This window comes from Ambystoma mexicanum, chromosome 1p (assembly GCF_040938575.1).
Source record: "Ambystoma mexicanum isolate Mex_15411 chromosome 1p, UKY_AmexF1_1, whole genome shotgun sequence".
Lineage (NCBI taxonomy): Eukaryota > Metazoa > Chordata > Amphibia > Caudata > Ambystomatidae > Ambystoma > Ambystoma mexicanum.
Window position 1 is genome coordinate 135,532,988 of NC_090921.1, and position 1,153,433 is coordinate 136,686,420.

At 47.9% G+C, this 1,153,433-nt stretch overlaps 1 protein-coding gene and 2 non-coding genes across 3 annotated transcripts; all 3 read left to right on the plus strand.

Moving 5' to 3' along the window:
• Positions 1-435,226: 435,226 nt before the first annotated feature.
• Positions 435,227-924,170, plus strand: LOC138567117 (insulin receptor substrate 1-like). Its single transcript, XM_069645005.1, has 3 exons — positions 435,227-438,151; positions 580,337-583,147; positions 919,254-924,170. The coding sequence occupies exons 1-3, from the start codon at positions 437,764-437,766 to the stop codon at positions 919,259-919,261; spliced, it is 3,207 nt and encodes a 1,068-aa protein (XP_069501106.1). The 5' UTR covers positions 435,227-437,763; the 3' UTR covers positions 919,262-924,170.
• On the plus strand, positions 585,668-585,829 carry LOC138462516 (U1 spliceosomal RNA). Its single transcript, XR_011265116.1, has one exon. It is a non-coding gene; the product is annotated as a U1 spliceosomal RNA (small nuclear RNA).
• LOC138462616 (U1 spliceosomal RNA) lies at positions 698,361-698,522 on the plus strand. The gene has a single exon (XR_011265215.1). It is a non-coding gene; the product is annotated as a U1 spliceosomal RNA (small nuclear RNA).
• Positions 924,171-1,153,433: the final 229,263 nt, after the last annotated feature.

A 1,153,433-nucleotide genomic window follows, 5' to 3' on the forward strand; every position in this document is an offset into this window, starting at 1 on the left:
AACTGTGAACACCAGCCTGCGCCGCTCCTGGATAAGATTGTGGATGTTAGCATGTCCACACCTAGATAGAATTCTGAACAGTGGCCTGCGCCGCATCTAGATAAGACTGTGAAGGCTAACAAGTGCCACACTCAGAGAAAACTGTGAATGTTAGCATGCAAAAGGTCAGGTAACCCACTAACCAATATAAGCTCAAACTCTGCATACTTATCTCACTCAAAACCTCACACAACCATCTCTCGCACCACAAGCCGCACGCACTTCACAACACTGCAAAAACACATAAGCCGGAGCAACAGCATACGCGGACTGAGACCGATCCAATACCCGCACCAAAACTCAGCACCCGGTGTATACCGAGTTGAAGCTGCCAACCGAACACCACACCTCTCACTATCCTACTCCCTCTTCACCTTACTAACCCATCCCACCTTATCCTTTACAGATCCGCCAGAGCGCGTGGGGACCAATACCGTTGGTGACGGTGCGCGGTACAAATACCTTTAACATTCAACATTTAAAATTAAAATAGCCTGTATTATGGGGTGCATCCAGAGTTGGGGTCCCACATTTTTGCGCCGTAGATGTAGTATGGAGACAATAATGGCAACTCTTGGGAATAAACCTTTATTTTAGATGCTTTCATAGAACTGTGCTTTGGGACCGCCATCTTGTCCATTATTTACGGTGATGAATCATAAAAATGTGTTGCTTCTGTGGAAACCCATGACACACGAGGGGGAACCTTCATTCTCAGGCCTTTATTTCCGCCTACTGCGAGAGCCGCCTTTCCAGCAACACCAAGGTCATGTGACGCGAATGTGTTAAGCAGCAACACATGCAAGAGATAACCCCATGTAATCCGGATCTTTTTACTTTACAGGGTGGATTATTATTTTGAAAAGACTGTGTATATATTTCTTCTACTAATAACCAACAGCTGCACTTGAAAGCGCGGTGCCGCGATAGGCGCGCCGCCGCAGGACAGATGATCCTTAAAGAGGCACGATTTAGAAAGAGGATTGGAAACGTGCCCTGAGAAGAGGAAAGAAGCCATGTTCACCTCTAACACTAGCGCCGGTAGTGCAGTCTCCTATACGAGGCCCATCACTGAAAGGAGTCCAGTGCCCTGGGTGGCAATGAGCCCCTTGACTAAACTAAACAGCGCAATCTGTGAAGGAGGATGTGGCGCGAATGGGGGAGCCCCTCCCCCCAAATGAAAAAAAGAAAATCGAAGGTAATCACATTGAACTTTATCACATCGAAGTAATTACTTTCGGCCCGTGTATCCAGCTCACCTCTTATTTTAGCCAGTCGTTAACAAGACTCATTGGACCACAGGCCCACCTCAGCCCTTCAAAAGTGTCTCACTTTTTTGAGCGTGCTTCAACCTGCTTGCAAAAGTGACTCTCAGGGAAGCTGCGCCTGGGGGAATTTGCACCAGAATTAATATATAAGCACTAGAGGGCTCTCCACTAACGCTCAGTCGACAAACTTTGCTCTCCGGGTAGTGGATGTATATTGTGAGGGATCACATGAGATTAATGATCTAAAACGGGTACTCTCTCCATCCCTTAAGGCCAGGTGTTGCTTTTCTAGCTTCACCCAACCCGCTGTGGTTATGTTCATCACATCCGACCCACAACATAATGTGTGCTTTCTTGCTAAAATCCTGCTCACCAATAATTAGGCAATAAGCCCAGAGCCGGCGTCTCATTACCACGTAAGGTAATGCCCCGGGGGCCCATAGGTACAGTAGCGAAGGACCCGGAGCATTACCGAACGTGGTAATGGCCCACCAGCGAGGGGCTTATTGCCATTAGTACCCCAGCCCGTTAGACCGGAGTACTAATGGTGGGATTTTTTTGGTTGCAAGCAACAACAAAAAAAGAGCAAAAATGGCCACCGCAGACTGGGAAGCATAGTCTGTTTTCCCTTTCTGCGGTGGCCATAGTAAACAAAGAAAATGGCCACCATGGAAGGGGGGAAGGGACTACACGTAGTCCCTTCCCCCCTTCCATGGCGCACAGTAAAGTAAATGGAAAAAAAAGTAAACAAAAAAATGGCCCACATCGAACAGGGCAGAAGGGACTACACGTAGTCCCTTCTCCCTTTCCATGGTGGCCTGAAAGAAACAAAACAATCGAAGAACGGGGCGTGGGACACGCAAGAACCTGCGCGGGCTTACCGTGTGGTGAGGCTTGCAAAAACACAGTTGGTGCGTTTGTTTCATTTCACATAACCCGCGCTGGGCACTTATCAATTTTCATCCACCTGCGCTCACTCTCCAGTCCTCTGTGCCGCCATCAGAGTAGGACAACAGGTACTCAGTGCTTGTGGTGGACTATTTCAAAATCAGATCTGGCCTCTTCTTACTTCTGAAGTCGAGGCTGGAAAGTATCACTTTTTCCAGATATTAGGAAGTCGGCAATAGTTAATTGGTCTATGTTAACCTTCCAAGGTAAGGTACTTTTAGTCCCTCTAGACCACGGGTCTGCCTGAGTGTGTATTTTTGTGCAGTGTATGTTGAGATGCGAGGGTGGGGGTGTGTCGGGTCTGCCTGAGTGTTTGAAGTGCTGTGTATATTGAGATGCGGGGGAGGAGGGAGGGTCGGGTCTGCCTAAGTGTTTGTTTTTGTGAAGTGCTGTGTATGTTGAGATGAGGGCTGGTGGGTGTGTCGGGTCTCTCTGAGTGTGTGTTTTTGTGAAGTACTTTGTATGTTGAGATGCGCGGTGGGGGTTTGGGTCTGTATGGGTGCATAGTGTATTGGTGTATGCTTGTGAGTTTGTATGCTGAGTTGGGGGGCTCGGGTTTGTATGGGTGCATGGTGTATTGGTGTATGGTTGTGAGTTTGTATGCTGAGTTGGGGGCTCGGGTTTGTATGGGTGCATGGTGTATTGGTGTATGCTTGTGAGTTTGTATGCTGAGTTGGGGGCTTGTGAGTTTGTATGCTAAGATGGGGGCTCGGGTTTGTATGTGTGCATGGTGTATTGGTGTATGCTTGTGAGTTTGTATGCTGAGTTGGGGGGCTCGGGTTTGTATGTGTGCATGGTGTATTGGTGTATGCTTGTGAGTTTGTATGCTGAGTTGGGGGGCTCGGGTTTGTATGTGTGCATGGTGTATTGGTGTATGCTGGTGAGTTTGTATGCTGAGTTGGGGGGCTCGGGTTTGTATGGGTGCATGGTATATTGGTGTATGCTTGTGAGTTTGTATGCTGAGTTGGGGGCTCGGGTTTGTATGGGTGCATGGTGTATTGGTGTATGCTTGTGAGTTTGTATGCTGAGTTGGGGGCTCGGGTTTGTATGGTGTATGCTTGTGAGTTTGTATGCTAAGATGGGGGCTCGGGTTTGTATGGGTGCATGGTGTATTGGTGTATGGTTGTGAGTTTGTATGCTGAGTTGGGGGCTCGGGTTTGTATGGGTGCATGGTGTATTGGTGTATGCTTGTGAGTTTGTATGCTGAGTTGGGGGCTTGTGAGTTTGTATGCTAAGATGGGGGCTCGGGTTTGTATGTGTGCATGGTGTATTGGTGTATGCTTGTGAGTTTGTATGCTGAGTTGGGGGGCTCGGGTTTGTATGTGTGCATGGTGTATTGGTGTATGCTTGTGAGTTTGTATGCTGAGTTGGGGGGCTCGGGTTTGTATGTGTGCATGGTGTATTGGTGTATGCTGGTGAGTTTGTATGCTGAGTTGGGGGGCTCGGGTTTGTATGGGTGCATGGTATATTGGTGTATGCTTGTGAGTTTGTATGCTGAGTTGGGGGCTCGGGTTTGTATGGGTGCATGGTGTATTGGTGTATGCTTGTGAGTTTGTATGCTGAGTTGGGGGCTCGGGTTTGTATGGTGTATGCTTGTGAGTTTGTATGCTAAGATGGGGGCTCGGGTTTGTATGGGTGCATGGTGTATTGGTGTATGCTTGTGAGTTTGTGTGCTGAGTTGGGGGCTCGGGTTTGTATGGGTGCATTGTGTATTGGTGTATGCTTGTGAGTTTGTATTCTGAGTTGGGGGGGCTCGGGTTTGTATGGCTGCATGGTGTATTGGTGTATGCTTGTGAGTTTGTATGCTGTGTTGGGGGGCTCGGATTTGTATGGGTGCATGGTGTATTTGTGTATCCTTGTGAGTTTGTATGCTGAGTTGGGGGCTCGGGTTTGTATGGTGTATGCTTGTGAGTTTGTATGCTGAGTTGGGGGGCTTGGGTTTGTATGTGTGCATGGTGTATTGGTGTATGCTTGTGAGTTTGTATGCTGAGTTGGGGGGCTCGGGTTTGTATGTGTGCATGGTGTATTGGTGTATGCTTGTGAGTTTGTATGCTGAGTTGGGGGACTCGGTTTGTATAGGTGCATGGTGTATTGGTGTATGCTTGTGAGTTTGTATGCTGAGTTGGGGGGGCTCGGGTTTGTATGTGTGCATGGTGTATTGGTGTATGCTTGTGAGTTTGTATGCTGAGTTGGGGGCTCGGGTTTGTATGTGTGCATGGAGTATTGGTGTATGCTTGTGAGTTTCTATGCTGAGTTGGTGGTGGGGGTTTGGGTCTGTATGGGTGCATAGTGTATTGGTGTATGCTTGTGAGTTTGTATGCTGAGTTGGGGGCTCGGGTTTGTATGTGTGCATGGTGTATTGGTGTATGCTTGTGAGTTTGTATGCTGAGTTGGGGGCTCGGGTTTGTATAGGTGCATGGTGTATTGGTGTATGCTTGTGAGTTTGTATGCTGAGTTGGGGGGCTCGGGTTTGTATGGGTGCATGGTGTATTGGTGTATGCCTGTGAGTTTGTATGCTGAGTTGGGGGGCTCGGGTTTGTATGGGTGCATGGTGTATTGGTGTATGCTTGTGAGTTTGTATTCTGAGTTGGGGGGCTCGGGTTTGTATGTGTGCATGGTGTATTGGTGTATGCTTGTGAGTTTGTATGCTGAGTTGGGGGGGCTCGGGTTTGTATGTGTGCATGGTGTATTGGTGTATGCTGGTGAGTTTGTATGCTGAGTTGGGGGGCTCGGGTTTGTATGGGTGCATGGTGTATTGGTGTATGCTGGTGAGTTTGCATGCTGAGTTCGGGGGCTTGGGTTTGTATGGGTGCATGGTGTATTGGTGGATGCTTTTGAGTTTGTATGCTGAGTTGGGGGCTCAGGTTTGTATGGGTGCAAAGTGTATGCTTGTGAGTGTCTATGCTGAGTTGGTGGTGGGGGTTCGGTCTGTATGGGTGCATGGTGTATGCGTGTTAGTCTGTATGCAGGGGTGGGAGTGGGGGTTTGGGGTCTGTATGGGTATGTATGCATGGTGCATGCTTGGTGGCATGAGGCATAGTGTTTGGTTGGGGTCAAGAGTCTAGACGAATGCGCAGTATACGTTCCAAAATAAATATTAGCACGAGTAAGAATGTTCTTGCCGGGATTGGGAAAGAGCAGAAAAGGAGGATGTTTTCTGCTGTCCAGTACATTTTGAGAGACATTTTGCTTATTTATTTATTGCACATTTTTACTAAGCACGATCACGCACAGGTGCATCAGAGCACCGTACAATAAACATGCACGATATGTAAAAAATTTCAAACAAATATGCAAATAACCATATTAGAACATTTAAACCAAAAATGAAAAAACAAAACTAAATCACCCTTCTAGAACAAAACCTTTAATTGCTTCCTTGTTTTTTTTTTATAGTCTATTGAACACAAAAACTGTTAAATGGAACATCACTGAATTTGGCATGCTGGCCGAGCTTGGCTTTTGACAAATCACTCCAAAAGGTTACACCTTTTCATACACACAAAGCGTTATCAGTGGATCCAATGGATACGCAGCACTTGATCGCACCTAGAAACACTTGTGCACAGGTGCGTTATAAATGACTTATCATATCATGCCAATGAAAATCCTAAACCGAGCTCAAGACCTTTCCAAGATAGGCCATTTTGGATTTAAAGACCTGTGGTTGAAAGCAGAAATCTCCTTCCAAGGGAGAATAAACGTAAGTGCTTATGATCTGACGTCAGGCCATGGGGTCTTTAATTTTTGTGATACCATGGCAGGCATGCTCTGACGTCAGGCCATGGTGTCTTTACTTTTCTGGGACACCATGGCAGGCATGCTCTGACGTCAGGCCATGGTGTCTTTACTTTTCTGGGACACCATGGCAGGCATGCTCTGACGTCAGGCCATGGTGTCTTTACTTTTCTGGGACACCATGGCAGGCATGCTCTGCATGGTTGCCCAGAGCAATGCAAATAGCTGTTATTCCTTAAAAACCTCCCAGTCACCACAAATGCAGTACATTTCTTTTTTTACAAATCAGGGGAACTAGTGAGGTCAGAAGCTCTGAGGGAGTGGATATGCAAATTAGAAGAGGCACTAAAACATTTAGGCCAGATTCTCATAAACGAGTGCAAATGATAGGAGTGCAGAGAACTGCTCAGGGCCCCTCATTCTCAAAGGGGACCTGAGCATTTCTACAGGTGATGGGTAATAGTGCAAAGATGCACTGTCCAGCCCCCTAGCATACATTAGTGTCTGGAGCGCGCGCCGCGGCTTTAATTTATGACAGGCTCCAGCAACCACGTTCTTGCTGGGAGCGCATTTAACACAGATGGGTCGGTCGGTAGAGGACCAGTCTCATTGAAATGCTTGAAAAAATAAAATAAAAAAGCATTTCTATCCCTGTTTGGGGGAGGAAAATGCTAGTGGGACAGCGGCGGTTTAAACCTCTGCTGTCATGCTGCAAAAATAAATCATGGTATTGTCAGAAATTTGAACGAGTGCATGTACTCTCATTCAGATGCCCTTTGAGAATTGACCTCCTATTGTTGGCGCAAGTGAGGAGATGCATTTGGGTCAGAAAATGATTTTAGAATCTGGTCCTTGAAGTTGGCAAAACAGTTCCACTGCATCGTCAGATACGCTCAGAATTCAGGAATCTTAGTGGACAGTGATATTCCATTGAGCCGAACCTCGTCTTTGCGCTGACAAATCGCCTGTTGCGTTAGAGTCGCCCAGGATGTGTGAATCCCACTCAAAGGTTCAGTGGACAAACATTTATATACACTCGGCCCGATTCCCAAAGCTGTTTTTAGCCCAAATGCATCTTCCCACTTGCACCAAAAAAAGGAGCAGCCCAATTCGTAAAGAGCATGAGAAAGAGGCCATCTTAGATGCGTCCTAGATGGGATCTGCGTGAAATGGCCGAATGCAAAAGTCCGACTACCAGTCTGACTTTTTTTTCTTCCATTTTTCCACAAATATATATGTGAGGGTAGACCCCCGCAACCCCCTCACCTTACCCATACACATTTTGTTTAACTTTACACCCCCCACATACATATCTGCGGAAAAACGGGGGTCAGACTTTTGGGGGTCAGACTTTTTGCATTCAGTAATTTCGTACAATACCTCCTAGATGCGCTCATTCAGATGCCCTTTTCCCCCTTTGCGCATTTGCGCAAAATAATGGGGCGTTTCTGTACATTTTAACACACATCCCTAGTTCACAAATGTGTTGCACTTTAAAATGCCCAGAAACAAGGGTCATCCCCTGCACCTATTCAAACAAGTGCAGGCGGAGATGCAAATCATGAGAGGGTCATTTCTGAATCTGTCACCCTGTCACTCTAATCTGTCATGATTGTTTGTAAGTAGTTGTCACGCATCCCTCCAACAGGGTGGACATTATTTCATTTTTTTGGGTCATTTCACAGAGGTGGGCTCTTTGATGGTGAAATGCCCCACAAGCAACCACGTGGTTGCTGGGAGCCTGTCATACATTAGTAATGCATGCAAGTGGGTCGGAGAGCGCATCTTTGCGCTACAGTCCAGCTCCTCTGCAAATGCCCAGGACAGCTTTGTGATTAAGACGACCTGAGCATTTCTGAAAGGAGCACAAATGAAACCAGTGCATTGTCTGCGCTCCTTTGACTTGAACTGCTTTTTGAGAATCTGGCCCATAGAGTTTAGGTGGCACACATCTGAGATGCTGGACATGTACGAACCAAGCAGGCTTCAGAGCGAAAGCTGGTATATTTGAGCGTATACTGCTCGGCTCTGAACAGGTTATTTTGTATACTCCCCACAATCAAGTAACACTGTTCACAGGCAGAAGCTGTGCTCTTGGGCTGGGCTATCAGAGTCCACACCTGGTGTATACCTTGAACATTCACTGGCCCTCATTACGACCCTGGCGGAGATCCATGGTGCAATTTGCACCATGGACCATGGCGCAGAGCTGCCAACTCCGCCATGGGGGTTGGCGGACTTACCGCCCCATTCCGACCTTGGCGGGGCGGTAAGTCCCCAATCCCCATTTACCCTTCCCCATTCCCATTTTTGCCCCATAGGGTATAATGGGAGTGGGGAAGGCGTTAATTACGCCACCGTAGATTACGGTGGCGTAATTAACGAGGGGTCCCGTAGCGCCATGGATTTTTCCGCCCGGAAAATCCGGGCGTAAAAATCACCATGGCGCTACGGAAAGTCCTAATCTGGCGGAGAGGTACGCCATGCATTACGCTGGCGTAAACCCCTCTCCGCCAGGGTCGTAATGAGGGCCACTGACTGTAATATGCAGGATAAGGCTGCCATCTTTGGGTTCATCTGAGCAGATCCCCCAGGATGCACTGGCAAATTTAACACCAAGGAAAAGGAAATATCGGGTCAGCGTCACATACCTGCACATTTTCCAGCATTTATGCTAAAGAAAGAAAGAATGGGGAGCTTACAGTATTCTGCTGCTCTTATCCATATGTTGCACTGCTGATTGAAAACAAACTCTTACAGAGAAGGCCTATCATTGAAACGACAGGTCTTGCTGGGGATCAATGGAGATGAGTGCATCAGATATCAGAAATTGGCAATCACTCGCCCTTCATGCAATGGTGGCAAATGGGTAAAATAGCAACGTTTGCAAATTTTTTGAGGCATTTCAGAGATTTCCCAGCACGTTGCAAAATGACACATTTGTTATTTATGTTATATTGACTTATACCGCACACCGTTATCATTAGTGTCTCCAGGCGCTCACGTGGCTCTTTAAGAAATAAGGCATGCTGGGTTAGTGAGGTGCGAGGTACAGGTTCTGCTCTTCTGTTGAAGCTTGCAGAACCAGGAGAAACTGAAGTCTGCGCGTCAGCTTTCTAAGTGGGTTTTGATTGTGTGCACTGGCGTGTTGTATTTGGAAGAGTAAGGCCCAGTGTCTGGGATTTTTTAGCTGTTTGCAAGTGTTTGTTATGTTAGATGTGTGTTTTATGTGTTTTCGTGTGCAGTTTGGATGACCCAAGGGTGTGTGCGGTACTTGGGAGGAACACAGAAGAGGAGGGCAAGGGGTGATTAGTACATTGGCTACCCTCACAATTCGTCTAAGTGCAATATGCAGACCACCACCAAAATGCATCCAAGTGCAATACACTGGCCACCCCCGAAACTTGTCCAAGTCCAATAGATTGGCCACCCCCTGAAATTCATCTAAGTACAATACATTGGCCACCACTGAAATTCATCTAAGTGCAATACATTGGCCACACCCTAAGCTTGTCCAAGTCCAATACTTTGGCCACCCCAGAAAATCATCTTAGTGCTATACATCGGCTACCCTAGAGAATTTGTCTAAGTGCAATATATTGGCTACCCTCGAGAATTCATCCAAGTGCAATACATTGGCTGCCCTCGAGAATTCGTCTAAGTGCAATACAGTGGCGGCCCTCGAGAATTCGTCTAAGTGCAATACATTGGCTGCCCTCGAGAATTCGTCTAAGTGCAATACATTGGCTGCCCCCGAGAATTCATCCAAGTGCAATACATTGGCTGCCCCCGAGAATTCATCCAAGTGCAATACATTGGCTGCCCTCGAGAATTCATCCAAGTGCAATACATTGGCTGCCTTCGAGAATTCGTCTAAGTGCAATACAGTGGCTGCCCTCGAGAATTCGTCTAAGTGCAATACATTGGCTGCCCTCGAAAATTAGTCTAAGTGCAATACATTGGCTGCCCTCGAGAATTCATCTAAGTGCAACAGATCACATGCATAGGCTATGCTCAATAGTGCATCTTGAGTCCATACATTAAAGCAATACCTTCTAGTGTACTTTTAATTAGTGCAACATCGCTATAAGTTGCAAGGTGTGACAAAATCCCATATTTTACACCGGGTGATGGGACTGGTGGGCACCATGAGTGCCAGGTGCCATCACTGCTCTGTGATGTGGGGCATGGAGGTGGTAGAGGGATGAGTCGCAGGCTCACAAGTCCAGCACCAATCTAAGAGAAGATACACAGTCACTTGCAGAATACCACTGAAGCATAACAAGAAACGGTTCTATGTGAAAAGACCTAATTTTAAAGATCTCAAGAGAAAAATGGGGTCATTACGACCCTGGCATTAAGGGTTTAACGGCGCCGTAAAAGGTGTTGGCGCCGTTAAACCCTTAATGCCTGATTATGAGGTCCCTTTGCGGGACCCGACCTTAACGGCTGGTTTAACCAGCCGTTAAAGTAGGGTGTCGCAAAGGGACCTCGGTGCTAATTACGGTACCGCAATTTGCGGTACCGTACTTAGCGACATCCCCAGTCCCATTGAGCCCTATGGGGCAAAAATGGGAATGGGGAAGGGCCATGGTGAAATGGGAAAATACCGCCCGCCAACCTTGGTTGTAATGAGGGCCAAAGACTGATTTACAATGATCGATTTTCTATTGAACGTAAAACCAGCATTGTAAAGGTCTTTTTCTGTTGAGAGCTTTAAAATGTTTTTTTTAAATATATCCCCTGAAACCCACATTGCTCCTCCCCACCCCCACCCTCTCCCACAGGATTTCCTTGAAATCGGGTGTATTGCTGCTCGAACCCCCATCTCTCAGCTTTCAACCCGCTCCCCACCCAAAACACCACCCCACCAAAGACTCCTCCAAACCAAAACACAGCCAGACACACTACACACACACCAACACACATGCGCACACACTCACCCGTTCTCCTCGTCTTGCGCTTCCGGGTCCCACTGAGCCAATCAGCCCATGCGCGGACTTGCGTGCAGCAGGGTTATGTCAGTTCGATTTAGAAAGACAGCTCTGTGCGGTCATGGAGTGGTCTTTCTAAATCATTTTATTTTCCATTCTGAAAAAAAAGGTAATTTGAACTATAACGAAAGAAACTCGGCCCCATGAATTCTCTGCATATACTCCACTGCACTCCACTGCGCACCATTTCTTACTCTCCAGGAGTCAAATATCACCAGCCAATAGATTGTGGCGAGTGCACATGATGAGGCCAAGACTGGCCAATGTGGGACTCACAGACAGGAGACGTCAGAACCTTTTCGGGGATAGGTACCCTGAAAAAAAGGAATACCCTGCACCAGGGTGAGGAACCCCAGGTTCCAGCTGAAGGGAATGACCTGGCGGGTATAAAAGGGATGTTCACATTGCCATGGAGACAGAGCATTGGAATGCTATGTCAAAGAAAGCAATAGTCCTCCTGCGACATTACTGAATGTGTCCATTCATGTCTATTCATCCTAGACTTCCGATCCCCAGTCCCTTACAAGCATGAACGTAAACCGGCTCCGATTGGATTTTGGCAGTAAACATTGGAGACGATGGGCCTCATTACGAGTTTGGAGGCAGCCATGCCGCTATTTGCGGCATGGCTGCCTCCAAACTCGGGTCCGGGTTCCTTGAATGAGGAATTACCGGGCCATTCCAACCTTGGAGGATCCGGTAATTCCTCATTCAATTTACCCATCCCCATTCCCATTTGAGCACCCATAGGGCTTAATGGGAATGGGGAGGGAGCTAACAACGGGCCCGTAAATAACGGGCCCGTTGTTAGCTCCCTGGTCTCCTCGCGGGACCCGCAAAGGACGTCTGGTCTGACCAGACGTCCAGAGCGGGTCCCGCGAGGGAACCTCGTAATAGGTCGCAATGGGTTTAACGGCGCCGGCACCATTACCGGCGCCGTTAAACCCATTCCGCCTTGGTCGTAATGAGGCCCTATCTTTTACAAATGCAAAATCTACTTGGGGAACTTTGTGCAAAGAACTACCTGACAGACATATGCCAGCACCAAAGACTTAACCTGGCAGACAATGGTGACGCAGCCTAAGTTATAAGCGCACTCAACAGCAAGTTTATATCCAAAATTTCAGACAATGATCGACTACACCGCGCGGCACTGTGAGATTGGAGAGCGGGAGCTCATGGGCGTTGTCCAGATATTTGACAGTGGGTCACCAGGAAGACTGGTAGCGTAGGCAACAATGGAGATCTGGCAGGCAAGATGGCGGACAGCCTCTGTAAGGGTTCAGTCCATAGCTCAGTGGATGACCACACAGATCAAAAGGGAGTAGCTTTGAAGACCAATATGGACAGTCAATTCCAGAAACTCAGCTCATTGTGCTCTGGTCAGTGGGGATTGGCATTAACTGGCTCCAGTGGCTGGCCTCCAGGCGCCTTACAAATAGTCAATAAATAAATAAATATTCAGAGAGGAGTGGAGGCTAAGGGAGAGAAAGAGAGTGAGCAGGGGGATAGGGAGGCTGTAGAGACAGAGTGGTAGACACACACAAAGAGAGAGAGCAACGAGATGGGAATGACCTTGTGAGAGAGACAAAGACCAGTGAGGAAGAGAACGAAGAGAGACAAAGAGTGAAGTAGGGAGAGAAAGTACAGATTGAAGGAGCAGAGGAGCATGAGAAAGTGGTAACAGCTAAAGAGAAGTAAGTTGGCAGAGAATTACTGAAGCAGAAAGAGGAAGAAGAGAAAAGAGAGATAGAAGGAGTGCAGGAGGGTGAGAGAGGTGACATGTGAAAAAGAGGGGGTTGGAAAGAATGAATTGAAGCAAGCAGATAGAGGGAGATAAAGGAGAGACCAAAGAAAAGGAGGACAAGAAATGAGTAACAAAAGGGGGTGAGGCTGTGAGGGAAGTGTTGAAGTAGAAGAGGAAGAAAGAAAAGAGAGAAAGCAAGAGTGCAGGAGTACAAGTCAGAGGTAACATTTGCAAAGGAGGATGAGAAAAAAGAAAATTGGTTTTGAGACTGTGAGAAGGTAAGGAGAGAGTCTCTAGAGTCTCTACCGTGGCCCCCACCCTGCTGGCTGCACTACACGTTGTTGATTTTAGTTGTTATTCCTTGTTAGCACTTTCCACTTCTCCCCTCCCCTCTGCACTTTCCCACTTCCCTCGCCCCTGCACTTGCGCGTTCTCTATGTCAGTCGGCCTAGTAAGATCGTTGTTTTGTCCTCCCTTGGCTCATCGCACTCTGAAACAATTGTGTATGAGCACAATACAAATAAAATATTATGTCATATCACACAGCAGAAACATTTTAAAAAATGTAAAGAGACTAATAGAGTGAAAGAGATGGAAGTAGAAAGAGGGGGTTAGAAGTCAAGAGGGGAGATAAAGAGTTCCCAGTTGTTGAGAAGGTGGAAATTGGTAGAAAAAAGCTCACCAGATGGGCAGAGGAGGCACACCAAGCAAGGCCAGGAGAAGGATGAAGTGTTCACCCAAGATGCGCCTACCTGGTAGCACGCCTACCAGGCCAGTATTTGTTGACACTGTCAAAAGCACTGTGGCACCCATGCTATGCCATTCCTAGGCCTAGAGAGATCACCCAGAGCTGATGATGCTCACAGCCTCTCTAGCTCAGAAAGGTGGAATTGGCCACTTAAGAGGTCCACATCCTGACCAATCTACCAGAGAGCAACCACTCAGCCATGCCAAGAAATATATGCAGGGGCCACTTGAAAGCCCAAAGACTGTGAGCGACTTTTAACTTGACCATCAGAAGGTGAATCCCAAGGGAAGAGAGAGATGGGGTAATGGACTATACTCCTAGAAATCTAGAATTGCTCATCTTTGGTTCCTTTGAATATCCTCCATTCTTAGGTCCAAGCCAACCTAAACCCTTGGCATACATTTGTTAAAAGAGACCTCTCTTTGAACTACACGACGACGGCCTATTCGAGTGGTCTCCACAATGCACAAGTAGAGCCTGTACACTACGGGACAGATTCTCAAAAATACAAAAATTTAGCAAATCTGAGATGTGCCACGTGTGCACCAGAAATAAATGTGGCTAATCCACAGAATCGTGCATCTCAGAGATATGCCGCTTCGGAAAAGGAGCACACATTGTGCTCTAACCATGCGCAAAGTGGATAGAAAACATGTAACATAACAGAATTAGGCATGCAAGTGGCCACTCAAAGGAAGCAAACATGCCAAAAACTTTATTAAAAAAACCCTGGCCTCCTGATTTGCACTAAAAAATGTGCACATTAATTTGCTCCAAACACAAACAGGAGCAAGTGCCCTCCAAAATTAGGCAAATGCACAGGCCACCCAAATAAGTGAAGTAACCACCCGCCACACCCCAAACCTCTCCCAGCAAAGTACAGCACACGTACCTAAGCAGCAGAAACCCATGTGTAGGCGGGTGACATGAGATGCGTGAGCCAATTAGAACTGCCAGAAGTTCTGGTCCCCTCAAATCACTTTTCACCATCTCAAGTACAATCATGAATCCCTAGACAGTGTGAGGTAGACCCCACCACACCCACAATACGTGGGCACGCCACACCACCACCTCACGGAATGGCGGCTTCACATATGTATGCAGAACCAACCATCTGTAGCGTCACCTGCTCTTGTAACCCAGCATTAACCAACATCACCATGCATGCAGTTTCCCATACATATAGCATGATGACACGCATCTGCCCCAGTCGTTGTAGATCATCGTCAATGGTTTATAGTCATTGTATCGAATGCAATAGCATCGAATGCCATACCAGAGCAAAAAAAGCATCGAAAAAAAAACACCAAATTCATTTTTTTCATGTTTATTTGTATGGGGGGACCCGCCAAGCCCCACTTTTTTAACCTTTAAAACCCATTTTAACTCAAATAAACCCTTTACCTTAAAAAAAAGCATTGGATGCTTTTTTTTCGATGCTTTTTTTCCTCTGGTATGGCATTCGATGCTATTTCATTCGATGCAATGACCAGATACCATCGGGGCAACACCACATTGAATATATCGGGAATGTGTGTCCATAATATGCAGGCCTTGCAACACACACCACACATGCAGTACATCTGCAACCCACGGGTGGCATCCCCCCCTTACCCGGCATCCATGATGAAAGCACCACAAAGTACGGGATTCAGAAAGGGAATAAATCACAGAGCTGAGTTTCAAAACAAAATGTAATTGTCTCTGCCTCATACAAACCAAATATTTACAGAAATAAAAAATGCAAAAATGCAGCCAAATCACAATGTCGCCAAAATGAAGCTCCGACAAACAAAAACGTGAGGCAATTCACGAGAGAAACACATCTAGTGGGAATGGCGCTGGCTACGCCTCAGTTTAGTACCTTGGCCGCTGCTGGTTGTAGGGCCAGATGGAGATTGTGTTGCAGAAGCTCTATGTTCTTTCACCCCAGTAATTACAACGCCTGGCTTTTAAACGTGTATAGAGTTATGAAAACGGTCGTCAATTCTTTTTCTGATGCTCTGCCTCTCATCCTTAAGTGTTACGATGCCACGTTTTGCGTTCTGTTTCTCTGTCACTCTGCCTCTCCCATTTCTGCATTCTATTGTTGCTGTTTCCCTCCTATATCCCACTGTGTCGGTTGATATAACTCCTCTTCCTCTCTCCTCTCATTGCTCTGGCTATACCTGTTCTTTCATTTTCTCGGTTGTGGTTGCTACTCCTTTTGATTATCTTTCTTGCACTGTCTCTTATGTTATTGACCTGCCCTTCTCTAGTCTTGCTTTTCTATTTCCATCACTCCCCACCTGCTGTTGATCTGTGTTTTATTTTACTGTCTCTAAATGTCTCTTTTGCTCTGCTTCTATCCCTCACTCCTATTGTGTGTTTGTCCTATTATTAACTCTGTGTCCCTTCTCACTTTCTTTGTTGCCCTATCATGTAACTCATTGCTCTCTCTTCCTGTTGCTGTAATTCCTGTTTTGGATTGTCTAGTATGTTCTCTGTCCCTTCGGCCCCCACCCCCGCCACTACTTTGGTTTCCTGTATTGCTAAGGTTCAGAGTTGCTCTTCCTCTCCTGTATTTCTGTTTGTCTTTTAACATAGCGAGCACCTGAAGACCACCAAGTGGCATTGGTGCATGATATAAAAACCTTTAACATTAACATAGCACCAATTAATATCCAAACAGGTGAAAATGTATTTTCTATTTAAAAATCTAGTGCAGCTTTACCATTGGGTGCTCCTTTGTAGATGTGAGCAAACCTTCTTTTGGCCATTAGGCTGGGAATTGAGTTCATGGTTTGCCTGACCAGATGCAACACTTGCTTGAATGCAGATGCTTTACCAGCACTGTATGTCAAGTAAAAGAGCCCATATGAGCTGTGGGTTCTGAGCCATTACAAGTATAACAGCCTAGATGAGATGTGTCTGTTCGTTCTGAGCAATTCCAGGTGCTAATTTGTGTGTTCAGAGCCATTAAAAGTAAAGCGGTCCTCATGGGATGTGCGTGTTCTACTTCTGAGCCATTACAGGTATAGCAGTCCTCATGGGATGTGCTTCTTCTCATCCATTACAAGTATATCAACCCCAATGAGATGTCTGTTCTGAGCAATCACAGGCATAGCAGCCCTGATAATTTGTGTTTTCTGAGCCATTACAAGTAGAGCATACTGGATGAAATGTGTCTGTTCTGAATCACTGAACATGGATTAGTCCTTTTGAGAAGTCAAAAGTTAAGTCAATTGTTACAATTGAATGTGACCGGAATCTTAAATGCATATCTCTGATGCAGACTCATTAACTCACCTAGCAACAGGATTTTAACTAACGGGTTGCACAATACTCTCTGTAGCAGGGTTAATGACCCATTCAGCTGCATTTCCCAACAGGCTGTCGACATTGAAAGGCACATAGTGTTAGTGCACTGGCAGTTCCATGTGAGGCTTGCCTGACATAAATGGCTTTTCAAAAGCTCTATGCCTGTTTGGACTATCCTACATTAGTCAGGAGATTCATAATGAGGCTTTGAAATGTGCTAGATTTTTGGCAGAGGGACTCAGTAATCGGGCATGGGCAAAGCAGACATTTTGAAAAGCGCAAGACCAAGCAGAAGGGATTGAAGTATATGACAGCAATGTAATCTTCTCACACTGCCGGAGGTTGGTGGGAAGAACTCAGACACTGTTATTGCTCAGTACTTTAGCTCTCTGCAAAAAAAGCAAACACATGTTTGTGCTTTCATAACAGCAGCTCTGTTTAGAAATGCATGTCATGTCCCAAAACATAGCAGTCCTGCTAAGAAATGTGGGCATTATGCAATCAGCCCTACTGTGAATATTTGGCATTGTGTCATGACATGCGTATAGCAGCTCTGTTGATCAATTAGGCTACTTTGCCTGAAAATATTCCTGTTGAGAGGTACCGGTACAATCTATACCACTGAAAATATATACAGCACTGCTTCTACCTGTTTCCATTACACCTGGGTGCAGTGGGTGGTCAGAAAGGGAGTTACAGTTCAGACCACATGCCTAGCTATTTGTTGCTCTCTAAGAAAACAAACCATGTATAGTGCTCTTTCATGCAGAACACATGCTATCTTAAGATTTAAAAAAAAACACATCTTCATATAGAACACCCAAAGGTGTTTCCTTTTCACAAATACCAAACAACTGCTTGCTGGGAGGCTCTCCTAAAACCTTCAAGAGATCAAGCGCCCAGATGCCCCCGGGTTCGGTGCGCTTAATGAATATCAAAATAAATACATAAATAAAGAACCCCAAGCCATTGAATGCAATTGATGTGCTTCTGTGATGAAAAGAAACCAAAGTATGCCATGCCCATGCTGCGGCTGCTGCGCTGCCTCCATTAAAGCGGATTAAGACTGAGGAAAATGAAGCAGAAAGCAGCCATTGTTTAAGACAATTTTCCAATTTTACAGAATACTACCTGTGTCCTCAAGCAAAGTGAAAAGCATGTTCATTGTTCAAGATGCTTTAATAACACTGTAATGTCCCAAATGCGGGCAGTTGAACAAAGTGCACAAAACACAAATTCCCTTTTACATTACTCAGAAAGTATTATCTTGATAGAATCATTAACAGAGGAGAGTCTTAAAAAAGATGAAACAGACAAGGACGCATCCCAGTTGCTTATTTCAATGAACTGTGTGAATTGCTAAAGTAAAGAGTGATATGCCTCTTGCTGTTGGCCAGGGTGTCACCTGTGAGCTCCATGATTTATGGGGGTGCTGCCATAAATAGCCTGAGTAGGTGATACACAAGGACGAATTAAAGGGGCGGTATTCACAAGATTTCTGTGCATAAAAAGGCCTTATACACACCTTATCTGGAGGACTGCTTCTTTCATTGATTAACAAACACATTGTCCCTGACAACAGAAAATCATCAAATATCTCACATTGATTTGGCGATAACTGAGCCACAAACAATTTATAAAATTCTGGAATCTAGCCATCTGGCCCTGGTGACTTCCCATCATTCAGCTGTTGTATTGCATTATGTATTTCAGTAACGTCAATCTTTGATTCCAATATAATTTTCCCTTCGGTCATTAACTCTGGGATATTAGCCTTATTAAAGAAGCGGTTTAGATCCTCATCACTAGGAAAAAGTTCCTCTCTGTACAATCGCGAATATAAATCATGGAAATACTCACAAATTATGCCATGCCCATGCAGCTGCTACTTTAATTTCTACCCCATCATTAGTTTGCATAGAAGTAATACATGCTTCAGTTGTTATTCCCGTTAGTGTATTGGCTAACATCTTACCATTCTTATCACCATATTCCCAGAATTTGTGTTTGGTATGAAACATTCCTTTTTCTGCCATAGTATGCACATGGTTCATCATTTCACCTCCCAACTTCCTCAATTGTATCTTATTTGACTCTGTTGCATCAATTGCACAGGTCTTCTGTAATTCTGTAACCCCCTTTTCCAGCTTTTTAATAATCTCCAGATTTGTCCCTTTAGCATGTGCCGTCCTACTTATCAGCTCTCCTCTTAACACCGCTTTAAAGCAATCCCAAACAATTTTAATATCTGCCGAGCCCTCATTTTCATAAAAAAAATCTTAATAAAAAGCCTCTAGTCCTGTAATGACCGATGGATCCTTAAGTACACCCGGCTACAACCTCCATCTTTTGGATTTCTCCTTCATACCTTTCATATTTATTTGCATATCAAGTAATGCATGATCCGAAATTCCTCTCTCCTTAATGTCTGAGCATACCGTCTGACTAACCAATCTATTACTAATAAGACAATAATCAATCCTCGAATATGAGTTATGAACTGGGGAATAGAAGGTGTACTCCTTTTCCCTTTGATGCATTTCCCACCACTCATCTACTAATCTATACTTAGATACAAAATCACAAAACTTCACTAATTCTCTCACTGCCATATCTACAGTCTGATTTTCGGTCCAATTTACTATCCATTACCACATTCAAATCTCCCCCTAAAACTATATTTTCTCCCTCCATTTCATTCAGTAGATCACTCAAAGCAGCAAAAAACTGTACACTTGTCGAGCATTGAGCATATACCGTCCCTACTGTCTTTTTCTTACCATCACAGAGCAGGTCAATTAACAGTACACGACCCTCATTGTCCTTTATTATTTTTTCTATTTTGATCGGAAGACCTTTTCTAAATAAAATACTTACCCCTCTCAATTTTGAGTCATAACAATAAGATACAACTTGTGGATATCTGGAGTTAGTTAAAACAACATTCAGACTGCTCATTTAAGTGAGTTTCTTGCAAGAATATTATATCGCCTCTATTTCTCCAGATCCTTGCCATAACTTTCCTTCACTTAAAAGCACAATTTATACCTTTCACATTCCACAAAACAAAACGTAGTGGTTTCATACCTTAGTTTTCCATACTGACTCGTCTACAAACGTAACTGGAGTATATACACCATTCTAATTGCATTAAACTAATCAATATTGCCGTGAGGAAAGTGCGAGAAAAGGAAAAAAAAAAGAAAAAGAAACAGACAAAAACACGATACATTCACACAAACAGACAAACTAACAGTCAATAATCCAGAATAATAGCTTAGACCATGCGCAATCTGATAATCATCAGACCATGAATGAGCATATTTATATACAACTAACACATTGTTCCGAACTAAACTTACCAGTAGATCCATGCCCAAAGAAATATCATTTATTATCATCTGTACTTTTCCCAACTTTTAGTCCTTATCATCAATCCCCCCTAAAACCACATTAATTTATTACCAGCATAGCCAAAAATCCAACCATTGTCTTCATCAGGTTGCAACCACCCTTACCCAATACATTTGTATAAAGTCATTTCCCATTTAAAATAAATATGTATGTGTACATTAGCGATGTAACAACCATCCATTTTGGAACCATGTCCCGAGCTCACATACAGCACTCTAATAAAACGCATGTATTATATTTCTTCATTAAGAATTTACAATATAACATAAACGTATTGAATCTCTATACATCATATACACCAAACTAGTTTAGATGTAATTTCGTCCAATCATCATAACCTCTCTTCCCAACCCTGGTTAGCTATATCACAGCACACGTAGCTAGCTATATTCACCACCAACAGTAAATAACGTACCATGAAATGGCATCCCTTCACCTCACTCCCTTCCCACCCAAGGTAAAATACCCTATCACCCCATTATATCAATACGCCAATACCTCACTTAACATTCAACCATTAGAGCAGAAGAAAGAATCTTCATCAAGACAATTTAACATCAGTAGCACATGGATTCTCTTTCATACAAATTAGGAGTTATGTTTCGTCATCTCCTTCTCCAAAGATCATAGCCATCCTAGACATATCTGCCTCACAGATATGTCTCCACGCTTGGCTGCAGTACATAAAATGAAGGTCAAGCAGTAGAACAGTCTTACTCAACCTCCTACTTCCTTCTCGATATTTTCAAGTGAATTCCAATGGTATACTCACTCCTCCACTACATACCACCATTGTCTCAATTCTGATACAGCAAAATCCCATCCTTTATTCTGTGCTTAATCTTCCACCAAAGGACTATCATATCACATAGTATCATTAAGCCATGAATTGAAGTATCATCCTTCTCAAAAGAAAACACTATATCAGTCCAGTGTTATCTAACATCATGTTTTCCTCATTTTCCAATCTTCATAATCACAGATCCATCCCAACATGTGTCTCTCTTTCCCAAATCAGCACCTCGAGACAAGATCCTTCCATAGCATTGCTGTGCTATTCCCGCTTGTAAAAGACGTGTAATTCCATATCAAACAGTGCCATACGCTGCATAGAAGTGTCACATGTCAGATATAAGTGAGCACTCATGTCAGTAGCATACATGCAAGAAAAGAAAAGCAGCCTGAACAGAATTCATTTGTGCCACAGCTCAAGTGCCCATTAATTTGCCATCTGGAATCACAAACACCTCCAGTATTCCATTCTCTGCGTTATTCATAAGTTTGCCATACAAGTTGCAGTCTGCAATAATTTAAGAAGCAACAGTACCAACTAACACTATCAAGTAAAACAACCTCATTACTGTTGCTTTTAATGTTGCCATAGAGTATTAAAGCTGAGAGGACCAATATGGTTCAAGCAAGAGTAGGGAGTGAACTGCTAACTGAGAAGGTGTAGTTACATCTCATTGACATTTAGAGGTCATCAACTTAGTGGATGATTCAATAGTTATTCTTTTCCTCCTCATCAGTTATATTTTTCATTTGTGGGTGCTTTGCTAGTACAGGCCGTCTTTCATTCTCTGCAATAGCTAACATCTGAACAATCAATCACATCCAAGCTGGGTAGTATTGTGATGGCAATTGGCTGTAGTATTGATTATGCAGCGTTCATATCACGGTCCTTCATTCAAAAACCAGAGCGCTGATGAATAAAGAAGCTCTGGTCAGTGGATAGTTTGTGAACTGTAAAATGCTATGAGAACCATAGGGAACGTACGCCGTAGAGGAAGGCAGCCACGGAAAGCCAAAGTGAGGACGGTAAGGCAGGGAGGCATAGAGAGTGTCCGACTGAAAACAGCACCTCAGGAGAGGGAAAGAGTAGCAAACTACCTGTATCCGCGCCTCCAACGGAACGGTACGAAAGAAAGTCATCACCGCGGAAGACTGACAGTATGACTCATGTGCCGCCCGGTCTTCAGAGTCATCCTCTGCTGTTATACACCATCTGCCACTGTATTTTCTCGCTTCTCTTCGCACCACAGTGATTCACAGAGACTCGGAGACTCATCATACGGATGCACATTGCCATGTCACGTGTATCCTATTACCGAACACCGTCGCAGATAACGCCATCCCAAAGCCCGCTCACAGGTGCTTTCCTCAGTTCAAGGCCACAATGCTTGTTATTGTTTTTGTTTACTTCCAACATGAAACATAACATTTCAAGTAGTTAAAAAAACTGTATTTCTATGGCAGCCATTTTAAATGCACTTTTTAAAGTATATATGTTGAATAATAGGTAAATAATTAGAGAAAAACAAAAGTATATAAAAATATTTAAAGATCGGTTCCAGTTTTGACCATCACAGAGCAAGCACAATAATATCCAAATTCCCATTTAAAGCTGCTCAGACCTCCCTTTTTTTTCCTTGATACTTTTGTGAGCTCTGTGTCTGAAGATGTGCCATTCATGGGATATGAATCTAAATCAGATAAAAAAAGCTTCTAAAGATTTATGCTCAGTAAAGGAATGTAGGCAGCCATCAATTACAACTCTTAAAATGGCAGGGTAAATCATATAATATTTTTAAAAATGTTCCCGAGCTTTCATCTTAGCTCTGTCAAAAGCATGCCTCCCCTCCAGGACATCTCTGCTTAGATCCACAAATATCATTATTTTATTGCCACTCCATGCTAGGTCTTTCAGCTCATGGGCTCTTTTCAAGATAAGTTCCTTCACTGGGAATCTTACAAAACTTTTACAATACGGTTCCTTGGATTTTCCCCGTATGAATGGCTTGGATCCCAAGGAACGATGAGCTCTCTCTATCTCCAAAAAATCCTTTGAATCCAAATTCAGTATCTTTGGTAAAGTCTCAAAGTCAATTGCATTACCTCTCTCAGCATCCTCTGGAAGTCCAGCAATTCGAAGATTATTCCTTCTGGAAAAAGATTCTTGTTCAGCCAGTTTCAAGGTGATTTTCTCATTTATCATTTTCAGCTCTCTCACTTGATCAGTCAATTTCTGGGTCCTCTCATCCACCGTAGTCAGATGTGCCTCTGTTGAGTCGACTCTCTTGACCACTTCCTCAAATTTTTCTTCTGATTTAAAGAGTGCAGCTTTTATCTCTGCAACATCCAATGTCACTTTGGTCAGCAACTCCAGCAGTCTATCCCCTCTACTTTCATCACTTTCTTCTTTCTCTACTCCTTTTTGTCTTTTGGCCGGTTGAATCACGTCAGGGGTATGTGGCACAGACATATTAATCATGAAAATGGAATCAGTTTAGCGCACAAGAGCACAGCTTTTACGCTGCCATCCCTGGAGCCGACAGGCTAGAATTGAACAATTCTCTTTTGATTGGCAGAAGAACGTACAATAGATACGAAATCAGATTTGATGGGAAGCAGTGAGCTTCTTACAATGAGTGAGTTCAAGTGATGTTCTGACCAGGTTGTGGTGAGAAATAAATGGAAAAGTCAATACACAGGTGGATTTACATAGATTAAGGGTGATCAACATAAGACATTTTTAAGTGCTGGAAGGCGCTACAGCCAGCTATGTTAGGGATGTGACCCTGATGGATGCAGTGTAAGAGTAGAAGCAGAAAATGTGAGGGGCAGAGGCAGGTTAGAGGTGAGGGGAAAATGTTAGCATGAAGGCAGATGAGAGATAGATTAAGAGGATAACTCAGAGGCGTGGAGGTAGGATTTCAATTTGTCTTTGAACAAATTGGTGAGGACTGTTTCTCGGATGTCTTGGTGAAAACAATTTCATTCTAGTGGAGCAAGAAGAGAGAAAGAGCGGAATTGAGAGCAAGCACAGGATGAGGTGCCGCACGGGTAGTCGAGGAGGCAGAGCAGAGATTACGAGAAGGCTTGTCGATAGATATAGGAGGATAGATACAGCGGTGCGGTGCCATACAGTGGATAGGTTTGTGAACCAGAAGAAATGCATCCTCGTCATCTCTCTCAAGGGCTGACATTTATGTATCAGTTTCGGACAGAAACCTGGCATCTGTGCAAAAAATGCACTGGTCATATATTTATTGTGTGCAAAGGTTGCACATGTCATTAAGTTCAACATACATGAATCCAATTGCACCGATCATGATTCACTACTTAGAGTGGCTCAAAGATGATACAACATACAGATGTACACCAATGATCTAGATATCATTGCAATCAATTTAGTGTCATACATGTTGGTAGAGTGTGTCACGTGAGGATGTGTAATACGCCTGCAGCACAAACCATCAACACCCCAGGAAGTGATATTCTGCTCTACAGGCTGTGGTGTGTAATGAATGAGTGCCACACAGTGGTGAACTTTGTACATTGACCACACCCATCCACACAGGTCATGATCCATTCGTATTGCTCGCCTGGTGGTATTGCAGCTCTGTATGGTCCCCCAATGCTGACTACTGCCACTGTAGGGGTCATGGCTGCAACTGCCTGCCTTCTCTACTGGGGTCAGTGACAGCACAGTGGTCCTCCTCCTGTGCCCCTGGCATGGCTGTGCATGTCTGCCAGCTTCTGCCTGCTCCGTTGTCTCATGCTTCACTAAGCGCTTCTTCACTTCCTTGATGGTTCTTCGTGTGCCACCTAGGGCATTGACAGTGGTTGTCAGTGTGCCCCAGAGAGCTGGGCTGACTGCAATGCTGGGACATTGGCACTCGAGGATGTCCTCATGTTCCTTCATGAAATCCACCATGATCTCCACCTCCTCCTGTGTGAAGTTTTTGGCCCACCGCTCTTCCTCGTCTTCTGCAGCAGCATGCCCCTCCCTGGGTGCCATAGCAACGTGCAGGATGCAAGAGAGTGCAAAGCAGTGGCTTACCCGTGTTCTCTGCAGTGTTTCTGCGAACTTCCTGGCTTTCTTCACTTTTGATTTTTGCTCCTGCGTTTAGAAGCTTCTCGCGTTTTCAGCGCATCCTCATACTTTCAAGGTCATCTCGCAAGATGCTCCACAGCCACGCCCATTGCATGGATACACCATCATTTGCACATTTATTTGCACCACTTTTAAATGCAGCTTGCGCTCCCATACACAAAGCGCATGTTTTGGTAATTTCTTTGTGAACTTGACACCTCTGGCGAGATGCGCAATGGCACAGGTGCATCTTTGCGCCATTGCACATCTCATTCAAATGCACGTTTTCGAGAATTGCACATTCAATGTACAACATACCTTAACTGAGGGATGTGTGGTGAGGGAGTGCACACATGGTGCATGTCACAAAGCCATACACTGGGTGTCCCGGGCACATGTACACAGGCTGTCGGCTGTATCTGGTACACGAAAGGGGTACACAAAGTGTTCAGATGCTGGAGGTGCAGTGTGAATATCCTATGCAAGCAGTAAACATGGTCTACTGTTGAGAGGTGGAGGCTGGCTGTGGTGTGTTTCTGAGGCATGCACTATACACAACCGCAGGCCGTGCACTGTTTGTTTCTTTGCAAATCCAACAACAGCCACAGCCGAAGGCCGCAGCATGTGTTCTCTTGAGACATGTTGCCGATTACACACACACACACTTAACCTCTAAAGTGTAGGATAGCATTGGTATTCTATGTAAAGTAAAACGGACATGCATGCACTCAGGCCTCAAGCGGTTATATAACACAACTGCAAATGAAAGGACATTAACGTTAAAACGCAACAGCTCAGAAGACCAACTATTCACCAGCAGGTGAATGTCTTGGCTTTTATAAGGAACACAAGGCTTGAAACAGAAGTACTTTAGCAAAGTGCCAAGCAGGGAGCAGAGTGCAAAGTTATCAGGTGCCTTACGATAGTGAAGGGGTGTGAGAACATGTCTGGCCTGAAACGTGTCACGAAACAACTATTAACAGCTCAGATAAGGGGAGTGGCACAGCTCACTTACCCTAATGACCTCACACATGACATCACAGATACTGTTTACAGAGCACACTCCACACGGGGACCCTGAATGACCTATTGGCGCTTAATCAGCAGGTGTCAAAATCATAGCAGCTCAGTGGCGCTTGTTTTGTCGATCGCGAGCCGCCCTGTCAGGAAGCAAAACATGTCACGTGCCTGTGGCCGCCGAGGAAACAAATGAATGGAGCCCGCCTTTTGCGCTGTATCCAAGCAACGGGCCTGATATACTATGCCAGACGCACCTCCAGGTGGAAGAAACGGCCCTCTTAAGCTTAAGACTGTCTTGCCTAGTTGTGCAAGCGACTTAAGACAATGCTTTCACGAGAAGAGGGCTTTTTCTTTTAGCAGAATACGGTCAGCCTTCTCTCTCACGATTGTTAAATGTTAAAGGTATTTGTACGTGCACCATCACCAACGGAATTGGTCCCCAGGCGCTCTGGCGGATCTGTAGACGATAAGGTGGGATGGGTTAGTAAGGTGAAGAGGGAGTAGGATAGTGAGAGGAGTGGTGTTCTGTTGGCAGCTTCAACTCGGTATACACAGGGTGCTGAGCTTTGGTGCGGGTATTGGATCGGTGTCAGTCCGCGTGTGCTGTTGCTACGGCTTATGTGTTGTTGCAGTGTTGTGAAGTGCGTGCGGCTTGCTGTGCGAGAGATGGTTGTGTGAGATAAGTATGCAGAGTTTGAGCTTATATTGGTTAGTGGGTTACCTAACCTTTAGCATGCTAACATTCACAGTTTTGTCTAAGTGTGGCATCTGTTGACCTTCACAATCCTATCCAGATGCAGCACAGGCTATGTTTAGAATTCTATCTAGGTGTGGGCATGCTAACATTCACAAATCCGCCCAGATGCGGCGCAGGCCAGTGTTTAGAAATCTCTCTAGGTGTGGGCATGCTAACATTCACAATCCTATCTAGATGCTACGCAGGCCAGTGTTCACAATTCTATCTAAGTGTGGGCATGCTCACACTCAAAGTCCTATCTAGATGTGACGCAGGCTAATATTCTCAATTCTATCTAAGTGTGGACATGCTAATATTCTCAATTCTATCTAAGTGTGGACATGCTAATATTCACAATTCTATGTAAGTGTGGACATGCTAATATTCAAAGTCCTATCTAGATGCGACGCAGGCTAATATTCACAATTCTATCTAAGTGCGGGCATGCTAACATTCAACATCCTGTCTAGATGCGACGCAGGCTAATATTCACAATTCTATCTAAGTGTGGACATGCTAATATTCACAATTCTATCTAAGTGCGGGCATGCTAACATTCAAAGTCCTGTCTAGATGGGACGCAGGCTAATATTCACAATTCTATCTAAGTGCGGGCATGCTAACATTCAAAGTCCTGTCTAGATGCTGCGCAGGCTAATATTCACAATTCTATGTAAGTGTGGACATGCTAATATTCAAGGTCCTATCTAGATGCGATGCAGGCTAATATTCACAATTCTATCTAAGTGTGGGCGTGCTAACATTCAAAAGTCCTATCTAGATGCGACGCAGGCTAATATTCACAATTCTATCTAAGTGTGGACATGCTAATATTCACAATTCTATGTAAGTGTGGACATGCTAATATTCAAGGTCCTATCTAGATGCGATGCAGGCTAATATTCACATTTCTATGTAAGTGTGGACATGCTAATATTCAAGGTCCTATCTAGATGCGATGCAGGCTAATATTCACAATTCTATCTAAGTGTGGACATGCTAATATTCAAGGTCCTATCTAGATGCGATGCAGGCTAATATTCACAATTCTATCTAAGTGTGGGCATGCTAACATTCAAAAGTCCTATCTAGATGCGGCACAGGCTAATATTCACAATTCTATCTAAGTGTGGATATGCTAATATTCACAATTCTATCTAAGTAAGGACATGCTAATATTCACAATTCTATCAAAGTGTGGACATGCTGATATTTAGGTTTCACCTAAGTGCGGCGCTTGTTGACCTTGATAAGTATGTTAGTATGTAATGCAAGGCAACTTCTACAATCCTGTCATTAATAGGTTCAGTCTGGTAGTCACAAATCTTTCTGAGTACACCTGGTGTGAGTCTATGGCAGTCTATGTGATTGGGAGGTAAGATAGAGTGGCAGGGGTTTTCTGGAGTAGAGTAATTGCTCTACTCCTCACCCATGCCACACTCACAGTTTTTGTTGGTGTCTGTTGACTGCTGGCTTCCCCTGCAGACACCTGCAGACACATCTTGGAGTCGCCAATGTAGGAGCCGCCCTTGGCCTTAGGGCCCTTAGCCGCAGGGCTGCACGGGCAGAAGGGCTGCCCTGGGAGGACCAGTGATGAAGGCTGGGAGGACCAATGGGAGCGGTGCTGGGCGGGTCGGGAGGCGGGAGGGAAGGCGAACCAGGAAGAGGGGGCTGGGTGCGAGCGGGCTGCTGGGGGATGCCAAAGGCCTCGGGGCCTAAAGATCTAAAAAACTAAAAAAAAAATTAGGGCGCTCCGAGGAGGGCCTTGCGACTCAACGTGCTCCTCAGGTAATGGAGCCGGTGAGTTCAGGCACGTCTCTGCCGTTGTTGCCAATGGTTCCTAAGGACCAATGGGAGCGGTGCTGGGCGGGTCGGGAGGTGGGAGGGAAGGCGAACCAAGAAGAGGGCGCGGGTGGGAGCGGGCTGCTGGGTGACGCCAAAGGCCTCGGGGCCTACAGATTTAAAAAAAAATTAGGGCGCTCCGAGGAGGGCCTTGCCAATCACCGTGCTCCTCAGGTAATGGAGCCGGTGAGTTCAGGCAAGTCTCTGCCTTTGTTGCCAATGGGTCCTAAGGACAAATGTGAGCAGTGCTGGGCGGGTCGGGAGGTGGGAGAGAAGGCGAACCAGGAAGAGGGCATTGGGTGGGAGCGGGCTGCTGGGGGATGCCAAAGGCCTCGGGGCCTACAGATTTTTTAAAAATTAGGGCGCTCCGAGGAGGGCCTTGCCACTCACCGTGCTCCTCAGGTAATGGAGCCGGTGAGTTCAGGCACGTCTCTGCCTTTGTTGCCAATGGGTCCTAAGGACCAATGGGAGTGGTGCTGGGCGGGTCGGGAGGCGGGAGGGAAGGGGAACCAGGAAGAGGGCGCGGGGTGGGAGCGGGCTGCTGGGGGACGCCAAAGGCCTCGGGGCCTACAGATTGAAAAAGAATTAGTGCGCTCCAAGGAGGGCCTTGCCACTCACCATGCTCCTCAGGTAATGGAGCCGATGAGTTCAGGCACGTCTCTGCCTTTGTTGCCAATGGGTCCTAAGGACCAATGGGAGCGTTGCCCGGCGGGTCGGGAGGCGGGAGGGAAGGCGAACCAGGAAGAGGACGCGGGGTGGGAGCGGGCTGCTGGGGGACGCCAAAGGCCTCGGGGCCTACAGATAAAAAAAGAAAAATTAGGGCTCTCCGAGGAGGGCCTTGCCACTCACCGTGCTCCTCAGATAATGGAGCCGGTGAGTTCAGGCACGTCTCTGCCTTTTTTGCCAATGGGTCCTAAGGACCAATGGGAGCGGTGCTGGGCGGGTCAGGAGGCGGGAGGGAAGGCGAACCAGGAAGAGGGTGCGGGGTGGGAGCAGGCTTCTGGGGGACGCCAAAGGCCTCGGGGCCTACAGATTTAAAATAAATTAGGGCTCTGCAAGGAGGGCCTTGCCACTCACCGTGCTCCTCAGGTAATGGAGCCGGTGAGTTCCGGCACGTCTCTGCCGTTGTTGCCAATGGGTCCTAAGGACCAATGGGAGCGGTGCTGGGCGGGTCGGGAGGTGAGAGAGAAGGCGAACCAGGAAGAGGGCATTGGGTGGGAGCGGGCTGCTGGGGGATGCCAAAGGCCTCGGGGCCTACAGATTTTTTAAAAATTAGGGCGCTCCGAGGAGGGCCTTGCCACTCACCGTGCTCCTCAGGTAATGGAGCCGGTGAGTTCAGGCACGTCTCTGCCTTTGTTGCCAATGGGTCCTAAGGACCAATGGGAGTGGTGCTGGGCGGGTCGGGAGGCGGGAGGGAAGGGGAACCAGGAAGAGGGCGCGGGGTGGGAGCGGGCTGCTGGGGGACGCCAAAGGCCTCGGGGCCTACAGATTGAAAAAGAATTAGTGCGCTCCAAGGAGGGCCTTGCCATTCACCATGCTCCTCAGGTAATGGAGCCGATGAGTTCAGGCACGTCTCTGCCTTTGTTGCCAATGGGTCCTAAGGACCAATGGGAGCGTTGCCCGGCGGGTCGGGAGGCGGGAGGGAAGGCGAACCAGGAAGAGGACGCGGGGTGGGAGCGGGCTGCTGGGGGACGCCAAAGGCCTCGGGGCCTACAGATAAAAAAAGAAAAATTAGGGCTCTCCGAGGAGGGCCTTGCCACTCACCGTGCTCCTCAGATAATGGAGCCGGTGAGTTCAGGCACGTCTCTGCCTTTTTTGCCAATGGGTCCTAAGGACCAATGGGAGCGGTGCTGGGCGGGTCAGGAGGCGGGAGGGAAGGCGAACCAGGAAGAGGGTGCGGGGTGGGAGCAGGCTTCTGGGGGACGCCAAAGGCCTCGGGGCCTACAGATTTAAAATAAATTAGGGCTCTGCAAGGAGGGCCTTGCCACTCACCGTGCTCCTCAGGTAATGGAGCCGGTGAGTTCCGGCACGTCTCTGCCGTTGTTGCCAATGGGTCCTAAGGACCAATGGGAGCGGTGCTGGGCGGGTCGGGAGGTGGAAGAGAAGGCGAACCAGGAAGAGGGCATTGGGTGGGAGCGGGCTGCTGGGGGATGCCAAAGGCCTCGGGGCCTACAGATTTTTTAAAAATTAGGGCGCTCCGAGGAGGGCCTTGCCACTCACCGTGCTCCTCAGGTAATGGAGCCGGTGAGTTCAGGCACGTCTCTGCCTTTGTTGCCAATGGGTCCTAAGGACCAATGGGAGTGGTGCTGGGCGGGTCGGGAGGCGGGAGGGAAGGGGAACCAGGAAGAGGGCGCGGGGTGGGAGCGGGCTGCTGGGGGACGCCAAAGGCTTCGGGGCCTACAGATTGAAAAAGAATTAGTGCGCTCCAAGGAGGGCCTTGCCACTCACCATGCTCCTCAGGTAATGGAGCCGATGAGTTCAGGCACGTCTCTGCCTTTGTTGCCAATGGGTCCTAAGGACCAATGGGAGCGTTGCCCGGCGGGTCGGGAGGCGGGAGGGAAGGCGAACCAGGAAGAGAACGCGGGGTGGGAGCGGGCTGCTGGGGGACGCCAAAGGCCTCGGGGCCTACAGATAAAAAAAGAAAAATTAGGGCTCTCCGAGGAGGGCCTTGCCACTCACCGTGCTCCTCAGGTAATGGAGCCGGTGAGTTCAGGCACGTCTCTGCCTTTTTTGCCAATGGGTCCTAAGGACCAATGGGAGCGGTGCTGGGCGGGTTAGGAGGCGGGAGGGAAGGCGAACCAGGAAGAGGGTGCGGGGTGGGAGCAGGCTGCTGGGGGACGCCAAAGGCCTCGGGGCCTACAGATTTAAAATAAATTAGGGCTCTGCAAGGAGGGCCTTGCCACTCACCGTGCTCCTCAGGTAATGGAGCCGGTGAGTTCAGGCACGTCTCTGCCTTTGTTGCCAATGGGTCCTAAGGACCAATGGGAGCGGTGCTGGGCGTGTCGGAAGGCGGGAGGGAAGGCGAACCAGGAAGAGGGTGCGGGGTGAGAGCGTGCTGCTGGGGGACGCCAAAGGCCTCGGGGCCTACAGATAAAAAAAAAATTAGGGCGCTCCGAGGGGGGGCTTGCCACTCACTGTGCTCCTCAGGTAATGGAGCCGGTGAGTTCAGGCACGTCTCTGCCTTTGTTGCCAATGGGTCCTAAGGACCAATGGGAGCGGTGCTGGGCGGGTCAGGAGGAGGGAGGGAAGACGAACCAGGAAGAGGGCGCGGGGTGGGAGCGGGCTGCTGGGGGACGCCAAAGGCCTTGGGGCCTACAGATTTAAAATAAATTAGCGCGCTCCGAGGAGGGCCTTGCCACTCACCGTGCTCCTCAGGTAATGGAGCCGGTGAGTTCAGGCAAGCCTCTGCCTTTGTTGCCAATGGGTCCTAAGGACCAATGGGAGCTGTGATGGGCGGGTCGGGAGGAGGGAGAGAAGGCTAACCAGGAAGAGGGCGCAGGGTGGGAGTGGGCTGCTGGAGGACGCCAAAGGCCTTGGGGCCTACAGATTTAAAATAAATTAGGGCACTCCGAGGAGGCCCTTGCCACTCACCGTGCTCCTCAGGTAATGGAGCCGGTGAGTTCAGGCACATCTCTGCCTTTGTTGCCAATGGGTCCTAAGGACCAATGGGAGCGGTGCTGGGCGGGTCGGGAGGCGGGAAGGAAGACGAACCAGGAAGAGGACGCAGGGTGGGAGCGGGCTGCTGGGGGACGCCAAAGGCCTCAGGGCCTACAGATTTTTTAAAAATTAGGGCGCTCCGAGGAGGGCCTTGCCACTCACCGTGCTCCTCAGGTCCAAAAAAAGCTTCCTCAGACTACTTGAGAATGTCTCTTGGGCCATTGTGAAGTATCTGGGTTTTTGGTAACCAGAGATGACGCTGGAGACAATAGTATACAAAAGGAAAGTAGTATTTATTTATGTTTCAGGGTAAGCCAGGAAGAAGGAGGTAGAGCTATTCAATATGCATCCTCTCTTGTCATGTCTCCCATCCTGAACGATCAACTGCCAGTCTGAACGTTTTTTTCTTCTTTTCTGATGTAATATAAGTATCTGATGTTTACTGTTGTTGTATATTCTGTATATAAATGTGAATGAATGAATAAATAAATAAATAAATAAATAAATAAATAAACTGCCAGTCCTGGAACCTTGGAGCCCCATTAGGTTCCATGCTACCTCACTGCATTCCGCTGCCTGCATCAGTGCACATGACACAGAACAGATACAACCAGATACTAGACAGTGCAAGTTTGCCTTTTCCAGACACACGAGACGCCTCTGCATTATAGGAGTGTGTCTCTGGCATATGCACTAGCTATCATGGCGTACCAAGTTCCCTATGAGACTGACTCTACACAAGTCATGTTGTGTTTTTTTGTACTGAGCCAATCACCGGCATGGTAGTGCAATAGCACTCAGGCTTGCTCGAGAGGTGACGTGTCGTGAGGCCGCAGAGGAGCACAGAAGGGCATCGGCGAGGAGAGGTAAAGCGAGCAGCTTTATGGAAACACTGGAGTGATTAATAACATTCTGAAGGGGAAGTAAAGTATGCAATTGAGTTGATAGTTTGAAGGTGTGTGACGTCATTGCAGAACATATCAGGGCATACGACTGGTCGGGAAAATGGCTCACTCGTAATGCACTCACAAAGGCAATTTCTAGTCATGAAATTAGTGAACGGCTGCATGATGGGCTTTGTGAAATAAAGCTGGAAGCCGCTCTACTTGAAGGTAACTGCTGTTAACATTATTGATGAAAAGTAACAGAGTATAAGCACGGCAAACTGAGCCTTCCCCTTCAGCCTCTCTCCCTCACTGGCCACTCATTGCCTACGCTGGAGCTTTCACCCTGCCTTTGTCTTTGTCAGGGGAACAGTGTAATGGCATGCATGCTAAGCTACATAACACTTGAGTTGTGCTCCAATGCACGGTCATGAATTCAAGTGGAGTTTAGAAGATTGGGATCTCATCATATGCAGGTCTTGTAAGTGATTTCAATACGGCACACACCCAAGTCAATGCCTAGCATGAAGTGCACAACTGAAATCCTTATTTATTTTTGTCTAAAGGTTCTTTATTCTGAATGATATACCACTCATACCACGCCCCTTTCCTTGACCCCTCCTCCCCTGGGTCACACTGAAACAGGAATCAGGCTGGTTTGCAAAGTTAAAATATTTATTTATGTATTTACAATTTAATCACACTATGTTCTAATGGGGTGATGTAACAATGAATAATCTCTTTAATACACAAGGAGTAATAGTGAGCAAAACAATTCAGCACAGCAATAATACTTTTGTGTGTGTGTACGGATCAGATAGCACTGTGGTTAGAGGTTCCCCCCTGCACACCCCTCAACCCCCAATAGGCAATGTAAAGAGATAGGAGGAGAGAGCAGGTATTCAGGAATGGCAGAATTCAAACAAAATATCAATTCCCCTTTTCCCCAGCAAACACAAGAGGAAACACGGAATTGACTGTCATGCTGTCAGAATGGCCTTTAAAGTTATCTTAGAAAGGATTGGGCAAAAACACTAAATATGATCTAAATTGCTGAAATTGTTATAAATTCCTATGGGAGCTGCTTTGGATAGTTGCACACAAACACAAGCAATGACTTAATACCAAGAAACAATTTGAAATCTTAAAATTCAAGTTGGAAGCAATCAAAAGCTGTTTTACATGTGTCAGAATTTCCCCAAAAAATAAATTGGTGGCAAACATTTCACTGCGCAATAACGGGAGAACCGTATGGATTTGGAATGGGGTTTTAGATACGATTTAAAGCTGTGGATGTCAGCTACAAGCATTTTGTTTCTAGTACAAAACCTGAGGGAGTTTTGGACGCTTTAGTGGAGGTCGTTTTTTCGAGATAGGCGCAAAAATGGAAAAAGGGAATGCACTTTTAGAATGACAAATGGATTTCTTACACTAGAGGATGACTATGAACAAAATGAATACCACACAGGAACACAGCCACTTGATCAGAATGACTGCCTGCAGAGGACACTCATCTTTTTCAGACGAGAAAAGATCAGCGCAAAGATAGTTTTAGCAATACTAGTACAGGAGGAAGATAGGCTGGTTTGGATAGAGAGTTCACACAATTCAAACTATTCCTAACAACACAGGTTATGAATACCACATAGGATGGTTTTAAGGAATTAACTAGGCAAGGTACATATGCTAGTGACGCAGTTCTTTCTATAGATACTCACTAGATATTTTTTTTAACAGAACCGTCCGGATTCTGGTCTGTCAAGATTCTGGTCAGGGAATTGGATCTGGTTCTAGGACAGACGGCTGGGCTCATCGGATTGGATCTGCAATCAGCAAGGCACTCTGGTCAGAGCATGACACAGGATTGGATTGGATCTGCCCTTCTTGGTTGGGATGAGTTTGATTTTCAGCAGGCAAGCAGTACAGCGCAGCCAGGCTGTATTTGGATGCTTCCCCTTAGGTTTGTGTGGTTCTGGTTCTGGAATTTGAGGCCTAGATGAAAATGGTTCAGCTATGCAATGGGTTTCTGCTTTGCCAAGTTTTTGGAGTCTGGCGCAATGAAGATGTAGAGTTCAGCAGCAGGGTGCTCCGTCAGTATCAGGATAGTGAGTGAATCTGTCTGTCTTTTTGAGTGGTGAGCTGTCTCTATTTATGCTATGATAAAGGGGTTTATGGGCTGGTTTATCCTAAGCTCGCCCCTTTGACAGGTGATTGGGTCAGAGTCTCCTCTCTGCCTTGATAGGAAGAGAGAAACAGTCTGTCACCTTTATGGTGTGATTTTATGAGGCTGAGAATCCACCCCTAGCCCCTTGAACACAAAATCTACTTTTGGCACAATACATATTTACACATGTGCAACCTCTATAAGAATCACATCTACAAATTACATATTTGATATGGCAGCTATTCCTCAAAACCCTGTAGCTGTGAGATCACGTCAAATTTTGCCCTTTTCATCAGGAACACAATGTCCAATTTATAAGCACATTTCTACAAGTGTGTGCATTTAACATGGGCATAAGTGTATAAAGTTTCATACTTCTAGCGGAAATACATTTTGTGTAAAATCACATTTTCTGTGGTTTCTTTCCAGAACATGTAACACGATTTTGCTGCCTCTTGAAACGTGCAACCAAAATTTAGATTCCCAAATCTGCTATTTTCATATTTTTCACAATTTTAAACAATAAGTTATCCGTCTTTTTAAAAAATGTTCTTTGTCCTTGGTAAGCAACAAATGGTTGTTTTAGCTCCACCCCTTGGTCTCTCCCTGGAAGTCCAGGAGCCATTCCCCATTTTTGAAACTTGCAGAGGCCATTTACGACTGTACTCACACCTTGCATTTCCTTAGCAGCAGCTGTTCATTGTTCCCTTTTGCCTCTGTAGACCAGGTTCTTTCCAAACCCTATAACTATTGCATTGGTGTGATTTCCTGCTGGAAGGAAAGGCCTTCCTTCTGTGAGGAAACCTGATATTCCAGTTTGGTAGCTTATAGAGAGGCTTGATTTAATTGTTAATTATTTTGCATTTTTCCTGAGCTTAATACAAACTTGTGATTTCAAATAGCAGCTAGAATTCTGATTCAAGATTTTAAACCATGGGATCAAAACAATTACAACATAGGTTACTCTCAGTAACAGGCCTCTTAGATTGCAAACATTTGATTTCAGTTTATCCATGTTTAAAGTTTAATCAGGCAGGCTCTTGACAGCTGTCATCACAGCAATCCTCTGCTGCACAGAGATTTTTGACATCCACAGACAGGCCACTTTTGCTGTGGAAATCCCTTTATGCTTTTAGCTTTTCAGGACCTTGCAAGTTCACAATGAATTCTTAGACTAAGTGAATTTTCAGGGGTTTTGGTGCACACAAGGGTTTTGAAGCCATTTTGCTATTTTTGGCACCATCATAATACAGTGCTGCAGCATAGCAGAGCAGAAGTGGGTTAAAACATCCCACAGAGCCCCCCCTTCAAGACTTGAGTTTGACCGCCCATCAAGGGGAAGTCAAGAGATTGGGATGTTCTTTCTTTCTTTGGTCCAGGTGGAAAATTTCAGCCGCTTCTCCCATCAGTGCTGGATCGACATGCTCTCCTCGCCGGTTCTGGATGGGAGTATGGAGCGATACTCCGGGCTCCTTGGGTCTTTCCTCCCGGTCCCCAAGTGGTCCTCCTTGGTAATTAGGAATTCTTGATTCCAATGCTATGAGACAGAACAGAGCATGGTTATGGACATTTCCCCACTACTATTCATGTAGTGGGGCAGATGCATACATTGAAATACAATTTACAATATTCCCCGCCTGTATTCACTAAGGGTTTTAACAGGTGGATTCTTCTAGGTATCCGGAATATCCCCCTCTGGGTTTCCGGTTTGCTCTTCTATCTGCCGCAAAGTATGCCTGGGATGGCAACTCTTCAGTTGGTTTATGAGGACCCACTTGTCTTCCCCTTCTGCCAAACTGCCCTTGGGGATGCAGATTTTGTAGGTGACTGATGAGATTCTGTCTACAATTTCCAAAGGACCCCGCCAAGTTGGGAGGAATTTGTGCTGTTTGGCTTGGTTCCTTTGGAAATTGTACAAGTAGACCCGGTCTCCTACTTGGTACTCTTTTTTAGTTGTCTTAAGATCATTGTGGGTCTTCATACTGTCTGCAGATCTTTCTAGATTCCGCTGAGCGTAGGCAAAAGCATTTTGAAGGTGTTTTCTCAGATTCTCAACATACCCATGAGTTGTGGAGGCATTTATCAAGGTCTGCTCTTGGGTTCTGTAGAGCAGATGCTGGGGTAGCACCATTGTTCGTCTAGTCATCAACTCAAACTGAGACATTTTTGTTGCAGAATAAGGGGTAGATCTGAAGGCCATCAGGACAAGGGGTAATCGAATTTCCCAACTTGACCCAGAATCTGCCACAAGCTTTTTTAATATGCTCACAATAGTTTTGTTGTATCTCTCAACTCCACCACTAGAGGCTCGCCGGTAGGCAATGTGTAGTTTCCTTTTGACCCCAAGTATCTCCCACATCTTTGTCATCACTTCGCTAGTGAAGTGGCTACCTCGGTCTGACTCAATCCTTTAGGGTAGTCCAAAACACGAGAAGATGCGGTTGATCATCAGGGCAGCTGCTGTTTCTGCCTTGCAATTTAGGGCTGGGAGACATTCCACCCATTTAGTGAACAAGCATCTTACGGTCAACATGTACTTGTTCCCCCTAGAGGAGCAAATCACAGGCCCGATATAATCGACTTGTAAATCTGACCAAGGCAGTGTCTTCCCCCTCTTTTGGAGGGGAGCACGGTGTGTGAGTGATGTTGGCTGAAATTGTGCATACACAAGACACCCCTTCAAGTATTGGTCGAGGTCCTGCCCCATGAGTGGCCAGTATGAACCCCCCGATGACCGGCTGTGGCCGCATCATGGGCGTGACTTAGCATCAGGCTTCGGAATGAGGTAGGGACCACCCACTGGTCATGGCCAGATATGGATTTCCTCACCAACAAACTGTCTTGGATTCGCAACATTTTTAGACATTTCATCAACACTCTGAGGTCCTCTTTCCCTATGTAATTGGCATCCGTCAGGGGAAAGTTCTCAGGGTCCTCAAGGTGTTCATAAAACGTACCAATTATTGGATCCCCTTTTTGAGCCGTAATCAAATCAGCATCTGGGGTCTCCTTACTCCATTGTGCAGTTGAGAGTGCATTGTGAGCATTTGTCTGGGACCTAGTGATAGCAGTGACCTGGATTTCCCCCAACAGGGACTCAATCTCAAGTAGATCCCCTTGGATAGCTCCGGTTTTGGCCAGCTGATCAGCTAGGTCATTTCCAGTTTTGTCTGGTCCCTCTACTTTAGAATGACCCTTGAATTTTTTCCAGTAGATGGTCATCCCATTCAAGGTGAGTAGATCATCAATATTTTGTATTAATTTTCCATGTTTCAATGGTTTGTTGTTAGCACATATCATGCCTCTGGTTTTCCAGTTAACCAGGTGCTCCACGAACCTGTTCCGTACATAATCTGAATCAGCGATTATGACCAGTTCGTGGAGTTGGTGTTTGACGACAGTGAGGATGGCTTGATGCACAGCCATCAGCTCTGCCACTTGACTACTTCGGGAACCGATTTTGTACCCAGCGGAGGGTTCTGGGGTATCATTCACCCATGCATTCCCTATGCTGGCCACAAGTTCCTTTTCCCTGTTGTTGTCAACATGGTAGGAGCACCCATCCACATAGATAGTGGGCATTCCCTCACACTGGTCGTCTTCATAGACTTTGAGTGGGGAAATAAGGTATGCCTCCATGTTGTCCTTGATTTTAAGACTTTTGTCCTCGAGACAGTTTTCTCTGGCACAATCATGCAAGTCAGCCAGACCTTGAGCGAGGGGACTCTTCTTGTTTTGGCCATATCTGACCTCCACAGGAAAGCCTTGTATTGACAGAATCCTGGAAGTAATTTGGGAATTACTGACATTTCCGGTCCGGATTCTGTCACTTTGAAGATATTGCAAAGGTTGGTATGGAGTCTCCACTATGATGTGTTCCCCCTGGATAAACAGGTGGTAATTCTTCAATGCCCACACCATTGCCAGGAATGCCTCCTCACAATCGTTGAATTTTTCCTCCACAGAGGATAAAGTTTCACTCGCATAGGAGATTACTTTATTGACCTTGTCATGCTTTGGATATAATAATGCAGTCAATGATGTATTTGAGAACCCTGTCTCCAAGAATAACTCCTGGTTTTTAACAGGGTAAGCTAGGCAAGGCGCTTGTGAGAGGCTTCTTTTGAGTTGTCTTACTGCCTCGGCTTATTCTGGACCCCACTCCCACTTGACCCCCCCTTCAAAAGAATGATCAGGGGTCTTGTGATCTCTGCATAATCTTCAATTATCTTTCTGCTGTAATTTGTTAGTTCAAGGAGGCTCCTTAGTTCCCGTAGAGTTGTGGGGTCTTTTATTTTCTGGAGTGCTTCTGCTTTCTTTTCCTGGGGACAGCGACCCTGAGGAGTTATCTCATGCCCCAAAAAATTGACACGGGTTCTGCACCACTGTGCCTTTTGAAAGGAGAGTTTTGCTCCGGCAGCCCTCAACTGTTTCAGGACATAACGGATCTCCGCTATGTGTTCCTCCACAGTTAAGCTTTTTACTAGAACATCGTCTACATAGGCCAGGTTACCCCTTTTACCCAGGTCGGGCATGGCCTTGTGTAGAAAGATGTTAAATTAATTGCCAGAATTGATGTATACGAAGGGAGTCCGGGTCCAAGTGTACTGCTGCCCCCCGAAGGTAAAGGCCAGCTTGTATTGGTCCTCCCTACTGACAGGTACAGTCCAGTATCCATTGGTCAGGTCTATTGCAGTGAATACCTGTGACCCCTGGATCTGGGCCAGCCCTTGGTCTATGTAGGGAAGAGGCCATCGGGAAGTGTGGACCCGTTTGTTGAGCTCCCTTAGGTCAGCACAGAGTCTCCACTGGCTGTTTGGTTTCAAAATCCCCAGCACCGGATTATTGAAGGTGCTGTGGACTGGACAAATTATCCCACGGGACTCAAGGTTCTTAATTATTTCAGTAAGGGACTCCATTGATGCGAAAGGCAAGCGATATTGCTTCACAAACCCTGGAGTCATGCCAGGGTCCGTGGGAATTGTTGTTGTGTGGATGTCGGTGCAACAACAGTCATATGAGTCCACCGCAAAGAGATCTTGAAAATCTAAGAAAACTTGTTTCAATTTTTGTTTTTGCTCCAGAGTCTGACAGGCATCAGCTAGGTTGACTCTCTCTTCAACCATCTGCCTGAAGCCTGGAAAGACTTCCGGTTTGGCTATCTCCGCGGCCTCCTCCAGCTGGGTGGAGAGGTCCCTGGTCAGAGTGCTAATTTGGACTAATGGCTTCAGGTGAGGAAGGCAGTCCTTGTGGATTTGAAAGATCACCTCATCCCTCCTGAAGTCACAGGTCACATCTTCCTTACCATAAGGGCAGGAACAGTACACCAGGAAATTCCCCCCATGCCGGGTGAAGATCCTGTCTGGTGTTGTGTCATCGTCGCTATCACTGTCAAAGCAGGGGATTGGTCCTAACAGTTCGTTACCTACATCTATGGAAAAATGTTGGTCATCAACCGCTATTCCAATAGTGGTGCCTGCGCCCAGAGCGATACTCTTTAGGTTGCTGTTATCCACCTCTGTTGGAATGGTGTCATGTTGTATGTTGACTAGTGGTGTTGGTTTACCCCCAAACCTTGCTGTTGGAAATGAGCATTTAGATGGACACAGGAGTCAGGATTTTTCAGTTTTTGTCCTCTTTTAATTTTTACTTCCAGTGAGAATTGTTGGGTCCGTTCTGGGATGGTGACTTCCTCTCCAATCTGAATTTCAACTGCATATGGCAGCAGTTGAGCTGACCGAAGTGCTTTCTCTGGGTCATCAAAGTCCATGGGATTACCCACTAATCGGGACCAAGCTTTGAAGTTTATTAGGTCCAAACTAATGGCAAAGCGATTGAGAATGTCACTGCTTAAATAAAAGGCAACAGGGACATCGCGCACGACCCAGCAATTATGGACTATGCTCTTGTTGCCTATGGAAATTTTGAGCATACACCTGCTATACAGGAGATGTTCAGAATTGGGTGTTTCCAGGTCCATTTCCCATTTGACTACCAGTTTAAATGTGGGAATGGCTGGATCTTTTGGGAGTTTGCGGAACATGGCCTCGCTGATGAAGCCCTTACCATTGTTCACACATACTCGAGTGAGAACAGAGTCCTTCCCCTCATTTAACTGAATAGGGATGAACAACTGCTCTCCAATTTTCTGAATATCAGCCAAGCTTTGAGCTGATTTCTTATCTTTTTGGACTATAGGAATGGGATTTTCTGATTGTGAATTTGCATAGAATTTCAGAATGTTTCCTTCCAGTGTGGAATGCCACCTTGGACTGGAAGAAAGATTGATTTTCAGAAATAGAGAGGACTCCCCATCACCAGTTTGTTGTCCTACTGCAATTACTGTCACGCCTGGGATTTGATTATTCTGGAAGTGGAACTCAATTTGGTCAGGTTTTTGTTCAACCATGTTGCATGTGCCATTTAAACTAACATGGTTGACACTCTGTTTCAATTTTATTGGTCGGTTAGTCTGGGTCTAGAGGACCTTATTTACACAATCTATGAGGCCAGACAATCTACGCAGGGTGTCATTCCCTAGTAAACAAGGTGTGCCCTCTGGGGTCACAACTATGTGTGACCCAATTTTAATGTCTAAATCCGCAGTCCCCTCGACAGGAATTTCCTACCCATCGAAGTTCTGAAGTTGTCCAGGAAGAGGGGTGAGAGGAATTTGGTATTTCTCCCCCCTTCCCGAATTCAGCTGATCAAAGACCCTTTTTGACAGAAGGGTGGCTTGGGATCCAGTGTCCATCAGTGCCAAAATTGTACATTGTCCCTGTATTTGGACCGGGGCATAAAATCTTCCCTACTTTCCCTCAAGGGGGCAAAGATAATGCACATTTTTGGCCAACTGGTGGGTCACTTTCCTTGCTTTGGATACCGACAGAGAGGTGATTTGGGCAGGATTTGGTTTGAGATCTTGGGAACCTGTAAGAAAAAGGTGACAGCTAGATATAGGGGAAGTTTTGTTTGGACTCCCCTGGTTCTGATTCTGGGCTGCCCCCCCCCTTTTTGGCGGAAGTCACCAGGATGGGTTTGAACAAGGGGATTCTCGTGCTGGTCATTCTGGGGTATGACGATGGCCGGTTTTAACTCGGTCCCCACATCTACCCAGTCTGGATTTGGATCCTTTGGGACCCATTTTTCTTTGGGAGAAGTTTCCCCATCCCTGAAGGAGAAGATCCTTTTCCCAGGATCCTCTGAGGATCCCTCTCCTTCAAACTCGAAGATTTGCACCTCCTCCACAAAATGGGTCTTTTTATGCTCTTTATTTCTCCTACCCACCCTCTGTTCCTTGGGTTGCAAACATTCGGGGGCCGGAGATTTTGGTTCCAGTTCCTGGGTTTCCAGGGACTTTTCACAAGTGATGAAGGGAGCTTCCTCTAATGCTTTACACCCTCCTTCCCCTTGTGCCTCCTCCCGGGGAACCGGTGGATTGTCGGGGTTCTTCCCCCGTCATTGTTCTGGAGCACCAGACCCTGGATTTGAGGAATTCTGACCCGCCATGCTCATGTGAGGGTTCTGTTGAGCCCTCAGCATGCGACACAGATCCTGTGCCATGTTCTGGACCTAGCTCTCCAGTTGGGACACCCGCTCTGGCTGGTACGGGGTCCTCTGGTCTACCCTGGGTTGATCCCAGGAAGGGTAACTATCCCTTCTTGCATAATACCCCTGGTTAGGATAGTTCAGGTACCCCTCCACCCTTGGTCTCCCCTCTCCCGGATTGGGCTTTCTGGGCTCAGGAAAGTGGGGAAAGAAGGATGGGTTGTTTTGGGGGTGTAAGTTTGGCGGGTACCAGGGAAAGAAATTTGGTCCGGCATTTGGGGGATAACTGCCCTCCTGGGGAAAGTGAGGAGAGAAGTTTCCTGGGTTTCCTGCTGTCTGGTTGGATCCCCCCCTTGGGCTGGAGGAGTCCACACATAGCCCAGGATGGGTCTATTTTCCTTGTAGCTTGGGCTGATGTAGTCAGGGAAGTTAGGGGTCCCATTTGTGGGGTTACCTCCCTGGCTCCCCGTTTGGGATTAGCCTGAGGGCCTTCTGGGTTTGGGGTTGGTTGGATTCTGCGCAGGAAGGTTTTTAGGCCCCCCATCTCCAGATCTAAAATGGGGGCAACCTCCTTAGCAGCAGCAGGGGTGTTGGTTGGTTTGGGGATTTTGCTAAGATTTTTACTTTCCAACGGCTTCTGTACTTCATAGATGAGCGTTGCTTGTTCAATGACCCAGTCTAGTGATCTTTTCTCATGAAAGTCCCTCACCAGCTAGGTCATAATGTATTTCGGGAGAGCATGAAAGAAGGTGTTCACAAATTCCTTACTGTCAGTGCACACCCTTCTAGTGGTCTGCGCAAAGGCATGTTTCAATTCCTGAACAAATTCTTGTGGGGCCTGGTCTTCCCCACATTGTAAGTTGTAGGCTGCCTTGCGAGCCTCTTGAGGGTTCCTAGGAATGGAAAAAAGTTTCAGGATGGCTGCCCTATAGGTGGACCATCTGGAATGGTTCTGATCCTCCAGCCCTGCAAAGAAGCTGGAGTACTCACGAGAAAATGTCCACTTTACATACTGAATACAGCTTTGGCTGTCCTTCAGGTGGAACGTCTCCATCATCTGCTCAAATAATTCAAGGTGCTCCCAAACCAAATATTTGGCATTTTTGTGGTAGGGCGTGATGACGCTCCTAATAGCTTTTATTTGCTTCAGGGGATCCTTAAGTAAAGCCCTCTTAACTTTGTGAGCCTTTTTAGTTCTTGTCACCCTGGTCCACTCATCCTCTGACTCAGAGGCACTGCTACCAGAGGTGGCTGTCTGATCTTCTAGGCTCTCCCGGATTCTGCGAGCTTGGGAATGACTGGCAGAATGTGGGGACCTAGTCTCTTGGGACCTGTGGCGCTCAGAAGAGTCTTCGGACTCTTCTTTGCTCCCAGGATTGGTTGAGTACCCCCCCCCCCACTGTCCTAGCTGGGAAGAGGTTTTTAGTATGCTTTTGGTGGGTCCAGTCTCATGGAATTCACCACCAAATTTCACTGTCTGATCTCTTGGTAAATTATATTTCTTAGGGTCCATTTCTCTGATTCTCCCCTCACTGGATTCTCCCTGATCAGAGAAGATGGCCCTAGCACTTGGGAACCTGTACAGAGATGCCCGCCCATTCATTTCTGGGAGGCGCTGACCTATTAGCCCCATATTTCCTATTGGGTTGAAGTCTACCATCCCCGTGGCCCTTGGTTCATGTGAGCCAGTGGACATGGGGGTGGCAGTGTCCATGGAATTGAAGGGATTAAAGTCTCTGGCGAGGACAGGGTTCCTGAGGTTATGCTCAGGGGTTTCCCTCTCCCATCTGACCTCATCTCTCTCAGCCCCTACTCCCTGATGGCATGCAAGAATCTGACCCTTTTGTTCTTCTATTAAGGCCTTACTGGTATCTATTAGGTGTTCCTGCATGGCTATCTGTCTATGGAGCCTGTCATTTTTTTCACAGAGAGCTTCATTGTCTCTCTGTGCTTCCCACCTGCTTTGGGAGTATTGGGCCAGTTTTTGCTGCAGGAGACGCACCTCCTGAGTCTGATCCTTATTGGCCTGATTATTCTTTGCCAGAGCATCTTCCACCCCACTGGTATGCTCTAACAGCTTTTCGTATTCCATTTTGAGTTCACCCAGTCCCTGAAGGGCCAGGTGATTTTCTTCCACCTTGGTTTTTAAATGGCTAACTTCCTGGCCTAAGGCGCCCTTTGCTGAATTAGAGTGACCATCTGTGCAGCCAGGTCGTCTCTTTGTTTTCTAATGGCACATAATTTCTGGCGCTCCTCATCAAAATATGTTGACTGTGGAGATCTTTCAATATTAATTTATTATTTTCCTCCTTTACTTGGTCTATCTGGTCTTGTAAAACGTGGAGCTGTTCTGCACCGACTCTGTTAAAAGTTAATTGTTGTTCCAGCTTTTGTTGGCTCTGTTGTAGAGAGTCCAATCTTTCCTGACACTCTTTTTGCAGTGTCAGTAATTTGGTATCTTGCTCTGCCTTCTCTTGCTGCAGGAGATCCAGATCTTCCTTTAATTTTGTCAGGTACTGTCTGGGTTCTCTCTCAGATTCTTGGCTCTTTTGTAGCCTTTGCTCTGCAGAGTCCAAATCAGTTTGGGTTTTCTCTAGGGATTGTACTTGCCCCTTTGCCAGATCTAGGTTTTCGGCATATTTTTCCTATATTACTCCAATGTGGAGATATAGGTAAACCGCTATTTTGGCAATTTTACATTGCTCTTCTTTTACTTTTGGGGCCATATACAATTCACTAAGTGCCTGGTGTAATGGACCCTGGTCCTGCCATATATCTAATTCTATGGCATTGATTTGTTGTTTGATTTCCTGCAGCCAAACATTCTCATCCTGCTCTACCCATTCACTCATGACAAACAATTTGTGCAGTAGGTGTTCCTTTGCAATGTTGATTTCCACTGGGGTCGCCATTCCGGAAATATTAATTTCCTTCTGACTTATCTCACGGTTATTTTACTTTTGCAAAACAGGCCTAACGCCTTTGAGTATTTCTATTGAAGGGTGTTTTTACAGTGTAGCACAGTGTGGTAGCCCAACAAGGTGTATGTACCCCATCAGTTAGCACGCTGTGTTAGACTGTCACAAGTGGTATGTCTAATTCAGGATCTCGTGACGAGCCCCCAAGCTGTAAGTGATTTCAATCCAGCACACACCCAAGTCAAGGCCTAGCATGTAGTGCACAACTGAAATCCTTATTTATTTTTGTCTAAAAGTTCTTTATTCTGAACGATATACCACTCATATCATGCAAACAAAGGGGGGTCTGGGAATCTCTCTACCAGCACGAACACAGCCCAATGACCTGTTCTTGGGTGAATAACCCCTGGGAGAGACTCTACCAAGTCTTTAGCTCACTGTCCTTTTCACAGAGAAGAAATTTCCCCGCATATCAGCCTTTGTCCTGCCCAGGGGCAGTCCAGCGCCGAAATGCTAGTCAATTCTCCTCTGAACAAGAGTACCATCAGTAACCCCATACACGTGTTTCAGCCTTGTTGGGCATCATCAGTGAGGTGAAACTGTTGCCTCTCTAAGAACAGTGAGCAAGGGGTCCACGTCTGGATTGCCCTGTTAACTTAGGGTGAAACCCAAAGTTAATGTATGCAAACAAAGGGGGGTCTGGGAATCTCTCTACCAGCACGAACACAGCCCAATGACCTGTTCTTGGGTGAATAACCCCTGTGAGAGACTCTACCAAGTCTTTAGCTCACTGTCCTTTTCACAGAGAAGAAATTTCCCCGCATATCAGCCTTTGTCCTGCCCAGGGGCAGTCCAGCGCCGAAATGCTAGGCAATTCTCCTCTGAACAAGAGTACCATCAATAACCCCATACACGTGTTTCAGCCTTGTTGGGCATCATCAGTGAGGTGAAACTGTTGCCTCTCTAAGAACAGTGAGCAAGGGGTCCACGTCTGGATTGCCCTGTTAACTTAGGGTGAAACCCAAAGTTAATGTATGCAAACAAAGGGGGGTCTGGGAATCTCTCTACCAGCACAAACACAGCCCAATGACCTGTTCTTGGGTGAATAACCCCTGGGAGAGACCCTACCAAGTCTTTAGCTCACTGTCCTTTTCACGTAGAAGAAATGTCCCCGCATATCAGCCTTTGTCCTGCCCAGGGGCAGTCCAGCGCCGAAATGCTAGGCAATTCTCCTCTGAACAAGAGTACCATCAGTAATCCCATACACGTGTTTCAGCCTTGTTGGGCATCATCAGTGAGGTGAAACTGTTGCCTCTCTAAGAACAGTGAGCAAGGGGTCCACGTCTGGATTGCCCTGTTAACTTAGGTTGAAACCCAAAGTTAATGTATGCAAACAATGGGGGGTCTGGGAATCTCTCTACCAGCACGAACACAGCCCAATGACCTGTTCTTGGGTGAATAACCCCTGGGAGAGACTCTACCAAGTCTTTAGCTCACTGTCCTTTTCACAGAGAAGAAATTTCCCCCCATATCAGCCTTTGTCCTGCCCAGGGGCAGTCCAGCGCCGAAATGCTAGACAATTCTCCTCTGAACAAGAGTACCATCAGTAACCCCATACACGTGTTTCAGCCTTGTTGGGCATCATCAGTGAGGTGAAACTGTTGCCTCTCTAAGAAGAGTGAGCAAGGGGTCCACGTCTGGATTGCCCTGTTAACTTAGGGTGAAACCCAAAGTTAATGTATGCAAACAAAGAGGGGTCTGGGAATCTCTCTACCAGCACGAACACAGCCCAATGACCTGTTATTGGGTGAATAACCCCTGGGAGAGACTCTACCAAGTCTTTAGCTCACTGTCCTTTTCACAGAGAAGAAATTTCCCCGCATATCAGCCTTTGTCCTGCCCAGGGGCAGTCCAGCGCCGAAATGCTAGGCAATTCTCCTCTGAACAAGAGTACCATCAGTAACCCCATACACGTGTTTCAGCCTTGTTGGGCATCATCAGTGAGGTGAAACTGTTGCCTCTCTAAGAACAGTGAGCAAGGGGTCCACGTCTGGATTGCCCTGTTAACTTAGGGTGAAACCCAAAGTTAATGTATGCAAACAAAGGGGGGTCTGGGAATCTGTCTACCAGCACGAACACAGCCCAATGACCTGTTCTTGGGTGAATAACCCCTGGGAGAGACTCTACCAAGTCTTTAGGTCACTGTCCTTTTCACAGAGAAGAAATGTCCCCGCATATCAGCCTTTGTCCTGCCCAGGGGCAGTCCAGCGCCGAAATGCTAGGCAATTCTCCTCTGAACAAGAGTACCATCAGTAACCCCATACACGTGTTTCAGCCTTGTTGGGCATCATCAGTGAGGTGAAACTGTTGCCTCTCTAAGAACAGTGAGCAAGGGGTCCACGTCTGGATTGCCCTGTTAACTTAGGGTGAAACCCAAAGTTAATGTATGCAAACAAAGGGGGGTCTGGGAATCTCTCTACTAGCACGAACACAGCCCAATGACCTGTTCTTGGGTGAATAACCCCTGGGAGAGACTCTACCAAGTCTTTAGCTCACTGTCCTTTTCACAGAGAAGAAATTTCCCCGCATATAAGCCTTTGTCCTGCCCAGGGGCAGTCCAGCGCCGAAATGCTAGGCAATTCTCCTCTGAACAAGAGTACCATCAGTAACCCCATACACGTGTTTCAGCCTTGTTGGGCATCATCAGTGAGGTGAAACTGTTGCCTCTCTAAGAACAGTGAGCAAGGGGTCCACGTCTGGATTGCCCTGTTAACTTAGGGTGCTGGTAGAGAGATTCCCAGACCCCCCTTTGTTTGCATACATTAACTTTGGGTTTCACCCTAAGTTAACAGGGAAATCCAGACGTGGACCCCTTGCTCACTGTTCTTAGCGAGGCAACAGTTTCACTTCACTGATGATGCCCAACAAGGCTGAAACACGTGTATGGGGTTACTGATGGTACTCTTGTTCAGAGGAGAATTGCCTAGCATTTCGGCGCTGGACTGCCCCTGGGCAGGACAAAGGCTGATATGCGGGGAAATTTCTTCTCTGTGAAAAGGACAGTGAGCTAAAGACTTGGTAGAGTCTCTCCCAGGGGTTATTCACCCAAGAACAGGTCATTGGGCTGTGTTCGTGCTGGTAGAGAGATTCCCAGACCCCCCTTTGTTTGCATACATTAACTTTGGGTTTCACCCTAAGTTAACAGGGCAATCCAGACGTGGACCCCTTGCTCACTGTTCTTAGAGAGGCAACAGTTTCACCTTACTGATGATGCCCAACAAGGCTGAAACACGTGTATGGGGTTACTGATGGTACTCTTGTTCAGAGGAGAATTGCCTAGCATTTCGGCGCTGGACTGCCCCTGTGCAGGACAAAGGCTGATATGCGGGGAAATTTCTTCTCTGTGAAAAGGACAGTGAGCTAAAGACTTGGTAGAGTCGCTCCCAGGGGTTATTCACCAAAGAACAGGTCATTGGGCTGTGTTCGTGCTGGTAGAGAGATTCCCAGACCCCCCTTTGTTTGCATACATTAACTTTGGGTTTCACCCTAAGTTAACAGGGCAATCCAGACGTGGACCCCTTGCTCACTGTTTTTAGAGAGGCAACAGTTTCACCTCACTGATGATGCCCAACAAGGCTGAAACACGTATATGGGGTTACTGATGGTACTCTTGTTCAGAGGAGAATTGCCTAGCATTTCGGCGCTGGACTGCCCCTGGGCAGGACAAAGGCTGATATGCGGGGAAATTTCTTCTCTGTGAAAAGGACAGTGAGCTAAAGACTTGGTAGAGTCTGTCCCAGGGGTTATTCACCCAAGAACAGGTCATTGGGCTGTGTTCGTGCTGGTAGAGAGATTCCCAGACCCCCCTTTGTTTGCATACATTAACTTTGGGTTTCACCCTAAGTTGACAGGGCAATCCAGACGTGGACCCCTTGCTCACTGTTCTTAGAGAGGCAACAGTTTCACCTCACTGATGATGCCCAACAAGGCTGAAACACGTGTATGGGGTTACTGATGGTACTCTTGTTCAGAGGAGAATTGCCTAGCATTTCGGCGCTGGACTGCCCCTGGGCAGGACAAAGGCTGATATGCGGGGACATTTCTTCTCTGTGAAAAGGACAGTGAGCTAAAGACTTGGTAGAGTCTCTCCCAAGGGTTATTCACCCAAGAACAGGTCATTGGGCTGTGTTCGTGCTGGTAGAGAGATTCCCAGAGCCCCCCTTTGTTACCACTCATATCATGCCCCTCTCCTGTACCCTCACACCCCCCCGGTCACACTGAACCAGGAATCAGGCTGGTTTGCAAAGTAAAAATATTTATTTATGTATTTACAATTTAATCACACTATGTTTTAATGGGTACAGAAGAATCACCAATGGGGTGATGTAACACTAAATAATCTCTTTAATACACAAGGAGTAATAGTGAGCAAAACAATTCAGCACAGCAATAATACTTTTATGTGTGTGTTCAGATCAGGAGGAGAGAGCAGGTTTTCAGGAATGGCATAATTCAAACAAAATATCAATCCCCCTGTCCCCCAGCAAACACAAGAGGAAACAGGGAATTCACTGTCATGCTGTCAGAATGGCTTTTAAATTTATCTTAGAATGGATTGGGCAAAACACAAAATATGGTCAAAAATGCTGAAATTGTTATAAATTCTTATGGGAGCCGCTTTGGATAATTGCACACAAACACAAGCAATGACGTAATACTAAGAAACAATTTATCTTAAAATTCAAGTTGGAAGCCATCGAAAGCTGTTTTACACGTGTCAGAATTTCCCAAAAACAAAATTCGCGGCAATCTTTTCACTGCACGTTAATCGCGATAACCGGAGAACCGTATGGATTTTTAGATGCATTTAAAGCTGTGGATGTTAGCTACAAGCAGAAGTTGAAATTTTGTTTCTAGCACAACAACTGAGTAAGTTATGGACGTTTTAGTGGAGGTCGTTTTTCAAGATAGGTGCAAGAATGGAAAACGGGAATGCACTTTTAAAATGACAAAGGGATTTCTTACACTAGAGGATGACTATGAACAAAGCGAACATCACAGGAACACAGCCACTTGATCAGAATGACTGCCTGCAGAGGACACTCGCCTTTTTCAGATGAGAAAAGATCAGAGCAAAGATAGTTTTGGCAACACTAGTACAGGAGGAAGATAGGATGGTTTAGATAAAGAGTTCAGACAATTCAAACTACTCCTAACAACACAGGTTCTGAATACCAGATAGGATGGTTTTAAGATAGGGATTAACTAGACAAGGTACATATGCTAGTGACACAGTTCTTTCCATAGATACTCACTAGATATGGTTTTAAACGGAACCGTCAGGATTCTGGTCTGTCAAGTTTCTGGTCAGGGAATTGGATCTAGTTCTAGGACAGACAGCTGGGCTCATCGGATTGGATCTGCAATCAGCAAGGCACTCTGGTCACAGCACGGCACAGGACTTGACTGGATCTGCAATGCACTCTGGTCACAGAACGGCACAGGACTGGATTGGATCTGCCCTTCTTGGTTAGGATGAATTTGATTTTCAGCAGGCAAGCAGTACAGCGCAGCCCGGCTGTAGTTGGATGGTTCCCCTTAGGTTTGTGGGGTTCTGGTTCTTGAATGTGAGGCCTAGCTGAAAATGGTTCAGCTATGCAATGGGTTTTTGCTTTGCCAGGTTTCTGGAGTCTGGAGCAATGACGATGTAGAGTTCAGCAGCAGGGTGCTCTGCCAGTATCAGGATAGTGAGTGAATCTGTCTGTCTTTTTGTTGGGTGAGCTGTCTCTATTTATGCTATGATAAAGGGGTGTGTGGGCTGGTTTATACTAAGCTCGCCCCTTTGACAGGTGATTGGGTCAGAGTCTCCTTTCCGCCTTTATAGGAGGAGAGAAACAATGTGTCACCTTTATGGTGTGATTTTATGAGGCTGAGAATCCACACCTAGCCCTGTGAACACAAAATCTACTTTTGGCACAATACATATTTACATCTGTGCAACCTCTATAAGAATCACTTATACAGATTACATATTTGATATGGCAGTTATTCCTCAAAACCCCATAGCTGTGGGATCTTGTCTCTGCTTTTCACAGAATTTTGCCCTTGTCATCAGGAACACAATGTCCATTTTATAAGCACATTTCTACAAGTGTGCACGTTTAACATGGGCATAAGTGTATAAAGTTTCATACTTCTAGCGGAAATACATTTTGTGTAAAATCACATTTTCTGTGGTTTCTTTCCAGAACATGTCACACGATTTTGCCACCTCTGGAAACGTGCAACCAAAATTTAGATTCCCAAATCTGTTATTTTCATATTTTTCACAATTTTAAACAATAAGTTGTCCGTCTTTTTAAAATGTGTTCTTTGTCCTTGTTAAGCAACAAATGGTTGTTTTAGCTCCACCCCTTGGTCTCTCCCTGGAAGTCCAGGAGCCATCCCCCATGTTTGCTCCTTGCAGAGGCCATTTACGACTGTCCTCAAACCTCGCATTTCCTTAGCAGCAGCTGTTCATTGTTCTCTTTTGCCTCTGTAGACCAGGTTCTTTCCAAACCCTATAATTATCACATTGCTGTGATTTCCTGCTAGAAGGAAAGGCCTTCCTTCTGTGAGGAAACCTGGTATTCCAGTTTGCTAGTTTATAGCTAGGCTTGATTTAATTGTTAATTCTGTTGCATTTTTCCTTACCTTAATACAAACTTGTGATTTCAAATAGCAGCTAGAATTCTGATTCAAGATTTTAAACCATTGGATCAAAACAATTACAACATAGGTTACTCTCAGTAACAGGCCTCTTAGATTGCAAACAATTGATTTCAGTTTATCCATGTTTAAAGTTTAATCAGGCAGGCTCTTGACAGCTGTCATCACAGCAGTCCTCTGCTGCACAGAGATTTTTGACATCCACAGACAGGCCACTTTTGCTGTGGAAATCCCTTTATGCTTTCAGCTTTTCAGGACCTTGCAAGTTCACAATGATTTCTTAGAATAAGTGAATTGTAGCACCCAGCAAGAATTTTGGATGTTTGAGAGTGTTTTGTATCGGCATTCTGCAGTTTCAGCAACAAAGAAAGAAGGATTTAAAGCAAGATTTTGGGGTTTCATTTAGCAACACTGCTTTTTCCTTCTGTACTCCATTTTTACTTGTTGTGGAGCCCAGTGACATATTCCAGGAGTGAGATCTCTGTTTCACCACTGACAACCTGCGTGGCAGATTGGGCAGCCATCTTTTTGGGCATTGCAAAGCACGATTTTCAGGGGTTTTGGTGCGCACAAGGGTTTTGCGGCCATTTCGCTATTTCTGGCACCATCATAACACAGTGCTGCAGCATAGCAGAGCAGAAGTGGGTTAAAACATCCCACAGTTTGTTAGGGAAAGGTACAAAGATTGGGCTAACTGAATAAAATAACACAACACAAGGATGGCTTCAACAACGTCTACGAATATTTCTTTTCCCAATCCGGGGTCCCTTCAGTAAATTCTCATTGTCTCCACACTTCCTTCTTGGCTCCTTGACCCATTACTTCAGATTCTCCTCTTTTCATCCTGGTCTTCTAGAAGGCCCTTCTACCTGGGTATTGGGACCCCCGAGCACTCACACACTAGGCTAAGGTGGCGTTAGACGATGGGGCGGTGTAATGCCAGGATATGCACCAGAGCTTCCACCAGACTGGTCTTCTTATGTGTTCCACCTCCCGGTCGTAGGGTCTTGACTTTATTTCACAATAATCCATTGTGCTCTGTCGCCGCAACAGTCTTCGCCTAATCGGACCTCTCCTGACTAGGCCTCTCATCTCTTTCTCTCTCTCCTCACGTCGACGCATGTTAGTATCTGCACTTTGTCTCGACTCAGACCTCTCAATATGAGGGTGGGTCTACTCCTCTTCTGCTCTCCTATCACTGGCACTGCCTCTCCTCAAATGTACTCCTTTAGTGTTTCCGCCAACCGCCTCTGGACTCTTATCCACTTCTTTCCCATGCTGCCTAATATTCATCTGCACCACCTTCCTTCTCCTCTCTCGGCCTGATGTTCCTCCTCAAAACCTCCATACCTTACTTACTCTTCATCACCTCCTTCGACTCCTTACTCTTAACTACCTTATTACCTCTCTCCTGCCCTTTGGCCTCCTCTCTCCAGCCTTCTTCCTCCTGGTCCAATGGACTCTCCTCCTGCTCTCCCTACCAATATGCACAAACACTGCTTCTACTCTGACTTGAAATACATGCATTCTAAACGCTGGCAGTTTATTTATTTAGCACCGCCCCCTCTACCTCCTGTGCTTAACTGTGTACTGCTTGAGCAAATAGTTTGGTGGATTTCAAAGGGAGGTTGGTTCTCCTACATTCCCTGTTGCTCTGGTGTGGTAGAAGCATTCTTATTGGCCAGCTGTCATATCAGAACACTACTGCCCACATGGACAAAGTGAGCCTGCTTCCGCAATGCTGCAATGCCCGCGGACTCAATATGTGAGGTTTGATCACATTTGCAGTCCGGAGAACTGAGTGTTCCGTAGGCCGTGATCGCTCAAGTGTGCTGTGTGAATGTTTGATTCAACGTCGCTGCACCTCGCCCCATACTTTCCAGACCCAAGCCCTTCTGTGCTCATTCTGTCCTTCTGCTCTGGGTCTCTAGGCCTCAGTGACCCCAGAATCGTAAATATTATCATTGTTGTGTCAGAACTTTGTTTGGGTTCCGTTATTTCGTTATGGAGCCCATATTGCAGGAAATTGTGCCAAAGGGGTGTTGACCTACAGGGTCTATTCATACTGGGAGATCCCTTAAAAGGAAGCTACTCACTTTCTGTGACGCGCCCCTGCCAACCCGCTGGGGTTTGTTGGAGGAGACTAGTAGATGCTCTCCTGGGTCCAGCATCATCCCCGGTGGCCTCTACTACTGCGGTCAGGCAGGGAACATTGTCACATATCTCTTGCACTCCTTTCAAGCTTTCTCCCAGGGTGATCCAGTAGGTGTCTACTCAGAAGGTTCAGGTTTTCCTGCTAGTGCCTTGCTCTGTGCATCACCATGAATTGGTATGGTTGTAAAGCCAGGAGCCATCAGAGGATCAACGCATTGGTAGCCTTATTCTTAGCAATGATTAAGGTAAGTTTGTGTCCTCTATGGCCCCCTTGATCACAGGCGCTCTAATTCCAGGACAACATAGTTCTTTCTCTAGGTAAGAGTTTGTGGTTAATGTAGAGAATTTGTTGCTCACACCTGTTTCGTTCTTGTGACAGAACTGCACCAAGCCCAACCCTGGAGCCATCTGTCTGAAGAATCAATGTCTTGTTACAAAATGGGTCAGATCATCTTGCAAGTTGCTCACTTGTCTGGTGGCATATTTTAACTTGTTTTGGTTGCAGCTTTTTGATAAATATATGTGCTTTCGATTGTCTTTTCAAACCTATTCTTTGCGGAAGTGTCTATTCGCAAGGACAAAAGATAAATAACAGCTATTTAATACAATTTATAAGGCCATCCTCTACATCATGTGACTGTTATGCCACATGACGCACTGCTTTTTTTATTTTTAAATTTCTGACGAGCGCAAGGCTTCTGGGCTATTTACCCTTTGTCCGACTACCATTCTTTGCAGCTTGGCCTTTTACTATAGAGACAACACATATTATTAACATTGAGAAAAAAATCTCTTGTGGAGGTTGTGATGTGATTTGCAGGAGCGCCGTTCGGGAAAATTCCGATACTTTAATAAATGAGACAGCGTCGCATTAGGCGCTTGCCATTAGAACTGCTGATGCTGCAATCTGGGAGCCCAGAGGTAACGTAGGACCAGGACACTTGGACCATATGATATGATATGATAGGTTATTTATTAATACCCAGAGGTTTCTAAGCGTGGACCGAACCTGTGTTGCTCTGTGTTGTCTAGTTTCCAAGGTGAGCAGGTTGCCCCTCCCCAGACAACGATCGTGGTGTTGTATGTACGGATAGAAATGGACCAGCACGTAGGGAGGGAGGGGCTGAACACTGATGGCAGCCATTAGACTGGACTTTCTAGAAGGATCTGAATCAGGTGAGGGGTGTGACGGTACGTCAGCATCGATGATAGTCTAGTGTAGGTATTGAAGAGAGACTGATTGTCCAAGGCAGAGTGAGGTATCTTTCTAAGGGTCGACAAGGGTTCCCCGCGGGGAAACTGAAGCGTTTTCCCCCGGGGTTGTTTTGGGGCGTGCGCTGCCGGGGGTATTTAAGGGGGCATGGGAGGTTCGGGAGCAGGCTACGGTTGAGGACGAGTGTTTGTCCAGGTCACCTGCTCCAAAGCCTTCCCTGCGTCAGGCCTTATGAGGCAGAGTGCTTTGCGGTAGGAGTTAGCTAGGGTATTTTGGTAGTTAGTGGGCGGGTAGTAAGAGGGTTTCTATATATCATTAAGTAGTTTATGCTGGCATATTTGGGGGTACTGTAAATAAAACACCCCCCCTCCTTACCGTGACGGTTTTCACCTCATGTGCACTGCATACGTTGTACCGGGGGGTGAGTGGGGACTGTGTTGGGGATCTCCATCGGTGGGACCAGGCTAGGCACCAGGGTATTGCTCGGCGAGTGTTACACGCCGAGGGAAGTCCCTTCAGCGTTTGCCCTGAGCCAGGTGACAGGTGCAGGTGGGAAGGAGAGTCGTCAGGGTTTGGGAGTGGCGGGCAGAGGATTAGAGTGCCCTGGTGAAGGAGCTCGCTCTGTGTGCTGTCGCGCAACGCCCGTGTGCTACGGGGAACGCTCGTGCAGGAGTTTTGGTAGGCGGCCGCTGCTCTGTGTAGGAGAGCGCGGTGCCCGTCCTGAGCAGCCAAGGGGCAGTGCGGCCACCTTAAGGAGCCAGCACAGCAATTATCTAAGTAATATAAGGCACGGGCCTGCTTTTCCGCTGAGTGCATGCGGTGGGCTGCCCTAATTAACAGTGCAGCTGTATGCTGTCAATTTCAGTCCCAAGGTGCACAGACAGTGCAGGGTGCCTCGTGGGCAGCACAGGGGGCAGTTTTACAGGTGGCAATAAATACAATTTTAAATAAATATATAAATAATATAAGAATATATTGAGGAAATAGGCTATATTTGGATAAGCTTTTCTTGTTATTTAATTAGTGAGTACGAGGCGGGAATTATTTAGTTCTATATTAGGAGCCTGGGACTCCTCGCCCAGGTTTTTAAGGCAATTTCTTGTGGACGGGCAGTGGGTCGGGGGCTAGCTTAGTGTGGGGATTGTGGCAAGGGGCATTTGCACCCAGTTGCAGTGTTACGGGTGTGACAGGATGGTGGGGCAAGGGTAAAAGAAGAAGGGATTGGTCGGTGCCCAGGCCCTGAGGAAGGCCCTGAAGAGTATTAGCAGGACAACAAAAGGCCAGCTCGAAGGGGCGGTAGGTGAAGTTATGGGCGAAAGGGGGGACGGAGGAGAAAGGCCACAGCGGAGAGCGGCGGCTGATGGGGCTCTCGCGGCAATGGTGGCATGTAGCCCTGCGGCTTGTAGAGGGGAGATTTTGGGGAAAGGGGCCAGGAGGAGCAGGAGGGAGATTCCCAGGAGAGCGTCCAAAGGGGAAGTAGAGGTGGGAGAGGGGGTGAGGTGGGGTTTGGGGGACAAAGACCCCGGGGAGGAAGTGGGTGATAAGAGAGGGCAAAAAAGTGCAGGGCAGGCGGGGGTGAGGATAAGGGTGCTGGGGTACAGAGAGGGGAGGAGGTGCAGAGGGGTAAGGGAGGGAAATACCTGCAGAAGAGTGCAGGTGGGAGGAGAAGAGAGCCGTCCCCTTTGAGTAGTGAGAAAAGGGAGATGTGCGGAACGGCCTCCCCGGCTAGGAGGATTTCGGGTGGAGGGCACAATACGGCGCCCGCTGTTCCAGAGGAAGAGACGGTAGAGGGTTTAAGAACGGCCTCTCTGCAGGATTTATGAAGACAGAATAGAGGGCGCAGCACGGCCTTTACTACGGAGGACCGAAGGGTGGAGGAGAGGACCCCACCCCCGAGAAGGGAGGACCAGGAAGGGTTTTCTGCAGCCCTGCCGAGAAGACCCCGATGGAGTGGCGGGGTGGTCGCCCCGGGTTCACACGAGGAGGAGCTGCCCGGCCCGAGCATGTGCTCCCAACAGCCATGTTATTACATCTGGGATGATGAAGGAGAGGAGGAGTATGTGGGAGAGGGGGGGGGGGTGAAGGGTACGTTGGTGTTAGGAGGAGGGAAGGAGTGAGAGGGGGTTTGAGGTGGGAAGGCGAAAGTCAAGAGAGGGGGTATTGGGGTGCTAGGGGTCGGCGGGGAAGCTGGTTAGGTGAGAATGCTGATATGTTTTATCCCCAAAGCAGGAGCCTGGTGAAGGAGATGAGGAGTGTTGAGGAGGCCAGACTGCGGCTGGGCAACGGCTGGGCAGAAAGAGGTGAGCGGGAAGGGGAGTGGTCAGCGGCTTGGCACAGGGGGGACGCGAGTTGGGGGTATGAAGAGAAGGGGTTGGGTCACAGGTCACGGGGAGAAAAGGGTTTACGGGCTGCGGGGACAGTGGGGATGGAGAGAAGGGTGTCCTCGGTGGAGGTGCAGACGGACAAGGTGGACAAGCCGGTGACACCCGAGGTAGTGCAGGCCCCGGAGGAGAGGGCGGCAGAAGGTACAAAAGAAGGATAAGAGGTTTCCATATATTGGCATGACAAAGCCATTGGGCGCACATTTGATGGGGGCAACAAGGGATAAGATATGGGCTGGAGAATTTGTGGACATTTTTAAGTTCCTGCATAGGGAAGAAAGAGCAAAGGAAGGGTCTAAGGAGGAGGAGAAGGAGTTGGCCACGCGTCCAAACGTGCTAGTTACAATCGAGAATTAGACGTCAGCTTTTATTATTTACGCAAGTTTTTAAAGTGAGAAGTTCCCGGAATGGTGCGTAGCATTGTTGAAATATATGGATGTGATAAGGAAGGCATTTACGAGTTTTGGGGGCTTTGCGTGGGTACGGTATGATGAGGAGTTCAGGGCAAGGATGGCAGAGGACAGCCAGGCAGTGTGGGGTGAGATCGACATGGGCCGACTCCAACTTTACACACGGCAAGCGGCTTACCAGTGCCTTACCGGCCCTTTCTTGGTCACCCCGCCCAGGATGGGGTGGGGGGTGGAGGCAGAGTCAGCCCTCAGCGGCATGTTGGGCCTTCAATAAAGGAGGCTGTACAAGGACAGTGTGTAGGTTCAGACATGAATGCAGCAGGTCTGCAGGGTGGCACCCAATTACCCAATGTTTCCAACAGGGGGACAGAGGAACAGGGCGAGGAGCGGGGCGAGGGGTTGTGAGGAAAGGATTCTACGCCAGTTAAGGTGGACGTTCTGGAGAAGTGGCTTTGCTTTTACACTGACAGGGAAGGGGCGAAGATTTTGGGTGAGGGTTTTCATGAGGGTTTTAGGTTAGGTTACCAGGGTTTTAGGTTGCGTCGTTGGGTGGAGAATTTGAAGTCGTGTAAGAAAAATGTTGAAGTGGTAAGGGAGAAATTGCACAAGGAGGTGGAAGCTTTGGAAGGGGTTTGCTGGTCGGCTTGGGAGGGGGGGCTTGTTTTCGGCATATTTTACTTGGCTCTTTTTTGGGACGTTCAGGGTGTCCGTACTGGTGGGGGGAAAAGGAGGGGAAAGTGGTCTGCAGTGGGAGATTTGTTTCTCAGAGTTGGGGTCAGATATTAAGATTAGGAGGTCAAAGATGGATCAAAAATGGAGGGGCTGTTGGGTGTTGCTGGAGTGGGGTAGTAAGGAGCTGTGCTCGGTTAGGACAGATTTGGCTTGGAAGGAGTTATGTGGGGGGAGATCGGGTTTGGTTTTCCAGCATGAGGATGGGGCGGTAGTGTCGGCGGCTCAAGTGCTGGGAGTGTTGAGGAAGGCTTTGGGGGCCGTAACGGAAAACGTGAAGGAGTTTGGGACTCATTTGTTCAGGATGGCTGTGGCATCTGAAGGTAGCTGGTTGGGGTTGTCGGAAAATAAGGTTAAAAGCTTGGGTCGGTGGAGGTCGGGGAAATACAAAGGGTATATTAGAGACCTGGGAAAAGGGTCTGTCTGAGTATGGAATATGGGGGCAAAGGGGAGGACTGGTGGTTCCGCTAGGTCAAAGAGTGGAAAGTGACAATGTCATTTCTATTGGTTACCACCCAAACCTAAAGGCTTTTTCAAATGTGGTATGTACAATTTTTGCAAGTTCTCTTTGTGTGCTGACTCTTTCACATGCCATAATGGCCTTATCATTCAAATACGAGACTTCATTAACTGCAAATCGAAGTACGTGGTCTATGCGATCTTATGTGTATGTGGTAAGGTATATGTGTGTTCCACGATGAGGGAACTTAGGATTCGTATTAGAGAACATTTCTCAAATTTGAATAGTTCTGACCCCAAACTGCCACTTGCAATTCATTGGCAGGAACATCACCAAATGGATGATGTTCTGAAAGTGCGCTTTATCAGGCTGATGCAAGCTCGGGTTCACCCCAGGGGAGGTGACCGTCAAGCATTATTGCGCCAGTTGGAAGCACGAACCATATGTCGCCTCAGATGCACTACAATGGGTCTTAATAAAGACACAGAACTACATGTGTTTCTTTAAAGGATGGAAGGTTGTCAGCCGGTTAACTATTCTAGTTATGTTTTCCACCTGTCCCCCAACGGGAATAAAAATTGAAGTTACAGTGACACTAACAATAATTGTTGTATAACATTGTCCAACTAATGACTGAATGCAGACCGGTTGGCGGCTCTGTGACTGTTTGCAAAACCTAATTCACGTATATTTTTCATTCTCCACTATTCAACACAGACGTTCTGCTTCCTTCTGATGCCAGGAGGAACGTTAGATATTAGAGATTAACTTGTATTCACTGTGATCCTGCATTGGACTCAGTATACACAGTGGTTGATACTCTGATTTAACACTTCAATGTTATCATTTGAGGCATCATTGCTCAGATCAGGCTAACTGATACATACAACCTTTTCGAGGTCACAATATAATTTTGTTGTGTATTGAAATCACGTGTTGAATGGGCGTAAATTGTATCACAAGGCACCCGAGTTTTAGCTGCACACTTATGCAATAATAAATTATAAATTTGTCCTTTCAGTCGGGCAGACTATTGGATATGTTCGAAGTAGTAACATTTATATTATTAATTAACTTGTCGCGGTAGATCATTTCCGCACACATTAGTCACGTGACTAGATACGCACACATGATTTGAATGCAGTTCCATGTATAATAGCAGTGGACCGCTGAATCGAAACGGAGTCACGTGAGCAGAATGGAACACATGATTAGACACATATATGGGCACATTCAAGGTGCTTTACTCTCATGTTATTGGTTTCGAGTAGCATTATGCAGGGATGAGGATTCCACAGCACTCGACGACTTGAGATTATTGAGGTAAGGCTGCTGATTTGTTACACTCGAAGTGTTGGGGCGGACCAGAACGTCTGGACTGGTGTCAAGATGCTTGACATATATTAAAGTACGGGTTACCGTCTTGATTTTGTGTCTCCATATAGATCATTGCTTCACGACAACTTTGGCAGTTGCACAGTTACTCGTAACACAAGGACTTGGTTGTTAGGCTTAATAGCCTTTACATGCAGGTTAAACAAATCGGCGGGCATTGGTTGAACAAGATCTGTTTTGGGCCAATTATTTTGGTTAAACATGGATGCTAGCTTGTATCTGTTGTTATTCTGTCCCGTTATATTTTTTGACTTAGAACATTTGGACACAACATCCGGATCCTTTTCAAATAAACCCAGAAAACAAGCAGCACCAGTGGCAGCATATTGGGTAACAAATTTAGTATCGTGCATCACCAATTAGCACTAAGGGAACATCAGGTTGCACACTTTAGGTGAATGATATACATTATGGAGCACCAATTAATGCATGACAGCAGGCATTGTGAGTTTGGATTTGCAAGCGGGCACAGAGTCACGGCATAGCCACGGGCAAGTGTGGATTTTAAGATTAAGGGTTACACAAGATGAAATTTAGTCTATATGGTATATTGTAAACACAAGCTAAGATGGACAGATCGCGGTTTGAAATAGTATATTCACATGGCAACAATGAGGCTAATTTGCCCTTTGGCTTATGTGTTTTCTGTTCTCTTAACGTCCATATCATGATATGAACCTGGAACATGTATCACAATTGTGTCACAGGCATCTTGGTAATGTATTGATTTAGCATTATTTTTGCATTGTACCTGAATGTGTATGTTGTTATCTCATGTATCCGTCTCTTTGAATCCATATGGATGTAAATGTGACAATTCAAATTTTGTATCTTTTTGTCTTAATGAACATGACACATAATTTGTTTGTTTGATATATGCTTTTTTACCATGGTTGTGTATGAAATTCCAGATTTTTGCCTTGAGAAAGACCGCAGAGGGTCGAAACACGTGTCGGCAAATTACTCTGGCAAATGAAAACCAATTGAATACAAGATCCATTTGAGATCCATTCCTGTGACTCTAATTTTGTTGGACTTAGACTTGTCATTACACTATTAGCTACATTCTAAAAATTTTTAATCTAGCAGCGCAAATTACTAGTGGCACTCAGCCCTTGCTGGTTTTGTTGTCTAATTTCCTTTGCAGATGCGGCTCAGAGAACGGATGAGATGCCGCAGATTTGGATTGTTGGTCATTCAATTGTGAAATGGGCGGGGAAGGAGGCGGAGAAAAGGATTTTTGGTACTCAATTGGGGTGCAGTTACAATGTGGCACTTGTGAGATGGTCGGGTTTAGGGGGGCTTTGATGGGATCAGCTGCTGCCCATGTTGGCAGGGCTGAAGGAGCGTTATGGGATCCCAGAGGGGGTGATAAGAAATGCAGGGGAGAACGATCTGGTCCGAGACACAGGTGTGGCTCTGTTGAGGAAAATTAAGAGAGATTTGCCATGGATTAGGGAGATATGGCCAAAGGTAAGTTTGGTATGGTCTAAGCTGCTGCCGAGGAGAGTATGGAGGGGAGCGGTAAGTGAGACGGCAGTAGAGCGGACTAGGAAGAAAAGGAATAGGGAGATGAGAACATGTTGCACTTTGACGGCTGTGCACTGTTCTGGAGCACAGAGAGATAGTTCTTTTTTTGTTTAAAACAATTTTATTGATTTTATTACAACAAACAACAACCAAACAAACACGCAGTAGATATTCCAATGGTTCAATTTACATCACTTACACAATATATACTGCTTCTCCCTTTCCCTCCCCCCCTTCTGAACCTACGCCACCTCATGATTTGCTTCTTTTTCTTCACGGTGCAGTTTCATCTCCTATGTTCTCTACTGAGTCCTGATCACTCGGCCAGTTTTGGGTGGTCCCAAACAGAGTGGCTATTAGGTGTTTCCAGGCTGTCAACGTGTCTGCCTCTTCATCCCCTCCCACATTACTAACTTCTTGCCACACCACCGTTTCGGCTTCCGCCCAATTCTGAAGGTCCGTACACCAAACTTCTATCCTCGGTCTGTGCATGCCTTAAACCCCATTTCAATTCTGCGTTTTGCAAGTATATATGCTAAATTCTTTACTTTACTGACATGTTTAAACGCATGTGTTTTGGGAAATCCCCCTAGCAGGCACGCCCACGTTGTTCCGATGTTTAGCGTAACCTCTTTATCCTCCAGTTTATGGGCTATTTCACCCCAAAACTTCTCAGTTTCTGGACACGCCCAGAATATATGTGTCATTCCGGCGTTTTTCGCGCCAAATTTGGGGCAAATTTGTCGACCTGCATTTTTAAAATTAGCTATTTTCTATCGGGTCATGTAGGCCCTGTGGGTTATATACAGTTGTATTTGCTGTAATCTTGCATTTCTTGACACTTTTTTGTGTTACCCCTGGGCCGGCTCCCACATCACATCACTCATAGGTTCATCCACTTCTTCCTCCCAGTCTTGTCTCAGTTGTGCCACCTTCTTCTCCACTTTAGACATCACCAACACATATATCCTTGATAGCTCATGGCCTCCCTCTGCTATGTCATACATCATTTGTATGGCGGCGTCCGGTTGTTCCTGTAGTACTATTTCGGACCATGTCTCTTGGATGCGCTGCACTATCCTATGGTATGTCATATATTGCCCCGTATGCAACCCAGTTTCCTCCACCAGTACCCCGAATTATTTTATACTCCCTTCCTGCCACAGGTCTCTCACCATTGCTATCCCCACCGGTTCCCAGTGTTTCCTAGTCATTTTCATTAGCTGGTCTGCTTTTCCCATCAATGCAACAAGTGGCGCCTGTGGGGAGCACGGGTCTGGGTTCTCCATTATCTGGCAGGCCCTACGCCATATTTTCCATCCTAATTCCATCATCTCTGGGCGCTCTTTGATATCTGTTATGGGAAGCCATATCATTTCTTTCAGGAAAAAAGGGGCACATTCTTGTCTAAACAACCTGGATTCTGAGGTTGGGTCCTCTGAAGCCATTTAGCCACATACTGCAACTGACTCGCTAAATGATAAACCTCGTAGTTCAGTAGTTTTCTGCCTCCTTTGTCATATGAGTTTTGTAATTTCCAGAGGGCTATCCTGTTCCTCATTCCATACCATAGAAAACCTCTACATATGCTATGCAGTCTAGTGAAAAATCGCCTCGGTATCAGATATGGTATGTTCCCGAAACAGTGCAACAGTCTCTGTAGAACTACCATTTTCAGCATCGCCCCTCTCCCCATCATTGCCAAAGGAAGTTTAACCCCGAATTTCATGCTATTTTCGATATCATTAACCACCTTTTCAGTGTTATGTTGATGCTCTGCCTCCACCGTGTGGTAGATATTTACCCCTAAGTATCTGAACATGCTCACTTCCCAGGGTATTTGTAGAACTGGTAATTGGTCTTGCAGGACCCCTACATATCTGCCCAATGGGAATATACATGATTTTTTGGGGTTCACAGCAATGGCAGATAGCTTCGCAAATCGCTCCATCACTTCCAGGACATATTGGAGTATTTCATCTGGGTATCGTAAATACAACAGCATATCATCTGCATACTAGGAAACCAGATGTGGTTCCCCCTTTATGTTAATCCCAATTATATCATACTGTTGTCTTAAATATATTGCAAGGGGTTCTACTGCTAGGATATACAACATAGGGGACCACAGACATCCCTGTCTAGTGCCCCTACTGAGTTGCCATCTTTCTGATATTATTGCTCCCGTTTTAACCCTCGCCAGCGTTGCACTATATAATAGCTGGGCCCATTTGAGGTACCCGGGACCTATCCCATAACTGGCCAGGGCCGCTATCAGCCATGGCTATTTGACTGAATCAAATGCTTTTATCGCTTCTAATGACACAATTGCCATTTCGCCCACCTCCCCTTTGGTGTGTTCCAGCACCCTGTGGAGCCTCCTGAGGTTGTCGGATATGTTCCTCTGTGGAACATAACCAGTCTGATCAGGGTGGATTAGTTTAGTGATAATCAGTCTCATTCTGTTTGCCAAAACCACAGTGAGTATTTTACTGTCTTGATTAAGCATTGACAGTGGTCTATATGATCTGCAGTCTTTGCTCGGTTTATGGAGCACAGAGAGATAGTTTATGAGGATTTGGTCGGTTTTCCGGGAGGATGGCGTTCGTCTGTCGGTTTATGGGAACAGTTACTACCTTTTGGATATGCAAGTGCAAGTGCAGGAAATGATAAAGAGTTGGGGATAGAAGGTAGAATGGTATGTGTGGGGCAGAAAGAACACCTCAGGGGAGGGCTTTTCTGCTGCCGGGGGCATGGCCCCTTTGGATGAGGGGGGAGGGAAGCACAATGGGGGAATAGCGCGGAAAAGGATGGGGGTGGTGCTGTTTGCACGAACGGGCTACCCCGGGGGTGCAAAGAGGGGGAACAGGTATTGAAGATGGAGGGACATGGCCCAGGGGAGAAGATGGGAGAAAGCGGGAAGGAAGGCTGGAGAAGATGGTAAGGAGACAGTAGGGATCAAGGGATAGGTAGGGAGGAATTTCAACTGAGTTATTTAGTTAATTGTTGGGAGAATTGAAAATGTTGACATTATTAAATTTGTTTGGCAAGTTGTTAAAAACAGATATGCTAGTCTGTAAGGCCAGGGGGCCAGGTTAGCATTTATTTGTGAGCTTTGGCCTGTCACATTAAAGCAACCTTTTCCACTACAAGCCTGTATGGGTGTTTTGTGCGGTAAGCCCAAAGGCAGTATTTTATTATTTTTCTAAGGTTTGGGTTTTAATTTGTAAAAGAGTATATTATAAAAGCAGAGGTCTTTTGCGGAGGATGAACGCTTGCTGTTGGGAAATTGAAGGTGAGGTCTTGCTTTTCTGTTCTTACTGCGTCATAAGGCAATACATTGTCTCTATTTTTGACACACACAAAAATATATTGTGCAAGCCTAATTCCTCCAAAATGTGGTTATCTCTCAGCTTCTTGGGAATCGTCGTCCATGGCTTGGTTGGTTGTCAGGCCAGGTGCTGTAAAGTCCTCTGTGCTGGCTTTCAGAGCTGAGTCTGTGGACTCCTTCGAGACCTTTCCGGTGGAGTTGGGAAGACCTTTGGTGGCCGCCTTGCTGCATGTGGTAGTTCAAGTCCCTCAGAACCTCTGTGAGTCTGTCAGGACTATTCCACCTTGCCAGTAACGTATTCTCAGAGGTGGGGACGAGCATCAGCCCTTGATTTCCCCCATAGAACTTCTTTATGTGATCCTGGCAAACCTACAGTCACTTCTTGCTGTCTTGGCCTCCTTACAGGTGCTGATGTTCCAGATCTCTCACACAGCCCATCCGTTTTCTTGTTGCCTGCACAACCGAGCCACTTCTTTTGTCCTGGCTATTCCCGGATGTCCCATTCCTCCTTCATGTGTAAGACATGTTGTGACTCTTCTCCCCAAGCCAGCTGAAATTGGGGGGAACCGGTTGGAGGCTTGTAGTGTCTTCCTCACTCCAAACAGGGCCCAAGGAAGAAGTGTGTCCCAATGTTTTGCATCTTCTTCCTCCAACTTCTGCAGGTGATTCTTCACAGTCTGATTAAATCTCTTCAACCATCAGTCTGAGGATTGTTGATGACATGGGTGCATCGACGTGTAACAAAGTCTTCTTCTCAGTCAGAGGCGTAGCCATGATTGTCTAACTAGTGGGGCCTGAAGCTACGTGGTGCTGTTGCAAGGGTATTAATTGAGGGCAAATGGCATAATCCATGAGTGCCAGGTTATATATTGGTTCTATGTGATCACTGCGCGCCGGTTTCTTCAAATCCGAAAAAGTCGATTCCAAAAACGGAGCCGCGTAGTGAGCACACGGGTCACTCTGTGCCGCCTTCCCCCTACCTGCGTCTCCGCTCCCTACTTACCTTTGTTTCTTCCTACTTACTTTCTCTCCCGTCTGATCCACTCCTCACCAACCCCCCTGCAGCGTTTGTCCCCTGCCTATAAAGTGGTTAGAGAATTCCGTCGCAGGGTCCTTTTTTAAAATTTTGTTATTTACTTTATTATTCCCCATCGCCGCACTCCTTCCTTTGGAAGCGGGGGATACCGAGCATGGGATTTTTGGTACCACTCCCCCCCCCAGACCCGCGCAAGCCACGTTCGGTATCATGGGATTCAGCATTTTTTGTTCTCGATATTTTGGGTGACTACCATATCAATTCACAGCTTTCTACAGGCTTAATGGTCCCATGATATAACTGGGAGAACAGAATATCAATAACAAGTAGGAGTTGGACAGGGGCTGCGGCACATTGATGCAAGGTTTATTTTGGCAGATGGCACCTTCATAGCCAAGGCTACTTACCTGCTGAGAAATGCTGGGCCATGAGGACCTACTAAGAACACTGTCCTGTAGTTTTGCCACAAATACCCAGCCGTTAGATGAGAATGGGCCAACCTCAGGGCAGTCCTTGTAAATGGATGGATGAGGCCAGCAACAGGTAAGAGGTCTGCCATATCCCTTTACATGTTGCTCCATCTTTTCCGCTTAATAGAGTAACCCCTTTCTTACAATAAAATACGGGCAATCTTGCTTTTTTCCCTTCCTATTGAAATCATATGGTGAAAAGCGGACCAGAGATATGGAGTATCACATTAGCCAAGGGTAAATTCAGGGCAAAGGGGAAGGGGTCTGTGGGGTCTACCTTTGAGCTAGGTGTGGGTCTGCGATGAGAATACACAAATGCCTTCCCCCCACGTACACTTTCCTCCAACTCCATAACTTCTTTTGTGTCTGGTTTGTAAATAATTCACATAGGATTTGAGCTGTCAGGCACCACATATTCCTCTTCCCTGTGGTTGAAGAGCAGCACCCAGGCACACCCCATCTACCGCAACAGTTCCAGCGTCTATTTCCTCTACACATAGCACGCCGCTCTAGTCCACCCATAGTTGCAAGCTAGCCATCCATCAAAAGGGCAGATCCAGGTGTGTGCTCTGTTATTGACTGCTATAATTTGAAACCTAGGCCTTTTCCCCACTATCCAGGATACTCGAATCTCAGTGTGTTTTCATTGACTGCTATATTTTGAAACCTAGGCCTTTCTCCAACTATCCATGATACTCCAATCTAGGTGTGTTTTCATTGACTGCTGTGGTTTGAAACGTAGGCTTTCTGTGACTATCCGGGAAAATCATAGTTAGGTCTGTTTCCCCAACTGTTATACTCTAACATCAGACCCACCACCAGCTAACCACAGAAGATAACTGATTGTAGGTGGATCTCAATCACAAACTAATTTAAAGATCAGAGCAAGCCCTCTCTCCCCCCTCCAAACCAAACATCTAGCAAGTGAGTTGCTCTCACTGCTACCCCTAGAAACTCAAAGTCCTCTCCACTTTGCGTCGGGTCCTCCTATCCCAGTAAAGTGGTACATTAGAACTCTATCTCACAACGTGGGTAACTCCTCTGACAACTCCCCAGCCAGGGGTGGGGAGAGGCCTCACCGCCTCATGACCACAGACCGCTAGACACTTAAAGAGGAAAGCCATCACCAATGTGCAGGACCCAGCGAATGATCCGCTACTAACGCACAGCACACAGCACGGGCAGAAACACTGAGCACAAAAAGTCTGAAAGAACGAGTTAAAAAATCCCCACTAACCCAACCCTAAAACCTCAAGTTTCACATACACCTCTTAAAGACTAAACAAGCGCAATCTCTACTCTGTACAGCAATCCGTATGCACTTCACTGCACTGCAACCACCAAACAAACCACCCATAGTCCCGCCCAACAGCAAATGGGAGTCTACCGAGCCATAAATCGTACCTAAGCTCAGCAAACAGTGCCAACCGAACTGAAGCTGTCAACAGGACATCACAAGTCTCGCTATACTTCTTCCTGCTATGCCCTACTAACACCCCCGACACTCTTTCCTTTCAGATCTGCGAGAGCGCCAGTGGGCCACTCCGGTGGTGATAATGTGCGTTATAAATGATCTTTAACATTAACATATTTCACTGCTACGCCTGATTTTGCTATCTGCCCATATGTTCTGCTGGGGAGTTGGACTTTACAACAATATATGTGAGGTACCCACCCCTAGCCGGACTATCGACACTGTAAAGTCGTAGCCAGCTCAAGCTGGGGTTACTTTTAAATGGAGCTTAGCCCTCTTGGTGACTCTTATGAATTTCTGTACTGGGTATGATATAATATGATATTTATAACGCGCTTAATACCCAGAGGATTCTAAGCGCGGACTCAGGTATCGAACCTATGTTGCTGTGTCATCTTGCTTCCAAGGCGACCACGTTGCCCTTGAGCTATCCTGGGTATGGTGAGACTTCTCGGTAAGCCCACATTGATCCCACTCCTAAAACTATTTGTCACAAAGCTGAGCGGAATCCTTGTGAGACAGACACAGAAGATTGGGATTTCAACAGATAGGGATTTATTAGGGATAGTTACACCAATTAAGTTGATTTAGGAATATAACACAAAAACAGCACCCTTGAAGGCTTGATTGTCTGTTAGGTGTTACCGGAATCTACAAGACCCCAGATGGGAAAATCTGGGACTGCCAAGCCAGCTGTCAGAAGTGACTGAGTCCAGAGAGGAGTGTAGGCATGATGAAAATAGTGGGCACAAGAGATAAGATGAATATGGAGTGGAGGCAGTCACTCAGAAGTGGGGTCTGGGATGGAATACTGGAATTTACTATGAAGTAAAGGTTTAGGTCAAGGTAGCCAATGTCCTCACTGTTTATGAAGCTGTTAGCTGCCTGTAAATCCTGACTTGATGGTCCTCTGGGAAGTGGGAGCCTTTGAGGAGGTCTGAGGGTACCAAATGGATGGTGGTGCCCACGTCTGAAGGTGCTAAGATGAAGCTTCCAAACTGTATTGGTTTGCTGGAGCAGTGGCTGGAAGCATAGGGAAATCAGGCTGAAAGGACATGAGAGGATGTAGAGCATGTCAAGGCCAGCAATATCAATGAGGCTGGCAAGCAGTGTGCCCGCGTGGGCAGGGTGAGTGGAGTAAGCCGTTACAGAGGTGGCTCACATGGAAGTGCTGGACGTGGGATGTGGAGGGGGCAAAGGTATGAGGTAGGGTGGCTAAAGGAAAGGAGGCAGAGAGAGGTAGCATTGGTGAAAAGGATGTTTGGTTTGGCAAGCCAGGGGGTTCAGAATTTCTGGGCATCGACCAGTTAACAGTTCTAAGAATGTCTGCAACCTGATGGGCCGGGATACACATAGCATGCTCAAAATTGTGCCGGAGGCCAAAACCTCTCACCCTTTCGACCAGTTGCATATCCAAACCTCAGAGCCCTGCTTTTGGGGGATTGGAACGCCAATCCCAGTAGCCCCCGCCCCAAAATGTCAAAGGCACCAGTGCCAGTGACCAGACCAAATCTATTGGGCAGGGAGAGTGGTCCTCTAGGGATGATAAGGGGGATAAAATACCCAGGGGCAGGACTATGGGCTTACCTGAGGCAGCTATAGGGCAAAGAACCATCCAGCAATGGGGTAAACACAGGATATTAAGGTGTTCTATGTGTCTTGAGGTAAAAGATGATAAACCAAGACCGTAGTGCTATGAAGTGGGATGGCGGATGAAAAGTTGTAGGATAATGTGGGAGAGACAATGGGCTCCTAGAAACATTAGTCTGCTTTACAAAGGAGTGAAGGCATATGGCTAAATTCGAAGGAGTGAGAGAGAGCCTGGTGGATTCATAGGTGCTCCAAAGGGCAGGGAAATTCCAAGGAGGCAAGGGTGCTAGATAAATGCCCCTTGAGTTTGTAGGCAGACTCCAATGAAAGGAATCGGGTGATGATTAGGAGCAGGGCAAGCTGTAAGATTTGCAAGTTCTGTATGGCAAAAGACATAGGGACCCCCTAATATTATATATTTAGTGACATCATAGAAACTGACATGAGTCGTTGAAGCACAAGGTGATCAAGGAAAGTTACATTTCAAGATATTGCCATGAATAAGTGAAGAGAAACATTTTGATGTGAAATATATAAAATGGATAAGTAGTATGAGTGTGGCTTCATGGAGGAGTGGACCTTATTGGACTACATAACTCCCAGAGACTACTAATTTTGGCCAATAATGCATAGTAGGATAGTAGGATAAAATGATTTACCCAGCGTCACACATTTTCCATTGGTGCTGTAGTTGGAGTTTGAGATCAGACTGGAAGTCACTCACTTGAGTGCATGTTTTCCCAAAAGTTGGTAGAGGTATGTGCTTCCAGACGTGCATCTCTCTAAACAACATGTGAATGTCTTGCCAGAAACATTTCTTTGTCCCTCTTCCTCAAGACAGTCCACCACATGTGGGCTGACCCCCTCGAGACAGATGCTCTGGTCTTCTAGAAATTCTACTTTACATATGCTCAGCCTCCATCAGGGCGGTGCTATAGCAATCCCCAACATTTGACACATTCTGTTTTGTCCTGTCTCGGACAGATGCCAGGCATGCCTGCTCCCATTCCAACATCGGATTTATAATGTCTTCTGTTTTATTTTACTTCAGGTTCATGGGGAACGTGAAGCTGAGGAGAAACTGCAAGGCATCCGGCAGGAAGGTACAGCACCTACGCGCCTCCATGTCATGAACAATTAAACCTGATCGTGGCTACTTCAGTTGAATCTCTGGCCCAGCCAAAGTGAGTCTGTGGGGTCCTGAGAGTTGTTGGGGGGGTCAGGAAGGGGCCCCATGATCTTCGAAGAGTTTATGTTGCGTGCATCATATTGATGACAAGGGGGCAGCAGCAAATTGGGTGCAAGGTTGTAATTTTATATACTGAGTGTAGGTAATTATGGATGGGAGATGGTCTAGAAATTGATAAATATTAGGTTACAGGCGTGCAGAAAGATAAAATGTGAAACCCAGCAAATGTACAAACATACATGTACAATAATATAAATACATGGGGAATTCGTGAATCTCATAAACAAATCAAAAACACAGTAGTTGGAGCACTTTTTGCAAAATGTACTTTGACTTTTAAACTGACTTTTGCCAGGTTTTCAGAGGGCAGGTGAATGAGTAACTACAATATTCGTGGTTAGCAGCTGAACAATGAATTTTTGTTTTCTGGGCCTGGGGGTTTGACGGAAGAATGAATGAGACATCTATTAAAAAGGTCAGTTTGTGAACAGGACGAAGGTTTATGATTTAATAGTTCTGCAAGGGAACAGATTAATCTCTCTCATTGCATTGAAGCCGCCTAGATGGGGTTGACCATTTGCTTAGGCCAGCAATAGAGATGAGAGCTGAGGTCAGGGTATCCGGCGGTCAATTGTTTTTACAGGTTGAAACTAGAGGCTTTCTGTGCTGGAGTGGTAGTCGCATAAATTAGTATATCTTAAGAGGAGGCAGGAGTCTGGGGCAGATGAGATTGCAATCAGTTGTTCAAAGAAAAACCTGTTTATTCAGGCCTTCCTCGTATTGCTAAAATATTCAAGGGGACCATGGGCAAACACACTTAAGGTTAAAGACCCTATGCCAGTTATTGCTAGCAATGAATTATGTTTCAATACCAATGTTTAAACATTTGCGGACGTCATGGCCTACTATGGACAAATCCTAAAAAGAGGTGTTTTTTTTAATATGATCTGAAGATGACTATTAAGATAAAACTGGCCAATGAAACGCAGGAATTGGGAAAAGATGGGATTTCTTTGAAGATGTTTTTTTCCAATCATGTTTTTTCCAATCATGTTTGGGGGTGAATTGCAATAACGTATCTGGGAGTGCTTTAACTGTTGCAAAATTGAATAAAAGATGTCAACTGATATGGTTTGTTGAGAATTGGGTTAGTTTGCTCCTGCAACACCATCTAACTGCTCCTGGGAGAATTGTACAATAAAATTGCTTTATGTACAAAGCATGCCCTCATTCTGTAAGTTGTGGGCCCGCTTGGGTTGAAGTCATTTAGTGAAACAGCCAGGAGTCCACTCTTTCCAAGATGCTGGGGGTCTTCTGTCCGCACCTTTCAGCTGCAGCACCTCACAATGGGGACCACTCTTCGGTGCACAGTGAAAAAGTGATCTGCAGATACCATGTTGGTTAAAGGCCCGTCTGCTCCCCAGAGATGTGGTGCCGTGGCCCAGCTGTGCAGGACGACTTGAGAGAGCACCACATCAGAGCACCTTGTGTTCATGTGAGTGCATGTTTGGGGTGTAAAGCAAGGGGGAATTAGGGGTAAAAATGGCTATTTCTTTGATTTAAGGGGTTGTGTTAATGGTAGACTTAGATTGTTGGTGTGAAATTAGTTGAGATTGCAGGGATTGAAAAAGTGGATGAGTTTGATGGAATGGTTGATCTCTTCTGTGTTGTAAGTCCCCTGCATATATGTCCTGGTACCCTTTAGTTTGCTTCTTTGGTTGGCTGGAGCCCTCAGCTGAAGGTGGGGTGGTATTTTAGGGTAAGTCCAATCATAGATACCTTTCTGAAATAGGCCTTGCAATTCTTTTGTATTTGCCGTGCTGGCAGAGCCACTCACCTTGGTTTTCTTGGTTAGTCAAAGTAGTGAAGGGGAAACTGCCTGTATTCAGGGAAAGATGGTTTTGTTTTAGGGAATTTGTATGTAGAAAGCAGCTGTGATGTAGTGGAAAGCGCTGCGCCTCTCCTATGCTCGAGTAGTGGGGATATCTTCGAAATATTGGCCAGCAAGTGTTGTTTTTTCATAAGATACTGTAATTGGTGCAAAAGTGTGAAGCAGAATTGTAATAAGTAGCTGAGAGAGGTAATTGCAGAATAAAAGAGTACAGTGAGTGATTGAGGGGAACAAATAAGAAACAGGGCAGATGTACAAAGGGGGTTCATTGGGTGTAAAAACTAAATTGTGTGCCACTGGCTCATCTCAACATTTTCTTCAGTGAAATTATTTTTTGATAACATGGGCAAGAGTATGGAAAACTCCATTGAATCATTTGTGCCAAATATTGCCCGGCCATAAGGTGAACATTCTAAAATACCACAGGGAGTGGTTGCAGGAAAGTAAGGGGAACATTATAAATTCGTGGCCTATTGAGAGAACCTATGACATAGGGATATTGAAGAACCTGTAAACCTTTTTAACTACAAAGCACAAGGGCTCAAAGTGAGAGAACTGGTTAAACATTTTGGAACTTTAGAGGATGTATGAAAAAGGCGGAAAGGATCATAATCTTGGAAATTGTGCGGGGAGGGCCGAAAAAGGAGGGTGCGGGAATTCCTTCTGCACTGCCCCACATGGGTGCTATCCTTTATCGCCCACAGAGTGGTACACAGACTCAGAGTCTGTACCACCATTTTCACCAATGACTACTCCAGTGGTTGCAAGACGGACACAGGTAATACCTCCATCAGTTATCATTTCTAAGAAGTGGGATTTTAACGAAAGTGGAAGGATAACTACTTCAATAGTTAGGTCTACATAAAGGTAGAAAATGGAGGCTGGGAAGGGGACACCTCCCCTGACTGCTAGGTTAGCAGGTAGATTAAGTGTGGAGTAGCAAGAAAGAGTGAGGACGTTAGTCAGATGAGCAGAGGAAGGATTGAAAATGAGAGAGAAAGAAGAAATTAGGCCTTTTCCTGCTAGGATAGAGGATAGGCTCCGAAGAGTGGTGGAGACTAAAAGAGCACGAAAAAATGAAGGAAGCACTAAGACTAATGGAGGTAGAGGTAGTGCTGCTATGGTGGCAAAGAGAAGACGAGCGGGAAGAAGTGAGAAGACAGGGAAGGGATGTAGAAGAAGGAAGGTGGAGACATGGGCAGGTTCTTGTTAGATTTGACAACTCGGTTATCAGAATGGTTGATGTGGAAATGGAAAACAGGAATGCTGCACAGATACAGTGGTAGGTACAGTACAATGTTAGTGCTGATTATGCTTCCGGGCCTGTAGAAGGTGCAGGAGTTATAGTATCCGATGAGGTAGACGATGAAGAAGGAGACAAATGGGATGTTGAGCAGGGAGAGCAGGGAAAGCAGGGCATAGTCACTCTACCTCCCGCTCCAGTAGCAGCGATAGAAAGCACACCATGGAGCCATAGGATGCATCAGGGTACTCCCATTGCTGTACCAAATAGTAGGTGAGAGATGGTGGAAGCCCCAGTAAGAACGGGTATAGCACAGTTTTTATTGTCCAGAAGGGTCTGGGAAGGGTGTATTCTGTCCCGTGGTCACACATGGATTGGAATAACTTGATGAAGATACTCCCTTCACTCACTGTAGGGGCAGGGGGTTTTTGAGGGCAGTGGAGTATTTCCATGGGTAAGAAGGTCATTTGGTGAGCTCGGGGGAATGGGTCCTCGGTTTAAAGGGCCGATGGGAAACAGTTATGGAGAGTTCTATGGGATTCAGTGTTGGTCATGTGGAAGGTTGGGACATGTGTCACGGGATTGTCATGAATGGCCACAGTACTTTAACATGTGAGCTCAACAGATGCAGGCCCTGACCCTGCCGTATGCCCCGGGCCCTAGGAAATCCCAGCAGGCACAGGTTGAAGAGAACCCAGCGACTGGGGCTGCACAGACTTTCTGGATCCGACCAACCATGCTAGCACAAGCATTGGTGCAGATATGGGACAATAATCTTTTACCCCAAGGAACAGTTGTGCACTACACTGGAGCAAATGTTTTCGGGGGAAATCCTTTTTCTCTCCCAGGTACAAATATGTATCAGGAATAGGATAGCACTCAGGGGTCTCTGATGTGCCCAGTTCTGTCAGTTACCACCGATCCAGAAGAGGAACCCCTGATAGGTGTGCAGGTAGGTGACCAAACGTTCTCATTCATTGTTGACACAGGGGCTACAGAATCTTGCATCAAGGAAGGTGAGTTCCTCTTGTCAGGCAAAATGATGGACACACAGGGATTCTCTGGGGCTATCCTGTTGGTTCCTTATACTGAAGATCTTCGTATCAAGGTGGGTAATCAAAATGAATCAGTCCCTTTGTTGTATTGTACAGACACCACAGATATCTTTTGGGAAGGGACATCCTGAGCAAGTTGCAGATGCCGATTGCCCTATCGACGGAGAAAGGTTTTGTATGCTCGACCACGGGCATCTCAAGTGCTTCAAGTGTGGTGTTGTGGTGTCACACACCTCTTATACCATTGGATTGATTTGCTGAAGAACCCCACGTAGGCTGTAAGGGCAAGAGGAAGTGCCCAGGAATAACAGAGGTGAAACGCCGCATAACAAAGGATTAAGGACTCGTGATACCAGAATTCAGAGCAACCAAATCTCCACCCATGTGCTGCTCCGACTTCCCATTAGCCTCATAAGCACAAGTACACGCGCATCTGCGCACGCATCTCAAGTGCTTCAAGTGTGGTGTTGTGGTGTCACACACCTCTTACACCGTTGGACTGATTTCTGGAGAACCCCGCGGAGGCTGTAACGGCAAGAGGAAGTGCCCAGGAATAACAGATGTGAAACGCTACAGAATGAAGGATTAAGGACTTGTGATACCAGAATTCAGAGCAACCAAAGCTCCACCCACGTCCTGCTCTGACTTCCCATTAGCCTCATAAGCATGAGTGCACATGCACCAGTGCGTGCATCTCAAGTGCTTCAAGTGTGGTGTTGTGGTGTCACACACCTCTTACACCGTTGGATTGATTTACTGGAGAACCCTGCGGTGGCTGTAAGAGCAAGAGGAAGTGCCCAGGAATAACAGAGGCGAAATTCCGCAGAACGAAGGATTAAGGACTCGTGATACCAGAATTCAGAGCAACCAAAGCTCCGCCCACGTCTTGCTCCGACTTCCCGTTAGCCTCATAAGCACGAGTGCACGCGTATCTGCGCGCGCATCTCAAGTGCTTCAAGTGTGGTGTTGTGGTGTCACACACCTCTTACACCATTGGATTGATTTGCTGGAGAACCCCGCAGAGTCTGTAAGGGCAAGAGGAAGTGCCCAGGAATAACGGAGGTGAAACACCACAGAATAAAGGATTAAGGACTCATGATACCAGAGTAAATATTCTATAGTCCGTGTGATAGTACTACGTAGTAAGGAGTGATTGAACTCATTGGGTGGGCTGGACTGGACTCTGTGGGCTGGACTAGACATGTGTCCGTATTTGTAATATGTAACAATATACTACCCCCATTAATACGCCCACTCTCTGTGTTTTCCATAGATTCAGAGCAACCAAAGCTCCACCCGCATCCTGTTCCGACTTCCCGTTAGCCTCATACGCATCTGCGCGCACATCTCAAGTGCTTCAAGTGTGGTGTTGTGCTGTTTAGGTGCGCCGGTGGCCGGTGTGTAGATATTCACAAATTTTGCCCTCAGTACAACTTATTTATGCTAAAATTGGAGTTTTTCCAGTGGAACGCACTATATCTGACATGTCATTAAAGCCTTCCAGGGGCTTTCCCTAGTAAACAAATGGCGAGAGGACTGAGGATCGGCAAGGGCTCAGCGAACTCCGTTGTCCTTCCTGCTTCCTTTAGTTTCCCATGTAATGGTGAGAACGGACTCGACTAGCATATTGTGGACAAAACAGTAGATCCTAAAGTAGTTGATTGTTATACCAACTCCACAAAAACTAAGATGAACGGTTCTTTGGACAAAGGTTTAGGGGAATTATTACCAGCTACTATAAATGGTACTACTGCACCCCCCACAAATACACCTAGGAGAAATCTAGAGGCTACATGTTTTACATCTCCAATTCTCCAACTCTGGACTCACAATTGAGTAGCAACAGTGAGTCTCCTAACCTTCCGGGAATGTTCGGTGTAACAGAGATGGTCAATCTTATCTCTTAACGAGAAGATTTGCCTCTCAATTGTTATGCTTACCCCGATGATTCCCAGGTGCAGTACTTACAGAGTCAATCATGAAGAAAGCGGTTGTTGTAGGTCCCCAGGAGTTCAAGCTAATACTTGGGAGGCAAAGGATTTCCCGAAATCAGAAAATCTGGATCCCTCTATGAGTTATATGAACACCACAGGGTACAAAGAGCAGGTGCATTACTCCAATCCAAACAGGGAAGATACATTTGCACTACATACCCCAGGATCCCTGAGTGAAAATACTTTTCCAGTTATTATCTGTATCCTTGAACTGTTAGACAAGGGCCATGACATTACCCATCTCGAACTACATGATATTAAATTCAATATTCAAGAAATTACGGAAAAACTTATTAGATTGGAGGGTTATACTGTGGCAAAGGATAATTATTCCAAGGAGAACAACTCACATGCGTTAGCAAACTAAAAATTACTCATGAACAGGGAGTCCAATGTGATACAAGAAAATCAGACCGATAACAAACTAATAAATGGTCCTGAGATTAAGGACGTATTGGATTCCATGCTCAATGCAATTAGCACTACCTACTCAACTATAGTTGAAATAAGAAAAGAGATCACTACACTACAAATGAAAGAAGCGACACAAGAAGGGTGAAACAGCATAGAGCTTCTAGACAGCCCTACCGCACTGGCTAATTTAATTGAATCACAAAATAATGTAGAATTGATCGAGGAAACTCTCCCAGAAAAAATAGGATTTCTCTCTAGACGCCATCGTAAATTACAAAATCGTGCAGTAAAATGGGCGGAGACAAGAAGACATTCTGCTAACGATTTTTTTTTAAACTGCAATAAACGCTGTGTAACCTCAGCTAGTGTGGAGCCTACCGAGAACGGTGAAGAGGATGTGGTAGATGTTGATCAGCTTTCAAAATAAAACCAGCTCCATCAGAACCCCAACAAGGACAATGCAAACAATGTTCAGGGGGATTCAAAATGAAAAATTCCGGCAAATGTACCTTGTATGATGCCTAGGAAGAACCTTTCCGCTAAGACTCTAGACTGCCAGACAGTGGAGCATTCGAAGAAGGATCTTGGGGATCAGATAATAGAAGACACAGGGGAAGACTCCATTAAGACGCAAAAGTTACTCTACAACTACTTCCCACTTAACGGTAACAAGAGCACTTCAAAGAAAATGATTGACGAGCAAAAGGTATTAGTCATGAAATTCCTGAGAAAAGCGCTGATTTAAACCATCAAACTCCCCTATATTCAGAAATCTGTAACAACGCTTACAAGGAGGTAATTAGCAATAAGGAGATAAATGTCAGCCCTATTATTAAGATCGGTATAGGAAAATGTAGAGAACTGGCATCAAGCGATGGTACTCCCAATCACAAAGCCAGTAACATTCAGGTGCCCCTATTAGAAAGCGGTAATATTGCTGACATACGGATGGTTTTAGATATAAACACAATTTCTATTCCGAGTATTTCAGACCACAAAGATAAGTCTCCTATGCAGGAAAATCAGACCTATTGCGGTAAATCGAATAGCCCAACGCTGATGGGGGGCAGCGAATATGCTGAGTTAGAAAGGGCAATTAAAAACGGGATAACGACTTTGGAATCTGCAACCAAACTATTAGAGCCACACATTCAACTTAGCTCAAATGAATCATTGAAAACCCATCATGTTAGTAATAACCACCACGCTGATAGTCGCATTCAACTAGGAACCTCCACTCGTAATTCTAACTTCAAAGATACTAGTTATGTTGCGAATAGCAACAGTGATAAACAAGTGAACCCCATTGATCCCACGTACACAGCCACACAAACCAATACGAGAGAACTAGAACCCAAAAAGGGAATTAATATGATGGGTTTGGTTAGTCAACAAAAACATTGGGGAAAGCTCTTCTTTGTAAATTTGAGTTTCTTGGAGCTGGGCATCACAGGATAATTCAATTTTGAATTTGTCCTGAGTTGGGTATGCTGCCATGGTGGTAGTAAGGTCTATTTCATTAAGAGGGCATTGTCGTACCTTATGGTCATCCTTTCTACAGGACAAACAGGGTCTTGATTTGGGAATGGAGAGCGCTGGTTTTCCCTGATCTGAGTGATAAAACTCTTGAGCCTGTTCTCTAGTTTCACCGGATAGCTGGGGCTTTGTTTGGGCCAAGAAAATGTCAATGTTTTCGATTCCGGAGTCCCTCTCTGGGTTTTCTTCTTCCAGCTCTGCTCCGGGACCCCCAACCGGCCCATATAGTCAGGGTTTGCCCAGAAGCACTTTAAGACAAGATAGCAGCACCCGTGAGATGGATGGGGATGCAGATTTAATACTCCAACACCAATCAATAAGGACAACTCAACGGTTTGGCAAAGGGAGTCCATTTAATGACAAGTACAAAAAACGGGGAGTCATGAATATCAGCAATGGTGCGATCTTTCTTCTCGCTTCAACTCCAATGAACTTCATAAAAATCCTAACATTTATACTAAAAACTCGTCATCCTTGACGTGTAACACTTAAAAGTTGACATGCAATTCTATTGGTTAGGAAAAGGTATCTTTACTATAGGTACTATATCTGTATCTGGTAATGGAGTGAGGGGATTGCGAAAACACTGTCAGGTGGGCATCTAAGCCCTTCCTTCAAAATGACTACTGCAGACATCACTAAAAGTATGACGTCCAATTGGTTCTACTAACTATAGGACCCTAGATTACTTGGTCCATTGTGATTGGGTTGGCACCAACCCCATTTTTCAGTTTGCTTAGCAGCACCCAGAATGGTCGGTCAGGTGCAGGGCGCCCCTCAACTCACCCGTCCTTCCTTTAATCAATCATCAGTTTAGTGTCTATGGGCCTCATTACACGGATGGCAGAGAACCATGGCGCTTTTAGCGCCATGGTTCAGGCCGGTAAAATACCGGCACCACCTTGGCGGAAAAGGGAATTACCGCCCCATTCCAAGGTTGGTGGGGTGGTAATTCCCCCTTCCACCATTGCCCTTCCCCATTCCCATTTTTGCCCCATAGGGTATAATGGGAATGGGGAAGGCGCTAATTACAGTACCGCAAATTATGGTACCGTAATTAGCTCCCTGGGTCCCTTTGCGGGTTGGTTTTTAACGCCTGCAAAAAGCAGGGGTTAAATTCCCCAACCCGCAAAGGGACCTCGTAGTAAGGCAGTAAGGATTTACCGGTACCGTTAAAATACCGGTACCGGTAAACCCTTACCGCCATCCGTGTAATGATGCCCAATGTGTCAATTATTTTGCTGTGGTTGGCCCCGAGACTGCATCTTCTGCCTAGATATCTTCTCCTGGCTCACAGCCATGCGTAGGTGTGGGGGTCTTGCTCTGCTCGTTCGGCTGGTCATGTGATTCAGACACCATGGATTTGCCTTTTCCTCAACAATTTGTGTATTTGATTTTATGTTCACCCACCACCTGCCTTCACCTTCTTATCTTGCCCCTTCAAAGCAGTATATTCTGGTCCTTGCTTCAGTTAATTGGAGCTACTGCTAGTTCATTTTTATGGATACGACCTTGGTTAACTAGGCATGAGTTGCCTCTGCTGAGTTTCGTTTCTGCCGCTCAGCTCCTGATGTCGTTGAATGTGAAACCTTTCTCGAATGGCCTTAGTCATTTTTGTTGATTCTGCTTTTTGTGCAGAGTGGAAGTATACTTCATATAAAGTGCTTTATTTGAGGTAGATATGTATATGGCGCTTGCTGCACTATCCCTCTACTAAGCATAGCAAGCTGCACAATTCTCTTAGCTTTCTTGCAGTTCCAAGCATATGTACACATTTAAACTGGTCAAATATATTTTCCATGCTTACAGCTTAAGCTTCTTTCATTTGATATCGCCTTCACACTCTTAAGTTCACAAAATCCGTATTCATGGCGTTTCGCCTCTTTATGTCATTCTCTGGTCATCATTTCTTCTATAGGTGAGTCAGTCCGGGTTCTTGTGACGTCACCATTCGCCATCCATCAGGACCTTTTCGGTTTCTTCAGGGACTGTATTTAGACGATCTTTGTTCGTCTCATTTGTTGATATGGCTTTCTCAATGGGTACCTTACTGTCCATGGTTTCCTCGGTACTGATACTTTGATAGGCATTGTTCTTCTGACAGGTACTGGTACTTCGATAGGGATCGTTCTTCTGATAGGTACTGGACAGAGCCCAACTCTGGCTCTCGGCTGGTTTATTTGCTGATCATACGTCACATATCGCGGTGTGAACATTCCTGGTACTTCAAAATGGATGGTTGGAGTGCGGGTTGTATTTGGGACCTCCTCTACACAGCTCAAATATGTTTTTATTCCTAAGAAAAGTCAGTTGAATTCCCCCTTCAGAATCAGAGCTTTCAAAAAAGTCAGTAATATAATTATCCTTCCCTCGTTGCTCAGTTTCAGATTCAATGAGACCAATGTGGTAGGACACATTCTCTCTGCTTAACCTGTTCGCATCGCTCTCATCCAGAGATGCCTCTCCCACCTGTGCACCAGTACAGAATATCACCTCAAGCAGGGGACGGTATCAAGCCTGTCATCTCTTCCCACATTGATCCGGGCATCCTCAACTACACCACTATCCCTTGCGATACTCCGGTGCTCCCAATTCTCTTTATGGACGGATCTTGTCTTAGAGATTCAACAGGTAGTATACAGTCGGGGTTTGTTGTTTGCACCTCCTTTGAAGTAGTAGAAGCTTTTCAGCTCCCATCAGTATGATCAGCACAAATTGCATAACTCTTTGCCCTAACACTGACTTGCGCAATTGCCACACAACGCACAGCCACTATATGCACTGGTTCACATTACGCTTTTGGTATATCACACGACTACGGGACCCTCTGGAAGCAGAGAGGTTATGTAACTGCACAAGATACTCCCATTCCCAATGCACCCTATGTTGAAGCCCTGCTTATTGTGATTCTTCTACCTACCAAGTTGGCCATTGTGAAGTGCAAGGGCAACACTCGACTTTCTGACAGCACCCTCTGTTGCCCTCAGGCTCCTGTTTATGTGCCGCTGTTTCTGCTATCATTTGAGGACCCCATAGCATCTCTTTCCATCCTGGCCTTCCAGTTTCCATAAACTCTGACAGTGGCTTCTCCCCCCATTGGATACCCATGAGAATGCCAGTTACTGCGCCACCTTCCCCTGAACTCTGGGACTTACAACTGAATGATGATTTGGTTGTGTCAAATTGCAAAAGACTAATGCTTGTTGTCAATTCTCACTTCCAGCAAATCCAAGAAATTCTGCCTCGACCGCCTGAAACGCCAGGCCACAGCCTCCTGTTGGGAGATTGGGTGGTCATGATAATGCATCAGCGAAAATCATAACTGCATCCTCGCTGGAAAGATCCTTTCCAGATCCTGCTGACAACCCACACAGCAGTTCGCTGTGGTGTCAATAACTCCTGGTTCCACGGCAGTGTGTGAATCAACACCTCCACTTGACGGCGGAAAACAGCAAGAGGTCCAGGACAAACACAACCCATTGTCTGCTGTCACCAAAGACAAAGCAAAGCTGCAATCTGCGGGGGCACAGCAGAAAGAAGCCCTTCTTCAGCGGCCCAGTGGGGTCACAGAAGCTAAGACCCCGGTGACTCAGCATCCAGCACTCCTCAATGACGAAGTTCTGCCATCTTCCCGAGGTTCAACTTGCGGAGTGCGGCCACCATCTCACTTGACATCAGCAGGTGAACCATTGTTCTGAAAAGTTTTTGCTACCCTTGCCTCATATAGGTGGCCCATCGCTCTCAAAAACATTTGCTACCCATGTCTTCTGCAGGTGGCCCATCGCTCTCAAAGGTTTTTTGTCACCAAGCAGCCACCATAACCCTGCGCACCTGTAGTGTAGGTGCATAAGTCCTCCAGCCAAAGGGGTTTTTAGAGGCCAGCTGAGTGGGCCTAGCGCTGCAGCTGATTTCTTCAGGCTCTAGACATCTATCATCGTCATAATGCCAGGGATCCTGAACTTTTGCATCACCATCTCTCCTGTCTACTGGGTCCTGTAACGACTGACAATCTTTGGAACTTTTGGGCATAAGGCCCCAATCTCCATAGGGTTGCATTGCTAAAGCTGGGAATAGTGCTGCTATTACATAAGTAAATGTGAAGTGTTTGCACCATATTGCTGTTCCTTACCATGATATTTACTCTGCCTCACCCTACATCCACCATCCTACACCCATGCAACAACACCTTCTCAAGTTATCTTGGGCCTACAGTGACCTAATTAATTCCCTTCACGCCAATACGTTACCTCTCAGTATACTGACTGCATTTGTTCCACACACTCTGATCTCTTTCACCGCTTTATAATACTTTTGGTTCGCTGTGCTCTTCCATTCTATATGGTATGTTAATCATTGTTGTTATAATTGCCACCTGTGCAATGATAGTGTTTCTTTTTTGCTGCCTTTGGTCATTCTGTGCTAGACAGGTGTCTCATTTGCCCGCAGAGGCCAGGCTGCCACCGATCATTATAGAGACAGTTCAGCTTAAGGAGGATGACCAAAAAGACGCCTTCAAAGACCAGGAAATGTTAAATGTGTTAGGACATTGGTTCAAATTGTAAATGAGGATTGCAGGCCTTGAAGCAGCATTATTTCTACAACAATCCCTAGGCCTGTCAGCCCTTTCCCTATGTTACTAGTGTATCTGGGCCTCATTGATTGATGCTATACCCCGATTCTGCTCCCTGTGGTCTATGCCCTGTCTCAGGGACGACCAAATGGGGAAGGGGAGGGGTTGATGTACCAGGATTATTTTTATGTTATATTATGTAGGATTGTTATGCAATGCTATGCTATGTTATGCAATGCTATGCTATGTTATCCAATACAATGCTATGGTATACCTCCTTAATCTCTCCCATATAATTAGGCCTCAGACCCTCCATGTCACCTCCCTCTGCCTCCCTCTGCCTCCTTTGCACGCAGCACCCTGGCATGCCCAAAACCCCTCCTGCGGTAGATGTCACGGCACACCTTCTTTTCTGTGTATTCTCTACAAGTTAGCATTAGCACCATATATGGGAGATAACAGTAGGGTTTCTGTGAATGCCGCTTATCCATAATACAGCACAATGTCCCTGGAGGGCTTCGTCACAAGGTCACAAGTGATATGTCCACAGTTCTAACCAAATGTCTGCAATATCGTGCCAAGTAACATCTCCCATTGTGAAAGTGCTAGATCATATAAGTGTTTGCCTATGATATGCTATATATCCGACACTCTAGGAGTTGGTCTCTAGAGAGCTTTGTGCCCCGACTGCCTGGCCACTTGTCCTGCTGTGTTCCCTGCTGATCAGCTGATCACTCTGTATGCTGTGTATATGCTACATAATACAAGAAGCTTGGTTTACCACCAGTCTGTGTCTCCTTATTTGCTGCAAACTGAGGCCAGTCGAGGAGGCACTCTTGGAAAGGAGCCCGATCTTGGCCACCATATGGTGTTACTGAACACCCCATTGTTATACTTGAAGCTTTTTCAATCGTGAATGCAGCTGCAGCTAAAGACTGCTGACAAGGCTAATGGCCTTTCATAAAATCCCACTATAATAAGCCAATGGTTTGTGCTCATGTCCTAAAGTTGTTTTCTGTGTAAGGACTACTGTCATAACTTCTCAATTTGAATGAGAAAATATATAAAACTCTTCATGATAATCTGGATTTCCCAAAACAGGAGATGTACTGATTGCCTTTTTTAATTCTTCAAATCCTTCAGTCATCTCATTGGTCCATATTATTTTGCTCTTGCCCACCTGTGCTTCTTTAAGTCCTTTTAAAAGTGGTTGAATATAGGTATTATAATCAAAATCCCAGGCCCTACAATAGTCACATAGGCCTCAAAATTTCCCTCACTCTTTTAGGTTCTGAGGTCTTCATAATTGCTTCTGCTCTTTGAGTTGTCGTCACCTTCCTTCCCTCATGTGAAATCAACGGTCCTATATATAAGATCTCTTTCTGACAATAGTGTAGCTTCTCTTTATCCAGCGTATACCCTTTCTCTGAGAGTATAGTCATGAGCTTAACTGAATCTTCTCTGTACCTTTCTTCTGTCTCAAAACACACCAAAATGTCATCCACGTATTGAACTATTGAACATTCGAACTGAACATTACCCCAGTCCATCTGAAGGACTCTGTTAAAGATTGAAGGGGACTCACGGTACCCCTGGGACAAACAAGCATGTTTCAGGTGAATATTTCTATATGAGAAGGAAGTCAAATCTTGTGAGTCTTCATGAAGGGGAATGGAAAAGAACACATTTTTTAAATATATGACTGTGAAATTCATGGGTTTGGATGGGATATTACACAATATTTTCACAGAATTTGGAACTAAAGGAAACTCAGCTTCGACTATGGACCTGGCGGTAACCCACCGGTTATACTGCTGGATACCGCCTGCCCAAATAGCATTACCGCTACTCGAACCAGCACTATTAGCACCAGATCACGAGTAGCGGTACAGCGATAAGTTACCATTCCCCATTGGGTCCATTGAACCCATTTATTATCGACTCGTGAAAATTGCGACAGTGGCAATAGCGCCAAAAACGGCTGAAAACGGGTAGTAATGGGTCATTTTTACCTCAAAAAGCTGACTGTAAAACTCCCACTTACCACCCGACTCACGATTGGGCCAACCCGTAAATGTGGTGGTAATAGCATTACTGCAACATTTAAGGGCTAAGGCCCAACTCATGATGAGGCCCTATATTTTTTTGGTGGCAAAGGTCCTGTATAAACCTCCAATACCCTATTTTTGATTTTTTCAGTAGGTACACAGCCATGTTACATGGAGAATCGGATGGAACCAATATGTGTTTTAAAATTTGTATTTTATTATGCATTTGTTAGGCACTTATACAGTAAGTCAATTCTGTTTTGTAGTGCCCACAGGGAAACAGGGAGGGAACAAGGGATTGAAAAAAATGATAAATGGGTGTGGGGGTAGGTGCTGGAATGTCTGAGCTCCTGGGTGAGCAGCAGATGAAGTGCGTAGTTTGATGAGTGCCATACGGCCTAGAACCGCGTTGGGTAGATAGCGCAAGACTTCAGGCCGGTGCCAAGTGCTCTGATGTAGGCAGAGCCTGGGGTGATTGGGTGTGGGAGGCCAGGACCCCTAGGAAACATAAGAGCCTTGTTCACCAATCACAGTGACTGCAAGATTAGCAGAGGAGGGAAGAAGGGAAGGAGGAGGCGAAGAGGAAAGTCTTGAGAAGCTTCCGGAATTTGAGGAAGTCCTGCTCAAGACGGAGAGGAAGGGGGAGGCTGTTCCATAAGAGGGAGCCAGCTGAAGAAAGAAATTGGCCTCCGGCCCTCTGTTTAGCGAAACGCTTTACACACAGAGAGTTGGTGCCAGAGGAACATAGAGGTCTAGACGGAGAGTATTTGGTAAGAGAAAGTTGCTGATAGTGTGGTCCCAGGCCCCAGACATCCTTGTGGATGATGCAGAAGGATTTGATTATAATCCATGCTGCAACCAGGAGCCAGTGAAGAGTTTTTAGGGCAGGAGAGATGCGGTCTCTTGGCTTAAGGCCAAGGATAAGTCTTGCTGCTCTACTCTAAATTAGCTAGAGGGGTTGTAGAGTGGAAGACGGTAGATTCAGGAGCGGCTATTGCAGTAGTCAAGTCTAGAGAGAACCAGGGCTTAGGAAACTTTGAGCTTCTGGGGGGAAAGAGAGAAAAGGGAGAATTCCTTTGAGAAGGAATAATTGAAAGCGGGACTTCAATAAAGCAGAAATTGTCTCAAATATACCTTCATCCTCTTCTCTAGACATGGAGTATTGCTTTGCACGTGGCAAAAGGGCTCCTGATTTGAGCTTGATTTTAACTGCTCCTACTCCTTTTAATAGACCCTTGTCATATGGACTTGTGGGCCATAAAATATGTGGTACTTTCTCTAAATGTTCCTGGAGAATTGACGGTATCCTTTTTAACATCACTATTCTCTGGAGTATTTCTCTATTATCTACTTTAATTCAATCAGTGAGACTAATGAAAAATACAAACCCATCAAATGAGTAATCATCCTTAAACAGCTCCTTGTCTGTGAAATCTGTCAGCCTGTATCCTTCACCGAGGGCTATCACTGTTCTCCATCCTCTTCCTTCATCATCTGTCCCATGAAGAACCGCCTGTTCCTCTCTGACCACTGCAGCTTCTAACTCCAAGGGGATGATCTGCCCTTCTTCATCGTACTTAGAGATTTCTGGTCTGTGCAAAAACTCATCAGGTATTCTTACTAGCTTTTCTATCAATCTGGGCAACCATGATATTAAAATAGTTACTGCATACAAGAATACTACTGTATCTAAGGGAACTCCTCATAATGCCTTCTGGACTGTAAAGGCTAATATATGATCTCTCACATTTATATAATGTATGCCTGGGGTGGAACACATTATTCATTCATCAGTGAAAGATATCGTCATGTTATGTTTCGTCATCAAGTCACGCCCTAATATGTTAACTGGCATGTGCCTAGAATACAACAATGGCATCGGCATATTGTGTTCTCCTATAGAGATTGGCAATTTATCTTTAAAAGGAACTAAACTCTTCACACAAGAGAATCCCTGAGCATTCATGGCAATACCTGACATTGGATATGTTCCCTCACGGACACAGGAACAAGTTCCTCCAGTGTCTACAAGAAATGAAAATGTTGTGCCTCCTATTGCCACCTTCACCCTAGGCTCCACTTGGCGGTCTGGTGTCACTGATAGTACTGAACACATCAGATTGCTCTGTCGGCTGTCCTATTATGGATATAAATTCGGTGGTCAGTCATAATGTAGAATGCAATAATGTCGAAAGTCAAAATGTCTAAAAAAATTTTTAGAAAACAATAATGTCGAAAACCAATAATGTCGATATATATAATTAAAATGTGTTGAGTATGAGGCGTGAGAGGGTGGTGGGGGTGTGGGGGGGTGACTGGGGGTGTTGGGTGAAGGGGGTTGGGGGGGACCCCCCATAGTAAATGATACTCTTCTTGTTTATGTATTTATTGATAGTGCTAATTGACATTTTTTTTCGACATTTTTTTTTTTCTAAAAATGGACTCTTTCATTATATGTATAGGTTTTCAACATTATTGTTTTCTAATTTTTTTTCGACCTTTTTGTAAGGCGACATTCTTTTTTCTACATTATGACTATAAACCATAAATTCATCCCTGTACCTGTGAAAGGATTTCCTCCTACCACAGTCACATTCCCTAATTTGGGTGCAGGTGCTTGCTGAACTCCTGTAATCATATTCCATTTTGGTAGCATAGCCTATTGTGTTTGCGCTTGCTGGGGTTGTACCTGTTGTGTTTGCATGGGCACTTTCTGTGATTGTCCTTGTGACCATTGCATTTGTAATGGCGCTTGCTACATTTGCTGTGGTTGTGGTGCTTATGTCTGAGCCTGCATGTGATCTTGAACATAATACTCTTGCGATTCTGTATTATAGTGCAGAACATAGCACATGCCCCCTCTTGGAGCTTGCCAATTTAGCTGCATGCTTCCTCTGCTTCTACATGGTCTGCCTATGTGTGCCATTCTTCCACAATTCCAGCATTGTTGCAGCTGTCCGCCATTAACTCCCGCCCTTTCCTGAGGATTTTAAAATCCACTTCTTCCTCCTCCTCGAGGCCCATTCCCTCTTCCTCCTGGCCAATAATTATACCCACTCTGATCTGGGGGATACATTACGTTATTTGGCTGTGCTGGTTGCATCTCCTGTGTCCTCCCACCTTCATTGCTCGTCAATACCGCTCCCTCCATGGCTATTTTTGACAATTTATTCGGAACTAACTTCACCTCTTCCTGCTTTCTCCTCTTGGCTTTCTTCTCATTTTTCTCCTGCATTAATCGGCAGTGATGCACAATCGTTAAATCGGATTTCTGGCCACTGTTTTGCTTCCATTCCCACCTGTTTCTTCATCTGCCGCTGCACTGGCTTGAGCAGTCCCTGACCCAAAATGTGGTAAAATAATGCCATTGTTTTATCCCACAGTTCATGTGTTTCAAGGCGCCATCTCTCTTGAATATCTTGAATATAGGCGACAGGGTCGTCAAGCTCCCCCATTTTCCTAGTCATAATCGCACCCATATCCTCCCCTTTCTCTAATAATAGGAATTGTGAAAATCCTGGTCCGTAATCATACCTGACTACATTCCTTGTTTTCCAGGCGGGGCTAGTCTCGCCCATTTGTCTCCAGTCCTGGTAGTGCCCGTAATCTGCTTATATAAGGCTTGTGGTCGCTCAGTATATGGTGTCATATCTGGTGATCTCTCTTTGAGGTCGTCTAAATCTGACCATTTTACCCCTTTTTTAACTCGATTCTTTTGAAAAATCACATGATCCCTCCTTTGGCGCTTTTTCCTTTCTTCGTCTGACATCATTATGCCCCAAATTGTACGGTTATCCTTTTCCTCATCATCAAGATCTAGTCTAGTGTGTTCTGTGGTTGTCTGTTATGGCATCATCTGACCTTCCTCCCGTTTCCCTCGAAAGAGTTCCTTCCAGGTTCTCCTGGGTTTTATGCCCTTCCTTATCGCTCATTTGCCTCTATAAATCCCAAAGTCTTTTCGCTATATTTTCTGTGTCCCGCACATCAGTCTATGTTGCTATTCCTGGTAACCATTGTAGCTCCCTATGGGGCTGTTGTGACCCTTTCTCTTCCTCAAGTCGTTCTTGAGCTTCGATTTGCACTATGCTTCTATGACATAGATACATTAGCTCACCATCCTTTAGTCCCTACTTCTGTTCATTTTTTCTTCCCTTCTCCTCATCTCCCTTAATTCATCTTCCTCTCGCCTTCTTTGCAATCTACGTACTTTCCTTCTATCTGCTTCTATCTCCTCTCGTCTCTTCTCTTCTAGCCTTTCCTGTTCCCTCCTTGCCTCACACCTTCTTCGTTCTTCCCTTTGCTTTCATTCTCTTTCTTTCTCTTCTTTAAATCAATACCCTTATCATCCAACTTGTGTGATACTTGTCCACCCATCCACTAATTCTATACTATTGTTATTCCCTTAGCATTGTCCTTTATTTCCTTACTATATATATATATATATATATATATATATATATATATATATATATATATATATATATATATGTATATATATATACATATATATATATATATATATATATATATATATATATATATATCTATATATCAACACAGGCCCTCCACCTATTTTTGCCATCTTCAAAGTTCTACTTATATTCGTGGCTCAGCTTGAGTCCCTCGACATTGATTCTCCATCAACCGACCAGTCCGCCTTCTGTCCACGGGGACCTGCAGGGACCGGACAGGAATTACGTCAAAGGGGGACCTGCAAAACGTGTATTTATGCATGATTTTATGCGCCGTTCCCCACAGGAAGCTTTGCAGTCTTCTGGCTAATGTAGGAAGCAGTCAAGTGTCCGGGGGTCTGGGCCTAGGTCCATTAGACCTGAACCATCCGTACTGCTACCAAAATGTGCTCTAGCACCTTGAGGCGTCTCCTGTACTAGATGGAATTACCAATAAAGATCTCAGACCAAATGACAGGACAGACTCAAAGAATATAGCAAAGTACTACTTTATTCTCAATTTAATAAAGCAAGCTACCTGGCAGCCATCGGACTGATGCTTGAACACACACAAACAAACTTGATTACATAGAGGTGTTATACCCCAATATGCGTCATTGTTGATGTCATCCAACATGGCAAACTGTAAAACCTATTGACGGGAGGGATTGGTTGGAGCAACATATCTACTTATACAATACATATGGGTTAGTACTCCAATGGCTGCCTCCTATCTGTAGGACACACCTTGAACTACCTCTAAATATGTATAATACTGATTATAGCACACAAAATGGCATGGGGTTGGTACATGCAACATTGTATAGCAGGTTGCCCCACAGACCCACTAATCGATTGGAATTCCCACCCAACCTTGGACTTTCAGCTCGGCTAGCAGCACGTAAGCGAAACAAAACCCAGGTGCTTGATTCATATCAGATTATTCCCCACTTTCCTAATTAGTCCATCATCTCTCATCAGTCTGACCATGAGCCAAAGGTTCCCATCTGTAGTTGACTGTGTAGCTCGCTCTCTGTTCTGGGACATTTAAGGGAGTATGAACACATCATTATCTTCATCCACACCTTGATGAACAGCCCTTTCTTTCGACTTCTGCATTACGTGGGAGGAGACCGCAAATTTGTCAATTTCGACCACTTATTTGCTGCTATTTGATTCAATTATGCTGACCTCTAGAGACTCTAGAGACTCATTTTATCTTGTAGGAGCCTCCTCTATTGTTAATTGTTCCATACTTGGCTTTCGTAAAGGTTTTCTTTTTGTTTAATCTAAGAGAAATATGTCTCAAGCTCATGGCTTATCTGTCTGCGTCCCTTTGTGCTTTGCAATTATTCCTTGAAATAGCATCCTTGATCCCAGGCCAACATAGACTCCTCTTCGTTTGCACACAAAGCTGTTTTTCGAGCGTCTCCTGACTCTGCAGTCCTCGTCTGTTTCTGAGGTAGCTGTAAGGAATCTTTGCACGAGCCGACGTCCATTTTCTTATCATGGCCATCCTTGACATGTTATATTTTCCTGTGTATCTCGTCTACCTTGCGTTACTGCATATTTACACTTATTGGACTGCAAATTACTTGATATTATTTTGCATAGATGATTACTTTATCATTTTGTACATATTTCTCTTGTCACTTCAGTTACATCGCCATTCTTTAAGTATTATCATATCATTTCAGTATTTCCTCATATATCTTCTTCATGACATCACTCTGCCCTCTCCGGGATTAACACTCTGCACTACATGATTTCCAATGGTGCATGCAAACATCCTCCCACTCTTTCAGTGTGAGGGTACATTCGGTATGATTGTCTGAATGCATATTGTCTCTCGTACGCTCGTGCGGTATAGGAACAACACAGGGGGTCCCACATACAGCTCTTCTCCTGCTGTTCCAGAATGATGGTGGTGAGGGGGTGGAAGTTAGGGTATATGCGTCACCTGCTCCTCTACAAAATCCTCGATGATGGCCAGGCTTGCCTACTAGTTCTCCTTGACCTCTGAGCAGCATTAGACACAGCAGACCACCAGACACACACTGACAATCTACATTGCCGCATGGGGATCAGCAAAATCATCCTTTACTGGTTGAACTCCTACCTTGCAAACCACCAACGGTTCGTACAAATGGATTCTTGCAGATCACCATTTCTACCCATCACCTGTGGAGTCCCGCAAGGATCCATACTGTCCCTGTGATCTTCAATCTTTACATGAAACCATTCAGAACCCTCCTCTCTCCACACCACATCCACATTTACCAATATGCAGATGACATGCATATCCACCTCAAGATATCCTCCATCGAAGACATCCACAGGCTCAAGGCCTGCCTCACATTGATCCAGTCCTGGATGTTCAGTGCTTACCGGTAGTTAAACCCCTCCAAGATTGAATTGCTACTGTTGACCAACAAAACTAAACACCCTGACGTCCAGACCTGGCTCTCTGCAATGAACTTTGAGGCATTCGCACCCTCGCTGACCCCCTGTACCATGTCCCTTGGGTTCTACATCAACCGACACCTCACATTCAAACAGCACATAGCAAGTAAGATAAAATCGGTCTGGTACCAACTTTCTCTCCTGTGAAAAATCAAGCCCCCCATCCCAGAGAACAACTTCAGATCTGCTGTCTAAGCCTTGGTGCTTTCCCACCTGGATGGTGGCAATGCCCTATTGTAAGGCCTTCCAGCTACAATACTGACACCCCTGAAATGTGCCCTGCATGCTACAGCAAGACTCATTAAAGGACTCAGCAAATTCGAACACATCACACTCATCGAACTGCACTGGCTCCCAGTGCATGCCTGCATCATCTTCAAATCCTGTTGCATCATCTACAAGGCTATCGTCCTGAAGTCCCCACTTCAGAATGACAGCTCTTCACTGAGAGACTCAGCATCCCTGGAGGCCGGTGATCCACCAGAAGTAAGGAAATTTGCAGACTTGAATTACAGCAGTGCAGGAAGGAAAGAACCAGAAGACAGGCTTTCTCTGTCTACGCTTCAAGACTCTGGAACCTCCTCCCTGTCAACATCAGACTTGCCCCGTTACCTCTACAGTTCAAGAAAGCGCTCAAGACCTTCCTCTTCAAGGAATAGCTCCTCCTTAACACCTAGTTCCACAAACCCTGTACCCCCCACCCTACTTAAGACTCAGTGATCTGATCCCCACTGTCTTCCCCCATGCTGCCAATTGCACACCCTCCCTGGTTCCTTCCCTACTTCTTTGTTCTCTGCTTCCCATTCTGTTTCTTCCCGAACCTAGGTTCACGCTCAATAAATACCCTAATATCAGTAATAGTAATAATGGGTAACATAGACCAAAAGGTGCAGTGCCCACTGAAAAAGTCTCACGCGGCCCCCACATAAACCACAAAGCAGGCATGTATGCTACCTATACTCTTTGTGTTTTTTTAGCTCCTGACAACATTAGAGGAAAGGCTGGGCGTGTCTGACTGCTGGAGATTATGTCGAAATAGCTGCAACTATCATCAGACATCTTAGTCAATGTTCTTTGTGCAGCCACCACAGGCTTGTGTGCAACAGTGACAAGGAGGAGACAATTCTGGCTGGAATTCTCAAAATGCATGTCAGGGCACAAACTATTTAGCTCTAAAATGGGGATCCTTGTCCCGCAGGCTGCCACAATACCCAAATATCGGCCTTGGTTTCTGTGCACACATGCGTTAAGACTCGTCTCTACCCCTCCAGATATAAGGCTCTTGAGCAGTCCTTTCTGACTGGCACAAAATGTAAGGGCGAAAACAAGAAACAAAGATTTTTTTGTTTTATTATTAGTGAATTGGTTAAACTAGTAATTTTACACTTATTTTTGGTATTTATAATTCCATACATCCTAACTAAACAATGGGCCTCATTACGACCCTGCCGGTCCGGTAACAGCGGTGCCAGTAGGCTCACCGGCACCGTTGATACCTGACCGGCAGACTGCAAGTCTGTGAGCCAGATGCCTTTCAGGTCAGACCTGGCGGGCGGAATGGCACCCGCTCGCAGACTTTAACAGACGCAGCAGCACTGTTGCACACGGTGCCCGGGCTTCCGCACTCCCCATTCCCATTGAGTCCTTTTTTTCGGCACGGCTCCTGCTGGGGTCGTAATGAGGCCCAATCACATTTAAATAAATTAAACAAATCAGATAAAAACATGTTAAGACAGATACATGCATATAATATTGCATATAAATCACATTATAATCACAATTTTATATCAATCAAGTTGATAGCACCCAACAATTTTAAGACAGTAATCGTAAAAATATTTTCGTTATCACTAGAAGCTCTAAGCCAAAAATCATGAGTTATAAGCCACCAAGCATTGGGCTCGTGTTTCCCCAAAAATAGTTCTCTTAAAGTGCATAGTGCTGTCTCTTAAAGTGCATAGTGCTGTCTCTTAAAGTGCATAGTGCTGTACCTTCGACCAGTAGGTTTTCTAGAGACTGCGTAAAGTTGCTGTTGCAGCACTGATCATGAGCCCCCCTGACTATCAGCATTGCCAACAACATAGCCTTCCAGGGGATATCCTAGTTCGGGGTGGTAGGGCAATTTCCTGCCTTCAGCTCTATCAGAATGGAACATGTTTCAGACATCTAGGGCAAAACAAAAAGGGTGATGGCTGGAAGGTTGAGAATTAGTCTCAACCTCTGCCATTGCTCTGGGCATCCGTCTAGACAATCATTCTTTGCCTACCAAGCTATAAAAAAGGGGAAAGACCGTATGCAAATCAGGGGTTGGGGTGGGAACCAGCCTGGTTAGCATATGGTCTTTTCCCTTCTGCAATGGCTTGGCAATTAGGTGAAGAACGTTAGTATGGAAGGTTGCCCAGAGCAATGCCAGAGGTTAAGATTAATTCTAAACCTTCCAGCCATCACCTCTTGTTTTGCATCAGCATCAAGGTACAGGAGATAGTCTGAGAAGAATAATTCCTCAACTTCCCCTCCCTTCCTCCAGAATCAGGACTCATTGTGATGCTGAGGTCAGAGGAGGTTTGCTCTCCTGTGTTGGGATTCAGAACCTGCTCTAGAAGAGGCCAGTGCTCCTGGTCCAATTGAAGTGAATATGAAGTGGCGATTCTGAATTTGAATCTAAGGTATTTCTGGTCCCTCACTGACTTCAAGAGGATGAGCCAGTTTGGGGGAGTTTTGATATTCCAGATGGCAATGATTCAGGAGGTCATCCCTGTGACTGCCCAGGGGAACTTCCTGACTTCCATAGTTTTTGAGGATGCCAGTAGCTTTCAGGTAAGGGGTGCCTCCTCACCAATGAATGTTGCTTTGGCATGCTCAGTGGTGGAGATGCTTTAAGACATCCTGCTATAGCAAACACACGTGAGTTCCTTTTTCTGCTGTGTCCCCATCCGTGGCAGCATAAGAATTCAGGGGGCAGGCATCAGAGGCCCTGCTTTAGCGGACACCGCCTTCCTATTTAAGGTCTTGTGAGTATCATGTGCCTGGGACATGATTGTGTCCTACTTTGTGGTCCCGTTATTTTGTGGCTTAAAGGAGGGCAAGAAAATAAAACAAAAGACACAATTTGGAATCAAATCTCTTAAAATAGAAGCCATCATCAACATCATAAAAGTCTTAGGAATCTTTATAGATCTCCTTTCCTGGTGGTCATTAAATGTACTATTCCACGTGCTCCAATCCAATGTTAACTCTGGGACCTTTTATACCTCCTATTCTTCCAGCTGTTCCAGTTTCCCCACTTATTCTGGTGCCTGTCCAACTCCTGTCACCATGCTTGCTTCAATCCTCCACAGTCTCAGATGCTCCCTTCATCCCCTGCTGCCTCTGACTCTTATTCAGCCTCAATGTGCCTTTGCTGCCTCCAATGCCTGCACCACCTTATGCCTGAACCTGGTCTTCAAGTGCTTTGCTCGGTTATCAAGCTATAGAAGATTGCGCTTCTTGTAGAATGAGCTATGGAAAGATAAGTGTCATCTGCCTTAGCCAGGGAGTGTGAGACACAGACAGACTGGGCCACACTTACTTTCTAATGTCTCCAGTGAGCCTAACACTGATCATGAAGATGTTGTACCATCTGTGGGACTTTAGATTGCTAAGCACGACCTGGCAGAGATCCTTTCCCGTATTAGTCTTTATTTATTTTTTTTATTTAGAAGAGCTTTATACTACCTCACAAGAGGTTAGCTTCCCCCCACTCGAGTATTCCTTTCTAAATTCAAACAATGTTCTGATACATTAATTGCATTCTAAAAGATAGTAGACATTTGAAACATTACTATTCTACATTGGCTCTCTATGAGCATGACTCGTTTCTCAATGGTAATATTTCATTGTGATGTAAATGTCTTTCGACCATTCGATGATCTCCAGTATCAAGACAAGTATGGTACCAGACAAAAAACATATACATCAGTCACATTTATTTCTATATAGTCACTGGCTCCCCTATACATGTGTGAGATTGTGAATGCACCACCACTGTGGGGTTTAATGACAGCCCCAACACGTACAAATGAAAGGCCAGGTTAGGCCGTACTGTGAAATGCATGTTTTTATGGCTAAGCCCACTGGTGAATGAAAATCCTGCCTTAAAACTTCAATACTGCTAAATGTGCTTAGAAAATCTAAATTCAAGCATTTCTGAAGTTGACACAAGGAACATTGTAACATGGAAAAGGCATATCGCTATACTAGGTGAGAGACAACAGCAGCATTTAACTTGTATCTGCCACAGAGAATTGAAAGGCTTATTCTCCATAGGAAATGTGGCATTCCCCGGCCCAGACATTGGCTCCATGTAAAGGACCTTAGTGAAATCAAGACCTGATGAAATATTTTCCCATGCTAAAATAAAAAAAAATCAAGGAAAAGACTTTGTGTGTGATGGTGAGACTCAATGTATTAAAATGAATAATAGGCTTCTTTTGCAAAATACATGTCACAAAGTAAACGGCAATTTTTATTTTTCAGGTGAAATGATTGAGGCTTTTGTGGGTCCAGGAAATGTCTGGCTTAGAGTTTTGATTCCTGAGCCTGTTGCTATGTAGAACCCTTAAGTAAGGATCAAAGGATCTGAATGACTTGGCCTCTGGCAGGAACAATAGAAATGACCATTAGCCCTGGGCAGAGGAGAGCTAATGGATTAATGGCAGACTATGTCAACATTGCAGCCCAACAGACTAGGTAACGCATGATTTCAGGGAAATGAGCGCTAATGTGAAGTGAAACTAGCTGTGGAATTGTTGAGAGAATATGTATCATTTATGTTGCCATTGTAGTTCCCATGGAACCACATTTTTGTGATTTTCTCTATCATCTTAAGGGTTAGAAAGGCCATCCAGGTGTCATATTAAAGAGTATTTCAAGGTCGTTCTGTGGGGGTAATTTGCATAAATATCTGAATTCTAGAACACTGGTATGAAGCTAAAAAGTGATCAGAGCTTCCCGGAAAATGGGAAAAAGCTGAAACTCGAGACAAGGGTGGCTAAGTGTATCATTTAACTGATAGTAAAGTGTGATGATTATCACTGGTACCGTCTTCATGTAACAGAGGAAAGACCACCAATTGTGCATGCAACATGGTGTGAACATGTAAATCCTTACATACCGTCTGCCATGATTTGCTTAGTTTAGGAATATTCATATTGTTGCAGGTAAATGGAAATAGTTGCCATATTGGGACTTTTTGGGTGTGTGAAGGCAACATGAAGCAAGACACAGACAACAGATTTGAAGTTCAAAATAGAATGGTTTATTAAATCAAATGTCAGGGTGGTAGAAGGCCTAACTTGCCATAAACCAAGGTGGGATTTCACTACCTGAACGAAACTAAGTAAAGCCAGAGTCAAAGAGTACTACTTAAACGTCTGTCTGTGTCCGAAACCAATCCTTGCCCTCACAACAAAAGCTAAACAATGGGTAGGGATGTCAATAATGAAAGAAACGTGATCAACACAAAGTTCAGAGCTTCTTACAGCTCCTAGCCTCCTCTTCAGCTGTCCTTCCCCAAGTTGAAGAAAGTTCCACAAAACATAATCATCGGGGTTCCCTTCCCCAAGTTCAATGCAACACAGTTCAAACAAACAGGAGTCCTGAAGATCTGTCATCAAGACAGTGCTTTTAGTTCATCAAATCTCAGGGTTCCCTTCCCCAAGATGTCTACGTCACAATCTGTACTGGTTTCAATGTTTCAAAGTTCAACATAAATCTAGGTCCACTTGACCCTCCTTCTGGCTCGTCTTACCAGTTCACTCACGATGCTCCTTCTTGATTTATTTCACAATGTCTTTGACATCCACAGTTTAGGTCTCACTGGTCTAGACGCAGTTGTCAGACCACACGATCCACCCATCAAAGGTTGCGCAACCATGAACCCTAGGCTCTCCAGCCCACACAGGTTCTTCTGTATTTGACCCTGTGCACAGATTCACATTAACTTAGTTACTCCTTGTCGGCCTCTTGGCTCTATGTGCAACTTTACACTCTTATGGTTAACCTCTTGGCCTCAAAATAATGTGTCATATACTTCTTGCCAGTCTTATATTTTGCCGCAATGTGTTCATCCATAAAGTGCACTTGATGACGGTCTCCCTCATGCTCCACCTTGATGTTGCACCCTTTCACACTTGCACTCTTTTCCATAGGTTGCTTTCAAATGAGCACTTTCCCTTTAGCCTTTCATCAGCTATTAGCTTTGCCGATAAGGTTTCCTCCAATTCGATATTCAACATGTGTAATTTTGCTTTGTCTCAAGTTTTCGATATTCAATATTTGCAACGTAACTCAACTTCAAGTTTTGATGATTCAATATAAGTTTTCATTCAATTCAGGATTCCATATGCGTAATTTAACTTCACTTCATGTTTTCATTCAGTTCAGGATTCAATATATGTCATACAGCACTTCAGTATTCATGCATATCCCCTAGGAGTTCCCCAGATTTGCGGGACATTTCCTTCCACTCATCGGTTCTCAGTGTTCCTCCTGCAGTGGCTACGTGGCTTCTAATCTGCTTCACAGGCAAGCGGGCTGGTCCCTGCAAGCCCCAATCGCACTCCTGGTGCCTCCTAGCACACTGGCAGCACTGCTCTCCTCCACAGATGTGGACAGCGTCTTCTCTTCCTTCTTCCTTGCTCGCAGCTACAGCTGCTTTCTCTGGACAGTGGAGGCTCCTTCCTGTGTAGCAGCCTAACGGCCCGACTCGCCTTGGGCTCCACAGGTCTTCTAGGACATCGGCTGGCGTCCTGGCTACCTCTTAGGTCCCACCATGGCTGCCTCCTCAAGATACGGGTCCCTTGCTGCTCTCTTTGCTGCTCTTCTGGCTCTTTTTTATACACTTGACAGGTTGCAGGTGTGGATTCTCAGCTTGCCTGACTATAGTTAAAGGGACATGCCTGGCCTTTAAAGCACTCAACAGGCATCTTCTTCATCCCAGTATAAGAGTGGTGAAATTAGGTTTTGGCGTTCATCACTCCTAGTCGCCTCTTCCTCGTCCCATTACTGTCAGAGGTAAAATGTGGGGAAATAAGGGGAGAGATTTTACAGTTGCCTATAAAGGACTGGGGAGAGTTAGGTTGGTCTTCAATAGAGAAATGGGGATACCATGTCTCACCTGATGGCACCCCACTCCCAGTCCCCAAGGTGATCCTCCCTCGCTTCTACACCCCCAGGGTCAGAATCCAAAAGCGAGTAGATGTGAGGACGCCCTTTGGTTTCTGACGGGAGAAATCTGAAAAGTATAAATGACAACTTTGGTGGATGGATTCATCCTTGATATCAATTCTCCTGTAGAACTCCAGAGGCCTATCAGGATAGAGAGGGGTTGGACCTTGGGGAGGAGAAGAGATTAAATATCCAATGAAAATTCAGAACTAATAAATTAACACCGCCTGATCTCAGATTTTCGGGGGTGTGCTTACCGAGTAAAAATCCCTTGCAGAAGAGGAGAGGGGAGATCCTGCCTAAAAGCCATCTTGGAAGGAGAGCTGCCAAACCTCTTGGAGGAAAACTGCCCCTGGGGGTATCCTGAGACAGCTGCCTACAACCATCTTGGGTGGAGGGGCCTTAACACTGATGGGGCCTTAAACTTTGTCTGAGAGAGAGAAACTGGGGAAGTCAACAGCTGACTGAAGTGACCAGACCCTGTGGGCTCACAGAAAAGCCTCACTGCCCTTCCCCTGAGCACCCCAAAACAGAGGTCCAATGTAAGTAGAATTGGACTATTTGAAACTAAATCTGTGGGAGGGTCTGCCTGCCTTAATCTTTTTCCCTTGATAGTGGGTGGGGGTTGGGGGGTCAAACTGTGTATACCCTTAGCATATTTGATGGAATATTAATTTAATTAATTCCCAAATAGATTGACGGGGGGAGCTGGGAAGAGTTTGAAACTTCCAACCTTGTTCCTAGCGGGAATAAAGTTAGAGTCACATAAAGTCATTGGGGTGTCCTGGCCGCAAAAACGAAATTGATCATTGCCAACATTCCCAACCCTTGCCTTTAAAACAGAAAGGTGTCCTTGCCACAAAAACCAAATTCCCAGTTGTCACCACTCTTTGAAGATTGTATTTAACAACAAAGGGGTGCCCCTGGCCAAAAACGAAATTTCTAAACTGGCTCCACTCCCTGAACCTGGCCTTTATACAGAGGGTTGCTGCATGTAATTGATACCTGGCTTTTCGGTGCTGGGGGAGAGGTGCTTTGCAAAGTGAAACTAGTGCAATTTCTATTGAACAATGTACTCCCTCTCCTGAGAGTGAGTAAGTGACCATGAGGGCAGAACGAGTTTGTACTGCTTTTGGGTGACAAGGAAACAGGGTGCTATTTGCCACATGTATCTTTAAAACTCAGTGTTTTCAAAACTGAAAGCATTCGCAAGTGTGCAGAAAGACTGCATGTATCAAGCATTGTGCATGTAATGTGTAACTTATTTTTAAAACCAAAGTGTGCTTGTGCCTTTGTTTTAAAACTAAATCCTTATCAAGAAATGCTAAGGCTCATGCTCTAGTAATGTGCCGATTGTTTCCTTTTGATACTAAAGTGGTTTGTGGGACAGGAGTTGTGAAATGTTTATGCAGCCTGTGTTCCATGTACCTGAAACAAAAAGGAAAAAGTTGTTTTTGTGTTGAGGATTTGTTTGGTGCCACAGAGAAGGTTGCGTATGTAACCATTTAGTGCAAGATTTATTGAACCTATACTGTAAATAAATATATATTATTTCTGTACAATGGCCTGGTTCTTGACTCATTATTGGCACTGGGAGAGGGATCAACAGGGCGGGATCCAAGGGGCTCGATATGAGTCATAAGTATGACGTATTTGCATTCTAAACTAAGGGTATGTTATGGGCTCTCTTAAGTGAGGGGGCAGGAACTCCCTAAATTGAGTGTGGTCTCCCTATATATTGTTACATAGTGGGGCTTGTGCTGGGATTTCGCTTACTGTCTTATGACTCATGAAGAGTGCATTGTGACAGACTATTCTTTCTTGTGTAATCGCATTGAGGTGGATAGAAAGTTGTTTTTGCTTTATTAAAGTGCCACAAAGACTTGACTCCAGAGTTCCGGGGAGTTGTATAGGTGAGAAAGCAAATTGATTAGAATTGATTTTGATTTGGAATTGTGTTTGGAAATCAAGCAGGAACAGGGTGATTCTGCCCCTGCGCAAAGAAAGCTTTAGAAAGGTGATATTTTATTTATTTGCTTTGTTCAAAATCTGATCTTTCAAATCTTTTGAATAGACCTGCAAAAAAGAATGTACTAACAATTTGCAAATCATGATTACAACATACAAATTCATAAATAACACATTCAAAAAAGTGATAAAATAGAATCATCAGAGAAGAGAACCATCAGCATTCTTGAAAGCACTTAATTTTTTCTATATGTATTAAAAATACCAATATTTTCCAGCATCGTTAAAAAATGTTTCTCTACCAGCATTTAACCTTTCTCTTCCTCATGGAGAAGAAAAAACGCTCCTTACAAATAAAATTTACAAATATGTTGATCTAATATAGATGAGGGCAGAACATTCAACCAATATGTGCCTAAGTGTTTGTACAATGTCTGTTTTTGATCAGAATTAGAGTTAGAAGATCGAGCTGATAAAACCTGCCCAATGGGTAACAAGTTTAAGCGAAATCAGAGAAATTGTTCTCGGAAGAAATTATGTGGGTACAATTCCAGATATTTTGGCCACAACCCCCTGTGCTTTGTCACCACTTGTTGATCCAGTCAATTTTATGCAGACACCTTTTTACCCATAATGGGTGTTAGGCAAAGTTTGTGTGCAGTACCCTTGGGGACCACTACACACAACTAGGACTACAGGTGTAAGCAAAACCAACCTTTGGTATAAGTCTGTGCTACACAGTTTTGGTAGCGTTGCTGAGCAGCCAGGCTTATCTCAAGAGGGGAATGTGATCTGTAAGGATGTTCCACAGAGGTCTTCAATCACAAGTATTCAAATAGAATCTTATACTCAAGGTTTCTTGGTAAACCACTTATTAATTTATTTCACAGTCAGTCATAAAACATTCACTAGAAGGAGGCAATATATCTCACACACAAATATACTTCAGTGCTTCATACTATAATTTTCTGAGGCTTTTAAACTACTTTAAAGGAGGAGCAAAATGGCATTCAGGATATTTGAAGTAGGAGCACAAAGGCATAGGTTAATAAAAAGAAGATTACAGTTATTCTTCGACAGTGCAAATACTTTGAGTTCACCAGAGGAGTCAATTCAATGCAATAGGTTAGGCCAAAGTCAATGGGCTAAAGTCTTGTATAGGATAAATCAGTTCTGGTAGTTAAATGGAAAAGTATTTGCCAAAGTTCTTACAAGTAGTTTGTGAAAGAAAGATTCCTATGTTGGGTCACAAGCTGACTAGGCCTGCAAGTTGCCAAAGTTTCAAGCACTTTCACAGTGAGAGGTAAGTTCTCTCGGTCGGGTTTTCACAGTACCTTACAATGAAGAAAAAGATGCAGCTGAAGACTTCTGTTCCTGCAGGTCTTGCTGCCTGAGCCTCAGTCGTGGTGACAAGAGGGGGGACGTTGGGGGACTCCTGCACTGCACTGGGACTGGTCGAAAAGCTGGCCAATGGCAATCTTCAATTCCGGTAGCTGTAGTCAAGCACACAAACTGGTGTCCCTCTACCTGGTTATTCGATTTCCTGCAGCACTCTGAGAGAAATACAACCAGCTCCGAGAATGGTAACCAGGTGGCTTAGTGTCGGGTTGATTGGTCCCACCAACTCAAAGGGAGAAGTCGTCCTTGCTGGTCTTCTCTGTCGAGGTGAACTTGGCGATTCGGACCTGCAGCAGGGCTTCACCGGGTGAACCAACGATCCAGGAGTTGCAGCAGCCTTTCTCTTCCAGCTCGTCTTCGAATCTTTCGTTCCAGTGGTCGACTCTGCCTTCCAAGCCAAGAGACTCGCCTTTTATTCAGTTTTCTCCCATTCATTATAGCCTAGCTGTCACTCACCCAGCAGGGTGGCTGTCCTTGCCAGACAGTCAGCCAGCCAATCATGCCAGGGTGCATTTGGGTCTCCTAGGAGAGTAAGCACGGGGAGTTTCGGGCACCTCCCTCACTTCCTGCCAACCCCAGACACTTGGGTGCCAGAGGCGGTCTTCAGTCCTGAAACCCGCCAAAGGCGTAGGAACAAAGGGACCAAACCTGTGTTTGCGCACAGAGACAAACACTAGAAGGACCTTTCCAAAAAGAAACGGCAAAAAAAGAAGACCAGGACCTGTTTTTACAGAGGGGGCTCAGATGCCATCTTGAAAAACATGTCTCTCGCGATTTAACTCTACCGTTGTTCGCGGTCAGGAAAAATCATGGAAGTTCATTGTAAAACCACTGCCACCAGCCATTTCGAGAGGGTATTTCCCATGGTGTATTCAAAAACCAAACGGTGCCGACTTTTAAGGGGTCGTCAGTAGTTCTCAGGCTATTCCCGGGTGTTACAGTATGTTATCAACACCACATATTACATCATTCGGTGCCAGTCAGTGGGGCTTGATTACACGTTTTTACAGGAATAGATGCCATTCAACGCTGGCATTTAGGCCATTGTGTACACTGTCCAGTTTCTGGATCCATCTTTGTTCCAGACGTCTTAGGGCAAGGTCTCTGTCGCCTCCCCATTGTTTGGTGGGTACCGTTTGGATCACAAACCACTTTCTATCCGCCTCAGTATGTTTCTTGGCCTGGAAATGTTCTACCAGTGGTTTGTCCCCCACTTTGTTTTTGACACATGACTGATGTTCACATATGCACTGATTGACTTGTCTTTTGGTTTTACCGATATATTGTAGATTGCAAGGGTAGAAAATTCCATATATGGCCCATGGTGTTTTACAATTAGTAAATTCTCTACAGGTCCACTTGATGTCCTAAGAGCTTATCCTGCCCACATTTCCGCCACCACCTGATTCTGATGGCTTGCCCCACCCATTGGATGTCGGCAGGGCCGTTTTGGGCAGGATCTCAGCATTTCGTTCCTCTGGGTTTCTATTTGTGGTGTTTGGGGCAGAGGACAGAGACAAGAAACCTACCATGAAGCAGCAGGCGCCATCACCTAAGTTCATGCGACCAGGAAGAAGCAGTTTCACCCGCTGAGTTAAGAAGGGTCTTTTTTTTAAATACATTTATTGTGTATGGTTTAAAAAAAAAACCTTAACAAAACAAATACACAGTCAAGCATATCCAAGTTATACATAATACGTACATAAATAAATAAATAAAATAAGTTCAAATTTACAGATAAATACATCTCAATCAGTGTAAAATATCCCCGGAATGTATTCCATCAATGGGGGAGTACATCCTAGTAGAATAAAATGTACTCTGTCGTAAAAAAACATAAATATTATTCTAGAAAAAATGTCATCAAATAGTCATTTCATATAACTTTAGGTAATAAAGAGTGCAAGGGCAGTGTTTTCAAGAAATCAGCCACAGCCAACCCATCCGTAAGAAGGGTCTCAATGGTCAAAATATGAAGGGCTGAGACATGGGGGTCCAGTTCCACATTTGTTCATCAGACTCCAGATTTTTTAGACTAGCAGGTCACAAATTGGGTTGGCAGTTTTGGAGCTCGGCCAATTGAATTCTTGTGAGGTTCTTTGTTCAGCAGAGGTGTTCCTGGTATCTCTTTCGGTGTGGAAAGCCTGGTGCTTGGTATATCTTCACACGTTTGGACTGGGGCAAGGGCTCGGCAGAAGGGAATCATTTCTGGATTACTGGCCAGCAATCGTCATTTACCCGAGTCCTACTCTTCCTCATCATAGTCTTATTCCCTCCCTCGCTTCCATGCATTTTTCCGTTTTTGTGGAAGATAAGGACACTTGGTAGATGTACAGGGCGTGTATAGGAACAGGAGGTGGCTTCTTATCCCTCCTGATTCTCTACATTGATAATTTTTTGACAGCTACTTGACTGGTACCCTGGAGGGGGAAACAGCTCATACATTCACGGAACAAGGAAGATTAAGACTCCGGCGTCGGTGAATGCCCCCACAATTCTCCAATTTCGCAAATCTCTCAAAACATGGCTTTTTCAATACCTGACCAAGGACACATTCCAAGGGAGACACATGGCCTCATGACGGTCTGGCGTTAACCCTGCCGGTGCTACCAGCAGGTTGCTGTCGGGCACGTAAATATGTACCAGCGCCTGACTGCCCGGTGCCACTGGCTCATTACGAGTCCGGCAGCCGCGAAGTGGTATACAGTCTTTTCACTGAAACATTTTTGATCGAAAGATGTTTCACCGAATAATGTTAATTGAAAGATTTTTTAATAGAAAAACTGGGTTTGGGGGGGACCCCCCAATTAAAAAGAATATATATATATATATATATATATATATGTATATATATATATATAGGAATGTTTGGGGTGTTTTAAAGTGCAGAAAACAGGGGTTTGGGGATGTCCACAATTTAAAAATAAAAAATTTGGTATACAGGTTTTTGATGAATAGTGTCATTAATCTACATTAGGTGAAAAAGTTTTCAATGAAAAGTTTTTGTTGAAACATCTTTTTGGTGAAATAAATGTGGTCCCATAGGACTCTATGGGAGTGGGGACACAGAAGCGCCAGCACTGTCGCTAATGGTGCCGGTGCTTCAGTGACGGCTTTGCCTACCATGAAAGCTGAGGCTGGCAGTATCAGACCTGCCGGGCACAGCGGCTCCAGCAGGCAAACATGTAGTTTGCTGGTCCGGAAACAAGGGTTCCGGTGAGCTTACCAGCACCCTTTTTTTCAGGCCGGCAAACATGTCATGAGGCCCACAGACCTCAACTCACTGGCTACCCACACTCTGTACAGCGTTCTGCTGCTCACAAGCTAGGTCTGTGCTTTAAACAATTCAATCAAAATAAAGACTCGGCCAAGGTGTGATTAGAGGGTCTCACCAAACCGAGTGATAGTATCTACAAACCCGGATAAGCTTAGATTACCAGTATATTATGTAGATACACATTTTTTTATATACAATTATTATTACCCAACTGAAGTTGGTAGTGATTTCACAACTTCAGAAGGATGAAAGAAAGAGTTGGCCTTGCCTAAAAGAGCCATAAACAAAGCAGACTCCGACACCCACAGAGGGCAAGTGTTCTGTGTTGATGTCGTGACAGCTTTGTTGCTGGAAGCATGAGGCGGATTTAGCACTCAGATGACAGACTAAAGGCTACCGGGCCCTGCCCTTTCCTGAGCCAACACCATCCCATCTCATCACACCAGCCACAACACACACGCCCTCCTCCCTCCTTGCTGACAGTCAGGCTGGCACATTGTAATGAAAAAGAGCTCACGGGGCCCAGCTAAACATTTGTCAGGGCATGTGGGGGCCCATTTCAAAATGATTGGGCCCCCCCTTGCCTACAGTATGGAGGGGTGGACACAGTCTGTGGCACTCGTGAGTTGCTTAAATAAGAATGGATGCAAAGGAAAGCCCTTTAATCTCACAAGGCAGGCAGCCAGAGGCGAGCTGAAACACTAAACTGTCACTGAAAGGTTAGTAATTGCTCTGTCAGCAGGATGCTAACACAGATGAAACCAGAGTAAAAGGCAGAGAGGTGATAACACTGCTGGGTGCTATCAGAGGCAGTCTGTAACCTGCTGTCAAGCACACATTTAAAGTCTTCCGTTAAGGCAGCGGTCTTCAAACTAGGGGGAGCGAAGGAAATCCGACGGGTGCTTCTAGACTCTTTAAAAGTTTTTAATATGCAAAGGATTTAGGCGACTACTTTGAATAAAAAATATAAGCAGTGCAACCATAGAAAATCTGCTTATATTTACATTTTTAAGGAGCCTGTCCCCCTCTGGACATCCTTTGGGCCCCCTTTACGCCAAGGTAGAAGGACTCAGAAAAATATTTTTTACTAGGAGGACGGGGAAGAGGCTCGGTGTGAAAAGTATTGAATATGACTGAGTTAAGGTGCCAGCAGCCAGAAAAGGGCGGCATGTAACATGTACACAAGGCAAAGTGGACATTTAATGCCATGAAAGAAATATGTTTCTCTAAAGTAAGACAGCTTAAATGGGGAAGCTGCGTGGCCCACCGCTCCCTGAGGCTCTTGAACACATTCACAGCACAACAAATGTACAACACTGTGGGGCTGTTAGGCATACAAGGCACTGATGTGTTCTAATTTCTCTTCCGGACCTGTCCAACGAAAGATTTGCAAAAATGAAATTATTTGTTTTTCTATCAATGCCTTGAAAAGTACTCAAATCACATAAGAAACCAACGTGACATTGCATATTTTGTTATAGAAATAGGTCAAGCAAAAAAGACATGTATAACTTTATTTTCATGACCGTGAATGTGCAATTGCAGTAGTAGCCTGCAATGGAATGTAGACCTCAAAACAATATTATTTGTTTTTAAACAAGGTATTCACTCGCCTCCCATTTATTATTACCAAACAATTACACCTTTTATGGGACAACAGTCCTTACCGAGTCTGTGTCTGGATCATCAACGTCTAATCGGTTTTTTGAAATGAGGTTGACACAAAGCTGAAACTGGGGGGTGCTGGTGATGCACACATTCTTGTCCAAGTGGCTGCATTGTAACTGTTTCCCTCTTCATGTATCTATTGCAGCAGTAATTGCGTATCGGTGGGAAGCTGGAGCAAGCACCTGCTCACCTCGCCTCGCAAATATGCTCCCCTTTTACTCCTTTCCATCCTGCTTCCATTGTCTCCCATACTGCCGTCTTTTTGCCCTCCTGTTTTCCTTAATAGCAATTTCCGCTCTACTATCCCACTCTTTCCTGCTCTTTGTGAACACTGGGCCATCTTCTGTTCTTGCCTCATTCCCGTCATCCTCCTCTCACCTTTTCTTTCTCCATTTCTGACGGAGGTTCTTTGTTATAAACATACTGCTCTCTTCTTCGTGTTGCTGCAAGTCGCATACTCACCTACCTTCCTTCACTCAATGTTTCCCTCCCTCGTTTATCCGTCACACCAGTTGCCTTAACATTGCTGCCCCTCCACCCCCCATTGCTCACTCACCTGCCTCCCTTCACTCAATGTTTCCCTCCCTCGTTTATCCGTCACACCAGTTGCCTTTACATTGCTGCCCCTCCACCCCCCATTGCTCACTCACTTGCCTCCCTTCTCTCCCTTTTTCCTGCCCTCCCTCTTCCTTTCCCCCAGACTCTTTAAACGTCCTTTATTCCCCATTCTACTTACACCCCTGAACCCCCTGCTCTCGATTTCCCCTCCCTTTAGTCCTCTTCACCCTGCATTTCCCCTCACTCTTGTGCCTTGTTAACCATTGCCCCAATCTCCTACCCTTGTTCATTCTCTGTACCCATTCAGCCTTTTACTCTCACATCTCCTATCTTCCAATCTCGCCCCCACTCTTCTGTACCTTCAGTGTTCATGTTACCGGCCCCTTCTCTCTTACTATTCTGCCCGTATTCCCTCTCCGTTTACATTCACTGCCCTGCAGCAGGGCCCTGTGGAGCTGGACGAGATATGAAAGTGGTGGGTTTCAGTTAAGGGTTCTTTCCAGTGCCACAAGCAGCACCCACAAAAAAGGTAACCCATAGTCTGTTTTGAGATTAAAAGGTGAACTCCTTTAAGTCTGTGATGTTCAATGACATTTCAAGTGTGTGGGGTAAGAACGCTGGGGACATGCACACAATGGTTCTGCATGCTGTGGGAATTACCCTGTGGTATCATCTCCTGTAATGTCCCCTCCCATTGCCATGAACCCTGTCGTTTCCAACATTAGCTTCAGGATTGATCTTTCAATATTGCCACCACTGACAGCAAACCCTGAGGGCGCCCAGCTGTCTCTAGCTAGAGTCCGACCCCCAAACACTGAAAACTGTAAAAAAAAAAAAGAATACAACTGTAAAAGCATTTGTGCCTAAAGTTCACCATTGTTCAACCCCGCCACTCTGGCGTCTGTCTCCATGACCCACCCAACTGGGTCCCTATGTCATTTTTGCCCACTGGGCCCTTGCCACTGGAGGCGTCCTCTGGAAGTGCATGTTATCATGCGTGGGGCCTTCATTATCGTGTCGTGTAAACAGGGCGCCTGCGTGTGGGCTTCACTGTCGAGTCGTGTAAACAGGGCGCCTGTGTGGGGGCTTCACTGTCGAGTCGTGTAAACAGGGAGCCTCCGTGTGGCCGTCACTGTCGAGTTATGTGGGGGCTTCACTGTCGAGTCATGTAAACAGGGTGCCTGCGTGGGGGCAACAGTAAACAGGGCGCTTGCGTGGGGCCTTCACTGTCGAGTCATGTGCAGTCTTCACTGTCGAGTCATGTAAACGGGGCGCCTGCGTGTGGGCTTCACTGTCGAGTCGTGTAAAAAGGGTGCCTGCGTGTGGGCTAAACTGTCGAGTCGTGTAAACAGGGTGCCTGCGTGGGGGCTTCACTGTCGAGTCGTGTAAACAGGGCGCCTGCATGCGGGCTTCACTGTCGAATCGTGTAAACAGGGCGCCTGCTTGGGGCCTTCATTGTTGAGTCATGTAAACAGGGCGCCAGTGTGGGAGCTTCACTGTCGATTCATGTAAACAGGGCGCCTGTGTGGGGGCTTCACTGTCAATTTATGTAAACAGGGCGCCTGTGTGGGGGCTTCACTGTCGAGTCGTGTAAACAGGGCGCCAGCGTGGGGGCTTCACTGTCAAGTTGTGTAAACAGGGCGCCTGCGTGGGGGCTTCACTGTCAATTTATGTAAACAGGGCGCCTGTGTGGGGGCTTCACTGTCCAGTCGTGTAAACAGGGCGCCTGCATGGGGCCTTCACTGTCGAGTCATGTGGGGGCTTCACTGGAGTCGTGTAAACAGGGCGCCTGTGTGGGGGCTTCACTGTCGAGTAGTGTAAACAGGGCGCCTGTGTGGGGCCTTCACTGTCAGTCATGTGGGGGCTTCACTGTCGAGTCAAGTAAACAGGGCGCCTGCGTGGGGGCTTCACTGTCGAGTCATGTAAACAGGGCGCCTGCGTGGGGGCGACAGTAAACAGGGCGCCTCGTGGGGGGCGACAGTATACAGGGCGCCTGCGTGGGGCCTTCCCTGTCGAGTCGTGTAAACAGGACGCCTGCTTGGTGTACAGCACGGCCGGCAGTTCTACCATTGCCCGCCAGGCTTCTGCCGCAGAAGTCATGGCGAAAACAAACCCAGCGGCAGCGACCTCCGCCAGCTATTTTTACGCACCGAGCAGTTGCTTTCCGTGACAACAAGCGCCTTTGTCTGAAAAACAAAAGTATCAATCGGTGTTTGTGTACGCAGCTTTCTTTCCGCAAGGCCTGCTCGGGCCAAGGAGAGGAGCGTGACCATGTCAGGCACGGGTCTGGGTTATCTCTTGCACCTGTGTTGTGCCAACACACGGCGCCCAGGCCTTGGGCCTTGCCCGGACATCCAAATGATACAGCGTGCTGTTTAGTCCACAAAAGCAATGTGATGGGCCCGCGTTCAAGGAATCAGGGGTCAGGTGGATTCGAGGAACAGCCGGGGCATCGCGTGCTGCGCCCTAGGTCACTAGCGCTGGGAAGCAATGAAGCGCATTGAAACCCAGGCGAGTCTGCACTCCGTTAGTGTCATTGCGTGTTATGGACCGACAGCGACACTGTTCTTATTTGCGCCATATACTGCATTTATATGCACATAGGCACATGTTATGATGCAAATAAGAAAAGTGTGGTCCCATCTCGGAATGACACTTTTCTTGTTTTACCTCGAGCGAAGATTGGGGATGTTGTTTTTTTTTGGTCTGGCTGATTCATTTGTTTATTTATTTATAACATTAACGCCTGGATCCGAGAGTATCACGGTGGTTGGTTCAGCAACAGGCGAGGCAGTGTAAACGATAATGCAGGTAGACTTATGTTTCGAAAGGCCAGGCATTAACAGCTGTTTGAACGTGCTGTACGATTGCTCGTTTCTGATTGGGTCAGAAAGAAACCCCTACTGCCAACAAGTGTCTGGTTGCCCAGGTGAGATGACCGGTTTATAGTGATAATACCGAATTAAAAAATCTCGAAAAAAAAAATCTTGAAAAAAAGGCCGAAAAAAAAAATATCGAATTTTTTTTTTCGAAATGGGGGGGTTCCTCCCCAACCCCCCTTTTTTCTATTTTTTTATTTTAACCCTTTTTTTACTTACCTGACCCCAAAAACACAAATAAATAAATAAATAATTCAATATTTTTTTTTTCGAGATTTTTGTCATTCGGTATTATTTTTTCGGCCTTTTGACTGACCACCGAGATGACCACCTAGAGGGAACCATGATGTGTTTGTTCAGGGACCCGGACTGGGCTCAGGTGAGAGGGGGCGCCTGTCCCACAGGGCCTAGACTGTGTTCAGGTGAGAGGGTGCACCTGCCCCACAGGGGCTAGACTGGGTTCAGGTGAGAGGGGGCAACTGCCCCACAGGGCCCAGACTGTGTTCAGGTGAGAGGGGGCACCTGCCCCACAGGGCCCAGACTGGGCTCAGGCGAGAGGGGGGCCCTGCTCCACAGGGGCTAGACTGGGTTCAGGTGAGAGGGCCCACCTGCGCCACAAGGCCCAGACAGTGTTCAGGTGAGAGGGGGCCCCTTCTCCACAGGGCCCAGACTGTGTTCAGGTGAGAGGGGCCACCTGTCCCACAGGACCAAGACTGTGTTAAGGTGAGAGGGGGCACTGGTTCCACAGGGCCCAGACTGTGTTAAGGCGAGAGGGGGCACCGGTTCCACAGGGCCCAGACTATGTTCGGGTGAGAGGGGGCACCTGCCCCACAGGGCCCAGACCGTGTTCAGCTGAGAGGGGGCCCCTTCTCCACAGGGCCCAGACTGTGCTCCGTTGATAGGGGGCACCTGCCCCACCGGGCCTAGACTGGGCTCAGGTGAGAGGGGGCACCTGCCCCATAGGGGCCGAACTGGGCTCAGGTGAGAAGGGGCACCTGCCCCACAGGACCCAGACTGGGCTCAGGTGAGATGGGGCACCTTCCCCCACAAGGCCCAGACTGTGTTCAGGTGAGAGGGGGCACCTGCCCCACAGGGCCCATGCTGTGTTAAGGTGAGAGGGAGCACCAGTTCCACAAGGCCCAGACTGTGTTCAGGTGAGAGGGGGCCCGTTTCACAGGGCCCAGATTGGGTTCTGGTGAGAGGGGGCCCTGCTCCACATGGCCCAGACAGTGTTCAGGTGAGAGGGGACACCTGCTCCACAGGGCCCAGACTGTGTTCAGGTGAGAGAGGGCCCCTTCTCCACAGGGCCCAGACTTTGTTCAGGTGAGAGGGGGCCCCTTCTCCACAGGGCCCAGATGGTGTTCAGGTAAGAGGGGGCCCCGTTCCACAGGGCCCAAATTGGGCTCTGGGGAGAGGGGGCTCCTGCTCCACATGGGCCAGACAGTGTTCAGGTGAGAGAGCCCACTTGTCCCACAGGACCCAGACTATGTTCAGGGGAGAGGGGGCACCTACCCCACAGGGCCCAGTCTGGGCTCAGGTGATAGGGGGCACCTGCCCCACAGGGCCCAGACTGGGCTAAGGTGAGAGGGGGCCCCTGCTCCACAGGGCCCAGACTGTGTTCAGGGGAGAGGGGCACTGGTTCCACAGGGCCCAGACTGGACTCAGGTGAGAGGGGGCCCCTGCTCCACAGGGCCCAGACAGTGTTCAGGTGAGAGGGGGCACTCGCTCCACAGGGCCTAGACTATGTTCAGGTGAGAGGGGCCACATGTCCCACAGGACCCAGACTGTGTTCAGGTGAGAGGGGGCCCCCGTTCCACAGGGCCCAGATTGTGCTCAGGTGAGAGGGGGCCCCTGCTCCACAGGGCTCAGACTGTGCTCAGGTGAGAGGGCCCACCTGCGCCACAGGGCCCAGACAGTGTTCAGGTGAGAGGGGGCCCCCTTCTCCACAGGGCCCAGACTGTGTTCAGGTGAGAGGGGCCACCTGTCCCACAGGACCAAGACTGTGTTCAGGTGAGAGTGGGCCCCGTACCACAGGGCCCAGATTGGGCTCAGGTGAGAGGGGGCCCCTGCTCCACAGGGCCCAGACTGTGCTCAGGTGAGAGGGCCCACCTGCACCACAGGTCCCAGGCAGTGTTCAGGTGAGAGGGGGACCCCGTTCCACAGGGCCCAGATTGGGCTCAGGTGAGAGGGGGCCCCTGCTCCACAGGGCCCAAACTGTGCTCAGGTGAGAGGGCCCACCTGCCGCACAGGGCCCAGACAGTGTTCAGGTGAGATGGGGCACCCGCTCCACAGGGCCTAGACTGTGTTCAGGTGAGATGGGCCAACTGTCCCAAAGGACCCAGACTGTGTTCAGGTGAGAGGGGGCCCCCGTTTCACAGGGCCCAGATTGGGCTCAGGTGAGAGTGGGCCCTGCTCCACAGCGCCCAGACTGTGCTCAGGTGAGAGGGCCCACCTGTCCCACAGGGCCCAGACTGTATTCAGGTGAGAGTGGGCCCCGTACCACGGGGCCCATATTGGGCTCAGTTGAGATGGGGCCCCTGCTTCACAGGGCCCAGACTGTGCTCAGGTGAGAGGGCCCACCTGTCCCACAGGGCCCAGACTGTGTTCAGGTGAGAGTGGGCCCCGTACCACAGGGCCTAGACTGGGTTCAGGTGAGAGGGGCCACCTGTCCAACAGGACCCAGAATGTGTTCAGGTGAGAGGGGGCCCCCGTTTCACAGGGCCCAGATTAGGCTCAGATGAGAGTGGGCCCTGCTCCACAGGGCCCAGACTGTGCTCAGGTGAGAGGGCTCACCTGTCCCACAAGGCCCAGATTGTGTTCAGGTGAGAGTGGGCCCCGTACCACGGGGCCCATATTGGGCTCAGTTGAGATGGGGCCCCTGCTTCACAGGGCCCAGACTGTGCTCAGGTGAGAGGGCCCACCTGTCCCACAGGGCCCAGACTGTGTTCAGGTGAGAGTGGGCCCCGTACCACGGGGCTCATATTGGGCTCAGTTGAGATGGGGCTCCTGCTTCACAGGGCCCAGACTGTGCTCAGGTGAGAGGGCCCACCTGTCCCACAGGGCCCAGACTGTGTTCGGGTGAGAGGGGGCACCCGTTCCACAGGGCCCAGACTGTGTTTGGGTGCGAGGGGGCACCCGTTCCACAGGACCCAGACTATGTTCAGTTGAGAGGGGGCCCATTCTCCACAGGGCCCAGACTGTGTTCAGGTGAGAGGGGGCACCGCCCCACAGGGCCCAGACGGTGCTCTGTTGAGAGGGGGCACTTGCCCCACAGGGCCCAGACTGTGCTCGGGTGAGAGGGGGCACCTGTTCCACAGGGCCCAGACTGTGTTCAGGTGAGTGAAAGGGGGCACCTATTCCCAGACTGTGTTCAGGTCAGAGGGGACCCCTTCTCCACAGGGCGCAGACTGTGTTCAAATGAGAGGGGGCCCCTGTCCCACAGGGCTCAGACTGTGCAGACTGTGTTCAGGTCAGAGGGGACCCCTTCTCCACAGGGCCCAGACTATGTTCGGGTGAGAGGGGGCACCTGCCCCACAGGGCCCAGACCGTGTTCAGCTGAGAGGGGGCCCCTTCTCCACAGGGCCCAGACTGTGCTTAGTTGATAGGGGGCACCTGCCCCACAGGGCCCAGACTGTGCTCAGGTGAGAGCGGGCACCTGCCCCACAGGGCCCAGACTGTGTTAAGGTGAGATGGGGCACCGGTTCCACAGGGCCCAGACTGTGTTAAGGTGAGAGGGGGCACCGGTTCCACAGGGTCCAGACTGTGTTCAGATGAGAGGGGACACCTGCCCCACAGGGTCCAGACTGGGCTCAGGTGAGATGGGGCACCTGCCCCATAGAGGCCAAACTGGGCTCAGGTGAGAAGAGGCACCTGCCCCACAGGACCCAGACTGGGCTCAGGTGAGAGGGGGCACCTGCCCCACAGGGCCCAGACTGTGTTCAGGTGAGAGGGGGCACCTGCCCCAAAGGGCCCAGACTGTGTTAAGGTGAGAGGGGGCACCAGTTCCACAGGGCCCAGACTGTGTTCAGGTGAGAGGGGGCCCCTTCTCCACAGGGCCCAGACTGTGTTCAGGTGAGAGGGGCCACCTGTCCCACAGGACGCAGACTGTGTTTGGGTGAGAGGGGGCCCCTTCTCCACAGGGCCCAGACTATGTTCGGGTGAGAGGGGGCACCTGCCCCACAGGGCCCAGACCGTGTTCAGCTGAGAAGGGGCCCCTTCTCCACAGGGCCCAGACTGTGCTCCGTTGATAGGGGGCACCTGCCCCAAAGGGCCCAGTCTGTGCTCAGGTGAGAGGGGGCACCTGCCCCACAGGGCCCAGACTGTGTTCAGGTGAGAGGGGGCACCTGCCCCACAGGGCCCAGACTGTGTTAAGGTGAGAGGGGCCACCTGTCCCACAGGACGCAGAATGTGTTTGGGTGAGAGGGGGCCCCTTCTCCACAGGGCCCAGACTGTGTTCAGGTGAGAGAGGGCCCCTTCTTCACAGGGCCCAGATGGTGTTCAGGTGAGAGGGGGGCCCGTTCCACAGGGTCCAGATTGGGCTCTGGTGAGAGGGGGCCCCTGCTCCACATGGCCCGACAGTGTTCAGGTGAGAGGGGGCACCTGCTCCACAGGGTCCAGACTGTGTTCAGGTGAGAGGGGGCCCTTTCTCCACAGGGCCCAGACTGTGTTCAGGTGAGAGGGGCCACCTGTCCCACAGGACACAGACTGTGTTCAGATGAGAGGGAGGCCCTTTCTCCACAGGGCCCAGACTGTGTTCAGGTGAGAGAGTCCACCTGTCCCAGAGGACCCAGACTGTGTTCAGGTGAGAGGGGACCCCCGTACACAGGGCTCAGACTGGGCTCAGGTGAGAGGGGGCACCTGCCCCACAGGGCCCAGACTGTGTTCAGGTGAGAGGGGGCACCTGTCCCACAGGGCCCAGACTGTGTTAAGGTGAGAGGGGGCACCAGTTCCACAGGGCCCAGACTATGTTCAGGTGAGAGGGGGCCCCTTCTCCACAGGGCCCAGACTGTGTTCAGGTGAGAGGGGCCACCTGTCCCACAGGACGCAGACTGTGTTTGGGTGAGAGGGGGCCCCTTCTCCACAGGGCTCAGACTATGTTCGGGTGAGAGGGGGCAACTGCCCCACAGGGCCAAGACCATGTTCAGCTGAGAGGGGGCCCCTTCTCCACAGGGCCCAGACTGTGCTCTGTTGATAGGGGGCACCTGCCCCACAGGGCCCAGACTGTGCTCAGGTGAGAGGGGGCACCTGCCCCACAGGGCCCAGACTGTGTTCAGGTGAAGGGGGCACCTGCCCCACAGGGCCCAGACTGTGTTAAGGTGAGAGGGGGCACCGGTTCCACAGGGCCCAGACTGTGTTAAGGTGAGAGGGGGCACCGGTTCCACAGGGTCCAGACTGTGTTAAGGTGAGAGGGGGCACCTGCCCTACAGGGCCCAGACTGTGTTCAGGTGAGAGGGGGCACCTGCCCCACAGGGCCCAGACTCTGTTAAGGTGAGAGGGGGCACCAGTTCCACAGGGCCCAGACTGTGTTCAGGTGAGAGGGGGCCCCTTCTCCACAGGGCCCAGATGGTGTTCAGGTGAGAGGGGGCCCCGTTCCACAGGGTCCAGATTGGGCTCTGGTGAGATGGGGCCCCTGCTCCACATGGCCAAGACAGTGTTCAGGTAAGAGGAGGCACGTGCTCCACAGGGCCCAGACTGTTCAGGTGAGAGGGGGCCCTTTCTCCACAGGGCCCAGACTGTGTTCAGGTGAGAGGGGCCACCTGTCCCACAGGACGCAGACTGTTCGGGTGAGGGAGGGCCCCTTCTCCACAGGGCCCAGACTGTGTTCAGGTGAGAGGGTCCACCTGTCCCAGAAGACCCAGAATGTGTTCAGGTGAGAGGGGGCCCCCGTTCCACAGGGCCAAGATTGGGCTCAGGTGAGAGGGGCCCCTGCTCCACAGGGCCCAGACTGTGTTCAGGTGAGAGGGGGCCCCTGCTCCACAGGGCCCGGACTGTGTTCAGGTGAGAGGGGGCCCCCGTTCCACAGGGCCAAGATTGGGCTCAGGTGAGAGGGGCACCTGCTCCACAGGGCCCAGACTGTGTTCAGGTGAGAGGGGGCCCCTGCTCCACAGGGCCCGGACTGTGTTCAGGTGAGAAGGGGCCCCTTCTCCACAGGGCCCAGATGGTGTTCAGGTGAGAGGGGGCCCTGTTCCACAGGGTCCAGATTGGGCTCTGGCGAGAGGGGGCCCCTGCTCCACAGTGCCCAGACAGTGTTCAGGTGAGAGGGGGCACCTGCTCCACAGGGCCCAGACTGTGTTCAGTTGAGAGGGGGCCCCTTCTCCACAGGGCCCAGACTGTGTTCAGGTGAGAGGGGCCACCTGTCCCACAGGACGCAGACTGTGTTCGGGTGAAGGAGGGCCCCTTCTCCACAGGGCCCAGACTGTGTTCAGGTGAGAGGGTCCACCTGTCCCAGAGGACCCAGACTGTGTTCATGTGAGAGGGGGCCCCCGTTCCACAGTGCCCATATTGGGCTCAGGTGAGAGGGGGCCCCTGCTCCACAGGGCCCAGACAGTGTTCAGGTGAGAGGGGGCACCTGCTCCACAGAGCCCAGACTGTGTTCAGGTGAAAGGGGGCCCCTGCTTCACAGGGCCCGGACTGTGTTCAGGTGAGAGAGGGCACCTGCCCCACAGGACCCAGACTGGGTTGGGGTGAGAGGGGGCACCTGTTCCACAGGGCCCAGACTGTGTTCAGATGAGAGGGGGCACCTGCCCCACAGGGCCCAGACTGGGCTCAGGTGAGATGGGGCACCTGCCCCATGGAGGCCAAACTGTGCTCAGGTGAGAAGAGGCACCTACCCCACAGGACCCAGACTGGGCTCATGTGAGAGGGGGCACCTGCCCCACAGAGCCCAGACTGTGTTCAGGTGCGAGGGGGCACCTGCCCCACAGGGCCCAGACTGTGTTAAGGTGAGAGGGGGCACCAGTTCCACAGGGCCCATACTGTGTTCAGGTGAGAGGGGGCCCCTTCTCCACAGGGCCCAGACTGTGTTCAGGTGAGAGGGGCCACCTGTCCCACAGGACGCAGAATGTGTTTGGGTGAGAGGGGGCCCCTTCTCCACAGGGCCCAGACTGTGTTCAGGTGAGAGAGGGCCCCTTCTCCACAGGGCCCAGATGGTGTTCAGGTGAGAGGGGGGCCCGTTCCACAGGGTCCAGATTGGGCTCTGGTGAGAGGGGGCCCCTGCTCCACATGGCCCGACAGTGTTCAGGTGAGAGGGGGCACCTGCTCCACAGGGTACAGACTGTGTTCAGGTGAGAGGGGGCCCTTTCTCCACAGGGCCCAGACTGTGTTCAGGTGAGAGGGGCCACCTGTCCCACAGGACGCAGACTGTTTTCGGGTGAGGGAGGCCCTTTCTCCACAGGGCCCAGACTGTGTTCAGGTGAGAGGGTCCACCTGTCCCAGAGGACCCAGACTGTGTTCAGGTGAGAGGGGACCCCCGTCCACAGGGCTCAGATTGGGCTCAGGTGAGAAGTGGACCCTGCTCCACAGGGCCCAGACAGTGTTCAGGTGAGAGGGGGCACCTGCTCCACAGGGCCCAGACTGTGTTCAGGTGAGAGGGGGCCCCTGCCCCACAGGGCCCGGACTGTGTTCAGGTGAGAGGGGGCACCTACCCCACAGGACCCAGACTGGGCTGGGGTGAGAGGGGGCACCTGTTCCACAGGGCCCAGACTGTGTTCAGGTGAGTGAAAGGGGGCACCTATTCCCGGACTGTGTTCAGGTCCGAGGGGGGCCCTTCTCCACAGGACCCAGACTGTGTTAAGGTGAGAGGGGGCAGCTGCCCCACAGGGCCCAGACTGGGCTCAGGGGTGAGGGGGCACCTGTCCCACAGGACGCAGACTGTGTTCGGGTGAAGGAGGGCCCCTTCTCCACAGGGCCCAGACTGTGTTCAGGTGAGAGGGTCCACCTGTCCCAGAGGACCCAGACTGTGTTCAGGTGAGAGGGGGCCCCCGTTCCACAGTGCCCATATTGGGCTCAGGTGAGAGGCGGCCCCTGCTCCACAGGGCCCAGACAGTGTTCAGGTGAGAGGGGGCACCTGCTCCACAGAGCCCAGACTGTGTTCAGGTGAGAGGGGGCCCCTGCTTCATAGGGCCCGGACTGTGTTCAGGTGAGAGAGGGCACCTGCCCCACAGGACCCAGACTGGGTTGGGGTGAGAGGGGGCACCTGTTCCACAGGGCCCAGACTGTGTTCAGATGAGAGGGGGCACCTGCCCCACAGGGCCCAGACTGGGCTCAGGTGAGATGGGGCACCTGCCCCATGGAGGCCAAACTGGGCTCAGGTGAGAAGAGGCACCTGCCCCTCAGGACCCAGACTGGGCTCAGGTGAGAGGGGGCACCTGCCCCACAGGGCCCAGACTGTGTTCAGGTGCGAGGGGGCACCTGCCCCACAGGGCCCAGACTGTGTTAAGGTGAGAGGGGGCACCAGTTCCACAGGGCCCAGACTGTGTTCAGGTGAGAGGGGGCCCCTTCTCCACAGGGCCCAGACTGTGTTCAGGTGAGAGGGGCCACCTGTCCCACAGGACGCAGTATGTGTTTGGGTGAGAGGTGGCCCCTTCTCCACAGGGCCCAGACTGTGTTCAGGTGAGAGAGGGCCCCTTCTCCACAGGGCCCAGATGGTGTTCAGGTGAGAGGGGGGCCCGTTCCACAGGGTCCAGATTGGGCTCTGGTGAGAGGGGGCCCCTGCTCCACATGGCCCGACAGTGTTCAGGTGAGAGGGGGCACCTGCTCCACAGGGTACAGACTGTGTTCAGGTGAGAGGGGGCCCTTTCTCCACAGGGCCCAGACTGTGTTCAGGTGAGAGGGGCCACCTGTCCCACAGGACGCAGACTGTGTTCGGGTGAGGGAGGCCCTTTCTCCACAGGGCCCAGACTGTGTTCAGGTGAGAGGGTCCACCTGTCCCAGAGGACCCAGACTGTGTTCAGGTGAGAGGGGACCCCCGTCCACAGGGCTCAGATTGGGCTCAGGTGAGAAGTGGACCCTGCTCCACAGGGCCCAGACAGTGTTCAGGTGAGAGGGGGCACCTGCTCCACAGGGCCCAGACTGTGTTCAGGTGAGAGGGGGCCCCTGCCCCACAGGGCCCGGACTGTGTTCAGGTGAGAGGGGGCACCTGCCCCACAGGACCCAGACTGGGCTGGGGTGAGAGGGGGCACCTTTTCCACAGGGCCCAGACTGTGTTCAGGTGAGTGAATGGGGGCACCTATTCCCGGACTGTGTTCAGGTCCGAGGGGGGCCCTTCTCCACAGGACCCAGACTGTGTTAAGGTGAGAGGGGGCACCTGCCCCACAGGGCCCAGACTGGGCTCAGGGGTGAGGGGGCACCTGCCCCACAGGGCCCAGACTGGGCTCACGTGTTAGGGGGCACCGGTTCCACAGGGCCCAGACTGGGCTCATGTGAGAGGGGGCCCCTGCTCCACAAGGCCCAGACAGTGTTCAGGTGAGAGGGGGCACCCGCTCCACAGGGCCTAGACTGTGTTCAGATGAGAGGGGCCACATGTCCCACAGGACCCAGACTTTGTTCAGGTGAGAGGGGACCCCCATTCCACAGGGCCCAGATTGGGCTCAGGTGAGAGGGTCCACCTGTCCCAGAGGACCCAGACTGTGTTCAGGTGAGAGGGGACCCCCGTCCACAGGGCTCAGATTGGGCTCAGGTGAGAAGTGGACCCTGCTCCACAGGGCCAAGACAGTGTTCAGGTGAGAGGGGGCACCTGCTCCACAGGGCCCAGACTGTGTTCAGGTGAGAGGGGGCCCCTGCCCCACAGGGCCCGGACTGTGTTCAGGTGAGAGGGGGCACCTGCCCCACAGGACCCAGACTGGGCTGGGGTGAGAGGGGGCACCTGTTCCACAGGGCCCAGACTGTGTTCAGGTGAGTGAATGGGGGCACCTATTCCCGGACTGTGTTCAGGTCAGAGGGGGGCCCTTCTCCACAGGACCCAGACTGTGTTAAGGTGAGAGGGGGCACCTGCCCCACAGGGCCCAGACTAGGCTTAGGGGTGAGGGGGCACCTGCCCCACAGGGCCCAGACTGGGCTCACGTGTTAGGGGGCACCGGTTCCACAGGGCCCAGACTGGGCTCATGTGAGAGGGGGCCCCTGCTCCACAGGGCCCAGACAGTGTTCAGGTGAGAGGGGGCACCCGCTCCACAGGGCCTAGACTGTGTTCAGATGAGAGGGGCCACATGTCCCACAGGACCCAGACTGTGTTCCGGTGAGAGGGGGCCCCCGTTCCACAGGGCCCAGATTGGGCTCAGGTGAGAGGGGGCCCCTGCTCCACAGGGCTCAGACTGTGCTCGGGTGAGAGGACCCACCTGCCCCACAGGGCCCAGACAGTGTTCAGGTGAGAGGGGGCCCCTTCTCCACAGGGCCCAGACTGTGCTCAGTTGAGAGGGGGCACCGGCCCCACAGGGCCCAGACTGTGTTCAGGTGAGAGGGGGCCCCTGCCCCACAGGGCCCAGACTGTGTTCAGGTGAGAGGGGGCACCTGCCCCACAGGACTCAGACTGGGCTGGGGTGAGAGGGGGCACCGGTTCCACAGGGCCCAGACTGGGCTCATGTGAGAGGGGGCCCCTGCTCCACAAGGCCCAGACAGTGTTCAGGTGAGAGGGGGCACCCGCTCCACAGGGCCTAGACTGTGTTCAGATGAGAGGGGCCACATGTCCCACAGGACCCAGACTGTGTTCAGGTGAGAGGGGGCCCCCGTTCCACAGGGCCCAGACTGGGCTCAGGTGAGAGGGTCCACCTGTCCCAGAGGACCCAGACTGTGTTCAGGTGAGAGGGGACCCCCGTCCACAGGGCTCAGATTGGGCTCAGGTGAGAAGTGGACCCTGCTCCACAGGGCCCAGACAGTGTTCAGGTGAGAGGGGGCACCTGCTCCACAGGGCCCAGACTGTGTTCAGGTGAGAGGGGGCCCCTGCCCCACAGGGCCCGGACTGTGTTCAGGTGAGAGGGGGCACCTGCCCCACAGGACCCAGACTGGGCTGGGGTGAGAGGGGGCACCTGTTCCACAGGGCCCAGACTGTGTTCAGGTGAGTGAATGGGGGCACCTATTCCCGGACTGTGTTCAGGTCAGAGGGGGGCCCTTCTCCACAGGACCCAGACTGTGTTAAGGTGAGAGGGGGCACCTGCCCCATAGAGGCCAAACTGGGCTCAGGTGAGAAGAGGCACCTGCCCCACAGGACCCAGACTGGGCTCAGGTGAGAGGCGGCACCTGCCCCACAGGGCCCAGACTGTGTTCAGGTGAGAGGGGGCACCTGCCCCACAGGGCCCAGACTGTGTTAAGGTGAGAGGGGGCACCAGTTCCACAGGGCCCAGACTGTGTTCAGGTGAGAGGGGGCCCCTTCTCCACAGGGCCCAGACTGTGTTCAGGTGAGATTGGCCACCTGTCCCACAGGACGCAGAATGTGTTTGGGTGAGAGGGGGCCCCTTCTCCACAGGGCCCAGACTGTGTTCAGGTGAGAGAGGGCCCCTTCTCCACAGGGCCCAGATGGTGTTCAGGTGAGAGGGGGGCCCGTTCCACAGGGTCCAGATTGGGCTCTGGTGAGAGGGGGCCCCTGCTCCACATGGCCCAGACAGTGTTCAGGTGAGAGGGGGCACCTGCTCCACAGGGTCCAGACTGTGTTCAGGTGAGAGGGGGCCCTTTCTCCACAGGGCCCAGACTGTGTTCTGGTGAGGGGGGCCACCTGTCCCACAGGACGCAGACTGTGTTCGGGTGAGGGAGGCCCTTTCTCCACAGGGCCCAGACTGTGTTCAGGTGAGAGGGTCCACCTGTCCCAGAGGACCCAGACTGTGTTCAGGTGAGAGGGGACCCCCGTCCACAGGGCTCAGATTGGGCTCAGGTGAGAAGTGGACCCTGCGCCACAGGGCCCAGACAGTGTTCAGGTGAGAGGGGGCACCTGCTCCACAGGGCCCAGACTGTGTTCAGGTGAGAGGGGGCCCATGCCCCACAGGGCCCGGACTGTGTTCAGGTGAGAGGGGGCACCTGCCCCACAGGACCCAGACTGGGCTGGGGTGAGAGGGGGCACCTGTTCCACAGGGCCCAGACTGTGTTCAGGTGAGTGAATGGGGGCACCTATTCCCGGACTGTGTTCAGGTCAGAGGGTGGCCCTTCTTCACAGGACCCAGACTGTGTTAAGGTGAGAGAGGGCACCTGCCCCACAGGGCCCAGACTGGGCTCAGGGGTGAGGGGGCACCTGCCCCACAGGGCCCAGACTGGGCTCACGTGTTAGGGGGCACCGGTTCCACAGGCCCCAGACTGGGCTCATGTGAGAGGGGGCCCCTGCTCCACAGGGCCCAGACAGTGTTCAGGTGAGAGGGGGCACCCGCTCCACAGGGCCTAGACTGTGTTCAGATAAGAGGGGCCACATGTCCCACAGGACCCAGACTGTGTTCAGGTGAGAGGGGGCCCCCGTTCCACAGGGCCCAGATTGGGCTCAGGTGAGAGGGGGCCCCTGCTCCACAGGGCTCAGACTGTGCTCGGGTGAGAGGGCCCACCTGCCCCACAGGGCCCAGACAGTGTTCAGGTGAGAGGGGGCCCCTTCTCCACATGGCCCAGACTGTGCTCAGTTGAGAGGGGGCACCGGCCCCACAGGGCCCAGACTGTGCTCAGGTGAGAGGGGGCACCTGCCCCACAGGGCCCAGGCTGTGTTCAGGTGAGCGGGGGCACCTGCCCCACAGGGCCCAGACTGTGTTAAGGTGAGAGGGGGCACCGGTTCCACAGGGCCCAGACTGTGTTAAGGTGAGAGGGGGCACCGATTCCACAGGGTCCAGACTGTGTTCAGATGAGAGGGGGCACCTGCCCCACAGGGCCCAGACTGGGCTCAGGTGAGATGGGGCACCTGCCCCATAGAGGCCAAACTGGGCTCAGATGAGAAGAGGCACCTGCCCCACAGGACCCAGACTGGGCTCAGGTGAGAGGGGGCACCTGCCCCACAGGGCCCAGACTGTGTTCAGGTGAGAGGGGGTACCTGCCCCACAGGGCCCAGACTGTGTTAAGGTGAGAGGGGGCACCAGTTCCACAGGGCCCAGACTGTGTTCAGGTGAGAGGGGGCCCCTTCTCCACAGGGCCCAGACTGTGTTCAGGTGAGAGGGGCCACCTGTCCCACAGGACGCAGAATGTGTTTGGGTGAGAGGGGGCCCCTTCTCCACAGGGCCCAGACTGTGTTCAGGTGAGAGAGGGCCCCTTCTCCACAGGGCCCAGATGGTGTTCAGGTGAGAGGGGGGCCCGTTCCACAGTGTCCAGATTGGGCTCTGGTGAGAGGGGGCCCCTGCTCCACATGGCCCAGACAGTGTTCAGGTGAGAGGGGGCACCTGCTCCACAGGGTCCAGACTGTGTTCAGGTGAGAGGGGGCCCCTTCTCCACAGGGCCCAGACTGTGTTCAGGTGAGAGGGGCCACCTGTCCCACAGGACGCAGAATGTGTTTGGGTGAGAGGGGGCCCCTTCTCCACAGGGCCCAGACTGTGTTCAGGTGAGAGAGGGCCCCTTCTCCACAGGGCCCAGATGGTGTTCAGGTGAGAGGGGGGCCCGTTCCACAGTGTCCAGATTGGGCTCTGGTGAGAGGGGGCCCCTGCTCCACATGGCCCAGACTGGGCTCAGGTGAGATGGGGCACCTGCCCCATGGAGGCCAAACTGGGCTCAGGTGAGAAGAGGCACCTACCCCACAGGACCCAGACTGGGCTCATGTGAGAGGGGGCACCTGCCCCACAGAGCCCAGACTGTGTTCAGGTGCGAGGGGGCACCTGCCCCATAGGGCCCAGACTGTGTTAAGGTGAGAGGGGGCACCAGTTCCACAGGGCCCAGACTGTGTTCAGGTGAGAGGGGGCCCCTTCTCCACAGGGCCCAGACTGTGTTCAGGTGAGAGGGGCCACCTGTCCCACAGGACGCAGAATGTGTTTGGGTGAGAGGGGGCCCCTTCTCCACAGGGCCCAGACTGTGTTCAGGTGAGAGAGGGCCCCTTCTCCACAGGGCCCAGATGGTGTTCAGGTGAGAGGGGGGCCCGTTCCACAGGGTCCAGATTGGGCTCTGGTGAGAGGGGGCCCCTGCTCCACATGGCCCGACAGTGTTCAGGTGAGAGGGGGCACCTGCTCCACAGGGTACAGACTGTGTTCAGGTGAGAGGGGGCCCTTTCTCCACAGGGCCCAGACTGTGTTCAGGTGAGAGGGGCCACCTGTCCCACAGGACGCAGACTGTTTTCGGGTGAGGGAGGCCCTTTCTCCACAGGGCCCAGACTGTGTTCAGGTGAGAGGGTCCACCTGTCCCAGAGGACCCAGACTGTGTTCAGGTGAGAGGGGACCCCCGTCCACAGGGCTCAGATTGGGCTCAGGTGAGAAGTGGACCCTGCTCCACAGGGCCCAGACAGTGTTCAGGTGAGAGGGGGCACCTGCTCCACAGGGCCCAGACTGTGTTCAGGTGAGAGGGGGCCCCTACCCCACAGGGCCCGGACTGTGTTCAGGTGAGAGGGGGCACCTACCCCACAGGACCCAGACTGGGCTGGGGTGAGAGGGGGCACCTGTTCCACAGGGCCCAGACTGTGTTCAGGTGAGTGAAAGGGGGCACCTATTCCCGGACTGTGTTCAGGTCCGAGGGGGGCCCTTCTCCACAGGACCCAGACTGTGTTAAGGTGAGAGGGGGCACCTGCCCCACAGGGCCCAGACTGGGCTCAGGGGTGAGGGGGCACCTGTCCCACAGGACGCAGACTGTGTTCGGGTGAAGGAGGGCCCCTTCTCCACAGGGCCCAGACTGTGTTCAGGTGAGAGGGTCCACCTGTCCCAGAGGACCCAGACTGTGTTTAGGTGAGAGGGGGCCCCCGTTCCACAGTGCCCATATTGGGCTCAGGTGAGAGGCGGCCCCTGCTCCACAGGGCCCAGACAGTGTTCAGGTGAGAGGGGGCACCTGCTCCACAGAGCCCAGACTGTGTTCAGGTGAGAGGGGGCCCCTGCTTCATAGGGCCCGGACTGTGTTCAGGTGAGAGAGGGCACCTGCCCCACAGGACCCAGACTGGGTTGGGGTGAGAGGGGGCACCTGTTCCACAGGGCCCAGACTGTGTTCAGATGAGAGGGGGCACCTGCCCCACAGGGCCCAGACTGGGCTCAGGTGAGATGGGGCACCTGCCCCATGGAGGCCAAACTGGGCTCAGGTGAGAAGAGGCACCTGCCCCTCAGGACCCAGACTGGGCTCAGGTGAGAGGGGGCACCTGCCCCACAGGGCCCAGACTGTGTTCAGGTGCGAGGGGGCACCTGCCCCACAGGGCCCAGACTGTGTTAAGGTGAGAGGGGGCACCAGTTCCACAGGGCCCAGACTGTGTTCAGGTGAGAGGGGGCCCCTTCTCCACAGGGCCCAGACTGTGTTCAGGTGAGAGGGGCCACCTGTCCCACAGGACGCAGTATGTGTTTGGGTGAGAGGTGGCCCCTTCTCCACAGGGCCCAGACTGTGTTCAGGTGAGAGAGGGCCCCTTCTCCACAGGGCCCAGATGGTGTTCAGGTGAGAGGGGGGCCCGTTCCACAGGGTCCAGATTGGGCTCTGGTGAGAGGGGGCCCCTGCTCCACATGGCCCGACAGTGTTCAGGTGAGAGGGGGCACCTGCTCCACAGGGTACAGACTGTGTTCAGGTGAGAGGGGGCCCTTTCTCCACAGGGCCCAGACTGTGTTCAGGTGAGAGGGGCCACCTGTCCCACAGGACGCAGACTGTGTTCGGGTGAGGGAGGCCCTTTCTCCACAGGGCCCAGACTGTGTTCAGGTGAGAGGGTCCACCTGTCCCAGAGGACCCAGACTGTGTTCAGGTGAGAGGGGACCCCCGTCCACAGGGCTCAGATTGGGCTCAGGTGAGAAGTGGACCCTGCTCCACAGGGCCCAGACAGTGTTCAGGTGAGAGGGGGCACCTGCTCCACAGGGCCCAGACTGTGTTCAGGTGAGAGGGGGCCCCTGCCCCACAGGGCCCGGACTGTGTTCAGGTGAGAGGGGGCACCTGCCCCACAGGACCCAGACTGGGCTGGGGTGAGAGGGGGCACCTTTTCCACAGGGCCCAGACTGTGTTCAGGTGAGTGAATGGGGGCACCTATTCCCGGACTGTGTTCAGGTCCGAGGGGGGCCCTTCTCCACAGGACCCAGACTGTGTTAAGGTGAGAGGGGGCACCTGCCCCACAGGGCCCAGACTGGGCTCAGGGGTGAGGGGGCACCTGCCCCACAGGGCCCAGACTGGGCTCACGTGTTAGGGGGCACCGGTTCCACAGGGCCCAGACTGGGCTCATGTGAGAGGGGGCCCCTGCTCCACAAGGCCCAGACAGTGTTCAGGTGAGAGGGGGCACCCGCTCCACAGGGCCTAGACTGTGTTCAGATGAGAGGGGCCACATGTCCCACAGGACCCAGACTTTGTTCAGGTGAGAGGGGACCCCCATTCCACAGGGCCCAGATTGGGCTCAGGTGAGAGGGTCCACCTGTCCCAGAGGACCCAGACTGTGTTCAGGTGAGAGGGGACCCCCGTCCACAGGGCTCAGATTGGGCTCAGGTGAGAAGTGGACCCTGCTCCACAGGGCCAAGACAGTGTTCAGGTGAGAGGGGGCACCTGCTCCACAGGGCCCAGACTGTGTTCAGGTGAGAGGGGGCCCCTGCCCCACAGGGCCCGGACTGTGTTCAGGTGAGAGGGGGCACCTGCCCCACAGGACCCAGACTGGGCTGGGGTGAGAGGGGGCACCTGTTCCACAGGGCCCAGACTGTGTTCAGGTGAGTGAATGGGGGCACCTATTCCCGGACTGTGTTCAGGTCAGAGGGGGGCCCTTCTCCACAGGACCCAGACTGTGTTAAGGTGAGAGGGGGCACCTGCCCCACAGGGCCCAGACTAGGCTTAGGGGTGAGGGGGCACCTGCCCCACAGGGCCCAGACTGGGCTCACGTGTTAGGGGGCACCGGTTCCACAGGGCCCAGACTGGGCTCATGTGAGAGGGGGCCCCTGCTCCACAGGGCCCAGACAGTGTTCAGGTGAGAGGGGGCACCCGCTCCACAGGGCCTAGACTGTGTTCAGATGAGAGGGGCCACATGTCCCACAGGACCCAGACTGTGTTCCGGTGAGAGGGGGCCCCCGTTCCACAGGGCCCAGATTGGGCTCAGGTGAGAGGGGGCCCCTGCTCCACAGGGCTCAGACTGTGCTCGGGTGAGAGGACCCACCTGCCCCACAGGGCCCAGACAGTGTTCAGGTGAGAGGGGGCCCCTTCTCCACAGGGCCCAGACTGTGCTCAGTTGAGAGGGGGCACCGGCCCCACAGGGCCCAGACTGTGTTCAGGTGAGAGGGGGCCCCTGCCCCACAGGGCCCGGACTGTGTTCAGGTGAGAGGGGGCACCTGCCCCACAGGACTCAGACTGGGCTGGGGTGAGAGGGGGCACCGGTTCCACAGGGCCCAGACTGGGCTCATGTGAGAGGGGGCCCCTGCTCCACAAGGCCCAGACAGTGTTCAGGTGAGAGGGGGCACCCGCTCCACAGGGCCTAGACTGTGTTCAGATGAGAGGGGCCACATGTCCCACAGGACCCAGACTGTGTTCAGGTGAGAGGGGGCCCCCGTTCCACAGGGCCCAGACTGGGCTCAGGTGAGAGGGTCCACCTGTCCCAGAGGACCCAGACTGTGTTCAGGTGAGAGGGGACCCCCGTCCACAGGGCTCAGATTGGGCTCAGGTGAGAAGTGGACCCTGCTCCACAGGGCCCAGACAGTGTTCAGGTGAGAGGGGGCACCTGCTCCACAGGGCCCAGACTGTGTTCAGGTGAGAGGGGGCCCCTGCCCCACAGGGCCCGGACTGTGTTCAGGTGAGAGGGGGCACCTGCCCCACAGGACCCAGACTGGGCTGGGGTGAGAGGGGGCACCTGTTCCACAGGGCCCAGACTGTGTTCAGGTGAGTGAATGGGGGCACCTATTCCCGGACTGTGTTCAGGTCAGAGGGGGGCCCTTCTCCACAGGACCCAGACTGTGTTAAGGTGAGAGGGGGCACCTGCCCCATAGAGGCCAAACTGGGCTCAGGTGAGAAGAGGCACCTGCCCCACAGGACCCAGACTGGGCTCAGGTGAGAGGCGGCACCTGCCCCACAGGGCCCAGACTGTGTTCAGGTGAGAGGGGGCACCTGCCCCACAGGGCCCAGACTGTGTTAAGGTGAGAGGGGGCACCAGTTCCACAGGGCCCAGACTGTGTTCAGGTGAGAGGGGGCCCTTTCTCCACAGGGCCCAGACTGTGTTCAGGTGAGAGGGGCCACCTGTCCCACAGGACGCAGACTGTGTTCGGGTGAGGGAGGCCCTTTCTCCACAGGGCCCAGACTGTGTTCAGGTGAGAGGGGGCACCTGCTCCACAGGGCCCAGACTGTGTTCAGGTGAGAGGGGGCTCCTGCCCCACAGGGCCCGGACTGGGCTCAGGGGTGAGGGGGCACCTGCCCCACAGGGCCCAGACTGGGCTCACGTGTTAGGGGGCACCGGTTCCACAGGGCCCAGACTGGGCTCATGTGAGAGGGGGCCCCTGCTCAACAAGGCCCAGACAGTGTTCAGGTGAGAGGGGGCACCCGCTCCACAGGGCCTAGACTGTGTTCAGATGAGAGGGGCCACATCTCCCACAGGACCGAGACTTTGTTCAGGTGAGAGGGGACCCCCATTCCACAGGGCCCAGATTGGGCTCAGGTGAGAGGGTCCACCTGTCCCAGAGGACCCAGACTGTGTTCAGGTGAGAGGGGACCCCCGTCCACAGGGCTCAGATTGGGCTCAGGTGAGAAGTGGACCCTGCTCCACAGGGCCAAGACAGTGTTCAGGTGAGAGGGGGCCCCTGCTCCACAGGGCCCAGACTGTGTTCAGGTGAGAGGGGGCCCCTGCCCCACAGGGCCCGGACTGTGTTCAGGTGAGAGGGGGCACCTGCCCCACAGGACCCAGACTGGGCTGGGGTGAGAGGGGGCACCTGTTCCACAGGGCCCAGACTGTGTTCAGGTGAGTGAATTGGGGCACCTATTCCCGGACTGTGTTCAGGTCAGAGGGGGGCCCTTCTCCACAGGACCCAGACTGTGTTAAGGTGAGAGGGGGCACCTGCCCCACAGGGCCCAGACTAGGCTCAGGGGTGAGGGGGCACCTGCCCCACAGGGCCCAGACTGGGCTCACGTGTTAGGGGGCACCGGTTCCACAGGTCCCAGACTGGGCTCATGTGAGAGGGGGCCCCTGCTCCACAGGGCCCAGACAGTGTTCAGGTGAGAGGGGGCACCCGCTCCACAGGGCCTAGACTGTGTTCAGATGAGAGGGGCCACATGTCCCACAGGACCCAGACTGTGTTCCGGTGAGAGGGGGCCCCCGTTCCACAGGGCCCAGATTGGGCTCAGGTGAGAGGGGGCCCCTGCTCCACAGGGCTCAGACTGTGCTCGGGTGAGAGGACCCACCTGCCCCACAGGGCCCAGACAGTGTTCAGGTGAGAGGGGGCCCCTTCTCCACAGGGCCCAGACTGTGCTCAGTTGAGAGGGGGCACCGGCCCCACAGGGCCCAGACTGTGTTCAGGTGAGAGGGGGCCCCTACCCCACAGGGCCCGGACTGTGTTCAGGTGAGAGGGGGCACCTGCCCCACAGGACTCAGACTGGGCTGGGGTGAGAGGGGGCACCGGTTCCACAGGGCCCAGACTGGGCTCATGTGAGAGGTGGCCCCTGCTCCACAAGGCCCAGACAGTGTTCAGGTGAGAGGGGGCACCCGCTCCACAGGGCCTAGACTGTGTTCAGATGAGAGGGGCCACATGTCCCACAGGACCCAGACTGTGTTCAGGTGAGAGGGGGCCCCCGTTCCACAGGGCCCAGACTGGGCTCATGTGAGAGGGTCCACCTGTCCCAGAGGACCCAGACTGTGTTCAGGTGAGAGGGGACCCCCGTCCACAGGGCTCAGATTGGGCTCAGGTGAGAAGTGGACCCTGCTCCACAGGGCCCAGACAGTGTTCAGGTGAGAGGGGGCACCTGCTCCACAGGGCCCAGACTGTGTTCAGGTGAGAGGGGGCCCCTGCCCCACAGGGCCCGGACTGTGTTCAGGTGAGAGGGGGCACCTGCCCCACAGGACCCAGACTGGGCTGGGGTGAGAGGGGGCACCTGTTCCACAGGGCCCAGACTGTGTTCAGGTGAGTGAATGGGGGCACCTATTCCCGGACTGTGTTCAGGTCAGAGGGTGGCCCTTCTCCACAGGACCCAGACTGTGTTAAGGTGAGAGGGGGCACCTGCCCCATAGAGGCCAAACTGGGCTCAGGTGAGAAGAGGCACCTGCCCCACAGGACCCAGACTGGGCTCAGGTGAGAGGCGGCACCTGCCCCACAGGGCCCAGACTGTGTTCAGGTGAGAGGGGGCACCTGCCCCACAGGGCCCAGACTGTGTTAAGGTGAGAGGGGGCACCAGTTCCACAGGGCCCAGACTGTGTTCAGGTGAGAGGGGGCCCCTTCTCCACAGGGCCCAGACTGTGTTCAGGTGAGATGGGCCACCTGTCCCACAGGACGCAGAATGTGTTTGGGTGAGAGGGGGCCCCTTCTCCACAGGGCCCAGACTGTGTTCAGGTGAGAGAGGGCCCCTTCTCCACAGGGCCCAGATGGTGTTCAGGTGAGAGGGGGGCCCGTTCCACAGGGTCCAGATTGGGCTCTGGTGAGAGGGGGCCCCTGCTCCACATGGCCCAGACAGTGTTCAGGTGAGAGGGGGCACCTGCTCCACAGGGTCCAGACTGTGTTCAGGTGAGAGGGGGCCCTTTCTCCACAGGGCCCAGACTGTGTTCAGGTGAGGGGGGCCACCTGTCCCACAGGACGCAGACTGTGTTCGGGTGAGGGAGGCCCTTTCTCCACAGGGCCCAGACTGTGTTCAGGTGAGAGGGTCCACCTGTCCCAGAGGACCCAGACTGTGTTCAGGTGAGAGGGGACCCCCGTCCACAGGGCTCAGATTGGGCTCAGGTGAGAAGTGGACCCTGCTCCACAGGGCCCAGACAGTGTTCAGGTGAGAGGGGGCACCTGCTCCACAGGGCCCAGACTGTGTTCAGGTGAGAGGGGGCCCATGCCCCACAGGGCCCGGACTGTGTTCAGGTGAGAGGGGGCACCTGCCCCACAGGACCCAGACTGGGCTGGGGTGAGAGGGGGCACCTGTTCCACAGGGCCCAGACTGTGTTCAGGTGAGTGAATGGGGGCACCTATTCCCGGACTGTGTTCAGGTCAGAGGGTGGCCCTTCTTCACAGGACCCAGACTGTGTTAAGGTGAGAGGGGGCACCTGCCCCACAGGGCCCAGACTGGGCTCAGGGGTGAGGGGGCACCTGCCCCACAGGGCCCAGACTGGGCTCACGTGTTAGGGGGCACCGGTTCCACAGGCCCCAGACTGGGCTCATGTGAGAGGGGGCCCCTGCTCCACAGGGCCCAGACAGTGTTCAGGTGAGAGGGGGCACCCGCTCCACAGGGCCTAGACTGTGTTCAGATAAGAGGGGCCACATGTCCCACAGGACCCAGACTGTGTTCAGGTGAGAGGGGGCCCCCGTTCCACAGGGCCCAGATTGGGCTCAGGTGAGAGGGGGCCCCTGCTCCACAGGGCTCAGACTGTGCTCGGGTGAGAGGGCCCACCTGCCCCACAGGGCCCAGACAGTGTTCAGGTGAGAGGGGGCCCCTTCTCCACATGGCCCAGACTGTGCTCAGTTGAAAGGGGGCACCGGCCCCACAGGGCCCAGACTGTGCTCAGGTGAGAGGGGGCACCTGCCCCACAGGGCCCAGACTGTGTTCAGGTGAGCGGGGGCACCTGCCCCACAGGGCCCAGACTGTGTTAAGGTGAGAGGGGGCACCGGTTCCACAGGGCCCAGACTGTGTTAAGGTGAGAGGGGGCACCGATTCCACAGGGTCCAGACTGTGTTCAGATGAGAGGGGGCACCTGCCCCACAGGGCCCAGACTGGGCTCAGGTGAGATGGGGCACCTGCCCCATAGAGGCCAAACTGGGCTCAGATGAGAAGAGGCACCTGCCCCACAGGACCCAGACTGGGCTCAGGTGAGAGGGGGCACCTGCCCCACAGGGCCCAGACTGTGTTCAGGTGAGAGGGGGTACCTGCCCCACAGGGCCCAGACTGTGTTAAGGTGAGAGGGGGCACCAGTTCCACAGGGCCCAGACTGTGTTCAGGTGAGAGGGGGCCCCTTCTCCACAGGGCCCAGACTGTGTTCAGGTGAGAGGGGCCACCTGTCCCACAGGACGCAGAATGTGTTTGGGTGAGAGGGGGCCCCTTCTCCACAGGGCCCAGACTGTGTTCAGGTGAGAGAGGGCCCCTTCTCCACAGGGCCCAGATGGTGTTCAGGTGAGAGGGGGGCCCGTTCCACAGTGTCCAGATTGGGCTCTGGTGAGAGGGGGCCCCTGCTCCACATGGCCCAGACAGTGTTCAGGTGAGAGGGGGCACCTGCTCCACAGGGTCCAGACTGTGTTCAGGTGAGAGGGGGCCCTTTCTCCACAGGGCCCAGACTGTGTTCAGGTGAGAGGGGCCACCTGTCCCACAGGACGCAGACTGTGTTCGGGTGAGGGAGGCCCTTTCTCCACAGGGCCCAGACTGTGTTCAGGTGAGAGGGTCCACCTGTCCCAGAGGACCCAGACTGTGTTCAGGTGAGAGGGGACCCCCGTCCACAGGGCTCAGATTGGGCTCAGGTGAGAAGTGGACCATGCCCCACAGGGCCCAGACAGTGTTCAGGTGAGAGGGGGCACCTGCTCCACAGGGCCCAGACTGTGTTCAGGTGAGAGGGGGCCCCCGCCCCACAGGGCCCGGACTGTGTTCAGGTAAGAGGGGGCACCTGCCCCACAGGACCCAGACTGGGCTGGGGTTAGAGGGGGCACCTGTTCCACAGGGCCCAGACTGTGTTCAGGTGAGTGAATAGGGGCACCTATTCCCGGACTGTGTTCAGGTCAGAGGGGGGGCCCTTCGCCACAGAACCCAGACTGTGTTAAGGTGAGAGGGGGCACCTGCCCCACAGGGCCCAGACTGGGCTCAGGGGTGAGGGGGCACCTGCCCCACAGGGCCCAGACTGGGCTCACGTGTTAGGGGGCACCGGTTCCACAGGGCCCAGACTGGGCTCATGTGAGAGGGGGCCCCTGTTTCACAGGGCCCAGACAGTGTTCAGGTGAGAGGGGGCACCCGCTCCACAGGGCCTAGACTGTGTTCAGATGAGAGGGGCCACATGTCCCACAGGACCCAGACTGTGTTCAGGTGAGAGGGGGCCCCCGTTCCACAGGGCCCAGACTGTGTTCAGGTGAGAGGGTCCACCTGTCCCAGAGGACCCAGACTGTGTTCAGGTGAGAGGGGGCCCCCGTTCCACAGGGCCCAGATTGGGCTCAGGTGAGAGGGGACCCCTGCTCCACAGGGCCCAGACAGTGTTCAGGTGAGAGGGGGCCCCTGTTCCACAGGGCCCGGACTGTGTTCAGGTGAGAGGGGGCCCCTTCTCCACAGGGCCCAGATAGTGTTCAGGTGAGAGGGGGCCCCGTTCCACAGGGTCCAGATTGGGCTCTGTTGAGAGGGGGCCCCTTCTCCACATGGCCCAGACAGTGTTCAGGTGAGAGGGGGCACCTGCTCCACAGGGCCCAGACTTTGTTCAGGTGAGAGGGTGCCCTTTCTCCACAGGGCCCAGACTGTGTTCAGGTGAGAGGGCCACCTGTCCCACAGGACGCAGACTGTGTTCGGGTGAGGGAGGGCCCCTTCTCCACAGGGCCCAGACTGTGTTCAGGTGAGGGGGTCCACCTGTCCCAGAGGACCCAGACTGTGTTCAGGTGAGAGGGGGCCCCCGTTCCACAGGGCTCAGATTGAGCTCAGGTGAGAGGGGGCCCCTGCTCCACAGGGCCCAAACAGTGTTCAGGTGGGAGGGGGCCCCTGCTCCACAGGGCCCAGACTGTGTTCAGGTGAGAGGGGGCCCCTGCTCCACAGGGCCTGGACTGTGTTCAGGTGAGAGGGGGCGCCTGCCCCACAGGACCCAGACTGGGCTGGGGTGAGAGGGTGCACCTGTTCCACAGGGCCCAGACTTTGTTCAGGTGAGTGAATGGGGGCACCTATTCTCAGACTGTGTTATGGTCAGAGGGGGGCCCTTCTCCACAGGGCCCAGACTGGGCTCAGGGGTGAGGGGGCACCTGCCCCATAGGGCCCAGACTGGGCTCACGTGTTAGGGGGCACCGGTTCCACAGGGCCCAGACTGGGTTCATGTGAGAGGGGGCCGCTGCTCCACAGGGCCATGACAGTGTTCAGGTGAGAGGGGGCACCCACTCCACAGGGCCTAGACTGTGTTCAGGTGAGAGGGGCCACATGTCCCACAGGACCCAGACTGTGTTCAGGTGAGAGGGGGCCCCCCGTTCCACAGGGCCCAGATTGGGCTCAGGTGAGAGGGGGCCCCTGCTCCACGGGGCTCAGACTGTGTTCAGGTGAGAGGGCCCACCTGCCCCACAGGGCCCAGACAGTGTTCAGGTGAGAGGGGGCCCCTTCTCCACAGGGCCCAGACTGTGTTCAGGTGACAGGGGCCACCTGTCCCAAAGGACCCAGGCTGTGTTCAGGTGAGAGGGGGCCCCGTACCACAGGGCCCAGATTGGGTCCAAGTAAGAGGGGACCCAGGGCTCGCACTGTGCTCAGGTGAGAGGGCCTACCTGCCCCACATGGCCCAGACAGTGTTCAGCTGAGAGGGGGCCCCTTCTCCACAGGGCCCAGAATGTGCTCAGTTGAGAGGGGGCACATGCACCACAGGGCCCAGAATGTTCTAAGGTGAGAGGGGGCACCTGCCCCACAGGGCCCAGACTGTGTTCAGGTGAGAGGTGGCACCTGGCCAACAGGGCCCAGACTATGTTAAGGTGAGAGGGGGCACTGGTTCCACAGGGCCCAGACTGTGTTAAGGTGAGAGGGGGCACCAGTTCCACAGGGTCCAGACTGTGTTCAGATGAGAGGGGGCACCTGCCCCACAGGGTCCAGACTGGGCTCAGGTGAGAGGGGGCACGTGCCCCATAGAGGCCAAACTGGGCTCAGGTGAGAAGAGGCACCTGCCCCACAGGACCCACACTGGGCTCAGGTGAGAGGGGACACCTGCCCCACAGGGCCCAGACTGTGTTCAGGTGAGAGGGGGCACCTACCCCACAGGGCCCAGACTGTGTTAAGGTGAGAGGTGGCACCAGTTCCACAGGGCCCAGACTGTGTTCTGGTGAGAGGGGGCCCCTTCTCCACAGGGCCCAGACTGTGTTCAGGTGAGAGGGGCCACCTGTCCCACAGGACGCAGACTTTGTTCAGGTGAGATGGGGCCCCTTCTCCACAGGGCCCAGACTGTGTTCAGGTGAGAGGGGGCCCCTTCTCCACAGGGTCCAGATGGTGTTCAGGTGAGAGGGGCCCCGTTCCACAGGGTCCAGATTGGGCTCTGGTGAGAGGGGGCCCCTCCTCCACATGGCCCAGACAGTGTTCAGGTGAGAGGGGGCACCTGCTCCACAGGGCCCAGACTGTGTTCAGGTGAGAGGGGGCCCTTTCTCCACAGGGCCCAGACTGTGTTCAGGTGAGAGGGGGCATCTGTCCCACAGGACACAGACTGTGTTCGGGTGAGGGAGGGCCCCTTCTCCACAGGGCCCAGACTGTGTTCAGGTGAGAGGGTCCACCTGTCCCAGAGGACCCAGACTGTGTTCAGGTGAGAGGGGGTCCCCGTTCCACAGGGCCTAGATTGGGCTCAGGAGAGAGGGGATCCCTGCTCCACAGGGCCCAGACAGTGTTCAGGTGAGAGGGGGCACCTGCTCCACAGGGCCCAGACTGTGTTCAGGTGAGAGGGGGTCCCTGCTCCACAGGGCCCAGATGGTGTTCAGGTGAGAGGGGGCCCCGTTCAACAGGGTCCAGATTGGGCTCTGGTGAGAGGGGCCCCTGCTCCACATGGCCCAGACAGTGTTCAGGTGAGAGGGGGCACCTGCTCCACAGGACGCAGACTGTGTTCGGGTGAGGGAGGGCCCCTTCTCCACAGGGCCCAGACTGTGTTCAGGTGAGAGGGTCCACCTGTCCCAGAGGACCCAGACTGTGTTCAGGTGAGAGGGGGCCCCCGTTCCACAGGGCTCAGATTGGGCTCAGGTGAAAGGGGGCCCCTGCTACACAGGGCCCAGACAGTGTTCAGGTGAGAGGGGGCACCTTCTCCACAGGGCCCAGACTGTGTTCAGGTGAGAGGGGGCACCTGCTCCACAGGGCCCGGACTGTGTTCAGGTGAGAGGGGGCACCTGCCCCACAGGGCCCAGACTGAGCTCAGGTGAATAGGGGCACCTGCCCCACAGGGCCCAGACTGGGCTCACGTGATCGGGGGCCCCGGTTCCACAGGGCCCAGACTGGGCTCATGTGATAGGGGGCCCCTGCTCCACAGGGCCCAGACAGTGTTCAGGTGAGAGGGGGCACCCGCTCCACAGGGCCTAGACTGTGTTCAGGTGAGAGGGGACACATGTCCCACAGGTCCCAGACTGTGTTCAGGTGAGAGGGGGGGGCCCCGTTCCACAGGGCCCAGATTGGGCTCAGGTGAGAGGGGGCCCCTGCTCCACAGGGCTCAGACTGGGCTCAGGTGAGAGGTCCCACCATCCCCACAGGGCCCAGACTGTGTTCAGGTGAGAGGGGCCACCTGTACCACAGGACCCAGACTGTGGTCTGGTGAGAGGGCTCCCCGTGCCACAGGGCCCAGATTGGGCTCAAGTGAGAGGGAGCCCCTCCTCCACAGGGCCCAGACTGTGCTCAGGTGAGAGGGCCCACCTGCACCACAGGTCCCAGGCAGTGTTCAGGTGAGAGGGGGCCCCCGTTCCACAGGGCCGAGATTGGGCTCAGGTTAGAGGGGGGCCCTGCTCCACAGGGCCCAGACTGTGCGCAGGTGAGAGGGCCCACCTGCCCCACAGGGCCCAGACAGTGTTCAGGTGAGAGGGGGCACCCGCTCCACAGGGCCTAGACTGTGTTCAGGTGAGAGGGGCACCTGCCCCACAGGGCCCAGACTGTGCTAAGGTGAGGGGGGCACCAGTTCCACAGGGCCCAGACTGTGTTCAGGTGAGAGGGGCCCCTTCTCCACAGGGCCCAGACTGTGTTCAGGTGAGAGGGGCCACCTGTCCCACAGGACGCAGACTGTGTTCGGGTGAGAGGTGGCTCCTTCTCCACAGGGCCCAGACTGTGTTCAGGTGAGAGGGAGCGCCTTCTCCACAGGGCCCAGATGGTGTTCAGGTGAGAGGGGGCCCCTGCTCCACAGGGCTCAGACTGGGCTCAGGTGAGAGGGCCCACCATCCCCCCAGGGCCCAGACAGTGTTCAGGTGAGAGGGGGCCCCTTCTCCACAGGGCCCAGACTGTGTTCAGGTGAGAGGGGCCACCTGTACCACAGGACCCAGACTGTGGTCTGGTGAGAGGGCTCCCCGTGCCACAGGGCCCAGATTGGGCTCAAGTGAGAGGGAGCCCCTGCTCCACAGGGCCCAGAATGTGCTCAGGTGAGAGGGCCCACCTGCACCACAGGTCCCAGGCAGTGTTCAGGTGAGAGGGGGCCCCCGTTCCACAGGGCCCAGATTGGACTCAGGTGAGAGGGGGGCCCTGCTCCACAGGGCCCAGACTGTGCTGAGGTGAGAGGGCCCACCTGCCCCACAGGGCCCAGACAGTGGTCAGGTGAGAGGGGTCACCCGCTCCACAGGGCCTAGACTGTGTTCAGGTGAGAGGGGGCACCTGCCCCACAGGGCCCAGACTGTGCTAAGGTGAGAGGGGGCACCAGTTCCACAGGGCCCAGACTGTGTTCAGGTGAGAGGGGCCCCTTCTCCACAGGGCCAGACTGTGTTCAGGTGAGAGGGGCCACCTGTCCCACAGGACACAGACTGTGTTCGGGTGAGAGGGGGCCCCTTCTCCACAGGGCCCAGATGGTGTTCAGGTGAGAGGGGGCCCCATTCCACAGGGTCCAGATTGGGCTCTGGTGAGAGGGGGCCCCTGATCCACATGGCCCAGACAGTGTTCAGGTGAGAGGGGGCACCTGCTCCTCAGGGCCCAGACTGTGTTCAGGTGAGAGGGGACCCTTTCTCCACAGGGCCCAGACTGTGTTCAGGTGAGAGGGGGCACCTGTCCCACAGGACGCAGACTGTGTTCGGGTGAGGGAGGGCCCCTTCTCCACAGGGCCCAGACTGTGTTCAGGTGAGAGGGTCCACCTGTCCCAGAGGACCCAGACTGTGTCCAGGTGAGAGGGGGTCCCCGTTCCACAGGGCCCAGATTGGGCTCAGGTGAGAGGGGGCCCCTGCTCCACAGGGCCCAGACAGTGTTCAGGTGAGAGGGGGCACCTGCTCCACAGGGCCCAGACTGTGTTCAGGTGAGAGGGGGCCCCTGCTCCACAGGGCCCAGATGGTGTTCAAGTGAGAGGGGGCCCTGTTCCACAGGTTCCAGATTGGGCTCTGGTGAGAGGGGGCCCCTGCTCCACATGGCCCAGACAGTGTTCAGGAGAGAGGGGGCACCTGCTCCACAGGGCCCAGACTGTGTTCAGGTGAGAGGGGGCCCTTTCTCCACAGGGCCCAGACTGTGTTCAGGTGAGAGGGGGCACCTGTCCCACAGGAAGCAGACTGTGTTCGGGTGAGGGAGGGCCCTTTCTCCACAGGGCCCAGACTGTGTTCAGGTGAGAGGGTCCACCTGTCCCAGAGGACCCAGACTGTGTTCAGGTGAGAGGGGGCCCCCGTTCCACAGGGCCCAGACTGTGTTCAGTTGAGAGGGGGCCCCTGCTCCACAGGGCCCGGACTGTGTTCAGGTGAGAGGGGGCACCTGCCCCACAGGGCCCAGACTGTGTTCAGTTGAGTGAATGGGGGCACCTATTCCCAGACTGTGTTCAGGTCAGAGGGGGGCCCTTCTCCACAGGGCCCAGACTCTGTTCAGGTGAGAGAGCCCATTTGTCCCACAGGACCCAGACTATGTTCAGGGGAAAGGGGGCACCTGCCCCACAGGGCCCAGACTGGGCTCAGGTGAGAGGGGGCACCTGCCGCACAGGGCCCAGACTGGGCTCAGGTGAGAGGGGGCCCCTGCTCCATAGGGCCCAGACTGTGTTCAGGTGAGAGGGGGCACCTACCCCACAGGGCCCAGACTGTGTTAAGGTGAGAGGGGGCACCTGCCCCACAGGGCCCAGACTGGGCTCAGGTGATAGGCGGCCCCTGCTCCACATGGCCCAGACTGGGCTCAGGGGAGAGGGGGCACCTGCCCTCAGGGCCCAGACTGGGCTCACGTGATAGGGGGCACCGGTTCCACAGGGCCCAGACTGGGCTCATGTGAGAGGGGGCCCCTGCTCCACAGGGCCCAGACAGTGTTCAGGTGAGAGGGGGCACCCGCTCCACAGGGCCTAGACTGTGTTTAGGTGAGAGGGGCCACATGTCCCACAGGACCCAGACTGTGTTCAGGTGAGAGGGGCCCCCGTTCCACAGGGCCCAGATTGAGCTCGGGTGAGAGGGGGCCCCTGCTCCACAGGGCCCAGACAGTGTTCAGGTGAGAGGGGGCCCCTTCTCCACAGGGCCCAGACTGTGTTCAGGTGAGAGGGGCCACCTGTCCCACAGGACCCAGACTGTGTTCAGGTGAGAGGGGGCCCCGTACCACAGGGCCCAGATTGGGCCCAGGAGAGATGGGGGGCCCTGCTCCACTGGGCCCAGACTGTGCTCAGTTGAGAGGGGGGCCCTGCTCCACAGGGCCCAGACTGTGCTCAGGTGAGAGGGCCCACCTGCCCCAGACAGTGTTCAGGTGAGAGGGGGCACCCGCTCCACAGGGCCTAGACTGTGTTCAGGTGAGAGGGGCCACCTGTCCCACAGGACCCAGACTGTGTTCAGGTGAGAGGGGGCCCTCGTTCCACAGGGCCCAGATTGGGCTCAGGTGAGAGGGGGCCCCTGCTCCACAGGGCCCAGACTGTGCTCAGGTGAGAGGGCCCACATGCCCCACAGGACGCACACTGTGTTCAGGTGAGAGGGGACCTCTTCCCCACAGGGTGCAGACTGTGTTCAGGTGAGAGGGGACCCCTGACCCAGAGGGCCCAGACTGTGCAGACTGTGTTCAGGTCAGAGGGGACCCCTTCTCCACAGGGCCCAGACTATGTTCCGGTGAGAGGGAGCACCTGCCTCACAGGGCCCAGACCGTGTTCAGCTGAGAGGGGGCCCCTTCTCCACAGGACCCAGACTGTGCTCAGTTGAGAGGGGGCACCTGCCCCACAGGGCCCAGACTGTGCTCAGGTGAGAGGGGGCACCTGCCCCACAGGGCCCAGACTGTGTTCAGGTGAGAGGGTACACCTGCCCCACAGGGCCCAGACTGTGTTAAAATGAGAGGGGGCACCTGGCCCAGACTGGGCTCAGGTGAGAGGGGGCACCTGCCCCATAGGGGCCAAACTGGGCTCGGGTGAGAAGGGGCACCTGCCCCACAGGACCCCACTGGGCTAAGGTGAGATGGGGCACCTGCCCCACAGGGCCCAGACTGTGTTAAGGTGAGAGGGGTCACCAGTTCCACAGGGCCCAGACTGTGTTCAGGTGAGAGGGGGCCCCTTCTCCACAGGGCCCAGACTGTGTTCAGGTGAGAGGGGCCACCTGTCCCACAGGACGCAGACTGTGTTCGGGTGAGAGGGGGCCCCTTCTCCACAGGGCCCAGACTGTGTTCAGGTGAGAGGGGGCCCCGTTCCACAGAATCCAGATTGGGCTCTTATGAGAGGGGGCCCCTGCTCCACATGGCCCAGACAGTGTTCAGTTGAGAGGGGGCACCTGCTCCACATGGCCCAGACAGTGTTCAGGTGAGAGGGGGCACCTGCTCCACAGGGCCCAGACTGTGTTCAGGTGAGAGGGGGCCCTTTCTCCACAGGGCCCAGACTGTGTTCAGGTGAGAGGGGCCACCTGTCCCACAGGACGTAGACTGTGTTCGGGTGAGGGAGGGCCCCTTCTCCACAGGGTCTAGACTGTGTTCAGGTGAGAGGGGGCCCCAGTTCCAGAGGGCCCAGATTGGGCTCATGTGAGAGGGGGCCCCTGCTCCACAGGGCCCAGGCTGTGTTCAGGTGAGAGGGGGCCCTTTCTCCACAGGGCCCAGATTGGGCTCTGGTGAGAGGGGGCCCCTGCTCCACATGGCCCAGACAGTGTTCAAGTGAGAGGGGGCACCTGCTCCACAGGGCCCAGACTGTGTTCAGGTGAGAGGGGGCCCTTTCTCCACAGGGCCCAGACTGTGTTCAGGTGAGAGGGGCCACCTGTCCCACAGGATGCAGACTGTGTTCGGGTGAGGGAGTGCCCCTTCTCCACATGGCCCAGACTGTGTTCAGGTGAGAGGGGGGCCCCGTTCCACAGGGCCCAGATTGGGCTCAGGTGAGAGGGGGCCCCTGCTCCACAGGGCCCAGATTGGGCTCAGGTGAGAGGGGGCCCCTTCTCCACAGGGCCCAGACTGTGTTCAGATGAGAGGGGCCACCTGTCCCACAGGACCCAGACTGTGTTCAGGTGAGAGGGGGCCCCGTACCACAGGGCCCAGATTGGGCTCAGGTGAGAGGGGGCCCCTGCTCCACAGGGCCCAGACTGTGCTCAGGTGAGAGGGGCCACCTGTCCCACAGGACCCAGACTGTGTTCAGGTGAGAGGGAGCCCCCATTCCACAGGGCCCAGATTGGGCTCAGGTGTGAATTGGGAGAATGGAACAAAAGGCTCCCACCAATCCCCTCACACCACTGGCCCAGAGGATCACGGCGTAGGCACCCGCCCCGAGAGGAGTTTGCCCATCTACCAGATGAGCAAATACCCTGGTACAGGAACATACGGATGTGCCCACCCGCCTGCCCTGCCCATGCCGACACCTGCGGCATGGATGGACTCGACTGAACCATCCAACACTAAATCAACACATCGTTAGAGATGCCATGACGACCCAGCCTACGGTCAGCACACCCGTGCAAACATGCACACTGGACACTCCCACACCAATCCACACGAAGAACATATTCAGTGCTATGACGTAGGTGACGGACACACCCACCGACGCGCATCTTTATTATTTTTCACATAGGCTTTTCAAAATGCAGAAACGCAAGACGCACAATGAACTCATCCAAAACGCTTGCTCACGCTTCTCCTAAACCCATGTATCGCAATGAGAAATATAACGAAGACCTGATACTGGGGATAAAGCAATATGATACCATAACCTAAAGCGCTGTGTATCAAATGGTTCCACCCTTGCACCAGGCCCAAGTAGGCCGCAAGCAAGAACTTCCATGAACATTGAATGAGCAAGAGTACAGTTGCTGACCCTGCAGAATGAGCCCGGCGAGAGCAGACAGTCAAGGGCACAATGTTGCAAACTTGCATGCCGCGAGCCGACGCCAAGGTCACACCTACAAATTAAGCCAGGCCCAGGAGAAGGGAGGCGCCTGGATCCCCCGTTTCAAGACACAGGCAGATACAATTAAGCGACTCAATGGACATCTGCGGCGGTGGGAGTAGTCGGCCTTCCAGCATATGAATAAATCTTCACATTGTCTGCACATACCCATAGTGAAACATTTTTGCAAATGAAAGGTGCACCGCGAGCTGGGAACAGCGATGGTCTCGGACTGGGGGGCTCGCGAATGGACCAATCAGAACATGGGGCTCTTATCACTGACGCCATTAACATTAGCCAATCCTCAGGGGTCTTCATGTAACAATTTTCATGTATCGAATTGAAGGGACAACCAAAGTATACCACCTGACTAACCCTCAACCACTAATATCGCTCTCTATACGTATGCTATACTAACCCTACCAATCGAGGAACCAATCCAGTGTGGCGATAGGTTTTTTGCTAACTTTCCAAGGTGACGCAAGTAGCGCGTCATACTAAGGTAAAAAGGGCCTGCGAGCCCCACAATGAGAGAGAGTGTCAGGACGGACGCGTACGATCCTTGACCCATCCCTGCCGTTTTGTTTAATAAACAGCAGAATCACCTTGCTTCTTGCGTGTGTCTCATACTCATTTTTTGGGATATACTGGAGGGGTTGGGGCCTCCCTGCCCGGAGGTCCGCGGACGGCCCAGCCGACCCCGGGAGAATTTCCCCCCGACAAGTTGGAGGCACTGCTGAGGTCTATTTAAGATCTGATTTTATTTTCATTTTTCCGAGTGATCCCGTTGCGAGGAGGCCCGGCGGCGCGGCCCCCTCTGCCGCTGCCCCCTTTTGAGGAATACAGGACCATCGCGGAACTGCGAGAAGACCGGACAGCGCAATCCGGATATTGGCCTTCGGGAGCCGGTTGAGAAGTATCCCGCCCGCGGTTGGCGAGTGTCCAGACGTGGTCCAGACGAGGGGAGGCGGCGAGCCGCTTGGAGGGGTGCACGCAGTCGAGCGGCCCCGCATCAAGAGAACTTGGTGAGTATGCCACGCCCAACAAGCAATGTGAAATTGTGAGGGAGGGGGGAGGAACTGAATACGGGAGGCGGGAGGTGTTGCACAGGCGCGCGGCGAAGGTTTGATAAATTAGTGTTGACGGTGCAATGAATGGTAGCTGGACAAGTGCGAGAGCAGTCCGCTATGTTACGGGAGAAAAGGGGGCGAAGCACGAAAACATCACGTGCGACCGCTCGAAGACACTGATTGGCCTAGATCGCGACCACGTGTAAGGGTGTGTGTGTGTACGGTTTCCTACGATTTGGTAATTATTGATCAATGAGTAGATGAGGATCCCTATTGATCGAGCAGGAAACTCGATAGATAGATGACGTTTCCCTGTAGGCGGTAGCTAGCTGGTTGCCCAATACGGAAGATAATTGACTGGTTAAGCCCTCCTGTCGAGGGGCGTATCACACGCGAGGCGACGCAGTGTGCGCAGTCCGATTATATTGTTGATTACCTTGTTTCAGGCGTGACAGGAGGACAGCTGTGGGATTAACGGGGGTAGATTGCAAGCGTATTTTGAACTTTTAAAAAACATATGAAGAACTTACCAGTAGTTTGAAGAGATCGGTGACGTCACCAGTAGGGCTTTCATAGGACATCTCGAACACGAGGCATTTTTTCTTTTGGAGAGTGGTGGGGAAGAGAATTATGGTAAGGGAGTGGAGACGGAGATAAACGGTAACGAGTAGATTGGGGGAGGGTGAAAAGGGGGACGTGGATGCGCACGGAGAACGCTGACCACAGCAAGTGAAGAAAGAGGAGGAGGGGTATAAGAAAGTGGGACGGCTGTATAAGAACGCCACAAGGGGCACGCAGCCGCAGGGGGCTACGTGCGCCTCGGCCGCAGGGGGCCGTAAAGGTGTTCGATAAAGGAAGAAAAGAAAGAAAAGAATATACAAATGTAAATGCTATATTTTACTAATTTTCCTTAGCGGACTATCGCAAGTCCCCAAACTTACGGGGCAAGGTAAAGATCTAAGGCTGTATAGTGTAAACTGTTAGTAAGATAACCGCTACCAAATAGGGGAAGGATAACAAGTGAAGCGCTACTATGTCATACGGGGCAGGATCGGGAAGGTGGGGGAATACCCTCACTACCCCACTACAGCACATATGTAAAACAATGTCACCCCATAGGGAGAAACTGATCAAGTATAGCATAGAATGGACACAGGGGACGGATAACAAAATGACAACACCATGGCCGCCTAATGGCAGTTTCGAACCATATACCCAACATTCACTATTAAACCATCTGCATAACACATACAAGGGGAAGAAGTTGATGCACCACGTAGAGGTGTTTAACTTATGGAGGATGTTCCAAGGGTCCCGACCAGGACCAAACGGAATGTTTATTATGGGGGAACCAACGGAAGAGAAGATTAAGAAGGAAGGAGAGAACGGGGACAAAGAGAGTGAAGGCACACAGAACACGGGGAACGGAGAAGAGGGAGGAGAAAAGAGTAACAACATAAAAGAAAAGGAAATAAAAAAGGAACAGAGCGACGATATACCCCTAGCGAAGGTAGTGAAAAAGGAGGAAGGGGGGTTATATCCTTTGACAGAACTACGAGACATGGTTCAATTAAGGGCGGCTGAGGGGTACTCAAACCCGGCATACAGCCCGCCACCATATACAGCCACAGGTAGCCACACAGAAAGGGAGCAGAGTAGCACGACGGGATCAGCTCGCACGAAAATACCCGCAGGGGAAGGGGGGATTGACAAAGAGCAAATCGCAGGAATAAGACAGGATGACTGGGTAGCTGCGCAGGTATTATTAAAATTACGAGGTTCATTAACAGAAGAAGAGGAGGAGGTAGTAAGGAAAATGGACGAGGACAACACCAGGAAGAGCGAAAGGAAAAGGGAAGAGGGGAAAAGAAAGGGGGAGGAGCTGTTACGACAAAAGGAAGAGATGTTGGAAGAACGATTAGCAGAATTAAGGGATGAGCAGAATACACTGATCAAGCAGCTCGAGAGAGAGGAAAGAGAGAGAGCACGGGAAAGGAAAGAAAGCAAGGATGAGTTGGACAGAATGAGGGAACGAACTGAGGAGAAAAAGAGAGAAGCAGAAAGGGTGAAGGCAGTAGCAGAAAGGGTATCGAGAGCAGCACTGCGTGACAAGAAAAGGGAAGAAGAAGAGAAAGAAAAGTAAATGGAAATATGGAGAAGGAGATTACTATCAGAAACGACAAGGAAATACGAAGAAGGAAGGATGATAGAGGGTATATTAGAGCAGGAAAGAGGGAGATGGGAAAAGAAGAAAGAAGAAGAAAGGATAATGGAAAAGATGAGTATTGAAGTAATGGAAGAATTGAAAAGGAAAAGAGAGGAAATTGGTAGAGAAATAGCGGAGAAAAATGAAGGGGAAAGAGAAGAAAGGAGAGGGGGGAGTGAAGTAAGGAGGTATGTATACAGAGACACAGAAGTAGCAACAACCTCAGCACAAAGGGGAGCAATTGGCAATGAAGACAAGGGAGGAACGGATCTAATAGACTTAAAAACAGTAACGATTAAGGGGAAAAAGACAGATTTGGGGTTGCCATTAATGGAGGATTTTGCAGTGAGGAAGGAGAAGGGATAGAGAAGGAAGGGAGAGACAGTGAAAGGGAAAGCTTAGATAAATTATACATCACCCGGACAAACGGAGAATCACCATGGATCTGCAGGAGAAAGGAAGAACTGGAGGGAAGTGAGGAGGAAGAGCAAGGAATAGCGGAAAGGCAGACACGTGCAGCCACACCGTCACCATCCCGTCCCACATGCTCCACTACCTCACGTTCATTACGTGCAACATGCCCATCTAAACTCGCGCCCTTCCCACACGAACTGACACCCTATGCAGGCAGGCTTAGAGACCTCCCTGGACGCAGGCAGGGAGAACGAATACACACGCCCACATTAAATAAAGGAAATGATAAAAGAAAGGGAAGAGATGGAGGAGAAACAGTTACGAGCAGGGGAAATATGGACTCCATTGACGATGTAGAAGACAGGGAAGAAGAGGAGGGGTGTACGGATTCGATTGTGTGGGACCCAAAGGGCCAACCAGGACACAACCTAATGCCACTTCTGGAGAAGGGAGGGGTTAGACCACAATACGTCCCCTAGAAGCATGCAGACAAGGAAAATATAAAGTGCAGGCTCCCATCATTAAGTGGAGGTGCGGGAAAATGGATATATGAAATGGAAAAACACACTGCAGGACAGAAATTGGCAGTGGGGGATGTAAAGGGCCTTCTAATATCAATATTAGGGGATGCAGCAGATGACATCTGGAAGAGAGCAGGCTTCCCCCGGGTCACAATAACAAACACATCAAACGATGGGGCACCGTTCGCAAACTGCAGACATGCATTATGGCAGGCACTGAGGGTACAGTACCCGGACACATCAGACATAGGAGCAATTACCTCACGCAAGATGCGTGAGAACGAAGATCCTGTTGATTATATCCAGGAAATTCAAGAGAAGTGGCGCATGGAAACTAGAGAACAATGGGACAAGACACCAGCAATATTCTATCATATACTAGTACAAGGGCTCCCAGAAGCAGTCCAGAAACAACTGAAGAAAGTAGTGGGGATGGAAGCAAAAGCATGGCCAGAAATACAACTGACAATAGTGCATCATTGTAGGACATGGCAAGAAAAAAATGAAACAAAAGGAAGACGATAGGAAAACGGAAGAGGCTAAATTAGTACAGAAAAAACTTACTAAATACACAATGGAAGGTGCACTAATAACTACACCTGCAACAATGACTCAAAACCCCACAAAAGTAGTAGCTGCACAAGATCCCTCCCAAATACAATCATCACAGACTGTAACACAACAGCTGCTGCCACTCCAACCATACACGACTAACATGGGAGGAGGATACTCAACGCCAGGAGCTGGGTATTATAATTACAACAGGGGAAGGGGAGGAATAATGAGGGGGAGAGGATACGGATATAGCACACAACAGCAGGGGGGAGGATTTTGAAATTTTTACCCCACCGTGCAACCAGTATACCAGGACAACCCAGGAAGCTTTCCATGGCAGAAAAGGGAACCACCGGTGTGTTGGATTTGTGGATTAGTAGGGCACATGTCATGCACGTGTAGAGTGAGACCAGGCACACCATCATGGAGTGAACAGGGACAACAAGGGCCCACACAGGAACAGCAGGGCATCCAGCAACAGCAGATATTGCAACGGGGAAATGGGCAGCAACAACCAGTAACACAACAACAGCCACAGACATATTCGCTGCCACAACAACGGGTAGCGATAACACAACAACCCCAAGTACAGCAAGCACAGAAACCTGCCCAAATCCAAGACCATAACATAACCTCTACCAATACACAACTACAGCAAACACAACTGGGAAGGGTGACGGACCTGGGACACAACCCTTACACAGGAAGTGGTCAATCATTATACCCTCAATAGGACAGCCCACAGACGGCCTTGGTGTGTCCCATCCTGTCGGTAACACCTAATAGTGCGGAGGAACCACGCATAGAGGTAACGATAGGTGACAAAAGATTATCATTCCTTGTTGACACCGGGGCGACCCGGTCTTGCATAAGGGAAGGTAAATTTAAGATGTCAGGTGAAGCCATGAACACCCAAGGATTTTCTGGGGCTAGAGGATTGGTTCCCTTTACTGATAAGATTCCCTTATCAATTGGGAATTATGACATGTCAGTCCCGCTTTTATATTCTAGGGCCTCACCAGTAAACATACTGGGGAGAGACATAATGAGCAGGTTGAATATGACGATCTCCTTTACGGAGGACGGCATAATTTGCTCCACTCCAGGAATTAACATGCTCACTGCACGACAAATTATGCAAGCATACTGTGGACAGACAGTGATTAGGGCTGAGCCAGTAGATGGTGAACTGTTCCAGTACGGGACAGACATGGCATTTGCATGGATGCCAGGAATAGAAGGAAAGATCTGGAGGAGGCCAGCAGCCTATTTGTTTAGACCAGAAACACCAGCCAATGAACCATAAGGAAAGGTGATTTCAGTGAACATAGAGAGCATTATAGCAACTGCTGATTACATTGCAGTACATGCCCATGACGGAGAATGAAGAGCATGGAGGGCAGTGATAGCACTAGCAGAGGGATGTAGACTCACCCAGGTGTCAGATGAGGAGCTCTTCTCAGAAGAAAAGGAAGAAGGTGAAATGGTGTTTATGATGAGTGTAGAAATATGGCTTAGAGTGACGTACAAACAAGTGGCACAGAAAATTGCAATGGCACTTGAAGCACCCACATCCACCCCAGCTCCCTTCTTTAAGGAGGATATGGCAAAGGTACCGACATCATTATGGACTACTAGTCCCTATGACGTGGGGTGTATAAAAAGTATAGGGGGAGTAAGAATAAAATTGAAAAAAGGTGCAATACTCCCCAGAGTGAAACAGTACCCACTATCAAAAGAGGCAGATGAGGGCATATATGAAACAATAACGGCCCTTATAAATAATGGCATATTGGTACCATTAGAATCACCATGTAACACAGCTGTATACCCAGTGCGCAAAGCTAAAGGGGGGTCTTGGCACTTCATACAGGACCTCAGGCCCTTGAACAACATAGTGGAAGCAGAATACCCCATAGCAGCAAACCCGGCCACAATATTGTGCGGCATTCCAGCAGAGGCATCACGATTTACAGTGATAGACCTCAAAAATGCCTTTTTCTCAATACCCCTGCACCCAGACTCACAAGATCTGACAAGCTTCACGTACAGGAACACAAAGTGGAAACACACCAGATTGCCACAAGGCTACTGGGAGTCACACTCAATCTTCAACAGAGTAATACAGATGGACTTGGGTAACATTGAAGTGGAAAGCACAGTGTTGCAGTATGTTGATGACATAATATTTTGCAGCACAAACGAAAGAAGATGTAGAGAGGACTCATTGAAGATGCTGACGGTATTGGCTGAAAAGGGTTACAAGGTAGACAAGGAAAAGTTACAGTACTGTCAGGAACAGGTACTTTACATTGGTCAGCTCATATCTCAATACGGAAGAAAGATTGCACCACAAAGAGCACAGGCTATTTCAAAAACGCTGCCACCCCACACAGTGAGGGAACTGCAGCAGTTCCTGGGATTGTGCAACTACTGTAGAGCCTGGGTATTTGATTACAGCTCATACATAAGACCCCTACTTGAGGCGTTAAAAGAAGCTAACAAAGGGGAGAAAAAGTTGGGGTGGACAATGGAAATGAAAGAGGCTTTTGATGAACTGAAAGATGCAATATCAACTGCTCCGGTGCTGGCCACCCCAGATTATGAACGACAATTCTTTATATTTTCACATTGCGACTCAGCAGTAATGAAAGCAGTGTTGGCTCAAAAAACAAGCATGGGCTACAAACCAGTAGCGTTTTACAGTGGTCACTTGGATCCTGTGATGTTTGACATTTCCCTTGCGAACAAGGTCTCGCCGCAGCTGCCTTTGCGGTAGAGAAAGCATCAGCAATCACAATGGGGTGCCCAACCACACTATTTGTGGAACATGCACTATTTGCAATATTGAACAAGCCTAAGTCCACACTAACCACGCAGAGGGCGTCAGGTTATGAGATCATCTTATCTAGACCAGAACTATCAATTGTTAGATGCAGCACGGTTAACCCTGCAAGGTTTATAGCAGAAGTAATTGAGGAAGGAGATTATGCACACGATTGTACGCAGACTACCGAAATGTACTCATGTACTAGAAAGGTTGAAGAGAACGCACTAGATGGAGGTGAGCTCTTGTTCATTGATGGGTCCTCAACAATAGACCAAAGTGATGGGATAAGGAGAACTGGGGCAGCAGTGGTAAAAATGACAGAGGAACCGGTGTGTGTGGCGATGAAATGCGTACAATTACCACAGCATTACTCTGCTCAAGCAGCCGAATTGGTTGCACTGATCTTGGCGTTGAAGGAAAGTTTCGACAAACGAGTGACTATATATTGTGACAGCGCATATGTCACGTCTACTGTCCACTCCGGGTTGTCCAAATGGAGGAGAAGAGGGTTTAGGAGAGCTGACGGCACCCCAGTGCAACATGCTCTCTTGTTGGCTGAACTAATTGAAGTAATAAATGACCCCCAAGAATTAGCTTTGGTCATATGTACCGAACACACCAATGGAGAAGATCATATCTCAAAAGGGAATGCAGCAGCAGACGCACATGCGAAGTATGCTACATATTTTGGTGAGATATGGAACCCCCAGAGTCAGAGAGAGGGAGAGGGAGGGGAATAGCTAAGGAGATGTTGATAAGAGAAGGGTACACCCATCTCCCAGCCACACAGATAATGGAGCTACAAGCGGCTGCACCAATGGCAGAAAAAGAAATATGGGTAAAAAGAGGATGTACAATGTCACCAACGGACGCACTATGGCGCCAGGGTAACACTGGAAAGATGGTAATGCCATTGGCACTATTGAACACCGCCCTGAGACAACTCCACCACCCAGCCCACACAGGCAAGGAAGTTATCGCAGCACGAATTAGGGAAGATTGGTTCTGTCCCGAGTTAGATTCCCATGTGACGAATTTTATCAGCAATTGTCTCACATGTCAACAGTTCACGGCCGGTCACACGCTGAAGGTGATAAGAGGTACTATACCCCGGCCTGAGCGACCCTTCCTGCACATCCATATTGACTATGTTGATATGATCAACGTATGTCAAGGAAATAGGTATATGATTGTAGTAGTATGCCCATTCTCCAGGTGGATTGAGGCAGGACCCTGTTCACACCCAGATGCATTCAGAGCAGCTAAATTTCTAGTGAGGGAGGTTTTCCCCAGGTGGGGAGTGTGCGAGGTACTGCAGTCAGATAATGGTCCGCATTTCGCTAATGAAATGTTCCAGCACATCACATCCTTACTGAACATCAAGCATAAATTTGCATGTGCATATCACCCGCAGGCCAACGGTATATGCGAACGCCTGAATGGCCTACTGAAGGAGGCAATTGCAAAGATACAGCAGACAACAAAGAAGAGTTGGCTGTATTGCCTTCCGCTAGCCCTATTTGAGCTAAGGAATAGACCACGCTCCGATCACCACCTCACCCCTCACGAGGTGGTGACCGGACGTCAAATGCGCCTTCCTCTAACGCCTACTTCAAGAGCATTCACAGACTATGAAAATACAGCAATTGTTCTTGGTGATGAAATGTACCAATATGTGTCTTCCTTGATTACTAGTGTGGTGTTTGTGTCTCAACAGCTCGAGCGCACGCGGGTCGGGTCTAAGAGTGATCAACAAGAAGACGCGGATAAAGAATTGGAAAAGGGAAAACTGTGCAAAATTGCTAAAGGTGACCACGTAATACTCCGCAATTTCAACAGAAAGTGGAACAGCCCACGCTTCACTGGCCCCCACCTGGTAGAGGAAGTATCCACGAGAGCCGTAATGTTACAGGACAAACGTGCCTGGAATCACCTACACGACGTAAAGATCTGCAAACTCCAGACCCGCCCTAGCGTCACTGACAGGGCCATTGGAAGAACAGCAACAACGTCACCCACGGAGGAAGAGACTTCTACCACAGCCAACGACCTAAGTGTCTCCCTACCCTACCACCCCCCAGGTTCCCCAGAGACAACTACTGAAATAGAGAAGGGTAATTCCCATACCGCCCATCCCATGGTCACACGATCAAAGAGTAAAGAGACTTCCGCCAGTTGAGCTCTAAACCCTCTGCCTATCGACGTCCTACCCACTGCAGTAATAACCCGACTGAAGGACATTATCTTGCACATATACACATGTAAAAACTTGAATGTTCTCTTTTTTTTTCTCTCGCACATGCAGGTACCGTGTATTATTGTACTGCTAAGAAAACAGATAACTAACAAGGTTCACTGCCCAGGAGTAGATGCTACCCTCAGACGATAACTGCCCTGAAGAGCTATCACACCAATTTGTCTATCACATAAAAAGGCCATAGTACCTGAAAAGAAGGAGGGTACGTGTCTACTACACAGCATTTCTCTTGGCCATAGAACAATCAATGCCCCATCTGCACCAATACTTGCCTGTCCTAAGAGATAGATCACTTAGATTGGCGTGGGAACAGCTCTTCGCCTGGGCACTGAACGACTACTTGATAGGGAGAGCTTGAAAACAACAACTAACACTAATAACAAGCATATTGAGAATTTTCAGTCGGGCAACTTTAACGTCGCAAGAATTAGCTGCCGGACTGCAGCAAGGTAAGAGCGAAATGCCGGTGAGACTAGCCTCTGTAATAAAGATGATAGGGATTTTGATGATCACCGGGTTCTTGGCTGCCTCTGTATGGCAGAACAGTTATGCTATCAGTATTTTGGCTGTACCCAAACCTAATATACCCCCACCCACGACTGCAACAGGTGCTACGTCAGGTGGTGCTAGCAAAATTCCACACAAGGGAAATAGAGTTAAACGCAGCACATACTCAGATAATAAAGATATTGACAACTACATACAACATTCAGCACACGTCTCGAACAACATGTGGTACCAACACATGACTCAAATAGGTAAGCAGACAACAGAAGACAGCTGCTACGTCTGCTCATTGGTCCCATACGCCATGAGTGCTTCTCGAACATTCGTTGCCACGGAAATAGATGAGAAGACAGCACGATGTATAATATACCTGGCACTGTTCCAAACGAAAGGGAGATTTCAAGGGACGGTGGTGAAACTGGTGTGGAAAACACGAGACACATATCCATACGAAAACAACTTCCTCAAGACTTATTTGAGTTACCACAAGAGCAGTTTGCATGCTGAGGCCTTCAGATACATGACAAGTGGTCCTGCAAAGGGAGAAACAAAGGAAGTAACACTACAATACCTACCATGTGACTGGTACGCCACTGAAGTTCCTGGTAAACAAGGATGTTGGGAAAGACCACTGGTAACAATAACAGGGAAGGTGTAAATGGACAACAAATGGGACATAGGAGTGATTGGCAGCAACATGGTAACAAGAGAAAATATTACAACTATTAATGAACACAATGACAGATGCTGGACGATTTGGGTCAAGTATGTACCCATGCTAACCTGGATAGAGAAGGATGAAGACCCAATAACCATACTGCCGCTGTCTGCACCTAAGGTATGCTACCAACATAGAGGAGAAGTGGACGTGGGATACAACACCAACTGTGCAAGCGTGACGGAGTTACCTGAGGGGGGAGCAGGAACAGCAGTATTAATGGACCATTACTGGGCCTGCGGAGACAAGGCATACCACACACTGCCCCCTCTGTGGAATGGTATATGCACAATGGTACACGTTAATGTACCATCACTAGTGGTGCCCCAGAAACATGTGAATGTGGCAAACTTCCCTAAAATGGATGAAGGAAACAAGAGGAAGAAGAGATCTGTACAACCTCAGACGGGGCCAGAAAACCAAAACAACGGCAACAACACTGTCCTGAATAGAAAGAAAAGACAAGAAGAACCTCTGACAGGAAATTACCTATGGGGAAGGTCGGAAACAGCACTCACTTCAATCCCGCCAGAACACAGACTATTCAGCAGAGCAGCAATGTTCTTCTCCTCAATAATACATCTGGGACTGCAGGCTTACGCAAACGCAAAATGGCTCCAGATAACTCGATGGGAACTAATGATGACAATTAACTCTACAGTAAATGGATTCAACGCAATAAAAGAGGAACTGCGAGCAGTGAGGATGGTAGCACTACAGAACAGATATGTACTGGACCTCCTCACAGCAATGGAAGGAGGAGTTTGCGCAAAGAAAGGACGATCATGCTGCACATTCATTCCTGCTAACGATGCTGACAATGGTACTCTGACAGTAGCAGTATCACAATTGGCCCAGAGGTACTCCAAAATGGTGGATGAAAGTAAAGGTGTGAAAAAGGATGACAGCTGGTTTTCGCTATTATGGTCATGGATGCCATCTTGGCTGTCGGACGGACAGAAGATTATAGTTGGATGTATTATTTTGGCTGGAGCTGCACTGATCATAATAAGATTTTGGAAGGCCCGGAAGGCACGCACCACAGACGAAATGATCGAAATGGTTGGTATGCACCCCTTGATGCCGGCAGATGATGGCCAACACACAGGCGCAATAATAAAAGAAAGAGAGAAATTGCGCAACCAGATCATCACCAATCACCTGGACCCACCATCTGTGAAGCTCGAAAACCCAAGAAACCCAAGGAGCTACATAGGGAAATGGGTATACTGCACACCTGGAGGAACCTGTGTATATATGTATTGGTCATTCGAAGACCATGTCAACCACTATGGACATTTGGGAGGAGTAACTAAAATATGGGGAGTGAGAGGAGATAAGGAAAAGGATATGTTTGTGGTCGACAAGTCGACCAGAGGGGGGACTGAAGTGGGAGAATGGAACAAAAGGCTCCCACCAATCCCCTCACACCACTGGCCCAGAGGATCACGGCCTAGGCACCCGCCACGAGAGGAGTTTGCCCATCTACCAGACGACCAAATACCCTGGTACAGGAACATACGGATGTGCCCACCCGCCTGCCCTGCCCATGCCGACACCTGCGGCATGGATGGACTCGACTGAACCATCCAACACTAAATCAACACATCGTTAGAGATGCCATGACGACCCAGACTACGGTCAGCACACCCGTGCAAACATGCACACTGGACACTCCCACACCAATCCACACGAAGAACATATTCAGTGCTATGACGTAGGTGACGGACACACCCACCGACGCGCATCTTTATTATTTTTCACATAGGCTTTTCAAAATGCAGAAACGCAAGACGCACAATGAACTCATCCAAAACGCTTGCTCACGCTTCTCCTAAACCCGTGTATCGCAATGAGAAATATAACGAAGACCTGATACTGGGGATAAAGCAATATGATACCATAACCTAAAGCGCTGTGTATCAAATGGTTCCACCCTTGCACCAGGCCCAAGTAGGCCGCAAGCAAGAACTTCCATGAACATTGAATGAGCAAGAGTACAGTTGCTGACCCTGCAGAATGAGCCCGGCGAGAGCAGACAGTCAAGGGCACAATGTTGCAAACTCGCATGCCGCGAGCCGACGCCAAGGTCACACCTACAAATTAAGCCAGGCCCAGGAGAAGGGAGGCGCCTGGATCCCCCGTTTCAAGACACAGGCAGATACAATTAAGCGACTCAATGGACATCTGCGGCGGTGGGAGTAGTCGGCCTTCCAGCATATGAATAAATCTTCACATTGTCTGCACATACCCATAGTGAAACATTGTTGCAAATAACAGGTGCACCGCGAGCTGGGAACAGCGATGGTCCCAGACTGGGGGGCTCGCGAATGGACCAATCAGAACATGGGGCTCTTATCACTGATGCCATTAACATTAGCCAATCCTCAGGGGTCTTCATGTAACAATTTTCATGTATCGAATTGAAGGGACAACCCAAGCATACCACCTGACTAACCCTCAACCACTAATATCGCTCTCTATACGTATGCTATACTAACCCTACCACTCGAGGAACCAATCCAGAGTGGCGATAGGTTTTTTGCTAACTTTCCAAGGTGACGCAAGTAGCGCGTCATACTAAGGTAAAAAGGGCCTGCCAGCCCCACAATGAGAGAGAGTGTCAGGACGGACGCGTACGATCCTTGACCCATCCCTGCCGTTTTGTTTAATAAACAGCAGAATCACCTTGCTTCTTGCGTGTGTCTCATACTCATTTTTTGGGATATACGGGAGGGGTTGGGGCCTCCCTGCCCGGAGGTCCGCGGACGGCCCAGCCGACCCCGGGAGAATTTCCCCCCGACAGGTGAGAGGGGGCCCCTGCTCCACAGGGCCCAGACTGTGCTCAGGTGAGAGGGCCCACCTGTCCTACAGGGCCCAGACAGTGTTCAGGTGAGAGGGGGCACCTTCTCCACAGGACGCAGACAGTGTTCAGGTGAGAGGGGGCCCCTTCTCCACAGGGCCCAGACTGTGTTCAGGTGAGAGGGGCCACCTGTCCCACAGGACGCAGACTGTGTTCAGGTGAGAGGGGGCCCCTTCACCACAGGACGCAGACAGTGTTCAGGTGAGAGGGGGCCCCTTCTCCACAGGGCCCAGACTGTGTTCAGATGAGATGGGCCACCTGTCGCATAGGATCCAGACTGTTTTCAGGTCAGAGGGGGCCTCGTACCACAGGGCCCCGATTGGGATCAGGTGAGACGGGGCCCCTGCTCCACAGGAACCACACTGTGCTCAGGTGAGAGCGCCCACCTGCACCACAGGTCCCAGACAGTGTTCACGAGAGAGGTGGCCCCTGCTCCACAGGGCCCAGACTGTGCTCAGGTGAGAGGGCCCACCTGCCCCAGAGGGCCCAGACAGTGTTCAGGTGAGAGGGGGCCCCTTCTCCACAGGGCCCAGACTGTGCTCAGGTAAGAGGGGGCACCTGCCCATAGGGACTGTGTTCATGTGAGAGGGGGCCACCTGTCCCACAGGGCCCAGACTGTGCTCAGGTGAGAGGGGGCACCTGCCCCACAAGGCTTAGACTGTGTTCATGTGAGAGGGCCCTCCTGCCTCAGAGGGCCCAGATTGTGGTCAGTGACAGGGGGGCCCTGCTCCACATGCTGCATGCCATGTTCCGGGGAGAAGGGCGCAAGCTCTGCTGCGCATTGAGGTATGGGGAGTGCGTGTGTGTTGGCCATAGGAATGGCGGTTAGTCACTGTGTTTCTTAGTTACCAAGTAGATCACTCTAGTGTGATGGCAGCCCCTCCTCGCCCACTTCCTGAGAGGAGAGATGGTCTGGTTGAATTATAAAGGCGCAGATACTCGCTCTCCACTTGTTCGGCGTGCACTCTGCGAGTTGTTTGGGAATACAGAGCCATTGTGCGCGGAAGCGAGTGCATTAACCGTACACAACAACACGCCCCCGGTGCTTCTATTTCGATGGAGCGCCCAAGGCCGAGTGCGTCACCACCTGAAGAGCGCCGCTGTGCACGAGGCATCCAAGCTGGTACCCGGGGACTGGTGCCACCCTGGCTTACTCAGGCGCTTCGCCTGACAGTCTAATACCGGAATGATAGCTCAGGGGGTTGTTGAGCGCTCGCTGCTGCGATCTGCGCCCGATCTGCAGGTCACTGGTTTGAATCCCGGCAAGGCCAACTCAGCCTTTCATACTTCCGAGGTCGAGTGCCAATTTCGGTAGGGTGAATATGTGCTCTTTAAAGCGCTTTGGGTTAAGGTGGTATATAAATAACACATCATTATCATTAATACGCACGGGTAGGCATTCAAATTGGAGATTAAGCGCGGCCCACGCAACCCAAGACCCTCGGCCTAAAGTGTTCTGACGAATCCTGACAGTCTCTGACAGGCGTGTGATCTGGGCCGGGATCTTGGCAACTGCAGTGTTCTGTGCTTTCTTTGACCACACAGTTAAGACTATTTGGGAAGTTTTTAGGGCCAGCATAACACTAAATAAAAAACAGGATCCCGGAAATGAGGACTTTCCATAGATTGCCATGTGTTTAGAATATCACTTCCAGCTGCGGAGTCAGTGGACGTGTACCCTGAATACCTCCACGCTCCTTGTGATGCTGCTCTTGGCTGCACGCTCTTCCTGACGCCTCGCCTCACCTACACTTCGGCTTCCATTTTGTGCGTCAGGGAAGTCATTTGATCTCAACCTTCCCAAAACATGAAATGGATTCCAGGGTGGAAATGTAGGACTTGGCTCCTCAAAGCTTAAGCAAAGATGTACGATCGGGTTGCTTGGAAGTCGGCTCTCGAGCGTGCTACTCTGTCTTTCGCGCCTAGAAGCACACACCTGTGTCACCTATGTTCATGTTGTTTTCTTGTCATAGCGCCTCGGCGTTGCCAGCAGCAAGGGGAACAGCTAGGCGCTGGGAAAGGCAGTCCATCGGCCCACCAGCATCCATGCAACGTCCTATCCTTGCCCGGCTTGCTGCAGTGAATGCTGGCGTCCTATATAGCACCTCACGCTACGTGTTGCCCGCCTCAGAGCGCTACGTGGCGGAGCATACAGATGAGAGAGGAAATAGAGGAGCGATGAAGGAGTGGGAAGAGGAGGGCGATGATAATTTGCCATGTATATAGTGCATCTAGACATCGGATTGTGCTTTAAACGAAAGAAAAAGAAGCACAAGTACTCGCAAAGCAACGAAGCTGGTCGTCCCGGCGCAGCCTTTCCGCGCCAGCTGTTTCGGCGCGGCCCCTTGCGCACAGGTCCCTTTTAGGCAGACCCCTTTGTTTGCAGGGGTGCCCAGTGAGTTTAAATGATGTGCCAAAGAGCACAGTGTATGCGATTTCCATTCACACAAACGTCCTGCTTGTTGTTACGCATTGTGTTAAGAAAGTTTGCATCATATCTATATTAAATGGGACTTTCTTTTTTGCTATCAAATTAGCAGATACCAAAGCTGTAAGCTAAGCTTTAGAAGGGGAGTTTTGTTATTGCTCGCTTTCATTGGCTAATCGTAAATTCACTAGGCAACTGGACCTGTGTGCGAGTTTTCAGTCAAAAACGTCCCATCACAACAGTTACTTAAACATTTGCATATTAGAATAGGCACTGCTAATAACAATGAAACATCTTTAAAAAGTAATTTTCTGGGCTTTCCAAATAAATCCCAGCTCCATCAAAGGACACCAAAGGTAACATGTTCTGCGCGTAGTGTGCCGAGGGCCCAGTAGATGTGTGTACTTCTCTCCTTCTGTTCTGCAGGGTGGAACCTGAAGGAGACATTATGGGCACTGCGGGTGGTGGAGACTGCAGGAGGGAGAGGGCACTGCTTTACAAGGCAAAGGCTGCACACGCTTAGTCTTTTAAGTTGTGATAAAGTGAAAAGAAAAGCTTTTATTTTCACTTCGCAAAATAGCTAAGTGCCGGTACTCTCTTTTAGGCATTCAGAAGTGCCGGTACTCACATGCACAAAAATAAGAAGTGCAGGTACTGAGGGCCGGGTAGGAATACTGGTACTCTGTTTCAGGCATTCAGAAGTGCCGGTACTCACATGCACAAAAATAAGAAGTGCAGGTACTGAGGGCCGGGTAGGAATACTGGTACTCTGTTTCAGGCATTCAGAAGTGCCGGTACTCACATGCACACAAATAAGAAGGGCAGGTACTGAGGGCCGGGTAGGAATACTGGTACTCTGTTTCAGGCATTCAGAAGTGCCGGTACTCACATGCACAAAAAATAAGAAGTGCAGGTACGTAGGAGTGGCCCATTTAAAGCACTGTTCTAAACATTACAGCTTCCAGGCGCTAAAGAACGCAAGGGATGGTGTACACAAGGAGGAAACCGGGTACAATCTATTTAAGGAGATGCTTTTTGAGAGCCTTTCTTAATGTCAAGAGATTGGGGATGTTGTCAAAGTTGAGGACGCAAGCGTTCCACAGCTCGTGAGTCCTGAACAGCAACTCTTATTTCTCGTCAGTATCCAGTCATTGCATCGAATACAAAGCATTGAATGCAAAAAGCATCGGAAAAAAAGCATCGAAAAAAAAGCATTGACATTTTTTTCAAAGGTAAAGGTTTTATTTTAATTGTAATGGGTTTTAAGGGGTACAAAAACAGGGTTCGGGGGGGACACCCATTACCCCCCACCATTAAAAAAAAAGAAAATTAAAATACATTCAATGCTTTTTTTTGCATTGCTTTTTGTAGATGCTAAGGCACTTACACTATATCTTTCCCGTCCCTTGCTGGTTGGCTGCAGCGCTGGAAATGGAAGAGACATACTTTGGTCACCCGCTCCTTCTTTGAGGGAGTGGGGGAGTGGGAATAGGGACGTGCCAATGTCAATATGTCACCCCAGACTGTTACCAAACTCATTTCTGTACTATGGCCCGGGCGAACACCTGATTGAAAGCCATCCAACACAGAGGAGTATTATGTTCTACGCATGTGCTTTATAAGTACACACACCAGGTAGACCGGATGGCCTAATAACTGAAGGTCACACAGAGCTAGTGGTAAACACGTCATCTTTACTTCACAGTAACACTCATTCGGCCCCTCCTCCTAATTGGTCACGTGTTTCCTGTCTCTCTAGATACCAAAATTGAAACAGGATCAGACAATAACAACTAGAACGTTACAAGGAGTTTTCCCGATGAGTTGGGCTTAACAACAATACTCTCCAAAACCTTGAACATCTATATAGGACAAATAGATCAAGCAATGGCTTTTGCAACGGTGGGAGACTGAGGGGGGGAGAGGCAGGGGTGTTGCTAGGTCTGGAAGACATCCGGGGCTATGCTAATGTCAGGACTGTTGGGGCTAGCTAGCCTTTGGGTTCTAGCCCCCGAACCTCTATGCAGGGCTACAACCAGGGCTTTAAGTGGGTTAAGAAATGGAGGGGGGGCCCTCATTTGGGGGCGTGGCTTGTGGGAGGGGCGTGGCCTAAAAAGTACGCAAATCGCAGGGTATACACACAAATATATATAAATGTTATATATTTGTGTGCGTACCTTACTATGGTGTGTGTAGTATGCAAGCCATCTTTTATAAACATAGAAATATGTAACATATATCTATGTTTATAAAAGATGGCTTGCAAAGTACACACACCATAGTAAGGTACGCACACAAATATATAACATTTATACATATTTGTGTGCACACCTTACGGTTTGCCTAGTTTTCAGGCCATCTTTTTTAAACATTTCAGGTTTATAAAAGATGGCTTTGAAAGTACACAATTCAAGCCATCTTTTATAAAGCTTTGACTACGGACAAAATTGTCGAGGAATCCCCAGGTTCGCCGAGGGTTAAAGACACCTCAGCGACCTGGGGAAACAAAGGGACAGTAACTGCCTCTGGTGACCTCTCGCGCGAGGGTTCACCAGATGCAGTTACTATGACTGATGGAAGTGGCAGCCAGTCACAGCGTCGCTGTGGCTGGCTGCCACTTCTTTCAGCTTGCCTGACTTCATTGCAGGCGCATCTCCGATCGCGGCTGCGGCCGCGGCCGTGGCCGCGACGGGATAATGCATCCCGCCAATGTTGCGGTAGGACACGGCCCCCGGCAGGGCCCCGGCTCAGTCCCATTTTTTGGAGACTGCCGGGGCCTGGCCCCGGCAGGCACCGGCCCACTTTAAGCACTGGCTACAACCAAAAGTCCTGGGGATATGGCCCCCTCAACAGCCCCCCCCAACCCACAACAATGCCTCTGGGTAGAGGAGGAATGTTTAAGGGTATCTGGGGCAAAACCTGGTGGCAGGTAGTGCCCCATGGTTTTAGGGCAGTGAAGTTTAAAGATACTCTTTTGAGACCCTGCTAACAGAGAAGAAATGAGGAGTGGCCTCTGGTGTCGGAATAGGAGTGTCTGCAGGAGGATCTAGAAAAAGAGCCTCCAGAAAAATCTTTTTGAATGCCCTGGAATTCCTTGATGAAAAACGGACTGAAGGCCTTACCCATTTTAGGGATGGTACGACGTTCTTTTTGCACGTATCGCTGCCATGGACAGCTGGAAATAAGACTCTACGTTGAATCAGAGGTTTGGAGGTCATATTTTGGAGGAAAGTTCTCTTAGTCCTAAAGATGGCTTTTTCATGTAGCTCTTGAGCCCGGTTAACGGAAGCTTTGTTGGTATCAGATGTGAACTTTCGACATTTAGTTTCACGGCACCTGCAAATCTGCTTGAGTGCCAGCCGCGCAGAACTGAACAATAAACAGGGTATTTTTAATTTGGGCTTGTAGGTGACACGTGCAACTTCTATCGGCAAAAACGATTGCTTTAGAGTACAGATAGTGAGGAACAGCATATGTGTAGGGACACCACAGCTTGTAGGTGTTGTTTGCCAAGTTCCTGCACCTGTCCGCCCCAATTGAGCTAGCATTATCTAGTCCTACCATCAAACATTACACTGAAAGTGCCTGCTAGTGTTTTTTTAAAGCAGTGTTATGAGAGTTAATGACTTAATAGGATTTGTAAACCCGTTTATGATGGAATCAAAATACCAACAAGCATTGGCAAAGCAAGCAGGTTTGACTTGTGTACAACTAGTATGCATTTGCCAGGCACTGCTATTAGATGCCCAGGTACTCAAACCATTTTGCACATGCTGCCATCAATTGGCAGTTAAAACCTCTACGGCAGTGCCTGGCAAGTGCCTTTGCCATGCCTACACAACAGCCCAAACTGTTGGCATTGCCAATGCTTTTCTTTCCTTTCCTCCTTTTTTGCCAGTGAAGCAGCTTGTAAATGAATCAATGATTTAAACATTATTATCTCCAAAAGGTTTAGGTAAGAGGCTAGGAGTTTTATAATCTGACCGAAGGTCGGACTAATCTTTAAAAAAAGCTGATAGCTGACCAAGAGTGGGCACATGACAATAAAGGATTAGCATCCCTGGGCAGGGCGAAGGTGAAGAGGTCAAGAGTGATATCTCACGTGGAGCCCTATCAGATCCTTTCGGGCGATCCGCCGAGAGATTAAGATCGCCAAGGATCCTTCATTGAGGAATAACTAAACCCCAAGGTGAATGCACCTGGGAAGAGCTGACTGAAGAGGCCGAATCAGGGCCATGAGTGGTACCAGATGGGTAAGTGCAGTTGTCAGTCACAGTGTAATTCAATAGCCAACCATCAGGGACGTCATTTCACCAAAATGCCAAGGGCAGCGGAAGTGACATCACACGACCCTTGACCCCTGATGACATCACAGGAGTGATGTCATTTGACCCCACCCCGAAGTGATATCGCAGGAAGCGATGGAACACAACCTTTCACCCGTTGACAAAACAGGAAGTGTCATCACATAACATAGTACACTACGAAAAATATGGTTACGATATCACTATAATGGGATGTACATTTCATACAAGAATGGATCGCCATATGTATCGTTAAGATCACTGTTTATAGGCCCATATTACCAAATTACTGTGAATGCAAGCAGACGTCCATGACCAAATGATAATGATGTATTATTATATAGCACTTATGCTTAAGCGCTTTATATAGAAAACATATACACCCAATATCACCCAACCTGTGTTGGTACTCATTTATGGACCTCAGAAGGATGAAAGGCTGAGTTGAGGCGATTAAGAACAGACTAAATCAGTGACCCACAGCCTGGAGTGTGCCTGAAATAAACCTTTAATGAGTCTAGCAATTATTGTATAGAATTCCAGAAAGACACATTATTTGGTATTCCTATTCTTTCTTATGTAGGGTCAGTGCTGAAAGTGTTAGACTTGTGGCCCTCATGTTCTTATTTTTCTTCTTTTTTTTTTAAGGGGCTTGAACAAGAAGCTAGCCACTCCACAAGCAAAGAGTCACATGGTGCTGGCCACAGCCCAGGGGCTTGCATTAAAAAAAAAAGTATTTTTTCCCGGTTTTTTTTAGAGGTCGCAAGGGAGAACACAGAGGTCGGAACTGCGACCCCTAAATGATGTCCCTGCCAACCATTCTGTACTGGGCAATGTGTTTTGAGGGGGACAGGAGGATTCTTTACAACACTAATAACGCCCCCTTCATGTGTGCGGACTCCATTAGCCACCAGTATCGCATCCCCACCATGCACTTATGTCGGGGGGATGGCAGAGCAGTCATCGGAGAACCAAGTTCCGGTGATAACATTTCTGGGGGTTTGGCATGCTGTGAGGCAAGCATTGCCTGCTGCCGACCTCGCGTTAATAACCGTGCATAGCAGACCGTGAAGTTAAAAGAGCAAACAGCAGAGTACTAGCGAAAATAAATCGAGTCTGACCATGAGTAAGGGCGGGGCTTTAAGTGGGACGGGGCTAGCTGGGGCAGAGCCTCACCAAGCTCTGAAAATTGTGTTTGAGACGGGGCCCTTGCGGGGCCCCTGAAGTTCCCTGCTAACGCCAGCCCACCAGGCTGGTAGTAGGGAAGGCTTTTTTGTAAAGTCTGAAGCTCTCGCGTACCGACAAAGAACTTCAGGCTTTAGAGAAAAAAAAGCCTTTTCCTTGTCATTGTGTCGCCGACCTCCCTGCTTCTCTAATGAAAGGGTGTTTTACAAGGGGTCGCTGACACAATCAAAAGGCAAGGCTTTGTTTTGTAAAGCCTGAAGCTGTTGCGTGCAAGCGAGAACTTCAGGCTTTACTACAACAACAAAAATGCCTAGCTTTTCATTACGACTCCGACCCCCGCCAGGCACCCCTTTCATTAGTGCTGCAGGGGATCATCACCCTCGGTGACACAGTGAAAGGGGTGCCTGGCAGTGGGTCGGAGATGCAATGAAAAGACAAGGAAACACCTGGCCTAAATGGTGCCTGCTAGGCCATGGGCCCTGCCCTTTTGCAAAATCGAATCAGGGCTCTAACGAGGGCATGGCCTAACAGGCAGCATTCAGGTGAGTAGAGTGTTGCCCCCTAATTGTGGCACCAGTTCACGGCCCCTAAAAGCCCCAGCTCGAGTGTGCACGCCACTTAAAGCTTAACTTAACAAAAATTAAACAAATGAAAGCACTGAGTAAGGGCTTAGTAAAGGAGCACAGTCATTGGGGCAAGACCATGCTTTGCGCACTGGTGTTTCTTAGGAGGCTGGTATCAGCCCCTGCAGGTGGTGCCTCAGGTGGCCACCTAGAATTGCTTTCTTGTACAACTGGCTCGGAATATATGAGCTCAGATTCAAGTCACAGCTCACCTACTTGCCCACAATGTGTGTTCCTAGGCACATAGTTTCACCTCTTTGTGCCCCAGTTCTCCTGTTTGTGTAACGATTAGAGTGCTTGTTTATAAGCCAAGTGTGGTATCCAGTGATGTTATCGCTGGGGATAACGTCGAGGGGGACTCAATATATTTTTTAAAGGCACTATCCAACACTTTCCCCAAATATGCTATGACTGAAATGTGTTTATACAATTGCACCAGTCCTAAAATCTGACGGGGAGGGTGTCTAATGCCTTTAGAAAAAATATTGAGTCACCCTCAATGTTATTTCCAGCGATTACAGCACTGCGAAAAAGATGCCAGGTAAAAATGTGTGTTGGATCTGTGTGTTCGTGGTTATAACCAGGAACCAGAGGAGAGTTGCTTCTTACTGGTCATGAACCTAAGTTATGTTTCCTATGCAGGGAAAAGAAAAACCATGCAAAACAAAGTTTACATTCCAAATTTACAGAAGAAATCGTTCTGCTTTTGATGATGAGCAATTTAAAAACTAGCAAACCACTATGTAGCTCCCTGTAATGGTTCGACTGTGACCCATTGCGGCCCTAGGGAAGAGTGATCTAAGTGTGCGTGGTGGCTGAGATTGCTTGCTGGGGTAAAGTAAGTAAAATATGGATTCAGCATTAAAACCTATCACTGGTGAACCAGTAACAAGGCGCTTAAAAAAAACAACACATTGAATGAATGCAAAAGAAATTACATGATCATATGAACAATATAAAAACGGTCCACACAATGCTAAAAATCTGATGACATCAGTAGCACACAAATGTTGTTTAATCCTGTACTTACAGGAAGCTGTGCTCCCCATTTCATGCTCCTTGGTGTACCAGCGTGTCCTGTCCCCTGCCCGGTGCTTGGTGGAGATTCAGGGATATGGCTCCTCACTACGCTCCGTGGACGGTTCCTGCATGGTGTGCCTCCGAATAGCAGGGTCTTCCCAGCGCGCAGTTACCCTGCTGTGTTCTCTGTGAATGTGACTCAGTCTCTACCAGCATGTCCACTGTGGACATAGGCCACTGTCTCCCAATGTGTCAGTTATAAACTTATAATGCATCGTCAGGGCGATGGCGGATGCGGAAACGCATAGAGTGAGGGAGCGTACATATAGCCCAGGATTGTCGAACTCTAGGCCTTGAGGGCCGGATCCATGGCAGATTTTTTAGGATGCCACTCATGCCACCAAATGGGGAACTAATTCAATTCATCTTTTTAGTTAACTAGGCTAAGGATCTACACAGTCTCCCCCCAACCCACTATAAAGGGAAAAGGATTTAAGGCAAGCAGACTGCCCATCTTTTGGTTTCCCAGGGTTCTACTTACAAAGAAAGCCTCTGTTCAAAGTTCAAGAAAGCCAGCTGCATGTCAGGACCCTCTGGAAATACAGGGCAAGGGTCTGGGCACTCCACACTCAAGGATGCCCTCCCACTCTGAACCATAGGTCCCAGTCAGCTCTTAGGCCTTCCTAGAAATAGACATCTCCACCCAGATGCACTTTCAGCAATCTTCTCTGGTGTTTCCTTGCAGCTGTCAGATGGTATGTTTCAGCAGCCCTCCTGATGGTAAATTTCCACTTCTCCACCCTTCCTCCTAGTGCAGTGCCCCTAATATAGCAGCAATGACACCAACAATTTTACAATCTTGGGGGAGTATTCTGTAAGAGGTCATACAAATAGGATTGGACATTTACCCTTCTCTCTCCTCCCAAACCCAGTCTCCCAGTCAGGGTTGGTTTAGGGGTCTGGAGCAGACATATGGCAGCTTAATTTACTATCCCCATTTGTTCTCATGTCAACATTTTGCAAAAATCGAGTTATGTGGCAAAACTTTATAATTTTACTAATAACTGGCATAATTTTCATATTGTCTGATTCCGCTAATCATGGGGAATCAAATAAGACGACAGCCAGTTCCGCACCATTTTGCACAGCCATGTGGCACTTTTCTGCCCTTTTCACAAAAAGTATAACAGTTATGAATATGTAATTTATTACCCATATTCCTAATTCTTCCCTCCGCCCGTTCACCAACTCTCACATTTGGAACATTTTCAGATCAGCCAGAAACACATCTTAGATGGCCATTACAGTTCCCTGAGTCACAGGTGGATGAATTTTATATCTCCACAATTGCCTGGAACATAAATATAAAATAACACATACATGTAATCAGCACAACCTATGGTTGCTGAGAAAAAGGCCTACATGATAATAGTTCTTTTAAATTAATTGTGAATCTTCATGTGGGTCAAATGGCCATTCTCCTGCCTTCAGGCCATATGGTCTCACTGGGTCAGCCTGTAACCAGAGTTTTTATTATCCTCTTTGTGTCTGTAGCTTGCCCTTTGAAGTTGGTTGCATCCATTTTCACACCTTTTAGTCATGCTCCAGCCAAAGTGAACGTGTCCTGCAGTATCTGTCTTCAGAACCAGCAAGTCTGGGGATCATTGGGCTTTACACACCTCTCGCTGGACACACTTTATTGCAGTTGTAATTAGACGGGGGATGCAACTTTGCAGTGGGGGAGTTTGTGGTGAAATGTGTCCAACAGACAACATAAGGATTTGCCTAGAGACACTTTTTCATGAAAACAAAGTGGCTTTTCAAATGTCACTGGTATTTTGTATGTGAAACATAATATACATTACTTTTTGTCAACATGCACCATGTCTTTTTTCCTGACATTTTTCCTGTTAGCAGCGGTACATTTTCACAATTAAACAGCAGATACACATGTCAGGCCGTTTTTGCGGCCAGTGTTTAAAAATCCTGCTTCTCTTGTGAAAGGGACTTCTGTTTGGGGCCATTGAATGCACCCCAGAAACACTGATCCAGATGGTTTATTATTATATTATAATTGTTCATATATAATGCACTTAATACGAACAAGTAGTTTCTAAGCTCCTTGTCTTGCTTCCAAGACAAACATGTTGCCCCTGAGCTATCCTTCCTCCCTGTTTATGCAACGCTTGCTCCATCTTTAGCCTTTTATATATAAATGGATGTATATTGAAAAACACAAATGCATACCTCTGTGCACAGACAGCAGCCATTGCTGTGAAGGTGTTGCAGTGACATTTTGACCCTCGCATTGACTGATTCACTTTATTGTAGCTGCATTTTGTCACATGCTGGGCTTCTGCTTTTTCCTCCTCTGTAACTATCTGGCAAGGTGAATAATCATTACATCTATTTTAAAAGAGATTGTATATTGCAGTGCTTCTCCAGACATGAACATGTCTTTGTTTTTGCTAAGTGGAGTTTACGATTTATTAGAAACAACCTTCTATTGTGAAGTATTTGTTGCTTACAGTTAAGGCTTTTGGTTTTATGGTATTTATTTTTCAGCAATTTCCGTCTGTATTTATCCACATTTATTTTTTGTCATATACAAATATAATTCACAACCACTAATTTTCTGCATTTGTTCTAAGAAAAAATGCATTTATTAAAGCACACATGCAACCATATAGGAAAGAAATGGCATCTCAATTTGTTCCCTAACAACAAACGGTTGCTCCTGTGACTGCTGCTTCATTAAGATATATGCTCTCAGCAATTTTAAGAAATTTAAATGCAATTTTTATACAACTTGTACACTCTCTAGTCTGCCAATCTGCAATGTGATTGGCCTGTGATGTACGAGTGCCATCATACAGAACCAGACAGAAAGACCTGTTTTTCCGTTTATTTCCATTTTTATAAATAAATACAGACCAAAAGCAGCTCGACTTCCGTCTGAAACCGGTCGACCACCTGGATAGGCGAGAGAGGATTGCTTGAAAACTGTCTTCAAGATTTGATTAATTTTAGCTTTTTAGACTTTATTTTAGATTATTTTGGCTAACCAACAAAACCCTCACTAGATCTACCTAAATACCATTGACACACTTCCTGGAAATTCAATAAATGAAATACGAGGCCTTTGTACCCTGAGGAAATAGTTCCTCCATGAAATGTTTGCGGAATGAAAATAGACATGGCTTAGCCATTTTATTATAGTATGTTTGCCAACCAAGAAACATACTTGAGGAGCACACCTTGTAGATATAGGGACATAACTCCTTCCCCTTTCCCTATTAGATAGGCGGTCCACCACCTCTTTCCTAGGGACAGGCACCCCACACACAGGGAAAGGGTGTTCTTCTGTTTAGGCACTCCATTAGTTCACACATTCACTGTAAAAAGAAACAAGATTCGAAGAAATATTTTTTCCTGAAAATGTTGTTGTATGTTATAAACATGAACAACATCACTGATTACGCAATTACAGGTAGGACTATTCTCCAATCCCTACTGGATGGTACATATACATGTAGGGCCTGTCCCATATGGGATACCAGACTGTTGGCCCATCTTCAACTGTCCGTCTTCGCCCACACGGGCACTTCTAGGCTCGTCATCCGATGCAGGGTTGTCCTAACAATCAATTATACACTAGTGATAGCAATGTTATTCTATTATGGCTTCTCTACACTTGCCAGATACATGGATAGGCTCGGGGGAAAGCTGAGGTCACCCTGACTCATTCACTTCACTCGTTCCCAGGCAGATCAGCAACTCCCAAGATCCCCCACCTTCAGTTTGTCCTACAATTTAGAGGCCACCCTGCACCTCGCTGCACAAATCACGTAACCCACTTGTCAAGGCACGATAGTCTTGCCTTCTGATATTAGTGATCAATTGGGGGGTGTAAAGGTTGATGCTCGGTGGTCTGGGCTTGGATGGTCTTGTAGCATGCAGGGGTCTTAGGATAAAAGTGCTGCTAAACTATATTTCTCATGCAGGGATCATTGGGGTTAGGAAGTCCTTGCTATCTGTTCTGTGGGATGGTACTGCCAAGAGGTATGCTGCTCCCTTCTCATGAACTTGCTGGGCGTATTCCTCCAAGGGAGCAAGGGTCTGTAACTTCTGCGGAACAATGGAGAATTTTAGGGACTCTGTGAGACCTGGTCAGGGTGTGGTTGGTGTTCGCGCTCATGCAAGGGGTCTGCTGTTAGAGGCTGGAATACTATTCGCCATGCTTTGGCCTAAGTTCCATCATGGCTGCTAATTGCTAACATTCGCATCTGTCTAATACACGCTCTTGCTCGGCCGTGCATGTTTGTCTTCATGCACCCCCTCCCCTCTATTCCCTGCATGGGCCTACTAGTGTTTATTTCTCATTTGGTATCGTCTAGGGGGGGGACGACCCTCTATCTTTCCCAACATTCCCCGTTCATTACTTCTACAGTAACGCACTCCCCGATAGGTTACCTAAGGGGCGCATGAGTCCTATATTCTTCAGCATTCCTCCTTGTCCTCTAATCTTTTAGCCTTTAAGTATGGTGGTGAGCCCTTAATTGGGACCCATGCCCTACACACATTTCTCAAGTTTTCCCCATACTGGGCTTATTTATCTGGGGTACATGTCATATAGATACAACCACCATCCCCAGCTTGGTCATCCAAGTCTTTTGTGTAATTTTCGAGGTCAGGTGGGGTTTGGTGACAGTGCCAGGGGGATGTAATGGGTGCTACATTTCTATCATGCAGGGTTGGTTTGGCTCATCAGTTTGGGTACCAATTTCTGTGTCCCCACGTAGCGCTTTAGGTGTTACCCCAATTGAGACCATCATCATTGTGCTATCAGGCATTGCTTTGGCACAAAATCGGAGATCCATCTGGCACAGTCAGAAAATGACCAAAACAAAAATGATGACAGGCACCAGCATCTTCACTATCGCCCTCATCCAGGATGGTGCCCAGGAAAACATTGTATCAAACCAATCATCATTTTGTATTCCAGCTTGTTTCCTTATGTGCACTCCTAGGTTGCGTACAGCCCCAATTATCTGTGAGAGGGAGCGATTCTCTGCATTTTTGGGAGGCACGACTGTGCAACAGGAATCGCCTATCGTTTTGCACATGCCTCCTTCCATCACAGTCAACAGGTCTAGGACGTACCTGTTCTGCATTGCAATTATTCTCAGACCGTGCATCTCCACCTTTATGATGTTGAACCGTTGCTCAGTCTCATTCGCCAGCTGTATCAGTTCCCACCTCACGATTTGTAACCACTTGGCATTGGTTGTGGCTTACACCCCTGGTAGTAGCAACAAGGCAAAGAATGTCTCTGCTTTGCTGAAGAGCCTATATTCGTCCGGTATCTCATCCACCAAGTTTGATGAGTCTTTGGACAGATAGTTAGATCATCGCTTCCTTTGCCGGTTGTCACTTTTTTTCTTTCACAGGGAGCATGCGAAATTCTGGGGTGGTGGCAAGGGGTTTCTTGTCGGCTCTTCAGTCACTGGGAGGGCGGTTGGGACAAAGGCAGTTGGTGGCCTCCCCTTGCAAATGTTCTTCAGGGATTACTTGTAGGGCTGAGGGCAGCGTAGCCAGCAAAAAATAGCCCCTCCATGATGGCGGCAGGTGCAAGTACGCTTGTTGGCCGCACACCCAGTAGTAATCCATTAATGCTGCATTGCCTTTCTTGAGGCCAGGAATCAGTAAAGTCTTGTTGCAGTGTTCATTGGCACCTGCAGAAATTGACCCAGCACTCTAAAAACAAAGTTTGTATCTTTCCTCTTTGTGCACCGTCACTGGTTTCTCCATTGCTTCAATACATGTTAGCTTTCTGATATGCTCAGTCCAAAACGTTGCACTTGTTGCTTCCACTCGGGCCAGAACCTCTTCTTCATATCCTATGAGGTCCTCTGCGATGCAGCTGATTATAGTCTCTTGCCACTTGTTGTTCATACACTTTAGTCCTTGTTTAGCCAGGTATGGTCTTTGCAGACATTGGACACATTTCTGGTTTTTACTGCATTCTAGTTGGTCTGGGTCAATTACTTCAAGTCTTACATGATGTTCCTGGAAAGTGCCTTTGAGCCTACAAAACGCAACATGTACTAAGCACTGGGATTCTAAAATTGGTCCTTCTTGTGGCACTAGGACCTTGGGTGCCCCTGACGCATGAGGTATCAATGAACACACATAGCAACTGCCATTCACTTTGCTAAGCTCATGTCAGTATACCAACTTTTAGACCATTCAGGGTGACGCACATCTTCTATGGCGTGAAGACCAAGCCTGTGGTAGGCGTCATATTTTGCCTTTCGTGCTTGTCTTTTCGTACATTTTGTTCTAGGCATGTACACTCTAATACTATCGCTGACATTATGTACATTATCCATGCTTGTGTTGTAAAAGGCATTGGGAAATAATCCTGGAACCATCAAGGACCTCTTAATAGTTTCTAGCAATCCAGTGTAGATAGTGTTATTATGTAAAGTGTTGTTGCTGTTGAGGGCTGTGTTGGTCGGCATGGGGGTGTATTCATGCTTATTTCTATTGGGGTGTATTTGTTCTATTATATACAGTTATGTTCATGTTATTCCCCCACACGCATCTTTTATATATCCTCCTAAAATAAAAGACGCACCTAAATATATTCCTAAACTAAACATAGATATGGTAAAAATGCCTTCTATAAAATGCATTGCACACATATTGGAATACGAATAATTATACACACTACTACAACTATATTGGGCCTCATTACAGATCGGACCGCCCGATCTCGAGTCATGCAGGCGGGAGGTGGCGTTCCCGCCAGGTCTGACCTGGCGGGTTTACCACCGCCCACCTGCAGGCGGACGTGGAAACACCGGCACTATCACGAGATGGTGCCAGTGTTTCCATGGTCCCCATTCCCATTGAGTCCTATGGGACTCAATGGGAATGAGGATTTACACCATTCCGCCTCCGGAATTCCCGGGTCACCGGGTTGTAATGCCCCGGCAATTCCGGGAATCATGGAGGCGGAATGGTAATACGTGTCTGGCGGTAACCAGGTGGTTTTACCGCCTCGGTTTCCCCCCGGACTCGTAATGAGGCCCATTGTTTCTTAATATCTAGTTAGTGATTTCAGTGCACTGGTAACATGTTCTTCAGTGATCAGGGATCAGGACAAGGAACAAATAATGCGGACTAGCCTATCTCAACCACATCAGCACTGTAATATTCATGTTGGACTAGCCTATTTCTGCCTGCATCAGCCTAAGTGAATTTATGTTGGACTAGCCTATTTCTGCCTGCATTAGCCCAAGTGAACCTATGATGGACTAGCCTATTTTTGAATTAGCACAAGTGAACAAATGTCGGATCTGCCTATTCTGCATTAGCGTTAGCTCTGCAATATCTACTGCATTAGTTCTCTAATATCCACCCATCCACCTACGTATCTAGCCTGATCACCTCAGCCTATGCTCCTTACGCTAACCTGCTCATTATCCCAGTTGAGCCTCCCCTGCCCATAGTGCCTGCATCGTGTACCTCTGTGTTCATCTCTACGCACTATGCATATCAAACTCACCTTACCACTACTATTACCTGCTATCATATTAATTGCTCACTGGTTCACACTGATCGAACTACAGTTGAGCATCAACACGTTCCCCACTAAAAGGATTGACCACAGAATTGAGGCTACCCCATTCCTACCAGCACTGAACACCTCCACCATACATGCCACAATTAAACCCACCACATTCCTACCCAAATTACACACAGACACTCTGAGGAACAACAAGGTGACGTTATTATTAGGAGCACCATAAGCCACACCTCAGACCTGCTGTCCACTTGCCCTAGCCCTAAGCTTAGAAATCTCAGACTTCGCACCAGGTTACTCTCACACTCTCAGCCTGCCTCTAACAGAAACCATACCAGACATTACCCCAACATCACAACAAACCACCCCAAGGGTCTCCCAGCCACCAACCTTGCCTACTTCAGCATGCATGAAACTCTGAAACAAGCCAAAGCTGACAACACTGCATTTGTTAACCCCACAAAACCTCTCAAAGGAGCCTTAATTAATGCAAGGTCCCTAGTTGCTCACGGTACTGACATATCTGACATCATATTATCCAATAATTTGGACCTCCTAGCAGTAACAGAATCCTGGCTGCACGCTGCAGCAGGCCCTTCATTACTATTAGCTATCCCAGACAACTATTCCATCATCAGAGTTGACAGACCCATAACCAGAGGATGAGTCATCGCCCTCATTTTTAGAAACTCACTTGACATGAGATCAGTCCTTTCACCACCACTCTCCTCGAGTGAAATCCTCTCAGCCAAACTCCAAACCTCACACAAATGTACCACCTCTATCCACATAATCTACAGACCTCCTGGGCCCTTAGGCGCCTTCGAAGAGGACATAATGACCCTACTCTCTGACAATATTAAAACCACCTCACAAACCCTAATTTCAACCTAGCCTACCATGATCCTAATGACCTCCCTGCAGCCTCTCTAGCTAACACATTGGTTGAACATGGATTTACTCAAAAAATTACCCAATCTAATCATGAGAAATGAAGGACCCTCGACTGGGTAGCAGATTTAAACTGCAACACTTCAGTAAATGGAATCATACCTCACACTTGGATTGACCACCATCGTATCACGTTTGAGCTCAATATGAACACAACACTTAACAAAACATGTCCCATAGAACCCTCATGCTTTACCAGAAACAAACGGAATATTATGGCTGAGGCAATCATGCCCCTTCTTATCCCAACCCTTAGCGTACTATCAAACACAAACAACCCTAACGTCCTTGTAGACGCTTATAATTCCTCCATGCTTAAAGGAATTGACTCAGTAGCACCTCTTAAAATGCAGAAAGGGAAACCAAGAGCCCATGTGAACTCATGGTTTACCCCTGAGCTGAAAGCGCTCCACTCTGAAAAAAGAAAACTCGAAACTCTCTGGAAACATACACTCTCACTAGAGAATAAAACCAACTTATCCATCTCCACCAAATACAAAAAAGAGATTGTCTGCACCAAACGTGACACCTACAACAATAGAATAAATTAAGCAGGCTCTAGAACCAAATAACTCTTCACCATATTGCAAGAAATGGAGTCGCCCAACCCACCTACGGACACATGCCTGAAGACAAACTCTGGTGCATGAACATCCAAAATGCTCTTACAAATAAAATTGCTAGTCTACAGACCAAGATAGCAGAGACACGCAGACTACTTACTAACCAAGCTTCCACCTTGCCCCCTACTGAAGTACAAAACCTCTTACCATCCACCTCACAACCTCCCTGCTTCAAATGTAACAGTACCTGAAGTACAAAAAATCATAGCCTCCCTGAAACCATCTAATTGCCAGGGCGACAGTTGCCCAGCTCAGATCATTAAAGATGCGGCCAGAGACCTGGCACCATTCATTACCAAACTTATTAACGCATCATTCTCCTGTGGCATTGTACCTAGCAATCGGAAGAAATCTCGGGTACTTCCACTACTCAAAAAACAAACATTAGACCAGGGATGTCATTTGGGGGTCACCAGAGGTCACAAGTGCGACCTCTGAGGTCCCCCTTGCGACCTCTGTGGTCTCCCTTGCAACATCTACATTTTATTTTTTTAAACATTTTTTTTTTTGCAATGCAAGCTCCTGGGCTGTGGCCAGCACCATGTGGCTCTTTAATTCTGGAGTGGCTAGCTTTCTTGTTCAGGCCCCTTAAAAAAAGGAGAACAATAAGAACATGAGGGCCACAAGTCTAACACTTTCAGCACTGAACCTAAATAAGAAAGAATAGGAATGCCAAAAATGTGTCTTTCTGGAATTCTATACAATCATTGCTAGACTCATTAAAGGTTTATTTCAGGCACACTTCAGGGGGTGAGTTACTGATTTAGTCTGTTCTCAAACGCCTCAACTCAGCCTTTCATGCTTCTGAGGTCGATAAATGGGTACCAACACAGGTTGGGTGATAATGGGTGTATATTTCTTTTATGTAAAGCGCTTAAGCTAAAGTGCTATATAACAACACATCATTATCATTTGGTCATGGACGTCTGCTGGCAATCACAGTAATTTGGTAATATGGGTCTATACACACTGATCTTAACGATACATATGGCGATCCATTCAGGCATAAAATGTACATCACATTATAGTGAAATCGTAACCATATTTTTCGTAGTGTACAATGCTATGTGATGCCACTTCCTGTTTTGTCAACGGGTGAAAGGTTGTGTTCCATTGCTTCCCGTGATATCACTTTGGGGTGGGGTCAAATGACACCACTTCCTCTGATGTCATCAGGGGTCAAACGTTGTGTGATGTCACTTCCGCTACCCCTGGCATTTTGGTGAAATGACATCCCTGCATTAGACCCCTCCATTCCCACGAACTACAGACCGATCACCACAGTCCCATTTTTGTTAAAGAACCTGGATAGGGTTGAATATCTGCAAATCCAGGATTAACTTGAGGCCAACAAACTCCTGGGATCTCAGCAATCTGGCTTTAGACCACAACCCGGGACAGAAACTGCCCTTGTTGATTTAAAAAGCCAGAGTGACGATCTCAAAGACAAAGGCAGGCTTGCCATCCAGCCCCTTCTGGATCTGTCAGCGGCGTTTGACTTGGTTGAACACAAGATACTATGCGATCACCTGGCGCCAGCTACCTACTTCTCCAAGTCAGCTATCACATGGATACAATTGTTCCTAAACAACAGGACTATGCAAGTCTTCTCACCTACCGCAGCAGCTGACCCCATATCCATCACCTGCGGTGTGCCCCATGACTTCTGTGTCTCGCCCACTTTGTATAACATCTTTACAAAGCCGTTATTTGATGTACTGGACCGTCTGGGTGTTACCTACACTAACTATACAGATGACACCCAGATACTCCGACCCCTTACAGGCATACACGACACAGATGCACGTCGTGTGAATGAAATTTACACCATCATTCAGGCATGGATGGCCATCCATGGCCTAGGCCTGACTGATGATAAAAAAGAACATTTACTACTAGGCTCCACAGCTAACTTAAACAAACTAAGCCCCAACTATAACACATTCAACACAGATGGGAACAACATCACTATTGCCAAAGCAGTAAAAACACTCGGCTTCTACTTCGATGCCACCTCCTACCTTAGCAAACAAGTAAATATGACCACCTCAGCCACTGCCTACACAGGCAAACTGATAAGAGCTTGCAGACCCGTGCGTCCTGAGAAAGCTGCCTCACAATAGCCAGAACTCTCATAGGCTCCGAATTGGACTATTGCAATGGGCTTTACTTAGGTGCCAACAAAACGGTAATAAAAAAACTTCAGACTCTGCAGAACAATGCACTCAGAGCTGCCTTAAACATACCCAGAAATGAACACATCTCAGCAACAAGGAAACAACACAAAAGGCTCTCTATAAATGAAAAGATTGAACTCAAAACTTTATGTCACACCTTCAAAGCGCTGAACTATACAGCTGTCCCTCACCTCACCGAAAAAATTCACCCGGAGATCTTCCACAAGAATGACCAGATCCACTGACACCTCTTGCCTTACGGTCGTAAGGTACAATCTAAAAAGATCCGACGGATCTAGTTTTCCAGTACTGGCCTCCCAACTATGGAACTCCCTCCCATCCGACATCAGGGCCATACAAGTATTTGACAATTTCAGAAGAAGTGTTATCTCCTGGATACTCAGCAAAAACTAACTAACGGCTGCCTAGTTCCCAATATGACCTCTAACTACTCCAACCGCTAACCACCCACTAGGCTGGAACACACTTACCGTTTCTCTTATTGTAACTTCTTCACTACTGTCTATCTCCCCACCATGCACCCCCACTACCTCCATTACACCACATAGCAATTGCTATCTACTGTATTTAGCTTCATTCCATGCTCATACTATACCTGTTACATGTCTGTATTCTGGCTCTTTTCTTTTTTGTAATGATGTATGTACTATAACTTCTGCCTAACTGTTTGCCCTGTACATGTAACGGATTACAAAAGCGCCCAGATACCTCTGGGTCAGGTGCGCTATATATATATAAAATAAAGAAACAAACAAACAAAAAGAACGAATGGAAGGTAAAAGAAGAGTGGAAAAATGGATGCAAGAAAAAGGGAGAGAGAAAGAGGGAAAGATAGAGGGAGAGAGAGAGAGAGAGAGAGAGAGAGAGAGAGAAAGTGAAGTGTGAAACAAGATTTCATGACAGAAAGTGTCTGGGGAGGCTCAAGTGAGTGCCTCCTGTGCAAATGTAACTTTAATAGCAGCAATATGGTATTAGAAGTGAAACTTGGAGCTGGCAGCAGGGGCTGAAGACTAAGGTAGATCAACGCTACCAGTCTTTTAGGGCATTTGGGCAATGTTCTGGGGTGCTTTCTGAATGTCTGACAGGTGGCTACAGTATCAGAGTCCTTCCACCTTAACAGCGAACTGAGTACAGTATATTACTTTGAAATGTGCATTACATCTGTGGCTGTCCCACTTGCGGGTGAAGTACCGCATGTAGACAAGTTCTCCTGGCAGCAGCGGTTGGGTTGGTGAGTAGTCAGTCACGGAGACAGCAGTGACTTCTGGCACATCTTCTGCTCAGGGTGCTGCGATCTGTCAGGAAAGAAATTTCATGGCACAAGTTAGGGTGGTGAGGTACTCTTTGAACTCCTTTAAACAGATGCTGCCTTATAAGCCTCTGATGTATTTCTAATTGAGGACAAGGGTGTATGCATTCACCGGCCAGTGACCACCTAGCGGGGGATAAATGGTGGTCTTTGCTGTGCTGTGTGTGCAGGCTGAAAAGTGGTAGGGGCAGGCAGTGCACCCAATTCATTTTAAAGGTGGTGCAAAGTTTGGACAGTTTACTTTTGAGGAGGCCATTGATCCTCTCCACAATCCTGCTGGCCTGGGGGTGGTGAATTGTACACATCCGGGGATCCGGTGTCTGATGTCATGTAATCTAGAGATCTTTTTGAACAATTAATTAAAAAATGGTGTGCCATTATCGGACCTCAAGACGTCACATGGAAATTTGGCCGCACATTTGGCATCCGGGTGTGGAAAAGGTCCCTCCTCCACCCATCTTGAGAAGGGGCAGACGTCAAGGATCAGGTATCATGACCCATTGCATCTCTTGCCCATATCCGAGTAGTCAATGTGCAACTCGCAGAATAGTCTGGAGGGGTGGGGTAACATGACTCGCAGTGTGCGTAGTGTCATTCCTGTACTGAAATGTTGACACGTGGCGCATCAAATGGGCATGCTTGCTAAATGTTCCTAAAGGTTTGGAATGAACCAATCCTTCTAGATGTCAGCAGCAATGTGGTGTTTGCAACTGTGGGGTGGTGTAATTGGTCAAATGCAACGGTTAGCAATTCTGTCGGCATCACTGCCTTCCCAGCGCATTCTTGTCTCCATAATAGGTCAGTTGGGGATTGCTTAAACCCTTGCTTCAACTATTATTCCTTTTGATCTTCTGGGTCTCTTCCTTGTATTTCAATAATCTGTGCTGTGGTCAAGGCATTGTAAAGGGAGGGTTGTTGTTCAGAGGTAGGTGTAGTGATTATATATTCTGTTGGTGTGGGCACGAGGAAATATGCCATAGGTTTTGCTGCTGCATCTGTGGCGGCGTTCCCAAGTGACACCCCATCTGTGTTATTAGTGTGGGCAGCACATTTGATGACTGTCACTACAGAGGGTTGTGATAACAATCTCTCTAAAAGCATAGCATGCCGCACTGGGGTCCCGCCTGCCCTTCCGAAGCTCCTCCTCTTTGATCGTGAGAGACCGTCATACACTGTTGTAGTTATGTACACTGAATCTGAATAGATAGTTACCTGGCACCCCTGCAAAGTCTGCTGCGCTTCAATGCATGTAATGAGCTTTGCCGCTTAAGCTGAGTAGTGCATGGGCAATCTTTTTTGTAACAGTATTTCATATTCGCCGTCCACTAGCCGTTCCACTGCTGCATCATAATGCCCAATCCCTGTATCTTGGTCAATGGTTGCTGGACCATCAACAAATAAAACCTACTCCTTCCCCCGAGTGCACTGTCCTTTGCCTTCGGTATGTCATCCTCCTACCCTTTGTATGTTACACAATCGTGTCTTGCTAAATCTTGGTCTGTGCACAGTTCCTTTATGAATGTAGCGGGATTCACAGTCTTGCACCATAAAATGTGTATGTTGGGGCTGGAGAGGATAACTTCATACCCAGACGCTCTTTGGGTTGGGATGGCAAACACTGCATGGTCAACATACAGCAAGATGGAGCAACCCATCACTATGGTGGAACTCTTTTCTGTTGCAAAAACCGCAGCTGCAAGTGCCTGCTCACATGTGAATTGTCCCTGCACCACTGAATATAGCATGCCGCTGTAATAGGCCAATGGCTTGTGGCCCATAGTGCTCTTTTGTGTCAGTACAGCAGTCATAAGTTGGCCAATTGAATGTGAAAACAAATAGAACTCCTGAGTGTAATCTGGGGTGGACAACACGGTGGAAGAAATCTCTGCTTTGAGATCATTGGAACTCTGTCATTTCTTCTGTCCAAACAATTTTACTGTTTGTCTTTTGTGCCTCCTTTTGCACTGCTGGTAGTTTTTACTGTATACCAACAAGTCGTCCATGTACTGGATGATGGTACTGGACACCTGATTGTTCCCTAAATCTGCATGGAGTATTATATTGAATATACTAGGGCTCTCACAGTACTCCTGAGGTGATCTCGTGTGTTCTTAGCACCTTCCCCATGTGAAAGTGCAGTGAGTCACTGGTAGTCTGGGTTTAATGGTATTAAAAAGAAGGCATTCTTCAAATCGACCACAGTGAAATGTGTCGCCTGTTTGGGGTTGCTACATAAAATCATGGCTGGGTTAGGAACCACAGGAAACGCTTGCTGTACTCCGTCATTGAGGAGGCGTAAATCCTGGATCATTCTCCAATTACCCCCCAGTTGCCTTGTTGATGGGGTAAATAGCAGTGTTACACAGGTAAGTGGATGGTATTAATATTCCTTGGTTAAGCAAAGTATTTATGGTGTCTCTAATCCCCTCCGCCGCCTCTCTGGAAAGTGAGTATTGTTTCACTCATGGCAGCACTACTCCTGGTTTTAGTGACATTCATACTGGGGTCGCATCGTCTAGAAGCCCTACATCGTGGGGGTTAGTAGCCCACAATCTCTCAGGAACAAGTTCCAAATCTTCCTGGACAAAGTGGGGTGGGGCGGCAAGGGCCATCAGGGCGCATTGAACTTTCCTATACTGCACCATAATCTCACAGGGAATGCAAATTGCCAGTACTATATCTCCATCATTGGGCTGTCCTCAAATAAATCTGTCAGTCACCTCTCTTAGGGGTATCCTGGGATCAATACAAAGTACCATGTGCCACTCATGCCCATGTTGGTCATTTCCACTCACAACGATTCGTTTAGCAGAACCCATCAGACCCTGCAAGTCCAAGAAGAGTATAGTGCCTGGCGCCAACTCAAGGGATACAACGGGTTGACAAATAAAGTCTGTGGGCATACAGCAACAACCCTTACAAATATGAGGCACCACCACCACAAGTTCTGTTATCCCATACACTAACATGTCTGGGTCTACAGGAATTCCATGAATCACCACTTCGCTGCCCAATGCATGAATAATAAGCATGGCCTTAATGGTGCATATTCCTGGCATTGCACACACTATGCCACTGTCTGTAAAGGAGATCGTCATGTTCAATTTTTGAGCAGGTCCTTGCCCAACAAGTTGACTGGGGAGCTTTCAGAATACAACAGGGGGACTGCACCACATTCCCCCGATCTTAATGTAATGTTCCTTAGTGTATGGAACCGTGGAGACAGCCCCAGAGAAACCCTGCGTGATGAGAGTCTGGCCGGACAGTGGGAATCTTCCTTCACTGATGTATGATTCGGTGGCATCCGTATCGACCATAAAAATAAATTGTTTGTTTCCTATCTCTGCGCCTACCAAGGGTTCCTCATCAGGGTGACGGTCATAGACAAAACTGGGCACGCAAGCGCTCTTTGTGGGCTGCCCTAGACAGGGTACGTGCTCGACACTGGGAACGTGAAAGGGTTGTTTCCAACCACACTCACTCCCTGGTAGGGCACCACGGTGCAGTTCGGCACTTCATTGGGTATGTGCATGTTCCTGTTCCCGCAGTGGGGCATTGTTGTGGGTAATGGTGTTGTTTGTTATTTTTGGGAGGTAAATGTGCTCCCAGGGGTCTGGGTGTGAGCTGTGTGTATGCTTGGTGTATCTCAAAGGGATGGAGGTCATCCTAGGTGTGGGAATCTGTTGCATATTTTGGGGTTGTGGGTGATGATTATTAAATGTGTTGTATCGAAGTCCTGGTCTGCTTCTACACTCACTCTGAAAAATGTCCCCACTTCCCGCAACACCAGCATTGTGATGGCCTCATCATAGCTGCTCCTCCAAAACTTCCTCTACCTCTCTTATTCTGCCCCCCCTGCACTGCTGACCTCCTTGTGGCCACTCTTGAGTGTAGAATTGCTGTCCGCCTCCCCACTGCACTTGCCCTCTGTCTGGCCAAACACTGCTATCCTGACATCTGTGTTCCCCTGTGGGCTCCCAACTGCCTCTGCTTGTTCCCCACTTCTTTATTTGACTACCTCTGCATTAGTTTTGCCTCATTTGCCTGTAGTTGTTGTGCTGTCTTTTTTTCACGCTCCTTTAATCACTTGCAATGGTGCACTCTTATACTTGTATTTCAAGCCACCCCTTCACCTCAGTGCCCACAATATTGGGTCTAACGCCTTCTGTACTTCCTTCTGTAAGCCCCTTTTGATCCCAAAATAGAAAAGAGGAACTGATTGGTCTCAATGGTCCCCGGACTTCGCTCTCCACAGCTCTTGAACCTTAATAATGTACTGTGTGGAGTCTTCATCCTCTCCCATGACATATTGCATAATTGACTGTATGTCTGGCGTGTCAGGGTAGGAGCGCCGAAACATGCCCCACACCTGCGCTCTGATGTTATTGAACAGTGTGGGATATTTTGACCCATTCCAATGTGCCCCAATGCATCACTTTACAAATGGTGAATGAAATAGCCCAAAATGGATGCGCTGACTCCTGTGCGTGCCAAAATCTTCAAAACTACGTTTGGGTCACAGCCAGAAAAAGCTGCACACCCTGCCACACACAGTCAAGGGGGGTGATAACAGAGTTCTCACTGCAGAGCATGCCAGTGGCTCTGCCACATTCAACATGAAGCAAAGCAGCAGATTGGTGCTGAAAACCGAAAATGCCTTTAAAATGTTGGTTTTGCAACCTTCAAAAATGCTGTTTTTGTGCTAGATTCATTTATTTCCATTGAATCATTGAGATTAAAACGGTACTGCAATGCCCAGGATCTTCCAGTGTGGCTCAGTGGAACCGGGCCTCATTGATAGCTCTATAAAATGATCTAAGGAAAAAGCAACCCAGGAACTTTTGTTTTCATTTCCACAGGGAAAAAGGTGGCTAAAATTGCAACAAGTGACAGAATCAGCTGTGCAGAGAGAAACTCTAAACAAAGGCAGGATACATGTATCCTGACTGCAAACAATCCTAGCACTCAAGGGAAGAAAGAATGCTGAATAAAATGTGTATGTGCTGCATAGGAAAATCAGGTTTAAAGAGATCAGTCTGATGTGCTTTTTATGAATGAAGTGCAAAATCGCCTGTTGTGAAAGCATGTTTTGTTTAAAGGCTTAATTCTTTAAGAAATGTCAAAAGATTGCTAATGTAAAAATCCACCTATAAACTGTATTCATTTTATATGTTTAAATGAAAGATTTAGGTGAAACTTAAAGTTAAAACCCAGTCTTGAGTTAATTAACTATTTAAAAAAAAAAAACAACAGGGAAAGGTCCTGATATGATATGATATGGCATTTGTAACGCGCCTCTACGCAAGTGTTTTAAGGCGCGACAAGGCAGGGGGGGGGGGACAAGGGGAAGACATACAACAATCCTACTAGGCCAGGTGTCATTCAGATCACGCAAGTGCATGGGTGGAGGGAAATGAAAAAGTGCAAGGGGAAAGGGGGGGGAAAGTGCAGTACAGGGTAAGTAGAACAACAAATATACTAGGGCCAGCTGGTGACAAGTGCAAGGTAAGTGCAGACAAGTGCTGGGAAGGGGGGCTGTATGGATACAGAGACAATCCCGCAGTGCAGGGGTTGCCAGGGAGGCAGTGCAAGTAGAGAGTGGCTGGGCCAAGGACCGAGATCGGTGAGAGTGGCCCAGTTGCTGATTCAGTGCAGTTACAGTCAAGAATTTAGCAGGGGAGAGGGGGAGAGAAAGCAGAAGCAAAGAGGAAGGTTTTGAGGTGCTTCCGGAACCAGAGATGGTTCTCCTCAAGTTTCAGGGAGGCAGGAAGGCTGTTCCAGAGGGAGGAGCCTGCCGCAGAGAGAGATCTATCCCCAACTTGTTGCTTGGAGAAGCGGCTGACCCTGAGGGCGTTGGAGACGGATGAGCGAAGAGCTCGAGAAGGAAGATATTTAGGAAGAGAGAGTTGAAGGTATTTAGGCCCCATGCCCCAGAAGGCCTTGTGGACAATGCAGAGGGTTTTGAACTTAATCCTCACAGCCACTGGGAGCCAGTGTAGAAATTTCAGTCCTGGAGAGATACGGTCCCTGGGCTTGAGGCCATGGACAAGTCTTGCAGTCCTGTTCTGGATAAGGTTGAGACTTCACTGCTGGCAGAAAAGGCTAATTGCTGTGAGGAGGCCTCACATACTCATGACAAAGGACTTCATTAGGCATTCGTCTGGGCCCGTCTGGGCAAAGACAATAGCAGGCTTGGACACGCATCCTTCCGGAGAGGGGCAGGATGGTCTGCTCTCCAGGAAGAGGCTTCTCATTGAACTTCAAAGGACTTGCCATTTGCTCACACTTGGGAAGGAAAGAAAAAAAACTGACATGTAAATTTTGGATTTAAAATGCTTATTTGCCACTGAACCTCAAGACATTTAACCTGTCAGCAAGAATAAGTAGAGGAATGAAAAGTACATACATAAAAATCTGAATTTTTGATGGACATTTGAAGACTTAGTAGAATTTCTTACTGCGTAATGAACTGAAGTTATGGAAAATGACTAATTGCGCAGAACCTATTAATGCTGCACATCTATTATTGTGTACCCATCTTCTAGGGGTTATTGCACATATATGTACTGAATTGGGAAATGTTAGGCCAAACCTTTAAGATTAAAATTGCCAAAATTCCATAGAAATACAAGACCAGGTCCCACTGACTTGGGAGTTGGATGTAAATGTGATCCACGAAATATGTAATTTATGTATCCGATTTTCTTAGAGGGCATAATTATATAAATATGTATGTGTGGGAAAGTTACATTTTGGTCCCAATAACTATGTGAGGTTTCCAAGTCACATCATAAAACATGACCACCCTTTCTGTCATCCAGCCAGCAAAGAGCAAGGCGGAAACTGTGCCTTTGACCAATGATAGCCTTGTGGGTGTGGGTTGTAAGTCTGCCCCTACCATAAACTGAGCGATGTCATTTGGCAGGATAAATAAGGAAACCTCACAACACACAGAGACACACTGATTCCTGACTCCATCCTGATTTCCGTGTGGCGCCTTGTTCCTGAATTCTCCATCTTTGTTCCTGATTCCAGATTTCTTTACAACGCCAAGGCCTCAGCATTGATGAACTCTTTTTCAGCTAGGCCCAAATCCTGAAACCATCCCAAAACCTAAGGGAAGAAATTTGATCCAGTTTGGCTTGCTACCATTCATGATTGCCTGCTGAAACTCGCATCCCTCTGATCTACAGTGTCCAGCAACCAGAAGGGCCAATCCAATCCAGTCCAGACCAGTCTGAGGTGCCAGTCCAGTTGACCAGAACCGCCCAGCTGACCTATCCCACCAGAAGTGCCCTGCTGTCCGTAGACCCAATCCGTGATGACCAGAACCTTGACTGTCCAAAATCATAATTTAAAGTGGACTGTAAGTATCAATAGGAATCATAATAAACCATAGTATATTTGCATTGCCTTGTCCTATTCCAATCTCTCAACCATCCTAACTTTAACTTAAGAACTTGTGATATTGTCACCCCAGTCTTGAAACCTTGACTTTGATTCCTTGTGCTAGTGATAACTTCTTGAAAATCCTTTTGTCTTGTGAAATTCCAAACCCTTAATCCTCCCTCGGGTAATCGGACTGAGTCGTCAAGGACGGACACGGAGGTGCTGGGGTTGGTTCCGCGGATCAACTCAGGAGCTTACTGTGTTTCAAACTGGTAACCAGCCTGAATGCTCTAGTGTAGAATAATTGTCATTGTAAAAATAGATTTCTGTTTTCTTTTTTTTCACGCCTTTATTCTCCAAAAACACCTCTCATTTAATCTTTCATGACTTCCCCAATTTAAAAGCTAGAGACTTCATTTCAAATCTTACTTAAACATAAGACCTTTAACTACATCCATTCACACCTAAAAACCGCATCCAGAAACAGTGTATTTGACCCGTTTTCTTAAAAACTGTTTAGTGAAAATGAGGCGTGAATTCACATTTCTGCAACATTTTACACATGTAATTTCAAATTCAAAGTATTTCCAAACTTCCATTCTGATTCAAAGTGTGTACTGTTGCTCATATTATTGCTTATGTTTGTTAGGATCTTTTCAGTGTTGCTCCCATAGAAATTTGTATCAATTTAAGATGTTTGCACACTTTTCATTGTTTTGCTCAGCCATTTTCAAATGTCATTTTAAAAGTGTAAAATTTCCAAAACATTTTTCTCTCTTGTCTGGGGAGGGAAGATTCCTTTCAAACCATAAACATTGTTCTATATTCCTGAATACCTGCTGCTTACGTACATCTGTGTAGAATGGCTTCTTTTTGAGTTGAGAAATTTGCAGGGGGAAATCTTAACTTAAGTGCTATCTTCCAACAAGCCAAAATGTTCTTTTCTCTGATATTTTATCTTCTTTATTGCTATAAGTGAATTCAACGGCCTTATCTACTTGCTGATTTGTATTGTCACCACATTGGTGATTGCTGCCCCATATATTAAAACATGTGTTTGATTTGAATTTTAAATAAATAAATAAATATTACCTTTACCAACCAGCCTGATTACTGGTCCATTGTGACCTGGTATTATTTTGAGAAGGGGTGTGATATGAGTGGTATATCACTCAGAATATTGAACCTACAGCTCCAATAAATATGTGTTTAATTTGTGCATTGCATGCTAGGCTGAGACCCGGGTGTATTTCCTGATTGAAACCCTTAACAATGGTGCGCCGCCATGTGCATCATCATCTAACCTTACTCCCTGGTATCCTGCTTTGACCCACACGTCTCCCGCCTGAACTCCTATTATCACCTCTAGTAAATGTTTCATATCACCCATGGCAAGGGAACACCTGCAGTCTGTTTTTAAAATGCTTATATTCACTCCCTTGCCCCTGCTGTCAATTAGGGGAGTGTCGTTATCAAATTGTTCTTGTCCATCTGTTCCCAGGGCAAATTCTGTTCTCGGCCTACGCCCTTGTGTATTAGCAGCATCTGTAACCCTGCTCCTTTCTCTACTTTTCGATTGCCACTTCCCTTTTTCCTTGCCACTGCCATCCGGGCCAAGCCTCCTTACTCTCTCATCCCACAAACTCTCCACCTGTGGGGTTGTCTCCAGATTCTGTTGTGCTTCATCCTCCCCATCATCTTCAAACTTGTCCACAATACTCCACCCATCTTCTCCCGTGCACCCTGCTCCTCTGTTAGCCCTTATGTTTACATACCCTGTGCTGGCTACTCACCCATTCTCTTCCTTCACTATGTGTACATCTTTTATTCACATCTAGATACATCTAGATACCAAGAAATTTTGAAATCTGGTGATTCTGGGTTGGGATTTTTGAAGAGATGAGAATGGGATTTAGACATTCGAAATGCAAGCCAGCGCATCAATACAGCAAAGTGTTAGTTGATCAGAGAAAACCTTTGAGATCAGATCTCAGAAAGTTAAAAAAAAAGTTGGGTGGCTCATACTATGTGTTGATACACTAAAAAGGAAACAGCGTTACAGGAACTGGCTAATAGCCTTTAAAGTAGCTAGATGCCAGGAGGAAGCAGAGATAATGCTGAGGGTGATCTGTAAGAAGAATACAAATTATATATGGTTTCTAGTCAATAACACTGCTGATCAGCAAATTGCGCTTCTTGGTAACAGTGTTACAGAAAATCACTGGGTTGACCATTATGCAAAATTGTTTGTTATAACTAATAGGGAATCTAGGGTGGTGAGCGGAAAATGTTTTGAGGCATGGTCCTTTGTATATGAGAACGATGACATCATAGAGCTAATATCTAAATTGAATTCCTCGCATGCATCAGGGCCGGATGGCTTGATCAATTGCATGCTAAAGTCAGCACCTGAGGCATGGTCCGCTTTTGTTCTATCGTTGTTCACACTGATTGTGAGGGTAGGTGGCCAGCCCCCTTCCTGGACCTCGGCTATTATTGTTCTGATCTTCAAGAAGGGGGGCAGAGCAGACCCAAGAAATTACAGACCAATAGCGTTGTTAGATGTGCTTGGTAAGCTTTTTGCATCAATCCTGCTTAAGATGCTTATTACTTGAGTAAACAGGGGAGGACATTTTGACAGATGAGTTTCACAAAAGGATTTGGCATTGAATTAAATCTCTATCTGTTGAATGTATTAAAGCTTTGCGCTATTAAGACCAGAACAAAGCTATTTTTGGCATTTGTTGATCTGCAACAAGCATTCGACAGTGTAAATAGAGAGAAATTGTGGAGTAAATTAAGATTATGGAACTGCCCAAGAGATCTGCTTCAAGCGGTTGAAGTATTGCACGCAAACACTTCTGTACAGATTAGATTAAATAATCAGCATGCATTGTCAAAGACATTAGTACTGAAAGAGGATTAATATGATATGATATGACATTTATAGCGTGCCTGTACACAAGTCTTTCTAGGTGCGATTGAAGCAAGGGTGCCCGCTGGCTCTTGCACTTTTTAATATGTATCCGTAAGACATGCATGTTAGTCAAAATAAGGCAAAAGCATTTCCACCAAAGATCAATCGATGCCCCTTCCTCTGGTTGATATACACAGATGACCTGGTCTTGGTTGATCAGACCCAGATTGGGCTGCAACGAAGACTAGATCAATTGCAATTATAAATGGCCTCCAATGACCTAGAGATAAATGTTAAAAAAAAATCTTGGTACTGGGTGCACTGGGAGGGAAGCGTGCAGTCAACATTAGGTGGAGGGTGAGACAGGAATATTTAGAGCAAGTGGATTCAATACTCTATTTGGGGATACGCTACAACAAGAGCATAAATTAACATCTTTGGCTCTTAGATCTAAGATCCACAACCAAAATGCTAGTCTTGCAGCGCTCTATCTTGCATGCAAGATACGGCAAATGTACACTAATTCCAATGTTGACATTTTACAACCAGTAGGTTGTCCCCGCCCTAACATATGCAGGAGAGACTGGTTTAAATCTGTCATGGGAGATGTTAGAGGGGCTGTTTTTGAGGAAGATTGTGGGCCTACCAACGAGCCTCTGAGTAGTGGCTATCAGATATGAACTGCGGCTTCAATCTCTATATTCAGTTCTCCTTTGGAAAGCCCTATCACTGCTAAGGAAAATGTCCATGACAGATCTGGGCCCCCCCATATAAAATATGAAGTTCACCCTGGGAAGGAGATTCATCATGGCACCTGACACAGTGGCATGATAAATGTATGGCATGTTTACATGCACTGGGTATGTCCATAGAGACTCTTATAAGTAACCCATGTGCAGTTAAGCAGAAGCTTAGAAGGTAGGATTGGATAAAAACCCAGACTAAGAGAACGCACTATAAATTGTCTTTGGATTTATCATTTGAATCTCGGTCAATGAAAACCGTGATTAGATATTTGATGAAGTTTCCAAGCAGGTATCACCGTAATCAGTTTTTGCATCTAAGGTTAAATTTGTATCTCAAAAGGAATTGTTTGCCAAGAAACATGGAAGGAGGGAAGACAAAACGTGTCAATTCTGAATGAATTCAGAAATAACAGAATCAATATAACACCAATGATAACTTCCTCTAAAGATACCAATTGTGGTAACTCAAAAAGGAATCAGCAAAAGACCCAGTGGTCACATCAAAATAACAGCAAGGACAAAGGAAAACAAAAAGCCTCAATCTTTGAAAAAAGAACAATTTTAAGGGGAACACGAAAAATACCACATACTCCAGCACGCTCCTCCAACACCTTAACTGAAGCAACAAGGAGCGAGACCATCACAGAGGATGGTGAACTTTCGATTGATCTACTAGACTTGTCTCAATATACAATACTGGATTTTGGAAAGTGACCTGCCTGAGAAATTGCAGAGTAAGAGAAAGACGGAACCCCCCACACAAAACCCTCCACTGGGAGAACCAGAAAAGAAAGTAATGATCTTGGAGCCGAAATCCCAACCATTTCTAACAATAGACGACGGCAGTAGGGAAAGATGAAAATGAATCCTGGCAAATTAAAAATCGGCAAGCAAAAAACGCAAACAGTAGGCCCTATGATGAAAGAGACAAAGGAATTCCAAACTAGGAAGAAAGAAACTGAAATAAAAAGGAAACAAACAAAAAAATGATAGAACGTCTCTCATGAAGAATTCTAGGCATAAACTAAACCACACACTGCAAGAGTCCTCTTCATATGCTTGCATTGAGAAACCAGTGAAACATGAACATAGACAAGCCAGACGAACTTTATTGATGAGAAACGGCAGGACAAAAAACACAAGATCCTTCAAACTGGAACAAATGTTGGAAGAAGGAGGTCACCTCATCCTAAAAGGAAAACAACAATGACACTACTCAATCAAATTACAAATTTGATATTACTCCAGACGGTTGACATCGACATCATAGCGTTCGCCCATAAGAATTGTGCGGACAGCATCTACTTACACATTTCATCACCTGTGGTAAAACAAATGCTTTTGGGGGCAACAGATAACGTGAGAACTCTAGGCTACGACCTAAGAGAAACTGAAAAGTTGGAACAAGAACAAGAGAGATCAACATCGAGGATAAGTCCTCGGAGGAACACACAGCCTTCACACACCAGGGCCAGAAACCAGAGAGCACTGGATAAAGTCAGGGGAATATCTGCAGAAACTCGCACACCTCGGGTGACCTAATTGAAATAACTCTGGGAGAAGAGATAACAAAGATCGACTAACATCAACATTTGTTGATCAAAAGGACGGGAGGAACGCCAGCGACTCCAGACCTCCCTCATCACGACGATATAAGTATACGAGAAGAGAGTACAAAGTGCTAGACACACCCAAATTGCACGTCCAATGTAAAAAGTGGCACAACAAAGAACCTGAGTGTCCCTGCGCAGTATCGAATCTAGACACTTCCCTAGATGCCGATCGGGTGCCTCATGGTCTGTTAAGAAACTGGAGGATAACCAATTGATCAGGATCACTCAAGAAAGCGGTGCCCTAGGGAGAGCAGTGCCTATTCACAAAGTTTAAAGGAAAAGGAGCAAAAGAGGTGGCCTTGGATACCAGAAGCCTTGGCAAACTTTACAAGAACCTAGCCACTAAAACCAGCACTATGTCAATTTCAACATAAATTCAGTGGACTTGGCAAACAACAAGTAACAAACCAATTGACCCTGGGATCATGGAACACCCGAGGTTTTAACCATCTAACATCAATAAGCGATGTAAACCTGGTGACTTTCGACCTCCGTTGTTAATAAGAAACATGGCTAATAAAAACCCCAACTTTAGATGGCTTTGAGATAGCTGCCTCTCCAGCAGTAAAAGGACAAAAGGGGAGACCCTACTGAGGGCTGCTTATAGCGATTCACTCAGGAAGTGGCCTACAACTTGAAAGCATCCTACTGGCAGACACATTCATTCTAGCCACCTTGGTATCCTGGGAACCGACATCGGCCCTAAAAGAAGAAACTAAAACGGATCTTCTCCTCATAATAAACACCTACTGGAACCCGAAAGCGCAAGCGGATAGGAAGTTCCTGAGCAATACAGAATCAATCATAGATGAGACAAACATAGGGAACGATATTGACCACACTATAATATGTGGTGACCTAAACGCTTCATGCTTTAACTTGGGGACAGAAAGCGGAATAGACCGAAACAGAAACCTAGACAAGACTGTAAATCACAAGGCAAAAACAGTAGGTTCCGTCCAAAGAGGAACTCAGTGGATTAACCTTATGGACTCGAGAGATCTCCACGACCTACATTCTGTAAAGGATCCAAACAAGCCCCTTATTCTTACTTGAGAACATGAAGGCCGGGAGGTTACACTCGATCACATCTACGTGTCCAAAAGATTACTGTCATTGGTATCATCATTTGAGGTGAAGAGAACCGCGAACAGTGACCACAACATGTTGGTCACTTTATGGGTAGTACCTACAATTTCGAGGAGAAAACAAATGGAAACTCCAATCGAAATCTCCAATCGAGGCACATGATTAAGGTTATCAAGCGCCTCCATAAAACAAATCACAGAACAATGCCACACGGCAAAGTATGGTAATGAAAGCCTTCCTGGAGCAGTTAAGGTTGATTATTTCCCTCTGCTACTCCCATAGCAACAACCATGGAAAAAGCAACAAACTAACACAAAGCAAAACTTACATAAGAATTTACTCTTGGTGGCAAAAAGGAAGGACATGCGACAAAAAATATGACGAGCAAAAATTACTCCAACTGTGGAAAATGTGGAAATAGCAAAACAATCGTCAAAGGCATACAAAAATTGGATAAAATCCTACAGAATATCTTTATACCAAAAAGATTCAGGATCTATGCTCCGAACCATCTGTGGGAAACTATCACACAGGTCGGAAATATCCTCTTCCTCCGAAGAAAACTCTGTCTCCCCTCCTTCCCTTTCCTCCTCACCTTTAGCTTTAGACTTGGGGTCTATCTTCCTCCTTCCTTTCAGGCCAGGTCTCTCCTTTTTTTTTGTGAAGATAAGGGCGGCCATGGAAGGACGCCACAGTGGCACTGAATAGGGGGTGGTGGTCGATCCCCCGTGACTGCCGGGAATGGGGAAAAAGCCAGAGGCACAAAAAACCCCAAATAAGATGTGAGATGGCAGAAGACTCCAACTGCGCCCACCGGAAGGTAAGCTAGAACGAGGATGAATGATGGGGAGAATGCTCACTAACAAGCCAATAAAGGCACCGTGCAAATAACGCTGAAGAAACAGAAGTGCATGAGGAGGGAGAGCGGTAAGCAAAGGAAGTGGAATGAATAAAGGCTGAGCAGAAGGAAGAAAGCAGGCGTAAGGCAAGAAAGCTGGAGGACGGGAGGAGAGGGAGGAGCCACACGGCGGCGAGGAGAGAGGAGCCGAAGTATGGAAGCAAGAAGACAACAAGGCAGAGGAAAAGACAGCTAAGCTGGCAGAATACGCAAGGAGAAATGATCCGGAGTGGTGCAACACAGGAGGAAACCTAGAAAGTTTCAACGCGTCCGTCACCCGGAAGTAGCTGGTAATAAACTGCCGGTGACGGACGCAATAAAAGAACTAAACCGGTAAATGGGCGTATGAGAAAACGTGATGGAACAATCAATGGCGGCCCCCTTTCCAGCGATCCCAAACGCACCATCTGCTCCAGGGCATGACAGAAACAATCTAAAGACTTTTGGTCATTAACAGCTTCATCTGCCAATGCTACTTAGTACGCCCCCTTAAATAACGTTGGGGGACAAAAAATAGGTGGCATACTTCACAGATCTTTTTCAGAAACCGTCGACTGACCCAAACAACTACAATCTAACATCTTCAAAAACTTGGAACGTTGAGTATGATAAAGCTTGGATCTTAACAAAAATTGCCAAATTAAAAAATTCAAGAGCACCAGGACCCGACAGGATCACAAGCATGGACTTGAAAAAAAAAACAGAAGATTGGACACACCTCATTGCTGAGATAATGAACACCTGCATGTTTTCTCATTCACTCCCACAATCATGGAAAACGGCAACCATGGTCCCAATCTACAAAAAGGGTGACAAAGGGAACCCAGGAAATTATTGTCCAATAGCCCTGTTGGATGTTCGTGGGAAACTATTTGGGTCCTTATTACTGGATAAATTTAAAGCCTGGGTCAAGTCCTCGGAGTGTACGGACCCCTTGAAATCTGGTTTAGTAAAAAACTTGGGAACCTCAGCAAACATTATGATTTTAAGCACATTAAAAGCGAAAGTAATGGAGGTGAGCCCGAGTGCATTCCTGGATTTTGTAGATCGAATCCAGGCGTTCGACCGGGTTAACCGGAAAAAACTGTGGTCGAAGCTGACAAACTGGAAGTGACCACCACAATCTTGGAACCTATCAAAGAGATGTACACTGGAACATCAATGCGAGTACGACTTAGTGGTGCAGGACACCTCTCTCATGAAATCGTGACCGCCAGAGGGGTCAAACAAGGATGTCCCCTGGCTCCGGCCTTGTATAACTCATTCATGGTCAAAGAGAGAACTATAAGATACTTTCCGGCATCGAGGGAAACGAGAAAGTCAGCCGCATACTTTACGCAGACGACATCATTTTACTTGATCAGACCGCTATTGGTCTTCAGTGTAAACTTGATGGCCTGCTCGCATATTTGAAGGGGAACGACTTAGAACCTAATACAGGCAAAACAAAAATCATGGTTTTTGAGAGAACATCCAAGCGCAGCAAAAAACCTTAATGGCATATCGCAGGTGAACAACTAGAGAAAGTCAAGAGCTTCAAATACTTGGGCATAACATTAAATGGTAGCCCTCAGGAAACAGCAATGCAGGAAACCCTCTGCGCTAAAGCCAAGAGCCTTACATCACAAACAAAGGTAATAGATCAAAAATGTGGTTGCTTTTCTTTGAAGCCGGTGATCAATTTTTATAAAGCCAAAGTGATACCATCAATCACCTATTGAGTGGAAGCAATGCCCTCCATCCCTGAAAAGATCTTGATAAAACTTGAGGGATACTTTTGGCGGAAAGTGTTAAACTTACCGCCCTCTACTTCAATGGCTTCAATCAGGAGAGAATTGAACATGGTGTCTCTCAAGGCCGCGGTTGACTTAAATGGCGTGATGTTGTTCAGAAAGATTCAAGCTCCTCGACTAAAATTCTTTGAGATTATTCATGCGGAAATGGAAAGTGGCAAAAACAAAATGCTGTCCCAATGGGCGAAAAAGAACCTAACATTACTGCAAGAGATTGGAAGCACGGAGGAGCAACTTGAAAACAATCCAATGAAAACAAAAAAACAACTAAAAGAGTGAGACTGGTTCAAACATTAGAGGCTGCCTCCAAGAACAAGCTAACAACGCACTTACCAATGAGCACACAAAAAGTAAATACAACAATGGAATATTTGTTAAAATTTCCAAAAAGGAAGCTTAGACGAACTTTCTTGAGAGCACGCCTAAACGTACTGAAAACAAATTAGATTTTGGCGGTGTAAGGAAGTTCAATGTATAACAACTGTCGATATTGTGACTGTAAGGACAAAGTGGAAATGTTAAGACATTTGCTACTGTCATGCTCAGGAACATCAACAAAGAGACTCACATGCACGGGACGCCTTTTTAAGGATTGACAGAACTACGACAAGGCATTTTAGTGGAGTCACTTGATGAATAGCAAAAGCACAAAACTTGTGATTGTCGTTGCACAATTTCTTCAGAATATTGGTCTGGAGTCAGCTGGGATAAACTTATTCTGGAAATTGGAATATGGTTGCTAAGCCTCTCAAACGGCTAGTTGGGAAGAGTCAGCCAGACTTGAAGAACAAAATCATATTGTGCACACATCTCTATTCTAAAACCTCAAGATAGGAGAAAGAAGGAGTTTCTCTTCTTGCAAAAATTGTAAAAACAAATGAGTCAAGTATTAAAAAAAATCCTCCAAAGCTTTCCCTATTGAAATATACTAAAAACAGATAAAACAGATAAAACGTAAGGTAAATAGAGAGGCAAAAACACAGAATCCAGAACATAATATCATTCATTTAGCAGCATGTCTTCAGCAAACAAATAATTTGTTTATAAATCCCTTAACTTAACTTCAACCTCAATAAAGGTTCACCACCGCCAATTTCAAAGACATTTGCTGTCTGTTAGATAACACTTCCTACACACTTTCAGTGGTTAACAATCGACACTTATCGAAATGATGAAAAAATGCAACCTACGTTCTTGTACTAGTGCATGACAAACAAGTGTTTCAGAGTTTCATGTTGTTCAGATTTAAGGCAAAACCTACAGAATTCTTCCATTTTGGATATTAGTTTTCACTTAGCCAGTACATCTCTAGTATACCATAAATTTAACTGAAATCTCATACAATGATTTCTTACATTAGCCCCAGGAAATGTGATTAAATATGCTTCAGGTCTTTGCACTCTGTTAGGTAATAGTCTATGCTCATGAAAATGCTACATTTGCATAGATTCCTCTCTTGTTAAAATCCAATCCGCCTGCCACAATTTAGTTTTGGCTCTATTTGGATTACATACCAGCAACTCTCCGTTATATCAGCTAATATCAAACATTCTTGAGTTTTTTCTCTCCAAGTTTTCACGATTTGATCCGATGTTTGCTCAATATGTTCAGATAAAATACTCATCACAGAATCCAATTGATGCGACATTAACCATTTTCTATAAAAGGAACACATTTTCCACATGAACATAGAATATAATGATAACAGCCAAGTTCATAACGTAGAGTACACATGGAAACACTCCTTGGAAGTTTTAAAAACTTCTTCCAAAACGCTCCCTCTATCTGGACCCAAGATATTTTACCAAGATCTTCGCCAAGATCTGGTTTCTGAACCATAAGTGATGATAGGTACTATTTTTTGTTTTATAAAAAATCAGTAGAGGTGTTAAAGAAATCTACTGCATTTGGCCAATGAAGTTCTGGCTTGTGAAATTGCCGTTTTAGTTTTTCTACGGCGATCCAGCAGGTGCGGTTGGTCAGATCTATCATGTTAAGAGACAGATATTTATATTCATCTACAATTTCCAAATCTTTATTGCACAATGACCATTAGCATGTATTTTCTTTCAATACTTGTTAGTGGCACTTATCACCACCTTGGATTTTTAATTAGAATTATAGTTAACAGATTCACTTCAGTGTATCTCTCCAGTTGTGTCAAAAGACTTTGTAAACCTTTCGGTTTGGGCGAGTTTCATCTGATGTTTTTAAAGCTATGTTTCATGTCCGGGATGTAAAATTTAAACAGGGTTGATGCAAGCAAACAATCCTGTTTAACCCCCCAAAAGGTCTCGATGGGGGTTGACCATCTTCCATTTATTGTGAGACGTACCTGAATGCTTGTGTTGGAGTGGAACTGGTTTATCCAGTGGAATATATTAGCTGGACATCCTGCCTCAGATAACTTGCTTCTCAGTAAATCCCTTGACACAGAATCAAACGCAGTTTGAAAATCGATAAACACTAAATACAGCACCTGCACCCTTTGCCACTCATGAGATTTTATCGCATGTAATGTCATCAAGATAACCCTAAACCTGTCACAAAACCCATTTGAAATGTGTGCTGTATAATCGTTGTCTGAATCCAAAAATGTAAGTCTAAAATTAGCTGGGCAAACACCTTACCTGGGGCATCTAATAGCGCCACCGGCCTATAATTCTCGGGACGCTGCTGGTCTCCTTTTTTATAAATTGAGACAATAATAGATTTCTACGAAGACAGTGGAATCTGGCGAGTTTGTATTATCCCTGAGAACATGATATATAAGATCCTGGCCCAGGCTTCCGGAAATTGTTTAAGGGTTGCATTCGAGAGGCTATCTGGCCCTGCAGCTTTAGACGTACTCAGCTTCGAAATATAATATATCAGATCTCCCACACTAAATATTATATCCTTGGCATAATTTCTTTCTTTACCAAGGTTTGGACAGCGCATTAAGTAGTATAGAATGTATGCCACACTTCATCAGGAACTGCATTTATTTGCATTGCTGTTTGTGAAGAGTTATTCGCCCTGTTTATCAGACCCCTATATTAATGCCGAGCTTTTAGAGGCCATGACTTGTAACATCAGCTGTGCATCCTTTAATATCATTACAGCTTTCCTCGATTTTAACCAATTTTTATATCTTGTTTTCAACTTTTTCAGTCCCACCACCTTCTCCTCAGGTGGAGCAAAATTCAAGGCCCTTCTGTCTGCCCGATACTTTGTTCTCACTGTTTGTAGTTGCTGATCATAACTGTGCAAATGATTTTTCTCCTTTTTGTAATCTCTCAAACCTACTGTTGAGAAGGACTGCATTGCAGCAATATTATACTGCTCAGATGTCATATTAATGGTAGCTGGCCACAGCCCCTCCAGCCACACCAGGGACAATAATTCATGGTCGCTAGCTTTCTGACTTATTATCTCAAATCTATCCACAGTAGCAAAAGGATTGTGATCTGCATAAATATAGTCAGTAGTAGCACTTTGTTTGCCTCTTTTCTATGTATTTCGTGGCGGAAAATCGTCTGGTGTAGACCCATTGATCAGTAGAAACTGTCTTTCCTTCATTAATGAGGCCCATTCCTTCGTCAATTTGGTTAATTTGGCACCTGGTGATGCCAGGCAATTGATGTTGAAATCGCCCACTATTATTGTGTAATTAATTACAGGGTCACTCACTACTAGATCTAATAGAGCCTCCATATCCTTCATAAATGCACTGTCGCTAATCCCAACATGGTTCCAGTATATATTTATAATGGCAATATATAACGGTCCTGCCTGAATCTTCACCAACTGTTGGTACATATTTGGTGAAGCCCAAGGCATAATCCTTAATCCTGATGACACCTTCACTGCAACTATTAAACCTGCCATTGGCCTTACTCTGGACATCAATTGAGCCGGTACCAACGAAAGTGCATAATTATTCCAAATTGGTGGCCTCGTTAGCCAGATTTCCTGCAACACTACTATATCATATGCGTTCAGCAAGTTTAATATTGTTGAAGACAAATGTTTTTGAGCTCTAGTATTTTATGAAGCCAATCTGCATCTCTTGAATTGTTAATTCCTCCCATGAACATTCATCAAGGCATTCGCTGGTTCTATCTCTCGATGTGTCTAAAAAGGCCCTTGGGAGCACATTATCTTTAAGGGAATCATCGGCATATTACGAGTCTGATACCCACTACCCTTACTTGTCATTTGACTTGTATTGGCATACTTTTGTGCCAGTTGTTGTGAGAGTATGAATCCCAAATTATACAGTTTGTCCCTTGCTTGCCAGATCATATTCATTACAATGCGCGATACCATCCATATCTTTACAATTGACGTATCATGGTAATCTATGAATTCAATATGGGCTAGATCACTTGAGCATAGGTCTTCCTACATTGGGACATCACCTAGAATATTCAGTACACTAGTTCGATTGAGATCATAAGTCTCAAAATGTCCCCCTCTGCATTGTAACACTAGCTGATGATGTGTGTTCAGCTGGCAATTGCTCTTTTCTTCTAATGTTTTGGTTGCTTTCGTCATCCGACCAGAGTGTAAGGTCCGTATATGACTGGTAGATTTTATGGTCTCTTTCTTTATAAGATCGGGACCTATTGGTTTCCTATTCTAGTCTTTCTTCAAAATATCATTCTTATCAGATTGGGCAAAATGCCTTGCTACGGATTTTGCTATTTCTTCCTGCCTCTATTCTAATGTAATTCAATGTGCCCAACTGTACAACTATCCATCCGGGCCCTGCTTGCCTCTATGCCACACGCTCATGGGGGTGTCTGGTCATTTGGTCGAAAATAAATGGTCGAATGACCATTTGATCGAATCAAAATGGTCGAAAAAAAAAGGTCGAATTTATTTATTTATATATTTTTTTTAGTTTGGTTGCTTAAAAAATATTTTTTAATAAAGAAGAAGGGGGGTTGAGGAGGAACCCCCCATAAACAAAAAAATAAAAATAAATAAAAAAAATAAAAAATAAACCATTTTTTTTCGACCATTTTACATCGATCAAATGGTCATTCGACCATTTATTTTCGACCAAATGACTGGTAATCGCTCATGGGAAGACGCCAGCTCTTGTCCTGCCCAGATGGTCCCGTCCCACTTTCGTTCCAAACGGAACTCTATCTCTTGAGGAAGTGTTTGGGAGATGAGAGGTCTGCACCAGGTAACATTTCCTTTGCATTATTGGAGAGGCCAAAACCAACATATAACCATAAATCGTTCCCAGCCCTCCAGTTCCAAGAAACACCCAGGTAGCTGGGCACTCTACAAAGAACAGAATCAAAAGAAATGATTTGTCAGATTGGATTATCCAGAAAGCCTTTCAACTATATGCCAAAAGCACCCCTTGAGTCATCTAAGACACTGTTCCCTGAGGAAATTCTAACAGGCCAAGGTATTCAGTTCCTGTCTGGGTTAATGGAAGAGATAAAGGCCCTTGTATATATCAAGACTCTAATCACGCCTATATTTCATTGACAGACTGACGGATTCATTCAGAGTAGAAACACATCCTAAAAAACATCTCTTACAGAAGGTCATTCACAAGGATGGGCAAAACTGGGATGAGATGTTACCCTTGTAATGCGGAAGACACCCCACTTCTTCCACCAGTTTCTCCCCATTTAAACCAATCGGTGCTAGAAATCCATGATATGTCTTGGAAATGATAGGAGATAAATGGGAAGACCAGAAAACTCCACACCATATCTGTCAGAGTTTGTGCAAAACTCCTAGGAAAGAACTAGGCTTTTCCAGATCATCATTAAAGAAAACCTGTAAAAAGTTAAAGAAATATCAGAAAACCTATATAATAAAAATGCCTGTCTATGCATATTCAAGATAGAATGGGCAGATCCTGGTTTTGCTACCCAGAAGTGATAGCAGGTTATTAGCCAGGCGACATATCCCGTATTACGTTACTGAAAATGTTAGAAACCTGAATAGCCAAATGCATTAGACGATGCAGTGAATCAACTATACCATGCACACTGGCTAGAGTCCTGGAGAGCACAGAAAGCAGAGACCAAGTCAACATCTTACATAACTAATAAAGAAGAAGACCAAGAAGATCTAGGGACTCTCAAAGGGAAGGTACATAGAAATCTCTGGAAGGCCTGAATGACATCCAAGAAATATACATCAAAAACACCATTTGCCTCTGGATGAAAGCATATCATGATAAGGGAGCACCGCAAAGACAGCACTGCCAACCTGTAGCCTACTGGGCTATGATATGCCTTAACTAATGGGCCTCCCCCACTGCACTTGTCCCAAAACCTAATGGATCATGGTTTTTCCGTACATATTGAATGGTATTTTCCAATTTTACAATGACCACATTAACCATACAGATGAGAAGATAGAGAGCTAAGGACGGTCCTAATGCATCACCAACTTAGACATCACAAACGAGATTGGCCATCATGATGAAGAGGAGAATGCCTTCCCATCACCAAAGGTCTTTTCCAGTTTATAGTACTACCATTCATGCTGCTTGGATCAGATGTCCACCTCTCTGACACCGCAGAATAACAAGATGCTAGCAAGAGGTCTTGAGAGCGCAGCGAGGCGCACCAGACGCTGTCACCCAGGGGACCCATAGGAGGACATCCAGTTTAGAAGGTCTATATGAGTGAACTGACTGGGAGCTGGAGGCATTGTGGAGAGGGAGAACTGGGAAGAAGGCCAAGACTCTGGCAGAGTATGTATCCGGCAAAACGTATACATATATTTGAGAAAAGGAAGGTTAGTAGCACTTATGGTGAACAGGGTGAGTTAATATAGTAATGAAAGCTTTCTTACCAATAGGTTTCCTTTGCATGATAATAGTATTTAATCACAGATAATCTTTCAAATAAGCCATAGACTTCATCTCAAACACAAACGTGATCTAACACGTATTTCACGCAATTGTGGGATCATTAGAGCTCTATATGTGTTAAAACACAGACAAATATAGTCATTAAATTGTGTATCCTAAGTAAATATTTCAATTGTAACATACTGAGCATGATAATATTATCTTTTGAACTGGCCCGTGCCTGATGTTGATCATCAAGGCAAAAGAGACTTTTCATGCATCTGTATCTGTAAGCCACAATAGTATAAAGTGCATGAAAAGGAACAGCTATAGGATTTCAAGGATTTTAAGGATGTGGTGTAAACATCTGAGACTGTAATGAACACAAACAACCCTACCTCAACTGAAGAACAGAAAAGAAAAACGCCAGTCAGTTCCCTATAGGTGCTCAGATCTGTGTGAAGCAGCTGCTTGCCAAAGCCATCAAGTATATTAAAGGCTAAACTGTCTGGTTTGGTGGCTACTAGAATGCAGTCTGATTTCAGAAAAGGGACCAATATGGGAAACAATATCACACAATTCAACAGTAACTGTAATTGATTTGATTACTCTGATTATTAAACCCTTATAAAGAACTTGGATGGTCGCTGATCTGATAGTCGTTATGATATGGTTACCGGACATATTTAAAAGTATATAACAACATTATGAAATAATGGTAATATGCATCAGTTGCATAGAAAATATACTTCCAGTAAGGTGTGCTTTATGACCTCTCGAGTTAACTGAGGGTATGATGGGGAGCATATGAGTTGCCACCTTGGGACGTTGTATCCATGATCTGGGTCCTATCGGTATTTTCCCAAATGTTGAAGGTGTTTCTATGAATTGAAGGAAAAAATTGGTGTGCCTATACATTGAAAGGAACAGTTGTTGCTGTGTGTTACTGTTGTATGGTGCTTTTCTAATTGATTCGATGTGCATTATTGTTATTTTAGCATAGAGAAAGGTTGTGTTGTGCTATATAAGGTTAGCCCCTAGGAACTGCTTCACAAGAGAGGTATCGGGGAGTGTGGCTATGCAGCATAGTGCTAATATGAATAAGAGATTCCTAGTCTGAAAGGTGAACTTCAAGGGGGTTCGTGATAAAAGTTGTATTCTGTGTCCTAAAAATATAACATTTACTCTCCAGATCTAATTTATGTATAGTTGCCGTGATAAAATCAATAAATCGTGCCTCTTATTGTCGAGAGAAAAGGGTGATATTTCCACCCCGGGGAAGTGGGTAATCATGTTAATAGATGATGAATTGTAATTACTTCCGGATCTTCTCTATTATGTAGCTTCATCCAATCCTCAGCAAGTGGATATTGTGAATCTCATTTCAGCAGCACTCTTAAGGCTTCTTGAATCATGTGTGTCAGTGGCCTGATCACACTGTCAGCATATGTGCACTGAATCACATAGACTGTGTAATTCGTTTTGTCGATAATTACTTTATAGTTGGCAGTTTTGATTGTCGAAATGTATTGTATGATTTTTTGTTCTTGTAAAGTTTGCAATTGTTGTATTCACCACATTTGGAAGTTTGGTGGGTAGCCACACAGGATTTCCTGGTGATCGACTGATCTGGGACCTATGTTTTTTAAATATTGTCAGCTTGTTTAAAGGTGTCAGTCCGGAGTCCAGTTAAAGAACATGTCAATTTGTGTTCAATATTTTAAAGATGTCATGGCTTATTCGGTTGTATGGTGATGGAAGCAAATAGTATTTTATGTATCTGTGATGTGAGAAGATTTCTGGATTAAATGTTGTCTTGGTGTCTATAAAACCTGGGTCATTGTTTTAACTTATAAAGGTGTCATGATATCATAGTTGTTTTAATAATTTCAATGTTTCATAGTGCCTGTTTGAAAAAAGCATGTTCTTCACTGCAGTTTATGCCAGTCCCCAGAAGTTCACCAAATAGGATGTTGTTTTTTAATCCCAGAAGTTCACCAAATATGATGTTGTTTTTTAATCTGGCAGGATATCCACTGATGACAGGCAAAACTTCACTACGGGTTGTTCTTTTCTAAACATTTGGTTGTAATGGTTAAATTGTAAATATATATATCTGTAAATCTAAGAAAAAAATGTTCCTCTGGCTGACTGTTCTCATAGGTTTAAAGTTGTATGAGGTATTATGGCAAGAATCCTTGAAAAAGTAGTCTTTCTGTGGTGTAACATACCAGATGACAAGTATGTCATTGATTAACCATCCCAGAAAACTAATCAAATCTGTTATCAGCAATGACAAATATAGCTGAACCACATGTTGATCGAAATTTGCCCCAATGGCAGTTCCTTGTCTCTGACGATACAAAGTTTTACTGAAGAGAAAGATGTACTATTCTGGGTTAATTTGGATTATATCCAGTGTCATCACATCATTATCAATGTTATTTGGTGATCTAGTCTTTAGAAACCTGTGTACAATGCTATCTCCTACTGAAGTGTTGATACAAATAAATAATTATGCTCTATTAGAGGCAATAGAGTAATAGAATGCATGGGTTGTTTTGTAGTTGTCTTTTGACATCATCCAAATCTTCAATGAATGATGGTCTGATAGAAGGACTGAGGTGAATATCAATTATTTAAGTGATCTGTTCAGTTAATGAGCCAACACAGCTTAGAATAGGGCTGCAAGGTGGAAACAAAACATAATCATCAATGTGAATTTTAGGTAAGGGGTGGAGCATGGCTGTGACTGGAACATGACTGAAGAGGTATTTTCTTATATCTTAAATAGGTATTAGCATAATTGACCTAAAAACATTTGACTTAAAACATTTGACTGAATTCTCGGTCAAATTTTATTCAATATATATACATGGGGTAGGTAAAGGTATAGACTAGGTTGAGGGGAAGTGGAGGGCAGGGGTTGTGGGGGTTCTCCACCTGCATTTTAGACTGAGAAATTGTCAAATAAATTCAATCAAATGTGATCAGGTCAAATGTTTTAGGTCAAATAGACCCAAACCCTTAAATAACAATCCCAATATTTCACAGTTGTCTAATTTAGTATTGAATTCTTTCATAAGATCTGACATTAGATCAGATATTAGTATTACATATTGAGAGCCGCTTTTTTTTTTATTTTTTTTTAATTAATTTTATTGTTTTAAAACAAACCTTTAAAATATTGCACAAACATCTACACAAAACAAGAGTTTTACCGACTCCGTCATCTTTTATCAATGCCCCCGACTGGATCGATTTCATTCTCCCCATACCTTCGGACAGAGATTGTCACCCAAATTTCCCCTTGAAGATGGTTTTTAAGAGTTCTCAACCCTTTTCTCAGGCTCATTATTGACCTGCGTTCTCTTTTAATTTCGCTACGACAATAGCCAGAAAGGAAGTCAAGGGCAAGATTAGTTTCATGTCCAGTTCATTCCACATTTTCCGCCACCACTCCTCTGCGCACGCAGAACGATTTGCATCCGACCATTGGCCCAGATGTATTGATCTAACGTCTCTTAGAGCTGAGCAGAAGAGGACTAAATGTTTTAAGGACTCCAGCTCCTTATTACAAAAGCGACAAGTAGAGGTTAGTCCCGCATTACACGCCCAATAACTGGTTCGCTCTTTGGTTCTTAATGCATTCAACCGGAACAGTAAAAATAATCTTCTTGCATTTGCGTTTGGAAAGCGGGACAAGTATTTTTGCAAGATGGTGTACCCTCTTGCTTCCGTAGGAGAGTCTGTCATCGCGTTAGCCATCAATCGCTCACGACATGTATTTATCCAGTCAGCACGCCATAGTCGCACTTTTGCGGCCGCAGGATTACTATGGAGAATTTGCAAGCTGATGTTGTTGATCACCAGAAGATCTTCACAGCGTTTTATCCATTGAGAAAGGATATCTGGACTTCCTGATGCCGCCTTGTGAAATATCTGGAATTGAAATATTCCCGCTTCTACACACGTTTTTCGAAATAGTACAAGTTGATTCCAGCATATTCTCGCATGCAAGGAGATTAATGCTAATTCGTACCGTATACAGGCAGTTGCGATTCCAGGTGGTAGATTTAGGGTCTTTGACCAGAACATATGTTCTAGTGAGCTCCAATGTGTTGATGGGCAACCAAAGGCATTTTCTGCACCATATACCAGAATTGGTACTACTTTTTGTTCATAAAAGTTGCGTAATGGTATCATTGAAAATTGCCCATATTTTTTGTGTATTACCAGACCTTGACAGGCCAACTGGCCACATTTCCTTTTTGAATCGGCCACCCAAGGCTCCTCACAGATACTGGAATTAAGTGTCATGCCAAGGTATTTTACACTTTTTGATATCTGCAATTTCTCTTGAGAGCCGCTTTTGAGTTGCCTCGTGGGCTCATTTATATGCAATTGCATCTATAGAGCATGCACGTCTGCAATATTTTGAACATATGATACCGTGATTGCAAGGAAAAGGGCTGCTGCCTGGAACCAGTAGTGAAAGGTCTTAGAGACATTTAAGAAACTGATTGAAAGGGGAATTACTGCATGCAGGAACTTGAAGACACTTAGAGAAACAGACTGAAAGCAGAAATCCTGTATGCAAAGTTCCTCGAGAAAGTTTAGAAACTGAGTGAAGGGAGCAACACTGCATGCTGAAACGTGAAGGTGAAGATCCTAGTGCAAACTGAAAAATTAAAAGGAGACATACTACATGCTGTAACTAGAAGGCAAATGTGCTAGTCACTTGAGAAGAGGACATTGGCACCTAAAACCAAAGCCCTCACAAGACATAAGGAAGAAAATATTGCGGCAACACAAAAGAGCGAGATTAGAGTTCCAATCCACATGACAAATCTTACATATAGTAAAACTGATTAACCCAATTCATGATCTCACTTTATTATTTTTAGAAATTGCCATTGTGAATTGTGTTTTTTTCTAAATTGGCGTTATACTAGAAATACTTTTCTATGGCTCATTAATCTCCCAAAAATCTATTCAAAGTCATGTTGCAATTGTACTCCAAAATTATGTATGTAACATGTTAGCCCCTTTCATCTGTCATCCTACTATTAATTTCTTCATCTGAAAACCAGTATTAAGAATTCACATAATGCTGTTTTATGAAATTCTAAAAGGAAATGGAAAGATCCCAGTTCCCTTCAAGTTTGGGTGTACTACACTGCACGGTCAATTCTTGGTTTTTTATTTAACGTATAAATGTAGTCATGATTGTTTATATTTGTTTAAAACACTGTAGCGGGATATTCACAAATGTGGACTGCATTAAAAATATAGCTGTTGGTAATACTGACATCTTAATCCATAATTGATCCTCTCATTAAAAGACAGGCAAAGATTAGCCATTTCTATTTAGCTTTTTGGAATTAATTCAATTTATTAGCAAAATGAAGGAAACTCCTTTACCCTTGGCTAACTGAAACCCAGATATGATATGTAATATGAAAATTGAGGGGTCAGGCCAGGGTAAAACTTCTTATGCCTACGACCTGATATTACTTCTGTAAGGACGTGCCACGTTGATGTGGAAAGTTACAGAGGAACCACTACCCCTACCTCCATGGTTAGTTGCAAAAAGAGATGTTTTCCCACACAATAACTGCACCACACTGTTTGTTAAGTCTTTTTCAAAGAAATTGTATTTAAATAAATTGTTTTCAAAAGAAAATTTTTTGTGGTGCCCTGTAGTTTACACGTGTTTCGGCTTCACATGAGCCTTTCTCAAAACAAAATAGGGCATCATTCTGGTCACTAATCCTGGTAACTTAATTTCTTGTGGAGAAATTATTTCCCCATTTTCTTGATGAAAAATCATGGTTAAATCCCACCTGACAAGAGCTAGTTCGGATCTCTGCGCATCAGCTGTGCAATTTTGGACCATATAAGTGAGACGCAAGCGCCTTGTGGGACTCCGCAGGTGACAGGAGTGGGGGAAGGGGGGCAACTGCATTTCCAGTGAAAAAACACAGGCAGTTCTGTCGGTTTGGAACAAGGCAATGCTTTTGGACACTTCAGAGGAGAGGTTTGCAGAGCTGGTAAGATGGTGGCAGAGGGTCTGGTGGTTTACAAGGTCGAAGGTAGCAGAGAGGTCAAGCAGGAGAAGGAGGGCAAGGTTGCCAGTGTCTCATATGTCATCCAGCTGGGTATTCAGATCTAGAAAAGCAGATTCAGTGCCATAGCCAGGACGGAAGCGAGATTGCCGTGGGCTAAAAATTAAGTGTAGCTCAAGATAATCGTGGATTTGGAGATAAGCTGCACGGTCCAACATTTTTAGGAGGAATGGGACGTTGGTGATGGGGTGGTCGTTGGTGGGAATGGATGGATCAAGCAAGGGTTTTTTGAACAGTGGAGAGGTCCAAGCTTCTTTGAGACTGGTTGGGATAGAGCAGGATGCAAAGAAAGAGTTGATGATAGCTATCATTATGGGTACAAGGACTTCGGCACAATCTTTGATGAGAGGGGCTGGGCAGATATCGCCTCAGCAGCAAGACGGTTTGATGTTGTTGATGGGGCTGGAAGTTTCAGCGTTAGAGTGAAAACTGAATGGGGGAAGGAGGGAGGGGGAGTAAGGGAAGGTGGAGAAGCATGTTGCTGATATTTAGTGCGAATGAAAGCTTGTTTCAGTTGGATTTTTTCTTGTATTTAAGTGATTTTATTCAAAAGGGCGTCTTGTATTTTTGCACACCGGTATCATCTTTGATGTAATTGGCAGGTGTAGTGATGGTGGTCTAAACTTCTCGCAGTATGTTGAAGAGCTCATGTGAGCCAGATTTGGCATTATTGCTATATGCAGTGGCTGTGGCGTTATGAATAGCTTGCTTATATTCATTAGTAATATCGACGAAGCAAGCTTTGTTAGCATCAGAGGGGTTTTGTGCCATTCAGATTGTTCTTTGCTGATGATTTGTAGGTCCGGGGTGAACCAAGGGTTTTTGTGAGAGGATAGTTTGGCATGATGCAGTTTTAATGGTGTAAGTTTGTTTACAGCATGGGCGAAGATGTTGTATAGATCAATAAGTGTAGTAGGATTGGTTGTGTGTGGGAGGGATGTAGGGAGGTTACCAGAAGGAAGAAGTGGTCTTTGGTGAGGTTATTGGTTCAACGTTAGAGTGCTGGGGGTAGGGTGAAGGGAACTTTAGTTGTCTGATTAGCTGTCGGGATAGAAAAGGTAATGATATGGTGATCAGACCAAGGGCATGGAGTGCTGGAGGTGATGGGAGATGTTGCAGATGAGGTTGCAAGCCAAGTCGCAAGCCAGTCGCGAGTACGACCAAGTAGGTGGGAAGGCATGAGTACGCGTTGAGTGCATCCGAGGGTGTCGAGCGCTGTGGCGAGAGTGAGTGCAACATTGTCAGACGGGTCATTAAAACAAAGGTTTAAGTCACCCAGCAGGAGAAGTTTGGAGCTTGGCTTGAGACTGGTGGCAAGAAGCTGCAAGAGGTCCTCTTTAAAAGAATGGGTTAGTACTGGGGTGTGATAGATGGGGGCAATAGATGATGTTACAGCACCTAAGCAGGTCAAGGGTTAGTTAAGCCTGTGCCCAGTGGGTTGAGCATCAGATAAAACATCTAACCAATCACTGCTCTCTCCACTGACCCCTACTTTTCCGCCTATCGAGCTGCCCCTCTTCCCTATCCAATACTGCTCCTGTGTCCCCAGACTCTACCTGTAATATCTGTGTATGCCCCCTACGTACAGAGGTATATTGTTTCCCAGTTAGGCGTGTGCATCATGAATCTTATGCATACGTAAATGCATCATGGACCAATTCATGCCCAGGTGAGGGCACACCTTCTCATATAATACCTGAAGCTGGGCATGAGGACACCCCTATGTGTAGCTCCTGTTTCACGGCCCTAAACCAAGCCAGGGAGCATCCATTCATGGCATGGGTTCCCTTTCTTGGAAGGGTCGTGGGGACCCTTAGGGTGACTCTGATGCAATAGACCGATTACCTACACTCAGGCTCCACCCACATGGAGTGTGAGGCCAGATGATGTCCTCTGTGGGCAGTCCCATCTTGCTAGGCGGACCGCAGGCCTCTTTCAGGCCGCCATCCTATCCGTCATGCCAGGGTCCTTCCCCTCTACCCCCTTTTTATACATAATGTCCATATATTTAATCAACGTCCTACTTAGCTTTTAAACCTACATTCCTATTAAGAGAAACCTACTCCCTGCTTAATGTTTAACCTACTTAACCTTTACTTAAATGTACACATATAACTACGCATACATACAAATATTTACATACAACATATACAACACATAAAGCACTATGTCACAATAGGGTGACTGCTATAAGCAGTCACCCCTTTTACATTACTTTCCATGGGTCTGTGGTGGTGGCTAGCTGGCTGCATGGCTGTGTGGGGGCCTGTCCCCAGGATTACTGATGGGGGGTCTGGACCATCTTCTTTCTTCAGGGTTGCCCTGTCTACCACATTGGGCTACCTGCACTCACCGTGCAGCTCGCACTCTTCGTTGTTTCTGGGCGGGCCCTCTGCGCAAGTGGGGGTTCGCCCTCTGTTACCACTGCTCCCACAGCCCTTTATAAATCTTCTGTATGGACCCCTTGCCTGGGAGGCACATCTGCACTCACTGCTGCACCAGCGATTATTCTTTTTTTTAGCATATGTTTATTCATTATTCTTTTTTTTAGCATATGTTTATTCATTATTCTTTTTTTCGAGTAATCACACCAAAACAAAAGAACAGAGATACAATGACTCTTCAATGCCTTGATCAAAAAAAATGACACTTCCTCCCCCCACATATTTCCCAAAAACAAAATTGTTTAACCTGCATTTGCTCGCTCAATCTATATAGCAACCCGTTTAAGAACTCTTGATCCAGTCCTATCTTTCGGAGACCGTGAATGCCACATTCTACTTGCGTAAACCAACATCTGAAAACAAAGTGTTATGATTCATAAGACCCTCAATCAACATCCAATAAGAGTTAGACGCCTTCAGTGTGGGTACAAGTCTGAAGGTACATTCAACAGATCCTGCACCGCAAGCCACACAGTATAGGCCGCAGCACCGTCTCCTATTTGCAGTCCCACATTCCTGATATCCACATTTATTTACATCAGCCAACCATGTCACAATTCCCGGTTCGCCAATAGACTTCCAAGTAATGGCTATATGCCTTCTAGCCAACAATAACCCTATTGCCACAAGCTTGGCAGCTGGAACACCTCTCCTTTTTCTTACCGGGATGAGACCCAGCAGACAATGCTCAACTGCAAATTTCACCTATACATCGGTCAGTCCGTTCAATTTTTCCACCACCTTTTCCCAAAAAGGGAATACTGTGCTGCAACCCTACCACATATGTATATAAGAACCATGCTCTACCCCACACCTTCAGCAAGTAGAGCCAGCATCCGCAGTCATTTTAGCCACCACTATGGGCGTAATGTAAGCCCTCATTACACATTTGTATCCAACCTTCTTCAAGACCTTCTTCATGTGCGTAAGTACACTCGCCAATTCCTCATCAGTAAGCACCAGTGGTTATTCTTAAATGGGTTATTCTTAAATGTTCTGGGGGGCCAGTTGGCTGGGGGAACAATCCAAATGTTCTGCCACATGCCGTGGTATTTTCAAAATCATTGCCAGGTTACGTCCCATTCGTCTAGTGTTTAACGTTGGCTGTGCGCCAACGGTTTCCTTCATCTACATGGTCCTCAATTCATGGTATCTGCCAACATACTGCCACAGCGTCACGGCTTCTTTTGTGTTCTGTGTATATTGATTCAAACACACGCAATATTTAATAAACATACTTTAATTACCCTGGTGCCTGCATCTTTACTTCTAGGTGTTCCTTTAGGGGACATGCACATAGCCGCTACTAGCTGGGCGCCATGGGGACATGGGTGAGGCAATGGGCTACATATGTGTACTATGGTAGTATATGGACCTATAAAGCTCTTCCAGTCCTATGAGTCTGTGTCCTCCTCTACTCCTCTTCTTTGGCACTCCCTCCTGCTTCTCCCTCTTGTGTCCCATGCCCTTCACTTTCTTTATTCCTTCTCCTCCTGTTCCTTCCTTTTGAAACTCTAAGTCCTGTGACCATAACATTCCCAGCCCCATACTTGAGTCGTCTTCACTTATACCTTATGACTAGCACTTCCTCCTCACAGCCACATTGAGCCATTTTCGGATAACCTAGAATTTTGTGAGTTTCCCATCGCCACTGCTGGTGCAGGTGAGTGCCTCCCGAACCCTGCTAACTTGTAAATTGTGCCCGAAACGTGAAAAAAACGTCCGTGTAGGCCCCTTCCCTCGCCATCATCCAGCTCCCTGATTCCCTCTCCCAGCCCTCCCCTGTGACCGCCCACCTCCCCTGATTGGCCACTGTGTGTTAGGCCTTTGAGTCTAGCATCGGTGCACAGGCCAGCCCCTTCTTGCCCATCGCCACTGCTGGTGCAGGTGAGTGCCTCCCGAACCCTGCTAACTCGTAAATTGTGCCCGAAACGTGAAAAAAACGTCCGTGTAGGCCCCTTCCCTCGCCATTATCCAGCTTCCTGATTCCTTCTCCCAGCCCTCCCCTGTGCCGGCCCACCTCCCCTGATTGGCCACTGTGTGTTAGGCCTTTGAGTCTAGCATCGGTGCACAGGCCAGCCCCTTCTTGCCCATCGCCACTGCTGGTGCAGGTGAGTGCTTTCCGAGCCCTGCTAACTCGTAAATTGTGCCCGAAACGTGAAAAAAACGTCCGTGTAGGCCCCTTCTCTTTGAAAGTTGCATTTAGAAGTGTGCCCAATATCCTCTCTTTGAAAGTTGGATTTAGAAGTGTGCCCAATAGCCTCTCTTTGAAAGTTGGATTTAGAAGTGTGCCCAATAGCCTCTCTTTGAAGGTTGCAGTTAGAAGTGTGCCCAATAGCCTCTCTGTGAATTTAGAAGTGTGCCCAATAGCCTCTCTTTGAAAGTTGCATTTAGAAGTGTGCCCAATATCTTCTCTGTGAAAGTTGCATTTAGAAGTGTGCCCAATAGCCTCTCTTTGAAAGTTGCATTTAGAAGTGTGCCCAATAGCCTCTCTTTGAAAGTTGGATTTAGAAGTGTGCCCAATAGCCTCTCTTTGAAGGTTGCAGTTAGAAGTGTGCCCAATAGCCTCTCTTTGAAAGTTGCAGTTAGAAGTGTGCCCAATAGCCTCTCTTTGAAAGTTGGATTTAGAAGTGTGCCCAATAGCCTCTCTTTGAAAGTTGGATTTAGAAGTGTGCCCAATAGCCTCTCTTTGAAGGTTGCAGTTAGAAGTGTGCCCAATAGCCTCTCTGTGAATTTAGAAGTGTGCCCAATAGCCTCTCTTTGAAAGTTGCATTTAGAAGTGTGCCCAATATCCTCTCTGTGAAAGTTGCATTTAGAAGTGTGCCCAATAGCCTCTCTTTGAAAGTTGCATTTAGAAGTGTGCCCAATAGCCTCTCTTTGAAAGTTGCATTTAGAAGTGTGCCCAATAGCCTCTCTTTGAAAGTTGGATTTAGAAGTGTGTCCAATAGCCTCTCTTTGAAAGTTGCAGTTAGAAGTGTGCCCAATAGCCTCTCTGTGAATTTATAAGTGTGCCCAATAACCTCTCTTTGAAAGTTGCATTTAGCCTCTCTTTGAAAGTTGCATCTTTCAAAGTTGCAGTTAGAAGTGTGCCCAATAGCCTCTCTTTGAAAGTTGGATTTAGAAGTGTGCCCAATAGCCTCTCTTTGAAAGTTGCATTTAGAGGTGTGCCCAATAGCCTCTCTTTGAAAGTTGGATTTAGAAGTGTGCCCAATAGCCTCTCTTTGAAAGTTGCATTTAGAAGTGTGCCCAATAGCCTCTCTTTGAAAGTTGGATTTAGAAGAGTGCCCAATAGCCTCTCTATGAACTCAGAAGTGTGCCCAATAGCCTCTCTGTGAATTTAGAAGTGTGCCCAATAGCCTCTCTTTGAAGGTTGCAGTTAGAAGTGTGCCCAATAGCCTCTCTGTGAATTTAGAAGTGTGCCCAATAACCTCTCTTTGAAAGTTGCATTTAGCCTCTCTTTGAAAGTTGCATCTTTCAAAGTTGCAGTTAGAAGTGTGCCCAATAGCCTCTCTGTGAATTTAGAAGTGTGCCCAATAGCCTCTTTTTGAAAGTTGGATTTAGAAGTGTGCCCAATAGCCTCTCTTTGAAAGTTGCATGTAGAAGTGTGCCCAATAGCCTCTCTTTGAAAGTTGCATTTAGAAGTGTGCCCAATAGCCTCTCTTTGAAAGTTGCATTTAGAAGTGTGCCCAATAGCCTCTCTGTGAACTCAGAAGTGTGCCGCCCAATAGCCTCCCTGTGAATTTAGAAGTGTGCCCAATAGCCTCTCTTTGAAAGTTGCATTTAGAAGTGTGCCCAATAGCCTCTATGTAAATTTAGAAGTGTGCCCAATAGCCTCTCTCTGAAGGTTGCCTCTCGAAGTGTATCCTCTCTGTGAAAGTTGCATTTAGAAGTGTGCCCAATAGCCTCTCTAAGAAAGTTGCATTTAGAGGTGTGCCCAATAACCTCTCTTTGAAAGTTGCTTTTAGCCTCTCTTTGAAAGTTGCATCTTTCAAAGTTGCAATTAGAAGTGTGCCCAATAGCCTCTCTGTGAAAGTTGCATTTAGAAGTGTGCCCAATAGCCTCTCTTTGAAAGTTGCATTTAGAAGTGTGCCCAATAGCCTCTCTTTGAAAGTTGCATTTAGAAGTGTGCCCAATAGCCTCTCTGTAAATTTAGAAGTGTGCCCAATAGCCTCTCTCTGAAGGTTGCCTCTCGAAGTGTATCCTCTCTGTGAAAGTTGCATTTAGAAGTGTGCCCAATAGCCTCTCTAAGAAAGTTGCATTTAGAAGTGTGCCCAATAGCCTGTCTGTGGAAAGTTGCATTTAGAAGTGTGCTCAACAGCCTCCCTGTGATAGTTGAATTTAGAAGTGTGCCCAACAACCTCTCTGTGAAAGTCACATTTAGAAATGTGCCCAATAGCGTCTCTGTGAATTTAGAAATGTTACCAATAGCCTCTCTGGAAAATTGAATTTAGAAATGCGCCTAATAGCCTGTCTGTGAAAAGTTGCATTAGAAGTGTGCCCAGTAGCCTCTCTGTGAACTTAGAAAGTGTTCCCAATAGCCTTTCTGTGGAAAGTTGCATTTTGAAGTGACCACAATAGCCTCTCTGTGAAAATTGCAGTAGTGTAATACCATGCCGGACCGAACCAACCAATCTCCCTAATAACCTCTCTGTACAAAGTCTCTAATACCCTCCCTGTATAAAGTTGAATTGAAAGAAGTGCACCTACTAGCGTGCCCTAATTAATCTTATTAGTATAACTAACAGTATAGCTGTGTAATGTGGAATCTAAAACGGTGACTTATAATCTAATACAAAGTTGATTTAGATTCATGCCTAATACCCTCCCTGTATAAAGTTAAATTGAAAGAAGTGCATCCACTAGCGTGCCCTATTTATTCTTATCTTATTAGTATAACTAACAGTATAGCTGTGTAATGTAGAATCTAAAACGGTGACTAATAATCTAATACCCCCTCTAATCAAATTGAATCTAGAGGCAGACCTAATATCCTCTCTGTGTACAGGTGAACTTAGAAGTGTACCTAATAAACTAATATCATCTCTGTCTACAATTGAATCTAGAAATGCATCAAATAGTCTAGTATCGTCTCTGAGCAGTTTGAACTTGGAAGTGTGCCTAAAAGCGTGCCACCACTGAATTTAGAACTACAATCAGAAAGCCCTCCTAAATCAACATAAAAGCTCGCACCAAACATGAGTGCACCCACTCCACCAGAGTCTGTCAGAAACGACCCCCGTGGACCACCCCCACTCTCCGATCTGCCTTCCCTCCCGTCCCCCCCTTCCCAAATCCCCCACCCTCCTTCGCACTCCCTGTCATTCCCCTCTCCAAACACCAAACCGGGGGCCACGATGGCGAGCCATTCACCCTAACACCATTCCTCCCCTGAACCCCACCACCGACCTACCAATGTTAACCATGCCTGCTCCCCTCACTATCATACCTGGCACACCCTGCCCTGCAATCACCAACCTCCCGCCTTGCCCTCATACCCCTGCCACCTTCCCCCCAACCGCACCCTTTCCCCTCCCTAAAAACTGCACGCCTAGCCCTAGCTAGAACCGAAGCTGCTTCGCTCTCCCCCTCTGATCCCCTACCCTCTCTCACACACCAATCGCAACAAAGAAACTAAATAGGAAACATTCCTGGTCCCCCTCAATCTCTCAGCACTCCTCGCCTCCCCTGTCTTGACCCACCACCTCATTCCCGCAATCTCCTCCTTCCCCCATGGCTTCTCCCTTCCTGAAACCCCTCTCCCTCGATTACTCATCAACTGCAACTGAAACTCCTAACCGCCCACACCCCACCTTCAAATCCCCCAACCCAAACCCGATCATCCTATCACACGCAGCCACTCAACCCCGCCCGAAGCCTGCCAAATTTTCTGCCCGTCCACTATTCCCATCTAGCATCACCCACCCTACCCCTCTCCCTCCACTCTCTCTGCCACGGCCCCATCCCGCTCCAGCACCGAGATCAACCTTGCCTGCTGATGTGAACTGTATCCTATTTAACGCCCGATCCGTAGCAAAAAACAGACACTGCATCTTTGACCTCCTCACCTCTGTCAAACCAGAACTAGTTTTCATCACTGAAACCTGGTTCTCTAGTGACTTCGGCCCAATCGCTAATGAAGCCTTTCCCCCTGACTACTCCCTCATCCCACTGAACCGTCCGTCCAGAGGAGGGGGGGTATCATTCGTCTTCAAGTCTCTCTTCCGCGCCTCAATCATCCACAACCAACCCTCCATTCCGTCTTGCGAATCTCTCCTCGTTAAACTATCCCTCTCCCCGTCGCTCTCACACAGCTTCCTAATAATCTACAGGCCCCCTGGCTACGATAGACAATTTGCAAACAACCTCTGTGATTCTATCGCCACCCACCAACTAAACCATCCCAACCTCACCCTTCTTGGAGACTTCAACATATGGCGCGACATCCCCACCAACCCTATGACACACTCCCTGGTTGACGGTTTAGATGCAATTAATCTCCAACCCCACATAAACGGCCCGACTCACTATAAAGGACACACTCTTGATGCCATTTTTAGCTCCAAAACCCTGATTCACTTAAAGCCCCCAACCCCTATCATCTAGTCCGATCACTTCATTCTCTCGTTCGCCATCCGCTCACCCGACCCCCTTCCCGTACTTGTATCTGAACCTCCAAATCTACGCAAATGCTGGAAAAAAACTAATAATCACCCCGGACCTAGCCGAGGCACTCCTCCAGTCTCCACCACCTACCTGCCGTCGCAACAACCAACTAACCCCTGAGGCCTTCGATTCATGTCTCCACGCAACTCTGATGCGGCTCACACACCCGTGCAAACCATCAACCCGCCGTGGCCTTTTCCCCAGATGGTCCACTCCTGAGTTGAAGACCATTAAACGACAATACAAATACCTAGAACGCAAATGGCAGAAAGACAAAACCCACGAGAGCAGGGCCACCTTGGCCCGACACCTGTATCGGTACAAGGCCGAAATCTGGAATGCAAAAAAGCCCACTACAACACCCGAATCCTAAACTGCAAAAACCCAAGCAAAGAACTCCACAAAATCATCTCCGAATTCACCAACTCGGCTTGTACCACAACCATCCCGACCCTGTCACAATCACTGTGCGACTCACTCTCCCTCCACTTTTATACCACGGCTATCGAAAGGAGAAAAACTCTAACCACCAAACTGGCTCTCCTACATCCACGAGGCAATCCTCTACCCGTACGGCCAGCCCAACAGCTGCGACCTCTATGCAACCAACGTTCGAATCCTTTAGTCCAATATCACCAGAACAATTTCTCAAACTTCTATCTGCCCGCAAACTATCTGGATCACTGCTGGACCTTTGCCCAGCCACAACCCTTAAAGAAATTTTCGCTTCCACCTGCGCAGGACAACACGCAAGATCTATCATAAATGCCTCCCTTTCTTCTGGTATCTTTCCCAAAGCATTCAAAATGGTGCACGTCAAACTCTAATTAAAAAACCTTCGCTCGACCCTCTCGAGCCCAAAAACTACCGCCCCATCTCAAACACCAGGTTCCTTGCCAAACTCATTCACCGAACCGCCTACTCTCAACTAAATGCCTTTGTCGAAGCCAACAATCTCCTAGACCCCGCCCAATCAGGTTTCAGAGCACGTCACGGAACTGAAACCACCCTAACCTCGATCTGGGATGACCTTAAAATGACGGCAGACTCTGCGGTATGCGCCAAACTAATCCTTCTCAACCTATCGGCTGCCTTTGACACGATCAATCACTCAATCCTCCTAGACCGCCCCCACTCCCTAGGAATTTGTGGAACCGCTCTTGAATGGATAGCTTCATTCCCCAAAGACAGGCACCAAATAACGATACTCTCCAGCTATACCTCCCAAGCCCGACCAGTCGACACGGGAGTCACACAAGGAGCATGTCTATCCGCCCTCCTTTTCAATCTCTACCTGATCACCCTCCCACCAATAATTCGTTCACACAACAGCCTGTGTTACAACTACGCCGACAACACTAAACTAATTCTAAAAATCCCGACCGTACCTGGCATCCTGCCTCCTTGACATAGAACTCTGGATGACCGAAAGCCAGCTCTTGTTAAACCCCTCCAAAATGGAAATCATGATTTGCGGCAACTCCGATCTTCTTCCGCACCCATTACTCTGGTCACCCGCCATGGGCAACTCACTGACACCCTCCAACTCAGTGAAAAATCTTGGATGCACCCTGGACTCTGACGTAACACTCTCACGCCAAGTCAACAATGTCTCAAAGTCCTGCCACTACCACCTTAAAACCCTTAGGCGCATCTTTTCATATCTTTCATTTCCCAACAGATTCTCTGCGGTCCAATCAATCGTTATATCAAGACTGGACTATGCAAACCCCCTATACCTCGGAATCCATGCCTACCAACTGAATAAACTCCAAAGGGCACAAAACGCGGCGGCCAAAATGCTACTTGCGCTCGGTCCAAGAGACCACGTCTCCCCAGCCCTTAAGACACTGCACTGGCTTCCTGTAGCCCGTAGTGTAGCTTTTAAAACCTTATGCCTCTCCCATCGAGCACTGCATAAAACTGGACCTCAATATCTTCAAGACAAGCTAATACCTTATCATCCCACTCGCACCCTAAGATCAAGCTCAGCCGGCCTCCTATTAATTCCTAAAACAAACTCAGTCAGGTTAGGCGGATCATCATTCTCAGCCCTGGCCCCAACCCTGTGGAACTCGCTCCCACCCCACATCCACCTAACTGCGGATTTAGCGTCCTTCCGCAAACTACTAAAAACCTGGCTCTTCCCCTAAAACCAACTGGTTTTCCAAACTAACAGCATCACAGTGACACCGACCCAACAAACTACCTGATGCGAGAAATTGACAGCTAATAAACTCCAATGTAAACTAGAAAGACAAACAGAACTAAACGAGTAAAGTAGATCAAAACAGTGAAGTGGATAATATGAATAAATCATTGGGAAAGTAAGGAGATCTAAACTGATGGAATGGACATAATGAATGAGGAGGGTACTAAGTGAATGGCGTGGATGATATAGTTAGAATGGATGAAGCGTATAGAACGGATGAATGCACTGAATGGAAGAGTGCATGATTGGAAGAACAGACGACTAGATAGATCAAATGAGTATGGAGATCGGATGAGTGTATAGAATAGATGAACATACTAATGCGGATGAGTGTGTAGAATGGTTAGGTGTATAGAGCGGTCGAGCTTGTAGAGCTAATGAGTGCATAAATACAGAGAAGCGAATAGAACGCAGGAGTGCGTAGAACTGATGGCTATACAGAACGGACAAACGTATAGACCGGATGAACGTTTAGACCAGATGAGCATGTAAGAGCGGATGAGCGTGTAGAGCGGATGACTGTGTAGAACGGATGAGTGTGTAGAACGGATGAGTGTGTTGAGCGGATGAGTGTGCAGAGCGGATGAGTGTGCAGAGCGGATGATTGTGTAGAGCTGATGAGTGTGGAGAGCGGATGAGTGTGGAGAGCGGATGACTGTGGAGTGCGGATGAGTGTGGAGAGTGGATGAATGTGTGGAGCGGATGTGTGTGTGGAGCGGATGAGTGTGTGGAGCGGATGAGTGTGTGGAGTGGATGAGTGTGTCGAACAGATGAGTGCATGGAGCGGATAAATACGTAGACCGGATGAGTATGTAGAGCGGATGAGCAATATGCCGCGCAGACGAGTAGTATGTTGACCCGATGAGTGTGAGGACCGTATGAGTGTGTAGATTTGGATGAATGTGTAGAATTGGACGAGTGTGTAGATTGGATGAGTGTGTAGAGCGGATGAGTGTGTAGAGCGGATGAGTGTGTAGAGCGGACGAGTGTGTAGATCGGACGAGTGTGTGGAGCGGACGAGTGTGGGGAGCGGATGAGTGAGAGGAGCGGATGAGTGTGAGGAGCGGATGAGTGTGTGGAGTGGATGAGTGTGTGAAGCGGATAAGTATATGGAGCGGATGAGTGTGTAGAGTGGATGAGCGTATAGAACGGATGAGTGGGTAGAGCGGATGAGTGGGTAGAGCGGATGAGTACGTAGAGCGGATGAGTACGAAGAGCAGATGAGTATGTAGAGCAGATGAGTACAAAGAGCGGATGAGTACGAAGAGAGGATGAGTACGTAGAGCTGACGAGTACGTAGAGCAGACGAGTGCGTGGAGTGGATGAATGCGTGGAGCGGACGAGTGTGGAGAGCGGACGAGTGTGGAGAGCGGATGAGTGTGGGGAGCGGATGAATGTGTGGAGCAGATGAGTGTGTGGAGCGGATGAGTGTGTAGACTGGATGAGTGTGTAGACTGGATGAGCGTGTAGGCTGGATGAGTGTGTAGTTCGGCTGAGCGTGTAAATTGGATTAGCGTGTAGATTGGATGGGCGTGTAGATTGGGTGAGCGTGTAGACTGGATGAGCGTGTAGATTGGATGAGCGTATAGATTGGATGAGCGCGTAGATTGGATGATCTCACAGAACGGATGAGCGCACAGAGCGGATGAGTGTACAGAGCAGATGAGTCTACAGAGCGGATGAGTGAAACGCCTCATCTCGAACGCCTGAAACTAATAAAGTGCATAGAACAGACCTGATCGCATAGAATTGCATGACGTACATAATATGCCTTGGAATGCAGGGAACATTTGAAAGAGCATATATTCCATCATACCACACCCCACGCTTACTCTCTTCTTTACACCACCACTCATCTAGAACACAGAGATACTATGACACCATTCGGTATAACTGTTCTCATATCAACATCTCCCGCTCACTTCCCATCACTCTATGTAAACACTGCTGGTTACACACCCCACAGCCAGGCGTTCTCCTCAGGCCTAACGCAGCCACACTCGGTCTGGATAAATCCTGCCAGAGCGAACACATACTCTTGATCTCTCAACCACCACACCTACCGCTATGAATCAGCTACTACACGAATTCCGCACCAGCTGCACACATATCTGGTGCGCACACGCACCTTTGGACTCTCCCTACTCTCTCTACTGATCCAAACTTCGGTTCCCAAGGGCGTTCAACCTACCAGCACCTTCAGACCATACCAATGGTATATAAGGCGCTATATAAATGCAAAATAACATAACATAGCATAACATACTAAAGGCTACCTGACATTGTCCCTAAGTGCACTTTTTCATGTTTGTTGTGTTATGAATAACCTGTAGGCACGAGAATGTCTGTACATCATGACACCTTAGTACAATCTTCACCCACATTATGTAACCCTGGGTTAGGCAACCTCTTGCTCTTCAGATGTGTTACCTGCAACCACCATAATCCCCCACCATTGTGTAGCCCATGGCCCGAATTCGGCCTAGCTGGGCTGCATACTTACTACTGCTACTGACACAGGCACCAGGGTGTAGGAATACAATACTTTACTTAGTGTTTGTGTATTGTATTGTGTTTTGTTTACTTGGGGAACCTACCAGGGCAGAGCTGTGCAGCCTGTCATGGGGCTGGATGGAATTTTGAAAGCAAGAAAAAGAAAAAGGCTGGAGCTCCCCTGCCCCTCTGCCGAAGAATGGGCAGGGCAGGGGAGAATGCATTCTAAAAACCGTTGAGATACAATGAAAAAAAGGGGCAAGAGAATCAGCAGCAAGTGGTTGCTCCTCAGAGAGCCACTCCAGGCCACAGCTCTTTGACTACAGGGTCGCATGTGGGGTGAGACATGCCATAGTTACCGTGGGTCTGTGCCACGTGCCAGACCAGACAGGCCCATCACTCAAGTAACAGATCACATTTGCAGGGGCGGTCCAGGTGAAGTAAGAGCTGCCCGGTCTGTGCCATGTGCATCCAGGGCCCAAATCGGGCAACCTAGTCATGCCCCGAATTGCCCCAACTCGAGGCCAGGCAAGGCAGGCCCCGAAGAGAAGTCCTCCCGGACCACATATGCTAGTTGTGGTCTGGGAGGTGAACAGAAGGTGGCTGCAGTTCGTCCTGCCAGATAGAGCGGTGCGGTTAAGAAAGGTGCCGGGCCACCATGTAGGTTGGCACAGTTGAATAGAGGAGAAACTGAGGAAATCTCCTTCTTCCTGGGTGCCCCCAGTGAATCAGGGAGGACCAGCACGCCGGTCGGCGCACAGGAAGGATAGCAGCCCATCATCTGTGTCACGATAAAGAGAGAGGGTAGAGCTGTGAGGCCTCTCAGTGGTCCGCGAATATGGTGGTGATGATGGAGGCGTCACCATGACACAGGGGACACAACCCGAATAGATAAAGGCACTGGAGGCGCTACTGTGATCGTAGGCAGCCCCAGAGCATGGGGCTAGAAAGAAGATAGAAAAGGGCTGCAGGTCACCACCGCAGACATCGCGGGGGAACTCCAGGGCATGGAGCGGCCCAAACAGAACTGAAGTGCGCCAGCAGAGAGGCAGTGAGCTTGGTGGGTCTCCCACGGACACGAGGACTTCCTAAGAATATTACTGCTGCAGGGGCCATGCATGGTGAGATCAGGAGGCCCCAAGTGGTGGACGTGGCCATCCTGAAGATCATCAGAAACAGTAACCTCGGGGGAAACAGCCTCATATTTCATCAGGGTGGCAGACCCCACTACCACCAAGGACTGTTCCCAAGGACAATAAGTACTGTGAAAGGGGGCTGACTACAGCAGCCAGCCCTATTTAATGTAACATAATAGGTGTTTATATGTTGTTGTTAGTATGTTTAAATATATATTTATGTGGGTGTATGTTTATAGTTCTTTATAGTTAAGGTTAGTAATAGGATACTTAATGCCTATAGTTAATTAGGACGAAGTAAATAGTGTTTGGTAGTTGTGTAGTGAAGGGGAAGGGATAGGAACAATAGCAAATTGATGATACCCTGGCGTTAGACAGGTAAGGGAAGTGGCAGCCTGCCTGAGGCTGCCTAGGTGGTAGGATCACCCATAGGGGCCATCTACAAGTCCCCCTCTACAGTGGGTGATGCAAGGTATAAATTGGGGTTCTGTCCCGCAAGATTCACCCTATGGGGGCCCCTCTAATCCCGCTAAGGAAGGGGATGATGGGGCACATCCCTTTTGAAAGCTCTCATGCCAGGGAACATAGAAGGGGATTTGTGTTAGGAGGAAAGGGTTAGGAATGTTTACTAAGAAATTGACTTAATATATTTTCTATAGAAGTCCCTGTTGGGAACCCTAAAAACTCCACCTGGGTGTCTGTGTCCCATTGGAATGGAGTAAGGCAAGGACTCAGGGCGTGCACCATCTCAATTTTATTTGCAGGTTGCAGTGCACCCCTTACTTTCTAGCAGGTCTGGAGGGTAGGTGGGGTGTGTTCCCGTGGAGACTGCCCCTGGTCTGGGGTGAGGGAGTTGCGCACCCTTGTCTGGACCTGAGCCGGAAAAAACAGGGGATACAATTGACTATAATGACTACGGCTGGTGGGGGTTGCAGGACAAAACCTCTGGAGAGCAACAGGCTGCCTTTCCTTGATGCAATCCAACGGTCAGCTCAGATCAGAGCAGTAAACTTGGGCGTGTGACCTCATCCCATGCTTCCTATTAATCTACATATGTTGCATCGCTGTATTGTAGCCAATATCGTCTTTTGTTTTTCCCTGGCATATCAACCTCAGCTATCTGAGAAATCATCTTCTGCTCTACACAAGGGTAGCAGAAGAGAGCTAAAAGGAGCTGAAAAAAGGCACATAAGCTGAGTTGGTCCATGGGAAGAAGCTCATTTGGATTAAGCTGGCATCTGATGTAAAGAGCAGACTGGATGGAATGATTCTTTTTTTGTTGGGTTTTTTTGTGCAAATGTTATTTTAGTTTATAGTATTTACAATTAAAACACAAAAAACACAATATGTTGAACACAAAATTCACAAATGCATTCCTATACTTATTTCCAATTCCCCCCCCTCCCCCAACCACCGCAAGATTCACATCATAGGTCATTAATGAGTACAGTGTGAGGAACTTACCCCACATTTTTTCAAATAAAGCACGGTTTTTATCTTTTCGAAATATCACTCTTTCCATCTCTGCCAAAATATGCATTTCATCAATCCAAATCTCAATAGGAACTGGGTTCGCCGTCTTCCAACCTCTAAGTATCATTTTTTTTTTCCACCATTGCGCCTCTAAAGATTATTTATTTTTGACATGTAGACATATCCTCCAACAGTACATCAATTCCAAGTATTACGGTTTTAAAATCAAAGGCAATCTTTTCATTTAGAACATTTTCGCAAATTCTGCCATATTCGAACCAAAATCCCCTCACTCTGGGGCAGTTCCATAACATATGTTCCAATGTGCCAGTGTCATGGACACAAGCCCAGCAATTAGAACTGTCAACCATACCTCTTTTTTCTAATCTTTCCGGTGTCTAATAGACCCTGTTCATGATCTTAATTTGACGTGACCTCTCAGTCAAACTCAAAGAACAAAGCCTGGTGTTCGAACACATACGTGACCAATGGTCCTCATTAATGTCACACCCAATACTACGACTCCATTCCTCTCTCAACAAACCATTGCTTTTTATATTCTCCCACAATCAAGCCATATACCCGATTTACCAACCCACACTCTCCCACCTTTGGTTTTTGCCACAGCATTTCCACAACAAGTCTAATTTTCAAGTCAACCTCACCAATTGCTTTCCTAATTCTTCAATAATCAGCCATGCAGAAATTTGAAATATTAAATTTTGACTGTTATTCTTTGGAATTCATCCATCTTCCATTTTCAAAAAGGTCTTCTAACCTGTATGGGGGGAAAAGTCTTTTAGACCTCCTCCCCTCCATTCCAACCCACTTGCAGATTATGATTCGTCCATTAGTCACCCTTGCGCCTGTGGCAAGGGATGCGGGATGGCTACGGGACAACCCATATGGATGCATACCTAGGCCAGAAGGCTGATCCCAGACTCCATTTTTGTACAGGTACCACCGGCCCCATGGAAAAAAGGCCATCTGCAGAGCTGCAGCTCTCCCCTTGAGATCGCGCACAACGAGCCAGTAACCTCCCTCACCCTCCTCCCCTCTGCATGTCCGTCAGCAGACCCATTCCCACGGGAGACTAGGCGCGAACAAGCTACATGAGAAACACTGTATCTTTCACTTTCCGCAGTTCATCGCTGACCTATGAATGACCGGGCAAGGGCTTGGGTTTGAGGAAAACAATTAATCTCCACAAACATGACCCATCTCCTTGCAGACCCCACATTTATGACATACACTGAAGGTAACCCCCCCGGCCCCCAACCTTGCTCCCCGTTTGTCACCCACACTGCTAATCCCTCTGTAAAAGTTATAAATCCCCTCCTGTAGGTGTGTATGAAGGGGCTGATTCTAGGAAACCAAAGGATCCATGCTCCCCCCCAATTCCCCTGACCCACGATGTCACCATAAACTTGTTCCACATCCCCAGACTCTGGTTAAAGAAATATGGGCAACCAGCCTCACATCCCACCGCCTTTTTGATGTACTGGCTATGTGCGCTCTGACCAGGTAGTATCCCAGCTCACCCCAACCCCGACTGACCATGGTGGCAATATATTTACTCTTGTACTAACATACTATAAAGATGTCCCCCACTAGATCTAACGTAACAGAGTGATAGAGGTATCCCTGAAATGTGCCCCCTGATAAGCCACCTGAGCCCATGCAGCAGTCCATTTATTGTATAGTACTTTTATGATGATGAAAGACAAACACCTAGAGTTATGTGTTATTTCTCTTGAGGTGTTAGAATAACGACCTGTAGGAATTACAGGGCATTATGAATTATAGGCAACACTGAATGAGCATGCGTGGCCACAAGAGCAAATGTTAGTACAGCCGAGATGTATCAATTGGACATCGCCTGACCCTGCACTCCACCCCAACGAGCCCAGATGACCTACAAGCATCACCGTGACACCACGTGGAGCATCAACAATCCTGAAGCTTCGACCCTACATATTCCATACTGTCTACTCCCCATTGCCCAATCTCATTGATTCATGTAACCCCTAGTTTCCACGTCATAGGTGAAATGGTTTTGTAACAAAACGTAGATGTTTTCAGATGTTTGGCAGAGCGCTCTCTGAGTTTGCAGAGTCCTCTGCTTGCCTTATTTTGGTTTTGGATAAACTTTACTTTTTATCTTCACCCGCACTTGGTCCTGTTCTCATTCCCACCTGGGGTGTGTCCGTTATTGACTCTCATTGGGGAGTTTTGTATTGTATTTTTGGGGACGCTTCCTTTCAAGTGGTGAGCCCGACGTGATTTGTCCCTTCGTTCCTTTTGGCACGAGACGTCCCCGGCCACAGCAGAGACCCAGGGCGCGCCCCCTCAAGACAGCTGCCCGCCTACGGCAACTGGTACACTTAGACGGGCGCACACAGTAGGGCGAGAGGGTACGGGTCCAACTTTGCAAAACCCACCGTACTGCTTGCCGGGGCGGCCATTGTGTGCGGGGCAGCGCCTGGACAGACCGGGTCCGGAGGGTCTCGGATCAAGACGGACACGTGAGTATCAAGTGAGAGCAACGTTAAAGGAAGCTAGAGAAGGGATATAGGTGTAGTATACGGAGTCAGATGAAGGGAAGGGGGGCTAAAAGAGAGTAAGGGGAAATAAAGCAAAAAAGTGGTCTTGTGGGTCTAATATATTCTTTCTATTTCTTTTCTGCATATGGCCATTAGGACAAGTTAAGGAAATTACAAGGTGAAAGAGGAATATGGGAGCCTAGCTCCGCGAGGGGGTGGAAGGCGGCGCTGCATAGTGCTATCTTGACTAGTGATGGGAGAAAAAAAAGAGAAAATACGTGAAATCAGTAGGAGTCTCATATAAAGGGAGGCTCGGAGTAGTACAATTTAGAAACGCTTTCTTCTTTCTTTCTTGGGTAGAGGGGAAATGTACAGGGGACAGAAACGGGAGAAAACATAGACTGCCATGGGGTGGATAGCAGGGTTAAGAGGGGACAAGCAAGATTTGTGTTAAATGTTATGTGTGATATGTCTTTTGGTTAATGTCATGTGAGTGCCTTATTGTGTTTGTTAGAACTAATGTCCACGGACAAGCCGTGGCAAAATCGTTATTGCATTTCTGGTACACATGTTTTTATGTAGATTAAGTGTGACAAATCGAAGATAGATTTTGCATATTGGGACACGGAACTGATATACCAAGGCACAAAACACTATAGTATTGTGAAATTGCATTACTGTAATACAAATATCACAAGGTGAAGGGAGGAGTGTGGGAAACAGAATGGGTGCAGACACACCACTAGCTCACATCTGTCAGAGTTTGCCAGGTTATGCTGAGAGGATTACTAAATACCATGATCAGTGGATCACAGAGTTAAAAGGGGAAGGGCTACCTCAGGTATGGCCCAAAGGAGAATCATTCGATAAAAATGTATTGGACATGGTAGCCACATGTCTATATATGAAATACAAAGGCAAACAGTACCACAATAGAAGAGAGATGTTAGATGTTTAGAGGCTCTTCGAAGAATTACCTCCAATCAAAAGTAAAGAACTAATCAAAGAACAGGTCTCATCTCCCCTGGCAGTAGGGAATAGTGGGAAGGAAGGGGAAGAGAAGGACGGTCAAACAGAAGTTGCACGATTGTATCCCCACCTGGCAAAACCAGTGCCAGCCGAAGGGTACAGTGACCCAGTATATTTCTCCAAACCAACACCCCGACCACACCTCAACCCACAGCACCTCTCCCATACGAGTGTCCGAGATCAGGTGGACAGGTGAGTACCCCGGCAATAGATATTGAAAAGTTTACACAAGACTTAGACTCAAGGTTAACATTGGCCGAAGTGAACTATCCCGACTTAGAGATATATGTGAGCAAGGAGGATCAGGCACCTCCAGAATAGAACAAACACAAATGTCACAGTCACTTGACAGTTGCACGGAAGAAGGGGGAGATCCCGTTCTGGATAAATGACACACCTACGAGAATATTAGAGGTAGGTCAGGAAGAAAACAAGGGGGAGGCGGAAGGAGGGGGCATGACATCAGACAGAGAGGAGGAATTTTGGTGTGACATAGAAGAGCAAGAACAAGAGGAAAGAAGACTGGGAATCGCAGCAGGTGGGGCACCAGCGGCACTAGGACAGACACCATTGTGAAGGGCAATGGAAGAAGAGTGGATTGGGAGTTTGACAAACAGAATGGGGCGAATGGCAATATTGGGCAGAAAGGGAACGAAGGTAAGTACCGTGAAGACAGCAAAAAGCAAGCAGCAATTGCCACTGATACACAGGGGGTGGGGGGAGACCTAATTATATCCCCTGGGCCCAAATGGATAAGGCAAATCTATTGACAAAATGGCCCCCCATTTTCAGGAGGGGCGAGTAAATGGATCTATGCATTTGAGAAAAATACTGCTGGAGTTCCCCAAGCAATAGGTGATGTCAAGACTTTATTGGTGTCCGCAGTAGGAGATCAGGCAGACAGGGTTTGGGAGAAAGCAGGTTTTCCAGGAATAACATTAGATTGCGACTCCCATGATGGGGCATCCTTCAACACAGTAAGGGCGAGGGTATGGGATGCACTAAGAGACACTTTCCCCGCCACACCATATTTACAGTCTGTAATGCAGTGCACAATGGGAGAGGCGGAAGCTGCAATGGCCTTCATTTTACGGGTGTAGGAGATGTGGAGGGTACAGGCAGGCATGGCGTGGGACCAATCCACCTCCCTATTTTATTTCATAATAAAATGAGGCCTCCCCAAAGAAGTTCAGAAGGCACTTGATAAAATAGCTGGGAAAGAAGCCAAAGGCTGGCTGGAAATACAGAGCATAATAGTACATCATTGCAAACAAATCAAAGAAAGAGAAAGAGAGATAGTACAAAAGAGACTGGCAAAGGAGGCTAAATTAATTCAGATTAAACTAGTGAAGGTCACAGCAGCAGTAGCCTCCCTCCCCACAGATAGAGAACGAGAGGAGGAGGAAGGGTCAATAGCAATACAAGCCGGGATGGCAGCAAACTGGGCAGGGAATGGCCAAGAGCAGTGGAATGGTGAAGAACAATATGGAGGGCCACAATGGCAGGGAAGGAGCGCCCGCGGAGCAAGATGTGGGTACAGAGGTTCTAGAGGAGGTGGATATGGGTAAGGAGAGTATGGGGGACAGGGACCCAGAGGGGGACCTGGGAATTGCTGGAATTGCGGGAGGTGGATACATTTTTCACAGGAGTGTCAAAGCTGTCCCATGAACAGTTACCAAAATGAACAGCAGTATGGTCACCCCCACCCAGGAAGCCCACATGGGCTGCCAATGGGTGGTGGTCGGAGGGAGGGGCAACCTGATCAGAGGTACATAGACGATCGCCGAGTACCCCCACAGAATGTACAACACCCACAATCATGAGAACACATGGCCCCGTTTTGAGGTAGCCCCTTCGTCACAACAGCAATGGTGCCCCTGCACCCTTTGGAGATGTGGCAGTGGTGTCAGGTAATGATTTTAATAATGAAGAAAACACAAGATATTCAGCATAGGACAGCCCACAGAGAGCACTTGCGTGTCCAGTACTATCAACGACCCTCAATGCAGCAGGTCGTTGATAGTACTGGTTCAATGGAACCACTGGTGGGGGCAGAGACAGGAAACAAACAGTTCATTTTCATGGTGGATTCGGGAGCAGAAAAATCATGCCTACAAGAAGGCAGGTTTCCGCTATCCAATCTCAAAATGGAGATGCAGGGGTTCTCTGGGGCGGTGGTTGAGGTTCCATACACAGGAGAATTAGATATAACATTGGGGGGCAAAACAGTACGAGAACCCCTATCATATTACGAAGAATCAATAAATAATTTTGCTGGGGAAGGACCTCCTTAGCAAGCTCAATATGACCATTTCTTTTACAGAATGAGGCATAGTGTGCTCTACCCCTGGGATCTGCCCGATGCGAGCAATGCTAGTAATACATACACGAGTCACGGCACCGGAGGTACGTGGGATACTGGTTGACCCAGACATGTTCATTCAAGGGCTAAAGACACTAGCGCAGGTGGTACCTGAACTAAAACGCCAGGAATGGAGAGTGCCAACAGAATTTGTGTTTCACCCTGTAGCACGCCCTGAGATAATGCCAGGAAGAGTGATGTCCATAGATTTGCATGGAGTGCAGGTGTCCGCACAGAGAATAGCAGTAATTGGAGTAGACATACATGGATGTGAATAGCGAACAGTGTTGTGTCCCAGTAGGGTAGCTCAGTGGCAATGTGTTCGTCTTGGAAGCAAGACGACACGAAGCAACATAGGTTCGATCCCCAGGTCCGCGCTTAGAAACCTCTGGGTATTTAAGCGCATTATAAATACACAACTAAGAGAAAAAAAATTAACAGCGCCTCGATGCCCGCGGGCTGTGTGAGCGCTTTAAAAATGCAAATAAATAAAAATAAAATAAAATTGTGTATACATGTCTCTGCAAGATTTTTCTGACGAGGAACTCCTCACTGACTCAGACAGTGACGGAGAAATAGTAATGGAGATAGCAATTCCCTGTGACATAATGACTCAGACCAGACAAGTGCCCGTACAACTTATGGCGGTGGTGGGTGCACCACTTATGTTTTTCAATGATGACATGCAACTTGTGCCAAAGGAAGTGTGGACAACAGGTCCACATGATGTAGCGTTGTTGCGTGAGGTGACCAAAGTGAAAATGAAACTCAAATCAGGGGCGTTGCTGCCCCAGGTAAACAGTACCCCCTGTCACGGGAAGCAGAAGAAGGGATAAAAGAAACTATCAGGGTAATTCATAGAATTTCGCAGAAAAGTGTCGCAAGCGGCTGGCGCAGAGTGTCCGCGTGCGATTGTCTGCGCCAGGCGCGTGCGCTAAAACCGATTACCGCGCACAGCGTATTCATGGATTTTAGGCTCCCAAACCAGCCGTGGCGCAGAGTATCGCAGCGACCCTGCAGCAGCGCCAGTAACGCCCCCAAGAACACCCTCGCGCAAGGAAAAGCCATCAAAATCGCTAAATCATCGCAAAGGGCTGCGCTAACCCTGGACCAGTTAACAGTGCTGCCAAACAAGGAACGCAAAGCGGGTAACGTTTATATCAGGGGTACGTGGGAAGTTTTACACGCGATTAGGCAGGGTACGTGTATTACAGGGGTACGCGGGAAGTTTCACATGCGATTAGCCAGGGTATGTGTATTACAGGGGTACGCGTGAAGTTTTACACGCGATTAGCCAGGGTACGTGTATTACAGGGGTACGCGGGAATTATCATACGCGATTTGGCTGGGTACGTGTATTACAGGGGTGCGCGGGAATTATCACACGCGATTTGGCTGGGTACGTGTATTACAGGGGTGCGCGGGAATTATCACACGCGATTAGGCTGGGTGGGTCCTCACAGGTGTTCCCTGTACACCCTCCATGGCCCCTGCAGGCAGCCCACAAAACAGGGGACTACCCTGCACACCTACTCATATCCCCCAGCACCCCCACCCCCCAGCACTGTGGGCCACCCTCCACCAGGCCCCCACTCATGTCCCCTTGCACCCCCACCCCCCAGCAGTCATGGGGCACCCTCCACCAGGCCCCCACACATGTCCCCCTGCACCCCCACCCCCCAGCACGGAGGGGCACCCTCCACCAGGCCCCCACTCATGTCCCCTTGCACCCCCACCCCCCAGCAGTCATGGGGCACCCTCCACCAGGCCCCCACACATGTACCCCTGCACCCCCACCCCCCAGCAGTGCAGGGACACCCTCCACCAGGCCCCCACACATGTCCCCCTGCACCCCCACCCCCCAGCACTGAGGGGCACCATCCACCAGGCCCCCACTCATGTCCCCTTGCACCCCCACCCCCCAGCAATCATGGGGCACCCTCCACCAGGCCCCCACACAGGTACCCCTGCACCCTCACCCCCCAGCAGTCAGGGGCACCCTCCACCAGGCCCCCACACATTTCTCCCACCACCCCCACCCCCCAGCACTGTGTGGCACCTGCCAGCAGGCCCCCACACATTTCTCCCACCACCCCCCAGCAGTCATGGGGCACCCTCCACCAGGCCCCCACTCATGTCTCCCACCCACCCCACCCCCCAGCAGTGCAGGGACACCCTCCACCAGGCCCCCACACATGTCTCCCTGCACCCCCACCCCCCAGCACTGTGGGGCACCTGCCACCAGGCCCCCACTCATGTCCCCCAGCACCCCCACCCCCCAGCACTGAGGGGCACCCTCCACCAGGCCCCCACTCATGTCCCCTTGCACCCCAGCCCCCAGCACTGTGGGCCACCCTCCACCAGGCCCCCACTCATGTCCCCTTGCACCCCAGCCCCCAGCACTGTGGGCCACCCTCCACCAGGCCCCCACTCATGTCCCCTTGCACCCCAACCCCCCAGCAGTCATGGTCAACCTCCACCAGGCCCCCACTCATGTCCCCCTGCACCCCCACCCCCCAGCAGTCATGGGGCACCCTCCACCAGGCCCCCACTCATGTCTCCCACCCACCCCACCCCCCAGCACTGTGGGGCACCCTCCACCAGGCCCCCACTCATGTCCCCTTGAACCCCCACCCCCCAGCAGTCATGGGGCACCCTCCACCAGGCCCCCACACATGTACCCCTGCACCCCCACCCCCCAGCAGTGCAGGGACACCCTCCACCAGGCCCCCACACATGTCCCCCTGCACCCCCACCCCCCACTACTGAGGGGCACCCTCCACCAGGCCCCCACTCATGTCCCCCTGCACCCCCACACCCCAGCAGTCATGGGCACCCTCCACCAGGCCCCCACTCATGTTCCCCTGCACCCCCACCCCCCAGCAGTCAGGGGCACCTGCCAGCAGGCCCCCACACATGTCCCCCTGCACCCCCACCCCCCAGCAGTCATGGGCACCCTCCACCAGGCCCCCACTCATGTTCCCCTGCACCCCCACCCCCCAGCAGTCAGGGGCACCTGCCAGCAGGCCCCCACACATTTCTCCCACCACCCCCACCCCCCAGCACTGTGGGGCACCTGCCAGCAGTCCCTCGCACATTTCTCCCACCACCCCCACCCCCCAGCAGTCATGGGGCACCCTCCACCAGGCCCCCACTCATGTCTCCCACCCACCCCACCCCCCAGCAGTGCAGGGACACCCTCCACCAGGCCCCCACACATGTCTCCCTGCACCCCCACCCCCCAGCACTGTGGGGCACCTGCACCAGGCCCCCACTCATGTCCCCCAGCACCCCCACCGCCCAGCACTGAGGGGCACCCTCCACCAGGCCCCCACTCATGTCCCCTTGCACCCCCAGCCCCCAGCACTGTGGGCCACCCTCCACCAGGCCCCCACTCATGTCCCCCTGCACCCCCACCCCCCAGCAGTCATGGGCACCCTCCACCAGGCCCCCACTCATGTTCCCCTGCACCCCCACCCCCCAGCAGTCAGGGGCACCTGCCAGCAGGCCCCCACACATTTCTCCCACCACCCCCACCCCCCAGCACTGTGGGGCACCTGCCAGCAGGCCCCCACACATTTCTCCCACCACCCCACCCCCCAGCAGTCATGGGGCACCCTCCACCAGGCCCCCACTCATGTCTCCCACCCACCCCACCCCCCAGCAGTGCAGGGACACCCTCCACCAGGCCCCCGCACATGTCTCCCTGCACCCCCACCCCCCAGCACTGTGGGGCACCTGCCACCAGGCCCCCACTCATGTCCCCCAGCACCCCCACCCCCCAGCACTGAGGGGCACCCTCCACCAGGCCCCCACTCATGTCCCCTTGCACCTCCAGCCCCCAGCAGTCATGGGGCACCCTCCACCAGGCCCCCACACATGTCCCCCTGCACCCCCACCCCCCAGCACTGAGGGGCACCCTCCACCAGGCCCCCACTCATGTCCCCTTGCACCCCCACCCCCCAGAAGTCATGGGGCACCCTCCACCAGGCCCCCACACATGTACCCCTGCACCCCCACCCCCCAGCAGTGCAGGGACACCCTCCACCAGGCCCCCACACATGTCCCCCTGCACCCCCACCCCCCAGCACTGAGGGGCACCCTCCACCAGGCCCCACTCATGTCCCCTTGCACCCCCACCCCCCAGCAGTCATGGGGCACCCTCCACCAGGCCCCCACACATGTACCCCTGCACCCTCACCCCCCAGCAGTCAGGGGCACCCTCCACCAGGCCCCCACACATTTCTCCCACCACCCCCACCCCCCAGCACTGTGTGGCACCTGCCAGCAGGCCCCCACACATTTCTCCCACCACCCCCACCCCCAGCACTGTGGGGCACCCTCCACCAGGCCCCCACTCATGTCCCCTTGCACACCCACCCCCCAGCAGTCATGGGGCACCCTCCACCAGGCCCCCACAGATGTACCCCTGCACCCCCACCCCCCAGCAGTGCAGGGACACCCTCCACCAGGCCCCCACACATGTCCCCCTGTACCTCCACCCCACAGCACTGAGGGGCACCCTCCACCAGGCCCCCACTCATGTCCCCTTGCACCCCCACCCCCCAGCAGTCACGGGGAACCCTCCACCAGGCCCCCACACATGTACCCCTGCACCCCCACCCCCCAGCAGTGCAGGGACACCCTCCACCAGGCCCCCACACATGTCCCCCTGCACCCCCACCCCCCCAGCACTGAGGGGCACCCTCCACCAGGCCCCCACTCATGTCCCCCTGCACCCCCACCCCCCAGCAGTCATGGGGCACCCTCCACCAGGCCGCCACTCATGTCTCCCACCCACCCCACCCCCCAGCACTGTGGGGCACCCTCCACCAGGCCCCCACGCATGTCCCCCTGCACCCCCACCCCCCAGCAGTCATGGGGCACCCTCCACCATGCCGCCACTCATGTCTCCCACCCACCCCCACCCCCCAGCAGTGCAGGGACACCCTCCACCAGGCCCCCACACATGTCCCCCTGCACCCCCACCCCCCAGCACTGAGGGGCACCCTCCACCAGGCCCCCACTCATGTCCCCCTGCACCCCCACCCCCCAGCACTGAGGGGCACCCTCCACCAGGCCGCCACTCATGTCGACCACCCACCCCACCCCCCAGCACTGTGGGGCACCCTCCACCAGGCCCCCACTCATGTCCCCTTGCACCCCACACCTCCCAGCAGTCATGGGGCACCCTCCACCAGGCCCCCACACATGTACCCCTGCACCCCCACCCCCAGCAGTGCAGGGACACCCTCCACCAGGCCCCCACACATGTCCCCCTGCACCCCCAACCCCCAGCAGTCATGGGCACCCTCCACCAGGCCCCCACTCATGTTCCCCTGCACCCCCACCCCCCAGCAGTCAGGGGCACCTGCCAGAGGCCCCCACACATGTCCCCCTGCACCCCCACCCCCCAGCACTGAGGGGCACCCTCCACCAGGCCCCCACTCATGTACCCCTGCACCCCCACCCCCCAGCAGTCATGGACACCCTCCACCAGGCCCCCACTCATGTTCCCCTGCACCCCCACCCCCCAGCAGTCAGGGGCACCTGCCAGCAGGCCCCCACACATTTCTCCCACCACCCCCACCCCCCAGCACTGTGGGGCACCCTCCACCAGGCCCCCACACATGTCCCCCTGCACCCCCAATCCCCAGCAGTCATGGGCACCCTCCACCAGGCCCCCACTCATGTTCCCCTGCACCCCCACCCCCCAGCAGTGCAGGGACACCCTCCACCAGGCCCCCACACATGTCCCCCTGCACCCCCACCCCCCAGCACTGAGGGGCACCCTCCACCAGGCCCCCACTCATGTCCCCTTGCACCCCCACCCCCCAGCAGTCATGGGGCACCCTCCACCAGGCCCCCACACATGTACCCCTGCACCCTCACCCCCCAGCAGTCAGGGGCACCCTCCACCAGGCCCCCACACATTTCTCCCACCACCCCCACCCCCCAGCACTGTGTGGCACCTGCCAGCAGGCCCCCACACATTTCTCCCACCACCCCCACCCCCAGCACTGTGGGGCACCCTCCACCAGGCCCCCGCTCATGTCCCCTTGCACCCCCACCCCCCAGCAGTCATGGGGCACCCTCCACCAGGCCCCCACAGATGTACCCCTGCACCCCCACCCCCCAGCAGTGCAGGGACACCCTCCACCAGGCCCCCACACATGTCCCCCTGTACCCCCACCCCACAGCACTGAGGGGCACCCTCCACCAGGCCCCCACTCATGTCCCCTTGCACCCCCACCCCCCAGCAGTCACGGGGAACCCTCCACCAGGCCCCCACACATGTACCCCTGCACCCCCACCCCCCAGCAGTGCAGGGACACCCTCCACCAGGCCCCCACACATGTCCCCCTGCACCCCCACCCCCCAGCACTGAGGGGCACCCTCCACCAAGCCCCCACTCATGTCCCCCTGCACCCCCACCCCCCAGCAGTCATGGGGCACCCTCCACCAGGCCGCCACTCATGTCTCCCACCCACCCCACCCCCCAGCACTGTGGGGCACCCTCCACCAGGCCCCCACGCATGTCCCCCTGCACCCCCACCCCCCAGCAGTCATGGGGCACCCTCCACCAGGCCGCCACTCATGTCTCCCACCCACCCCCACCCCCCAGCAGTGCAGGGACACCCTCCACCAGGCCCCCACTCATGTACCCCTGCACCCCCACCCCCCAGCAGTCATGGGCACCCTCCACCAGGCCCCCACTCATGTTCCCCTGCACCCCCCCCCCCAGCAGTCAGGGGCACCTGCCAGCAGGCCCCCACACATTTCTCCCACCACCCCCACCCCCCAGCACTGTGGGGCACCCTCCACCAGGCCCCCACTCATGTCTCCCACCCACCCCACCCCCCAGCATTGTGGGGCATCTGCCAGCAGGCCCCCACACATTTCTCCCACCACCCTCACCCCCCAGCACTGTGGGCCACCCTCCACCAGGCCCCCACTCATGTTTCCCACCCACCCCACCCCCCAGCACTGTGAGGCACCCTCCACCAGGCCCCCACTCATGTCCCCTTGCACCCCCACCCCCCCAGCAGTCATGGGGCACCCTCCACCAGGCCCCCACTCATGTTCCCCTGCACCCACACCCCCAGCAGTCAGGGGCACCTGCCAGCAGGCCCCCACACATTTCTCCCACCACCCCCACCCCCCAGCACTGTGGGGAACCTGCCAGCAGGCCCCCACACATTTCTCCCACCACCCCCACCCCCCAGCAGTCATGGGGCACCCTCCACCAGGCCCCCACTCATGTTCCCCTGCACCCCCACCCCCAGCAGTCAGGGGCACCTGCCAGCAGGCCCCCACACATTTCTCCCACCACCCCCACCCCCCAGCACTGTGGGGCACCTGCCAGCAGGCCCCCACACATTTCTCCCACCACCCCCACCCCCCAGCACTGTGGGGCACCCTCCACCAGGCCCCCACTCATGTCCCCTTGCACCCCCACGCCCCAGCAGTCATGGGGCACCCTCCACCAGGCCCCCACACATGTCCCCCTGCACCCCCACCCCCCAGCACTGAGGGGCACCCTCCACCAGGCCCCCACTCATGTCCCCCTGCACCCCCACCCCCCAGCAGTCATGGGGCACCCTCCACCAGGCCCCCACTCATGTCTCCCACCCACCCCACCCCCCAGCACTGTGGGGCACCCTCCACCAGGCCCCCACGCATGTCCCCTTGAACCCCCACTCCCCAGCAGCCATGGGACACCCTCCACCAGGCCCCCACACATGTCCCCCTGCACCCCCACCCCCCAGTACTGAGGGGCACCCTCCACCAGGCCCCCACTCATGTCCCCCTGCACCCCCACACCCCAGAAGTCATGGGCACCCTCCACCTGGCCCCCACTCATGTTCCCCTGCACCCCCACCCCCCAGCAGTCAGGGGCACCTGCCAGCAGGCCCCCACACATGTCCCCCTGCACTCCCACCCCCAAGCAGTCATGGGCACCCTCCACCAGGCCCCACTCATGTTCCCCTGCACCCCCACCCCCCAGCAGTCAGGGGCACCTGCCAGCAGGCCCCCACACATTTCTCCCACCACCCCCACCCCCAGCACTGTGGGGCACCTGCCAGCAGGCCCCCACACATTTCTCCCACCACCCCCCAGCAGTCATGGGGCACCCTCCACCAGGCCCCCACTCATGTCTCCCACCCACCCCACCCCCCAGCAGTGCAGGGACACCCTCCACCAGGCCCCCACACATGTCTCCCTGCACCCCCACCCCCCAGCACTGTGGGGCACCTGCCACCAGGCCCCCACTCATGTCCGCCAGCACCCCCACCCCCCAGCACTGAGGGGCACCCTCCACCAGGCCCCCACTCATGTCCCCTTGCACCCCAGCCCCCAGCACTGTGGGCCACCCTCCACCAGGCCCCCACTCATGTCCCCTTGCACCCCCACCCCCCAGCAGTCATGGTCAACCTCCACCAGGCCCCCACTCATGTCCCCCTGCACCCCCACCCCCCAGCAGTCATGGGGCACCCTCCACCAGGCCCCCACTCATGTCTCCCACCCACCCCACCCCACAGCACTGTGGGGCACCCTCCACCAGGCCCCCACTCATGTCCCCTTGCACCCCCACCCCCCAGCAGTCATGGGGCACCCTCCACCAGGCCCCCACACATGTACCCCTGCACCCCCACCCCCCAGCAGTGCAGGGACACCCTCCACCAGGCCCCCACACATGTCCCCCTGCACTCCCACCCCCCACTACTGAGGGGCACCCTCCACCAGGCCCCCACTCATATCCCCCTGCACCCCCACACCCCAGCAGTCATGGGCACCCTCCACCAGGCCCCCACTCATGTTCCCCTGCACCCCCACCCCCCAGCAGTCAGGGGCACCTGCCAGCAGGCCCCCACACATGTCCCCCTGCACCCCCACCCCCCAGCAGTCATGGGCACCCTCCACCAGGCCCCCACCCATGTTCCCCTGCACCCCCACCCCCCAGCAGTCAGGGGCACCTGCCAGCAGGCCCCCACACATTTCTCCCACCACCCCCACCCCCCAGCACTGTGGGGCACCTGCCAGCAGTCCCTCGCACATTTCTCCCACCACCCCCACCCCCCAGCAGTCATGGGGCACCCTCCACCAGGCCCCCACTCATGTCTCCCACCCACCCCACCCCCCAGCAGTGCAGGGACACCCTCCACCAGGCCCCCACACATGTCTCCCTGCACCCCCACCCCCCAGCACTGTGGGGCACCTGCCACCAGGCCCCCACTCATGTCCCCCAGCACCCCCACCGCCCAGCACTGAGGGGCACCCTCCACCAGGCCCCCACTCATGTCCCCTTGCACCCCCAGCCCCCAGCACTGTGGGCCACCCTCCACCAGGCCCCCACTCATGTCCCCCTGCACCCCCACCCCCCAGCAGTCATGGGCACCCTCCACCAGGCCCCCACTCATGTTCCCCTGCACCCCCACCCCCCAGCAGTCAGGGGCACCTGCCCGCAGGCCCCCACACATGCCCCCTGCACCCCCACCCCCCAGCAGTCATGGGCACCCTCCACCAGGCCCCCACTCATGTTCCCCTGCACCCCCACCCCCAGCAGTCAGGGGCACCTGCCAGCAGGCCCCCACACATTTCTCCCACCACCCCCACCCCCCAGCACTGTGGGCACCTGCCAGCAGGCCCCCACACATTTCTCCCACCACCCCTCCTCCCAGCAGTAATGGGGCACCCTCCACCAGGCCCCCACTCATGTCTCCCACCCACCCCACCCCCCAGCAGTGCAGGGACACCCTCCACCAGGCCCCCGCACATGTCTCCCTGCACCCCCACCCCCCAGCACTGTGGGGCACCTGCCACCAGGCCCCCACTCATGTCCCCCAGCACCCCCACCCCCCAGCACTGAGGGGCACCCTCCACCAGGCCCCCACTCATGTCCCCTTGCACCCCCAGCCCCCAGCACTGTGGGCCACCCTCCACCAGGACCCACTCATGTTCCCCTGCACCCCCACCCCCCAGCAGTCAGGGGCACCCTCCACCAGGCCCCCACTCATGTCCCCTTGCACCCCCACCCCCCAGCAGTCATGGGGCACCCTCCACCAGGCCCCCACACATGTACCCCTGCACCCCCACCCCCCAGCAGTGCAGGGACACCCTCCACCAGGCCCCCACACATGTCCCCCTGCACCCCCACCCTCCAGCACTGAGGTGCACCCTCCACCAGGCCCCCACTCATGTCCCCCTGCACCCCCACCCCCCAGCAGTCATGGGGCACCCTCCACCAGGCCCCCCACTCATGTCTCCCACCCACCCCACCCCCCAGCACTGTGGGGCACCCTCCACCAGGCCCCCACTCATGTCCCCTTGCACCCCCACCCCCCAGCAGCCATGGGGCACCCTCCACCAGGCCCCCACTCATGTCTCTCACCCACCCCACCCCCCAGCAGTGCAGGGACACCCTCCACCAGGCCCCCACACATGTCTCCCTGCACCCCCACCCCCAGCACTGTGGGGCACCTGCCACCAGGCCCCCACTCATGTCCCCTTGCACCCCCAGCCCCCAGCACTGTGGGCCACCCTCCACCAGGCCCCCACTCATGTCCCCTTGCGCCCCCAGCCCCCAGCACTGTGGGCCACCTTCCACCAGGCCCCCACTCATGTCCCCTTGCACCCCCACCCCCCAGCAGTCATGGGGCACCCTCCACCAGGCCCCCACACATGTACCCCTACACCCCCACCCCCCAGCAGTCATGGGCACCTGCCAGCAGGCCCCCACACATTTCTCCCACCACCCCCACCCCCCAGCACTGTGGGGCACCTACCACCAGGCCCCCACACATGTCCCCCTGCCCACAGGCCATGACAATCCTCAAGCATGGGCCTCATGGCCAGCCACCACAGCCCAAAGACACAACCAAGTATTACATGCGCCCATGATACTACTCCAATGGAAACAATGTAAATGAACACGTGTCTCACACACACACAATGGTTGCAAGTGAACCTGAAAACCCATATCATGATATGCATGAAAACAATGAGATGAAACCACACATTGAAGAATGAAAAAATCAAAATACTGTATTAAAAACAACAGTAATGGCAATCAAAATTAAACAAAATACACAAGGAAAAAAAAAATTAAGCTGGCTGTCCCTTTTCAAATTAAAATCAATAAATGATAATCCATAAAATGTCTCCCAAAGTTCCAGTCCATAAAAAGTAAATGAAGGGAAAAAAGAAATAGAAAACCATTGCTCCATGGAAAAAAATATCCAAATGCAAAGTCAAACTATGTACAAAGTATTCAGGGTCCATCTTCCCAACAGAAGAAATGAAACCTACAAAAAAACCTATCTAAAATGGAACTATATACAAAAGGTGGAGCAGTGTCCGTCGACTCCAAATCAAAATAAACAATAAAGGAAACCTATCACTAAATAACTATATACAATGGCGGCGGGCCAGTCCAGCGGCTCACTCAGTGGTGTTCCGGGCCGGGCATCATCGAACTCCTCGTCTATGTCCCGGAGGCGGTCCTGTTCCATGGCCCCGAGGGTCCGCAGGGACGCCGACATGTTCACCTCCAACTCCCTGCAGATTGCCTCGAGGCACTCGGCCCGCCTCAGGGCCCTCCGCATGGAGTTCTCCGCCCTGACCATCGTGAGCCGCGCCTCTTCTGCCCACCGCCGCTCCGCATCTATGGCGTGGCCCAACCGCTGCCACACGGAAGACACTTCCCGTCCTGGGTCCTCCTGCCCTCCGGCCGATGCCTGCCCCTCCGATGTTGAAGGCCCCGAGTTATCGTGGCTCCCACCTACAGCCTCCTGCTGCTGCTGCTGCTGTCCATGTGCCCTGTCCGATGGTGCCTGCACATCCTCCTCCAGCTGGGGTGCAGTCGTTGATGTGGCCACCCCTGCTGGACGTCCGACTCCCGACTGTGGCAGGGATCTGTTGTCCACCAGCCTGGCCGCACGGTCAGAGGCAGCTCCACAGGGCACCCAGGTGACACATGGGTGGGAAGATGGCATGGAGGACGACTGGGGCATAGGGGGTTCTGTGGAGGAGGGGGTCGGAACAAGGTCCAGGAAACGGAGGAATCCAGCCCTGGTGAGCTGTCCCAGTGGGTCAACGCGGTCAACGAGCCATGCGAGAAGACGTGCAGACTCATCATGAAAAGACTGCAGGTCAGCTCGCATGGCCCGACCCTGGACAGGCTCAACCTGGTGCAGGATAGCCACATCCGCAGGGAGAGGAAGGCCAGGTGTTGTAAGCCAATCCCCCCCCTGACAATGGGTCTGGAGGTAGACATCCCCGCTGGTGCAAAATGATGCAGTGACAGGAGCAGGGACAGGATTGCACACAGGCACCTCCGCTGCGGCCTGTGCTGCCTCCTGTCCCTGATCCTGCACTGCACCACTAGCACCAGTGGAATCCCCACCTCCAGACCCCGCCTCTGTCGCTTGCACGGCCTCCTCCTCCTCCAAACCCCCCACCAATCTGGATGACTCCGTGCCATCTTCCTCCGTTGGGCCCTGTGGGGTCCCAGCTGCCCCTTCTGCTGCCTAGGAGTCCAACTCCAACCTCCGCCTCTTGGACCTCCCCTCGGCAGCTGCGGCCTGGGACACAGCACCGGACTCCTCACTCCCCGACGAGATCAGAACCTGGGAGGGGAGCCGGGCCTTGCATCTCCGGCTGGTGGTGCGACCCCTGCCGCTGTGCTCCACAGCACCTTCTCCGCCCTCTTCATCAGTTGACGCTGCAGACAGGGAGAAAGAAAACACAGGCATCAGGGCACTGTACAATGGACTCATACACACATGACAGTTATACATGAATGGCATTGGTAAACCTCAGACATGGCATCACAATCCCCAACACACATGTCATTTCAACTTGCACACATGAGCCATACCACAGCCATATTGCAACAGCCAGCACCATCCATTTACATGCAACAGCATGAGGAGCCAAAGGTCATCCACACATCACATGCAACATAGGGAGTGCACTACACATGCACACACACCACCAAAGTTGCATGCACGTGTACACCTCCGCCAACTGTCGCAGTGTTCCGATCGACATCCATGTCACACCTGACAATCATTCCTCCACATCCTGTGCCATGCAAGCCCACACACACAAGCACCATCCATGTGTCACACATGAGACCCCTCGCATGTGTCACCCGCACGGCCCTGTACACCCCCCCTACTTGCCCAAATAAAAATACATGTTCAACCGGCACACTCCTGGCACACCACCACACGCACAGCTTACAATCAGTATGCATGTACACTTACCGCTCGACTCCAGACGGGTCTGCCTCTCAAGGACCTGGACGTGGAGCGCTGGGGATATGCGTTCCAGGACCCTCATCTGATCTTCCGACAAGTGGCACCGGCGCCCCTTAGCATCCACTGCCTTCAGGAGGCGCCAGGCCTTGTTGAGGGTCCTGGACCTGAAGTCCTCCCAGCGCTTCCTGACACGTTCGTAGTCGCGGACTGCCACCTCCTCCGCGTTGATGGCAGTCATGATGTCCATCCAGATCCGAGTCCGTCCTTCCTTGTCGGCGCGCAACCTTCCGAAGAGGGCATCATACTGCCCCAGGACATGCTCCACCAGGACACCAACTTCGGTGGCAGTGAAGCTGGTGCCCCTCTGCCTCCTTGGCCTGGGGTTGCCACTGGTGCCAGATGTTGCAGTGCCCGACATGGCAACCCCAGAGGCAGGAGTGGGTGTGCAACTGGGTCCTGGGGCTGAGCTGTGGAGCGATGGAAAAGCAGTCGGGAGTCTTCGGTTCCAGCAGGGGTGGTCACAGCAACAGCACCCCTGGCTGATGTGCAGGCAGCAAATGGCAGGGCACGTGGGCAGCAGGCAGTCAAGCAGCAGCAGATGGCAGGTGGGAGCGTGCTCAGGGCTCTGGGGGGCAGTAATTCGGCCTTCTGGGCAGGAGCGTGGTCTTCCGTGTGTGAACGCGTGGCCAGCTTGATAGGGAGTGATTTTGCACGTGAAAATCCAGCACGTCTGCGTGTAATTGGAGGAAAGGCCCTTAGCGCGTAAGCGCGTCAGCACACGTCTGTACATTCATTGGCCCAAAGGCCACCAGCGTATGCGCGTCTATGAAGTCATGTGCACGTTGAATATGGCGCACGTTTGAAATGTTGCGTGTTAAAAAAATGAAAGACACGTCTGAGTGTCAAAGCGTGTATTTGGTGGAAATGGCCTTAGCGCAAACACGCGGAAGTGACAAAGCGTGTAATTGGTGGAAATGGCCCTAGCGCGTACACGCGGAAGTGACGCTGGACGTGTGGGCCTGCATAAAAGGTACGTGTAGAACACCATTTCCCTGTACGTGCTTTTCGTGGAGAGCGAGTGGGTGAAATCTGTAATTCTTGTCGTATCACACGCGATTTACTTCACAGCGTTTCAAGTTCGTACTCCCTGTTACCTCTGACAGCTTTTTCTCTTTTTCTGGTTTTCCTGGGCCTGTTACCTCAAACAGCGTTCCCTTCTACTGTTGTCCTGTCTCCTCAGACAGCGTACAATTCTTCTTTTGGCGGGGGTGTTGCCAACGCGCACACGCACTTCTTTTTCACGCTCTTTTTCCTGGCAGACGGTGAGTCACGCAGGTATCTAACATCTGTGCTTGCCCCGTGTGTAGCCTACCCCTTCAGAGGTCATTCTAGGCTGCGTGTGACACGCATACGTTCATTCTTGTGTTACTGGGTGCCACAGCGTAGTGCAGGTTTATTTTTCTGCACACGTGGTCTAGGAGGGGTTGCTTGCACGTTATCTCCCTTTTTTGGGCTTCCTGTGCGTTGCGTGACCCGTCATCTTTCCCCAGGGGTCACATTCAGCCTTGCTAGAGCACTAGGGTATGATTACCATCTGGTACCCAACCCTTTGACCCCCAATTGCCCAGGACAATAGTTTACAGCCACTCCCATACGCACATTAACATGAGTGCCATGGTTGGGAGGCAAGGAATCCGTAAGGGTGGCAAAGGTGGACGAGCCACAAGTGGTGGCCGTGGTGGATCCGGTAGGGGACGTGGTCGTTACTTGCAGGGTGACCCTGTCCCCCCATGTGTGGAGGACCAGTCAAGGGCACCCATAATCCCCCCCCGCCCTCCTGGTTGAGGCTGATGTGGCTGACACCATCCATGCTCAGCCCTTGTTGGACCAGCCCATTATGGCACCAGACCTGGCTGACTCCATGGCTGACTTCCAGGTCAGCAGGCCTATGACACGTGCGCTGGTGCACGTTGATGTCATCAGGCCACGTGGATCAGGGGCAGCAAGGTCATCTGCTGCCCCAAGTAGGCAGGGTGGAGAGGCTGCAGGGGCAGCTGCGGCTCCATCCACCCCAGCTCTCACACACCCAGCCAGGACAGTGTCGGTCCTAGTCCATCCTGCTGACATTCCCCCTGACACCATTACACTTGAGCCAATGCCTGCACCAACTCCCATGCTGAGTGTGCAATCCCACACTCCTGATACAGAGTCCTCCAGGGCTCCTGCCCCTAGTGTCCAGAGCGGCGTAGGACACTCAGGATCCCCACCACCTTCCAAGCGGAAGAGGAAGAGTGCTCGTCCGGCACAGGCTGATGCCCCAGACACGGCTACACAGTCCGGCCCGTCGAGGAAGCCCAGCTTCACGGATGCCGAACTGAATGCACTTGTCGAGTATGTGTCCGCACATGATAACGAAATGGTCATTGTTGCAGGATCCAAGACCACACCTGCACAACGCCAGGCACACTGGCAGACAGTTGCGGACATCGTAAGTGCCCTTGGAATCGTGAGGCGCACATCCAATGATTGCTATAAGCGCTGGACTGACCTAAAGGGCAGGGCAAAGAATAAACTGGCCTCAAGTCATGCCGCAACTCTAGTGACTGGAGGTGGGTCTCTAGTAGAAGACATGGAACTCACTCCACATGAGTCAGTCGCTGGGACCTACGTCACGGAGGAACAGATCCAAGGCGTGGGAGATCTGCCAGATTATGAGGCATTGTCCGGTGAGTGCACATGCATGTGTGTGTCATCCATGTGCATGGTGTGTGTGTGAGGGCTTCTGTTTGTGTGCCAGGTGAGGGTGTGTGTGCCTGAGTTGTTTGGGTCACCCATGTGCTTCATCCAATACATTCTGCGCAGCAGCATTTGGCCATAGCAGTATCCCTTCTGCCAACAGTAGACATCTAGCCCAACACCACGCCAGTTGCCCTTGAAGTGTCACCTTGCCACAACATTGTTGCTTATTTTTCTCTGTTCATTCAGGCAGATTGTTTGCATTCCACCACTTTTACTAGGCATTTCTCAGTCCTCTAGTCACATGTCTGACATGGCTATGGTAAAGTGGAGTGACTTTGTTACCTGGATATCATTTGTTTAGACATGTCCCTGTGCAATAGGACCATTTTGGACTGGCAGCTCCAGGTGAGAAATCAGACCTGTTTGAATTAGAAAAGCTATTACATGAGGGAACTGGACTGAATGAATAAGTGCTGCCCTCCTCTCCATCTTCACTCAATAGCAATGGTACATGCCATCTGTGTGATGGCATGTGTATTTCACCTGGCAATCACAGGCCAATGTGTGATGCCACTGCTGGGCAGCATGCAGCAAATGTGTTGATCTTCCATCTTGGTGTCATCAATGTGTGCCATTTGCCTCCCCTTCATACGCAGTGAGGGTGCATGCATGGGAGGGTTTTAGTCATGTGGGACATGTGTCAATCAAGTACTGGTTCTGTTGCTTCTCAGCCCTAATTGCGTGCCATAGTGCTAATGCCTGTTTCCATTTCTTTGCTTTCATGTCTTTGCAGGGGATGACGCACTTGATACAGCTGGGGTTGTGGAGATGGTGCAGACCCAGGAGGGGTCTCAGGCCCGACCGACCACCAGTGAGGGACGTGGTGTGGTGGTGGGTGAAAACCCACAACTGCTGCAGGTCGTGCTCTCAAGGGGTGTCTCTGGGTGCACCTCCCCCGAGCTGTATTCAGGTGTCGATTCGGATGATGAGACCTATGTGGCATCGCAGGTGAGTGTTCCTGGGAGGGATTCTCTTCTGTCCGACCCACCTGCACCAGGGGTAGTACCCTCAATGGGGATGTCAGTGTTGGCAGGTCCGCCTTTGGTGGTTACGGATGCAGGGTCACACTCCGCAACATCTGATCCTGTTCCTGGGCCAGCAGATCAGAGGGGGAATGCAGTCCTGCAGCCTCAGGCAGTGCCGGCACAGCAAGGCGCAGTTCGCCTTGCCCCAGACAGGTGTGGTGCCCGCCGACATGGTGGCCGTACGCCACCTGGCAATACCGCATGGGAGCAATCCATATACGGTATGGCTACCCAACAGGCAGCATCATCAGAGATGATGGCTCAGGCCATGGATAGGGTGGCCACTTCCATTGTCCCCCCAGAAAGGCTGATGGAGCGACTGCAGCAGGCAAAAGACTCCATCTGCCAGTCACACAAGGAGGACATGTTGGCGTCCAACAGGGACAGGCGGGCGGCACTGGCGACTCTGCAGGATGCCCTTTCCATAGAGTACCAGGGCCACAGGGAAGCCCTGAGGGTGTAACTCAGTCAGATCAGGACAACCCTTGTTGAGCTTGAGGCTTCAACACACAGAAGGACAGAAGAGCAGCTGGAGTGTCTCACACGTACGCTCTAAGCTGAGATGCAGGCAACTCGGGCGGAGGTCCGGTCATCCCGTGAGTTGTTGCATGGGGACCTCCGCATGATTATCCTCCAGAACCAGACCTTCCACACTCGCATGCTTGCTGCCATGGAGGAGCAGACTAGGGCTTTGCGTGGGCTGCCTCCCATAGTGCCACCACCTCCTGATGCAGCTGCAGAGTCTGAGGAGAGCGACCACAGTGATTCTCTCACAATAGGGTAGCCGTGTCGGCCACAAGCCCATGGAGGTGTTTTTTTCCCAGAATCCACACAGGTGGGTTCTGGTGTGCATACTGACCTCAGACCTCCTGGGTGGCCTCCCTCATCCCCTCTGGCCCATTCATGGCCATTTTTGATTATTTATTTTTTTTTAAAAAAAAAATTTCATATTTTTTTTTACAGTGTGTTGCCTTGTGTGGCTCCCGTGGGCATCCGCTGTATTGTGGCTGGGCACGTACAGGCTTGTCCTGATTTTGGGTTAGATGCTTGGGTTTGTGAGACACACACCCCTCCTGCTTCCCGTTTCCATGGGCTTGCAAAGGGTGTCCCCAAGTGACATTGACTTACACGGTGACGTTGGACTCCCACTACATGTGTGGGTAGTCTAGTCAATACTGTGTATACATTCCTAGTGCATATTGCTGTTGTGTTGTACACTGCATGTTGCATAGATGTGTAACTCATCATCCATGTCGACCTCCTAATTTGCAGGTCCTTTCCTCATGTCTACACAAGGCCCTCTACTTTGGAGATGGAGTCCATGTTGGCAGCAGTGCACCTACAACTCTACATGGCGGCAACACTGTACAGTTGGAAGTGGTGGGAGTGCAGGCATTTCCAGGTGGTGAGACTACTAATTTCTTACATTCGTAATGTCATGTTAATGGTAGTTTTGAGGGTCAGTAGCTGATAAGTGTTATTGCTAAATACCTGCTCAAGTGTGTTGTTGGTCCTGCATTACTGTGAGCATTTCAGGTGTCACGAGTTTCAATTAGGGTCACTGTACTTTGTGACACTTGTGTCATGTTGTGGGGATTACTTTGTTTGCCCTCACATAGCATGACATGGCATGGTGTGTCGTGTGGCGGTGCTGGGGGTGGGTTGGGTGACATGGCACTGTCCTCATGTTGCATTTTGCAAGTGGGTATTCATTTTAGCTGCATGAATGTGTCTTTTCACGAAACTGCATTGGTGGTGTCTGTGTAGGTAGGGATGCACACATTGTAACACTTCCAGGTGAAGAATCTCAGGCTGATATGGTTTTGACGGTTGATTCTCCAAACATTCAGGATCATTGTCAGGTTGAGTCATCATTGATTGTCAGATGGTATGTGCCAGGGCAGTGTGCACTCCACAGGGGTGTGATTTCTATGTGAAGTAATTAGCCACTAGCTGTGTATGGGCTGCCTCCCCCCGTGCCCTTTCCCCTCCCATGCGCAGCCGCCGTGCATGTGGTTGGGGATGTGGGTGCACCACCATTTCCACGGCCAGGCCCCGGCGTGTTGCAACGTTGTGCAGGACACATGCTGCCACTATGATCCTGCACACTACTGGGGGAGCGTATAACAGCTGCCCGCCAGAACGGTCAAGGGAGCGAAAGCGTGACTCAAGCACTCCAAATGTGCGCTCCACTATGCCCCGGGTTGCAATGTGGGCTGTGTTATATCTTATCTCGGCGGCGTGGTGGGGTTCCGAATTGGCGTCATCATGTGGGGGCTGAGAGGGTAGGCACTGTCCCCTGTGGAGGTGGTGATGGGTATCATTGGTGGGGTTGTGACCTTGCTCAGTATCTAACATGCATGCATGTGCAGTGGAATTCATACTCACCAAGCAGCCATGTATCGCCATGCCGCCCAGCTTCTAGGTCCCGGATTAGGGTGGACATTCGGTAAATGAAGCTGTCGTGGGTGGACCCGGGATAGTTGGCATATACTGAGGTGATGATTCCTTGGCATTACATACTACCTACACGTTGATGGAATGCCAGTGCTTGCGGTTCCTATAGATGTGCTCCGATGCCCTGGGGGGACATAGAGCCACATGGGTGCAGTCGATGGCACCTAGCACTTTGGGGAATTGTGCCACACCGTAAAAATCCAGGGCGGCAGCATGCCTTTCTGCAGGTGTTCTGGGCAGGTATATGTGCCTGCGGACTGATGGGCGTGCAGTGATGATGTTCAAGACCTGGTGTAGGCAGCGTGACTGCGTGGCCTGTGACACCCCACCCACTATGGCACTTGTCCGCTGAAATGATCCAGTGGCTAAGAAGTGCAGTACATTGAGGACCTTCTCCAGGGGGCTGAGTGCTTGGGAGCACAGGGTGGGTGATGTGAGGTCATCCTCCCACTCACTCACCAGGTCCAGTATTATGTGTGGTGGAAACCTGTACCTCCCATACACCTGGTCATCAGGCATCCCAAAAAGGCTGGTTCTGGGTGTGAAAATTCTGGCCCTGACTATCCTCCTCCTCCTCCTTTGGTAGCCCACGGCCACTGCTGCTAGGAATGGTATATTCATCCTGGCGTCTGAGCTTGTTAGTTTTTTGCGCGCAATTTTATGCGTCGCGGGTCGACGTATGCCTGCTTCCTGCTGGCGTACGTGTTTCCGGATTAGGACGTCATTTTTTGCGCGTGTTGTAGGCGAGCGTGTGAAACTTCCCCCGCACCCCTGAAATCCACGTACCCAGGCCAATAGCGTGTGGAAATTCCCGCGCACTCCGGAATACACCTGCGCTGATGTACTCGCGTGTGTAAGTGCCCGCGCACCCCTGAAATACATGTACATAGGCCAATCGCGTGTACGCGCACTTTTGTCCAATTACACGCGATGACACTCTGACGTGCAGTCTTTCCACGTGTGCTCCGTCATCGCGTGCTATGAGGGAAACACCCATGCGGGTCACGTCACAGACGCGTTTACACGCTGAGGGCCTTTGGTCCAATGGAATTGCATATGCGTGCTGACACGCTTACGCGCTAAGGGCCTTTCCTCGAATTTAACGCTGACATGCAGGATTTTCACGTGCCAAATCACTCCGTATCAAGCTGGCCACGCGAAAACACAGGGAAGACCACGCTCCTGTCCAGAAGGCCGAATTACTGCCCCCCAGTGCCCCGAGCAGCCTCCCATGTGCCATCTGCTGCTGCCTGCCTGCCTGCCTGCCTGCTGCCACCGTGCCCTGCCATTTGGTGCCTGCACATCAGCCATCTGCAGGGGTCCAGTTGCTGTGTCCACCCCTGCTGGAACAGAAGACTCCCGACTGGGATAACATCGCTCCACAGCCCAGCCCCAGGACCCAGTTGCCCACCCACTCCTGCCTCTGGGGTTGCCATGTCGGGCCAGAGGGGCAGAGGGGCACCAGCTTCACTGCCACCGAAGTTGGTGTCCTGGTGGAGCATGTCCTGGGGCAGTATGATGCCCTCTTCGGATCGTCCCGCGCCAGCAAGGAAGAACGGGAGAGGATCTGGGCCGACTGTGTGGTTGCCATCAACGCGGAGGGGGTGGCAACCCGCAACGTCCAGATGAACAAGAAGCGCTGGGAGGACTTGAGATCCAGGACCCTCGTGAAGGCCCGGCGCCTCGTGGAGGGGGGCCGGGGCCGCATGAGTTCCATCCAGATGAGGGTCCTGGAACGCGTACGCCCATCGCTCCACGCCCAGATCCTTGAGAGGGAGACCCGTCTGGAGTTGAGCGGTAAGTGGCCAAGCATTGCTGTGTGAGACAGGGCATGTTGCGGTGTGCTGGTTGTCTGATACTTGCCTGTATGTGTGACATAGGCCATGTACGCAAGTATGTGTGCAGGGACATCATGGTAATGCATGTGCGACCAGTGATGTGTGAACCACATGGTTGTTGCATGTGTTTAAATGCAACATGGGGAGCCCTGTGCAGATTTTACACATGAGAGCATGCCAGTCTCTGTTCCTGGACATGGGTGGGGGTGAGGGATGGGTGCTGATGCCAGGTACATATATGGTAGCCATGTCTGTGTGCCTGACCTGCATGTCTGTGACTTGTGAATGCCACGGATGCATGACACATGTCTGTGACAATGTACAGATTCACTGATGCAGCCTAGTTATCCTTGTCTCCGCTGTGTTTGGGGTGTATGAGGCCAGATGGATGTGACTGAGGTGAAGTGTGTGCATGTGATAGGCATGACCCATGATGCATGTGAGTTCCATATCATTGTATGTTTCAAGAGTCCATTGGACATGTATGGAAATGTCCATGGCATGCACCATGCCTGTTACTGTGTGTGTTTTGCCTGGACTGACCCATGTGTTGTGGAGGGACATGATGGAAGTGTACTTTGACAGTGGTACTCATCTGCTATTGCTTCCTGTCTAGGGGACCATTGTACAGTACCCTGATGCTTGTGTTCTATGTCTCCCTGTACGCAGCGGCTAGTGAAGAAGAGGGCAGAGACGGCGCTGTGGAGCAAGGCGGCGGGAATGCCCCCACGGCTGCAGCGGAAGGGGTGGGTGAGCCCCCACAGGGGCCTGCTACGGCGGAAGACGGTGAGGAGCCATCCAGGTTGGTGGTTTCCATAGAGGAGGAGGAGGCCGCCACTGAGGCGCACATGGGGCCTGGTGGGGGCATCCCTGCTGGTGCAAGTGGTGCAGTCCAGGGGCAGGGGCAGGAGGCAGCACAGGTCACCGTGGAGGGGCCTGTGCATGTCGCTGTCCCTGACCCTGTGAGTGCACCACCATGCACCAGCAGGGATGCCCCGTCCCAGGCCCGTCCGCAGGTAGAGGGGATGTCCATGTCACCTGACGCCCCTCCACCTGCGGACGAGGGGACCCATGGCCGTATGGAGAAGGTCCTGATTGGGGTCGCGATGCGCGCGGGTGCAGTTCGTGATGACGTGCGTGCTTCCCGGGAGGAGCACGCACGTCATCACGAAGAGCACCATGCCGACGTGGCCCAATTGGGATCTTCCATGTTCGGGGGTTTCCTGCATGTGTTGGCCAATCTGGCGGCCCTCTCCTCCTCTGTGGAGGCTATACGCCGGTCGTTCTCCTTGCCGTCTTCCGGCCCAGATGCCACCAGGGCCCCCTGTGGACCTGCCCTGCCCAATGCAGCCAGCTCGGTGGGGATCCCATCCCTGCCACAGTAGGGAGTCGGAGGTCCAGCAGGGGTGGACACCACAGCAACTGTACCCCAGCAGATGGAGGATGTGCCGGCATCATCAGGCAGGGCACGTGCACGACGGCGTCGGTGGATTCCATCAGCCTGGATGCCGTCGTGCTGGCAGAGGCGGTTGCGTCGGAGGCAGCAGCAGAGTCAACGTGGGAGGCATCATGGCTCGGGGCCATCAACATCGGAGGGGCAGGCATTGACCGGAGGGCAGGAGGACCCAGGACGGGAAGTGTCTTCCGTGTGGCTGCGGTTGGGCCAGCAGATAGGTGCGGAGCGGTGGCGGGTGGAAGAGGCGCGGCTCACGATGGTCAGGGCGGAGAACTCCATGCGGAGGGCCCTGAGGCGGGCCGAGTGCCTCGAGGCAATCCGCAGGGGGTTGGAGGAGGAGATGGCGTCGTCCCTGCGGACCCTCGGGGCCATGGAACAGGACCGCCTCCGGGACATCGAAGAGGAGTTTGATGATGCCCTGGCCCGGAACACCACAGAGTGAGCCGCTGGACTTGCCCGCCGCCTTTGTATATAGTTCTTTAGTTTTAGGTTTCCTTTGTTTCTTCTTATGATTTGGAGTTGACGGACACTGCTCCACTTTTTGTATATAGTTGCATTTTAGTTAGGGTTTTTTGTAGGTTTCCTTTGTTCAGTTGGGCTCATGGACCCTTGGATGTTTTGTACATAGTTCTTCATTGGATTGTTTTATTTTTTTAGTTTTTATTTATTCACCATGGAGCAATGGTTTTTGCATTTATTTTTCTCTCTTGGATTGATTTTATTTTTAATGTGACTTTAGACAACATTTATTTGAATTGGGATTTGTAGTTTTAATTTTTTTGATGGACATGCAGCTTATCTTTTTTTTATTGCCATTGTAGTTTGTTTCATTTCATTTGCATTCAATTTTTTTTAATACAATTTTGTTTTCATACTTCACTGTGTGGTATCATCTCATTGGTTTCATGCATGTCATGTTGGGTATTTTCCCATTCAATTGCAACCATTGTGTGTGACGGACATGGGTTCATTTGCTTTATGAACATTGGGGGTGTAACATGTAATTTCCTTGTCCATGTGGGTGAATGGGTTACTTGGTAGGGCCTTTTGGCTGTGGAGGCTGACCATAACGCACATGTTTGGGGATTGTGAGGACCTGGGTGCAGGGGGACATGAGTGGGGGCCTGGTGGAGGGTGGCCCACAGTGCTGGGGGGGGTGCAGGGAGACATGAGTGAGGGCCTGGTGGAGGGTGCCCCTCAGTGCTGGGGGGTGGGGGTGCTGGGGGACATGAGTGGGGGCCTGGTGGCATGTACCCCACAGTGCTGGGGGTGGGGTGGGTGGGAGACCTGAGTGGGGGCCTGGTGGAGGGTGCCCCTCAGTGCTGGGGGGAGGGGTGGGGGTTGGGAGACATGAGCGGGGGCCTGGTGGAGGGTGCACCTCAGTGCTGGGGGGTGGGGGTGCAGGGAGACATGAGTGGGGGCCTAGTGGAGGGTACCCCTCAGTGCTGGGGTGTGGGGGTGCTGGGGGACATGAGTGGGGGCCTGGTGGCAGGTGCCCCACAGTGCTGGGGGGTGGGGGTGCAGGGGGACATGAGTGGGGGCCTGCTGGCAGGTGCCCCACAGTGCTGGGGGGTGGGGTGGGTGGGAGACATGAGTGGGGGCCTGGTGGAGGGTGCCCCATGACTGCGGGGGGTGGGGGTGCAAGGGGACATGAGTGGGGGCCTGGTGGAGGGTGGCCCACAGTGCTGGGGGCTGGGGGTGCAAGGGGACATGAGTGGGGGCCTGGTGGAGGGTGGCCCACAGTGCTGGGGGGTGGGGGTGCAGGGAGACATGAGTGGGGGCCTGGTGGAGGGTGCCCCTCAGTGCTGGGGGGTGGGGGTGCTGGGGGACATGAGTGGGGGCCTGGTGGCAGGTACCCCACAGTGCTGGGGGGTGGGGTGGGTGGGAGACATGAGTGGGGGCCTGGTGGAGGGTGCCCCTCAGTGCTGGGGGGTGGGGGGTGGGAGACATGAGTGGGGGCCTGGTGGAGGGTGCCCCTCAGTGCTGGGGGGTGGGGGTACAGGGAGACATGAGTGGGGGCCTGGTGGAGGGTGCCCCTCAGTGCTGGGGGGTGGGGGTGCAGGGGGACATGAGTGGGGGCCTGGTGGCAGGTGCCCCACAGTGCTGGGGGGTGAGGGTGCAGGGGGACATGAGTGGGGGCCTGCTGGCAGGTGCCCCACAATGCTGTGGGGTGGGGTGGGTGGGAGACATGAGTGGGGTCCTGGTGGGAGGTGCCCCTCAGTGCTGGGGGGTGGGGGTGGGTGGCAGACATGAGTGGGGGCCTGGTGGAGGGTGCCCCTCAGTGCTGGGGGGTGGGGGTGCTGGGGGACATGAGTGGGGGCCTGGTGGAGGGTGCCCCTCAGTGCTGGGGGGTGGGGGGTGGGAGACATGAGTGGGGGCCTGGTGGAGGGTGCCCCTCAGTGCTGGGGGGTGGGGGTACAGGGAGACATGAGTGGGGGCCTGGTGGAGGGTGCCCCTCAGTGCTGGGGGGTGGGGGTGCAGGGGGACATGAGTGGGGGCCTGGTGGCAGGTGCCCCACAGTGCTGGGGGGTGAGGGTGCAGGGGGACATGAGTGGGGGCCTGCTGGCAGGTGCCCCACAATGCTGTGGGGTGGGGTGGGTGGGAGACATGAGTGGGGTCCTGGTGGGAGGTGCCCCTCAGTGCTGGGGGGTGGGGGTGGGTGGCAGACATGAGTGGGGGCCTGGTGGAGGGTGCCCCTCAGTGCTGGGGGGTGGGGGTGCTGGGGGACATGAGTGGGGGCCTGGTGGAGGGTGCCCCACAGTGCTGGGGGGTGGGGGTGCTGGGTGACATGAGCAGGTGTGCAGGGTAGTCCCCTATGGTGTCGGCTGCCTTCAAGGGCCGTGGAGGGTGTACAGGGAATACCTGGGAGCACCCAGCCAAATCGCGTGTAGAATTTCCCGCGTACCCCTGAAATCCACGTACCCAGCCAAATCGCGTGTGGAAATTCCCACGCACGTACCCGGCCAAATCGCGTGTGGAACTTTCCGCACACCCCTGAAATCCACGTACTCTGCCAAATCGCGTGTGAAACTTCCTGCGCACCCCTGGAATCCACGTACCCAGCCAAATTGCATGTGAAACTTCCCGCGCACCCCTGAAATCCACGTACCCAGCGAAATCGCGTGTGGAACTTCCCGCGCACCCCTGAAATCCACGTACCCTGCCAAATCACGTGTGAAACTTCTCGCGCACCCCTGAAATCCACGTACCAGCCAAATCGCATGTGGAAATTCCCGTGCACCCCTGAAATCCACGTACCCAGCGAAATCACGTGTGGAACTTCCCGCGCACCCCTGAAATCCACATACCCTGCCAAATCGCGTGTGAAACTTCCCGTGCACCCCTGAAATCCACGTACCCAGCCAAATCGCGTGTGGAAATTCCCACGCACGTACCCGGCCAAATCGCGTGTGGAACTTCCCGCGCACCCCTGAAATCCACGTACCTGGCCAAATCGCGTGTGGAACTTCCCGCGCACCCCTGAAATCCACGTACCCAGCGAAATCGCATGTGAAACTTCCCGCGCACCCCTGGAATCCACGTACCCAGCCAAATTGCGTGTGTAACTTCCCGCGTACCCCGAAATACACGCCCACGTTATTTTTCAGTCAGCGGGTGTCCGTGTTTGTGGGTACCCCTTTGCACGTCATTTGTCCTGGAGGGCCACATTCATCATAGCTGTATATAGGTGCTATTTGTTGGCGCACCTTTTGGCGCACATTTATTACAAGCGCAGGGACGCTACCGCCTGCTTTCTTGTGGCGGTCGTGTTTGTGCCTGTGCGCTGGTTTGACAGTGCGCTGTTTTGCCATATTCGATTCCATGAATACGTGTTGTAGGCGAGCGTGTGGGCGTTCCGCGCTCTTGCACCCTGTACTTCCCCGGTGACGCCCACATTTTGGCAAGTTTTTCCCCATTCCGAGTGTTACGCCCCGTGTTCCGCCTACTTTTGTTGTGTGCGCCGCGCTATGTGCGATTTTCGCTGTGGCCTGTGCGATTTTCGCTGTGACCTGGCGCACGCTGTTAGATGGCCTGTGCGCCAACGTGCGCCGCGCACTTTTTTAGCACACATCCGATGGTTTTCTCGCACACGGCCTTCCATGAATTGATGTGCGCTGCTTTTCGTGCGAATTTCGCACTTGCACTGCGATTTTCGCTATTCCACTGGAAATCTCACGTTTTTGGCCACTTGCGCCGCGCTAATTATTCCATGAATCGGCCAGTATATCTGTCTTATTACAATAAGGGATTATAGTTCCCTCAAATTCACCGTGTAACACTTGTATATACCCCATTAAAAAAGCAAAGGGAGGGGCGTGGAGGATGATACAGGACCTACGCCCCCTCAATGATGTCATACAAAAATAATTCCCACTTGTCCCAAATCCAGTGTCAATTTTGTGCAGCATACCCAAAGATGCTTCATGTTTCACCGTAGTGGACCTAAAGAATGCATTCTTCTCAGTGCCACTAGATCCTGAATCACAATATTTAACAGCATTTACCCTGGGAGGAAAGAGATATGAGCATTGCAGTTTGCCCCAGGGGTACTGCGAGAGCCCAAGCATATTCAACAGGATCTTACATGAAGATCTTGGAAACATTGACACAAAAAGCACACTCATTCAGTATGTAGACGATCTCTTGATTTGTGGGAAGAATGAGGACGAATGCAGGCAAGATTCGGTGACACTATTAACACTCCTAGCACACAAAGGCTACAAAGTGGACAAGGAAAGATTACAATACTGTTTAACAGAGGTGTTGTATTCGGGTCAATTAATATCTAAGGATGGCAAAAGAATAATCCCCAACAGGGTAGCTGCAGTGCGAGCTGTGAATTAACCTAGGACAGTGAAAGAGATGCAGACATTTCTTGGCATGTGTGATTACTGCAGTGCATGGATCTAAGAATACGCAGGGTAGACAAAACCCCTCCTATAAGGACTCAAGGAAGCACAGAGTGAAAGCATAACAATACAGTGGACACAAGAAATGCACATTGCCTTCAACACATTGAAATAACTGATATCGACAGTACCCGTCCTAGCAAATCCAGACTATGAGCACTGTCGGGGGGAAATTCTGCCGGGGTCGGCCGGGCCGTCCACAGACCTCCGGGCAGGGAGGCCCCAACTCCTCCCGTATATCCCAAAAGAGATATAGTATGAGACACACACAAGAAGCAATGTGACTCTGCTGTTTATTAAACACAAACGGCAGGGATGGGTCAAGGATCATACGCGTCTGACCTGACACACACACAATCGTGGGGCTCGCAGGCCCTTTTTACTGTAGTATGACGCGCTACTTGCGTCACTTTAGAAAATTAACAAAAAAACCTATCGCCACTCTTAATTGGTTGCTCGGGTGGTAGGGTTAGTATAGCATACGTATAGAGAATAATATGAGTGGCTGAGGGCTAGTCAGGTGATATATCTGGGTTGTCCCTACAATTAGATACATGAGAATTGTTACATGAGGACTCCTAATGGTTGGTTGATGTTAATGGCGTCAGTGATGAGAGCCCCAGGTTCTGATTGGTGCGCCCGTGAGCTTCCCAGCCTGGGACCATCGCTGTTCCCAGCTCTCGGTGTACCTGCAATTGCAACAATGTTTCACTATTGGTACATGCAGACAATGTGAAGTCTTATTCGTGAGCTAGACGGCCGACTACTCCCATCGTTGCAGATGTCCATTGATCCTTTCAAGTGTATCTGCCTGTGTCTTGTAACGAGGGATCCAGACGCCTCCTTCCTCCTGGGCTTGGCATCTCGTCAGGTTCGGCTTGGTCACGTGGGATGGGACCGTGTTTGAGGCAGAATTCTGCACAATTAATATTGTTTTTCCACAGTGTGCCTGGTCTAATTGCAGGTGCGACTTTGATGTTAGTGCGCGGCGTGCGAGGTTGCAACATCGTGCCCTTGATGGTCTGCTTTTGGAATGTGGGTTTGCAACATTACGACCTTGGCTGTCTGCTTTCCCCAGGCTCATTCTGCAGGATCAGCAACCTGACTCTTGTTCTGTTAACGTCCACGGGAGCTCTTGCTTGCGGCCTACTCAGGCCTAGTATATAGGTGGAACCGTCTGGTGCACAGGCGCTTTAAGTTATAGTCTTATATTGTCTTAGGACCAGTATCGTGTCTTCGTTATAATTCTCCTTATGGCACCCAAGTGTAGGAGAAGCGTAAGCAAGCTCTTTAGGCGAGTTCATGATGCGTCTTGCGTTTCTGCATTTCTGAAAGCCTATATGGAAAATAATAAAGATGCACGTCCGTGAGTATGTCTGTCGCCTACGTCATAGCACTGAGTATATTCTTCATGTAGATTGGTGCGGGAGTGTCCAGTGTGTATGTTGGCACAGGTGTGCTATCCGTTGGCTAGGTCGTCATGGCATCTCTAACGACGTATAGTTTTAGTCCAGTTGATCCATGCCGCAGGCATCGGCATGGGCAGGGCGGGCTGCTGGGCAAGCAGATGGACACATCCGTATGTTCCTGTACCAGGGTATCTGGTCGTCTGGTAGATGGGCAAACTCTTCTCGTGGCGGGTGCTTGGGCCGTGAACCTTTAGGCCAGGCGCGAGAGGGGAAAGAGGGGAGTCTGTTTTTCCATTTTCCCACTTCAGTCCCCCCTCTGGTCGACTTGTCGACCACAAACATATCCTTTTCGTTATCTCCTCTTACTCTCCACACTTTAGTTATTCCTCCTAAATGTCCATAATGGTTGACATGATCTTCAAATGACCAATACATATACTCACAGGCTCCTCCAGGAGTACAGTATACCCATTTCTCTATGTAACTCCTGGGGTTTCTTGGGTTCTCGACCTTCACCGATGGTGGGTCCAGATGGTTGGTGATGATCTGGTTGCGCAATTTCTCTCTCTCTTGTATTATTATGCCTGTGTGTTGGCCGTCATCTGCTGGCATCAGTGGGTGCATACCGACCATTTCAAGCAACTCGTCATTGGTGCGTGCCTTCCGGGCTTTCCAAAATCTTATTATGATCAGTGTAGCTCCAGCCAAAATAATACAGCCAAATATAATTTTCAGTCCATCTGACAGCCAAGATGGCATCCATGACCATAATAGCGAAAACCAGCTCTCATCCTTTTTCACACCCTTACTTTCGTCCACCATTTTGGAGTGTAACTGGGCCAGTTGTGAAACTGCTTCTGTCAATGTGCCGTTGTCAGCATCATTGGCAGGAATGAATGTGCAGCATGATTGTCCTATCTTTGCGCAAACTCCTCCTTCCATAGCAGTGAGGAGGTCCAATACATATCTATTCTGCAGTGCTACCATCCTTATTGCTCGCAGCTCTTCTTTTATTGCGTTGAATCCGTTTACTGTAGAATTGATGGTCATCATGAGTTCCCATCTAGTTATCTGGAGCCATTTTGCGTTCGCGTAAGCCTGCAGTCCTGGATGTATTATTGAGGAGAAGAACATTGCTGCTCTGCTGAATAGTCTGTGTTCTGGCGGAATCGAAGTTAGTGCCGTTTCTGACCTTCCCCATAGGTAATTTCCTGTCAGAGGTTCCCCTTGTCTTTTCCGTCTGTTTAGGACAGTATCATTGCCGTTGGTCCTGTTCCCTGGCTCCCCCTGAGGCGGTGCAGATCTCTTATTTCTCTTGTCCCCTTCATCCATTTTGGGAAAGTTTGCCACATTCACATGCTTCTGGGGTACCACTAGCGATGGTACATTTACGTGCACCATCGTGCATACACCATTCCACAGAGGGGGCAGCGTGTGATATGCCTTTTCTCCACAGGCCCAGTAATGGTCCATTATCACTGCTGTTCCTGCTCCCCCCTCAGGTAACTCCATCAGGCTTCCACAATTGGTGTTATATCCTACGTCCACCTCTACCTTATTGTTGGTAGCATACTTTAGGCGCAGTCAACGGCAGTATTGTTATCGGGTCTTCATCCGTTTCTATCCATGTGAGCATGGGCACGTATTTGATCCAAGTTGTCCAACATCTGTGATTGTGCGCATCGATAGTTGAAATAGTTTCTTTTGTTACCATATTGCTGCCAACCACTCCTATCTCCCATTTGTTGTCCAAATATACTTTCCCCGTTATCGTCACCAGTGGCCTCTCCCAGCATCCTAATTTACCAGGGACTTCAGTGGCGTACCAATCACATGATAAGTACTGCAGTGTTACTTTCTTTGTTTCTCCTTTTGCAGGACCACTTGTTATGTATCTAAATGCTTCAGCATGTAAACTGCTCTTGTGGTAACTTAAATAAGTCTTGAGGAAGTTGTTTTCGTATGGGTATGAGTCTCGTGTATTCCACGTCATATGCACCACTGTTCCTTGAAATCTTCCTTTCGTTTGGAACAGTGCCAAGTATATTATGCACCGTGCCGTTTTTTCGTCTATTTCTGTGGCAACGAATGTTCGAGAAGCTCTCATGGCGTATGGTATTAATGAGCAAACGTAGCAGCTGTCTTCTGTTGTCTGCTTACCAATGCGGGTCATGTGTTGATACCATATGTTGTTTGAGACGTGTGCTGAATCTTGTATATAATTGTCAATACCTTTATTATCTGAGTATGTGCTGCGTTGTACTCTATTCTGTTTGTGCGCAATTTTGCTAATATCACCTGACGTAACACCTGTTGCAGCTGGGGATGGGGGTGTGTTAGGTTTGGGTACAGCAATAATATTGGTAGCATAGCTGTACTGCCATACAGAGGCAGCTACGAACCCGGTGATTATCAAAATCCCTATTACTTTTATTGCATATGCTAATTTCACCAGCATTTTTTCTCTTACCTTGCTGCAGTCCGGCAGCGAATTCTTGCGATGTTAGAGTTGCCCGCCTGAAAATTCTTAATATGCTGGTTAATGTTAGTTGTTAAGCTCTCCCTATCAAATAGTCATTCAGTGCCCAGGCGAAGAGCTGTTCCCACGCTACTCTGAGCGATCTATCTCTTAGGGCAGGTAAGTACGGGTGGAGGTGGGGCATCGAATATTCTATGGCCAAAAGGAACGCTGTGTAGTAAACTCGTACCCTTTTCCTTTTCAGGTACGTTGGCCTTTTTATTTCATATACAAATTGGTGTGACAATTCTTCTGGGTAATTATCGTCTGAGGGTACCATCTACTCCTGGGCAGTGAATTTGTTAGTTATCTACTTCTTAGCAATACAATAATACGCGGTTCCTGCGTGTGCGAGAGAAAAAGAAAAGAGCATTCACGTGTTTACATGTGTATTTGTGCGAGGCAATGTCCTTTAGTACAGTTACTACTGTAATGGGTACAGGGGTCAGTGGATGGTTGGCAGGGGGTGTTTGGGTTCAACCGGTGGGCATTGTTTTACTCTTTGAGCGTGTGATCATGGGGTGGGCTGGATGGGGATCACCCCTTTCTTCGTCAGTTATTGTCTCTGGGGAGTCTGGGGAGTGACAGGGTATGGGAATACTTGAGCCGCTGGCTGTGGTAGAACCTCCTTCTTCTGTTGTCGATGTTGTTGCTGTTCTCTCAATGGACCTGTCGATGGCGCTGGGGCGGGTCTGTTGTCCGTAGATCTTTACGTCGTGTAGGTGGTTCCAGGCACGCTTGTCCTGTAACTTTACTGCTCTTGTTGATACCTCCTCTACCAGATGGGGACCAGAAAAGCGTGGGTCATTCCATCTCCTATTGAAGTTGCGAAGTAGCACGTGGTCACCTTTAGCAATCTTACACAGTCCTTCCTTTTCTAGTTCTTTATCCGCGTCTTCTTGTTGGCTTCTATTAGACCCGCCCCGTGTGCGCTCGAGCTGTTGAGACACAAACACTACACTAGTAATCAAAGAAGACACATATTGGTACATTTCATCACCCAGAACACTTGCAGTGCTTTCATGGTCGCTAAATGCTCTTGACGTTGGCATTAGGGGAAGGCGCATTTGACGTCCGGTAACCACCTCATGGGGAGTGAGGTGGTGGTCGGACCCTGGCCTGTTCCTTAGCTCAAATAATGCTAATGGAAGACAATATAACCAACTCTTCTTTGTTGTTTGCTGTATCTTTGCAATTGCCTCCTTTAATAGGCCATTTAGGCGTTCACATATACCGTTGGCCTGTGGGTGGTATGCACATGCAAAGTTATGTTTAATGTTCAGCAGCGATGTGATGTGCTGAAACATCTCGTTTGCAAAATGTGGGCCGTTGTCTGACCTTAACACCTCGCACACTCCCCACCTGGGGAAGACCTCCCTCACTAAGAACTTGGCTGCTCTAAATGCATCTGGGTGTGAACAGGGCCCTGCCTCAATCCACCTAGAGAATGGGCATACTACTACAATCATATACCTATTTCCTTGACATATATTGATCATATCAACATAGTCAATGTGGAGATGCCGGAAAGGTCCCTCTGGCCGGGGTATAGTACCTCTTATCACCTTTAGAGTGTGGCCGGCCGTAAACTGTTGACATGTGATACAGTTACTGATAAAATTCGACACATGCGAATTTAACTCGGGGCAGAACCAGTCTTCCCTAATTCGTGCTGCAATTACTTCCTTGCCTGTGTGGGCTGGATGATGTAGTTGGCTCAGGGCAGTGTTCAAAAGTGCCAATGGTATTACAACCTTTCCAGTGCCACCCTGGCGCCATAGTGCGTCAGTTGGGGACATTGTGCATCCTCTTTTTACCCATATTTCCTTTTCGGCCATTGGTGCAGCCGCTTGTAGCTCCATAATCTGTGTGGCTGGGAGATGGGTATACCCTTCTTTTAACAACATCTCTTTTGCTATTCCCCTCCCTCTCCCTCTCTGTGACTCTGGGGGGTTCCATATCTCACCAAAGTATGCAGCATACTTTGCATGTGCGTCTGCTGCTGCATTCCCTTTTGAGACGTAATCTTCACCATTGGTGTGTGCGGTGCATTTTACTAAGGCTAGTTCCTGGGGGTCATTTATTACTTCAATCAGTTCAGCCAATAAGAGAGCATGTTGCACTGGGGTGCCATCAGCTCTCCTAAACCCTCTTCTTCTCCATTTCGACAACCCTGAGTGGACAGTTGATGTAACATATGCGCTGTCGGAATATATAGTCACTCGTTTGTCAAAGCTTTCCTTCAACGCCAAGATCAGTGCAACCAGTTCAGCTGCTTGAGCGGAGTAATGCTGTGGTAATTGTACACATTTCACTGCCACACACACCGGTGCCTCCATCATTTTCACCACTGCTGCCCCAGTCCTCCTCACACCATCCCCCTGATCGATGGTTGATGACCCATCAATAAATAACAACCCCCCTCTAGTGCGTTTTCCTCAACTTTTCTAGTACATGAGTACATTTCAGTTGTTTCAGTACAGTCATGGGCATAGTCTCCTTCCTCAATTACTTCTGCTAGGAACCTTGCAGGGTTGACCGTGCTACATCTAACAATTGATAGTTCAGCTCTGGATAGAATGATCTCATAACCTGATGCCCTTTGCGTGGTTAGGGTAGATTTAGGTTTATTCAATATTGCAAAAAAGTGCATGTTCCACAAATAGTGTAGTCGGGCACCCCATGGTTATTGTTGATGTTTTCTCCACCGCAAAAGCGGCTGCAGCGAGACCTTGTTCGCAGGGGAAGTGGCCTAACATTACAGGATCTAAGTGGCCACTGTAAAATTCTACTGGTTTGTAGCCCATGCTTGTTTTTTGAGCCAACACGGCTTTCATTACTGCTGAGTCGCAATGTGAAAATATAAAAAATCGCCGCTCATAGTCTGGGGATGCCAGCACCGGAGCTGTTGATATTGCATCTTTTAATTCATCAAAAGCTTCTTTCATTTCCCTCGTCCACCCCAATTTGTTCTCCCCTTTATTAGCTTCCCGTAACGCCTCAAGCAGGGGCCCTATATATGAACTGTAATCAAATACCCAAGCTCTACAGTAGTTGCAGAGCCCCAGGAACTGCTGCAGTTCCCTTACAGTTTGTGGCATTGGAGTGGCCGAAATAGCTTGTGCTCTTTGTGGTGTGATATTTCTTCCATGTTGGGATATAAGCTGACCAATGTAAAGTACCTGTTCCTGACAGTACTGTATCTTTTCCATGTCTACCTTGTAACCTTTGTCAGCCAATATTGTCAACATCTTTAATGAGTCCTCTCTGCATGTTTTTTCATTTTTACTGCAAATTATTATGTCATCCACGTACTGCAACACCGTGCTTTCTACTTCAATGTTACCCAAATCCATCTGTATCACTCTGTTGAAAATTGAAGGTGATTCACAATACCCTTGTGGTAGTCTGGTGTGCTTCCACTTAGCGTTTCTGTAAGTGAAGCTCGTTAGATCTTGTGAGTCTGGGTGTAATGGTATTGAGAAAGAAGCCTTTTTAAGATCGATCACTGTAAATCGTGATGCTTCTGCTGGAATGCCACACAATATTGTGGCCGGGTTTGCAGCTACGGGATATTCCGCTTCTACTATGTTGTTCAAGGGCCTGAGGTCCTGTATAAAGCGCCAAGACCCTCCTTTAGCCTTGCGCACTGGGTACACAGCCGTATTACATGGTGATTCTGAGGGGACCAATATACCATTATTTATAAGGGCCGTTATGGTTTCATATATGCCCTCATCTGCCTCTTTTGATAGTGGGTACTGTTTTACTCTGGGGAGTATTGCGCCTTTTTTCAATTTTATTTTTACTCCCCCTATACCTTTTATGCAGCCCACGTCATAGGGGCCAGTAGTCCACAATGATTTGGGTACCTTTGACATATCGTCCTTAAAGAAAGGGACCGGGGTGCATGTGGGTGCCTCAAGTGCCATTGCAATTTTCTGTGCTACTTGTTTGTAGGCCACTCTTAGCCATATTTCCACACTCATCATAAACACCATTTCACCTTCCTCCTTTTCATCTGAAAACAGCTCTTCATCTGACACCTGGGTGAGCCTACATCCTTCTGCTAATGCTATCACTGCCCTCCAGGCTCTTCCTTCTTTGTCTTGGGCATGTACAGCAATATAATCAGCTGTTGCAATAATGCTCTCAATATCCATTGAAACCACCTTCCCTTCTGGTTCATTAACAGGTGTTTCTGGTCTGAACAGATAGGCTGCTGGCCTTCTCCATATTTTCCCTTCTATCCCTGGCATCCATGCAATTGCCATGTCGGTTTCATACTGGAACAGTTCACCATCTACTGGCTCCGCCCTAATCGCTGTCTGTCCACAGTATGCCTGCATAATTTGCCGTGCTGTGAGCATGTTAATCCCTGGAGTAGAGCAAATTATGCCGTCCTCAGTAAAGGAGATCGTCATATTCAACCTGTTCATTATATCTCTCCCCAGTATATTTACTGGTGAAGCACTATAATATAAAAGTGGAACTGACAGATCGTAATCTCCAATAGATAAGGGAATGTTATCAGTAAAGGGAACCAACCCTCTAGCCCCAGAGAATCCTTGGGTGTTCATGGTCTCACCTGACATCTTAAATTTATCTTCCCTTATGCAAGACCGGGTCGCCCCGGTGTCAACAAGGAATGATAATTTTTTGTCACCTATCGTTACCTCTATGCGTGGTTCCTCCGCACTATTAGGTGTTACTGACAGGATGGGACACACCAAGGCCGTCTGTGGGCTGTCCTATTGGGGGTACAACGACTGGCCATTCCCGGTATAAGGGTTGTGTCCCAAAACCGTCACCCTACCCAATTGCGTTTGTAGTATTTGTGGTTGTTGTGTGATCGCTACCTGTTGTTGTGGCAATGGTTGGGACTGTTGTTGTGTTAATTGTTGTCGTTGTTCATTTCCTTGTGGCAACATTTGCTGTTGTGGTATGCCTTGCTGTACTTGTGCGGGCCGTGGTTGTCCCTCACTATTCCATGATGGTGTTCCTGGTCTAACTCTACACATGCGTGACATGTGCCCCAATAGTCCACAGCTCCAACACACCGGTGGTTCCCTATTCTGCCATGGAAAGCTCCCGGTGTTGTCCTGGTATACTGGTTGCCCTGTGGGATAGGAATTTCTAAATCCTCCCACCTGCGGTTGGGTACCATACCCGTACCCTCTCCCCCTCATAAGTCCTCCTCTCCCCCTGTTATAATTATAATATCCAGCTCCTTGCATTGGGTATCCTCCTCCCAAGTTGGGCGTGTGTGGTTGGAGTGGCGGCACCTGTTGTGTTGTAATCTGTGAAGGTGGTATTTGTGAGGAATCTTGTGCAGCCACTACTTGTGTGGGGCTTTGGGTCATTGTTGGAGGTGTAGTTATTAGTGCCCCTTCCATTGTGTACTTGGTAAGCTTTTTCTGTACTAGTTTAGCCTCTTCCGTTTTCCTGTCCTCTTCCTTTTGTTTCATTTTTCCTTGCCATGTCCTACAATGATACACTATAGTCAGTTGTATTTCGGGCCATGGTTTTGCTTCCATTCCCACTACTTTCTTTAGTTGTTTCTGAACTCCTTCCGGGAGCCCTTGTACCAGTATATGGTAAAATATTGCTGGTGTTTTATCCCATTGTTCTCTAGTTTCCATGCGCCACTTCTCTTGGATTTCCTGAATATAATCAACAGGATCTTCGTTCTCATGCATTTTGCGAGATGTAATTGCTCCTATATCTGAGGTGTCTGGGTACTGTACCCTCAATGCCTGCCATAGTGCATGTCTGCAGTTTGCGAACGGTGCCCCATCGTGCGATGTATTTGTTATTGTTACCCCATGAAATCCCGCTCTTTTCCATATGTCATCCGCTCTATCCCCTAATATTGATATTAAAAGGCCCTTTACATCTCCTACTGCTAGCTTCTGTCCTGCGGTGTGTTTTTCCATTTCATATATCCATTTACCCGCACCTCCACTTAATGATGGGAGCCTACATTTGATATTTTCTTTATCGGTATGCTTCCAAGGAACATACTGTGGTCTAACCCCACCTCTCTCCAACAGTGGCATTAAATTATGTTCCGTTTCACCCCTTGTGTTCCATAATATTGAGTCCTCACACCCTTCCTCCACTTCTCTTTCTTCCGCATTTTCACTTTTGTTTGTATTTCCCCTGCTCATACCCCTTTCTTCTCCATCCTTTCCCCTTCTTCCATCTTCCTCTGTATTTAATGTGGGCATGTGTACACCTCTTTCCTGCCTGCGACTAGGGAGGTCTCTAAGCCGCCATGTATAGGGTGTCAGTTCGTCTGTGAAGGGAGCTAGTTTTATTTTGCGTAACGAACGGGAGGTGGTTGATCCTGTAGGGTGCGATAGGGGAGGGCGTGATGGAGATGATGGGGATGGGGATGTTGCGTCCTCATTTGCCCGTCTTTCCTCTACTCCTGTTTTTCCCCCTTCACTTCTCTCCATCTCATCCTTTCTCCTACTGATCCATGGTGAGTCCATATTGGTCCGGGTGATGTATAGTTTATCTAAGCTTTCCCTTTCACTCTTCCTCCCTTCACTTTCCACTCTCTCTTCCTCACTACAAAAGCTATTTATAAACGGCACCCCACACTCGGTCTTTTCCCCCCTGATCATTACTGTTTGTAAATCTATTAGGTCCAGTTCTCCTCTTTCTCTTTTGCCAACCGCTCCCCTTTGTGCTGATGTTGTTGCTACTTCTGTGTCATGATATATATTCCCCCATCTTCCACTCTCTCTTCCCCTATCTCCTCTTTCTCCTTCATACCTTTCCTCCATCTCCTTATTATTCTCCTCCATCTTCCTTTTCAATTCCTCCATCTCTTCACTTCTCATCTGTTCTAATATTCTCTGATCCTCTTTCTCCCTCTCCCATTTCGCCCTTTCTTTTTCTACTATACTCTCCATCACCCTCTCTTCTTCGTATTTCTTAGTTGATTCTGATAGTAACCTCCTCCTCCATATTGCCATTTCTTTTTCTTTTTCTTCTTCTTCCCTTTTCTTTTCCCGCAGTATTACTCTTGATACCCTTTCTGCTGCTGCTTTTACCCTGTCAGCTTCTCTCCTTTGCTCCTCAGTTCGTTCCCTTATTTTTTCCACTTTGTTCTTACCTTCTTTCCTTTTCCTCGCTCTCTCTCTCTCTTCCTGTCACGGCTATTCGCTTTACCCACAGTGCGATGCCTGACTTCAACATGGCGGGTTGCACTGACATGCCTGATTCCAACATGGCGGACCTCGCGGACCGCTACAGTGTGTGTAGCAGTCTAGTCGTTGCGCCCCATCATGCTTTGCAATGTTTCCGGGATGGAACGCCGACGGCTTATCAACCTGCACATCCCGGACAAGGACGCGTTGCTACTCTCCTAGGAGCTGGCGAACGCTACGTGAGTTCGTGTTAGGGAATCTCTTACTCCCTCTTTTCAGACTTGCCTTTGTTCATTGCTAATAATTATGTCTGCGCTCCTTTGATCCTTACAGAACCTTGTTGTTGATGTGTGTTTGTTGTTTAGGACTTCTCGGTGCCTTTCAGTCTTGTGGGTTCTCTGAGCTTTTCTAAGCTACTCGCCTTTGAAGAATGTGTTTCCTGCCACCGTATCCTACCGGCTTGGTTCCCCTGCGGTAGGCACTTGTTTAGTTTGGAGCATTGAGAGGGGTTTTGGTCTCTTTACCTGTGGATTCTTAGTTTAGTTTTTATTTATAACACAGATCCACCACCCTTTGACCTCATTCCTTCGGGACATCTGTTACCCCTAAATATTGAGAGGGTTTCTGGTCATTCTCGGTAAGATTGTCTTCAAATCTTCTCCTTGACTAATGGTGGCTCTTAGTTTCCTTTTCATTTGTTTGTTTACCATTCCTGTGCTTTGCTCTGCTTTGTCTAGCGTGCCCAGTCTCTTAGTCCATCCCTGGTCTTCTACTATTCTCGTTGCAAGGCCGTGTTACCGACTGATCATTTGGTAAGATTCCTGCTTCAGGGGTTATCTATCTGATTTCTAGGCAGCTTTAAGACTAATCACTCTGTCTCTCTATCTTTCATCAGCCGGCCTGGCATTACTGCTCTGGCCCCGATCTTCTAAAGACACGACCAGTCATCTCCAAAACTCCCGGGATAGCGTAACCTACGTCCACGGGACCTCTCAAGGAGTCTACGTTCCCTAGCAGTTCCACAGGGTTTTATTCCCCAAGAGGGTTTCCCTGGGAACCTTCCTCTGCCCTGGCCTTTGTGCCGGCTCACTGGGAGTTTCTCGGGGGGAATTCTAATTGTCATCGGAAGATCGAAATAGACATCAATCTCCACCTGGATATTCGTTGTCTTCTAATCCTCATCAATCCTTGTTCCATTTCCCAGGTGAGAGACCTTTTTGTTTCTATGTAATCCTCACACGGGGTCGTTCTGAATGTGATACAGTGAAGTTTGGTTTAAAGTCATAACAGTTAGCAACGCCCAAAAAAGAAGAAGAGTCGCTGTTTTCACTTTCAGTTGCCCCTGGTGGGGAATACATTTTGACTATAGGGCTAGGATGGATCCACAGCAGCAACAGATTCAACAATTGATTGCTGCAGTGCAATCCCTGACTAATGAAGTTCAGCAATTGAAACAAGACAATACCTCCTTGAGACAGCAGCAGCAGCATGCGTCTCAACAGATTGCACAACAAGCTAATATTTCTCGCATCCCCCATTGTTCCGAGGTTCCTCCCGGACCTCTTCCGGGTGGGCAATTTGATGGTAACCCGCATAGGGTGAAGGAGTTCCTTGAGGCATGTGCTGTGCAATTCGCATTTAAAGAGCATTTTTTTCATACGGACCGGGATCGGGTTGGCTACATGGTATCTCAGATGGTAGGACCCGCATTGGCCTGGGTTACTCCTTTAGTTACAAATAATAACCCGTTATTGGACTCCTACACAGCCTTCTGCAATAGTATTCGTTCTATGTTTGGGCGACAGGAGATTAAGGTTGCTTCACAAGAACATCTCTTGGATCTCAAGCAGGGAAATTTAGACATACTAGCATATATCACCAAATTTAAACAAATGGCCAGTGAGACCACATGGTCGGATGATGCGCAGGTCACAATATTTAGGAGGGGTTTATCAGAAGATCTTAAGGATGAGGTCTCCAGAGTTCCACGTCCCACCTCTCTCTCAGAGTTCATCGCCCTAGTGATGCAGATTGATTACCGTATGAAGGAGAGGATGGCTGAAAGGAGGAAGGGTAGGATCACAAGACCTTCCTTTGTCCCTTCAACCTCTAAACCCCCGCCAACAGATGAACCTATGCAACTGGGTTCTGCATCTCGTGGACCTTTGAGTCCCGAGGAGAGAAATCGCAGACGAAGCCTGGGACTGTGTATGTACTGTGGCGCCAACTCCCACTCTGTTCAAGAATGTCCTATTGCTCCAGTTCGGCGGTCGGGAAACGCCAGCGCCCGGTCGTAAGAGGAACCACGATCCGGGAACCTAAGTCTGATCAAGGTTCCTCACATACTTCACATTCTTTCTATTGCACCAACCTTTCAACCACCAATATGTTGGTATTAAAGGTTACCTTCACGATAGGAAGTCTCATCTTACAAGATGTTCCGGCCCTAATTGATAGTGGGACTGCGGGAAATTTCGTGGACGACCACTGGGCTGCTTCTTTAAAGATTCCACGTTCCCCTAAAGAGGAACCAATTCCTGTTGAAAGTGTGGATGGAAGCCCTCTGATTTCGGGTCTCATCAAAGAACAGACCGCAGCAATCCAAATGTCCATTTCTACCCATCAGGAGATTCTAACCCTAGATATAATACGAGCAGCCCATCATCCGGTAATCTTAGGATTACCTTGGCTCAGGAAACATAATCCGTTTATCAACTGGACCGCTGGATCCTTCTTTCTTGGTTCAGAGTTCTGTCTGACAAACTGCATAGGAAATCACCAAAGGGTCGCCATGGAATCTTCTCCTTCCTCAAGTAATACTAAAGGGGTACATTCTCTCAATCAGATCGCGGGCCTCCCTGAAGTTTACGAGAGTTTTCAGGACGTATTTCTGTCCTCAGAATTTAACCAGTTGCCTCCCCACAGGAGAGACGACTGTGCTATAGATTTGATACCTGATCAACCGCTTCCCTTTGGACGTATGTATATTCTGTCTAACATGGAAAAAGAGGTGCTGCGTGAATATCTTCGCTCCAATTTGATGAATGGACTGATAACAGAATCTACATCCCCAGCTGCTGCCTCTTTGTTCTTTGTAGCCAAGAAGAATTCTAAGGAATTACGTCCCTGTATAGACTTCCGCGGTTTGAACAAGATCACTGTGCCCGACAAATACCCCATGCCACTTATCCCTGACATTCTTGAAGCAGTAAAAGGGGCTACTATATATACTAAGTTGGACTTAAAAGGAGCATACCACCTGATACGGATAAGGCCCGGGGACGAATGGAAGACGGCTTTTCGAACACCGTTTGGGCATTATCAGTACAGGGTCATGCCTTTTGGGCTATCTAACGCCCCTGCTATTTTCCAACGCTTTATGGACCATCTTTTTTCTGACCTTCTCTTACACAGTATGGTGGTGTACTTAGATGACATTTTGATTTTTTCCTCCTCCATACAAGATCACATACCACACGTTCAAGAGGTGCTTCGACGTCTACAACAAAATCATTTGTTCTGCAACCCTGAGAAGTGTTTATTTCATCAACCCAAAGTTACTTACTTGGGATACGTTTTATCCGCCAAGGGGATAGCAATGGACCCAGAGAAGGTCTTGGCTGTACGAGACTGGCCTACACCCACGTCTGTTAAAGAAATGCAACGCTTTATAGGGTTCGCGAATTTCTATCGAAGATTCATAACTGAATTCTCAAAACTTACGCAGCCACTCACCAATCTTCTTAAGAAAGGAGTCAGGTTTGTCTGGTCGGCAACTACTCAACAAGCCTTTGATAGACTTAAGAAGTTATTTACATCAGCACCGATTCTTCTAACGCCTAATCAGAACCGAAGATTCATCGTGGAGACTGATGCCTCCCAACATGCTTTAGGCGCCGTCCTACTACAACCGGACGACCTTGATCAGGAGAGACCTGTTGCCTTTCTTTCCAAAACTCTTTTGCCTTCTGAGATCAACTACACGGTCCTGGAGAAGGAACTTCTCGCCATCAAGCGTGCCTTTGAGGAATGGCGGCATTTACTTTTAGGAGCCAAATTCTCGGTCGAAGTAAGGACAGACCATCATAATCTCCGAATTCTTCAATATGCTCAAACTTGTAACAGCCGTCAGGCAAGGTGGGCTCACTTTTTCTCTCCCTTCAGGATTACATTTTCATTTATTCCTGGAAGGGAGAATCTAAGAGCAGATGCCCTGTCTCGCAAGGACCATCCTATTGACAATCCTTTTAGATCAGAACCTATATTTCCGCCATTAACCATGGGATTGGTGGCAGCTCCAGATTTTCTGTCTCGCCTTAGAGCTCAGTCTGATTCCATTGCTAAGAAGTCACTTTCATTATCTAACCGATCAGTTCTGGTAGAGGAGGATGGATGTTATTTCATGGGACAAAGGGCATACATTCCGACTCGTCCTCTTCAGAAGGAGGTTTTGGACATGTGCCATAAATCCAAGATAGCAGGACATCGAGGCTTCACCTCCACATTGGATCTTGTTTTACGTTTCTTTTGGTGGCCTGCTGTTCGAAGGGACACCAAGGAATATGTGAGTTCATGTCCCACATGCTTACAAAATAAGATACCTAGACAAGCACCATTGGGAGAACTGGTCAGAATGCCCTTGCCTTCCCGTCCATGGCAAATAATATCCACGGACTTCATCGTAGATCTGCCCCGATCTCAGGGCTATTCTACTATTATGGTCACAATTGACACCTTGACAAAACTGGCACATTTTGTTCCTTTGGTTGGGATACCCTCTGCATCTCAAATGGCACGTATTTTCATCAGACATGTTTTTACCCTTCATGGCTTACCTGAAACAATCATTTCGGACAGAGGTCCACAGTACACGTCCCAATATTGGAAACTAGTTTGTCGAATTCTGGGGGTATCCAGGGCTCTTAGTTCTGGCTACCACCCCCAATCAAATGGTCAAACAGAAAGGCTAAATCAAACATTAGAAGGATACCTCAGAAGCTACATCTCTGCGGCTCAGGACGATTGGAAGGACCTCCTGCCCCTAGCTGAGTTTGCGTATAATAACTCTTACCATTCGGCCATTCATACATCTCCTTTTCAGTGCACCTTTGGGTTCAGTCCAACATATTTTCCCACTATGAAGAGGTCTGACACTAAATTCCCAGACCTAAATAAACTAACGGAACAAATCCGCCAAGGACACCGCTCTGCGGTTATCGCTTTACGACATTCCCAGGACAGGAGAAAACACTTCGCTGATCGTCATCGCACTCCAGCTCCTGTCATCAAACCCGGAGATTGGGTATGGCTTTCTTCAAGGTTTCTACCTAGACATCTTGTTCCGTCTAAACTCTCTCCTCGATATTTTGGCCCCTTCCGAGTAATCGCCGCCATAGGATCCGCGGCTTTCAAACTCCGTTTACCTAATTCCTGGTCAAGAATACACCCAGTTTTTCATGTGTCACAATTGAAGCCCGATAATCGCAGTACATTTCATCCCACGGTTACAGACTGTCCTGCGCCCATAATTTCCAATTCAGGGCCTGAATTTGAAGTCAAAGAAATTTGCGACTCCCGGTATCACCGGGGTCGTCTTCAGTACTTAATAGATTGGAAAGGGTACTCGCCTGCTGATCGTACCTGGGAACCAGCATCTGCCATCCACGCTCCTCGGCTGATTAAAAGATTTCATACAAAACATCCAGGCAAACCGGGAGGTGCCAACCCTAAGGGGGGGCATACTGTCACGGCTATTCGCTTTACCCACAGTGCGATGCCTGACTTCAACATGGCGGGTTGCACTGACATGCCTGATTCCAACATGGCGGACCTCGCGGACCGCTACAGTGTGTGTAGCAGTCTAGTCGTTGCGCCCCATCATGCTTTGCAATGTTTCCGGGATGGAACGCCGACGGCTTATCAACCTGCACATCCCGGACAAGGACGCGTTGCTACTCTCCTAGGAGCTGGCGAACGCTACGTGAGTTCGTGTTAGGGAATCTCTTACTCCCTCTTTTCAGACTTGCCTTTGTTCATTGCTAATAATTATGTCTGCGCTCCTTTGATCCTTACAGAACCTTGTTGTTGATGTGTGTTTGTTGTTTAGGACTTCTCGGTGCCTTTCAGTCTTGTGGGTTCTCTGAGCTTTTCTAAGCTACTCGCCTTTGAAGAATGTGTTTCCTGCCACCGTATCCTACCGGCTTGGTTCCCCTGCGGTAGGCACTTGTTTAGTTTGGAGCATTGAGAGGGGTTTTGGTCTCTTTACCTGTGGATTCTTAGTTTAGTTTTTATTTATAACACAGATCCACCACCCTTTGACCTCATTCCTTCGGGACATCTGTTACCCCTAAATATTGAGAGGGTTTCTGGTCATTCTCGGTAAGATTGTCTTCAAATCTTCTCCTTGACTAATGGTGGCTCTTAGTTTCCTTTTCATTTGTTTGTTTACCATTCCTGTGCTTTGCTCTGCTTTGTCTAGCGTGCCCAGTCTCTTAGTCCATCCCTGGTCTTCTACTATTCTCGTTGCAAGGCCGTGTTACCGACTGATCATTTGGTAAGATTCCTGCTTCAGGGGTTATCTATCTGATTTCTAGGCAGCTTTAAGACTAATCACTCTGTCTCTCTATCTTTCATCAGCCGGCCTGGCATTACTGCTCTGGCCCCGATCTTCTAAAGACACGACCAGTCATCTCCAAAACTCCCGGGATAGCGTAACCTACGTCCACGGGACCTCTCAAGGAGTCTACGTTCCCTAGCAGTTCCACAGGGTTTTATTCCCCAAGAGGGTTTCCCTGGGAACCTTCCTCTGCCCTGGCCTTTGTGCCGGCTCACTGGGAGTTTCTCGGGGGGAATTCTAATTGTCATCGGAAGATCGAAATAGACATCAATCTCCACCTAGATATTCGTTGTCTTCTAATCCTCATCAATCCTTGTTCCATTTCCCAGGTGAGAGACCTTTTTGTTTCTATGTAATCCTCACACGGGGTCGTTCTGAATGTGATACAGTGAAGTTTGGTTTAAAGTCATAACAGTTAGCAACGCCCAAAAAAGAAGAAGAGTCGCTGTTTTCACTTTCAGTTGCCCCTGGTGGGGAATACATTTTGACTATAGGGCTAGGATGGATCCACAGCAGCAACAGATTCAACAATTGATTGCTGCAGTGCAATCCCTGACTAATGAAGTTCAGCAATTGAAACAAGACAATACCTCCTTGAGACAGCAGCAGCAGCATGCGTCTCAACAGATTGCACAACAAGCTAATATTTCTCGCATCCCCCATTGTTCCGAGGTTCCTCCCGGACCTCTTCCGGGTGGGCAATTTGATGGTAACCCGCATAGGGTGAAGGAGTTCCTTGAGGCATGTGCTGTGCAATTCGCATTTAAAGAGCATTTTTTTCATACGGACCGGGATCGGGTTGGCTACATGGTATCTCAGATGGTAGGACCCGCATTGGCCTGGGTTACTCCTTTAGTTACAAATAATAACCCGTTATTGGACTCCTACACAGCCTTCTGCAATAGTATTCGTTCTATGTTTGGGCGACAGGAGATTAAGGTTGCTTCACAAGAACATCTCTTGGATCTCAAGCAGGGAAATTTAGACATACTAGCATATATCACCAAATTTAAACAAATGGCCAGTGAGACCACATGGTCGGATGATGCGCAGGTCACAATATTTAGGAGGGGTTTATCAGAAGATCTTAAGGATGAGGTCTCCAGAGTTCCACGTCCCACCTCTCTCTCAGAGTTCATCGCCCTAGTGATGCAGATTGATTACCGTATGAAGGAGAGGATGGCTGAAAGGAGGAAGGGTAGGATCACAAGACCTTCCTTTGTCCCTTCAACCTCTAAACCCCCGCCAACAGATGAACCTATGCAACTGGGTTCTGCATCTCGTGGACCTTTGAGTCCCGAGGAGAGAAATCGCAGACGAAGCCTGGGACTGTGTATGTACTGTGGCGCCAACTCCCACTCTGTTCAAGAATGTCCTATTGCTCCAGTTCGGCGGTCGGGAAACGCCAGCGCCCGGTCGTAAGAGGAACCACGATCCGGGAACCTAAGTCTGATCAAGGTTCCTCACATACTTCACATTCTTTCTATTGCACCAACCTTTCAACCACCAATATGTTGGTATTAAAGGTTACCTTCACGATAGGAAGTCTCATCTTACAAGATGTTCCGGCCCTAATTGATAGTGGGGCTGCGGGAAATTTCGTGGACGACCACTGGGCTGCTTCTTTAAAGATTCCACGTTCCCCTAAAGAGGAACCAATTCCTGTTGAAAGTGTGGATGGAAGCCCTCTGATTTCGGGTCTCATCAAAGAACAGACCGCAGCAATCCAAATGTCCATTTCTACCCATCAGGAGATTCTAACCCTAGATATAATACGAGCAGCCCATCATCCGGTAATCTTAGGATTACCTTGGCTCAGGAAACATAATCCGTTTATCAACTGGACCGCTGGATCCTTCTTTCTTGGTTCAGAGTTCTGTCTGACAAACTGAATAGGAAATCACCAAAGGGTCGCCATGGAATCTTCTCCTTCCTCAAGTAATACTAAAGGGGTACATTCTCTCAATCAGATCGCGGGCCTCCCTGAAGTTTACGAGAGTTTTCAGGACGTATTTCTGTCCTCAGAATTTAACCAGTTGCCTCCCCACAGGAGAGACGACTGTGCTATAGATTTGATACCTGATCAACCGCTTCCCTTTGGACGTATGTATATTCTGTCTAACATGGAAAAAGAGGTGCTGCGTGAATATCTTCGCTCCAATTTGATGAATGGACTGATAACAGAATCTACATCCCCAGCTGCTGCCTCTTTGTTCTTTGTAGCCAAGAAGAATTCTAAGGAATTACGTCCCTGTATAGACTTCCGCGGTTTGAACAAGATCACTGTGCCCGACAAATACCCCATGCCACTTATCCCTGACATTCTTGAAGCAGTAAAAGGGGCTACTATATATACTAAGTTGGACTTAAAAGGAGCATACCACCTGATACGGATAAGGCCCGGGGACGAATGGAAGACGGCTTTTCGAACACCGTTTGGGCATTATCAGTACAGGGTCATGCCTTTTGGGCTATCTAACGCCCCTGCTATTTTCCAACGCTTTATGGACCATCTTTTTTCTGACCTTCTCTTACACAGTATGGTGGTGTACTTAGATGACATTTTGATTTTTTCCTCCTCCATACAAGATCACATACCACACGTTCAAGAGGTGCTTCGACGTCTACAACAAAATCATTTGTTCTGCAACCCCGAGAAGTGTTTATTTCATCAACCCAAAGTTACTTACTTGGGATACGTTTTATCCGCCAAGGGGATAGCAATGGACCCAGAGAAGGTCTTGGCTGTACGAGACTGGCCTACACCCACGTCTGTTAAAGAAATGCAACGCTTTATAGGGTTCGCGAATTTCTATCGAAGATTCATAACTGAATTCTCAAAACTTACGCAGCCACTCACCAATCTTCTTAAGAAAGGAGTCAGGTTTGTCTGGTCGGCAACTACTCAACAAGCCTTTGATAGACTTAAGAAGTTATTTACATCAGCACCGATTCTTCTAACGCCTAATCAGAACCGAAGATTCATCGTGGAGACTGATGCCTCCCAACATGCTTTAGGCGCCGTCCTACTACAACCGGACGACCTTGATCAGGAGAGACCTGTTGCCTTTCTTTCCAAAACTCTTTTGCCTTCTGAGATCAACTACACGGTCCTAGAGAAGGAACTTCTCGCCATCAAGCGTGCCTTTGAGGAATGGCGGCATTTACTTTTAGGAGCCAAATTCTCGGTCGAAGTAAGGACAGACCATCATAATCTCCGAATTCTTCAATATGCTCAAACTTGTAACAGCCGTCAGGCAAGGTGGGCTCACTTTTTTTCTCCCTTCAGGATTACATTTTCATTTATTCCTGGAAGGGAGAATCTAAGAGCAGATGCCCTGTCTCGCAAGGACCATCCTATTGACAATCCTTTTAGATCAGAACCTATATTTCCGCCATTAACCATGGGATTGGTGGCAGCTCCAGATTTTCTGTCTCGCCTTAGAGCTCAGTCTGATTCCATTGCTAAGAAGTCACTTTCATTATCTAACCGATCAGTTCTGGTAGAGGAGGATGGATGTTATTTCATGGGACAAAGGGCATACATTCCGACTCGTCCTCTTCAGAAGGAGGTTTTGGACATGTGCCATAAATCCAAGATAGCAGGACATCGAGGCTTCACCTCCACATTGGATCTTGTTTTACGTTTCTTTTGGTGGCCTGCTGTTCGAAGGGACACCAAGGAATATGTGAGTTCATGTCCCACATGCTTACAAAATAAGATACCTAGACAAGCACCATTGGGAGAACTGGTCAGAATGCCCTTGCCTTCCCGTCCATGGCAAATAATATCCACGGACTTCATCGTAGATCTGCCCCGATCTCAGGGCTATTCTACTATTATGGTCACAATTGACACCTTGACAAAACTGGCACATTTTGTTCCTTTGGTTGGGATACCCTCTGCATCTCAAATGGCACGTATTTTCATCAGACATGTTTTTACCCTTCATGGCTTACCTGAAACAATCATTTCGGACAGAGGTCCACAGTACACGTCCCAATATTGGAAACTAGTTTGTCGAATTCTGGGGGTATCCAGGGCTCTTAGTTCTGGCTACCACCCCCAATCAAATGGTCAAACAGAAAGGCTAAATCAAACATTAGAAGGATACCTCAGAAGCTACATCTCTGCGGCTCAGGACGATTGGAAGGACCTCCTGCCCCTAGCTGAGTTTGCGTATAATAACTCTTACCATTCGGCCATTCATACATCTCCTTTTCAGTGCACCTTTGGGTTCAGTCCAACATATTTTCCCACTATGAAGAGGTCTGACACTAAATTCCCAGACCTAAATAAACTAACGGAACAAATCCGCCAAGGACACCGCTCTGCGGTTATCGCTTTACGACATTCCCAGGACAGGAGAAAACACTTCGCTGATCGTCATCGCACTCCAGCTCCTGTCATCAAACCCGGAGATTGGGTATGGCTTTCTTCAAGGTTTCTACCTAGACATCTTGTTCCGTCTAAACTCTCTCCTCGATATTTTGGCCCCTTCCGAGTAATCGCCGCCATAGGATCCGCGGCTTTCAAACTCCGTTTACCTAATTCCTGGTCAAGAATACACCCAGTTTTTCATGTGTCACAATTGAAGCCCGATAATCGCAGTACATTTCATCCCACGGTTACAGACTGTCCTGCTCCCATAATTTCCAATTCAGGGCCTGAATTTGAAGTCAAAGAAATTTGCGACTCCCGGTATCACCGGGGTCGTCTTCAGTACTTAATAGATTGGAAAGGGTACTCGCCTGCTGATCGTACCTGGGAACCAGCATCTGCCATCCACGCTCCTCGGCTGATTAAAAGATTTCATACGAAACATCCAGGCAAACCGGGAGGTGCCAACCCTAAGGGGGGGCATACTGTCACGGCTATTCGCTTTACCCACAGTGCGATGCCTGACTTCAACATGGCGGGTTGCACTGACATGCCTGATTCCAACATGGCGGACCTCGCGGACCGCTACAGTGTGTGTAGCAGTCTAGTCGTTGCGCCCCATCATGCTTTGCGATGTTTCCGGGATGGAACACCGACGGCTTATCAACCTGCACATCCCGGACAAGGACGCGTTGCTACTCTCCTAGGAGCTGGCGAACGCTACGTGAGTTCGTGTTAGGGAATCTCTTACTCCCTCTTTTCAGACTTGCCTTTGTTCATTGCTAATAATTATGTCTGCGCTCCTTTGATCCTTACAGAACCTTGTTGTTGATGTGTGTTTGTTGTTTAGGACTTCTCGGTGCCTTTCAGTCTTGTGGGTTCTCTGAGCTTTTCTAAGCTACTCGCCTTTGAAGAATGTGTTTCCTGCCACCGTATCCTACCGGCTTGGTTCCCCTGCGGTAGGCACTTGTTTAGTTTGGAGCATTGAGAGGGGTTTTGGTCTCTTTACCTGTGGATTCTTAGTTTAGTTTTTATTTATAACACAGATCCACCACCCTTTGACCTCATTCCTTCGGGACATCTGTTACCCCTAAATATTGAGAGGGTTTCTGGTCATTCTCGGTAAGATTGTCTTCAAATCTTCTCCTTGACTAAAGGTGGCTCTTAGTTTCCTTTTCATTTGTTTGTTTACCATTCCTGTGCTTTGCTCTGCTTTGTCTAGCGTGCCCAGTCTCTTAGTCCATCCCTGGTCTTCTACTATTCTCGTTGCAAGGCCGTGTTACCGACTGATCATTTGGTAAGATTCCTGCTTCAGGGGTTATCTATCTGATTTCTAGGCAGCTTTAAGACTAATCACTCTGTCTCTCTATCTTTCATCAGCCGGCCTGGCATTACTGCTCTGGCCCCGATCTTCTAAAGACACGACCAGTCATCTCCAAAACTCCCGGGATAGCGTAACCTACGTCCACGGGACCTCTCAAGGAGTCTACGTTCCCTAGCAGCTCCACAGGGTTTTATTCCCCAAGAGGGTTTCCCTGGGAACCTTCCTCTGCCCTGGCCTTTGTGCCGGCTCACTGGGAGTTTCTCGGGGGGAATTCTAATTGTCATCGGAAGATCGAAATAGACATCAATCTCCACCTGGATATTCGTTGTCTTCTAATCCTCATCAATCCTTGTTCCATTTCCCAGGTGAGAGACCTTTTTGTTTCTATGTAATCCTCACACGGGGTCGTTCTGAATGTGATACAGTGAAGTTTGGTTTAAAGTCATAACACTTCCCTCTCAAGCTGCTTGGTCAATTCATTCTGTTCATCCCTTAGTTTTGCTAATCGTTCCTCCAAAATCTCTTCCGTTTGTCTTAACAGCTCTTCCCCCCTCAATTCACTCTCCCTGGTATTATCCTCGTCTGTTTTCTTCACTACCTCCCTCTCTTCTCCCGTTAATGAACCTCGTAATTTTAATAATATCTGTGCAGCTACCCATTCATCATTTCCTATCTCCACAGACTGGTCTTCTCCAGTCCTCCCTTCCCCTGCTGGCATTTTCCTATGAGCCACATATGGTGGAGGGCTGTATGCCGGGTTCGAGTATCCCTCAGCCGCCCTTAACTGTCCTCTTTCTATTTCTCCCAATTCTCTTAAAGGGTACAACCCCCCTTCCTCTGTTTTTACTCCCGCTACTATGGGTATATCATTGCTCGGTTCCTTTTTTTATTTCATCTGCTTTATTATTCTTTTCTCCTCCCTCACCTCTGTTCCCCGTGTTCTTGGGGTCCTCATACCCCTGTTTCCCATTCTCGTCTTCCTCCTTAATCTCTGTTTCCTTTGGTATTTCCCCCATAGTGAATATTCCATTTGGTCCTGGTCGGGACCCCTGGAACATCCTCCATAAGTTAAACACCTCCATGTGGTTTGCCAACTTCTTCCCTTTATATGTATTGTGCAGATGATTTAATAGTGAATGTTGGGCATATGGATCAAAGCTACCGTTAGGCGGCCACGGTGTTAGCATTTTGTTATCCGTCCCCTGGGTCCATTCTATGCTATACTTAATCAGTTTCTCCCTATGGGGTGGCAGTGCTGTGCATATGTATTGTAGTGGCGTAGTGAGGGTGTTCTCCCACCCTCCTGATCCTGTTATGTATGACATAGTAGCGCTCCACTCGCTACCCTCCCTTAATCTGGTGTCAATTTATCCCACTAGTAGTTTACAATATACAACCTTATATCGTTACCTGGCCCCGTAAGTTTGGGGACTTACGATAGTCTGCTTAAGGGAACTTATAAAAATATAGTATGTCACATTTGTACATTTTCCTCTGCCCTTCTTCCTTTATACAACACCCTTACGGCCCCCTGCGGCCGAGGCGCACGTAGCCCCCTGCGGCTGCGTACCCCTTATTACGTGCTTATACAGTCGTCCTGTTTTTACGTGCTCCTCCCCCTTCTACACTTGCCGTGGCCGGCGTTCTCCGTGCGCAGCCACGTTCCCCGTTTCGCCTTTTCTCGATCAACTCGTTTTACCGTTTATCTCCGTTTCTACTCCCTTACCACCGTTCTCTTTCTCAACACTCTCACAACGAGGATGCCTCGTGTTTGCGATATCCTATGAAAACCCTATTGGTGACGTCACCGATCACGTAGAGCTACTGGTAAGTTCTTCATATACTCTTTAAATCCAAAATACACCTGCAATCTACCCCCGTTAACCCCACAGCTGTCTTCCTGTCACTCCTGGAACAAGGTAACCAAATCAACACTATAATCGGACTGCGCACGCTGCGTCGCCTCGCGTGTGATACGCCCCTCGACAGGAGGGCTTAACCAGCCAATTATCTTCCGTATTTAGGCAACTTAACTAGCTACCGCCTACAGGGAAACGTCATCTACCTATCGAGTGTCTTGCTCGAACAATAGGGATCCTCATCTACTCTTTGATCAATAAATGCCAAATCGTAGGAAACCACACACACACACACCCTTACACGTAGTCGCGGCCTAGGCCAATCAGTTTCTACGAGCGGCCGCACGTGATGTTTTCGTGCTCCGCCCCCTTCTCTCGCGTTACGTTGCCAACTGCTCTCGCGCTTGTTCAACTGTCATTCATTCTATTTCTAACACTAAACTATCAAACCTTCGCCGTTCACCTGTGCAACACCTCCCGCCTCCCGTATTTAATTCTTCCCCCCTCCCTCACAACTTGACATTGTTTGTTGTGTGTGGCATGCTCACCAAGTTCTCCTGATGCGGGGCCGCTCGACTGCGTGCACCCCTCCAAGCGGCTCGCCACCTCCCCTCGTCTGGACCTCGTCTGGACACTCGCCAACCGCGGGCGGGATACTTCTCAACCGGCTCCCGAGGGGCAATATTCGGATTGCGCTGTACGGTCTTCTCGCAGTTCTGCGATGGTCCTGTAGTCCTCAGAAGGGGGCAACGGCAGAGGGGGCCGCGCCGCCGGGCCTTCTCGCAACTGGAGTGCCTGGAAAAAGTAAAAGTAAAAAATGCCGATTTTAAAGAGATCTCAGCAGTGCCTCCAACTTGTCGGGGGGAAATTCTGCCGGGGTCGGCCGGGCCGTCCACAGACCTCCGGGCAGGGAGGCCCCAACTCCTCCCGTATATCCCAAAAGAGATAGAGTATGAGACACACACAAGAAGCAATGTGACTCTGCTGTTTATTAAACACAAACGGCAGGGATGGGTCAAGGATCATACGCGTCTGACCTGGCACACACACAATCGTGGGGCTCGCAGGCCCTTTTTACTGTAGTATGACGCGCTACTTGCGTCACTTTAGAAAATTAACAAAAAAACCTATCGCCACTCTTAATTGGTTGCTCGAGTGGTAGGGTTAGTATAGCATACGTATAGAGAATAATATGAGTGGCTGAGGGCTAGTCAGGTGAAATATCTGGGTTGTCCCTACAATTAGATACATGAGAATTGTTACATGAGGACTCCTAATGGTTGGTTGATGTTAATGGCGTCAGTGATAAGAGCCCCAGGTTCTGATTGGTGCGCCGTGAGCTTCCCAGCCTGGGACCATCGCTGTTCCCAGCTCTCGGCGTACCTGCAATTGCAACAATGTTTCACTATTGGTACATGCGGACAATGTGAAGTCTTATTCGTGAGCTAGACGGCCGACTACTCCCATCGTTGCAGATGTCCATTGATCCTTTCAAGTGTATCTGCCTGTGTCTTGTAACGAGGGATCCAGACGCCTCCTTCCTCCTGGGCTTGGCATCTCGTCAGGTTCGGCTTGGTCACGTGGGATGGGACCGTATTTGAGGCAGAATTCTGCACAATTAATATTGTTTTTCCACAGTGTGCCTGGTCTAATTGCAGGTGCGACTTTGATGTTAGTGCGCGGCGTGCGAGGTTGCAACATCGTGCCCTTGATGGTCTGCTTTTGGAATGTGGGTTTGCAACATTACGACCTTGGCTGTCTGCTTTCCCCAGGCTCATTCTGCAGGATCAGCAACCTGACTCTTGTTCTGTTAACGTCCACGGGAGCTCTTGCTTGCGGCCTACTCAGGCCTAGTATATAGGTGGAACCGTCTGGTGCACAGGCGCTTTAAGTTATAGTCTTATATTGTCTTAGGACCATTATCGTGTCTTCGTTATAATTCTCCTTATGGCACCCAAGTGTAGCAGAAGCGTAAGCAAGCTCTTTAGGCGAGTTCATGATGCGTCTTGCGTTTCTGCATTTCTGAAAGCCTATATGGAAAATAATAAAGTTGCACGTCCGTGAGTATGTCTGTCGCCTACGTCATAGCACTGAGTATATTCTTCATGTAGATTGGTGCGGGAGTGTCCAGTGTGTATGTTGGCACAGGTGTGCTATCCGTTGGCTAGGTCGTCATGGCATCTCTAACGACGTATAGTTTTAGTCCAGTTGATCCATGCCGCAGGCATCGGCATGGGCAGGGCGGGCTGCTGGGCAAGCAGAGGGACACATCCGTATGTTCCTGTACCAGGGTATCTGGTCGTCTGGTAGATGGGCAAACTCTTCTCGTGGCGGGTGCTTGGGCCGTGAACCTTTAGGCCAGGCGCGAGAGGGGAAAGAAGGGAGTCTGTTTTTCCATTTTCCCACTTCAGCACAAATTTGATTTATTTTCACATTGCAACGGGACACTAATGACAGCAGTACTGACACAAAAAAACATCCTTGGGTCACAAGTCTCTGGCGTACTACAGCGGTACACTAGACGCAGTGATGCAAGGTCACTTCGCTTGCGAACAAGCTCTCGCAGCCGTGGCATTTGCCATCGAAAGAGTGCAACAATTGTGATAGGATGCTCTGTGACATTGTACATGGAGCATTCACTTTTCGCAATATTAGAAAGTCCAAGAGCACACTGACTACACAGAGAGCCACAGCATACGAGAAAAAACTCTCAAGCACAAATATACAGATAGTGAGATGTAAAACAGTGAACCCAGCCACTTTCCTCACAGAAGCATGCACAGTGGAAGACATGCAGACACACGATTGTGCCACATACAGAGGAGAAGATGATGGTACACCCACAGCCAGTGAGGGCAGATTAACTGATGGAGAAGTATACTTTATAGATGGGTCAGCATCAATTAATTCTGAAACAGGAGAAAAACTCGTGGGGGTAGCCGTGGTACGCCTAGAAGAAGGTGAGTGTGAAGAAGGTTGCCCACCCATTTATCAGCACAGGCAGCAGAATTAGTGGTACTAATTTAAGCATTAAACACGGCAAAGGGATATGCAGTGACAATATACACTGACTCTGCATACATGACCACACCAGTCCATGGAGGGTTGGCACGCGGGGGAAGGAGGGAATTTCGGAGAGCTGATGGATCTCCAGTGCAGCACATCAAATTGTTGGTAGAACTAATAGAAGCACTAAAAGACCCGACGGTTGTGGCATTGGTGAAATGCCAGGCCCATACAAACAATAATGACGTCATCTCCTTAGGGAACGCAGCAGCGGACCCTGCCACCAAAGAAGCATCATATCTAGTTAAAGAAACTACAGTGAGTAAATCTTACAAAAACATTTAGAAGAAGAGCAGAGAGAGGGATACAACTCCATGCCAATTTCACAAATATTACAGTTACAGCAAGAAGCGCCAGCTGAGTAAAAAGAGTGATCGGTAAAATGAGGGTGTAGCCAGTCATCCACTGATCTTTTCTGGTAGCAAAACAACACAGGTAAAGTAGTAATGCCTCAGAATATCCTAGAAATAGCTTTCCAACAACTTCATTTCCCAGCTCACAATGCCAAAAAACATATTGCAGCAGAGATTTCAGAAAATTGGTTTGTTCCAGGATTACAAGAACAAATATCAAAACTGGAAATGGAATGTAACTTGCCAAATATACAATTCAGGGATGACACTAAGAACATTACGAGGAACATTGCCTAAACCAATAGGACCATTCCGGGAGCTACACATAGATTATGCTGACATGGGTGAAAGATTCAACGGATCCTGATACATGATAGTGTGAAACACTTGTGTATAGGCGCGTTATAAATGCCATACCATATCATATCATATCATAGTGTGTCCCTTTTCAAGGTGGGTAGAGGCGGGCCTTTGCACCCACTCAGACACAAAGTGTGCAGCCAAGTTCCTGGTGCAAGAAGTATTCCCCGCTGGGGAATATGTGGTATAATACGTTCCAACAATGGAACACATTTCGTCAACGATCTGTTCAAAGAAGTGACAGCAATGTTAGAAATAACACACAAATTGCGCACGATTTATCACCCGCAATCGAATGGCGTTGTTGAGAAAATAAACTGACTTCTAAAAAGCAGACTCTCAAAACTATGTTACACAAAGAAAAAAAAATGGGTATACTTTTTACCCCTGGCCCTATTCGAGTTAAGAAACCAACCCAGCAAGTCCCCTCTCAAGATAGTGACAGGCAGACGCATGCACACAGCACACTCCCCACTATGAAGACAATCTGATGCGCACAGGAGTGCAACAGTACTAGGATAAGAATTTCATGAGTATTTGACAAAGCTTACAAAAGCAGCGCGTATGATTGCAAAACAGCTTGCACCCCCATTCACACAGGAAGCGGCAAATGACACTGTAACACCAGCCACTGATAGCCCTACAGGTCAGCTCATGCCAAGGGAGATGGTATATGTGAGGAGTTTCATACGTCGGTGGAATACACCAAGATTTCATGGCCCATATGAAGTGATATACTGTACACCCACCACTGTGAAAGTAAAAGGGCTGAGGTGTTGGATACATTTGTCCGAAAAGCATATGACAGTGTAACCCCAGATGTAGAGACAGACAGGACAGAAGAGGGGACACAAACTTAAAAGGAAAAATAGGAGAAATAATAAGCAATGCGTAAGAAATGCAGGTGCAGGTGACGTCAGTAAGAAAATTGCAATGAACTAAGATGATCAAAATGCTCTCTCTCTCTCTCTGTCTTGCTCTCTTTCTAAAATGGAGTTAATGGAAGAAATTGAAATTAGTGTAAAAATCACTTAAAATGCACAGAAATGAAAATATAACAAAAAGTTATTTATAAAATGACATAGTATGTATATATGTGTATGCTTAATGCCCCTTTATGTCTCATTGTGCAGGAGCAACCATGGCAACAGAGGGGACCCCCTGATGTCAACAATGCTATAGTAGATAAAAATGGAAATGTTAATTTTTACCTAAGATGATATAGCTATGAGTGCGGTTTGTTTTTCTCCACGGTAATATTCTTTTCAATGTTGTTTGGTTTGGTTGTATACTGAGCCGTGGCATTTATATCTATAGATCTAAATGAGGGGGGAAATGGAACTAGCATGGTAAAGAAGGGACACATCTCATCTGGGATGGGGTAAAACTGATCTGGGAACACGGGAGGAAGAGGAATGACATACATCATGCAAATAGTACAGCCAGCACCATTATAACAGTGCGCTCCACTGCCCTATATAATGGCTCTGAGTTCAATATATTTGAAATGAATGACCCAGACCCCTCTGAATTTCCCTGGTTAAATGATGATTCCGGCTCAACTGATCAATTGAACCTGACACAACAGAGCGATACGAGGTGCCCAAGTGCATGGTGAATAATGATGAAAAAACTGCTGAAAGGTTCATGGCCCTTTATAATGAGTGGGAAAAGGGGGGGCAGGTGGGGTACCCTTAATGCAGCAGGCTGAAAAGAAAACTCTGGGACAAACAAGCGACTGCAAGAGATGGAAAAGGGGGCGGGACGGAGGAAGTAGGAATGAATAGCACAGGCTGGGATTAGATACAATACAGGATCTGCAACACCCACACCAGTCTAATAAATGGTACGCAGACATGAGCTATACTGCAAAACAAACAACTAATGAGAGCTGTTATGTGTGCTCTCTAATACCCCATCCCTCTGGTACTCCTAAAGTACTATTACCACAAGAGTCGCCTATTGCAGATGCACAATGTCTCCTTCATCCTGCATTATGCAGAATTAAAAACACTTTTCAAGCACACACCGTCTCCTTTGAAATGCTGCAAAGTGAAAAGACTTGTTACTCGAAACCAAAAGGAGTGTTTTGTCTGAAAGAACCCTTTTTAGTGATCAAAGGAACATTATATGTGGACAATAAACATAAAGATGAACAGATAACATGCAAAGCAGAGGCACTACGAGAGCTGGCAGAAGAAAAACTACAATGGATCCAAAGAACATGCACCCCGATATGGAATGAACACACCTCAAAACTAACATGGGTAACGGCCCTTGAAAAGCCATTCAAACTGCAGAAAGAAATACCTTATGAACTTTGTTTCCATGGAGAAGGAAAAGTAAATATGGGCATGAACAAGTACTGTAACAAAAGGCTCATCATTTTGGACATGGAAAAAGGAAATGCTGCACTAATGGACACTTACTAGGTTTGCGGCAAACAACCGTACTTGCACCTTGCACAGTCATGGAGGGGCACGTGCTCTCTGGCAACACTGCATTCTGCTCTGATGGTGATACCTGAAAGTAATATCCTAGGGGAGAAAAAGATGCCGCACGCCAACACTCCAGAACCCATGCAGCCAACTGAAGAAGCTCCTATCTATGCCAAATCTGAAGAGAGCATGCAGAGCACAGTCTCCTGAAGAAAGAGATCATCAAACTACATCTCCAAGGCATCTTTTGAACTTTTGGCGCAGATTACAGATCGATTTTGGTTGTTTAATTCTGCAGAGACATTCTTTGCTTCCCTCATTCCCAGCATGCAAGCATGGGCCAACGCAAAATGGCTCCCAATTACCCGCTGGGAACTGATCTAATTGGTGAACGACACAGAAGAGGGGTTTAATGTCATCAAAGTGGAACCAAGGGCCCTGCGGTTGATGACGATGCAGAACAGGTATGTCCTACACCTGTTGACAGCCATGGATGAAGGTGTTTGCCGAAAAATCGGGAGCGCATGTTGCACTTTTGTACCCTCTGTAGATGCAGACAATGGAACTCTGTCCCACATAATAGCAGCCGTGCATAACCTTGGCAAGCGCATGAAAGCGGAAGGAGGGGTGCAGCCCACTACCTGGTTTGATGAACTTTTTTCGTGGGTTCCCTCCTGGCTTGGGATGGCTGTCAAACTACTAGTACCCACCATCGTTTTTTTGCTCTTGATATTTTGTGTGTGCCAATTAGGAGGTCTAAGGTGCTGCGCAGGTGCAGTACCCAACAGTGCAATGATGATGGTGACAATGGGCAACGCAAAAGGAGTGGTGTAGATGACACAAGAGGCACAAGTACAAACAGGGGACGACTCAGGTCCAAAATACAGGCTGACAGCTATATACAATGATGGGTACATTGTAGACAGATTATATCACACCACAATAAAAGAGCCCCGGGAGTTAACTTGGTACAATGAGGTATGGGTGGATCTGGAGATGGGGGATGTATCTACATGAAGTGCACACCAGATGAGTATGCCAGGGCAGGGAGAGCCTCAGGGCCCTGTGCAGGGCATGGAGGCCACAAAAGGGAACAACTGCATGGGATGAGGCAGTGGCTGAGGAAGAGGAACGTAAAAGGCTGGGTGAGCTACAATATTCGTTACTTAAGTAACGAAAGGGGGGAATGTATCAGAGGAAAAGTCTACAAGACCCCCTCCCCTCCATTCCAACCCACTTGCAGATTATGATTCATCCACCAGCCACCCTTGCGCCTGTGGCCAGGATGTGGGATGGCTACGGGACGACCCATATGGATGCATAACTAGGCCAGACGGCTGATCCCAGACTCCATTTTTGTACATGGTACCACAGGCCCCATGAACAAAGCCGCCTGCAGAGCAGCAGCTCTCCCCCTGAAAATTCCCCCCACGAGCCAGTCACCTCTCTTACCCTCCTCCCCTATGCATGTCCTCCAGCAGAGCCATTCCCACGGGAGACTAGGCACGAACAAGCTACATGAGAAACACTGTATCTTTCACTTTCCGCAGTTCATCGCTGACCTATGAATGACCGGGCAAGGGCTTGGGTTTGAGGAAAACAATTAATCTCCACAAACTTGACCCATCTCCTTGCAGACCCCACATTTATGACATACACTGAAGGTAACCCCCCCGGCCCCCAACCTTGCTCCCCGTTTGTCACCCACACTGCTAATCCCTCTGTAAAAGTTATAAATCCCCTCCTGTAGGTGTGTATGAAGGGGCTGATTCTAGGAAACCAAAACAAGAAGATCTCTGCCTATCTTTCTGCGTATAGAGCCATTGGTTATATGTCTAGTCCCCTTACTGTTCAGTGGATCTTGTTCATTACAAAACACTCACACCAATGTATGATATGTTAATTTACTTGTTAGATATGATGTAAGGTGCACAATCCAGATGCTCACTGGCTTTTCTAATATATGAATGTTCACAAACATGTTCAACTTGCATAAGGTGCTGAATGTATATAATGCAAAATAATAAAGCCACAAGGCTGTTATAGATAGACTTAATTTTGGAACCCGATACTCATGATAAACGTAAACATGTAACTTAGATTAAGATCATAATTCATATATTATCCAATGTATCCATAACCACACAGGCCTAATTCTACCACTCATTCTAATGATTCATATGCAACCCCCGCAAAGTAGACCGGCTACAGGCCACAGGGCCCTCTCTCCCTTCTCCTGCAGTGCCGCGCACCTAGACCCCACCTCCCTCCCCCCTCAGGCCGGGCTGACAGCTAAAAGGCCTTTGTTTCACTGACGATGTGATGCTGCAAATGTAACCTCTTACCTTACCCCTCCGCTGAGCCTGCACCAAGGATCCATGCTCCCCCCCAATTCCCCTGACCCACGATGTCACCATAAACTTGCTCCACATCCCCAGACTCTGGTTAAAGAAATATGGGCAACCGCCTCTCATCCCACCACCTTTTTGATATACTGGCTATGTTACCTCTGACCAGGCAGTATCCAGCTCACCCCAACTGACCATTGTGGCAATATATTTACTCTTGTACTAACATACTATAAAGATGTCCCCCACTAGATCTAACGTAACAGAGTGATAGAGGTATCCCTGAAATGTGCCCCCTGATAAGCCACCTGAGCCCATGCAGAAGTCCATTTATTGTATAGTACTTTTATGATGATGAAAGACAAACACCTAGAGTTATGTGTTATTTCTCTTGTGATGTTAGAATAATGACTTGTAGGAATTACAGGGCATTATGAATTATAGGCAACATTGAATGAGCATGCGTGGCCACAAGGGCAAATGTTAGTACAGCCGAGATGTATCAATTGGACATCGCCTGACCCTGCACTCCACCCCAACGAGCCCAGATGACCTACAAGCATCACCGTGACACCACGTGGAGCATCACCAATCCTGAAGCTTCGACCCTACATATTCCATACTGTCTACTCCCCATTGCCCAATCTCATCGATTCATGTAACCCCTAGTTCCCACGTCATAGGTGACGTGGTTTTGTGATAAAAACGTAGATGTTTTCTGATGTTTGGTAGAGCGCTCTGTGAGTTTTCAGAGTCCTCTGCTTGCCCTATTTTGGTTTTGGATAAACTTTACTTTTTATCTTCACCTGCACTTGGTCCTGGTCTCATTCCCTCCTGGGGTGTGTCCGTTATTGACTCTCATTGGGGAGTTTTGTATTGTATTTTTGGGGATGCTTACTTTCACACCATTGTATACCGGCTAGAAACCACTCAGACCAGAACAAAGTCTTTCCCTCCAACTTAATACTCAGATTCAACCAGACAGAGGCATTAGGATCTCTTAATGCATCACATCCCAAATAGCCATTCAGGCTTTTCCAGGAATTTTGCAGACTTTTAGTCAATGGATCAATTACACCCAATTTCTCGATATAGTCATTAATATTGCCTTAGGTAATAGTAGACTATTATGACTGCTTTCTGCACACACCCATTCATTAGGATTTGGTTTTATAAACTCAATTAAGGTTTGTGACATAAAGGCCAAATGATAAGCCCTATAATTAGGTACCCCGAAGCCTCCTTTTTCTATGGGCAATTGTAATTTTTGAGTGAGTCTATCTTATTCCAGCCAATATTTCTTTCCAATGTCTAACAGAATCATGCTTAGCACGTAATTTATTATCGGTGTGGAGACCATTTTCAATGCATTTACCTTTCCCCACAGGGACAAGTGCAGCATGTTCCATCTCTCTATATTAATTTTGTATGTAGTGCAAATCATATTCATATTTTCTTTAATGAAGTCACTGATACTCGGTAAAATTCACACTCCTAAGTATAGCAATTATTCTGCACACCACTTAAAACCCCACTGCATTACAAAATTCTTGTCGCAGAACGGCACCAAGGGCAGGACTTCTGATTTAGCCCAATTTATTTTGTAACCAGAGCATTGATTAAAGGCCGACAAAATATCCATAAGTATGGGCAATGAATGACTTAGATTCTTGAGAACTAATAACAAATCGTCGGCATATAACCATACTTTTTGTTGAATGCCCCAACAACTTACACCCTGAAGGCCCTCTTCTGCTTTCAGTGCTACAGCTAGTGGTTCTATTCCAATAACGAATAATAAAGGGGACAACGGACATCCTTGTCTTGTACCTCTTTCTAATTCAAACATCTCTGATCTTCTCCCATTGGTGCTCACATCGGCCATTGGTTTGGAATAGAGCAATTTTACCCAAGGTATATGCTGAAAGCCGAATCCCATTTTCTCTAGGACCATAAACATAAATTGCCAATTTACTCTGCCAAAAGCCTTCTCGGCATCTAAAGACAGGACTGTAGAATCCTCTAATGACTCTGTTGCCACAGATATGGTACGTAGTAGTTTTCTAATATTACTGGAGGTTCTTCTTTCCTTTACAAAACCTGATTGATCTTGATGTACTAATTTTGGCAGAAGATTCTCCAGTCTTAACGCAAGAAGTTTTGGCAATATTTTGTTATTGACATTGATTAAACTAATTGGTCTACAACTCGAAGCTAGTGTCTCACCCTTGCCTTTTTTTAAGAACACCGAGATCATAACATGTCTTGTGGTTGGGGGAGGAAACCCCTTGAATGGGATGATGTAAACATGTTCAATAAGAGAGTCAGTGCTGAATTGGGTACCCATTTGTAGAATTCTACTGGTAATCCATCTGGTCCAGGTGATTTACCAGTATTTAGTTTTCCAATTGCTTTCTTAACTTCATCTAGCGTTATGTTTCCATCCAGATTTTTTTATTATTCCTCAGTAATCTTTGGAAGCGGCAGTACTTCTAGGAATCCTCCATCAGTTGCAGTAATATGAGGTTCATTTTTGTATAGGTCTGTGTAGAATGCCTTGAAAACTTCATTAATTTCTTTTGGATTGAAAGTGATTTGCCCATCCACCGCTTTGAAAGGTATAATTGTATGTTCTGACTCTCTTTTTCTCAACCTAAATGCCAGCCAATGATCACATTTTTCTCCTCTTTCAAAATAAGAGCATTTCTGCTGAAAGTACTTCTTATATCTCTAACGCTCTATCTGAAATTAGGGTTTTCAATTCCATCGTAAATTTCTTTAGTTATTGGACCATAACTGAATTAGCTGGATTAACCATCAAGTTCCTAGAAATATCTTTAATATTTGATTCCAATTCCAGATGTCTTCTGTCAAATTATTTCTTCAAACCACTTGCCAAACTGATGATCATACCACGTACTGTACACTTGAACGCTTCCCATACAATATCTGGCCTGACCTCCTCTGTGCAGTTTTCTTTCACAAAGTAATCTATTTCTGTGGAAATGTTGTCCATCTCATCCTCGTTGTCCAAAAACATGATGTTTAGTCTCCAATTATAATGTTTGTTTAAAGCAAAGTCTAGTTTCAGACCCATGGCAACATGGGCATGGTCAGTCAATACGATGTTTCCAATTCTGGTTGTCAAATAGCTTTCAGAAATTCTACCTGACGTTAATAGCATGTCCAACCTTGAATATGTCTCATGTGCTCCAGAGTAGAAGGTGTATTCCCTGGCCGCTGGATTTTCCATCCTCCAACCATCCAACCATCTTTCAGATTGTGCTCCTCCAAAAGATCTTTCAATGCCTTAGAGTGCATGTCAATATTTCTATTTTGTCTTGAACCAATCTATCAGTGCCCTGATCTAGAACCTTATTGAAATCACCACCCAAATTGATGTTTCTTGACACCAGATTTTGTATGATTTGAGCAACTTTCCTGAAAAAGGAACCGCCATCCTCTGTTGGCGCATATATATTAGAGAAAATTACCTTTGTGTCTTGACTATTGGTCAGAATGGCAGCAATTCTACCCTCCCCCTCATTTACTTCTTTCAGTACTTTGATTGGGTGTTTTTTCTAATCAAGACACACCTCGAGATCTTGAGTTAAACGTGGACCCATACACTCTCTCAACCCACCCTTTCTTCAGATCATCCATTTCCTGCTTTATGAGGTGCATCTCTTGAGTAAGACACAGATCACCTTTTAGGTCATTTAAATAAGTCATGACTTTGTTTCTCTTTTGTACATTGTTTAAGCCATTTACATTCCATGTGACCAGTGTTAAGTTATCACCCATTTTCAAATTCATTCTCAACACCAATTCCAATCTCAGAATCTGCTTAATAAGTGGCCCCTGATCGCCTGATTGCCTATAGAATAGATAGATGTGAACCCCATCCCACCCACCCCAAAGTAGATGCAAAACACAAGAACAGTGTAAAAAATAAACTTGTATACCACATTCCAAGGTGTCCAGCGCCCTTGGCACCTCTGCTAAATTAACTGAACTCTAATCAATTTGAACACACTTACTGACAACACCAAACCCAGTACCCCAAACCTATCCCTTGAGGACCAATGCCATCCCCACCGGACCCTTCCATTACCAAAATATTTATTTAATTCGCTCAACCCACACCTGATCGTACCCATTTCAGTGAAATGGTACCCCACATTCAAATTGATAATGCCTGGCCACCCTGTCAGTATATCTTAACCTACTTGAGATAAGCATTAACACAGCCCACTAGAGTTTATTAAATTCCACATTCGCTTCAAAATTGTTCTGTTAGTAATCCCAGTATTTTATAGAGTATCTATATATATGTACCTGCCCATCCCAACTCTCTAGCGTCCCTTAACATCAACGTTATATTTCTAGATAACTACAGACATTATCATTACTTTTTTCCGATACCCACACCTTCCAGCTGTTGAACTTTCTTACAGATAAATGTACATACTCTACATCCGTACCATTCAAGTCTTAATGCAGATCTGTAGCAATTATCTTGATATGTATGACTAAACTTTGTATATTAAACAGCAATCTTAATTTAGCATCCTAACTCCTATCCAGTAATCCGCACCTTACTTTCAGCTTCTACCATAAACATCTATGCTCAATCCTTCTTACTAGACCCGAAGTTCGTGTTCATATACACTTAGCTTTGACTACGTTCAATAGACAAGCATATTATATAAAACTTCAAAGTGACCACTTTATGCAATGTCAACAATTACATCATATTTTGTCATTAACCTAGTTGGGGTTATGCAATCAATGTAATCTGACCAACCAAAAAAAACATTGTAAAGAATATATAGTTAAATAGCAGTATGCAGATAATATAGGTCAGATTGCTCACTCTCATTTCAAAATACCATAAGTTATTACAATCCAAGGAACAAGGAGAATGACTGATCCACCCAGCCCAACCATCTGGCCATTGGGACAATAGGAGTTGGTGACAAAAGGAGAAAAACATATTTATATACAACTCGAACCATCCTTTCTCCGGATTGTCTGATTTTAAGTTCCATCTGTAGACTCTCCAGCGTCGTCCGTATACTTCCAACTAAACCACTGCCGTTGATTATAGGTTTCTACTCACGGTCAAGCTAGATCAATCTTTGCCTCCTAGTCACCTCGGGTTATGCTATTGATCGTATAACTTTGCCAATCGTCTCATTTGTGTACAATGAGGAAAGGATCCCCATACAATTGTGATGTGATTGCAACTCTTGTAGACAGATGACTCATGCGCCTGCCCCATTTTGATGTGCATTGAGACGTTATGGGTGCCATTGTGGATTTAAGAACCCTCTATTGGGCCTGTGCTTACCTGGTCTCCTAACCATAAATGCAATGTTTGGTTTACCACTGTATGAATAGCAAGTATCCGTTGACACTATTTCCATGTTAGTGAGGCAATTGGGTTTCCTGAATGATATACTATTTGAACTGTACTGAGCATGACTTTGTGATGGCCCATCATATAGCATGCTGCTACAGACATGGTAAGAACAACAGTATTTAAATGGCTGAAAAACTGTAGGCATACATACATCATGGAACCCCTTTAATTTAAGATGCAAGTCTAAATTCTCAAGATAAAGAGCAGACTGGATGGAATGATTCTTGAGATAAAGAGCAGACTGGATCTAATGATTCTTGAGCTAAAGAGCAGACTGAATGGAATGATTCTTGAGATAAAGAGCAGACTGGATGGAATGATTCTTGAGATAAAGAGCAGACTGGATGGAATGATTCTTGAGACCTGCTATGGTGAAAGGATCGATGTGCTCTGCTATTCTGAGTGCTTGAAAAAATAAATCTCTTCAGCTTTAAGCAACTTTATTTATTGTTTTTGACCTTACATGGTCGTTTCATGCGAATTCTTCAGGAATCTTCAGGCCAAAAAAATGAATGCTGGTGGCTGTAGCTATAGGAGAAGACGATGGGGAGAAAGGGCAGCGGGAGAGAGGCAAGGAAGAAGCTAGCAGTAGAGGCAAAGTAGGCAGGCAGCATCACGCTGTATTGTTTAGACTAGGTTTCTTATAGCACTCAATGTAAGCTGTTTCACAATGCTACAGAGGAAGGGTAGGAAAGTTGCATGAGGAGGAGGAGTGGAAGTGAGAGTTGGTAGGACTAGGAGCCTCGCGATTGACACCAGCTGTGGTGGGTGAAAGGTGGCTGGCCTGGACTCTGGCAGGGACCAGATGTTGCACATGAATCACCCTCTCTACTCACTTCATGAACTCCCACGACTGCCAGTTTCTATAGAGCGGAAAGCTGGGTTGAGCTAAAGGACACTCGCGCCTGGGTCGGATTTGGTCTGCGGCAGGCACCTCTGTTAGCAATGTCCTGAGCAGGGCTGCCTTGAAGTTACCAAGTCCTTCTAGAAGCCTAGTGTTGAAGATTTTGGAGCTGTGGGAGACTACAATCTTTTTAACAAGCTCCATACTCCCGTCAGTCTCACCATTCCCGCCCAGAGCTGCAATCATGGAACATATGGGTTTTAAATCAGCTCACCCTGAGACCATTTCTTAGGGGTGCTTGCGTACTGGGGTGGTGGGGTGTAAATAAACTGAGCAAACTGCTGCGAAGGAAGTAGTGGTCCTGTTGCTTGCTATGGAGCGGTAGAAGCAGTGACTTTTGGCAGATGGGGAAATGCATAGGGGGTGTTAGGAAAGTTTTCTCTTTTAGCAGCTTTCCCTCATATTCTATGGAACCCCAAACTTTTTGTTGTTGTTTTTCTTCCTGACCTCAGTGAAGCTTCACTCCACTGGGCTTTTGCTCACATGTTATGCGGAAACTGACCAGTCCTTCAGGCTGTCAGTACTGGGAAACTATCTTTCCCTTAGTCCTTTGACGTTGTTACTTTCTCTTGTAACTTTGTATCATTGCGCAATGCATTTTACAATGCAGTGCAATGGGGTTTCTTTAGTATGACCCTAGAGTGCTCTCAAAGGGATTTTTGGTTACCTAAGGTGTGCCTAAGGACAAACTGGTGGCAGCAGTTACTTTTTCCTACTTTTTACTGTACTTTTTGTTAGCCTTACCGCGTTTACTGCATTTGGCTACTAACAGTGGCTAATGACCAATCAGGGTCGTGCCACAAGGTTTTTTGTTTGTTAATTGGCCATCTTGTTCTTTGGCCATCTTCCTGGCCTGTCAGGGCAGGAAAATCCTTTTATGGCCATGTACTTGAGCGGGGAAAAGCTTGATTTTCGCAGGTTTTTATTTTATTTATTGGGTATTTATAATGCACTTTTACAGCAAAAGGCGTTTCAAGGGTTAGTGCATACCACGTGAGTGCGGTCCCAGGAAGTGGGCTGAGGCTGTTTGGTCCCAAACCACATACTGGCACCTGAGAGTCTGGTATGCATGCTCGCCTGAAACCCACAGTGGACCCTGATTGGACCACTGCTGGTGTGCATGTGTGGGGCAGATCTTGGCATTGGACGGCTGAGTCTGAGCACTGACCTGACTTTGGGATATGAAGAGGTATCGTGCAGGCACTCCAGCAGATCTGAAGAGGAGCCATGCATGCTGTTGTGAAGACAGTGGAAGACCTGTTTCACTTATCCCAACTCGACTTCGGAGGTGCTGGGGCCTCATGCCACTGCTGGAGCAGTGCCAACTATCTCAGATGAGGTCAGGTATGCAATCCCACTTTGCCCAGGCCGCCGCATCGGTCATGCGACATCTGCTACACTGAGCAAATTTGAATTCTGCACTGCACCCGAAAAATCACCAGAAGTTGCATTGAGTCAGCGTGCTTTACAATTTATTTCTGATGCCCTGAAAATTGTTAATGCAGTCCTGCCTCCATTAGCACCCACGAGGCAGCTGATACTCTAAGATGGCCGCCCACAAAATTTGCCTTCGAATTACCAGCCTCTGTAGGCTGGAGTCGCCGTGATTGGGCCACTGAAACTACATTAGCCAATAACATTCGCCGGCAGGCGAACGCTGGCCCACCCACTAAGGCCACCCCAACAAGGCAACCCCTGTCGTGAGCCATCTGAGCCTGGGCCAGGAAAGCTGCCCTGACATTCCGTGACTCCTTCCTGGGCCCCTATATTTCGGAACTCTATACCAGGGTAAGACTTAGGGCCTCATTACACGGATGGCGGTAAGGATTTACCGGTACCGGTAAAGTACCGGTACCGGTAAATCCTTACCGCCTTACTACGAGGTCCCTTTGCGGGTTGGGGGATTTAACGCCTGCTTTTTGCAGGCATTAAAAACTAACCCGCAAAGGGACCCAGGGAGCTAATTACGGTACCACAATTTGCGTTACCTCAATTAGCGTCTTCCCCATTCCCATTATGCCCTATGGGGCAAAAATGGGAATGGGGAATGGCAATGGTGGAAGGGGGAATTACCGCCCCGCCAACCTAGGAATGGGGCGGTGATTCCCCTTTCCGCCAAGGCGGTGCCGGTATTTTACCGGCATGAACCATGGCGCTAATAGCGCCATGGTTCTCCGCCATCCGTGCAATGAGGCCCTTAGACTTTGTTGTCTCACGTGCCGTCATACATATGTCTATGAAACTTTGGCCCGCATTTATATTGGCAGCTTCACCATTGCGGTGCATGCCTCCCTCCCACCTTCCGTCGCCTCACTACTACTGCCGAGCTGCTCATATGAGATTATGAGAGTATGCTACCTGTGCTTACCGAATGCACAGTCCTATGTCCCTGGATACGCCGCGCTAACTTTCGATTTCTGCACTCAGCCCACTGTGCCTTATTACCTGAACTTTGGCGCTATACTTACTTTTATGCCCCAATATTGAATTTAGTATCCAGATGAGTGTTGTGCCTTAACAGTTGATCTTTGCTTTTAGCCTACTGTCTTAATACTTGATTTCTGCCTCTAATTCACTGTGTGTATTAACTCGGATCTTAGCATCTAGTTGAGTGCTGCGCATTACATTAGAACTCCGCACCTAGCTCACTGTGCCCTAACAGTTAATTTTTGCATTTAGCTGTGTGCTTAATACTTGATTTTTGCCTCTAATTTACTCTGTGCATCAACTTGGATCTTAGCATCTAATTGAGTGCTGTGCCCTAACATTTGAAATCCATACCTAGCACAAAGTGCCTTAACAGTTGAATATTACATTTATCCCGTTGTGCCTCAAGATCCAGTCTACTGTTGCGCCCTGAACATTTGAACGCCACTAAGTCTACTATGCCATAATAGCTAACTTAGACTATTGCTAGTGGGTGATGTATTTAGACTACTTGGCTCTAACACGTTATATATGTATCCTGATTCTATGCCCTACAACTCACTAGTGCTGTGAGTATATAGTCAGCACCAGTATGGTCACCCTTTATACTTTGGTCGTTTCTATAATCCTTATTACTAACATGTTAAACTATCTCTACGAGACCCCAACAGGCAAACTAGAAATAGCCTTATACAAGCAACTGAACACGACCCCTAATAACTATTGCCCTGACCCTCCCAAACATCTACATGATATGGGTTCAGGACATTATGCTACTATCCCATGTTCCACAACCCATAGAAATCATAAACTTCGTGCCAGACTTTCTAAACTATATGAACCACCCACAAGATCTCAACCACCTTCCAACAAGAGAACAAAGTGCCACTACAGTATGAATTTGAACACTACAACTATATCGGATTCTCATGCTACTGTGAACCAGACTAGAACTACTGATCCTAAGCCTAGGGCCCCTAATAGTCCCATTCCCTACCAGACCTCAACTAAAAAAGAGGACCACTCCATCAAGGGGGCTCTTCTGAATGCAAGATCTCTTGTTGCCCATACTATAGATATAGCTGATCTAATCACAGAAGGAAATTTGGACTTCCTCGCTATAACAGAGTCTTGGCTACATAATGTCGCAGGACCTGGACTATCGCTAGCTATACCAGATGGTTATACCATCTCCAGACAAGATAGAGATGGAACACGAGGAGGAGGAATTGCTATTATATCAAGAGAGAGACAATCACTAAGACCAGCCCCACGTCTAACGGTACACTCATGTGAAATTCTTAAAGCAAAACTCCCCCTTAATAACTCCCAATCCCTTACCATGCACCTAATATACAGACCTCCAGGTCCCCTTGGAACATTTGATGAAGATCTGCACAGTATACTTGCTTCCAACCTTAAACCTACTTCCCAAATACTGCTGCTAGGCGATTTCAATTTAGGATTCAATGACCCGGCTGACAAGCATGCATTAGATATAGCCAATACCTTAAATTCTTTTGGCCTATCGCAAAAGGTTAATCTACCTACACATACAAAGGGTAGGACCCTAGATTGGATAGCCGATTATAATTGCACGAGCACTATCACAGCTATTATACCTCAACTTTGGACTGACCACTCACTGGTGACCTTCACATTATCTACTAGCAAACCTCAACTGACCACCTCACACAAGGCTCCATCTTGTCTAACTAGAAATAAAAAAACATCACTATAGACAAAGTGATTCCAGCTATCCTCCCTACTTGAAACGCACTGCCTGATAACCTTGATCCTAGTACCATGGTGCATGAATATAATAAAATCATGCTTACTACATTGGACCAAATTGCTCCACTTAAATTAAGAGCAAGTAAAGCTAAAGCCCACCTTAACAAGTGGTTCACCCCCCAACTAAAGGACCTTCGCCAATTGAAGAGAAAGTGTCTGGAGACTATGCCCATCAATTGAGAATAAAAATACTCTAACAATGACCTCTGCGCTTTACAAAAAGGAAGTATGTCTAGCAAAACGGAACTCCTATAATGAACGCATTGCCAATTCTAATTCTAGTATGAAGGAACTCCTCACCATACTATAAGAACTTGAGTCCCTGATCACTACACCTAACATATGTAACAAAAAAAAATCATGGTGCTCAGACATCCAACAAGCATTAGCCAATAAAATCAACACTCTTCAAAATAAAATAAATGTAAAGAACGACTCTTTGAACCTATCACACTCTGCCAATACTATCCCACCTAGTGATACACTAACTGTTGAGATTCCGCTTCATCAAAACATCTGTTCTAGAGGTTGAAAAACTATTCTATCACAGAAACTCTTAGGGGTGAGACAATCTGGGTCCGCCCCCTGCAAGGGACAGAAACTGCCTTGATTGACTTGAAAACTCAGATCGATGAGTTGAGAGACAAAGAGAAGACAGCACTGCTATTACTTCTTGATCTCTCAGCTGCATTTCACTTGGTCGACCACAGGGTCCTCTGCAGGCACCTGGACTCAGCAGCCCACTTCTCTACTCAGGCCATCAAATGGATAGAATCCTTCCTGAGTGAGAGAACTATGAGGGTGTTCTCCCCATCAGCAGATGCAGAGCCCTCTCCGATCTTATGTGGTGTGCCTCAGGGCTCCTGTGTATCCCCTACTCTATACAATATATTCACCAAGCCCTTGTTTGATGATTTGGACCTTCTGGGTATCACCTATACTAATTATGCAGATGATACACAGATTCTCCTGCCGCTTTCTGGGGATCATGACAAAGACTTGGTGCTGGTGAATAGGGTATACCTCATTGTTCAGGCATGGATGGCCACTCATGGTCTATGCCTGAACGATGACAAGACAGAGTTGATAATCCTAGGCACTCACTCTAACATAAACAAACTAGGACACAAATATGCCTCATTTACCATTGATGGAAATATCATCAAGGTATCTAAGGAGGTAAAAACCTTAGGCTTTTACCTCGATTCCACCCTGTCCTTTGCCAAACAATTGAAATCTCTGGCCTCTACTACTGCCTACACATGTAAGCTTATTAGAGCGGGTAAGCCATTCCTCACTGATGAAAGTTGCATTATCCTGGCTAGAGCTCTAATCCTCTCTAGGCTAGATTACTGCAATGCCCTTTACAGTGTGTTAAGAAAGGAAGAAGGCAATGAATATGGCAAGGGAAATGTGCACGGAATCGCACAGTGAACAACTTTGAATCTAACTACGTGCATACAATACCCAAGACTCGTGTATACTAAAACCCAGGAGTGCAAATAGAGTGAAACAATAATACCAATATATGAAAAGGGATGCGGGGTAAGCACTTAGAACCTCCTTATGACTGAAAGGAAAGTCGGCAAACTCCTTACCCACTATGCTATTACAGATACTGACAGCGCTAAGCCCACGTAGAGGGCAAGCAAGGACAGGATCTGTGAGCTGACACTCTGAATGATACTGAATAAGGAACTTAGAAACAGTACTCACGAGGACCGGAAAGACCACTTGAATGTCAGTAAACCCACAAAACCCAGTTGATGAAACAGGGACCCTGAAGGCTATAAGAGCAATGGGTGGAGGAAACTAAATACATAAGACCCTAGTCAAGGGGCAAGTAGGAATAGTGATTATAGAATAGTGAGGAAAAACAAAGGGCATTCCAACAGGGACTAGTTACAACAGCACCCCACACCTAATAATCAATGGGAAATAAATGCAGAAGTGCAATGGAAAACATGGAATGGATCCCAATAGAAAGTAAGGATGGATCCCAATAGAAAGTAAGGATCAGGAGCAGGGAAAATGATATCACAAAAGGAAACCTTTCCCACCCATCCAAGGAGAAAAGGCAGGAAGCTAAATCTATAAAGGGAAAGACTAATGCATCAAGTTTTTCAGTAGCAAAGGACAGCATCAAAGAAACAGAGAACACAGGCAAATTGGGCAGCATCAAAGGGTACGCACAGAGAAAGGCTGCCTGCAGACAGAGGAAGACAGAAAGGGAAATCCAGAAAGCAGAAATCAATTAAGCACATAAATTCGAATTCCAGGGCAGAGGAACAAGAAACAGGAACTAGGAACCAGGCACAAAAACTAGGAACCAAGAACAAGGGACCAGTCACAACAGGAATACTTCAACAATGACCAGCGCTGGACTGAAGTAAACTGAGTCTTTTAAAGCTGCTTAACGAGCACACCCCTCAGGTGTGCCGCCTGCTGCACCTGCAGCCACAGGTGTTGCCTATCGTCCACCCAACCTTGTCCTGCAAGGGAGGAGGTGAGGCAGTGAGCCAGGCATTCTGGGAAGCATAGTCATTAGATTAAAGTAGCATGCTGGCTGCCAAAAACCAGGAATGGATCCGGAAGGGAAGTAACTTGGAAAATAAGGTTTTAGCGCTCCCAATTCATCACATCACTGTAGCATAAGGTTTGGAGGAAATGTCCAGTAGGGAAAAAAACCCAAAACATGCCCCCAAGTAACGGGAACGGGAGCGAAGGGAGCGAGCCGTGACACAGTGGGGCCAACAAAGCTATCATTCAGAGACTACAAATTCTGCAAAATAACGCTCCAGAAGCGGGACTAAGTATGAATGAAAGGACTCATATTACCGCTACTAGACAGCAATACAAGTGGCTCTCCACTCATAACAGAATTCAGTTACAAATGGCGTCCCTTACTCACAAAGCCCTAAATAATGCTGCTCCCAGTTATTTAACAGACAAACTGAAGAGAAGAACCTCTAGAGGCCCACTAGAACCGGAAACACTAATTGCCTGGTGACACCGAGATTCAGACTCACTAAGATTGGTGGTAAAGTTTTCCCGTAAAGGCTGCCAAACTATGGAACTCACTGCCATATGAGCTAAAGCTGACCAACCATTTCAGAAAAAGATATATTACCCATCTCAATCTGACTTCAGGCTAGATGGTCTTTCTTCACTGCCCTGAATACACCCTACACCCTCTACGTCTCTGATGTAGCCTAGCCTTGCTAATTGTACTGTATAGTTTTGACATGTATATAAGCTGTGTATCCTTACTTTATTTTATTTTATACTTCCCTATGTGTAAATGACTGTATCTATACAAGTTTCTGTCATTTTGTAAATCACATCTAACTTGTAAGCTTTGCATTTTCTTAATGTTGCGCCCTGTTACCTCTGGGTTAGGTGCGCATTATAAATAAATAAATAAATAAACAAACAAACAAACAAACAAACAAACCAACCTGTGAGCGATACCGGAAGAGGGCTGGTGACTGAATCTGGCTGGAGTCCCGGTGGAGCCCTGTCTGGTTACTGATCTCTGAAGACCCTTGTCTGTGCTTCAGCCCTCTAGACCAGTGGAAACAACTGGTCCCGGCATCTTCTGGTACTCAAGCAAGTAGGAGCCTTCGGAACTGTCCCTAGACCACACAGTGGACTGACCAGCTCCAGTTTGGGCTGCCGCAACAGAAGCACCACTGTTCAGAGTTCTGGCCCGGAACTCCAGGGGTTTTCGGCTTGTGTGACAAGAGGCCTTCCTGCGAAATGTCAGCTCCCTACCATCGACGGGCCCTGAGCTAGGAGGCTTTCTTCAACCACAACAATCATGAGGCCTGGTGTTTCCCTGCAACGGTGGCCGTCCCTGTAACCTGCTTTCCCGCACCTGGTTGAGTGTCGTGAGGAGTGATTCAGTGGTGGTTCTTGCATTGTTCATCGAGAAAGAGGTTGCACCAAGCTTTCATCCATGGCCAGAACACTTCTTACACCTGCCACTTCTGGGCACCACCAACCAGAACCAAAGACAGGAAACCCTACCTCAGTGGACCCTCTGACGACCCACCAAGTCTGAAGGGAAATAGGTCTACAGGTGGTAAGTTGTAGCAATACTTACCTGCCCCCTTATCTCCATCCTTGAAAAGTCTGTCTAACTTTTAAAGCCTTTACACTTGTTTGGCTTTGGCACAACTTGTTGATAAAAACCCTCAGCAAGCTGGGACCAGTTTTATTCATTACAATACTACTTCATCTAACTTTGGGACCCAACTTCACATCCCCAAGACCCCTCACCTATTTTTTTTCCAACTGTCATGAACCCTCTCGGTTGGCGATGGATGCCGTTGTTACGGCTTCGCCGCCATTAAACACTGCCACCACATTGTTCACGTTTCTCTGTTTACGGTCTAGTGTTTTCCTCTGTTCTTTCCTTTCGCCTATTTACTTCCTGCTACCCATGGTTCCTTGCGTTGCAACCGTCTCCTTTCGTTTTCACGGTGAGACGCTTCCAGTGCTTTTTCTCTCGTTCGCTTCTTTCCTTCCCTTGTGGGGGTCTCCTCCTCTTTTTCTCCTTCATCTCTGCCTCCCTGGCGCCCCCCCCCCTTCCGCCAGTTTGTCTCTGCTTGTGCTTCTCGGCGCTTACCTGCTTTCTGCCAGTATTCTTTTCCTCCTTGCCATTTTTTCTCCGGATTAATATTCCCATTGCTTTCCTCGAGGATTCCTTATGCAATTGAATTCTACTACAACTACGGCTACATATCTCATCGCAATCCACGGCCAGCAGTTCTACCGCAACACAGGGGTTTGTTCCGCCTTCGTGCTTTTTCCCCTTATCCGCCTGTATACGGGACCGGAGCCGAGGTGGTAACCAATTCAGAGTTCCACCACGGCTTCGTTCCGTGTCAGAGCTCTAACAACGAAGAGTAAAAAGGATTACCTTGCCCACCGACACGGCGTCGGAGCGTCAGACCCTGAAGACTCAGGTGAGGATAGTGGTGCATCGGGTGGGAAAGCGGAGCATTTGGACAATACTCCTAAGGTAACTTCAAGTCTTACACAAGGTTGTGACAGTTTGCAACGCCCGAAGATACCAATGGCTACTCCAGAGCAGCTGCAGGATCAGATACAAGAGCTATGGAAAGCTGTGCAGACTCTTTCTCAAGAGCTTCAGACTGTCAAGGCAGAAAATGTTGTATTAAAACAATTGGTTTCGGGTAGAGAATCTCCCCCTCCCCCAGAATTGCCACCGGTGGCCCTACCTTCGGGGAAGTTCGACGGTTCTCCCAAGAAGCTTAAAGAGTTTTTGGAAGCTGCCACTATATACTTCACTTTCCGCCCTCGCATGTTTTCTTCTGATCAGGCTAAGGTTGGTTTCCTCATTTCGAATATGGTGGGCAATGCCCTTGCATGGGCTACTCCTCTTGTGACAGGAGAGGATCCCGTTTTACAGAATTACGGGAATTTTAAGGCTCTTCTCAGAGAGTCCTTTGAAAGACATGAGCTCACCTACACTGCTTGTGAGGATCTCCTGGATGTGAAACAGGGATCCTCAGACCTCTTCACTTACATCACTAAGTTTAAGACCCTGGCTGCAGGGGCTGGCTGGCCCGAACAGGCACAATTTGCCATTTTTCGTAGAGGTCTTAAAGAAGAGATAAAGGACGAATTAGCCCGGTCTCCCCGACCTGCCTCGTTTTCGGATCTTTTATCCTCTGTCCTACAGATTGAACATCGACTCCAGAAGAGGCGGAATTAGAAAATCACATTACAGAGAAAATCCCTCTAGCACCGGTACATCATCCAACACTCTTCCTCCATCTTCTAAACAGAGTGAAGACCCTATGCAGATCGGAACCACCCAAGCACCACTCACCGTGGAAGAAAGAAGGAGACAGAGAGAAAGAGGTCTTTGTGCCTACTGTGGGTCTGACAAGCATCTGCTCAAAGACTGTTCCGAACTACCTCAACGGCGTTCGGGAAACGAATCACCCCGTTTTAAAAGGGACAGAAAACCGGTGCTTATCTAAATCTTCCAGTCCCTACGTTTCATTGGCCGTATCCACAAAGAAGACACCAGAAGATTCCAGACTCATTGTTATCCATATCAGCGTGATGATCCAAAACCAGCTCGTAGAGACTTTGGCACACTTAGACTGCGGAGCAGCCGGTAACTTTGTTGATACCTTATGGGTTGACCAGGTGGGCCTAAAAAGGCTAGCTAGACTCGAAGATCAGAAGGTGGAGGGTGTAGATGGTTCTCCCTTGTCTTCAGGACCTATAACGCAGACTACCGAGGAGCTAGAAGTCTGGATTTCCCAGCATGTGGAGAGTCTAAAATTCGACATCATTAGAGCTGCCTATTTTCCTGTTATTTTGGGGATCATTTGGCTCAGGAGACATAACCCACAAATAGATTGGGTATCTAATTTGCTACGTTTCGAGTCTGAGTTTTGCAAGAAGCATTGTATTCCTCAACAATCTTATTTACAACTACAGGTCACCCCAGCTTCTTGTCAAGAATCCTCAACTGTCCATAATATGGCACATCTTGGTGAGACTTTCAGAGAGGTTTTCACAGAAGTCAAGCCAGCACCTTTGCTACCCCATCGTCCTGAGGACTGTTCTATCGATCTTGAACCTAACACCCTGGTTCCGTTCGGTCGTATGTTTTCCTTGTCCAGATCCGAGAAGGAGGTCTTACGAACTTACCTGGACGTGAATCTTCACAATGGCCTCATCCAACCGTCAAAATCTCCTGCCGGGGATCCCTTATTCTTCATCTCCAAGAGGGATTCCAAAGAATTACGACCTTGCATAGATTATAGAGTTCTCAACAAGGTCACAGTCAGAGACCGCTATTCCATGCCACTCATCACAGACATTCTTGAGGGGGTTCAAGGTGCTCACATTTTCACTAAGTTGGATCTTCGCAATGCGTACCACCTATTACGCATTGCTAAGGGTGATGAATGGAAGACTGCTTTTCGAACACCCTTCGGATTGTTTGAATACAGAGTTATGCCCTTTGGGCTAGTTAACGCTCCCGCAGTTTTCCAAAGATTTATGGACCGCATGTTTTTGGATCTCTTATTTGTTTCAGTGATCATCTATCTAGATGATATTCTTGTATTTTCCATCAACAAGGAAGAACACGAACAGCATGTACGGACAGTACTTACTCGACTTAAGGAGAACAGTTTACTGGCCAACCCTGAGAAATGCCAGTTCGGGGTCTCCAGCATTCTCTATTTGGGGTTTATTTTGTCTGACCGGGGTATCTCCATGGACCCTCGCAAGGTGTCTGCCATTTTGAAGTGGTCTTCTCCCACCTCTATCAAAGAGGTTCAGAGATTCATGGGGTTAACAAACTTTTACAGAAGATTTATACCCCGGTTCTCCGAGATGGTGTTACCCATAACTACACTTCTCAAGAAATCTTCTGGAACCTTGGTATGGTCCTCGGCGGCAGAGTCTAGCTTCAGACATCTCAAGACTCTGTTTTGCTCAGCGCCCATATTGCTCCAGGCCGATCAAGCTAAACAGTTTATCGTGGAAACTGATGCCTCTTCAGCCGCCATTGGGGCTGCCTTGCTCCAGGAGTTCGAAGGTATAGAACACCCAGTGGCCTACCTCTCTCACACTCTGACCATCAGTCAACTTCACTATACCGTCCTTGAAAAGGAGTTACTAGCTATGAAATTGGCCTGTGAGGAATGGCGACATCTGCTGTTGGGTGCCAGTATTCCCTTTGTCATACGTACGGACCATAAGAATCTAAAGGTCCTGCAGTCCCTCGAATGTGCCAACTCTCGCCAAGCACGATGGGCTTACTTTTTTTCCCAATACGATTTCACCATTACCTATCTACCAGGCTCTCAGAATGTCCTAGCCGACGCCTTGTCTCGCAAGGAGTTGGTTACTGACTCGAGTCGCCTCTCACCCGAACTTATGTTTCCATCTACTCGCATAGTGCACTTCTACCTACTATCCTACAGGAGGTCAAAGAGGCTTCGGATTCTGAACCCTGCATTAGAGATAAACGCTTGGCATCTCAGTTTCGCACCAAAGATGGTCTCTGGTTCTACAAGAACCGACTTGACATACCTTCAGGACATCTCCGCAAGAGGATTCTCTACTGGTGCCACGACAGCCGAGTTGCAGGACATCGAGGCCAGGCAAACACCATTGAACTCATTAAACGCTCGTTTTACTGGCCCAACCTTCAACAAGAAGTCCAGTCCTACATAAAGGCATTCCCGGTTTGCGCCATGGCTAAGAATCCAACAGGCAAACCGTTGGGTCTCCTTACTCAGCCCGACTTACCACAAAGGCCGTGGGGGAACCTGTCTACCGACTTCATTGTGGATTTACCCTTATCCGAGTCCTGTTCTTGCATTATGGTAACGGTAGATTCATTTACCAAGATGGCCCATTTCTCTCCACTGGAAGGCTTACCTACGGCTAACCGCATGGCCAAAGTTTTTGCCCGAGATATATTTCGTCTTCATGGCTTGCCCGATAAGATTACTTCGGACCGTGGTAGCCAATATATTTCTAAGTTCTGGAAGGCTTTGTGTTCTCGTTTAGGTATTGACCGTGCTCTTTCCTCTGGGTATCATCCCCAGACTAATGGTCAGACGGAAAGACTCAATTCCACTCTGGAACAATATCTCAGGTGCTACATTAATAGACTCCAGGATAATTGGGTACAACTCCTCCCCACGGCAGAATTCACTTACAACAACTCTAAACACACCGCCACGGGTATCTCTCCTTTTTACTGCAACTACGGACTTCATCCCAAGTCCATTTGGCCCATTGCTTCACATACCAGTAACTCTCCTGCTGCTGAAGCTGCTTTATCTGAAATTTCTGAGGCTCACCGGACAGCCAGAGACAGTCTAGCAAGGAGCCTTAGAACCTACAAAACTCTTGCTGATCAACATCGCCAAGCTGCCCCCACTTGGGCTAAAGGGACGAAGGTATGGCTTTCGACCAAATACCTACCAAGGTGGATTCGTTCCTCCAAGTTTTCTCCTCGATTCCTGGGCCCGTTTCCCATCCTAGAAAGAATCAACCCTGTAGCCTACAAGATTCAACTACCCTCCTACCTTCGCCGGGTACACCCGGTGTTTCATACCTCTCTTCTCAAGGAGTCATGAACTGAACCACACTTTAGGTCAAGATCCTTGCAGGACATTTCACCCAGAGACTCCCAAGAGGTTTATGAAGTTTCTAAAATCCGAGACTCCCACTACTACCGGGGACGTTTACAATATCTTATTTCCTGGAAGGGGTATCCCAGGTCTGAAGATTCCTGGGAACCTGTGCATTTTGTCAAGGCGCCCCGTTGAGTAGCTAAATTTCATCGGATGCATCCTGGCAAGCCGGTCGGGGTCGGCAGTAAGAGGGGGCATACTGTCATGAACCCTCTCGGTTGGCGATGGATGCCGTTGTTATGGCTTCGCCGCCATTAAACACTGCCACCACGTTGTTCACGTTTCTCTGTTTACGGTCTAGTGTTTTCCTCTGTTCTTTCCTTTCGCCTATTTACTTCCTGCTACCCATGGTTCCTTGCGTTGCAACCGTCTCCTTTCGTTTTCACGGTGAGACGCTTCCAGTGCTTTTTCTCTCGCTCGCTTCTTTACTTCCCTTGTGGGGGTCTCCTCCTCTTTTTCTCCTTCATCTCTGCCTCCCTGGCGGCCCCCCCCTTCTGCCAGTTTCTCTCTGCTTGTGCTTCTCGGTGCTTACCTGCTTTCTGCCAGTGTTCTTTTCCTCCTTGCCATTTTTTCTCCGGATTAATATTCCCATTGCTTTCCTCGAGGATTCCGTATGCAATTGAATTCTACTACAACTACGGCTACATATCTCATCGCAATCCACGGCCAGCAGTTCTACCGCGACACAGGGGTTTTTTCCGCTTTCAGACTTTTTCCCCTTACCCGCCTGTATACGGGACCGGAGCCGAGGTGGTAACTAATTCAGAGTTCCAGAACGGCTTTGTTCCGTGTCAGAGCTCTAACAACGAAGAGTAAAAAGGATTACCTTGCCCACTGACACGGCGTCGGAGCGTCAGACCCTGAAGACTCAGGTGAGGAGAGTGGTGCATCGGGTGGGAAAGCGGAGCATTTGGACAATACTCCTAAGGTAACTTCAAGTCTTACACAAGGTTGTGACACCAACTCCTAAACTACTGGAAATCTTTGTAAGCTCTTGAGCACAGGGCCCCATATAACTTGGGAGTTAGGATTGTAAATCCTGCGGGCAGTTGGTGCTAACCTAATCACTTGCCTTCATTTACAGATATTGGGGGATGGGATTGTTTTATTTTGCACCAACTACAGTGACTGTATATGTGTTTTTTTAGTACCTAGTACTGTGTGATATTTTTACCTGGCACTAGTCATTTTACGTGTGTTTCCTGGGCCAAAAATACATATTTTTATAAATATTTGTATGACTAACAGTTGAAGTGTAATCCTTGGTGTTTCACTGTGTAGACTCATTGTGGACCCTGACCCCACTCACCTCTCCTGAGATTTAGCCTTGGCCTCTCTCCATGCTGACTTGATTGGTTTGGCTAAGCTCCCAGAGGTTGCTTCCTGTTCACAATAACAAGGGTGGCCTCCTAAACCTCGGTCCACCAGGCCAGAGTTTAAGAATCCATTCTAACTGGGGGGTTAAGTTCCGGGTCTAGCAGATTGGTAAAAATGGTGGTAAAAGTGGTAGCTCCACTTTTGCTGCCATTATCATCGATCCACAGGATTTTCTTCAGTTTGTCAGGTGGAGGTGGGGAGCAGAGAGGATTTAACATGTCTGCCTGCTTTTCCCGCTCTGCCTGACACATGTGGCTGCATTAGCATCAGTTTGTGATTTTCATGCTGGCAATAATGCAGTTGACTCCTATCGAATCAGCCTCACCTGATTTTCCACCTGATAAAGGTAGGTGTATTCCATAGAAATCCATTGTAAATGCCTCCCACAATTGTCCTCCTGCAATATCCTAGTCTCAGCCATTCAAGTCCCTGGTCCTAGTCTATCAGCCTAGTATTAGTTCCTCATACTAATATCTTTTCTTAGTCCTGGGACCTCATCCTGGTCTTTTGTCCTAATCCTAAACTCTCACCCTAGTCCCAGGCTCTAATTCTAGTCTCTCAACTCTCTTACCTAGACTCTGCCCTTAGTCCTTCTTCCTAGTCCATGACTCTCATCTCATTCTAGTCTCAAACCCTTGTCCTAGTCCCTTGTCCTAGTCTCACGTCGTAGCATCTTGGCTTTATTCTAGTCCTAGCCGCTCTTCCTAGTCCCAGTCTCCTGTCCTAGTCCCAGCCCCACCTAGTCTCCCCGGTACAGTCTCTCTAGCTCTCGCCCCACCATTGAATTTCTTTATCTATGGTTTCTCCCAATCTCTCTCCATATATCCCTCTTTGGCTCACTTTGTTTCGCTTTCTCTCTTGTTTGCTCAACCTTTCTCTCTTTCCCTTCCTCTCACTGAGGAGTGTGGGGTGGGTTTGGTGTATTTTTGGCACAGGAGTCTGGGAAGCAAGACGTAAAGGATGTGTGGAGAGTTTGAAATGGCGGTAGATGCTAAAAGCATTACATTTGATAGCATCTACGCTGACATTTTTCTGGTGTGCTGAAGGGTTACATGTCTTTATACCGAAAATGTTAGAGTGAAAGAAACATATATCGAGTATTTTATAACGAAAACCTTTATACCGAATGCATTTTTTTGCTTTTTTTTGTTGGTGGGGGCCCCTCCCACACTGTTTACCACCCTTAAAAACCTACCCCAAACGTTTTCTGAAAAAATGTAACCCTTTACCCCACCCCAAAATGCATTTAGTATAAAGGTGTTCGTTACAAAATACTCGATATATGTTTATTTCACTATAACATTTTCGATATAAACACTGCATACCGTGCTGAAGCAACCCCCCACTAAGCCTGCATATAGATCTGCAAGCAGTATTTATACATTTCGCAACTAGGAGCCTCTCATGAGTGAAGGGTTTGAGGTATGCATGGATCTTAAGCTTGAAACTTGTAGGCACGCATAGAGTACAGCAGTTGCATTCGTTTTTCCGCAGGTAATTAAGGCACAAATACTACTCAAATGTATGTCGGCCGGAAATGTGCATTTTGTCTTGGCTCTATCGGATCTTCCTTATATCAGTTATAACCAGCATGTTTACAGGAATGTTGATTCCCTCTTGGCATGGGCATGTCACCTTGCTGAAGAAGATCCTATCAGGCATTGAGCCTAAGGGAAACCCTAATGGAAGCTGTTCTGTTCTGGTTTGCCGTTCGTGCAAGGAACAGGGACCATTGTCACAAGAATCACTCGACTCAGGGTTCAGCAGATAACTAACTTTATTTCCATGAGCCCCCTCCCACATTACCTGTGGTCACATGACCGTCTTAGATTCCCCGTGCCTTCATGGCACGTGACACTTTTCTGCCAATGGGCAGCAGTACATCAGTGAATTGTGTGTGACTAAACTGCTCGAAAGCATGAAATGGCCATGTGCTGACAACCTGGTCCCAATTTGAAGGATTTACCACTGATTACATGATTAGGTGGGGTTAAGAAAAATGTCACTAATGTGCACTTTTCCCTCCATTTATGGAATACCCAAACATTTTGCTTTTGTTTAAGTATCCTACCTTGACTTTTTCCAGTGGAGCCCAGACTTCAGCTGAACTCCCCTGGGCTTTTGCTCATGTGTTGTGGGGAAACTGACACATCCTTCAGACTGTCAGTACTGGGAAACTGTGTTTCCCTTAGTCTTTAACTATGTTGCCATTTCTTGGTAACTTTTTAATAGTGCGCAATGTACCTTCCAGTACAGTGCACTGGAATCACTTTTTGTTTAATGACCCTAGACACCCACAAAGGACTTTATGGTGATTGTACGAGAGTGCCTGGGATGAGCAGGTGGCAGCAACTACTTTTCATAATGTTTTACTTCTTTTTACTGAGTTAAACCACGTTTATCGCATCTGGCTCAAGACTGTGGGCAGGTCCGAAAATGGCCAACCCAAAAAGTCTTTTGTTGTGTCCCATGGCTTTTTTGCACCATGCCTTCACCCAGGTCGAGTAACCTGGGTTTTCCTTATTTGGTCATGCAGCCTCCCACGAAAACCGTTCTCTTTCGCGGGCTTCTGTCTTTCACGTATGTGTGCCCAGGAAGAGGGCTGGGACTGTCTAGTCCCAATCCACACTACTGGTGCCAGGATGTCTGGAGTGCCTGAATGACTGAGACCACTGTGGGCTATGATTGGTCCACGTATGGGATGCCTGCAAGAGAGCAGATCTTCTATTGGAAGTCCTTCATTTTGGCACAAAGCTAATCTTGGGTATGAAAAGCAGCTCTGCAGCCATTCCAGGTCGATCAACTGTGTTCTCACCGAACCACAGAAGGAGCCAAGTGTCCTACATGACGAAACAGACTTATGAAACGGCCAGAGATGCTTTGGAAGGTTTTGGCACCCTTCGCCCTCTGCTGTCCCGTCAGACCCCTGCTTTCTTCTTCGATCAAGGAGGCCTGCCAAGGCGCTTTGCCCCTTTGGAGTAGTGGGAACAACTACTCTGGGCGCCCCCTGCTTACCCACTGAAAGAGCCCCTTCGGAAGTGTTCCTGGGCCATCCAGTGAACTGTCCAGCTCTGCCTCAGGGTAATCTGGAGCACCGCCACCGTCTCAAGTGCAGACCCGAGACTTGGGACATCGCTTGATTGTGGTCCCATGCATTCTCTCGTTAAATTTCGCAAGCCTAGCTCCTCTGGGTCCCAAATGAGGAGAGTGCATAATGCTGCCCACATCCACGATTCCTGTGTCACTACCTGGCAATGACGGTCACTATAGTTCCCCTGCTGTTCTGCTCCCCTGTACCCTAAAGCCAACTGCACCAGGATTTTCTTCATGCCTCCTTCAAAAGCTGAGAAAAGGCAAACTTCACGTCACAGACAGTTCACCGCAGCCGCTGAAAGCCGGAGCGCTGCAAAACTGCAGGACTCAAACCTACTAGCGAACTCGACTAAACTGGCGAAGTTTGGTCCGGACTGTCCTGAGGGTCGGTGAGTACTTCCATAACTTACCGGTGGCCGCCTGGCACAGCGAATCATTTTGTACGCACGAGTATCCCTTAAAGGTATTTAAACTTGGCTGGGTTAGCCTGCGCTCCTTAGCTATTCTCCTCTTTTGAACACTGCTTTCTGCTTTGCCACCAAGGGCAGGGCCTATTCGAATAGCGGGAACCAATTCTTCATCGCCTCAAGCCCCTTCCTGACTTGCTACCGCCTCTACAAGAAGACCCGCTTTTTGTTCATCTGCGCGATCGTGCTTTTTTATGCACAACTGTACTGTTGAGCATAAGGCTCCCCACTTCTTAGGGTTGGACTCGAAAGTTAGGGACTGAACTCTGAAGAATTACCTAATGCCATTTGTGTACTAACTTAACCCTCTGTTCACAGAATGTGGTTATATCTTGCAGCTGAATTACATTAGGAAATGTGTTGTATATATATTGTATAGTTTAAGGATTTGTGTGATAACTGTTTTTCTTATTGCCAAAGTTAATTGTGTCTATTTGGTCCGGCCAACAATAAATGTATAGATATTTTTCATATATACTTGTCTCAGAGTAATTTGTGGTTCGTTACTGTGTGTGCTCATTGTGGGATTCCGATCACTCTTATCCCTCCTGAGACTTAGTCTTGACCGCCTGCCAAGCAACCTAGATAAGTATGGCTTGTCCAGAAGGTTTCCATGCTTCACTAAACCGAGGGTGGCCTCCTAAACCTCTGCCCACCAGGTCAGAATTTAGAAATCCATCTTAACAGGTGGAACAAAATACATCAATGTAAACACTGCTTTCCAGCATGACACAGTGCCATGTGCTGGCCACAAAACACAATGAAGGTGCAATGGAACAGTTCATACCAAAAAAGCAAAAACATCACATTTCATGTGTTACTTGTGTTTCAGAGAATACATGGCATTCAACGATCTATCCCCTTTCTTGTTGGTAGAGGGCAGCCATTTTCTGATTCATTGAACGCCTAATGTTTAAACTTAAACATAGAGGAGTATTTGTTCATTGAGACCTCTGCTATGTGTTTGTAATTTGTGGATCCACCATGCTTCTTTGGATAGGGGTGCATTAGTCACATTAGTATTTGCACTGACCACATCCATGACCCATCACATAACTGGGACATGTTGGAATTCAGTAACATGGGAGACCAATGGTGCTGTGTGATATGATATGGCATTTGTAACCCTCCTATATTCAAGGGTTTCAAGGTGCGACGAGACAAGGAAGGGGGAACAGAGGGAGGGCAGAGTCAAAGATCTTACTAGGCCAAGTGACATTGAGATTGTGCAAGTGCAGTGGACGGGGAGGGGAAACGTGCCAGGGGAAAGGGGAGGGGACAGTGCTGTACATGGGATCAAAACAATAACAAAAAGTGCGGCCAGCAGGTGCAAGGGTAAGTGCAGACAGCAGGTGTCCAAAAGTGCAGGTAGAGGGACTGTAGGGTTACAGATACAGACCCAAGTGCAATGGTTACTGGGCGACATTACGGGTGTGGATCTGGGTGGGTAGGGACCTGGGCCCGAAATCAGAGGGTAGCCAGGTGACCAGTGCAGCATCAGACAGGAAATCAGCAGGGGAGAGGAAGGGTGTGGACCCTGCATCTTATTTTGGAGCGGTGCTCCCCTATTCTTTTGTTGACAGATCGACCTGTCTGACCAACATTTTGTAGTCCATGGGGGCATTGAATCACATAAATCACTTTTGTGGTCTTACAGTTAGAAAAGTTGCAGAAAGTCCAATCCTTCTGGTTTATCGGGAAATATTTAATCTTTTTTGTGACAGCGCACGTTCCAGATTGGTGATGTCCTGTAATTTCCTTCATGGTCCATAATGAACTTCTGGTAACCTTTTTCTTCAACTGTGAGTGTGTAAGAAACTCCTTCATATGCTGTGATGTTTTCAGCACCATCTGAGGTAGTGGTTCCCCTAGAAGGCTTAGTTTTACGAAGGGCCAGACATTTTTATTAATGTCTTCAGATTGGCTGTGTCTGAGCTGTATGTGTTCTCACATGTGAGTCTGTCATCTGTACTGTTCCTATCATGAGGAGAAAGTAGGGTCTCCCTTGGGGTACATTTAGCCCTCTTATTGCAAGATGTAAGTGACTGACTATCCCAAGCATGTTTCCCTTGGCACGGATGGGCCCAATGGACAGGGGAAGTTGCCACCACATTCCAATGGGTAGTATACACTCAGCAGGCACTCCCCCCACCTTGCAGTGGCCATATGCATGGGCCTGCAATCGACCATACCCCTCAGACCACATGTGTAGGATGTCCCTCCACCATGTAGCATGTGTGATTAGAAAGCCCACATACAGGTATGCATGATGAGTAACATCATGTCATTGTTCGCCCAACTGGTTCACAGGAAGCGCAGGAGGATGAGGATGCAGGAACATCCACATCACATGGCCGGGTATCCAGGGCAATACCAACTGACATCACCCCTGCACCACCCAGCTATAGGAAGGGGAAGAGAAAGGGCAGGATCAGAACACCAGGGCTTAACAGCACCACACGTGCCAGTACGTCATCTGATGCTACTGCTGCAGAGACTACACCCCTGGAACCTACAACTGCCCCCCAACAGCCAGCCACTGAGGACATGAGAGGGGAACCAGATGCTGGCAGGCACACAGAGGACACAGTGCACGGACCCACTCCCCTGGCATATGATACCGCCACATCACCTGAACAGGGCACCCAGCAACTTTGTCAGTAATGTCAGGAGGTCTGGTGGACGCAGCGTTATGCAGAAAGCGGAACAAAGCCACTATAAGCACCCAATTTCCCTGAGGTATTCACAGGAAAGAGGGTGCCTAATTGGCAAAGCCCAATGGGGAAACCTGTGAGGGAAAACCCCTGATCTGTAGCAGATGAATATGTCGGTCTGCTGAAGACATATTTAGATGAATGCCAACAATCCAGATGAGCTTGACAGGGGAATGCAGTAGTAGTATATAGAGAGCCCCACAGAAGAATCTTTTGGATGGGAGAACAGGAGCAAGGCGGTCGGGCAGAACACACAGGCAGGGCAACAGTGCCCAAGGAAGCAGAAGGGAAGGTCTGCGAAAAGTGAACCAAAGAGAACACTGAAGCAAGAGCCAAAAGGGAGAGCGCCCAAGCAGCGAGCTGTGAGACAGAACAGAGGTGCCGAGCGGGGCACGCAAAAGCGCGGTAAGGTACAAGAAGGAACATTGCAGCGCCATGCCACAGACAAGTATCGATGCAATGGACTTATCGTGAGTTTCTCCTCTATGCTATCCTTACTGTGCAGCATGACAGTTTCTGGTGGCTATCTTGGAAAAGACTGGAGCACTGCTGCAAGTTCTCCTGATGGAACAAATGGCGCGCCATTTTGAGGGAGCACCAAGACCATACAATGTCTTTTCCTCCACCTTTGCCAAACGTACCATGAACTGGCAGAAGTCCTTACACACTTAGCCAGCGTCGTCAGGAGTCAGAGGGTGACAGCAATGGCCGGTCATATGGGTCATCCTGTTTCAGTCCGAGCCCTTCCCATAGCCCTCAGCCCATCAGCCATCCATCACAGGAAGCCATATGGAGGAGGCTTGATGATATGGAGCAGCGCAAGGTGCACTTAGGGACACTTGCAAAATCACAGGTACAACATTTACAGGCCATCCGTGACCGTGTACAGGGAGCCTCATGGAGGATAGTGAGGGCAATGGAATGGGAACGACGGCAGTCAGCCATAACATCTGCCGCCTAACTGTTGTCGGGCAGAGGGTGAGGAATATGACAGAGGGTATCTTGGCCTTTATGGAGGTATTGCAGGCCAGAATGCTCCTGGCCATGTAACGCAACCTGGGGTCTGTACCTGATCAATCCACCTTGTTCGGCCTCCACAGAGGGATCCCTGCCTAGCACCCTAAGGCACTGCTAATCTTAGGGCCTTTTAGGAACATATAAGCAATAGATGGGTTCACACAGAATAACTCTGAGTCCAAATAACTGAACCAACTCAAGAAGATGGCAAAGTACTGTTTTATTAACAATTATCTAAAACAGGGAGTTAAAACGAACATCAACGGACATACGCTCGATTTCTCTCTGCGATCTTTTCACAAATCATATCTTTTATATTACAAAATACATTAGAGGTGACGTCATACTATGTGGCAAATAATGAAAAACCTACTGGGAATCGGGATAGGTTTAAGGGGAACATCTAAGTATATCATCTATAGGAACTAAGATTGTAATTGGCTGCCCACTGTCATGTGGACAACATATGCTTACCTCTAAAACATGGCATCTTCAAAAACATTAGATACACAGTTTCTTATTGGTTTTCAAACTATAAGGGCTCTCATTATATGGACCTCTACAATTGGTTGGCAGGCGTGTGCCATGTCTGGAACATTTGGTTCACTTAGCAGCATGTAAGCCCAGACCAAGGTGGTAAGGAGATGGGCCTGACTCTACCTCCCCACCCAATTATCACAACATCTCTCATCGCCCATGTCTTCTGCCATGAAGATTGTCTTTGAACTTGGACCTGCAAAGTGTCCTTGTCTCTGAGAATAAACAGGAGTGCAGGCCCTCACTATTGTGTTCTAGGACTCCAAGTCTGAACTCTATTTTCATTCTTGGCTCACTTGACAGGAGACCACAATTTAGTAAATTTTGCAGCTTTTAAATGTCTTAAATTAATCAAACTGGCATTCTTGGCATTCTTTCTTTGCACCTTGACAAGAGATGATTCATCCTTCGTACGTTCACTCCTTTCCAGAATAGATAGCTCACCTTGGCTGCTTCAATCTTGACTTCAGGCCAGACAGCCTCACCATGCAGCTCCACGATTCAGCTTATTCTTGCAGCAAAATAGTTTTTCTTTTCCCTCTTCATGGGTCCTGGCTTACTAAAATTCATGATACGATGTTCAGCTTCTATACAATGGCGGCTTTGCCTTGATTTTATTCTCTACATATAGCCAGCTTCTATGATGACTTTGTCTACTTGCGTTTTAGTGTCTGTACAATTATTGAATGGTTGATTCTCTGCAGCACTTTGTGCACGTGTTATCTTCTTTTTCATATTTAAAAGTTCTTTTGATTCTTTTCTTCGTCGTTAGTTTCTGTAGGATCCATACATCCTCTTCAGCCAGTATCCCGAGACATTGCTCAAACTCTCTTATGAAGTCACAGGCTTCTTTCTTTACTCGTTTTAATATTCCTTCAGGAAGATCCTCCCTCAAATTGTCATCCCTTTGAGGATACATTTGATAGCGTTGGTATCTTCTTTTGAACATACGTTACGGTATTGGCACAACTGGTGGTGTAAAACACGGCACAATCTCAGGCTTCCAACATATGGCAGGTAGGGGGGCAGGGTTCCCTGCAGAGGCATGCAGCTGCTCCTCTACATTCCACCCCTCTGGTCGAGTCCTCGACCACCTCCTCAATTGTTTCCACATCCTGATATTTTCTCCTGAAGAAGTGTTACTTTGGTGTACATATCTTCATCACACCCCTCAGGGTGCCTGCTGATTTGACATGTTCATCTACACCCCAGGTCATGTAATTACATTGTCCATTCAGGGTACAATAGACCCATTATCCAACGTACTTCTTATGATTCTTTGGGTACAGGAACTTCGTTCCCTCAGGTGTTACAATGCTGGCTTCTATGTATTTTCTGACAGCGTCATCAGTCAACTCCTTAGCGTTTGGTTCAGGTCTGACATCGATCATGATATTCATCCCTACCACTTTCTTTACTGTTTTTTTGCATTGGGCAATCACTATCCTGACTACACAGAATCCACACATCACCAGCACAAATATTACTCCAAGAAATTTTAATATATTTGCCAACCATTGTGGAATCCACGAGAATGTCATCTGTCTCGTCTTCTATCTTGTTATGCAGGGTTGTCAACAACGTTATGGCCTCTGTCAGAGTTCCATTTTGTTCATTATATTTTATGATATGATAGTTTATTTATATAGCGCCTATACACAATGTGTTTCAAAGCACTTCAAGGCAAGGGAGGGAACAAGGGAAAATACAATGACATTCTTACTGGGCATGAACAGTAAGGATGTGAAATTAACTATTGTACTCGGCCTGACGACATTTCAGATAGTGCAAGAGCTAAGTCATAGATAAAGAAGGGAGGGGGAGAGTGGGAAGGAAATGGAAACAGACAGGCAACTACCGTACTAGGCCTGGCAACATTTCTGGTAGAGCCGGAGAAAAACAAGAGGTGAGGGAGAGGGGTGCAGAAAGGTAGGGGAGGAACAAAACAAGCGACTATCATACTAGGCCTGACGACATTGCAGATACTGCTGGAGGGGTAGTGGGGAGGAAAAAACCAGTAAGGGGAGGGGGGATGGAAGACAGACGAGGTTGCTATCATACTAGCTCCAGGGACAATTCTGATAGAGTAAGTGCATAGAAGAAAGAAAGGAGAGGAGACAGGAAAAGGGAGAATGTGCCACATAATGGCCCGGTTTTATCGCAAACTCCTCCTCCCATCGCTGTGATTATATCAAGGACATATCAGTTCTGGAGGGTCATCAGTCGTATGGCCCTCAACTCTTCCTGAATGGCATTGAATCCCTTTATGGTAGCATTGACTGTCTGCACAAGCTCCCATCTGGTGATTTGTAACCACTTGGCGTTCGCCACTGTTTGAATCCCATGCATGAATATAGTCATCACTATTGTGGCAGTCTTGCTGAACAACCTGTGTTCCTTAGTAATGAAGTCATACGCTGTTATCAATTTGGCTGTGTAATTCTCTCTTCTTGTCCGTTGGAGAAGTTCAAGAGATCTTTTTATCAAGTGGGCATCTACTTTTGGAAATTCTCCAATGTTCAAATCACTTTGAGGAATCACTAATCCTGGGACATGGATGAGCACCAAGGAGCATACTCAGCCCCAATCCTTGGGCAACTTCATATATGCTCTAGATCCACAAGCCGAATATCGGTCATCCATAAGGATGGCTGTCCCTTCTCCCATCCTGGGAACCTCAATTGTGGTTTTGCATCTTTTGTTATATCCCACATGGTTAGTCCTGTGTCCTCGGAAGCATAGTGTTGCATTAACCAATGGGATTACAACTACTGGGCCTGATTCGTCTTCTATCCATATCAACAGTTTGGAGTGCTTGGCCCATGACTTTAAGCATCCATCATTCACCTTCCATACTTCTTGTACATAATCCATTTTCAGCAGATGTGCTGCACAAGATATCATTCCTTCTACCCATCCGTTCTTGGAATTCACTTGTTCATAGATCAATTATTGAGTTTGCTCCCAACATCCAGGTGATCCAGCTATTTCCGTCACATCAGGGTAATCCATTCTCTTCATTTCTTCAATTATAACCTCGTCCTGTCTTGCAGCTGAATACACAAGCATCTTGCTGTTCCATCCAGGCTCCTTCTCCATTGGTAGGGTTTTGATGTAGTCATCCTGTTATGGAAATTACCATTTTGATCTCCATTGCAAGGTTGCCCAACTTCCTTGGAATTGTCCTTGTGTAGTACATGTTGCAAGATGACTGAGGCACTTTGCATCGTGCTCTGGAAACTTTTTTGCAAGGAAAGTCCTTAATGTATTCATGGCATAGGGGATGAGAGAGCAGATGTAACAACCCTCCTTAGTGCAGGCTGGGGCGTAGAATAGAAGACCTCAAGTCGAGCGACCAGGATAAGTAGAGAACCACTATGGATAACAGCTTGTCAGCCAAGGCTCTAGATAACCTCACGTAACCCAGAACCAGGCCACCTCAACATGAGGGATCTCTTCTTTGTAATACACCCCTCTGCTGTTTGAATGTATCGACAGACAGAGGTGGTGATTACACAAAAGAGCAGGGAAACCCACACCGCCACACCAATGCTGTAAGAAAAGTACAAACAGGTTAACACCAAGGAGTAGTAACAAAATACAAGCACAACCCTAAATGTACTATGTATACTTGATATTGTGGTGTCTTGGGCGTATGGTGTCTAAGCCTATGAGAACCCAAAAACAGAATTAACCCTCTGAACCTAACTGTTGCTAACAACTCACAGTGATGGACAGGCAATAATCAGCTTGCCCCCTATGAGGAATGGAAGTGCCTGAAGAGTCAATGAGTCATAAAACAACGGTAGGAAAAAATAACAAATGGGAAGGTTAGTAGAGGCTATCTCCCCATGCGGAACGAGGGACGCTTCTAGATTCGGGATGGTGCACCGGGGAGCAAAGCGTTCAGAGATGCACGTGAGATCCTTGAAATTGGAGTAGGAAAATCCAAAGGCAATTTACAGGCTCAGGTGAGTTAAGAGTCAATGACTAGGAGTAGAGTTCAGAAATACTGAGGCTGGCTGTAACTGTAGCAGAGCGCAATTCAAGCCAACCTTTATGAAGCTTACCAGGTGTGGATGTGATTGTGCCTTGCAGGCGAGGCTCCAACGGGATGGTACAGTGTAGCGGAATACACAAACAGGAGCGTGCAGCAGGACCCAGGCAATGTAGTGCTCTTCTGTCGTGTGTAACAGAATACACACAGAGCACTGGAAGGAAACCGGAGTTAAGGCACAGAAAAACCTGAGGCAAGGAAGTCTGTGTCGGAGTGCCGGTTCGTCAACATGCAGGTCGATACAAATCCAAGGGAGCAGGCAATAGGAGGTTGAATAGGAAGTCAGTGGTCAAGGTAGCAGTTATCAAATTCCAAATAAGGTGTCAGAGTAATGCTAATTAGAAGCAGCGCCGTAGTGGAGAAACAGACTTTATGAGGAAGATGAGGGGCGGAGTCTGTGGAACTGCGTCCCAGATGAAGTCAACTGATTAGGCACATGACCAGCATGACACTCCTGCACTGTAGAGTTCAGTGCTTGCACGCGTCTCCCAGGCAACCTCCAGCGTTGCCAAAACAGAGCAGCCAGACGCAGAGAAAAAGAAGAGATGCTACCCAATACGGGAATTATGCAAAGGTTGAGAGTTACACAAAGCCCCAGACCTAACACTTAAGATGCTTTTCCCCCCACTTTTTTCATGTGTTGGTACCACATGTTATTTCCCAGGTGAGCTGTGTTATCTAGATAGGTATTTATCCCTTCACTATCTTCCTCTGCATCTCTTTTTTGTCTCCCAATACACTTATAGAAATTAAAAGGCCTGTTTTTATTTGTTTTCACAGTAGGGAGAACCATAGGAACTCCTTTTTCAACAGAAGTGCTAAGATGATAGAGACTGTGAAAGATGAGGAACAATAAAACAACGAGAACAATCATGTGAAAATATATCATGCATACCAATCTCAGCATTCATTTCTCGAGCCATCCTACTACCTGCTGAACTTGTTCATTCTCTATAACCATGCCATTTTCTTCATTAATCATTTTCAATACAATCAGCAAGTTTCTTTATATTTGCAACTGTAAAATGTGTTCAATTATAGCAATAAGAAGTCTTCCTATAACTGGTCCATTTTTAGGATTCTGTAAGAAAGTGTGGATATTAACGTCTCTTCTAACAAGAGCAGGGTAAGACTGAAGTATGAATACAACGACAGCAAGCACAAGCCGATAAACATCACTGTCGGCCAGTACCATGTGTTTTTATTACTTTAAAACAAATATTCTCCACAAAATGATTCTGGATACTGATCTCGTTTTCAATTTCTGATCAAGAACTGACATTTAGGCATAACTCTGATGCATTATTCTCTGCTTCAATGTATTTCCAAAAGTTCATTTTAAAATTCCTGGAATTCTCTACAAGTCTTTGCATCCCCTGCTAAAATATTTATAAGGAGTGTCTATTGAATTACAGTCCAAATAAAGTATTTGTTAATCACTATTTTATTGTCTGTCTTCTTGGTCATAGATCGGGTCTGCACACGCAGAAATTTTTCTTCTTGTTTTGCTTCTGGATCGGTAACTGTGGGAGGGAAGGTTTTTCCTATATAAATCTTCAAGTCACTCATGTGCAACCACGCTCTCTTCTTTCTTGTATTTTAATAGCTGAAGGGGATACTTCCTCAACAATAAAAGGGCCATGGAAATGTGGCTCGTGCCACTTACTGTTAAACATTTGAATCAACACTAGGTCCCCATCATATAACTTAGGTGGTGGTAATAGTTCACTTGGATTGGTTGCTGAATTATCTTCTTCCGTGTTCTTAGATGACGCCTCTGACGCTTGACTTGATCCGAAATGAAAGAAATACTAAAGGTCATACATGTGAAATAATCATGCATCTCATCACCTAAAGTTTTAACTCCACTCTGGGCATCACTCCTAATCCTAGACAGAGGTGTAAGGGGCATTCTCATTCAATGCCCTGTCACTAGTTTGAGTGGGGTGAAGTGATGATCCGACCCTAGCTGGTTCCAAAGGGCATATAAGGCAGGGATGGGTACTACAGTCATCCCTTTTTCAGAGTCAATTTAATCTTGGCAATCCTTTCTTTGAGTAGGTCGTTGAGTCTGTCACATATTCCGTTCACTTGCAGGTGATACACAGAAGAAAACCTCTGTTGTATGCTTAAAAGAAGCCCTATTTTTTCAAATAACTCATAAAACATATGTGGCCCATTATGGGATCTCAGTACTTCACATACACCCCACCTCAGAAATATTTTGGGCACCAAAACTTTCTCTACCCAAGTGGCACGAGGGTGTGTACAAGGACCTGCCTCGATCCACCTAGAAAAGGTACACACCACCACTAATAGACACCTATATCCATTACATATCCATTGCATATCCACATAGTCGATATGTAAATGATTAAACTGACCACTCGGTCGAGGTATTACTCCTCTAAGTGTTCTCAGTGTATGCCCAGCAATAAACATTTGACGCACAATGCAATATACCATAAACAATGCAACGTGTCTGAACAAATTAGCAATTAACCAATCTTCTGCAATCATAGCAGCAAGACTTTCTCTAGTTACATGCAAGGGGGAACGCCGCTGTTGAAGAGCGTCTTTTAATAAAGTTGCTGGCATCACTGGCTTCCCAGTGCTGTCCTGTCGCCATAATGATTCTGTGGGGGATAAAGAACACCCCCTTCGTTTTCACAGTTCTTGCTCTTCCTGTGGTGCACTTCCCTGAATCTCTATTAATTGCGTGTAATAAACCCCCCTTGTACTAACATACTGATAACTGAGTGCTCTTCAATGCTCTCGGTGACAAAACTCGAAATTTCTGGAGAATATGCAACCCTTTTGGCTGCTACGTCTGCAGCTTAGTCCCTGCTTGAGATCAAATCTGTTTGTTTAGTATGTGCTGTGCATTTAACGACTGTTATGGCTACTGGGAGTTGTGTGCCTTAATGAGTCTCTCCAATAAGGACGCATGTTGCATTGGAGTGCCATCTGCGTGGAGGACTCCCCTCCTCTTCCAACCTGCCAATCCTGTGTGTATGGTTATCATCACATAGGCGGAGTCACTGTACACTGTCACTTCCTGCCCTTCATGTTTCTCAAGTGCGAAAATAAGCGCTACTAGTTTTTCTGCTTGCACTGAAAAATTAGATGGCAGCTTGCACTTGCTACTACTTCTCCATTTTCTCCATGGAATTCTCCATTTAATCTGTGTCTTACTACCAGAGCACCTGAATGCCTTTCCCCACTAGTCTGATCAATTTGCGAAGTACCATCAATAAACAAAATCTCCCCTCCCACTAAAGAATTCTCCTTTACATGGGGTATATCATCATAAAATTCAACATAACTAGCACAGTCATGCACATGATCACCTTCTTCTACAGCCTCAGCTATGAACATGGCAGGCTTCACTATTTTACATCTTACAATTTTAATTTCTGGGTTAAAAATCATTACCTCATAAACTGAAGCTCTTTGGGATGTCAATGTGCCTTTGGGTTTCTCTAGAATGGAAAATAGAGCATGCTCTACGAAAAGAGTAATGTTTGTTTGTTTGTTTGTTTATTCATTTGTAGCGTGCTCCAGACCCGACGGTATCATGGCGCAAAGGTTACACGTAGGTACACAGTTTAGTTGCACAAATACATAAATTAACAGTACAGGTACATACAAGCACAGAATAGTCACAGGATAACAGTGGACATTGAAGTTATACATTTCGTGTCGATCCACATGAGGTATTTTACAGTTGATGGACAACCGCCACCGGTAATATAGCAGCCCATGACAATACTTGTGGACTTCTCAATTGAAAGTGCGGTGGCTGCCAAAGATTGTTCGCGAGGGAAGTGTCCTCTCATAACTGGGTCTAGAATCTCACTGTAATATGCCAAAGGTTTGTACCCCAATTTAGTATCTTTGTGTGAAAACAAATAAAATTCCTCGGCATAATTGGAAATCCCTAAAACTGAGGCTGTACAAATTGCTTTTTTCAATTCTTCAAATCCTTCCTCCATTTCTCCAGTCCTTTCTAGCTTTGTTTTAACAACTTGTGCTTTCTTTAATTGCAGAAGTGGCCTTGTGTACATACTATAATCAAACACCCAGGCTCTAACATAATTGCAGAGACCAAGAAACTGTTGCATTTGTCTCACTGTGTTTGGTTTTGATGTTTTCATGATTGCCTAAGCTCTCTCAGGTGTCACTATCTTTCCTTCATGCAAAATCAACTGACATATATATAACACCTCTTCTTGACAATACTGTAATTTCTCCTTGTCTGCTAGAAAAGTCATTAATCAAATAGAGCCCTGTCTGCACTCATCCTGTTTTACTTCAAATCAATGGGCCTCATTACGAGGCTGGCGGCCACAGAATGAACGGTGCCGGTAAGGGACCGGCACCGTTCATTCTGGGCCGCCACATTACGAGTTTGCTCGCGGGTGGCGGTATGCACGTCTGAGCCAGACCAGAGGTGCATACCGCCACCCGCGAGCAGATCAGGATGCTAATAACGGACCCGTCATTAACGGGTCCGTTGTTAGCATCCTCCCCATTCCCATTGAGCCCTATGGGGCTCTAATGGGAATGGTGATGTACTGGGTCGGGGTCCCGAGAAAAGGGAATTACTGGGCCCGCAATAGTTGGAATGGCCCGCTAATTCCCTTTTTTCGGGACCAAGACACGGGTTTGGAGGCAGCCATGCTGCTAAGAACGGCATGGCTACCTCCAAACTTGTAATGAGGGCCAATATGTCATCTACGTACTGTATCACTGCACTTTCAAGATCAATATTGCCAAGATCCATCCTTAGGACTCTGTCAGAGATTGATGGGGGCTCACAGTCCCCATGAGGCATCCTAGTATGTTTTAGTCTTTTTTGACGAAACATAAATGAAGTCAAGTCCTGGGATTCCTTATGCAACAGGATCGAGAAAATCTCATTTTTCAAATCGATCACCATGAAGTATCGAGCTTCTACTCGGATACTAAACAATATTGATGCAGGATTGGGAACTAAAGCTCAGTATCTACAATCTGGTTAAGAGGCCTCATATCTGTTAGGGAGAATTCTCATAACTGGCTAATTTCCCTTACCTATTGAGTCCCTCAGCAGCTTTGTTGGATTTCTAGGATTTATTTTTCTTCACCTGGTAAGAGTGTGAGCCTTTTTCCCACTCTTACATTTGTTTTGATGTGTGTGTGTTTACCATTTGTGTGATCTTGGGCTCTGCAGCCTCACCTACTCCATGAGCACCATTTTTGTGTGTGTGTTACATAGCAACCTCAGTGCAGTAACACAGGGTTGTCTTTTTAGACTTCCCTCTGAATCCATTTTTCTGGGACTGACTACTGTCTCCCAGAAACATGTAAAGTTGCCATTAACTTTATGTAGTCTCTTTAAACTACAGACCCAGTACACCCCATCTTACATGGAGTATTGGAAAGGGTTAGTTCCCATCCCTTTTTGTCTGTGTCTCTTGGAGCACTGTTTTGCTCCCTTTACATTAAGACTTGGCTGGTGGCAGTGGTAACTACCCTTACTTTTCTACCGCGGTTCTATTATATAACCATGGTATTGTTTTAGGCTATTATGTTAGCCTCGAACATAAATCCGCTTGACCAAATACTTTTTATTTTGGCTCTTGCTGGGTTTAGTCGCCATTTCTTTTTGTTACAGGCTTTCTCGTGTTCTTCTCTGCGCACCAAACCCGGGGATGATTCCTTTGTTCGCTGTCTTTTCGCAGGCTTCTGCACAGAAACCCTCCCTAAGGCGCCTGAATGTCTGTGTAGTCAGGATGTGAGGGAGGGGACTTCGGACCGCTGCCATGGGTTCTCTTGGTAATCCAAGTCGCACTCTTGTCCGATTGGCTAAGGGGACGGGCCTTGCCAGGCCAGCCACCCTGCTGTGTGATTGACAGCCAGGCTGTATGAATGGGGGAAAACTGCATAAAAAGCAGGTCTCTGGGACTGGAAAGGCAGAGTCGTCACTGGAACACAAGAACCGACGAGGAGCTGACTGAAGAGGACCTCTTCAACGACTGAACCACCCGGTGAAGCCCTGCTGCAGGTCTGAATCATCAGAATCTGCCGACAGAGAAGATCCTCCAGGAAACTTCTTCCCTTGAGCAGGTGGGACCAACCAATTCGCCCAAACTGCAAGCTAGGAACCCTCCTCTGCTTGAATTCGCTGTACTGAGCTACAGTGGGCCAGATAGCCAGGAAGGTCACATCCTGCCTGGGTTTTAAGGAGCGCACCTTTTATTCATTGCTTTGCTCTGCTGCTGGTTTCTTCCCTGGGTAGTGCAGGAACCACCAGTCTTTCTACTTCGTGTCAAACCGACAGTCACTTCAGGAACCGTGAGTCTGCAGGAACTACCAGCAAAGTCTGCCTCAGCTACAGCTTCATCTCCGTTTAAAGGTACTGTGCAAACCCGGTTGCTCGTTTCGTTCAGCCGTGGGGAAAGTGTGTGAAATATTTCTCCAATCCGACGGCTTGTCCTTCTCTTCTTCTTAAACTAACTTTTCTACCAACCAGCCTCGTCTGGAAACCGTGCCAAGAACTTTACCGCAAACTACCCTGAACTGTGTGATCTTGAGCAAAAGACTTTTGACCCATTGGGCCTCATTACAACTCAGGCGGTAAGGGTTTTACGGCAGCGTAAACAGCGCCGACCCTTACCGCCTGAGTACGAGGTCCCTTAGCGCCATGGAAGTTTTAACACCTGCTTTTAGCAGGTGTTAAAATCCATGGCGCTAAGGGACCATGGAGTTAATTACGCCACCGTAATTTACGGTGGCGTAATTAACGCCTTCCCCACTCCCATTATGCCCTATGGGGCAAAATGAGAATGGGGAAGGGTAAATGGGAAAATGGGGATTTACCGCCCCGCCAAGGTTGGAATGGGGCGGTAAATCCGCCAACCACCATGGCGTAAACATAGTTTACGCCATGGTGGTAAAGTCACGGCCCAGGCGGTAACTTACCGCCTGGGTCGTAATGAGGCCCATTGACTTTGGCCCTAAGCCTTTTCTATCTGATCTCCTCACTGAAGTTCATCTTGTTCAACTGCCCTGAGTACTTACCTGTTGCTTTGATCTAATTTCTAATAACTTTTGTCTTTCTCTCCCGTTTTAACTTGCTGGAGTGGCATTTTGCTCTCACTTCATTTTGTGAGCTTAACTTGTCTGGGATTTAAGGGAAGTAGTGTGGTGTATTGAGAGTGTGATTTTTAAACTGCTTATAATGGTGTACTGTTATAGAAATGAAGAGTGAAATAAATGTATATTCTTTTACTTGAAAACCTTGAGTCAGTGTTTGCCTGAATCATAGTAAATGCTGTCCTTTGTGTAACTATCTGATACTGCTCACTTACTCTTGAGATATGTCTGGCTGCTCCGCTACTGCTACCACTTTAACAGTGTAGTACTGGCTTGTACCAAAGGTGAATTTGAACTGTCACTTGTAGTCTTAATTGTGTGTGGTGTTCCCAAAGGGTACTGCATATAATTCTGCCTAACAATATCCTGGATAAATCTCCAAACCCCCTTAATCAGATACATCCAAGTATTCCACAATGACTCTGATGGCACCAGAATCCCCTGATTCATCAGTGCTTAAATAGTATGAAATATACCATCATCAGCTTCTCGTGACATGGGGTACTGTTTTGCTCGGGGTAAAATTGCTCCTGGATTTAGCTTTATTTTGACCTCCCATATCCCCTTCAATAAACCTACATCATAAGGGCCTGTAGTCCATAAGGTACTCAGAGCACCTTTTCCAGGTCCTCCTGAAAGAATGCTGGTCACTGCCGCATTATCGCCATTCTTTGTGGAACTTCCCTTTTCTCTATCCTTATCCAGTACGTAATGCTCATGAAGAACACTACTTCATCATTGTTTCGGTTCTTCCCGAACATATCGTCATCAGTTATGTCAGTAAATCTGTACCCCTCCTCAAGAGCCATCACTGTTCTCCACGGTTTACCCTCAACATCTACTCCTTCAAGCATTTCCATTTCCTTTTGTAATATAGCTCAGGTATCCGCACAATCTTTCCCACCAAGCCAGGTAGCCATTTTAGTAAAATGCTTACCCGACAAAGAAAAATCTCTGGATCTACTGGAACGCCCCACAGAGTCACTTGCCATGTGAACGCCAGTATGAACTCTCCCACATTTAAACAGTGTATTCCTGGAGTGGAGGACACTATTCCTTGATCAGTAAATGAAATCGTCATATTAAATTTTGTCATTCAATCTCTTCCTAAAATATTAAACAGTGTCTATCGTGAGTATAACAGAGGAACGGACATGTCATATTCTCCTATGGAGACCGTTAATTTATCAGTAAAAGGAACTCAACTTATAGCTCCAGAGAACCCTTGAGCATTCATGGAAATACCTGACATTGGATATTTTCCCTCGCGTATGGACAAATGAGGTGCTCCAGTGTCTACAAGACAAGGAAAAGATGTGCCTCCTATTGTCAAATCGACCCTTGGTTCCTCTTGGGGGTCTGGTGTCACTGATAGTATTGAACACATCAAGTCACCCCGTGAGCTGTCGTATTGTGGATACAAGCTCATCCCCGTCCCTGTACAAGGATTTCTTCTTACCACAGTGACACCTCCTATTTTAGGTGTCAGAATGTGTTCTGTATTTGCATACTGTTTTGTCTGCATAGGAGCTTGCCGTTGTGGAGGATTCATTTGTACGTGTCCCTGCTGTTGCACCTGCTGAACATGCAGTGCTTGTGCCTGATAAGATGTGTGATCTTGGGCAAAGCCCTCTCTGGTCTGTGTGCTGTATGGCAGAGGATAAACTGTCCCCCCTCTGGAAAACTGCCCATTTTGTACTTAGCTCCCACATATGCGTGCAATATGTCCTGTCTTTCCACAATTCCAACATACTGGAGGAACTCTTCTGTTAATTCCTCCTTGATTATATCCTCCCTGAGTACTTTGATTCTCATTCTGTATATTTTGAAACCCACCTTGGTTATTCTGAAATCCGCCTCCTCTTCCTCTGTAACCCATACCTCTGCCTTGTGGCGTAAGCCCGTATCCAACTTGGTCCATCAGGCGTGAATTATTTGCCTGCGCTGTAGCTACTGCTTCCTGCATTCCCAATCCTTCTCTGCTTGTCAGTACCGCCCCTTTTATGGCAGAAGTTGACAATTTTGTCCGAACTAACTTGGCTTCCTCGATCTTCTTTCATTTTACGTGGCATAATTGCACCCATATCTGATGTATCAGGGTACTGTACCCTGAGAGCCCTCCAAACATCTGCTCGATAATTATTAAACAGGGCTCCACTGTGTGCTGTGTTTTGTGCAGTTACAATTGGATATCCCACCCTCCACCATATGTCATTAAACCTCTTTCCAAAAACAGCTGCCAGGAGACCTTTTATGTCCCCTTTGGCCCGTGTATTTCCTCCAATCATTTTCTCTAATTTGTATATCCATTTCCAAGCACCCGAAGTCAAACTAGGGAGCTTGCATTTTAAATTATCTTTGTCCATTTGTGGCCATGAAATGTATTGTGGTCTTGCTCACACTTTTCCTATGAAGGGAAATTGTGTAAACCCCATCACATAGTCGGATCCCACTACTAGTCTATCCATGGCAGGGATAATCATCCCTGTCTGTCTCCTTGTCAGTAATGAACTAAACCTGTTTACATATGATGATGACTCTCCCTTCTCACTATGTGATCGTGCTCGGGGACACTCAGGATATGCTATGGGATCAGGCGTTCTATCTTTAGGCTGTTCCAGATCTGACCATCTCACTTCCTTATCCATGTTCAGACTTCATTTAGGGGCACACGCGCGCCCTCCTTCTGCCCCAAGAACAGACTCTCTTTCCTCGTCTGACATGTCTAGGCCCCAACTAGTGTGACTATCATCCCCCTCACCCTTGTCTAAGTTCAGTCTGCTGAAAGACAATGCCCGATGTTCATCATTGAACAGGTTTCTGTCTTCACTTTGTGATTGAGGTACTGGGGATCGATCACCATTTCCTCAAGTACCATACTCGCTGCCTCGTCTTAACTGTTGATAGACCTTGTCAATCCTTTCTCCAATGCTTTCCGCATCAAATCTTTCTTCTTCTAGCGCTACTCTAGATACTGCTGGTGTTACTTCCTTTATCGGAAGAATCTTTTCCAGTCTGTGCCACCTTATTTCTGGGCTTGGCCTCATTTGATCTTTACGAATGAGACTGGTATCAAAATCCTCACTGTCTCCTTTTTCGCTCTTTCTTCATCTACTTGCCTTCACTTTCTTGCATCCCTTCTAATTATTTCTTCCTCTTACCTTCACTCTTCTCTTCTCTTTACTTTTTCCATGCATTCCTCTTCTTCCCTTCATCTCTGTAATCTTTTGTCCCTTAGTCTTTGTGCTTCTTCCTCCTCTCTCTTTCTTTCCTGTCTGTCCCTTCTTCTATCATTCTTTGTCTATTGTTGAACTTTCTTTGTTCTTCTCTCTGCTCTTCAATTGAATCTTGCTCTTCCTGAGATATCTTCTCTCATCGCACCCTGCTTTTCTTTTTCTGTTCATCCCCTTTTAATCTCTTTTAATCTCTTCTCTCATTCCATTATCCTTTCTTTCTTGTTCATCCTTGTCTTCTCTTTGCCTACCTTCCTCAATAATTTTCCCATCTATCTTGAATAACATCTGTCCTCCCATCCATTCATTTTGTACGAGCACTACTTCGTCAGCCTTATCTTTTTCTCCTTTCCATCTCTTATCTCCCTGTCTACTTCTGTCAATAAATTCTACCACTCACTTTTTTCTTCCTTGTCTTGTATGATCTTATAAATCTCTTCCTTTCTTTTATTCCCTTCTGGACTATCGTCGCTACTGCAAGCGGGCGGGTTCATATATCGGATTACTATACCCCATTGCTGCTCTTAGTTCCTTTAAAGGATACGCTCCTATCTCTTCCGTAACAACACTCTTTGCTTCAAGCAAGGTAATTGGAGCTGAGGGTTCAACACCATCCTCCTTATGCTGATTAAGCATCCACTCCTGAGGTGGCGGGTCGCTAATCGCTAATCTTTTCTCTAATTTCTTCCCTGTGTACGCAGTGTGCAAGTATGTGGTCATGTGTTGCAATACCGCTTTTGACTATGATCCCCCTTGTGGCCATGGCATGATCATTTTATCTACTGTTCCCTTTACCCATTCTGCACTGTACTGTTTGAGCCATATGTTTTGGCAGTGTCTTGCATAGGTGCATGAGAGGAGCATACCCCATAATGACAAGTCTCAATCAACTGTCGATACTTATCAGGTCATTAAATAAACCTTATACCATGGCTTAAATCACCACTTTTCAACGTTTTAAAACAACAAATATGAGCAAGCACCATCAATCGCTGCTCAATCCTCTTGTTTCAATGGCATATCTATTCTCTTGATTGGCGCCAATCGTTTTACTACACTGTTACTTTTTCAATTCTTGACAATCTCTATCGCTCTTCGATATTTTACTCAACATACAACATTTAGACCAGCCAGACATTACAAATTATAAACACTGTGATCACCTCTTGCCTCGCCTTTACTTTTTTACCCTGTACAGGGATTGAGACATCACCTTATGTAGTTCTGACTATGCATTTTATATTTTCACTCTACTCCTGTTGGGATTTGAAATGTCTCCTTCTAATTCCCTTGAATTAGGAATTCTAGGCGGTACCTCTTATCTCTACAATTATTTTCTGTTACTCAAAATTATTACAATCTGTCCCCTTATTTACCATTCCCCTTAGTCTAGTCACCATTCGTTAATCGATGTGAGGCCTTCGGTTTCGATACCTCCTCCAATCCGACCACCTCGCCTTCTGGCTGCAGATCGCCCGTGGAAACCGGACAGGGACTTCTTCAAAGGGGAACCTGCCCACCATCTTGGTTCTTCTTGCAAGTGCATTTCTATTCGGCCGCTCTCCACGGGAAACTTTGCAATCTTCCAGCTAATGGCGGAGGATGCCCGATCGCCTGAAAATCTGGAGACAAACTAGTTTGGATCTTTTTAAATCATCTGCACTACTACCACGTGAGCTCAGGGCCCTTTAGAACGTACATGCAATGGATGGGTTCACACAGAATAACTCAGAGTCCAAATAACCAAACCAACTCAGAAATATGGCAAAGTACTATTTTATTAACAATTATCTAAAACAGGCGTTTACATTGAACATCAACGGACATACGCTCGATTTCTCTCAGTGATCTTTTCACAAATCATAACTTTTATATTACAAAAATATTTCGGAGGTGACCTCATACTATGTGGAAAATAATGAAAAACCTACTGGGAATCAGGGTAGGCTTAAGGGGAACATCTAAGTATATCATCTATAGGAACTAATATTGTAATTGGCTGTCCACTGTCAGGTGGCTACATATGCCAACATGTCATCTTCAAAAACATTAGAAACACAGTTTCTTATTGGTTTTCAAATTATAAGGTTGCTCGATATATGGACCTCTACAATTGGTTGGCATGCTTGTGCCATGTCTGGAACATTCGGTTCACTTAGCAGCACGTAAGCCCAGACCCAGGTGTAAGGAGATGGGCCTGACGCTACCTCCCCACCCAATTAGCCCATCATCTCTCATCGCCCAAGCCTTCTGCCTTGAAGATTGTCTTTGAACTTGGCCTTGCAAAGTATTCTTGTCTCTGAGAATACAGAGGAGTGCAGGACCTCACTATCATGTTGTAGGACTCCAAGTCCGAACTTTATTTTCATCCTTGGCTCACATGACAGGAGACCACGATTTGGTCTGTTTTGCAGCTTTTGAATGTCTTAAATAAATTAAACTTGGCACTCTTGGCATTTTTTCTTTGCACCTTAACAAGAGATGATGCATCTTCCGTACGTTCACTCCTTTCCAGAATAGATAGCTGAACTTGGCTGCTTAAATCTTGACTTCAGGCCAGACAGCCTCGCCATGCAGCTCCACGATTCAGCTTTTTCTTGCTGTGACATAAGTTTTCTCTTCCCGCTTCTTGGGTCCTGGCTTACTAAAATTCATGATGCCGATGTTCAGCATCTAGACAATGGCGGGTTTGCCTGCATTCTATTCTCTACATATAGCCAGCTTCTATGATGACTTAGGCTACTTGCGTTTCAGCGTATATACAATTATTGAACGGTTGATCCTCTGCAGCACTTTGTGCACGTATAATCTTCTTTTTCATATTTAAAAGTTCTATTGCTTCTTTACTTCGTCATTAGTTTCTGTAGGATCCATACATCCTCTTCAGCCAGTATCCCGAGAAGTCGTTTATACTCTCTTGTGATGTCACAGGCTTCGTGCTTTACTCTTTTTTATATTCCTTCAGGGTGTTCCTTCCTCAAATTGTCATCCCTTCAGGGATACATTCGATAGGGTTGTGTCAATGGGTATGTTCTTTTGCGGTATTGGCACAACTGCTGGTGTCAAACACAGCACAATCTCAGGCTTCCAACATATGGGAGGTAGGGGGGCGGGGTTTCCTACAGAGGCATGCAGCTTCTCTTCTACACTGCTCTGTGAGCAACCTCGCTTCAAAGGTGCTGGTGGACACTAGTAGGGGCAAGAGGCCACACAAGTGACTGTTTATTTGCACATTATAGGCACAGGGGAGGGAGAGAGTTTGTTGGGAATGGTGTTGTGGGAAGGGGGAAGTCGGTGGGTTGTTGGACATGGTGTTATGGGGAGGTGAGCGAGGGTGTGTTGGTGATGGTGTTGTGGGGATGTAGTAGGTGGGAGGGTGTGCTGATGTGTCTGCACAATTTCACATTAAACATTAGTTCACCTGAAGCAATGCCAGGACATTCCTTTTTTTCTGTTCATGTGCGTAATCTTTAATACGTAAATAAATACAGTGGTACATGGCATGTTGAAAGAAATGTGCTCAGAAAAATTGTCCATGAGTTCCTGATGAACCATTCGTCCAGCTCTGACCTCATCCCGGTCACTGTGTGCAACTGCTTCAGCCACAGGCAGTGTATCTGACTTCTCAGGGGCTGGCAAGTCCACATCACGGGGTAGAGGGACATTCCTTCTGAGGCACATATTGGGCAGCATGGCACAGACCAGCAACATTGTGCCAACCTTTTCAGGCCTTTACATGAGCGCCCCTCCAGTATGGTCCAGGCAGCAGAAACAGGCCTTCAGAAGGCTAAAGGTCCGCTCAATGCAAAGCCTGGTCCTGCTGTGGGCGTCATTGTAGGCCACCTACTCTGGCATCTGTGGATTCCGCACAGGTGTCATGAGCCACGGCAACTGGGGGTATCCAGAGTCACCTGCAAGGAGAAAGGGCCAAGGTGTCAGTCATGGTGCATTGTGGATGTGCTGCTATTTACTACAGCATGTTGATGGACATTCTGTGCACGCATTATGAGTTTCATCGCACCACATGTCTTGCTATCACAGTATGTGCATGTGCAATCCAGCAGTATTTGCATTGTTGTGTTACCCCATGCACCCAGCTCACTGGCAGCAGTTGCCATTTTCAGGGACTAGGACGGTTATGGCAAGATGCCATGGTGCCTGTTTTGGGACTGTACATTTCTCTCATGCAAGTGCCCTGATGGTTGGTTAGTTGTACCTCAGTGGGTTTCTGATGTCTGTGTATGTATCCGAGTACTTAGCTGAACAACTGCTATTTTGCTGTGTTGCACTTTTGTTTCAATGATAAGGGTTATTTCATGTTGCATAGTGGTACCTCTATTCATGTGTGTGTGTTGGTGGGCTGTTGTGCCAATGTGCATATGCATATAAGAGAGTGTGTGCTTTCCAAAGCACGAAGCTCACTCACCGTGGAATTTTTGTTTTTGCAATTGAAGAAGGCACAAGGGGGTTCATGACCTCACGCTGAACCTATCATCCTGATGAAGGTGATATAAATTAGTGTTTCCCACTGAAATCGGTTGACGATAGCAACGGATGTGTGAGGTAGAGGTGCACGCTGGGCAAATTGCAGTTTTAGAATAGTTCCAAGTGAAAGTTATTTCTCACTGGTTTCCTTTGCCAATCCATTTAGTGGGGATGATGAAAACAGTTTGGTAATATAGTGAGCAGACGTAGTGGAAAAGGATTATATGGTGGAAAACCAGTAAAGAATAAAGTACATTATGACCAGTTTCAACCAACATTTTATTATATGGGTTCAATGCGAGTGGCTGATACTTACCAACCAGGTAGTGCAGATAAGGACAGTTCTCCCTCTCTCTTTCATGTACATAGGTGGCCCATAACTGCTTGCTAGCAGTGGCACACTCGCACCAAAGGGATACTCAGGATCTCGTTTGGGACATTTACCTAGGTTTACGGGTTCATAAAATAAATGGAAGGTTCCTCTCTTGACAGTATTTACATGTTAAGTTTGGGGCGCTAGAGAGGTAATACGCTTTTCCCAACAGGTCTATTGGTTTGTTTTTTGTTATGTGCATATTCATACAGCATTGTCCATCATGTCCTAGTCCTATAGGTTGTAGGTTGTCATTTTTGCAGTGAGAGGGCAGGTCCTACATGTACATGGCCCCGTCAGGGCATACATTTTGCTGTTGTGCTCATGCACCCCACCCCCTTTCACTATGCTTTTCTGTAGTGCAGTACATTGACATTGTGTGATGGCACTTGTGCTCACCCACTGTCCACGTCTGTTGTCCTCTGTGTCTCTCCATGTATTCAGACAGTGTACTATTGCGTAGGACCATGGCATCGTGGGTGGAACCAGGGAAGTGGGCACAGCAGTGTGTGATGTAGAGGTTTGGATTTCAGGTCAGTGGCCGTTCAGTGAGTAGTAGTACTCCCTGATGCAGTGCACCGCTTCATGTGCCTGGGGAGTAACCAACGTCACATGGGAGAAGTCCAGCGCTGCAATGACATTTGGCATATGTGCCACAGCATAAAACCATGCCTTCATGGCATGCTCCTGTACTGGGGTGGTGGGCCGAGAGAAATACTGTGACACATGGCATAGCAGCGTTTACAGTACCTGTCCAAGCACAATTGAAAATATTGACTGCGACATGCCATGCAGCATGGCCACGGAGTGCTGAAAGGTGCCAGTTCCCAGGAATTGCAGGGCAGACACTAGCTTTAGCAGCGGGGGTACAGCTGCCTGATGTTACTCCTGCACTCAATGTCCCCCTGGATCATGGTGAGCAGCTCAGCTATGGTCTCCCTGTTGAGCCAGTTACCAGCTGAATGTCTGTGAGGGTCCAGGGCGAGGGCCTGATCATGGGCATGGGCATTGGCACTCGCCTTCCAAGGGTATACACGCATTTCACCTCGGTATTTTTCATCAGCGTTTTTATTTCGGAAAAAAAATTGTGTATTTTTTTTTGGGGGGTTTAAAAAATTTAATATATGGTTGTGGGTGTAAGGGATTAAAAAGAAAAAAGGGGGGCCTCAGGGGGGGCTAACCCCCCCAAAAACAAAAACAAAATAAAAGATGAGTTTTTCAAACAAAAAAAGCCGATGAAAAAACCTGCGATGAAAAATACTGCGGCGAAATAACGTAGAACCCTTCCAAGGTGTCTCCTCCTCCTCTCCGCCACCCTGTTCCCTGGCCTGATTTTCCTGCCTGTAGGTTCCTGCACATCCTGAGTAGCTGCATATCTCAGGTCGCAATGGCTAGTGGTGGCGTGGTTTTGGAAAGTGTTTTTGGGGAAGGGGTGTGACTTCATTGGATTGGGTGCACCTGTGGCTTCATTTGAGGCACCTGTCTGCATTTACCTCCACCTGAAAGGTGGAGGTAAATGCACTGTGTTTTCAGTGGTATTACCACTAGATTTCGGCAGTATTACCACCATGTCCCAACTTGTAATATGACAGTAATACAGTTTTCGAGTTCTCTGCAGTCATTCCGTACCGTACACAGTATTGCCACTGACTCATAAATCGGTGGAACAGTAAATGTGGTGGTAATTCCATTACTGCCACTTTTACCATATACCGCCAAAGTCGTAATGACCCCCATTGTCTCATCTATCATGTAGGCGTTGTATTCTATTTCGTAATGGTAGTTATCAAGCAGTACATACCTCATTATGCATGGTGTAATTTATTTTTCTGTTTCAGGGTTGCAGTGATCTACTGTACAGTCCAGTTGTAAACAGATTGTTATCAGTGACACTGTTCTATTGGACATCATTTAAAGTCCTAAGTAACGAGGCACAAAGGTGTGTTTCTATGCCAAGCTAGATGTTCCATTGATCAAAAGCATTTTACGGGCCTCTGTGTAAGATGCAGTCTTCGTGAATGAGCCACCGATGGAAAATGTTAGAAGTATTAAATTAGCCAGCAGTGACTATTAGCTCATGTAATAATAGTAACGTTATCACTCGCCCTTCAACTTGCATGTTGTCTGAGCCGGGCCCGTGCTTTATGGGGATAACACAAATTCATGCCTATAAATATAAAATGCAGTGAACAACAGCAAACAAAACTACTGACTTTGTCAAGGCTTGTTATCTTAACTTTGTCTGCCCTCAGATTAGCACTGTATGTTAAATCCTTTTTTAGCTAAGATTATTTTTGAACAAATGTGTGGGTAATAGGCATTTTCTTTTACTTCCCGGAATGTACACAATAAATAGTTCGGATTATTGCCTCAACTGCCATGTGTTGGAAACTAGAGAGAACCAAAATCAACTCGCTTTGTAAAAACAGATAAAACAGCACATAAAAGGGTAATCTCAGTAGCGTTTACAGTGGAATTTGTTTTCAATAGGGAAATTACTTTAATATTTGGGGACCGTATCACAAATCAGTGTGAGTGTTGTGTGGCCTTGTCAAGGTGTGTTTTATCCTCTTTCAGCCAGGGTGGGAGGCCTACCAGGGAGAAAGCAGAGGCAGTCCCACCCCGGAGATGGACTGTGGCAGCTTATATTGGCCCCACTTCCAGCCCCCCCTTGTGCCAGCATGTTCTGTATGTTATCTCCAAGCTTGCCTCAAATGTGCGATACTCAGCAGTGTCCTTCCATCGATTTCAGAGCTCCCACATCGGAGTAAAGAAAAAACATCCAACTGAAGAGGGATCAGAGTCATTGGGCCTCATTACAAGTTTGCCGGTATCATGGCGGTTAATCTGCCAGGATAACGGCAAACTATATTCCCGTTACCTTCACTCAGTCCAGCGGAATTACCGCTGGATTATGAGTGCCTGTAAGAGTGGTAAATCCCCATTCCATGTAGTCTCATAAGACTCCATGGGGGATTTGCCGGTGTTCCGGCACCGATAATGCCAGCTATTTGTTGCTGGTAGGGGTCCGTATTACCTCCAGCTCCTAGCATGAGCGTGTATGACAGGGCCTGAAACAAACAGCGTATTTGCAAGGCACTATCACACCTTCCATTAGAACACTAACAATTGGATAGTGTAGTGTGAATTTGGAGGTCCTGGAAGGAGTCTAATGAGATAAGGTGTTCAGTCGTTAGGTCATCATCACAAGCTGAAGACATAAATAGACAGTAGAGGTCAATAGCTACTAACCTTGGGGCAGAGACGCCTGGGTCAGGGCAGGGATCTATTTCTTCAGGTCATTCTTTGGTGCTGTGAGCTCCATTGTCAAGCCTATTTTTGGAGGGCAAACACACTACATTATTAAAATTGGGATACAAATACAGCATTCTGCTGGGATGATTGGTAGGCAGATTGATGATTAATGGTTAATTGTATCCTCACACTTTGCTGGTCACCCTGTGTTATTTTTCTTGTCAATGCTGCTTGCTGTCCCAGTCACATACCGGGCACTGCTACCGCCTGTTAGTGAGCCCTCCTCTGCCTTTTCACTGCCTCATCCCTGTAATATCCCCTCCACTATCTCTCTGCCATAGTCTCCAGATCTTACTCCTCCTTTTTAGGAATAAGCTACTCTGGAATTCCCCTACTCCTCTAACTCCCCACTACTTCCTCCAGATGCTACCCCAATTCTTCACCACTACTTCCACGGACCACCACTTCATCCAACAAGGTACTGCCATCCATTGACTCTTTCTCTCCTTCCCCTATCCAACAGCCTCCACTTCTCCACTGCCTTTGTAAGAAACGCAAGAAAGCCAAGCATACATAGACCGAGCTTGCAACCGCTTTGCCGCAACTAATCATTTGCAGCTACGGGAACGTTTAAGGGACATATAGGGCTCTATCAAGACTAACATCTAAGAAGATATTAGAACACGTAGGGAAACCATAGAATGACTGTAGTGAATACACATTAAAACCACAGGCCTCAAAATACATGGAGGGAAATGTGCAGTCCCTGAAGCATAAATCATAGAGACAGTGTTCGTAGCCAGGGACAAAGGGTGGGTGGACAATTCCTGATTCCCAAGGCAGTGAGCCACCTGTGGAATACAGAATAGAATCCTCATAATTGTAGACAGAAAGGCTCTATTTTTTGGTCCTCGCACACGTGACCCAGCAGAGCCTAACAATGGCTATTTACTCATTATGAGAAGAGGAGCTCTTCCTAGCGAAGCAGATAAGATTAATATATGCGTTGTCCACCAAAACTGCAACCTGCAGGACCTCCCTCAGGCTAGGTGATCAGACCAGTGGTAACAATGGGGACATATAGGGCCTCATTACGACCGTGGCGGTAGGGGTTTAACGGGGCCGGTAGAGCTGCTGGCCCCGTTAAACCCCTACCGCCTCATTACGAGGTTTGCTTGCGGGCCCGCTAAGACCCTGGTTTTACCAGGCGTCCTTAGTGGGTCCCGCGAGCAGACCAGTATGCAACAACGGCCCCGTCATTAACGGGCCCATTGTTTGCATCCTCCCCATTCCCATTCGAGCCCTATAGGGGCTCGAATGGGAATGGGGATGTACAGGGTCTGGGTTCCTGGAATGGGGGAATACCGGGCCCTCCAAGGTCGGAATGGCCCGGTATTTCCTCATTCCAGGAAGCCGGACCGGGTACCCAGAATGGGGGTAGCCATGCCGCAAATATCGGCATGGCTACCTCCAGGGTCGTAATAAGGCCCATAGTCTTTCTCATTACCTTGAAATGGTAGACCAAGCACTGTGAACAGAACAGGGTCCTGGGCCTGGGGAAACCTGCTCCAGTAAAATCCAGACGCTCAGATCCTGGGGTGGTGTAGAATGTTGCATGGGCCAATGATCTTCATGCGACCCTGCAACAAAGTAATAGATCGTTTTTAAGGAAGTCTCAAGCGAAGCCACCTGACATGGTAAACCAATGGGATAACTACCATATGGGACTTTTATAGGTAAAACCACCCGAGCTACCCAATGGGGATGCCCCTAAGGTTTTTGGGTATTGTGTTAATGTGTCCATGTCACCGTGATACAAAACTGGGGTACACAAGCTCAGGCGATGAGATTGACAGAGATTTTGTTGTTTCCTGTATTTTCCCCATCTATTGGAGAATAAAAGACAGTTTATTTGCCTAATGGCTGAGTTCTCCGTCATTGACAGGGGGTGGGGGGAAGGATCCGGATGGGCCCTAGATACTCTGCTAACTTATGGTATTGTTGATGCAAACACCCCGTCCTCTGGTATACTATTACAAAGTGGTAGCAGAGGACGGTTGGCTACGTTGGATCGTCACAAAGCCTTCTCGTACCATCGCAACGCCTGGAGAGCACTGAGGTGACCAATGGTGACCGAGAGATACAAGAGAGATGCACACTGTGAAGAGGTGCTCAGGTACTGCCTTGGAGAAATTCCTGCCCGCTGTCCATGGGACGCCCAGCAGACCAGAAAGGCTGAGTGGCAGGTTGAGGGAGAGCCGGTGACCGAACAACGTCAGCCGATCACGGATGGAAGTATAGACTCAGCCATATGGCAAATACGGGAAGGACTGAACAGATGTTGGGTGTTGGGTGGTGTTCAATACGGGTGGTAAAGCGGAGGTGGATGTTAATTTTGTGTGGCTATGGAACATTCAATCCCGGGGTGACCAGTTTCAGCAGTTGGCCTACATGATTGGCTGAAGGGTACAGATGACAGGAGTTCTTAAATATTGGATTTCCTGTGGGTTGGGCATTGTAGTTCGGGTTATGGATGACGGCATCCCTGTGTATAGGGCTTAGCAGGTGAAGCTAGCTTGAATCGCGGAAAGTGCTTTTCTGGTTAAGTCTCGCAAAAATGTTTTATCTACAAGGCTACGCTGTAGGTACAGAGTTATATTCCTTGTTAGGAGGCAGGAAGGAGGCCGTGTATATGTTGTTTGTTCTTGTTGGGATGTTTGTGCTGTTGGGAAATGTTGGGATAATTCAGTGAAGGGGCGGGTGTCGGCAATTTCCCTCACTCTCTCTTTCCTTTATCGTAGAGGTGACGTCACTAATCAGGTTCATGTATAGGACTTGGAGTGCCCGTGGGGTGCAGAACTTTTCAGTGGTTGTAAAGGATCATTGAGAGGTAAAAGAGTTGTGTTTTGGGCGGTGCACGGAGGCACATGCGCAGGAGTGGTGGGTGTGCCTCTGGAGGCAAAGAATTGCAGAAGGACGGTGCGTGGAGCCATCCCAGGGCAGTGGTGGAAAGCTGGAGAGGCTGTTGATTGATGTGGCTCAAAGAACTATTTGAACTTTTGGTGTTACCGTAAAATAAAGTGAGTTTGTCTGGTTACAACGGAAGAGTCTAAAACCCTGACTTGGTGCCAAGTAACTATTGAAGTAATGTATTCTTGTAAAAACCTGGGGGATACCCCCCTACTGCACATGTGTAAGTCCCTTTCATGCTATAAGGACAATATTTGCAAATATAGCGCAGAAAGGACATGTGGCAGAGAGGGCAAACTGCCTAAACCATGACCAAAAGGAAGGAGCTTCTCCAAATGTGTGCAGCAACAATTACATGCGCATATACACAAGGCTTGCAATGGGAAGAAGCTAAGCAAGTGAATGGCTATATTTGAGCTGTGGAAGATGTTTCAGGACGACGGGGGGATGTGGCTGCGGCATCATTGGATGTTGAACCAACAGGAGGCTTGCAGCGATAAGCCCTCGGCCCCTAATCCTCCTCCTCCCCCTCCTGAATGCGAACACGAAGGCACAACAGCAGGGGGCCAGGGATTATATCCAGCGAGGGAATTAGGAGGCAGCGGGGTGTACCAATCCCACATTTGCACCTCTAGCATATAGTAAGAGGGAGGGGCAAGACAAGACTGGACAAGTGGCTAGGGGAGCTGAAGGTGCAGGCGGTGAGGTCAAGGAGCATGGCGAGATGCTGGCACACATAAAAAAGAACGACATGGAGACAGGGAGAAGAATGGAGGGACCAGAGCGTATAGTTCCCAATGAGTGGGTAGGCAGACAAATATTGCTTAAACTAGATGGGCAGGTAGCAGGAGAGATGGGAGGCGCTAACCAAGAAGCAGTGGGTTGCAAGGATGTAGATGAAGCAAGAAAATTGGCAGCTGTAATGGAAGAAGTGGAGGGACGAGAAAAAGAGGAGAAGGAAGAGAATGAAAGAATACGCAGGGAGAGACAGAAGGCAGAAGTGCGAGAGCGCGAGACGCTGGAAGCGCAGAGACAGAGGGAGATTAAGGAGATGGCAAGAAGGAGGGCAGAAGAAGAGAAGGAAAGGCAAGTGCAAATAAAGAAAGACACAAGGAAGTTGGAAGTGGAACGGCTCTTTAGAGAGCAACGGTTCAGGGAAACAGATAAGCGTGCTGTGAGGGCGGTGCAAGTGAAGATGGGATTAGCACGTTTTAGTGATGACGAAGTAACATCGAAGAGGGGCAGCAAGAAGGCGCAGTGTTGAGGAGGCTTAGCTTCCAGGAGAACTTTGATAGTGCGGATGGGGATACAGAGGCCGATGAGGACTTGGTGGGGAGTGAGGACGAGGGGGTAGGGAGAACCTTCCATCCTTCTCGAGGGGAGAGCCTGGACAGAGACACAATGTGGGGAGACAATAAGGACACAAACAGAGCAAAGGAGGATGGGTGTGAAGGATCGTAGCATTTTAAGGATATATCGGGCAGTGTTACCTCAAATATGCAAAGACTTAGAGACCTCCCAGCACAAAGGAGGGGAGAATTGGCGAGAGCGGTCACCACCAGTAAAGACATGGGAAGACAGGGTGAAAAGACAGGACTGATGCAATGCCCACTATTAGAGATGGGAGGGGGGCGACCTCAATACATACCATGGCAACAGATTGACAAGGATAACTTGAGGTGTAAGTTACCTTCATTGGCCGCGTTAGCTGGGAAATGGGTATATGAGATGGAGAGATTGATAGCAGGGACGAGCTTAGCGGTAAATGACATGAAAAGCCTACTTTCGGCCATTCTCAGGGAGGTTGCGGATGATGTATGAAAATGATCGGATACCCAGGAGTAATCGCACAGAACACAGTGCACAATGGTTCACCCTTTCTCAACTTCTGAGCGGCTTTGTGGTGTGGTCTAAGGGTTCAGTACCCAGACACCTCGGACATCAGTGCAATTATGTCACGCAAAATGGGGGAAGATCAAGACCCCATACAGTATATTCAGGCTGTTCAAGAGAAATTATGACTTGAGACGAGTGAAACATGGGATAAAACTGTGGGGTTGTTCTATCATATACTTTGTCAAGGGTTACCTGAGCAGGTGGAAAAACAGCTCAAGAAGTTAGTGGGAATGGAGGCTAAACCGTGATCTGAAATTCAACTCACTATAGTAACTATTGTAGACTAATGGCAGAAAATGTGAGAAAGAAGCGCAAGGAATGGAAGAAGGAAGATACAAAGTTGGGCAGAAGCAGCTGTCAAAATATGCTGGCTATGGACGGGGCGATGTTAACAAGTGCAGAGGGATCAGGCATACCGCATGCGCAGTATGGACCACCACCCACGGGAAGTTTAGAGGAAGAGGGAGGCCACCTAGGGGAACGGGATATGTATATCAGATGCCGCAAGGCTAAGAGAGGCTTTCAGGGGGCTATCAGAGACCAATGGGAGGGCCACCCCAGTGTTGGGTGTGTGGACAGATGGGGCACTTTTCTTGAGTGTGTAGAAGCAGGGGAGGGATGCAACAGAATGGGGGGATGCAATATCAGCCCACATATCAGGTAGAACAGACTGACTACTATGACCAAGACCAAACACAGCGACAAGTGCAGACCCCGGACGTGCGCACACACACACACACACACACACACACACACACAAACACATACAGGCTTACCAGCCCTTGGCACAGACACCCCAGAGGCAGGGGCCCGCACAATCATATTCACAGGCACCACCTGCACCGCAGATGTAGAGTGCCATGCAAGCACTGCACGTGACACAGCAGAATGACGGGACACTGACACACGCAGACTCAATGGGAATAGCTTCCATTCGAAACTTGGGAGGGGTGACTGAGGTGGGGGGCAACCTATTCATAGGGAGCGGAATGTCATTGGACCCAGAATAGGACAGTCCACAGATGAACCTGATGTGTTCTATCCTATCGATTATACCCATCCTGGCAGAGGAACCATGTATAGGGGAGACGATAGGTGACTAGACTTTCTCTTTCCTTATAGATACAGGGTCAAATAGGTCCTGTATATGGGAGGGAAGGTATCCAATGGCAGGCGATTCCATAAATGCGCTGGGATTTTCTGGGTTGACAGATTCGGTTCCTTTTACAGATGATCTTACACTTTCTATAGGGGAGAATGACTTAGCTCTACCATTATTGTATTCCCGACAGACACCAGTGAGCATAATGGGAAGGCACATCATGAGTAAACTTAACAAGACCATCTCATTCACAGACCAGGGGATAGTGTGGTCCACATCTGGGATTCATCTTTTGAATGTAAGAGAGATTATTCAGGCAGATTGTGAGTGCACAGTACAGAGGGGGGTGCCAACCGATTTGGAGCTATTCCAATATGCAGTGGAAGTGATAATAGCATGGCTCCCGTGGATTCAAGGAAAACTATGGCGTCTTCCGAATGAGTACATATTTAGACCAGAACTACCATTTGGTGAGCTCGAAGGGACAGTGGTCCCACTACACCTAGAGGCAGTAATAGTGGGAGAAGACAAAATAACAGTGCATGAGACAGATGACACCGTTCGGGCATGGAGGACAGTAATTGCAGTGGGAGAAGGTTACAGGATGACTACCGTGACCGATGAAGAACTGTTTCAGGACAATCGTTCATAGCACGAAATGGTATTCGACATTTGCATCACATACTGGGTGAAGGTACACTACAGGGAAGTGCCACAGAGAATGGCAATGATGCTGCAAGCACTGCCGCCATTTATCAAGGAAGACTTGGCAAAGGTCCTGAGTGTCTTATAGACCACAAGTCCTTATGACGTGGGGCTCCTGGACGGGATATGGCAGTAAAGATAAATCTCAAGAGTAAGGCAATATCCCCTGTCAAAGGAGGAAGATCAGGGAATCTACGAGACAATTGCGGCCCTAGGTAAACAAGGCATTCTGGTACCATCAGAATCACAGTGCAATACCGCGGTCTACCCTGTGAAGAAGGCAACAGGGGGATTGAGGTGTTTTATACAGGATTTATGCCCTTTGAACCACATTGTCGAGGCAGAATTTCCTTTAGTTCCAAATCCGGTGACAATTTTGTGCAGCTCCCCTACGGAAGCTACCCACGTTACGGTCATAGATTAGAAGAATTCCATCTTCTCTTTACCACTACACCCAGACTCACAAGATTTGACTTCATTTCTATATAGAAATAAGCCTAGGTTCCCACAAGGGTACTGTGAGTCCCCTTGCATATTCAATAGGGTCCTCCAAATGGACTTTCCAATATACAATTGGAAAGTGCTGTTATACAGTATGTAGACGACATTTTGATCTTTGGCCAAATCCAAAATGCAGTGCAGAAATGACTCAGTGCACATGTTAACAGTACTGGCATAAAAATGGTACAAGGAGTACAAAGCAAAATTGTTGTACTGCCAGAAAGAAGTGTTATATATCGGGCAGTTGATATCGCAGGAGGGACAAAAAGTGATACCAGAAAGGGCAGAGGCAGTCTGGAAGACACCAAAACCCATGACAATAAGACAAATGCAGCAGTTGTTAGGTCTCTGCAATTATTGCAGAGCATGGGTATTCGATTAAAGCACATTCACAAGGCCTTTATTAAGCGCACTGAAGGAAGTACAAAGAGGGGGAAGACACATTACAGTGGGCAGAAGAAATGACCGGGGTGTTTGAGGAGCTGAAGACAGCAATATGCATAGCTCCAGTATTAGGGATCACAGACTACTAAGACAAATTGTATTTGTTATCACACTCCAATGGAGTAGTGATGACTGCAGTACTCACACAAAAAACAACAATGGGTCACAAACCACCAGCTTACTACAGCAGAAAACTAGATCCAGTAATGAGAGGACACTACTCCTGTGAGAAAGCACTGGCTGCTGCCGCATTTGCAGTAGACAAGTCGAAAAGTAGTACCATGAGATGCAGCACCACTCTTTTTGTGGAGCATGCTCTCTTCACAATACTAGAGAGGCCCAAGAGTACACTGACTACACATAGAGCTTCATGGTATGAAATATTTCTATCTAATCCAGCTATAAAGATAGTGAGATGCTGAAATGTCAACCTGGCGACATTTGTTGCCGGGCCCATGGAGGAGGGAGATTATGTACATGACTGTACCACAAACATAGAACGCTGCAACGACATCCCGAAAGTGAGCAAGTTGCCACTTGAGGAGGGAGAAGTACTTTACATTGATGGTTCATCAACAATAGACCAGACCACGGGAGAAAGACATACCGGGACGGCAGTAGTGAGGCTAAAGGAAGATGGGATAAGTGAAGTGGTAGTAAGCTCACGGTTATCATCACATTTTTCAGCACAGGCTGCAGAACTAGTTACTCTTATCCTGGCATTGGAGCGGAGCACAATCTAGAAAGTGACAGTGCATTCGAATTCAGCCTACGTGATGTCTACAGTCCACACTGGACTGTCACGCAGGCTGAGGAGGGGCTTTCCGACATGATGATGGCACACCGGTGCAGCACGCACTCTTATTGGGTAGACAGATAGAGGTGCTGCGATCCCCAATAGGCATAGCAGTAGCGAGGATCGATCAAACGCAAAAGCAAAGCATGCAGCATACTTTGAGGACATCCTAGATATGGATACTCCATCCGAGCGCGTAATTATGCACTGTATGATACTGAAAGAAGCATACAATGCATACAATGCATTAGCAGTGACACAAATAATGGAATTGCATGGGAATGTGCCAAAAGAGGAAAAGGAGTTATGGGTGAAAAGAACAAGTTACTTCCCCCTGGTAACGTTCTTTCGACTGGATGTTCCTCCCATGTATTCCTTATCTTTGATATTTCCAATATCCAGCTTTGCTGCTTCAGATGCCTGTCTACTCGATGTCCCTCGGAGGCCTCTGTCGCGATGTCGACATCACCAAAGGTATATGTAGCATGTGCAGCCCCCGTTGGCCTCAGTTCCGTTTTTACGTGTGAAGGATTATCTTGTGTCTGACGTTGACTCCAACTGAGAGAGCGTAGACTGTAACCGCAAGGGAAATTCTACTGCGGAGTAGGCTGGGAGGAGCAATAAGGAATATGTGGGTGGAACATCCAGTCAAAAGAACGTTACCAGGGGTGAGTAACTTGTGCTTCGAGTGGATTATGTCCTCCCACATATTCCATGACATGAGATTTCATGATTGTGTATGCATGGAAGGCAAGACTGCTTTGCCAAATGCAGATTCCTGACCCGAAGAAGAGTCTAAACTATAATGTTTAGTGAAGGTGTGTACAGTCGACCATGTGGCAGCTGCACATATATCCCTTAAAGGGAACTCCCCTCTGTAAAGCAGAAGAGGTTGCCATGCCCCTGGTCGAACAAGCTCTTAGGTGTTCCGGAGTATATTTCCCCGCCAAGTTTGTAGCTTTCCGATATTGCCAATATAATCCATCTGGATAGAGTTTGTTTGCTAATAGAAAAACACAATTTGTGACCTGAATAGCCCACAAATAACTGGTCATCCTGTCTTAACCTTGTCCATCTGGAGATGTAAAAAGCTCAGTGCATGTCTAGGGTCAAGCCTGTGAAACCTTTCCTCTTCCTTTCCAGGATGTGGTGGAGGATAAAAAGATGGTAACGTTATCTTTTGAGTGAGGTGAAACTCAGAGACTATTTTGGGGAGAAAAGTGGGTTTTACTTTCAGTACCACTTTGTCATTAGAAAAGATAGTGTAAGGAGGCTTGCAGGATAAAGCCTGTAGCTCACTCACCCTTCGGGCAGATGTAATTGCTACTACAAAGATGGCTTTTAGAGTTAGTAGCCTCAAAGGACAGGAGTGTAAAGGCTCAAAAGGAGCTCCCATCAAAAAGTTTAACACTAAGTTGAGACGTAAATTTGGGGCTTGAAACAGAATTGGAGGGAAAACATTTGTCAGTCCCTTTAGGAATTGTACTATTAGAGGAATCTTAAAGTAAGAGACTTCCTCTGAAGTGTGCCAAATATCCCTTAATGGTACCGATCTGCAGCACCAGATTTGCCAGATGTAATAAAAACCATAACATCATCTGTGTATCACATGTAAAAGGGTTAACATTCTTATCTCTACACCAGCTGCAGAACTTATTCCAGCAGCAGCGGTACAAAGATTTAGTTGCTGGCCTTCTGGCCGAAAGCAAAATCTCCATTACGCCGTCTGGGAGGTCCCAATCAGTGTATCTCAGACTCTCAGAAACCATGTGTGAAGGCTGAGCATCCTGATATCCAGATGGAGAACCCAACCCTCCTCTCACGAGGGAAGGTCCTCTCTTTGTCGAAGACGTATCAGAAGGCAGATGGGCATGTCCAGAGGGTCCGGGTAGCACGTCCTCATGGCCCAATGTGGGGCAACTAGGATCATGGATTTCCTAAACTTTCTCAACTTCCTGATTACGTGAGGAATGACAGGCACTGGAGGAAACGTGTACAGGAGTACCACAAACATGTCTCATAGAGCTCCTCTTGGGGGAAATTCCGTTGAGCAGTATAGATTGTACTTCCGTTTGGCACCTGTCGCAAACAGATCCACTTGAGTGGTTCCCCAAAGGGTGAAGATCTCTTGAAGGACTTCCTGTGCTCTGCCTGCTCAGAGCGTCCGCCGTCATGTTCTTCTTTCCGGCTAGATCAGTAGTCTTCAAACTTTTTTGGCCGGGGCCCCCCTGAGCAAAATTTGGGCAGGTTGGGACACCGCAGAAATGTCAAATGGACAGTATGTATTGCGCGCCGTCACCTACTCCCATCACAGTCTCTGGGCTCCCTCATCCCACTACTACCCAGTCCCTGGTCTCTCCCCACCCCATCACACACCCTGGGCTCTCCCCACTCTGCTCCCACCACTATCCCATGGTTCCCGCCCATTGTGCTCCCACTAAGGTCCCTGGGTTCCCCCTCATCCCGTTCCCAACACAGTCTGAGGGCCAGTGGCGGCTGGTGATTTTTTTAAGTGGAGGGGCATAACTATTTCCCCCAAAAATGCCATAGCGACCGAGCATAGTGAGGGAGCCCGAAACAATAAAGAGGGGTTCAGGGGTGTTTCCCCCTGTGAATTATTTTTAAATAATGGGTTCAAATGTTGCATTGTAGAGCATACTTTTAACAAAAAAATGAGTAAATAGCCAAACAGTTTGCAATTGGTGCTGGGGGGCACAGGGGCCAGGCATGATATTTTTTACTGGACATCTATTTTATTTATTTATTTATTTATTCAAATTTGTAGAGCGCTCAGCAGCCCGAGGGCATTGTGGCGCTTGTTACAGACAGAAAGCTTAGTTACTTACATAGTACAGTTGAGAACCAGTTAAGTTACATACATACATTTTAGCATAGAATGTTTTGAACTGGTGGGGAAAACATAATGCGATTTAGGCAAACAGTGTCGTTTTTATTTTTTTACGGAAGGCAACGAGAGAGTTTTCGCCTCTTATCTCTGGGGGTAGGGTGTTCCATAGCTTGGCAGCTATGTATGGAAAGCCCAGCCCTCCGGCTTTGGCTCTGTTTATGCGTGGGATGTGAAGTAGGTTGGCGTAGTATGACCTAGTAGGACGTGCTGATGTGGATTTGGTCATGGTTTCTGCCAGGTAGGGGGGTGCTGTGACATTTGTGCGTGAGAGTGAGGATTTTAAAGGTGATGCGCTCTTGAACTGGGATACATGTCTATGATACTATGATAGATGTCCAGTAAAAAGATACCATCCCTGTCCCCTGGGCCCCACTTGGCCTAACACAATCAACATGATTATGTGTGTATGCAAGGCTCTGCACATTCATACAGCAATCACTATCATTCACACTAGCATCCATCACCATACACTCACTCATAACATAAGCATGCACGCATCCATACACATTTTTAAATAAAAACAATGAACATAAACGTACCTTCTGCATTGGCCTGCGTGTAGGTTCTGAAATGCCCTGCTCCAGGCTGCTCTGTCCGTATGTGCGCGAAAGCGCAGGAGCTCCCTCTCGGACATACAGACATGCAGTACCCAAGCCAGAATTTCCATAGACCTATGCAATGCTGGCGAAGCAAAATGCCCCAGCACTTGCATGGCTCAGTGAGCATGTGGGCCTGGGGAACTAAACTGAACTGTCAAAGGAAAACAGTTTTCCCTTTGACAGTTCAGCCAGCCCAGGAGCACTCCATCAGCTGGAAAAATCAGCTGAGGGAGTGCTCACTGTTTCACTGGGCTGGCTCCTTAGCTCCTCCATAATGGGTGAGGGGCCACTGGGTGGGCGCCCCCTCGCCATTATGGATGAGCCGCCAGGCTCGGACTGGCCTATAGGGCAATGCCTGTACCAAAAATATGAAAGGCTAGTGTGGGCCAGTCAAAATGGGCCACCATTTTGGCCAATGTGGACCCATTTGATGAGTTACTTAACTATGCAGTTAGTAATTTTGACCATTGTTGCTGAATATATCACAATTTACTTACATTTTAACACAAAGCACCCCCTTGGGTACTATTAAAACAGTGGGCCTCGTTACAATCCTGGTGGTAGCTGTGCCGGTAAAACCGGCATGACCACCGCCGGAGTTGCATCCGTGTCCGGCACCCACAAATGGGCAATTACCAGGTCATGCCGAGTTAGGGGGACCTGATCATTGCCCTTTCGCGGGTGCCGGTACCGGTAGATCCCCATTCCCATTTGAGCCGCATAGGGCTCAATGGGAATGGGGAGCTCGGATGCACCGGCACCGTTAATAACGGTGCCGGTGCATCCGACGAGCTGTGCTCGCGGGTGCCGCACGGCCTGCCAGGTCAGATCTGGTGGGCTGTCAGGCACCTGCGAGCACATCTCGTACTATGGCGGTACGGTAGCAACGGTGCTGGTAGCTTACCAGCACCGTTGTTACCATACCGCCATAGTTGTAATGAGGCCCAGTCTGTGACAAAAGGAATGAATATCCATTTACAACTGCGGCCCACTTTTTCATTGTTGCCTGAGACAGTTTCATGCTTCAGCCCGACCATGTGAGCCACCCCTGCCAATTTCTTCCAATCTAAAAAAAAATATATATATATTTTTTACATTTCATGCTGAGCTCTCAGGGCCCCCCAGGGATGCACCCACTGACCCCTGGGGTGCTGCGCCCCACAGTTTGAATACAGCTGGGCTAGATGAACTGCTGACAGAAAGATTCCTTCTTGTTTTGCCCAGAACCAGAGCTGCATTGCCTTTCTGCACAGTGGTAGTGACCCTACGGTATCCAGTTAAACCTCAGGTACTGTCTGTGCTTGAGATGGATTGGCACACGAAAGTAAGCAATCTGAAGGTCCAATGATACCATCCAATCCTAAAGCTGGAGGGCCGGAAGGATCTGAGAAAGGTTTACCATCTTGAACTTGTTCCCTTCTTGGGGATTAGAAAGTAAGGGGAGTACCAACCCTTGTTCCTCCGCTACAGGTACTGGTTCTATAGCACCTTTCTCTAGCAGGGTTAAAATCCCCTGCATACGGAGCGGATCTGGAACTTCCAAAGAGTTGTTCCACGGTGGATGACTCTGAGGTTTTTGCAGAAAAGGGAGGCAGTAACCTTGGGCAGCTGTTTCCAATGCCCATGCATCTGCATTAATAGCTAGCCATTCTGTCAGATGCTGTGACAATCTACTTCCTACTGCTTTCTTGTGAATCAAGTCCATAGAGAGGTTTTGGAGCAGCTGACGCAGTGATTGAAGGTAAGGCAGCCGCTGCTGTTGCGGTCTTAGTACTTCTTCCCCGTCCACTGTGGGGGAATCATCTTTGTCCTCTTTTAGCTGGCTGTCCTTTGCCCTTTCCAAATGAGGAGTAGTGACTAAAGGATCTACCCCTCCAGGGCATACCTGCGGGGCGGTTTGGAGGTTATCGGATTACAGTGCCAAGGGATTTGGCTGCTGCCTTGAAAGTTTGCAGCTTCTACAAACTCTAATCAGCTTTGTTTCCAAATAAAGTGCCATCAAAGGGCATGTTCAGAGGTCTGGGCTGTAAGTCAGTGGCAAATCCTGACTTTCTCAACCAGGCAAATCTGCGCATCACTGTACTTGCCGCCACAGCTCTGCTGATACTGTCAACCGAGTCGAGACTAGTCTGGAGGCATACGCACATTGCATCTTTCCCATCCACGACAATGTTTAGTAATCCATCTCGCTCTTCCCCTTCGGGGATATGGTCAGCCGCCATTAAATGCATTCCCAAAGGGTGTGTGTAAACCTTGCTAACATGCACGTAGCATTAGCCGATTTCAAGGCCATACTCCCGGCTGAAATAAAACCTTGTCATCCCTATCCTGAGGTATTGTAGGTTAGGTAGTCTGCCTACTTGTGGAGGTGGCTGCCTGACAGTTTATACACCACCACAATTCAGGCACTTCTGCTTCTTCTTCTACAATTTTATACTGCAGCATTATTAGGTATAGAAAGACAAAACACTTCGACCTCTCAGGTAGACAAGGCACTCGTCTTTTCCTAAGCTCCGAGAATAGGCAGCCTCTATACCTCTTCTGTCTGCCTTACTGCCACAAGTATAACCTGTCTCTGCTCCAAGATAGACTTTCTCTCAACTTTAGCAATCTTCAGCATTACAGATTATCTTCGTCTGCATGACTCTTTTACAGGCACCCAGCTCCCTTCCCCAGCTTGGTTCACACCTTCTTGGTTCCAGTAACTACTCTTCCACTCTCCCAGCTCAGGTAACAATGCCACACTTGTATCAGAGGACACAGGACCTTCAACAACCTCCCAGATCAGGTGCATAGATCTTAATAGGACTGGTTTCACTTCTGAAAGGGTTTGCCTCTTGGCTTTGGTAATGCTTGTTCTTCTAGTCAGTACAACAACTTATGGACTTGAATAGTAAGTGTTTTGAATATTACAATGTTCAGTCTAGATTTAAGCACACGCGTCCACTATTTAAGATAGATCTTTAACCTTAAAGAAATACCAGCGATTGTATTTCTATTCAATTTCACAGAGATGCTTTCAGACTCCTTTCAGGAAATACAATCGGCCACACGCGACCTTCCTTTGATGCTGCATTCACTTGTTGTGAAAGTCAACCTTCGTTTTTCTGAATGGTTTGTAACAGCCATTCCCTTTTAATGAGAGACACGCGATCACTCTAGGCAACAGTAAATTGCTCAACAATGGAAATAATAGGCTTTTCTTCTTATGCAAACACTATTGCTCTCAGAGTGCGCGTGTCACATTTCCATTATTAAAAGGACTTTCCACAATGACGAACAGTTTATACTCGCTTTGAACTCAAGCAAGTTACTCCTGAGCCGGTAACAGTTACCGGCAAGGCTTGCTGAGGGAACCTGAATGCCGAAATTCAATCACTGGCTCTAGGAACGGAAAGACCCCAAACAACAGATTTTTTTTGTACGAATGGCACAATTGACCAAATTCGGCCAGTACCATTCATACGAAGCCGAAAATACTGAACATGAGGAGCAGGGATTGCAGGGGTGTCCCCCACACCCCATCTTCGGTATGTACAGCTTCAGTGGTTGCAGGGGTGTCCCTGCTTCTTCAACATTGGAAGCGGGGGACCCAGAATCAAACAAAAAAAAAGAGCAACAAAAGAAAAAGGGACCCTGCAGCGACAGATCCGCCCCGTGTTAGAGGTAAGTAGAGAGCGGGGGCTGGAGAGGTGGGTTATATTTGGAGAAAGAAAATCTACAGTCTTTTCAGCCACAAACCTTTCTGCTAATCACCCAAATTCTCAGAAACACTGCTGTTGCAGGCTGCTTCACTTTCCTTACTTCTTCAACTGCTAGTACTGCTTCGGGCACTCTTGGGACCCACAACCTTCTGCAGCACAGGTTTCTCCGGTCCGGCCACGCCGAATGGGAGTTTCCTTTACTCCATATCCCTCGGCTTGCCTTCTGCTACAGGCTTCAGCACGGTCACGGCTCTGCAAAGACAGCCACTCGGCGCACCTGGGGTAAACTCGACTCTCAGTACGCCTGCATCAGTGCAGCCACGGCAATGCAAGTTTTGAGATCACAGGACCCTCTCAGAGCTTAAAGGTGAATTCTGTGGTCTCCACGCTCCAGCGTCCTGTCTGTGATCACACTTCCTTGTGAATTGCCAGCTTTGTGCTCTTCTACTACTGCTTCTGCTGGCAGCCTTCGAACTCCTGCTCCTTCCTTATCCCTTCTCCTGCTGCAGCCTTTTACACCTCACAGGTTTGACATTTGGCTTCTGGTGCGAGCCATTGGTTTCAATTACCTTACCCTTGCAAAGGCTGTTAGGCCTAATTGCCTGACAATACATCTACATGCTTCTTTAGCCCTCTTCTTTGTCTCAGTCCCTATGAGATTCTGGGCCATGTAGTTTACTTAAGTAAAATCAGGTTTTTCTACTTCTCAAGGGTAGATTTCATTCCTTAGTAATTGTAACAGAGGGGCAGTAGGTTTTAACTTTGCTAGAGGAGGATGATTTAGATAAGACACCATTTTCGACATTCATTGTAGTGTAACAACCTTAGGGTTTTCCACTGTAGATGTAATAAGAGGTTGAGTGACATTACAATGACAGTAAGCCATAACCTCTTCTGGTACAGTGGTAAGAGTATCCCTGTTAGAGGAAAGATACAGTGTCCCATCCCACAGAATCTCCCCACTACCCTGAGACTTGTCTCCACCCACATGATCGTCCCGCAGTACACCACCCCCAGGGTTGGGATCAGGAAGTGTCTGCCTTCCCCCTGGCCACCTGGGAGTAGAATTTAGGCAGGGTTTCAGTGAGGGATCCGCAGGATTCTTCACAATTCATTTTACAAAGTCCATGTTCTTTTGATCATTCTTCAAACCAAACGATGCCATAATCTGTTTGTACATTTCGATATGTTCCCAAACAGAATATTTCACATTTTTATGTTAATGGGTCATAAAGATTTTTATTGCCTTAATCCGTTTGATTGGGTCTTTCACTGACTGTGATTGTGGTTTTCTTTTTCTAAGTCTTTTTTTACTTGGATTGGGTTCCCCCCTCAGAATCAGAGGTACTGCTTGAATCCCATTCCCTATTTGCATATTCTCCACCTTTGATGCAATGACTACAAGGAGGTTACCCTTTGCAGATGGTACTGGAGACCCGCCCTCAGTTGTCTTTCCCATTGTCTTCTTGATTATGTACCTCAAATCTTTTCTGAGGGGGTGGATAGTACGATATGTCATCATATTGCCCCTCAGAATCAGTATTTCTCCATCTGCCTAAGGGTTCTGGAGCTTCATCAGCATTTTCTGTCTTTAAATGTCATTAAAGCGAGGTAAGTGATCTCTTTTTAATCATGAGCTGTAGTTCTTGCTCCCTTAATTCATTTTCACTTCTTGACTCAGTAACTCTCTGGTTGGGTATACTCTCGTTCCTTCTCCTGTCCACCCCAGACATACTTAGGGGTCGATTCATGGAATTAATGTGCGCCGAAAATTCCCGCGCAGAGGTGCCAAAACGTGCGAATCGCAGGAAAAGTGCGAAAATCACAGTGCAAGTGCGAAAACCGCAGGAAAACCAGCGCACAGCGATTCATGGAAGTCCGTGCGCGAGAAAAACATTGGATGTGCGCTAAAAAAGTGCGCCGCGCACGCCGGCGCACAGGTCATCCAACAGCGTGCGCCACGGCCACTGCGAAATCGCACATAGCGCGGCACACATCACAAAAGTAGGCGGAACACGGGGCGTAACACTCGGAATGGGGAACAACTCGTGAAAATATGGGCGTCACGGGGGAAGTACAGGAGGCAAGTGCGCGGAACGCCCACATGCTCGCCTACAACCCGTATTCATGGAATCGAATAGGGCAAACCAGCACACGGTCAAAGACGCGCACAGGGCCAAACAAGTACACCACAAGAAATCAGGCGGTAGCGCCCCTGCGACTGAAATAAATGTGCGCCAAAATGTGCGCTAACAAAAAGCACCCATATACAGCCATGATGAATGGCCCATACAGTGGCCCTCTAGGACAAATGTGGTGCAAAGGGGCACCGACAAACACGGACACCCGCTGTGTGAAAAATAGCGGGTGCACGTGTTCCTGGGTGCGCGGGAAGTTCCAGACGCGATTAGCCTGGGTACGTGTACTTCGGGGTGCGTGGGAAGTTCCACACGCGATTAGCCTTGGTACGTGTACTACGGGGTGCGCGGAAGATTCACACGCGATTTCTGCAGGGTACGTGTATTTCGGTGGTGCCGGGGAATGCTACACGTGATTTGGCCATGTGGGTCCCCCCAGGTGTTCCCTCTACACCCTCCACGGCCCCTGCAGGCAGCCCACACCACAGGGTTCTACCCTGCACCCCTGCTCATGTCCCACAGGCAACCCATCCACCATGGCCATGCCCACCAGCCAACCCACATGTCACCTTGCACTACTGATCACCAACACATGTCTCCCACCACCCCCACCCCACAGCAGTGCAGGGGCAGCCTCCACCAGGCCCCCACCCATGTCCCCCACCACCCCCACCCCCAGCCACCAGGGGCAGCCTCCACCAGGCCCCCACTCATGTCTCCCACCACCCCCACCCCCCAGCAGTGCAGGGCCAGCCTCCACCAGGCCCCCACTCATGTCCAACTCATGTCTCCCACCACCCCCACCCCCCAGCCACCAGGGGCAGCCTCCACCAGGCCCCCACTCATGTCCAACTCATGTCTACCACCACCCCCACCCCCCAGCAGTGCAGGGGCAGCCTCCACCAGGCCCCCACCCATGTCTACCACCACCCCCACCCCCCAGCAGTGCAGGGGCAGCCTCCACCAGGCCCCCACTCATGTCCAACTCATGTCTCCCACCACCCCCACCCACCAGCCACCAGGGGCAGCCTCCACCAGGCCCCCACTCATGTCTCCCACCACCCCCACCCCCCAGCAGTGCAGGGGCAGCCTCCACCAGGCCCCCACTCATGTCCAACTCATGTCTCCCACCACCCCACCCCCCAACAGTGCAGGGGCAGCCTCCACCAGGCCCCCACTCATGTCCAACTCATGTCTCCCACCACCCCCACCCCCCAGCCACCAGGGGCAGCCTCCACCAGGCCCCCACTCATGTCCAACTCATGTCTACCACCACCGCCACCCCCCAGCAGTGCACGGGCAGCCTCCACCAGGCCTCCACCCATGTCTACCACCACCCCCACCCCCCAGCAGTGCAGGGGCAGCCTCCACCAGGCCCCCACTCATGTCTCCCACCACCCCCACCCCCCAGCAGTGCAGGGGCAGCCTCCACCAGGCCCCCACTCATGTTCAACTCATGTCTCCCACCACCCCCAGCCCCCAGCAGTGCAGGGGCAGCCTCCACCAGGCCCCCACTCATGTCCAACTCATGTCTCCCACCACCCCACCCCCCAGCCACCAGGGGCAGCCTCCACCAGGCCCCCACTCATGTCTCCCATCACCCCCACCCCCCCAGCAGTGCAGGGGCAGCCTCCACCAGGCCCTCACCCATGTCTCCCACCGCCCCCACCCCCCAGCCACCAGGGGCAGCATCCACCAGGCCCCCACTCATGTCTCCCACCACCCCCACCCCCCAGCAGTGCAGGGGCAGCCTCCACCAGGCCCCCACTCATGTCCAACTCATGTCTACCACCACCCCCACCCCCCAGCCACCAGGGGCAGCCTCCACCAGGCCCAAACTCATGTCCAACTCATGTCTACCACCACCCCCACCCCCCAGCAGTACAGGGGCAGCCTCCACCAGGCCCCCACCCATGTCTACCACCACCCCCACCTCCCAGCAGTGCAGGGGCAGCCTCCACCAGGCCCACACTCATGTCTCCCATCACCCCCACCCCCCAGCCACCAGGGGCAGCCTCCACCAGGCCCCCACCCATGTCTACCACCACCCCCACCCCCCAGCAGTGCAGGGGCAGCCTCCACCAGGCCCCCACTCATGTCTCCCATCACCCCCACACCCCAGCCACCAGGGGCAGCCTCCACCAGACCCCCACTCATGTCTCCCACCACCCCCACCCCCCAGCAGTGCAGGGGCAGCCTCCACCAGGCCCCCACTCATGTCCAACTCATGTCTCCCACGACCCCCACCCCCCGGCCACCAGGGGCAGCCTCCACCAGGCCCCCACTCATGTCCATCTCATGTCTACCACCACCCCCACCCCCCTGCAGTGCAGGGGCAGCCTCCACCAGGCCCCCACCCATGTCTACCACCACCCCCACCCCCCAGCAGTGCAGGGGCAGCCTCCACCAGGCCCACACTCATGTCTCCCATCACCCCCACCCCCAGCCACCAGGGGCAGCCTCCATCAGGCCCCCACCCATGTCTACCACCGCCCCCACCCCCCAGCAGTGCAGGGGCAGCCTCCACCAGGCCCACACTCATGTCTCCCATCACCCCCAACCCCCAGCCACCAGGGGCAGCCTCCGCCAGGCCCCCACTCATATCTCCCACCACCCCCACCCCCCAGCAGTGCAGGGGCAGCCTCCACCAGGCCCCCACTCATGTCTCCCACCACCCCCACCCCCCAGCCACCAGGGGCAGCCTCCACCAGGCCCCCACTCATGTCTCCCACCAACCCCACCCCCCAGCAGTAGAGGGGCAGCCTCCACCAGGCCCCCACTCATGTCTCCCACCACCCCCACCCCCCAGCCACCAGGGGCAGACTCCACCAGGCCCCCACTCATGTCCCCTATTACCCCCACCCCCCCCCAGCAGTGCAGGGGCAGCCTCCACCAGGCCCCCACTCATGTCCCCATGCACCCCCACCCCCCAGCAGTGCAGGGGCAGCCTCCACCAGGACCCCACCCATGTCTACCACCACCCCCACCCCCCAGCAGTGCAGGGGCAGCCTCCACCAGGCCCCCACTCATGTCCCCATGCACCCCCACCCCCAGCCGTGCGATTTGCCTGGGTACGTGTACTTCGGGGTGCGCGGGAAGTTCCACACGCGATTGGCCTGGGTACGTGTACCTCGGGGTGCGCGGGAAGTTCCACACGCGATTAGCCTGGGTACGTGTACTTCGGGGTGCGCGTGAACTTCCACACGCGATTAGCCTGGGTACGTGTACTTAGGGGTGCGCGGGAAGTCCCACCCGCGATTGGCCTGGGTACGTGTACTTCGGGGTGCGCGTGAACTTCCACACGCGATTGGCCCTGTGAGAGTGGGGTACATGTATTCCAGGGGTGGGTGGGAATATTTACCCGCGACTGTGCCTGTGAGAGCGTGCTACGTGTATTCCTGGGGTGGGCATGAAGATTCACATGTTCGGCTACGACGTGCCGAAAAATTAATGGTCCAATCCTGAGACACGTACACCAGCATGAAGCAGGCGTACGTCGACCCGCGCAGCATAAAAGTGCGCTCAAACAACAAGCAAGCTCATACGCCAGGATGAATATACCATTCCTAGCAGCAGTGGCCGTGGGTTACCAAAGGAGGAGGAGGAGGATAGTGAGGGCCCGAATTTTCACTCCCAGAAGCAGCCTTTTTGGGATGCCTGATGACCAGGTGTATGGGAGGTACAGGTTTCCCCCACACATAATACTGGACCTGGTCAGTGAGTGGGAGGATGACCTCACATCACCCACCCTGTGCTCCCAAGCACTCAGCCCCCTGGAGAAGGTCCTCAATGTACTGCACTTCTTGGACACAGGATCATTTCAGCGGACAAGTGCCATAGTGGGAGGGGTGTCACAGGCCACGCAGTCACGCTGCCTACACCAGGTCTTGAACATCATCACTGCACGTCCATCAGTCCGTAGGCACATATACCTGCCCACGACACCTGCAGAAAGGCAGGCTGCCACCCTCGATTTCTACGGTGTGGCACAATTCCCAAAAGTGCTAGGTGCCATTGACTGCACCCATGTGGCACTATGTCCCCCCAGGGCATCTGAGCACATCTATAGGAACCGCAAGCACGGGCATTCCATCAACGTGCAGGTAGTATGTAATGCTAAGGGAATCATCACCTCAGTATATGCCAACTATCCAGGGTCCACCCACGACAGCTTCATTTACCGAATGTATACCCTAAGCCGGGACCTAGAAGCTGGGCGGCATGGCGATACATGGCTGCTTGGTGAGTATGAATGCCACTGCACATGCATGCATGTCAGAGTTATGTCACTACCCCACTAATGATACCCATCACCTCCTCACCAGGGGACAGTGCCTACCCTCTGAGCACCCACATGATGACGCCAATTCGGAACCCCATCACGCCTCCAGAGGTAAGATACAACACAGACCATATTGCAACCCGGGGCATAGTGGAGCGCACATTCGGAGTGCTCAAGTCACGCTTTCGCTCCCTTGACCGTTCTGGCGGGCAGCTGTTATATCCGCCCCCAGTAGTGTGCAGGATCATAGTGGCAGCATGTGTCCTGCACAATGTTGCAACACGCCGGGGCCTGGCTGTGGACATCGTGGTGCCCCCACATCCCCAACCACATGCATGGCCGCTGCGCATGGGAGGGGAGAGGGCATGGGGTGAGGCAGCCCATACGCAGCTGGTGGCTAATTACTTCACATAGAAATCACACCCCAGTGGAGTGCACAGGAGGCCTGGCACATACCATCTGATAAGCAATGATGACTCGACCTGACAATTAAGACGAACAAAGGGACTGTCAACTGTCAGAACCATAGCAGCCTGAGATTGTTCATGTGGAAGTGTCACAATGTGTGCATCCCTAGCTACACAAACACCACCAATGCAGTGTCATGAAAAGACACTTCCATGCTGCAGAAATGAATACCCACTTGCAAAATACTACATGAAAACAGTGCCATGTCACCCACCCCCTCCCCGGCACGGCCACACAACACACCATGGCATGTCATGCAATGTGAGAGGAAAGAAATTAATCCCCACAACATGCCCCAAGTGTCAGAAGCTACAGTGTCCCTAATGGAAACATGTCACACATGAAATGCTCACAGTAATGCAGGACCTCCAACCCACATTACCAAATACTTACCAAGAATACCAATCACCTACACAACCTCCTACCTACCTTAAACATGACATTACAGACTTAAAAATTAGCTAGCCTCACCACCTGATGATGATATCCCTTAACACTTCCAAGTATACAGTGTTAGCGCCACGCAAGAGTTTAGGTGCACTGCTTACAACATGGACTCCAGTTCCAAGGTGGACCGCATTGTGAAGACATGAGGAATGGACCTGCAAATATGGAGGATGAGATGGATGCAGAGGCACATATCAATACACCACGCAGTGTACAATACAACAACAATATGCACTATGAATGTATATACAGTATTGACTACAGACTGCCCACACAGCTCATGGGAGTCCAATGTCACCATGTACGTCAATGTCACTTGGGCACACCCTTTGCAAGCCCATGGAAACCGGAAGCAGGAGGGGTGTGTGTGACAAAAACCCAAGCATCTGAACCAAATCCATGACAAGCCTGCATGTGCCCAGCCACAATGCAGCGTATGCCCACGGGAGCCACACAAGGCAACACACTGTCCAAAAAAAAAGAAAATGGCCATTAATGGGCCCGGGGGGGTGGGGGAGGCCACCTAGGAGGTCCGAGGACAGGGTGCACACCAAAACCCACCTGTGTGGATCTTGCGAAAAAAAAAACACCTCCATGGGCTCATGGCCTACACGGCTACCCTATTGTGGGAGTATCACTGCTGTCGCTATCCTCACCCTCTGCAGCTGCATCAGGAGGTGGTGGCACTATGGGAGGCAGCCCACGCAAAGCCCTAGTCTGTTCCTCCATGGCTGCAAGCATGCGGGTGTGGTAGGTCTTGTTCTGGAGGATAAGTGTGCGGAGGTCCCCATGCAACAACTCACGGGATGCCCGGACCTCCGCCCTAGTTGCCTGCATCTCAGCTGAGAGCGTACGGGTGAGACGATCCAGCTGCTGTTCTGTCCTTCAGTTTGTTGAAGCCTCATGCTCAACAAGAGTCGTCCTGAGGTGAAGGAGTTCCAGCCTCAGGGCTTCCCTGTGGCCCTGGGACTCTATGGAGATGGCTTCCTGCAGAGTCGCCAGTGCCACCCGCCTGTCCCTGTCGGACGCCAACATGTCCTCCCTGTGTGACTGGCAGATGGAGTTGGTTGCCTGCTGTAGTCGCTCCATCAGCTTTTCGGGGGGGACAATGGAAGTGGCCACCCTATCCATGGCCTGAGCCATCATCTCTGATGATGCTGCCTGTTGGGTTGCCATACCGTAAATGGATTGCTCCCATGCGGTATTGCCAGGTGGCGTACGGCCACCACGTTGGCGGGCACCACACCTGTCTGGGGCAAGGCGAACTGCGCCTTGCTGTGCCGGCACTGCCTGAGGCTGCAGGACTGCATTCCCCCTCTGATCTGCTAGCCCAGGAACAGGATCAGATGTCGCGGAGTGTGACCCTGCATCCGTAACCACCAAAGGCATACCTGCCAACACTGACATCCCCATTGAGGGTTCTGACCCTGGTGCAGGTGGGTCGGACAGAACAGAATCCCTCCCAGGAACACTCACCTGCGACGGCACGTAGTTCTCATCATCCGAATCGACACCTGAGTACAGCTCGGGGGAGGTGCAGCCAGAGACACCCCTTGAGAGCACGACCTGCAGCAGTTGTGGGTTCTCACCCACCACCACACCACGTCCCTCACTGGTAGTCGGTCGGCCCTCAGACCCCTCCTGGGTCTGCACCATCTCTACAACCCCAGCAGTATCAAGTGCGTCTTCCCCTGCAAAGACATAAAAGAAAACAAATGGAAACAGGCATTAGCACTATGGCACACAATTAGGACTGAGAGGCTACAGTAACAGTACTTGATTGACACATGTCCCACATGACTAAAACACTCCCACTCCCATGCATGCACCGTCACTGCGTGTGATGGGGAGGCAGATGGCACACATTGATGACACCAAGATGGAAGATGAACACATTTGCTGCATGCTGCCTAGCAGTGGCATCACACATTGGCCAGTGATTGGCAGGTCAAATACACATGCCATCACACAGATGGCATGTACCCTAGCCATGAAGTGAAGAGGGAGAGGAGGTCACCAATTGTTCATTCAGTCCAGTTTGTTCATATAATTGATTATTTTCATTGTAATGGTTCAAATGTTTAACCTGGAGCTGCCAGTCAAAAATGGTCCTATAGCACAGGGACATGTCCAAACTAATCATGTCCACGAACTGAGCCAGTCCACTGTACCATAGCCATGTCAGACATGTGACAATAGGACTGAGAAATCCCGAGTAAAAGTGGTGTTATGCAAACAATCTGCCTGAATAAACAGAGGTAAATAAGCAACAGTGTTGTGGCAAGATGACACTCCAAGGGCAACTGGCGTGGTGTTGGGCTGGATGTCTAATGTTGGCCGAAGGGATGCTGCTATACCCAAATGCTGTTGCCAAGAATGTATCGGAAGAGGCACATGGGTGAGCCGAACCACTCAGGCACACACACCCTCCCCTGGCACCCAAACAGAAGCCCTCCCACACACACCATGCACATGGATGACACACACATGCATGTGCACTCACCGGACAATGCCTCGTAATCTGCCAGTTCTCCCACGCCTTGGGTCTGTTCCTCCGTGACGTAGGTCCCAGCAGCCTGCTCATGTGGAGTGAGTTCTATGTCGTCTGCTGGAGACCCACCTCCAGTCACTAGAGTTGCGGCATGACTTGAGGCCAGCTTATTCTTTGCCCTGCGCTTCAGGTCATTACAGCGCTTGTAGCATTCATTAGCTGTGCGCCTCACGATTCCAAGAGCACTTATGATGTCCGCAATGGTCTGCCAGTGTGCCTGACGTTGTGCAGGTGTGGTCTTGGATCCTGTAACAATCACCATTTTGCGGTCATGTGCGGACGCATACTCTACAAGTGCATTCAGTTCGGCCTCATTGAAGCTGGGCTTCCTTGACGGGCCGGACTGTGTAGCCGTGTCTGGGGCATCAGCCTCTACTGGACGAGCACTCTTCCTCTTCCGCTTGGAAGGTGGTGGGGATCCTGAGTGTCCTACGCCGCTCTGGACACTAGGGGCAGGAGCGTGGGATTGCACACTCAGCATGGGAGTTGGTGCAGGCATTATCTCAAGTGTGATGGTGTCAGGGGGAATGTCAGCATGATGGACTTGGACCGACACTGTCCTGGATGGGTGTGTGAGAGGTGGGGTGGATGGAGCCGCAGCTGCCCCTGCAGCCTCCCCAGCCTGCCTACGCGGGGCAGCAGATGACCTAGCTGCCCCTGATCCACGTGGCCTGATGACACCAACGTTCACCGGCGCACGTGGCCTAGACCTGCTGACCTGGAAGTCAGCCATGGAGTCACCCTGTGCCAGGTCTGGTTCCACAGTGGGCTGGTCCAACAAGGGCTGAGCATGGATGGTGTCAGCCACGGTAACCTCAACCAGGGGGGGGGGCATGGGTGTCCCTGACTGCTCCTCCACACATGGGGGGCTAGGGGCACCCTGCAAGTCACGGCCACGTCCCCTACTGGATCCAACACGGCCACCACTTGGGGCTCGGCCACCTTTGCCACCCTTACGGCTTGGTCGTCTCCCAGCCATGGCACTGATGTTATTGTGCGTATGGGAGTCGATGTGAACTATTGTCCTGGGCAATTGGGGGTCAAAGGGGTTGGGTACCAGATGGTAATCGTACCCTAGTGCTCTAGCAAGGCTGTATGTCACCCCTGGGAAAGATGACAGGTCACGCAACGCACAGGCACCCCAAAAAAGCGAAGTAAGGTGCACGCAACCCCTCCTAGACCACGTGCGTGGAAAAATAAACCTGCACTACGCTGTGGCACCCAGGAACACAAGAATGAACGTATGCGTGTCACCCGCAGCCTAGAATGACCTCTGAAGGGGTACGCGACACACGGGGCAAGCACAGATGTTAAATACGTGCGCGACTCACCATCTGCCAGGAACAAAAGCGTGAAAAATATGCGCGTGTGCACGTTGGCAACACCCCCGCCAAAAGAAGAATTGTACGCTGTCTGAGGAGACAGGACAACATTAGTAGGGAACACTGTTTGAGGAAACAGGCCCAGGAAAAAGAGGAAAAGAGAAAAAGCTGTCAGAGATAACAGGGAGTACGAACTGGAAACGCTGTGAAGTAAATCGCGTGTGAACCGACAAGAAGTACAGATTTCACCCACTCGCTCTCCATGAAAAGCACCTACAAGGAAATGGCGTTCTACACGTACCTTTTATACACACGTCACAGACGCGCATACGCGATGAGGGCATTTCCACCAATTACGCGCTTTGACACTCGGACGTGTATCTCTTCATTTTTACACGTGCCATTCTCTACGGCCATGCGCGTGACGTCACAGCTGCGCATGGTGGCCGTTGGGCCAATGAAATCGCATATGCGAGCACACGTGGTAAAACTGCACGTCCGAGTGTCATCGCGTGTAATCGGAGGGAAGTGAGCGTACACGCGATTGGCCTGGGTACGTGTATTTCTGGGGTCCGCAGGAAGTTACACACGCAATTGGTGGAAATCCACGTGTGCTCTGTCATCACGTGTAATGAGGGAAACACCCACGCGCCTCACGTCACAGACGCGCTCACGCGCTAAGGGCCTTTGGTCCAATGAAATCGCATATGCGTGCTGACGTGCATACGCGCTAAGGGCCTTTCCTCGATTTACACGCAGACGTGCAGGATTTTCACGTGCCAAATCACTCTGTATCAAGCTGGCCACGCGTAAGCACACGGAAGACCACGCTCCTGCCCAAAAGGCTGAATTACTGCCCCCCAGAGCCCCGAGCAGCCTCCCGCGAGCCATCTGCTGCTGCCTGCCTGCCTGCTTGCCTGCTGCCACCGTGCCCAGCCATTTGGTGCCTGCACATCAGCCATCTGCAGGGGTCCATTTGCTGTGTCCACCCCTGCTGGAACAGAAGACTCCCGACTGGGATACCATCGCTCCACAGCCCAGCCCCAGGACCCAGTTGCCCACCCACTCCTGCCTCTGGGGTTGCCATGTCAGGCACTGCAACATCTGGCACCACTGGCAACCCCCGGCCAGAGAGGCAGAGGGGCACCAGCTTCACTGCCACTGAAGTTGGTGTCCTGGTGGACTCGGATCTGGACAGACATCGTGACTGCCATCAACGCGGAGGGGGTGGCAGTCCGCGACTACCAACATGTCAAGAAGCGCTGGGATGTCTGCAGGTCCAGGACCCTCTTGAAGGCCCGGCTCCTCGTGGAGGGGGGCCGGGGCCGCATGAGTACCATCCAGATGAGGGTCCTGGAACGCGTAGACCCAGCGCTCCACGCCCAGATCCTTGAGAGGCAGACCCACCTGGAGTTGAGCGGTAAGTGGCCAAGCATTGCTGTGTGAGACAGGGCATGTCGCAGTGTGCTGGTTGTCTGATACTTGCCTGTATGTGTGACATAGGCCATGTATGCATGTGTGTGTGCAGGGACGTCATGCATGTGAGACCAGTAATGTGTGAACCACACGGTTGGTGCATGTGTTCAAATGCAACATGGGTTGCCCTATGCGGAATGGCCACATGAAAGCATGCCAGTCTCTGTTCCTGGACATGGGTGAGGGATGGGTGCTGATGCCATGTACATGTATGCTGTCCATGTCTGTGTGTCTGACCTGCGTGTCTGTGACTTGTGAATGCCAGGGATGCATGACACATGTCTGTTGCAATGTTCAGGTTCACTGATGCAGCCTAGTCATCCTTGTATCCACTGTGTCTGTGGTGTACGAGGCCAGATGGATGAAACTAGGGTGAAGTGTGTGCATGTGATAGGCATGGCCCATGATGCATGTGAGTTCCAAAACAACAGTGTATGTTTCAAGAATCACTTGGACATGTATGCTAATGTCCATAGCATGCGCCATGCCTTTTACCGCATGTGTTTTACCTGCACTGAGCCATGTGTTGTGGAGGGACATGATGGAAGTGATCTTTTACAGTGCCACTCATCTGCTATTGCTTCCTGTCTAGGGGACCATTGTACAGTACCCTGATGCTTGTGTTCTATGTCTCCCTCTACACAGCGCCACGTGAAGAAGAGGGCGGAGACGGCTCTGTGGAGCAAAGCGGCGGGGATGCCCCCACGGCTGCAGCGGAAGGGGTGGGTGAGCCCTCACAGGGGCTTGCAACGGCGGAAGATGGGGTGGAGCCATCCAGGTTGGTGATTTCCACAGAGGAGGAGGAGGCCGCTACTGAGGCGCACATGGGGCCTGGTGGGGGCATCCCTGCTGGTGCAAGTGTTGCAGTCCAGGGACAGGGGCAGGAGGCAGCACAGGTCGCCGTGGAGGGGCCTGTGCATGTCACTGTCCCTGACACTGTGACTGCACCACCATGCACCAGCAGGGATGCCCCATCCCAGGCCCGTCCGCAGGTAGGGGGGATGTCCATGTCATCTGACTCCCCTCCACCTGCGGACGAGGGGACCCCTGGCCGTATGGAGAAGGTCCTGATTGGTGTCGCGTTGCGCACAGGTGCAATTCGTGATGAGGTGCGTGCTTCCCGGGAGGAGCATGCACGTCATCACGGAGAGCACCGTGCCGACGTGGCCCAGTTGGGATCGGCCATGGTCGGGGGTTTCCTACATGTGACGGCCAATCTGGCGACCCTCTCCTCCTCTGTGGAGACTATGCACCAGTCGTTCTCCATGCCGTCTTCCGGCCCAGATGCCACCAGGGCCCCCTGTGGACCTGCCCCGACCAATGCAGCCGGCTCGGTGGGGATCCCATCCCTGCCACAGTCGGGAGTCGGAGGTCCAGCAGGGGTGGACACACCAGCAACTGGACCCCAGCAGATGGAGGATGTGACGGCATCATCGGGCAGGGCACGTGCACAACGGCGTCGGTGGATTCCATCAGCCTGGATGCCGTCGTACTGGCACAGGCAGTTGCATCGGAGGCAGCGGCAGGCTCGACATGGGAGGCATCATGTCTCGGGGCCATCAACATATGGGGTGCAGGCATCGGCCGGAGGGCAGGAGAAACCTGGAATGGGAGTGGCTTCCGTGTGGGAGCGGTTGGGCCAGCAGATAGGTGCGGAGCGGCAGCGGGCAGAGGAGGAACGGCTCACAATGGTCAGGGCGGAGAACTCCATGCGGAGGGCGCTGAGGCGGGCTGAGTGCCTCGAGGGTCTTCGCAGGGAGTTGGAGCTGGACACTGCTTTATCCCTGCGAGACCTCGGGGCCAGGGAACATGCCCGCCTCCAAGCCATTGAACAGGAGTTCGATGATGCCCTGGCCCATGACAACATCCAGTGAGCCGTTGGACTAGCCCGCTGCCCATGTAAATAGTTATGTAGTTAGTGTTAGGTTTCCTTTGTTTTTGCATTTTCTTTGGAGCTTTTGGACAATGGGCCACATTTTTGTATATTGTTATTTTTTATTAGGTAGTGTTGTTAGATAGGTTTCATTTCTTTTGTTGGGATCATGGACCCTGGCTTGTTCACCTGTACATAGTTCACTGTTGGATTTTCTTTTCTTTTTACAATTTACCCATGGAGCAATGGCTTTCAATTATAATTTCCCATTGGATTTTCTTTTGTGGACTGTGACTTTGGACACCATTCCTTTGGATTCTGATTTTTGGTTTTGCATTTTTTCACAGACATGCTTCTTTTTACTTTTTTTACATTCCCATTTCTGTTACTTTATTTTTGATTCAATTCATGTTTCCTTTAATAAACTTCAATGTGTGGTATCATCTCATTGGTTTCATGCATATCATGATATGGGTTTTGAGATTCACTGACACCCATTGGGTGTATGTGAGGGACATGTGTTCGTTTCCAAACTTGCAATTGCTGTTCTATCATGTTATTGCCATTTCTGAGTGGGTGGATGCAATACTCGGGTGGGTGTTTTGCATTTGGAGGCTGACCATAGGGACCAGGGATCTAGATTGTGATGACATGTTGGCTGGGGAACAGTGCTGGGGAGTGGGGGTGCAAGGGAACATGAGTTGGATATGAGTGGGGGCCTGCTGGCAGGTGCCCCACATTGCTGGGGGGTGGGGGTGCAGGGGAACATGACTTGGACATGAGTGGAGGCCTGCTGGCAGGTGCCCCACAGTGCTGGGGGTGCAGGGGAACATGAGTTGGACATGAGTGTGGGCCTGCTGGCAGGTGCCCACAGTGCTGGGGGGTGGGGGTGCAGGGGAACATGAGTTGGACATGAGTGGGGGCCTGCTGGCAGGTGCCCCACAGTGCTGGGGGGTGGGGGTGGTGGGAGACAGGAGTGGGAGCCTGGTGGAGGGTGCCCCTGACTGCTGGAGGGTAGGGGGTGCAGGGAGACATGAGTGGGGGCCTGGTGGAGGCTGCCCCTGCACTGCTGGGGGGTGGGGGTGCAGGGAGACAGGAGTGGGAGCCTGGTGGAGGGTGCCCCTGACTGCTGAGGGGTAGGGGGTGCAGGGAGACATGAGCGGGGCCTGGTGGAGGCTGCCCCTGCACTGCTGGGGGGTGGGGGTGCAGGGAGACAGGAGTGGGAGCCTGGTGGAGGGTGCCCCTGACTGCTGGGGTGTAGGGGGTGCAGGAAGACATGAGTGGGGGCCTGGTGGAGGCTGCCCCTGCACTGCTGGGGGGGTGGGGGTGATGGGAGACATGAGTGGGGGCCTGGTGGAGGCTGCCCTCTGCACTGCTGTGGGGTGGGGGTGGTGGTAGACATGGGTGGGGCCCTGGTGGAGGGTGTCCCTGACTGCTGGGGGGTAGGGGTGGTGGTAGACATGAGTGGGGGCCTGGTGGAGGCTGCCCCTGCACTGCTGGGGTGTGGGGGTGATGGGAGACATGAGTGGGGGCCTGGTGGAGGCTGCCCCTGCACTGCTGGGGGGTGGGCGTGGTGGTAGACATGGGTGGGGCCCTGGTGGAGGCTGCCCCTGCACTGCTGGGGGTGGGGGTGGTGGGAGACATGAGTGGGGGCCTGGTGGAGGCTGCCCCTGGTGGCTGGGGGGTGGAGGTGGTGGGAGACATGGGTGGGGGCCTGGTGGAGGCTGCCCCTGCACTGCTGGGGGGTGGGGGTAATAGGGGACATGAGTAGGGGCCTGGTGGAGGCTGCCCCTGGTGGCTGGGGGTGGGGGTGGTGGTGGACATGAGTGGGGGCCTGGTGGAGGCTGCCCCTGCACTGCTGGGGGGTGGGGGTAATAGGGGATATGAGTGGGGGCCTGGTGGAGGCTGCCCCTGGTGGATGGGGGGTGGGGGTGGTGGTAGACATGAGTGGGGGCCTGGTGGAGGCTGCCCATGCACTGCTGGGGGGTGGGGGTAATAGGGGACATGGGTGGGGGCCTGGTGGAGGCTGGCCCTGGTGGCTGGGGGGTGGGGGTGGTGGTAGACATGCGTGGGGGCCTGGTGGAGGCTGCCCCTGGTGGCTGGGGGGTGGGGGTGCTGGGAGACAGGAGTGGGAGCCTGGTGGAGGGTGCCCCTGACTGCTAGGGGGTAGGGGATGCAGGGAGACAGGAGTGCGGGCCTGGTGGAGGGTGCCCCTGGTGGTTGGGGGGTGGGGGTGGTGGTAGACATGGTTGGGGGCCTGGTGGAGGCTGCCCCTGCACTGCTGGGGGGTGGGGGTAATAGGGGACTTGAGTGGGGGCCTGGTGGAGGCTGCCCCTGGTGGCTGGGGGGTGGGGGTGGTGGTAGACATGAGTGGGGGCCTGGTGGAGGCTGCCCCTGGTGGCTGGGGGGGTGGGGGTGCTGGGAGACAGGAGTGGGAGCCTGGTGGAGGGTGCCCCTGACTGCTGGGGGGTAGGGGGTGCAGGGAGACAGGAGTGGGGGCCTGGTGGAGTGTGCCCCTGGTGGCTGGGGGGTGGGGGCGGTGGGAGACATGGGTGGGGGCCTGGTGGAGGCTGCCCCTGGTGGCTGGGGGGTGGGGGTGGTGGGAGACATGGGTGGGGGCCTGGTGGAGGCTGCCCCTGGTGGCTGGGGGGTGGGGGTGGTGGTAGACATGAGTGGGGGCCTGGTGGAGGCTGTCCCTGCACTGCTGGGGGATGGGGGTGTAGGGAGACAGGAGTGGGGGCCTGGTGGAGGGTGCCCCTGACTGCTGGGGGGTGAGGGTGCTGGGAGACAGGAGTGGGAGCCTGGTGGAGGGTGCCCCTGACTGCTGGGGGGTAAGGGGTGCAGGGAGACAGGAGTGGGGGCCTGGTGGAGGGTGCCCCTGACTGCTGGGGGGTGGGGGTGCAGGGAGACAGGAGTGGGGGGCTGGTGGAGGCTGCCCCTGCACTGCTGGGGGGTGGGGGTGTAGGGAGACAGGAGTGGGGGCCTGGTGGAGGGTGCCCCTGACTGCTGGGGGGTAAGGGGTGCAGGGAGACAGGAGTGGGGGCCTGGTGGAGGGCGCCCCTGACTGCTGAGGGGTGGGGGTGCAGGGAGACAGGAGTGGGGGGCTGGTGGAGGCTGCCCCTGCACTGCTGGGGGGTGGGGGTGCTGGGAGACTGGAGTGGGAGCCTGGTGGAGGGTGCCCCTGACTGCTGGGGGGTAAGGGGTGCAGGGAGACAGGAGTGGGGGCCTGGTGGAGGGCGCCCCTGACTGCTGGGGGGTGGGGGTGCAGGGAGACAGGAGTGGGGGGCTGGTGGAGGGTGCCCCTGACTGCTGGGGGGTAAGGGGTGCAGGGAGACAGGAGTGGGGGCCTGGTGGAGGGCGCCCCTGACTGCTGGGGGGTGGGGGTGCAGGGAGACAGGAGTGGGGGGCTGGTGGAGGCTGCCCCTGCACTGCTGGGGGGTGGGGGTGCTGGGAGACTGGAGTGGGAGCCTGGTGGAGGGTGCCCCTGACTGCTGGGGGGTAAGGGGTGCAGGGAGACAGGAGTGGGGGCCTGGTGGAGGGCGCCCCTGACTGCTGGGGGGTGGGGGTGCAGGGAGACAGGAGTGGGGGGCTGGTGGAGGCTGCCCCTGCACTGCTGGGGGTTGGGGGTGGTGGTAGACATGGGTGGGGGCCTGGTGGAGGCTGCCCCTGGTGGCTGGGGGGTGGGGGTGGTGGGAGACATGGGCGGGGGCCTGGTGGAGGCTGCCCCTGGTGGCTGGGGGTGGTGGTAGACATGAGTGGGGGCATAGTGGAGGCTGCCCCTGCACTGCTGGGGGGTGGGAGTGCAGGGAGACAGGAGTGGGGGCCTGGTGGAGGGTGACCCTGACTGCTGGGGGGTGGGGGTGCTGGGAGACAGGAGTGGAAGCCTGGCGGAGGGTGCCCCCGACTGCTGGGGGTAAGGGGTGCAGGGAGACAGGAGTGGGGGCCTGGTGGAGGGTGCCCCTGACTGCTGGGGGGTGGGGGTGCTGGGAGACATGCATTGTTGATCAGTAGTGCAAGGTGACATGTGGGTTGGCTGGGGGGCATGCCCATGGTGGATGGGCTGCTTGCGGGACATGAGCAGGGGTGCAGGGTAGTCCCCCGTGGTGTGGGCTGCCTGCAGGGGCCGTGGAGGTTGTAGAGCGAACACCTGGGAGGACCCACACGGCCAAATCACGTGTAGTACTCCCCAGAACCCCTGAAATACACGTACCCTGCTGAAATCGCGTGTGGAACTTCCTGCGCACCCCTGGAATACACTAACCCTGCTCGCACGGGGCCAATCGCGTGTGGAACTTCCCACGCACCCCTGAAATACACGTACCCTGCTCGCACGGGGCCAATCGCGTGTGGAACTTCCCGCGCACCCCTGAAATACACGTACCCTGCTCGCACGGGGCCAATCGCGTGTGGAACTTCCTGCGCACCCCTGAAATACACATACCCTGCTGAAATCGCGTGTGGAACTTCCCGCGCACCCCTGGAATACACGTACCCTGCTCGCACGGGGCCAATCGCGTGTGGAACTTCCCGCGCACCCCTGAAATACACGTACCCTGCTGAAATCGCGTGTGGAACTTCACGCGCACCCCTGTAATACACGTACCCTGCTGGAATTGCGTGTGATACTTCCCGCGCACCCCTGAAATACACGTAATCTGCTGGAATCGCGTGTGATACTTCCCACGCACCCCTGAAATACACGTACCCTGCTGATTTTGCGTGTGATACTTCCCGCGCACCCCTAATGCACACGTATACAGGACAATCGCGTGTGGAACTTCCTGCGAACCACTGAAATACACATTCCCCGCTTGGCGTTTGCTGTTTGCCAGCCCTGTGAACTGGTCCAGGGTTAGCGCAGCCCTTTGCGATTATTTGGGGATTTTGAAGGCTTTTCCTTGCGCGAGGGCATTCTTGGGGGCGTAACTGGCGCTGCTGCAGGGTTGCTGCGCCACGCTGCGCCACGGCTGGTTTTGGATGCGAAAATCCATGAATACGCTGTGCGCGGAAATCGATTTTAGCGCACGCGGCTGGCGCAGACATTTGCACGGGCACGCTGTGCGCCAGTCGCGTGCGCCACTTTTGTGCGAATTTCTATGAATTACCCTGTAAGTGTGCCAGTCTCCTCTCCTCTCACCTGGATTTCTTTATATTCCGCTGTATGGGAAAGGGAAATTAGGTCTTCCTGTGCACATGGGCATGTTTGTGAATAAGGGAGAGTGTGTCCGGCACCCCCTTCCTGCATATGGCTTTGTGCACCAAAATCATTGCAGGACCGTGGGAAGCTTTTGAAAATGGTGAGGTAGTCTCAAAGTTTGGGGCCCATCTCCCCTCTTCCATGATACTGATCTGTCTGCGAGTTCTTGCCTCAGTCTGGCATTACGATAATTTTAATTATGATTTTCTGTTTACTTCGTACTCGCTGTTCACTAGATACTAGCTGCTCCCTAGATTCATTCAAACTAGTGTGAGAAAGCTGACAGTATTCTCCCACCTACTGCCCCCGGATCTTCCATTCAGGTGGCCTGGGAAGGGCCATCGGTTTTGGATCCCGACCCTGGGGGTGGACAAGCGAGGGAGGATCACCTGAGTGGAGGGTCACGGGGGATTGGGAGGAGAATGCCTAATGGAGAAACATGGTATTCAACCTTCCCAATTTCCACCAACCCACTCTCCCCAGCTTCTATGGAGTATTTCCAATCTCACCCCATTTCCAATAAGTACTGGGACGAGGACAAGGCGATCGAGAGCAATGAGTGTTACCCATAGAAACAGCATGGAGATGCAAAGGGAGGCCTACTGCATAACACCATCAGGCTGTCCCACTAATAGAGTCAGGCAAGGTCAGGCACTTTACTACAACTGTGCACACCTGACTCCACTTGAATCTCCACTACACTATAAAAGGTGGGTTTCTGCCAGAAGCAATGAGCGTGCTGGAGCAGAAGGCTGCAGAGAGAGGAGCCTGTAAGATCTGGTGGAGTGCGGGACGCCAAGACGTTGGCCCAGTGTGTCAGAGGGGCTGCAGCGTGGCAAGGGAGCTGTGTCTCCAAAGAGCCGGAGTGGGACAAATTGCATACAGTTGGCCGTGTCCAGGTCAGTGCTCGTTCCCCTGATACGTGTGCCGGTCCTAAGGGTGTCTGAGGGCAGGTGGTAAGACCCTGACTTCAATCCAAGACCCTGGAGAACTGCTTGCCAGCGCCACGCTACTTTGGTGAGTGTCACGAATTAGAGAGAGAGAGAGAAACTGAGTAGCGTGTGGGCGGCTGGAACAGGAGCAGAAGCAGGGAAGCGGGCAAGCGGCCCGATGATTGAAAGCGTGAGAAAGCAAAGCAAAACGAGAGAAAGTGCGCTAGCGGTGCAGAAACAGAAAAGACAGAAAGAAACAAAAAGAAAAAGAACAGAAAGCAGAGAGGGTGTGAGCGACCCAAAAATGGGAAAAAGGGTACGAGCGACCCGAAACCAAATCAAAATGTGCAAGAATCACGGGAATGGAAAATGAAGATGCTAGAGTGCATGAAACAGTAAAGAGAAGTGTGCAAGAGGTACAGCAAGGTGAAAAGAGGGTGAAAGTGTGCACAACAGAAAAGAAGGGGTGCAAGAAGCACAGTGAAGTGGAAAAGATCCAAGTGAAAGAGGCACAGAAGGGAAAAGGTGCCAGAAGAAAGGTGCAGAGAATAAGGAGAGAGGCTAGAAGTCAGAGTGGTCACACCTGGGAGGAGCAAGGAGCCCAGCATTCTCGAAAGTCTCTGATACTGCCCCCATGAAAGAACTATACATTGAAAGGTGCATGCCGACAAGGAGAACCTTTTGTTTAAATATCAAATAGGGCCTAAGCTTGTGGACTGGAACACTGAGAGGCCCACAGAGACATTGTGAACTTTACAGGAAAGGCCTAGGCTTGGGGAAGGGGACCCTGAGAGACCCAACAGGAACGGTGTCTTTTTTTTTGGGACTGGAAGAATCGAAGCTTGGGGAAGGGAACCCCAAGTGAACCAGAGACATAGTGAACTTTATGTGACTTGCTGCAAGAACACTACATGGAAGGTTCTGAGGGCAACCCTTTTGAGTTGTACTATTTTTGAAACTGGCAGAACTACACATATTGGTAAGGCTTCCTGAAACCAGCTGTGGTTTATATTTGTTTTTTGAGCCACCATTTTTTTTTCCAAGTGATTTTTAATGGTTTTACAACAAGTATGGCAGTGTTACATGTTAACTTCACAGTAGCGGCCACCAGAATTTGAGTTTACAGAAAGAAATCATGACAATAAAAGGACCTTAACTTGTTTTTTTATTTTTTTATTATTATTTTCCCCTTCCCGGATGAACTTCTTCCTCCCTTCCTGGTCCCTCCCCCCTGCCCAACTCAAGTAGCATAAGATTAACATTGGAATTTTAGAGCTGCATCCAATCTGACCAAAATTGTTTGCTGCTAAGAGCACTTGGTTTTACGATAAGAAGTGTTCAAAACAGCCGTGTTTAGTGTTAGTCATTTAGTTTGAGGGAGTCCCAATATGGCAAGTAAAATTCCTTGAAGGGTAGCCAAATGGAATCTATTTGTGCGCGAGATTCATGCAGCGTGACCATAAGGCTTTCCATTTCATAGATTGAATGGGCTTTAGTTAGCCATTCTCTTTTTGAGGGAAGAGCGGCACTTTTCCATTTAATCGTTGGACACACTCTCGCTGCAAGCAGCAAGTTTCGGGGCATATGCATAAGCCTAGTATATGAATCCTCACCATTCGATTCAACCCCAAGCAATACCAGTAACGGAGTGAGTGTTCTAGTTATTCCATCTATTGCATGGATCCACACCAGGACCTCCTTCCAGTATGTCTGGACTTTGCCACATTTCCACCACTGATGCCAATAATAGCAGATATCCCCTCATTCTCTCCAGCAGTGAGGGGAGGTCCCAGGGAACATCTTAGATAGCTTTAGGGGGTTGTAGTGACATCTCGTAAAAAGGCGTGCGTTGTGCATTTTGTACTGCACTGAGACTGATGAGCTCCACACAGCTTTATGTTTCACTTTCCACACATCTGTTTGGTCTGCAATCTCTAAATCTGTTTCCCATTTGGTTTCAGATGTGGGACGTGCAAGGTGACCCCTAGTAATCAGTGCTTTATGCAGATGGGCTATCAGGCCTTTAGTGGTCTGAGATACACTGAGGATTTGTTCACGTTGGAGAGAGTGGCGCCAGCGTGGATCACTGAGGACGCTTCTCAATTGGAGATAAAGCAAGGGGGTGTCGTGGTACCGTGCAAGGCTTCCTTCAACTCATCCTTGGAAATGTAGGACCCCTTACTCCACATTTGCCCTACCCTCACTAGTCCTGCTTCGTACCAGGACTGGAAGCGGAGAACCTTGTGCAGTTGATTGTGTATGGGGGGGCGGGACCAGATACAAATGATGGGGGACAGCCACGTAGTGATACCTTTCATGAAGCTGGAGGGATGCCACAAAGACCATAAAACTCTCAGGACTGGGTGGTCTTGTATCCTGCGGGGCATGGCAGACAGCGGGACTCATAACCATTCTCCCAGCGTAACCGGTGCAAAAAGAGTGTTTTCCAGGGATACCCATTGTTTTTCAGAATTTTCCCATAGGTGGTCCAGGAGGATCCGAAATTTGGAGGCTCTGTAATATTCCAACAAATCCGGAAATCCCATGCCTCCCATCTCTTTTGGCAATATGAGAGTTGTGTACGGGCCCCTGGGTCTCTTTTTCGCCCAAAGGAATGCTAAAAGTGTGCGCTTGACCTCTGTGAGGAAGGCTTCTGGGACAATTACTGGGTTAGATTGAAAAAGAAATAGGAATCTGGGTAGAATGTTCATTTTTATGGAAGTGTGAACCGCGCTGCCCAGGAGAGAGAGAGGTACTTTGCCTCATCTGTTGAGATCATCCTTAATAGTATTCCACAGGGTGATATAATATGCATCGAAGAGGTTTGCTAAGGGGACTGTGATTTCCACTCCCAAGTGTCTAATGGTGTGCCTTTTCACTTGAAAGCCCCATTGTGCTACCAAGTGGGGTGGAATTACGGTGTTAGGGTTTAAGGGAACAGCTATTGTCTTTTGCAGGTTCGCTCGGAATACCGATAGCGCTCCATATTTCTTCAAGTCATCGAAGAGGGCGGGGACACAGTCTAAGGGCTGAGTGAGATATAGCAGAATGTCATCTGCGAACATTTCTAACTTGTACTCCCTACGCCCTGTGTCATCCCATTAATTAAGGGATTGGATAGAATCACTTGAGCAAAGGGTTCCACCAACAGGGCATATAATAAAGGGGAGAGCGGGCAGCCTTGCCTCGTGCCCGGTGTAAGCGCGAAGGGACTCGCGGCAATGAGACTTTAGCTGAGGAATTGAGGAATTGCAGTACAGAGCTTTGGCCCCCGGAGTCCATGCTTCCCCCAAGCCCGACCATTTCATCACAGCTTATAGAAAAGGCCATTCCGAATGCCTTCTCAGCGTCAACCGAAAGCAGCAAAGGGCAGTCTTCTGCATTATTAGGGACAGCCATAAGTCCAGGGTCTTTTGAATATTAGTGGCTCCCTGCCTACCTTTCACGTATCCGACTTGGTCGGCGTGGACCTGCTGGGGAAGACATGAGCTAAACGGGCAGCTAGAATACTGGAATAGATTTTTGCGTCCACATTAATAAGTGAGATTGGGCGGTATGATACACACTCTGAGACGTGCTTGCCCTCTTTAGGGATCACTATTATTATTGATTCACTAAATGAAGGAGGGGTTTGTCCTGTTGTCAGAATTGAATTGAACAGTTTAGTGAGGAAGGGGGTGGGGAGCGTTACTATTTATTTTATAAAAGGCCAGCGTGTAGCTGTCTTGCCATGGTGCTGAGCCTGCTTTTAGATTGGAAATTGCACCTTTGACCGCAATGGTGGTGATTGGGCTGTTTAGGATATCCAAATGTTCTCGTGCTATCGGGGGGCGTGGCAGCTTCGCTAGGTAGCTTTCAATATCTGAGCTCAAGCCTTCTACCTCTGAGGTATACAATGTAGTGTAGAATCTCGAGAAGCGTTTAGCAATATCATGGGGGTCGGTGAGTGCTGTGCCTTGTTTGTCCTTGATTTTGTGCACCGCCTTATCCGCTCTTTGTTTGCGCAGGCGATTGGCAAGCATTGTATGGGCTCTATCACCTTTTTCATGAAATTTTTGTTTAAGATATTTAAGTTGTGTAAGTGCTTTGCCATTCCAGATATGTTTCAATTCTTCTCTGGGCCCTTTGATATGGTCTACAATGGCATCTGCATGTGGCGTGTGTTTGCGAAGGTCCCTTTCTTGTCGCGAGATCTAGCGCTTTTGTTGTTCTTCTCTCCTCAGCTTAATTTTCTTTTTATGTGTCCCTTTGGCTATGTAAAGACCTCTTATTGTGGCTTTCCCTGCCTCCCAGATTGTGCTCAGTGACATCCCCTCTATGTCGTTCGCTTCATTATAGTCTCTTATTGAGTCACAGAGACTGTCCCTGAACACGGGGTCTCTGCATAGGAAGTCGTTGCAGATCCATCTCCTTTCTGCTGCGTAGGGGGGGGGGGGCTCAGATCTAGATCTAGTGTGCAGAGCTCATGGTCAGACCAGGCAACGATCTCAATAGATTCGCCGAGTACGGCACTTCGCATTCCGCACCCACTAGTAGGAAGTCTATACGAGAATATGTACAGTAGGGTGGGGGGGAGTAAAAAGTAAAAGCCTTCTCCCCTGGGTGGACTGTGTGCCAAGAATCTATCAGCTGATGTTCCCTCAGTTGACTTAGAAATCTGTCCCCCTGTAGACTGTTTGGTGGGTGGCCGTTTTGTCGTACTGAGTTCCACTCCCAGCTGGGGTCTGCCACAACGTTAAAATACCCCCGCACACAAGTGTGCCCTCTCGCCTTCCAAGAATTCGAACAGGGAGTCAAAGTAGTGCGATTGCTTTTGGTTGGGGGCGTAGGTAGAGCAAAGGATGACCATGCACAACTTTATTTTTCCTTTCAGAGCTACATATCTATCTTGGGTGTCCCTATGTATTGACTCTTACTTCTACGTCCCGTCCCCTTTCCTCCATACTTGCGGGACATCTCTCCGTCCTGTGGGACGGGACCGGAGCACTTTGTAAAAAGCATCCAAATTGTTTTCAAAAATGTGTCCCTCCTCTCTTTCCTGCATGGGGCCCGGCACGCGGCTGTTTCCCCGCCCACCTTGGCTCCGCCCCACGCATCGCCCATCAGTCCTTTTCTCCGCTCGATCGGGGCTGGACGCACTTGCATCCTCGGAAGATTTCCTTCCCTTTTTTCCTCTCTGGCTCTCGCTAGCGTTCGTTTACTAGTCTGTCTATGTCTTTCAAATTAGACTTTCCAGATTGTTCATCGTGTCACCGTCGCTTCGCGAGGGCGGATCCCCAACCTCTTTGTTTAGAGTGTTTGGGTCCGGAACACCGTTGGGACTCCTGTTTTTACTGTGATTCCCTTTCGGTCCGGGCACTTCAACGTTGGTTGGAGCGGTGGGAAGAGGTGTTCCGACAAACTCCTCCTTCGCATTTTCAGGTGTTCATCGACAAGAAGAAAAAACGACCGGTAAGTTCTTTACTTTTTAGGGCACCCCGACCGGGGGATACCTTCCCAGGTTCCTCTCGGTCCGGGAAGGGCGTTGATCGCTCTGATACCGGGGTTCGCCCTGAGGTGCCCGTTGGGCCTAATAATTCTACCGGAGTTTTCTCCGAGGGTCTCCGTAAGGGGCCTGTGAACACCGGAGTCCGCTCCAAGGCCCCTCCTGTGGGGGCTGTTTGTAGACCCAGTTCTACTGAGTCGTGGGGTACCGGAGTTCGCTCTGAGGCCTGTCTGTCGGCTTCCCTCAAAAACAAAATCGTGGTGCGCCCCGAGGCCTTGGCTGGGCTTGTAGTTACCAAACAGATGTTCGAAGCCCGCACAGAAAAGGCTGTTACCGGACCTGGGTCCGAGGTCCCTCGTACAGTGGCTAAAGCTACCAACAGTTCTGAGAGGCCGGTCAAGGCTTTGTCGGTGAAAGCACACCGTTCCCGCTCTTGTGGTGACACCAGATCTGTTGAGGGGGCAAAGAAGCAAAGTTCTTCTTTTACCGGCAGTGCCGAGGTCCTTCCTTCGAAGGCTCAGTTGGCAGTTGGTATGTCACAAAAACATTCCAGGCCTCATAGAACCGGCTCGGCCGAGGTTCCTTATGTTAAGGCTAAGATTAAGACCACTGATCCATCGACAGGGACCCCTGCCTCACTTCCTCACGTGCTGCAGTACCCCTCAGATGAGGGCAAAATGGCGCCTGTTCCCGCCACGACTACGGCGGCCGTTTTGGGTGCTACCCCTCAAACTACGCCATCGGCTTCTGTTGTAGGGCTCGGTCTCTTGGGTGAACCTAAGGTCCCTTAGTACGCATCCTTACCAGCCGGTTTATGATTGGAACGCCCGGATGCCTCTTCCACACAATGTTTCGTTGCCCACGGGGGCGGCTCCTTTGATTTATGTGGATACTTCGTTGGAGGACCCGGTGTGGCACCCTTCCCCGTTACGTCCCTGGACTTGTCCACCTCATGAGAGGCCTCCTCAGGTCCCGAAACAATCTCCTGAGGATGCCTTTTTTGGTAAATTTCAAGCGCTTATGCGCACCGACCCCATGAGGGAATATTTCAAAGGGCTTTTCAAGGAGATTTGTCCACCAGCGCCTCCGGCTCCACCTGTTCCTCAGGTGGTTGAGCCAGCATCTCCCTTGCCCGTGGTGCCAACCCTGCTCTCCTGCCTTTGCCTCCATTGTCCCCAGTGGACAAGGCAGGGCCTGACAGGGCTCAGCAGGATCCTGACCTGTCAGATGACCCTCAAGGCGATCAGGACAACAAGGACCTTCCCCGCTCTATCAGAGCCTTTCATGACCGGGTACTGGACATGATGAGTTTCTTAGATGTTCCGGTGCCCGAGGCACCCGCTCCGCAGGAGGGCATACTTTCTCGGGCGTTCACTCTGTCTCCCTTGGAGCGTACCGGCCTGTTCCTGCGGAAGGACGTTCTGGCCGAGGTCCGAAGAGTCTGGGAAAAGCCACACTCGGGACTTTTTGTCAATAAAAAGATTGGCGCGAGGTACATGCTGAATTCTTCGGAAGAGGTGGCTCTGTCGTCGTGTCCGCCTCCCTCCTCTATGGTGGTGGCTGCGGCCACTTTGCAGTCCAGGCCTGCAGCCTCCTCTTCCACGACGGCTCCTCGACTCCCTCGGGAGGAAAATCTTCGCCAACTCGGCCTTGCAGCTTAGGCAGGCCAACGCCGAATTGATATTGGCGGGAGCTAACATGCGGATGTGGAAAGGTCTGTCGGAGTTTGAGGAGCACATCCCGGTCGAGAAGCTGGAGGACTTCAAAGGAGGCCTTCCCGATGCCAGGGTCTTGGCCCAGGATCTCCTGGAGGCTGCGGCTCATCACGTAGACACCTCGGCTCGAGGCCTCATGCTCGGGGTTGATACCTCACGACAGGCGTGGCTGCATGCCACTAAATTTTCTAAGGAAGTGCAAGACAAGGTGTTGGACCTTCCATTCGATGGTAAGGAGCTTTTTCATTCTTCTACTGAGCTCACCAAAACCAAGGATAGCACTCAGACGGCTAAATCATTGTCGGTTCTGGTTAAACCTCCTTTCAAATCCCAGAGACCTCCTCTGGTTTTAGGGGCTTCCTCGACCGCAAATCTCGCAGAGTGGATACTCCTGCGGGGAATAACCGCCGTAGACAACAATGCACACGGTTTTTCTCCCGCTCCTCAGCCTCCTCATCAGGTTCAGGTGGCACCGCCACCGATAAACCTGCCAAATGAGGGTTTTCAGCGCTCGCACGAGACCCCGGTTGGAGGACGCATTGCGTCTCATTGGGAGGCGTGGCAGACCATCACAGAAGACACATGGGTCTTGTCAGTCGCTCGAGCGGGCTTTCGCTTACCTTTACCCCCTACCCCACCCCTCAACCCTCCTTTGCAGCTGTCGGGCTCACCCTCCTTCAAGGCCGAGGTTCAGAAACTTCTGGACCTCAGAGCTGTGGAACCTGTTCCCCTTGGGGAGCGAGCGGAGGGCTTCTACTCCCGGCTGTTTACGGTGCCCAAACCCAACCAAGCTGGCCTGCGCACCATCCTAGACTTTTCCCAGTTCAATCTTTTCCTACCCCAAGAGAAATTCAAGATGATCACGCCCGGCCAGATACGCTCCTCTTTGCAGATGGGCGATTGGCTTAGCGTGGTGGATCTTCAGGACGCGTACATGCATATCCTGATTTGGAATCCACACAGGAGATACCTCTGCTTCTCTTTGGGAGAGGAGCACTTCCAGTTTCGGGTGCTTCCTTTTGGCCTCAGCTCGGCACCGCGTGTCTTCACGAAGATGATGTCGGTGATTGCGGCCTATCTTCGTCTCCAGGTTATCCATGTGTATCTTTATTTGGATGACTGGCTCTTACGTAGCCCTTGTCCGTTGACAGCAGCGGGCAACCTCCAGTCTCTCCTTCAGCTCCTGTTCCATCTTGGGCTGTCGATGAACTGGCAGAAATCCTCCATGACTGTCTCACAGGACCTGATCTTCCTGGGTTTTCGTTGGAACACGATCGACTGCAGAGTGTATCTGACCGGGGACAGAATGGCGGATCAGATGTTTGCACAGTCGGAGAGCATGTCGGCCTGGTGGTTCCAGAGGCTTCTGGGCCTCATGGCCTCGTGTGTACTGGCTCTTCCTCTTGCTCATCTCAAAATGAGACGGACCCAGATGGCTCTTCGGAATTCATGGCGTCAGGCAGTGGATCCGGATTCCATGCGGATAATGATTCTGGATTCCATGAGAGTGGACCTGGACTGGTGGTCATCTCTCAGCAACCTGTCGGTGGGCACAGGGTTTCAGGACCCAGCCCCCATGGTGACAATCACGACGGACTCCTCCCTTCTGGGGTGGAGTGCGACGTTAGATCTTCTTCAGGTCTCGGACCTCTGGTCGCCTCAGGACAAGATCCTGCACATAAATCATTTGGAGCTTCTGGCGATCTTTCTGGCGCTCAGGGCGTTCAGACCGCTCATTGTCAACAAGGTGGTCCGCATAAGAACGGACAACGTGGTTTCAATGTATTACATCAACAAGCAAGTGGGCACCAAGTCTCCCCCCCTTGTGGACCTGTCCATCCAGATTTGGGAGTGGGCCGTGCTTCATGGTGTCTGCTGCTTGCAGTGCACATCGCGGGCCAGCTGAATGTCACAGCAGATGCCCTCAGCCAGCGGACAGTGGTCAGCTATGAGTGGGAGTTGAAGGCGGAGGTCCTATCATGGATTTTCTCACGTTGGGGCACACCGGAGCTGGACCTCTTCGCTACGGCGGTAAACAAGAAGCTTCCTCAGTATGCCTCCAGAGGGGGACTGGGCGCCTCCTCTCTGGGGGATGCTCTCGAGATTCCATGGCACAACATGAGAGCTTACGCCTTCCCGCCTCTGCCTCTAGTTCATCGAGCAATTTGGAAGTTGAAGAACCCTGTAAACTGTTCCCTTCTGCTAATAGCTCCGTGGTGGCCAGCCAGGTTTTGGTTCTCAGAACTTCCATACCTGTCGGCGTATCCGCCGATCAGGTTACCAGTAACTCCCGATCTTCTTCACCAAGGGGAACAACAGATGTGGCACCCATCCCCACAATCGCTCAGCTTGGCGGCATGGTGCCTGAGTTCAAGTCTTTAGAGCATCTGAGTTTGTCTGTGGATAACATGCGCATTATCCAAGCAACCAGGAAATCCTCGGCCAGATCTCAATACAGGAGCAAATGGCTCAGGTTCTGTCATTGGTGTTTGGAGAAGAAGTTGGATCCGAGGATGGCCATGATTGTCACAGTGCTGTCCTTCGTGTCCTCCCTAGCAGAGTCAGGGGTTCATGTTCTGTCATGCAGGACTTATATATCAGCGGTTTCCGCTTACCTTTCTACAGACCTCTGTTCTTATTCTCTAACTAACCCAGTGGTGAAGAGGCATTTTGCTGGCTTGACACGCCTCTACCCTCCGGTGCGTAATCCGCACCCGCCATGGGACCTAAATGTAGTCCTGACGGCACTATAACCCTTTGAACCAATGGCTACGGTGGACCTCAAGTACTTGTCTTGGAAAGTGTCTTTTCTGGTCGCTGTTACGTCAGCGAGGAGAGTGAGTGAGCTCCAGGCATTGTCGGTTGAGCATCCTTTCTTGGTCTTTCACAAGGACAAGGTAGTCCTTCGGACAAACCCGGCTTTCCTACCGAAGGTAGTGACCGAATTCCATCTGAATCAGTCGATCTCGCTTCCGGTCTTTTTTCCGAACCCTGCCTCAGAGGCTGAAAGAGTTCTACACTGTCTTGATGTCCGAAGAGCTCTTAAGTTCTACCTGGACAGGACTTCCGAGCTTAGGAGTTCTTCTCAACTTTTTGTGACCTTCGGTAACCCTCAGGGCAAGCCGGCGTCTAAGGCACCTATTTCCAGGTGGATTGCCGCCTGCATCACGGAGTCTTTCACCGTCCAAAGGCTGACACCTCCTAAAGGTATCCATGCGCACCTGGTGTGGGGCAAGGCAGCCGCGGTTGCTTTTCAGAAATATGTTCCCTGGGGGTCCATCGCTAGGGCAGCTACTTGGGCCTCCCCATCAGCTTTCTGTAAGCGTTACTGTCTCGACATGAGCTCTAGAGCTGACGCTCAGTTTGGTCAGGCAGTGCTGAAGAACCTGTTTCAGTAAGAAACGTGGATGCTTTTTACAAAGTGCTCCGGTCCCGTCCCACAGGACGGAGAGATGTCCCGCAAGTATGGAGGACAGGGGACTATGGACTAGGAGTAAGGTGGTCACTACGGTGAGTAACCTGGTCAATTTGGAGGCCCAGCGATCTCCTACACAAAATACTGACTCCCCCTCTTTTCTGGGCCCCAGAGGCCCATACCGTGTCCCCAGTTTCTCTGCTAATGATCTTTCGGTGCCCTCCCTGGGCATATTTTGTTTCCTGTACAAACAGTACATCCAATTTCGAGAGTTTGAATTGACATGCTACCATAGAACGCTTTTGTGGCGAGTTGAGACCCTTGACATTGAGGGACCCAAAGACTATACCATCACGTGTTGCCATGTCGGCATATATGCAGTGATTGTAGTTCCATTGCGCTGCGCGTAATTTGCTGGTGACTGGCTAGCTCTTGTGCAGAAAACGGATATATAAGTGATTCGGAAACTTTCAGTTTGAGAGTTGCAGGTTTGTAAGTGTGAGGCTTCCCTGTTCCTGGTTGAGTGAGTCCCTTTAGCCTCGCCACCTCCCTTCCCATTAGGAAAAGCCGGAATCAGCATTTCTCAAAACGAGAGACGCCCTAGTAAAAGAAGGGCCACTCTGATAGGGCCCCTCTCCAGGCATATCATCTGAACAATTAACATTTACAAGAGATTGAACGGCAAGAACAACTAACAGCGGTGTAATCATAACTTCAGCATTCCTTTACTTATTACGTTTCCCTGCAACTTTTACATGAAGCACAAAAGTGGGCTGTCCCCGGTTGAGCGTTACGATTGTCTCAGAGCACCTGAGCAAGGCGGGGAAATTTGGTAGTTAAAGCATTATACAGCTCCTTTAACCCATTTTGGTTGATGTGTGGGTGAAGAAAAAAAGAAAAATGAAAAGAGGAAATCAAAAACAAATTTAAAGAGACGGAGCATGTCAAGGCGTGTTGAGCCGCTTGTATTTCCACTTTGCCGGAGTGTGGCCCCTTCTTGGGGATTTTGGTGTGCAGTCTTGTAGGGTGCCAGTACGTCTCCTGTGGATGTCTGCATCTGGGCCTGTTGCTGTTGCTTGGTGATGGTCCAAGGTTCTTTAGGTATGTTTGTAACTCTCACCACCGTATTCAAAGGTCAAGGAAAAAGGGTGCCCCCACCGGTAGCGGGCTCTGTGTTCTTGTAGCGAGATGGTAAGGGGGCGACACTGTCTTCTCTTGCTTAGAGTGGTTGCAGAGAGATCCTGGTAGAGCTTCACGTTGGAGTCTTCAAATTCTATTGGTTCCTTTTCTTTTGCTTTTTGTAGGATTTCCTGTTGCTGTGTGTAGGTGTGGCATTTTATAAGGACTGATCGCAGGCCTCATGGAGGACCTCCTGCTCTGTGAATCCTATCAAATTCTAGATTGGGGGGGATTTGTGTTGTCGACCCTACTTTTGTGTCCAGACGGAGTTTCCCCTTGTTTTTCCGTGAGGCCTAAAATGCGGATGTTCTTTCTACGTTCCCGGTGTTCAAGGTCATCCAGTTTAAGTTCTATGTCCCGTTCCTTTTGCTCTAGATCCTGGAGCCCTGCTTCATATTGCACTGCTGTTATGCCCTCCGACTTCTGGTTGCTTTCTACTGCCTCCATCCCAACTTCTACTTTGGTCATTCTCGTTTGCAAGTCCGCAATTCTCTGCATGAGGCCAGTTTTAAGTGATCGGATCTCGCTGAAACAAAAGCCAAATATCTGATTTGGTTGCGCTGTCAAGGTCCTTTCCGGGAATCTCGGCCGAACTTTGAACCTCGTCCAAATCCATGTTGGTTTGGGCGCGGCTAAATGATCTGAATCTAACAAAAGTGTGCAGGTCCAGCTTGTCCTGCGGTTGTCGAAAGTTCACTGCCGTTGGTTGGGTGGACTATTTGTTGTGAAAGGTTGCGCTTCGGCTAGAAGCTGCGGTAGGTTTGCCAAGAGGAAGTTCACTGTCCCCTCTTTTCCCCAGGCTGTGTTTTATCAGGATGGTTTTGCGTAGTGGTCTCGTTGCTGCAAGTATTTTGTGATGGGGTGTTTCCCAGTGTTATTACTGCTTCAACTTCTTTAAGGACGTGAGGTGGTATCTTCAATACCTTTGTAACGCCTCTGTTGGGTTTGTACTTATCTTCTGTGTGGGGGGGGGGCAGTGCCGTGGGTTGTGTGCGTGCACTTTTGCGCTGCTGAGCTTGTGAAAGTGTGAGCATTTGGTGCAATTTTCTGGAGGTTCTTCTTTTACCGCGCGGTAAAGTACGATTTTGGGCACCAGAGTGGGGTTGCCCAGGCCGGGCTAATCAAGAGATTGATGCACGTGTTTCTTTGTCCCCCGCTTTGTTCTTAGGTGCCTTGCAGTCTCGGACCTGTGCACGTCTTAACCGTACGTGGGAGAGGCACAGCGCGATCCCTGAAGGCTCATCTGTACCTGTCCAGGTTTGCCTCCCTAAGATGTATCAGCGTGGGTGGACAGAACTCGTGGCTTGGACTACATTATGCTGTGAGCTCGCCGGTCACGGTTTAATGGGCTTTTCAGAAGCCGTGCAATTAAGTGTGAATTTCGTTCCCCCAGGTTCTGCCTCCTTGAGTTTGTCGTTGGAGGGGGATGACAAGTATCTCCTCAGGCTGCTTCTACCCTTATTCTGAATGCAGGGCTATGGACTCTCAGCCCTGCTTAGGGCTTTGCCAATCGTTGTTAGGGGCATGTTTCCGTAACAATGGGGAAGAGCACCGTGCTGTCCGGGTGGCTCCCTTCACGTCGGTGAACTGCGTGTCCCTCGGGGACACTTGTAGAGCGGCAAGGGGTACGCTTCAAAATATGCACCGGGGCACGTGTCTGTGTGATTGCACTGTGCTTGTAGGACGGAGGAGTTAATGCTGCTTAAGTGATATGGATAGAGCGCCTCCTGGGTGTGCTATCTTGTGCCACAGGAGCGCTAGGCGCTAGTTTTCCAAAGCCTCCCATGGCCTGGGGAGAGGCTGCTTGGTGAGGCCGCATGCGTAAGGCAGCGGTCTAGGCATGGGGCCCTGCGTGGAGATTGTTTGTATCCGGCCTCACTTATGGTGTGCAACGAGCCTGTTAGGATACCAGGACGCTCACCGCCTTGGGCGTGTCAGTTGAGGTGGAGGTATAGTCGGCGGGTGTGGGGGAAGGGGACCTGCGTCTGCCGCTTGCCGAGCGTCACACTGTGTTTATCCGTTCCACCCGCTCTCCTTACCGATCGCTCTTCTGCTCCTTCATTGAGGGGCGGCCCTTCGGTGCCCGCTATGCTTGATGGTTCTTCTTCTAGCACGGGCGGTCCGCTGTCTTGTAGTTACTGGATTCCCTTACTGTCTGCCATCTTAGTGCTTTCGCATTAGGAGCACCAGCTCATCTCTTTTAGGTCTGTAATACCAGAGACAGTCTCGGTTTCCTGCAAATCTTCTCAGCGCAATGCCAAGTTAGCTTATGAGCAGGAATGTATGTTCATATAGTTATGAGTTTGTCATTTTTGAGGTTATTTCACCGTATATTCTAGCCTGGAGAGGAAGACGCCTGTTTAAGCAGCAATCGCGTCTGCGCCCCTGGTGGTCTCCCGAGCTACCATTTTTCTTTAAGAAAACCCCCTATCAAATTTGGTCTAAGAGTGAGGGCAAGCCTAGGTTTGGACACAGACGATTTTTTGTTTTGGGCTTACGGACATCAATGGCCCTTAGGAGCATCAGTTGAGGGGATAACCCCCTTAAAGTTAGGACCAGATAAGCATTACACCAACCCCACAAAGTTTGGCCATAAAGGTTTTCAAACTGTTAATTTTGAATCTGTGTCTCTATTGATACCATGCTTGCCTCACACTAGCCTGACTAGTGTCAAAGCCCTCGTTTTGGAAGCCAGTGCTTCTTTCATGCTCGGTAATTCCTTCTGTAGTGAATCTCTTTGTTTTTGGAAAATCCGTTGCATCTGCTAATTCCCGCCTGATAGTGCACCAGCTATCCAGTTCTTTTTTCAGGTGTTCTCTCTCTGACTTTGCATCAAGATCTTTGTTAACTATGGCTAGCTTTTCTCTCAATTGTACATTCTGCTCTATTCTCTGCACTAATTCTTATGCAGCCCCTTTAACCAGGTCAACTTGCGTTTGCGCATGTGTCAGTTGCAAGGTAAGCCGTTGCACTTGCTGAATAGCAGCAATGTTCATATGAATTAACAGGGCTTTTTGTTTCTTGATAATATTTATATCGTTGATCAAACTCTATCTGTGAGCCTGCTTCATGAGAAATGTATCATTTTACTCATGGCTCTGTTTCAATCATGCTTTTATATTCAGTATGTCATCTAGTAAGCATCGGTATAAATAGTTTGGTTAGTTATTTTGGCGCTTCATTCCTCGTGTGCCAGTGGTTTGTTTATTTGGCCTTTAAATCCTCAAGTGCCAGTTGACACTGATTATGAATATTGTAAAGGCCTGTGAGTTCGGCCTCTACGCGTTTGTTGATTTCATGCACCAATGCTAATTCTGCAGGGGCCTCTTGTGCATTTTGTGCAACGCAATGCAACTAGTATGAGCTTTCTGCCAATCTATTCTCCACCATTTGAAGATAAAAAGGTGTGCTGAAAGATTCACGTGATTCTGTTTTTCATCAGCTTTTTTGGAGGTCAAATACAATTTTTGGAGGGCCTCATCTAGCAGGCTTTCTTGCGCCTAAATATTTGTGCCTTCAATTTCTATCTGTCTCACCTCTGGCTTCCATGCATTTGAATCCTGTGCCTGCCACTGGCCAAGCAGGAAATATCTGGTTATTGCATGGTCGATAGGTCATCCAAATCCGCCCTGATGTCCTGTGATGTCATAGTCATATTGTTACCCTAAAATTTTTATCAAATTATATTTTTCGAATCTTCAGTCAGCATAAACAATCCTGTTTCAAAATAAAAGTTCACACTTTCAATTTTAAATACAAAATCACCTACACTGTACATTCTATGGAACCATACAAAAGGTACCATCTAATTCCATGCACCAATGGAATCTCTCACACCTGTGTGCGCTCTCTGTGCACATTCCATGTTGCTCAATACATTAATGCATGTAAATCAGCTATGGCATCAACCTAAGATTCGAGATTAAGAACCCCTATCTATGTTGAGTATTTTTCAATGGTGTTGGCTAGTGGATCACTCAGACATGACATGCTAATCTAATGCTCCCATTTATACAATTCTTCCCCACAATTCAGGGAAAAGAACAGACAGAGGTATTTGAGAATTAGAAAATATATATTTTTATTTAAAAGAAGAGTTCAGTTTCAAACAACTGGTGTCCAGCTTTACCCTGGAGACCACTAAATTAAAGTATGAATCCAAAACAACTACAAACGAAATTTGACTTGCCTATGTGAATCTCACTAGACAATAAACGGCTAGCATAGAGGTATAGGTTCAGCCATGTACATGCAAAAGGTGACTTGTTTGCATTGGCTCATGTGAGTTTGAATTCACCGATAATGCTCTTTGGAATCTATATTTTCTGTTCTGAACCCACACATAAATTTCGTTCTCCCAAAGACATGGATACAGTTTTCACTAATCATGCCTGTGTGACTTTAGCTAAACATGAATGTGTGGTAGGCAATCTATACATGTTAGTGTATGTATGGGTGCATAAGTTTGCATGTATTATTAAAGCCGCTAGCATATTTCAATCTATAGGGGCCTGCCCAACATCAGTGCACCTGTGTGTGAGGTTTTAACTAAACATGGATAAATTCCTTTCACTTTGTATAAATGCACTATTTAAAAGTTGACTGCCTGTAGTGGCTTTCCATCTCCTTATATTTCTGACCTGGAGATGTACTATTTTCCAGTAACAAATACTTATTTGAAGACCCTCTTTCCTCCCACATTGCACCTGACTCTGCCTGAGCATTGAAAGACAGGGTAATGCTGATGATTGCACTTCGCACTGTTCTAAATTAATAGAATCAATTTCTTTAAGAGTACATTCGTCATACAAACATCCAATGTATAGTATGGTCTCCACTAGCGCCATTAACTGCATGAATGATTTTAGGCGATAGTGAGCCATGATTCAGTATGTTCTGAAGACTCAACATGGGCTTCTACTATAACTATATTTGAAAAAATACTTAACTTTACAAAGGCAATCCCACTTAAAAGTGGCAGCCAAAATGCTTTCAGATTTGGATTTTGTTTTTCACTGGAAAGTGGACTGGGAATTAAGGAACCATATTGTATTTGATATGTATAAGGAACACAGAACATTGGGATATTACCATCTGTTCCCCTGTTTTCAAGTGGCTGCCCCCTGCATTCTCAGTCATTTTATCTTCCCAGTTGTTACCCTCATCACAATTGGACGATTTGAAGATGTGGGGTTGATTTACCCTTATAAGTGTAAATTCCGGTTTTGGGAGGAACATCAGGGAACCCAGTCAGTTGGATGCCATTCCTACAGCAAAACCTCAAGTTAGGTGACTTATTTGTAAATCAATCCCAAGCTCTGACTGGTCTTTCTTCTATGCACTTCTCTGTCTTCCTTCTCTCAATGGACAGGTCTTCCCTCTAGGTAGAATTAGTCACTCTGCTCGCCAATCTCCAATTTGTTCCCCTTCTCATTCTTCCTCACCCAATATTCCATATTTTCTGCCTTTGTCCTATGGGTATGGCATTATAATTTATTTATTTATTTATTTATTGTTGTTCTTTAGTTCAATTAACTTTTACAACATTAACACATTATCAATTACATCCATTCTTATTCATATACTCAATAAATTAAATTCATTCATGCTTATTACATACAATTATCTTAAAACACTTATTATTTCATTTCAATCTATCGACCATTAAAATTCCATAGTTATCATTTACATAATTCGTAAGAATTTACCCATTTATGTACTTTAAAAGGTTTCTTGTCTGCCTCTACCTGAACTCTATCATTCAGGCCAACCCTCATTCATAATAAATGGCCTAATATCATCAAGGTTCCATAGCTTTTTCAGTTTAACTCTGTTTTGAACATAGATATAGCAGTTTGCCAAACATTATATAATGCTATAATCATGGCTTTGGAGCCAGTATTCAAACACAGATCCCAAAAATGTGTTGTGGTTACAGTATCATAGTCATGGAAATAACAACTATACCATCTCCTATACTCTGTTTCCATCTGAACACATCCTGTCAATATGTGTCTAACGGTTTCCAGCTTATCTTCAAGTAAATATATACGACACATGTGTTGGTTCAAGGCCAATTTCCACTGTGTACCATGCGTTGCCCCAAGAGGCAGTTGGTTAAGACGCATTAATAGGCAAAATCTTCGAACCTTGGGACAAGGGCATCTGATCAAATACATCTGAGGGGATAAATACTTATGCATAATGTTCTCTAAATATGCAGAATTACGAAGGCCACTCAGATATATAAAGTTGCTCTCCTAATCTCTTGACCTAGCTTTATTCTTGAAGGCATGTTTGATAGCATTATAGGTCCCACAAGTAGAGTGCTCGATAGCCCGATTTAGTTCTTCGTAATACTTCAGACAGAGTGCTTCATATGATGTAACTGGCCTTTTAGCCCCTTGAAGGTTGAACACATCTTTGCCGATAATTTTCAACATTTCACTAGTGGGATGATTCAATGTCTTCAATGGTAATAAAGCTTTTTGATATTGAATAGTCGTTTTAAATGAAGTCAAACCAAACTCTGTTCTTATATATTGTATTGGGCATGTATGTGGAAGGCCATGAATGGTACGTCAAAAGAAGCCCTCTATCCTGTCTGTCCATATCATGTTGTCAAGAGTGAGGGCTTCGAGGCCATATGATACTACTGGGACAAACCACTGTTTATACAGCAATAAGATGCCTTTCAATGTGTATCCAGCATATTCCAAGACATACGTTCTCACTAACAATGTGATTTGTTTAGTTCTCATAATTCTGCTTTCAATTAGAGGAAGATATCCCAGTTTACAATCCATCTCCACTCCTAAGTATTTATAGGAATTAACATAGTCAATAATCCCCCAACTGACTTTCATGGATGGTCTGTTAACCTTCTTAGAAGAGACAAACATTGGTAGTCATTACGAGTTTGGAGGTAGCCATGGCGCTTTTAGCGCCATGGCTGCATCCAAACCCGGGTCCGGGTCCGGTCTGGCTGAATGGGTACTTACCGGGACATTCCGACCTAAGAGGACTTGGTAAATCCCCATTCAGTTGACCATTCCCCATTTGAGCCCCCATAGGGCTCAATAGGAATGGGGAAGGCGCTAATAACGGGCCGCAAATTGCGGCCCTGTTATTAGCTCCAAGGACCCTTAACGGGACCCGTAGAGAACGGCTGGTCAGACCAGCCGTTCCTGCTGGGACCCGCTAAGGGACCTCGGAATAGGGCGGTAAGGGTTTACCGGCACCGGCATCATTACCGGTGACCGTTAACCCTTACCGCCCAATTCGTAATGACCCCCATTGTCTTGGTCTTTTTCAAATTCACCCTCATATCGTATTCATTACAAAATCTGCCCAGCTCTTCCAAGAGATTCTTCATCCCAGCTATTGTGTGATCTCCTATCACCAGATCATCAGCATATAATAATGCTGTGATCTTGGTTGGGGCAAGTCTGGCTGGGCTGTGGGCATGTCTCTCCAAACGATGTATAAACTCGGCAATATACAAATTAAAAAGAGTAGCCAGTAAACAGCCCTGCTTAACGCCCTTATTTATTTTTATAGGACATTACAGTTTCCCATTATTGTCTAAGCGTGCCTGGGCTGTGTTGTTCATATGTAATTGGATTCCAATTTCCACTAGCCAATGAGGACATTGAAGAGCTCGTAATTTATCCCACCATTTATTACGATTAACTTTATGGAAAGCACAACTAAAATCAAAAAAGGTTACGTAGATAGATGGATTCAAACATTGTTTAGCTTTAAACATTATCGCATCTAAGGGAATAATATTATGTGTTGTGCTGGCTCCAGTGCGAAATCCAGATTGAAACGGGTGAAATATCTGGTTGGCCTCAGTCCAGGATTGAAGGTGATTTAGAACTATTGCTGCAAATATTTTACTAGTGGTATCCAAGAGTGACAGTGTGCAATAATTCTCTGGGCATTCACGAGAGCCTGCCTTATACACTGGTATCAGGATTGATTTTAATCAAGAAGCAGGAATGCGCTTCTCCAAACACACTTGTTTATAGAGTGTCATAAGTTTAAGGGACCAAGTGGCAGGGTCACACTTGACTATGATGGAAGCAAGGTGCCAGATCTAAGATTTGTTTATCATAGAAATTTCCAGACAGATATTCTACACATGTACCCTCCCTGATAGTGTTAAGGGGAGTATGGGAGCTATTTCCTCTGACTTTATTAAGGACCCTCCATATTGATCTCCCATCTTTCGTTTGTAAGGTTCCAATCAATAATTGCCACTTTGAGTTAAGTTTTTCTAGACAATTGCACTTACACTATCCTCTATAGTTGTTATTCAACAGCTTTTTACGGTTGGTGTATTCATCCCATGAGATTGGGAGAGCGTTCAACGTCTTAATAGCTCAACTATATATTTTCCTATTAACTACTAATTGCCTATCATAGGGAGAAGCATAGCTTTTACTAGAGACAAATATCCGTTTACTACGGACTGATACTACTTCAGTGGTCCATTGCCCAATCAGATGCTCAATCTCGTCTCCATTTAAATTAGTGTTATCGGAGATCATGTCGTAGACTTTTCTATTAAGCTTTCATAATTTTGGTAGCATTCCAACTTATCTTGTTTCCGCCATTGGAAATTTCAATATTTAGAGGACCACCCTTGTCAGCTGAGGGTAGATTAATCTTCATGGAAATAACAATCAAGGAGTGATCACTAAACGGTGAGGCTGCCACTTCAAAATCACCTATGTGGTGCAGTGCTGCCATACTACCACACAAGTAATCCAATGTGGCAGCTTTACCTCCACTACTCCAGGTACATTTCCCTGTGGTATCGCTGGTAGTTCTCCCATTCAACAGCAACAACTCCCAATTTGGAGATACTTTGACCATAACCTGCTCTTTTTGTTGCTCTTTCCTTTTATCATTACATTAGTCTGTAAAATGTTTTTAAATTCTACTTTCACCGTAGAAACTCCACAGTATGCATTCTAATCTCCTCCAAGGATTACAATATCATTACCCTCCATCAATAGCCAGTCAGTTAATACCAAATCTATTGAATCATGGATTTCAGTGGTATAAGCTTTGGACGGGGGGTTGTATATGTTAATAACAAGAATATTAGGAGAAAGTAAGTCATTTTTAACATTAATTTGAACTAGCAGCACATGGTTATTTTCAGGCTGGAGTAATATTTGTGTGACATTAAAATCATGGCTTATGCCCATCATAAGACATTCATATGGACGTCCTCTTTCGCCCTTATTAGCATGAGATTGAAATATGCAATGCGAATAAACATATAAATCACTAATTAGCCATGTTTCTTGGAGTAGGAAAACAGGAAAAGCAACATAAATTCAAAAGAGCCGCCCTCTGACATAAAATGCATGTGCCCACGTGTATTCCAAGAAACAACCTTTAACTCACAGGGGGTATTTGTATCTAGTTGTGCCAGTAACGTCTTGAGCCATTTGCATCTAGCTTGGTTATCAAATTTCTGTTCTGCTTTTACTGGTTGTTCAGTCATGGGTTTGGCTTTTGAAGTCTGACAATGTTCACGTGTCCATACCCTCTGGGACTGCTTTATCTAATTCAAATCCCAGGAAGTCCGAAGAATCTTCCTGTGAACGAATAAGCACAGCTGTCACTGGTAGTACACAGTGGACCTCTGTAATTGCCCCAAACTTACTTATTAGTGGTTTTACAAATGAGAAATCACAGGTTTTCAATATACGTATCTCAGTCTCCTTTGTTTACGCGTGGGGTATGACTCTAGCAACTCAGATATGTTATATGAGTGTCCCCCTTTATCTTCTACCTCTTTAATTGAGATTTGTACGGGTGCATCAGGAACTTCTGGTGTTATAGCTGTAATCTCAATGTCTTTGGTTACTAGATGAGAACAAACTTTTGTTTTCAAAATAGTTTCCTATAACTGTCCATCTTTTACAGATTGATAGTATGTCTGGTCTGACAGTTTTATTAAAATTTTCATCGCAAAGTGAAGCAGGCCAATGGAAGGGAACGGAATATTTTCACAAATCGTCCTTTCCTTTTCATTTCCAATGGCCGCTTCGCTTCGATCTGTTATGTCAATAACTTAAGTGAGTGCTCCTTGTTCAGGGCATTGGTAACTATGCAAGCTAATAGGGGGAAGCAATGAGGGGGTACACGATAGTCGGGACAAAGTATGGGTGTGTGAGAGGGATACGTTTTCAGGGATAGATGCTGATTTATCGCACATTTTCTCAGCCATTGCTAGCTCTGCCTCTGCAGTTTCTCTGTTTGTACCGCAGAGGCGGTAACAAAGTTCAAGTAGAGAATTGTCATCAACATTATCATTCGCAGATGTATGCGTATTGGTAGCTGCAGCTCCACTCGGCGGGGGGGGGGTGTATTTCTGCATGTATTTCTGCATTTGTACTGTGCAACGCAATTTCAATGGTTTTACCGTTGCCATTGATTTTTACTTTAAAATAGTCAGTAATTTGTGGCGTTGCACGCTTGGGTTTGCAAATCTCGCTTTCAAGAGGGTTGATGGTAATGTTAGTGTTATTAGATTTATCCACCAGCACTTTACCATCTGATCGTTTTACATGTCGATCCGCACTACAACTCTTACCATACGGTTTGCTATTCCGTAGATAGTAGTGTTTAGTCTTTGCAAACATCTTTCCTGGTATGCTGGAATTAAATAGATGGACAACGCTTACCTTTAGCGTACAAGGCTTCCACAGCCTAACACTGCCAAACACTCTCTGCCACACTCTGCTCACGCACCGTGTGGTTGGCTATGGCTTTGGTAAAGTGAAAGTATCGGCTAGAGTGTGCCCAGGAAAAACAGTAAAAACAGAAAAAGGACTTAACGAAGTCCAGATCCAGGCAGCAATTCAACTCTCCAGTAGAACAAGGGATGTGCTCTCCTCCACTGCCAAACACACTCTGCCACACTCCGCTCACCATAATAATAATAATAATAATAATAAGTTCTTCTAACATCTTGCCCCATCTCTGGTTTGTCAGAGGTGTGGCTTTCCAGCCACTTGACTAAAAAAAAAAATAAGGAGGGATTCAAAAGAGAAGCTAATGTAATTTGTATACTCTCATTTCTGACTCAACTGTGCTATCTTGATAAAACTAATATTTTTAGATTTTGCAAGTCGGGTGAACATTTAAAGTTGTTGAATGATTTCAATTCTGATCATTTTTGACAATTGTACATGTTTTCATAATATTTAGGCAATTTGATGCATGACAAACCATTTTAATTTACAAAATCTGATAGGTACTCATTTTATCTATGAACTGTATGAATGAAAAGTTTATCAGAGCTACGATGGCGACGCACAGATTAATTTTGGGATTGCATATTTAATGTGAGATTTTGTTCATGTAAAGGCATTTGGATTTTCAATCCTGCCATGAAGCTATTCTCCACCGGAGGGCAGAGAAGGCATACACACTTTTGCCTAAATATTCCCTTTCCAGGTGACGACTCTACACAGAAAAATGTTCTTGTTGTGCATATTCTCAAGGACCTTTAACATTGACTAATCCAAGGCTGATGTCTAGTTCCGGGCACCTGAATGTCAATCACCTTTGTGTTGACCTCTTATAGCATCATCTTTGACAAGTTTATGGGGACTGATTTATGTGAAATGTCTTCTTCAAAGCTGACCCTCTTTCCATTAATGAATGCCTGAAGTAAATGTATGGACCTTATCTTCTTTAAAAACCTGCCTTGCATACAATGTAGGAGCACTTCCGGGGATTCGGGGGTGGGATTAGGGGGGTATAAAGCCATCTCGCCTGACCATTGCATGTAATAATCTCTACACAGGCACAAACTGGACCATAGACTTTGGTGCTCTTCATGTTTCCGATTCTGAATTTCTGGGCTAGGACATGCTTGGAAATGTGAAGACACATGGGGGCTCATTTTCGAGTTCCCTGTAATTTGGCAGCAGGGATATGTTACTTGTACACTTCCACGGAAGTGGGTACCCGCCACTGAATTTTGGTCATTTACATGGTGCAGTACAAATGGGGAGGGCAAAAGGTGGTGTACAAGCACGTACGCCGCCTTATGTCTGCCCCTTTAGCACTCAGCTACACAAATTGAGCAAAGGCTGCCTGCCTTCCATGTACGGATGGCAGGCAGCATTTAGTCTGCCTGCTTTCTGCTAGTGCAAAAAGCCAGCAGATTCCATAGCGATCCACAGCAGATACCATAGTGATCCACAGCATTTGCATTGGCATGAGAATCCATGCTGGCACAAATGCTGCAGTATTTGTATGGCAGAGAGGAAGGGAACGGTGGAAACGAAAGTTGCGTCCTGCCTCTCCTTTCCCCTATACAAACTGAAGAAAATGGTACGTCTTCCATTTGCGTTACACAGAGCCGAACATGAACTCTGAAGTGTTTCCAGTTCGGTTTCTCTGCAGTTTTGAATTACAATGCTAATCACCAGATTCAGGCATGCCATATCAAATCTCTAATGCAAAAACTCCAAGTACATACTTTATGGGTGTATAAGTAGGAGACTGACACACAAGTGGCATATCTTTGGCTATAGATTTTTTAATGTAAAATAAGGGAGAAATTCCTACCTGACCCTATCACTAAAATGGGTTTCCCTGCCTTAACTAAATACTAAGGATTCCGTCAGAATGCCCGTCCAAAACGAGTAGTTCATCGCTGTGCATCAAAACCTATTTCCTTCCCTTACATTCTAAATCAAACCAAGTAAAGCATTGATGTTCTTGATCCAGAAGAATGTCTTCCTTCTTCTGGATGATAAACCAAAGTTCACTTTCTAGTGATGAAAAGGAAAGGTTCTTCAAAAAGGTCAAAACCAAAACCTATCAAAAGCTTTCTTGACTTGGCGCTCCAACAACGCACATGGAAAAAGAAAGTCTTGTATCTTCACAGGGTTAGGGAGATGACTTCTTCTTGCGCTAACCTTCCTCAGGTTTCCTAGTACTTTTCACAGAACCAGCATTAAAAACTTCTTTCTCCTGTCTTTTACCATACACTTCACAATGCCAGGGGAAATGACTCCCTTGTCCTGGTCTTTCTCAGAGGCGTAGACAGGGTAGGAAGTGAATGGTCAAGGCCCACCCAAAATCTGTACATTTCTACTCAGCAGTGCTGTGTGGGCATTTGCAGATGATAATGTTACTGCGGTGAGCCGACTACATTAGTTTCAAGACCCACTTGTTAGACAATCCTGGCTACGCCCCTGGTCTTTCTTGGGTTTCTCACAGTGCCAGGGGAATGACTCCATTCCCTTGGTTTCTCACACAATGTTCACAACCACCAGGGCGGGATGATTCCCTTCCCCTGGTTCTTCTTAGGCTCTTCACAATGCCAAGAGAAAGACTGCTTTCTCTTGGCTTTTCTTATAATATTCAACACCCACAATATTCATCAACACCAGGGGTGGGGGGGCGTGGCCAGCGAGCATGCTGTGAAGACGTGTGCTCGTGAAGCTCCTGCCCGTGATCCTGCAACGGGTGGAATCGTGGCGAAAGATTACGCCGATTCACGCTTCGAACAGCGCTTACAGAGAAAGGAACCTCCTCCCCATAACTGATTGCCACTCCTGCGAAAAACCGGACCCGGCAAGCCCCAAAACGGGACCAAAGTGGAGGCGCCCCTCGGCCCTGCAAGATGGCGGCGTACGTGGCACTTGTGGGGGATGGGGTCCAGAGCTCACAGACACCGAGGATCTGAGGTCCCGGCAGACCAGCGGATAACCCCCTCACGCTTGCCCTTCCTCCACATTACCTGCAGTGGGGTGCTGACATGCCCCTGGCCCCCACGCGACCTGACGGCGCAATCCGTGATGCTGCGGAAAGCTGACTCTGTGAGGCGGCCTGAGCTGAGAGGAAGAGGTGGACTCCCGCTGTGTACGGACGGAGGGCGAGCTCCTCCTCAGTGACACCCGAGGAAGATCCAAAGGGAGGCAGAGTTGTTGCCGACGTGAGACGGATGAAGGGACAGCTCGACCCCCTCCGAACGGGCTCTGTGGATGTGAACGGGGACGCCCGGCGCGGAGGGAAGAGAACTTGAATTGTGGCTGCTACAGACACCGGCCGCAACGAGAGGTGTATCCCAGGCCCAGGCCCTCTTCCTGCCCGCAAACACACTGGATAACGGGCCATAGGGAGGGGCAAGCTGTGCTACCTGCCTCCACGACTACAGGAAGGTCGCACACCGCTATGTGAGCAGACACCCTGTATGACATCGGCTTGCAACGTCTGCTGAAGGAATTTGACTTTGGCGCAATTAAGAAACTGAACGCATGCATTGAAGGCCACATCTCACAAGCCTAAATCAGATCAACACATGACCACAAGAGTGGAGTCCTACACGCTACCTTCTCTACATGGAACAGAATACCACGTGAGTCTTGCTCCCAGGCAGGACACACACTGTTATCTGGATACTTAGGCGGTTAGACATTACAACCGGGTCAGAAACAACGAGTAGCTATACACCACATAACATCCATAGACTAATAGGAGGCCTGTGTGACCTGTGGCATCCACTGACTGTGAATCACCACGCGCTTAATTGCGCGACTCAGGCAGTATATCGGACTTGAAGACAGAGATGTCCCCACCTAAATCAAAAACAAAATTAACTTCGACCATGGACTCCTATACAACGGTCAAGCCAAAGCAGCCGGCACAACAGGAACCTGCAACCACTGTGGCGCCACAGGAAACGGACCCCGGTGATACACCAGTCCTACAAGCTATTATAGCACTACACACCTCTCTTGAAACTAAGATGGAAGAAATTAGGGCGGACATGCAATTTATGCGTCAAGACGCCCGTAACCTAACGGAAAGGGTAAACACGAACAAGGCTACCCTACAAGACAACGTGACAAGCACTTCGTACCTGAAAGTAAAGGTTCTGGACCTAGAGCAGAAAGTAGCAAGACTGGAAGCGAGATCCGAGGATGCGGAGGGACGCGCACGACGCAACAACGTCAGGATTTTGGGAGCCCCGGAAAACATGGAGGGCCCAGACCCCACAGACTTTATTTTTTTTTTTTTAAACGTATTTTATTGGATTTTGGTGAAAAATACGTGCAATACAACATGAAATTAAGCAGTGATGCAAACAAAGGAGGAAATAGTGAAGGGAGAAGAACAGAAAAGAGGGATGGAACAAACAAAACAACAACAGTCTTCATGTGGTAGCGAACTTTTCGGTGGATGGATGGGTCGAGGCCGATGTCCCAGTGTTTCAGGAAGCAGGGGATGTCATGTACAGGGTCAGTCGGTTCGGGCTAGGTGCAGGGAGTTAATGTTGGTATGATGCTATGGGATTTCAGGGGGGTTTGTAGTCGGCACTGAAGCGTATGTCTCTCAGGAGGGCCTTCCAGGATTCCAAGGTGCCGCTCTCTGTTTCGCCGCTTGATGTGGTTCCTTCTTGCCAGGCTCTGGTTTCGGCTGCCGTCCATCTCTCCATCTCTTTGAGCCAGCGTTCATGCCTGGGGCCCGATGGCGTCTTCCAAGCCATCGCAATGGTTCTCTTAGCCAGGATGCATGAAATGTCCATTAACCTAACAGCGTGTTTGAATTTGCTGGGTCTGGGGTACTTCCCCAGTAGACACTCGCCGGGAGTCCATTCGTACCTCCGCATTCCGGCGTCCATGCAAGTCTGTTTAGCTTTGGACCATAGTGTCATCGCCCTAGTGCAGGTCCAAAACATGTGGATCATGTCCGCTTTATCGTTCCCACACCATGGGCATGATGGGGAGGATGACTTGTTGAAGGAGGCGACCCTTTTTTGGGAAATATTAACACTCTTTCCCATTCTTTATCCGTGATCGGGGTCTCGAGGTCTGCTTCCCATCTCGCCCTCAGAGCTTCGCCTTTAGGGTTGGGTTTATCACATAGTCTATTGTAGAGCCTGGAGACTGGTCTCCAGCCATCTGTGAGTTCATGCATTTCTTGTAGTAGAGGGTCAGCGGAGGGCTCCTCCGGCCAGCTGTTCCATTGTTTCTTGGCGGTCTGCTTGAGGCGGTGATACCAGAGAAACTGGCCTGGGGGAATCCCTTCAATGGCCTTTAGTGATTCAAAGTCCCTGAATACCCCGTCCTCAAACATGTCACCCCATGTGTATATGCCGGCTTCTTCCCACCTCCTTGCTGTGGAAAGGTCCGCCTCCGTTCGGCAGGTGTCTGCCAAGATAGGGTTTTCCGGAGTGTACGGGTGTTTCGCTCGCCTGATATAACAGGACCTGGCCCATATCTTCCTACCTAGGTCTATCACTTGTAAGGTGACCGGGGATTGCCGTGTGGGGTGCCATAGGGTTTCCTTGGGGATCACGCTGTTCGAGGATTGCCTCAGTAATTCCGTTTCAGCCGAAGGTTCGTCCGAGAACCATTTCGTTATGTGGCTTAGCTGGGCAGCCGGGTAGTATAACTGGAGATCTGGTAGCTTTATTCCTACCTCTTTCTGTGGGAGGGAAAGGATGTATAGCGACAGTTTGTGTCTGTGAGGTCCCCACAGGAAGTCCTTGATGATTGCCTCCAGTTTCTTGAAGAAGGGCGGTCGGATATAGTGACAAATATTCACGAAAAAGTATAGGAATCGGGGGAGTATGATCATCTTGACTATCGCTGCTCTGCCTACCATTGCCAGCGGGAGCTTGGACCAGAATTTTATAGAGCGTCTAAGACTCGTGGTGGCGACTTCCGTGTTGTGTTCATGCGTGAGTAGCGGGGTGTGGCTTACGTTGATCCCTAAGTACCGGAACTTGACCAGTTGCCACCCTATTCCTACTGCCGGGAGATCGCTTCCTGGTATGTCGCGCAAGCCCGCCAGGGGGAATGCGGAGGACTTACTTCTGCTGAATCTGATCCCGGAGTATTTCGCATAATTGTCTAGCACCTCTAGTGCTGTTGGTGCGTTGACTTCGGGGTTTCTTAGGTATAGAAGAACGTTGTCCGCGTATAGAGATATTATGTGGTGTACATTGCCCACCTTGATGCCAGCGTCGAAGAGCTGTTGCCTAAAGTATAGTGCGATCGGCTCCAGGCCCAGTATGTACAGCATAGGCGATAGCGGGCACCCCTGTCTCGTTCCCCTTTGTATTTCCCAGGCTGCTGATACCATTCTTCCCGTTTTCACTCTTGCCATAGGGGAATTATAGAGGACCTCGATCCACCTGATGAAGCCCCCTCCAAAGCCGAATCTCCTCAAGACCTCCCTAATCCATTCCCAATATATGAAGTCGAAGGACTTGATAGCGTCGGGTGACAACACCGCCAGGTCCTCATCTCTTTCGTATGTTTCGGCCATTATATGTTGTAGCCTCCTAAGGTTAGCTGTGGTGTTGCGCCCAGGCACAAATCCGTTCTGGTCCTCATGGACGATAGATCCCACCACTCTGGCCAATTTGCCAGCTAATATAGATGTGAGAATCTTGGCATCATAATTTAGCATGGCCAGGGGGCGATAGGACAGTCGGTGGGTGATTTGTGTGGCTTGAGCATGGGAACGATTATGGTCTCTTTCATGGTGTTGGGGAGGACCCCGTTCGTGTATGCCTCCTCACCCCGTGAAGAACTGGGGTGAGGATGGGCTCGTACATTTTGTAGAACTCAGGTGGGAGGCCGTCGCTGCCGGGGGCTTTGCTGTTAGAGAGTGACCTGATTGCCCCTTGCACATCCTCAAGAGTGATCTCCATCTCCAGTTCCTCTCTCTGCTCGGCTGATATTCGGGGGAGTTCTATCTCTTCAAGTGTTTCTATAATGTCTTCCGTGGGAATTTGTGCCTCGTGGGCATATAATTTGGAGTAGAATCTAGCAAATGCGTCGTTGATCCCCAGTTGTGTCGTGTGAGATGTCCCATCGGCGTCCCGTATCTCCATTGGGAGGTGCTTGGGGTGTTCTTGCTTGCAGAGCCAGGCCAGTAATCTCCCCGGTTTGTCCGATTCCCTGTGGGATCTGATGGTGTATGTGGTGAAATCGAATTTCTCCAGTCTTTCCCATGCCTGTTGACATTCTACTCGAGCTTCCTTCAATTTGCTCTCGGCCTCTGTGGAGTTGTCGTGGGTGGACTCTAGTCGGGAGATCTCTGCTTCTTGTGCTTCGAGTGTTGTCTTTAGTTGCCTACGAATTCCTCCAGCTTTCGATATAATTTCTCCTCTGGTCACCACCTTCATAGCTTCCCATAATGTGTTCCAGGAGGATACCGACCCCTTGTTGATTTCCAGATAATCTTCCAGTTTTTCGGCGAGGTCTTCCCTGAACTCAGGGTCTTCAAGTGCCGCAGTCGGCATCCTCCACATAGGGATCGGGGGTCTGGGTCCCTTCTGTTGCCATAGCATGGTTAGTGGGGAATGGTCGGAGATCGTTCTCCCCAGATATTCTGTGGCTGCGGCTCGTGGGGCGAGCTCCTTGTTGATGAACAGGTAGTCAATTCTTGTGTGGACTCCGTGCGGAGCTGAGTAGTGGGAGTAGGTCCTCTCGGCTGGGTGGTGTTCCCTCCAGATGTCCACCAGGTTGAGCTGCTCCAGAGTTTCCCTCAGGGCCCGGGCTGCGAGGTTGCTCGGGTGGGGGGGAGGCAGTGATCTGTCCATGCTTGCGTCAGCGACGCAGTTGAAGTCGCCTCCCCATATAAAGGTGCGATCCCGGTGTTGTGTCAGCTTTGCGATCATTGTGGTGAGGTACGCCGGTATCTCGTGATGTGGGAAGTATGAGTTCACCAGGCAAACTGGGGTCTGTTCCACTGTGCCCCAAATCACTACATATCTCCCTTCTTTGTCTAGTTCACACCCCTCCATTTGGAAGGCCACGTCCGGGCTTATCCATGTTAGCACCCCTCTCGCGTATTTGGAATAGGGGGACCCCCTCACAGTCCCAGCCCATCGGTCTACGATCTTGGACATTGCCTCCGTCGCGAGGTGGGTTTCTTGAAGCAGTGCAATCGAGACTTTCTTCCTTTTGAGATAGGATTGTATGCGATTCCGTCTGAGGTATGAGCCCATGCCCCGCACATTCCATGTCATCACGGTAAGTTGAGCCGCCATCGGGTCTGAGTTTCGGGTCTGGCACGGGACTCCGTCCCTGGGGTTTGGATCTGCTTTAATCCGCAGTGAGCGGACTGCAAGGGAGACACCACTGGTTCTCGAGCTCCCGGTTCAAGTCCTGGGCCCATCCTGATCTTTATTAGCGAGAGAAATTTGAAGACTGTGAAACTAGTGAAACTAATAACAAAACTCAAACTGGTGCGCCCAGCGACTACAACATTGTCGCGGTGCTCAGGCGCTCTCGAGCCGTCGGAGCCCATCTGGGAGTCGGGCGCGAGCTGGGTCAGGCGGGTGCCTGGACCGGCTGGATTCTACGCTGGGGGTAGGGCTAGGGCCTGGCGGCGGAGCCGAGCGAGGCCGTTTCCGTGTGATAAACTGAGATTGGATTACCTTCTGGTTTCCGGCTTCTTATTTGCTGGTTCTTTATGGTTACTTGAGAGTTACTTGTGAAATCTGAGGGGGTTAGGCCTCAGTTCGTGGATTGTCCTTGCCGTCAGCCAGATTATTGTCCTCTAGCCACATATTGGCTGCGTCTGGATTGTCGAGGAATACCACTCTCTCCTTATAGATGACCCTAAGGCGCGACGGGTATAGTAGCCTGTATTTTAGGTTCAGTTGGCGGAGCCTAGCTTTTATCGGGACAAATGAATTTCTCTCTCTTTGCACCTTCTGCGTATAGTCCGGGTAAATGGAGATTTTAGAGTCCCCTCTTTCGATGGGGCCACCCTCCCTGGATTGCCTTAAGAAAGTTTCTCTGTCCTGAAAGTTAAGTATCTTAGCAATTATTGGTCTAGGGTGCGAGCCCGGGGGGTGGGGGGGCGCTTCTGGAGGGACCTGTGGGCCCTTTCAACCGAGAATCCCTGTGTCAATTTGCCGGCCCCAATTTCTTGTAGCAGAAGGGTTTCGACGAAGGATATGGTGTTTGCCCCTTCACTTCCCTCCGGGACACCTAGGATCAGAATTTTGCCCCGTCTGGCCCGGCCTTCGGCCTCTTCCGCCCTCTCCTCCAGGAAGGCGACCTTCCTCTTCAGGTGGTCGACTTCATACTGTATAGCTGTGGTAGCCGCAGATGTTTCCTCTGTTGATTGTTCAACGGTCGTTACCCTCTCGGCTAAATTGCGTGCGTCTTCGCGAATTAGTTGGATGTCTATTTTAAATTCGTCGATCTTGGAGTCTATGTGCGTTTTTAGTGAAGCTATGGCTTCCAGTATTTGAGAGTGATTATCGGCGGCCACCCCTTCGCTCGTCTGGGCGATTTCAGAGGGACTGGCCCTGGCTTGAGTGGGGGTCTTTACCTTGGTGGAAACAAAGGAGTCCATGGTGGCAGCTCTGGTTTTGTTCTTGGCGGCAATCTTGAGGTGGTGGTTTTGGATGCACTGGGCCTCAGGAGCTGGGTAGCATGCGGTGTTGCTATCGAGGCCCTCTTCCAGTGCTGGGCTTGGGGCATGGGGCCCAAGACGGTGTTTTGTCGGACCTGTGCGTGCATGCCCCTCGGGGAGGATATCAGAGGAATTGGATATGCGGGGGGGCCCTTTCTCAGGTGTTGCGGGGTCTCACGCACCTTGTCTTGTGGGGCCGGACCTCGGCTCATCTGTCTTCTCCTCCTGTGCGTCGGGTGCTGGGCGATCTTTGCCGGGATCAGATCTGGCGCCGTCCCAGTGAGATGAGCCGCTGTGCAGTCGGTTGCAACCCCGGGGAACCCGGGATTGGGTTTGTCAAAGTGCCCTTGTCCACGATCGCCCAGTCGCGGAGGTGTTCGCCGTCCCGGAGCTTGGTTCACCTCAGTGGGCCGTGCGTAACTGCGGCGGTGCCCGCGTGGTGCGCTTCCAAGCGCATGAGGTCAGGCCCGGGTGACCCTGCACTGTGCGATGGGGGAGCGTCCGGGCTGCGGGCCTTGCGTTGGTGCCAGTTGGGCTGCCCCTGGGGGGGTCGCTCTCCTTGTCGTGCCTCCGCTTCGCCCCTCCAGGCCTGGGAGTCCGTTGGGGGAGGGGTTCCCCTCAGAGGCTCCGCTGTGCGGTGCGAGGCACCATCTTGGATTCAGTCGGAGCGGAGGGGGGGAGAGCCGTCTTAGGGCTACGGCAGTGTCTAGGAGGTCCGATTCAGTGGGCCCAACGGTGGTTCGGGTGCAGGCCCGCTTCCCACACCAGCACGTTCCTGTCCGAGGGCCGGTGCTTCACATGAGCCAGAGAAAAGGATCAGGAAACGGCGTCTCGGCCGGAACTCGGCAGATCAGCTACCGCTCGCCATCGGCGCCAAGCCACGCCCCAACCCCACAGACTTTATAGAGACGTTGCTCCTACAAGAAATAGGGGCAGGAAAGCTCTCCCAAGGGTTTTCTGTGGAACGGGCCCACAGATCTCTCCAGAGGCACCCCCCCACCGGGGTCACACCCACGTTCGATAATAGCGAAGATTTTAAATTTCCGCGATAGAGAAACGATATTACGCCACTCTAGAGAGGGTAAAGAGATCAAGAGACAAGATACCAAAATAGTCATATACCCTGATTACACTCCCGCAGTTCAGCGAGCCAGGAATTCCTACATACTAGTGAAAGCTAGGCTGCGAACACTTGATATCAGGTTCATGCTACTCTACCCATCTCGCCTTAAAGTCCTGTACAAAGGAAAGACGATCTTCCTGGAGTCTCCCGCTGCAGCAAACATGTGGCTTGAGCACAATAATTTGGTGAAGAGGAATCACCAAATAGCAGACAAAGTGAAATGACTCCTGAGAACGTGACCACCAATAGATGGTCCCATCCCAGAAACTAGAGGGCCGACTGGATAAACCAAGGGATCGCACTGCAAATACAGCTATGCCGGGCGGGAGCATGACGGACCACGAGCAGACACACCGCTGACCCACCCCCACACGGACAGCGCAGGTCAAATGCCTGCACACTACCCGCACCGAAAGGCCTGGAGTGGCCCAGAAGGCTCGGGAGCCGCTGAGCGCTGCAAGTTGGAAGCAACTGCTGGGGGCAGTTTACAGTTCCACATTTTGGTTAATTCATTCGTTCAAATGAAAGTTATACTAGTTGGTAAGTCTCCAAATTACATTGATACGGAAGCAATGGTGGTGGCTGGAGAGGGGGGCACAATGGGGGCACTCTCCCTACAGGACAGAGAAATCAGCGCTGCCTATCCTGCATTGCCATGGCGGGGATGATTAAAATAATTATATGGAATGTGAGGGGCATTGGCACCTATCTCCGAAGGAACAGGATTAAGTCTTACCTACATAGGAAAAAGGTGGGAATAGCACTTCTACAAGAAACGCACTGCACGGCGACGTCCATAGCTAAACTCCAAGAACACTGGGGCGGACAGGGCTTCGGAACTGCTTACTCGAAATATGCTAGAGGGGTATACACCTGGATCCACCCCCTACCCCCTTTCCGACCAGCTAAATTTATAATCGACCCAGAGGGTAGATATGTGATCCTGTGGGGTCACGTCGAACAACAAGAGCTCTGTATAGTGAACTCTTACTTGCCCAATAACAACATCCCGTCCCACTTGGCCTCGATGTACAATAAAATCACACAACACAGGAATAGCCTCTTCATATGGGGTGGGGATTTCAATTGCGTACACAACCTTCAGCAGGATAGGACGTTGCCATCACCTACCACTACTATGGCTGCCACGACAGCGTTCACCACGCTGACGCACAGGTTGGATTTGGCCGACGTATGGCGGGAGCTCCACCCACACGCTCGTAATTACTCATACTTCTCGTCTCCACATGGCCTCCACACTAGGCTAGACTACATTTTTGTAGGCAGAGAGCACTTATCCCAGATGGTTGAAGCAAAGTACCTAGGCAGGACAATCTCTGACCACTCTCCCTTAATAGTGCAGTGGAATCACGCTGGTCCTAGACCCCCCCATCCCTATGTGGTGAATGCCGATAGAGACCTTGAAGGATCAAGCATTTAGAGAGGAAATGCAAGAAAAGATTGACGACTACATAGAGCTAAATAAGGGGAGTGTAGACCAGGTGAGCGTGGTGTGGGAGGCTCTGAAGGTAGTGACCAGGGGGGTGATTATAGCAAAAGCAGGTGGTATCAGAAGGTTGCTATGTGAAGTGTTAACACAGGGTGAAGCAGAAATTGGGAGGCTCAGCACGGACCCCGCAAATCCATTAGGACACGAGGACAGGCTTAAAACGCTCTGCGAGGACTGCTTGAATGCTTGGAGCAGGCTTGCTAAGTTCGATTTTATTACTAGAATGAACCGCACACACACTGAGGCAGATAAACCCAGCAGCAGGGGCGTTGCTAGGGGGTGGCTAAGGGGGCTATAGCCCCTGATCTTTGGGTTGTAGCCCCGGATAGAATCTCAGGAGCTACAGCCAAAAGACTAGCTAGCCCCCAATCCCAACAATTATGACATCAGCTTAGCCCCAGGTCTTTTCCAGACCTAGCAACTCCCCTGCCCAGCAGGCTCTTTTGTAGAAAGGAACACCCCAGGCACGCTATCACTTCCATACAAGATGAGCAGGGCGATGTGTACCAGACCCAACAAGATATAAATGATACTTTTAAGAATTATTACAGGCGCTTATACTCTCACGAGACAGAAGTACCTGGGGATCACATATCAGATACCCTAGAAGATATAGAGTTGCCCAGGCTCTCCCCAGAGCAGGCTGATACATTAGAGGCGGACATTACTGTAGAAGACATCGCTGAAGTGGTTAAGGCACAAGCTACGTGCAAGCCCCCCGGGAGCGATGGGTTACCCTCGGAATTTTATAAACGTATAGCTCTTCCCTGGTGCCGCTTTTACATGAGGTTTTCCAAGAAATATTTGAACGAGGTATCCTGCCTGATAGCATGAGGGAAACCCTAATAATACCAATACTTAAACCAAATAAGCCAGCCGGGCACTGTGATTCGTATCGTCCGCTAGCCATGCTTAATTGCGATGTTAAACTACTAACCACAATTTTAGCTCAGAGGTTATCGAGGCTGGTAGGGGATATAGTGCATTCGGACCAGAATGGGTTTGTTCCAGGTCAGAACACGACCATGAATTTGCGTAGACTTCAACACATCATTCAGCACACAGACACAAGCACTGAATCCTACGCCCTACTATCGCTCGACGCCATTAATGCGTTTGATTCTATATTTTGGGAGTGGCTACTAGCAGTCCTAAAGGAATTTGGATTCGGCCCAAGGTTTATCAGATGGATCTGTATACTTTATACTGATCCGAGAGCGCCGGTTAAAACTGGGAGACATGTGTCAGAGGTATGGGAGATATGTAGAGGTACCTGGCAGGGCCGTCCACTGTCCCCTATGCTTTATATATTGGGATTGGAGCCCATAGCCATTTATTTTCGGAAACAGTTTTTTGATGCCGGAATAAGACTTGGGGATATAGACCACATCATTTCACTTTACGCGGATGATATCCTCCTATACGTTAGAGACCCACATCTTAACGTCCCGACCATGTTGGAAGTTCTTGACAACTTCTCCAAAGTTTCCGGCATACAATTTAGCAAGGCCAAGTCCTGTCTATTCCCTTTGGCAGGCCTTAAAAACAGACACCTGGAGGAGCTTCCAACGCTAGGAATAGAGTGGCAGACTACAAAGTTCCGCTATTTAGGCATTCAGATCATGCACACTCCCCACCTAATGCACGAACACAACACTGGTGCAGTAATACCTACATTGCGCAAATCAATGGCCTTCTGGGCGAAACTCCCACTATCAGCAGCGGGGAGAATTTTGATAACCAAAATGATAGTTCTCCCTAGGCTCCTATATAGATTCCAGAACGTGCAGCACTACATCAAGAGCCCGTTCTTCCGCTCACTGGAAGCAATGATCCCCAAATTTACCTGGGGACAGGGTAGGCATAAAATAGCACACTTCATGTTAGTCCTTCAATACACTCAAGGCGGACTTCAACTTCTGCACTTTGAAAAATACTATTTGGGAGCCCAACTCAGTTTTGTGTCCAAATGGCTGGCTGACGAGACCACATCTGAGACGCCCCTATTACGATCCCTAATCTCTCCACTGCAACTGAAAGAACTTATTTGGGCCCCAAATCACCTACTGAAAAATGCACCCTCCATAGTCACCCTGGGGAGGCGAATCTGGCTGAGGGCGAAGTCACTACGGCATCTAGAACACCTGTATTCCCCAGAAATACCAATGATCTGGGACTTGTGCAGAACGGACTCAGACTTACTATACCTCAGGGTCTGGGAGAAGAAGGGGTATATACGTGGGGAGACCTGTACGAAGGAGGCACTTTCAAAGAGTTCAGTTCAAAGCAGGACATTGATGGAATACCCGCTAGCCAATACCTGTGGAATCGTAAGATACGCGCCATAGCAAGACATTAATGGGACACTGGGCCAGAAGAACCGAAGTCGGATCCTTTCACAACTCTGTTATATAACTTGAGCGCGGGGCAAAAATTGGTTTCCTGCATATATGGACACCTCAGTGATAATATCAACCCGAAAGGCGAAGCTTTGAAGATCAAATGGGAGGGCGACATGGCAGGGAGCTGTCAGAGGATGAATGGAACAGAGCGCTAACATTTCCTAAGACTGTGTCTAGGAACCACAGATTCCGCTTTATACAGCTAAACGTATTGCATTGGATTTACCTCACCCCTCACAGACTAATGACATTTAACAAGAGCACGAGTCCCAATTGCCCATGGTGCAATGCAGACAAAGCGGACCTCATACACATGTTCTGCGAGTGCGACACAGTACAATCTCTATGGGCAAAGGTCAAATGGACATATGAAAAAACGGGCACCTCCAACTATAGATGGACCCCCGAGGAATGCCTCTTGGGAACATATCCCAGAACGACCAATTTCAAACATCAGGTCAAATTAATGGACTTATTGTTCAGAGTGGCAAAGAGACACATAGCTATGTCCTGGAAAAAACCAACGGGGCCCAGATACGACACCTGGCACAATGAAATTATCAGATGGATTAATGCTGAGACACGAGCGTGGGAAGACAGTGTTGCTCGATCCACCGATGAGCTAAGCGCCACTTTAGATGCATGGAAGGAGATAGTTAGAACTATAATCTACCCCTCGGATGATAAACCCCCGTGAGCAATGCAGACTAAACCAGATAGAACTACAGGAACACGAAGTCACATAAAGGTGACCCCTAAACACCTAACTGAACTGCCAAACTTAAGCAACTCCCCCCTTCCCCACATCGCCCTATGCTGCAGACCCTGACACTACAGGTTGAAGACCGGATAAGGAGACAGTAACTGTTATCATGTTAATGTTTGTGGTGGTTCTTCTTTTTTCTCTTAATCCCCCCTCCCTTTTTATTTTCTTTTTTTTTTCTCTCTCTTTCTTGCTCTTCTTTTCTGCCCTTTGATTATAGCATGGACGATCATGCATTGAATTACATTGCCAGATGTCTGGTCTGGCGCTACTGTGTTATGTTAAATGCCAATAAACAAATTTGAAAACAATTAAAACATTTTTGTTTTTAAAAAAATCAACACCAGGGGAAGTATCTCCCTTCCCCTGGCCTTTCTCAAGCTCTTCGCAATGCCAAGAGAAAGACTCCCTTCTTTTGGATTCTTTCACAATGATCATCAATACCAGGGGTAATGTCTCCCCTGCCCTGACCTTTCTCAGACTTTGCTTCACAGTCACCTTGGTTCACTACCCTGCCAGGTACTGTGACTATGAAGATCAATGATGACTTTTGCTTTTTATGGGTGTGGGTCCCAGACTCGCCTCTCTTGCTTATGTTTATTCTTTGATAGACTTGCATTTACTCTCCTGCCAAGTGCAATCTTGTAACCCAATGGATAACAAGGTTACACCCCAACTGTAAGGGCCCCAGACCCTGTATTCTTAGCTCTTCTCGTCTCTTCTGGCCGGCCACTGCCACTCCCCTCCCCCCAGTGTTTCTCCAGCAGTCCATGCACCTTACATTATTCTTGGTGCTGGATCGGCTCTGGAACGTCCAGCTCCTCGTTCAGCGTCCCGGTCTACTACCGCTCTGTGCTTGCTCTCTCGGTACCCCAGTGAGGACTACCCTCTACCATGAGTCCCTCATTCGTATTTATGCTCCCACAATGTCCGTATAGACTAATATGGTAACATTTGTTCTGCAGGACGCTCTTCATGGCTCTGCACATCTTCTACATCCGAGTACGAATATGATCACTCTCTATTGGGTTTGCTGGACTCTTCCTTGTCCAGGTTGTCCAGCATACTTCAGGCAAGTAGTCTGTACTTTTCCTCGTCTCAGTGCTTCTCACAAGGGTTGGACTATCCAATCTACACAAGTGCATGGAAGTGTGGGGAACTGGTGTACTGTGCCCAAGGAATGAGGAGGAGGGAGGTTTTGATGTATTGTGGACATACTGAGTTCTACACTAAGAGTCGTCCCTAGTCCCATAGTGAAGGATCCCTCCCTATGAGATCCACCCGCTGAGTACCACTCCCATGGGGACTATCGGGCAACGGCATCACTGACTGTTCTCACAGGAAAGGGTTTGTCCTAGGAAAGCAGGGACAAAATCCTGGGATTCGTCGCAATACACATGTGAGAATACAGTGAACTGTAACGTTGATTTAAGTCTTATTATTTATTATATTACTTTAGGTAAATGAAATCTTGCAGCCCTATAAAATACATGTCGTTTTTTTTTTTTACACACAATTGTAATTTCCTATTTACTACGCTGGATCTCTTTGGCTCAGGAAATAACACATAGAATCCCATTACATATTTTCTTTCTGCTATCTAAACATGACAGTGAGCAACAGTGTGCACTCTAGTCTGGCATCCTTTAAACACGCGAGTTAGGAAGAGGCAGAAATCCTCAATGAATGCCAAAGTTGGTGAATATCGCTTCCATTACCTCCACGTCCACTCTTCCTCGTCCCAGTACTTACCTCATGAGGCACCCCCCTCCGACACAGGACCTTCTTCTATTTCTTCTTATTTCTATAACTCCTCCCCCACACCCACGTCACTTAGTTTAATTTTTACTGCCTCCGGCAGGTTGGGCTTGTTTTTTCTTCCCGGCGCGGGGCGCTGGGGAGCTCCGAATGCTGGCCCCCTGGTGGGGCTGTGTGGCGGGGCCTTCGGCTCCTTCAGGTGTGGCAAGACTCCTGGGTTCCCTGCGGGGCTTGGGACCCGGTTGAGTCAGGCTGCCTTGCCTGGTTTCTGCTGGGCTTTGGCCAGCGCAGGGCATCGTGGCCCGGGTTCTGGGAGAACGGACCCGGGTTCAGGTAAGGAGAAGGGGGGGCATGTTTTTCCTGTTGCATGGCCATGCTGCATGGGCGGCTGTGCACGGATTGGCGGCTCCTTTTTCTTGTTTGAGCCACGTGCTCCGGAGGAGGGTGGGCTCCTCCTCTGATGCTGCAGGCATGTTGCCATAGGAATTAATTGATGTTGTTCCTATTGGTTGTTGTTCTTTCTGGCCTCTATTTGAATGTGGGAGAGGCACGTTAGCAATTGTTTGTATGTGGAGCCTTGGTTCAGTGTGCAGGGGTCTTTGGTGAAGCAGGCTTCCTTGGTCACTGTTTTTGGGCTTACTCAACATGGGAAAACATTCTGCAAAGAGCAGGCATCTGGTCCTGTCTTCTTCGTCTTCCTCTTCTCCTGATTTACACAGAAAGAGAAAGAAGAAGGCTAAGCGTTTTTCCCTGACCAGAAAGGATTTGAAGAAGCTGCTTAAGCATCGTAGAGGGAGTCGCACACATGCTCATAGACACAAGCGCAGGCGTCTGTCTTCCTCATCCTCCTCTTCTTCTGGCGCTGAGTCATCTGCCTCTTCTTGTTCCTCTTTGGCTGATGCTGAAGGGAAGTATCTGGACAGAGAGGGAGTGGAGGAGGTGCTGGCTCAAGTTGGAGATTGCATGGGATTTTCAGAGCCCCTGGTGCCGGTGGAGGGGGCCGACCCTTCTATTCGCCAGTATTGGCATACACCTAGGAAGGGGTTGCCATTGGTTTCCGATATCCGGGAAAAAATCCTCCGGGAATGGCATGACCCGGAGAAGATTGCAATGCCCCGCTTCATGTCCAAACTTTACCCTTTGAAGGGCGAGACTTTGCTGTCTGATCCAGTTGAGGTCGACGTTATCCTCGCCAGCCTGGTGGGTCGCTCCTCTATGTCGGCCGAGGAGGCGGCCGTCCGGGATCCAGTGGACCGCCGAGTTAATTCCGGCCTTAAGAAGGTTCATGCAGGGGCGCATCTGGCCCTTCGAGCAAATATCTATGGTTCCTACACAGCTGAAACAGTGTTGAATGGTTTCAGGGAGTTGAAAAAGGCTGTCAATGAAGGCTCTGATTGTGCCCCTTTGCTTACAGACATGCAGAGACAGGTTGAGTTTTTGGCCGATCTGGCTTTTGATGGGGTGCGTGGTTCAGCCATGGCCATGGGGGCTGGTATAGCTGCCCGGAGGCATTTGCACCTAAGGGACTGGAAGACTGATGGGTCTCAGAAGGCGGCTGCCCTGAAACTTCCTTTCACTGGGTCCAGGCTTTTTGGTGATTGCCTTGAGGATAAGGTGCACAAAGTTTTTAGGGCGGACAAACATGCTGACAAACTTCGACGCAAGCCTCCTTCAACGGCCAAGAAATCTTCCTCTGGGGCTGGTCCAGTGACCAGCAGGTCTTTTCCTGGCTCCTCATCACATTCTTTTCGGAGGGCTAGGGGGGGTCGGGGTCCTCCACGCTCTTCACGTCCTGGCCCGGCACCTAAGTCCTGACGGTTTGGAATTGCCAGTGGGCGGGCGGCTCCGGCAGTTTTTTCCAGTATGGGAAAGGTGGTGTTCCGACTCATGGGTTCTGGACACAGTACAATGGGGGTATCGAGTGCATTTCCTGTCTCCTCCTATCCAGCATTGCATGGTTCGGACTGTGGTTCCCAGGTCTCGGCTCAAGAGGTTGGCCATGGACGCCGCGCTCTCCGAATTAGTGTTGAAGGCGGCCATCATGCCCGTTCCTCTCTCTGTGCAGGGTCAGGGGTTCTACTCACGGGTGTTCCTGGTCCCCAAACCTTCGGGGAAGTACCGTCTAATTCTGGACCTCAAAGCCCTGAACTGCTTCGTCCAAAAGGAACACTTCAAGATGGAGACTTTACAGAACATTCTTCCGATGTTAATAAAGGGGGATTGGATGACATCTCTGGATCTCCAGGACGCTTATTACCATGTGGCTCTCCGTCCCTGGCACATGCAGTTCTTCCACTTTGCAGTGGGATCCCGACATTTTCAGTTCAGGGTGCTCCCGTTCGGACTGCGATCTGCCCCCAGAGTTTTCACCAAGCTGGTGGCTCCCCTGGTGGCGCACTTACATCTGCGGGGCATTCAGATATTTCCCTACCTGGACGATTGGTTGGTCAAAGCGTCCTGCCGGCAGACTGTCATTTCTCATCTCCGATTGGTCTGCCAGGCATTACAGGACTGGGGTTTCCTGGTCAACTGGCAGAAGTCCCAACTGGAGGCTTCTCAGGATCTAGTTTTCATTGGTGCACAGGTTTGCACCAGGATGGGGAAGGTGTTCCTGTCCCTGGAGAGGGTCCGTCGCTAGCTGACTGTTCTGGGCAGGGTTCTCGGGAGGCAGTATGTCCCGGCCCGCCTATTGCTGAAATTGCAGGGGCACATGGCTTCTTGCGTGTTTCTAGTTCCCTGGGCCCGTCTTCATCTACGCCCCCTGGTGTCCTACCTTCTCTCCCACTGGCTCCCTTCATCTCAAGCTTTCGAGGCTTTGATTCCGGTGTCTCTGGCGCTGCGGGTCTCCCTGCAGTGGTGGTTGAGGGTTCCGAAACTACGGGCTGGGGTGTCCCTGATCATTCCTCCGGTGACCACACTTACTACCGACGCCAGTGGAAGGGGCTGGGGAGCTACGTTGGGAGTCCTCTCTGCTCTGGGGTTGTGGGATCCGGAAGAGAGCCATCGGACATCCAATTGGCGAGAGTTGTGTGCCATTCTCCGGGCTCTGGTGTACTTCAGGAGGTTGCTGATGGGCCGGGCAGTTTTGGTCCGGACGGACAATACGACAGCTTTGGCTTACGTCAACCGCCAAGGGGGTTCCGGCCGCTCCTTGAATGCCCTGGCAGCTCAGATAGGTGCTTGGGGGGAATCACATCTGGTGTCCCTGGTGGCTTCACATATCAGGGGGGTGGACAATGTTCGGGCGGATCTACTCAGCCGCCGGTTTCCCTCCTCGGTGGAACTGGTCCTCTCGACCCAGGTTTTTGCAGAGATCTGTGTCAGGTTCGGGACCCCTATTCTGGACCTGTTTGCGTCTCCAGCCTCAGCAAAAGTTCCCCTCTTCTGCTCTCGTTTTCAGACAGAGGGTGCGTGGAGGGTGGACGCCCTCTCTGTGCAGTGGCCTCAGGGTCTCCTTTATGCTTTTCCACCTATTCCTCTTCTGCCTCGGGTGGTTCAGCGCATCAGAATATCCAGGGTGACTGTATTGTTGTTCGCTCCGTACTGGCCCCGCCGGAGTTGGTTCCCCTCTCTGTTGGAGCTTCGGTGCCAGGAGCCTTGGCTGGTTCCGAAGTGGCCTTGTCCCCTTCTGGGGGAGCTACGGTTGGGGGTCCGCCAGATACAATGGGCAGTGTGGATATTGCACGGGCTAGGCTGATATCTCAGGGGTTTTCTGGTCCTGTGGTGGATTCCATAATGAATGCTCTTAGACCCTCCACTCTGAAGGCTTACGGCAGACATTGGAGCCATTTCCGGGACTGGTGTGGGCGGTCTGGGATTCCACCCCTGCGTTATGGCCTCCCCGCTATCCTTCAATTCCTCCGGGATGGGTTTGACAAGGGCCTGGCGGTTTCCACGCTTCGCTCTCAGTGGGCCTCCATAAAATTCCTTTTGGGGGACTCTGATGGGCACTTGGATGGGGAGGTGTTGGTGGGGAAGTTGCTCAGGGGTTTTTCTTCTTCCCGCCCTTGTACTTATAAGGGGCTTCCTCCTTGGGATCTCCCTCTTGTCTTAAAGTTTCTTCAAGGGCCTCCTTTTGAGCCCATTTCCGAAATTGATATGAAACATCTGACGCTGAAGACTGCTTTTCTGATTGCCATAACTTCTGCCCGTAGGCTTGGGGAGATTGGGGCTCTGTTATGTCACCCCCCTTTCCTGAGGGTTCTGCCAGACTCGGTGGTGCTGAGGTGTGATCCGAAGTTTCTCCCTAAAGTTGTTTCTCGTTTTCACACCTCTCAGGATCTGGTTCTCCCTGCCTTTTTTCAAAATCCGCAAACGCCAGAGGAAGCGGCTTGGCATAGCATTGATGTGCGGCGGGCGGTGTTGGAGTACTTGGCTAGAACTGCCCCTTTCCGCCGCTCTGACAGTCTTCTGATTCCTTTTGGCCCGGCTGGGGATGGGCGTAAGGCATCTGTAGTGTCCATTAGCCGATGGATCCGTCTTGTGGTCTCCATGGCCTATGTGGCTTCGGGCCTGCCTGTGCCTGCGCACGTTCAGGGGCGGTCCACCAGAGGTTTGGCGGCCTCATGGGCCAATGCTAGGGGGGTTTCTCTACAGGAGATATGTAGAGCTGCCACTTGGGCTGATCAAAGCACCTTCATCAACCACTATAGGTTGAATGTCTCCCACTCGGGGGTTGGTTCCTTCGGGGTTGGAGTTTTGTCTGTGGGGATGTAATATTGGAGTTATTAAAGGTGTGTGTTTCTGCACTGTTTTGACTCTGTTTCTCATTGGGACCTTTTTCCCCGTTTGTTGCTTGGGTATACCTCATGAGGTAAGTACTGGGACGAGGAAGAGTGGACGTGGAGGTAATGTTCTGATTACTTACCGGTAATCTTCATTACTCCTAGTCCTACTTTTCCTCGTCACAGTACTGACGACCCTCCTCACCCTCCCTGCGGGGAAGGTCCCATGCTACGGCTTGGTAATATGAAACTAAGTGACGTGGGTGTGGGGGAGGAGTTATAGAAATAAGAAGAAATAGAAGAAGGTCCTGTGTCGGAGGCGGGTGCCTCATGAGGTAAGTACTGTGACGAGGAAGAGTGGGACTAGGAGTAATGAAGATTACTAAGTAATCAGAACATTGCTCTACCAAGACAGCTTTTCTCATTTTATTTATTCATTCGCGGGCTCCTTTTTATTATAAAATCCTTGACGGTATGTCTTCCTTATCTGTGGGAATATAAGTCTTCATGGGTATGTGTTGAGTCAGGGTCACATATCAGAAATAAATAGGCACTCGTTATAGAGTGAGCACTTATGTTTATTTTTTAACAACTATTAAAGTTTCAAATGTGAAGGTACGTGCAGGTATAAATAGGGCCCTGGTGCCGCCCCATCTCAGTCTCTCTCCTGGTCGTGTCCCACCCCCACGCCATTACACTATGGCGTGGTGTGTATGGCGCTCACCACTACGTTATTCCCTTTGTAAAACAAATAAATGAGTACATGATAATTAATGTCCGTGTACATTTCTTCCTCAGTGTGTCCTGTGAGAATCACTGCCGTCCGTGTATGTTTCTTCTCTTACAGGCCTTCATTCACACTCCCTTTGTTCTTGTGTCTCAGATTCATGTCCTATGGATGTTCCATTTCCTCCCGTTGGATATCTGTATGTAGGGGTGCAGACTTTCCAGACATGAATGGGAGCACTGTATCAGTTGTCTTTATGCGGCATGCAGATTTAACCCTGCCTCCTCGATGTAGGTAGTGTTGTGTCACTGCTTTTCTTGCATCATGTATTTTCCTTCTTTTCAACTGGGCCCTCTTTATTCGTGCTTCTGACTTCTTTCAGTTTCTTTGCGCTTTTTCTCCTCATCTTGCATTATCCATTGCCGAGATAGATTCCTGCTTGCTAAACTTTCTCATCACCAAAAATAGTTACTGTGATGGCGCTATTGGGTGTCATTCTATGCAACAGTATGACTTTGCTTACTTCTTGTCTGCAATCTAGACCTCCGTGAAAGGCCACTTGATGCCTTTCACACAGCTGGTCATTCTCCCCATTTGCCCATTTCCTTTGGGGTGATACAAAGGTGATTTATCTGTGCCGTGTGTCATTTTCTCTCATAAATCTTTCAATTTCTTTTGAAAACTAATTGAATGTCTGCATGGGAAAACAGTAACAGCAAAAACAGAAACATGAAAACAGACGGTTATATTGGCCTTGTGTCAATCCTTCCGTGCAAATGCGACACAGGCGAAGACAGCAAGTGCAGGGGAGAGAGGGCAGAGGGGAGGCAAACTGCAGTGGGCAGGCGGACTGTGTAGGGAGGTCCTGGAGAGGGAGCCCAAGGGCAAGTGCTGGCAGAGGATGCTGAGAGGGACTGGTAGGGAGGGTGGTCTGGTCCTTATATGGCTCAGAAGGGACCAGGCCCCAGTCACAGCGGCAGGTGGAGAGCTTAGCAAGGGAGCGGGAGATGCAAGGCAGAAGAGAAAAGGAAGGTCTTGAGAAGTTTCCGGAACTTAAAAACCGGCTCAAGTCTCAGGGACAGAGGGATCTACCTCCCACTATCTGCTTGGAGAAACGGTTGACCTGCTGAGAGTTGGAGACAGAGGATCGAAGGATTCTGGCAGGGTGGAATTTAGGGATGGAAAGCTGGATGTAGAGAGGTCCCAGTCCCCAGACAGCCTTGTGGGTGATGCAGAGGGTTTTAAATGTGATACTTGCAGTTACCGGGAACCAGTGTAGAGATTTTAGGGCTGGAGAGATGCGGTCCCTGGGCTTGAGGCCAAGAATAAGTCTTGAAGCCCTATTCTGGGTTAGTTGGAAAGGGCGAAGGGAGGAAAGAGGAAGGTTGAGGAAGAGGCTGTTGAAGTAGTAATGCTTAGTGAGAACTAGGCCTCTGGAGACATAGTGTTTCTGAAGGAAGATGAGGAAAGGAAGATGATCCTAAGGTGATGGAGCTGAAAATTGGACTTCTTGACAAGTTATGTGATATGTGGAGAGAAGGAGAGCGAGGAGTCAAAGATGATCCCATGGTTTTTTCCCTCACAAGTGGGTGCGGGGATGGGACCCGAGGAGTCTGGCCAGAGAGTGAGGGGGAAGTTGGGAGCAGGCATCCCAATGAGAAGGATCTCAGGCTTGCTGGCATTGAGGCATAGATCATTGGCAGAACACCATGACTGAATAATAGTCAGACAGTCGAGTATGAGGTAGGAGGAGGGAAGCAGGTAGGGGAAGGCAGCCAGAAAGAGAGTTGTGTATCGTCTGCATAACACTGCAAGTCAGGAGAGTATGTGGAGATCAGGTGGGGCAAAGGGGCCAGGTAGATGTTGAAGAAACCTGGCGACAGGATACTGCCCTGAGGGATGCCACAAGTAGAGAGAGAGTTGGAGGAAAGAAAAGGACTAATTTGAACGGTATGCAGTAATAAAATTGCATCAAAAATGTCGCCTTTACGAAAAATTGTGACAAAAATGCTGTGGTTTGACCTGGTAAAGGTGTACCACATTATACCATTTAAGTGGAGCGGAGGTAGCAGGGGTGTCGCCCGCTCCCCTTTAATGGTATAATGGGTCTGGGTTTTGGAGGGGATGTCCCCTGCATCCTTTACGTGGATGGCGGCGGCAAAACCACTGCCTTTTTGCCATGATTTTTTGTGTAAACAGCTATTTTTGCAGTGATTTTAACACATGGACCCATTTGAACTTGGGAGGGTCTGTTAGAGAGGAAAGAGGTAAGCCACACCAGTGCCCTGTCCATGATGCCGAGTGTATTACGGAGACAGTTTAGGAGGGTGGAGTGGTTGACAGTGTCAAATGCAGAGGAGCGATTGAGGAGGATCAGCACAGATGGAGGGTTAGAGTCCAGATTGGAGAGTAAGTCTTCTCTGGCATTCATGAGAGTGGTTTCTGTGCCTCTGGTGTGGAGGATCAGTTGGGGTATGACCAGCTTCTCCATGAGTTTGCCCAAGAAAGTGGTGATGGCGATAGGTTGATAGTTAACTAGGTAGGAGGGGTCAGCAAATGGCTTCTTTAGGAGAGGGTGCACAAGAGAGTGCTTGAGCAGTTGAGGGAAAGAGCCTGTGGCAAAACAGTGGTTGCCAAGGTCAGCCAAGGCAGGGGCAAGAGTGCCGATGTTGTCCTTGATGGTCATGGAGGAGCAAAGTAGAACCTGTTTATAGGAGACTTTCCTAGAGTGGACTGCTCTAGTGATCTCATCTGGTGCAATGGGAAAGAAGGATGAGAGTATGGGGGAGAGTGGAGTCTGAAGAGGTGGTAGGAGGAAGTAAATGGTAAGAGGGAGAAGTTGACAGAGAGGACAGGATGCCAAGAGTTTTGGATGAAACGTGGGAGGTCAATGCAGAGCATAAGGCCTGGAAGGGGGAGGAGAAGAGGAGACTGCGGTAGGATTGGCGAGTTAATTGCAGATTTTAAAGAGTTCAGCCGTATTGTTTGTGGCTCCAGAGATGTGAGCTTGGACATGAGCTCTTTTCTTTGGAGCAGATGGAGAGACGGTATTGCCGTTGGAGTAGGCAACAGGCCAGTTTGTCCGGGGATGAGCTAGTTGTCTGCCATTTCCGCTCTGGCACTTTGCACTTTTGTTTCAAAGCGGCTAAGTCAGAGTCATGCTAAGAGCTGCATTTGGTGGCAGGCTCCATGTGAATCCTCATGGCAGGTTTGACAGGAAGCAGTGAGCTTCTTACAATTGGGTGAGTATGAGGGACATTCTGACCAGGTTGTGGTGGGGAGTAAATGGAACAGTCACCAGGGATAATACATATGCAGACATACATAAATCAAGGAAAATGAACATTGGACATTTATAAGTGAAGTTAGGCGCTATCGTAAGCTGTGCTCTGGATGTGACCATCATGGGTGACGTGCTAGATTTGAGACAGAGGTTGTGAGGGACAGAGGCATGTTAGAGGTGAGGGAAAAATGTTAGCTAGCAGGCAGGTAGATTAAGAGGATAAAACAGAGTCCTGGAGATAGGCTTTTAGTTTGGTTTTGAACAAATCTGTGCGGGCTGTTTCTCAGATGTCCGGGGGAAGAGAATGTCATGCAAGTCGAGCAAGAAGAGAGAATGAGCAGAAGCGAGAGGAAGCACAGGCACGGCGAGGTGCCACAAGGGTAGTCGAGGAGGCAGAGTGGAGATTACGAGAAGGCATGTACAGTTGGATAGAGGGGGAAAGATATAGTGGTTCCTTACATGGATAGATTTGTGAACCAGGAGAAGAAATGTAAATCTGGCCCTGTTTTGCATTGCCAGCCATCCAGCCTGGTGACGGTACAAGGAAGTAGGTGTGAAGTGAGGTAGTTCAAAGAGAGTCCTGGTGGCGGAGTTAATGATCTTGTCGAGAGGAGAGAAAGCATAGTTGGTGACACCAAAGAGGATGCTGGCCTAGTAGCACAGTTTAGAATAGACAGGAGTGGTTAAGAGATGCTTGACGGTGCTGAAAGGAAGAAGGTGCCTGATTTTCCAAATGTTTAGGAGGTTGAGGTGAGCTTCTGTTCCAGTTTTGGAGATGAAAGTAGAGAAGATATGATAAGGGTTATAGATGACGCCGAGGTTTCTAGCTGAAGAAGAGCGGGGGAGAGTATCAGGTGGGAACTGGAATGGCAGGGGAAGTGAAAGACGAGAGAACGTGTTTGGCAGGGAAGAAGAGCACCTCTGTTTAGGTAGAGTTTAACATCGGAGAGTACAAAGCCATCCAATATTTAATGGCAGAGAAATAGGTGGACATTTTGATAGAGAACAGAAGAAAATTCAGGAAAAAAGAAGATGATTTAGGTGTTATCTGTGAAGAGTTGGTCCAAGAACCAAAAGTAGGAGATGAGTGCCCCAAGAGCAGAGGTGCAAAGTGTAAAGAAGAGTGGAACCACGACAGAGCCTTATGAAACACTAACAGTTAGAGGAATGAGTTTAGAGGTGTTGTTGCTCCAGGAGACAGAGAACTGGCCAGGTGTAATGTAGGATTCAATCCAGGCAAGGACTTGATTGCGAAAAGAAATAGTATTGAAGATATCAGAGTGATCAACAGTGTCCAAGGCAGCAGTCAAGTCAAGCAGAATTAGGATAGAGGATAGGTTGGAGTGCTTAGCCGAAGCGATGAAGTTGGACACATTCATGAGAGCAGTTTCCGTGGAGTGACAGGAGTGGAAACCTGCTTGTAGGGGTTCTTGAATGTTGTGGATGTCTAAGAAATTGGTAAAACGGTTGAACACAACCCTTTCAAGCACTTTACAGTAGTGCGGGAGGAGAGACACAGGGTGAAGGTTAGATGGCAGGTGTGGGTTAGCCCCTTGTTTTATTAGGAGAGGGATGACTGTGGCTGTTTTGAAAACAGAGGGAAAGCAAGCAGAGTCGAATGGTAGGTTGAAGAGTTAAGCTAGGTGAGAGGCCACTAAAGAGGCTATAGGCTTCACTAGATGAGGAGCAAGATGGTCTGATGGGGGAAAAAGAGGGGTTAACCTTCATCAGTAGAGGTAGCACTTTGTCAGTATTAGTGTGACTAAATTGGGATATTGGGGCAGAGTAGGCAGAGTGTACAATATAGCAGGAGGGAGTGTGAGGGGGGACAAGAGAGATTCTCTAATTTTTGTAATGTTTGCTAGATTCTCTAATGTTTGCTAGATTCTCTAATTTTTGTAATGTTCAGCTAGGTCATTAGCTGTGAAAGCAGTTGATAATCATAGACTTAGAAGGAGTGAGGAGCGAGTTTAGGCCCTGTAGCCAGCGACAATGGTTGGAGTGAGAGTCAATGAGGGTCAGGTAGAATTCCCTTTTAGCTGTATCAAGAGTGAACTTGAAAGAGTTCAGGACAGAAAGGTATAGTTGCAGCCCCTCATGCGAGTGGGTACATCTCCATTTGTGCAGAAGCAGACGCATGTCTGTGTTTTGAGAACGTATGAATGAGGTTACCCATGGCCGATGATGCTGAGACTTTGGGGTGAAAGTAAGCAGTGGGAAGTGAGAGGCGAATGAGTCATAACGTAGGGATTGGAAGCTGGAGAAGCCAGTGCTTGTGGAAGAGGCATCACGTGTGAAGGAGATTGGGAACGGTGGGTGGGAGAGAAAGGGGGAATGGCTGAATGTTAATTCCCTTTTAGTAATAAGGGAAGCAAGTGGTGATGAAAGGTCAGAGGGTGGAAAGGAGATGGTGATGGAAACAATTGACTGATCAGAGATGGATGGTGTGACATTAGTATTAGTGGTTGAGAGAGAGGTGGAGATGAATACGAGATCCAAGGAGTTACCCCCTGTGTGGGTAGGTAGGTTATGGATAGAGTGGAGAACGTGGTCACTAATAAAAGACACTCTGATTGCTGAGAAGTGGTTGGAGCAGGAGGGTTAGTCACCTAAGGGAATGAGATGATGTTTAGTGGAAAGTGAATCAAGGAGTTTTCCAAGTTCATCAATGAATGGTCCAGTGGGACCAGAAGGGCGATAGATGGAGATGATGTGAACCGAGTGAGCCAGAGCAATAGTAGAGATGCTTAATTCAAAAGAGTTAGGAGAGGACGTGGCATTGGAGATTTGTGAGGCACTGAGGTGGGAAGAGTGTAGGTGTACGACGCCTCCACCTGTGCCAGTCAGTCGAGGGGAGTGAATGATATGATATTTTATTAGTATCGCGCTCGTACACAGGTGTTTCAGAGCGCGACTAGGCAAGGGAGGGGAAACAAGGGAGAACACAAAAACAATAACGATCTTACTAGGCCCAGTGACATTGAGAACGTGCAAGTGCATGGGATGGGGAAAAGGGAAAAAGTGCATGGAAGGGGGAGAGTGGAAAGTGCAGAGCAGAGGAGAGTAGATAAATAAATAATAAATAAAAAATAGAAAGGAGGCAATAAACAGTGATAGCACAACCATTATGTGGCAAGTGCTGTGTTTATGGGGACAGACTGGGTAAGTCTGATAAGTGCAGAAAAGAAGAAAATGGGGTGGGGGCTGTATGGGTACAGATACAGTCCCGCCAGTGCAAGGGGTGGCCGGGAGGCAGTGCAGGAGGGCAGCAGGGTGAGCAGATACCTGAACCCAGAGGAAAGAGGATGGCCAGGTGCACAGTGTCAAGAGAGAGCGGGTCAGCAGGGGAGAGAAGGCAGAAACAAAGAGGAAGGTCTTGAGGTGCTTCTGGAACCGGAGAAGGTTCTCCTCAAGTTTTAGAGTGGCAGGGAGGCTTTTCCAGAGGGAGGCCCCAACCGAAGATAGAGATCTACCCCCAGCTTGTTTCTTTGAAAAACGATTAACCCAGAGGGAGTTAGAGGTAGAGAGGCAAAGAGCTCGAGAGGAGAGGTATTTGCGGAGGGATAGCTGAAGATATTTTGGACCCAATGAAGGATAGTTTGGAGTAGTGTAGGGCTGCCATAGTGGCTTCCTCTAGTACCATGCGTTGCCTGGTCTAGATAGCCATCACAATTAAGACTTTGCTGTAAACGGAGGAGGACATTCCTGAAATGTTCTATCAGGCTTCTTGATAACTAATCACAGTTAAGCACAAATCCATCCTTCCACAACCATGTTACTCCACAGCCCTTAATGACACTTTTTTTTCCACCCTCTTGAATTGTTTCAACTATTGGCTAATCCCCCTTTCCTATGGCCACACTCTCCTGCCCTCTTCTTTAATGTCGACAGACTAAGGGCAACACGCCACCTGTAGGACAAGTTCTGGGGATATAAGAACACTACGGTGGTGATGAGTGCAGTACCCATTTTAGATAATGTAACTTGACAGACCTGAATTTAATTAAGCATTCCATAGAAGGTTTACAAAGATGCCCAGGTTAACTAAGTGTGCACATTAAAATAACTGTCTGGAGTATTTGAAGAAAAGGGGGGATCCTGAGAAAATTGCTTCTATGTCTGAGATTATAAGCAAAGAAATGAGACTGGGGGGGGACCATGGTATTTTCTAGACATGGCCAATCCCTAGAGCTGTGCCAGATCCCCAGAGGTGGAATCACATGTGCCTCTCCCTAGAGCTGTGCCAGATCCCCAGAGGTGGAATCACATGTGCCTCTCCCTAGAGCTGTGCCAGATCCCCAGAGGTGGAATCACATGTGGCTCTCCCTAGAGCTGTGCCAGATCCCCAGAGGTGGAATCACATGTGCCTCTCCCTGGAGCTGTGCCAGATCCCCAGAGGTGGGGTTTCTTCCGATTCCCGAAGTGCAGAAAGAAGGCGTCTCCTCCCTCCCCACCTCTCTGCCCTCGGCGCCTTTAGGACCCAGCAGCAGTCAGGCAGGCAGGCTGTGTAAATGCTCTACATGTCAGCAGAGAGGCAGGGCTGGGGAGGGGAGGGGAGGGGCTGCAGCCCAAGTTGAAACCACTCTGATTTACACACTCAGGGTGTCTCACACCCCTCCCTCCCCCTGCAAAGCAGCATGGCCTCTGCACAGAACCCAAGCAGCAACGCGTGCAACTGATCAATGGGACCCCAGCCCTACTCGCTGCCCCCTACTCAGAACGTTGAAGGATCCCGCCTGCCTCCTTGCATCTGCTCCCATCAGCTAGCTGCTCTTGCTGGTCTGGAGATTGCAACTAAGACACCAGCCCCCCTCTGTCTCTGCTTCAAGGCACACCCTTAGCCCTTCAACAGTGTGCAGCAATTACGGGATCGCTCGCAGAGAGCAGACCCCCATGGTTAGTTTGCGCAGGTCCTTACTAATGCTCAACCTCTGGTCGTTTCATTTTGTGCACGCAGAGGAGTGAACAAAATCAGTATTCATAGTTGTGTTTGGGTTGGTGAACGCCTCCTGTGCCGGGCTCCAGAACAGCGGTGTTTTTCTTTTGCAATTTTCGGCGTTTCAGCGAAGACAGCCCGTGCAGGGCAGAAAAAGAAACACCCACTGCACAAACAGAGCAAGGGGAGCCTGCAGCTGCGTGGCGGAGCTGCTCGGTGCGTGTGATCGGCAGTGCTTTCTGCCTGCCAGAAGGGGGAGGCTGCAGGGCAGATCGGCCTTTTTTCTGCAGCTTTTTCTGACCACCATTGCAGGGCTGACACGCATGGCTCTTTAAAGGGACTCTGCTTGCGCTGGAAAGGTCCCCCCCCACCCACCCACCCACCCGCCCGCCGGCCCCGTCGGCTTGCTCGGGATCCCGCAGTTTGACGGAATTTGTGCTTGGCTCGGTTCGCTTGTGTTGGTCTCTGCCGCGGCTGGGAAGCGAGCACAACAAGTTTGCAGGCAGAGGGGAGGACTTGGAGCAAGGGAGGATTCTGTCGGAGGCTGCAAAATCAAGCCTGTCCCGGGGAGTTCGAGGTAAAGTGCTCATTGTATTGAAGAGCGAAGAAGAAGATGCAAGCGGGGGGGCTTCTTCTGTCAGAGGCTGGAAATTAACGCCTGCTAATCAGTCTTTAAAAATCCTCCCTATTGCAACACAGTCGGCATCGGTCGCACGTTGCGCCTTGAAACCCGCGCAACGTATGCGCTATTTTTGCATTGGAAAAATAAATGGCTTTTGCTTTTTTTTTTTAAGAAAACCACCAACTTCCCTGGCGAGGTGACCCCACGCCGCTGCCACGGAAACTCCCCGCCGCCCACTGTCTGAAAAAAGTTGCAGACCGTAATAAGTATTAACCCCTATAGCCCCCCGCCCCCCATTCTCCCTTCACCTGGTACTGTACAAAATTCCGGTTTGGGGCGCAGGAAAAGGGGTGAAGAGGCATTCGTCGATTGGGACACGTTGCATTGGGCTCATTTCGTGATGGCGTGTGCTGCCAGCAGTGCTTGAAATGAGGAGAGCCCTGGGTTCTCATGTGTACGTGCACCATCGTTGACTATGCAAAAAGTACTACCAAGAAGTGCCGGCGCGGAATCCACAAAGTGCTGCCACTGCCAACAATTGAAGTTGCAGCCCCACCAAAGTGATGCTGACCTCTTAAAGGTGAGCCCGTCCTGCTAGGAAGTGGATCTCCACTACCATAAAGTGCTGTCGCCCAGCTGAGAAGTGGAGGGACAGTTCAACGAAAAGTGCTGCAGTCCTGCTGCGAAGTGGGGCACGTGGGGGACAATTTCAGAAATAGCACTGCAATCCTGCTAAGGGGAGGCACAGTTCTAGCGAAAGTGCTGCAATCCTGCTAAGGGAAGGTAGTTCTAGCGAAAGTGCTGCAATCCTGCTAAGGGGAGGTACAGTTCTATGGAAAGTGCTGCAATCCTGCTAAGGGAAGGTACAGTTCTATGGAAAGTGCTGCAATCCTGCTAAGGGGAGGTACAGTTCTAGCGAAAGTGCTGCAATCCTGCTAAGGGGAGGTACAGTTCTAGCGAAAGTGCTGCAATCCTGCTAAGGGGAGGCACAGTTCTAGCGAAAGTGCTGCAATCCTGCAGTCCTGCCTACAAGTGATGGTACATTTTCGTCAAAAGTGGTACAGTCCCTGTTAAGCGGTTTTATAAGATTCTCCTAATGTGCTGGATTTGGGATCTGAAGTTCCGGTATGGTCATATTAAAAAGTGCTACAGTCCTAAGTTTTGGAACCCGTCCGTTGGAGGTGCTGCGATAGTGGTGGGAAGCGCTGGTACAGTTCAATCGAAAGCGCTACAGTCCCTCCGCGTGTTGACACCATCTTACTAAATGTGCTTATGTTGTCCGATTACAAGTGCTGCAGTCCTAAGAAGTACTGATCTAGCAGAAGTGACGCAGTCGTTCTAGGAAAGTGCTGGTGTCGAACTCTGCAAAGTGCCGCAATCCTCGAAGTAATTGCTAGCACTGTCCTGCCTATCAAGTGTTGTGGCCCTGCTAGGAATACTTCCTTCTGAAATGTGCCAGCACTGTCCAGTGAGACATATAGACGCCCTGCTCGGACACAATTAGGCATCAATGCCGTAAACCTGGGTTGGCTCCAAGCTCCGCTTCTGAGACACCATCTGGGATGGAGAACCTGCCGCCTGAACCCTGCTTTGCAGATGTGCACAAATGCGGCTACCTGCGCAAACAGAAATCTATGCACCGGCGTTTCTTTGTGCTACGGGGCCCCAGTGAGCGTGGCCCAGCCCGCTTGGAGTACTACGAGAGTGAGAAGAAGTTCCGGGCGACCCCCAAGGCTGGCGGTGTTGGCCCTGGCAGTGGGGGTCCACCGCAGCCGCCACCAAAGCGCACCATCAACCTGGAGACGGCTCTCAATGTCAACAAGCGTGCTGATGCCAAGCACCGCCACCTGCTAGTGCTCTACAGCCGGGACAGCAGCTTCTGTGTGGCCTGCGAGGGCGAGGAGGAGCAGGAGGCCTGGTACAGTGCCATGCTGGAGCTGCAGTGTAAAGGTACGGCCTCATGGGGGCGGAGGGAGCGAGCGCGCACCAAGAGCAAATAACATTACCACTAGGTGGAGGTAGTGTGCGCACATGCGCAATGTGACCGTCACTTCGGGGGGCGGGGCTAGCGGGTCAAATAGTAGGGGTGGGGCCACCTTCAGACTTTGTGGGGCTGGGAACATGTTTTTGGGAACTAGTGTGAAATTAGCAACCAGTGGTACAATTACCAGTGACAACCCCCCAACACATGTTTTAAACACAAAATGTGCATGCTGATGGTAGCACAGTTGGTGGTGCCTGGTGTATATATTCATGTACCTCTAGTGTCTTTGAGGTGTTGGTGGCCAGTCAGAAGGGAGGACCTGGGAATCTAGATACTGTCGTTCCTAGATTTCTATAAAGTGCAAAACAAAGGTGTAAATGAGTGTGTTCATTTCGGGGCGCAATCTGAGTAAGCGTCACTTGCTATTTTGGCATGGCAGGTAGTGTTAGCAATGGTTTCCGACAGTTTTTAGTTGGTGTAAGTAGCAGTCCCATTCCAAAATAATCCAAAACATTTACATCAGCATGAAAATGTCCTGCTGCCATGCATGCGTGTGCCTTTATACGATGAAGAAGATGGGGGTTGCAGAGAAGGCATTTCCGTCCGTTCCATGCCCCTTCTGCAGCATACACGTGAATGACAATGTGGTGCAGTGTGGAAAGCAGCAGTAAAACTTAGCACAACACGCATGTGTTATATGTATATGTCGTAATAAGCATGCTCCCCACTCTAAAAGAAATTGTGGAAAACGGTGACCTGGTATATGTCACAAGCTTCCAGCCACATGTAATGCATGTTGTTAAGAGCACTCCATATCCACATAAAAGCAAACCTTTTTTGCATGTGAAGGTAGTGGAAGTAATGGGTATACACCAATCTTTAAAGTGTAGCTTTTCTGTTTTAAGGTTTGTCTTTCATTTAATTGTATTGTTAATTTATAACGCGCTTATTACCAGCGAGTGGTTTCTAAGTCAGGATTTGCATTCAAACCTGTGTTGAGCTGCACCGCTTCCAAGACAAACGCGTTGCCCCTGGGCTACCCTTCCTCCTTTTGGAAACCAACACTGATCTTCTAGTTAACTGGAGCTGTAAGGGTGGAGGGGAGGTCTTTCAGTTTTAAACGAAGCCCCATTGCAGTGCCAGGCAGGGGTGTTGCTGGGTCTGGGAAAGATCTGGGGCTACGCTAATGTCGGGACTGTCGGGACTCGGGGCTAGCGAGCCTTTTTGTTGTAGCTCCTGAGCTTCTATCCGAGGCTACAACCAAAAGACCCGGGGCTATAGCCTCCTTAGCCCCCTACCCCACCCCCAGCAACGCCTCTGGTGCCAGGTGCCTAAAAATTCATGCCTCGGAAAGGGACTGCTGCTGTATGGGCGCAGATGCGGACGGCGTTGAACATTTGCCCCTGCTCATGGTAGCTCTGAAGGGCACCAAGTCCCTCCCGTTATTTTCAGAATTCCGGTGGGGGAGAAAAAGGGGATGGGACCCGATTAGCCCAATAGTGTTACAAACCAATCGGAGAGATTATCAGGTGTGCAGTTAAAAGGCAATACTTCGGCAGGCTAGAGGAGATGGGCATACAGACCAAAGAGTTCCAATCCAGGCACGACTGATAATGGGCACCAGAGGAGTGTACTACATTTTAATGACACAAGCAACGCTGGTGATTGGGCTGGCGCTTGCCGGATACGAGATCCAGCTATGCATCTGGTGCCAGATCTCAGGATCCGGCCAGAGTCAACCGCCCCAAACCCAAGCTTTGCCCTGGGGGAGGGGAGGAAGGAGTAGTGGTCGGAGCAGCACATTGCCGCCATGATCAGCCCCTCCAATCAGCATATAGCGCACAAAACTGCTAATGATGGGCCATTAGTCACTGAATGGTTTTGTGCCTGCATTCTGATGGGTGGGGAGGTGGAGTGGGGTGTGGGTAGTTGGCATGCATTGTAGGCAGCTTTGCCTCTCTGCATATGTGCTTGTGTTGTCTTTGACATAGACTTAACACTCTGACTCAATTTGATACAGGTCACCGCTGCAGGAAAAGCAAACTGTAATTTCCTCTGGTGACCGCGTGCAAGGGGTCACCACAGGAAGTTAGTCCTCAGCCATGACCCTGTTGGTTTATTTATATATTTATGCAATGTTTGTCGGACACACGGACCCAGATTATTTATTATATACAGGTATCCGACAAATATTGCATGAATAAATAAATACCCCTATTAACATTGAAACTATCCCACACAATGCAGCCACCTAACTGCTTTCAGAGGGGAGCTGCAGGAGCTGTGCCGGCTGTGGTTCAAGTAAAAGAAACCATTGTTTATGGTGAACAGAAATAAGCAAGTTTTAAGAATAAGGTTGCAGGACAATGCCTTGGTTTAAACCGGTTTCCCTGAATAGATGATCTACTCTTTCACCATTAGCTAGAGTAATTACTCTTCTTAATGATTCTTTCACAGTCTGCTTAAAATTCTGTGCATGAGCTCAGATCACAGTGCAGACTAACATTGCTGTTGGTAGTTTTTAGGCACATAGATGGCTGGTACGTTTGCTCCCATGTACATGTGCCGGTCATCCTGTGTATACATGTACTGAGCAGGGTCGGACTGGGCCAAACATTTGTCTCATGCATTAAGAAAAAGTGGCCATAGGCTATTCATTCCTTTTCTAACCCTGTTTGAATAGTCCCCTAATGGGGAGTTTTGTTTTATAAAATGGGATGCAAATTGTGCATTTTAAAGAATATTTACTCCCCAACACTGGTCTAAAATATTATCCGCATAGTGAAGTAACTCATCACCAGTGCCATGACAGTGGTTTAAAGTGGAATTGATATATAGTTTGGAAAAGAAGCAGCATGAAAGAAAGTGCGCCGTTTAAAACTATTATTTTGGACAGTTCCTTTGAGCGTAGGTCAACTGCCAGCTCCGCCCCCCTAAACCTCTACTCCTCAGACACTGCTACCCACCCCCATTCCAAACTCCTACCCCACCACGGCCCTTTTGGGATCCCCCACCAATTTGTGTACATTTCCGCCACTGGACACAAGGTGGACCTGTGGTGGAGAGGGTGTTGTACATTTACACCACAGGTAGCCTGCTCAGAGTGTTTAACAGGGCTCATTTCGTTTTGGGGGTAGGGGCTTGTTAACGTGTGCAACAAGTTGAGGGGCAATGCAGAACTAAAGGGCAGAGGGCGTGCTTGTACACGGCAGAGGGAGATTGAGTGCAGCCCACAGGCAATTCACTGGGCAAAGCTGAAGTGCATGGGTAAGAATGCGAGAGGAAGGACATGGACGCTGCACTGCAAAGCAATGCCACTAGGTGTTAACATAGGTGTTAATATAGTGCAAATGTGGGATCAACCCAAATGGGAGCAGTTAGTACCTGGAATATTCCACTAGGTGGTGCTATAGCGCAAAGGTATGAGCACTGGGGTCAATGTGTAGGGGTGGAGTACACGGATAATACTAAAGCTGCACATTGAAAGTTCGACCACAGGTGGGAGGAGTACATGGCTAACTCAAATAAATGGAGGTGCAAGGGATGGACCACTGTGGGTGCAGGTAGGCAGTGCAGCGCAGGGGAGTGGCCGACATGAGGCAACAGGAGTTGCTTAAGGGCACACAGTTTAAAGACTGTGTCAATCGTTGGAGCCGCAAAGGCATTGGCACCATGGGGTAGCAGTAGGAATGGCGCGGGGTGTGGATGCTGGGAAAGTGAGCCAGCCTGGTACCTTGCACGTGGAGTCACATTGGCTAACTCCATTCCCAGGCTTGTTTCTTCCCAAGTGTGACATGAACAGGATGTTCCATAGGGTTGGGCACTACACTGCCAGGCTGTTGCCGGCAGAACATTTAGTTTGTATTTGTGGCATAGCCAGGAGAGTGAAAGAGTCTGAACTTCCAAGTTCTACATGGAAGATGCTGACACAATGGTTTTCAGTGTGGGGAATGTGAACCCCTTTCATGGCCAGGCAGCATGCCTGTGTGGTCAACTGTAGCCATTCTTCACAGGCGGCAATTAACTTGCCCAGATTACACTTCCGGGTTTAATATCTGGCTACCAACCTTAGTTTGCACCATCCACCTTATTTTGTACTAGTTGCGTCTTCTCAACAGCATATGGTAGGTGAGGCTGTGGCGAGGCTAGCCATGGCTGGTGGTAGGGTGTCTAGGAAGACTCTGTGGGGCTGTGCATTATAAGGAGTTGACCACTAGGTGGTGGTACGTTCCAGAGGGTGTGCATAATAGCACCCCAGAAAAAAGAGAAAGCACCATTATGAGACATAGTAGAAATATAATACCACTCAGAGAATCAGACAAGTTGTGCAGTACAAGGCGCAGCTACAGTGCAGAGGGTGGTCACACGTGGGTATTAACCTTGGTGCCAAATTCCTACACACTTCTAGGTGTGTCATTAATGGTGTTTTTACCACCCACCGTAATGGCAATATACGTAGGGCTGAGTCGGCCCTGCTGCAATACAAACCTGTGACAGCGAGTCACACACAGGTCCTTGAAGCGAGTATTTAACTCCGTCAGCTATTTTACTACACAAGGAGTGCAGTGCAAAGACTCTGTGCAATAAAATAATGAAGAGCCCTTGAAATGCATTGGTGGAAATTCACGCCTTGAAGATGGTACTTCTTACCTAATCAACCTCAAATCTTAACTAGCTGCCATCCGTCAAGCCAAAAAGCTTCTTTAAATCCACAGAATCTTTAATGGGAAAACCCCATCCATAGCATGGCCCTTCAAAGTGCTTGCGAATTCCTCACACACAACCGACTCAAAAGCTGCCACCTTCTTCTACTCTGAGATCACCAGACGCCTGGCGTTAGCAACAACATGACCCTCTCCGCAAAGGATCAGCCGCAGCACAGACTCCTTTCAAAGCAGACTCTGAATCTCCACCTCAAACTTTCTCCAGTTTAACTACTCTGACCAGGGCCAATTTAACTCGATGTTTATTAAATTCAGAACCTCTGCCCTGCCCAAATCATTAATCAATCTTGTCAACCACTTGCTGAACGCTGTATCCGTTGCCAAGTGTCCTAATGTACCAAGTGAGAAGACCCCTCTTAAAAAAAAAAGTCTTGACTTAATTTACTGAACCTCACTCACCACCTTGCTTTCGTTCCCTGCATAACTCCTGCTGCAAGCAGTTACTGGTCAACTACAGGCCGGCCTTTTGCATGGGTGTGCACTGGAGGTGATGCCAAGCATGTCCTAGTCCCCCTTTTTGATGAGAACAATTTCACCAGCATCCTACTCGTAAACTGATGTGCCACTTTCAGACCAACTATGTGATCGACCATTTGGCCAATACTTTGTGGGTGACATCAAAGGCATGGCTCTGAACTGGCTAACCATGTTCCTTGATCGCCAGCCACAAGAGTTTTGCTTTACCTTTTTTGTCTGCTATCTCTCCAATCGCCTGTGGTGTCTTTGCTACGTTTTTTCTGGAATCTTTTCCCGTGTCTATTAGCAGGCATTTCCAATGCTTCTGCCATCATGTACGCTGGCAATCGGGCCCTTCCTCTGCTAGATGGACTCCATTGCCTCACTGCAACAATCATCTATGCTTCACACCCTCCATACCCTCAAATGAAGTGCCCATCATCTACAGCAACCTCTTACCCCCCTCCCCAATGAGCTCGGTTGTAAACCAGTGCACGTTTCACCTTAAAACCAAGCTTCATATCTTTCCTTCCAGGAAGAAACTGAAGTCCTTGCAGAGATCCATTCAAAGATTTGGCATTCTGGATCTAAAAAGAGATCCCAAAAGAGTGGCAGAAAATAACAAGACAAGCCCTTCTCACCCCCTTCCAATTAAGTCTCAGAAGGAGAAACGACCAACATACACAGAAAGCTCAAACCCTCCAGATGTAAAGGGGACATCTGCCCCCTAACATCATCAAAGGTTGCTCGGAAGCCCTATTCCCATTCATTACCAGATTCATAAATGCCTCCTTTTCAGCGAACCAAGTCCCCTCCACACTAAAGGAATCGTGGGTCCTCCCCCCTACTATAAAAAAACTCGAAAAACGACTGCAGAAAACACCCCAAACAACTACGGTTCTGTTCCTACTAAAGATCCTGGACAGAGCAGCCTAGGCACAAATCCAAGCCTTTCTAGAATCCAATCACATCCTTGGGTTGTGCCAGTCAGGCTTCCGACCGGGCCATGGAACGGAATCGACTTTATTAGACTTGAAAAACCAACTCACTGTCTTCTCAGATTACAGTAAGGCAGCCCTCCTACTCCTTTTGGATCTCTTGGCCGCCTTCGACCTGGTGGACCACAAAACCCTCTGCCACCACCTTATGGTAGCTGCCAAATTCTACCAGCAACCCACAAAATGGGTAGCCTCCTTCTTGGAAAGTAGATCCATGAGTCTTCTCAGAAACTGCCTGTGCCCCCCGTCCTCATTCTGTGTGGAGTCCAACAAGGATCCTGTGTCTCCTCCCTCAATATCTTCACCAAACCCCTCTTCGACTTCCTGGACTCCATCGGCATAGACTACAGCAACTATGCCGATGACACCCAAATCATCATCCCTCTGTCAGGCATCTGCGACACAGACTCCCTCACCACCAACAAAACATACACAACAATCCATGCCTGGATGGCCACTAACTACCTATGCCTCAATGATGACAAGACGGAAATCCTACTGGTAGCGTCACCGGCCAAGCTAAAGAATCTCCACGCTGAATCCTCAGCCTTCACCATAGATGGCATTCACATCCCTGTCTCAGCATCTGTAAAAACCATAGGAGTCTACTTGGATACCTCCCTCTCCCTATCGCTTCCTCGGCTGCACATACAGCCAAGCTCATCAATTCAGTCAGACAATTCCTCACACTAACTAGCTGCCTCACCATTGCCAGAGCAATCATAGGAGCGAGATTAAACTATTGCAACGTCCTCTTTACGGGACCATCTAAACAGAACATTAACCGACAGCAGGTTATCCAAAACAATGACCTGCGGGCAGCTCTCAACATACAAGAAAAGACATCTCAAGAGCCAGAAAGGGAGCGCATTGTCTCCCAATCTGAGAATGAATCCGCTTTAAAACCCTCTCAATCATGCAAAAATGCCTAGTCGAAGTCGCCACGGAATAACCGTTGCAAGAAATTGTGCGTGTCCAGTAGCCCAGGTCAGTCCGTCCACGCCACCTGCCTGATCCCTCCCACGCCACCTGCCTGATCCCTCCAGCCTTTAAAAAGTCAGAGGAGGTGGCTCTAGCTTCCCTGCAGTGGCAGCGCGCTACAGGAATGCTCTGCCCCCTGCCCTAAGAACAGAGAAGTCCTACTGGCCCTTTCGCAAGGCCCTAAAAACGTGGCTCTTTGCCTAATGACAATGCTTCATCTACCGAGTTGTCTATATTTGTGGGGAGCATTTTTTGCCCCATACCTGTAAGATATGTGTGTAAGTGGTTGCAGCTTCACCACCCTGATGCCCATGGGCTTCTGCACTTTACAAAAGTAGACTGTAGCCACACAATATAGACAAGGGGGCCCATAGAAGGATCAAGAGAGCAGCTTTTGTCCTCACAAGGAAAAAGATGATTGAAAATGCAGGTAGACTGTATTGTAGTCAGACGTATCTTAGTCTTGAAACTGAATTTGGTCTTGAAAGTTTTCTTAACTATATGTTGCCACCGTTCATAAGATCGCGATTTGGTAAATTAGTGGTGGCTACTATAACTCACTGCTGGGCAGGAGGAGGCTCAAAGGCCTGCCCTGTATGCGGTCTGAGAGATGAGACAGTAGTTCATTTTCTTTTTTTATGTACCGCTACAAAACCGTTGAGACTAAGATTTCTATGCCCCTTGCTTAAGGAAGCTCTAGTCCGCTCCACAGCTGAGGCACTGGAATTATGCAAAGGAACACCAAACCCACACATTGTGTTGCCCAATAGGTTCACAAAGCCTGGCTCCTAAGAAGAAAATGGATGAGCGAAAGAGGAAAGGATAACGGACTCTGAATCTACTTATTCCTAAATTAGGACAGCTATGCAATTAAGTGATACGAACACCACTCGCTATTCCAAATAAGAAGCAGAAGGGCTGCGAGTATAATCCCCGTTCTGGGCTCTGCACAAAGAACTGTTTTATTGTACCTCTCCTTTTATTACGCACTTTACTATATGCACACGTTCCCGTTCTGTAATGAATTCTGATTGTGTCTTAATGTTTTTTATTCATGTATATTTTTATTAATGGGATATTTTAAATTAGTTTGTTTGTTGTTTGTTTGATGATGATGGTCAAAACAGATTATGAGAATCCTGAATGAACTGTGACCAGGAGATTCCTCTGGTGAACTAGGAGCTATTGCATAGCCTGTTGGGATTCTAACTTCCAGACAAGATGCAAACTACATTATATACAAGTATCAACTATCTGGTGCCCTGTGACCACATTCACCCTCTGATGTTACATGTCGCGTGCGTGTGAAAGAGATTGGAGGACCAATTCTCCACCTCCGTTGTGTACATGAAAGAGTTGACTTTCACACAATAACTGCGCCACAGGTATGGTCAAAGACGTATCTGATTATTTTAATCCTGTCACTCAACTCCCGTAGGAGAGCCCTTTTGATAACACGTGTTTTGGCACGTCATGTGCCTTTTTCAAATCTGGGCAATTAGTGTTAAAAAATCACACAACTTTAAAAACAAAAGCAAAAACAAAAAGAATTATACATAGCCATACATATTTTAAGTCAAGCCAAGGTTAAACGGAAATAATTAAACATATCCGTGACACAGAGATGAAGGAGTAGTGAAGGGGATGATGGTTGAGGTCAAGTGAAAAAAGCCACATCAAACAACAGAAAAAAGAGGAAACAAAAGAGTTAGTACAATTCCTGTGTGGCTTTTTCCTTTAGAAAAAATGTCTGTCATTATTAATAGTAGTTAACCATTTCTTCCACTTTTAGTCCTAACTGTTAAGCCTTTCCCATATTATTTCTGCACTGCTCCCATGTTATGCCTCCAATAATTTATTGTTGTTGACTGTAAGCCTTTGTACTATTTATTTTATTTTGACTTAGCATAATTGAATATTATCTTACCATGTATTTTTCTTGTTGTTTACTCAAGTCTTTCAATGGCAAAAGTTCCTCGGGTTCAATCCCACTTGCAATACATTTTTATGTCTTATTCGAAATGCTCCCATAACGTCATAAGTTCCACATCTCCATTGCAACCGTACATTATTTTGTCTATCTGTTTCCTGCATTCACAGTAACAGCACATTCTGTCTTTCCTTGCGTCCTAATAGACTTGATATGAGCTTGCGTATGTGGACATATTCAATCTTCTCGAGTTTCAAATTGTTGCTATGTACAACGTGTCAGTTTCCCGAACGCGTCTACATCTCTGGCTCTCATTTCTCATGGCATATTATAATTCCTCTACTTGTGATGTCTCGTTCATTCTCCCATCAAAATACTGTTCCGTGCGCATGCACGCAAACTAACATGCCCGATTTTCCTGCTATGGCTTAGATCTCTAACTCACATTTCTCATAGCACATTTTAACTTTATCTATAATGTCCCTTTCAATCTCTCGTACAGATATCATTCCGTACGTATACATAATAGTTAACTCGTCCGATTCTCCCTTCCTAGGGTTTACCTCAAAAGTCTCATATCTAGTCCGTCTGCGTCGGCTCTCCGAGTGGAATGGAGAAGCTGGCTTTTAAACCTCTTGTGTACTTTGGTTGTCATGTGTCCCTCTTTCATTTCTGTTACTTGGCACTCTTAGCCGCCATCTTATGGGCAAAGGCTTACCATAGTTTAGTGTGAGCCTATGGGTTTGTTCTCATACTCGTTATCCACTGCTGTATATTCTAATAGAAATCTCTCTCGGGATTTAACAATCAGGCTACAATAGCTGCACTCAAAATAAATGTGTGTTATTAAAATGTATGCTAGTGATTAAACACTTCCTTTGTTAGAAATGTTACATCTGGTTTGTGAATATGGTTGAATAAATCACAGAGCAAGTTTCTGCCGCACTACAACACACTTTGGAGTACATTAATCATGTCCTGCCCTGTTCATTCCTCAGTGCATCCTTTGCCTAGATTCCTCAGATTTGGATTAAAACCCCCATAATTATAATTATTACTAATGGTGCTGCAACCCCCACTTGCTGACTCGATTCTGAAATCATTGAAATTGAGAACATCGCTGGCGTTCATGCCGCACAGGAAATAAGTACAGATGATACGTCTGATTTGAGAATATTCTTGGATGTATCACAGGGTATATTTCTGCCACACTATCTCCATTCAGAATACGTTCATTTTTCACTGCATCCTTGACCTAGTTTATTCTGATTTAGATTGAAAACACCATGTTTATGTATTAATGATATTGGGGCCGCAGCCCCCACCTGCAGACTCCTTTTTTAAAGAGTGATCTAAAGAGCAAAGTGGGTTTTTGAAAGTAGAACAGAATTACGAAAATCTAAATGTTCCTTTAGGGACTTAAGAGTCCCAGAATCCCATAACTACTGCGACGAGGAAGAGGGTTGAAGAGGCACAATGTAGCAGGATTGGTCAGTTAATTAGTGTAGATGACCCACACCTGAGGAAGACTGAGAGGCTTAAAAGGCCCCCTCTGGTTCAGGACACAGACAAGCAGCTGACTCTGTTAGTGGAGAGCAGAGGAAGTCAGAAGCAGAAATCATGTGCTTTGAGTTGGCAGCCCAGAGAACCTGGAGGAAGGAGAGGACTCCGGGACCATTGCAGGGCAGATTCCAGCTGCCAGTCCTGAGAGGGTCGGTCTCCCCAGAAATCTGAAGTACAGAATTTGCACGGCGGGAAGCTTGCAGAAGGAAGGCTTTCCCCATTGTGAATCGTTCTACAGAGGCAGCGCAGCGGGGCCCATGCAGGAGGCTATTTCGGATCGCTGGCGTGCACCAGGGAGCCTCCAGAGCATGTGGCGCTCTAATTTGAAGTGGTGCAAATGAAGACAGGCTTACCAGAGAGGAGGGCTGCATTGTGAAGAGCTGGAGCAGCAGAAGTCCTGCGGAACGCGAGAGGAACAGGGGCGCATGTGGAGATCGGTGAGTGGCCCCGGAGCGCTCTGTCCTTGCTTGCAGGCGGGAAGTTGCCGAGCGAGTGAAAAGCACTTGCGCAGTAGCAGAAAGGGTGCAGAGTTGCACTTGCGTGTGAATAGAAATAATTCGCAAGCTGATTTTTAATATCGACTAGTTACAAAACAGAAGCAGCACTCGAAGAAGAGTAAAAGTGGTTCCCAAGTTATTGGTGCATATTTAGCTAGGGCAAACCAACTGAGACTTAGTGAACAAAAACCTAATTACAGTAATCGTGAAAATGGGAGTGTCTGGAAAACCCAGCCAATTGTGGGGGCGACTTTTAGTATCAATAAGCATTGCCCAAGCCAAGATAGGCTGGAAATAAGACAAACTGAATTTGGCCAATATTACAAACAGTAGAAGCGGGCTAATGAAAGGTAGGTAAATGCTGGAACTTATGCCCATATTATATACATCTGGTACATGTTCGAAGAACCAGTTTGTCAAAACCAGGGGAGAGGTCAAAGAAGGCCCTATCCCTATCGGTGTCAAGACTTGATTGTCGTGTAGATTAAAGAGGCCTCCGTCCCCAAGTACCACACAGTGAGAGATAATATAACTCACCGTGCAATCCATGAGGCCACAGGTGTGAGATACTGGAACGCCGGAACCACGGAACACTGGAAACCCCAAGGCCGCTGTAAGGCAAACAATTATTAGTACAAACAATCACGGTAATGGTCTGTGACAATGAACTGATGGTGTCAGAGAAATGGCTTACCTAAGTGTAGTAGTAAAGTCGTTGCTAACCACACTGGGGCCTGGGACACACTTGCGTGGGGGCTGTGGGGGACAGCACCCGCAGTGAATGGTAATGGTGACCTCGGAAGAGTAACAGAGGTGGTCACCGCTGTGTGCTTGAAGTACCAGTCACTGGGCACACTTGTAGCTGACTGCTTGGTACTTGGCAAAACCAAAGCAGGAAGCGTTTGCAACAAGAGGAATCATAAATCCAGGTAAGTTCGTGGAAGGAAACCGGTACCAAATCCAGGGAATGAGCAAAGAGGTCCGGTATAACAGTTTGTGGGTCCAAACAGCCAGAGATCCATACGAGAGGCGCCAAAACAGAAGGAGAAGACAAAGGAAGTCCGTGGGGCGAGGTCCGAGATCAAGATATGCAGAGAATCAAGGTTTGAGAGGAGCACGCCAAACAGTGCCGGTAAGTAACAGCTGTGAAGCACTGTGGAAGCGCGAGAACACCGTTTTTATCCCATTGCCACGGGTACCTTGTCACGTGAGTGCTGTTTCCATGTCACGTGACCCAAGTAACGGTCGCGTGAGCGGGCCTTTCTGGTCACGTGGTCTGGAAATGAACGTGACTGCCGGGTATCAGTACGCCTGGCTCTGCCTGACCCAATGCGCCAAGGAAGCTGCCAATACAGGTATGGATACAATCGGTCCCGATGATGACTTCTTCTGTAAAAATTGGTACCATACCACAAACCAGGATTGCGGGCCCCACGCTGCCCCTGTCCTGCACATGAACTAGAAGTGGTATTGGTTGGACGTGCTGCGGGGACTCTAGCAGGTGTGGGGGCATGACGTGTGGGGGCATAATGCATGACAATCGGTCATTAGTTGTATGTGAAGTTAGAAAACAGGGGTGGCGAAAAGGCTACTCTTCTGGGGACAAGGAACCAGAAGGAAAGAAACACCATTTACAGAAACGTATTGAAGAGTATCAATATAAATCTTGTCTTCCCCAAAAAGGTGTTGAGAGTCTTGAAGCTGTCAGTTGTGGAATGCTGTGGAGCTCATATAAATTCTTGCCAGTTTACATGGAATATAAAGTACTGTTGTTGTGAAAGGTTGTTCAGGCATGGGAGTAAACCTGAATGGAAAACCTTTGGAGATTTTAGGCTGGCCAAGGAAGCAGGCTAAGTGACAGTTCGGAGGGGGCTAGAAGGCGGTCCTAACAAAGTGGAAGTTGGAGAAGAGCTACGGGGTGGTCCCAGCCGAAAGATTGTTTGTTTTAGTAGTACTGAAGGAACAGCCAAGCAAGGCTGTTGTGAAGAAGTTATATTTTCTGGAGTTGTGGAAGTGGCAAATCATCCTGACCAATTCAAACATGGTTGCTATTGAGGAACTGAAAACCTGTTCAGAGAAGAAGAATCTTATGATCCATGTGTTGGAACTTTCTGTTGACAAGTTAACTTTCATCAGACTATATTGGAACTTGGTTGGTGAATCAGGATTTCCTTTTAACTGTGAAGCAGAATCACATTTAGAACCTGAGGAACAGGAGTTCGCCCAGGTTCTGAAGAGAGACTTTGGTTCCTTTATGAACTCAATCATTTTTGCTTTGAACTGCCATGTATTCCTTGTTTGTTTGTAGTATGTTTAAGTGTGAGGGACAGATATCCTTTAGTACAGGGTTTCCTTTAGTTTATTTTAGGCAGGGAAATCCTTGTCAGGGTAGGAATAGTGAGGTGTTTATCCAACCTAATATTCTAATAAAATGGCATGTGTTGAGAAACCTTTACAACGTGGTCTGCCTTACATTTCTGACCCCTCACAATATATCCTTTAGTACTTTGAATGTGATTATTCCCCAATGGCGTTTAGTGGGTATTCCCTAACTTCCCTCTTTCCCAGAATCGTGAGTGGTTATTCCTTTTTCCTCCTGGCTCCCTCTGTTTGTTTCTCGAGCATTTCTTCGGCCTATCTGTGGTCCCTGATTTATAAGTTCTCTGCCAGTGATTAGGATTAATTAGAATTGGGATAGCCGAGCTTAATAGCTTGACCACCATTTGGAAGTCAGGCGATGGTTGTATAACGGCCCTGCAGGGATTGTTGAATCTCCCTGTTGAGCGCAGGATACCACAGCTGCTTGCGGTAGAAGGTATGCACGTTCATCCTCTAATTGAGAGTTTTGACAGAGAGCGAAGGCTGCACTCGTGGGTGGGACTGCAGGGATCTGTATTAACAGGCGGGGCTCCTGGATAGGGTGCAGTATTTAGTTACTAACCAACCAGAAGGCTTGGTACTGAAGGGACACATTTAAAGACATGATTCAAACCATATTGATTGTTGATATACTTAGTGACTCATACTGCGGCATTGGCTATGCACTACAACACCTCATGTTAATCATGTGTTAATCATTTACCTAGTTTTGTGTAAGTGCCTCTTTCATTGCTGGATTTATATTGAGGCTGTACAGCACTGTGGCTACCCCACTGCTGCCAGATCAGTACTACTCTGACCACCTCACGCACCTGGCACCCCGGCCTAGTATTACTCCGGCTAGCTATGACTGCTTTAAGGGGAGGGACACTCACTATGGCAACTATTCTCCCTCTCTTTCAGGCCATAGCGCCTACTAGTTTCCTACCTGACCTGTTGCCACCACCAGACCTCACTTCCTTCGAATCGCCGCTCACACCCACAGAATGGATCATCCGATTCGCTACCCCCCCAACTCCACTGATCCCTTGCCCTACACCTCTGAGAAACGCAATACTAGGGACACGTTTCTACTCCAGGGCCAAGTCACACAAGTCCCGGCACCACACAGTGCCAGTGAGTCCATCGCATCTTCCTACACCTTCTGGCCTACTCAATGACTCTAATCCCACCACATCTCACAATACCCCCCCAAGGAGACCTTGTCACTGTCAACCACACCATCAAGGAAGCCCTCATTAACGCACGCTCCTTAGTTGCACATGCCCCTGACATTGATGACCTAATTACATCCAACCATTTAGACTTCATTGCGGTCACAGAAACTTGGTTACACCCAGCTGCAGGCGCCGCCTTATCTCTCGCCCTCCCCGAGAATTACACTATTATCCGTGCTGACAGAAACACAGGAAAAGGAGGCGGAGTGGCATTCATTGCGAAATCACATTTGAACCTCAGAGAAGTTCCCAACCCAGGATTACCATCAGCTGAACTCCTTTCAGTCAAATTCTCCCTTTCTAACACCCACACCATACTACTCCACCTCATTTATAGACCACCAGGAGCCATCTTCTCCTTTGAGGAAGACATCTCCCACCGCCTCACATCCAACACCAAACCTAGCACCCAAATCATCTTACTAGGCGACCTCAACTTAGGTCTTCATGACCCGAACGATGCTAATGCCTCCCTGCTTGATGATACCATCACACAACTAGGATATACTCAACGCATCAACAAGCCCATCCACACCAAAGGAAGGACACTGGATTGGCTGGCCGACTCCAATTGTGATATCTCCCTACTTAACATTATACCCTGTGCGTGGACAGACCACCACTGTATTACTTTTAGCATACCCAAAGATACCCACATCAGTATACCTTCCACTAATGTTCTCCAGGTGCTGTCCAGGAACAAACGTAACATTACGATAGAAATTCAGAGGCCTCATCTTCAGCCAATCACCAACCCACACGCCGACTCTCAGATCTCAGTCTCTGTCACCCTGGTTGACCTCTATAACGCCACCTGGGGGCAAGCCCTTAACCAGATTGCTCCGTTAAAACTGAGAAAGTCTAAACCAATCGCCCACATAAACAAATGGTTCTCTGCAGAACTAAAAGCGCTTCGTAATATTAAAAGAATATCGGAAGCTAGTTGGAGAAAAGCCCCCTTACCCCCCACCAAGGAAACATTTTCCATTGCAGCGGCTACATACAAAGCTGTCATTACTAACACAAAAAAGGAGACTTTCAATACCAGGATTCAGAAAGCTAAAACAGGCATGAAATAACTCTTTTCTATCCTAAGAGAATTAGAATCCCCAGCACTGCCGTCGAATGACTGCATCAAGGATAAAGCCTGGTGTGAGAACATCCAGCAAGCCTTCTCTAACAAACTAGCCCTCCCGCATGCTAAGATAGAAGCCAAAAAGGCTAGCCTTAAGTCTAAAACCAATCCACACAATGGTCCTAGCTACCCTCAACCCTCTTGTCCTCCCTTCTACTTCTCCCCAGTTTCGGTGGACGAAGTTGTGAATATAATCGCAAGTATCAAACCTTCGAATTGTCAAGGTGATTCATGCCCAGCCTCCATTATCAAGGAAGGGGCCAAAGACTTGGCTCCCTTTATCACTAACGTGATTAACTCATCCTTCGAGAACTCTTCAGTCCCTAATAACCTTAAAGAAGTCTGGGTCATGCCTCTACTCAAAAAACCTGACCTCGACCCCAACATCCCGACTAACTATAGTCCGATCACAACAGTCCCTTTTCTTCTGAAGATTCTAGACAGAGTAGCATATCTCTAAATACAACATTTGGAAGACAACAACCTCCTAGGTCTGCGATAATCTGGCTTTAGACCCAGGCATGAGACCGAAACAGCCCTCCTGGGTCTAAAAATCCAAATGGACGAAGCCAAAGACAAGGGCAAGTTGGCCATCCTGCTCCTGTTGGACTTGTCGGCAGCCTTCTACTTGGTCGATCACCAAATCCTAACCAAACACCACACTTCGGCTGCAGCACTCTCACCGAATGCCTCTAATTGGATCCAATCCTTCCTTTCCAATAGAACAACCAGGGTCTTCACACGTTCCGCTGTGGCCAACCCAGTCCCTATCCATTGTGGTGTTCCTCAAGGGTCTTGCGTCTCGCCCACCCTCTACAATATCTTTACTAAGCTCCTCTTTGACCATCTTGATGATCTGGGAGTCAAATATACAAACTACGCTGACCACACCCAGATCCTCATCACCATCACTCAGTGCTATGAAAAGATACTGCTAAACTCAATGAAATGTACCTCGAAATCCAGGCATGGATGGCTACACACAGTCTCTGTCTAAACAATGAGAAAAACAGAACTGCTGATAGTCGGAACCCAGGTCCGTCTAAATAAGCTTGATCCCCGTTACCAGTCATTTACCATTGATGGCAACATAATTAAAGTCGCCAAAGAAGTCAAAACCTTGGGTGTCTACCTTGACTCCACTCTCTCGCTCAAAAAGCAAATCAACACTACTGTCTCCACCACGGCCTACACCAATAAACTTATCAATGCATGTAAACCGTTCCTGTCCACTCAAAGCTGCCTCACTTTAGCGAGGGCACTGACCCTGTCGAAACTGGACTACTGCAATACTCTATTCCTTGGCTCCACTAATCACAACCTAAACAGACTCCAAGTTCTTCAGAACAACGCCCTCAGATGTGCCCTCAATCTTCCACGAAAAACACACATCTCCACCTTCAGAAAGGAGGATTGTTGGCTCCCAATACAAGATAGAATTAAACTATGCACCCTTGTCGTCACCCATAAATGCTTAGCCATGTCTGCGCCCCAATACCTTTCTGACAAATTCTCAAGATAATTCTCCACCCGACCTACCAGAGCCCCGTACTCAAACCAATTGAATATCCCTAAGTTTAACTTGAAAACAGCAGGTGGAGCGAGCTTCCCTGTACTAGCAGCAAAATGCTGGAATTCGCTCCCCTCAAACATCAGAGCTGAATCTGCTTTTTGGACTTTTAGAGCAAAGGTAAATGACCTGCTCTTCACCCAGCAAGGTTAATAATCTAATTCTCAGTCTTATTTTCGCTGTAGCCATTATAGTACAAGGTGCCCTTCCACTTCTCTCTGAAACAGTTGTGTATGAGCGCGATACAAATAAAATATCACATCCACTTAAGGTACTGTACTTGTATTGCCTGCATTGACTACCAGCTTTGGAAACTTTGTAACCTGGTCTTCATGTTGTATATACACCCTGCACTTGTAACTATTTGTTGTTATTGTATGTGTAACCTGCTCTATGTTCTAAGTTGTATGCGCCCAGATACCTTGGGGTTAGGCTGCGCTTTACAAATAAATAACTAAACTAGAGTTCTGGTACTGTGGGTATAATGACTAAAAGTAAGACTTTATGCTGAAGGTGGAATGGCAGGTGCATAGGCTTTGTTGGTACATACTGTGCAATGAAAATTTCAAGCAGAAGCTATAATGACCAATGCGAAGACTGTAAGTGAACGCTTACAAGTTGTTTAGAATGTATTGTAACCAATGCAGAGGCTTGATATTGAAGGGTTAATGGCAAACAAGACAACGGGTGCCGTTATAGTGACCAATGGTGAGACTTGACATTGATTAACAATTAGAATACGGTTCTATGTAGGGTGAAATGACAAATGGAAGAACTAAGCACTGAGGCACAGTGACCAATAAGGAGATTTTCTTTTGAGCATATGATGACGGGGGAGGGGTCTGTGTCAGCCAGACGGATAGTCTAGTGGCTGCCACAGACCCCGTCCTTGCCTTCTCCAAGGACAGTCTGCCCATTTTCTGCAAACACAGACTTGGCAGCAGCCCTGGATGCTTTACAATGGAGAGGAGGCGTTTCCATCGTGGTTCTCGATGTTTTTGTTTTTAGGAATAGGAGAAGAAAGCACTGGCAATGCCAGTTATTTTTATCCTTTATGTTTCAGTGTTTACATAAAGCACTGGCCAAGTGGCTAAACGCTCCACCAGGAGAGCTCTAATGACCCATGGGAGCATTATGTATTTATATCCCGTATGCAGATACTTCCTTTCCGTAAAATAGCATGAAAGATGTAGACTGCCGCTGCGGGCGCTTTCCTTCTCAGTAGAGGCTGGTACTGAGGGAGGGGGAGGAGTTGCTCCGCATGGGGGTAATAGGAGCTATGTACATTCCAATGGGGACTCTCGGGTTTGGGCACACTGTACTGAGCGGTTTCATAGCTGATGATGGAACGTTGACCTGAGGTGTGTAATGATGACCAGAGGAGTGCTGCACTCAGGAGTATACAGACTATTGGGACAGTGCAGCACTGAGTGTTTCAGGAACCAATAAGCAGCGCTTATTTGTGTCTGCCAGGATAGGGAAATAAAAGTACACCCTTCAAGTGTTTTAGCTTTTTTGTTTCCACTTTGGTTGCCAAAGCTGGGATTCGGACTTATGACGTCAAGACCAAGGTCGAGAGACCTATGCTGAAGACCACTTGAATGCCTGACCATGAGGTCTGGGAATATGCCCGTTATGATTATAATCTGCAGAAAACTTTTCAGTTCGCACCTTTTATACATTGCTTGCAACATTATAGGAAATGATCCTCAATTCTTGGGTTATTTTGCAGGTGTTAATAACCAATCTCCTTAAAGGGAAATGTTTATAGATGGGGGGCTGAAAAAAATCATCGGAGTCCGCCCCCCTGTGGAAGTGACTGGAGCCGACCGTCCCCCTGCCACCCCCTCCTCCCCATCCTCCCACCTCACCACCGACCACTGGTGGGAGAACACATATAATAATGTTAATTTCCAGCACTGCCAGTAAGAGAGCTCTATGCTGAAGGGTGTAAAGATTGGTAGTATTTTGGTCCAATGAAACTGCTGTATTGAGTGGTAAAATATAATGGGCACGCTTTTGTGTGCAGCGGCTTATAATGACCAATGGAGAGCACTGAAATCCTGGGAACAAGGACTCGAGTGCTGTACTTCAGGGTATAACAAACGGGGCACCATGTTTTATAGGGGTGCAAAGTCTAATGAGAGAGTGATATGCTGAGGGGATGAAAACACAACGTGAGAAGGACCAATGGGAGAATTCTGTATCGACAGATCTAAGGAGCAATGGGAGCTTCGATATTAAGGGGCATAAATATAATGACCAACGAGAGAGCACTGTACAGAGGGACATGGCAATGAGTGAGGATCCAATGAACTAATTATGTTATGTTGATTTGTACCATGCACCGGTACAACCCATGGTCAGTCTCCAGGTGCGGGCGTGGCTCTGCTAAAGAGGGAAGTTAGTGGGGAAAAGGTTGAGGAGGTTACATTCAGAACCAGGGGGAACTGGAGTCTGTGAGTGTTGTTTTGTGAGAGGCCTCATGCACTGTAACCATTTAAGAGTCTATGCCTCGGGTGTGTGGTAGTGTTTTCTGTTGGTGTTAGTGTGTTTTGTGGTTATGATGGGTTGGTCGTGTGCACTGGATAGATATTGTCCATAAGAGATCCAGAGTCACAGGTGGTCGAGGCTGTATAGTAATCCGGCATCTTGGTGTGTAGTTGCATTGTAGATGGTTTTTGGACAATCTGTGGTGTTCACTTTCGGTGTGGACATAGTAATGGTTCTGTTTATTTATGTGGATTGAGGCTAGTCCAAGATCTGGTGTTGTGCTGTCACTTAAGTAGATTAGATGTATAGGGAACAACTGGAGGCCACTGTATAATGGAGCTACAGTGACAAGTGAAAGAGAGCTGTATTGAGTGGTTTAATCACCAATTGAAAGTTCTATTCTTGTGACGAGGAAGGAGCAAGTAGTTGTAGACGTATGCAGTGATTAAGAGCACGGCACTGCAGGTTTCGGAAACCAATGGCAACCTATTGCCCTAAGGATTCGAGGGACAATGAGTAAGACCTCGACTAGTGCACTAATGGGTATAATTTCCGACGATGTAGGGTATGGCCAAATAAAGTGACCAATGGAACCATATTTCATTGACCGTTATAATGGCCAATGAAGAGGAGGGTTACTTAGGGCGTTGGGGGCGGGGAGCATGAACAACAGCAAATATCTGCTGGGTTGTTTGTTGCTTAATGGTGGATCACTTCACTAATGGGGATTTGAGAGAATGCTCACCCCACTCCTCTCTAAGGACTCGGGGACCCTGCAGAGGCGGGGTCCTTGTTCATCCTAACCCAAGCGTGCCCACCACTTGAAGAACGAGTGCATGTTTTGTACATAAAGGAAGTTTATTGTGATTGGACAAAACCATCCTCAAAGAAATCCCATCTTTTTCAAATCCTATGTTTTCATTGGTAGCCCTTATCTTAACTACCATCTTCAGCTCATGTATAGCACACACCTCTCAGGATTCGTTCGTGGTGAGCCATGATGTAATCTTTCAGTGAAACATTATTACACAAGCATAATTTATTACTCGCAATAAGTGGCCTACGCTCTTTTAATCGTAATGTTTAATTGCATGTAGTTTGCGTAAATATTTAAAGCAATATGAGGAAGGCTTGGTAAATGATTTCTCTTTGAGTCTGTGACATTATCCCATTCCCCAGGTCACTGGATAATTGGAAAATTCTACTCAAAATAACCGACACTTTATTATTTGTTTATTTTTGCACATAGTACATCTGAAAATACAATTGAAACTCCTGACTTCTCATTACGTTAGCCTTAAGCATTGACTCGCGCGTGTTTTACTGCTAGCCAAAACAAATAGTGAAAACCCTTCTGTGATGCTCCCATGCATGAGATGACCTCTGCTGTCTCCGATTAATTATCAGGCCATAAAACCCACGGCCAGATTCTGCAGCTGAGCTGACCATGAAGGTTGTGAAGCTACTTTTTCACCCACCCCATGGCTTCTGAAGACTCTTTGTAAACACACCTGACTACCGTATTTCTAATAATCTGTAAAAAGCCCACTATATTGAGATAATGAATTCCCCCATGTTTGTTTAATGTCTGTTTCCTATATGTAGTCCTTTTCCTTACATGTACACTAATACACTTCCAGATCTTTGTTTCCATGTATTTAAAAGCACCCCATGTATAACCGTGTTTGTTATATTTGGTGGTTTACATTTTATCTTTCTGCGTGTGTACGTGCAAGCTAATATGTATCAATTCTAGACAAACAATAACTCTAAAGGTAACATATCCCATCCATAATGACCTACACTTGATACATATATATGCATATATAATTGCAACATCGCGCTCAGTTCGCAGCCACCCCCAGTCATCAATATGGTGCATGCAACATAAACCCCTCGTAATCATGGGGATCCTTCCTGACCGCCCTAGCAACCCTGGTGTGATTTTTAAATCTCCAGCAGTCCGGCATTGAGCCGAAAGCTCTCTCGACTGTTTAGACACAACTTAGTAACTAAGCACTACTTGCTTTCTTGGAAGCAAGGCCAAGTGTAAGGCTTTGAATTTTGAATAGTGCTATTTAAAAGCATACAGTGTTGAATAGTAAGTAAATATGAAAACAGGGAACACCAGAAGTTTTCACTTAAAAAATACTTTTCTTCGGCATAGCATCTAAAGGGTAAAGCTGCTTAGCTCGTCTGTGCAAGACAGGAACATCTTGGAGTGAAATTGCAAAATCAAGACCAATTATTTAAAAAGAATATCCCATAAAATCAGTGTCCAGTTCTGTTGAGTAAATGCAAGTGTGTAAACTAAATCTCTCCTAATCGAGTCAAATATTGAGTCCCAGAATTCGCTCAACCTGAACTCTATCTGGAGCCCTGTAGTGATCCACTGAAGTCCAGACCAGCACGAGTTATTTGGCTACTAGAGGTGAGATGATGGCTTGAGTGTGTACTGCTAGAGGGGAAAGGATGGACATGTGTGCACACTGCTAAAGCCAAGAGGATGGACGTGTGTGAAAACTGCTAGGGGCGAGAGGGTGGATGTGTGTGCACACTGCTATTAGTGAGAGGGTGGACGTTGTGCATGCTATTAGAGGTAAGTGGATAGAAGTGTGCGTGCTGCTACAGGTGAGATAATGGAAATGTGGGTGCTGCTAGAGGTAAAGAGGTGAGGGGTTGTGCTGCTCGGGTGCGAGAGTGGGTGTGTGGGCTACTGGAGGTGAGCGAATGGACGTGCCCCTAGATGCAAGAGGATGAATATGTAAGTTTGTGTGCTGCTAGAGGTGAGCGGGTGGGTTCTGTTAAGGGAGAAGGGGGTGGACGTATTGGTTGAGTATAGAGGATGCACTTGTGGGTGCTGTTGGAGGTGGGGGGCAGAGGCGTTGCTAGGGGGGGCTAAGGGGGCTATAGCCCCTGATCTTTTGGTTGTAGCCCCGGATAGAATCTCAGGAGCTAAAGCCAAAAGACCAGCTAGCCCCCAGTCCCAACAGTTCCGACATCAGCCTAGCCCCTGGTCTTTTCCAGACCTTGCAACTCCCCTGGTGGGGGGACTGACGTGTGGGTGCTGCTAAAGGTGACGGATGGAGATGCAGTTGGGTGCTCCTAAAGCCGAGGGTGGAGATGGACGTTTGTGTGCTGCTGAGGTAGAAAGGATGGCCGTGTGGGTGCTTGCTGCTAAAGGTGAGAGAATGGGCTTGTGGGTGCTACTAAAGGTGATGGGATTGATGTGTGGATGCTGCTACAGGTCAGATGGTGGACTTGTGGGTGCTGGTAAAGGTGAGGGGATGGAAGTGTGGGTGCTAATAGAGGTGTGAGGATGGATTTGTGGGTGCTGCTAGTGGTGAGGGGATGGACGTGTGTTTGCTGCTAGTGGTGAGGGGATGGACGTGTGGTTGCTGCTAGTGGTGAGAAGATGGACTTGTGGGTGCTGTTAGAGGATGGGCGTGTGGGTGCTGCTAGCGGTTGGACCTGTGGGTGCTGCTAGAGGTGAGAAGATGGACGTGTGGGTGCTGCTAGAGGTGAGAGGATGGACGTGCGTGTGCTGCTAGAGGTGAGAGGATGGATGTGCGGGTGCTGCTAGAGGCGAGAGGATGGATGTGCGGGTGCTGCTAGAGGTGTGAAGGAGGGCGTGTGTGTTGGTGGGAGTGTGAAGGTGAGAGGATGGAGATGGTTGTTTGTATGCTGCTAAGGGAGAAGGGGTGGACGTGAGGTGCTGCTAGAGGATGCCTTTATATGGGTGCTGCTAGAGGTGAGACAATGCACTTTTGGGCGCTGCTAGAGTTGAGGGTATTGACGTGTGGGTGCTGCTCGAGGTGAGAGGATGGAGATTTGGGTGGGTGCTCCTAGACCTGAGTGGATGGAAATTAATGTGTGTGCGAGGCTAAGGGAGATTGTGTGGACGCGTTGGCGCTGCTAGAGAATGTACTTGTGGGCGCTGCTAGAGGTGGGGGGGACTGGCGTGTGGGTGCTGCTAGAGGTGAGAGGGTGAAGATGGATGTTTGTGTGCTGCTAAGGGAGAACGGGTGGCCGTGTGGGTGCTGCTGGAGGTGAAAAAATGCACTTGTGCGTGCTACTAGAGGTGAGAGAATTCACTTGTGGTTTCTGCTACAGGGGAGAGGATGGACATTGTGCATACTATTAAAGGTACATGGATAGAAGTGTGGGTAACGCTACAGGTGAGATAATGGACATGTGTATGCTGCTGAGGGTGCGAGGGTTGGACGTGTCAGCTGTTGGTGGTGAGAAGATGGACGTGACCCTAGATGTGAGAGGATGAAGATGTACATTTGTGTGCTGCTAGAGATGAGTGGGTGGAGATGGAGTTGTGCGCTGCTAAGGGAGAAGTGGTGGACTCGGGGGTGCAATGAGACCTAAGTTTCGGGGGGGGGGGTAAGTGGTGATGGCAGGGGCCACTTCAGAAAAAAGGCGAGGCAAACATGGAGGCTCAGCCCCACTGTTCTACCCCTTCCCCCCATGGTCTGGTGTGGAGACCAACTATCAAATAGCATATCTTAAAGCGCAAATTGCAGAGAGACGATGGAAGTCATTCTTGAAAGTAGCAGCTTTAAAGTTTTACTGCATTTGTTCAAGTACATTTTTCAGAAACAAACAAAGTAAAACTTTACGTCATTTTCGGGGAACAAAATGCAAGTGCGCTCATCCAGCAGTGCACCTAGGCTAAAATGTAAGCGATGGGCTAACCCTTCAAATGAGAGGGTGAAGGAGTGGCAAACTTACTTGTGTGGGACATCTTTACTCATTGTAATGAGACTATTCTAGTGCAGCTTCAATGTAAAAAACAGTTCAACGCTCTCCTTTAAGTCTTAAAAAACCCACTTCTTGCAGATCCAAAAGGTCCTAAAAAGTGTGAAAATGGCAGAAAATCTCAATATCATGGCATAAGAGGACATTGCAGATTGTGGGGCAGTACTCTGGATGGCTCAAGTAACTTTGGTGGCTTGGAGCAACAGGGGAGAAAATGTAATGTTGGTTCTACCACAGTTCGTCCGCTATACTAGAATCTCTGGTGCACTGACTGGCTGGTGAGACTATGGCTGCCTGTCAAATCCAGTGTTGTGAGACTGGGGGAGGGCCAGTGTAGCAATAATGCAATTCTATGTGACCGCATTGGAGCCACTAGCAGAGGAGCACCAGGGTACACCAATGTGTCCCTACATTTATTAAAACTGTCCTATTGTAAGGGTGAAAACGTAATCACTTATAAGCACTCCAATTTTTGCAATTGAAGTTGGGGCGAGATGACATTATTTGCCCGGGATCACACACCACTTACGGTAAACAGCTTAACCCACTTTGCAATTTGGGCACAGCCACCTTCTTCCAAGCTTTAATTGGAACAAATATTTAGGTTTTGGGGGTCAAGACCTACCATAATACTGCCCTACAGGGTTTACTTGCAAAATATACAAATTGCACAGTAAAGCATCATGACAACATGTAAATCCTTATAGCTGCATGTTGGCCCAAAATAAGATCAGTGTACCTTTATTTTCCACATCCTGAATGGAAAACTATAAGATGCAAAAGGCAAAATCTCAATTTACCCACTTTATTTTCAGCGCTATAAGACGCACAATAACATTTAGTTGTGTAATAAACTTACTTAGGTTTGGAGATTCGTCACAAACCTCCAGCGTGTTATGTATGGTTTTAAGAACATTCACACTTTACATTTTAGCATTTCAAGCTATTAGACTTAATGGGTATGAACACATTTTCAAAGGGTGCTTTATTGTGTTGCTCGCTTTAACTGTCATAGATTTGCAAGGTGACTGGCTTCAGTTGGAAAATTCCCCAGCATGCATAAGAAAGGTTCTGCTGCTGGTGACAAAAGAAACGTGTTGTCGAGTTCATTAGGGCACTGGCTGCAGCCTTTGTGTCTCAGGGGGCTGTGACTCTGGGACATCCGAGCAGATAGTAGATTTTCCTTGGAAGAAACAAAATGCGCCCAGTTGCATGTTCCTGATCCTTTGAACTGGTAAAGGGCACGGAAGTCCCACCCCTCAGCTAACATTTGGGGGTGGGGGGCCCTTCAGCCCGGTCAGCTCAATGACATTGCGCTCCTGGGTGGACATGTTGGTGCTGCTAGAGAATGCACTTGTGGGAGCTGCTAAAGGTGAGAGGATGGACATGTGCAGGGTCGGACTGGGGCATAAAATTCTCTGGTTGGCAGGCCCTTTATATCGGCCCCCCAAGCCACCTCGGCCAAGGACCAGAGGCTAAGGACAGCTCCAATGGTGTCTGCTGGTGTAAGCTGTGGTAGAACCTAGCCTGCAGCCATCGACCTGCTGCGACTGATCAGGTAAGTCGAATCTGGGTGTGCTGTGCTCAAATAATTAGCCAACAACTTGGCCGCGTGCGATCCCTCGCATCATAGATCTCTGCATCCTGTTCCATTCCCCCCTACTGCGTTTCCCTTCCTTCCTCTCGCATCTCAGCCCTTCCCTCTTCGATCTATTGTGTACTATTCTAACACTTCTCGTGCTCCATGTTTTTTCTGGAATTACTTTGCATTGCCTGCATTCTTCTTCTAGGTTCCTGTTGTGTTCTATGCCTTGTTGATTGTATTGTTGACTGTATTGACTTGGCATTTGCTCTCTACGGTTCTTGATATTGTGCTGCTAATCATGGTTTGTGCATCACATTCTTCACTTCTAGGTTCCCTGCTAACTTCTGTGTTTTGCTTTTGGTCCTGTATTGCATCTGCTTTCTTTACTTCCAGGTTCCCTGTTGTGATTTGTGCTTTGCCTTGGTTCAGTACTACATTTGCATTCTCTACTTCTAGGTTCCCTGTTGTTCTCTGTTCTTTTATTATGGTTCCGTACTGCATCTGATTTGTAGGTCTGTTCTTTGTTGTGCCCCCTCCCTTCATGCCCCGTTGTGCCGCCCTCCTGTCTGCCCCCTGCCCCCCGCTGCATGACCTCCCCTTCTCCCTCCCCTGCCTGGGCTCCCCTGTCATGAGTATTCGCTTGCAGCCCAAATCCAAGTGCAACTCTAGGTGCGATTCCAACCTCACCGCCCTTAAACTAAGTGTAGGGCGGCAGAGAGGAAGTGGAGGGCCTCGGGCGCACCCCCTAACAAACTGGTCTGCTGCCTGCTCCAAAGGCAGAACAGACTCTGTCCTCTCTAAGAAAAGAGCCTACATCCAAGCTGCATCTCTGCAGCATCTAACAACTCGGCCCTACTTTTCAAAATCTGCAAGGAGCTGGCCAATCCTGCTGCAGTCTCTACCTCTCCTCTTCCCTCCCAGGCCCTCTGCTCGGCCTTGGCCTCTCATTTCACTACTAAAACTCAGGACATCCTGTCCACCCTCTCTTCCTCTACCTTCTCTTCCTCCTCCTATACCACTCATGGCCCGCCTCTCCTTCTCCTTTCCCCTGTTCATCCCTGATGATGTTTCTAGACAAGTCTGATCAATGAAAGTCTCATCAAAGCAGGTTCTCCCCTGATCATCCAGAACAATCAAGGACCAGATCGACACCCTTGCTCCAGCCTTGGCCGATTTCACTCCTTTGCCACTGGAACTTCCCCCTCCCCCTTAAGCACTCTCTTGTCAACGCCTTCTAAAGAAGCCCTCGGCCGAAACTTCCTCTCCGGCTATCTATCGCCCGGTCTCCATCACTCCTTTCCTGGGCAAACTCTTGGAAAAGCTGGCCATCTCCCATCTTAATCTACATACTGAATCTGTTGGTTGCCTCTATGACCAACTGTCTGGCTTCAGAGCTGCCAGAAGCATGGAAACTGCTCTCCTGAACACCCGTGAAGACTTGCTCTCCAACCTTGACTCTAATCTCCCTTATGTCCTCATTCTCGTTGATCTATCCTCTGCTTTTGACACGGTCAACCATGCCATCCTGCTCAATCATCTCCGGGACAACCTTGGTATTACTTATCAGGCCCTGGTCTGGTTGACCTCCTTTCTCACCGACCGACCCTCTCAGGTCCAACTGGGGTCTTTCCTCTCTTCCATCCCTCTCTCTCTCTACTTGTGGTGTTCTCAGGGGTCTAACCTCTCTCCCTGGCTCTTCAACCACTACCTGGCACCTCTTGCCTACTGCATCGCTACTCTTTGCTCCAATTTTCAATGTTATGCGGATGACACTCGGCTCTCTTTCAGGCTCCCCTAAGCCACCTATGGTTCTTCTCTCATACCAGATTGTCTGGCGGCAATTCAGGAATGGTGTGTCGCCAATGGTCTCTGCCTTAATGCCACTAACACTGAGATGCTCCTCATTGGGACACCGGCTCCCACCTTTCCTCTCTCTCTCTCCGGTCACCCACTTTAGGCCCTCTCCCTGCTCCATCCTGCGGGGCTAAGAACCTTGATGTCCTCATTGGCCCCACCCTCTCCTTCTCTCCTCACATCACTGACGTCTCTAAGAAGTCAAACTAGCAGCTGCACCCCCTCAGAGGTATTCCTCCCTTTCTCACTTTCCCCCAGAAGCTCACTGTCTCCAGAGCTCAGTCCTCTCTAGGCTGGACTATTGCAACAGGCTCTTTCTAAATATTTCTGCCTCTACTCTTTAACCTTTACAACTTATTCAGAACAGGACTGCGAGACTTGTCCTTTGCCTCAAGCCCAGTGTTCGTATCTCTCCAGCTATGAAATCTCTTCACTGGCTGCTCGTGGCTGCAAGGATCAACTTCAAGATCCTCTGCATTGTCAACAAGGCTTTCTGTGGCCTGGGACCACTCTACCGCCAACTTCATCTTCCTTCTCAAGCTCTCTGCTCATCCACCTCCAACTCTCGGAGGGTCAGACGCTTCTCCAAGCAGAGAGTTGGGGGAAGATCTATCTCCTCAGCTGGGGTGCCCTCTGGAACAGCCTCCCTTCCTCTCTCAAACTTGAGCAGAACCACCTCTGGTTCTGGAAGCAACTCAAGACCTTCCTTTTCGCTTCCGCCTTCTCTCTTCCTCTCCCCTGCTTATGCACCTGACTGCTCAGCGCACTGGTCACCTGGTCACCCTCTGAACTCTGGCCCAGACTCCTGTATGTCCAGTTGCCTTTGCAATGCCTTCAGGCTTCTCAGCACTTAACGGTCTGTATCTGCAACCCTACAGTTCCTTCTCTCTGCACGTATGAGCCACCCGCAGGCTGCACTTGTGAATCAACTGCACTTCCCCCTTCCCCTCTCCCCTGGCACGTCTCCCGTTCCCTCTTCCCCACACTTGTGCGATCTGAATGACACAAGGCCTAGTAAGATCGCTATTTTGTCCTCCCTTTTTTCCCCCTTCTTGTCTTGTCGGGCCTAGAAACACTTGTAATTTGTGGGGTGAAATCTAGCCCCTGGAGTCCAGAAATTTAAGGCCAGAGTCATTTGTGAAAGCTCACCGAAATATAAGGCCAGCACAGAAATGATGTCTGACATAAGGCCTGTGGAACCTAACATCTAAAGAAAAGAAAGTGAGCTTTAAAATCAAAAGCGCAAAGATGTGTGCAGTGCATTTCAGTAACGAAAAGAAAGACCCATGACAGTGATGTTTTGACAATCCATGCAGAGTGGCACTGACATCTAAAGAAACCACAGTAAACAGTATCTTCAATGGGATACCAGAGCTGTGCTCCAAGCAGCTGAAGTGAAATGGAGCATTGCATGCAAATTAAATAAAAGGATGCCATTTTCGTTTTCCCCTCCAAGTTTACAATATGTTAAGCGAAATGCTCACTAGACTTAAAAAAATGTATCATGTTTTCTGCATATAACCGCCTTAGACAAGGGACAATTTAGAAGTGACATATATATGCTGAAACTGTGTGCCTTATAAGATGTCATTTAAAAGTGAAATTGTCTGTGGGTTAAAAGGCCATGTGCTGCTGGTCATTTCTCCCAATATGAAATTAACCTCCAGGACCTTCCCCCTGCTGCCCTGAAGAGAGGCCTGGTTGTCATCATCAATCAGAACCATTCCTTAAGAATACAAGAAAGAATTACATGGCTTAGCTCAAAAACGCGGTGAAGACCAGATAAGCCCATCTCTGTTCTTGCCAGGATTGACCTTGAGGTCGCAAAGCCCATAAAGTGTCCATTCGGAGATGTTACCAGGACATCACATGCCTTGAGGGGGTAAGCCAACATAAACACAGACCATGCTGTGCTTAGTCACATGCCAGAAAAAAATGAAACTGGAAGAGCAAGGATGAGGACCCAGTGAAGGAGGAGTGAAACTACTATTTGATTAAAATGGGATTAGTACATTTTATCGCACAACATTAAAGGTGACAGTGACCCCCTTGTAACCATGCTAAAACAATTTTGGTGGGATAAACATAACTAAAGTTATTAAGGAAAATGTGATTTGGGCCTTCCCTTGATTGCGAGAGATGTGAAAGTTGGTATGATTGTGCCGGTAATAATTAATATGAAGACTGTAAAGTGGCATATTTTTCAATGATTTCTCTCCTGTGTAAATGTAGAAAAACAGTAACTCTGCATAGGAAGGGCGTGCGGATTTCAGAATAGTCTTATCTGATTCGCATTAAAATGTAGTTCTCTAAAATATATGCATACATGTAAAGTGGGATGATGAAGCTTTCTCCTCCCACAACTATCCCAAATCACTCCCCTATCCCTTATCCTATCAGCACACAGGTGGGAGGTGGGTAGTGAAAAACCAGCCAATCCCTTTTGCAGGAATCATGACAAGTTAGTGATGTCATTTGCCTTATAAATAAACCAGTTTGTAATCCCGAGAGGCGACCTGCTGCTAAGATCTGGTGAACAACATCCCAGCAGAGAGGCCTAAAGCTTGCATTGGAGACAGGAGACATACAAGCTGACTGGGACCCCTTGGAGGAAAGAGAGGAGATCCTTGACTGACCGCCCCCCCACCCCCTTGCTGTCCCATCGGTGCCCTGATGCTCCCTGATGCCTAGTTCTAGGCCTCTCCTGTAAGTAAGACCACACCAAAGCCATAGATTGTGTAGGCCCTATGTTTTTCAAGCATTGTTTTAGTATGTTCCCCATAGAAAAATATCTTGTTCATCTGTATAGCTCCCTAGCATATTTAATCAAAGTAAATCAATTAATTTTCCCTATAGAAATCATGGGTGGTGTTTGTTGGCATTCAAAACTGACAAACTCTTCCCAGTATGTTGTGAGCCAGTATAGACATAAAGATTTGCCAAAACAATTAACCCCAAAGCTCTGTTCCACGTGTGTGTGCAGGGTGTAAAAAATGAAATTCCCCATTGATACCCTTCATTTTAAATCAGAAGTGGGATGCCTGGTAGTGCCTTTGCATGTGCAAGGTGCAAAATGAAATTGGCCATTTGTCCTATTGTGATTTGACCAACAAATAAAAACAAAGCCCTACCTGTTCTTTTTGTATGTAGCAAAATTAATTTCCCATGGCTTTTCTTTCTCACATTACATCAGTGATCCTGATTCAAAAACCGATTTTCCCCACCGTGCTCTGACCAAAACCCCAAAACCCCACCTGTTCTTTTTAGGTGTGGCAAAACTAATTTACCTATGCGCTTTTCTTTCTCCCATTGCAGCTGTGCTTAACACTCAAACAGCCTCATTACGACCCTGGCGCTAATGGGTTAACGGCGCCGTAAAAGGCTGCAGCGCCGTTAACCCGTTAGCGCCTAATTACGAGGTCCCTTTGCGGGACCCGGCCTTAACGGCTGGTCTAGACCACCCGTTAAAGTAGGGACCCGCAAAGGGACCTTCGCAGTAAGTATGGTACCTAAATTTGCGGTACCGTACTTAGCGCCTTCGCCATTCCCATTATGCCCTATGGGGCAAAAATGGGAAAGGGCCATGGGGAAATGGGGAAATAACGCCCCGCCAACCTTGGAATGGGGCGGTATTTCCCCATTTCACCATGGCGGACACGTTACGATATTGGCACCAACCATAGTGCTAATAGCGCCATGGTTTAGCGCCGGTATCGTAATGAGGGCCAAAATCTGATTTTCCCATTGTGTTCCCACTCTCTGCCACTGCCTTCCATTCAAAGGAGTCAGGCATAAATGATGTTTGGAGGGTGAGGATTGCTGGGAGGAAAGGTATCATAACATGGTGGTTTAAATCAGAAATCACTGTGTGTTTTGAATTGTTCTTTTCCTGTATTGGTGGGTGATTTAAAAGGAATTAATTGTGATTGCATATCTCTGTGTTGGCGCTATACGGAAGTTATTTTGTTCTTGTATTGCCAAAGCATTGGTGGAGGATGTAATCTGTCAACATTTTATTTTAATTAATTAATCAATGTCTTTTTAATACACACCGGTCTGGTTCCTAGTCCATTGTGACACTGGGCATTTGTTGGGGTTGCGTGCGAGACGGGTTGGAGGCCTTACCAAAGTGAACCAAATAAAATCATAGTGATATGTTGTGCACCACATCCATTGGGGGAAAGTCACTCCTGGAGTTCAGTGACCGCATAATAAATCACAACAGTACAGGCGCGTTATAAATGCCATATCATGTCAATAAAAAAGTGGCCCAGGGTTGCAAATGCCGATTAATTTCTTTTGTGACAGACTGAGTTGTATCCAAAGGGGAAGTTTTTGATCAAATTGTGTATTTTAAAGAATATGTATTCCGTAACACTGGTCAAAACTACTGGCTGCATGGTGAAGTAACTTATCAAGCTGGCCCACCTGGCCAAAAAAGTGGCCCACTTTGAGCAAAAAAACAGGCCCACACTAGCATTTGGGGTTTTTGTTTCGGGCATTACAGGCCTGTCTCTAGGAGAGGATGACGATTAACACGTGTGTGCTGCTGAGGGTGAAAGGTGGGGGTCAGTGGTTGTGTGCTCGTTTTCGTGCGAATACAACAGCTTGCCTTGGCAACCCGCTTAAGCCCTGGGAGGGGCCGAGTTCTGAGTACTGCGAGTGTTGGCTTTTTCTCCGGTTTCCCAGAATCCTGGCACTTGAAGAAGACACCCTTATCTCCTGGCCGCACAGACTCTAAGGTGCTGACTAGGACCCCCATCGTCCTCGGCCTTGTGCCTGCCCAGAGCTGGAAGGGTTCGGCACACAGCTCCTCATATCCGAGCCGAGTGTCGGGACCTCTCTGCCCATGGTGATCGGCGCCATATTGTATTGCAGATTCCTGCAATTCATACGTTAATAGGTCGCGGCAAGTTGGGGTATCTGCATATATGCAGCCCGTGCGTGGGTACAGCGCCGCTGTATTCTTAGGTTTTGTCTTCCTATGCATTGTTCCAACAGAGCACCAGAGAGTTGAGGGGCCAGGGCCGATGACGTGGCGAGTTATCAGCCAACGCGAAATGAAGCAACTCCAATAATGTGATGGCAAAGATCAGCACGTGGCGCTGTGGTCTGTTTGCAAAATGCATGCGGCTGCTTCGAATTGAGAAAGCCTGCGGTGCTGGAATTGGGCCGGATTTCACCGGATTCGGCAAAAAAAATGCCGCCTCGGATCCCGAAAAAGATTTTTGCACACTTAAAACGCTTTAGTGTGCTCGCACTGCTTTAATTGTTTACAAGTCAAGGCGAAGAACGCCCGAGTGATCACAATGTCTGTAAAACCACTCATTAAGTTAGTGCTTAGTATTTATTTAAATACAGCTTTTTATGTTTAAAATGTGTACACATTTTATACTTTGATAACAAAATTATAGGAAACGCTTCACTCTTGGGTTATTTTTCATGTGTTCATAGTTACTATCCTGAGAGACAAATATTTAATAGGCAGGGGCGGGTTAGGGTGAGCATAATCCGCCTCCACCCCCCACTCCAGTCGCTGTTGGAATCCCCTAAATCATTTCCATTTCCAGCACTGGCTGCCTGGCTCTGCTCTACCTTTCACCCTCTACGAGGTTTAATACCTTCACTGTTGGCGAAACCGTGTATTTAAAGGGACAAGACACATGTAGATGGTCTAAATCCGTGCAAAGAGGTTTGCTCTGCCAGCGCAGGCAACAGTGTTTACTGGCTGGCTATGGGCAGAGGGGTCTGGCTTTCTCCTCGAGTCTTCTGCTTGCTCAAATCACCCAGTGCTTTGGGTGCCGAATCTGCAAACCGCGATAGTGCTAATAAACACGGAAATAAGTGCTACATGAAATGACAGACGCGCAGCAGAGGTTCTTTTTTTGTGCTGAGAAAAGGGCAGGCCACCTGCCAGAGTCATTCTCCTGTGCTCTTGGAACAAGGCAATTTATTCAACACAGATGCACAATATTACTGTGCATGCCAAATAAATGAGTGGGAGACAAAACACTACTTAAACTGGCTTAAAAAAGGCCGCAATTAGCATACCTCTTAACTTGCCCTCATTTGGAGGATGTCACCCTCACAAAAGCCTCAGACTGTGCATAAACTTCAATGGGCTAACCCATCCAGGAAAACGTTTTATCACCAGCCAAACAACTGTATTTATTCCCCTGCACTTGATTTGGATAACCCGCCAAAGACCCCGGTCCTCACCCGCATCTTGGACTCCAAAGGCTGAGTGGTATGAGTGGTTGTAGATTACTTAAGGTGATCCTCGTTACTCTGTACCTCGGCCTCATAACAATACTCATCAATGATGCTTCAGTGTTCCACATAACTCTATGCAAAATTCTTTGTGTCCCCTGCTGGGTCATCATAGGCCCCCCTCTTACCTTGGATGAAGAGGGCACTATGACTTGGCTTCTTCCGTCGTAACCAATTTATCAAACAGCCTTGTAGTGACTGAACACCCTGTAGGGAGGTTGGGAGGGGAGTGAGTATTGTGACGAGGGAGGAGATCCAGCATAATCGGGATTACGGTAAGTAAGCTAGAGCATTGCACCTGGACTCTGCCTAGTCACAGTCTTCGCCATTGGGGATATACCAAACACAAAAGTGTTGAGCAGTAAGAGAAAAACAGGCCTAGAATTAGAAATTGCAACATTTGTGGGTTTTTAAACTAGTACAACGATTTAATCAAAACTCAAGAGATGAGATTGAATGCAAATCCGAGGTTGCCACAGAAGCCTCTCCAGAAACCTCACATTTCACCTGATAATGCCTCAAGAAATTTCTGGGGAGAGCTCCAAGTGGCAGTTCTACAAATGTCCATGAGTGGGGACACCAAAGCCTCACCCATACCACTGACTCCCTTCTGCTTGAAAGCCCCTGGATGATTGGAGACAGCACCACATTGTATGCCATGGCCATGAACATCATCCACCATCTGCTTCTCGAAGCCACTATGGGGTTCAATCCTTCTCCACTTTCGCCAAAGGCCACAGAGATTGTTGCATCTGTGACTTTCCTGAGACTTCTCCAGATGATCGAAGATGATGGTCCTTTCAATATCCAGACTGTGAGGTTGCACCTCTTCAAGGGAAGACTGGTCAGGCTCATTTGCTGATCCATATGAAAGGAAGTGGACATCTTGGGCAGATAATGAGGATCTGTACACAAAACCAAGACCTCTGGTAGATATGAAGCTACTGTTAGAAACCTGAAGGTGCCTCCCTGACTTGTCCCCGGGGATCTGTCATCCAGGTAGCCAGGACACAGCCATCACCGTTGAATCCAGTTCCTGGGAGTGGACAGTGTGGGAGCATCACCCTGATGAGGGGTCCTCGGGGACTGGAAGTGGAACACCGACGGGCGAGACGCGGTACTCTTTCCTATAACACCTTTTGCCCATATTACCCTGCAGGATATGTAGAAGTTCTACACCCTTTTCCAACACTGTGACAGAAAACTGACTAATAACAAAGCCGTTTACCTGACATGTCCTAACACAAGGGTCAGGCAGAGTCAGGCAATTGACAATAACTACGCACACCTGATGGCCCTTTCCCTTCCCCACCGGGATAAAAGGCGGAGCACGAAAGCACACTTCGAGCAAGCTAGACCGTACGACGAGGCAGCTGTTCCAGCGGAGCAATTAAAGAGGAGGGAAAAGGCGCCAAGAACCGAAAGGATATCCAGGAGGGAAGCGCCTGTTCCTTATCGGCCCAGACCCGCAAAACCTCCAATAAAGGAATTAAAATGCTGGGAACAGCCAGCATGTGGCGTACAAGGTGTCAATGGTGCCCAGAACCCTCTTACACTGATAATCAAGGCAGGGAGGAAGGCTTGCTACCGTGGTAACACCCTTGACTCCAGAGACAAGAAAAAACAAGTGGTTCATCACAGCTGGTGAGTCGGAGGGAGAACCGATAGTGAACGGAACTGTGATTGAGCGAAGGTTGCAAGTGGCAACGTATTGTGAATCAAGGAACAAAAGACTTAGTGTGTTACAGAACTGTTTTGAAAACCGAGGGAGAGACAAGGTGCTGAGTGGTCCAGCGCCATGTGGGCACTCATTCGAAAGACTCTGACCGGTCCCCCTTCTTGTTGGAACTACCGATCCCAGAAAGCCCTATGAGGGCCGACACATGTGGTCAAAGTGGTCATACAAGGGTTGAGTAAAACCCCTTGTACACTCGAAAGTCTTTGACCCATAACCCAGAGGAAAGCAGAGGGGAACAAATCCTGCCTTGCATAAAGCAAGATGAACTGTGCCAGTGGCAAATGTGAACCCGACGGAGGGATGCCTGCTGAACATGGAGAGATAGAATAATCCCGTTAACATTATTATGAGGGATGTCCGCAATAAAACACTGTTTAAAAAGACACTAAGACGGAGGAAGGCTAACATTGCAAAAGTGATCCGAGCCTGGAAGAGGGGCATACTAGGGTGAAGAGTCCTTACCCAACGTGCATACAGAAAGGAATTTTGTTTTATTATTTTTGGATACATTAGGCCCTCGGAGGAAAGCGACTTTTGCAGAATGACCAGGTTACTCACTGTAGTGACCACCTTACTCCTAATCCATAGTCCCCTTTCTTCCATACTTATGGGACATTCCTCCGTCCTGTGGGACGGGACCGGAGCACTTTGTAAAAAGCATAACAGTTTTCAAAAATGTGTCCTTCCTCTCTTTTTACACGGGGGACCACATGCGGCCGTAACCCCCGCCCATCTTAGCCCCGCCCAGCAGTCCTTTTCTATCGCCAGGTCAGAGACCTTTAAGCAATAATAGAGGCACATTATTAGAGGGGACGGCGGGCAGGCGTATGGAGGAAAGGGGACTATGGACTAGGAGTAAGGTGGTCACTATGGTGAGAAACCTGGTTATACTCCTACGTCCCGTCCCCTTTCCTCCATACTTATGTGAGATTACCAAGCACTCCTCACATGAACTATGGGTGGATGGAAACCCCTTTACTGAATATGTTTTTTCAGCACAGCCTGCCCAAACTGAGCATCAGATCTGGAGCTCAAGTCCAAGCAGTAATGTTTACAAAAGGCTGATGGGGAGGCCCAAGTAGCCGCTTTCACAATGGTCTCCCAGGGGACATACTTTTGAAAGGCAAAAGCAGCTGCCTTGCCCCGTACCAGATGTGCATGAATCCCTTTAGGAGGCTGTAGGCCCTGAACAGTGTAAGACTCCGAAATACAGGCAGCAACCCATCTGGAGATAGTCGCTTTAGAGGCCTGCTTGCCTTCCGGGCTGCCAACCGTCACCAAAAGTTGAGAAGAACTCCTAAATTCAAAAGTTCTGTCCAAATAGAACTTAAAAGCTCTTCTAACATCCAGGCAATGTAAAACCCTTTCAGCTTCCGAAGCTGGGTTTGGAAAGAAGTAAGGCAGCGAGATTGACTGATTCAAATGGAAACCGGTAACCACCTTTGGCAGGAAAGAAGGATTTGTGTAAAGGACAACCTTATCCTTGTGGAAGACTAAGAAGGGATGCTCCAATGACAAAGCTTGGAGCTCACTCACTTGCCTTGCCAAGGTAACGGCGACCAAGAAAGCCACCTTCCATGAAAGGTGCTTAAGATCTACCGTAGCCATTGGTTCGAAAGGCTTATGGCACAAGGCTGTAAGGACCACGTTCAGATCCCACGTCGGATGCGGTTTACAAACCGGAGGGTAAAGACGCATAAGACCCACCAAGTGCTGCTTAATCACTGGATTTGATAGTGAGAACGAGCACTGGTCCGTGGATAGGTAGGCGGCCACAGACGAAATATAAGTGCTGCATGACAGGACATGAATGCCCGACTCTGCAAGATGAGAAACGGAAGACAGTACAGCGTCAATCGTAGCTACCCTGGGAACCAGCTGTTTAGATAAGCACCAGTGACAAAACCAAACCCACTTGCTCTTATACTGTGACCTTGTTGAAGGCTTCCTGGCTGCCTGAATCATGCGCATGTTGTCAGCAGACAGGTTAAGATGTTATAAAGATCTGAACTCAGGCACAATGCCGCCAAGCTGAACGATTGTGGGGAGGGGTGCCATAGTTGCCGATCTCTCTGGTGAAGCAGGTCGGGAACTGGCAGAAGCCTGATCGGTGCACACATCGACAGATGCTGAAGCTCTGAGAACCAGAATCTGGCCGTCCACCATGGAGCTATGAGCAGAAGAGAACAGTTCACCGTGCTCTTCAGCTTGCAAATCATCTGATGAATCAGAGGCAGAGGCAGGAAAGCATAGGCCCTCATGTTGTGCCATGGAATCTCGAGAGCGTCTCCCAGAGAGGGACCTCCCAGTTCGTTTCTGGAGGCATACAGAGGAAATTTCTTGTTTGCCTATGTCGCAAAGAGGTCCACTTCCGGAGTGCCCCAACACAGGAATATCTGTGAGAGGACCTCCGCCTTCAATTCCCACTCGTAGCTGACTATTGTTTGTCGGCTGAGAGCGTCTGCCATGACGTTCAGCTGGCCCGGGATGTGTACTGCCTCCAGCCAGACACCATGCTGAACCGCCCATTCCCAAATCTGAATGGCCAGTGGTGTCCCCTGCTTGTTGATGTAAAACATTGATACCACATTGTCCGTGCAGACCCGAACCCTCTTTGTTGGCAATGATTGCCTTGAACGCCTTGAGCGCCAGGAAAATCGCCACGAAACACGGTCAGCAGTCACGTGTTTCGACCCGGAGGGTCTTTCTCAAGGCATGTGAACAATGCTGCGAGCCCCAGTTGGGGTCCTGGTCACGTTAGTAGTGGCTGTCCTTGGGGCAGTCTTGGCTCCTGTTGGGCCCTGTGTATGAGTGAATCTCGTCCTGTGTTGCTTCCCTGCGGCTCCGGGTCGAAACACGTGTCGGCTGACCGAATTAACGCACAAATGCCAAAACAGTGTTCCAAACACTCACCATTGTATTGAGGAAAACTACTCCGAATACCACCAATAAAAGCGAACCTGTATCGCACTAACTACCGTGTTAGAAGGATTCTTATCCAGAAATTTCAAGCAAGATAACCAGGAGTAAACTCACTTCTTCAATATACTATGGTGCCGAAATCAAAAAGTATATTTTCTACTTTCCCATCGGCGAATTGCAAAATAAATAGTATCCCTCCAAATGTCTGAATCGGAGGTTTGTGATTGAAAACATTGGTATTGGTGACCTCTCATGAGGACGAGCCTTATGGTCACTTGCCACCGTTTCATTTACTTTTTAGCATGGAGAAATCAGGTCAGAGAGCCCAGATCTAGGGGTTCCTTGTGCACCCTTCGGGGCTTAAATCCCGCTAGTTACAGCCCAGCCCCGTAGGCAAGAGTGACAACACCCATTGGCAGAGCCAACAGAGTTTGGCTGTTTATATGGCAAGCCAAGCCATGGCCTAATAAATGTAATGCCACGACTAAAGAACAGTAATAATGGTCATGCCATTACAAGTGATAACAAATGTCCGGGAGTTACAGAGGTCACAGAATCCAGGAGTCAATGTATGGGTAACCTTTATTGTCCTTTGGTACGCCAGGTAAGTTTATAGGAAGGCAATGTAGACACGTGGAGACAACCAGTGGCACATGCACACCCTGCCCCCATCCAGATCTGCTACCCGCAGAGCGCTCACACAGCTTCTACACAAGCATTTCAGGACACATTCCACTCAACATCACCACCTCCTGACATCACAGGCCCTGCATGCTTCAACCTAGCAGCCAGAAGCATCAGACTACAACACCTCCCCTCTGGTTATACCATTCACACCCTGGACAGGGAGTGAGAAAACCACTTTTTATTTTAGGAATCCACAATCCACCTTTCCATATTTTTGGGTCCTTGTTTCATTCCCTGCATGGTTGCAGCATCTCTATAATACCAAAGAACTGGTGCTGCGTCAAAACCTGGTGATTTGTGGCTGTTGGTAGCAGGGAAAGGGGTTTCAGTTTTGGACTGTGTGCAAAGAGTTTTGGACTTACCGCAGGGTAGACCTCTGAGCGAAATGAGCACTGATTTTGGCCAAAGCCCTGACCAGTCCCCTGACAAATGCCTTGCCCTGCCTTGATGGGGAGGAAAAAGTCCCAGTAGGCCACTGAGCGTAGCACCGGAGCACGTTAAAGTTTGGGGCATCGCTCAGCCTGCTAATCAACATAGTAAGGAAGGTGAAATGGGTGACTGCGGTCCTCAGTTTTAAGCTGTACTTGGGTTACGTTCTTGCCTCCCATAAGCATTAGCAGTCATCTTAAACAATGATAGCAGTTAGAGCACATTTTGTGGAGTAAGAAACGGCTTATTTCACTTTCTGCAACATACAGAAATGTTTAACTATTCGGCAGAAGCCAAATAGCTGTTTTATGTATTCAATCACATTCTAACTTGAAAAAAACACATTTTACAAAAGAAAGTGTTCCATGTGTCATTTATTTCTCTAAGTATTAATTGCCAAATGATCCCAGCATACAAACCAGAAAGAAAAATAGAATAGCTAAAAAGTAGGGACCAACTCTACAGATGTATGTTTCATATACAAAATAATTTCTGTTCAAAGTTTGTGGGATTCTTTTTTTTTTAAACTTTTATTTATTCGGCTCGGCAGCACAGGTACAGGTGAGTTACACATAGGGCACATACAGTCAAAGCAGAAAACAGGCAGTACACATAAGTAGAACGAATGAAACAATCAGTTTATACACATGGGGGTCACATTCAAGGTGGATGAGGGGCTATGGGGAAGGCATTTAGGAAGTAGAAGGGGAGTAGCGAGGGGAGAGGGCTGGGGATGCGCCTCGAACGGGATTCAAGATCCTAATTTTTCTTCTCCACCTCGGCGACCCGGCCAGAGAGCGTTGAGACCTCAGCCCTGAGTGAACCTAAGCTATCCTCGGTAGAGCTCACTCGTGTCTCAATCTTAGTAACCCGTCCATCGGTCCTTTCTATATGGGCCTTAATGGAGGATATAGTGCCGTTCATGTCGTCCAGCTTGCAATGGAGCGTACTGAAACCCTCCCGAATGTACTCCATTATTGTTTGGGTCTCAGCCGGGTCAGACGCCGACGTACTGGGTGGTTCCTGGGCGGCTGCCTCCTCCGCTGGCCCCGTCGAGGCCTCTGTAAACATATTGATCGAGGATTGCTTCTTTCCAGTTCCCTTGGTCATGGTGTCAACAGGGCTGTGGGACCAGAGACCCAGGGGGGCAGTAGGTGGGTTGGATTCTTGAATGCAAAGTGCTTGGTTGCAATGAACAAAAAGATATTTCAATTTTCATTTGTGAAACACACACATTGCAGTCTTTTGCGAGCTGCATGGTAGTGTAGGTAGACAGGTTTGCACCTTCATTGCAGCTCACTCAGAAACAGATGGTTTCTGTCCACTCACCCAGGACACAAGCCGAGGGGACATGTGAGGTGAGTATGCTCCATCTCTTGAATATTTTCCCCCTCCTGTGGGAAATGTGGGGGGAGACTGTCCCCGGGGTTGGCACAGAGGTAATCACACATAGGAAAACCTATTCTGTCATATCCCTACAAGCTCGAAGTAGACATTTTTTTGGCAGTCGCCCAGTTATACCAAATCTCAGCCCATGTCCACTTAGCCCACCTCCTTCTCACCACACAAGAGTATTCAAGGGTCTACTGCTTTTTCTGTTTCTCACTCTTCATGCTGCCACCCCACAATACTAGCAGATAAAGTGCTCGCTATCAGCACAGAAAAGTGCTCTCATTTATCACACTTTTCCCGTTGTTGAAGACGGGCCTATAATGCGACTCCAGGGCTTTCCTAATGAGCAAGTTCTCACAAGAGGCAAATATGGGTTGGGAAATTACAGCTAATATTGCACTGTATGACATGTAACAGACTCATTCCCAGTCCTGTTGACCTAGAAGAGATCCCACGTGTTGAAAAGTATTCCAATTTACAAACATTCGCCCCACCTGCCAATTACACCAACAGAGCATCGCTCTCACTATGTCCCGTACAAATCGATCCCTTGCACCCATCTCTCTATACTCTGGCAGACTGGCCCACTTGGGAATTGGGGAATTTTCCAATATGTAGTTCCTAGCATTTCACTCTGCCTGACATAGAATTGATTACCTCAGCCTTACTCGTCTCTATTACCTGTTATGAATACATTCACTTTCTCTATAGATGTTTCTGATAAGCATATACCCCTCATCTCCCCTATGATTGCAGGCTTTACAAGCCGGTAATGGCCCGGGTCCCACATTACAGGCCCAATCGAAGCAAGGGCCTTAGCACCGGGCTCCAGCGTCATTAACCGCCTTTGAAGCCTGCAGGGAAGAGTGGGGTGATTATGGCTATTGGCACTGCAGGTCTAAAATCCAGGGCATTGCTGGAAATGCATTTATTCCAAAGAAACAAATACCCGTACACATGGCTCCAGTGGAAATGGAAGGCGGGGCTCAATGCGGAGCCCTTCTACCATTTGGCTTACTGTTCTAATAACATTGGAGGAGCAGTGCGGTGGTACCGGGAAAGTGACAGTAAAGGCACGCCCGTGTACGCTCTTGCCAGAAAAATACAACCTGTCAGGGAAAAAAAGGCCAAGAGATTTATTTTAAGGATAACAAGTTTTAATTGTACAAAAAGTAAGGGTGCAAGCAAATAACTCTGCTGCCCGAGAACGTGCTGGCTCCAAGTGATACAAACCTAAGCTTATAAGGCATCCCTGCGTCATCACCATACAGTAAAAATCTGCGTCGCTGGTTGGTGAGACCCTATACATGAGCCTGCTCCATACGGGTTGCCAGACTACGATTGTTTCCAGTCTCGCCTGTCTTTCTTCTCTCACGTGGGGTCATCTGTCCAGGGACTGAAGGTCGGGCGCTTCACATGTTGCTACTACTGCAAGATAATACTACTATATCATACTATAATGCACCTGGGAAACCTGGGGACTGGCACAGGGGGAGGAACATGATAATGCTGACCCACACATTCTTTGTTCGGTTCATATCACACTCTCCGCACCCAAGGCTTCCACCCTCGTTTTGACCTATAATTTATTCCTCTCTGCACCTCGTATTCCAAAGGGTGTATTTATGGTATAAGGTGAAATGGTTGTGTTCATTTAGATATTTTACGACCATTGGTTTCATGGATGGTGGTCTGAGGTCATCCACTATCGCAGAATTCAGGGGTTTTTGGACTGGGTCAGTGGTGGATGTCATTACTCCTGGTGGGCTGGGTGGGGGTTGGAGGTCTGCTGTTGGCCTGGCTATGATGAATGCGCAGCAAAGAGCCTGGTGCTGTCTCATGGCCTTGCAGGGTGCATTCCTCTCTGGGATAACAAGTAATTGCAGAGGGAAGGGAAGCTTCTATGGGAATTAGCAGTGCAGGTTCACCTGCCTTCATCGTTTGGGCCTGTTCAGGTTTCTCCACCGGGCCTAAGTTCACTGCGCAGCCATGCAGAACTGAATGTGTTTACCATAACTATAAAAATGGCGTCTCTTTATATATGCGCACTAAGTCTATGCATCTATTATTCCTGCAATATTGTTGTTGTTTGGGGTTTCTTAGCACAGCCCTCTCCCCCTTGGTACATTGCACGTATATGTATGGGACTCTCCTCACTCTAAAGCACCAATTTTCTTCCCAACATTCCCCCCTTTCATTACTTCAACGGTAACAAATTCCTCTGCTCATTTTCCATCCTCGCCGCACCTTCATATGGTGGTGTTCCCTTTATTGGCATCCACACCTAACATACATTTCGCAGGCTTTTTCCCGCTTGCGCATACTCTTCGAGAGTACATTCCATTTAGATACATCCCCCATTCCCAGCTAAATCTACCCATACTTCCTCATAATATTCAGGGTCTGGATGTGTGTTAATGATTGTGTGGTAAAGTCTGTCTACTTCATCTCCATAGGGTATGGGGACCATGCAGGGAATGGGGTGGTCAGTTTGTATTTCTGTTTCCTTTGTGCTATGATGTACTTTTGAAATGCCAGTTGAAACCATCATCATTGCGCTATTAGGTACTGCTTTGGCACAACATCAGAGTCCCAGTTGGCAGGTGCAAAAAAGGACCAGGATGAACACGATGGCAGGTACAAGCATCTTCACCAGTGCTCCCAGCCAGGATGGGGCCCAGCTGAATGTCATTGTAAACCAGTCTTCCTCTTGAATACCAGCTTCCTTTTTAATTTTGGCCCCCAGGCCGTGCACTGCAGCTATGACGTGTGACATGTTCCCATTGTTTGCATCTTCCGAAAGTAGGAACGTGCAAAATGAACTCACAATCTTTTTGCACATGCCTCCTTCCATCGCCATCAGCATATCCAAGACGTAGCGGTTTTTCATAGTCGTCAGTCTCAGGGCGCGCAGCTTGACCTTTATGACGTTGAACCCCTGCTCAGTGTCATTTGCCAACTGGACCAATTCCCAGCGTACGATCTGCAGCCATCTGCCGTTGGTTTGTGCTTGTACGCTGGGTAGAAAAAGTGATGCAAAGAAAGTTTCTGCTGAGCTAAACAACTTGTATTCTTTGGTTATTTCTGTAAGCAGTGCTGATGATTCTTTCGATAGATAGTTTGGTGGTCTCTTTTTTCTTTGAAGTTTGTCATATTGGTTCTTCCCAGGGAGGATGCGAAATTCTGGTGGTAGCAGTGGGTTTTGTTCTTCGATCGTTGGGGACCCTGTTGGTGCTTCAACAGGCTTTGGTCCCCTTTTCAGGTGCTCTTCTGGGACTACTAGAAACACTGAGTGTAACATGGCCAATGAACAACAGCCCCTCCATGATGGTCGTAGGTGCATGTACGCTTGTTGGCCACGCTCCCAGTAGTCCATCAGTGCTGCCGTGCCACTCTTCAGATCTGGAATCGACAATGTTCTATTGCATCGTTCGTTGGAGCCAACAAAGACAGTTCCTTCACTGTGGAAACACAGTTCATAGCACTCCTCTGAAGTGCACTTTTGCTGGCTTCTCCATTGCTGCAATCCATGTCAGTTTCTATCTATATTTGTTCCTTCCACACAGGGCCAAGGGTGTCCCGGGAGGCCTTCGGCTCGGCAACTGAGTGTCGTTACCTGCCACTTGTTGTTAACATATTTTGCCCCGTCAATCATTAAATATGGCAGTTTAAGCAGTCAATGTTCGTCGAGTTGTTCTTGCACTTCAGTGCATCTGGATCAACAAGCTCTAGCCACACGCTGTGTGCTTGGAAGGTGCCTTTTAGCCTACATAGTGCAAGATGAACCAGTCATTGTGCCTTTATAATTGGGACTTCTTGTGGTACTAAAACCTTGAGTGCCCCTGATGTGTGCGTTATCCATGAACATACATAGCAACTGCCATTGGCCGTTCATCTTCCCATCGCATTCATGTCAGAATATAAACTATTTCAGTGCTCGGGATGATGAATATCTTCGATAGCATCCAAGCCTAGGCCATGGTATGCATCGTATCATCGTATTTGGGCCTACATGCTTGTCTTTCCATTCTATCATGGCGCGCTATAAACCTCCTTGGTTGTATAATACTACTAAGATTGGTACTACTGCTACTATTTGCGCTTCAAAGGAGGTTTTTTATCGTGGGAAGTAATATTTCTAACATTTTACTCATGCACACACTCATTTGGGCGCTGGTGTTACTTGTTTGGGATGTACTGTACATGTATACAATTGTGTTTAGCAATTCGGTTATATTGAGAGGTGCACTTTCATTCAGGAGAGGTGTACTTTCATTTAGGTTCCCTCTATCCCCTCTTTATTAGATGGCTTGCCCAGTTAAAATATGAAACCCAATAAATTCCTAACATAAACTTAAGTCTGGTGAACAAGATAGCGATAAGGTGCAAGCTGCAGTTATGAGTATAGCCTAGTAGAACTAATAACATTTCTATTGCTAATCAATGAATAGTTTGATGTTGAATGCTCCATTTTCTTCCTCCTGTATTGGGAACAAAAACGGGTGGAGGGGGAGGGTACAGAAGAGAAGCGAGGGGGAAGGCAGAGGAAGGGAGGGGAGAGAGAGTAAGAGAGAAAGAGAGAGAATGTTTTAATTTACTGAGCTTATGCTTTTAGCAGCAATGCATGTTTGGAAGCTTATACGTGTACTTATGTTAGCGGCATTAAGCTAAGTATGGTGAGGTAGATTTGTTGTCTAATTATAGGGTACTGGTGAGGAATTTGGCGGTGTCTTGCGAATGTCTGAGAGGTATATCTATTTTATTTTTATTAGAACACATTTTATTGTTTTCTTCAACAATCACAAGAGATAAACAAAATGAAAACATATTCAAAAACATACATTAGGATGTCATTAAACCACAGATCAGTCTCGGCTTCAATCGCAAAATTCCCACCCTAAACATATTCATATACTATTCGGGGTCCATCCGGTTCCACATCCCTTGCCTCTCTTTGTGTGGCCAAAGCTGTTAAGTTCCCCGGTCTTCCCATTTCCCCCCTATTTTGGAGGCTTTGGTGGGGCAGCCTCTTGCATTGTAAACCCTGTGTTCCATCATTGCACAGGCATCCATATCAGTTGCCCATTGGTCCATCGTCCGGGAGTCCGGGGCACCCCTTCTTTGTGTGATGTTCTGCTTCATCAGCCCGGCTGCTGTGGAGAAGAACAGTTTTTCCCATTTGTCAGTAGCATTTTCATTGGGTATGCCCAACAACAGCATTCTCTGATCCAACGGTATGTTATGACGCAAAACTTTAGACAGTTCATTGCAACACTGGCTCCAAAAGTTTTGAATCTGGGAGCAGTCCCATAGGATATGTATGAAGGTTCCCTCTTCTGCACTACAACGGAGACAGTTCGGGCTTGGGGACCGTTTCCAGGCATATAGGTGATGTCTAGGATAGTAGAATCGGTGCAAGATTTTAAATTGTATCAGGCGGATTCGAAGAAATAGAAATTTCCCTAGGATGCATCTGCACCTGAATCCAGTCCTCAGGATTTATTGTACCTACATCCCTTTCCCACTTGGCTTTAAGGTTAGACAATTCTGGAGTGGCAAACGAGGACATGGCACTGTATAAAATCGAGGTGCATTTAGTGGGAATATATGCTGGGAGTAAATTACGTTCTATGGGCGTGCTCTCTGGTATTGTAGTGCCTGCCGGGACGTGCATCCTTGGTGCGTGGGTTCATTGTATATAATTTTATCTTTCAGTGCACGGGATTTGGAACTTGAGTCGTAGGGCATCAAACGAGGCAATCTTCCCATCCACAAGGATATCCCCCGCTTTCGTAATCGCGGCTTCCTTCCATCTAAGCCATGGTTCAAGTTTCCCCAATTCGGCCAGATTGCTGTTATGCCACAGAGGTTGCACAGTGGTTTGTTTGTTTATTTATTTCTAATGCGCACCAAACCCAAGGGTAACAGGGTGCAGCAGTACGATGATGCGAAGCTTACAAAGTTACAAAATATTTCACAGTATGACACAGGTAAAATTACAAAGGCAATATTGCAGAGGCATAACAGTATCTGAAAGTATGGATACAAATATACAGGTTATAAACAAGTTAGGTTCTCCATTTCACTACGTTGCGAGGATAGACTAAGGCAGCCCCGATGAGGCAAATTACGCTCGTATGGCTAGTGTTCAGTAGAGTTGAGCAGTTAGTTTGTTTTTCCACCCCACAAAAGCATGTGCCTGTTGCTAAACCCTGACAACGTGGTCTGTGGTCGTCTATATCAAGGTCCTGGAGGGAGATTGATAAATCAGATTTTGTGGGTCTATGTCATGGATGGCAGCAAGATCCTCCTCCCATATCGACCTCTGAAGTGTGGATAGTGCAATGCGAGTCTGTCCCCCTCCCCATATGAGCTCTCTAAGGAGGCCATTGATTCGGTGAAATTCGGAGTTAGGGATCATGAGCGGAGGGTTCTGTAAAACATATAGGAATCGTGGTGGGGTCATCATCTTGAAAAGCACGCCCCTACCCTTAAGTGTTAAGGGAATGAGCTTCCAGCGGCGAACATCACTAGTAAATCGATCTGTAATTGGTCGAGGATTGTGAGTTACGTAGGTCATTAAGTCACCGGACACCCAAATTCCTAGGTATCAGATGCCATATTATTCAACCTTGTATGGGCAGTTTTGAGGGACAGCCTGCGCTCCACTAATTACTGGAAAGAAAATAGATGTACCCCAGTTGATTCTCAGCCCACTGAATTCACCAAAGCGGACGAGCATCTGGGTCACTATGGAGCAGGTCCGGATTGGGTCCCCCAAGTATATCAGTACGTCGTCCGCATACAGAGACCCCCTGTCCTCATAACCCTCCCGCCATCTAAACCCTGTGCAAGCCTCGCTCTATCCTAGCCACAAAGCGAGCGGCTCAATCGCAAGAGCAAAGAGGAGGGCAGAGAAGGGGCATCCCTGTCGTGTTCCTTTGCCGAGAGGGAAATGCTCAGAGGGCCACCCGTTCACTTTAAATTCTGCTCGAAGAAAAACGTATCTCCAAATCCCATACGTCGCATAGTCTCCCAAAGGCTGTCCCCCTGTCCCACCGGATCGAAGAATCAAATGGCAAAAGTAAATGGCCAACAGTGCAAAATGGGTATTTATGACTGGGGCATGTTCCAACAATAAATGAAGACGTTGTATGTTCATTCGTGTTGACTTTTGTGGCATAAAGCCACATTGGTCCGGGTGGACCAGGGAGGAGATGACTGATTGTAATCGATTGGCTAGAAGTTTGGCAAGGACCTTTGCCTCTCTGTTAATTAATGATATAGGCCTATACGAGCCGCATTGTTCAGGGGGTTTGCCAGGCTTGAGAATAAATACAATTGTAGCCTTGCATAGATCCGGTGGGAGGGTGCCTTGTTCTCGGGCCCGGAGGAACATTTTATGGAGGCGAGATGCCATTTTTTTCCCCGCCCAGCTTCTTCCAGGTTTCGACCGGAAATCCGTTGGGATCCGGTGTTTTCCCAGACTGTAATTGTGCAATAGCCTCTGCATTCTCCGTCTAAGTGAGCTCAGAGTCCGGTTGCATTTTCTGTTCCAATAGACACAGTAGTGTAATATCGTCCAACAGGGAAGGGTTTAGTGGAGATGCCGGGGTATGGTAGAGGTCTGCGTAGAAATTAGCAAAAGCTTCCACTATTTCATGATCTGATTGGGACTTCTGGTTTTGTGAGGTTATAATCTCTTTAACATGGCGCTGGGCATCATCCCTCTTTTCAAGCCAGGCCAGTGTTTTGCCCGCTTTATCCCCATGGTCATAGATCCGAGCTCTAGATTCCCAGTGAGCGTGTTTAGCGTTGTCTAACATCAAATTATATAGTCGGTCTCCGGCTCTAAGGAACCCTTGAATCTCAGGGACCGGGTCTAGGACGTATTTTGCTTCCCAATCACTCATTTCCCTTTCAGCCTCCAATAATTTCTGGTATCTCTTTCTTTTTGTTCGCCGTCCAAGAGATAATCTCTCCCCTCAGCACCGTTTTGTAGGCTTCCCATATCGTCACAGGATTCTCAACTGTGGCAGTATTTATTTCAAAATATTCATTAGTAGCCTCAGTGAGACGTTCAACAAAGTCGGGAAAGCCAAGGTAATAGGTATTCAGCCTCCGTGTCTTTGGAGGAGTCACCCTCTGCATTCGTAGCGCCACCATTAACGGTGAGTGATCCGAAATGCCAAGTGGGAGGAGCTCTGCGGCAGTTGCCCTGTGTATTTCGGTGCCTGGGAGGAAGAGGTAATCCAATCTGGACAGGGAGCCATGGGCTCCCGAGTGGAACAAATACCCTTGCACCCCAGGATGGAGGTCTCTCCACACCTTTTGGAGGCCCAAGGCCGACGCAAAATTGGACAGTTTCGTGGGTGTGTTCGGATTACATTGTCGGATATGAGTGAGGTCTATGGTATTACAGATGTCATCGTTGAAGTCGCCACCTAGAATCCACATATTTGGTTGTTATTTTGCTATGAGAGTGGTCAGTTCACCGAGCAGCTCCTCACCCAGCCCCGGCGAGGAGTATATCGCAGCATTGGCCTGTGTTTCCCCCCAGAGTGTAACAAAGACCATCACGTAGCAACCCCTAGGGTCCTGCTCCACCGTCTGTGGAAAAAACGGGACAAGTTTATGGATCAGGATCAGGGTGCCTCTAGATCCCGTTGTGTATCCCGCATGTAGCGCAGAAAGGTAAGTGGTTCTCCGAAAAAAGGTGCAGTTGGTACCTGCCAGATGCGTCTGTCAGAAGGGCAGTCAGAAGGGCAACATCAGAGGAGTGTCTGTTCAAAAGCTGCATAATCAGACATCTTTTGATCCCAGCGCTCATTCCGTTGATATTCCATGTGAGCATCTTAAGGGATCTAGGGCGTTCTAAAGGCGACGATCGGGGGTGTGTAGGCATTGTTCATATCGTGTAGTGTGGTATTGGCAGAGTCCTTGTATACCGAGTATAGGGAAAGTGTGCAGGGAGTGGTCACTGCTGGGACGTGTAGTTGGTAATAGATATGGTGGAACAGTGTGTGGCAATCGATGTGATTGACGTGTCATGTGGGTATGTGACAGAGCAAAAAACAACAAAAAACAGTTATTTTCCAGCCCCCCTCTCCGTACTCCTTCCCAACATAAAGTATCTGTCTCCCGAACTTCACTAGCAACCAAAAGATTACGTCGCCAGCGCAACTGTTCATATCCCCAGCCAAACATACTGCTTATGAGTAAGTCGAATGTTCAGGTGGGTGGGCTATAGTGGCCGCCTGTGAAATGCTGTCTTGGCGAAGATGAAGTACGACCTCAATTTCCATAGTTGCGAGATTGGGACCCGTGTCATTCCTTGACAGCTTAAATGGTTCCCATAGTGTCTGGAAAAATCGGATTCTCCAAAGGCACGGTTCAGTCCATATTTGGCCAACCACACACAGGGTATCAGCCTTGAGGTTGTTAGGGGTCTAGACCCTCATCAGGGTTGTCTGGTGGTTCTGGTATGGGTTGTCTCGCGGTTCTAGCTCGATTTGGGCGGGTTTGTGGTCTTCTCCCGGGTTCCGGGGCGTTCCTCAACCAATCTCCTTCAATGTGGTTTTCGGCCCATTTCCAGGCTTCTTGCGGATACGTGAAGTGTTCTGTGGTACCTCATTGCTTGATCCTTAGTTGGGCCGGGAAGAGTAGTCCATATTTAACATTCATGGAATGGAGCCGTTTCTTTAAATGTTCAAAGGATTGTCTAGCTTTTTGGACGTCTCGGGTATAGTCCAGAAAAAAGTCAATGTTAGCGCCATTGTAAGGGACAGTTCCTTTTTATCCGGGCCGTTTGTAGAATTGCGTCCCTGTCCCGGTAATTAAGAAGTTTGGCAATAATCGTCCTTGGAGCTGCCCCAGGATAGGTTTCCCTGCTGGTATCCGTTGTGCGAGTTCTATCGAAAAGAAATTCGGCGCAAAGAGGTCTGCCAGCCATTGTTCCAGGAAGAGCTCTGCACTGGGTTCCTCTGTTCGCTCTGGTAGGCCCAGGATGCAGATATTATTTCGGCGTGATCTACCCTTGCCCTCATCAACCCGTGCCTCCAGTGTTTTAAGTCGGGTCATTGCCAGTGATAGCTGCTGACGTACAGCTCCGAGGTCATCCTCTACCCCCGATTTTCTTTGTTTTGCTTCCCCAGTTCTAGACGCGAGTTTCTGAAGATCATGGCGAAGCAAGGAGACCTCAGCGGAAATGCCATCCCTTTTTTTTCTCCATCGAGGAGTGAGAGCCGGCGATTGCAGCCATCACATCTTTCAATGTTAGCGGGTCAGCCGATGAGGGGCATCCTTTGACAGTCGGGTTACTCGTGGCATACTGGTCCATAGTGCTCTGTGTAGTTGTCTTTTTATTCTTGTCTTTCCCCATGTTGCCACAGATCTTCGTTCAGAGTGTGGTGAAGGATCGGGAAACTATTCTTATTTCGTGTTGGGGTCGCAGCGCTGGCAGTAGATGTGTCAGAGAGTTGTCTGATATAGTGACATGATGATGTCCAAGTATACGTCACTCTGGTGCCGTGGTCTCGGGCACAGCGCAGTGACCCTGGGGTGTACCTACAGTACAAAAGCTCCGATTAGCACCACAGTGATTGCGGGTGGTGTTCCAGGCTCCTTTGGGCCTCTCTCACCGCACAGAGAGGGTAGCGAGAGAGAGGGGGGGACCCCTTATCGACCCGCAGGGGTGCCTCCTAGTTGGAACTGCCTCCAAGCACCCCCGCGGTCACTGCTATAGGTAGGTCATGTATAGCAAGTGGGCAGGGACAGAGTCCAGAGTGGTTATCTGGTGTGATTCTATGCCTGGTACAGTGCCCAGGCCCTCCTCTTTAACCCCGTTAGTTGTTACCGATTCAGTCCCCTGGCAGCAGTTCCTTTTGTTTTCGTCGAGTCCTCAGAGGTCTATCACATGGGGGGTGGTTTCGTCCTGCAATCTCGGATCTTGGTGTTCACTGTGGAGGGCTGATTGCAATATCCCTGTGCGGCATAAAGTTAGAAGGTTGGGCTTACAGTGGTTCTCTCTTGCCCGTAATGCAGCGCAGAGACAGTCAACCCTCTAAAAGCGTTGGTGAGTCGGGTGCTCAACCTTGGCAGTCCGCCTTCCCAGGCCCGCTCGCCCCCTCAGAGCGCAGGGCAACACAGTAGGGGTTCAGGCACTAACCTCAGAGCCCTGGACCAGGACACACATCAGTAGCTGCGGCCATCCGTCAGTGATTCAGCCACGGCGCCAAGCTGACCTCTATGGTAAATGGCCTTCGGGGACATGCAGGGGAACATTGAAAGACGTGATGGCTGCACTGGCTCCAGGGGCCCCAGTGTACAGACGCCTGCATTCTCTGCAGCAGCGGCCACTGTGCATCGGCCGTTCACCAGCACCCGAGAGGGGGAGAGCACATCATGTTCCGGGGTCACCAGGATCAGTTAGCCACTGTGTCCCGATCCAGAGCCGAGAGTCCCAATCACAGCGGGTCACACCGCCCGCTTAGCGTTCCAGGGAGGGAGGAGAGCCACCACACCTCAGGGCCCCAAAGGCCAGGCCAACCAGGTGCCGGGGCCACCAGAGGCCAGAGCTGCCAGGCTCCCGCCCAGCAGCTCCGAGCAGCCTCCTGTTCCCGGCTGGGTCTGCGTCTGGAGTCTCTTGTCCAGAAAGCGCCGCAGGACCTCGCAGCAGATGGATGGCGCAAGGGGTCAACCGCTCAGCCGTACCAGTAATAAGTTAGGGGCCCAGTCGCTCCGTCGTGTCTGCCACTAGTTCCCTGGTGCAGGTGGATGCCGAGATGGCGTTCCTCATGGCCATTGGGCTGTAGCAGCCATCTTGGCAGAGTTGGTTTCGGCGCCTAAAAGGAGAGGAGCAACGCTGTGTATCTGTAGAGAGGAGACGCCACCAAACCCGCGACTTCGGTCGAGGCTGCAGCACTACAGTCCGCACCTGTAATTGGTTTTTAGCGAAGGTCTGGCATGCCAAGAAGGATGATTTGCAGGATATTGTCGGCAGTCCACGTGAGCAGTCAGGACACTCGTCCTCTCTGCTCGCATGCTGGCTACGCCCCGGTGTATCTATTATTGAAGTCCTTTCACCTTTACTGCGAGAGGGGTGGAAAATATAAGTCCTGTGAAACATAGGATTTTTCCACTTGCGCACAAAGCTCCTTACATACACTAGCTCCCCCGGCAACAATGGTTGGGTGGGCGAGGTGGTCTGATCTGTCGCAAGTCGCATTTGATTGCATGTGTTAGATTAGTTAAGTATTCTTTGAACTCCTCGCCCAGAACTGCTGCAGCTCTATGGGCATCTGATGCCCTCCTGTTGGGGGAGATGGGTGTGTGTATGGGCCTGCCTGTTACTATTTTGTATGGTGAGAGGTGGTGGTCCTTACTTTGCTGAGGTCGCTTATTGAACAGGTCCAGGGGCAAACAATTCACCCTGTTCTTTTTTAGGGTGGTGCAAAGTTTGGAAAGCTTGCTTTTGAGCAGGACATTGATTCGCTCCACAACACCATTTGCTTGGGGGTGGTAAATTGAGCACATGCAGTGTTTGATGCCAAGTAGTGTGGTAATTTCTTTAAAGAGCTTGTTAAAAAAGTGTGTGCCATAATCTGATCTCAAAACATTGCATACCACCCATCGGGGAAAAACCTCACAGACCAGAAATGTTGCCGCACATTTGGCAACTGGGTGGCCGCACGGGCCGGCCTCAACCCACCGGGAGAAGGGGCATACTACCACAATAAGATATCGCGCTCCGTTACATCTCTCACCCATGTTCGCATAGTCAATATGGAGTTTGCGGAATGGCCCGATGGGGCTGGGCAAGGTGCCTCGTAACGTGTGGAGTGTCATTCAAGTGCTGAACACTTGGCATGCTGTGCACTGTGTGGGGTGCATTTAAAGGCCCCAAACAGAAATCCCTTTCACACGAATAGCAATATATTAAACACTGAAACAAAAACAGCCTGGCATTCATTTTGTTTTTCAAGTAAAGTTAAAGAGCCATGTCGAAAGGGGCCTTCCCGTCATTACCAATGGACAAGCAGCATTTAATTTACAAAAGAAGAAAGAATCAAAGATCACTGTCACATGGAAAACAGGATTTTTTAACATTGAAAACAAAAACGGCGGGACATGTGGGTGCACATAAAAAGAAGCTTTAAAAACAAATCAAAAGTGTAAATAATATCGCTGCTCACAGAAAATTGTCAGGAAAACATGATGTGTGGGCTGACAAAAGCAATGTATATTATGTTTCACCTATAAAACTCCAGTGGCATTTGAAGAGCCACTTTGTCTTAATGGAAAGCCTGTTTCTGGCTGTGGTCAAAACTTCACAGAGGAAGTCTCCCATCTAATGACCCCCCGTAGTAAAATTTCCTGCTGAAGGTGTCGAAAACCCAGTGTTCTCCAGACCTACTGGCTCTGAAAGCAGGGACTTCAAGGAAAGTCATCATTGCCTGGAGCATGACTAAAAGGTGTGAAGACTGGGGGCTGCAACTTCAAAGAGCAAACTACTAACTTCAGAGGGACTCATAAAAAAAAACTCTGGTCACAGGCTGGCCTAGGGAGACAGATGGATGTGCTGGATGAAATGGAGGTCCCATTTGCTGAACATCCAGATGTACAATTAATTTAAAAGGACTACTATGATTTATACTTTTTTCTCAGACATCTTAAGGCAGATTAATTTCATTTTTGTACCATTTTTTTAATGTCATTTCTAGGCTATTTCGGGGATATAAAATGCATCTGCCTGTGACTCTGGGAACTGTAATGACCAGTTAGACTAGGTTTCTGGCTGATCTGAACATGTTCCAAATGTGAGAGTTGGTGAGCGGGTGAAAAATGAAATTAGGGATATGCTTAATAACTTACATATTCATAACTGGTGTACTTTTTATGGAAACGGCAGAAATGTGCCACATGGCCACATGACATTGTACGGATTTGGTGATCGGCTTATCTAATTCTCTATGATCAGCTGAAACAGAAAATATGTTTAGTATGACGATCAGGGGTTTATCCTGGATACCTTGCGATTTGTTCGATATTTCAAAAAGTGGATTTTCCAACTTTTTGTAAAAAGTCAGTTTTAAGTGCAATTTTTATTAATGTATCAATTGTTTCATGTGGACTCATAGTCCCAATTGTGGTCAGCCGACACGTGTTTCGACTATGCGGGTCTTTATAAAGGCAGGTGGTAGGAAATAGTTGCCCCCGTTGGGGTAAGGTGGTGAAGAGCGGTTAGTCCTATTGATGACGGCTGGGCTCGAAGTATGCCCTTAAATAAAGTCAATATAGACGCAACCGTGCGTCTCGGTCCGTTGTTTAGTATGACAGTTGCTAGTAAAATTTTGAAGTTGTAATACATAACTAGTTTATGCCAAAAAAGTTGAAAGGAGAACAAAGGGGCGATTGCATATGGGAATTGGCATATGGTGCTCCAGACACCTAAATCAATTCTGACTTGGAGGCAGTGTTGGGAGGAGAGAGTGGTTATCTGTCCAGTTGTAGTGGCAGGAATTATTGCAGGGTACGTCTCCAAGATTGTAAAATTGGTGATGTCATTGCTGCTATATACGAGGGACTGCACTAGGACAGGGTACATACAAAAACCAAGGAGACAGAAAAAAGGAGAAAGACAGGAGGACAGGAAGAAGAGACAGATCATCAGGAAGGCAGCTGGAACTTACAATCTGAAAGCTGTAAGGAGACAATAGAGGAGATTTCTGAGAGTGCATCTGGGTGGAGCTGTCTATTTCTAGGAAGGCCTTAAAGCTGACTGGGTCCTATGGTGGAGAGCAGGAGGCCATCTTTGATAGTGGAGTGACAGACCCCGGCCCTATCTTTCCAGAGTGTCCTGAGATGTGGCTGGCTTCCCAGAACCTTATACAGAGGCTTTCTGTGTAAGTAGAACTAAGCCCTGGAAAACCCAAAGGTGGAGGAGTCTGCTTGCCTTGAATCCTTTCCCTTTTTTATAGTGGGTGGGGGTGGCGCGGGCAAAACTGTGTACATCCTTAGCCTATGTAACCAAAAATATAAATTTAATCAATTCCCCATGTGGTAGAACACTACAGGGTGAATTATGTTAAAATTCGAAATTACCAACACTCACTTCCCAGTGTGCTCTGAAAACTATAGCCTATCATTTAATTGGGTATGCTTGTTGTCCAGCTGACCCTGACTTATTTAAGGAAGAGGGGTGTCTTTGTAGTTAAATCAGTTCAACCTGTTTATCCAGCTTCCCCAACACAGGCCTTTCAGTAAGGGGGCTGGGAGGGGGGGGGGGGGTTTGAAATCTAGAATTTCCTAAAGCATTCACGTTTTTCTGTATGACTTCCTAACATAGACCAAAGCAAAGGGGGGGGGGGTCTGAAAAACAAAGCGATGAATCACCCTATGTTTGTTTTAAACCAAAGGTTTGGGCGAAATTATATTATTGATCAGTGTAATTATTTCGTGAAGTGAAATTGGAAGTGTGGACAATGGTGATTGTGTTCTTTTTAACTCACTTTTGTGATTTATTTATGCTGAGAGAGGTCGAATGTGTTGTGGTATGGATAAAGTGGTGTTTTTGATATTTTCAGGCTAATTTCTATTACTGTTAATTTAAATAAATACCAATATACTTCCCGTACACCAGCCTGGTTCTTGGCTCATTGTTAGCTATGGGGAGAGGGATCCGGCTAAAAAAGAATCTGTTAAACAGTTTGTTGGAAAGCAACTTGAGTGGAGAGGGAAGGAACTCCCTGTGTTGAGGGTGGCTTCTCAATAAACCGTTACAACTGTATGACCATGGTTGAGAGGTGTTCAAGGAGGTTTGGTATGAGCAAATCCTCCTGGATGTGTGCTGCAATGTTTGTTTTGAACTGTGAGAGGGTAGTGAAATTGCTCAAATGCTGTGTGTAGTAGTTCAGTGGGCATTACTGCCTTCCCTGTGCATTGCTGTCTCCATATGAGATCAGTGGGTGATTGTATGCACCCTCGCTTGAGCCAAATGTCCTTTTCTTCTTGTGGTGATCTGCATTGGAGCTCTATTATTTGTGCTGTGGGAAGTGTTGTGTGTGGGTCCTTGTCTAGTCGTGCCGAAAGGGTAGTGACAACGTACTCAGCAGATGGGATGTACGTTGCTGCTTTGGCCGCCGCATCCACGGCTGCGTTTCCCAAAGACCTTTTTGTCAGTGTTATTGGTGTGGCCGGCGCACTTGACAACCGCCACTAAGATGGCTATGTCGGGGCGGAAATCAGGGCAGTTAGTAGTGCTGCATAATGTACAGGTGAACCGTCTGCACATCAGAAGCCCCTTCTTTTCCAGTCCTAGAGACCAGCATGCACGATTGTAGTGACGTATGCTGAATCTGAATAGATTGTTACATCACAGCCCTTAGTTGCTCGAAGTGCTTCTGCGAGCACTATGGGTTCCTCTGCTTGTGCTGAGTAATGCATAGGTAGTCTTTTCATTACTTGTTCATATTCCCTTCCTTCTAAGCGAACCACTGCCGCCCCACTATATCTTTGGCCTTAGCCCCAGTCGATTGTTGCTGACCCGTCAACAAATAGCACCTCAACCTCCTCTAATGGACTGTCTTTGGGATGTCATCCTCTTCGCCTTCATACGTGGCGCAATCGTGTTGTTCCAAATCTTCGTCTGTGCACGTTTCCGATAGGAACGTGTCAGGATTTACTGTTTTGCATCGCACTACATCGATGTTAGGGCTCGAGATGATCTTGTATGCTGATGCTCTCTGGGTGGTCAGAGTGAACTTTTATCTTTCTAAGATCGCAAACACTAAGTGCTCCACGTACAACGTTACTGAGAATCCCATCACTATTGTGGAGGTTTTCTTGATTGCAAAGGCAGCTGCAGCTAGAGCTTGCTCGCATGCAAACTGTCACTGCATTACTGAATATAGTTTATTACTGTAGTATGTCAATGGCTTGTGGCTCATTGTGCTCTGTAGTGTCAGTACTGCAGTCATAAGCATGCCATTTGAATGTGAAAATACATTTAATTCCTGCGTGTAGTCTGGAGTGGCGAGAACTGGGGCTGTGGAAATTGCTTCTTTTAAGTCGTTGAAGTTTTGCACCATGTTTGCTGTCCATTCTAGCTTATGATTGTCCTTCTGAGTTTCCTTGAGGCCCTGTAAGAGCGGTCTTTTGTAAGCTGCGCAGTCCAGAATCCAGGTCTTGGAGTAGTTGAATAACCCCAGGAATGTCTGCATGAATTTTACTGTAACTGGCTTGGGTGTGGCATGCACAGCCGATGCCCTGCCTGGTATGATTCTTTTGCCGTATGCTTAAATAAGCTGTCCCAAGTAGAGTACCCCAAGCTGGCAGTATTTGAGTTTGGCCTTGTCAACCTTATATCCCTTACAGGCTAAAAGCTGCAGTAGGGTTATGGAGCCTTTACAGCAGTTTTGCTCACTTTCACTGCATACTAACAAGTCGTCCACGTACTGGATGGCCGTGCTGGGCACATGGAAGTCTTTGTGCAGTATCCCGTTGAATATGCTAGGGCTCTCGCAATACCCCTGGGGCAAATGAGTGTGCGCATAGGGCTTTTCGCCATGTGTAAATGCTGTGAGGTACTGTGAGTCTGGGTGCAATGGTATCGAGAAGAAGGCCACATACACCGGTTTTATGCAGCATCTTTGGGGATGCTGCATAAAAATGGAGGCAGGTTTCGGAACAAGAGGAAATTCCTTTTGCACTGACATTGAGGGGCCAGAGATCCTGGATCATTCTCCAATTACCCCTGTCGTCTTTTTGACAGGGTATATGGCTGTGTTAATGATAATGATATGTTATTTATATAGTGCCTTAAGCCAAAGCGCTTTACAGAGAACATATTTACATACATATATCATCCCAACCGAAGTTGGTACTCATTTATCGACCTCGGAAGGATGAAAGGCTGAGCTGGCCTTGCCGGGATTTGAACCTGCGACCTGCAGATCAAACATAGATCGCAGCACCGAGCGCTCAACCTGCCGAGCTATCTTACTGGCTGGTAAGGTGAGGTGAGGTGGAGGGCACTATGATCCCTGCAATCACTGTAACTACTGCTTTTTGTAACATGTTTAAGAGTATGCGCCCGGTTGCCCCTAGGCCTGGTTTTTTGCGCTTTGTAAATCAAATCAAATCAAATCAAATACGGTCTGTATTGTGTCCTTTATCCCTTCTTCTGCCTCCCTTGATAGTGGGTATTGTTTCACTCTGGGTAGTACTGCTCCATTCTTTAGTGTGATCTAAATTGGGGCCACTTCTTTTAGTAGCCCTACATAGTGTGGGTTAGTTGTTCATAACTGTGTCGGCACATGCTGTAAGTCACCCTAGATGAAGGGAGGTGGTGAGACAACAGCCATTAGGGGGCTCTGCACTCTCCTGTACTGCACCATGATGTTGCAGGGGATGCACAATGCAGGTATTATCTCCCCGTTATCATCATTGTTCTCAAAAAGTTCTGCATCTGTCAATTTAAGGGGCATGGGATCAATACACAATACTGTGTGCCACTGGCATCCCTGGCTGTCTGTGCCAAGAACAACAATCCTTTTGGCAGAAACCAACAGCGCTTGCAGATCTATGGACCGTATCGTGCCTGCTACTAATACTGAGGACAATACAGGGTGGCAGATAAGATCAGTTGGCACTCTCTAACAAGCTTGGTAATTTGCGGCACTGCTTGCACAAGCACTGTTAGGCAATAGATAAACACGTCTGGGTCAACGGGGATGCTTCTCACCACTACATCACGTACCATGGCGTATATTATGAGCATCGCCCTCATTGAGCACATGCCTGGCGTGGCGTAGACAATGCCGTTGTCCATGAATGAGATTGTCAGGTTCAACATTCTAAGCAGGACCCTGCCGAGCAAGTTGACAGGAGAGCTATGAGCACAATAGGGGGATGCATATTACCTTTCCTCCCACCTTTACATCAAGGTCATTTGTATATGGAACCATTAAAATAGCTCCAGAGAATCCCTGCGTGTCGAGAGTTTTGCCAGATAGCGGGAAGTTACCTTCACTGATGCACAATTTTTCAGTGCCTGAATCTACCATTAAGATGAACTGTTTGTTTCGTATCTCTGCCCCCACCAAGGGTTCCTCTTCTGGGTTTAGGGTCATCGACAGGACTGGACACGCAAGTGCTCTCTGTGGGATGCCCTAGTCCGGATAGGTGTCTGTCCCTGAGAACAAGAAAGGGTTTCCCTCCATTGCCATAGCACCTCGAAACAGGACCACTGTACAATTGGGTGTGCCGCTGAAGGCGTTCGCGCCTCCTATCTTCTGGGTGTTGTTGTGGGGCGGCTAATGCGGCATCGCCTGTGGGGGATATCGCAGCAGGGGAGGGCCTGGGATGTGCGGGGGTGATTGGATGTAGGTTTGATGTATTTCATATGGCATTGAAGTCATTCTGGGAGTTGGCACTTGGGGGGGCACCTTGGGGTGGTGGACCATAGTTTTGCTGGCCATAATAATACCCCATTCCCGGTCTGTTCCTGCACTACCTCGCGAAGTGCCTCTCGGCCCACAGTTTGAACATTGCCCCATTACTCCTTTTCTGGGTCCCATTCCCCCAAACCCGCCTCCCCTTGAACTCCTAAACCCACCTCTACCTCGCTGTTGTCCTCCTTGCCACTGCGGCCCAGAGAATTAAAGGCTTCCTCCCCACTGTTCATGTCCTCCTTCTGTCCACACTGCTGCCATTCTGGCATTTGTGAAGTTACCTGTGTACCCCGCCTCTTCCTTCTGTGTGTGCATCGGTACTGAGGCCACCACAGCTACTTTAGCTAATTTGGTTTGCACTAGTTTTGCTTCCTCTGCCTGTCTCCTCTGAAGTGTTTCTTTCTTGTGCTCTTTTATTCTTCTACAACAATGCACTATAATGCTTTGAATTTCAGGCCACCCCTTCACCTCAACCCCCACAATTTTGTTGAGTGCCTTTTGCGCTTCTTTGGGCAGGCCTCGTTTTACTATCAAATAGAAAAAGGGTATTGACTGGTCCCAGGCAGTACCTGTTTCTGCCCTCCACATCTCTTGGACCATAAGAATGAATTGCGCAGCATCCTCATCATCACCCATGGTACACTGCATAATGGACTGTAGATCTTGTGGGCACGGGAACGCTCGCCACAGCACTTCCGATACTATAGCTCTCATTTTGTTGAAGGATGCTCCATCATGAGCATCATTGCATCTCCTAGTGTTAGGGGTACTCCTGCCATTTGTTGTTCGAAAGCGTATATCCACATCCCTGCGTCCGCCGTAAGGGCCGGGAGCACCTTTATTAGGTTGTTTTTGTCCATCTGTGCCCATGGTATGTATTGCGGCCTCCCTGTGTCCTTGTTTTAATAAGGGCATTTGCATTTTCAGTTTGCTCTACCCGCCGTTCGTCACACTTCCCTTTTTCCTTGCTAATGCCATACGGCCAAAACTCTTTCTCAACTGGCCAGCCCATAAGCTCCCTACTCTAGGGGTACATTTGAGGCGCTTGCCCGGCCTCCCCATCCTCATCGTCCTCAGCCTCATCGAATGTGCTCCACACATTTTCTTCTCCACTCCGTGGGCCAACATTCCCATAACCCAGCCTGTCTGTGTCACTGTCGCGCTCTACGTGCACTTCTTATGGGCACGTTGTCTATCCTAAATACAAATTCTCCTGACTTCCATTTGTTTATCCCCTGCTGTACTGTGGGTCTGTCTTGGTCACGTCACTTGCCGCCTGCAGTCTGGCTAGTTCTATGAGTGTTGCTGCCAGTGCTATTTCTAGGTCTCATTGTGCTAACATCGGCATGTGTGCGACATCTGTAGGGGACATCTGCTTTCGATTGTTCCCGCTGATGAAGGTGCCTGCCCCGGCGTGGGAACTTAACGTGGTACTGACGAGGCTCATGGGCGGCACCCTTCGAGTCCATGCATCAAGCCTCTCAAGTTCTTTTTGTGGAAATCAGCTTTTCTCATGGCCATCACCTCTGCTAGGAGGGTAGGTGAGATCCAGGCCCTGTTCTGCAAGCAACCTTATCTGACTTTTCACGACATGAGTGTGGTGCTGCGGACGCACCCCTCCTTCATGCTTAAGGTTCTGTCAGAATTCCACCTCAACAAGCCTTTGGTGTTGCCTGTGTTCTTTCCGACACCTTTGTCGCCTGAAGTTCTATGTGGCACGCACAAAGAGGTTCCGGAAGACGTCTCAAGTATTAGTCCTGTGAACCATGGGAAAGCTTTGTCCAAGGCTTTCATTTCTAGGTGGCTCTCTGGCTGTATTAAGCACTGTCACTGGTTGGCAAACCGACCACTGCCAGGCCATCCGATAGCCCATCCCACCAGAGCGATCGCTGCGACAATGGCGTTCCTGACTGGTGTGCCCCTGCTGCACATCTGCAGGGCTGCTACATGGAGGTCTACACACACCTTCACAAGATTCTAGTGCGTCAACAGGGATTCCAGAGAGGAGTACAGGGTCGGCCAAGCAGTGCTGCGCAACCTGTTCGCTTGAAGGTGAGCCTGTTGCGGAGGTAAGAGTAATTGCTTTGGTTGAGCCTTGTCACCTCCTGTGGTTGTATAATGATATACTGCTATGCATTCTTTATTCATGAGCATGTGACTCCATGCCAGACCCCATGCTGGAGAAGGAACAAGGTACTTACCTGTAACTGTTGTTCTCCAGCATGGGTCTGGCATGGATTCACAAATACAAACCCTCCCTCCTGCCCCTCTGCGACTCGTTTTGGTCATACTGCCACTTTACCTGCTACCAAATTGGAAGATGGCTGCCAGAGGAGGGGCTTAGGGAGAGGGCAGTCATTGACTGGACGCAGTATGACCCAGTGCTCATGGACTGGTTTATAGGAGAAGGACAGTTTGTATGTGAAAGCAAAACAGTTTTTTTCTTTTATTGAGGATTCCTGACCCCACGACGGGGAATATTCATGGGCATGAGAATCCATGCCAGACCCATGCTGGAGAACAACAGTTACAGGTAAGTAACTTGTTCCTTTCTTCGAATGGACAACAGAATAATACTGATGTTTCAAATGTTCATTACTTCTCCATGAAACTTGGAAATATAACCACCCTTTTCAGGATCGAATTAGATCTTTGTCCCCCTGAAGAAAATCATAACGTTTTATGCAGTTTTATTTCACCTATGAGGATCAGGCGTTCCTTAAAGATAGCCAACAAACCCTTGACAAGTGTATGTCACAACTAAAAATAAACCCCTACCTCCTTTAACAATGTATGTGGTAGCGATTGTTTCCCAGAATGAGTGATGGCTTGTGTGCTGATCCCTGTGATTCGAAACTGACACAATAAGGAACACAAAGGACACTGTCTCAAACTATATACACTGAAAAACGAGAAGTGACAAAATACGAAGAAATATTTTTTTATTTGATACATGTTGCTTCCTTTACGTTATTAAATACTAAATTCACGTTATCCTGATCCAAACTATGCGTTTTCCATTCACTTTGTAATGAGCGATGAAAACTGGGCTGCGTTAAATGCAGAAAGCAGCATTGCATGCCCCTTAAGGCCACCTTAACACGACGTTAAATAATTTCAGCTAGTTCTGAATATCCTATAGTTAATAGAAGAGGACGGGGGTTAGGCAAGACTCTGACACTTGAAGAAAACAAGTGGTGTCCGACTCCTGATGCATTTGATTTAATTTCAACTCTTATAAACATTGAGGGTCCGATTCTGAAAGATTTGCACTGGTGCAAACCACGTGATGTCTGTTGGCTATACCGCGCAACCTTTTCAGTGATCAGGTATGGTGAAAATGGAGGCTTTACTTGTTGGCGGGTGAGAGCCCATTGAAGCCTATTGGAAGGTAAGGCGCTTGGAGGGTGAGTCAACTGACTCCAGGGGTGACAAGCACAAAAAGTGTGTGAGTTGAGAGGTAGGGTGCTAGCATCTCAGATCTGCACCGGCTGCCTTATACTTATTTCTCAAAGCTAAAAACTCGAGCCAATCTGAAGCTTCCTAGAAACCCTATGAGATGCCCTTGAGCAAATCTTTGTCAATCGCAACATGTGCGATTGACAACTAGCCACTGGTGAGTGATAATTTACTCTTGTTGAGCAAAACCTAATGTGAATGAAGAAGTAGAAGCGGAATGACGTTTATAACTGGCTAGTCGCTTGCAAATTCTAAAATGTTGCACTCTGCAAATGAGCATTTTTAAGATGCTTCGGGCATTTTCAGATCTGTTCTTTGAGAATCGGGTAGTAGGCAGGAGGCGCAAATTTGGGATGTGTGACAGAATCTCATCTAGAAAATAGGGGAGGAACCAGGGATATTGTTTTAGAGCAGGAGGTAGGTTACTCCTGACAAATAATCACACACTGTAACAACAAACAAGCCAGGGTGATTCTTGCAGAACTGAATCAATGGACGGAGGCCAAGAACATGATCCCATTAAATCAAACCGGGTTTAGGAAGGGTCACAATACTACCATCAATGGCCTTGCTTGGTTACAACTGTTCAGCAGGCCTGGTTGATCCAAAACAACCCGGTGTATATGGCCTTTAGAGACCTGAGCACAGCATTTGACACAGGCAATAGGGAAAGGCTGTGGATGAAGCTGTGTAGTTGGAATATTCGTTTGGGCCTACTAAAAATGATTATTCTGTTACATGATCAAACTAGAGTCGAGGTCCACTTGGATAAACACTCAGCAATGTCAAGCTGGACTTTTACTCGGAAGGGTCTTAAGCAAGGATCCTTGCGCCTACACTATTTAACTTGTACTTATCTGATCTGGGTGATGCAAGTGTAGACTCTAACATCATTCGTCCTTAATTGGGTGCATTCCCCCCTGCAGTGGCTGGCCTATGCAGATTACCTGGCTTTGTTAGATCCACGCCAAGGGGCTTGCAAGTGGCTTTGAATTCGTATTGTAATACTAACTTCTTAAAGGATAACATCACAAAAACCAAAATAATGGTTTTTAGTTCACATCGAACTAAAGAGAAAAACTAAAAACTAAAATGGACCTTGGAGGGGGAAGACATTGAGGTAGTCAACGAATACAAATATTTGGGGATACCATGGACTCAAACATTTCGGAGGACATTTCACCTGGATGAGATGAAAATCAGGACAGCACAGATAGGGGTGCACTTCCTCCCACTCCTTTTCTCAAAAGGGAGGGGGTTACTCGGTAGGTGCTTAGATTAAGCTGTTCCAAGTTACAATATTACCTATTGTGTTGTACGGGGCTGAAGTTTGGGGCTTGATAATGATATCGGCGCTAGCAACATGGGGAAAAAGCTACCTTTAAGAGTCTGCTGTGATTACCTCCTTACACTTCAATAGAGTCACTTTATCTAGAATTCAATCGCCAACCAATTTTGATGAAATTGTCTATGAGCTGTTTGATCACATACTGGAAGTTACATAACGCTCCAGCAAACTCACTAAATCGGTTGATGTATGACACCTTACTTTCTAGGCAGAGTCTTATGTCTGTCAGTGCCCTAGTGCACAGTAAGCTCTTGGCTGATAAATGGCTTGACAGGACCCCCATGAATGTACTCTGTGTGCCACTTTCTCACCACAAGTCAATTATGAAGACACATTTACATTCACAGAGAAAGGAGCAATTGATGGTAAACTTAGCTTCAAAATTGAATGCAGCCTTGTTTAGTGAATATATTAGCGAACGAGTGGGCACTCCAGCCTATATTAGCTATTTTCTGGGCAACACACTAATTTGGGAGTACTTAAAACTCAAATTCAATTCTGCGAGGACGCTTGAAATTACTGGTGAATGGTTAAACATTCCGAGAGACGGTAGAGTGCCATCTGTGTGGGGAGGACTGCTTGGAGTCTGCTCAACATCTATTGACCACCTGTCCCTCGCTACTAAACTTGCGACTACAGGTGCTAAGATCTGCAGGGATGGGGGTGGATTCCTCGCCGGACAATCTCTGGAATGCTTTCATGGGTGGCAACCATGAAGCCTGTATTCTCTATTTTACCAAATCTTGGGAAAGGATTGTTGCTATTCATGCATTTTTACAGTAAGCTGGAAGATGGCCGCAGGCATTTAGCAAGTTCGCAATAAGTGCAATAAGGATGGTGCAGTTTGTAATCCTTTAAATTTGAAATGGACTGGCATTAAATACTGATGCAGGGCTGAATACTGGTGGTGAATACAAGATTTTCCATGTAGGGTATAAAGCAGACGACTTGTACTTGAAATGGAAATCAAAGGGGGGGAGGGTCTGGGAGTCTCTCTAACAGCACGAACACAGCCCTTTGGCCTGCTCTTGGGTGGATGGCCCCTGGGAGAGTCTCAACCAAGTCTTCAGCTCACTGTCCCTTTCACAGAGGAGAAATATCCATGCATATCAATCTTTATCCTGCCCAGGGGCAGTCCAGCACCGAAATGCTAGGCAATTCTTCTCTGAACAAGAGTACCAACAGCACAGCAACCCCAGACACGTGTTTCAGCCTAGTCCGGCCTCATCAGTGAGGTGGAGCTTTGACTCTCTAAGAACAGTGAGCAAGGGCTCCACGTCTGGATTCCCCTGGTAACTTAGGGTGAGACCCAAAGTTACTTAATATACAAATCAAAGGGGGGCGGTCTGGGCGTCTTTCTACCAGCACAAACGCAGCCCATTGACCTGTTCTTGGGTGGATGGCCCCTGGGAGAGTCTCAACCAAGTCTTTAGCTCACTGTCCCTTTCACAGAGGGGAAATATCCCTGCATATCAGTCTTTATCCTGCCCAGGGTCTGTCCAGCACCGAAATGCTAGGCAATTCTTCTCTGAACAAGAGTACCAACAGCACAGCAACCCCAGACACGTGTTTCAGCCTGGTCCGGCCTCATCAGTGAGGTGGAGCTGTGCCTCTCTAAGAACAGTGAGCAAGGGGTCCACGTCTGTATTCCCCTGATTCATTTTTGATTTTTTTTTATGGGCCTTAGGTCTAGTCACCCTAAATGTCCCAGGGTCATCCAGACGTGGACCCCTTGCTCACTTTGCTCAGCGAGGCACAGCTCCTCCTCACTGATGATGCTCAACAAGGCTGAAACATATGTATGGGTTTGCTGTTGGTACTCTTGTTCAGAAGGGAATTGCCATAGAATGTCAGTGCTGGACTGTCCATTTGGGCAGGACAAAGACTGATATGCAAATGGATATTTCCCATCTGTGAAAGGTACAGTGAACTAAAGTGTGGCTGCGGACTCTAGAGTGGGTACCTTCCCAAAGAACAGGCCATTTTTGCGGTGTTCGTTCTCATAGAGGGGCGCCCATGATTAATTTTTGATATACTTGAAATGGGTTCACACAAGGTGAACATCGGAGGTTTTAAAGCTAAATCGGCACTATGGCACTTTAGTCAGGTGTGTTGTAAATAGATGTTTACAACACATGAGCACATGGTTTGCACAATGCATTTGATGCTGATAAATGTTGCACTTTACATGTGATTTTAACTATGTAAAATAGATTGTATGTATTGTGGAGAAATTGATGTAGCATTTTGGGGATGTACTGCAACTGTGATGACTATCCCTGTCTGCAGCATTTTTGCTAGAGTAAGGTAGTGGACGACTAAAAAATATTATTTCAATTGCAATTGTTGAAGGGAATGGGTAATGATTCAATACTGCACAACCACCAGTAGCGAAGTAGGTATGTTCGTTGTTACAATGTGCGACAGAGTGCCATCTGTGAGGGTGGATTAGCCTGAGCTTTTGGGGGATTTTTAATATAAAATGATGATGGCAATCCTGCCTCCGGAAATGAGTGCCGCTAATCAGACGTACTTTCATGAATATTTCTTCAAAAATACCTATGACCCTGCGCTAACCAATTTTGTTATTCAATAAGAAAAACTCAAAACCTTGAATATAGTTTTAAGTTGATTATAATGTTCAGCAGTTAATCAAGAACCTCGACATACAAGTCGACTAAATTGAGAACATCATATGTGATTGTACATTATAGCTCATTTTTTCAGAACATTACAAATAACCTATTATCTGCCAGCCCAACTTTTAATTACTTAGTGGCACCATGTGTCTCGGGAGAATAGCTCATGTGCAACATGCTCGCCTTGGAAGCAAGACGACACGGAGCAACACGGGTTTGATCCCCGAGTCCGCACTTAGAAACCTCTGGGTATTAAGCACGTTATAAATAACCTATCATATCATACAATGTGAGAAGATACAATAGATCTGTCATCTAACAGCCGACACGTGTTTCGACCAGAGGTCGTTCTTAAGGCTAAGATATATCCCTAGTTAAGTCAGATTCAAAATTATCATTTGCTTGTTCTCCTCATTACTTGGTCGCCATTGACACAGTTACAACATATGCTTTGGCTCGCTTTTAGATTGCCATAATAGATAAAAGTGACAGGAGAGAGGAGTACATAGGGGAGACAAACAAAAGGAAAAGGGAAAATAACAACGTTTTTTAAAAAATATGACCATTGCCTGCTCCATCACAGCAAGTTATCCATTAGCATGATTTCATACACCTTATTGTGAACATGCTCACTTTTATGTCAACCCTGCTAGCAGGCTTCATGAGACAACCCTAGTTCATTGTCCACATTCTTAATATTACTCGGGCCAGAGTGCATGCCTATAATATTTTTTAGTTGTTTTGACACTTTGGTAAGTGTTCTAATATGATCAGACAGCACGAATTGGTGGATGGGCATACCTCACAGGGAACACCAATGTAAGGATCGTCCTGATATAAGGCATGAGACACACGTTCGAATCACATAGCAATAAATGCATGTGCATGGGCACGTAAATGTTGGCTAAACCTGAAATATTATAGGCATGCACATGCTTTGTCTGAAGGAGGTGTGGAGGGGGCACAAGAGGTGTGGGAGCCGTGGGGGATCCTTCTGTGGACTAGTACTCCTCTCCTGGTTATCCTACCTTTGCTCGCTCTCCTGTCTGCTTTGCTAAAATAGTCTCTAGTCATTACCACCATAGTGTGGTCTCTCTTATGTCGTGCCAGGCCTCACTTTTGAAGGACTAGTTCCCAGCTAACCCCCTGGGGAGATTTCCTGTAATCTGGGGAAGAGGTGACAAGGCTTTCCAGACCAAGCAATAGATGGGATTCCTGGACTTGGCCTAAATTATTTTTTTTCTGAATGAAAACCAGTACTAAAAAGGCTCTGTCCGTGAAATGAGTCTCTAGCAGCCAAGCGGACAATAAAACGACACCAAAACGTTTTGGCCCGTTTAATTGTAGAGGCCAGACTGTGAAAACTAGATCTGGCTCATATTTAGATTGGAGCACACAATGATAGAATCTGAGGATCAGGTCTGCCCAGGGTTAAAGGCAATCCCTGGATGTATGAACTTTGAGTTCCATTAAGCTGTTTGCAGGAATGCATGCCATTTTGTAACAGGCAGCTGTTGAGGGGTGTCAATGTTTTGCATCACCACGAAACGATTTTAAACTCGGTAGCCAGGATTAGACACTTACAGATGGCTAGAAGGGGACCAACCAGTTGTGGCACATGCCTATATCAGGGGGTGAAACCATCCCCTTTTGTCGATTCATCTTTGGACTACAGCAGACGAATTTTACCTGGCACTTTATTGGGAACAGTCTGCCCCAAAGTACTCTTCCGTGGAGGTGAAGATAAAGACGTCCAAGAAGAGAGCAAGCGCTTTCCCTTAACCACGCCAGAGGACCATTTGGGTGACCTACTGACTGGACAAAGCCTACATGCAGCTGTAGGTGACAGCCACTGCAGGTGCTCATTGGCACCTTCCTCGTTTCGGCAGTGCTGACCAAGGACTTGACTTGCCCCTGGAGAACCTAGATTGTATCCATCAGCAACCATAAGTCAATGACCGCTCTGGGTCCAGTTCTCTGGCTTTGATTTGCCTTTGAGCTTGCTCACCCACTTTTGAGTCGCTTTGTGAACTACTGCAAGCACACTATGAGCTGCCTTTGGCACTCGTCACTTTTTGAACCACTGAGTTGTCCTATCGCTTGCCTGTGCTGCAGCCATTTTAAGCTGATAGCCACGGAAGAAGAGCATTGCAATGTGGCACCATGTCGAACTGACCTCGCCCGCTTTGTGAGGCCGACTTGATCACTGCATGCCTGTTCTTTACCCAATTCAAGGCGATCACTGCAGGGAGCCATTGCATTGCTACACCGTCTTGAGTGACTCAACCCTGTGGAAGCCATTGTCTTGTATGCCGATTCGACCCATTTGGAACCTGACTCCATATGTCTTGAACTGCGGAAAAGGGAGCAACGTTATAACAACCTATTTTTTTATAGCGAATTCGATAACAATAACAAAATTCGAATTTGCACAAATTCCTCGAAGAAGAAAAAAGCTGGGTGAGATGCACAACAACCGCCTTCCCAACCCCCCTCTTCTTAACTTGCTCAAAGACCTCTTCATGAATTTGAACATTTGGTGCTGAAAATATTGCTCGTCTCCCCGTCTTAAGACCCAGAACAGCTTTTTCATCTAAAAGTATGCATGTTTTCTTTTTTTAAAATGTATTTATTTATAAGATTTACACAAAGATAAACAAGCAAATCAATTAATATAATTAAAACAAAGCAATGAAGTACACGCAGAATATAATATACAAATAACCATCAAAGAACTAATACATATTTTGCATATTTTATGCATATTTTCTGTGTTCTCACACAGGGTGGTTTATAGTCTCTCTTTATTTTGTATTAGTGCGTTTGTATTTTTAGTTGCAGTAAAGTCTCCTATTTTTATTTTTTTAGAACCCTGGTCGGGCATTTGTATTTTGGTACCACAGTACCACGGTACTGTTGTTGTTTGTACTGCATCTATCCTAGCTCACGCCCTCTGGAAGAGTATGTCATTCCCTCAATGAACGCTACATTAAGCCGGCAAAGGCGGTGTAGCATCCATGTTATGGCTGTTTCACCTACACGATTAAACTCACTGCTGGTTAAATAGTAGTGTGGCATTGAATAGGAGTTTTGTAGGCCCCTCATTCCTGCACTCCGGCAGAGCAGCTGTCATTTCGTGAGAAGGTGCTCCATTGGTCAAACCCGAGAATGAGGCCCTGAGATTTCACTCCAATTTCCAAGTGCTGGTTTCTCCTGGCTTGTAAGCTTCTTTGGGTTGGAAGGTCACTCCATTTGGTGCGAGGTATATCCTACAGAGACTTTCCCGTGCAATCATACCAATGAGCTAGGGCCCACCCTAGGATCAGCATAACTCTGGCACAGTAATTCCAGTCCCGGTGGAAAAGGGTGCCTCGAAAATTTACCGTCTTGAGGTCAACTGAGCGGGCATCTATTATCTTGTGTGCCTGCAACATTAAGCAAATTAACTACCTTAGTGCTCCTTTAGGGCGGAAAAAGCAGCACAGCGGAACTGTTAATTATTAACATCATGATGTTAAATTGGGCGTACACCGTTTATAAAAGTAAATCCCTTTTCATTAGAACAGGGAAGCTGTTCATTTGGCAGCTTTTGTGGCCTCAGAGCCATTCGTATGCCTTTGCTGCATGCAGGGATCCCTGGTCTCCCAACGAGGGAGTGTGGGCGTTTGGATCCCACTCTCAGCAGTTCCAGCGCCGGTGCTGCGGTCGCAGCGTGCGCGGCACCTTGTGCTGCCTGCGCTTCTCTGCTGGTAGCTCTGGCGGGAAGACGTCCAGGCACTGGACCCATGCCAGCTTCGCTGTTTACATGGGTTTAAGTGGGGACTTGGCCTCAGTCCAAGTTGCGAGGCCCATGAAGCGAGCAAATGGAACTCGGGCAACCTCTGCATGTAAATTATTTACAGAGAGGCATGTTTGCGATGGCGCACTACATCCCTGCCCGCTCCTTCAGAAGGAGGACAAGATGAAGCCGCTCAATAGAGAAGTATTCCGATATAAAGCCCCTGGGGTGCATTAATATGGTAATGCTGGATTTCCTGGGGGCGTCCTACAGGTTAGGATTGAGATGCACTGGCTATGTTCTCTTCCAATATTGGCAGGTCTCCTTCTGGTTCTGCATGAAGGCCTTTTGGTAGAGTTGTGTGTGTGTGTGTGTGACCCCAGTACAAGAATAACAGTGGGTGTTGTAGTTCGGAACAGACGTGCATTGAGAGCCTCTTGTGTGGGAAGGGGAGGGGGTTTATCAGAAAAGACATAGTGTGCTGTAGGGCAAGATGGAGGCGCATTGGCAGGGTTCTGCTTTATGAAATCCGATTGAATGCAGCAGGTGCTGACACGGTTCTGTATTAAGACAGCTCCCTGAATTCCCAACCCCTCTCCCAGTCCACAGTGGCACGCAGTTTGGGCTCAGAAAGGAAGTATTGTTCCCATGTGTGGAGCATGAATGTCCGTGGGTTCCGCTGTGCATTTGGACCCACAGGGATTAGCGCTGGGAATTTGCAGATATTCTGGCAATTAGGAGTAAATTGGACTCGATGGAGCGTGGATCCGATTTCAAGTCCACGGGCTGCGACCTGGAAACGTCTCAGCTGCTTGCAGGGGCACCGGGGCGAGGTCCTGCTGGCTCGTCTTCTCCGTCTCCCATTACCTCCTGGAACGGGTGTGAAGTCGAGAAGGGCCCCGTGCTGAGGGATAGAGGGTGCAGCAATTAAAGGACCGTGGCTTTCTACTGGTTTATCAGATAATAGATGAGCCGTGGGCCATGTCTCATGCTCAGGTGTGAATAAAGCTGGTTCGCATCTGTCTCGAGGAGGGGAGGGGGGGATATGTTGCGGCCGGTTCGGAGGAGAGCTTAGTATAGGGTTACTGGGCCTGGCTTGTGCCAAAGCCCTTCTCCTTGCTTTAAGCAGGACTGATACTGGCTACTAAATAAATCGCACTGCAATGTAAGCCACCTGTCACCACAGCCGCTTTAAATCAATCTTCTCCATATCCATACACACAAGAGTTTGTGATGTATCCACCGTTTATGTAGGGCTGCACTGGAATCTAAATTAAAAGCTATACTTTGCTACATAAGGGCTGTCTAGTGCACTCTGTGTAAAGTGTGAACTACAAAGATATTTCCATACGTTAGGGAAGTATTGGCGGTCCTTCCTTAGGGGCGGGGCACACTCCCCTTATTTTGGGTGATAGATGTGCGTTGACAGTGTTAATATAAACGTTCATCTCGCGCCTAAAAAAGCAGGCCTAGGCAGCACCGTGCAATTCTCCTTGGTGCTATATTTGCACAGGGTTTGTGTTGGCCGTCTGAGCAGACTGCTACTTTACTTAAATGTGTTTTTTTTATTGATTTGTGTGTTTTATGGCTTTACAAAAATCTATACAGCCCAACCATTTCGTTTAGAAAGTCTTAAGCTCCATTCCAGTAGGGAGGTGTTTATAGGGGGTTCTAAAAATAGCAAACCATAAGTGCAAAAAAAGGACCTCATTTAGACTGAACTTATCCTTTTTGGTTTGTGTTCTAAAAACAGTTTACAGACCCAATTTTGAATCTAAATTCAAAGCTGTGATTTCCAGGTACACATTGTTTTGTCTGGTAAGTCACTTTGGATGAGTCGTCTCAGAGTTGGAAACAGATTAGCATATTGATGCATGCCCTGACTATGAGAAAGGCCAAGCCATGCCGCCCAGGGTGTTGGCATGGACCTTGCATGAAAAAAGTCCAATTTGGGGCGGGGGTCATACCCAGGTGTAGGTTTAGGGAGGTTTTTTGCAGAGAGGCATGTTTGCATGGCGCACTACATCCCTGCGTTCTAAGGTCGGGGGACAAAATCCATGGTCCTCAGGAGATCCAAATGTCACAGCAGCCAGGCCCGAGTCCCTTCCAGTTCCCTCAAGCTTGACGGGAAGTTGACCCAGACGATGTACCCCTGGCATCTAGTGGCTCCTATGTGACAGCACAGGTAGGTTTTAATTGTGCCAGGATGCTGCTAGACACAGGAGCCACCTTTAGCACGCTGGGGGAGTCCCTAAAATGCCCCAGTGTCTGGCCAGACTGTCACAGCTGTAGGAATAGAGGACATACCATCTAAGGTGCATGTATCATTGTGGTGCACTGTGTCCCCTGGCCCACTACAGAACTCTGCTTGACCCTGTCGCTACAACCCTAACCTCTTGTCTGCAAGCTGCTGCGAGTTCTGTGACCCTGTTCCATTCTCCCCAGTTCTCTTGTACAAATTTCATTAGTAAAACTGACACCTGCTCCACACAATGCAGGCTTCCCTACGGACAAAATAGAACACAAAGCTTGGGGAAAAGAGAAAAGTAGAATGGGGAGCTACAAGCTGGCAAAAGTGTGCACACAGACAGGACTAAATTGTCCCTTGCCCTCATGTACATGAGAGGTATGACCAGCTGCTTTTCTGGACTCTCTCCATTTGAGATCATGATGGCAAGAACAATGCCCCTGTCAGATGTGGCTCTCCCCTCTGTGACCAGGTTGCTCGTGGCACCGACAGATGGTTCTGGCATATTTCAAACACCTTACTTCAGTCATGTGACATATCTACCCCAAGGTCAGCGAGGGACAACCAGTGCCAGGCCAGACCGGATACAATTTTGTGCGGGAGAGTTAGGACACTGCACCTCCCCTGAGCACAGACTATTTTTCCCCAAAATCTGCCCTCAACCCCGCTCAGAAACCCTGCCGGCATGGTAAGTCTATCAGATATTGTCTTGGATGGTAGTCCATTGGACTGTGATTTTATTGGACCTTAGTATTTTGACATTGAACATTTTGTATTTTTGTAATGTTTTGAGTACTTTTGGACATTTTCAACTTTAAGATTTTTATATAGATATTTTGTTTTTGTATTTTAATAATTTAGAATTTTAATATTATTGTTTTCCTCTCCATTCCGGTTTATTTTAGCATTTTAAATGTTAATATTTTATATTTGTTCACCTCTCTTAATTTTGGATTTTGTTTCTCTTTTTAAAGAAAATATTTTTCAATTCTTCTTTTTGCATTTGTGAGTTGTGAGATCTGGAGTATTATATATTTGGAGTTCGTCCTGCATTTGAGGAATACAGATCCGAAGTCTCTCATTGTAACCATCATATGGCTCAAGTGTACCAAACTCATTATGTTATAAGCATATTTTATTTAACATTTTCTTTCCCATCATACCAGCCTTGCCTTTCATCTTTCATTTTTGCTCCATGCCATTGTCCTGTCTTTAGCGCAGACGTTGCTACTGACAGACTCCACCCCAACCTAATTGGATTCAGGCCTGAGTGCAACCGCTTCCAGGTCCCTCACAATCGTGTATATTAAATGTTAAGTACCCAAATTATGACAGTTCTACGATGGAGTTTGTTCCTTAATTGTACAATCGACACAGACGATTTAAAACTATTTTGCGTGTTTTCTTATTGTATGTGTTTATTCCTCCCAGTCCATGCCATTGGCACTATTGACCCCGTGTTAGGCAGAATCCTGTGCAGTGCCCTTAGGGACCACTACACACAATTAAGACTACAGGTGGCAATACAAGTTTTACCTTTGGTACAAGCCTGTACTACTATGTCAGAGTGGTAGCAGTGGCGGAGCAGCCAGGCTTATCTCAAGAGTATATGAGCAGTAGCAGAGATTACACAAAGGGAACACAATTACTGTGACTCAAGCAAACACTGACTCAAGGTTTCAGGTAAAAAAATACAAGTACATTTATTTTTTAAACCATTCGTTATTAACACAACACTTCTATTAAACTCAAATAAAAACCACACGTTAAATATACCACAACTAACCAATTCACTTTGTACAGTAAGTCTCAAGGTAAGTTCCCTGTGTTTGAATGAACCGGTGTTACGAACAAAACACGTTACCGGGAATACGATTGCGATCACTTTTTGACAGTTCGGTCTACTAAATAAACGCGTATCCGTGACATGAAATGCTACCGGGGCAAAAACACACTTAGCACCTGAGATACCCAGAGGGAGTTGGAGGCAAAAATCACAGGCAATATTTTGGTTAGGCAGGCAGAATCAAGAAACACTTAGAGATAGGAGTTCAAAAGTCAAAGGGCCGGAGCCAGGGTCGAAGGACACCGGGGCCTGTTGCCGAAGATCACACAGTCCGACAGTTCACGATTCAACGTAGCCAAAAGTACTTCGATATTGTCAATGTTCGGAAGCAAAAGTTATAAGAAGGAGGGAAGACAAGGGCAAACATTGGAAAATGAAGAAAAGGGATTCATCCAGTTGCCTCAAGGAGAACACAGTACCTTGTTCCAATGGTGTAGCTGGTGCCCTGGTAGTTGTTCCTGTTGGTTTCCCGCAGACCCATGATTCCTGGAGCTTCGTTGTGAAGGACGACGTCTGAAGGAGGTCTGCACCACACAGGGATGAAGCCGGCAGCAGCGACGAGGAATAAAAGGTGCGCTCCTTAAAAACAGGAGAGGCTCTTCAGGTGGCTATCCGGACCACTACAGCAGTGTGCAGCAATTTCGACCAAGGAAGAGGATCCTCTGGCTGTAGAAGATGAGCTGGTTATCCCCACCAAGCTCAAGGAAAGAAGACTCCGGACTGGATCTTCTCTAAGTCGTTGAAGGGAAGATAGCTCCGTACTGGAGCAAGGCTTCACCGGGACAGGGTAGTTGCAGCAGCCGTCGTTCTCTCTGCTTCTCTTCGGTTCCTTGTAGTTAGAGTGGCGACTCTCTGACTTCTAGCCCAAGAGACCTGCCTTTTATGCGAAAAACCCCCATTCACAAAGCCTGGCTGTCAATCTCCCAGCAGGGGGGTTGACCAGCCCGGACAACTACCCTGGCCAATCATGACAAAGTGCGACTTGCGTTTCCTAGGATACCCTGTGCAGGGGGTGACTACACCCCTCCCTCATATTCAGCCCACCTAGACACTGAGGCGCCTTGAGGAGGGCTTCTGAGCAGAAGCCCGCCAAAAGACGGTGAACAAAGAAGGCGAACCTAGTTTGCTGTACAAAGTAAAACACAAGAAGGACTTTAACAAAAAGAAATGGCGAATAAACCCAACCGGAGCCAAAAGAAAGACGATTCGGTCAAGCGGGTTTATGTTCGAGGCTAATATAATAGCCAAGAACAGTACCACGTTTATCTAATATAATCGCGGTAGAAAAGTTAGGGTAGATACCACAGCCACCAGCCAAGTCTAAATGTTAAAAGAGCGAAACAATGCTCTAGGAGGTACAGATAAGAATGGATACAAATTAACCCTTTCCAGTACTCCATGGAAGATGGGGTGTACTGGATCTGTGGTAGATTGACTAAGTAAAGTTAATGGTAACCCTACCCTTTTCTGGGAGACTGTAGTCGCCTCAGAAATGGAGTGGAGGGAAGTCTCAAAGACAACCCTGTACCACGGCACTGAAGGTGCTGTGTGACACACAAAAAGAAGAGGGCTACTGAAGTGGTGTACTTCAGAGTTCATAATCATAAAAACAGATAGAAACACATAGCAAAACACAGTTAAGAGTTGGGGAAAAGCTCTCACTCTTACCAAGTGGAAGAAAATTAACTCCAGAAGTCCAGCAAAGCTGCTGGGGGACTCACAAGGTGAGGGAAATTAGCCATAGATGAGAATTCTCCCTAAAACCCTATTCTCGCCCAGGCAGTAAAAGACCAGCATATGGTTGAATGGAGACTGGTTCACACCTTGCTCAGTTTTAACAAAGTAATTGGAAAGCAGATATGGGCAGGCCGGGTCATTCTGTAAACTTGCACAGCAGACGCCATCTGCGCCATTATACGGTTTGGTCCGTTTTGAGCGCGTTACAAATCTCTCAAAATTAAATCAAAAGGCGACAATGCTGCTCCTGAGCTCTTCTTACATGTCAGGGGATGCTAATTGACCGGCAGCTGATGGATAGACTGCCTTTTAAAGTCAGTAAGACCCAATTAAAATTCCGACTGTTTACCTGTGATTCAGATTCAGAAAAGAAAACCTAAGGAGCTCTTCTGCCGTGCTGTGACCTGTAATACTCATCCACACCACACTCTGAAAATTGGGAAGGGTGGTTCTGCAACTGCAGAGCAAAGTCTCAGCATAAGCTCCACCCCTCCTTCCCACGCACCTGATTGGCCTAGACTCTCGCCTCGAAATCCCAAAGCTCACCCCCTTGGCAAGAAATACAACCCGCAGCTCGCCTACCTCCCCAGAACTAAACGGCGACTACAAAGCAGTGGGATAAGGCGGCTTGGATAGCCTGAGGTTTTACTATTCTGTAATAAAACGCAAACGAAAAGTACATCGGGTTCTCTACAAAAAGCAGTCGTGAAATGTTTGTATGGTATGACTAGTCCGTGGATGTCCTTATGGAGGTTTTGCTAGGAACGTGTATGCATAGGTAGTATGCTTAGCAATAGAATCCGCATTGTTCCCTATTCACAAAATGATAGAGGATGCGATACGTGCGTCCCCAAAAAAGGCCTTTATCATTATATCAATTTACACGAACGGGCTTGACATACATTACCAATGCCCTAGTACTCTTTAGAAACGTCAATTGAAGACGTTATAGGCCCTGGAAACGGAGCTCTATAGGAATATACTGTGCACCAAGCAAACCTTTACCAGTTGCTAACCGATGGTTCTTTAAGACTGTTAACTATACCAATTAAACTCTCTCCAATAGACTCGCTGCCAGGGGCATGTCGGACCACCCTGCGGCAACCAAGATCACGCCGTTCAATGGGCGTTTGATCCTCAGTCTGGCGCTTAGAGGCTGGCAATACATACATGCTGAGTGGAACACCCCACTTTATCCTTACTAGGGAGTGGGCCCTGAGCACCTTATTTCAGAATCGCTAACAAGATTCTTAAGCCGCTCCCTCAGTACTCTATGAACACACCGGCAGTATACCTTGCGGGGCTGTAACATGTATAATCATGCTCGCAGATTTTCCAGCCTCCAAACATCATACAACTTGAGATCCCAAATTACATTGGTCGCAGCTGGGGCAGTCCCATAACTTGCTGTGGACGTACAGTGCGGCATTTTCAGAATACGGTCGAAGGTGGCATTGAGGTCTTTCCCCCAACAACAATATCCCCCTGGGCACGCGTGCAGTTTTTGAAAAAATGCTGGCTATAAAATAATGTCTGCTGGACGCAAGGGCCATAAATAGAAATGAGAAGATTTCTCTTAATGGCAATCATTCTATACCCACTTTGCCCCTCATGGATACAGTTTGTAGGAATTGCATCTTTGCTGGTGTAGTTTGTTCGACTGTTGCTGCAGGGCCAATAGCCATAAGCACATTCTGTGTACATCATCCTTCAACAGGTGTATGTCCTCTAGTATGGCCACATCAACCTCTGCATCACGCAACCTCCCTGCGAATGACCTGCGTTTCGCTGAGGAGTTCATCTGTGTGGTTTTATACTGTTGAAGGTGTATTGAAAATCTGTGCTGGTGTCCCAACACAGGCATGCACAATTCTCCTGCCACCCACTGCTGCCTTCTACAGGCGGAAGTGGTTGGCTCTAAGGTTCAGATTGCACAAGTGCCGATTTCTAAGGGCAAATGAACAGGCTTTCAGTCGCAGCCCCGAATACCTGACAAATGCGGCCTTTTGCTCCACTGTCTCTGCCCCTCCTCGCCTCCCTGGGTACCATTCTTTTGCAAGGCTAGACAAGCTCCCATGGTCCCAAGAAAGGACACATGGATTCTATATTTTCATTTGTAAAATAGCGCTTACTTTACCACCAAAAAGTGAATGCCTCCCAGAACCTCTAGCACTTAGGAAGACGAGAGCAGATCGCTGAACCTGCGCCCCCTATCTTAACTGCAGTTTGCCAATATTTGCTTTACATAGTGCACAATGCATCTACTGGGGCAGCGGGTCGGAGACGGTGAAAATGGGGGTTGTCTGGAGTGTCTAGTTGGAGGAAAATGTGACAACATGGCGAGCAGAAGACTCTCAGACTTTGGGTCTTTTAAAAGAAACTACTTAATTAAGCAAGTGTAAGAAAACGGGGTTTTAAGAAAGAAGCAAAGTGTCCAGACATAAATGATATTCCCTGTGTAAATAACGCAGTTAAGGTGTCCTTCTCCCATGTACAAAACCAAGTGCCCAAAGTATTAAAACGCCTAGAGTAAACTCGCTTGCCACAACGAATTCCTTACCTTAAAATAAAAGTCCCCCAACTCAAAGTTCCTCAAAAATGGGATGTTGGAATAGCCAAGTCAAATGGTGCAATGAAGAAAATTAATGTAAAGTCTTTCCCTTGGGTGAAATGTGTTGAGGGGAAACTAACTGCTTTCCTGATCATCGTAGTTCATAAATTCAAGCCGGTCATTCCCTCGGTCTTCCTGGGGTGGCCAACCAACAGGGACGCTAATGCGAAGAACTCAACTGGAATCTGTAGTTGCCTTCCTGGTGTGGGGCCTCCTCGGTAAGGGATCAGTTGGACCCAGTGCTCTGATTGCTTAACTCAGTCCTTTAGTTAATCTCTCTCTCTTTCTCTGACTCTAGATGCTTGGTACACCGCCCCAACCTCTGGGTGGGGTTCTGGGGTTCTCTCCCTATTTCTTTTACAAGCCTTTAGCTTCTGGCTCTCTCACTGCCAGGGTTCTTCAATGCCCAAACTCATGTGGGGGTAAATTCGCCTTCTTTCTTTATGTTACTTTAGCCCAGTCTTTATTTCAGGGACTTTGACCATCTCCTGTCTTCCTTCAGGGTTTCTTGTCAGCCTTTCTTGCTTCTGTCTCTTACCCCCTTCCATGGGGTTATTCCCACTTCTTATTTGCTGGCGCTTTTCTTTGGCATTCACTTTTTTACCTTGCCACTCTCCTCTCCAGGGGACTTGGCATTGCTCCTCTTTCCTTCAGGAGTCTAGCTTCTTTACCTTCTTTCGCTCTCTTTTCAGGGGACCTGGATTTTGCCAATCTCTGTTTCAGGGCACTTCTTCTGTTTGTTCTTTATTTGTCTTGTATCTCTTGGGGTCTTGGCTTCCCCTGTTTCACGGGTCCGTGCCCTGTCCTAGACTCCATACCAGGGTTTTAGTGCGGTTTTACTCTAGCCTCTTCCCGGGCTTCTCAGGCGGGTCAGCTCTTCCACCTTCTCAGCTTGGGTGGAGCTGCACAGCTACTCTAATTCTTCCCCCTAGGCAAGTCAGTTTCCTCAGCCTCTTCCCAGGCTTCTCAGGCGGGTCAGCTCTTCCACCTTTTTAGCTTGGGTGAAGCTGAAGGGCTACTCTAATTCTTCCACCTGGGTAAGTCAGTTTCCTCAGCCCCTTCCCAGGCAGGTCAGCCTTCTACCTTTTTAGCTTGGTTGGAGTTACAGGGCTACTCTAATTCTTCCCCCTAGGTCAGTCAGTTTCCACAGCCTCTTCCCAGGCATCTCCGGCAGGTCAGCCTTCTACATTTTCAGCTTGGGTGGAGCTGCAGAGCAACTCTAATTCTTCCCCCTAGGTCGGTCAGTTTCCACAGCCTCTTCCCAGGCTTCTCAGGCGGGTTACCTCTTCCACATTTCTGGCTTACGGTGGTGCTGCATGGGTACTCTTCTTTTTCCCCTTGGTGGTAGGTAGTGCACCAGGATCTTTCGGGCTCCTTCACCAAGGCAGCAACTCCACCTCCTTGTCTGGAGAGATGTACAGGGAACCGACCCGTGGCTGATACAAGTTTACAGTGAGCTGGCTCTGTTTTTTTAGCTCCACCACAACGACTCCTGTTGGTTGCCGATTGCTGGAAAGGCCGGCTTGCAGAATTGGGTGTCTGTGTTTCCTCTATGGTGGTCCTGTGTTAGGCTCTCTCTCTCTCTCTCGATTGGCTGGTTTGAAGTTCTGTTTTAATTACGGTTTCACTTTCTTTTCTTTTTATTTATATTGTAGCTTGGGCCCCTTAAAGTATTAGTTGTCCGGTCCTTGGGGCTGAGGTTTTTATTTTATAAGTTTAGTGTCTACCTGCCTTACACAAAGTTCTTCCATAGAGATTTGCATCCAGGTCCTTCCCTAGGGCTAGGCATCCAGGACTTGTGCTCGTGCTTCCAAAGGAACAGGCTATGGTTCCCCACCAGCTTCCCTAATCCTCTCTTCCGTAGTGCAGAACACGCAGCTGTTCCGGTTCCGGGCACTCCAGTATGTACACACTGTGGGGTGGATGCCCCATTGGCCTCCGCGCAATGCCAGCCACGCCATTACCACCGTCCTCCCCAGTGTCCCGCCCCAATAGCCAGGGCACCCACTGCTGCCAGCCTATTGTGTGGGTTGCAGCACCCTGACTCAAAACAAAGAGTAGGAGCAGTGGGTGAGTAGTAGCAACAGAGGAGAAAAGAGCCCCCCCCCCACTCTCTCCCTGCGTACATGTTTGAAATGTCTCAAATGTTTTGTGTTTAGTGTGCCAAAAATGTATTGTTTTGTTATGTTGGGTTAAAGTCCTGGGGATGATTTCTGTCATCGGCGGTTTGGTTAAATAAAGTTGCTTGCAATATTGACAATCTGCTGTTGTAGCTTTATGTTTCAACATACCATCTGCTCATGGTATGAATAGGTTTGCTGCTCCGATCATTGATTTCTGTGAGGATATACTGTTAGAGGAGGGCTGTGAGGGGAATATGTACACCATCGCATTGAGACTTTCAATCTGCTAATGGAAGGCTGCTCTACGTTCCTAATAGAGGGGCCTACAGTGAGATCTAAATTATGTAGTAAGCTGGTGCCTTTTATAGGAATGCATAGTCTATAAAAGCTGGATCAGTAGGGGAATCGAATGAGGGTTCACTAGTAATGAAGCTTCTAGGAAGGGAGAACAGCAGGCTTATAAAATGCATCACTTGGCTGAATGCTCGAGCCAAGCTCTGTGTGTGACCTGTGGGTTACTGGTTCTAATCTGAGCCAGGCCCACTCAGCCTTTCATCCTTCCGGCTTTTGCAAAATGAGTGCTATTGTGCTGGATAATAATGAACTCCAAGTTTTAAAGGCTGAGAAAAAATTCAGTTTTTGGTGTCTTATTTATAAGTCCTTATTTAGTAGTGTTTCAGTGCACGTTGGCAAAAGAAGATGCGAAAGGAGTGTCTTGTTCTGTGAACATAGTAGTTTAAATGTCCCTAAATATACAGTGGGCAAATCCGACTCAAAAGACAATAAGTTTGTACGGTAATAAGCAAAGTAGAAATCGTAAAAAAGGCCAGGGACGAGGTTTCGGCCCTGAGCGCCGACACACACATCTCCCCTGGACACAGCACCTGTGCAAGTGTGGTGTGCAGCATCACACTGCCTCTGCTCCACATTGCGCACTAAGAAAGGAGAAATGGGGGCCTGTGATTTTCATGGTCCTAAACACCCTTTCTCTCAGCCTAAAGGTCCACGCCTCCGAGGATCCCTAGCAAAGCACTTTGGTAAATGAGGTGAGCCAGCCTCCCTTCTCGTCTCCTTCCAGCCCTGGAGGCTTGTTGCATGTGTGTAATGTATCAGAAGAGGGTTGCGGGGGGGACAGGGAGTGGGGCTAGAGGAAGAGAAATAGTACAAGGTATTTTTGCTTGGCTATGGCGTGCTACGGTTTATTGCATTATGACATTCTATGTTTGCACTTTGATGTCTTATGTCTGTGACATTGTGTGATGTCTGCAACTTTATTCTGTGACTGGCCTATAGGGACTGGCACAAGCAAGCCTGCCTGGGTTTTCCATTGCATTCCCCTATATTTGCAGCATAAAATGTAACTGAGATCTGTGTTAATTCGGTTGTTTTCTGTCCTGATTTCGTGGGGGTCTCCCGTTTTGTAAGCAGGCCCAGCCTTGGGGTGGGAGGCGAGCCGGGCAACCGCCCGGGTGCCGCGCCCCCCAGGGCACCATTAGCCGCCACCACGCCAGCTCGGGGTAGTCTTTTAAGGGCTTGCCCGAGCTGGCGTAGCGGGAGAAGGCGCAGCAGGCGGGCGCATTCAATGTCAATCGGGTGCTCACTCAATTGTTACCAAATGCGCTCTTCCGCTGGGGCATCTTCACCAACGAAAGGTACCGTTAGACCCCCGCCACGCCAGCTCGAGGGAGTCTTTCAAGGGCTCCCCCGAGCTGGCATAGTGATGACAGACGCCTCATTGTTGGTCAATGCGCCTGCGGAGCGCATTTAGGAATAATAGGGTGCCGATGCACCATATTCATAGAATTACCTCCTCGCCGGAGCAAGGTTTGAAAAAAAAAAAGTGACACTCTTTGGCCACGCCCCCTGTTGACATGCGGCGCGCGGGGAAGGAGGAGGGCGCCAATTCGCGGAGGGCGCTGCTGACCCAAAGGCCAGCCCTGGCCCATCTGGAGTAACAAGCCCAGCAGTTTGACGATTGTTTTTAACTGTATTTAATGCATTAAAATACAACTGTTGAGACCTGTGCTGATGTGATCATGGCTACCCTGAGATTTGAGAAATTGTTTCCCAAAAGACCTTCACCATGTTCCCTAAAATGTTCTCCTCCCTACCTCTTGCCCACCCTTGTATTGGGCCTTCTTACTTCAGGGTTAGGCCCACCCAACCAGTGCTGTCGGGTTGCTAGCTACCATTTTAACAATACAACTGAACCTTTACAATTGCTTCTTAGTTGGGTGTATATTTTCTCCTGGTTATATTCTCCTTTCAATGTATTGCAAATCCCAGTTAGTGACTATAATCTTAAGTGTGGCAACCTGAATAGAGACTCGGAAAAATGATACTCTCTGGTGCTTTAGATTCAGGTAAACTCTGAAATACGAAAGGGTGGGAACATGCAGAAATACGATATTTTAATGGCCTTTAGGATTTTCTAGGGCGATTAGCATATAAAAATGTGTGGGAGGAGTTGCGCAATACCATGTCTTATTGGTGTCGTCTGCAAGGGGGGTATTACTTTGTTCCCTCCTTTATAGCAGAAAAAGGCAAAGCAGAGAGCCCCTGAGGCAGACCAAGAGACTCAACAGTACAGTTAAGACGGCCAGAGTCCATGTAACTCACAGGTATATAGCATCAGCAGGAGCAAACCTGTGCATCCACAACAAATGAATCTACAATGGATCCGCCTTTCCCTCCTGCCTGTAAGTCTCCAGAGCCTCTATCTCTGTGACCTTCCAATTGTACCCTCAATAGTCTGTGCTTCACAGCTAGGCTCGCACTGTATAAAACCCAGCATATAGACATACACATTACAGCATTCGTTAAGCTGCTACATGGACACGGTTGCTGCAGTCACTCTTGGTGGGGTTTCAAGAGCATATGTTATAGTTGATACCAATCTCTCATGGTGTACATAGCTCTGCAAAACGCTTTTAAGCTGGTCTTGCATCTGTTTTAGAGTCGATGTGTTGTACAAATTCAACTTCGGAATAAGTGGGTGAGCTAGAATGCGGTGAGGTGTTGTGATTCAGAGTGAGGGCGGTTAGACCGTGAGAGGACAAGAAACCACTTACATGCAACTTAAATAAAAAGGTGCACCATCTACCGCTTACTGTCGTCCATTATAACAGTATGTTATTGTTAAACAGTCCATATGTGAGAAGAAAGTTAAGGAACAACCGGGACACCTTGTATCCAGCAACAGAAAATAATTAGCTGAGGTACTAAAGAGGTGGGGCGATGGGGATATAATGTATTGCCCTGCCACTGCAGTTACTGTAGTGTCTACCTTTCTGAAGGGAGCCGACAGACAGTGAGACTACTGTGATGTCTAGTCCCCTAGTGTAAATTAGTGTATAGCATTGGCCGAAGACCTGTTGGAGCTGCCAGACCATTGTGCTACATTTGCACTTTGTGGGCAGGCATAGTATTGCTTTAGCTGAACTTCCTAAGGTGGCAGACTATTCCACGCTGGCACTAGCCTTCTGGAAAGGAGAAAACATATACTATGGCAGCAGTGCTCTCCTGAGAGTAGGTCTGGAAGGACCAGCTCTGAACTATTCTTGAATGCCCTGAGAGAGCAATTCGTTTGGAACCACCTTGTCCCAAAAAAACAGGATATTCACACTGCTTCTCCCAAGGTGCTTCAGGTTTAGGAATCCAAAACCCGGAGCTGATTCCAGAATGTCATTGAGCAGAGTCAGGAAAAGATTTGCTATGCGGAACACTGGCACATTCAATGAGACCTCTTTGTCACAGTGCCGATCCACGAAGGAAAAAACGAAACTTATTCCAGCCCGCCCCTTCCTCCAAGCAGCAGCGCTTGTGAAGGAGAACCTGTTTCGCTCTCCCCTGCAATGCAGCATTTGTAGATAGAAATACTTTCTTACCGTCCCAAAAGGAAAAATAATTTTGCACAGGTGGGAATTTACTAGAGGTTGTCCTGTCCTTTGTGATGGCCCTTCAATGCCAGAAACCTACAAAAGGGACTTCTGTGCAGAGGGACAGCCAGGAGGCAAGGTAGGAGCAGAGCAGCAGGCAAACGCCAGCTCCTACATGGAAAACAAAATGAAAGAAATCCCAAAAGGTGGTAAGCCTTTCAAGACTTCCATCCCTTCGCTTGGAATAGGGAGCTGATTAAGCAATCAATTCAAACGTTTGTGTCAGCTAACAGGCAGGCAGTGAGTGCTTTAATCTGGGTCTAAGGCCACCAGATGGTGCCCCTGAGCTAGATGTTGACCCCAGAAGAGGAGTGTGCCCTACTCAGGAGGTGAGAACCCCAGAAGATTGTTGTGCTCCTATGAGGAAGAAGTGAGCCGCTGGGACACCAGAGGAGGGGTGTGTTCCCGTAAGGGTGAAGAGAGCCCATCAAGACCAGAAGAAAGGAACCCCTGACCCAAGAGAAGGGGGCTAGGGGAGGTTAGAAGTATTGAGAGAGAGACTTTGATCCACAGAAGAGATGGGTAATCGAAGAGGAGCATCCCTTGTATGCCGGAGGAGAGTTGTTCTCCAGTTAGGGTGAGGAGGGTGCCATAAATCCAGAAGGGGGTGTGCTCCTGTAAGGGGGCTGGGGGGAGAAGAGCCTTCAGAACTCCAGAAGTGGGGTGTCTTCCTGTGGGGAAGAGGTGGTACTCTTGGACCTCAGAGGAAGAGTGTGCCTCAATGAGGGAGCAGAGTGCCCTGTAAACCCAGAAGAGAGGGTGTTCTACAGTGAAGTGAGAAGGAGAGAGTGACTTTGATCCCCATGAGAGGGATATGTAAAAGACGGTGGAGAGTGTGTTGTTCCCAGAAGAGGGGAGTAACAGAGAGAAGTAGAGCCCCAATAATGGGAGAACATTTTAGACTCTTGGCAAAGGGAGGAAGCCTTAAAATCCCAAAAGTGGCAGAGAGGCCTTGTGGTACCCAGAAGAAAGGAATAAGGACTGAGATATAGAAATAACTAAGTAGTTGTCCTTCCTGTATGAACTTTGTGTACCTCTTATTTGGCATGCTTCTTATATAATCCTGTTTGCAAGGACTAAGTGGAAAGTTAAGCCCATCTTGAAATTATTTCCACGTATGCTTTACATTTGCTAATTAAAACCCTTTACCTTTATTCCTGTTTCAAGTAGTTGTGTGTCCCCATGGCCATGTGATTTGGGATCGCAGAACTTGATGCAAAGTTCGGACCAATGCCCAACATTTTTTGTCTTTTCTTCCCTCAAGACCCGGGTTCAGGTTAGGTCCACACATTTAGGCCTCCAGATGAGCATCTTTATGGCCTTTTTACGCGTTAAAATCTTGCAAAAACTGTCAGCTTTATTCTCTGCATGCGTATCATTTGCGCCCCATGCGTTAGCAGAAGGCAGTGCAAAGATCAGATTACTTGACAGAAACCAGAATGCCTCTTTTGATTTTAATCTACATGGATGAAATTGCTGGCCATGGAGAAGCCTCTGAAACAGACAGTCTTTCTCCAAAGCCTTTTAGAAAGAAACTGCACGCAGTGATATATTGAGGTTTTCTCTTCTGTTCAGCTTCTGCTGTGTTTTGGGTCTAGATGCTCATGGAGCAAACAGATTTATGCATATTTATTTTACTAGTAGCATATTTATTTTACTAGCATTTTAGCATTATATCATTAATAAAATGGAAAACTGAATTACAATTGGGAATTATCTTTGGAAAACTGAATTACAATTGGGAAGTATGTTTTGTAACATTTTTTTTCAGTTAAACTAGGAGTCTTGCAAAAAAGTATTTTTCAGAGTTCCTCTGCTGGGTGCATGTATCCTCAAAATGCATCTATAGGTCTTCATACATATAGATGGTTTTCAGCAAATGTAATAAATTGTTTGAAGCCAGACCTCTTATGGTCCCTATTCATTTTCAAGTTTTGTCATATTTTGGTTGCCTGTCGCATACTTTTCACACTCTTGCAAATCGTTTTTACTGTTCTAATTTAATGTACACTAATTATAAAAACAGTGTGTAAAATATGCCCATCACATAACCTCATCTGGGACACGGATGAATATGCAACATCAAGTTTGCATCAATTGAACCTTAAACTGCAATCAATTGGGTTAATTGTACTATAGATGGTCAGTGACAGTAAAGTCCTTGTTCAAGAGGGTGAGTTATTGTCATTACACCAATCACATGGGTCCCAGCCTGTTTCAAATCTTTAAGACTACAATTAACACATTCAAAACCTGACTCTCCAGGATGTGCAAGCTCTGTTAAAAAACAAACAAAAATGAAAAGGTTATATTTCTAATTGAAATAAAAACTCTGCAAAGCATGCCCCTGTAGTGATAATGCAGATAGGATTTTTTAAAAAATGTTGCTTCATGCATGATTCCTCCAACTTCTAAGCACTGTGATTATTGACAAGTTAGTCGATAGTTTACCGACATATAAAGGATGTAAAGCTAATACCAGCCAAAATTAAACCATGAATATAAATATACACGTTCTCATTGAGCCATTGCCTTTCTGCACTGTTGTTTCATGACATTGGCATAATATTAGGTACCTAATAGGTAGGACTAGTTCCGAGAAATAAGGATTTTCGTGAAACATCAAAAGACAATTCTGCTATTGAACCTCAAAACACACCATACAATTCGTGTTTGCTTTACTGCGTAATAGGCCAGGATTTTGTGTTTTCAAAACTAAAATATATACAGAAGAGATCAAATGGCCAGAGCGTAGTAGAGAAATAAGCATAGGTGTATTGAGTGACATACTCCTCTGTATTTTATTAACATCCCCTTCTGCAACATGTTTCAGGAAATTAACCAACTGCAGAGTGTCTGGCAATTGATTGAGAAATATTTTTTTTCCCAATTATAGTTTGCTGAATTCCTACTATGCAGAGCTTTTCTTATTCGAGATAGTCTATGCTTTTTGACTAGTTGCAATCAATGTTATTTTCGTTCTATCTTTGAGGATCTTGCATTGTGGAGGCAATTAACTGTTTGTGTTCTATGGGTGGGGCTGCCACTGCTGTGGCACTGTTGGAGCGGTGAGGCACATGCTGGGCATGTCCTTTGTGACAGTAATTTGGACTGCTGAGGCCTATGGTGTTCCAGTTATATGTGAGTGTAGCTTGTACTGGTTTAGCCCTTCATTTACCCTCTTCAGTGTGAGGTGTTTTCACTGCTCCATCCCACGGAGTTCCTTCTAGATGCAAGTGGAACCTCTGCTGCTGTGACCCACAATGTATTTCTTTTATGTGTGGTAATCTTGCGTTGATGAGACTTGCAACATTCCTGTTCTATGTGGGCAAAGCATGATCTGATGTCCATGGCATACTTTTTCTATATTCGGCGTGGAGCATGCACTCCTGAAGCCTATGTTGCACCTGTTTTCATGTGAGGGAAGCTTCTATGGTGGTGATGAATTCCTAATCTGTTCTCCGTGTGGGAATCGTCTCCCCTTGTTCTACCTGCGCTCCACCTGTTCTACGTGATGAATGCTTGCATTGAGTTTGCCCTGATTCGCCTTTTCCATTTGTGGGTGAAAGCCTGCACGGCTCCTACTCAAGCTGACTTGCTCTGTGTGAGCAAAGCATTAAAAAGTGTATGCTGCTGTTGTAACATTTCTTTACATGCAAGGGAATCTCAGAGGAGCTCATGCTCATCAGGGGTGTAACGTTAGTGTAAGGCTTTTACGTCTTCTATTAACATCACACCCCTTTGTTCGTCCATTTGTATGGCATAGAGATGGGGCGGAATGCAACTTGCATTTCTCCTGCCTCGCTTTCTCTCCACCATAAAAATGCCCCAGCATTTGCGCCAGCATGCATTTTCATGCCAGTGCAAATGCTGGGGATCCCTTAGGCATCCAGCATAAAGCAGGCGGACTCCATAGGGATCCATTGTATACTCTGCTTCCCGTGCTGTAGTGGCAGGAAGCGTTTACAATTACAATTGAATACTGCCTACCATACAAGCATAGTAGGCAGCGTTTACTCATTTCCAAAGTTGAGTGCAAATTGGCAGGGCAAAAGGTTGAGCACACGCATGAATGCCACCTTTTGACCTGCACATTTGCACTCTGCTGTGCGAATGACAAATATTTGGTGACAAGGAGTCACCTACACGTAATGGCTCCCTGCCACCAAATTACTCTTTGGCGCAAAATGAGCTCTAGTGTGTGTTCATCTGTTTAATTTGTGAGTGTGTGTTTGTGCCAATTGTTAAGTATTTCAATCAGGCGATACACCCTGGTCTCAGCCTAGTTTGCAGCGCACAGCTGAAATGCTTATTTTATTATGTCTATAGGTTCAATATTCTGAGTGATTTACCACTCATATCACACCCCTTCTCAAAAACCCCAGGTCACAATGGATCAGGAATCAGGCTGGTTGGTAATATTTATTTATTTAAAATTCAAATCAAACATGTACGTTTAATAGGGAGCAGCAATCACCAATGTGGTGACAATAACAGATAGGAAGGTATGTAATGCACTTAAATTCACTCTACAGCAACACACAAGGAAAGCATCAGAGAAACAGAGCACTTTTGTCTTGTTTTGAAAGATGGCACTTGAGTTAGGATTTCCCCCTGCAATATTCCCCAATCCACAAACACACAATTCTAAATAGGTATTAGGAAGCAGCAGGTAATCGGGAATAAGAAATGGAAAACCTTCCCTCTCCAAACAAGAGAGAAAACGGATTTGAAATCTTACACTTTTAAAAAATGACATTCGGAAATGGCTTTGTAAAATAATGAATGTGTGCAAAAATTCTTAAATCAGTACAAATCTCTATGGGAGCAACATTGGAAAGATACTAACAATCATGAGCTATAGTTTGAGCAAAAGTAAACACTTTGAATCTGAATGGAAGGTTGAAAATAATTTAGAACAAAATTCACACATGTAAAACTTTGCTAAATTACTGATTTCCACCTAAAATTTCCGCCTAAAGAGTTCCGCCTAAAATTAACCAAACGGCTTTTACGAAAAAAAAGGTGAAATACACTGATTTTGAGTGGGTTTGGGTGTAGCTATAGGTCATAGGTACACACTTCAATTGAAATGAAGTCTCTAGCTATTAAAGTGATGAAGATATGCAAGGTTGAATGAGAGGCGTTTTTAGAAAAATCAGGTAGTGAAAACAGAAAAACTCAGTTTGGACATTAAAATATTTACTATAGTTTTACTCTATGACTAGAGCATTCCGGCTATAATACCAAGGAGGGACAAAGTAAGCTCTGGAGTTGATTCATGACTTCAACCCCAAATCCCCAGTGCCCGCCCCGGCAGAACCAGTCAGATCACTCGAAGTAGGATGTATAGTTTAAGATTTACACAAGATAAAAATGACTAAAGATATGGCGCTTAGCAAAATAAATCAAGACAGGATTGCAAACAGGATTCTGACAATGTTATAAGTTATTAAGGTTATTAAGCAAGACAAAACATTGTCATTCCATCCTGTATGACAATGTTTTGTCTTGCTGTGGGTTTTTATGAAGGATGCGTGTTTAACAATAAAATGCTGTGTACCCAAAAAAAAAATAAAGCTATTAAAGTAAGGATAGGATGGTTTAGAGATGGGGATAGGACAAGGAAGGCATGCTATGGCTTTCTATGATACCTATTAATACTTACAGTCCACTTTAATTTAGGATTTTGGACAGTCAAAGGTTCTGGTTATCAAACGGATCAGGTCTAACCAAGGACAGCTGGGCAACTCGGGCGAGACAGGATCATCTGGACTGTTCTGGTCACTGGACTGGCCCTTCTGATTACTGGAGACTGGAGATCAGTGGGATGGCGAGTTTGCAGCAGGCCTGCATCTAGCAGTAGCAAGCAGGACTGGATCAGAATGCTTCCCTTGGGTTTTGGGGATTTTTAGGATTTGAGGCCTAGCTGAAAGGGGTTCAGCAATGCATAGGCCTTGGCTTTGCAATGAAATCTGGAATCAGGATCAATTAGGATGAAGAAATCAGGAACAGGATGCCACGCAGGAAATCGGGAAGAAAGTCAGGAATCAGTGTGTGCGTGTGATGTCAGGTTTCCTTATTGATCATGCCAAATTACATCAATAAAGTATATGGCAGGGACAGGCTTACTGTCCACACCCATAATGCTAGAATTGGGCAAGAGTATAGTATCCATCTTGCTCTTCGCTGATTGGATCACAGAAAAGGATGTCATATTTACGGTGTTACTTTTACAATGTCTAGAAACGTCCCCTAGCTCCTAGAACCAAAATATAATTTTACCACAAATACATATTTACACAGTGATAACCTATGAGAAAATCAGATACACAGGTTACACATTTTGTGGGTCATATTTCAATTCAAACCCCAAGTCTGTGGGACCTGGTTTAGCCTTTCTGCTACATTTTGGCAATTTTAACCATGAAAGATTTGGCCTAAAATTACCCCTGAGATGTGTGTACAAAATTATATGTGCGCAATATCAATACTTTTCCCACAATTTGTCATTCTTTACAACTTCTGTTCCTTATGCAGTAGTGAGTTGTACCAAGTCTTCCAGAAAAAGCATAATATTAGATTTAAAACTACCAACTTTCATATTAGTCCTCATTTTTGCTGCAAAGTAAAATGTCTTGAAAGTTGAGTTACAAAATAGGCTTTTTAAAACTAGCAGGCAGTCTATTGTCACTTATCAGTTTTTTTTCTTTTTCCCAACTGTAATGAAATGTCAATTCCTTTGAAGCAGGATGAGGGGCCTCTCTCTCTTGACTGAAGTTTACTGCCCCTCCCACTTGACAGGTGAGAGTCTTAGCCTGCTATTGTCTCAGCCTGGAGCAAAGACGAATGTCTGATGAGGACTTGGGAAGTCCCTTTGTCCTGGGTATTCAAAGCCTCTAAGCTAGCAATTAGCTTTTCCTGTGCCAGCAGTTTATGAGGTGTCACCCTTTCTCAGGGCTAGCAAAGCAGTTTTTTTTATAGTTTACCAACTTATCCTGGGTTTAGCTTTTATTTTCTCATTTTAAATCTTGCCTGAAACCTATGGAATCCAAACAGTTTATATGAGTACTTTTACCAGTAAGACATATTTTTACATTTCTAAATGTGCAGGCCTTTACACAACAATCTACTTTTAAATAGGCGATTTTGCTCTTCATTCAGGAAAAAGCACATTTAACTTACTTCCTTAAATTCGGTTTTCATCTGCAGCAAATATACACTTTGTACAGCTCTAGTTCTTACCTTGAGTGCTGGAGTTGTTTGCAGCATGGATACATGTATCAGGCATGTGTTTAGAGTCTTTCTCTTACAGCTGATTCTTTAGATACACTTGCAAAGCTTTAGCTGTGTTTCCCATGTAAATGAAACAGTCCCTAGTTGCTTTTCCAAAGATACTTTTGACAGGAGCTGTCATTCAAATGAGGCCTGGTTCCTCTGAGACACAATGAATGATCCTGGGCATTGCAGGGCCTTTTTAAATCACAGTGGTTCATGCGAAATTGATGAATTTAGCACCAAAACAGCACTTTTAAGGTTGGGAAAGTGTCATTTTAAAGAGGCATTTTGGGTTTTCAGCACAATGATGCTGCCTCTTTCACTTCGCTCCATGAAAAATGTTACAGAACACACTGGCACATTCCTGCAGTGAGTACTCTGTTCCACCCCACTTAACATGTGTGTTGGAAGGGCGGTGCAGCTATTTTCTGGTTGTTACAAAACGCAGTTTAGAGATCTTGGAGCGCACAGGAGTCAGCGCGGCCATTTTGTGCTGTTTCTTGCACCAATGCAGTAAAGTGATGTAGCATAGCACAGCTGAGTGGGTCAACATATCCCACACAATGCACCCTGTGCTTTATGAAGTGTGAGAGAAACCTGCTTTTCAGTCATGATGCGGAAAGCTGCCGCATGATATTGATTTCCATACAGTTTTAACTCTATACATACGTCGGCTGGATGTCGCATACTTTTTACTCTCAGGTGAAGGAGAAACCCCATTTTACTCTTCAAATTACATGTACTCTCAAAGTTTGAAAATAGAAAGTACAAGACTCCCATATCAAAATCTTATCTGGAGCACAGCACCCACTTTTTTTATAATGCTTCCCACTGAAAGCTTAGGCAAGGATCCCCAGGCCTAACCCAGGATATGCCTCAAGACTTCTGTGTTAGGAGAGAAACCTAGAATACCTGAATTGAATGTTCACCTCCTGGCCCCTCCGGGCCACCCATAGCTCTCTCTGGAAGAACTGCTACCACATATGCTGTGCTTATAATTACTGGTTACCAGGGAGAGAAAAAGTTTTGACTTTAAACTGACCTGAATATAGAGCTGTCCCCAATTGATGTGTCTCATGCCTTCAAATGCTGCCACTCGTGATAGAAATGGCAAGGTGTCAACTGCACTGGTGTCCACAAACCGTCCCAGCAACCTAGCTGTTCTCACTGTAAATGAGACGAGAAAATGCTGACTTTCAGAAGGTCAGCAAACCAGAGGAGAACCAGAGGAGTCCTTATGTCCAAGTGATGGCCAAAGGAGAAGATGCTTAACTTCTCGCCAGAGAAAAGATATTCGGAAATCCAAAAGGTTCAGGCGATCTCAGTCACTCCTCACCCTGTTCAGCATGGGGAGGAGTGACTGAGACCTGATGGAGCCAGGACACAAGTCCTAAGAAAAGTAGTAGGAGGCATTAAGCTACACTGGAAAATTACTTGTGATGGGTGCCACAAATCAGTGATTATGACAACTTCAATGTAATGTACAAGGGCCTGGTTAGCTTGTGCAAAGGATCTTAGTAAAATAGAAACAATGGCTTGATACTGTTTGTAAATGAAATTCTTGTTAGTGGGCCCCTCTGAAAACAGAACAGCCTCTACTTCTCTGCACAGCAAACCCCCAATTTGAGGCTTTACATATTCGGCGGGGTACCGCACCCTCTGATGTGAAGACCTTGGTTTGAATACCGGCTTCGGTCAAAGAAGCCAGCGCACAGTAGAGCTGAACACGCACTGTTACATTAATTGAATTAAGGAATTGAATTAAAGGGAGTGCGATACGTTTTGACTATGGCCTCAAAAACACTCAGTGGGGGACACATCCTCCCACTGAAAAGAAAATGGTGGATGCCCTCCGGCCCTCCGCTTCTGTGTACCCTTCACTTGTGCTCTGGATTAGAGACTAGTGGTGTGGGAGAGAGGAGGAGGGAGCAGGCACATTCTTCGCAGTCAGGGCTCTACGAGCTTAGTACTTCACCTTGGCAGATTTTGGAGATTTTTTTTCTCCCCACGCGTTTGAGTACCAATACTCTCCTTTAGCTTGGAGAAGACCCAGTACTCCATATTGGGAGAAATGAGAAGGGATGGTTAGGACCGACACATTCGAAACAATGGGAAGGGGTTGATTGGCGCAGGCACCGGCTCACCACCCTGCTTAGGCTAATAATTAACATAAACGATGACGTGGTTTATTTAGAACTGCTAAATGCAGTAATTGGAGGTTATGAAACCGCAGGTGAAACGTCTGGTCAAAAATAGCTTGGTTGAAAAGTGTGCGTTTACATTGCGAAATGAGGTGAGGTCCGAGGGCAAGTGGTGTACGGGCTTGGGGACACAGGATATAGGATAATGAGACCAACAGGAGGTAGACTAGTAGAGAGGAGAGAGTAAAGGGTTTTGTTGAGTGGGGGGGAGAGGGGCCGTGATCTTAGAAGAAAAAGGTACGAGGGGCATGGAAGAGGTGTATTGGGTGACAGAGGCTTGAAGGAGCAAGGGGTTAAATGGGGTGCTGAAGTTGAGATGGCAGTGCCATGTGTTTCTTGATCTATACTGTGTTCTTTCTGTATATATGGTATGTATGGTGGCTGGCAAACTATTCCTCTGCGATACAGAACAAGGGGCGTCGCTTCACGCTCCGACACTCTTGGCACATGCCTAGTGGCTGAAGGTTACAGATAAGGACATCAGACTGAACAAATAGCCACAGGTTGCATGTCCCCCTGCTCTGGCAGAGGTGGTTGCGTGGCCTGCTCGTGCACAGTCACTGCTAACAGCAAGAACGCCACTCTGTTACTGTTCACCCAGTTAAACGGGAGGTCTTGTCGGAGATTATCTGATTTCTCAAAGCGAATGCCTCTTGAAAGCGGCGAGCGGGGGAGGGGGTGCTTGATACACTTTCTGAACTGCTAACATACAGAATCCTGCATATTACAAAAGTGGGATACCTTTCTTTCTCTGTGTGAACCTGAAACGGGCGGAGGAGGATCATTGCCCTTTTAGTATTCACACATGCCACTGACATGACACATATATTAAGAGTCCTTATAAGAATGCTCTTCAATTTACGCAGAGGGAATTGTTGTCCATTCTGTTGACCAGTTTGCATCAAAGCTAGAATCATCTGCAAAACTAGCGTGTTCTTAAGCAGCAGCTTTGAAAGCACGCCTTTCTTCTACTTTATAGCTTGCTTCGCATTCTGGGAGAGCTATGAAGCACATGGGGTCTTCACATGAGACAACTTGCAGTTGCTTCGGACATGGCACACAAAGTGGGCCTGCCAGCTATGTTGCAGTTTGCTTAGCAGCCCGAGAAAGGCATAGCACTACTGTTGGGCCTTTTACTGCCATTGAAATAGTCTGCAGTGATCCAGACACTGTTAAGAAAGTGCAGCTGCCTGGTGTGGTGCAGCTTGCTTAGCACTCTTGTCAGGACGATTTTGTGTATTTTGGGACAATCGTGCTGTATTTTTTGCTGGGCTGATCCTAAACTCGTTCTCCAACTTTCAGAAATGTAGCTTGCTTGTGGTGAGACCAACTGTGTGCCCAGCATTGGTTACTGCTCTCAGAAGTCACACACTACACCTCGTTGCCTGAGAATACTTCCCCGTGTCCTATTTTTTTCACGTAGTCATTCATTTAAAATACAGAAAGCACAACTACTGGAATTAGTGTGACCAGACATCCCGGTTTTGCTGGGATAGTCCCGAAATTAAGTCATCCGATTCCATCATCCCGAGTGTTTTTAATTGAAACACCACGTCCCGGTTTGGAAAATGGAGGGCGCTGCTGCAGAAATACAATTCAAGCTGACATTTTAAAATAATAAACAGCTTAACAGTTCCCTAGCTTCCCATAATCACCTGTGCCAGACATCCCTGGGTAGTCTCGAACCTCCATCCATTTTGTTAATAGCTATATGCATCTACTTATAGTGCCACGGATACTGGTTAAGAAACAAACTTATCAAAGCCTGTAACAACAATCAAAGCAAACGCTCCTCAAATCACATTAATGGCGTACAATTTTGCAACCCTGCAGTTTTATATACATGAGAAGTGCTGGAAATATTTATTTTAATATGTGATCCCTTGAGGAGCAGGAGGGTACTGGTGGCGGAGGGCGTGACAGAGGTGAAGGGAGTTTGAATGGCTGGGGTGGGGGCTGGGGTGCTAGTCATACTTTAATGTTTTTGGCCTGTCCCGATGATTTTGTTCCAAAATCTGGTCACCCTAACTAGAATTCAAAGATTAAAGCCCAGTACTAGGTAACAGCTCCATAGGTCAACATTTGAGGCTGCCCTATTTCTTTCATTGTAACATGTTGTGGTTAAAGGTAGGAAGCTCAATGGTTCACACTCAAACCAGCTGTGTAGCCTTTGATGTAATTCCAGGAGGCGTTATTGTACATATGTACAAGTATACAGTTCCAGTTACTCTTGGCTATTATACAGGCAAGTAGACACGCAGTACACCCACCGGCCATCCTCACATCACCAGCTCAGGCCTCCAACTGACAAACGTGGAAGATTAACAAACAACACTCAGCATTCTCCTGAGCTGACAATCATAACACTCTAAAACATTCTACCAGCTTACATCAATGGCCAGCAGGACAGGACAAGACTGGATATACATTACAACAAACGTGGTATACTTGCTATTGACGGTACGGTGGCCAACCATCCCGTATTTTGCAGGACTTACCCACATTGATAGGTTTTGTCCTGCAATTTGCAGGCACCCTCTGCAGGGTGCCAACATTCTGTCCGACTTTGCCTGGATCCCTGGTCTGATCAAAGCCTTTTCTGCCCTGAGCTCACACTTCTGTGCGATAGTTGAAGTTCAGGGCAGAAGAGCGACTGTCCCAGAGTGCCCGGCATCTTAACACGTTGCTCTGTGTCAACCGAGCATTACAATGGCAGCAATTAGACATCAATAGGGTCCAGGGGGAATATTAGCAGGGACTTCTGTCCCTTAAGAAATGTGAATTGGGAGTGATTGGAAGTGGCAGGGGTGCATAATGCAGCATGCTGTGTTTGAAAGTGAAGTGAGAATGTTTTGTCTCACAGTGTACCTGGTGCTGCTGTGACCTTTCATGCAGGATGGGGAAAATAAAGCTAAAGTCATACTCATTTTACTCAACATATTTCTGTGACAAGTTATATAGTGTAAGGTTTGTTTATTGCGAGATGCTCGTTTTTTTTATGTTGTATGTGTTTTTTCTAAGGCATTTCTATAAACAAAGCCTTAATAAATATGTATATCAAGTAAACCCTGAAAATATGTAGTCAACTGCTTAAATTGCCCACATCCCATTTTCACTCCCTAACCAACGTGTCTGATCCTGGCCAAATCATTTAATCTCACTGTCGTATTTCGCTCCCTAACCAAAGTGTGTGATCTGGGGAAAATCCTTTAATTTTACAGTGCCTTATATGGAGTCCATGTAAGTGATTCAGTTCATAGCTTACATTATTATACTATTATGTTATAAGCTGTTATAAAAAATAAATCCTCACTCATGGTTTTAATAACTATAGCGCTGCAACCCATATAATAATAATAGGGCCATTCGTGCATTTCAGACCACAAATTTATTTGACACTCAATTAACTCATGGCAAATTATTGTAATGTCACTTCCCTTGGTGTCTCAAAGTAGCAAAGACTGGTGATGCTTTTTGCAGTGTTCTTTCTTTGAAGTCACTTAATGTTGTCAACGCATATGCAAATTTGGATGTTTGCATATATTTTGTCCCACAGGGACTGGTCAGAGCTCTAACAGATGAGTGTCCTGTATGTACAAAGGTCCTACGGTTTTTTTTTGTGTGCTGTGTATGTGTTTAAATGTCATCTACCACTAATGTTACCAAAAAAGGGGCCCATATTACACCATTTGGAACTGTGCGCATGGCAACCGCTTCTGGTGCGCTACCACGCAGCAGCGTCGCCAGGAATCAAATTTAGGAGGGGCACAGAGGGGGCCAAAGACAAAAGGGGGAGGCACCTATGAAAGGTAATGTGTGACGTCGCACAAGCACTCCTGCAGAGGTTTTTGTGCACACCAATAACCCACACCCCACTGTACCACCCCTCCCATCAGAATGTAGGCACGAAACCATTCAGTGACTAATGGCCCATCATTAGCACTTTCGTGGACTACATTCTGATGGGAGGGGCTCCGAACTACTTGATCACTGCTCGCTTTGAGACAAATGGAGACGTTTGCCTCAGTGAGTGTCATAAATAACACCACGAACAGCATAGCTCTCAACTCACACGCTTTTGGCGGTGTCACCCGCCTTGTAAAGGGCTGACTCACCCGCCAAGCCTCCTGCATGCTCATTCATTCCAATGGGCGTGTCACCTGCCAAAAACAAAATCGAGTGATTTCACCCACCTTTGCAACACAAATGGTTGAGAACTATGCGAACAGAGAATAGTCACTGCTCGCCTTAGGTAAGGGGGCACAAGGGGGAGTACAGCATGTCAGATAAGGGGCACTGGCCCCCTCGGCCCCCATCCCTCCCCAGCGAAGCCACTGCTACCACGTCTAAAGTGTCCTGCAAAAACCATTCTGTAAAGTTGGCCACCCTAATTAACAGAACTTTTTTTAAAAAAAAAGACAACTTTTTTAATGCTAATTTGTACGCCTTCTTAACAGTAGTGTTGGTATGTATTTAGGAACCATTCAAATAGGATCTGGAACAACTTGAAAGCGCCGCCTAGTAATAACATAATTTTCGTATGTACTTACTATATCATGCAACTTGTTTGTTTCGTCAAAATATTCAGTGGTAAGTGGTTTTGAGCTTTAACGCGCCGTTAAAAATGAACTGAAGCTCTTCCAAGGCACGTGACCCCCATGCGACCGCGGAATGTGTTGGCATGGCGGCAGCGCCACGCCTCGCGACGGCGTGACGTGATTGCGTCTGCCCCGCAGCGGCGTTAGTTGCACGTGCTGCGTTGCTTCTTGGGATGTGCTGGCACGGGCCTCGCTGTCTGTCCCAGCACGCCATGTGCTGCTTGTGATGATGGCCTTGTTAATGTCTGTTCCGTGCGTCGCGGCATCGGCTGTTTACCTCTCGCCGCCCGACGTACTCATCCGAAATGGCGTCATGTCGCTGTTCTGCTCGCCCACGCCATCTCCTCCATTTATTTATCTTCTGCCCGTTCCATCACCTCGTCGTCCATATCCCTCTCCCCCCCCCCCCGACCGTTGCTCGGCCAATTGAATTCACTTAACACCCGACACCACTCCGTCCGCATTTTCTCTCGGCCATGGTCTCATTTTACTGCACCTCCTTTTTGTCGATCGCTCCCTTCCCTCACCTGCTTTTCGCTCGCCCCCGTTTCTATTGCCCTTTTGAATTACTTTCGTTCGCTCGCCGAATTGTCTTCGAACGGTGCATGTCGCTGTTCCCCCCATGTTATGGGGGGTTCTCTTTGCTCGTGGTCTAGACTTGCTCGCAGACAGGCACAACATCTGTTTATTCTGCAGGGAGCACCGTCAGCACTACGCAGGATCCCGTTCTGCAGGTCATACCATCATGTGCCTTCACACAACCGCGTGTGGGAGCTTGAATTGTTTAACATCCTCTCTGCCACTGTCTTTACGGCTGCTTCCCAGGTAAGGGTTTCTCACCATTGGCTTCCAAAATGCACAGAAAGAACAGGAAGCAGCAAAGACTGGTTCGGTATCGTACCACCCTAGTCCATGGCAGCCAAATAAAATGCTCTAGCAGAGGCCATTCCACTGAAATGACAGCAAGTATTCCACCCTCTCTCCATCACCCTTCACTGTTTGATTCTCTGGAATTATTGATGATGCCTTGTAATCCCCAACAGGAGTGCAACCTTTTCATTGTCCTTGGAACAGGTATCCATCCTAATTTCCAAAGAAAAGCATTGAGGTCCCGGCAGGAACAGGGCTAAGGAAGCCCAGGAGCGTGCCATGATATATTGCAAGCCCACCTTCTCTTCTGCCAGAACAGGGCTACCCTCCACCACAATTTCCCTGCAATTACCAGAGATGAACAGCACTGTCGAACCATAGTGGTTAGTATGGGGGCCACACTTGTGACTTCTTGTTAGGAGCACAGGTGTTTTGTCCATGTGGACTACTGATATGGGTAGGGCACAGGTTCCCTAGTCCTCAATTGGCTTATGGTGTCTGAAGTGGGATGCAGCGGACCTGTCACAAAATCCCACCGTAGAGGAAAGAGATCATCGCCACTATGAAAAACACGAAAATAACTCACCTTTTTTGTAAACTCAAATCAAGGGCATACAAACGTACAAGAAGTGCAGAGCAAGACTCCAGACTAGACTTGTAGACTTGTAGAATGTTTACAATGACCATATTCCTCAGAAAATCAGTTCGGTTGAGCAATTTGGGCATTAGAATCTAACTTGGCACAAAATGTTATCAGACACACAGAAGGGAGAATTGGTAGTCTAGCTTCAAAGAGTTAAGAAGGCTTTGAACAACTGAGGTAGGGACCAACGTTTTTGGATCCAGGGACACATTAGCCACCATTTATAGTTGAGGGTCGGGACCCCTGACTTGGTCCAGTTCCCCTGGAGTCCCCAAGAACTTGGAAATTGTCCACAGCTTGGCAAAATAATATTTCTTAAAATAGGCCTTCAACCAAACTATCGCTTATGAAGAAGGAAAGAACAGAAACATTTTAGAGGGGGAAGGGAATTTTCATAGAACAGGACCAGAAAGAAGATGGGTAACCACAACTTCAGTTATTAGTTTCTAAACAGTTTACAAAAACCTTGAATGGACGTAGGCCACACGCATTGCACTGCATCTCATTTGGTCTTGGCCAAACACACAATATATACTCATTAGCAAATCTTATTGACCTCGAGTTTATAGCAGCATCAAAGGATACTGTTAAACTTGTGAAATTTGACAGAAGTCCAACGCTATAGATATTCACAAAGCATCTTTACAAACATTTTGGATTATAGAAGTACATTTTGAGAGGATAGCCTTGGTCCATCATGCTTCAAATCAATAAAATGCACTCAACATGATCCGAAGTCTTACAGAGCGCTTTGGGGAGAAAGAGATTGATTTGATCACTGTTAATGGAGTACGTGGGAAAGGTGCAAGTGAAACAAACTGCATTATACAAGAACGCCTGGATTTTCACCTTCATGGTGGGATATCGGATTCGTTCCATGTGATAAGGTTGCAGTCGGCACGTTAGGTAGGTGACTTTTTTTCCTGCCCCCTAAGATTTTATTTGTGCATTTATAAACGCACCAAGCCCTCAGGCATCTAGGCGCTTGAGCTTATGAAAATGGTTACATTGGCTCAGGGAATGGAGTCACATTGCTTAAGAAGTTGGTTACATTGCAGTCTTAGTCAAAAGGTTACTCTGGCTCAGGTTTCTGAACACTAATACTTAAGAAATCGGTTGCATTATTTTACTAAGCACCTGGTGTCTAGGTCGTGATTTCCAATGATTGGCAGCAATATTTGCGTGTCATCCGCATAGTTTGCATAGGTGACGCCCAGTTTATCGAGGTGATAGAAGACAGGTTTAGAAAATATCATATATGTTAATGTTAAAGGCTATTTGTACAGCGCACTATCCCCACCGGAGTGGTCCCCTGGTGCTCTGGCGGCTCTGGAAGAGGGAGGGGGTGTGTTAGTGGGAATAAGCTGGAAAAGTGCAAGAGAGCAGTGATGTGCTGATGGCAACCTCAGCCCGGTGGGTCCGTCGGCTGGGCTTGGGGTGTTTTAGGGTCGGTAGTCGTCGTGTGCTGTTGTGCAAGTCTATGTGGGGTTTGTTTTGTTGTTGCAGTGTAGTGAAGTTAGTGCGGATTGCTGCGTTTTAGGCTTGTGGTTGTGTTTGGTTAGAGTTTGAAAAGTGTATGCAGAGGGATGAAATTGTTAGTGGATTGGTTAGTTGGCATTGCTGTCCTTGCAGTTTTGTCTATGTCTGATGTTTGCTTTCATTCACTATTCCATCGTTGCTAATTTTCAATATTCTGTCTAGATGTGTCGCAGGCTAGTGATCACGATTCCAATCAAGTGTTGCACTTACCATCATTCACAGTTTCATCGAAGTGTGGCACATGCTAACATTCTCATTTCTATCCATATGCGACACAAGATAAAGTTAAGAATTGCATCTAAGTGTGGCGAATGCTAACATTCACATTTCTATCTAGATACGACACAAGCTAAAGTTAAGAATTCCATCTGTGTGGCGCATGCTAACATTCACATTTCTATCCAGATGTGACGTAAGCTAAAGTTAAGAATTCCATTTAAGTGTGGTACATGCTAATATTCATAATCCCGTCTAGATGTGACGCAAGCTAAAGTTAAGAATTTCATCTAAGTGTGGCGCATGCTAAGATTCACATTTCTATCTAGATGTGACGCAAGCTAAAGTTAAGAATTTCATCTAAGTGTGGCGCATGCTAAGATTCACATTTCTATCTAGATGTGACGCAAGCTAAAGTTAAGAATTTCAACTAAGTGTGGCGCATGCTAAGATTCACATTTCTATCTAGATGTGACGCAAGCTAAATGTGACGCAAGCTAAAGTTAAGAATTCCATTTGAGTGTGGTACAAGGTAGAGGATACACAGGAGCCTTGTGGGACTCCACAGGTGACCGAGGTGGGAGGGGCTGAGGCTAGAGTAGACTCTCATCGTGCAATTGGACAGGAATGATTCTAACCAATTTATGGCATTCTTCGAGAAGTAGGCAGCCGGAGCTAGATGATGGCACAGGATGTGGTGGTTTACTAAGTCAAATGCTGCCGACAAGTCCGGGAGGAGGAGGCTGGCTAAGTCGCCTCTGTCTCTGATTTGATCCATTTGGATTTTTAAGTCCAATAGGGCTGTTTCAGATCTGTGGACAGGGCGGAAGCCTGATTGGCAGAGGCCAAGAAGGTTATGGGTTTGAAGGTGGTTCGATGTTTGTATGTAAGGTACTCTGTCAATTATTTTTAGTAGAAAGTGTACTGTTGTGATAGGCTGGTAGTTGGTTGGCACATTCGGGTCTAATGTAGGTTTCTTTAGCAGTGGAAGTACCCAGGCTTCTTTCAGATTTTCTGGTACTTCGTTGGAAGCAATCGAGTTATTTATCAACGTTGTGATATATGTTATGTTATATAGCGCCTAATGTATCATTGGTTGATCTCAAAGGTTGAATGCCCTTGGAAGTCAGTAGAGAGGGAAAGGGTCATAAGGTGTGTGTGCGCACCAACTATGTGTGCAGCCGATGTGGCAGTTGCGTGTTGGCTGCTTCTTAGCGGTAGGTGTAGCGGTTGGGAGGTCAGTCGAATGTTTTCATTTCTGGGTGGATGACACCCAGACAGTCATGTGGCTGCGTTAGGCCTGAGGAGACGCTTAAGCCGGCGGTGTGCTCAGCTGATGTTTAGTCAGGATGATGGGGAGTATGCGGCGGGTGTTAGTATGAGAACAGCTATACCGAATGTGTCATAGTATCGCTGTTTTCTAGTTCAGTGTTGGTGTGTAGGAGAGAGTAAGCATGGTGGTGTGATATGGCGGTTATCAGTTATGCGTTTGAGGCCGGGCAATACAACTGTACCATCCACTCCATCTGTTCCATCCACTCCATTCATTTCATCGCCTTATTCGTTTCAGCGCCTTCATAGCTTTCATTCACTCTACCTGTTGCATCCGTTCTACCTTTTCCATCACTCTACCTGATTCCATCCACTCTTTGTACCATCCACTCTATCTGTTCCATTGATTCCATTTGTTCCATCCACCCCATCTGTTCGGTCTATAACATCTGTTCCATCCACACCATCCGTTCCAACCATTGCATCCGTTCCATCCACTCATTGGTTCCATGCAGTCTTATCTGTTCATCACTCCATCCATTCCATCTACTCCATCCGTTTAGTAGCCTCCGTATGTTTCATCCACTCTACCTATTCCATCCATTCCCTTCGTACTATCCACTGCATTTGTACCATCCACTCCATTTGTTCCATCCATTCCATCTGTTCAATCTATTCCATCCATTCCATCTGTTTCATCCACTCTACCTGATCCATCACTCTACCTCATTTCATCCGCTCTACTTGTCCCATCCACTCTACTTGTCCCATCTACTCTACCTGGTCCATCGATTCCATTCGATCCGTCCACTCCGTTTGTTCCGTCCACTCCGTTTGTTCCGTCCACCCCGTTTGTTCTGTCCACTCCATTTGTTCCAGGCTGGGGACAGGCTTTCGATGCAGTTCTTAATGAGTGTGGCCGGACAGGCATCCCCTTGGCATCTCGAGGGCTTTAGTCCCTTTATGATTTTAATAGTTTCATCCGTGGTGGTAAGGGTGAATTCAAACCTTGGGTATGATGTTGGTGGCGATGGGGATGGGGATGGGGCTGTAAACTGGGCCATCTGGGTGAGCTTGAGTTTTTTAGATTTGATCTTATTTTGTAGAAGAGTGATCTTGTCAGTGAGCGCCTTTTGTATGTTCATGCACCATTGCTGGTCTTTGGTACAGTTGTCTGGGGATAGGGAAGGTGTTCTATAGGATGGAGAACAGTTCTCTCGGGCTTGAGGTGATATTCTCAATTCTGATGTTGTAGGCATTGCTTTTGGCTAGAATGGTGGCTTCTTTATATTCTGTGGCTAATATATTGAATTGCTGTACAGGCTCTCAGCATTTCTTTTTTTACTGCGTAGGTCTTTAAGACTGGAGGTGTACCAGGAGGTTGTGTGTGCTGGGGGTGCCACTTCGTCGATAGCTGCCTCCATTGTTTGTTTGTAGAGGGCCACTAAGGATGTTGGATTGGTGGTATGGTACAAGTGGGTGGTGTGGTGTAGTACTAGGGGGAGCACATTGGTGTGATAATGTGATGGTTGCGGGTGAGTGCAGCTAGAGCAAGAGGGGTGGATAAGCTATGCTGTGAGATAGTGCTGATGGTGAAGAGTATAACATTATGGTCTGACCATGGGCAGGGATAGGTATTGGATATATCGGTGCTGCAGTTAAGATCGGCGAGCCAGTCCAAAGCGCAGCCTTTAGTGTGAGTTGGGTTGGTGATAGGCAAGGTGCAGCCCTGTGATTCTCTAGTGTTAGCAAAACTGAGGCGGCTTGGGTGTCAGTGATGTCATTAAGTTCTAGGTTGAAGTCCCCTAAGGTTTTGTACTATCGTTAAGACCGTGGCTTTGTGTCTGTTGCTAGAAGAGAGGCTATGTTTTCTTCGAATGAAGAGGTGGGTCCTGGTGGCCTGTAGATGAGGTGTAGGGAGAGGGAGAATGTGGTTGATAGCGTTAGTTTGGTGGATAGCAGTTCACCTGCCAGGAAGGCTTGGCTAGTGATTTCTCTAAGGCCAAGGTTTGATTTGGTGATAATTGCGACTCTGCCTCCTTTGGAAGTCGTCCTATCTTTCTTGATGATGGAATATCCTTCAGGTATAGCTAGCGATAGGGCAGGGCCAATGGCTGGGTGCAGCCAGGTTTCAGAGATGGCAATGAAGTCTAAGTCCTTGGAAGTAACAAGATCTGCAATGTCCAGAGCGTGAGCTAGGAGGGTCTAGCATTGGTAAGTGCGCCTTTAATATGGGTTAGGGTGTCTTTCACTGTCCTTATTGATGGCTGAGGTGGCTTTGCTCAGGCTAGGTTTTTGTTTTCTTTCCCCCAATTCCGCAAATGGTTTGGCTAGTGGGAGTGGGCGTGCGTTGACTTGGGTAGCTTCGTTCGGGTCTACTGAGTTGGAGATGGTTGCTTTTGGTGTGACTCAGAGGGGTTGAACATTCTAAGCAGGTGTTGCTTTCTTGGGTAAGGGGAGGTTTTTGTACTATCGTTAAGTCTTTTGTTTCTCACAGAGATGGTTTGGGTGGTGGTGGTGTGTGTCGCATATGTAGGATGCATGGAAGTGGTTCAATGTGGGAATTTCAGCTCTGTATTCTGTGAAGCAGGTTACATTATTGTTCAGGGATCCTGTGTGTTTAGTTATTGTGCTAGTGGATTAGGCAGAGTGGATGGAGGCTGGTGCTTCATGTGTGGTAGTAGGTGAGGCCATTAGCACGTTGTTGGCTAGTGTGCAGGGCATGTTAGTAGGGTGCTTGGGGACGGGTTGGAAAGGTTGCATTTGGGTGAGGAAGAGGGAAGGTGGGATGGTGAGTGGGTTAGGAAGTATCTTAGCCATGCACAATATGCATGGGTATTTCCCCTGGAGGCGTGGGATCAGGTTGGCCATTTTGCAGGCCAGTGTTCCTGCAGTGTAGGTGGGAATATTCGGGAGCTGATTAATGCATTAAAGGGCAGGTAATACAATCCTCCAAGCATGCAATATGCCTTTAAGCATAGGAGGTGGCGAATACATAAAAAAGATAATTAGTACAAATCCCGATGTACGTTTTGAAAAGCTAATCTATGCACATTATAGAGTCATTGAAAACATAGATGAAGGGCATAAATACATTAAACGGTAGCTGATGCAATCCTCAATGCATGTTTTAGAGTCTCTGTGAGGCAGTGGGGCAGATGTATGCAGCATACAGGTAAGAGTAAGGGCGGATATTTCAAAACATAAATGAGGGCATTAAATATTAGAAGGTGGCAAGTTTATTCATCAAAACATATTTGTGTAAAAGCGGATGATCCATGAGAACCACAAACGGTGTTGTGTGCCTGGTCTCTGTTCTGGGGTGAAGCACTTCGTAGAAATTGGATTGACAGTTGTGGGCGGTGATAATGGAAGGGCACAGTGATAGGTGCGGTCTCGGTGCTAGAAGTTCAAGTCGAGTGTGGGTCTAACCAGCAGGGGCAGTCACTGTGGGGTTCTGACGGGAGTGGCGATGGATTTCTGCGACGACAATCTCTAGGGGGGATTTGTAGTGTCATGAAGGAACAGAAGGCAGGATAAATGTTTGAGGTGAGTGGGTTCTCAGTACCTTGCTGTAGCGGAGCGAGCGTCTGTGCTCGGTTTTGTGGATCAGGCCGGGCAGTACATTCAAGGCACTTGCCCAACTTTGCATGTGACAAAATGAGCAAGTCGTTATGCGCGTAAAGTAGGGAGGTCTGCGCGCTCATTCCTCCGCTCCACCCGGCTCCGACAGGCTTAGACAGGGGCCTTGAGTGTGGTTTTTTGGTGGAGGAAAATATTTTCCCCAATTATTCTAGGAGGGGTATTATTTTATATTATAGACTCCAATCCTAGAAAATTTGGGGAAAGTGTTTGATTTTACGAAGGGTGCATTTTTTGGCAAATGTTGCCCTCTGGCAGCCATTTCCCAGGTGACTTTATCACTGGACACCATCCATCTGGTTCTAGTGATAACAAGCTGCTTGTCCAATGCCATGTTCCTTGTAGTGACAGAATTTGATATAACCAGCAGATTTCCAGAAAACGTATCAACTTGTTAAAAACATGGAAAATATGGTGGACGATATGCAAAGCATTGCATACTTGGCCAACAAGGAGGAAAACCCAATATGACCTGTGGACTCCTCGAAGAGACGGTACCACACATCTACCAACCTAATGGATTTTCATAGAAGGGAATTGAAAGGATTTCTTCCTGATTTCCAAAACATCTTTTCAGACCAGTCTGGAAGAGCCAATGTTCTACATCATAGGATAAGAACACCTCTCAGGAATATCTCTCTCTACTGCTTGCCTGAAGCCTATCAAGCCGTTATCCTGAAGGAAGCTGAAAAGATCTTACCGATGGGAGTGATCAGGAGTTCCTTTAGGGAAGGGCCATGCAGCTTGCAGCTGTCCAGATGTTTTGCACTACGACTCCCATGGTCCCTCATTGATTAAACTTGATTTAGGCATAAAACATCTGGACAGCAATATGTTCCAGTTCTATTGCTTCAGGGAGTATGCATCTCAGATCATCCTGGTCAGAAACCCCAGTAGCCTCCGGAGACTTTGCATCGACTTTAGGACGGGGAATTCCATCTGAGTTTGATGCATACCAAAGACCTGCTCTGATGAGTTAATTGAGAGATTGCAGCAGTTCAAAAAAATGTGCACATACTTCACAAAAGGGTGGTGTTGGGTGCCAATACATCTGCACTACAAGCAGACAATCCACATTGCAACACCTATTGACCTGTTTCTGTTCATGGTGTTACCCTTGGGCTGCTTGGTTAACAAGCCCGGGTTAGACATTTTAAAGCATCCCACAGTTGTGACAACGTCCATTGACTGCCATCACTGCATAGTGCTGATGAGTCACCGGTAAAAATCAAGTAACTATCAACCACAAATTGGGCAAACTACAACAGAGATGTATGTCACTCACTAAAAGTCCCTTCACTGCATAGTGGTGATGAGCTCCCAGTAAAAATCAAGTAACTATCAACCACAAATTGGGCAAACTACAACACAGATGTATGTTCCTCACTAAGAGCCATGTTGATGGGCTTAATAAAAACCTAGAAAAACCTAGAATTTTCCAATTCATTGAGTGACACCACAATGGTATCATTATGTCTCTATTTATAAAAATATGGGGGTGCAATTGAGGTATTCGTTAAACAACTATTAATAGGCCTTTTGTATTGGTCATCGGTTATCCATTTTCAGGCCTTTTTCAATCATTCCCATATGCAGTTTTTTCAAAAGATATGTTTACAACTGATCTATGTGCATAGGTATTTGCTTTTTATTGTCCTGCTCGTTGACTTATTTGGCAATATTGGTGACAAAGTTTATTCATTTTTGACATAAAAATGGTTTATTTTGTTTTACTTTTTAACATTGATTATTCTGTATAATGATGTTCCATCCTTTAGACTTCTCAGGAACAAAACTCGGCCGCCATATTATAAAATTCACATCTGTCATCATTGTGTCAGACATGAATTTTGCACCAGAAACGGTAAAGGGACTACATGGGTAATATATTGTTGTTATTCACTCTTTGGATTGACTTGGACAAAGTCTGTGTTGGGTGAAACGCGTCACTGGAGGGAGACCTTCCCCTCCTTTGTGCTGCGGGGATAAACTGGGCATTATTCTCACAAAACCTGGAGTACTCAATGCGTCTCCTTTTTTCGTGCTTATGGTTTGCGAGTGGTCCACTTGCAATCTGACAGGCACCTTCTGTGGTTGCATTAAAGGGCTTTTACAACTCGCGCTGAGCGCATTGCTATTCGGACATTGTGATGTGTGTATATATATGTTTATAGAAGCTTTATTGGACATTGTTTTATTTTGGATTTTTGTACTTTGCTGTTTGAGTTGTGTGATGGGTCATGAGTAAGAGTCGGACACAGAGGCACGTTTTGATTGCTATATACTTTTATTCAAGAAAATGGGGTTGGAGGAAAACCTACCTTTCCCTATGACTATGAGGGGATTCCCTGCCTCAACCAAAATAACTAGTGTCCAAGTCAGGATGTCCAAAGGTAAAAGTGAACAGAGCCGTCCCTTCTCAATCACTGGGCGGTTCACGCAGCAAAGCGCCCCAGTATCCCCCTTTGCTTGCCTGGGCTCACCGGTAGTTTCTGGCTGCATCGGCATCCTCCACGGGTGGTGTTTGCTGAAGCGATCTTCCTACTCTTCGCGTTAATGTCTCCTGCACTCTGGTCATCTCACCGCACTGGCAGGAAGCTCTGTCAGATCAGCACAGATCACACAATCTTCTTCTTTTTAGCTTCAAGGCTCCAGTTCCTGCCCCTTAGACACTTCTGGGGTTGTCCTCCACCACAGGGGAACGAGCACGTTGAGTAGAAGGGGAAGGGGCAGTTTTGATGCACGGCTCCCTTCACAATTCCCAGTCTGCCCCATGGAGTCACAACTCCCACACCACATTGTATGTTCCTTTGCTGCATGCACCGGCCTCCTGGTCCTTCTGTCGTTTTCATTTGTCAGTGGGTTGGGCTCCATTTATGCTCCTGCAGCCCTGGTGTGGGTGACCAATTAGCCTTTCCTGACCACCATTAAACGGACATGCCTGACCTTCGTTTCTCTTAGCGGGCATCTTCTTCGTCCCAGTTAGAGTGGTAAAAGAGCATAGTCTTCATTGCTCTTAGTTGCCTGTTCCTCGTCCCAGCACTGTCAAATGTCAACTGTGGAGAAATGATGGGAGCTGGCTCAAAATAGCCCATAAAAGTTGGGGAGGGATTGGGGAGGGATTGGAATGGTTGTCATTAGGCAAAGGAGGATACCATGTCTCGCCCAAGGGCACCCCACTCCCTGACCCCAAGGACCCTCCACCCAGGTGACCCTCCCTCGCTTCTCCAACCCTAGGGTCGGGATCCAATGGCGATGGGCTTTCCCTGGCCACCTGCACAGAGGATCCAGGGAGTCTAGGAGTGAGAATACCCTCGGGTTTCTCACAATCGGGAGAGGAGATTCTTCTTTCACTCTTGACATAACTTTTAAACTTCCCGGGATGGGTCAGCTGATCAGGAGGACTCAACCACATCACATGCTTCTTGTTGTTTTTAATCTGCATTGCTCTTGTCCTCTTCCTTGTCCCAGTGGATTCATGGGAATTAAGATGTATTTGCCCATGGCCAGTATTGAAAGTGGGCGGGAGCAGTTGGGAGCGCTGCTCCTCTACTTCTTTTTATTACGTTTTACCATTCCTATACTTTTATTTTAAAAATAAACCATTCTGGAATGGCTTCGTTTTAAGATAAAGGTGTAGAAAGAACTTGAAACGTGCACTTCAGTGCACTGCACAGACCCTTTCCTTAAACAGCAGGTGTATTTGTTTAGGGGTTTGGAATGCGTGTGGGAGGGGGCATGGCGATGGGGATTGTGGGAAGTGGGGGCTGTCCAGTAGGGAACATAGTTCAACTACTTCTATTCGTACCCTTCGACCTCTGCCTATGGCTTCCACAGTATGCCATACAGGTTTGAGATGGATATAGATAATTATTAACAGTTACTTCAGGGAGGAGGGGTTTATTATGTCTTTTCCATGGTGAACCACCTGCACTCTCCCGTGTTTGTCTCCCCCATGTGGTCCTCCCACAGATTGCCTTCCCCAGCTTTGGAGTCGAGTAGCTACTGCCCTTCCCAGGCCACATGGGGGAAGACTTTCCCCGGGGAGTCAGTGACGGCTTCATCAGATTTGTCACAGTTGCTACAGTTTAATATTCACACCCTCTTAACAGTATAGCCTGTGTGGCCTCTGGGCTCCTCTTTTCCACTGTTATGGTGGACATGGTCCCAGGCCCTTACATGGTGGCCAGTGGGTTTATCATCCCCACTAGTATGGAGGAAAAGGTCCCAGCCCCTTCCCTGGTGGCCAGTGGGCTGTCCTTCCCCACTGGTGTGGTGGACAAGAGTCCCAAACCCTTCCTTGGTGGCCAGTGGGCTTTTCCACTCCACTCCTCCCTACTGGTGTGATGGACAGGGTCCCAGGAGGTTGGATGCATTCTTGACCCTTCAGGAGTCTGTCAGCGGTATGCCTTGTATGAAGCCAGCAAGGGATTACTTGCATGTCTGTGTCCTCTCTGGGTCTCCCATACCACCCTTTATCTGCTCTCTGGCTTTGGTAAGTCACCGGGAGGGGGGGGTGTGTGTATAACAGGTAATCCACACAAACCTATGAAAGGAAAAGACTTGATGAAAAGATACCTGGCAGGAGAGTGCACCAGGGGTTCAACCGTCTTTTTTTTGAAGGAGAGAGGCTCTTGCTAGCCTTTAAAGTGGAAGACACATTTTTTTGCTATCCTTAAAAATAAAAAACACAATTGCTTTGGAAAACAACACTCTGTCGTTCTTAAGGAATGTTTGTGTATAAGAGACATTTCCACTACCCTTGGGGAGCCATTGCTTGAAAAAGACAAGGGGCCTCATTACGAGTATGAAGGTAGAAAAGCGGCATGGCTAACCCCTATACCGGGTACCGGGTTCCAGGAATAGGGAATTACCGGGCCATGCCGACTTAGGCGGGCCCAGTAATTCCAATTCTCGGGACCCGGACCCAGTACACCCCCTTTCCCATTTGAGCCCCCATAGGCCTCAATGGGAATGGGGAGGATGCTAAGAACGGGTCCGTTAATGACGTGCCCGTTGTTAGCATCCTGGTCTGCTAGCGGGTCCCGCTTAGGACACCTAGTCTGGACAGGCGTCCTGAGCGGGACCCGCTGCAGCCCTCGTAATGGGCGTCCCGTAATGAACTGTGCCGGTCCCTTACCGGCACCGTTAATTACGGGTCCGCACTCGTTTTAATGAGGCCCAATGTTCTCATCATCCAAAAGAAAGTGTTAAAAACACCATTACTTAAGTTGCCAAGAGATACTTTTGCCATCCTTAGAACAACATTGTTTGGAAGAGAAACATTTCATCTTTAAGTGTTGTGCGAAAGACATTTCTACCATTCTTCAAGAGCCACTGTTTGAACTGAACATTTTCAATATTATAACTGAAACAGTTCAGGGGAAAGGAATCAACCCCTGGAAACGAGGATTGTTTTGCTGGCTTAAAATGCTTTGCTTTTGTACTTATTTTTCTGAGTTTAAAAAAGAAACATTTGCCTTGGACAGTTTTACTGTTCATGTCTAGTGTGAGAGTCAAATATATTTTGGACACAACGACAGTTTGCCTAAGTGGAACAACGAGACACAGACTGATCCCTAGTTTTGATTTCATAGGCATGGAAACTCTCATTAGGATAGGGATAGAAAGGCCTTTATCCAAAGCCTTTCACAACTTTGTGTCTGCCTCTCATTTCTTACTCCTTGCACCCTTCAGAGCCCATAATGCCCAGTACGGTCCTCTCGACAGGGTCTATAAAGCTTAATTTTAAAGCTTGGGGTGTTCTCACTGGACAATGTGTGGGCTCCATGAACCAGTATAGCATGTATAATTGTTTGTACAGCCATATTTTTGTAAAGAACACTACATTCCAATTCTACCAGCAGTGTGGTGCATACTTATAGCTAATGCTTTGCAACTATCGATGCCGATTTATGTACTAAAGGCCGCATCACCAGGTGGCTGGAGTGGTAAAAATGCGGCGGTAACGCTATTACCGCTCTGCCCAATCCCAAGTTAGGGTTGAAAGTTGGAAATTTACCTCCAGCTTTGAGCTGGAGCTAAAGCTCCAGCTTTCCGTCCATTTTCAGCTGAAAGGCCCCATAGAGTCCTTTTGGATTCAAAATAAATGTGGATTAACTGTGCCACAGCAACTCTGGATCCGGCACAAATTGTGCCGAACCGAGTTGCAGTAAGGCCAATAGCAATGGGCAGTATCTAGGCGCATTTACCACCAGGATACCGCCCAACTCTTGATGATGCCCTAAATCTACTTGGGCGGTTGCAGATAATAGGCTGCAGGGCTAATAAATTCAAGTGAGACCTCCTGGAGAGGAAACTGAGTTGAATTCTGGAGGTCTGCTTTCAGATGAGGAGTAAAAGTGCACAGGAGGCAAGACTATTTTACTTTGATCAGGGAATCCCCATGATTGAACTACAAGGCTTTTTGCTGACAGGACAGCTCATGACCAACTAAGGGAAGGGCAAGCATTTGTAAACTCCAGGTTTGGAGGCAGAATGCACAGGACCTTTGGGTCCCTTCTGTCGTTGAGCCACATGCTCACCCAGTTCAGCTTCAGCACCCTTTCGTATGGAGGCTTTGAAGACCCTAGCACTACGGCCAAAGGAGACAAAGCCGCATTGGTATTTTGTATGCTGCATTATGCCCACTTTCAAGTGGTTGACAAGACTAGGGGTGAATACATACTCTTCTACCCAAGGCATCCTTCACTTTGACCAGTCTGGAGCAGCTCTTGTTCGCTACCTCGTTGGCTCTATGCACTGACCTCAAGGAAGTCTACTTGCACATCCGCAAACTGGTCTCCATCAATCTGAGTTTATGGAGGGCGTAGGGACCAGGTACTCGTAGTATCAGCACAAGGTTCTTATGTTCCACTAAGCATTGGCTGCCGTTTATGTTTACAAAAGGTCATCTATGAGGACAACTCATTAGTGAGGATTTGGCTTCCTGGAGTTTGAGGCATTCTCCCAAGTTGCGATCTGTTACTAAACCTGCACCTGTACATCCAATGGAGGGCAAATGGGTTGGGGGTGTGACCTCAGTTGGAATAATTAAGTGGAATTTCGTTTTAGAAGGAGCTGGCAATGTGCTAGTAGAGCTAGGCAGGCATATACAATTTGTCGTAATGTTAGGATTATTGAAAATTGGCCCTGTGAGATGCAAATTCTGCAACAAAATTGTTACTGGAAAGAGATAAGTACGAGTTGTGGACCAGTAAATCTCAAAATGGCAAAAAGGGGAGCGTTCACCCTCAGGGCTTGATGGGGAAAGAACCAGAATATTTTCACATAGCTTTATACTTGGTGAGTCCCCAACACCACACATGCGCACCGGTTCCCTGTAGCTCTGGCTGTGCCCTTTTATCACCCGACTTTCACTTTTAAATTCCTGCTCAGCTCTTTATTTTTCCTCATTGACTGGGTGGAAAGGAGGAGAATTTTATCTCTGAATATACTTTTAAAAATTAGGTGTTAATTGGGGCTCGCAAAATCTATTATCCCACTTCCATTAGTAAGGAGATTTTCTGAAAAACTAGTGCCGTTTGCATGGAACTCGACCTTGCTGGTGAGTATGGGGCTGTTCGAAACATTTGTTTGCAGTAAATGGCAAATAAAAGTTTATTGTGCCTGGCTGGCCTTGCAGCATTGCACCAGATATGAAGTGTGCCTATGGCAACATGCACAATTTTACAGAAAGCACCAGTAAATATTTTTTCACCCGTCACCATGAGCAAGTGTGTTTCTCTTAGGTCGAGTATGTAAACTAAGGATCGTGCCAGGAAGGTCTAAGGGATTTTTAAGAATCAGAAAGCCCTAAAAGCTAGTACCCACAATCCTCACAGGATGGACCAAACTCTTCTCTGAATATTTGCTTAAATGCACCATCTCTGGATTCAGGTCCCCGCAGTGTTTTGGGTGCAGCCATCATTTGTTTGGCCAGATTGCGAGCATGCAACCCTTGGTTCTGGGCTGCATTGCCACAATTCCCGAAACACAGCATAGGAATATACTTGGTGTAGGCATGGGATGAATCTATGAACTTGCTTATCTCGGGGGGCGGGGGGAGTGCACAAATAGGGTCCTGTCTGACTGGATCCAGGAAGAGTATCCATCCTGGAAAGAACAGACCTGGTTCAAGCATTCTTTCAAAAGGGGCGCAACCAGCCGCTCAATGTGGTTCAGCAGGCACACAACACATTTTATGAAGAGCAATCCGAGTCAAGCCATGTGTCTGTGCATCCTTATAAGCTTCAAATTACAAACAAACCGACCCATGTATGGGCCTAGTAGGCCCATGTATAGATCACAAAGCCCCAGCGAGCTTTGTCCAGGAGCACCCGCTGAGCGCAAGTCCAACTAAGTACCTTTTGCAGGGGCTCTGATTCATCCCTGGCGAGGCCCATCTTTTGTTGCACTTTGCGCTTCCAAGCCTGTTGCCTTCTACACAAACAGCTCATCCGCAGTTGCACCTGACCACGGTTTGCCAGCCTGGCGAAGTTCCCCTTCTAGTCCATGGCTTTAAGTTCCTGATTTGAGAAAGCTACATTCTAGCAGTCATTACCTATGCCAACCAGTACTCCTACCAACACCTCCTGCCTCCCTTTCCCAGGCCATGAACTGGGAGATACTGGCTCCGCTTGGGATGAATAAACCACTTGCAGGTTATGTGAGGAGAGCTCAGAAGTTCTGCAGCAGTCTACCTGTTGCCGCTGACGTGCTACAGGGTGTCCTTGGTCGGTCTCCTGTGTTCCTATCCAAGAGGGTTGCTATTCCTTTACCAGACTTCATGACGCTCTCTAGAAACTGCACTGTACTCCGATCTTATGAATGCGCACCTGTACTTTGGACCGGAGTTTACCACATTTACAGTTTACTTCTAAACCTATGTTCAGAACATGTGGTTGGGCAATTTTATAGAAAACACTCCAGTTTTCTGTCTTTAAAATGTGAGATCGCTTTTTTGTGGGTAGATGTTATGCAGAGCCGGCCTTGCTGGGGGGGGGGTGAGCCGGCGCCACGTCCCCCAGGGCTTGGTTAGCCCCCACCACGCTAGCTCGGGGGAGTCTTTCAAGGGCTGCCCCAAAATGGCGTGGTGGAAGAAGGCGTGGCAGGTGCCTCATTGTCATTGAATGCACTCGCGGCGGCGGGCTCATTAAATGACAAGGGGTGCTGACGCACCCTATTAATATTACCTCCTTGCCGCAGCGAGGAGGTTAACAAAAAGAAAACAAAAAAAGTGGCCCATCCTAGCCCCGCCCCCCTTCAGCCCCGCCCCCTGTTAACCAGGGGCGCGCGGGGGGCAAGGGGAGGCGCCAGTATGTGCCAGTTCAACCAGGGCGCTGCCGCCCTTAAGGCCGGCCCTGATGTTATGGGTTATATGTGATTTTACCGACAGAAATTTCAGAGTGGTACATGTCATGCACCAAATTTTTGATATGTTAAAATTTTGGGAGGGGTCCATCCCCCAAGCTCTCTGATTTTCTACTCTTATAACGCCACCCCAACCCCATCCCGACTCATTTTAACCCCTTACCCCACTACCCTTTATATATTGGTTTTCAGTGTTTTTCGGTATTCTAGTCTTTGGTGAAATGTACCACTCTCAAATATTTTCGGTAAATTGACTTGGTGCCGATGTTATGGAGATAGTAGAAGTAAGGCTGTAGGTTTTCAGTTCACATACGCACTTTGGCTGAATGCTTACCCTGCCAAACTTTACCAGCCACCCCTTTCCATCTACACCCACCCACCTCGGTTCCCTGATACATAGTTGAAATGGGATCATTGTAGTCCTTATTTTTGAAGTTGGGAGTAAACTGATTTTTAGACCGTAGAAAGTTACCCCCCTTCCATACTAATTCATGCACATTAAAAATGTGTTTTTACCCGACGCCCATCTTGAGAGCGGGCAGTAATAATAGTTCAGACTCTCCATGCGGCTCTGCTTTCTGTAGAGGTGTGTAGGGGGAAGCAGGTGGGCAGGCTCATATGTGGAGGTTTTCTATTTTTTTGTTGGGCGGTATTTGTACTCCCTGTTTTTTTTAGTTGGAAGTAGTTGCCCGTTTTCTTTGTTGTTCTTCGGGCCTTTTTTTTATTCTATGTTTTATTTTGTTGGTCCGATTAGTCGCTCGCTGGCGTTTCGCTCATTTTCGTCTTTTGTGTATTTTTTATTTTGTTTGATCAACGGATTCATAACCAGCAGCAGTGGCCCTTCAAGTACACGCGCTCCCTAAACAGCTATTAGTTGAAGCCATGCTGTAACCTGTGCAAGGTTTTCTTCGATTTCAGTGAACAGACCCGGGCCTTTCTGTTTTCGTTCTATGTTCAGATGTTGGGCTGGTTGTCTGGTTTGTGCAAGGTTTATATTTCCCAGCTTGCATTTCAGTGTTGGCTGAACGGCTCTGTGCCCGTCTTCAATGAAGCGGCCTGTGGCCCAACACCTTTAGATAGAAACCTGTTGATGGCAGGTAAGGACCACTATCCTTATCCAGGATGCCCATTTCAACATACTAAACTCTATCTAGTTCTCAGCTCTGTCATTTGTCCCTATACGAATTCTCTACGAAATCTCGATCTTGTTGGCCTGTTCTATGGCTAGGCTTCCGTTTGTGATTTCCACCAGGGCTCTATTCTATTTATGCTGCCAGACTTGGTCAGATCTATTTGGCCAGGCAAGTATGATATGATGGGTTATTTATAACAGGCTTAATACCCAGAGGTGTCTAAGCGCGGACCCCGATCCTGTGTTGCTCCGTGTTATCTTGCTTGCAAGGCGAGGACGTTGCCCCTGAGCTATCCTCCGAAGACTGGACTGAAATCCTTTGCTAGCGCAAGCCATTGACCTGATCTTTTGATCTGATAGAAGGGTGCTGTTTAACCCTGACACGTTCCCTGGCCAAGTTTAAACATAGCCGAGCTGTCAAGAGAGTGGGGGAAAAACACATCCCAGCATGCCCGAGTTTGTAATAGATCACACTTCATTAACAAACCTTGCCTGCGCGGAACTGAGCTCCTCGCCAGCTGTCCAACAGCAAACCTGAGCTGCCTCCTGGCGGGCATCAGCCCCCCAACTGCAAGCACAGCATGGCCAACACCAATGCAGATATCCTTTTCTGAAATGCATTTGCAACCGTAGCCATTGTGGATCTGATGAAAGCCTGAATGGAGATATGTATTGGGTGGATAAACACAATATAAGAACGGACAGATTTCGCTAAATGGAACTCTTGGGTTACAGGGGTCCCTCCCTGTATGTTGAAGGGAGCCTCGGGTAAAGGCACCAAAAGTGTCATTTTAATTTCCGGTAGAAGGGGCCAGAGTCTGCAAGAGCAATCTGGAGGGGTTCACTTCTCTGAGAGCCGCATGCCCGAGAGTGGGTGGTGGGGCTAATGCTGGGAAGGTGGTGGATGCAAGATGCACGTGGCTCTATCTCCATTGGATATTGCGTGGGAAAAAAGTGTTTTACATTTTATTTAAAATATATTTTCGAGCCTAGACCCCTGAGCGGGACCACTGTCTCCGAACACTCACAAATGTCCTGCTCTATTGGCGAGACCTTTGGCTAGCACTCGGAAGCCCTCTGAAGTGAGAGTGGGCTTCAATGTGTAAGTCTCCAGCCGAGTTGGTCTTTGATTTCCTTTTGGGGTTACATTTGTGTTGGGGAGACGAGCAGGGCCATAGCATGTAGTGAAAAGTACCAAGTCTAGTGGAAGATGAGTGGGCTGATGATCTAAATACAGGCGGGACACCAGAAATGATGAACATTGTACACCACCAATGAGGTAGGTGAGAAGATCAAGCCAAGGGAGTGCTTGGTCTCCTGCAGTCTTCTGGTGCCCCTTTCCCGGAAAGGATTGTTCTCAGGATAGTTGGCTGGCAAGGATGCTGTGATCTTCACTTCTGGTTGAGAGAGTTCCAGTAGCAGGGGAACCAAGAGGTTAAAGGAGCGGAAGGCTGCCTGAAGGGTGGCAGGGGTAAGGAACTTTCAGATTGATTTGGATTTGTGATTACAGGGTGGGAAGAGAAGAATAAACCGAGATAACCAGGTTGGGAAGATGGAATTGCGCTAATAAACTTGTCAATACAAGGAGGACATTGAAGAGAAATTGCATTTGGGGCCTGTCTATATGTAGGCAGTGGGCAAAGTGTGAGTAGCGTAGTTGAGAATGTTATCATGTGGGAGGAAGGAGTAGAGGGGAAGATCAAATGGTAGGTTAGAGGCAAGGTGGCTGTAGACCTGCCACACTGGCGCCGGGCTCCATCCACACCATTGCCTGGGAGGTGGCGCCCCGTCAAGCTTCATATAGAATGCCTTTTTGAAAGAAATGCGTTCTTTCTGAAATCAAATAATTAATTTGTGAAAATGAAATGATTTATTTGTGGAGTCGGAGTGCATCCAACTTCAGAAAGAAATAATTTCATTTATTTGTGAAATCGAAGCGTTTGCACTCCGACTTCACAAATACATGAAATTAAGAATTTAAATGATTTCTTTGTGAAGTCGGAGCATGAGGCACTCTGACTAGGTGCCGGGCGATCCGTCGCCACTGCACATGACAGGAACCAGTGAGCTCTCCATGCTTTTTATCTGCATGGTGGAGGCTGGAGGATGAGAGCCTGCTGCCAGATCGAAGGCCTTCCTCTGAGTAGATGGAATCGTGTACGGATCGTGCAAGAAAAAATTATGTTTTAACTGTGCTTGCAGGTGCTGCATGTTGTATCTAAGCATGCATGCAATGATGTGTTATGTAATGTGTGAATTAGTGTATGATGTATGGGTGCACGTGTGAATGAGCGATTGAATTGTGTGTGAATTGGTTTACACGTGTTTTTGCTGGGCAGAGCAGAGGAACTGATTTTGGAAGGGTGTGGGTCTGGGTGCGCTACTACATTTTTTTAATGGATATTTATGCCTGATAATGCAAGCAGGTCATATAGCTAGACTGGCATTTTGGTGGAGCCAGTCTGGCCATTTTGTACTCGACATGACATTTTGTACTGGCCATCTATAGTTAAGCAAGCATGGTGTTATTACATGGCTAGACTGACGTTTTCGTGCAGCCAGTTTAGCAATTTCTTATTGTGGCTTGTCATTTTATTCTGGGCATCTATGAAAAAGTAAGTATGATATGCGTTCTGTTTCGGTGCGGTCAGTTTGACATGTTTTCTTGTTGTGGCATGGCATCATTAACGCCACAGCTAGAGTATGTCCTTAAATTGGGATACTGTCCTATAGTGTCATAGGCAGCCTGGACATGTTTTCCTCTAGTATCATTACTGCCATTATGCACAAAGTAAACATGGCTGGGTTCTTATATGGGAATACTGGCATATATTGGTGCAGCCAACATGGAAGTGTATGGGCGCAGCCAGGGTGAAACTGTTTATACTGACATACATTGTGGGTAAAGGCATCATGAAAATGCATTGCGAAATGCTCCTCGTACGTGTTGGTAACCTGCATCTATTGGATTTTTGGACTGGATGCACCCTACACAACCAATTGCTAACTGTCTGGCTTTTTACCCATTTTGTCACAGTGTGCATTTTTAAATGCACTTTCATTTTTAATCCATTATTTTAAAAAAATTCTCGGGGTAGGGGGGTGTAGGGTTGGGCAGAAGAAAAGCCCTCCGAATTCCCATTGGTTTGTTGGGGCTCCTTTGCTAGGCTCGGTTGCTCTGTCATATTTGTGGGAAAGGGTTACGTCCCTCCAATTAAAATATTCACCAGCCACCACTGGATGAGTAGCTGGTGGGCGAATGGGAATGAATGTGTTCATGCATGTCTGTGGCTAAGACAAGGGGCAATTGAGCCGTTTTCCACATTTCACTGCTATTTTTGTGCAACGCCGGCATGATGAATGTTATTACTAAGAGGAGGGTTTGTGGTGAAGGGGTTCTGGCAGACTGGACATTTTCTTTCTGTGGCATGGCATAAGGGACAATGCCATTATGATGTGTATTCTTACATGGGGAGGTTGGGGGCAGTTGTGTAGTCAGCAAGTAAATGTTTTCTTACTGTGGCATTGCATGTTTTACTGGTCTTGAGGGCAAAGTCAACATGAGTGTTTTTACATTGTGGGTGGGGGGATTTGGTCAGCCAAACAAGCAAATGGATCCTTACTGCACCATTGCATGTTTTACTGGCGCTAATGGCAAAGTCAACATGAAGAGTATTCTTAAATAGTGTCGTGGGGGTTAGGCAAGCATTCTTGTAGCAGCAATACCATATTTTCTTCCTGTGGCAGGAGATTTCTACTGTCATTAAGGGCAAAGCCAACAAGAGAATGTTCATACATGGGAATATTGGTATATACTGAAAGAGCCAGCCTGAACATGTTTTCTCATGGTATTATTACTGTGCATAGTATTACTGGCCACACACAAAGCTGGTTTGTACATTTGGGTTTCAGGACTCAGGAGCCAGGCACAGCCCTCCTGATTCCACATTAGGTGGAATATTTGAAGTTTGATTAAATCACATACTTGCACCTTTCACCTAGTGCATTACACAGTGTGCTTCTGAAGCAGCATGATTATCATGTGCATTGCATTGCGCATGTGTGCTGGTCCAGGCTGGCATGGAGTGTGGGGCGGCCCATGCTTTTGCTTGAGCTTGGGGATCAGAGGGGCACATGTTGTGTCGCTCCACTGAGACCTGAATGGAGATCAAGGGTTCAGCAGGGTTGTGGGGGAGGACAATAATGAGACGTTTTAACCTGGCAACTGAGGTAGCAGGGTGCAATGAATCGCTGAAACTTTAGGCCATTGTCAATGGGGTCTGCAAGGCTATGTGCATTGGGAGCAGTAGTGAGGAGATCACAGGGAATGATTAGCAGGGACGGGAGGACGGTTTGGCCGTTGGGAGCTGGAAGGCCGATAATTTGAGTGTTGGAAGAGTTGTCCATGGCAAGAAGACCACTTAATAAATTAGATGATGGGCCCTGGGTGAAGGAAGGGAAGAAGAAGCGATTTGGCTTAAAGCGCTATATACAAATTTAATAAATACAAATACAAGAAAATGATTTGGGTCTTGTTGCTAAGTAGGTGGAAAAGGAAGAGGTTCCTTTTCCGGGAGAAGCATAAAGAGGAGTGGAGAGACACCCATGTGGAAGGAGGTGCCAGTCGTCTTGATAGGAGGGAGGGAGAGAGGGAGGGTAAAGAGACGAGAACAGTGACAAGGCCGTCCAAGGCAGCAGAGCTATCTAGGACGATAACTGGGCACAGTTGGAGTGATGAGCAGAGTGATTGCTGTGGAGTGCCTACTGTGGGATCCAGAGTCAAGTAGGTTGCAGAGACTCTACGTTTAGCGGTAGGAAGTGATATGATTGAACACGTTGTGCGCAAGTATTTCGAGGTGGTTAGGGAAGAGATGTGTCGATAGTTGGCCTTGTTATCTGGGTCAGCAGAGGGCTTTGTGAGGATGGGTAGGAAAATATCAGTCTTGTAGCAGACCAGTAAGATTCGGTTGCAAGAGAGAGGAGAGTTGGGAAAAGTCAGGCTTGCCAGTTCCTGGATGGTGTGTGGGGGAAAAGAGGACCAAAGGTGAACCAGATGTGTGAGCAGCCAGGAGGATCACGCCAGTTCGGTGGGGGTCAGGCAGGAATGACAGAAGAATGAGAAGAAGCAATTGGTGGTGGGGAGGAGGCTGGCGTATTGGAGGGTGCTCAGCCTCCAATTGAAGACATTTTTGCAGAGAAGCAATTGGCAAAGTCATTGGCTGCGAGTGTTGAGGCGATCAAGCATGGCCTGTAGGGTTGAGGGTAGTTTGTGGGGGTTGGGAGTCGAGAGAGGAGAGTAGTTTACCAAGCAAAAAGGTGTACCGTTTTGATAACCAGGAAAGTAGGACTTAAACCGGCATCACGGTGGAGGTAGCTGGTCATCTTTCACTGGCAGATCACCAGGATGACCAAGGGCGCGAGTGCAGTTGATACGGGGAGAAAGCGCAAGCAGGAGGCAAGTGCTAAGTGGAAGTTCACAAAGCCTTGCTCAATGGAGATTGCATCCGTGGGAAGCAATTTGGGGAGGGCCTAACTTTAGACAGGTAGCCAAGGAGGAGTTCGACTGTCCATTTCATGCAAGTCAAAGGGAGCGAGGAGTAGAGCGAGGGATGAATCTGGGAGCCAAGAGGGTTGTAAGATTTACTTTTGGGTGTGTTGGTTGTGGTGGGCAAGTGGGGAATGCTCAGAGAGGTGGAGCTTAGTTTTAGATATTGAGCTTTGGAGAGATTTGGGCAGCAGAAGGCCTCCATGAGGATGATGAGGATGATGGGGGTGGGGGGTTGAGAGGTAGTTGAGGATGAGGACGCAGATTGAAGGAAGAGGGGAGGAAGTCTGGGATCGAGGGCAGATGGACCGGCGCGGTGGATTGCAGGTCCAGCCCAATCTCACTTCTTTCTAGGTCGGGCAAGAGAGAAACATTTGCAAAGCAAGCGAGGCAGTTGTGTGGTGATGGGTGTTCTATGTCTCAATATCACCACATCCAGGGTTCTTAATGCTTTTCGAGTGATTTTATTTCCTATCTTTTGAAGTTGCAAGTACCGTTTAAAAAAAATATTAAAAAGCATTTATTTTGCCGGTGATTACAACTACAAATTTTCACTTGAATAAAGATCTCTTTTTGTAATCCATACTTCATTGCACCTTGTAGCTGATGGAAATAAAGATGCAGTTTTACGCTGACTTCCTCTTGCAAATGTAGGGGAGGACTGGCCGCGAGGCCCTCCTCACCTACAGCCTTCTCCCCAGGTGAGGACCATGGCTCGATGGGCGTCCCCTCATGCCACCCGGGCCCAGGTGGAGGAGGGTTCACCCGCCGACGACATTGCCCACACGTATCCGTTCCCTGCATATACAAAAATTCAGTTAGGCCTAGAAGCCATCTTGTCTAGCAAAGATGGCGTGAGTTTAGCACACTGTCGCGCAGCCCCCCACCTTTGGAGGACTTTCCAAGCATCCCTGCCGCCGCAGCACTATGGTAGATCCGCTGCGAGCGCGTTCCCATGAGAAAGCCGGGTATGAGATAACCCGAGATGCTAAACACTGTAACATTGCGTCGTTCACAATGTAATACTGCATCCCGTGCGACCTGGTCCGCGAGGCCAGGGCAACGCAGAAATGAATTCAAGTAGTGGTATTAGTGAACTACTTTTCTTAAACAGAATCTGCAAACCATGAATTAGCCATAAAAGTGAAATGTTTATATGACTTCACATTGTGATTGTACTAATGCTGCTAGATCACAGAGAAAGTGTCTTTAAGTCATATGTAGACACATGAACCCCTATATGTCTCCTTAAGTCACCCATAGTGGCAACCGTCAATCTCTGTGGTCCATAATATAGTTCTACCTCATGTACCGTCGAATGTATATAGATACTTAAACACTGCAGTACATATAATACCATGTAATGAAAAGGTACTCGAATCGACTGTCTTAAAGAAATGTGTAACGAAGTCGAAATATAGATGTGTGTTTAAATAAGATCAAAATAAGGCAAAACATTATAAAAGTTCTGCATTCAAAAGTCAGCAACGCACGAGGAAAAAACCTTTGTGAATATATGCAAGGCCATTCTCCCTCCCACCCTACGAAGCCTGCCAGATAAAGAAGCTAAGGCATGTGCCGCGCTCCCTCACCTCCCCCAACCAAGCTGGAGCCGCTTCAGAGAGTCAGAGGCCCCGGTACCGCACCCAAGGCCACAGCCCGCCACCTGTGTTATTTACAGCACTGTAATAAACCCACGTTTGAATCCACAGATCTACCAGCACCCTCTCGTAAATCCCACAACCCCCCTAGACCACCCCAAGAATCATGACCCCGTGCAAAGCTGGGACAAGACACAGAGCATTCGGCCCAGGCCCCAGAGCCCAGCCCCTCGACCTAAAATACCGGTCAATAGGACACAGGTAAATCTCACCCCAACCGACAACTACCAGACCTCTCACGAGGTGCATTCCTCATGTGTTGCATTTATTTTATAAGATAAACTGCTGAGCGATTTATTGATGAACTTAAATGTCGTTTCTTGAATAACTGCAGTGCGCATGGCCTAGGGCAAACGAGTCAGGAAAGGTATTCATCTTTGTCACAGGCTGCCCCAGCATACCAACACCGCCCGGATGACCTCAAGCCGGCCTGCCAGGCCCAACCCAACCCACGAGGCTGACCAGTGACGTCCTCCCACCCGGACCAACCAAGCTGCAGCAACACCTATAGTTAGTCGACGCCACCCAATCCCAATTAACTTGTGCCCCCTATAGTGTGTAGGTTTTGATGACGTTTTTTGTATTAGAAATACGCCTGTCTTTGCTATTGTCAGACAGAGCGCTCTCGGAGGTTGCAGAGTTCTTTGCATGCCCTATTCTTTGGATAAACTCCCACTTACGCTCACCAGCACTCTGTCTTGGCCTTATTCCCATTACGGGAGTGTCCATCATTGTCTCCTATTGCGGGGAGGATCGTGCTAACTTGGGGGCGCTTCCTTTCAGTGGTGACCCCGATAGCGTGATATCTCCAAATTATTTTTCCTAACTCCTTTTTAACGACCCCCTTGTGGCACGAGAATCTCCGGTCGAGAAGGGATACGCACGGTGAGCCGGCTCCGGGAGGCTGCCCGCCAACGGCGACCGGCACAATAAGAAGTGCGCACTCAATGAGAAAGGGTACGGGATCCCGATTGGAAAAAAATCCCCTTTGAGTGCCGCTCGCCGGAGCCAGGGGCTGACCGTTGAGTTACCGGTGACACTGCCTGGACGGACCCAGTTTCGGAGAGTATCGGCTCAAGACGGGCACGTGAGTACCGAGTGCGAGCGATCGTAAAGGGGAAGGGAGGGGAAATTGTGAACAGAGGAACGGGGACAGGTAGAGGAGAAGAATAATGGGGGTCTACTAAAGACGGGTCTTGAAAATTTCTTTATCTTTTTCTTTGCATATGGCCATTAGGAGTAAGAAGTGAATGAAGAAGTAGAAGTGACGGGAACCTAGCTCCGAAAGGGGGTGGAAGGCGGCGCCGCATAGTGCTATCTAAACTAGTACTGGGAATTTATGAAGAAGTAAAAAATAAGTTATTGGTGTCTGGCAAAGGGAGACACTTAGGATACTTTTAGTGATTGCTACTCTTTCTATTTCTTTTGTTTCCGTTCTACGGGGTAAGGGGTGAAAGTGAAAAGGGTATAAGATAAATATACTTGTAGAAGAACTATAAAGTAGGGAGCACATTTGTAGGATTGGGGATTAAGTAGTAGCACGTACAGACGTGAACACAGTAACCATAGCAGAAAAACAGGGACAGCTGGCCAGGGAGGAAAGGGAGGAAAAAAGTGAGGTGTGAGTGGGAAAGCATTGTGAGGGGTGCGCGCACCGTGTGAATAGTGAAGAAGGACGACTGACCGCGAGGGGGTGCCAGAGAGTGTGGACCATAACTAGCAGATGGTTGATTGTGAATGAAAATTGCGCGGGTTTGAACAGGGATGCGAAGAGAATGAGGAATGGCGAGTAAGAAAGGATGTTAGTAGTGAATTTAACTTGCGTAATATCATTGAGAAGTCTGCTCTTGCCTGGGCCATAAAAATATACGTAGACATATCTATACGTAATCAAAAGTAAAGTAGGTGAACACGGTCAGTGCTATTGATTTAGAATATGGGGACAGAAACTCCCTTGTCACATATTTGTACGAGCTTACCGGGATACGCTGAACGAATCAAGAAATACCACGATCAATGGGTAACAGAATTAAAAGGGGAAGGATTGCCCCAGATTTGGCCTGGGGGGGGTCTTTTGAAAAAAGCGTCCTAGATATGGTACGAACGTGCATTCACCTCAAGTACAAGGGCAAACAGTGGCAAAACAGGAAGGAGATATTAGATCTCTGGAGACTATTTGAGGAAATACCCCCACCCAAAGCTCCGGCGCCAAATGTCGATCTACCTTCCACCACAGATAACCCATTGATGATTCCAAGAGAGGAGAAGGAACAACTAAATACAGAACAACCTGTAAAGGTGATTAGTTTGTACCCGATATTACATAAACCGGCCCCCGCAGCAGGATATAGTGATCCTACTTATGTGCCCCCCCTACAACTACTACACCCCTAAAACCAACAGCCCCCCCACCATACGAAAGCACTAGAGAGCGTGCCCAGAGAAGCGCGCAAAGAGGGGACATAGAAAAGCTAACGAGCGATTTAGAATCGAGGCTCTCGATAGCAAAGGATGAACTCTCAAGAATAAAAGACATATGTGAGCGTACAGCAGGCACTCCCACTCGATCAGGACGTGTATCCAGAACATCAAGTGAAAGTAGAGAAATTGAGGAAGGATGGAAAAAGGGTGAAATATTGTTCAGAATAGAGGAAGAACCGACAAGAATAATACAGGTGGAAACACCAGAGGGGAGTATCGGTGATGTATCACGGCAGACAGGGATCAGAGAGGACCTGCTATGTGATGTCCGAGGCGAAGTAGATGAGAGTGATAGGTTGAGCATGGCAGTAGGAGGGGAAAGCGAGGAGCTGGACGGTGGATGCTCACTAGGAACAATAGACGACGAGTGGATGGGGCGACTAAGGAATAGAGTGGGGAGGATGGCGCCATTGGGGTCAGCAACGACCAAAGTGGGTGAGGGCGCCACGTTAAAAGGAAAATTACAACTTCCACTAATACACAGAGGGGGAGGAAGGCCAAACTATATACCCTGGGCCCAGATGGATAAAGCTAATTTGATGAAGTTATTGCCCCCGTTGTCCGGAGGGGCGAGCAAGTGGATATATGCATTCGAGAAACATACTGCCGGCATACCGCTGGCAGTAGGCGATGTGAAAAGCCTACTAGTATCAGCAGTGGGAGATCAAGCAGACAGAGTATGGGTTAAGGCTGGTTTCCCGGCCGTGACATTAGATTGTGACCGTCATGATGGAGCGTCGTTTAATACAGTGCGGGCACGGGTTTGGGATGCGCTGCGGGAGACGTTCCCAGATACTCCAGATTTACAGTCAGTAATGCAGTGTACAATGAATGACGGGGAGGATGCTATGGATTACATACTTCGGGTACAGGAGATGTGGAGAGCGGAAACGGGCACACCCTGGCACCAATCCACATCTCTATTTTATTTTATCATTAAGAGGGGGCTCCCAAAAGAGGTGCAGAAGGCACTCGATAAGATAGCGGGCGTTGAGGCAAAGGGGTGGCCAGAGATCCAAAGTATAATAGTGCACCATTGTAAAAGGATAAAAGAGAGAGAGAGGGAAGTAGCACAGAAAAGGTTGGCAGACGAGGCAAAGTTGGTACAATCAAAACTGGTGAAGGTTGCAGCAGCGGTAGCAGGGCTCCCACTCATGAGGGAGGGAGAGGAAGGAGAGGAGGGGCAAATAGCAATACAAGGAAGAATAGCAGCAAATTGGGCAGGGCAAGGACAACGACAGTGGACTGAGCAGGAGCAGAACGGAGGTCCAATGTGGCAAGAGTGGGCCCCACGAGGGGGTAGAGGTGGGTACAGGGGCCGAAGAGGAGGACAAGGGTATGGAGGAATGGGAGGAAATGGGTGGCAGGGTCCCAGAGGTCCACAGGGGAGCTGCTGGAATTGTGGGAGATGGGGACATTACTCAAGGGAGTGCAGAAGCAGACAAAACAACGGGTTTCAGGAGACAGAGCAGTACGGTCACCCCCACCCAGGAAGCCCATACGGCTTCCCCATGGGACAATACCAGCAACCAGAAAATGCAGGACAAAGAAGTAACGCACAACCACACGGACATCAGTACAGAACACAAAACCACCCACAGAATAATGACAATATACAATACACGCCAGGTAACACTTTCGCCACAGTAGCTAATGGAGCGCCTGCCCCCGCACCTTATAGCGGCGTGTCAGTAGTTTCGGGGAACATTTTTGATCAAGGGGGGGCAATGAGACACCCCGCATAGGACAGCCCACAGAGAGCACTTGCGTGTCCGGTACTATCTACGACCCACAATGCATCAGAGGAACCATTGATAGGAGCGCAGATAGGAGACAAGCAATTCATATTCATGGTGGATTCGGGAGCGGAAAAATCATGTATTAAAGAGGGCCGGTTCCCGTTATCTAATAAAACTTTAGAGACGCAGGGGTTCTCTGGGGCTGTAATTGAAGTTCCTTACACAGAGGCATTGGATGTGACAGTGGGGGGTAAAACAGTGAAAGCACCCTTACTGTATTATGAACGCTCGCCCATTAATTTGCTGGGGAGAGATCTCTTAAGCAAACTAAATATGACAATATCATTCACAGAAAGTGGTATCGTATGTTCAACACCTGGCATATGTCCCCTCCGCATAATGGCAGTAATACATGGCCACACAATCATGCAGGAGATCAGAGGGTTACCAAGAAACGAGGAGATGTTTATTGAAGGCATGAGAACATTGGCTCTTATAGTACCAGAACTAAAACGGATGGATTGGAGGATCCCAGCCGAATTCCTTTTCCGCCCCATAGTGAGCCCCGACACAGCTCCCGGGTCAGTGCTATCGTTGGATTTACACGCAGTACACGTGTCAGCAAACAGAATATGTGTGATTGGCATTGACATGGAAGGATGCGAGTGGCGGACAGTACTGTGTACAAATGCAAATATCCCACTGCGGGAGCTATCGGACGAGGAGCTATTTTCCGACACTGAGAGAGATGGCGAAATAGTGATGGAACTAGCAATGCCGTGCGACATTGTAGTTACAGCCAGAAAAACTCAAGTTGAATTAATGGCTGTAGTAGGAGCACCACATGCATTTTTTGATGACGACATGAGGTTAGTACCCACTAACATATGGACAAATGGCCCCCATGATGTGGGGTTATTACATGGGGTTCAGCCTGTGGTAATAAAACTGAAACAGGGAGCAATTCTACCCCGGGTAAAACAATATCCATTGTCACGCGAAGCAGAAGAAGGGATCAGAGAAACAATAGATGCACTGTTAGCGCAAGGAATAATAGTGCCCTCAAACTCCCCATGTAACACATGCATTTACCCGATTAAAAAGGCGAAGGGAGGTTCATGGAGGATGATACAAGATTTACGCCCACTCAATGATGTGATTCAGAAGGAGTTCCCTTTAGTCCCGAACCCGGCGACAATACTATGCAATATTCCAAAGACAGCATCCCACTTCACGGTCATTGACTTGAAAAATGCATTTTTCTCGATTCCCTTAGCAGAAGAGAGCAGGTACTTAACAGCGTTTACACTAGGGGGGAGGAGGTTCAAACATTGGAGATTACCACAAGGATATTGCGAGAGCCCAAGCATATTCAACAGGATACTACATGAAGATCTGGGGAACTTGTCTGTAGAAAGCACGGTGATTCAGTACGTTGATGATTTATTGGTTTGTGCACAAACTGAGGAAGAGTGTAGAAAGGATTCAATAACACTCCTGATATTATTGGCCAATAAAGGGTACAAAGTGGACAAGGGCAAGTTACAATACTGCCTGACAGAGGTCCTATATTTGGGACAGCTGATATCAAAGGATGGCAAGCGGATTATACCAGACAGAGCACAGGCGATTAGAGCAGTTGGGGAGCCCAAAACAGTAAAAGAGATGCAGAAATTCCTGGGCATGTGCAACTACTGCCGAGCATGGATATTGGATTATGCAGCATACACAAGGCCCTTATTACAGGCACTCAAAGAAGCCCAGCAGGAAAACAAACACATAGAATGGACAGAAGAAATGAACACATCATTTAACTCACTGAAAGAGCTAATATCAAGCGCTCCAGTACTGGCAAATCCAGATTATGGGCGCGAATTCTTCCTATTCTCGCACTGCAAAGGAACACTGATGACAGCAGTGCTGACACAAAAGACATCGTTAGGGCACAAGCCACTGGCTTACTATAGTGGCACCCTAGATGCAGTAATGCAAGGTCATTTCGCGTGCGAGCAATCACTAGCTGCAGCCGCGTTCGCCATTGAAAAAAGCGCCACGATAGTAATGGGCTGTCCTGTGACACTATTTGTGGAACACTCACTCTTTGCAATATTAGAGCGATCAAAGAGCACATTGACAACACAACGCGCCACAGCATATGAAATAATATTGTCCAGTGCAAACATACATATAGTAAGATGCAAAACAGTGAACCCAGCCACATTCATCACAGAGGCGTGCACCATAGAAGACATGCAGAACCACAACTGTGCAACATACACAGGTGACGAAGGTCAGGACCAGGTGATTTTTGAGAATGCCCTCAACGAAGGAGAGGTGTATTTCGTGGACGGGTCAGCCTCAATAGACATGGAGACAGGAGAGAAACATGTGGGTATGGCAGTGGTACGATTAGAGGAAGGTGAATACGAAACACTAGTGCAACACCGCCTCCCATCACACTATTCAGCCCAAGCAGCCGAACTCATAGCACTAATAGAAGCATTGCATGCAGCTAAAGGATGCGCAGTGACGATATATACAGACTCAGCATACATGACAACAACAGTACACGGAGGGCTGGCACGGTGGGGGCGGAGAGGGTTCCGACGAGCAGATGGAACACCGGTTCAGCATGCAGAATTATTGAAAGAACTGATTGAGGCCCTGCAAGAACCCACGGCAGTGGCCATCGTAAAATGCCAAGCCCACACTACAAATACAGATCTTATATCTTTGGGGAACGCGGCAGCAGACGCCGCCGCCAAAGAAGCTTCATATTTTCAGAAAGGTGAGGTAGTAGAGTACATGTTACACCACACAGCAAGCCAAGAGGTCACCACAGGATACAACATGATGCCTACACAAGAAATAATAGAGCTGCAAGAGGGAGCAAGTGCAGAAGAGAAAGTGTTGTGGAATAAGAGGGGATGCAGCAAATCGCCGACGGATTTATTGTGGCGACAAGAAAGTTCAGGAAAAGCAGTGATGCCAGTCACATTGTTAGAAATAGCATTTCAACAACTACACTTCCCCGCACATAACGCAAAACAACACATAATGGCGGAGATACAAGAAGATTGGTTTGCACCTTGCCTCCAGGAACACATCACAAGACTGGCATTGGAATGCACGACATGTCAAATTTATAACTCGGGTATGACATTGCGCACACTAAGGGGTACGATACCAAAACCAAATGGCCCATTCAGAGAGCTCCACATCGATTATGTAGACATGGGAGAAAGATGTAATGGGGCCCGCTACATGATTGTGATTGTATGTCCATTTTCAAGGTGGGTGGAGGCAGGTCCTTGTGCGCGTCCTGATGCGAAGGGCGCCGCAAAGTTCCTAGTACGGGAAGTGTTCCCGCGCTGGGGAATTTGCGAAGTTATTCGCTCAGACAATGGCACACATTTTGTTAATGAACTGTTCAAAGAAGTGACTACGTTATTGGGAATAAAGCACAAATTATGCTCGATTTATCATCCTCAAAGTAATGGCGTAGTGGAAAAGATGAACGGCCTGCTAAAAAGCAGATTGTCAAAACTGTGTTTTTCCCTTAAAAAGACCTGGATGTACTGCCTACCCTTGGCCCTGTTCGAATTGCGCAATCAGCCAAGCAAAGACCATCATTTGTCCCCGCATGAGATCGTCACGGGAAGGAGAATGCACACAGCGCACTCGCCTCTCCGTGAACGTTCTGATGCACACAGAAGCGCAGCGATATTGGGAGAGGAGTTCACAGAGTACTTGAAAAAACTAACACGGGCAGCACGCATTATAGCGAAGCAACTCGCCCCCCCCTCTACAAGAGAGGAGGGGAATACAACAGAACGGGTACCACTGCCTGACAAACAATTACAGCTAATGCCAGGTGACTTTATATATGTCAGAAGTTTTGTACGAAGGTGGAATGCGCCACGTTTCCATGGCCCTTATGAGGTAGTATTTTGCACGCCCACAGCAGTAAAGGTAAAGGGCCTAAGATACTGGGTGCATTTGACAGACGTACGCAGAGCTTATAGCGCCGTGGAAGGTGAGGTGCAGGACGAGGCACAGGCAACAGCAGACAGTGGTGTTATGGAGAATGAGTAAAGGTGATTTTGTGTATGTGCAGCGATTGACAATGAATGCAAATGATCACATGGCATTCGTACGAAAAAAAATAAAAAACCTTGTTCTCTCATTTTTTTTTTTGAAATTTTTCTTTCTTTTGAAGAAGATTTTATATATATTGTACAATGATCTAAACGTATTGATTGCAAATACCCTTGTCTGTGGAAACAAACCCTTCCCCTACCCACGCCCATGCTTTATGGAAAAAAAAAAAAAAAGTTAATAACGTCCGGGAAATGTTTACATGTCTGTACTTAATGCACTTTTGTATCTCAAACAGGAATTACCATGGCATCTAATGGGCAGCCTGCAACTAATAGATTTGTTAGGATTAGAGAAGTGTTGATAGATAGACTTACATATTCATACGAATGCGGATTGTCAATTTGTGTTATTATATTTTTCCTATCAATGTTTTGCCTGGTGACGTATTGGTTTATAGCGTTCATCTCTATCGAGATGACCGAGGGGGGAGGGGGGAGTAACATCACCCGAGCTCTGGGGAGCAATACAACTACAAGTGTAAATATAAAAGAAGGTGATTTTTTACTATGGGATGGATCACACTTTGTATGGGGTTACTACACTGAACCACCAACTGTCGCCCTGTCAAACTCAAGAGGTATACAAACAGAGATGGAAAGCAACACAATGTCCACACCTGAAATGTATAGCAGCCCCACTACCCTCCCCACCCCATTAGAAGAAAGTGATTTGTTGTTTATTGAGGAAGATGGGAATGTTATAACCATGACAGAACCTAAGGAAACATATCAGAAGTTTGACAAGGGGGGTGGAGAGGAGGAAGGGGGGCTCATTTTTTCATTTACCAAAAGCAGCCGTAGGAGAAGCAAGGATAGTCGGCGGAAAAGAGAGACAAGCAGGAGGGGGTATGATGAGTACTATCAGTTAGGCTTAGACAAAATGGAAGACCCCCGGCACCCCCACCAAGCAAATAAATGGTATGCTGATATGAGTGCCACAGCCAAACAAACGACAAATGAGAGCTGTTATGTCTGCTCGCTCATTCCCCATGCATCAGGCACACCTAAAGTGTTGCTGCCCAGAGAATTGCCCATTGTAGATGCCCAGTGTCTCCTTCATCTCACGCTCAATGATGATGGTGACAATGGGCAACTCTGGTGGTACAATTAAGGCGACACAAGAAGTACATGTACAGACAGGAACAGATAACACTCCCAGGTACCAGTTAGTGCCTATGTACCGTGATAAGTACATAGTAGACAAACTATGGCACACCACTATCAAAGAACCCCGAGATGTGGAACTGGAATGGTATGAGGAGGTCTGGGTAGACTTGGAAGGAAGTGGTGACTGTATATATTTAACATGTACACCAGACGAGTATGCTAGAAGAGGTGAGAGCTTGAGGGGAGTATGTAGGGCATGGATGCCTAGAAAAGGAACACCTGCATGGGATGACGCAGTGATAGAGGAACAAGAATGTAGAAGATTGGAAGAGCTAAAGAATTCGTTACTTTAGTAACGAAAGGGGGGAAATGTAGGGGAGGACTGGCCGCGAGGCCCTCCTCACCTACAGCCTTCTCCCCAGGTGAGGACCATGGCTCGATGGGCGTCCCCTCATGCCACCCGGGCCCAGGTGGAGGAGGGTTCACCCGCCGACGACATTGCCCACACGTATCCGTTCCCTGCATATACAAAAATTCAGTTAGGCCTAGAAGCCATCTTGTCTAGCAAAGATGGCGTGAGTTTAGCACACTGTCGCGCAGCCCCCCACCTTTGGAGGACTTTCCAAGCATCCCTGCCGCCGCAGCACTATGGTAGATCCGCTGCGAGCGCGTTCCCATGAGAAAGCCGGGTATGAGATAACCTGAGATGCTAAACACTGTAACATTTCGTCGTTCACAATGTAATACTGCATCCCGTGCGACCTGGTCCGCGAGGCCAGGGCAACGCAGAAATGAATTCAAGTAGTGGTATTAGTGAACTACTTTTCTTAAACAGAATCTGCAAACCATGAATTAGCCATAAAAGTGAAATGTTTATATGACTTCACATTGTGATTGTACTAATGCTGCTAGATCACAGAGAAAGTGTCTTTAAGTCATATGTAGACACATGAACCCCTATATGTCTCCTTAAGTCACCCATAGTGGCAACCGTCAATCTCTGTGGTCCATAATATAGTTCTACCTCATGTACCGTCGAATGTATATAGATACTTAAACACTGCAGTACATATAATACCATGTAATGAAAAGGTACTCGAATCGACTGTATTAAAGAAATGTGTAACGAAGTCGAAATATAGATGTGTGTTTAAATAAGATCAAAATAAGGCAAAACATTATAAAAGTTCTGCATTCAAAAGTCAGCAACGCACGAGGAAAAAACCTTTGTGAATATATGCAAGGCCATTCTCCCTCCCACCCTACGAAGCCTGCCAGATAAAGAAGCTAAGGCATGTGCCGCGCTCCCTCACCTCCCCCAATCAAGCTGGAGCCGCTTCAGAGAGTCAGAGGCCCCGGTACCGCACCCAAGGCCACAGCCCGCCACCTGTGTTATTTACAGCACTGTAATAAACCCACGTTTGAATCCACAGATCTACCAGCACCCTCTCGTAAATCCCACAACCCCCCTAGACCACCCCAAGAATCATGACCCCGTGCAAAGCTGGGACAAGACACAGAGCATTCGGCCCAGGCCCCAGAGCCCAGCCCCTCGACCTAAAATACCGGTCAATAGGACACAGGTAAATCTCACCCCAACCGACAACTACCAGACCTCTCACGAGGTGCATTCCTCATGTGTTGCATTTATTTTATAAGATAAACTGCTGAGCGATTTATTGATGAACTTAAATGTCGTTTCTTGAATAACTGCAGTGCGCATGGCCTAGGGCAAACGAGTCAGGAAAGGTATTCATCTTTGTCACAGGCTGCCCCAGCATACCAACACCGCCCGGATGACCTCAAGCCGGCCTGCCAGGCCCAACCCACGAGGCTGACCAGTGACGTCCTCCCACCCGGACCAACCAAGCTGCAGCAACACCTATAGTTAGTCGACGCCACCCAATCCCAATTAACTTGTGCCCCCTATAGTGTGTAGGTTTTGATGACGTTTTTTGTATTAGAAATACGCCTGTCTTTGCTATTGTCAGACAGAGCGCTCTCGGAGGTTGCAGAGTTCTTTGCATGCCCTATTCTTTGGATAAACTCCCACTTACGCTCACCAGCACTCTGTCTTGGCCTTATTCCCATTACGGGAGTGTCCATCATTGTCTCCTATTGCGGGGAGGATCGTGCTAACTTGGGGGCGCTTCCTTTCACTATCATGCAGTTCTGATATAGGAGCTCCTTCCTGTGGCACGACACTGCTGGCACCACTGGTCGAAGCATAAGCCTGCAGCTGTGTTCGTGGAGTATGGACGAGCCTTACTTTTTGTTTGCCTATTTTTCGGGAGAAAAGTGGGGGTGTGCCGCTTATTTGTGGACTGGACCCCATTTACTCCCATTCACTCCTGCACACTGCCCGGCTCCCATTACCTAAAACACAGTCCTTTGTACCTTTTCGTACATGTTTTTCATATTAAAATATGTTGCCCACAACTCCGTTTCCCTCTTTCAACCACACAACCTCTATTTTTTTCTAATTATTTGCGATAGTTGCTCCGTTTTTCAAAACGTTTCCAAGATGGTTAGAAGTTTGCATTTTCACTGTTTGGTTCCGAATTGTAGACATATATTGTAAAAAAGGCTTAAGCCTTTACTTTTTTCAAAGGGGCGTTTTGTTTTGATGGTTTTTCTTTCCTTTCATCTTTGCCATAATTTTAAGCTAGAGCACAAGCTGCATTTCTCTACCGGAAATACCAGGAGTTTAGGTTCCGTTTTTCACTAACCACAACGAACAGAGGTGTTGGTTCGGCAGGCCTGGCACGGCCAGTTTAGGGCAGCGTGTACAGGAAATGTATTATTTTTGCTAGTCTTAGTTTACCAATTTGCCTGTGTAGCACGCCTGCAACGAAACCGAAATCTGATCTTTCTCTGACCGTTCCATGTGCTACTTGCAAGTACAGCTGGACCACATTAAAACATATTTACAAATAACAAAGTATTCCTGGAATGTCTAGTTGGCTGGTGCTGGTCTCATTTTAGTCTGCCTTAGTTTGAGTGTCCCTTTGTCTGAGATTAATAGGCTATTGGGAGTGCCCAGATTTTGCTTTTCGGTTGGTACAAGCAATTTCCCCCACTTGAGTATGGCCCACCAGCCCCTTGCATCACATTTTTTATTTGGGAGATTTCCAAATTGGAACAATCCTGCCGAAGGGCAGTTGCCAATTTCTCATCTAGAGTAATATCTTCCTGTCCCTTCTGCCTTACCGCAAGCCATCGCCATCTAAGCCCTTCTGCATAGTGTTAAAAATTGCAAAATGAATTAATCCGTCATTACCCGCTCTTCTTATCCAGCCACCCTCCTAGGCCATCTTTCGTCAACGGCCATTGATCCCTCTTTTAATTAACCAGCCCGGGTTCCGAGGCGACATTTACATCTTTACCATACATTTTGATTAACGTCTCAACTGATTTTGATTTGGTTTAACGCAAACCGACTTCATTTTGACAACTTGGCCCAAGTCCTTACCCCCACACCTGCCGCCACATCATACCCATTAGTACTGTTTGCACTTTGGTCATAAGATACTGTAATGGCTCAGATTGCCCTGCTTTCAGATCACCAAAGTTGTCATTGTGCTTGGGCAGCCGCTTTTGACTAGTGAGGTCCCGTGCATTGCACTGGTCTCCGTGCCATTGAGGTGAGGTGGTTGAGGTGGTTGTTCCTGGATGCGCGCATGTGCAGTTTAGAGGACAATGTTGGCCCTGGCTGGCTTTGGACAAATCATCAGCACAGGCATTCCAAAGCCTGCGAAGCCTCTTCCAGATAAGTCCATGCCTCTCCCTAATGTCCAGTGCTGCATTGGCTTAGTATGAATCAATAAAGACTCAAACTCTTGATGAGGTCTGTGGCCACCTTGGGCAATTTCGGCGAGCCTATGGTTGACGTTCCGGGGAGGCGGAAGAGTCTTGATGCCTAGGGATGTGAAGAAGGTCCCCATAACACCAGATATGGGTAGGTGCCTGTACTAGTCCACTTTCCAGATCAAGCCTTCTCTTCTGTGCCATGACAAGCAACCTCCTGAGATGCCCATTCGCAAAAAGACGTTTCTGTTCCTTCTATGCCTGCTCCGAGGGAGTAGACGGGAGAGATTTGCTTCTAACGATGATGTTATGTCAGCGATTGGATGTACCTCTTTTGCCGGATGTTGGGTTTTCGAAAATAATGGTCTATCGCTAGCAAAAGCCACTATGAACCCAGAAAGTAGATCAAAACTGGGTGCCACGTAAAATGGATAACAGTAGGAGTCTAGGACATCAGCAATCCAGACACACAGACTGGTAGAAAAGGAGCAGGAATCTGGATCAACAGAGTGGGATTAGCAGTAGATCGGCGTCTCTTATGTTGCCGGGCACCATCTTGTCGAGGACGTAACATCCGCACGCAATTAAGTGTGTATGGTCTATGCAGTCGCCATGTTGGAATGGGCAAAAGACCCAATAATGCGGTGTGAACATAAACGCCACTTCTTCCACCTGGACCACAGTTGAGGAGGCATGACATGTTCAAGTTTCCAATCATATTGTCTGAGCCTACCCCTCGTTAATTTCCACTGGCTGTCGCAACATATCCCTCTTAACCTTCTGAGTGCCAACGTCTTTCCTCCTCCACAAGGGACTAGAGTGCTAGGACACATATTAGGTTTCATCCAAGTCCTTGGTATTTGAAAAGGGGGTGCACAGGACGAACTCCCAACTCCCTACCTCCCTCGTGTAGGTGTGTGCACATTCAAAATGAGAACAGTTTTCTATACTTCTATTTACATCCTAAAGATACTCAATGTGCATTGGATGTCACTTTTCTTTTCCTCCTTAACTTCTGTTGGTGTCCCACCACTTCACTTTTATTGTCTTCTCTAAAAGACCCCTCCTTACCCTTGGTCAGCATCCGAATTTACCCTTCCTTACCTCTGTCACAGACCAAAACACGTAGGTGAGTTCTACTTCAGGTTTATCATATACAGCACTGGGTTGGGAGGAAGGCCAACAAAACAGATTTGATTGTAAAACTAGCGTTGTCGAATCTGACATTTGGGAGTAGTCTTAGTAATGCAAGTTTAAGGGAAGTGTGCTTCATCATATGATTAGTTGTCGATGGTTGATTTAAAACTTGCTTTTGGTAGAATTGATGATTTTACATTCTACATGCCTCATAGTCATTATAACCATCCAAACTGTATACTTCATGCCACCTCTCACTGTGTGTGTGTGTGTATGTGTGTATGTATGTATAACATCAGTGACCTCTGTACTAGCATTGTCAGTGACGATCTACTGCCATCTATCCTATAACGTGAAGTCAATGACGATGTACCCCTAGTGCCCTCTGTTATATTGGTGTATGTGAGCAGCATGACCACGTTCTTTCCCTCCCATCTGCAATATTTACTGATTGACGATGAGTGATCTGTAGCAATTTGTCATATAAAGTAAAATTCTCTATGGATTCTTTTTTGCCAAATTCCTGACCACTCTCTTGCTATCTGCGCTACAGCATGAAGTTCTCAACAATGACCATCCATGGACATAGGTCCTGTAACATGACGTCATTGTCTGACCGCACCTCCTCTCATATGGCCAGTCACTCATTTGCCATCTGCCAGATATCGCTTAGTCCTTGACAATGACGATATTTCCTTGCAGCGTCACCTCATCAACGTTGGCCATTTTATTGATGTCTATCCTGTGATGTAAAGCCATTGATGATAATCGCTCTACTTCTGTGTGTCCTATAGTATGCATGTACTGCCATGGCCACTTTGTTGCCGTTTGTCTTGTAACATGAAGTCCTTAAGACTAGCAACTTGAATGCCATCTTAGTTCTTGGCCATGATGAATCTTGGCATTTGTTATATAACATGAAGTGATTGAGGATGACTAGCGGTGCTTCGCTTTGACCTTCTCTCTATTTTCCTTTCTCTATGCAGGAAAAGCTCACTCGGACAAAGGGGATGACGATATAACCCCTCCAGGGCCGGCTTTCAAGGAGGTCTGGCAAGTTAGTCTCCGTCCCAAAGGACTGGGTCAGGCAAAGAACCTGGTTGGTATCTATCGCCTCTGCTTGACGGAGAAGACTATCAACTTTGTGAAACTCAGCTCAGATGCGGCTGCTGTGGTCCTGCAGCTCATGAACATCCGGCGGTGTGGTCACTCAGAGAACTATTTTTTCATTGAGGTGGGTCGATCTGCCGTGACAGGACCTGGAGAGTTTTGGATGCAGGTGGAGGACTCTGTGGTAGCTCAGAACATGCACGAGACAATCCTGGAAGCCATGAAGGCTATGAGTGAAGCATTCAGGCTCCGAAGCAAGAGCCAGTCACTGCCATCAAATCCTATATCTGTCCCCTCTAGGCGCCACCATGCCAACCCGCCCCCGAGCCAGGTAGGCTTTTCCCGACGATCTCGAGTAGATGTGACAGCCAACACTTCACCAGCGGCAAAGCACAACTTCCAGAGGGTTCGTACTGCCAGTGATGGCAATGGCTCAGCTTCAAGACCAGCTTCAGAAGATGGCAGTCCCGCCAGCACCACACCAACCCTGCGAGTCAAGTCGCAGAAGAACCCCGGTGGGAACAAGCCATGCAATCCTCCATCAAGTCACACCAAGTCCACTCCTGTGCCTTCAGCTCGTCCAACCTCTCTGCCTAACCCTGTCAGCCCTTCATCAAGCAGCACGAGTGGCCACGGTTCAGATTGCCATTACACCCACACCTTGGTCAATTCCATTTCGGAATCACCAAGTGATTATGGTTTTATTTCCTCAGATGAATGCGGCTCTAGTCCTGGTGACTTGAGGACCCCTTATGACCCGATGAATTTCCTCCCTGCTTCCTTGGATGATAGCAGTCTAAACTACATCAGTATGGGGAAGCAGGGGCTTCAGTCCCAGGATGGACAGTGCCAGAGAAAAGCACCTAAGTGGGCCTCTGGTAAGGGCGGCGAGGGAGAACGGAACTTGAACAAGAGAGCCTCTCTGCCACCAATGTCTGTGGGGAGGGTGACGCCAAAAGCACCCAGGAAAAAAGAAGGCGAGGAGTACACCATGATGACCCGGACTCCCAGCCGTGAATCATTCACAGCGTCCACCAGTGCACAGCCGTCTTCTTACTCTAATGGCCTTGATCCTGGCCAGTGCGAGACATTGAGGGAGAATGAAAAGATTGGTATGGGCATTACAGATAATGGTTATATGGCCATGTTGCCTGGAGGCCGTCATGGAAGCCAAGGTAAGAGTGATGACTATATGCCTATGACCCCGAATAGTGTCTCACCGCCCCAGCACATTGTACGTACAGAGGTTGGTGGTTACATGGTCATGTCCCCCAATGGAAGTTGCTCCCCAGACAACGCTGCTTACCGTCAGAGCTGGATGCATGGCGAGAAGTTTTCTGTAGACAGCAATGACAGCAAAATGTCAGTCAGTGAGTACATGAACATGTCCCCCCTGAGCTGCTCTGCATCTAGCACACCGCCCGATACCAGTCCCCACCTAGCGGACGATGCGCCCAAGATGATCTACTCTTACTACTCCCTACCCCGTTCCTACAAACATACTGCGACGGCCACTGTCCGGCCATTCACTGCCTGCGCGGGCTCCACTCGCCACTCCTGCTCTTCTTCCACCAGCAGTGACAGTCTGGAAGACCCAGAGCATGTGCTGATGACCTTTGGACCGCCAAAAATTGAGAGTGCTGTCCCGCTGAAGCGTGGGAAGGGACGCCCACCGGTCAACCTCTTCATTGATGTTTCCAAAGCAAATACGCTCCCTAAGGTACGCGAGAACCCAGCAGTGCCTCCAGCACCAAAGAGCCCCGGAGAGTATGTGAGCATCGAGTTTAGAACTGGATCTGCTAGGCCCCTCCCAAGGCCAACTTCTTGCATCAGTGGGTTTCACACCTTGCCCGCTATTCCCTTACCCTCAGAGTATATGAATATGGACTTAGACCCACCTACTGGCTTTTCCCGTCGTGCTGCTAGGCCTTTGGGGGTCAGTGAACCGAAGAGAAAGCCCTTTGGGGCTACTGCAGAGGAATGTTTAAATGTAAAAGGAGTCGTCGCTTCCTCTACATCGATCGGCTCACCTACTTTCAGTGACTACACCGAAATGGCCTTTGGTACTGGCGCGGAGACGCCAAAGTCCTCCTCACCCATAGAACAAGAGACAACCTTGCGTGAGAGTGATCTGATGGAGCACATTGCAGACATTGGAACCTTTTCTGTTTCGAAACTCAGTCCAAACCCCAACCAGGGTGCCAAGCTTATCCGAGTGGACCCACAGGGGCGCCGCCGCCACTGCTCAGAGACATTCCTCTCCGTGCCAGCAACTGTGGCCTCCCTCTCCGTGCCCTTCTCAGACCATGCCAAGCGTCACAGCTCCGCCTCTTTTGAGAATGTCTGGACTAAAGGGGAGGCAGGGGCAAGTGCCGCAGCTGTAAATGGAGCAATGGCGGCTGTGCCAGACGACCACTCGGGGAGCCTGCCCCGCCACCCCTCGGGAGGCTTTGAGAGTGGCCTCAACTACATAGACCTGGATTTGGCCAAGGACGGCAGCCAGGAAGGACCGTCCGTGCAGCCAAAGCCTTTTGCCCAGTTCCATGTTGCTGCTAGTGGTGCTACTGGTGGTGTTGGCGGGGCCGGTAGTGCTGGCAGCAGCATTGCCAGTCTGAACACTTATGCTAGCATAGACTTTCACAAGTCTGAGGAGCTACGAAGCCATAAGACGACAAAAGACGGAACAGGTGAGCGCCCATTTTGACTGAATTTTTACTGCTCTTCACATTGGTTTTATCATGCCGTATAATAGCACTATTGGCTAGAAAGAAACCTCTGTCCACAAAACAGTGTTCGGTTGGTCAAACAACTTTAATCCTTATTGATGAGCATGCTCAAAATGCTTATATAATTTTATTTTTTTCTTTATTTGTTTGTCTGAATAAAATCAACCTTTCAAATTATTATTTTTTTCTTCAAATTTCCTTCTCGTACAAAATGCTTAAAGTTTAACATACATTACGTAAAATGTTATCCATTTCACAAATTCAGATTTACAAACAAAAGATTGACATTAACATTAAAATTATTAACATTTCATTGTTCTAACAGATTACAACCCTACATTTTTAATATAAGTGTTTGTGGACTATTCTGGAAATAACTGATCAAGAAAGTGTACTATTGCTTTCCTCAGAGGTAATTTTGTATGGGAGAAGATACGCCGCCATAAGTCCTCATGATCAGATGGTGTAAACATACATAGAGTAGTTCAGAAAAATACATTTTGTTGCATTTCTAGATTGGGACAGGAGACTATGATATGTTCTAATGCAAGGTTGTCCAACATACGGCCCGCGGGCCACAATGCGGCTCGCCAAGCCATTTTATGTGGCCCGCAAGGCCGTATGTTGGACAACTCTTGAGTGTAAAAAAAGAACTTTTTTTTTTTTTTAAATATGCCTGTGCGCAACTGTAACTTCCTCTGGTGACCCCATGGGGTCAACAGAGGTAGATCCAGTCCTCGGCCACGAAGCGTTTATTTATTTATGCAATGTTTGTCGGGTATCCGACAAACATTGCAGAAATAAATAAATTTGTTAAGAAGATCTTGGGACTTGATGATGGAGGAAGGAGAGCATATTGAGGGTTACCTCGGGAATACCATTCATTTTCAGTGAGCGCGGGTCCATACAATTGCCCAGTACTCCCACAAACTATGAACAATGGGATTAATATAGTAGCAATTACTTTGCATGTAAATATCCCATTTCAGGCAAGTAGGACCCACCATGCAAGAGAGGAACGGGCTGTGCAGGAGTTCCTCTCGGCGTGGGCAGCACAGTGGATTCCTGAACCCCTGATTAGCCGTGGGCCGCTGCTCAGAGGGCCATTGTGCGGAGTAACTTTCAAGGTTTGTCATCTCTGGACATATGTTTAACAGGGGTTGCGGCGACACAGCCTGTCTGCCCCAAAAATTGTTCTTTTGAATTGCGAATGTCACCGAAGATGAACCTTTATCAGCTGAGAAACTTAACCTTTGCAGTGCTTTTTTTCCTCGTCTCAAGACAAAGGAGAACAGCGGGAGCTCAGTTACGTTTACCTCTAAGCACAGTGCGGATTGATAAAAATGTCCATGCATTATACCAAGTACATTGGACATTATAGATGTGGCCAGTGGGGTATCAACACATGGCGAATACCACATATACAGCACAATATGTTACCCTAGTAGTGCCCCAATAACACACTGCAACCTGCAAATGGGCCTCAGTGGACCACCTGCCAAGGTTTCTGGAAGTTGCTTATGATCTTGATCTGTGATCTATGATATGATCTTATATGATAGTTTATTTATAACGTGCTTAATACCCATGCAGCAGTGATCCCAATCATAAAAGTGAAACAGGCAAGCCCAACAGGTATAACTTATTTTCACTCTTTTGGTAGCACAGTCTGAGGGCAGCCTATACCCTTCAGGAGAGGTGTGAGCTGATACAGTTGCAACACAAAAAACAATAGTACTATGTTCCCAAAATACCTTAGTTCTTGTCTTTCGGATCTTAGCAGAGCCAGGCTTTTCAGCATCAGACCAGAAGCATGGGTGCCTTTGCGCTGGGCTGGGGTCAAGTCGGAGAGCAGCAGCGATGGGCCCCAATGATGCAGTTCTGTTTGGCAGTGGTGCTGATTTGCGGGTAGAAAACGCTGGGAACAGTAGGCCGTGCCAAGTGGATGGCACTGGAAGACTCAGTGACCTCTGGGCCCGGACAAGGGAATACTTGCCTTTGGCGCTGTGCAGGCTCGGCTGACACAACACGGCATATGGTTACGGCAAAGATGTCAAAGCTTCAGCATTGTCATTGAGCAGAACTCTGAGATTCAGGGGTGGTGGAGCGTCGAGGTCCAGGATGATTATGATGGTGTCAATGGGGCCAGCGCTGAGCAACTCCGCTCAGGAGGGCCATGGGCCCGTGTGGGGCCGACAGGCCAGTGGGCAGACTGCAACAGGCCTGCTCGAGCCATCCTGCTATTTATACAAATCTCGGGCCAAGCAGGGCCTGATGGGAGAAAGGAACTGCGCTACAATCTGTTCTTCTTCTGGGCTCTTCCTGCTGGAGCTTCCCCCTACACGCGGGACAGGCAGCTCTGCAGATGCTCAGAGCTTCCAGGGTTTGGGGGGTTGGGGCTGGGTCAGGGCCTACCTTCTCACCCTCGCTTAGCGGGGCTTCCCAGAACTGACCCAACCCCTGCCCTCTTGCATGCAACTCATACTTAGCTGGCAGGGGAGAATCTGATCTCAAGGGCAGATCTCCCAAGGTGAGGCTTACCCATTGCACATCGGATTTGCTGACCCCTGCTATGATCCCAAATGCGGGATACACGACTGCATTATTTCTGGTAGTGGGGGACTGCGTTCGCGCTCTCCCCCCAATTTATTGGTTAAAGAAAAGGTAAAGTGTGCACTAGGCCTGCTAGGTTGCATACTTTAAGATTGTGCTCACATTGCGTTTCTTCAATTAGGTTCACCTTTGTGTGATCACTTTTCCACATATCTGTTGAATTGAATTATGCTTCTTTCATCACCACAAAAGTAATGTGTATTACAGAGATAAGCTTCCATATGTATTGGGCACACTGCACATGCTCAGGCAGCATCAATCATGTTTTGTACAGGACAATGCTGGCCTAAATTAGGAACAGCCAGCATAGACATGTTGCTACAGGGGCATATTTTGGGTACAACCAGCATGACAATGTGTTACATCAGTGACAGTGCTGTCTTACACTGTGGACACATTGATCATTAAAATGTGTTGTGTTGTAAAATGTTCTTTTCTGCTGTTGGTGACATGGAATTTTCATGTTCCCCTTTAGAACTTATTGTAAACTTATGGCTTTTTGGTCACCTTTTCTGCTGTAAAATGCACCATTTCAACCCCATATTTAAAAAGAAATTCCAAACCCTCCCTAGAGCCTTGTAGCTCCTTTGCTATGCTCGGTCGCCCCACTATTTCAGAAAAATATTAACACATAGACACTGAAATAAATCGCAAGCAACTAACCTTTGATCACTGCCCATGACACCAAAAGCTATCTTTGGGACTGCATTGCTATAACTCCCTGTGATGCTATTCTGTCAAAGGTCACACAATATCGCTTTTTAATATACTGCTTTGGGTGAGGTTGTTGACTTTTGTCTTGCCGGCCCACTGGGTGACAAAGTTAATGCTTCGGCCCCACATTCAAAAAGGTTGGACAAGCCTGTTCTAATGTCTCCATCTGCATGATATTCTTGCAAAAATGGCAAAAATTCAAGTCTATAGAGATGTGTGTCCTCCTGGCCAAGATGTCATTAGTAGGCCATAAATTCAATCTGAATCTGAGATATTTGTTTCTTATGTATGGAAATGGACATTTAACCAGATAATCTGACATTTGGCAGTGTCTATTATGTCCAAACGACGCAGAAGTAAAATCCTCATACAACATACATTTTTCTCTATTGGATATCCAACTATGTTGGTATAATTTCCTTTTTGCTTGCATCGTATTGTCAAGTAGAAGTTGCAGAGTGATACTTGCATCTGACATTATATTAAAGACCTCTTGACGCCACTTCAATGGTAAAGGATGCACTGAACTGATCAGGTAATGAGCTACTGCACCTAGAATGCTATTTAATTGCAAACCCAATAAGCATTTACGTAGAAAGCCGCACTTTTTCCACGTAACATATATTGATAAAGGCACTAGACCCAGTTCATAGCGCAAAATCGGCATTGGTGTACACATAGGTAATCTCAAAACCTTTTTCCAAAATCGAGCTTCAAGAACGTGCCATACTGATTGTTGGTTTCTTACCAATACTTCCATTCCATAAACCATAACTGGAACAACTTTTTGCTTGTAAAAAATCAATATATGTTTATAAGAAAATCTGCCATATTTGTAAACCAACATTTTTGCTTGGGAGGTCAAGGTTGCAATTTTGCAATCAAGATTGCTTAAATGTTTCGAATACACTACAGAATCTTGAACACACATCCCTAGGTATTTATATTCTGAGACAATCTGGATACTCATTTGATGTATATGCCAATTATATTTGGTTAATCGATTTGAAGTTCTCCTTTTACACACTAATATCTGTGTTTTTTCCTGATTAACAATCAAATTATTCAGATCAATATATTGAGCCAAACCATCAATTAGTTTTTGAAGCCCTGTCGGAGTGCAAGACAGGAGCACCAGATCATCCGCGTTTAACATCCAGGGTATGCGCTGAGTTCCTAGTTTAGGTGGATCTGACGGAATAGATAGAAAGAATTCACCAATATCCGGTATGAAAAAATTAAACAAGGTGGAAGCCAAAATACAACCTTGTTTTAAGCTTCAATTTGTTCTAATAGGGAGAGATAGTAAACCTTCTGCGTTTAAACTGACTTGCAGCTGAGTATTCAAATACAAATGTTGAATCAGACCAATTAGAGAGGGAGGGCATCCATAACGATACAGTTTCTGATACAGCAGATTCCGGTTAATGGAGTCAAAGGCCATTTTGAAATCCACAAAGGCCATATAAAGAGGTTGATTATCTGTGGTACTTTGTGATTTCAACATGTTTATGGTTATCATATTTGGGGTAGTGCCTAGACCTGTTATAAAGCCTGACTGAAAGGGGTTGCGTCTAAATGTCCTTATTGACCAGTTGTTAAATTCACGTAAAACAATACGTGCAAATATTTTGCTTGGTGCGTCAAGTAAGGATATCGGGCGATAGCTTGCTGCGTTATTGCCATCACCCTTTTTATAGATTGGTATGATGATGGAACATTTCCATGACTCAGGAATCTGTTGCTTTCGATTAACATTATTAAACATGTCAAGTAATATGTTAGCCCACAGCTCTGGATGTTGCTTCAACACATAATTTGAGAACCCATCGGGGCCCGGAGCTCTCGAAATACTGGATTTGTGTATGAAGTGGAGAATATCCTCACTATCAAAGTCTAGATGAAACGGCCCAATTTGAGTAGGAATCAAGTTATTACTTGAGTCAAGATGTTGACTGTATATTTTCGTAAAAGTAGTTAACCCAAGTTTGCTCATTTACACAATTTGATTGAATTGCTACTTGATTAGCAGCAACAGATTGGTTTATCATTGACCAAATTTGTGTCGCATTTTTATTTCTTAGGGTACGTAACATATTGACTCTGTCAATTTGGTATAAGCTAGACTTTCTGCTCCTCATACAATTTTTGAACTTAGTTTTAATGTGTTTCAAAGCAAGATCTCGTAGGGCTAGTGGTAATTTTATAGCTTGACGTTTTTCTTGTCGAATTTGTGTTTTCTTGTCTTTGACCTCACTACTGAAGTTATGAAAATGTGGCTTTTGCTTTCTCTTTTGTCTTATTGAGTTTGGCTGAAACAACTGCATAGCATCAGGATAAATTACTTCTTCCAAATCCTGGTTTTTACTAGCTTGTCCGAGTTGTAACGCATAGTAATCACCAAAATCCTTAAGCGGCATGTCATTCCAAACTAGTCTATTACGGGCTGTATTTACAATTATGTTATCTTGCATGAGATCAGATTGAACTTCGTCTACAAAATCAGAGACTGACCATTCCATAAGCAACATATTGTGATCGCTCAGATCTGTATGGTTCACTTGGAAAGATGTAATTTGTGCCATAATATTACTGTCAACATACATGTAATCTATCGTGCCAGCACTATTCCCTCTATGCCAGGTCGATCTAGGGGGTGTATCAGAGGGAAGTGAGCCATTGACAATAAAAGGATTTCTCGATTTGACCAAGTTTAACCATTTCGCCAAACGAGTGCCATAGTAGGTTTGTTTTTGAACAAAGCAGTGGAGATTAAAATCACCTACTATAATAGTGTAAGAATTACAAGGGTCCAGTAAAATAAGATCCAGTAAACCAGTGATATCATCAAGAAATTGATCATCAGAGATGGCCTCCGGATTCCAATACAGATTGATCAAAGCAAAGGATTTCGAGTTATGATGTACTTTGATCATCTGTATGTACGAGTTTGGGGAAGCCCAAAATTCAGTTTTTAAAGTTGAGCTTTGCTTGATGGCAATTAATAACCCTGACGTAGGCCTACCCCGAGCTGCCTTGTTCGCTGGAACTACTTGGAGGTCATAGCTGTTCCAAACAGGTGGCTCTATGAGCCACGTTTCTTGCAGCATGATTATATCATGCGCACATAGCTCTGTTGGTTTATTCAGAAGATGCCTAAAACCTTGTGAGTTCCAGCTGACTAATGATAGCAACTGTTCATTGTGAGACAACCGCTAATGGCAATTACTTTGCTGAGTACAAACACAAGGTGTACTTTTTGCTTGCTTATTGCCCATACTCACATCAATATGAGTAGCGAGAGGAAGTGCCAAGTCCCCATTCACATGCTGTGAGTTAGGCAAATCTTCCAAGAGGATGAAACCTAAATCAATCAGTTGAGCCTTCACTGCCCAGATCATGTTCCAGATTACTCGTTAATTTATCCACAGCCTTACCACAGTTCTATTCCCTTCTAAAAGAAACTCCACTTGTTCAGTGTCAATTGAGTTTATATCATCCAAAGCAGGGATTTCTGAAAAAATTTCCAACACCGATTTCCGGTTTACAATATATTGGGTAGCAGGTGGAGGGCAGCATTTTATTATTAGACAGCAAGTGGCTGGTCGTTTCACTTTTATTATGTTTTGACTAGTTGCCCTGTTTGGGAGAGTCGGTAACTTAGTTAATTGCCGAGCATCCACTTGTCTATTTTGTAAAACTTCTGCAATAGTAGTTATTAAATGTTTAATTTCAGAGTGTGATAATCCGGGGACTATAGTTGTCGGCACACTTTTTAGTTGTTGTAGATTGTAAGATGAAGCTAACATTTCATTTGAACAAGAGGCTTGGGATATTATTCTTTTACAGGCGCTCAAGATTTCTCTCTCCTTACTGGGTTTATGTTCTGTTTTTTCTTTAATAGCATGTAACTTAAGCTCAGAAAGGTGCTTTAATGGTAAAGATTGTGTTGATTGCATTGCCATATATTCATCAACTGCACGTCGTATATCCCTTCGATGAATATCAGAATTTATTTTGGTTTCACAATTTTGAGAAGCTTGGGCCTCTGACATATCATTCAGTTTTGCTGTTTCCATTTGATTTAAATCTTCACATAAATTGGGAGTCAAAGCTATTTCAATTAGGTCATCAAGTGGTTTGTAAGATGGAATCGGTATCACCCTAGAGAACGATGTAGTGAATTTCTTTGGATGGGCTTGAGATTGATATTTCTTTGTGATTGCTTGGGACATTTTCACAGCTACTGGGCATGGTATCGCGTTGACAAATCTTTTGGTCTGCAATGTGGAATTAAGTTTCATATTTTTAATAGTTTGGGGTTTTTTTTCCCCCAAAGAAAAGGTTTCTTTTTTCCAGTTTTTACCACATCTGTTTGTGAACTAGCCACTGTAAACAATGAGTATAGTGGCTTAGAAAGAGTTAAATTGTCAGAGTTCAGGAGTTCTTCCCTTCGTTTTTCAGATCCCATTCCACTTCCTTTTTCAGATCCCATTTCTGAAGACCACTGAATCACATCAGTTATAATTTCTATAAAGTAAGGGAAAGATGGTTTACAAAAATCTCCCAATTGACCCTCTGTGGGTAGAGCAGCAGTTTGGGTAGTTACCGTTACAGTTGTTTTTATCATATCATTAGATTTAAACGTCCTTTCCATTTTTTCCTCTAAGTTCTTGGCCACTCTCTGTTGCCCCAACATGATCTGCTCGGTTTGTTTATATTGGGTAGATAGTTTAAGGTCCATAGATTCAAAGACTTTAACCATTGACTGAAAGGCCAAATTCGTTGGATTTAAAGCAATTTCCAGCAGTGCATTAGCAGGTTGCATCTGGGTAGAGTCTACAATGGGCAAAGTATGATGCGTTCTTCAAGGAGTCGGTGCAGCAAAGGAAAGTTCTGATATAACAGAATGAGAAATACTCGGGTGTATAACTGGAGAGGCAGATAAATTATCATGAAGTGTTTGAGAGGAAAAATGTGATTCATTTAGATCTATATTGAGTACAGCAGGGTCTGACACTACATCAGATGACAAATCATTCAATTCAGTAGGTATTGGAACGGGTGCCGTCATCACATTACACAATAACACACTGTCAGACAGCGAATGTGGGTATCGAGAGGACAGACTCAAGCTGACTTACTCGTGGCAGGTTACACAGGACCACAGATTGAGTGACAAGTTTTCCTGACGGTTTGTTTGCGAGAATCGCTGTTGTTTCTTTTCTGCTGCCAATTTCCATAGTTGACACAGTAGCCTTGCAGATATTACTTGCCAATGTCGGAATTCTTACGCCTGTTACTGGCGTTGATGATTGCGGCATGTCTTGCCAAAAAGAACGAATATCCATGTGCCTCCCAGAGTTTTCCAACATTTTTGGCCGTAGTTTAACCGTTTTCGGAAAGGGAGTGGAAACACTCCATGTTCTTTTTTTTTAATTGGGGTGGCGTTGTAAACCCAGATACGGATTCTAAGAAAACGGCCATTGAGGACGCCGGGGGCATTCCTGGTGTCAGGGTAATCATGCCTGTCGATATAGTTGGGTCTAATCCCAGATGGAACTTTATTTGTACAAATGCAAATTCAAGTAACCAGACAGTAATACGAGGCCACTCCAAGCCACGACAAGTGTGGCAAAGCAGCTAAGCGGTACTTAATAGTACTTGCTAGGTTGCGCGCGCGTGCGCGCGTGCTGGTTTTTATAGGCACTCCCCCGGGAAACGTAGCGGAGCAGCGTAGACTTGCCTCTGCAGCCTAAACACGAAAACAAAAAAGGTATAAGGACGGATGTAAGCAAAGGCTTTAGCTCACAAGTGCTGTATATACCCACAACACAGTTCATCTTGTGGGAAAGGGAGTACCAGCAGACCGAATCCAAGTAAATCCACAAACGTCACGGAGTCTTTCACAGCCAAGCGGTACTTTCTGGTACTTAATGCTTCCATATATAGTTATCTGTACATGCGTATAAGTCTGCTTGTGATTTCTGCTCTCTTTCAGGATGTTTGGAAACCTAGCTATGTACCAAATTGGGAAGGATTCTAGTTGTGTGTTGATTTAGCCCTCACCAATGCGTACAAGTTATTTGTAGTAAAGCAGGACATCCTACCCTTTAGGTCAACAACCTTAATGCAGCTATTGCAGCGATTGGACCACCAGTGTGCTCCAAGGCATTTAGCTCTGTTCTGGTTTGTGAAGTCCAACTGCGAGTACAGGCCAAGGCAAAACCTGAAGTGAAATCTGGGTTATGTGCACTTGGCATGTGGGACAAGGGAAAGTTTGGTTCCCAAAAGTGGAACAAGTATAGGGTCATAGTGAAGTCGGAATATGGCACTGCACATATCAGTTGGAGTACATTGGCCTTTTTAAGAAGTGAAATAATATTGGGTAGGAGCATGAAGGATGGAGTACAACAAACACAAAAGGCTCTACTTGGTTATACATTCTAACCCATGATTCCGAGTAACATGACAAAAATATGGGCAATCACCCTTCCAGGCCTGGACGGTCCTTCTGTGGCAGGATACCTAAATCCTTTTCCCTTAGGTTATGTTCAACTTGAGGACCAAACATCCGGGTTCGAGTGTGAGAACCGCTGATTGCGTCTAGGTGTATGCCAGCTAAGACTTCAGAACGGAGTAATATAACTTAGTTCAATGGTCTAGTGAGTCTAAGGACTAATATCCAGTTCCCTAATGGAAAACATAAGATCTCAGGGCTGTTGCACTCTGGAAGCATCCTTCAGCTCACTCAGTGTGAGGGTAATAAAAGCGCTCCCTCAGACTTCTCTCCTGGCTGTAAGGGGTGCTGGAGAATGCAAGTCATCCTCCTTGGGTATTTAGCTGTTGAAATAGCAAAACTGTATGATTATTGTCTTTACTGCCCCCACCACCCGCAGCACCCCTCTTGCTCCGGTGTGGCCTTCAGCAGTCCACTGCATCCAACAGGAATGTTTCCCTCCCCGCCTGCTTGCTTTTCGATTAAAGTTAGTTCCCACCAATCAAGAGTCTCATTCCCAGACACACGCCCCCTATACAGGCTCTTGTTTCTCCTTTTCCAAGTCTGGGGTTCCTGGGTTCGTGGCCTCCAGCAGGATTTCAAAACTACCTTCCAGTGATGTGGTTGAAGACTCTCACCACCAACATCCTGTCTGTAGTCTCAAATGGGCTCTGCTCAAGATACCCTCGTTGAAAAGTCACAAATTGAGATACAATACATGGCAAATTCCTTCTCCATTTTGATGACCTCATACTCTTCAATATACACACCAACTCTCTATCCAAACTCCCTCAGCTTGCTTGCTTTTGTTTCTTTTTATGCTGTGGGGCTGTATCTAATTTCTGCAATAAGCTCTGCAATTAGGGGATCGGTTTCCTTATTCACCCCAATCCTCTAATTGGGCAGGGATTCAGAGTTCACCCCTTTCTCAGGCATATCCTCTCCATTGCTAATTTGTTACATGTGTTGTTGATCGCCTACTTCCCTGTGGTTAATGGGCTGATGAATGTGTACTCCATCAGTCGAGGGCTTAAGACGGCCTGACGCCATCTAAGAGTCGGACTGAATGGTATGGCGACGAGGGGGTCCTGCTCAACGTCTACCTATACCATTGCTGCGGCTGTCTTCTGGTGCGCTGTGCATGGTCTGTCTCTCGAGTGTCTTTCTTCCCCTCTCCCAGCCCCTGTCCTCTTGCCCCCCATTACCTTCATTCTGTGTTTCAGAGCATTTCTGGCCCCTTGTAGGCTTTACCGTTTGAGGCTCCAATATGGAATTGTTACCATGCTGCACATGTAGCTTGCCTCTGGGTGCTTTATTACAGGGAGGACGTCCGGCTTTGGCAGGTTGGCCTATATGGAACACCAGAGCTATCAGGTTGTTCTATTTAATCCATAACTATCTTCGCTGGTTTTAATTATGTTCTGGGGCATGTCCATAATGTATAACGGGTCAACAAATAAGTCCTTGAATGTAAAGCATTAAAATCATGTTGGATGAGATACCCCAGCAATAATTGGCTAGCTCCGAAACATTGAAAAAATTGCCAATAGCATAGGCGGAGCTGATGACGCTATGTCACCCGTCACAACTTTTCTAGTCCTGGGCTTCATTTGATGTATTGTAATCTGAAAGTCGTAGTTCCTGGATACCTACTGTTGAAGTATCTTTGGGGCTTTCAGAGCCAGCTCAGCAGAGGTCTTGGGGGCTCCACAGCTCTGTGCATACGCAGTACCAGCGCAGTTACGCCTTCGCCGCAGCAGCCAACTGATGAAACGCTATGGAGGCAGGATCTGGGAGAGAGGGCTATTGACAGCCTCTCTCCCTGCTCCCGGCTTTCGGCATGTGGCACAGATTAACTGAGCACGCCAGACAAAGTCACCAGCCTAAATTAGTCAGTGACATGATCAACCGCATCCTGGGTTTTCCTGTCTTAGTGAGGGCCTACCCGAGCCCCCACTAGTAGGCTGTGTATCAAATAGCGCCTCATGGGTACAGCAAGATCGCACACAAGTCAGGCTTTGCACTTTGGGTCCTCGCTACTAGTAAACTAGGTTCTTGCTTCTTCTGTGTGAATCCTCATTCATTTATTCCTTCCTCTGAAGGTATGTCATGTTACTACGATGTGCACTGCCACACTGCTGCCAATTGCATGGTCTCCGGCCTCTTCGGAGGATCTGAAAGAGGGGGTGGGCAGGTAGGTTAGTGAAAGAAGCCAGAGAATGAAAGATGGCTATGCCCTTGTGCATTTCAGAACCCATGATCCAATCCTGGATCAGGCAAATTTCTGCAGACTCTGGGGGAATTCTCCCTCTTTAATCCTCTCAAAAATATTACTTGTTCAATCAAAGGATCTTCAACCGTATAAAAATGGCTCTACACATTTTCAGGAAATCAGTTATTACAGTAAATTAGATTGAATCATTTTATTTAGATTCATTTAGTAACGTTTATATGAGAAACAAGTACATAATGTTGCTTTTTCTTTAAAGCACCAATACCAAGATACTGTGATGTGTATTTTCCAAATGACTCCTTAGACTGATTTCCAAAAGAAAACTGTGTCAATGATTTGTTGAACTTTCCCTCCTAATTGATCAATAATTGGTATGTTATATATCTCACAGCTACCGAGAAACTTATTCGATCCAGTCACTCTTCATGGGATGTAATCAATTATGTGTACGTTAAAGCATAATTTGCAGAAATTCGCTCATTCTGAATTGCAACAGATCTCTCAGCGTACCGTTTACTTATCGCTCCCATGTCCTCTGTATCATGTACCAGATGAGAGAAGGGATGGTGGGGCATAGGGGTGTGGTGTGGCGGAAGGGTTCTTCGTGTAACTGAAGCTACTGGTATGTGCGTTTTTCATAGGGCAGTACTGCTATACGTTTTCTAGGATCATTGTGAAACTGGCATGAGTATGTTTTTGCTATATTGGTATTACAGCTTAGTAAGGCCTTTTTGGATACTGTGATATTGCATTGTTGAAGCTAGCATCACAAGCTTCTGTGGGCAGTGTAGAAACCAGCAACACAATGTGTTCCATGTACACCCCTATTGCCATTGGAATGACCAGGTAGCATAGCATTGCAGGCTGTCTGGCTGTGCAGCGTTGCATGCTTCTAGTTTTCCAGGGGTCCCTAGTCCTGTAAGAGCAATGGCTGTGAATGCATAGATTGCAAAGTGGTACAAATTTCAACAAAAGTCAATAACATAACCGTGCATGCAGAAACCGCAGTCATGTAATGATCTGCCCCTTAAGTGTAACTTACAACTGTATCGTTGCAGTCTTGTCTGTAACTGGTCACGTTTGTTGCTGGATGCTTGTCCGCCCAAGAAGAGTTGTGAGGTGCGAGCTGGGGGGGCTGAGTGGTGTTGTTAGGTGGTCAATGACGTATCCAGCAGACTGCAAATTACTGGCTCTGCATTCGAGGGATTTCCATGATTCAGCTGAATAGATGGCATCCTAGGAGGAAAGGCAGGGCAGAGGGAGTATCGATCTTTGTAACTTCTTGATATGAAGAGCAGAATTATAGTAAGGAGCCTTCCGTAAAGAAAGCACACCCTTGCAGGACTGACCAGTTCAGTGTTTGTCATTAAGTGAAATAACCAAACTTTTGAGATAGAGGTCGCAGAAGGCCCGCTTCGAGCTCTCAAGTTTCCAATTGCCATTTGTGGGAAATTTCCCGTCCAGCCCTGTTAGTGCCTTGGAACTCCGGAACTCTGCACTTGTAGCTTTGTCTTATCCGCTACACATCCCAGAAACCCAAGAAATAAAGGGGTCTGGATGGATTTCTCACGCATGACATTTGACATTTTGAGAGGTCCAGCAGGTGGCCGGGATGGGTACGTGGACAGAAAGAAGATGAGGGGAGATTTGGTGGTGAGGGAAGGGGAGCTGTGAGGCAAGAGGAAAGGTGTCAGTCGTCCATTCCCACCAACCATAGCCATGACGTCCAAAACGTTTCTGTAAATTAAAACTTGCATTCGAATTTTCGTATGCAACTAACATAGCCGAAAGACTATTATAGCTAGCAATCGTCAAAAACGCCTAAACTGATACTGACCTTAAGGGAAATGCTCTACATATGCAAGTTAATGCCTGTTGCTCCATGATGGAACTTCTACTGACGGGAATGGACAGGACTTGTCAATTCACCTACGTAGTGCCGTGCAAAGTCACGTGTTGCCCAAGCAATCGAAAACACATTGGCAATGTGGGAGGTTAGCTAAGGGGCAACACACGCTCGCCTTGAAAGCAAGACGACGCAGAGCAACACAGGTTCGATCCCCGGGTCCTATCGATCCCTGGGTCCATGCTTAGAAACCTCTGGGTATTAAGCGCATTATAAATAACCAATTATTTATATTTCAGAAGATGGGATTTCATACAAGCATTGCGAATAATATAGAATACAATGGTGTGTCTGGGTTACCAGTATTGATGGTGCATTGCAGGAAGACCTTTTTGATGATAAACCGGCAGCGCTGCTCTATTCTTGACAATTATCCCCTTATAGAATAAAGCTACAGGCTGTTGCGTGCATACCTTTGGCAGTAATAACACCTATTTTGACAATACTTAGAAGCAAGAGGAATTCAACATAAAGCGGTTTATTTAAAACTAGAATACCAACTATTCTACCTGGATACAGGAACATCTAGGCCACAGTGACATCAACATGAAGTATTTTTGCACAAAATGATAGCCCTCAAACTTAAAACAATAAATTAGTCTTGTAGCACCATATTTCTTTATCCTCGCGTGCCTGGTGTTTTCACCTGTGTAACATTCGGAAAGCTTGTTCATTCTTGATTTTTGAGGCCACTGAACTCTTGATATCTTCTCTTGTCTTTTCTACTGCCTTTTTGCTCTCTTTGGTCTTTCTCTTATTCGTCTTGTCACCTCGAAATCTGTTTTTAACGCTTCCATTATTCTACTTTTTCTTTAAGCTTCTTGTAACTCTATTTCTTCCTCTCTGTCAAATCTTGGCTGGCGCTCTTTTCAGTCTCGTCTTAAATTTAACTTTTTGTGTTTGGTTTTCAAATCTCTCTACGGTCTTGCTCCTGAATATCCTTCCTTGTTTTCAATCTACACCCTGTTCCGTTCGTTCGTTCTGCTTCACAATTTCTTCTCGTTGTTCCTCGTCCTCCGTATGCTCACTCTTGTTTTCGTTCATTTTCATTGCTTGCTCCTCTACATTGGAATCTTCTTCCTCTTTCTCTTCGCTCTATTTCTGTTTATTCCTTATTTCATGACTCCTTGAGGTACTTTATCTGCTCATTTCTCGTTAGCATTACAGATTGCTGATTGCATTTTTTTAAATCCTCATTTGTATTGTACTGTTTGATGAACTTATGTACAGCGCTTTGGTGTAAAGTGCTATTTAAAATCTAAATAAAAAACAAAATAAGGACCTCTGGGTTTGGGGAATTCAGTCGGCCTTACCAATATAGGCCAACGCTACTCTCCAGATTTACCTTTGCGAATATAGCGCATTCGAGAAAGCCAAAACACCTGTGAATAAAGCAAGGCTTCTGGCGGAGCATATTAAGTAATCTTTTGAAACGCTGTAATCTAAGCGCAGAACTATTGTGATAATGTCATACTGGTTCTAGAACTGGCAGCAGCAGTGGTGGCAGCTTGAAGGCTCAGCTCCTTCTCTGAAAAACTTGTTGATATAATATGACAGATTTGGTTGACCTGATTGGCCTCCGCACGCCCCCCATCTTCTACAAGGCACACATTGGGGGTGCACGATAAAGATGAGGCTATTGATGTCCTGGATGAAGATTCTCAACCACTGACGAGAGTCGGGAAAGAGAAATTGATTACCTCTCAGGCAGCCTGCAGAAGACAATTAAAGCGAAATTATGGATGGAGTGGTGTTATCCATTGGAATGATCAAGCAGACGGTACTTGAGAAGAAAAAGGATCAGGCCTTTTCCCTAAATTGCTGGTCTCCACCCCTGGGAAACCGCTTGAGATTGAAAGAGGCCAATGCACGTTAGCTCCTAAGCCTACCGCTGGTCAAACCCCTCATGCCGTCCTAGTAACCTTTTTGAGGTTTCCAGTGAAGGCCAGAGACCTAGGGGAACTGAAATGGGGTGAAAATGGCAGAATAATGCTCTTTAATGACTATGGCAGGAAGGAAGTTACACAAAGGAAATTATTTTCAGAATCAAAGCAATTGGCTAGAAATGAGAATCTTTCCTTCTACACAGTGTATCCTGCAAATCTTTGTTGATGAAGTCACACGTAACTTTATAGACCATCATAAAGTAAAACTGTTTCTGGAAGAGTTGCATCCTGGTGATACAAAGTGTGAACTTTTAAACAGACCGAATAATTTGAAGTAGTCGACATTGCCATTTGTTAAACTGGTTAATTTTAGTGTATTTTGATTTTAACTGCTTCTTAGTTCAGTTTTGTTGAAATCATTTTTTTTTAAATGGTGGCTGTCTCTTTCATGATTTACCATTAAAAATGGTAATGTTAAAAATAAACATTACTGTGCTGTCATGCTTTTGTTACTGGACGGGCCCCTCTTCTAGTTTCACGCTGACGTCATTATGTTCATGCATATGCGTTACACCATACTCTATTCCATCTCGGTTCCGGGATCGGAGTTTCCATTGGAAAGATGGCAGAGTCCCGTTTTATGGTGTTGGAGAGCGACTTGTGGAGCACTTCGGGGTGGGCTTGAGGACTAGAAAGCTGGCCCGTTGTCTCCAGCGGTGGCTTCGCACCCTGCCATTACCTTGCACTTTCCTTGGATATGTATGGGACATGGAGGTCCTTGACGAAAGAGGGGATTCTGGGAATGTACTTTATGGGATTTGAGGAGTGGATTTTAACGGGCTCACCCTTAGGATAAGAGAGGGAGGAGTGGGTGATAGAAAAATCGTAATTTTATTGCTGGTGATATACTGTGTCTTCCAACAGTGACACATATGCACTGTTTTTTTTTCTATTATCAACGTTCCCTTTAGTTGGTACTATGGCACTGGATATTAGTTTCTGTTTGTGTCCTGTAAGTATTCTTTTTGAAATATATTATTTTTTGTGGATTTTGTTTTTGTTTTTCCCACTGCCTATTGTCTTACCAATCTTTCATGGAGGACATACTTATAGGGTGACTAGCAATGACCACTCTCATACCATCGTTCAATCCATGCTTTCCTTTTTGTTTTTTTATTTGTTAAAGCTTAAGTATACAGTTATTGAGTTTATATTGCAAAACAGATATTTTTTCTTTAATATTGTTTCTGTTTTTGTTTGCTTCCGTTTTGTAAAACTCATTACTTCTTATGTATTCATTTATTGTTTCTTGTATGTATGTTGCGGAAGTCTGGTTACTGTGCTTTGTAAGTGATTTCAATCCGGCACACACCTTAGTCAATGCCTAGCGTGTAATGCACAACTGAAATCCTTATTTATTTTTGTCTAAAGGTTCTTTATTCTGAACGATATACCACTCGTATCACGCCCCTCTCCTGGAACCCTCCCCACCTACAACTCCCCCCCGTCACACTGAACCAGGAATCAGGCTGGTTTGCAAAGTTAAAATATTTATGTATTTACAATTTAACCCTTTAAGTGCCATGGGTATTTCTCCCCAGTGCCAGAGCCTTTTTTGGTGATTTTGGTATGTGGCCATTCAATGGCTTGTAACTTTTTTGTTACATGAGATATCTCGGCCAAATTTGGCTCCTTTTCTTCCCACATGTAGGCGGTCGTAACGCCACCCAGGAATCCCAGGTTGCTGTAGGGGGGTGAGAGAAAATAAGGAAAATGTGCGAAAAGTTTGGGTTTTTTCAAAAAATGCCAATAAAATGATGCACAAAGAAGCCTGTGGTTTTTTCCTTGTAAGAGCTAGGAACAAATGGTTTGCTGTGCTGAGTTCCCCAATGTGTTGGCTTTCAGGAACAGGTTGAGTGGAAATGGAAAAAAATTATTTTGATGGGGATATCAACCGTTTTGTGAGAGGTAGGCGATTTTTGCCATTTTTGCCAATTGGACATGCATGGACGGAATGGAAGAAAAGGGCAGGAAAGCCAAATTGGAGGACAGAAAGGCATATATTTCTGAAAAGTAGACAAAATTCCAAGTTTAGGAAGGGGTGATTTGTATAGGTCAGGCAACAACTAGGTAGGGGAAACTGCCATCGAATGGGGGAAAAGCGGGAAAATGACTGAAAAAAAAGGTATGTGTTGGACATGGTTGGCTTGGTACGGCAATGGCTTCTATGAATTCTGAGAAAAGCAATGCTCCGCTACATTCCCCCGACTCTTGCAGTTAGGAGAGCATACCATTTTTGTAGTGTTTGTACAAAACAAGCAATACCACAAGCCAAACACTGAGCCATGGTACACAGGAGTTTTACGCTCACGGCCTGACCAGACGCACTTAGCATGTGTAAATTGGGAAAACCAATGTGGTGAGGAACGGCAGCCTTACATTTTTTGAAAGAGCACAGGCAGACCTTTTCAAGGGTAGGTGACTTGTGCAGGTTACAAAAGTGTATGGTGGCTAAAGCAGCGACTAAATGTAGGTCACATTTGGGAAAAGAAAGGGTTGTGAGACAAAGGGCTCCAGCAAATGGGTCAAAACGTTATGAAAACCACACAAACACAACACATGGCCTACCGTCCCGCGTTCCCACAGGTGTCCCGATGAAAACGGTACCCCACATGTGTGGGTGCACCTACCTGGCCGGCAAGGGGAAAGCCTAAAACACAAGTAACCCCAAGTCTGTTTTCACACCGGAAATGTCACACTCTCACATCATACAGATATGGGCCTCGGGTGTCCAAGCCACCGAGGAAAACAGGGAACCCCATGCATTTTCGAAAAGAGGACACCCGTGGGAATCCGCAGAGGTGTGATTTGCGCCCATCGCCCCAGATTTTTTTACCCAGACAGCCCTGCAAAGTCGGAAATGTGGGGAAAAAAACGCTTTTTCCGCACATTTCGCTCGCCGCACCCATCGAAACACGCCCCCCACAACACATGGCCTACCGTCCCGCGTTCCCACAGGTGTCCCGATGAAAACGGTACCTCACATGTGTGGGTGCACCTACCTGGCCGCCAAGGGGAAAGCCTAAAACACAAGTAACCCCAAGTCTGTTGGCAGAGGGAAATCTCAGACATTCTGCCGAGCGGCGCAACTTACAGATATGGGCCTCGGGTGTCCAAGCCACCGAGGAAAACAGGGAACCCCAGGCATTTTCGAAAAGAGGACACCCGTGGGAATCCGCAGAGGTGTGATTTGCGCCCATCGCCCCAGATTTTTTTACCCAGACAGCCCTGCAAAGTCAGAAATGTGGCGAAAAAAATGCTTTTTCTGCACATTTCGCTCGCCGCACCCATCGAAACACGCCCCCCACAACACATGGCCTACCGTCCCGCGTTCCCACAGGTGTCCCGATGAAAACGGTACCTCACATGTGTGGGTGCACCTACCTGGCCGCCAAGGGGAAAGCCTAAAACACAAGTAACCCCAAGTCTGTTTTCACACCGGAAATGTCACTCAATCACATCATACAGATATGGGCCTCGGGTGTCCAAGCCACCGAGGAAAACAGGGAACCCCATGCATTTTCGAAAAGAGGACAAATCCGCAGAGGTGTGATTTGCGCCCATCGCCCCAGATTTTTTTACCCAGACAGCCCTGCAAAGTCGGAAATGTGGGGAAAAAAACGCTTTTTCCGCACATTTCGCTCGCCGCACCCATCGAAACACGCCCCCCACAACACATGGCCTACCGTCCCGCGTTCCCACAGGTGTCCCGATGAAAACGGTACCTCACATGTGTGGGTGCACCTACCTGGCCGCCAAGGGGAAAGCCTAAAACACAAGTAACCCCAAGTCTGTTGGCAGAGGGAAATCTCAGACATTCTGCCGAGCGGCGCAACATACAGATATGGGCCTCGGGTGTCCAAGCCACCGAGGAAAACAGGGAACCGCAGGCATTTTCGAAAAGAGGACACCCGTGGGAATCCGCAGAGGTGTGATTTGCGGCCATTGCCCCAGATTTTTTTACCCAGACAGCCCTGCAAAGTCGGAAATGTGGGGAAAAAAACGCTTTTTCCGCACATTTCGCTCGCCGCACCCATCGAAACACGCCCCCCACAACACATGGCCTACCGTCCCGCGTTCCCACAGGTGTCCCGATGAAAACGGTACCTCACATGTGTGGGTGCACCTACCTGGCCGCCAAGGGGAAAGCCTAAAACACAAGTAACCCCAAGTCTGTTGGCAGAGGGAAATCTCAGACATTCTGCCGAGCGGCGCAACTTACAGATATGGGCCTCGGGTGTCCAAGCCACCGAGGAAAACGGGGAACCCCAGGCATTTTCGAAAAGAGGACACCCGTGGGAATCCGCAGAGGTGTGATTTGCGCCCATCGCCCCAGATTTTTTTACCCAGACAGCCCTGCAAAGTCGGAAATGTGGGGAAAAAAACGCTTTTTCCGCACATTTCGCTTGCCGCACCCATCGAAACACGCCCCCCACAACACATGGCCTACCGTCCCGCGTTCCCACAGGTGTCCCGATGAAAACGGTACCTCACATGTGTGGGTGCACCTACCTGGCCGCCAAGGGGAAAGCCTAAAACACAAGTAACCCCAAGTCTGTTGGCAGAGGGAAATCTCAGACATTCTGCCGAGCGGCGCAACTTACAGATATGGGCCTCGGGTGTCCAAGCCACCGAGGAAAACAGGGAACCCCAGGCATTTTCGAAAAGAGGACACCCGTGGGAATCCGCAGAGGTGTGATTTGCGCCCATCGCCCCAGATTTTTTTACCCAGACAGCCCTGCAAAGTCGGAAATGTGGGGAAAAAAACGCTTTTTCCGCACATTTCGCTCGCCGCACCCATCGAAACACGCCCCCCACAACACATGGCCTACCGTCCCGCGTTCCCACAGGTGTCCCGATGAAAACGGTACCTCACATGTGTGGGTGCACCTACCTGGCCGCCAAGGGGAAAGCCTAAAACACAAGTAACCCCAAGTCTGTTGGCAGAGGGAAATCTCAGACATTCTGCCGAGCGGCGCAACTTACAGATATGGGCCTCGGGTGTCCAAGCCACCGAGGAAAACAGGGAACCCCAGGCATTTTCGAAAAGAGGACACCCGTGGGAATCCGCAGAGGTGTGATTTGCGCCCATCGCCCCAGATTTTTTTACCCAGACAGCCCTGCAAAGTCGGAAATGTGGGGGAAAAAACGCTTTTTCCGCACATTTCGCTCGCCGCACCCATCGAAACACGCCCCCCACAACACATGGCCTACCGTCCCGCGTTCCCACAGGTGTCCCGATGAAAACGGTACCTCACATGTGTGGGTGCACCTACCTGGCCGCCAAGGGGAAAGCCTAAAACACAAGTAACCCCAAGTCTGTTGGCAGAGGGAAATCTCAGACATTCTGCCGAGCGGCGCAACTTACAGATATGGGCCTCGGGTGTCCAAGCCACCGAGGAAAACAGGGAACCCCAGGCATTTTCGAAAAGAGGACACCCGTGGGAATCCGCAGAGGTGTGATATGCGCCCATCGCCCCAGATTTTTTTACCCAGACAGCCCTGCAAAGTCGGAAATGTGGGGAAAAAAACGCTTTTTCCGCACATTTCGCTCGCCGCACCCATCGAAACACGCCCCCCACAACACATGGCCTACCGTCCCGCGTTCCCACAGGTGTCCCGATGAAAACGGTACCTCACATGTGTGGGTGCACCTACCTGGCCGCCAAGGGGAAAGCCTAAAACACAAGTAACCCCAAGTCTGTTGGCAGAGGGAAATCTCAGACATTCTGCCGAGCGGCGCAACTTACAGATATGGGCCTCGGGTGTCCAAGCCACCGAGGAAAACAGGGAACCCCAGGCATTTTCGAAAAGAGGACACCCGTGGGAATCCGCAGAGGTGTGATTTGCGCCCATCGCCCCAGATTTTTTTACCCAGACAGCCCTGCAAAGTCGGAAATGTGGGGAAAAAAACGCTTTTTCCGCACATTTCGCTCGCCGCACCCATCGAGACACGCCCCCCACAACACATGGCCTACCGTCCCGCGTTCCCACAGGTGTCCCGATGAAAACGGTACCTCACATGTGTGGGTGCACCTACCTGGCCGCCAAGGGGAAAGCCTAAAACACAAGTAACCCCAAGTCTGTTGGCAGAGGGAAATCTCAGACATTCTGCCGAGCGGCGCAACTTACAGATATGGGCCTCGGGTGTCCAAGCCACCGAGGAAAACAGGGAACCCCAGGCATTTTCGAAAAGAGGACACCCGTGGGAATCCGCAGAGGTGTGATTTGCGCCCATCGCCCCAGATTTTTTTACCCAGACAGCCCTGCAAAGTCGGAAATGTGGGGAAAAAAACGCTTTTTCCGCACATTTCGCTCGCCGCACCCATCGAAACACGCCCCCCACAACACATGGCCTACCGTCCCGCGTTCCCACAGGTGTCCCGATGAAAACGGTACCTCACATGTGTGGGTGCACCTACCTGGCCGCCAAGGGGAAAGCCTAAAACACAAGTAACCCCAAGTCTGTTGGCAGAGGGAAATCTCAGACATTCTGCCGAGCGGCGCAACTTACAGATATGGGCCTCGGGTGTCCAAGCCACCGAGGAAAACAGGGAACCCCAGGCATTTTCGAAAAGAGGACACCCGTGGGAATCCGCAGAGGTGTGATTTGCGCCCATCGCCCCAGATTTTTTTACCCAGACAGCCCTGCAAAGTCGGAAATGTGGGGAAAAAAACGCTTTTTCCGCACATTTCGCTCGCCGCACCCATCGAAACACGCCCCCCACAACACATGGCCTACCGTCCCGCGTTCCCACAGGTGTCCCGATGAAAACGGTACCTCACATGTGTGGGTGCACCTACCTGGCCGCCAAGGGGAAAGCCTAAAACACAAGTAACCCCAAGTCTGTTGGCAGAGGGAAATCTCAGACATTCTTCCGAGCGGCGCAACTTACAGATATGGGCCTCGGGTGTCCAAGCCACCGAGGAAAACAGGGAACCCCAGGCATTTTCGAAAAGAGGACACCCGTGGGAATCCGCAGAGGTGTGATTTGCGCCCATCGCCCCAGATTTTTTTACCCAGACAGCCCTGCAAAGTCGGAAATGTGGGGAAAAAAACGCTTTTTCCGCACATTTCGCTCGCCGCACCCATCGAAACACGCCCCCCACAACACATGGCCTACCGTCCCGCGTTCCCACAGGTGTCCCGATGAAAACGGTACCTCACATGTGTGGGTGCACCTACCTGGCCGCCAAGGGGAAAGCCTAAAACACAAGTAACCCCAAGTCTGTTGGCAGAGGGAAATCTCAGACATTCTGCCGAGCGGCGCAACTTACAGATATGGGCCTCGGGTGTCCAAGCCACCGAGGAAAACAGGGAACCCCAGGCATTTTCGAAAAGAGGACACCCGTGGGAATCCGCAGAGGTGTGATTTGCGCCCATCGCCCCAGATTTTTTTACCCAGACAGCCCTGCAAAGTCGGAAATGTGGGGAAAAAAACGCTTTTTCCGCACATTTCGCTCGCCGCACCCATCGAAACACGCCCCCCACAACACATGGCCTACCGTCCCGCGTTCCCACAGGTGTCCCGATGAAAACGGTACCTCACATGTGTGGGTGCACCTACCTGGCCGCCAAGGGGAAAGCCTAAAACACAAGTAACCCCAAGTCTGTTGGCAGAGGGAAATCTCAGACATTCTGCCGAGTGGCGCAACTTACAGATATGGGCCTCGGGTGTCCAAGCCACCGAGGAAAACAGGGAACCCCAGGCATTTTCGAAAAGAGGACACCCGTGGGAATCCACAGAGGGGTGATTTGCGCCCATCGCCCCAGATTTTTTTACCCAGACAGCCCTGCAAAGTCGGAAATGTGGGGAAAAAAACGCTTTTTCCGCACATTTCGCTCGCCGCACCCATCGAAACACGCCCCCCACAACACATGGCCTACCGTCCCGCGTTCCCACAGGTGTCCCGATGAAAACGGTACCTCACATGTGTGGGTGCACCTACCTGGCCGCCAAGGGGAAAGCCTAAAACACAAGTAACCCCAAGTCTGTTGGCAGAGGGAAATCTCAGACATTCTGCTGAGCGGCGCAACTTACAGATATGGGCCTCGGGTGTCCAAGCCACCGAGGAAAACAGGGAACCCCAGGCATTTTCGAAAAGAGGACACCCGTGGGAATCCGCAGAGGTGTGATTTGCGCCCATCGCCCCAGATTTTTTTACCCAGACAGCCCTGCAAAGTCGGAAATGTGGGGAAAAAAACGCTTTTTCCGCACATTTCGCTCGCCGCACCCATCGAAACACGCCCCCCACAACACATGGCCTACCGTCCCGCGTTCCCACAGGTGTCCCGATGAAAACGGTACCTCACATGTGTGGGTGCACCTACCTGGCCGCCAAGGGGAAAGCCTAAAACACAAGTAACCCCAAGTCTGTTGGCAGAGGGAAATCTCAGACATTCTGCCGAGCGGCGCAACTTACAGATATGGGCCTCGGGTGTCCAAGCCACCGAGGAAAACAGGGAACCCCAGGCATTTTCGAAAAGAGGACACACGTGGGAATCCGCAGAGGTGTGATTTGCGCCCATCGCCCCAGATTTTTTTACCCAGACAGCCCTGCAAAGTCGGAAATGTGGGGAAAAAAACGCTTTTTCCGCACATTTCGCTCGCCGCACCCATCGAAACACGCCCCCCACAACACATGGCCTACCGTCCCGCGTTCCCACAGGTGTCCCGATGAAAACGGTACCTCACATGTGTGGGTGCACCTACCTGGCCGCCAAGGGGAAAGCCTAAAACACAAGTAACCCCAAGTCTGTTGGCAGAGGGAAATCTCAGACATTCTGCCGAGCGGCGCAACTTACAGATATGGGCCTCGGGTGTCCAAGCCACCGAGGAAAACGGGGAACCCCAGGCATTTTCGAAAAGAGGACACCCGTGGGAATCCGCAGAGGTGTGATTTGCGCCCATCGCCCCAGATTTTTTTACCCAGACAGCCCTGCAAAGTCGGAAATGTGGGGAAAAAAACGCTTTTTCCACACATTTCGCTCGCCGCACCCATCGAAACACGCCCCCCACAACACATGGCCTACCGTCCCGCGTTCCCACAGGTGTCCCGATGAAAACGGTACCTCACATGTGTGGGTGCACCTACCTGGCCGCCAAGGGGAAAGCCTAAAACACAAGTAACCCCAAGTCTGTTGGCAGAGGGAAATCTCAGACATTCTGCCGAGCGGCGCAACTTACAGATATGGGCCTCGGGTGTCCAAGCCACCGAGGAAAACAGGGAACCCCAGGCATTTTCGAAAAGAGGACACCCGTGGGAATCCGCAGAGGTGTGATTTGCGCCCATCGCCCCAGATTTTTTTACCCAGACAGCCCTGCAAAGTCGGAAATGTGGGGAAAAAAACGCTTTTTCCGCACATTTCGCTCGCCGCACCCATCGAAACACGCCCCCCACAACACATGGCCTACCGTCCCGTGTTCCCACAGGTGTCCCGATGAAAACGGTACCTCACATGTGTGGGTGCACCTACCTGGCCGCCAAGGGGAAAGCCTAAAACACAAGTAACCCCAAGTCTGTTGGCAGAGGGAAATCTCAGACATTCTGCCGAGCGGCGCAACTTACAGATATGGGCCTCGGGTGTCCAAGCCACCGAGGAAAACAGGGAACCCCAGGCATTTTCGAAAAGAGGACACCCGTGGGAATCCGCAGAGGTGTGATTTGCGCCCATCGCCCCAGATTTTTTTACCCAGACAGCCCTGCAAAGTCGGAAATGTGGGGAAAAAAACGCTTTTTCCGCACATTTCGCTCGCCGCACCCATCGAAACACGCCCCCCACAACACATGGCCTACCGTCCCGCGTTCCCACAGGTGTCCCGATGAAAACGGTACCTCACATGTGTGGGTGCACCTACCTGGCCGCCAAGGGGAAAGCCTAAAACACAAGTAACCCCAAGTCTGTTGGCAGAGGGAAATCTCAGACATTCTGCCGAGCGGCGCAACTTACAGATATGGGCCTCGGGTGTCCAAGCCACCGAGGAAAACAGGGAACCCCAGGCATTTTCGAAAAGAGGACACCCGTGGGAATCCGCAGAGGTGTGATTTGCGCCCATCGCCCCAGATTTTTTTACCCAGACAGCCCTGCAAAGTCGGAAATGTGGGGAAAAAAACGCTTTTTCCGCACATTTCGCTCGCCGCACCCATCGAAACACGCCTCCCACAACACATGGCCTACCGTCCCGCGTTCCCACAGGTGTCCCGATGAAAACGGTACCTCACATGTGTGGGTGCACCTACCTGGCCGCCAAGGGGAAAGCCTAAAACACAAGTAACCCCAAGTCTGTTGGCAGAGGGAAATCTCAGACATTCTGCCGAGCGGCGCAACTTACAGATATGGGCCTCGGGTGTCCAAGCCACCGAGGAAAACAGGGAACCCCAGGCATTTTCGAAAAGAGGACACCCGTGGGAATCCGCAGAGGTGTGATTTGCGCCCATCGCCCCAGATTTTTTTACCCAGACAGCCCTGCAAAGTCGGAAATGTGGGGAAAAAAACGCTTTTTCCGCACATTTCGCTCGCCGCACCCATCGAAACACGCCCCCCACAACACATGGCCTACCGTCCCGCGTTCCCACAGGTGTCCCGATGAAAACAGTACCTCACATGTGTGGGTGCACCTACCTGGCCGCCAAGGGGAAAGCCTAAAACACAAGTAACCCCAAGTCTGTTGGCAGAGGGAAATCTCAGACATTCTGCCGAGCGGCGCAACTTACAGATATGGGCCTCGGGTGTCCAAGCCACCAAGGAAAACAGGGAACCCCAGGCATTTTCGAAAAGAGGACACCCGTGGGAATCCGCAGAGGTGTGATTTGCGCCCATCGCCCCAGATTTTTTTACCCAGACAGCCCTGCAAAGTCGGAAATGTGGGGAAAAAAACGCTTTTTCCGCACATTTCGCTCGCCGCACCCATCGAAACACGCCCCCCACAACACATGGCCTACCGTCCCGCGTTCCCACAGGTGTCCCGATGAAAACGGTACCTCACATGTGTGGGTGCACCTACCTGGCCGCCAAGGGGAAAGCCTAAAACACAAGTAACCCCAAGTCTGTTGGCAGAGGGAAATCTCAGACATTCTGCCGAGCGGCGCAACTTACAGATATGGGCCTCGGGTGTCCAAGCCACCGAGGAAAACAGGGAACCCCAGGCATTTTCGAAAAGAGGACACCCGTGGGAATCCGCAGAGGTGTGATTTGCGCCCATCGCCCCAGATTTTTTTACCCAGACAGCCCTGCAAAGTCGGAAATGTGGGGAAAAAAACGCTTTTTCCGCACATTTCGCTCGCCGCACCCATCGAAACACGCCCCCCACAACACATGGCCTACCGTCCCGCGTTCCCACAGGTGTCCCGATGAAAACGGTACCTCACATGTGTGGGTGCACCTACCTGGCCGCCAAGGGGAAAGCCTAAAACACAAGTAACCCCAAGTCTGTTGGCAGAGGGAAATCTCAGACATTCTGCCGAGCGGCGCAACTTACAGATATGGGCCTCGGGTGTCCAAGCCACCGAGGAAAACGGGGAACCCCAGGCATTTTCGAAAAGAGGACACCCGTGGGAATCCGCAGAGGTGTGATTTGCGCCCATCGCCCCAGATTTTTTTACCCAGACAGCCCTGCAAAGTCGGAAATGTGGGGAAAAAAACGCTTTTTCCACACATTTCGCTCGCCGCACCCATCGAAACACGCCCCCCACAACACATGGCCTACCGTCCCGCGTTCCCACAGGTGTCCCGATGAAAACGGTACCTCACATGTGTGGGTGCACCTACCTGGCCGCCAAGGGGAAAGCCTAAAACACAAGTAACCCCAAGTTTGTTGGCAGAGGGAAATCTCAGACATTCTGCCGAGCGGCGCAACTTACAGATATGGGCCTCGGGTGTCCAAGCCACCGAGGAAAACAGGGAACCCCAGGCATTTTCGAAAAGAGGACACCCGTGGGAATCCGCAGAGGTGTGATTTGCGCCCATCGCCCCAGATTTTTTTACCCAGACAGCCCTGCAAAGTCGGAAATGTGGGGAAAAAAACGCTTTTTCCGCACATTTCGCTCGCCGCACCCATCGAAACACGCCCCCCACAACACATGGCCTACCGTCCCGTGTTCCCACAGGTGTCCCGATGAAAACGGTACCTCACATGTGTGGGTGCACCTACCTGGCCGCCAAGGGGAAAGCCTAAAACACAAGTAACCCCAAGTCTGTTGGCAGAGGGAAATCTCAGACATTCTGCCGAGCGGCGCAACTTACAGATATGGGCCTCGGGTGTCCAAGCCACCGAGGAAAACAGGGAACCCCAGGCATTTTCGAAAAGAGGACACCCGTGGGAATCCGCAGAGGTGTGATTTGCGCCCATCGCCCCAGATTTTTTTACTCAGACAGCCCTGCAAAGTCGGAAATGTGGGGAAAAAAACGCTTTTTCCGCACATTTCGCTCGCCGCACCCATCGAAACACGCCCCCCACAACACATGGCCTACCGTCCCGCGTTCCCACAGGTGTCCCGATGAAAACGGTACCTCACATGTGTGGGTGCACCTACCTGGCCGCCAAGGGGAAAGCCTAAAACACAAGTAACCCCAAGTCTGTTGGCAGAGGGAAATCTCAGACATTCTGCCGAGCGGCGCAACTTACAGATATGGGCCTCGGGTGTCCAAGCCACCGAGGAAAACAGGGAACCCCAGGCATTTTCGAAAAGAGGACACCCGTGGGAATCCGCAGAGGTGTGATTTGCGCCCATCGCCCCAGATTTTTTTACCCAGACAGCCCTGCAAAGTCGGAAATGTGGGGAAAAAAACGCTTTTTCCGCACATTTCGCTCGCCGCACCCATCGAAACACGCCCCCCACAACACATGGCCTACCGTCCCGGGTTCCCACAGGTGTCCCGATGAAAACGGTACCTCACATGTGTGGTTGCACCTACCTGGCCGCCAAGGGGAAAGCCTAAAACACAAGTAACCCCAAGTCTGTTGGCAGAGGGAAATCTCAGACATTCTGCCGAGCGGCGCAACTTACAGATATGGGCCTCGGGTGTCCAAGCCACCGAGGAAAACAGGGAACCCCAGGCATTTTCGAAAAGAGGACACCCGTGGGAATCCGCAGAGGTGTGATTTGCGCCCATCGCCCCAGATTTTTTTACCCAGACAGCCCTGCAAAGTCGGAAATGTGGGGAAAAAAACGCTTTTTCCGCACATTTCGCTCGCCGCACCCATCGAAACACGCCCCCCACAACACATGGCCTACCGTCCCGCGTTCCCACAGGTGTCCCGATGAAAACGGTACCTCACATGTGTGGGTGCACCTACCTGGCCGCCAAGGGGAAAGCCTAAAACACAAGTAACCCCAAGTCTGTTGGCAGAGGGAAATCTCAGACATTCTGCCGAGCGGCGCAACTTACAGATATGGGCCTCGGGTGTCCAAGCCACCGAGGAAAACAGGGAACCCCAGGCATTTTCGAAAAGAGGACACCCGTGGGAATCCGCAGAGGTGTGATTTGCGCCCATCGCCCCAGATTTTTTTACCCAGACAGCCCTGCAAAGTCGGAAATGTGGGGAAAAAAACGCTTTTTCCGCACATTTCGCTCGCCGCACCCATCGAAACACGCCCCCCACAACACATGGCCTACCGTCCCGCGTTCCCACAGGTGTCCCGATGAAAACGGTACCTCACATGTGTGGGTGCACCTACCTGGCCGCCAAGGGGAAAGCCTAAAACACAAGTAACCCCAAGTCTGTTGGCAGAGGGAAATCTCAGACATTCTGCCGAGCGGCGCAACTTACAGATATGGGCCTCGGGTGTCCAAGCCACCGAGGAAAACAGGGAACCCCAGGCATTTTCGAAAAGAGGACACCCGTGGGAATCCGCAGAGGTGTGATTTGCGCCCATCGCCCCAGATTTTTTTACCCAGACAGCCCTGCAAAGTCGGAAATGTGGGGAAAAAAACGCTTTTTCCGCACATTTCGCTCGCCGCACCCATCGACACACGCCCCCCACAACACATGGCCTACCGTCCCGCGTTCCCACAGGTGTCCCGATGAAAACGGTACCTCACATGTGTGGGTGCACCTACCTGGCCGCCAAGGGGAAAGCCTAAAACACAAGTAACCCCAAGTCTGTTGGCAGAGGGAAATCTCAGACATTCTGCCGAGCGGCGCAACTTACAGATATGGGCCTCGGGTGTCCAAGCCACCGAGGAAAACAGGGAACCCCAGGAATTTTCGAAAAGAGGACACCCGTGGGAATCCGCAGAGGTGTGATTTGCGCCCATCGCCCCAGATTTTTTTACCCAGACAGCCCTGCAAAGTCGGAAATGTGGGGAAAAAAACGCTTTTTCCGCACATTTCGCTCGCCGCACCCATCGAAACACGCCCCCCACAACACATGGCCTACCGTCCCGCGTTCCCACAGGTGTCCCGATGAAAACGGTACCTCACATGTGTGGGTGCACCTACCTGGCCGCCAAGGGGAAAGCCTAAAACACAAGTAACCCCAAGTCTGTTGGCAGAGGGAAATCTCAGACATTCTGCCGAGCGGCGCAACTTACAGATATGGGCCTCGGGTGTCCAAGCCACCGAGGAAAACAGGGAACCCCAGGCATTTTCGAAAAGAGGACACCCGTGGGAATCCGCAGAGGTGTGATTTGCGCCCATCGCCCCAGATTTTTTTACCCAGACAGCCCTGCAAAGTCGGAAATGTGGGGAAAAAAACGCTTTTTCCGCACATTTCGCTCGCCGCACCCATCGAAACACGCCCCCCACAACACATGGCCTACCGTCCCGCGTTCCCACAGGTGTCCCGATGAAAACGGTACCTCACATGTGTGGGTGCACCTACCTGGCCGCCAAGGGGAAAGCCTAAAACACAAGTAACCCCAAGTCTGTTGGCAGAGGGAAATCTCAGACATTCTGCCGAGCGGCGCAACTTACAGATATGGGCCTCGGGTGTCCAAGCCACTGAGGAAAACAGGGAACCCCAGGCATTTTCGAAAAGAGGACACCCGTGGGAATCCGCAGAGGTGTGATTTGCGCCCATCGCCCCAGATTTTTTTACCCAGACAGCCCTGCAAAGTCGGAAATGTGGGGAAAAAAACGCTTTTTCCGCACATTTCGCTCGCCGCACCCATCGAAACACGCCCCCCACAACACATGGCCTACCGTCCCGCGTTCCCACAGGTGTCCCGATGAAAACGGTACCTCACATGTGTGGGTGCACCTACCTGGCCGCCAAGGGGAAAGCCTAAAACACAAGTAACCCCAAGTCTGTTGGCAGAGGGAAATCTCAGACATTCTGCCGAGCGGCGCAACTTGCAGATATGGGCCTCGGGTGTCCAAGCCACCGAGGAAAACAGGGAACCCCAGGCATTTTCGAAAAGAGGACACCCGTGGGAATCCGCAGAGGTGTGATTTGCGCCCATCGCCCCAGATTTTTTTACCCAGACAGCCCTGCAAAGTCGGAAATGTGGGGAAAAAAACGCTTTTTCCGCACATTTCGCTCGCCGCACCCATCGAAACACGCCCCCCACAACACATGGTCTACCGTCCCGCGTTCCCACAGGTGTCCCGATGAAAACGGTACCTCACATGTGTGGGTGCACCTACCTGGCCGCCAAGGGGAAAGCCTAAAACACAAGTAACCCCAAGTCTGTTGGCAGAGGGAAATCTCAGACATTCTGCCGAGCGGCGCAACTTACAGATATGGGCCTCGGGTGTCCAAGCCACCGAGGAAAACAGGGAACCCCAGGCATTTTCGAAAAGAGGACACCCGTGGGAATCCGCAGAGGTGTGATTTGCGCCCATCGCCCCAGATTTTTTTACCCAGACAGCCCTGCAAAGTCGGAAATGTGGGGAAAAAAACGCTTTTTCCGCACATTTCGCTCGCCGCACCCATCGAAACACGCCCCCCACAACACATGGCCTACCGTCCCGCGTTCCCACAGGTGTCCCGATGAAAACGGTACCTCACATGGTTGGGTGCACCTACCTGGCCGCCAAGGGGAAAGCCTAAAACACAAGTAACCCCAAGTCTGTTGGCAGAGGGAAATCTCAGACATTCTGCCGAGCGGCGCAACTTACAGATATGGGCCTCGGGTGTCCAAGCCACCGAGGAAAACAGGGAACCCCAGGCATTTTCGAAAAGAGGACACCCGTGGGAATCCGCAGAGGTGTGATTTGCGCCCATCGCCCCAGATTTTTTTACCCAGACAGCCCTGCAAAGTCGGAAATGTGGGGAAAAAAACGCTTTTTCCGCACATTTCGCTCGCCGCACCCATCGAAACACGCCCCCCACAACACATGGCCTACCGTCCCGGGTTCCCACAGGTGTCCCGATGAAAACGGTACCTCACATGTGTGGGTGCACCTACCTGGCCGCCAAGGGGAAAGCCTAAAACACAAGTAACCCCAAGTCTGTTGGCAGAGGGAAATCTCAGACATTCTGCCGAGCGGCGCAACTTACAGATATGGGCCTCGGGTGTCCAAGCCACCGAGGAAAACAGGGAACCCCAGGCATTTTCGAAAAGAGGACACCCGTGGGAATCCGCAGAGGTGTGATTTGCGCCCATCGCCCCAGAATTCATTACCCAGACACCCCCGCAAAGTCCGAAATGTGCCCCGGACTTTGCAGGGGTGTCTGGGTAATGAATTCTGGGGCGATGGGCGCAAATCACACCTCTGCGGATTCCCACGGGTGTCCTCTTTTCGAAAATGCCTGGGGTTCCCTGTTTTCCTCGGTGGCTTGGACACCCGAGGCCCATATCTGTAAGTTGCGCCGCTCGGCAGAATGTCTGAGATTTCCCTCTGCCAACAGACTTGGGGTTACTTGTGTTTTAGGCTTTCCCCTTGGCGGCCAGGTAGGTGCACCCACACATGTGAGGTACCGTTTTCATCGGGACACCTGTGGGAACCCGGGACGGTAGGCCATGTGTTGTGGGGGGCGTGTTTCGATGGGTGCGGCGAGCGAAATGTGCGGAAAAAGCGTTTTTTCCCCACATTTCCGACTTTGCAGGGCTGTCTGGGTAAAAAAATCTGGGGCGATGGGCGCAAATCACACCTCTGCGGATTCCCACGGGTGTCCTCTTTTCGAAAATGCCTGGGGTTCCCTGTTTTCCTCGGTGGCTTGGACACCCGAGGCCCATATCTGTAAGTTGCGCCGCTCGGCAGAATGTCTGAGATTTCCCTCTGCCAACAGACTTGGGGTTACTTGTGTTTTAGGCTTTCCCCTTGGCGGCCAGGTAGGTGCACCCACACATGTGAGGTACCGTTTTCATCGGGACACCTGTGGGAACGCGGGACGGTAGGCCATGTGTTGTGGGGGGCGTGTTTCGATGGGTGCGGCGAGCGAAATGTGCGGAAAAAGCGTTTTTTTCCCCACATTTCCGACTTTGCAGGGCTGTCTGGGTAAAAAAATCTGGGGCGATGGGCGCAAATCACACCTCTGCGGATTCCCACGGGTGTCCTCTTTTCGAAAATGCCTGGGGTTCCCTGTTTTCCTCGGTGGCTTGGACACCCGAGGCCCATATCTGTAAGTTGCGCCGCTCGGCAGAATGTCTGAGATTTCCCTCTGCCAACAGACTTGGGGTTACTTGTGTTTTAGGCTTTCCCCTTGGCGGCCAGGTAGGTGCACCCACACATGTGGGGTACCGTTTTCATCGGGACACCTGTGGGAACACGAGAAGGTATGACATCTGCTGTTGGCGACGTGTTTCGGTGAGTGGACACAGGGAAATGTCTCTGAAATTGGCCGGAAATGAAGACAAATCTCAGACATTTCCCTCTGGCCACTCACCGAAACACACCGCCAACAACACGTGGCCTACCTTCCCGCATCGCCACACGTGTCCCAATGAGAGGCTGACCTCTTTGTGTGCAGGTGTGGTACCTGAGTGACAATGGGCACATCTTTAGTATAGTAACTTCGCTGTAGTGCGCTTAGGAAACAGTAAAGTACTGCCAGTAAGCCATTTCACATGCACCTTTCCTCACACTTCCCATACATAGCAGATGCAATGCAGTTAGACACGCAAGGTGGGATTTAGCACAAGGACAAACCTCCTTGTATTGCACAAGAAGGTTTGTCCTTGTGAGCAGTGATGCCACGTCAAGGCACCCACCGGATCACTGGCCATTCGTATCCCTTTCGTGTCTGCAGTCAGTTGGCATCCATTTCAGCAGTTGCACTTCTACGAAATCACTAGCACCAGAGCAAGTGTATCTACACATGAGCATATCTACACACTTATACCACATGGACATCTGTGTACAATGCAACTGTGTCTCTAGCAATATCTTAACTATCATTTGGCATCAATTTCATAGCAACTGTGTCTGCATGCAAACTTTATGTGCTGGCAATCACATGTGGACAGTGATAGCAATTGCATACTGCCTGACTTCACTACCCTGCCCTACAGGCGCTATCTTCCACACCAGCTTTCAGTATGCCCATAGCAACTATGGCCAAACATTCTTATGTCCCACCGTACCCACACAAAACAGCCATCCTGCAAAATGACAATCATTTCGTCACTGCTGGAAAAGTCCATTCACAGAAATTGCATCTGCATGTTCTTTGTATCTTTACCTAATTCACACACCAATCATATCCAATTCATTCCTACAGATGACGTGTCACTTACACCACACATAACATTACTCGAGGTAAAACAATAAACAAGGCAGGATCTTACGAGGTACGCAAGACACCGCTGCCATATAGTTGGTGTCCAAGTACCACTTTCATGACACTTAGACCTCAAGGGAAGGAGCCAAAGTGGCGTGTATTATTTTGAAAAAACACCCCTTGAGTGGAGGGAACCTGAATGCTGTTCTGGTCTTCCACAACGCACGGCTTGAGTAGAGGGAGCGGGACTGGCCTTTCTTTGCTTGCCAAACCTTAAGTGGAAGGAGCCAGATTTGGGTTCCTGTCCAAAGTACGCCAGAAGCGGATGGGGTTTTCCAGACGTTTTCTTTTTGTAAGGCAATCCCGAACAGGAGCAAGCTGCACTCCCATAGGGGAGTGACCCACAGTGCTCCACCCTTCTTCTCCATGGCCCGCCTCAACTAGAGGCGGTGGAGTGGCATTCCTTTCCAAGATGCGCCTTCTTTGGAAGAAACAAGCATTGCGTTACTTTGCAAGGCACACCACGCGCAGAGGGAGCTAGACTGCCTTTTCCTTAGGAGGCAGACCTGAAGGGAAAGGTACCGGGGGTGATGTCTCTTTCCCAGGCAGGCCTCAAGTGGAGGGGGCAGGACTAGCATTGCTTGCCAAAGCACGCCAAAGGGGAGTAAAGCAGAGTGCTGTCCCCACCTACTCCAAGGCACACCTCAAGTGGAGGGAGCTAGAGTGGCATTTCTTTCAAAGATGCGCCTGCTTTGGACGTAACAAGCATTGCGTTACTTTGCAAGGCACACCACGCGCAGAGGGAGCTAGACTGCCTTTTCCTTAGGAGGCAGACCTGAAGGGAAAGGTACCGGGGGTGATGTCTCTTTCCCAGGCAGGCCTCAAGTGGAGGGGGCAGGACTAGCATTGCTTGCCAAAGCACGCCAAAGGGGAGTAAAGCAGAGTGCTGTCCCCACCTACTCCAAGGCACATCTCAAGTGGAGGGAGCTAGAGTGGCATTTCTTTCAAAGATGCGCCTGCTTTGGACGTAACAAGCATTGCGTTACTTTGCAAGGCACACCACGCGCAGAGGGAGCTAGACTGCCTTTTCCTTAGGAGGCAGACCTGAAGGGAAAGGTACCGGGGGTGATGTCTCTTTCCCAGGCAGGCCTCAAGTGGAGGGGGCAGGACTAGCATTGCTTGCCAAAGCACGCCAAAGGGGAAAGACCCGCATGGCACAACTCAAGTACAGGGACTCATAATGATTACTATTTCGTAGGCACGCCTCCAATGGAAGGAGCCTGATTAGCGTTCCTTTGCAAGTCACGCTTTGAGCTGAGGGATCTAGACTGATGTACATTTTCTTGGCAGGCCTCAAGGGAAAGCTACGTATTTGCAAATCTGCAAATCGGTGAGTGAAATGGTCCAGAAATGGCTTAAGTTTGAACAGCCTATCAAAGTTTGGGTCCGTTTTGGGTAATGCTGCCGAGTTGTCATTGAAGTGCAACATACGGTGCAGTGCTTGAAAGCGATTTCTGCTCATTGTAGCTGAAAAAAATGGGCAATAAAGTGGTGCTACAGTAGTCCAGTACATTGCGACAGACGGCTTGTGTCCAATTCCCATGAGCAAAATGAGACCCCAAAACTGTCTCATTTCAACATCGTTTGTGGGTACCCATGCTTGTGCTCTGGAGTGGGGTTTCAGAGTGGGACCCCTAGACCTCATGAACTGTGCAGCGTATAAATTGGTTTGCTCAACCACGTCTGAAATGAACCCATCATCAACAAAAAGGTTGAAAAAATCAATAGGCTGAAACCCTTCTGTATTCACTGTGCACCCTGATATACCAGTGAAAGGGGGCACAACAGGCTGAGCCATTGCTGGAGGCACCCAGAGCGACTCTTGAGTCATGTCAGGAACTGCCACATTGCGTGGCAGTCTTGCACGTCCCCTCCCCCTTACAGGTCCCCTGCGTGTGGGAAGTGTGCGAAAAGGTGGACGCACTCTTCCTTCCTCTTCATCATCAGATGATGACGTTGATGAGTGGGAGGAGGGACTTTCGTCAATGGCCATCTCACTTCCCCAATCACTTCCCTCCTGCCCCTCAGAAGCACTATCTGTTTCAGAATGCATGTACACATCTGTGCCTTGCTCTGAGCCAGATTCCATCACTAAAGCTAATGCCTCCGCACCAGACATTGATCGCTGAGAAGCCATGAGTACCTTCGCTATGGAACCCTTCAATGCCCAAAGACCAGATGAAGACTGAAACAAGAAGTATGTGTGCTTCTGAAAGTATGGAACGTAGCACAGTAAGTGGTATTCAGTGCCACAAACCTACTCCACACAGGTACACCAAAAGGTCCAGACTTTGCTCACTAACTGTAGCAGCCCTCTGCAATATGACATACTCCCTGCACGCTACAATAAACAGAGTAGTACTTTGCAAACACTCACGTGAAATGCTAAGGACCAGCTGACTGCTTTCCTACAAGTGTGTAGACAGCTACAACACACCTGCACCTAAAAGAAAGAGAACAAAAAATCTATGGCCAATGTACTATTCCGCTAAACTGTACAGAAATACAAGCGTGGGGACGAGGATTTCAGCCACACTACCTATTCAGAAACAGCCAACATGCTTTGCACCATGCCCTCCCCCATGGGATGCTTGTGGATGGGAAATCGAGGTGAGAAGGAACCATGCAACGTATTAGTGATTGGGTGAGTTGAAAAGCCATAGGCAATGAAGAAGCAGAGAGGGAAGATAAATAAAGTACACGGCTGGCCCTTCCGGGCAACTGCTGGCACACTTTTGACAAAAACACCTGCTCATTCATATAGGGGTGTCTATTGTAAGGGGAAAGCTCACATGGACAAAATTATTGCAAGGCCAAGCAAATTGATGTAGGCTGAAGCAAGTAGTGATGGGTACCAAAGAAATAAGTAGCAGAAACATACTAAATGCTTTGACATGCCATGAATGCAAACAATTGCTAGAAAGTGGAAGTCTCACTGCCAACATACTTACTACCACTTCTATTCACCTTTCAGATCTTCCAGTGTGTCCATCAGTCACTGGGCAAACTCCCCCTAAAATAGCGTCTGGGCAAAATCCATTATGTTTCCAATGAACAGCTCCATGCCTGTTTTGGAAAGGTGCACCCCATCTCTGTGAAACATCACAGCACCTTTGATATTGCCATGGTGAATGGTCCGTATTCTGGTGTTGCCCTCTGTCAGTTTAGTGAACTCGCCATTCATTTTCCACACCGAGCGGTTGATGGCCCTTCTATTCCCTTCAGTTCTCCAATCCATCCTGGGAATCATCTGGGACCAGGCCACCACAGTGTTTGGAAACCTCTCTGCAATCCATTCAAGGTCTGCCATGAGCTGCTCACGTACCCCCTTCCGTCCCACAGACGCAAAATCATTTCCTCCCAGGTGAACCACTATAAGGTCAGGGGGGGGGGGGCCTTTCCTTTTGCTTGGGCAGCGACGATGGCTCCTCGGAGCTGGTGAAGGCGCATCCCCCCCACCCCAAACCAATGCACCGCAAGGCCATCCCTTCCAGACCCAGATGTAGGTGGCCCTCGGAAAAGTCGTGCAGCCCTTTGGATATAAGAGTGGCCGAAAATCCACACAACCCTCATCCTCACTAGGAAATGGAAACAGGAAAACCCCCATGATTATGGCTACACATACATTTTACCACATTACACAACAATTGCACCAACACATGACTCTTGTAACAATCCCAGACACACACTTCACCCATTCGGAAACCACCTCTCATTTGAGATAACAGTAGGTCGACACATAATTGCCACATTATTTTCAGGGGAAGGAGGTGAAGAAGATAGTATGTCACCTTGTGCCAATAACACAGTTGTGCTGGCGCAATTGTAATCAGTAAAAGTTGTCTGCTCCTGTGGCCCACCGCCTGCCCAGCACGGTGGTAAGGTGACGTCCACATGCTACATCGTTACAATTTGGCAGGGTGACTAGTCTCACGGAGGATATGAAGTCCACAGGAAGTGTGCTTTGTACGCTCTGTGAATATAGGTACCCTGACAGAATGTGCCACATTTACCACAAATGGGTGCACCTTCAGACACTTTCAATGTGAGTGTTTCGGCCATAGCTCCAGGACCACTAGTGACCTTGGGGCCACTTCACTACCAAGGAAGGGAGGTGGACAAGGTCACACCCATCACCCACCACTATCCTACATAGCTTCCTGGTCAGCACTACAGCTTTCCTCTCCTGGAAGGGATTGGACCCTGCACACACTGCTGAATTTGGAGGACAAAATATCCACCTGGGGGACGGACGACCAAGGCCAATGACACCCCCCTCTCTAGCTACCTTGCGTTACAGTTTTTTCCCCCTGCAAAAGGATGGGGACCCTGACAGGGCACACTGGGACCACTGCTGAAATTGGACCACAGAAATGGTGAACTTTGCAGTGAAAGGAATGAGCTCTGTAACAAGTGTGCATAGCATGCTCAGAAAAAATGACCATCTATATAACTACTGGAAAAAAATGTTTAAAATTTGCTGCCAAACCTTTCCTTCTGCAAAGCAGCTGCCTTACTCAATGCAAGGCACACCCATCACTGGCCCCCTACCCTCCCCACTACCCTTTCCCACCCTTATCACTGACAATGCACCCACAATTCCTTCCACCACAGTAACCCTCCACCCCCACATTACCAAGTAATAAATGTTGTACTTACATAAGTCAGCAATAGCTTTTCAGTAGCCGAAACTGCAAAGGAAACTTAAAAGATTTAAATTCAATGCTTTGCCTACCAATTACACATCCAAACTGTCTGGCAACTATCTGTACATTTTTCACTTCCTTCCACCACTTCCATGACACTTCTCAGTCATCTACCACTACGGAAGGCTAGACTGCAGACGGATTGGAAATGGAAATAAGACAAGTGGGCATATGGCATCCTGCAGAAAAAAACATAAAAATAAATAAATCCCGGAAATCTGGCACCAACCCATCACTGTTTGGAAACATCTGTGCTATCCATTCCAGTTCCTCCATTAGCAGCTCATGTATCCCTTCCCCTCCCACAGACGCTAAATCTTTTCCTCCCAGGTGCACCACTGTAGGGTGTTGGGTTTGCATCTCCTTTTGCATGGACATCGCTGATGGCTCCTCTGAGCTGGTGAAAGCACTTCCCCCTAACCCCAAACCAATGTACCAGGAGGGCATCCCTTTGAGAGCCAGATGTGGTTGGCCCTCGGAAAATCGTGCAGCCCTTTGGGTGAAAGAGTAGGCAATTATCTACACAACCCTCATCGTCACTATGATATGGAAACAAGTGAACCCCCATGAATATGCCTATACATACAGTTTACCAACTAGCTGAATGATTGTGTGAACACATGGCTCTTGTAACACTCCCAGACACACACTTCACCTATTCGGACATGCACCTCTCATGTGAATTTACAGTAGGTCATTACGTAATTGGCACTTGTGTTTTAGGGGAAGGAGGTGAGGAAGACAGTATGTCACCTTGTGCCAATAACACAGTTCTGCTGGGGCAATTGTAATCAGTAAAGGTTGTCTGCTCCTGTGGCCCACCGCCTGCACTGCACGGTAGTAAAGTGACTTCCACATGCTACACCATTACACTTTGGCAGGGTGACTAGTCTGACAGAGGATATGACCTGTGCAGCAAGGGTGTTTTGTAACCTCTCCGAATATAGTTCCTCTGACAGAATGTGCCCCTTTCATTACACATGCATGCACATTTGGACTCTTTGATTGTGAGAAATTGGGGCGCAGCTCCTAAAGTACTGGTGAACTTGGGGCCATTCAACTACCAAGGCAGAGAGGCAGCCAAGGTCACACACATCAACCACCACCACACTACATCTCTGCCTGGCCAGCACTGCAGCTTTCCCCTCTAGGACGGGATGGGGACCGTGCCGGGGCACCCTGCACCCACTGCTGCTTTTGAGGGACAAAATATCCATCTGGGAGATGGACGCCCAAGGGCAATGACTTAATCCCCCACCCCTCCTGCCCCTCTAGCTACCCTGCGTTACAGGTTTTCCCCCTGCAAAAGGATGGGGAGCCAGGCGGGGCTCACTGGGACGACTGCTGGAAAAGGACCACAGAAATGGTGATCGTTGCAGTAAAAGTAGTGTTCTCTGTATCAAGTACGCGTACCATGCTCATAACAAAATGACCATCTGCATTACTACCGGCAACATTTTTGAAAAGGAGCTGCTACTTATGTTGCCCAATTTTTCCTTCTGCAAAGCAGCCACCTTCCTCAATGCAAGGCACTCCCATCACTGGCCCCCGAACCGCCCTCCTACCCTTTCTCCCCCATACCACTGACACTGCAGCCACAGTTTCTCCCACCACAGTAACCCTCCACCCGCACATTACCAAGTAATATATGTGGTACTTACATAAGTCAGCATAAGCTTTTCAGTAGCCGCAACTGCAACAGAAACATAAAAGATTTACATTCAGTGCTTTGCCTACCAATAACACATCCGAACTGTCTGGCATATATCTGTACATTTTTCAGCTCCTTCCACCACATACATGAAACTTCTCTGTCATCTACCTCCACAGAAGGCTGGACTGCACAGTGATAGCAAACTGGCCTAAGACCAATGGGTGTATGGGAACCCCCAGCACACAAAACAAACATTGCACAGATGGCTAATTGGCAAACTTCCCTCCCAGGGAAACAGCACTGTTCAGCTGCACTGGGGGGCGTTTTGTCCGCAACCTGGACAAGTGTGTTCCTGGCCACCCCAATACCTCCCCAGAGCACCCACTTCCTTCACAACAGAACACTACAGGCCCTGTTCACCCCCACCCCAATAGCAATGCGCCCTCCACCCACTATCAAATGTTGGAATAAGCAAAATTTCATACGTACATAACAAGGGAGAAGGTTGAACTGCTCAAGACCTGTAAAGGGAAGAACAAAACATTTATTATCTGTGTCAGCCCACCCACATACCAGACCACCCATATTGGCCCCACTGTAGCATTGGCCTGTACGTTTTGGGCACCCCGGCGCCAGACTGGCACACCAATGTGCCCCTCTACGCAAAGGCAGGTATAGTAAACGAAGAACCCAATTCAAAATGGCAGGCTGCCCTTTTGTGAGGGCGGAGGGGCCCCCTACACCGCTGTGGAATTTTCTAACGTGAGGGGGGTTGCACCTCTCCACCACCACCCCAATTTGAGGGGCGGCCCATCTCATGTAGCCCTCCCAAGGGGCAGATAAGGGGGAAGGCTGTCCTGCACTCCTCCCTGGGCTCAGGCGTCCGTTCCTAGGAGCAGATATCTGGTCCCAGGGAGGGCTGCATGACATGGCACCCACTCCATTGTGGGCAGGGGGGGGTTAACGCCCCATTCAGCTTTCCCAACCCTTTGGGGTGCTCCACCGCCCCCCCTAAAAAACCTTCCAACAATTTCACTGTTTTCCTTTGGTAACCCAACTCCCCTTTGTGCACAGGGGCACATTGGTGTGCCAATCTGGCGCCGGAGTGCCCAAACACTACTGCCCCATCTATTGGGGGTCCTGCCCCACCTTTTGGGGTGCCCCTCCCCCGCCCCACCCCCAATGGCTGGGGGACACACCTCATGCAGGCCTCCCTGGGCCTCCTCCAAACGGCTGTGTGAGGTACACCCCACCTCCATTTGGGGTGAGGGGGGAGAGGGCCACCCCAAAAGGTGGGGCAGGACCCCCAATAGATGGGCCAGTAGGGTTTGGGCACCCTGGGGGCAGATAGCCACACTAATGGGCTCATCTGCAGCAAGCAAAGTTGGGTAAACAAAAAACAAAATGCAAATTCACAGGCTGCTTTTTAGGGGGGGCTGGGGGCCACCCTAAATTGGCAGCGCCTGATGTACCGCAACGGGGGGTGGCCCTCAACCCCCCGCCCCACCCCAAATGGAGGGCCCCACCTCATGCAACCCTGCCTGGGGGCAGATATCTGCTCCTAGGAAGGGGCATCTGACCCCAGGGAGGGATGCATGAGGTGGTGCCCCCCCTATCTGCCCCCAGGGAGGGTTGCATGAGGTGGGGCCCTCCATTTGGGGTGGGGGGGGTTGAGGGTCACCCCCCGTTGCGGTACATCAGGCGCTGCCAATTTAGGGTGGCCCTCAGCCCCCCCTAAAAAGCAGCCTGTGATTTTGTATATTTTTTTTTGTTTACCCAACTTGTCTTGGTGCAGATGGGCCCATTAGTGTGGCTATCTGCCCCCAGGGTGCCCAAACCTTACTGCCCCATCTATTGGGGGTCCTGCCCCACCTTTTGGGGTGCCCCCCCGCCCCACCCCCAATGGCTGGGGGACACACCTCATGCAGGCCTCCCTGGGCCTCCTCCAAACGGCTGCGTGAGGTACACCCCACCTCCATTTGGGGTGAGGGGGGAGAGGGCCACCCCAAAAGGTGGGGCAGGACCCCCAATAGATGGGCCAGTAGGGTTTGGGCACCCTGGGGGCAGATAGCCACACTAATGTGGCCATCTGCACCAAGCCAAGTTGGGTAAACAAAAAACAAAATGCTAAATCACAGGCTGCTTTTTAGGGGGGGCTGGGGGCCACCCTAAATTGGCAGCGCCTGATGTACCGCAACGGGGGGTGGCCCTCAACCCCCCCCCACCCCAAATGGAGGGCCCCACCTCATGCAACCCTCCCTGGGGGCAGATATCTGCTCCTAGGAAGGGGCATCTGACCCCAGGGAGGGATGCATGAGGTGGTGCCCCCCCTATCTGCCCCCAGGGAGGGTTGCATGAGGTGGGGCCCTCCATTTGGGGTGGGGGGGGGTTGAGGGTCACCCCCCGTTGCGGTACATCAGGCGCTGCCAATTTAGGGTGGCCCTCAGCCCCACCTAAAAAGCAGCCTGTGATTTTGTATATATTTTTTTGTTTACCCAACTTGGCTTGGTGCAGATGGGCCCATTAGTGTGGCTATCTGCCCCCAGGGTGCCCAAACCTCACTGCCCCATCTATTGGGGGTCCTGCCCCACCTTTTGGGGTGCCCCCCCCACCCCACCCCCAATGGCTGGGGGACACACCTCATGCAGGCCTCCCTGGGCCTCCTCCAAACGGCTGTGTGAGGTACACCCCACCTCCATTTGGGGTGAGGGGGGAGAGGGCCACCCCAAAAGGTGGGGCAGGACCCCCAATAGATGGGCCAGTAGGGTTTGGGCACCCTGGGGGTAGATAGCCACACTAATGGGCCCATCTGCAGCAAGCAAAGTTGGGTAAACAAAAAACAAAATGCAAATTCACAGGCTGCTTTTTAGGGGGGGCTGGGGGCCACCCTAAATTGGCAGCGCCTGATGTACCGCAACGGGGGGTGGCCCTCAACCCCCCCCACCCCAAATGGAGGGCCCCCCTCATGCAACCCTCCCTGGGGGCAGATATCTGCTCCTAGGAAGGGGCATCTGACCCCAGGGAGGGATGCATGAGGTGGTGCCCCCCCTATCTGCCCCCAGGGAGGGTTGCATGAGGTGGGGCCCTCCATTTGGGGTGGGGGGGGTTGAGGGCCACCCCCCGTTGCGGTACATCAGGCGCTGCCAATTTAGGGTGGCCCCCAGCCCCCCCTAAAAAGCAGCCTGTGATTTAGCATTTTGTTTTTTGTTTACCCAACTTGGCTTGGTGCAGATGGCCACATTAGTGTGGCTATCTGCCCCCAGGGTGCCCAAACCCTACTGGCCCATCTATTGGGGGTCCTGCCCCACCTTTTGGGGTGGCCCTCTCCCCCCTCACCCCAAATGGAGGTGGGGTGTACCTCACGCAGCCGTTTGGAGGAGGCCCAGGGAGGCCTGCATGAGGTGTGTCCCCCAGCCATTGGGGGTGGGGCGGGGGGGGCACCCCAAAAGGTGGGGCAGGACCCCCAATAGATGGGCCAGTAGGGTTTGGGCACCCTGGGGGCAGATAGCCACACTAATGGGCCCATCTGCAGCAAGCAAAGTTGGGTAAACAAAAAACAAAATGCTAAATCACAGGCTGCTTTTTAGGGGGGGCTGGGGGCCACCCTAAATTGGCAGCGCCTGATGTACCGCAACGGGGGGTGACCCTCAACCCCCCCACCCCAAATGGAGGGCCCCACCTCATGCAACCCTCCCTGGGGGCAGATATCTGCTCCTAGGAAGGGGCATCTGACCCCAGGGAGGGATGCATGAGGTGGTGCCCCCCTATCTGCCCCCAGGGAGGGTTGCATGAGGTGGGGCCCTCCATTTGGGGTGGGGGGGGGTTGAGGGTCACCCCCCGTTGCGGTACATCAGGCGCTGCCAATTTAGGGTGGCCCTCAGCCCCCCCTAAAAAGCAGCCTGTGATTTTGTATATTTTTTTTTGTTTACCCAACTTGGCTTGGTGCAGATGGGCCCATTAGTGTGGCTATCTGCCCCCAGGGTGCCCAAACCTTACTGCCCCATCTATTGGGGGTCCTGCCCCACCTTTTGGGGTGCCCCCCCCGCCCCACCCCCAATGGCTGAGGGACACACCTCATGCAGGCCTCCCTGGGCCTCCTCCAAACGGCTGTGTGAGGTACACCCCACCTCCATTTGGGGTGAGGGGGGAGAGGGCCACCCCAAAAGGTGGGGCAGGACCCCCAATAGATGGGCCAGTAGGGTTTGGGCACCCTGGGGGCAGATAGCCACACTAATGGGCCCATCTGCAGCAAGCAAAGTTGGGTAAACAAAAAACAAAATGCAAATTCACAGGCTGCTTTTTAGGGGGGGCTGGGGGCCACCCTAAATTGGCAGCGCCTGATGTACCGCAACGGGGGGTGGCCCTCAACCCCCCCCCACCCCAAATGGAGGGCCCCCCTCATGCAACCCTCCCTGGGGGCAGATATCTGCTCCTAGGAAGGGGCATCTGACCCCAGGGAGGGATGCATGAGGTGGTGCCCCCCCTATCTGCCCCCAGGGAGGGTTGCATGAGGTGGGGCCCTCCATTTGGGGTGGGGGGGGGGTTGAGGGTCACCCCCCGTTGCGGTACATCAGGCACTGCCAATTTAGGGTGGCCCTCAGCCCCCCCTAAAAAGCAGCCTGTGATTTTGTATATTTTTTTTTGTTTACCCAACTTGGCTTGGTGCAGATGGGCCCATTAGTGTGGCTATCTGCCCCCAGGGTGCCCAAACCTTACTGCCCCATCTATTGGGGGTCCTGCCCCACCTTTTGGGGTGCCCCCCCGCCCCACCCCCAATGGCTGGGGGACACACCTCATGCAGGCCTCCCTGGGCCTCCTCCAAACGGCTGCGTGAGGTACACCCCACCTCCATTTGGGGTGAGGGGGGAGAGGGCCACCCCAAAAGGTGGGGCAGGACCCCCAATAGATGGGCCAGTAGGGTTTGGGCACCCTGGGGGCAGATAGCCACACTAATGTGGCCATCTGCACCAAGCCAAGTTGGGTAAACAAAAAACAAAATGCTAAATCACAGGCTGCTTTTTAGGGGGGGCTGGGGGCCACCCTAAATTGGCAGCGCCTGATGTACCGCAACGGGGGGTGGCCCTCAACCCCCCCCCCACCCCAAATGGAGGGCCCCACCTCATGCAACCCTCCCTGGGGGCAGATATCTGCTCCTAGGAAGGGGCATCTGACCCCAGGGAGGGATGCATGAGGTGGTGCCCCCCCTATCTGCCCCCAGGGAGGGTTGCATGAGGTGGGGCCCTCCATTTGGGGTGGGGGGGGTTGAGGGTCACCCCCCGTTGCGGTACATCAGCCGCTGCCAATTTAGGGTGGCCCCCAGCCCCCCTAAAAAGCAGCCTGTGATTTAGCATTTTGTTTTTTGTTTACCCAACTTTCCTTGCTGCAGATGGGCCCATTAGTGTGGCTATCTGCCCCCAGGGTGCCCAAACCCTACTGGCCCATCTATTGGGGGTCCTGCCCCACCTTTTGGGGTGGCCCTCTCCCCCCTCACCCCAAATGGAGGTGGGGTGTACCTCACGCAGCCGTTTGGAGGAGGCCCAGGGAGGCCTGCATGAGGTGTGTCCCCCAGCCATTGGGGGTGGGGCGGGGGGGGCACCCCAAAAGGTGGGGCAGGACCCCCAATAGATGGGCCAGTAGGGTTTTGGCACCCTGGGGGCAGATAGCCACACTAATGGGCCCATCTGCAGCAAGCAAAGTTGGGTAAACAAAAAACAAAATGCTAAATCACAGGCTGCTTTTTAGGGGGGGCTGGGGGCCACCCTAAATTGGCAGCGCCTGATGTACCGCAACGGGGGGTGACCCTCAACCCCCCCCACCCCAAATGGAGGGCCCCACCTCATGCAACCCTCCCTGGGGGCAGATATCTGCTCCTAGGAAGGGGCATCTGACCCCAGGGAGGGATGCATGAGGTGGTGCCCCCCCTATCTGCCCCCAGGGAGGGTTGCATGAGGTGGGGCCCTCCATTTGGGGTGGGGGGGGTTGAGGGTCACCCCCCGTTGCGGTACATCAGGCGCTGCCAATTTAGGGTGGCCCTCAGCCCCCCCTAAAAAGCAGCCTGTGATTTTGTATATTTTTTTTTGTTTACCCAACTTGTCTTGGTGCAGATGGGCCCATTAGTGTGGCTATCTGCCCCCAGGGTGCCCAAACCTTACTGCCCCATCTATTGGGGGTCCTGCCCCACCTTTTGGGGTGCCCCCCCCGCCCCACCCCCAATGGCTGGGGGACACACCTCATGCAGGCCTCCCTGGGCCTCCTCCAAACGGCTGCGTGAGGTACACCCCACCTCCATTTGGGGTGAGGGGGGAGAGGGCCACCCCAAAAGGTGGGGCAGGACCCCCAATAGATGGGCCAGTAGGGTTTGGGCACCCTGGGGGCAGATAGCCACACTAATGTGGCCATCTGCACCAAGCCAAGTTGGGTAAACAAAAAACAAAATGCAAAATCACAGGCTGCTTTTTAGGGGGGGCTGAGGGCCACCCTAAATTGGCAGCGCCTGATGTACCGCAACGGGGGGTGACCCTCAACCCCCCCACCCCAAATGGAGGGCCCCACCTCATGCAACCCTCCCTGGGGGCAGATAGGGGGGGCCCACCTCATGCATCCCTCCCTGGGGTCAGATGCCCCTTCCTAGGAGCAGATATCTGCCCCCAGGGAGGGTTACAAGGGGTGCCCCCTTTCTACTTCGGTTGGGGGGGTACCCTCCCATGGGGGGACACCCCCCTTTCATTCAGTAAAAAAATCCATGGTGGCTAGTGGCCCCCACCCCTTCCCCCACCCCTGTTTCCCATCATTTCAATTTTTTTTTTTCATTTTACATTCCCTTGGGGCAGATGGTCAGCCATCTGCCCCAGGGTTCACATGCACGTGCCCCCATGCTTTGGGGTCAGGAGGGGGGAGAGGGCTGCTGACTTGAAGCAGCCCCCTTCCCCCCCCCACCTCACAAAGAGATCCATGGTAGTCTAGTGGGTTGCTGGTCACGGATCGAGCGCTCTGCGCCGATCCGTGACCAGCAATGCCTCATATGTGGTGTCCTTGGAAAGGGGAGAAAGTCCCCTTTCCAGGGACACCACTTTCTGTTCAATCCCTGGTGGCCTAGTGGGCCCCAGGACCCCAAACCCCCTCCCACCTCCCCCCATCCCTCAGATTATTATTATTTTTTTTTTATATATTTCCCTGGGGGCAGATGGCCAGCCATCTGCCCCCAGGGTACATTTTCATGTGTCCCCATGCTTTGGGGGCCGGGGGGGGGGAGAGGGCTGCTTACCTGAAGCAGCCCCCCTCCCCCCCAACTCACAAACAGATCCATGGTGGTTCAGTGGGTTGCTGGTCACGGATCAGCGCTCTGCGCTGATCCGTGACCAGCAATGCGGCATATGAGTGGTGTCCCTGGAAAGGGGAGAAAGTCCCCTTTCCAGGGACACCACTTTTAGCTCAATCCCTGGTGGCCCAGTGGGCCCCAGGGCCCAAAACCCCCTCCCACCTCCCTCCTTCCCTCGATTTTTTTTTTTTTTTTCCCCCACCCCTGGGGGCAGTGATCATCTGCCCCCAGGGGTCCCTGGCGCTGTGGCCCCATGCTTTGGGGCCACGGGGGAAGGGGGGCCGCTTACCTAGTAAGCAGCCCCCCCTCCCCCACGCGTCACAAAAGGATCTGCTTTGATCCGTGACGTTGCTACCCGCGAATCGAGGCGCCCTGCGCCCGATCCGCGAGCAGCAAAGCCACACAATGGGTACCGTTGGAAAGGGGAGAATCTCCCCTTTCCAACGGTACCCGCCTCGATCTCCGGCTTGAAATACAGCCGGAGATCGAGGCGGAAGAAGAAGGGGACTCACCTTCTCTCTCCAACGCAGCAGCCGAAAATGGCTGCTGCGTTGGAATTACTTTCAGTTTCACGCCGACGTGCGTCACGCACGTCGGCGTGAAACTGAAGGAAATCCAACCCCCGGGCAGTGAGGGGGGACCTCCCCCTCACATAGCCCGGGGGTTGGATTACAGTTTTGAGCGATCCCTGCTTTGCAGGGATCGCTCAAAACAAGGTGCCAAAAAGGACGAGCTATCTCGTCCTTGGCACTGCGTGTGCACTTCCAAGGACGAGATACCTCGTCCTTGGCACTTAAAGGGTTAATCACACTATGTTTTAATGGGTATACAATAATCACCAATGGGGTGATGTAACACAGAATAATCTCTTTAATACACAAGGGGTAATAGTGAGCAAACAATTCAACACAGAAAGAATACTTGTGTGTGTGGTTCGCACTGTGGTTAAAGGTTCCCCCTGCACACCCCTTAACCCCCAATAGGTAATGTAAAGAGATAGGAGGAGAGAGCAGGTATTCAGGAATGGCAGAATTCACACAAAATATCAATCCCACTTTCTCCCAGCAAACACATGAGAAAAATGGAATTGACTGTCAAGCTGTTAGTTATCTTGGAATGAACTGGGTAAAACACTAAATATGGTCAAAAATGCTGAAATTACTATAGATTATTATGGGAGCCGCTTTGGATAGTTACACACAAACACAAGCAATGATTTAATACCCAGAAACAATTTGAAATCTTAAAATTCAAGTCGGAAGCATTCGAAAGCTGTTTTACATGTGTCGGAATTTCCTTAAAACGAAATTTGCGGCAAACTTTTCACTGCGCGATAATCGCGATAGCGGGAGAACCGTATGGATTTGGGATCAGGGGTGGACTGGCCTATAGGGAACTCTGAGATTTCCCGGTGGGCCTCTGCACGCTGGGCCTCTTTTGTGCGGTATTTCCAAATTCTCTCATAGGAAATGCATTGGGCTTGCTGAAAAAGTGTCACATGGGGCCACTTTACACTTTATTTCCAGGGCCTCTTTTGGTCCCCAGTAATTATTTCCAGGGCCTCTTTTAGTTCCCAGCCCACCCCTGTTTGGGATGCGGTTTTAGATGCGATTTAAAGCTGTGGCTGTTTCTAGCACAAATACTGAGGAAGTTATGGACGTTTTAGTGGAGGTCGTTTTTTCGAGATGGGCGCAAGAAGGGAAAACAGGAATGCACTTTTAAAATGACAAAAAGGATTTCTTACACTAGAGGATGACTATGAACAAACGAATACCCCACAGGAACACAGCCACTTGATCAGGGTGACTGCCTGCAGAGGAAACTCGCCTTTTTCAGATGAGAAAACATCAGCGCAGGGATAGTTTTAGCAATACTAGCACAGGAGGAAGATAGGAGGGATTGGACAGAGAGTTCAGACAATTTAAAAATACTCCTAACAATACAAGTTCTGAGTACAAGAAAGGATGGGTTTAAGATAGGGATTACTAAGCAAAGTACATATGCTAGTGACACAGTTCTTTCTATAGATACTCACTAGATATGTTTTTAAACAGAACTGTCAGGATTCTGGTCCGTCAAGATTCTGGTCAGGGAATTGGATCTGGTTCTAAGACAGACGCTAGGGACATCGAATTGGATCTGCAATCAGCAAGGCGCTCTGCTCTGGTCACGGCACAGGACTGGACTGGATCTGCAATGCACTCTGGTCACAGCATGGCACAGGACTGGGTTGGATCGGCCTTTCTTGGTTCTGATGAAAATTCCTTTAGCAGGTAAGCAGTACAGCGCAGCCCGGCTGTATTTTGATGCGGGATGTGGGGATATGGTTCTGGAATTTGAGGTCTAGCTGAAAATGGTTCAGCTATGCAATGGATTTCTGCTTTGCCAAGTTTCTGGAGTCTGGAGCAAGGAAGATGTAAAGTTCATTAGCAGGGTGCTCCGCCAGCATCGGGATAGTGAGTGAATCCGTCTGTCTTTTTGAGTGGTGAGCTGTCTCTATTTATGCTATGATAAAGGGGTGTGTGGGCTGGTTTATCCTAAGCTCGCCCCTTTAACAGTTGATTGGGTCAGAGTCTCCTTTCTGCCTTGATAGGAGAAAAACAGTGCATCACCTTTATGGTGTGATTTTATGATGCTGAGGATCCACCCCTGGCCCCTTGAACACAAAATCTACTTTTGGCACCATACATATTTACACATGTGCAACCTCTATAAGAATCACATATACAGATTACATATTTTATATAGCAGATATTCCGCCAAACCCCGTAGCGGTGGGATCTTGTCTCTGCTTTTCACAGTATTTTGCCCTTTTCATCAGGAACACAATGTCCAATTTATAAGCAAATTTCTACAAGTATGCGTGTTTCACATGGGCATACGTGTATACAGTTTCATACTTCTAGGAGCAATACATTTTGTGTAAAATCACATTTTCTGCCTTGTCTTTCCAGAACATGTCACACGATTTTGCCGCCTCTTGAAACGTGCAGCCAAAATTTAGATTCACAAATCGGTTACTGCTATATTTTACACAATTTTCACTGGCAAATGATAAGTCTTTTAAAAAGTGTTCTTTGTGAAGGTTCAGCCACAGATGGTTGTTTGTCTCCTTCAAAACCAGTCTCCTCCCTGTTTGCTCTTGGCAGAGGCCATTTAGGACTGTCCTCACACCCCGCATATCCTTAGTGGCAGCTGTTCATTGTAGACCAGGTTCTTTCCAAACCCTATAATTATCACTTTGGTGTGATTTCCTGGTGGGGGGGAAGGCCATCCGTCTGTGGAGAAACCTGATATTCCAGTTTGGTAGCTTTTAGACAGGCTTGATTTCATTGTTAATTCTGTTGCATTTTCCCTTGTGATTTCAAAATAGCAGCTAGAATACTTATTCAAGGTTTTAAACCATGGGATCGAAACAATTACGACATAGGTTACTCTCAGTAACAGGCCTCTTAGATTGCAAACATTTGATTTCAGTTTATATACATGTTTAAAGTTTAATTAGGCAGGCTCTTGACCGCTGTCATCCCTGCAGACCTCTGCTGCACAGAGATTTTGACATCCACGGACAGGCCACTTTTGCTGTGGAAAATACAGTGCTGCAGCATGGCAGAGCCTAAGTGGGTTAAAACATCCCACAGCTTACAGTTTCTATACGGCTATTTGGTTTCAATGAATATGTGCATATGGAGGGATGCGGCTCGGTGGTTTGGGTAAAGATATGTTAATTTTGGTCATGTAGGATGGCTAGTTGCTTACGTCTCTTACATGAGAATGTGAGGGGTATTAGAAATCCTGTTAAGAGGAGAAAAATATGTACTTTTTAAAATAAAAGATTAAACATTGTGTTCTTCAAAGAAACACATTTACAGTTGGAACGTGTTGATTACATATTGACCAAAACATATTTGAAGGAGATTTCCAGTGGCTTTGCCAGTAACTCTGTGGGTGTGGCTATTTTATTTAGGTAAGATTTGAGATATTCGGTGGACAAAGTGGAAGTGGATTTAGAAGGCAGATATGTTGTGATTAGCCTGCTCGTAGAAAATAGATGTTTAACACTTTTCAATATATATGCCCCCACTGTAGCTCGGAATGAATTCTTCAACAAAATGGATGGAGTGCTGAATAATATGTTAGGCACAGAGATTATATATTAGGAGGAGATTTTAACTCTATCCTGGATGAAGAGGTGGATACGACAAAAGTGGTCACTTCATATGCAGAGGAGAGAGCTACGGAAAAACGTCTTTTGAACCTTGCACATTCATGACACCTAATTGACATTTGGCACAAATTGCACCAAGGTATTAGGCGGTATACGTTCCATTCAATACCTCGCAGAACGTCTTCACCTATTGAACTTTTCCTGATTAGTAAGAATATTTGTGGCGCTATATTTAGTACTGGTATAGGCAACATTGTGATCTCTGATCATGGTAGTATTGAACTGGCCCTAGATGCATAATTTGGTGGTTTGAAAGGGAGAAAGCATTTGGCGATTTATAAAATGAGTATTTGTTAGATAATGGTTTTGTCAAGCATATTGAAAGTGAGAAGTCACTGTTCTTGCAGGAAAACTAAGTCAGTCAACAGTCTGTCTGTTGTCTGGAAAGCAACAATACATGGTCAAAGCAACAATATGTGGTCAAATCAGTTTTTCAGCTTATAAGAGCATTCAAGAGGAGGTTGGGCTCCTCGGACTTGAGGAAGCATGCACATTAGCTGAGGAAAGGTGCCATTCTGCCCCTTTTGCTGAAAATAAAACTTTAATGTTTATTGCAAGGACTCTCTTGATTAATTGTATTTGAGAGTGAAAAGGGATTTGTTTAACACCAGACATGCTTTTTGGGAGCGTGGTGAGAAGGCAGACAAGTTGCTGGCGAATCATCACAGGAAAGAGGAGGATAGACCTGTTATTTTTATTGTGGATGGGGATGGAGTTACTTTGAGAAATGAAGACATTTGCAGAGCGTTTAAACAGTATTACGCATCTATGTATAGTGATGATGGTCACATGGTGCTTGAATAGCCAAGTCCGGTTGATACCCCTAATACGGAGGAGCAGGATAAGCTTTGGTTGGATGCAATTCATCCACTCAGGAAATTGTGTATTCTATGGAGGCAATTTCTTCTGGGAAATGTCCGGGCCCAGATGGGTTCTAGATTAAGTTTTATAAAACCTTTAGTCACATTCTCGCTCCTTTCTTAAAGTAGTTTATAAGGATGTTATTGCAAATTAGCCAGTTACGGACTCTATGCAGTCAGCGTTGATTACTGTAATTCCTAAAACAAGGAAAAATGACTCCGACTGTAGTGACGTCCACCTGATTTCATTATTAAACACTGATGTAAAACTACTGGCCAAAGTGTATGCTACGAGACTTAATGGTTGGGCCTAGGAATCCGTCTGGTTTTGTAAGTGGCCATAATAGCAGTGATAATATGAGAGAATTGTTAAATGTTGTTTACCTTAGGAAGTGGAAGTGCTGCTGTCAGCAATGACACTGATAAAGCTTTTGACAGGATGAATTAGGTATATTTGCTACAAGTTCTGCTTAAAGCAAACTGCGGCCCACCATTGTTTGCAGCTTTTTAAAGCTTTGTTTAATGGTGCAAAAGCGGAGGTGTCTGTTAATGGTTTCACATCAGACTTTTTTGTAATTAGAAGAGGGACACCCCAAGGATGTCCCTTACCCCCTTTATTATTTGATTTACTTATAGAACCACTAGCTGTTGTGATTGGAACACACCCGGGCATAAAGAGTATCTCGTTTGGAAATTGGCCCTCAAGGTACTCTTGTGTGCAGATGACCTCTTAGTACGCTTGTCTGACCCGGAACGTTCTTTTCGGGAGCGGATGGTGACATTAAGCTTGTTTGGTCACAATGTCAATGCTTCCAATACCGTCATTTTTCCTATCTGTACCGGGATGTATGAGCTGATAAATGTTTTACATATTTTGGTATCCAGGTTAATAGGGATGTTAGCTTGACTCTCACTAACATCTGGCTGAAATTTGTGGAAATAGATGTACTTTGTCGAAAGCGGGAACAATTGAACCCGACACTCTGGCATAAGGTGGATGCAATAAAAAAAGACTCTACTCCCAAAGTTAATATATGTTTTTAGTTTGCTCCCCCTCCCTCTATTTGGATAGCTAGTGCTGGAGATAAAGTGTTTAATAGATTTGTGTGGGGTGTGACGGTGGGAAAGCCAAAATCCCAAAGGATGTTTTCCAGAGAAAGAGAGTGCATTTGGGAGGTTTTGGTTTTCCTAGAATAAAACTATATCATAATGTTTATACTCTATGTGCATTGCACCATTGCCTTAGGGCGAATCATATAGTCTGAATTGGGTCCTCATTAAGAGGGATTCTGTTTCCCCAACTCCACTTGATAATCTACTCTATCAGAAAAGAGGTTCCCTGCTAGTTTAACCCCTCTGTAAATGGGACTCATAATAAAGTAATGGAAAAGGAGTAATGACGTTTGTGAGGCGAAGTATTTGCTTAGTGAAGATTCCCGTTTGTGGAAAAACCCTGCGATACAAATTGATAACCACACACTATTCTGGATCTTGTGGTAAAAGCCTGGTATATGGAAGTTAGGTCAAGTCTGCAATGGTCATAATATGCTGGATTTTTAATATTTACGATTTAAATATAAGTTGCGGTGGACTGAGAACGTTTAGCTTGATTTGAGGGACCTTTGTAGTACGTTGTTTTCGCCCTTCCACCTTCTATGCTGGCATGCATACCTCACCTATGATTTTACACTCATCAAAAAGTATACAGCTTCCTGCCTCTATGCTTTATATGTTTTTAACTCCTTCTGCGTTCGATACGGCTAATGAACATGGTAGAACTGCTTGGGAATCAGACTTGGGGTATAGACTGTCTGATATTGAATTGGCCCGAATATGTTTGGGATCTAGTAGATTTAAAATAAATTTGGATCTGCGTTTTACGCAACAGAGGATACATTATTATGTGCTGGTCTCTATGGAAAATATGCTCTTATAAGCTATGCCAAAACAATGCTCGTTGGAACTGTAAAAGATGTATATGTACTACCCTCCACATGTTTTGGTCCTGTCAAAAGGTTCAATCGTTCTGGGATGATGTTTTTCAACATATAGATCTTGTGTTAGGTCTTTCCCTTCTGCGTACACTGATGATGTGTGCTAAGTCTGTTTCCTGCTAATATCAATGTGCCTAAAAGTAAGCTCGTTTGGACCTACAGAGCTCTTCTGATGGCCAAAACACATCCTGAAGTTTTGGAAGTGTGATAATAGGCCTACTTTTGAGGGCTGGCTACATAGTTTGTCAATCCTTTCAGGTAGGGAAAAAGGTTTTTTTTAACTTAAGCAGCAATATGACACTATATGATGAAAAAGGGAAATGTCATACTGCAGCTCGTGAGCAGCAATGTGCAGATTTCATCTGACTTAAGTGTACAAGATGGGCTCATGGTTCATGCACCTAGATACTGGTGCAAGATGACCTATGTTGGGAGACCACGACGTGATCGTTTCGAGGTGTGCCGTGTGTTCGGTCTCCAGATTTACGTTACACATCTTTTTGATGGCAAGTGCAATGGACGAACAGCCCGATTGTAGCTTGGACCAGCTGCAGCCATAGGGGCCTCATCAACCTATCTATTCCCTCCACGTGTAAACTGGAAAGGAGCGTTTTCGCATCTCGGATTCGCTGTGCCACTGGCGCAGTGTAAAAATATAGCAAGGGGGCCTTACCACACCCTGGGACAGAACTGCTCCTATCTCTATCATTTGTGGTGTGAGGAGTTAAAGGGGGCAGTATGGGAACACTGCACCTGAATGAATTCTAGCTAGGCCTGTCTGAAATCCTATTGCAGCAAGGCTGCGTGGGGCGCAGAGGAGGGCGGGCGGGCCCTATGGCACTCCGCCATTATCTACTAAGTTCCAGCCCACCCCCCACCCCATATCCCCTGCGTCTGAGCTGGCAGAGGAGTGTAGCGGGCCACCTACTTTTTTAAGGGCACTCACTAAACCATGTCTACTACCTCTTGAGAAATGGTTGCAACAGCCGCTGTTTGTTGGCACATGACTGAAGCGCTCGAAGCAAGGAGGGAACGCTGCCAAGCTCATTAGGACAGAGAGTAAACAAAACGCGGATCCTGCTCGATGTGTTTGTGAAGAGAGAGAGATGGTCCGCGAGGATTGTAAACTGCGTGAAACCTATCGTCTACTGGCCCGGGCCAATGATCTGGCACTGTGGCAAATGGGGCAGCAAGCAGGAAAGCCCAATTCCGCATGTAGAGGCATGCACCAAACCGCGCCCGTTATTAGACAGCGTTGCTCCAGAATCGAGGCTGAGGAATACACCTTTCTGTTTACCTCCTTTCACTTGGGAACGTTAAAAACTCCTGAAGTGAATTCGAGTTCCCCAGTTACGGGATCCATTACTGGCAATTGGGTTCTTAAACACTGGAGTATATACCCCAGGGCTACTTCTGCTGGTTAATCTGCCGCGCTTAGACATGGGAGGAATTTGGCATCAAGTTTATAAAACGTGACAATTTGGCACTTGTCCTAAAACCCAGGGGCTCAGACTGGTCCCTGTAGAAATATGTGTAACTGATTACCTGCAAACCCCACGGTGGTTGGCTGTTTGAGGTCGCAAGAATGGTTACTTCTACGGCTCTACGTCGTGGCCAGGAAGACACTCGGAGGGAGGCGATAGTACATGGGAACATTGGGCGCAGAATGACACGCGTTTTGTGGAAATGTTGCGCCAGATCACCTATGCTTACAGTGGTGCGCTGAATAAATACCTGCAGGGGGTTTGCTGACAGGTGCGCACCCTTCAACCCAGCGCTGCACCTGAAACAATTCGTCTCGAACGCTTGGGAGAACCCCTGGTCCTGAAACACTGTGTTCTCACGGGGGGGTGGTTGTCGCCCCGGACGCGGCCTTCCACCGAGCCAGAATCCGGAAGAGCAGGTCCTGGCGCGGCCAGATTCCAGTCCCGGCGCACTGTGCCCGCCGTTCGCTGCCGGGTCGGTGGTCTTCGAGGAAGTGGCGGGCTGCTGCGCGCCGTCGCCTTCAGTTTGTACAGAGCACAGTGGGAGAGGGCTGTGCCAGCTCTTGTCCGTGGGGGTGGGCCGCACCACCCCACCAGCTGCCGCCCACACCACATTCCACGTGCTGCAATAGAAAAGATGGGTGACATTATATGGAAAGGAAAATGTCTTCAATTTGACGCTCAGTTCCTTCGCTTGTTGGTGTGACTACTTCTCCGTCCCGCAAGATAATCTGCCCCTCCATCTTTTACAGCCATGCGCGCCATGTCTAATTGCTTTGTAGTTCGCTTCCAGCTGCATCTCACATGGAAAGTGGTCGGCATATTGCAGAAACCTGTTCCTGGAAGAAAAGAGGGCGGGGGGGGGGGGTGAGGGGGCTGTTGGTGGGGTATTGATGAAGGCAGATGCAAATCCCGAGGTGGTGTTGACTGAAGAGCAGAAGTACCCCAGTCCTGGGCGCTGGTATGTTTCGAAGTGGTTAGCGACAGAGACGCGGGGCACGTGTTTCATCCATGGGGCGGAGCGCAATTAATCCATTGAAAGTCCGTGCTGAGGCCGGGTTAGCCACTGGACTGGGGTGTACATTCGGACTTGAGAAGTGAGCAGTATGTTTGTAGGCCGCCTGCTGATATGTGTCGAGGGTAAAGGTGGTTCTGTCTGTTAGTGGGCAGTCAGTAGGATAGGAGTTTAAATTCACAAGAATTAATCTTGTGGGTCCAGATTATTGTTCAAGTGGCGTGAAAACATTTCAGTTCTTGTTGCACTTTCTAAAACTCTTTAACATAACCTAACTAATGTGCCATCTTCTAATGGTCACAGGTACCCGGTTCAACCTTCATGGACCTGGTTATAAGAATCCATGTTCACCAAAGCTGTGTGTTCTGGACAGAGTGATGGTTACAATGGTGGCAGGATTACCATTGCGGTCATTGGGTTTGAGCGTGGTTCTTCACTTGTCTAGGGCAGCGTTTTATGAATGGCTGCGAAGGTGAACACCCTTAGCCAATGACAGCAATTTTAGAATTTGGGTAATGTGGATCTCTTGTGGTAGTCGCAGTGCGGTAAGTGCTCCTACATACCCGCCGTACAGCTCACGACGTGTCAAGAGTACAGCTTGAAGGGTGAGTGCAGGAAGAGCGAATTGAGCAAAAGAGTTCCACGAAGTTCAGCTGGAAAAAGCACGACTTGAGTCATTTCTGAAACGCATCATGGTGGCTTTGGATCCAGCTCTTCCAGAAGAACGTTGAAGCCAATAAAACCTGCATCATGCGGAGCGCGTAGACTAAGCTTGTTTTTCTGGAGCATTTCGGGATGTTTATGTGGGTTCCAACAGATGAAGCGAACCATCTGGTAGGATTGTATCCGGACACCCTGGACCACTTGCATTGTGCATGATGGACTATCTTCTGAACGGAAAGCTGCCAATTCACGAATATTCATTACACACTATTTCAGTCTGTCTCTACTTGGTCTTTGGGTTGGAGGCAGAATTGTCTCAACTTTGACGCCTATTTTGCCAGTTGACCAACATACCTTTTTCACAGGGCTGCTAGCTGAGATGATGTGGAATTTATTGGGCTCAGTCAAAGCGCCTCAGGTCCTTCCTCAGGAGGACTGATGTTTGTCCCACATGGGCTGCTAGCTGAAACGGGAACTTACCTGGAGTTCCATTTCTGTTTTTAGGTAATGTATTTGTCCCTGTATGCTTCCAGGTGTTTTGCTTTCACGTGCACTCGGTGCCTAGCTCTTGTCTGGATACAGCCGTAAATCTAACTTCCACAGGAGATGCACATTAAAACTTTATACGCAATACATAGGACCCATTATGCTTTAAATGTCGGTTAAATGGTTCCTACTGACTTTTTAAATTTGTTCCCAAACACAGAGTTTGTCACATACTCTCCTCCTCAACACCCCTGGGATCACATCAACCCCCCCCAAGCCAGACGCTGTCCGCCTCCCTCTCCGCCCCGCCACCATGTACAGCTGTACCCCTCCTCTGTGCCCCTCTGTATTCTACCCCCCGCTGTATATCTGTTCTGTTGTTACCTCTGAAAAGCCCTCCGTTATGTATCTGTACTGTTGTATACTTCTGTGAAGTGCTTCTCTGCTTCTCGATGCTAGGTACACGCTCAATCAATACCATAATAATAATAATAATAATAATAATAATAATAATAATAACATGGTATATCTGTATGACACTTGTTGGCCTCTGGAGCCAAACATTGCTCCTGGTAGCAGTTGGTGCCATACAAGGCTCTTCCTAGCTACAAGCGGGAGAAACGTATCTCCCAGCTGGTTCGATCCGTATATTTCGCCAGCACAAAAGCTGTACTACTTTTCTTGTTGAATGCCTATGTCCTCTTCTGGCTCGATGTGGAACGAATGTCTAAAGACTTGTGAAGTGGGAGGCTCGGAGACTGCTGGTCTGGTTGATGCCTCGCATCTGATATGCCCTTCACCTAAAACAGTAAATATCCTCGTGTTCCTTGCCTGGTTTTGCATAATTGATGGTTCACACAATGCTTCTGACCTTTTTGGTTTTGTTTCACAGTTTTGGGTCTCTTGTGGGTGGGCCAGCACTCTCTTGTGGACATTGCAGTAGTGGAGCATGGTGTACCTGACGATGTATACAAAGAGGTGGACAAGTGTCTTGAATGTTCATGTGGTAGTAGCTTGCAGCTACCACTTGCTAGATTGGGCATGATTTTCCTAGTGCAGTGCTCTAGTAGTAGTCCACAACTTCTAGATGGGGTATGAATGGTCTAAGAGCCATGACGGGGTACACTCAGTGCTGTTACTTGGTTTTGTGCCTGGAGTGACACGTTCAAGAGTTCTAGGTTCTCCTTTGTTGAATCTGAGTTGTCTAGCTGCAGCCATTGCTTGCCTGACTAGTTGGAAGATGGACTCGAGTGTGTCTTTGTGAGGACCCCAGCGCACGTGATTGTGCCTGTATGGAATCTGAAAGGGTGGCCTCCTTTGCTGTGTAGGCTGTCCCATCTGTATGAAAGACATTGCATACTGTCTAGCTCAGAGAGGTGATCCATGAGGATCTTACGTTCGCATTGAAGGGTCGGCGCCTGAGAAGTAGTGGAATACCATCTCAAACCATAGGCTTTCATTCATTCACCCATTGATTCATTTTGTCATTTGTTATAGCGCGTTTCACCTCAATTATGGTCCCAGCACGCTTTTGGTTGAATGCCCTGAGAGAGACTGGAGTCCAAAAATGTGGAAGGATTTGTAAGGTGCCTTATAATTTTGTTTATTTTGCAATTTATATAGCGCACCAAGCCCGAGGGCATTTAGGCCCTGTTATTGACAGGAAACAAAGATGGTGTTACAAGTTCCATACCGGCGTATACGGTTACATACGCAAGTTACAGGGTTACATTTTTACACAGGTGACATAAGATACAGTGGTAAGCTTACTAGGTTACAGAGTTTCAGGCGAAAGATGACAAGCACAATAGTTCTTTAGTTACTTAGGTAAGGTGGTGCTCAGTAGAGTGTTTCTTAGTTGAGGAGTAAGTTTGTGTAGTTATTTTTGTAATGCCTGTATAAATAGCCACGTTTTAAGGTGTTTTCGGAAGGTCCAGTAAGAGGTTTCTGACCTTAGAACTATCGGTAAATTGTTCCATAGTTTATGGGTGCGTGCATTTCAACCATTAAAGATATGCAAGGGTGGCCAAGACCCTGCTAGTCACCCATGTCTAAATGGAGTGTGTATAGTGAAAGCAAGCGTCCCCAAACAGCACGATCCTCCCCGCAATGAGAGACAATGAAGGACTCTCCCAAAATGGGAATAAGGCCAAGACAGAGTGCGGGTGAGCGTAAATGGGAGTTTATCAATCAGAATTGGGCATGCAAAGAACTCTGCAACCTGCGAGAGCGCTCTGTCTGACAATAGCAAAGACAGGCGTATATATTTACAAAAAACGTCATCAAAACCTACATACTATAGGGGGCACAAGTTCATTGGGATTGGGTGGCGACGACTAACTATAGGTGCTGCTGCGGTGTGGTTGGTCTTGGCTGGAGGACGTCACTGGTCACCCTCGTGGGTTGGGCTGGGCCTGGCAGGTCGGCTTGAGTTCATCCGGGCGGTGTTGGTGTGCTGAGGCGGCCTGTGGCAGAGATGAATGCCTTTCCTGACTTACTTGCCCTCTGCCATGCACCCCGCAGTCATTCAGTCATTTACAGTTCTATTTTCTTTAGTAAATCTTTCAATAGGTTAATGCAACACAGGAGGAATGCACCTTGTGAGGGGTCTGGAGATAATATATCGTGGCCTGGTTACTCGTGATCTGTTGACCGGGACCGTAGGTCGAGGGGCTAAGCTTCGGGGACTGGGGCGGGTGGTACAAGTCTTTCTGTTTTGTTAGAAGTGGTTATGGATGTTTCGCTGTGTGTTGTCAAAGTGTTGGGTGGCCTGATTGCACAGGGCCATAAGTCTGAGACAGTCCGGTGGGTTGTGGGGTTTACGAGGGGGCGCTTGAGTTTAAACTAAGGTTTACTGCTGTGCTGTAAATAATGCAGGTGGCTGGCCGCGGCCTTGGGTGCTGTAGTGGGGCTACAAGTCTTTGAAGCGACTCCAGTCGGGTCGGGGGAGGCGTGATAGCGCAGAGCGGGGCTCTGTTCTCATGTCTTGGCAGCCTTCTGAGGGAGGGAGGGGGATACATCGAGACCTTGTACGCTTTCACAAAGGTATCTCCTTCATGTGTTGCCGAATATAAGTAAAGACATCGCAAACATTTGAATACTTTCTATAATACTTATTTAAAATCACTTCAAAACATGCATTTAACCTTTGCTGTGTGCGTTTCGATTATACCCAGTTCGAGCATCATATTTGTACATTATACTCTAGCAGCTACAGTGTTTCAGTTACATGCATATACATTCGCAGTAAATGAGGTAGTGGTTAGATCAGTGGAGTACATAGAAAACGACCCGCCACTGTACGTGACGGTGGTAGCATATGAGGGGTTCAGACATTCACACATGATAAGTGCACTCTAGCGCATTCTTGACATGAGTTCATAGTATAGTTGCATCCGCTTTCTCGCGTACTCTAGCAGCATTCGTTTTAGTTATGGCGCGAAACCATGTGAGGTAGGCTGCCCAGTGATACACGCAACGAACAGATCCCTGGAGCGTCCCTTTATCATTAGCATCCACCTGTAATGGTGCGGGCTCGCTATAGCTTATATCATGGGAGCATACTCTCTCATTTTAATACATTCTACAGGCGTGTATATTTTGTGGAAGAAAGAAATAATGCAAGAGGACTTGACATTCATATATACATATATATGTAAAGACTGTCTGCCATCAGCGGACCATTTTGCTGTTCATTTCACTGTTCAGGCCTGCTGGCTGGGTCATGCTGATAGTGATGGTACACTGCGGGAGGTGAACTGTTACAATGTTAGCGTATTGCGCTAGCTCATGTCCGTCTTGTTCGTGGGAACGTGCTCGCAGCGGATCTGCCAGGGTGCTGCGGCAACAGGGATGTTCTCCAAGGGTGGGGGCCGCGCTACAGTGCGCTGAGCTCACACCATCTTTACCGGGCAGAGAATGGTTTTTGGGCCTAACTAAATTTGTGTTGTAATCAATACATGTGGGCATTCGATACATGTGGGCAATGTCTCCAGTGGGTGAGCCCTCCACCACCTGGGCCCGGGTGGCATGAGGGAACGCCCAATGGGCCATAGCCCTCACCTGGGGAAGAAACGCAGGCGAGAGGGGTCTCCTGGACCAGTCCTCCCCTACATTTCCCCCCTTTCGTTACTAAAGTAACGAATTCTTTAACTCCTCTATCCTCCTACACTCTGCTTCGTCCATCACCGCCTCATCCCATGCAGGAGTTCCTTTGATAGGCATCCATGCTCTGCACACCCCCCTTAAACTCTCACCTCTCCTGGCGTATTCATCTGGAGTACACGTAAGATATATGCACCCACCATCTCCTTCCAAATCTACCCACACTTCCTCGTACCATTCTAGTATGCGGGGCTCTTTGATGGTGGTGTGCCAAAGCTTATCTACAATATCCTTGTCATGGTACATGGGCACCAGTTGGTACCTTGGTGTGTTGTCTACCCCTGTTTGTACTTGTGCTTCTTGCACCGTTTTTATTGTACCGTGTGAGTTGCCCATTGTCACCATCATCATTGCGCCATTTGGTACTGCGTTAACACAGACTCGAAGACCCACCTGGCATAGGCAGAAAATCAATAGGAGGAACACCACAGCTGGCATCAAAAATTTCATCGTTGTTCCAAGCCATGAGGGGACCCAGGAGAAGAGGTTATCGAACCATGTACTATCTTCTGCTCCGCCTTCCATCTTCATTTTTTCTCCTAGGTTGTGGACTGCTTCGATCACATGGGACAGGGAGCCGTTTTCTGCGTCTTCAGAAGGTACGAAAGTGCAGCAGGCACTTCCTATTTTTCGGCAAACACCGCCGTCCATCGCCGTCAACAGGTCCAGGACATACCTGTTTTGCATGGTCATCAGTCGCAAGGCTCTTAGTTCGACCTTTATTATGTTAAAACCTTCTTCAGTGTCGTTTGCCAGCTGAATTAATTCCCAGCGTGTTATCTGGAGCCATTTTGTGTTAGCCCTTGCTTGGACACTTGATACGAGCGAGGCAAAGAATGTTTCTGCTGAGCTGAATAATCGATATTTGTCTGGGATCTGGGCCAATAGTTCTGATGATGCCTTCGATATATAGTTTGATGCTCGTCTGTTGCGGGTCAGCACCTCTTCCTTGCTTCCAGAAGACAGGACATACATTCGTGGTTCTGCAGTTGGTTGGCCCACACTCTGTTGTGTGCGTTCCTGTGTCCTTTTGCTTCCATCGATGTGGCTTTCTGGTATCACCATTAGAGCTGAGTGCAGAGTGGCCATTGAGCAGCTGCCACTCCACGACGGGGGGAGGTGTAGGTATGCCTGGTTTCCACATACCCAATACGTGTCCATAAGGGCCGCAGTCCCTTTTCTTAGGTCTGGGATAGTGAGGGTGTTGTTGCACTTCTTGTTCGTTCCCATGGACGTTCTCCCCTCTCCTTTGAAACATAGTTCATAGTCTATTTCATTCTGCAACTTGAAAGGCTTTTCGATGGGCGTGACCCAGGTTAGTTTTGAAATGTGTTCTCTCCATATGGGTGTGCATGTTTCTTTTATCCATTGCAATTTCTCCGGTGCCACACCCCTCAGTGCTTCAGCTTTACACATTACTTCTTCATTCTTCCACTTGTTATCAGAAAAAAGTGTCCCTTCGATTGCAAAAAATGGTTCTTTCAGACATACAACTCCTGACGGTTTTGGGTAGCATGTTTTCTCGTTCTGCAGCATTTGAAAAGTCACTTCATGTGCCTGGAAGGTGTTCTTAATTCTGCACAACGTGAGATGAAGGAGACATTGGGCATCTATAATCGGCAACTCTTTGGGTAACAGTACTTTGGGTGTACCTGATGCGTGAGGGATGAGGGAGCAAACATAACAGCTCTCGTTTGTTGTTTGTTTAGCTGTGGCACTCATATCTGCATACCACTTATTTATTCGGTGGGGGTGTCGTGTGTCTTCCATCTTATCTAGGCCTAGCCCATAGTACTCATCATACTTCCTCCTCCCTGCTTCCCTCTTCCGTCTATTGTTCTTATTCCTCATATTCTTCCCGATTCCCTGGGCACGAGACAAACTAGACCCCCCTTTCTCATTCCCGCCCCCCTTCACCCAGTCATCATATAATATTTCATGTGTTTCTCTCATTCTTTGATTCTCTATGGTCGTGGGGGCAGGTTGGCTGGTGGGGGTATTATACAACCATGATATGGCAGAGGGATTTCGGTCGTTTAAACTGTGAGCATTGTAATTAGACATCTCAGGTGGGGACAGTGTGTTGTTTTGTCTTTCACTTTTTGGCCCCCCATTGTGTGAGATGACAACATTGGGTGACGTAGTATAGTAGCCCCACACAAGTTTAGTTCCATCCCATATCAAAAAATCACCTTCCCTTGTAGTTGCGTTGACACTTGCAGTTGTATTGGTCCCAATAGTTGTGTTGCTCCCTCCCCCCTCGTTCATCTCGATAGAGATGAACGCTATGAACCAGTATGTAACCAAACCAAATAATAATGTAAAAAACAATATAATGCACGCAGATAGTCCACATTCATACGAATATATACATTTCACAGTTAACCATTCTCTAAGTCTAGTAAATTTATCCGTTGCAGGCCGCCCGTTAGATGCCATGGAAGCTCCTGTTTTAAGATACAAAAGTGCATTGAGTGCATACATGTAAACATTTTTGTTGGCACCATCAGTGCCAATATACATGTGACGGGGAATGGAAGCGGGTGGGGATACGGGGAGGGGTATTCACAGACAAGGGTGTATACACGCTCATAGTTTGGCATTCCATTTAATATATGTATATGTTATATTCATACTCAACAAGATCAAAGTTAAAACAAAATTTTCCCCCCTTTTTTTTTTTTTTTTTTGCATCTTTATCAGTTGTGCATTTCTTCAAATTCGGTACCAGCACATACACGCAAGTTCATATTCAGTCATTCTGCTCAGTTGCAGCGTTTGCTGTTGTCTGTGCCTCCCCATCTACCTCCTCTTGTACGTTGCTATATGCCTTCCGTACATCGGTCAAGTGCACCCAGTACCTCAACCCTTTCACCTTTACCGCCGTAGGCGTGCAAAATATTACTTCATATGGGCCATGGAATCGTGGTGCATTCCACCGACGCACAAAACTCCTGACATATATCCAGTCGCCTGGCATTAGCTGTAGTTGTTGCTCTGGCTCCGTGACAGCGCCTGTTACATTTCCCTCTTCTCTAGTGAAGGGTGGGGACAATTGTTTTGCTATCACGCGCGCTGCCCTTGTCAGTTTCTTTAAATAGTCTGTGAACTCATCTCCCAATATCGCGGCGCTTCTGTGAGCGTCTGAGTGTTCGCGCAGTGGTGAATGTGCTGTGTTCATCCGTCTTCCAGTCACGATCTCGTGCGGGGACAAATGGTGGTCTTTGCTTGGCTGGTTTCGCAACTCAAATAGCGCAAGCGGTAGGCAGTAAATCCAATTCTTTTTTAATGAGAAGCATAGTTTTGATAACCTGCCCTTCAACAGTCCGTTCATCTTTTCCACTACGCCATTACTTTGAGGATGATAAATTGAGCATAATTTATGTTTTATTCCCAGCAATGTGGTCACTTCCTTAAAAAGCTCATTCACAAAATGAGTGCCATTGTCTGAGCGGATCACGTCACAAATTCCCCAGCGCGGGAATACTTCCCTTACTAGGAACTTGGCGGCGCTCTTGGCATCGGGTCGCGCGCAGGGTCCTGCTTCCACCCACCTTGAAAAAGGGCACACGACCACAATCATGTACCGTGCACCATTACACCTTTCCCCCATGCCTGCGTAATCTATGTGTAGTTCCTTGAATGGGCCAATGGGTTTAGGGATTGTTCCCCTGAGAGTGCGTAATGTCATCCCTGAATTGTATATTTGGCATGTTGTACATTCCATTGCCAATCGAGACACATGCTCCTGAAGACAGGGCACGAACCATTCTTCCTGTATTTCTGCTGCGATGTGTTGTTTGGTGTTATGTGCAGGGAAGTGTAGCTGTTGAAATGCAATCTCTAGTAGCTGAATTGGCATTACCACCTTCCCCGAGTTATTTTGCCTCCACAGCAGGTCTGTTCCTGACTTGCTGCACCCTCGCTTTGTCCGCAATAGTTTTTCCTCTGCACTGGCTCCGTCCTGTAATTCTATTATTTGTGGTATGGGCATGGTATTATATCCCTCTGGGGGCTCTTCGTTTGTTTTGTCCTTAAGCATGTACTCACCTGTGTCATTTTTCTGAAAATAGGAAGCCTCCTTGGCGGCCGCGTCCGCTGCCGCGTTCCCTAAAGACACAACATCTGTGTTGGACGTATGGGCTTGGCACTTTACTATTGCTACTGCAGTGGGGTTTTGCAGGGCCTCAATTAACTCTTTTAACAATTCTGCATGCTGTACAGGTGTTCCATCTGCCCTCCTAAAGCCCCTCCGCCCCCATCTTGCTAGTCCTCCATGTACTGTCGTTGTCATGTAAGCTGAGTCTGTGTATATCGTCACTGCACAACCCTTTGCTGCATGTAGTGCTTCTATGAGTGCAATCAGTTCTGCTGCCTGCGCGGAGTAATGTGATGGGAGACGATATTGTACCAGTGTTTCATACTCACCGTCTTCTAACCTCACCACCGCCATGCCAAAGTGTTTTTCTCCCGTGTCCGCGTCAATTGATGCGGACCCATCCACAAAGTACACTTCCCCTTCGCTTAGAGCGTTCTCACACACCACTGTCTCCTCCCCGCTTCCTCCTGTGTAGGTTGCGCAATCGTGGTTCTGCATGTCTTCAAGCGTGCACGCTTCTGTAATGAATGTGGCGGGGTTCACTGTCTTACATCTCACTGTATGGATGTTGGCACTGGACAGTATAACCTCGTAGGCGGTCGCCCGCTGTGTGGTCAGTGTGCTTTTTGATCTCTCGAGTATTGCAAATAATGAATGTTCCACAAACAATGTCACAGGGCAACCCATTACTATTGTGGCACTTTTCTCAATCGCGAACGCGGCTGCAGCGAGTGATTGCTCGCACGCGAAATGGCCCTGCATCACGGCATCTAAAGTGCCACTATAGTAAGCCAATGGCTTGTGTCCTAAAGATGTTTTATGTGTCAGGACTGCTGTCATCAGTGTTTCCTTGCAGTGTGAGAATAGGTAAAACTCGCGTCCATAATCAGGGTTTGCGAGTACTGGGGCGCTTGAAATCAACTCTTTTAGTGTTTGGAAGGAGGAACTCATCTCTTCTGTCCATTCCATCTTCCTGTTCTCCTGTTGGGCCACCTTTAATGCTTGTAATAAGGGCCTGGTGTATGCCGCATAATCTAATATCCATGCTCGGCAATAATTGCACATTCCCAAAAATTTCTGCATGTCTTTTACTGTTGTGGGTTCTTGTACTGATCTTATGGCTTCTACCCTGTCTGGTATTATTCTTTTCCCATCTCTTGAAATCAGCTGCCCTAGGTACAGGACCTCTGTCAGACAGTACTGTAGCTTTCCCTTGTCCACTTTGTACCCCTTGTTGGCCAGCAAGGTCAACAATGTTACGGAATCTGCTCTGCATGTCTCTTCGTTTCGTGCGCAGACTAGTAAATCGTCTACGTACTGAATAATGGTGCTCTCAACTGATAGGTTTCCTAGGTCTTCATGTAATACACGATTGAAGATGCTCGGGCTCTCGCAGTAACCCTGTGGTAATCTGCAATGCTCATACCTTTTACCCCCCAGTGTGAAGGCGGTAAGGTATCTACTCTCTTCAGCCAGGGGTATAGAGAAAAATGCGTTTTTCAAATCCACTACTGTGAAATGTGATGCCTCTTTCGGGATGCTGCATAGTATTGATGCGGGGTTCGGGACTAGAGGGAACTCCTTCTGAATTACATCATTGAGGGGGCGTAGGTCTTGTATCGTCCTCCACGACCCCCCTTTTGCTTTTTTGATCGGATAAATGCAAGTGTTACATGGGGAGTTTGAAGGCACTATTATCCCTTGTGCTAGTAGGGCATTTATTGTCTCTTTTATCCCTTCTTCAGCTTCACGAGACAGAGGATACTGTTTAACTCATGGTAAAATTGCTCCTTGCTTTAGCTTTATTACCACAGGCTGTACCCCATGCAACAGTCCCACATCATGGGGGCCTGTCGTCCATAAGTTGTTTGGTACGAGCCTCATGTCGTCATCAAAAAACGACGGTGGTGCTCCTACCACTGTCATCAATTGGACGGGAGTCTCCTTGCTTGTATTAAAATATCACAGGGCATCGCTATTTCCATCACTATTTCACCATCCCCTTCTGAGTCTGAGAAGAGATCCTCATCTGTTACCTCTCGCAGGGCGATGTTGGCGTTTGTGCATAGCACTGTGCGCCACTCACACCCTTCCTCGTCCACTCCGATCACAGCTATTCTTTTTGCTGACACTTGCACAGCGTGCAAATCTAACGATACCACTGATCCTGGTGCTGCGTTGGGGCATACTATGGGGCGGAAGAGGAACTCCGCTGGGATCCTCCAGTCCATGCTTCTCAGCTCGGGAATTATGAGGGCCAGAGTCTTCAGCCCTTTGATAAACATTTCCTCATTTTGTGGCAGTCCTCGTATTTCCTGCGTGGTTGTGTAGGCTTGCACTACCAACATTGCACGCAAGGGGCATATCCCGGGTGTGGAACACACTATCCCTCTCTCGGTAAATGATATGGTCATGTTGAGTTTACTCAGGAGATCCCTCCCTAGCAAGTTAATTGGGGAATGTTCGTAATACAATAAGGGTGCCTTCACAGTCTTACCCCCCACTGTTACATCCAAAGCTTCTGTATAAGGAACTTCAACTACAGCCCCAGATAACCCCTGCGTCTCTAACTTCCTGTTAGATAACGGGAATCGGCCCTCTCTGATACATGATTTCTCCGCTCCCGAATCAACCATGAATATAAATTGCTTGTCTCCTATCTGCGCCCCTACCAATGGTTCCTCTGCTGCATTGTAGGTGGTGGATAGAACTGGACACGCAAGTGTTCTCTGTGGGCTGTCCTATGCGGGGTATCTCGTCGCCCCTCCCTCATTAAAGACATTTCCGGAAACTACCGACATGCCGCTGTAAGGCGCTGGCGCGGGGGCCCCGTTTGCTGTTGTCGCGAAAGGGTTACCTGGCGTGTATTGCATGCTGTCATTGTTTTGGGGGTGGTTCTGTGTCCTATACTGGTGTCCTTGTTGCTGTCCCGTGGTACTCTGGCCAGGGTTCCTTAGCTGCTGTTGTCCCATTGGGAGACCGTATGGGCTTCCCGGGTGTGGATGACCATAAGCCTCCCCCTCCTGGAACCCATTGTTTTGTCTACTTCTGCACTCCCTGGAGTAATGTCCCCATCTTCCACAGTTCCAGCAACTCCCTTGGGGGCCCCTGGGACCCTGCCATCCATTTCCTCCCATTCCTCCATACCCCTGTCCGCCTCCTCTCCGGCCCCTGTACCCACCTCGTCCCCCTCGAGGGGTCCACTCTTGCCACTGCGGGCTTCCACCTTGTTCTTGCTCAGTCCACTGCCGCTGTGCTGGTCCTGCCCAATTAGTTGCCACCCTTCCTTGGAGTGCTATCAGCCCCTCCTCCTCCTCATCTCCCTCCGTACTGTGTGGGAGCGCGGCTACTGCTGCTGCAACCTTCACTAACTTTGACTGTACTAACTTCGCCTCGTCTGCCAATCTTTTCTGCGCCACCTCCTTCTCCCTCACCTTTATTCTTTTACAATGGTGTACTATTATGCTTTGAATTTCTGGCCATCCTTTTGCTTCAATACCTGCTATCTTGTCAAGCGCCTTCTGCACTTCCTTTGGGAGCCCTCTCTTTATAATAAAATAAAATAAAGATGTCGATTGATACCAGGGCGTGCCCGTTTCTGCCCTCCACATCTCTTGGACCCGGAAAATATAATCCATAGCCTCTTCCCCGTCATTCATTGTACACTGCATCACTGACTGCAAGTCCGGTGTGTCTGGGAATGTTTCGCGTAAGGCATCCCACACCCTGGCACGCACCGTGTTAAATGATGCCCCGTCATGGCGGTCACAGTCTAACGTTACTCCCGGGAAACCGGCCTTAACCCATACCCTTTCAGCCTGGTCACCTACCGCTGATACGAGTAGACTTTTCACATCTCCTATGGCTAGGGGTACCCCGGCAGTATGTTTCTCAAAGGCATATATCCACTTACTTGCCCCTCCTGACAACGGGGGCAATAGCTTTAATAAATTGGCTTTATCCATCTGTGCCCATGGGATATAGTTAGGCCTCCCTCCTCCCCTGTGTATCAACGGGAGCTGTAGCCTTCCTTTTGTCGTTCCGTCCGGACCCGTTTGAGCTGTTGATGTCCCCAGTGATGCCATTTTTCCCACTCTGTTCCTTAGTCGGCCTGTCCACTCATCATCTAGGGTTCTCAGCGAACACGTACCTTCCTCCCCCTCGCTTCACCCTCCTATTGCCATACTCAACCTGTCGCTTTCTTCTACCTCGTCCCTTATATCACACAGCAACTCCTCTCTAATTCCCCCCCGCCTTTCCTCGCTTGCACCATCTCCCTCTCCGGGCCCTACTTCTATTATTCGCGTTGGTTCTTCCTCAATTCTGAACAAAATCTCGCCATTTTTCCACCCCTCTTCAGGCTTTCTATTTTCACCTAGCGCTCTGGACGTACGCCCTGATCTAGTTGCATCTAGTGCTGTCCGTTCGCATATGTCTTTTATCCTCGAGAGCTCATCCTTTGCTATCGTCAGTCTTGATTCTAAATCATCTGTGAGCTTCTCTATATCTACCCTTTGTGCGCCTGCCTGGGCTCGCTCCCTCGTGCTCTCGTATGGCGGAGGTGCCGTGGGCCGGAGGGGTGTAGTATCTCTCGGGGTAGGTATGTAAGTGGGATCACTGTACCCCTCTGCGGGCACAGGCTTCTTTATTATCGGGTACAGACTTATTACCTCTACTGGTGGCGCTACACTTGAGCCTTCTTTGACATCTCTTTGTATTAACAGTGGATTGTCTGTGGTGGACGGGAGATCAGTATTTAGTACTGGTGTCTTAGGCGGTGGTATCTCTTCAAATAACCTCCAAAGATCTAATATTTCCCTCCTATTTTGCAGCTGCTTTCCTTTGTATTTTAGATAAATGCATGTGGCCACTGTATCCAGGACACTTTTATCAAACGACCCTCCCTCGGGCCAAATCTGAGGTAACCCCTCCCCCTTTAGCTCGGTCACCCATTGGGCATGATATTTTTTAATCCGCTCCACGTATCCCGGGAGATTCTTACAAATATGTGATAAGGGTGTTTCAGCCCCCATCTCTGTGCTCTCCTAGTGCTGATGTGCCTCGTGTGTTTGCAACTACAATGTAAATGTCGTATCAATATTATTTTTTATATTTTACTTCACATTCAATGTTGGGTCCCTTTGGGCTCTCCCCCCTCCCTGTCTGCACAATACAAAACTGGCCATACACAATATCTATTATGTTCTTTTTGAGGGGCACATACAAGAGCAACCCATCCTTTGGTTTGACAATGTCAGACTGGAAATCAAAAAGGTATTCACTCACTCCACTATATTGGCGTTTTCTGAAGAGAGAAAAAACTTTTATCCGACCACACTTATTATGACCATTTAACTATTATGCACTTCTAATCGTTCACACATTCACAACGTCAAAATCTCCTCTAGCACATACGAGGTGCACACACCTCTTGGCACCATTCGCCATTCAAGCTGCCCTCCCTTTCCTCCCTAGCCGGCTGTCCCTAATCGCCTTATTTGAGTATCTAGATGCGCATATATATATATATATATAGATATTAACCTGTTTTCCCCTCCTTCTAATAGGACTTTGTTTCTCTTACTGTCTCCCCAAGTCTGTGCTAATCACGGTTCTTTATTCTCCCCCCTACCCTTAAGAAAAGGAAAAAAGTAATAGCGGTCACTAATGTACTCTGTGTCCCCTTTTGCTGAACACTTTTATTTTATACTCCACTTCTTCATATATTCCCAGTACTAGTTAAGATAGCACTATGCGGCGCCGCCTTCCACCCCCTTTCGGAGCTAGGTTCCCGTCACTTTTATCTCTTATTCACCTCTTAATCCTAATGGCCATATGCAAAGAAAAAGCAAGGAAATTTTAAGATGATCTTTAGTAGATCTGCGTACCCCCTCTTCGTTTCCTGTCCTACACTTCACTCCCCGTTCCCCTTAAGATCACTCGCACTCAGTACTCACGTGCCCGTCTTGAACCGATACTCTCCGAAACTGGGTCCGTCCAGGCAGTGTCGCCGTCAGCTCAACAGTCAGCCCCGGCTCCGGCGAGCGGTACTCAAAGCGGATTTTTCAACCGGGATCCCGTACCCCCTCTCTATTGAGTGCGCACTTCTTAGTGTACCGGTCGCCGTTGGCGGGCAGCCTCCCGGAGCCGGCTCACCGTGCGTATCCCTTTTCGACCGGAGATTCTCGTGCCAAACGGGGACGGTTAGAAGGAGTTTAGGAAGAAATAAAAATCACGCCATCGGGGTCACCACTGAAAGCAAGCGTCCCCAAACAGCACGATCCTCCCCGCAATGAGAGACAATGAAGGACTCTCCCAAAATGGGAATAAGGCCAAGACAGAGTGCGGGTGAGCGTAAATGGGAGTTTATCAATCAGAATTGGGCATGCAAAGAACTCTGCAACCTCCGAGAGCGCTCTGTCTGACAATAGCAAAGACAGGCGTATATATTTACAAAAAACGTCATCAAAACCTACATACTATAGGGGGCACAAGTTCATTGGGATTGGGTGGCGACGACTAACTATAGGTGCTGCTGCGGTGTGGTTGGTCTTGGCTGGAGGACGTCACTGGTCACCCTCGTGGGTTGGGCTGGGCCTGGCAGGTCGGCTTGAGTTCATCCGGGCGGTGTTGGTGTGCTGAGGCGGCCTCTGGCAGAGATGAATGCCTTTCCTGACTTACTTGCCCTCTGCCATGCACCCCGCAGTCATTCAGTCATTTACAGTTCTATTTTCTTTAGTAAATCTTTCAATAGGTTAATGCAACACAGGAGGAATGCACCTTGTGAGGGGTCTGGAGATAATATATCGTGGCCTGGTTACTCGTGATCTGTTGCCCGGGACCGTAGGTCGAGGGGCTAAGCTTCGGGGACTGGGGCGGGTGGTACAAGTCTTTCTGTCTTGTTAGAAGTGGTTATGGATGTTTCGCTGTGTGTTGTCAAAGTGTTGGGTGTCCTGATTGCACAGGGCCATAAGTCTGAGACAGTCCGGTGGGTTGTGGGGTTTACGAGGGGGCGCTTGAGTTTAAACTAAGGTTTACTGCTGTGCTGTAAATAATGCAGGTGGCTGGCCGCGGCCTTGGGTGCTGTAGTGGGGCTACAAGTCTTTGAAGCGACTCCAGTCGGGTCGGGGGAGGCGTGATAGCGCAGAGCGGGGCTCTGTTCTCATGTCTTGGCAGCCTTCTGAGGGAGGGAGGGGGATACATCGAGACCTTGTACGCTTTCACAAAGGTATCTCCTTCATGTGTTGCCGAATATAAGTAAAGACATCGCAAACATTTGAATACTTTCTATAATACTTATTTAAAATCACTTCAAAACATGCATTTAACCTTTGCTGTGTGCGTTTCGATTATACCCAGTTCGAGCATCATATTTGTACATTATACTCTAGCAGCTACAGTGTTTCAGTTACATGCATATACATTCGCAGTAAATGAGGTAGTGGTTAGATCAGTGGAGTACATAGAAAACGACCCGCCACTGTACGTGACGGTGGTAGCATATGAGGGGTTCAGACATTCACACATGATAAGTGCACTCTAGCGCATTCTTGACATGAGTTCATAGTATAGTTGCATCCGCTTTCTCGCGTACTCTAGCAGCATTAGTTTTAGTTATGGCGCGAAACCATGTGAGGTAGGCTGCCCAGTGATACACGCAACGAACAGATCCCTGGAGCGTCCCTTTATCATTAGCATCCACCTGTAATGGTGCGGGCTCGCTATAGCTTATATCATGGGAGCATACTCTCTCATTTTAATACATTCTACAGGCGTGTATATTTTATGGAAGAAAGAAATAATGCAAGAGGACTTGACATTCATATATACATATATATGTAAAGACTGTCTGCCATCAGAGGACCATTTTGCTGTTCATTTCACTGTTCAGGCCTGCTGGCTGGGTCATGCTGATAGTGATGGTACACTGCGGGAGGTGAACTGTTACAATGTTAGCGTATTGCGCTAGCTCATGTCCGTCTTGTTCGTGGGAACGTGCTCGCAGCGGATCTGCCAGGGTGCTGCGGCAACAGGGATGTTCTCCAAGGGTGGGGGCCGCGCTACAGTGCGCTGAGCTCACACCATCTTTACCGGGCAGAGAATGGTTTTTGGGCCTAACTAAATTTGTGTTGTAATCAATACATGTGGGCATTCGATACATGTGGGCAATGTCTCCAGTGGGTGAGCCCTCCACCACCTGGGCCCGGGTGGCATGAGGGAACGCCCAATGGGCCATAGCCCTCACCTGGGGAAGAAACGCAGGCGAGAGGGGTCTCCTGGACCAGTCCTCCCCTACAATAGGCGCAGCTGAGGTATACTATGGACTAAAGGGGGGTCCCGCGTGTGAATTTGATCAAGGAGGCGTTACACCCTGTTGAAATCCGAAGGCTTAATGGCTGCTGCCGGTAGGTTCATAGCATAATGTTGCAGTATTTGTTTCGGTATGGCTAGAAAGCAGATGTTTGGTGTGAGGTGAGGGATAATGCTTGTAGCAGGGGTACACATTTCAAGTTGCAGGCCACTAGCTGGCCTAAAACAGCACTGGCCTCCTGGCATGGATGCCCGTTCACGGCATGCCCATACCACACCATTGCTTACCCGCATCACTCGACTGTACCTAGTGGCGAGTTCACGTTTTGTGGTATGATCAAACTGCATGGAGGTGTTTTCTCGGGAGATTTCAGCACGGGAATAAGCGTCTGCAAATCCCAGCAGAGACGAGAGTGAGGTACGGAAGCTGCTGCTTGTTTCAAGGGAGGGAGGGGGGTGCACGATGACATGGGAAGCGCGCGCATTCTCTTATGCATTGCAGTATATCTTCCATTCTTATTACCAGAGGCACGAGTATTCGGAAAGTGTAGAGGAAGAAAGACTGCATGTGCCGTTCACTGGATGCATAATATATCACAAATCCAGTGGATGAATCCAGTTATGCTAGGAACACTGCTCAGCCACAGATGAGATTTCAAGACCACTTTAAAAGGTTTGGCCTTAATCCAAGTTATTTAAAGGTATTTACTGACACTGGTGCATTTTAAAGCACATTATGCCAGTATGTTGGCAGAATGTGAATGATGATTTGCGTAAGAGTTGTTGCTTTTTTTCCCTGCCATAAACATCTGGGGGAAACGTATGCTGATCAATGTGGACCCCAAACGGGCTGTGTTGACTTTCCAGCACTTCAAGGCGAGTAAGTGAGAGGTGAGTGAAATTTCTTTACTGCTGCACTGCCCAAAACCGTTCACTCTACAGAGTTTGCTCCAACGCGTAGTTTCTTCTGAGGCCCTGGCTGAGGTTCAGTATTCTGGAGCAGGATCCAAGGCCCAGGGCTTGCCTTGATGCCCTGGCTGGGACTGGCACCAGGCATTCCGCTAAAGACTGGAAGGGCTCTTACTATTGGTGGCCTCCAAGCACTTAACTCAAGTGTCTGTTGCGGCACGCTCTGATGCTACTTCTACCAGCCCCGGTACGTACGTACGTACGGATGGATGGAGGGGATTTATACAACGCAAACCTCTCTAGAAAGCCATGGAGTGCAGTTTAATTAGGGTTTGTAGAACATAGCGAAGGGATCATCGTCCGTCTATTGTCTTCATTTGATGGTGAAGTGGTCCTTGAAGAGCAGGGTGTTCGGATCTTTCAAGAATCGCAGGAGCTAAGGAGCCCGCCGATTGTAGTAGGAATGTTGTTCCAGATCTTGGGAGCATAGAAGAGCAGGTTACAAAGCTGATCCCCTTGGTGAGGAACCTAGTCCCGGCCAGGCTACTCCTATGGGCACCAATCCGAGGCGCCATTGCACACCCCTTCTAGTACACCCAGCAGCCGCAGCCACTGTTCCAGCTCCGCTGCCCGGGTGTACAGTCAGCATTTGCGAGCAGCCACTCTATGGCAGAAGGAAGTAAGCATCCAATCAAGGTATGTCGTGTAGATCCTTTGCCCCTCAAATCTTTAGTCAGGTTACACAGCTGTCTTCTCTCCACGTGAAGGCGATGGAAAAGCATCCAGGATTACAACAGAAAGAGCCGCTTCCACAAGCTTGCCGGTCCGATAGCACTGAACTGGATGGACCCCAGCCGGCCCATAAGATTGGGGGTCTCCAAACAGCCCTTTAAGATGAGAAGAAACACCCTTGAGATAGACGGGGATGCAGATTCGTACTCTAGCATCAAATAATAATGGCAACTCAATAGTTTGGCAAAGGGAGTCCGTTTAATGACAAGTACCACTCGATCTTCCTTCTCGCTTAAAGTCTGCTTAATTTCCCCAAAAAATACATTTATACCAAAAACTCGTCATTGCCGTGTAATCTCAAAAACCTAACATTCAACTTGATTGGAAGGTAACTTTAATATAGGTACTATATCTGCATATGGTAACAGGGAGAGGGAATTGGATAATACTATCAGATGGGGCAACTAAGCCCTTCCTTCGAACTGGCCACTGTAAACGTCATAAAAAGTACGACATCCCATTGGCTCTAATGTCTATAGGACCCTAGATTACATGGTCCACTATGATTGGGGTGGCATTGATCCCACACATTCTTTTCCACTTGCGCTTAGCAGCATGCAGAATAATTTGCCAGGTGCAGGGAGTAAGCTTGCACACCAGCTTCCCCTCAATTTATTGTACAACCATTTATCACCTCAGTGGCCGTGTGTCAATTACTGCTTTGTAGTTTGGCCTGGGGGCTGCCTCTTGGTCTGAGAAAGTTTAAGGAGTGTTGGAACGACAAGGCTCCATGCATAGGTGTGAAAGTCTCATCTCTTTCTGCCGCCTTGCCACATGACTAGGACACCATGAAATTGGCCTCTTCTTCGTGCAATTTTCTGTATTTGATTTAGTCCTGTCAGTCGTATGCCATCTGCGGCTTATTGCGACCTTGCTGAACAGGAGACTCTTATTCTTCTCTTTTAACTGTGGGCATTGCTAGCCTGTTCCAGCCTGATATGACTTTGGCCTCTTTGCAAGGTTATCTTCAGCGGGGTTTCTCTCCGTCTTTCCTTCTCGATTTGTGGCTGCAGCCCTCTCCTCTTGAGGCCTTTAGAAACCGCTTCAATTCCGCTCATGTGCGCAATGGATTTTCGCTCATCTAAAAAGTGCTTTTGAGGTAGATATATAGTTGTCGCTTGCCGCAATCTATTTGACTATTTAAGTATAAGCAAGCCAAACGTTTTCTTTGCTTCTTGCGGTTTCTTGCGTATGTACACGTTTAAACTGACTTAATGTCTTCATCGTGCATCTGTCATAAGTTTCTTCACCTTGAAATCAACTGTTTAACCTTAGGCCCACAATGTCGCTTATCCATGGCATTTCGTCTCTTTATCAGCATTCTTGGGTCATCATATACCCTCTCTGTGTGTCAGTCCAATCTCTCGCGACGTCACCAGTCATCATCTTTTAGTATCTTCTTGGCTTCTTCGGGTATTCCATTCTGACAAACGTCCCTTTGTTGTGTCTGTAGGTATGGATTTCTCAGTGGGTACCTTGCTGTCCAGGATTGCTTAGGTGCCAGTACTTCAATAGGTGCTGTTCTTCCGACTGTGGCTCTCTGCTGGTTTAACTGTTCTCCATACGTCACATATTTTGGCACAAAGGTTCCTGGCACTTCGAAAGGGGTGGCTGGGGTGCGGCTGATGCTTGCCACTTCCTCTTCAGCACAGCAAGCAGAGTGCTCGCTTTGACATTTTGTGCAGGTTCGAATCCCGGCAGGGCCAAACTCAGCCTTTCATCCTTCTGAGGTCGATAAATGAGCACCACACACAGTGGGTAATAATAAGCAGCGCTCAGATAACTTAGGGTTCGTAGCGCTATATAAATGCTCAATTATTATTTTTATTATAAGCCATTCTCGGATCCAGTCTCACAATCCCCAGCCCATTTTGCCTAAGGTGTTTTTGGGTCTGTTCTAGTGAACTGAACTCTGCCAAGTTGATTATATGGCCATTGCACTGAATGCCCTGGAACATACCCAAGGGGCACCCAAGTGCTGGCCGAGGACCTGTTTTTTATTAGTCCTAGCCAGCTGATGTCTGTGCCATCGATCAGACCTTCGCTTCCAGTGCTGTCAATCAAACTGACTTCTCACAGTGACCAGAAATCTTTCCACACCCGTACCATGTGTGGCCTACTGCATGTTTGGGCTTGGTTTACTTTCTGTCAAGGTTATGTCCTGGTGCCAGTCTCAGTAGTCCCACAGATGCAGACATCACAGTTAAGTGCACTCATCTCTTGGGCTTTGGCCCCTAGTGCAATGCCAGTAAACGGCACCCCTTGAGTGGCACTTTAAGAAGACACCCTTGCTAGCATGAAGACTTTGCAAAGGATTAAGAACATCTTAAAACCCTCGCCAATGGTTCTTTCTAGGCTGAACTATTGCAACAGCCTCTTTCTAAATCTGCCTGCTTCTACTCTCCGCCCTCTGCAACTCATCCGGAACAGGACTGCAAGGCTTGTCCTTGGCCTCAAGCCCAGGGATCGTATCTCTCCAGGACTGAAATCTCTGCGCTGGCTCCCAATGGCTGCAAGGATTAAGTTCAAAACCCTTTGCATTGACCACAAGGCCCTCTGGGGCCTGGGGCCTCAATACCTTCAACTTTCTCTTCCCAAATATCTTCCTTCAAGAGCTCTTTGCTCATCCGTCTCCAACTCCCTCATGGACAGTCACTTCTCCAAGCAACTAGTTGGTGGTAGATCCTTCTTCGGCTTATGCCTCCCTCTGGAACAGCCTCCCTGCCTCCCTGAAACTTGAGGTGAAACCTCTCTGATTCCGGAAACGGCTCAAAACCTTTCTCTTTGCTTCTGCTTTTTCTCCTACTCTCCCCTGTTGACCTCCTGGCTGAAACTGAAACTGGACTGGTTACCTGGTTACCCTCTGACCCTCGGGCCCAGGTCCCCTCCCCCTGCAGTCGCACACCTGCACTGCCTTCCTGGCAACCCCCTCACTTGGGGACTGTTTTCTGCATCCCTACAGTCCCACTACCAGCACTTACAGCTGATGTCTGCACTTACCCTTGCACTTACCACCTGCTGGCCATACTTCTACTTACTGTTATTTATTCTTGTATCCCATGTACTGCACTGTCCCCTCCCCCGACTGCCCCCTGCACTTTCCCCTTTCCCATGCACTTGCGCGATCTGCATGACACCTGGCCTAGTAGGATTGTTTTCTGTCTTCCCTCTGTTCCCCCTTCCTTGCCTCGTCGCGCCTTGCACACTTGTGTATAGGCGCGTTATAAATGCCATATCGTATCATATCTATATCATCAGTTGGGTCTTTCAGTCAACCAACTGTAAGTCTACATTGACCATTGCATAGAGTATGTACAATGTCTGCTTGATTTTGCATACAGCCGTAGCCTTACCACATGAAGCATGTCTACGTCATTGTGAAAGGCGTTAATTGTTTCTTGGGACAGACTGCCTACTTCTCTCTCTGGTTCCATCAGGTACTGGGCTACATGCCTATGTTGGCCAGGTGGTTCTCTTCCCTCACTTGAACATGAGGGGAATCCAGTCCAAGCTGGTACCAAATTATCGAGACAAGGGTCTAAAATCCAGGCAGATCCTTCCCCTCCCCCTCCTCATCTTGGAGGTGAAGGAGAACCTAGAGTGCTGGATGGTGGAATTCCACTTTTCTCTGAAGGGTCTGAACAGGTGTGGAAGGTGACAGCTGAGATATCTTAAACGGATGCCCCTTAATTTTCACGAGTGGACGATCCACGGCTAGGTTGAGAATGGCATCATCGGCAGCGATGGCCTTCCGCAGTAAGTGTTCCCCTGTGTCTCTGCCTCACCATCTGTATCTACAAAGTCCTGATCCAATTCAGGGCAAGGTCAGGATCTGGACTGCGCCATGCTTCACCTGACTCTAGTACAATGATGTTTGCTACAAAAGAGATTAGACCTTCCATCACAACAGCTGGACCAACTTCTGAACCAATTGCCTCAATTTCTTAGCTGGCAGTTTGGCTACTGAAAGACCTGTGCGTGTCACCATGACAACCCTGACTGGTAGCTAAAAAGCCATTGACAAAACTTCAATACAAGAGCAAACGTTGGAGATGTTGCCACTTGTGGCTTGGGCCCATGTGAAACCCTGCTTCCATGCTCCTTGGCCCAGGCTCTGCCACTTACCTTCCACTTACCAAATTTTGGCATCCAATAAATAATACCAGGCTGATATCTGTGCCTTGAGGAATTCTAATATGGATTGCTTCTCCCCACTGAGCGATGCGGTAAGGTGGCATTTCGATGGTCCTCTGAACTTGTGCCTTCCGTTGTAGAGATCTCGCGCTTCATTTAATATGAATGTTATCCTAATGACTCTTGTGCATAAACCCTTTGAGCCTGCAGCCACTTGAGATCTAGAACTCCTCATTGGAAAACAGTGTTTTTGGTGGGTATCAGCAAGGGAAGGTCAGTTCGCAATGTTCAAGCCTTCTCGTTTGTGAGCCATTCAGAGTCCTTTACAAGGACAACATGGTTCCTTGCACACCTTAGTCCATCCTAACAAAAGCACTGTCTGATTTCCACATCGTCCAGAAATGTTTTTGTCATTTATTTCTCCCAGTCCCATCCTCTGAGGCAGAGAGGACTCGACATTACATTATTTTGAGTATAGGATGATTGTAGCGTTTTACCTCCCAGACCAAGGACATCAAAGATTGAGAATTGCTAGCTGTGAATTCAGAAAAGTTATGGTGGGTTTACAAAGGCTTGAACAAAAACCTTTAACCAGAAATGTGAAAGTAGAATGCTCCATTTGAGCCAAGTCACACATGCCACAACGCCATGGCCACCTAGTTACCATCACTGCAGTTCACCTACCTCCCGTTCAGAGACACACAGCAAGACATTGTGGGTATGCAACTTTACTCAAACGCAAGCCCACTCAAAGGTTTCTTTGGCCCACTGCGTAGTCCACTGGAAGCATGCAAGATTCAGAAGATTCTTTCGCCGTGGGGGTATTCACACACGTGCTTTGTATGGGCCAGGACATCGTATGTGTTTCCATGAAACAGGCTTCTAGACTCCCTCTGTAGAGCTGCCACTTGGGCTATACCGTATGTTTTCTTTACGCTTTGCTCCATGTATTTTAGTTCCAAGTCATCTGCTCATTTTAGCCAGGAGTTACTCGAGAAACTTTTTGGCTGAATATTTTAATATTGGTGTCACTCCCCCCGCTCCCACTGCCCCCAGTCAAACTAATCCGGGATGCCTGAAGGAGAGGTCAAAGGACATACACGTTACTCTGTGTAGTGAGTCTTATTTTGGTAGGCCATCGCTCTTCCACTAGCCCCATATCATCTTGGTTGGGGCATTCTCTGAAGGACTGGGACTGAGTTATGGAAGCCGCCAGTTCTTGCACAGCCTACTTGTAGGCACAGGCTGCAAAATCTAATCTGATGCTAGCAGCAAATGCTCCGTTCTTGGCACCTGAGATGAGGTTGATCCAGGATTCTGTAGGAAGGCGCTATGGACTATACGTTCAATGGTATCTGTGGTGAGGGACGTGTACTATTTCTACAGAACAGCCAATTTCCTGATGGGTACATTGATTCTCCTGTTGAATAATGCTTCTAAAGCTTTCTAGCCACTTTGCAAAACGTGCTGTAAGCCGCTGTATTTTGTCCTAGTTTTCACAATTAATGATTTCACATGAGAATCGCTGCTTGAATGGTGAAACTTGGTGCTGGTCTTAGTGTCCAGGCCCACGTTTCGTTTGGTCTCTACTGCTCCGTGTGTGATCGGTGCTTGCTGTGTTGCTGCCAGTTCTGTGAGCGAAGCATGCTTTGCTTCTTCCACTACTGCACCATCTCTGTGTTTGGGAAGCTTGCCCTGCTGCCGCTAGTATATTCCAGCTGAAAATACTGGAGGAGACCTACCCTGGTTTGTTTGTCCAGTGCTTTCACGTGGCCATGTTTTTGGACAACGTTCAAGAACAGAGTTACTCTTTGGGGGTTGGCTTCCTGCATCTGGAAACTGTTTGAGCTTGGCCAGTATCCCTTCAAATTGTCTCCTGTGAAAACATCCCGATTTCCTCATCTGTGGGTCTTTTCTGCTTTTGATTTTCATGTATTTTCTGTCCTTAGATTGTGGGTCCTCGGAATTGCTCCAGCGACCGCTGCTGGTGCAAGTGGAATTGGTATGGATAGTGGTAGATGGCAAATGTGCATGAATACACATCCGCCTCAGTGATGCGGTTCCCCCTCCTTTGGCATGTTTTTGTAATTGTGATTTACTGAAAGGTGCATATCGTGATTCGGTGCCTTTCCAGTCACTGTAATTGAGGGAGTTGTACATGTCCGATGCTAAACAGAACAGTGTTTGAAGTGCATGGCCATTTTGTGAAGTACTTCTAATGATTGTTTTCACTTGTCATGGTGTGAACTTTATTGCTGTCCATTGATTTTGGCGGTCTCGTCAAGTTTAGCCTCAAATGCACCAATAAACTACACACCATGACTAATATACCTTTACCAATGTTTCTTTGATTTAATGATATGCGTTGTTTCTGAAATTACATCTTGAATGCTATTTTTCCGTTTTGTGAGATCTACCATATCGCTATATATATATTTATTTATTAGTACATATGGTCAAATATTGACTTTGTACAATCCCCAGTTCACATCTAAATCCACATAAATACACGCAGAGGGATTCCAACCTGGTTACTTTGTGTACCACATTTTCACCCTCCTCTGTTTGTGCTGGAGTAGCTATCTAATGGGAATGGGGTTTGGGAAAGGATCTAGTCACTGATTCAGGTTTGCCTCCACTTCCTGAACTGTCCGGTAAGCAAGAGAACGAAGGGGGCTTTAATAGTTGAGGGGGTGAAGGTCTCTTGAGACTGAGATTTATACCTAAAGATCTTATCGGAGGTAATTCTCTTCTTGCCATACGCTTTGCATTGGTGCTACACTATTTATTTAGTAGATCAGCATCCAACCCCTGACACCATATGCAAAGGTGCTGAAGGAGTATACTGACACAAAGGCGGCATTGTGATTGCAATAGACTTTTATTAGTCAAGAAAATAAAGAGAAAGCCTAACTCTTCCTATCTCTAATGGGGGCTTCCCTGAATTAACTAAAACACCAAGGGTTCTGTCAAAATGTCCATGTAAATTCGTAGTCCACCGTTCTGTGTCCCTACTTCTGTCCCTGATACTTAAAACTAAACTAGAGATAAATGTTAAAAAAAGCAGGGGCGAGGCAGGCACTCCAATTCCTGGCTAATATATTACCCAAACAAGTGTCCAAACAATCACAGGGTTAAATCCCAAAGTTTCCAAAATATTCACAGGGTTAAATCCCAGTTACTGCCCAATAGTTCACAGGGTTCATTCCCATCTTGCACTGTTGTACTCCTCCAAGCACTTTCGTATCTGCAATACTAATCAGGGAGGCTGGGTCGCCATTCAATTCAGGTGAAACCAATATAAATGCAGTTGCAGTCTCTGGGAATTATGGTCAATGTAGTAAACCCATTTAAACAATTCATGTGACCAGTGAAAGACTCCCCTCCAACACACACATCATACCCTTAGCAGGGGGAGGGGGGAAACCCATGATTATGGCTCTCCAGTGTAGGGCAAAATAACCCTGGTGCTGCAGCCTGTGGAGTCCAGGAGGGGAGTCTTTCACTGTCACCTGAATTGTTTAAATGGGTTCACTACATTGACCACAATTCCTAGAGACTGCAACTGCATTTATATTGGTTTCACCTGAATTGAATGGCAGGAGTACAACAGTGCAAGAAGGGAATTAACCCCGTGAACTTATTGGGATTTAACCCTGTGAATATTTTGGATACTTTGGGATTTAACCCTGTGAATTGGAGTGCACGCCTCACCCCTGCTTTTTTTTTAACAATAAACTAGAGATAACGTGGACCTTTTTTATCCAGAAGAATTACTCCCTTCTGGACTTGGGGATAAAAGTTCACTTCTAGGTTTTGGTTTCTTTTTAGGGGAATGAGTTCCTTCCCCGAGTCAAAATTGTCCTCCAACACAAGAGACAAATGTCCAGCACTTATCTCTGTCAAGCACACTGCTTATCATTTAAAACTTAGTATCAGAAAGTCTTTTCAGCTCTGCTTACCAGGAGGATGACTCCCTTCCCCTGGTATCTTTCGCTTTGATTTCACATTTCAAAATGACCAGGGGAAATTACTCCCTTCCCCTGGCCTCTTTCACTTTTGTTTCACAGTTCAACAGTTTCAGCCTTTAACTTTGAGGGTTCCAGACCCAGGCTTCCCGGTCTCCAGAGTTGGGCAGACTTGGTTCACTCCCCAGCCAAGTACTGCCACAAGGACGATGAGTTGTACTCCTCTTCCCTTGTGGGTGTGGGTCCCTGACCCATATTTCTCTTCTGCTTTGTAGTTGGGTAGTTGGATCTCTTTTCTCCCACGAGGAAGATAACTTGTGTTGTTCTCTTGTTCCAGAGTATTCAAACCTTTCCCGGTGATCATTGGCTAGTGGTCAAGTAAAGCCAGAGGGAGAGTCCCTACAATCTTCACAATTCTCTCTTCAGGGTCTCAGGCTCTGTTTGCCCCCTCTTCGGGTTCATGTGTGTAACTTTACACCTTCTCGTGTAAAGGCTGCCGGGACACCATAACTTTCTTGCTGTTGTGAAAACATGGTAAAATGCTCCAACCACAATTTATTTATTTATTATTTATTCAGATTTATTTAAAGCGCACGTCAGCCCGGGGGCATCGTGGCGCTGTTACATGAAGACATACATAATCTGGTTACAGTGGAAGGAAGATGGTTACAAAGCAATTTTCATTACAAGACACATTTTGTATCAGACGTATGCGAGCTAGTGTGGGTGAAGGAAGGATGAAGTTAGTTGAATAGAGTGGTTTTGAGAGATTTGCGAAAGGAATATAGAGATGGTTCTGCTCGGAGTGAGTTGGGGAGGGCATTCCAGAGCTTAGGTGCTATGTGTGGGAAGCCAATGCCGCCGGCTTTGGCTCTTTTTACAGTGGGTACTCAGAGTTGGTTGACGTGATGGCTTCTTCTGGGACAGATGGAAGAGTTCTTTGTTATAGTTTCAGATAGGTAGGGGGTGCTGTGTGATGCACTTGTGTGTGAGAGTGAGGATTTTAAAGTTGATTCTTTCCTTGACTGGGAGCCAGTGGACGAGTCTTCTGGCCTGTGAAATATGGTCAGTTTTGGGGATGTGTAGTGCAGCGCGAAGGGCATTGTTTTGCACTATTTGGAGCCTGCTTAGGTTTTATGACGATGTGCCTGCCAGGAGGGCGTTGCAGTAGTCCAATCTGGCTCCTATAGTAGCTCTGGCTATGGAGAGGCTGTTGGGCGTGGTGAGGTAGGGTTTTGTGGCGTAAATGAGTTTGGTGGTCAGAGCAGAAGCTGAGGCGATGGCGCTGGTTTGTCTGGTCATTGAGAGTGTGGCGTCAATGTAGACTCCTAAGGTCTTGACGGCAGAGGAGACAGGTATGCTAATACTGTCGATGATCATGTGAGAATAATCGGGGCTGAGTTTGGTTAGTGTTTCGTTGGGGGCTAGGATGATGATTTCGGTTTTGTCTCCATTTAGGCAGAGACCATTGATAGCCATCCAGGTTTGGATAGTCGAGTAGATTTTGAGGAGGGCTTCTGAGTCTAGGTCGTAGTCTCCAGAGAGGGGGAGGAGAACTTGCGTGTCATCTGCGTGGTTTGTGTATGCTATGTTGAGGGAGTCCAGTAAGTCAAAGAGGGGTTTGGTGAATAGGTTGTAAAGGGTCGTGCAGTGCAGGACCCTTGTGGGACTCCACAATTTATAGTGGTGGGGGGCGATGGCCTGGTCAGAGTACACTTTCATGGCCCTACCCTCAAGGAAGGATGTGATCCAAGTGGTTGCCTTGTGAGAGAAGTGTGCAGCATTGAAGAGGTGAGATGTGAGAATACTGTGGTCGACCAGGTCAAATGCTGCAGAGAGGTCGAGCAGAAGGAGGAGAGCAGGCTTGCCTGTGTCCATTATTTTGGTAATTTGATTCTTTTAATCTAGAAGGGGACTTTCAGTCCCATGGCCTTTGCGGAAACCTGATTCTCTTTTGCCTAGGATGGTGTTGGTTTCCAGGTAGTGTTGGATTTGATTGTGTGCGGCTTTGTCTAGGATTTTGAGGAGAAAGGGGACGGTGGTGATGGGGCGATATTTGTTAGGGGAGGAAGGATCGAGAGTGTTTTTTCAGGAGCGGGCGAACCCAGGCTTCTTTTAGGCATTGTGGTACAGTTCCAGATGCGAAAGAAGCATTGATGAAAGCCGTAATGATGGGGGTGGGGGATTCTGAGCACTCTTTGATTAAAGAGGGTGGGCAGATATCCCCTTTGCAGGTGGAAGGTTTGACTTTTTTGAGGAGGTCCTTGACTTCCGTCTCTGAGACTTCTCTTAAAGCAAAAAGGGGTGTTTGTGAGATAGCGTTATTGGTGGGAGGTGTGGGCGAGCAGGTGGGGGTGTTGAGAGCTTTGCGTTGGGAGGCTATTTTGTCTTGGAGTGTTAACTTTATTGAGTAGGCCAGCCTGGATGCCTGTGCACCATGCTTCATCCTTGATGATTTCGTCTGGGCTGGAGGCAGGTGTGGTGAGTTCTTTGAATATGGAGAATATTTCTCTTGATTTGGAGCTGGCATTAGTGATTCTCTGGTTGTAGGATTCGGATTTAGCATGGAATATGGCTTTTTTGTAGGTCAAAGAGATCTCTTTAAAATCTTTAAGCGAGGATTGGTTAGGCGCTGCTTGCCATCTGGATAGAGCTTTGCGTTTCTTGGTGCGAAGGTCCGATAGTTATTCAGTGAACCAAGAGTTGCAGTGCATTGATTTTTTTCCCTTTGTTTTCTTCTAGTGGGGCAATGAGTTTGATGGCTTGAGTGAGTGTGCTGGAGTAGATGTTGGCTAGAGAGGTAGGGTCATGGACGAATGGAGGCTTGAGTTAAGGGATATCGAGGAGAGGGGCGAGGTTGAAAGCAGTGAGTTTTTTGGAGCTTCTTACTTTTGCGGGTGGGGCATGAGTTAAGGTTTTATGAATGGGCGTGGTAGGAATGGAGAATTGAATGAGGTAACGGTCCGTCCATGGGAGGGCCAAGATGGAGGTAATCGCAGATGAACAGTTGTGATCAGCTAGCCAGTCAATGGATCTGCCTTTGTTATGAGTCGGTGCAGTAATTGTGTGTTTGAACCCCATGTTTGATGGTTCTTTGGCTAAATTTGCGGCTGCTTTGTCCTTCGGGTCAGCTAAACCACGGTTAATGTCCCCTAGAAGGATGCTTTTGGTGGTGCTTTTGAGGTTGTTGCCTATGTTTTGGAGGAGTTGCTTTTGGTAGTCAGAGGGTGATCCTGGTGGTCTGTAGGTGATAAAGAAGTTTATGGTGCAGTTAGGTGAGAGGGCTAGTTTAGCAGTGAGGAGATCAGCGTTGTTGTCCCATTGTTGATTACCATTCTTATGGAGAGGGTGTCTTTAAAGATGAGGGCGACGGCGCCACCACCTTTTGAGTTTTTACGGTCCTGTCTGAGGATGGTATAGTTCTGAGGGAGAGCGAGGTGGATGGATGGACTGGAAGCTTCATGGAGCCAAGTTTCGGATATGGCAAGTAGGTCAAGATTGTGGGTGGTGATAAGGTCATTGATTTCAATGGCATGGGCATGGACAGAGCGCGCATTGATGAGAGCACATCTTAAGTCTGGTCGTAGAGTGTGTGTGTTTGCGTTGGTGGTGTTGGAGGTGGGCGGTGCATATTTGGGTGTGTGAGGCTGGGGCGTGATAGATGCAGCATGATGGGTGCTAGGGTAGTGAGCGTGGTCAGAGAGGTAAGGCTGGGCGGCTGATGTATGGGTGCGAGAGCTGAGTCTGTTGTTCCTAAGGAGTGTGGAGTGCTGCAGAGAGTTAGGTGGTGTTTGGTGCGTGTTCTTTGTCTACAGAGCCTGAGGTGGAGTGGGTGATGTCCGATTGGATTGGTATGGTGGTTGAGTGTGTAATGGAGTGCAGACGACGGTGTGGTGTGTATGATGTCAGATGGTGGGGTAGGGCATGGGTGGGCATGCTGGTCTGGGTGCGCATGTGGCATGCTGCAGATGGCCAGAAAGGAGAGGGATGTGATGAAGATGGATAAAGAGGAAGGGAGGTGCGTAGGCGCTTTGGGGTGTGTGCCAAAGGGCTGCATTTGTAGACAAGAGATGTACATGTAGGTGGGCAATAACACCGTTGGTCAAGGCAGGCAGTTAACACAGTAGATCAGGGCCGCTGGGGGCAGGCAATAACACAATTGAGCAGGGCCGCTAGGGGCAAGCAGTTAACACAGTAGATCAGGGCTGCTGGGGGCAGGCAGTTAACACAGAAGATCAGGGCCGCTAGGGGGAGGCAATAACACAATTGAGCAGGGCAGCTAGGGGCAAGCAGTTAACACAGTAGCTGTCATGTCAAGACTGTCATGACTATACTGCACGCCCTGATGATCCCTAATAAAAATGAAACTAGGTATGTAGTTGTCCTGGCAGCCTTGCAAATGTCTATCTTGGGTTGAATAAGCTATGTATAAAGCAGCATTTGAGCTAATTTGCATACCCGCAATGCCTTGCTGTTGTGGCTCAGAACTGAATTTAGAAGGTGAATTTAGGTGGGCATGGGCAGTAGTGCCATCTGTCAACCCACTGAATAAATACAGCAATAACAAATGGGTACAACAGGAGGAGCACGCTCACCTCCTACTCGGAGCAAATGCAGCTTGGGCACACACTGAACAGATATGGCATGAGCAGAAGCAATCCAAGGTTTAATCGCAGATAACGGGTCCCACATGAGGAGCATTGGTGCAAGCATGCCTCCTGCTCGGAGCAAGTGCACTCTGGGCACACACTGAACAGATGCAGCATGGCCAGTAACAATTCAAGGTTCATGCTCCAATAATGGTCCCACAGGAGGAGCACGCTTCCCCTGCTCGGAGCACGTGCAGCCTGGACACGCACTGAACAGATGCAGCATGAGCAGCATCAATGCAAGGTTCATGCTCAAATAAAAGGTCCAACAGGAGAAGCACGCTTCACTCATTCTCCGAACAAGTGAAGCTTGGGCACAAACTGAACATATACAGTGTGGGCAGCAGCAATGCAAGGTTCATGCTCCAATAACAGGTCCCGCAGGGGGAGCATTGGTGCAAGCTTCCCTCATACTCAAAGCAAGTGCAGCTTGGGAACACGGTTAACAGATTACAGTATGAGCAGCAGCAATGCAAGGTTTGATCGCAGATAACGGCTCCCACAGGAGAAGCAGAGGTGCAGACGTCGCTGATGAGGGAAGGAGCAGATGTCTGTCCAGCTGCACAGAATGCGTTTCTTGACAGCACCTGCTTCTGCTCTGTCTGCACAGCTCCTGTGTTTTCTGCATTCGATGGCCAGGCAGGCCACCTGTCTCTGCACCTCACATTAGACAACATCCTCTTTTTCTCTGAGACCTCAAACACCTCCCACGTGCCTTGGGAGAGAACATGTTCGTCCTTTCCACTTGATCGATGCACAGTGTGCACCCGTAACAGCAGAACTGGCACAACGACTGGTCAAAAAGGACAAGCTCTGTTTAGCCAAACCAACAAAAATCAAGCAGGATCCAGGGTGAAAGGCCCAGCCAGTAGTTTGAACAAGCCAATCGGCCTATGGCTGCCCTTTACTCCAGTAAAGAACCAAAGGAGAGATTTCCAAGACTCTGAATCCAGAGAAGTTGCACTCTTATGAGCTCTGGCACGCAGGGCTTCACTTTCCTTCCCGCATTTAGCTTGCGTAAGTCATCATGAACATAGAGATGAGTCTGATGAAAGTAGGATCCAACGTCGTTCATTGTTTCGTCTCTCTCTTTGGCAAGTAAATTGTGAATCTTGTGGAGAAAGCCATCTTCTCGAACAATGTAAGTATGTTGCCTTCAATGGCCACAAGAGGGCAGTGGCAATTAATGACCCTTCTCTTTAAAACTCGGCAGTGCAGCCTTCACTCTATTATTCCATGACCTGAGAGTGGGGAGGGGCGATGGAGGAGGAGGAAGTTTCAGTAACGTATGCGTGGAGTAAGCCCAGTAACACTTGTGTGGACATTTAATGTAAGACTTTGATGAACGATTGGAAGCGGCCCGTCGACCTAACTGTAAGGGGCTTGGAAATGACTAGGACAAGCCACTGCCACCACTGCTGCAGATAGTTGGTGGTAACATTGAGACTTTCGGTCGACACAGTGACATCAAAGATAAGCTCCATCGTTGCTCATGGTATGTATAAATGCATGTGGACATTCTGCCGCAGGAATGGCTATCCATACACTCACAGTAAAATGCAGCAACGACCTACAACAACATTCGGCCTAGCTGGACACTTAAGGTTTTTAAGTCTCCTCACACCAGACTATGCTTCAACACTCTGACATCAGTATGCAGCGAAGGCCTATGACAAATCCGGGAATGCTCGACAAATAGTGAGTCTCTAGCACTCACGCCATCTCCTGACCTCTCTCAGCACCCATCCACTTGCCTGATCTTCATGGGTTGTTTCTAACGGACCATGGCCAGCCCTGCTAAGCCTTATCGTGGCCAAATGCACACACTCATTCTAATCATACTCCGTGATTTCCAACAGTCTGGACTTCGGTCCACTGACGGTTATCCCGCTACCAGTGTTTTGAGATTATAATCATGGTAAAAGGCGCTATATAAATGACAAATACAATTACATTGTTCATTGAAAAGTGATGCCAGTATTTGGTTTTACCACAATGACCAGTAACTTTTCACCAAAAAACATTAATCAAGTTCATGATAATATCGCCCATTTATGCTGGGGACAAATTGAATTGTGTCTAATGCATTGATTAGGAACCAAGTAAATTGCACTCATTGAGTCCACCTGAAGTTGAACGTCAGAGTCCAACCTGCTGGAAATTGAACTTGAAACCAGCAGATTTCAGACAAATGTCCGCGTTGTGATCAACTCACTGGGCTGTGATGCCCACTAGGGCTACTGCACCATCTTAATTTCTACCATCTGTCCCGTTGTATGTCCTAGAGCAGCGAGTGTGTACCTACAGCCTTCTAAGGCCAGATACCCAAGCGTACTATGGTGCCAGTCTGTGCAGATCTCTCATAGGTGTCGCTCCTGTTCATGATTGATCCCTCTGCCACACCTCAGTCATGCTGATCTTAATCACCTCCCCCAATGTTGCACCCCAGTCCCACCCTAAAGCCATTGCACTGAATTCCAAGCTGTAGTAGTGTAAGAGGATTCAATTCAGCACTACAGCTAAGTTAACGCCTAGTCTAGAATACTGAATGAAAACCCTTATTGATATATCTTTAGGTCCAGTTCATGCGTTCTGGATGACTACCCCTATATAACACCCCTCTCTTGGAATCCCCCTGACCCCACTGAGCCAAGAAGTAGTTCTGTTTTGCAAGTTAAAAGGTTTATTTGATAATTTAAACAATAGGTATTTCTGATGTTTGTTAATCTGCTTAGATTCACATGCTGTGCATAGGTCCGACATCCAGTGGTCACTGCGGAGTATTGCATTTTGTTTTTCGTAGTCGAAAAGGGGACGTCGACAAGGCGTGTCTGTAACACTATCCCTATAGTGACGTGCGTTGTACCCACAATCCCTCACGCGTCGAGGTCCCTCAGATTGTTTTTTTCCGCCCAGTTTCTGGTCGCCTTTCGCGGAGCTCCTAGAGAGACATTGCTATACTTACCACGGACCTCGGTCCTTTTGTCATAACTTAATATACTGGTAACGATCCCTCCCCCTCGACGTTAGCTGTGAAGCTGTTTCTCCGCCGAACTATTTTCGACGGAGAGGAAGAGCGGAGGAGATCCTTCGGCGCTGCCGAACACGTGGCCTGGCCTCGACGGCCAACTTACAGTAGGGAGAGTGGGGGTTAGAACTTTGTCTCTTCTCTTTGAGAATGTCTTTCTTTCTCCCTTTTCTTTCCCTTGGGGTTGTTATCGCCAGCTATTATTGCCTCAGCTATGGAGAGGACACCATTTAAGTTTTGCCCACGCTGCAGGGGCAAATATACTTGGAAAGATAAGCACAAGCTCTGTAATCGTTGCTTACCCCTCGATCACATAGAGAACAGCTGCGCAGCCTGCAAGCTCTTAAAACCCAGGACTCTTAAAGAACGTAGGGTTAAGAGGTGGGCAGACTACGCGATGTCGAAGTCAGTTTCCTCACCCGCTGCCGCTGTTACTGAAAGTGACGAGGAGTGCGATAACTCGACGTCCGTTACGGAAGTCATGAACCCCCAGAAGGAGCGCTCACGCTCCTCGTCGTCCGTCCCCGGCCCCGACGGGCTCGGCTCACGCCCTGCTTATGGGGATGAACACCCCGGCGACAAGGACGCACACAAACCCCATAAGGCTAAACACACTACCCACGGCTCTTCTTCGTCGAGAACGAAGGATCCATCAGCGCCGAAGGGGACGCAGGGCACTCCGGCGTCTACCGCAGACCGTAAAGGTCACAAGCCCCACCCGCAAACGCAGCCGCGACCAGCGATTGGGCTTCCATCTAACACGGGCGCTACCCCAAAAACATCCGACGCAACGCTCCATAGAGCGACCGTCGAGGTACAACGCGCAACGCACACAACGTCGACACCAAAGCCCTCGACGGACAAAATCGTGGCCGAGAGCCTAGCGAGAATTGTCGCCGAAGACGAACGTACGCGGACGACGAAACAAACGTCGAATACCGCGTCGAAAAAACACAAAAGTAGCCAGGAACTGCCCCTTTCTCCAAAGGACGCTTCCGAACTACCTGAAGGCTTTTCAGAAGGAGACGGGAACCTCTCGTCGACGCTGTGGGAGCGTTCGAAACGATTCGAAGGCGAAAACACTAATTTTCCCCCTCTAGACTATTCAGGGGTACCCCATGAGACCCTTGAAAGACTCCATTCTTGCATGGAGAAAATGGAAAGGTTTCTAGGAAACCAAGACCCACCCACTCACAAAAGACAAAGAGAATGGCCACAGGATGACCCTAGAGTCAAGATTCCTAGGCTGGTTGACCTCACTGAGGAGGAGCAATACCTCCAAGAAGATGAGGAGTGTTTGGGTGGAGAAGAAGAGGTAGAACTTGAGGAAGAGGGCTTCGAAGAAGATCCTTACACCACTCCTACAGGGTTTGAAGAGGATACAGCTACCTCGCAGCCCTGGCATTCACCGTCAGTGCAGCCTTGGCAATCCCCATCAGTACATTCAGACCCTGATGCCTTTCTCCCTTCTCCTCTCAAGGATTCACACGGGAACTCCTCTCCCATAGATGACCAACCTTCCCTCAATGCACTATTGCGCAAGGCAGCAGCGCATTTTGAGATTGATACAGGGGAAACTCTTCCAGACATCGACTTTGTAGAAAAAGTCATCAAAGAAAAAGCCCCTGTTAGCCAATCTATTCCTCTCCTGGCTTCTATTAAAAGAAGAATTTCTCCTTCCCTTACTAACCCAGCTCTAGTAAGAGGGGTCAACCCTAGAATAGAAAAGCTCTTCAGCCCTTCATCCTCTGACCCTTTATACATCAGAGGACACTCTATTCCAGACTCCCTTGTGGTTACCAACACAAGAAAAAGAGCAGGGGTGCCACTATCCACTAGTGAAGCACCTCCAGACAAAGAAGGCAAAAAACTCTACGCACTGGGGAAGAGAATCACGACCTCCGCCGCCTTCTCCACTAGAATTGCTAATAACAACTCACTTTTAGCTAGCTACGCAGATGCACAGTGGAACAAGCTGCGCAGCGAAGCAGAGGAAGCACCTGAACCTCTGCGTTCTCGCCTGCTAGCTATAATATCAGAGGGCACACTGGTAAACCAGGGCATCGTTAAAAACTCCCTAGATGCCGCTGAGACGGCTGGCCGCTCCCTAGTTCAGGGAATACTTCTCAAGCGCCACGTTTGGCTACGCAATTCAGGTTTTAAGCCCGAAACCCAAGCCTCCCTCATAAATAAACCCATTGAACAGACGCATCTGTTTGGGAAAGCAGTAGATGAGGCCCTAGAACATGCTAAAAAAGAGTTTGATACCATCAAAACTCTTGATCAAATTTCTAGGCCCCCTAACAGGCGAGGCTATGGTAATAAACGCTCCTTTCGTGGCCAAAGACAGCAGCAGAACCAACAACAACAATATTACTCTGGCTCCAACTGGCCCACCAACCAGGGTAACACCCAGTTCAGTCAAAGAGGCCAACGCCGTGGCAAAGGAAGAGGTCGTGGCTCCAGCCCCAGAGGTTCCACGCCCAATACCAGCAAATGACCCGAAAATTCGGGTCCCCTCCCATGCATCACCGGTCGGGGGCCGGCTAACATCGTTCCTTTCAGCATGGGAGGGAATCACGTCAGACCGTTGGGTATTATCCACCATAGCCCACGGATACTGCATCGAGTTCAACGGTTCCCCGAAGTACAAACCCCCACGGAACCGGCGCATGACACCGCAACACCTCTCCATTCTTCTTCAAGAAGTGGAAGAACTACTGAAGAAAGAAGCTATAGAGCCCGTCCCCCTATCACAGGTACTGGACATGAAAGATGCATACTTTCATATTTTAATGTTGCCATCGCACAGAAAATACCTCAGGTTCAAAATAGAGGACAAACACTACCAGTTCAGAGTACTACCCTTCGGGATAGCATCTGCACCAAGGGTATTCACGAAAGTACTGGCAGTGGCAGCGGCCCACCTGCGCAGATTATCCATCCCGGTATACCCTTACCTCGACGACTGGCTCATAACAGGGGATTCTTACGAAACATGCTTCTCCAATACCCAAAAGACCGTAGACCTTTTGTCCCAACTGGGCTTCTCCATCAACGAAAAGAAGTCCAGCTTAGACCCCAGCCAAACCAAACAATTCCTAGGGGCTCTAATTCGAACAAGGGACGGCCTCGTATTCCCCTCCAACGAGAGGGTCCAAAACATGCTGTTTCAAATTCCCCATTATGTAGCAGGCCGAGAGGTGACGGTACGCAAAGCAATGCGCTTGCTAGGGATGATGGCGTCATGTATTTATTTGGTACCTCACGCGCGCCTGCGCATGCGCCCAATGCAAGAGTGGCTCTACAGCCAGTGGTGTCAGGCCAGCGGACAATGGGACGATCTAGTGGTGGTCTCGCAGGCCTTGGTTCTCTCGCTACGGTGGTGGACAAAAGAAAACCTGTTATTAGGGAAAACTTTTGCCACACCCGCAGTGGAAGCCACTCTAACCACAGACGCATCCCTTACAGGATGGGGGGCTCACCTATCCCATCAAACGGCACACGGAGTGTGGACTCCGAGTTTAGCATCCAAGCATATAAACCTGCTGGAACTACTAGCGGTGTTCAAAGCACTGAAAGCCTTTCAGGAACACTTACAAGGAAAGACAGTGATGGTCCTCACAGACAGCACCACAGCCATGTACTACCTCAACAAGCAAGGGGGCACTCACTCTCCAGGACTGTCCAAGCTGTCCCAGAATATATGGAAGTGGGCTCTCAAACACAACATGTTCCTACTAGCACAACATGTACCAGGGGAACTCAATCTGCTAGCAGACAAACTCAGCAGAGACTTCCCCCTGCCCGAAGAGTACGAATGGCTATTGCACGAAGACATCGTCTTAGACATCTTCACGCAATGGGGATTCCCGGAAATAGACCTGTTCGCAACCCTGGAGAACTCACAATGCCAAAGTTACGCCTCCAGGTACCCCCAGAACCAGTCCAAGGGGAACGGTCTGTTGATTCAATGGTCAGGGAAATTTGTTTACGCCTTTCCCCCGACTCCCCTTCTCAACAAAGTGGTGCACAAGATGCACCAGGAGCATGTTACCATGATACTAGTGGCCCCAATGTGGGCACGGCAACCTTGGTTCGCTCACTTGATGGAGATGTCCCTATCTCCCCCAGTGAAACTTCCCTGCCCGTACAACATGCTGTCACAAGACAAGGGCAGGACACTGCATCCATGCCCTCAGACCATGAACTTAGCAGCCTGGCTCCTGAGATCATAGAATTTGGACATTTACAACTCCCACAGAGATGTATGGACATCCTCAGGGAAGCCAGAAAACCTAATACTCGACACTGCTATTCTAGCAAATGGAAAAGATTCGTTATCTGGTGTAGAGGTACTAGCATCAACCCAGTTGACTGCTCTCCTACTGACATTATTCTATACTTGACCCATTTACTGGATTCAGGTTTAGTATTCAATTCCATTAAAGTCCACCTAGCGGCACTTTCTGCATACACCACTTCCCAACTTAAAGTGTCGTGGTGGAAGATACCAGTTATCAAAGCCTTCATGGAGGGGGTAAAAAGGATACACCCTCCGATAGCTAACCCAGCTCCCGGATGGGACTTAAATGTGGTACTTTCCAGACTCATGGGCCCTCCCTTCGAACCCATGCACAAGGCAACTCTTAAAGATATCACCCTTAAGACTGCTTTCCTAATAGCTATCACCTCCATTAGGAGAGTAAGTGAACTACAGGCTCTTTCTGTACTAGACCCCTTTGTAACAGTTCACAAAAATAAAGTGGTTCTACGCACACACCCAAGGTTTGCACCTAAATTCATCTCGAAATTTCATGTAAACCAAACTATAGAACTACCAACGTTCTTTCAAAACCCTTCCAGCTCGGGAGAAAAAAGTCTGCATACACTAGATGTACGCAGAGCTGTCATGTTCTACATGGAAAGAACCAGACCACTGAGAAAGACTAATCAGTTCTTTGTCTCGGTGGCAGCAGGAAGAGAAGGAGATGCGGTCTCAAAATCCACTATATCTAGATGGATTGTTCAATGCATCACTCTCTGTTACACTCTTGCTAAGAGAGAACTACCCTTCAAGCCAAGAGCACATTCCACTCGAGGCACTGGGGCTTCCATAGCATTCATTGCAAATGTTCCCCTTGAGTCCATCTGCAAAGCGGCTACCTGGAGTTCTGTGCACACCTTTACAAAACACTACTGTCTAGATGCACACTCTAGATCTGACTCCCAGGTGGGACAGGCAGTATTAAGACATCTTTTCTCTACTGTTCCTTCTCATAACCCACCGCCAACTCCGGGTACTGCTCGCTAGTCTATGCACAGCATGTGATTCTAAGCAGATTAACAAACATCAGAAGACAATGCATTACTTACCGTAAAAGCATTTCTGATGGTTGTATCTGCTTAGATTCACATGCGCCCACCCTTCCTCCCCGCTCGGATGGAAGGAACATAGACTTCCTTTATATCTCTCTTTTCTGTACTCACTCACGTCTATAAGGCTCCCTCAGGGCAGAAAAATACAAACAGAGGGACCTCGACGCGTGAGGGATTGTGGGTACAACGCACGTCACTATAGGGATAGTGTTACAGACACGCCTTGTCGACGTCCCCTTTTCGACTACGAAAAACAAAATGCAATACTCCGCAGTGACCACTGGATGTCGGACCTATGCACAGCATGTGAATCTAAGCAGATACAACCATCAGAAATGCTTTTACGGTAAGTAATGCATTGTCATATATCCCACTTTATAATAAATTAATAATTGAATAGCACACTTAATCTGATATGATAAAGATTGACAACAGAGAATCTGGCACTAGCACACTTCTTTATAATTACTAATGAGTTGACAGGAAATGGATAAGACAGCACACTGGTAAATAGGAACAAAAGTATAATGTGGTAGAGGATGCTTTATGTAAGCTCAGGTGGATGCAATATTCAATGAATGCAGTACAGAAAATACGCAATATGATTTCAACCAAACAATGTAATCACTTTTCTCTGGCTATTCACTCCCCCCCTCTTTATGCAATGCAAGGAAATGGGAGGAAAGCACACAGTTCTCAGAAATGCAATCAATGTAATCAGTTCAATCCAGCAAGATTAGACAACAGAAAACAGGTAGGAGTTTTGAAATCACAGGCCCAAATGCTTTTATATGTGCTAGCAATGGATGAGAAATATGCTGGAAATGTTTTTAATTCCCTTTCAGAGGTTCAGGGTGAGTGGTATCTAGTTAATATTAGTCCAGACTCACCCTAGCAATGATGCAGGGATAGTTAGCAGGTTAAACGAATTTCTGGCAAATGGAAGGCAAGCAGCAGCAGTTTTTACATGTGAAGAAATTTGCAAATCGCGGTAAAATTCGCGGATGCGTGTTCCGCGATTGCGGTAAAAGTATAAGGGGTAGGAATGCGGTTCTTGGTGCGATTCAAAGCTACGATTCTAAGCTATCAGAGGAAAGTTACTGCAAGTCTCTAGCCCAAACGGTCGCGGAGATATGAGCGATTTAATAAAGGTCGTTTTTGGGTTTGCAAATTTCAAAAGCTCAAAATGACAAGTGCAGCTTGCAACTAGAAATGACAGGTGACAGCTAGGAGGCAGTTCTACTTAGGTTAAATAAATTGAATTAGATGAATTTAAACTAAGAGATTGGTTCTACACAGTTCTGCTGGGTACTCACACTATATTCTTGAATTAAATGGGCCTCATCACGGATCTGGTCAGGGTTTTAGACTGGGCTCTGGTCTGGTCTGGCTTCACAGTGATCTGGGTCAGCTCTCTCTGCTGGTCTGGGTCTCTCTGGGTACAGCACTGCTTTCTCTCTGGTTCTCTTAGTTCTGGATAGATTGAAGTCTCTAGTTTGGCTTTCTGGAGGTTGATGGAGGTAAGTATGGATTTTTCCGGCAGAGCGTCCCGCTGCAGATGGATTTGGAAAGTCTCTATCTGTCCTGTCTGTCTGCTTTTATGTGTTTAGAATGTGGGTGTGTTCTAGCATCACTGACCCTACCTCTCTCTCAGCTTCTAATTGGTCAAACTTTCATTCGTCCCCTGATTGGCGAACTAAGTTGTGTCAGAGTGATGTCAGCCATTTATGATCTCTTGAAGAACCTCCCTTATCATCTGTGCACCCAAATCTATATATGATCAAAATACATACTTCAGAGTTACACAGTTGTTTGAAATTACATACCCATGTCACCTATCACATGAGGTATACTCTGTCCCAAATCTGCTGTTTCTAGGAGCTTGCATTCACCAATGGCAACTTCTAGCACTTTTTAATGTGCTAAACAACATTGGATCTTCATTAAATTTTATACAACTGTTCCTCACATATCTACCCACATACCAATGCATTTTCGTTTGTCTAGCTGAAACAGGGAGTCTGTAATATTAATAAACAATGGGGTTTTGCCCCAGAACATCACACAAATTCGAGTTTAGTCTTGAATTAAAGGTACATTTTTTAAATTAAAGCTCTCAAAGGTATACATTTCTGTCATTTGATTACAAAGAGTTATCAGTGTTTTTGTAAAATATATATTTTACTTCCAATTCAGTCCTCAGAGTGTTGAGGTCCGCCTCCAAGACTTGGGTGGGTCAGTCCTCTGGGCAGGCAGGGCTTTGTTGACATTAAACAGACAAAATTAACATATTCCTTTCAGAGGAAAGGGTCCTTTGTGTGGTCTCTGGGAAGCTCCCAGCCAGTCTGCCTTCTATCAATCAAGAGGTCATGTGAGATTCTAACTCCTGGTGTGAAGCTCTTGAGGTGATAGGGTTTCCCAGGCTTCAGGCCTCTGGGAACAGCATGTGGCTAATTTTTAATTAAAATGCAGCCTTTGAAGTCAGCTGAGTCAAATCCCTTTGTCAGCAACTGCACTCAATTCTCCTGTCAGAGTTTAGACCGCCAGCGCCCCCTTGAGGATTTTGTTGGTACTGCATGCAATTTTGGGATTTTCTTGGATTAATGCATTCTAAACAGGAATGGTTCTTACATGGTAGTAAATCCTTGCTTAACATTGTTTTGATGGGGCTCCTTACAGTAAAATGGTTATGTGGAACCCCACAAAAGGGTTGAATCTTTAAAGTGGTCCAATGAGTCACGATTTCAGCAACTTTTTGACATCAGTAACAGTGGATTTTGTTAACAAAGACCTTTCTTTACACTGGTGGGTGGCAAGTTAGGTAACCATTTTGGTGTGCGCACAACTGCGCAGCTCTCCTGGATTCTGGGATGAAATGATGGGCGGCGACAGCGCATCCCCATCTTTACCCACTCCAATTATTTATTTTTGTTCTGGGGCAAAATGATGGGCAGCGACAGCTTAATCCCCATCTTTACCCCGTCTAATGATTCCACATGGGTCAAAACCCTCCACAGTAGTTATGACATTGCATGAAGTTTTATCCTTGGATGGCAGTAGAGCAACTGCCATTGCATGGCTTTTGGCCCAATGACTTCACAAGAAGGGCTATCACACAGCCTCTGGTGCTATTGAAGGAATTAGAGGGTATGGACAATCTTACTGTACACCAAAAGTTACAGAAGCAGATAAACGTGGTCGTAAGGGTTGCAGAGTGGAGAGAGGGGGGGTCGGAGGTTTTACTAGGGAATCCCCAGTGTCTGGATGCAGTGTCCTTCTGTCGCTCACTGTGCTATGATATCTGTCTATTGCATTGTTTCTGAATTGCCACAGGAGGAAGATTGTGTACCAAGAAACCCCCTTCTCTAATATCGTAGATCCTGGAGACTAGCAGGGATAATCGTAAAGCTGGGTGTCCAGATGATCCTAGTGGCCACCACCCCAAAATAGCATCTAATGACCGTGTTTACTTTAGCCTGGCAATCAACATTCTGAACTCTGAGGTTCCCCCGGTCTTTCTGGGATCTGCCTGGTCTCCTAAAGCCCTCACTGTTTCACAGCGTTGAGGCTCTGTTGTGGAATCCAACTTGGGTGAACAAGCTGGGAGATGCGCTAGACCGTTTCCATCTCCATTTTTATAAGAAGGGCTTGAGGCAAAACACTTGGGTTCTTCCATCATGCATCATGCTGAACTCGGGTTGTTTGCTTTTTTCAAAGACAGGCGCTTGGCCCCTGATCTATCCTCCCGGAGATACTAGTGGTTAGAAGGGATGGCATGGATGAACGCGCGTAGCGCTAGATCTAGTGAGAACAGGTTTTCTAGGAGGCTTTTTTGGGGTATTTCTGAATGCTAATATGAATGATCTATTTTTATATATAACTAGCAGATATACCCAGCGTTGCCTGGGATTTCATTTCCTCATAGGTACTATTTGTTAGAAATCCCTTACGGTAGCTTTACGCTTTTCGGACCGGCTCCAAAGGAAAGCTGAAAAGATAACTTCAGTACATTTTTCGTTGTTGTTTTTTTAAAAATGTTTTCTTATAAAGACTACACACACAATTTTTTGTTCTTCTTAAAAACTCATTCTGAAACGTATAACTGTACTTGAGAACAAAATGGAGGTTCCTAAACAGCATGATGGGTTATGCTGACGGTGCCAACAGCTATGGACCTAAAGATTATTATTACCAAAGTACATGTTCATTGTAGGGCTTGTTTATAAAGAAAATGTTTTGTTTTCCAGTTGGAGCAAAGATATACAACTGATTCGGGGAACCCACTCTAGAACACACAACCTATACCTGACTGTGGGAGAAACATGGAGATTCCAAGTGGTACCAGTGCACTTGATTGACTGGCCCTGTACCTTGTTGATGGGGATATAGCATGCCAGCCTGACTGGAACTATAGGCGCTTGAAACTGTATGGCAAGTCTGTCGGAATGAGCAGAATTTCCCTTCCCGGTCAACGCTGTCGCTTCAATTACGTTGGCCAGCACATTTCTATGCCATTACACTTCCTAGGTGGGTCAAGGTTGCGAAGCAGCATGATAGGTGACCCAACTTTCAGTCGAAGGTGATGTGGTGGCATTCTGGGGAGGTTGAGTGAGTTGAGGAATTCTGTTGGATAGTTTACGGTGTCGTCAGTATCCACCAACATATCGATTGAGTTGTACTCAGTTACTGTGACCGGAAGCATATCCTGAATCTGATTATGAATATCAATGACAAAATACAATTTTGCAGCAAAGATGGCTCGTTCACACAGCCACTTGTGAAATGACACTTCAGCACTATTCGTAAGAGAGTGACAGAAATGCCTGTTACACCTCTTTATATAGCAACAATTTGGAAACTTCTGCAATGCTACCTGTCTACACCTTCGCCTCTCGGGTTCATCCGCCTCCCCTACTCCTCGCCTTTGCCTCCCATTCGGCTTCACCTCATGCCTCTCATACACCTTCGCCACACATTCGCCAACGCTCCTCCAAGCCACAAACAATTTTTGACTTATATATATATATATATATAGATAAGGTCTTGAAGTGAGTCTGTTGCCAAGTACTCCCAATTTTGGCAGATACAGCGAGGATGAGTTATTGGCTTCGATTCACACAGTTTGACCAAGTGAGTAAGCCAGTGTTGGACTCTTGTCTTCCGCTTCTACAGGCGCGGGCCAACCACGAAACGGCAGCGGTCAAAGCAAAGAGAAACAATAATCAAAATTATCCAATAATCTCTGGGGAGGTGAGGGGTGATGAGGATGGTATGGGATATGGCTGGAAGAAGCAAAAAAACAGGTGTTTTTGCCGCAAAAGTCTGCGAACAGTTTGCACATCGTTGTACCTTAATTCTCCTGACAGGGTGTACTTGTATGTATTTCTACCATCTACACCCTATGGTTTTATGTTCACCTACCAGATTATCACCTAAGCATATCTGCATTTGCAAATTGTATATGGTACTGCCTGCATGTGTATGCTGACCAGTCGCTTGCCTCTTGCATACATTAACGTCCCTCCCATTTTGCGCTCCAGATTCAACATATGTACCTTATGCGCCCTACCCATACGGCATAGCTATCGTTTTAGCCTTAACCTGGTCTCTATGCCTTAAATTGCACTGCAGAGACATTATTTACGCTCTGAATTCCGTACTCTTATGTACCCTATTTGCATGGTATAGCCACTGCTTTAGCCTTCACTTGGTCCTTGTGCCTCAAATCGTACCGCAAAGCCACTGATTGCGCTCTGATTTACGCACCTATGCGCCTTATTTGTACAAGTATAGCCATTGTCCCTGCGCCTCAAACTGCATTGCACAACTATTGACTGAGCTTTGACCTATGCGTCCCATTTATATCGCACAAGTTTATGTTGCTAGCCTCGGCCGGTCTCTTGTGTCTAAACTGTATTGCATAAATTACTGTTTGAGATCTGTCCAATGCACTTTATGCGTCCCATTTGTACTGTATAGTCACTGCTCATAGCCTCAGCCTTAGTCTCTCGGGCCCTACCTGTACTGCATAGTTATTGCATTGTATATTCATTGTTACCAGTATAAACGTGGTCCTATGCACCCACCTGCCCCATATTTTGACTAGTTGGAAAAATATTGAATCTAATGATGTACTACGGCATAATGGCTGCCACTATACATTCTGCTACCATGAGTCAGGAATGTTATACTGAGCCCCCTTCTTCCATGTCAGATCCCGACCAACTTACATTTCCAAAGATAGCTCTGAACAATCCTACCTCGTCCCAATCTAAATACCATGGTGCCTCAGGGACAGACGTTTATACCACCCTCCCATGCACCATATCTGAAAGAAACTCTAAACTCTCTGCAAGACTCACTAAATTGCATGAACCTCTGAGAAGAGCTTTACCACCATCTAATTTGAAAACAAACTATCAGCACAGTATGAAACGGAATCATACTAACTTTCCACCTCCACCTTCTGCCGCTAATACAAACACCATACAATCTAAAAAAGACATAAGTTCAAGTCCATGGATGCTACTACATCCACTTCTAGCCAAGTCCAAACTGTAGCTGAGGTGCTAACACTTAAAGGAGCACTTCTCAATGTGAGATCGCTTGTCGCCCATGCCCTTGACATAGCCGATCTAATCACAGAATGTAACTTGGATTTCCTAGCGGTAACCGAGACCTGGCTGCACAATGCAGCTGGTCCCTCACTTATGTTAGCTACCCCAGAAGGCCACACTATAACTAGACAAGATCGAGTTGGCTCTCAACGTGGCGGTATTGCCATTATTTCCAAACGGAGCCTTTCTCTCAGAATAGCCCCGACTCAAACTCTGCAATCCTGTGAAAACCTCTCTGATAAATTCCAGATAAACAATACACAATCACTCATCATTCACCTAATATACAGACCTCCAGGTCCCCTCAGTACCTTTGAGGAAGATCTGCATAGCATAATTACCAATAACCTCAAACCGTCCTCTCAACTTCTCCTACTAGGGGATCTCAACATAGGCTTTAATGATTCCACGGATAAACAAGCTCTAGATATAGCCAACACCATTAACGCCTTAGGCTTGTCTCAAAAAGTCAATAAACCTACTCATACAAAGGGGAGAACATTGGACTGGATAGCGGATTATAATTGCACAGTTACTATCTCCTCCATCTCTCCCAAACCTTGGACAGACCACTCACTTGTGTCCTTCAACTTATGAACATCTAGACCATCTCCTATGGCCCCGTTGTTAGCGCCTCCTTGCTTAACCAGAAATAAAAAAAGCATTACAGTGGACATAGTAATCCCTGTCATTCTTCCCACTCTAAATGCATTGCCAGATAACCTAGACCCTAGCATTCTAGTCCACGAATATAATATCATGCTCACCACACTGGATAAAATTGCCCCTCTTAAACTAAGAAGTAGTAAACCTAAAGCCCATTTAAATAAATGATTTACGCCACAATTGAGAGACCTATGCCTCCTAAAAAGAAAAAGTGAAACCACTTGGAGACTATGCCCATCTAACGAAAATAAAGTAAAATTAACTTTCTGTCTAGCAAAACGGAACTCTTATGATAAACGCATTGCCAATTCTAACTCCAGTATGAAGGAACTTTTTTCCATACTGAAAGAATTAGAGTCACCAATAGCCACACCTGATTTAGTTACTAAGGATAAGCCCTGGTGCACGACAATCTGGCTTCCGCCCACTAGACGGAATGGAAACCGCCTTAATCGATTTAAAAACCCAAATCGATGAGTTGAGAGATAAAGGGAGGACAGCACTCATGCTCCTACTTGATCTCCCAGCTGCATTTGACCTTGTCGACCACAAAGTCCTCTGTAGACACCTGGACTCTGCAGCTCATTTCTCTCCTGAGGCCATCAAATGGTTATAATAATTTCTGAGTGAGAGAACCATGAGAGTATCTTCCCCATCGGCAGCTGCAGACCCTACCCCTATCTCGTGTGGTGTTCCCCAGGGCTCCTGTGTTTTGCCAACCCTATACAATATCTTTACCAAACCCTTGTTCGACGATCTGGACCTTCTAGGTATCGCCTACACTAACTATGCAGATGATACACAGATTCTCCTCCCACTTTCAGGGGATCATAGAAAGGACACAGAGTTGGTGAATAGGGTATATCTTATCATTCAAGCATGGATGGCCACTCACGGCCTGTGCTTGAATGATCAGACAAAGCTGATAATCCTGGGCACACACGCAAACATCAACAAACTAGGCCACAAATTTTCTTCTTTCAACATTGATGGAAATATTATCAAGGTTTCCAAGGAAGTAAAAACCCTTGGTTTTTACCTTGATTCCACTCTGTTATTCGACAAACCGGTACATTCTCTGGCCGCCACCACTGCCTACACTTGTAAGTTGATAAGAGCTGGTAAGCCATTCCTTTCTAATGACAGTTGTATGTTCCTGGCTAGAGCCTTAATGCTCTCTAGAATTGACTATTGTAACGCCCTTTACAGTGGTTCTAACAAAATAATTATCCAGAGACTACAAACACTTCAAAATAACGCCTTGAGAGCAGCGCTTGGCATAAACAAGAGTACATATCTCTGCCATCATACGGCAACATAAATGGTTATCCACAGACAACAAAATACAATTAAAAATGATCTCACTGACCCATAAAGCTTTAAATAACGCTGCCCCAGTTACCTTATGAATAAACTACATAAATGAACCTCTACTAGAGTGGGCAACGCTAACTGCCATGTAGTACTGAGATATAAGCTAACTACGATTGGTGGTAACAGCTTCCCAGTGAAGGCTGCTAAAATCTGAAACTTATTACCATATAACTTGAGAGCAGCCCAACCTTACCCACACTTTAGAAGAAACGCCATGCAACACATCATCTCCAATGACCCCTAGTCACCTCATCGCCTTAGCCACATCTGCCCTTTGCCCACCCTATGTCTAGGCATTGGCACTATCCTACCATGCATCTACTCCTAGCTGAACTATGGTATACTATCAGCACTGTTATGTGTAAATTATTCTGCTACCCTGTGATACTCCTAGCCGAACTGTGTCATATTCTCGGCACTGTCATGTGTAAATTATTCTGCTACCCTGTGATACTCCTATCAGAACTATGTCATACTCTCAGCACTGTCATGTGTAACTTATTCTGCTACCCTGTGATACTCCTAGCCGAACTATGGTATACTATCAGCACTGTTATGTGTAACTTATTCTGCTACCCTGTGATACTCCTAGCCGAACTATGTCATACTCTCGGCACTGTCATGTGTAACTTATTCTGCTACCCTGTGATACTCCTTGCCGAACTATGGTATACTATCAGCACTGTTATGTTTAACTTATTCTGCTACCCTGTGATACTCCTAGCCAAACTATGTCATATTCTCAGCACTGTCGTGTAATTTATTTTGCTACTCTGTGTTTCCATGTACCTATTTGTAACCTGTATAATTTGTAAAATTGTAAGCTTTGCATTACCTTATTGTTGCGCCCTGTTACCCATGGGTCTGGTGCGCATTAGAAGTTAACAAACTATTGCTAGGTTGCAAAAACAGAAAAACTGAAATCAAATTCTACATTTAATCTCAGTTGGGAGGGACCCGTTGGTCTTAATTTCACAACGCCACTTTGACAGGACATAGAAAATTGGAGAAGCTTGGCAGATCTGTGGACCAGTGACTGTCCCGCATGACTGCTGCCCGTGGAAAGCTGGCGGGGCTAATGCAGATCCAATCGCATATTCAACGTCACCAGAGATGTGATGAAGTTATGTTACATGATATTTGAATAGCGCTGACTGACATTTGTTGTGGTTTCGAAGCACTGTAGTGCCCCAAGGAAGCAGTTTATTTGGAAATATGCCCCATTGCCTCCTTTTGGCCACTTCCGCAATGCCCGTGACCACACCCAGTATGTCCTGCGGTCCACAAAGAACCTTTTAGCCACTTTCAAGTAGGGTTAAAGTCAGGCAGGCGCCCCAAAGCATGCTGCCTGCTGGAGGAAATCCAGGGGATTTGCTCCTGAATCAAAGGAGATTTGCTTTAAAAACAAGAAAACATGAGCACGCGTTTGCTTGTTTATGCTTCGGGTAAGGCTCCCCCGGGCCGCTCTTTGTAGGCCTGCATTTCTCATCTTGGCTTTCTCTCTGGCAGGCAATGTGCGTTCTCTGGTCCTCCGAGAGGTGCAGAACAGTGAAAGGTTTGTACTTAAGAGAATTTCTTAAATGGCGCTTGCTGTGGGCCAGTGCAGGCCCTTTTCTGATCCCTCTCCTTATTAAAAGCCCTGGAACAGAAGCGATAAATTGCAGCCTCAGCCTTGTGGAATCGAAGATCCTTCCAACTTAACTGTTTCCATAGTGGAGGGCGGGGGGGGGGGGGCTTGTCTTCTGGGCATCAAAATTATCATATGTACCCAAGAGGTATTCCCAGGGTCACCTCATGCAAAGTCCTGTAAACTGCTTGGCCTCAGTCCATCTGCGCATGTGTGGGAGTTTCTGGTTGGTCTCCGCCCCTGGTTGACTCTGTCTGTCTCTCATTGGTTCGCTTTGATCAGTCGCTTTCAGCTTTGTTAGAACAGACCCTCTGCAAAGTCAGTTTTTCTAAATTGCCACATTCTTTTCTATGTCCTGCCCGTTGGTGCATGGGAGCACTTAGTGTGTGTGTTTTTTTAAATGTATTTATTTATTTATTTTTTGAAACATTTATTTTCCAACATTACAGAAATGAGAAAAGGCAAAATGACAAAAGCGTAACATACAAAATCAATTGAATGAACACCCAACTATATACAGCCTTACAGCCCCCCCCCCCACAGAGCCACATTTCATTCAATACCAGGCCTACTACAATAAAAGAAATTTACCCCAAATCTTGTTGAATAATGCACTTTTCTTTTCCCTGAGATGCAAAACTCTTTCGATATCCGCCAAAATATGCATCTCATCAATCCACATTCCAATGGTAACGGGAGTTGAGGTCTTTCGGGTGCAATGGTGGGAAAGAAACTGATATTGAGACATTGGAAGACTTAGTGTGTGTTGCGTACCATGCTAACCTTATCTTGACAATGCCGTTGTGGAGGAAGTTGGCCTTGACGAGTAGGGTGTTGAGACCTGGCCTGATTCTGCAGTTCAGTTTTGAGGAGGCTGTGCAATACGGTTTACCAGCAGCGCCCTTGCTTGTTCACCCTTCATTGAGGTGGGTCTGAAGTGAGCAAAGAAACTCAGTTAATGCCATTTCTTCCATGTATGCATTTTCATCTTTCCGACAGTAGCGGTGCCTAATTTCTGAGCTCTGTGAAGAGTTTGACATGCGTGTATGCATATCTTCTGTAGGAAAACGTAAGTACCTACACAACTGTCCGTGTAATAATGGGAATGACCACGCACAGAGGCATTTTCCTATAGAGTGGTGATCCAAAGGAAATGCACCCCCTCCACCTTTGGAGGAAGGCCTCCTTTGTGTGGCCATTGATTGCGCAGACTAGCAGTCATCTGCTTCAGGTTCTGGCAGTGTTTGGCAACAGCCTTACTATGTGCGACAAAATACTAATTCCAGAAAGTTGTATTTGTATTGTCCCGTATTGTGATATAAAGCAGGAAAGCGATCAGTTCTGCATCCTGCAGTCCCTACCAATGTTGTGGGGAATTTTGTAAAGCACAAGTGTTTGCCTTGCAACTGTTCATCTTGGTCCTAATCATTTTTAGTGTTGGCTATCAGGTGGCACGCCACCTAAAAGCCTAAACTATTGTATTAGAGTACAGCTGGGGAGGAATGGTATATAAGGAGGGACACAAACCTTATAGTTGTTTGGTTATTTACTCAACCATTGCCTGACTGCCCATGGCCATACTAATCTATATGGCCATTCACACCCTGCCCAAAAACATCCTTCTAGGGGTCTCTTTGAGCTCGCTCTTAACAAGCCCGATCATCAAACTTTACGCTGGAAGTTACTACCAGAGTTTTTTAAAGCATTCTACTGAGAGTCGATGGCTTAATTGTAGCTGTAAACACTCTAGTGGTGTAATAAAAATGTCTTAACCAGGTCCGCCTTCAGCCACTCCATTTAGTTTATAAGCACTACGTGCGTCTTTCATTGAAGTCCTGTTAACAATAAGCATTGGCAAAGCCAACAGTTTTGGCTTGTGTATATGTATTAGGCAATTGCCAGGCACTGCTATTTATATGTCCAGGTACTTCCACCATTTCACAGCTGCCACCATCGATGGCAAGTGAAATACCTTTCCCATACCTATACAAAAGGCAAAACCGTTGGCATTGCCAATGCTTGTTTCCTTCTGTCATGTTGGTCTGTCGTTTGGAAATAGTTTTGTTTGTTTTGCTCTTCAGTTATTTGGTTAGATTGGTTTTGAATAACTGGTGGTACACTATTCCAAAACTCTTTCCACCATTTCTCTATTTCCTGTGATTAGGAATGTCTGAGTGGTCCGAAGAGCAGAGCTGACTTTTTCCTGTTTGGATATTATCGAGGTAACCGAGATGTGAGAGCAGAGGGTGCAGATGATTTTATCTAGGAAAAAGTGAATGCCGGAACCACGTCAGTGGAGGTTTCTACAATACCCCAAGAAGCACAGCTTGGTTGGTTGCCAATTTCAGAGTTCTTCACCTACCACTGGCTCGAACTTGCATGACTTGCACCATGGGCCCCTTTTGTGAAGAATTTGTTATAAAGGTACAAGTTTTTTGTTAAGTCGAATTTCTTTTTAGAATACCTATATAAGGACAAACTTACTTTAAAATGTACTTTTTGGACCCATTTGTCCAAATGTCCTTTTCCAAGAGGGTTTTTTTTTTTAACTGTGTAATATGGAGCTACTTTGAAAAACCATTTCCAAGGCCTCTTTCCACATTTCCAGTCCATCCCTTAGGCTAAATACAGGTGTGCCTGCTGTTAAATCCTCTCTAAATGGGTGCGACCAACTCTGTGATGGTCAGGGTGCTGGCTGCTTGTGGTGACCCGCACCTACCCAGCCGGGCTGGATTCACCAAGACGGACCCAGTTTCCATTCCTCATGGAATCTTCATTAGCGCAGAGAATCGCCACCCACGTGTGGAATCCTAGAACACCAACATTGGAGTAAAGATTATTAAATGACGTAGAACAAATACATCTCAGGCATACAACCTCTGTTTATTCCACTTGATAACAAAAAAGGCAGTGTTATCTAGAATTCGTTTCTGGGCACTTTTCCATAAAGAAAAATCGAGCAAGGACAGTTGGATAGCACTAGCAGAGATTTGCAAACATTGCCCCTGCCCCTTTAAGGTCACAGAGTGCACCCTCATACACTACAATGGCAGTCGTCCATTCTGTGCGAGAGGATCCACGAGCACTACCTCTGCTTTACAGGGTTTTTAGTGTGTTTTTTCTCTCCGATTTTTAAAGTGCTTTTAACATAGAGCCATCTTTCTAAAGTGCTGTTGGCAAAGCAGTGAGTTGGAGTGATAAGCGGAAGTTAGCACCAATTAGAGTATTTGATCCCCTAACCTAAAGTGACTGTCCCTGGATTACAGAGATCTCGTTCAGACAAGATCCAATCTCTGGTACTATCCGATCCAGACTGGGGCAATGCACGTGTCTGAGCACCTGCCCTTGCAACTCTTCTCAAACTGGTACAACACACTAAAGCAAGACTATTCGTTAGTATCAGAATGTTTGACCACGTCCCCCACTCTCATGGAATCGCACTCGCCGCTGATACTACCCACATCATTTCTGCACCACCTGCATAACATTCAAGACCATTGTAACCCAAGCGCCACCCTTATTGCTATTTCACAATACGCCCTAACACAAGACTGGAGATCAAATATTATGGCAGGAAAGACCAGGGAGTTGGACTTATTGCTTGCACCTGCTCTGTGGAGCACTGCCTCACAGGGCATCATCCACCTTGATCTGACATTTCTACAATACCGGAAACGCCTGGAGACCTGATCCTTCAAGCAGTTCATCGACTAGCAGTTGAGCCCAGGTCTCTGGGTGTAAACGCTGTGGAGCCCTTCTGCCAATGTCTATGGGCAGCACTTTGTTGCTGCTTGGCTGGGTTTGCACTCTTTAAAGACTTAATCCAAATACCACTTCTTAATAGAAAGGAAGAGGACGTCCTCCGATGAAACCCTATTGACCATCATTTATACCGATTTCACCCCCAGAATGTCCTCTTGGCTATCACCCTGAGGCTGTTGAACATCCGCTCATGCCTTATGCGTGGAATCAGCTTGAGGGCTTTGCTGCAGTCCATGGATCTTATTTAGAGGGTGGAGGAGAGAGCAACACTTTTTAGAGAGCAACACTTTTTAGAGAGCTTTATGCAGCACAACATGTCAAAACCATAAGGCCATTATCTGCAAAACAATCATTTCGAGAGGAAGATGGCATTCTATAAAAGCAGATTACAGTGACATGCATGAATCACATTACCAATCCCCTAAATGTTGAATGCATGGAAGGCGCGAGGATATCCCTACAACCTGATCTCAGCTGGCGGGAGTTCCACAGTGAGACCTCACTCCCTAGATAAGATTGTTTAAATGAAGTTGGTGGCCTAAAGTGAGAAGCTGGAGCTACTGTGATGGTCAGAATGCCACGCGCTCCCAGAAATGAGCAACTTGCCCGCAAGGTGTTTCAGTGTAGACCAAGGTTGTCCAACATACAGCCCGCGGGCCACAATGCAGCCCGCCAAGCCATTTTATGTGGCCTGCGAGGCCGTATGTTGGACAACTCTTGAGTGTAAAAAAAATAACTACTTTTTTTTTTAAATGTGCCTGTGCGCAAAACTGTAACTTCCTCTGGTGGCCCCATGGGGTCAACAGAAGTAGTTCCAGTCCTCAGCCACGAAGCGTTTATTTATTTATGCAATGTTTGTCTGATATCCGACAAACATTGCAGAAATAAATACATTTGTCAAGAAGATCTTGGGACTTGATGATGGAGGAAGGAGAGACTAATTTGTATCACGGCATATTGAGGGTTACCTCGGGAATACCATTCATTTTCAGTGAGCGCGGGTCCATACAATTGCCCAGTACTCCCACAAACTATGAACAATGGGATTAATATAGTTGCAATTACTTTGCATTTAAATATCCCATTTCAGGCAAGTAGGACCCACCATGCAAGAGAGGAATGGGCTCCGGCCCAGACATGCCCGTTCTTCTCTTGCAGGGTGCTCCGAGGGGCAAAAGGCGAGCCGTGGTGAAGGGAGGAGGTGGTGAGGTGAGGAGAAGAGAGTGCTGGCCCGGGCAAAGGATTATGTGGACAGGTGCTGTGCAGGAGTTCCTCTCGGCGTGGGCAGCACAGTGGATTCCTGAACCCCTGATTAGCCGTGGGCCGCTGCTCAGAGGGCCATTGTGCGGAGTAACTTTCAAGGTTTGTCATCTCTGGACATATGTTTAACAGGGGTTGCGGCGACACAGCCTGTCTGCCCCAAAAATCGTTCTTTTGAATTGCGAATGTCACCAAAGATGAACCTTTATCAGCTGAGAAAATTAACCTTTGCAGTGCTTTTTTTCCTCGTCTCAAGACAAAGGAGAACAGCGGGAGCTCAGTTACGTTTACCTCTAAGCACAGTGCGGATTGATAAAAATTTCCATGCATTATACCTAGTACATTGGACATTATAGATGTGGCCAGTGGGGTATCAACACATGGCGAATACCACATGTACAGCACAATATGTTACCCTAGTAGTGCCCCAATAACACACTGCAACCTGCAAATGGGCCTCAGTGGACCACCTGCCAAGGTTTCTGGAAGTTGCTTATGATCTTGGTCTGTGATCTATGATATGATCTGATATGATAGGTTATTTATAACGTGCTTAATACCCATGCAGCAGTGATCCCAATCATAAAAGTGAAACAGGCAAGCCCAACAGGTATAACTTATTTTCACTCATTTGGTAGCACAGTCTGAGGGCAACCTATACCCTTCAGGAGAGGTGTGAGCTGATACAGTTGCAACACAAAAAACAATAGTACTATGTTCCCAAAATACCTTAGTTCTTGTCTTTCGGATCTCAGCAGAGCCAGGCTTTTCAGCATCAGACCAGAAGCATGGGTGCCTTTGCGCTGGGCTGGGGTCAAGTCGGAGAGCATCAGCGATGGGCCCCAATGATGCAGTCCTGTTTGGCAGTGGTGCTGATTTGCGGGTAGAAAACGCTGGGAACATTAGGCCGTGCCAAGTGGATGGCACTGGAAGACTCTGTGACCTCTGGGCCCGGACAAAGGAATACTTGCCTTTAGCGCTGTGCAGGCTCGGCTGACACAACACGGCATATGGTTACGGCAAAGATGTCAAAGCTTCAGCATTGTCATTGAGCAGAACTCTGAGATTCAGGGGTGGTGCAGCGTCGAGGTCCAGGATGATTATGATGGTGTCAATAGGGCCAGCGCTGAGAAACTCCGCTCAGGAGGGCCATGGGCCCGTGTGGGGCCGACAGGCCAGTGGGCAGACTGCAACAGACCTGCTCGAGCCATCCTGCTATTTATACAAATCTCGGGCCAAGCAGGGCCTGATGGGAGAAAGAACTGCACTACAAACTGCTCTTCTGCTGGGCTCTTCCTGCTGGAGCTTCCCCCTACACGCGGGACAGGCAGCTCTGCAGATACTCAGAGCTTCCAGGGGGTTGGGGCTGGGTCAGGGCCTACCTTCTCACCCTCGCTTAGCGGGGCTTCCCAGAACTAACCCAACCCGTGCCCTCTTGCATGCAACTCATACTTAGCTGGCAGGGGAGAATCTGATCTCAAGGGCAGATCTCCCAGGGTGAGGCTTACCCATTGCACATCGGATTTGCTGACCCCTGCTATGATCCCAAATGCGGGATACACGACTGCATTATTCCTGGTAGTGGGGGACTGCATTCGCGCTCTCCCCCCCCCCCCCCGATTTATTGGTGAAAGAAAAGGTAAAGTGTGCACTAGGCCTGCTAGGTTGCATACTTTAAGATTGTGCTCACATTGCGTTTCTTCAATTAGGTTCACATTTGGGTGATCGCTTTTCCACATTTTATCTGTTGAATTGAATTATGCTTCTTTCATCACTACAGAAGTAATGTGTATTACAGAGATAAGCTGCCATATGTATTGGGCACACTACACATGCTCGGGCAGCATCATTCCTGTTTTGTACAGGACAATGCTGGCCTAAATTAGGAAAAGCCAGCATAGACATGTTGCTACAGGGGCATATTTTGGGTACAACCAGCATGACAATGTGTTACATCAGTGACAGTGCTGTCTTACACTGTGGACACATTGATCATTAAAATGTGTTGTGTTGTAAAATGTTCTTTTCTGCTGTTGGTGACATGGAATTTTCATGTTCCCCTTTAGAACTGATTGTAAACTTATGGCTTTTTGGTCACCACCTTTTCTGCTGTAAAATGCACCATTTCAACCCCATATTTGAAAAAAAATTCCAAACCCTCCCTAGAGCCTTGTAGCTCCCTCGCTTCGCTCGGTCGCCCCACTATTTCAGAAAAATATTAACACATAGACACTGAAATAAATCACTAGCAACTAACCTTTGATCACTACCCAGGACACCAAAAGCTATATTTGGGACTGCATTGCTATCACTGCCTGTGATGCTATTGTGTCAAAGGTCACACAATATCGCTTTTTAATATACTGATTTGGGTGAGGTTGTTGACTTTTGGCTTGCCGGCCCACTGGGTGACAAAAGGTTAATGCTTCGGCCCCACATTCAAAAAGGTTGGACAAGCCTGGTGTAGACAGACATAGGGCAGGCAGAGCAGCAAAGGAACCAGCCAACCTGCTGTTTTAGGTACAGAATGATGGGTTCATGCCCCCAATACCAGTTGCCCTTGGGGATGCTGGATTTTGTAAGACTGTGTTCCCCTGGTGCTGCCTGGACAGGGCTGGTGTCTGCACTGCAGGCAAACCTCTTCTCCCGGAATCAAACATTGTGGCCTTCTCCTGGAATGAGGGAAAGATGGAAATAAGCACGTTACCTTGCTGGCTACAGGAGAATGAAGCTGAGGTGCAGGTCCAGGACTAAGACCAGGGGCTTGGCAGATTCCGCCAGAGGTGGTTTATGAGCATCCACTGTACATTTCTGCTGCCAAACGGGAACTCCATTCTATTGATGTTTGATATTCATTCATTTCCTCTTCTTTGCCAAAGGTTGGTCAGACTTTTTTTTTCTTTGAGGCCAATGCCCAATAGCTCTGTACCCTGTGCCTGAGACCTGATCACTTCTAGATTATTGAATTTTTGTTGTTGCCCCTGCCCGCCTCTCTTGCCTCATCACTGGATCAAGGGTTTCAGCGCTCTTACACCATGGACCTTGCAGGACTTCATTGTTCTAAAGTGGTTGCAGGTGAGTAGAACTCCTTTTTATCCCCGCCCTGCAAGCCCGATGGCGCGGTTCCATGTGATTGGGTCTCAGTAGGTGTTCCAGAGACCCTGTGCTGCTACTGTATATTTCGGGCTGACCATCCAAGCTGCTCCATGTGTGCAATATCCAAGACCCTTGATTCCTCCAGGTAAATCTGGGTCCACATACTGGGATGCAGAACTCTGTCAGCAGAACCCCAGATGCTCCATGCACAGATTGAGTAGAGGGGAAAAGAATGACCTTTTATGAGCCCTGTATGACAGTGTACACACGCCACACCGGCACTTGTTATACACAACCTGGTGGATCACATCAGGTTCCTTCCTTGAGCACCATTGCTGGTCCTCCCTCGGGGGATATGCCACGTGAGGCCCAGAACTGAGCTGGGGGACAGGGGGGACACCAGATTGGATAAAAGCCCATGCAGGAAATCAGCAAGGGCAGGGGCTGGTGCCAGTCTCAGTCAAGGCCCACTGCAATAGCCACCCTCCTTCCTGCCAAGTGCCCCATGATCTAACGATGATGGAGCGTGCCACCCTTCCGTGGGCTCCGTTCCACCGGAAAGGCATGTTGGATGGACACACTTTTTTTCCAGTCCTACCTGCACAAAATCTCCTGCTTTTTTCGCTCAGAGAGTCCCACAATCTCTCAACCAAGTGGAGAACCGCCAGGCATCTGTCTCTCCCCCTCGCCTGTTGGGTGCCATATTTGCTGTGGTGCTACAAGGCCATTACTACAGAAGACATTTGTTTTCCCAATGTGGGAAGAGAAATTGGTGTTGGACATTGCCCAGTCCTAAGACTTAATTGCAATACATGCATTTTGCTCTTCTCCGTCACCCCACCATCAAAACTGTGATCTTGATATGCAATGATTACTCTTGTTGCTAGAATATTGCCCAATGGGCATTCCTACGTGTTGGGGCCCCCAGATGCTTTGTGTTTCATTAAGCCTTGCAAGCTGGTTTAGGTTCTAGATTAGCTTGGTTCTTGGATCAGTGAATATTGGCAGCATCTGCTACAAAAATGTGTGCTTGACCTCATGGTCACAGGTTCTAATCCTGACCAGTCCACTGAGCCCTCCATCCTTCAAAGGTCGAACATATGAGAACCATTGAGTTGGGTAAGAAACATCAGTTATTGGTCTGTAGCACCAGGATACCCGTGTTGGGGTTAACGTGTGCTTTACAAATACACCTGTTATGTTATTACCTGTTTATAATATGCCTAACAGGCGGGTTTAGGGCATGAATTCCTTCTGTCCACTGCCTGCTATGATTTTTGAAAGCCTGGATTTCCTCTTGTCACAGGCCTGGCTTCCTTTTTTGGGTCCTGGTTTCCTTCTGCATCAATTGCCTGGTAATCTGATTTGGCCCCTGGATTTCTTCTGCCATATGCCAGGTAAGATCATTGAAGGTCTGGATTCCCTCTGTCAAATTCTTGGCAGGCTGGTTGTGCCTCCGCATGCCATCTGTGTCATGGCGTCCCTGTATGTAATATGGCCAGCAGACTGGTTTAGGGTAATGGAATGCCTGTGTGTTGAATGCCTGGAAGGCATGTGGTCCCAAATTACCTGTATGCTAAATGCCTGCATATTGGTAAGGGTGATGTAGATATATGGTACATTCTTGACAGACCGGTGGAGGTCTTAGAGTCCCTGTTTATTCATCCCTGGAAGGCTGGCTGTGGTCCTGGATTCATGCCTGTTGGTCTGGCAGAGGTTCTGGATACTCGGATTGCCATACCTGGCAGGCTGGTTATGAGCCTTCATTCGGTCTGTTGCTTGCCTGGCAGGTTGGTTATGAGCCTACATTCGGTCTCTTGCTTGCCTAGCAGGTTGGTTATGAGCCTCCATTCGGTATCTTGCTTGCCTGGCAGGCTGTTTATGGGCCTGGATTCCCTCTGTTCTGCTCCTGGGACTCGGGGTGGGCCCTGGAGTCTGTTTCTTATGCCTGGCAGGCTGGTTGGAGAGCTCTTACAGAGCTTATGGGTACTCTGGTTTTCATTTCTGGCAGGATGGTTGGGGACCTGGATAGCCTATGTCCTACACCTGAGAGGCTGGGCCTTGGATTCCACCTGTTGGCACCTTGAAACACTTGTCTATAGGCACGTTATAAATTCCATATCATATCCTACTGCTTAGAGGCTGGCTGGTACCTGGATTCCACCTGTCCTACTCCTGGGAGGCTGGGCGTTCCCTGGATTCCGCCTGCCCTACTCCTGGGAGGCTGGGTTGGCACTGGATTCCATCTACCCTACACCTGGGACGGCCCTGGACTCCCTCTGTCCTACTCATGAGTGGCTGGGTGGGCCCTGGATTCCACCTGTCCTACTCCTGGGAGGATGGGCAGTTCCTGGATTCCACCTGTCCTTCTCGTGGGAGGCTGGGTGGGCCCTGGATTTCACCTGCCCTACTCCTGGGAGGCTGGGTTGGCACTGGATTCCATCTACCCTACTCCTTGGACGGCCCTGGACTCCCTCTGTCCTACTCATGGGAGGATGGGTGGTTCCTGGATTCCACCTGCCCTACTCGTGGGAGGCTGGGTGGGCCCTGGATTCCACCTGTCCTACTCGTGGGAGGCTGGGTGGGCCCTGGATTCCACCTGTCCTACTCCTGGGAGTCTGGTGGGCCACGGATTCCACCTGTCCTACTCATGGGAGGCTGGTTGGGCCCTGGATTCCACCTGTCCTACTCCTGGGAGGATGGGCGGGCCCTGGATTCCACCTGTCCTACTCGTGGGAGGCTGGGTGGGCCGTGGATTCCATCTGTGTTTCATGCATGTCAGGTTATATAGAGCCTTGGAATCCATCCGTTACATGCTTGGCAGATTGTTCGAGGTCATGGGTTGCCTGTACCCTAGACAGGCCTGACTAGATTTTCGGAGGGTAAAGGATCGCCTGTATATTGAATGTCTGGCAGGCTTGGGATTCAAGATCACTTGCACTTTACAGGTCTGTAGCAGACTTGAGGTTATGCATTCTCCATAAGATACATGCCTGGCAGATGGGTTGAGGTCATGGACTCCCTTTTTGTTAATCCGTAGTGGTTCTGCATTTGTGTCTGACTGGCTGAAAGAGGGCCTGGGTAATCCTGCTTTTCATGCCTGGCAGGCTAGTTCACGGCCTATATTTGCTCTGTCGCATGCCCGCCAGGATGACTGAGGGCCTGGATCCCTGATGTAGGTTGCATGCCCTGGACGCTGTCCGAGTCACGTGTATGGCAGACTGGTTTGGTCCCCGGATGCCCACTGTCACCAGCTGGCAAGCTGATTCATGGCCTGTAATCGCCCCGTCCTATGCCTGGTAGGCTGGTTTGGGCCCTGGATGCCCTTGGTCACCATCTGGCAGGCTGGTTCATGGCCTGGATTCGCTCTGCCCTATGCCTGGCAGGCTGGTTTGGTCCCTGGATGCCCTCGTTCACTAGCTGGCAGGCTGGTTCATGGCATGGATTTGCTCCGTCGTATGCCTGGCAGGCTGGTTCGGGCTCTGGTTGTATGCCCTTGTCACCAGCCTAGCAGTTCTTGTCCAGGGCTTGGATTTGCTGTTGCTTGCATGAGGGTCTGGATCGCTCCGTCCTATACCTGGCAGGCTGGTTTGGTGCCCGTTTTCCCTCGGTCACCAGCCTGGCAGGCCGGATTCGCTCTTGCGCTTGCATGAGGGCCTGGATTCGTATGCCTGGCAGGCTGAATGAGGGCCTGGATTCCCGAATCATGTTGCATGCCTGACAGGCTGTTTGCGACCCTAGACGCCACCTGCATCAAGTGTCTGAAGTTGGTTTGGGTCCCAGACCCGTAACTAGCATGTTGCTGTAGGCCCTGGATCCCTTTTGCATGGAACATGCCTGACTGGCTATTTACGACTGCCGGTTCCCAGCAAGTTTTCATAATCACTTGCTTGTTCGCCTTTTGGCACAAGAAATAAAAATCTGGCAGTAAAATAGCACAGCTGAAGCACTCAAAAACCACAACTCGTGCACAGTCCTAGCCTTGTTATCATCCTGCTGTCCGCGCTCCTGCGTGTGGATTAGACCGAAACGGCCAACTTTTACTTTTTATAAAGATTTAATTGCATTTGCACAATTGTAAGGCACACTGCAGACTGGATTCAAAGGACTTTAGACCTTACTTCTATAAGACACGCTCGTCCAGGAAAAAGAAACCTGCTAACTCCAAGAAGTTATCCACAAGAATCAAACAGGTGAGTCACGAATCCGAGGACTCAGATTCTGACAAATTGTGCCTTTTAAAGAATATTTATTAAGTAACACCAGTCAAAACTACTAGCCGCTGGTGACGAAACTTATCAATCTGGCCCACATTGACCAAAAAACGGGTCCATAATAGCATTTTGTGTTTTTGGTTACCGTCATTGCCCTATTGCCCTATAGGCCAGTCTCAGCCTGGCCAGGAGATCTAAATCTATGAAAGTACTTCTACGTCCCATTCCCTTCCCTCCATACTCGTGGGACAGAAACATGATGTACATAATATACATCAGAATTCTAATTAAAAACATGTAAAGCAGTGGGATGCATGCACCCACGATAGACATGTCCACCACTCAAAGCCTCTTGTGCACATGCGCCTGCGCCACAAGTCCTTCGCTCCACTCTGGTCGGAAATTAAGCTTGCAAAGCAGCTGCCCCTTCTATGCAGCTACATTATCTGCCATTTTTGTTTTTTCACTCCAATTATTTTACGTTTGTCCTGGGACACCTGGTTTGTACACTATTTCTCCAGCCGGCACGTGCAACTTATATTTAGAGTATCTCGGAGTGGATCATGCTTAGCACCTTCACGCATCCTGTTCCTTGTTCACAGGTCGCACTCTTTATCAAGCATTGGCAATACAAATGGTTTTGGCCTATGTGCATGCATGGGATAGGCATTTGACAGGTACTAACATAATGTTATTCAACTGTAAATCAATGGTAGCAGCTGCAAAATGGTGCTAGTGTGTAGGCATATTATAGCAGTGCCTAGCAAATCCTTATCTAATATCTGTGCACAAGCCAAAATAGTTGGTTTTTCCAATACTTGTTTTTAACAGGACTTTGAGGGAAACCTACGGTTTATAAATCAAGTGGTTGAAGACATGTTTATTACCCCAGTAGCTCATTTATAGCTCCAATTAAGCCTCTACATTTCAGAAGTCTCCTTTAAAATAACACTACAGGCACTTGGAGCACTAGGTTTGATGTTAGTGTTTGATAAAACTAGCTCCAAGAGATCCCATAAGGATGTGTTTTGGGCAAGGAGGGACAGGAAGGGGGTGGGAATGGCCATAGGAATTACCACGTCCATGGACAGTCAACGGGTAGCTAAATAACCAAATACCTAGAAGATTTGTGTCCCTGCTCCTATCCCATCTCCTTTACAGCTGTACTCCAAAGCAATAGTTTTGGCTTATATGGAGCACTTTAGCTCTACCTAACAGCCAAAACAAAAAATGACTGAAGCATTGGAAGCAAGTGTTCAACACTAAACCCCTAGCACACCTCGTGAGTCTGAGGTCCCTTCAGGGACTTTAGGAGGACCACAGGCTTGTCACCGGAGTCGCACTGAAGACCCCTTTCGGGCCTGAGTTGGACCGAACACCTCTTACCAGACACATCCTAGGCAGCACGCAGTGGTTTCCAGACATGCCAGACAGACCTTGTGCCATCTTGTTGGGAGAAGCCCCCGGACCTCTTCCTGTGTCTTTCTACCGCTTCTACCAGGCTTTCGCCCGCGTTTCCATTGGGAACTTTGAAGGAAGATTTTTCTGTTGGGACTAGGCCTGTGGGACCACATTGCGAGCCTCCCTCCGCCATCCAATACTTGGCAGGATTTGGTTCCCTTCCATGCAAAGAACGGGTCAGGCTCATCAGTCGGGCTCCTGCTCCTTAAGTGTATAAAGGTTGCCCCCATGATCACTTCTACTACCCTCTCATAGATCCATGTACAGGTGTGTTCCAGCATTGCATAGCAGAGGTGCCTGAAGGGCAAATCCAAGCCATATGTGGTAGAAGGCATGGCTCCTAGCCCTCATTACTTGAACTCTGTCCTGGTCCAGTCCCTTCCTGCCATTGTGGGTACAGATGCACAGGCTCAATCTTATTTGCTGGGCCAGCGATCAGACCTTGAACCAGATGCGAGTGGCCTTGCAGTCATCCATCCCTTCCAGGAAATGACCTCCCCGGCCTCCCACTGTGCCATGCTATGCAGCACGCCAGAACCTTATATAGTGCTGTGCAGACTGGTCGCTTCATTCCTTTAGGTCTTACAGGTACGACCCATTCCACCCTCTACCACAAAGACTTCCTCCCAGGACGCTCCCCATCTGACTATTTTCTGTTTGTTTATAGCTTGTTTTTTTTACCGACCTGATAAGGGGTGACCATTTTGGTCCTAGGGCGTCCTGTACCGTCATCCCCTGTGGGGATGATGGTAACACTGGTGGATCCCCTGCCTACTGATTTCTGCAATGCAATTGATTCCAGTGGACCCTCTGGCTACCCCCGCCTACAACTCCTTGGCTCAACACACCGCCTCCAAAGAGCCAGACCTCTACTTGAGTAGTCACTCACTCTTCGGCTTCCCGCCCGCTTATTTAGGGATGAGGGAGGACTCAGCAAATCTATCCTATCAGTCTGGACATTTCATGATGGGTAACTCTCGGATTCCTGGGACTGCAGCTTCCTCCTGCACTACTAGCAGTGTAGCGGTAGCAGAGAGTGATTCTGGGCCACTGGCTTGAATACAATGGGCATGCCCCAGAAGCTGGCTGTACTGCGCGAGGCAAAATAATTGTGAAACTCACCTCACTCAGTGACTCCTGCATACCGCAGGCTGGAGGCAAAGTTGCGGCTTCTGTCTGAAGAGTAGCCTCAGCCCTTACCTCAGCAAGCAGCCTCAGGGTAGTCTATTTGTCTATTTTATCGCTAAGGAAATGGATGTGTTGGGCAAAACGTTTCAGGCAAACTGTGCCCTTACCTATACCAGGTCTTCGGGGGGTTATTTAAGAGCACCGCAGCCTCAGTTCACACACCTTTTGACTGCATGGCAGTCTTTGTCGGAATGCTTCTGGACACTTTCTAAGATCCGCCCAAGCTTCGGCCTTCCATCTTAGACCCCTTCGTCCCAGACTCTTCCAGTGGTGACTCATCTGGCAGGGGAACTCATTCTGCAGAGGGACTCCCTGAGCAGGTACCCGTAGGCTCCTCGCGAGTGTGAACCTCACTGGGAGATGCTGGACCAGATTGACAGCACTGTTGCCTACCCTTGTTGATCTGTTAGAATCGCAGTGCAACAAGACGTATTCTCTTTACGCCTTTTAAACGGTCAGTGGTCAGACTCCCTTGGGACGGGCAGAAATTTTTTCCATTGCTCCATCTTTCCCTGAATGAGAAGGTACTTTGCAACATAAAACGTTCTTGGAGCTACCACCTGCTGTTGATTGTTCCTCACTTGCCCACCAGAATCTAGTTCTCAGATCTTCTCGAGCTGAACTTAGCCCCTCTGTGGGTCCTGCATCTGAGATTGAATCTTCTGTTGCAGCATGGGTTTCCGGTCCTTCCGCCCTCCCCCTCAATCCCTTTCCGTCTTTGAGGACCTAGGGTTGGAGGGTCTCGGTTTAACTCAGGAAAAAATTGACATTGTCAAGGTTGAGTGAAAATAATCTCCTTATGTCCAAGCACAAGCAAATGAACACGTTTAGCCATTGAAGTCTGGGTAAAGGTGTCTCCTTGGGTAAGGTTATTTTGTTCATGTACAACTTTATGGGTTTAGAGATGTCCCTGGATTCTTGCTGCACTTACACGTCTACCATGTGTACATGCATCAATGCGGCAATACCTGTTTTTCACTTGCTACTCAGTAGTTAGGGGCCCTTTAACTGCCTCCTAAATCTCAACCTGCTTACACGGCCTCTGCACCCTGCAAATACAGTTATGTCTATAGTGCAAGGCATTGGTTGAAATTCGCTTGATGGCCAGGAAAGCTGCTTGCATGACACGTTCACATCAGCTTGGTAGATTGGCGAGCTTTGGGCTCTCTAGAATCCAGATTCTTTACTCCCCTTCCGCTAGCACAAGGGATCTGTGCATACTCACCCTGTCTTTGTTCCCAAAGTAGTGTCTTCCTTGCATCCATTTAGGACATTTGTTTACCAGTGTTTTTTCCAGAATCTTCAGAGGTTGGGGGTCCTTGTCAGAGTCTCGATGTAGCGGTGGCTGAGGTTTTACTTGAAGTGAACAAGGTCGTTTACGTCTTCAGATCATTTGTGCATTACTTTCAAGTCTTAAACCTTGCACGCGAAAGCTGCTAAGACTAGCATTGCCCGCTGGCTGGGGGCCTGCATTCTGGAATGCTACAAGCTCGGAAATGCACCGCTTCGTAAAGGTATCCATGCCAAGATAGCCACCCAAAGACGTAGGAGTATAACCAGGTTGCTCACCGTAGTGACCACCTTACTCCTAGTCCATAGTCCCCTTTACTCCATACGCCCCCCGTCCCCTCTAATAAGGTTCCCCTGTTATTGCTAATAGGTCTCTGACCTGGTGATAGAAAAGGACTGATGGGCGATGCGCGGAGTGGAGCCAGGGTGGGCGGGGTTATGGCCGCGTGCTGGGCCCCGCACAGAAAGAGAGGAAGGACACATTTTTGAAAACATTTTTTGGATGCTTTTTACAAAGTGCTCCGGTCCTGTCCCACTGGACGGAGAGATGTCCCATAAGTATGGAGGAAAGGGGACTATGGACTAGGAGTAAGATGGTCACTACGGTGAGTAACCTGGTTATTCTGTTCTGCTGAACAATCGGTGCTCGGGTGGTATGTCGCCAGTCTTCCATTGATGACGATATGTAGTTCCCTCTTTTCGCCCTTGTTAATTCGATAGACATCTTCTTTCTTCTTCAATAGTCCCATTTTAGGGAATTGGTCTATTTTGATGTCCTTATGTGGAACTACTAATAGCGGTGTGTTTATGTGCACCAGAAAGCAAACTCCTCCCCAGTTGGGTGGTAGCTTCTCATATGCCTTGGATCTGAAAGCCCAATAGTGATCCATTAGTACTGCTGTTGCAACTTTCATGCCTGGAGCTTTTACTGTCTGCTTGCACTCCTTGTTTTCTCCACCCTTCACTGCTCCGTCAATCTAGAAACATAATGCTGCCCCCTTAAGTGGTATTATGGGCATGGGCCTAGCCTCATTTTCTACCCACGTTCGTCATTTTGCACTTGCTTCCCATTCCTTTAGGCATTTGTCATTTTCTTCTTGTACTATACGAACTGGAAACGGTTAGGAGCATATGCGCCATGCTCCCCACTACTCCCTCTTTCCATCCTTGTATAAGTGGCCATATACAAGCATGTGTGGCCTTTCCCAGCATCCCGGTTCTCCTCCTATTTCTATGGGTCCCTTCTTAGGACATGGTATTTCTTTCAATGTTATTGTTTTTCTCTCTCCTTTCTGTCGGCCATCAGTGATATATTGTATAGCCTGGTCTTTTTTCCAGTAACTGTCCATGTCTAGTGTTTTTATCTAGCTGTCTTCATATGGAAATGTTGCCTTGGCCATCCATCTTAAGGTTGCCGTTTTCCCTTGGAACCTTCCTTGGGTGTTACACATTGATATGTACATAAGGCACTCTGCTCTTGCTGGTGATATTTCAGTTGCCACAAATGTTTTGGAGGCACTCGTGGCAGAGGGGATGAGAGAGCAGACCTAGCAGCTCTCTCCAGTTGTCTGTTTACCTACTTTAGCCATGTGCTTATACCACATGTTATTGGATACTTGAGCAGTATCGATGAGATAGGAATCGACCCCTCCTACATCTATATCAACTCTGCGCCTACCTTTCCTTACTGGTCTGGCAGTGCTTACCTCCTGACCTGACATGGTAGCTACACCTGCCGTAATTGGGGTTATGTTAGGGGTCACAGCTTTGTTTTCTACAACGAAAGACATTTGCAAAAATATGAGGCAAAGATGCTGAGCGAAAAAAAAGGACACAAGTTGACATTATCACACTTTTAATAATGGCATTCATTACTTAGCTTTGAAGATATAGATGAACCGCCTGAAATGTGCTATAAATGCGTTATTTTGTTGTTAATATATATTACTTTAAGCCATGTTGTTGCAATGTTGTTCTACTGCAATAAGGAATAACTGTTCCCACACAATGCGTATTCTACGGTCACAAAGAAATTCAAGTACGGAGGGATTTCCTCAATGAAGTCGTGGGTATGTTTGGGACAAAAAGGCCAAGACAACATGGAAGGATAAACTGGAGGAGGGTGTTCTTGCACGGTTGGATCTTCTAACAAAGTGGACAAATTGGCCTGGGAAGGTCACAAGGTGGGGGTCTTGGGGAAGCATAGGACAATGGAGGGATAACAGGTGCAAATTTCACGATGAATGCTGTCAGTGTGCGAAAACAAAAATGATAAACTAAAAGTGTATCCTCATTCTGTATGTGTAGGAAGGAAGTCCTTTTCCTATCTCTGTCGCTCGGGGGTGAGTAATCATGGGTTGGCCTCTGCCTGGCTGTTATTTTTCTTGGTGATCCTTTTCTTCTTCCTCTTGTAGAACGTTGTCCCTTTTGCTGTCTTTGATAGGAGAGGCCTCTATTTGACAGGGCTTGATGTCCCTAAGGTAATTCCAAGCCTTCTTGCCTTTTAGCTTCACTGCTCGATCTGTTACTTCCTCGATAGTATGGGGACGAGTGAATCTGGGTTCAAACCAGGTCCTAGTGAGGTTGCACAAAATAACTATATCCCCGGATAAAGTTGAGGTGGTTTCAGTCAGTCTTAGTTTGTTTCTGTATTGTTGCCTTTTTCTTTACCTTTGGGCCTCTCCCGTTGTGCCTGCAGTTGGCAAGAAATAAAAGAGGCACTAGCCAAGAAGGCAGCAGTGTAATCGTACATTTCCTGCCCCAATACATTAGACATTGTTTGTCACAGCCCTAGTTTGAGGAGCCAGAGGAAGTCACATGCACTGCACTCATTGGCGAAGTGAGAACTGCTGTCCGGCCGCAGGACCTTAAACACGCCCCATCGTGGGAAGATTTCTTTAACCAGGAATTCTGCTGCTAATAAAACATCAGAATGGGAACAGGGGCCAGCTTCGATCCATCAGACTGGGCATACAACTACTATCATGTAGCGGTAGATTTGACATACTTGAAGCATGTCTACATAATCAACATAGTGGCGTTGGCATGGACCTAGTGGGCGAGGTATGGCTCCCCTCAGCCTTAGTGTGTGGACTGCTGTAAATTGCTGAAAGCCAAGGCAGTTAGTCATACATTCTGCCACATGTTCTGCCAGGTTGGGACAGAACCAATCTTTTCCAAAGTGAACAGAAAGCACATCCTTCCCCATGTGGGAAGGATGATGTAGTTGGGTCAGTGCTGTGTATAACAATGATAATGGCATCACTACCTTCCCTGTGAATTCCTGCCACCATAGGGCACCTGTCGGAGACATAGAACATCCCCTTAGAGGGGATTGGGTCCTCCGACGTATTCCATATCTATGACAGGTAATGTCCACAGCTGTGCTGCTTCGGAAAATCTTTGGCTCCTCCAACGGCTGACGTCACTCGATGTGATAAGTAGGACGCACGACGCCCGTAGCCTCAGTTCTGTTTTTTCCACAAACGTGTTTGCTTCGTGAATCTCGGTACGCCTCGACTCTTTGGAGTTTGCTGTATTCTTCTCGGTTCGTTGAACCTGTTCGGTTTCTGTGAAGACCTGTTTGTGGCGATGTCTACTTCGTCTTCAACCCCGCGTCCGGGCTTCAAGAAATGCGGGGACTGTGAGTCCAAGATGTCGGTCACGGACTTGCACAACACCTGCCTCTGGTGCCTCGGGGAGGCCCACGATATGGACGACTGTGTCGACTGCCAGTCGCTCACGGCCAAGGCCTTGCGGGAACGCAAGAAGCTGTCAGTAGGTTGGGTGTCTAAGCCCCGGAAGTCGAGGTCTACGGGGCTTTCGACAGATGACTCGAGAGGCGACTCTCCGCATCATCGTCGGAAGTCCAGTGGGTCTCCTTCCAGGAGACGGTCTCGCCACTCCTCCGCCTCTTCGAGGCATTCCAGGAAGCGCTGGCATCGGTCGCCTCCCCGTCCTCTTCCGAGGACTCCGCTCGTCGGCGGGTCGCTTATCCCACCATGCAAGCGACACCGGAGGAATGGGCTTCCTTCGGGAAGCAGATGTTAGCAATTCTTGAATCGCAGGGTACCGGTCTGTCCGCGCCTCCGAGTGGGGTCGGTCGGCACCGGTCGAGAGACACCGCTTGTACGCCTTCAGGCTCGGGTGGTCGGCACAGCTCGCGGGAAAGGTCCCGCTCGGACAAGGGTAGCGTTCTCGCCATGCCTGTTCCAGGTCCCGGTCCTCGACACGCTCGAGACCGCGTGATCCTGTGCCGTCTTCGAAGAAGACGTCGACGCCTGTGGCGCCAAAGTCGTCGATGATTTCACTCGATGCTCCACCTCTGAGGGCATCGTCGACGCTGTCGGCGCCTAGGTCGTCGAGAGACACGCTCGGAGCTCTGGCTTCGAGGCCTGTGTTGAGGCCGTCAATGCTGGCTGCGCTGCAGCTTACGTCGACGCCGTTTCTGTCGATGCCGACTCGTTCGGCGCCCTCGACGCCTTTCGAGGCAGTGGTGTCTGAGGGGCCCCGTGGCCCGGGATTAGCCCCTAGAAAGGCTCTGGCTAAGGTCAGGCATAGCTTTGGTCCCCAGGTGTCTTCCTCTCACCGCCTGGAGTACATTTCAGAGGGTGATGAAGGCTCTGATGAAGGCTTGGTTCCGGTTACGGTACCAGATGAGCTTCTCTCGGGCCATAGCCAGTTTGATGACCTGAGGCAGTCACTGCATAATGCCAGTGGACTGGACACCTTTTCGGAGGTGGAGTTTTGTAGGCCGGAGCCTGGCACTCATGCCAATTCTTCATACCGGCGCCTTATGTCTCGGGTCACCGAGTACTTGGGATGGTCGGCTCCCCCAGGGGAGTTCGTTCAGGATGATCTCACGGACATCCTTGATCTTGGTCCCCCACTGACCCGGTACTGCCGTTTCATATGGCTCTGCAGAGAAGGGTGGCAGCGGCTTGGACTGCTCTGGAGAGTCTCCCGGAAGTGGGCAAGTCTGTGTTGCGAAAATAACGTCCAGCCAGTAGCGACCCCTGCTACTTGTCCAGGCACCCCACTCCGGAGAGTTTGGTGGTGCAGGCGGCTACGGCTCCGGCAAAGCAGGCGCCGTATCCTACCATCTCTCCGGATAGGGACGACAAACGTTTTGACGGCTGGGCGAAGAAAGTGTTTTCTTCAGGGGGTATAGCGTTTCAGGCGGCCAACTCCATATGTGCCTTGTCTCGTTTCACACACACTCTGTGGAACTGTGTTGCATTAGCGGCTGAACATATTCCCGAAGGGGATGAACGGGATGGTTTCCTTGCTATGGTTCAGGATGGTAAGGATGCCATGTGTGAGGTCGTTCAGTCGGGTTTGGACATGGCAGATTGTGTCAGCCGGTCTATGGCGGCGAGCACCGTAATACGCAGGTTTGCGTGGTTGCGGAAGTCTGGGTTCGCTCCTGATTTGCAGTCCCGGCTCCTCAACATGCCCTTTGACGGAGAACATCTTTTTGGCAGCAAGGCCGACGAGAGCCTTGAGAGGTTGCAGACCTCCAAAGCTGCAGCGAAGTCGTTGGGCGCTGCAGTTCGACAACCTCCGCCTTTTCGTCCTAGGGGACAACAATGGAGGGGGAGGTTCCTTTCGCTATTACTCATCCTTCAGTAAAGCGAGAGGAGCTGGCAGTCAAAGAGGCCACCGTAAGAGTGCCAGAGGTGGAAAACAGGGTACTCGAGGTGCCAAGGCCGCTCTGGCAGTTGCCTCTTTGCCCTCAGGCAACGCCGCAGCCGCTACCACTCAGTCATGAGGCCAGGTCCCATGGTTCGCGGGTTGGGGGAAGGCTGGCGCAGCATCTTGTAGAGTGGCGTGCCATTACTTCAGATGTGTGGGTTCTGGAGATCATAACCCTTGGCTACTGTCTTCCCTTTCGTCAGAGGCCTCACAACAATCCACCTGGGAACCTCTCTTTGAAGAGTCCGGATCCGCTCCTTGCGCAGGAAATTCAAGCCCTGCTGGAGAAAGGCGACATAGAACTGGTGCCTGTAGCGGAGAGGAACAAGGGATGGTATTCCCCTTATTTTTTGATTTCGAAGAAAGACGGGGGATTGAGAACCATCATGGACTTGCGCGGTTTAAACAAACTCCTCAGGAGGACAAGTTCAAGATGGTTACTCTCTCTCAAGTCCTCCAGGCCCTTCAACTTCAGGATTGGTTGGTTTCTCTCGACCTCAAGGACGCTTACTTCCATGTGCGATCCATCCCAAGCACAAGAAGTACCTGAGGTTCGCGGTTGGCGACTCGCACTTTCAGTTTCGGGTCCTGCCGTTCGGATTGACCTCCGCCCCGAGGGTTTTCACCAAGTTCATGGTGGTGGTGGCAGCGCATCTCAGGAAAGGCGGGGATTCACGTCTACCCCTACCTGAATGATTGGTTGATCAGGGGGAGCTCTCCGAGCAAGTCCTGGATCATCTGTCCGTCACCTGCCACTCGCTTCACAAGCTGGGCTTCTCCCTCAATTTAAAGAAGTCCCATTTGACACCAACACAGCAGCTCCAGTACATCAGAGCAGTGCTCGACACATCCCTGGGGCAGTGTTTCCCTCCCCAGGTGAGGGCTCTTCACATTCAGCAGATGGTGCACAAGTTTCAACTTGCCCAGAATCTCCCAGCGTCCGAGTTCTTGAGACTGCTCGGCCTCATGGCATCCTGCATTCTTCTGGTGCCAGAGGCTCGTCTGCGGATGAGATCTTTGCAGTGGGCACTCAAGCTCCAGTGGTCTCAGTCCTCCGGCAGGCTGTCGGACCCTGTTCAGGTGCGGCCCTCAGTCGCCCAGGACCTTCTGTGGTGGGCCGCCGAAGGCAATCTGATGAAGGGGGCTCCATTTTGGCTGCCCTGGCCGGAGGTGACGATCGTGACGGACGCATCCCTCACGGGATGGGTAGCTCATGCCAACGAGTTGACAGTCAGCGGTCATTGGACTCCGTCGGAATCCAGACTCCATATCAATCTGTTGGAGATGAGGGCTGTCAGGCTTGCCCTGAAGGCTGTTCTGCCGACTGTGCGAGGAAAGAGTGTCCTGATTCTAACGGACAACACGGTGGCCATGCACTACCTCAACAAAAAGGGGGTGGCAGGGTCACTTCCTCTGTGCAGGGAGGCGATGCAGCTCAAGTTCTGGGCCATCCAGCAGGAAGTTTCGATCTCGGCTGTTCATCTGGCCGGAGACGACAACGAGACGGCAGACGCTCTGAGCAGGCAGAGCACGATCTCTCACGAGTGGGAGCTGGCTCAGGAGATTCTCTTGGAGATCTTCGCCCTTTGGGGGACCCCCTCAAGTGGATCTCCTCGCCTCCAGTGTCAACCGGAAGTGCGAGAGGTTCTGCTCATGGGAATTTCCTCCAAAAGGAGCCTTAGGAGACGCGTTCATGGTGGAGTGGTCATTTCCACTGCTGTACGCGTTTCCTCCAGTCCCTGCCATCCCGCAAGTACTGCAGAGGTTACAGAGGTTCGGTTCCCGGATGATCCTCATTGCTCTGGCGTGGGCCCGGAGGACGTGGTACCCAGACCTTCTCGACTTGTCCATCTGCCCTCCACGTCATCTTCCCTACCGAGACGATCTGCTCTCACGGGAGGGGGGTCCGGTTCTCCATCCAGAGGTCAGATCCCTCAACCTTCACGCTTGGCTTCTGAAAGGTTGAGGTATAAGGATTGGGACTTCCCTGAAGACGTGATGGAGGTGTTGCTCTCGGCCAGGTGGCCGGCAACAAAGTCTCTGTACCGTTGCCGTTGGAGAAAGTTCTGCGACTGGTGCAGAGTTAAGAATGTGGATCCTTTTGAGTGTGACATTCCCATGGTTCTGTCTTTTTTGCTTTCCTTGGCCCACAGGGGGTTGCAAGCGGGGACCATTAAAGGTTACCTGGCTGCGCTGTCTATATTTAAGCGCTCGTCTGAAGAGTGTTCCTATTTTAAGATTCCTTTAATTTCTCAGTTTTTGAAAGGGCTCACTAATGTGTTTCCTCCGTCACCTTTTCTGGTGCCCGGTTGGGATTTGAACCTTTTTCTTATGTTTCTTATGGGTGCTCCGTTTGAGCCTTTGCATTCTTGCCCTTTGAGACTGTTAACTCTGAAAACTGTGTTTTTGGTTGCGGTTACTTACGCTCGCAGAGTGAGTGAGTTACAGGCACTTTCAGTTAAGCCACCCTTCACTGTGTTTCATACGGACAGGGTTGTCCTTAGAGTTCGTCCTTCCTTTCTTCCGAAGGTGGTTTCGGAATTTCATTTGAGCCAGAAGGTTGTTCTTCCGGCGTTCTATCCTCCTCCACATCCCCGTAAGGAAGAGGAGAGGCTCCATAAGCTTGATCCTAGGAGAGCGTTGAGCTTTTATATTTCGCGCATGTCCCGGGTCAGAGTGGACGATCAACTTTTCATTGGTTACGCTGGAAAGCGTTTGGGACAAGCTGTGACGAAACCGACTTTGTCTTGTTGGATTATTTTGGCTATCTCCGAGTGTTACCGCTTGGCGGGTAAGGACCCTCCGGCTGGCTTGCGGGCCCATTCTACCAGGGGAGTGGCTGTGTCTACTGCCCTGCAGAGGGGTGTTCCTATTCGTCACATCTGTGATGCAGCCACCTGGGCTTCAGTACATACTTTTGTACGTCACTACTCCCTCGATTCCATCAGAGGGCAAGATCTGGCCTTTGGCAAGGCAGTCCTTTATTCCGCAATTTGATTGGGCATGCTAAATTTGCGTTCTAAATTCTTTTCCCACCTCCTTGCTTGGTACTGCTTTGGGAGTCTGTCATAGATATGGAATACGTCGGAGGACCCAATCCCCTCGAAGAACAAGTTACTTTCTTACCTGGTAACGTTCTTTTGATGGGATGGTCCGACAACCTATTCAATATCGCTCCCTCCCTACCTTCCCCGCTGCAGAATTTCTTTTGTGATTGCAGCTTGCGTTCCGCAAGGCCTTGTGTGTCTGACTGGCAGAAAACTGGTGGCACACGTTCTGGGGGAAAAACTACAACTGAGGCTACGAGCGTCGTGCGTCCTACTTATCACATCGGGTGACGTCTGCCGTCGGAGGAGGTCCTTGGGGACGGCGCATCGACGTCATTGACGCAGGACGCAGACGCCGAAGATTTTCCGAAGCAGCACAGCTGTGGACATTACCTGTCATAGATATGGAATACGTCGTCGGACCATCCCATCGAAAGAACGTTACCAGGTAAAAAAGTAACTTGTTATTCCCAACCATAATTGCTTTTCCTGCTTTGGTGCAGCTCCCTGCCATTTCATAATTTGTGTCACTGGTAATATATTATACCCTTCCTTTAACACCATTGTTCGTACATAGTAACGTAACTGGCATGGGGTGTCTATCTCTAAGATGTCATCAAATTATGCGGCGCCTTTCGCTGCCGCCTCGTTGCTCCGGGAGATGGGATCCTCACCCCTCGTGTGGGCATTTAATTTCGCAACCGCTATGCTCATTGGGAATTGGAGCACTTCTATCAGTCTGCCCAATAAGGCTTGCATGCTGCACCAGTGACCAGTCAGCACGTCGGAAGCCCCTCCTTAGCCAGCGCGACAGCCCAGAATGCACTGTAGACATCATATAAGCTGAATATGAATATACTGGCACTTGCTGGTTCTTGCTTCGCTCCAGTGCCAGTATTTGATCTAATAGCTCCACAGCCTGTGTTGAAAAATGTGATGGTAAGCATGCACTTACTACCACCTTGCTTGTCCCACTCTCCTTTAACCTCACTACTGTCCTCCCAGTATGTCTTTCTCCTGTTTGGTCTATTGTTGATGACCCATCAATGTAAAGCACTCCCCCCTCACTCCCTCAAGTGCGTTCTCCCTTACTTTGGGATATCGCCATGGTTTTCTATGTTTGCAGTGCAATTGTGTACTAAGTAATTCTCGGTGAAGAATGTCGCCAGATTCACAGGTCAGCCCCTCAATACCTTGATAGCTGGATTTGATAGTATCACCTCATATCCCGAAGCTCTTTGTGTTTTTGGTGTACTTTTGGGTTGCTCTAGCATTGCGAAGAGAGCATGCTCCATAAAAAGAGTGGTGCTGCATCCCATGGTAATACTCGCTGATTTCTCCACTTCAAATGCGGCAGCAGCTAGTGTCTGCTTGGAAGAGTAGTGTCCTCTCATCACTGGATCTAGTTTCCCACTGTAATATGCTAATGGTTTGTGACCTATGGTTGTTTTCTGCGTTAGTACTGCGTTCATTACTACTCCTTTGGAATGTGTGAAAAAGTTACTCGTCCTGATAATCTGGGATCCTTAACACTGGAGCTGTCCATTTGGTTTCTTCAACTCATCAAATGCCTCTGTTATTTCTTCTGTCCACTGCAATGTACTCTGCCCTCTTTGTGCTTCTTTCGGTGCGCTTAACAAGGGTCTTGTGTCTGTGCTATAGTCGAATACTCATGCTCTGCAGTAATTGCAGAGGCCTAAAAACTGTTGGAATTTGTCTTATGGTCATGGGTTTTGGTGTCTTGCATGCCTCTGCTCTTTCTGGTGTCAGTATTCGCCCCTCTTGTGATATCAATTGCCCAATATATAATACTTCCTTCTGGCAATATTGTAGTTTGGCTTTATCTACCTTTTACCCCTTTTCTGCATCACAGTCAACATGAGTAATTTCTACATTGAGTTTCTGTTTTGCTGCAGATCAAGATGTTGTCCACATACTGTATGACAACACTTTCTAACTGAAAATTGCCTAATTCTATCTGGAGGACCCTGTTGCATATGGAAGGAGACTCACACTACCCTTGTGGGAGCCGAGTGTGTTTCCATTTATTATTTCTATATAGGAGCAAAGTGAAAACTTGTGAGTCTGGATGGAGTGGCATAGAAAAGAAGGCATTCTTCAAATCTATAACCGTGAAGTGGGTAGCTTCTGTAGAAATGCTACCCAAAATTGTCACTGGGTGCGGAACTAGAGGAAATTCTGCCTGAACAATATGGTTGGAAGGGTCCGCAATGGTCTCGTATATGCCCTCATGTGCCTCCCTCAACAGAGGATATTGCTTTGCTCTGTAAAATGGCTCCTGGCTTGAGCTTTATCTTTACTGCTCCTATTCCTTTCAGAAGCCCCACGTCTTAGGGACTTGTGATCCATAAAACACTGGGGACTTTGGCCAAATCTTCCTTGAGAAATGAAGGCGGTGCTTGCAGCATCATTACCATTCTCTGTGGTACCTCCCTGTAGTGTATTTTTACCCAGTATGTAATGCTAATGTCGAACACCATCTCGTGATCTGAGCGGTTGCCTTGGAACAATTCTTCGTCAGTCACGTTAGTCAACCTGTAGACTTCTCCCACTGCAATTACTGACCTCCATGCTCGTCCGGTGTCATCTGTCCAGTGTACTGTTATTCTGTCATCCCCCACTATTACTTACTCTAGTACTAGTGGGATCGCCGTCCCCTCTGGCTCGTCTAATGGTAGTTCTGGTAAGGAATATGTACTTATTTAGCTGGCACCATAGTTTTCCCTGAATCCCCGGGAGCCATGCTATCATTACTTCAACTCCATATTGGAATAGTTCTTCATCTGCTGGCACCCTCCTCTGCACTGTATGCCCACTGTAAGCTTGAACAATTTCACTCACGTTTAGGAGGTGAATCCCAGGTGTGGAACACACTATCCCTTGGTCAGTGAATGAGATGGCCATGTTAAGTTTACTGATAATGTCTCTTCCCATTATGTTTACTGGTGTTTGTCAGGAGTACAAGAAGGGTAAAGCTAAGTCATGCTCCTCTATAGAAAGTGTAAGATCATCTGTAAAAGGAACCAAATCGTCACCACCAGAAAATCCCTGCGCATTCATGGCGTGGCCTAACATTGGATACTTTCCCTCCCTGATGTAGGATCTAGTCGCCCCTGTGTCTACAAGAAAGAAGGTCTTGTCACCTAACACCGTCATATACGTGGTTCCTCTGCCGGGTTGGGTGTAATGAATAGGATGGAGCACATCGGGTCCATCTGTGTCCTATTGTGGATACAATGACGTTCTGTTCCCTGTGAATGGGTTGCCCCCCACCACAGTCATCCCTCCCAATTTCCGAATGGGAGTCATTCCCATGGACTCTGTGTGTCAGTGTCCAGTTGTGTTGCTATGCCGCATATGGTGACTGTGTATTATTCTGCATCTGTGGTGCAGGTGGTGCCTGCATCTGGGGTCTGTGTCATGGGTTGATATGCCTGCGGATGTGCGTCCGATGACTGCACTTGTTGTTGTGTTTGGTCCATGGCATAGTACTCGGTCTATTCGGAGGGATTGTGTCCTCCGACGTATTCCTTATCTTTGATAATTCGTCTCCAGCTTGCTGGCCTCAGAAATGTTTTCTCTGTAGAGGGCGCTGCGTGTCGATGTCCGCCGAGTCGATGTCCCTCGACAGCCACCGAATTGGCGCCGACGTCACCATGCCCATAAATAGCCACGCGCGGCGTCCGTTGCTCAGTTCCGTTTTTCCGCTCTTCGTGGGGCCTCGGAATATCGTTGCTCAGTTCAGTCAGATAAACCTTCTACATTTACTCAAATATACCAACTCGTTCTCGATGGCTTCTTCATCGGAACCGACAACGCCACGATCCGGCTTAAAAAAATGTCGAGAGTGCGTTAAAAAAATTTGGATAACGGATCCACACAGGATCTGCCTGTGGTGCTTGGGAGCCGAGCACCATTGTTCGGAGTGTGAGAACTGCATGTCCATGACGGCGAAAGCCTTGAAGGAGCGCAAGGGGAAGCTCGAGAGAGGTAAGTCAGTCAAAACCTCCTCGAAAGTTTCTTCGGCTGAGTCGAGGCATTCGTCTCCTCGCCGTCGAAAGCATTCCCATTCTAGATCTCGAAGTAGCTCCCACCATTCGTAGAGATCGAGACACTCAAAGAAGAGACGTCGAAGATCCCCTTCCTTATCTTCTGTTTCCCCAGAAAGGGTCTCCTGTCCCACAAAACACAGCTCTCATGCTGAGTGGGAGGAATTCAGGAAGAAAATGCTAAGCGTCTTCGAGAAAGTGGCCTCGACGCCCTCGAAGACAGCTGAGGGTGATACCCCGGGTGAAAAACCCAAAAAATTGAAATGCCGTGAGTCGCTGCACCCAGCGAAAGATTCCACTCGAGAGCGCCACAGGCCATCGGGTAAGAAGGCACCGTCTTCGCCGTCGTCGAAGATCCCTTCCACGCATGGATTGGCGCCGTTGTGGAAGGGTTCTTTGACGCATCGGTCGATTGACTCGACGCCATCGTCGATGCCGATGAAAGAGAAAACCACAGCTACTTCACAGCCAACGGTGATACCAAGAGCCTCTGGCACGACGCCGCGACCGTCGTCGACATCCTCGAGTAGGATCCCGATCCTCTCGAGTTCTTCGAGGCCTCTTCCAGTTTTCTCGACGCCGTTCTCGGTGCCTTCGAAGCCTGTCACATCGGCATCAACGTTTTCTCCCCCAATAATGACGAGTTTGGCTTCTTCTGCCTTAGAAACAGGTTTTACACCATTTCCGAGGTCAGAGTACCCCGGATTATCTTCAATCTATGAAGAAGGGGAGGATTCTGACCAGGAACCCTTAGGGTTTCAGAGGACCACACTACCTGTTTCAGAGGATTTCACCTCTGAGGAAAGAAGGTTGAACGACCTACAGGAGTCATTACATGAGGCAAGTGGGCTGGGCACTTCCCCAGAAGTGGAATTTGTTAAACCAGACCCAGGGGAACATGCCGAAACACCCTATAGAACCCTGATGGCAAGGATTATTGAATTTATGGGTTGGTCTGCGCCTTCACCTCTTTTTCAACAGGATGACCTGACAGACATATTAGACAAAGGTCCACAGGAGGATCCTGTGGTCCCCTTCCATGCAGCCTTACAAAGAAAGATTTCATCTAATTGGGAAACTCCTGAAGTTATCCATCCCTGCAGTCAATAAAAAATTGTCAGCCAAGTATAGGGTAGCTGCGGCTGACCCTGAATACTTATCAAAACACCCGACTCCAGAGAGCCTGGTGGTTCAAGCGGCAACTTCATCAAGCAGCAGGTCCACTTACCCTACTGTCCCACAGGATAGAGATGACAAGAGGTACAATTCTATGGCAAAAAAAGTCTTTTCTGCTTGTAGTATGGCGTTGAAGTCCATCAACGCCACCTGTACGCTCGCCAGGTTCAGTCACACACTGTGGGAGTGCGCTTCATCAGCGGCTGACTGCATTGCCGAAGGAGAGGAAAGGGAAGCCTTCCTTAACATTATTAAAGATGGCAAAGATGCCATATGCAAGTCACTTCAAACTGGCATCGATTCCGCTGACAGTATCAGCAGGGCCATGGCGGGAAGTACGACAATCCGCAGGCATGCGTGGTTGCGAAGGTCTGGCTTTGCTCCAGATGTACAGGCCAGACTTTTGAATATGCCCTTTGACGGCTCTTCTTTATTCGGTAAAAAGGCTGATGACAGTCTGGAAAAGTTGCAGACATCTAAAGCAGCGGCAAAATCGTTAGGAGCTGCTATCCGCCAAACTCCTTTTCGCCCCTCAGGAACCTCTGGAAGAGGAAAGTCCTTTCGCTATTATTCCGCATTCCGGAAAGGCAGAGGACAGCCAGCTCAAAGAGGCGAAAGGAGATCTACCCGAGGTGGACGGGTCAAAAGTACTAAAGCCGCAGCAGCAGCAGGTGCCTCTTTACCCTCGGCATCTGCATCAGCCGCCCCAAACCACTCTGAGGTCTTTCCACACAAAACACCTGTAGGGGGCAGGTTAACTCACACTCTGACGGAATGGCAGGATATAACATCAGATGCTTGGGCATTGGAGACAGTTGCCCAGGGTTACTGCCTACCCTTTCTACACATCCCTCAGAGTCATCCACTGGGGCACAGCTCTCTCAAAGTTCCAGATCCGCTCCTCTTGCAGGAAATTATAGACCTACTAGAGAAAGGTGCCATAGGACCGGTACCTGTAGCGGACAGGAACAAGGGCTGGTACTCTCCCTACTTTCTCATACCAAAGAAGGACGGAGGACTGAGACCCATCCTGGACTTACGAGAATTGAACAAGTTCCTCAGGAAGGAGTCCTCAGGAAGGACAGGTTCAGGATGGTAACTCTCTCTCAGATCCTTCAGGCCCTCCAGCTCCAGGACTGGCTGGTATCTCTGGACCTTCAGGATGCTTATTTCCTTGTGCCAATCCATCTCAAACACAGGAAATACCTGAGGTTCGCAATTGGCGACTGTCATTATCAATTTCGAGTTCTGCCATTTGGGCTGACCTCCGCCCCAAGGGTCTTCACCAAGCTAATGTCGGTAGTGGCTGCGAGTCTAAGGAGGGAAGGGATCCACGTCTATCCCTTCCTGGACGATTGGCTGATCAGGGCTGTATCTTCGGAACAAGCTCAGATCCAGCTAGATTATGTCTGCCACTTTCTTCACAAACTGGGCTTCTCCCTCAATTTAAAGAAGTCACAGATGATACCATCACAGAGACTCCAGTTCATTGGAGCGGTCCTGGACACTTCCCTGGGAAAAGACTAGCCACCATAGGTGAGGGCTCAAGATATTCTGCAGATGGTCAACAAGTTCCAAAATGCCCAACGTCTCCCAGCCTTCGACTTTTTGAGGTTGCTAGGCCTCATGGCATCCTGCATCTTCATTGTGCCAGAGGCTCGCCTGAGAATGAGATCTCTTCAGTGGGCACTGAGAACTCAGTGGTCGCAATTCTCAGGGAGAATGACAGATCTCCTCCGGATTCCGGACAAGGTAGCCCACGACCTTCAATGGTGGGCCTATCCAGAGAACATCTTGAAAGGAGAACAGTTTTGGCAACCATGGCTGGAGATAACAGTAGTCACAGACGCCTCACTCACGGGGTGGTGAGCCCATGCCAACGACTTGACCATCAGCGGTCGTTGGTCTCCATCGGAGTCCAGACTACATATCAACCTATTAGAGCTGAGAGCGATCAGACTAGCGCTGAAAGCTTTCCTGCCATCAGTACAGGGGAGAAATGTCCTGATAATGACGGACAACACGGTGGCCATGCACTACCTCAACAAAAGAGGAGGCGTAGGGTCACTGCCACTGTGCAGAGAGGCAATGCAGCTCTGGTTTTGGGCAATTCAGGAAGGAATCTCTCTATCGGCAGTCCAACTAGCCGGAGAGAAGAACTTGACAGCGGACGCTCTGGGCAGGTAGAGCACAGTCTCCCACGAGTGGGAGCTAGCTCAGGAAGTCCTTCAAGAGATCTTCGCCCTTTGGGCAACCCCTCAGGTGGATCTATTCGCCACAAGCACCAACAGGAAGTGCGATCTGTTCTGTTCAAGGGAATTTCCCCTGAGAGAAGCTCTAGGAGACGCATTCGTAGTGGACTGGGAGTTCCCACTCCTTTACGCGTTTCCACCAGTCCCTGTTATTCCTCAAATGATCAGGAGGTTGAGAAGATTCCGGAAAACCATGATCCTAATTGCCCCAGACTGGGCCAGGAGAACGTGGTCCCCGTACCTTCTAGATATGTCCATCTGCCCTCCAATCCTTCTTCCTCTCAAAGAAAATCTTCTCTCGCAGAAGGGAGGTCAGGTTCTCCATCCACACATCAGAACCCTCAACCTTCACGCTTGGCTTATGAAAGGGTGAGGTACAAAGATTGGGACCTCCCTGATGACGTCATAGAGGTGTTGCTTTCAGCCAGAAGGCCAGCAACAAAGTCTTTATACCGCTGCCGTTGGAACAAATTTTGCAGCTGGTGCAGAGAAGGGAATATCGACCCTTTTACATGTGGTACACCAACGGTGTTATCGTTTCTACTCTACTTGGGAAACTCAGGCCTTCAAGTTGGCACCGTAAAAGGCTATCTCGCAGCGCTTTCAATCTTCAAGCGCACTGCGGAGGAACCATCGTATTTCAAACTACCTCTAGTAATACAATTTCTCAAGGGATTAACTAATGTTTATCCTCCAGGACCATTCCAAGTTCCCTTATGGGACTTAAATTTAGTCTTAAACTTCCTAATGGGTACTCCATTCGAACCACTCCACTCTTGTTCGCTGAGATTTCTCACGCTTAAAACTGTCCTATTGGTAGCACTAACATCTGCTAGGAGGGTGAGCAAGCTACAAGCTCTCTCTTGTAAACCCCCCCATACAATTTTCCATAAGGACAAAGTTGTCCTACAGGTGAAGCCTAATTTCCTCCCAAAGGTGGTTTCTGAATTTCCTTTTTACTCAGAAAATTACCTTACCTTCGTTCTACCCTCCTCCCCATCCGGGGAAAGAGGAAGAAAGGCTACATAGGCTGGACCCAAGACGAGCTCTGAGCTTTTACATCAGCAGTCTGGCTAGGATTAGGCAAGCAGACCAATTGTTTGTAGGATACTCAGGTCACAAGTTGGGACTACCCATAACAAAACAGACCATTTCCAGGTGGATTATTTTGGCCATTCTGGAATGTTACAAACTGGCAGGGAAAGAGCCACCCCAAAATCTTAGGGCTCATTGAACAAGGGGTATCGCAGCCTCTTCGGCCCTCCAAAGAGGGGTACCGGTCCGAGACATATGTGCGGCTGCCACATGGTCATCCGCACACACGTCCACAAAATTTTACAACCTGTATTCCTCCGCTAGTCAAGAGACCAGATTTGGAAAAGCCATATTACATGCGGTTAATTCCTAAAAGGGATACATGACATTATTACTCCCACCTCCAATTACATGCCACTGCTATGGGAGTCTATCAAAGATAAGGAATACGTCGGAGGACACAATCCCTTCGAAGAACAAATTACTTCTTACCTTGTAACGTTCTTTCGATGGGATGATCCTCCGACGTATTCTTTATCGCCCCTCCCATCCATCCCCGCAGTAATACTTCCCTTGTGGTTGCAGCTTATGCTCCTTCAAGGTCAATAACCAATTCAGGCATAACTTATCATATGCTACAAAACGGACGCCGCGCGTGGCTATTTATGGGCATGGTGACGTCGGCGCCGATACGGTGGCTGTCGAGGGACATTGACCTGGCGGATGTCGACGCGCAGCGCCCTCTACAGAGAAAGCATTTCCGAGGCCAGCAAGCTGGAGACGAATTATCAAAGATAAGGAATACGTCGGTGGAACATCCCATCGAAAGAACGTTACAAGGTAAGAAGTAACTTGTTCTTCTCCCTGATATGTGGGCTGATATTGTATCCCTTATTCTGTTGGTTTTCCCCTGCTCCTACAAACTCGAGAAATGGGCCCCATCTGACCACACACCGAACACTGGGGTGTTCTACCCATCTGTCTTGGCTATCCCCCTGAAGACCCTTCTTGTCCGTGCTGTATCTGAGACCCATACCCACTTCCTCTCAAACCGAGGTATGCGTCACCCCATCCAATGAAACCTCCCCCACGTGTGGTTGTCTGTACTGCGCATGCGGGCATTGTCTATCCGTGCTCGTCAATGCTGCCCCTTCCATTGTGTATTTTGACAACTTCGTCTGCACTAATTTTGCCTCTTCTTGCCTTCTTTATTCGCTCTTCTCTCTTGCATTTTTTTACATTATCCTACAATAGTGTACTGCAGTAAGTTGACTTTCGGACCACATTTGGGCTCCATCCCCGCTAACTTCTTGAGCTGCCTTTGATTATGCTGCGGCAACCCTTAACGTAACATATGATAGAATAATCCCACTTTCTTGTCCCTTGGTTCTTACGTTTCATGTCTCCCATTTTTCTTGAATAGCTTGAATGTGTAATGCAAGGGGGTCTTCATCTTCCCCCATTTTGCATTCCATAATCGCACTAATTTCTGAGGTATCTGGGAACTGTACCCGTAGAGCATGCCACGCGGCCGCTCAGCAGTTGTTAAACGGTGAACTGTTGTGCGCTGTGTGCTGGGTGGTTACTCCTGGGTAGCTGGCCCTTTTCCATTGGCAACTTCCCAAAGAACCGCTGAAAGTAAACTTTTCATATCCCCCACAGCTAATGCCGTGCCTGCTGTTAACCTTTCCACCTCATATATCCATTTCCCTGCACCCACGGTCAACAAGGGCAACTTACACCTCAAGTGGTCTTTTTCAGTCTGTTGCCATGGTATGTCTTGAGTACGCCCTTCTCCAATAGTGGGCATTGTGTCAGTCCTGTTTTCCCTCCCTGTCTGATGGTGTCCTTGGTGGCGGTGAATGCCCTCACTAATTCTCCCCTCCTTCGTGCTGGAAGGTCCCAGAGTCTCTCTATGTATGAAGTAAGGCTATCTGTGCGAAATATCCTTTGAGCGATGCGCCACCTCCTGTCTTGGTCCGGGCTCTTCCCCAGAGGACGATGGACAGATTGCCCCCCTTCCTCATCCTCACTCCCTACTAAGTCTTTGTCAGACCAGTTATCTACACCATCGCTGTCGATATTATCTTGGAAGCTAGTCTCCTTAATACTGCGCCTACCTGCTGCCCTTCTTCTATGTCAACCACCTTCCTGCACCCCCCCCTCACAGAGGACCAGATATTGTCTCTGTCTGGCAGCGTGGCTGCCCTCCTATGTCTCCTGCCTTGGTCTTGCTCTCCTTGCTCCTCTCTCTCCTCGTCACAAAATAATGTTCTAAACCCAACTACACTCGCACTTCCCTCAGAGCGTGCTCTTCCTCTTCCCTACGCTGTCACTAAGCCGCTCTACTTACAACTTCCTCTTCTCCTTTATCTGTACTTGCTTTTCCTTTTTTTATTCTGGCCTTTTTCTTACCATATCTTCGATCGCTCTGTTTCTGCATTTCTTGCTGTTTGCACTCTCATGTCTCTGGCTTCTGTCTCTCCCTTTGTGCTCTCTCGCGCTCCTCCTTTTCGTCTTTTTCTTGTCTTTGTACTTCCATTATACTTCCATTGTATTTCCATTATACACTTACCCATTCCCTTGCTTCACTCGTGTCCTTACAACTCATTACTTCCGTATTAGGCCCTCCCACTTCTCCCTCTGTCTTCCCGTCTAATTTGAGCAATATTTGTCAGCCTACCCACTCGTGGATACTATATTCTCCGGTCCTTCGTCTCCCTTCCATCCCCACGTCGCTCTCATGTACAGTAGGAGGGGGCAGGAGTCGAGGGTTTTTCGCCCGCAGCCTCCTGTTGGTTCAGCATTCAGTAATGCCGTGCCACATCCCCTCAATCGTCCTGAAACATTTTCCACAGCTCAAATATAGCCATTCGCTTATTCAATTTCTTACCCTTGTACAACTTGTGTATATGTGCGTGTAATGGTACTGCACACATTTAGAGAAGCTCCCACCTTTTGACCATGGTTTAGGCATCTTACTCTGCTTGGTGTCCATTCTGTTCTAGATTTACATATATTGTCCTTATATCGCGGAAGGGACCTGCACATGTGTTGTAGGGGTGTATCCCCCATGTTGCTGCCACAATACATCCCCTAAATACTCACTTGACGCCAAGTCAGTGCTTTCGACACTTCCGCTGTTATCAAACAAATGCACTTTACTTGATGTTAACCTCACATATTCAAATAACAGTTAAATCCATGAGATCACAAGCCTCTCCGGCTCTCAACCAATATCATGGGAGTGCTCTGCACCGCCATTCTGCAACTCTCCACCTTCTCTTTCACAGCTCCTTCAATTCTCTCCAAGTCCTATACACAACCCTCACTGGTGATGTCACTCATAAGGGAAAGCAACAGGATCGCTGATACCCCCCCATAAACAGAATTGACCAAAACATTTCCCAATGACACCAAGACCCCGACAAATACAAACAACATTTATCCACAGCTGTCTTCCTGCCTCATAACAGGGGAAACCAATACTTCACGAGCTCAATCTGTACCTACAGCGTCGCCTTCTAGATCAAACGCCTAGGTGAGACTTAACCTGGAGAACACCTTCCGCGATTCAAGCTAGCTTCACTTGCTAAGCCCTATACACTGGGATGCCATCATCCATGACCCCAGCTACAACACCCAGCCCACAGGAAACCCAGTATTTACATAGGTTCTGTCATCCATACCCTTGAGTCAATCATCTAGGCCAATTGCTGAAACTGGTCTCCTCAAGATCGAATGCTCCCTAACCACAGATAATTAACATCCACTTATATGTCTTACCACCCAATACTCAACACCACCACACACCCAACATCTGTTCCCCACTTCGCCTATTTGCCGTATGGCTGAGTCTATACTTACATTCCGTGATCCGCTGACGCAGATCGGCCACCGGCTCTCCCCCAATCTGCCACTTTGCCCTTCTGGTCTGCTTGGCACCCCATGGACAGCAGGCAGGATTTTCCCCAAGGCGGCACCCGACGGCCTCTTCACGGGGTGCACCTTCCTTGTGATTCTCATTCTCCGTGGGTCACCTCACAGCCCGCCAGGCGTTACGACGTAAGAGATGGCTTCCTATACCACTTTGTACAGTATGCCAGAGGCCCGGGGGCTCACACCACAAAATCACAGCTTAGCAGAGTACCCAAGGCCCATCAAGCTCTCCCCTGGCAATGACGGAGGACTCAGCAATAGGGAAAATTAGAACTGTCCTTTATTTTCCAAACAGACAGGGATCATACAAGAAACCTCAGAATCCCCGGCAATCATAGCTCCTGAGCCAGCGTCACTTGGTTTTATTCCATGGTGACGTCACAATCCCCAACCCTCCCCAACAAACCTACAAACCAAACCCATTGGGTAGCTCAGATAATGGCACCTGTAGAGATCCCCTATACGAGTTATTCATTTGGTCCTCCCATGTCAGGTGGGTTCTCCTGAGACTTCCCCAAAAACTATCTTTTACATTGTTGCAGGGTCGTAGGAAGACCATTGGCCCTTGCTACATTGCACACCACCCCAGGATTTGAGTATCTTGATTGGCTGGAGTGGGTCCCCCCAGGCTTGGGACCCTGTTCTGTTCACAGTGCTCAGTGTACCTTTTCAAGGTAATTAGAACGGTTGTGTTGCCCCATTGTTGCCACTGATATGGCCACCTAGCCTGAGAAAGTGCCTGTAGGTTGCAATGTTCGTTGGATAACGCATGTGTCAATTCTATCTACTTCGCTGGCAACGGCTCTTCTTCCCACCATGGGTAAATGGCCATTGTGCGGCTTGACTGAGTCACGTGGGTGTGGACCACAAAACTGAGCATTTCGGTCTGCAATCAGTGAGGATTTTATTCAGTTATTTCGCCGGTAGCTCTCTCCCCCGGGAGTTAGGAATGTTCCCCTGTACTTGTCTTTGGCTGCGAACACTGGCCCTGTGCTTCACACTGCAGAGTCTGCATCTCTTGTTCCATATTTTGAGGGTCGTGGCTACCTGTGAATTCACTAGAGTCACTCTATCGAGTTTTCCTGTATATTGTGATATTTCCTTTAGAGGTTAGTAGTACTCGAGCACTTCCGGGTTACTTATACGTCCATGTCACTCCATATGGTTAGTTGCAATAAAAAATAAAGCGGTTGCAAGCTTGCTCCGTGTGAACTTTGCCTTCTTGCGTTTCTGTATTTGGCTAGTGAAAAGGAAAGGATTCGGACAGAATGTATATGTATCTGTCCTCTACAGAACGGTGGATGTATGTTCTTTGTGTGTGTGTGCTTAACTACGTAACTCACGTTGCTATGTATTGTTGTCACTAATGACATCAGCACGGCTGGATATTATCATTATTCGACCTGATCCAGTGATGAGGCACATGTATCTGCGAAAACATCAGCTGGATAGGGTTTGAGCGGTGTCTAAGAGTATCTGTTCCCATACGTGGAATACACTGGTCCCCCTGGGGGTTGGCCAAACAGCGACTGACATCTCTCGTTTCTTATCCTCTGGGCTAACATGTGCATAGTGGACTCGAGGGCCATTCCGGGGACCCTCTCTTCACCAGAGTGGTACTCCATTCCCCCCGGGAAGCTAGTCCATATGCCACTGGAATGCCGATATTATTAAGATACTCTTCAAATGCCAGGATTCTGTGCCACGTACCCAATGGTCTGCTGATAGGTGCAGGGTTCTGATCCAAACTTTCTTGGATGCCCAAATTACAGACCAGTATCTGAACAGCATTGGCAGCCACCTTGATAGCATTTCTAGGCAATACAATTTGGTTGCGGCCAATTGGGGCGATACCCGTAAAATCAACATTTCAGCAAGATGGGTGCTCATCTAGATTAGAATTTGCACGTTCCATTGCTCCCGCATAGTACAGCGGTGCCAGATTCAACTATACCCATTTAGCATAGCAAGATCAGATTTCATTAGGCCCAGTTAGCACGTCATGACGGGTTTCCACAGTGGCACCAGCGTACAATGTGCCCAGTTGCCCTGTAGCCAGTATGCTTTATAGGCCTAGCTGTTCCAGGTTATAGTACATCCACTTATCACATCATTAGCATATTCCATTATTCCATGCTTGCATAGCAGCTGATTCCTCAGGCCCATTTAAAACGGAGGTGTCGGACCCCAGTATGCCCAGTTAGCACCATAAGGGTAGCTTCCATTATGCCCCCACCAGTTGCAGTACCTCACACGCAGGCAGACCGGAAGTAGAGGCTGACAGTACCCCCAGGCTGCAGCTTGGATTAGTGCATGCAGTCCTAAGTGAAGAAGATTCCCGGGCTGATCACTCCCCCGCGGTCAAGCTGTCAGCAATTTTAGACAGCCTGATCTCCGCCCCTATGCCGCCCCAGTAGTCTGAGTTAGCATTGCCTTTCTCTTTTTACTACCTTGTTCCCAGTTAGAACCATATTTGAGCTAATATTGGGGACCAATGGTATCGATAAAGGGCTTTACACTGTCAACTAACAGAGGGCTTCATTTCAGGGCTCCATGTGCATGACGGGTGCTCACCGTACATCATCACGTTGGGTCCCTGCATTGGCCAGAGTGTGTTTCAGGCACTAAGCAAGGTGATGGCGAATACAGGGGAGTGTATGCTTCCCATTGTAGATACTGGCATCTGGGACCTTTATTTCGACAAGTGACCAGGGACTACTCCCAACGGACGCATATACCAACGCGCAGACAGCAACTCGCAGTACTGTGGGACTGTTAAGAAGCCAGCCCCAACACTGGCTACCCACACCCTATACGGTGATCCGCTGCTCTCGAGCTAGGACAGCGCTTTAAGCAATCAAATAAACTATGGCACAGTAGAAATGTTTGTATGGTCTTAATGGATGCGAATTTTCCATGTTCAGTGCGGTGGCATCCCGCGCCTCTCATCTCAGCCTGCTTTCTCTCAGCTCATTGTAAGAGAGGGTGGAACATTCCAGTAAATTAGACAATCGTGTGATCACTATGTAGCTGCTGAATACCACCTCCTCAGCTTCTCGAGCAACTTGCATCCGCCTAAAAATACTAGAGTGACGAATTCCATTGGCGAAAAAGGACAAGATGGCCGCCATCGCCCAAGCACATGACTTTCAACTGATTAGATGGGCCTTGTGCCACACTTCCTTTCATGTGCATTTTTAAGTCGAAACTGATTTTTTTTCGTGTGTCCCACAAGTATGCAAGTTATCTTGTCTGTGTGCTGCAGAGAGTCAACAGGACCGGTAGTTTAATGTCTCAGCATTACCCATTCATTTGCTGAGAAGTTGCCACTAGTCAGCCTTTGCAGGCTCTTAAAGGTGGGTGTTGTGCTGCCATCTTGAAGCAGTCTCGTGTCTGCGCTGCTCGCCCCACCAGGAAGCCTCCACCATAGTTTCCTTTTTTTTTTATATAAAGTGGTCCGTTCTGATCAGACTTAAAATATCTGTCTGACAATATGAATATTCCTTTGTAGATTGTAAATCAGTTTTCGAGAGTCTGCGAAGGGGTCTGATGCTATCTTGCGTCTAAGCAGGAGGCCTGCTGATGATCTTTCTTCAGCAGGACGGGGAACGGAATGCGTGTTTCTACTTTTGCATACATACTAGTGCTTCACCTCTCCTGGATTCCAAGTTGTCTGCAACTTGAGTGCTAATTGGAAGCCTAGAAGACTTGCTTGAAGTGCTTGAGCTGGGAATTCAGGCAGCAGTTTGTGTCTGTTCCCCTTTTTGTACCTGCTGCTTGTGAGTGCTTCTGCTGCCATTACTTTTCCGGCAGTGGTAGTGCATTGGCTCAGGCAGGCCCCCTCATACTGGTGCCATTCTTGATCGTCTAGAGAGGCGGTTTTCTCTGTGTCGGTCTTTTCTTTGTCTTTTAGCTGCAGAGATGGTAGTGTTGCACTGCAGAGAGCCGAGTGTATCATGCGGATCACATGTTTGAGCCCGGCAGGTCCTAGGGCTTTGAAGCTTCCCAATGAATAACATGGAGTTGGTTAATGAGTGCCTGGTGTGTGGTCCATGAAATATGAATTCTCGGACGCTGGAATTAGATGCAGACTCGCAGGCTGACATACTGTGTTGGCGTACAAGTACCAAAGTGGCTGCCAACTGCCTGGTACCATCCCCTGACCCTTTTGAGTACAGAGGCGTGCTTCGTTCCTATTACCCGAATTGTTCGTTTGCAATTGTTCGAATGCACAATTGCACGAATTTAAAGGGTCACAATTGACCTTTTCACAATTGACCGTATATATATATATATATCGCTTTGGTAAAATATATATATATAGAAGGGTTTGGGGCGGGTTTGGGTTGGGTGGAGGGTTGCGGGGGGTTTCCCCCCACATATGTTACAATTGACCTTCACAATTCGGTCAATTGTGAAAAGGTCAATTGTAATTCGAGCAATTTGCAAACGAACAATTCGTATACATCCCCTTGCAGGGCTCATGTCACTTCCATTTATCTGGCGCAGGAGCCATACCGTGCAGCATACCCTGTACGGGTCTCCTGGCCCTTATGCGTGCGCTCCTTTGTTCTACACTATGTACCTTACGCCACATCTTATCGCTTCTTCTGGCTCTTCCAAGTACCTGCTCCATTGACGACGTGACAGCATCTGAACACTTGAGACGCTCTGAATGTAATTGAACACCTTTATTTTTGCAAATTACGCCAGGTTGTGGGTGGGTGATATGATCTGGAGGAATGCGTAGAGGGTATAGGGTGCCCGACTACAACCAAAGCGTGACAAACTATGCTCAGTGTCACAATGGCTTGACGAAAGGAAGCATCTAAGTGGACTCCTAGTTGGAGTCTGGCTTTCCCTTCTCTGGAATATAACTCCCTGCACACTCCTAGACTTCAGTCCAATGGGTGTAGGGTCCTGCACGCTTCTTGACCACCTTCTGGGGTGTGGAAAACTCCTTGGCACAGATATGGGCATTCTCTGGCTGCAGGTTGCTTTCCCAGTCCCCTGAGCGTGATGTCTGCACGCATCTACAAGAAGGCACTTCTCACTCCTTGCCTTTTGGGATACCTTACTAGCAGGAATGCCCACCCCTGTTCCCCTAATCGTGCCACGGTGAAATCGTTAGCATAGCATTAAGTAGTGTTCGCACTTACCAACGTTACCGTCATGCTGCACTGATGATCACCCATCAGTCTGGGGTGTCACCCCACCAGGTAGTGGATTACTGCTTCTCTGCACTGGGTGCTGCCAAGGCCTGAGATCTAGCCCTCAGTAGTCTACTGCTGATCTTCGTCCCTTGGCTGTGGTAGTCGCAAACCGCCGACTTGCAGCCCTCAGCAAGCATAGGCTCTCTAGTGTGTTTTGGCGTTCCCTGTCTTGAGCTTGGTTATATGGCTATGATTTATCATGGCAAATCGATCATCTGTGAGGTTGGTTGGCTGCTTTCTTCCCTCGTGTGCCTGCCTCGCCCTCGTGTGTTTTCTCTACTGTCTTTGCATCCCCTATACTCATTGGCTGGCTGACTCACAAACTGGGGGGTACTATCGCGCATGCAGGGGAAAGTGATGTCACTGGAATGGAATGGAAATTGAAAGGAATTTGCATACTTCCTTTGGGATGGCTTTTCCAGCTCATGAGTGCACCGGTCAAAAGGGCATTTGCCCAGACAACACATTTTCCAAACACAATGCTGGTTAAATAGAAACAAAGTGCCCCTTTTTTGTCTTAGAATGTGTACAAATCATGCCCTGTACAGCAGAATGCCAATTTGAGCTATTTTACAACAACGGGCTCGTGTAGTCTTGTGGCCAAGGTTCCGAAACCCGGCCATAGCTCTGTTTATCAAGTGGGGGCACCACATATTATTTCTTTTTTTGGTATTCATTGAAAACGCACAGAGAGATGTGGGGGGTTGCGTCCTAACTATGGAAACAAATGAGCAGACGCCGCCCACCCTGGTGTGCCCTCTCCCTGTGTCCTAGACATGGGTTTTTATAAAGCCACGCTTTGTCACCTGCTTTGTGGATGTTTGTATTTGTCTTGTTAGTCGTAGGTTTGGCTGCCACACACACTTTTCTGGGTTCTGCGCAGCCTAGGCGGATGTGCCGGGGTGGGACGTTGACGATTGGGCTGTGGGAACTCCCGGTGATGGCAGGTTGCGAATTCCCATTCTAACCCTCCTCCCTGGACTATAGGGAGGAGTGCTTGGGAAAGCATTGGGTAGACTCAGAGAGTCCATGAGAAAGCTTTTAGGGCATTTCAAGTTATTGCAATGACGGCAGGCAGTAGCCCTTCTGTAGAGGCAGCGTTGGGAGACATCTGGTGTCTACATGAAGAGGCAAAGCCGTGTCCGTCACACTGAAACATGTGCAAACGTTAGCATTCTTTGCCAGTCTGGTGTGGGGTGCAGACATGTAGGAAAGAAGTGCATCCAGACAGCTGGAAACATTTGGGTGCTCCCGAATTGGAAAAGGGATGCCCCACAGATTAATTAATAGGTTATTTATAACACGCTTAATACCCAGAGGTTTCTAAGCGCGGACACGGGGATCGAACCTTTGTTGCTGTGTGTCGTCTTGCTTCCTTTGAGTAAGAATGTTTGTCACTGAACTGTCATTCTTTAATGGTTGTATTTTTGACACAGAGAGGATTGTGTATGGTGTACTCCCCGCGCCGCTCTGAGAGAGGATGTGTCGCTGGATGAGGTCTGTGGAGCACCCCTCTGCTGCTTTCGCCTTTGCCCTCGTTTGGGATTCTGCAAGTCTCCTGCAGACTCGATGCTCTGCATTGGCCCCACATAAGCGTTGCCCAACGTGCAGGGCCGATTTACAGGACGTTGTGGGACTGCGAGAGGGATTGCAGGGGCTGGAATGTGTTGGACGAAAGCCCTTCTTTTTCTGGGCAGCAGTGCTCGGATGCAAATGCCATAACCCAAATTGAAGGTTTGTGCACATGGAGGCAGCAGGATGCTCTAGAGGAGTCTCCTGTTGTGAGCGGCACGGTCCCTTGTGAGTCACTGTGTGCACGGGCCAATGTGTGTCACTGTGCACCAGGAGAGTATCCAGCATTGCAAGTGTGCGGGGGTGGGGGAGGGGGAGGGCGAGCAACGCAAAAAGTCCTGCTACTTTCCCCCCAAATGCAGTGCGTGCAATTCCATAGGGTCTCGTTCGGGCCCGCAATCCCCCACCCCTGCCCAATCTTTTTTGGTAACATTAGTGGTAGATGGCATTTTAACACATAACAGAAAAAAGAAAACTGCAGGATCATTACAGATGCAGGAAACTTGTCTATTAGAGCTCAGTCCAGACGCTCTGGGGCAAAACACATGCCCACCTCCTAATGTACGTATGGACTCCACCAACAGAAGTGAATTCACAGAAAAGGACATTGCAAGGAGCATCATCGGCCTTGGATACTTGGAGGCACCATGGACGTGACTTAAGAATAAGTTGCCATAAGTAAGCAAAGTCACAAATAACGTTGTGGTGCAAAATACCAAATTGCACTATTGTTATATATGAAGCATCTCTTTAATCAGGCTTTGTAACAGCATGATATATTAACATAAACTCTGGAGTGAATCACAGAGCTGCAGATAAAACACAGTGAGATTAAATAATCTGCCCAGGATCTCACACTTTGGTTAAATGGTGAAACCGGGATGTGGACAATTTAAGCAAATGAGCACATCTTCACAGGTTTATTTGATATAGATATTTATTAAGGTTTCTCTTTACACTTCATGTGCTTCAAATCATTATTTATAGCAATGTATTTTAAGCAAAGCACATTACACAATAAACTCTCCTTTCATAATTAACTTTACACTATATACATCATCAGAGAAATATGTTGAGCAATAAGAGTATGGCTTTAGTTTCAGTACAAGGCAGAGACCCAGTTGGCTACCCTTGGATGTAGCAATAATTGGGGGCTTGGAATCAAACCAGTAATGTGGGAAGAACCATCTTTCTAAACATATATCAAAGACGGTAGAAACCGGAAATATAGAAAAATACAATACAAGGGACACATCCATTATTTTTGTCAAATCCCACATCTACAAAAGTGTCACTTTTGTAGATGTGGGATTTGACAAAAATTGGACTGTGTCATCCACTAACTATGAATAGTACTGTATGATATGATCAACTGTACAAAAATGAAAATAATGGATGTGTCCCTTGTATTTTTGACTACACATGAAATATTTGTTTGATTTTCTTCGATTGATCCTTTTTTGAAGACCACTATTTGGTGGCTTTTTACGTTGCTTCTTAATAAATTGTATTTTTCTATATTTCCGGTTTCTACCGTCTTTGATATGTTTAGAAAGATTGTTCTTCCCACATTACTGGTTTGATTACAAGCCCACAACTATTGCTACATCCAAGGGTAGCCAACTGGCTCTCTGCCTTGTACTTACATTTTTGTCCTCTCCCAGGTTGGCCCCCTATAAAAAAAGAGGAACCCTTATATATGCTTGTTTAAGCTATCTACTGGCTTTAGTTTCATTCTCCACATCCTGCATGCAAAGTCACGATAGCATCATGCAGATTAATATGAGCCTAACAAATCCACCTTGGGTAAAGCCATAGTCATTATTTCACTCAGGTATTAAGCGTGTAATTAAAAAAAAAAACACACACACACACAAATAAATAAAGCATGCAACATTATGCACCCTTTCCTTCTCACCACTGATCACTCCCTCCCATGCACATTTCTAAAAGGACAAAGGTCCCTGCTAATAGCCCCGTGAGAGCCCCCTCTGCTGCCTGGAGCTCCTTGGGGCATTGTCCTTGCAGTGGGACACCTCTCCCGTAACGTGTCCTGCTGCCAGGAAAATGAGCGTGCTGAGCAGGAATTGCTCAGCATACATTGTCCTGCCAGCGGGACACCTTTCCCGTTGGGTTCCTTCATTGAGGTGCTGAACAGGAAAGGTATCCCACTGACAAAGGTCCCGCTCAGGCTCACAAAAGAGCCTAAGGGGGGGTGCACCTTGCTCCCGCTGCCCCCTGCTCAGAACGCCACTGCGTGCCTGGGCCATTGGGTGTCACTGCATGTACAGGCCACTGGGTGTCACTGCGTGCACTGTTCCTTGTGCACAGTCCCTTGTGTATCACACTGTGCATGATTCTTTGTGCATCGACGTGTACAAGGTCCAGAGGCTTAGCCATGATTGTCTAACAACTGGGGCCTCAAGCTAATGTAGATGGGCCCAACCCAGTGACATTAACCTCTGTTGATTACCACACAGTGCTGCTGGGTGGGCATTTACAGATTTTGGGTGGGCCTTACCCGCTCAGGCCCTACCCTGTCTACGTCTCGGACAAGGTTCCTTGCACGTCACAGTGTGCACGGACCCTTGCACGTCGCGGTGTGCACAACCCCTTGCGAGTCCAGTGTGCATGGCCCCTTGGCGTCGCGGTGTGCATGGCTCCTTCCACCTGGACCACGTTATGCTGGCCTCTGTGTTTATGAAACGTGAGCGACGCCCAGACCATCGTGCTTGCTTGGTGATTTCAAGCCCGTTGTTTTCGTATAACTCATCCTGTGGTGTCATCCGACCCATGTCACGTGTGGAGGGACAAACGTACACAGGAAAGGGAGGAGCAGGCAAGGGAAGAGGTAGGCAGTTCCGGTTTGATATAGAAGGAATAAAGACGTGTTTGCCACCTCTCCTGCCTCTTGGTATTTGTATGGTAAGCGAAGCGCGTTGCAGGTTAACCCAGGGAGCGTGATGTACAGGAGTCTTTATACTGGCGACAAGGTGTGAGTTTACAGAACCACACAGACTTTGTTTTTCTCCAAGCCTGATTCATAGACACGCCGAGCTCGTGGCTGTGAGGGAAAACTGCCACTGAAGCTGCACGCCGTCGGCTCCGCGCACAGGGATCGGGGGAGAACAGATGTGAGACGGGTGAAAGCGTGCACGCTCCCCGCGACGAGATTGCATGATCCGCAATCTTCCGGGCGGTACGGCACGACTCCCGCCAACGGTATCAAGGAGGAAGCGGGTGGAGCATGCAGGCTCCCTGTTGCAGCTGCTGCCTCATCCGGGCGGGGTGGGAACGTTTTCCCTCCCCAGGTGGCGGCGCAATCTGGTCCATTCAGTGGGTAGGAGCGAGAAGGCTCCCCACTAAGAAACTTAATAAATATATAATAATATCAAGCATATATGAGTGAAACAATACAACAACAACCTGAAAGCACATGCAGTCAATTACAAAACTTCCCGCCAACGGCAGAGGTTGACCGCTGATTTGCTATTGCAAGTACCAAGGGCACACAGCCACTTGAGAGCACCAAAGAGACACTTGTTTTATTTGTTAGTGTGGCAACAAAGAGAATCTCAAGGCACCAAGAGCACACGGTTCAATGAAGCAGGGCATGCCCAAGTACCCAACCATCTGAGTGGAAGCCCAGCAGATTGACGCAGGCCCAGCAGGACACAAGGTTGGTCTGGGGAATATACAAAAGGGTGGAATAAACCAAAGGCCAATAGCATGTCCGAAAATGACTTATTGACAGTACCTTTAACTCCACCAGAGCACTCCCACATAGAATGGCTGATAGCTTACTAACCCAATTACCCACAAATTTTGTCCTCAGTGATACTACCACCTTGGGCCCCCAATGGAAAAGGTGGCTGAGAGACTTTGAAGTATGCCTAAAAGTGGCAGGTCTCATCGACGACTACCAAAAACACAGCTTACTGACATTCGCCATAGGGTCAAATGTAAGGGACATTGTGGATGGACTCCTGGAAAGCGAGACTGACACCTACACGAACCTGAAAGCAACACTCACAGACTACTTCACACCACACACTAACGCAGACTGTGAGAGACATATCTTCCACACCACAAAACAAGTCGTGGGCGAAACAATGGACGCTTTTGTAATGTGTTTGAGACTTAAGATGGGATGTGAAAGCGCAGACCTGAAGAAAAGACTGTTACAAAAGTCACAAAACCTGGGGGAAATCCTATGAATGGCTCAGTCTGAAGTGGCATTGGCGTCGCAGGTAGAAGGACTGGATGACATCAAAATTACTCTTGGAAAACAAGAGTGTATTAACAAACTAGAAGGCGCCTCAAGAGGCAGCGGGGACCCCTTCTGCTACCGGTGCGATCATGAATATCCACATGAAGGGCAATGTCCAGCAATGGGACTACGATGCTCCGCCTGTGGGGGGGGAAATCACTACAGGGCGGTATGCCTCATCTACCGCAGTAAAATGCGAGGCACAGGAAGAAGTGGGCGACCAACACCAGAGAGTGATCAAGGACCACAAAGTCCACCCAGCACAACGAGCTATTCACAAGAAGCGGAGCACTGCAGATACAGGGATGATTAGCCTGAGAAATGAAGAGAACGGTCTGCAAATGACTGGCGAGACAACAAACCCACAACCGCCAGGCCCAGGAGGAGACCACAAAGATACGTCCGATGTCTGGTGGAAACATCACAGTCAGAGAGCTCCTCAGGTGCATCTTCAGAAGAAAACGACAGACAAAAATGAGAAACCCAGAGAAGAGCCAAGGAGAAATGGATACCTGTATGCTCTAGGCAACCCAACAGCAAAGGAGCACAGCCCGACTCAGATCATACACGTCAACAAGACAGCGGCAGAGTTTCTAGCGGACACCGGAGCTACAGTAAATGTCATAAATGAAGAGGTGTACAATAATATTCCACATGCCCCTAGTCTACAACTGGCAAAAGCCATACCATATGGCTCGAAGACACCCCTCGCCTGCAAAGGTTTCTTCACGGCATCATGCAGCTACAAAACACAGGCAAAAGATCTACCTATGTATGTCTTGGAAGCCGCAACAGACAGTGGGTGCATACTCCTACGTCCCGTCCCCTTTCCTCCATACTTGTGGGACATCTCTCCATCATGTGGGACGGGACCGGAGCACTTTTGAAAAAAATTTGGATGCTTTTTACAAAATGTGTCCCTCCTCCCTTTCCTGCGCGGGGCCCCGCCCACCTTGGCTCCGCCCCACGCATCGCCCATCAGTCCTTTTCTCCGCTCGATCGGGGCCAGACGCACTTGCATCCTCGGAAGATTTTCTTCCCTTTTTTCCTCTCTGGCTCTCGCTGGCGTTCGTTTACTAGTCTGTATGTCTTTCAAATTAGACTTTCCAGATTGTTCGTGTCACCGCCGCTTCGCGAGGTCGGATCCCCATCCTCTTTGTTTAGAGTGTTTGGGTCCGGAACACCGTTGGGACTCCTGTTTTTACTGTGACTCCCTTTCGGTCCGGGCACTTCAACATCGGTTGGAGCGGTGGGAGGAGGTGTCCCGACGAACTCCTCCTTCGCATTTTCAGGCATTCATCGACGAGAAGAAAAAACGCCTGGTAAGTTCTTTACTTTTCAGAGCACCCCGACCGGGGGATAACCTTCCCGGGTTCCTCTCAGTCCGGGAGGGGAGTTGATTGCTCTATTACCGGGGTTCGCCCTGAGGTGCCCGTTGGGCCTAATAATTCTACCAGAGTTGTCTCCGTAAGGGGCCTGTGAACACCGGAGTGCGCTCCGAGGCCCCTCCTGTGGGGGCTGTTTGTAGACCCAGTTCTACTGAGTCGTGGGTTCCGGAGTTCGCTCTGAGGCCTCTCTGTCGGCTTCCCTCAAAAACAAAACTGGGGTGCGCCCCGAGGCCTTGGCTGGGCTTGTAGTTACCGAACGGATGTTCGAGGCCCGCGCAGAAAAGGCTGTTACCGGGCCTGGGTCCGAGGTCCCTCGTACAGAGACTAAAGCTACCAACAGTTCTGAGAGGCTGGTCAAGGCTTTGTCGGTGAAAGTTCACCGTTCCCGCTCTTGTGGTGACACCAGATCTGTTGAGGGGGCAAAGAAGCAAAGTTCTTCTTTTACCGGCAGTGCCGAGGTCCTTCCTTCGAAGGCTCAGTTGGCGGTTGGTATGTCATAAAAACATTCCAGGCCTCATAGTACCGGCTCGGCCGAGGTTCCTTATGTTAAGGCTAAGATTAAGACCACTGATCCATTGACGGGGACCCCTGCCTCACTTCCTCACATGCTGCAGTTCCCCTCAGATGAGGACAAAATGGCGCCCATTCCCGCCACGACCACGGCGGCCATTTTAGGTGCTACCCCTACAACTACGCCATCGTCTTCTGGTGTAGGGCTTGGTCTCTTGGGTGAACCTAAGGTCCCTTTTTGGCACCCTTCCCTGTTACTTCCCTGGATTTGTCCACCTCATGAGAGGCCTCCTCAGGTCCCGAAACAATCTCCTGAGGATGCCTTTTTCAAGCGCTTATACGCACTGACCCCATGAGGGAATATTGCAAAGGGCTTTTCAAGGAGATATGTCCATCGGCGCCTCTGGCTCCAGTGGTTCCCTCGGCGCCTCCCTTGCCCGTGGTGCCCCCCCCTGCTCTCCCACCTTTGCCTCCATTGTCCCCAGTGGACAAGGCAGTGCCTGACACGACTCAGCAGGATACTGGCCTGTCAGATGACCCTCAAGGCGATCAGGACAACAAGGACCTTCCCCGCTCTATCCGAGCCTTTCATGACTGGGTACTGGACATGATGAGTTTCTTAGATGTTCTGGTGGCCGAGGCACCCGCTCCGCATGAGGGCGTCCTTTCTGGGGCGTTCACCCTGTCTCCCTTGGGGCGTACCGGCCTGTTCCTGCAGAAAGACGTTCTGGCCGAGGTCCGAAGAGTCTGGGAAAAGCCACACTCGGGACTTTTTGTCAATAAAAAGATTGACGCGAGGTACAGGCTGCATTCTTCGGAAGAGGTGGCCCTGTCGTCTTGTCCGCCTCCCTCCTCCACAGTGGTGGCTGCGGCCACTTTGCAGTCCAGGCCTGCAGCATCCTCTTCCACGACGGCTACTCAGGTTCTGGGAAAGGAGGACAAGCTCCTCGACTCCCTCGGGAGGAAAATCTTAGCCAACTCGGCCTTGCAGCTCAGGCAGGCCAACGCCGAATTGATATTGGCAGGAGCTAACATGCGGATGTGGAAAGGTCTGTCGGAGTTTGAGGAGCACATCCCGGTCGAGAAGCTGGAAGACTTCAAAGGAGGCCTTTCCGATGCCATGGTCATGCCCAGGATCTCCTGGAGTCTGCGGCTCATTACGTAGACAACTAGGCTCGGGGCCTGATGCACGGCAGGCGTGGCTGCATGCCACTAAATTTTCTAAGGAAGTGCAAGACAAGGTGTTGGACCTTCCATGCGATGGTAAGGAGCTTTTTCATTCTTCTCCTGATGTAGAGCTCACCAAAACTAAGGATAGCACTCACACGGCTAAATCATTGTCTGTTCTGGTTAAAGCTCCTTTCAAATCCCAGAGACCGTTGTCGCAAAGTTGACCTTCCTCTGGTTTTAGGGGCTTCCTCGACTGCAAATCTCGCAGAGTGGATACTCCTGCGGCAAATAATCGCCGTAGACAACAGCGTACGTGGTTTTTCTCCCGCTCCTCAGCCTCCTCATCAGGTACAGGTGGCACCGCCACCGATAAACCTGCCAAATGAGGGTTTTCCGCGCTTGCACGAAACCCCGGTGGGAGGACGTATTGCGTCTCATTGGGAGGCGTGGCAGACCATCACAGAAGACAGATGGGTCTTGTCGTTCACTCGAGCGGGCTTCCGCTTACCTTTACCCCCTACCCCACTTCTCAACCCTCCTTTTCAGCTGTCGGGCTCACCCTCCCTCAAGGCCGAGGTTCAGAAACTTCTGGACCTCAGAGCTGTGTAACCCGTTCCTCTTGGGGAGCGAGGGGAGGGCTTCTACTCCCGGCTGTTTACGGTGCGCAAACCCAACCAGACTGGCCTGCGCACCATCTTAGACTTTTCCCAGTTCAATCTTTTCCTACCCCAAGAGAAATTCAAGATGATCACGCCGGCCAGATACGCTCCTCTTTGCAGATGGGCGATTGGCTCAGTGTGGTGGATCTTCAGGATGCGTACATGCATATCCTGATTTGGAATCCACACAGGAAATACCTCTGCTTCTCTTTAGGAGAGGAGCACTTCCAGTTTCGGGTGCTTCCTTTTGGCCTCAGCTTGGCGCCGCGTGTCTTCACGAAGATGATGTCAGTGATTGCGGCCTATCTTCATCTCCAGGGTATCCATGTGTATCCTTATTTGGACGATTGGCTCTTACGCAGCCCTTGTCCATTGGCAGCAGCGGGCAACCTCCAGTCTCTCCTTCAGCTCCTGTTCCATCTTGGGCTGTCGGTGAACCGGCGGAAATCCTCCATAACGGTCTCACAGGACCTGACCTTCCTGGGTTTTCGTTGGAATACGATCGACTGCAGAGTGTATCTGACCGGGGACAGAATGGCGGATCTGTTGGCCACATGTCAGATGTTTGCTCAGTCGGAGAGCATGTCGGCCTGGTGGTTCCAGAGGCTTCTGGGCCTCATGGCCTCGTGTGTACTGGCTCTTCCTCTTGCTCGTCTCAAAATGAAACGGACCAAGATGGCTCTTCGAATTCATGGCATCAGGCAGTGGATCCGGATTCCATGTGGATAATGATTCCGGATTCCATGAGAGTGGACTTGGATTGGTGGTCATCTCTCAGAAATCTGTCTGGGGGCGTGGGGTTACAGGACCCGGTCCCCACGGTGACTATCACGACGGACTCCTCCCTCCTCGGGTGGGGTGCGACGTTAGATCTTCTTCGGGTCTCGAACCTCTCGTCGCCTCAGGACCAGCTCCTGCACATAAATCAATTAAGCTTCTGGCGATCTTCCTAGCGCTCAGGGCGTTCAGACCGCTCATTGTCAACAAGGTGGTCCGCATAAGAACACAGACAATCTGGTATCAATGTATTACATAAACAAGCAAGGGGGAACAAAGTCCCCCAACCCCCGTGGACCTGTCCATCCAGAGTCCATTGCTAGGGCAGCTACTTGGGCCTCCCCATCTGCTTTCTGTAAACATTACTGTCTCGACATGAGCTCTAGAGCTGACGCTCAGTTTGGTCATGCTGTGCTGAAGAACCTGTTTCAGTAAAGGGTATTTCCATCCACCCGTAGTTCCTGTAAGGAGTGCTTGGGAATCTCCCACAAGTATGGAGGAAAGGGGACGGGACGTAGGAGTATTACCAGGTTACTCACCGTAGTGACCACCTTACTCCTAGTCCATAGTCCCCTTTTCTCCATACACCCGCCTGCCGTACCCTCTAATAAGGTTCCTCTGTTATTGCTAATGGGTCTTTGACCCGGCGATAGAAAAGGACTGATGGGCGACGCGCGGGGCGGAGCCAAGGTGGGCGAGATTACGGCCTCGTGCCGGGCCCCGCACAGGAAAGAGAGGAGGGACAAATTTTTGAAAAAAATGTGGATGCTTTTTACAAAGTGCTCCGGTTCCGTCCCACAAGTATGGAGGAAAGGGGACTATAGACTAGGAGTAAGGTGGTAACTATGGTGAGTAACCTGGTAATTCTAAGCTACAAAGACGCCATTGAGATGGGCCTCATCCATGTTCTGTATAGACTCATGGTACACAAATACCTGGATCCTACTGCAAACATTGAACATGTATTTCCAACACTCTTCTAAGGTTTGGGAATATTGAAAAGCCCCCAGATAGAGCTACACATTAACACCAGCGTTGCTCCAGTGGCACAACACTATAGGGGTATCCCAATCATCATACAGAAACAAGTTAAAAGCGATCCGAGCAAATTACTAGAGGCTGACATAATTGAACCAGCAGAAGGACCCACTCCGTGGGTGTCCCCCATTGTACCAGTACTGAAAAAAGACTTTTGCATATGCGTGGACATGCAGTGGCCTAATGAAGCCATCATGAGAGAACATCATCAAGCACCACGCATCACTGACATGGTACATCTCCTTAATGGAGCCCACATCTTCTCCAAGATGGACCTCAATAAGGGGTACCATCAACTAGAGCTCCACAAGACATCCAGATACATCACCACTTTCACCCACATCTGGGCCCGTATATATACAAGCGGCACAGTTTTGGAGTTTCGTCCGCGGCAGAAATATTTCAGTCAGAAATCCACAACGTAATAAAGCATATACCAAATTGCCTGAACTACAGTGATGATATCCTAGTATTTGGTCAGACCCAAGAACAGCATGACAACACACTCATGCGAGTGTGCATGGCCCTAGAGGAGGGCCAACTCACTTTAAACCAAGATAAATGTGAATTTAGAAAATCAACCCTGTGATTTTTCAGACACATTTTCTACACACGGGATGACACCAGATCCGGAAAAAGTCTGTTCCCTCAGAGATGCAGAACCGCCATGCTCCATGGCCGACCTAAGTTCTTTCCTAGGGTTAGCAAGTTACTGCACAGGATACATACAAGACTTTGCATCAGTGAGCAAACTCCCCGGGCACTCAAACTCCAATTCGGAGTTTAAATGGTTGGAGGATTGCCAACAAGCTGCCCAGATAATCAAGGATCGAATCGGAGAGGCCAAGAACATGGCATATTTTAACCCGAAGAAATCCACTGAACTAGTAGTGGATTGAAGCCCTGTCAGCCTCAGAGCCATTCTGACCCAACTCAACGAGAGGGACCGCCATGCCAAACACATTGTGTCTCATGCCAGCAGGAGTTTGTCTAAGACGGAACAAGCCTACTCACAGGCTAAGAAGGGGATTGCCATAATATGGGCTTGTGAACACTTCCACCTATTATTATTATTATTTTTTTTTTATTGTTGTATTGTTAGTTTACATAAAACCTTATACAACATTTCACACACAGGAAATATACACTTCATTTTATTAAAAAAAATATACAAATATATAAAAATGAAGAAAATGCTAAAATGCCATACAATCAAAGAAAAAGATTTAATCAAAGTCACAAACATTATCATAAAATCTTTAAAATATCTCTCCCAGCCTTATTTTCTTTTGTTGCTTTTTGTTTTCATTGCCGTTATTCTACTGTAACGACATTACACTTTCAATTCTTTATTTTTTACCTCCAATTCTTCCGTTATATTTTGGAGCAGTAAATTCAATGCAAGAATTAAGGAAATATTTACACCCCACATACAGCGACTCCAAATATTTCAAAATCCCCATTGAATCTGTCTTTGAGGTAGAGAGCTCGTTTAGACCCAAAATGGGTACATGTTAAGACAAGGTGCTTAAGGGTTTCTAACATGTCAGTCTCTCCACAGAAACGACAAGTAAGACTAAGTTGGTTGGAATTAAGCACCTTTTCTTTATATATCAAGTGATGTATTCTTTCTAAAGTCTGCATCTGATTGAGTCTAAACCGCATAAATATTGCTCTCGCCCTATGGCAAGGGAATCTTTGTAAATAAAGGGGAATACATTCCCTTGCATGCCCGATGTTAGCATATTCCTTATAAATTGCATAGGACTCTTCGCCATTTACTGTTTCCACCCAATCTGCCCTAAATAAAAGTCTCTTGACTAGTCCCGGTCGTTGGACCAGGTCATCTAAGCAAAAACCTAGAGTATCTAACAGAGAATTCATTCTATCACTGAATCCCCTGAAAGATTTCACTGACCCGGATTCAACAACCTTGTTTAACAATTCATATAGGTTATTAATCGGTGGATCATTCATTTTTCTAAATAAGGATAATTGTCTCCACAAATATCTAGCTTTGAGTGAGATAAGACGTAGCTCATGTCGAATAATGGCATTAGGGATTGCCATAGATAGGCCCATTACTTCTGTCCACATTTTCCCCTGAACCACATTCAAATATGAGCTCATTTTATGGGTACAGATGTCCAGACCATACAAAAGAACAGGCTCACATTTCGAAGATAGAAACGTCTTATTGGTAAGAGCGAAAATGTACATACCTTAACACTCAGAAATTTCATTTGAGTCTTTAATTTAGCCGCTTTTTCTACAAGACTCAATTTCCACATCTTTAGGTTAGATTTATTGGAAAACGTGTAACCTAGGTATGTTATAGCCTGGACCTGTTACACTGGATCATCTCCCATCTTCCAGAAATATGATTTGACAATTCTCTTCTTAGAAACTACAATCGTTCAGGATTTTGATGCATTAGGGGAAAGATTGTTCATCAATGCGTATTGATAGAAAATATTAATCTTTCTACGAAGGCCACGTAGGGTACGGTCAAAAAGAATAAAATCATCTGCAAAGGCCATCCACTCGATAACCAAACTCCCCAACTTTACCGGAGCAATGGAAGGACCCTGCCACATGTCCTCTACATCGCTAACGTACAGGTTGAAGAGCGAGGGTGCAAGTGAGCAGCCCTGCTTGACCCCAACCTTAGTATCAATGGCATCGGAAAGAGAGCCTTCTTGGGTTAAGCGCACCCTGACCGAGGTATTCCTATGTAACAGAGCCAAGAGTTAGACAATCTTACGTGGAAAATTCATAGCTAGCATTTTAGTCCCCAATCTTGCTTTGATAACCTCATCGAAAGCATTAGAAAAGTCCAAGGATGCCATAAAACCTTCACCCATATTGGATTGATGGACTGAATCTCTTAAATGGGCCAAAATATTCCCATTCAGGTCTGTTCCTAAGCCTTCTCTAAAGCTAACCTGAAATTTGCTAAAGCAAGCATTCCTTCTAATCACTTTATTAAGGTCTCTTAAAAGTAGAATTCCAAAGACCTTACTAGCTGCATCTAAAAGCGGTATTGGTCTATAATTCTGGGGGTTGAGAACATCCCCTTTTTTGAATATAGGGACAATAATGCTTTGGGCCCAGGATTTAGGGATGATATGATATTTAAAAATATCATCAAATATGGGTTTCAGCAACTCTGCCCACATTTCAGGGGCCGCCTTTATGACAAACGGAGGAATACCATCAGGGCCCGGCGCTCTAGATGGTTTGAGTTTATTAATAGCCCACATAATATCCTCAATATCCCACAGACAATCACCCACCACTGGTGGACCTAAGTCCAAATCCTGTTCCCTAGAGAAGGCAGAAGGCAAGGCAAACTTTTTCTTATAGAAGGAGCACCACACCTCTGCTTGGATGGGGCAATCAAATCTGTCTTTTACAGGCGTAAGTGTAGTATTAATAGTTGCCCAAAATTTTACATCTCTGCCTTTGCAGAGGTTATGCATCATCAATTGGTGCGCTTCAAGATATTGATCCATTCTCAAGGACTTAATTGAATTTTTGTGTTTCAGGATAATTTTTTTCTTTCTAAGCTGTAGTTCAGAGAAGGAAATGGGTAATTTCTTCAAGGCTTTAATTTCCCTATATTTAATACGCTTAGAACTTTGGATTCTGGAGTCACCCGCCCTCCCCCTTGGTTTCAGCATCTCCCTATCACTAGTCCTACTAATTTTATAAGCACATGACAGTATCATGTTATAGTAGGATCCTCCCAAATCATTGTCCTCTCCCCTACTAATTTTGATTCAAGACTGGGGACAGGTTCTCCAAAACCAAAGTATTAAATTTCATAATCATTTTCTTATTCTATGCAATCCTTCTCCCATTATTTTCAACCTTTAGGCCCAAAAGCATAGGATTAATGTAGTTACCAGCATTGGGAATTGAAAGAGAAAAACATAAGGGAATGTGGTCACCCAACCCTACCTCCATAAGTGTCAGTTTTCCACAGGCTTGCTTCCAAGTATTCAATACATAGAAAAAGTCAATTTTGGAGCTATTACTTCTCTTTTCCAGTTATATTTAGGTAGATTCCAATCCAAAGCATGATCTAAAAGACCCAAGTCCCAATGATCAAGGTAGTTATCCCACCATATACCTCTTTTAAGATTGGGGTGAAGAAATCTAGGAATCACCCCTCTTTCGTTTAACATAGAGCCCTCAGCACAGGCCGAGTTAAAGTCACCTCCTAAAATAATACGATTTCCTAACCCCTTCTCAAACCAACCTCCCAGAATTACATCGAGAGTCTTCCACTACTTCAATGGTCACCTTTAGTGGGTTCCAGTATAGATTCAACAGGAGGATCGGCTCTAGATTATTCTCTGATGAAAGAACAAGACCCAAAAGCCAATCACGCCTAAAAATCACATCACCATGGAACCCCAAGTTACGATCGATGGCAGTAATCAAGCCGCCACTAGGCCTGCCCGCCAGCCCCTTTGATGGTAATGAAGAAAAAGTGTAGAAACCTTCTATATACATTTCAGACAACATCATAGTTTCCTGGAAAAATAAAATACGGGGGCAAGTGTAGTTTTCCCTTTTGTTCAAAAACATATTCAAGTGTAATCCCCCACAAGAATTCCAGGAAATCACATCAATATTAGAGCTGTTAGGAGCACCCATTTCCCTGTCTAAGTGTCTCCAACGTTTTAAGCACTGGGTGCAACTATGACCAATCCTGACCACTATTAAGGAGGCTGGAAATTAAAGCCAACCCCGGACCGGAATTTTCTACTTTATTCTCACCCAATTGTGTGGTTTGTTGTGTTTGAGTATTATTTGGTTCCTTATATTGAAGGAAATTATCGGCCTCTTTGTCATCTGCTAATGTAAATAAATCATAGCCCAAAGAGTTAAGGTTTTTTTCTTGAGTATGCACCATATCTGCTACCATCACTAAATGAAAACAGCTTACCATTCTGTGGTTATTGTGATTAGGTAGAGAAATAGCGTCTATATAATCTGTTGTTATTGCCCGTAATAAGGGAATCTTTTTTAACAGATTTAAGAGATGTGTTCTGTTTAAACTAGCCTGAGAGTCTGTTTTATTATTGTTAATCCAACCCAAAATGTTCCCTGTATAGATCTTTGAAAGGGGCTGGCCAGAGTAGATTGCTTCTTGATGTTATCAGCAAAAGATTTACTCGATGCGTTTCCTTGAGAATCCTGGATTTTAAAAGATTGTGTATCTAGGGGGTTTTCCCCCATATTATTAAGGGTTAAACTACTCCCGCTCTCACCCATAGCAATCGGCCCATTAAGGGAGGGGATGCTAGAACATACTACCGGTGTTATTACTTGAGCAATAGTAGGGAGCTTAGTGTGTTGTGTGCCTATAGATGTTCTAGCATGTTTGGTAATGGTTATTTTACCAAAAGCTGTCATCTTTGTTTGTTTGGTTTGTGGGCGCTCTTGCCCAATTTTCAATAAATTACTCTCATCCATGTTAGGGTCGGTATTTGTTTCTCCTCCGGCTAAAGAGCCTTTATTTATGGGCTCGCCCTGGACCTGACTCTCTTCCCTGTTGGGGCCCTTTGTTACCCCACTATCCTCCCGCTCTTCCTGAACCGGAATGCTTCTGATTGCTTTGAGATTCGAATTTCTACCTTTAATTTTAGTGTTAGGCATATTTTGGGTTTTTTTAAGCATCCTAACCTGCTTTTTTGCCTTTTTACGTCTACACACTGGGGATTGGGCGCCTCATTTATATCATAGTCGGAACTATTAACGGGGCCTGTTTCATCAGTATTCGTCATGGCACCTGTTTCTAAAGCTTGGTCTACTAATTTTTTCTCTCTGTTTTGTCTTTTGTTTACATTGTTGCCCCTTTTTAGGAGGAGTATGTTGAATAATTATCATGTCCTCACTACTAATATTCAAACATTCCCCCTCCATTGCTATTTCTCTCCCATGCTCCTGAGCACTAAGATTTCCCAAATCCTGTTCTTGAGTAAACCCTTCTGTTGCCTTAGTAATAACATCCAAAAGGTCCGGAGGACTATCTGGACAACTCAGTTCCTTTCCATAGTTTCTATTACTGGATTTATTACCTCCTTGGCCAGGGAAATCTAGATCCCCATATCCCTTTATTTGAAGAGGTAGGTCGATCCCCTGTAAGCATAACTTCCAACAAAGTGGTGATCTTAGCATCCATGGTTGTTAACCTAGTATCTTGTTCCTTTCTATATTTATCAAATAGACTCTGTGCTTTAATATTCTGTTCATTAATAGTTTTACCCTCCGCTATGCCCTCCAGAAATGCCAGACGAGTCACAAGTTGGTTAAAAGCAGCTTGTTGCCCTACCATGGAGCCACAAAGAGACTCACTCATGGTTTTCAGAGCCAAGTTCAAGCTAATATGCAAGTTAGATAGGAGTGGTATGAGATAATCTCCTCTATCCTCCCTACCTAAATCAGGTATTTCCTGTTTATCCTTAGCTACAGCGCGACTTTCCGGTATAATTTGGTGGGGATCAGTTGCTCTATCCACAAAAGTACCCTTCCTTATCTGTTTGAGTATAGGCTATCTTCCCTTGTGTGAGTGTTTTGGGTATCTCTAAAACCGGTCTGATAGGGGGTTGTTGCCTACCCTCTTGTTTTTTTCCCATCGTGAAAGTATTTCTAAATTGAGAGTGCACCACTACGCGCACCCTCTGATAAGCTTCTCGCCCCCTTATCTTTAGATGAGGATCTACCTATTGGTATCTCTAAATCAATAATTTCTTTTAGCAAATCACCCGTAACATCTGCCATAAGAAAAAAAGAGTCATTCAAATCACTCTCCATAATAGGTTGATTAAGATTATGCTTGGAACGAATAGGGGTCCCTTTAAATTATTCTCCCCAACCAGCAAGCTTAGTGTTCCCCAACTGGGTAGAATCAAATGTACACTGCGTCTTATCCTGATTATCCTTTCCAAAAATAAACATTGCTGGCGAGATATGAGTGGACTGCTTAGTTCCAAACCGGTATTTTCCCTTATTATTTCCCATCATATTCAATGTTAATAAATCTGAGCCTTGAATTTCCCTAGCTTGCATTCTTCCATTTATAATCATCTTCTGAAGAGGAGTGAATGCATGATAACGGACCACCCTTTTAGTACCAATTAAGCTTTGTTGAAGACATTCTTCGTCTGTAAGTCCCTGCCTAGAATCCAACATGTCCCTATGAGCCACAGAAGCCTCTATATCTAATATATCTAAATTTCCCACAGTGGGAGCTTCAACCTCCAAGGTTGCGGGATTAGTAGTAGGATATCCCTTCATGTTCCCTTCAGATCTATAGTTAAAAATGTCATTGTTATTTTCAACAGATACATTTGAGACAGACATATTTTCCATATGATCTATATTAATGGGCGCCTCACAATGTATCGAAGAGCCCAATTGGACTTCTACTATCTTAGTCTCTTGACTCTCGACAGTTTCAAACCCGCTTCTAAGTGCAGGCATAATAAAGTGATTTGATTGTATAGGAAAACTCCCTTTGGATAGAACAGAGAAAAAAAAAAGAGGAGAGTATGACTCGCAACCTCTTAAAAGTAAGAAGGGGAAAAAAGGGAAAGAAAAAAAAATTATGTATAAAATGGCCGGGAAAAGAAAGCAATTAAAATGTGTATGACATTCGACAATTTTCTAAAATCAATCTAGCATCAAATTTTAAAAAATTATGTATGATATGTTTGCACTGCCTTGGGAACACCTGATGGCTTGAGGAGCAGTCTTAGTCTGTCTCTCCTCCGCAATGTCCAACTAAGAGCAACACAAATCCAAACGTATTACCTCCTAAATAGCCAAGTCACAGTAATATTTCCTGATATCAGGGCCACACAGAGCCAAACAGCAGCAAAACAGTTCTGATAAAAATAGAATGCACCGCCCTATACTCCGCAGTCAGGCTTAACGCCGCAAGGAGGGTTGGGCCTGCTTTTTCAAGTTGGATAAAGTCACGTGACTGCCGATGGGCTCCGCCTCCTCCAGGAAGCGAGCGTGGATCGGCAAGAGTCCCACAAGACGTGCAGTGCCGATTAGAAATGCTGCAGGAAACAAACGTTCTTTGTCTAATAGCAAACTTCCTCAATGCGACAAAGTACGCCGCTCGGGCGGTTGGGGCTGCTTTTTCAATTTGGAAAAAGTCATGTGACTGCCGATGGGCTCCACCTCCTCCAGGAAGCGAGCGCGGATCGGCAAGAGTCCCACAAGACTTGCAGTGCTGATTAGAAATGCTGCAGGAAACAAAAGTTCTTCGTCTAATAGCAAACTTCCTCAATGTGACAAAGTACCACCTATTCTTATATGGAAAACTATTCACAATCATCACGGATCACCAGGCACTACTATTCACCTACGGAAACCCTCAAGCCAAAATGCTGCCACGAATAGCAAGGTGGGCATTGAGACTCCAAGACTATCACTTCAACATACTTCACAGGCCAGGGAAGGACCACAACCCAGCGGATTTCCTCTCACGGCACCCAAATAAAGAGTGCACGGAAAAACCCTCCATCGCAGATCAATATATGCAATATGTTGTACAAGGAAGCACGCCAAAGGGTCTGGACAGATAGCTCAAGAGTCCAGCGCAGATCAAGCGATACAGATCATCCTCAGGTGTCTGGAGACTGGACTTTGAAAGCAAGCGAGACAGATGGTGGAAAGCACAAGGGAAGATGCCAAGCAAGACACTGCCTGCCTCCTGACTGTAAAAGATTAACTTACCAAGTCCGAGGAAGGCCTGCTACTAAAAGGAACCAAACTATTAATCATTCGCAGTTTACGATGCAAGATCCTCGAATTGGCTCATGAAGGGCACAGGGGCATAGTGTCCACCAAACGGATGCTGAGACGACTATGGTTCCCCCAGCTGGATGCTCAGGTGGAGTAACTACTGAAAAGCTGCCCCACGTGCACAGTGATAAATCCACACACCCGAACTGAGCCACTGTGCATGACTGCACTGCCAGAAGGCGCGTGTGAAGAAATTGCTGTGGACTATTTCGGACCGCTTGAAGGTGGCCCAACACATAATAGATGTCATCGATGAATACGCCAGATTCCCAGACAAACAAATTGTACCCTCCATGTCAGCGTATCACACCGTTCCGGCCCTTGACAAAATGTTCTCCGTCTATGGCATCCCAAAAATCGTGAAGACCGATAATGGGACCCCCATTCACAGGGCAGTACTTCAAGACATTCTCTGAGTACATGGGATTCCAACAAAGGAAAATAACACTGCTATGGCCTCAAGCGGATGGCACTGTAGAGTGCTTCATGAGCAACATCAAGTGCACAAATTGCTCGACTCACGGGTGAACCACTTGAGAAGATGCTGTGTCAGTTCATGGGAGACTACAGGAACACCCTGCACAGCTCTACTGGGAAAACACCCTCTGAAGTCATGTTCGGGGAGAAATGTAAGGACCCGTCTTCCCCACTCGACACAAGAGGAGAAAAGATACTGCGACAATCAGACAATGAGAGAGCAAGACACTCGTAGGAAAGCCGAAATGAAAAAAGACTCCGACCGGAAAAAGAGAGCAAAGGAAAACAACTTTGAACCCGGAGATGTAGTTAATGAAAGGCAGACACAAAGTCGAAGAGCATGGCGGCTTTCGGTGAGGATCCCCTCACAATCACACAAGTGAAGGGATCCCAGATCACAGCTGAAGGGTAGAGGAAAACCACCACGAGGCGCTCTTCACACTTCAGACGAATGCCTGGGATGGTGCCAAACGCCAGCCCCCAGTCACCTGATCATCTGACCGACTGGGACACTTCCTATAATGGAGATGGAGAGGACTCCAGGACAGAACGAGAGACCTGGCCCCCGCAGGCCTACGCGGTAATGATGAATCAGCGACCCCAAAGAACTCGAAACAACCCCAATAGGCTCATTGAAGAAATGAACTAACCACTAAGGGATTCTCATGTTTAGTATCGGGAGGGGGGGGGGGCTTTGGGGGTGTCGTCATCCGACCCATGTCACGTGTGGAGGGACACACGAACACGGGAAAGGGAGGAGCGGGCAAGGGAAAACTGTCGGCAGTTCCGGTTTGATGTAGAAGGAATACAGAGGTGTTGCCACCTCTCCTGCCTCCGTGCATTTGTATGCTAAGCGAAGCGCGTTGCAGGTTACCCCGGGGAGCGTGATGTAGGAGTCTTTACATCCCCTGTCATCGATGCGTGTGAAACGTAACGTTGAGGACGCGTTGCTTGTGACATGTCTAGCCCCTCCATTCCCCCCGGCGTGTGACCTGCCCCTGAAATGTGGACTGCTTTTGTCCCACTGGACGCTCAGCGCCGAAAGTCGGTTGGCCTGGCGGCGCGGAATACCCACCGTGTGGCTCAATGTTCCGGCTCGTCAGGCCTCGGTAGATTGGTGGCCAGGCTGCTGCTGCTGCCGCAGAGGGTTCTGGGTAGCACGCCTCCCCGCCGCAGTTGGCAGCCGCATATACCACTTTTTCTTGGCAGACAAACGGGCGAAAATTACAGAGCAGACACGCCTGCACAGCTGGACCAGGCTGCTAGGCAGGAAAAGAAGCGTGCAAAAAACCCCTCAAAACATGTCAGCCCGGGCTAAGGGCTCCGCGTACAGCCCGCGCATCAACTCAAGGCTAGTTTCCAGGGCTTCGGGCGCGGCAGGGCCCCCTTTCCAGGTGCACGGGCAGAGCTGTGTGGCACTAGGAATGCCGGGGCGCATTGAGCAGAGGGGCACCCTTCCCCTGTCTTGAGATCGTGCCCTCTGTAATCGGTGCACATCCACATTACCCTCTGCCTCCATCTCCTGACGCGTCAAGTGCCCCTCTCCTCTTCCCCTGCCACACAAGCTCTGCGCGCGCACACACGTATTATTTTTAATGTTCTCTTCATTCACCGCACTAACACACACGTCTGGTCGCCATCCCTTCCCCTCTGTACCCTTTATAACGATACTATACACGTCAGGCCTGCCTTCTTTCTCTGTTGGCTGCCCCCCGTTCCTTCCCCATCACCCACCCATGCCAGTCCCGTCCCGCAGATGTCATGTATGCATGTCGCAACAGCCTGGTGTCACATCATCCTTCACACGCAGCAGTAATTAACCCCCCCCCCGCATTCTGCCTTGTCTAACTCTCCCGACAGCAGCGTATTATTTTTCTTCCACTCGGACTCCCCTCCTGCCGACCAATACCACCCTCCGCAACTCTCTACCTCGCCCATCTTTCCCCCCACTCCCCATCTTTCAGCCACCCATTCCTCATCTTTCTCGCCCATTCCCGCCCATCTGTCTCCCCACTGCCCCCCTCGCCCATCTCTCTCTCCCCAGAGCATCTCTATTGCCCCCTCGCTCCGCTTCTCCCGCATAACAATGGCGCCATACACGAAGGCATCACCCGGGCCCCCGCATCCGTCTCAAACACACGGCAGGTCGGTTCACATGACACGGACGGACGTCATGTATGCATGTCCCCGCTCTCTCCTCTCGCATGCCCATCCATAGTCATGGGCCGGGGGCCTGGTCTTGCTCGAGCTATGGTCCCATACCTCTGCTTGTTGCCATGGGGAAGCACACTGCGTGCGTAGGTGATGGGGGAGCATACTGCGTGCCTAGATGATGTTTCCGGTACCTGCAGCTCCTGATGTTTCCTGGAACTCAGCCTCGTCCCCCCGCAGCTCTCCGTCAGCAGCGCCTTTTACATAACCAGGGCCGCAGAGCTGCTGCTTATGGCGGCGGCCATGACAGCGCAGAGATGGGTCGCCCGGAGGTCACCCCTGAACCTCCACACAGCGCGTGGAGCTCTCTGGGCCTGTCCAAGTAGCGCAGACTGCGCGACCCCTCCCTGTCACAGCGAGTGACATACAAGATGCGGGAATACAAGTCAATGGTGTATAAACAGTTTAAAAGAATGGCAATGGAAGGGTCCGAAGATGAAGGCTCTTTTCGTACATTTTCCCCAGACAGCGATGCAATATTGAAATGGGCCTGGACACATGAACAATCTGCAGGCAAATGGGCAAGCAAATCAAATTATTTAAGGATTTGTAATAACTAGGTGCATTTTATTTGGGCTGTGGGATATACCAGCCTGAAATGACGTGAGGTTAGCCCCCCAAACCACGGTGAGCAGCGTTAACCCAGCCAAGGCTAGGCATTTAGCCCAGTCACATGGGCAGGGGCGGTGACAACCCTGGTTTAGGAGGGCTTAAGAACTTCCACTCTGAAGAGGACGGAGGCAGAAAGCAGAACTCTGCTGTGATGCCCAGCACGGGGTTCCAATTGGGGAAGGGGTGCTAGCCGCAGGAGCCTGTCAAGTAGCTCACATGGGAAAGCAGAGTATTTACATTTAAAAGGACAAAAGCCTGCCCATCACGGTGAAGACCATGTGAAACCAGCCCTATCGTGACAAGTCCACACAGACCAAGAAGAATCCTAACCCACCACTACACACTCAACCCGAGAAGATGGTGTAATGAGGCTCAAGCCTCGGTATCCAAAATCACCACTGATGGATACAAATCTATCAGCAAGAAGAAGAAGCGTGCCAGGTGATATGAATACGCGCAACCCCTATGACGAAGCCAAAGGCTTAACTGCTGGGCTCAGCTTTTAGATGGCCCACGCCTCCAATGAAGAGCATTGCTTTTAAAACTAAATAGCTCTGAATTTGGATAAAAGATTCATCTAATAGGCTGCAGAGCTCTTAAGTTTCCCATGGCTATGTGTCAGAATGCAATATCCAGTACTGTGTTCTCCCTTTGGATTCTGGGACTTGTCGTTCTTTCTTTTCCCATTTGAACTATAGAAAACAAGTTTCAGAATTCCAAGCAACACCAGTAGTGGCCGCCCTTCTCATGCATGGCCCCGGGGAACTTGAGAGATCTGTTTATAATGGAAGGTGCATAGATGCCTGCATGGCCCATTCCAATCTGTAGGTACTTATCCAGTCCTGTTTTTTTCTTTGCATTCTGGAATTTGTAGTTCTGCTTTTTTCCCATTATAAAAATTAGACTAGAGGTCGCAGAATGCAAAGAAAAACCTAGGACTGGATGAACTCAAGATTGGACTGGGTCTTTTTGGCAATTTGGCCGCAAATGCTACAGTGCGTGGTTTTGTGGAACTTGGACTTTTTCAGGAGCCAATGTAGGTCCTTTGGGACCTGCGTCCTGGAATCATGGCGGTTGATGCCAACGATGGAACGGTTGGCCGATGAGTAGCTTTATCTTCGCCAGCCAAGAGCACTCCCCCAGGTGGGGTCTTTCTTGGGTAAAATGTGTGTGCGCTGCCCCACTAGTAACCGACCTCTGCCCGAACAAACTGGTAGGGAGCGTGCATGGAATGTGGGCATATTCTAGTGGCTACCAGACACAATCTGAGTAAGAGAGTTGGCTGGTGCCCGCTTCCAGGTTGCTCATTTTGCAAGGGCAAAGGCACTCTTTTCCGCGATTTGCAGAATAGTAGGTAGGACCCTTCTGAGTAGTCAAGACCAAGTGATATGGACTTTACAATTAAAGACCCTGCAAATAAGGCGTTGCTGCCCATCCCCACCCCCCACAATCCTAATTCAATAGCATTTGTTTTATCGACATGGAAAACTGGGCCACGCTTCCAACCGGTGATCTGCAAGCAGTGGTGGATGTAGAGATAAGGAACTAGTGGCGCTCTGGCTCCATCTGAAAAAGACAGTGGGATGGTGGAAGGAGTGCCTGGGAAGGGCGATGGCATGGTAAATCAGGACTTGACCTTTTGGTTTTCAATACTTATTGGCTCTTGTTACATTGATGCTTAGCCAGGCAATAACCAGAACAATGCAACATTGATAACTACTCCCCCTGGTTCTCGTCCTAGTACTTGCTGATTCGTGCTTTCTGTACTATGTGCTATTAGCGCTCTTATGCCTCAGGGCTTCTGTCTTCAGCGCTCTAGAAATAAAATAAATAAATGTATTACACTTCCAGCTCTGGCTGAAAGTAGCATGCATATCCGAGCCTTACACTGCGGACAAGGAGCTGCTCTAGTTATGGATTTTTTAAGTTTTGTTTTCATAGACTGACACAGGTCCTTCTTTTTTTCTTTTTTTCTTTTTTTTTTCTTCTTTTTTTATGTATCCGTGGGAAATGTGCCTTTTAGGGTTTTGTCAAACGCATGCTCAGAACGCGCACGTTTTCTTGCTGCAAGGGATGTCAACTGCGTGTCTTGATGAAGCCGAAAATTGGCGCCATTTTGACCTTTTGTTGGATGCTGGATGTCTCAACGGCCTGCACAGGTTTTTTTCCGTTTTTGATGGGAAGTTGCGGGCAAGAAGCATTTCTCACAAAGTTGCCATTGTTGGCTGTGCTGTGGGGAAGCCTCGGGAGGCGGACAGGCTTGAGGGGGGAGCTTCCTTCACAATTAGTTCATGTGTTCTCGACAAACGAATGCATGTTAAAATGACATCCTTTCTGCGAATATGTCGGGTAAAGCACACATGAATTCGCTCTATACCTCCCAGTGCGTTCTGCACCATTTCTCCCGCACTTCACTGATTTATCTTGAAATTCCACACTTGTGTTACAAGTCATGGAGTAAGGGACCGCTTCTTCCACCAAACGTCAGCCCCATGATTGTTTCCATTTTATTCCTATGTTTTAATGTGTTGGGCTTCGGTATTTGCAGAGCCTAAATCTAGCATGGAGAAGCAGCGGACCCCTGTCTAGTGTGGCTTTTTTCTGGGGATTAGACTTTCTTTCTGTCAAGTCAGTCCTGCACCCTGATGTGCCCCCAAGGTGACTAGTTCTGCGCCTAGCTCTGGAATAAATAGAGTAAACTTTGGTGGAGGCCATTCAGGTATCACCGACAGGAGCTACTAATGAGGGTGGGAGGTCTCGCCATAGTGTCCAATAGGTGACAGATTTTGGTAGACCGTGTGCCCTTGATTGGCCGGCTTGACTTTTTGTGAGTGTTTGCAGTGGTGCTCTTCAGAAAGACAGGTCTTCAGCTATGCCCCCCTTTGAATTGCAGGGGGGATGGGGGTAGAGGGCGTTGCACAAGGCTGATATTGAGTGAATGAAATTTTGCAGCCTTGCGGCATAGACCGAGAATATCATATTTTATTTTGTATTACTTTGTTTTTTTCTATGCAAAATTCCTGTCTGCCTTCTGTTACACCCCAAATTCCTCCCTCTGACACCATTTCCATTCAGCATGGATAGAAGTGTACACAAAAAAGTAGTATAACTATGTTCCCTGCTTTTACACTCCAGGTGCCCCCCCCCCTCTGATATCACTTCCCTTCAGCATGGATAGAAGTGTACACAAAAAAGTAGTGCAACTATGTTCCCTGCTTTTACACTCAAAGTGCCCCCCTCTGATATCACTTCCCTTCAGCATGGATAGAAGTGTACACAAAAAAGTAGTGCAACTATGTTCCCTGCTTTTACACTCCAAGTGCCCCCCTCTGATATCACTTCCCTTCAGCATGGATAGAAGTGTACACAAAAAAGTAGTAGAACTATGTTGTCTGCTCCCGTGGCACCGCCCCACAGAGCAGTACAAACCCCATATGTGGATCCTGCATTTCCTTCACAAGTGTTTCACAACTGTACCATCAAGACTATTCGAAAGCAGTGAAATCAAATGCGTTTTAGAAGACCACCCTTACTTTTCAGTCATTGTCCCTCCCTGCACGCAGCTCCATATTCTAACCAGCCGCTATTCACATTTCTTAAGGGACGTGCCAAAGACTGACGTCACCCCTCCTCAGGATCGGACTGGGCCATGAAACATTGGCCCATAGTCGCAAATGCCAAATCGTTATTTTTGTGACGGACTGAGCAGTACTAAAGGGAGTTTTATTTTTGTAAAATGTGTTTCAATTTTTGAATTTTCAAGAATATTTGTTAAGTAACATTGGTCAAAACTGCTTGCTGCATAGTAAGTAACCAATCAAACGGGCCCACTTGCACTAAATAAAAACTGGGCCGCACTAGCATGTTGGCCGGCAGTTCGGGCGTTGCCCCCCGACCCGTCTGTGCCTGTGCATTACCGACAAACACAGCTGTGCCTGGTGCAGTTTCGTGTAGAACGTACCGATCAGTGCGGGAGCCCGGGCTCAGACTGCTGTGAGCTACGGGCATAGGTTTAAGGGTGCCCTGTGAGGTTCCTCAAACACAGTCCACCTGGGGGGTCCAGAGTTGTTCCAGGGTGCTTTATTATACACATAAACAGCCTGCACAAAGTTCGTTACTTGTCATATATAGACGTGGAGACAGTACCGGGTAGGGAAGGGGACATATAGGGGGTGACCCACTGGCCATCCTCACCACCTGCTGCGCCCTGTTATCCACGGGTCTGGTGCGCATAACAAGTGAATAAACAAATAAACCTGCAGGTCTGCCCCCAACTGACAGGAGAGAACGCTTACACCCAAACAGCCATCAACACTCGCCACAGGGTCTCAGTCAACCCACTGGGAACATTCTACGGAAAACCACTTACTGCAATAGGATGAAGCACACGACAGCGACGCCTTGGTGATGTGCTTTATGTCAAAGCAGGCGAGGGGAATAAACAGGAAACCAGTGTCTGCAGGCTATCTCGCCAGAATGCGGAAGTCCCAGGTAACTAAGCCTGCGTGTGGGCACTGGGCAGGCAGGAGAGATGCGCCAGCAGTGTGACACTTCACCTAGCTGTTTTTGTGTGGGTGGGGTTGGGGGGGAGACAACAGGAGGACCGACTCAGGGGTGCCCAAGTATGGAGGGGTTGGGACACCGGCCCGGACACGTAACAGGCGGGCAGGAACAAAAGAACAAAGCGAGAGCCCCTCCACCCACCCATCTATTCAGTTGCCCTCTGGGCGTTTTGAGCTATAAGGTTTTGGGCAATGCGCAGCCCAGCTATTCCTTTCCCTCACCTCCTTTCCGCAAGGCGAGGTAAGACTAGAGAGAGCGCAAGAAAACGAAAATAAATATTTTAAAAAAACAGCCCCCCTCTCCCGCCAAATCGCCAATTGAACAGGTTTACAAGCATAACAACATGGTTTTGTCGCAGAGATGACAGCACAACGCTGTCCAACAGTCGTAGGCCGGCGGTGCCAGGAATCGGCTCAGAGTTTGGCTCGTCACGGCAGCAGTTTGGTCCCCACTCACCTGATCCCATGTTGCCCAAAAGGAAGCACATACCATTTTGCCAAGATTCCTTTTGTTCTGTGCCTTATGTATAATAAAGAACGCGCACGGCCTTATGTTTCCCAAAAATAAAAACCCTCTCCTTGGTCAGTTATTGCAAAGGGAATGTGTTTCTGCAGGTAGGAGGAGTAGGGGACCGTGGCTGGCCTGGGCTCTACACAGGCTCTACACAGGCCCTCATTATGACCCTGCCAGGCTTAGGGAGCGATGCAAAGGAAAAATGTGTTTCTGCATGTAGGAGGAGTAGGGGACCGTGGGTGGGCTGGGCTCTACACAGGCCCTCATTATGACACTGCCAGGCTTAGGGAGCGATACAAAGGGAATGTGTTTCTGCAGGTAGGAGGAGTAGGGGACCGTGGGTGAGCTGGGCTCTACACAGGCCCTCATTATGACACTGCCAGGCTTAGGGAGCGATGCAAAGGAAATGTGTTTCTGCAGGTAGGAGGAGTAGGGGACCGTGGGTGGGCTGGGCTCTACACAGGCCCTCATTATGACACTGCCAGGCTTAGGGAGCGATACAAAGGGAATGTGTTTCTACAGGTAGGAGGCGTAGGCGACCGTGGGTGGGCTGGGCTCTACACAGGCCCTCATTATGACACTGCCAGGCTTAGGGAGCGATGCAAAGGAAATGTGTTTCTGCAGGTAGGAGGCGTAGGGGACCGTGGGGATGCTGGGCTCTACACAGGCCCGAATTATGACACTGCCAGGCTTAGGGAGCGATGCAAAGGAAATGTGTTTCTACAGGTAGGAGGCGTAGGCGACCGTGGGTGAGCTGGGCTCTACACAGGCCCTCATTATGACACTGCCAGGCTTAGGGAGCGATGCAAAGGAAATGTGTTTCTGCAGGTAGGAGGCGTAGGGGACCGTGGGGAGGCTGGGCTCTACACAGGCCCGAATTATGACACTGCCAGGCTTAGGGAGCGATACAAAGGGAATGTGTTTCTGCAGGTAGGAGGAGTAGGGGACCGTGGGTGAGCTGGGCTCTACACAGGCCCTCATTATGACACTGCCAGGCTTAGGGAGCGATGCAAAGGAAATGTGTTTCTGCAGGTAGGAGGAGTAGGGGACCGTGGGTGGGCTGGGCTCTACACAGGCCCGCATTATGACACTGCCAGGCTTAGGGAGCGATACAAAGGGAATGTGTTTCTGCAGGTAGGAGGAGTAGGGGACCGTGGGTGAGCTGGGCTCTACACAGGCCCTCATTATGACACTGCCAGGATTAGGGAGCGATGCAAAGGAAATGTGTTTCTGCAGGTAGGAGGAGTAGGGGACCGTGGGTGGGCTGGGCTCTACACAGACCCTCATTATGACACTGCCAGGCTTAGGGAGCGATGCAAAGGAAATGTGTTTCTGCAGGTAGGAGGCGTAGGGGACCGTGGGGAGGCTGGGCTCTACACAGGCCCGAATTATGACACTGCCAGGCTTAGGGAGCGATGCAAAGGAAATGTGTTTCTACAGGTAGGAGGCGTAGGCGACCGTGGGTGAGCTGGGCTCTACACAGGCCCTCATTATGACACTGCAGGATTAGGGAGCGATGCAAAGGGAATGTGTTTCTGCAGGTAGGAGGAGGAGGGGACCGTGGGGGGGCTGGGCTCTACACAGGCCCTCATTATGACACTGCCAGGCTTAGGGAGCGATGCAAAGGGAATGTGTTTCTGCAGGTAGGAGGAGTAGGGGACCGTGGGTGGGCTGGGCTCTACACAGGCCCTCATTATGACACTGCAGGATTAGGGAGCGATGCAAAGGGAATGTGTTTCTGCAGGTAGGAGGAGTAGGGGACCGTGGGTGGGCTGGGCTCTACACAGGCCCGCATTATGACACTGCCAGGCTTAGGGAGCGATACAAAGGGAATGTGTTTCTACAGGTAGGAGGCGTAGGGGACCGTGGGGAGGCTTGGCTCTACACAGGCCCGAATTATGACACTGCCAGGCTTAGGGAGCGATACAAAGGGAATGTGTTTCTGCAGGTAGGAGTAGGGGACCGTGGGTGGGCTGGGCTCTACACAGGCCCGCATTATGACACTGCCAGGCTTATGGAGCAATACAAAGGGAATGTGTTTCTACAGGTAGGAGGCCTAGGGGACCGTGGGGAGGCTGGGCTCTACACAGGCCCTCATTATGACACTGCCAGGCTTAGGGAGCGATACAAAGGCAATGTGTTAATGCAGGTAGGAGGAGTAGGGGACCGTGAGTGGGCTGGGCTCTACACAGGCCCGCATTACGACACTGCCAGGCTTAGGGAGCGATGCAAATGAAATGTGTTTCTGCAGGTAGGAGGAGTAGGGGACCGTGGGTGGGCTGGGCTCTACACAGGCCCGCATTACGACACTGCCAGGCTTAGGGAGCGATACAAAGGGAATGTGTTTCTACAGGTAGGAGGCGTAGGCGACCGTGGGTGGGCTGGGCTCTACACAGGCCCTCATTACGACACTGCCAGGCTTAGGGAGCGATGCAAAGGAAATGTGTTTCTGCAGGTAGGAGGCGTAGGGGACCGTGGGGAGGCTGGGCTCTACACAGGCCCGAATTATGACACTACCAGGCTTAGGGAGCGATACAAAGGGAATGTGTTTCTGCAGGTAGGAGTAGGGGACCGTGGATGGGCTGGGCTCTACACAGGCTCTACACAGGCCCTCATTATGACACTGCCAGGCTTACGGAGCGATGCAAAGGAAATGTGTTTCTGCAGGTAGGAGGCGTAGGGGACCGTGGGGGGGCTGGGCTCTACACAGGCCCGCATTATGACACTGCCAGGCTTATGGAGCGATACAAAGGGAATGTGTTTCTACAGGTAGGAGGCCTAGGGGACCGTGGGGAGGCTGGGCTCTACACAGGCCCGCATTATGACACTGCCAGGCTTAGGGAGCGATACAAAGGCAATGTGTTTCTGCAGGTAGGAGGCGTAGGGGACCGTGTGTGGGCTGGGCTCTACACAGGCCCGCATTATGACACTGCCAGGCTTCGGGAGCGATACAAAGGGAATGTGTTTCTGCAGGTAGGAGTAGGGGACCGTGTGTGGGCTGGGCTCTACACAGGCCCGCATTATGACACTGCCAGGCTTAGGGAGCGATACAAAGGAAAAGTGTGTCTGCAGGTAGGAGGCATAGGGGACCGTGGATGGGCTGGGCTCTACACAGGCCCTCATTATGACACTGCCAGGCTTACGGAGCGATACAAAGGGAATGTGTTTCTGCAGGTAGGCGGCGTAGGCGACCGTGGGGAGGCTGGGCTCTACACAGGCCCGAATTATGACACTGCCAGGCTTAGGGAGCGATACAAAGGGAATGTGTTTCTACAGGTAGGAGGCCTAGGGGACCGTGCGGAGGCTGGGCTCTACACAGGCCCGCATTATGACACTGCCAGGCTTAGGGAGCGATACAAAGGCAATATGTTTCTGCAGGTAGGAGGCGTAGGCGACCGTGGGTGGGCTGGGCTCTATACAGGCCCTCATTATGACACTGCCAGGCTTAGGGAGCGATACAAAGGGAATGTGTTTCTGCAGGTAGGCGGCGTAGGCGACCGTGTGGAGGCTGGGCTCTACACAGGCCCGCATTATGACACTGCCAGGCTTAGGGAGCGATACAAAGGGAATGTGTTTCTGCAGGTAGGAGGAGTAGGGGACCGTGGGTGGGCTGGGCTCTACACAGGCCCTCATTATGACGCTGCCAGGCTTAGGGAGCGATGCAAAGGAAATGTGTTTCTGCAGGTAGGAGGCGTAGGGGACCGTGGGGAGGCTGGGCTCTACACAGGCCCGAATTATGACACTGCCAGGCTTAGGGAGCGATACAAAGGGAATGTGTTTCTACAGGTAGGAGGCGTAGGCGACCGTGGGTGGGCTGGGCTCTACACAGGCCCTCATTATGACACTGCCAGGCTTAGGGAGCGATGCAAATGAAATGTGTTTCTGCAGGTAGGAGGAGTAGGGGACCGTGGGTGGGCTGGCCTCTACACAGGCCCGCATTATGACACTGCCAGGCTTAGGGAGCGATACAAAGGAAATGTGTTTCTACAGGTAGGAGGCGTAGGCGACCGTGGGTGAGCTGGGCTCTACACAGGCCCTCATTATGACACTGCCAGGCTTAGGGAGCGATACAAAGGGAATGTGTTTCTGCAGGTAGGCGGCGTAGGCGACTGTGTGGAGGCTGGGCTCTACACAGGCCCTCATTATGACACTGCCAGGCTTAGGGAGCGATACAAAGGGAATGTGTTTCTGCAGGTAGGAGGAGTAGGGGACCGTGGGTGGGCTGGGCTCTACACAGGCCCTCATTATGACGCTGCCAGGCTTAGGGAGCGATGCAAAGGAAATGTGTTTCTGCAGGTAGGAGGCGTAGGGGACCGTGGGGAGGCTGGGCTCTACACAGGCCCGAATTATGACACTGCCAGGCTTAGGGAGCGATACAAAGGGAATGTGTTTCTGCAGGTAGGAGTAGGGGACCGTGGGTGGGCTGGGCTCTACACAGGCCCGCATTATGACACTGCCAGGCTTAGGGAGCGATACAAAGGAAATGTGTTTCTGCAGGTAGGAGGCCTACACAGGCTCTACACAGGCCCTCATTATGACACTGCCAGGCTTACGGAGCGATACAAAGGGAATGTGTTTCTGCAGGTAGGCGGCGTAGGCGACCGTGTGGAGGCTTGGCTCTACACAGGCCCTCATTATGACACTGCCAGGCTTAGGGAGCGATACAAAGGGAATGTGTTTCTGCAGGTAGGACGAGTAGGGGACCGTGGGTGGGCTGGGCTCTACACAGGCCCTCATTATGACACTGCCAGGCTTAGGGAGCGATGCAAAGGAAATGTGTTTCTGCAGGTAGGAGGCGTAGGGGACCGTGTGGAGGCTGGGCTCTACACAGGCCCTCATTATGACACTGCCAGGCTTAGGGAGCGATACAAAGGGAATGTGTTTCTGCAGGTAGGAGTAGGGGACCGTGGGTGGGCTGGGCTCTACACAGGCCCGCATTATGACACTGCCAGGCTTAGGGAGCGATACAAAGGAAATGTGTTTCTGCAGGTAGGAGGCATAGGGGACCGTGGATGGGCTGGGCTCTACACAGGCTCTACACAGGCCCTCCTTATGACACTGCCAGGCTTACGGAGCGATGCAAAGGAAATGTGTTTCTGCAGGTAGGAGGAGTAGGGGGCCGTGGGTGGGCTAGGCTCTAAACAGGCCCGCATTATGACACTGCCAGGCTTAGGGAGCGATACAATGGCAATGTGTTAATGCAGGTAGGAGGAGTAGGGGACCATGGGTGGGCTGGGCTCTACACAGTCCTGCATTATGACACTGCCAGGCTTAGGGAGCGATGCAAAGGGAATGTGTTTCTGCAGGTAGGAGGCGTAGGGGACCGTGGGTGGGCTGAGCTCTACACAGTCCTGCATTATGACACTGCCAGGCTTAGGGAGCGATGCAAAGGGAATGTGTTTCTGCAGGTAGGAGGCGTAGGGGACCGTGGGTGGGCTGAGCTCTACACAGGCCCTCATTATGACACTGCCAGGCTTAGGGAGCGATACAAAGGGAATGTGTTTCTGCAGGTAGGAGTAGGGGACGCTGGGTGGCTGGGCTCTACACAGGCCCTCATTATGACACTGCCAGGCTTAGGGAGCGATGCAAAGGAACTGTGTTTCTGCAGGTAGGAGGCGTAGACCGTGGGGAGGCTGGGCTCTACACAGGCCCGCATTATGACACTGCCAGGCTTAGGGAGCGATACAAAGGGAATGTGTTTCTGCAGGTAGGAGGAGTAGGGGACCGTGGGTGAGCTGGGCTCTACACAGGCCCTCATTATGACACTGCCAGGCTTAGGGAGCGATGCAAAGGAAATGTGTTTCTGCAGGTAGGAGGAGTAGGGGACCGTGGGTGGGCTGGGCTCTACACAGGCCCGCATTATGACACTGCCAGGCTTAGGGAGCGATACAAAGGGAATGTGTTTCTGCAGGTAGGAGGAGTAGGGGACCGTGGGTGAGCTGGGCTCTACACAGGCCCTCATTATGACACTGCCAGGATTAGGGAGCGATGCAAAGGAAATGTGTTTCTGCAGGTAGGAGGAGTAGGGGACCGTGGGTGGGCTGGGCTCTACACAGGCCCTCATTATGACACTGCCAGGCTTAGGGAGCGATGCAAAGGAAATGTGTTTCTGCAGGTAGGAGGCGTAGGGGACCGTGGGGAGGCTGGGCTCTACACAGGCCCGAATTATGACACTGCCAGGCTTAGGGAGCGATGCAAAGGAAATGTGTTTCTACAGGTAGGAGGCGTAGGCGACCGTGGGTGAGCTGGGCTCTATACAGGCCCTCATTATGACACTGCAGGATTAGGGAGCGATGCAAAGGGAATGTGTTTCTGCAGGTAGGAGGAGGAGGGGACCGTGGGGGGGCTGGGCTCTACACAGGCCCTCATTATGACACTGCCAGGCTTAGGGAGCGATGCAAAGGGAATGTGTTTCTGCAGGTAGGAGGAGTAGGGGACCGTGGGTGGGCTGGGCTCTACACAGGCCCTCATTATGACACTGCAGGATTAGGGAGCGATGCAAAGGGAATGTGTTTCTGCAGGTAGGAGGAGTAGGGGACCGTGGGTGGGCTGGGCTCTACACAGGCCCGCATTATGACACTGCCAGGCTTAGGGAGCGATACAAAGGGAATGTGTTTCTGCAGGTAGGAGGAGTAGGGGACCGTGGGTGGGCTGGGCTCTACACAGGCCCGCATTATGACACTGCCAGGCTTAGGGAGCGATGCAAAGGAAATGTGTTTCTGCAGGTAGGAGGAGTAGGGGACCGTGGGTGAGCTGGGCTCTACACAGGCCCTCATTATGACACTGCAGGGTTAGGGAGCGATGCAAAGGGAATGTGTTTCTGCAGGTAGGAGGAGTAGGGGACCGTGGGTGAGCTGGGCTCTACACAGGCCCTCATTATGACACTGCAGGATTAGGGAGCGATGCAAAGGGAATGTGTTTCTGCAGGTAGGAGGAGTAGGGGACCGTGGGGAGGCTGGACTCTAGACAGGCCCTCATTATGACACTGCCAGGCTTAGGGAGCGATGCAAAGGGAATGTGTTTCTGCAGGTAGGAGGAGTAGGGGACCGTGGGTGGGCTGGGCTCTACACAGGCCCTCATTATGACACTGCAGGATTAGGGAGCGATGCAAAGGGAATGTGTTTCTGCAGGTAGGAGGAGTAGGGGACCGTGGGTGGGCTGGGCTCTACACAGGCCCGCATTATGACACTGCCAGGCTTAGGGAGCGATACAAAGGGAATGTGTTTCTGCAGGTAGGAGTAGTAGGGGACCGTGGGTGGGCTGGGCTCTACACAGGCCCTCTTTATGACACTGCCAGGATTAGGGAGCGATGCAAAGGAAATGTGTTTCTGCAGGTAAGAGGCATAGGGGACCGTGGATGGGCTGGGCTCTACACAGGCTCTACACAGGCCCTCATTATGACACTGCAGGATTAGGGAGCGATGCAAAGGGAATGTGTTTCTACAGGTAGGAGGCGTAGGCGACCGTGGGTGGGCTGGGCTCTACACAAGCCCTCATTATGACACTGCAGGATTAGGGAGCGATGCAAAGGGAATGTGTTTCTACAGGTAGGAGTAGGGGACCGTGGGTGGGCTGGGCTCTACACAGGCCCTCATTATGACACTGCAGGATTAGGGAGCGATGCAAAGGGAATGTGTTTCTGCAGGTAGGAGGAGTAGGGGACCGTGGGTGGGCTGGGCTCTACACAGGCCCGCATTATGACACTGCCAGGCTTAGGGAGCGATGCAAAGGAAATGTGTTTCTGCAGGTAGGAGGAGTAGGGGACCGTGGGTGGGCTGGGCTCTACACAGGCCCTCATTATGACACTGCCAGGATTAGGGAGCGATGCAAAGGAAATGTGTTTCTGCAGGTAGGAGGAGTAGGGGACCGTGGGTGGGCTGGGCTCTACACAGGCCCTCATTATGACACTGCCAGGCTTAGGGAGCGATGCAAAGGAAATGTGTTTCTGCAGGTAGGAGGCGTAGGGGACCGTGGGGAGGCTGGGCTCTACACAGGCCCGAATTATGACACTGCCAGGCTTAGGGAGCGATACAAAGGGAATGTGTTTCTGCAGGTAGGAGTAGGGGACCGTGGGTGGGCTGGGCTCTACACAGGCCCGCATTATGACACTGCCAGGCTTAGGGAGCAATACAAAGGAAATGTGTTTCTGCAGGTAGGAGGCATAGGGGACCGTGGATGGGCTGGACTCTACACAGGCCCTCATTATGACACTGCCAGGCTTACGGAGCGAAACAAAGGGAATGTGTTTCTGCAGGTAGGCGGCGTAGGCGACCGTGTGGAGGCTGGGCTCTACACAGGCCCTCATTATGACACTGCCAGGCTTAGGGAGTGATACAAAGGGAATGTGTTTCTGCAGGTAGGAGGAGTAGGGGACCGTGGGTGGGCTGGGCTCTACACAGGCCCTCATTATGACACTGCCAGGCTTAGGGAGCGATGCAAAGGAAATGTGTTTCTGCAGGTAGGAGGCGTAGGGGACCGTGGGGCGGCTGGGCTCTACACAGGCCCGAATTATGACACTGCCAGGCTTAGGGAGCGATACAAAGGGAATGTGTTTCTACAGGTAGGAGGCGTAGGGGACCGTGGGGAGGCTTGGCTCTACACAGGCCCGAATTATGACACTGCCAGGCTTAGGGAGCGATACAAAGGGAATGTGTTTCTGCAGGTAGGAGTAGGGGACCGTGGGTGGGCTGGGCTCTACACTGGCCCGCATTATGACACTGCCAGGCTTATGGAGCAATACAAAGGGAATGTGTTTCTACAGGTAGGAGGCCTAGGGGACCGTGGGGAGGCTGGGCTCTACACAGGCTCGCATTATGAGACTGCCAGGCTTAGGGAGCGATACAAAGGCAATGTGTTAATGCAGGTAGGAGGAGTAGGGGACCGTGAGTGGGCTGGGCTCTACACAGGCCCGCATTACGACACTGCCAGGCTTAGGGAGCGATGCAAATGAAATGTGTTTCTGCAGGTAGGAGGAGTAGGGGACCGTGGGTGGGCTGGGCTCTACACAGGCCCGCATTACGACACTGCCAGGCTTAGGGAGCGATGCAAAGGGAATGTGTTTCTACAGGTAGGAGGCGTAGGCGACCGTGGGTGGGCTGGGCTCTACACAGGCCCTCATTATGACACTGCCAGGCTTAGGGAGCGATACAAAGGGAATGTGTTTCTGCAGGTAGGAGGAGTAGGGGACCGTGGGTGGGCTGGGCTCTACACAGGCCCTCATTATGACACTGCCAGGCTTAGGGAGCGATGCAAAGGAAATGTGTTTCTGCAGGTAGGAGGCGTAGGGGACCGTGGGGAGGCTGGGCTCTACACAGGCCCGAATTATGACACTACCAGGCTTAGGGAGCGATACAAAGGGAATGTGTTTCTGCAGGTAGGAGTAGGGGACCGTGGGTGAGCTGGGCTCTACACAGGCCCTCATTATGACACTGCAGGATTAGGGAGCGATGCAAAGGGAATGTGTTTCTGCAGGTAGGAGGAGTAGGGGACCGTGGGTGAGCTGGGCTCTACACAGGCTCTACACAGGCCCTCATTATGACACTGCCAGGCTTATGGAGCGATACAAAGGGAATGTGTTTCTGCAGGAAGGCGGCGTAGGCAACCATGTGGAGGCTGGGCTCTACACAGGCCCTCATTATGACACTGCCAGGCTTAGGGAGCGATACAAAGGGAATGTGTTTCTGCAGGTAGGAGGAGTAGGGGACCGTGGGTGGGCTGGGCTCTACACAGGCCCTCATTATGACACTGCCAGGCTTAGGGAGCGATACAAAGGGAATGTGTTTCTATAGGTAGGAGGCGTAGGCGACCGTGGGTGGGCTGGGCTCTACACAGGCCCTCATTATGACACTGCCAGGCTTAGGGAGCGATGCAAAGGAAATGTGTTTCTGCAGGTAGGAGGCGTAGGGGACCGTGGGGAGGCTGGGCTCTACACAGGCCCGAATTATGACACTGCCAGGCTTAGGGAGCGATGCAAAGGAAATGTGTTTCTACAGGTAGGAGGCGTAGGCGACCGTGGGTGAGCTGGGCTCTACACAGGCCCTCATTATGACACTGCCAGGCTTAGGGAGCGATGCAAAGGAAATGTGTTTCTGCAGGTAGGAGGCGTAGGGGACCGTGGGGAGGCTGGGCTCTACACAGGCCCGAATTATGACACTGCCAGGCTTAGGGAGCGATACAAAGGGAATGTGTTTCTGCAGGTAGGAGGAGTAGGGGACCGTGGGTGAGCTGGGCTCTACACAGGCCCTCATTATGACACTGCCAGGCTTAGGGAGCGATGCAAAGGAAATGTGTTTCTGCAGGTAGGAGGAGTAGGGGACCGTGGGTGGGCTGGGCTCTACACAGGCCCGCATTATGACACTGCCAGGTTTAGGGAGCGATACAAAGGGAATGTGTTTCTGCAGGTAGGAGGAGTAGGGGACCGTGGGTGAGCTGGGCTCTACACAGGCCCTCATTATGACACTGCCAGGATTAGGGAGCGATGCAAAGGAAATGTGTTTCTGCAGGTAGGAGGAGTAGGGGACCGTGGGTGGGCTGGGCTCTACACAGGCCCTCATTATGACACTGCCAGGCTTAGGGAGCGATGCAAAGGAAATGTGTTTCTGCAGGTAGGAGGCGTAGGGGACCGTGGGGAGGCTGGGCTCTACACAGGCCCGAATTATGACACTGCCAGGCTTAGGGAGCGATGCAAAGGAAATGTGTTTCTACAGGTAGGAGGCGTAGGCGACCGTGGGTGAGCTGGGCTCTACACAGGCCCTCATTATGACACTGCCAGGCTTAGGGAGCGATGCAAAGGAAATGTGTTTCTGCAGGTAGGAGGAGTAGGGGACCGTGGGTGGGCTGGGCTCTACACAGGCCCGCATTATGACACTGCCAGGCTTAGGGAGCGATGCAAAGGAAATGTGTTTCTGCAGGTAGGAGGAGTGGGGGGCCGTGGGTGAGCTGGGCTCTACACAGGCCCTCATTATGACACTGCAGGATTAGGGAGCGATGCAAAGGGAATGTGTTTCTGCAGGTAGGAGGAGTAGGGGACCGTGGGGGGGCTGGGCTCTACACAGGCCCTCATTATGACACTGCCAGGCTTAGGGAGCGATGCAAAGGGAATGTGTTTCTGCAGGTAGGAGGAGTAGGGGACCGTGAGTGGGCTGGGCTCGACACAGGCCCTCATTATGACACTGCAGGATTAGGGAGCGATGCAAAGGGAATGTGTTTCTGCAGGTAGGAGGAGTAGGGGACCGTGGGTGGGCTGGGCTCTACACAGGCCCGCATTATGACACTGCCAGGCTTAGGGAGCGATACAAAGGGAATGTGTTTCTGCAGGTAGGAGGAGTAGGGGACCGTGGGTGGGCTGGGCTCTACACAGGCCCGCATTATGACACTGCCAGGCTTAGGGAGCGATGCAAAGGAAATGTGTTTCTGCAGGTAGGAGGAGTAGGGGACCGTGGGGAGGCTGGGCTCTACACAGGCCCTCATTATGACACTGCCAGGTTTAGGGAGCGATGCAAAGGGAATGTGTTTCTGCAGGTAGGAGGAGTAGGGGACCTTGGGTGGGCTGGGCTCTACACAGGCCCTCATTATGACACTGCAGGATTAGGGAGCGATGCAAAGGGAATGTGTTTCTGCAGGTAGGAGGAGTAGGGGACCGTGGGTGGGCTGGGCTCTACACAGGCCCGCATTATGACACTGCCAGGCTTAGGGAGCGATACAAAGGGAATGTGTTTCTGCAGGTAGGAGTAGTAGGGGACCGTGGGTGGGCTGGGCTCTACACAGGCCCTCATTATGACACTGCCAGGATTAGGGAGCGATGCAAAGGAAATGTGTTTCTGCAGGTAAGAGGCATAGGGGCCGTGGATGAGCTGTGCTCTACACAGGCTCTACACAGGCCCTCATTATGACACTGCAGGATTAGCGAGCGATGCAAAGGGAATGTGTTTCTACAGGTAGGAGGCGTAGGCGACCGTGGGTGGGCTGGGCTCTACACAGGCCCTCATTATGACACTGCAGGATTAGGGAGCGATGCAAAGGGAATGTGTTTCTACAGGTAGGAGTAGGGGACCGTGGGTGGGCTGGGCTCTACACAGGCCCTCATTATGACACTGCAGGATTAGGGAGCGATGCAAAGGGAATGTGTTTCTGCAGGTAGGAGGAGTAGGGGACCGTGGGTGGGCTGGGCTCTACACAGGACCGCATTATGACACTGCCAGGCTTAGGGAGCGATGCAAAGGAAATGTGTTTCTGCAGGTAGGAGGAGTAGGGGACCGTGGGTGGGCTGGGCTCTACACAGGCCCTCATTATGACACTGCCCGGATTAGGGAGCGATGCAAAGGAAATGTGTTTCTGCAGGTAGGAGGAGTAGGGGACCGTGGGTGGGCTGGGCTCTACACAGGCCCTCATTATGACACTGCCAGGCTTAGGGAGCGATGCAAAGGAAATGTGTTTCTGCAGGTAGGAGGCGTAGGGGACCGTAGGGAGGCTGGGCTCTACACAGGCCCGAATTATGACACTGCCAGGCTTAGGGAGCGATACAAAGGGAATGTGTTTCTGCAGGTAGGAGTAGGGGACCGTGGGTGGGCTGGGCTCTACACAGGCCCGCATTATGACACTGCCAGACTTAGGGAGCGATGTAAAGGAAATGTGTTTCTGCAGGTAGGAGGCATAGGGGACCGTGGATGGGCTGGGCTCTACACAGGCCCTCATTATGACACTGCCAGGCTTACGGAGCGATACAAAGGGAATGTGTTTCTGCAGGTAGGCGGCGTAGGCGACCGTGTGGAGGCTGGGCTCTACACAGGCCCTCATTATGACACTGCCAGGCTTAGGGAGCGATGCAAAGGAAATGTGTTTCTGCAGGTAGGAGGAGTAGGGGACCGTGGGGAGGCTGGGCTCTACACAGGCCCTCATTATGACACTGCCAGGCTTAGGGAGCGATGCAAAGGGAATGTGTTTCTGAAGGTAGGAGGAGTAGGGGACCGTGGGTGGGCTGGGCTCTACACAGGCCCTCATTATGACACTGCAGGATTAGGGAGCGATGCAAAGGGAATGTGTTTCTGCAGGTAGGAGGAGTAGGGGACCGTGGGTGGGCTGGGCTCTACACAGGCCCGCATTATGACACTGCCAGGCTTAGGGAGCGATACAAAGGGAATGTGTTTCTGCAGGTAGGAGTAGTAGGGGACCGTGGGTGGGCTGGGCTCTACACAGGCCCTCATTATGACACTGCCAGGATTAGGGAGCGATGCAAAGGAAATGTGTTTCTGCAGGTAAGAGGCATAGGGGCCGTGGATGAGCTGTGCTCTACACAGGCTCTACACAGGCCCTCATTATGACACTGCAGGATTAGCGAGCGATGCAAAGGGAATGTGTTTCTACAGGTAGGAGGCGTAGGCGACCGTGGGTGGGCTGGGCTCTACACAGGCCCTCATTATGACACTGCAGGATTAGGGAGCGATGCAAAGGGAATGTGTTTCTACAGGTAGGAGTAGGGGACCGTGGGTGGGCTGGGCTCTACACAGGCCCTCATTATGACACTGCAGGATTAGGGAGCGATGCAAAGGGAATGTGTTTCTGCAGGTAGGAGGAGTAGGGGACCGTGGGTGGGCTGGGCTCTACACAGGACCGCATTATGACACTGCCAGGCTTAGGGAGCGATGCAAAGGAAATGTGTTTCTGCAGGTAGGAGGAGTAGGGGACCGTGGGTGGGCTGGGCTCTACACAGGCCCTCATTATGACACTGCCAGACTTAGGGAGCGATGTAAAGGAAATGTGTTTCTGCAGGTAGGAGGCATAGGGGACCGTGGATGGGCTGGGCTCTACACAGGCCCTCATTATGACACTGCCAGGCTTACGGAGCGATACAAAGGGAATGTGTTTCTGCAGGTAGGCGGCGTAGGCGACCGTGTGGAGGCTGGGCTCTACACAGGCCCTCATTATGACACTGCCAGGCTTAGGGAGCGATACAAAGAGAATGTGTTTCTGCAGGTAGGGGGAGTAGGGGACCATGGGTGGGCTGGGCTCTACACAGGCCCTCATTATGACACTGCCAGGCTTAGGGAGCGATGCAAAGGAAATGTGTTTCTGCAGGTAGGAGGCGTAGGGGACCGTGGGGAGGCTGGGCTCTACACAGGCCCGAATTATGACACTGCCAGGCTTAGGGAGCGATACAAAGGGAATGTGTTTCTACAGGTAGGAGGCGTAGGGGACCGTGGGGAGGCCTGGCTCTACACAGGCCCGAATTATGACACTGCCAGGCTTAGGGAGCGATACAAAGTGAATGTGTTTCTGCAGGTAGGAGGCATAGGGGACCGTGGATGGGCTGGGCTCTACACAGGCCCTCATTATGACACTGCCAGGCTTACGGAGCGATACAAAGGGAATGTGTTTCTGCAGGTAGGCGGCGTAGGCGACCGTGTGGAGGCTGGGCTCTACACAGGCCCTCATTATGACACTGCAGGATTAGGGAGCGATGCAAAGGGAATGTGTTTCTGCAGGTAGGAGGAGTAGGGGACCGTGGGTGGGCTGGGCTCTACACAGGCCCGCATTATGACACTGCCAGGCTTAGGGAGCGATACAAAGGGAATGTGTTTCTGCAGGTAGGAGTAGTAGGGGACCGTGGGTGGGCTGGGCTCTACACAGGCCCTCATTATGACACTGCCAGGATTAGGGAGCGATGCAAAGGAAATGTGTTTCTGCAGGTAGGAGGAGTAGGGGACCGTGGGTGGGCTGGGCTCTACACAGGCCCGCATTATGACACTGCCAGGCTTAGGGAGCGATACAAAGGGAATGTGTTTCTGCAGGTAGGAGTAGTAGGGGACCGTGGGTGGGCTGGGCTCTACACAGGCCCTCATTATGACACTGCCAGGATTAGGGAGCGATGCAAAGGAAATGTGTTTCTGCAGGTAAGAGGCATAGGGGCCGTGGATGAGCTGTGCTCTACACAGGCTCTACACAGGCCCTCATTATGACACTGCAGGATTAGCGAGCGATGCAAAGGGAATGTGTTTCTGCAGGTAGGAGGAGTAGGGGACCGTGGGTGGGCTGGGCTCTACACAGGCCCGCATTATGACACTGCCAGGCTTAGGGAGCGATACAAAGGGAATGTGTTTCTGCAGGTAGGAGTAGTAGGGGACCGTGGGTGGGCTGGGCTCTACACAGGCCCTCATTATGACACTGCCAGGATTAGGGAGCGATGCAAAGGAAATGTGTTTCTGCAGGTAAGAGGCATAGGGGCCGTGGATGAGCTGTGCTCTACACAGGCTCTACACAGGCCCTCATTATGACACTGCAGGATTAGCGAGCGATGCAAAGGGAATGTGTTTCTACAGGTAGGAGGCGTAGGCGACCGTGGGTGGGCTGGGCTCTACACAGGCCCTCATTATGACACTGCAGGATTGGGGAGCGATGCAAAGGGAATGTGTTTCTACAGGTAGGAGTAGGGGACCGTGGGTGGGCTGGGCTCTACACAGGCCCTCATTATGACACTGCAGGATTAGGGAGCGATGCAAAGGGAATGTGTTTCTGCAGGTAGGAGGAGTAGGGGACCGTGGGTGGGCTGGGCTCTACACAGGACCGCATTATGACACTGCCAGGCTTAGGGAGCGATGCAAAGGAAATGTGTTTCTGCAGGTAGGAGGAGTAGGGGACCGTGGGTGGGCTGGGCTCTACACAGGCCCTCATTATGACACTGCCAGGATTAGGGAGCGATGCAAAGGAAATGTGTTTCTGCAGGTAGGAGGAGTAGGGGACCGTGGGTGGGCTGGGCTCTACACAGGCCCTCATTATGACACTGCCAGGCTTAGGGAGCGATGCAAAGGAAATGTGTTTCTGCAGGTAGGAGGCGTAGGGGACCGTGGGGAGGCTGGGCTCTACACAGGCCCGAATTATGACACTGCCAGGCTTAGGGAGCGATACAAAGGGAATGTGTTTCTGCAGGTAGGAGTAGGGGACCGTGGGTGGGCTGGGCTCTACACAGGCCCGCATTATGACACTGCCAGACTTAGGGAGCGATGTAAAGGAAATGTGTTTCTGCAGGTAGGAGGCATAGGGGACCGTGGATGGGCTGGGCTCTACACAGGCCCTCATTATGACACTGCCAGGCTTACGGAGCGATACAAAGGGAATGTGTTTCTGCAGGTAGGCGGCGTAGGCGACCGTGTGGAGGCTGGGCTCTACACAGGCCCTCATTATGACACTGCCAGGCTTAGGGAGCGATACAAAGAGAATGTGTTTCTGCAGGTAGGGGGAGTAGGGGACCATGGGTGGGCTGGGCTCTACACAGGCCCTCATTATGACACTGCCAGGCTTAGGGAGCGATGCAAAGGAAATGTGTTTCTGCAGGTAGGAGGCGTAGGGGACCGTGGGGAGGCTGGGCTCTACACAGGCCCGAATTATGACACTGCCAGGCTTAGGGAGCGATACAAAGGGAATGTGTTTCTACAGGTAGGAGGCGTAGGGGACCGTGGGGGAGGCCTGGCTCTACACAGGCCCGAATTATGACACTGCCAGGCTTAGGGAGCGATACAAAGGGAATGTGTTTCTGCAGGTAGGAGGCATAGGGGACCGTGGATGGGCTGGGCTCTACACAGGCCCTCATTATGACACTGCCAGGCTTACGGAGCGATACAAAGGGAATGTGTTTCTGCAGGTAGGCGGCGTAGGCGACCGTGTGGAGGCTGGGCTCTACACAGGCCCGCATTATGACACTGCCAGGCTTAGGGAGCGATACAAAGGGAATGTGTTTCTGCAGGTAGGAGTAGTAGGGGACCGTGGGTGGGCTGGGCTCTACACAGGCCCTCATTATGACACTGCCAGGATTAGGGAGCGATGCAAAGGAAATGTGTTTCTGCAGGTAAGAGGCATAGGGGACCGTGGATGGGCTGGGCTCTACACAGGCTCTACACAGGCCCTCATTATGACACTGCAGGATTAGGGAGCGATGCAAAGGGAATGTGTTTCTACAGGTAGGAGGCGTAGGCGACCGTGGGTGGGCTGGGCTCTACACAGGCCCTCATTATGACACTGCAGGATTAGGGAGCGATGCAAAGGGAATGTGTTTCTACAGGTAGGAGTAGGGGACCGTGGGTGGGCTGGGCTCTACACAGGCCCTCATTATGACACTGCAGGATTAGGGAGCGATGCAAAGGGAATGTGTTTCTGCAGGTAGGAGGAGTAGGGGACCGTGGGTGGGCTGGGCTCTACACAGGACCGCATTATGACACTGCCAGGCTTAGGGAGCGATGCAAAGGAAATGTGTTTCTGCAGGTAGGAGGAGTAGGGGACCGTGGGTGGGCTGGGCTCTACACAGGCCCTCATTATGACACTGCCAGGATTAGGGAGCGATGCAAAGGAAATGTGTTTCTGCAGGTAGGAGGAGTAGGGGACCGTGGGTGGGCTGGGCTCTACACAGGCCCTCATTATGACACTGCCAGGCTTAGGGAGCGATGCAAAGAAAATGTGTTTCTGCAGGTAGGAGGCGTAGGGGACCGTGGGGAGGCTGGGCTCTACACAAGCCCGAATTATGACACTGCCAGGCTTAGGGAGCGATACAAAGGGAATGTGTTTCTGCAGGTAGGAGTAGGGGACCGTGGGTGGGCTGGGCTCTACACAGGCCCGCATTATGACACTGCCAGACTTAGGGAGCGATACAAAGGAAATGTGTTTCTGCAGGTAGGAGGCATAGGGGACCGTGGATGGGCTGGGCTCTACACAGGCCCTCATTATGACACTGCCAGGCTTACGGAGCGATACAAAGGGAATGTGTTTCTGCAGGTAGGCGGCGTAGGCGACCGTGTGGAGGCTGGGCTCTACACAGGCCCTCATTATGACACTGCCAGGCTTAGGGAGTGATACAAAGGGAATGTGTTTCTGCAGGTAGGAGGAGTAGGGGACCGTGGGTGGGCTGGGCTCTACACAGGCCCTCATTATGACACTGCCAGGCTTAGGGAGCGATACAAAGGGAATGTGTTTCTACAGGTAGGAGGCGTAGGGGACCGTGGGGAGGCTTGGCTCTACACAGGCCCGAATTATGACACTGCCAGGCTTAGGGAGCGATACAAAGGGAATGTGTTTCTGCAGGTAGGAGTAGGGGACCGTGGGTGGGCTGGGCTCTACACAGGCCCGCATTATGACACTGCCAGGCTTATGGAGCAATACAAAGGGAATGTGTTTCTACAGGTAGGAGGCCTAGGGGACCGTGGGGAGGCTGGGCTCTACACAGGCCCGCATTATGACACTGCCAGGCTTAGGGAGCGATACAAAGGCAATGTGTTAATGCAGGTAGGAGGAGTAGGGGACCGTGAGTGGGCTGGGCTCTACACAGGCCCGCATTACGACACTGCCAGGCTTAGGGAGCGATGCAAATGAAATGTGTTTCTGCAGGTAGGAGGAGTAGGGGACCGTGGGTGGGCTGGGCTCTACACAGGCCCGCATTACGACACTGCCAGGCTTAGGGAGCGATACAAAGGGAATGTGTTTCTACAGGTAGGAGGCGTAGGCGACCGTGGGTGGGCTGGGCTCTACACAGGCCCTCATTACGACACTGCCAGGCTTAGGGAGCGATGCAAAGGAAATGTGTTTCTGCAGGTAGGAGGCGTAGGGGACCGTGGGGAGGCTGGGCTCTACACAGGCCCGAATTATGACACTACCAGGCTTAGGGAGCGACGCAAAGGAAATGTGTTTCTGCAGGTAGGAGGCGTAGGGGACCGTGGGGAGGCTGGGCTCTACACAGGCCCGAATTATGACACTACCAGGCTTAGGGAGCGATACAAAGGGAATGTGTTTCTGCAGGTAGGAGTAGGGGACCGTGGGTGGGCTGGGCTCTACACAGGCCCGCATTATGACACTGCCAGGCTTAGGGAGCGATACAAAGGAAATGTGTTTCTGCAGGTAGGAGGCATAGGGGACCGTGGATGGGCTGGGCTCTACACAGGCTCTACACAGGCCCTCATTATGACACTGCCAGGCTTAGGGAGCGATACAAAGGGAATGTGTTTCTACAGGTAGGAGGCGTAGGCGACCGTGGGTGGGCTGGGCTCTACACAGGCCCTCATTACGACACTGCCAGGCTCAGGGAGCGATACAAAGGGAATGTGTTTCTGCAGGTAGGAGGAGTAGGGGACCGTGGGTGGGCTGGGCTCTACACAGGCCCTCATTATGACACTGCCAGGCTTAGGGAGCGATGCAAAGGAAATGTGTTTCTGCAGGTAGGAGGCGTAGGGGACCGTGGGGAGGCTGGGCTCTACACAGGCCCGAATTATGACACTACCAGGCTTAGGGAGCGATACAAAGGGAATGTGTTTCTGCAGGTAGGAGTAGGGGACCGTGGGTGGGCTGGGCTCTACACAGGCCCGCATTATGACACTGCCAGGCTTACGGAGCGATACAAAGGGAATGTGTTTCTGCAGGTAGGCGGCGTAGGGGACCGTGTGGAGGCTGGGCTCTACACAGGCCCTCATTATGACACTGCCAGGCTTAGGGAGCGATACAAAGGGAATGTGTTTCTGCAGGTAGGAGTAGGGGACCGTGGGTGGGCTGGGCTCTACACAGGCCCGCATTATGACACTGCCAGGTTTAGGGAGCGATACAAAGGAAATGTGTTTCTGCAGGTAGGAGGCATAGGGGACCGTGGATGGGCTGGGCTCTACACAGGCTCTACACAGGCCCTCATTATGACACTGCCAGGCTTACGGAGCGATGCAAAGGGAATGTGTTTCTGCAGGTAGGAGGCGTAGGGGACCGTGGGGGGGCTGGGCTCTACACAGGCCCGCATTATGACACTGCCAGGCTTATGGAGCGATACAAAGGGAATGTGTTTCTACAGGTAGGAGGCCTAGGGGACCGTGGGGAGGCTGGGCTCTACACAGGCCCGCATTATGACACTGCCAGGCTTAGGGAGCGATACAAAGGCAATGTGTTTCTGCAGGTAGGAGGCGTAGGGGACCGTGTGTGGGCTGGGCTCTACACAGGCCCGCATTATGACACTGCCAGGCTTAGGGAGCGATACAAAGGGAATGTGTTTCTGCAGGTAGGAGTAGGGGACCGTGTGTGGGCTGGGCTCTACACAGGCCCGCATTATGACACTGCCAGGCTTAGGGAGCGATACAAAGGAAATGTGTTTCTGCAGGTAGGAGGCATAGGGGACCGTGGATGGGCTGGGCTCTACACAGGCCCTCATTATGACACTGCCAGGCTTACGGAGCGATACAAAGGGAATGTGTTTCTGCAGGTAGGCGGCGTAGGCGACCGTGGGGAGGCTGGGCTCTACACAGGCCCGAATTATGACACTGCCAGGCTTAGGGAGCGATACAAAGGGAATGTGTTTCTACAGGTAGGAGGCCTAGGGGACCGTGCGGAGGCTGGGCTCTACACAGGCCCGCATTATGACACTGCCAGGCTTAGGGAGCGATACAAAGGCAATATGTTTCTGCAGGTAGGAGGCGTAGGCGACCGTGGGTGGGCTGGGCTCTACACAGGCCCTCATTATGACACTGCCAGGCTTAGGGAGCGATACAAAGGGAATGTGTTTCTGCAGGTAGGCGGCGTAGGCGACCGTGTGGAGGCTGGGCTCTACACAGGCCCGCATTATGACACTGCCAGGCTTAGGGAGCGATACAAAGGGAATGTGTTTCTGCAGGTAGGAGGAGTAGGGGACCGTGGGTGGGCTGGGCTCTACACAGGCCCTCATTATGACGCTGCCAGGCTTAGGGAGCGATGCAAAGGAAATGTGTTTCTGCAGGTAGGAGGCGTAGGGGACCGTGGGGAGGCTGGGCTCTACACAGGCCCGAATTATGACACTGCCAGGCTTAGGGAGCGATACAAAGGGAATGTGTTTCTACAGGTAGGAGGCGTAGGCGACCGTGGGTGGGCTGGGCTCTACACAGGCCCTCATTATGACACTGCCAGGCTTAGGGAGCGATGCAAATGAAATGTGTTTCTGCAGGTAGGAGGAGTAGGGGACCGTGGGTGGGCTGGCCTCTACACAGGCCCGCATTATGACACTGCCAGGCTTAGGGAGCGATACAAAGGAAATGTGTTTCTACAGGTAGGAGGCGTAGGCGACCGTGGGTGAGCTGGGCTCTACACAGGCCCTCATTATGACACTGCCAGGCTTAGGGAGCGATACAAAGGGAATGTGTTTCTGCAGGTAGGCGGCGTAGGCGACCGTGTGGAGGCTGGGCTCTACACAGGCCCTCATTATGACACTGCCAGGCTTAGGGAGCGATACAAAGGGAATGTGTTTCTGCAGGTAGGAGGAGTAGGGGACCGTGGGTGGGCTGGGCTCTACACAGGCCCTCGTTATGACACTGCCAGGCTTAGGGAGCGATGCAAAGGAAATGTGTTTCTGCAGGTAGGAGGCGTAGGGGACCGTGGGGAGGCTGGGCTCTACACAGGCCCGAATTATGACACTGCCAGGCTTAGGGAGCGATACAAAGGGAATGTGTTTCTGCAGGTAGGAGTAGGGGACCGTGGGTGGGCTGGGCTCTACACAGGCCCGCATTATGACACTGCCAGGCTTAGGGAGCGATACAAAGGAAATGTGTTTCTGCAGGTAGGAGGCCTACACAGGCTCTACACAGGCCCTCATTATGACACTGCCAGGCTTACGGAGCGATACAAAGGGAATGTGTTTCTGCAGGTAGGCGGCGTAGGCGACCGTGTGGAGGCTTGGCTCTACACAGGCCCTCATTATGACACTGCCAGGCTTAGGGAGCGATACAAAGGGAATGTGTTTCTGCAGGTAGGAGGAGTAGGGGACCGTGGGTGGGCTGGGCTCTACACAGGCCCTCATTATGACACTGCCAGGCTTAGGGAACGATGCAAAGGAAATGTGTTTCTGCAGGTAGGAGGCGTAGGGGACCGTGTGGAGGCTGGGCTCTACACAGGCCCTCATTATGACACTGCCAGGCTTAGGGAGCGATACAAAGGGAATGTGTTTCTGCAGGTAGGAGTAGGGGACCGTGGGTGGGCTGGGCTCTACACAGGCCCGCATTATGACACTGCCAGGCTTAGGGAGCGATACAATGGAAATGTGTTTCTGCAGGTAGGAGGCATAGGGGACCGTGGATGGGCTGGGCTCTACACAGGCTCTACACAGGCCCTCCTTATGACACTGCCAGGCTTACGGAGCAATGCAAAGGAAATGTGTTTCTGCAGGTAGGAGGAGTAGGGGGCCGTGGGTGGGCTAGGCTCTAAACAGGCCCGCATTATGACACTGCCAGGCTTAGGGAGCGATACAATGGCAATGTGTTAATGCAGGTAGGAGGAGTAGGGGACCATGGGTGGGCTGGGCTCTACACAGTCCTGCATTATGACACTGCCAGGCTTAGGGAGCGATGCAAAGGGAATGTGTTTCTGCAGGTAGGAGGCGAAGGGGACCATGGGTGGGCTGAGCTCTACACAGTCCTGCATTATGACACTGCCAGGCTTAGGGAGCGATGCAAAGGGAATGTGTTTCTGCAGGTAGGAGGCGTAGGGGACCGTGGGTGGGCTGAGCTCTACACAGGCCCTCATTATGACACTGCCAGGCTTAGGGAGCGATACAAAGGGAATGTGTTTCTGCAGGTAGGAGTAGGGGACGCTGGGTGGCTGGGCTCTACACAGGCCCTCATTATGACACTGCCAGGCTTAGGGAGCGATGCAAAGGAACTGTGTTTCTGCAGGTAGGAGGCGTAGACCGTGGGGAGGCTGGGCTCTACACAGGCCCGCATTATGACACTGCCAGGCTTAGGGAGCGATACAAAGGGAATGTGTTTCTGCAGGTAGGAGTAGGGGACCGTGGGTGGTCTGGGCTCTACACAGTCCCGCATTATGACACTGCCAGGCTTAGGGAGCGATACAAAGGGAATGTGTTTCTGCAGGTAGGAGGTGAAGGGGATCGTGGGGAGGCTGGGCTCTACACGGGCCCTCGTTATGACACTGCCAGGCTTAGGGAGCGATGGAAAGGAAATGTGTTTCTGCAGGTAGGAGGCGTAGGGGACCGTGGGTGGGCTGGGCTCTACACAGGTCCTCATTATAACACTGCCAGGCTTAGGGAGCGATGCAAAGGGAATGTGTTTCTGCAGGTAGGAGGAGTAGGGGACCGTGGGTGGGCTGGGCTCTACACAGGCCCGCATTATGACACTGCCAGGCTTAGGGAGCGATACAAAGGGAAGGTGTTTCTGCAGGTAGGAGGAGTAGGGGACCGTGGGTGGGCTGGGCTCTACACAGGCTCTACACAGGCCCTCATTATGACACTGCTAGGCTTAGGGAGCGATGCAAAGGGAATGTGTTTCTGCAGGTAGGAGGAGTAGGGGGCCGTGGGTGGGCTGGGCTCTACACAGGCCCGCATTATGACACTGCCAGGCTTAGTGAGCGATACAAAGGAAATGTGTTTCTGCAGGTAGGAGGAGTAGGGGACCGTGGGTGGGCTGGGCTCTACACAGGCCCGCATTATGACACTGCCAGGCTTAGGGAGCGATACAAAGGGAATGTGTTTCTGCAGGTAGGAGGAGTAGGGGGCCGTGGGTGGGCTGGGCTCTACACAGGCCCGCATTATGACCCTGCCAGGCTTAGTGAGCGATACAAAGGAAATGTGTTTCCGCAGGTAGGAGGAGTAGGGAACCGTGGGGAGGCTGGGCTCTACACAGGCCCGCATTATGACACTGCCAGGCTTAGGGAGCGATGCAAAGGGAATGTGTTTCTGCAGGTAGGAGGCGTAGGCGACCGTGGGTGGGCTGGGCTCTACACAGGCCCTCATTATGACACTGCCAGGCTTAGGGAGCGATGCAAATGAAATGTGTTTCTGCAGGTAGGAGGAGTAGGGGACCGTGGGTGGGCTGGGCTCTACACAGGCCCGCATTATGACACTGCCAGGCTTAGGGAGCGATACAAAGGAAATGTGTTTCTACAGGTAGGAGGCGTAGGCGACCGTGGGTGGGCTGGGCTCTACACAGGCCCTCATTATGACACTGCCAGGCTTAGGGAGCGATACAAAGGGAATGTGTTTCTGCAGGTAGGCGGCGTAGGCGACCGTGTGGAGGCTGGGCTCTACACAGGCCCTCATTATGACACTGCCAGGCTTAGGGAGCGATACAAAGGGAATGTGTTTCTGCAGGTAGGAGGAGTAGGGGACCGTGGGTGGGCTGGGCTCTACACAGGCCCTCATTATGACGCTGCCAGGCTTAGGGAGCGATGCAAAGGAAATTTGTTTCTGCAGGTAGGAGGCGTAGGGGACCGTGGGGAGGCTGGGCTCTACACAGGCCCGAATTATGACACTGCCAGGCTTAGGGAGCGATACAAAGGGAATGTGTTTCTGCAGGTAGGAGTAGGGGACCGTGGGTGGGCTGGGCTCTACACAGGCCCGCATTATGACACTGCCAGGCTTAGGGAGCGATACATAGGAAATGTGTTTCTGCAGGTAGGAGGCATAGGGGACCGTGGATGGGCTGGGCTCTACATAGGCTCTACACAGGCCCTCATTATGACACTGCCAGGCTTACGGAGCGATACAAAGGGAATGTGTTTCTGCAGGTAGGCGGCGTAGGCGACCGTGTGGAGGCTTGGCTCTACACAGGCCCTCATTATGACACTGCCAGGCTTAGGGAGCGATACAAAGGGAATGTGTTTCTGCAGGTAGGAGGAGTAGGGGACCGTGGGTGGGCTGGGCTCTACACAGGCCCTCATTATGACACTGCCAGGCTTAGGGAGCGATGCAAAGGAAATGTGTTTCTGCAGGTAGGAGGCGTAGGGGACCGTGTGGAGGCTGGGCTCTACACAGGCCCTCATTATGACACTGCCAGGCTTAGGGAGCGATACAAAGGGTATGTGTTTCTGCAGGTAGGAGTAGGGGACCGTGGGTGGGCTGGGCTCTACACAGGCCCGTATTATGACACTGCCAGGCTTAGGGAGCTATACAAAGGAAATGTGTTTCTGCAGGTAGGAGGCATAGGGGACCGTGGATGGGCTGGGCTCTACACAGGCTCTACACAGGCCCTCATTATGACACTGCCAGGCTTACGGAGCGATGCAAAGGAAATGTGTTTCTGCAGGTAGGAGGCGTAGAGGAGCGTGGGGGGGCTGGACTCTACACAGGCCCGCATTATGACACTGCCAGGCTTATGGAGCGATACAAAGGGAATTTGTTTCTACAGGTAGGAGGCCTAGGGGATCGTGAGGAGGCTGGGCTCTACACAGGCCCGCATTATGACACTGCCAGGCTTAGGGAGCGATACAAAGGCAATGTGTTAATGCTGGTAGGAGCAGTAGGGGACCGTGAGTGGGCTGGGCTCTACACAGGCCCGCATTACGACACTGCCAGCCTTAGGGAGCGATACAAAGGGAATGTGTTAATGCAGGTAGGAGGAGTAGGGGACCATGGGTGGGCTGGGCTCTACACAGGCCCGCATTATGACACTGCCAGGCTTAGGAAGCGATACAAAGGGAATGTGTTTCTGCAGGTAGGAGGAGTAGGGGACCGTGGGTGGGCTGGGCTCTACACAGGCTCTACACAGGCCCTCATTATGACACTGCTAGGCTTAGGGAGCGATGCAAAGGGAATGTGTTTCTGCAGGTAGGAGGAGTAGGGGGCCGTGGGTGGGCTGGGCTCTACACAGGCCCGCATTATGACACTGCCAGGCTTAGGGAGCGATACAAAGGGAATGTGTTTCTGCAGGTAGGAGGAGTAGGGGGCCGTGGGTGGGCTGGGCTCTACACAGGCCCGCATTATGACACTGCCAGGCTTAGTGAGAGATACAAAGGAAATGTGTTTCCGCAGGTAGGAGGAGTAGGGGACCGTGGGGAGGCTGGGCTCTACACAGGCCCGCATTATGACACTGCCAGGCTTAGGGAGCGATACAAAGGGAATGTGTTTCTGCAGGTAGGAGGCGTAGGCGACCGTGGGTGGGCTGGGCTCTACACAGGCCCTCATTATGACACTGCCAGGCTTAGGGAGCGATGCAAATGAAATGTGTTTCTGCAGGTAGGAGGAGTAGGGGACCGTGGGTGGGCTGGGCTCTACACAGGCCCGCATTATGACACTGCCAGGCTTAGGGAGCGATACAAAGGAAATGTGTTTCTACAGGTAGGAGGTGTAGGCGACCGTGGGTGGGCTGGGCTCTACACAGGCCCTCATTATGACACTGCCAGGCTTAGGGAGCGATACAAAGGGAATGTGTTTCTGCAGGTAGGCGGCGTAGGCGACCGTGTGGAGGCTGGGCTCTACACAGGCCCTCATTATGACACTGCCAGGCTTAGGGAGCGATACAAAGGGAATGTGTTTCTGCAGGTAGGAGGAGTAGGGGACCGTGGGTGGGCTGGGCTCTACACAGGCCCTCATTATGACGCTGCCAGGCTTAGGGAGCGATGCAAAGGAAATGTGTTTCTGCAGGTAGGAGGCGTAGGGGACCGTGGGGAGGCTGGTCTCTACACAGGCCCGAATTATGACACTGCCAGGCTTAGGGAGCGATACAACGGGAATGTGTTTCTGCAGGTAGGAGTAGGGGACCGTGGGTGGGCTGGGCTCTACACAGGCCCGCATTATGACACTGCCAGGCTTAGGGAGCGATACAAAGGAAATGTGTTTCTGCAGGTAGGAGGCATAGGGGACCGTGGATGGGCTGGGCTCTACATAGGCTCTACACAGGCCCTCATTATGGCACTGCCAGGCTTACGGAGCGATACAAAGGGAATGTGTTTCTGCAGGTAGGCGGCGTAGGCGACCGTGTGGAGGCTTGGCTCTACACAGGCCCTCATTATGACACTGCCAGGCTTAGGGAGCGATACAAAGGGAATGTGTTTCTGCAGGTAGGAGGAGTAGGGGACCGTGGGTGGGCTGGGCTCTACACAGGCCCTCATTATGACACTGCCAGGCTTAGGGAGCGATACAAAGGGAATGTGTTTCTGCAGGTAGGAGTAGGGGACCGTGGGTGGGCTGGGCTCTACACAGGCCCGTATTATGACACTGCCAGGCTTAGGGAGCTATACAAAGGAAATGTGTTTCTGCAGGTAGGAGGCATAGGGGACCGTGGATGGGCTGGGCTCTACACAGGCTCTACACAGGCCCTCATTATGACACTGCCAGGCTTACGGAGCGATGCAAAGGAAATGTGTTTCTGCAGGTAGGAGGCGTAGAGGAGCGTGGGGGGGCTGGACTCTACACAGGCCCGCATTATGACACTGCCAGGCTTATGGAGCGATACAAAGGGAATTTGTTTCTACAGGTAGGAGGCCTAGGGGATCGTGAGGAGGCTGGGCTCTACACAGGCCCGCATTATGACACTGCCAGGCTTAGGGAGCGATACAAAGGCAATGTGTTAATGCTGGTAGGAGGAGTAGGGGACCGTGAGTGGGCTGGGCTCTACACAGGCCCGCATTACGACACTGCCAGCCTTAGGGAGCGATACAAAGGGAATGTGTTAATGCAGGTAGGAGGAGTAGGGGACCATGGGTGGGCTGGGCTCTACACAGGCCCGCATTATGACACTGCCAGGCTTAGGAAGCGATACAAAGGGAATGTGTTTCTGCAGGTAGGAGGCGTAGGGGACCGTGGGTGGGCTCTACACAGGCCCGCATTATGACACTGCCAGGCTTAGGGAGCGATGCAAAGGAAATGTGTTTCTGCAGGTAGGAGGAGTAGGGGACCGTGGGGAGGCTGGGCTCTACAAAGGCCCACATTATGACACTGCCAACTTTAGGGAGCGATAGAAAGGGAATGTGTTTCTGCAGGTAGGAGGCGTAGGGGACCGTGTGTGGGCTGGGCTCTACACAGGCCCGCATTATGACACTGCCAGGCTTAGGGAGCGATGCAAAGGAAATGTGTTTCTGCAGGTAGGAGGCGTAGGGGACCGTGGGTGGGCTGGGCTCTACACAGGCCCGCATTATGACAATGCCAGGCTTAGGGAGCGATGCAAAGGAAATGTGTTTCTGCAGGTAGGAGGCGTAGGGGACCGTGGGTGGGCTGGGCTCTACACAGGCCCTCATTATGACACTGCCAGGCTTAGGGAGCGATGCAAAGGAAATGTGTTTCTCCAGGTAGGAGGAGTAGGGGACCGTGGGTGGGCTGGGCTCTACACAGGCCCTCATTATGACACTGCCTGGCTTAGGGAGCGATGCAAAGGAAATGTGTTTCTGCAGGTAGGAGGAGTAGGGGACCGTGGGTGGGCTGGGCTCTACACAGGCCCTCATTATGACACTGCCAGGCTTAGGGAGCGATACAAAGGGAATGTGTTTCTGCAGGTAGGCGGCGTAGGGGACCGTGGGGAGGCTGGGCTCTACACAGGCCCGCATTATGACACTGCCAGGCTTAGGGAGCGATACAAAGGGAATGTGTTTCTGCAGGTAGGAGGAGTAGGGGACCGTGGGTGGGCTGGGCTCTACACAGGCCCGCATAATGACACTGCCATGGTTAGGGAGCGATACAAAGGGAATGTGTTTCTGCAGGTAGGAGGCGTAGGGGACCGTGGGTGGTCTGGGCTCTACACAGTCCTGCATTATGACACTGCCAGGCTTAGGGAGCGATGCAAAGGGAATGTGTTTCTGCAGGTAGGAGGCGTAGGGGACCGTGGGTGGGCTGAGCTCTACACAGGCCCTCATTATGACACTGCCAGGCTTAGGGAGCGATACAAAGGGAATGTGTTTCTGCAGGTAGGAGTAGGGGACGCTGGCTGGGCTGGGCTCTACACAGGCCCTCATTATGACACTGCCAGGCTTAGGGAGCGATGCAAAGGAACTGTGTTTCTGCAGGTAGGAGGCGTAGACCGTGGGGAGGCTGGGCTCTACACAGGCCCGCAATATGACACTGCCAGGCTTAGGGAGCGATACAAAGGGAATGTGTTTCTGCAGGTAGGAGTAGGGGACCGTGGGTGGTCTGGGCTCTACACAGTCCCGCATTATGACACTGCCAGGCTTAGGGAGCGATACAAAGGGAATGTGTTTCTGCAGGTAGGAGGTGAAGGAGATCGTGGGGAGGCTGGGCTCTACACAGGCCCTCGTTATGACACTGCCAGGCTTAGGGAGCGATGGAAAGGAAATGTGTTTCTGCAGGTAGGAGGCGTAGGGGACCGTGGGTGGGCTGGGCTCTACACAGGCCCTCATTATAACACTGCCAGGCTTAGGGAGCGATGCAAAGGGAATGTGTTTCTGCAGGTAGGAGGAGTAGGGGACCGTGGCTGGCCTGGGCTCTACACAGGCTCTACACAGGCCCGCATTATGACACTGCCAGGCTTAGGGAGCGATACAAAGGGAATGTGTTTCTGCAGGTAGGAGGAGTAGGGGACCGTGGGTGGGCTGGGCTCTACACAGGCTCTACACAGGCCCTCATTATGACACTGCCAGGCTTAGGGAGCGATACAAAGGAAATGTGTTTTTGCAGGTAGGAGGAGTAGGGGACCGTGGGTGGGCTGGGCTCTACACAGGCCCGCATTATGACACTGCCAGGCTTAGTGAGCGATACAAAGGAAATGTGTTTCTGCAGGTAGGAGGAGTAGGGGACCGTGGGTGGGCTGGGCTCTACACAGGCCCGCATTATGACACTGCCAGGCTTAGGGAGTGATACAAAGGGAATGTGTTTCTGCAGGTAGGAGGAGTAGGGGGCCGTGGGTGGGCTGGGCTCTACACAGGCCCGCATTATGACACTGCCAGGCTTAGTGAGCGATACAAAGGAAATGTGTTTCCGCAGGTAGGAGGAGTAGGGGACCGTGGGGAGGCTGGGCTCTACACAGGCCCGCATTATGACACTGCCAGGCTTAGGGAGCGATACAAAGGGAATGTGTTTCTGCAGGTAGGAGGAGTAGGGGGCCGTGGGTGGGCTGGGCTCTACACAGGCCCGCATTATGACACTGCCAGGCTTAGGGAGCGATACAAAGGGAATGTGTTTCTGCAGGTAGGAGGAGTAGGGGGCCGTGGGTGGGCTGGGCTCTACACAGGCCCGCATTATGACACTGCCAGGCTTAGTGAGCGATACAAAGGAAATGTGTTTCTGCAGGTAGGAGGAGTAGGGGACCGTGGGTGGGCTGGGCTCTACACAGGCCCGCATTATGACACTGCCAGGCTTAGGGAGCGATACAAAGGGAATGTGTTTCTGCAGGTAGGAGTAGGGGACGGACCGTGGGTGGTCCGGGCTCTACACAGTCCCGCATTATGACACTGCCAGGCTTAGGGAGCGATACAAAGGGAATGTGTTTCTGCAGGTAGGAGGCGTAGGGGACCGTGGGTGGGCTGGGCTCTACACAGGCCCGCATTATGACACTGCCAGGCTTAGGGAGCGATACAAAGGGAATGTGTTTCTGCAGGTAGGAGGCGTTGGGGACCATGGGTGGGCTGGGCTCTACACAGGCCCGCATTATGACACTGCCAGGCTTAGGGAGCGATACAAAGGGAATCTGTTTCTGCAGGTAGGAGGTGTAGGGGACCGTGGGGAGGCTGGGCTCCACGCAGGCCCGCATTATGACACTGCCAGGGTTAGGGAGCGATACAAAGGGAATGTGTTTCTGCAGGTAGGAGGTGTAGGGGATCGTGGGTGGGCTGGGCTCTACACAGGCCCACATTATGACACTGCCAGGCTTAGGGAGCGATACAAAGGGAATGTGTTTCTGCAGGTAGGAGGCGTAGGGGACCGTGGGGAGGCTGGGCTCGACACGGCCCCGCATTATGACACTGCCAGGCTTAGGGAGCGATACAAAGGGAATGTGTTTCTGCAGGTAGGAGGAGTAGGCGACCGTGGGTGGCCTGGGCTCTACACAGGCCCTCATTATGATACTGCCAGGCTTAGGGGGCGATGGAAAGGAAATGTGTTTCTGCAAGTAGGAGGTGTAGGGGACCGTGGGGAGGCTGGGCTCCACGCAGGCCCGCATTATGACACTGCCAGGCTTAGGGAGCGATACAAAGGGAATGTGTTTCTGCAGGTAGGAGGAGTAGGGGACCGTGGGTGGGCTGGGCTCTACACAGGCCCTCATTATGATACTGCCAGGCTTAGGGAGCGATGGAAAGGAAATGTGTTTCTGCAAGTAGGAGGTGTAGGGGACCGTGGGGAGGCTGGGCTCCACGCAGGCCCGCATTATGACACTGCCAGGTTTAGGGAGCAATACAAAGAGAATGTGTTTCTGCAGGTAGGAGGTGTAGGGGATCGTGGGTGGGCTGGGCTCTACACAGGCCCACATTATGACACTGCCAGGCTTAGGGAGCGATACAAAGGAAATGTGTTTCTGCAGGTAGGAGGAGTAGGGCACCGTGGGTGTGCTGGGCTGTACACAGGCCCGCATTATGGCACTGCCAGGCTTAGGGAGCGATACAAAGGGAATGTATTTCTGCAGGTAGGAGGCGTAGGGGACCGTGGGGAGGCTGGGCTCGACACGGCCCCGCATTATGACACTGCCAGGCTTAGGGAGCGATACAAAGAGAATGTGTTTCTGCAGGTAGGAGGAGTAAGGGACCGTGGATGGGCTGGGCTCTACACAGGCCCTCATTATGACACTGCCAGGCTTAGGGAGTGATGCAAAGGAAATGTGTTTCTGCAGGTAGGAGGCGTAGGGGACCGTGGGGGGGCTGGGCTCTACACAGGCCCGCATTATGACACTGCCAGGCTTCTGGAGCGATACAAAGGGAATGTGTTTTTACAGGTAGGAGGAGTAGGGGACACTGGGGAGGATGGGCTCTACACAGGCCCGCATTATGACACTGCCAGGCTTAGGGAGCGATACAAAGGCAATGTGTTTCTGCAGGTAGGAGGAGTAGGGGACCGTGGGTGGGCTGGGCTCTACACAGGCCCGCATTACGACACTGCCAGCCTTAGGGAGCGATACAAAGGGAATGTGTTTCTGCAGATAGGAGGAGTAGGGGACCGTGGGTGGGCTGGGCTCTAAACAGGCCTGCATTATCACACTGCCAGGCTTAGGGAGCGATACAAAGGGAATGTGTTTCTGCAGGTAGGAGGCGTAGGGGACCGTGGGTGGGCTGGGCTCTACACAGGCCCGCATTATGACACTGCCAGGTTTAGGGAGCGATACAAAGGAAATGTGTTTCTGCAGGTAGGAGGAGTAGGGGACCGTGGGGAGGCTGGGCTCTACACAGGCCCGCATTATGACACTGCCAGGCTTAGGAATCGATACAAAGGGAATGTGTTTCTGCAGGTAGGAGGCGTAGGGGACCGTGGGTGGGCTCTACACAGGCCCGCATTATGACACTGCCAGGCTTAGGGAGCGATACAAAGGGAATGTGTTTCTGCAGGTAGGAGGAGTAGGGGACCGTGGGTGGGCTGGGCTCTACACAGGCCCGTATTACGACACTGCCAGTCTTAGGGAGCGATACAAAGTAAATGTGTTTCTGCAGGTAGGAGAAGTAGGGGACCGTGGGGAGGCTGGGCTCTACACAGGCCCGCATTATGACACTGCCAGGCTTAGGAATCGATACAAAGGGAATGTGTTTCTGCAGGTAGGAGGCGTAGGGGACAGTGGGTGGGCTCTACACAGGCCCGCCTTATGACACTGCCAGGCTTAGGGAGCGATACAAAGGGAATGTGTTTCTGCAGGTAGGAGGAGTAGGGGACCGTGGGTGGGCTGGGCTCTACACAGGCCCGCATTATGACACTGCCAGGCTTAGGGAGCGATACAAAGGGAATGTGTTTCTGCAGGTAGGAGGCGTAGGGGACCGTGGGGAGGCTGGGCTGTACACAGACCTGCATTATGACACTGCCAGGCTTAGGGAGCGATACAAAGGGAATGTGTTTCTGCAGGTAGGAGGCGTAGGGGACCGTGGGGAGGCTGGGCTCGACACGGCCCCGCATTATGACACTGCAAGGCTTAGGGAGCGATACAAAGAGAATTTGTTTCTGCAGGTAGGAGGAGTAGGGGACCGTGGATGGGCTGGGCTCTACACAGGCTCTACACAGGCCCTCATTATGACACTGCCTGGCTTAGGGAGCGATGCAAAGGAAATGTGTTTCTACAGGTAGGAGGCGTAGGGGACCGTGGGTGGGCTGGGCTCTACACAGGCCCGCATTACGACACTGCCAGCCTTAGGGAGCGATACAAAGGGAATGTGTTTCTGCAGATAGGAGGAGTAGGGGACCGTGGGTGGGCTGGGCTCTACACAGGCCCGCATTACGACACTGCCAGCCTTAGGGAGCGATACAAAGGGAATGTGTTTCTGCAGATAGGAGGAGTAGGGGACCGTGGGTGGGCTGGGCTCTAAACAGGCACGCATTACGACACTGCCAGGCTTAGGGAACGATGCAAAGTGAATGTGTTTCTGCAGGTAGGAGGCGTAGGGGACCGTGTGTGGGCTGGGCTCTACACAGGCCCGCATTATGACACTTCCAGGCTTAGGGAGCGATGCAAAGGCAATGTGTTTCTGCAGGTAGGAGGAGTAGGGGACCGTGGGTAGGCTGGGCTCTACACAGGCCCGCATTATGACACTTCCAGGCTTAGGGAGCGATGCAAAGGAAATGTGTTTCTGCAGGTAGGAGGCGTAGGGGACCGTGGGGAGGCTGGGCTCTACACAGGCTCGCATTATGACACTGCCAGGCTTAGGGAGCGATACAAAGGGAATGTGTTTCTGCAGGTAGGAGGAGTAGGGGACCGTGGGTGGGCTGGGCTCTACACAGGCCCGCATTATGACACTGCCAGGCTTAGGGAGCGATACAAAGGGAATGTGTTTCTGCAGGTAGGAGGCGTAGGGGACCGTGGGGAGGCTGGGCTGTACACAGACCTGCATTATGACACTGCCAGGCTTAGGGAGCGATACAAAGGGAATGTGTTTCTGCAGGTAGGAGGCGTAGGGGACCGTGGGGAGGCTGGGCTCGACACGGCCCCGCATTATGACACTGCAAGGCTTAGGGAGCGATACAAAGAGAATTTGTTTCTGCAGGTAGGAGGAGTAGGGGACCGTGGATGGGCTGGGCTCTACACAGGCTCTACACAGGCCCTCATTATGACACTGCCTGGCTTAGGGAGCGATGCAAAGGAAATGTGTTTCTACAGGTAGGAGGCGTAGGGGACCGTGGGTGGGCTGGGCTCTACACAGGCCCGCATTACGACACTGCCAGCCTTAGGGAGCGATACAAAGGGAATGTGTTTCTGCAGATAGGAGGAGTAGGGGACCGTGGGTGGGCTGGGCTCTACACAGGCCCGCATTACGACACTGCCAGCCTTAGGGAGCGATACAAAGGGAATGTGTTTCTGCAGATAGGAGGAGTAGGGGACCGTGGGTGGGCTGGGCTCTAAACAGGCACGCATTACGACACTGCCAGGCTTAGGGAGCGATGCAAAGTGAATGTGTTTCTGCAGGTAGGAGGCGTAGGGGACCGTGTGTGGGCTGGGCTCTACACAGGCCCGCATTATGACACTTCCAGGCTTAGGGAGCGATGCAAAGGCAATGTGTTTCTGCAGGTAGGAGGAGTAGGGGACCGTGGGTAGGCTGGGCTCTACACAGGCCCGCATTATGACACTTCCAGGCTTAGGGAGCGATGCAAAGGAAATGTGTTTCTGCAGGTAGGAGGCGTAGGGGACCGTGGGGAGGCTGGGCTCTACACAGGCTCGCATTATGACACTGCCAGGCTTAGGGAACGATACAAAGGGAATGTGTTTCTGCAGGTAGGAGGAGTAGGGGACCGTGGGTGGGCTGGGCTCTACACAGGCCCGCATTATGACACTGCTAGGCATAGGGAGCGATACAAAAAGTCAGGGTATGATGGCTGTTTTTACCAAAAAGTAGAGGCACATCGTAAGCTTTCTTCCCGCCCACTTCGACCTCTGCCTTTTAGATTTTCATATTTGTCTGGTCTTGAAATATGTGAATTTTTTTATCTCGATCCTTCTTCCTTTGCTATATCCATCTCTACTCACCACTACGTGCCCGCTCTTCTTCGCCTGTTCGCCATGTTTCTCCTTCCTCTTGTTGTTTCATTGTCATACTAAATCTCCCTCCAAACTCGGCGCAGTGCCTCGCCTTCCCCTTTCTTAAAACCTTTGCTTATACCGGAGGTTTCTGGGAAATAGGGGCGTTTTTATTTCGCTCGCAGCAAAGGCAACGTGGCCGGGCCTGTGCGACAGAGGAAAGGCAGTGTGGCAGCCCGGTTGGAGCAGCTCGTGACACAGGCCTGGGCCTCCATGCAGGGAGGGGCATCGTTTTTTGCCAATAAACAGTGGAGCCAGGATGCTGGTGACAGTTACCCATATTATTTCCCCAATGATTACTGACGCATTGTGTAAGTTTTGGCAATAAAAACGCTGCACGTTTGTATTGTACATTACGTAATATTATGCAAAATAAATAGTCATAATAACCATATCATACATAATGTACACTTTGGGCAGAAGTCCGGGTTGTGCCCGCTGGCCCGTGCCGCCTCCCTCTTTCCACAACAATGTGGCCCCCGTTCGTAGCCCTGTAACGTGGACCCCGTTCGTGGCCCTGTATTTCTTTTCTTCTCCCCTTTTGTCCTTCTTTTCCTGGGTGGGTGGGTTCTTGGGATTAGAAAAGCCAGGTTTGTGCTATTTGCTGCCCAGGCGGCTCCTTGTACTCCCTCAGGATGGCCCTAGACACTGCCTGTGTGTGGGGGGGGGCTTACCCCACCTCCACTGGCTGGTGCCAATGGCAGTTAGGACTTCCTGGTGGCCCTAGCAGGTTACCAGCTGTTATTTCCTGCCCCTTGTGTTTCTCATGTAGGTGCAGCACATCACCTTGTGAGGCCCCACCCTGTCCTTCCTGTCTTTGTAGCTGAGGGGCGATGGGGGGGGGGGCGGCGGGTGCAGACCGTGTGTGTAGAAGTCTGTGTTCTGCCCCTCCTCTTACGCCCACTTGCCCCCATGTTACCTGCCCGCGCTGGCGAGCTGCCCCCTCAGCAGCGCTGGCTACAACAGACCAGCGTTGGCCAGAGGTCCCGGGCTTTGCCACAGCGAGGCCGAGGAGCGGTATTGACTAAAAGCTAAGCAGGCAGAGGAAGCAACCGTTTCCGCGCCAGGAGTATTGTAAAGTTCCTCACGGTGCGGCTTGAGTTCTGCCCGGAGAGACAGTGAGACGGCAATGCAGGGTGCAAAAGTCTAAGTGGAGCAAATTGTTTGGCGAAATGGAAGAGTGTCTGTTCTCTCAGAGGCAGCTCTCACAACCATTTCTGACTTTTTAACTGCCTCGTGGGATAGCGATTACATGATGTGCTGGTGTCTGTCAGTTCTATTTTAGCGCATCTTTTTGCGGTAGTCTGGTGCATGCTTATTTGCTCATTAATTACTGTTTACGCGGCCGAGGCCCTGCTCACAGTTCTACGCCGTTAATGATGCAATCAGTGGCGATGCCAGTGCTCCCTCTTGAGGGTCAATGGCCAAGCAGTTGGCTATGGATGCCGCGTCTGCAACAAAGCGAGGCATAAAGCAGCGGAGCATGCGCGGTGGTTGGCTACTAACACCGATTTGTGTCCAGATACAGTAAGTGTCCAGTCGGTTCCTTCTAAGCTTGACGCGACTCGTCGGTCAGCTGCAAACATTTCTTCACTGCTTAAACAAGACTCGGCCGCAATAGGATCTGATAAAACTATTAGATTTCACGCATCAACAGCAAAGCTGCTTTACTTCATACAATCAGTCTCTTTTAACCAAAACTGCCGAAATCGGCTGCTCCGGCGAGCTCATTACGGCAGATTTTAAATTCGGGGTCATATCTGCTGGCAAGTCACCAGGTCTTGATATTGGCGTTCCCTCCAGTATTAGTGTACAGCCTGTGGTTTTGCCGGCATTCCTACCGGCTCTGGTGCCTTTACCGGGTGGCGATCCAGAGGCGTAGACAGGGTAGGGCCTGAGCGGGCTAGGCCCACCCATCTGTAAAGGCCCACACAGCAGCACTATCCGGCCATTTACAGATGTTAATGCCACTGCGGTGGGCCCAACTACATACCTTCAGGCCCGACGTGTTAGACAATCCTGGTTATGCCTCTCTGGCGGCCTGGTATCGGATCTATCTCGGGATGACGTCAATGACTCCTGTTTGAACCTACGCAGATTTTGAACTGGTCGCTCACTGCAGCACGGCAAAGGAGGTAGTTGCAGCTCATAATGTTGAAACCCTATGGTTTATCCTGGGGTACATGGCTTGTTACCTTGTGCTAACTCTGATCAGCCCTAAAGGCTAGTTGCTGAAAATGTGCGGGTAAATGGCGGAACTGTTGTGTCACTGGAAGGGCGATTAGGGGGAGAAATGGAGGAAGCGAGTGCTGATTTTCTGGTGCCTCGAAGAATATTGGATCAAGAAGTTCCCCGGACAAATCAATTGTTGTTTGAGGAAGGTGCCTGTGTTGTGCCTACACCTTTGGAGGTTGTGGACCCGAGGCGGCTCCTTCAAACGTTCTTCCAATTTTTAAGTCTGTGAGTACGGACAAAGTGCATCTGACCATATGCATTGCGACTCTAATCCCACCTTGGTTCTGTCTGCTTTATTTGGAAAAATATGATTTGATTGCACCCACCCTTCACAATCAGTGTCAGATGCTTTGATATAAGCACAAGACTGGAGTTTGTTGAAGTTTTTTTGAGAGTGGCTGGCCTAAATGCCCAACACCAGGTTTGTGGGCAGAGGCGGCTGTTCAGACAGATATAGGATCAATTTTAACTATTGAAGATGAAGTATTGGAAAATGTGATGTTCCAGGTGTCCCAGCCTCTGTTGTCACTGCCTCAAGTTAATGCTAGTTTCCTTAATGAGTTCCAATTGCCAATTGGGGCGAGCGACAAGCCTGTCGCGACTCAGTGTTGTTCTAGTGCCAGCAGCGCTACTGGCAGAGGGGGGGGTGAAGTGAGGGCTGAGGCCGTAGAGAACATAACCACTCACCTGATTACAGAATCAAACTTTGCTAATTTTCAACGCCAAACAAGGGGCAAAAACAATGGAAGCGGTAAAAGAGGTGCCACAGCAAAAAAAGAAGTCCTTGCCAAGAAGTCCTCTAAGGGCTCTAGGAAATGTGTACGTAATCTGTCGAACCCCATGTCCCTTCCCTCTAATAGCCCAATTAATCAAAAATCAGTGGGAACGACTTTTCCAATGGCGATGACTCCGGCAGTGTAGCAGAAGCTGTTGATCTCTGTGGCTACTAGTACTGATCCAAGAGCGGCGTTATCCATGCAGGACTTGAGTCCTGTCCCTCAGCCAACGCAAAATGTATTGTGTGTGGCCACTCAAACTGGCAGTTTAACTTTGAATGTAGTGAAGTTTACTGGTGATAACCCTTCTAATGCTACAACATTTGGGGAAGCTAAACAAATGAATGAACCGCAGGTCTTTAATGGTATTGGTGGTTGGATACATTCAGGGAGACAGGTGCAGTTTGAAGGTACTAATTTTAACCATGGAATATTAACTGTAAATATTAATACTACATCAGTGGCGAGAGCATCACAACTGAGGGAATCTGGCTTCTCGAATGCTTCACTGAATTTTGATGATATGATTAGCTCAGCTGTGATAAGGGGCTTAGTACAATCTTCTTTCAGTCCGGTTGTTCTGGTTTTGAGCACTCAAAGAGCGAAGAAGATTGCTTACTCAGAAATTAGAGCCAACTGTTAACAAAGCTAGGGGTGCCTATCGAGACGACTGTAATCCGCCATCCTGTTTGATATTGGAGAATATGTTACTGTCCCAGTTTTCGTTTGTTTTAAATAGATCTGTTGTGCTGGGGTTGCTGAGGAAGGAACCCTCTTTGTTACACTTGGACGCTAGGGCCATTACACAGGTGGAATTTTGGTACAATGCGCGACTTGATAAAGCTGTTTTACACTTGGCACATTGTTTCAAAGTTAGTGCTGGCGGCTGCGGATCAGCTAAAGCTATGGGGGTTTGAACTTTCAATCAAACCTGTGGATTCGCCTGAGCCTGGGATTTTGCCGATATCGAGTACTTTAGCCTCAAGCAGATCTTGCTTGGATAATGTTCTATCTGTACAGATTAAATGTTCCAATGAGGGACTCCCAAAGAGGGTGACTCTAGGTTCCCTGAAAGGTGCAAGGGACCCTGGAAACTGCGTTGGCCTCGCATAGACCACAATAGCTCCTGCATCAGTATGTGAGTCCAGACAACAACAACAACATCTTTTACATTTATTTCATGGAATTGTAGGTTTTAAACATTTGTTTACGCCAGGTTTTCAGAGCTTTTAAATGTATTACAAATAATTGTGAACTTGAGCGTGTGTCATATGTTAAGTATCTGGGCTTATTTATAACATATGCTCTTAATAAAAAGATCCTTTGTAATTATTATTTTTAAAAAAGGATGGCTTTGGCTCTACATGGGCTGCTCCTCAATTTTATTTAAAAAAGGTTCTACTGGTATTGATCTACAGTGTTGAAACAATGGTTTTGCTTTTTCTGTTAATTGGACCAGATTAGAGGGATGCTTCTGGAAGAGGGCCTTGAGGTTGCCTAATGCCCATTATAAGGTTTGAGGTGGGTTTAGTCTCCATTTACTCGCACATGTTATGGAAAATTGTATGTATGGTGAGTAGGATACTGTACACAGAGGAAACCTCAAAAGGGTAGACACTTAAGGATATTCTAGTGAGTAAAGCATCAGCTTCTGTAAATAAGTGGGCGTTAGAATGTGAAGTTATTATGACATCTTATAATGTTTCAATGGAAATGATTAACTTACGCCCTAGTAAGACATGGTCTAAGTTCTGGGAAACAGATTGGATGCATGCTATAGAAGCTGTCAGGAAGGATTGTTTCTATTTAGGTATCCTGCTTGATGCGTGACCGGTTCTGGTTCTGCCTGATTTCTTGTGTACATTTACCAGTGCAGCATGGAGGGCTCGAATGCTAAGACTGCATCTAGATTTGTTTCCTACAGGAGAAATTATTGGGCTAGAGGGAGATCCTGTCCGTTTTATACAGCTCCGGGGGAAATTGAAACGTTAAAGCATGTGGTTGCTGGTTGCTGTGCTCTAAACACACAAAGGAATTTCTGTTTTAAATCTTTGATGGAAGAGTCTCATATTTGGTGGAATGAGCTGGCGTGGCAGTGTGCTCTAGTGGTGGAGGGTGGAGGGTTGCAGCCCTGCATTTTCTGAGAGAAAGGTTTTCTTAACAAATCTATAGCTTGCAATTATTTATTAATGTATTTTTCTCTTCCGTTATTTTTTTAAGACCATTTTATTTTTTATATATACCTTTTTTATATGTGGATATTTGATATTGAGATTGATGTAGATTTGTATATGCATTATTGTCTTTGTTAAAGGTTACATTTTAACCAAACAACGTTAAAAAAACTTTGCTGTTGCCTCCAGTGTATCCCATTTACACATTTGCAACAGTCATTGATTTTTCGACTTGCGGCATTTCTTGAAAATGTGTGCCATGCTATTTTGCTATCAGTTCTACAGCGCAGAGGCAGGGGTGTTTTATACATTCAGTAAATAAATCAACATAGAATCCCACTGTACGTGTAATCGGCACTTTTGATAAAATGAAGTCAGCGGGGATATGCACACTCTCCTAGCTGCAGCAGTGTTTTTGAAAGGCCTCAGCCTCTTATCAGGGCTGCCTTTTTGTTTTCTCCATCTCCCGCCTATATTGTACCCATCGGGGAGATCCACTGGATTACGCAGACTGTTGAGAAGGCGGCCGCACCCAGCCCATGGGCCTCCCCTGGATATAACCAGGCTCAATGGTGGCGTTTCCAGCGGATTTTGGTGGTTGCGCATTGCTTGAGAATGCAGCCGCGACTGATATTGGTTGTGGCAGCTGCAAGGTGAATACACAAAGGTTGGCAAAGTGAGTCTTCTACTGGGCTGTGTTTATCCCTATTGGGAGGTGGGGACTGAAAGGGCTGAACTCCTGAGAACACCTTTAACTCCTCTGAGCCCATGACTGGGATGCTTGCAATCTCCAGCTGCTGCCCCCTCTACTGACCAAGGGTTGAGGCAGGGGAGAGGCAGACACATGACGTGCTTATTACCTCTCAGATCTTCCAAAGCATCTGGAGAGCCAAAGCTTGTAGACCCTTGATGTTTGTATGTGGGCTCTGACTGGGCTGGGAACAGGTAGAGAGAATGGGCCTGGCAGCTGACTTGCCTTCACAAGGAATGTGTCTGTGAGAACTGGTGGTTTACATTTTGATCCCCGCCCCCAATGGATCCTCTCTCCACCTCTTTCCAGTCTCGAATCAATGTTAACAATATTTAACCAGTTTCTTGCATGTCAGAGGCTTTTGACCATTCGCATGGTCTGCTGAGTTTATCAAAGACTGCAGATGTATTCCTTCACTTGCACAAGAAGACAGAACGTTGATTGTAATCCCTGGATCTGCACTGCTTTCACGTGTACACCATGACCCCCGCCCCAAAACGGAGGATGTAAATGAATATCCCCTTTTGAGAGTTTGCATCTCCTGGGTGTTACTGATGTCCTAGCCAGCCTGATTGGGAAGCGGTCAAAGCTCCCTTCGGGGTGGTACATGGTCTTTCTTAAGCACCCACTGGATATGCCTGGAAAGGGACATTTTATTGCGGAAGAAATTGGAAAAAAATCCACGTGTTTATAAAAGAGGCACTCCAACTCCCCTCCAGGAGTTGGGGAGTCAGCTGTTGCGGGGATTTAACTCTTGGCACGGCCCTCCAAAAGGTGCCATCTCTTTTGTACTAGTAACATATTGCTATTCAAATTTCACCCGAAAAAAAGAAATCACTGGTTAAGTTTAAAAAAAACACTGAATAGAAAATTTGGGACTCAAAAAACGCAAACATATGCTTTTCATTGCAGCGTTAATGCCCAGTTCCCCAGCATTGTATCTTTCATAGATCCACATGCTTTAGTAATTCCCCCATTTTCAGGCTGAAAATCCTTGGCATGCATTAATGTCACCATAGTAATCACAAAGCCGTCTTCCCCAGTGGCATCTCTTCTTCCCGCTTTCCTGTCCTCTTTTCTTCCCCTCTAGCAGGTTTAGGAACTGGCTTCACCTAGCAGGAGCACAGGACGCGGCTCTACAGAAAGGCCCAGGCGCTATAATACGACCCCTTTGGTGATTTGACAAAGTATGCGAGCATTTTAACATAACACAATATAATGTAGCAGTGCACTAAATAGACATACAAACATACACAAGTCTTTTAATTTATAATCCATCAATCTCATGTTGGCCCTTTTTACCCCTGGCCAGTCAGGTGGTTAGAATTAGGCTCCACTCAGGGGAGCCATCTTAAGATTCCTAGCTGCACGTCATGTAATTGGGTGTCATCTGAAGCGCTCTCTGATTTTTCAGCTTTCCCTTTGCTACTGCACACTGCTTTTCAGTCTTCACAGGGATATAGGAAGATTCAACTCTTGTTGGCTCTTTGTGTTTGAATTGCTTCATCTGCCACAGCCTTGACAACTCCTATGATATGTCACTGTAGAAAGTAGGAGTGGGGACAGACTTAAAATTAAAAAAAAACCTTGTTCAGGGACTGTAAACGTGGGAAATAAAGTTTAGTTCACAGACCCACATCTTCAGTGCATGTACTGCCCGCTCGCTCCCAAATCAGGAAACTGTAAGATATGCATAGCTTTACTCCGAAAACCTTCTTGGACCGGTCTGGGAGACATGCCTGACGGTTCACCTAGTGACCACAGGAGGAAGCAGCTGAGGACTTTGTGCCGTTTCTTCCGCTCCCCCTCTTCCGCTCCGGCCTCAGATACCAAAAAGCAGTGACATAACGGTCAGAGAAGACATCTCGCCTGTAGGGTGCCGGCTGTCTCTCTTCCAGGACAGCTGGAAGCGTTGTTTCCAGAGTCCTTGGATGCTTTCTATAGTCTCCATGGGCTTCAGTCTTCCTCTTCCTTTTCCTCTACCTTCCTCTCCTCTGCTTCAGATAGGGTCCCCGGCCCTCTTACAGGAGATCCCTTCTTTTTTGGAGATGTAGGCGTTGGAGCCGGTTCGGGCTCTGGCTTCTACTACAGGAATATTGCAGTACCCAGGAACAACCAGGCTGGCCTGAGGGTAGTCCTTGGCATTTCTCAACCTGTCTTTATCCCTCAAACGCTTCAAGATGATTACTCCCATGCACATGGCTAGGTCTGTGTGTGCAGGGGACAGGATATGTTCCCTAGACCTCAAGGATGCGTACCTGCATGTCCCCATCTACCAGCCGCATCAGAAATTTCTGCGGTTCACGATTGTCGTACCATTTCCAGTACAAGGTGCTGCCTTTCAGGCCTCAACTCGGCTCTTCTTATTTTCAGGAAGCTGATGAATGTGGGGGCGGGTCTCCTCTTCCTGGAAGGCCATCACTTGTACCCTATCTGGACGACTGGCTGGTTGGGGCCAGCTCTCCCAATGGGGCGGTGCACTCCTGCCTACGGCTGGCAGACGTTCTTCACCAGCTGGGCTTTTTGGCAGACGTTCTTCACCCGCTGGGCTTTTCTCTCAACCGGCGGTAGTCGCAGCTGACTCCAGCACAGGATCTGGTGTTCCTTGGAGTGCGGAGGGACACAATGGTGCAGCGAGTGGTCCTCACGCCTGGGAGGCTCCTCTCCCTCCGCAAAGGGATAGGGCACTTTCTGGCGAATTTGACCACCACTGCCTGGCGGTTCCAGCACCTTCTGGGACTGATGGCATCGTGCATGCTTGCGGTTTAGCATGCCTGCCTGAAGTTGAGGTGCCTCCAGCATTACCTGGCAGCCAATTGGGACCAGGAGACAGGGTCTTAGTCGGACAGGATCCCAATCCCCCACACCCCACCTCCCTGATCTTTGCTGGTTGCTGACGGGCAGAGGGGGAGCCCCCTTTACCCGACCAGAGCCCTGTCTAGTGGTGGTGATGATTTACTCGCTTTCGGGCTGGGGGAAACTCTGGAGGACTGCTCCATACATGGCGCATGGTCCAGGGCGGAGGACCTTCTGCATATCAATATGCTGAAACTCAGGGCACTGTCGCTCAAGGCTTTCCTGCCTCTCATCAGGGGCAGAGGGGTTCTGGTCAAGACAGACAGCTCAATATTTTACCTGAACAATCAGGGTGGCATCTTTTCCTACCTGTGCATGGAGGCGGTGGCGATCTGGGAATGGGCCCTGAAGGAAGGAATTTGGATTTCCTTGGTTAATCTTACAGGGGATAGTAATGCGTAAGCGGACCAGCTCGGCCGCCTGGGGTTCAACACCTACTAGTGGGAGTTGCACACCTTGTTGCACCTCTTCCAGAGGTGGGGGTTTCCGGATCTGGACTTATTTGCATCAGAATTCCAAGTGCCCCAGTTTGCCTCTTGGGTGGGCCGGGGTCAGGGTTCTCTGTGCGACGCGTTCCAGCTCCGCTGGCACAGCCACAGGTGTTATGCCTTTCCTCCTCCGCTGTTGCTTCAGCAAACCCTCAGCAAGTTTCCAGGTGTTGGTGGGCTGCAGCCTCATCCTGATCGCCCCCACTGGCTGTCGACGATATGGTTCTCAGATCTGCTGCAGTTGTGTTCCCAGGGACCGATCCATCTTCCAATCCCCAGCAGGGGCCTTCTGGCACAGCAGGGCGGGCCTGTTTCCTGACTAGCTGAGACTTCACCATGCTCAGTTCTCTGATGATAACTGGGACATTATTCAGGAGGCCTTCTACGCAGGCTCAGTACAAGGTTTGCCACTAGCTCGCGACAAGCGGCTTGACACTCTCACCTGCTCCCTGGATGATGTGCTGGCGTTTTCCACACAGCTGGCTCTTTCCGGCGTTCAGGGCGATACCTGCCCTGACTGACTGCTGATTTTGGCAGCAAAGAAAATACATCTCTGTGAATAGCATATGAAAAGAGATGGAAACGCTTTAGAAGCTGGGTTGCCCCAAAAACCATCAAGGTACCATAACGACTTCCTTATTTGTTGATCATGGCAAAATCTTGCGGCTATTGGGGCCTACAAGAATTCCCCAGAGCATGTTTTTTCAGCAACCCAGTGGTTAAGATCCACCTTAAGAGGTTGTCCAGACTCTTTCCTCCAGTACACAGGGCCTCATCCTGTCTGGGACCTTAGACTGTATTGCTGGTGGTGCTCACTTTGGCACGCATGGTCAGCAAGCTGCAGGCTTTGTCATCATGTGAACCCGTCACTGCGTTTCATAACGACAAGGTCATCTTGTGCACCCATCCAAATGTTTTGCCCAAGGTGGTCACTCCATTCCATTTCAATCAGGAGATCTGCCTGCCAGTGTTATTCCCGAACCCATAGTCGGATGCCGAAAGGGCGTTGCATTCCTTCTCCCGGACAAAATCTTTCAGGAAGCCTGAGGCATTGTTCATTACGTTTGGGGGCACGTCCCCCAGCAACCAGGCTTCCAAAGCTTCCGTCACCCGCTGGAGGGTCCAGGCCATCTCGGAGGCATGCACAGCCATGGACAAAAGACATCCTGGGGGGATTCATGGTCACGCGGTCAGAGCTAAGGCCACGGCCATTGCGTTTTAGAGCCATGTTTCCTGGGATGTCATCAGCAGGGTGACTACTTGGGCCACTCCATCGGCGATCTGTATGCACTATTCCCTGGATACTAGCTCCAGGTGAGATGCAGAGTTCGGTCAGGCGGTTCTGAAGAACATTTTTGTGTCTTCCTAGATATGAGGCAGGTTGTCACAGCTCCACCCTATCATCTTGTTCGGTGGAATCACACACAAGGATGGAGGAAAGGGGCCAGGACGTATGAGTAATACGTTACTCACTGTAGTGACTAGAGTACTAATATTGCTTAGTCCCCTTTCCTCCATACATGCCACCCAACTTCCCCTGCTTGTATACCAAGGGCTAAAGTTTTCAGTATTGGCAGGTATTAAAGCGTCCGATGTGTTAAAAGGTGACTGAGGTGAGGTGCCGGAGGGCGGGGCCTTGGGGGGCATTCACACGACAGGGCCGTGCCCCAGTGCGCTGGACTAAATTTGAAGAGGAAGCTTACTTTTCTGCTGCCAAAGGTTCTTGTTCCATCACCAAGTAGGGGGACACTCATGATGCCCGCTCCCGGGGAGCCGGTTCAAGCCCTGCATCTCCGAAAGCGGACATCCAGTCCCCAAGGAACGACCCAGCAACCCCATATAGGGGCCCTTTGGACAGTGTCCTGGCTCATAAAAGACATCAGTCCTGGCACCATAGGCGCCAGGCTCATTATGGGAGTGCTTGGGTGCACTTACCTGATGCAGACCATGCTGCAGGATCCTGGCCTCCTTGAGGCCTGAAAGGAACTACTTTACCTGTGGGACTAATTTACCATCCAGGCGTGGTCGGGGAAGGATGCATACCTGATTGGAGGAAGGATACATACCTGGAACTTCTTCCAAGGCTATTTAAACCCCACCCGAACAGCCACACGTGCTACGCGTTGTTCTGCATCTAGCAGCTGGACGCTCACCGTGTCTGCTCCTGCATCCTGACGTCTGCCACGCCTGCCAGCATCCTGGATCACCTGCAAAGGAAGAGAAGAAGAGAACAGAAGAAGGAAAAGTCCTACCTGCTAAAACCGCATCCCGGAGACATCTCGCCGACAATCCTGAAAAGGAAGACTTTTATTTAAAAGCTCATCGCGTCGATCGCTGCAGCGCCGCATTCCACTCACCTTTACAGGGCGCCTCCATGTTCAGCAGCGATCATCCGGATTCGCAGTCACGCCCCAGCGCACAGGGAGAAAAAAGACCAGAACAAAAGGTGAGAGAGAGAAGGGAATAAGGAAAGCTAAATCTCCATGTTAAGACTTACCTGTTGATTCATTCCCTCTCCATTTCGGGTCCGCGCCGCATCCTGGCATTTCCGGACCCCGGCCCCTAAGGGGAAAAAGAGACATCAGCGTTAATGAGCGAATGAAAAGACATTACCAAAAAAACGCTCATTAAAGACTTACCTGATTTCTACAAGGATTTCACCTCTCATCTCGGGTCGGTGCCTGTTCCTCGGCATTCCGTACCCCGGCCCCTATGGGGAAAAAGACACTAGCATTAGTACATTAATGCATGGACACAAGGGGAACCTCTTATCAAAAAACTTACCTGGAAGTCAAGCAAGTTTGGTTCTCACCAATCCGAAAATCCAGTGAAGTAACTGGATACCAACGCGTCCCTGCATCAGAAGCAGGATGGAGAGCTCGTCCTTCCAGACCCTAAGGTGAGACGCTACGAGGAATCACAGAAGGGTTTCGAGGAGGGTGAGAGGGGAAAGTGGGAGGCCGATTGCATTACCCCGCAGACAGTTAATCCCCTATTTTCGCCTACAGAAGGATACTTCTGCGAGCCAGATAAGCCAGATTTGGGGGCCCGGTCCAGTCTGTCTTCCGAACCCTGCGCATCACCTTAGAAGAGGTCACAGCAGCGCGAACCAGGCCAGCGCCTCCGTGGGAGTCAGGTGAGCGTTACAGACACCCACCAGAATGGACGAAAGAGGACGAAGGACTAAGAGTACTCTAGTCACTACAGTGAGTAACTTTAATTTTGTGATGACTGACTGCTGATTCTGGCAGCGAAGAAAGGTACATCTCTGTGAAAAGCATATGAAAAGAAATGGAAAAGCTTTAGAAGCTGGGTTTCCCCAAGCACCATCAAGGTACCATAACTACTTCCTTATTTGTTGATCATGGCAAAATCAAGGATGTTGCATGGCTCCATCAAGGTTCACCCGTCGACCTTTACTTTCTTCTCTAAGGGTCCATATGCTCCATCTCTGCTCACCATCCTAACAGTTAAGACTTTGAAGGGACATTTGCACTCTTATTCTCCCGTCACAAATCCCATGCTAACCTGCAAGTTCAACACAGTACTTACATCTCTTATGCAGGCACCCTTTTAACCTATTCATGGATGCAGTATGAAGTTCCACTCTTGGAAGGTCGCTTTCCTTGGGGCCATCACTTTGGCTATAAAGGTAGGGGAGCTCCAACCTCTCTCGATTTGGAGCCGTACACAACAATTTATAAACCTAGATTGCTCAAGTTACTACTCATAAGGTGGTACAAGAGCTTGCTCCCAATAAGGTTGGCTCTCTTCCAGCATTTTTTGGGGGATACTCCATACGAGCAGAAAAAACGCTGCATTCTCGGGACATCAGAAGAGTGCTTAATTTCCACCTGCAGCGCAATCACGGATTGCCTTTTCGTAGGTTTCATTGGAGCCAGTGAAAGACAAGCAATCTCGAAGCAGGGTTTGGCTTGCTGGATTGTCTCCTGCATCACCCTGTAAGCGATATTCAATCAACACTACAGCTAAGTCAATGCCTAGTCTGGCATGCTGAGGAAAACCCTTATTGATGTATTTTTATGTCCAGTTCAGTACTCTGGATGACAACCCTTGTATAACACCCCCCTCTTAGAATCCCCCTGACCCCACTGAGCCAAGAAGTAGGTTTGTTTTGCAAATTAAAAGGTTTATTTGAAAATATGAACAATATATATATATTATACCACATATATATTTATACCACATTTCTATAAATAAATTGATAATAGATATTACACTTGTGAATATGAGCAGTAATCAGCAAGAGGTAACTTATGAATAGGAACAGAAGAATAAGGTGGGAAAGAATGCTTTATATGGTTCAAGGAAACGCAATGATGAATGAAATGCAGTACAGAAAATAACTTGATATGGCTTCAACAAACGACAATGTAATCACTTTTCCTTGACAATTCACTCCCCCCCCTATGCAATGTAAGAAATGGAAGGAGAGCACACAGTCTTCAAGAATCCTAACAAATCACACTTTATAATACAATACACAGTTCCAGTTCCCCCAGCAAGCTTAGAGAAAACAGGTATGAGTTTTAAACACAGGCGAATTACTTTGAAATGTGGTGGCAATGAAGTGAAAATGCTAAAATTGATTTTAATTCCCTGCAGGAGGTTCAGGGTGAGGGAGAGATACTTTATATTAGTTCAGGCTCACTTTAGCAATGCTCTATGCGTAACTATCAGGTTGCAAACGGATTTTAACAAAGGAAAGAATGGAGCTGCTATTTTGACAAGTGGAGAAATTGAGCCAAATCGCGGTAAATTTTGCGAGTGCGTGAATCGCGATTGCGGTAAAAATATAAGGAGTAGGAAGTTGGTTCTAGGCTTGTTGGAAAGCTTAGACTCGAAGCTTGTGTTCGTGCCAACGATTTTTCATATACTGAACTAACATGAAACTCGGTCTATTTTCAGCCTTATCGTCTCTTACGTTATTGCCCCCCTCCTTCAAATGAAGTCCTTTCGGCATGGTCCCTGTCTCTCAAGGTAAAAAAACAATAGAACCTTATACTGCCAGTGAGATTTGCGGGCCTCTTCAGCCCGCGAGCAAAAAAATCAAAGCCGCTGACCTTCACTCTGCATGAGCGTACATTCTTACTTTTCAACATCCCGTGTAAAGCCATCTGTGAGAACTTGAATTTTCGACTCCATCTTTGTACTAGGCCTCAATGTGCAAATGCAAACTGGCTTCTCTCCCATCTGCAACGCCTCGCTTGGCGCGTTCTAAGGCCCCCAATTTTGTCTTCGTTGCCCGCGAGCTTTGCAGCCCTAGAGAACCATAACTATGGAGACATTGACTTTTTGGGGGAAGGTCAGGGAAAGTATAAAGTACCCGAGGAGTTGAGTTGAAAGAGAGATTTATTGTTTATTTGTTTTATTATTTGCAATACGCAAGCCTCCCCTCGGTTAACAGTGCGCAGCATTTACATGAGATTGCAAAACTTAGTTACACCAACAAAAATATATACATACACATATTCACAAGGTCAGCGATATGAGATGAATAGAGAGAGAAGTCAAAGATGACACCCATGATGTTCGCCACCCAGGATGGTGAATGGAGGGTTTAGGGTTAGCATACTTTGTATGCACACTGTACAATAACATTATTTTCAAAAAGACAATCAAATTACAATGATTTATTTAAACCGGGATTTGAACTTCTCAACGAGCTCTGCTTTGGGTGGACATGGCACAGTGGCAATGTTTGGTGGTAATGCATCAGTGCTCTGCACAGAAACGCTCAAAATTCCATATCTGTGCTTCTCTAGTACACTAACAAAAAGGCCTTTAACAAAGTCGAACTCATTTCCTCATATACTGGTTTCACCCCCCCATTTCTTAGTTCTTTTTCCAAAGGTCGTACTGTAGCGAGGCATCCCTACATTTCCCGTAGTCCTAGACTGTTCACGGCCCACATTCTCGTTATGGGTCAAGACCGCTAGTAGAGTCCTATGTTTCATGCCCTGTATGCCGAAATGCAATCGCTTTGGCATGTACTTTAGGCACATATTGTGGAACACCTCTAATTCTCCTCTGTGACAGAATTCTGTCAGTCCCCTCAAATCTCTTGATAGAGTTTTATCGAAAACAATCTTCTCAATGGCTTTGTGTGTAGGTGAAGATGCAATCAACCAATTCTTCTTCCGTGCCTCCTCTGTGGACAAAGGGCCACATTGGTGGAAATGTTGGTTTGCTGTCCAGCGGTGAACGTTGGTACAGTGGTGCATCAGTGACCGCCATTTTTCAAGTAGGATTTCCACTGACCCTTCACAAGTTTTGGAGCTCCACCAAAGATGGTTGCTGATAGACTGGGACCACTGTGAAATACTTTCAAAACCTTTTTTTTTTCCCTGCAGCCGAGATTTTCTTATTGATTGATTTAGCAAGATGCCATACGTCAAATTGATGTTTAATATGTGGGAACTGCTCTCTCATTGTGTTGGCAATTGAAAAGTGTCTGTCCGTGGCTATGAGGTCGATGTGCATTCCCCTTGATTGTAGATATTGCAATGATTTTATAAATCCTAGTTTCTCCATGGCCACTGAAGATTTACATTGGGACACCTGCACGACCACCGAACTCACAATTTTCTTACTATCCATGTCCTGAAAGGGGTAGGTGCAGCACTTGGCAGAAAATCCAGGGCTGTCGCACTGTCCATCGCCGGCTAGCCTGAATCGTTTCCCTTCGAATGTACTTGCTAGAGACAATTGTTCAATTTTCCAAGCATCACTAGTGGCCGGAAACAGATAATCATGTTGGTATTTGTAGTACTGCGTTTTAGAAATGAAATGGAGTCCGACAAACTGAAAGAAAGACTCTAATTTTCTAAAACTGGACCCACTAAAAAGTGAGGCAGCTGCACACAGTAGATTGCCTGCTGGCATCTTCCCCAGCATCGTTTGTGCAGACCATGAGAATGCATGATTTAATCTACAGCCGGCATGTGTTTTGACGTTACTGCCTTGTTTTTGACGAGTCACATGAATCAATGGCTCCCCACATACTTCCCCTCCAACTGAATGCCCACATTTCAGCATACTTATAATATCCATCAAACAACTGTCGAATACTATGTATTTGCACTCTTTCATTAGACTGTCATCCGACGTGAAAGTTGTTTCGGACTGTGCCGTTGAGGACATAACAAATTTGAAAGAAATATCGCTTATATCCAGTTCTGATGCGTCGTTGGGTGCTGCTGCTGGTTCATTCTCTATCATTTCAACATCTGTTACTTCAGCATTGATGGGAGAAAACAACAATGTCGACAGCTTTTTGGGTGGCATTTTTTTTGGCGTTTGTAGATTGTGTGAATTGATCTGCTACTATCTTCAATACATTCAGTATCATCTTACTTTGGTGGTGCGGTCGAATTGTAGCAATGGTCCAATAAAACTTTACGGGATTCTCCGGACACATTCAATTCTTGTTCTGGCCATTGGACATGAGCACCTCGAGTCTCAACACGCCGCGTCTGAATTAATAGTTCCTCCATAGTGTAAATGGTCTGGCAAGCAACATCTCTCATTTGCTTCACTGTCTGTGTATGTATAGTTCGTACACCCACGGGTAACTAGAGGACAGATTGGAAAAGGGATGTTCATTTTAAACACAATATAAAGTATAGTACAATTGACAGGAAAAAAACATGATATAGCCCGCAACACAAAACAATTCCTAAAATTATGAACTGTTTGTAACTAACCTTATTTTTGTTTCTTTTCTTTGCAACTTTCTTGACTCGAACTTCAACTTCTGCACGCTGTTGCTCCGATTCGTTTCCGCATGTCTTCCCTTCCTCTTGGGCTGCAACGACTATATTTTCTGGATCCGCATATACAGCACGGAATGACGCTCCATCGACTCCCTGAAACATAGTACTTTCATTACTATGTATCACAATATTGAAAACATAAAACACACGTGAGGATGAACACACAGGTACATCTCAACAGCTAAACACGAATTAAACATTGTGTAGAACAATCAAACGACAAGTATTCGAGCTCTGATGATCTAGTTCGATGGAACTGTCAGTATCCATACCTCTGGCTCCGCATGGACTGCCATGAATGGTTGTATTGGAGAGGAGGCATCAGCAACTCCCTGAAACACAGTACTTGCATTAGTATGGTTTTCAATATTGGAAACATAACACACACTTGGTGTCGAAGGCACAAGTACATGTAAAGAGATAACCACAAATGATGCATTGTCTAAAAGAATCAAGGAATATCTAAATATGATCAGATTTCATCGACTTATTTCTCTGATTTCTTTACATCTGCATCACCTACAAGGGATGTTGTAATTGTAGAGGAAGCTCCGTCGTCTCCCTGAAACACAGTACTTGCGTTAATAGGGAAGAAAGTATAGCAAATGGAATCACGTTATATGATGACGCTCGATGGAGCTGTCAGTATCCATACCTCGTGCTGCCGGAGAATATGTAGGGATGTTATAAATGTAGTGCGCACTTCCGAAAGCTGTTGCGCCGATTCGTATACGCAAGGTCCCGCTTCCACTTCCCCTGGAATTACTTGAATGTCAGGCTCCGCATCAAGTGCAGGGGTTGACGCTCCATCACCTGCCTGAAACATAGTACTTGCATTAGTAAGGTTTACAATATTGAAAACATAACACACACTTGAGGTCGACCGCGCAGGTACATATCAATGGCTAACCACGAATGAAACATTGTGTAGAAAAATCAAGAGACAAGTATTCCAGCTCTGATGATCTAGTTCGATGGAGCTGTCAGTATCCATACCTCGTGCTGCTGAAGAACATCTAGGGATGTTGTCAATGTGGTGGACGCTTCAGCATCTCCCTGAAAGACAGTACTTGCATTACTATGGATAACATTAATTGTAACTGAAAACGAACACCAGTGGACGATAACTAAGGTGTATATCAATTGGAAAGCACTAACCAAACATTCGGTAAAATAATTACACGATACAATAAAAATATTACTTGACATGCATAAAACAAGTCTGTGGCGGAGTAGCCAAGTAAGATTACGTGCTAGAAGTGGTTGATAACTGCGAGCACGTCACGGATGTAGAATGTTCTTGCTTCAGATTCAAGGGATAGTCAAGCAGTTGTAAAGGTAAATTATTGATTGATAATGAAATGTCAATATTAAAAATTGCCGTGTAAGGAGACAGAATACTTGAGAGTAATGCTATTGAAAATGCGCAATATAGCACAGTTCCCTGTGCCCATATATAGATTTCGTTTGTGGGTTATGAAATCGAAAAAGAATATATTGATAAATGTCATTATTCAAAAAGCTATACACTCCTATCAATGTCGAAAGTATTACAAGGGACACAACACCTAAAATATTAATGAATCCATTCGGCTACCTACACACTACCGTAACGCCTAAAGCTAAATCCGGACACTTGACTCACCAGTGGCAGAATGTGGACGAATAGATTGGGAATAGCGCTCGCAAGCAATTTTCGTGTCGTTCGCCGTTTATTCTTCTTTGTCACCCAAGATGTTGTGTACATGTTTGAGGAAAAGTGCCGGCTGCAGATGCGGTATCGATCACCCCTCTTGTCCTCTAAGGCTTGTTGGACTCTACTTTCCAGCTCATCCAGTGGAAATCCGCAATGTCTGACCCATTCTCTTATTCGATCAACAGTTTTCGGGAATACATGCATTGTAGTGCCTTCAGATTTAGCATGGGTCTTCGAAGGGCAACCTAATTGAACAGGCCGGCATTGTTGAAAATTCTGAAAAGTAAATATGGACATTATTATACAATCTTGATGAATAAAAATGTGATACAAAAGTAAATGAACCATACAATGTTCAATGCAAGGTTTGGTTTGGTCGCAGGAACTATACCAGTTCATCATGTGCAGCTTAGTATTTGCATAAGTTGCAGAAATGTATAAATGATGTGGCTAAACTCTGAACATGTGACTCGTCCCTTGGATGTTCTGTCTTGCACGAGAAGGAAACATGCTTACATTATAGACTGGACCCCCGAAGGATGCAATTCGATGACAATTGACACAGATGAAAATAAATAGATCTATTGATAGCATAACAATGGAAACTCAAGTCAATATCAATGAGATCAATGAACATAGCACTATTGAGTACTCTACTCGCAAATAGATAGAAATTTAAAAATCATCGAAATATGACTAGGATACATGGCCTTACCTTGACCAACAAACAGTTGGATTCAGCAAGCCGAGCAGTATGTTGCAGGAGAACAGGTAGATGGCCACAGGTAGCACACTGACGAGTTTGCTCGAAGCGGTCACAGAAGTTCACGGATAGCACAACGACGAGCAGATTAGCATAGATCTCAGTGGTTCTTAGGAAGCACGTTCAGGATTTGACTTGCAAAGCACAAAGATGTTCTCATGAGACATATCAAGTGGTTTATAAAGTATTACAAACAGGGGTGTGTTTGTGAATGAATGACGTGTGTATGTCGTGGTATTATGTGGTATGCCGGGGGCTGGCCAGCGTGAGGGCGGGTCCTGGCCGGACACACAGGGTCTGAAGAGGCCATGTGAGCGATGGCCCCTTGGCGTGGGATACCTTTTGAAGTGTACATGGTGTTTGGCACCTTGGCCGTTCGCGCCCCTAACAGCCCCCCATGGCAGCGCGCAGCCACTGGATTTGTTGTTATTGACTTTTGTTTTTGTTAAACTAACCACTTTTTTATACTTTATATAGTTATACTTTGCCTTTGATAGGGGAGGAGGATGGATGGATGGGCCGGTGGGCGTGCAGACAAGGCACAGGAAGACTGCTGAATGGAGACACACTTGATTCATTTAAAAAATCGAAACAACCGTTGTTAAAATATATGTGGTGTTTTATTTTGTTTCTTTTTTTGATGGCACAAAAATACTAAACTTTACACATTGTACAGGTCAGGTTGCAGCACAGCAAGGGAAAATCCCCTGTACTGACCCCTGTCACTCGGGAAAGTTTCTCTTATGGCACGAACGGCACAGGCGGTTATTACTCTTCGAACACGGTGTCCAAGCCTCCCGTGAAGCCATCATGTAAAGGAACGATAGGCCACCTGCCAGTACCACCTGCGAAAAATAATGATACAAACTGTTTTTAAATGACCAAGATAAGTTGATTAAACGTTTGTTGTCAATGACTATTCTTGTAACTAATGGCATTCTGCTCGGACAAATGCTATCTAGACACTGCACACTATTGAACGACTTTCATGCATTACAATGATATGTAGATGTAATTTTGGATATAGGAGATGACCATGAAATAGTGGCATCACAAGCAGATTATACTTACTCATTACTCGGATTACGAGGACGAACAGTTGCGCGAAGTTCGTGCATAAGCACCATCATTATCCTCAACACGGACCGTGTGAGGCAGGCTGCCCTGAAGTCTGGCAGCTCGGTGATGCATTGCGGTCGTGGCTCGCCTTCTGAAATGTAGGCCACGCATCCCGAGTTTTCACAGCAGCAGCAGTTCTCCTCCTCGATTGGCATTAGCTCGCACTGATTGCATGTGCACCAGGTGGAAACACCGTCCATGCGACTAGGTCCAGTGTCTTCATCCGTTGATTCGTCCTGCCAACTGCCGTCCGAAGCCCCATCGTTTTCGCATGTTTCCCTTTCCAGTAGTTCCTCCTCGGTATACTCGGGCTCGTACATGTAGGGCATTATTGTAGCCATTGTGTGGTAAACAAACTAAAATAATTTATAGCGATAGTACAGGTGTTCACACGGGCTACAAGCGGCGAAGGTAGCTGACCAGAGCACAGAAACGAGTCACAGAATACTCAAAGTAACACAGAGAATGGAATTGAAAATCTGCTGCTGTGTGTTGTGAAACGGTCTGTTTATACTTATTGAGGAAAGAGGCGTCTTGCCATTTCCATGGCGACACGTCATTAGCTGAAGCGCAGCGATTGTTGACACGAGACGTGCTTTGGCGTTGTGAAATGGGCGGTACGCGTCTGCTGATGACAGGCTCAGAGGCGGGGGATATGATTTAGTGCCGCAAAAGCAGGTCAGCCAGGGCGATGGGGCAAGTGATAGGATTATCACAAAATGGCAGCGCCCTGGTGCCTGTTTTCGCGTGCGTTTAATGGACGAAAACTCGGGTAAGGTCCATAGGAACTTTTTCTAAAATCGAGCGACTTAGGCTTAAAAACACATGGCCGACCCGTATGGACAATAAAAAATGTTGACTGAACAATTCCTTTAATGTGTGGATACATTAGACTTGAAAATAAGTGAGGTATTCTCTCTGGACTTTAACGCAAAGCATCTCTTTGATGTAATCTCTCACCGCGTCCTCAGTCTCCTTATTCTTTAGCTGGAGAAACAACCGAAAGGTGTTTTAAAAGGAAATTGTCCTAAGGAACCAATTGGTACAGGTAGCAAGAAGTGGGGTTTGTGGTTTGCCGCATCAATCCAGCATTTACACACCCATCTTCAGGTCCTGTCTCTGATCAGGAAACCCCAAGATCAGGCTAGTCCCATCTTCAGGTCCTGCCTCTGATCAGGATAACCCGAGATCAGACTATTCCCATCTTCAGGTCCTGCCTCTGATCAGGATAACCCGAGATCAGGCTAGTCCCATCTTCAGGTCCTGTCTCCAATCAGGATACCCTGTCTCTGATCAGGAACCCCGAGATCAGACTACTCCCATCTTCAGGTCATGTCTCTAATTAGAATACCCCGAGATCCGACTACTCCCATCTTCAGGTCCTGCCTCTGATCAGGATAACCCGAGATCAGACTACTCCCATCTTCAGGTCCTGCCTCTGATCAGGATAACCCGAGATCAGACTACTCCCATCTTCAGGTCCTGCCTCTGATCAGGATAACCCGAGATCCGATTACTCCCATCTTCAGGTTCTGCCTCTGTTCAGGATACCCTGAGATCAGACTACTCCCATCTTCAGGTCCTGCCTCTGATCAAGATACTGCGAGATCAGACTATGATTCTGATAGGTTATTTATAACACACTTAATACCCAGAGGTTTCTAAACGCAGTCTCGGAGATCGAACCTGTGATGCTCTGTGTCGTCTTGCTTCCAAGGCAAGCACGTTGCCCCCGAGTTATCCTCCCGAGACTACGCCCATCTTCAGGTCCTGTCTCTGATCTGGATACCCCGAGATCAAACTACTCCCATCTTCAGGTCCTGTCTCTGATCTGGATACCACGAGATCAGACTACTCCCATCTTCAGGTCCTGTCTCTGATCAGGATACCCCCTCTGTGAATGACATGTTGTCTCCTGTAGTCCCAGACTGTTCTAGTCGTCTTCCTCGAGTGGTGTGCTACAGCAGAAACCTATATTGGTTGTCTTCTAGTGAGCTTTTCTTATTCTCTGTTACGCGACGGCTGGAGTTCTGGTCGTCTACTAACCCAACATATGCTATTTTGCTCCACTGGGGGTCCCCACTCTAGATGAACCCAGAATACCCCCCACCCTCTACACCACTATAGTGAAGGAAGGCCCTCTGATTTTTCTCTACCGACTTCCTTCCCCTGGCATGCTAGCTGATCGCCCCCTGAATAGCAGAGCGCCCGCACACCACCATATCAAAAACCATGGAAACGTTGTCCCATGCAACCCTAAATTACAGTCTCCAGTGCCCGCAGGAGAACGCCCCACGAAACTGAGCAGGCGAAACATATAATCAAAGTCCAGCACACTGCTTATAACCAGAGCCTCTAAACAGAGGCCTTTCGTAGCGTCTATTACAGAGCCCCTACCTCAATAACCGACCTTTGATCACGAATCAGCAGGTCCTGGTTTACTGAACCGAGGCCTTAATTAATGTACATTTAAAGAGTCTGATACTAGACCCGGAGCACCACTTATTGCTGATCCTATGGCAAAGGCTTCTGGTACACTGGACTACAAGGCCCGGTCTGTTTCCCTCATTTCCCCGAGGTCCTATCTCGGTCTGAAGGTGCGGATCAGCGAAGCCACTGAAACGGGCCCTTCAATAATGGGAATAAAATGGTGCCTGCCTCGATATGGTATGATGTGCCACTGTCCATTTATCGCTCAACAGAGCCCGATCCTCACTCATTTCTTGTTTGGTTTATTACATTTAGGAGCCTTCCGTACCACCTGAGATCTAGTCAATTGAGACCCCTAATCTAGTCATCGGGGTGTTTTTTAGTGTGAGGAACAAATCCAGACTTAAAAGAATCTGTAATGGAACACAGACGAAGGGGAAAAGAGTTCTGAAACGCTGAAAAAGACAGCCATGTCGACCTTGCCCCAACTGATCTGCTAGAAACGGGGTGCCACGAACACATAATGGGAAGCAGAATGAGTGGAGCCATTATTGTGAATTTATAATCCCCTACCTCCACTATAGCAGGCACTTCCATAAGAAGGGTCTCGAGGTCTGCGCCCTCGGACCAGTCTGCTCTTCATCACAAGACTCCATTGCCTGCTTTGCACGTGGTTGCCAAAGGCTCGATTCATGCAGAAAAGAGTCCACCACTGTCTCACTGCCCAGGCCTATATATAGCAGAGGATTGCAAGGGGGGAGGTGGGGTGGGAGCAACTGAGAAGCGAGGCATTCCTGGGGGGGCGAGTGGGCATGAAATCCACGGTTACCCAGCCTGTGATATACACTCTGCCACCCAGCCCTCCCTAATCGACAGGCTCTGGGCGATGCAGGGCCGATTGCCACTCATTTAGCTTTTCCAAGAGTTTCCCATCCTTACACACTCCTTGCTCAAGTAGCTAGGATTCAACGGGTTCGTACAGACCGAGGTGCATTCATATCACTGTATGGATCCAGAAGTCACGTGATGCAAAACATGTCACTATGCAAGTTCAAATGCTAGAGCAGCAAAAGAAAGCTGAGCTCAGCTTTGCACATTAAGCACCAGCAACACCCATGGTCTGCGGTGGGGAGACTGAAGTCTAGAGGTGTGGGTAGATGCCGGGGTAAGGGAGCTCACATGGTCTCCATGAGGGGGTTGGGGGTGTGATTGGCCTGCATCATGATTTCCGACTGTATAAAAGGCCCCACCGTCTCCCCATGTTCTCTTCCTTCCCTTACTTGGGCTTTAGTTAATAGCCATGTTTTATATGGCACCTTTTCACCAACCGGAAGTGAAAAAACAAATCCTACTCCTTCAGTCCACTGTTCTACTTTTTTTCTTACTGTCCCTGCCTTCTCCCCTGTCTTTCTTTTCTGTATTCCTTTCCTCAATCCTTTCTTCACTCTTCCCCTCCCATTCTTTCACGACTCCCTTTCTCCCTTCCCTTGTGCCTTTCTTTTCTTGTATTCTTTCCGTGGACCTTGTCTTTCTTTCCCATCCCTTTCTTTCCTTCTTTTGCGCCTCCCTTTCTCCCTTCCCTTCTGCCTTTCTTTTCTTGTAAGCCTGGAAGTGTTTTAGTGCAGGGGGAGGCATGTAGGTGACTTAAGTGTCAGGGATGACAAGTAGGACAGTAATGACAATGTCGTAAAGGAGGAGGCCAAATGAGATGTGAGGTGTAAAAACTTTGGCCACAAGCTTTATTGTAACACTAGCCATGGTGCCAAAGAAAACCAACCATAAAACATCATAAGAAAATAACACAATTATATTTTGGGGAACAGAGGATCAGGTGAGCGGTGGCCCTACTACCACATAAGGCCAACTCGAGGCTGATCCCTGCCGCCAACCTGTGAGGGTGCTACCCGGCAGCCCCACAAGTCCCCCCAAAATTAGTGAAAAAACTAGGAACAGCCCCTAGCTGCCAGGGTCCAGAAGATATCCCTGGTAAAGATGTCCATGCCTTCAATGGACAAGTGGACCCCGTCACTGCAAAATAGAGCCTTGTTGTGCATAGTGATCCCGTGCCTTATGAATTTCAAACCTGAGAATAAGCACAAATTGGCCAATGCTTTGTTTAATTTGCGCCCAGAATAATCCATGGCCTCGTTGGACTGTGTACCTTGCCAGTGTTGGCGTGGGAAGATTTCGGACATCATGACTTCTTTTTGTCTTAACGTGTGTGATGGATCTGAGGGAGGTTCAAATTTCGGTCAGTAGTGGCTTCCTGCCCATGAGAGGCAAGTCATTGCCACCAAGGTGGATGATCAGTAAATTGGGGGGAAGGGTGACCCCCAGCAGGCCGGCCAGCTTGTAGTGGAGGTCCCCCCAGGCCATGCCGGGTTTGCCCCACCAATAAGTGATAGTATCTTGGAAATGCATGGCTTCCTGGGTTTCCTCGAGCCATCTGCTGGCTCTGGTGATGAATGAGTGGCCCACAATCCAGGCAGTTTTTAATGGAGGGTTCCCTGTGGGTAGAAGATGGGGATGAAGGGGGGGGAGAGAGGAAATCTGTTAGATTAAGTCTTTCCTGATATGCTTTTTGTATGCCCCAGATTTCCAGGGTCCTATCCCCTTTATCGCTTTCTCTTGCATGCCCCCATCCATGCGGATGTTGCCGCACCTATCCTAAATGAGTGGGACCCAAATTCTGTTGGGTCCCATCCTATTGCTACGATGGTCTTTTTGAGCACAGACCTCAATTGAAATCTGCTGAGGGTGGACCCATTTTTGTGTGTAAAAAGTTGGCCGCCCAGGCTGGGGCGTATGCTAAGAAAAGTCCTGGTGTTGCACATGGGGCAGTACTCTGCCTCTTCTATACAGTATAGATTGATAATTCTCCCTTTAGCCACCTGGTCAGGTTTGGATCTGTTGAGTTTTACTTCCATTGACCCTTTGCCGAAGTATGTCGAATACATCCAGCCCTTCCTCAGAACCTGTGTTTTTGGATGCAATTTCGCTAATCCTGAAAGCCCCAAAGTAATTGAGCGTGAAGGCTCCCTTAAATAAGTGTGTTTCATATGCATTATTGCATACTTTATGCAGGGTGTCTAAAAGGATTTTTAATTTAGCAAAATTCAGAGGGCGCCTGGTGTCTCTTTTTACCCCTTCCAGTTTGGGCCCACCTATAAGCGCATATCTTAACAATGCGCTGTGTGTGGGATCTGTGGCCCCAGCCAGTTTAGTTACTAGGATACTGCTGCCAAATGGGAGGATGTCCATACTTTCTTTTTGTTCTGTTTGAAGGCCCATTCCATGAAGTCATTGACATGGCTCTCCTGGATGTCTCTGATATTAGTGATTTTTGTAATGTTGCCAAAGTCTGTCGGGCATTTACTGTACATTTTAGCAGTTTTCTGGGCCAGTGCCTTTTTGGCCAGGACCCCTAAGATCCCCCTGTGCTCATCTGTTGATGTGTGGTGCTGGGATTTGGTCCCGCTGTACTTTTACCTTGGGGGCGGTTGTGTGAGCTGGGGTTTTCTTTGGGGAACCTTGTTTGATGGGCTGTTGTGGTCTGCTTTGTTTTATCCCAAAATGGCCCACATTTCCTCTTTGCTTCTGCCTGGAGATTTAGGGCCCTGAAAGTGTGGAACTGAAAATGGGACAGTGCGTCAGCAGCCTTGTTTTCTTTGCCTGCAATGTGCCATCCAATTATTACCATGTTGTCATTCAGACTATGTTTTGTGATTTCTCTTAACACTTTCAATACCACGGAGCAAGATGCAGCATCTTTGTTTAGCACATGTACAACAGCCATCTTGTCTGACCATGTAACAAACTCTGTATTAATCAGCATGTCCTCCCACATGTAGAGTGCCATCCATATGGGAAATATCTCTAGCAGAGTAATGTTTTTGGTCCACCCCCAATTCTGCCAACAGCGGGGCCAGTGTCCAGCACACCACTTGTTCACAAAACACATTCCAAAGCCTTTGCTCCCTGCCGCGTCAGTGAACAGGGCCCTTTTTCCACGTCATTTATGGGCTTGTACCATATAACTTTACCATTAAAATTGCATGGACCTTGTCTTTCTTCCCCATGCCTTTTCTTTCCTCCTTTTGCGCCTCCCTTTCTCCCTTCCCTTCTGCCTTTTCTTGTAAGCCTGGAAGTGTTTAGTGTGGGGGGGAGGCATGCAGATGACATAAGTGGCAGGGATGACAAGTATGACAGTAATGACAATGTCGTAAAGGAGGAGGCCAAACGAGATGTGAGGTTGAAAAACTTTGGCCACAAGCTTTATTGTAACACTAGCCATGGTGCAAAAGAAAACCAACCATAAATCATCATAAGAAAATAACACAATTATATTTTGGGCAACAGAGGATCAGGTGAGCGGGGGCCCTACTCCCATGTAGGGCCAACCGGAGGCTGATCTCTGCCGCCCTTCATGCAAAAGAGTTTGTGACGTTGGGTGGACCCAGCGTGTGGCCAGTTTATCTTCATTGACTTTACACTTGACCTCCATACTGCATCCTTCCTGTTCTTTTCATGCAAGTTGGGGAGGTATATGCCTTTCTTCCACTGTTGAGCGCCATTCCACACTTTGATGCATGTGTATACTTTCTTTAAGCTCTTATGACCCACTTGTGATGTTGCCCCCTGAGGGGCATTATACATTTTTATTTTTCCTCAGAGATGGATTCTGGAGTTTAGGTTTGCCTTCTACCTGTCTTCAGTTTTTGGGTATTGTTTGTTTACTATTTATAAAGCGCTCCGGACCCGGAGGCAACTGGGCGCATTACAAGACAGCTTGGAGTACATATACAAAGGTAGGTAAGGCAGGCATGAAGAGTACAGTGGTAAATGACAATAATTTACAATAGAACACCGAACATAGTGTGAATAAATAGCAGACAGGTCAGTGACGGACAGAGTGTAGGTGGGTGCAATATGATGCCCGCGGAGTAACCAAGTTACCAGTAGCAAAGTTACAAGGCCCTTGCCGTGAAGGCAGACACATCATTAGCGAAGAGACACTTTTTAGTGTTCAGTCTGAAGCTGTGGAAGGTTTGGTCCGTTCTTAAGTTGAGTGCGAGGGCATTCCATGCTGTGTCTGCTTGAACCGGGAAGCTGGAGCCCCCAGCTCTTTTTAGGTTGGATCGGGGAGTGATGATGCAGCATGAGATGGTGGGTCTGAGTGAGGTTTTCCAGATAATCTTGTCTTTCAAGTATTGGGGGGCAGCGTTATTAGGGCATTTGTCTGGGACGGATACAAGTTTGAAGTAGATTCTATCTTGGATGGATAGCCACTTGTTGCTCTGTCTTATTTCAGAGATGCGGTCTTTTCTTGGAAAACTCAAGGCTGTTCTCAGGGCATTACTTTGAAGAGTTTGCAGCTTATTTAACACTTGTTTGTTAGCTCCTGCATATAATGTGTTGCAGTAATCAAGTTTAGACAACAGTAGTGCTCGAGCTAGAGTGATGCAGCTGTTTGTAGATAGGTAGGCTTTGCAGGCATTAATAAGCTTGCAATTGTAGGCTGTAGCCGAGGCAGTGGCATCAATTTGTTTCTTTAAGCTCAGGATAGAGTTGATGTAAAATACTAGGGTTTTTGTCTCCTTGACAGATTTGATTATGTTGCCATCTATGAGGAAGGACACGTATTTGGAATTTAGTTTGTTGACGTGTAGGGAGGCGCCTAGGATGAGGATTTCGGTCTTCACATCATTTAAGCACAGGCCTTGGGTGGCCATACAGGCTTGAATGACAAGGTAGATTTTATTAAGAAGGGCGTTGTCAGTGTCATAGTCACCTGATAGTGGTATCAGTATCTGGGTGTCATCTGCATAGTTGGTGTAGATGACACCCAGGTGGTCCAGTATGTCGAACAGAGGTTTAGTGAAGACATTGTATAGCATGGGGGAAACACAAGAGCCTTGTGGCACTCCACAGGTGATGGGGATAGGGTCAGCCGAGTCCGTGGGGGAGAAAACCCTCATTGTTCTATTGTTGAGGAAAGACTTGATCAAAATCGCCTTGGCAGCGGGAGGGTTTTAAAGAAGCTATAATTTTTAAACCTCAGATGTAGTGACTTAGGTACATTTGAATTCTGGTAAGGTGTTGAAGGCTAGAGGCTGTGAAGTTCTGCCGGTTATCTGTAGACCAGAAAAAGTAGTATTAGTGTGAGTTGTAGGCTCTGAAGTCACCCTAGTGAATGCCAGAACCTGAAGAAATGCAGAGTAACATTATTACCTGGCAGGGTGTTCGTTGGCGTGAGCTGGTTATTAAATGAAAGTCGTAAGCCGACAGAACTAACACGTTTGTTAAATAGTGACTTTATAGCAGGGTTTGAAATTGACAGGAGCTGGGAGCTATTAAGCTCCCGATTATATCCAAGAGGATCCTAGTTAGTTTGACCCCAACAGTTACCAGGAGCAACACTTGAACTCCTCGGTTAAGTGGTGTAAGACGCATAAAGATATGATATTATCTGTGTAGTTTTGGGAGTGTGTTTACAGGAGAATAAAGGACACACCTAGGGGGTATTTGATGCATATTGTATAATCTGCAAATGGACAAGTTCAAGTTTGCATCTTGCGCACATGTTACACTTGCTGTGCGCTATGGGCCGACTCCCGGTTCCCCAGAGGTAGATCCTGCCTAACAGCTGATGCCTGATACCCAAGAGCTTGGGAGGATAGCTCAGGGGCAACGTGCTCACCTTAGAAGCAAGGTGACACGGAGCAACATAGGTTTGATCCCCGGGTCCGCGCTTAGAAACCTCTGGGTATTAAGCGTGTTATAAATAACCTATCATATCATAAGAGCTTATTTTTGCTCCTAGTCAACAAATCCCAATTTCGACCTCTGCTACAGTGGTAACTCCTCATGTCATAATGTAAGGGCAGTGGTCCCCTTCTGTAATTTACTCGATTGTATCTCGAGGGTGAGTCTCGTAGATCGGCGCATGTCAGACGTGTTTAGGGCACTAGTTGTGTGATGTAGAGGTGTTGTCCGTCATGGGACAGAATAAGAAAGGCAGGACAAGCACCTGATGACTTTCGAGCATGTGACAGTGCAGTTTGGGTGACCCAGCATGTCCTGCCACATCTTACAAGAATAGTGGCAGGAGGGGGCAAAGGAGGTAAGAAATATGGTAACAATAACAAGTAAAAGTAGAACATGACGTGCCCAAATCTAAGTGTGTATACCAAGACTATGGGCTCCGTTTCTGCCAGCTCTCAAAAGGGTCTCCAGCTTTACCCCTGCTCACTGAGCAGGTCGTCTCAGCTCTGTGTCTTGCCAGTTTTGCACAGAACATGTGCCAGGACGTTACTGCCCATTGCATTAACCTTCAAGGTTGCTATTCAGCTCCTTCTCAACCCTTTTTTTCCCATGGCACAGTATGGCATGGGACAGGTTAATTCTGATCTCTGCACCCTTCACCCTCACAATTAGGGGGTGATTGCATGTGTACATCCTGCGCCATTTCCTAATGCCCCATGTTTTACAGCTCTACCACAGTACAAGTTTCAACAATGAGATTTTTTTAAATGTCTGATTGTGTGCTTAGGAAATGTCCTCAACATAAAAGGAGTACTGCGTTCAGTGTTGGCATTTCCTCAGGGAGTAGTTATTGTTATCATGCAGTTTCATAGCACGTACGTAGGTCGCGAGCAACAGAGCATTGTACAGGTCACAGAGCATAACATTGGTAGCGAGAATTTAAAATGTCATCAAATAAACCTTGGTAATAATTATCATTGTACAATGTATGGATGGGGTGTGCAAAAGAAGGCAGAATCTAGGCTCCGCTACGGTGGTGTTGGAAGAGCCAGGTCTTTGGTTCTTTTGTAAACTTAAGGAAACTTATAGCTGTCAGGATTGTCACTAGGCTGGAGTTCCAGAGCACCAGACCATAACATGAGGTGGACTGTTCCAAAGTTTCCTTCTTGCAAGCCAGTCAAGTTTCCAGTTGTGTGATGGTCTCACTGCGGGATGGTAGGTAGGCTGGCGTACCCGCAGTGACTGCCTTATGTGTGAGGCACACGTTTTTGAACCAGATCCTAGCCGGTATGGTGAGCTTTTGTAATTAGCACATGGTGGGAGTGGTATGGTCAAAATTCCTCGAGACAATGATGAGGCGAATTGCGGCATGGTGGGATACTTGGGGAGTGGCAAGTTGAGTAGCTGCGATCCCTGCGATGAGGATTTTTCTCCAGTCGATATGCAACATTACTATGGCATGCAACAATCGTCTGCGGGGACATCTTGATCTTTCAGACTAGTGAGATCCGTTACTAAGCTGTTTGAGACTTTTTCTTAATGTGTTGACATGATAGACTGCTATCCACAATGAAGCCATGGGATTTGGCTGCGTGGGTGAGGTGATGTTTGAAACCAGCGCATTTAGTCCAGCCGCCTTCAAATGGTTTCCTGCTTTGAGGGGTAGCACAGGAGTATGTATCCAGTCTTGGTGTGGTTAAGCCTTAGTCACTTGTCATCCAATACTTGCTCAGTGAAGGTTAGCTATTTCTTGTGGGCCGTTGATCTTTACAATTATCAATCTATGTACTGGAGTATTGTGATCTTGAGGTCATCTAGGAATGAGACCAGCGGTTCCATATAGAGGTTAAAGATGAATATCTGAGGGACTCCACAAGTGACGAGGTAGCAATCGGACCTGAGGGAGTCCCTTTGGACAGTCTGGTATCTGCCATATAGGTAAAATTGAAACCATTTAGGGGTGGAGTCAGAGAAGCCCATTCTGTGTGCAAGGAGGTGAGTAGTGTGATGGTCCAGCCGAGAAGTAAAGGAGGACTAGAACCCAGATTAATAATCCGGGAGCAGACCGATTTGCTCGATTTATGATTTTTTTTTTAATGAGTAGTTGGTTAGCAAGTACCTTCTCACTTACTTGGCTGATAAATGGGGGGCAGGAGGGTTCATGCAGGATGGTAGTTTGCTAGGTCTTCCAGGGGAAGGGTGGATTTTTTCTCAGGAGAATGGGTATAAACTCTGACATCTGGGAACGTACCCTCCCTGACGGAAGTGTGGACTGTCCTAAGAAAAGCAGTAATATCAGGACTGGTATGTTTTTCCTAATGATGCTGGCTGTAAGGATGTTGTTCGTGTAAGCAATCTGTTTTAAGGACACTAGCGTGTACGAGATGTCCTCAGGCAAGATGGGAGAGAATTTGGTCCAGAGTTGAACGTCCTGTGGTGTGGGGATATTTGGGGAGTGGACTAGAGGATTTGGAGCCCTCAATGTGGAGCCTGATGGTATTGATTGCGTTGATAAATAACGTATTGATAGCCTCACACTTCTCCCAGCCTTCTGGTGCCTCTGGGTCTGGTGTGGGCTTTGAGCAGTGCTTGAATGCTCCCGTAATGATGGTGGTGTAATAAATAGCTTTGACTGCGGATATCTGGGTCTGCCATTTGGAAGGTAAGGCCTTGAGCTTGAGGGATAGAAAGGCCCCCGCTTGGTAGGCCTGTTGCCAGCATTTCTCAAGAGTTGTAATGGGCCGTTTGTTGATCGAGAGCTCTTAAGTATGCCAAGGTTAGGCCAGGAAGGTTTCGTTCTGGCACGGCTGAATTTTTCCAGAGCGAAGTATCTGCCAACTCCTTTGAGGTTTGGGTAGAGGTTTGTAACATTGCAGTGATGTTTGCAGAGGTGGGGAAGTTTGAGAAACGTATCCAGAGCCTCTAATGCAAACCTTTTGAAGGAGCGACATGCTACCATGGGGCGTTCTTCCTGGCTTTTTCGGGCTGTCGCGGAGTGATACGAGGAAAGTGGGATGGCTGCATGCTGTGTCCTGTCGAGTGCGATGGTGTCTGTGCAGCTTAAGTGGCGGAAGAGGATCAGACGAGGTCTAGGGTATTACACCTATTGTGTGTGTGGGGGGGGTCTACTACACAGGAGTTATGTCCAGTGATTCCAAAGTGGGGACTAGGGAATAGGCCTGCATGCCTCGGGATCACGTGGACCTGTCAATACTGCATGCGTTAAGAGTTTGGCACTATTACCTTTAGTTCTTATTGTGGGGGGGGTGTTTTGACCACTGTATAGTGACTAAGGGCCCTCCTTTACTGTCCTGCTTTCGAAGCTTCGTGAACTTGGACGAACACTGGACAGTGTTCATCGTGCTTTGTCTCCTTTAGAAATATACACAAATGAAAGCTTGTAGTCCAAGGTTTTCAATGTTCACAGAACTTCGAGTGCAATTATTTCGTTAGCATACACGCTTTTTTTTCAAAACCTGTGCTGGATGTTCATTTTGTCGTTGCTTTTTATCGGTCTGCGGAAGCATTAGCGTGAGACATGTACCTCTAAGCGCTGTGCCATAATTGCGCTTTCATTGCTTGAATGATCACACAGATCAAGCGTTTGTGATGCTCACTGTGAGACCGCATTACATGTGATGGGACAATGTAAAAAAGATGCAATCCTGTGTCCACGTCCTCCCCTACTTGAGGTTCGGTCCGTGCTCTGTAGGTAGGAAGGGTCTGTGTTGTGCCCCGAAATCGACTGGTAACGTGAAAGCAACGAATATTGATCCCTTCCATCTCCCCCAGGCGCCCCCGAATCCTCAGACAGTCCCACTGCCAAGCATGTGTCGCGCTTAATGCTTTACTCGTATGTTGATAGTGATGCCTTTTTTTAATGTAGGATCCTCGGGATGCTGGCGTTCTTACTCCTGCAGCAAAAAAAGACAAAATGTATATTTCATGTAAATGGCACCCAAAACATTCACAAGGTAAAGGATTCTGCATGTTTTGTCCTGCTGCCTGGACGACATTTTAATTAGTCTGAAAGACAGCCCGGGTGTTTTCTTTTCTTCTTTTTCTGGATATTTGATGAGAAAATCAGCATATTGCTGGGAGAGTATTTACACAGAGCAATGCCCTCGGCGTAGGCGCCATCTTTCCCCAGGTCACTTAACACAGTTCTGGTTTTCCTGCCAGCAACACGTCAATTCTTAAGCCCCATTACGTAAGTAGCACTGGCTGGAAATCAGGGACTGGTTAATATTCTCATGGGATGTGGGTGCATGAAATGTTATTAATTGACTCACTTGGTCACCGACACTTGACATGACCATGAGCCTTGGGAGATACCATGCTCCCAGGAGGGGTGACACACCATACTCAAGACAAGCATCACTGGACATCAAAACTAATTAAATCACTAACAGCAACTCTTGTGATTATGGGTGCAAATGACGCTCACATACATGAATGCTCAGACAGTTACACACACAAAACATGCGTTTAGTATGCACCCATATTTGAGGGCGACAGTCAGGGTTGGTGGCACATTGGGGGTTTCACCAGATTATCAAAGGACCCTTTATTAACCCGGGTGAGTTATGTTATTTCAATTTATAAAGCCCACGGTCGCCCAAAGGCATCATGGCGCTGGAGAGGAAGACTGCTAGGTAGAGGAGAAACTAGTGAAGGAGCCAGGGACCAGAATAGATTCGTTTTCAAAGCTCTTCTGAAGCTCAAATGATTAGAAGTGGCTTTAAGCAGCGGAGGGAGATTGTTCCAAAGTTTGGCCGCAGCAATGGAGAAGGCTCTGCCGCCAAGCCTTTCCCGGTTGAATCTTGGAACTGTGAGTAGATTGGTGTTGGCGGAGCGCAGATCCCAAACCGGCATGTATCGGGAAAACTTAGACTGTAGAAATTCAGCTCCTTGGCCGTGGATAGCCCTATGGACGATACACAGTGACTTAAAGTGAATTCGCTGAGCCACCGGAAGCCAGTGAAGTTGGCGAAGCACTGGCGAAATGTGGGCACCATGGGGAGAGCCACTGGCTAACCTAGCTGCGAGGTTCTGCATGCGCTGGAGTCGGTGTATAAGACCGATCGGTTGTGACAAATACAGAGAGTTGCAATAGTCCAACCGTGAGAGGACTAGCGCAGCCACCACAAGAGGACGGATGGCTTCCGGGATCATAGGCAGGACCCTCTTAAGGACCCTGATCTGATGGTGGGTGGACTGGCAGACGGCCGTAACCTGGGTAGACATATACAAGGAGGCAGAGAGAATAACCCCTAGCTTCTTCACTTTGCTAACTGGACCAGGTAAAGGGCCAAGGGAGGAGGGCCAAAAGGCGGGGGTCCACAGTAGGGGTTTGGGGGACAACCCACCAACAGTACCTCCGTCTTATCACCATTTAGTTTTAGCCAATTCTGGTCCATCCAGATCTCGACTGCCTTTAGGCAGTCATGGAGGCAGGCTGAGACCTCAGTTTGATCCTGATCCGGATTGGCGTGTCATCCGCATAAGTGTAACAATTAAGCCCATAAGAGCGGATGAGACAGACCAGAGCCCAAATGTAACTATTAAACAAAATCAGCGACAGAGGGGATCCCTGAGGGACACCACAAGTGAGGGGACAAGAGGAAGAAAGAAAAGGTGGCATAGCAAGGGTCTGTGTGCGATCTGAAAGAAAAGAGGTAAACCAGGCAAGAACAGAGCCAGATATCCCAATCTGTGGCAGGTGAGAGAGGATGATGGGATGGTCAACCGTATCAAATGCGGCGGACGGGTCTAGCAAAATCAAAGTGAGTGAAACCTAAAGCCACTCAAAGCCACTGAAAAACATCAATGGCAGCTCCTGGCACCATATAAAGCATGTCCACAATACAGATGTTCACAGCTTAACATAGCCTGTTGACTTGGCCATTTTAAGCAGGTCCAGGGTCTGCAGGCAACCAGCCTTCATGGGGATGTCTACCGAGTCCATCTTACGCACTTGTGGAGCTGCGGGAAAGGACAGTCACACCACAGTTCAGGGGCCGGCAAAGCCGCACCTGGCAGCGGGAGAGGGGGGGCGCCAGGGGCCACAACGGCCTAGTCCATATAGAGTGGCCTAGTCCATATACAGTGAGGGCAACTAGTGGCAGGGATGATAGGCCACTCACACTCCCCTTTCCACATCACATAGGGACGACTGGCAGGGAGACACTGGTGGGAGGGTGTCTGGGCCACAGGCCTAGAAGGGAGCACAAACACTCATGAGAGCTGCAACCCTTCCTTGTTGTTCCACTTCTTCTCTTCATAATTTTTCTTCTAAATCGCCTCTGATGGGCCTGGGTTTTCAGAGGGCTTCGTCAAACTTTCTTTCATGTCCCGGCATGGAGCGTTCCAATTTGCTTTCACAGCGCTGTGATGGAGCGCTCCATCTCCCATTTTGCTCTGGACCGGAGCACAGGAGCATTTTCTTTTTCACTTGACCTGGCACCCAGGTTGACTTTGGGTGTTGCCGGAATCATCTCCCCCAGCAGGCGGGGCCAAAAACTGTGATGCATTGGCAAGCGGACAGGTGCAGCGTTGCAGGTAGCACTTTTTTCTTTAAACCCTCAGAATCAGTGCACTGCCATATTGACTGCCTGGCCGGCACCGGATCACATTCTGTGGCCTGCCAGCACAGCATGACACCGGCGGGGAGCCACACCTCTACTTGATGGGGGATGGGCCTTCTTCTTGTTTAAGCTCCTTCACAGAGCACTTCATGCATCTTTGCTGCCTGCCCGGAGCGCAGTTGCATTCACTGCTGGGGGGGTCGGGTACCACAGATGAGGGACGCGGCCAGCCACACCTCCCGTTCTTCTCGCAGGCATCTTCTCTCTTCCTGGCGGCCGACGCTGCATCCTCGCAGTTCAGCCGCCACCCGGAAGCCTGCAGCCACCCGGAAGCCTGCACCACAAGAGGCACAGGGGCCCAGACCACCTCCATTGCTGTGCGGCTGACACTGCACTTCTCCACAGCGCCGTCCCTCCTTACCTCATCAGGGGGGAGTCAAAGAGCACCACACAGACCCCACGCAGGGCCCAGCAAACAGGCGCCGGACAGCCACGGCGGTCGGGCGGGCTCTACCTCCGTTCCTCGTGGCGAACACGCCACCATACAGTACAGGGCACCCTCACTCCTCGTCACCAATGTTATGTCCTGGCCTGCGGTAACGCAGGCTAGGCAGATCAAGGCTGGGGGCACCTAGCAGACGTACCGTGACAGGGTACGAGCACATGCAGGCCCATGAGCACACAGGCTCTTCATTGGCCTTGGGACACCCAGGCCAATGCTGACAACAGCGCCGGCGTTGCCCAGCAGGGGCACTGGCGTCCACAAGCAGATTTCCCCACCAGGGGCTCTGCTGGGCACAGGGGTAGAGTTGCCGGCAGGGGCTCCACCAACATTGCAGAAAGCCATTGTAGACAGCGTTGCCCGGCAGGGGCACTGTCCTGATGGAGGGCCCTGCAGGGCAGGCCCTCAGCCAGCTATGCAGCCCCAGCATGGCGCTGGTAACAAGGACACACCACACCATATTCAGTTAGTTCCAACTGGAAGCCGCTCATTGCTTTTATTAATTGAAGTCACGTGGTCACTGACACGTGACATGACCACGAGCCCTGGGAGATACCATGCTCCTAGGAGGGGTGACACACCACAGTTATGCAAAGCCATTTAAATGAAATGAGCATATTTAACTGATATGCTAATTTCTGGCCGGTTGTGTGTAGATGTAAAGCTATGTAAAGTGGTCTTGTACAGCACACTTCTGCCTTTCCAAACCCCAATGTCACTCCCCATTTGGCACGTTAATGAATCTGCCTACTTTTTTTTTTTTTTAGCATTTGGGCACTGCAACAGGGGATAGGTTTTCTCCAGAAGGGAAAACCAAAGGTCTATTAGCAGCCATCACTGGGACACTGGGCGAGCCACTGGTGTGTGAAGGGGAGGGGCGGGGTGTGGGATCTGTCTAAAGTTAAAGGGTACGCGGCACCTGAGGTTAATGTCAACCCATAGATCGGGATATCGCACCCCACCCTGAGCTTAATCAGCACGATAACTACCCCCATTAAACGCGTAGCTGGCCTCCTGAAGCGTCCTGCAGTATGGCCAGGGTACTGCTTCCAGTAGCGCTCCCTGCTCCGCCCAGTAGATGCGAGGGAAGGGTCTGCGCAGCCGCAGTGTCCCGCGTCACGTGGGCTGGCCTGACGTCCATGGCCACACATGGTGAGGTTAGCATAACGGTGCTGGCAATCCTCCTAGAGTAGACGCATTGTGCAGGCCAGGCATGGCATAGCAGCAGTCTGCTGTTACAGCCGCCAATCTTGTACTTCCATTGCGTTGCTGTCTACAACGCGTCAAACTCCAATGTACCCTTGTCTCTTCTCCCTAGCCTTGCACACGGCCCTAAGTGTAAAAAGAAAAGCAGTGATGTATTCCACTAGCAACTCCTGGGGGTGGAAATAGGGGGATAGCGCATGTTAAACACCTAATAAGGTCACATTTCACACGGAAGAAAATAACAACGGCCAGTGCCATCTCAAATACTTATGTGTAGTCTTTAAAAGCAGTATCAGATCGAAGGGTTCCGTGCGGCCCAGGGTTGCCATAATAATCGTTTTTGTTGAGTGGAAGAGGGAGGCGAGTTCAGTGGGGGAGGGGGGACGTTGCGATGGCAATTTCAGGTCCTCGGTGGGGCTTGTGACTTGTACACAATGAGGAGTCTGCGTCCAGTATGGGCAGCGCCGGGATGTGGGGGAACGGGGGGAGGGTCTTGTGACTTTGCTAAGGGTGCCCAGCTGTCATTGAATGGGGGGAGCGTGGAGGGGGGTTTCTGCACTGGGATAAATATAGCTGAAAGTGCTGTCCTGGGAATGTGACCCACTTGGAAGCAACAGGAAGCAAGAGTGGGGGAAAGGAAGAGGGGGCAGGGTAGAAAACTAGAGTGAAATGCAGGGCAAGGGGGTGGGCAGCGAGGAGAAGAAAGGACTTGTGGGATTAGGACTGTGACCATGGGAGGGCGTGGAATAGAGGCCAAGACACAGAGTAAGAGCAAGCGAAGGAAAGCGGGAGAGTTGGGCAAGTGTCTAAAGGAGGGATCAAGTAGGAATAGAACAGAGAACGAGTTTGCAACGGTGGACGCAGGTAAAATAAAATTGGGGACCTGGGTGGGGCAAATGCCGCCGACCTTTCTCAAGAATCTGGATGGTGCGTGGCTTGTCACTGTAGGATCCCACAGCTTCAGCAACTGCCCTCACTGGCTGTGGGTAGGCTTATTTATTACCTGGAGCCTGCACCCCAGTAACCTGATAAACATTCTTAAGCTACTAGGGCAACCGGGTAACCAAGGTGGGAGGGGGGGGGATGTAAACACTCCATTGAACCCAAACAATGCACATGTTCTGTTACAGAACATAACCGTATGTACACCATATTGAGGATGAAATATAAACAAGCACCTAACAGTCACCTACTGCACATACATGCTGCAAATGCTGACGCTCTATACATGGGCGGTCTATTCAGAGAAAATAAATGTGTCTCTGTTATGGGGCTGGGTAAGGCTGGTGCCCCTCCCGCATGCTTTCATGGAAGTGATGACTGGAGCCAGTGGGTTTGGTTGGTAACTGGCACACGGGAAGCCGTGCTCTCCTTTTATTGGGACTGTCACATGGTGTACCAGGTGTCACCAGCACGTGACAATGCACAAGCCCTAGGAGTGGCTACAAGTCACAACATCCTCCATGGTCGGATTCGACTCTGCTTGTTGGTGGCAACCTTTCTCTCACCTGCAGTGTAAATTCACACTGTCAAGGTTTACCCTTATCCCAGCCATCTCAGGGTGATAAGGGCATGCCATATTCCTGTATACAAATAGCTCACAAAGGATCCTCCAGGTCAGGAGATCGCCTCCTTATTACCCATAGCATCCCCAACGTGCTGCATAGGGTGTCTGACCCGTATCAGAATACATTTCCCACCAGATGTATATGCTGCCTGATGTTGCGACTCTGCACTGCTGCTAAACCAAACCTTACCTTCTCCAGGATAAGTATGCTGCTGCTAAACCAAAGCCTGCCTGATGTTACAACTGTTCACTGCTGCTAAACCAATCCTCCCTTCTGCGGGATAAATGGGCTGCCGCTAAACCAAAGACTGCCTGATGTTACAACTGTGCACTACTGCTAAACCAATCCTCCCTTCTGCGGGATAAATGGGCTGCTGCTAAACCAAAGCCTGCCTGATGTTACAACTGTGCACTGCTGCTAAACCAATCCTCCCTTCTGCGGGATAAATGGGCTGCTGCTAAACCGAAGCCTGCCTGATGTTACAACTGTGCACTGCTGCTAAACCAATCCTCCCTTCTGCGGGATAAATGGGCTGCTGCTAAACCAAAGCCTGCCTGATGTTACAACTGTTCACTGCTGCTAAACCAATCCTCCCTTCTGCGGGATAAATGGGCTGCCGCTAAACCAAAGACTGCCTGATCTTACAACTGTGCACTACTGCTAAACCAATCCTCCCTTCTGCGGGATAAATGGGCTGCTGCTAAACCAAAGCCTGCCTGATGTTACAACTGTGCACTGCTGCTAAACCAATCCTCCCTTCTGCGGGATAAATGGGCTGCCGCTAAACCAAAGACTGCCTGATGTTACAACTGTGCACTGCTGCTAAACCAATCCTCCCTTCTGTGGGATAAATGGGCTGCTGCTAAACCGAAGCCTGCCTGATGTTACAACTGTGCACTGCTGCTAAACCAATCCTGCCTTCTGCGGGATAAATGGGCTGCCGCTAAACCAAAGCCTGCCTGATGTTACAACTGTGCACTGCTGCTAAACCAAACTTGCCTTCTGCAGGATAAAAGTGCACCCGCTAAACCAAAACCTGCCTGATGTTACGACTGTGCACTGCTGCTAAACCAATCCTCCCTTCTGCGGGATAAATGGGCTGCTGCTAAACCAAAGCCTCCCTGATGTTACGACTGTGCACTGCTGCTAAACCAATCCTCCCTTCTGCGGGATAAATGGGCTGCCGCTAAACCAAAGCCTGCCTGATGTTACAACTGTGCACTGCTGCTAAACCAATCCTGCCTTCTGCGGGACAAATGGGCTGCCGCTAAACCAAAGCCTGCCTGATGTTACAACTGTGCACTGCTGCTAAACCATCCTTGCCTTCTGCAGGATAAAAGTGCAGCCGCTAAACCAAAGCTTGCCTGATGTTACGACTGTGCACTGCTGCTAAACCAATCCTGCCTTCTGCGGGATAAATGTGCAGCCGCTAAACCAATCCTGCCTTCTGCAGGATAAATGTGCAGCCACTAAACCCTGCCTTCTGCCGGATAAATGTGCAGCTGCTAAACCAATCCTGCCTTCTGAAGGATAAATGTGCAGCCGCTAAACCAATCCTGCCTTCTGAAGGATAAATGTGCAGCCGCTAAACCAAACCCTGCCTTCTGCAGGATAAATGTGCAGCCGCTAAACCAAACCCTGCCTTCTGCCGGATAAATGTGCAGACGCTAAACCAAACCCTGCTCAATGTTGCACCTGTGCACTGTTGATAAAAGAAACCTTGCCTTATGCAGGAGAAATGTGCAGCCCTAAACCAAACCCTGCCCGATGTTGCACTTGTGCGCAGCGGCTAAGCTAAAAACCTAGCCTCATTTTGGACATGTGTCTAACCACTATTCTAAATCCAACCGCAAACCTTTGACTACCCTTAGGACGTTTAAAAGCATGCAAAGATGTAGCCACTTTTGACTGCATGTGTTGGTTGCTACGTGACTGTATGTATGTATGTATGTATGTATGTATGTATGTGTATATATATATATATATATATATATATATATATATATATATATATTACTTGCCATTGGGAATGATTATATTCCGGGCAAATGAGACTGCCACTAAACCAATCCTATGCTTCTACTAAGCCCAGCCTTACTTTGGGCTAGACATATGCAGCTGCTAGACCAATACCTAAATTGTGCAGGATCATGCTTCTGCTAAGCCAAACCTTGCCTTATGGTAGACGTGTGCACTGCTAGACCAGTCCATGCCTTGTGCGGAACCAATATGCTTCCTTGAAGCCAATCGTTGCCTTAAACTTGACGTGAGCTGCTGCTAGATCAGGGGGTCTTCAAAAGTTGACTTTCCAGATATTTTGAATTAGAACTCCCATCAGCCCTACACAGCATAGTCAATGGCAAAACATCATGAGAGTTGTATCATGAACAGCTGGAGAGCCACAGTCACACAGCGCTAAACCAATCCCTGCTGTGTGCTGGAGCAATGTGCTTCTGCTAAGCCAAACCTTGCCTATTGGTGGAAACGACTGCAGCCGTTAGGCTAGACCAATTCCAGCCATGTGCTGGAGCAATGTGCTTCTGCAAAGCCAAAACTTGCTCAATGGTGAAAATGTGTGCATCCGCTAGGCTAGACGTATCCCTTCCGTATGCAGGAGCAATATCTGCTCCGTCCCCTGCCAGTCACAGTTCCACTACTTATTTGGGTAAAGTTCTATCACTGCTAATCTTGGAAGCGTGTGCAGCCTCTAGACCAATCCCTACCGTGTGCAGAATCAATGTGCTTCTGCAAAGCCAAAACTTTCCTAATGGTGGAAGCGTTTGCATCTGCTAGGCCAATCGCTGTTGTGTGCAGGATCAATGTGCTTCTGCAAAGCCAATCCCTGCCTAATGGTGGAAGCGTGTGCAGCCGCTTGACCAATCCCTGCCGTGTGCATGATCAATGTGCTTCTGCAAAGCCAAACCTTGCCTAATGGTGGAAGCGTGTGCAGCCGCTTGACCAATCCCTGCCGTGTGCATGATCAATGTGCTTCTGCAAAGCCAAACCTTGCCTAATGGTGGAAGCGTGTGAGCCTAATGGCGGAAGCGTGTGCAGCTACTAGGCTTGACCAATCACTGCCGTGTGCAGGAGCAATGTGCTTCTGCAAAGCCAAACCTTGCCTACTGGTGGTAAGCGTTTGAGTCTAATGATGGAAGCGTGTGCAGCCGCTAGGCTAGACCAATCACTGCCGTGTGCTGGAGCAATGTGCTTCTGCTAAACCAAACCTTGCCTAATGGTGGAAGCGTGGGCAGCCGCTAGGCTAGATGTGCTTCTGCAAAGCCAAACCTTGCCTAATGGTGGAAGCGTCTGTAGCCGCCAGGCTAGACCAGTCACTGTCGTGTGCAGGAGCAATGTGCTTCTGCAAAGCCAAACCTTGCCTAATGGTGGAAGCGTGAGCAGCCGCTAGGCTAGATGTGCTTCTGCAAAGCCAAACCTTGCCTAATGGTGGAAGCGTCTGCCGCCGCCAGGCTAGACAAGTCACTGTCGTGTGCAGGAGCAATGTGCTTCTGCAAAGCCAAACCTTGCCTAATGGTGGAAACGTGTGCAGCCGCTAGGCTAGATGTGCTTCTGCAAAGCCAAACTTTGCTTAATGGTAGAAGCGTCTGCAGCCGCCAGGCTAGACCAGTCACTGCCGTGTGCAGGAGCAATGTGCTTCTGCAAAGCCAAACCTTGCCTAATGGTAGACTTGTGCTGTCTCTGGACCAATAGCACAGTTGTTAAATGAGATGGCAGCCTTGGGTATTTTGCTCAGACAAAAAAAAAGCCACAGAATGATTTTTTGAAAGAATACACCCCCGACTCCCATGTGTAGCAGTGTCATTTTTTTTAGTTTTGGCTTGTTGTTGGGCAAACCAATGTTTTGGTGCCTTGGGGGAGTAGTCCAGGCGGTGAGTAACATCTTCGAATACAGAATGCTCAAAAGGTTGACTATAGAATCCTGAAAAAACAAACTCTATAAATACAAAACGCAGAGAAAAATATGAATTTTATGAGACACTGCTGTAGGCAGCAGGAAGGAGAGAATAGCGGTATGGTAGCCAGAAGCATAGTTGCGAACATGATCGGTTCCAATCTGTAGGTGCTTATGCAGTCCATGTTTTTTTTCTGTCTTCTGGGACTTGAAGTTCTGCTTTTTCCATTAGAAAACTCAGATTACAATTTCCAGAATTCAAAGAAAAAACTCGGACTGGACGAGCACCCACAAGTTTCAATGGGTCATGTTGACAACTATGTTTGATGCCTAGGGGCTAGGTGAGAGGGAGGTGGGTATGGGGGTTACTGTTCTCTCCCACCTCTTTAAAAAGTTAAGACTGGGTAAAGGTAAGCAGGTTAGGGAGTTAAATCAATCATTCAAACAAATAACCATATGTATATTTATTTTTTTCTATATTTTTTAATTAAACATTGATTGCCCTTTGCTTGTAATGTCACTGAGCGAAATTGTATCCTTTGTAATTAACCGTTTTTGTGGATCTTTTTACTTCGGAGGTGTTCACATGTTATTTGTCCCCAGCGGCCTCTGGTTGTTGGCTCTGTGGGATTGAACTTGTGGTCTGTCCTCGGTTTTCATGCAGACAGCGGGTCTCTCGTTGGGTTTAGTTTGTCTGGTGAGGCCCTTGCACTCCATAAATGGGCGTGTGGATCCTGGAGCCCTGGGTGTCTGCATTGCTTGCTCTCCTTGCACCACCACCTCTGCAGTGGTGCGGCTCTCCCAAAGGGCCCTACTGTGCCGGGGAGGGCCACGGGTACATCTTCTCTTCCCCCGCCCCACTGCAGGCGCTGTGGCTGTGCTGCACCGCATCATGGAGCCCGGAGTAGAGGGGGTCGGGGGGTGCAGGCCGAGCTTGGGGAGGCTGCAGAACCAGGGTACATCCTGGCGGACCTGGCACTAGGAGACTGCACAACGCAAGAGTCTATGATGGCTTCGGGTAGCCACAATGCCACGTGGTGTTACATCAGCATATTAGGCCACACCTCCGCCTAGCAGGCAGCAGCACGGGTGAGATTGACTCACACCTGGACTTATGTTGGCCCTGTACATGCCCTTTATATTCCTGTGCCATTGCGCGTACCCCTTCACCCTGTGCCACTCCGGTCATGACTCCCGTTCGGGTCAGAGAGAGGTCGGGGCACTACCATTTCCTTCCTTTTTGCAGGTGATGGGGAAACATATTTTATGTCAGTTGCAGCATTTATTTGTTCAGTTATATATTGCAAGAATGACTATAAATTGTATATTATAGTATCTATGACAGTGCATACTTTTTTTTACTTTTGCGCTTATTGCTAGCACACATGACATTTGTGCTCACATAATGTTATCATAAGCAGATTCCTATGTTAAAGCTGGAAGATAGCTCAGTGGATGGAGCCCTGGCTGCTGCGATCTGTGTTTGATCTGCAGGTCACAGGTTGGAATCCCAACAAGGCAAACTCGGTTTGTGATATTGGATGGAATATGTTCCATGGAAAGTGCCATAGAAGTGGCACTTCATTATCATGAAATAGGGAATGAGCGATGCAACATATTTTTAGGAAGCAATTATGCCGCAGTTTGTGCCCCACTTACTGCATCATTGTTTACATGGCACAGAAATTGGGGCAAGTAAAATGTCACCCCTCAAACAGTTTCAGAGGTTCAATATAAATATTCACCACAATGTAAGGCAAAAAAGGGAGGAGCAGACTGTTCAAACAATCGTTTAACATGTACTGTTTAACCTAGATTGAGTATTCTTTCTTTTCATTGTCCTTTCCCTAATGTTTCTGTTTTTCTCACACTCACCTCAACCCTCATCCTACTTTCTCCTCTTTCGTGCCCCTCCCCAGCACATTTTTTGGTTTTCTCCTTCGCTGTCCTAGCTCTGCCCTCTTCAGTCTCTCATTTGTCTAGTTTCTGGGGCCTTTCCCTCAGTCATTTTCGCCGCTGCAGGCCTGCCCAGTACCTCACTTATCTCTGTTTACTTTCTTCCTCCCTTCATTCTCTTGTACTGTTCCTTCCATCCCCAGCTTCTCGTATCCCTCTCTCTCTCTCTCCCATTGCCACACTCCTTTTCCCCCATCTCCCCTTTTCATAACCCAGCTTCCCATTGTCACCCCTTTCTTGGCACCCACCCATTCCCCTAACTCTCCATCATTTCTTGAGACCAGGCCGTTTGAGTCCAAGCGCACAATTTGGAGGCTACATTTGAGCAAGAAGACTCTGAGTCAGACTGATCTGCCAGTGAAGAGTAAGAACTCTAGCCCCTTGAGGCGTTCAGGTAATTGTGGAGGTCTTTGAGCCTGCAAAGGTTGCCGCTTCGGAAGGCCTGAGGGGAGGGTCCACATCATTGGCGAAGTGGTTCATAGTTTGATATAAAATGTGTCGCGATTCTTTCCATCATGTACGGATATCCTAGCTTTTGAGTAACTAAAGCCTGCGCAGGATGCAAAGCACTTCGCAAGAAACTGAACCATAGAAGTAAGGTGCAGCGTAATGAATGACGTAATGAACATAGCGAGTTCCATAAACGGACACCAGACATAGTATATGCGCTATTCACTGCGACATTCCAACCGCTGTGACTAAACTCTCCTGGGGACTGCTTTTACTTGAGTGTCACTGCCACAAGACTCGCGTAATTGTGTAAGTATGGAGCGCTGCAGGTGTAGCAAGCACCTGCTGCAAGCGGTGTAAATGAACAGGCACGTAGGGCGACTGCTGCAGTGGAGGCATGACCCGGGAACGGAAAGGGGGGACGGGATTATGGATATGAGAAATCAAGCTTACCTGCCAGAAACGACTCCTTGTCGCAAAGCAAGGCCGGGTTTCTGCCCCAGTGTGCGGTGAGGTGAGGTGAAGTGCAAAGGGCAGCAGCAGCAGCACACGCCCGCCCTACACAACAACTACTTACCTTCTAGTAAGTTGACTCCCAGGCAGTCAGTCCGACTCCGATTCCTGGGGCAGCAGGCCTGCGGGCATGAGTCACGACGGCACGGTCCAGGGCAGGGTGGCAGGCCAGCAGCAGTCGGAGACCGTCTGAGCCACTGTGTGAACAGCGCAAAACCGAGGCAAGCTGCCCGACTGAAATGAGTGCGTGGACGAGTACTGGTAAAATTAAGCACACCCCGCCACTTGTTTCTGGCTGGACGCGCGGACTTTGCCTGGCTGCGTCCGTTGGGGCTCCAGGTAGTCTGCAGCCTACAGAGTGCCACTATCGCACCGTAGTCCGATTGGCATTGCATGACACGGCGCAGTATTAAAAGCGCATGGTGGAGCAGAAGGGGTTAACGGAGAGAATGTTTTAAAATCCCTGTGCTGTTCCTTTTCTTACCTGTAGCAGCTACACCTCCTGCTTCGCAGAGACAAAGCAGCCGGTCCAGTTGTTAAAATCAAGCTGGGGCTAAAGTGCTCGGGGGCGCCGCAGCAGCTGCAGGCACCACCAGTCCAGCCACAGAGAGACTGACTACACAGTGAGTGCGTGCATGCGCGCGCGGCAGGACCATGCGGGCAGCCCGGCAGGGGCTAAGGGGGGCGCCTGGGTGGCAAGCTCCCCCCTGGCCCCCATGACTGCCTGCTGGCTCCGCCACGGCCTCGAGTGGAGTTGCAGCTTTGCTATTCTGCTGCAGGGAGAAAGAATCTTATATGCGCGGCACGTGGGTACAGTGCTAGTGTTTGCCCAGCTTCTTTGGAGAGCAGCCTTTTCAATCCCAATTGTTGCCCGTAAACGACCTAATGACCATACATTATGTGGAAGTAGCGCCTGTATGAAAGCATGTAAATACTTTTCTTATTATAGGATAGTTTTCACGTCACTTGCAGACCTGGAACAAGAAAGCGACATCATTGGTTCACTGTAATCCGTTATTACGCATCAGTTGTGACGTCACCGTTCCTACTGCTTGAGTTTGCACAGACTAGAATTTCCGGTGTCACCACAGCACTTAATTAAAGCTTATTTGCTCTGCTGCTGGAGTTGAACACATGGGAGCAAGAATCCATCTGCCATTGCTTTTGCTTTTTTTTTTTTTTTTTTTTTAAAGCTCGATTTTTTTTAAATGAAAAATGTTTTCCCGCAGCACATCAGCAGCTGCATATTCGTTTTATTTTTAATCAAAGCGGATTGAACACTGATTATATTTGTCAACAACTGGAAGGTCTCTTATATTCGATTAAGGAAGTGGCCGTGTTTTGTAGGGGCTGACAGTGTGTCCATGTAATATAAGGAATAAAATACCGCCACTGTACACAAAAAAGGGTATGGCAGGTGATCTAGTAAAAGTACTCCGCCTTCTGCCTTATTTCTCTTTCTGATGGAAGAACTCCCCTGAGACTTGCAATATCCTTATAATGTATGCTAAGGGGAAACTTTAGCCCATTTATCATGACAGGAAGATGCCTGTCATTATGCCAATCAGGTTGGCAACTTCCCCTCCAGGTGTGTTCACACACTGTAGCGATAGGCCCCGTGTCACTACCATGCCATGTTTTGATTTCCCAGATTCTTGAGCGGAAATAAATGGCCTGCACCCCCTCCTGCCCCTACCCTAGCCCCTTCAGTGTCTGGCTCCCCTATGCTCATGTTCCTTCCAGCTGCCTACCTCGCCTTGAACCCGCAACACAAACCTTTCCACTGTACAAAAGCCAACCCTCTTTGCTCTTTCTATGCTTGCTCAATATAGTGTTTACTGGTTGTGTTCAACCTGTTCCCAAGTGCTGCTAACATGGGCACTTTAGGAAACTGAGGGCGAGGGGCTTATTGTTGAGTCCCCGATCCAGTGCTCAAGCCAATAGTGTACACACCACACACTATTTTGAGACGGGGGATTTTGTTCCCCTTAGGCCAGCTAGGACGGTAGCCCATTTAAGTCTAAGGCTGTGAAGCCAAACATTCTAGTTTGTGTTCGGTCACGATTTGATTTGAGCCTCTTTTGTTAGATGTGTAGCCCCTGGTCCAATCCGTGTTTGTGTCTTTATTTGAAAAACGTGCCTTTTGTGTTTCAGTGGATTAAGCCATCCTGCTCCACCATGGGGCCGGATGGAATCTTTAGGCACAATGGCCAATTCTCCACTGCCCTGAGAAATTTGAGAAAAGAAAAAAAAAGCTGCAGTTGGTAGTCTGATGAAAGCGAGGAGCAGGCGGCGTGTGGGTTTCTCCAAAGGGGGGACTATGGCTTTGGCCTCCAGCCCCCAGCCCCCCAGCTCAAACAAGCTGTGTAGAACCCCTGGTTGCACACCGAGAGCCCCCTTCACTGCGCCTTTTCCAGACCCCACGCTTATTCTGAAGTTGCCCTGGGCGTCAGCGTAATGCATGACAGTGCAATACCCCTGTATCTTTTGGAGAGAACGGGCTGTTTGCAAGTCTCGGCAGCTTTTTCGTTAAATTGCATGGTAATCGCAATTTAACAAACTCCCGTAGTGTGCGAGTTTGACAATAGAAGAGAACCTATGTGTTTGCTGCAGTGTTAAAAAAAAAACACCTTCGTTTATCTTCTGCGCTTTGAAACTACTACGGTGGTGGGTTTGGTGCAGCACCGAGGCATATTCACAGAAGCAGATTGCTTGCTCCATCCTTCCTCGTGTAGGTGCTAATAGAGCCCTTGGATTGTAAGTGTGCAGTGTTAAGAGGTTCACTTGATCTCAGCCTGTACATGCTGGCCTCCTGTGAGCTACACCCCTTGTTCCCCCATTGGTGGGGGCATTTCAGATACCTAGCTTTTGAGAGTGAGGAGCCTTTGGCAGAAACTCCACCGACTTGGGTGTTAAAGCCTATGAGCCCGATTCATGGAATTTCTTTCACGGTTCAAAGTGATTTGCACTGCTGAAAAGTGACTTTGCAGTACCGAATCAAACCCTGATTAATGGAACGTGTATTTTTTTCAGTGCAAAGTACATTTTTTACTGCAAAAATGACTTTGCACAGTTCCATGAATCAGAGTTTGTGTCCGCAGGGCAAAGTCGGGAGGATAGCTTAGCGGCAGCGTGCGCGTCTTGGAAGCAAGGACGACACGAAGCAACAACAGGTTCGATCCCTGGGTCGCGCTTAGAAACCTCTGGGTGTTTAAGCACAATTACGCAACTAAGAAAAACAAACAATTCCTGTAACAGCGCCTCGATGCCTGCGGGCTGTGTGAGCACTTTATAAATGTAAAAATAATAAGTCAGTTTTCGGTAGCGCAAAGTCTCTTTGAACCGTGCAAAAAAGTCCATGAATCAGGCCCTCTATGTGTTCCAATAATGACTATTTTATATAGCGCATCCAATTGTGTCTTGGCGCCCTGTGTGAACGGTGCATATATAATAGGACACCGGAGCAAAGGACCAGTTACCCATGCTGGTATGATTCGACCTAGTGACCCAAGTGTGTGGACATTGTGTGGCAATCCGTGTCACTCCTCCCCAATAGTGATCCAGACGGCCACAAATGAGGTACCATATATGGCCGCCCCTTTTTGGTATTCGCTAAGGCGTAGGAGTGCCACGAGACTTGGCATGGTAATTTGCTGAATATGAAAGTGCTGATTGCTAGGTTGGTTCACCGGCCATCTTAGCAACCGGCGCACATATTCCGAAAGTTGCGCATTGATTCCGACTTCGGAAAAATATGAATATGTGTTAAATACCGAAAATGTCCGAAACGCTTTCTACTACATTTTAGGTACTTAACACCATTTTAAGAATTGGGTCCGAATGCAGCTTGACACCCGCAGAGCCTGCTGCCATTTTGGCCCATCTAGGCGTGATCAGTGGCGGCTCCTATGGATGGGCGTAGGGGCAACGCCCCCCTTTTTTGCATTCTAGGTGAAAGATGTACTTTTAGAATAAAAACGAACTTACATCTTTCACCTAGCATTTTTTTCCAGCATTCTATTTATTCCCGTGTGTCAGGCAGTGGCAATGAACTTCATTATACAAAGCACATTGGAGGTGGAGTAACGGAACAGCATGGCACGTATACATCTTCTGTGTGTGCAGGGGCGCGTCCCTCATCAAGCAGACTTTCCTTCTATTTCTCCATAGAGCACAAAGTGCTCCACGCAAATGCCGTTGTCCTATAACATTGGAGTGCGGCGGGGCGTAGAAGGTCTGGCCCTGCAGCCTCTGATAATACGCAGATAGCGTAACTTGTGCCCGAGACTGTGACTGACAGCACCCATGGCCAATCTGAGGGCAGGATCTTCTGTATGTCATGCACACATTCAAAAGTCCATTGGCTGTTATTTTGAGCCACTGAAATTTGAATGTGTGCTGTACAGGGGTGGGGCTGACACAAGCATCGGCCTGGGCCTTTCACATCATCTGACTGCACGTGCGGCAAGAAGACGGCTCGATCCAATATCTGTCTGGCCACCGAGGTATGTAGTCAGCTGACCTACTGATTGAGCCTCACCCAACTCCAGAGGGAAAACTTGCTTTGCCTGTCTGTTTACTTCTTTTCAGATCATGATATGCAGGTAGGTTTGGTTCCCCTAGGACTCACTCGTTGGTCTCTGGTTTGCTCTTTATGTTTGCTTTGTGGTGGCAGCGTGATTTGACGCGTTTTAGAAGCAGGGTCAGCATCGTGCACAATATGTTAATTGTTTACTTGTTTTTTCGTGCCTCTCCCCATCTAGTGAAGTCCCTTAGATCTGCGCACAGGTGAGTAGTAGCTTCTCTTCTAAGAATCTGCTCCACTAGAGAGGTATGGCTATGAACTTTCTGCACCTCACCCTTTCTGGGCGATATTAGGTTTTAAAATTCATGTTTTGGTAAGACAAAGGCAGATCAGTTGCTATCTTGTATGAAGCATAAATGTTAATGAAAAGGATCATTTTTTTGCACTGCCACAGATCCTATTGTAATGGGAATCGAGAAGAGGTTGGATGGGTCATGGGACTTGCTGCAGTCCCAGATTGGATGGGCCATACAATGCAGTTTTGTCTGTGCAGGCTCTGAACAGGAAAGCGTGTGTGTGCTTTTCACCTAATAACATATCTGTTAAACTGGAATATATTTGGTGTTAACTTGTTCTTCATTTAGAGATGTATTTACTGGTGCCTGGAAGGATCGTACAGCAAGCATTGTAAAATATGTTGTTGGTTCTGTGACATGTTGTGCTGGCAGATGTTATCATTCAGGTTGTGTAACATGAGTCACACCTTGTACTTCATTAATCTCCCATTAGATTCACTGCCCCAAGGTAAGAGGTGAAGCAGTATAAATCATATCTGTGATTCTTGAACACTTTTTGTAGAGGGTTGTCTTTGGTCAGCAAATGTACACTTAAAGTGACAGAGTATTTAGTTTGTGAGACTCATGGTTCATTATGGAATATGTGCATGCTTTCAGCCCCACTATATGACTTGGTAAAGTCCTATATAAAGCAATGGAGGAGGGAGGTGGGACTGTGAATGATCAAGGAACAGCTCTGGTAGCCTCTGCAAGGCAGAACAAAGAAAGGTACCTGTAGGCTAGCTGAAAACGAATGAACAACTTAAGAGGCGCTATTAAGCTTATGTTGTCAATGTCACAGGGGGCCATTTAAAATAAGATGAAAGGGCCTAGCATGGCCCTAGTGATACGAGTGCCTTTTAAGGGGATCTGCGTGTAACCTTCAGGTAGCACGTTTGACTCCGTGCAAGTCTCACTCAGCCTTTAATACTTCCGAAGGTACTCTCTACATAGCAGATCACGGATAATAGATTGCTCATCTTCTAGTGTTTTAGCCCCACCCACATTGGTTTACAAGATTTAGACCAATGAAATGGCTGGAGGGTCACTCAGAGCAGCACAATCTATGTAGCAGTTTTATGTTAGACCATGAGGTACCACATACATTCCAACTATTCTACAGGGGCATTAATATTACCCAATTTATGGTGCACAACTATATTAATCTCGAAGCATAAAGGGCTCAGTTAGTTCTGTTGGAATTCAAACCTCTATTGGCAGATTTCCACAAACATGCTTTGCTTGTTGAGACATGTCGTTTGAAGACAATATGGATTACATTGCCATGTATCTGAATCCTGATCATGGGGCAGGTGGCACAAATCACACACTTCTTACTTTGATAGTTATTATTTTTGTGATTGGATTACTTAACTGGTAAATTAGGTTCTCCCTGGTTTAGTAGTAGTGTATTGCATGCATTGAGCATCACTTCGGTGCCATACAAAGGTTTTCTGACTAAGTCATGGCTGAACAATAGATATAATTATTCCTAAATGCCCATTATATGCACCCATGTTTTACATTCCCAACAATAGAGTTTCATGACTATATTTGGGTACATTTCAGTACCAGCTATTCTTGGTACAAGTTGCTTTGAAATATATCATGGCATAAGTCAGAGCCCCTCTTTAGGTTTTGGGCTTGCTTGGTGCGTGCGCTCAAAGGGAAATTTGGGGGCAACCATTTACGCCCCACCACTTTACAGAGTCAGCAGCCGCCACTGGGCGTGATGTATGTTGTGACTTCTTTGAAACTATTTCCCCTAATGGGGATTTCACCTAATCGATTTAACGGAAATACGAAATCACTTTTCAAAGTGTTACACTTGCGGAACCCCCCCACCCGTTTTTTTTAAGAAGCCTGAACAGGAATTCCAGCCTTTACAGAAACAAAGAGGCACAGGGCACTGGCCACAGCCCAGGACCTGCCATTAAAACATTATTTAAAAAAAAAATGTTTAGGGGTAGCAAGGGAAGGGTGGGTTGCATTTGCAACCCTTGGCGACCTCCAAATGACGGCCCCGCAATCCGTAGCATGTATTGGGCTTGCTGTGACTAACAGACAGTGTGAATTGACTCCCATTTATGGTCTTGTAATTTCAGCAGATGAGGCATACTGATATAAAATGACCTACTTGGGATCACACGCTTTAGTTAAGTGCTGAAGCCAGGATTTGAGACCAGTCTGCAACTCGGGCACTTGACCATATGTCTTCCCAGTTGTATATGCTTCAAATAGATATTTGCTTGCAATAATACTCATTTTTATCGAAGGATCTTGAACAGTAAACAACAAATATAAATTAAGTAACAAAATACATAAATCCTTATAGACCCAAGGTAAGCACGAAGAGTAGGACTGTGGCGTTATTTTTCCTATCGAAGACTACTAATGCCAACAAGAAATCCAGCATGAGGCTAACACATGGCCTTCGAGATTTAGAAACAACAGACAGTAATGGTAATAAGGTAACCTCTTATTTTTCATGGATTGACAACGGCATGCTACATATCTGATGTGAAGGTAGGGGGCGTTCCATAAAATATGAACGCTTTTTGGTGTGTCAAAAGCTTATGGAAATAACGGAGACTGTTTAAAACCTGTTTTGTGTAATATTTGAATTGTCTTTAAGAAGGTCTGGATTTGAGTAGCTAACTGTTGCTTTGTCTGGGCTTTCATAATAAAGATGGCCCTAGTTACATTTCTTCTCCCCTGAACATGGTGACTCAAATGGACCAACCCTTGGAAACGGCTTCCCGTTTCAGGGCTCTTCCATCCGGAAGAGCGCCCCACTGGGACCTGCTGTGTGGCCTCTGCTGGGGGGGGGTGTCTCTCGAAACTTGCAGGGCTGACAGTAGTGCAGGTAGGCGGTACGGTCCGCTGTGATAGGGATGCAACCAAGATGGAGAAAGTATTAGAGTGTAGGCAGAGAAAGTGAGTGACAGACGCCCTCATTCCGAGTTGGTTGTCCGGAAATAAGGGTGCTGGCACCCTTCCCGGACTGCCATATTACAAGAATGCCGGTAGGGACCACGGATGCACCCCCTACTGGCAAGCCTCTCACTGAAGCACTGGCACCATTTGCAACGGTGCCGATGCGTCAGTGACCCCCATTTCCACTGAGTCAAATGGGGAGTAACCGTTACAGCCGCCACTTGTGATATCCCGGTGGCGGGGTAAGGGTGTTACGGGCTGTTACCCAACGCCTACCGGCAGGTTTTTACCAGCAGCCCCCTGAGTCCCAGAGTCAGGTTAGTGATGAGGGAAACATGTTAGCTTGAAGGTAGATGAGAGATTAAGAGGAACTCGGAGATGAGCTAGCTTCCAGTTTGGTTTTGAACAAATCCAGGTGGACTGTTTCTCGAATGTCTTGGGAAAGACGGGGACCCTCTATGGGGACAAGCAAGCATTGTTGCCTAGAAGCAGTGCAGTCCTACCTCCGGGTGCCTGTATACTAATAGGGGGTAAAGGATCACAGGGGATAGGGGGGTACATTCGGGTTTGTGGTATCTTATGGCAGCCAGCCAAGTACAGCTCTCTCAAATGACCCACATGGATTTGCCCTCGTGACCCAGAGGACTTCGGACAACCAGCCAATCCTAAGAGCCTCTGAGCCCCCGCCACGTGCTGCGCTATCCTGTGACTCGCATAGATGGGCCTCTTGGCGCCCTTGAAAGCCGACCAAGCGTAGCCCGTGTGGATGCGATTCATGCACTCTAGGTAAATGAGACCCTCATTGGTATCCAGGATCATTTGAGCTACTAAAGCAAGCTTTTGATTGGCCTCTTTGGCACACGGATCCCTGAGCGCCTCCAGGAAGAAAAGGCTAGCATCAGTGGTGTGCATGGATTGGCGAGCCTTTACATTAGCGTGAGGCTGTGGCCGGGCAACCAATCGGATTGCTCTGGCCCACCTGAACACGCCCACATTCCTAGCAGGCTGCTTGCTCTCTTGCGTTTTCCCCTTGCCTTCAACCGGGCTTGTCCCTCGAGTCACGTGATGACACCCAACCTGCTGCAAGTCAGCTGCCACTCGGGCTAGTCCCTATGCAGGAACTCCTGGCAACCATGGAAACCAAGGCCAGGCTTATCTGGAGCGCCCTATGCGGCCTGATGTTTGTATCGAAATGGCAGCCTTCAGCACCCCAGACATTGGACAGGGGGTGGTTATTGCCAAATAGCCATATTTGCATGGAGATAACAACCGCCGCCCTCATGAACGACCCTAGCTGTGTTTTGGGCAGTGGGCCCCTTACCAAAATATGTTTTGTTCTCTCTTCATCCGCCTTCTTTCTCTCGTGCAAAAAGGTATAGAAACGCTTGTGTAGTTTCTGGGTAGTTAGATGGCTAGGGAGCTCACTGCAGGGGTCATTAGGAGTTGCTGGCATTCCGCAGTAATTCCGGCAGGATTCCACCAAACGGTATTACGGTTCCCGCAGCCTGATATGCCCGATTTACTGGGATATTACAGGTGGCGGGAATAACCGGGATATTACAGGTGGCGGGAATAACCGGGATATTACAGGTGGCGGGAATAACCGGGATATTACAGGTGGCAGGAATAACGGTAATTCCCCGTTCCATGGAATCCCGCAGGACTCCATAAGGGGTTGTGGGGGAGGGGGGTTGTCTTCCTTACTGGCACTGTCTGTTTTTTGTCGGTTGGAGCCTGATTCACCTCCAACCGCCAGCAGCAAACGTGTAGTTTGGCAGTGCAGTAAACGTGGCGGTAATGGAATTCCTGCCACTTTTACCTCACTGTCAAACTCCTAATCCTCCCCCCCCACATGTCATGGCCAATAAGGCCCTGTTTTTCTGCTGTGGACCTGCTTGGGTTGTATGAAGAGGAATGCAAAGCTCCAGTGACTGTGGGGTTTGGTGCCGGAGGGGTAAAGTGCTCCTCGCAGCCCCTCTTTCAGTAACATCTCTCTACTTCACTGGGGTATCTGGATCGGAAAAGAGCCAGTCTCTTAGCTCCGCCAGTGTAAGACCCTATTGAAAGGCTTCAGTGCATCATATGCTCAGGAGCACAATGTGTGTCAGTGGTGCGTGCTGACGAGCCAACTGTGCCGGGGCAGGACTATTTTGTCTCGCATTCCTGGGAAGCACCGCCAACCAACTCTCACTGTAAGCCCTCTCCTGCAGTGATCTGCCTTGGGTGGTAAGAGGGCAGGACGTGTCCCACAGTGAACTTACTTTACCGGGCAATTAGTGGTGGATGTTGGGGGCACATTTAACCAGTGATGGAAAAGGAAAACATTTACTGGGGGACTCCTCTCATCCTTGAAGGGGCGGGGCTGTGAGGAGGAAGGGGCGGAGCTGGGGGGCGTTTTCCCAGGCCAGCTCACGCAGTACAGTACCTCTTCATTGAACCCAAACCTGTCGATTTACATAAAATCAAAGAGCATTATGGGAACTTAATGTCCACAATTTTAAATTTGAAGCATGTCTTAAAGAGATTTAGTAAGAAACTATTTTGAGGAATAAATGGAAGTTGTGCTCTGCTATTTTGATTGGTCACGCTACTCGCCCCAAGAAAAAAATGTCTGCACGTTGCAGGACATATGGACTAGTTTGGACAGCTGCAACAAGTATGTGGGGCTTTAGCCGCTTCTAAGTTTCCCTTGCCGAGTCTACTGAAAGTGTCTGCTTGTAGAAACGTGGCTTGCAGGACCGATCTTGCTGGGAGGATCCTTTTCTGAAGCGGAGTTATCACATGCACAAGCAACATGCTCTTTAATGAGCAGGCAACTTTCAGAAGACTTGGCAGCAATAAGTGTCTTCTGAAAGCCACCTGCTCGTTAAAGTGCGGTTTGCACGTCCATGTGATAACTCGTCTTCAGAACAGGATCCATGAGTGTCGTGGGCAAGCCCCTGGTTCTGAGGACAGAGCAGTATTCAGGCAAGACTTGACTTGCCAGAGCGCCACTCCGCCTTGATCCAACTATTTTCCTGTGCTGCATTGACCAAAACTGGACTTAATATGGCAGGTTTCCTGCGCTCTACGTAGCCATTCTAGGCAGGTCACGAAACTGTGTGGATCAAGTGGGGATTCTGCATCTCTGAGCCTGCCTGAGTTATGAAGAATGCCCTAGCAGCACGCAATTGACGTGCTTTCATCTTGGTGATATGAGATTAGCACACTAAAGTGGTCTCTGCATGCTGTCAGGGCATTTCAACACTTGCAATTGCAATGGGCCTCCATGTCTTGACTGGCTCCTTATGACTCAGACAAAGAAAGCTTCATAGCTTTTCTTAAGTTGCCATTTAGGGTTTTGGTGCCTGCCGCTGGTTATCTCCTGTTCTGCTGTGCAGAGGCCAATATACATATTCTTTAATGTACAGTTACTCACTCCCACTCTCCATTGCTTTATCTAGGACTAGTTTCTCTTGTCCTCATATCAGCAAGTCTTGCTTCAGTTTGCTGTGGCCTCATATTTGCCCTGGAGAAAGTTGCTCTTGTCCTCTGGGCGGCAAGTTGTGCTGCTATTTGTTGTGTTTCAGAAGCTCTTATATTGATTTTTGCTTTGCATCAGATGGAGCTTTTCCAAGTGATGCTTGTTTTTTTGTGCGGCATGTTTCCGTCACTCAATGGCTTCAACACATTTGAGAAAATGTCCAAGAAAGATTGATTGTGCTCTCTTCCTGTGAATGAACTTAAAAAAACTGTAAGCTTGCCATTTCCCATGTTTGGAGTGGCAAGCTAAAAAATGTTTTTTTCCCCAAAGTTTTTTATGCATTTAAGATTTTTCCATCCAAGCATAGACTACAATCTTGCCCCAGACAAAAGAGGAATCCATGCAAAATTTGGTAGACGTGGGTGGGTTCAACATTGGATTTGTATAGCTGGACAACCATGAACTGGTATCTTTTCTGACGCATTCAAAACGGTTCATGTCAAACCACTAATTAAAAAACCTTCTCTCAACCCTCTCCAGCCCAAAAACTACCGCCCCATCTCAAACACCAGATTCCTTGCAAAACTCATTGAGCGAACCGCCTACTCCCAACTAAATGCCTTTGTCGAAGCCAACAATCTGCTAGACCCTGCATAATCAGGTTTCAGAGCCCGTCACGGAACCAAAACCACCCTAACCTCAATCTGGGATGACCTTAAAATGATGGCAGACTCCGCGGGATGCGCAGCACTAATCCTTCTTGCCCTATCCGCCGCCTTTGACACAATCACTCAATCCTCCTAGACCGCCTCCACTCCCTAGGAATTCGTGGAACCGCTCTTAAATGGATAGCTTCATTCCTCAAAGATAGGTACCAAATAATGATACTCTCCACCTATACCTCCCAAACCCGACCACTCGACACTGGAGTCTCACTAGGAGCATGCCTATCTGCACTACTGTTCAATCTCTACTTGATCACCCTGCTTCCAATAGCTCGTTCACACAACATCCTGTGTTACAACTACGCCGACAACACTCAACTGATTCTAAAACTAATTAACTCAAATCTCAACTCCCGACCTGACCTGGCCTCCTGCCTCCTCGACATAGAACTCTGGATGACCAAAAGCCACCTCTTATTAAACCCCTCCAAAACCGAAATCATGGTATGTGGCAACTCCGAGCTTCTTCCGCAACCACTACCCTGGCCACCCACCATGGGCAGCTCACCGACACCCTGCAAATCAGTGAAAAATCTTGGATGCATCCTTAACTCTGACCTAACACTCTCGCGCCAAGTCAACAATGTCTCAAAATCCTGCCACTACCACCTTAAAACCCTTAGGCGCATCTTTCCATATCCCTCCTTCCCTAACAGACTCTCAGCGGTCTAATCAATCGTTATGTCAAGACAAAACTATGCAAACCCCCTATACCTCGGACTCCACGCGTACCAACTGAATAAAATTCAAAGGGCACAAAGCGCGACAGCCAAATTGTTGCTTGCGCTCGGCCCAAGAGACCACATCTCCCCAGCCCTTAAGACGCTGCACTGGCTTCCAGTAGCCCAAAGGGTGACATTTAAAACCTTATGCATCTCCCATCGAGCACTGCATAAAACCGGACCTCAATATCTTCAAATCAAACTAAAACCATATCACCCCCTTGCACCATTAGATCAAGCTGAGCCAGCCTCCTAGTCATACCTAAGACAAACTCAGTCAGATTAGGCGGATCATCATTCTCAGCCTTGGCCCCCACCCTGTGGAACTCACTCCCACCCCACATCCGACAAATTGAAGATTTAACATCCTTCCGCAAACTGCTGAAAACCTGGCTCTTCCCCTAAAACCAACCGGTAACCAAACTAACCCAAACAGACAAACAGCATCTCAACGACACCAACCCATCAAACTACCTGAGACGAGAAATGGACATCTGATAACCCCGAATATAAACTAGAAAGACAAACAGAATTAAACGAGTAAAGTAGATCAAAACAGTGAAGTCGATAATAAGAATAAATCATATGGAAACAGTAAGGAGTTGTAAACTGCTGAAATGCACATAATGCATGAGGAGGAAACAAAGTGAATAACATCGATGAAATAGTTATAATGGATGAAGCGTGTGAACAGATGAATGCACAATGAAAGAATGCATGAGTGGAAGAACAGATGACTATATAGATTGAATAAATGTGTAAATCGAATGAGTAAGTACATCGGATAAGTGTATAGAATGGATGAACATGTTAAGCGGCCGAGTGTGTAGAGTAGTTGAGTGTAAACAGTTGAATGCACTAAGTGGAAGAATGCATGAGTGGAGGAACAGATGACTACATAGATCGAATGAGTGTGTAAATCGAATGAGTATGTGGATCGGATGAAGGTATAGAATGGATGAACATGATAAGAGGATGAGCATGTAGAGTGGTGGTTGGGTATGTATGTCAGACGAGCGCGTATGGCGGACGAGGGCATAAATACAGAGAAGCAATTGTAGAACTGATGACTGCACAGAACGCATGAGTGTGTAGAGTGGGTGAGCGTATGGAGTGGGGGAGCGTGTAGAGCGTGGAAGCGTGTAGAGCGGAGCAGCGTGTAAAGCGGATGAGGTTATAGAGCGGATGAGGCTAGAGAGCGGATGAGGTTAGAGAGCATATGAATTTATAGAACTGTATTACTGCGTAGTAACGAATGACTCCTAAGGGGCTGATGAGTGCATACTAATGTTGAATGCAGGGAAAGCATGAGTGCATAGAGCGAATGAGTGTGCTGAGCTTGTGAGTGCAGGGAGCTGGTGAGTGCCGGGAGTGGGTGAATGCGGGGAGCGGGTGACTGCGCACGGTGGGTGAATGCGAAGTACAGGCGCAGACAGTGTGCGTGCGAGGGGCAGACAGGAGTGCACGCGGGGTGGACTGGAATGCATGAGTGCGTCGAGCAGATCGGAGTGTGTAGCACTGACGGGGACGCATGGAATGAATAAAAGTCCATAGAACGGACTGGAGCGCATAGAACTGCGCGACGTACGTAGTATGGTCTGGAATGCAGAGAACGTATGAAAGGGCATATAACCCATCATATCACACCCACGCTTACTCTCTTCTTTACACCACCACTCAACTAGAACACAGAGATACTACGACACCATTTGGTATAACTGTTCTCATACCAACACCTCCCGCTCACTCCCCACCACTCTAAGTAAACACTGCTGGTTACACACCCCACAGCCAGGCGTTCTCCTCAGGCCTAACGCAGCCTCAGTCGGTCTTTATAAATCCTGCCAGAACGAACACATACCCCTGATCTCAACCACCACACCTACCGCTAAGAAGCATCTATTTAACGAATACCGCACCAGCTGCACACATACCCGGTGCGCACACGCGCCATTGACTCTCCCTACTGACCTGAACTTCGGTTCCAAGGGCGTTCAACCTACCAGCGCCTTCAGACCATACCAATGGTATATAAGGCGCTATATAAGTGCAAAATCACATAACATACACACATACATACATTCTGCTTTATATATAAAGATTTGCCACAGAATTCATGAAATTCAAGGTGCGATAAAACCAGGGAAATCTCGCATTGGAGTTTGCATTAGGCAATCGATTCCCCATTATAACCTATGCACCACAGAGCGACCTCCTGCTGTGTGCAGTGCTCTAAGGGGCCTGCACACTGGAGCCAGGGCCCCGTAGGGGGCACAGACTGGCAGGGGGTTGGTGCCACAATTAGGAGGCAACACTTACTTCACCTGAATGCTGCCTGTTGGGCTGGGTCCCTGAAAGAGCACAGGCTCCATTGTGCAAAAGGGGCGGGGTATGCGGCCTAACTGCCAGCATTCAGGGCAGGTACGTTTTCCCTTGTCTTTTAATTGCAGCGCTGACCCCCTGCCAGGCACCCCTTTCACTGGAGATGCAGTATTGCTCGCCCTCTCACTGAGGGTGATCATCTCCTGCATCTCTCATGAAAGGGGTGCCTGGCAGGGGGTCGGAAACGGAATGAAAAGATTAGGTTTTTTTTTTTGTTTTTTTTCAAACTTTAAGTTCTTGAACGTGACGGCTTCAGCCTTGACATTGATTGGGTCGGTCGGCGACACAATGACAAGGCAAGTCTTTTTTTTCTAAAGCCTGAAGCTCTTGCTTATACGTGAGACCTTCAGACTTTGCAAAAAGCCTTGCCTACTACCAGCCTACCGTTACCAGAGCACTTTAGAGACCCGTCAGGGCTCCGTCTCAAACAAACATTTTGGAGCTTGCCGAGGTTTTGCCCTGGCTAGCCCCTGCCCACTTAAAGCCCTGGGTATATGCTCATGTGATACTGATCTGTATGAACTGATTGATGCCATGTGCCTCCAAAAAACACTTAACACATTTTATTTCGCTTTTGTATTTGAAAATGTTAATATCCACCATACCAATGCATTGTTGTTGTTAAAGACCCCCTCTCCCCCACGCGGATGTTCTCAGCTGTAGGCAATGGGAGTCCACAAACATCATGTGTCCTATGGCGTCGATATATGTATATATACTGGACGAAAAGAGGGGCGTTAAATATAATGGGCACAGTGGCACCCTGCCAGGGGCAGCACAGGAGGGCGCCGGTGTCTGTGTCTGCGTGACATATGCAGTTAGCATTGTCCTTGGCTTTCAATCTCTGTAGCTCGTGTTGGTCGGTTGGGAGGGGGAGGGGTTTCTTAATGCAGAGCCGCAGAGGGTGGGCTGTGCGGATATGGGGGGACCCCTCCCTCCCGGGCGCTTGAGCGGGATTCCTGGAAAGCAGCTCTGGCTGCCTATGAAAGGCCCCTTTCAGCTCTCAGGGCGCTCAGACGTGGCGCCGCGGGGAGGGGGCCGTGCACGTCAGCCGGGGCCCGCGGGGCGGGCTCTAGCTTCCAGGAGGGCCCAGAGTGGAGGGATCCGACCGATCGATCACACCAGCGGCCGGGCGGGACAGGCCCGTCACATGCACACAGCTGGGCGAGTGCTGGCCTGGCAGCTGCCGCCGCGCAAGCCTCCAACACAGCGCAAGCTTCCCCTCACAGGCTCACACAAGCTCGCAGGCAGCGGCGGCGGTGAAGCCCTTCTCATACAGGCTACGCGCGTGCCCCACACACACACACCAGGCACTGCCCGGGAAGTGAGAGAGCAGCCCAGCTAGAGCAGCAAGCGTGCAAGCTGCCCTCCACCCACAATCTGTGCAGAACTAGCAACAGGCGTGAACGACGATCACATGCGTGGGACCAGGTGCCGTGCTTTGCACGCACAGATCACGCGTAGCCCAGGCAGAGGCGGTTCTAGCTTTAGTCACAGAGCCAGGCCCCGCACACAGACCAATCGCAGGGCAGACCATTCAGATACAACTGCGTAACCGTCCAATCATGCACTGAAAGGTTCCCTCAACACAAAATCAGCAGTGCTGACGACAGCCGTGGAAGTGTTCCACTACCAGCTCCTGGCTTTCAACTTTACTCTCACTAGCTAGGCACAACCAAAGCCGCAGTAGTGCAAGCTACCCTCAACACACAATTGGGACAGACAGTGCAATAAGTGGGGTAAGAAATTGAGGAGGGGGCTCGTTTAGAGGCGTGGCTTGCGCGATGGTCGTGGCCTAAGGACGAACATGTAAAAAATGATGGTGTGGCCTATATAACTAAGTGCATATCGCAACACAGTCTGCTTGGTACAAACTAGATAAATCAGCATGTGCACCCGGCACACAATGCATAAATAAATAAACCGGGTTGTGTATGGCCCAAGAACTGTCCCTGCTCAGCGCACTACCAGGTGTATTTATTCATGCATTGTTTGTCGGATATACCTGCAAACACCTCCAAAAATTATCTTTGAAGTAGTTGTTAAGGTAACCCAGCAAGAGCAACCATGTGGAACATTGGAAGTGGGCATCACTGTATCAAAGGACCACAGTGGAGGTAAACTGGAGCCGGTGGCCATGGGGGTGGCCGCACAGGCTTGATGACTGAGGATGGCTATGCTGTGTAACACAACTCTCAATGTCTTGCTAGCAGTCCCCCTGCCTGGGTGTTGCTCTGTGTCATGAATGCTGTGCGCATCGGAAGAGGAATGGACAGGTAGCACTTTTTGAGATGATAGGCTGTAGAGGAAATGTGTGGGTCCAAACACTTTAGCCTATCAAAATACTAACAAAGTTTCGGGGACGATCAAAAATCAAGTTGTTGAGTGCATGTGTAATGAGTCTGTCTATGCTGTATGAGGTCAGACTGCTGTTGGGTCATGTTACATTATTTCAAGAAGTGTCTTACAATGAGTGTTTTGTCCGTTAACTCTTCTCCAGGCTCCCTGTCATCACTTTCTTCGTGTCTTTCCTTTTTCCTTGCTCTCATTACTTCACTCCTCTGCTCCATTCTCATGTCTTTCCTTCCCTCTCTTTTCAACCCCTTGCCCCTCTTCACCAGTCTCACCCCTTTATTTGCTCTTCTTCCATCTCTCCTTCTCTTCCATTCCTTCACCCCTCTTCAGCATTCTCACCCTTGTCTTTACTCACCTTCCATGGCTCCTCATCCTTCTCTCAATTTTACCCCATCTTTTCTTTCCTCTCCTCTGTTCTCATTCCTTCACCCCTCTTCCCCATTCTATCCTTCAACTTTCCTCTCCTCCTTGTCTCTCACCTAATTTCTCTCATTCATTCTTCTGTAACCATCGTTTTCTGTCACTTTCTTGTGTTTCTTTCCTCCTTTTCATTCTCTTTCCATAGTTTTCTCCCCAATGTATGCACCCCTGGACGCTGTTGTGTCCCTATCTTTTCTGCCCTTCTTTTCTCTCACGTTACCTTTTCTCGATTTAATTTGAATATTTCACCACTTTTATTTCTCACTCTCTAGTCCTCTCCTACTTTCCCCTTCAGGCTCACTTGTTGCTCTACTTCTTTTCCCGTCTGCCCCCTCACCTTACTTCATCCCTTGTTCCTTTCTCTGTTCTCGCACCTTTTGTTTCACTCCTTGAACAAATCTGGTTTATTTATTTATGCATTGTTTGACAAATAGACGTATCCGACAAATAATGCATACATAAATTAACCACGTTGTGCGCAGAGAAGGAACAGACCACTACCCAGTTTGTTTTATGCATTATTTGTTCGGATGCACATATCCATCAAACCATGCATAAATAAATAAACTGGGCGTGTTCAATTGTGTGTTCGGTTCTCGTATCTGCAGCGCACAGCCCCCAGGTTCGCCGAGGGTCAAAGACGCCTCAGTGATCTGGGGAGAGGGTGCGGCCATGAATCTGCCCACAGGCAACAACGGAACTGTAACTTCCTCTCCTGACCCCTTCTGAGGGGTCAGGAGAGGAAGTTACAGTTTGGGGACGCTGCAGTGTGTTTCCTGCAGGCAGCTGTGGCTGGCTGGCACTCCTGTCAATCACAGCTGCCTGACTCCATCATGATGGCAGGCTCATCTCACGTCGCGGCTGCGGCCGTGGCGGGATAATGACCCGCCATAGCATGGTGGGTCCAAGGAGCCCCAGCAGGGCCCCGGCTCAGCCACACTTTTTGGCGACTGCCTAGGCTCAGTCCCGGCCCACTTAAAGCACTGGGTACAGAACTGGCATCACCTGTGCAATCTTCTCCCACAGCACAGCAGACACGTGTACTGGGCAGGGAAGGTTCTAGGATGTTCAATGCCCTCTATGGCAAAAAGCATGCACACTGTCCTATTTTGCATATGTATTGACCTCGCTGTGACATCAAAGGCAGGGACACGTGTTCGGTACTCAAGGGGATCATGGGAAGTGACATTACAGGAGGTTGCCCTGAGTGAGCCAGGAGACAGTGAGCATTCATTCTTGTATTGATAGTAATGGCCCCTCCCTGACACCTAGGTCCATACACCCTCCACTCCCCACCTGACCCGAGACTGGGTGATCTGTTCCCCACTGGTTCCTCACCTGAATGCCCTCCCTCGCCCGCCCCCTGTAACTCACGGTGCCCTTGCTTCTCTGCTCCCCTCACCTTGTTCTTTCCCCTGTGATTGCAAAGCGCTCTGTTGCTTCCTGAAGCCAGGTCTGCGCTCTGTCAATACCCTAATAATAATAAAATCTAGCACAATTACATGCTCGGTTAACCAGCAAGGAAATCCTTACATATTGGACTTTATTTTTGGTCCTCATTGTTGCTGTAAAATGTCTGACCACTTCCTTAACAATGTAATTGATTTGAAGATGCCCCCCTCGCCTTGCCCTGTTAGCTCCCCGCTCGCTTGTTTCTCTGCTTCCCTCACTGTGTCCTTCCCCCTATGATTGTAAAGCTCTCTGTCGCTTCCCGAAGCTGGGTCCCCGCTCTGTGAACACCCCAATAAGAATGACACTGTACTGTCACAGTTGATGTGTTGTAAGCTGCCCAGTAGCATCGCTGAGGCTTTTTTTGCTTTGTTTTTTGTAGCGTGCGGTGTGAGGTGATGGGGGAAGCAGCCCCTTGTGGTTAGATGGATTTGACATTTGACGGTAGCTGGGATTCGGGTGTCCTTCTGCCTGCGGGATCTCAATCGGCGCAGGGCAGGGCCATGGGCAGTCAGTCTCAAGCTAACGCTGGCCCTGGTACGAAGAACAGAACAAGCTTCTTCCACATGGTCCTAGTGCAGGCCATGCAACAGCAGCTGTGCAATGCGGCGCTGAGGAGGCTGAGCATGAACTGTGGGTTCCCTCATACAACCCAAGTGGCAGCAATGCAAGCTTCCCTCAACACGTTATGTATGAGACCTGCAACAGCTGTGCAAGCTTCTCTCGCACAGGCAAGACACATCCCGGGCAGCAGCGGCAGCCTTTCTGGTAAGACATGGCAGATAACTGGATAGGCATCAGCAGTGCAAGCTACTCTCCCGCAGACCAGGCCTCAGTAGTGCAAGCTACTCTCGCACAGACATCAGTAGTGCAAGCTTCTCTCGCACAGATGAGGCATCAGCAGTGCAAGCTTTTCTCCCACAGACCAGGCCTCAGTAGTGCAAGCTACTCTCACACAGACCGGGTAGTGCAAGTTTCTCTGGCACAGACACACTGCCCTGGCAGCAGAAGCTTCTCTTGCACACAACAGCAGATCTATGGAGGGACAGCAGCAGTGCAAGCTACTCTCACACAGACCAGGCGTCAGTAGTGCAAACTACTCTCACGCAGACCAGGCCTCAGTAGTGCAAGCTACTCTCCCGCATACCAGGCCTCAGTAGTGCAAGCCACTCTCGCACAGACATCAGTAGTGCAAGCTTCTCTCGCACAGATGAGGCATTAGCAGTGCAAGCTTTTCTCCCACAGACCAGGCCTCAGTAGTGCAAGCTACTCTCACACAGACCGGGTAGTGCAAGTTTCTCTCGCACAGACACACTGCCCTGGCAGCAGAAGCTTCTCTTGCACACAACAGCAGATCTATGGAGGGACAGCAGCAGTGCAAGCTACTCTCACACAGACCAGGCCTCAGTAGTGCAAGCTACTCTCACGCAGACCAGGCCTCAGTAGTGCAAGCTACTCTCACGCAGACCAGGCCTCAGTAGTGCAAGCTACTCTCCCGCAGACCAGGCCTCAGTAGTGCAAGCTACTCTCACGCAGACCAGGCCTCAGTAGTGCAAGCTACTCTCACGCAGACCAGGCCTCAGTAGTGCAAGCTACTCTCACGCAGACCAGGCCTCAGTAGTGCAAGCTACTCTCCCGCATACCAGGCCTCAGTAGTGCAAGCCACTCTCGCACAGACATCAGTAGTGCAAGCTTCTCTCGCACAGATGAGGCATTAGCAGTGCAAGCCATTCTCCCACAGACCAGGCCTCAGTAGTGCAAGCTACTCTCACACAGACCGGGTAGTGCAAGTTTCTCTCGCACAGACACACTGCCCTGGCAGCAGAAGCTTCTCTTGCACACAACAGCAGATCTATGGAGGGACAGCAGCAGTGCAAGCTACTCTTACACAGACCAGGCCTCAGTAGTGCAAGCTACTCTCACGCAGACCAGGCCTCAGTAGTGCAAGCTACTCTCACACAGACCAGGCCTCAGTAGTGCAAGCTACTCTCCCGAAGACCAGGCCTCAGTAGTGCAAGCTACTCTCCCGCAGACCAGGCCTCAGTAGTGCAAGCTACTCTCACGCAGACCAGGCCTCAGTAGTGCAAGCTACTCTCACGCAGACCAGGCCTCAGTAGTGCAAGCTACTCTCACGCAGACCAGGCCTCAGTAGTGCAAGCTACTCTCACGCAGACCAGGCCTCAGTAGTGCAAGCTACTCTCCCGCATACCAGGCCTCAGTAGTGCAAGCCACTCTCGCACAGACATCAGTAGTGCAAGCTTCTCTCGCACAGATGAGGCATTAGCAGTGCAAGCTTTTCTCCCACAGACCAGGCCTCAGTAGTGCAAGCTACTCTCACACAGACCGGGTAGTGCAAGTTTCTCTCGCACAGACACACTGCCCTGGCAGCAGAAGCTTCTCTTGCACACAACAGCAGATCTATGGAGGGACAGCAGCAGTGCAAGCTACTCTTACACAGACCAGGCCTCAGTAGTGCAAGCTACTCTCACGCAGACCAGGCCTCAGTAGTGCAAGCTACTCTCACACAGACCAGGCCTCAGTAGTGCAAGCTACTCTCCCGCAGACCAGGCCTCAGTAGTGCAAGCTACTCTCCCGCAGACCAGGCCTCAGTAGTGCAAGCTACCCTCACACAGACCAGGCCTCAGTAGTGCAAGCTACTCTCCCGCAGACCAGGCCTGAGTAGTGCAAGCTACTCTCACACAGACCAGGCCTCAGTAGTGCAAGCTACTCTCACACAGACCAGGCCTGAGTAGTTCAAGCTACTCTCCCGCAGACCAGGCCTCAGTAGTGCAAGCTACTCTCCCGCAGACCAGGCCTGGGTAGTGCAAGCTACTCTCCCACAGACCAGGCCTCAGTAGTGCAAGCTACTCTCACACAGACCAGGCCTCAGTAGTGCAAGCTACTCTCCCGTAGACCAGGCCTCAGTAGTGCAAGCTACCCTCACACAGACCAGGCCTCAGTAGTGCAAGCTACTCTCCCGCAGACCAGGCCTGAGTAGTGCAAGCTACTCTCACACAGACCAGGCCTCAGTAGTGCAAGCTACTCTCACACAGACCAGGCCTGAGTAGTTCAAGCTACTCTCCCGCAGACCAGGCCTCAGTAGTGCAAGCTACTCTCCCGCAGACCAGGCCTGGGTAGTGCAAGCTACTCTCCCACAGACCAGGCCTCAGTAGTGCAAGCTACTCTCACACAGACCAGGCCTCAGTAGTGCAAGCTACTCTCCCGTAGACCACGCCTCAGTAGTGCAAGCTACTCTCACACAGACCAGGCCTCAGTAGTGCAAGCTACTCTCGCACAGACCAGGCCTCAGTAGTGCAAGCTACTCTCACACAGACCAGGCCTCAGTAGTGCAAGATACTCTCGCACAGACATAAGTAGTGCAAGCTTCTCTCGCTCAGATGAGGCACCAGTAGTGCAAGCTTCTCTCACACAGACCAGGCATCAGTAGTGCAAGCTTCTCTCACACAGACCAGGCATCAGCAGTGCAAGCTTCTCTCACACAGACAAGACACAGCTCGGGCAGCAGCCTCTGACTTTTTTGTAAGACATGGCAGATAACTAGATGGACAGCAGCACTGCAAGCTTCTCTCACACAGACATCAGTAGTGCAAGCTTCTCACACACAGACCAGGCATCAGCAGTGCACGTTTCTATCACACAGGCAGACACTGCCCTGGCGGCAGCAGCCGAAGCTTCTCTAGCACACAACAGCATATCTATGGATGGACTGCAGTAGTGCAAGCTTCTCTCACACAGTTAAGGCATCAGTAGTGCAAGCGTCTCTCACACAGGTATGGCATCAGTAGTGCAAGCGTCTCTCACACATATAGACACTGCCCTGGCGGCAGCAGCGGAAGCTTCTCTTGCACACAACCGCAGATGTCTGGATGTACAGCAGTGGTGCAAATGGCATAGGCTTCATATGTTTGTTTTTCAGTAGGTGCAGATGTAAAATTTTGGACAGAGAGGTCCTTCTACCCCACCTCCCACTGCTCCATCCTCCTGTGGAGGGAGACGGACTATCCCAGCATGAACACACATGACCTCTGATTTCTCATGGTCAAGGCTTACCATTGCCACAAAGATTAGATGCCATCGTCTGACGGGGAAAGCGGTTTCCTGACATTGAGAGGCCTGTCCCGATGTGACAGCTAGTGACTGAACTCAAAAGGGTGTTATTGACATCTAAATGGGATTATTCATTTTGAACGCTAGGTATTGCTGCATTTAAAACTGGTTACCCATGACTAGTAGTTGGTGTTCAGTTTGAGGTTCCCAGGCCAAACACTCATTCTGTTTGCTAGCCACTCAGCTGAAAGGCGGCTACTGAGGTCCTAGGCTAGTAGATAACTAATACAAGTTCTTGATGTCTTAAACTAGTTACTGAAGGTTGGATATTTGTCAGAGGCAACCCTCTGATGTCAGAGTAACTGGTGTAGCATGCAAACTATAGATGCTGGAGGCTAGTTAATGACATCTGAGACGAGGCATGAAGACCCAACCCCAGTTATGCGGGTAGAATAGTCAACGACGTCAGACCTCGGTTAGAGACGTGCTACACGGATTAGTGACGTTGGCAACGATTTAAGGGATGCTGGCGCAGAGTTTATGACAAGTTGATGCCTTAAACTAGTTAGATACGTGTAAGGAGATGTATTATGGGTGTATTCTAGCCAGTGCATCAGCACCAAGTTGATGCCTTAGGCCGGTTTGTTTTCTTTAAGGGGACGTATTGTTCTATTCGAGCCAGTGTTGCTGTTAGTGACATTGGCGCCGAGTTTGACTTTGGCGCCAGGTTGATGTCTGCAGCTGGTTACTTATGTCTAAGGGTAGATATTGTTGAGCTAGGCTAGCTAGTGCATTGGCGCCAGGTTGATGTCTGCGGCTGGTTACTTATGTCTAAGGGTAGGTATTGTTGAGCTAGGCTAGCTAGTGCATTGGCGCCAGGTTGATGTCTGCGGCTGGTTACTTATGTCTAAGGGTAGGTATTGTTGAGCTAGGCTAGCTAGTGCATTGGCGCCAGGTTGATGTCTGCGGCTGCTTACTTATGTCTAAGGGTAGGTATTGTTGAGCTAGGCTAGCTAGTGCATTGGCGCCAGGTTGATGTCTGCGGCTGGTTACTTATGTCTAAGGGTAGGTATTGTTGAGCTAGGCTAGCTAGTGCATTGGCGCCAGGTTGATGTCTGCGGCTGGTTACTTATGTCTAAGGGTAGGTATTGTTGAGCTAGGCTAGCTAGTGCATTGGCGCCAGGTTGATGTCTGCGGCTGGTTACTTATGTCTAAGGCTAGGTATTGTTGAACTAGGCTAGCTAGTGCATTGGCGCCAGGTTGATGTCTGCGGCTGGTTACTTATGTCTAAGGGTAGGTATTGTTGAGCAAGGCTAGCTAGTGCATTGGCGCCAGGTTGATGTCTGCGGCTGGTTACTTATGTCTAAGGGTAGGTATTGTTGAGCTAGGCTAGCTAGTGCATTGGCGCCAGGTTGATGTCTGCGGCTGGTTACTTATGTCTAAGGGTAGGTATTGTTGAGCTAGGCTAGCTAGTGCATTGGCGCCAGGTTGATGTCTGCGGCTGGTTACTTATGTCTAAGGGTAGGTATTGTTGAGCTAGGCTAGCTAGTGCATTGGCGCCAGGTTGATGTCTGCGGCTGGTTACTTATGTCTAAGGGTAGGTATTGTTGAGCTAGGCTAGCTAGTGCATTGGCGCCAGGTTGATGTCTGCGGCTGGTTACTTATGTCTAAGGGTAGGTATTGTTGAGCTAGGCTAGCTAGTGCATTGGCGCCAGGTTGATGTCTGCGGCTGGTTACTTATGTCTAAGGGTAGGTATTGTTGAGCTAGGCTAGCTAGTGCATTGGCGCCAGGTTGATGTCTGCGGCTGGTTACTTATGTCTAAGGGTAGGTATTTTTGAGCTAGGCTAGCTAGTGCATTGGCGCCAGGTTGATGTCTGCGGCTGGTTACTTATGTCTAAGGGTAGGTATTGTTGAGCTAGGCTAGCTAGTGCATTGGCGCCAGGTTGAGGTCTGCGGCTGGTTACTTATGTCTAAGGGTAGGTATTGTTGAGCAAGGCTAGCTAGTGACGTTGACGGGGAGCTATAGATTTGAACGTGCTGTTGGCGGGTTACTGATGTGAGTGGACGGCCTTAGACCCACTCTTGAGGAATAGACGGTGGAAGGTGGCAGGAGTATCTTTCACACCTAGTTGCCATTTAAGGTATTGCAGGGCATGCATCTAATAATCTGTGAACCCATGACATTGGCATTGGTGGCTCCTAGTGATCATTCAGGGCATGGTCTTGGTAGCATTAATGGGTTGTGCCCCAAACACTGCTTCCGATATGGTACATGGCAAGGCCTGGAATAGCAATCGGAGCAAAGGCTCCTTACAATCACGGCCACATCCACACAGTAGCTCTCCAGGGGAAAGCCTCGAATTCCTCCCCCTCCCCCCCACCTTCACCTCTCTCGGCAACACTGCTTGCCCCACTACCTAACGTAGTCCTTCCTAGTGATGGCACTCACTGTCCAATGGCAGCCCCTCGTTGCCGTCGCTGGGCGTTTGATGCCGGAACGGTGTCATGGTTGGGGATCTGTTTCATGGCCCTAGAGGCGAGGGAAGAGCATTGCGCTACTCTTCAAAGGCTGCAGCCGGGACACCTGCCAGGCAGCCAGGGGCATGGTGTCCCCGTGGCACCCTGCAAAGAGTGGGCCTGGGTGAGCAGGGCGGTGCCCTCTTTCCAGTTTCTATTTCAGTGCTCCTGCATTCTTGTCCCTCTTTTTTATTTTTTATTTACGAGTGGCAGCTGCCATGCCCTGTCCTAGGTGCCCGGGGGCTGGCCCAGTGAATGGAAATCGCAAGGCCGACACTAACCCCCCATAACCTTGGCAGGGCAGCTGTCTGTCAGTGGTCAACTAGATGACTTCATGTGACACCACTTCTGCAGACTGTGGTGCTGGGATTTCATCGAGCAATGCAGCCTGGGAGTTCAATGCGTGCTTCACTTACAAGATGGACGAGATCAACCAGAGACGTTGCTAGGGGGGGGCCTGAGGGGGCTATAGCCCCGCGTCTTTTGGTTGTACCCCCGGATAGAACCTCATGGGTACAACCAAAAAGCTAGCTAGCCCCGAGTCCTGACAGTCATGGCATTAGCATAGCCCCGGATCTTTTCCAGACCTAGCAACAACCCTGTGATCAACGTATACCAATGAGTTGTGAAAGAAATTCCATTCCCGGGCAGGAAGTGATGCCTTTACCCTATGAAGAAAATCCTAGTTTGCGTGCTAGGCCAGCTCATGTGAGGGGCTGGGCAGGAGGGGGCTGCCCGTCGGGCAGAGCAGTAACACAGAAGCCCAGAACCGCTTTGGAAAGTGGCCCCATCAAAGCTTGCAGCAAGTTATCAGAAGGTGAGGGGAGAAGTCCCTAGCCTCCCCATCGACCGTCTTTTGTTGTTCCTTTCCCCAGAACAAACACTGCGAAGATGCAAGCATCCTGCCCGCTGTGTACGAACGCTGCTTGGCATACAGCTGCTCTGTACCCTGATGTCTCGTTTGACTGGCAAGCAAGCAGTGTCTGTGTTCATGGACTGTGTAGTTTTGGCTTTTAGGTGGCACTGAAAGCACTGCCTGTAAACCAAATCTTTCACCATGAGAAGTAGATGGGAGCACGCTGAGAGCAGCAGCAGATCCTGTGGGGTTTGCTTATTTCACTGCTCGTGGACATGCCAGTCCCTATGGCTATGCGCAGCCACTGCCTGTCCTAAACACATCCCCCTAGGACAGGGGTGCATCATTTGTTCGCTGGAGGGCCGAATATATCACACAGGTGCCATACAGTGGGCCAGTGGCAGGTGCACCAGTGCGTGCATTTGATGGGTTTTAAGGTCTACTTTTTATTTGTTGCTTTTCTAGTGTAACACGCGATACATAGCATTTAAATGGCATTACCACTTTGATTTATTTGATTGGAAGTAATACTGCACGTATCCTGCTAAGACGAAAACTGGAGCACAGAGACTTTGCACATGACAGACTTAAAGACTGACATCAGGCCCGGCAGAGATTCATCATTAAGCTTGTGTGCGTCGCAGGGACGCATGTTATGCCCCATTGCCCTAGGATCTCTAGGAACTAGCTCTGTGCTTTCTGAGCAGCCTTCTGAATGCGAACTGATTAATTGCAGCTTTAAAGCCGCTCTTGTAAAATTGTCTTAACCAAGTGTGCCTTCTGCCACTTGATCTGTAAGCAGAATGGGTTCCCTTGCATCTGTTCCTTCTGCTGAATGCTTGTTAAAAGCAAGCATTGGCAAAGCCAAATATGTTGGCTCTTCAATAGACATTGGATGGCTAATTGCTAGGCACTGTGGAAAATTTGCGAATTAGCAGACTTTGTCAACTCAATGCGTGTTTTTATGGGGTGTTTAATCCCCAGGTTCGGCTCATTTTAAGACATTCCAAGCTTTTGGGCAGATAAGGGGTCTTGAGCCACCCAGAGATTAAATAAATTTGGGGTCCACAGGGAGGCCTTTCGAGCAAGACCCGGTGGAACAGTTGCTATTGCTTGGCTCAGAAAAACGGACCACGACATTCTGGATACCACGTAGGAAAAGTGACCATTCAGAGCACCACAACCTCAATGCATCAAGGAAGACCCCAGAACACAAAAGGCAATACCCCGTCTCCCGGAGAAGCAAAAGACCCAGAAACACAGGCCCAGATAGAGTGTCCTTCCCGAGGGAGGGGAGAGGGGGAGTGGGACCATACCACGGAACAGGTTAGACTCCCTGAGTTGTCCGCACTATCTGGGCTCTCTCATTATTCGGCAAAGATGCACAAGGCACTGGAATCCCAAGTAGATGCATCCACAGGGCAGGCAAGCACTTTGAAGGCTCCAGACGACACGCAGCCCTCCGCAAAGCACCCACATGATCCACGTTCACTGATTCTCAGTCCATGAAAAGGGTGCCGCCTTAAAGCGTAAATGCAAATATTTGACTTGAGATGCATTAAGACGCACACACTTGCCACACCAGAATGTGCCGATTATTGGTTTCTGCCTGGGCTGGGGGGCTCCGTGCCTCTAGCAGACTTGGAACTACCTCCCACCCAGCAGCTGTTGGTTGTAAGAGCACAGCTCTCAAAAGTCTGTCTTAGAGGTACAAATTAGGTTTTTTCCTGAGGTCACGTGAACAGAGGGAGAGCCTTTGGGGAAGAGTGGTGCATGCAAAGAATCCCACCCCTCGCTTCAGAGGGACCCAGACTTTTCAACAGCAGTGGAACCTCAAAATAAAGTGGCGGAGTAAGGCGGGCTGCCAGGCACAGAACAGTGGAGTCAGTTGTGAACTTGACTCTCCAGTCCCACCCTCGTTTGTGTCTTCAATACCCCCCTAAACACCCAGCATATTGAGTAGGGTTTGGGGGGGCAGATGGCACTGGGCCTCCGCACAGTCCCTCTGCAGCACTCATGCTCCTTCCCTTTGGGAACTGAACCTTTTTATTTTGCTTTGAAGCTTCCAACGCTGTCTCAAAGCGCTCAGAAGCCAGCATGGCACAGAATATTAGCATTATATAAAACGGCTAACAAACCAGAAAAAGGGCTACAGGCAGATTCCTTCAAGTGAAGATCCCCAAACAAGATCAATTTGTGACCAAATTAGAGGGTTAGGACGCCAGTGAAACATTTTATTTCGCCAAACTTCTTTTTATTGGTTTTGTACATACAGGCTTTCAAAATGGCATTGGATAGCAAGTGCACTGCTCATAGCTTAGTTTAACAATAATATAAGAACTTAAATAACAGAAGCAACTAACGTTAATAGTCCCTGGGAGAGGGGGAGGGAGGGAGGGAAGGAACCAGGGGGAAAAGGAATAAAATGGGAGACAGCAAATTTCGCTTTATACATGGGTTGGGGAGATAATGCACATCAGCATGCTTGTTCGTCTTGCTCGCCTGTCCTCAATTCGCGAGAGGGCTGCCGGCTGCTCGTCTGAAACATTCTTTGTGTACGGCTCACCTATAGCACATATGACTCTGGGTTTTGCCTTGCGCCCCCCCCCCCCCGTTAGTCTTTTAGTCTCGTTTCTCCATCCATCGAAGGGTAGGGGGTTGTCTTGCCAGCCCTGGATATTGCTGCGTGTAGCCCAGGAAGGGGGCCCAGGTTTGGTAGAATGTGTCCCTGTTCCCAAACCGGAAAGCTGTGATTTTATTTCAGCCGCTACTATGTCCCAGCACTTGGTCCACCACATTGATACTGCTGGGCCTTCAGGATTCTTCCAAAGTCTGGCTATTGATATCTTTGCAGCCGTCAGTCATTGCGAGCACAGGTCTGTCCTTCGGCCGGTCAGAGGGAATTGGCCTTCACCAGTCGGATCCCATGGGATCGTGAGACCAGTGATCGATTTAGTTTGTTCCAGAACCATTTTCCAGAATTGGGTGGCTTAGGGGCATGTCCAGACGATGTGGTATATACATGCCCTTGTCCGGGCATCTTCGCCAGCAGTGCAGGGGGATAGTGGGATTGCATTTGAGTATCTCCGGTACCATCTGTAGCACACTTTAAATGCCGCTTCTTTGTTAGTTATACATTTTTGGAGCTTTTTTGCGCTCTGGCACAGATGTGACCCCACGCCTCTGACTCAATGTCCTTCCATATGTCTTTTTCCCATTTCAACATGTAGGCCTCTTTTTTACATGGGTCTATTCTGTCGAGCAACTTGTGCAGGGTGGATGTTTTCCCTTTTGTGGGGTTCGTTGTGAGGGTCCGCTCTAGAGCTGTGAGTTCTCTGCTTCCATTTTTCTTCATTGCTTCGCTTGAGAGCCAGTACCTAAGCTGAGCATATCTGAACCTCTCTGTCTCTGAAACTTGGAATTTAGCTTCACAGGCTTCAAAATTCAGTGTGTTTCCATTCTCGAAGAAGTCTGACGTTCTTCAGTCCTCCTCCTTTGCATCTGTGAAAGTTATTTGGGATGATGCCTAGCGTTAAGTCCGGATTGTCCCAGATGGGGGTAAGCGGTCCTATGGTACTTCTACACTTCCACTGGCGGGCTGCTCTGTACCAATTTGTCACTGTATTCTTCGTCGCTTGCAGGGGTCCTTTGTTTGGGGAGTCGCTGGACCTCTACATATGCAAAAGCGATTCTATTGGACTCTGGCACCAGGCTCCACCAGCTCCAACCATTGGGGTCTGTTGGTGTTGATCCTCCATGCGAAGGCCTCCAAGAGCTGCGCCACTAGGCTGTACCTGTGCACATCTGGGCCCCATAGGCTGTCCATCGCCGAACCCAGAAGCATGATGCGCCTCAGTATTTGCAGTTTCTTTCCTTCCCAGACGTATTTCAAGATGTCCATCTGCAACTTCTGTACAGCCTTTTTCTGGATAGCTACTGGTAGGGCTAGACAGTAATAGAGCAGTCTAGGGATTAGATTCATCTTCAGAGCTGTGATTCTGCCGAACCAGGATATTTCTTGCTTCTGCCAGCACGCCAAATTGTTTCTGAATTCTTTAAACAGTGGGAGGAAGTTTATTTTGTATATTCTTTATGATTTGCTTGGCAGCTGGACCCCCAAATAATTGAATTGCAATTTTGCCCATGGCATCGGATAGTCGGATTATAGTGCTCTCTTGAGCTTTTTCTGCATGTTGATGCTCATAGCTGTTGATTTGGAGACATTTACCTGGAATCCTGAGACTCCCCACCCCCCAAATGCTTCAAATGCTTCTAATTCTTGCCACAGTGCTTTCATGGATGCTTCCGGTAGCGTAAAAGTCAGTAGAAGTTTGTTGGTGTATAAGGCAGCTTTGTATGATTCCCCTTTGATTTTGAGGCCGTTTATTGCTGAGTTATGGCGGATTCTGCTAGCAAATGGTTCCATCGAGAGCACAAATATAAGGGGGCATAGGAGGCATCCTTGCCTAGTGCCTCTCGTTATGTTGATTCTGTCCGATCTAACTTCATTCATCCTAAGCCTGGTAGAGGGCTGCTGGTAATTGGCTAGTGTCCGTTTTATAAAGTGTGGGCCAAACCCATAGTGCCTTAGTGTTTCTTGTATCTAGCCCCAGTCTAACCTGTCGAAGTTTTTATGTGCGTCGGGCGACAGGACCTCCATTTCCAGCCCAATCCTGTTTGCGGACTCGATGATGTTTATAGTTCTTCTGATGTTGGCTTGAGTACTGCGGCCCGGGATGAAACCCGTTTGGTCTCGGAGTAACTGCATTAATCTACTCGCAAGGATTTTCGCGAACACCTTGGCGTTGTTATTTAACAGAGTGATGGGCCTGTACGATGAGCATTGATCAGTCTTTTCCGGGCTTCAGTATGAGGAGAGTTAGCGACTCCTTCATGGAAGGGGTGGTGGACCCTGTTGAGAGGAATGAGTTGAACAGACTTGCAAGATGAGGTGCGAGGATATGGCACAGTGCCACATTTAAGGGAAAGACCAGTGCCCCCACCCCCATAGGCAAAATGTGAATGAAGACCCTTAGTTGAGTGGTGGGGAGGGTGGAAGCGCACAGTAGAGGTGTGCTTTTGGGTGGGCATAGTTTGGGACAGTGTTAAGTGCAATACGCTTACAGGGTAATTGTTACACCTGGTTCCTGTGAAAATGGAGTCTTTGGCCACCTTGTAGCCTCAGCAAGACCTGCTGAGACCCAGCAAGTCTGAAAATAACGAGGACGTATTTAAAGGTCATTGTTATCTATTCAAAGACAACCTTGGCCATCTGACCAAGTAGCTAGAACTAGTAAAAAGTCTACCAGTTTACTTTATATGCCATAGATTGTTGACATTGATGCTCAGCATAACTAATCTGACTGTCTGGCTACTAAAATGAGAAATGCCACACTGCTTAATGTGTCCATAAAACCAACAGCTGCTTATTGTAGGGCGGGCGCCCTTCGCCTGTTGAAACCATGCGTTCATCCCTAGAGTCTGCTATGGGTTGGAGGCATCAACTTTGCAAGACACAGCTTGGCTGGATATCTTAGAAGGTAAACTATGGAAACATGTCTTGGGATTGCCAATGTTTGTGCCAAGGGCAGTTCTCAGACTAGAACTGGGACTTGTCTCACTGCCAGGCAACGTAGTGATAAAGCAGGGACTTGTGTATATACAGTCCACGACGAAACATAACTGCGGCTTGCTGGCATTACATGGCAACGCCATGGACCCTAATATGAAAGAAAAACATGTAGCAGCGATATTGGACTGGATTGGCATCCCAATTGGGATGAGGACTTTTCTCTACAGAAGACATCTCTGTCTTCCATGAATAGCTCTGCCTCAGTGGGAAAGGTCCTGCAACTTAACGACGGCCCATGGTTATTTGGCACTTTGTCCCTCTCCTTTCTTGCACACTTTGATGCACGTTAACCGTCTTCCAGTTTTGGCAGCTCTGGGGGCTGCATTGAATCTAACTAAGGACAAAAGATTCTGTTGGATCTGTCAAGTGAATGTGTTGCCAGAAACGGGGAAAGGTGTGTTAAGAGTGTTGTGAGCTCGCCTCGACTTGTATATGCAATTCCAGGAAATGGGTTTAGAATCTGCAGTGACGCCTTCTGGATATGTTGTATACATTGTAAGAATAAGGCACTATAACTATCACTATATAGGCGAGAGGTTGCCAAACAACTTGATTATGTTCTGAGGATTAAAGCGTCTTGCGCTATATTATATAATGGAAATGACATATTTTGCAAATTTAGAGGGTCATTGCGACCCTGGCAGCAAGGGGTTAATGGCGCCGGTAAAGGTGCCTGAGCCGTCAACCCCCTTACGAGTTCTGCTCGCGCGACCTGCTAAGGATGCTTGGTTTTACCAGGCGGCCTTAGCGGGTCCCGCGAGCAGCCCAGCATGTTAACAACAGGTCCATTATTAACGGGCCCGTTGTTAGCATGTTCCCCATTCCCATTGAGCCCTAAAGGGGCTCGAATGGGGATGTTCCGGGTCTGGGTTCCTTGAATGAGGAATTACCAGGCCCTCTAAGGTCAGAATGGCCTGGTAATTCCTCATTCAAGGGACCCGGTACCCAGTAAGGGGGTAGCCATGCCGCTAATAGCGGCATGGTTACCTCCTACCTCGTAATGACCCCTTTAGTCTAGTGTATGACTTGTGAAAATGTGAAGGGTTGCGATTATTTTATGAAAATATATCATGAAATATATATTTATTTTATGAAATATGTAGTTTAACATTTAAATCTGGTTTTATTGTAGAACTCTTTTTTTGTATAAATATAAAAAGTTTATATATGAACTACACCACATTAAATTAAATAACAAAATAAGAAAGGAAGTGACTAACTGGGTTACATTCTGCTTGCATGGGCAAATGGTCAATATTTGTGGCTTCGCTTCGTTATTTACAAAGCAACCCTGTAGCCTAATAAACCACCTTAGGCACACTCTGAAGTGTACTACTGCCCAGTGGTTCCATTATGGAAAATACGGCACAGTGAGCTAAACTCATTCTCCCAAGCAGACATTGAAGCTCATTTTCATAGTTCCTCGAGCAGTGATATGATAAGGATAGGTTATTTATAACGCGCTTAATACACAGATGTTTCTAAGCGTGGACCTGGGGAATGAACCTGTGTTGCTCTGTGTCGTGTTGCATCCAAGGCGAGCACGTCCACGTTGCCCCTGAGCTATCCTCCCGAAACTCAAACTGTGGTCTTCAAACTGTGGGGCTGGCACCACTACGGGGCCCAGAAGGATCCGCGAGAGGGCGCCCGAGACTCTTCAAAAAGGTAGTACAGTAACTGCTTTCAATAGAAAGTATAAGTTGACATGGCATCTAGCAGGGCCAGCAACACTATTTTTACTCCAGTGGGGCCTCAGCATGAAACAGATTGAATACAACTGCCCTAAAGCGCCAGTGGAGGGGTTAAAGACAGGCGTAACTGTGTTAACCCCTCCATTCACGCTCCTGGGGATTTTCATTGTATTGAAGGCCGCCTTCCAAAACAACTTGGTGTCACGCAGAGGCGTCGCTGGGGTGAAAGGATGTGATTTTAGCCATATGTCTTTTGGTTGTAGCCCTGGATAGAAGCTTCAGAGGTGTGTGTGGGGGGTGGGGGGCTACAACTAAAAGGCTAGCTAGGGCCGAGGCCTGACAGTCCTGACATTAGTGTAGCCCCAGATATTTTCCAGACCCAACAACACCCCTGGTTTCACGCCACCAGATTTTCATGCTGGCGTGTAACCATTGAGGTCCTATGGGGTGCAAAAAGCAGGCAGTTTCCATATGAAATCATTGTAAACGCTGCAAGGGGCTTCTGCCGTCTCTTTACACTTCACATTTGCACTCTGCAGTGAAAATGACGAAAATTGCTTGGCGCCGTCCTGTTTGCACATAAGTCCAAAGGTACACGGTCCCCTCCGGGCCATTGCATTTTTTTAACAAAATGGAGCTCCATTATGTTGCCACGTTGGTACAGATGGGATTCAAAACCTGTTTTCCTGGCCCCAGGCTGCTGACCACATCATCGCTGCCCTTTCCCAAAGGGTTCAAAAGCACAGCAGACCATGGATGCAAAATGATTAAAGGGCACGCGCCAGTCTCCTTAGCGTGACGTGAAATGCACGGAAAGGAGAAAGGCCCGCGAGTTCCATAGATACAGCAAGAATCCCTCTTTGACAGATCCCTTCAAAGGGTTAAGCAGCTGAAGGAGACCTCTTTCTGCAAAGCCTGCTCCCGTGCCGACTGCTGGGCAGCAGCAGGGGCCAGTCACTGTTTCTCAGCACTGAATCTTCACTCGCAGCTTCACACCTTTGATTACCAGTCAAGGAGGCTTTGAGAAAGAGGCAACAGTTGTCACGAGTCCCAGCAGGATGTGGCAGCACGAGGCCTCCAAGCTTCCCGCCCGTTCAAGCTGCCACACGGACATGCAAGGCTACCATGTGCCGTAAGCATCATAGGAAATACTGGCATCCCATTAATTATGCACTGGCCCAAGTACTCTGGCCTGTATCTGTAACCCTGCAGTCCCCCTACCTGCACTTGCACTTTTGGACACCTGCTGTCTGCACTTACCCTTGTACCTGCCACTCGCTGGCCACACTTCTTGTTATTGTTTTGATCCCATGGACAGCACTGCCCCCTCCCCTTCCCCGGACATTTTTCCCCTCCCCTGCACTTGCGTGATCTCAATGTCACTTGGCCTAATAAGATCGTTCTCTATCCTCCCTCTGTTCCCCCTTACTTTCCTCGTCGCGACTCACGTTACAAATGGCAGATCATATAGTAAGGGTACAGGGATTTGCTGATGTGCAGTATTCCATGGTAGGGGCATTCATTCCCCAAGCTTCGAGAATCGAGATAATAAAGGAAAGCTCTGAATTCTGTGAATTGGGAGTCACACCTTTTTATACTGAGCACATCCTTGAGTAAAAGTATTATTTCCGCCTCACCATCCAATCAGCTATGACTGCTTATATTCTCTATTACAAACAGTCACTGTAATCTCTTTTTAAAGAGTGCCTCCTCTGGCGCCCTCTTGGGGGGAGGGAGCCCACAGTTTGCCCTACAGTGAGCCACCCTGCCAGTGGCAGAGAAAGCAGCAGAACACTCGTCAACATGTGGCACAATTTAGACACCCCGAGGGCTATAAATCCATACAGGTTTGCAAAGTAAATCCTTATTGAATTGATTATATCATTGGCCCAGGCTCACAGTGTGTTGAAATGGCGAAGCTAGGTAGGAACACAGTCCTCTTGGTTCCTGCACCAATTAAATTGTCCTGCACTGCTTCTGGTGTTTATTTTTGTACCAGCAGTGAATGGGTCTGCAACCTTTGGCTCACCAGCTGTTTTGGACTACTGTTGCCATGCACCCTCCCCGTTGACTATGCTGGCAAAGGGTGATGGGAGTTGTAGTGCAAAACGTCTGTCGAGCCACAGGTTGGAAACTAAACCACAATATCTTGCGTACTTCTGCCCTCTGGCGGGTGGATGCGTAATAGCGTATACCAGTTTTATATAATGAGTTGTGGGCATCTTTCAACAGAGCGAGCGTCTAAAAAACGTACAACCAGAAGTCTCCTGGATTAGACGTAATCACATTTTTCCGTCCACCATGTCCGTTTTTCAAATCCACCTGTGCTTTGTTTACCGCCATTTTAGTTTGGAAGGTACGGGCAGCTTTCTGAACAACCCCACGAACTGCTTGCACAGCAGGTTGCACATATTTGTGTTAATGTACCTGTTTCTAGCCACCTTTTTAGCATTTTCTGCATGGAATAGACGCCATACAACGGGCCTCTCCAGTTTCCAATTTCTGTGCATCATCCAGTCCCGTTTTTGTTTGGAATGGTGGCATTTGTAGTCCTAACTTTAAAACGGAAAATCCAAAATTACCAGAACTAGAATTCCAACAAAAACGGGACTAAAGTACTTGTTCTCACTCATGGAACAGGGAAACTTGTGAGCTCTGCGCACAAGCTCCCGTTGAATGTTTACAGGCATTTAGACCCCTCCCTTTTTTTTCATTACACACCCAGGACTCTGAACACCTTTTCATTGCAACCTTCATCGTGTCATACATAACGCTTGCGTTGCTCGCTTGGTTCGGATCCAGAATTTCGTTGTAGTTCGGACATTTGTTTTGTCATCTTTATGTCGCCGTAAGTGTAATCGCCTGTCTTTCGGCTCCTCACTCCCGGTCTGGATTCTGCGGGACCCTTTTCTCTTCTCTGAAACATGATTTCGAAGGGATTGTGTCCTCCGACGTATTCCTCATCTTAGATATCTCCTTCCAGCTCTGCTGGCCTCGGAAAATTTTTCTCTCTATAGGGCGCTGCACGTCGACGTCCCTCGAGTCGATGTCCCTCGACAGCCGCCGTATCGACGCCGACGTCATCCTGGCTATAAAGGCCGTGCGCAGCGCCCGTTGCTCAGTTCCGTTTTTCCGCGCGTACTCAGTGCCTCGGAATACCGTTGCTCAGTTTTGTCAGGTTAAACCTATTTAACTCGAGTTATTCGATCCGTACTCGATGGCTTCTTCGTCGGAACCGACAACTCCTCGATCCGGATTCAAAAAATGTCGAGATTGTGGAAAAAAGATGTCGCTGACTCACCCTCACAGAGTTTGTCTGTGGTGTTTGGGAGCTGAACACCATTGTTCGGAGTGCGAGGACTGTATGTCCATGACAGCTAAGGCCCTGAAGGATCGAAGGGGGAAGCTGGAGAAAGGTAAGACTTTTAAAGCCTCTTCTTCGTCGACGAAGTCGAGACTTTCGTCTCCTCGTCACCATTCGCGCTCCAGATCTCGGAGTGGATCTCATCACTCCTCGAGATCGAAGCACTCGAAGAGGAGACGTCGAAGATCCCCTTCTCCGTCTTCCTCTTCCTCTGTTTCGCCAAAGAGAATCCCGTGCCCCACGAAACATAGTTCCCGGGCTGAATGGGAGGAATTCCGCAAAAATATGATGAGCGTCTTCGAGAAAGCGGCCTCGAACCCCTCGAAGACTGCCGAGAGCGATGCTCTGGTCGAAAGACCCGAAGGTCAAAAACGCCGCGAGTCGCAGTACCCGACGAAGGAAACCTCTCGAGCGCGTCACGAACCCTCGAGCAGGACTATGACCTCCAAACCTTCCTCGAAGGTTCCGTCGACGCCGTCGACGAAAGTTCAGTCGACGTCGATGTCTTCGACGCCTTTGTCGAAGGGACCTTCGACACACGAGTCTGTCGACTCGACGCCAGCTTCGACACCGGTGTCGACGCCAAGAAAAGTCACGGTTACGACACACCCAGTGTCTATCCCCAGGCCCTCGACGTCGATGGCTTCGAGATTGTCGAGTAGAATCCCAATTCTGTCGAGGTCTTCGAGGCCTCCACCTTTGTTTTCGACGCCCCGCTCGAAGCCTTCGACGTCAGCGTCAACGACATCGACGTTTTCGAGGCCGATTATGACAAGTGCGGTACCCTCGGCCTTGGAAATGGGGTTTACACCCTTTATGAGTTCAGAACAATTGAGGACTATGTCCTCAATATTGGAAGAGGGTGAATTGTCTGAACAGGAAGACACATTTGAGTTGCAGGGACCTGTAACCCCAATTAGAGAGGAATTTTCCTCTGAAGAACGCAGGTTAAAGGATCTTCATGATTCCTTACATGAGGCAAGTGGGTTAGACACCTCCCCTGAGGTGGAGTTTGCTAGGCCAGACTCGGGGGAACATGCTGAAACCCCCTATAGAGCCTTAGTGGCCAGGATCACAGAGTTTATGGGGTGGTCTGCACCTTCACAATCTTTCCAACAAGATGACCTCACGGATATTCTTGACAAAGGCCCACAGGAGGATCCTGTGGTGCCTTTTCATAAAGCTCTTCAGAGGAAGATCATGACAAACTGGGAAACCCCAGATGTCGTACCAGCAGTAAATAAAAAACTGTCTACAAAGTACAGGGTATCCTCTACAGACCCGGAGTTTTTGTCTAAACACCCATCCCCAGAAAGTCTGGTGGTACAGGCAGCATCCTCTACCGATGTCAAGACGGCTTATCCTACCGTCCCACAGGACAGGGACGATAAAAAATATGATGCTATGGCAAAGAAAGTCTTTTCAGCATGTAGCATGGCGTTAAAATCTGTTAATGCTACTTGCACCCTTGCTAGATTCAGCCATACACTTTGGGAGTGTGCTTCTACAGCGGCTGACTGCATCCCGGAGGGAGAAGAAAGGGATGCGTTCCTGAATATTATACAGGACGGTAAAGACGCTATGTGCGAATCCCTCCAGACGGGCATTGATTCGGCTGACAGTATCAGCAGAGCAATGGCAGCAAGTACAACAACCAGGAGATTCGCTTGGTTGAGAAAGTCTGGTTTTGCCCCGGATGTGCAAGCCAGGCTCTTGAACATGCCATTCGATGGCTCTTCTTTGTTCGGGAAAAAGGCGGATGACAGTTTAGAGAAACTGCAAACTTCAAAAGCAGCGGCAAAATCCCTAGGAGCTGCAATCCGTCAGACACCTTTTCGTCCCACAGGAACCTCTGCGAGGGGCAAGTCCTTTCGCTTCTACTCCGCATTCGGAAGAGGTAGAGGATGACCGGCTCAAAGGGGACAAAGAAGAACTACCCGAGGTGGACGAGGTAGATATTCAAAAGCCGCAGCAACTGCAGGTGCCTCTTTACCATCGGCATCTCCATCAGCCGCCCCAAAACCACTCTGAGGACTTCCCTCACAGGACACCTGTAGGAGGCAGGTTGACTCAACATCTGGCGGTATGGCAGGCTATCACGTCAGATGCTTACGTATACCTCAGAGTCATCCACCGGGGATCAGCTCTCAGAAAGCTCCAGATCCGCTCCTCTTGCAGGAAATTTTAGACCTGCTAGAGAAAGGTGCCATAGAACCGGTACCTGTAGCGGAAAGGAACAAGGGCTGGTACTCCCCTTACTTTCTCATTCCGAAGAAAGACGGAGGACTGAGACCCATCTTGGACTTGCGAGAATTGAACAACTTCCTCAGGAAAGACAAATTCAAGATGGTCACTCTCTCAGATCCTCCAGGCCCTTCAGTGCCAGGACTGGTTGGTATCTCTGGACATTCAGGACGCTTATTTCCATGTGCCTATCCATCTCAAACACAGGAAATACCTGAGGTTCGCAATTGGCAACTCTCACTATCAATTTCGAGTGCTGCCATTTGGGCTGACCTCCGCCCCGAGGGTCTTCACCAAGTTAATGTCGGTAGTGGCGGCAAGTCTAAGGAGGGAAGGGATTCACGTCTACCCCTACCTGGACGATTGGTTGATCAGGGCTGTTTCTTCGGAACAAGCTCAGATCCAGCTAAATCATGTGTGCCACTCCCTTCACAAACTGGGCTTCTCCCTCAATTTAAAGAAGTCACAAATGATACCATCGCAGAGATTCCAGTTCATAGGAGCGATCCTGGACACTTCCCTGGGAAAAGCCTCGCCACCAGAGGTGAGGGCTCAAGATATTCTACAGATGGTTACCAAGTTCCAACATGCCCAACGTCTCCCAGCCTTCGACTTTTTGAGGTTGCTAGGCCTCATGGCATCCTGCATTTTTCTAGTGCCAGAGGCTCACCTGAGAATGAGATCCCTCCAGTGGGCACTGAGGACTCAGTGGTCACAATTCTCAGGGAGAATGACAGATCTTCTTCAGGTTCCCGACAGAGTAGCTCGAGACCTTCAGTGGTGGGCCTGTCAGGAGAACATTCTGAAAGGAGAACAGTTTTGGCAACCCTGGCCAGAGATAACAGTAGTCACGGATGCCTCACTCACGGGGTGGGGAGCCCACGCCAACGACTTGACCATCAGCGGTCGTTGGTCTCCATCGTAGTCCAGACTACATATCAACCTGTTAGAGCTGAGAGCCATCACACTTGCGCTGAAGGCGTTCCTGCCAGCTGTACAAGGGAAGAACGTCCTGATAATGACGGACAACACGGTGGCCATGCATTACCTCAACAAAAGAGGAGGCGTAGGATCACTACCCCTGTGCAGAGAGGCGATGCAGCTCTGGTTTTGGGCAATCCAAGAAGGAATCTCTCTATCGGCAGTTCACCTAGCCGGAAAGAAGAACTTGACAGCGGACGCTCTGAGCAGGCAGAGCACAGTCTCCCACGAGTGGGAGCTAGCTCAGGAAGTCCTTCAAGAGATCTTCGGCCTTTGGGGAACCCCTCAGGTAGATCTGTTCGCCACCAGCCTCAACAGGAAATGCGACCTGTTCTGCTCAAGGGAATTTCCCCCGAGAGGAGCTCTGGGAGATGCGTTCATAGTGGACTGGGAGTTTCCGCTTCTGTACGCGTTCCCACCGGTCCCTGTCATTCCTCAAATGATCAGGAGGTTGAGAAGATTACGGAGAACCATGATCCTAATTGCCCCGGATTGGGCCAGGAGAACGTGGTACCCGGACCTTCTAGACTTGTCCATCTGCCCTCCAATTTGACTTCCACTCAGAGAGAACCTACTCTCACAGAAGGGAGGTCAGGTTCTCCATCCAGACATCAAAACCCTCAACCTTCACGGTTGGCTTCTGAAAGGCTGAGGTACAAGGATTGGGACCTCCCTGATGATGTTAAGGAGGTGTTGCTTTCCGCAAGGAGGCCAGCAACAAAGTCTTTATACCGCTGCCGTTGGAACAGATTTTGCAGCTGGTGTAGAGAACAGAATATCGACCCTTTTTCATGTGGTACACCAATGGTTTTGTCCTTCCTACTATATTTGGCAAATTCAGGCCTTCAAGTTGGCACCATTAAGGGCTATCTCGCAGCGCTATCCATCTTTAAGCGCACTGCGGAAGAACCATCCTATTTCAAGTTACCCTTGGTAATACAATTTCTTAAGGGGTTAACCAATGTTTATCCCCCAAGACCATTCCAAGTTCCCCTATGGGATTTAAACTTAGTCCTAACTTTCCTGATGGGCACACCTTTCGAACCACTCCATTCTTGTTCGTTAAGATTCCTTACCCTTAAAATTGTTTTATTAATAGCAATTACATCTGCTAGAAGGGTGAGCGAATTACAAGCTCTTTCTTGTAAACCCCCTCACACTATCTTTCACAAAGACAAAGTTGTCCTGCAAGTGAAGCCTAATTTCCTCCCAAAGGTGGTTTCTGAATTCCATATCACTCAGAAGATTACCCTACCATCTTTCTATCCTCCTCCTCACCCGGGGAAAGAGGAAGAGAGGTTACACAGGCTAGACCCTAGAAGGGCTTTAAGTTTTTACATCAGTAGACTAGCCAGGATAAGACAGGCAGACCAGCTGTTTGTAGGTTACACAGGTCACAAGCTGGGGTTACCAATAACTAAGCAGACCATTTCCAGATGGATCATCCTAGCCATTCTGGAATGTTATAAATTGGCAGGAAAAGATCCCCCTCAAAACCTTAGGGCTCATTCGACCAGAGGTATTGCAGATTCATCGGCCCTCAAAAGAGGTGTGCCGGTTAAAGACATCTGTGCGGCCGCTACATGGTCGTCTGTCCATACCTTTACACGATTTTACAATTTGGATTCCTCCTCCAGTCAAGAGACTAGGTTTGGAAGGGCTGTACTGCATTCTATTCATCAATAGAAGACAGCATGAAGTCAGTACTCCCTCCTCCAATAATAGAATACTGCTATGGGAGCATATCTAAAATGAGGAATATGTCGGAGGACACAAACCCTTCGAAGAACAAGTTACTTCTTACCTTGTAACGTTCTTTCGACGGGATGTTCCTCCGACGTATTCCTCATCGACCCTCCCATCCATCCCCGCAGTTCTACTTCCCTTGTTGTTGCAGCTTACGCTCCTTCAGGGTGATTAGTTTAGTCCAGAAAGCATATTTGTGGGCTACAAAACGGAACTGAGCAACGGGCGCTGCGCGCTGCCTTTATAGCCAGGATGACGTCGGTGTCGATACGACGGCTGTCGAGGGACATCAACTCGAGGGATGTCGACGTGCAGCGCCCTCTAGAGAGAAAAATTTTCCGAGGACAGCAGAGCTGGAAGGAGATATCTAATATGAGGAATACGTCGGAGGAACATCCCGTTGATAAAACGTTACAAGGTAAGAAGTAACTTGTTCTTCCATCAGTACTGTACTGGTTTCCTTCCAGACCTCATGAATTTTGCGAACTCTTGGTTTAACCACTTGCAAATCTCATTCCTAGCACGCGCGGTTCCAAATTTGAAATGGGCCGTCAAGATCTGGTCAACAGGTTTAGCTACAGTTCTCTCTGCTCTGCTGGTCTGGATCTCTGGTTCTGGCAAAAGTTCTGGCACTGCACAGCGGTCTGGTCTGGGTCTGGTCTTCTATCGGCACTGCACGGCGGTCTGGATACAGCTCTGCTTTCTGGGTTCTGGCACTGGGGTCTGGTCTGGGTCTCTGGTTCCGGAAAAAGTTCTAGCAAGAAGCGAACAGCACAGCCCGGCTGTTGAATAGTTTGGTTAGGTGGCTGGATTCTGAGGCCTGCTGAGAAGGATTCAGTTTTTGGTTCAGGCCTCTCTGCTACAAGTTCTGAAGTCTATCTGGAGTCTATGGTCCTTCTGGATATTGTCTGGTCTGGCAAAGTGCTTCGCAAGAAAGTGGAAAGTGAGTCTCTACCTGGGTTTCAGTGGATCTTTTTATGTATTTTGAAAGTGGATGGGAAGGCTGACTTTCTATGCCCAACCCTCTGAGGATCCTGATAGGCTATAGGATTCTCTGTCGCCTGACTGGGGAACTGAATTGTGAGTAATCCGGCATCCTTTTTATGGCATACAGAAAGAACACTCCCCTTGTCACTTTGCACACAAATCTATTTTTGACTTAAATGCATATTTATCTATGTACAATTTTTCTGATATTATATGTCCAGTTAACATATTTTCTGTAGCACCAAACCATCCGATCCCTGTCTTTGTAAGATGTTGTCTTCACTTCTGACAGAATTATGCCCTTTTCATCCAGAACACAACCTCTAAACTTTTCCAGAATTTACACAAATGTGTGCAAGGAATATGGGCATCAGATGATGAAGTGTCAGATTTTAAACATGCATACATTTGGAGTAATACCCTATTTTCCGCTACTACACCCCAGAACATACCACAGAGTCCTAACACCTCTTAAAATGAGCACAGAAAAATCACAGGAATCATGATATTATTGATATAATTTTGACAATTATGTACTATGAATTATCCATCTTTCTAAAATTATGCTCTGGCCCAGAGGGGTGTGGTTTCCCAAAGCACATGGGGGATTTCTGGTTTGTCCACTTCCTCCAAGCTCAGCTGGCTCACAGAGGCAGTGCCCCTCCCATTTCCTTCCGAGAGGAAGCCATTTACGACCCCCTGATTTACCATTTGCCTGAGCGAAGGAAAGTTCATTGTTCTGTTTCCTGCGTCCCAGGTACCCTCCCCTAATTCAATCAGAGAGGTGTAACGTCCTTTTTGGTGGGGGCAGGAGAATGCAGCCAGGCCTGGGAATGCAGTTGCTGGGCAAGTTTCAACTCCTGTCGGGGGTAGTTGCCGGGCAAAATTCAATCTCTTAAGCCAGGTTCAGCCAAATGTCACTTTTGTTCCAGTTATTCTTCATTCAAATTTAACTTACAATTTTGACACATACATCTAGAACGCTGATTCTAAGTTCAAAACTATGACATTTAAAAAGTTGCAACCTATGTGACACTCAAAAGTAGGTCACTCATTTATTTTAAACATTTCGATTTTAGTGGCTTTAAGTCCAATTTCACTTAAGCTGCTGACATCCACAGCTCAGCCAGTTTTGTTATGAACATTATTTTAGGCTCTTCATCTTTCCAGATTTGGTATGCACACAAGACTTCATTCTACCAGACGTCTGGTGTTGAGATTTTTAAATATCTTGCAATGTTTGAAATGGGCATTTTGAGCTTGCATTCAGAGAAACAAAGGTGATTTCAAAGCGCCTTTTGAGCTCACAGGCACTGCTGTTTTTCCTTTGGCACCACGTTTTACTCATGGCGCTTCTGGCCCATCACACTTGCACTGGTGGGTGGCAGTTCAGGCGACCATTTTGGTGTGCGCAAAAACTGTGCGGTTTTCCTGGGTTCTAGCGCAAATGTGGACTTTTCGGCCATTGTGGATTTTCTAAGCCCACAGCACCAAATGTTGTAGCATAATAATTCAAACGTGGGTCAAGACACCTGACAAGCCCCCCCGCCCGACTGCAATTTGATTTCGAGTCGAGGGGGAGTCGGGTGCAAAGGATGTTTTGATCCATGCGCTGGGATGTCCGCATCATCTTCTTCCGATTCCGCAGATGGCACAGTTCAGCATCTTTTCCTCCATCAGGGTGGATCGATCGGTTCTCCTCGCCGGTCCTGATGGGAGTATTGGGCGGTACCCCGGGCCCCTCGGATCTTTGCTCCCGGTCCCCGGGTTGTCCTCCTTGGTCAATCTCCATGGTTTATCTCTCCTAGGATGACAAAGCAAAGCGGCAGAAACATATTCGTAGACATTTCCCCACCACTATTAATGGTGGGGCGAACACATACATTTTATACATCAGGATACATTTTCATTCTAGAATCATAGAATTTTACAGGCTATATTTGGAATATTTTAGGGTTGGACTTGTATTAATCTGGAGCGGCCCCCTCTGGGATTGCAGAGGACTCCTCCAGTTGCTGCAGAGTGTGCCTGGGATGGCAACACTTTAGCTGATTTATATGGACCCACTTGTCTTCCCCTTCCGCCAAACTACACTTGGGGATGCGGATCTTGTAGGTGACTGGGGAGATCTTGTCTACAATTTCAAAAGGTCCCTTCCATGTAGGCAGACATTTCCGCTGTTTGGCCTGGTTCCTTTGGAAATCGTATAGATAGACCCGGTCTCCCACATTGTATTCTTTCCTAGTAGTCTTCAAACATAGTGAGTCTTCATGCTATCGGCTGATCTTTCTAGGTTTCGCTGAGCATAGGCAAAAGCATGTTGGAGGTGTTTCCTTAAATTTTCAACATACTCATGCGTTGTGGAGGCATTGATCAAGGTTTGCCCTTGGGTCCTGTAGAGCAAATGCTGGGGAAGTACCATCCTGCGTCCAGTCATCAGCTCAAACAGTGACATTTTAGTTGCAGATGAAGGGGTAGATCTGATGGCCATTAGGACCAGAGGTAATCGGATAACCCAACTTGGCCCAGAATCTGCCACAAACATTTTTAATATGCTCACAATGGTTTTGTTGTAACGTTCTACTGCACCAGAAGAGGCTGGCCGGTAAGCAATGTGTAGCTTCCTTTTAACCCCCAGTATCTCCCACATCTTAGTCATTACTTCGCTGGTAAAATGGCTACCTCTGTCTGACTCAATCCTTTGGGGTAGAGCAAAACGCAAAAAGATGTGGTTGATCATCAGGGCAGCTGCTGTCTCTGCCTTGCAGTTTGGGGCCGGGAGACACTCCACCCATTTAGTAAATAAGCATGTCACCGTCAACATGTACTTATTCCCCCTAGAGGAGCGAATCACGGGCCCTATGTAGTCGACTTGCAAATCTGACCATGGCAGTGTCATCCCCCTCTTTTGGAGAGGCGCACGGTGTGTGAGGGATGTTGGCTGAAATTGTGCACACACAAGACACCCCTTCAAGTATTGGTCGAGGTCCTGCCCCATGTGTGGCCAGTATGCAATCTCTCTTAAGATCTCTTAAGTGTTGTGTGAAACCTCCTATGACCGGCGGTGGCCGCATCATGGGCGTGACTTAACATCAGGCTTCGGAATGAGGTAGGGACCACCCACTGATCATGGCCAGCTTGGGATTTCCTTACCAACAAACCGTCTTGGATCCGGAACATTTTTGAACATTTCATCAACACTCTAAGGTCCTCTTTCCCAATGTAATCGGTATCCGTCAGGGGAAAGTTCTAAGGGTCCTCAATGTGTTGGTAAAACTTACCAATTATTGGATCCCCCTTCTGAGCCGTTATCAAATCAGCATCTGGGGTCTCCTTACTCCATTGTACAGTTGAAAGATCATTGTGAGCATTTGTCTGGGACCAAGTGATAGCCGTGACCTGGATTTCCACCAACAGGGACTCAATCTCTATTAGAGTCCCTTGGATGGCCCCGGTTTTGGCCAGCTGATCAGCTAAGTCATTTCCAGTTTTGTCTGGTCCCTCTACTTTGGAGTGACCCTTGATCTTTTTCCAGTAGATGGTCATCCCGTTCGAGGTGACCAGATCAATGTTTTGAATTAACTTCCCATGTTTCAAGGGTTTGTTATTAGCACATAACATGCCTCTGGTTTTCCAATTCACCAGGTACTCCACAAACCCGCTCCGTACATAATCCGAGTCTGTGATAATGACCAGTTCGCAGAGTTGATGTTGGACAGCAGTGAGGATGGCCAGATGCACAGCCATCAACTCTACCACCTGACTACTTCGGGGACCAATTTTGTACCCAGCGGAGGGTTCTGGGGACTCATTCACCCATATATTCCCTACGCCAGCCACATGGAATTATGTCATGTTCTATGTTGACTAATGGTGTTGGGTTTACCCCTAACCCTTGCTGTTGGAGAAAATCATTTAGATGAATATAAGCATCAGGGTTTTTCAATTTTTGTCCTCTTTTAACTTTCACTTCCAGGGAGAATTGTCGGGTCCTTTCTGGGATGGTGACTTCCTCTTTAATCTGAATTTCAACTGCATAAGGTAGCAATTGAGCCGACCTAAATGCTTTTTTGGATCATCAAAGCCCATGGGATTATCCGCTAATTGGGACCAAGCTTTGAAGTTTATTATGTCCAAACTAATGACAAAGCGATTGAAAATATCACTGCCTAAGTAAAAGGCGGCAGTGATGTCTCGCACGACCCAACAATTATGGACTATGCTCTTGTTGCCAATGGAGATTTTGAGCATACACCTGCTTGGCAGGAGATGTTTGGAATTGTGTGTTTCCAGATCCATTTCCCATTTGTCTATTAGTTTGAATGTGGGAATGGCTGGATCTTTTGGGAGTTGGCAGAACATGGTTTTGCTGATGAAGCTCTTACCGTTGTTCACACACACTCGGGCGAGAACAGAGTCCTTCCCATCATTTAACTGAACAGGGATGAACAACTGCTCTCCAATTTGCTGAATATCAGCCAGGCTCCGAGCTAATTTCACATCTTTCTGGATTATTGGAGTGGGAATATCTGATTGTGGATTAGTAAAGAATTTCAGAGTGTTTCCTTCCAGTGTGGAATACCACCTTAAACTGGAAGGAAGGTTGATTTTCAGAAATAGAGAGGACCCCCCCATCACCAGTCTGTTGTCCTACTGCTATTACTGTCACGTCTGGAATTTGGTTATTCTGGAAGTGAAATTCTACTTGGGCAGATTTTTGTTCAACCATGTGGCACGTGTCGTTTAAACTAACATGGTTGACACTGTTTTAATTTTATTGGTCGGCTAGTCTGGGTCTAGAGGACCTTGTTTACGCAATCTATTAGGGGTGACAACCTTCTCAGGAGGTCATTTCCTAGTAAACAAGGGGTGCCTTCTGGAGTCACTACTATGACCAGGTGTTTCACCTTGTGTCGCCCAATTTGAATGTTCAAATCTGCAGTCACCTTGACGGAAATTTCCTTCCCGTCAAAGTTCTGAAGTTGTCCAGGAAGAGAGGTGGGAGAATTCGGTAATTCTCCCCCTTCCTGCATTTAGTTCATCAAAGGCCCTTTTGGACAAAAGGGTAGCTTGGGATCCAGTGTCCACCAGTGCCAAAATTGTACCCTGCCCCTGTATTTGTACCGGGCCATAGTATCTTCCCTCCTCCTCAAGGGGGCACAGATAATGCACATTTTTGGACAACTGGTGGGCCAATTCTTTAGTTTAGGACATTGCGAGAGAAGAGATCTGGACAGAATTCTGTGGAGAGTCATGGGAATCTGCAATAAAACGTTGCCAACTGGAAATCGGAGCCATTGTGGGTTCCCCTGGTTCCGGTTCTGGGCCGCCCCCCCCTTTTTGGAGGCAGTCACCAGGATGGGTTTGAACCAGGGGATTTTGATGCTGTTGGTTCTGGGATGAGATGATGGGTGGCGCTAGCTCAGTCCCCACATCTACCCAGTCTGGATGTGGATCCCTTGGGACCCATTTTTCTTTGGTAGGAGTTGGCGCATCTCTGAAGGAGAAGATCCTTTTCCCAGGATCCTCAGAGGATCCCTCTCCCTCAAATTGGAAGATCTGTACCTCCTCCACAAACTGGGTCTGTTTGGGTCCTTTGTTTCTCCTACCTCCTCTCTGCTCCTTGGGTGGCAAACTTTCAGGGGTAGGAGATTTTTGTTTCCGGTTCCTGGGTTTCCAGGGGCTGTTTACAAGTGGGGAAGGAAGCTTTCTCCAAGGCTTTACACCCACCTTCCCCTTGTGCCTCCTCCCTGGGAATCAGTGGGTTATCGGTGTGCTGCCCCCGTCATTGTCCTGGAGCACTAGGTCCAGAGTTTGGGGCATTCTGCGCTGGCATGCTCATCTGAGGGTTCTGTTGCGCCCTCAGCATGTGACCCTGATCCCATGCCATACTTTGGACAAGGCGTTCTAACAGTGAAACCCGCTCAGGCTGATACGGGGTTCTGTTTTCTCCCCTGGGCTGATCCCGGGAAGTGTAGCTATCCCTTCTCTGGTAGTACCCCGGGTTGGGAAGATTTGGGTACCCCTCCACCGTTGGCCTCCCCTCTGCCGGATTAGGTGGTCTGGGCTCAGGGAATTTGGGAAAGAAGGATGGATGATTTTGGGGCTGGAAATTGGGTGGATACCTGGGGAAAAAAATTCTGCCCAGGGTTTGGTGAATTTCTGCCCTCCTGTGGGAAGTTAGGAGGGAAGTTCCCTGGGTTGGGTGCCTGGTTGGATCCCCCCTTGGGCCGGAGGAGTCCACACATAACCCAGGATGGGTCGGTTTCCCTTGTAGCGGGGACTTACATAGTCAGGGGAGCAAGGGACCCCATTTGTGGGACTACCTCCTTGACTCCCTGGCTGTGACTGGCCCGAGGGCCTTCTGGGCTGAGAATTATTCGGTGCAGGCAGGTTTTTAGGCCCCCCCATCTCCAAATCTAAAATGGGGGCAACCTCTGCCACCTTGGCAGCAGCAGGGGTACTGGTCGGTTTGGGGCTTTTCTGGGCGTTTTTTATTTTCAATGGGCTTCTGCACCTCATAGATCCGGGTAGCCTGTTCAATGACCCAGTCTAGTGACCTTTTCTCGTGAAAATATCTCACTAGCTGGGTCATTATGTATTTGGGTAAGGCATGGAAAAATGTATTTACAAACTCTGCTGTCCGTGCGCACCCTTCTGGTAGTCTGCGCAAAGGCACGCTTCAATTCCTGCACAAATTGTTGTGGGGCCTGATCCTCCCCACATTGCAAATTGTAGGCTGCCTTGCGAGCCTCTTGGGGATTCCGGTGAACAGAAAAATGTTTCAAGATGGCCGCCCTATATGTGGACCATCTTGAATAGTTTTGGTCCTCCAGCCCCGCAAAGAAACTGGAGTATTCTGGGGAGAATGTCCATTTTACATACTGAATGCAGCTACTGCTGTCCTTCATTGGAAAGTCTCCATCATTTGCTCGTAAAGCTCCAAGTGTTCCCAAACAGAGTACTTGGCGTTCTTGTTATAAGGGGTGATGACACTCCTTATTGCCTTAATCTGTTTTAAGGGGTCCTTAAGCAAGGCCCTTTTTGCCTTATTGGCATTTTTGGTTCGGGTAACCCTGGTCCATTCATCCTCTGACTCAGAAGCACTACTCCCAGAGGTGCCCGTCTGATCTTCCAGGTTTTCCCGGATTCTGCGAGCCTGGGAATGGCTGGCAGAATGTGGGGACCTGGTGTCCTGTGATGCTCAGAGGAGTCTTCAGATCCCTCCTTGCTGCCAGGATTTGATGAGTACCCCCCCGCCCCCCACTGACCTAACTGGGCAGAGGTTTTCAGGATGCCCTTAGTGGGCCTACTCTCCTGGGGTTCCCCACTAAATTGCACTGTACTTAGGTGCCCATACCCGGATGCCTGCCCTCCATTCCTGGGTGGTACTCGCCTACGAGCCCCATACCTTTGGCTGGATAGTAATCTGCCATCCCTGTGGCCCTTTGCTCATGTGTGCCAGGGGACATGGGGGTGGCAGAGTCCAGGGCCTGGGAGAGGTGAAGGCCTCTGGTACTAGGGCTCCTGAGGTTATGCTCAGGTGTTTCCCTTTCCCAGCGAACCTCATCTCTATCAGCCCCTGCTCCCTGTTACCATGCAAGAGCCTGTGCTTTCAGTTCCTCAGTCAAGGCCTTACTAGACTCTATCAGTCTCTTCTGCATGGCTACCTGTTGCTGGCGCCTATCATTGTCCTGGCAGAGAGCCTCATTTTCTCTCTGTGCCTCCTGGTTGGTCCTGGAATACTGGGCCAGTCTTTGCTGCAGGAGGGTTAGCTCCGGAGTCCCATCCCTACTGGCCCGTTCCTTTCTTGCCAGAGCATCTTCCACCCTCCTGGTGTGCTCTAACAAGTTCTGATGCTCTTTTTGGAGGTCACCCAGTCCCTGGAGGGCCAAGTGATTTTCTTAAATTTTTCCTTTTAATTGTCAGACTTCCTGGCCTAAGGTGTCCCTTTCCTGACTAAAAGCCTGCATCCGTGCCGCCAGGTCGTCCCTCTGCCTTTTAAGGGCACCAGCTTTCTGGCACTTTTCCTCAAATTCTGTCTGGTTATCCAGGTCTTTCAGAATCAGTTTGTTGCTCTCTGCCTTCTCCCTATCTAGGTGGCTTTGCAGGGTGACTACCTGCTCTGCGCATGCCCTATTGAAGTCCAGTTGTTGCTCCAGCCTTTTCTGGCTCTGCAGTAGGGCGTCCAAACCTTCTTGGTACTCCTTCTGCAAGGCCAGAAATCTGGTAGCCTGGTCAGAGTTTTCCTGTATGCAGGTTAGCCATATCCTCTTTTATTTTAATGATATACTGCCTACTATACTTTTCTGACTCCTGGCTCTTCTGCAGCCTCTGCTCGGAAGAGACCATGTCAGATTGGGCCTTCTCTAAATCCATCTCTTGCCTATTCACCAGATCTTGGCCTTCAGCACATTTGTCCTGTATGGCTCCCATATATAAATATAAATATGCTGCTATCCTGACAATCTTGTTGTGCTCTTCTTTGTTCTTAGGGGCCATGTATAGTTCGCTCAGGGCCACGTGTAAGGGACACTGATCTTTCCAGCTGTCTAACCCAGTCGCATTGACCTGTTGTGTGATCGCCTGCAGCCACACATTCTGGTCCTGTTCCGTCCATTCGCCTCTCACAAATAGCTTATGTAAGAGGTGCTCTCGGGCTATTTTGATATCTACCAAGGTCGTCATTCTGGAAATTGATTTCCTTCCTGATTTACAGAAGTTAGTATTTTATTTTGCAAAACAGACCGTTTCCTTAGAGCTTCCTTCTTTTGAGGGGTGCTTTTACAATGTAACACGGCGTGGCGATCCAACAGGATTTATGTATCCTGTCAGTTAGCACACTGTATTAAGCTGCACAAGTGGTAGATCTAATCCAGACGTCCCGGCTCGAGCCCCCACTCTGTTAAGTGACCTCAATTCAGCACTCCAACTAAGCCAATGCCGAGTCTGGGATGCCCAAGGGAAGCCCTTAATTATATATTTTTATGACAAGTTCATAGATCTGGATGATAAACCCTTGTATAACGCCCCTCTCTTTGAATCCTCCTGACCTCACTGAGCCAAGGAGTAGGTTTGTTTTGCAAATTAAAAGATTATTTGAAAAATTAAACAAGAGATATATCACACTTTTATAAATAAATTAATATTTGATAGCACACATATGAATATGACGGTGATCAACAATGGATAATATTACACTAGCCCAGTTTTTTTTAAATTACTTAGGAGTTGGTATAGAGAGGATAAAGTAGCTGAGAATGCTTTTATGGGTTCAAGGAAATGCAATATTGGAAAAGAATGCAGCACAGAAATAACTGAGATGGTTTCCACAAGAGATAATAATATGATCACTTTTTCTTTTGACAATTCACTCCCCCTATGCAATATAAGGAGATGGAAGGAAAGCACACAATTTTCAGGAATACAATCAAATGCAATACCAATTCAGTCCCCCCCCCCCCCCTAGCAAGCTTAGAGCAACAGGGATGATTTTAAAACACAGGCAAAAATACTTAAATGTGAATTGCAAAGAAGTGAAAATATGCTAAAAATGATTTTAATTCCCTATGGGAGATTCAGGGTAGGTGATAGCTACTTAAGATTGGTTCAGGTCAACACTATCAGTGATTCATGAGGTATTATCCGGTTGAAAACGGATTTCAGCAGTTGCAAGCAAAAGACAGCGATTTTGACAGGTGGAGAAATTTTATTCAAATTGTAATTCGCGGCACATTTTCCGAGTGCGTCGAGCGCGATTACGGAAAAACTATAAGGAGTAGAAAGTCGGGCTTGTTGGAAAGCTTAGATTCCTAGCTTTAAAATGAAAGTTAAATCTTGTTCCGAGCACGTGCGGTTCCAAAGATATGGACAATTTAGTGGAGGTAGATTCTCAAAATTAAAGTAAAGCTCAGAATGACAAATGACACTTTCACAGGTTCAAAATCACAGAATGGACACACGATTTCTATGATGCAGTTCTAAATAGGTTGAAATGGTTTGAATTAGATTATTTTAAACTAAGAGATGACTATACACAGTGTTGTGGGTACTCACTATAAATTTGAAATCGGCCGTCAAGATCTGATCAACAGGTTTAGCTGCGGTTCTCTCTGCTCTGCTGGTCTGGATCTCTGGTTCTGGCAAAAGTTCTGGCACTGCATAGCGGTCTGGTCTGGGTCTGGTCTGCTATCGGCACTACACGGCGGTCTGGATACAGCTCTGCTTTCTGGGTTCTGGCACTGGGGTCTGGTCTGGGTCTCTGGTTCCGGCAAAAGTTCTAGCCAGAAGCGAACAGAACAGCCCGGCTGTTGAATAGTTTGGTTAGGTGGCTGGATTCTGAGGCCTGCTGAGAAGGATTCAGCTTTTGGTTCAGGCCTCTCTGCTACAAGTTCTGAAGTCTATCTGGAGTCTATGGTCCTTCTGGATATTGTCTGGTGCCGCAAAGTGCTTCGCAAGAAAGTGGAAAGTGAGTCCCTACCTGGGTTTCAGTGGGTCTTTTTTATGTCTTTTGAAAGTGGGTGGGAAGGCTGACTTTCTATGCCCAACCCTGTGAGGATCCTGATAGGCTATAGTATTCTCCGTCGCCTGACTGGGGAACTGAATTGTGAGTCATCCGGCATCCTTTTTATGGCATACAGAAAGAACACTCCCCTTGCCACTTTGCACACAAATCTATTTTTGACTTAAATGCATATTTATCTATGTACAATTTTTCTGTTATTATATGTCCAGTTAACATATTTTCTGTAGCACCAAACCATCGGATCCCTGTCTTTGTAAGATGTTGTGTTCACTTCTGACAGAATTCTGCCCTTTTCATCCAGAACACAACCTCTAAACCTTTCCAGAATTTACACAAATGTGCGCAAGGAATATGGGCATCAGATGATGAAGTGTCAGATTCTTAACATACATACATAATACCCTATTTTCCACTACTACCCCCCTGAACATACCACAGAGTCCTAACACCTCTTAAAATGTGCACAGATCACAGGAATCATGATATTATTGATATAATTTTGACAATTATGTACTATGAATTATCCATCTTTCTAAAATTATGCTCTGGCCCAGAGGGGTGTGATTTCCCAAAGCACATGGGGGATTTCTGGTTTATCCACTTCCTCCAAGCTCAGCTGGCTCACAGAGGCAGTGACCCTCCCATTTCCTTCCGGGAGGAAGCCATTTACGACCCCCATATTTAGCATTTGCCTGAGCCAAGGAATGATCATTGTTCTGATTCCTGCAGTCTCGGGTACCCCTCCCCGAATTCAATCAGAGAGGTGTAATCTCCTTTTGGTGGGGGCAGGAGAATGCAGCCAGGCCTGTGAAGGCCCGGGCAAGTTTCAACTCGTTTCAGGGGTAGTTGCCGGGCAAAATTCAATCTCTTAAGCCAGGCTTCAGCCAAATGTCACTTTTGTTCCAGTTATTCTTCATTCAAATCAAACTTACAATTTTGACACATGCAGCTAGAACGATGATTCTAAGTTCAAAACTATGACATTTAAACAGTTGCAACCTAAGTGACACTCAAAAGTAGGTCACTCATTTACTTTAAACATTTTGATTTTAGTGGCTTTAAGTCTAATTTCACTTAAGCTGCTGACATCCACAGCTCAGCCAGTTTTGTTATGAACATTATTTTAGGCTCTTCATCTTTCCAGATTTGGGCTGCACACAAGACTTCATTCGACCAGACGTCTGCCGGTGTTCAGTAAGATTTTTGAATATCTTGCGATGTTTGAAATAGGCATTTTGAGCTTGCATTCAGAGAAACAAAGGTGATTTCAAAGTGCTTTTTGAGCTCACAGGCACTGCTGTTTTTCCTTTATCACCACGTTTTACTCATGGCGCTTCTGGCCCATCACGCTCGCACTGGTGGGTGGCAGGTCAGGCGACAATTTTGGTGTGCCCAAAAACTGCGCGGTTTTCCTGGGTTCTAGCGCAAATGTAGGTTTTTCAGTCATCTTGGATTTTCTAAGCCCACAGCACTAAATGTTGTAGCATAATAATTCAAACGTGGGTCAAGACACCTGGCAGCTGTAAAGAACATGCAGCCATATTTTCAGCATTATTAATATAATATATAACTGCACCAATTCAAAACATAAGAATGTTAATTGTTGAACAGACCTCTAAGCAAACCTAGATAATAACAAACCAGCACAGATAATTGGGACAAACTGATAGCCAAAATGCTTTGGATAAGCACTGATGTCTTGCACCATTTTGCAAAGGTCCATTCTCTTCAAAACATGACAGTTTATATGCTGGCGGACGATAACCACAAGTTGGCTTAATTTCAAATGTAAACAAATGAAATTCAGTTTCTACTGAATAGATGAATGACCTCATCATCTGTTAGGATTTCATTGGCTAACAGGGAAACCATGGCGGGACTAATCCTTTATGAACCAGCTGTTTCGGTAGGCTTTTGTGATCTTATGAAATTCCACTCAAGGCTATGACACTGAGGGGGCAAGAGCTTGGAGAATAACTGCTGACCCACAAGACTTGACGTGCCTCGTTAAGGTGGAACAAGATGGCAGAGTAGTCGGAGGCACCTTGCTAACCCGCTCTGGACCCAGGTGCCAAATTACAGTAAAGTGCAGAACTACAGCCACCCACCGTCGCTGCTGCCTCCCATAACCCCAGCAAGTGAGATTGAGTTTCTACAGGCGGAATCCAGTTGATCCCGAAGCGCTGCACCCTTTAGTTACAGATCTATGTTTCATTGACCGCAGCACCATGATGGCAGTGGCGTGGGAGAGCTGAAGAGGCAGTGGTTCTGGGCTCTGGTTGGTCTTCTGGTGAGGAATGAGCTATTCTCCTTAAAACCTCCTTCCACTGCCTCATCTCATATTCCAGACTGTGACTGCTAATCAGATATTGTGCCCTGCTAACAACCTCTGCCTTAATGCCAGTAAGACTGAGATCATTCTCATTGCTCATTGGGAACCCTGCTCCCTCCTTCCATCTTACTGTCTGGTTGCCCTCCTTGTATCCCGTCCCCCTCTTGTGAGGCAAAAAACATGGGTGTCATCTTCAACTGCTCTCTCTCCTTCTCTCCTCACATCGTGGACCTTGCCAAAAAGGCCTTTTTCCAGCTGTACCTCCTCGTTGGCATTATCCCGTTCATCACCTTCCCCCAGAAACTCAATGTCTCCAGAGGTCTGATCCTCACTAGGTTGGACTACTGAAACAGCCTCTTCCTCAATCTGCCTTTATCCTCCCTTTGCCCCCTTCAACTAATCCAGAATAGGACAGCAAGACCTATCATTGGCTTCAAGCCCAGGGACCGCATCTCTCAAGCCCAAAAACTCTCCACTGGCTCCTGGTGGCTGCGAGAATCAAGTTCAAGACCCTCTGCATCATCCACAAGGCTTGCTGTTGCCTGGGACCCCACTACATCTAACTCTCTCTCCCTAAATACCTCCCTGCTAGAGCCCTTCGGTCTTCCAGTTCCAACTTTCTGCCGATCAGACATTTTTCTAAGCAGAGTGGAGGGTAGATCTCTTCAGCAGGAGCCTCTCTCTGGAATGCCCTCCCTGACCCTCTCAGGCTTGAGTCAGATCTCCGTACGTTCTGAAAGCTCCTGAAGACCCTCCTTTTCTCTTCTTCCTTCCTGCTCTCCCTCCCTTGCTAATGCCCCCCCCGCCGCTTCGACTGGTTGCCTGGTCCCATCTGAGTCCTAGAGGGCACCAGGCCCTCCTCGACCAGTCTACCCCAGCACCCACCATAACCTGCACTTGATCTTCTTGGCCCTCTTGCTTTGACTAGCCTGGCGGGGTGTGCCTCCCTACCGAGTCTGGTCCACTCCGTACCTGCACTTAGTATGTGGTGCCCTTCAATGGCATCCCCTGGCACTTGCCTAGCCCCTGGGCCCTCTTCCCCCACTGCGCTTATTGCCACCTCTGCCCCACACTTCCCTCCTACCCTAGCATTATGCCTTCCACTCTGACCTGAACTCCCCCTCCCACTTCTTGTTTCTGCACTTACACGATCAAAATGACTCAAGGCCTTGTAGGACCTTTTATTTGTTTATTTATTTATTGATTGTTTTATTGGTTTTGACATGTAAACCTAAACAAGAGAGATTCCATTTCCACAGTTCTGAGATTTCTGAGCAGCATTAATACTCTTATATAGTCCCTAGTTTGTTCCCGATTTTGCCCACCTCCATTCCTGGGTTCGGGTGTAAGTAATTAAATATTAATGCAACAAATTTCAAGGCATCAATCGTGCGACCAGTTTTATCCGCCGTCATGAGCCTTTCAAAGATCTCGGTAGTCTCACTAGGACCACAGAGTTGCAGATTGTCTCCAATATACCTTTCCCGTATCTCTCCCAGCTTGGGGCAAACAGGGAGCATACGATAGATCGTTTCCACAGAGTCTAATTATTTGCAGTATCGACATATAGCTTCCTCTTGCGTTATTTGTTTCCTTTGTAACTGCACCTCCTTGGATGGCAGTATGTTTAGCCTACATCGTAGGAGGAGATCTCTGAAGTATGGTGAAGGAAATCTTTGAAAGTAGGATGGTCTTACATTCAACGCCTTTTTTTCCCATATAACATTAGTACACCATTTATTGTCCCTTTCCAACTTCAGGGTTAGATCCCTATCCCTCTCTTTAAGTCTTTCTTTGACCTTGTCCGGATTGGATTTTAACATTTCAGAATCAATGTTTTTTCATTTCAAGTAGTTTATGCACTCTGCTTTCGTTTCTTGAGATCTTTATCTGGATGCATATCTGAATCTCCAAGATCTCAAATGGTGCCGAAATTTGATCAAGTATGGATTTCTGATACAGGGAGATGGTTTTCCACATAACTACTGAAGTCATTGATTGCAGCCGTAGTTAGTATCTGATTAGGTATGCCGACAAAAAACTTGGTAGTTTCAGAATTTTCTTCCAAAAAAAGGCATCACAGACTTCCCATATTTTCCAAGAGAGGTCCAGCAAGGCCTCTGCCCCATAGGTTATAACTGCTTGTACCTTTTGCTTATAAAAGGTAATTATGGGGATCATTGAAAAGGTACCATAACGTCAATGTAGAGCTCTCCCTTGGTTTGTTAACTGTTTTTCCTTAATTAGTGGATGGTGACCTAACTCATTGCTATTTTTGTTGATCTGTGCTCTCAGGTATAGAGTTGAAATAACTACCACCAAACTCTGATTTTCGATTTTCCATTGGAAGGTCTTCTTTCTTCCTGTGCGTCCTCGAGCTGATTTCATCACCAGCACCATTGACTTTTTGATGTTCATTTTCCTTTGTTCATTTTCATTTCATTGGCATCTAGGTAATTTTTGAACTCGACAATGGGCCTCTGGAGTCTTATAGCGGTCTGGTCAATGAAGACCAGATCATCCGCATAGATGATCCATGGGATTGTTGTTGTTCCGATCTTTGGCGGGAAAGCTCTTATCTTCCTATGGGATTCAAACAGGTCAACTAAATAGAGGACAAACGGGAATGGCACCAGTGCACACCCCTGCTTAATTCCCCTAAACGTTGGAATCTTCCTTGTAAGTGATCCCTCTCTAGATAATAGTATTTGGATTGTGGTATTTAAATATAGGGCTTTTAGGGCTTCTAGCAGGTCTTAAAGGCAGTTCCACTTCTCTAGCTTCTGCCATAGTTGCTCCCGGCTAATCCCAACAAAAGCTTTTTCATGATCAACAAATACCAGATAGATGGTTCCTCAAGGGATTTCTGTTTCAGTAGATTCAATATAAACAAGTTCAACGATGTCCCTACACCGCTTACAAAAGCTGTCTGCAGCTTATCTAAAATGTCTGCTTCGTTTGCCCAGACTTTGAGGGCTCTTAGTAGTAGCAATGAAAAGATCTTTTCTATTGAATCTAATAGAGAAATTGGCCTATAGTCCCCTGGCTCACCTCGATCACCTTTTTTATAGATGGGCACAATTATTGATTCATTCCAAGACGGAGGGCTGGATCTATTTTCCCTTATCTGTTTGAAGAGGAGATATATTATTTCAGTCCACTCCTCATTGTTTTGTTTTAACATATGGTTCGTAATTCCATCGGGGCCAGCTGCCCTAGATGAACTCAGTTGAGTTGAGATAACATCTCGATCGAACTTCAGATCCCATCCTTTAGCAACGGACGGAACCTGATCCTTTGACTCCCTAAATTCATTAGTATTTTTAAACAGATTCATATAGTGGTTCACACAGCGATCCTCAGAGACTTGGTTTGTAGTTACAGCCATTTGGAAGTCACATCCATTGTTGATGATTTCCCACAGATTTCTGGAGTTGTTTGTCCGAACGGCGGCTAACATTTTTTCTGCATCAGCTTGTTCATTCGTAATGCTCTAATCCAGTTCTTATAGGATTGTTTGCATTTTCTTATACATTCCACCTTGTCCAAATTTGTCGACCTTTTTAATCGCCGGAGCTCTCTTCTATATCGCTTTCTTCTTTCCACAAGTTCTTTATAGTAGGCGTGTTTCCTTATCACTCTAAGTTTATACTGTTGCCCATTTTGAGTTTCAAATTCCTTCAATAACCAGATGTATTCAACTGACTCTGGGTTCTCCATTACATAGGAGGAGCAGTTTAGGCAGGATCTGGGGTTTGATTTTAAGTCTATTCCTTCCCCAACTGACTTCCATTGGTATAACTCTCCCCCCAGTGGCCTGCTTTCTCTCCCATTCCAGTTCAATTTCTGGTAGTGCGTGATCACTCACTGATTGTTTTTTCACTACAAATGATTTAATCCATTTCATTGCATTTTCTGCCACAAATCAGTAGTCCAGGCAGGCATTACTATAGCCATTTGACCATGTATTGGCTCCATGCAGGTCACCCTTTGTCGAACCATTCAGCATTCTCATGTGTCTGATGGCCATTTCTTTTTTCCAGCGCTTTTCATTCCCTCTAAGGGGAGTCTCTCACTTTTTCTTCTCCGTTCCTCTCTAGACGTTTTACATTCAAATCACCACATAGGATTATGAGGTGGTCATTTGCCTCCAACATGGACTCATCAATAGCTTCCATAATAACTTTAATATATTGTTCCGTTGGACAATTTTCCACACTCCAGTAGGTGTTTATTAGGAGTAGGTTCATCGTATGGTCTTCCATATGTTTTTTGATTTTCACAACTTGTACATAGGGATTTGTCATATTGCAGGTGGTTACTTGTAGGTCACTGTTGATTTTAACCAATGTAAGGAGGCCCACCCTAGGCCGGCCACTTTCACCTTTCCTCGTCGGGTTCATGTATACTTCGTAGCCCTCACAAATCGGTTTAGTCCTAAGCCAAGTCTCCTGTAGGCAAATTATCTCATATTGGCCCAAGAAGTTATCCTCCCCTATGTACAAGTGCTTGAAGCCTCTGGTATTCCATTAGGCACACCAACAAGATCCTGTGGTCACGTTCTTTCTGATCTATTGTGTTTATTTTTCATAGATCGTTCCCCCGGCTGGCTAATTGGACCCTCCAACCTCAACCTTCCTTGATTGGTCGGGCCCGTTGATTTTCTCAGATTTTTTGAATTGTCAACAGTGAATTTTAGGTTCTTCAATTGCCCTGTTACGGCCTGAACCTTTCTTCCTCTATTAATGGTCCAACCACTTATAGAGGAGTCCCTAGAGTTGACTTCTCATTTTAGATGTTTGTATCAGGGCACTTTTCGAGTCGGAATTAACAGGTGCTGGTGTCCTTTCTCTCCTATGGGCCACGTCTTCCTTCCTTTGCCTTGGAGTTCCTGATCTTAGCTTCTCCGCTATTCTTTCCTTAGTCACCTGGGGCTACTACTCCTTGATCTATGATCATAATCTGTTATTTTGTAGCCCACTGATATCAATTTACTCGCCGTCTCCATAACTGCATCCTTAATCAGTTTCGATTTTAGATGCAGTATAACGAGATCCAACCTCCATTGCTTAAATACTCCACAATGGAAATATTCTCTGTGGTGACAAATCGGAGTAGCGGTATTTGCCTAAAGATAGCCATTACGCTTCACCGGTTTAGCAAAAAGGACTTTGAGTCTTTCACAATTTTTTCCATTTGCACTCGAAAGACTTCTTTCCCTGAGGTGCATTTTTTTTCCCTTTCCTCACCTGATCTCTTATATTCAGGTTTCTTTTGGTAAGACCTAGATTTTGCTTTTGGCCTTTGATTCACTGAATTGTCTTTTTCCCTTCTTTTGATTGGGAGGGGCACCTTACAGTTGGCTCCTGCCTTTACTTGTTACTTCTTTTCCAGCTCTTTACCCCGTTTTTCCATATCTTTTCTTTCAGGATATGGTTTGGGCTTCTTTGGCTGTTCCGAGAGGCCCTTTCTCTCTTTCAATTCCACTTGCCTTCCTTGACCTTTTTTCATGTTCAGAAGCTTATCTTTCCTTGATCTCTCACTGGTGAGCTCTTCTCATGTGTTCTGTCTCTCATTTGTCGATCAATTTCTACCCAATCCGATGAACTGAGATTATTCCACTCCTCATCTTCCTTGTTTCTTTCTACAATTTCAATAATATCGCTGAGGCAACCCTCTTGATTCCAAGGATGATGATTCCAGCTCTTCATTCTCGAGTATAATTACCTCTTCTTCATCTAAAACAGTAGCCAGGTCCGGCTGTGGGATCACTATCACCATTTCTCTTCTCTCTTTTTGCGCAATGAACTTCTCCCCCCCCCCCTCAGGAGAGTTTGGATATTCCGTACAAAAGCCCTCGGGCCATTGGCTTTCCGCTTCTTTGGTTGGTTTTTGGGCTTTTTCCCCACTTTCTCATCCTTTAAACCACATATACCATCTTCCTGCATTGCGTCCGATTAATCCAAGACCTCAAAGATTAAGTAGTTTGTTTTCTCCTGCACCCCAGCTGGGGCTCTTTTACTCAGCTCTTTGGGATCTTCAAGTCGTGGGTGTATGTTGTTCTCGATAATATTATTATTTGCTATTCCCAATCTCATAGGGCCCGACTTCCTTGCACCCACTTTGTTCTCCGTCTCATCGCTTTGCTTATTGGTGTCACTTGGACACTGAAATGGTTGCTCTTGTGGTATCTCTTTTTTATAAAGAGTATGCATCCATTTACAATCCTCCAGTAAAGCCTCCATAAGAATTGACTTATCGTTGGAGTCTCTTTGTGCCGTATCTTCGTGCCAATTCACTCAGTCTATTTTGCCAAGATCTAGACAGCTCTGCTTCCTTATCTGTGCGTTCTTCCTGTCTTCTCACATACAGTTCCAAGTTGTTTACTTGTTCCTTTGTGTTTAAGTTCCTCTCATATACTTCTTTTAATGAGTCATTGATACTTTCATACAGCTTGAGGAAAGGTGCCAGAGTGATTGTTAAGGCTGATGTCACTATATTTTGTATGTATGCACCATATCCTCTGCTCTTTCTTTTTTTGAAATGTCGATCGCTTTCTGTAGCCGGCACTCTTCACTCTGTAGTTCTCCCAGCCCTGAGGAGGTTTTGTCCTTCAAGCTTACATGGGGTACCTGGGCATTAGTCACCCCTGTATCAAGGTCTTTATGGCTCTCCAGCGCTGGAAATGAATCTAGATCCAACGCTGCGATTTTTTCTTTGACAAAGGAGAGACTTTTTCTCTTCGGTCTTTTTATTTTACCTGTCAAGGTCGAGAGGTCGTGGATCAGCTGATCTGCCAGCTTGGTATTGCTAAGATCTTTTTTTCTGGGGCCCGGTATTTTGCCGTTGTACAGCTTCCTGGGTTCAGTAAAGGTCCTTCTCCTCCAACTCTGGATTCCAGTTCTAAGTTTAGGAGGTTGTCCGGGCCCACTATTCTAGCAGCCTTAGTAGGAGTCATTGTCCAATCTCCAAATTCTTCCCAGGAACTGCTCCCTTTATTTAAATGCCCATTCTTTGTAATTCTATGTTGATCTGGGAGTATTCCACAATTGCCAGCTGGTCTGTGCATGTCCATAGACCCTTCTGACACATGTATCTCCTGCAGTGGCGAGTGGGGATTCTCTGACTTTGCTAATTTCCCCCCGCTTTGCCTCCGCTGTAGCCAGCACTTCATCTCTAGCAGGTGCTTCCTTGTCACTTCATAAGTTTAGATCTTCGTTCCCTTGGGGAGGGGAAAAGACGTCATCCAGCAGGCCCATGTCTTCGGCCGCAATCGAATTGCCACTCGACTTTCACCCCTCCCTCATCAGCAAGGGGCTAGAACAGCCTCGCCCCTCCGCATTTCCTCCCTCGGAGATGGTCACAACTGGGCCATCTTCCAATCCTTGTCCAGACAGACCACTTAGGGATAACAGTGGTCTGCAATTCACCCCCTCAAGCCTACTAGGGGGCGCAATTCTTGCTTCACCTTCCACTTCACATTGAGGAGGCTCCACCTCATCCGAAGGTGGGTTGAACGTAGGAATTGGAGTTTCCGTCCCGCTCGAACTGATCGAGAGGCTGCGCGGCAGGCTCAACATTCTCCTCCGCCCTGTCACCTGTCGGCTCAAACGTCCCCATTCTCAACGGAGTAAGTGTTGTGTTTGGCGGAGGGGGGCTCATGGAAGTTCATCTTCCTTCTCCCTCTCCCTCCAGCAGTTCCATTTATCAGAGGACGACGTAGTCTGATTCCGCCGGAAGGTGAGGCGAGATTGTTAAAGTCTTTTGGCCGTATCTCGACCCTGGGGGTGATAGCTGCGGTTGTCTCATGCTACAGGGGGGTGGGAGTTAAATCTTTGTCTCACCTGTTGCCTGGTTCTGGCCTCAGATGGCTGGATCTTCAGTTTCGCTGGCATCTCTCTAGGGTCCATTTCCAGGGAAGTCACAGCCAAGCCTCCTGCTGGCCGAACGATCGTTACTGGCGACGGGCCGCTTTCAACCCGGAGGGACGCCATCCCTGCCAAAACCGGCAAACACCAACAAACACCACTTTCACTCCTCTTCCACTCCGCTCACACGGGGAAGGGAGTTTTAGTAGTGGTAGAAAGTCCTCAGCTCCTCCTCTGATTAAAGGGCAAGCAGTGCACAGTCTCCAGCCGTCTTTCTCGTCAACACCAACAAACACCACTTTCACTCCACTTCCGCCTCATAGGACCATTATTGTTGTTTTTCTCCCCTGCCCCCTCCCACCCAATCTTTTGTCTTGTGGTGCCTTGAAACACCATTTGCTGTATAGGCGCTTTATAAATACTCAATAAATAAGGAAGGAAGGAAGGAAACAGAAACTTGAATAACTAGACCAAGACCAATAACTTGAATAAGTAGACCAGGACTGTAATTCATAGTCCATTTCTTTCCAAATTCTGATTTTATAGTTTTGCTTCCAAATTATTGAAGCAATTCTACATTACAAAACTGAACTTCTTTGAAAACTTGCAGCAAACAGTTTTCAGATGTCTTCACTCTGAGACAGTAAACTGCTCGATGCCACAACGTAAGCACATTGCCAATTTTACTAAATTCGAATTTCTTCACAGTTTCAATATTTAGGGGGTTGCGATAAGCTATTTGTGCCCATTTGTGCAACGTATATTTTTCTTTTACATGGTGGGACCATTTATAGACACTATGATGTATTATTCTGAGGTTAGTCATTGCACTTTCCTTGTGCTGGTGGAACACTGATATTTTTCCCCAACACACCATTTCAATATAATATTTGTAGATAGTTCTTAGCAACTGCTCTCAAGTCTCACAGTTCAGATACTGGATTCTTCTAGGTCTTGATGGTTACCTTAGCTTGCTTTCTCTTCTTTTTCTTTGTATTCTCTTCTCCTATGATTTATTACCACTTTGCCTTTCCCAGGATATGTCAGCACCTTTATCCTTATTCTCACACAATTTCTACCAGTAGTTTATTGCCCGCTCGTTATCTTGATTGGGACAAATACGAACTTTCCAATAATGATTCTCCCTCTTATCGGGTATTTGTAATACTTTATCTTGACTGAGACAAGTATGAACGTTCCAGTAGCGGTTCTCTCTTCAGTCCCACTCCTGCTTCTCCATTTTCCACGTCACTGGGGTTCTTAATAGAATGGGACCTTCTGCTTCCTCTGTGAGAATGGCTTCTTGCTTCTTCAGGAACGTCATGGACTGTTCCTCCTTCATTTGCTTCACTCTGCAACACTTCCGCCGAGGTGATGTCAGTGTTGGTCAGGGACCTTCAGGTGTACCGTGACCCCTTTTTCTCTGCTCAGATGCAGGACACCTTTCGGTACGACACAGCTTGGCGTTCAGCGTCTCTCCCTTTCCTAATGCGTTGTGTTGGACGCTTCACATTAGTCACTTTCGCGGATCGGACGCTGCGTGTCCAGGACTCCTTCAACGGGTCTTGACTGATTTGAAACTCCCGGGCTCGCTATCTTTCCAGGGGCCCGCTTCTCCGTTTTATGACGTGCTCATGGGCTTCCCTGGTTTCTTGTCAAAGTCCTTCTTTTCTTTTAGATTCCTACTCAGTATATTTCCAGTGATTTTCTTCGCCCCAGTTTCCTTTAAGTTTTCTTTCATAGACACCAATGATGCATTTTGTTGACAATACCATGTTATGAATTGTGTTGATGATGGAAGACGTGATGTTCTTCATGTCTTCTTTCAGAGTGTTATTGAACGAGTAGTGGTACTTTGTTTAGGGAGTTCCTCACAGGAACGGGAGTCCTTGTCCCCAGAGCGGGAGTCTCTCTCAGTGAGGTTCTGCTTGCCTCTAACCCTAGGGAGGATATTGCGTAGCAGGCTCACCTCTCTAGCCTCACAGGGTAAGGCTCCCGCTGGGCAGAAGTGACAGAATCCAATAGTTCATTGCAGTAGGCAGAGCACTAGGCCTGGCACATGGTTGTCTTAAAAGCCTGATCAGGTGGGGGAATGAGGGGGCGAGAGCAGGGAGGGAGATCTCTTTTTCAGAATGTGTGCAGGTTGCAAGGGCTGCAGAAATCTGACCCTTTGAACCCCAGATACTGGCAGAAAATGGAAAGTGCAAGATAGTTTATTTCTAATGACGCTAGCCATGAGTTTGTTTTCTGCAGTTCCTCGAACCACCCCTCTTCCGGTGGGTAAGAAGGCACAGAGACAGATGCCATAACATAAGCATGGCAATGAGAGAGGAGGCTCTGCAGGGCAGTTACTGTGGAGATGAGAGTGACACCCAGAGAACAGCGAGAGTGGCCCCATTGCTGGTGGTGGAATGTGGAGGAATACATTGATTGGAATGGGGTGACCTTGGGCCAAAGCTATAGACCATGCATGTAGGGAAGGGGCAAGGACCAGCAGAGACAGTGTGAATGGGAAACCGAGACTTTGAGTGGCAGGAGGAACGTAAAGCTCAGTGGGAATGGGCAGAGCTGGGTGGAGAGGAAGATCGTAAACGAGATGGCGAAGCATGGTTGGCAGAAGGCCATTAAGGGAGTCGCCCACGTGCCTTTTTATTTTTTACCAAATAGCCATACAAATGTCTTTCAGTGTTACCAGTTTTATAGACATTGACCCCAGACAGGCTCTTACGGGTCCTCCCAGTGACAAGGCCTGGGAGGGAAGTTTCTGATGCTTGTTAATCTGCTTAGAATCGCATGCTGTGCATATGGTTCGACATCCAGTGGTAACCGCAGAGAATTGCATCTTGTCTTTCGGGGACCGAAAGGGGGGACGTCGGCATAGGCATGTCTGTAACACTATCCCTATCGTGACATGTAGTGTACCCAAAATCCCTCACGCGCCGAGGTCCCTCAGATTGTTTTTTTCCACCCAGATAACTGGTCACCCTAAAGCGGCGCTCTTACATAAGAGACATTGTTTATCCTAAACCGACTTGTCGGTTATTCCCCCCTTAAGTCATTTCGACGCCAAGAACAACTTTGACGAAGACTATGGGGGACTTGTCTACGGTGGTGGATTTCGGCGCCTACGATCCGGCGGCTGAAGCATCCACGTGGCCGGGCCTTCTACCGGCCTGTACTGTAGGGAAAGTGGGGTCGGGGTGGCCATATTTGCGGTATGTCTTTCCTCTTTCCCCTCTAGGTCTGGTCATCATCCCCTTTTGCTATGGAAAGGACTCCTTTTGGGTTCTACCCTAAGTGTAGGGTCAGATATCCATTGAAGGACGAACACAACGTGCAACAGGACGTGCAACTCCTGTATCCCCTTAGATCACGACGAGAAGCGGTGTGCGGCTTGTAAACTCCTTTGGCCTAAGACCCTTAAGGAGCAGCGTGTAAAGCGGTGGGCCGCTTACGGTATGTCGCGGGCGGACTCCCTTTCCCCCACCGCCACACCCGCCAGAAGTGACAGGGGGTACCTCAGATGACCAAACATCCGTTGCGGATGTGATAGACCTCGAGGTCCGCCACGCCCGTCCCCGACCCTTTAAGGCCTAACTCTGGTCTCGCTTCAGAGACAACACCCGGTGACAGGGGCGTACAATCGCATTTCACTAAGCACCCAAGCCCTACACCTATTTCGACAGGTACGTCAAAAAAAGGTTAAAGCGCAAGCAGGACCGTCGAAAATTTCAGCGGATTCCTCAGATCGTACAGATCGAAAGCCTTCTCCGCATCTGCAGCAGCGTCTTGCGATAGGGCATTCTAAGGCAAAGAAGGGCGCTAACCCTAAATCAAGATTACACATCGAAGCGCGGAAATCCCGAAGGCCGCGGTAGGCCCAAAAATCGCAACTAGGCCTCAAGGCGAAAATACAACCGCTAGGCCCTCAAAAGCCACGGAAGGCAATAAGTCGGACTCACTAGCTCACGCCGATTCGGCGATAATTGAACAGAGCATCGGGAGAATTACTTTGGCGGTTGGGCTTATTCCTGTTCCTCCAACAAACATAGTGCAGGGCACGGACAAATCTTTGGATACGCCATGGTGCCCCGATTCTCACGATACCTATGAGGACAGTCAAGAGCCTCTTTCCAACACCCTAAGAGACAATTTTCGGCCTCAAATGGCAGAAGACGACACTTTCCCACACGTAGGCCCTTCAGGGTCCTCTAAATGGACTAAAGAGAAAGTTGAAGGGCGTATGGACCATCTTGAAAGAATTATCAGTTTTTCTGAGCATCCTTTCCCGAAAAAATCTCGTGGAGAGCCCAATCTTCAGTCTGCTTCACATTTCCAAGAAGATCATCCTTCTGTCCCGATCCAGCATGAAGACATTATCCAGATGTATACTTATAGGGACATTTATAGTGAAGATTAACCTTCCTTCCTACAGAATTATGAGGAGGACCAGGCAGATGCCACAGACAATTGGGAAGAAACCCATCAAGTGGGGACGGACCCATGGACGCTTCCCCATCAAGATCAGGACACTGATGTGTTGTGCCTGGATTCCCCTTCGTCCACCCCGGCTTGCCAGGCCTTGCATGTAGATGACCAGATGGCCTTCAATACCATGTTAAAGAAGGCAGCTGAGCATTTTCAATTCTCTACTCAAGAGGCAGTGCCTGATCAGGACTTTGTAGGGGATATTCTTAAGGAGAAACCTCCCTCTAGCCAGGCCATTCCCCCTCCTTAATTCTATTAAGAGAAGATTGGCTCCCACCCTGGTGTCGCCAGCTCAAACCCGGGCAATGAACCCAAGAGCTGAAAGGTTATTTCAGCCAGCTCCTTCGGAACCTCAATGCATTAAAGGGCACGCCACCCCCGATTCGCTGGTAGTGACTACCACCCGGAAAAGGGCAGGAGCACCCTTGCTACGGCGAGGCGCCTCCAAGAGGCTATATGCTCTAGGTAAACGGGTTACCTCGGCTGCCGTATGTACTACGCGCAAAGCAAATAACACTACGCTATTGGCGAGTTATGCTAACGCTCAATGGAACCTAGTACAGGAAGGTCTCCAGGAGGTTCCAGAGCCCGTCAGGTCCAAGTTTCTCACTATTGTGACCGAAGGCAGACAGGTGAACCAAAATGTAATAAAAAATACTATGGACAGCGCTGAAACAGCAGGCAGGTCTCTGGCCCAAGGAACCTTACACAAAAGGCATGCTTGGCTGCGTACCTCAGGGTTTAAACCTGAAACACAGGTCTTGCTTATCAATAAACCAATTGAAGAAGCTAACCTCTTCGGAAAGGCAGTCGATGAGGCCCTAGAAACATGTCTCTGCAACAAATCACTCAAAGACCTTCCCCCCAGAGAAGAAATAATTCTCGGCGGTCCTTTCGAGGGCAGTCCCAGGCGTAACAACTATGGCGCGGGAAACTTCAATGCCAGACAAACATCAGGAAGCCCTGCATACTACCCTCCAAGGGTTCAGCGATGCGGCAAAGCCAGAGGTAGAGGCCCCAATCCTAGAGGAGCCGCAGCCTCCGGTCCGAAATGACCATCAGATCCAGGTCCCCTCCCATGTCACCCAGGTCGGCGGATGCTTAACGTCTTTCCTCACGGCATGGGAGGGGATAACTTCAGACCAGTGGGTCATAAAGACGGTCGCCCACAGGTACTGCGTGGAATTCGCCCGACCTCCACAATTCAGACCACTGCGCTCATGGTGCCTTTCACCAGACTATCTGGAGATCCTGAATAAAGAGGTGGAAGCGCTGCTGGGAAAGGACGCCATAGAAGAAGTCCCTATTCTTCAGGTAAACAAGGGTATTTATTCAGTGTACTTCCTTGTACCCAGAAAATTACCTCACCATGCGCCCAGCGAACAAGTTCATAAAACCTCAGAAGTTTTGCATGGTAATGCTAAAGGAGGTAGTCCCACTGTTGAAACAGGGGGACTACATGGCAACATTGGACATGAAAGATGCATACTTCCATATTTCAATGTTGCCAGCGCACAGAAAATATCTAAGGTTCATGATAGAGGACAAGCATTACCAATTCAAGGTACTCCCCTTCGGCATCGCCTCAGCGCCAAAGGTGTTTTACAAAGGTCCTGGCAGTAGCTGCAGCTCACCTGCGCAGGTTATCCGTTCTGGTTTACCCTTACCTCAATGACTGGCTTATAACAGGGGACTTGTACGACACATGTTTTTTGAACACCCAAAAAAACCGTAGACCTTCTGTTCAGTCTGGGGTTCTCTATCAAGGAGAAGAAATCCAGTCTAGTCCCAAGTCAAATAAAACAATTTCTGGGAGCTCTAATCCGGACGAAAGACAGCCTCGTCTTCCCCTCCAACGAGAGGGTTCAGAACATGCTTTTTCAGATCCCTCAAAATGTAGAAAGTCGGGAGGTGACGGTGCGCAAAGCCATGCGTTTGCTAGGAATGAAGGTGTCGTGCATATACCTGGATCCCCATGCGCGGCTGCGCATGCGTCCCATGCAGGAGTGGCTCAACAGCCAGTGGTGTCAGGCCAGTGGACAATGGGAAGGTCTGGTAGTTGTCTCACCAGCCCTCGTTCTCTCTCTGCAGTGGTGGTCAAGAGAAAACCTCTTGAAGGGGAAGACCTTCACCACCCCTGCAGTGGAAGCCACTCTCAGGACAGATGCATCTCTCACAGGGTGGGGGGGGCTCACCTGCTTGAGCAGACAGCACATGGAGTGTGGTCCCCTCAAGTAGCGTCCAACCATATAAATTTACTGGAGCTATTAGCGGTGTTCAAGGCATTAAAGGCCTTTCACATGCAACTACAAGGGAAAACGGTGCTGATTCTAAAAGGCAACACTACAACCATGTATTACCTGCACAAACAGGGGCGCACTCACTCTCCAGGGCTATCCAAGCTGTCCCAAAACATTTGGATATGGGCTCTCGGACACAAGATGTTTCTGTTGTCCCAACATGTTCCAAGGGAACTCAATCTCCTGGCAGACGTGCTCAGCAGAGATTTTCCTCTGCCCGAAGAATACAAATGGTGTCTGCACGAAGACATTGTGTCCAATGTCTTCGCAGAATGGGGCTTCCCAGTGATCGACCTGTTTGCAACTCAGGAGAACGCCCAATGCCAAGACTACGTCTCTAGGTACCCCCAGAACCGCTCCAAGGGGAACGGTCTCTGGATAACATAGTCAGGGAAATTTGTCTACGCTTTTCCACCCGCCAACCCTGTTTCGCTCATCTGATGGAAATGTCCTTCTCCCCACCAGTAAAACTACCCTGCCCATACAACATGTTGTCTCAGGACAGGGGGAGACCCTAGACCCATGCCCACAAACTCTGAATTTAGCAGCCTGGCTCCTGAGGTCATAGAGTTGGACACCTACAGCTTCCTCAGAGGTGCATGGACATACTCAGGGAAGCTAGAAAACCTAACACACGTTATTGCTATGCCAGCAAATGGAAATGTTTTGTCATCTGGTATAATTCCAAGGGCGTCAATCCCATCGATTGCTCACCCACACACATTGTGCTGTACCTTATCCGTCTGTTAGACACTGGGTTGGTCTTCAATTCCCTAAAGGTTCATCTGGCTACTCTCTCAGCCTACACCACATCACAACAAAAGGTGTTGTGGTGGAAGATACCAGTGATTAAGGCCTTTATGGAAGGGGTTAAGAGGATTTATCCTCCCATTTCTCACCCAGCTCCTGGATAGGACCTAAATGTGGTTTTGACCAGGCTCATGGGAGCTCCCTTTGAGCCATTGCATAAAGCAAGTCTAAAAGACCTGACTTATAAACGGCCTTCCTAGTGGCTATCACTTCTATTAGAAGGGTTAGCGAACTACAGGAACTTTCTGTTCTAGACTCTTTTGTTACAGTCCACAGGGATAAGATAGTTCTGTGCACTCACGCCAGATTTGCCTCTAAATTCATCTCGAAGTTCCATGTGAACCAATTGATTGAACTACCTACCTTTTTCCAGAATCCTACTAGCATGGCCGAAAGTATCCTACACGCACTAGATGTGCGCAGGGCAGTCATGTTCTACCTGGAAAGAACTAAACTGCTGAGGAAAACAAACCAATTTGTTTCAGTGGCAGCTGGTAGAGAAGGGGATCCTATCTCTAAATCGACTTTTTTAAGGTAGATTATCAAATGCATCACACTATGTTACACTCTTGCTAAGAGAGAACTGCCCTTCAAGCCTAGAGCACATTCTACTCGGGGCAGTGGGGCATCCATAGCATTCATTACCAATGTTCCCCTTGAGTCCATTTGCAAAGCGGCAACCTGGAGTTCTGTACACACCTTTACAAAACACTATTGCCTAGACATTCGTTCAGGTCTGATTCTCAGGTGGGACAAGCAGTATTAAGACATCTTTTCTCTACTGTTCCTTCTCACAACCCACCTCCAACTCCGGGTACTGCTCTCTGGTCTATGCACAGCATGTGATTATAAGCAGATTAACAAGCATCAGAAGACAATCATTACTTACCGTAATAGCATTTCTGATGAATGTATCTGCTTAGATTCACATGCGCCCTCCCTACCTCTCCGCTCGGGGTGGAAGGAACATAGACGTCTTACTACTTCTCTCTTCTTCATGTACTCACTCACAATAGCCTTGGGCTCCCTCATGACAGAAAAAATACAATCGGAGGGACCTCTGCGCGTGAGGGATTTTGGGTACACTACACGTCACGATAGGGATAGTGTTACAGACACGCCTATGCAGACGTCCCCTTTCCGTCCCCGAAAGACAAATGCAATACTCTGCTGTTACCACTGGATGTCGGACCATGTGCACAGCATGTGAATCTAAGCAGATACAATCATCAGAAATGCTATTACGGTAAGTAATGCATGTCTTATCTACCCAGGATGCAGAGGGGGCTTCCCCCTACTCCAGATCCTACTTAGTAGAAGTAACAACTCAGTCAGCCTGTGGGTAGAGCTCTGGGAGAAGCAGTGATGCTTAATGTGGATGGGTGGATGTGGTCGGTCACACTGGTTTTAAAGCAGACGTGAATCGAGCATTGGGAATGCTCTGATGTACTAAACTAACCGAGCCATAAAGAGTACTTGAAGTATACCAATGGTGCTAAATAAAGTTACAGTAATTGGTATTGTAATCCAATTTAACATTGGCATCTACCTCAGCATGACAAAACCCCAACGGGCATCGCCATCCCATGGGGCTTTGCGAACACACTGTCCTATACTAATCCAGGAGAATTTCCCAGAGCGCACCATCCCAAGGGGCTGCACTCGCAAGCATCAAGCCTGCTGTATGAGCCTAACCCACCTCATAGCATGCCCTAACAGTATGGAGCATTGGCCATTGCACAGGACCCGCACTACCAATCCTACACCTTCTGGGTGTCTGCTCCAGCTTACATGATGCGCACATCTCAGTGCCTTGACATGGCCTAGGCGTTGTACAGTACATTTTTTGATATGGTAACATGTTTATTTCTAGTTTTATATACAGCATGATCTCCACCCAGGAGGAGGGTTCTCAAACGGTAAAGGTGTGTGCTAGCATACAGAATGAGCGGTCAAGGCACTCTGTCCACACCACATAGCTAGGTGCTGCCCGCTCACTGACCTTCAAAGCTAGAGTGGAGTTCCCCCATGAAGGCCATACATGGTAGGTGCTGCCTGCTCACTGGCCTACAACGCTAGAGTGGAGTTCTCAGATGAAGACCATACATGCTAGGTGCTGCCCGCTCACTGACATTCAACACTAGAGTGGAGTTCTCAGATGAAGGCCGTACATGCTAGGTGCTGCCCGCTCACTGACCTTCAACGCTAGAGTGGAGTTCTCAGATGAAGGCCATACATGCTAGGTGCTGCCCGCTCACTGACCTTCAACGCTAGAGTGGAGTTCTCAGATGAAGACCATACATGCTAGGTGCTGCCCGCTCACTGACCTTCAACGCTAGAGTGGAGTTCTCAGATGAAGGCCATACATGCTAGGTGCTGCCCGCTCACTGACCTTCAACGCTAGAGTGGAGTTCTCAGATGAAGACCATAGGTGCTAGGTGCTGCCCGCTCACTGACCTTCAACGCTAGAGTGGAGTTCTCAGATGAAGGCCATACATGCTAGGTGCTGCCCGCTCACTGACCTTCAAAGCTAAAGTGGAGTTCTCAGAAGAAGGCCTGTGCAATTGCTGTGGCTCACAGGTAGATTGGGATGCTGTGGGCTTGTGATGGGAGCTCAGAGCTAGGTTTCTTTGCGAGCAGTCAAAGTTGGTAAGTAAGGAAGCACTTAGCTCAGTGATAATTCCTGAGTATGAGCGTGCAGCCTTGTGTTTGGGGCGACGCTTTTAACTCACATGTGGATCCTACCTTGGCACACGTAGGCTTGTGATTGGTTGAGTGGCTTGATAGCAGCATGCTGGCTTTTTAAGGCATGTGTTGGTCACAGCGGTGCTCGGAGTATTGATAATATCACTGTAATTTATCTACACATTCAAACTATGATCTGTAAAGTTTGTGCTAAATGAACTTTGCACCATTTCTTGTTATGTCTAAAAATTTATCTTTTTTGGTTTTTTTTTCAGAATGTTGATCCTTCTTGATGAGTGAAGCATTACCTGCCTGTGACCCCTGACCTCGGCCCACAATCTCTGCTGTGCTCTTTGGGTACCTGGCAAGATCCCTGCCTAACCCGCAAAGAGGGTCTCGCACTAATGCCACCATGGCACTCTACCTGCACCAAAACTGCGCCTTGCGTTGGAGCAGTCAGCATTGTGTGCCTCGATTTGGCTCTTTCCACCAAAGCGCGCCTGTCCCGACCGAAAGACTTATCACGATTTCAAATGATTTGCTTTTGTTGTCTTGAAAGTATATGACCCAAAGTGCCTTTGTTGTCACGATTCCCTAAACATATTCCTGCCCCAGGTCTGGAAGGAGCCATCCCTTAAGGACAACGGATTTATAAGGAACGCAAGGTGCCTCAGACATTTGTAGGACCCCATAGAGAAGGCATTTCTTTGAGACCTCTACAAGATCCACAGGATATTGCACCGCACTCGTCCTGCGCACGTATAAGCCTGAGGATCCTGTAGCACTCAAAAGAAGGAAAGAACGAGGTGATTGGGACCTCCAGGAAGCTAAAACAGGAGGACCCTCAGACACCTCAGAGAAGATGAAGTGGAGAAGACTTGAGACTTCCTGATGGACAATTCCCAGCAGTGCTGGAAATGGACTAAACATTTTCTTAAAAATGCAAAAAGCTACGGTGCCTTTGCTGGTGGCATAAAGCTATAGGAATGTCTTGGAAAAGGGGAGACCTGGTTGGAATGAGTGACTAAATGTGAAGATGGGAGATTTCGGCTTTGAGCATCATCCACACATTTCCAAGATGTTAAGAGTTTATGGGGTGGATGTAGAGTTGGGGGACGGAACAGTCTGGGAGAGTTTTGTTTGAGGACTATTCATGTCACCAACGATAAAAAATCATTAGGTGAGAAAATAAGAGGCCTTCGCCTCTGTCTCTTCAATTGCTGCTTCGGCCATATTTCGACAATGCTAGATACGGAGAGTGGCCATCTTTTAAGCTCATTTGGGCAGGGAGTGCACCCTATTTGTGACATTGGTGGGCGTGGTGCTAACTGTCTTTGGGTGCAGCTGGGCAGAGAGATTGGGCATCTTGTGGTGCCTCTGGCAGAGATCCTGTGTGCGAGAGGTTGTCGATGTAACCTTCTATATCCTATTGTAGAGTACCACAGCTCCTTCTCTCCTGCTGCACTGGGAAGCATGAGGAGTTGGGTCCCATGCTTGATAACTAAAATGGGCTTGGCAGGGTGTAGTGTGCCCGCCATCTCAGCCTCTGGTACTTCAGGAGTATAGCTTTCACATTAGAAGGCAGAATCTTGAGTGACCGACCTTCATGTCTACATACACATCAACGAAGTCTCATATAGACTTCCAGACATCACCGCTGGTGGGACACTTAGTTCTCCTTTCACTCCCCACTCTAGGACTGGCCCCCCAGATCCCACCTGTAATGCTCCAGATAGAGTGCAGGAGGGGCGGGCCGCTGCTTGGGTCACATGTTCCTGGATTCGGGGGCACGTATTGGCCCATTCCCCCAAAGTATTCCTTGTTTCCCTGCCCAGAATGTGAAATTAAACCGCTGTCTCATTCCGTTCACTTAGAGGCTGGATCCTGAAATATATAGGCAAGACCGTCTCTTGAATGTATTCACACTCCTCCTGGCCATTGAGGGGGCAGCATTGTTGCCACGCCTGAAGAATTGTGTTGGGTTCTCGGGTGAGCATGTTGCACATTTCTCTGTTGGGGGTGCGGGAGGAGCGTGCGTGCGTGTGCAGTGGGGCTTGGGTGTTGAAAGATTGGTAGAGGGACGGGGATTCTGTAGTGTATTTTTTGCTGTTAATCTCTTTTTGCAAAGTGAGATAAGATAATAACAATTGCGAGTTATGAAATGCACACAATATCTGCTTCTTTTCTGTTTGCCGAGCTCTCCTTGTTTGTTTGATGGTGGCAGGTGTGTTTGCTAAGAGTGTTTTTTTAAAGCCCCGTGACTTTTGGATCAGGTGGTGGCTTGACTGACTTTTTGTCCTGGTGCTGTGACGCAGTTGATTTCTCCACAATGAATCTAAAATTAATCTAAATGACTAAGAAGTTATTTTTCGCCGTTGGTCATATTTGCCCATTCTTCCCCAATTATCAAGATTTTCCTTTAAAAACAGAAATCTGCAACCAGTTGTGGAAGCAGTCAGGTGATCAAATTGAAACCTACTGACCATTCGCGGGCATTAAGTGGAATTAGAAGATCTTGGAGAGGTTTGCTTGAAGTTACACTAAAGGAAGGACTCAACTTTTCTTAAAACAAAGACCAGCGAGACCGAGAGAACCACAATTTAGGTTTATGCTTTAAGCCTGCCGGTCTCTGAGGAGCACCGGTCTGTTGAGGAAAGGCCAGTCCAACTCTTACTCGCTCTTATATTCCTTTTATATTTAGAATTTCTTTTTGTATGACCACTGTCCTTAAAGTGCTCCAAGTGTCCCATTCAATGCGTTGGAGAACCAGCCAGTTCCGTGTTTTGCAATTCTTCGATTTGTAGTTCTAAATTGAAATGGAAAGGAAAAAACTAGAAGTCCCTAAAATCCTTGAAAAACGGGACTGGATGGTTTTAGACATGGAAGTGAGAAGTGTAAGAGATGCTCTGTTCTCATGCACTTGATTACCTCGTTCTAGATGTGGTCTTGTGGGCTAGTTTCGTTATGCCTTCACGTTCTGTGTTGGTTTTCTTTTCTCTCTTTCAGCTCGCTGCCAATGTTCTCTTGTGTATTATGGTTACATGTCAGTTTTCCTTCCTGCTCCACAACCAATTCTCAGTTTCATGCCAGTTGTCCCTGGCTGGATATTCTGTTTCCTCTCTCTCCAATGTCCCCTTCCTTCTCTGTCCAAAATAGCATTCTCCCCCTTCTTGCATTAGAGTGTTCGTGCTTTTAACTCTATGGAAGGCATCTGGAACCTTTGGCCCTCCGGATGTTTTGGACTACAACTCCCATCAGCCATAGTCAGCCTAGTCATTGGTGAGGAGGCCAGTTTCCTATTATTTTCCTGCTGCTGGCCCATTTCCTGGTTCCTCTATGTCCAATTTCTTTTTCTGTTCCAAGTCAGTGTTCCCTCACTGTGCATTTTCCTTTTTCATTCCACTGTCCTGCACAACTGGTCCTTTACATGCCTCTTCTCCTCTAGGCGCTTTACAGTAGGATTATCAAACCTCAAATATGCAACCTGCAACCTTGTACATGGCTGTTTTAACCTAGTGAAGCATTGACCATGCCATGACCTGCTTATTGGTGGAAAGCGCTCATTGATTGCGGCACCAGGTTTACAGACTTGAATGGGGAGAGGGTGTTGTAGGCCGGTTGCTGGAGATTTACAGTGTGAGTTAACTATAGCTATTTCCAAAATGACTGGCCTCGAGGAAGATTACGAGATTTTTTTAACCTGCCATGTGACTGACGTGGCACCTGCTCAGCCGGTCTTTCAAAGGCACCGGCAATCCTTTTTTTCCCTGGTGGCTAGTCCGCTTGGGGAATTGATCACTTATTGGCAAAGGTGTAGTTGATGGAGATGGCCAAACATCTTTTTTTTTTCTTTGTCTTTTTTTAAGGGTCTGGCTATGAGTGAATGAATTGTCCGACTGGGTAAAAATAAGCGTGACGGATGATAGAACCTTTAACCTGCTGAATCCTAAAATGTTGTAGAGTTCACAAACGCTGTGGTCCTTGATGGGGTTGTGAAATCACCTTGCTTGAGCATTTGTTGTCTGAACATAAAGAAATCTTATAGCACTTCAAGGTTTATTCACCTAACGATTAAGTAGTTATGCAAACGAGCCTGATGCTGCCTGATGCGCCCATGGGGGTGCAGGAGTCTAATGATTGTTTGGCACCTACTTGCCCTGTGAGTCCTTGTCGGCAATGCTTGAGATTTGGAAAGACACCTTGGTTTCCCCAAAGGCTGGAGGCATGCTTGCAATGGAATCTTTTTGTGCCTGTGGGTCAACCTGTTGCCAGTTATCCTGTCCTCCGCTAGGGTGTCTGGTGGTTTTCTCAGGCATATACTGCTTTGTGGACTCGCTGCTATACCTCTTGCATTGATGCATCATGAAACGCTCCTCATCCCTTAACGACACATTCTTTTTCTTTCTCACGCAACTAAACTTTGTAAACTGAGCTTGGGAATGTGTCCAGGGATGGTCCAGAGGGTGAGCTAAACATTGTTGTCTATTGATTGCGTGGTCCTTGTTATTTCTTTGCTTTTCCCAAGGACATGAGCCAACTTGGGACTTTTTGAAACTCTTTGCCAATTGGGATACACCTTTTCATGAAACTGGGTGACATTTGCCTCCCTTGCGGATTCCAGGACACTTGCAGGCCACGATCAGGCAGAGAAAGGATTTCATTATGGCTGCTGTTGACAGTGGCGTGGTCTCACTCAATTGGGATCCCCTTGGGTGTCTTTGGTTCTTTCAACCTCTTAATCCTACAGAAGAGGTTTGGGCAACCAATTTCATCGTCTTGCCTTACGTTCTTGAAGGACCTTGGCCAACCAGTGCATTGGGTTCTCACAGACCATGTTCCAACCTTTGCTCTCCATGCTGCAGATGACTCATTGGCCTTGGCAATTGGTTGCTTCCTACACGCGAGACGGAGCACCTTTTGACTCTCTGAAAAGAACTTTGATAAACTTGGTGACAAGGCCTTGGCCTTCAAAGATGCGATGCCTATAGGGGCCTCAAGTGCAATAGTTTGGCACCAACAGGTACAGAACGGTCTGAGGCCCCCCTCCCCCCTTTACTGAGGAGAGGGACTGAGCTGTTCCAGCGCTTCAGATTCATTAAAGGACTGGAGGGTCTGCAATCGCTGTAAAGATGTGTGCTTGCTCTCTGTTGCTCGCTGCTTTTTAACCAACATTAAAACCTTGTCCGAAATTTCTTTTTGGCCTATTTGTAATTGTGTTGTCTTTTTTATTCTTTATTCATCAAACTCTTCTTAGGTTACTTTCATTTCCCACATGTTCAATGTAGTTGGTTAAGGGCCTTATAGCCCCTCGGTCCTGTTTGCCAGATGTCCTACGCCTCCCTCTCCCATCCCAGTACTGAGTGACAGACAAATGACTCTGTCAATGTACCTTAATCCTGACCTGTACAATCCTCTGGTTATTCCAGTACGGGAGTCCACACAGAGCTCTGCCAAGGTACAAGCTTTTTGGACTAAAACAACCAATGTTGCCCTTGGAAGAGCTGAATACACATGAGCTACCGACCTCCATTATCATTGTTAAATTATGAGTTAATTGGTACATAACCTGTTCATGTCTGTTTTGTGCTGATAGCACTTCATCCAGCTTTTCCTAAAAAAATGAATCCTACAGATGTAGCTATGATACGAATAGTAATACATGTAAAAAGTGAACGATCGGTATGAGAGCTACGTGCATCTCTCTGATTTTCATCTAGAGACGGAGGTAGTCATGGGAGTGATTGTACATCCCCCTGGATAGCGTGCATGCAGTAGATGGGGATGCAGAATAACTCTGACATCACATAATCAAACCAACTCAGGAAGATGGCAACGGTTGCTGTTTTATTAACAGTGATCTAAAACGGGGAATTACAATGGATGTCAACAGATGTTCGCTCAAGCTCTCAATACATTTTACACAAAAACATCCTTTTAGACAAAAAATACATCAGATGTGACGACATATTACATGGCAAATGAGAAAAACAAAGGAGGGATTGTGATAGGGTTAAGGGGAACATCTAAATATACTTTCTATAAGGGGTGGGATTACGATTGACTGCCCACTGTCAGGTGGACAATTTATGCCTACCTCTAAAACATGTAATCTTCAACACTATTAAGTGCACAGTATATCATTGGTCTTCAAACTATAAGGCCCTTCATTATACTGCCCTCTATAATTGGTTGGCACGATGGTGCCATGTCTGGAACATTCGATTCACTTAGCAGCACTTAAGCTCAGACCCAGGTGCCAGGAGACAGACTTGACATTACCTCCCCACCCAATTAGCCCAACGTTTTATCACCCATGCCTTCTGCCATGAAGATTCTTTGAACTTGGCCTTGCAGATAAGGGAGCGCGAGCACGCACTATCGTTCTTGTACTCCAAGCTCAACTCTATTTCCATCCTTGGCTCACGTGACAGGAGTCCACGATTTGGTCCATTTTGCAGAATTTAAATGTCTTAAATGAATAAAATGTGGCACCCTTGGTGTTCTTTCTGTGCACCTTAACAAGGGATGATTCAGCTTCTCACGTTTGCCGCCTTCAAGAATAGATAACCAGCCTTGGCTTGCTTCAGCTTTGGTTCCAGGCCAGACAGCCTCGCAGTTCGTATCCACGATCTCAGCTAATTCTTGCTGCAACACAGTTCTCGGTCTTTCCTCTCCATGCATCCGGGCTTGCTAAATTCAGGACACCAATGTCTAGCTTCTATACAAAGGTGGCTTTGCCTGCAGCCTATTCACTACGTACAGACAGCTTCTATGATCACTAGTCTACTTGCATTACAGCATCTGTACAGTTATTGAACAGCTTGCATTTTCCGCAGTGCATCACACAGGTGCAATCTTCTTTTCTGCATATGAAAGTTTACTCGATTCTTAACTTCATCAGTTTCTATAAGATCCATGCATTCTCATCAGCCGGTATTCTCGTAGGGTCACGCTAGTCTCTTGTGACATCACCAGCTCCTCTTTCATATTCCTTCATGGAGTTCCTCCCTCATATTTTCATCTCTTCAGGGATACATTTAATAGGGTCTTCTCAGAGGATATCTTCTTTCAAATATTTGCTGTGGTATGCTCATAACTGCTGGTGTCAAGCATGGCATGAACTCATGCTTCTAACATTTAGGCACTAGGGGGGATGGATTTCCTGCAGTATCATGTAACTTCTCCTCTACATTCCCCCCTCTTGTCCGGTCATCGACCACTTCTTCAATGGGCTCCACATCTTGATATTTTCTCTTTAAGGGCTTCTTTGGAGTCCAGATCTTCATCACCCCCCTCAGGGTGCCGGCTGATTTGACATGTTCATCTACACTCCAGGTCATGTAACTGCACTGTTCATTCGGATTACAATAGACCCATCGTCCCATGTACTTCGTATGATTCTTTAGATACAGGAACTTTGTTCCTTCAGGTGCTACAATGCTGGCCACAATATTTTCGGATTTCTTAATCAGTCAATTCCTTGGGTCCAAACCCTGATTCGACATCGAACATGATCTTCATTCCTACTGCCTTCTTTGCTGTCTTCTTACATTGAGCAATTATTAACCTGATTACACAGAATCCAAACATCACCATGACCAATATTGCTCCACGAAACTTGAAGATGTTTACCATCCACTGCGGAATCCATGAGAATGTGGAAGCAAACCTACTGTCATCTATAATGTCCTCAGTCCCGTCTTCCATCTTGTTATGCAGGTTCGTTAGCAAAGTTATGGCCTCTGTCAAGGTTCCATTCTCATCATCGTGAGAAGGTATGAACGTGCAACATGATGGCCCGATTGTGGTGCAAACTCCTGCTTCTATCTCTGTGATCATGTCAAGGATATATCTGTTCTGTAGGGTCATTAGTCGTATGGCCGTCAGCTCTTCCTTGATAGCATTGAATCCCTTTATGGTGATGTCGATCATCTGCAGAAGCTTCCATCTGGTAATTTGCAACCACTTGGCATTGGCCATCGTCTGGATCCCAGGCATGAAGATTGTCGTAAAGATTTAAGCAGTCTTGCTGAACAACCTGTGTTTGTCATCCGCAATCGCTACCGCGGCTGGCGGCTCCTTCCACGATGGAGGCTAACCTGCAGGTAGAGCGGAGAAGTCCCTTCTTTGTGTCTGGTATCGATTCATGGCCACTCACAGCACTGCCAGTAGTATATCTGCCCTTCAAGCCCGGCAGTCGCTGCGTTTCAACCCTCCTGCTGGTTTCTGCTCCAGCAGCTCTGGTTCTTGCGCTAACCCAGCGTTTTGCCCTCTACTCGCCTCGGCGGGCGGCGGGTCTTCTCTGCTTGCTCGTCCCTTTCTCTTGGGATACAGTTTCTTCTACTTATTGGTTTTGCATTCTACAACGGCTTTTCGTTTTTTCCAGTTTCTTCCTCGCCGTTCCCTCGGCACTTCTGCGCTTTCTCTTTCTAGTCTCGCCGCTCCGACGGCGGGCGTTTTGTCTTTTTCCCCTCTTTGCCGCTTTTCTTTTAATTAGCGGCTCTCAAGTTTTCCCTTTGTCTGTTGTTTTTTCCCTCCTGTGATTTCTCTCTTGTTTACCAAAGCCTTTAAAGTCCTTGGCCCGGTACTTGCTTTGCATTGGGCTTCCTTCCTGTGTTCAACCCTGTGGACCACGCATCTGCTTCCAGTCCTACCAGCTTGGATCTTCACCTATCTCATTGCCAGAAGTATCCTAAGGGTTTTTTCCCACGTGTGGGTTTTTTTTCCCTCTTGTCCGGCCTGTTCTCGGAAAAGGGGCCCCAGGACGGCTGTATATTCAGCAGTCACTGTGGCTTCTCACCGAGACAGGCAAGTGCTACCTAAAAAAGAACGGGACTACCTGAGTCGGCGGAATCTACGGAACTCAGGCCACTCTGAAGACTCAGGTGAGGAGAGTGTGGAGGGACGGAAAGACGAAGGGGTTCGACAGCTTATGCAGTCACAGAGTTCGTACGAAATGGAGTCATACGCTTCTATTGACTTAGCTGAGCAGCAATTCTCTGTTCTGGTTCGATGGAGAAATTCAAGCGCTCTTATTTTCCTCAAATGGGCATCTACTTTTGGAAATTTTCCAATGTTCAGGTCACTCTGAGGAATCACTAATGCTGGAACATGGATGAGAACCAAGGAGCACGTCCCTCCCCAATCCTTGGGCAACTTGATGTAGGCCCTAAACCCACAAGCCCAATATCGATCCATTAGAACGGCTGTCCCTACTCCCATTCTGGAAACGTTAACTGTAGTTTTGCAGCCTATATTATCTCCCACATGCTTCCTGTCTTCTCTTCAGAAACATAATGTCGCATTCACCAATGAGATCACAGCCATTGGACCCGATTCATCTTTTAGCAATGTCAGTAGGTTTTGTTTACTCTCTGTACCTCTTGCACATATTCTGACTTCTTTTTTTTATTTATTTTTTATTAATTGAATTAGTTGAATTTAATCAACCTTCCAATTATACATTTGTACATAAGAAATAGATTCATACTAAAAGGTATTAATAACAATCAATCATACAATTCTTGAACAGAAAAACAAGAATAAAAAAGGGGAATAATAAAGTTAAAATAAAAAAGAAACAAAACTAATATCTACATATTTCCAGTTCATGAACTACACATCTATACATATATACCCATTCACAGTACATTCCTGATATATATATTCACAATTCATGACTTAATAATGACTATTTTCTTCACATGCATTGACAATCAATAAAAGTACAGTTATTTACAATTCGACAAACACTCAATATTTTACCTCCCTTGCGGGTGATATTATTTTTCAGATTCTGCTGTTAAGTTCAGACTCCATAAGAAGTTTACTGTGGCGTACTGTATCATTGGTTTATTACAGCTGAGAATGATCGTCCAACATGTTTTTTCAGTAAGGCTTGAAAGAAATTGACAATATTTGCCAAAGTGTGTCTGTCTCTGAGAAATCAGACTGGGACACTAGGTTATAAGATCTGACTTCAGTAGATGAGCTGCACAGGACATCAGTCTTCCTTCCAATCCTTTCTGGACTTCACTCGTCCATAGACTAAGACTTGAATTTGTTCCGAACATCCAGGCGATTCAGCTGTCTGTTATATCGTTCAATCCATTCTCTTCATATCTTTCATGACTACCTCTTCCTGCCCTTCTGCAGGATACACAAGCATCTTGCTCTCCCATCCAGGTTCCTTCTCCATCTGTGAAGTCTTGATATAATCGCCTGGAATGGAAACAGCCATTTCAATCTCCACCGTAGAGTGGCCCAACTTCCTTGAAATTGTCCTCTGGTCATAGATGCTGCAAAATGAACGAGGCATCTGGCATCGTGTTCTGGAGCTTCTCTGGAGATAAATGTTTGCACTGTATTCATGGCATAGGGTATGAGAGCGCAGAAGTAGCAACTCTCCTTAGATGTCTTTTCCCCTACTTCACTCGTGCTGATACCACATGTTATTACCCAAGTGTGCTGCATTGTCTAGATAGGTATTTATCCCCTCATTATCTTCCTCTGTACTTCTCTTATGTCCCCCAAATGTAAAGGTTGTGTAATACTCATGAAGCAAGTCAAATGCAGTTTTCACAGTGGGGAGAATCCTAGGGGCCTCTACCTCAGTGAGAGTAAGCAAATCAAAATCAGTTCTCATAGTGGGGAGAACCATAGGGGCTTCTGCCTCTCTGGAAGTACTAACACGGTAGAGACTGTGAAAGATGAGGAACAGAAAAATAAAGAGTAATCGTAGAGGCATATATTATGCACAAAACCATAGGCATTGCGCCATCCTAGTGCTGGTTGCACTTGTTCATTCTCTACAACCGCGCCAGCTTCTACATTTCAAAGTTGTAATAGAATCATCAAATTTCTTTACACCTTTTAATTGTAAAATCTGATCGATTATCGCAATGAGGAGCCTTCTAATCACAGGGCCATTCTTAGGATCCTGTAAAAAAAAGTGTGAATATCAGCGTCTCTTTCTGACAAGAGCAGGATAAGCTTGAAGTATAAATATAAAAACTGCAAACACAAGCCAATGAACATCAATGTCAGTAAGTACCATATGTTTAACTGCTCAGAACAGGTATGCACCACGAAATGAGTCGGGATACTGGTTTTGTTTCTAATTTCTGATCAAGAACTGACATTTAGCCATAACTTTGATACATCAATATGTTTATAAAGTTAATTTTGAGGGGATTGTGTCCTCCGACGTATTCCACATCTTTGACATTGATTACCACAGCTGTGCTGCTTCGGAATACATTTTCGGCATCCTGCGTTAACGTCGATACGTTCCTTCGAGGACCTCCTCCGACAGTCGACGTCACCGGATGTTATATGTAGGACGCACGACACCCACAGCCTCAGTTCCGTTTTTTCTCCGAACATGTTCGCTTCGAAACCTCGGCACGCCTCGGTTCTCTTTTGTTGAATCGGTTCTTCTATTGTTGTTACGAGAAAGATGTCTGTCTTCTGCCTCGGCGAGAGCCATGCCACAATTACTGCGACAAATGCCAGTCTTTGACGTCGAAGGCCTTGCGTGAGTGGAAGAAGAAGCTGTCGGTAGGTAGGGTTTCCAAACCCCAAGTCGAAACCTGCTGGACTTTTGACTGACAATTCGACAGGTGACTATCCGCGTGGGCGTAAGTCCAGGGGGTCTTGATCTAGGAGTGGGTCCCGCAATTCCTCTGCCTCTTCGAGGCATTCACGGAGGCGCCGTCACCGGTCGCCTTCCCCGTCCTCATCAGAGGACTCCGCCAGACGGCGGGTGGCTTGTCCCACGAAACACTCGTCGCCGGCCGAATGTGATGAATTCTGCCAGCAGATATTGGCGATTTCCGAATCGCAGGGCACCGTTCCGTCCGCGCCTTTGAGTGAAACCGGCAGGGAACATGATAGAGCCTCTGCTCGCACGCCTTCGGGCTCGGGCGGTCGGCGCGGTAATCGGGAACCGTTGAGGTCCCGATCGGACAAGGATGATCGCCACCGTGCCCGCTCCAGGTCCTCGAGGCCATTGGAGCCTGTGAGGCCTTCGAAGAAGGCATCAACGCCGTCTGCGCCATGTCCGTCGAGGGACTTGCTCCGGCTCCGAGAAAGTCGTTGGCGCCAAGGCCGTCAAAGGACACGCTCGGGGCTCCGGCCTCAAAGCCGTTGTCGAAGTTGTTGGTGCCTCGGTCGACGCCACTCCCATCGGCGCCCTCAATGTCTTTTTCAGGAAAATATGCCAGAGGTGCCCAGGAGAGCTGTGGAAGCTCCGAGAAAGGCGCTCAGCAAGTCTGTGCGGCCTATATTTGACCCATACTCGGTTCCTTCTCCCAGGGTGGACTTGTTCCAGCACTTGGAGTACATTTCAGAGGTAGAGGAAGGGTCTGATGAAGAGGGGGCCCAGGACGGCTGTATATTCAGCAGTCAATGTGGCTTCTCACCGAGACAGGCAAGTGCTACCTAAAAAAGAACGGGACTACCTGAGTCGGCGGAATCTACGGAACTCAGGCCACTCTGAAGACTCAGGTGAGGAGAGTGTGGAGGGACGGAAAGACGAAGGGGTTCGACAGCTTATGCAGTCACAGATTGAAACGCCACCAAAGACCAAGATGTCAACCGAAGAACAAGTTCAGGAGTTATGGAAGGCCTTTCAGGCCATGTCACTGGAATTGCAGGGGGTCAAGACTGAGAATGCCCTTCTAAAACAAATGGTAGCGGTACGGGAACCCTCACATCCCCCGGAGTTGCCTCCTATGGCTCTTTCTTCAGGAAGATTTGATGGCTCACCTAAGAAGGTAAAGGAATTCCTGGAGGCCTGTAATGTGTACTTCACCTTCAGACCACATACCTTCTCCACGGACCAAGCCAGAGTAGGGTTTATGGTTTCAAATATGACAGGGAATGCTTTAGCCTGGGCTACTCCGCTAGTTACCAACAGTAATGCCATCTTACAGGATTTCTCGGGGTTCCAGAACCTACTGAAACAGACTTTCGAGCGACCTGAACTATCTTTTACTGCAGGTGAGGACCTGCTGGATGCACGACAGGGTGCTCTAGATGTGCTGTCCTACATCCCCTCCTTTAAAACATTAGCAGCAAGAGCGGGATGGTCCGAACAAGCACAATATGCTGTATTCCGGAGAGGATTGAGAGAGGAGATCAAGGATGAGCTAGCCAGGTCTCCACGCTCCCCCACATTTCCAGACTTACTTGCTGCAGCGCTCCACATCGAGTATCGTCTCCAAGAGAGAAGGGCAGAACGCCGGAAGCAAATAGGATTGGATAATCCCATGAACCCTCCTTCACACTCTCCCTCTGGACGTTTCTCCTCTACTCAGAGCGAAGAACCGATGCAAATCGGAGCTACCAGGGCGCCTCTGTCATCAGCGGAGAGACGGCGAAGAAGAGAAAAAGGGTTGTGCGCTTATTGTGGTTCCGATAAACATGTACTGAAGGACTGCTCTGAGGTACCGGAGAGGAAGGCGGGAAACGACTACCCTCGGCGTCAATAGGGACGGACAGCCGGGGGTACTCAGATCTTTTCCAGCGTCCCTATGTCACACTTTCTGTGTCGGCTTCAGAATCCCAAGAGGACTCCAGACTGATGGTACTATCCGTTAACTTGAATCTGAATGGAAGACTGGTGGAAACATTAGCTTTATTGGATTGTGGAGCAGCAGGGAACTTTGTGGATACTCTGTGGGCTGACAAGATGGGACTCACTCGGATAGTTCGTAAGGTGGGTCAGAAAGTGGAAGGAGTGGACGGTACACCTTTGTCGTCTGGACTAATCACTCATACCACTGGACAACTCTCCATGGTCATCAACCAACACACAGAGGCCCTGCAGTTTGACATTATTAGAGCCGCACATTTCCCCATAATCCTAGGCATTCCTTGGCTGCGCAGGCATAACCCGTATATCAACTGGACGGAAAATCGACTAAGTTTTTGTTCCACGTACTGTTCGGTCAACTGTCTCCCTCCCGATACCAGGGAAGACCAACAGTCGGTTAGGGTTCTCTCCAAGGATCATGTGGGTATTCACGCGCTTCCTAATTTTTGTGCAAGATTCTCCGGGGTATTCCTAGAGAATCTCCACGCTCGGCTACCTCCCCATCGGCCAGAAGACTGCTCAATCGATCTCGAACCCAATGCACTGGTTCCATTTGGGCGCATGTTCTCTCTCTCACAGGCCGAAAAGAAGGTATTAAGAGTCTATCTGGATAGCAACTTGGAGAATGGTCTTATTCGACCTTTGAAGTCACCAGCTGGCGCATCTCTGTTCTTCATCAAGAAAAAAGACACGACTGATCTGAGACCCTGTATCGATTACTGGGGCCTCAATAAGGTTACAATCCGTGATCGGTATCCCATGCCACTCATAACTGACATTATTGAGGCGGTACAAGGGGCTCAAATTTTCACAAAATTGGATCTCAGGAACGCATATCATCTGCTTCGCATCACTGAGGGGGACGAATGGAAGACGGCGTTTCGAACGCCATACGGTCTTTTTGAGTACAGAGTGATGCCTTTCGGCTTAGTGAACGCACCGGCTGCATTCCAGAGATTCATGGATAGGCTATTTTCAGATCTGCTGTCGGTCTCGGTGATAATATACCTCGACGACATTCTGATTTTCTCCCCTAACATGGAGGAACATATTCAACATGTCACCCAGGTTCTGTCTCGCCTTCAGGAAAACCAGTTGCTGGTCAAGGGCGAGAAGTGCAAATTTGCAGTATCCTCGGTTCACTATCTCGGATTCATTCTTTCCAAAGAAGGGGTGGCCATGGACCAAACCAAGGTTGATGTTGTTCTTGATTGGCCAGCTCCTACTTCAGTCCGAGAAGTCCAGAGATTCTTGGGATTAGCAAATTACTACCGCAGATTTATCTCAAACTTTTCGGAGGTAGTATACCCGATTACTCGCCTACTCAAGAAGGAGGCTGTTCCGTTTTTTTGGTCTGATGAGGCAGAGAAGAGTTTCAATTTTCTCAAAAGATTGTTCTGTACTGCCCCCATTCTCCAGCATCCTGATCAATCACAGCCATTTATTTTGGAGACCGACGCTTCTGCGGTAGCTGTAGGAGCAGTATTGCTCCAGACCATCCAAGGAGTGGAACACCCCGTGGCATACATGTCAAAAACTCTTTCTCCTAGCCAACTCAACTATTCGGTACTGGAAAAAGAACTTCTGGCCATGAAACCTGCCTGTGAAGAGTGGCGCCACCTCCTACTAGGAGCCAGACATCCATTTCTGATTAGGACCGACCATAAGAACCTCAAGGTACTACAAGAATTGGAGTGTTCGAATTCCAGGCAGGCCCGGTGGGCCCATCATTTTGCACAGTTTGAATTCCAAGTCTCGTATATCCCGGGATCACAGAACAGTCTGGCGGATGCCTTATCACGCAAAGACTCCACCAAGGAACACATGGAGATGAAGAAGGAGTGCATGTTCAAACGCAACCAAATCCTAGCCTTTGTTGGTTCTTTTCTTAAAGAGGTGAAAGCTGCTCTCATTCAGGAAAATCACCAACTACCCCTACGTATTACCTCTCCTTTTCAACAAAGAGGAGACTGGCTGTTCTACAAACAAAAATTGTACATTCCCGAAGGTTCTCTTCGTGCAAGAATCTTGTAGTGGAGTCACGACTCTCGCTCGGCAGGCCAAAGAGGGGCTGATAATACCTTTGAGCTTCTCTCTAGAACGTTTCTTTGGCCAAAAGCTAGAAAGGAGACATACGAGTATGTCAAGGCCTGTCCAATTTGTGCCAGATCCAAATATCGCCTGGGAAAACCTTTGGGTCTACTCACTCAGGTCGAACTTCCGACGCGCCCTTGGGGTCTTATATCTACCGATTTCATTGTGGATCTGCCAGTTTCGGAATCTTGTACCTGCATCATGGTCACGGTAGACGCTTTTTCTAAGTTGGCCCATTTTTCGCCCCTTCCAGGGCTGCCCACTGCGGCTAAGATGGCAGAGGTTTTCTCTCGAGACATTTTCAAGCTACACGGTCTCCCCGATAAGATAATCTCTGATCGGGGAAGTCAATATATCTCAAAGTTTTGGACTGCCTTCTGCAACCGTTTGGGCATTGAAAGAGCTCTGTCTTCAGGTTTTCACCCAGAGACCAATGGTCAGACGGAACGCCTTAATGCGACCCTGGAACAATACCTAAGGTGTTATAACTCTCAACATCAAGACAACTGGGTCTCGCTGCTTCCCACGGCAGAGTTCTCGTACAACAACACCAGGCATTCCGCCACGGGACTCTCTCCTTTTTTCTGCACTTATGGTGTTCACCCTCGTGCTGTGTTTCCGGAGGGTCCCAGTTACACCAACTCCCCGACGGTGGAAGAGGTATTAGGGAAGATTAAGGAAGCCCAGAATTCAGCTATGCGGAGTTTAGAGGTCAGCAGAAGACGGACAAAATCCTGTGCCGATCAACATCGGAAGGAATGTCCAGTATGGAAGCCAGGTGATCAGGTGTGGTTGTCCACCCGGTTTCTTCCCAGATGGACAAGGCCTTCTAAACTATCTCCTCGTTTTCTGGGACCTTTCACTATTCTCTCTAAAGTCAATCCTGTCACTTTTCGCCTTCGGCTTCCCTCCTCTCTTAGCCGCATTCACCCGGTGTTTCATTCCTCTCTTCTCAAACCTTACTGTCCCGACCTTCACCATAGAACCATTCCCAGATCTGTACTGACACGGTCCTCGGAGCCTGAAGAGTATGAGGTATCCCAAGTCCGTGATTCTAGGTATTATCGCGGACGCCTGGAGTACCTTTTGTCCTGGAAGGGATACCCGGAGTCGGAGGACTCATGGGAACCGGTTTCTCAGGTTCATGCACCAAGGTTGTTGGCTACTTTTCACCGCCGCTATCCAGGGATGCCTGGGGCGGTTAGGTGGGGAGGGGGTCATACTGTCATCCGCAATCGCTACCGCGGCTGGCGGCTCCTTCCATGATGGAGGCTAACCGGCAGGTAGAGCGGAGAAGTCCCTTCTTTGTGTCTGGTATCGATTCATGGCCACTCACAGCACTGCCAGTAGTATATCTGCCCTTCAAGCCCGGCAGTCGCTGCGTTTCAACCCTCCTGCTGGTTTCTGCTCCAGCAGCTCTGGTTCTTGCGCTCACCCAGCGTTTTGCCCTCTGCTCGCCTCGGCGGGCGGCGGGTCTTCTCTGCTTGCTCGCCCCTTTCTCTTGGGATACAGTTTCTTCTACTTATTGGTTTTGCATTCTACAACGGCTTTTCGTTTTTCCAGTTTCTTCCTCGCCGTTCCCTCGGCACTTCTACGCTTTCTCTTTCTAGTCTCGCCGCTCCGACGGCGGGCGTTTTGTCTTTTTCCCCTCTTTGCCGCTTTTCTTATAATTAGCGGCTCTCAAGTTTTCCCTTTGTCTGTTGTTTTTTCCCTCCTGTGATTTCTCTCTTGTTTACCGAAGCCTTTAAAGTCCTTGGCCCGGTACTTGCTTTGCATTGGGCTTCCTTCCTGTGTTCAACCCTGTGGACCACGCATCTGCTTCCAGTCCTACCAGCTTGGATCTTCACCTATCTCATTGCCAGAAGTATCCTAAGGGTTTTTCCCACATGTGGGTTTTTTTTCCCTCTTGTCCGGCCTGTTCCCCGAAAAGGGGCCCCAGGACGGCTGTATATTCAGCAGTCACTGTGGCTTCTCACCGAGACAGGCAAGTGCTACCTAAAAAAGAACGGGACTACCTGAGTCGGCGGAATCTACGGAACTCAGGCCACTCTGAAGACTCAGGTGAGGAGAGTGTGGAGGGACGGAAAGACGAAGGGGTTCGACAGCTTATGCAGTCACAGAGTTCGTACGAAATGGAGTCATACGCTTCTATTGACTTAGCTGAGCAGCAATTCTCTGTTCTGGTTCGATGGAGAAATTCAAGCGCTCTTATTTTCCTCAAATGGGCATCTACTTTTGGAAATTTTCCAATGTTCAGGTCACTCTGAGGAATCACTAATGCTGGAACATGGATGAGAACCAAGGAGCACGTCCCTCCCCAATCCTTGGGCAACTTGATGTAGGCCCTAAACCCACAAGCCCAATATCGATCCATTAGAACGGCTGTCCCTACTCCCATTCTGGAAACGTTAACTGTAGTTTTGCAGCCTATATTATCTCCCACATGCTTCCTGTCTTCTCTTCAGAAACATAATGTCGCATTCACCAATGAGATCACAGCCATTGGACCCGATTCATCTTTTACCCATGACAGTAGTTTGGCATTGTTTACTCTCTGTACCTCTTGCACATATTCTGACTTCTTTTTTTTATTTATTTTTTATTAATTGAATAAGTTGAATTTAATCAACCTTCCAATTATACATTTGTACATAAGAAATAGATTCATACTAAAGGGTATTAATAACAATCAATCATACAATTCTTGAACAGAAAAACAAGAATAAAAAAGGGGAATAATAAAGTTAAAATAAAAAAGAAACAAAACTAATATCTACATATTTCCAGTTCATGAACTACACATCTATACATATATACCCATTCACAGTACATTCCTGATATATATATATTCACAATTCATGACTTAATAATGACTATTTTCTTCACATGCATTGACAATCAACAAAAGTACAGTTATTTACAATTCGACAAACACTCAATATTTTACCTCCCTTGCGGGTGATATTATTTTTCAGATTCTGCTGTTAAGTTCAGACTCCATAAGAAGTTTACTGTGGCGTACTGTATTATCGGCTTATTACAGCTGAGAATGATCGTCCAACATGTTTTTTCAGTAAGGCTTGAAAGAAATTGACAATATTTGCCAAAGTGTGTCTGTCTCTGAGAAATCAGACTGGGACACTAGGTTATAAGATCTGACTTCAGTAGATGAGCTGCATAGGACATCAGTCTTCCTTCCAATCCTTTCTTGGACTTCACTCGTCCATAGACTAAGACTTGAATTTGTTCCGAACATCCAGGTGATTCAGCTGTCTGTTATATCGTTCAATCCATTCTCTTCATATCTTTCATGACTACCTCTTCCTGCCCTTCTGCAGGATACACAAGCATCTTGCTCTCCCATCCAGGTTCCTTCTCCATCTGTGAAGTCTTGATATAATCGCCTGGAATGGAAACGGTCATTTCAATCTCCACCGTAGAGTGGCCCAACTTCCTTGAAATTGTCCTCTGGTCATAGATGCTGCAAAATGAACGAGGCATCTGGCATCGTGTTCTGGAGCTTCTCTGGAGATAAATGTTCGCACTGTATTCATGGCATAGGGTATGAGAGCGCAGAAGTAGCAACTCTCCTTAGATGTCTTTTCCCCTACTTCACTCGTGCTGATACCACATGTTATTACCCAAGTGTGCTGCATTGTCTAGATAGGTATTTATCCCCTCATTATCTTCCTCTGTACTTCTCTTATGTCCCCCAAATGTAAAGGTTGTGTAATACTCATGAAGCAAGTCAAATGCAGTTTTCACAGTGGGGAGAATCCTAGGGGCCTCTACCTCAGTGCGAGTAAGCAAATCAAAATCAGTTCTCATAGTGGGGAGAACCATAGGGGCTTCTGCCTCTCTGGAAGTACTAACACGGTAGAGACTGTGAAAGATGAGGAACAGAAAAATAAAGATTAATCGTAGAGGCATATATTATGCACAAAAACATAGGCATTGCGCCATCCTAGTGCTTGTTGCACTTGTTCATTCTCTACAACCGCGCCAGCTTCTACATTTCAAAGTTGTAATAGAATCATCAAATTTCTTTACACCTTTTAATTGTAAAATCTGATCGATTATCGCAATGAGGAGCCTTCTAATCACAGGGCCATTCTTAGGATCCTGTAAAAAAAGTGTGAATATCAGCGTCTCTTTCTGACAAGAGCAGGATAAGCTTGAAGTATAAATATAAAAACTGCAAACACAAGCCAATGAACATCAATGTCAGTAAGTACCATATGTTTAACTGCTCAGAACAGGTATGCACCACGAAATGAGTCGGGATACTGGTTTTGTTTCTAATTTCTGATCAAGAACTGACATTTAGCCATAACTTTGATACATCAATATGTTTATAAAGTTAATTTCAAGGGGATTGTGTCCTCCGACGTATTACACATCTTTGACATTGATTACCACAGCTGTGCTGCTTCGGAAAACATTTTCGGCATCCTGCGTTAACGTCGATACGTTCCTTCGAGGACCTCCTCCGACAGTCGACGTCACCGGATGTTATATGTAGGACGCACGACACCCACAGCCTCAGTACCGTTTTTTCTCCGAACGTGTTCGCTTCGAAATCTCGGCACGCCTCGGTTCTCTTTTGTTGAATCGGTTCTTCTATTGTTGTTACGAGAAAGATGTCTTTGTCTTCTGCCTCGGCGAGAGCCATGCCACGATTACTGCGACAAATGCCAGTCTTTGACGTCGAAGGCCTTGCGTGAGCGGAAGAAGAAGCTGTCGGTAGGTAGGGTTTCCAAACCCCAAGTCGAAATCTGCTGGACTTTTGACTGACAATTCGACAGGTGACTATCCGCGTGGGCGTAAGTGCAGGGGGTCTTGATCTAAGAGTGGGTCCCGCAATTCCTCTGCCTCTTCGAGGCATTCACGGAGGCGCCGTCACCGGTCGCCTTCCCCGTCCTCATCAGAGGACTCCGCCAGACGGCGGGTGGCTTGTCCCACGAAACACTCGTCGCCGGCCGAATGGGATGAATTCTGCCAGCAGATATTGGCGATTTTCGAATCGCAGGGCACCGTTCCGTCCGCGCCTTTGAGTGAAACCGGCAGGGAACACGATAGAGCCTCTGCTCGCACGCCTTCGGGATCGGGCGGTCGGCGCGGTAATTGGGAACCGTTGAGGTCCCGATCGGACAAGGATGATCGCCACCGTGCCCGCTCCAGGTCCTCGAGGCCGTTGGAGCCTGTGAGGCCTTCGAAGAAGGCATCAACGCCGTCTGCGCCATGTCCGTCGAGGGACTTGCTCCGGCTCCGAGAAAGTCGTTGGCGCCAAGGCCGTCAAAGGACACGCTCGGGGCTCCGGCCTCAAAGCCGTTGTCGAAGTTGTTGGCGCCTCGGTCGACGCCACTCCCATCGGCGCCCTCAACGTCTTTTTCAGGAAAATATGCCAGAGGTGCCCAGGAGAGCTGTGGAAGCTCCGAGAAAGGCGCTCAGAAAGTCTGTGCGGCCTATATTTGACCCATACTCGGTTCCTTCTCCCAGGGTGGACTTGTTCCAGCCCTTGGAGTACATTTCAGAGGTAGAGGAAGGGTCTGATGAAGAGGGGGTTGTACCTCCTGAGGTTCCTGTGTACCTGTTGTCTGGTCATAGTCAATTGGAAGACCTTCGTCAATCTTTACATGACGCAAGGGGTCTGGATACCTCCCCGGAGGTTGAGTTTGGCAGGTCTGAGCCTGGTACGCATGTTGACTCCTCGTACAGGGGCCTCATGTCGAGGGTGACAGAGTATCTGGGGTGGTCTGCTCCACCTGTAGATTTTCTGCAGGATGACCTGACAGATATTTTGGACCAAGGTCCACCCACTGACCCGGTGTTGCCATTTCATATGTCCTTACAAAGAAGGGTGGCGGCGGCTTGGACAGCTCCGGAGAGTCTCCCGGCAGTAAATAAGTCGTTGCCGAAAAATACCGCCCAGCCAGTTGTGACCCCTGCTACTTGTCTTCGCACCCTACTCCGGATAGTTTGGTGGTGCAGGCAGCTACGGCCCCAGCAAAGCAGGCTGCGTACCCTACAATCCCTCCTGATAGGGATGACAAACGCTTTGATGGTTGGGCGAAGAAGGTATTTTCTTCTGGGGGTATAGTTTTAAAGGCAGCCAACTCTGTGTGTGCCCTTGCAAGATTCACGCACACTCTGTGGAATTGTGTGTCGTTGGCGGCTGAGCACATTCCCGAAGGGGAGGAACGGGATGGCTTTCTTGCCCTCGTTCAGGATGGCAAAGATGCCATGTGTGAAACCGTTCAGTCGGGTCTGGACGTGGCAGACTGTCAGCCGGTCCATGGCGGCCAGCACCGTGATGCGCAGATTTGCGTGTTTGCAGAAGTCGGGGTTTGCTTCTGATGTACAGTCCCGGCTTCTTAACATGCCCTTTGATGGTGTCCATCTTTTTAGCAGCAAGGCTGACAAGAGCCTTGAGTGGTTGCAGACCTCCAAAGCTGCAGCAAAGTCCTTGAGCACTGCAGTGTGTCAACCTCCGCCTTTTCGGCCTAGGGGACAGCAATGGAGGGGAGACTCCTTTCGATACTACTCTTCCTTTGGTAGATCGAGGGGAGCTGCCAGTCAAAGGGGCCACCGTAGGAGTACCAGAGGTGGAAAGCAGGGTACTCGAGGTGTCAAAGCCGCTCGGGCAGTTGCCTCCTTGCCTTCTGGCACTGCCGCTCCCGCTCAGTCATGAGGCCATGTCCCATGTTTCACCGGTTGGGGGGAAGGCTGGCGCAGCATCTTGTAGAATGGCGTGCCATTACTTCAGATGTGTGGGTCCTGGAGATTATAGCCCACGGCTACTGTCTTCCTTTCCGGCATAGGCCTCACGACAATCCACCAGGTAAGCTCTCTTTGAAGCGTCCGGATCCGCTCCTTGCGCAGGAAATCCTATCCCTGCTGGAGAAAGGTGCCATAGAACTGGTACCTGTAGCGGAGAGGAACAAGGGATGGTATTTTCTGATCCCGAATTGAGACCCATCATGGACTTGCGTGGTTTGAAGAAGCTCTTCAGGAAGGACACGTTCAAGATGGTCCTCCAGGCCCTTCAACTTCAGGATTGGTTGGTGTCTCTCGACCTCAAGGATGCTTACTTTCATGTGCCAATTCATCTCAAGCACAGGAAGTACCTGAGGTTTGCAGTTGGCGACTCGCACTTTCAGTTTCGGGTCCTGCCGTTCGGGTTGACCTCCGTCCCGAGGGTCTTCAGCAAGCTGATGGTGGTGGTGGCAGCGCATCTCAGGAAAGAGGGGATTCACGTCTACCCCTACCTGGACGATTGGTTGATCAGGGCGCTCTCTCCAGAGCAAGTCCTTGATCATCTGTACGTCACCTGCCACTACCTTCACAAGCTGGGCTTCTCCCTCAACTTAAAGAAGTCTCATGTGACACCTACTGTCATGACTCCAGGAAATCCCAAGACCCCTGTGGGTAGCATTGGAAAGGTTTGGTCTATAACATTGGCTGCTTGGCGCTGGAACAGACTCTTTGCCCCACTCAAAATGGCCCCTGGGCTGGGTCAGTCAACTGAATCCAACATGGCCCCTAAAGGGCCATTGTACAGGCATCCCTGATGGTCTAGTGGTGCTGGGTGGACCCAGGGCTATATAAACCCCGCCCTGGGCCACACCCAATGCTTAGTGTTTCCTCCGGCTGAGGTGTCAGCGTAACGCTCGCCTGCTCTGCTTCTGCACCTTCCACGTGTCAAAACTTCCTGAGGCTCCTGCTCCGTCCGGCGCTCCAGGCATCCTGTGACCCAGCGCAGCTCTCCAGATTAAGACTTCACTACGGGTCAAGGCTTCCGGATCAGCTGTTCCCTTCTCAGCTCTCCGGGTCCGCCTCCAACTTCAAAGGAGCATCTTTGTCCACCGCGCGTCTTCTTTTTTCATACGCTGCGGCTCCTGCAAAAGATAAAGAAACACTGAGAGGGTAAGCGACGAACAAGACAGCAATCAGCTGACTCTCTCAATCCTCCTCCCTCCTCCAGGACGTTACTTACCAGTTGAACTCGGTTCGTGACTTCAGCCTTCCCTGCAGCTCCTTTGGACCCTGTGAGAGCAAAGCAAACAAAAGACATTTAAAGACATACACCAGGATTGTGCTTGCAAAACAATTCTGTACAAACTGCAATAAGAACCACCGTGAGGCAATCCAAACGCGGCCTGTGCGCCACAGTGGGTCTGGGCCACAATTACCCCAGTGAAGGAACTGGGAGGACTATTCATCCGCCGCCAACCCAGTGAGGTAAGTGGATAAAAAGACTGCAAGAACGCCTGGAAGGATTCCAGAGACTGGCTATACAACAGCAAGCAGAACTTATCCAGGCCACTCCCGCCTCCCTGACCACTGGGTGTGTTAACCTGCAGTGAGCAGGGTGGAGAGAGTGTTTTGGGCTATCGCTGAAGCAGAAACCCGTCGACAGACTATACCACAACCGCCGACAGTCCGGACCAGGCACTCCTGCAGGGCCCCAGAGGTAAGCGTTACACCTACCCAGCGGCTCCAGTACATCGGGGCAGTGCTAGACACATCCCTGGGGTAGGTTTTGCCTCCCCAGGTGAGGGCTCACCACATTCTGCAGATGGTGGACAAATTTCAACGTGCCCGGAGTTTCCCGGCGTTCGAGTTCTTGAGATTGCTCGGCCTCATGGCTTCCTGCATTTTACTGGTGCCAGAGGCCAGGCTGCGGATGAGATCTCTGCAGTGGGCACTCAAGATGCAGTGGTCGCAGTTCTCCGGCAGGATGTCGGACCCCGTTCAGATTCCGCTCTCGGTTTCCCAGGACCTTCTGTGGTGGCCCGTCAAAGGAAATCTGTTTAAAGGGGCTCTGTTTTGGCAACAATGGCCGTAGGTGACGATCGTGACGGACGCATCCCTCACAGGTTGGGGAGCTCATGCCAATGAGCTGACAGCCAGTCAACAATCTGTGGGCTGCCAGGCTAGCCCTGAAGGCTTTTCTGCTTTCTTTGCGGGGGATGAATGTCCTGATTATGACGGACAATACAGTGGCCATGCACTACCTCAACAAAAAGGGGGGGGCAGGGTCACTCCCAATGTGCAGAGAGGCGATGCAGCTCTGGTTCTGGGCCATCCAGCAGGAAATTTCGATCTTGGCAGTTCATCTGGCCGGAGATGAAAACACGGCGGTGGACGCTCCGAGCAGGCAGAGCATGGTCTCTCACGAGTGGGAGCTGGCTCAGGAAGTTCTTTTGGAGATCTTCGCCCTTTGGGGAACCCCACAAGTGGATCTCTTTGCCACCAGTGTCAACTGGAAGTGCAAGAGATTCTGCTCGCGGGAATTTCCTCCAAGAGGAGCCTTAGGGGACCCGTTCGTAGTGGAGTGGTCCTTCCCACTGCTGTACGCGTTCCCTCCAGTCCCCGTCATTCCACAGGTGTTGCGGAGGTTCGGTTCCCGGATGATCCCCATTGCTGCGGCATGGGCCAGGAGAGCGTGGTACCCGCGCCTTCTAGACATGTCCATCTGCCCTCCACGTCGTCTTCCCTACCGAAACGATCTGTTCTCACGGGAGGGGGGTCGGGTTCTCCATCCAGAGGTCAAGTCTCTCAGCCTTCATGCTTGGTATCTGAAAGGCTGAGATATAAGGATTGGGACCTCCCTGAAGACGTGATGGAGGTGTTGTTTTTCAGCTGGAAGGGCCTAATGAAATCCCTGTACCGTTGCCGTTGGAAGAAGTTCTGCGACTGGTGCAGGGTACAGAATGTGGATCCTTTCCAATGTTCCATTCCTTTGGTTTTGTCTTTTTTGCTTTCTTTAGCCCACAAGGGCCTGCAAGTAGGTACCATTAAGGGTTACCTGGCGGCGCTGTCCATATTTAAGCGCTCGTCTGAGGAATGTTCTTATTTTAAAATCCCTTTGATTTCTCCGTTCCTAAAAGGGCTAACTAATGGGTTTCCACTGTCGCCTTTCCAGGTGCCGGGATGGGATTTGAATTTGATTTTAAAATGCCTAATGGGAGCTCCGTTTGAGCCCTTGCATTCTTGTCCATTGAGACTATTGTCCTTTAAAACTGTATTTTTAGTTGCGGTTACTTCCGCCCGCAGAGTGAGTGAGTTGCAGGCACTTTCCGCCAAACCACCCTTCACTGTGTTCCATAAGGGTTGTCCTTGGGGTACGGCCTTCCTTTCTTCCGAAGGTTGTATCGGAATTCCATCTGAGCCAGAAAGTAATTCTTCCGGCATTCTATCTGCCTCCAAATCCTGGTAAGTAAGAGGAGAGGCTCCATAGGTTGGACCCTAGGAGAGCTTTAAGTTTCTATCTCTCACGCATGTCCCGGGTCAGAGTGGACGATTAGCTCTTTATTGGTCACGCTGGACAGCGTTTAGGTCGGGCTGTTTCCAAGCAGACCTTGTCTAGATGGATCATTTTGATGATCGCTGAGTGTTATCGTTTGGTGGGAAAGGACCCTCCAGTAGGCTTATGGGCTCATTCTACTTGGGGGTATGGATGCCTCCACGGCACTACAGAGGGGTGTTCCTCTGACAAAGCAGCCACATGGGCCTTTGTCCATACTTTTGTGAAACATTATTCCCGGGACTCTATCCATTGGCAAGATTTGGCCTTTGGCAAGGCAGTCCTCTATTCTGCGATTTGATTGGGCATTCTAAAAACCCACCTCCTTACGTTGGTACTGCTTTGGGAGTCTGTCAAAGATAAGGAATACATCGGAGGACACAATCCCCTTGAAGAACAAGTTACTTTCTTACCTGGTAAAGTTCTTTTTATGGGATGTTCCTCTGACATATTCCACATCGTACCCTCCCTACCTGCCCCGCTACAGAATTTCTTATGCGATTGCAGCTTCCGTTTCCGCAAGAATTTCTGTAGTAATACTGGCAGAAGATTGCTGCCACACGTTCTGGGGGAAAAAACTGCAACTGAGGCTACGGGCGTCTTGCATCCTACATATAACATGCGGTGATGTCGACCTTCGGAGGAGGTCCTCGAAGGAGCGTATCGACGTCATTGACGCAGGACGCCTACGCCGAAAAGTTTCTGAAGCAGCACAGCTGTGGTAATCAATGTCAAAGAGTGGAATACGTCGGAGGAACATCCCTTCGAAAGAACGTTACTAGGTAAGAAAGTAACTTGTTCTTTTGGACTGCTAAAATTCTCAGCAAGTCTTTGCCCTCCTGCTAAAGTATCTATAAGGAGTGTCCACCGAATTTTAGTCCAAGATAAATCATTCATTCATAAGTAGTTCCTTTATCGTCCTTCTTCGTCATCGAGTCTGCACATGCTGAAATTCTTCTTGTCTTGCTTTTGGATCAGCCACGGTTGGAGGGAGGGTCTCACCTTTGTAAACTTTTGAATCTCCTACGTGAAGCCAAGCTAGTCTCCCTTGGACCTTCACAGCTGAAGGGGTTATGTTTTCAACGCAAAAGGGACCATTGAAACATGGCTCATGCCACTTTCTAGTAACATTCTTCATCAGTATTAGGTCTCCAACATATAACTTGGGTGCCGATAAAAGTTCAGTTGGGTTGGTTGTTGAATGGTCGTCTTCTCTGTTCTGAGACTGAACCCCCTCTCCCCCCGGCGCTTGAGTTGATCTGAAATGAAAGAGATGCTAGAGTTCATATATGTCACATAGTCATGCAATTCATCACCTAAAATTTTGGTTACACTCTGGGCTACACTCTCATCACTTCTACTTCTAGATGGAGGCATAAGAGGTGTTCTCATACGCTGACTGTCACTAACACGTGAGGGGTGAGGTGATGGTCTGATCTTGGCTGATTCCGAAGGGTTGTGAGGCTAAACGTAGATAATATAGCCAGCCCTTCCTCAAAGTCAACTTTATCTTAGCAATCCTTTCTTTAAGGAGGCCTTTGAGTCTCTCACATGTCCTGTTTGCTTGCGGGTGATAAGCAGAAGAAAACATATGTTTAATGTTCAATAGAAGCCCTCTGTTCAAATAATTAATTAACAAAATGTGGCCCATTGTCGGATCTCAACACACTTACCCCATCTCGGGAAAACATCAAGTGGCATCAGGGTGTGTACATGGACATGCCTCGATCCACCGAGAAGGGACACACCACCATTAATAGATACCTATATCTATTACATACTTGCAGAATCTCGACCTAGTCAATATGCAAATGCTGAAACTTAACCATTCGTTTGGGGTATTACCTCTCTAATCGTTCTCAGTGTATGCCCAGCAATAACAATTTGACACATGATAAATAGTGTAACATGCTCCAACGAATTCGGAATTAACCAGTCTTCCGCAATTGTAGCAGGAAGACTCTCCCTAGTTACATGTGATCGATAATGCAGCTGTTCAAGCGCAACCTTTAATAATGGTACTTACATCACCGGCTTTCCAGTGCTGTCTTGTTGCCATAATGCCTCTGTGGGGGATAAAGAACACCCCATTCGTTATCATAATTAAAGCTTTTCCTGCGGTGCACTTCCTTGAATCTCCATTAATTGGGTTATTGACAATGTATTAAACCCTTGTTGCATTAGCATAGTTGTAACTACTTTCTCTTTAATACTCTTAGTATCAAAACTTGAAATATCTGGGGAATATGTAACCCTTTTGGCTTCTTCGTCTGCGGCTTCATTCCCGCAAGAGATAAAATCTGTTTAATTAGTGTGCGCTGCACATTTAATGACCACTATGGCCACTGGGAGTTATAGTGCCTTAACAAGCCTGCCCTATAAGGTTACGTGCTGTACTGGAGTGCTGTCTGCTCGGAGGTAGCACCTCCTTTTTCAGCATGCTAACCCTGCGTATACGGTTGACATAATTAGGCGAAGTCACTGTACACTATCACTTCCTGCCCTTCGTGTTTCTCGAGCAGAACAATAAGCGCTACTAATTCTGCTTCTTGGGCTGAAAAGTGAGACCGTAGTCTTGCACTTGCTGCAACTTCAAATTCTCCAATTAATGTATATCCTACTATTGCAGTGCCTGAATGCCTCTCCCTACTAGTCTGATCAATTTTCAAAGAACAATCAATAAAGAGGATTTCCCCTCCTGCTAAAGCATTTTCCTTCACACGGGGTATTTCATCATAAAATTCAACATAATTAGCACAGTCATGCACATGATCGCCTTCTTCTACTAGCTCAGCTATAACGTGGCAGGGGTCACTATTTTACATCTTACAATTTTAATTGTCAGGTTCGAAATCATTGCCTCATAAGCTGAAGCTCTTTGGGATGTTATTGTGCCTTTGGCTTCTCTAAAATGGCAACTAGAGACAGCTCCACGAATAGTCATAGAGCAGCCCATGACAATACTTGTAGAGATCTCAATTGCGAATGTGGCGGCTGCCAATGACTGGAAGGAAAGTATCCTCTAACTGGTTCTAAAGTCCCACTGTAATACGCTAAGGGCTTATACCGCAATGTAGTTCTCTGTGTAAGCACTGCTGTCATGACTGTCCCATTTGTGTGTGAAAATAAATAAAATTCCTCAGCATAATTGGGAATTCCTAAAACAGGGGCTGTACAAATTGCTTTTTTCAGCTCCTGAAACCCTCCCTCCGTTTCTTCAGTCCATTCTATTTTTACTTTATCCACTTGGGCCTTCTTTATAGCTTGCAAAAGGGGTATTGTGTATGTAAAGCAACCGGAGGGGGGGTGTCTGTACTCCTGCTCTCTATCTGGCAGAGAAGAGGCACAGAGGACCCCAGCCAAGAGTCTCTATTATTGGTTACATAGTTGAGCAATCAAGGCCTAGCTTCTCAGGAGGTGATTAGGGCTGGTTCTTAAGTGCAGTGTAGTCCCCAAGAACCTACAAAGGAATGTCCACACACTATGTTAGTTAAAACACAGCTCTTTATATAAATAAGGTTCAAGGTTGTATACACAATCACAATAATATAATGTGTGCTCTGACAATTATAAAATGGTAAATATATTCAGTTCTAGGTGGTACCATGATTACTCTGATTCCATTAAAATGCACATTCTACAACAAAACAGCACCATGTCACCATCCGGCAAAGCCCAACACCAACTGTACAACAACCACACCCCTTTCCCAAGGGACCACAAAAACAGATACACACCACACACCTAAACCCCCCTACACACTTAAATGCTCCCTCATAAACGCTCGCTCGTTAGGAGCTCACGCTACTGAAATACATTACCTCATTGTTAAACACGAACTTGACATCCTAGTCATCACTGAATCATGGCTCCACCAAGCCTCAGGCCCTCATCTCACCATAGCCATTCCCCCTGACTACACTATTCTCAGAATGGATAGAACCCACTCACATGGAGGTGGAATAGCCATCATTGCCAAAACCAAACTTAATCTAAGATCATGCCAAATTGAAAGCCTAAAAGGACGCACAGGTTTGCTCACCAAACTTCCTGTAGATGGCAAAACCACCATCAATGTAATAGTCAAATCTAGAGCACCCAACGCCAACAATCAGCCAGAGATTGTCATCCCCCTTCTTCTGGCCCCCATCATCAAACCTAACACCAAATGCATTCTTCTAGGAGATCTAAACTTGGGTTTTAATGATAGCCAGGATCATAAAGCAGAAGCATTATATTCCGCCATGACGAATTTGAGTTTCACCCAGTTAGTGAACTCCCCCACCCATGCCAAAGGAAGAGCCCTGGATTGGATTCTCTCCCTCAATATGAACATCACTATGAACTCCATCTCACCTTTAGACTGGTCAGGCCATTCCAATATAATGTTCACCACCAACTCCATCGCACCCTAAGGAAGGTATTGCCAAGTCCTATGAAACCAGAAACTTCCGGAAACTCTAGAAACGTTGCTCCTCAAAGCACTAGACACACTCGCCCCTCCCAATGCCTATCACAACTGCCTCACATCAACCATTAATGCCGTAGCTCCACTTCTCACCAGAACCAAGCGCTTAGAAAAATGCTCATGTTTTTGGTTCAATGAGGAATTAGTAGCTCTCAGGAGAACCAAACTGGCCCATAAACACACTTTCAAAAATCCCCTTCACCAGAAAATGAATTCGCCTTCCAGGAAGCTAATAGAACTTATAAAAAAAGCTATCATCTCACACAAAGCTAATTCCTCCAATACGCGTATCAATAATGCCGCCTCTGACTCCAAAGAACTCTTCACAATACTAAAAGAATTAGAAAATCCAATCCCTATCTCTAATAGTACCAATACCAGTAAAGAATGGTGTACCACGATCCAAGATGCAAAACAACTTCTAGCAGATAAAGTTGTTACTGACAGCTCCTCTCCCAGCTCTACCGGCACCATCAAACCTGTTTTCTTTTTCACACCGGTATCACAAGACCTAGTATTTAACACCATCTCTAAACTCAAAGCATCTAATTGTAAGGGAGATTCCGTGCCGGCTAAAATAGTAGAATCCTGTGCCCATGCACTAACACCCATCATAACAAAATGTGTTAATGCCTCCTTTGAAAAAAACCTAGTCCCAACAAGCATCAAAGAAGCCTGGGTTACCCCCTTACTTAAAAAAAAAACAACCTTGACCCCACTGTGCCTACTAACTACAGACCTATAACAACAGTCCCATTTTTATTAAAAATCCTAGATAAAATAGCATACAATCAAGTGCAAGCACACTTGGATCAGAACCATCTCTTGAGCACCAGACAATCTGGCTTCCGCTCTAACTACAGCACCGAAATAGCCCTTCTGGACCTTAAGATCCAAATGGATTCCATCAGAGACTCAGGAAAACTCTCTATCTTACTCCTACTAGACCTCTCCACAGCATTTGACCTAGTCAACCATAATAAACTATGCTCCACCTTAGCCAAAGATTTTAACTTCTCTGAGGACGCCACTAATTGGATCAAATAATTCCTGGCCGAACGCACCTCTAGACTCTCCATCAGTAAAGAAGCTGCAGATCCAATACCAGTCCCCATTGGTGTACCACAAGGATCATGTCTTTCCCCTACCCTTTACAATGCCTACACAAAACTCCTCTTCTCAGCACTGGATGATATGGGTGTCATCTATACAAATTTTGCAGATGACACCCAGACCCTCATCACACTCTTAATGATGAAAAGACAGAGATCCATATTGTGCAATCTCAAGCCAAAATCAACGCCCTCCAGCCAGAATATGCAACGGTCTTCCAACGTTTTATGGACCGGGTGTTCTCCGACATGCTGTTCCTCTTCGTCATTGTATATCAGGACGACATACTGATATACTCTAAGGACCATGTGAAGCATGAAGAACATGTTAAGGCAGTTTTACGTCTACGTGAACATAAGCTCCTGGCTAAACCCGAGAAATGCCTTTTCCATGTGTCTACTGTTCACTATCTTGGATTCGTCCTTAGCCCAAAAGGAATTGGAATGGACCGCTCGAAAGTAGACTCCATTCTATACTGGCCTGTTCCAACTACTGTAAAACAAATTCAATCCTTCCTGGGGCTTGCTAACTTCTACCGGAAATTCATACCTTCTTTTTCGGAGATTGTACATCCGATCATTACCATGTTAAAAAAAGATACCCCATTTCACTGGACAGCAACCCAAGATGAGGCATTTCAACGGTTAAAGTCGGAAATCACACAATCCCCCATCTTAGCCCAACCTGACATTGATCGACCCTTTCTTGTGGAAACTGATGCCTCCAACTACACCATCGGGGCAGTCCTGAAACAGGAGTTTGATGACAAGCTAGAACACCCCATCGCCTATCTTTCTCGCACCTTGACTCCTAGTGAAACCCACTATTCTGCTTTGGAAAAGGAACTAATAGCCATCCGTCAAGCCTTCACAGATTGGCGTCATCTACTCCTGGGAGCGCAACACCCTGTTCAGGTCCGCACGTACCATCGGAAGCTTCAAGTCCTGCAATCCCTGGAATGTAGGAACAGTCGTGAAGCCCGTTGGGCCTTCTTTTTTGCTCAATACCAGTTTCAAATCCATCATGTTCCTGGAACACAGAACATAAAAGCCGATACCTTATCCCGACGTCCTGACTACGAAATCCTTGAAGATCGACCCTTCACAAAAATGTTTCCCCACACAATATTTGTTGCCCAAGCAATCAACCTCCTGGAGGATATTCAAATTCAAACTCAGTCTTCTGAAACCTGGAAGGAGTTTAATGGTAATAATCGATGGAACCTCAAAACGAAGGACGGATATTTATTCAAGGATAATTACCTTGTCATTCACACTCAGAGACTACGACAAAAGATCACAAGCCTATGTCATGATACCCTTCATTCAGGACACCGTGGCATCACCAACACCCTCCGTCTAATACAAAGACAGTTTTGGTGGCCGAAGATGAAGGATGATGTCCAGCAATATATCCAAACATGTGCAGTCTGCAATCAAAACAAGCATGATAACAAGAAACCGGCAGGTCTCCTGCTCCAACCAGCGTTGCCAACAAGACCTTGGGAATTCATCGCCACCGACTTTATTGTGGAACTACCACCTTCCAGGGGCTAAACAACTATCATGGTTACCATTGACTTGTTCACGCACATGGCTCATTTTACACCTTTATATAAACTGCCATCTTCATCTGAACTTGCCGGAATCTTCCTGGAACACATATTCCAACTCCACGGGCTACCCTCCAAGATCATATCTGACAGAGGACCCCAGTACATATCCCAGTTCTGGAAACAATAATGTCATATACTGGGAATCCAATGTGCCTTATCTGGTTATCTCCCACAGACCATTGGAGCTACTGAACGTGTAAACCAAACTCTGGAACAATATCTTCGCTGTTTCGCCACCAAGGTCCAGGACGATTGGTCACTCTTAATACCTGTGGCTGAATTCGCCTACAACAATTCAGATCACTCGGCTGTCAAAACCAGTCCCTTCTTCTGTAGTCAAGGATTCTACCGTTCGGTTCTACCATCCATTCTCCCACATCCTACCCCAGTTCCTACAGTTGACTCCTGGATTGAAACCCTTATCAACGTACACAAGGAAGCAAAAGAACACCTAGAACAGGTCTGAAAAGACGTCAAACATCATGCGGACTCCAAAAGAAGACCAGGGCCTTCATACTCAATAGGTGATAAGGTCTGGCTGTCTTCGAAACTTTTACCCCGACACCTACCACCAAATAAATTGGCTACCCAGTATTACAGACCCTTTTCCATGAAGGAAGTCATTAACCCAGTAGCCTCTCGACTCAGTCTACCAGAATCTTGGAAGAGGATTCACCCGGTCTTTCACACTTCTCTGTTGGAACCATATGCCCAGTCTTCTCGAACTGCTCCAAGATCTACCCCTGTGATTGTCAATGACCAGCTAGAATATGAGGTTTCCAGAATATTTGACTCCATGTACAGACGTGGTCAGCTACAGTATCTGGTCGAGTGGAAAGGGTACCCTCCCAGTGAACGCACCTGGGAACCCGTCTCAAATATGAATGCCCCCAGACTGCTCCGAAGATACCACCTTATACATCCGGGTAAACCCAGAGGAGCTGGGTTTCAGAGGAGGCATGCTGTCATGAACCGCCGTTTGCGTCCCTTCTGGACTTCGTGGTCCCTGATCCAAAGGGGACTGAACTCGGTAGTACTCCCAACATGGCCGCTGAACGCGGAACGCTGTTTGCCAGTCTCCGCGTTGTACGTTCTACAAAGCAGTCACGCCCCGCGGCCCTGCGCTACCGTTTGCAACAGTCAGACGTGTGTTGCCGGAGCTCGTTCAGCGCTTGCCTTTGATTCCTGGTTCCCGGTCCCCTGAATTCCTCTTCCTTCTTCCTTCCCCCTAACCTTACCTTTGCATATCCTGGATTTCCATCGCATTCGGATCTCCAAGTGCAAACCTCATTATTTCCTGGTCTTCGCCCCGGACATCTGAGCGTATGCTGGAGCTGGGTCACGAACCGCACGCTGGAACCTGAGGATCCACGCACAGGGTTATATAAATCCCGAACAGTGCGAAAGAAGACATCTCCGAAGATCACGAGCAAACAATACAGACAGGTGAGAAGGGGGGAGACCTGTGACACTGCCGGCATTTATTAAAGAAGAGATAACACTCACGGGCTTCAAAAAACAACTGAAAACCTGGTTGTTTAATCAAGACCATTAATAGAACTAGTCTCTCTTTTTCTCCTAACTGTAACTACTCTGTTCTGTATTTATACTATTGCCATGAACACATACCTTCAACTGCTCTCGTACAGGACCTGCCTACCTTAATAGGTCAATGTGTTGCTTTATACCTTAGCCATTCCTTACTCTGTCTGTATATGATCAACTACCACTGGATTTTGTGATGCTTTGCAATTTAACTGTATATCAAGCTGTCTGTAACCTCGCCGTGATACCCAACGGTCTGGGCGAGTAACAATGTAATAAAATAAATCAACTGTACTTAGTTAAAATAGCATGCAAACCAACACAGTAAAACAATATCAACCATAGACTTAGGAGGAAGACAAGTTGCTTAGACAATTGGCATAATGCTGAGCCCCTACCAACCAGACACTGTTCTGTATGAGGGTCCCCCCACCTCGGCAACCTGTAAATGAAGATGCACTACAAGCCCAGTCCATATATTGTCTATTAGAGTCTTATCTTCTTCTATAGTTCTACAACTCAAATGTACCTTGTGTTGTAGAGTTCTTCGTTGGCGAATCGGTGGGCCCTTCTTGAGTGTGCTCCCTTTCAGGCAGGAGCCATGGGTCGTTGAACTTCTGAGATGAAGAAAAAGGTGAACGGCAGTCGTCGAGGGAGCAGCTTCGATCTTCGTGGTGCTTGTTGACGAAAGCTTGTGAACGTCCTGTGAAGGAGAGGTGTGTGGTGCACCTCGGTGACGAGTGTTCATTGCCGCAAAGAGTGGATGAAGAACTTTGGCCCAGCAAGGGTCGTCAGCGTCTGGCGTCAGCAGACGGGATGTGACCACGGCTGGCTTCACTATCTCCGTGGGGGTTTCTGAGGTCTTCAGGTGGCGGGAAACCAACCAGCAAATTCTCCTTAGTAGACGGCAGCCTTGACTTTCTCTGGCGGGATGAAAGTGGTTGACGAGGATGAATGAACAAGGGAGTCCTTGGGTCAAATAAATGTTATTAGTCAAAGGGAGCACAGCGGCTCCGGTTGGCGACGGCGGCCTTCGACAGTGGACGGCTATCTGGTGCTTCTCTTCATTGTCCTCGGCGGTCCCCTTCTCCGGTCGGCAGCCTTTCGTAGGTCGGTCTTCCAGGGAGATTTGGCAAAGTATCAGCTGGTGCACGATGGTCCCTCATAGCTCGGGGAGAGGTCTCCTAGCCAGGTTCTCTCTTGGATCAGTTCTTGAAGGCACATCAGCTTTCAGATTGCAAGGAAGGGAACAGCAATTCACCTTCTTCCAGCTCAGCTTCGATAGTAAGCATCAAGTATCAACTTCAGCTTTTGAACCATTTCTAGCAATGAGAGGCCCCCAGATACTGTTGATCTCCCATGCATTCTGCTGGGTCACACTCAGGCAACCAATCACTCAGAAGGGCATTCAGGAAGTCAGGCAGCCAATCAGGCACACAGTGTATTCTGCCCGTTCTTCTCCATCCAGACATTTACAACACAGATTGCGGATTTGGATAAGCACTCTGCCATTCAGCACTACACACTGCCTTCATACCAGTTTCGGGTTGGGCTGTCTCAGTCATTGTGTCAAATGCCAGATACTAGACACCCAGGACACAGAATGCGTATTTGTCACACACTCCATTCACCCAGGTCCCACCCCACGGCCGTACCCACAACATACAGTCATTGGGAAGGTTCAAGCCAGTCTGGCCTGGACTTCCCCACAACACCATATGTGTAACTTCATCCAACAGCCAGTCAGGGGGAAGGTACAGAGTCAGGGATTCCCGGGACGTCAGGAAAAGTAAGGTAACAGGTGATAGAAAGCAAGAGGCCACAGGGGCCATCTTGTTTCCTATCAGGATTCCACTGGTTCCAATGACATAGCGTGGGTATCCTAAAATGGAGGATGTGCAGGGCAGCTGTCAATTCAGCACAGAGGAGCCACTAGCCCATACCCTGCTCTGTGGGCCACACACAGGTGCCCAAAAACATACACTAGGAGTACAGGGTCGTACTCCTACCCATGGGTGCCATAAGGGTATCCAAGGGTCTGTTCACCAAACCAAATACAGGAAGAGCTGCACCGCCAGGAGTCCCACATGAACTCCTGCGCAGAAAACAAGTCAGAACATACATGATAAAGCAATAAAGGATAAGGATTCAGAGGCCCTGTCCCTCTGATGCATTTCCAGCATCACAGTGTATGAGCAAATACCCAGGCTCTAACATAGTTGCATAACCCCAAAAACTGTTGCATTTGTTTCACTGTATTCGGCTTTGAGTTTTTCATAATCACATCAGCTCTTTCAGGTCTCACCTTATTTCCTTCATGTGAAATCTGCTGCCCTATGTATAACACCACTTCTTGGCAGTATTGTAACTTCTCTCCTCATCTACCTTATATCCCTTGTCTGCTAGAATAGTCATAAACTGAATATAATCTTGTCTGCACTCATCTTCTGTGGTGCTACAAATTAAAATGCCATTGATGTATTGTATCATCGAACTCTTAAGATCAATATTGCCTAAAAACATTTGTAGGACTCAATGGGGACTCACAGTACCCATGGGGCAAAACTAGTATGCTTCAATCGAGTTTGGCAGAACATATTGATCACCGTGAAATATCAAGCTTCCACCGAGATACTACATAGTATTGTCGCCGGATTAGGAACTAAAGAAAAAACTGCATCTACAATCTGGTTAATTGGTCTCATATCTTGTATAAATCTCCACGACCCACCTTTAGATTTTTGATCAGATACACTGTGGTATTACACAATGATTCCGATGCAGCAAGATTTCCTCATTTCATCAATGCTGAAATGGTCTGAAATATACCTTAATCAGCCTCTCGAGACATAGGGTACTTTCCTGCTCGAGGTATAATCTCTCCTGGCTTCAGCTTTATTTTAACCTGCCCTATTCCCTTAAATAAACCTACATCATAAGGGCTTGTGGTCCAAAGGACGCTTGGCACCTTCTCCAAGTCTTCCTGAAAAAATGCTGGAGGCTGCCACATTATCACCACTCACTGTGGGACATCCCTCTTTTCAGTCCTTATCCAGTATGTGATACTCATAAAGAAGAACACCACTTCATCTGTTTGCTCTTCACTGAACGTCGTCATCAGTTATGTCTGTCAATCTGTATCCTTCCTCGAGAGCTATTACTGTTCTCCATGGTCCACCCTCATCTACTCCTATGAGCATTGCCTTTTCCCTTTGTACTATGGCTGCTCCTAATTCTCTAGGGATAGTCGGTCCCCCCTCTATCCTCACAATTCTTCCCCCTAAACCAGGTAGCTATGCCAATAGAATGCTCACGTCATATAGAAAAATCTCTGGCTCTACTGGAACGCTTCGCAGAGCCACTTACCCTGTGAACGCCAGGCTAAATTCACCCATGTTCAAATAGTGTATTCCTAGAGTGGAACACACTACCAGTAAAGTAAAGTGGTCAGTAAATGAAATCGTCGTGTTAAGTTTTGTCATTCAGTCTCTTCCAAAAATGTTTACTGGTGTCTGTCATAAATATAATAATGCAACAGACATATCACACTGTTATAGAGACTAGTAATTAATAAGTAAAAGGAACTTGACACTTAGCTCCAGAGAACCCTTGAGCATTCATGGCAATTCCCGACATTGGATATTTTCTGTTCTGTATACACAAACAAGCTGCTCCAGTGTCAACTAGAAAAGAAAAGGATTTGCCTCCTATCATCACATCGACCCTTGGTTCCTCTTGGGGGTCTGATGTCAGATAGTACTGAACACATTGTCACCCTGTCAGCTGTCCTATTGTGGGTACAGGCTCATCCCCGTCCCTGTGAAAGGATTTCCTCCTACCACAGTGACACCTCCTATTCTGGGTGTCAGCACTTGTCCTTTGGTTGCATACTGCTGTGTCAGCAGGGGGTCTTGTTGCGACTGCCATTGTGGTGGATTCATTTGCACTCGCTCTTATTGCTGTACCTACTGTACTTGTGGCTCTTGTGTCTGATACAATGTGTGATCTTGGGCAAACCCTTCCCTGGTTTGTGTGCTATATGATGGAGGATAAGCTGTCCCCCCTCTTGAAAATGGGTCTTTCTGTACACTCTCTTGGCTTCCACATACACGTGCAATGTGCCCTGTCATCCCACAAGTCCAACATACTGGAGGTTCCCGTCTGACAAGTACCCCTTTGTTAAATCCTCCCTGGGTACTCTTGATTCTCATTCTGTGTATTCTGAAACCCACCTTCATTATTTTGAAATCCACCTCCTCTTCCTCTATAACCTATACCTCTGCCTCGTGGCATGAACCCATATCCAACTTGATCCATCGGGCGCTGATTACTCACCTGCGATGCAACCATAGCTTCCTGCATTCCCAATCCTTCTCCACTTGTCAATACTGCCCCTTCTATGACAGAGATAGACAGTCTTTTCTGAACCAACTTGGCTTCTTTGATTTCCCTAGTCTCATCTTTCTTCCTATTTTTCTCTTGTAACAATCGGCAATGGTGTACTATCGTCAGCTGTATCTCAGCCCATGGCTTCGCTTCCATTCCCACTTGTTTCTTTATTTGTCTCTGCACTGGATCAGGCAATCCATGAGATAAAATGTGGTAAAATAATGCCACAGTCTTTTCCCAAGGCTCACAAGCTTCAAGTTGCCATTTCTCCTGAATGTAAGCAATAGGGTCTTCATCTTCCTTCATCTTGCATGTCATAATTGCACCCAAATCTGATGTATCGGGATACTGTACCCTGGGAGCCCTCCACTCATCTGCTCTGCAATTATAAAATGGCACTCCGTCATGCTCTGGGTTCTGTGTGGTCACACTTGATTATCCTGCTCTCCTACATATGTCATCAGCTCTTTCCTCAAGAATAGCTGCCAGGAGACCTTTTATGTCCCCTATGGCCAGCATATTTCTTTCTGTCATTTTTTCTAATTCATATGGCCATTTCCCAGCATCCCTGTCTGTCGTCTTGTCGGTAACAACCTTAACCTGCTCACATATGGCCAATTCTCCCTTTTCACTATTCGATCGTCCTCAGGGGCGCTCTGGATATGCTTTGGGATCTGGTGACCTATCCTTAGGTTGTTCCAGATTCAACCATCTTACTTCTTTGTCCAATTGCAGGCTTCCTGCGGGGGCACATGTGCTCCCTCCTCCTGCCTCAAGGGTAGATTCTCTTACTTCATCTGACATATCCTGTCCCCAACTAATGTGACTATTGTCCCCCTCACCTTTGTCTAGGTTCAATCTGCTTAAGGACAATGCTCGACATTCATCAGTGAATAGACTTCCCTCCTCCTCTCTTCGTGATCAAGGTATTAGGGATCGATCATCATTCCCTCGAGTTTCATACTCGCTATTTTGCCCCAACTATTAGCAGGCCTTATTGATCCTCTCTCCGATGCGTTCCACATCAAATCTTTCCTTGTCTATCACAACTCTAGATGTCCCTGACGTTACTACCTTTATCAGAAGGAACTCTTCTGTTCTATCCCATCGTATTTCTGGGTTTGGCCCTATTGGTTCCTTATGAATTAGACTGATATCAAGACCCTGCTGTCTACGCCGTTCTATTTCTTCATCTAGTTCTCTTCACTTTCTCACCTCCCTTCTTTCTTCCTCTTGCCTTTGTTTCTCTCCCTCCTTACTCCTTCCCTTCTTTCCTCTATTTGCCTTCGTCTCTGTAATCTTTTGTCCCTTATTCTTTGCGCTTCCTCCTCTTTCTCTTCTATTGCTCTATTGTCCTACTTTCTTTGTCCTGCTTTTTCTTCTTTTTTCTCTTGTTCATCCTGATATATCTGTTCTCGTCGCTCCCTGCTCTTCTTTTCTGCTTGTCTTCTTTCAATCTCTTCTCTCGTTCTTTGTCTCTTCTTTTTTGTTTGTCCTTATCTTCTCTTTGCCTAACTTCCTCAATGCTTTTCCCATCTATTTTCAGTAATATCTGTCCTCCCATCCATTCGATCTGCACAAACGCTATCTCATCAGCGTTATCCTTTTCTCCTTTCCATCTCTGAATCTCCCTGTCTATTTCTGTCGACAGATTCGACCGCTCACTCCTTTCTTCTTTGTCTTGTATGACCTTATAGATCTCTACTTTCCTCTTATTCTCCTCTAGACTATCATCACTATTATAAGTGGGAGGTTTGTATATTGGATTACTATACTCTGTCCCCACTTGTAACTCCTTTAAAGAGTACAACCCTATTTCTTCCTTACTAGCACCTTTTACTTCAGGCGAGGTAAGACTTGACACCTTCCTCATTACACTGACTAAGCATCCACACCTCAAGTGGCGGATCTTCCCGCTCTTCCTCATACATTTTCCAGAGATCTAGAATCGCTAATATTTTCTCTAATTTCTTCCCCATGTACGCAGCGTGCAATACCGCCTTTGACAATGATTCCTCTTGTGGCCATGGCATGAACATCTTATCTGCCTGCCTTTCACCCATTCCGCACTATAGTGTTTGAACTTGGGCATGTGCTTCGGTAATGTTTTACATAAGCGCATAAGAGGAGTTTCTCCCATGATGACAATTCTCTGTTGACTGTCAATACTTTACAGACAGACAGAAATAACCTTTATACTTTTGCTTAAATCACCACTTTTCAACACCCTTTAAAACAACAAATATGAGCTTGCACCATCAATCACTGCTCAAGCCCCTAATTTCTCAATTAACTATCTCTACTTCTGGATTGGTACCAATCACTATTTACGATTATGTCATAACTTCTATTGCTCTTCAATATTTTGACTCAACAAACAAAATATGGGGGGGTCATTACAAGGTAGGAGGTAACCATGCCGCTATTAGCAACATGGCTATCCCCTTACCATGTACCGGGTCTGGGTTCCTTGAATGAGGAATTACCGAGCTATTCTGACCTTGGAGGACCGGTAATTCCTCATTCAAGGAACCCATCCCCATTCGAGCCCCCATAGGGCTCAATGGGAATGGGGGTGGGGGTGCTAACAATGAGTGCTTTAATAACGGCCCGTGTTAGCACCCTGGTCTGCTTGCGGGACCCGCTAAGAGCTCCTGGTAAAACCAGCCATCCTTAGCGGGTTCCCACAAGTAGACTCGTAATGAGGCAGTAAGGGGTTGACGGCTCCGGCACCTTTACCGGCACCGTTAACCCCTTGCCGCCTCACTCAGAATGACCCCCATAGACTAGTTGACTTTACACATTAATAAACAATGTGATCCCTTTTTTCTCCCTCGCCTTTACTTGTACACTGTACAGGGTTTAAGACTTCACCTTACGTAAACCTGTTTACGTGTTATATATTTCTGTTCTACCCCGTTGGGATTTGAAACATCTCCTTCTGAAACTCCCTTGAACCAGGACTCTAGGCGCTATATTTTCTTCACACAGTATTTCCCGTTACTCAAAAATGATCACATTCCCATCCCCTTCATTTGCCATTCCCCTTAGTCTACTCACCATTCGTTCATTAATCTACTCAAGGCCTTCGGTATAGGCTCTTCCTCCAATAAGACCACTTCACCTTCCGTCCGCAGAGCGCCCGTGGAAACAGGGAAGGGATTTTGTTAAAGGGGGACCTGCCTACCGTCTCAAATCTTCTTGCAAGTTTATTGCTATCAGCTGCTCTCCACAGGAAACCCTGCGATCTTCTGGCTAATGGGGTAGGATAATCGATCTTCCAAAAGACTGGGGACAAACTAGTTTGTATCTTTTAACCATCCGCACTGCTACCACATGAGTGTAGAGCCCTTTGTCTAGCTTGCATGCAATGGATGGGGATGCAGAATAACTCTGACACCAAATAATCAAACCAACTCGGGAAGATGGAAAAGGTTGCTGCTTTATTAACAATTAACAAAAATGAGGAGTTACAACGGACATCAACAGAGAGGGGAAGTGGATAAAATAACAAAAAAAAGAACACAGGTCACTCTCTCTCCAATCAGCTGAGCACCTGCAGAGGAAAATAAAATACAATATGATTTCCTTTCTAGTAATTGTGTTTGCCCCCACTGCTCCCTCCTGAAATATAGAGTACCTGTTTAGCCTCCCCAGATAGCTAGAAGGCATGATTTAGACATTTTCTTCAATTTGCACTCGTATTTCCCATCACACTTAAAAAGAAACTTCTTTGGAATTGAAACTTCTAAAGGATGTTATGTCTTGTCATGCAATGTCTTATCTCCAGGAGGAAAGGAGTTAATGAATCTTTTGAATTTGGAATAGATTTGAAATATCTTGACGTGGAAGTCCCCAGTAGAATAAGTGTCTTTTCTACTGGAAGTTAGGGTTAGCTGTTAATAATGTTCAAACACACTTGCACCAACAATGTTCACTTCCTGAAGAATTGCGTGCACTGCTATCTACTGTGACTTTGTCTTTTCATTTACAAATGTCTTTGCAGTTCAAGAAAATGAATTTCCAAATCTCAATTCTCCTGTGGATTCAAATAACTCCTGTGTGTAGCTGCTACACCAATTCTTCAACAATTGTAATGACTTTTCCAAATTGCGCCTTAACACTTAGAAACACTACTTTATGTACATGTGCGCTAGCAGCGTAACTCTGGTTAAACTTCTTGCCACTGCGCGTGGTCAAAGATTCACTACCTTATTTACGTGCGCACGAGCAGCACACAATGATACACTCATCAACCCGCATGCGTCAGGATGAAGTCTTGAATAAGCATATGCGCGGATGAGTTATACGCTACGCCGCTTCAATTGATTGCTGCTTTAGAGTCATGCGCATTCGAGCAGCGTATTACTCAGTCCTCTAGCCGTTGGACTCCTTTTCTAGTTTCTTGATAAAGCTTTCCTGGGAAGGCGTTAACATTGTCCGCTGCGCTTGAGAGAAAAAAACTAATGTGCGCACAGCTAGGAAACCGTTGCCTTTCAGGCTTCAAGACTTTCAGTTTACTAATAACTGGCTTTCCAGAGTAACATTTCCTAACAGGCACAAACACGTACACTATTAGGAATTTCATGACTAACTCACTGTATACCTAAACTTTCTAAGATAAATTAACGTGTTACTTTGTTTATAAAATAATATCTTGTATTGACATTAAACTAGGAAGGCTGGCTGGGATGATTCTTCTAATAGGAATCTAGAGCGCAGCGCTCCCACCAATTTAACTGCCTGTCTTGTCCCACAAGGTACTTCCTCCAAACCTGCTCCTTAATCAGCTTGGCCAGGAACACTGGCGGTTACAATCAGGCCTTAAACTCAGAGAACTCATGAAACAGGACCTTCCTGTTTAAGGTAGGACAATTAAAGCATGTTTAGAACCCTGCAGCTATTCCCATGTACCCTTGTCCACCAATCAACATGCAGCTACTTCATGACCAATCAATGACCTGCTTCGTCACCACCATACTGGATTGGGACACTCTCCTTCTAATATAATGAAGGTTAAGGATTGAACAGATCAAAATACAGTAAAAACATACCATAAAAAATTAGACAACACTGGAAACCTTGCATAGGGTTAAGGGGAACATCTAAATATATAAAGGGGTGGCATTATGGTTGGCTGCCCACTGTCAGGTAGACAACTTATACCTACCTCTAAAACATGTCATCTTCAACACTATTAAGTACACAGTATATCATTGGTCTTCAAACTATACGGCCCTTCGTTATACAGCCCTCTGGGAATATAAGGGAGTGCGAGCACACACTATCGTTGTTCTAGGACTCCAAGCTCAACTCTATTTCCATCCTTGGCTCACGTGACAAGAGAGCACAATTTGGTCCATTTTGCAGCATTTAAATGTCTTAAATGAATACAACTTGGCATGCTTAGTGTTCTTTCTCTGCACCATGTAACAAGTACAAAAGACAAATATGGATACGTACGGGGATGATCTAGTGAATATTCCAGGAGCAGAAGTGCAGAGGAAGCTAGCAAATATTGAGACCTCACTCCCCTGTGAAGATTTGTGTACTAAGAGGATGGATATTATGGAGGATATGTGTTCGAAATATGCTCCAGTAACACTTAAGAGTGTGATGAACTCTAAACCCTGGTTTTATCCAGCATTGGCTTTACTATGTAAACAATTGCGCTAGGCCAATAGGTTTAGAGGCTAACTAAGAACATCAGTGATGCAGCAAGGGCAAAGGTGATACTAAAGTCATATAAGGCAGCTTTGTTTGATGCAAAAAGGGAGTTCCTTCATAAGGAAATTAAGCAGGCAGGGAACCAAGCAAAAGCATTGTTTCGGATGGTTTCCAGATTTGGAAGCCCAGCCTGCATTCATACCACAATGACGCCTTCACAGAAGCAAGCAAATCAATGTAATCATTTCTTTAAGGAAAACATAGTGCTGATTCAAAAGAGTATTGGCATGAGGATGGCACAAGTGTTGGGAAGGAGATTGAGAATGAAGATGATGAATTAGAGAAGAAAGTAGAAGAGAGTTTCTATTTTCAATCTGTAGATGAGGAAATTATTTATTCCCCCCTCTCACAATTGAAACCTACAAATGATTTGTCATGTGCAATGCCAGCATGCACGGCTAACCGTTGGCTGTGAATATTACACCATTCATCACATTATTTGTAAATAAGTCACTGCAGGAGGGCCAGGTCCCTAAGGCCCTAAAAAAGGTACTAGTGAGACCCTTGCTAAAAAGAAATCTTCTAACTTGGATCCGAAAACCTTGAAGTACTATTGGCCGGTTACCAATTTGATCTGGCCAACAAAGATACTAGAAAAGGTGGTATGTGCACAGTTTCAGGCGTTTGTGGACAAAGAGAACCTGCTGGATAAGGTTCAATCCGGATTCCGTCCCAATCACGGGATGGAGTCTGCACTCTTGGCAGTACATGAGGATCTGCTGGAGACCGTGGAAAATGGAGGGTCCACGGCTTTATTGATGTTGGACCTATCCCCTGCCTTTGATACGGTGGATCACGGTGTCATGATACAACACACCAGGAATGTAAGGAAGGCATCGGAACTAGTATAAAAGTGGTTTGGATCCTTCCTAAAGGATAGGATGCAAAGAGTGGTGCTTGAAGGCTTTACCTCAGAGTGGATATGCTTGGACTGTGGGGTACCTCAAGGCTCATCTCTGTCCCAGTTGATTTTTAATCTATACTTTCGCTCAGTGTTTGATCTATTTCGGAAGCATGGCCTACAGTTCCATTCCTATGACGACGACTCACAGATGTACATCGAGGTAAAGAATACGGAGGAAGCGTTTGAGAAAATGAATTTATGTATGAATGAGCTTAATGGTTGGATGGCAGATAATCAACTACAGCTTAAAGCTGCTAAGACTGAGGTGATACTGATCAGCCCAAAAAGGAAAATGTTATTGGAGAGACAGAGGTTACCCCCACTGATCCTGGGGGAACACCTTCAATACGTCAACAAAATTAGGAATTTGGGCTGTATGTGGCATGTAAACCTTGGCAGTGAAGAGGACTGTGCTTACTTTTATCCAGGGTGAAGATCATGCAGTAGTGGTGGGAGCCTTGACCAACCCCCAAACAGATTGCCAGACTGCAAAGAGCTCAAAATGCTTCAATCAGGCTAATTGGACACCTTAGGAAAAGGGACCATCTGCCTTACGTAGAGCCATACATTGGCTCAAGGTAGAGGACAGAATAAAATGTAAAGTGCAGTGTCTGACCTATAAGTGTTTAAACAGACTTGCCCCTGAATATCTGGTGGATAAGATCACCCGATACTGTCCAAGCAGAGATCTCCGCTCAGGAGATAAACTCCTGATTTGTGTGCCAAGGTCCAATTTGGTCTCTAGGGGAGACAGAAGATTTGGAGTGTTTGGGCCAAAATTATGGAACCAACTACCATTAGAGATTAGGTCTTGCAAATCCCTAATATTGTTCAGAAAGAGTTTGAAAACCATTTTACTTAAATAGTGTACTCTCTATAAAGAATACATAATGAATTCATACTCTGAAATGTTATCTGTCACAAGTCTCTCCCCTTCTCACCTGTTTCTCTTTACTTTCGACCTTCTTGGAAGTGGCTTCCTTCTTTCACACTGTCTGGGATTTATGCAGGCCCGTGCGTGGGTCTTCGGATTCCAGCGTGAGGTTTACGAGTGTCCTTCGCTGGGTAGCGTTCAACAATCAGGACTGGGAACCAGGAAGGAAACAGTGTCCGGGCTCAGAGGTACAGGAGCGTCGTAGGACCGAGCACAGAAAGGATCCAGGAATGAAGCGCGAAAGTAGGTAAGGAAGGGAAAGGGAATGAACGGGAAATACAAATAGGAATATGTGAACAAGGACTCGGAAGAGAGCACCGAGCAGACTCCGGTAACACATGTCTAACTACTCCAAGCAGTAGCGTTGAGATGCATAGAGCCGCAAGGGCGTGGCTGTTTAGTAGGAAGTTGAACATAACGCACAACGGCTGGTAAGCAGCGTTTCGAAACTGACGGCCATGTTGGAAGGATCACGGAGTTCAGACCACGATGCATCATGGACCATGAAGTCCAGAATGGACGTAATCAGCGGTTTCATCACAGCATGTCTCCTCCTAAGCCCCGCACCTCCGGGTTTGCCTGGGTGGATATGATGATATCCTTGTATCAATCGGGGGGCATTCATGTTTGAGACGGGATCCCAGGTGCGCTCACTGGGAGGATATCCTTTCCATTCAACCAAATACTGGAGTTGACCTCGTCTGTACCTGGAGTCGCATATCCTGGAGACCTCGAATTCAAGTTGGTTATTGACAATTACTGGAGTAGGTCTTGGAGCAGTTCGAGTGGATTGTACAAATGGTTTTAACAAAGAAGTGTGGAATACTGATGAATCCTTTTCCACGACTCTGGACGTTGGAGTCGAAAGGCCACTGGATTAATAATTTCCTTTATGGAGAAAGGTCCATAATACCTGGGAGCCAGTTTATTTGGTCGTAGATGTAGAGGAAGGAGTTTTGAAGACAGCCAAACCCTATCTCCCACTGCATAAGAAGGACTAGTCCTCCTTTTGGTGTCTGCATATTGTTTGACATCTTTTCTGGCCTTTTCCAGGTGTTCCTTGGCGTCCTTGTGTACGTTGATCAGTGTTTCAATCCAGGAATCGACCGTAGGAACTGGGTTAGGATGTGGAAGAGTGGATGGTAGAACTGAAGGGTGAAATCCTTGACTGCAAACGAATGGACTGGTCTTGAAAGCTGAATGATCCAAATTGTTGTAAGCGAATTCAGCTACAGGAATCAAGAGCGACCAATCTTCCTTGACTTAGGTGGCGAAGCAATGAAGGTACTGTTCTAGGGTCTGGTTGACTCGTTCAGTGACTCCATTGGTCTGTGGATGATACCCCGAGGACAATGCACGCTGGATTCCCAATATTTGACATAGTTGTTTCCAAAACTGGGATATGTACTGGGGCCCTCTGTCGGAAATGATTTTGGAAGGTAGTCCATGAAGCCTGAATATATGTTCCAGAAAAATCCCAGCCAATTCAGATGAGGATGGTAGCTTGAAGAAAGGTGTAAAGTGAGTCATATGTGTAAATAAATCGATGGTAACCATTATGGTCGTGTATCCTCTGGATGGGGGTAATTCCACGATAAAATCTGTGGTGATGGTTTCCCAAGGTCGTGTCGGTATTGCTGGTTGGTGTAAGAGACCCGCTGGTCTTCTGTTATCATATTTATTCTTCTGATTGCACACTGCACAGGATTGGACATAGGTTCTTACGTCGTCTTTCATCCTTGGCCACCAAAACTGCCTCTGAATAAGACGGAGGGTGTTGGTGATTCCTCGGTGTTATGTCTCAGCTCTTGTGTGGGAATAGCCAGCTGTGTTTCCTTGAAGAGATCCGTCCTTTGTCATGAGATTCCTTAGATTGCCTCCTTTATATTCCTTCCACAGTTCGGAAGAAGGTGTCTTGGCTCGAATATCCTCCAGGAGTGTAATGGCTTGAGCTACGAACACTGTGTTAGGAAACATCTTGGGGAAGGTCCGGGCTTCAAGGGGTTCATAATCAGGACGTCTGGACAAGGCATCAGCTATGAGGTTATGTGTTCCAGGAAAGTGTTGGATTTGAAATTGATATTGGGCTAAAAAAGAAGGCCCAATGGGCCTGACGGCTATTTCTGCATTCCAAGGACTGTAGGATGTGTAGGTTTCGGTGATCCTTGCGAACTTGTACTGGGTGTTTGACGCCAGTCGGTGACGACTTGTCGGATAGCTAATAGTTCCTTCTCCAGGACGGAATAATGAGTCTCCCTAGGAGTCAAGGTACGGGATAGGTATGCAATAGGATGCTCTATCTTGTCCACAAGTCCTTGTTTTAACACTGCTCCAATGGCATAGTCTCTACCAAAAAGGGTTGATCTATGTCAGGTTGAGCTAGGATTGGAGCACGAGTGAATTCCAGTTTCAGTTGTTGAAAGGCCTTTCTTGAGTCGCAGACCAATGGAATGTAGTGTCTTTCTTTAAGAGCGTTGCAATGGGATGTACTATGTCAGAAAACGTGGGTATGAATTTCCTGTAAAAATTAGCCAGTCCCAGGAAGGATTGGATCTGTTTTACTGAAGTGGGAGCGGGCCAAGACAGGATACAATCAACCTTGGATGGATCCATTCCGATACCTTTGGAACTAAGCACGAAGCCAAGATAATGAACAGTTGATACATGGAAAAGGCATTTTTCAGGCTTGGCCAGGAGCTTGTGTTCACGTAGGTGCTGTAAAACTGCTTGTACATCCATGAAGTGTTGCAATACTGCAGGGGCATTGGCGAGACCAAAGGGCATCACCAGATACTCAAAGTGGCCAAAGGGAGTCCTGAAGGCAGTTTTCCACTCATCTCCTTCTCTTATGTGAATGAGGTGGTAAGCACCCCAGAGATCGAGTTTAGTGAAAATGACAGCACCTCTCACTGCCTCCAGAATGTCTGAAATAAGTGGTAATGGATAGCGGTCTTTGAGTGTGCATTGGTTAAGGCCACGGTAATCCAGACAAGGTCGAAGTTCCTTAGTGTCTTTTTTAGGAACGAAGAAGAGAGAAGCATCGGCTGGAGACTTGAAAGGTCATATATTGTCGTTTGTCAAATTGGTGTCCAGATACTCTGGAAGGGCTTTCTTCTCAGGTTCAGACAAAATGAACATTCTCCCGAAGGGAATTACTGCACCTGGGTCTGTATCAATGGCACAATCCTCGGGTCTATGAGGTGGAAGCGCTTGAACAATGGTTGTTGAAAACACATCTGAGTAAGCTTGGTATGCCTGAGGAATCTGGATAATGTTGGATACAGTTACGACTGGTTGCTTGGGCACCTGGAAGTCCGCTGAAGGACTTTGCAATGTGGCAAGAGATAAACAATGGGACATACAATGTTCTGAACCGAGAAACAAGGACCCTGCTGTCCAATTGATATATGGATTGTGTTTCTGTAGCCAAGGCATGCCTAAAACCATGGGGTAGTGGGCAGATTTTATGATGTCAAATCTAATCATTTCTTGATGGTTGTTTATCGACTTGGTTTGATGAGTTATGGGTCCAGAAGACAAGGGTCTGCCATTGATGGCTTCAACAGGTTGCATTATCTCTTTGGTTTCCTGGGGATGTGATGGCTGACGGCCCAATCATGATCTATGAAAATGCCAATGGCTCCGTAGTCCACTAAGGCCAGGATAGGGTAGGATTCTTTTTTGTAAGGTGACAGAAATGTCTGTAGAATCACAAGATTGTTCTGTCCTGGGGATTTCAAGGAAGAAATAGATGAGGAGCAGACATCTTTCTCCCGAAACTATGCTCCACTTAGGATCGGGAGCTGGCGTTTCCCAAACACAGAGGCGGTGCTATAGGACACTCTATTACAAGGTGTTTATCGGAGCCACAGTACATGCACAATCCTGTATTAATCCGATGGATCCTTTCTTGGGGAGAAATTGGTCCTCAGAAGGCACCTAGTTGCATGGGTTCTGGATCTGAGGCTTGAGATGCAGCGGTTTCTTTTTGGCAGGGGTACCCTGTAGCTGCCTTTGGGGATGTTGACTTGGACTTCCTTTTCTCCGCCTTTCTTTCCTGGATCCGGAAATCAATCTGCAGGGAGAGGTCAATGAGAGCTTGGTAGGACCTTGGGCGAGCTACCCTAGCTAATTCATCCTTTATCTCGTCATTCAGACCTCTTCCAAAGAAGGTGAACCTGGCTTCTTAGGACCAATCGGCTTCTTTTACTACCTGTTTAAAGCGAGTCACTGGCCCTCATTACGACCCTGGCGTTGGACCATGGGGCTAATAGCACCATGGTCCATGCCGGTAACTTACCGACTCCGCCATGGCGGAATGGGAAATTACCGCCACATTCCGAGGTTGGCGGGGCGTTAATTCCCCATGCCGCCATGGCCCTTCCCCATTCCCATTTTTGCCCCATAGGGCTCAATGGGAATGGGGAAGGCGCTAAGTACGGTGCCGCAAATTGCGGCACCGTACTTAGCACCAAGGTCCCTTTGCTGGTTGGATTTTAACGCCTGCAAAAAGCAGGCGTTAAAATCTCCAACCCGCAAAGGGACCTCGTAATCAGGCGTTAAGGGGTTAACGGCGCCGCCACCTTTTACAGCACCATTAACCCCTTAATGCCAGGGTTGTAATGAGGGCCACTGTCCGGTCCTGGCGTCTGCGTCTGCAAGAGATGCTGAGCCCCACAGATCTCTCAAGAACGTTTGATCAACAACTGTCTTTAACCCAGTTGAAGAACTAACACTCCCAAGGGAAAAGGGGAAGTGGAGAAAATAACCAACGACAGATGCCTACTTCTGGTGGGCTGCAATCTGTAGAAGGAGACATTAATGTTTATTAATTAATTAAGACATGCATTTAATTAACTCAATCTCTAAATATCAAATAATTCAATATCTAAACCCATACCTGTCCAATCTCCGTAATAAACTTGGAGATTAATTAACTTCTTTTTCACAAAGACCCATTGAGATTTTTATCTTGCACAGTCAATGTTCAATTTCAGAAAGTCAATGTGAATTTAAGAATACATTTTGTTCCTTAATAATATTGCTCAAAATAATGAGTTCAATAATATGAAATCTTCTTAAGAATAGCAGGAATTCACTTTAGAGTGTTCATTCATTCAAATGCATTTCATCCTTTCTCAAGCACATTGTATTCCTGTTCAGATGTTTCTTCAACTTTAGTAAACAAATGCACAATTAAGAGTTCAGATGCTATTTTAAACTTTTGACATGAACAATAAGAATGAATTCAGATCCTTTTTAACCTTTGAAGCACATGTGCAATGCTAATGGAATCCGATGCTTTGCTTTTGACATGAGCGCTGTAAATGAGTTCAGATGCTGTTTTACCTTTAGAGCACATGCACAATGCTTATGAAATCAGATGCTTTTACTTTTGACATGTGCACAATAAATGAGTTCAGGTGCTGCCTTATCCTTTAGAAAACATGCTCAGTGCTATTAAAATCAGCTGCTTCTGCTTTTGACATGCACACAGTAAAGGAGTTCAGGTGCTGCCTTATTCTTTAGAACACATGCGCAATGCTCATGAAATTAATTAATTGTCTTTACATTCCACATGCACACAGTGAAAGAATTCAGATGTCACCTTATCTCATGGCGCGCATGCGCAGAGATCGAAAAAATGATGAATTTACAATCCTTACGAACTCAAGTTAAATAACATCCAAAGCTTAGACTCAGGTTTTCCTTAAGCAATCTTCACTCATGCGTCCGTTCTGAAACTGACATACTTGAAATCAGATCAGATACGAGACACAGCAATAAAACATGGACACTTCTCCTTCGCGGAAGCGTAAAAAAATGCTCTGAAGCACAGATCAAAGAAAACTGCGCAGTCAAAATTCCAAACGCTTCTTCCTTCAGGACAACATCAGAACTTCAAAACCGTGTCAATTACACTGAGTCATAAAAAGCCCAGCTGATTCTTGAAGTAAAATGAAACGAATCTAAACACCTAAACTAAATAAATACCTAACATGAATAGAATGATAAAAATAAATCAGCTTTTCTCCAGCTTTAGAAAAAGCAAAGCTCCCACCAACTTATCAGCTGAGCTTGTCCCACGTTGACCAGCTTCTCAGGAAACAATATTTATCTCTGTAAACTTCACCAGAATCTCATCAAAAGGCCTTAAAGCAGGAACTTAATCAAAACAGGACCTTCCTTCTTGGAGGTAAACAATCAAAGGCAGTTTAGAATTGTATGGAAGGTCAGAGGTTCATGAAACTTCCAATCAGGAACTGGCACTACTGCCACCATGTTGGTTTGGGGAGTTAGCACTCTGATGAACAGAAGTTAAGATCAACAACCCAAAATCAGATAAAAACAATACATTATTTAAATCTATAATCTAATATCATTCACAAAGTACACCTACCTAACCTGGGACCTGACAGTCACATAAGTGAGCATATCCTGAGTTCCTTGTTGGAATTCAAGCAGTCTTTCTTGTGCACTGTAAACGAGTTCTGGGCAATCAAACCTGGCCTTAAGGGCTTCCACAAAGCCATTGTAATCATCCAGGAGGGCATCACCCCCATTGACTAAGGGAGTTGCCCAGGTTAAGGCATTGCCCGTGAGATGAGATATCATAAATCCCACCTTTGCTCTTGGGGTGGAAAAATCGTACGGTTTGAAGGTAAAATGTACCAAACAAGAATCAAGGAAGGCACAGAGGGTTTTTGATGAGCCATCGTATGTGTCCACTACTCCTCCCAACAGGACACTTTCTTTGGCTGCAGTCACGAGATAAGACTAACTGCTTTAATGCCGCGTTCTCAGCTTTGAGGTTCTGGACTTCAGTGGTTAATTCTTGCATACCTCGCATGAGGTCTTGAACTGCGGCTTCCATATCTGTCTTTGTATCAGGTTTGAGGCATCTCAATCTGTCACAAGTCTCTCCCCTTCTCATCTGTTTCTCTTTACTTGCAACCTTCTTGGAAGTGGCTTCCTTCTTTCGCATTGCACGGGATTTATACAGGCCTGTGCGCGGTCTTCGGATTCCAGCGTGAGGTTTACGAGTGTCCTTCGCTGGGTACCGTTCACATCCAGGACTAGGAACCAGGAAGGAAACAGTGTCCGGGCTCGGAGGTACGGGAGCGTCATAGGACCGAGCACAGAAAGGATCCAGGAGTGAAGTGCGGAAGTAGGTAAGGAAAGGAAAGGGAACGAACAGGAAATACAAACAGGAAAATGTGAACAAGAATTCGGAAGAGAGCACCGAGCATACTCCGGCAACACACGTCTAACTACTCCAAGCAGTAGCGTTGGAGCGTTGAGACGCGCAGAGCTGCGGGGGCGTGGCTGTTTAGTAGGAAGTTGAACGTAATGCGCAAGGGCTGGTAAGCAGCCTTTTCGAAACTGATGGCCATGTTGGAAGGATCACAGAGTACAGACCACGATGCATCATGGACCACGAAGTCCAGAATGGACGTAATCGGCTGTTCATGACATTATCTCTTAGTTGACATCTTCGCCCGTATATAGTTTAATCTGATTAGAAACTATCAAAATCGAACCTTAACAAGGGAGGATTCAGCTTCTCACGTTTGCTGCCTTCAAGAATAGATAACCGGCCTTGGCTTGCTTCAGCTTTGGTACCAGGCCAGACAGCCTCGCCATTCGTATCCACGATCTCAGCTAATTCTTTCTGCAACACAGTTCTCTGCCTTTTCTCTCCTTGGCTCCGGGCTTACTAAATTCATGACACTGATGTCCAGCTTCCATACAATGGCAGCTTCGCATGCAGCCTATTCACTATGTATAGCCAACTTCTATGATCACTTAATCTACTGGCGTTACAGCATCTTTACAGTTATTGAACGGTTTGCGTTTTCTGCAGTGCTCAACACACGTGCAATCTTCTTTTCTGCATATGGAAGTTTACTTGATTCTTAAATTAGTCATCAGTTTCTATAAGATCTATGCATTCTCTTCAGCCGGTATTCTCGAAGAGTCATGCTTGTCTCTTGTGACATCACCAGCTCCTCTTTCACTCCTTTTCATATTCCTTCAGGGATTTCCTCCCTCAGATTGTCATCTCTCCAGGGATACATTTGATAGGGTTTCCTCAGAGGATATCTTCTTTTGAATATTCGCTGTGTTATGGTCACAACTGCTGGTGTCAAGCATGGCACGATCTCAGGCTTCCAACATTTAGGAGGTCGGGGGTGGGATTTCCTGCAGAGGCATGTAACTGCTCCTCTACAGGAGTAAATAATCGAAAGCATAAAGGCACTCGCGAATCCCCAGCTTCTTTGGTCGAACCGGACCTTTGTCTTGGCGTGACCCGTATTAGACTGTTTTTCCCCGCAATCGTCTTGAGACAGAAAACATCTTTTTTTATTAAAAAAACAAGAAAGTACTAAGAGCTTCTGCGGAAAGAAAAAAGTGAACAGCTAGACTATGTAATGGAATTACCTGCTGAAAAATTTAATTAAACCATTGCTGAGAGGACATAGTCTTAAGAAAGGAATTGCAAAGCATATGTAAATACAGGACACCGACAAAAAACAATATAAAATCGCAAGTTAAAATTTCGAGTTGCAAGCTACTAGCCAGGTGTAAAAATGCACTCTCCCCCCTCGCAGTTCCACATGACCAGACCATTTCTTACTCGCCAAGAGTCAATTATCTCTGGTACAAATTTTGAGGCTGGCTAGATTAATATACATAAGAGAAATGCTAAAAAGAAAAACTGTTGTAGATATAATTCTCACTCATATTAGTCCTTAATTACATTATGTCCATACATAACATTTGTAGTCTTCAGTGATGCCAGAGTTACATGTGTCTGATGGTGATGGCCTCCCTCTGTTGCAATTTGGTCCAGTCGCCACTCTGCCCTTTCTAGGAATATGCTTAGTACCCAGGATCTGAATATCAGCGTTGCAGTCAAGGTGTAATACGCCCTAAATAACAAACATGAATGATGTCAGTAACTCGACAGTTGCGTCACACCATACAAGCAAGGCCGTATAGACTAATACCTGGTGTCCTACTGTCTACTCGCAGCGCTACACTGAGCTCCTCTGTAGCACTCAATGTCCTTCATGATGTACGCATTCAAACTCTACTGCCGTACCTGATCACGCAAGAATATGTTACCTTCTGTATAGCTTTCCCGATCCGCAAGACCCATGGACCATACGAGCAAGGCCGTATAGACTTATACCTGAGGTCCTGCTGTCTACTCACAGTGCTACACTGAGCTCCCCTGTAGCACTCAATGTCTTTCATGATGTACGCTTCCAAACACTACTGCCGTACCTGATCCTTCCGGCATATGTTACCCTCTGTATAGCTTTCCCGATCCGCAAGACCCATGGACCATTAAGAGCAATAGACGGTAAAGATGGGTACAGCCTGCTCTCAAGGTTATCGTTTTACATTCCAGGTAGTCGTCTGCCATTTTGCTCTAACCTAAAATAAATGCCACTGCCTTGGGCAAACACTAGCCATTGTAGCCCACCACCCCTATATCATAAAGCCCACCATAGGTAGAGTGATTTATGTGTGTAAGTCGTATCAACATTATTCTACATGCGTGCACACTTCTTATAACTCCTAACATCGTAAATGTGATGCTAAATAAAATGCATTTATCGGCATCACAAATGTTTTCTGCATGTGCAATGTCTTCTGTTTGATTGCCCCTTCTGATTACTCCATCACGATCTCCGTCCTAAAGCAGCAGAAATCTAGTCCATCTCTACAATCAGTGCTTGTACCGCGTCCATTTACGTTGTCGGAACTCAGTCTGGAAATGGGAAGGCATTGAGTAGATTAATGAACATGTGGTGAGTAGACTATGGGAATGGCAAATGAAGGGGATGGGAATGTGATCATTTTTGAGTAACAGGAAATATTGTGTGAATGAAATATAGCGCCTAGAGTCCTGGTTCAAGGGAGTTTCAGAAGATGATTCCAATCCCAACGGGGTAGAACACAAATATATAATACGTAAACAGGTTTACATAAGGTGAAGTCTCAAACCCTGTACAGGGTACAAGTAAAGGCGAGAGAGAAAAGGGTGATCAAAGTGTTTATTAATGTGTCAAGTCGACTAGTCTATATGGAAATAGGACACAAGAACACAACATTAAACATGAACAATTAGAAGCATGTTTCCACACATCTCCTCATTGCATCACAATATATTCAAATCCACCAACACTATTTAGTCGTTTGAAGCGTGGTCCTTCTGGCAGGAGTCCAATTAAAAATCTCTAGTGCATTTGTGAATGATATCTAGATCAATGTGTAAAAGTTACCTGAAAAATGTATTTTTACAGTTAAATTAAAATTTAAGATAATTTGAAAGTAGGGATACGTAATCATCTGAGTGCACTGGGTGTAATCCAGAGTCAAAAATTAGGAAATTTCTCATAGCACCTATAGAGCCAATACCCATTTTATCTCTAGCCTCCTCTATTAACACTGTTGTTCATACATGGGGAGTGGTTAGGGGGTGTTGATGGAGTGCAGGAATGGTCAGATGGTCAATACCCGAACTTCATTAGAATGTACCTGGTGGTAATGTTCTTCTGTAGGGTATGTATTATTCTCCTGTTTGATTTCGCAAACATGTTCCACAATTCTCCGTTTCAGCTTCCTGAATGCGCTGCCAACGGAGATTTACACACCAACGTTTGTGAAGGTAAGTGTGCTGCCCACCCACACGTTTCTCCTGCAGGGAATTTCCTCACACTCCAAGCACAAGAATCTTCTCCATTGAAACTAAGCCAATTAAACAACTCCATCAGAAAGAAATATGCACTGGGCAGGCTTAGTCTATTGAAGACTTACTGTGCTCTATAGGCCTTGAAGCCACAGATTCCTGCATCACCTTAACAAGAAAGCACAGGACTTCCTGTGATTCATATCGCGATACGAGCACACTCCACTTAAAGTCAAGCATTTGAAGTCTTGTCCGCATCCTTGGCCTTTAAAACGCACCTTGTGGCATAAATAAATACAAATACTTGTATCTCTTCTTTGTACTGATTGAGTTTACATCATCTTAAACCTGGGCAGCTGGCAGCTCTGAGCCCAGTCAATGGCGAAGGACGGTTGTGCGTGCCGCCGAGTTCCTCCTATCACACTTGGGGGATCACAACCCTCTTTTTCCCTTTCTCCATGATATTGTTATTGAGAGTAAGTACCAACACCCAGTGGAACAGTGAAGCTGTTATCCGGAGTCTCTCTGGCTGGCAAACATGACTATGGCTCTCTCACAACTGACTTGCTCTCCATCTGCCCCTTCATCACCCGCTGGGTCTGGCTGGTTCGACCTATTCAGTAGGTTGGGCCCACTCTTTGGTGTGCTGGTAGGATCTTCTCACCTTTTTATAGTAGGGGAGCCGCTATTTTCCAAGGGTTGTCTTGCATAGAGAAACTGCTAAAGGCTTTATTTTTTTAAACCTATACAAAATACCACCCCCACACCCAAGGAGACCATAAGTAGTCCAATGTCTCTCCTGAGATTGACAATCTGTTGTTCTGCATTCTTTAGCATCCATGAATGACTGAATTGTGTATAACAAAACCAAACGGATGATGGCTGGAAGGTTTAGAATTAATCTTATCCTCTGCATTGCTCTGAGCAACCCTCCAGACCATCGTTCTTCACCTGTGAAGCCACTACAGAAAGGGGCAAGACCATAGGCAAATCAGACTTGGTCACAACCCAAAAGGGTCATTCCAGCCCTACCCCTAGAACACATACCATCAGCAAGAGAACAGAGTTCACAGGAGGGCAATTGTTGGTCGAGACAAGAGATTCTCCAGGGCACACCCCAGAATCATCCTTGGCTGGTCCATTGAGCCAAACCCCAATCATCCGTCTGTTACACTTTGCTGATTAGTCAACAACAGAGCCTGCCAAGTGTCCTGTTTTTTCAGATCATGACCTTAGCATTGTCTACTTTAGTATTGTCATTTTATTTGTGCTTGAAAAAGCAGGAAAACAGAAACCTTTTTGAGACTGTAAACCATAAAGAAATACAGAAAACTATTTTCTGATATGGTTCACAGGCCAGCTTCATGGAGGTGCGGTGCTGGAGAGTCAAGAGAGACTCCGGATAACAGCTTCACTGTACCAGTGTGGTGAGTTGAAAATTGTACAAAAACCAGAGAGCTCTGTTAAGAACGGAAAGACATTGGGGAACCTGCTAGGAGAAGGGACTCATTGTCCTAGCCCTACGATAACTTTGTGATTGTTTGATTTTCAGTTGGGTTATTGAGAAACCTGCACTTATATAGAACTTTTGCCTTGAGCAACCTGAGAGGCATTTGGATGCTTTCCATCCAGGAGAAAGGAGTCATTCTTCTGGATTACGAACAGTAGCTGTACTTTATGGTGTTTTGTTGCAGTGACTTGGATAGAGTAGGAGTAGCCACGACAGTGCCTTTTTGTTTTGACTCACACAGACTTCCTAACGAGCACCTGAGTTTCTTTAGTTTAGGTAGGGATGTCCCCTTAGCACTAGGGATAAATAAGTTTGCTTTTTCATTTAATAAAGGTTTACAGAAACCACTATGGCACCACTTGGTCCGTCTATTCATTCCTTGTCGCCCCACTGGCCCCACCAGAATGATCTCCAAAATAGTCTGTCTCGCGTACAAGGCAACCACTGGCTGTATCCCTGCCAACCTTGCCGCTGAAGTTAGTACCTTTTGGTGGCACACGCGCCTCCAGGCAGGGGTGGCCCAGCCTACGGGGAGCTCTGGAGCTTTCTCTGTGGGCCTCTGAATCATGGGCCTCTTTTGTGTGGGTACTACTGTGCTTTTCTGCTCCTTTTACCCTCGTTCCCTTGCACTCCACTCCCTTCCATCCATCTCCCCTCATCCATCACATCACTTTGAAGTAAAGAGTTAGTTGCAACATGTTCTGTTTTTTATGTCTCACTCTTACCAAATGTTATGCCAGTTGTTATGTTTAAACACTTTTTATTCCCTGCAGAGGTCCTGCTTTTAAATTCAATATTTGCACCGGTTTGTTTTCCAAATGTTCTTGTTGAAGAACCCCCTACACCTATTTAGAGGGGTTTTGCTTACTCACATGGTGTAATATGCGGTCAATTTTGTTTCCCAGTTCACCCCTGCCTCCAGGAACTAGACCATCACCAGGCTTGAAATAAAACTGGGATTCAGGGAAAGGACCAGGAAACAGTCCTGCTGCTATGCCCCATAACTGAAATGCCATTCAGGTTCTGATCAGGCCATCTGCAATGCTCCTGCGGTTTAGAAACAAAGTAAGACCTTCTTTTGAGGGATTTCATAGAAGTGTTTTAGGATCCGCGCTATCCCTGAATTACCACTGCTCTGGGATTGTCTTGTAAAATTGCCCATCTAGTTCTCTCTAACGCATGTGCGTCGCTCCATTACTCATGAACTAGGTTCACTGTGTACAATACATATATAAATGCCAACACAAATTCTGAAATGTGCAAAGCAGCCACTTAGCAGTCTGTTCATGGATTGTGGAACCCAACTGTTGATGCTTGTTGGAATAAAGCCATATGAAGGTGGATCTGACTTCTTTAGCTGCTTGCATTCTGGCTATAGGTGCAATGCGCTTTCTGGACAAGCCTCAGAACTTGGCGACCACTAAAGTGGTAGATAGCCAAGTTTCCTATTTTCCTATGGCAGGTGCGGAACCTACTGAATGCGTCCAAAGAAGTCTTCTTGACTGAAGTGTAGTTCCTCTGTGCCCTTCTTGGATGTTCCCAGTTTAGCACTGGTCTAGGCTTGGCATGTGGATCTAGAGAGGAGAAAGTTATTCAGTGCGCGTATCTGAGTTCAAGGGAGATGAGCGTTCCGTGTTGTGGGCACTGTGCTACATTGTTATGGCAGCAAAGCTGAACAGAGTCTTTCATCTTGCTCTATTGGAAAGGAGGTGGCTTGCCACATATAAGGGTCACACAGCGGAGTGAGCCGAGTGTTCTGTGTTTCTGGGGCCTTGTCGGCCTCGTGCCTCAGCAGGCTAGTAAAATCCTTTTTTGGGGATTTCTCTTTGAGCATGGCGGATGCCCTCCCCAGTAAGTCTCGGGTCACTAACCCTCTTTTTGACTTGACTATGGCCATCATCGGTTGCATTGCCCCTATTGTGCTATTGCTATGTCGCCTAAATTGAAATCTCCCTTGACTCTGCACTCCGCCCAACTGGGGAAGGACAGATTTTGTTCATCAATTGGGGAGACGCTGGATAAAAGACAGCCTTCCCTTGGAAGTGTAGTCCTCGATAACCATTCTGAGCGGGATTACCTATGCAGAGGTTCTTGCTTCAGAGAAGCCAACTATAGCCAGCGGGCTTGCAGGTAATGTGCCTCTGCTGCCTTCGGATTTGAGCACAGGAAGCTCAAGGGTTAATGCTGCCGGTCAGTCAGTACACTTTGTGTGCAGAGTCTACCGTCAGCATTGGATCAGTCTATTGTTTTGGATGAATCTTTCCTCAGACTGTGCAGGGATATGGAGGTCTGCAACATCTCTAATGTTGATGGAGTTACTTCGAGTGGCGCTGATATGACCAGGACTGTGTGTGCCTCCTGAACAACGGGGAAACTAATTTGCATAATCATATTGATTCAGTTTTCTTTTACGCCAAAGAACATTTACTTGAGAAGACAGTCAAACATCTTACCCAGGTGTTAGGCAGAAACCTGTGCAGTTCCCTTAGGGACCACTGCAAAAGATTTAAGACTACAGGTGTTAGCAATAAACCCACTTGGTAGCAGTCTGTACCACCCAGATTTACCTGGTAGCTGTGGCTGAGCAGTCAGACTTCCCTCAAGAAGAGTTAGGCAGTATGCAAAGTATACTCAATAGGCACTCAGATACAATAATATAAGCAAACACTGACCAGAGCTTTGGTATCAAAGTATATAATTATTTATTTATAAACACACAGTTGAAACACTCCAGAACTCTTATTGTAAAATATTCTAAACACAGTTACTATTATGATATATACACCCCTTTTTCCCTTATTAGAAAATCACAGTAAGACACCACTTATTTCCATACAGAGGTGAGCGCTTAACCAGATTGCACTATACTAAGGTTGTTAAAAAGGGAGGGAAAAAGACAGAATATGCAGGATTACACCACTCTATGATTCAGGAACACTATTAGCAAGGCAGAGAGCAAAAAGTCACTGGTGAGCCAAAGTCCAAAGGCTGGGCCCACTCTTAGAGAGAGCAGAGCACAAATGTGCCCAAGATCACACAGTTACGCTAGGCTTAGAAAGTCTTGCAGAGGGTTCAGTGAAGAATTTAGAGAGGCTTAGAAAAGTTTAGCCAGGGTGTCCCAGGCTAACCCAGGTTCGAAAGCCGGGGGCTAAATCTACCTCGTACAGTCGGTTGCAAGGGAAGCCAGGCGGGACACGGTACCTTAAGTGGGAAGGATCCTCCAGCGGTGGCAGTTGTCCCTGGTAGTGGTTGCAAGTTGCGGCGTCGTCCAGGGGAAGAGAAGATCTCGACGTGGAGGAAAGATGCAGGTCGTTGCACTACCAGGGCAGAAACCAGCCGCAGAGTTTTCCGGTAAAAGGTGATACCTCTATCTCGCGGTCGTGGTAAAACATGGTATCCCGGTTGCCGGGGTGCTTAGCACGGGCAAGGCGGCCACGAAATACGTCGGGAAAGCGAAAAGACTGTGAAACTGGTTATCCCCACCAGTCAAAGGAAGAAGACACTCCGGCGGGAGATCTCCTCTGTCGTTGGGAAAAGTGGTGAGACGGTCCAGCAGGGCTCCACCGGTCGTGGTGTCGTGGCAGGTTGGCTCAGATTCTCCCTCGTCGGATTCTTAGGTCCTGTGGCGACTTCTGAAGTTCCAGTCCCCAAAGCCCTGCTTTTATGCAGCAAACCCCCATTCACTCAGCCTAGCTGTCACTCAAATATGCTAAGTGGTGAGCCGGCCGGCTCACCACTTGGGCCAATCAGGACGGAGTGCGACTTGAGTTGCCTAGGCAACTCAGTCCAGGGTGCCTAAATTCCCCTCCACCCCTCCTAAGTACCCCAGACATAGTGGCACCACTTTGGAGGGCTTCTGTGGAGAAGCCCGCCAAAAAGTGGAACAAAGGGCTCGACTTGGGTTGGAGTCACAGAAGAGAACACAAACGCCATTTTAGAATCAAGTTTTGGCAAAAAATACCAACCGGAGAATTAATATTAATTAAATAAACCGGCGGTATGTTCGAGGCTACCTTAAATAATTAAATAAAGATAGTAGCCTAAAACAATGGGAAATCCCATAGGAAAATATTCGCGGTTGAATATAAAGAGTAGTATCCACTGCCACCAGCCAAAACTCGATCAGGGGGGACGGAGACGTGCCCCCTCGACTAACAGACCCTGGGGCAATCGAATTGCCCCAGCCAGTACGTCCACAATATGATGGTTTGTACTGGTTCTGTTCAGAATTTAAGACTAGTAAAGTCAATGGTGACTTTACATGCCCTGGGAGACAGTAGTCAGTCCCAGGGTATGGAGTCTATACTGGGGGGTCACTATGACACCCCTGTGTTACTGCACGGAGGGTGCTGTGTAACACACATCACAAAAACATATGAAACTCTATGGAGTAAAAGACCCCATAGCCCATTAAACACTTCTAGATTCAAAGAAACACACTCAAATCATGTCCAAGAGTGAGGGTAAAAGAGTCTCACTCTTGGCAGGAGAAAAAAATAAACCACAAAAATCCAGCAAAGCTGCTGGGGGACTCACTAGGTTAGGAAATTCAGCCTAAACAGAGAATTCTCCCTAACACCAGGTTGGATTCCTCGGGTCCTGTCTCAATTTCTGCCCTGCATTTGATTTTGGAGTCATTGCTAAGACTGCATAATAATATCAAAGCCATTGTTACAACGAATGCTGTCAAACTTGCATCGTTGGAAGAGAATAGACTTACTTTGAACAATCTTGTTAAAATAGGGAAGCTTTCCCAGCTGGTTTTTGTGGACACATGTTAATTCACTGTTTGTGTCATCAAATGTCTCTTCTGGTCAATGGGACTCATGAATGGTCTTCTCTATAGTTATCAGTGAAACTCCTAAAAGCCCATCCGCCTTGGTTGATTTTGCTACAAGACTAATTATTTCACCTGCTCTTTTTCCGTCACCCAATCCCCCTACTAATGTATCACTGGAGAGTAATTGTACTTCGGTCGACCTATTCTTAGGCACTAAAAGACAATACCATAAAAAAAAGAGAGCTTCTAGAAAAAAAACGAAAACTATGCCGGCAGCAAAGAAAATCTGCGTAATTTCTCACTGAAATTCCTAGGCCAATTGCCTTTGACTGATGAGATAGTTGACCCTGGTCTCCAGGACAGCCTAGACAGGGTTATGCAGTGCTTTAAGTGGGGTAAGAAATTGAGGGGGGGGCCCTCGTTTGGAGGCGTGGCATCCACCATGGGCATGGCCTAAAAGTGCACAAATCATAGTAGGCCGCGCAAACAAATATATAAATGTATGTGAGCATTTGTATGTTTGTATGCGTACTACTATGGTTTGTGTATTTTTCAAGCCTTCTTTTATAAACATAGCAATGTTACATATTTCTATGTTTATAAAAGTGGCTTGAAAGTGTACAAGCTATAGTAAGTTACGCACACTTGTGTGCTTACCTTACTATGGTTTGTGTACTTTTCAAGCCACCTTTTATAAACATAGATATTTGTAACATATTTCTATGTTCATAAAAGATGGCTTGAAACGTACACAATTCAAGCCATCTTTTATAAAGCGTTGAGGACGGACAAAACCCAAGGGGGCTTTGTCCGTCGACAAAGCTTTATAAAAGATGCCTTGAATTGTGTACCTTTCAAGCCGTCTGTTATAAACGTAGAAATATTTCTACGTTTATAAAAGATGGCTTGAAACGTACACAGTTCAAGGCATCTTTTATAAAGATTTGCCAAAGGAGACAGGCACCCCGGGCTCAGTGATCGCTGCTCTGAGCAGAGATCACAGAGCCCGAGGCGTCTTTCACTCTCTGGGAACCCGCAGGCTCTGTGATATGATCTACATATTAGATCATGGAGCCTGCAGGTTCACAGAGGGTCAGTGACCTGGCGAGGGAAAACAAAGGAACTATAACTTCCCTGATGACCCCTCAGATGGGGGCGTCATCAGGGAAGTTACAGTGACTGACAGAAGTGCCAGCCAGCCTCAGCGACGCTGTGGCTGGCTGGCACTTCTGTCCACTTGCCTAACGTTAAACTGGCGGGCGCATCTCCCGTCGCGGCTGCGGCCGTGGCGGGATAATGCGTCCTGCCATGGCGTGGTGGGACCGGGGGCCCCGGAAGGGCCCCGGCTCAGCCCCACTTTTTGGAGACTGGCGGGGCCCGGCCCCGGCAGGCCCCGGCCCACTTAAAGCACTGGGGTTATGAGTTCTGAAAGGGTAACCTCTAGTTGTATGGTTGAGGTCCGCAGGGAGAAGTATCCATCCGTGTGTTAGGGAGAATTCTCATAAATGTCTGATTTCCCCTACCTAATGAGTCCCTCAGCAGCTTTGCTGGATTTCTAGGATTTATTTTTCTCACCTGGTAAGAGTGTGAGCCTTTTTCCCACTCTTACACGTGTTTTGCCTTGTGTGTTGTTACCATTCTGTGGGTTCTTGGGCTCTGGAGCCTCACCTACTCCATGAGCACCACTTTTTGTGTGCGTTACACAGCACCTACAGTGCAGTGACACAGGGTTGTCTTTGAGACTTCCCAATGACTCAATATTTCTGGGGCTGACTACTGTCCCCCAGTAACATGTAAAGTTTCCATTAACTTTGTGTAGTCACTTTAAACCACAGACCCATAACACCCCTTCTTACATGGAGTATTGGAAAGGGTTAACTCTTACCTCTTTTTGTCTGTGTCTCTTGGAGCCTTGTTTCGCTCCCTTAACATTAAGACTTGGCTGGTGGCAGTGGTAACTACCCTAACATTTCTACCGCGATTATATTATATAAACGTGGTATTGTTTTAGGCTATTATATTAGTCTCGAACATAAATCAGCTTGACCAAATACATTTTATTTTGGTTCCGGCTCGGTTTATTCGTCATTTCTTTTTGTTAAAGTCTTTCTTGTGTTTTTCTTTGTGCGCCAAACCGGGGATGATTCCTTTGTTCGCGGGCTTCTGCACAGAAACCCTCCTTAAGGCGCCTGAAAGTCTAGGTAGGCAGGATGTGAGGGAGGGATCTTCGGACCCCTACCATGGGTTCCCTTGGTAACCCAGGTAGCACTCTTGTCTGATTGGCTAAGGGGACTGGCCTTGACAGGCCGGCCACCCTGATGTGTGATTAACAGCCAGGCTGTATGAATGGGGGAAACTGCATAAAAAGCAGGTCTCTGGGACTGTAAAGACAGAGCCACCACTGGAACGAAAGAACCAACGAGGAACTGATGGAAGAGGACCCCTACAATGACTGAACCGCCCGTGAAGCCCGGCTGCAGGTCCAAATCCGACAACAGAGAAGATCCTCCAGGATACTTCTTCCCTTGAGCTGGTGGGACCAACCAGTTTGCCCAAACTACAAGCCAGGACCCCTCCTCTGGTCAAATTCGCTGTACAGAGCTACAGTGGGCCGGATAACCAGGAAGGTCGGACCTTGCTTGGGTTTTAAGGAGCGCGCCTTTTATTCTTTGTTTTGCTCTGCTGCTGGTTACTTCTCTGGGTGGCGCAGGACCCTCCAGTCTTCCTACTTCATGTCTGTCTGACAGTCGCTTCAGGAACCGTGAGCCTGCAGGAACCACCAGGAACACCCGCCTCAACTACAGCTCCCTCTCCGTTTGAAGGTACTGTGCAAATCCAGTTGCTCGTTTCGTTCAACCACGGTAAAAGTTTTTTCAATCTTTTGCCAATCCGAGGGCTTGTCCTTCTCTTCTCTTTGAACTAACTTTCCTACCAACCAACCTCGTCCGGAATCTGTGCCATTAACTTTACCACAAACTACCCTGAACTGTGTGATCTTGAGCAAAACACTTTTGACCCATTGACTTTGGCCCAAGTCTTTTCTAGCTGATCTCCTCACTGAAGTTCCTCTTGTTCAATTGCCCTGAGTACTTACCTGTTGGTTTGCCTGTTTTCTTATAACTTTGCCTTTCCCTCTTTTTGAAATTGTTGGAGAGCCATTTTGCTCCCACTTCATTTTGTAAGCTTAACTTGTCTGGAATTTAAGGGAAGTGGTGTGGTGTATTTATGATTGTGATTTTTGACTTGCTTATAATAGTGAAATGTTATACAACTGTTGAGTAAATAAATATATATTCTTTTACTTAGAAACCTTGAGTCAGTGTTTGCCTGAATCACAGTAATTGCTGTCCTTTGTGTAACTATTTGTACTGCTCACTTACTCTTGAGATAAGTCTGGCTGCTCCGCTACTGCTACCACTTTAACAGTGTAGTACAGACTTGTACCAAAGGGGAAATTGTACTGTCACTTGTAGTATTAATTGTGTGTAGTGTTCCCAAAGGGTACGGCATATAATTCTGTCTAACACTGTGTCATCAGCTGTTGCTATAGATTGTACTTTTAGTCCCAGTACCACAGACATTGCTACAGAGCCCTGTTTTCTTCCTCTTATAAGGGACGAGGGGGATAATGTGTGAGTTACTACTCTTTCTGGCCTAGATTCTACCTCTATTCCGAAGCAATTGAGGGACCAGCAACCTAAAATCACCCCTTACCTGCAAGTCCCTAGACAATCTACTCCGGTTCTCCCTTCAATACCTCAAACTCTTATTAGCGAGGCTCCTATTCAATCTATTGCCATCAACGCCTAGGCATCTGTCTCAGAACCCAGGGTGGAAATTCCATTTGAATTGCCATCTACCCTGCAATCTCCAGTGGGTCTTAGTGCTAATTTTCACCAAAACGGTTCTACTTGTGTTCACGTAGAAGGCTTTCCTTCAAATAATTTGGGGCTGTAAAGCAATCTTGAAACAATTGTTTGTTACGTTTGAATAGTAGGTTCAACGTGTTGGATATCTTTCAACAAATTCTTCCCTTGAGATCCCTTCATTCTGAGGAGATTTACCTAATTTCACTCCCTTTGTTAAACAATAGCCGTGTGGTGTGCTATTTCCATTCAGATATTGTGTCATAAATATTTTGGACCAGCCAACCAACTTACATTCCTTGGGCTATGACATAAAAGACTTAGGGCCTCATTACACAGAATGCGATAAGGGTTTACCGGTACCGGTAAGGGCACCGGTACCGGTAAACCCTTACCGCCTTACTACGAGGTCCCTTTGCGGGACCCGACCTCAACGGCTGGTTTTACCAGCCGTTAAGGAACGGGCCCGCAAAGGGACCTTGGTGCTAATTACGGTACCGCAATTTGCAGTACCGTAATTAGCTCCTTCCCCATTCCCATTGAGCCCTATGGGGGCAAAAATGGGAATGGGGAAGTGCCTTGGTGAATGGGGAATTACCGCACCCGCTCACCTTGGAGTAGGGCGGTAATTCCGCCATCCACCAAGGCGGACACAGTAAAATACCGGCGGCAACCATGGCGCTAATAGCGCCATGGTTACCGCATACCATGTTATGAGGCAGTTAGCATCATCAACTGACGTAATTTCATTTATCTATTCCTCCGCAAGGGGTGAGCCCAGGGTGAAGACTCAATCACTGATAGATCGGACCATCATTCTTCTGATTCTTTGGCAGTCCAATTCGGCAACATCTTCAAAGAAGGCCAAGACTGGTCTTGGGTAGAGTCAGCATTAAAATCATTTGCAGGTCTAAGACAGGGGCTGACCCAACCCTAACCTTTCCTTGATTAGGGTACTCTCGTGGAATGCTTGTAGCATGGCTAATTTGAATGAAAAAGTTTGCACTTCTGATTTTATGTGAACATTTTAAATTTTAATGTTCCAGGAGACGATGCCGACTTCTTATTTTGACTTGTAGGGCTACCAGACATATACCAGTCCAGCCTCTCGAGCCGACATGGGTCAACTGAGTGGAGGTCTGGCTGTAGTGCTGGGTCATTGCTCCAATTTATCAACAGAATTAATATTTTCCTCTGAGACTCTACTGACCGTGCATGTTGCTTCTAGCCTTATGAACTCCAAGGTATTGTTGTTAAATTTGTATTGGAATCCCTCTAGGTCAAATGTCCATCTGGTTTTGACAGAGTTGCTTGAGGCTTGATTACTGAAAGGCCATGCCCATTCCATAATCGTCGGAGGGGATATTAATTCTAATTGTGCGATCCAAACTGAATTCATCCAGAGTTAAATCTTACTTGTCCAATTTGAGTATAAACAGACGGGCTGATTGGAACTGGTTTATGTTGGACTGGGAGCTGTCCCAGCTTCAACTAGTGATTTTGGGCGATTCTCCCATCTAGATGTGGCAAAGAGTTATGTGAAATTCGCAGATGAATTATATCTATGTGTCTAAATTGTGGCCGCTTAAACTCCACGATCCACAATTGCGTGATCATCTTGTTCTATACTTTGCATTCGGTTTTTCTCACTCCGCACATGAGCTGCTTCCCCCTTTGTCATGTCTTTCTCTCAAAGGGAGCAGTTTGAAACTTAAATGGAACAACAGAGTGTGCCATAGATTTATAGGGCTTGTGACCGAAATGACTGACAATTTGGGATTGAATTGGAATTTATATTCAATTAATGGTGGGACAGTTCTTAAATTCTATGAAATGTTCACAGTATGTTTAAAGCGTCTAATTTTTGATTGAGCAACCTCTGTATGCAAAAACTGGCTGCATCAGTTTGACTCATAAATAACTCCATCTACAAGGCTTAAATGCAAAATCATTAAGCTGCTCTAAGTAGAGGGGTTCCATCCCTTCAAGTATAAGATAGCAAAAAAAGCTATTTGTCAATGTCACAGGAATTTCGTCAAATCCCTTAAAATGGAATTGTTTATGAAGGGGAACCAAAGCCTGATGACATAGCTGATGGCTGCTAATAGCAGTCGATTTTGGGCCAGTATCAATAAAACCATAGGTAGTACCTCTTTCTCTGTGGATTGTCCCATTTTGGAAAATATCTGGTTTGTCTTTTGTAGGGACACGTTCTTGTTGCCATCTGCTTTCTTTGGGTTTTAAGACCATACTATGGGTACTATGATTTCTGGTTCTTGTCCATGGACAAAGGAAGATATTGAGTGGGCCATCATTAAATTGAAACCATCTAGGGACCCCAACCCAGATGGCATTCCGCCCTTTCTCCTTAAGAATGCTCTACGCTTGTGGATCCCCTTCCTGAAACCTCGCTTTGATCATATTTTTGTGACCAATATTATTCCACCTTCTTGGTCTCAATTTGTTATTATTCCGGTCTTTAAAAAGGGTGACCCGGGTTTACCAAACAATTATAGACCTATTGCTTTAATTGATTCCATCAGCAAGGTCTTTTCCATACGTTTATTGTGAGATCTCAACGCAGTCATACGACAATTCTCCGTCTTGTCTAGATTCCAAGTGTGGTTTAGACAAAATATGGGGAGAGCCCTTAATGCAACCGTTTTGGCCCATTTACTTCAAAATGTCAAACACTCTAGTACAGGTCCTGTCTACATGGCATTGTTGGATATGTCCTCTGCTTTTGATTGTGACGAGCTAAGCGTTGGTCTAAGTTGTTAAGTTATAATGTCCCCCTTAAGTTGGTACAGCTCATTAAACTTCTTTATAGGGATACCTCCATTAGATAGGTCTAACTCGGGAGGGGACTTTCTCTAGATCCATCCCATCCCATCCCTAGTTGGCCTTAAGCAGGGTTGCATGTTGGCCCCTACCCTTTTTAATGTGTACTTAAGCGACATTGACAAGTTGTGGGAGACTAATAATACTTTTCCTGTGAGGGTGGGCCAGTTGAAGTTGCACTGGCTTGCCTTTGCAGATAACTTGATCTTCTTTGATCGCACACCCTTTGGACTGCAGTGCTACTTAGATATGTTTCTTCAATATGCAGCAATTAATAACTTACACACCAATGGGTCAAAATCATATATTGTCATTTTTTCTAGTGGCGCTCAATATAAGATAATGAGTTGGGACCTGGGAGATGTGTGTATAGGGCATGTTTCCTCATTAAGCTATCTGGGATATCATCTTTTCCAACTCTTGTTCCGTAGCTATGTGGAAAGATACCCTTGAAGGATAAACTTCGCCCTCTCATCTCTCATATGAAATGTTTACTCTCTCGAGTAAGCACTTTTTTTATTCTACCAGCTCTACGCTACAATCATATGAAGATCGAGCCAGTACTTGTATATGGGCTTGGTATGTCTCTTTCGGAACTAAGTACGTACTTGATTCCTTCAAGGGAAACTGTCGAAAAAGGTTCTGTGTTTTGCCTCGACCATTCCTAGGGCGGCCTTTTGCCACGAGTGGGTCCTTACATCTTTACAAGCTCGATATCCATGGAGACAACTGTTAAACTATTCAAAGTTCCTTAGGCCACCTGAAAATTTGCTTTATTGCAATTTAAGTAAGATGGCGGAGTACTCAACTGTACAATCAATAAAGATGTTTCAACAAAGGATGCAGAATCTACTTTTTCCATTAGTTCCTCGGAGGGAGAACTACTAAATTGTCAGCGCGGGGTGAAATCTAAACTGTTTAGGCATCACTTGTTGATGACACTGGACGCTATAAAAACATACTCTTCTTACACCGAGTTTTCTACATTTTTACGGAAAAAGGACCATCTCTTTATGTACCTCACTTGTTTCCCTTGTAGTAAAATTCCATCTCTTTCTATGCGTTTCAACAAGTTGCCCACAAGAGAAAGGACGAAACATTGAAACTCTTATGAAACTCTAGGTTTGCATTTGTATTTGTATTTATTGGTTTATAAAGCGCTTTACACCAAAACACTGTACAATTGAACAACTTAATACATAAAACATAAACAATATAACGGTAGAAGCAAATTACAATATGAATCAATCAACAAAACAGCAAGAAGAGCAATTAACTGAAGAGAATAGGGAGGATAGTGGAGTAGGACTGGGTGGGGGGGAGGTGTGATGAGGAGTAGGAGGAGGGAAGGGGTAAGGTGAGGGTGGGGAGGTAGGAGAGGGGAAGAAGGGACATAGTCAAGGGGAAAGATAAAGGAGGGATAGGAGGCAGGAAGGGGAAGGGGTTTCAAGGAGGAGAGTGGAGAAGGAGAGATTTAAGGGAGGTGCGGAATGAGGAGAAGGTGGGGGTAGAGCAGATTGCAATAGGTAGGGAGTTCTAGTCCCTACCTAGCAGGGGGCTAGGAGTTGGAAGGAGTGGAAACGGGAGGAGGCACAGGGGGACGGAGGTACAGTGAAAAGGAAATGATCAGCAGACCGAAGGGAACAAGAGGGAGAGTAGAAAGAGAGGAGGGAGGAGAGATAAGGGGGAGCAAGACCATGGAGAGATTTGAAGACAAGGTAGAGAAAGTGAAATTTAAGTTGGGAGTGAAATGGAAGCCAACCAAGGGAAGAGAGGGAAGTAGAGATAGAGTCACGGGAGGTAAGGAGACAGAGGGTACGAACAGCAGAATGGTAGATAGATTTGAGGGGGACGAGATGAGAAGTAGGTAGACCAAAGAATAAGGAAGAACAATAGAAGAGGCGGGAGAAGATAAGGGAGGAGATTACGAGTTTGGTAGCATGGAAGGTGAGAGAGGGACAGACTGTGTGAATATTGAAGAGGTGGTAGCGACAGGTGCGAGAAATGAGAGAGATATGGTGGGAGAAGGAGAGAGAGGAGTCAAAGTGAATGCCTAAATTACGAGCATGGAGAAGGATAGGGAGATTAGAGTGAGGAAAGTGAATGAAAGGCAGAGGAGAGGGAGGGGGAAGAGAGAGGGAAAGAATATGACTTCAGTCTTGTCAGTGTTAAGGGAGAGAAAGCAGGAAGACATCCTGTTCTTTATGGCAGTAGGGCAGGAAGAAAGTTTTAGGTGGAGGTCAGTTGAGAAAGAGGAGACAGAAAGGAAGAGTTCAGTTTTGTCAGCATAGAAATGGTAGGAGATGCCAAACAAGGAGATAACTGGGGCTAGGAGGGAGGTGTAAAGAGAGAAGAGGAAAGGTACAAGCACCAAACCCTGAGGTACGCAGTATTCTAGAGGTTGGGTTGGAGAGGACCAGCCATCCCAGGAAACAGTAAAAGAGCGGGAAGACAGGTAAGAGGATAACCAGTTGAGAACAGAGCCTTTGAACCCAAAGGAAGAAAGAGTGTGGAGAAGAAGGGGATGATCGACAGTGTCGAAGGCAGCGGAGAGGTCGAGGAGAATAAGGATAGAGGATTGCTTAGAGTGTCGAGCAGAGAGGAGGGAGTTAAGGATATAGGTGAGAGCAGTTTCAGGAGAGTGTTTAGGACGGAAGCCAGATTGGGAGGGAGGTGGGAAAGAGAGATTGGTGACAAAGGATGAGAGCTGAGAGTAGGCGAGGCGCTCAAGAAGCTTGGAGAGGAATGGAAGAAGAGAGATGGGTCAGAAGTTAGAGGTGAGAAGGGGATCAGCAGAAGGTATCTTCTCCCCTGTTCTGCCATTTCTGTAATTCCACAAGTTCTGTGGAAACTTTGCAGCATTGGGTTTTGGAATGTCATAATTTGCATCAGACTAGAAGTAGGTTTTACAAGCATCTTGACTCAGAATCCTCCAGAAGCCTACTGTGGGCTAGATTGGTGTGGGGTGAAAATGTCTCTAATAATTGCCTTATGTCATTTTTGTAAATGATCTTTTAAGCTGTTTGGTGTGATTTTTACGTGTTATTCAGTTTTCTGTAGCTTTATGTATGATGGTTTGTAAATGTGGAAGTTGTGTAAGGTTGTGTAAGGTGTTTTTGTAAACCACATCACAATTAGAAACATGTGTGCGCATATCTGCTCAATATCATTATACGTGGTTCGTTATTAAATGAATAAAATAATGTACCCATCTCTACTCCAGCTGGAGGAGTGATGTGCCACACTGTCCCCGTAGCTGCTCCAAAAGGAAACCTAGAGTGGCGCCTATGGCTATTTCTCGTGTCGCAATGTTTCGCGGTTGTGAGGGGATGAAGTCTGGCCGGTTTACAACTGACTTGCATGTCGTAACCCTCGTCTGCCATCTTGCCTCTTTTGATGTCCTCCATTCCGGGGGGTCTAGCCGGACACCAGGCGAGGGTACACGCAAGTGGATGGCAAACACAGTCCCTCTTCAATGTTTCTGAGGCTAGGAATCAAAAAAACAATCCGTAGTTGAGGAGGACATGTTCGGCCAGCCTCTACATCCAGTACCGAAACTGGCACTCATACCTAAATTATCAGATCACTCATCCTGAAAGCCAATGAAGCCAAAAAGACCTTCAAATGTCTCATATTGGGAGTTTGGTTAAAAAAATATGTGCTTCTCACTCTTTGCCAATCATGTTACAGGAGCATATCCCCTCTCATGTATTTTGTGTGTGATTTATTTTCTGAAATGCAAATGGTTATTTGCAGGGGCATTGCTAGGGGGGGGGGCTAAGGGAGCTATAGCCCCTGATCTTTTGGTTGTAGCCCCGGATAGAATCTCAGGCGCTACAGCCAAAAGGCTAGCTATCCCCCAGTCCCAACAGTTCCGACATCAGCTTAGCCCCGGGTCTTTTCCAGAACTAGCAACTCCCCTGGTTATTTGTTCCGTGCACATTCTTCAATTTGCACCTGGGCCGGTGCCACAGCCAATCAGATTGCTTGGATCTCAGGATGAATCTCACGGACCACGCTGGCTTTCTGAGTAAGCTGAAAACTGCTCCGCTCCTCCCTGCCATCTCGTCACCAACTCCCCTCCGGGCCCCTGGTCCCAAACCACCACACACCTACCTTTTCTTTCTCTCTAAGGGCGGCAACGCTGCTCCTGCTATGCTTCCCGGCCACCATGGAAATGGAAGAAGGGCTCTATACAGAGCCTTGACTTACAGGTCCATGACAGACATCTTGGGCGAGTATTTGGTTAAAACAATGGGTTGCTGCAAGCACAAGACCGGTTGAATTCCTCCAGGATACATTGCTGCAAGCACCCTGGAGACATTCATACCAATAATAACCTGGTCCTTGGGTTGGACTCTGTGTTAACTTCCCAAAGCACCTAGTTATTAACTCGGGCTCAAGGCCGTTACCACCCGGTACAGTCAGGGGACCAGGTGTGATTGCTTAATCAAGAAGGGCCAATTGAATAAAACTTTCATATAACACTTTAAAATATGTGCTTGGCCTGTGACGTCACTCTTGAGTATGCTAATGACCCCCAGATCGCCACTTTTCTTTCGTTCTTTTTTAAGGACATGTGCCCTGGGATCTGTAGATATCCCCAGTGCTTTCAGTGGGCCGGGGCAAGCTGGGGCCGGCAGTCTCCAGAAAATGGGGCTGAGCCGGGGCCCTGCCGGTGCCCCCTGGTCCCACACAACATTGGCGGGACGCATTATCCCGCCGCAGCCGCGACGGGAGATGCGCCCGCCATTATGTCAAGCAAGCTGACAGAAGTGCCAGCCAGCCACAGAGACGCTGAGGCTGGTGGCACTTCTGTCAGTCAGTGTAACTTCCTCTGATGACCCCTCATCAGGGTCATCAGAGGAAGTTACTGTCCCTTTGTTTGCCCTCCCCACGTCACTGACACTCGCGAACCCGGGTTCGCAGAGGGTGAAAAACGCCTCGGGCTCTGTGATCTATCTGTTCAGAGCAGAAAGATCACTGAGCCCGAGGCGCCTATATCCGCTTTATAAAAGATGCCTTGAATTGTGTACGTTTCAAGCCATCTTTTACAAACATAGAAATGTGTTACAAATGTCTATGTTTATGAAAGGTGGCTTGAAAAGTACACAAACCATAGTAAGGTAAGCACACAAGTGTGTGTAAGCCACCATTTATAAACATAGAAATATGTAACATTGCTACGTTTATAAACGATTGCTTGAAAAGTACACAAACCATAGCAGTACGCATACAAACATATAAATGCTCACATACATTTATATGTTTGTTTGCACACCTTACTATGATTTGTGCACTTTCAGGCCACGCCCACAAAGAAAGCCACGCCACCAAACGAGACCCCCCCTCCTCTATTTCTTACCCCACTTAAAGCACTGGATATCCCCAACCCTTATACGCCATTAGTTTTCTTGGAGCATGTATGCCCTTCTTTCGCTCCTCTTTTCTCACAACAGATAGGAAGCTTTAGACGATTCCTGTGAGACTAAAAAAAACGAGGACGGGAAGGACGCCACAGTAGTGACAAAAATGCAGAGGATATCTAGCACAATGTGCTGCACTTTCTTCTAGCAAGCCAGGTCCTCCATTTCTGTTTAGCACACTCGTTTTCGCGCGCAAAGGACGTGCTCGTGGGAAAGTCATTCATGGAGGCAGGCTCTAAACATGGGCCGCTAGAGGGCGCGCTTTCCCCGCATGCTGGGGGAATGGCAGGCTGCTTCCCCGCCCCCCCTTCCCCGGGCACTGAATGACTTCCTGGCAGCCATGTGCTTGGCGCTCGCTGGGAAACCATTCAGGCTGAATGGCCGCTTTCCCCTTCCTGCCCAGGCTGCTGGGGACACGTTCATGGAGCTGGCAGGCCGCCAGTTAAAGGGGATGGTAGAAGCAGAGCTGGCACAGGCTGGGGCCCTGCTCACATGGGGATGTGGGATCAGCGGAGGAACTTTGCTGAAAACGCTGTGGGAGTGGACATGACATCTAAATGAAAGGGCTCCCTGCCAAATGAGTCATGGGCGGTGGGGGTGGGGGGCAGACAAACACCTTTGCCCCCCTAAAATGACGCCCACGTGTCAGATCATGCACGTGCATCACAGGGGATATAACCCATAGAGCTATGGAAGCAGGCGCTTTACACTACCAGGCACATTACCTACAGGGATATGAGACCAAGGTATGGGACCAACAACGTCACCCTGTAATGCTGGGCCATCTTAAGCACTTTTGGGGCCCTGGGCACGGACATCTTTGGGGTCTGCCTCCACCAAACCAAAGGAATTAAGGGATCAAGAATACTGATCGTGCCCCACACCAGTCGCGCTCACAACCAGTAGGTTGCATAATAAGCATGTTTCCACCCTTTAAGTCCCCTTGCCCTCTTCATTCTTGCTCTAATCAGAATGATAAACAATTAGCATTTGAAGACCAACATTAGCAGTCTACAAAGGGGTTACTGTTCTAGTACATACAGGATATGTTTTATCAATAACATCCAGGAAGTTAGATGTAGTATTAATGCAGGACCGTATTTAAAAGGTAGATATAACCCATAATAGACAGAGAACTCACATTAGCTGCCTCACAGAACGCAAAAATGCTCATACATGGATAGAGACCACCAATTGGAAGGCAGGAGAACGCTACACATACCGTAACATGGATAGTGGAGGCAGATTAGAAGATACCAGGAAGGTGTCTTTATCCAGACGGACTGAGATTAGAAGTGGGATATGGTTTTCAAATAGTGTTGCCATTAGATATCAAAGGCCTGTGGTGTGCGATGCGAATATGCTCACTATTAACACAGTGAAACCATGAATAAGGCTTTTATGAAGATCATACCATGAGAAGGAAATCACTCGGAAGGGCTGACCATTTTGAATGGTTTAGGGACTGGCAATATTGAGAGTTTCAGCAATACAAGATTAAATGTGATGCCCAGGATCACACATTGGTTAAGTGGTAAAGGGGTGAAGCTGGGATGTGTGCCAACTCTGCAATGTCTGCATTTGAACACTTTCTTTTCCAGTTCTTATCATGAAGTAAAACAATCTCATTTTATTTAAAAAACGGACTTGGAAAGTACACAAATCACATTACCAAACATGACCATTTTTAAACAAAATATTATAGAAGGGTGTTTTGCAAAATGAAAGTGATTCTAGCTTCATTTGCTTCATCATCAAGGGAAGTATATAAGAACCAGCATACCAATCGATGTGATTTAACAAATGTAATCTTGTAATCTAGGTTTGTCTTTTGTATTTTAAAGCTTTAAATACTTCCAAAATAATGTGCCTCATTACAATACCGGCGGCAGCCGTGCCCCAAAATAATGTGCCTCATTACAATACCGGCGGCAGCCGTGCCGGTATAACAGGCAGGGCTGCCGCCGGAGTAATTTTTTTCCGGTGCCCAGGAATGGGCAAATACCGGGTCATTATGGCCCTGCCAGACCTGGTAATTGCCCATTCCTAGGTGCCGGAAAAAATGCTCCCCATTCCCATTAGAGTCCCATAGGGCTCAATAGGAATGGGGAGGCCGGATGCACCGGCACAATTCAGAATGGTACCGGTGCATCTGGCATGCTCTGCTCGTGGGTGCCGGACCGCCCGCCTGCTCAGATTTGTTATATACCTCCAGGTCAGACCTGTTAGGCGGAAAGGCACCTGCGAGCAGAACTCGTAGTTTGCCGGTTCGGTACAACAGTACCAGCAAGCTTACCAGTACCGTTGTTACTGTACCGGCAAACTTGGGATGAGGCCCATTGGCTTGTAACATTTTCATTTATAAATGTGCATAAAAACCTTTGACTTTTACCAAAATGCAAACAGTTTTTTGTGTCAAACAAGCGGACCTTAAAATAAGCTTGCCTGAGGCCTGCAACATATGTTCCGCTCTCTTCTGTCTACCAACCCTTCCATCCAAATGGCCTGCATAAGAAGAAAGATTAAGTAATGGGCTAAACGATACCAGCAGCATGCAAAAAGGCAAACCTCACAGAAGACAGCACAGTGTAATGTAAGATATATTAGATGATTTGACTAGGATCACTGTATCGTCTGCTGGCAAATCCAGGATACAAACATGAACGCTGTTGTTCCAAAGCCTTGAATTTGGATACTTATTCACCTCTTGGGCTAACGGTTTATGCCATCGTTGGAGGCGATTGCCTAGGTTTTACAACACCCCATCTGAACAAACCAATTTCTAGATCTTCATCACACGGATATGTTAGTTTTTATAGCAACCCCTATCTGGTACAGGTACGTTGCTGATAATAGCAGATGTTGTTCTGCAAAGCCAAGTACATATGCAGGCAGGTTTATAAACTTCACACATAGGAAAGGCTCAGCCAGCCTTGCTGGAATGTGCTATTCTAATTTTGCATATGACCACATATCTCTGCAATGGGTGCTTCACACACTGAGCTAACTTCTGAACCATTGTGGCACTCAATTTCTCAATATGCATTTCACCATTGCCTATTGCACATGATCAACATAATTCCCACAGGAAGGAAAGAATGCTACAGAGTTGTGCCATAAGGAACACACAAACTATGTATACCACAGTGAACACAGAAAGCAATACATGATGAATTGATCAAGGCAGAATGCACTTGCCTTAACAGAAAGGCAATCGGTTTAGAGCCTCGGCAGCACCCCATATAATATTCTGACGTGTGCTATTTAAGACTGGTGAACAACGGAATCTTACTTCTTCAGATCAGCTAGCCTTGTGGGGCCCCCTCCAAGGTGGGGTCCCTGGCAAGTGCCCCTTGTGCTCTCCTATAAAAACGTCTCTGCTGTAATCTGTAACTTGCATATCGCCGGTGGACATGTGACCAGACACATGGCACAGCAATATGTGACCAAGCACATCCCATTGGCAGCGACGTCATTAGCCCAAAATGCCAGAGGTAGCGGAAGTGACATCATATGACCCTTGACCTCTGATGACATCACAGGAAGTGATTCACCCGTCCCCGAAGTGACATCACAGAAGCCCTAGAATATGAGCTTTCACTCCTTGACAAAACAGTAAGTGGCATCACATAGCATTGTTTCTAAGTACATTACGAAAAATATGGTTACGATATCACAGTAATGTGATATGCATTTCATACAAGAACGGATCACCATATGTATCATTAATATGAGTGTTCATAAGCCCATACTACCACATTACTGTGAATGCAAGCAGACCTCCAAGGCCAAATGATAATAATGTGTGATTATATAGCACATAAGCACTTTATATGGAACAAATACACATACAATATCACTCATTTATGAACCTCAGAAGGATGAAAGGCTGACTTGGTCTTGCCAGCATTCGAACCTGCAACTTGCAGATCATATACGCATCGCAGCAGCAAGCGCTCAACCCACTGAGCTATCTTACCGGCTATAGTTATCATACCGGCTATAGTAAAATGAGCAATTACATGTTTGAATGTTCTCAAAGTCATAAAACAAATTACACTTGTCATGCTGAGAGCCTGGTGTCTGCAGAAGCTGCTGAACCCCAGACAATCCACCCAAAATGTGGCACTCTGAGCTGACATAAATATAACTGCTCAGTTTACCTCACTTTCAGGGGAAAGGGGGAAGGGACAAAGAAACAAACACCAGGCTGGAAGCTATCAACTCGCTGGTTCTTCAACTGTAGTTTAAACATAAACATGCAATATACCTCATTACTCATGGGTTACTATACTAACCTTAAACTCTAAATCTTTAATCAAAATAGTTTAAAAACCATACCTGGTTCCTCTCTTCAGAATGCCCAGAGAAGTGAAAAGCAGACAAGACTTCCTTACTTGTGGACCAGAATCTTATAGATAATTCAGCCTTCTCAGTAGGTCCATGAATGTTAATTAACTTTGTAGTTAGTCTGCTCAAATCAAAGATTCTTGAACAAGGTCTTCTGACGTTTCAATTCGCAGGTAAAACGCACTTGCGCTGAAATCCAAGACGCGATAAAAATTACACGCGCTTTCCTCCAAGTCGCGGGAAACACGCACACGCGCAGACGATTCAATTCGCGGGTAAAACGCACTCGCGCTAAAATCCAAGACGCGATAAAAATTACCCGCGCTTTCCTCCAAGTCACGGGAAACACGCACACGCGCTGACGACTCAATTTGTGGGTAAAACGCAATCGCGCTAATGTCCAACTCACGAATAAATACGTACACACGCAACATACACACGCGCTTATATTATCACGCGGAAAAAACCCTTGCGTAAACGAACAGTAAACGCGAGTCCAAAGTACACGCTCGCGCTTCACTCTCACGCGCAGAGACACACGCGCGGGCGAAAAGTAACGGACAAAAAACTCTCGCGTTAGTTTGATTTGACATGTAGCGATAAAAACAAACGTACGCGCTTCAATCTTTTTAGATGCAGATTTGATTTCAATCCCTTAGATAAATATAACCTTTTTACAAGTTCAACAAATCTGGAAAGTCACTTATCTTGAATAAGACTTGAAAACTTCTTTTCTCACAATAAATGGAAGTTTCTGACTCCTGTCCAGTGTCTCCACCAAACTCCAAACATGACTCCTGTTATACTTTCAGATCTTCCGCTCAACCGCTAGAAACTTGTCACCCTTGACAAAGTTAAGCAGGAGCAACAAGGCACACGACCTCTCAGCTGGGCAAGGACGATGAAAGGCAGTTTAGAATGTTCATTGTCCTCCCTATAAACAATCTCCAGCCAATCAGAATTTAGACTGAGAACCTCCATCTTGGCTTGGGGCAATCTCCATAGACTGCAATGAAGGTTAAGGGCAAAATTGGCTGTATAAAAAATATAACCCATAATAACTTCCTAAAACCTTTCTATACTAAATATGTGTCTCCCCTGACCCAATGTAAGTGAGTATATGATACTGTATGTAAAGAATATGTCACTCCAACCTGACAGTAACTGACAGTACCCCCCCTCCTAACGCCCAGTCCCTGGGCCACTCTTCAATGGAAATTTTTTATGGAATCTTTCTACCAAACGAGGAGCATGTACATCACTAGCTTTCTCCCAAATGCGCTCTTCAGGACCAAAGCCCGCCCAATCAATGAGATACTGTAGCTTTCCTCTTACTCTTCTAGAGTCCAGAATTCTTTTAACCAGAAATTCTTCGGAAGCATCTTCCTCAATCACAACTGCCGAAGGAGTAGGTGTTAATCTAGTTCCTTTACTCACAGGTTTTAATAAACTAACATGGAAAGTTGGATGAGTTTTCATATGACTGGGTAATTTAAGACGAACAGCCACTGGATTAATCACCTTTTCAACAACAAACGGTCCTACGAAACGAGGACAAAACTTATTTCTTCCTTTAATTCTCAAAAACTTGGTTGATAACCACACCAAATCTCCCTCACTATATTGAGGACTAATCTTCCTTTTACGGTCAGCAAACTCTTTGTATTTTTGTTTACTCTCCACCAACACCCCTTTTGCCTTTTCCAAATTTCTTTTCATAACTTCTAGTCTCCTTTCGACTTCTGGGTTTCTAGAATCATTATTAATCTCAATACTAAGAAAACGAGGATGAAAACCTCGTCCCAAATAAAACGGAGACATGGAGGTGGCATCCTTACTACAGTTGTTATATGCGAATTCTGCAACCCACAACAAATCTACCCACTCTTCACCTGTCTGAAGATAACACCTGAAATATTTTTCCAACTCCTGATTTATCCTTTCTACCTGCCCATTGGTTTCTGGATGGTAACCTGATGATAAACATACCTCCACTCCCAATCTCTTACAAAAAGCTCTCCAAAACTTAGAAATAAATTGAGAACCTCTTTCTGAGATGACCTGACTGGGAATTCCATGTAATCTTACCACTTCTTGGAAGAAACTATGAGCTAAACTATCAGCGGTAACCTCACCCTTCATTGGAATGAAATGTGCTTCTTTGGTGAGTAAATCAACTACAACCAATACCAAATTACAACCTTTATCTTGTGGAAGATCCGTGATGAAATCTAAAGACACTGAGTACCAAGGCCGCGGTGGAACTGGTAACGGCTCCAATAACCCAGAAGGCTTTCCGATGAGATTCTTAGATCTAGCACAAATTTCACAGGTCTTAACAAAATTGAGGGTATCTTGTTGAATTCGTTCCCACCAAAAATGTCTTCTGATCAACTCAAGAGTCTTCCGATACCCTGGATGTCCTGCCAAGACTGATTCGTGACACTCCTTCAACATTTTTTCTCTAAGTTCAATTGATGGTAAGTAGAGTCTGTCATCTAAATAAGGTAAACCATCTTTAATTTTGCGAGCTGGATCCAAACGAACCCAATCTTCAAGTTGTGTCTCAGAAATGGATTCCCTTACTTTCTTGAAGATTTCGTTCTCCTTTTCAACCCCAGCAAGAACAAAACGTTCTGGAGCGATCAATGGAAGAGGCTCACAAACCGACTTAACCTCACTTTCTGGAAACTGCCGTGACAGAGCATCTGCCTTTTTATTTTGATTACCTGGCTTAAAAGTAACTATAAAGTCATAATCCGCAAAAAATAATGACCACCTAAGTTGTCGAGGTGTCAGAGTTTTTGCTGTCTTCAAAAAGAGTAAATTTCGGTGGTCAGTTAATACAGTCACAGTGTGACGTGCTCCTTTTAAAAAATGTCTCCATTCTTCAAATGCTGCTTTGATAGCAAGAAGCTCTCGGTCTGAAATGGTGTAATTTTCCTCTGCAGGTGAAAATCTCTTAGAAAAGTAAGCCACTGGATGCAATTGTCCTGTAACATTATGCCTCTGAGACAACACTGCTCCCATTGCCACATTGGAAGAATCAGCCTCTACAAAAAATGGTTTGGAAGTATCAGGATGAATCAAAATAGGAGAGGTAATGAATTTCTCCTTCAAAATATGAACAGCCTCATCAGCCTTAGCTTCCCAAACAAATGGAACTCCTTTTCTTAAAAGTCGAGTAATTGGAGCTACTAAACTGGAAAAGCCTTCAATGAATCTTCGGTAAAAATTGGCAAATCCCAAAAAGCTCTGGATCTCCTTCACCTTAGTTGGAGTTGGCCAATCACGAACGGCTTCCACCTTTTTTGGATTCATTTCCAGACCACAAGGAGTAATCACAAATCCTAAAAATTCTACCGAATCCATATGGAACTGACTCTTCTCCAATTTAGCGAAAAGATTATTCTCTCTCAATTTCCTCAAGACCTGTCGAACGTGAATTTTGTGTTTCTCCAAATTCTTTGAAAAAAACACAATGTCGTCAATGTAGACGATAACAAAAACATCAAGAAATTCCCGAAGAACCTCATCGATAAAAAATTGAAAAGCCGCTGGGGCATTGCAAAGACCGAAAGGCATCACTTGGTACTCGTACAGGCCAAATCTGGTTTTAAATGCCGTCTTCCACTCATCCCCCTCTTGGACCCTTACAAGATGATAAGCTCCACGTAAATCCAACTTAGAAAATATGGTTGCACCTTGGATTTGATTTAACATTTCTGAAATGAGAGGGAGAGGATACCGATTTTTCACTGTCATTCTATTTTCTGCCCTGTAATCTATACAAGTTCTGAGAGAACCATCAGCTTTAGGCACAAAGAACAATGGCGAGGCTGCCGGCGATTGAGAGTGCCGAATAAATCCCTTAGCCAAATTTTCCTTTAAATATTCTTTCAAATAATGATTCTCTTTTTCAGTTAAGGCATAAACCCTACTGCTTGGTAAAATAGCTCCAGGCTCCAACTCTATCTTGCAGTCAAAAGGCCTATGAGGAGGCAACTCACCAGCTTCCTTTTCATCAAAAACATCCCAAAAATCCTGATAACAAGTTGGAAGTTCACCCACAACTGCTCCAATGTCAAAACCTATTGCCCCTCTTTCTGCAAGCGAGAATGAAACGGAATTCACAACTTTTTCTTTCTCTTCAAAAGATTTTCCTGAAAGACAATGTTCCTGACAAAAGGTTGATTCTAAGGATACAATTCTTGCACTCCAATCAAATCTGGGATTATGAAGTGTAAGCCAGGGCATACCCAAAATAATTTTCGAGATTGGAGCGTCAATTAACTCAAAAGAGATATTTTCTTTATTTCCTCCAGTCATCTCCATCTCAAGTAACTCTGTATTATGAGTGATTGGACCTGAAGAAAGAGATGTCCCATCAACTGCTCTGACCTGCTCCATTTCTTTCTTAGCAACAATAGGAACACCTAGAGTTTTAGCCAATCCTCTTTCCATAAAATTACCCGTAGCTCCTGAATCAATAATAATTGGCCCAGAACCTAAAAATACCTTTTCAAACATCAAGGATACGTTCACCGTTATGTGAGGAACCGCTGTCTGTATTGTGTTTGCCACTTGTTGTACTCTGCCTGAAGATTTGGAGATCTTCTTGGGGGTAAAAAGACAGGTTTCAAGAAAATGACCACTCCTACCACAGTATAAGCACAAATTATTCTCCCTTCTTCTTGCCTTCTCTTCCTTGGACAAAGGACCTCTCACCCGGCTCTGCTGGTCAATTATCTTTGACTTCACTTCTCTGTTCACCACCTCAACTTTAGGCCTCTCCATTCTTCCCGGAAACCTAACCTCTCCATGAGTACGTCTACGCTCAGAACGTCTTTCTGTTAAACGAAAATCCAACTGTACCACCAAATCAATTAAGGCATCTAAAGTATTTGGTCGCTCCAAAACTCCAGCCAGAGCATCTTTTAACTCATCCTTTAAGCCCCTATAAAATAAGGAAGCCCTCTTCTCCTCTGGCCATTTACTTTCTAAAATTAAAGTTCTAAATTGAGTGATATAAGAAATCAACTCCTTTCCTCCCTGGCGCAGTTCCAGTAATTCTCCATCAACCTCTAAAGATAACTGTCTCTTATCAAACATTTTCTTAAATTCTGTCTGGAAAAGGGAATCATTATTCAAAGCCAAATTCTTTTGACTCACCAAAAGACTTCCCCACGCAGAAGCTTCTCCAGATAAATATGATAAGATGAATGTTACCTTTGAAGCATCTGTGGAAAACAACTCTGGACGACTTAGAAAATGCAATTCACACTGAGTCTGAAAGATTTTAAACTTTCTAGAATCTCCTAAGAAATGTTCTGGGGCTGCCAAAGGAACAGGTATAACTAAAGTTCCTAAACCTCTCTCTATCCCCCTGGGAAGCCTAGGTTCTTGTTCTTCTCCTACTCTTACCAACTCGGGTGGGTTTCCTGCACCTTCCGAAACTTCACCTTCTCTTTCTTGTATTTGTGTTACCTTTAAATTTAACTCATCCATTCTTTGACAAAGACTTGAATACTCTTGATGATCCACCCGTAACTCTTCTCTCATTTCCCTAACCATTACTCCCGATGCCTCCATGGTTGTCTCGTCGGGGTTCATAACAGCTCGGGCAGACACTTTTTTTTAATAATTGGCCTTTCATACTGTCATGCTGAGAACCTGGTGTCTGCAGAAGCTGCTGAACCCCCGACAATCCAACCAAAATGTGGCACTCTGAGCTGACATAAATATAACTGCTCAGTTTACCTCACTTTCAGGGGAAAGGGGGAAGGCGCAAAGAAACAAACACCAGGCTGGAAGCTATCAACTCGCTGGTTCTTCACCTGTAGTTAAAACATAAACATGCAATATACCTCATTACTCATGGGTTACTATACTAACCTTAAACTCTAAATCCTTAATCAAAATAGTTTAAAAACCATACCATGTTCTTCTCTTCAGAATGCCCAGAGAAGTGAAAAGCGGACAAGACTTCCTTACTTGTGGACCAGAATCTTATAGATAATTCAGCCTTCTCAGTAGGTCCATGAATGTTAATTAACTTTGTAGTTAGTCTGCTCAAATCAAAGATTCTTGAACAAGGTCTTCAAGTAAGATTTATGAAGTTCTTTTAAGTTCTTGTATTTGTTTTTAATATTTTCTTTGTAGAGAGTCTTTTTCTCAGGAACGAATTTAACTTACGCTGGAATCTTCACGTGGAAAGCCAGAAACCGCGGGAAGAAAAAATCACGCGCTTTTTCTCCAAATCGCGGGAAATACGCACACGCGTAAAAAACGCACTCGCGCTAAAGTCCAAGACGCAATATAAATTTCACACGCTTTCCTCCAAGTCGCGGGAAACAAGCACACGCGCTGACTATTCAATTCGCGGGTAAAACGCACTCGCGCTGAAATCCAAGACGCGATAAAAATTACACGCGCTTTCCTCCAAGTCGCGGGAAACACGCACACGCGCAGACGATTCAATTCGTGGGTAAAACGCACTCGCGCTAAAATCCAAGACGCGATAAAAATTACACGCGCTTTCCTCCAAGTCGCGGGAAACACGCACACGCGCTGACGACTCAATTCGCCGGTAAAACGCAATCGCGCTAATGTCCAACTCACGAATAAATACGTACACACGCAACATACACACGCGCTTATATTATCACGCGGAAAAAACCCTTTCGTAAACGAACAGTAAACGCGAGTCCAAAGTACACGCTCGCGCTTCACTCTCACGCGCAGAGACACACGCGCGGGCGAAAAGTAACAGACAAAAAACTCTTGCGCTAGTTTGATTTGACATGTAGCGATAAAAACAAACGTACGCGCTTCAATCTTTTTAGATACAGATTTGATTTCAATCCCTTAGATAAATATAACCTTTTTACAAGTTCAACAAATCTGGAAAGTCACTTATCTTGAATAAGACTTGAAAACTTCTTTTCTCAGAATAAATGGAAGTTTCTTCCTGTCCTGTGTCTCCACCAAACTCCAAACATGACTCCTGTTATACTTTCAGATCTTCCGCTCAACCGCTAGAAACTTGTCACCCTTGACAAAGTTAAGCAGGAGCAACAAGGCACACGACCTCTCAGCTGGGCAAGGACGATGAAAGGCAGTTTAGAATGTTCATTGTCCTCCCCATAAACAATCTCCAGCCAATCAAAATTTAGACTGAGAACCTCCATCTTGGCTTGGGGCAATCTCCATAGACTGCAATGAAGGTTAAGGGCAAAATTGGCTGTATAAAAAATATAACCCATAATAACTTCCTAAAACCTTTCTATACTAAATATGTGTCTCCCCTGACCCAATGTAAGTGAGTATATGATACTGTATGTAAAGAATATGTCACTCCAACCTGACAGTACCTGACAACACTCTGTAGTGGATAGCATTAAACCAGTTCATCTGCAGGTCTGGTGCAAAGTTGGCCACATATGAAGCCTGTGTGGTTCTATTTTTCATGCTTTAGAGGTTGGCAAAATACATACCATTGGAAGGGTTCATAACTGTGTATTAAAGAATTTAGAGTAGCGCAGGGAAAGCAGCGCACTCACAGGACATCCCATACTCTAGGCATTTGTTACCTCCTACATGCAACCAAACATTCTGAACAGCATGCCAGGGAGATAGGAAAGATAGACACATTACAACAAAGAATGAATTGTGGCACAATGAAATGAAGGGGCACTTTACGTGTATGGTCAAACATTACTACACTGTACGCAAGCTTTTAGGCACAAGGATTTTGTCAAGTGGCCAATGACACCGAGATGGAATGTCTTGTGATGATCGTAACAGAGACAAGGGCAGAAAAAAACATGGAATGACTACAACTTGCAAAAATCAAAATACATAGTCCGAAATGGATGCCTATTCGGTATACACGCATTTCGTTGAATGATTTTACATCGTGGGACTTTTCATCGCCAACCCTATCATCGCCAAAAACTTTTTTAAAAAACTTTTTTATGGGGGGGTGTTTGGTGCAGTTTGGTGTATGATTATTTAAGTAAGGAGGGATTTGGGGGGGCAAAGCCCTCCCATAAATAAAAAAAAAAAAGGAGTTTTTGGCGATGAAAGGATGGCGATGAAAAGTCCCACGATGTAAAATCCCACCCTTAAATCCGGACCGGCTAACTCATAAGGAGGCCCAATGACTCACATCCGACAAATCATACAAAACAGACCAACCAACCCTAACGCTCAACTAACCGGATCTGACAAGGCGCCACGGCACAAACTCCAGAACTTCCATGAAATATCAGCATAGGCATTCATCAGGCTGGTAAAACACAGCAAGGAAGTGGGATCACACATCGATGCCTGGCTCCCTGACATCTACAAATCAATCCTCGCACAAGGAACGTCCTCAGAATATTACAGAAACCTCTTAAATCTGTCACTCACAACAGGAACTGTACCACGATTCTTCAAATCAGCATATATTAAGCCGCTTTTAAAAAACATAAGTGGCAAAGTGGAAGACCTCTCCAACTACAGACCGATTTCAAACAATCCCTACCCGGCAAAACTCATAGAAACCTACATATACAAATTAACCCAAGAACATGTAGAAAAACACCACTTGCTAGATCAAGCACAAGTCGGCTTCAGACCCACCAGAGGAACAGAATCGGCACTACTATACATCTGGGACGACCTAAAAACAAACGCAGACTCCTGCACAACCTCGGCTCTGATTCTGCTCGACCTCTCTGCAGCCTTCGACACAGTAAGCCATGACACCCTAACCAAAAGAAGATATAGGTATAACAGACATGGCACTACTTTGGATTAAATCATTCCTAGCAGACAGAACAGAAACCATATAGCTGAAACCCTTCAAATCTACTCCACGAGTCAACGACTGTGGAGTACCACAAGGATCCTCACTATCATCACTATACTTCAACATCTACCAGACTCTAGTAATCAGGATCTTCAAAAAATACCAAAGTACATGCTACAACTACGCAGACAACACTCAAATCATCTACAAAATCGAAGATACTGAAGCCAATCACTCAACCCTACTATAAGGTCTAGAAGAACTCTTTGGCTGGATGAACGCCAACAACTTGAAAATCAACCCTGGAAAGACAGAAATCATGATTATATCCAAAAACCAAGAGAATAACACCTACATTCCCTGGCCAACGAAAATGGGAACCGCGCCTACACCATCTAAGGTAGGAAAAAATCTGGGAGTCCTAATGGACAACGCCCTAACTTTAGAACCACACGTAAGCGCAATAATCAAGAAATGCTTCTTCCACCTTCACACATCAAGAAGAATCCTACCTTTCCTCTCCTTCACCAACAAAACACTGAAAATAATCACCCTCATCATGACAGCAATCGACTACGCAAACAGCCTCTACCTCGGGATGCCACAATACCTCCTGAAGAAACTACAACACATCCAAAATAGAGCAGCCAGGCTCCTCCTCAACACATCAGTCAAGCACTAAAAACACGACATTGGCTTCCAATCAAACCTCGAATCACGTTCAAAACAATGTGCATAACACACAGGGCAATCAGCGGACAGGGAGCTGAATTCCTACAAAAGAAAGTAACAATATACAAACCAACGAGACACCTCAGATCGAGCAATGCAATCCGCCTGGAACCAAAACCATAAGTCAAGAAAAAACTAGGGTGCTCATCTTTCTCCCACCTGGCCGCAAAAACCTGGAACAACATCCCGAAAGAAATAAGAAAACACCAAAGACCACCTAAAATTTTTAAAACGTCTAAAAACCTGGATCTTCAAAACCTCGGAACCAAACTGAAACAACAAAACAACCAAACATGAAACACAAAGAACAGATTGACAGAATATATGATTGCACAGACAACACCCGGAACAGACTATGGGAAACTCCTACAACAAAAAGAGAGATGACGCTGGGTTGAATATAACTCAAGCGACAACCCCATGAAGACAGAATTGGCATACATGCCCAATTCTACCCAACAACCTTACCCACTACATGAACATTTGCAAGTAGCATACTTAGAATTTGAATGTTAGCAAGTACCACTGTTAGATAGAATTGTGAACGTTAGACTGTGCCGGACCCAGACAGAATTGTGAATGATAGTAATGACCACATTTATATAGAATCATGAACATTAGCCGGAACCGGATCCAGACAGAATTGTGAATGAGAGCAAGTACCACATTTAGTTAGGATTGTGAACATTAGTCTGTGTCGCGTTTATATAGGATTGTAAGGTTAGCTAGTACCACTCTTGGATAAAATTGCGATTGTTAACAAGTGCCACAGTCAGATAGAATTGTGACCATTAGCCTGCATCATATTTTAGAAAGGATCATGGGTGTCGGCCGATGCCACATCCAGATAGAATAGCGAATATTAGCCATTGCCACATCTAGACTGCATTGGGAATATTGACAATGCCACATTTAGATAGAATTGTAAAAGCTAGCTTGATCCACATCTAGACAGGTTTGAAGGTAGGTAAGTGCCACATCTGGATATAATAATGAATATTGGCATACATCATATTTAGACAGGATTGGGAATATTATCCAGTGCCGGATCTAGATAGAAATGCAAAGATATTCACGAGCCACGCCTAGAAAGAACATGGAAATTCAGCACTTATCACCTCTAGATAGCGAGGCCAATAACCAACACACTAACAATCTCACCTCTCTGCATACACCTCTCAAAATCTAACCAAACACAACCACAAACTAAAGCACAACAAACCGCACAAACTTCACTACACCGCAACAGCAAAACAAACCACACATAGCTTTGCCCAACAGCACACGACGGCTACCGACCGGTAAAGCACCCCCAAGCTCAGCGAACGGTGTTAACCCAACTGAAGCAGCCAACAGCACATCACTGCTCTCTTGCACTTATCCCGCTCGTTCCCACTAACTTCACACCACACCCCCTTTTCCTTTTCAGATCCGCCAGAGTGCCAGGGGACCACTCCGTTGGTGATATTGCGTGGTACAAATATCCTTTAACATTAACTGAGGTGTGCCTTAAATAAACCTTTAATAACTCTAGCAATTATTGTATAGAATTCCAGAAAGACAAATTATTTGTTATTGCTATTCTATCTTATTTAGGGTCACTTCTCAAAGTGTTACACTTGTGGAGGCTTGAATAAGAAAACCGCCACCCCAGAAAGAAGGAGCCACACAATGCTGGACACAGCTCAGGAGCTTCCATTTAAAAAAAAATATATATATATATATTTCTTTTTTCTTTTTAGGGGTAGCAAGGGAGACCACAGGGGTACCAACGGGAGACCCCAAATGACGTCCCTACCCACCGGGACACATGATCACTCATCTCGCATGGGGATGTGTGACCAGAAGTGTTGCACAGCGTTACATGATGAGACATGTGTATTTCATGAATGGAATCAGGCACATCACATGAGGATGCGTGACCAGGCACTTCCAGACTCACACCTGACCACAGGAGCCATGAGAGTGCAGCTGTCCTGGGGTCTGGTGCAGCTTTCCTGGGGTCTAGTGGACTGCAGGGGGGGTTATTTAATGATGTGTCCTGATTTGCTGTTGGTGTTTGTCACCAGGATATAGTTGGGTCTGCAAATGAACAGCAGGTTCTCAATGTTTCAATGTCTACTGTGGGCTCACACACTCCTGACTGTGATGCTTGAACATTCATTTCTAGCTTGGACTATTAGGTGGCGCTTGTGCCACCCATGAGCCGAAACTATTCCATTAGAGTATAGATTGGGAGAAATGGCATTTGAAGAGGGACACAAAGCTTGTAGGTATTGTTTGGTTATTTGACAACCCATTGACTGCCCACGGTCGTGCTAATCCATGGCCATTCCCACCCAGTTCCTACCCCTCCCCGCTTCAAAACACATCCTCATGGGAACTCTTGGAGCTAGCTTTAATCAAGCCTTGCCATCAAACTTTGCGCTCAAAGTGCCAGCCAGAGTTTTTTAAAATCAGTTTTTTGGAAGTTAATGGGCCTCATTACATGTTTGCTGGTGCAGTATTAGTGTGCCAGTAATACTGCTTACTGCCATGTTACCACACCGGCAAAGTACATGTTTGATGGTGGGGTGACTGGGTTTACCTGGCGCTCCATACTGCTGGTAATTTAGGCCACCCCACCACCAATAAATGCCGGTATCACCTGCACCGGTATTACCAGTGCGGGGAATACCAGCAAATCCCCTATGGGACTCAATGGAATGGGCATTAATACAATTTATCACCACTTGTAATCTGCTGGTAATTCCAGCAGAGCTAATGGCTGTAACTGTAATTCCGTTTTGTGGTATCCTGTCAGATTTACTGCCAGAATACGCCCAAACATGTAGCGAGGCCCAATGGCTTAATTGGAGTTGTAAACATGCTACTGGTGTAATAAAAATGTCTTAAGCTGGTCTGCCTTGAGCTACTCGATGATTTATAAGCTCTATATCCGTGTCCTTCATTAAAGTCCTGTTAAAAACAAGCACTGGCAAAGCCAACGGTTGTGTATAAGTATTCCATTTGCCAGACACTGCCAATTATAGATGCCCAGGTACTTGCACCTGCTACCATCAATGGCCATTTAATATCACTACGGCAGTGCCTTTCCCATGCCTACATAAAAGCCCAAACTGTTGACATTGCCAATGCGTGTTTTTCTTCATCTGGCGTGAGTGGATCTGCACTCTCCTCCTGGGTTTTCCTGTGGATTCTCTAGTCTTTTCGATCTTCTAGCTTTTTTGTGGTGTTAGGGTTTCCATCGGAGATTCTGGTCAATGTCCCGGTGTTGAATCTTCACGCTTCAGGAAAAGTCTATCCGTACTCTTTCTTTTTCCGGGTACTCCTTGTGTCCTTGTTTCCTCCACAAGTTGACAGATGCTTCCTTTCCCTTCCCAACACCCCCTTGTGAAGGGGAGAAGCAGCTCTTCAAGTGAAACTGACTTCCAATGCATTTGTAGAAATGTCTGAGTAGCTCGCCAGCCTTCCTCCATACTGGACTTTTCTTTGGCGAAGCCCCATTAATTGCTCGGATAGGGGTAAAACACGTTGCCGCTAATATTACGTTATCTCAAGCAACCACAAAGGATTCTGCGATTCATTGTGCATTATTTATTTATTTGCTTATTTATAATGCGCCGGAGCCCACAGGTACTCATCTCTTCTTACTGCAATCCTGCCTTCAATTACATCACCTCAAAGGTCTTACCTGCAATCTTTGCTTAGTGCCACGAGGAGAGGCGTGCAGAACACCCATGCATGTAAAGAAGAAAGTACAACAACGTTTATTTGGAGTTAAACCAAAAGGCAGTCTAGAAAATGGGCGTGAGCGCGATGGCGCGTTCTTGCCGGAGCGCTGTCAGAACTCTACTCAGTTCTGAGATCCAGGACTAGCCCAGCAAGTTCGCAGATCAGTTCCCTAGCCAGATCCGACACAGGAGCAGGTCACACTACAGCACTTGGTACAAGACTGAATGTAGCAACAGCTGCCCAAATTGGTATATATCCATCTTGCAATTTACAGAGACTTGTTTTGTTAGGGTGACTATTGTGACCAATAAAAAGTGCAAAGGCCAACTTCCAGTACTTGCTCAGAAGGGTTTCTTGCTTATTCACGATCACAAAGATGTTTTAATTTTAAAATTGTGGACCTCCTAACATTCCTAAAATGCTCTTGGCTTTCATGCAAATCTCCAGGCGTGGGTCCTGTGAACAGATGATGGGCCTCATTCCGGGTTTGGAGCTCCATGGTTGCCTCCGAAACTGTCCCAAATCCGGCATGGTGAATGGAGTAATTACCGGTCCATTCCAGGGTTGGAGGGACCGCTAATTCCCCATTCACCTTTTGCTCTTCCCCATTCCCATTTCTGCCCCATAGGGCTCAATGGGAATGAGGTAATTACGGCACTGTAAATTACGGTACCGTAATTACCTCCGAGGTACCTTTGCGAGTCCTGTACTTAACTCCTGCTAAAAGCAGGAGGTAAGGAAGGACCCGCAAAGGGAACTCGGAATATGGAGGTAGGGGATTACCGGCATCGGCACACTTACCGGTGCCGGTAATCCCTTACCTCCAACCTCGTAATGACCCCCGATGTATTGCTGAGGCCTAGCCTGAGGCTATGCCCCTCTAGACAGCCTCCTGCCTCCCCCAGTCCAGTGTCTCCTTCCACCCCTAGGAGGAGATGGATCCCAGAGTAAATTCTTTCCATTTGCAGCACTGCCAAAAGGGGTCACGTTTGTACAAAAATTAGTATATAACAAACAGCACAGTAAAACTTGACAGACTGCAGCTTCTGAACCAAACACAAGGGTGTCCCTCAGTCACAGGATGACCTAATGACCCAAACTCAATGGGCCTCATTATAAGTTTGCCGCTCCGGGAACTATCAAATGGGAATGGGGAAGAAGATTTCCGGCGTCCAGGAATGGGCAATTACCGGGTCCGTCAAGGCCGTAATGACCCGGTAATTGCCCATTCCTGAGCGCCGAAAAGAAAAACACCTATGGCAGCCGGCTACCGACAGCCTCATAATGAAATGTCTGGAGTTTGTAGGGGCATCCTCCATTAACGTAGATTTCGTTTTCACCTTCCTATATGCCGTTCTTGACTAGTTCGGCATCTCTGCTTGGGTTCTCACAACTTAAAGTTTCTTACATACACATATCAGTGTTAGGGAAGGGTGAGACAGACTCCTACAGGACCTAGGAGAATGGCTGATCATCAAAGGTCGGGGTTCCTTCTTCAGAAAGTGTCAGGGTGGAGGGTTACATTAAATCAAGTGAAGGACCTTTGCTAAGAGAATTGGTTCTGTCCCTATTATAATCTAGACAGTTCCACTGTTTCTGCACTCAGGAAAGCGTCCTTCAAAAACACTCTGGGCCTCATTATAACCCTGGCGGTAGCCATGCCTGAAAAACAGGCACGGCTGCCCCCGGAGTTGCATTTGTTCCGGGACCCGTCAATGAGGAATTAGCGGGTAATTCCAACATTGCCAGACCCGGTAATACCTGCATTGCCGGGTGCCAGTGCCTGTCAGACCGATGCACCGGCACTGGCACTGTCAACAACGGTGCCGGTGCATCTGACATGCTGGTGGGTGACGCGCTGCCCTCCAGGCCAGACCTGGCAGGCTGACAGGCGCCGGCGAGCACAGCTCATAGTATGGCAGTTCGGGAACTACGGTACTGGTATGCATACCTTTACCATAGTTCCCGGACCTCCATGGTTATAATGAGGCCCTCTGTTTCAGGGAAGTTTTAAGCGCCCCAACACAATGGTTCTTTCACTGTCTCGCCTCTACTCTTCTCTCCAACACCAACTCTCTGGAGTTCTATTGTAGCGCCCATACTCTGTATTCTCTATCGTGGGCTGCTCCCTTGACATGTGTCTTTCCTAAATTTCCCATTAGGGTTTGCACACACAAGGAGCTCTTTTTGTAGAATCCTGCTACGTTTGCGAATTTGTAAATGGAGCCCGAAGCAAGCAGCAAAGTCCCTGCCAATATTGAGTGCATTGCACACACTCACCGAGGAGGTTTCCTCCGCTTGTTGTTCTCTATAGAGAATTGTTGTCTAGGGTCTTTTTCCTCCTTTTTTATAACACCATTTTCAGTGGTGATTGGTGCCTATTGGGGTGCCAGAGGAAAGATTGGGGGAGCTCTTAGGCATCCATCATATACACTCTCTCCAGCAGGGGTCAAGCACTAAAAATTAAAGTGGGGGGACTCATCAACAAACGAATGGGATGTGACGTTGCCAAAAAATATCATATCAAGGTTTAATATTCACATTTCATTAAATTGGCTTTGCATAACCACCCAAATTGCACAGGACGAATGGTATTTGCCTTTCATAAAATCAACACACACACACAAAACGGGAGGATATTTTCTTCTAATAGTGTGCATGTTTTAAACTCCAAGAATCAATACAAATGTTTTCCCTGGGACTTGCAGTACCGAAATGCAACATTTCACCTTTAGTTGTTTGTTATTCTTCATCAAGTTTTATAGTGCAGTGGTGAAGTGTCCGGCCTACAAACTGACTGTGGTTTGATCCCTGAGGTTGGCTTAAATTCAAAGAGTACATTCAATGTTTCTCATTTTAGCTGTGGGGGACTGAGTCCCCCCCCCCCCCCGCGTGTACCCTCAACTTGAGCCCTGCTCTCCAGGGATTGCATCACATAACTGGTGGCTTCTCCTGGCCTTTGATTTCCCTAGTGCTCCTCAACAGATGCTCTGAAGGAGAGGGAGACGGTCACATCAGGCACTTCCCTTGTCAGCCTTAAGTGTCCCTAAAGTTCATCAAAATGAAGGTCTCCAAGTTGTGTTAAGGGGGGTTTAATCAAAGCCCCAAACCAACAGAACTGAAAGGCCCACTGGAAAAAATGACCTGCCAGCATTTAAACACCTTCACGCTGAAAATGAGCCTATTTAGGCGGACTTATGTGAGTGTCTTTCTGCAGTAGAAACCAAGAAAAAAAAGTAATCCGAGTGCAGATTGGAAAGGCACATCACATTGCTGGCGATATAAATGCAGCATTTTCACTGAAATGGCCACCCATCAAAAGGTGGTGCACTGGGCCAACTCAGACCCACTTTTGCAGCATAAAAACGAACAGCAGATAAATAAATAAAATTATTTTCATGTTTAATCTTTATTTATTTTGGTTGTTAAACACAACCTTTCAAACATGGTCATTTGCATAACATAAAATGTTTCATTCAGTGGATAAGGTAATTTCACATTATATAACAGATAAGAAAAATCTGAGAAATATACAAAAATACACATCCTTAATATGTAACATCAGCTGCAGGAAAGGAGAGTCAGAAAGACAATACTATAGGAATAGCTGGGAGCTATGACTAATCTAAGGTTCTAAAGAGAAAAGTCACAGATAAACTCTCACAATCCCCACTGAAACCTGCTGTGTGACGCAGGGTGGCTGCATACATAAAACAATGAGCGATAGCTGGACAACTTAGCTTCAAACCTGATCATCCTAATGAGTTGCTCTGCAGAAGTCTAGGTGCGTAACTTGGCTTCAGACCTGATCCTCCTAATGAGTTGCTCTGCAGACGTCTAGATGCGTAACTTGGCTTCAAACCTGATCATCCTAATGAGTTGCTCTGCAGAAGTCTAGGTGCGTAACTTGGCTTCAGACCTGATCCTCCTAATGAGTTGCTCTGCAGAAGTCTAGGTGCGTAACTTGGCTTCAGACCTGATCCTCCTAATGAGTTGCTCTGCAGAAGTCTAGGTGCGTAACTTGGCTTCAGACCTGATCCTCCTAATGAGTTGCTCTGCAGAAGTCTAGGTGCGTAACTTGGCTTCAGACCTGATCCTCCTAATGAGTTGCTCTGCAGACGTCTAGGTGCGTAACTTGGCTTCAGACCTGATCATCCTAATGAGTTGCTCTGCAGAAGTCTAGGTGCGTAACTTGGCTTCAGACCTGATCCTCCTAATGAGTTGCTCTGCAGAAGTCTAGGTGCGTAACTTGGCTTCAGACCTGATCCTCCTAATGAGTTGCTCTGCAGAAGTCTAGGTGCGTAACTTGGCTTCAGACCTGATCCTCCTAATGAGTTGCTCTGCAGAAGTCTAGGTGCGTAACTTGGCTTCAGACCTGATCCTCCTAATGAGTTGCTCTGCAGACGTCTAGGTGCGTAACTTGGCTTCAGACCTGATCATCCTTATGAGTTGTTCTGCAGACATCTAGATGCGTAACTTGGCTTCAAACCTGATAATCCTAATGAGTTGCTCTGCAGACATGTAGATGCGTAACTTGGCGTCAGACCTGATCATCCTAATGAGTTGCTCTGCAGACGTCTAGATGCGTAACTTGGCTTCAAACCTAATCATCCTAATGAGTTGCTCTGCAGACCTAATGAGTTGCTCTGCAGATATGTAGATGCGTAACTTGGCTTCAGACCTGATCATCCCAATGAGTTGCTCTGCAGACATGTAGATGCGTAACTTGGCTTCAGACCTGATCATCCTAATGAGTTGCTCTGCAGACGTCTAGGTGCGTAACTTGGCTTCAGACCTGATCATCCTAATGAGTTGCTCTGCAGACGTCTAGATGCGTAACTTGGCTTCAAACCTGATCATCCTAATGAGTTGCTCTGCAGACATGTAGATGCGTAACTTGGCTTCAGACCTGATCATCCTAATGAGTTGCTCTGCAGACGTCTAGATGCGTAACTTGGCTTCAAACCTGATCATCCTAATGAGTTGCTCTGCAGACGTCTAGATGCGTAACTTGGCTTCAAACCTGATCATCCTAATGAGTTGCTCTGCAGACGTCTTGATGCGTAACTTGGCTTCAAACCTGATCATCCTAATGAGTTGCTCTGCAGACGTCTAGATGCGTAACTTGGCTTCAAACCTGATCATCCTAATGAGTTGCTCTGCAGACGTCTAGATGCGTAACTTGGCTTCAAACCTGATAATCCTAATGAGTTGCTCTGCAGACGTCTAGATGCGTAACTTGGCTTCAAACCTGATCATCCTAATGAGTTGCTCTACAGACGTCTAGATGCATAATTCGGCTTCAGACCTGATCATCCTAATGAGTTGCTTTGCAGACGTCTAGATGCGTAACTTGGCTTCAGACCTGATCATTCTAATGAGTTGCTCTGCAGACGTCTAGATACGTAACTTGGCTGCAGACCTGATCCTCCCAATGAGTTGCACTGCAGACGTCCAGATGAGTAACTTGGCTTCACATCTGATCATCCTAATGAGTTGCTCTGCAGACGTCTAAATGCGTAACTTGGCTTCACACCTGATTATCCTAATGAGTTGCTCTGCAGTTGTCTAGATGCATAACTTGGCTTCACACCTGATCATCCTAATGAGTTGCTCTGCAGACATCTAGATGCGTAACTTCGCTTCAAACCGGATCATCCTGATGAGTTGCTCTGCAGACGTCTAGATGCGTAACTTGGCTTCACATCTGATCATCCTAATGAGTTGCTCTGCAGACGTCTAGGTGCGTAACTTGGCTTCAGACCTGATCATCCTTATGAGTTGTTCTGCAGACATCTAGATGCGTAACTTGGCTTCAAACCTGATCATCCTAATGAGTTGCTCTGCAGACATGTAGATGCGTAACTTGGCGTCAGACCTGATCACCCTAATGAGTTGCTCTGCAGACGTCTAGATGCGTAACTTGGCTTCAAACCTGATCATCCTAATGAGTTGCTCTGCAGACATCTAGATGCGTAACTTGGCTTCAAACCTGATCATCCTAATGAGTTGCTCTGCAGACGTCTAGATGCTTAACTTGGCTTCAAACCTGATCATCCTAATGAGTTGCTCTGCAGACATCTAGATGCGTAACTTGGCTTCACACCTGATCCTCCTAATGAGTTGCTCTGCAGACGTCTAGATGCGTAACTTGGCTTCAGACCTGATCATCCTAATGAGTTGCTCTGCAGATATGTAGATGCATAACTTGGCTTCAGACCTGATCATCCTAATGAGTTGCTCTACAGACGTCTAGGTGCGTAACTTGGCTTCAGACCTGATCATCCTAATGAGTTGCTCTGCAGACGTCTAGATGCGTAACTTGGCTTCAAACCTGATCATCCTAATGAGTTGCTCTGCAGACATGTAGATGCGTAACTTGGCTTCAGACCTGATCATCCTAATGAGTTGCTCTGCAGACGTCTAGATGCGTAACTTGGCTTCAAACCTGATCATCCTAATGAGTTGCTCTGCAGACGTCTAGATGCGTAACTTGGCTTCAAACCTGATCATCCTAATGAGTTGCTCTGCAGACGTCTTGATGCGTAACTTGGCTTCAAACCTGATCATCCTAATGAGTTGCTCTGCAGACGTCTAGATGCGTAACTTGGCTTCAAACCTGATCATCCTAATGAGTTGCTCTGCAGACGTCTAGATGCGTAACTTGGCTTCAAACCTGATAATCCTAATGAGTTGCTCTGCAGACGTCTAGATGCGTAACTTGGCTTCAAACCTGATCATCCTAATGAGTTGCTCTACAGACGTCTAGATGCATAATTTGGCTTCAGACCTGATCATCCTAATGAGTTGCTCTGCAGACGTCTAGATGCGTAACTTGGCTTCAGACCTGATCATTCTAATGAGTTGCTCTGCAGACGTCTAGATATGTAACTTGGCTGCAGACCTGATCCTCCCAATGAGTTGCACTGCAGACGTCCAGATGAGTAACTTGGCTTCACATCTGATCATCCTAATGAGTTGCTCTGCAGACGTCTAAATGCGTAACTTGGCTTCACACCTGATTATCCTAATGAGTTGCTCTGCAGTTGTCTAGATGCATAACTTGGCTTCACACCTGATCATCCTAATGAGTTGCTCTGCAGACATCTAGATGCGTAACTTCGCTTCAAACCGGATCATCCTGATGAGTTGCTCTGCAGACGTCTAGATGCGTAACTTGGCTTCAGACCTGATCCTCCTAATGAGTTGCTCTGCAGACGTCTAGATGCGTAACTTGGCTTCACATCTGATCATCCTAATGAGTTGCTCTGCAGACGTCTAAATGCGTAACTTGGCTTCACACCTGATTATCCCAATGAGTTGCTCTGCAGATGTCTAGATGCGTAACTTGGCTTCAGACCTGATCATTCTAATGAGTTGCTCTGCAGAAGTCTAAATGCGTAACTTGGCTTCAGACCTGATCCTCCCAATGAGTTGGACTGCAGACGTCCAGATGAGTAACTGGGCTTCAGACCTGATGACCCTAATGAGTTGCTCTGCAGACATCTAGATGCGTAACTTGGCTTCACACCTGATCATCCTAATGAGTTGCTCAGCAGACGTCTAGATGCGTAACTTGGCTTCAGACCTTATCATCCTAATGAGTTGCTGTGAAGACGCTAGATGCGTAACTTGGCTTCACACCAGATCATCCTAATGAGTTGCTCTGCAGACAACTAGACGCGTAACTTGGCTTCAGACCTGATCCTCCTAATGAGTTGCACTGCAGACGTCTAAATGCACACCTTGGCTTCAGACCTGATCCTCCTAATGAGTTGCACTGCAGACGTCTGGATGAGTAACTGGGCTTCAGACCTGATCATCCTATAGAGTTGCTCTGCAGACATGTAGATGCGTAACTTGGCTTCAGACCTGATCATCCTAATGAGTTGCTCTGCAGACGTCTAGATGCGTAACTTGGCTTCAAACCTGATCATCCTAATGGGTTGCTCTGCAGACGTCTAGATGAGTAACTTGGCTTCAAACCTGATCATCCTAATGAGTTGCTCTGCAGACGTCTAGATGCGTAACTTGGCTTCAAACCTGATCATCCTAATGAGTTGCTCTGCAGACGTCTAGATGCGTAACTTGGCTTCAAACCTGATCATCCTAATGAGTTGCTCTACAGACGTCTAGATGCATAACTTGGCTTCAGACCTGATCATCCTAATGAGTTGCTCTGCAGACGTCTAGATGCGTAACTTGGCTTCAGACCTGATCATTCTAATGAGTTGCTCTGAAGACGTCTAGATGCGTAACTTGGCTTCACACCTGATCATCCTAATGAGTTGCTCTGCAGACAACTAGATGCGTAACATGGCTTCAGACCTGATCCTCTTAATGAGTTGCACTGCAGACGTCTAGATGCAAAACGTGGATTCAGACCTGATCCTCCTAATGAGTTGCACTGCAGACGTCTGGATGAGTAACTGGGCTTCAGACCTGATCATCCTATAGAGTTGCTCTGCATACATCTAGATGCGTAACTTGGTTCACACCTGATCATCCTAATGAGTTGCTCTGCAGACATGTAGATGCGTAACTTGGCTTCAGACCTGATCATCCTAATGAGTTGCTCTGCAGACGTCTAGATGCGTAACTTGGCTTCAAACCTGATCATCCTAATGCGTTGCTCTGCAGACGTCTAGATGCGTAACTTGGCTTCAAACCTGATCATCCTAATGAGTTGCTCTGCAGACGTCTAGATGCGTAACTTGGCTTCAAACCTGATCATCCTAATGAGTTGCTCTGCAGACGTCTAGATGCGTAACTTGGCTTCAAACCTGATCATCCTAATGAGTTGCTCTGCAGACGTCTAGATGCGTAACTTGGCTTCAAACCTGATCATCCTAATGAGTTGCTCTGCAGACGTCTAGATGCGTAACTTGGCTTCAAACCTGATCATCCTAATGAGTTGCTCTACAGACGTCTAGATGCATAACTTGGATTCAGACGTGATCATCCTAATGAGTTGCTCTGCAGACGTGTAGATGCGTAACTTGGCTTCAGACCTGATCATTCTAATGAGTTGCTCTGCAGACGTCTAGATACGTAACTTGGCTGCAGACCTGATCCTCCCAATGAGTTGCACTGCAGACGTCCAGATGAGTAACTTGGCTTCACATCTGATCATCCTAATGAGTTGCTCTGCAGAGGTCTAAATGCGTAACTTGGCTTCACACCTGATTATCCTAATGAGTTGCTCTGCAGTTGTCTAGATACATAACTTGGCTTCACACCTGATCATCCTAATAAGTTGCTCTGCAGACATCTAGATGCGTAACTTCGCTTCAAACCGGATCATCCTGATGAGTTGCTCTGCAGACATCTAGATGCGTAACTTGGCTTCAGACCTGATCCTCCTAATGAGTTGCTCTGCAGACGTCTAGATGCGTAACTTGGCTTCACATCTGATCATCCTAATGAGTTGCTCTGCAAACGTCTAAATGCGTAACTTGGCTTCACACCTGATTATCCTAATGAGTTGCTCTGCAGATGTCTAGATGCGTAACTTGGCTTCAGACCTGATCATTCTAATGAGTTGCTCTGCAGACGTCTAAATGCGAAACTTGGCTTCAGACCTGATCCTCCCAATGAGTTGGACTGCAGACGTCCAGATGAGTAACTGGGCTTCAGACCTGATGATCCTAATGAGTTGCTCTGCAGACATCTAGATGCGTAACTTGGCTTCACACCTGATCATACTAATGAGTTGCTCAGCAGACGTCTAGATGCGTAACTTGGCTTCAGACCTTATCATCCTAATGAGTTGCTCTGAAGACGTCTAGATGCGTAACTTGGCTTCACACCTGATCATCCTAATGAGTTGCTCTGCAGACAACTAGATGCGTAACTTGGCTTCAGACCTGATCCTCCTAATGAGTTGCACTGCAGACGTCTAGATGCAAAACTTGGCTTCAGACCTGATCCTCCTAATGAGTTGCACTGCAGACGTCTGGATGAGTAACTGGCTTCAGACCTGATCATCCTATAGAGTTGCTCTGCAGACATGTAGATGCATAACTTGGCTTCAGACCTGATCATCCTAATGAGTTGCTCTGCAGACATGTAGATGCGTAACTTGGCTTCAGACCTGATCATCCTAATGAGTTGCTCTGCAGACGTCTAGATGCGTAACTTGGCTTCAAACCTGATCATCCTAATGAGTTGCTCTGCAGACGTCTAGATGCGTAACTTGGCTTCAAACCTGATCATCCTAATGAGTTGCTCTGCAGACGTCTTGATGCGTAACTTGGCTTCAAACCTGATCATCCTAATGAGTTGCTCTGCAGACGTCTAGATGCGTAACTTGGCTTCAAACCTGATCATCCTAATGAGTTGCTCTGCAGACGTCTAGATGCGTAACTTGGCTTCAAACCTGATAATCCTAATGAGTTGCTCTGCAGACGTCTAGATGCGTAACTTGGCTTCAAACCTGATCATCCTAATGAGTTGCTCTACAGACGTCTAGATGCATAATTTGGCTTCAGACCTGATCATCCTAATGAGTTGCTCTGCAGACGTCTAGATGCGTAACTTGGCTTCAGACCTGATCATTCTAATGAGTTGCTCTTCAGACGTCTAGATACGTAACTTGGCTGCAGACCTGATCCTCCCAATGAGTTGCACTGCAGACGTCCAGATGAATAACTTGGCTTCACATCTGATCATCCTAATGAGTTGCTCTGCAGACGTCTAAATGCGTAACTTGGCTTCACACCTGATTATCCTAATGAGTTGCTCTGCAGTTGTCTAGATGCATAACTTGGCTTCACACCTGATCATCCTAATGAGTTGCTCTGCAGACATCTAGATGCGTAACTTCGCTTCAAACTGGATCATCCTGATGAGTTGCTCTGCAGACGTCTAGATGCGTAACTTGGCTTCACATCTGATCATCCTAATGAGCTGCTCTGCAGACGTCTAAATGTGTAACTTGGCTTCACACCTGATTATCCTAATGAGTTGCTCTGCAGATGTCTAGATGCGTAAGTTGGCTTCAGACCTGATCATTCTAATGAGTTGCTCTGCAGAAGTCTAAATGCGTAACTTGGCTTCAGACCTGATCCTCCCAATGAGTTGGACTGCAGACGTCCAGATGAGTAACTGGGCTTCAGACCTGATGACCCTAATGAGTTGCTCTGCAGACATCTAGATGCGTAACTTGGCTTCACACCTGATCATCCTAATGAGTTGCTCAGCAGACGTCTAGATGCGTAACTTGGCTTCAGACCTTATCATCCTAATGAGTTGCTCTGAAGACGTCTAGATGCGTAACTTGGCTTGTTACCTGATCATCCTAATGAGTTGCTCTGCAGACGTCTAGATGCGTAACTTGGCTTCAAACCTGATCATCCTAATGAGTTGCTCTGCAGACGTCTAGATGCGTAACTTGGCTTCAAACCTGATCATCCTAATGAGTTGCTCTGCAGACGTCTAAATGCGTAACTTGGCTTCAAACCAGATCATCCTAACGAGTTGCTCTACAGACGTCTAGATGCATAACGTGGCTTCAGACCTGATCATCCTAATGAGTTGCTCTGCAGACGTCTAGATGCGTAACTTGGCTTCACACCTGATCATTCTAATGAGCAGCTCTGAAGACGTCTAGATGCGTAACTTGGCTTCACACCTGATCATCCTAATGAGTTGCTCTGCAGACAACTAGATGCGTAACTTGGCTTCAGACCTGATCCTCTTAATGAGTTGCACTGCAGACGTCTAGATGCAAAACTTGGATTCAGACCTGATCCTCCTAATGATTTGCACTGCAGACGTCTGGATGAGTAACTGGGCTTCAGACCTGATCATCCTATAGAGTTGCTCTGCATACATCTAGATGTGTAACTTGGTTCACACCTGATCATCCTAATGAGTTGCTATGCAGACATGTAGATGCGTAACTTGGCTTCAGACCTGATCCTCCTAATGAGTTGCACTGCAGGCCTCTAGATGCGTAACTTGGCTTCAGACCTGATCCTCCTAATGAGTTGCTCTGCAGACGTCTAGATGCGTAACTTGGCTTCACACCTGATCATTCTAATGAGCTGCTCTGAAGACGTCTAGATGCGTAACTTGGCTTCACACCTGATCATCCTAATGAGTTGCTCTGCAGACATGTAGATGCGTAACTTGGCTTCAGACCTGATCATCCTAATGAGTTGCTCTGCAGACGTCTAAATGCGTAACTTGGCTTCACACCTGATTATCCTAATGAGTTGCTCTGCAGTTGTCTAGATGCATAACTTGGCTTCACACCTGATCATCCTAATAAGTTGCTCTGCAGACATCTAGATGCGTAACTTCGCTTCAAACCGGATCATCCTGATGAGTTGCTCTGCAGACGTCTAGATGCGTAACTTGGCTTCAGACCTGATCCTCCTAATGAGTTGCTCTGCAGACGTCTAGATGCGTAACTTGGCTTCACATCTGATCATCCTAATGAGTTGCTCTGCAAACGTCTAAATGCGTAACTTGGCTTCACACCTGATTATCCTAATGAGTTGCTCTGCAGATGTCTAGATGCGTAACTTGGCTTCAGACCTGATCATACTAATGAGTTGCTCAGCAGACGTCTAGATGCGTAACTTGGCTTCAGACCTTATCATCCTAATGAGTTGCTCTGAAGACGTCTAGATGCGTAACTTGGCTTCACACCTGATCATCCTAATGAGTTGCTCTGCAGACAACTAGATGCGTAACTTGGCTTCAGACCTGATCCTCCTAATGAGTTGCACTGCAGACGTCTAGATGCAAAACTTGGCTTCAGACCTGATCCTCCTAATGAGTTGCACTGCAGACGTCTGGATGAGTAACTGGCTTCAGACCTGATCATCCTATAGAGTTGCTCTGCAGACATGTAGATGCATAACTTGGCTTCAGACCTTATCATCCTAATGAGTTGCTCTGCAGACGTCTAGATGCGTAACTTGGCTTCAAACCTGATCATCCTAATGAGTTGCTCTGCAGACGTCTAGATGGCTTCAAACCTGATCATCCTAATGAGTTGCTCTGCAGACGTCTAGATGCGTAACTTGGCTTCAAACCTGATCATCCTAATGAGTTGCTCTGCAGACGTCTAGATGCGTAACTTGGCTTCAAACCTGATCATCCTAATGAGTTGCTCTGCAGACGTCTAAATGCGTAACTTGGCTTCAAACCAGATCATCCTAATGAGTTGCTCTACAGACGTCTAGATGCATAACGTGGCTTCAGACCTGATCATCCTAATGAGTTGCTCTGCAGACGTCTAGATGCGTAACTTGGCTTCACACCTGATCATTCTAATGAGCTGCTCTGAAGACGTCTAGATGCGTAACTTGGCTTCACACCTGATCATCCTAATGAGTTGCTCTGCAGACAACTAGATGCGTAACTTGGCTTCAGACCTGATCCTCTTAATGAGTTGCACTGCAGACGTCTAGATGCAAAACTTGGATTCAGACCTGATCCTCCTAATGAGTTGCACTGCAGACGTCTGGATGAGTAACTGGGCTTCAGACCTGATCATCCTATAGAGTTGCTCTGCATACATCTAGATGTGTAACTTGGTTCACACCTGATCATCCTAATGAGTTGCTCTGCAGACATGTAGATGCGTAACTTGGCTTCAGACCTGATCCTCCTAATGAGTTGCACTGCAGGCCTCTAGATGCGTAACTTGGCTTCAGACCTGATCCTCCTAATGAGTTGCTCTGCAGACGTCTAGATGCGTAACTTGGCTTCACACCTGATCATTCTAATGAGCTGCTCTGAAGACGTCTAGATGCGTAACTTGGCTTCACACCTGATCATCCTAATGAGTTGCTCTGCAGACAACTAGATGCGTAACTTGGCTTCAGACGTGATCCTCTTAATGAGTTGCACTGCAGACGTCTAGATGCAAAACTTGGATTCAGACCTGATCCTCCTAATGAGTTGCACTGCAGACGTCTGGATGAGTAACTGGGCTTCAGACCTGATCATCCTATAGAGTTGCTCTGCATACATCTAGATGTGTAACTTGGTTCACACCTGATCATCCTAATGAGTTGCTCTGCAGACATGTAGATGCGTAACTTGGCTTCAGACCTGATCCTCCTAATGAGTTGCACTGCAGGCCTCTAGATGCGTAACTTGGCTTCAGACCTGATCCTCCTAATGAGTTGCACTGCAGGCCTCTAGATGCGTAACTTGGCTTCAGACCTGATCCTCCTAATGAGTTGCTCTGCAGACGTCTAGATGCGTAACTTGGCTTCACACCTGATCATCCTAATGAGTTGCTCTGCAGACGTCTAGATGCGTAACTTGGCTTCAGACCTGATCATCCTAATGAGTTGCTCTGCAGACATGTAGATGCGTAACTTGGCTTCAGACCTGATCATCCTAATGAGTTGCTCTGCAGAAGTCTAGATGCGTAACTTGGCTTCAAACCTGATCATCCTAATGAGTTGCTCTGCAGACATCTAGATGCGTAACTTGGCTTCAAACCTGATCATCCTAATGAGTTGCTCTGCAGACGTCTTGATGCGTAACTTGGCTTCAAACCTGATCATCCTAATGAGTTGCTCTGCAGACGTCTAGATGCGTAACTTGGCTTCAAACCTGATCATCCTAATGAGTTGTTCTGCAGACGTCTAGATGCGTAACTTGGCTTCAAACCTGATCATCCTAATGAGTTGCTCTGCAGACGTCGAGATGCGTAACTTGGCTTCAGACCTGATCATCCTAATGAGTTGCTCTGCAGACGTCTAGATGTGTAACTTGGCTTCAGACCTGATCCTCCTAATGAGTTGCTCTGCAGACGTCTAGATGCGTAACTTGGCTTCACACCTGATCATCCTAATGAGTTGCTCTGCAGACGTCTAGATGCGTAACTTGGCTTCAAACCTGATCATCCTAATGAGTTGCTCTACAGACGTCTAGATGCATAACTTGGCTTCAGACCTGATTATCCTAATGAGTTGCTCTGCAGACGTCTAGATGCGTAACTTGGCTTCAGACCTGATCATTCTAATGAGTTGCTCTGCAGACGTCTAGATACGTAACTTGGCTGCAGACCTGATCCTCCCAATGAGTTGCACTACAGACGTCCAGATTAGTAACTTGGCTTCACATCTGATCATCCTAATGAGTTGCTCTGCAGACGTCTAAATGTGTAACTTGGCTTCACACCTGATTATCCTAATGAGTTGCTCTGCAGTTGTCTAGATGCATAACTTGGCTTCACACCTGATCATCCTAATGAGTTGCTCTGCAGACATCTAGATGCGTAACTTCGCTTCAAACCGGATCATCCTGATGCTCTGCAGACGTCTAGATGCGTAACTTGGCTTCAGACCTGATCCTCCTTATGAGTTGCTCTGCAGACGTCTAGATGCGTAACTTGGCTTCACACCTGATCATCCTAATGAGTTGCTCTGCAGACGTCTAGATGCGTAACTTGGCTTCAGACCTGATCATCCTAATGAGTTGCTCTGCAGACATGTAGATGCGTAACTTGGCTTCAGACCTGATCATCCTAATGAGTTGCTCTGCAGACGTCTAGATGCGTAACTTGGCTTCAAACCTGATCATCCTAATGAGTTGCTCTGCAGACGTCTAGATGCGTAACTTGGCTTCAAACCTGATCATCCTAATGAGTTGCTCTGCAGACGTCTTGATGCGTAACTTGGCTTCAAACCTGATCATCCTAATGAGTTGCTCTGCAGACGTCTAGATGCGTAACTTGGCTTCAAACCTGATCATCCTAATGAGTTTCTCTGCAGACGTCTAGATGCGTAACTTGGCTTCAAACCTGATCATCCTAATGAGTTGCTCTGCAGACGTCTAGATGCGTAACTTGGCTTCAAACCTGATCATCCTAATGAGTTGCTCTAGAGACGTCTAGATGCATAACTTGGCTTTAGACCTGATCATCCCAATGAGTTGCTCTGCAGACGTCTAGATGCGTAACTTGGCTTCAGACCTGATCATTCTAATGAGTTGCTCTGCAGACGTCTAGATACGTAACTTGGCTGCAGACCTGATCCTCCCAATGAGTTGCACTGCAGACGTCCAGATGAGTAACTTGGCTTCACATCTGATCATCCTAATGAGTTGCTCTGCAGACGTCTAAATGCGTAACTTGGCTTCACACCTGATTATCCTAATGAGTTGCTCTGCAGTTGTCTAGATGCATAACTTGGCTTCACACCTGATCATCCTAATGAGTTGCTCTGCAGACATCTAGATGCGTAACTTCGCTTCAAACCGGATCATCCTGATGAGTTGCTCTGCAGACGTCTAGATGCGTAACTTGGCTTCAGACCTGATCCTCCTAATGAGTTGCTCTGCAGACGTCTAGATGCGTAACTTGGCTTCACATCTGATCATCCTAATGAGTTGCTCTGCAGACGTCTAAATGCGTAACTTGGCTTCACACCTGATTATCCTAATGAGTTGCTCTGCAGATGTCTAGATGCGTAACTTGGCTTCAGACCTGATCATTCTAATGAGTTTCTCTGCAGACGTCTAAATGCGTAACTTGGCTTCAGACCTGATCCTCCCAATGAGTTGGACTGCAGACGTCCAGATGAGTAACTGGGCTTCAGACCTGATGATCCTAATGAGTTGCTCTGCAGACATCTAGATGCGTAACTTGGCTTCACACCTGATCATCCTAATGAGTTGCTCAGCAGACGTCTAGATGCGTAACTTGGCTTCAGACCTTATCATCCTAATGAGTTGCTCTGAAGACGTCTAGATGCGTAACTTGGCTTCACACCTGATCATCCTAATGAGTTGCTCTGCAGACAACTAGACGCGTAACTTGGCTTCAGACCTGATCCTCCTAATGAGTTGCACTGCAGACGTCTAGATGCAAAACTTGGCTTCAGACCTGATCCTCCTAATGAGTTGCACTGCAGACGTCTGGATGAGTAACTGGGCTTCAGACCTGATCATCCTATAGAGTTGCTCTGCAGACATGTAGATGCGTAACTTGGCTTCAGACCTGATCATCCTAATGAGTTGCTCTGCAGACGTCTAGATGTGTAACTTAACCTGATCATCCTAATGAGTTGCTCTGCAGACGTCTAGATGCGTAACTTGGCTTCAAACCTGATCATCCTAATGAGTTGCTCTGCAGACGTCTAGATGCGTAACTTGGCTTCAAACCTGATCATCCTAATGAGTTGCTCTGCAGACGTCTAGATGCGTAACTTGGCTTCAAACCTGATCATCCTAATGAGTTGCTCTGCAGACGTCTAGATGCGTAACTTGGCTTCAAACCTGATCATCCTAATGAGTTGCTCTACAGACGTCTAGATGCGTAACTTGGCTTCAGACCTGATCATTCTAATGAGTTGCTCTGAAGACGTCTAGATGCGTAACTTGGCTTCACACCTGATCATCCTAATGAGTTGCTCTGCAGACAACTAGATGCGTAACTTGGCTTCAGACCTGATCCTCTTAATGAGTTGTACTGCAGACGTCTAGATGCAAAACTTGGATTCAGACCTGATCCTCCTAATGAGATGCACTGCAGACGTCTGGATGAGTAACTGGGCTTCAGACCTGATCATCCTATAGAGTTGCTCTGCATACTTCTAGATGCGTAACTTGGTTCACACCTGATCATCCTAATGAGTTGCTCTGCAGTCATGTAGATGCGTAACTTGGCTTCAGACCTGATCATCCTAATGAGTTGCTCTGCAGACTTCTAGATGCGTAACTTGGCTTCAAACCTGATCATCCTAATGAGTTGCTCTGAAGACGTCTAGATGCGTAACTTGGCTTCACACCTGATCATCCTAATGAGTTGCTCTGCAGACAACTAGATGCGTAACTTGGCTTCAGACCTGATCCTCTTAATGAGTTGCACTGCAGACGTCTAGATGCAAAACTTGGATTCAGACCTGATCCTCCTAATGAGTTGCACTGCAGACGTCTGGATGAGTAACTGGGCTTCAGACCTGATCATCCTATAGAGTTGCTCTGCATACATCTAGATGTGTAACTTGGTTCACACCTGATCATCCTAATGAGTTGCTCTGCAGACATGTAGATGCGTAACTTGGCTTCAGACCTGATCCTCCTAATGAGTTGCACTGCAGGCCTCTAGATGCGTAACTTGGCTTCAGACCTGATCCTCCTAATGAGTTGCTCTGCAGACGTCTAGATGCGTAACTTGGCTTCACACCTGATCATCCTAATGAGTTGCTCTGCAGACGTCTAGATGCGTAACTTGGCTTCAGACCTGATCATCCTAATGAGTTGCTCTGCAGACATGTAGATGCGTAACTTGGCTTCAGACCTGATCATCCTAATGAGTTGCTCTGCAGACGTCTAAATGCGTAACTTGGCTTCACACCTGATTATCCTAATGAGTTGCTCTGCAGTTGTCTAGATGCATAACTTGGCTTCACATCTGATCATCCTAATAAGTTGCTCTGCAGACATCTAGATGCGTAACTTCGCTTCAAACCGGATCATCCTGATGAGTTGCTCTGCAGACGTCTAGATGCGTAACTTGGCTTCAGACCTGACCCTCCTAATGAGTTGCTCTGCAGACGTCTAGATGCGTAACTTGGCTTCACATCTGATCATCCTAATGAGTTGCTCTGCAAACGTCTAAATGCGTAACTTGGCTTCACACCTGATTATCCTAATGAGTTGCTCTGCAGATGTCTAGATGCGTAACTTAGCTTCAGACCTGATCATACTAATGAGTTGCTCAGCAGACGTCTAGATGCGTAACTTGGCTTCAGACCTTATCATCCTAATGAGTTGCTCTGAAGACGTCTAGATGCGTAACTTGGCTTCACACCTGATCATCCTAATGAGTTGCTCTGCAGACAACTAGATGCGTAACTTGGCTTCAGACCTGATCCTCCTAATGAGTTGCACTGCAGACGTCTAGATGCAAAACTTGGCTTCAGACCTGATCCTCCTAATGAGTTGCACTGCAGACGTCTGGATGAGTAACTGGCTTCAGACCTGATCATCCTATAGAGTTGCTCTGCAGACATGTAGATGCATAACTTGGCTTCAGACCTTATCATCCTAATGAGTTGCTCTGCAGACGTCTAGATGCGTAACTTGGCTTCAAACCTGATCATCCTAATGAGTTGCTCTGCAGACGTCTAGATGGCTTCAAACCTGATCATCCTAATGAGTTGCTCTGCAGACGTCTAGATGCGTAACTTGGCTTCAAACCTGATCATCCTAATGAGTTGCTCTGCAGACGTCTAGATGCGTAACTTGGCTTCAAACCTGATCATCCTAATGAGTTGCTCTGCAGACGTCTAAATGCGTAACTTGGCTTCAAACCAGATCATCCTAATGAGTTGCTCTACAGACGTCTAGATGCATAACGTGGCTTCAGACCTGATCATCCTAATGAGTTGCTCTGCAGACGTCTAGATGCGTAACTTGGCTTCACACCTGATCATTCTAATGAGCTGCTCTGAAGACGTCTAGATGCGTAACTTGGCTTCACACCTGATCATCCTAATGAGTTGCTCTGCAGACAACTAGATGCGTAACTTGGCTTCAGACCTGATCCTCTTAATGAGTTGCACTGCAGACGTCTAGATGCAAAACTTGGATTCAGACCTGATCCTCCTAATGAGTTGCACTGCAGACGTCTGGATGAGTAACTGGGCTTCAGACCTGATCATCCTATAGAGTTGCTCTGCATACATCTAGATGTGTAACTTGGTTCACACCTGATCATCCTAATGAGTTGCTCTGCAGACATGTAGATGCGTAACTTGGCTTCAGACCTGATCCTCCTAATGAGTTGCACTGCAGGCCTCTAGATGCGTAACTTGGCTTCAGACCTGATCCTCCTAATGAGTTGCTCTGCAGACGTCTAGATGCGTAACTTGGCTTCACACCTGATCATTCTAATGAGCTGCTCTGAAGACGTCTAGATGCGTAACTTGGCTTCACACCTGATCATCCTAATGAGTTGCTCTGCAGACAACTAGATGCGTAACTTGGCTTCAGACGTGATCCTCTTAATGAGTTGCACTGCAGACGTCTAGATGCAAAACTTGGATTCAGACCTGATCCTCCTAATGAGTTGCACTGCAGACGTCTGGATGAGTAACTGGGCTTCAGACCTGATCATCCTATAGAGTTGCTCTGCATACATCTAGATGTGTAACTTGGTTCACACCTGATCATCCTAATGAGTTGCTCTGCAGACATGTAGATGCGTAACTTGGCTTCAGACCTGATCCTCCTAATGAGTTGCACTGCAGGCCTCTAGATGCGTAACTTGGCTTCAGACCTGATCCTCCTAATGAGTTGCACTGCAGGCCTCTAGATGCGTAACTTGGCTTCAGACCTGATCCTCCTAATGAGTTGCTCTGCAGACGTCTAGATGCGTAACTTGGCTTCACACCTGATCATCCTAATGAGTTGCTCTGCAGACGTCTAGATGCGTAACTTGGCTTCAGACCTGATCATCCTAATGAGTTGCTCTGCAGACATGTAGATGCGTAACTTGGCTTCAGACCTGATCATCCTAATGAGTTGCTCTGCAGAAGTCTAGATGCGTAACTTGGCTTCAAACCTGATCATCCTAATGAGTTGCTCTGCAGACATCTAGATGCGTAACTTGGCTTCAAACCTGATCATCCTAATGAGTTGCTCTGCAGACGTCTTGATGCGTAACTTGGCTTCAAACCTGATCATCCTAATGAGTTGCTCTGCAGACGTCTAGATGCGTAACTTGGCTTCAAACCTGATCATCCTAATGAGTTGTTCTGCAGACGTCTAGATGCGTAACTTGGCTTCAAACCTGATCATCCTAATGAGTTGCTCTGCAGACGTCGAGATGCGTAACTTGGCTTCAGACCTGATCATCCTAATGAGTTGCTCTGCAGACGTCTAGATGTGTAACTTGGCTTCAGACCTGATCCTCCTAATGAGTTGCTCTGCAGACGTCTAGATGCGTAACTTGGCTTCACACCTGATCATCCTAATGAGTTGCTCTGCAGACGTCTAGATGCGTAACTTGGCTTCAAACCTGATCATCCTAATGAGTTGCTCTACAGACGTCTAGATGCATAACTTGGCTTCAGACCTGATTATCCTAATGAGTTGCTCTGCAGACGTCTAGATGCGTAACTTGGCTTCAGACCTGATCATTCTAATGAGTTGCTCTGCAGACGTCTAGATACGTAACTTGGCTGCAGACCTGATCCTCCCAATGAGTTGCACTACAGACGTCCAGATTAGTAACTTGGCTTCACATCTGATCATCCTAATGAGTTGCTCTGCAGACGTCTAAATGTGTAACTTGGCTTCACACCTGATTATCCTAATGAGTTGCTCTGCAGTTGTCTAGATGCATAACTTGGCTTCACACCTGATCATCCTAATGAGTTGCTCTGCAGACATCTAGATGCGTAACTTCGCTTCAAACCGGATCATCCTGATGCTCTGCAGACGTCTAGATGCGTAACTTGGCTTCAGACCTGATCCTCCTTATGAGTTGCTCTGCAGACGTCTAGATGCGTAACTTGGCTTCACACCTGATCATCCTAATGAGTTGCTCTGCAGACGTCTAGATGCGTAACTTGGCTTCAGACCTGATCATCCTAATGAGTTGCTCTGCAGACATGTAGATGCGTAACTTGGCTTCAGACCTGATCATCCTAATGAGTTGCTCTGCAGACGTCTAGATGCGTAACTTGGCTTCAAACCTGATCATCCTAATGAGTTGCTCTGCAGACGTCTAGATGCGTAACTTGGCTTCAAACCTGATCATCCTAATGAGTTGCTCTGCAGACGTCTTGATGCGTAACTTGGCTTCAAACCTGATCATCCTAATGAGTTGCTCTGCAGACGTCTAGATGCGTAACTTGGCTTCAAACCTGATCATCCTAATGAGTTTCTCTGCAGACGTCTAGATGCGTAACTTGGCTTCAAACCTGATCATCCTAATGAGTTGCTCTGCAGACGTCTAGATGCGTAACTTGGCTTCAAACCTGATCATCCTAATGAGTTGCTCTAGAGACGTCTAGATGCATAACTTGGCTTTAGACCTGATCATCCCAATGAGTTGCTCTGCAGACGTCTAGATGCGTAACTTGGCTTCAGACCTGATCATTCTAATGAGTTGCTCTGCAGACGTCTAGATACGTAACTTGGCTGCAGACCTGATCCTCCCAATGAGTTGCACTGCAGACGTCCAGATGAGTAACTTGGCTTCACATCTGATCATCCTAATGAGTTGCTCTGCAGACGTCTAAATGCGTAACTTGGCTTCACACCTGATTATCCTAATGAGTTGCTCTGCAGTTGTCTAGATGCATAACTTGGCTTCACACCTGATCATCCTAATGAGTTGCTCTGCAGACATCTAGATGCGTAACTTCGCTTCAAACCGGATCATCCTGATGAGTTGCTCTGCAGACGTCTAGATGCGTAACTTGGCTTCAGACCTGATCCTCCTAATGAGTTGCTCTGCAGACGTCTAGATGCGTAACTTGGCTTCACATCTGATCATCCTAATGAGTTGCTCTGCAGACGTCTAAATGCGTAACTTGGCTTCACACCTGATTATCCTAATGAGTTGCTCTGCAGATGTCTAGATGCGTAACTTGGCTTCAGACCTGATCATTCTAATGAGTTTCTCTGCAGACGTCTAAATGCGTAACTTGGCTTCAGACCTGATCCTCCCAATGAGTTGGACTGCAGACGTCCAGATGAGTAACTGGGCTTCAGACCTGATGATCCTAATGAGTTGCTCTGCAGACATCTAGATGCGTAACTTGGCTTCACACCTGATCATCCTAATGAGTTGCTCAGCAGACGTCTAGATGCGTAACTTGGCTTCAGACCTTATCATCCTAATGAGTTGCTCTGAAGACGTCTAGATGCGTAACTTGGCTTCACACCTGATCATCCTAATGAGTTGCTCTGCAGACAACTAGACGCATAACTTGGCTTCAGACCTGATCCTCCTAATGAGTTGCACTGCAGACGTCTAGATGCAAAACTTGGCTTCAGACCTGATCCTCCTAATGAGTTGCACTGCAGACGTCTGGATGAGTAACTGGGCTTCAGACCTGATCATCCTATAGAGTTGCTCTGCAGACATGTAGATGCGTAACTTGGCTTCAGACCTGATCATCCTAATGAGTTGCTCTGCAGACGTCTAGATGTGTAACTTAACCTGATCATCCTAATGAGTTGCTCTGCAGACGTCTAGATGCGTAACTTGGCTTCAAACCTGATCATCCTAATGAGTTGCTCTGCAGACGTCTAGATGCGTAACTTGGCTTCAAACCTGATCATCCTAATGAGTTGCTCTGCAGACGTCTAGATGCGTAACTTGGCTTCAAACCTGATCATCCTAATGAGTTGCTCTGCAGACGTCTAGATGCGTAACTTGGCTTCAAACCTGATCATCCTAATGAGTTGCTCTACAGACGTCTAGATGCGTAACTTGGCTTCAGACCTGATCATTCTAATGAGTTGCTCTGAAGACGTCTAGATGCGTAACTTGGCTTCACACCTGATCATCCTAATGAGTTGCTCTGCAGACAACTAGATGCGTAACTTGGCTTCAGACCTGATCCTCTTAATGAGTTGTACTGCAGACGTCTAGATGCAAAACTTGGATTCAGACCTGATCCTCCTAATGAGATGCACTGCAGACGTCTGGATGAGTAACTGGGCTTCAGACCTGATCATCCTATAGAGTTGCTCTGCATACTTCTAGATGCGTAACTTGGTTCACACCTGATCATCCTAATGAGTTGCTCTGCAGTCATGTAGATGCGTAACTTGGCTTCAGACCTGATCATCCTAATGAGTTGCTCTGCAGACTTCTAGATGCGTAACTTGGCTTCAAACCTGATCATCCTAATGAGTTGCTCTGAAGACGTCTAGATGCGTAACTTGGCTTCACACCTGATCATCCTAATGAGTTGCTCTGCAGACAACTAGATGCGTAACTTGGCTTCAGACCTGATCCTCTTAATGAGTTGCACTGCAGACGTCTAGATGCAAAACTTGGATTCAGACCTGATCCTCCTAATGAGTTGCACTGCAGACGTCTGGATGAGTAACTGGGCTTCAGACCTGATCATCCTATAGAGTTGCTCTGCATACATCTAGATGTGTAACTTGGTTCACACCTGATCATCCTAATGAGTTGCTCTGCAGACATGTAGATGCGTAACTTGGCTTCAGACCTGATCCTCCTAATGAGTTGCACTGCAGGCCTCTAGATGCGTAACTTGGCTTCAGACCTGATCCTCCTAATGAGTTGCTCTGCAGACGTCTAGATGCGTAACTTGGCTTCACACCTGATCATCCTAATGAGTTGCTCTGCAGACGTCTAGATGCGTAACTTGGCTTCAGACCTGATCATCCTAATGAGTTGCTCTGCAGACATGTAGATGCGTAACTTGGCTTCAGACCTGATCATCCTAATGAGTTGCTCTGCAGACGTCTAAATGCGTAACTTGGCTTCACACCTGATTATCCTAATGAGTTGCTCTGCAGTTGTCTAGATGCATAACTTGGCTTCACATCTGATCATCCTAATAAGTTGCTCTGCAGACATCTAGATGCGTAACTTCGCTTCAAACCGGATCATCCTGATGAGTTGCTCTGCAGACGTCTAGATGCGTAACTTGGCTTCAGACCTGACCCTCCTAATGAGTTGCTCTGCAGACGTCTAGATGCGTAACTTGGCTTCACATCTGATCATCCTAATGAGTTGCTCTGCAAACGTCTAAATGCGTAACTTGGCTTCACACCTGATTATCCTAATGAGTTGCTCTGCAGATGTCTAGATGCGTAACTTAGCTTCAGACCTGATCATACTAATGAGTTGCTCAGCAGACGTCTAGATGCGTAACTTGGCTTCAGACCTTATCATCCTAATGAGTTGCTCTGAAGACGTCTAGATGCGTAACTTGGCTTCACACCTGATCATCCTAATGAGTTGCTCTGCAGACAACTAGATGCGTAACTTGGCTTCAGACCTGATCCTCCTAATGAGTTGCACTGCAGACGTCTAGATGCAAAACTTGGCTTCAGACCTGATCCTCCTAATGAGTTGCACTGCAGACGTCTGGATGAGTAACTGGCTTCAGACCTGATCATCCTATAGAGTTGCTCTGCAGACATGTAGATGCATAACTTGGCTTCAGACCTTATCATCCTAATGAGTTGCTCTGCAGACGCCTAGATGCGTAACTTGGCTTCAAACCTGATCATCCTAATGAGTTGCTCTGCAGACGTCTAGATGGCTTCAAACCTGATCATCCTAATGAGTTGCTCTGCAGACGTCTAGATGCGTAACTTGGCTTCAAACCTGATCATCCTAATGAGTTGCTCTGCAGACGTCTAGATGCGTAACTTGGCTTCAAACCTGATCATCCTAATGAGTTGCTCTGCAGACGTCTAAATGCGTAACTTGGCTTCAAACCAGATCATCCTAATGAGTTGCTCTACAGACGTCTAGATGCATAACGTGGCTTCAGACCTGATCATCCTAATGAGTTGCTCTGCAGACGTCTAGATGCGTAACTTGGCTTCACACCTGATCATTCTAATGAGCTGCTCTGAAGACGTCTAGATGCGTAACTTGGCTTCACACCTGATCATCCTAATGAGTTGCTCGGCAGACAACTAGATGCGTAACTTGGCTTCAGACCTGATCCTCTTAATGAGTTGCACTGCAGACGTCTAGATGCAAAACTTGGATTCAGACCTGATCCTCCTAATGAGTTGCACTGCAGACGTCTGGATGAGTAACTGGGCTTCAGACCTGATCATCCTATAGAGTTGCTCTGCATACATCTAGATTTGTAACTTGGTTCACACCTGATCATCCTAATGAGTTGCTCTGCAGACATGTAGATGCGTAACTTGGCTTCAGACCTGATCCTCCTAATGAGTTGCACTGCAGGCCTCTAGATGCGTAACTTGGCTTCAGACCTGATCCTCCTAATGAGTTGCTCTGCAGACGTCTAGATGCGTAACTTGGCTTCACACCTGATCATTCTAATGAGCTGCTCTGAAGACGTCTAGATGCGTAACTTGGCTTCACACCTGATCATCCTAATGAGTTGCTCTGCAGACAACTAGATGCGTAACTTGGCTTCAGACCTGATCCTCTTAATGAGTTGCACTGCAGACGTCTAGATGCAAAACTTGGATTCAGACCTGATCCTCCTAATGAGTTGCACTGCAGACGTCTGGATGAGTAACTGGGCTTCAGACCTGATCATCCTATAGAGTTGCTCTGCATACATCTAGATGTGTAACTTGGTTCACACCTGATCATCCTAATGAGTTGCTCTGCAGACATGTAGATGCGTAACTTGGCTTCAGACCTGATCCTCCTAATGAGTTGCACTGCAGGCCTCTAGATGCGTAACTTGGCTTCAGACCTGATCCTCCTAATGAGTTGCTCTGCAGACGTCTAGATGCGTAACTTGGCTTCACACCTGATCATCCTAATGAGTTGCTCTGCAGACGTCTAGATGCGTAACTTGGCTTCAGACCTCATCATCCTAATGAGTTGCTCTGCAGACATGTAGATGCGTAACTTGGCTTCAGACCTGATCATCCTAATGAGTTGCTCTGCAGAAGTCTAGATGCGTAACTTGGCTTCAAACCTGATCATCCTAATGAGTTGCTCTGCAGACGTCTAGATGCGTAACTTGGCTTCAAACCTGATCATCCTAATGAGTTGCTCTGCAGACGTCTTGATGCGTAACTTGGCTTCAAACCTGATCATCCTAATGAGTTGCTCTGCAGACGTCTAGATGCGTAACTTGGCTTCAAACCTGATCATCCTAAAGAGTTGTTCTGCAGACGTCTAGATGCGTAACTTGGCTTCAAACCTGATCATCCTAATGAGTTGCTCTGCAGACGTCGAGATGCATAACTTGGCTTCAAACCTGATCATCCTAATGAGTTGCTCTACAGACGTCTAGATGCATAACTTGGCTTTAGACCTGATCATCCTAATGAGTTGCTCTGCAGACGTCTAGATGCGTAACTTGGCTTCAGACCTGATCCTCCTAATGAGTTGCTCTGCAGACGTCTAGATGCGTAACTTGGCTTCACACCTGATCATCCTAATGAGTTGCTCTGCAGACGTCTAGATGCGTAACTTGGCTTCAAACCTGATCATCCTAATGAGTTGCTCTACAGACGTCTAGATGCATAACTTGGCTTCAGACCTGATCATCCTAATGAGTTGCTCTGCAGACGTCTAGATGCGTAACTTGGCTTCAGACCTGATCATTCTAATGAGTTGCTCTGCAGACGTCTAGATACGTAACTTGGCTGCAGACCTGATCCTCCCAATGAGTTGCACTACAGACGTCCAGATTAGTAACTTGGCTTCACATCTGATCATCCTAATGAGTTGCTCTGCAGACGTCTAAATGCGTAACTTGGCTTCACACCTGATTATCCTAATGAGTTGCTCTGCAGTTGTCTAGATGCATAACTTGGCTTCACACCTGATCATCCTAATGAGTTGCTCTGCAGACATCTAGATGCGTAACTTCGCTTCAAACCGGATCATCCTGATGCTCTGCAGACGTCTAGATGCGTAACTTGGCTTCAGACCTGATCCTCCTAATGAGTTGCTCTGCAGACGTCTAGATGCGTAACTTGGCTTCACACCTGATCATCCTAATGAGTTGCTCTGCAGACGTCTAGATGCGTAACTTGGCTTCAGACCTGATCATCCTAATGTGTTGCTCTGCAGACATGTAGATGCGTAACTTGGCTTCAGACCTGATCATCCTAATGAGTTGCTCTGCAGACGTCTAGATGCGTAACTTGGCTTCAAACCTGATCATCCTAATGAGTTGCTCTGCAGACGTCTAGATGCGTAACTTGGCTTCAAACCTGATCATCCTAATGAGTTGCTCTGCAGACGTCTTGATGCGTAACTTGGCTTCAAACCTGATCATCCTAATGAGTTGCTCTGCAGACGTCTAGATGCGTAACTTGGCTTCAAACCTGATCATCCTAATGAGTTTCTCTGCAGACGTCTAGATGCGTAACTTGGCTTCAAACCTGATCATCCTAATGAGTTGCTCTGCAGACGTCTAGATGCGTAACTTGGCTTCAAACCTGATCATCCTAATGAGTTGCTCTAGAGACGTCTAGATGCATAACTTGGCTTTAGACCTGATCATCCTAATGAGTTGCTCTGCAGACATCTAGATGCGTAACTTGGCTTCAGACCTGATCATTCTAATGAGTTGCTCTGCAGACGTCTAGATACGTAACTTGGCTGCAGACCTGATCCTCCCAATGAGTTGCACTGCAGACGTCCAGATGAGTAACTTGGCTTCACATCTGATCATCCTAATGAGTTGCTCTGCAGACGTCTAAATGCGTAACTTGGCTTCACACCTGATTATCCTAATGAGTTGCTCTGCAGTTGTCTAGATGCATAACTTGGCTTCACACCTGATCATCCTAATGAGTTGCTCTGCAGACATCTAGATGCGTAACTTCGCTTCAAACCGGATCATCCTGATGAGTTGCTTTGCAGACGTCTAGATGCGTAACTTGGCTTCAGACCTGATCCTCCTAATGAGTTGCTCTGCAGACGTCTAGATGCGTAACTTGGCTTCACATCTGATCATCCTAATGAGTTGCTCTGCAGACGTCTAAATGCGTAACTTGGCTTCACACCTGATTATCCTAATGAGTTGCTCTGCAGATGTCTAGATGCGAACTTGGCTTCAGACCTGATCATTCTAATGAGTTTCTCTGCAGACGTCTAAATGCGTAACTTGGCTTCAGACCTGATCCTCCCAATGAGTTGGACTGCAGACGTCCAGATGAGTAACTGGGCTTCAGACCTGATGATCCTAATGAGTTGCTCTGCAGACATCTAGATGCGTAACTTGGCTTCACACCTGATCATCCTAATGAGTTGCTCAGCAGACGTCTAGATGCGTAACTTGGCTTCAGACCTTATCATCCTAATGAGTTGCTCTGAAGACGTCTAGATGCGTAACTTGGCTTCACACCTGATCATCCTAATGAGTTGCTCTGCAGACAACTAAACGCGTAACTTGGCTTCAGACCTGATCCTCCTAATGAGTTGCACTGCAGACGTCTAGATGCAAAACTTGGCTTCAGACCTGATCCTCCTAATGAGTTGCACTGCAGACGTCTGGATGAGTAACTGGGCTTCAGACCTGATCATCCTATAGAGTTGCTCTGCAGACATGTAATGCGTAACTTGGCTTCAGACCTGATCATCCTAATGAGTTGCTCTGCAGACGTCTAGATGCGTAACTTGGCTTCAAACCTGATCATCCTAATGAGTTGCTCTGCAGACGTCTAGATGCGTAACTTGGCTTCAAACCTGATCATCCTAATGAGTTGCTCTGCAGACGTCTAGATGCGTAACTTTGCTTCAAACCTGATCATCCTAATGAGTTGCTCTGCAGACGTCTAGATGCGTAACTTGGCTTCAAACCTGATCATCCTAATGAGTTGCTCTGCAGACGTCTAGATGCGTAACTTGGCTTCAAACCTGATCATCCTAATGAGTTGCTCTACAGACGTCTAGATGCGTAACTTGGCTTCAGACCTGATCATCCTAATGAGTTGCTCTGAAGACGTCTAGATGCGTAACTTGGCTTCACACCTGATCATCCTAATGAGTTGCTCTGCAGACAACTAGATGCGTAACTTGGCTTCAGACCTGATCCTCTTAATGAGTTGTACTGCAGACGTCTAGATGCAAAACTTGGATTCAGACCTGATCCTCCTAATGAGATGCACTGCAGACGTCTGGATGAGTAACTGGGCTTCAGACCTGATCATCCTATAGAGTTGCTCTGCATACTTCTAGATGCGTAACTTGGTTCACACCTGATCATCCTAATGAGTTGCTCTGCAGACATGTAGATGCGTAACTTGGCTTCAGACCTGATCATCCTAATGAGTTGCTCTGCAGACGTCTAGATGCGTAACTTGGCTTCAAACCTGATCATCCTAATGAGTTGCTCTGAAGACGTCTAGATGCGTAACTTGGCTTCACACCTGATCATCCTAATGAGTTGCTCTGCAGACAACTAGATGCGTAACTTGGCTTCAGACCTGATCCTCTTAATGAGTTGCACTGCAGACGTCTAGATGCAAAACTTGGATTCAGACCTGATCCTCCTAATGAGTTGCACTGCAGACGTCTGGATGAGTAACTGGGCTTCAGACCTGATCATCCTATAGAGTTGCTCTGCATACATCTAGATGTGTAACTTGGTTCACACCTGATCATCCTAATGAGTTGCTCTGCAGACATGTAGATGCGTAACTTGGCTTCAGACCTGATCCTCCTAATGAGTTGCACTGCAGGCCTCTAGATGCGTAACTTGGCTTCAGACCTGATCCTCCTAATGAGTTGCTCTGCAGACGTCTAGATGCGTAACTTGGCTTCACACCTGATCATCCTAATGAGTTGCTCTGCAGACGTCTAGATGCGTAACTTGGCTTCAGACCTGATCATCCTAATGAGTTGCTCTGCAGACATGTAGATGCGTAACTTGGCTTCAGACCTGATCATCCTAATGAGTTGCTCTGCAGACGTCTAAATGCGTAACTTGGCTTCACACCTGATTATCCTAATGAGTTGCTCTGCAGTTGTCTAGATGCATAACTTGGCTTCACACCTGATCATCCTAATAAGTTGCTCTGCAGACATCTAGATGCGTAACTTCGCTTCAAACCGGATCATCCTGATGAGTTGCTCTGCAGACGTCTAGATGCGTAACTTGGCTTCAGACCTGATCCTCCTAATGAGTTGCTCTGCAGACGTCTAGATGCGTAACTTGGCTTCACATCTGATCATCCTAATGAGTTGCTCTGCAAACGTCTAAATGCGTAACTTGGCTTCACACCTGATTATCCTAATGAGTTGCTCTGCAGATGTCTAGATGCGTAACTTGGCTTCAGACCTGATCATACTAATGAGTTGCTCAGCAGACGTCTAGATGCGTAACTTGGCTTCAGACCTTATCATCCTAATGAGTTGCTCTGAAGACGTCTAGATGCGTAACTTGGCTTCACACCTGATCATCCTAATGAGTTGCTCTGCAGACAACTAGATGCGTAACTTGGCTTCAGACCTGATCCTCCTAATGAGTTGCACTGCAGACGTCTAGATGCAAAACTTGGCTTCAGACCTGATCCTCCTAATGAGTTGCACTGCAGACGTCTGGATGAGTAACTGGCTTCAGACCTGATCATCCTATAGAGTTGCTCTGCAGACATGTAGATGCATAACTTGGCTTCAGACCTTATCATCCTAATGAGTTGCTCTGCAGACGTCTAGATGCGTAACTTGGCTTCAAACCTGATCATCCTAATGAGTTGCTCTGCAGACGTCTAGATGGCTTCAACCCTGATCATCCTAATGAGTTGCTCTGCAGACGTCTAGATGCGTAACTTGGCTTCAAACCTGATCATCCTAATGAGTTGCTCTGCAGACGTCTAGATGCGTAACTTGGCTTCAAACCTGATCATCCTAATGAGTTGCTCTGCAGACGTCTAAATGCGTAACTTGGCTTCAAACCAGATCATCCTAATGAGTTGCTCTACAGACGTCTAGATGCATAACGTGGCTTCAGACCTGATCATCCTAATGAGTTGCTCTGCAGACGTCTAGATGCGTAACTTGGCTTCACACCTGATCATTCTAATGAGCTGCTCTGAAGACGTCTAGATGCGTAACTTGGCTTCACACCTGATCATCCTAATGAGTTGCTCTGCAGACAACTAGATGCGTAACTTGGCTTCAGACCTGATCCTCTTAATGAGTTGCACTGCAGACGTCTAGATGCAAAACTTGGATTCAGACCTGATCCTCCTAATGAGTTGCACTGCAGACGTCTGGATGAGTAACTGGGCTTCAGACCTGATCATCCTATAGAGTTGCTCTGCATACATCTAGATGTGTAACTTGGTTCACACCTGATCATCCTAATGAGTTGCTCTGCAGACATGTAGATGCGTAACTTGGCTTCAGACCTGATCCTCCTAATGAGTTGCACTGCAGGCCTCTAGATGCGTAACTTGGCTTCAGACCTGATCCTCCTAATGAGTTGCTCTGCAGACGTCTAGATGCGTAACTTGGCTTCACACCTGATCATTCTAATGAGCTGCTCTGAAGACGTCTAGATGCGTAACTTGGCTTCACACCTGATCATCCTAATGAGTTGCTCTGCAGACAACTAGATGCGTAACTTGGCTTCAGACCTGATCCTCTTAATGAGTTGCACTGCAGACGTCTAGATGCAAAACTTGGATTCAGACCTGATCCTCCTAATGAGTTGCACTGCAGACGTCTGGATGAGTAACTGGGCTTCAGACCTGATCATCCTATAGAGTTGCTCTGCATACATCTAGATGTGTAACTTGGTTCACACCTGATCATCCTAATGAGTTGCTCTGCAGACATGTAGATGCGTAACTTGGCTTCAGACCTGATCCTCCTAATGAGTTGCACTGCAGGCCTCTAGATGCGTAACTTGGCTTCAGACCTGATCCTCCTAATGAGTTGCTCTGCAGACGTCTAGATGCGTAACTTGGCTTCACACCTGATCATCCTAATGAGTTGCTCTGCAGACGTCTAGATGCGTAACTTGGCTTCAGACCTGATCATCCTAATGAGTTGCTCTGCAGACATGTAGATGCGTAACTTGGCTTCAGACCTGATCATCCTAATGAGTTGCTCTGCAGAAGTCTAGATGCGTAACTTGGCTTCAAACCTGATCATCCTAATGAGTTGCTCTGCAGCCGTCTAGATGCGTAACTTGGCTTCAAACCTGATCATCCTAATGAGTTGCTCTGCAGACATCTTGATGCGTAACTTGGCTTCAAACCTGATCATCCTAATGAGTTGCTCTGCAGACGTCTAGATGCGTAACTTGGCTTCAAACCTGATCATCCTAATGAGTTGTTCTGCAGACGTCTAGATGCGCAACTTGGCTTCAAACCTGATCATCCTAATGAGTTGCTCTGCAGACGTCGAGATGCATAACTTGGCTTCAAACCTGATCATCCTAATGAGTTGCTCTACAGACGTCTAGATGCATAACTCGGCTTTAGACCTGATCATCCTAATGAGTTGCTCTGCAGACGTCTAGATGCGTAACTTGGCTTCAGACCTGATCCTCCTAATGAGTTGCTCTGCAGACGTCTAGATGCGTAACTTGGCTTCACACCTGATCATCCTAATGAGTTGCTCTGCAGACGTCTAGATGCGTAACTTGGCTTCAAACCTGATCATCCTAATGAGTTGCTCTACAGACGTCTAGATGCATAACTTGGCTTCAGACCTGATCATCCTAATGAGTTGCTCTGCAGACGTCTAGATGCGTAACTTGGCTTCAGACCTGATCATTCTAATGAGTTGCTCTGCAGACGTCTAGATACGTAACTTGGCTGCAGACCTGATCCTCCCAATGAGTTGCACTACAGACGTCCAGATTAGTAACTTGGCTTCACATCTGATCATCCTAATGAGTTGCTCTGCAGACGTCTAAATGCGTAACTTGGCTTCACACCTGATTATCCTAATGAGTTGCTCTGCAGTTGTCTAGATGCATAACTTGGCTTCACACCTGATCATCCTAATGAGTTGCTCTGCAGACGTCTAGATGCGTAACTTGGCTTCAGACCTGATCCTCCTAATGAGTTGCTCTGCAGACGTCTAGATGCGTAACTTGGCTTCACACCTGATCATCCTAATGAGTTGCTCTGCAGACGTCTAGATGCGTAACTTGGCTTCAGACCTGATCATCCTAATGAGTTGCTCTGCAGACATGTAGATGCGTAACTTGGCTTCAGACCTGATCATCCTAATGAGTTGCTCTGCAGACGTCTAGATGCGTAACTTGGCTTCAAACCTGATCATCCTAATGAGTTGCTCTGCAGACGTCTAGATGCGTAACTTGGCTTCAAACCTGATCATCCTAATGAGTTGCTCTGCAGACGTCTTGATGCGTAACTTGGCTTCAAACCTGATCATCCTAATGAGTTGCTCTGCAGACGTCTAGATGCGTAACTTGGCTTCAAACCTGATCATCCTAATGAGTTGCTCTGCAGACGTCTAGATGCGTAACTTGTCTTCAAACCTGATCATCCTAATGAGTTGCTCTGCAGACGTCTAGATGCGTAACTTGGCTTCAAACCTGATCATCCTAATGAGTTGCTCTAGAGACGTCTAGATGCATAACTTGGCTTTAGACCTGATCATCCTAATGAGTTGCTCTGCAGACGTCTAGATGCGTAACTTGGCTTCAGATCTGATCATTCTAATGAGTTGCTCTGCAGACGTCTAGATACGTAACTTAGCTGCAGACCTGATCCTCCCAATGAGTTGCACTGCAGACGTCCAGATGAGTAACTTGGCTTCACATCTGATCATCCTAATGAGTTGCTCTGCAGACGTCTAAATGCGTAACTTGGCTTCACACCTGATTATCCTAATGAGTTGCTCTGCAGTTGTCTAGATGCATAACTTGGCTTCACACCTGATCATCCTAATGAGTTGCTCTGCAGACATCTAGATGCGTAACTTCGCTTCAAACCGGATCATCCTGATGAGTTGCTCTGCAGACGTCTAGATGCGTAACTTGGCTTCAGACCTGATCCTCCTAATGAGTTGCTCTGCAGACGTCTAGATGCGTAACTTGGCTTCACATCTGATCATCCTAATGAGTTGCTCTGCAGACGTCTAAATGCGTAACTTGGCTTCACACCTGATTATCCTAATGAGTTGCTCTGCAGATGTCTAGATGCGTAACTTGGCTTCAGACCTGATCATTCTAATGAGTTTCTCTGCAGACGTCTAAATGCGTAACTTGGCTTCAGACCTGATCCTCCCAATGAGTTGGACTGCAGACGTCCAGATGAGTAACTGGGCTTCAGACCTGATGATCCTAATGAGTTGCTCTGCAGACATCTAGATGCGTAACTTGGCTTCACACCTGATCATCCTAATGAGTTGCTCAGCAGACGTCTAGATGCGTAACTTGGCTTCAGACCTTATCATCCTAATGAGTTGCTCTGAAGACGTCTAGATGCGTAACTTGGCTTCACACCTGATCATCCTAATGAGTTGCTCTGCAGACAACTAGACGCGTAACTTGGCTTCAGACCTGATCCTCCTAATGAGTTGCACTGCAGACGTCTAGATGCAAAACTTGGCTTCAGACCTGATCCTCCTAATGAGTTGCACTGCAGACGTCTGGATGAGTAACTGGGCTTCAGACCTGATCATCCTATAGAGTTGCTCTGCAGACATGTAGATGCGTAACTTGGCTTCAGACCTGATCATCCTAATGAGTTGCTCTGCAGACGTCTAGATGTGTAACTTGGCTTCAAACCTGATCATCCTAATGAGTTGCTCTGCAGACGTCTAGATGCGTAACGTGGCTTCAAACCTGATCATCCTAATGAGTTGCTCTGCAGACGTCTAGATGCGTAACTTGGCTTCAAACCTGATCATCCTAATGAGTTGCTCTGCAGACGTCTAGATGCGTAACTTGGCTTCAAACCTGATCATCCTAATGAGTTGCTCTGCAGACGTCTAGATGCGTAACTTGGCTTCAAACCTGATCATCCTAATGAGTTGCTCTACAGACGTCTAGATGCGTAACTTGGCTTCAGACCTGATCATTCTAATGAGTTGCTCTGAAGACGTCTAGATGCGTAACTTGGCTTCACACCTGATCATCCTAATGAGTTGCTCTGCAGACAACTAGATGCGTAACTTGACTTCAGACCTGATCCTCTTAATGAGTTGTACTGCAGACGTCTAGATGCAAAACTTGGATTCAGACCTGATCCTCCTAATGAGATGCACTGCAGACGTCTGGATGAGTAACTGGGCTTCAGACCTGATCATCCTATAGAGTTGCTCTGCATACTTCTAGATGCGTAACTTGGTTCACACCTGATCATCCTAATGAGTTGCTCTGCAGACATGTAGATGCGTAACTTGGCTTCAGACCTGATCACCCTAATGAGTTGCTCTGTAGACGTCTAGATGCGTAACTTGGCTTCAAACCTGATCATCCTAATGAGTTGCTCTGAAGACGTCTAGATGCGTAACTTGGCTTCACACCTGATCATCCTAATGAGTTGCTCTGCAGACAACTAGATGCGTAACTTGGCTTCAGACCTGATCCTCCTAATGAGTTGCACTGCAGATGTCTAGATGCAAAACTTGGCTTCAGACCTGATCCTCCTAATGAGTTGCACTGCAGACGTCTGGATGAGTAACTGGCTTCAGACCTGATCATCCTATAGAGTTGCTCTGCAGACATGTAGATGCATAACTTGGCTTCAGACCTGATCATCCTAATGAGTTGCTCTGCAGACATCTAGATGCGTAACTTGGCTTCAAACCTGATCATCCTAATGAGTTGCTCTGCAGACGTCTAGATGGCTTCAAACCTGATCATCCTAATGAGTTGCTCTGCAGACGTCTAGATGCGTAACTTGGCTTCAAACCTGATCATCCTAATGAGTTGCTCTGCAGACGTCTAGATGAGTAACTTGGCTTCAAACCTGATCATCCTAATGAGTTGCTCTGCAGACGTCTAAATGCGTAACTTGGCTTCAAACCAGATCATCCTAATGAGTTGCTCTACAGACGTCTAGATGCATAACTTGGCTTCAGACCTGATCATCCTAATGAGTTGCTCTGCAGACGTCTAGATGCGTAACTTGGCTTCACACATGATCATTCTAATGAGTTGCTCTGAAGACGTCTAGATGCGTAACTTAGCTTCACACCTGATCATCCTAATGAGTTGCTCTGCAGACAACTAGATGCGTAACTTGGCTTCAGACCTGATCCTCTTAATGAGTTGCACTGCAGACGTCTAGATGCAAAACTTGGATTCAGACCTGATCCTCCTAATGAGTTGCACTGCAGACGTCTGGATGAGTAACTGGGCTTCAGACCTGATCATCCTATAGAGTTGCTCTGCATACATCTAGATGCGTAACTTGGTTCACACCTGATCATCCTAATGAGTTGCTCTGCAGACATGTAGATGCGTAACTTGGCTTCAGATCTGATCCTCCTAATGAGTTGCACTGCAGGCCTCTAGATGCGTAACTTGGCTTCAGACCTGATCCTCCTAATGAGTTGCTCTGCAAACGTCTAGATGCGTAACTTGGCTTCACACCTGATCATCCTAAAGAGTTGCTCTGCAGACGTCTAGATGCGTAACTTGGCTTCAGACCTGATCATCCTAATGAGTTGCTCTGCAGACATGCAGATGCGTAACTTGGCTTCAGACCTGATCATCCTAATGAGTTGCTCTGCAGACGTCTAGATGCGTAACGTGGCTTCAAACCTGATCATCCTAATGAGTTGCTCTGCAGACGTCTAGATGCGTAACTTGGCTTCAAACCTGATCATCCTAATGAGTTGCTCTGCAGACGTCTTGATGCGTAACTTGGCTTCAAACCTGATCATCCTAATGAGTTGCTCTGCAGACGTCTAGATGCGTAACTTGGCTTCAAACCTGATCATCCTAATGAGTTGCTCTGCAGACGTCTAGATGCGTAACTTGGCTTCAAACCTGATCATCCTAATGAGTTGCTCTACAGACGTCTAGATGCGTAACTTGGCTTCAAACCTGATCATCCTAATGAGTTGCTCTACAGACGTCTAGATGCATAACTTAGCTTCAGACCTGATCATCCTAATGAGTTGCTCTGCAGACGTCTAGATGCGTAACTTGGCTTCAGACCTGATCATTCTAATGAGTTGCTCTGAAGACGTCTAGATGCGTAACTTGGCTTCACACCTTATCATCCTAATGAGTTGCTCTGCAGACAACTAGATGCGTAACTTGGCTTCAGACCTGATCCTCTTAATGAGTTGCACTGCAGACGTCTAGATGCAAAACTTGGATTCAGACCTGATGCTCCTAATGAGTTGCACTGCAGACGTCTGGATGAGTAACTGGGCTTCAGACCTGATCATCCTATAGAGTTGCTCTGCATACATCTAGATGCGTAACTTGGTTCACACCTGATCATCCTAATGAGTTGCTCTGCAGACATGTAGATGCGTAACTTGGCTTCAGACCTGATCCTCCTAATGAGTTGCACTGCAGGCCTCCAGATGCGTAACTTGGCTTCAGACCTGATCCTCCTAATGAGTTGCTCTGCAGACGTCTAGATGCGTAACTTGGCTTCACACCTGATCATCCTAATGAGTTGCTCTGCAGACGTCTAGATGCGTAACTTGGCTTCAGACCTGATCATCCCAATGAGTTGCTCTGCAGACATGTAGATGCGTAACTTGGCTTCAAACCTGATCCTCCCAATGAGTTGGACTGCAGACGTCCAGATGAGTAACTGGGCTTCAGACCTGATGATCCTAATGAGTTGCTCTGCAGACATCTAGATGAGTAACTTGGCTTCACACCTGATCATCCTAATGAGTTGCTCTGCAGACAACTAGACGCGTAACTTGGCTTCAGACCTGATCCTCCTAATAAGATGCACTGCAGACGTCTAGATGCAAAACTTGGCTTCAGACCTGATCCTCCTAATGAGTTGCTCTGCAGACGTCTGGATGAGTAACTGGGCTTCAGACCTGATCATCCTATAGAGTTGCTCTGCAGACATGTAGATGCGTAACTTGGCTTCAGACCTGATCATCCTAATGAGTTGCTCTGCAGACAACTAGATGCGTAACTTGGCTTCAGACCTGATCCTCTTAATGAGTTGCACTGCAGACGTCTAGATGCAAAACTTGGATTCAGACCTGATCCTCCTAATGAGTTGCACTGCAGACATGTAGATGCGTAACTTGGCTTCAGACCTGATCCTCCTAATGAGTTGCACTGCAGGCCTCTAGATGCGTAACTTGGCTTCAGACCTGATCCTCCTAATGAGTTGCTCTGCAGACGTCTAGATGCGTAACTTGGCTTCACACCTGATCATTCTAATGAGCTGCTCTGAAGACGTCTAGATGCGTAACTTGGCTTCACACCTGATCATCCTAATGAGTTGCTCTGCAGACAACTAGATGCGTAACTTGGCTTCAGACCTGATCCTCTTAATGAGTTGCACTGCAGACGTCTAGATGCAAAACTTGGATTCAGACCTGATCCTCCTAATGAGTTGCACTGCAGACGTCTGGATGAGTAACTGGGCTTCAGACCTGATCATCCTATAGAGTTGCTCTGCATACATCTAGATGTGTAACTTGGTTCACACCTGATCATCCTAATGAGTTGCTCTGCAGACATGTAGATGCGTAACTTGGCTTCAGACCTGATCCTCCTAATGAGTTGCACTGCAGGCCTCTAGATGCGTAACTTGGCTTCAGACCTGATCCTCCTAATGAGTTGCTCTGCAGACGTCTAGATGCGTAACTTGGCTTCACACCTGATCATCCTAATGAGTTGCTCTGCAGACGTCTAGATGCGTAACTTGGCTTCAGACCTCATCATCCTAATGAGTTGCTCTGCAGACATGTAGATGCGTAACTTGGCTTCAGACCTGATCATCCTAATGAGTTGCTCTGCAGAAGTCTAGATGCGTAACTTGGCTTCAAACCTGATCATCCTAATGAGTTGCTCTGCAGACGTCTAGATGCGTAACTTGGCTTCAAACCTGATCATCCTAATGAGTTGCTCTGCAGACGTCTTGATGCGTAACTTGGCTTCAAACCTGATCATCCTAATGAGTTGCTCTGCAGACGTCTAGATGCGTAACTTGGCTTCAAACCTGATCATCCTAAAGAGTTGTTCTGCAGACGTCTAGATGCGTAACTTGGCTTCAAACCTGATCATCCTAATGAGTTGCTCTGCAGACGTCGAGATGCATAACTTGGCTTCAAACCTGATCATCCTAATGAGTTGCTCTACAGACGTCTAGATGCATAACTTGGCTTTAGACCTGATCATCCTAATGAGTTGCTCTGCAGACGTCTAGATGCGTAACTTGGCTTCAGACCTGATCCTCCTAATGAGTTGCTCTGCAGACGTCTAGATGCGTAACTTGGCTTCACACCTGATCATCCTAATGAGTTGCTCTGCAGACGTCTAGATGCGTAACTTGGCTTCAAACCTGATCATCCTAATGAGTTGCTCTACAGACGTCTAGATGCATAACTTGGCTTCAGACCTGATCATCCTAATGAGTTGCTCTGCAGACGTCTAGATGCGTAACTTGGCTTCAGACCTGATCATTCTAATGAGTTGCTCTGCAGACGTCTAGATACGTAACTTGGCTGCAGACCTGATCCTCCCAATGAGTTGCACTACAGACGTCCAGATTAGTAACTTGGCTTCACATCTGATCATCCTAATGAGTTGCTCTGCAGACGTCTAAATGCGTAACTTGGCTTCACACCTGATTATCCTAATGAGTTGCTCTGCAGTTGTCTAGATGCATAACTTGGCTTCACACCTGATCATCCTAATGAGTTGCTCTGCAGACATCTAGATGCGTAACTTCGCTTCAAACCGGATCATCCTGATGCTCTGCAGACGTCTAGATGCGTAACTTGGCTTCAGACCTGATCCTCCTAATGAGTTGCTCTGCAGACGTCTAGATGCGTAACTTGGCTTCACACCTGATCATCCTAATGAGTTGCTCTGCAGACGTCTAGATGCGTAACTTGGCTTCAGACCTGATCATCCTAATGTGTTGCTCTGCAGACATGTAGATGCGTAACTTGGCTTCAGACCTGATCATCCTAATGAGTTGCTCTGCAGACGTCTAGATGCGTAACTTGGCTTCAAACCTGATCATCCTAATGAGTTGCTCTGCAGACGTCTAGATGCGTAACTTGGCTTCAAACCTGATCATCCTAATGAGTTGCTCTGCAGACGTCTTGATGCGTAACTTGGCTTCAAACCTGATCATCCTAATGAGTTGCTCTGCAGACGTCTAGATGCGTAACTTGGCTTCAAACCTGATCATCCTAATGAGTTTCTCTGCAGACGTCTAGATGCGTAACTTGGCTTCAAACCTGATCATCCTAATGAGTTGCTCTGCAGACGTCTAGATGCGTAACTTGGCTTCAAACCTGATCATCCTAATGAGTTGCTCTAGAGACGTCTAGATGCATAACTTGGCTTTAGACCTGATCATCCTAATGAGTTGCTCTGCAGACATCTAGATGCGTAACTTGGCTTCAGACCTGATCATTCTAATGAGTTGCTCTGCAGACGTCTAGATACGTAACTTGGCTGCAGACCTGATCCTCCCAATGAGTTGCACTGCAGACGTCCAGATGAGTAACTTGGCTTCACATCTGATCATCCTAATGAGTTGCTCTGCAGACGTCTAAATGCGTAACTTGGCTTCACACCTGATTATCCTAATGAGTTGCTCTGCAGTTGTCTAGATGCATAACTTGGCTTCACACCTGATCATCCTAATGAGTTGCTCTGCAGACATCTAGATGCGTAACTTCGCTTCAAACCGGATCATCCTGATGAGTTGCTTTGCAGACGTCTAGATGCGTAACTTGGCTTCAGACCTGATCCTCCTAATGAGTTGCTCTGCAGACGTCTAGATGCGTAACTTGGCTTCACATCTGATCATCCTAATGAGTTGCTCTGCAGACGTCTAAATGCGTAACTTGGCTTCACACCTGATTATCCTAATGAGTTGCTCTGCAGATGTCTAGATGCGAACTTGGCTTCAGACCTGATCATTCTAATGAGTTTCTCTGCAGACGTCTAAATGCGTAACTTGGCTTCAGACCTGATCCTCCCAATGAGTTGGACTGCAGACGTCCAGATGAGTAACTGGGCTTCAGACCTGATGATCCTAATGAGTTGCTCTGCAGACATCTAGATGCGTAACTTGGCTTCACACCTGATCATCCTAATGAGTTGCTCAGCAGACGTCTAGATGCGTAACTTGGCTTCAGACCTTATCATCCTAATGAGTTGCTCTGAAGACGTCTAGATGCGTAACTTGGCTTCACACCTGATCATCCTAATGAGTTGCTCTGCAGACAACTAAACGCGTAACTTGGCTTCAGACCTGATCCTCCTAATGAGTTGCACTGCAGACGTCTAGATGCAAAACTTGGCTTCAGACCTGATCCTCCTAATGAGTTGCACTGCAGACGTCTGGATGAGTAACTGGGCTTCAGACCTGATCATCCTATAGAGTTGCTCTGCAGACATGTAATGCGTAACTTGGCTTCAGACCTGATCATCCTAATGAGTTGCTCTGCAGACGTCTAGATGCGTAACTTGGCTTCAAACCTGATCATCCTAATGAGTTGCTCTGCAGACGTCTAGATGCGTAACTTGGCTTCAAACCTGATCATCCTAATGAGTTGCTCTGCAGACGTCTAGATGCGTAACTTTGCTTCAAACCTGATCATCCTAATGAGTTGCTCTGCAGACGTCTAGATGCGTAACTTGGCTTCAAACCTGATCATCCTAATGAGTTGCTCTGCAGACGTCTAGATGCGTAACTTGGCTTCAAACCTGATCATCCTAATGAGTTGCTCTACAGACGTCTAGATGCGTAACTTGGCTTCAGACCTGATCATCCTAATGAGTTGCTCTGAAGACGTCTAGATGCGTAACTTGGCTTCACACCTGATCATCCTAATGAGTTGCTCTGCAGACAACTAGATGCGTAACTTGGCTTCAGACCTGATCCTCTTAATGAGTTGTACTGCAGACGTCTAGATGCAAAACTTGGATTCAGACCTGATCCTCCTAATGAGATGCACTGCAGACGTCTGGATGAGTAACTGGGCTTCAGACCTGATCATCCTATAGAGTTGCTCTGCATACTTCTAGATGCGTAACTTGGTTCACACCTGATCATCCTAATGAGTTGCTCTGCAGACATGTAGATGCGTAACTTGGCTTCAGACCTGATCATCCTAATGAGTTGCTCTGCAGACGTCTAGATGCGTAACTTGGCTTCAAACCTGATCATCCTAATGAGTTGCTCTGAAGACGTCTAGATGCGTAACTTGGCTTCACACCTGATCATCCTAATGAGTTGCTCTGCAGACAACTAGATGCGTAACTTGGCTTCAGACCTGATCCTCTTAATGAGTTGCACTGCAGACGTCTAGATGCAAAACTTGGATTCAGACCTGATCCTCCTAATGAGTTGCACTGCAGACGTCTGGATGAGTAACTGGGCTTCAGACCTGATCATCCTATAGAGTTGCTCTGCATACATCTAGATGTGTAACTTGGTTCACACCTGATCATCCTAATGAGTTGCTCTGCAGACATGTAGATGCGTAACTTGGCTTCAGACCTGATCCTCCTAATGAGTTGCACTGCAGGCCTCTAGATGCGTAACTTGGCTTCAGACCTGATCCTCCTAATGAGTTGCTCTGCAGACGTCTAGATGCGTAACTTGGCTTCACACCTGATCATCCTAATGAGTTGCTCTGCAGACGTCTAGATGCGTAACTTGGCTTCAGACCTGATCATCCTAATGAGTTGCTCTGCAGACATGTAGATGCGTAACTTGGCTTCAGACCTGATCATCCTAATGAGTTGCTCTGCAGACGTCTAAATGCGTAACTTGGCTTCACACCTGATTATCCTAATGAGTTGCTCTGCAGTTGTCTAGATGCATAACTTGGCTTCACACCTGATCATCCTAATAAGTTGCTCTGCAGACATCTAGATGCGTAACTTCGCTTCAAACCGGATCATCCTGATGAGTTGCTCTGCAGACGTCTAGATGCGTAACTTGGCTTCAGACCTGATCCTCCTAATGAGTTGCTCTGCAGACGTCTAGATGCGTAACTTGGCTTCACATCTGATCATCCTAATGAGTTGCTCTGCAAACGTCTAAATGCGTAACTTGGCTTCACACCTGATTATCCTAATGAGTTGCTCTGCAGATGTCTAGATGCGTAACTTGGCTTCAGACCTGATCATACTAATGAGTTGCTCAGCAGACGTCTAGATGCGTAACTTGGCTTCAGACCTTATCATCCTAATGAGTTGCTCTGAAGACGTCTAGATGCGTAACTTGGCTTCACACCTGATCATCCTAATGAGTTGCTCTGCAGACAACTAGATGCGTAACTTGGCTTCAGACCTGATCCTCCTAATGAGTTGCACTGCAGACGTCTAGATGCAAAACTTGGCTTCAGACCTGATCCTCCTAATGAGTTGCACTGCAGACGTCTGGATGAGTAACTGGCTTCAGACCTGATCATCCTATAGAGTTGCTCTGCAGACATGTAGATGCATAACTTGGCTTCAGACCTTATCATCCTAATGAGTTGCTCTGCAGACGTCTAGATGCGTAACTTGGCTTCAAACCTGATCATCCTAATGAGTTGCTCTGCAGACGTCTAGATGGCTTCAACCCTGATCATCCTAATGAGTTGCTCTGCAGACGTCTAGATGCGTAACTTGGCTTCAAACCTGATCATCCTAATGAGTTGCTCTGCAGACGTCTAGATGCGTAACTTGGCTTCAAACCTGATCATCCTAATGAGTTGCTCTGCAGACGTCTAAATGCGTAACTTGGCTTCAAACCAGATCATCCTAATGAGTTGCTCTACAGACGTCTAGATGCATAACGTGGCTTCAGACCTGATCATCCTAATGAGTTGCTCTGCAGACGTCTAGATGCGTAACTTGGCTTCACACCTGATCATTCTAATGAGCTGCTCTGAAGACGTCTAGATGCGTAACTTGGCTTCACACCTGATCATCCTAATGAGTTGCTCTGCAGACAACTAGATGCGTAACTTGGCTTCAGACCTGATCCTCTTAATGAGTTGCACTGCAGACGTCTAGATGCAAAACTTGGATTCAGACCTGATCCTCCTAATGAGTTGCACTGCAGACGTCTGGATGAGTAACTGGGCTTCAGACCTGATCATCCTATAGAGTTGCTCTGCATACATCTAGATGTGTAACTTGGTTCACACCTGATCATCCTAATGAGTTGCTCTGCAGACATGTAGATGCGTAACTTGGCTTCAGACCTGATCCTCCTAATGAGTTGCACTGCAGGCCTCTAGATGCGTAACTTGGCTTCAGACCTGATCCTCCTAATGAGTTGCTCTGCAGACGTCTAGATGCGTAACTTGGCTTCACACCTGATCATTCTAATGAGCTGCTCTGAAGACGTCTAGATGCGTAACTTGGCTTCACACCTGATCATCCTAATGAGTTGCTCTGCAGACAACTAGATGCGTAACTTGGCTTCAGACCTGATCCTCTTAATGAGTTGCACTGCAGACGTCTAGATGCAAAACTTGGATTCAGACCTGATCCTCCTAATGAGTTGCACTGCAGACGTCTGGATGAGTAACTGGGCTTCAGACCTGATCATCCTATAGAGTTGCTCTGCATACATCTAGATGTGTAACTTGGTTCACACCTGATCATCCTAATGAGTTGCTCTGCAGACATGTAGATGCGTAACTTGGCTTCAGACCTGATCCTCCTAATGAGTTGCACTGCAGGCCTCTAGATGCGTAACTTGGCTTCAGACCTGATCCTCCTAATGAGTTGCTCTGCAGACGTCTAGATGCGTAACTTGGCTTCACACCTGATCATCCTAATGAGTTGCTCTGCAGACGTCTAGATGCGTAACTTGGCTTCAGACCTGATCATCCTAATGAGTTGCTCTGCAGACATGTAGATGCGTAACTTGGCTTCAGACCTGATCATCCTAATGAGTTGCTCTGCAGAAGTCTAGATGCGTAACTTGGCTTCAAACCTGATCATCCTAATGAGTTGCTCTGCAGCCGTCTAGATGCGTAACTTGGCTTCAAACCTGATCATCCTAATGAGTTGCTCTGCAGACATCTTGATGCGTAACTTGGCTTCAAACCTGATCATCCTAATGAGTTGCTCTGCAGACGTCTAGATGCGTAACTTGGCTTCAAACCTGATCATCCTAATGAGTTGTTCTGCAGACGTCTAGATGCGCAACTTGGCTTCAAACCTGATCATCCTAATGAGTTGCTCTGCAGACGTCGAGATGCATAACTTGGCTTCAAACCTGATCATCCTAATGAGTTGCTCTACAGACGTCTAGATGCATAACTCGGCTTTAGACCTGATCATCCTAATGAGTTGCTCTGCAGACGTCTAGATGCGTAACTTGGCTTCAGACCTGATCCTCCTAATGAGTTGCTCTGCAGACGTCTAGATGCGTAACTTGGCTTCACACCTGATCATCCTAATGAGTTGCTCTGCAGACGTCTAGATGCGTAACTTGGCTTCAAACCTGATCATCCTAATGAGTTGCTCTACAGACGTCTAGATGCATAACTTGGCTTCAGACCTGATCATCCTAATGAGTTGCTCTGCAGACGTCTAGATGCGTAACTTGGCTTCAGACCTGATCATTCTAATGAGTTGCTCTGCAGACGTCTAGATACGTAACTTGGCTGCAGACCTGATCCTCCCAATGAGTTGCACTACAGACGTCCAGATTAGTAACTTGGCTTCACATCTGATCATCCTAATGAGTTGCTCTGCAGACGTCTAAATGCGTAACTTGGCTTCACACCTGATTATCCTAATGAGTTGCTCTGCAGTTGTCTAGATGCATAACTTGGCTTCACACCTGATCATCCTAATGAGTTGCTCTGCAGACGTCTAGATGCGTAACTTGGCTTCAGACCTGATCCTCCTAATGAGTTGCTCTGCAGACGTCTAGATGCGTAACTTGGCTTCACACCTGATCATCCTAATGAGTTGCTCTGCAGACGTCTAGATGCGTAACTTGGCTTCAGACCTGATCATCCTAATGAGTTGCTCTGCAGACATGTAGATGCGTAACTTGGCTTCAGACCTGATCATCCTAATGAGTTGCTCTGCAGACGTCTAGATGCGTAACTTGGCTTCAAACCTGATCATCCTAATGAGTTGCTCTGCAGACGTCTAGATGCGTAACTTGGCTTCAAACCTGATCATCCTAATGAGTTGCTCTGCAGACGTCTTGATGCGTAACTTGGCTTCAAACCTGATCATCCTAATGAGTTGCTCTGCAGACGTCTAGATGCGTAACTTGGCTTCAAACCTGATCATCCTAATGAGTTGCTCTGCAGACGTCTAGATGCGTAACTTGTCTTCAAACCTGATCATCCTAATGAGTTGCTCTGCAGACGTCTAGATGCGTAACTTGGCTTCAAACCTGATCATCCTAATGAGTTGCTCTAGAGACGTCTAGATGCATAACTTGGCTTTAGACCTGATCATCCTAATGAGTTGCTCTGCAGACGTCTAGATGCGTAACTTGGCTTCAGATCTGATCATTCTAATGAGTTGCTCTGCAGACGTCTAGATACGTAACTTAGCTGCAGACCTGATCCTCCCAATGAGTTGCACTGCAGACGTCCAGATGAGTAACTTGGCTTCACATCTGATCATCCTAATGAGTTGCTCTGCAGACGTCTAAATGCGTAACTTGGCTTCACACCTGATTATCCTAATGAGTTGCTCTGCAGTTGTCTAGATGCATAACTTGGCTTCACACCTGATCATCCTAATGAGTTGCTCTGCAGACATCTAGATGCGTAACTTCGCTTCAAACCGGATCATCCTGATGAGTTGCTCTGCAGACGTCTAGATGCGTAACTTGGCTTCAGACCTGATCCTCCTAATGAGTTGCTCTGCAGACGTCTAGATGCGTAACTTGGCTTCACATCTGATCATCCTAATGAGTTGCTCTGCAGACGTCTAAATGCGTAACTTGGCTTCACACCTGATTATCCTAATGAGTTGCTCTGCAGATGTCTAGATGCGTAACTTGGCTTCAGACCTGATCATTCTAATGAGTTTCTCTGCAGACGTCTAAATGCGTAACTTGGCTTCAGACCTGATCCTCCCAATGAGTTGGACTGCAGACGTCCAGATGAGTAACTGGGCTTCAGACCTGATGATCCTAATGAGTTGCTCTGCAGACATCTAGATGCGTAACTTGGCTTCACACCTGATCATCCTAATGAGTTGCTCAGCAGACGTCTAGATGCGTAACTTGGCTTCAGACCTTATCATCCTAATGAGTTGCTCTGAAGACGTCTAGATGCGTAACTTGGCTTCACACCTGATCATCCTAATGAGTTGCTCTGCAGACAACTAGACGCGTAACTTGGCTTCAGACCTGATCCTCCTAATGAGTTGCACTGCAGACGTCTAGATGCAAAACTTGGCTTCAGACCTGATCCTCCTAATGAGTTGCACTGCAGACGTCTGGATGAGTAACTGGGCTTCAGACCTGATCATCCTATAGAGTTGCTCTGCAGACATGTAGATGCGTAACTTGGCTTCAGACCTGATCATCCTAATGAGTTGCTCTGCAGACGTCTAGATGTGTAACTTGGCTTCAAACCTGATCATCCTAATGAGTTGCTCTGCAGACGTCTAGATGCGTAACGTGGCTTCAAACCTGATCATCCTAATGAGTTGCTCTGCAGACGTCTAGATGCGTAACTTGGCTTCAAACCTGATCATCCTAATGAGTTGCTCTGCAGACGTCTAGATGCGTAACTTGGCTTCAAACCTGATCATCCTAATGAGTTGCTCTGCAGACGTCTAGATGCGTAACTTGGCTTCAAACCTGATCATCCTAATGAGTTGCTCTACAGACGTCTAGATGCGTAACTTGGCTTCAGACCTGATCATTCTAATGAGTTGCTCTGAAGACGTCTAGATGCGTAACTTGGCTTCACACCTGATCATCCTAATGAGTTGCTCTGCAGACAACTAGATGCGTAACTTGACTTCAGACCTGATCCTCTTAATGAGTTGTACTGCAGACGTCTAGATGCAAAACTTGGATTCAGACCTGATCCTCCTAATGAGATGCACTGCAGACGTCTGGATGAGTAACTGGGCTTCAGACCTGATCATCCTATAGAGTTGCTCTGCATACTTCTAGATGCGTAACTTGGTTCACACCTGATCATCCTAATGAGTTGCTCTGCAGACATGTAGATGCGTAACTTGGCTTCAGACCTGATCACCCTAATGAGTTGCTCTGTAGACGTCTAGATGCGTAACTTGGCTTCAAACCTGATCATCCTAATGAGTTGCTCTGAAGACGTCTAGATGCGTAACTTGGCTTCACACCTGATCATCCTAATGAGTTGCTCTGCAGACAACTAGATGCGTAACTTGGCTTCAGACCTGATCCTCCTAATGAGTTGCACTGCAGATGTCTAGATGCAAAACTTGGCTTCAGACCTGATCCTCCTAATGAGTTGCACTGCAGACGTCTGGATGAGTAACTGGCTTCAGACCTGATCATCCTATAGAGTTGCTCTGCAGACATGTAGATGCATAACTTGGCTTCAGACCTGATCATCCTAATGAGTTGCTCTGCAGACATCTAGATGCGTAACTTGGCTTCAAACCTGATCATCCTAATGAGTTGCTCTGCAGACGTCTAGATGGCTTCAAACCTGATCATCCTAATGAGTTGCTCTGCAGACGTCTAGATGCGTAACTTGGCTTCAAACCTGATCATCCTAATGAGTTGCTCTGCAGACGTCTAGATGAGTAACTTGGCTTCAAACCTGATCATCCTAATGAGTTGCTCTGCAGACGTCTAAATGCGTAACTTGGCTTCAAACCAGATCATCCTAATGAGTTGCTCTACAGACGTCTAGATGCATAACTTGGCTTCAGACCTGATCATCCTAATGAGTTGCTCTGCAGACGTCTAGATGCGTAACTTGGCTTCACACATGATCATTCTAATGAGTTGCTCTGAAGACGTCTAGATGCGTAACTTAGCTTCACACCTGATCATCCTAATGAGTTGCTCTGCAGACAACTAGATGCGTAACTTGGCTTCAGACCTGATCCTCTTAATGAGTTGCACTGCAGACGTCTAGATGCAAAACTTGGATTCAGACCTGATCCTCCTAATGAGTTGCACTGCAGACGTCTGGATGAGTAACTGGGCTTCAGACCTGATCATCCTATAGAGTTGCTCTGCATACATCTAGATGCGTAACTTGGTTCACACCTGATCATCCTAATGAGTTGCTCTGCAGACATGTAGATGCGTAACTTGGCTTCAGATCTGATCCTCCTAATGAGTTGCACTGCAGGCCTCTAGATGCGTAACTTGGCTTCAGACCTGATCCTCCTAATGAGTTGCTCTGCAAACGTCTAGATGCGTAACTTGGCTTCACACCTGATCATCCTAAAGAGTTGCTCTGCAGACGTCTAGATGCGTAACTTGGCTTCAGACCTGATCATCCTAATGAGTTGCTCTGCAGACATGCAGATGCGTAACTTGGCTTCAGACCTGATCATCCTAATGAGTTGCTCTGCAGACGTCTAGATGCGTAACGTGGCTTCAAACCTGATCATCCTAATGAGTTGCTCTGCAGACGTCTAGATGCGTAACTTGGCTTCAAACCTGATCATCCTAATGAGTTGCTCTGCAGACGTCTTGATGCGTAACTTGGCTTCAAACCTGATCATCCTAATGAGTTGCTCTGCAGACGTCTAGATGCGTAACTTGGCTTCAAACCTGATCATCCTAATGAGTTGCTCTGCAGACGTCTAGATGCGTAACTTGGCTTCAAACCTGATCATCCTAATGAGTTGCTCTACAGACGTCTAGATGCGTAACTTGGCTTCAAACCTGATCATCCTAATGAGTTGCTCTACAGACGTCTAGATGCATAACTTAGCTTCAGACCTGATCATCCTAATGAGTTGCTCTGCAGACGTCTAGATGCGTAACTTGGCTTCAGACCTGATCATTCTAATGAGTTGCTCTGAAGACGTCTAGATGCGTAACTTGGCTTCACACCTTATCATCCTAATGAGTTGCTCTGCAGACAACTAGATGCGTAACTTGGCTTCAGACCTGATCCTCTTAATGAGTTGCACTGCAGACGTCTAGATGCAAAACTTGGATTCAGACCTGATGCTCCTAATGAGTTGCACTGCAGACGTCTGGATGAGTAACTGGGCTTCAGACCTGATCATCCTATAGAGTTGCTCTGCATACATCTAGATGCGTAACTTGGTTCACACCTGATCATCCTAATGAGTTGCTCTGCAGACATGTAGATGCGTAACTTGGCTTCAGACCTGATCCTCCTAATGAGTTGCACTGCAGGCCTCCAGATGCGTAACTTGGCTTCAGACCTGATCCTCCTAATGAGTTGCTCTGCAGACGTCTAGATGCGTAACTTGGCTTCACACCTGATCATCCTAATGAGTTGCTCTGCAGACGTCTAGATGCGTAACTTGGCTTCAGACCTGATCATCCCAATGAGTTGCTCTGCAGACATGTAGATGCGTAACTTGGCTTCAAACCTGATCCTCCCAATGAGTTGGACTGCAGACGTCCAGATGAGTAACTGGGCTTCAGACCTGATGATCCTAATGAGTTGCTCTGCAGACATCTAGATGAGTAACTTGGCTTCACACCTGATCATCCTAATGAGTTGCTCTGCAGACAACTAGACGCGTAACTTGGCTTCAGACCTGATCCTCCTAATAAGATGCACTGCAGACGTCTAGATGCAAAACTTGGCTTCAGACCTGATCCTCCTAATGAGTTGCTCTGCAGACGTCTGGATGAGTAACTGGGCTTCAGACCTGATCATCCTATAGAGTTGCTCTGCAGACATGTAGATGCGTAACTTGGCTTCAGACCTGATCATCCTAATGAGTTGCTCTGCAGACAACTAGATGCGTAACTTGGCTTCAGACCTGATCCTCTTAATGAGTTGCACTGCAGACGTCTAGATGCAAAACTTGGATTCAGACCTGATCCTCCTAATGAGTTGCTCTGCAGACGTCTGGATGAGTAATTGGGCTTCAGACCTGATCATCCTATAGAGTTGCTCTGCATACATCTAGATGCGTAACTTTGTTCACACCTGATCATCCTAATGAGTTGCTCTGCAGACATGTAGATGCATAACTTGGCTTCAGACCTGATCATCCTAATGAGTTGCTCTGCAGACGTCTAGATGTGTGACTTGGCTTCAAACCTGATCATCCTAATGAGTTGCTCTGCAGACGTCTAGATGCGTAACTTGGCTTCAAACCTGATCATCCTAATGAGTTGCTCTGCAGACGTCTAGATGCGTAACTTGGCTTCAAACCTGATCATCCTAATGAGTTGCTCTGCAGACGTCTAGATGCGTAACTTGGCTTCAAACCTGATCATCCTAATGAGTTGCTCTGCAGACGTCTAGATGCTTAACTTGTCTTCAAACCTGATCATCCTAATGAGTTGCTCTGCAGACGTCTAGATGCGTAACTTGGCTTCAAACCTGATCATACTAATGAGTTGCTCTACAGACGTCTAGATGCATAACTTGGCTTCAGACCTGATCATCCTAATGAGTTGCTCTGCAGACGTCTAGATGCGTAACTTGGCTTCAGACCTGATCACTCTAATGAGTTGCTCTGCAGATGTCTAGATACGTAACTTGGCTGCAGACCTGATCCTCCCAATGAGTTGCACTGCAGACGTCCAGATGAGTAACTTGGCTTCACATCTGATCATCCTAATGAGTTGCTCTGCAGACGTCTAAATGCGTAACTTGGCTTCACACCTGATTATCCTAATGAGTTGCTCTGCAGTTGTCTAGATGCATAACTTGGCTTCACACCTGATCATCCTAATGAGTTGCTCTGCAGACATCTAGATGCGTAACTTCGCTTCAAACCGGATCATCCTGATGAGTTGCTCTGCAGACGTCTAGATGCGTAACTTGGCTTCAGACCTGATCCTCCTAATGAGTTGCTCTGCAGACGTCTAGATGCGTAACTTGGCTTCACATCTGATCATCCTAATGAGTTGCTCTGCAGACGTCTAAATGGGTAACTTGGCTTCACACCTGATTATCCTAATGAGTTGCTCTGCAGATGTCTAGATGCGTAACTTGGCTTCAGACCTGATCATTCTAATGAGTTGCTCTGCAGACGTCTAAATGCGTAACTTGGCTTCACACCTGATTATCCTAATGAGTTGCTCTGCAGTTGTCTAGATGCATAACTTGGCTTCACACCTGATCATCCTAATGAGTTGCTCTGCAGACATCTAGATGCGTAACTTCGCTTCGAACCGGATCATCCTGATGTGTTGCTCTGCAGACGTCTAGATGCGTAACTTGGCTTCAGACGTGATCCTCCTAATGAGTTGCTCTGCAGACGTCTAAATGCGTAACTTGGCTTCACACCTGATTATCCTAATGAGTTGCTCTGCAGACATCTAGATGCGTAACTGGGCTTCACACCTGATCATCCTAATGAGTTGCTCAGCGGACGTCTAGATGCGTAACTTGGCTTCAGACCTGATCCTCCTAATGAGTTGCTCTGCAGACGTCTAGATGCATAACTTGGCTTCACATCTGATCATCCTAATGAGTTGCTCTGCAGACGTCTAAATGGGTAACTTGGCTTCACACCTGATTATCCTAATGAGTTGCTCTGCAGATGTCTAGATGCGTAACTTGGCTTCAGACCTGATCATTGTAATGAGTTGCTCTGCAGACGTCTAAATGCGTAACTTGGCTTCACACCTGATTATCCTAATGAGTTTCTCTGCAGTTGTCTAGATGCATAACTTGGCTTCACACCTGATCATCCTAATGAGTTGCTCTGCAGACATCTAGATGCATAACTTCGCTTCAAACCGGATCATCCTGATGTGTTGCTCTGCAGACGTCTAGATGCGTAACTTGGCTTCAGACCTGATACTCCTAATGAGTTGCTCTGCAGACGTCTAAATGCGTAACTTGGCTTCACACCTGTTTATCCTAATGAGTTGCTCTGCAGACATCTAGATGCGTAACTGGGCTTCACACCTGATCATCCTAATGAGTTGCTCAGCGGACGTCTAGATGCGTAACTTGGCTTCAGACCTTATCATCCTAATGAGTTGCTCTGAAGACGTCTAGATGCGTAACTTGGCTTCAGACCTGATCCTCCTAATGAGTTGCACTGCAGACGTCTAGATGCAAAACTTGGCTTCAGACCTGATCCTCCTAATGAGTTGCACTGCAGACATCTGGATGAGTAACTGGCTTCAGACCTGATCATTCTATAGAGTTGCTCTGCAGACATGTAGATGCGTAACTTGGCTTCAGACCTGATCATCCTAATGAGTTGCTCTGCAGACGTCTAGATGCTTAGCTTGGCTTCAAACCTGATCATCCTAATGAGTTGCTCTGCAGACGTCTAGATGCGTAACTTGGCTTCAAACCTGATCATCCTAATGAGTTGCTCTGCAGACGTCTAGATGCGTAACTTGGCTTCAAACCTGATCATCCTAATGAGTTGCTCTGCAGACGTCTAGATGCGTAACTTGGCTTCAAACCTGATCATCCTAATGAGTTGCTCTGCAGACGTCTAGATGCGTAACTTGGCTTCAAACCTGATCATCCTAATGAGTTGCTCTACAGACGTCTAGATGCATAACTTGGCTTCAGACCTGATCATCCTAATGAGTTGCTCTGCAGACGTCTAGATGCGTAACTTGGCTTCAGACCTGATCATTCTAATGAGTTGCTCTGAAGACGTCTAGATGCGTAACTTGGCTTCACACCTTATCATCCTAATGAGTTGCTCTGCAGACAACTAGATGCGTAACTTGGCTTCAGACCTGATCCTCTTAATGAGTTGCACTGCAGACGTCTAGATACGTAACTTGGCTGCAGACCTGATCCTCCCAATGAGTTGCACTGCAGACGTCCAGATGAGTAACTTGGCTTCACATCTGATCATCCTAATGAGTTGCTCTGCAGACGTCTAAATGCGTAACTTGGCTTCACACCTGATTATCCTAATGAGTTGCTCTGCAGTTGTCTAGATGCATAACTTGGCTTCACACCTGATCATCCTAATGAGTTGCTCTGCAGACATCTAGATGCGTAACTTCGCTTCAAACCGGATCATCCTGATGAGTTGCTCTGCAGACGTCTAGATGCGTAACTTGGCTTCAGACCTGATCCTCCTAATGAGTTGCTCTGCAGACGTCTAGATGCGTAACTTGGCTTCACATCTGATCATCCTAATGAGTTGCTCTGCAGACGTCTAAATGGGTAACTTGGCTTCACACCTGATTATCCTAATGAGTTGCTCTGCAGATGTCTAGATGCGTAACTTGGCTTCAGACCTGATCATCCTAATGAGTTGCTCTGCAGACATGTAGATGCGTAACTTGGCTTCAGACCTGATCATCCTAATGAGTTGCTCTGCAGACGTCTAGATGCGTAACTTGGCTTCAAACCTGATCATCCTAATGAGTTGCTCTGCAGACGTCTAGATGCGTAACTTGGCTTCAAACCTGATCATCCTAATGAGTTGCTCTGCAGACGTCTTGATGCGTAACTTGGCTTCAAACCTGATCATCCTAATGAGTTGCTCTGCAGACGTCTAGATGCGTAACTTGGCTTCAAACCTGATCATCCTAATGAGTTGCTCTGCAGACGTCTAGATGCGTAACTTGGCTTCAAACCTGATCATCCTAATGAGTTGCTCTGCAGACGTCTAGATGCGTAACTTGGCTTCAAACCTGATCATCCTAATGAGTTGCTCTACAGACGTCTAGATGCATAACTTAGCTTCAGACCTGATCATCCTAATGAGTTGCTCTGCAGACGTCTAGATGCGTAACTTGGCTTCAGACCTGATCATTCTAATGAGTTGCTCTGCAGACGTCTAGATACGTAACTTGGCTGCAGACCTGATCCTCCCAATGAGTTGCACTGCAGACGTCCAGATTAGTAACTTGGCTTCACATCTGATCATCCTAATGAGTTGCTCTGCAGATGTCTAAATGCGTAACTTGGCTTCACACCTGATTATCCTAATGAGTTGCTCTGCAGTTGTCTAGATGCATAACTTGGCTTCACACCTGATCATCCTAATGAGTTGCACTGCAGACATCTAGATGCGTAACTTCGCTTCAAACCGGATCATCCTGATGAGTTGCTCTGCAGACGTCTAGATGCGTAACTTGGCTTCAGACCTGATCCTCCTAATGAGTTGCTCTGCAGACGTCTAGATGCGTAACTTGGCTTCACATCTGATCATCCTAATGAGTTGCTCTGCAGACGTCTAAATGCGTAACTTGGCTTCACACCTGATTATCCTAATGAGTTGCTCTGCAGATGTCTAGATGCGTAACTTGGCTTCAGACCTGATCATTCTAATGAGTTGCTCTGCAGACGTCTAAATGCGTAACTTGGCTTCAGACCTGATCCTCCCAATGAGTTGGACTGCAGACGTCCAGATGAGTAACTGGGCTTCAGACCTGATGATCCTAATGAGTTGCTCTGCAGACATCTAGATGCGTAACTTGGCTTCACACCTGATCATCCTAATGAATTGCTCAGCAGACGTCTAGATGCGTAACTTGGCTTCAGACCTTATAATCCTAATGAGTTGCTCTGAAGACGTCTAGATGCGTAACTTGGCTTCACACCTGATCATCCTAATGAGTTGCTCTGCAGACAACTAGACGCGTAACTTGGCTTCAGACCTGATCCTCCTAATAAGATGCACTGCAGACGTCTAGATGCAAAACTTGGCTTCAGACCTGATCCTCCTAATGAGTTGCTCTGCAGACGTCTGGATGAGTAACTGGGCTTCAGACCTGATCATCCTATAGAGTTGCTCTGCAGACATGTAGATGCGTAACTTGGCTTCAGACCTGATCATCCTAATGAGTTGCTCTGCAGACAACTAGATGCGTAACTTGGCTTCAGACCTGATCCTCTTAATGAGTTTCACTGCAGACGTCTAGATGCAAAACTTGGATTCAGACCTGATCCTCCTAATGAGTTGCTCTGCAGACGTCTGGATGAGTAATTGGGCTTCAGACCTGATCATCCTATAGAGTTGCTCTGCATACATCTAGATGCGTAACTTTGTTCACACCTGATCATCCTAATGAGTTGCTCTGCAGACATGTAGATGCATAACTTGGCTTCAGACCTGATCATCCTAATGAGTTGCTCTGCAGACGTCTAGATGTGTGACTTGGCTTCAAACCTGATCATCCTAATGAGTTGCTCTGCAGACGTCTAGATGCGTAACTTGGCTTCAAACCTGATCATCCTAATGAGTTGCTCTGCAGACGTCTAGATGCGTAACTTGGCTTCAAACCTGATCATCCTAATGAGTTGCTCTGCAGACGTCTAGATGCGTAACTTGGCTTCAAACCTGATCATCCTAATGAGTTGCTCTGCAGACGTCTAGATGCTTAACTTGGCTTCAAACCTGATCATCCTAATGAGTTGCTCTGCAGACGTCTAGATGCGTAACTTGGCTTCAAACCTGATCATACTAATGAGTTGCTCTACAGACGTCTAGATGCATAACTTGGCTTCAGACCTGATCATCCTAATGAGTTGCTCTGCAGACGTCTAGATGCGTAACTTGGCTTCAGACCTGATCACTCTAATGAGTTGCTCTGCAGATGTCTAGATACGTAACTTGGCTGCAGACCTGATCCTCCCAATGAGTTGCACTGCAGACGTCCAGATGAGTAACTTGGCTTCACATCTGATCATCCTAATGAGTTGCTCTGCAGACGTCTAAATGCGTAACTTGGCTTCACACCTGATTATCCTAATGAGTTGCTCTGCAGTTGTCTAGATGCATAACTTGGCTTCACACCTGATCATCCTAATGAGTTGCTCTGCAGACATCTAGATGCGTAACTTCACTTCAAACCGGATCATCCTGATGAGTTGCTCTGCAGACGTCTAGATGCGTAACTTGGCTTCAGACCTGATCCTCCTAATGAGTTGCTCTGCAGACGTCTAGATGCGTAACTTGGCTTCACATCTGATCATCCTAATGAGTTGCTCTGCAGACGTCTAAATGGGTAACTTGGCTTCACACCTGTTTATCCTAATGAGTTGCTCTGCAGATGTCTAGATGCGTAACTTGGCTTCAGACCTGATCATTCTAATGAGTTGCTCTGCAGACGTCTAAATGCGTAACTTGGCTTCACACCTGATTATCCTAATGAGTTGCTCTGCAGTTGTCTAGATGCATAACTTGGCTTCACACCTGATCATCCTAATGAGTTGCTCTGCAGACGTCTAGATGCGTAACTTGGCTTCAGACCTGATCATTCTAATGAGTTGCTCTGAAGACGTCTAGATGCGTAACTTGGCTTCACACCTTATCATCCTAATGAGTTGCTCTGCAGACAACTAGATGCGTAACTTGGCTTCAGACCTGATCCTCTTAATGAGTTGCACTGCAGACGTCTAGATGCAAAACTTGGATTCAGACCTGATGCTCCTAATGAGTTGCACTGCAGACGTCTGGATGAGTAACTGGGCTTCAGACCTGATCATCCTATAGAGTTGCTCTGCATACATCTAGATGCGTAACTTGGTTCACACCTGATCATCCTAATGAGTTGCTCTGCAGACATGTAGATGCGTAACTTGGCTTCAGACCTGATCCTCCTAATGAGTTGCACTGCAGGCCTCCAGATGCGTAACTTGGCTTCAGACCTGATCCTCCTAATGAGTTGCTCTGCAGACGTCTAGATGCGTAACTTGGCTTCACACCTGATCATCCTAATGAGTTGCTCTGCAGACGTCTAGATGCATAACTTGGCTTCAGACCTGATCATCCCAATGAGTTGCTCTGCAGACATGTAGATGCGTAACTTGGCTTCAGACCTGATCATCCTAATGAGTTGCTCTGCAGACGTCTAGGTGCGTAACTTGGCTTCAGACCTGATCATCCTAATGAGTTGCTCTGCAGACGTCTAGATGCGTAACTTGGCTTCAAACCTGATCATCCTAATGAGTTGCTCTGCAGACATGTAGATGCGTAACTTGGCTTCAGACCTGATCATCCTAATGAGTTGCTCTGCAGACGTCTAGATGCGTAACTTGGCTTCAAACCTGATCATCCTAATGAGTTGCTCTGCAGACGTCTAGATGCGTAACTTGGCTTCAAACCTGATCATCCTAATGAGTTGCTCTGCAGACGTCTAGATGCGTAACTTGGCTTCAAACCTGATCATCCTAATGAGTTGCTCTGCAGACGTCTAGATGCGTAACTTGGCTTCAAACCTAATCATCCTAATGAGTTGCTCTGCAGACGTCTAGATACGTAACTTGGCTTCAAACCTGATCATCCTAATGAGTTGCTCTACAGACGTCTAGATGCATAACTTGGCTTCAGACCTGATCATTCTAATGAGTTGCTCTGCAGACGTCTAGATGCGTAACTTGGCTGCAGACCTGATCCTCCCAATGAGTTGCACTGCAGACGTCCAGATGAGTAACTGGGCTTCAGACCTGATCATCCTAATGAGTTGCTCTACGGACATCTAGATGCATAACTTGGCTTCACACCTGATCATCCTAATGAGTTGCTCTGCAGACATCTAGATGCGTAACTTGGCTTCAAACCGGATCATCCTGATGAGTTGCTCTGCAGACGTCTAGATGCGTAACTTGGCTTCAGACCTGATCCTCCTAATGAGTTGCTCTGCAGACGTCTAGATGCGTAACTTGGCTTCACACCTGATCATCCTAATGAGTTGCTCTGCAGACATCTAGATGCGTAACTTGGCTTCAGACCTGATCATTCTAATGAGTTGCCCTGCAGACGTCTAAATGCGTAACTTGGCTTCAGACCTGATCCTCCCAATGAGTTGGACTGCAGACGTCCAGATGAGTAACTGGGCTTCAGACCTGATGATCCTAATGAGTTGCTCTGCAGACATCTAGATGCGTAACTTGGCTTCACACCTGATCATCCTAATGAGTTGCTCAGCAGACGTCTAGATGCGTAACTTGGCTTCAGACCTTATCATCCTAATGAGTTGCTCTGAAGACGTCTAGATGCGTAACTTGGCTTCACACCTGATCATCCTAATGAGTTGCTCTGCAGACAACTAGACGCGTAACTTGGCTTCAGACCTGATCCTCCTAATGAGTTGCACTGCAGACGTCTAGATGCAAAACTTGGCTTCAGACCTGATCCTCCTAATGAGTTGCACTGCAGACGTCTGGATGAGTAACTGGGCTTCAGACCTGATCATCCTATAGAGTTGCTCTGCAGACATGTAGATGCGTAACTTGGCTTCAGACCTGATCATCCTAATGAGTTGCTCTGCAGACGTCTAGATGCGTAACTTGGCTTCAAACCTGATCATCCTAATGAGTTGCTCTGCAGACGTCTAGATGCGTAACGTGGCTTCAAACCTGATCATCCTAATGAGTTGCTCTGCAGACGTCTAGATGCGTAACTTGGCTTCAAACCTGATCATCCTAATGAGTTGCTCTGCAGACGTCTAGATGCGTAACTTGGCTTCAAACCTGATCATCCTAGTGAGTTGCTCTGCAGACGTCTAGATGCGTAACTTGGCTTCAAACCTGATCATCCTAATGAGTTGCTCTACAGACGTCTAGATGCGTAACTTGGCTTCAGACCTGATCATTCTAATGAGTTGCTCTGAAGACGTCTAGATGCGTAACTTGGCTTCACACCTGATCATCCTAATGAGTTGCTCTGCAGACAACTAGATGCGTAACTTGACTTCAGACCGGATCCTCTTAATGAGTTGTACTGCAGACGTCTAGATGCAAAACTTGGATTCAGACCTGATCCTCCTAATGACATGCACTGCAGACGTCTGGATGAGTAACTGGGCTTCAAACCAGATCATCCTAATGAGTTGCTCTACAGACGTCTAGATGCATAACTTGGCTTCAGACCTGATCATCCTAATGAGTTGCTCTGCAGACGTCTAGATGCGTAACTTGGCTTCACACATGATCATTCTAATGAGTTGCTCTGAAGACGTCTAGATGCGTAACTTAGCTTCACACCTGATCATCCTAATGAGTTGCTCTGCAGACAACTAGATGCGTAACTTGGCTTCAGACCTGATCCTCTTAATGAGTTGCACTGCAGACGTCTAGATGCAAAACTTGGATTCAGACCTGATCCTCCTAATGAGTTGCACTGCAGACGTCTGGATGAGTAACTGGGCTTCAGACCTGATCATCCTATAGAGTTGCTCTGCATACATCTAGATGCGTAACTTGGTTCACACCTGATCATCCTAATGAGTTGCTCTGCAGACATGTAGATGCGTAACTTGGCTTCAGATCTGATCCTCCTAATGAGTTGCACTGCAGGCCTCTAGATGCGTAACTTGGCTTCAGACCTGATCCTCCTAATGAGTTGCTCTGCAAACGTCTAGATGCGTAACTTGGCTTCACACCTGATCATCCTAAAGAGTTGCTCTGCAGACGTCTAGATGCGTAACTTGGCTTCAGACCTGATCATCCTAATGAGTTGCTCTGCAGACATGTAGATGCGTAACTTGGCTTCAGACCTGATCATCCTAATGAGTTGCTCTGCAGACGTCTAGATGCGTAACTTGGCTTCAAACCTGATCATCCTAATGAGTTGCTCTGCAGACGTCTAGATGCGTAACTTGGCTTCAAACCTGATCATCCTAATGAGTTGCTCTGCAGACGTCTTGATGCGTAACTTGGCTTCAAACCTGATCATCCTAATGAGTTGCTCTGCAGACGTCTAGATGCGTAACTTGGCTTCAAACCTGATCATCCTAATGAGTTGCTCTGCAGACGTCTAGATGCGTAACTTGGCTTCAAACCTGATCATCCTAATGAGTTGCTCTGCAGACGTCTAGATGCGTAACTTGGCTTCAAACCTGATCATCCTAATGAGTTGCTCTACAGACGTCTAGATGCATAACTTAGCTTCAGACCTGATCATCCTAATGAGTTGCTCTGCAGACGTCTAGATGCGTAACTTGGCTTCAGACCTGATCATTCTAATGAGTTGCTCTGCAGACGTCTAGATACGTAACTTGGCTGCAGACCTGATCCTCCCAATGAGTTGCACTGCAGACGTCCAGATTAGTAACTTGGCTTCACATCTGATCATCCTAATGAGTTGCTCTGCAGATGTCTAAATGCGTAACTTGGCTTCACACCTGATTATCCTAATGAGTTGCTCTGCAGTTGTCTAGATGCATAACTTGGCTTCACACCTGATCATCCTAATGAGTTGCTCTGCAGACATCTAGATGCGTAACTTCGCTTCAAACCGGATCATCCTGATGAGTTGCTCTGCAGACGTCTAGATGCGTAACTTGGCTTCAGACCTGATCCTCCTAATGAGTTGCTCTGCAGACGTCTAGATGCGTAACTTGGCTTCACATCTGATCATCCTAATGAGTTGCTCTGCAGACGTCTAAATGCGTAACTTGGCTTCACACCTGATTATCCTAATGAGTTGCTCTGCAGATGTCTAGATGCGTAACTTGGCTTCAGACCTGATCATTCTAATGAGTTGCTCTGCAGACGTCTAAATGCGTAACTTGGCTTCAGACCTGATCCTCCCAATGAGTTGGACTGCAGACGTCCAGATGAGTAACTGGGCTTCAGACCTGATGATCCTAATGAGTTGCTCTGCAGACATCTAGATGCGTAACTTGGCTTCACACCTGATCATCCTAATGAATTGCTCAGCAGACGTCTAGATGCGTAACTTGGCTTCAGACCTTATAATCCTAATGAGTTGCTCTGAAGACGTCTAGATGCGTAACTTGGCTTCACACCTGATCATCCTAATGAGTTGCTCTGCAGACAACTAGACGCGTAACTTGGCTTCAGACCTGATCCTCCTAATAAGATGCACTGCAGACGTCTAGATGCAAAACTTGGCTTCAGACCTGATCCTCCTAATGAGTTGCTCTGCAGACGTCTGGATGAGTAACTGGGCTTCAGACCTGATCATCCTATAGAGTTGCTCTGCAGACATGTAGATGCGTAACTTGGCTTCAGACCTGATCATCCTAATGAGTTGCTCTGCAGACAACTAGATGCGTAACTTGGCTTCAGACCTGATCCTCTTAATGAGTTTCACTGCAGACGTCTAGATGCAAAACTTGGATTCAGACCTGATCCTCCTAATGAGTTGCTCTGCAGACGTCTGGATGAGTAATTGGGCTTCAGACCTGATCATCCTATAGAGTTGCTCTGCATACATCTAGATGCGTAACTTTGTTCACACCTGATCATCCTAATGAGTTGCTCTGCAGACATGTAGATGCATAACTTGGCTTCAGACCTGATCATCCTAATGAGTTGCTCTGCAGACGTCTAGATGTGTGACTTGGCTTCAAACCTGATCATCCTAATGAGTTGCTCTGCAGACGTCTAGATGCGTAACTTGGCTTCAAACCTGATCATCCTAATGAGTTGCTCTGCAGACGTCTAGATGCGTAACTTGGCTTCAAACCTGATCATCCTAATGAGTTGCTCTGCAGACGTCTAGATGCGTAACTTGGCTTCAAACCTGATCATCCTAATGAGTTGCTCTGCAGACGTCTAGATGCTTAACTTGGCTTCAAACCTGATCATCCTAATGAGTTGCTCTGCAGACGTCTAGATGCGTAACTTGGCTTCAAACCTGATCATACTAATGAGTTGCTCTACAGACGTCTAGATGCATAACTTGGCTTCAGACCTGATCATCCTAATGAGTTGCTCTGCAGACGTCTAGATGCGTAACTTGGCTTCAGACCTGATCACTCTAATGAGTTGCTCTGCAGATGTCTAGATACGTAACTTGGCTGCAGACCTGATCCTCCCAATGAGTTGCACTGCAGACGTCCAGATGAGTAACTTGGCTTCACATCTGATCATCCTAATGAGTTGCTCTGCAGATGTCTAAATGCGTAACTTGGCTTCACACCTGATTATCCTAATGAGTTGCTCTGCAGTTGTCTAGATGCATAACTTGGCTTCACACCTGATCATCCTAATGAGTTGCTCTGCAGACATCTAGACGCGTAACTTCACTTCAAACCGGATCATCCTGATGAGTTGCTCTGCAGACGTCTAGATGCGTAACTTGGCTTCAGACCTGATCCTCCTAATGAGTTGCTCTGCAGACGTCTAGATGCGTAACTTGGCTTCACATCTGATCATCCTAATGAGTTGCTCTGCAGACGTCTAAATGGGTAACTTGGCTTCACACCTGTTTATCCTAATGAGTTGCTCTGCAGATGTCTAGATGCGTAACTTGGCTTCAGACCTGATCATTCTAATGAGTTGCTCTGCAGACGTCTAAATGCGTAACTTGGCTTCACACCTGATTATCCTAATGAGTTGCTCTGCAGTTGTCTAGATGCATAACTTGGCTTCACACCTGATCATCCTAATGAGTTGCTCTGCAGACGTCTAGATGCGTAACTTGGCTTCAGACCTGATCATTCTAATGAGTTGCTCTGAAGACGTCTAGATGCGTAACTTGGCTTCACACCTTATCATCCTAATGAGTTGCTCTGCAGACAACTAGATGCGTAACTTGGCTTCAGACCTGATCCTCTTAATGAGTTGCACTGCAGACGTCTAGATGCAAAACTTGGATTCAGACCTGATGCTCCTAATGAGTTGCACTGCAGACGTCTGGATGAGTAACTGGGCTTCAGACCTGATCATCCTATAGAGTTGCTCTGCATACATCTAGATGCGTAACTTGGTTCACACCTGATCATCCTAATGAGTTGCTCTGCAGACATGTAGATGCGTAACTTGGCTTCAGACCTGATCCTCCTAATGAGTTGCACTGCAGGCCTCCAGATGCGTAACTTGGCTTCAGACCTGATCCTCCTAATGAGTTGCTCTGCAGACGTCTAGATGCGTAACTTGGCTTCACACCTGATCATCCTAATGAGTTGCTCTGCAGACGTCTAGATGCATAACTTGGCTTCAGACCTGATCATCCCAATGAGTTGCTCTGCAGACATGTAGATGCGTAACTTGGCTTCAGACCTGATCATCCTAATGAGTTGCTCTGCAGACGTCTAGGTGCGTAACTTGGCTTCAGACCTGATCATCCTAATGAGTTGCTCTGCAGACGTCTAGATGCGTAACTTGGCTTCAAACCTGATCATCCTAATGAGTTGCTCTGCAGACATGTAGATGCGTAACTTGGCTTCAGACCTGATCATCCTAATGAGTTGCTCTGCAGACGTCTAGATGCGTAACTTGGCTTCAAACCTGATCATCCTAATGAGTTGCTCTGCAGACGTCTAGATGCGTAACTGGCTTCAAACCTGATCATCCTAATGAGTTGCTCTGCAGACGTCTAGATGCGTAACTTGGCTTCAAACCTGATCATCCTAATGAGTTGCTCTGCAGACGTCTAGATGCGTAACTTGGCTTCAAACCTAATCATCCTAATGAGTTGCTCTGCAGACGTCTAGATACGTAACTTGGCTTCAAACCTGATCATCCTAATGAGTTGCTCTACAGACGTCTAGATGCATAACTTGGCCTCAGACCTGATCATTCTAATGAGTTGCTCTGCAGACGTCTAGATGCGTAACTTGGCTGCAGACCTGATCCTCCCAATGAGTTGCACTGCAGACGTCCAGATGAGTAACTGGGCTTCAGACCTGATCATCCTAATGAGTTGCTCTACGGACATCTAGATGCATAACTTGGCTTCACACCTGATCATCCTAATGAGTTGCTCTGCAGACATCTAGATGCGTAACTTGGCTTCAAACCGGATCATCCTGATGAGTTGCTCTGCAGACGTCTAGATGCGTAACTTGGCTTCAGACCTGATCCTCCTAATGAGTTGCTCTGCAGACGTCTAGATGCGTAACTTGGCTTCACACCTGATCATCCTAATGAGTTGCTCTGCAGACATCTAGATGCGTAACTTGGCTTCAGACCTGATCATTCTAATGAGTTGCCCTGCAGACGTCTAAATGCGTAACTTGGCTTCAGACCTGATCCTCCCAATGAGTTGGACTGCAGACGTCCAGATGAGTAACTGGGCTTCAGACCTGATGATCCTAATGAGTTGCTCTGCAGACATCTAGATGCGTAACTTGGCTTCACACCTGATCATCCTAATGAGTTGCTCAGCAGACGTCTAGATGCGTAACTTGGCTTCAGACCTTATCATCCTAATGAGTTGCTCTGAAGACGTCTAGATGCGTAACTTGGCTTCACACCTGATCATCCTAATGAGTTGCTCTGCAGACAACTAGACGCGTAACTTGGCTTCAGACCTGATCCTCCTAATGAGTTGCACTGCAGACGTCTAGATGCAAAACTTGGCTTCAGACCTGATCCTCCTAATGAGTTGCACTGCAGACGTCTGGATGAGTAACTGGGCTTCAGACCTGATCATCCTATAGAGTTGCTCTGCAGACATGTAGATGCGTAACTTGGCTTCAGACCTGATCATCCTAATGAGTTGCTCTGCAGACGTCTAGATGCGTAACTTGGCTTCAAACCTGATCATCCTAATGAGTTGCTCTGCAGACGTCTAGATGCGTAACGTGGCTTCAAACCTGATCATCCTAATGAGTTGCTCTGCAGACGTCTAGATGCGTAACTTGGCTTCAAACCTGATCATCCTAATGAGTTGCTCTGCAGACGTCTAGATGCGTAACTTGGCTTCAAACCTGATCATCCTAGTGAGTTGCTCTGCAGACGTCTAGATGCGTAACTTGGCTTCAAACCTGATCATCCTAATGAGTTGCTCTACAGACGTCTAGATGCGTAACTTGGCTTCAGACCTGATCATTCTAATGAGTTGCTCTGAAGACGTCTAGATGCGTAACTTGGCTTCACACCTGATCATCCTAATGAGTTGCTCTGCAGACAACTAGATGCGTAACTTGACTTCAGACCGGATCCTCTTAATGAGTTGTACTGCAGACGTCTAGATGCAAAACTTGGATTCAGACCTGATCCTCCTAATGACATGCACTGCAGACGTCTGGATGAGTAACTGGGCTTCAAACCAGATCATCCTAATGAGTTGCTCTACAGACGTCTAGATGCATAACTTGGCTTCAGACCTGATCATCCTAATGAGTTGCTCTGCAGACGTCTAGATGCGTAACTTGGCTTCACACATGATCATTCTAATGAGTTGCTCTGAAGACGTCTAGATGCGTAACTTAGCTTCACACCTGATCATCCTAATGAGTTGCTCTGCAGACAACTAGATGCGTAACTTGGCTTCAGACCTGATCCTCTTAATGAGTTGCACTGCAGACGTCTAGATGCAAAACTTGGATTCAGACCTGATCCTCCTAATGAGTTGCACTGCAGACGTCTGGATGAGTAACTGGGCTTCAGACCTGATCATCCTATAGAGTTGCTCTGCATACATCTAGATGCGTAACTTGGTTCACACCTGATCATCCTAATGAGTTGCTCTGCAGACATGTAGATGCGTAACTTGGCTTCAGATCTGATCCTCCTAATGAGTTGCACTGCAGGCCTCTAGATGCGTAACTTGGCTTCAGACCTGATCCTCCTAATGAGTTGCTCTGCAAACGTCTAGATGCGTAACTTGGCTTCACACCTGATCATCCTAAAGAGTTGCTCTGCAGACGTCTAGATGCGTAACTTGGCTTCAGACCTGATCATCCTAATGAGTTGTTCTGCAGACATGTAGATGCGTAACTTGGCTTCAGACCTGATCATCCTAATGAGTTGCTCTGCAGACGTCTAGATGCGTAACTTGGCTTCAAACCTGATCATCCTAATGAGTTGCTCTGCAGACGTCTAGATGCGTAACTTGGCTTCAAACCTGATCATCCTAATGAGTTGCTCTGCAGACGTCTTGATGCGTAACTTGGCTTCAAACCTGATCATCCTAATGAGTTGCTCTGCAGACGTCTAGATGCGTAACTTGGCTTCAAACCTGATCATCCTAATGAGTTGCTCTGCAGACGTCTAGATGCGTAACTTGGCTTCAAACCTGATCATCCTAATGAGTTGCTCTGCAGACGTCTAGATGCGTAACTTGGCTTCAAACCTGATCATCCTAATGAGTTGCTCTACAGACGTCTAGATGCATAACTTAGCTTCAGACCTGATCATCCTAATGAGTTGCTCTGCAGACGTCTAGATGCGTAACTTGGCTTCAGACCTGATCATTCTAATGAGTTGCTCTGCAGACGTCTAGATACGTAACTTGGCTGCAGACCTGATCCTCCCAATGAGTTGCACTGCAGGCGTCCAGATTAGTAACTTGGCTTCACATCTGATCATCCTAATGAGTTGCTCTGCAGATGTCTAAATGCGTAACTTGGCTTCACACCTGATTATCCTAATGAGTTGCTCTGCAGTTGTCTAGATGCATAACTTGGCTTCACACCTGATCATCCTAATGAGTTGCTCTGCAGACATCTAGATGCGTAACTTCGCTTCAAACCGGATCATCCTGATGAGTTGCTCTGCAGACGTCTAGATGCGTAACTTGGCTTCAGACCTGATCCTCCTAATGAGTTGCTCTGCAGACGTCTAGATGCGTAACTTGGCTTCACATCTGATCATCCTAATGAGTTGCTCTGCAGACGTCTAAATGCGTAACTTGGCTTCACACCTGATTATCCTAATGAGTTGCTCTGCAGATGTCTAGATGCGTAACTTGGCTTCAGACCTGATCATTCTAATGAGTTGCTCTGCAGACGTCTAAATGCGTAACTTGGCTTCAGACCTGATCCTCCCAATGAGTTGGACTGCAGACGTCCAGATGAGTAACTGGGCTTCAGACCTGATGATCCTAATGAGTTGCTCTGCAGACATCTAGATGCGTAACTTGGCTTCACACCTGATCATCCTAATGAATTGCTCAGCAGACGTCTAGATGCGTAACTTGGCTTCAGACCTTATAATCCTAATGAGTTGCTCTGAAGACGTCTAGATGCGTAACTTGGCTTCACACCTGATCATCCTAATGAGTTGCTCTGCAGACAACTAGACGCGTAACTTGGCTTCAGACCTGATCCTCCTAATAAGATGCACTGCAGACGTCTAGATGCAAAACTTGGCTTCAGACCTGATCCTCCTAATGAGTTGCTCTGCAGACGTCTGGATGAGTAACTGGGCTTCAGACCTGATCATCCTATAGAGTTGCTCTGCAGACATGTAGATGCGTAACTTGGCTTCAGACCTGATCATCCTAATGAGTTGCTCTGCAGACAACTAGATGCGTAACTTGGCTTCAGACCTGATCCTCTTAATGAGTTGCACTGCAGACGTCTAGATGCAAAACTTGGATTCAGACCTGATCCTCCTAATGAGTTGCTCTGCAGACGTCTGGATGAGTAATTGGGCTTCAGACCTGATCATCCTATAGAGTTGCTCTGCATACATCTAGATGCGTAACTTTGTTCACACCTGATCATCCTAATGAGTTGCTCTGCAGACATGTAGATGCATAACTTGGCTTCAGACCTGATCATCCTAATGAGTTGCTCTGCAGACGTCTAGATGTGTGACTTGGCTTCAAACCTGATCATCCTAATGAGTTGCTCTGCAGACGTCTAGATGCGTAACTTGGCTTCAAACCTGATCATCCTAATGAGTTGCTCTGCAGACGTCTAGATGCGTAACTTGGCTTCAAACCTGATCATCCTAATGAGTTGCTCTGCAGACGTCTAGATGCGTAACTTGGCTTCAAACCTGATCATCCTAATGAGTTGCTCTGCAGACGTCTAGATGCTTAACTTGGCTTCAAACCTGATCATCCTAATGAGTTGCTCTGCAGACGTCTAGATGCGTAACTTGGCTTCAAACCTGATCATACTAATGAGTTGCTCTACAGACGTCTAGATGCATAACTTGGCTTCAGACCTGATCATCCTAATGAGTTGCTCTGCAGACGTCTAGATGCGTAACTTGGCTTCAGACCTGATCACTCTAATGAGTTGCTCTGCAGATGTCTAGATACGTAACTTGGCTGCAGACCTGATCCTCCCAATGAGTTGCACTGCAGACGTCCAGATGAGTAACTTGGCTTCACATCTGATCATCCTATGAGTTGCTCTGCAGACGTCTAAATGCGTAACTTGGCTTCACACCTGATTATCCTAATGAGTTGCTCTGCAGTTGTCTAGATGCATAACTTGGCTTCACACCTGATCATCCTAATGAGTTGCTCTGCAGACATCTAGATGCGTAACTTCGCTTCAAACCGGATCATCCTGATGAGTTGCTCTGCAGACGTCTAGATGCGTAACTTGGCTTCAGACCTGATCCTCCTAATGAGTTGCTCTGCAGACGTCTAGATGCGTAACTTGGCTTCACACCTGATCATCCTAATGAGTTGCTCTGCAGACATCTAGATGCGTAACTTCGCTTCAAACCGGATCATCCTGATGAGTTGCTCTGCAGACGTCTAGATGCGTAACTTGGCTTCAGACCTGATCCTCCTAATGAGTTGCTCTGCAGACGTCTAGATGCGTAACTTGGCTTCACATCTGATCATCCTAATGAGTTGCTCTGCAGACGTCTAAATGGGTAACTTGGCTTCACACCTGATTATCCTAATGAGTTGCTCTGCAGATGTCTAGATGCGTAACTTGGCTTCAGACCTGATCATTCTAATGAGTTGCTCTGCAGACGTCTAAATGCGTAACTTGGCTTCACACCTGATTATCCTAATGAGTTGCTCTGCAGTTGTCTAGATGCATAACTTGGCTTCACACCTGATCATCCTAATGAGTTGCTCTGCAGACATCTAGATGCGTAACTTCGCTTCAAACCGGATCATCCTGATGAGTTGCTCTGCAGACGTCTAGATGCGTAACTTGGCTTCAGACCTGATCCTCCTAATGAGTTGCTCTGCAGACGTCTAGATGCGTAACTTGGCTTCACATCTGATCATCCTAATGAGTTGCTCTGCAGACGTCTAAATGGGTAACTTGGCTTCACACCTGATTATCCTAATGAGTTGCTCTGCAGATGTCTAGATGCGTAACTTGGCTTCAGACCTGATCATTCTAATGAGTTGCTCTGCAGACGTCTAAATGCGTAACTTGGCTTCACACCTGATTATCCTAATGAGTTGCTCTGCAGTTGTCTAGATGCATAACTTGGCTTCACACCTGATCATCCTAATGAGTTGCTCTGCAGACATCTAGATGCGTAACTTCGCTTCAAACCGGATCATCCTGATGTGTTGCTCTGCAGACGTCTAGATGCGTAACTTGGCTTCAGACGTGATCCTCCTAATGAGTTGCTCTGCAGACGTCTAAATGCGTAACTTGGCTTCACACCTGATTATCCTAATGAGTTGCTCTGCAGACATCTAGATGCGTAACTGGGCTTCACACCTGATCATCCTAATGAGTTGCTCAGCGGACGTCTAGATGCGTAACTTGGCTTCAGACCTGATCCTCCTAATGAGTTGCTCTGCAGACGTCTAGATGCGTAACTTGGCTTCACATCTGATCATCCTAATGAGTTGCTCTGCAGACGTCTAAATGGGTAACTTGGCTTCACACCTGATTATCCTAATGAGTTGCTCTGCAGATGTCTAGATGCGTAACTTGGCTTCAGACCTGATCATTCTAATGAGTTGCTCTGCAGACGTCTAAATGCGTGACTTGGCTTCACACCTGATTATCCTAATGAGTTTCTCTGCAGTTGTCTAGATGCATAACTTGGCTTCACACCTGATCATCCTAATGAGTTGCTCTGCAGACATCTAGATGCGTAACTTCGCTTCAAACCGGATCATCCTGATGTGTTGCTCTGCAGACGTCTAGATGCGTAACTTGGCTTCAGACCTGATACTCCTAATGAGTTGCTCTGCAGACGTCTAAATGCGTAACTTGGCTTCACACCTGTTTATCCTAATGAGTTGCTCTGCAGACATCTAGATGCGTAACTGGGCTTCACACCTGATCATCCTAATGAGTTGCTCAGCGGACGTCTAGATGCGTAACTTGGCTTCAGACCTTATCATCCTAATGAGTTGCTCTGAAGACGTCTAGATGCGTAACTTGGCTTCAGACCTGATCCTCCTAATGAGTTGCACTGCAGACGTCTAGATGCAAAACTTGGCTTCAGACATGATCCTCCTAATGAGTTGCACTTCAGACATCTGGATGAGTAACTGGCTTCAGACCTGATCATCCTATAGAGTTGCTCTGCAGACATGTAGATGCGTAACTTGGCTTCAGACCTGATCATCCTAATGAGTTGCTCTGCAGACGTCTAGATGCTTAGCTTGGCTTCAAACCTGATCATCCTAATGAGTTGCTCTGCAGACGTCTAGATGCGTAACTTGGCTTCAAACCTGATCATCCTAATGAGTTGCTCTGCAGACGTCTAGATGCGTAACTTGGCTTCAAACCTGATCATCCTAATGAGTTGCTCTGCAGACGTCTAGATGCGTAACTTGGCTTCAAACCTGATCATCCTAATGAGTTGCTCTGCAGACGTCTAGATGCGTAACTTGGCTTCAAACCTGATCATCCTAATGAGTTGCTCTACAGACGTCTAGATGCATAACTTGGCTTCAGACCTGATCATCCTAATGAGTTGCTCTGCAGACGTCTAGATGCGTAACTTGGCTTCAGACCTGATCATTCTAATGAGTTGCTCTGAAGACGTCTAGATGCGTAACTTGGCTTCACACCTTATCATCCTAATGAGTTGCTCTGCAGACAACTAGATGCGTAACTTGGCTTCAGACCTGATCCTCTTAATGAGTTGCACTGCAGACGTCTAGATGCAAAACTTGGATTCAGACCTGATGCTCCTAATGAGTTGCACTGCAGACGTCTGGATGAGTAACTGGGCTTCAGACCTGATCATCCTATAGAGTTGCTCTGCATACATCTAGATGCGTAACTTGGTTCACACCTGATCATCCTAATGAGTTGCTCTGCAGACATGTAGATGCGTAACTTGGCTTCAGACCTGATCCTCCTAATGAGTTGCACTGCAGGCCTCCAGATGCGTAACTTGGCTTCAGACCTGATCCTCCTAATGAGTTGCTCTGCAGACGTCTAGATGCGTAACTTGGCTTCACACCTGATCATCCTAATGAGTTGCTCTGCAGACGTCTAGATGCGTAACTTGGCTTCAGACCTGATCATCCCAATGAGTTGCTCTGCAGACATGTAGATGCGTAACTTGGCTTCAGACCTGATCATCCTAATGAGTTGCTCTGCAGACGTCTAGGTGCGTAACTTGGCTTCAGACCTGATCATCCTAATGAGTTGCTCTGCAGACGTCTAGATGCGTAACTTGGCTTCAAACCTGATCATCCTAATGAGTTGCTCTGCAGACATGTAGATGCGTAACTTGGCTTCAGACCTGATCATCCTAATGAATTGCTCTGCAGACGTCTAGATGCGTAACTTGGCTTCAAACCTGATCATCCTAATGAGTTGCTCTGCAGACGTCTAGATGCGTAACTTGGCTTCAAACCTGATCATCCTAATGAGTTGCTCTGCAGACGTCTAGATGCGTAACTTGGCTTCAAACCTGATCATCCTAATGAGTGGCTCTGCAGACGTCTAGATGCGTAACTTGGCTTCAAACCTGATCATCCTAATGAGTTGCTCTGCAGACGTCTAGATACGTAACTTGGCTTCAAACCTGATCATCCTAATGAGTTGCTCTACAGACGTCTAGATGCATAACTTGGCTTCAGACCTGATCATTCTAATGAGTTGCTCTGCAGACGTCTAGATGCGTAACTTGGCTGCAGACCTGATCCTCCCAATGAGTTGCACTGCAGACGTCCAGATGAGTAACTGGGCTTCAGACCTGATCATCCTAATGAGTTGCTCTACGGACATCTAGATGCATAACTTGGCTTCACACCTGATCATCCTAATGAGTTGCTCTGCAGACATCTAGATGCGTAACTTGGCTTCAAACCGGATCATCCTGATGAGTTGCTCTGCAGACGTCTAGATGCGTAACTTGGCTTCAGACCTGATCCTCCTAATGAGTTGCTCTGCAGATGTCTAGATGCGTAACTTGGCTTCACACCTGATCATCCTAATGAGTTGCTCTGCAGACATCTAGATGCGTAACTTGGCTTCAGACCTGATCATTCTAATGAGTTGCCCTGCAGACGTCTAAATGCGTAACTTGGCTTCAGACCTGATCCTCCCAATGAGTTGGACTGCAGACGTCCAGATGAGTAACTGGGCTTCAGACCTGATGATCCTAATGAGTTGCTCTGCAGACATCTAGATGCGTAACTTGGCTTCACACCTGATCATCCTAATGAGTTGCTCAGCAGACGTCTAGATGCGTAACTTGGCTTCAGACCTTATCATCCTAATGAGTTGCTCTGAAGACGTCTAGATGCGTAACTTGGCTTCACACCTGATCATCCTAATGAGTTGCTCTGCAGACAACTAGACGCGTAACTTGGCTTCAGACCTGATCCTCCTAATGAGTTGCACTGCAGACGTCTAGATGCAAAACTTGGCTTCAGACCTGATCCTCCTAATGAGTTGCACTGCAGACGTCTGGATGAGTAACTGGGCTTCAGACCTGATCATCCTATAGAGTTGCTCTGCAGACATGTAGATGCGTAACTTGGCTTCAGACCTGATCATCCTAATGAGTTGCTCTGCAGACGTCTAGATGCGTAACTTGGCTTCAAACCTGATCATCCTAATGAGTTGCTCTGCAGACGTCTAGATGCGTAACGTGGCTTCAAACCTGATCATCCTAATGAGTTGCTCTGCAGACGTCTAGATGCGTAACTTGGCTTCAAACCTGATCATCCTAATGAGTTGCTCTGCAGACGTCTAGATGCGTAACTTGGCTTCAAACCTGATCATCCTAATGAGTTGCTCTGCAGACGTCTAGATGCGTAACTTGGCTTCAAACCTGATCATCCTAATGAGTTGCTCTACAGACGTCTAGATGCGTAACTTGGCTTCAGACCTGATCATTCTAATGAGTTGCTCTGAAGACGTCTAGATGCGTAACTTGGCTTCACACCTGATCATCCTAATGAGTTGCTCTGCAGACAACTAGATGCGTAACTTGACTTCAGACCTGATCCTCTTAATGAGTTGTACTGCAGACGTCTAGATGCAAAACTTGGATTCAGACCTGATCCTCCTAATGAGATGCACTGCAGACATCTGGATGAGTAACTGGGCTTCAAACCAGATCATCCTAATGAGTTGCTCTACAGACGTCTAGATGCATAACTTGGCTTCAGACCTGATCATCCTAATGAGTTGCTCTGCAGACGTCTAGATGCGTAACTTGGCTTCACACATGATCATTCTAATGAGTTGCTCTGAAGACGTCTAGATGCGTAACTTAGCTTCACACCTGATCATCCTAATGAGTTGCTCTGCAGACAACTAGATGCGTAACTTGGCTTCAGACCTGATCCTCTTAATGAGTTGCACTGCAGACGTCTAGATGCAAAACTTGGATTCAGACCTGATCCTCCTAATGAGTTGCACTGCAGACGTCTGGATGAGTAACCGGGCTTCAGACCTGATCATCCTATAGAGTTGCTCTGCATACATCTAGATGCGTAACTTGGTTCACACCTGATCATCCTAATGAGTTGCTCTGCAGACATGTAGATGCGTAACTTGGCTTCAGATCTGATCCTCCTAATGAGTTGCACTGCAGGCCTCTAGATGCGTAACTTGGCTTCAGACCTGATCCTCCTAATGAGTTGCTCTGCAAACGTCTAGATGCGTAACTTGGCTTCACACCTGATCATCCTAAAGAGTTGCTCTGCAGACGTGTAGATGCGTAACTTGGCTTCAGACCTGATCATCCTAATGAGTTGCTCTGCAGACATGTAGATGCGTAACTTGGCTTCAGACCTGATCATCCTAATGAGTTGCTCTGCAGACGTCTAGATGCGTAACTTGGCTTCAAACCTGATCATCCTAATGAGTTGCTCTGCAGACGTCTAGATGCGTAACTTGGCTTCAAACCTGATCATCCTAATGAGTTGCTCTGCAGACGTCTTGATGCGTAACTTGGCTTCAAACCTGATCATCCTAATGAGTTGCTCTGCAGACGTCTAGATGCGTAACTTGGCTTCAAACCTGATCATCCTAATGAGTTGCTCTGCAGACGTCTAGATGCGTAACTTGGCTTCAAACCTGATCATCCTAATGAGTTGCTCTGCAGACGTCTAGATGCGTAACTTGGCTTCAAACCTGATCATCCTAATGAGTTGCTCTACAGACGTCTAGATGCATAACTTAGCTTCAGACCTGATCATCCTAATGAGTTGCTCTGCAGACGTCTAGATGCGTAACTTGGCTTCAGACCTGATCATTCTAATGAGTTGCTCTGCAGACGTCTAGATACGTAACTTGGCTGCAGACCTGATCCTCCCAATGAGTTGCACTGCAGACGTCCAGATTAGTAACTTGGCTTCACATCTGATCATCCTAATGAGTTGCTCTGCAGATGTCTAAATGCGTAACTTGGCTTCACACCTGATTATCCTAATGAGTTGCTCTGCAGTTGTCTAGATGCATAACTTGGCTTCACACCTGATCATCCTAATGAGTTGCTCTGCAGACATCTAGATGCGTAACTTCGCTTCAAACCGGATCATCCTGATGAGTTGCTCTGCAGACGTCTAGATGCGTAACTTGGCTTCAGACCTGATCCTCCTAATGAGTTGCTCTGCAGACGTCTAGATGCGTAACTTGGCTTCACATCTGATCATCCTAATGAGTTGCTCTGCAGACGTCTAAATGCGTAACTTGGCTTCACACCTGATTATCCTAATGAGTTGCTCTGCAGATGTCTAGATGCGTAACTTGGCTTCAGACCTGATCATTCTAATGAGTTGCTCTGCAGACGTCTAAATGCGTAACTTGGCTTCAGACCTGATCCTCCCAATGAGTTGGACTGCAGACGTCCAGATGAGTAACTGGGCTTCAGACCTGATGATCCTAATGAGTTGCTCTGCAGACATCTAGATGCGTAACTTGGCTTCACACCTGATCATCCTAATGAATTGCTCAGCAGACGTCTAGATGCGTAACTTGGCTTCAGACCTTATAATCCTAATGAGTTGCTCTGAAGACGTCTAGATGCGTAACTTGGCTTCACACCTGATCATCCTAATGAGTTGCTCTGCAGACAACTAGACGCGTAACTTGGCTTCAGACCTGATCCTCCTAATAAGATGCACTGCAGACGTCTAGATGCAAAACTTGGCTTCAGACCTGATCCTCCTAATGAGTTGCTCTGCAGACGTCTGGATGAGTAACTGGGCTTCAGACCTGATCATCCTATAGAGTTGCTCTGCAGACATGTAGATGCGTAACTTGGCTTCAGACCTGATCATCCTAATGAGTTGCTCTGCAGACAACTAGATGCGTAACTTGGCTTCAGACCTGATCCTCTTAATGAGTTTCACTGCAGACGTCTAGATGCAAAACTTGGATTCAGACCTGATCCTCCTAATGAGTTGCTCTGCAGACGTCTGGATGAGTAATTGGGCTTCAGACCTGATCATCCTATAGAGTTGCTCTGCATACATCTAGATGCGTAACTTTGTTCACACCTGATCATCCTAATGAGTTGCTCTGCAGACATGTAGATGCATAACTTGGCTTCAGACCTGATCATCCTAATGAGTTGCTCTGCAGACGTCTAGATGTGTGACTTGGCTTCAAACCTGATCATCCTAATGAGTTGCTCTGCAGACGTCTAGATGCGTAACTTGGCTTCAAACCTGATCATCCTAATGAGTTGCTCTGCAGACGTCTAGATGCGTAACTTGGCTTCAAACCTGATCATCCTAATGAGTTGCTCTGCAGACGTCTAGATGCGTAACTTGGCTTCAAACCTGATCATCCTAATGAGTTGCTCTGCAGACGTCTAGATGCTTAACTTGGCTTCAAACCTGATCATCCTAATGAGTTGCTCTGCAGACGTCTAGATGCGTAACTTGGCTTCAAACCTGATCATACTAATGAGTTGCTCTACAGACGTCTAGATGCATAATTTGGCTTCAGACCTGATCATCCTAATGAGTTGCTCTGCAGACGTCTAGATGCGTAACTTGGCTTCAGACCTGATCACTCTAATGAGTTGCTCTGCAGATGTCTAGATACGTAACTTGGCTGCAGACCTGATCCTCCCAATGAGTTGCACTGCAGACGTCCAGATGAGTAACTTGGCTTCACATCTGATCATCCTAATGAGTTGCTCTGCAGACGTCTAAATGCGTAACTTGGCTTCACACCTGATTATCCTAATGAGTTGCTCTGCAGTTGTCTAGATGCATAACTTGGCTTCACACCTGATCATCCTAATGAGTTGCTCTGCAGACATCTAGATGCGTAACTTCACTTCAAACCGGATCATCCTGATGAGTTGCTCTGCAGACGTCTAGATGCGTAACTTGGCTTCAGACCTGATCCTCCTAATGAGTTGCTCTGCAGACGTCTAGATGCGTAACTTGGCTTCACATCTGATCATCCTAATGAGTTGCTCTGCAGACGTCTAAATGGGTAACTTGGCTTCACACCTGTTTATCCTAATGAGTTGCTCTGCAGATGTCTAGATGCGTAACTTGGCTTCAGACCTGATCATTCTAATGAGTTGCTCTGCAGAAGTCTAAATGCGTAACTTGGCTTCACACCTGATTATCCTAATGAGTTGCTCTGCAGTTGTCTAGATGCATAACTTGGCTTCACACCTGATCATCCTAATGAGTTGCTCTGCAGACGTCTAGATGCGTAACTTGGCTTCAGACCTGATCATTCTAATGAGTTGCTCTGAAGACGTCTAGATGCGTAACTTGGCTTCACACCTTATCATCCTAATGAGTTGCTCTGCAGACAACTAGATGCGTAACTTGGCTTCAGACCTGATCCTCTTAATGAGTTGCACTGCAGACGTCTAGATGCAAAACTTGGATTCAGACCTGATGCTCCTAATGAGTTGCACTGCAGACGTCTGGATGAGTAACTGGGCTTCAGACCTGATCATCCTATAGAGTTGCTCTGCATACATCTAGATGCGTAACTTGGTTCACACCTGATCATCCTAATGAGTTGCTCTGCAGACATGTAGATGCATAACTTGGCTTCAGACCTGATCCTCCTAATGAGTTGCACTGCAGGCCTCCAGATGCGTAACTTGGCTTCAGACCTGATCCTCCTAATGAGTTGCTCTGCAGACGTCTAGATGCGTAACTTGGCTTCACACCTGATCATCCTAATGAGTTGCTCTGCAGACATCTAGATGCATAACTTGGCTTCAGACCTGATCATCCCAATGAGTTGCTCTGCAGACATGTAGATGCGTAACTTGGCTTCAGACCTGATCATCCTAATGAGTTGCTCTGCAGACGTCTAGGTGCGTAACTTGGCTTCAGACCTGATCATCCTAATGAGTTGCTCTGCAGACGTCTAGATGCGTAACTTGGCTTCAAACCTGATCATCCTAATGAGTTGCTCTGCAGACATGTAGATGCGTAACTTGGCTTCAGACCTGATCATCCTAATGAGTTGCTCTGCAGACGTCTAGATGCGTAACTTGGCTTCAAACCTGATCATCCTAATGAGTTGCTCTGCAGACGTCTAGATGCGTAACTTGGCTTCAAACCTGATCATCCTAATGAGTTGCTCTGCAGACGTCTAGATGCGTAACTTGGCTTCAAACCTGATCATCCTAATGAGTTGCTCTGCAGACGTCTAGATGCGTAACTTGGCTTCAAACCTAATCATCCTAATGAGTTGCTCTGCAGACGTCTAGATACGTAACTTGGCTTCAAACCTGATCATCCTAATGAGTTGCTCTACAGACGTCTAGATGCATAACTTGGCTTCAGACCTGATCATTCTAATGAGTTGCTCTGCAGACGTCTAGATGCGTAACTTGGCTGCAGACCTGATCCTCCCAATGAGTTGCACTGCAGACGTCCAGATGAGTAACTGGGCTTCAGACCTGATCATCCTAATGAGTTGCTCTACGGACATCTAGATGCATAACTTGGCTTCACACCTGATCATCCTAATGAGTTGCTCTGCAGACATCTAGATGCGTAACTTGGCTTCAAACCGGATCATCCTGATGAGTTGCTCTGCAGACGTCTAGATGCGTAACTTGGCTTCAGACCTGATCCTCCTAATGAGTTGCTCTGCAGACGTCTAGATGCGTAACTTGGCTTCACACCTGATCATCCTAATGAGTTGCTCTGCAGACATCTAGATGCGTAACTTGGCTTCAGACCTGATCATTCTAATGAGTTGCCCTGCAGACGTCTAAATGCGTAACTTGGCTTCAGACCTGATCCTCCCAATGAGTTGGACTGCAGACGTCCAGATGAGTAACTGGGCTTCAGACCTGATGATCCTAATGAGTTGCTCTGCAGACATCTAGATGCGTAACTTGGCTTCACACCTGATCATCCTAATGAGTTGCTCTGCAGACAACTAGACGCGTAACTTGGCTTCAGACCTGATCCTCCTAATGAGTTGCACTGCAGACGTCTAGATGCAAAACTTGGCTTCAGACCTGATCCTCCTAATGAGTTGCACTGCAGACGTCTGGATGAGTAACTGGGCTTCAGACCTGATCATCCTATAGAGTTGCTCTGCAGACATGTAGATGCGTAACTTGGCTTCAGACCTGATCATCCTAATGAGTTGCTCTGCAGACGTCTAGATGCGTAACTTGGCTTCAAACCTGATCATCCTAATGAGTTGCTCTGCAGACGTCTAGATGCGTAACGTGGCTTCAAACCTGATCATCCTAATGAGTTGCTCTGCAGACGTCTAGATGCGTAACTTGGCTTCAAACCTGATCATCCTAATGAGTTGCTCTGCAGACGTCTAGATGCGTAACTTGGCTTCAAACCTGATCATCCTAGTGAGTTGCTCTGCAGACGTCTAGATGCGTAACTTGGCTTCAAACCTGATCATCCTAATGAGTTGCTCTACAGACGTCTAGATGCGTAACTTGGCTTCAGACCTGATCATTCTAATGAGTTGCTCTGAAGACGTCTAGATGCGTAACTTGGCTTCACACCTGATCATCCTAATGAGTTGCTCTGCAGACAACTAGATGCGTAACTTGACTTCAGACCTGATCCTCTTAATGAGTTGTACTGCAGACGTCTAGATGCAAAACTTGGATTCAGACCTGATCCTCCTAATGACATGCACTGCAGACGTCTGGATGAGTAACTGGGCTTCAAACCAGATCATCCTAATGAGTTGCTCTACAGACGTCTAGATGCATAACTTGGCTTCAGACCTGATCATCCTAATGAGTTGCTCTGCAGACGTCTAGATGCGTAACTTGGCTTCACACATGATCATTCTAATGAGTTGCTCTGAAGACGTCTAGATGCGTAACTTAGCTTCACACCTGATCATCCTAATGAGTTGCTCTGCAGACAACTAGATGCGTAACTTGGCTTCAGACCTGATCCTCTTAATGAGTTGCACTGCAGACGTCTAGATGCAAAACTTGGATTCAGACCTGATCCTCCTAATGAGTTGCACTGCAGACGTCTGGATGAGTAACTGGGCTTCAGACCTGATCATCCTATAGAGTTGCTCTGCATACATCTAGATGCGTAACTTGGTTCACACCTGATCATCCTAATGAGTTGCTCTGCAGACATGTAGATGCGTAACTTGGCTTCAGATCTGATCCTCCTAATGAGTTGCACTGCAGGCCTCTAGATGCGTAACTTGGCTTCAGACCTGATCCTCCTAATGAGTTGCTCTGCAAACGTCTAGATGCGTAACTTGGCTTCACACCTGATCATCCTAAAGAGTTGCTCTGCAGACGTCTAGATGCGTAACTCGGCTTCAGAACTGATCATCCTAATGAGTTGTTCTGCAGACATGTAGATGCGTAACTTGGCTTCAGACCTGATCATCCTAATGAGTTGCTCTGCAGACGTCTAGATGCGTAACTTGGCTTCAAACCTGATCATCCTAATGAGTTGCTCTGCAGACGTCTAGATGCGTAACTTGGCTTCAAACCTGATCATCCTAATGAGTTGCTCTGCAGACGTCTTGATGCGTAACTTGGCTTCAAACCTGATCATCCTAATGAGTTGCTCTGCAGACGTCTAGATGCGTAACTTGGCTTCAAACCTGATCATCCTAATGAGTTGCTCTGCAGACGTCTAGATGCGTAACTTGGCTTCAAACCTGATCATCCTAATGAGTTGCTCTGCAGACGTCTAGATGCGTAACTTGGCTTCAAACCTGATCATCCTAATGAGTTGCTCTACAGACGTCTAGATGCATAACTTAGCTTCAGACCTGATCATCCTAATGAGTTGCTCTGCAGACGTCTAGATGCGTAACTTGGCTTCAGACCTGATCATTCTAATGAGTTGCTCTGCAGACGTCTAGATACGTAACTTGGCTGCAGACCTGATCCTCCCAATGAGTTGCACTGCAGGCGTCCAGATTAGTAACTTGGCTTCACATCTGATCATCCTAATGAGTTGCTCTGCAGATGTCTAAATGCGTAACTTGGCTTCACACCTGATTATCCTAATGAGTTGCTCTGCAGTTGTCTAGATGCATAACTTGGCTTCACACCTGATCATCCTAATGAGTTGCTCTGCAGACATCTAGATGCGTAACTTCGCTTCAAACCGGATCATCCTGATGAGTTGCTCTGCAGACGTCTAGATGCGTATTTTGGCTTCAGACCTGATCCTCCTAATGAGTTGCTCTGCAGACGTCTAGATGCGTAACTTGGCTTCACATCTGATCATCCTAATGAGTTGCTCTGCAGACGTCTAAATGCGTAACTTGGCTTCACACCTGATTATCCTAATGAGTTGCTCTGCAGATGTCTAGATGCGTAACTTGGCTTCAGACCTGATCATTCTAATGAGTTGCTCTGCAGACGTCTAAATGCGTAACTTGGCTTCAGACCTGATCCTCCCAATGAGTTGGACTGCAGACGTCCAGATGAGTAACTGGGCTTCAGACCTGATGATCCTAATGAGTTGCTCTGCAGACATCTAGATGCGTAACTTGGCTTCACACCTGATCATCCTAATGAATTGCTCAGCAGACGTCTAGATGCGTAACTTGGCTTCAGACCTTATAATCCTAATGAGTTGCTCTGAAGACGTCTAGATGCGTAACTTGGCTTCACACCTGATCATCCTAATGAGTTGCTCTGCAGACAACTAGACGCGTAACTTGGCTTCAGACCTGATCCTCCTAATAAGATGCACTGCAGACGTCTGGATGAGTAACTGGGCTTCAGACCTGATCATCCTATAGAGTTGCTCTGCAGACATGTAGATGCGTAACTTGGCTTCAGACCTGATCATCCTAATGAGTTGCTCTGCAGACAACTAGATGCGTAACTTGGCTTCAGACCTGATCCTCTTAATGAGTTGCACTGCAGACGTCTAGATGCAAAACTTGGATTCAGACCTGATCCTCCTAATGAGTTGCTCTGCAGACGTCTGGATGAGTAATTGGGCTTCAGACCTGATCATCCTATAGAGTTGCTCTGCATACATCTAGATGCGTAACTTTGTTCACACCTGATCATCCTAATGAGTTGCTCTGCAGACATGTAGATGCATAACTTGGCTTCAGACCTGATCATCCTAATGAGTTGCTCTGCAGACGTCTAGATGTGTGACTTGACTTCAAACCTGATCATCCTAATGAGTTGCTCTGCAGACGTCTAGATGCGTAACTTGGCTTCAAACCTGATCATCCTAATGAGTTGCTCTGCAGACGTCTAGATGCGTAACTTGGCTTCAAACCTGATCATCCTAATGAGTTGCTCTGCAGACGTCTAGATGCGTAACTTGGCTTCAAACCTGATCATCCTAATGAGTTGCTCTGCAGACGTCTAGATGCTTAACTTGGCTTCAAACCTGATCATCCTAATGAGTTGCTCTGCAGACGTCTAGATGCGTAACTTGGCTTCAAACCTGATCATACTAATGAGTTGCTCTACAGACGTCTAGATGCATAACTTGGCTTCAGACCTGATCATCCTAATGAGTTGCTCTGCAGACGTCTAGATGCGTAACTTGGCTTCAGACCTGATCACTCTAATGAGTTGCTCTGCAGATGTCTAGATACGTAACTTGGCTGCAGACCTGATCCTCCCAATGAGTTGCACTGCAGACGTCCAGATGAGTAACTTGGCTTCACATCTGATCATCCTATGAGTTGCTCTGCAGACGTCTAAATGCGTAACTTGGCTTCACACCTGATTATCCTAATGAGTTGCTCTGCAGTTGTCTAGATGCATAACTTGGCTTCACACCTGATCATCCTAATGAGTTGCTCTGCAGACATCTAGATGCGTAACTTCGCTTCAAACCGGATCATCCTGATGAGTTGCTCTGCAGACGTCTAGATGCGTAACTTGGCTTCAGACCTGATCCTCCTAATGAGTTGCTCTGCAGACGTCTAGATGCGTAACTTGGCTTCACACCTGATCATCCTAATGAGTTGCTCTGCAGACATCTAGATGCGTAACTTCGCTTCAAACCGGATCATCCTGATGAGTTGCTCTGCAGACGTCTAGATGCGTAACTTGGCTTCAGACCTGATCCTCCTAATGAGTTGCTCTGCAGACGTCTAGATGCGTAACTTGGCTTCACATCTGATCATCCTAATGAGTTGCTCTGCAGACGTCTAAATGGGTAACTTGGCTTCACACCTGATTATCCTAATGAGTTGCTCTGCAGATGTCTAGATGCGTAACTTGGCTTCAGACCTGATCATTCTAATGAGTTGCTCTGCAGACGTCTAAATGCGTAACTTGGCTTCACACCTGATTATCCTAATGAGTTGCTCTGCAGTTGTCTAGATGCATAACTTGGTTTCACACCTGATCATCCTAATGAGTTGCTCTGCAGACGTCTAGATGCGTAACTTGGCTTCAGACCTGATCATTCTAATGAGTTGCTCTGAAGACGTCTAGATGCGTAACTTGGCTTCACACCTTATCATCCTAATGAGTTGCTCTGCAGACAACTAGATGCGTAACTTGGCTTCAGACCTGATCCTCTTAATGAGTTGCACTGCAGACCTCTAGATGCAAAACTTGGATTCAGACCTGATGCTCCTAATGAGTTGCACTGCAGACGTCTGGATGAGTAACTGGGCTTCAGACCTGATCATCCTATAGATTTGCTCTGCATACATCTAGATGCGTAACTTGGTTCACACCTGATCATCCTAATGAGTTGCTCTGCAGACATGTAGATGCGTAACTTGGCTTCAGACCTGATCCTCCTAATGAGTTGCACTGCAGGCCTCCAGATGCGTAACTTGGCTTCAGACCTGATCCTCCTAATGAGTTGCTCTGCAGACGTCTAGATGCGTAACTTGGCTTCACACCTGATCATCCTAATGAGTTGCTCTGCAGACGTCTAGATGCGTAACTTGGCTTCAGACCTGATCATCCCAATGAGTTGCTCTGCAGACATGTAGATGCGTAACTTGGCTTCAAACCTGATCATCCTAATGAGTTGCTCTGCAGACGTCTAGATGCGTAACTTGGCTTCAAACCTAATCATCCTAATGAGTTGCTCTGCAGACGTCTAGATACGTAACTTGGCTTCAAACCTGATCATCCTAATGAGTTGCTCTACAGACGTCTAGATGCATAACTTGGCTTCAGACCTGATCATTCTAATGAGTTGCTCTGCAGACGTCTAGATGCGTAACTTGGCTGCAGACCTGATCCTCCCAATGAGTTGCACTGCAGACGTCCAGATGAGTAACTGGGCTTCAGACCTGATCATCCTAATGAGTTGCTCTACGGACATCTAGATGCATAACTTGGCTTCACACCTGATCATCCTAATGAGTTGCTCTGCAGACATCTAGATGCGTAACTTGGCTTCAAACCGGATCATCCTGATGAGTTGCTCTGCAGACGTCTAGATGCGTAACTTGGCTTCAGACCTGATCCTCCTAATGAGTTGCTCTGCAGACGTCTAGATGCGTAACTTGGCTTCACACCTGATCATCCTAATGAGTTGCTCTGCAGACATCTAGATGCGTAACTTGGCTTCAGACCTGATCATTCTAATGAGTTGCCCTGCAGACGTCTAAATGCGTAACTTGGCTTCAGACCTGATCCTCCCAATGAGTTGGACTGCAGACGTCCAGATGAGTAACTGGGCTTCAGACCTGATGATCCTAATGAGTTGCTCTGCAGACATCTAGATGCGTAACTTGGCTTCACACCTGATCATCCTAATGAGTTGCTCTGCAGACAACTAGACGCGTAACTTGGCTTCAGACCTGATCCTCCTAATGAGTTGCACTGCAGACGTCTAGATGCAAAACTTGGCTTCAGACCTGATCCTCCTAATGAGTTGCACTGCAGACGTCTGGATGAGTAACTGGGCTTCAGACCTGATCATCCTATAGAGTTGCTCTGCAGACATGTAGATGCGTAACTTGGCTTCAGACCTGATCATCCTAATGAGTTGCTCTGCAGACGTCTAGATGCGTAACTTGGCTTCAAACCTGATCATCCTAATGAGTTGCTCTGCAGACGTCTAGATGCGTAACGTGGCTTCAAACCTGATCATCCTAATGAGTTGCTCTGCAGACGTCTAGATGCGTAACTTGGCTTCAAACCTGATCATCCTAATGAGTTGCTCTGCAGACGTCTAGATGCGTAACTTGGCTTCAAACCTGATCATCCTAGTGAGTTGCTCTGCAGACGTCTAGATGCGTAACTTGGCTTCAAACCTGATCATCCTAATGAGTTGCTCTACAGACGTCTAGATGCGTAACTTGGCTTCAGACCTGATCATTCTAATGAGTTGCTCTGAAGACGTCTAGATGCGTAACTTGGCTTCACACCTGATCATCCTAATGAGTTGCTCTGCAGACAACTAGATGCGTAACTTGACTTCAGACCTGATCCTCTTAATGAGTTGTACTGCAGACGTCTAGATGCAAAACTTGGATTCAGACCTGATCCTCCTAATGACATGCACTGCAGACGTCTGGATGAGTAACTGGGCTTCAAACCAGATCATCCTAATGAGTTGCTCTACAGACGTCTAGATGCATAACTTGGCTTCAGACCTGATCATCCTAATGAGTTGCTCTGCAGACGTCTAGATGCGTAACTTGGCTTCACACATGATCATTCTAATGAGTTGCTCTGAAGACGTCTAGATGCGTAACTTAGCTTCACACCTGATCATCCTAATGAGTTGCTCTGCAGACAACTAGATGCGTAACTTGGCTTCAGACCTGATCCTCTTAATGAGTTGCACTGCAGACGTCTAGATGCAAAACTTGGATTCAGACCTGATCCTCCTAATGAGTTGCACTGCAGACGTCTGGATGAGTAACTGGGCTTCAGACCTGATCATCCTATAGAGTTGCTCTGCATACATCTAGATGCGTAACTTGGTTCACACCTGATCATCCTAATGAGTTGCTCTGCAGACATGTAGATGCGTAACTTGGCTTCAGATCTGATCCTCCTAATGAGTTGCACTGCAGGCCTCTAGATGCGTAACTTGGCTTCAGACCTGATCCTCCTAATGAGTTGCTCTGCAAACGTCTAGATGCGTAACTTGGCTTCACACCTGATCATCCTAAAGAGTTGCTCTGCAGACGTCTAGATGCGTAACTCGGCTTCAGAACTGATCATCCTAATGAGTTGTTCTGCAGACATGTAGATGCGTAACTTGGCTTCAGACCTGATCATCCTAATGAGTTGCTCTGCAGACGTCTAGATGCGTAACTTGGCTTCAAACCTGATCATCCTAATGAGTTGCTCTGCAGACGTCTAGATGCGTAACTTGGCTTCAAACCTGATCATCCTAATGAGTTGCTCTGCAGACGTCTTGATGCGTAACTTGGCTTCAAACCTGATCATCCTAATGAGTTGCTCTGCAGACGTCTAGATGCGTAACTTGGCTTCAAACCTGATCATCCTAATGAGTTGCTCTGCAGACGTCTAGATGCGTAACTTGGCTTCAAACCTGATCATCCTAATGAGTTGCTCTGCAGACGTCTAGATGCGTAACTTGGCTTCAAACCTGATCATCCTAATGAGTTGCTCTACAGACGTCTAGATGCATAACTTAGCTTCAGACCTGATCATCCTAATGAGTTGCTCTGCAGACGTCTAGATGCGTAACTTGGCTTCAGACCTGATCATTCTAATGAGTTGCTCTGCAGACGTCTAGATACGTAACTTGGCTGCAGACCTGATCCTCCCAATGAGTTGCACTGCAGGCGTCCAGATTAGTAACTTGGCTTCACATCTGATCATCCTAATGAGTTGCTCTGCAGATGTCTAAATGCGTAACTTGGCTTCACACCTGATTATCCTAATGAGTTGCTCTGCAGTTGTCTAGATGCATAACTTGGCTTCACACCTGATCATCCTAATGAGTTGCTCTGCAGACATCTAGATGCGTAACTTCGCTTCAAACCGGATCATCCTGATGAGTTGCTCTGCAGACGTCTAGATGCGTATTTTGGCTTCAGACCTGATCCTCCTAATGAGTTGCTCTGCAGACGTCTAGATGCGTAACTTGGCTTCACATCTGATCATCCTAATGAGTTGCTCTGCAGACGTCTAAATGCGTAACTTGGCTTCACACCTGATTATCCTAATGAGTTGCTCTGCAGATGTCTAGATGCGTAACTTGGCTTCAGACCTGATCATTCTAATGAGTTGCTCTGCAGACGTCTAAATGCGTAACTTGGCTTCAGACCTGATCCTCCCAATGAGTTGGACTGCAGACGTCCAGATGAGTAACTGGGCTTCAGACCTGATGATCCTAATGAGTTGCTCTGCAGACATCTAGATGCGTAACTTGGCTTCACACCTGATCATCCTAATGAATTGCTCAGCAGACGTCTAGATGCGTAACTTGGCTTCAGACCTTATAATCCTAATGAGTTGCTCTGAAGACGTCTAGATGCGTAACTTGGCTTCACACCTGATCATCCTAATGAGTTGCTCTGCAGACAACTAGACGCGTAACTTGGCTTCAGACCTGATCCTCCTAATAAGATGCACTGCAGACGTCTGGATGAGTAACTGGGCTTCAGACCCGATCATCCTATAGAGTTGCTCTGCAGACATGTAGATGCGTAACTTGGCTTCAGACCTGATCATCCTAATGAGTTGCTCTGCAGACAACTAGATGCGTAACTTGGCTTCAGACCTGATCCTCTTAATGAGTTGCACTGCAGACGTCTAGATGCAAAACTTGGATTCAGACCTGATCCTCCTAATGAGTTGCTCTGCAGACGTCTGGATGAGTAATTGGGCTTCAGACCTGATCATCCTATAGAGTTGCTCTGCATACATCTAGATGCGTAACTTTGTTCACACCTGATCATCCTAATGAGTTGCTCTGCAGACATGTAGATGCATAACTTGGCTTCAGACCTGATCATCCTAATGAGTTGCTCTGCAGACGTCTAGATGTGTGACTTGACTTCAAACCTGATCATCCTAATGAGTTGCTCTGCAGACGTCTAGATGCGTAACTTGGCTTCAAACCTGATCATCCTAATGAGTTGCTCTGCAGACGTCTAGATGCGTAACTTGGCTTCAAACCTGATCATCCTAATGAGTTGCTCTGCAGACGTCTAGATGCGTAACTTGGCTTCAAACCTGATCATCCTAATGAGTTGCTCTGCAGACGTCTAGATGCTTAACTTGGCTTCAAACCTGATCATCCTAATGAGTTGCTCTGCAGACAACTAGATGCGTAACTTGGCTTCAGACCTGATCCTCTTAATGAGTTGCACTGCAGACGTCTAGATGCAAAACTTGGATTCAGACCTGATCCTCCTAATGAGTTGCTCTGCAGACGTCTGGATGAGTAACTGGGCTTCAGACCCGATCATCCTATAGAGTTGCTCTGCAGACATGTAGATGCGTAACTTGGCTTCAGACCTGATCATCCTAATGAGTTGCTCTGCAGACAACTAGATGCGTAACTTGGCTTCAGACCTGATCCTCTTAATGAGTTGCACTGCAGACGTCTAGATGCAAAACTTGGATTCAGACCTGATCCTCCTAATGAGTTGCTCTGCAGACGTCTGGATGAGTAATTGGGCTTCAGACCTGATCATCCTATAGAGTTGCTCTGCATACATCTAGATGCGTAACTTTGTTCACACCTGATCATCCTAATGAGTTGCTCTGCAGACATGTAGATGCATAACTTGGCTTCAGACCTGATCATCCTAATGAGTTGCTCTGCAGACGTCTAGATGTGTGACTTGACTTCAAACCTGATCATCCTAATGAGTTGCTCTGCAGACGTCTAGATGCGTAACTTGGCTTCAAACCTGATCATCCTAATGAGTTGCTCTGCAGACGTCTAGATGCGTAACTTGGCTTCAAACCTGATCATCCTAATGAGTTGCTCTGCAGACGTCTAGATGCGTAACTTGGCTTCAAACCTGATCATCCTAATGAGTTGCTCTGCAGACGTCTAGATGCTTAACTTGGCTTCAAACCTGATCATCCTAATGAGTTGCTCTGCAGACGTCTAGATGCGTAACTTGGCTTCAAACCTGATCATACTAATGAGTTGCTCTACAGACGTCTAGATGCATAACTTGGCTTCAGACCTGATCATCCTAATGAGTTGCTCTGCAGACGTCTAGATGCGTAACTTGGCTTCAGACCTGATCACTCTAATGAGTTGCTCTGCAGATGTCTAGATACGTAACTTGGCTGCAGACCTGATCCTCCCAATGAGTTGCACTGCAGACGTCCAGATGAGTAACTTGGCTTCACATCTGATCATCCTATGAGTTGCTCTGCAGACGTCTAAATGCGTAACTTGGCTTCACACCTGATTATCCTAATGAGTTGCTCTGCAGTTGTCTAGATGCATAACTTGGCTTCACACCTGATCATCCTAATGAGTTGCTCTGCAGACATCTAGATGCGTAACTTCGCTTCAAACCGGATCATCCTGATGAGTTGCTCTGCAGACGTCTAGATGCGTAACTTGGCTTCAGACCTGATCCTCCTAATGAGTTGCTCTGCAGACGTCTAGATGCGTAACTTGGCTTCACACCTGATCATCCTAATGAGTTGCTCTGCAGACATCTAGATGCGTAACTTCGCTTCAAACCGGATCATCCTGATGAGTTGCTCTGCAGACGTCTAGATGCGTAACTTGGCTTCAGACCTGATCCTCCTAATGAGTTGCTCTGCAGACGTCTAGATGCGTAACTTGGCTTCACATCTGATCATCCTAATGAGTTGCTCTGCAGACGTCTAAATGGGTAACTTGGCTTCACACCTGATTATCCTAATGAGTTGCTCTGCAGATGTCTAGATGCGTAACTTGGCTTCAGACCTGATCATTCTAATGAGTTGCTCTGCAGACGTCTAAATGCGTAACTTGGCTTCACACCTGATTATCCTAATGAGTTGCTCTGCAGTTGTCTAGATGCATAACTTGGTTTCACACCTGATCATCCTAATGAGTTGCTCTGCAGACGTCTAGATGCGTAACTTGGCTTCAGACCTGATCATTCTAATGAGTTGCTCTGAAGACGTCTAGATGCGTAACTTGGCTTCACACCTTATCATCCTAATGAGTTGCTCTGCAGACAACTAGATGCGTAACTTGGCTTCAGACCTGATCCTCTTAATGAGTTGCACTGCAGACCTCTAGATGCAAAACTTGGATTCAGACCTGATGCTCCTAATGAGTTGCACTGCAGACGTCTGGATGAGTAACTGGGCTTCAGACCTGATCATCCTATAGATTTGCTCTGCATACATCTAGATGCGTAACTTGGTTCACACCTGATCATCCTAATGAGTTGCTCTGCAGACATGTAGATGCGTAACTTGGCTTCAGACCTGATCCTCCTAATGAGTTGCACTGCAGGCCTCCAGATGCGTAACTTGGCTTCAGACCTGATCCTCCTAATGAGTTGCTCTGCAGACGTCTAGATGCGTAACTTGGCTTCACACCTGATCATCCTAATGAGTTGCTCTGCAGACGTCTAGATGCGTAACTTGGCTTCAGACCTGATCATCCCAATGAGTTGCTCTGCAGACATGTAGATGCGTAACTTGGCTTCAGACCTGATCATCCTAATGAGTTGCTCTGCAGACGTCTAGGTGCGTAACTTGGCTTCAGACCTGATCATCCTAATGAGTTGCTCTGCAGACGTCTAGATGCGTAACTTGGCTTCAAACCTGATCATCCTAATGAGTTGCTCTGCAGACATGTAGATGCGTAACTTGGCTTCAGACCTGATCATCCTAATGAGTTGCTCTGCAGACGTCTAGATGCGTAACTTGGCTTCAAACCTGATCATCCTAATGAGTTGCTCTGCAGACGTCTAGATGCGTAACTTGGCTTCAAACCTGATCATCCTAATGAGTTGCTCTGCAGACGTCTAGATGCGTAACTTGGCTTCAAACCTGATCATCCTAATGAGTTGCTCTGCAGACGTCTAGATGCGTAACTTGGCTTCAAACCTGATCATCCTAATGAGTTGCTCTGCAGACGTCTAGATACGTAACTTGGCTTCAAACCTGATCATCCTAATGAGTTGCTCTACAGACGTCTAGATGCATAACTTGGCTTCAGACCTGATCATTCTAATGAGTTGCTCTGCAGACGTCTAGATGCGTAACTTGGCTGCAGACCTGATCCTCCCAATGAGTTGCACTGCAGACGTCCAGATGAGTAACTGGGCTTCAGACCTGATCATCCTAATGAGTTGCTCTACGGACATCTAGATGCATAACTTGGCTTCACACCTGATCATCCTAATGAGTTGCTCTGCAGACATCTAGATGCGTAACTTGGCTTCAAACCGGATCATCCTGATGAGTTGCTCTGCAGACGTCTAGATGCGTAACTTGGCTTCAGACCTGATCATCCTAATGAGTTGCTCTGCAGACGTCTAGATGCGTAACTTGGCTTCAAACCTGATCATCCTAATGAGTTGCTCTGCAGACGTCTAGATGCGTAACTTGGCTTCAAACCTGATCATCCTAATGAGTTGCTCTGCAGACGTCTAGATGCTTAACTTGGCTTCAAACCTGATCATCCTAATGAGTTGCTCTGCAGACGTCTAGATGCGTAACTTGGCTTCAAACCTGATCATACTAATGAGTTGCTCTACAGACGTCTAGATGCATAACTTGGCTTCAGACCTGATCATCCTAATGAGTTGCTCTGCAGACGTCTAGATGCGTAACTTGGCTTCAGACCTGATCACTCTAATGAGTTGCTCTGCAGATGTCTAGATACGTAACTTGGCTGCAGACCTGATCCTCCCAATGAGTTGCACTGCAGACGTCCAGATGAGTAACTTGGCTTCACATCTGATCATCCTATGAGTTGCTCTGCAGACGTCTAAATGCGTAACTTGGCTTCACACCTGATTATCCTAATGAGTTGCTCTGCAGTTGTCTAGATGCATAACTTGGCTTCACACCTGATCATCCTAATGAGTTGCTCTGCAGACATCTAGATGCGTAACTTCGCTTCAAACCGGATCATCCTGATGAGTTGCTCTGCAGACGTCTAGATGCGTAACTTGGCTTCAGACCTGATCCTCCTAATGAGTTGCTCTGCAGACGTCTAGATGCGTAACTTGGCTTCACACCTGATCATCCTAATGAGTTGCTCTGCAGACATCTAGATGCGTAACTTCGCTTCAAACCGGATCATCCTGATGAGTTGCTCTGCAGACGTCTAGATGCGTAACTTGGCTTCAGACCTGATCCTCCTAATGAGTTGCTCTGCAGACGTCTAGATGCGTAACTTGGCTTCACATCTGATCATCCTAATGAGTTGCTCTGCAGACGTCTAAATGGGTAACTTGGCTTCACACCTGATTATCCTAATGAGTTGCTCTGCAGATGTCTAGATGCGTAACTTGGCTTCAGACCTGATCATTCTAATGAGTTGCTCTGCAGACGTCTAAATGCGTAACTTGGCTTCACACCTGATTATCCTAATGAGTTGCTCTGCAGTTGTCTAGATGCATAACTTGGTTTCACACCTGATCATCCTAATGAGTTGCTCTGCAGACGTCTAGATGCGTAACTTGGCTTCAGACCTGATCATTCTAATGAGTTGCTCTGAAGACGTCTAGATGCGTAACTTGGCTTCACACCTTATCATCCTAATGAGTTGCTCTGCAGACAACTAGATGCGTAACTTGGCTTCAGACCTGATCCTCTTAATGAGTTGCACTGCAGACCTCTAGATGCAAAACTTGGATTCAGACCTGATGCTCCTAATGAGTTGCACTGCAGACGTCTGGATGAGTAACTGGGCTTCAGACCTGATCATCCTATAGATTTGCTCTGCATACATCTAGATGCGTAACTTGGTTCACACCTGATCATCCTAATGAGTTGCTCTGCAGACATGTAGATGCGTAACTTGGCTTCAGACCTGATCCTCCTAATGAGTTGCACTGCAGGCCTCCAGATGCGTAACTTGGCTTCAGACCTGATCCTCCTAATGAGTTGCTCTGCAGACGTCTAGATGCGTAACTTGGCTTCACACCTGATCATCCTAATGAGTTGCTCTGCAGACGTCTAGATGCGTAACTTGGCTTCAGACCTGATCATCCCAATGAGTTGCTCTGCAGACATGTAGATGCGTAACTTGGCTTCAGACCTGATCATCCTAATGAGTTGCTCTGCAGACGTCTAGGTGCGTAACTTGGCTTCAGACCTGATCATCCTAATGAGTTGCTCTGCAGACGTCTAGATGCGTAACTTGGCTTCAAACCTGATCATCCTAATGAGTTGCTCTGCAGACATGTAGATGCGTAACTTGGCTTCAGACCTGATCATCCTAATGAGTTGCTCTGCAGACGTCTAGATGCGTAACTTGGCTTCAAACCTGATCATCCTAATGAGTTGCTCTGCAGACGTCTAGATGCGTAACTTGGCTTCAAACCTGATCATCCTAATGAGTTGCTCTGCAGACGTCTAGATGCGTAACTTGGCTTCAAACCTGATCATCCTAATGAGTTGCTCTGCAGACGTCTAGATGCGTAACTTGGCTTCAAACCTGATCATCCTAATGAGTTGCTCTGCAGACGTCTAGATACGTAACTTGGCTTCAAACCTGATCATCCTAATGAGTTGCTCTACAGACGTCTAGATGCATAACTTGGCTTCAGACCTGATCATTCTAATGAGTTGCTCTGCAGACGTCTAGATGCGTAACTTGGCTGCAGACCTGATCCTCCCAATGAGTTGCACTGCAGACGTCCAGATGAGTAACTGGGCTTCAGACCTGATCATCCTAATGAGTTGCTCTACGGACATCTAGATGCATAACTTGGCTTCACACCTGATCATCCTAATGAGTTGCTCTGCAGACATCTAGATGCGTAACTTGGCTTCAAACCGGATCATCCTGATGAGTTGCTCTGCAGACGTCTAGATGCGTAACTTGGCTTCAGACCTGATCCTCCTAATGAGTTGCTCTGCAGACGTCTAGATGCGTAACTTGGCTTCACACCTGATCATCCTAATGAGTTGCTCTGCAGACATCTAGATGCGTAACTTGGCTTCAGACCTGATCATTCTAATGAGTTGCCCTGCAGACGTCTAAATGCGTAACTTGGCTTCAGACCTGATCCTCCCAATGAGTTGGACTGCAGACGTCCAGATGAGTAACTGGGCTTCAGACCTGATGATCCTAATGAGTTGCTCTGCAGACATCTAGATGCGTAACTTGGCTTCACACCTGATCATCCTAATGAGTTGCTCAGCAGACGTCTAGATGCGTAACTTGGCTTCAGACCTTATCATCCTAATGAGTTGCTCTGAAGACGTCTAGATGCGTAACTTGGCTTCACACCTGATCATCCTAATGAGTTGCTCTGCAGACAACTAGACGCGTAACTTGGCTTCAGACCTGATCCTCCTAATGAGTTGCACTGCAGACGTCTAGATGCAAAACTTGGCTTCAGACCTGATCCTCCTAATGAGTTGCACTGCAGACGTCTGGATGAGTAACTGGGCTTCAGACCTGATCATCCTATAGAGTTGCTCTGCAGACATGTAGATGCGTAACTTGGCTTCAGACCTGATCATCCTAATGAGTTGCTCTGCAGACGTCTAGATGCGTAACTTGGCTTCAAACCTGATCATCCTAATGAGTTGCTCTGCAGACGTCTAGATGCGTAACGTGGCTTCAAACCTGATCATCCTAATGAGTTGCTCTGCAGACGTCTAGATGCGTAACTTGGCTTCAAACCTGATCATCCTAATGAGTTGCTCTGCAGACGTCTAGATGCGTAACTTGGCTTCAAACCTGATCATCCTAATGAGTTGCTCTGCAGACGTCTAGATGCGTAACTTGGCTTCAAACCTGATCATCCTAATGAGTTGCTCTACAGACGTCTAGATGCGTAACTTGGCTTCAGACCTGATCATTCTAATGAGTTGCTCTGAAGACGTCTAGATGCGTAACTTGGCTTCACACCTGATCATCCTAATGAGTTGCTTTGCAGACAACTAGATGCGTAACTTGACTTCAGACCTGATCCTCTTAATGAGTTGTACTGCAGACGTCTAGATGCAAAACTTGGATTCAGACCTGATCCTCCTAATGAGATGCACTGCAGACGTCTGGATGAGTAACTGGGCTTCAAACCAGATCATCCTAATGAGTTGCTCTGCAGACAACTAGATGCGTAACTTGACTTCAGACCTGATCCTCTTAATGAGTTGTACTGCAGACGTCTAGATGCATAACTTGGCTTCAGACCTGATCATCCTAATGAGTTGCTCTGCAGACGTCTAGATGCGTAACTTGGCTTCACACATGATCATTCTAATGAGTTGCTCTGAAGACGTCTAGATGCGTAACTTAGCTTCACACCTGATCATCCTAATGAGTTGCTCTGCAGACAACTAGATGCGTAACTTGGCTTCAGACCTGATCCTCTTAATGAGTTGCACTGCAGACGTCTAGATGCAAAACTTGGATTCAGACCTGATCCTCCTAATGAGTTGCACTGCAGACGTCTGGATGAGTAACTGGGCTTCAGACCTGATCATCCTATAGAGTTGCTCTGCATACATCTAGATGCGTAACTTGGTTCACACCTGATCATCCTAATGAGTTGCTCTGCAGACATGTAGATGCGTAACTTGGCTTCAGATCTGATCCTCCTAATGAGTTGCACTGCAGGCCTCTAGATGCGTAACTTGGCTTCAGACCTGATCCTCCTAATGAGTTGCTCTGCAAACGTCTAGATGCGTAACTTGGCTTCACACCTGATCATCCTAAAGAGTTGCTCTGCAGACGTCTAGATGCGTAACTTGGCTTCAGACCTGATCATCCTAATGAGTTGCTCTGCAGACATGTAGATGCGTAACTTGGCTTCAGACCTGATCATCCTAATGAGTTGCTCTGCAGACGTCTAGATGCGTAACTTGGCTTCAAACCTGATCATCCTAATGAGTTGCTCTGCAGACGTCTAGATGCGTAACTTGGCTTCAAACCTGATCATCCTAATGAGTTGCTCTGCAGACGTCTTGATGCGTAACTTGGCTTCAAACCTGATCATCCTAATGAGTTGCTCTGCAGACGTCTAGATGCGTAACTTGGCTTCAAACCTGATCATCCTAATGAGTTGCTCTGCAGACGTCTAGATGCGTAACTTGGCTTCAAACCTGATCATCCTAATGAGTTGCTCTGCAGACGTCTAGATGCGTAACTTGGCTTCAAACCTGATCATCCTAATGAGTTGCTCTACAGACGTCTAGATGCATAACTTAGCTTCAGACCTGATCATCCTAATGAGTTGCTCTGCAGACGTCTAGATGCGTAACTTGGCTTCAGACCTGATCATTCTAATGAGTTGCTCTGCAGACGTCTAGATACGTAACTTGGCTGCAGACCTGATCCTCCCAATGAGTTGCACTGCAGACGTCCAGATTAGTAACTTGGCTTCACATCTGATCATCCTAATGAGTTGCTCTGCAGATGTCTAAATGCGTAACTTGGCTTCACACCTGATTATCCTAATGAGTTGCTCTGCAGTTGTCTAGATGCATAACTTGGCTTCACACCTGATCATCCTAATGAGTTGCTCTGCAGACAACTAGATGCGTAACTTCGCTTCAAACCGGATCATCCTGATGAGTTGCTCTGCAGACGTCTAGATGCGTAACTTGGCTTCAGACCTGATCCTCCTAATGAGTTGCTCTGCAGACGTCTAGATGCGTAACTTGGCTTCACATCTGATCATCCTAATGAATTGCTCTGCAGACGTCTAAATGCGTAACTTGGCTTCACACCTGATTATCCTAATGAGTTGCTCTGCAGATGTCTAGATGCGTAACTAGGCTTCAGACCTGATCATTCTAATGAGTTGCTCTGCAGACGTCTAAATGCGTAACTTGGCTTCAGACCTGATCCTCCCAATGAGTTGTACTGCAGACGTCCAGATGAGTAACTGGGCTTCAGACCTGATGATCCTAATGAGTTGCTCTGCAGACATCTAGATGCGTAACTTGGCTTCACACCTGATCATCCTAATGAATTGCTCAGCAGACGTCTAGATGCGTAACTTGGCTTCAGACCTTATAATCCTAATGAGTTGCTCTGAAGACGTCTAGATGCGTAACTTGGCTTCACACCTGATCATCCTAATGAGTTGCTCTGCAGACAACTAGACGCGTAACTTGGCTTCAGACCTGATCCTCCTAATAAGATGCACTGCAGACGTCTAGATGCAAAACTTGGCTTCAGACCTGATCCTCCTAATGAGTTGCTCTGCAGACGTCTGGATGAGTAACTGGGCTTCAGACCTGATCATCCTATAGAGTTTCTCTGCAGACATGTAGATGCGTAACCTGGCTTCAGACCTGATCATCCTAATGAGTTGCTCTGCAGACAACTAGATGCGTAACTTGGCTTCAGACCTGATCCTCTTAATGAGTTGCACTGCAGACGTCTAGATGCAAAACTTGGATTCAGACCTGATCCTCCTAATGAGTTGCTCTGCAGACGTCTGGATGAGTAATTGGGCTTCAGACCTGATCATCCTAAAGAGTTGCTCTGCATACATCTAGATGCGTAACTTTGTTCACACCTGATCATCCTAATGAGTTGCTCTGCAGACATGTAGATGCATAACTTGGCTTCAGACCTGATCATCCTAATGAGTTGCTCTGCAGACGTCTAGATGTGTGACTTGGCTTCAAACCTGATCATCCTAATGAGTTGCTCTGCAGACGTCTAGATGCGTAACTTGGCTTCAAACCTGATCATCCTAATGAGTTGCTCTGCAGACGTCTAGATGCGTAACTTGGCTTCAAACCTGATCATCCTAATGAGTTGCTCTGCAGACGTCTAGATGCGTAACTTGGCTTCAAACCTGATCATCCTAATGAGTTGCTCTGCAGACGTCTAGATGCTTAACTTGGCTTCAAACCTGATCATCCTAATGAGTTGCTCTGCAGACGTCTAGATGCGTAACTTGGCTTCAAACCTGATCATACTAATGAGTTGCTCTACAGACGTCTAGATGCATAACTTGGCTTCAGACCTGATCATCCTAATGAGTTGCTCTGCAGACGTCTAGATGCGTAACTTGGCTTCAGACCTGATCACTCTAATGAGTTGCTCTGCAGATGTCTAGATACGTAACTTGGCTGCAGACCTGATCCTCCCAATGAGTTGCACTGCAGACGTCCAGATGAGTAACTTGGCTTCACATCTGATCATCCTAATGAGTTGCTCTGCAGACGTCTAAATGCGTAACTTGGCTTCACACCTGATTATCCTAATGAGTTGCTCTGCAGTTGTCTAGATGCATAACTTGGCTTCACACCTGATCATCCTAATGAGTTGCTCTGCAGACATCTAGATGCGTAACTTCGCTTCAAACCGGATCATCCTGATGAGTTGCTCTGCAGACGTCTAGATGCGTAACTTGGCTTCAGACCTGATCCTCCTAATGAGTTGCTCTGCAGACGTCTAGATGCGTAACTTGGCTTCACATCTGATCATCCTAATGAGTTGCTCTGCAGACGTCTAAATGGGTAACTTGGCTTCACACCTGATTATCCTAATGAGTTGCTCTGCAGATGTCTAGATGCGTAACTTGGCTTCAGACCTGATCATTCTAATGAGTTGCTCTGCAGACGTCTAAATGCGTAACTTGGCTTCACACCTGATTATCCTAATGAGTTGCTCTGCAGTTGTCTAGATGCATAACTTGGCTTCACACCTGATCATCCTAATGAGTTGCTCTGCAGACATCTAGATGCGTAACTTCGCTTCAAACCGGATCATCCTGATGAGTTGCTCTGCAGACGTCTAGATGCGTAACTTGGCTTCAGACCTGATCCTCCTAATGAGTTGCTCTGCAGACGTCTAAATGCGTAACTTGGCTTCACACCTGATTATCCTAATGAGTTGCTCTGCAGACATCTAGATGCGTAACTTTGCTTCACACCTGATCATCCTAATGAGTTGCTCAGCGGACGTCTAGATGCGTAACTTGGCTTCAGACCTTATCATCCTAATGAGTTGCTCTGAAGACGTCTAGATGCGTAACTTGGCTTCAGACCTGATCCTGCTAATGAGTTGCACTGCAGATGTCTAGATGCAAAACTTGGCTTCAGACCTGATCCTCCTAATGAGTTGCACTGCAGACATCTGGATGAGTAACTGGCTTCAGACCTGATCATCCTATAGAGTTGCTCTGCAGACATGTAGATGCGTAACTTGGCTTCAGACCTGATCATCCTAATGAGTTGCTCTGCAGACGTCTAGATGCTTAACTTGGCTTCAAACCTGATCATCCTAATGAGTTGCTCTGCAGACGTCTAGATGCGTAACTTGGCTTCAAACCTGATCATCCTAATGAGTTGCTCTGCAGACGTCTAGATGCGTAACTTGGCTTCAAACCTGATCATCCTAATGAGTTGCTCTGCAGACGTCTAGATGCGTAACTTGGCTTCAAACCTGATCATCCTAATGAGTTGCTCTACAGACGTCTAGATGCATAACTTGGCTTCAGACCTGATCATCCTAATGAGTTGCTCTGCAGACGTCTAGATGCGTAACTTGGCTTCAGACCTGATCATTCTAATGAGTTGCTCTGAAGACGTCTAGATGCGTAACTTGGCTTCACACCTTATCATCCTAATGAGTTGCTCTGCAGACAACTAGATGCGTAACTTGGCTTCAGACCTGATCCTCTTAATGAGTTGCACTGCAGACGTCTAGATGCAAAACTTGGATTCAGACCTGATGCTCCTAATGAGTTGCACTGCAGACGTCTGGATGAGTAACTGGGCTTCAGACCTGATCATCCTAATGAGTTGCACTGCAGGCCTCCAGATGCGTAACTTGGCTTCAGACCTGATCCTCCTAATGAGTTGCTCTGCAGACGTCTAGATGCGTAACTTGGCTTCACACCTGATCATCCTAATGAGTTGCTCTGCAGACGTCTAGATGCGTAACTTGGCTTCAGACCTGATCATCCCAATGAGTTTCTCTGCAGACATGTAGATGCGTAACTTGGCTTCAGACCTGATCATCCTAATGAGTTGCTCTGCAGACGTCTAGGTGCGTAACTTGGCTTCAGACCTGATCATCCTAATGAGTTGCTCTGCAGACGTCTAGATGCGTAACTTGGCTTCAAACCTGATCATCCTAATGAGTTGCTCTGCAGACATGTAGATGCATAACTTGGCTTCAGACCTGATCATCCTAATGAGTTGCTCTGCAGACGTCTAGATGCGTAACTTGGCTTCAAACCTGATCATCCTAATGAGTTGCTCTGCAGACGTCTAGATGCGTAACTTGGCTTCAAACCTGATCATCCTAATGAGTTGCTCTGCAGACGTCTAGATGCGTAACTTGGCTTCAAACCTGATCATCCTAATGAGTTGCTCTGCAGACGTCTAGATGCGTAACTTGGCTTCAAACCTGATCATCCTAATGAGTTGCTCTGCAGACGTCTAGATGCGTAACTTGGTTTCAAACCTGATCATCCTAATGAGTTGCTCTACAGACGTCTAGATGCATAACTTGGCTTCAGACCTGATCATTCTAATGAGTTGCTCTGCAGACGTCTAGATGCGTAACTTGGCTGCAGACCTGATCCTCCCAATGAGTTGCACTGCAGACGTCCAGATGAGTAACTGGGCTTCAGACCTGATCATCCTAATGAGTTGCTCTACGGACATCTAGATGCATAACTTGGCTTCACACCTGATCATCCTAATGAGTTGCTCTGCAGACATCTAGATGCGTAACTTGGCTTCAAACCGGATCATCCTGATGAGTTGCTCTGCAGACGTCTAGATGCGTAACTTGGCTTCAGACCTGATCCTCCTAATGAGTTGCTCTGCAGACGTCTAGATGCGTAACTTGGCTTCACACCTGATCATCCTAATGAGTTGCTCTGCAGACATCTAGATGCGTAACTTGGCTTCAGACCTGATCATTCTAATGAGTTGCCCTGCAGACGTCTAAATGCGTAACTTGGCTTCAGACCTGATCCTCCCAATGAGTTGCACTGCAGACGTCCAGATGAGTAACTGGGCTTCAGACCTGATGATCCTAATGAGTTGCTCTTCAGACATCTAGATGCGTAACTTGGCTTCACACCTGATCATCCTAATGAGTTGCTCAGCAGACGTCTAGATGTGTAACTTGGCTTCAGACCTGATCATCCTAATGAGTTGCTCTGCAGACGTCTAGATGCGTAACTTGGCTTCAAACCTGATCATCCTAATGAGTTTCTCTGCAGACGTCTAGATGCGTAACTTGGCTTCAAACCTGATCATCCTAATGAGTTGCTCTGCAGTTGTCTAGATGCATAACTTGGCTTCACACCTGATCATCCTAATGAGTTGCTCTGCAGACATCTAGATGCGTAACTTCGCTTCAAACCGGATCATCCTGATGAGTTGCTCTGCAGACGTCTAAATGCGTAACTTGGCTTCACACCTGATTATCCTAATGAGTTGCTCTGCAGACGTCTAGATGCGTAACTTGGCTTCAGACCTGATCATTCTAATGAGTTGCTCTGCAGACATCTAAATGCATAACTTGGCTTCAGACCTGATCCTCCCAATGAGTTGGACTGCAGACGTCCAGATGAGTAACTGGGCTTCAGACCTGATGATCCTAATGAGTTGCTCTGCAGACATCTAGATGCGTAACTTGGCTTCACACCTGATCATCCTAATGAGTTGCTCAGCAGACGTCTAGATGCGTAACTTGGCTTCAGACCTTATCATCCTAATGAGTTGCTCTGAAGACGTCTAGATGCGTAACTTGGCTTCACACCTGATCATCCTAATGAGTTGCTCTGCAGACAACTAGACGCGTAACTTGGCTTCAGACCTGATCCTCCTAATGAGTTGCACTGCAGACGTCTAGATGCAAAACTTGGCTTCAGACCTGATCCTCCTAAAGATTTGCACTGCAGACGTCTGGATGAGTAACTGGGCTTCAGACCTGATCATCCTATAGAGTTGCTCTGCAGACATGTAGATGCGTAACTTGGCTTCAGACCTGATCATCCTAATGAGTTGCTCTGCAGACGTCTAGATGCGTAACTTGGCTTCAAACCTGATCATCCTAATGAGTTGCTCTGCAGACGTCTAGATGCGTAACTTGGCTTCAAACCTGATCATCCTAATGAGTTGCTCTACAGACGTCTAGATGCATAACTTGGCTTCAGACCTGATCATCCTAATGAGTTGCTCTGAAGACGTCTAGATGCGTAACTTGGCTTCACACCTGATCATCCTAATGAGTTGCTCTGCAGACAACTAGATGCGTAACTTGGCTTCAGACCTGATCCTCTTAATGAGTTGCACTGCAGACGTCTAGATGCAAAACTTGGATTCAGACCTGATCCTCCTAATGAGTTGCACTGCAGATGTCTGGATGAGTAACTGGGCTTCAGACCTGATCATCCTATAGAGTCGCTCTGCATACATCTAGATGCGTAACTTGGTTCACACCTGATCATCCTAATGAGTTGCTCTGCAGACATGTAGATGCGTAACTTGGCTTCAGACCTGATCATCCTAATGAGTTGCTCTGCAGACGTCTAGATGCGTAACTTGGCTTCATACCTGATCATCCTAATGAGTTGCTCTGCAGACGTCTAGATGCGTAACTTGGCTTCAAACCTGATCATCCTAATGAGTTGCTCTGCAGACGTCTAGATGCGTAACTTGGCTTCAAACCTGATCATCCTAATGAGTTGCTCTGCAGACGTCTAGATGCGTAACTTGGCTTCAAACCTGATCATCCTAATGAGTTGCTCTGCAAACGTCTAGATGCGTAACTTGGCTTCAAACCTGATCATCCTAATGAGTTGCTCTGCAGACGTCTAGATGCGTAACTTGGCTTCAAACCTGATCATCCTAATGAGTTGCTCTACAGGCGTCTAGATGCATAACTTGGCTTCAGACCTGATCATCCTAGTGAGTTGCTCTGCAGACGTCTAAATGCGTAACTTGGCTTCACACCTGATTATCCTAATGAGTTGCTCTGCAGTTGTCTAGATGCATAACTTGGCTTCACACCTGATCATCCTAATGAGTTGCTCTGCAGACATCTAGATGCGTAACTTCGCTTCAAACCGGATCATCCTGATGAGTTGCTCTGCAGACGTCTAGATGCGTAACTTGGCTTCAGACCTGATCCTCCTAATGAGTTGCTCTGCAGACGTCTAGATGCGTAACTTGGCTTCACATCTGATCATCCTAATGAGTTCCTCTGCAGACATCTAAATGCGTAACTTGGCTTCACACCTGATTATCCTAATGAGTTGCTCTGCAGATGTCTAGATGCGTAACTTGGCTTCAGACCTGATCATTCTAATGAGTTGCTCTGCAGACGTCTAAATGCGTAACTTGGCTTCAGACCTTATCCTCCCAATGAGTTGGACTGCAGACGTCCAGATGAGTAACTGGGCTTCAGACCTGATGATCCTAATGAGTTGCTCTGCAGACATCTAGATGCGTAACTTGGCTTCACACCTGATCATCCTAATGAGTTGCTCAGCAGACGTCTAGATGCGTAACTTGGCTTCAGACCTTATCATCCTAATGTGTTGCTCTGAAGACGTCTAGATGCGTAACTTGGCTTCACACCTGATCATCCTAATGAGTTGCACTGCAGACGTCTAGAGGCAAAACTTGGCTTCAGACCTGATCCTCCTAATGAGTTGCACTGCAGACGTCTGGATGAGTAACTGGCTTCAGACCTGATCATCCTATAGAGTTGCTCTGCAGACATCTAGATGCGTAACTTGGCTTCAGACCTGATCATCCTAATGAGTTGCTCTGCAGACGTCTAGATGCGTAACTTTGCTTCAAACCTGATCATCCTAATGAGTTGCTCTGCAGACGTCTAGATGCGTAACTTGGCTTCAAACCTGATCATCCTAATGAGTTGCTCTGCAGACGTCTAGATGCGTCACTTGGCTTCAAACCTGATCATCCTAATGAGTTGCTCTACAGACGTCTAGATGCATAACTTGGCTTCAGACCTGATCATCCTAATGAGTTGCTCTGAAGACGTCTAGATGCGTAACTTGGCTTCACACCTGATCATCCTAATGAGTTGCTCTGCAGACAACTAGATGCGTAACTTGGCTTCAGACCTGATCCTCTTAATGAGTTGCACTGCAGACGTCTAGATGCAAAACTTGGATTCAGACCTGATCCTCCTAATGAGTTGCACTGCAGATGTCTGGATGAGTAACTGGGCTTCAGACCTGATCATCCTATAGAGTCGCTCTGCATACATCTAGATGCGTAACTTGGTTCACACCTGATCATCCTAATGAGTTGCTCTGCAGACATGTAGATGCGTAACTTGGCTTCAGACCTGATCATCCTAATGAGTTGCTCTGCAGACGTCTAGATGCGTAACTTGGCTTCAAACCTGATCATCCTAATGAGTTGCTCTGCAAACGTCTAGATGCGTAACTTGGCTTCAAACCTGATCATCCTAATGAGTTGCTCTGCAGACGTCTAGATGCGTAACTTGGCTTCAAACCTGATCATCCTAATGAGTTGCTCTGCAGACGTCTAGATGCGTAACTTGGCTTCAAACCTGATCATCCTAATGAGTTGCTCTGCAAACGTCTAGATGCGTAACTTGGCTTCAAACCTGATCATCCTAATGAGTTGCTCTGCAGACGTCTAGATGCGTAACTTGGCTTCAAACCTGATCATCCTAGTGAGTTGCTCTGCAGACGTCTAAATGCATAACTTGGCTTCAGACCTGATCATCCTAGTGAGTTGCTCTGCAGACGTCTAAATGCGTAACTTGGCTTCACACCTGATTATCCTAATGAGTTGCTCTGCAGTTGTCTAGATGCATAACTTGGCTTCACACCTGATCATCCTAATGAGTTGCTCTGCAGACATCTAGATGCGTAACTTCGCTTCAAACCGGATCATCCTGATGAGTTGCTCTGCAGACGTCTAGATGCGTAACTTGGCTTCATACCTGATCCTCCTAATGAGTTGCTCTGCAGACGTCTAGATGCGTAACTTGGCTTCACATCTGATCATCCTAATGAGTTCCTCTGCAGACATCTAAATGCGTAACTTGGCTTCACACCTGATTATCCTAATGAGTTGCTCTGCAGATGTCTAGATGCGTAACTTGGCTTCAGACCTGATCATTCTAATGAGTTGCTCTGCAGACGTCTAAATGCGTAACTTGGCTTCAGACCTGATCCTCCCAATGAGTTGGACTGCAGACGTCCAGATGAGTAACTGGGCTTCAGACCTGATGATCCTAATGAGTTGCTCTGCAGACATCTAGATGCGTAACTTGGCTTCACACCTGATCATCCTAATGAGTTGCTCAGCAGACGTCTAGATGCGTAACTTGGCTTCAGACCTTATCATCCTAATGTGTTGCTCTGAAGACGTCTAGATGCGTAACTTGGCTTCACACCTGATCATCCTAATGAGTTGCACTGCAGACGTCTAGAGGCAAAACTTGGCTTCAGACCTGATCCTCCTAATGAGTTGCACTGCAGACGTCTGGATGAGTAACTGGCTTCAGACCTGATCATCCTATAGAGTTGCTCTGCAGACATCTAGATGCGTAACTTGGCTTCAGACCTGATCATCCTAATGAGTTGCTCTGCAGACGTCTAGATGCGTAACTTTGCTTCAAACCTGATCATCCTAATGAGTTGCTCTGCAGACGTCTAGATGCGTAACTTGGCTTCAAACCTGATCATCCTAATGAGTTGCTCTGCAGACGTCTAGATGCGTAACTTGGCTTCAAACCTGATCATCCTAATGAGTTGCTCTGCAGACGTCTAGATGCGTAACTTGGCTTCAAACCTGATCATCCTAATGAGTTGCTCTACAGACGTCTGGATGCATAACTTGGCTTCAGACCTGATCATCCTAATGAGTTGATCTGCAGACGTCTAGATGCGTAACTTGGCTTCAGACCTGATCATTCTAATGAGTTGCTCTGAAGACGTCTATATGCGTAACTTGGCTTCACACCTGATCATCCTAATGAGTTGCTCCGCAGACAACTAGATGCGTAACTTGGCTTCAGACCTGATCCTCTTAATGAGTTGCACTGCAGACGTCTAGATGCAAAACTTGGAATAAGACCTGATCCTCCTAATGAGTTGCACTGCAGACGTCTGGATGAGCAACTGGGCTTCAGACCTGATCATCCTATAGAGTTGCTCTGCATATATCTAGATGTGTAACTTGGTTCACACCTGATCATCCTAATGAGTTGCTCTGCAGACATGTAGATGTGTAACTTGGCTTCAGACCTGATCCTCCCAATGAGTTGGACTGCAGACGTCCAGATGAGTAACTGGGCTTCAGACCTGATGATCCTAATGAGTTGCTCTGCAGACATCTAGATGCGTAACTTGGCTTCACACCTGATCATCCTAATGAGTTGCTCAGCAGACGTCTAGATGCGTAACTTGGCTTCAGACCTTATCATCCTAATGAGTTGCTCTGAAGACGTCTAGATGCAAAACTTGGCTTCAGACCTGATCCTCCTAAAGATTTGCACTGCAGACGTCTGGATGAGTAACTGGGCTTCAGACCTGATCATCCTATAGAGTTGCTCTGCAGACATGTAGATGCGTAACTTGGCTTCAGACCTGATCATCCTAATGAGTTGCTCTGCAGACGTCTAGATGCGTAACTTGGCTTCAAACCTGATCATCCTAATGAGTTGCTCTGCAGACGTCTAGATGCGTAACTTGGCTTCAAACCTGATCATCCTAATGAGTTGCTCTACAGACGTCTAGATGCATAACTTGGCTTCAGACCTGATCATCCTAATGAGTTGCTCTGAAGACGTCTAGATGCGTAACTTGGCTTCACACCTGATCATCCTAATGAGTTGCTCTGCAGACAACTAGATGCGTAACTTGGCTTCAGACCTGATCCTCTTAATGAGTTGCACTGCAGACGTCTAGATGCAAAACTTGGATTCAGACCTGATCCTCATAATGAGTTGCACTGCAGATGTCTGGATGAGTAACTGGGCTTCAGACCTGATCATCCTATAGAGTCGCTCTGCATACATCTAGATGCGTAACTTGGTTCACACCTGATCATCCTAATGAGTTGCTCTGCAGACATGTAGATGCGTAACTTGGCTTCAGACCTGATCATCCTAATGAGTTGCTCTGCAGACGTCTAGATGCGTAACTTGGCTTCATACCTGATCATCCTAATGAGTTGCTCTGCAGACGTCTAGATGCGTAACTTGGCTTCAAACCTGATCATCCTAATGAGTTGCTCTGCAGACGTCTAGATGCGTAACTTGGCTTCAAACCTGATCATCCTAATGAGTTGCTCTGCAGACGTCTAGATGCGTAACTTGGCTTCAAACCTGATCATCCTAATGAGTTGCTCTGCAAACGTCTAGATGCGTAACTTGGCTTCAAACCTGATCATCCTAATGAGTTGCTCTGCAGACGTCTAGATGCGTAACTTGGCTTCAAACCTGATCATCCTAATGAGTTGCTCTACAGGCGTCTAGATGCATAACTTGGCTTCAGACCTGATCATCCTAGTGAGTTGCTCTGCAGACGTCTAAATGCGTAACTTGGCTTCACACCTGATTATCCTAATGAGTTGCTCTGCAGTTGTCTAGATGCATAACTTGGCTTCACACCTGATCATCCTAATGAGTTGCTCTGCAGACATCTAGATGCGTAACTTCGCTTCAAACCGGATCATCCTGATGAGTTGCTCTGCAGACGTCTAGATGCGTAACTTGGCTTCAGACCTGATCCTCCTAATGAGTTGCTCTGCAGACGTCTAGATGCGTAACTTGGCTTCACATCTGATCATCCTAATGAGTTCCTCTGCAGACATCTAAATGCGTAACTTGGCTTCACACCTGATTATCCTAATGAGTTGCTCTGCAGATGTCTAGATGCGTAACTTGGCTTCAGACCTGATCATTCTAATGAGTTGCTCTGCAGACGTCTAAATGCGTAACTTGGCTTCAGACCTGATCCTCCCAATGAGTTGGACTGCAGACGTCCAGATGAGTAACTGGGCTTCAGACCTGATGATCCTAATGAGTTGCTCTGCAGACATCTAGATGCGTAACTTGGCTTCACACCTGATCATCCTAATGAGTTGCTCAGCAGACGTCTAGATGCGTAACTTGGCTTCAGACCTTATCATCCTAATGTGTTGCTCTGAAGACGTCTAGATGCGTAACTTGGCTTCACACCTGATCATCCTAATGAGTTGCACTGCAGACGTCTAGAGGCAAAACTTGGCTTCAGACCTGATCCTCCTAATGAGTTGCACTGCAGACGTCTGGATGAGTAACTGGCTTCAGACCTGATCATCCTATAGAGTTGCTCTGCAGACATCTAGATGCGTAACTTGGCTTCAGACCTGATCATCCTAATGAGTTGCTCTGCAGACGTCTAGATGCGTAACTTTGCTTCAAACCTGATCATCCTAATGAGTTGCTCTGCAGACGTCTAGATGCGTAACTTGGCTTCAAACCTGATCATCCTAATGAGTTGCTCTGCAGACGTCTAGATGCGTAACTTGGCTTCAAACCTGATCATCCTAATGAGTTGCTCTGCAGACGTCTAGATGCGTAACTTGGCTTCAAACCTGATCATCCTAATGAGTTGCTCTACAGACGTCTAGATGCATAACTTGGCTTCAGACCTGATCATCCTAATGAGTTGCTCTGCAGACGTCTAGATGCGTAACTTGGCTTCAGACCTGATCATTCTAATGAGTTGCTCTGAAGACGTCTATATGCGTAACTTGGCTTCACACCTGATCATCCTAATGAGTTGCTCCACAGACAACTAGATGCGTAACTTGGCTTCAGACCTGATCCTCTTAATGAGTTGCACTGCAGACGTCTAGATGCAAAACTTGGAATAAGACCTGATCCTCCTAATGAGTTGCACTGCAGACGTCTGGATGAGCAACTGGGCTTCAGACCTGATCATCCTATAGAGTTGCTCTGCATATATCTAGATGTGTAACTTGGTTCACACCTGATCATCCTAATGAGTTGCTCTGCAGACATGTAGATGTGTAACTTGGCTTCAGACCTGATCATAATAATGAGTTGCTCTGCAGACGTCTAGATGCGTAACTTGGCTTCAAACCTGATCATCCTAATGAGTTGCTCTGCAGACATGTAGATGCGTAACTTGGCTTCAGACCTGATCATCCTAATGAGTTGCTCTGCAGACGTCTAGATGCGTAACTTGGCTTCAAACCTGATCATCCTAATGAGTTGCTCTGCAGACGTCTAGATGCGTAACTTGGCTTCAAACCTGATCATCCTAATGAGTTGCTCTGCAGACGTCTAGATGCGTAACTTTGCTTCAAACCTGATCATCCTAATGAGTCGCTCTGCAGACGTCTAGATGCGTAACTTGGCTTCTAGCCTGATCATCCTAATGAGTTGCTCTACAGACGTCTAGATGCATAACTTGGCTTCAGACCTGATCATCCTAATGAGTTGCTCTGCAGACGTCTAGATGCGTAACTTGGCTTCAGACCTGATCATTCTAATGAGTTGCTCTGCAGACGTCTAGATACGTAACTTGGCTGCAGACCTGATCCTCCCAATGAGTTGCACTGCAGACGTCCAGATGAGTAACTTGGCTTCACATCTGATCATCCTAATGAGTTGCCCTGCAGACATCTAAATGCGTAACTTGGCTTCACACCTGATTATCCTAATGAGTTGCTCTGCAGTTGTCTAGATGCATAACTTGGCTTCACACCTGATCATCCTAATGAGTTGCTCTGCAGACATCTAGATGCGTAACTTCGCTTCAAACCGGATCATCCTGATGAGTTGCTCTGCAGACGTCTAGATGCGTAACTTGGCTTCACACCTGATTATCCTAATGAGTTGCCCTGCAGATGTCTAGATGCGTAACTTGGCTTCAGACCTGATCATTCTAATGAGTTGCTCTGCAGACGTCTAGATGCGTAACTTGGCTTCACATCTGATCATCCTAATGAGTTGCTCTGCAGACGTCTAAATGCGTAACTTGGCTTCACACCTGATTATCCTAATGAGTTGCCCTGCAGATGTCTAGATGCGTAACTTGGCTTCAGACCTGATCATTCTAATGAGTTGCTCTGCAGACGTCTAAATGCGTAACTTGGCTTCCGACCTGATCCTCCCAATGAGTTGGACTGCAGACGTCCAAATGAGTAACTGGGCTTCAGACCTGATGATCCTAATGAGTTGCTCTGCAGACATCTAGATACGTAACTTGGCTTCACACCTGATCATCCTAATGAGTTGCTCAGCAGACGTCTAGATGCGTAACTTGGCTTCAAACCTTATCATCCTAATGAGTTGCTCTGAAGACGTCTAGATGCGTAACTTGGCTTCACACCTGATCATCCTAATGAGTTGCTCTGCAGACAACTAGACGCGTAACTTGGCTTCAGACCTGATCCTCCTAATGAGTTGCACTGCAGACGTCTAGATGCAAAACTTGGCTTCAGACCTGATCCTCCTAATGAGTTGCACTGCAGACGTCTGGATGAGTAACTGGGCTTCAGACCTGATCATGCTATAGAGTTGCTCTGCAGACATGTAGATGCGTAACTTGGCTTCAGACTTGATCATCCTAATGAGTTGCTCTGCAGACGTCTAGATGCGTAACTTGGCTTCAAACCTGATCATCCTAATGAGTTGCTCTGCAGACGTCTAGATGCGTAACTTGGCTTCAAACCTGATCATCCTAATGAGTTGCTCTGCAGACGTCTATATGCGTAACTTGGCTTCAAACCTGATCATCCTAATGAGTTGCTCTGCAGACGTCTAGATGCGTAACTTGGCTTCACACCTGATCATCCTAATGAGTTGCTCTGCAGACAACTAGATGCGTAACTTGGCTTCAGACCTGATCCTCCTAATGAGTTGCACTGCAGACGTCTAGATGCAAAACTTGGCTTCAGACCTGATCCTCCTAAAGATTTGCACTGCAGACGTCTGGATGAGTAACTGGGCTTCAGACCTGATCATCCTATAGAGTTGCTCTGCAGACATGTAGATGCGTAACTTGGCTTCAGACCTGATCATCCTAATGAGTTGCTCTGCAGACGTCTAGATGCGTAACTTGGCTTCAAACCTGATCATCCTAATGAGTTGCTCTGCAGACGTCTAGATGCGTAACTTGGCTTCAAACCTGATCATCCTAATGAGTTGCTCTACAGACGTCTAGATGTATAACTTGGCTTCAGACCTGATCATCCTAATGAGTTGCTCTGAAGACGTCTAGATGCGTAACTTGGCTTCACACCTGATCATCCTAATGAGTTGCTCTGCAGACAACTAGATGCGTAACTTGGCTTCAGACCTGATCCTCTTAATGAGTTGCACTGCAGACGTCTAGATGCAAAACTTGGATTCAGACCTGATCCTCCTAATGAGTTGCACTGCAGATGTCTGGATGAGTAACTGGGCTTCAGACCTGATCATCCTATAGAGTCGCTCTGCATACATCTAGATGCGTAACTTGGTTCACACCTGATCATCCTAATGAGTTGCTCTGCAGACATGTAGATGCGTAACTTGGCTTCAGACCTGATCATCCTAATGAGTTGCTCTGCAGACGTCTAGATGCGTAACTTGGCTTCATACCTGATCATCCTAATGAGTTGCTCTGCAGACGTCTAGATGCGTAACTTGGCTTCAAACCTGATCATCCTAATGAGTTGCTCTGCAGACGTCTAGATGCGTAACTTGGCTTCAAACCTGATCATCCTAATGAGTTGCTCTGCAGACGTCTAGATGCGTAACTTGGCTTCAAACCTGATCATCCTAATGAGTTGCTCTGCAAACGTCTAGATGCGTAACTTGGCTTCAAACCTGATCATCCTAATGAGTTGCTCTGCAGACGTCTAGATGCGTAACTTGGCTTCAAACCTGATCATCCTAATGAGTTGCTCTACAGGCGTCTAGATGCATAACTTGGCTTCAGACCTGATCATCCTAGTGAGTTGCTCTGCAGACGTCTAAATGCGTAACTTGGCTTCACACCTGATTATCCTAATGAGTTGCTCTGCAGTTGTCTAGATGCATAACTTGGCTTCACACCTGATCATCCTAATGAGTTGCTCTGCAGACATCTAGATGCGTAACTTCGCTTCAAACCGGATCATCCTGATGAGTTGCTCTGCAGACGTCTAGATGCGTAACTTGGCTTCAGACCTGATCCTCCTAATGAGTTGCTCTGCAGACGTCTAGATGCGTAACTTGGCTTCACATCTGATCATCCTAATGAGTTCCTCTGCAGACATCTAAATGCGTAACTTGGCTTCACACCTGATTATCCTAATGAGTTGCTCTGCAGATTTCTAGATGCGTAACTTGGCTTCAGACCTGATCATTCTAATGAGTTGCTCTGCAGACGTCTAAATGCGTAACTTGGCTTCAGACCTGATCCTCCCAATGAGTTGGACTGCAGACGTCCAGATGAGTAACTGGGCTTCAGACCTGATGATCCTAATGAGTTGCTCTGCAGACATCTAGATGCGTAACTTGGCTTCACACCTGATCATCCTAATGAGTTGCTCAGCAGACGTCTAGATGCGTAACTTGGCTTCAGACCTTATCATCCTAATGTGTTGCTCTGAAGACGTCTAGATGCGTAACTTGGCTTCACACCTGATCATCCTAATGAGTTGCACTGCAGACGTCTAGAGGCAAAACTTGGCTTCAGACCTGATCCTCCTAATGAGTTGCACTGCAGACGTCTGGATGAGTAACTGGCTTCAGACCTGATCATCCTATAGAGTTGCTCTGCAGACATCTAGATGCGTAACTTGGCTTCAGACCTGATCATCCTAATGAGTTGCTCTGCAGACGTCTAGATGCGTAACTTTGCTTCAAACCTGATCATCCTAATGAGTTGCTCTGCAGACGTCTAGATGCGTAACTTGGCTTCAAACCTGATCATCCTAATGAGTTGCTCTGCAGACGTCTAGATGCGTAACTTGGCTTCAAACCTGATCATCCTAATGAGTTGCTCTGCAGACGTCTAGATGCGTAACTTGGCTTCAAACCTGATCATCCTAATGAGTTGCTCTACAGACGTCTAGATGCATAACTTGGCTTCAGACCTGATCATCCTAATGAGTTGCTCTGCAGACGTCTAGATGCGTAACTTGGCTTCAGACCTGATCATTCTAATGAGTTGCTCTGAAGACGTCTATATGCGTAACTTGGCTTCAGACCTGATCCTCTTAATGAGTTGCACTGCAGACGTCTAGATGCAAAACTTGGAATAAGACCTGATCCTCCTAATGAGTTGCACTGCAGACGTCTGGATGAGCAACTGGGCTTCAGACCTGATCATCCTATAGAGTTGCTCTGCATATATCTAGATGTGTAACTTGGTTCACACCTGATCATCCTAATGAGTTGCTCTGCAGACATGTAGATGTGTAACTTGGCTTCAGACCTGATCATCCTAATGAGTTGCTCTGCAGACGTCTAGATGCGTAACTTGGCTTCAAACCTGATCATCCTAATGAGTTGCTCTGCAGACATGTAGATGCGTAACTTGGCTTCAGACCTGATCATCCTAATGAGTTGCTCTGCAGACGTCTAGATGCGTAACTTGGCTTCAAACCTGATCATCCTAATGAGTTGCTCTGCAGACGTCTAGATGCGTAACTTGGCTTCAAACCTGATCATCCTAATGAGTTGCTCTGCAGACGTCTAGATGCGTAACTTTGCTTCAAACCTGATCATCCTAATGAGTCGCTCTGCAGACGTCTAGATGCGTAACTTGGCTTCTAGCCTGATCATCCTAATGAGTTGCTCTACAGACGTCTAGATGCATAACTTGGCTTCAGACCTGATCATCCTAATGAGTTGCTCTGCAGACGTCTAGATGCGTAACTTGGCTTCAGACCTGATCATTCTAATGAGTTGCTCTGCAGACGTCTAGATACGTAACTTGGCTGCAGACCTGATCCTCCCAATGAGTTGCACTGCAGACGTCCAGATGAGTAACTTGGCTTCACATCTGATCATCCTAATGAGTTGCCCTGCAGACATCTAAATGCGTAACTTGGCTTCACACCTGATTATCCTAATGAGTTGCTCTGCAGCTGTCTAGATGCATAACTTGGCTTCACACCTGATCATCCTAATGAGTTGCTCTGCAGACATCTAGATGCGTAACTTCGCTTCAAACCGGATCATCCTGATGAGTTGCTCTGCAGACGTCTAGATGCGTAACTTGGCTTCACACCTGATTATCCTAATGAGTTGCCCTGCAGATGTCTAGATGCGTAACTTGGCTTCAGACCTGATCATTCTAATGAGTTGCTCTGCAGACGTCTAGATGCGTAACTTGGCTTCACATCTGATCATCCTAATGAGTTGCTCTGCAGACGTCTAAATGCGTAACTTGGCTTCACACCTGATTATCCTAATGAGTTGCCCTGCAGATGTCTAGATGCGTAACTTGGCTTCAGACCTGATCATTCTAATGAGTTGCTCTGCAGACGTCTAAATGCGTAACTTGGCTTCCGACCTGATCCTCCCAATGAGTTGGACTGCAGACGTCCAGATGAGTAACTGGGCTTCAGACCTGATGATCCTAATGAGTTGCTCTGCAGACATCTAGATGCGTAACTTGGCTTCACACCTGATCATCCTAATGAGTTGCTCAGCAGACGTCTAGATGCGTAACTTGGCTTCAAACCTTATCATCCTAATGAGTTGCTCTGAAGACGTCTAGATGCGTAACTTGGCTTCACACCTGATCATCCTAATGAGTTGCTCTGCAGACAACTAGACGCGTAACTTGGCTTCAGACCTGATCCTCCTAATGAGTTGCACTGCAGACGTCTAGATGCAAAACTTGGCTTCAGACCTGATCCTCCTAATGAGTTGCACTGCAGACGTCTGGATGAGTAACTGGGCTTCAGACCTGATCATGCTATAGAGTTGCTCTGCAGACATGTAGATGCGTAACTTGGCTTCAGACTTGATCATCCTAATGAGTTGCTCTGCAGACGTCTAGATGCGTAACTTGGCTTCAAACCTGATCATCCTAATGAGTTGCTCTGCAGACGTCTAGATGCGTAACTTGGCTTCAAACCTGATCATCCTAATGAGTTGCTCTGCAGACGTCTATATGCGTAACTTGGCTTCAAACCTGATCATCCTAATGAGTTGCTCTGCAGACGTCTAGATGCGTAACTTGGCTTCAAACCTGATCTGCTAATGAGTTGCTCTACAGACGTCTAAAGGCATAACTTGGCTTCAGACCTGATCATCCTAATGAGTTGCTTTGCAGACGTCTAGATGCGTAACTTGGCTTCAGACCTGATCATTCTAATGAGTTGCTCTGAAGACGTCTAGATGCGTAACTTGGCTTCACACCTGATCATCCTAATGAGTTCCTCTGCAGACAACTAGATGAGTAACTTGGCTTCAGACCTGATCCTCTTAATGAGTTGCACTGCAGACGTGTAGATGCAAAACTTGGATTCAGACCTGATCCTCCTAATGAGTTGCACTGCAGACGTCTGGATGAGTAACTGGGCTTCAGACCTGATCATCCTATAGAGTTGCTCTGCATACATCTAGATGCGTAACTTGGTTCACACCTGATCATCCTAATGAGTTGCTCTGCAGACGTCTAGATGCGTAACTTGGCTTCAAACCTGATCATCCTAATGAGTTGCTCTGCAGACATCTAGATGCGTAACTTGGCTTCAAACCCGATCATCCTAATGAGTTGCTCTGCAGACGTCTAGATGCGTAACTTGGCTTCAAACCTGATCATCCTAATGAGTTGCTCTGCAGACGTCTAGATGCGTAACTTGGCTTCAAACATGATCATCCTAATGATTTGCTCTGCAGACGTCTAGATGCGTAACTTGGCTTCAAACCTGATCATCCTAATGAGTTGCTCTGCAGACGTCTAGATGCGTAACTTGGCTTCAAACCTGATCATCCTAATGAGTTGCTCTACAGACGTCTAGATGCGTAACTTGGCTTCAGACCTGATCATCCTAATGAGTTGCTCTGCAGACGTCTAGATGCGTAACTTGGCTTCAGACCTGATCATTCTAATGAGTTGCTCTGCAGACGTCTAGATACGTAACTTGGCTGCAGACCTGATCCTCCCAATGAGTTGCACTGCAGACGTCCAGATGAGTAACTTGGCTTCACATCTGATCATCCTAATGAGTTGCTCTGCAGACGTCTAAATGCGTAACTTGGCTTCACACCTGATTATCCTAATGAGTTGCTGTGCAGTTGTCTAGATGCATAACTTGGCTTCACACCTGATCATCCTAATGAGTTGCTCTGCACACATCTAGATGCGTAACTTCGCTTCAAACCGGATCATCCTGATGAGTTGCTCTGCAGACGTCTAGATGCGTAACTTGGCTTCAGACCTGATCCTCCTAATGAGTTGCTCTGCAGACGTCTAGATGCGTAACTTGGCTTCACATCTGATCATCCCAATGAGTTGCTCTGCAGGCGTCTAAATGCGTAACTTGGCTTCAGACCTGATCATTCTAATGAGTTGCTCTGCAGACGTCTAAATGCGTAACTTGGCTTCAGACCTGATCCTCCCAATGTGTTGGACTGCAGACGTCCAGATAAGTAACTGGGCTTCAGACCTGATGATCCTAATGAGTTGCTCTGCAGACATCTAGATGCGTAACTTGGCGTCACACCTGATCATCCTAATGAGTTGCTCAGCAGACGTCTAGATGCGTAACTTGGCTTCAGACCTTATCATCCTAATGAGTTGCTCTGAAGACGTCTAGATGCGTAACTTGGCTTCACACCTGATCATCCTAATGAGTTGCTCTGCAGACAACTAGATGCGTAACTTGGCTTCAGACCTGATCCTCCTAATGAGTTGCACTGCAGACGTCTGGATGAGTAACTGGCTTCAGACCTGATCATCCTATAGAGTTGCTCTGCAGACATGTAGATGCGTAACTTGGCTTCAGATCTGATCATCCTAATGAGTTGCTCTGCAGACGTCTAGATGCGTAACTTGGCTTCAAACCTGATCTTCCTAATGAGTTGCTCTGCAGACGTCTAGATGCGTAACTTGGCTTCAAACCTGATCATCCTAATGAGTTGCTCTGCAGACGTCTAGATGCGTATCTTGGCTTCAAACCTGATCATCCTAATGAGTTGCTCTGCAGACGTCTAGATGCGTAACTTGGCTTCAAACCTGATCATCCTAATGAGTTGCTCTGCAGACGTCTAGATGCGTAACTTGGCTTCAAACCTGATCATCCTAATGAGTTGCTCTACAGACGTCTAGATGCATAACTTGGCTTCAGACCTGATCATCCTAATGAGTTGCTCTGCAGACGTCTAGATGCGTAACTTGGCTTCAGACCTGATCATTCTAATGAGTTGCTCTGAAGACGTCTAGATGCGTAACTTGGCTTCACACCTGATCATCCTAATGAGTTGCTCTGCAGACAACTAGATGCGTAACTTGGCTTCAGACCTGATCCTCTTAATGAGTTGCTCTGCAGACGTCTAGATACGTAACTTGGCTTCAAACCTGATCATCCTAATGAGTTGCTCTACAGACGTCTAGATGCATAACTTGGCTTCAGACCTGATCATTCTAATGAGTTGCTCTGCAGACGTCTAGATGGGTAACTTGGCTGCAGACCTGATCCTCCCAATGAGTTGCACTGCAGACGTCCAGATGAGTAACTGGGCTTCAGACCTGATCATCCTAATGAGTTGCTCTGCAGACATCTAGATGCATAACTTGGCTTCACACCTGATCATCCTAATGAGTTGCTTTGCAGACGTCTAGATGCGTAACTTGGCTTCAGACCTGATCATTCTAATGAGTTGCTCTGAAGACGTCTAGATGCGTAACTTGTCTTCACACCTGATCATCCTAATGAGTTGCTCTGCAGACAACTAGATGAGTAACTTAGCTTCAGACCTGATCCTCTTAATGAGTTGCACTGCAGACGTGTAGATGCAAAACTTGGATTCAGACCTGATCCTCCTAATGAGTTGCACTGCAGACGTCTGGATGAGTAACTGGGCTTCAGACCTGATCATCCTATAGAGTTGCTCTGCATACATCTAGATGCGTAACTTGGTTCACACCTGATCATCCTAATGAGTTGCTCTGCAGACATGTAGATGCGTAACTTGGCTACAGACCTGATCATCCTAATGAGTTGCTCTGCAGACGTCTAGATGCGTAACTTGGCTTCAAACCTGATCATCCTAATGAGTTGCTCTGCAGACGTCTAGATGCGTAACTTGGCTTCAAACCTGATCATCCTAATGAGTTGCTCTGCAGACGTCTAGATGCGTAACTTGGCTTCAAACCTGATCATCCTAATGAGTTGCTCTGCAGACGTCTAGATGCGTAACTTGGCTTCAAACCTGATCATCCTAATGAGTTGCTCTGCAGACGTCTAGATGCGTAACTTGGCTTCAAACCTGATCATCCTAATGAGTTGCTCTGCAGACGTCTAGATGAATAACTTGGCTTCAAACCTGATCATCCTAATGAGTTGCTCTACAGACGTCTAGATGCGTAACCTGGCTTCAGACCTGATCATCCTAATGAGTTGCTCTGCAGACGTCTAGATGCGTAACTTGGCTTCAGACCTGATCATTCTAATGAGTTGCTCTGCAGACGTCTAGATACGTAACTTGGCTGCAGACCTGATCCTCCCAATGAGTTGCACTGCAGACGTCCAGATGAGTAACTTGGCTTCACATCTGATCATCCTAATGAGTTGCTCTGCAGACGTCTAAATGCGTAACTTGGCTTCACACCTGATTATCCTAATGAGTTGCTCTGCAGTTGTCTAGATGCATAACTTGGCTTCACACCTGATCATCCTAATGAGTTGCTCTGGAGACATCTAGATGCGTAACTTCGCTTCAAACCGTATCATCCTGATGAGTTGCTCTGCAGACGTCTAAATGCGTAACTTGGCTTCAGACCTGATCCTCCTAATGAGTTGCTCTGCAGACGTCTAGATGCGTAACTTGGCTTCACATCTGATCATCATAATGAGTTGCTCTGCAGACGTCTAAATGCGTAACTTGGCTTCACACCTGATTATCCTAATGAGTTGCTCTGCAGATGTCTAGATGCGTAACTTGGCTTCAGACCTGATCATTCTAATGAGTTGCTCTGCAGACGTCTAAATGCGTAACTTGGCTTCAGACCTGATCCTCCCAATGAGTTGGACTGCAGACGTCCAGATGAGTAACTGGGCGTCAGACCTGATGATCCTAATGAGTTGCTCTGCAGACATCTAGATGCGTAACTTGGCTTCACACCTTATCATCCTAATGAGTTGCTCAGCAGACGTCTAGATGCGTAACTTGGCTTCAGACCTTATCATCCTAATGAGTTGCTCTGCAGACAACTAGATGCGTAACTTGGCTTCAGACCTGATCCTCCTAATGAGTTGCACTGCAGACGTCTGGATGAGTAACTGGCTTCAGACCTGATCATCCTATAGAGTTGCTCTGCAGTCATGTAGATGCGTAACTTGGCTTCAGACCTGATCATCCTAATGAGTTGCTCTGCAGACATCTAGATGCGTAACTTGGCTTCAAACCTGATCATCCTAATGAGTTGCTCTGCAGACGTCTAGATGCGTAACTTGGCTTCAAACCTGATCATCCTAATGAGTTGCTCTGCAGACGTCTAGATGCGTAACTTGGCTTCAAACCTGTTCATCCTAATGAGTTGCTCTGCAAACGTCTAGATGCGTAACTTGGCTTCAAACCTGATCATCCTAATGAGTTGCTCTACAGACGTCTAGATGCATAACTTGGCTTCAGACCTGATCATCCTAATGAGTTGCTCTGCAGACGTCTAGATGCGTAACTTGGCTTCAGACCTGATCATTCTAATGAGTTGCTCTGAAGACGTCTAGATGCGTTACTTGGCTTCACACCTGATCATCCAAATGAGTTGCTCTGCAGACAACTAGATGCGTAACTTGGCTTCAGACCTGATCCTCTTAATGAGTTGCTCTGCAGACGTCTAGATACGGAACTTGGCTTCAAACCTGATCATCCTAATGAGTTGCTCTACAGACGTCTAGATGCATAACTTGGCTTCAGACCTGATCATTCTAATGAGTTGCTCTGCAGACGTCTAGATGTGTAACTTGGCTGCAGACCTGATCCTCCCAATGAGTAGCACTGCAGACGTCCAGATGAGTAACTGGGCTTCAGACCTGATCATCCTAATGAGTTGCTCTGCAGACATCTAGATGCATAACTTGGCTTCACACCTGATCATCCTAATGAGTTGCTCTGCAGACATCTAGATGCGTAACTTGGCTTCAAACCGGATCATCCTGATGAGTTGTTCTGCAGACGTCTAGATGCGTAACTTGGCTTCAGACCTGATCCTCCTAATGAGTTGCTCTGCAGACGTTTAGATGCGTAACTTGGCTTCACACCTGATCATCCTAATGAGTTGCTCTGCAGACGTCTAGATGCGTAACTTGGCTTCAGACCTGATCATTCTAATGAGTTGCTCTGAAGACGTCTAGATGCGTAACTTGGCTTCACACCTGATCATCCTAATGAGTTCCTCTGCAGACAACTAGATGAGTAACTTGGCTTCAGACCTGATCCTCTTAATGAGTTGCACTGCAGACGTGTAGATGCAAAACTTGGATTCAGACCTGATCCTCCTAATGAGTTGCACTGCAGACGTCTGGATGAGTAACTGGGCTTCAGACCTGATCATCCTATAGAGTTGCTCTGCATACATCTAGATGCGTAACTTGGTTCACACCTGATCATCCTAATGAGTTGCTCTGCAGACGTCTAGATGCGTAACTTGGTTTCAAACCTGATCATCCTAATGAGTTGCTCTGCAGACATCTAGATGCGTAACTTGGCTTCAAACCCGATCATCCTAATGAGTTGCTCTGCAGACGTCTAGATGCGTAACTTGGCTTCAAACCTGATCATCCTAATGAGTTGCTCTGCAGACGTCTAGATGCGTAACTTGGCTTCAAACCTGATCATCCTAATGATTTGGTCTGCAGACGTCTAGATGCGTAACTTGGCTTCAAACCTGATCATCCTAATGAGTTGCTCTGCAGACGTCTAGATGCGTAACTTGGCTTCAAACCTGATCATCCTAATGAGTTGCTCTACAGACGTCTAGATGCGTAACTTGGCTTCAGACCTGATCATCCTAATGAGTTGCTCTGCAGACGTCTAGATGCGTAACTTGGCTTCAGACCTGATCATTCTAATGAGTTGCTCTGCAGACGTCTAGATACGTAACTTGGCTGCAGACCTGATCCTCCCAATGAGTTGCACTGCAGACGTCCAGATGAGTAACTTGGCTTCACATCTGATCATCCTAATGAGTTGCTCTGCAGACGTCTAGATGCGTAACTTGGCTTCAAACCTGATCATCCTAATGATTTGCTCTGCAGACGTCTAGATGCGTAACTTGGCTTCAAACCTGATCATCCTAATGAGTTGCTCTGCAGACGTCTAGATGCGTAACTTGGCTTCAAACCTGATCATCCTAATGAGTTGCTCTACAGACGTCTAGATGCGTAACTTGGCTTCAGACCTGATCATCCTAATGAGTTGCTCTGCAGACGTCTAGATGCGTAACTTGGCTTCAGACCTGATCATTCTAATGAGTTGCTCTGCAGACGTCTAGATACGTAACTTGGCTGCAGACCTGATCCTCCCAATGAGTTGCACTGCAGACGTCCAGATGAGTAACTTGGCTTCACATCTGATCATCCTAATGAGTTGCTCTGCAGACGTCTAAATGCGTAACTTGGCTTCACACCTGATTATCCTAATGAGTTGCTCTGCAGTTGTCTAGATGCGTAACTTCGCTTCAAACCGGATCATCCTGATGAGTTGCTCTGCAGACGTCTGGATGCGTAACTTGGCTTCAGACCTGATCCTCCTAATGAGTTGCTCTGCAGACGTCTAGATGCGTAACTTGGCTTCACATCTGATCATCCCAATGAGTTGCTCTGCAGGCGTCTAAATGCGTAACTTGGCTTCAGACCTGATCATTCTAATGAGTTGCTCTGCAGACGTCTAAATGCGTAACTTGGCTTCAGACCTGATCCTCCCAATGTGTTGGACTGCAGACGTCCAGATAAGTAACTGGGCTTCAGACCTGATGATCCTAATGAGTTGCTCTGCAGACATCTAGATGCGTAACTTGGCGTCACACCTGATCATCCTAATGAGTTGCTCAGCAGACGTCTAGATGCGTAACTTGGCTTCAGACCTTATCATCCTAATGAGTTGCTCTGAAGACGTCTAGATGCGTAACTTGGCTTCACACCTGATCATCCTAATGAGTTGCTCTGCAGACAGCTAGATGCGTAACTTGGCTTCAGACCTGATCCTCCTAATGAGTTGCACTGCAGACGTCTGGATGAGTAACTGGCTTCAGACCTGATCATCCTATAGAGTTGCTCTGCAGACATGTAGATGCGTAACTTGGCTTCAGATCTGATCATCCTAATGAGTTGCTCTGCAGACGTCTAGATGCGTAACTTGGCTTCAAACCTGATCTTCCTAATGAGTTGCTCTGCAGACGTCTAGATGCGTAACTTGGCTTCAAACCTGATCATCCTAATGAGTTGCTCTGCAGACGTCTAGATGCGTAACTTGGCTTCAAACCTGATCATCCTAATGAGTTGCTCTGCAGACGGCTAGATGCGTAACTTGGCTTCAAACCTGATCATCCTAATGAGTTGCTCTGCAGACGTCTAGATGCGTAACTTGGCTTCAGACCTGATCATCCTAATGAGTTGCTCTACAGACGTCTAGATGCGTAACTTGGCTTCAGACCTGATCATCCTAATGAGTTGCTCTGCAGACGTCTAGATGCGTAACTTGGCTTCAGACCTGATCATTCTAATGAGTTGCTCTGAAGACGTCTAGATGCGTAACTTGGCTTCAGACCTGATCCTCTTAATGAGTTGCTCTGCAGACGTCTAGATACGTAACTTGGCTTCAAACCTGATCATCCTAATGAGTTGCTCTACAGACGTCTAGATGCATAACTTGGCTTCAGACCTGATCATTCTAATGAGTTGCTCTGCAGACGTCTAGATGGGTAACTTGGCTGCAGACCTGATCCTCCCAATGAGTTGCACTGCAGACGTCCAGATGAGTAACTGGGCTTCAGACCTGATCATCCTAATGAGTTGCTCTGCAGACATCTAGATGCATAACTTGGCTTCACACCTGATCATCCTAATGAGTTGCTTTGCAGACGTCTAGATGCGTAACTTGGCTTCAGACCTGATCATTCTAATGAGTTGCTCTGAAGACGTCTAGATGCGTAACTTGGCTTCACACCTGATCATCCTAATGAGTTGCTCTGCAGACAACTAGATGAGTAACTTGGCTTCAGACCTGATCCTCTTAATGAGTTGCACTGCAGACGTGTAGATGCAAAACTTGGATTCAGACCTGATCCTCCTAATGAGTTGCACTGCAGACGTCTGGATGAGTAACTGGGCTTCAGACCTGATCATCCTATAGAGTTGCTCTGCATACATCTAGATGCGTAACTTGGTTCACACCTGATCATCCTAATGAGTTGCTCTGCAGACCTGTAGATGCGTAACTTGGCTTCAGACCTGATCATCCTAATGAGTTGCTCTGCAGACGTCTAGATGCGTAACTTGGCTTCAAACCTGATCATCCTAATGAGTTGCTCTGCAGACGTCTAGATGCGTAACTTGGCTTCAAACCTGATCATCCTAATGAGTTGCTCTGCAGACGTCTAGATGCGTAACTTGGCTTCAAACCTGATCATCCTAATGAGTTGCTCTGCAGACGTCTAGATGCGTAACTTGGCTTCAAACCTGATCATCCTAATGAGTTGCTCTGCAGACGTCTAGATGCGTAACTTGGCTTCAAACCTGATCATCCTAATGAGTTGCTCTGCAGACGTCTAGATGCATAACTTGGCTTCAAACCTGATCATCCTAATGAGTTGCTCTACAGACGTCTAGATGCGTAACTTGGCTTCAGACCTGATCATCCTAATGAGTTGCTCTGCAGACGTCTAGATGCGTAACTTGGCTTCAGACCTGATCATTCTAATGAGTTGCTCTGCAGACGTCTAGATACGTAACTTGGCTACAGACCTGATCCTCCCAATGAGTTGCACTGCAGACGTCCAGATGAGTAACTTGGCTTCACATCTGATCATCCTAATGAGTTGCTCTGCAGACGTCTAAATGCGTAACTTGGCTTCACACCTGATTATCCTAATGAGTTGCTCTGCAGTTGTCTAGATGCATAACTTGGCTTCACACCTGATCATCCTAATGAGTTGCTCTGGAGACATCTAGATGCGTAACTTCGCTTCAAACCGTATCATCCTGATGAGTTGCTCTGCAGACGTCTAAATGCGTAACTTGGCTTCACACCTGATTATCCTAATGAGTTGCTCTGCAGATGTCTAGATGCGTAACTTGGCTTCAGACCTGATCATTCTAATGAGTTGCTCTGCAGACATCTAAATGCGTAACTTGGCTTCAGACCTGATCCTCCCAATGAGTTGGACTGCAGAGGTCCAGAAGAGTAACTGGGCTTCAGACCTGATGATCCTAATGAGTTGCTCTGCAGACATCTAGATGCGTAACTTGGCTTCACACCTTATCATCCTAATGAGTTGCTCAGCAGACGTCTAGATGCGTAACTTGGCTTCAGACCTTATCATCCTAATGAGTTGCTCTGAAGACGTCTAGATGCGTAACTTGGCTTCACACCTGATCATCCTAATGAGTTGCTCTGCAGACAACTAGATGCGTAACTTGGCTTCAGACCTGATCCTCCTAATGAGTTGCACTGCAGACGTCTGGATGAGTAACTGGCTTCACACCTGATCATCCTATAGAGTTGCTCTGCAGTCATGTAGATGCGTAACTTGGCTTCAGACCTGATCATCCTAATGAGTTGCTCTGCAGACATCTAGATGCGTAACTTGGCTTCAAACCTGATCATCCTAATGAGTTGCTCTGCAGACGTCTAGATGCGTAACTTGGCTTCAAACCTGATCATCCTAATGAGTTGCTCTGCAGACGTCTAGATGCGTAACTTGGCTTCAAACCTGATCATCCTAATGAGTTGCTCTGCAGACGTCTAGATGCGTAACTTGGCTTCAGACCTGATCATTCTAATGAGTTGCTCTGAAGACGTCTAGATGCGTTACTTGGCTGCACACCTGATCATCCAAATGAGTTGCTCTGCAGACAACTAGATGCGTAACTTGGCTTCAGACCTGATCCTCTTAATGAGTTGCTCTGCAGACGTCTAGATACGGAACTTGGCTTCAAACCTGATCATCCTAATGAGTTGCTCTACAGACGTCTAGATGCATAACTTGGCTTCAGACCTGATCATTCTAATGAGTTGCTCTGCAGACGTCTAGATGTGTAACTTGGCTGCAGACCTGATCATCCTAATGAGTTGCTCTGCAGACATCTAGATGCGTAACTTGGCTTCAAACCGGATCATCCTGATGAGTTGCTCTGCAGACGTCTAGATGCGTAACTTGGCTTCAGACCTGATCCTCCTAATGAGTTGCTCTGCAGACGTTTAGATGCGTAACTTGGCTTCACACCTGATCATCCTAATGAGTTGCTCTGCAGACGTCTAGATGCGTAACTTGGCTTCAGACCTGATCATTCTAATGAGTTGCCCTGCAGACGTCTAAATGCGTAACTTGGCTTCAGACCTGATCCTCCCAATGAGTTGCACTGCAGACGTCCAGATAAGTAACTGGGCTTCAGACCTGATGATCCTAATGAGTTGCTCTTCAGACATCTAGATGCGTAACTTGGCTTCACACCTGATCATCCTAATGAGTTGCTCAGCAGACGTCTAGATGCGTAACTTGGCTTCAGACCTTATCATTCTAATGAGTTGCTCTGAAGATGTCTAGATGCGTAACTTGGCTTCACACCTGATCATCCTAATGAGTTGCTCTGCAGACAACTAGATGCGTAACTTGGCTTCAGACCTGATCCTCCTAATGAGTTGCACTGCAGACGTCTAGATGCAAAACTTGGCTTCAGACCTGATCCTCCTAATGAGTTGCACTGCAGACGTCTGGATGAGTAACTGGGCTTCAGACCTGATCATCCTATAAAGTTGCTCTGCAGACATCTAGATGCATAACTTGGCTTCACACCTGATCATCCTAATGAGTTGCTCTGCAGACATGTAGATGCGTAACTTGGCTTCAGACCTGATCCTCCTAATGAGTTGCTCTGCAGACGTCTAGATGCGTAACTTGGTTTCAGACCTGATCATCCTAATTAGTTGCTCTGAAGAGGACCAGATGCGTAACTTGGCTTCAGACCTGATCCTCCTAATGAGTTGCTCTGCACACGTCTATATGCGTAACTTGTCTTCAGACCGGATCATCCTAATGAGTTGCTCTGCAGATGTCTAGATGCGTAACATGGCTTCATATCTGATCATCAAAAAGTAGCTCTGCAGATTTTACTGAGGGCAATATACCACGCCTACTCCACGGGTGTCAAGGTGTCACTTTCTTCCCTTTGCTAATTGTAGAGATAGGACCCTTCTCCCTAACACTGGCGTGTTGGCGGACCCCCCATCCAATTCTGATCAATTGCACCACAAAGGGCAAATGCCTGGAAATTTAGGTGAACCTGAGTTTCAACGCATTCTCCGAACTTCGGTGTGCAATTATAATTGCCTCCTGCAGTGTATTTTCATGGCATGAGGCATTTCCATGAATTCCTATTGAATCCGCCAGCTTTTAATAGTTGCTAAAAGCTGGCGGAATCAATAGGAATCTAGTGCATATCTGCCATCATCAGATTCGGATGCTGACTAGAACTTGATACACTGTCTGGCTGGCCATATTTAGCTTTCTATTCATTTTTTAATATTCTGTTTTAAAATCGTGTTGATCGTATTTCTTATGTCAATTAGGTTTTATTATTTGTTTTTAATATTTGTCCCTTGCTGGCTTTTAGATCCTTATTTAACGGCAATATCAATCAGCTAGCCCCGTGCTGCTCTCTGCACGTTACCAGCACCTGAGAACTACAACACCCAGTGGTTTTGTAGTTCACTTGCATATTTAATTAGTTCACAGGCGTGTTAGAACCTGGCGCGTTTGAGTCTAGCTGGTTAGTGTCGGTTTGTGTCTGGTGTGGCTGGTCCTGGTATTCGCTCACTGGCCCTCTTTCAGGTATCTGATTTCCGTTTCTCTTTATCATGTCGTCCATTCTCGAGACACTGGCTGCCCCGCGCAATAAGGTTTCACGCACGTTCATTCACAGTTCTGCGCCGTTTCGCAGGAACGTAGCAGAGATACTCTCAAAGAACGGTTGGCCGTCCCCCGTGTGGACCTCATCCCGTTCATCCCCATTGCACATTGTGTTTTCCAGTTCCAGTTAGCCTAATTTTAGCTTGGACACTAAAGAAAATCTTTCCTCCTATCTTTCGCGGGACATTTCGTTTGGAGATGCCTTAGTACATTTCCCCACTAAAATGATGAGTCATCAATTTTTAGATGTTGTTAGTTCTACCAGCAACTTCTTGTTGCTGGACCCCATCCCTGCTGCATTATGCAGTCCGGTTTTATCTGAAATCCCCCTGCCTTTAACTCACACTGCACTATACCTCCTAATGTTGAACCTCAGTACTTATTAATTATAACACTTCTGGTCATACTACTGACATTCGCCTGTCCCTCTTGAATACAAGCATGGGGTGGAGGTTTCTAATCATATCATGAGCACCGGTTGCGACTTCATGGCTATTGCTGAGTCCTGGCTTACTGATGATAGTCCCTCCTCAGCCACAATGGCTATTCCTTCGGAGTTCACCATCTTTAGAGCTGACCTCTCCGGCCGTAGAGGGGGAGGAACTGCCATTATTGTAAACAACCGTTCGGTTACCCATGCTGAATCGCATGATTCTCCAGATAGTTGTAAAAGCTTATTGGCAAACATAATGTTAAATGAAAATAGTTCCCTTACCGTTGTAGCAATCTATCATCCACCCTCTGATACACCACTGTTCGAGGAACAACTCAGTAGTCTCCTTACCTCTATTACCAAGGTAAACACTCATGTTATTGTCCTTGGAGATTTCAACCTCTGGGTAAATAACACTGATGATAAACAAGCAGTCTCCCTTCAATCTGCGCTAATCCATTGATTTGAGGCAGAAGCTACTGGATTCTACTCACAAAGCTGGACATACTCTTGAATGGGTTGTAACACATTGTGTTGCTACTCCTGATATTGACATATGGCATTGTCCTTGGTCAGATCGTTTTCTTATCAATTGTGCTATTTCATTACAGATTACTTTTTCCCAGTAAAACTCCAGGCCCACTCGCAAGAAATTTAAAGAAGCAAACACCTCAAATTCTATCTTCCCAGTTGTTAACTAAGCATAGGCCTGCCTATTCTTTTACTAATGCTAATGGTCTGGCAAACCATCACGTTTGTACCACCAGAGACCTTGTTAAAGACCTGGCTCCTAAAAGAGGCAAGCTGGTGAAAGGTAAAATTAGCAGAAATATCTGGTTTGATGACTCCGTCATCGCCCTACGTCGTATAAAAAGGAAAACTGAAAGAAATTGGTGGAAAAAGGCCACTTCCCTTCCTCGTCGTCTCTGTAAGCAATCTGTATCCAATTTAAAGCAGGCTGTTGTGGGGACCAAATCTCTCAGCTTTAACACCAGGATTTCATCCGCTAATTCCAACACACAGGAGCTTTTTGCAATCCTGGTGTAAACTTATACACGGCGAATCTAATCACAAGATGTGTTGTCATCAATCAACCATTGCTGCCCAGTTAGTTCAAGCTGACCTGCCTCCCCTAGTTCCTCCAATGGTGCTAACTCTCCAGCCCATTACAGTAAGGAGGTGCCCGCGCATTTCCTATTTTATTTTAAACCTTACTCTGAGGTCCAGATTTGCAAAATTGTTGCAGATATGAAATCTACTACCCCCCTAGGGGATAGTTGTCCGTCTAGCATCGTTAAAGCCTGAATGAAGACTCTCGCCCCATGTGTGACACGCCTTGTGAATCTCTCCTTCTCTGAAGCAAATGTGTCCTTGATTCTTAAAGAGGCATGGATTACTCCCCTCTTGAAAAAGAGCAACTCTTGACCCTAATATCGCGAAACATTAGCGCCCTATTACTTATGGGCCATTTTTACTTACAATTTCTGACCATGCTGCCTAGAAATTCCTAGACAGTAATAATCGTTTGAATCCCAGACAATCCGGTGTCAGGTCCAAACATGGAACGGAGACTGCGTTGTTGGATTTGAAATACAACATCGCCAACGTTGTGGACAAGGGCAGGCCAGCACTCCTTCTCCTGCTTGACCCATCTGCAGCGTTTGATTTAGTGGATCACTCGCTCTTAACTGCTTGCTTAGCCGAACAGGTACACTGCTTGCCCATCACCTCTCAATGGATCTCCGCCTTTCTTGGGCAAGAAACACTAGAGTGGCTCTGGATACTGCCAGTTCTACCCCTGCTCGTGTCACTTGTGGAGTGCCTCATGGATCTTGTAGTCCTCCTACATTATTTATATATGTATCCTGCCCCTTGTACTTCTGGATGACCTGGGTGTCCAATATACCAACTACGCAGATGACACCCAGGTCTTAATAGAACTGTCTGGGTGTTATATTAATGATACCAATACCATTAATTGTATCTATCAGAGGATTCAGGACTGGATGTCGAGGGATTCCCTAGCATTGAACGCCAATAAGACTGAACTCCTGATAATAGATTCTGGAAATACAGTTAAAAAACTCGGTCCCCAATATGAGAGCTTTTCCATAGCTGCCAATAAAGTCAGAGTGGTCAAGTCAGTAAAGACATTGGGCATCACTCTAGATGCAGAGCTGTACATGAAGTTCCATGTAGCCCAAGTGAAATCATCCTGAGGATTCATCACCAAACTACTGAATTATATTCGCCCTTTCATCTCGCTCAAAAATAGATCTTTATTGGTTACAGCCCTTGTCAATTTACAATTGGATTAGGGCAATAGCCTTTTGGCAGGAACATCGAAAGCCAATCTCCACGCATTTTAAGTGGCACAAAACGGTGCTGTTAGAGCCGTTTTCGGTATGCCCAGGAGAAACCATGTTACTGAGACCATTAGACGAGAACTTCATTGGCTTCCTATTAAACATCGCATTACTCATAAGCGTTTGTCCTTGACTTATGAGTGCTGTGCAATGATGCCCCACATTATCCGATAGATCGGCTGTCGTTTTCCTTACCTTCTCGCTCTCTTCGCTCCTTTGACCCTACAAAACTGGTGCAGCCTAGATTTAGGCTCTCCAGCTTTGGTGGCACCATGTTCAATGTCCAAGCCTCTGTGGCCTGCAATAATCTTCCTCCCCATCTCAGGCATGCAAACTCTCTGTCAGAGTTTAAGAAAGGCGTTCCATCTTAACCCCGATTAGTTGGGGTCCGCTGTCATCTGCTGTGACCTTTCCTTGACCTTACTGTATATTTGTGGTTTGTCTTGTGTGTCCTTTGTGTATGCTTTGAGGCCTGTGGGCAATTTAGCATGTTACAAAACTTTTAAATAAAACAAATATGCATTTATCGAGTGGGTGGGGTGGTGGTATTGCGAGAAACCTGAGGGTATTCTCACTCATAGATCCCCTGGATCCTCTTCTCAGGTGGCCAGAGAAAAGCCATCACTCTTGGATGCTGACCCAGGGGGTGGAGAAGCGGTGGAGGATCACCTGGGTGGAGGGTTGTTAGAGACTGGTAGTGCCAACACAGGTTGGGTGATATTGTATGTATATATGTATATTTGTTCTATAAAAAAGAGCTTAAGCGTAAGTGCTATACAATAACATATTATCATTTGGCCTTGGACGTCTGCTTGCATTCACAGTAATTTGACAATATGGATCTATATTAATGATACATATGGTGATCCATTCTTGTATGAAATGTATATCACATTAGTGAAATCATAACCATATTTTTCGTAGTGTACTTGGGAACAATGCCATTTGATGCCACTTCCTGTTTTGTCAAGGGGTGGAAGGTCGTGTTTCATCGCTTCACGGGATGTCACTTTGGGGTGGGGTCAAATGACAAAACTTCTGGTGATGTCATCAGAGGTCAAGGGTCATGATCCACGAGGGGTGTGCCACTTTTTTGAGGCGAGGGGTGTGTCACTTTTTTTTGGGTGACCGGGCCTATTTCTTGTCCCAGTCTGACTCTGTCTGTGAATATATATTGAATACCAAATTAAATTGAACTGTAAAATTAAGCAAAAGTAATGCTTATTGAATACCAAAGTGAAGGGAACTTTAAAATCAATCGAAACCAATAGTTATTGAATACTACACTTAACATAACTTTACAAATAAGCGGCATGAATGCTTATCAAATACTGAATTGAATTAAACCCTGAAATTAAGCATTCAAAGTGTTGGATGGAATAAAAAACTTTCATGGGCCAAGTAAATAAAGTGAATAAACCAAATGCCCAGGGGAAAACAAATTACAGAAAATGGCACAAGTGGGACAGAGAGTCATAAGCAGGGGGGTGTGAGCAAAACGCCCTGCAACTGAACTTTTATGAATGAATGCAGCGTGACAAGACCACAGCCTGAAAGGATGTGTGACAACTGATGGCAGAGCCAAGAGACTGATAAGGAAAAGCCAGAAAATGGTGAATCTACACATCAAAGCCAAGAGGCCCTGAGTTAGGGATCCTGGTTGCAGGGCCTTTAGTAGATGGACCGTTTGGTCTGATAACTGTGCTTAGACCAGTGAGCCCTGAATGCTGAAAACCCAAAGACATTGTGATGATGAAGTTAAGTCTTGGGAAAGGGAACCCTGAGTCTTGAGGAGCTACATGCCTGATCTTTAGAACGAAGCCTCAAGACCTTTCCTTTTCTGTGAACATTGGCGCTTGGAACTTGGGGAAGGGAACCCTGTGTATTGGTTTTGAACTGAATCCCCTTGAACTCGAGAAATGTAATCCTGAGACTTTTTTCTGTGGAACTTGTTTATACGTGGGAAAGAGGGGCTGTGAGAAAACTGCGAGATGGAAGAAGCTCAGAACTTTGAGTTGAACATTATTACTTTTAATTTTGACATCCCTCTACATTGGCTAGCTTTAGTTGAAAGGGCAAGTATAGGTTTTGGACACAGACAGACCTTTAAGTTGAACTTTTTGCCTCAGACTTTCTTAGTTTCGTTCAGGTAGGGAAATCCCACCTTAGCACAGGGCACGTTAGACTTTCTACTATCCTGACATTTGAATTAATAAATCACGCGGTTCTTGGAAACAAGACCACACTGAGCAACACAGGTTTGAATCCCGGATCCGCGATTGAAACCGATCTCGGGATTAAGCGTGTTAGAAATAACCTGTACTTGCACAATGCGATTGTACAAGGCCTAGTAGGATCGTTCCTCCCTCCCCCCAGCCTTGTTCCACCGTGAAACACACGTTTATAAGCGCATAATAAATGTCCAACAAAATAGATATTTTACTTTGAACTTTAAGTCTGTTGTCTGTGTCCTACTTCATGATGCCTTCACAGTACCCACCCAAACCCGTCAAAACCTTGACAATTCCTTTGACTGACAAATAAGGTAAAAGACCATGCGTAAATCTTCACACATTTTTTTTTTCTCTTCATTTACCATGCTGGGAGATTGGAAAATAACCCACTAAATCTGGCCCATTATTAAGGAGGAGTTTGTTTCCTCAGGACTCCAAATTTTTGCAGAAAAGGCACAGTGAGATTAAAGGATTTGGCCAGGATCACACTCTTTGCTTAAGTGGCAAAACCAGGATTTGAGCCCAGTTGTTCACATACCTTCCCATCTATATTTAATATAGGTTTTTTTGTACAGCTTGGGCTTGAAAAGATGAAATACTAATTTTATAGAAATGCATTTAAAAGTACACGAATTCCATAAAATATGAACCTGGCATTATTTCAATCATTTTAGAAACCAGTCGATCCAAAATAGCGTAATAGCTTTGTTTACCCATGCTGATTAACATGCTGATTCATGGAATTATTTGCGTCGAAAAACGGGGATTTGTGCGCCATTCTGCCCGCAAATCCCTGTTTAACAAATGGGGATTTGCGGGCAGAATGGCGCACAAATCCCGTTTTTTTCGGCGCAAATAATCCATTAATCAGGGTTTAAATTGTATTCCTAGTAAAAGAAAATGCAACTCAACCTAATGTCATCTGCTGGAGTGTTTATTTCACATAACATGCAACATGCTTCCCTTTAATTTATTATTACCTCCCATTGCCACCTGCTTATGAACAATAGTACTTCCCTAAGGACCCCTGTGCCTGGCGAACAACCTCGAATTGCCTTTAATGTAATTCTTTGCAGAAACAAAGTGAAACTTCATGGGGGTGCAAGGGCAGCTGTGGTTTCCGGCGCTTTGACATTTCGCAGGGCAAAGTTTGAAAGTGGATTGTCAGTGTTACTGAGCAGCAGTACTCGGGGCCGGCCTTAGGGGCAGCCACGCCCTGGGCGAATTGGCGCCCTCTCCCTCCTTCCCCTCGTGCCCCTGGTCAACAGGGGGCGTGGCCACAGAGTCACTTTTTTTTTTCAAACCTCCTTGCTCCAGCACCCTATTGTTCCTAAATGCGCTCTGTTGCCGTGGACGCATTGACTACCAATGAGGCGCCTGCCGCCACTATGCCAGCTCGGGGGAGCCCTTGAAAGACTCCCCTGAGCTGGTGTGGTGGGGAGCTAACGAAGCCTTTTGTTGGTGAAGGCGCCCGCGGCGGAGCGGCGCATTTGGTGACAATCGGGTGCTGAACACCCAATTGACATTGAATGCGCCCGCCTGCTGCGCTTTCTCCCGCTACGCCAGCTCAGGGGAGCCCTTGAAAGACCCCGAGCTGGCGTGGCAGGGGCTAATGGCGCCCTGGGGGGCGCCGCGCCCCGGGCATTTGCCTGGCTCGCCCCCCCCCCCCCCCCCTAGGGCCGGGCCTGCCAGTACTCTCCTCAAACCTGAAGAAGTCCTGGCTCTCAATTAGAATTGGGTGAGCCTGGCGGGGCTTAGGCCGGCCCGAGCCCCACCAAGGACTCTAGCCTGAACCCCCTCCCGGGCCAGTGCTGGCCCAAAGCAGGGACTGGCCAAGAGCCCCACTGGTTGCTCGCCCACTGCTTCCATTAAAAATAAAAAAGAGACGCGCTCGCGTCTGCCTCTCTTCCGGCCTGCTTGCCAGCATATAGAGCAGAGCCGGGTCAAGGGCTGCGGCCGCACAAAGGCGCCTTGCCTCCAGCAGCTCAGTGTCATGCATTTAAGTGTGCATGACAATGAGCTGGAGGAAAAGTCTAGCCCAGGCCTTTTAAAGAATCACGCCGGGCGTAGTGCGTAAACACAGTTTAAAGAACAGCGGAAGGCTCAGTTCTGTTGTTCGGCCGAACACCAACCAAACAACAGAACTGAGCCTCCCGCGTCTTTCTAAACTGTGTTTAAGACGAGGCTCCTGATGGCCCTTTGTCGAAACTAGTAGATCCCCACTGGAGTTATGTGTACGGATTGATACATGTGTGTCTTTCGCAGTGGTGGAACTCTGTTTTTGTACCATTGAATTCACGATTAGTTGGCTTTTATGTAGAGCATCGGCTCTAGACTAGGCGGGTGTGCCATCGCGCGATTACACCTCCCTACTAGCCAAGAACTTTCCAATGTACATGGCACTTTTCTTGCTCAAAATCCACTTTAGTTATGAAACGCACAATTGCAATTTCCAAAATCATCTGTAAAATGCATGTTATGTGGATCCTTGTGGTACCTTGTGTTTTTACTAGTTTTTGTGTCAAACTGATTTGTATGTATTTGTTATTCGGTACTCAGCCCTTTGCATATATTGTGGACAGATAAAATATTTTACAGACCACGGTTAAGAGAAGGGGGAACATAAGTACTGACGTTTGAAGGACTGAGTACTCAAGACGTATGTATTAAGGTGCTATCTGTGTGTTTATTAATCACGTGTGGTAGCGTAAGGCTTCTATTATGAACTTGTTGTGTTTATATACCCTTAGGGGATATCCTATAATGCATTCATCTGGCTCTTGGGGATATCCCTGCATGGACTCATATACCCTTTGGGGATGTCCCACAGTGGACTCATATGGCTCTTGGGGATATCCCTGCATGGACTCATATACCCTTTGGGGATGTCCCACAGTGGACTCATATGGCTCTTGGGGATGTCCCTGCATGGACTCATATGCCCTTTGGGGATGTTCCACTGTGGACTCATATGGCTCTTGGCGATATCCCTGCATGGACTCATATACCCTTTGGGGATGTCCCACTGTGGACTCATATGGCTCTTGGGGATGTCCCTGCATGGACTCATATACCCTTTGGGGATGTCCCACTGTGGACTCATATGGCTCTTGGGGATATCCCACAGTGGACTCATATGCCCTTTGGGGATGTCCCACTGTGGACTCATATGGCTGTTGGGGATATCCCTGCATGGACTCATATACCCTTTGGGGATGTCCCACTGTGGACTCATATGGCTCTTGGGGATATCCCTGCATGGACTCATATACCCTTTGGGGATGTCCCACTGTGGACTCATATGGCTCTTGGGGATATCCCACAGTGGAGTCATATGCCCTTTGGGGATGTCCCACTGTGGACTCATATGGCTCTTGGGGATATCCCTGCATGGACTCATATACCCTTTGGGGATGTCCCACAGTGGACTCATATGGCTCTTGGGGATATCCCTGCATGGACTCATATACCCTTTGGGGATGTCCCACAGTGGACTCATATGGCTCTTGGGGATATCTCTGCATGGACTCATATACCCTTTGGGGATGTCCCACAGTGGACTCATATGGCTCTTGGGGATATCCCTGCATGGACTCATATACCCTTTGGGGATGTCCCACAGTGGACTCATATGGCTCTTGGGGATATCCCTGCATGGACTCATATACCCTTTGGGGATGTCCCACAGTGGACTCATATGGCTCTTGGGGATATCCCTGCATGGACTCATATACCCTTTGGGGATATCCTATAATGCATTCATCTGGCTCTTGGGGATATCCCTGCATGGACTCATATACCCTTTGGGGATGTCCCACAGTGGACTCATATGGCTCTTGGGGATATCCCTGCATGGACTCATATACCCTTTGGGGATGTCCCACAGTGGACTCATATGGCTCTTGGGGATATCCCTGCATGGACTCATATACCCTTTGGGGATATCCTATAATGCATTCATCTGGCTCTTGGGGATATCCCTGCATGGACTCATATACCCTTCGGGGATGTCCCACTGTGGACTCATATGGCTCTTGGGGATGTCCCTGCATGGACTCATATACCCTTTGGGGATGTCCCACTGTGGACTCATATGGCTCTTGGGGATGTCCCTGCATGGACTCATATACCCTTTGGGGATGTCCCACTGTGGACTCATATGGCTCTTGGGGATATCCCACAGTGGACTCATATGCCCTTTGGGGATGTCCCACTGTGGACTCATATGGCTGTTGGGGATATCCCTGCATGGACTCATATACCCTTTGGGGATGTCCCACTGTGGACTCATATGGCTCTTGGGGATATCCCTGCATGGACTCATATACCCTTTGGGGATGTCCCACTGTGGACTCATATGGCTCTTGGGGATATCCCACAGTGGAGTCATATGCCCTTTGGGGATGTCCCACTGTGGACTCATATGGCTGTTGGGGATATCCCTGCATGGACTCATATACCCTTTGGGGATGTCCCACTGTGGACTCATATGGCTCTTGGGGATATCCCTGCATGGACTCATATACCCTTTGGGGATGTCCCACTGTGGACTCATATGGCTCTTGGGGATATCCCACAGTGGAGTCATATGCCCTTTGGGGATGTCCCACTGTGGACTCATATGGCTCTTGGGGATATCCCTGCATGGACTCATATACCCTTTGGGGATGTCCCACAGTGGACTCATATGGCTCTTGGGGATATCCCTGCATGGACTCATATACCCTTTGGGGATGTCCCACAGTGGACTCATATAGCTCTTGGGGATATCCCTGCATGGACTCATATACCCTTTGGGGATGTCCCACAGTGGACTCATATGGCTCTTGGGGATATCCCTGCATGGACTCATATACCCTTTGGGGATGTCCCACAGTGGACTCATATGGCTCTTGGGGATATCCCTGCATGGACTCATATACCCTTTGGGGATGTCCCACAGTGGACTCATATGGCTCTTGGGGATATCCCTGCATGGACTCATATACCCTTTGGGGATGTCCCACAGTGGACTCATATGGCTCTTGGGGATATCCCTGCATGGACTCATATACCCTTTGGGGATGTCCCACAGTGGACTCATATGGCTCTTGGGGATATCCCTGCATGGACTCATATACCCTCTTGGGATGTCCCACAGTGGACTCATATGGCTGTTGGGGATATCCCTGCATGGACTCATATACCCTTTGGGGATGTCCCACTGTGGACTCATATGGCTGTTGGGGATATCCCTGCATGGACTCATATACCCTTTGGGGATGTCCCACAGTGGACTCATATGGCTGTTGGGGATATCCCTGCATGGACTCATATACCCTTTGGGGATGTCCCACAGTGGACTCATATGGCTCTTGGGGATATCCCTGCATGGACTCATATACCCTTTGGGGATGTCCCACAGTGAACTCATATGGCTGTTGGGGATATCCCTGCATGGACTCATATACCCTTTGGGGATGTCCCACTGTGGACTCATATGGCTCTTGGGGATATCCCTGCATGGACTCATATACCCTTTGGGGATGTCCCACAGTGGACTCATATGGCTGTTGGGGATATCCCTGCATGGACTCATATACCCTTTGGGGATGTCCCACAGTGGACTCATATGGCTGTTGGGGATATCCCTGCATGGACTCATATACCCTTTGGGGATGTCCCACTGTGGACTCATATGGCTGTTGGGGATATCCCTGCATGGACTCATATACCCTTTGGGGATGTCCCACTGTGGACTCATATGCCCTTTGGGGATGTTCCACTGTGGACTCATATGGCTCTTGGCGATATCCCTGCATGGACTCATATACCCTTTGGGGATGTCCCACAGTGGACTCATATGGCTCTTGGGGATATCCCTGCATGGACTCATATACCCTTTGGGGATGTCCCACTGTGGACTCATATGGCTGTTGGGGATATCCCTGCATGGACTCATATACCCTTTGGGGATGTCCCACAGTGGACTCATATGGCTGTTGGGGATATCCCTGCATGGACTCATATACCCTTTGGGGATGTCCCACAGTGGACTCATATGGCTCTTGGGGATATCCCTGCATGGACTCATATACCCTTTGGGGATGTCCCACAGTGAACTCATATGGCTGTTGGGGATATCCCTGCATGGACTCATATACCCTTTGGGGATGTCCCACTGTGGACTCATATGGCTCTTGGGGATATCCCTGCATGGACTCATATACCCTTTGGGGATGTCCCACAGTGGACTCATATGGCTGTTGGGGATATCCCTGCATGGACTCATATACCCTTTGGGGATGTCCCACTGTGGACTCATATGGCTGTTGGGGATATCCCTGCATGGACTCATATACCCTTTGGGGATGTCCCACTGTGGACTCATATGGCTGTTGGGGATATCCCTGCATGGACTCATATACCCTTTGGGGATGTCCCACTGTGGACTCATATGCCCTTTGGGGATGTTCCACTGTGGACTCATATGGCTCTTGGCGATATCCCTGCATGGACTCATATGCCCTTTGGGGATGTCCCACTGTGGACTCACATGGCTCTTGGCGATATCCCTGCATGGACTCTTATGGCTTTTGTGGATATCCCACTGTGGACTGATATGGCTCTTGAGGATATCCATGCATGGACTCATATGGCTGTTGGGGATATCCCTGCATGGACTCATATACCCTTTGGGGATGTCCCACTGTGGACTCATATGGCTGTTGGGGATATCCCTGCATGGACTCATATACCCTTTGGGGATGTCCCACTGTGGACTCATATGGCTGTTGGGGATATCCCTGCATGGACTCATATACCCTTTGGGGATGTCCCACTGTGGACTCATATGGCTGTTGGGGATATCCCTGCATGGACTCAAATACCCTTTGGGGATGTCCCACTGTGGACTCATATGGCTGTTGGGGATATCCCTGCATGGACTCATATACCCTTTGGGGATGTCCCACTGTGGACTCATATGGCTGTTGTGGATATCCCACAGTGGACTCATATGGCTGTTGGGGATATCCCTGCATGGACTCATATGCCCTTTGGGGATGTTCCACTGTGGACTCATATGGCTCTTGGCGATATCCCTGCATGGACTCATATGCCCTTTGGGGATGTCCCACTGTGGGCTCACATGGCTCTTGGCGATATCCCTGCATGGACTCTTATGGCTTTTGTGGATATCCCACTATGGACTGATATGGCTCTTGAAGATATCCCTGCATGGACTCATATGGCTGTTGGGGATATCCCTGCATGGACTCATATACCCTTTGGGGATGTCCCACTGTGAACTCATATGGCTGTTGTGGATATCCCACAGTGGACTCATATGGCTGTTGGGGATATCCCTGCATGAACTCATATGCCCTTTGGGGAT

What these genes read in the sequence shown, in the direction of transcription:
- LOC138567117 (XM_069645005.1), top strand. Translation starts at nt 437,764, where the DNA reads ATGGAGAACCTGCCGCCTGAACCCTGCTTTGCAGATGTGCACAAATGC. An exon ending in GCTGGAGCTGCAGTGTAAAG is followed by an intron (nt 438,152 to 580,336) that starts GTACGGCCTCAT and finishes TTCTCTATGCAG; the next exon opens with GAAAAGCTCACTCGGACAAA.